The sequence below is a fragment of the Etheostoma spectabile genome, chromosome 21 (genome assembly GCF_008692095.1).
Source record: "Etheostoma spectabile isolate EspeVRDwgs_2016 chromosome 21, UIUC_Espe_1.0, whole genome shotgun sequence".
NCBI lineage: Eukaryota > Metazoa > Chordata > Actinopteri > Perciformes > Percidae > Etheostoma > Etheostoma spectabile.
This window is the reverse complement of record NC_045753.1, coordinates 6,025,001-6,857,376: the sequence shown is the minus strand read 5'-3', so window position 1 is coordinate 6,857,376 and position 832,376 is coordinate 6,025,001. Positions and strand designations below refer to the sequence as shown.

The following is an 832,376-nucleotide window of genomic DNA, read 5'->3' as shown; positions in this document are numbered from 1 at the left end:
TTGTCAGGGGTGGACTCTGATGAATCCTGAAAAGTTTCAAGCCAATTGGACAATGTACACTCAGTTACATTCACTTCCTGTCAGACGGCATATTTCCTGTTGCCAGATGGTGGCGCTATCTCCAAAAGTCCATATTGGCCTGTAGGTGTCCTCAGGCCTGGACTCTTGGTGTTTGTGGAAATTTCAAGCAGATACGACAAGTACACTGTAGTACAGCCAATTTCATCTTCATTGCTAACACCCAAATGGCCGCCATGCACGCCCACACCGTTGACGAAAAGTTTTTCTTTTAATAACTTTCATCGTCAACATCTTAGGATGATACACACCAAGTTTGAAGATGATCGGCTGAAATCTCTAGGAGGAGTTCGTTAAAGTATAGCACCTTGTCTTTAGGCCTACTTCCTGTTTGCCATAGGGGGGGCTATGACTTTGAGCCAATAGCGGCGTGTAGATGTCGTCAGGCGGACTCTGATGAACGTGGAAAGTTTCAAAACAATCGGACACGTACGCTCAAGTTACACCCACTTCCTGTTTTGGTGGCGAATCGCACAAAATGGCCCCCCGCCACGGCACGCCCTATGAACGAAAAGTTTTCTTTTAATAATTTCATCGTAACATGTTAAGATGACACACACAAGTTTGAAGATGATCGGACGAAAGCTCTAGGAGGAGTTCGTTAAAGTACGACATGTGGAAATGGCAAAATCGCACTAATTTCGCACATTCAAACCAAATGGCGGACTCTGTTGGGTTTAGGGGGGGCTACCATGGAGTTTATGTCCGCCTGCCATGATACATTTGTGTACCAAGTTTCGTGAGTCTACGATAAACGTAGTGCAGGGGCTGAATTTTCGTAATATTGTAGGTGGCGCTAGCGAGCCATTTTGTGCGCCTATGCCCGAAACCATTTAAATACGTAATTTTCACCAGACTTGATGCGAACGCAAAATTGGGAGTTTTTGAATATGAGAAGTCCTCCAAAAAGGCAATTCATTTGACGGAAAAGAAAAGAAATATAATATAATATAAGAATAATAATAATTCCTTCAGTTCCAATAGGGCCTTCGCCGCCTGTCGGCGCTCGTGCCCTAATTAAGCTGCAAGCAGCGATGGACTCCCTCGCTAACCCGAGCCAGTCGGGTACGGCGGAGGCCTCTCCTTGCGACGGCATTTTGCGCGTCACTCGTTACCCTGAAATCGTCGCCAATGAAAAGTGAACTCCTGCTGAGTTCACTGATACCTAACACAAGATATACGTCATACAGGTCATTATCCTGTGAAAGGGGGCGTGGCCGCATCATAAGGGGGCGGGTCAAACATCACCAATAAAAAAAGAAGTCCCTGCTGAGTTCATTGATACCACCACAAGCTATACGTCATACCACGTCATTATCCGTGAAAGGGGGGCGTGACCGCATCATAAAGGGGGGGTCAAACATCACCAATGAAAAGGAACTCTCTGCTGAGTTCATTGATACCTCACAAAAGCCTACACGTCATACAAGGTCACTATCGGTGAAGGGGGCGTGGCCGCATCAAAAAGGGCGGGTCAAACATCACCAATGAAAAAGGAAGTCTCTGCTGAGTTCATTGATACCTCACACAAGCCTATACGTCATACAGCTTATCTGGGAAAGGGGGCGTGGCCGCTCATAGGGGGGCGGGTCAAACATCACCAATAAAAAGGAAGTCTCTGCTGAGTTCATGACACCTCACTAAGTATCTACGTTAAACGGTTCAAATGTTATTAAAGGGGCGTGGCCGGAGTGACTGGGCGGGTCATATATAGGGGCCGCCTCACTATCACATGTAGACCACACGTTCTAAGTTTCATGTAAATCGATGATGTTTGTCATATGAGGCTTATTTACTGTTGCCAGGTGGTGGCGCTATCTCCCAAAGTCCATATTGGCCTGTAGGTGTCCTCAGGCCTGGACTCTTGGTGGTGTTGGAAATTTCAAGCAGATACGACAACGTACACTGTAGTACAGCCACTTAATTCTTCATTGCTAAACTCAAGATGGCCGCCATGCCACGCCCACACCGTATGCGAAACGTTTTTCTTTTATAACTTTTCATCTTAAATCTTATGATGACACAGACCAAGTTTGAAGTGATCGGATAAAATCTCTAGGAGGAGTTCGTTAAAGTATAGCACCTTGTCTTTTAGGCCTACTTCCTGTTGCCAATAGGGGGCGCTATGACTTTGAGCAAATTTGGCGCGTGTAGATGTCGCCAGGGGCGGACTCTGATGAATCTGAAAAGTTTCAACCAGATTGACAAAGTACACTGTAGTTACAGCCATTTTAAACAGTGATCGCTAAACACTCAAAATGGCCGCCATGCCACGCCCACACCGTTTAACGAAAAGTTTTTTTTAATAACTTTTCATCTTCAACATCTAAGATGACTCAGACTGAATTTGAAGTCGATCTGATGAAATCTCTAGGAGGAGTTCGTTAAAGTATAGCACCTTGTCTTTTAGAACTACTTCCTGTTGCCACTAGGGGGCGCTACGACTTTAAGCGAATTTCGCATGTAGATGTGTCAGGGGCGGACTCTGATGAATCGTGAAAAGTTTCAAGCCAATGGGACAATGTACACTCAAGTTACACTCACTTCCTGTCAGACGGCATATTTCCTGTTGCCAGATGGTGGCGCTATCTCCAAAAGTAAATTTGGCCTGTAGGTGTCCTCAGGCCTGGACTCTTGGTGTTTGTGGAAATTCAAGCAGATACGACAACGTACACTGTAGTTACAGCCAATTTCATCTTCATCGCTAAACACCCAAAATGGCCGCCATGCCACGCCCACACCGTATGACGAAAAGTTTTTTAATAACTTTTCATCGTAACATCTTAGGATGATACACACCAAGTTTGAAGATGATCGGATGAAATCTCTAGGAGGAGTTCGTAAAGTATAGCACCTTGTCTTTTAGGCCTACTTCCTGTTGCCACTAGGGGGCGCTATGACTTTGAGCCAATAGCGGCGTGTAGATGTCGCAGGGGCGGACTCTGATGAATCGTGAAAGGTTCGAGCTAATCGGACAACGTACGCTCAAGTTACACCACTTCCTGTTTCGGTGGCGAATCGCACAAAATGGGGTGCCGCCCGCCACGGCCCCGCCTATGACGAAAAGTTTTTCTTTTAATACTTTTCATCGTTAACATGTTAAGATGACACACACCAAGTTTGAAGCTGATCGGACGAAAGCTCTAGGAGGAGTTCGTTAAAGTACGACATGTGGAAATGGGCAAAATCGCACTAATTTCGCACATTCAAAACAAAATGGCGGACTTCCTGTGGGTTTAGGGGGGGGCTACCATGGAGTTTATGTGCCCTGCCATGATACATATGTGTACCAAAGTTTCGTGACTCTACGTAAACGTAGTGCAGGGGCTGAATTTTCGTAATATTGTAGGTGGCGCTAGCGAGCCATTTTTGTGCGCCTATTCCCGAAACCATTAAAATACGTAACTTTTCACCAGACTTTGATGCGACCGCCAAATTTGGTGAGTTTTTGAATCTGATAAGTCCTCCAAAAAGGCAATTCATTTGGCGGAAAAAGAAGAAAGAAAGAAAATAATAATAATAATTCCTTCAGTTTCCATAGGGCCTTCGCCGCCTGTCGGCGCTCGGGCACTAATATTCCTTCTCATTCAGTTCCAATAGGGCCTCGCCGCTGTCGGCGCTCGGGCCCTAATAATTAAAGCTGCAAGCAGCGATGGAGGGCCCTCGCTAACCCGCGCCAGTCGGGGTTACGGCGGACGCCTCTCCTGCGACCGCGCAATTGCGCGTCACGTACCTGAAAATCGTCACCAATGAAAAGTGAACTCCCTGCTGAGTTCACTGATACCTCACACAAGCCTATACGTCATACAGTCATATATGCCGTGAAGGGGGCGTGTTCGCATCTAGAGGGCGTGTCAAACATCACCAATGAAAAAGGAAGTCTCTGCTGAGTCATTGATCCTCACACAAGCTATAAGTCATAAAGGTCACTATCTGTGAAAGGGGCGTGGCAGGCATCATAAAGGGGGCGGGTTTCAACATACAAATGAAAAGGAAGTCTAGCTGAGTTCATGATACCTCACACAAGGCCTATACGTCATACAGCTCCTTATGGGAAGGGGGCGTGGCCGCATCATAGGGGGGCGGGTCAAACATCACCAATAAAAAAGGAAGTCTGTGCTGAGTTCATATGACACCTCAATAAGTATCTATGTTACAAGGTTCAAATGTTATGAAAGGGGGCGTGGCCTGAGTGACTGGGCTGGTCATAATATAGGGGCCGCCTCAGTATCACATGTACACCACCATTCTAAGTTCTGTAAATCGGATGATGTTTGTCACATAAGGCATATTTCTTGTTGCCAGATGGGGCGCTATCTCAAAACTCCTATTGGCCTGTAGGTGTCTCAGCCTGGACTCTGGTTGTTTGTGGGAAATTTCAAGCAGATACGACAACGTACACTGTAGTTACAGCCATTTCATCTTCATTGCGAAACATAAGATGGCCGCCATGCCACGCCCACACCGTATGACGAAAAGTTTTCTTTTAATAACTTTTCATCGGTAACATCTTAGGATGATACACACCAAGTTTGAAGATGATCGGATGAAATCTCTAGGAGGAGTTCGTTAAAGTATAGCACCTTGTCTTTTAGGACTACTTCCTGTTGCCACTAGGGGCGCTATGACTTTGAGCAATAGCGGCGTGTAGATGTCGTCAGGGGCGGACTCTGATGAATCGTGGAAAGTTTCAAACCAATCGGACAACGTACGCTCAAGTTACACCCACTTCCTGTTGGTGGCGAATCGCACAAAATGGCCGCCCCGCCACGGCACGCCCTATGACGAAAAGTTTTCTTTTAATAACTTTTCATCGTTAACATGTTAAGATGACACACACCAAGTTTGAAGCTGATCGGACGAAAGCTCTAGGAGGAGTTCGTTAAAGTACGACATGTGGAAATGGGCAAAATCGCACTAATTCGCACATTCAAAACAAAATGGCGGACTTCCTGTTGGGTTTAGGGGGGGGCTACCATGGAGTTTATGTCCGCCCTGCCATGATACATATGTGTACCAAGTTTCGTGACTCTACGTTAAACGTAGTGCAGGGGCTGAATTTTCGTAATATTGTAGGTGGCGCTAGCGAGCCATTTTTGTGCGCCTATTCCCGAAACCATTAAAATACGTAGATTTTCACCAGACTGATGCAACCGCAAATTTGGTGAGTTTTTGAATATGATAAGTCCTCCAAAAGGCAATTCATTTGGCGGGAAAAAGATAATAAAGAAAGAAAGAAGAATAATAATTCTTCAGTTCCAATAGGGCCTTCGCCGCCTGTCGGCGCTCGGGCCCTACCTAATAATAATTCCTTCAGTTCCAATAGGGCTTCGCCGCCTGTCGGCGCTCGGGCCCTAATAATTCCTTCAGTTCCAAGGGCCTTCGCCGCCTGTCGGCGCTCGGGCCCTAATAAAGAATAATAATAATTCCTTCAGTTCAATAGGGCCTTCGCGCCTGTCGGCGCTCGGGCCCTAATTAAAGCTGCAAGCAGCGATGGAGGGCCCTCGCTAAACCCGCGCCAGTCGGGGTTACTGGCGACGCCTCCCCTTGCGACCGCGCATTGCGCGTCACTCGTACCCTGAAATTGTCGCCAATGAAAAGTGAACTCCCTGCTGAGTTCACTGATACCTCACACAAGCCTATACATCATACACGTCATTATCCGTGAAAGGGGGCGTGGCCGCATCATAAGAGTGCGTGTTCAAACATCACCAATGAAAAAGGAAGTCTATGTGAGTTCATTGATACCTTACACAAGCCTATACGTTATACAGGTCACTATCTGTGAAAGGGGGCGGGCCACATCATAAAGGGGGGTCAAACATCACCAATGAAAAAGGAAGTCTATGCTGAGTTCATTGATTTATTATTATTATTATTATTAGGGCCTTCGCCGCCTGTCGGCGCTCGGGCCCTAATAATATAATTCCTTCAGTTCCAATAGGGCCTTCGCCGCCTGTCGGCGCTCGGCCCTAATAATAATAATTCCTTCAGTTCCAATAGGGCCTTCGCCGCCTGTCGGCGCTCGGGCCCTAATAATAATTCCTTCAGTTCCAATAGGCCTTCGCCGCCTGTCGGCGCTCGGGCCCTAATAATAATTCCTTCAGTCAGTTCCAATAGGGCCTTCGCCGCCTGTCGGCGCTCGGCCCTAATAATCCCTACAAAACAATAGGTTCCTTGCACTTCGTGCTAGGACACCGTTGGTGCCCTTGCACTTTAGTGCTCGGGCTATAATAATCCCTACAAAAACAATAGTTCCTTGCACTTCGTGCTAGGACCACCGTTGGTGCCCTTGCACTTTAGTGCTCGGGCCCTAATTAAGCTGCAAGCAGAGCGATGAACGGGCCCTCGCCTCCATGCAGGTTGGGTTACTGGCAGAGGCCAATCTTTGCGGCAGTGAATTTGCGCAGACTTTTTCCAATGAAGATGAAACTCCTTGCTATAAGAATCTACATCATAAAGTTCATTATTTGTGGAAGGGGCGTGAGCAAAGCTACAACAGCCTCCTACCAAAACATACAGGGGGCGAATATGTTGTTGGGGCAGGTTCTGTTCCAAGTTGTTACTAGCTCGCCATCAATTAGCCCCAAACTGCCGCACCTGGCCTGTATTCAATAAACAGGACCCATGATTAGTCACTACTCATAATTTATAGCTAGTTTTAGGTTCTATATTTTATATTCTATGTGTACACAATAATCAAAAATACTACACAAGTACTTGCCATAAAAATGTTAATGTGACAGATGACAATATACAAAATACTTGAATGCATGTAAATAAAAACACCCATAATTATTAGGAGTATTCAAACATTTAATTCCATACAATAGATGATTGTCATTCAGTAGTAAATAAATCATTCAAATACTTAACAAAGCCATAGCATTACAACAAAGTGCTAGGTTTGTATTACAATTCAATGATAATTGCTACCAGCCACCAGCCACAGCCCATGGACACACATTGAAACGGCTAAATGCGGTTAGCATTAAGCTAGCAGAGAACTCCATTAACATACCCAAAGATGCTAATGCTAATAGCAATATGCTAGTGGACACACAAACAAACAGACTCACCAATTCCCGCAGATATTCGACACCCACGACGCCAGTCGACTAAAAGCAACAGTGGTGGATGCTACAATTACAGAATTGCATGCTAAGGTCACACAAGCATTTAAGATTGAAAAATAAGTGAGAATGTGGTGTTGTTTGTATTGAGACATAACTAGTGGAACTGCTCCAGTGGCTTCCCCTCACACTACTGATTAGGGAAAACCCAACGCAGCTTTTAACCATGCTTGAGTGCTCTGATTGGGTAACTGAGCCTACCATGTGACTCATGGTAAAATTGTTATTTCAGGTGTGTTCAGGTAAGTGGGAAAAATTAGACCTGGGTTACATCAAGCAGATAAATGAACATAAACTGTAGTTACAGCCACTTTCTCCTTCATTAGGGTGGGTCTCTGTGTGTGTGTGTGTGTGTGTGTGTGTGTTGTGTGGTGTTGTGTGTGTGTGTGTGTGTGTGTGTGTTGGTGTGTGTGTGGCAGTACAGGCCAAAAGATTCAATGAGTTTCCTTTACTTTCATGACCATTTACATTGTAGATTATCACTGAAGGCATCAACACTATAATGAACACATGCAGAATTATTTACTTAACAAAAAATGGTGAAATAACTGAAAACATGTCAGCCTGAAAAGTTTAAAGCCAACTACAACTGCACTTGGGGACAATTTTCCAGAGTGACTGCCCTTCATTTCTTAAAGTAAGGATGGCCATGGGGGAGGCAACGGCTCTACCGCTGAGCCACCGCCGCCCCGATAAATGACCTATTCAGTCAGACAGGCATTTGTTGTAAAGAAATTGTTACAATTTATAGCATTTGATTCAAAATCCAACATTTCATGCAGATGGCATTAATGCTAGATGTATTGCAATGTGGGTAATGCATACAACAAAATGGTAACAGCCCCATGTAATGTCAGATTTACTCAAGATTTGGCATGGATGCTCATGTTGCTATGAGGGGGCGTGCCAGCTGAGTCACACATGGCTGACAGTCACAGATTGTCATGCAATCAAACCCAGTGTCATTAAAGGCTCTCCCACATGTTATCCCCATTTAAAAAACAAACTATTCAGTCAGATAGGTATTTGTTGTTAAAGAAATACAGTTCCAATTTATAGCATTTTATTCAAAATCCAACATTTCATGCAGATGGGATTAATGCTACATGTATTGCAATGTGGGTAATGAATAAAAATAAATTCTAACAGCCTCATGTAATGTCCGATTCACTCAAGATTTGGCATGGATACTCATGTTGCTATGCGGAATAACGGTCTTTTATTTGGTGGCAATCGGAATAAATCTTGGCCAGATACACAACTTCCTGTTTCAATAGCCGCCGCCTACAGGAAGAAAAAAGTATAGAAAAAAGAATTTAAAAAATTCTTACGGCGCCATCTAATGGCTTATTAACTTGAAATTTGGCATGGATGCTCCGACCACTATGCGGAACAACTTTGTCTTGTTTGGTGGCGATCGGAATAAATCTTGGCCAGATATGCAACTTCCTCTTTCAAGAACCCTGACAAAAAGTTGGTACTCTATAACGCGCAAATTTTTTGCACTATCAAAATTCTTTGGATAACTTTTCATCATGAGTGTCAGTAGATAAAACCTGCCAAGATTCAGGAAGATTGCAGTTAGGGCCTAGGAGGAGTTCGAAAGAAAGTAAAACACATGATAATTCATAAATTCAAAATGGCCGCCATCCGGTTGGGCGGAGCTAATGAAGGTAAATGGGAAATATGTTCGCAATGATTAGAGCAACGTGCATATCAATTTGGTGAAGATTGGAGTAACTATGTCCAAGTTAAGGCCTTTCCACACATTAGGGGGCGCTACAGAACCCGCTTACAGGTATGGACCAAATGAATAAACAGACTCACAAAGCTCCCTGGTGTTTATGTGGGTGCCAATTTTGTGAGTTTTCGTATATATTGAGGCTGTCAAAAATGTGCACAAGTGCTAAATCCACTTAAGGGGCGCTATAGAGCAACCATACCACTCTCAAGCCTAAATTTGTATTCAGATGAAAGAGTTTCATATTCTGCACATGGCTGCAAGATTTTGAGAGTTTTTGTGGATCCTAAGGTCCTCAAAACGTCTTCAAAAAATCTGATATTTCACACGAAATTCGCCATATCGTAAATTATAATTTTTTAGATTTTTCTAAAAATAGGTTGATACGTTCCAGATGATACGCATGATCCCTCAAAAAATGGTTACTAAAATTATGAAATTTTTTGTTTTCAGGGTGCACGTTAGGGGGCGCTATGGAGCACTCGGTCATCACCCGAGCCCAATCACTACAGAACTCTGTCATTTTTTATAGGTCTGAGATGTGTACAAGTTTTTGCAAATTTTACCATATGATAAAGTCCTCAAAAATGACAGTGAAGGTGCGGAATAATAATAATAATAATAATAATAATAATTAAAACTGCAAGCAGTGATGAAGGGCCCTCGCCTCTATGCAGTTTGGGGGTACTGGCATAGGCCAAACTTTGCGGCAGTGAATTTGTGTGGCAATCAGACGCTGAAAATTGTCACCAATGAAGATGGAACTCCCTGCTGTAAGAATCTACTTCATACAGTTCATTATCTGTGGAAGGGGGCGTGGCCAGCTCAACGGGGGGTGGGTCAAAGCATCACCAATGAAGAAGGAACTTTCTGCTGAGTTCAATGACACCTTACACAAGACTGTAGCTTAAACGGTTCAACTATTATGAAAGGGGCGTGGCCTATTTAAGCGGGCGTGGTTAAATTATGGGGGTCGGCTCAGTATCACATGTAAACCACACATTCTAAGTTTAATGTGAATCGGATGATGTTTGTCATATTAGGCATATTTCCTGTTGTCAGTTGGTGGCGCTGTCTCCAAAAGTCCATATTGGCCTCTAGATGTCCTCAGGCCTGGACTCTTGGTGATTGTGGGAAATTTCAAGCAGATAGGACAACGTACACTGTAGTTACAGCCACTTTCTCCTTCATCAGGGTGTGTGTTTGTGTGTGTGTGTGTGTGTGTGTGTGTGTGTGTGTGTGTGTGTGTGTGTGTTTGTTTTTGTGTGTGTGTGTGTGTGTGTATGCAGTACAGGCCAAAAGATTCAATGAGTTTCCTTTATTTTCATGACCATTTACATTGTAGATTATCACTGAAGGCATCAAAACTATGATGAACACGTGCAGAATTATGTACTTAACAAAAAATGTTGAAATAACTGAAAACATGTCATCTGAAAAGTTTAGAGCCAACTGCGACTGCACTTGGGCACACATTGAGAGTTTTTGTAATCTTCCGGACCGACTGCCCTGCATTTCTTAAAGTAATGATGGCCGCTCAATTCTCTTAATTAGCTGATTGGTTCTTGCCAAAATATGAATTCTACCAGTCGTCCAATAGGCTGTCGGCTGTGTATCAACCTGATTTCTGTACAACACAACTGATGGTCCCAACTCCATTAACAAGGGAGAAACTCCACTAATAAACCCTGACAAGGCCCACCTGTGGGGGGGGAACCATTTCAGTAGACCTCATGGAGCTCATTGACAGAACACCAAGGGTTTGCAGTGCTATCAGAAACGCAAAGGGGGGGGAATACTCTGAAGAAACTAGAATATCAGACATGTTTTCAGTTATTTCACAGATTTTGTTGTGTGTGTGTGTGTGTGTGTGTGTGTGTGTGTGTGTGTGTGTGTGTGTGTGTGTGTGTGTGTGTGTGTTCTACTTCTACTACCTACTGCCGCATGAAGCCCACTGAGAGAACAGCCTCCAGCTATGGTATGGTGCTGTAGTGTGTTGCTTTCATGGGGGGGGGGGCGTGCCAGCTGAGTCACACATGGCTGACAGTCACAGATTGTCATGCAATCAAACCCAGTGTCATTAAAGGCTCTTCCACATGTTATCCCCATTTAAAAAACAAACTATTCAGTCAGATAGATATTTGTTGTTAAAGAAATACAGTTCCAATTTAGAGCATTTTATTCAAACTCCAACATTTCATGCAGATGGGATTAATGTTAGATGTATTGCAATGTGTGTAATGAATAAAAAAGAAATTCTAACAGCCCCATGTAATGTCCGATTCACTCAAGATTTGGCATGGATACTCATGTTGCTATGCGGAATAACGGTCTTTTATTTGGTGGCAATCGGAATAAATCTTGGCCAGATACGCAACTTCCTGTTTCAATAGCCGCCGCCTACAGGAAGAAAAAAGTATAGAAAAAAGAATTAAAAAAATTCTTACGGCGCCATCTAATGGCTTATTGACTTGAAATTTGGCATGGATGCTCCGACCACTTAAAGAACAACTTTGTCTTGTTTGGTGGCGATCAGAATAAATCTTGGCCAGATATGCAACTTCCTCTTTCAAGAACCCTGACAGGAAGTTGGTACTCTATAACTTGCACATTTTTCGCACTATCAAAATCTTTGGATAACTTTCCTCATGAGTGTCAGTAGATAATACCTGCCAAGATTCAGGAAGATTGCAGTTAGGGCCTAGGAGGAGTTCGAAAGAATGTAAAACACATGATAATTCATAAATTCAAAAGGCCGCCATCCGGTGTGCGGAGCTAATGAAGGTAAATGGGAAATATGTTCGCAATGGTTAGAGCAATATGTGAATCAATTGGTGACGATTGGAGTAACTATGTCCAAGTTAAGGCCTTTCCACACATTAGGGGGCGCTATAGAGCCGCTTACAGGTATGGGCAAATCGCTGAACAGACTCACAAAGCTCCCCGGTGTTATGTGGGCCCCGATTTTTGTGAGTTTTCGTATATATTGAGGCCGTCAAAAATGTGCCCAAGTGCTAAATCCACTTAAGGGGGCGCTATAGAGCAACCATACCACTCTCAAGCCTAAATTGTATTCAGATGAAAGAGGTTCATATTCTGCACATGGCTGAAAGATTTTGAGAGTTTTTGTGGATCCTAAGGTCCTCAAAAACGTCTTCAAAAAATCTGATATTCCGCACAAAATTCGCCATATCGTAAATTAGAAAAAAAAAATTATTTTGAAAAAATAGCATGATAAAGGTCCAGATGATACGCATGATCCCTGAAAGTTTGAATGCTGAATTATGACTTTTTTTCTGTAAGGGTCCACGTTAGGGGGCGCTATGGAGCACTCGGTCATTGCCCGAGCCCAATCACTACAGAATTCTGTCATTTTTTATAGGTCTGACAATTGTGCAAGTTTTTTGCGAATTTTACCGCATGAGAAAGCCCTCAAAAATGACAGCAAAGGTGCGGAATAATAATAATAATAATCCCTACAAAAACAATAGGTTCCTTGCACTTCGTGCTAGGACACCGTTGGTGCCCTTGCACTTTAGTGCTCGGGCCCTAATAATAATAATCCCTACAAAAACAATAGGTTCCTTGCACTTCGTGCTAGGACACCGTTGGTGCCCTTGCACTTTAGTGCTCGGGCCCTAATAATTCCTTCAGTTCCAATAGGGCCTTCGCCGCCTGTCGGCGCTCGGGCCTAATAATTCCTTCAGTTCCAATAGGGCCTTCGCCGCCTGTCGGCGCTCGGGCCCTAATAATAATAATAATCCTTCAGTTCCAATAGGGCTTCGCCGCCTGTCGGCGCTCGGGCCCTAATAATAATAATTCCTTCAGTTCCAATAGGCCTTCGCCGCCTGCGCGCGCTCGGGCCCTATAATAATAATAATTCCTTCAGTTCCAATAGGGCCTTCGCCGCCTGTCGGCGCTCGGGCCCTAATAATTCCTTCAGTTCCAATAGGGCCTTCGCCGCCTGTCGGCGCTCGGGCCCTAATAATTCCTTCAGTTCCAATAGGGCCTTCGCCGCCTGTCGGCGCTCGGGCCCTAAATATCACAAACTGATCAGAAGAGGCTGAAAAGCACGTTTCCAGCATGGAGATGTGTGTTTTAAAGCTAATGTTAAGAAACTAACACTGTTGAAATGACAGCAACAAGCTTAAAACATCATAAACTCATCAGAAGAGTTTATGATGTGTGTTTTAAAGGTACTGGTAAGAAACTAATGTAACACTGTTGAAAGGACAGCAACAAGCTTAAAACATCATAAACTCATCAGAAGAGGCTGAAAAGCACGTTTCCAGCATGGAGATGTGTGTTTTAAACCTACTGTTAAGAAACTAATGTAACACTGTTGAAATGACAGCAACAAGCTTAAAACATCACAACAAGCTCAGAAGAGGCTGAAAAGCACGTTTCCAGCATGAAGATGTTTATCAGATGTATCTGATGAGCAGGTGGCACCTTGTACGGCAGCCCTGGCCACAGTGTATGAATGTGTGTGAATGGTGAATGTTTCCTGTAAATGTAAAAGCGCTTTGAGCAGTTGTTAAGACTGGAAAAGTGCTATATAAATACAGCATATTTACATTTTTAAGCTACTGTTAAGAAACTAATGTACACGTGTTGAAATGACAGCAACAAGCTTAAAATATCACAAAAAGCTAATGTTACGAGTTTCAAACACTGAGTAACTGGAGTAACAAATGAATGAATGTTGGCTAGGATTCACTACTCAGCTCTTGAAGATAGAACCCTGGAAAACAGAATTTCAAAGACAAAGAGTGAGTAAACGAACCGCCTTCTTTGTCGCCAAATCTCTGTCTTTATTACAAATTCTTATATAAAACAATATTCAACCGCATTTCCCTAGTGTAAACATGTTTCAGTTCAAATTAAGCGCCTTAATGTTACTTTCAGTGGGCGAAATCTTCCACACTCTTCCACAATCTTTACTCTTGCACATAACAAATAAATATAGAGGCTACTGTATAGTTCTAATAATATCAAAATAATAACTCATATTTACTCCATATAGCTTTATATATATACTTGCATATTCTACTAATATCATAGTGTAACTCATAAACCCTCTTTAACAGAAAACAAAGATCTTAATGACTTAGGAGTCAACACATTCACATCTAGAGACAATGGCTCAACTCTCAATACATAATATAAAACATTTCAATATAATATGTACTAACTTTTAGGAGAATCTACCTTTTAAGTGCTAAATGTCACAACCTTTAACATCAACCTTTTTGTCAGGATATCTTAAAAACCACAAAGTAAATCACCAGGGAGTGAGAGCAGGATCACACATACAACCCCAATACACACTGTTTAGCTAGCCACTAGCTCCATTGTTCATAAAACCCGTTTTCCCGCGGTTAAAAATGTGGCACTTTAGCTCGACTTTACACATCATAAATCACATAGCTAACCCACCACAGCTTCAGTACACCTTTATGATTTTCAGAAAGCAAACAGCCTTGTCATTTTTTTTCAGAGTACTAACCTGGAAAACAGAATTTCAAAGACAAAGAGTGAGTAAACGAACCGCCTTCTTCGTCGCCAAATCTCTGTCTGAGAGACGGGGAAGGTGTCCGTCACCTGAACGCCGCGGGTGTACTGATTCCCGCACTTGGTTCCGCCCTTTTGTTCCCTGCTGCATTACTATGTTCTTGAGTGATTACACCAAAATAGTGTATCACACACTCCCCAACAAATAAAGTGGCTCCTGACACAGATATCTTGAACAATTTCAATCTTTAACATTAACCTTTTTTTTTCTTCTTTTTTTTTTTTTTTACAAACACATTCAAACTCTCAATTAGTTTGTTACCCTATATGCCCTAAAAAAAAATGTATGTTTCAGATCTCCTCTGGTGAGCATGTAATGTGCAATGTCTCTGTTCCGACAGGTAAGCATAAACTGTATAGGGTATGTGTGCTTCAATAAGTATGAAATGTCTGATGTTTAGGTAACTCAACATGTGAGTATCAAATGTCTGTAATTGTCTTTCATGGTGTCTCATCCTCAGTGAGCTGGATATACCACAGGGAAGTAAGGGTATGGGCGATGGATGGGGGTTGGAAGTGGTGGAAGTATGGCGTACAATGCCACTGGTAAGTGCACTGTCCTGGCTGGATTCCAACTGCACTCACAGTGGGTCTTGGATGATAAGCTGGTTGACCAGGGATGGGTAAGTAAACACATAACCTGGCCGTCTCTCTCTGGTGGACTGTCTCAGTGGAATCTGATGTTCAGGTTGTGGCGTGGAGACATTGTTCTCTTGGTGGACAACATGTGGTTCCTCTTGAACGGTTGCAGGTTGAGACTGCTCCATGCCCTGTTCATCCCCACTGGATGTCACTTGTTCCTCACTTCTAATACTCCCTGTCCGGTTCAGGTTCTGCATGAATTGTTCCTCCTAGGTAAGTCTCATTCTGTTCAGATTGGCGTTGGAATGAAGGAGTAGCATGTGTCCCCGGTAAGCAACTTTCAGCTCTTGGTTTCTCCATCGGTATTCGTAACCAGTAACGAGGCACACTTTCCTCTCCCTCAGAGTCACTGGTATCGCGCTCTGTGTCTCACGTGTGGGTTCTCGGGGTGTCTGTCCTCTTCTTTCTCTTTTGTGACTCGGGTCGGTTGGTGATCGGGTTCTGAAGAGGCTCTATAGGTAGGTCGTTGACTTGCAATAGGAGGTTCCTGTGTAGAGTGCGAATTGGTCGGCCTCCTGCCTCTGGGCTCACTTTGTAGACAGGATTATCTCCAACCTGTTCTCTCACGATGTAGATAAGCTTCTCCCAGTACGGTCTGAGCTTCCCAGGCCCCCCTCGTTCACTGAGATTGCGTACCAGAACTCTGTCCCCAATCTGAAGAACCACACCTCTGCTCCTTTTATCATAGTACGTCTTTCCTTTGGAACTGGACTGTCGGCTGTTTGATTCTGCTATTCGGTAGGCCTCAACATCTTTCTGCCCATTTCTCAGCATATCCTTTTGGTCCATTGGTTTCAACTCCCTCACCCGTAATGAGGCCGAAGAGGATGTCCACAGGTAGGCGAGGATGTCGGCCATATAACAGAAAGTACGGGGAGAACCCTGTGGCCTCGTGTCTGGTACAATTGTATGCCTGGAGTACGTGAGGCAGGTGGTCCTTCCAACTCTCCTTCTCTTTCTCTCCCAAGGTGCGGAGCATCTGCAAGAGTGTGCGATTGAGCCTTTCTGCAGGGTTGCCCTGGGGGTGATAAGGAGAAGTTCTCGAGTGAGCAACACCAGCTAACTGTCGGAGTGTTTTGAAGAGTTCATTCTCAAACTCCCGACCCTGATCGTGATGGAGCTTGGCCGGGTATCCAAATCTGGGTATGAAATCATTGAAAAGTCTGTCAGCAGCCGTCCTGCCAGCCTTGTTCCTGGTGGGGTAGGCTTGTGCGAATCTGGTGAAGTGATCAACCACCACCAAGATATATTCGTATCCACCTCTGCAGGTCTCCAGATGAAGGAAATCGATGCAAACCAGCTCAAGGGGCGAATTTGATGTAATACTTCCCATTGGTGCTCTTTCATGTGTGGCTGGCTTTTTCTGTTTAATGCAAGGGCACTTCCTGGTCACGTACTCCTCTATCTCTCTTTTCATGAAAGGCCAGTAGAACCGCTCCCTTGCTAGGTTCAGAACTTTTTCAACGCCAATATGACACATGTTATTATGCAGCTGAGTGAGTACTGTTCGTTTGTAGGTGGCTGGCAGGAGCAGTTGTTGTCGACCTGCACTCTTCCTGTAGAGAAGACCATTCTCTATGTGTAGTCGGTTCCACTCTCTCAACAGCCTCCTTGTGTGTGTGTCCATTCTCTCTTTGTCATCCTCTGTTAGTGGAGTGCTATTTTCCTTCAACGCCAACACCTTCCCAATAGCTGGGTCGTTTCTTTGTTCCCTTACAAGCTCATCATGACTGACTTCCTGCAGAGGCTCAACTTGGGGTTGGCTATGGGATGTCAAGTTGAGGGCTGCCACCCAAGCCACATCTCCATGTTGTGCCCTCCGGCTTCCTTCCATACAGCACATACTGCCTCCTCCGATAACTCCTCCGAACACTCAGCCATGAAGGTGTCAATGTCCAGGGGCCAGCGTGACAAGGTGTCAGCGTTGATGTTGGTTTTGCCTGGCCTGTATTTGATGTCAAAGTGGAAATCGGCCAGCTGGCCCACCCACCGGTGTCCCACTGCGTTGAGTTTGGCAGTACTCAGAATGTATGTGAGGGGGTTATTATCCGTAAAGACTGTGAAATGTGGGGCGTAGAATAGGTAGTCACGAAACTTTTCACAAACCGCCCACTTCAATGCAAGAAATTCAAGTTTTCCGCTGTGTAAGTGGTAATTTTGTTCCGCTGGTGTCAGTGTGCGTGATCCATATCCGATCACTCTCATCTTCCCATCCTGGTTCTGACAAAGAACTGCACCCAGACCCTTTTGGGAGGCGTCTGTGTGGAGTGTAAAGGGCTGATTGAAATCGGGATATGCCAACACGGGAGGTTTGATCAGCCGGTCCACAAGCTGTCCAAGGATCTGATGGTGTTGTGTATTCCATTCTACAGGAGTACGGGAGGACTGCTGATTGCTTTTTGTCTTCCCTCGGGGTGGTTTGGGCGCAGTGGTGTTGGACTTGGACTGAAGCAGGTCGTACAGGGGCTTGGCTATACGTGAGAAGTCCTGCACGTATGTTCGATAATAGCTCAGGAACCCAAGCAGCTGCCTGACCTCCCCGACTGTCTGTGGCGTCTTGTCTTTCAGTGCCCCCACTGCTTCAAGGTCTTTGGGGTCCATTTTGACTCCTTCCGCTGACACCAACCTGCCAACATATCTGACCTCCTTGCGGAAGAGCTCACATTTCTCTGGCTTCAGCTTTACCCCGTGGTGTTGCAATGCTTTGAGGACTCTGCGTAGCACCTCCACATGCTCCTCAAAAGACCTGGAGAAGCACAACACGTCGTCGAGGTAGGGAATGCAACACTCATCTCTCAGCGTGTCAAGCATACCTTCCATGCTTCTTTGAAAGGCCGCTGGGGCGTTTGATAACCCAAAGGGTATTCGGACCCACTCATAGAGCCCCCATGGGGTTATGAATGCGGTCAGGTGCCTCGATCCTTCGGCTATAAAGCCTTGATGGGAGGCTTTCCCCTGGTCGAGGATCGAAAACCAGGCATATCCTCCCAGGGAGTCAGTGAGGTCCTGTATTCTGGGGAGGGGGTGACGGTCCGGCACGGTTTTGTTGTTGAGGAGCCGGTAGTCAACACACAGCCGTAAGGATCCATCTTTCTTTCTCACACATATGACGGGGCTGCATAAGGGGACTGAGACTTCACTATCCACCCTTTAACCAACAGCTCCTGGATGTATTCCTTAACTTCCCTGTAGAGCGGCTTTGGGATGGATGCGTAGGCCCTCTGAACTGGGATGTCATCCTTAGTCCTGATTTCCATCTGCAGGGAGGGGATACACCCTATATCGTCGCTGTTCCGGGCAAATGCGCCACGTTCCTCGTGGAGTACTTCCTTTACCGTCTTTTGTTGTTCAGGGCTGAGGTGGCTGATATCAACAGGAGGAAGCCAGGACTCAGATGGGGAAGTACTGGGAGAAGCAACACCATTGGTCTCAACTGATGTCCTCTTTCTTGGTGTGGTATCAGCCTGGTGTGACTCTGGTGCATCGGTCTCAAGGACTTTAAGAACATGTTGAATGGTTCCTAAAGAAGTTCTTCTAGGCAGGGTGACCTCATGTTTTGAGTGATTGGAGATGGGTACCTTGACATAAGGTCGTCGGCTGTTATTGATTTCCAAGAGGCCTTCTCCTACACTCAACTGCCCTAAGACAACACTTCCCTCAGCTGGTTCGTAAAGGACAACGGGGTCGGAGGCATCAAAGTTTGGGGTACCCTACACCATACATGCGCTGTCCTGCTGGGGGAATGATAGCATGGTCTTGGCCCACTCTTATTGTGACTGGATCAGAGTACGTCTTAGGAGGTACCTGGATGAAATTCACAATGGCTTCTACCTGTTCCTCCTCTATTCCAAATGCACTACGGAGAAGACTGACAACCGTTGCGACTGCGTCACCCGAGGACTCTTTCCTGCTGATGATCTCCTGCAGTACGTTGGCGCCTAGAAGGGGCTGGGGCAGTGGCAGCGGACTGACTAGGAAAGGGGCCTGAATGGTGAGATTGGGGTCTTCATTCCCTGCAAGATTTACAGTAAGCTCAACCACCCACTGTATGGAACGGCATGGCCAGTGACTGCATAGACGCCAAGTTCTTCCTCTAGAAGCTCAGAGAGAGGTCTCACTATGTGATTAGGAATGTGAGCGTCAGTCCATTGTTGGTCAATTATGCTCACTTGTGAGCCTGAATCGAACAGAACTGTAGCTGGGTACCCACCAATCAAGCATTTCAGAAGGCTTTTCTTTCCAATTAGGGGCGCCTTACAGGTAAGGTCACTCTGACTGGTAAGCACATGTGATCTTTGTTGCTTGCTTTGCTTGGGGTGTCTCATTGTTTGTTTGTTACTTGTACTGTTTGGGACTGAAGCTGCTCACCGGTCTCTGGGCGTCCCTCCACAAAGACCGAGCCCCGTTTCCCTGCACCTTGACTCGCTGCAGACATCCCACTGCTCTGTGTCCTGCCTCTCCACAAACGAAGCAATGGTTACACTCCTGTGCATTCTGTTCGGTACATTTCTGACAACGAGCTGTCCTTCCTCTCGCCGGGACTGTAGGTTGTCTCAGCTGGGATTGGACAGGTCTGCTGGGAATTGGCTGAAAGGGGGGGGGTGACTGAATGTGGGCTGGCGTAGTTAGAGGGTAGGGCACCTGGGTGTTTGTTGTCCGTTGCTCAATCAAAGAAGCCACCATGTGTGTCAGAGTCTCCACCTGAGAAGTGAGCTGTTGTATTGTCTGGCAATTTTTATTGTCTGATACTGTATCTTGTGACTTGTTATTGTTGTTACAATCTCCTGTCTCGACCTTGGCGCTGTGTGCTTGTGTTGCTTTTTGTCGAGGGATTTGGCCCAATCTGCGCTGGTGCTCATGCTCGTCACTTATTATTTTCATAACCTGACTAAGGATTTCCTCATCTGTGACTTGACTGTTTGAGATTAGAGGTCTCAGTCTCTGCCGGAGGTCAGCATGTTTTGTCCCCAGACCCTGATAAATAGTATGGAGAAACACCTCCTGGATGGTCTTGGGGTCATATGCAATGTCTGTACTGGTTTGTCGGGACTGGAAAAGGAGTTTCTGCTTGAGTCCAATCATGCGGTAGAGAAACTGCTGTGGTGATTCTTGTTCTGATTGCCTGGCGCACATCAACTCCTGGAACATCTCGGTTGTCGCTTTCTCCCCAAGGTGAGATCTGAGGAAACCTTTGAGTTCTGACACTGTAATTGAATCTTTGTTTACAAGCCTCTCCTTAAAGGCCCCTGGTTTGATGATCCTTAACACCCCTCTGACCACCTCTGCTTCTGTAAAGCCCTCTTTCATTCCCTCGTCGATTTGCTTGCTGATGTTGTTGTAGTTTAAATCAGAGTTCTGATCTCCAACTTGCCCACCATGGACTTTGAAGTCTCTGCGTTGCAGGTAGGAGAGGTCCTTCAGTACTACTGGTTGTGTTGGTATATTGGTAGGGGTGTTAGGGTGGGATTGTGTCGGCCTAACTGGGCTGTTAGTGTGAGGATGTGGTTGTGATGAAGAGTTTGGGATTGTCGTTGTTGGACTGTGACTAGGTGCAACATGTGTGTTACCATCACTCAATACACCCACTGGAAAGTTAACAGGAGCATCAGCATTAATTACTTTACATATTACATCATTTAAAACCAACAACTGACCCATACCTTCATCCTCAAGTCCTAGTAAGGTGTCAGATTGCATATAAGAGACAACATACTCCATGCAGCCCTCTTCATCATTCGGATTCAGCTCTTCCTCATGTTGACTGTCCATGGCAATGTCTTTTGCAACGTGGTAGATGTCATTGCTTGAGAGTCTGAATAGTTGTTTCTTGATGCTCCAAACTAATTCCTTACGAGTTGCTGACATGGTGTGTGATTTTAGTCTTGGTAGTCTATTAGTTCAGTAAATCAGTGGTGTAGTGACTTAGTAAGTGACGGGTGTGTATGAGTGTCAACCTCTCGATCACAGGTGAGGTCCCCTGATGTTGGTGGGTGATGACCACAGGTTCAGAATGTAACCCTCTGTTACGTAGCATACGCTGGCCTCAGGATCAACAGTGCGGCTCCTAAGCAGGATGAAGATCCCTCTTCTCTTTGGTCTCCCTCCTTGGACACCCACTGGTTGACTACTGGCCTGCTGCAGCTCCTTGTCACCTCGGTCGCGTGGTTCTGGTATCTCTGGATCTGCTCCCCCGATGGTTAAGATGAGGAGAGATCCCGGACGAGCCCCCACAGTTTGTTACGAGTTTCAAACACTGAGTAACTGGAGTAACAAATGAATGAATGTTGGCTAGGATTCACTACTCAGCTCTTGAAGATAGAACCCTGGAAAACAGAATTTCAAAGACAAAGAGTGAGTAAACGAACCGCCTTCTTCGTCGCCAAATCTCTGTCTTTATTACAAATTCTTATATAAAACAATATTCAACGCATTTCCCTAGTGTAAACATGTTTCAGTTCAAATTAAGCGCCTTAATGTTACTTTCAGTGGGCGAAATCTTCCACACTCTTCCACAATCTTTACTCTTGCACATAACAAAATAAATAGAGGCTACTGTATAGTTCTAATAATATCAAAATAATAACTCATATTTTACTCCATATAGCTTTATCATATATACTTGCATATTCTACTAATATCATAGTGTAAATCATAAACCTCTTTAACAGAAAACAAAGATCTTAATGACTTAGGAGTCAACACATTCACATCTAGAGACAATGGCTCAACTCTCAATACATTATAATATAAAACATTTCAATATAATATGTACTAACTTTTAGGAGAATCTACCTTTTAAGTGCTAAATGTCACAACCTTTTAACATCAACCTTTTTGTCAGGATATCTTAAAAACCACAAAGTAAATCACCAGGGAGTGAGAGCAGGATCACACATACAACCCCAATACACACTGTTTAGCTAGCCGCTAGCTCCATTGTTCATAAAACCCGTTTTCCCGCGGTTAAAAATGTGGCACTTTAGCTCGACTTTACACATCATAAATCACATAGCTAACCCACCACAGCTTCAGTACACCTTTACACATTTCAGAAAGCAAACAGCCTTGTCATTTTTTTTCAGAGTACTAACCTGGAAAACAGAATTTCAAAGACAAAGAGTGAGTAAACGAACCGCCTTCTTCGTCGCCAAATCTCTGTCTGAGAGACGGGGAAGGTGTCCGTCACCTGAACGCCGCGCGGTGTACTGATTCCCGCACTTTGGTTCCGCCCTTTTTGTTTCCCTGCTGCATTACTATGTTCTTGAGTGATTACACCCAAAATAGTGTATCACACACTCCCCAACAAATAAAAGTGGCTCCTGACACAAGATATCTTGAACAATTTCAATCTTTAACATTAACCTTTTTTTTTCTTCTTTTTTTTTTTTTTTTACAAAACACATTCAAACTCTCAATTAGTTTGTTTACCCTATATGCCCTAAAAAAAAATGTATGTTTCAGATCTCCTCTGGTGAGCATGTAATGTGCAATGTCTCTGTTCCGACAGGTAAGCATAAACTGTATAGGGTATGTGTGCTTCAATAAGTATGAAATGTCTGATGTTTAGGTAACTCAACATGTGAGTATCAAATGTCTGTAATTGTCTTTCATGGTGTCTCATCCTCAGTGAGCTGGATATACCACAGGGAAGTAAGGGTATGGGGCGATGGATGGGGGTTGGAAGTGGTGGAAGTATGGCGTACAATGCCACTGGTAAGTGCACTGTCCTGGCTGGATTCCAACTGCACTCACAGTGGGTCTTGGATGATAAGCTGGTTGACCCAGGGATGGGTAAGTAAACACATAACCTGGCCGTCTCTCTCTGGTGGACTGTCTCAGTGGAATCTGATGTTCAGGTTGTGGCGTGGAGACATTGTTCTCTTGGTGGACAACATGTGGTTCCTCTTGAACGGTTGCAGGTTGAGACTGCTCCATGCCCTGTTCATCCCCACTGGATCTCACTTGTTCCTCACTTCTAATACTCTCCCTGTCCGGTTCAGGTTCTGCATGAATTGTTCCTCCTAGGTAAGTCTCATTCTGTTCAGATTGGCGTTGGAATGAAGGAGTAGCATGTGTCCCCGGTAAGCAACTTTCAGCTCTTGGTTTCTCCATCGGTATTCGTAACCAGTAACGAGGCACACTTTCCTCTCCCTCAGAGTCACTGGTATCTGCGCTCTGTGTCTCACGTGTGGGTCTCGGGGTGTCTGTCCTCTTCTTTCTCTTTTGTGACTCGGGTCGGTTGGTGATCGGGTTCTGAAGAGGCTCTATAGGTAGGTCGTTGACTTGCAATAGGAGGTTCCTGTGTAGAGTGCGAATTGGTCGGCCTCCTGCCTCTGGGCTCACTTTGTAGACAGGATTATCTCCAACCTGTTCTCTCACGATGTAGATAAGCTTCTCCCAGTACGGTCTGAGCTTCCCAGGCCCCCCTCGTTCACTGAGATTGCGTACCAGAACTCTGTCCCCAATCTGAAGAACCACACCTCTGCTCCTTTTATCATAGTACGTCTTTCCTTTGGAACTGGACTGTCGGCTGTTTGATTCTGCTATTCGGTAGGCCTCAATCATCTTTCCTGCCCATTTCTCAGCATATCCTTTTGGTCCATTGGTTTCAACTCCCTCACCCGTAATGAGGCCGAAGAGGATGTCCACAGGTAGGCGAGGATGTCGGCCATATAACAGAAAGTACGGGGAGAACCCTGTGGCCTCGTGTCTGGTACAATTGTATGCCTGGAGTACGTGAGGCAGGTGGTCCTTCCAACTCTCCTTCTCTTTCTCTCCCAAGGTGCGGAGCATCTGCAAGAGTGTGCGATTGAGCCTTTCTGCAGGGTTGCCCTGGGGGTGATAAGGAGAAGTTCTCGAGTGAGCAACACCAGCTAACTGTCGGAGTGTTTTGAAGAGTTCATTCTCAAACTCCCGACCCTGATCGTGATGGAGCTTGGCCGGGTATCCAAATCTGGGTATGAAATCATTGAAAAGTCTGTCAGCAGCCGTCCTGCCAGCCTTGTTCCTGGTGGGGTAGGCTTGTGCGAATCTGGTGAAGTGATCAACCACCACCAAGATATATTCGTATCCACCTCTGCAGGTCTCCAGATGAAGGAAATCGATGCAAACCAGCTCAAGGGGCGAATTTGATGTAATACTTCCCATTGGTGCTCTTTCATGTGTGGCTGGCTTTTTCTGTTTAATGCAAGGGCACTTCCTGGTCACGTACTCCTCTATCTCTCTTTTCATGAAAGGCCAGTAGAACCGCTCCCTTGCTAGGTTCAGAACTTTTTCAACGCCAACATGACACATGTTATTATGCAGCTGAGTGAGTACTGTTCGTTTGTAGGTGGCTGGCAGGAGCAGTTGTTGTCGACCTGCACTCTTCCTGTAGAGAAGACCATTCTCTATATGTAGTCGGTTCCACTCTCTCAACAGCCTCCTTGTGTGTGTGTCCATTCTCTCTTTGTCATCCTCTGTTAGTGGAGTGCTATTTTCCTTCAACGCCAACACCTTCCCAATAGCTGGGTCGTTTCTTTGTTCCCTTACAAGCTCATCATGACTGACTTCCTGCAGAGGCTCAACTTGGGGTTGGCTATGGGATGTCAAGTTGAGGGCTGCCACCCAAGCCACATCTCCATGTTGTGCCCTCCGGCTTCCTTCCCATACAGCACATACTGCCTCCTCCGATAACTCCTCCGAACACTCAGCCATGAAGGTGTCAATGTCCAGGGGCCAGCGTGACAAGGTGTCAGCGTTGATGTTGGTTTTGCCTGGCCTGTATTTGATGTCAAAGTGGAAATCGGCCAGCTGGCCCACCCACCGGTGTCCCACTGCGTTGAGTTTGGCAGTACTCAGAATGTATGTGAGGGGGTTATTATCCGTAAAGACTGTGAAATGTGGGGCGTAGAATAGGTAGTCACGAAACTTTTCACAAACCGCCCACTTCAATGCAAGAAATTCAAGTTTTCCGCTGTGTAAGTGGTAATTTTGTTCCGCTGGTGTCAGTGTGCGTGATCCATATCCGATCACTCTCATCTTCCCGTCCTGGTTCTGACAAAGAACTGCACCCAGACCCTTTTGGGAGGCGTCTGTGTGGAGTGTAAAGGGCTGATTGAAATCGGGATATGCCAACACGGGAGGTTTGATCAGCCGGTCCACAAGCTGTCCAAGGATCTGATGGTGTTGTGTATTCCATTCTACAGGAGTACGGGAGGACTGCTGATTGCATTTTGTCTTTCCTCGGGGTGGTTTGGGCGCAGTGGTGTTGGACTTGGACTGAAGCAGGTCGTACAGGGGCTTGGCTATACGTGAGAAGTCCTGCACGTATGTTCGATAATAGCTCAGGAACCCAAGCAGCTGCCTGACCTCCCCGACTGTCTGTGGCGTCTTGTCTTTCAGTGCCCCCACTGCTTCAAGGTCTTTGGGGTCCATTTTGACTCCTTCCGCTGACACCAACCTGCCAACATATCTGACCTCCTTGCGGAAGAGCTCACATTTCTCTGGCTTCAGCTTTACCCCGTGGTGTTGCAATGCTTTGAGGACTCTGCGTAGCACCTCCACATGCTCCTCAAAAGACCTGGAGAAGCACAACACGTCGTCGAGGTAGGGAATGCAACACTCATCTCTCAGCGTGTCAAGCATACCTTCCATGCTTCTTTGAAAGGCCGCTGGGGCGTTTGATAACCCAAAGGGTATTCGGACCCACTCATAGAGCCCCCATGGGGTTATGAATGCGGTCAGGTGCCTCGATCCTTCGGCTATAAAGCCTTGATGGGAGGCTTTCCCCTGGTCGAGGATCGAAAACCAGGCATATCCTCCCAGGGAGTCAGTGAGGTCCTGAATTCTGGGGAGGGGGTGACGGTCCGGCACGGTTTTGTTGTTGAGGAGCCGGTAGTCAACACACAGCCGTAAGGATCCATCTTTCTTTCTCACACATATGACGGGGGCTGCATAAGGGGACTGAGACTTCACTATCCACCCTTTAACCAACAGCTCCTGGATGTATTCCTTAACTTCCCTGTAGAGCGGCTTTGGGATGGATGCGTAGGCCCTCTGAACTGGGATGTCATCCTTAGTCCTGATCTCCATCTGCAGGGAGGGGATACACCCTATATCGTCGCTGTTCCGGGCAAATGCGCCACGTTCCTCCTGGAGTACTTCCTTTACCGTCTTTTGTTGTTCAGGGCTGAGGTGGCTGATATCAACAGGAGGAAGCCAGGACTCAGATGGGGAAGTACTGGGAGAAGCAACACCATTGGTCTCAACTGATGTCCTCTTTCTTGGTGTGGTATCGGCCTGGTGTGACTCTGGTGCATCGGTCTCAAGGACTTTAAGAACATGTTGAATGGTTCCTAAAGAAGTTCTTCTAGGCAGGGTGACCTCATGCTTTGAGTGATTGGAGATGGGTACCTTGACATAAGGTCGTCGGCTGTAATTGATTTCCAAGAGGCCTTCTCCTACACTCAACTGCCCTATGACAACACTTCCCTCAGCTGGTTCGTAAAGGACAACGGGGTCGGAGGCATCAAAGTTTGGGGGTACCCTACACCATACATGCGCTGTCCTGCCTGGGGGAATGATAGCATGGTCTTGGCCCACTCTTATTGTGACTGGATCAGAGTACGTCTTAGGAGGTACCTGGATGAAATTCACAATGGCTTCTACCTGCTCCTCCTCTATTCCAAATGCACTACGGAGAAGACTGACAACCGTTGCGACTGCGTCACCCGAGGACTCTTTCCTGCTGATGATCTCCTGCAGTACGTTGGCGCCTAGAAGGGGCTGGGGCAGTGGCAGCGGACTGACTAGGAAAGGGGCCTGAATGGTGAGATTGGGGTCTTCATTCCCTGCAAGATTTACTGTAAGCTCAACCCACCCACTGTATGGAACGGCATGGCCAGTGACTGCATAGACGCCAAGTTCTTCCTCTAGAAGCTCAGAGAGAGGTCTCACTATGTGATTAGGAATGTGAGCGTCTGTCCATTGTTGGTCAATTATGCTCACTTGTGAGCCTGAATCGAACAGAACTGTAGCTGGGTACCCACCAATCAAGCATTTCAGAAGGCTTTTCTTTCCAATTAGGGGCGCCTTACAGGTAAGGTCACTCTGACTGGTCAGCACATGTGATCTTTGTTGCTTGCTTTGCTTGGGGTGTCTCATTGTTTGTTTGTTACTTGTACTGTTTGGGACTGAAGCTGCTCACCGGTCTCTGGGCGTCCCTCCACAAAGACCGAGCCCCGTTTCCCTGCACCTTGACTCGCTGCAGACATCCCACTGCTCTGTGTCCTGCCTCTCCACAAACGAAGCAATGGTTACACTCCTGTGCATTCTGTTCGGTACATTTCTGACAACGAGCTGTCCTTCCTCTCGCCGGGACTGTAGGTTGTCTCAGCTGGGATTGGACAGGTCTGCTGGGAATTGGCTGAAAGGGGGGGGGTGACTGAATGTGGGCTGGCGTAGTTAGAGGGTAGGGCACCTGGGTGTTTGCTGTCCGTTGCTCAATCAAAGAAGCCACCATGTGTGTCAGAGTCTCCACCTGAGAAGTGAGCTGTTGTATTGTCTGGCAATTTTTATTGTCTGATACTGTATCTTGTGACTTGTTATTGTTGTTACAATCTCCTGTCTCGACCTTGGCGCTGTGTGCTTGTGTTGCTTTTTGTCGAGGGATTTGGCCCAATCTGCGCTGGTGCTCATGCTCGTCACTTATTATTTTCATAACCTGACTAAGGATTTCCTCATCTGTGACTTGACTGTTTGAGATTAGAGGTCTCAGTCTCTGCCGGAGGTCAGCATGTTTTGTCCCCAGACCCTGATAAATAGTATGGAGAAACACCTCCTGGATGGTCTTGGGGTCATATGCAATGTCTGTACTGGTTTGTCGGGACTGGAAAAGGAGTTTCTGCTTGAGTCCAATCATGCGGTAGAGAAACTGCTGTGGTGATTCTTGTTCTGATTGCCTGGCGCACATCAACTCCTGGAACATCTCGGTTGTCGCTTTCTCCCCAAGGTGAGATCTGAGGAAACCTTTGAGTTCTGACACTGTAATTGAATCTTTGTTTACAAGCCTCTCCTTAAAGGCCCCTGGTTTGATGATCCTTAACACCCCTCTGACCACCTCTGCTTCTGTAAAGCCCTCTTTCATTCCCTCGTCGATTTGCTTGCTGATGTTGTTGTAGTTTAAATCAGAGTTCTGATCTCCAACTTGCCCACCATGGACTTTGAAGTCTCTGCGTTGCAGGTAGGAGAGGTCCTTCAGTACTACTGGTTGTGTTGGTATATTGGTAGGGGTGTTAGGGTGGGATTGTGTCGGCCTAACTGGGCTGTTAGTGTGAGGATGTGGTTGTGATGAAGAGTTTGGGATTGTCGTTGTTGGACTGTGACTAGGTGCAACATGTGTGTTACCATCACTCAATACACCCACTGGAAAGTTAACAGGAGCATCAGCATTAATTACTTTACATATTACATCATTTAAAACCAACAACTGACCCATACCTTCATCCTCAAGTCCTAGTAAGGTGTCAGATTGCATATAAGAGACAACATACTCCATGCAGCCCTCTTCATCATTCGGATTCAGCTCTTCCTCATGTTGACTGTCCATGGCAATGTCTTTTGCAACGTGGTAGATGTCATTGCTTGAGAGTCTGAATAGTTGTTTCTTGATGCTCCAAACTAATTCCTTACGAGTTGCTGACATGGTGTGTGATTTTAGTCTTGGTAGTCTATTAGTTCAGTAAATCAGTGGTGTAGTGACTTAGTAAGTGACGGGTGTGTATGAGTGTCAACCTCTCGATCACAGGTGAGGTCCCCTGATGTTGGTGGGTGATGACCACAGGTTCAGAATGTAACCCTCTGTTACGTAGCATACGCTGGCCTCAGGATCAACAGTGCGGCTCCTAAGCAGGATGAAGATCCCTCTTCTCTTTGGTCTCCCTCCTTGGACACCCACTGGTTGACTACTGGCCTGCTGCAGCTCCTTGTCACCTCGGTCGCGTGGTTCTGGTATCTCTGGATCTGCTCCCCCGATGGTTAAGATGAGGAGAGATCCCGGACGAGCCCCCACAGTTTGTTACGAGTTTCAAACACTGAGTAACTGGAGTAACAAATGAATGAATGTTGGCTAGGATTCACTACTCAGCTCTTGAAGATAGAACCCTGGAAAACAGAATTTTAAAGACAAAGAGTGAGTAAACGAACCGCCTTCTTCGTCGCCAAATCTCTGTCTTTATTACAAATTCTTATATAAAACAATATTCAACCGCATTTCCCTAGTGTAAACATGTTTCAGTTCAAATTAAGCGCCTTAATGTTACTTTCAGTGGGCGAAATCTTCCACACTCTTCCACAATCTTTACTCTTGCACATAACAAAATAAATATAGAGGCTACTGTATAGTTCTAATAATATCAAAATAATAACTCATATTTTACTCCATATAGCTTTATCTATATATACTTGCATATTCTACTAATATCATAGTGTAACTCATAAACCCTCTTTAACAGAAAACAAAGATCTTAATGACTTAGGAGTCAACACATTCACATCTAGGGACAATGGCTCAACTCTCAATACATTATAATATAAAACATTTCAATATAATATGTACTAACTTTTAGGAGAATCTACCTTTTAAGTGCTAAATGTCACAACCTTTTAACATCAACCTTTTTGTCAGGATATCTTAAAAACCACAAAGTAAATCACCAGGGAGTGAGAGCAGGATCACACATACAACCCCAATACACACTGTTTAGCTAGCCGCTAGCTCCATTGTTCATAAAACCCGTTTTCCCGCGGTTAAAAATGCGGCACTTTAGCTCGACTTTACACATCATAAATCACATAGCTAACCCACCACAGCTTCAGTACACCTTACACATTTCAGAAAGCAAACAGCCTTGTCATTTTTTTTCAGAGTACTAACCTGGAAAACAGAATTTCAAAGACAAAGAGTGAGTAAACGAACCGCCTTCTTCGTCGCCAAATCTCTGTCTGAGAGACGGGGAAGGTGTCCGTCACCTGAACGCCGCGCGGTGTACTGATTCCCGCACTTTGGTTCCGCCCTTTTTGTTTCCCTGCTGCATTACTATGTTCTTGAGTGATTACACCCGAAATCTGTACTAAACGCTACGCTGATTATTATAGTGTATCACACTAAGAAGAGGCTGAAAAGCAGGTTTCCAGCATGGAGATGTGTGTTTTAAAGCTAAAGTAAAGAAACTAATGTAAAACTTTTGAAATGACCGCAACAAGGTTAAAACATCACAAAATTATCAGAAGAGGCTGAAAACCACATTTCCAGCATGGAGATGTGTGTTTTAAAGCTACTGTTAAGAAACTAATGTAAACCTGTTGAAATGACAGTAACAAGGTTAAAACATCACAAAAAGATCAGAAGAGGCTGAAAAGCATGTTTCCAGCAAGGAGATGTCTGTTTTAAAGCTACTGTTAAGAAGCTACTGTATACGTGTTGAAATGACAGCAACAAGCTTAAAATATCACAAAAAGCTAAGAGGAGGCTGAAAAGCAGGTTTCCAGCATGGAACAGACATCTCCATTCTGGAAACGTGCTTTTCCGCCTCTTCTGATAATTTTGTGATGTTTTAACCTTGTTGCTGTCATTTCAGCAGTTTACATTAGTTTCTTAACAGTAGCTTTAAAACACACATCTCCATGCTGGAAACGTGCTTTTCAGCCTCCTCTGATCATTTTGTGATGTTTTAACCTTGTTGCTGTCATTTCAATAGTTTTACAATAGTTTATTAACAGTAGCTGTTAAACACACATCTATATGCAGGAAACATGCGTTTCGGCCTCTTCTGAGCTTTTTGTTATGTTTTAACGTTGTTTCTCTTATTTCAACAGGTTTACATTAGTTTCTTAACAGTAGCTGTAAACACAGATCTCCATGCAGGAAACATGCGTTTCAGGGGCGGCTGTGGCCCAGTGGTAGAGCGGTTGCCTGCCAATCTGAAGATTGGTGGTTCAATCCCTGCAGTCATTGTCGAAGTGTCCTTGGGCAAGACACTGAACCCCGAGTTGCCCCCGGTGCTGCACATCGGAGTGTGAATGTGTGTGAGTGTTTATCTGATGATCAGGTTGCACCTTGTACGGCAGCCCCGGCCACAGTGTATGAATGTGTGTGAATGGTGAATGTATCCTGTGGATGTAAAAGCGCTTTGAGCAGTTGTTAAGACTGGAAAAGCGCTATATAAATACAGCACATTTACATTTACCTTGTTGCTGTCATTTCAAAAGGTTTACATTAGTTCCTTCACAGTACATGTTAAACACAGATCTCCATGCAGAAAACATGCAATTCGGCCTCTTCTGAGCTTTTTGCGATGTTTTAACCTTGTTTCTCTCATTTCAACAGGTTTACACTAGTTTCCTAACAGTAGCGTTAAACACACATCTCCATGCAGGAAACGTTCGTTTTGGTCTCTTCTGAGTTCTGAGTTCCAGAATAAAAGAGGTCTCAAGCTCAATCTAAACCAGGGTTATTTTCTTAGACTTTGTCTGACCTGTGACCTGTGTGTTTTTACACGCTGAATACACATGACACATGATGAAAAGTATCCCCTTTTCAAAGATACCTAAAGATCTGAGGGTGTGGAGGCTTTTGAGTTGTTGGAAATCAGCTTTTGAGAAGTGGCCCTTAGTAAGAGCATGGAAAAATGTAATTACTTTCACTGTTGAGTATAAATTCATATTATTATTTTATTATTAATATCAATTAATAATTAATAAGTAATTGATCATCAATAACATGTTAAGTAACTTGAATGTATGAGGCTCTTTTTGTCTCATGTCGGTTCATTGTTCTGTGTATGCTCTGGTTTTTGCTTTATTACAATGCTTTGTTTAGTTGTGGACAGTCTTTTAAATTGGCTCCTTCTTTTTAGGATTACTGTAACAGCTTCTTAGTGTGGACCATTTTACACATGATTCCCATTGATAGTGACTATTAGCTGCCTAGGAAATCGTAAGATGTCAGGAGAAGTCAGTAGTAATTGTCAGTAATTAATTGCCTAAAGCTCAATAGAAAACACATTCAGCAGTTATGACATTCAATTATATCTAATTATGAATAAATTATAGAGCAAATGGAGCTAATTTGATTTGCAGAGGACTTTTATTTTCCACCTTCCTCTCTGTGTTGGATTGGTAAATCGTAAATGGATGATTTTGGATAGAGCTCCAGCAGTTTGAGGATAAACATTAATATGTCGCCCTCAGAGTAGTTTGAACAGAGGGATTTAAATCCATTGTTAACTTCATTTTACTTCTAAAGACGAAGAAGGAAGTTCATCGGTTAGAATTCAAAAACAATAGAAGAAGATGGTAGTGGTATTGTGTACAGAGGGTTGGGACTCGACTTCCGCAGTGTGTTGTGTGTGCGGCGTATTTCTTATAACAGACCACAGATTGGGACACATTCCTCGCCCTCAGAGACCTTTTAGGGGATTTATTTGGTAACTGACATTACTCAGAAAAAAATCCTTAATCCTTTTCCCTCAACAAAACAAGTGATCAAACCAGAAAAGAATTCAAATATTTCCCGCATCCGAGTAGTAGATACTGTTGTGCCAGTATCCCCTACCAATCACACATCTCATCTCTTAACATGGGTTATTGGGAATGAGATTCCAGTTTGTTTTGTAACTGCTGTTTCCCGTCGTAAAATGAAACAAGAAGCAACAATAACACGAGGACGGTGGTAATTAGCCTAAATACTTTCATGGGGGGACTTAGAAAGGTTTCAAAAGAAAATTTCTGTATTCCCATGTGGTATTAGCGCTTCAGGTTTTCTTTGGGAGGCCGCTCAAAAGTGCCAAACATTTTGACCACAAATAGGACATTCATGTTCTTACTTGTACTCTGCTCTAAAATCAATATATTTAAAAGATATATATCATATAGCTATGTATATATATATATATATTATATAATATATATATATATATATTAATATATATATAATATAAGTTATAAATTGTTGGGAATTGGTGAGGGAACATATTCAATTATTGGCATATTATCAAATATGTTTTATCAATATTATTGAAGTATCTTTGAAAGGAACAAACAAAATTGTTCGAAAAAGTGAAATTCGAGCACTGACTTGTTCAACCAGCTGTTGTTTCAAAGCTTACACAAATAATCACAAACAACTGCTCTTTTAAGTAAAACAGAACTTACATAACTTCCAAAGTGTGTGAGGAAGACGGGGGAGGTTTCAACCGCGTGGGTAGCTAAGCCACGCTGTCAAGATGGCAGATGAGACACTATAAGATGAGCTCATTGTAGGTCAGTACAAAGACTACAAAAATGGCAACTCCTGGACGCTGACAATGGTGGGGAACACTGTCATTTTTTCAACACGTTTTACAGACAGTCAAACACAAAACTTAGCTACTGAACCACAATAGGTTTAGCTGTTCAACACACGTGTTGGTGTGTATGTGACTTAAGATTGATTTATTTGATTTGGACAATGCACATTAATCAACATTTCTGTAAATCTGCCAGTGTTAGCCAATCGGCTAAATTTCAACTGTAGTCCTAGTTACATGTCTTTATGGTAGGAGTAAACTGGAGCCCCCGGAGGAAACCGGGGTACTTGGTATTGGAAAGGAAATCCTCATGGACACATTTCTCTATCCATGCTGGTATCTAGACAAGTGCAATGATAAAGATGGCGTCAAACGGCAAGTGAATGGCAAATTAAAATTTCGCATTTGCTTATTATCAATGCACGGGCGAGATGCTGAAACTTGGACCAAGTAGGCCCTCAGCATGTATCGATGGTTTGCCCTAGATATCCAAATGCCTGGAACATGAGTGTCACTGAAGGGAGTGAAAGTGTGTGTGGAGGCATTGGGAAAAGTGGTGGAGACCTGGAGATGGGAGACGCAACAGTGATCTGGGAGCGCGGTGCGGAACAGGCCAGGAGATTGGATCCACCGGCCTCCGTGGAGCAGGCCATCAGTTGATTAATGAACCTACATGTGTGTTCTACCACCCAAACCATGACTGACCTTGTCCTAGTCTCAGAAAGTAACAGAAATAACAGAAAGTGGGGTCATAAAATATGGGTTGAGTGACCATTCTATTATTTTCTATACTAGAAAGATCAAGCAAGCAGTGCTCAACTGTCACTTCTATAAAAACTCTGTCACTGAAAAAGTATAGTAAAGAAGCACTTAATGGCTGTTTAAAATTAAAAAAAAAAGAACTGGTCTACGGTTTTGCAATGTAGTGATGTGGACATAGCATCATGCGTCATGCAGCAAAGTGATCATTTAAAAGTATGTTTTTAGAAGCTGTAGATAAACTAGCCCCAAATAAAGAAAGTAGAACAAAGCAGAGAACAGAACCCTGGGTAAACGATGACCTCCTTGAGGCAATTAGGATAAGAAATAGGAAGTATGGTAAATTCCGAGAAAACAAGGATGAGCAAAGTTGTGCTGATTAGAAAAAGGCTGTTAACTTAATTAAGTTAAACAGATTTGTGGTCAATACTAAACAAGCATTTTTCAATGAAAAAAATTTAAACACAACTTCTCATTCAATGAGTTTCCTTTATTTTCATGACTACTTACATTGTAGATTATTACTGAAGGCATCAAAACTATGAATGAACATATTGTGTACTTACTAACTGAAAAAATGTCTTATATTATTATAAAAACTATCAAGCGCTACAACAAAACTGGCTCGCATGAGGACGGCCCCAGGAACGGAAGACCAAGTGTCACCTCTGCTGCTGAGTATAAGTTCATCTGAATAACCACCCTATAGAAATCGCAAGTTAACTGCCGCTCAGATTAGAGACCAGATGAATACCACACAGAGTTCTAGCACTGCTGCTCTCTAGAACAACTGTTGAGAGGAGTGGAGTGGAGTAGCAGAATTAGACCAGTGGAAATCTGTGCTTTGGTTCCAACAGCCGTGTCTTTGTGCAATGCAGAAACGGTGACCATGGCTGGTTCCCACCGTGAAGCATGGAGGAGGAGGTGTGATGGTGTGGGGGTGCTTTGCTAGTGACACTGTTGGGGATTTATTCAAAATTGAAGGCATACTGAACCAGTATGGCTACCACAGCATCCTGCAGCAACATGCCATCCCATCCAGATTGCGTTTGGTTGGACCATCAATTTTCTTTTAACAGGACAATGAGCCCAAACACTCCTCCAGGCTGTGTAAGGGCTATTTGACCAAGAAGGAGAGTGATGGAGTGTTCCAGTCACCGGACCTGAACCCAATCAAGATGGTTTGGGGTGAGCTGGACTGCACAGTGAAGGCAAAAGGGCCAACAAGTGCTAAGCATCTCTGGGAACTCCTTCAAGACTGTTGGGAAACCATTTCAGGTTTTGAAGCTCAGCAAGAGAATGCCAAGAGTGTGCAAGCAGTAACCAAAGCAAGGCTGAATCCCATTCCTTCGTCTTACCCCTACCCCTTACCCCTTCCCCTTGTTTTTGCGCGTTCACGCGGGACCTAGTGGTGTCCCAAATGTTAGGGGTAGGGGATAGACCGAGGGGTGTATACCCCTAGGAACCGAGTGTGGACGCGACCTCACTTGTAAACACACAAACAGTGTGTGGCTGCTGCATCGACCAGAGAAACACATAAATGTAAGTACTTTCGGCTTAAATAATTGATTTAAAAGTTAAGACAGTCTTGTTTTGTGGTCAATGCAATCCTGTGCATATATACTTGCAATCATGTTCCTAACTGAAACTTTTTAAAAATCGCTAGCTTGCAATGCTAACGCTAACGTTGATTTGCACCAAAGTCCCTCATTTCTCTGCCTTGAATGGACTGCATAGATTGTATATATATATATATATATATATATATATATATATATATATATATATATATATTATATTAATATTAACGGTCTATGATACATTGCTACGTGCCTTACATATACCGCCCTGTATATGTATACAGTGTGTCACACAGACACAGCAGCTCACAGCAGCTGAACCACTTTGGGGCTGAAAACGAGCAGACGTTTCCTAATTCATATGTTCATGTTGCATTGGTACTGTATTATTGTAATCATTTGTATTTAATTCCTGTTCATGCACTTGTATATTGTTGTTGGTTTTGATATGGGACACTGATGAAATGTAAGGCCAACAGGCTTCAGACTGGTCTGGAATAGCACAACAGCTGTACAGTGACGTGCGGTGATGTCAGTAAGAGGGTAGGCACTGAGTTATGAAAGCCAGATTACCTAATTTATTGTTTAGGCTAATAATCAAAACGTTATTGACAAGCGCGGCACACACGCGCGGTCGATAGCAAGACATTTCCAATTAATCTATCAATCAAAATCAATCTAATATAATTATATAACACTTTACAGCAACCAGCAGGCTACGGTGCTTAACAGAATGAGTATAATGACATCATCCAATAGAAAGAGTGAACATAACGAACAGTAAAATCAGAAAAGGTCTCAAAGAAACAAAAGAATGAAACTGTCCCTGTTACGGGGAAGGACGGACCCAAACGCACAGCTCAAAGTAAGGTTATTTATTAAGGGGAAAGAGAGGGAAAGGGGAGTGGGAGGACGGAGGAGCGAGACCCGGGGATGGGAGCCAGGGAACCAGTGAGGGCAGATGGATGGTGCAGGGAATGCCGGGGTTGAGTCCTGAGGGGGCCGGGAGCGAAGGCAGGGAAGGAGGATGGCGAAACGGGAGAGGCAGGAGGGCGAGTCCGGGGAGTAGGTGGCTGAGGAGAAGGCAGTGGGGGTCGGAGACTGACGCGTTGCAGCAGATAGGATGGGTGAAGGGGGGCGCCGAGGGAGGAGGACCAGGAGGGGAGCCAGGAGCCAGCTGACCGGAGTGGAACTGAGGATGGAAAAGACAGAGAGGTAAGTACAGGGAGTTAACATGCAAACAGACAAGTTTCTACGCCTTAAAGCAGTCGGTACTAGGAGTTCACCCAGGTAGTAGCGACAACGATCAGGTGAAGACTGGAGTGAAGAGCCGGAGTAGATATACTGGTGGTGATGATGATGGCAGACAGGTGTGGAAGGCGGGAGCGAGAGCAGGCTGGCAGGTGTGGAGAATGAGCCGGTTGATTGTACACAGGAAGCAGGTGTGGGCGGTCAGCTGGCATTGGAGATGAGGGAGAGGGAAAAAACAAAAACAACAAACAGCAGGCAGAGAAGCGGGAACAAAAGGCAGAAAGAAAAAACAAAAACACAAAATCAAATAAAAGGACAGACTCACGGTCAGCCGGGCCCCACCACAACAGTCCCACCACTGCTACGGATTAAAAGCCTGATTCAACAGATATATCTTGAGTTTGGACATAAAAAGAGCCACATCTGTAACAGTGCGAATATCGGGGGGTAACTTGTTCCAGAGTCTCGGGGGAGCAACCGCAAAAGTCTGACCCCCCCACCGTTTATACCTGGACCTTAGGACTTCTAAAACCAGCTGATTTGAAGACCGCAATGACAGTGTGCTCCCGCAAAGTTAAGATTTCAGACAAATACTCTGGGTGACATATTCTCTCTCCTCTCTCTCTCTCTCCATCTTTGTTCTAATTATTGCACAGCGGCCAATTATGTTTGTCAGTCACAGTCAGCAACAATGAAAACACACACTGCTCAACTGAATATGAAGGCAAATGGCTAGCAGCATTAGTTCAATCACACTAAACCCAAAATAGTTTCTGACTCACCAATCGGTAGATTTGTACACAAAATCCATCCGACGCTTCCTCGTGAAGGCGTCGATCACAGCGTTGTAAAACTTGTCTCTACGGCGCTTTGGTTTGCATCGTCTCTGACTCTCAATAGACAGAATGGCTAGGCTGAAAGACGTGCTGGCCCGGTCCGGTTCAGGGTGTTTTGATCCGTTTCAGGGTGGAAAATGTGCAAAGCTGTAGTTGCCGGTATTATATTAGCTGACGGCTTTTCCTGCTTGGTTAAAGCTGCGGGCAGGTTGTTCAGATCCAGGACCCCGTAGAGGTCCCGCCGCTGACTGTTAGCACGGCCACATAGCCACATCTCTTCTTCCATACCAGTCAGTTTGAAACGATGCGACGAGTATTTGTCCCTTTTGCTGCAGTAGTCCATCTAAGGCTGGCGTAGACCTCCATCTTGCTATTAGTTCTTTTTTTGAATTAAGTTCGAGTTTAGAGAAATTCCTCACCGCTGTGATGTCGGCAGACACCGCTGCTGTCATTTTGACTTTGAATTTCGCGGGGATTGCGCTTACAACGTAGCTGGTGTAATGACGTCAGCTACGCGAAGGGACAGTAATATCTCGATTTTAATTGGTTCATGTTTGATATTTAACGGAGACGATTACATAACACATTTACGTACAAAGGCACGGCAGAGTTGTGCCTTTTGACGTACATGTTAAAGAATACAGCATCGAAGTGCGCATGCGCAACATTGGCTAATCGCTTGAATGGGCAGTAAAGGCACTGCTTATTCTGCCATTTTTTCTATTTGATTATGCGTAACTGCTACATTTGTCATAGTACCGTCTAAATAATTGGAACAACACACATATAAATCCCAAGAATAAACAGTAAAAATACAAATACAAGTTTATAATACATTTATTTAATAAACATTTTTATGCTTGAATTTTGGCAAGGTAGGCACTGCCTACCCTGCCTACCCTGACTGCACGTCACTGCAGCTGTAGTTATTCGTTTGTTTGTGGTCTTGTGTGTATTTTTTTAGTTTTACATATATGAGTTCCTTTTTATGTGTGTGACATGTTAGTTATGGTTCTAATAGTTGATAATGGTTCTGTGACATCATTTTATGTAATGTTTTTGCCTGTTATGTTTAATTTATGGACAATAAAGACAGATTTTTGTTAACAAAATGTTTTTCTGAACATCAATGACATTCAAACGGTGATAGCTAAAACAGATATACATCACACCATGTAGACAGGGTGTATATGTATGTACACATGATAGATATGTATACATATTGCAAACAAACCTAAGTACTACCAGATAGAACTACACAGTTATTTTATGTTCACTTTGGTGGTGCAGAGGCAGATGGCCTCTGCACCACCAAAGTGAACATAAAATAACTATAAAATATATAAATATATAAATGCATATGACACTGTTGTCAAAACCCACACAATCAACAGACAGACACAACATCTTGGAAGTTTGTGATCAATACCGTATGGTGATGTAACCAAGTGGTGTCCCATTTCATAGGGGTATGTTTTCACCCCTACCCCTTACCCCTTGGTTTCAAGGGCCAAGGGGTAGGGGTAAGGGGCAAGGGGTAGGGGTAAGACAGAGAAATGGGATCCAGCCCAAAGGGTGGCTGCTTTGAAGAAACTGGAATATAGGACATGTTTTCAGTTATTTCACACTTTTTTGTTAAGTACATAATTCCATATGTGTTCATTCATAGTTTTGATGTCTTCAGTGATAATTTACAATGTAAATAGTCATGAAAATAAAGGAAACACATTGAATGAGAAGGTGTGTCCAAACTTTTGGCCTGTATATAAAAAATTACATTACATAGTTGCTTTTAGTTGCATAGTTACATGTTGCAACTTTATAATAACCATCCAGACACATACATATAGACATATAGATGGTTTACAACGTATTTATTAAGTATTTGACAAGGAATTATAGTCATCTATAATTATAATTTAATTGTTTGTTAACAGTCAAATGATTGTTTGCTAACAGTTGAATGACAATTAACTAGGGATGAGCCGAGTACCCGGCTGAAACGAGTATCCGGTACGGATAAAGCACTTTTGCCGAGTACAAGTATTATACGAGTAATACGAGTAAATATCCGTGCTCGGATTAAATGCAACTCCTCAACTGGCCGTGCAGCGTTCTCTGATAATAACAGCGCCCCCCCCCCCGCCTACAAACATGCTCGGCTCTATCACACACACACAGAACACGGAGAAATGCGCTCCCTCTGCCTCTGCCTCTGCACCTCTGCTGTCATGTAAATAGTTTTCTAATCAGCAATAAATATAACAATTTCTGATCAACCCATATCAATTGCATGCTTAAAATAACATACCGGTTAAAGCACCGCCCATTTCAAGACAACCCGACCTACTTCCGGGTTAAATCTGACCACTTCCGGGTTAGGCCCCGCCCAGTCCGAGTACGGATACGGATACAGATAATTCATGTGGTAAACAGATACAGATACAGATACAGATAATGCTGTACTCCCTCATCCCTACAAGTAACCAAAGATGAATGAGGGTGGATTGCCTGATGGGTGTCAGGTATGATAAATACTATAAGGAAGGAAGCATAGCGTGCACTTTTACCAAACTTGAATAAACAGACGCAGCGTAAATTGCCCTATTGTTAGTAAATCTAACTCAAAGTGTTTTTGAGGAGCAGAATGGAAACTAACAGTAAATGGTATCCTGAAAAGATTTTTACTATCGATGCTTGAGGTAGTTTGATTATTGTTTGAAAAAGTTTAGAATGGAAGTACATGCCAACAGAATAAGTTGAGGCATGCAGCTATCCCTATGGCTCAACTGGTTTGCGTCTTTATCCTCTTTGGGGGAAGCCTTCTTTCCCTTTCCAGGAGCAGGGGCAGCTCCTTTCCTGGGAGTGAGGACCACATGTTGGTCTGGCTGTGTGAATCAAGAACAGAACTGCAGTTTTTATGGCTGTGCAGTTGGGTGCTGAGAGACATTCAACCCACATGATGAGAGTGCACGTGACGATGAAGAAGTCCTGGTTAGAATAAAAAAGGAGTATTGGTTTACTGTTTGTAAACACATGGGGTACGCCTTAAATTGCATCCCCGTCTCCTCCACTTGCCTCTCTTCCTTGCGTCTCAGTCGAGGAAATCATCGGAGGAGAGTGAATGAAGAGAGGGAGCACCAAAGAAAGCAGTAGTCCAAAGAATTATAGTCTATTTTCTCATTGTCTTTTAGTGGTTATGTTCTGAAGCACAAATAAACACAAGGTAAACAAACTCCACGATAAGGTGCCACATTACCAGATTATGAGTGAATGCCTCCGCATTCACTCCACATACTTTATAATAATAATCCTTTTCTTCTGTGTGTGTCAGTTAAACCTTTGCGGTGGTATGAGATGTGAGAAGCGTGGTTAGCGATGGTTACACACCCATGTGTTAATTGAAGAAGCGTCCCAACGACAGTCCCAACTTTCCAAAATAAAATGAAAAGAGAAAATACAGACACCACCACACAGTTCTAGTGGGTCATAAGGGAGGATTGAGAGGAATTACTTTTTAGTAGTCTATACATTGTTTTTTTGAAGAAAGCATTGCATATTATATATCTTTAAAAGATAATTTTTGTGTCATGTGTGAAACCGCTTTAACTGCACCTTTCCTGCAAATTCCATGCTTTTTGGTAATCGGTGTACCCAAATAAAAAATGGTACAGCTCCCATAAACTTTGACACTCAGGTGTGTGATATCTTTGGAAAGGTAACAGTGTCAGGGTGATTCTCGGCCTAGAAGAAGGCTAGAATGGAGTTCAAGTCATACATCTGTAAACTGACTAAAATGCATTGCTGTAAACACATCTAAGTGAGCTACAGACAGCACAAGACCAGAGCCACATGTCTCAGCTTACTACAGAAAAAAATTGAAGTCAAAAGACTCAAAAATAGTATGTATATAAAATCAATTCAACAGGTATTTCATGCATTTTTCTTAGGTCCATGCAAGTAAAATGTAAAGTGCAAAGCTAAAGGACAAAAAAGTGCAAAATACAAAACTTCTCAAATACACAAACACATGTCAATCACACAAAAACTTAAAATAAGTATTTACATAAATATATAGAAATTAGTATAAATTGTTCAGGGTGTGCTTGTTTATGGTAAAACACAGACACACATCACGTGATGGCATCATTTCATATGTAGTTTAAACTGTCTCCCTTTTGGCTAAAAAGGTAACAGGGTCTCATAACATGGAATTGCAATTGGCTCGAGCAACTGTCGATAAAAGCGTAGGTGGTCATAATTGCATGCAGAAACATCATTGTCTGTTTATTACCGCCTCCTGGGAACTGATTTGCTCGTGAGAGGTTGGATTTCATTTGGAAGACTTGGGAGACCAACTTGTGTGAGGAGTCAGACGTGAGAAAAAGCCCGGAAGTGAAATATTGTTTGCCGTTTCCATTGTAATTCAGTCTAGAAACTTCAAAATTGTGATGCAAACAGCTAGTTTTGGATAAAATGGCTTGGATATTCCATTTCCTTGGACTCTTGGCGAGTTACGAAAAACACATTTTCCTTGACAATGTCAATGTGGATAAAGGGAAGTATGCACATTTGATTCTTGCGCAGTCTTTTTCAGTGTGATAGCAACTTTATTACAGTTACTCCTATAAATCATCTTATGTGTGTGGGCTTTATTGACTCATGAGAAGCCAAGCTTTCAATCGTTGTTGCATGACTGTATATTCTGAACACTGAATGCTTCAAAGTTATAATGAAGTTTATGAACCCTATTAATCGCATTAACAAGTAGTTACTGAGGAAAGAAATGTTTATTAATAGTAATGGTAGTAATCATGTGATAATAATGTACCAATATTGTAATAAATAGTATTGTTTGTTTGAAGCACATTGGAAGCATATAGAAATAAAAACAAGGAAATACAAAAACTAAATTAATCAAACCCAGTATATATATATATATATATATATATATATATATATATAATATATTTTTTTTTTTTTTTTTAAGTGAAGCCACAGCCACACATGAAAAGTTGTTTTGTTCTCCTAATGTACAGTAAAACAAAATTTAGCTATTGACAGAGAGAAAGGGAGGAACTGAGTTTGTACATACTGTAAGGAATACAAAAGCACATTGAAGCCTCAAACAGATGGGAAACAGACAAATACAAACAGAATGGAAGGAAATTCATTGTTTTTCTATTTTACTCACTGGTTACAATTGAAACCATTGTGCTTTGGGGATCTGCATAGGACATGGAGGCTGTTAGGGTTTGGGAAGTGAGATTGATGTATAAAGGCAACAGTATACTTATAACAAAGTTAAAATGTCTGAAATAGAAACACAAAAGGACACATTACACATAAAAACTGTGGTTAATTCACAACAGCTCTGTATTGTACAATCATTTACAATCCACAACAAGATTCAGGCGTGAACTGTGAGCTAAAAACTAGCAAGTAAGTAAGCAAGTAATCTCTTGCGATCCTGCAAATGTAGACCTCTTGGTAGATAGTAAGGTCGAAGTAGTGTATTTTTGTTATCCCGCTTTAGAGACAATGGGGAGAAGGTCAGGGTGAAAGTCCCGTTTTCATTAAACAGCCGGTGAATGTTTGTTCTGTTATTATATTTTCCTAACCATAACAACGTAGCTTCAGTTGCCTAAACGTAGCCGAACAAGAACAGAAAAACACTCATATGAAGACTATTTTGAATACTAATATACTGTATAGATGGTTTTGGAAGGCCCTGCAGAACAGTAAAAAAACACATGGCAGACCAAATACATTGTTGGATTTGTTGTTGAATTGAGTACTGTGGTGAGGAAGTGACACAAGATACTGAGGGGTTATGTAGACTAAGGGCCAGGTCACAGTAAAATTTACATTTGACAACAATATTTCACTTCCAGTTAAATTTATTTAAATAGAATACTCTGCTACTTCCCACAAGGTCTTATGTCAAGATAGGTAAACAGGTGTTGTGTGTTTCTTAACACTCGTTTCTACTTTCCTGACTAGTTGATTGTATGGGTTAAGTTATATACAGTTATATGGTTTAAGTCAGCTTTTATGCTCATTGTTTGTTGAGCCTGAATATAAATGAAATACATCTTTTCAGCCCGAGATGTACAATTGTGAAGATGTGGACTCAAAAGTCAAAAATAATTAACTAAAACAGTTAAATCATAATCCAATGTACCCTCGTTTTACAAAAAAATCAGAAATTTGAAGTACTATTTTACACAGCAGAACCTTCACTTCAAATAGGATTTTATCCGATTTTTGTGATGTAAAAGTTAATATTAGCCTGTAAGAACAAAATGTGAAGAGATGCTGCTATGATGCTTCATACCAACTGCAGATTAATGCCCAATTAGTGCTAGTGTGGAAATAATTTACATGTAGTTGGAGCAGACCTGTCAAAATGTGACACTGCAAGAAAGTATACTGTGGCCTTCATGGTAGAGGTCAGCGGGTTAAAAGGGGAGGTAGGTGTGGTTTTGGCTAATGGATTGTAGTTGTGCAGCTGGGCTACTACATTTCTGTGTACTGTAGAGCAGGATGAAAGGGTTTGGGGTTTGCTATAGTGTGGGTGCCTAAAGGCAAGGTTTTCTGGAGGGAACAGAGATAGAAGGACTAAGTACTTGAGGTAAAGGAGGACATGCTTGCTTGAACAGAAGGGTTTTCTTAGAATGACAGTAATCAGCCGTAGAGAATACCAGAGCTAGAATGAAAGCTGCTTCACACCTGTTCTTTTTTAATCTCTCCAACCAGTACTGGATGGACAGCATTTACAGTACATGTAAACAGGACAAAAGTCTTTACCAACATCCGAAAGAACAGAAAATGTCAGAATCAGAAGAACATGGCAAAGATCAGAAGATACCTGGATCTCTGCTTTGTTTGACATCGTTGTTGCTGTTTTTCATTAGGTCTTTTTGTTTGTTTTGCTTTAAAGTCCTTGTCTGTTTTCATCTGTCTTCATGTCTTTTGCAATCCTCAGTCACTGCACGTGTGTAATCCCAGTTAAACAGCATTGCAGTGGATTGCAAAGGGATGGTGGCGGACGGGCATTAAAAAGTCACACACCCACACACATCATTTAGTAGCTTTGAGACATCCACTTAGCGAACAGTCATGTAGGCCTACTGTTTGAGCCCATCATCCTGTCCACTGTGCCACATGCACTTCGAATGACCGAGAGAGAAATAACGCAGCAACATGGGAGGTCTCACTGGATCCTTTCACACAGAAGCAGTCTTTGCACATTTGGGTAGCTGAACAGACAAAAAAAGAGGAGGAAGATTGAACATTCTCCCAGTGAATTATCTTTTTTAAAGTCAAGCCTTCCAGAATGTTGGTCACCAACCCAGGAATTCACTTCACTTTCACACTGCTCTACAGGAGGTGGACAAAATAATGGAAACATGAAATAAAAAAAGATTCTTTAACATCAGAATAATGAAAGCGGCACAACTTAGTAAGTAATTTGTCAGCTTTAAAAGACATCCAAGCATTTTGTCAAAAAAGTATGAATTACATTTTTTTCATTGATATGTTATTTTAAATAACGCATAGTACACCAAAAAATGTTTGACTGATTAACAAAAGAGCTGTCTTAAAAGGCCGCTGTTTTCACAGCCATGTTCAGCAGCAGCTTGTGCTGCTTTCATTTAGCTACACTGAGCTACATTCATGTCTCTACATGAATGTAGCTATACATGAATGTAGTGTGTGTTTTTCAGCTGGATCACTTCTTTTCCTGACCAAAGAAACCCTGAGAGGAGTAAATTGTTTTCTCTTGAACATCTAACAAATCAATAATTGTATTAATTATTACGCTGATTGGGGTCAGAATAACTCATGTGATGTCTTTTATGGCTCTGCATCTGTTCATGGTTCATGTGAAGTACACACTAAGAATGATATTTTTGGGGCATTTTAGGCCTTTATAGGACAGCTGAAGACATGAAGGGAGAGAGCAAGGGGGAATGACATGCAGCAAAGGGCCACAGGTAAACCCGCAGTGCGCACGCACCAGGTGTGCTACCTGGGGCTCTAAAATGAATTATAACAAAAATTCCTATTATTTCATGTTAATTTTTAAAGTATTCTTAATAATATTATCAACAGTAGTTTGAATCCCCTTCCGAATCAACAAAAATGTGTAAACACGCTTCTAAAGTGTTACGACATGTTGGTTATTATGTCTGATCTTAACCCAGGAAGTTTGCCAACAGACAGATGAAGTTGAACAGGTTTTTTTCAGTATGTGATGTCAATATCATGATTTACTACAGGAAGTTTTTTTTAAATTTGTCCACCCCCTGTACATCAGAGGGGACTGTACCCACTCCCTTTCATACCCCCAATTTTCCTCCTCCTTTTCCTCCCCCCCCCCACTTAGCACTCATCCCCGCACCTTGATAATTTTGAGATTCATTTTGAAAATGACAAAGGAAGCGAAAACCGACTTTTCTTTTCTTTTTTTCTTTTCCTCCTCCCTTTGTCTTTCTCTCTCACACATGTCTCCTGTTCTTATGAAATTTGAAAAAACATGGCTGAGAAAAATTCTAACTGATCCTGTAAATTCTGTCTCTCCCAATGGCTGCAAGGTACTAGTGTTCCTTTTAAATGCTTCCCTTGTCATTTTTTCCCCTCACCCTTTTTTTTCTTTTTTTGGCCAGGGCATTATAGTCTATCTGGGTCAGCAGAAGAAGTCCAGCATATTATCAGAAACATTTTGTTATATAATTTACACGTGTATATAATTTACAGAGTACTGTAAGCTTTTTTAAGTATGTATATATACATACATATACATATATATATATATATATATATATATATATATATATATATATATATAAAACACTTCTACCTAAAACGTTTGAGAGTTTTTGAAGATACATTCAGTAGGTGAAGGGAAATAAAACTGAGGGGAAACAAAACCAAATGAATGTCAACTAAAAAAATATCACAGGTAAAAACCTTATCATACATCGACAATGCATTGAATCCTGCATGAAATTTGAAAATCAGAGACAAAGTTATGTCCAAGAGTTGCAGATAACAAATAGATATATCTATATTCATATATAAATGTTTTTTTTACCCCTTACTGGTAATACAATAAATACAACATTAGTAAATGGCTACAACTGACTCTCCGACCATGCCTGACAGCATGATATTAGTACAACGTTTAAATATAGAAGGATGTTATTAAAGTAGAGATCCATATAAATAGAAAGGTTTAAAGAGACTCTTAGTAAAACTTTGTTTGTTCATGACCCTTTTTTTGACTTCATATAGGGCTTCCCCCCCCCCCCCCCCCCCCCCCCCACCCCATCCCTCACGGAGGTGGAAGTCTGTGTTTAAGGATGAATGGGTGACTTTCCTATGAGGCTTTAATGTAGACAGCTCCCATATTTCTTATTTGTACCCTCCCTCAGACTGCCTGTTCAACCCACCCACCCCTATCCTTCCCTGACCTACCTAACACAATGTACAAAAGCAGTTTACTACACAGCACAGCCAACTCAAACCACAACACCACAACAAAAGGTTTGGTAGTGATGTAAGGGACAGTAAGGCCTCCAACAGACATGACCTACTACTGAGACATTTCAGCTCTCACTGTGGACTTCAGCTTGTGTCAAATGATCACATCATTTATATCCTTTCTTTTAACAATTTGCACAGATCATTGTTGGGATACTTATTCATCTTTCTTATTTTTTGTAGGGATACTTATTGATAATTCTTATTTTTTAGAATCTTCAAAATGCGGACTGCTTGACAAAACTAGACAAACAACTACACTACTGAAGTCCATTAGTGGAAGACAGGATCAAAAAGCATTTCATTATCTGAAGGCGACTCCATATTCCCTTAACAATTAAATAGTGACATGTCTGCTGGATCACCTACTCCACACCCCCCACAAAAACACACACACACATGTACGCACGCACGCATGCACGCACGCACGCACGCACGCACACACACCACACACACACACACACACACACACACACACACAAAGAGTGAGGGGGGTGGGGTGTGGTGGGTGATAATCAGAAGACAGGGAGAAAGCTAGCATCTCCTCAACTCCCTCTTCTAAATTGCAAAGACACAATTTTTTTTAAAACAAACTTATTATATTACAGACATATAATATATATTATGTATATACATACATTAGTGTTTGCTCTTTTTGGAAATCATAAACTTAAAAAAAGTTTACAAAAATAAAATGTTATATGGTGACTTCTCAAATTGGTCTATTCCACTTAGCAAGGCTTGTTTTTCAGGGGTCAGAGCCAGGAGGCTTCCCTTTGCCAGAACTACAGGCTAAATGATTCAGTCCCTGGCCTCAGAGCAGGCCCACATCGACCTCCTTTCAGATCCCTGTAATTCTTGATAGAAGGGCTCCTTTACAAATCGGCTCTTTTTTTGTTAATCTTTTTTAAGTGTCCTTCTGTGTCCATGTTGTTCTTCTCTTTTTCTGATGTCCATCTGCACTCATCCACCTAGGTTTTCTTTTGTTTACTAAAAAAGAGAGAACAAGCAAGTCAGTGTAAATAATACATGTATCTACATTGTAGGAGGTACATTTGGTTTTATAAAACCTTGTAAAGTAATATGAGAAATACTAAACAACATTAATACAACTCACTTACGCCAATGAGCAGTGTAGTAGTAATCTGCCGGTCACACACTGCACTTGCATATTGTGTTAGTGTTTTTAAGCTTGCTGGGCTGCACAGACATGACCCTGCATTGGCTTCATTACTGCTGCCAGGCACTTGTGAGAGTGTGTTTTAGTCTAATTATCAAGGTTCTAATTAACTGGAGACAAAACATTTGATTCTTTTCCACATAAATCATAAACCATTGAATACAAAAAAGGACTAATTGAAATTGGTGGACTAAATGGATTTTCCCATTCTTGAAATTATTACTATTACTTTACTCTAAGTTACTTTAGAAAAAAGCATATAGCATATGTCAAGACCAACTAGAATATTTGGCAAGTTCAATGGTTAAGTATAAGACAACAGAAAAACATCTTGAGTACTATAGCACAGATTTTTAGCTATTGAGGCAAAATAGTTTTTTAGCCAAGAATATCTATGTATGCGTTTACAGCTTTATCTACACATTTACAGATATATGCACACTGGTTTTTTTTAGATTTATCTATGCATGCACAGATCTATGTACACATTTACAGATTTGTCTACACATTAACAGATCTGATTCCAAACAGATTTTGAATACACATATGCAGATTTATGTACACATTCACAAATGTCAGTATGCATTAAGAGATTATTTTACATATTTACAAATGTCATTACTCACACAGTTGCACAATTCTCAACACACATTTGCAAATAGTTTTGCTACAATAATGGCCCCATTCAAAGGCAACCATATCCACCTGTTTTTGTTTGATTTACCCATATTTGCCATTCCCAAATGGAAAAAGATATAACAGAAGTAAAATAAATGTATGAGAGTTCATGTGAAACCTAAATTCTTCAAGTTTCTGCAAATGTGCTTTTTCAGCATGTGATTAAACAAAACATACACTACATCAGTTCATACGTAATTCAAAACAGTATTTTGGGTCCTTGTCTTACAATATTTGAATAACAATAACTAAGACATGTTTTCTGCCACACTATGTGAAACACCACATATAGTAGGCTCGTTCGAGATGAACTGCGCCTCGCCTGTAAAGTGGACAAGAGCAGGCGATGGCAGCAGGGGGCGGTGACAAAAAGCTGCGGTAAAGTCGGACAGTTTCCAGACGATTCCAGCCGCCTTCAGACTGAACAGGAAGTGACAAAAACACTGTGGTGCGATTCTGATTTAATAAAATATAATCAGACCCACATATCAGCTTGTACACAGTCTCCAGTTGTTTTAATGATGACAGAGTAGCTGGCAAAGTGCTCTACATGCGATCTGTTGCCGATTTAATTAACAACAGACTGTAGATGATCCGTGATCTGAACAGATTTAGTCTCTCTGACTTCTAAACGTCACTATCGGCCACACGTGTGTTCTGTACAGAAGTCTTTAAATCAGACAAATAGCAATTAAAATCCCTCCAATTCAAAAACAATAAAAAGTTTATATAAAACGTCATCATGTTGTAAACCAATCAGGTGTTAAATCAGCTGAGAACCCGGCGTTTTCCAGCATGCTCTGGGTCCGCCTGGGTGCGCCTGGCTCTTGCAGTCGGTGAAAAGCAACTGCGCCGCCTGCGTCTCAGAACTGTGGCCGCCTTGCTCTCGTGAGATTTCCATTGTCCACGTGTGCATGACGTCAGAGCAAGTCGGGATCAAGTCGGACACAAATCTAACCGGCATGCAACGGGCGCCGATCGCCGGTGATCGATTCTGCGCAGACCTGGCTCATCTCGAACGAGCCTAATGTCTACATCTTGTCAACAACACCAGTGGCGCTGCATGGCAAATTATAGCTAGAGGAAGCTAGTGACCTTAGTATGGATCATATTGCCTTAATTGCCATAATTGCCATAATGAGTGTTGTTTAACAAATTTCGGAAGTCAACTGTTATTTGACATACTAAAGCATTTAGATGAATATAAAACATTGTACATTAATTCAAACCTTGTTGATCATCTTTTTTGCGTGTGACTGCTGGCACTCGGAGGAGGGACTTAGCTCTGTTACACATTCATTTAGACTGGCTCCCATTGGAATTTCGTATCATGCTATACACCATTGGAAATGGAATTTGATTGGCTACAATTGTAACGATGACATTTTTGATAGCCAATGACAGCTCATTTCAACATGACACAGCTTCTTGATGTTTACACTAGAGAGATCGCTGTCCTGGGGTGGAACTACAAAAAGGTGGGAATAGTTTTATTGTGTAAGCAAAAACCTAACGTAAACAAAATACCCGCAACACAGTGCAGGAAGAGGAGAAAAGATTCTTTCAGATGGAACAAGTTCCTCAAACAATGTTAACAGCTAGCAGATATTTTAGCAATGGACTTTACAGGGGGATAACTTGGATTAATATTTATGAAAAACCCTTTTCATTCTTTTGATCGGTGGATACATACGGACTAAGCAGGGGTGCTCATTAGGTCGATCGCGATCTACCGGTCGATCGCCAAGGCGGTGGGGGTAGATCGCATGGCATTAAAAATAAATAAGATGTCAGCCTATCATCCATCTTCACAATGCCAATATTCTATTTGTCACTTGATTGACATACAGGACAACCATTTCTAAACGTCTGATATTTTCGTCAGCCAATCATCCATCCTTACTATGACATTTGTCACTTGATTGACATACAGGACAACCAGTCTAACGTTTGATTTTTTTCATGGTCAGCACTCAGCACGCATGTGCATGCAGCAGCGGCAAAATTCCAGTAAGAAAGCGAGTTTGCCGAGTTAGCCTAGCTAAGTTATATCTAATAATCTCAAAAAAACGGTATAAAATGAGTGGGGTAGCTGGACCAAGTAAAAAGCCAAAAACTTACCACTTCCATACAGAATGGGAGGAGGACTTTTTTTTCACAATGTCCTATTCAAAGTGCATTTGCCTTATCTGCAAATCTACCATTGCTATTCAGAAGAAGGGAAATGTGGAGCGGCATTTTCGGACTGTTCATAAAAGCTACGACACTGAGTTCCCTCCGAAAAGTGAACTGAGAAGGAGAAAGGTGAAAGAACTAAAATCCCAGCTGTCTGGACAGCAGGCCTTTTTCTCACAGCTTACCACGAAAGCAAAGACCGCCACCGAAGCATCGTTCCGGGTGAGTCACATCATCGTTAAACACAGAAATCCTTCCAAGACGGAGAGATGATTAAAGAGGCATTTATTGAAGCGGCTGATTCGTTGTTTCAAGACTTTAAAAACAAACCTGACATAGTATCTTCAATCAAATCTCTCCAGCTGTCAAGAAGTACAGTTACACGGCGCTGTGAAGCAAAGGCCGAGGATGTGACCGAGAAACTTGGAGGGATATCGCAGACTGCGAGTGTTTCTCACTGCAATTAGACGAGTCTACAGACGTGAGTGACACAGCCCAGTTGTGCATTTTTATTCGTATGGTGTTTACCGATATGACTGCAAAAGAGAGCTGTTAACAGTACTGCCTATGAAGAACACACGCGGGGAGAGGACATTTTTCAGTCTTTCAAAAACTTTATCGAGAAAACTGCTCCAGGTCAAATTGGTCCTTACCACGACGTGCGCCCGATGGTTGGCCGCTCGAATGATTTATTGCCAAATGCGGAGATAGCCTTCCCCGACTTCCTCAATTACCACTGCATAATACACCAACAAGCGTATGCACAAAAATGCTCAACATGAAAGAGATAATGGATGTGCAACGAAAATTGCCTGTTCTATTCGCGCCAGATCTCTTCAAAGACGCTGTTCCGTGTGCATCTGGAGAAGGCGGACTGTGACCACACTGAATTGTTGCTACACACTGACGTAAGATGGCTTAGTCGAGGGAATTCTTGCAAAGATTTCGAGAGCTCTGTCCAGAGATTAAAGAGTTTTTATTTGTATCTAAAATGCTGAATACAACCAGCTAAATGACAATCAGTGGCTACTAGACTTAGCCTTTTAACCGATCTGACCAACATGTTGAATGACCTTAATGTTGAACTGCAAGGAAAAGACAAAACAGTGGTCAATATGATCAGCTCAGTCAATGCGTTCAAAAGAAAAATGCAACATCTGCGCAAAGCTGCAGCGCCATGATTTGGCAAACTTTCAGAACCTCATGTCAGAACTGGAGACACAAGGGAAGCATGTGCGCAACTTGACAATGGACGCTACACAGAGCAGATTGAAAACTGTCTGTCAGACTTTAACAAAACGGTTTCAAGACTTGCATATTGGAGCCAAGTTGCTACATCATGTGCTACCCTTTTCGGGAAGATGCTGAGTGGATTTACTTGCATCAAAAATTGCAACACTTTTTCATCTGAACTCGTCTGGAGTGGAGGATGAGATCCTGACACTGCAAGTCTGACATTGAGCTCAAGTCTAGGGACTCATGGACAGTTTTGGAACTTGCTGACAGAGGAAAGTACCCAACATGAGAAAATGTGCTACCTCCTTGACCGCATGTTTGGCTCCACTTATTATGTGAGTCCGCCTTTTCCCACATGAAATTATTAGTCCAATACCGTTCGAACATGACTGATGATCATTGGAAATGTGCTTGAGGCTGGCTATCAGCAGCTACTGTCCGGACTATGCATCCCTGGCTGATTCCATTCAGGGCAAGTCGTCAGGTGAGGCGATGACAAAAAAATGTAGGTTGTATTGTGCATTAGGGTTAATGCAGTTATGCAAGGTACACCCACTTATATTGCACATATCATTTTCAATATATTTATGAATAATATATGTTTTTTGCATTTTTATAGTAGGTAGATAATTTGACTTGGTCATTTTAAAAGTAGCTCGCAAGCTGAAAAAGTGTGGTCAACCCCTGGACTAGAGGAACATATACACTCACCTAAAGGTATATTAGGACACCTGTTCAATTTGTCATTAATGCATTATCTAATCAACCAATCACATGGCAGTTGCATCAATGCATTTAGGGGTGTGGTCCTGTGTCAAGACAATCTCCTGACTATCAAACTGAATGTCAGAATGGAAAGAAAGGGATGTAAGCAATTTTGAGCGTGGCATGGTTGTTGGTTCCAGACGGGCCGGTCTGAGTATTTCAAAATCTGCTCAGTTACTGGGATTTTCATGCACAACCATTTCTAGGGTTTAGAAAGAATTGTGTGAAATGGAAAACCTCATATGCGGCGGTCCTGTGGGGCGAAAATGCCTTGTTGATGCTAGAGGTCAGAGGAGAATGGGCCGACTGATTTAAGCTGAAGAGCAACTTTGACTGAAATAACCACTCGTACAACCGAGGTATGCAGCAAGCATTGGTGAGCCATAACACGCACAATCTTGTGGCTGGATGGGCTACAACAGCAGAAGACCCCACCAGGTACCACTCATCTCCATACAAATTGGAAAAAGAGGCTACAATTTGCAGGAGCTCACCAAAATTGGACAATTGAAGACTGGAAAATGTGGCCGGTCTGATGAGTCTCAATTTCTGTTGAGCCATTCAGATGGTAGAGTCAAAATTTAGCGTAAAAGAATGAGAACAGGATCCATCATGCCTTGTTACCACTGCAGGCTGGTAGGTGTTGTAATGTGTGTTTGGGATGTTTCTGGCACACTTTAGGCCCCTTAGAATTGGGCATCGTTTAATGCCACGGCCTACCTGAGCATTGTTTCTGACCATGTCCATCCCTCTATGGCCACCATGTACCCATCCTCTGATGGCTACTTCCAGCAGGATAATGCACCATGTCACAAAGTTCGAATCATTTCAAATGGTTTCTTGAACATGAACAATGAGTTCACTGTACTGAAATGGCCCCCACAGTCCAAGATCTCAACCCAATAGAGCATCTTTGGGATGTAGTGGAAGGGGAGCTTCGTGCCCTGGATGTGCATCCCACAAATCTCCATCAACTGCAAGATACTATCCTATCAGTATGGGCCAACATTTCTAAAGAATGCTTTCAGTACACTGTTGAATCAATGCCACGTAGAATTAAGGCAGTACTGAAGGCGGAAGGGGGTCAAACACAGTATTAGTATGGTGTTCCTAATAATCCTCTAGGTGAGTGTATAAGCCAGGAATAGATACATAGCATAGCAATAACTAAAGCACTAAGATTTTGAACTATGCTTTAATGCTTCTGATTTCAATAAAATAAACGACTGAATTGCGAGAACATTGTGTCAATATTGACAGAACTTTGAAGTGACCCAGTGGATATTCTGGGTGTGTTTTGACCTGAGGCCATCTCAAAGGAGCTTTTACTCTTTTCCCCCCACAAAACCCAAAAACAAGCGTCAAATCTAGGGACTGAAAAAGACGGCATGCAACGGGCGCCGATCGCCGGTGATCGATTCTGCGCAGACCTGGCTCATCTCGAACGAGCCTAATGTCTACATCTTGTCAACACACCAGTGGCGCTGCATGGCAAATTATAGCTAGAGGAAGCTAGTGACCTTAGTATGGATCATATTGCCTTAATTGCCATAATTGCCATAATGAGTGTTGTTTAACAAATTTCGGAAGTCAACTGTTATTTGACATACTAAAGCATTTAGATGAATATAAAACATTGTACATTAATTCAAACCTTGTTGATCATCTTTTTTGCGTGTGACTGCTGGCACTCGGAGGAGGGACTTAGCTCTGTTACACATTCATTTAGACTGGCTCCCATTGGAATTTCGTATCATGCTATACACCATTGGAAATGGAATTTGATTGGCTACAATTGTAACGATTGACATTTTTGATAGCCAATGACAGCTCATTTCAACATGACACAGCTTCTTGATGTTTTACACTAGGAGAGATCGCTGTCCTGGGGTGGAAACTACAAAAAGGTGGGAATAGTTTTATTGTGTAAGCAGAAACCTAACGTAAACAAAAATACCCAGCAACACAGTGCAGGAAGAGGAGAAAAGATTCTTTCAGATGGAACAAGTTCCTCAAACAATGTTAACAGCTAGCAGATAGTTAGCAATGGACTTTACAGGGGGATAACTTGGATTAATATTTATGAAAAACCCTTTTCATTCTTTTGATCGGTGGATACATACGGACTAGAGCAGGGGTGCTCATTAGGTCGATCGCGATCTACCGGTCGATCGCCAAGGCGGTGGGGGTAGATCGCATGGCATTAAAAAATAAATAAAGATGTCAGCCTATCATCCATCTTCACAATGCCAATATTCTATTTGTCACTTGATTGACATACAGGACAACCAGTCTAACGTCTGATATTTTCGTCAGCCAATCATCCATCCTTACTATGACATTTGTCACTTGATTGACATACAGGACAACCAGTCTAACGTTTGATTTTTTTCATGGGTCAGCACTCAGCACGCATGTGCATGCAGCAGCGGCAAAATTCCAGTAAGCAAGCGAGTTTGCCGAGTTAGCCTAGCTAAGTTATATCTAATAATCTCAAAAAAACGGTATAAAAATGAGTGGGGTAGCTGGACCAAGTAAAAAGCCAAAAACTTACCACTTCCATACAGAATGGGAGGAGGACTTTTTTTTCACAATGTCCTATTCAAAGTGCATTTGCCTTATCTGCAAATCTACCATTGCTATTCAGAAGAAGGGAAATGTGGAGCGGCATTTTCGGACTGTTCATAAAAGCTACGACACTGAGTTCCCTCCGAAAAGTGAACTGAGAAGGAGAAAGGTGAAAGAACTAAAATCCCAGCTGTCTGGACAGCAGGCCTTTTTCTCACAGCTTACCACGAAAGCAAAGACCGCCACCGAAGCATCGTTCCGGGTGAGTCACATCATCGTTAAACACAAGAAATCCTTCCAAGACGGAGAGATGATTAAAGAGGCATTTATTGAAGCGGCTGATTCGTTGTTTCAAGACTTTAAAAACAAACCTGACATAGTATCTTCAATCAAATCTCTCCAGCTGTCAAGAAGTACAGTTACACGGCGCTGTGAAGCAATGGCCGAGGATGTGACCGAGAAACTTAGGAGGGATATCGCAGACTGCGAGTGTTTCTCACTGCAATTAGACGAGTCTACAGACGTGAGTGACACAGCCCAGTTGTGCATTTTTATTCGTATGGTGTTTACCGATATGACTGCAAAAGAGGAGCTGTTAACAGTACTGCCTATGAAAGAACACACGCGGGGAGAGGACATTTTTCAGTCTTTCAAAAACTTTATCGAGAAAACTCAGCTTCCAGTGTGCAAATTTCCTTACCACGACGTGCCCCTCCTCAATTACCAATCGGGTGCCATAACCCTACACCAACAAGCGTTATGCACAAAAATGCTCAACATGAAAGAGATAATGGATGTGGCAACGAAAATTGCCTGTTCTATTCGCGCCAGATCTCTTCAAAGACGGCTGTTCCGTGTGCATCTGGAGAAGGCGGACTGTGACCACACTGAATTGTTGCTACACACTGACGTAAGATGGCTTAGTCGAGGGAAATTCTTGCAAAGATTTCGAGAGCTCTGTCCAGAGATTAAAGAGTTTTTATTTGTATCTAAAAATGCTGAATACAACCAGCTAAATGACAATCAGTGGCTACTAGACTTAGCCTTTTTAACCGATCTGACCAACATGTTGAATGACCTTAATGTTGAACTGCAAGGAAAAGACAAAACAGTGGTCAATATGATCAGCTCAGTCAATGCGTTCAAACGAAAAATGCAACATCTCTGCGCAAAGCTGCAGCGCCATGATTTGGCAAACTTTCAGAACCTCATGTCAGAACTGGAGACACAAGGGAAGGCATGTGCGCAACTTGACAATGGACGCTACACAGAGCAGATTGAAAACTGTCTGTCAGACTTTAACAAACGGTTTCAAGACTTTGCATTATTGGAGCCAGTTGCTACATTCATGTGCTACCCTTTTCGGGAAGATGCTGAGGTGGATTTACTTGCATCAAAAATTGCAACACTTTTTCATCTGAACTCGTCTGGAGTGGAGGATGAGATCCTGACACTGCAAGCTGACATTGAGCTCAAGTCTAGGGCTCATGGACAGTTTTGGAACTTGCTGACAGAGGAAAAGTACCCCAACATGAGAAAATGTGCTACCTCCTTGACCGCATTGTTTGGCTCCACTTATTTATGTGAGTCAGCCTTTTCCCACATGAAGATTATTAAGTCCAAATACCGTTCGAACATGACTGATGATCATTGGAAATGTGCTTGAGGCTGGCTATCAGCAGCTACTGTCCGGACTATGCATCCCTGGCTGATTCCATTCAGGGCAAGTCGTCAGAGTGAGGCGATGACAAAAAAAATGTACGGTTGTATTGTGCATTAGGGTTAATGCAGTTATGCAAGGTACACCCACTTATATTGCACATATCATTTTCAATATATTTATGAATAAATATATGTTTTTTGCATTTTTATAGTAGGTAGATAATTTTGACTTGGTCATTTTAAAAGTAGCTCGCAAGCTGAAAAAGTGTGGTCACCCCTGGACTAGAGGAACATATACACTCACCTAAAGGTATATTAGGAACACCTGTTCAATTTGTCATTAATGCAATTATCTAATCAACCAATCACATGGCAGTTGCATCAATGCATTTAGGGGTGTGGTCCTGGTCAAGACAATCTCCTGAATATCAAACTGAATGTCAGAATGGGAAAGAAAGGTGATGTAAGCAATTTTGAGCGTGGCATGGTTGTTGGTTCCAGACGGGCCGGTCTGAGTATTTCAAAATCTGCTCAGTTACTGGGATTTTCATGCACAACCATTTCTAGGGTTTAGAAAGAATTGTGTGAAAATGGAAAAACATCCAGTATGCGGCGGTCCTGTGGGCGAAAATGCCTTGTTGATGCTAGAGGTCAGAGGAGAATGGGCCGACTGATTTAAGCTGAAGAGCAACTTTGACTGAAATAACCACTCGTACAACCGAGGTATGCAGCAAAGCATTGGTGAAGCCATAACACGCACAATCTTGTGGCGGATGGGCTACAACAGCAGAAGACCCCACCAGGTACCACTCATCTCCACTACAAATTGGAAAAAGAGGCTACAATTTGCAGGAGCTCACCAAAATTGGACAATTGAAGACTGGAAAAATGTGGCCTGGTCTGATGAGTCTCAATTTCTGTTGAGCCATTCAGATGGTAGAGTCAAAATTTAGCGTAAAAAGAATGAGAACATGGATCCATCATGCCTTGTTACCACTGTGCAGGCTGGTAGGTGTTGTAATGTGTGTTTGGGATGTTTTCTTGGCACACTTTAGGCCATGAACATGCAACTGTATTTGACAGATGACACGTGTAGGTTGCTGGTTACAAAATATCAGCTTTCAGTGTGATTCGACCGCTTTGTAAATTACGTTTAATTAAAAAGTGTTTCAACTGTCCCGGCTCTCCCCTACCTGTTGCAGGGCTGCCAACTTTTCCAAAAACCTTGGAGTGAGATTTGGGGGGGCCAACCCTGGTTTTCTGCACATGAGGGCCCTGCAGTGGTGGCTGTAATCCAAGGGGTTCTCTCCGAGGGGAAGCCCGTTCCGCCTGATACGGGTTACGCACAAATGTCTTTGTGCCCTATTGGTGTGGAAGAAGCCTTGGTTCCTGTCCCGAGGACCGGGACCCTGTCGCCGTGTATTGTTTCAACAGACGCTTCCCTCACCGGGTGGGGCGCGGTCATGGCCAACCGCTCTGCATGGGGTGTTTGGCAGGAGCATCACTTGTCATGGCACATCACTTGCCTCGAGTTGCTGGCCGTGTTCCGGGCTCTGAGGAGATTCCTGCCTGCACTCCTGGGTCACCACGTGCTGATCTGGTCCGACAATACGGCAGTGGTGGCCTATCTGACTCACCAGGGGGGTCTGCGCTCGCGCCCTTTCTGCAGACTGGCGCATCAGATCCTCCTGTGGTCCCAGCGGAGCCTCTCTCTCTTGGGGCGATGTTATCCCTGGTCTTCAGAATCAGGTTACAGACCTGCTGTCGAGACAGGGGCTGAGACCCGGGGAATGGCGGCTCCACCCCGAGGTGGTGGAGTCCTCGTGCGGAAGGTTCGGGAGACTTCACACGGTCCTCTGTGGTTCTCCCTGATGCCCTTGGCCCCGCTAGGGTTGGACGCCATGGTGCGGGAGTGGCCGAGGCTGCGTATTTGCGCTTTCCCCCGGTCGATCTGTTCCCGGGGTTCCTGGAGAGGGTCTCAGGGGAGCATCTGCCTGCTTCTTGTGGCGCCGTTCTGGCCGACCCGAGTGTGGTTCTCGGACCTGATGGCGCTCCTGGACGGCCCGCCGTGGGCCGGGTTCGTCACCCTTTCCCCGCCCTGTGGCGGCTGTGGGTCTGGCCCTTGAGGGGGCCCAGTACCTGGAGGCGGGCCTGACGGCAGGAGCGGTCGAGACTTTCCTTAGCTCCAGGGCCCCGTCTACACGGAGGATGTGTGGCCCGAAGTGGAACGTCTTCTCTGCCTGGTGCAGAGGACGCATGCTGGACCATGTTACCTGCCCGGTGGTTCAGGTGCTGGAGTTTCTGCTGGATCGCTTTTCTGCGGGCCTTTCCCCATCCACCCTCAAGGTTTACGTGGCAGCCGTTCGGCTTTCGATCGCCCCTTTGAGGGATGGGTCTATGGGGAGGCTTCCCCTGGTCGTGCTGTTCCTCCGTGGGACCAGGAGGATGAGACCTGCAACTCGCCCTGGGATTCCCACCTGGGATCTGGCGGTGGTTCTCGGAGCTTTGGCTGAGGCCCCCTTCGAACCCATTGAGTCGGCTGAGGCCTAGTACCTGACCCTGAAGGTGGCCTTCCTCCTTGCTATCACCTCTCTGAGTAGGGTGGGGGACCTCCAGGCTCTTTCGGTTGCTCCCCGATGCCTGGAGTTTGCCCCGGGTACCATGTGGGCCATCCTGCACCCCGTTCCGGGCTACTTTCCCAAGGTGCGGTCCACTGTCGTGGGGCCCGTGGTACTTAAGGCATTTCATCCTCCACCTCATGTGACGGCGGAGGACGGGAGGCTCCATTTGCTCTGCCCTATCAGAGCGCTGAGTGTCTTCGCTCTGAGGTCCTCCCGGTGGCGGAAGACAGACCAGTTGCTGGTGTGTTTTGGGTTCCCCCTAGGCTGGGCTCCCCGCTGGGACATACTGTCAGCAACTGGATCGTTCTGACTATCTCCCTGGCCTATCTGGTGTGCGGTTTGCCTTCACCTATGGCTGTTCGGGTTCACTCCACGAGGGGCATGGCGGCCTCCACGGCTCTCCTCTCTGGAGCGTCTCTCCAGGGGTCTGTGTATTTTACAAACAGCAAACCAACCTGATTTCCTGACTGACATGTATTTTTGCTGTAACAAAACAGTAAATTCCTGAAGTGTAGACAGATATTTATCTATTTACACTCTTCTGAATGTTGTACTGTATCTTACTTATCTTATTTTTATCAAGACATTTTTGGTGAGTAATGGAAAAGTACTACAACAAAGATAATGTACACGTGAGTTACACGTTACAGCAGGCACCCATTTTATAGACATTTAAGGGTCCAATGTGTAGGAATTTCTCCCATCTAGCATAGAGATCATATAACTCTTGCACCACGCAGTTCCAAATTTGTATTCCAGCTACTGTAGCCTTCACGCTTCAAAAAGCCTTTCCTTTGCTCTTTTCAACATCCTTATTGTTTTCTGGGCGAAGAAGAAGACTCCTGTTCCTGAAATTTGGATTTTAAATACATGTGGTTCTTCATGTTTCCATCTTCAAACTTGCAGGAGCCGGGAAGCGACAATACCCATTAGCAGATTAGCAGCACCTGTGAGTTTATCATGTGACCTTTACCGGCTAACGTATTTCAAGATGGCGCATCAAAATATGGAGCTAGACCCCAGTTCATGCAAATGGAAATGTAAAATGTTAAGCCGATAGGAATACTTGAAATTGATAGTTGTGGTAAATATTCATGAAAAAGAACAAAGTTTGTGAACGGGTAACACCGATTTTTATTTTGACTATATATATAACTAAACACGTTACACACTGGACCTTATTTCAAGTTATTTCATGCCAACTCAGTTTTGGATTAGACAGCTCTGGGGCCTGTTTTACTAAATTTAAAACAAGCAAGCTGTGCAACATGAGATAATTTCCATTTTTCCATTTAGCAGAATATGCTAAATATCTATTGAATTTTAATTGGTCCAGAGCTGAGCTTTTTTAGTGTAAAGCGCGTTATTTTTTATTTTTGTTTTCACATTATCTTCCAAAACTGGCCTTCTCATCCTTTTCAAGACTGTTATCTCATGTTTGAATTCCTAAAATCCCTGTCATTTGACATTTGTCCTTTGTGTTATGCGACTTTTAGTGGCACATTCCATTTCCAAGATTATATTGAAAAAAATTAAATACATCCATCCAATTAAAAAACATGTATCCTTCATCTGGCTTAGAAACTTTATAAGTATTTTGCTACCCATCCTGTGTATCAACTGACCCCAAAAGAGTTGTAACTACAACATCTGATATGAGCATCAATCCACTTGCTTCACTGCTCTTTTTGGTGGTTCTTTTTTTATTGGTCTTGAATTAGAGCTTTGGGTCTCATCCCACTGAAAATGAGTTAAACTGAGTTATCAACAAGAAGAGTTGGCAGCGAAGCAGAAATAAAAGTAAAAGGACTACAGAATAATTTTTTTTTAAATAAGTTCTATGACCGGGGAAAGGAGGAAGAGTCTTGTTGACATTGGTGAGGCGTTTCAATGCTGCAGAAACCACCGTGATTTGAATGGAATGAAAACTGATTATGGACAAGTGAGTAATAATGTTAGCTTCACGGTTTCACTGTTTTCGAAAAGGTCCGTTTGCTTTTGTTTGTGATAGCAGCTGGTTGGCTTTACAGCAGTAGCGACAGTTTGCTAATCCACAACCTAACGTGAGTTTATATCGACTCTGCCATATTTCGTTTAGTCAGCAGAGACACTAACAGAAGTGCTTGCTGTGGCAATGCGCATCCATGAATCTGGGTGGCGGAGATTCTGAAGGGGGGGTGTATTTGTTTGGCAGTTGATTTCAAATATCAACAATCTTCACGCAGCATTGCTTACTGCACTGTTAAATCTACAAGTATTTTAGTAATGTCAGCTTTTGTTTTCAGAGCCATTTAATAAGCTGGTACATAGGTGTGGAGACAATGTACATTGGTAAAACATTTTTTATCTCAATCAGAATTTCCTGAGTTGAATCTTTTGCTTTGGATATGTATGATGAGGGCAATTGTTTAACATTATTCTTTACTGATAGTGCTTCTTTACTGATAGTGCTCTCTCAGCTGATCATACCAGACAGTGGTAGAAGAAGAAGTACCCAGGTTCAAGTGAGGTTTATCCAGATTCACTAACATTGCAGAAATGAGGGTGAGGAAACAAGGCACAATAGACAGGAGGTGCACCTCTATTTTTAATTATAATACATTGACAGGTATGTATATTTTCCGACATGACTATACACAACTCTGTATGATAATGTATTGCTCTGTGTCAGCGGGTGTGAAAGTAGACTTGAATTGTTATAGATAATGTGTTTGCTTGTAAATGCAGATATAACCTAAACAAGGTATTAAGATGTTTTTGTAAGTTTTGCAACAGAATTCAGGAGGATTAAACCCTTCAGTTCAAAGTCAAACATATTTGTCAGTATTCAGTGTGGAAATAATGTACTTTTCTCCTTTAAAAGGATTCAGCAGTAATGGGATACCTCCTGCCTGTGGCACTTTGCCAACAATCAATGGGCTTTAACACACTGCTGCCTATTTTGCAATGGCTGACATAGCTCTTGCCTCACACTCTGCTATACATCACTTCCCCCTGCATTCAAATTCAGTAATACATCAAACTCTTCCTCTCACCTTCTGGGTTTTATAATTCATAATCACTTCCTGGTAGCAATTTTGTTGCAATTTTGTTTGTTTGTTGCAGGTTGTAGGAGTATTCCGGTCGATTCCAACATGTAGCTCTGTTGTTTGTAAATTTGGAGTGGTGTCAGTAGAGAGAAAAACAAAAACAATCGGTGCTACACCATGTTATTGCTGCCGTCTCAACACCGGAACTAAACATAGCTGAATTAGCAGAACTTTTATGCCTTTCTTTCACATCTACAGCATTTAGATTCTCTGTGTTCACTCGGAAGGAATCACTTCACATGGATAGGTAGTTTTAATGACATTTTGAACATGTTAAGAGGCTAAAAACTCTTTAAAACTTGCCCTGTTTAAGCCTGTTGGGTGCTATTGCTAGCAGGGGGATAACATGGTGTAGGCAGCACTGATTGTTTTCATTTTTCTCTCTACTGACAGCACTCCAAATTTACAAACAACGGAGCTACATGTTGGAATCGACTGGAATTCTCCTTTCACCTCCTTTAGGCAGCTCTGAGTCCAATTAAATCAGTCTGAAACTCAGCCCCAGTTATTGTCTCACTTAAAAGGGAGCCAGTTCTCTAAGGGGGTGAACTGGTTGTATCCTTCATCTAATAAATGCAATCTGAAATGTGTTGCTTAACTGGAATTGCTGAACATCAGTGCTTTTAATGTACTATATGTGGGAAATGACTAATTGAAATAATAAAGGTAGGGAAATCAGAAGGTATTAAAACTGGCGCCACCCCCAAGGATCTGAGTTGCAGACAAACAACTTAGAGAGAAAAAGAGGTAGACTAAAAAAATATCTTATTTCAACTCTTTTCCCACTTTGTCAATTTTGACTAAACTTGTATTTTTTTCCACTACAAACATATCAATGCAAATACATTTAAGTCAACACAGAGTAACAAAATGTTCTTTTCTAAAATAAATACATTACATTAATACATGACAATGTGTACACTCTGTAAATGGTAAAGCAACTTAAGAGTGATTCTTGCATTTCAGGGTCACTTTGCCACCTGGAAGCATTTTGTTTTTAGAGTTCCATGAAGAGGGTGAAGAAGGTTATTTAGTCATTTCATTTGTTGCTGATTTTTTTGGTCTGTTTTGCGGGGAAGGAAAGGGGGCGTGTCTCTCTCTTTTCTAGTAGGGAGTGAAGCGACTGCACCCTCCTCTGTAAAGGCTAGCCTGCAACATCAAAGATGAAAAAGCTCCAATCAGTATTCAATGTAGAACTTTTGTAATATAAAATGAACTTCTCTTTTTCCTCCAAAGAAACATTCCTCCCATTTTCCACTTGTCTCTTGTTTAATTGAGAGGGATTTTGTGCAGTAGGTAGTTTGGAAATTTGTGAAGGGAAAGAATAGGATTGTTGCATGTACTTAGCGTGAAATTATATCATATGAGATGGCCACGAGTAAGACACTGAATGACTAACATGTGTCATCTGTATAGCCAATAAATCTTTTGTGCAAAAAGGGGCATAAGGCAGCTCAGATGAGTGAGCATGAAGCAACCATCATAGCTATTCTGGCACCTGATGAGACACCAGAGTAAAAATATTCAAAACATACATGTCAGCAACAGACACATTTCAAGCTAAATTAGCTTTTTAGACCCTAGTTTCTTGCGAAAAAAAAAAAATACTGAAGAAAACCATACTCATGGACAAACAAGGCATTTCTGCAAAAGTTTCATAACTTAATGTTTGGAGGAAACCCTCACTACCCCAAAACTGCAACTTGGTATTAAGTACGCCACACATTTGGCATAAAACAAGCTCTCCAGTGAATCAAAAACCTATAAATAATCCATCCATCCATCCATCTTCATCCGCTTATCCGGTATCGGGTCGCGGGGGCAGCAGCTCCAGTAGGGGACCCCAAACTTCCCTTTCCCGAGCCACATCAACTAGCTCCGACTGGGGGATCCCGAGGCGTTCCCAGGCCAGGTTGGAGATATAATCTCTCCACCTAGTCCTGGGTCTTCCCCGAGGTCTCCTCCCAGTTGGACGTGCCTGGAATACCTCCCTAGGGAGGCGCCCAGGAGGCATCCTTACCAGATGCCCGAACCACCTCAACTGGCTCCTTTCAACGCGAAGGAGCAGCGGCTCTACTCCGAGCTCCTCTCGGATGACTGAGCTTCTCACCCTATCTCTAAGGGAGACGCCAGCCACCCTCCTGAGGAAACCCATTTCGGCCGCTTGTACCCTTGATCTCGTTCTTTCGGTCATGACCCAGCCTTCATGACCATAGGTGAGGGTAGGAACGAAAATTGCCCGGTAGATCGAGAGCTTTGCCTTCTGGCTCAGCTCTCTTTTCGTCACAACGGTGCGATAAACAGAATGTAATACCGCACCAGCTGCTCCGATTCTCCGACCAATCTCACGCTCCATGGTCCCCTCACTCGCGAACAAGACCCCAAGGTACTTAAACTCCTTCACTTGAAGTAAGGACTCCATCCCTACCCGAGAGAGGCACTCCATCGGTTTCCTGCTGAGAACCATGGCCTCAGATTTAGAGGTGCTGATCCTCATCCCAGCCGCTTCACACTCGGCTGCGAACCGATCCAGTGAGTGCTGAAGGTCACAGGCCGATGATGCCATCAGGACCACATCATCTGCAAAAAGCAGCGATGGGATCCCGAGCCCACCGAACTGCAACCCCTCCCCGCCCCGACTACGCCTCGATATCCTGTCCATATATATTACAAACAGGATTGGTGACAAAGCGCAGCCCTGGCGGAGGCCAACCCTCACCTGGAACGAGTCCGACTTACTGCCGAGAACCCGGACACAGCTCTCGCTTTGGTCATACAGAGATTGGATGGCCCTAAGAAGGGACCCCCTCACCCCATATTCCCGCAGCACCTCCCACAATTTCTCCCGGGGGACCCGGTCATACGCCTTCTCCAGATCCACAAAACACATGTAGACTGGTTGGGCATACTCCCAGGCCCCCTCCAGGATCCTTGCGAGAGTAAAGATCTGATCCGTTGTTCCACGGCCAGGACGGAATCCGTATATAATCCTATAAATAATAACATACACAATTACTTTTAATATAAAAAAATATTTAAACAAAGCTGTCTTAACTTATTGTGTATACAGTAGATCAATCAGATAATAAAATGAAAGCAAAGTAATTTTTAATTTTTTTCCTGACAAAATCAACATTGTTGCCTGATTCCAATTCCTTCTGCACAGTTAAATAGAAAACAATTGTATTTGTATCACTCTCCATGTTAAAGGTAGCAATGTTCTGTTTAGATCAGTATTATTGTCAGACAAAACGTCAATAGTATCTTCAAACATCAGTTTAATGTTCAATGACAAAAATAAATACACGCCCAACATCCACATCGTCGGTCTAAAGAGGGGCTCGAAGGTGCTAATGCTATTCAGTATCTCTCGTGTTCCCTGCCTAAGTGGCTCCCAAAACTGGTAGGTGTACAGATCAAGATTTTGAGAGCCCACCGGATCTACAGTGATAGCCCAAAAAAGAACACTGCTACTAATTGCACATTGATTTTCAACGTCCTCCGCTACACAACCCAGCATGCAAACCTACAGGCTGTGCTGTGTTGTCAGGCTAATCATTGCCCATGTTTGTTTTTCTCCGGACTACAGCAACTTCACGATAAGGCAGCGCCAGGCCTTCTATCAAACCATGGACTCAGCACAAGTCAAGGGTCTGGATTTTTTCCTGCTTTACCCAGCAACACTGAAGATCAGAGCTTTCACTTCCGCTAAGGATGCGGACTACTCCCCATCCTTTTGTGGCCACGGAGACGGCCGACACCTCGGACTGTGTCACGGAGAGCACCGTGGATAGAGATCAGGATCAAAATGGAGGATTAAAACAACTGCCTGATGAACACGGACTCTTGGTTTGTCTTAATCTCTTGATGCATCCTAGATTTATTGCATTTTTTCCTGATATGATTACAGAGACTGTGGTTTTGGATTACATTTCTGTCCTTTTTAATTTAGCCTACGCTCCATAGGTTAGAGTCTACTTTCCAATGTGCTTGCTATTTTGTGCTTTTTATTTCCTGTTTTGTTAGAAAAGAAATGCGTCAAAGAAAATTTAGTGGAATCAGTTGCAATTGCAACCAGATAACTTTGGGCTGCTGTTTGTTTTCGCTGCCGCGTGTCACATCTTGATCACAGACCTACTTTGAGTGTTAGCCTTCTTGCTATATGCTATATGACCCAAGGATATTGTGGGACGCAATAAAAGGGTTCATTAGGAGCAACACCATACTATTCTGCTCTAATACGCATAAAGCTACATCACTGAAACTGCAAAACCTTGAAGCTGAGTTCACCAGATTGGACTCACTGTTACAAACTAATTTTACTGACCAGATAGCTCTAGAACGATCATTAGTCAAGAAAATAATAAACATTCTGAAACATTAGTCTGAATTTCTAATCCACAGAGCAAGACAGTGCTATTACTTTCAAGGTTCTAGACCTAGTCCCCTTCTTGCTGTGAGACTAAGAGGCAGTGATTATTTTGCAGATATTCCCGCTATTAAATCTCCAGATGGTAATGTTAGAACTGACCCTGTTGATATAAATATATCCTTTCAGACATTTTCTTCCAAACTGTATGAATCTGTGGTTACTGTGGATAAATCTCACTATGACAGGTGATTGAATCAGCTTGACTTGCCTCAGTTATCAGCAGAGGAATCAGATAGCTTGGATAAATTGATTACTATTGAAGAATTAAGAAGGGAAGAGAGTTTGCAAAAAGGAAAATAACTGGGCATTGATGGGATTACTAGCAGCAGATAAAGTTAGACGCTTTCTCCACATTGTTGATGCGGCAGAGGACAGTGAGACCCAACTGTCACTTCTTTCTCTTGATGCAATTAAGCCTTTGACAGATGTGAATGGCCATTTTTGGTCAGTCTTAGGTAAAACTTGTCATAGCTCTAGAGCCTCTGGCTCAAGCCATTCGCCCATCAATTAGGGTGTCACCACTATGCATTCGTAATGCACAGCATCATCTCATTATTTACGAACAACGTTTTGGTCTTTTTAGAAAACCCAACTCAGAAGTTATTTTACTGTGCAGCCTAAAAACTGCGGGATGGTACCTAGACTTATCAGTTCTTTGTGATATCTGGGCGCTCTGTCCTTCCAATTGAAAGGATCTGGGCACGTGACTGCAATTGCAATTGATATCAAACCCGACTGGCATGATGTATGGCCTAGCAGAAGTATAGACCTATCAGACCAACCAGAAGTATCACACAATCCAGACCATCAGCCAATTCACTACAATTTCCTCCATAGGACATATCTCATCACCATGTAAATGCTTCACATGAAAATACTTAACAGCCCTTTATGCACTTTCTGCCCAATAAAAACACAAGGCATATATATTCACATGATCTGGGAGTGCTCTCCCGTTGGTCAGTTCTGCAACAATATTGCATCCAAAATTTACACCCTGTTTAATGTTACTGTGCCTGTTACTGTCAATGTTTTGATTCTGAATGATCTGTCAGCCTTTCAGCTCTCTAGAAAATGCTGTAAAAAAGTGCTGTATTTTCTAGATTTACAGCTGCGAAGAAAATAATTGCAACCCGTTGGAAACCACCTCATGACCTTCTTACCCGTGCATTGACCCTTTCCACCCTGGATGTAGTTTATATGGATCTCTCTACGACACATATTCATGGAATGCCAGGAAGGACTCTGTACACTTGGCTGAGCGTCGCTGAAACTTTGAGCTTTGTGCTATGGCCTTTGCATTACCTGTGTGGTGATTCATTTGCTGGATGAAGGAATAAAAATTCCTTCATTTTGAATAGAGCCTTCACCGCTCTCGGCGCTCGGGCCCTAATTAAAGCTGCTTCAACTTCACTCATCTGCTCATCATCTGCCTGACCTCCGTCTCCCACCTCCTCAGATTGCATCTCCCAATCACCAACCTGTTTACCATTCCCTTTTTGTTCCTACTGCACTTATACCATCCCCTTTTTTTGTTCTCTGTTAGTTTGTCATGTTTTAATGCCTATAATACCTGTCTGCTTGTTTCCTGCCTTCTACCTGTTACCTGCCTGCTGTGCCATTGTATGCTTTTCAAAATAATCTACTGAATTCATCCTGCTGCCTTTTCATGTTTCTGCATTCAGGTCCAATCCCTGTCCTGGCTAATGATCTGATTAGGTTTTGTTTGGGGCTACAGTTCAGAATGTGTGGCATGAGTTTAAGATTGATTGATTGTTGTAATTTTTTTATTCAGAATGAGGAATAAAGTTTAGTAGTTGGGGCTTTGGATGTGGCAGAATGGGGAAATAGGGAGTAGTAATTTGAAGACAAAAGAGAAGAAAATGTAGAATAATAAGGAGGAAAACCGAGACCACTGTTTTAATTAAAGGTGCTCTGCCATCCTTACTTTGTCGTAATGTCTGAAGTTCTACCATGGCCTTTTAACATTCTTTGTGGAAAAAAAAATTGGTACCTTGTTACAAGCCATTCTAGCATGATATAGAACGCCTGCAGGAAGAGTCAGCTCGATATGTGTGAGTTGTCATTAATATTCAATGAGCTAAGCTGCTTGACTCTGATTGGCTAACAGCTGGCCAATATGGCCAGTATCCTTTACCCAGCGCAACTGGGCGAGCTCATGAATAGTAATGAGCTCAGGCAACATGACATTACACTGACCAGCTTTTGTAATTGGCCTAATTTTTCCTCTTATTTCTTTTTAGTGGCTAGAGCTGACAGAGGAGGTAGCAGTTCATTTTCACACAAACAGATATGGACCTAACATGTAAAAAAAAAAATGCAAGTATGAATGGTTTTGTGTGGCAGAGCACCTTTAAGTAAATGAAGAGGAGGGAAAAAAATCATAATTAATGAAGGCTTTTAGCTAGCAGCTGCACTAGAAAAGGGGAGATGTTTGTGGGAAACAAGGGGGGAGTTGGAAGGTCTTTTGATTTTCATCATCACAAGCATGTCAGCACTCGGCATCAGCCCTCATCTCATCTTTACAAGATGCTACACCTGGCAGCAGCTCTGACTTCAGCCAGTTTATTACCAAGAACTTTTATTCTCCCTCTCCTTATTCTACTTTTTGTGGCCTATCTTTCTCTCTACCTTAATCTCCCACGGCACGTCAAAGCATTTACTAGATGGTCGTAAATCTTTGGAGGAAGTCCCTACCCACACCGACGAAAGAAAACAAATTGTGTTTCAGTTTCAGTTTCTCTCCCAACCCCATTAGGGTGCTCCATTTCTTTCTTTGGAAAGATTTTTTTCATCTTTGATGTTAGCTGCAAAGCTAGCTAAAAACAAACATTAACCATTCATATATCACCCCTTGCAAATTTAAACACACTTTATTGTGTTTTTTCTCTGTCTGGATTTCAAGCAAGTAGCATTTGGCCCAAAAAATGAATGGGGAGTTTAAGATGATGTCCGTTTTTCATTTACTGAAGTGGCAAGATTAAACAATGGGTCTCTTAGAGGGAAACACAACTCATAGGAACAAGTCAAAGAGTGAAAAAACATATTCCTAGATTATTAATAAAGCATGTCAGGAAAGTATTAGATTTGAGTTATGCATTTATTCTTAAACGTTCAGTTTAGTAGTTATTATAAATAGTTCAGAACAATCTTCTAGTGCAAAATGGGTCTCCTGTAAAGTTAAACATGTGTCCAGGTGTCATACAATGTATTATTATATACAACAGTGTGAGGATGCTGAACCAGTCCTAGTTCATCATGATGCCGCATGCGTCCTGGCACAATATTCAGAGAGTCAGAAACAGGGAACAGACTCACCATAGTGCCCACACTGTATGTGGCTGTAGGACCAATCGTATGGTGATATGGGTCTGCTGTTGCATAGACTCTGCCATAACTATAGAGGAGAAAACAGGTAGAAAAAGTGTTTACTATGACAATATTACTTACAAATAACTATTGTTATTATGAGTGTAGTACAAAAAGTTTAACTCCCACAATAGCTTCTTCAAGAGGTTCGACAGACAAATCCAAAACACAATCGACCACCATGAATATGTTGACACATTGTTGGTCTGCATTATCAAGCATGTTAGTATCTCTCCAGGGAAATGCACAGAATGTTTGACTAGGATTTAGATGAACTCATATTTGTACAAGTGTTAGAAACTCAAAAGGGGTCTAGCTGCAGACATTCACTGTGGAGTCACTTCCGGTACAGGCTCCACTGTCAGATCACCTCCACTTTCAAGCTGGTCAGGACAAGAAATTACATTTATTTTAACCTCGCCCTAAGGAAAGTGACTGATTTGCTTTATTCTAAAATGTTTAATTGCATGATTTTTACATTTGTGTGTCGTTAAAATTGCTACCGCTATCAATATATATACATATATACATATTTTTTTAAAATATCTATATAAATATTAAATGCAAAATAAAAATATATATAAATAACGCAAATTACTGAATGTTACACATATGGGCTTCTTTTTTGTGTTGTACTTTCGCTGCTGAAGGCTAGTTTCTGAAGTTGCAATATATGCTGCCTTCAGGGGCTATGGGAATTATGGTAAATACGAATTGCCGATTGGAAGTTGCACATAAACACCCCCTCAACTCATAATTTTAAGTGGGAAATTCTGAAACTAGCCCATATAAGCAGGTGAGAATACCCCTTGCATCCGCCGTTTTTCATTTTGCACCGACAAAAAAGCACTTGAAGATAACATACTGGTAATTCCAACTGCACAAGTGGGATTTAATTTTTGTTATTGCCACTCTTCATTCTAACCCCAACCGGCCCGTCAGACACCGCCTACCAAGAGCCTGGGTCTGACCGAGGTTTCTGCCTAAAAGGAAGTTTTTCCTCGCCACTGTCGCACTGTTGCTTGCTCTGGAGGAAACCACTAGAACTGTTGGGTCCTTGTAAATTCTGGAGTGTGGTCTATCTGTAAAGTGTCTTGAGATAACTCTTGTTATGAATTGATACTATAAATAAAATTGAATTGAATTGAATTGAAGTAGGATCTTCCGACTAGCACGTGAAAGTAGCATAGCTTTATTTCTGTGGATAACGTAAACTGTTTAATATATAACAATGTGGCTTTATTGTGGGCAGCCATGGATAAAAACAAGATGTATAAAGGGGCCGCAGGTGTATAAGCTATATATGGGCACCCGCTCTAGCAACTGGGTACCCACACCAGACCATCTTTTACAAAAGGAAAGGAGATAACGCTGTCCCACAAGTCCTTGCGGCACCAAAATTTAAGGCAAGGCATTAACATTTCATCGTTCATAATCACAATATTAAGGTGCACAGTAGCGCCGGCAGCCATAATTCTTTAGTTTCAATGGCAGACCCACATCAATAACATCAGCCATCACGTGAGTGTAAGAGCAGTCGGATTCTCCTCGCACCTCCTTTTGAATTCTCCTTCACATCTTTGCTTGACCACATGACGTTTACCATTGAGGTTAAGGAAAAGTGGTTAGGACTAAAGGAGGTAATTTTTTTGACTTTTTGACCACAGCCCCGATATGTGGAAGTTTCTGGAGGAAATTGCGGCTAGGCAACACCACTTAAAGGTGCTCTAACCGAGGTCACACGTGTTTTAGGCTACAACATTTGTTGTCACATGCAGCAAACATCTCCTCATTATCTACGAGCTGCCTGTCCCCTGAACACACTGTAAAAAAACGCAGTCTCAAAAATAAACTGTGCTTACCTGCACCATGAAGCATACACAAACAGTCTTCAGCGTACACCAACAAGAAGGATTTGGGGGTGGGGTTAGTTTGCAGAAGCACAGAAGGGAAGGGACAGGATGAGGAGGAGGGAGGGGCAAGCTAGTCTTGTTTTGTTTGAAAATACTTTGAACTTCAACTAGAAGTAACACCTCCCAACATTGCTTAGAACACCTTCAACCTACTGCGAATGCCAAGAAGACAACTGACTGAATGTGACTTAAATACCACAGCCTGCTTGCTCTCCTTCGCTCTCCTTTTTTCACTCTTCTCCCGCTGTGTTCTGTGTTCACGCTGATGTTTACAGTTTTTAGTTTAAATTGGCTTTTGGTCTACATGTTAAAAGTTAAAACATTCCTATAAATTTGGGTATGATATTGGCAATAAGCCTACTGACGTTCTTTCTTAAATATCTTGCCTGACTGTGCTACGGTCACACAGCAGTATGTTTTGCTGTGCTTTTATATCCTGATTAAGGACTTATATTTCCCTTTTTATGAGACATGTTTAGTTCACTTTGATTATAACATGAGGAAAAAAAAGCTAAGTTACTGTTTTTTTAAGTTTGTATTTTATTGTGTATAGTATTACCTCACCCATGAAGATGAAAAATACAAATAGAAAATAAAAAACACAAGCGAAGCTCATATTATATATGTATAGCCTATATAGGAGTGGGTAAATTTACAGTAACAACATAATAACAGATCTCTCTGACTACGGTAAGCGTACCGGACTCATTTCCGTTTCCGGTGCTTGTGTGTTGGTAGAGTGTTGGTAGCGTGTTGCTGCTCACTAAATATCAGTTCAGTTTGTTAGATTTGCTATTACATCGGCTAACAGTCCGCTAAACACTTATTCTTATAGTAGTTCTGCCTAAGCACTCACAGATCTTTTCATTTTTCAGCAACTTTCATTAAATAACCGTTGTTTTTAACGCTTGGTAGCTAATGCTACCGTACTTTAGCTTAGCTGCCAGCAACTTTAGCTTAGCAGTTAGCCATGTCGTCTCCCTCTCCTACTTTCTCTTGCTCGATGTGTGAGATGTTTAGTTACTCCTCTGCATCCTTTAGCGACAATGGTATGTGTAACAAGTAGGGATGATCCGAGTAATGATAAATGATACTACAAAGAACTACTACAAACTACTATTTTTTGTGACTGTTATTGCCACTCTTCATTCTAACCCCAACCGTCAGACCCCCTACCAAGAGCCTGGGTCTGTTCGAGGTTTCTGCCTAAAAGGAAGTTTTTCCTCGCCACTGTGGCACTGTTGCTTGCTCTGGAGGAAACTACTAGAACTGTCCTTGTAAATTCTGGAGTGTGGTCTAGACCTACTCTATCTGTAAAGTGTCTTGAGATAACTCTTGTTATGAATTGATACTATAAATAAAATTGAAATTGAAAATTGAAGTAATAGTTGAGGCTAATTGTTTGAAGACAAGCAAATTTTATATTTTACTGAGAATGTTGCTACACAGAGTTTCTTGTATTTTGACAAAAAAATATTGCGTTTGAATAAGCTGTTTAATGCTTCTTGTGTTCAAGAAGTGCGGAGCAGATGCCAAAATGATGCAAATGCGGCCTGGGCAACAGGTGCACAGAGGGTCTGATTGCAGATGCATAGACCTCTTTGCAATAATCAGCTACAGGAGAAAGGTCCCTTATTTGAGTCGCTCTGACCATGACAATGGGACAATGTATGCCATCCGCAGCGCCCCACGCTGAACGCAAGAAGCATTAGACAGCTTTATGACATTGGTAGATTTATTTTTTTGCACATTAATCAACATTTCTGTAAATGTGCCAGTGTTAGCCAGTTGGCTAATTTTCAACTGTAGTCCTAGTTACCTTGCAACATCTGTTAAAAACAGGTCTAGAATAGCCTTTACATTGCGTATAGTGTAGACAGGATCTGCAAAATAAATGTTGCATTAACGGGATTAGTAGAAGTTAGTCTATTTAAATTTAAATCAACGAGCAAACCACTTTTAAGAGTTTACACAACTTTATTTTATATGTTCTGCTTTCATTTCCTGTCCTGACAGGGGAGCCTGCACCGGAACAGGATCCACAGTTGTCAAAGTCTGCTTTGGCAACAATAGGTTGACTAATTGAAAAATAAATTTGACACTTTGTATGTGGATGTTCAAGCATGGTTGATTGTATATCTAGTCAATTAAAGTAATAAATTCCTCAGTGCGTGCTCTCAGACTTATCTACCAACCCTTTTAGAACTGGCTCAGGTGTGCCATGCACCAGCTCTTAATTATGCTCTTACAGTTTTAGACTGCCGGGGGACTTCCTTTGACACACTGAGCTCCTCTCTCCTTTCCCTTTCCAGCTGTGTGCATCCATGTCATAGAAATGCTTGTTACTAACCTAGGTCTGGGAAGCTTATTCCCCAGAGCCCTTATGTTTTCTGTCGACCGGCAGTTTTCCTTGGATTAGGGAGGCACCAAAATCATGGTTACAGCTGTTGCTATACCATGAAATACTACAACTGCTATTTCTAGTCTTAGTTCCATTATCTTTATTGTGATTATTATTACCACTGTTCATCACACCCATAACCGGCATTGTCAAATACCACTTACGGAGTGTCTGGGTTGGTTCAAGTTTTCTCCCTAAAAGGAAATTTTACTCACCACCCGAGGTTTCTCCCAAAACAGAAAAATTTTCCTCGCCACTGTCACACTAAATGCTTGCTCTTGGGGGAATTACCAGAATTGTTGGGTCCTTGTAAATTATAGAGTGTGGTCTACACCTACTCTATTTGTAAAGTGTCTTGAGATAACCCTTTTTATGATTTGCTACTATAAATAAAAAGGATTTGACTTGAATTGAATTACTGATCGAAAAAGGTCGGTCCACAGCTGCAAAATCAGTTCCTGCATGTACCTGCACAGTGACTTGAGTGAGTAAGTTGGAGGCAAGAACGAAATACAGTTTATTCAGTCTGGATTTTGCCTCTGGGTAGCCAGAAGGCATGATCTAGATGCCGCTCAAAAGCAGAACTTCCTTGTTCTCTTTGCTTGTATTGCTGTTGGGAGAAGTTAAACTTCTGCCTGAAAGCCCTTTCTGCCAGAAATCTTGTTAGGTTATAGCTATGTTTCCAACAGAAAAAATGACATCCCAAAATATGTGTGTAGAGAATGTTATTGTTGAAAATACAATTGACAGTGTTTTGGCGGGCTCAGATATTCAGCTGTATTTGGCCAAAGAAAATCAGCTAAGCAAGAGATAGAGAGGCCAAGGAAGCTGCTTCAGTGCGGAGGATATGGCCAGTGGGGACCCTCCAGAAACATAGCCCTCTGATGCCAACAGAAACGGAATCATTCTGCTGTTAGTTTTAGCTGGATGCTGTCCCCAATACTACACCAACCCAGAGAGAGCCCATGTGCACCGTACTATGCATGAGATAAACTGGGAAAGACAACTAAAACAAGCAGGGCCGAGAGGGCAGACAATGAGTACTTTTTGTCATCTAACAAAATTGCCGATTAGCAAAATGCTGAGAGCATTTAAGTTGGGCTTTTTATTGTGAAAGGAAAAAAAGAAGTAGTGAAGCTGTAATGTGCTACCATTGACAATTTGAAAAATAACAGAGTTGTTGCTGTCTTGGTTCACACTGGTATGGACTACGGAGCCTCTGTGTTTTTATTTTATTACCCGCATAAGTAGAGGCGCAACTCAGCTACACTAGGTTTTGGCTGGGTGTCAGTTGCTTGTGCGCAATGCATCCTGGTACATGTAGCCACTGCCGGCACAGTTCAGTGAGGGAAGAATTTATTGCTTCAATTGACTACATTTACCATCAATACTGATTAGAAAATGCACATAAAAAGGTAAACGGTGGCAAACCCCAGTCTCTTGGTCCATTTGGCTACAACATCCAGTTAGGGCCAGAACAAATTTCTATAGACCCTGAGGGCAGGTTTCAGTTGGGGGTTCCTACTGACTCCCCATTTTCCGCCACTATTTTTAGATGTGTGCGTATCTTGTTATCTTTAAGTACCCTTCCGGTGCACACAGCAGCAAACAGCAGACTACACATGGTAGCATTATTATAATTCGCCCAGAAATTATTCAGCATAATAAGTCACTCTTTTCAGGATTTTGCAGCCTTTTTTGAGTTTGTTGCTTCCCAAAATGCCTGATTTTGTCTTGCGATGCTGCAGAGAGCTGACAGGATTGAAACAGCAGCAGCTTTCACTGACTTTAAAGTAAAAAAATGTTACAGCGTTCATTGATTATAAAATGTATACAGGTTGGCAGGATGGCCTACAATGTTTTGCACGGTCTTTCACTGTATGTTTCGTTGGTGAATGTGAGATGTTTGAGTCACACACATCTGGTATTCAACCCGTTCTCACCCCTGCTTAGTCAGTGGCTCTCAGAGTCACATACTGATACCAAGTCTTGCACGTAGCCTTAGTGGGAATGGTTGAAGTCGCGGAAAACTCAGGTTATTGTTCAATATTGTTGCGGAAAGGTTGCAGTGATTGGTCAAAATTGCGAGTCGTACCAAATTCACGGTGATTGGGTGAATTCACGTGAATTGTTGCAATCATGAAATCCTGGACTGATAAGTAGCTATCTTTGCTGTGTGTCAATTAGTCAATAATTAGTAATTTTACATGGCTTATGCATTAAAGAAGGCGTCTAATAGAATAATAAAGGTTATAGGTCCAAACTTGTGTCAAGAATCATGCTTCCACAAACAATTAAATGTGGTAATACAGTTCAAGGTATGGTATGGGTGGAGTGATTCCATTCCAAGCTAAATTAGTTTTAATGCTTTTAACAAACTCATTGTTATTTTCTAAATAAATGCTATTTTCCTCTCTTCTCATGGTTATTCTGTATTTACCCACTCCTAGGAACACTAACAAGTTAGGACAGCTCAGTAGCTCTGCAGGAAGTTTTGTATATGAGGCACTAGATTCATGATCAGAATGACATTTTGACTTATTCCCCATACATAAAATTATATGGATTCTTGAAAGCATTTCAGATCAAAGGGGATATTTTATCAGTTTGGAAATACTCAATTAAATTGTTTCCCCCATTCCCCAACTCCAACCACCTGACATAAACCTTGTGCAATGTTGGCTTTGAATGAACAGGTTTGATAATGGATAGGGAGTGCCAACCAACTACAATGAGTATGCGTGAGACACATAAGGTATTGGGTTGTCCGAAGGAGAAATCTATAATCATTTCCTCTTCTCACTCACGCTAAGAACAGGCATATGGGATGGAAATGCAATCGATGTCGCCCTATAAATGTACGTTGTAAAGGTGAGTGTGTGATTGCAATGATTTGCTTTACCTGTTTTAATTTATGAGAAAAAGGGGAGATAAAGTGTTTTATCTTCTAGATGACGGGGAGAGATTGTGATAAAAGTAAAATCAGTCAGAGAGGGAAAAAGATAAGAAAAAGGCAGTGATAAGAGTAGTAGATTGTTGAAGGCAGGGACAAATAAGATTAAAAACAAAGAGTAAAATGATTTCCTCCTTTTAGGGTTAAAAGAAACAGAAATAAAAAGCAAATATAGTTTTCTAAAGAGTAAACATATTTAGAAGAGGTTGAAGCAGGAGACACAAATCAAGATGGTAAAAGAGAATCATTTGGAGAGAGCTAGTCATTTTCTTTTAAATTTTTAATCTGTTTATTGATCCCCTATGGGAAAATAACAATTTACACTCTGTGTCCACACTTTGTTAGTTAACACACAGTCCTGAACTACACACACACACACATGCTCAGGATCTATACATGCACTAATAGAGAGATGCCAGAGTGAGTGGGCTGCCAGCTGAACCAGCACCCTGAGCGGGTGTCTTGCTCAACAGCACCGGGCAGTGCCCAGGAGGTGAAGTAGTACATCTCTCTGATGATGTCCCATACCTTCCCATTTCAATGGCATTGTTTTCACTACCCTCTATCCTCCTCCTCGCTATGTTCCCCCTAACTGCCATCTTTCCTCAATCTCTCTGTCTGTGTATCTCTCTTCTGGGGCTTATTTCCAATCTTTTTACCAACACTGGCTTGGAAAAGCTGTTGCTTGCTCTGGAGGAAACTACTAGAACTGTTGGGTCCTTGTAAATTCTGGAGTGTGGTCTAGACCTACTCTATCTGTAAAGTGTCTTGAGATTACTCTTGTTATGAATTGATACTATAAATTGAAAAATAAATTGAAATGAATTGAATTAATCCCCTCCTTCAATGCCCCTTTTTGCCTTTTTTAATTCCACCCAAAATACCACAAAACTCTGGCCCATTCAGTGCGCTAGTAACTAATCGCTAGTGGCATGTATATATTGTTTAGTCCATTGTAGCCCCACAGATTTCATTCAAAAGGCTTGTGTAGAAAATAAAAATCAAGTTATTAGGGGGGGGAGCTTTGCGCCGTAGTGAAAACGCAGTGGGCACAAATAAGGTGCAGACTGCATCTGTCAGTCAGTCTCGGTTTGCTGTATGTGAGCATTACGGATTTAGTGTTGACAATCATATATATCATCTATCATCAATCATCAATCATATATCATATAATCAAGAATATAATAGAACTAAAGGGAGACTTGGCATACAGCCCAATCCGGTTGGGGAGAGTTCTGGCCCGGCCGGGCTGGAGCTCTCTTTACCTTGTCTCTCTTGGTTTTGCTGTAATAATTTTAGACAGCTGGGGACTTATTTTGATACACTGAGCTCCTCTCTCCTCTATCTTTCCATCTTTTCATTTATGTGCATCCATGTCCCAGAAATGCTTGTTACTAACCTAGCTCTGGGGAGTCATTCCCCGGAGTCCTTATGTTCTTTTTTTCCCCAGCATGTTCCCTTGGATCAGAGAGGCTCCGAAATCAGGGTAGCAGCTGTCGCCATGGTCCCGCTACACGTTCTGTGATGCCATGTTCAACTGCTACACTGCGGTGCCCTGCTATGTCCTGCTACGTCCTGCTACGTCCTGCTGTGCCTTGTAATGCCGCACAGCGTCCTGCTATGCCATGAACTACTACAAAGAACTGCTACAAACTACTAATTTTTTCTATTTTTGTTATTACCACTCTTCATTCTAACCCCAACCGGCCCGTCAGACACCGCCTACCAAGAGCCTGGGTCTGACCGAGGTTTCTGCCTAAAAGGAAGTTTTTCCTCGCCACTGTCGCACTGTTGCTTGCTCTGGAGGAAACTACTAGAACTGTTGGGTCCTTGTAAATTCTGGAGTGTGGTCTATCTGTAAAGTGTCTTGAGATAACTCTTGTTATGAATTGATACTATAAATAAAATTGAATTGAAAAATTGAATTAAATTGAATTGACAATGTGCTGACAATGACAGAAGAAACAGCTGTGTAGTCTTGCATTGCCAGACCTTTCTCTACAGTGCTGTGGGTCTGGCCTCTTGACGCATACACTCCTTGATAAGAGAAAAAAAGCGGTCTGGGTTGTTTGAATTTCTTCAAACCAATCACAATCGTAAAACTGGGTGGCGCAAAGCTCTGTTCGCAAAGATGGTGGATTCGCAAAATGGACTCGGGAGGCAACTTTTTTTAGTGGAACATTTGCATCCTTATAATAAAATGCCACTTACAATAATTAATGGGAATATTAATAAGGAATATTATGATACAGTATTTATATAATTAACATAATTAAGGTGTTGCAATGGTGAAAAGTAATAATAATAATAATAATAATAGTAGCAGTTGAGTATTGCACACATCACAAGCCAGCGTTATTGCACAAAACAGATAATAATGTCCAGTTTCAACCTCTCTAAGTGTCTGTGTGTCAGATACTCAGAGGGAGGAGTTATAAAGTTTGATGGCCACAGGCAAGAATGACTTCCTTTGGCGCTCTGTGGTGCATTTTGGGAGAATGAGTCTATCACTGAAAGTACTCCTGTGATTGAGCAGCAAGCCATGGAGTGGGTGCGAGACATTGTCCAAGATGGCATGTAGTTTGGAGATGGCATGTAGTTTGGTTTGTTTTCTGTCATGCTTTTCAAGAGTTGTGAAGCTAGCAGTTATGAAGAACGGAAACTGAAGATGGAACATCCGCATCATCGGGCTGAAAGAGGGCTAGAAAGTGCTAATGCTATCCAGTATCTCTCGCGTTCCCTGGCTAAGTGGCTCCCGAAACATGCAGATGTTTGGATCGAGATTATGCTGCGCCCCGTCCTGTTGTGACTGCGGAAATGGCCGGCACCTTAGATTCTGTCACAGAGAGCGCCGTGGAAGAAGATCAGGATTAAAACAACTGTCTGATGAACACGACTTTTGGTTTGTTTTAATCTTATTATGTGTCCTATAGGGATGAGCCGAGTAATCGGCTGAAACGAGTATCCGCTACGGATAAAGCACTTTTGCCGAGTACAAGTATTATACGAGTAATACGAGTCAATATTTGTACTCGGATTGAATAAACGTCTCCATTGACTGTGTCTCTGTTCTGTGATAGGCTAGTCACAGTGCTAGTCACAGCGCCTCTCCCGTACACTATTCTGTGATAGGCTAGTCCCAGCGCCCCTCACTACACACACAGATTCCTTCTGTTGTTGTGTCCGAGAAGTGAACAGCTTTCTCCCTCAGGTCCGCGGGGCTTTTCCGTTAACATTCCGTTTCTTCAAGCTTCAGGTTTGTTTTATACTTCGGTTTGAACTAGTACCTAGTAACCAGGAGACTTCTGGTAACTGTGGGGTTTGTTCAGACAGTGCTTGGTAGAATGCGACTCGGGTTGCATCTCTGCGGTCAGAGAACTGCCTGCTGGCTCTAACCAGTTTTTTTGAGTGTCTGAAACTTTCTTGCTGTTTTATAAAAAAAAATAAAAGGCAGTTGCGGTATAAATGAATAATATTACAAATTAAGATACACACACAAACACATTCCGAACCCCCGCCCCCCTGTCTCTCTTTGTTTGTCTCTCTCTCTCTCTCTCTCTCTCTCTCTCTCTCTCTCTCTCTTTTCTCTCTCTGTATCTCTTACTCACTCACAGACACACACTCACACATACCTGGTGTGAAAATAAAAAAGAACCAAAAAAAAAAGATCACAGAAAAATTTAAAGTTAAAAAAAGAAAGTTATATTATTGAGTATGAAAACTCTTGTTCATTACATTTTACTTAATAATTGCAACCGCATTGTTGTATTTATTGTTGCAAAACTGTATATATTTGGTTGTTACCATGACTACATCATTGATCTGAAGCTCAATGCCGATGCTGTCATGGAAATAGTTTTCTAATCAGCAATAAATATAACAATTTCTGATCAACTCATATCAATTGCAAGGTTAAAATTACATAACGGTTAAAGCCCCGACCATTTCAAAACAACCAGACCCACATCCGGGTTAAATTCTGTCCACTTCCGGGATAGGCCACGCCCAGTCCGAGTACAGATACGGATACAGATAATTCATGTGGTAAACAGATACAGATACAGATAATGCTGTACTTGCTTATCCCTAGTGTCCTAGTTTTATTGCATTGTTTTCTGATATGATTACAGAGACTGTGTTTTTGAATGACATATCTGTCCTGTTTAATATAGCCTGCGCTCCACAAGTTAGTTAGGACAGCTTAAAGTCTACTTTTTAATGTGCTTGCCATTTTATGCTTTTTATTTCCTATTTTTGTAGACAAGAAATGTGTTTATTTTAAAGTCAGTTTAGTGAAATCAGTTGCAGTTGCACCCAGGTAACTTTGGGCTGGTGTTCCTTTTTGCTGCCTAATCTTGATCACAGACCTATTTTGAGTGTTAGCCATCTGTCTATGTCAATACCGGCCACTTAGTCAACAGATTCTATCATACAGTTGCATCCTCCTCAGCGAACTCAAAAACAAAAGGAGTGGCCATTATTCTCACGTGTACTAACGGAATCTTCCGCTTAAAGTTTTTCCTCTTGGTCAGACAATACAGACAGAATTGAGATTTCTACAATAGTATAATACAATAATAGAGTATAGTTTTAGGAAAATTGCACATGTGTCAGTTTATGCATCTCATATTTTTGATGGCAGTTGCTATAGTATGCTCACAAATCAAATGCTGAAGTTAACGGATTGTTCTTTTGTTGTTGGGGTGGACTTCAGTGCTGTGTGGGACCAAAATATTGATCGTCGTACGCAAAGGTCACAGGAGTTCCAGCGCAAGCCACAAATGCTTTGAAGTCATGGGCCAGCAGTATGGGTCTCATTGATATTTTGTGTGCAGTTAATCCCACCTGTAAGGATTATTCATTTTTCTTAGGTAGAAATAAATATTTTTCCAGAATAGATTTTCTTTTTGCATCCCCTCAGTTATTTCATTCAATTGATAAAGTGGTGTTACTCCCAATGGCATTGTTTGACCATAAAGGCGTCCTTTGCACCACCACCCTAGACCGTCTTTCTCAACGTACTGCTAGATAGCGTTTTAATACTTTACTGAAAAATCAGTCATCACTCAGTTTATAGCAGAATTACAGATATTTGGAGATATTATTATTGGCTCTGTAGAACACCCCAGATTATTACGGGACGCGATAAAAGGGTTTATTAGGAGCAACACCATACTATTCTGCTTACTGTTACAAACTAATTTTGCTGACCGGGTAGCTTTAGAATGATCGTAACTTTTTGTGAACAGTTGTGTTATGGTTTCGTTTTTTGTTTCTTGTTCTTATTCTGCATTTGTTGTTTTCTGTTATTCTCCGTGTATCCCCGCTGGTCATCTAGTGTTACTTCCTGTCTTGTGTCTGTTCTGTTTCCTGTTTTACTTTGATAGTTGTTCCTCTGTCGAGTCTTGTCTACTCCCACCTTTGTGATTGTCATGCCTGCCCTGATAGGATTCACCTGTTAAATAATCTGTTCCTTGTTTGCTCCTTGCCTCTTGTATTTAACCTCTGTGTTCTTTTTGTCTCTTGTTCCTTTTGTGTGTTGTTCATTGTTGGCCTGCTCTTCCCTGAGATCAGTATTTCCCCCGTGAGATCTTCCCAGTGTCTGTTTTCCTATTTTGTTTTTTTCCCGCTCCCTTTTGAACTTTTGGGATTTTTGGATTTGGAACTCTCTTTTGCCTACCTGCCTCGTCTCTGCATTTGGGTCCTCCATTCCGTTATGTGTATAAAGTTGGGCACTTTCCTTCATGACATAATTAACTTCTCTATTGAAAAAGGTGAATTATCAAGATATGCTTAAATTTCCTTACTCCTGAAAAAAGATAAGGATCCTACAGAGTGTTCTATCTATCGACCTCTGAGTCTGCTTAACGCTGACATGAAAATCTTTGCAAAGCTCCTAGCCCGTCATTTGGAGTCTCATATGGCAAAATTAGTGAACCCTGACCAAACAGGATTCCTTAAAAACGAGACTAGGAGCAGATAATGTTAGACGCCTTCTCCACATTGTTGATGCGGCAGAGGACAGTATGACCCCAATGTCACTTCTCTTTCTTGATGCAACCCACCTGTCTATACTTGCATGGACCTTTACCTTTTTGGATGTCGTGTACATGGAACTTTTGACGGTGTACATTCCATGGCGCATCCATGAATCTTTGAGGTCTGGGCTGTAGGTTTGTGCTACAACCTGTACTTCAACCTGCGCAGGTGTTTGGTCTCTTGCCTTGTGTCTGTCTGTGTGGGTGTCTGTTTCTGCATGTGTTTTCTCTCCCCCCTTCCCAGCTTTCCTCTCTGTGTTTTTTTTCAACTCTGGGACGCGTTCCATTGTCTCAGTGTATTGTTTGTTTGAATATATACAAAAATAAATTAAAAAATTATCGTAAATTCTTTTCTTTTTTTTACAACCATTTCACAAAATAACCAAGCAGGCCGGCATTGTTTTTCTTCAAAACTCGCCATTTTCAGCATTTAGCTTGCTAGCTCGGAGGTTGTTGTTATTTTTAGGACATGCGCTGATTATCCAGTAAATGAATTGCAGATTCAGACAGGGAAATCCATTCCATAACTAAAGCATCGGGCGGGTTTATAGCAAAAGATATGGGATGTGGATTTCAGCATATGATAAGCCAAGCTATAATATCCCCTGTCGCCGACATTTCAGCAACAACACGGTAAATCCCAAACTGTATTTTTCTTGCAGAGAAACTTGAAGAAATAACTAGAAAAGGCATTTCCTGCAGAAAATGGATGTGAATGCTGAAAAGCTGGAGCTACACTGCATTGCTGGCTTAAATACCTAAGAAGAACGTATTTAAGCCAGAATATTTTTAAAAAGCTTGAAAAGTATAACAAGAACGCAAAATGTATAATAGATGTTGAACATTCAAGGTTTGAAAGGAATATTCAAAAACATTCAGCATTCACCGAGAGGTGAAACACTTGTCAATATCCAGCACAGACTTGAATAAAGATTACCTAGTGTCTATTTAAAGCAAGTAAGTTTGGTTCTTTTAACTTAATAGCTAATTTCATTTTAACCATGTCTAAGTAATTCAACAAAGCGTTAACACAGGATTTTCAATTTGTTTAGGTCCAAATATAAAGAAAATGCTTCACAAAAGCTTAATTTGGAATGCACTAAAGAAAACACCGGACTATACTATATTGATGCAGCATACATAGCCATAGGTTCCCAGCCCATCCACTCTGTATAAGGCCTCTCTTACCGAAAAAAACAAATAAAACTCCCCCACCAACCCCAGCCACTTCTCCATTGCAACCTCACCTACAACTCACTGCCTGGGCTTCCTTTTAAATCAGAAGTGCTTAAAAGTAGAATGAGAGAGGCACAGTATTAGAGATGAAATGGGGAGAGAGTGGATAGGAATATACTACTATCAGCCACAGGGAGAACAAATAATACAGTAAAAGTGAGAAAGAGGGAATGTGTGAAAGGAGAAAAAGAAAGAGAGCACATCGCTCGCTCCTTGCCTCTGATAAATCTTACATTATCGGCGGCCTACAGGCTCCTGCTGTGGTTGTTTCTTATCGGGCCTGAGATTAGCTCTACAAGTACCTTCATAAACACACAAACACACACCTAGACAGCAGTAGCAGCGGGTGTACACACACACACGTTTTTTTCTAAACACATATCCCTTTTGATCCAGAGGAATGCCTGGCAGACTGCAGGCTCCCTGAGGGCTGAGGATATTTGCACAGGGAGGAGCGGAGCAGTTCTGGGCAGGGGGAGGGTTAGAGGAGATACCGTACAAGGCTGCAGAGGTTCATGGCCTAGAGGTGAGGGGGGTGACAGGGAGGTGCAAGGGGAATGACAATTGAAAAAGATTTTTGAAGACCATTGTTGTTGCGGTAACTTTTAGCAGTATATTGCCTAACACATCCATGGTACATTGTCTAGAAAGCTAAAAGTTAGCTGCTGAAGGCAGCTCAGATAATCTGCCTGTTGTTATCATACTATGTTCCAAGGCCTCCTAATGGTTTGATCCTTGGTTCCAAAGGGATCCTATGGTTTAAACGGTTTTGTTTTAGTCAAAAGAGAAGACACATTAAACACACACAATTAGTTCTGTTACTATTTTTTTTTTTACATATATTTGAATATTTTTCTTAGCAAAATGTATTCTGACCAAACTTGGCTGGATGGGCTAGTGAGTAAAGTGGGCGGGCCAGAGCCACACTGGCCCATTACTGACTACACGCCTGCTGTTAAGTGTTCCTGTTGTTGCGTTGCCCAGAAATTGCGGATCGTGTCCCGGCGCGAGCTCTTGTTACTGCCCCACATCTGGTGTTTCATTTCCCCGTTGTTTGAACATATGTTTTGTTAAAAAAGCAACACAGCAAAAGAAAATTGGTGTGGGATAAAATTGCTGCTAGAATAAATGCATAAGTTCAAATATAGTGTATTATTTATTGTATTTAGTCATAAGTATAATACTATTGGTTAAATGGTATTGAACCTATAATCTATTTAATTTAGGTGCAATCATGTGGGCGAAAAAGTCATTGGCCTATTAATCCCATTCAATGGCTGCAGCACGATTATTATACAGAATTATAATTCATAATCTTTTATTTCAAAGGGTTTACATGATTCATATGCAATACTGTGGAACTCCTTTTTAATGTTTTTTACTGGTTTGTGTCCAGTGAACAATACAAAAATGTTTCAGAGCGAGTCACACTCTTCTGACGGCGCTTTGCTATACAGTAGCTTTACTTATATGCTCTGCCTCACAATGTAAAGAAAACTGCCATTTGCACAAAAAACATAATGTGACACAAAGAATCTACTGGGATTTAAGAGCATGTCCACAATGAGTGACGTTAGTGACATGAGTACAGATAAGGTTATGTAGGCTACATAACTGGTAGACTAGGAAGAAAAACGATACCGCTCAAACAAGTAGGCTAGTATTTGGAAATGAAAATGGTCGGGGCTCATCATTTCCCAACATATATTTAACTTTCTGCGAGGTAATACAGCTTCTTCATCAACAAGATTGTCAACAAAAGGAAATGCCATGTTTTGAGAAAACAAAAAGTTTTATAGAGTGCCTAACACAGTTAATAAACTGTGTTTTTATTCATGCAGATAAACAGCACTCAATTGCACTTGAAAAAGACTAAATGAATGAATGAATGAGGCAATGAAAGAGCGCTGTGTCAGAGGGAGAAGACAGAGAAACTCAAGGTTTAGAGAAGAGAACCTGCTCCCAGCCAGGTTAGGTTCACAGGATCAGTTACCATAGCAACTGACTCTGAGGTTAAGTTACCTCTCTTTCTGAAATGGGCTGGAGTTATCTCTCTCTCTCAGGTTTGATAAACCTCCTTTTCTGAAACAGAAAACCCAGAAGTTCCCTAATTTCAGGGTTAACAAACTCAGTTTTCACTAGACCTGCTATCTGAAACAAACCCCTTTTCTTTTCCTGTGTTTTTAAATTTTGGTATGTCCCTTTGTGTTTTTTTCATTAAATCATTATTTCTAACTGCTACTCCCTCCTTGTTTTCCTGCACTTGAGTCCAAGCAAAAAGCCCGACACATTTCCAGTCTGCACCAAAATGTGACTTTGGAAAAAAAATTCATTGATACACCTAGACTAGTGAAGATGTTAAAAATGCTGACAATACCTTATTATTGTTAAGGCCTTCACGCCAACAGCGGCGAAGGCCCTATTGAACCTGAAGGAATTAGGGGCTCAGGGGTAGAGCGGTTGCCTGCCAACCGGAAGGGGGGTGGTTGGATCTTTGGCACTGCAGTTCCATATCGAAGTGTCCTTGGGCAAGACACTAAACCTTGAGTTTCCCCCGATGCTGCACCCTCGCAGTGTAAATGTGTGTGAATGTTTATCTGATGAGCAGGTGGCCCCTTGTACGGCAGCCCCGGTGTATGAATGTGTGTGAATGGTTTCTGTAAAAGTGCTTTGAGTGGTCAATAAGACTGAAAAAGCAATATATAAGAACTTTACATTAGGCCAAGTGCCAACAAGCTGAAACTGAAGGAATTATTCTTTCTTCTGGCAAATTAATTGCCTTATTAAGGGTTTTGGGAATAGGCACACAAAAATTACTGGCTAGCACAATCGAAACAGGAAGTGAGTGTAACTTGAGTGTAGATTGTCCAATTGGTTAAAAACTTTTCAGGATTCATAAGAGTCTAACCCTGACAACATATAAAAGCTTTGGCTCTAAGTCATATTGCCCCTTAGTGGCAACAGGAAGTAGGCCTGAAAGTCAAGGTGCTATACTTTAACAAACTCCTCCTAGAGATTTCATCCGATGGACTTCAAATTTGGTCTGTACCATTTCAACACCTCAAAGATGAAAAGTTAATAAAAGAAAAACTTTATGTCAAATGGTGTGGGCGTGGCGTGGCGGCCATTTGGAATGTTTAGCAATGAACGGGAAAGTGGCTGTAACTACAGTGTTCATTGTCACATCTGCTTGAAATTTCCCACAATCAACAAGAGTCCTAGCCAGGGGACATATACAGGCAAATATTTACTTTTGGTCATAGCACCCCCCACTGGCAACAACATCCGATTTACATGAAACTTAGAATGCGTGGTCTACTTGTGATACTGAGTCAGCCCCTCTATATTAACCTCCGGCCAAATAACTGCATTTCTTTCACTGTTTCATATCATATATTGTTATGTGGTTCTGGTGATGTTTGTCATTTGTAATTGTGCCTCTTCTCCTGCTCATGCTCACTATAAAGCCAAGAGTAAACTGAGCCAGCTGATACTCAGCTTTATGATACCACTTATGCAGGATAACAAATGTTAAGCTCAGTGAGGTCAGTTAGCTCAAATAGAGCCAGTTTAAATTGAACTTGTTGCCCCTGCTGTGCTACTTGTTTTCATTTTAAACATTTTAAGTCAATGGGTGACCTGGAGATTGAAATATGTAGAGCATTCAGCAACTGCTAACTAAACGTGAATTATTTTTATTTTAATTCAATGTTCAAAGGTTTTCAAATGGAAATATGGGTTTTAGTCAATGGTAAACTAAATATTGTTTATGTGCATAAAATATTTTGCAATAACAGCTGAAGTAATATTTTTAAGCGTACCAATATATATTTTTGATGAAATTATATATCAAATTTGTATCACACAGCTGTGAATTGTAAGAGAACAAGAAGAAGAGTTGAACAACTTTGCTTTGGAGCAGACCAACATGACACATGGAGTTTTGCTTAATATAGCCTCTATTTTGTATTTCCTACCTTCTTTCATTAGATAAAATTCTATATTAGGGGCGGCTGTGGCTCAGTGGTAGAGCGGTTACCTGCCAATCGGAAGGTTGGTGGTTAAATCCCCGCCCCTGCAGTCATTGTCGAAGTGTCCTTGGGCAAGACACTGAACCCCGAGTTGCCCCCGGTGCTGCGCATCGGAGTGTGAATGTGTGTGAATGTTTATCTGATGAGCATTCACATTCACACACATGTATGAATGTATGTGAATGGTGAATGTTTCCTGTAGATGTAAAAGCGCTTTGAGCAGTTGTTAAGACTGGAAAAGCGCTATATAAATACAGCACATTTACATTTATATAAACAACAATGAAATAGCTGCTGCTGTTTTTTTCCTTAAAACTGTGAGAATGTTCACTATCTCCTGTTCCATGAGCAATCTACATTAAGTCATCACATTTAATGTTGGCTTTTACTTTTTTTTAGTGAATCTAGATGGAATTAAAATTTTTTTTTTTTTAACATTTCCGGTTTTAAGGTAGGTAAGGGATCAGGATCTTTTGGCCTTTTTTTTAGATTGTCGTGGCCCAAAATGCCTGATTTTGTGGGAGCTTTAGTAAAAAATTGCGATAAAACTTGCAATGTCTTGTTTTTTCGTTGCAATGAAGTTGCAAGAGACAGTAACATTTTTTGTTTCAAAATAAAAAGGAAACTATTTAGAATAAAACTACTCTGGGCTGAGTTTTTCAAGTAACCTTACCAAAAAGGCTCAGGATCCAGCAAATGTTGGTATAATATGAAAATGTCTGGTGGATTTAAGTAAAAAAACAATAATTAATTGAATGATTCAAATTTGAACATATGTGTAAGTGGCTTGTTGATCTTAACATTGTTAGTTAATTTCCAACAGTATGGAAACGGAAGCAGCTTTCACCGACTTTAGAGTGAAAAAACATTACAGTGTACATTGTTGTTAAAATCTATACATGTTTGCAGAATGGTCTTAAATGTTTTTCACGGTCTTTCCTGTACGTTTGGTTGGTAAATGTTATATGTTTGAGTCACACATGTCTTATCTTCGTATCATTAACAAGGAAATTAATTTGGCTACATACGTGTGTTACCTCAACCTGTTCTCACCCCTGTTTGGTCATTGGCTCTCAGAGTCACATACTGACACCAGATCTGTCACATGGGACTGCTGTGGTTAAAGTCTTGGGAAACTCTGGTTATTGGTCAGATTTGTGGTAAAGGTGCGGTGACTGGTCAAAATTGCAAGTTGCACCGAATTCATGGTGATTGGTTTGATTTTGTTTGAATTGTTGCAATCACGACATCACAAAATCCTGAGGCCTGTTGCACAAAACCAGGATAAGGGATTAAACTGGGATATTTAAGTTATCCTGGATGAATTTAGCTTTGACTCGGTTGCATGAAAACCAGGTTGAATTAAACCCAGCCAAGTAACCATGTTAGATTTTTTCTTTGCCGCCAGCCTGGTCCAGAGCAGGCTAACAGCCAGGCTAAAATTAATTCTGGCATCTCATGTGTTAAATCAGCTGCCGTTCTGATCCAAAATAAACACGTTTAAGTTATTTCGTTGTCTTCTGCATGTGTTCTGCTTTATTTGTATTAACATGCATTATTTGTCACTATTGTTATCATGAGTTTGATTTAAACCACTACTATTGCAGTTGTTTAGATGGTTAGAAATGGTTGTACTGGAACCCAGAACGCTACGGAGATTAAGTGGGACAATGCAGCGATATTCCCAGATGATATTAATGGCAGACTGGTCAGAGACCAAAACATTAATGATTTCATTTTCTTGTGGCTTGTCCTTCTCTAATAAAGGATAGCTTGTGTTACTCCTTAATATGTAGGCCTAATGTTTTTTATTATAGCTTACTTTGGTTTCATAATCTTCTCAATTAGTCTCACATCACTGGACCAATAACGTGGCCTATACACGTATATAGTGTAGTGCACGTTCATCACACAGGAAACACCACAATGCTTCTTAATCTTTCTATTTTGGTGCTGAAGAATTAAAAAAAACATGAATATTGTTTTACATATATGCTCAGAGCGTGTATTGAAGTCACTTACTTCTTTTTTTTAGTTTTTGTCACTTTCTGATTGTTCTTTTTGAACATTAATTGTACAAAGATGTTTAGAATTAGACAGCTTATAGAGATTTGTGCATATGGTTGTAAAACATGTTCTTGCGTTGTAAATAAGGGTTTGAAATTAAGCCTAGTCCTTAGGATACATTTCCCGAGGAACATTAATTCCCTCTGCTCACTTTTAAGGCAAAGTAGGCTAAATAATAATACATTTTATTTATATTTTGCTTTACATGGTAGGCTACTCAAAAGACACTTTACAGTAAAACCAGCCCATTTATCACATAAAGAGATACAGCAATAAAAACCAACATAAAACTATCATATTTAAAGCAATTAAAAGACTACAACTTTATTAGTAACTTTAGTAGTAGTCTACAACTTTGTAAAAATGTGTTGTGACTAGAAGGATAAGTAGATATTTTTACATCCTTACACATTCTGTCTGTCCGCTATAGTCTGTTGGGCTTTTTACTCTCCGTTTGATAACAGCAGTATTTCCCTTTTTGCATATTATATGCTTCACCTTCTGGTTACTTTCCATAAGAAGCTGCTGCTCATTGGGTGAAACATATGCCGCATGCGCCTTCTCCATTGGTGCATCAGAAAATCTGTGATCGATACCGTGGTCTATTTAAAAAAGCCGTGAACGGGCACTTATCCCAGCTATCTACACCTGGCTGGTCATGGCTTCACCTGTTCATCCTGGTTAGGCAAACGTGCAACCGATTAAGCCGCAATGAGCGGATCACACTAAGTCAAGCTGCGCTTTTACACTTGTCCTGGATATCTTTATTCTACTTTCATGCAACAGGCCCATGGAAGGACTGAGGGATACACAGAAAGTGTTTGGGAAATGTTGAATTTAAAAATAATCATAATTATTTACATGTAACTGATGCAAACAGAATACCTTGAAGTGATCCGCAGAAGGAAAAAGGCAGCCAACATACCTGTCACTGTATGCAGCTGCAGCAGTACCAGCTGGCTGGGCATATCTGTAAGCTGCATACCCTCCCTGAAGAGAGAAACATAAATTCAATACCACCTCAAGTTAGGAGCACAAGGTCCCCCAAAATGAAGGTGCAAATACAACAACTGACTTTAAGTAAACCATTGGATCAAATGCTCAAGACATTCTGTACCAAATTATTTTCTTCATTGATCATAGTAAATAAGTTCATGAATAAAAATAAAAATGAATATATGTTGACTTACATATATTTCTGCTCCATAAAAGCCATCCTGGTAGACCACACTGTTGACAGAAGATGTCAAACATAAGGCATTTCTTGTTTTAGGTTGAAGTAAAACTACATTGATATGGTGTTTTAGTTAATAAGTTATTAAAGATATAATATTTCTGCATTAAAATGTCTAAAAACAACTAACTGTGTTGTTGAGTTTGTGTACTCACATTATACCAATTGTTTCCAGCAATGTTCAAACCCAGAGAAATTTGTAATTTAATTCAATGACACGTTTATCAAAGGAGGTGTTGTATGGACGCCTGTCAATGGCATCATATAACCTTTGACCCCTCTAGGTACTCTAACCTCTGTCAAAACACAGGAAACACCAAATGATCCAATATTAATTGTAAATCCTACAATGTCAAAAATGTATACTCAATAGCAGTATACTGCATTTTTTATGCCACACAGCATCAGGTTTTCATTGCTTATATGCCACTTTGCAACAAAGTAACAGTAGCTCACTTCATGAGCCTCATTACTGATAAAATTATAGATTTTTGATTATTAACTATTAGAGATAAAATTCATCCCTTCTTGCCCTAAACCTGTTCTATGTTAATCTCCAAATGCATGAATCCTAGAAACAGCTGTAAGACCTGACATATATTTAGACTGCTTTTCTCAACCTTCACCAATTAAAGGTACCCTAAACATGTTGGGTGACGGCACTTCTTGTTGACGTTCAAAGTATTTTCAAATAAAAAAAGGCTAGCTAGCTTACCCCTCCCTCCTCCACATCCCCTCCCTTCCGTACTTCTGTACACTAACCACCAACCCCCACCCCCAAATCCTTCTTGTTGGTTATTGACTGGAGCGCTGAAACTCAAACTTTGGTGGTGCAGATTGGTCAGTTCATTTTTGGTGCCGTGTGTGGAGCCTGGGCTGTCTACAGAGACCGTTTTTTTTTTACAGTGTGTTCAGGGGGCAGGCAGCTAGCGGATAGTGAGAAGTTGTTTACTGTATGTGACAAAAAATGTTGTAGCCTAAAAAACACGCTTAGACCACCTTGAACGCTAAAGATTTCCTCAGCTAAGCCATCTACCTGTCTCTTAGATCCTATCCCAAATAGGCTACTCAAAGAAGCTTTACCCTTGTTTAACACTATTTTACCAGACAGGATCAATATGTCTTCAGTAACAGGTTATGTACCACAGTCATTTAAAGTAGCGATGATAAAACCTCTTCTTTAAAAACCCACTCCTGGGTCTTAGCCAACTATAGACCTACAGCATATCTAATCTTCCATTTTTGTCTAAGATCTAAAGAATTTTCAGTTAGGATTTAGCACAGAGACGGCCCTGTTGAAAATTACAAATTTTCTTCTAATTGCTTCAGACAAAGAACTTTTCTCTTCACTTGCCTGTTTAGATCTTACTGCTGCATTCAACACTATTGACCATAACATCCTATTAAAAAGACGTGAAAATGACACTGGCTTTAAAGGAACCACACCAAGTTGGCTTAAGTCCTATTTATCAGATTGGTCTCAGTTTGTTCATGTTAACGATGAATCTAACGCTAAAGTTAGCCATGGTGTCCCACAAGGCTTGGTGGTTGGACCAATTCTATTCACCTTATTATGCTTTCTCTAGCCAATATTATTAGGTAACACCATTAACTTTTATTGTTATGCGGATGATACCCAATATGTCAATTGGTCAAGCCAATGAAACAAATCAGTTAGTTAAACGCCGGTCAACAAACCAATAGGTGATGTCACTGATGCTACGTCTATTATTTTTACAATCTATGGTATAAACAAGTATCTACAGAAAAACTATCTCCGCTTCAGTCACTTTTCTTTCCACAATCAAGCATTCACTCAGCATTGAGGACTTGTATGATGCACACCGTCATGTTTTGTAACTTAACGTGATACTTTGTCTGCCCTGCTGCCTGGCATTTTGGAATATACTGTCACATACAACGTGTCAACCTTGAAAGTCCTTGTGCACTCTTGTAGCTTATGCACCCATGCTACCTTGAGTGAGCATAAAACAAACATTGAATTTGGGTGGTGTTGATTGTTCACACCAATGTTCAAGTGGAAGCTTGTGGACAGGAGCAGTTGATAAAATTTACATTATGAGGATTCTCACAGTTACAGGAATGCAGAAACCATGCATTTTCCTTAATGCTTATTGCAGAAACTCATGATTAGCTATTAACAGATAGTTATCCTCAAATAAGTGTGACTTCTTAAAGCTACATCCAAACCAAACAATACAATGCATTTTCTTTCATTTTTGATTCTGTTCATTTTCAAAACAATTTTGTTAATACATTTGTATTACTACAGTACCATACAGTAAATGATTAATTCAGTAGTTCCATGTGGTCAACTGCACCATTATTCTCTTCTCTAGGCCTTTTGCCTTTAATCTTTACTTTTCTCTGTCTCCATCTGGTTTTCTATTCTTCTCATTTTTTTTCTTTTAACCTCTCGGACATCTATTTTTTTTCTTTTTTCTCATTCCATGTATGTCCCTTTGACATTCACTAGGTCTCTCACTCTGACCCTATTGGAGTGTGCAGGGCAGGTCAAAGCAGTCCACTTACAGCCGTATACAGAATGACACATCCAAAAAAAGGAAGACAAATTTGGCCCTTCTCAATTCAAAGAGCAATTTTCTGCTCTATCAGCATTGTTGTTTTCACCTCAACGTTCTTCTTTTACTGCATGTGTGTATGTGTGAGTAAGTAGAGTATATATTTTGTGTGTGTGTGTTAGCTTATGTCTTTTAGTAATGCTGTGAATTCCATTTGTGCAATTGTGTGATTTCCGTCTTAGAGATGTGTAATACAGTGTTTCTTTGTGTGTTTGTTTCAGTTAGTTTTGTGTGTGTGTGTGTGTGTGTGTGTGTGTGTGTGTGTGTGTGTGTGTGTGTGTGTGTGTGTGTGTGTGTGTGTGTGTGAGACCAGGCACTCACGCTCCATAGGCAGGGATGGGTGGAGGAGGAGGTGCAGCACGGAACGTGTTGTAGACAGCGCGTCCCCTCCCTCTCAAATGGCCCCCTCTATAGGCCACAGCTGCTCCTGTACTGGGGTATGGAAATCCTGTCACTGAGAGTGAGACATCCAGAAAGAAAGAGAGAAGGTTGGAAGCAGCACAATGACACTAAGTTTCATATTTTACTATCCAAAAAAACACTCATAAACATTTAAGGGATATGGCTGCTGCTGTCACCATAGTTTTGTTATTGTCAACCCTGCATCATCATCCCTGCATTGCAATGCTGAGTCACATTACTGTAGATTGTTTTCCAATACTACATTAAATTTTTTTTTCTCTTTCTTCTTCATGGTAAATATTCTGAAATAAATGCTGTGCATTCTTGATTTTCGAAAGGGTGCTTTTTAAAACAATATAATCTGGGTTTATTTGATTCTACAGTCTATAACTGTTACTGGGATGTTCTTAACAAAGGGGTACTAACATCCCTGCAAAGAATATTTTATTGATTAAAAAATGTATTTTAGTGAGTGAAATGCAGAAATTAGAGATGCTGCCAATGGAATGTCCCATTGTCTACTGTATGTATTCAAAATAAAATGGCCTGATACTGCAATTATGCAAAATGTAACAGTTTACAGTGATGGTGTATAATCCATCACTGTGATGGATTACTAAATTAAAAGTCTTCTGAGTTTTTAGAGTTTAGAACTAAATTAAGTGAATGAGCCCAAACTGGTTTTGCAAAACAGATTTAAAGTTATTTTCATATGTTGTGCATTCAGGGGCAGAATTTGACTATCAAGGGTGGGGGGCCCAGTTACTACAGGCACAACTCCTCCAAATGTCCCCTTCATTAAATGTAGGGTCTACAAACATTTCATACACCAAAATGTAATTTTCAAAATCCCCAAATCCTTAGCAAAAAGTGCGAAAAAACCACAATGTATTTTTCATCTTTGTTTGGTTCTTTTTAAATTTTGAACTAATTCCCTTTATTTTTTCCTCCTCCCAACCATAGTAAAAAAATTATTACAGTGTATACAGTCCCTGAAAAAAAGTCTTGTCGTTTATCTTTTTGTGAAACACTGCTAAAACCTGACTTTTAATTAAAAAAATTGGGTGTAAAAAATACTAAATGAAAGCAAAACCCCCCCAAAATGAGTTCAATGCACTGAAAAAAATTTTCATAAAAACAAAATTAAAAAGGTGCTGTTAGATTATATTTTAATATTTTTAGACTTCCGAGTTGAAGACCCCCAGCATCGGGAGGGTTAAAAATGTATTGTGAAGCTCAGGAATATGGGAAGCATCTTGCATGCCTCCCAGGTTTACATATTTTTTGGTTTGGGGCCCCTTTCCTCTTTCACCTACCCCACTATCTCAATGATGTTCATGTCGGGGCTGGGGCCCCCCAACCTGGGGCATCTGTCTTCTTCGCCTTGAGGAAAATTTTTAAATGGAATGGGGTAGGTGGAGCACCATCCCTTTGGGGAAATTTGGGTCTTTTTTGGTTGGGAAAAAAGGGTAGCTAAAATTTTTTTGGTATTTTGGGCATTGGTTGCCTTCCCCCCCGCAACCTCGACACCCCCATATGGGTGTCCCCGACCCCGATTTTTTCCGCCCCAACTTCACTTTTTGGGGGGTCTGGATCCATGGGGCTCCGTGTTTTCCGCATTTTTTACAGCAACTGGGGTTTTAATTTAACGAAAGATTCTCTGAAAAATCCCTTTTTTTCACTTTTCCAGCGTCCATCCTTTTTGCAGGCTGTGGGCCTTGGCAAATGCCACACGGTTTTTCAATTGTCTTTTGTTTAGTGCTGGCTTCTGGGCACTGATTCGACCATGCAGGCCATTTCGAGACAGAATCCGACAAACCGTTCTGGTTGACACAGGGACTTCAGGGGACCAGGTCTGGTGGAGCTCTGCTACAGTGGAAAATGGGCTGGCCTTGGATTTTCGAGCCAACAAACGGTCCTCTCGAGCAGTTGTCTTGCGGGGTCTGCTTGACCTGAGCTTGTCAAAAACATCTCCAGTGTCTTCAAATGTTTTTTTAATCCTCTGTACTTGATGCTGAGACACATTGAAGGTGTCTGCCACATCAGCAGTGGATCTGGTCTTCAGCCTCTTGATAATCAAAACTTTAGTCTCAGGGTGAATCTTAGGCATGTTTGCAGAGGTCTAGTTGCAGTTGATGTGAAGGTCTAGTGTACTGGGGTTGTTTTTATACACACCTGAGACCTAATTGATCCATTATTAGTCACAGGTGAAGCTCATATGACAAGGCGACAACACTTATGTCTTTGCAAAAATTGACTCAATGGCTGTGAATATTAGAATACTTTCTGACAAGAAGTAGAATTTTCTTTTTGCACTGAAACATTATTACAAAAGGTGTTGGGATTAAAATGAGCCATTCCTTGTAAATAAATCTTGATTAGAATTATATTTCAGTGGGACTTCAGGTCAATTTGTAACACAAGCGACAAGACTTTTGTCAGGGACTGTATATATCTTGCCTAGAGACTTTTAAATACAAAGGTAATATATTTTTGTTGGCACAGTTCATGCCCTCACAATATTTGAACACTTTAAACACACTCCAAATTCCAAAGTTCCACTATTATGTAACATACAATTAAGACAAAATCACCTTTTCAACTGTTCGTTCTGAGTTCAAAATAAACACATTTCCTAAAAATAAAAATACTTTGATGTGTTGAGTAAAACACAGTGGTGAACTGACAAATGCTCCTTGTGACCATGCATTAATGAATATGTAAATGTAAATGGATTGTTCTTCTATAGCACTTTTCTAGACTTAACGACTACTCAAAGCACTTTTACATAGTACAGGAACTAACCACCACTATGATTAAAAGTCAATTTTGGCCTAGAGATATCTTTAGGTGTAGACTCTTGTCAATCGTTGGTAATTTTGGGCAGATATGACAATGTACACTGTAGTTACAGGCACTTTCTTGTTCAGCACTAAACACTCAAAATGGCTGCCACACCACACCCACACCGTTTGACAAAAAGCTTTTTGTTAATAACTTTTCAACTTTAAGGTGTTGAGATGGTACAGTCCATTGGAGGACATCTCCAGGAGGATTTTGTTTAAGTATAGCACCTTGACTTTTAGGTCTACTTCCTGTTGCAACACACGCTATGACTTCAAGCAAATATATACGATAAGCATATCGGCCTTTATATGTCATTAAGGTTAGAGTCTTATGAATCCTGAAAGGTTTTAAACCAATTAGAAGATATACACTCAAGTTACAACCACTTCCTGTTTTGATGGCAAAACGCCATCACAACCATGCCCTATGACGAAAAGGTTTTCTTTTAATAACTTTTCATCTCTAAGGTCTTAAGATGGTGCAGACGAAATTTGAAGTCGATTTTTAAAATGACTTCTCGTTGGGTTTAGGGTATTGCTCCAATGAGCTTTTTTGTACATCTTGACATGCTATATACATATACCAAGTTTTGTTAAATAACGTTATACATATTGCAGGGCTTAATTGTTCTAACTTTGTAGGGGGCGCTAGCAAGCCCTTTTTGCGCTTATTCCCGAAACCCTTAAAATACGTACATTTTCACCAGACATGATACAGCCGCCAATTGTGGTGAGTTTTTAAGTATGGTAAAGAAAGAAAGAAAGAAAGAAAGAAGGAAAGAAAGAAAGAAAGAAGGAATAATTCCTTAAGTTTTAATAAGGCCTTCGCCGCTGTCGGCGCTCGGGCCCTAGAAAAAGAACAAATACAAACAAATACAATCTAAAAATACAAATAAATAAAAGAATAGACAAATAAAAATTATAATATATACTGTACATTTCTCTATTTATTTTGCCTTTTTTGTGGCAGGAGAAGACATATTAAGCTGCTAGCCATGCTGTGCTTTTATCTTCCCTTAGTAAAAAAGGAAGCTTTTTGTCCTAAGTGTAGGCAGTGGAGCCTGGTATATGTCTTTCAAATTTTTGGAAACATTTGGTTGTTAAGTCTTCATATTTGGGGGAATGTAATTCTGTTTCAATATCTTTGTGGCAGTGTGTACAGCCTTGTTCCTTTCTTGGTCTCCACAAATGTCTACCTCTTTCAATTTTCAGCTCATGGTCACTGACTCTGTATTTTGTTAAAATTATTTATTTTGGATTTTTTTGTTTTGAGGTATTCGATCCATTGGATATCTCTGTTCAGGGACTGATCACAGAGGAGTTTGTGTAGTATTTTATTTTCATTTTGACATTGTTCTGTATACTCGTCTTTCAATTTATTTTCAAATCTTTTGATTGAAGACTGAGGATTATGTGTGCTCTGAGGCTTTGTGTACCTGTCTCTCTCTGCCTGTCTGTCTACTACTGACTGTGTATAGCTCTGTGTACCTCCGTGCCAGCTCTCTCTCTCTCTCTCTCTCTCTATCTGTGTAAAGTGATGGAGATCGTCTGCCCTCTGCTGTGTCTGCCTCGTCCTACTCTAACTAGCCAGACGGCATAATTATGCCATACAGCCAGCACACAATCTGTTGGTGATATTCTGAGCAAAAGATCAACTTACCCAAGTGGCCCCCCCACCTTTCCGTTTTTTCTACATATCAGACATCCACAGACACAATGTTTGCGTATATATGCATATGATTGTGCATGAGAACATGTGCATGTGCATGTTGGTTGGTGGTGTGATATAGATTAGTGCAATCTGATGATGAGCTTTGGCTTGTTCCTGCTAAAGCTAATAACACATAATTCCTTGCAGCTCTGCTTGACATCCATCAAGCCCAAAAAACAAACAAAAAACAACATCCACTGATACACACACACATGCAATACTACACAGAGTGCACCCCAAGGCTGCATATGTAAGATACATGCACATCTTCTCAAGTAAAAGTACAGATACTTGTTAAAAACTACTCTGGTAAAAGTAGAAATACTGCTTTAAGTTCTTTACCCAGAAAAAGTAACAAAGTACAGGCTTGGTAATTTTTCTAAAGTATGAAAGTAAAAATTGCCTTGCGAATGAAAACTGCGTATAAACAAGCGTAAAAACGCAAAGCTACCTGGACCACACAAATATTACTAGAGTGCATGCTAAGAAACTTCAGTGGACATGAAAAAAAGGCTCTTTATATGCCTTGCCTACATTTTAAATGGTATCATTATTGTGACAATAACTGGGACTCCATGACCGAGTAGTAAGATATGAATTCAACTCTGATTCTGTGAGAATTCACAGATCCAGTTTCTCTTCTTTTAATCTTCCCCTTAAGATGTAAAGGAATCTACATGTATGTGTCAGCTCAAATGTGACTTTTGTTACGCAGCACATTCTTCAGAAGTAATTCTCAAAGTCTACTATCTCAAACATTTCTCTCAGATAAGGCCGAGGATGTTGCTGCTTGTCTGCTGAATCTTTGGCATCTTCGTTTTCTTCATTTTCAATCATGATGCCGTACATACTACTTTGTGCTAACATTAGCTGCAATGATTCGCCTTAATGAATGCCGGCAAGTGGTGCGTCAAGTGCAACATACTGTATATTCCTTTCAATTAGATTGAACTTGGTATTGCTGACGTGAAAAATAATGGTAACTCCACTGAAATTATTTGAAACTAAAGTAATGAGCCAACTGTAAAATGTAAGGAGTAGAAAGTACCGATATTCATGGTAAAATGTAAGGAGTAAAAGTAAAACGTTGTAAATGGCAGTAAAAAAAAGAAAATATCTGAAAAATCTACTTGAGTACAGTAACAAGTATTTGTACTTTGTTACGTCCCATCTTTGATCTTAGGATGGGTCGGATATTTTGAAGTAGGAGGTACTTATCCATAGTCAGTACGGAAGGAATTCCGGAAGTTACAAATTTAGTTAACAAATTTAAACAGTAAAAAAATACACATTCAAATAGTAATTTTAGCATTGGATTAATGCTAAAATTACTATTTGAATGTGTATTTTTTTATAATTGTGTTGTCAAATGTTTGTGAAACTCCGACTTCTCACCTTGGCCACCCAATCAAAAGTTAAGAAAATGTGTCAAGCCAATGGAAGAAATAGCAGGAAATGTTTCTACCGTTTCTACCTAATAGATGCAGAGCCTGTTAAAATGAAGCCCTTACTTTAACCCTTGCGTTGTCTTGTTGTTGAAAATCCACACTTTTGTTGATGCGTTTTGATCAATGTTTTTAATTTGTTCTTACGTTTTTGTTTCTTTTTTAACACTTTTTCAATGTTTGTCACTTTTTTGACGTTTAACTCTACGTAACACTAACTTATTAACTTTAGTTTTAGTTATTTTTTAGAATTTATGGTTAATAAACCTCATTTATAGGAAATTATACCTAATGTTTAAGTTAGAAAAGCAGAAATTAGGAATTATTTAGACTAAAATTAAAGGAATTCAATTCAATTCAATTTTATTTATAGTATCAATTCATAACAAGAGTTATCTCAAGACACTATACGGATAGACCACACTCCAGAATTTACAAGGACCCAACAGTTCTAGTAGTTTCCTCCTGAGCAAGCAACAGTGCGACAGTGGCGAGGAATGGATGCTGATGGATAATCACAGAATGGAATATGTCAACTTTTACTCAATACTATTTCAAATATTTTTCATATACTATAAAATTGAATAAGACACCCCAAAATTAATGAAAGTAGAGAGTTGTACTTGCCAAAGAGCATTGTGTGGAATTAATCATGTTATTTTGGGTAACTACAATTGGGTAGTTAAAAAGAAAATTGATATTGGAAAATGGGTTATTTGACCAGAGGACAACATGAGGGTTGATTTAAGGCTACTTTACGTTGCATGTTATAGAAATGGTTTTCCGTAAGGATCACTCTTTCATCCAGAGTTGGAGGGATTGCAAAAATAATATCTAATTAAAGCTGCAAGCAGCGTAGGACAGGCACTCACACATCTTTGCACGTCAGGATTACTGGCGGACGCAGCTCCATGCGCCCGTGTATTTGTGCGACCGTTGGACATTGCAAACCATCACCAATGACAAAGGAACTCTCTGCTGAATTAAATGACACCTCACACAAGAGTCCATATCAAACCAGTCACCAGTTATGAAAAGAGGGCATGGCTTAAGCATAGGGGGTGGGCCAAACCATCACCAGTAAAAAAGGAACTCTCTGTTGAAATGCAACGACACCTGTTGTGACCATCAGTAAGGGTAAACTTGATTTTAAACAAAAATACCACAGCAGTAAGTTTAAATAAGTTAAATGGATCTTTGAGGAACAAAGTAACACATGGAGCCTCAGACAAAGAGATTAGGGCCTATTTTGTAAATTCCAGAGCTTGTCCTCCAAACTCCCACAGGTTACCACAAGAAAAAGTTATCATAATGGCAGAATGACCAGAAAGGAGTGGTCAAATTGGCCAAAAGCTAAAAAAAACTACAGGCTTGTAGTTGACACATTTGAGAAAGCTCTGGATTCCCATTGGTTCCTGGACCCTAAACATAGCATGGATCTGCATCCGGCTGAAAAACTATAGAACTTTCTGACAGACCTTTTCCTCCTTGCTTTTCCACCACACCTCCAATTGTCACAGGTCAGGAAGTAGACATCTGTGCTAACTAGGTCACTTTCCAGAAAAGTATTTTTGATGTTCTAGTGAGCACCATTGGATCCTCTGAAACACGCATCGGTGTTTAAGCTCTGCAGAGAGGGAAACTGGACAATTCAGATTGCTTTCTCCTTCCGAGTCTGTGTTGAAAAAGGCCAGGCTAAGACCTCTCTATATTACCCAGAGGTCTGTAAAAGTAATAAAGAATTCTTATAAGTAAGCATGCCCAATTTGTCGTACATAAGGAACAAACACAACCTGGTGTCAGAAGATGGATAGTTGTTGCAAGAAGAAGCGGAGTTCTGCACGCTGCAAGGATTAGCAAAAGAAGCTAATGATAGCAACAGGTGATCACTTGTCAAGCGGAGAGAAAACTAAAACATGGATAAGCTAAGTCCACCAAAACCTATGCAGCTAACTGGAAATCTGGCTGACAACTGGAAAAGGTTTAAGGAGAGATTCAACATATATATGGCTGCAAGTGAATGTGGTGAAGAAGACGACAAGGTAAAAGCCTCAATCTTTCTGCACGTCATAGGTGAGGATGTGCTGGATATATGTATAACAGTTTCCAACTTGATGAAGATGCAACCCTTGGTACAGTCATGGAAAAGTTTTTCTCATGTGATCAAAAACAAGGAGAGGGTTTTGATCACTACTTAGTTGAGCTGCACACGCTAAGTAAGACGTGTGAATTTGGAAATTTGAGAGACGCGCTAATCAGAGATAAAATTGTCTGTGGAATACCTGATAATGAACTCAGAGAAAGACTACTGAGGGCGCAAGACCTGTCATTAAACAGAACAGCACTTTAAACACCCAAATAAATACAAGTCACAAAGAGAGACTAAAACTTAATTGTGGAAAATGTGGAAGAAGCCACAAACCGAGATATGTGTCTGGCAAGCAGTGTCAAAATGCTGCTAAGCGGAGACATTTGATAAAAAGAAGGTGCATGCAGTTGAAGAAGAACGGGGGGAGTTCTTTGTTGATGCTGTGCATATAAACGAAGATAAAAAGAAGGAAGAATGGATAGTGCCATTGACTAGACTTTGGAATCCTCCGCTAACCTCATGTCTGTGGATGAGTAAAAGAAACGCACAATGAAGAGAATTATTTCTTGTTAAAACAAAAGTGAGTGGATACACAAGAGAAGAAGTGCCAGTCAAAGGAGGCTGCATTGCAACATTCCAACACAGCAGTAAGCAAACAAAAGAAATGCTGTTGATTGCTGATGTGAGTGTCAAGAGGGATTACAAGCATGTGAAAGGCTAAACCTTGTAAAAAGAGTTTTTGTAGTCTCACCACAACCTGCTAACGATCATGATTCACTCATAAAGGAATACAGTGACTGTTTTGAAGGACTAGGAGATCTAACAGAGGAATAAAAAATACAAGTTGACAAGAATGTGACTCCAGTAGTTCATCCATGCAGAAAAATACCATTTAAGCGGAGGGAAAAAACTCACAGGAGGAGTTTGATAGAAGGTACAGGTTTTTACGTCTACCATACGGGATCCTGTCAGCGCCACAAGAAAATACACATGATCTTTGAACACATACCAGGAGTCAAAACCCTGATGGATGGCATCATTGTATGGGGGTCCAGTAGAGAAGAACATGATAAGCGACTGAATTAGGTGCTCGATCTGACACGGCAAGTAAACTTAAAGTTAAACAAAGACAAATGCCTGTTTGGAGTAAAGTCATTGACATTTGTGGGGGAACATGTCCTGAGGCAGGGACTAGACCAGACCCAAGGAAAACGTCAGCCATCGAGAACATGGAACGTCCCAAAACTAAGGAGGATCTCAGAAGGTTTCTAGGTATGGTCACTTATAGGGCTGTAACAATACACCAAACCCAGGGTTCGGTTCGTATCACAATTTTTGACCCACGATAATTTACGGATGTGAAAAGATTCCCCCAGTATGTATATGCACAAGCTTTTGAGGTGGAAACAGACCATAAGCCTCTTGTGGCAATCAATCAAAGCCACTCAACAACTGTCCTATGTGGATACAACGTGAAGATTACCTACACACCAGGCAAAATGGTTGCAAACACGCTTTCTCGTGCAGTTGACAAATTCAGGTTTATGTAGACATGATAGTGTCATCCCTTTCTGTTTCTGAAAAGACAACAGAGCAGATCGGGAAAGAGACAAAGGGCGGCTGTGGCTCAGTGGTAGAGCGGTTGCCTGCCAATCAGAAGGTTGGTGGTTTGATCCCTGCCCCTGCAGTCATTGTCGAAGTGTCCTTGGGCAAGACACTGAACCCCGAGTTGCCCCCGGTGCTGCGCATCGGAGTGTGAATGTGTGTGAATGAATATCTGATGAGCAGATGGCACCTTGTACGGCAGCCCCGGCCACAGTGTATGAATGTGTGTGAATGGTGAATGTTACCTGTAGATGTAAAAGCGCTATATAAATACAGCACATTTACATTTACAAAGACTGATCAGACCATTAGAACACTAAAAGAGACAAAACAAAGAGGATGGCCTGAACAAAGACAAACATGTCCAGATGCAATACAGGACTACTGGATGTGAAGAACAGACCTTACTGCTGTTCATTTTCATATTCAAAGGGAAGAAGTTTGTCATTCCACAGGCAATGCAACAGAAAATGTTACAAAAGATACAGGAAGGACATTTGAGAGAATAAAAATGCAAACAGTAATGTATTGGCCAAGAATAAATACAGATATTATCTGTACTACAGCGTCTTGAGTAACATGTCTCACATACACACCCAAACAGCAGGCAGAGCCGCTGATGCCCCACCCGGTGCCCAAGTACCCATACTACAAGGTTGCAGTTGATTTGTTTGAATGCAATGGGAAAACTCACATAGTGATTATGGATTGGAGTAGTTCCAACTATCCAGAAGTTGCAACATTACAGATCTTCAAATGACTAATAAAAAAGTATACAACGGGAAAGAGAATTTTCACAAGATTTTGTTGATCTACAGGAGCACACCACTGCAAAATGGCCTGTCACCAGCCCAGATGTTGATGGGACGTCAAATTCGCACTAATCTGCCTATGCACGACAAGTTGCTGAAACCAAAGCGAACAGTCAAGGTGATACAAGCAAAAGAAAAGGTGAAAGTATGACAGAAAGAAAAGGATGACAAAAGTTCAAAACACCTATCGCACTTGAGGCCAGGGGACAGAGTCCGCCCACTCAACAGGAATGTGGACACAGCAGGGACTTCAAAATCGCTTGGACAGCTGTCTACAAACTAACAGCTCAGAGACAGACACACAGCCACCAGAGGTGACAAACACCAAGGACTCTCAAACCTCCCTGAATACCACTGACTCTGGTCAAACCGTACCCAAAAGGATGGTTAAACCACCTGAGAGAATGAGGAAAACCTGCTGAAGGAGTTATATGAAAAAAAGTATGTTACTGTGGTTATGCTGCCTTAACCACAGTAACATTTTTTTTTTTTAAATTAAGGTTTGGTTTGGAATATTTTATATTGAGAAAACAAAGTTTGAAACTAATGGTTAAGCTAAAGAAGAAATGAAACAAATGTAGTTTATTTATTTATTTTTGGTAATGCAGTAGCAGATCTTTACGGAAGAGGATTAGGGCCACTGGTTTTTTCACAAAATTATGAGATTAAAGTCAAAGTTCTGACTCTCTTTATTCTCAGAATTCTTAAAGTCAGACTTCTGACATTAATCTCAGAATTCTGAGAATAAAGTCAGAACTCAAACAATTTTTTCACCAGTGGCCCTAATCCTTTTCCGTAGATCTTATTTTTTAATGAATCTGTTAAGAAAGAAAATGCTTTACTTTTAAAAGGAAGGAAGATGTGTTGATAAAGGTTGTACTACTACGGAAGCACAGGAGGTGAAAGGTGTTAGACGCAACAAGCGCGTAGCCTACATGTGTTGAAAAGGCTGTAAAAGTAATAAAGAGTTCTCATAAGTAAGCATACTGCCACACCCAGTTTGTCGTACATAAGGAACAAACATTACAGAGTTGACTCTGAACTTCTCTTTGCCCGGGTGGAGTTGTTTCGGTAATTGCTGGCCAAGTTGTTAACCCGTTTTTGGTACCCTGCAGACTGCAAACAGTAAGAGGCTACATAGTGTTCTGGGCAGAGACATGTATGTGTGTTTATAAATGCTAATGCTGCAACTGCGTTATGACATTGATGTGATTTGATCAATAAGCACTACCGGTGCACCTTGATTTTTAATCCGTGATTGTCACCGCCAAAGTCAAATCTATTTCTGTGAAAGTCGTAGATCACAGGACATGATGACGTTGTGTTAAATACTGTTGCTCGTGAATTGAAAATGCTACATTGCTGCTCTGTCCACGGAGTATAGTTACTGTTCAACGAGATAATAAGCTTCGTCTGTTCACAGCCCACGAGGTAACGAGAAGAATCAGCTGCTTATCTGTATAATGAACGTCCCTTTATCCAGACAAAAATCTCAGAGTCTACCCTAACTTCACGTTAGTCCAGACCTGAGTGACTGAGAGGATGGGTCATTATCGATAACCTATTTATATAAGTAACATAAATAAACCTATTTGTAGTATCTCTATGTCTGTAGCACATAGCCTAGCTTTAACGAAATAATGGCTAATCTTGGGCGTAGCCTAGCAACCACCACCCCCCTCATCCACACACACACACACACACACACACACACACACACACACACACCACACACACACACACACACCCTGCTTTGCATATACTGTAGGACAAAGTCAATCAATCAGTATTACATTTTCCTCATTGTCCTTCATGCCCATGCATGTCTTTTTACTCATTCAAGCACACACGCGCACACGCACGCACGCACGCACACACACACAAACACACACACACACACCACACACACACACACACACACACACACACACACACACACACACACCACACACACCACACACACACACACACTTGTTTTAAAATTAGGCACACACTGTCTCAAAATGATGCTGAAAAACTAGTCCATGCATTTGTTAATTCAAGGCTGTACTATTGTAATTCTTTGGTATCATGTTGCTCAAATAAGTCCCTAAAGACTCTCCAGCTGATCCAGAATGCTGCAGCACGTGTTCTGACAAGAACTAAAAAACGAGATCATATTTCTCCTGTATTAGCTTCTCTGCATTGGCTTCCTGTAAAATCCAGAATTGAATTTAAAATCCTTCTCCTGACCTACAAAGCTCTTAATAGTCAGGCACCATCATATCTTAAAGAGGTACCTTATTGTCCCACTAGAGCACTGTGCTCCCTGAGTGTGGCTCCTAGAATCTCTAAAAGTAGAAGGCTCCTCTCTTATAGTTAGGGAGTAAGGAGTTTCAACGTTAGCTTAGACTGGCGGGGGAGGATTCAAACCTTAATTAATCCTAAACTTAAACTAAATTATAACTCGTTCAAAAGCCTTGTTCTTAATGTTCTACATCCAACATGGAAACGTTATAGCCAATTTGTTGTGACTGAGCTCCAGGTCCCTATTTTGAAGTTTTATCTGAATTTTCTGAGTTTTATCATGTTTGGTCCTTAAATCAGACAAAGTACTTATTGTAGATGATTTTAATATCAATGTGGACATTGACAAAGATAGCCTTAATATTGCTTTCAACTCACTACTAGATTCAATTGGATTCAGTCAGAGTGTGCATTAGGCGACACACTAAACCACACCCTCAACCTTGTGCTGACATATGGCATCAAAATTGAAGATTTAATAGTATTTCCACAGAATCCTGTTAATTATTATTTTATTAAGTTAATAACTTTTGCATTCCAACTACCCTATTATATGAAATCAGATAAACGCTTCTACACTCAATGCCTATCTGAGAGTGCAATAGCTAAATTTCAGGAAGATATTCCAACAGCATTTAACTCAATGTTGTGCCTTAATATAACAGATGACTCTTATGTTAACTTTAGTCCCTTCCAAAATGATAATTTTGTAGACGATGCTATAGCCTTGCTACGGACAACAAAAAGAAGATGATTAAGCAAAGGTAACTAGCACCTTGGTATAACTCCCAAACTTGCTAATTAAAAGAGAATAGCGTTCCACCAAACTAGAAGAATCTCGTTTAGGTTGACAAGACAGTCTGAAAGCATATAGGATGGCCTTCAGGAATGCCAGATCAGACTATTACTCATCACTAATAGAAGAAAATTAGAACAACCCAAGGTTTCTTTTCAGCACTGTAGCCAGACTGACAGAGAATCACAGCTCTATTTAGGCCATATATTTTTTGTAGTGAGTACTTCATGTGGTTCTTTAATGATAACATTATAACAATTAGAGATACCTCTTGCCTCAACTTCTAATGGTTCACCTTAAAACGCAGGACCGCTAGAAAGAACCACAAGGACCTGACATATACTTAGACTGCTGATATCCTATAGACCTTCAACAATTAATGTTAAAGGTCTCTTCAGCTAAGCCATCTACCTGTCTCTTAGACCCCATCCCAACAAGGTTACACCGATTAGCATTAAACTTTGTATCAGTACAAACCCCGTAGTATTTTCAAATGACCGTGCTTCCCTCCCTCATGTCCCACTGAGACTCAATTTCTCCGTATTTTGGGTCTGGAAAAAAAGCTCTGATGATGGAAACATCGTCATTTAGTGTCATTGGAGGCATTTTTGCCCAGAGGCTATGAACAGCCAGCTACTCTTATTCATCATTCCTGCTGTAAAATGTCCCTTTAATGATCCTGTGGTTAACACTTTATCGTAAGATATGATCAATATGTCTTTATTAACAGGTTATGTACCACAGTCACTTAAAGTAGCTGTGATAAAACCGCTTCTGAAAAAAAACACTCTCGATCCTGAGGCCAACTATAGACCTATATCTAATATCCCTTTTCTCTCCAAGTTCATTTAGAAGGTAGTTGGTAATCCGTTTTGTGATTTTCTACATAGGAATAGTTTATTTTTAACTTTCAGTCAGGATTTAGAATGCATCATAGCACAGAGACGGCACCGGTGAAAATTACTAACAACCTCATAACTGTTTCAGACAAAGGACTTGTCCCCATTTTTGCTTTACTAGATCTTAGTGCTGCATTCAATACTGAGTTAGTTTTGCGGGGAGGTCATATAGTCGTGATAAATGTTTTGCTCAGACAGAAAATCAAGTAAAATAAGTAGTAGTAAGTTGCAGTAACTCTCCAGTTTTTAGCTCTTTCTACTTAACGCTCTGGGCCCTGACGCCATTTTTACAGTTTAATTTCCGTCTGGATTTATTTTATAAAAAAGCTTGTAAAACATCAACCCTGTTGTCTACAGTCAAGATATGAACATCATTTTTTTTAGGACAAACTGGGTTATTAGAATATTTGGGTTGCAGTGAGGTCACTTGCATGTTAAAAATGGTTAAAGATGAATAAATAAATAAATGAATCTTCCAGATATGTATTGATATCACAGACATATAAGTAAAACCTAAGCCATTTTCCTTTCTAGAACACTTCTCATATGTCTTGGGAGTCACACTGTGAAGAAATAATCATTATAACTTATACAGTTGACAAAATACATGCATTTTTTCCAAAAAAGTCCAGACGTTTTGCTCTCATGACATTTACTTATGCCAATAATAACATAATAATGTCATAATTATTGATATTACATCCACAGCAATGTTATACAAGCAAATATGTGTCTAAATATTGCATTATTTTGCCTTCAATAGAGTCTATAGGCATTTGTGTCCCCTCTGGCCTTCCATACAAGAGGGGTGCTTTTATCTCCCATATATGGGCATGTACTTCCTGAAAAATACACAGGACAGACAGAGAGAGAGACGTAAGAGCGATAAGCGGCAGAAAATGAGCCAAAACGCGATGAATTATGGATAAAAAGTGGATCAATCTTGGATATAACACTATGGATTTAAAGCCCAAAGAGGCTGAAGTTCCAGGCTGGATAGAAAATCCCCTGTAGAGGCTAGAAAGACACGGAAAAGACCGCCGTAAAGCCGAAAACGTCAGGATTCAAACGAAACCGAAAGTGAGTAAATCGCTTGTATGGTTCAAAAGTTATTAAACTATGAATCGAGGTAGGCTACTTTTAAACTCGTGGGCGAGTGTCTCGGGCTCAGAGGGTTAAACCTCTTCTTTTTATATATTTTTTTTACTCTTCTTGCAAAAGATATTGTGTGTTCTATACATTCCATGGATATTTCGAATCTTAAAAGGCAACCAAGAGTCAGTTTTCTCACTGACTGAAGAGAGGAATTGCTGGCTCTGATACGGCACCCTATCCCAGCAGAGCTGAGACTCAGGGACTGCAAGGCCAGGGCTAAGCTAAAGGCTGAGCTAGCGGAGAAAAGGAGGCGCTACAAGCCATCGATTCCCTCCGTAATCATGGGGAACTTGCTGCCAAACAAGATCGACGAGCCATCCCCGCTGCACAACCAGCGGATCTACTGTGAGACCAGCTTGTTCATCTTTACAGAGACATGGCTAAACCACCTTGTACCAGATGTTAACGTGGATCTGCTGGGATTCAATGTTGTGAGAGCCGACAGAGACACAAAGGCAAGTGGAAAAAGCAAAGGTGGGGGACTCATCATGTATGTCAACAACCGCTGGTGTAACCCAGGACATGTCTCCGTAAAGACAACATGTCTCATGTTGCCGGGACCTCGAACTGCTAGCCGTTAGCCTGCGGCCATGTTATCTGCCGAGGGAGTTCAGCCATGTGATTACGCTCTGTGTTTACATCCCTCCAAGAGCGGACGGAGCCACTGCCTGTGAGAAGATCCACTCCGTCACATCAGCGCTGTTGACACAGCACCCTGAGGCTTTCATGATCGTTTTGGGGGACTTTAATCATGCAACTTTGGACTCTACTTTGGCGGTTTTTCATCATGTTGTAGACTGTCCAACCAGAAACAACAGGACAATTGATCTCCTGTATGCTAATGTGAGGGGGGCATTCAGAGTGACTCCCCTCCCCCCACTGGGGAAGTCTGATCCCAACCTGGTTCACCTACAGCCACTGTACACCCCCCTGGTCCAAAAACAGCCGGTGACAACTCGCACCAGCAGGAAGGGGTCCTCTGAGATGGAAAGTGCCCTGAGAGACTGCTACAACACCACAGTCTGGGATGTGCTGATCAACCCGCATAGTGAGGACATAGAGGGGATGACACATTGTCTGATGGACTTCCTGAACTTCTGAGCAGACGTGGTCTCCCCCATCAAGACTGTCCGCTGTTACCCCGATAACAAGTCATGGGTAACGCGGGAAGTCAAGACTGTCCTCAACAGGAAGAAGGCTGCCCAGGAAAGCAGCAGGCCGGGATAAAGTGTGTCCGACACTGCTGAAGACCTGCGCTGCAAAACTGGGGGAACAGCTACAACGGATCTTCAACGTTAGCCTGCAGCTAGGTAGAGTGCCCACCCTCTGGAAGACATCCTGCATCGTTCCAGTTCCCAAGAAGAACAGGCCCAGCGAGCGGAATGACTTCCGACCGGTGGCGCTCACTTAACATCTGTTGAAGATGTTGGAGCGGCTCTTCCTCAGCCTCCTCAGACCCCAGGTAGAGCACGCCCAGGACCGCCTGCAGTTTGTGGATCAGCCAGATGTTGGTGTGGAGGATGCCATCTTCTACATGCTACACCGGGTCCACTACCATCTTCCCTTCCCCCTGTACACCTCAGACTTCTGTTACAACTCAGAGCTGTGTCACATACAGAAGTACGCAGATGACACAGCCATCGTTGGGTGTATCAGGGGTGACAGGGAGGAGGAGTATTGGAGTCTAGTGGGGGACTTTGCTTTCTGGTGTCGCACTAACTGCCCACAGCTCAACACCTCTAAGACGAAGGAGCTGGCCGTTAATTTTGGGAGGTCCAGACCAAGACCGCAACCAACCTGCTGGAGGGAGTTGAGGTGGAGGCAGTCCAATCATACAAATACCTCGGGCTGTGGCTGGATAACAAATTGGACTGGTCAACACGCATCAGCCACCTGTACAGGAAGACACGGAGCAGGCTGTACTTCCTGAGGAGACTGCTTTTAACATCTGCAGCAAACTGCTGTGGATGTTTTAACAGTCTGTGGTCACCAGTGTCCTCTTCTACACTGTGGTGTGCTGGGGGGGCAGCATATCCAAGAAGGACACCTACAGGCTGGATAAACTGATTAGGCGGTCCGGCTCTGTGGTCGGCATGAAGCTAGACTCACTGGTGATGGTGGCAAAGTGCAGGACACTGGACAAACTGCCGGACATTATTGACAATGCCAACCACCCCCTGCCCCATCAGCAGCCAGAAGAGCCTGTTCAGTGGAAGGCTGCTCTTTCCCAAGTGTCGGACCAGCAGACTCAAGGACTCCTTTGTCCCTCATGCCATCAGACTATACAACTCCTCACTTGGAGTTGTACTTTTTTATTACTGTTATTATTGTTATCTTTACACTGTCTTCTATACTGTATTCTTGCTAAAACTGATGCTTCAATTTCCTTGCCGGAGTCATCCCAAAAAGATTAATAAAGTCTAAGAGAATAATTAATTAAAATAATCGTAGAGCCAAATAATTGGACATTTCATCATGCTGTATGTAACTTTTGCATATCTGCAAACTAGTCTCTCCTGATTGAAATGTAGCTCAGCGGTAATTCTTTCAGGAAGACCTAACTCTTAATCAAAGCTCTTTTCCTAAATCAAATCAGCTGTTGGAGGCATTCACCTTCCTGCTAAATCATAATCGTCCACAAATTTCAAGAGCCAATCACAGAGTCTCAACCCTGCTTAAAATCTGTTTCTCCCTTTGCTATCAGCTGTCGTTTCAGGCAAAGTGTGCAACCCTCCACTTCCCCTTCTAGCTCCAGCCATTGTCTACTCCAGCTAACCATTCCGGAGCCTCCTTCGGTCTCCTTTCTTGGACAATGGTTGGAGCTGGAAGGGGGAGGTGGAGGGTTGCAGTGACTAGACTCAAACGGGGGGTTATGATGGTTCTCTACCCCTATATAGGAACTATTAGATGGAGTCTAGTCTCTAAAGACTTTGTACATTTTATCAAGCTGTACAATGAACTTTTTGCATATCTACAAACATTTCTCCCCTGATTGAAAGGACACGTTAGCGCACGTTAATAAGCTGTTTAATTTAAAATGTTCAAATTGTGAACATTTCCTGATTGCTTTGTTTGTAAATGTAAATGTGCTGTATTTATATAGCGCTTTTCCAGTCTTAACAACTGCTCAAAGCGCTTTTACATCTACAGGATACATTCACCATTCACACACATTCATACACTGTGGCCGGGGCTGCCGTACAAGGTGCCACCTGCTCATCAGATATACATTCACACTCCGATGCGCAGCACCAGGGGCAACTCGGGGTTCAGTGTCTTGCCCAAGGAGACTTCGACAATGACTGCAGGGGGGGGATCGAACCACCAACCTTCCGATTGGCAGGAAACCGCTCTACCACTGAGCCACAGCCGCCCCTACGTGTTTCCAACCGTAGTGATCAGAAAGCCAGTGGAGACCCGATACCTCCAGGGCCCACGTTATGAAATGAATAACATCGGGATTAAAATCACGTTTCTGGTGAGCAAATGAATGAACTTGGCTTTCAAACTGAGGTTTATTTTGGACACTGCTCACACAGTCACATCTACATGTCTGCTTCCTCTTTCTCTCTTCTGCCCACTTTCCACACATACACAGTAGACCCACACACTAGGGATGATCCGAGTACCCAGCTGAAACGAGTATCCGGTACGGATAAAGCACTTTTGCCTAGTACAAGTATTACACGAGTAATACGAGTCAATATCCGTGCTCGGATTGAATACAACTCCTCAACTGGCCGCGCAGCGTTCTGTGATAGTCACAGCGCCCCCCCACGCCTACAAACACGCTCGGCTCTATCACACACACAAAGAACACGGAGAAATGCGCTCTCTCTCTCTCTCTCTCTCTCTCTCTCTCTCCTCTCTCTCAGTCAATCGGGTCTGCGGGTCTGTTACGTTAACGTTTAGGGTTTCTTCAGCTTCAGGTTTGTTTTTAACTTCGGTTTGTAGTGCTTACATACTTAGTTACCAGTAGATTTCTGGTGAACGTGGGTTTCAGACATGCTGCTTGGTTTAAATGCAACTCCCGTTACGTCTCTGCCATCGGAGATTTTTTTTTTTAACTGTCAGCTGCCCCGCGCCGCCCCCCGCCCCCTCTCTCTCTTTCTCTCTCTCTCTGTGTCTCTCTCTTGCTCACACACACACACACACACACACACACACACACATACCTGGTGTGGAAATAAAAAAAATTAAAAAGAACCAAAAACAAAAAAAATCACACTGATCATAAAAAAATTAAAAGTTAAAAAAAGAAAGTTATACTGAGTATGAAAACTCTTGTTCACTACATTTTACTTCATAATTGCAACCGCATGAGTTGTATTCATTGTTGCAAAACGTTCTGTATATAGTTTGTTTGTTACCATGACAACACCATTGATCTGAAGCTTGATGCTGTCATGGAAATAGTTTTCTAATCAGCAATAAATATAACAATTTCTGATCCACCCATATCAATTGCATGCTTAAAATAACATACCGGTTAAAGCCCCGCCCATTTCAAGACAACCCGACCCACTTCCGGGTTAAATCTGACCACTTCTGGGTTAGGCCCCGCCCAGTCCGAGTACGGGTGCGGATACAGATAATTCATGTGGTAAACAGATACAGATGATAAAGATAATGCTGTACTCGCTCATCCCTACCACCAGAGGTGGGTAGTAACGAGTTACATTTACTCCGTTACATTTACTTGAGTAAGTTTTTGAAAAAATTGTACTTCTAGGAGTAGTTTTAAATCACTATACTTTTACTTTTACTTGAGTAGATTAGTGAAAAATAAACTGTACTCTTACTCCGCTACATTAGGCTCCAATGAGCTCGTTACTCGTTACTACGCGTCATTGTTTTTACCCCCGCGTACGTCTCATTTTGTTTTAATTTGACAGAGAGAGAGAGTCTTCCGCTGAACGTGACTGTGCTTAACCAATCACACGTCGTTGTGCAGTCACGTGACCATACTCGTTTCAGCAGCGGGACCATAGACCGTTAATGGGCTCGTTTGAGATGAGCCAGGTCTGCGCAGAATCGATCACCGGCGATCGGCGCCCGTTGCATGCCGGTTAGATTTGTGTCCGACTTGATCCCGACTTGCTCTGACGTCATGCACACGTGGGCAACGGAAATCTCACGAGAGCAAGGCGGCCGCAGTTCTGAGACGCAGGCGGCGCAGTTGCTTTTCCCCGACTGCAAGAGCCAGGCGGACCCAGGCGGACCCAGAGCATGCTGGGAAACGCCGGCTTCTCAGCTGATTTAACACCTGATTGGTTTACAACATGATGACGTTTTACATAAACTTTTTATTGTTTTTGAATCGGAGGGATTTTAATAGCTATTTGTCTGATTTAAAGACTTATTCTGTCCAGAACACATGTTGTGTGACTGATAGTTAAGTTTAGAAGTCAAAGAGACTAAATCCGTTCAGATCACGGATCATCTACAGTGTGTTGTTTATTAAAATCAGCAACAGATCGCATGTAGAGCACTTTGACAGCTACTCTGTCATAACTAAAACAACTGGAGACTGTGTACCAGCTGGTATGTGGGTCTGATTATATTTGATTAAATCGGAATCGCACCACAGTGTTTTCATCACTTCCTGTCCAGCCTGAAGGAATCGGCTGGAAACTGTCCGACTTTACCGCAGCTTTCTGTCACCGCCCCCCGCTGCTGCCGCCTGCTCTCGTCCACTTTACAGGCGAGGCGCAGTTCATCTCGAACGAGCCTATAATGGGACAGGTTAGCTTTACACTCGTAGCAAAGCAAAGAAACAGCAGCTACGTTTTGCGGTGTGTTCAGGGTCGACCAAAACAAACGGACATGTCAGCGTTCAACAACTCAACATCTAACCTGAGGAAACGTAGCGGTGGTTGTAGTTTTTGCTGTGGAGAGGTGGATGTTTGTCTTTTAGGTTACATAAAGTATGTTTTACACATGCAGTATCCATCCAAATTTGATGTGACAAGTCTCTCAAGTAAACTATTTTGTAATTAATAATTTATTTTATTGATTGGATGAACTATAATTTGCCTAAAGATAATTATTTTTTATCTTGTCGGTCTGATTGATGCTTGTGTTAAGAATAAATCAGACGTTACTCAACAGTTACTCACTACTTGAGTAGTTTTTTCGTCAAGTACTTTTTACTTTTACTCAAGTAATTATTTGGATGACTACTTTTACTTTTACTTGAGTCATATTATTCTGAAGTAACAGTACTTTTACTTGAGTACAATTTTTGGCTACTCTACCCACCTCTGCCTACCACACACACTGAACTGAACCCAAACCCAAACATAATTTCTAAATATCTGTCTGAACCCGGGTCCCGTCGGGTCCATGTCCAGCTCGGTTTGAGCATCCATCTTCTAGTCAGAAAGTGCGCTCTGTAGCGCTGTCTACCTGCCGTTAATCATTTTGTGCCAACGTTATCCGACAGATAAAGTTCCAGCTGATTGGCAACAATATATCATCACGACAGCTTTAGCTGGCTAGCACACCAGGATAGGCCTTTTAAGTCTCTATGTTATGTTTGCTTTGTAATGTGACAATACATTGTTGCTAATCATAGCAACATTACAGCTTTTAACATTAATTATAAATCCACCTCCACTGTCACCTGTGTTGCTAAAAAAAGAAATGTGCCATTTCTAACAGGATGTTAGATAAAATAAGTCCAACTAAGCAACCCAACGTAACCACAAAAGCACAAGCTAGCGTTAGCAAGTTATCCAAAATGTTACAACTGAGCACTGAATCAATGCAGCTTAGCCACAACCATGAACACTGGACAGTAACGTTACAGTAGATACGTTCTTTGTTTTATACATAACAAATACACAACACATAAACCATACTTACAGTTTGTGATCAAAAGGAAGCTCCAGGTTGGCCAAAAAAAGGGGAATCTGACCCGTCAAAAAACGTTCTTGACCTGTGCCCAGTTCCCAAAGCTATCCTTGGTAAATTGCTGGGTCTCTTCCCACTTTTGTCTGATGCTTGGCTCTTTATGCAAGCCAAAAAAAATAACTTTCTCTGACTACCAAAGGAACATTTTTTCAAGACATTGTTCCACTGACGTACTAACACTAAAAAAAAGAGGACTGCAGTGACGCTTAAGAGGTTGGAGCAGCATGCCCATTTTTCACCGATGTATCCAAATACAGGAAATTTGAAGACCCCACTGAGACATAATAAGATCCGAGCATTCGGAGCTGGGCAGAACTAACCCAAGCTGTCTACAGGGTTGACATCTAAATGCATTTACCTCATTATTTGACATGTTGGTATAGTCTGATATTACTATATAAATATATAAAAACATTTATAGTTCAGAAAAGATGAAAAAGCATAATAGGTCTTCTTTAATGATAGTATAATACTAATTTCAGTTGACTTTAGGATTTACTGGTAATTAGTTTAGATACAAGGACATGCCACAACAAGTAATGACATGTTTGCCTTTTTGATTTCTGTCACAGTTATACTTTCCCTGTCTGAAGTTTTTCTCATGAACAATTGCATTAGAACCATGGTCACACATACATATGGGCAATACATTTGGTTTGTTAAGATCCACTAATTATGTGTGCTCTTTTTATTTACAATAATTTAGGCCTGAGTCAAATTCTATTATTTTTGCATTGCTAAAAGGCTGGGCCCTGAAGGACCCAAACCCCCCCAAACCTTTAATATTTTAAACAGACCATATCCCTGGCTATTATTTGAGAATTCTAAATTTTCGTGTGTGTTGAAGTGTATGTTTATGTGTAGATATGCGTAAATATGAGTGTCTGGTTGTTTTAGTGCATACCTGAGCATGATTGCACCAGACAGACTGTACATATATGCTTATAATTTTGCATGTGTACATGCAGGTATTCATGGGTACGTGAGTATGGGTGTGTATGCATGTGGAGGTCATCTGTCATTCTTCTGAACGGAATTTGCACACAATAAACCCGTAGCCGAGCCCGGCAATGGAGATTGAATGCACTGTCAGCTGGCCAGGATTTATGGAGGCCGATTCAGCTGATTGGTGCTCGGAAAACCGTCTGATAAAGGGTGATTAATCGCCCTTACATTCCCCTTTACATCCTGGTTTACTTCATCCCCAAACTAGATTAAATGTACTCATAACTATTCCAGAAGAAATCCCAATCCCATGCACTTTCACTTACAGGTGGGAATTTTTCATTTGGTGATAGTGAGAAAAGAGTGATGAGAACAGAGAGAGAGAATTAGAAACACCTGGAGAAATGCAGAAAGGCATGCAGGGTGGAGGCGTGGATACAAACTGCACTCTGTGTGTATGGGTGAATAAATGCCATTAGAACTGAGCCACAAGATATATTAATTTAATGAGAAAAAGGTATGAACAAACAGAAAAATGTAAAGGGCAGACATGACACAGGCATGACTGATTTTCACGATTTTGTGTCATGCAGTTTCCCTGTTTTTCCATCCATCCAGACAGCCATCCTCCTGGGTGAAACTGAGGAATATGGTGTTGTTTAGGCCCGGCGAATTTTAGTGGTGCTTTAAAGATTACTTGCATGCATTACCATCCTATAAAATAGCAAGCCAGTCTGAGTATGTGTGAGTGTGGGTTTTCTAATAATTATGCATATAATGACTAGATCTGGTTTACTGATTACAATATTGTTCTAGCCATGGAAAAATAAACCATCTCAGTTACTGGGAGTCAATGTACTCTAACTGCCTAAAATGTTAATTGATGAGATATTTTCACGGAACAAACAAAAAATGGAAGTTGCATCTACATGTATATGACCGAAGACCATGGTTAAGGTTAGGGTTTAGTGTTCAATAATCAAAATTATCTGAAAGAAAGAAAGAAAGCACACTAAGTGACAAGCCCTGTGCTGCTGCTCTGTGAGCTGAAGAGGTTCTTTGGCCAGAAAGACACTTCATTGGGTAAAATGCCTGGATTATTTCTATTTAAGTAATATTTACTGTTATATAGGGTGATTTCAGGTTTCAGAAAACAGAGGATTTATTTATTGAAAAAGTAGACTAGTGTTGGACTAGCACGTGTATATGAGCTGTTGAAAAGATGGAGCAGTTTTTGTTTTATATGCATATTTAAAACACACAAACACACACACACATTAACACGTCAATCTGTGTCAGGATTACAAGGTGGACTTATCTTCCACACAACATATGAAAGGACATCAAAGGAAAGACAAAGGAAAAGGGAATAAAGATAAAAAACAATCAAACAGTGTATATACGACTAAGCAGTATAAAAAAATGATTCTACAGTACAGCAGAGATGACAAAAGTCTTCACTTTCTGTACTAAAGTAAAAGTACAGATACTTGTGTTAAAAAATACTCTGGTAAAGGTTCTGATTTAACTTCTTTACTCAAGTAAAAAAAGTACTTACTTGGAAATGTATTTAAAGTATAAAAGTAAAAGTAGCCTTGCTAATGACAACCATTTTTATGCAAAGCTACCTGGACCACACAAATGTTACTAAAGTGCATGCTGAGAAACTTCACTGGACATGGAAAAAAGGCTCTTTATATGCCATTGCATTGTGACAGAGACTGACTGAGTAGTAAGATATGAATTCAACTGTGATTCTGTGAGAATTCAGATCCAGTTTCTCTTTTTAATCTCCCCCTTAACATTTAAAGGAATCTACATGTATGTGTGTGTGTGCGCTCAAATATGGCTTCTGGAAAGAAAATAAAGTATACAATATGAATTACTAAACAGACATTAATTTAAGAAGTTACCCATACTTTTAGGGTTACGCAGCACATTTGCCTATCTCAAACATCTCTGTCAGATAAGGCCAAGCATGATTGGGAATGTCATGCTGCTTGTCAGCCGAATCTCTGGGAACTCTGTTTTCTTCATTTTCAATCATGATCGCCATCCATACTACTATGTGCTAATGTTACCACCATCAAACTGCAATGATTTGCAGCAAATAATTTGCAGCAAATGTTTTGCAGCAAATGAATGAATGCCGCCGAATCTGTCGAGTCCTCTTATAGTGGTGCGTCAGTTGCAATGTGTATTCCCATCCAATTAGAATGAATTCTGTATTGATGACTCGAAAAATAACAACGGTCATTCCAATGAAATTATTCTAAACTAAAGTAACAAGTCAATTTTGTAGAAAGTACCGATATTTGTGTTAAAATGTAGGGAGTAAAAGTAAAAAGTCAGCACAAAAATAAATAGTAAAGTAAAAATATCTGAAAAATCGACTTGAGTACAGTATTGAAGTATTTGGACTTTGTTACTTCCAATCTCTGCAATAAGTATGCATTTTTCTTTTTTAGAACTGTTTGATTCTTTACCTGCATAAAATTCAGGGCCATATACTGCTCCAACCACTGGATTCAGCTTCCAGCCTGCACAGGGGACAAATGCACGCACGCACACAAACACACACACACACACACACACACACAAACACACACACACAAAGGGAATGTTAAACAAACCTTCTATATGCACAGTGGCATTCACTGTGCATATCAAACAATTGACATTGTGTCACCAACAATAAAAACTGAGCAAATGCAGCACGTTAAATGAAAATCTTGACTGTAACTGGTTAAACAGGATAATATTGCACAAACAGACCAAGCACAATTAAGAGAAAGAGATGAGTTGGGAGGACATAATTGTGTGTGTGTGTGTGTGTTTGTGTTTGTGCCTGGGGCCTGATGACAGTGACAAATGGAAAACCCTTCAGGGATCATTCTCTTTCTCTTCACCCTCGAACAGGATGAAGGTGTGCATATGTCTGTGTGTGTGTGTGTGTGTGTGTGTGGTGTGTGTGTGTGTGTGTGTGTGTGTGTGTGTGTGTGTGTGCGCGCATGTAGAAGAGGGGTGCAGACATGTCTCCTAGGAAGTGGCTGGACTTTGAAGCAACCCCCGTTGAAGCAACAATACCTTGTTTCATAATCAGAATTTGATCCATTCGGTCCAATAACATTTGCAAAGTCTGGAAAAGCTGCATGATTAAATTATTTTAACAAGCCTGAAGTCTTACCATTTGTATAAGGGTTTGCCACCTTTTTGTTTGTCATTACTCTGGCTGTGGCATTGTTGACCTGTCAGCAGACAGACAGAGGTTAGTCTCTTTCTCACTCACTCACTCTCTCTCTCACACACACACACACACACACACACAAAAACTGTGCAAATTGTGGCTAATCCACATCACAGCCACTCTATGCCATGCTGGTATTTTATCATTTCAGCAAATAAGGCTACATGCAGTGAGTCAAAGGTGTGATGTTGAAACACATTCAACAATATCAAAGGAAGAGAAAGAAAATATAATTGTATATTTAAAATTGAGAATGAATGCCAACAGACATTGTTTGTAAAACTCTGAAAGATTTCAGTGATTTAAATTTAAGATCTTAAAAAACAACTGAATTACAATTTTGGAGTTGTTATTGTTTGACAGTGTAATTTCTTTGTTTTAGACGTTCATGTGCAAAGCCAAAAAATACAGTGAAGACTGAAAAACAGATGTAAAGAGGATGGTGACATCAAAATGGAACACTAACAGTTAAGGTTTGAGGGCTTTAACAAAGTATAGGACACACTGGCATATAACTGATCGCCATTTGGAAGGTGCTAATTGTTAACAGATTACTTTCTAACTTAAATTAATACCACTTTAATCTCATGCACATGCCACAGACACAGTCACATATGACATAACACATCATTAGCAAAGACTTAGGCTGAATCTCATTTCTCTGTCTTACCCCTTCCCCTCACCCCTTCCCCTCACTCACTTGAAACCGAGGGGTACCCCGAATATACTGCACAACCGGCAACAATGGCGGCCAGATTAACCAGAGAGTCCAATAAATGTAAATGTTTTTGTCTTAAACAATTGATTTAAAAATTACAGTCTTGTTTTGTGCTCTTCACAGTCCTGTTTTTTTTTTTTTTTTTTTTATCGCTAGTTTGCTAGGCTAACATTACATTAGTTATTTGCACAACAGTCCCGCATTTCTCTGCCTTTAATGTACTCCATGCATGTCTACAGTTTTAACTAAACTCCATTAGCAGCAAATTTCGTTTGATAACAGTGCATAACACTACTTGCTTTGGAGACATTGATACGTGCTTTACATATACCGTCCTGTATCACACAGGGACGCCAGAGGAAACCCAGCAGCTGATCCACTTTTTGGCTGAAAACGAGCAGAAGTTTCTTAAATCAAAATATTCTGCAAAGCAACTACGGGAGTGAGTCATGCGTTCATGTTGTAACTATTCATTATTGTATTGGTACTGTATTATTGTAATCATTTGTGATTTATTCCTGTTCATGCACCTGTACATTGTTGTTGGTTATGATACAGGACACAAATCAAAGAAATGGGGTTTGAGGGAAAGGTTACTGGCCCACAGTGGTCTGGAATTTCAGAATAGCTGTAGTTTTTTGTTCTGTGGTCTTGTGTTTTTGTTGTTGTTTTTTTATACATTTGAGTGCCTTTATTACATGTGTGTGACATGTAAGTAATAGTTGATAATGGGTCTGTGATATGATATATTTTTATATAATGTTTTTGCCTGTTATGTTTACTTATTGGGCAATAAAGACATATTGTTATATTGAATATATTGTTAACAAATAAAGTGGTTCCGAACCTCAATGACATCAAAACAGTGATAACTGAAAGAGATATACAACACACCATGCAGTGTGTATAATTTTTTTTATTGCAAACAGACCTAAGTAGTACACAAATAACAACATCTGCATCATCACCACCACCATCACCAAAGTGAACATAAAAGAACTATGAAATATACATGCATATGGCACGGCTGTCAAAACCCATGCAATCAACATACACACACTTGCAGACGGCATCTTGGAAGTTTGTGATCAATACTTGTCGCCTCTGGTGATGTAGCAGCCAGCTAGTGGCGATGTATGATGACGCAACGGTAACCAAGTGGTGTCTCATTTCATAGGGATTTGTTTTCACCCCTAGCCCTTACCACTCTGTTTTGAGGGACAAGGGCTAAGGGTAAGACAAAGGGGTAGGGGAAGGGGTAAGACAGAGAAAGGGGATTCAGCCCCTGAATTCAGTAAAAAAAAAAAAAGCAACATAATCACACACCACTAAATAGGTCTATCTTTCTTTTGCCACACACACTTACGGATCAGTGTTCAGCATGCAGCGTTCAAGGTGCAGCAGGCAGGAGAGAGGATATGGATGAAGAGAGGGAAGGGAGGGAGTATTGCAGGAAACGTCAGGCAGGCAGAGAAAGGAAAGAGAGAATTGGGGGAGGAGAAGTGGAGTAAAAAAGGAAGAGGGAGGCAAGAAGTAAGGAGAGACAGGAAAAGGAAGGCACCTCTATTTTGCGTCCCTCTACGATTGTACCATTTAGTTTCTCCCGTGCACGGTCAGCATCTGCACTCGTTTCAAATGTTACAAACCCAAAGCCCTGCAGTGGCCAGCAGGTGGGGTTGAAAATCAAGCAACAAAGGAAGGAGGTCCAGAAATGAAATGATGAAACAAATGGGAAAAGAAAAGAGAAGAAAAAGACAAAGCACTGATGAGAGAGCGGCAGATAAGGAGGAGGACTAGAACTAGAAGCAGATGCCAGAGAGAGGTCAGGCTGGTTAGACAAACATGAATAACAGGGCTGGAGTTACAAGGAAAGTTGGGAACACAGGATATCAAACCACAGACAAAACCCCTTTAATAGTGGAATTACCTCCATCATTGTTTGTGTGTGTGTGTTACGTTCTCTGTTCCTTCTAGCATCCCAGACTCTGCTGTGCATGTATTTACAGTAAGAACTGGACCTAATTGAATTAGCAGATGGGATGAAAGTCTCCATATACACAGTGTGTGTTTGTGTGTGTATGTGTTTGCTGTAGGATGCAGTTGCTCCGCTGGTGCGCAGAGACCCTGTGGGAGAGCAGATAAGTGCCATACAATTACAATCTCAACGGCAGCAGTCAACTGTGACTCTCTGAGCCCCAGGACGCAGCTCGCTCATGAGACCCTGTCTGCGTCTCAGACTGGTCCTGGAGATGCAGCTCACTCAAGCAGCCCATATGCGGGTAAAACCTGCCTCCAAATTGCTAAGCCTCATCTATTTATGTCAATGAGCTTAAAACAGGCAGAGTGAGGGTTAAAGAATATCTCTGCTATAATTGATCTGGAAAGTGTGACATGAGTTAATGTTTCATTCTACCTGATGATTGTTGTTAAAATGTAACTGCGGTCTAAGAATTCACACTTCATGAACTTGCAAAGAGACATATAAGGGCCATGGGCACTTGTTTAATCACACTCATATGAACCTAGTCCAGTCATAGTCATAGTCCTATGAACCCATGAAACAAGATTTCTGTTGTCTTATTGTAAAGCCTGTTGGCATGTATCTTTTTGTATAGCATATGGATTATAATAGTTAGAAGGAATTGGTCATTGTTTGGGTAAAGCACAATACCTTGCTATTCATATAAACATGGGTTGTTTTTAATTGATATGCTGCATTTCTTCTTGGTGGACAGTATAGTTTGTGATTACAATAGTTACTTTAAATAGAGGCTATGTTGACATTTGGTTTCACACCGGACACAATCGCCAGTCTCACTGGTGAAAGTCCTGTGTTTGTTTGACCCATCTACCATCCCAACTTTCCTCCTTATGTGAGGTTTTGGTCTTTTAATACTACTCCCTACCTCTTCATACTAGGTCATCTTACGTTGCTGCAATCGAGCATTATGGTAATTCAGTTCACAATTGGATGAAAACGGCCTATTGAGCCAACTAGAAGGTAGAGCAGGAGCCCTACGGGCTCATATGTATGGTAGTGATAATCGGATGATATCATTCCAAGCAGGTGACAAGGCTCGGCTGGATGTCAATCCTGATATGGCTGTGTTATGATTATTCAACCTACTCGTCCCTTTATCCGGATAGACTCTGGACATGTCTCACAGACAACAGTCATTTTAATATCATTTTGACAAAAATATCTAACTAAAGTCAAAAACTATAAACTGATGGCAGTGAAATACCATAGGAGTTTAAAAGTATTGTAAAGAATGTAAAATATGTTACACTCACTGTAAAGTCACAAAAAAGTATTGGATATGTTCTCAGTCCCTATAGAGCTATTACAGGAATATTTAACAGGGCCTGAAATAATAAAGTAAGTAATTCAGTGCCCCAGATTTTTCACGACAATTCAGATATGACCATAACCAGGAGCGATGCATACCAATTACTTCATGTGCTGGATATGGGCAGGGGATTTATCCATAAAATTTAGTGAACAACTAACGTCACACACGCCAGTCTAGCTAAAAACCTGTGTTTTTGTAAACTGTTTGAATTCCTCATTGTAAAGTAGGCTGTATATTACTAATGTTAATGGTTTAGCCTGTAATATTATGATTATGCTTACTTTATTTCAAACAACATTTCAAGATTAAATACACAACAATTAGCAGACTGGTTCTCGAGGGTTTAACACAGCAGTAGCATGTATAAAAACCCAAACGTGCCAGTGTTGTCACATTCATGACATATTCAGTGACCATTTTAACCTTTTAATTATAGAGTAGAATGCAATATTTGTACTGCTGGACTGTGATGTAACATTTAGACAGCAGCATAAAATTTAATATGAAAAAAACTTTATGTAACAATTCTGTTCGGCAGGCAATGGCGTTTCGTCACTCGTCTCTCTGGCCGGAGCTATACCGGATTAGTGAAAGCAGTATGTCCGAATATATTGTTGCACAGACTGTAGTACAGTGTCTTAAATTAGTTTGCTAATTGTTTATATTTTAATCAATCCAAAATAAAAAGTATAACAGCTAGAGCATTTTTATGAGCCGAGTGAGGCCTTTTGATAGTTTCATCTGCAATAATCGTATGCCTGTTGTTTTCATGGTTGTTTTGCACCGGACGTCATGGCTAATGAATGCTCTAGCTGTTGTACTTTTTATCTTGGATCTCCCGCAGACCTCCCATGGCAACCAGCACCCCCTGACAGTTATTGTTGATGTCAACTGTCAATAAAGTCTATGCTGAAACTGCCTCAGACTCAATGGCCTCAGACTATCCATCCATCTTCATCCGCTTATCCGGTATCGGGTTGCGGGGGCAGCAGCTCCAGTAGGGGACCCCAAACTTCCCTTTCCCGAGCCACATCAACCAGCTCCGACAGGGGGATCCCGAGGCATTCCCAGGCCAGGTTGGAGATATAATCTCTCCACCTAGTCCTGGGTCTTCCCCAAGGCCTCCTCCCAGCTGGACGTGCCGGGAACACCTCCCTGGGGAGGCGCCCAAATGTCAGATACCAGATGCCCGAACCACCTCAACTGACTCCTTTCAACGCGAAGGAGCAGCGGCTCTACTCCGAGCTCCTCTCGGATGACTGAGCTTCTCACTCTATCTCTAAGGGAGACGCCAGCCACCCTCCTGAGGAAACCCATTTCGGCCTCAGACTAAACAGCCTTAAAATGCTTTACTCTGCTCATGAATGAGCATGTTTAAAAAAACTAAAAGATTTACCTAGTTAAAATAACTTACGTAGTGTTAAAGAATGTTTTGTGTGTTTATTTAGCAAAATGTGATGAAAATAAGTCAGATTGTGTTTTATTTCTAATACAAATTTAATAATTTTATTAAATATAATAATTTATTCACATACATAACCTTTAAGATTGGTTGTACTTATCTTAGGTATATGAAGCATTTTTTATTTATTTATTTAATTTTATTTGTTAGGGATTATGTAAAAAATTTTAACAAACATTTCCATCTATTCAGCACCATGTTAAAAAACAAGAAAGGAAATACACAGTTAAAAAAGCAGTATCTTAGTGGTTGCAAAGTTGATTAGTTGATAAGTTTTTAAGTCCTGTTTGAATCAATTTGAAGCTTCTGATGGAGCTACGGGTCTATGTTATCTGGAATAGCATTCCATTGAGTGATGACTTTAACTTAAAATGCTGACTGTCCAAAGGTTGTACAGTGGAAGGGTATTGTGCCGCTATGTATGGAGGCCCTTCTGGTTGATCTTACAGAGATAACAGAGCGGAGATACACAAAATCATGTAAACAGGTGGGAGCCAAGCCATGTAGAATTTTGTATACTGTGCACAGAGTTGAAAACCCCCCACAAAATTGTCAAAATTAAGGAAATTGTGTTTCTCCAGAATCTTATGGTGCCTAAATGGCCTTTTGTGGAATACGTTTAGCGCCTGCTTGTACACAGATTGTATAAATTTGATGGTTGTTTCATGTGCTTGCCTTCAACTAGTGATGCAGTAAGAAATGTGAAAGAAAATGAAGACATGCATAAATATCTTGGCAGCTTCTGTGGAGAGAGAGGGTCGGATCTGTTTAAAATTTGCCAGATTGTATTTAATTGTTTTAGTCCTCTTCTAGATGTCTTTTTAAAAATTAAGATTTGAGTCTAAAATAACACCAAGATATTTAAATTCATTCACTGTTTCAATGGGTTTATCTCTAATGAGAATGTCTGCATGTAGTGTTTTTGTTTTGGTGAAGAACATCCTTTTTGTCTAAGTAACATTCAAGGTAAGGCACCCTCCAATGATATAGTCAGTTTCTCAGCTGCTAGCTGAGCTGTCTTTTCATAAGTGTATAAAACTGTGTCATCCACACACATTTGTACCTCTACTCCATAACAGTGTTGTGGAATATCATTGATATAGATGCTAAACAGCAAGGGGCCTAACACAGATCCTTGAGTTACACTCATTTGCGCTTCACATTCACACACACTGAAGCACACTTCCTTGATTTTAACACACTGCATCCTATTTGATGAATATGATGACATTCATGACAGTGTTTTTGATAAGAAGTTGAAGTTAGATAGTTTAGAGATCAAAACCTCATGATTTACTGTATCAAAGCTTTACACAGTTCTAAGAAAACAGACCCAAAAAACTCCTCCCAAGCAAATTCAATGTTCTGCTCTGAGGCTGTTTGGTCTGAGTCTGTTTGGTCTGAGGTTGTTTGGTCTAAAGCTGTTTGGTCTAAGGCTAAATAAAAATGTTAATATAAAAATAAATGGCAAAATAAATAAATAATAAGTTTATCATCTACTCTCAGGGGTGCTGATCACATAGTTTATGTCCCCTACCTTCTTCAAAACTGTGTAGGGACTAGGGTTGGGTACCGAAACGCAGTGCCAATAGGGAACCGGTTTCGACGTAACTGGTAGCAACGAGACCGCATAAGAACAACCATTTCAGTGACTGACTTTTTTTTACTGCCCAATGGTGTTCCGGCGTCAACTTGCGTGACGTCAGTTACTCGGCACCCTTGTCGAACTGATAGCGAAGAGGATTAATGAAGATCCAGAAGGCAAAACGCTCCAAGGTTTGGCTGCATTTCACATGTAAGGATGCAGACTTTTAAGGTAACACTTTGAATTTAATGAAACATCAGGAGACGTGGAGCATATTTAAAAGCCAAACAATGCTCCGTGTTTGACAACCTACTTGATGCAGAGCCAAGCACAAAAGGCAGTAGCTAGTGTTGGCCTCGCCGCTGGACAAAGTGAAGAGAGTCCCAGCTTTCTTTGATTATAGCATCCCCTAATGGCTGATCTTTGCCATCACCTTCAAGTATTTTGCTGATATCAATTACTTTGGCCGAGACATGATAACGTTTGTGTTTGGCTAGCTAGGAAAATTTGTTTGGTTGTCAAATGCTCATACTTTATCGTAGCAAAATTGTTTGCATAACTTTGTCCATCCGGAGGTGCTACCTACCAGGTTTCATCCAGATGGGTCGCATGGCCTAGGACGAGTTAAAAAAAGTTGGCTTTGCACATTTTGTGATATTGCAAAAAACTTCTAGTAGTGGGAGTGGGTCAATTGTTGCGCCTGCTGTGCAAACCACGGACCTTTGCTACCACAGTTCCCAGCCACCTCAGGCTTGGACCCCTAATAAAAGAAAATCCTTAGGAAAACAATAGGGTTCCACAGCTCTGCTGTTCTTTCAGACTCAGGCTTGGACCCCTAATTAGTCTGTGGCACTGTAAGCCACAACTTCACTACAGTGTGCACTGGCAGCATACTGCCCAAGAAGCTGACACAGAAAACAAAACATAACTTCCTCCGGAGCAAACACAGAGTCACCCCTGGTTCAACCCTTGTTGAGCCTTTGGTGTAATTGCTCCTGGTGATTGAAATTACTATGAGATTTTTTGCACAGAGGCTCCTTGATCCAAACCCCCTGCGGCCCCTTGGAACACTTTGAAGAACTACTTACCAGTGTTCTGGTGTAATGCGTTGTCAATTTCATTATTTACATTACCTAGTCTAAATGTTCTCACCTACAGCGTATGTCAATTCAAGTACTTCTGTGAGAACACTTACATATACTACACTGTGAATACAATGTAGCCACTTGTGTAGTGCTTTCATTTCGACAGGGTATTGTTGTCTCAACTCATGCACGGCTGTTATGCACTGACCAGAAATTACTCTTCTTCTTCATTTTAATGGTATATTGCCACCAGGCGAAGCATTACTGCCACCTATTGTCGTCTGCCAAGAATATTTACCTGTTTGTTTTTCACACTATCCGACTACAGCATAGTGGGACTTATTGAAAAAAATAGAAGTACAACTCACATTGTTATAGTGAGATGTTCACCATTTCAATTGCAATGGCCGCAGCTTCCTCACCCGCACTGCATTTTGCAATACTTTTCAAACACACTATGCACTCAAAATATCAAGTGTAAGTACTATACATTGTTAGCAAATTGAGACACAGCACCAGTCTCACCCTAACTTCCCTTTGACTTATATAGACAGTGGGTCCCTGCTCTCATACTGCTGGCTTTATGGTTATGGTGACAAGCAGAGATGGGAAGTACAAATACTTCATTACTGTACTTAAGTAGATTTTTTTGACATTTTTACTTTACTATTTTTTCTGGAGACTTACATTTAAAAAAATTGGCTCGTTACTTTAGTTTTGTAACAGAGATCGTCATGTCGGAGAATAGCGTGGACACGCATCACACGCCGCGAGTAGGTGCGCGTGCCACACAGAGAAAAAAGTGAGAGAAAAGGTAAAGAGACTAGGTGTCCCGTCAGAGGATAGTCAGTTGAGATTGTGTGTGTGTGTTTTTAAGAACTGTAAGTCGTATTACTTATGTTGTCAGTTCATTTAAGCCTGTTGTGGTCTATAGTTCTTGCACATTTAAAGTAAGTTAGCTAATTATTTTGTTGTTTGTTGTTTTGTTGTTTGTGTTCTTCACCTGTTTATTTTTATTGTTTGCATAATCAATACCATATTCAGTCTAGAAAAAAACAGAGATCCTAGAGAGATTTGGCGGACAAGCAGCAAGACATTCCCAATCATCCTCGGCCTTATCTGACAGAGATGTTTGAGATAGTAGGCATCAAAAATGACTTGGGGAACTTCTTAATTAGTGTCTGTTTAGTAATTCATATTTTATCCTTTATTTATTTTCCAAAAGCCATATTTGAGCACACACACACATGTAGATTAATTTAAATGTTAAGAGAAAGATTAAAAAAGAGAAACTGGATCTGTGAATTCTCACAGAATCACAAATGAATTCATATCTTGCTACTCAGTTAGAATCATATTAACCTGAAGTCCCAGTCTCCGTCACAATAATCATGTATGGGATGTTTTAGGTCTATTGGCAGACATCCATAATGTAGCCAACATAAAGACCTTTTCATGTCCACGGAAGTTTCTCAGCTTGCACTCCAATTACATGTGTGTGGTCCAGGTAGCTTTTCACAAATAATGGTTGTCATTTGCAAGGTTACTTTTACTTTTATACTTTAAGTTTCCAAGCCTGTACTTTGTTACTTTTACTTGAGTAAAGGAGTTAAATCAGTACTTCTACTTTTACCAGAGTATTTTTTTACAGAAGGTTTGCCATCTCTGGTGAGAAGGCAGAGAATGAACTCCATGTGAAATGCCTGGCTTTATGAACAAGCAGCCAGCCCTTTTAGCTTATGTATCCTGGGCCAGTCGTTGCCCTGTGATTGCTTCGCCAGATAATATGTGCGAAAGCACCTGCCGACGTGATCTCTTATGCATATACAGGATTCCCTGGCATAAATAACACATAGGTCTGCCCTTGAGAGGGGGAGTGGATCAAAATATATTTAAAAGTGTGAAGTAGATGCAAAATTAATCCTTCTGACATTTAGTTACCGCATTTAGATATGTTCACTGCTCTACACTCATATTGCAAATTGTCTGCTTTCTTTTCTTTATCCTCTTCCAGGGAATGGGACGCAACTAATGCCCTAAATATAAACAAGAGCTGTTAAAGGTGAAAGAGTCTTACCTAAGGAAACAGTGGTTGGTCAAAACTATAAGTCATTCTCTGTGTTACCTTTCAATGATCATGCTGGGTATCCTAAGAACCTTAAAACCCCAAATACACATTTGCTAATACATTTTGCACTTTAATAACCAGTAATCACTACATAGAAATTACAATAATTTCTTGTTACTTTCTGTTATCCAGCATTAGTATGTCATCAAGTCAAAATAACGTCACCATAATTAGTCTAACATTGCAGGTATAACTTGTACTCTGTGGGGTATTTTTCCATTTTGACACTTTTCAGAAACGTGCTGATACAGGGTCTGCATCTTTCTTTTTATTATTGTTTTGTAGTTCTGACAAGAACCAACACTGTGTGTAAAAATGCCAAAGAAATGGTACGGTTGGTCAGTGTGGGTGTCTTTCTATATTCTCTCTTTAAGGTGCTCTAAGCAATGTTAGTTGACATTCAGTGTTGCCAGATCTCGCGAGACAAATAAGCAACTAGGCCTGTGAAAACAAGCAACTTTTTCTAAGGAGCCCCCCTAGGATCCGGGAAAAGAAAAATAAATAAACCGTGTGCACGGTTTTACTATCCGTGTGCATGGTTATACAATCTATGGGGATGGATTGTAAACTGTGTGTACACATTGTCAATTTATATTCATGTGGACAGATGCAGTTTTGCAAAACACACGGTGGAGTTTATTTATTTTTCTTCCCCTTGAGCTTTAGGACAATGACCACAAGAGGGAGTTAAACCACCTTTTAACATTATTTAACTTTAGAAAACTGATGGGATATCAAATATAGACACTAAATACAGTGCTTTTGAGTCATTCCCCACGACGGGTTTAATCCATTATTTTACTTGTTTCTATTTCTCCCGGTCTTTGTTATTTTTCTTCCTGTATTTTGCCCACTTTATCCCTGGCATTTATTCCTCCAAAAACTCTCCTACAGTCCAGTCACCACTCACGCATATTTTCATTTAAACGTGACACACTACCGTTTTCCTAACCAGAAAAAAACAGATTGCCCTGCTCTGCCTCTGACTGACTAGTACTTGTTGCCATCTGGGTGAGAGCCAATTAGAAGCAGGAAGTGGCCGGGAAAAAATCTGCCGTCTCTTTTAAGATAGGGGAGGGACAGAGGGAACAGGCAAGACAAACTCCTATGTTTAAATTTAAAACTGCTTGACAACTTATTATGGAGCTGGGAACAAGCCCAAATAACCAACTACATTTTAGAAACAAGACCAAAAAAACAGCGACCCACGACTTGGCAACACTGGTGATGTGACTTCTTGTTGACGTTTGAAGTATTTTCTAACAAAACAAGACAAGCTTGCAATTTACAATGTAAAGTTGTAGCCTAAAACACGCGTGGCTTTGCTTAGAGCACCTTTAAGGATGATTACTGCGAGAATATATTCTCTAAATTGTATTCTTTTTATAGGTTGGTGTGAATGTGCGCAATCCAACATAACCTCATGCCTAAACAACATTAGCTATAGGTTGATTTCTAAAGACTCCAAAAACGGAGCATACAACCATTCTATTTACGGTGACGCCTCCCAAACTTTAGCTTCCTGCTCTAACCAGACATTAGCAGCAGGAAGGTCATCAACAAAACAAAATATGTTGCCCCAACATCATGGCCACATATGGAGGAGGTGGTTTTCATTCAACTATTCAACCTAATCTATAAACCACTTACTAAAAAGGGAGAGATGGCATTGGCAAGTTTGGATTGATTGCTGCTGTCAAATTTACAGAAGCATAGAAGCAGCAGTAATATTGTGAGGGTAATGAGGCTCATCTTACACTTGTTACAAAAAGGTTTATGTTTTATGCTCATTGCATGTTTGGGAATGTTAACTGTAGGACAGAATTGACTTCTTCATTGTTGTTCTTACCAGATCTTCCTGGCTTGCGCTGGCTAGCTAGCAAGACATTTTTAGTCAACCAAAATGTCACAACTAACTTTGATGAAGTAAAACACTGTGGAATTGTCAACGTTTAAGTTGAAAACAGAAACCCAAAATCCAGTTCACTATCTCTATCTCAATGTTCACATTGCCATGTTTAGCATTGCCTATGCTCTAATTCTACTTGCTACCACAGCAGCCTGTAAATCACAAGGTAGCCCTGCACTAAACCTTACCCTGCTTTATAGTTTTCACTTTACTTTCTTTTACTTGCACTTGAAAGAATGCAGATTTAGGTACTTTTTGGTCCAGGAAGACATGTCCGCCAACATCTTTTATACAGTCTGTGATCATAACACAGATGTCCTTAATACAATTCTTTCTGGGCGACATGTTTTGACTCGGTGTCAATTTTTTTTTAAATGTAAAAACATTATTTCCCATCCTTTCCCCGCCTGTCCCTCCCTCTTAACAGCTGTCTCTAACTAATGTCTCCCTAAGATCCTATGAGATTGTTAATGTTAGCCAACACATAAAAAAAAAAATCACTATTGAATAGTAATTTCAGCATTCAATTAGTATTGATGTATTTACTATTGGAATTATATTTGAGTTTCAAAATTCATATCAACAGCAAAAGTGTGTACCGAGAGTATATCCGTGTATAATGTATTACTTCATCTTGGCCGCAATTCATTGAATGTCACAATGCTTTGCAGACTGCTAAGGTGTAAAAGCTGCCTGCAGGCAAGTGTCATTGATTCAGGTTCGTAATTACTTTTAGACAGAAGGAAAGAGAGCTGTGAAGACAGTGAGAGGAGTGGAGAACTGCAAGATGAGGGCAGGGGACAAACACAGTCAGCTGGAAAATAATGTATGTGAGAGAGTGTGCATGAATGTGTGGTTAGAGTGAACTTACCTTGGAGCCTCGCTCATTAAAAATAATCTCCACGTCTAAAATCTTGCCAAATTGCTGTGAAAGACAGGGAGGGACAAAGAGGGCAGGGGATGAAGAGAGAAAAAGGGGAAGGAAATAATTATAACATGATGACCTGCAACATTCTTTCATACTCTAAAATAAAAAACACTAAAAAGGTCAAGCAGTTAAGGCTCCCAATTAACAAACCCCTCTTCACCCGACAAGAAGATTATTAAAATATCCATTTGCTCTTAATGCTGTTCAATGCTGTGTTTGCTCTGTCGTGGTAATAAAATAATGTGTGTGTGTGTGTGTGTGTGTGTGTGTATATGTAGTGTATATGTAGGGGATCTATGCAGTGTTAATAAACATTACGTTGGTGAATTCCCACACAGCACGCACCGCTGATCTTAATGATTCTCATCATCTTGTAGTATGCTGTAACATTTGTGCCTCATTCCTGAGTGAACAATTCTATATTTTGAGCACAAAGACATATTTTGCAAGCACATACATTACATTTTGAAAATAAATTATAGACAAGCAAAAAAATTATTTTGTTTACGCAAACAAAAATCTTGTTAGTGCTTAATAAATGTATTTGCATGTTGGCTATTATCCTTATTAACATGCAATAATACTCATTTACCCTCTCAAAAACCTTTGCTCTGTGCGCAGGCTGAAGCTGCTGCGCTCTGGTTATGTATCCCTTCTCCTGAATTTTGCACTCTCCACGCTCAACTCTGACACAAATTCTGATTAGCTGTTTGTCTCCAATTATAATACTATTAGCGGGAAACATAAATCTACGTGACACATTACCTGTAGTGATTCCCCAAGGGTTGCCAGGGGGAAGGTTATAATACTTAACAAAAAACTAGGTGGGAAAAAAACATTGTCGTTAACTGTAATAAAAATAAAAAGGAGGCATTAGAAAAAAAACTACTAAAACTCTAAAGTATGCTTGCAAAACTAAAATGAAATAAAATACTCAAGTAAATCTTAGTTTTCATCTTGGTCACAGACCTGTGTCTTTCACAGAGCAAATAAATAACTTTCAGAGTTGACATTTCCGACCATAGACCTGTTTTTTTACAGTCTATACCATAGAAAAATATTTTCTGACAGGGAACCCAGAAATTTGACATTCCGTGTAAATTTGAACACAACATAGTCCACTCCGTGACCCCTCACCATGGCAGTTCCGAAAGTCGGAAGAAAGTGTCAGAGTCCTATTTGATTATGATGTGTCAGAAAAAAACAAGTGCCTTGCAGTGGAAGGTGGTAAAATATGTGGACAATTTATGAAAGGGAAAGATCCCACGAATTTGAAAGTACATTTGAGAAGCGCGCAGAAGGAGGCTAACCTATCTTACCTTAACAAGGTAAAGGAGAACGCCAAGACCCCCTCCCCCGAAACAGAAGCTAACCCCGGTACAGGGCATGGATGTCTGCGTACAGGGCCATGTATGTCTACTTTAGTCTGTTGGCTATTTAGTTTATATATGCAAACTAAACAAGCAAATCTGCTTTAAAAACTAAATTAACCTGAATTTGAAAACAAAAAGTCAAATTGAAAATCTGGAGTGTGGTCTAGACCTACTCTATCTGTAAAGTGTCTCGAGATAACTCTTGTTATGAATTGATACTATAAATAAAATTGAAATTGAAAATTAAATAAAAAAATAAAACTAATGAAAATGCAAAACTACAATAACCTTGGCCAGCTGTTACTTGGAAAAACTGCGGAGCAGCTCAACTAACCAAAATAATAATTGAAATTCTGTTTGAATTAAAACAATACCATATATCAGCTGAAGCTAATTGCATGAAAACGTAAGAATATCCACTTTAATATAATGAATAGTGTTAAACATTGGGAACTGATATAGGGGTTTGCAAGTTCATCTGACAAGGCAGTGGGGAAACATCAGACCAGAAAGGTTGGGAAGCACTGATCTACAGTATTTTCTATTATTGACCTACCGGTATATGACAGAAATGGTTGTGTGTATCATAATACCCATGTGTTTTTTGAATTACAATGACATATCTCCTTGTGTGACTAAAGTTAGTTTGACTCATTGTTCAAAGGCAATCTAACGTTAGCACAGCATGGATACAGTCTATGCAGCCAATAAGTCTCCCTAACACATCTAAAGTGTCACAATACAGCTTCATGTAAGTAGTTTGTAATACTGATAACGTAGTTATCATGTTTTTTTTACAATTTTTGTTTTATTTTACAATTTTCACAACTACAAAAATTCACTTCTTTCATTTCACTAAGTGGCTCTGTTTACAAACCAAATTGTCACACCCCTACGCCTTTAGGGGGAAAACATCTGCGCTGAGGTGACCGATTCAAGTGTTCGGTGATGAAGACAAAGCTAGGACGAGACCACGCTGCACAACTTTGCAATCTCACAAAAAAGTAAGTGAAATACTTTACAGTTTAATGATGTTGTGGTTGTACTGAAAGGGTTTGTGGTTTAACATTAAGCTCTTTCCTCAGAAAGAAAGTTTGGAGTAAGTCGGAAACTTGTGAAGGACTGGCGAAAAGGTTACTCTTACTGAAATAAAGAAAACAAAGGAAGCTAGCTAATCGCTGAAAGCAAGATGGCCCGAGCTGGAGCGCAGGTTCACAGAGATGGGTGTTTGAACAACGTGCTGCAGGGACTGAGAGGCTTTTCAACGGTATTTACTTTTCCACGCCCTGGTAGTTGTTCTGTGTGCTATTATATAGTTGAATAACTGTTAATGTGTTACTGTTAACATAGCTGGCACCTACCATATTCATATACGTTAGCAAACGTTAGTTTATGGTTCTCTAAAGGTTAGTTTTTGGTATGGTTCAAGCTAACGTTTAAGGAACATTCCCTCCGGGTTATAATGTTCCTTAAACGTTAGGAGAACCAACCAACTGTAATATACATCAGTTTTCATCAGACCCACCCTGGGTCGGGTTAATTAAGTTGCCAAAATACCCCTGCGAATAAAATCCCCTACTTTACCGTTAACCGTCAAGCCACTAAACCTGAACACCTCTGCTGAAATGTTAAATTCGTTAAACGATCCAACACAAGACAACTCTCTCTCTCTCTCTCTCTCTCCCTCTCTCTCTCTCTCTCTGCGAGCACACATGGTGGTGGTTGATAAACACAGATATGTGTTGATTAGCTTTCCTAATGGGCCAGGTGGGTAGCGCACTGCCATGATGTTGGATTACTCCACATTGTCATTGTGATATTTTGTGATTACATTCTTAATCTGACCCATTCTCTGTCAGGTACAGTGGGGCTCGAAAGTTTGGGCACGCCAGGTAAAAAGTTGTATTAACGTGCATAAAGAAGCCAAGAAAAGATGGAAAAATCTCCAAAAAGGCATCAAATGACATATTAGACATTGGTATAATATGTCACAAAAAGTTAGATTTTATTTCCATCATTTACACTTTCAAAATAACAGAAAACAAAAAAATGGCATCTGCAAAAGTTTGGGCACCCTGCAGAGTTAATACCTTGTACTGCCCCCTTTGGCCACTTTCACAGCTTGGAAACGCTTCTTGTAGCCAGCCAAGCGTCTTTCAATTCTTGGTTGAAGTATCTTCGCCCATTCTTCATTCCAAAAGTCTTCCAGTTCTTTGAGATTTCTGGGCTGTCTGTCATGCACTGCTCTTTTAAGGTCTATCCATAGATTTTACATTATGTTGAGGTCAGGAGATTGTGAAGGCCATGGCAAAACCTTCAGTTTATGCCTCTTGATGTAATCCACTGTGGATTTTGAAGTGTGTTTAAGATAATTATCCATTTGTAGAAGCCATCCTCTCTTTAACTTCAGCTTTTTCACAGACGGCATCAAGTTAGCATCCAAAATTTGCTAAAATTTTATTAAATCCATTTTTCCTTCTACATGTGAAATGTTCCCTGTGCCGCTGGCTGCAATACAACCCCAATGCATGATTGATCCACCCCCATGCTTAACAGTTGGACAGAGGTTCTTTTCATTAAATTCTGTGCCCTTTCTTCTCTAAACATACCTTTGGTCATTCCAGCCAAAATGTTCTATTTTAACCTCATCGTTCCACAGAACTTGTTTCCACAATGCATCTGGCTTGTCTATATGTTAATTTGCAAACTTCAAATGCTGATTTTTTTGTGGTGAGGACGTAGAAGAGGTTTTCTTCTGATGACTCTTTCACAAAGACCATATTTTTATACATTATATACAAGTATCTCATTATAGTGGACTACAACTCCAGTGTCTGCCAGGTCTTTCTGGATGGATTGTCCAGTCAAAAGGGGGTTTTGACTTGCTTTTCTCACAATCCAGCGAGCTGTTCTGTCTGATATTTTTCTTGGTCTTCCAAATCTTGCTTTAACTTCCAATGTTCTTGATTACTGCCATTTCTTGATTACATTTCGAACAGAGGATATTGACATCTGAAAATGCTTTGCTATCTTCTTATAGCCTTCTCATGCTTTGTGAGCGTCAACTATTTTCAGTTTCAGTTTTCTAGACAACTGCTTAGAAGAACCCATGGTGCTGATTGTTGGGGCAAGGTCAGATAAGTCTGGGCATTAAAACCTTAAGATTGACACCACCTGGTCTTTCCATACGATGACTGAGAACAATCTATGACGCTGTCAGGTCTCAGCTTTCCAAAGGGGGCGGTGGATGCTATAAATTCTGCAGGGTGCCCAAACTTTTGCAGACACTTTTTTTTTTGTTTTCTGTTATTTTGAAAGTGTAAATGATGGAAATAAAATCTAACTTTTTGTGACATATTATACAGATGCCTAATCTGTCATTTGATGCCATTTGGAGATTTTTCCATCTTTTCTTGGCTTCTTTATGCACATTAATACAACTTTTTACCTGGGTTGCCCAAACCTTCGAGGCCCCATTGTATTGGTCTGACTAGTCTGCCATTAGAAATCATCTGGGAATATCGCTGCATTGTCCCACTTAATCTCTGGAGCGTCCTTTATAAACCTGAAGCTGCACAGACCACGGACGTTGCGCTGCTCATCTCTACTTTTACAGAGAGAGTGGACACTGGTGCAATGCACAGGTCTGCGGGCAGGCAGCGGCCCCTAGGCAGCAGCCGCACACCAGGCAGCAGCCATGGGCAGCGGCCACACACCAGGCAGCCTCAAAACACCACCGTCCCACTGGGAAAAGTCCAGACTCTCCTGATTGCCACTCCGCATCTGGGTGCCAGTGCAAAAATGTCTTACTATCTAAACAACTGCTGTAGTAGGGTTTAAATCAAACTCGATATAACAATAGTGACAAGTAATGCGTGTTAATAAAAATTCACACAAATACATTCAGAAGGCAACAGAATAACTGTTAAACACGTTTATGCCGGATCCTGGTTTTGTGCAACAGGCCCCAGGTCTCAACTGCTACAAAGGATTTTTTTTGCATGAATGTCAAACTCCATCTATGCCTCTAGAACTCACACTAGGAAAGATTCAAGAGCGAATGTGATTTCTGGTACCTACCCAGCATGCTTTGTTGAATAGACTCAATGTTTTATTGTTATATTTCATGTGAACACTAGTTTAATAGAGGAGAACCTTAGTATTTGAAGTAATGCAGTGATGCAGGAAGTGTGCATTTAGTTTCCATGCTTATTGTGTTTCCGCAACAATGTTAGTGAGTAAATCTACTGAAACGGCCACCATGACAGTGGGTGTAGGATCAGAAGGCAGAGGTTAACTCATCTATGTCATGGTTTTAAAACAAAACAAAAAAAACAATGGTTATCTGTATGTCTTTGCCAAGTGCAAAGTACATAAGGCATCAGTAAATTGTTGGGCAGGGTTATGCCTATTTTCTAAATCATTTTAGAAGGTCTTAGAAAATATCCCCAAGCTCCTCTGGTGGCCCCATAAATAAATAATGAACATGGGATTTTTCATGAAAAAAAAAAACTAAAATTGAAAACTATGTTTTGTAAATTTTAAATTAAAAACTCTTGGGATACATTTTAATAAATGTACCCAAAATGTACTTCAGCTCCTGCCAGCCTACTAGCTAGCCTACAAGCTGAAATAGTTTTATGCAGACATGCACAACTTGCTAAAATCAGGGAAACTGCCGGATGGGACATCCGGAAGGACCAGGACCGGAAAAAGAAACTGAGCAGAGAAAAATGACATGAGGGGAAACGGAAAAGGACGATTGGAGAGCACAGGCAAATCGAGAGGACTTATACTCTTCATCCAGGCAAGTAGGGAAAAGAGGCAATGAGAGTGGGCATCAGACTGGAAGAAAAAGAAGGTAATATGATCAAACTTATTTGGGTCTGGGCTTAACTTGGACTGGCGACGCACATTGCCCAAAGCCACAGTGTGTGGTGTGCAGTGAGGTTCTGGCTAACAGCTGTATCTGTATCTCTTATCTACCGCACAAACTGAACAAAAAGCATGCCAATGTAAGTCAAAAGCCCCCTACTTTAATTTGGCCATAAAAAGAGAAGATCAAAAAAGATTGAGGGTGCATCAACCCGGTCAGGATGTAGAAGGGGGTGTGTTGCCTAAAAGGTTTGGGAACTGCTGTCCTAATGCTTCAAACTAATGGCTGAAGCAATCAGGCAAATGGATCTGTTAAATTGAACTGCCAAATCTGCCAAAATAAAAGAAGGAAAGTGTCTGGTCATTGAGTGAAATACAGTTCATAACTTTGCGGTGGATGCACCACTCCTTTTCAAGAGGGGAATCTGCACACAGAAAAGACATAGCAAATATAAAATGTTAAATGCATGAAAAAAACTTCTTTGCAACATTTGAACTCACTTTTGGCCAAAAGTGCTATATTATAAAATAATACAAAAGGGATATTAACCCTGGGGGCCCTGAGGCCATTTTTACAGTTTAATTTCCGTCTGGATTTATTTTATAACAAAGCTTGTAAAATATCAACCCTGTTGTCTACAGTCAAGATATGAACATCATTTTTTTTTTAGGACAAACTGGGTTATTGGAATATTTGGGTTGCAGTGAGGTCACTTGCATATTAAAAATGGTTGTAGGGCCTTAAAGATAAATAAATAAATAAATGAATCTTCCAGATATGTATTGATATCACAGACATATAAGTAAAACCTAAGCCCTTTTCCATTCTAAAACACTTCTCATATGTCTTGGGAGTCACACTGTGAAGAAATAATCATTATAACTTATACAGTTGACAAAATACATGCATTTATTCAAAAAAAGTCAAGGCGTTTTGCTCTCATGACATTTACTTATGCCAATAATAACATAATAATGTCATATTTATTGATATTACACACACAGCAATGTTATACAAGCAAATATGTGTCTAAATAGTGCACCATTTGGCCTTCCATAGAGTATATAGGCATTTTTGTCCCCTCTGGCCTTCCATACAAGAGGGGTGCCTTTATCTCCCATATATGGGCATGTACTTCCTGAAAAATAGACAGGACAGACAGGGCAGAGATGGAGGAGCGAGCCAGCGACAGAAATGAGCCAAAACGCGATGAATTATGGATATAAAGTGGATCAATCTTGGATATAACAGTATGGATTTAAAGCCCAAAGAGGCTGAAGTTCCAGGCTGGATAGAAAATCCCCTGTAGAGGCTAGAAAGACAGGGACCTGTAAACATTAAATCGTCAGGATGTAAAAGAAACCGAAAGTGAGTAAATGGCTTGTATGGTTCAAAAGTTATTAAACTATGAATCAGAGGTACTTTTTTACTCGTGGGCGAGTGTCTTGGGTTCAGAGGGTTAAAGTGCAACATAGCAGCAGATTTAAATCAGTGCTTCCTCGTCATCTCTAATTGGAAAGTCTGTTACACCTTTGACCACAGACAGCATCACTGATGGGTATGTCAGAATGTGCTGTGCTGTCCCCAAAACCACATCCAACAGTGCTGTCACGGTGTACTGACACACCCTGGAGTGTAAGTTTTAGTGGAGCTCCTTTACATTGTTGGTGTTTCTGTTTCGTAGCAAGTTAATTTCCTGCATGGAGGCATGACGTTGGATTTGGTGTACTGCAAATGTTGAAACATTTCCATTGTCAACAACTGGCTACAACCAACGGTTCATGAGTTAGGAAAGATGGCAAATAGTCAGCAATGAAGAAGGAACTACGTGTAGTCTACGTCTATGTGTAGTTTGTTTACCTAAATCAAAGTAGACGTTACAACTTCTTTTAACAATTGAGTTGTCCAAAATAATTTAAAGAGTGGGCCAGGAACAGCTGACAATATCTACGGATTTCAAATGTGGGCTTTTATGGTCAAAGTCATCTCTCTTCCTGTTAATTCTCTCTTTCTCCTTACTTTCATCTTCTGTTTCCAATGTTACCCCCGGAAACTAGTCTTTTAGTCAGACTGAGGAACTGTGTAACTAATTTTATTACGTATGGTTTTAGATTTTGTTTTGGTCCTTTTAGTTTATATTTCTATTATATCTAAATTGTAGTGCTTTACAGACACCGTTCTGTGGACGAGATATTTTCTCCACTGAAGCGACAACGTTTTCTCCACTATTACACGTTTTCATAAATTGCAAGCATTAAATCTTCATTTACACGCTCATGCAGTACACCATTTGAAAGTCTCATGATCGTCTCATGATTCGATTAAGCCCACACACAAAGCATAAGATGATTTATAGCGGTTACAATCCTGTTATGAATTTAAAGAAAATAAAAAATACAAAAAGATACTGCACCGCTAGTGACTAAAGTTGAGTGTGCATCCATACAGTTATCCTTGTGTCTTTATTCACAGCGGTGAAAGAGCGCCAAAAACTCTTTTTTTTCTACATTGCCAACAATCCAAGGAATTAGATTATCCAAGCCATTTTATCCAAAACGAGCTGGTCGCCTCACAATCTTGTAGTTTCTGGCCGAGTTTCAACGGAAAGGAAGCTACACAGTTTACCATTTCTGGGTTTTGATTGCTTCTCTCCCGAGGCTGCTACAGTGTTACTGAGCACACCATCAAATTCTCTGACGTCAGCAAATTCCAATGCTACTACGTCTACTGTAACCCAAGACAGTCCTGATCAAAGCCAATCATGTCGCAGAGTTCAGGGAGGACCAACGTGGGAAAGACTGACATCCACTTGTTTCAGTTAAAACTAGATGTTACGAGACTGGCCTACCTGTTTAGCCAATAAGAAGACAAATTGATTGATATCAAAACACAAAATTTTAACCCTGTGATGGCGGCAGCTGTGTCAAAGCAAAAATAGGGCCTTAGTTATTGAATTTGACCATTTCATCAATTTATAATTACCGATTCCTAAAAAGATTTATTTATGTAGTTATTTCAAGTATGTGTGTGTTTTTTTGTTCAAGAAGTTTTGTATTTTGTAATTTTTGGGCTTTTTTCTTTGCACTTTTCAAAAAGGAAATTAAAAAAACGCACAGACATATCTGTAGAAATAAATTCATATAAAATCAATTTTCTGAGTGTTTTTCTTCAGAATTTTGTATGTAGTAAGTTGAGACAAGTAGTTAGGGTACTAGTATTGTGTGTAGCCCATCTGATATGCTTACAGTAGTGTTTTCAAAATTCTTTTTACAGTTGCTTGACTTGTACAGAAATAAAAAAGCTCCATTCTAACCTCTGAAGCTCTGCGTAACTAAAATCACACTGACACTTGGAACAAAAAATGTTAGCTGTGTGTTAGCTTCCCAATGACCTCAGGCACATCCCAGAGGGCTAAAGTATATGGGAGCTGTATCACTTTTATTTTGGTAAAACGTTTATACAAGTGTTTCTTACGCTGCACACACTTGTTTGGGCTTGTGAGCTGGCCAAAGAGTTGTAACATTATGTTTTGAGTGGATGGCGAGCGCGAGACGCTGAAATGGATGCCAATAAGATTCTGAATGGAAAGTTTACTTTTTAAAAGTTGCCAAATGGTTCCATTGACAAGAAAAACGTGATATGTGTGTTTTGTTGAACTGAGCTATCATCGCAGCTTGTCCAGTGTGAAATACCACTTGAAGTCCAAGCAAACAACTGATGACAATTCCCACCCCCCTTGTCAAAGTATTTTTTTCACCCTTTCATTGATGGAAAGTGTTACATTGTGTGAGAGATTATTTGCTACAAGAGTGAATTACTGGTCCAAGTGAGAATGTTACATGTAAAATTCCACACTACAGTAGGCTATGTGCCAATGTTGTTTCAAATAAAAATAAAAATAAACATTTGCACAAAGCCAGCCGATCCACTTTTCCATGTTGATAAGAGCATTCAAATGACAAAAGAAGAGACAAAAAGAAATCAAGGGACATTTAGAATAGATACAAATGTGCAATTAATTGCAATAAAATATTGTTCAGTTGATAGCACTACTAAATTCTAATACAATTTTGTTCTTTGTTTTAAAAAGGAAAAAGAAAATTGTGGTTTGATTTTTTTAATTTCATTTATGAATAAAAATTCAAATTTGGTTTGTTTTTCCTTTCTGTTTCTTAAAGGAGAGATTTACTAACTTAGTTCACAGTTGTAACACTAGAAAAATGATGAAGTCATTTTAAGGTATATTGGATTTCAAATAAATTATTTTCAGTGTTAAGTAGCAACAGCTTCAGTATAAATAAATCTCACTATTAAAAATCCAGATCAGTAAAAGCTCAGTTTGAGCCTCTGCTTTTGGAGCAGCTGGGATGATCTCATAAGTGAAGCAACACTAACCTTCCAGGCAGTATGGTAATGCTCAGCCTTGTGGTTTCCTATAACTAGACCTTGAATCAAGTAGTTTATGTCAATAAATAAATAAACATGGAGCAGGCAGCAGAGCAAAGGCAAGGTCACAGCACCCACCCTGAAGATGAAGGAAGTCCACCAGCAAAACGCACATGTTGCATATACTATTGTTACCAGTGGTGTAAATGTAAATGCTTTGGAATGCTTTTTCAGGAGTAAAAGTCGGGAAGGAACGGTGTTTCATTTCACAAATTCAAAAATAGATTAAATGTATTTTTGTGCTTAAATTGTTAATAGGCATTTTACCATAGACATCTATGCATTTTTAATTTTTGCTAATTAAATATTTATTTCCTGAGCACACCTGAACACAGCACAAAAGCATGTCAGCTTTGCTGGATGTTTTCAAACACAACACCATCTGGCAACAATTAATATTCAGGTTGCATTCAAATTTCTTTAAACTTCAGTGGTGTCTTTATGATTTTTAGTCTGTTTTGGAAAGCTAATTTAGAAATTTTTGGCGGTTCATGTTTTTTTTTAAATTTAAATTTAAGTTTCAAGTTTTATTTTTTCCATTTGCTCATGTACAACGTACAGGCGCATTGGAATACTTGTGCGGATCACTCAGTCAGTTGAAATAACCCCCACACATAATTAAAAAAGACAGCCGATAAAAACAAAGTCCACAAACAAATAAATAACAGTAGTACAATAAATGCAGAACTGCAAAGTGTAAGCTTGTGCCCATAATTATGCATAAGGCTAAGTTTACATGTGACCGGCTATTTTAATAAATGGACATTTTAACTTCACCATTTTCAAAAATATCATCATGCACAGCTGTCAGTTTTCAGAAAGATGTTTGGTTACCCGTACCCGTGTATATATGCCGTCAATGCCGTCAAGAGTATGCCAAACTTGTAGGTGGCAGTGTAACGAGAAGCTCAAGCCCACGTTAGCCATTCAGAATCCCGAAAACAGAAAAAAATACTTCCTCGGCTGCCTAAACCTGCTTTGTCTCAGTTTACATGCAAACGTGCAAACAAAGATTTCCAAAATAACCACTCTCTCCACTTTTTAGAAAGGCATATTTTTAGATACATTTCCATGTACATGTAAACAGGGCCAAAGTACCTCACCCGTGGCTTTTGTTCTGTTGTTCTACAGTGTATTAGTTGAATTATTAACTTGTAATGTAATTTATATGTAATTTAATACATATAGCATTTTTTGCAACATGTAAATCTTAAGAAAAATTGTTTCGCCTGATTGGGTCAGTTATGGATCTCAGCTGTTCTCAGCTGCTTGTTTTAAAGCATTTGATACATGTGAAACATGTTAAATAAAAATGCTTATTTGGACATTGTATATATGATTATTTAGATATGCACAGGATTTATCCTTATTGCTATATTTGTTACCTTAACTGTTGATTGTGCCCTTTTAAGTTATGTTTGCAACTATATCAAATCAATAGCAATAGCAGTATTATGTAGAATGCTAATTACCCTAAAATTAATTACACCACTATAATTTTAATATTGTTACAAAGCAAAATTATGAGTTTCGGCAACTTGTAAGTTGAGTTCAAGTAAGAAAGATTTTAAAGTTGGTACACATTATTGTTATGAGTTACTGCAACTTTGAGAGAAGTTAAGATCAGTAGGGTTATCTTAACGTATTATTATGGGTTACTGCAACTTGTAGTTAAGAGAAATTAAAATTGGGAGTTGAACCAACTCAAAAGCAAAACGTTATAGTTATGTTGTTTTTGTAGGTGTGCAGCATGAATTACGATCTACCCCCGGTAAGAAGTAAAACCATCGTAAAACGGAACCGGGATTTAACCTGAAGTTACCTTGTTAACTCAAAATCCTGCTTTGTAGAACATGCCTCAGGGATGTTGTTTAACTTTAAAGATCGTTTGATGAAACTCCTGTGGTTATGACACCAAAAATACGATGTTTCTAAATGATGACAATCACGTGCTGTGCCTTGGTTTAATGGTGAACAGTCCAATAGCTTATAGCACTGTTCTGCTCTAAACAATTGTCTTAGTCAAAGAAACAAACTGGCACCATTAGAGGACACAACAATGGCAAAACTCAGGCTTTCTAACTACCCACTCATCTTAAAATGGCTCAATTGCTACACTGATATGTTAAAGTAAATTGGCAGATTTTAGATTATAATTACACCTTGCCTCCTCAGAGGCAGAGTGGGTTAGAGTGGAGCCTTATGGAACAATTGGCAAATAAGAGTGAAGCCATGGACTTGAGACATTAAAAAAGAATTCCCTTGCTGGTAACACTGGGCTACCTGTGCTGCTGGAAGCCTCAAGAACAGGTGATTAGGCAAGTAGGTGTCATTAAAACTTCATTAGCACAAAACCCAACCCCGGTGCTCATCACAAAAAACACACCCACACGCACAAGTATGTGTGGTGAGTATCTAATGACTCATTTAGGACCCCTACCTCTGGGAATGTGACAGTAAAGACCCTCTTGCGGCTGGCTCACTAAGTGCCTGCTTATTAATTAAACACAGCTGAGACTCAGGGGATGGCAGCAGTCCTGTGAATCAGCTTGTCAAGTTTCACTCTGTGTGGGGCATAGTGAACAGGGTCCTTCTGCAAGTACAGGCCAGCTGGAACCCCTGGCAGACATTTTGGGTTCCATGCATCAGAAATAATTACAAGAAATTCTTGAAAGAACAAAACAAACCCCACATACATTAACATGTGGTCAGACTTGGATTGCTTGTCTACTACTTGAGGTATCTACAAATAAAAAATAACCATAGGTGTGTAGGTATCCAAGGGAATTATTTGAGGTGCAGTCCTAGATTACCGATTTCAGCCACATCTGAGAGAATTGAATCAGTTACGTGGTGTTGTTAGTGCCAATTATCTTTCTACCGTTAAAAACTCTCTTCCCCTGCTTAGTAATTTCCCTCCAAATGTGTTGTTCTAATTATGAACTAAACTCAAATAAGTTTGGGTAATGAACCCAGTTGTATTCCTATCTGAGGCCGTACCCATTCGGCCTTGTGTGCCTCCGTTGTTGCAGTAGTATACAACAATATAAAAAGGCTTTGTTTTCTGTGTCGTGAGCTGGACTTCCATTGGTATTTAAGGGCATACCACTGTGTGTTATTGTGTAATTCACAGAGATAGACTTCTAGCTTGTGGCTGCATAAACTTTGATTGAACTTTATACGGCTTTGTTTAATGCCCTTGTATTGCTTTTCTATTACAGCTTTTGCTGAAATGAGACAGAATTCCATCTGCTGTAATGCCCTAGCTATTGCCTTTGTTTGCATTGTGGTGGTAGTCTTGCAGAACCGTAATGGGAGATTGAGCCAGTTGCTCACAAGTCCCATTTTAGGTGAATGGAGGACAGTGCCACTGGACCCCATTGTGGCGAAGACTGAGCCCAGATGGAATCCTGACGGCAATGCCATTGCCCTGCCCACAATCATTAATCCTGAAAGCTGGCCCATAAACAGAGAGAAAAGTGAAGAAGTTTTGTGTGAGAGTGTATACTGCATGTGCAGCCTTTTACATCTATATTTAGCAGAAAACCACCAAACACAATAGATCAAAACTGCTAAACAGCTCTGCTGAAGTGACAAAAACAAGCATTTTGAGAAGTCCCTGGTGAAGTCAGCATTAGATTTAAAATGTTTCTAATAAGCCTTGGTAGTTCCTATAGTTTTCCAAAAAGAAAAAAAAAACTGTTCAGTAACAAAAGAAAACCGAGAAAGAAATGTGCCCATAAGTTTCGCTTCACTACTGAAGTCTCTGCTGCCAGATGAATTCCATAACGTTTTAGAAACTATGAATAGGAAGTCACAGAAACACTTACATCATAAATACAGCACATTTACATCCTCTTCACAAGGTAGAATTCCGATTTATTAAATGTTATTAGACCCATATATCAGGTTGTACAGTCTCCAGTATTTGTAGTTTTTTATTATGACAGAGTAGTTGTCAAAATGCTCTTTATGCGATCTGTTGCTGATATGAAGAAACAACAGTCAGTAGATGATGCGTAATCTAAACGGATTTAGCCTCTCTGACTTCTAAATGTCAATATCAGCCACACAACCTGTGTTCTGTACAGAACAAGCCTTTAAATCAGACTAATAGCAATTAAAATCCCTCCAATTCAATAACAATAAAATGTTTGTTTAGCGCTACTCCACTGGGTGCATTCAATAAATGCAATAAGTAATCTTTACAGGACATAAAACAGAATAAAAACAGTAAAAAAGCAATGATCAGGTAAGAGCAAGTATCGAAGTGCAGCATGTGACTATGAATGTTTGTCTAACTACATTTGTTTAGAAAAACTTTTGCATTTGGGAAGAAGCTACTTTTTAATCTGTTGATGCTGGATTGTATAGACCTATAACACCTGCCAGAGGGTAACAATTGAAACATGTGCTGGCCAAGATGAGTATTGTCCTTGATGATGTTCTTGGCTCATGAGAGAGTGCGGCTGAGTGCAATATCTGACAGGAAGGGGAGGCGGCAATCAATGATTATTTCTGCAATCTTGATAATTTTCTGCAGAGCCTTTTTGTTTGAAGTGGAACCCGCAGCAAACCAACCAGAGATGCAGTATGAAAGGATTCTCTCAATGGTGGATCTGTACCAGGATACCAGCAGCTTCGCATTCATGTTGTTTTGCCTGTGTATCCTCAGAAAGTGAAGGCGCTGTTGTGCTTTTGTGACAACTGTTCAGGTGTTAGTTGACCATGAGTAACAGTCTGTGATATGGATGCCCGGGAATGTGATGAATGTTTTTGGGAATGTTTTTGTGGTGTTTAGGATGAGGTTATCGGCAGAGCAACACTCAGACAGATTATGCACTTCCTGTCTATAGCCAGATTGGTCCCCGCCCATTTAAAGTCCTACCACAGTGTCATCTGCAAACAACTAGAGTTGGTGGGAAATGTTGGTAAAAAGTCAAAGGTGTAAAGTGAAAAGTGGAATGCCAAGGGTTGGCAGATTGTTTATCAGGATTTCGAGAATGAAGGTATGGTGGTCAACTAACACCCGAACAGTTAATAAAAGTAAAAGTCATAAAAGCACAGCAGCACCTTCACTTCCGGAGGATACACAGGGTAAACAACATGAATGCGAAGCTGCTGGTGCTGGTGTCCTTACAGAACCACCATTGTGAGAATTCTTTCATACTGCATCTCTGTTTTGTTTGCTGCGTGTTCTGCTGCAGACAAAAAGGCTCTGCAGAGAATTATCAAGATTGCAGAAAAAAATCATTGGGGATAATGGGAGTTATAATGCACAAAGAGGATCCTGACATAGCTGTTTCTCTGTTCGAGATGGCTCAGGGCAGCATGGAGAGTAATGGATAAGGAGTCATCTGTAGATCTCTTAGGCCTGTATGCAAATTGGTGGTTGTAAAAAGTGTGAGGGAGACTGGCTTGTACATGTTTAAGTACCATTCTCTCAAAGCGCTTCATTATAAGAGGGGTAAGGGCCATGGGTCTGTAGTCTGCTAGGCTGTTTGACGCTGATTTCTTGGGGATAGGGATGGTAGTTGCTGATATTACAGTCTGGGTTTAAGTTTTGTTTATCATTTCTGACTGTAATAGTAAGGTGCTAAGGTGTGTAAGCACAATGATGTCGGTAAAACTAAGTCCTATGGGAAAAAATGTTTTTATAAACTGATCTGATGTGAAGAATCTCCTCAACTTCAAAATGGCTCATTCACAATGTTTTGTGATTTAGAATTAGAATAATTGTAAAAAGTACATTTGCACTTGCAAGGAATTTGCCATGGTGTCTTGGGTGTGTAACAGGGTTTATATAAAGTACTATTCTGTTCAACTTGCCACTATTGCTGCAATTTGATGTCAATGTGTATATATTTAATGCTCAATGTGAGTTGCTAAGCCAGCAAGGTGTACGCATATTTGTTTTAATCCCATCCAGTCCGTATATTCATTTTATGAACATTGTCAGGGTTTGTGCAAGCTGGGATTCAAAATGCAAAGGGTAGAGATGAGGAGGCTTTTGAAGGTTTGTTTAAAATTAAAAAGTAATCACTACACACAGGCCTGAAATACACACACATGCTCAGGTCCTATTCATGCACAAATGGAGAGACGTCAGACTGAGTGGGCTGCCAGTGCTGGACCAGCGCCCTGACTGGTTGGGGGGGGGGGGGGGGTATGGTGCCTTGCTCAAGAGCACCTGGCAGTGCCCAAGAGGTGAAGTAGCATCTCTCCAGCCACCATTCCACACACCGTACTTTGGTCTGTACAGACTCTCCGGTTCCCAAACAAACTCCCTACGGACTGAGCTACTGCCACCCATAACTAACTAAGGAATAATCCATAACTAACCACAAGGACGGAGAGATGCTGGAAGTGACAACAAATGGACAACGGACAAAGAAAGCACAGACTAAATACACATGGAACGAGGGACAGGTGACAATGAAAGTTGATGAACAGGTGGAACAAATCAGGGCAGGGCAGACAATCACAAAGTCGGGAAAACACACAAGGCCGGAAGTAAAACTAGACGTAATACAAGAGAAACAGAGACTACAAAATAAAACAGGAAACAATGAACAAACTGACAGGGAACAAGCAAACAGGAAATGAATTAGCAAAATAAAACAGAAAAAAAGAACTGTAAGTTATGGAAATGTTAATACGAGTTACAAGAAGGTAACTCTTATGTACATGATGCACTTTCTAGCTAGCCTCTGTGCTAAAATAATATGATGTTCTTTTGTAGTGTGCTGCATGTGAACTACTTTGAGCCAACTGTATGACTGACCAGTAAATAAATAATAGGTGTACATATTTTCATATTATTGTATGTTATAACTTCTGTGTGGCTTTTTGTAAATCATTGCCAATTATGAGAGACATGCCCAAGTGTCAACTACTTTATGACTGACCAGTACTATGTTCCTATTCAGACAATAAACGGGCCCATGGCGGCGTAATAAATAAAGTCTCCTACTTGTCATTCTACACACAACGCAGAGTCGAGTGGTTGCAAGAAAGCGGAAAGTAATGGACATCCGGTCGAGAACAGGGACATCTGGCGGAATTTTCCGGCGGCACCGGAGCAATCACGAAGTGACAGTTCATATACAGGATAATCGCTGGAACATGTATTGCCTCCACATTTTCTGCCGAATGCCCCTCTGCAAAAACTGTTGGTTTTGGGAAACATCATCAAACTTTGAGCTAGCCAGCTATTCGCAGAAAATGGTAAGTTTTGAAAATATTTGGTGTGTGCAACAAGGCAGGCCTGCTTGGTTCTTACGGAGAATGATTGCGAAGATTTACAAAAATATTTTTATGGCATTTACTCTTAAAGCACAAACATTTTTCTCTAAAATAAGGTCCCTGGAGTTGTGGATATGCGTTAAAACCTGAGATCAGATATGAAAAGGCACTTCCATCTTCTCAAATAATAAGCGATAAAAAGTTGGCCATGATGCAGACTTGTAAAAAGTCTGAATTTATACATTATTAGGTCTGTCTGCAAAATGACAAGCAAACAACTTTTAAAATGCTTGTTTTCTGGATGGCGTTTGGATCAATCAAGGCTCTGCTTACATTGGAGCTGCTCCATAAACACAACAGAGATATAATTTCAGAACTTATCAGGTAGTCAGCTTACACCTTTTCTTTCGGTCTCTGTCAGAATAATGAGGAGTTACAGAGCTTTGAGTGCCCCAGACATTGAAATTGTTCCTTAATTTCTGCTTAACCCGTTTGCGCCGGATGCTTCGCGACGACACATCAACCGACGGTAACTGCGTTGCGCAACTCTGAACCTCCTGCCGGCTGCTGCGTGGCGCAGCATTTTGTATTTGTCAGTCTTTTCATGACACGTGCAGCAGAGAACGCACTGTCATTGGTTCAAATACACATGAGGCGGGTCTTGTTGGCCATGTGACCACCAAAATGTACCGTAGTTTGTTGAAAATCAAGTCAATTAAGTTTTTTTCATCTGAGGAAGTTGGTAAAGGTGAAACCTTTCCTTTCCAGGCAGCAGTTAGAAACCGTAATCCATGCCTTCATTTCTTTACGGCTGGATTACTGTAATTCCCTGTATTTTGGACTCAGTAAATCCCTACTCGCACGTCTGCAGCTAGTCCAGAACGCTGCTGCACGGGTTTTGACTGGAACCCGGAAGAGAGAACACATCACTCCCGTCCTGGCTTCACTTCACTGGCTGCCTGTGCATTTTAGAGTCCATTTTAAAATCCTCTTGATTACTTTTAAAGCTTTAAACGGTCTTGCCCCGTCTTATTTAATTCAGCTACTCAACCGCTACACTCCCTCCCGGTCACTCCGGTCGGCTGACCAGTTGCTCCTGGTCGTCCCCGGATCCAAGCGGAAGCTTAGAGGGGACAGGGCCTTTTCTGTTTGTGCTCCTAAGTTATGGAATGCCTTACCTTTGACCATTCGTCAGGCTTCCTCAATACCGATTTTTAAAACTCTTCTTAAAACTCATTTCTACACTTTGGCTTTCAACCCAAACTGAGACTTGATCTTATCTGTTTTTATATAGTGTTATTGGGTAGATCTTCACCCCCAGTTTATTATTTTTATGATATTGTGATTGTTATTTTTATCTGTGTTTGCTGCCTTCATGTACAGCACTTTGTTCAGCTACTGCTGATGTGAAAGCGCTTTATAAATAAAGTGATGATGATGATGATGATGATGAATCAACCAGACATACATGTGCGTTTGTTTATGAATGTTTGAGAGACGAGCGAGAAAACGGCTACGAGGCAATCAGAGGAGGATTTTGACAGCGAGGGCAGTGACATTGAGGTGGAAGATAGTGAGGAGTTTGGGAGGGAGAATGTCTTCATCATAATCTACCACTTCCTCTGTCGGAACCGTTTTCTCGCTCGTCTCTCAAAACTTCATAAACAAACGCACATGTATGCCTGGTTGATTGATGTGATTTTCAGCAAACTACGGTACATTTTGGTGGTCACATGGCTTTGAATAGCCAACAAGACCCGCCTCATGTGTATTTTGAACCAATGACAGTGCGTTCTCTGCTGCACGCGTCATGAAAAGACCGACGAATACAAAATGCTGCGCCACGCAGCAGCCGGCAGGAGGTTCAGAGTTGCACAACGCAGTAACCGGCGGTAGATGTGTCGTCGCGAAGCATCCGGCACAAACGGGTTAAATAATGTCAGGACATCAGAGGGGAAAAAGTGCAACCATTTTACTTATAGTTAAATGTTAGTGCTAGATTTTTGTTAGTATCCCTATACTCAGTAATGTACCTGTGTGTGTTTGTGTATGTCTGCAATTAGGTAAACATCTTCATCAGTTAACATTTTACCCAGGCAGTCTCTGAATTAGGGATGGGGATTGTTACTTTTTTAATGATATTGATACTATTTTTGAGACTGCTTTAAATATATTATATGTTATTTATATTTTTTCAGGGTTCTGGGCTATGCGACAAGTGACAAGTAGCTCTCACCTTAGACCATTGTCAAAGCATATGCAGGACGCCAAAAACAAAAGTTACTGTTGCAATAGTCTGGACATCTTGCCATGCCAATGTTGCAATAAAGGTTTTCTAAATGCCATGTATATACATTTGCTGTGAGCTCACTAATTGATTGCGCATTTTGTGTAGATTTGGACTTCTAAAAAATATTAATCTTTTTTCTTCTTTATTTATGATGTGATTGCGCTTCGTTTCTGCGTTTGGAGAGGTATCTCAACAGACTGTAGGTCGAACACTAATTGTTCACTGTTAGGCTACAGAGAGACACCGTCCCAGTGACGGGACGTTTTCTCCACTGAAGGGGAGCTGTTTTCTCCACTCATACACGTTTTCATAAATTGCAAGCATTAAATCTTTAAATAGTGCAGCACACTATTTGAAAGCTTAAAGTCTCGTGATTCAATTAAGCCCACACATCAACACATATGATGATTTATAGAAATGTTAATAAGTTAAAGAAAATAATGATAAAAAGAAAGATTTTGCACTGCTAGTGTCTAAAGTGGAGGGTGCATCCATACTTTTTTTCGTGTGTCTTTGTTCACAGCGGTGCCAAAGGGTAGAGAAAGGGCCAACAAACTTTTTTTCCAACATTGCCTCACAATCTTGTAGTTTCTGGCCAAGTTTCAAAGGAAAGAAAGCTAAACAGTTTATCATTTGTGGGGTTTTGATCGCTTCTCTCTTCTCCCCCAGGGCTGCTACAGTGTTACTGAGCACACCGGCGGATTCTCTGACGTCTAAGCATTCAATTGACAGATGATATAAGCCCACTACTGTAACCCAAGATGGCCCTAATAGAAGCCAATCATTTTGCAGAGTTCAGGGAGGACCAATGAGAGAAAGATTGACATCTATTCCTTCCAGTTAAAACTAAATGCTACGAGACTGGCCTACCTGTCTAGCCAATAAGAAGACAAATTGATTGATACCAAACTTGACCAGAAAATGTTAACCCTTTGTCAAAGCAAAAATAGGGCCTTAGTTATTGAATTTCACCATTTCATCAATTTATAATTACTTATTTGTATACATTTTATTTTACAGTTATTCCAAGTATGTGTATGTTTTTGTATTTGAGAAGTTTTGTATTTTGCACTTTTTTGGCTTTTTTCTTTGCACTTTTCAAAAGGAAATAAGAAAAACGCACACATACGACATATCTGTAGACATAACTTCATAAAATATCAATTTTCTGTGTGTTTTTCTTCTGGATTTTTTATGTATTAAGTTGAGACATGTGGCTGTGGTACTAGTTTTGTGCGTTGCCCATCTGATATGCTTACAGTAGTGTTTTCAAATAATTTTACAGATGCTTTACTTGGACGGAAATAGAAATTCTCTATTCTAACCTCTGTAACAGTGTCAGTAAGCCCTAGAATCACAATGACACTCGTAACAAAAAATTTAGAGTGTTAACTTCCCAATGACCTCAGGCATATTCCAGAGGGCCAAAGTATAGGGGAGCTGTATCACTTTTTTTTGGGTAAAACATTTAGGCGAGAAAAGCATGTATTTTCAAGTGTCCCTAAAGAGGTTAAATGAATTTAAGTGTTGCAATTGGATTTTATAAGGGTGAATTGTAACGTAAATTGTTACAATGTAATTTAAAATCTGCTTTTGTTTGTATTGTCCACATGTGCTAGTGCTGTGTTCCTAAATGGCAGGACAGGTCTCAGCTGCTACAGTGACATTTTGTTCTTTTGCCCGCCCTGGCTCAAATGTCAATCTCTGCTTATGGCAAATATTAGTGTTTACCTGCTTATTATGGTAAGAAAATGATTAAGATGCTGTTTTTTTGTCCTATACAACAAACTCTGGCTCATAGGGTTAACAAGCTGATTAAGCGGCCCACAGAGGTAGCCAGTCTTTACGTTCAAAGTCTCGCACAAAGATACACAAACACAAAAATAATTTTTCTGGTTTATGCAAGTACCTATTTTTTAGACACAATGTTTTATGATCCAATAGTCTCAATAGCAGTAGCAATAAGCTTGGACCTCATTGATTTTCAGGTTTGGGGAGATCTGGATACTCTTAGCAAGCTTGGAAATGACTTTCCAACTGGATATATATGATTTCCCTATAGTGTATGGTATCTTAGTACATTGCATTTGTGTGTGTGCATTTGAGTGTGGTGCGGTTGTCATCTCACCCCAAACATTTGCCGGAGGTCAGGGTCTCGGAAACGGAAAGGGATGTTGGAGACATGTAACCTCTTGGGCTGCTGCTTTTCCAACGAGTCGCTGGACTGCAGGTGGAGCTGCTGGGAGCCCTCCGTCTGTGCAACCTCTTCTGCCTGCTGCAGGGAAACACAAAGAATGCCACAGATTAGCCCCTGTCATGGTAAAGAAAAGTCTTGAGAAGACCCAGGTGAAAAGCAAGGCTGTTTAGCTTGATGTCTCCCGTTACACACTAAAATGAGCTGGAGTGACATGAAAACACAGATCTTGTACAATAGAAGAGGATTGACAGAACAATGTGGTAAAATTTTCAGAAAGTACAGGTGTGTGAGGGTGAAAGACAAAGGGATGAAGGTATTTATTGCCAATGCAGGAATTAGTCTGCTCTTTATGCAGTGTCCAACATTAAAAAAAAATTCCCACTGGCCCGGGAGTAGATCATCCATGTATATTTTTACTGCAAAAAAGAGGGGACTTCTGTTTTTCTCCAAATAGTTAATTTATTAATTGGATATACATTGTAATGATTCATCCAAAGTCAAGTAAAGTCAGGTCAACGTTATTGTCAATTCTGCAATGTGTGCCAGACATACAGAGCAAATGAAAATATGTTTCTCTCTGAGCCACAGTGCAATACGGACACGTACAACAAGATAAGTAAAAGATAAGTAATATACAAACAAATATAAAAAGATAGGTTTTATATAAAAATAAAGATAGGTAATGTATACAATTAAAAAAGATAAGTAATATGTGCAATACAGTAATGAATTATGAATAGTGCAAATGTAAGGCAAAATCAAACAGTCAAACTAAATATACTGAAAAGGTGAAATATAAAAGGAACAGTTCCTGAGTGTCTTCCTTAATAAAGTGGCTGGTGCTGATCCTGACGGGGGGGGTTCAGAGTCCAGAGATATTGGGGGCAGAGGGGAGTGAGGGCAATAAGGGAGGGTATTGAGCTCCTTGATAGCTTGAGGAATGAAGTCGTTTGCCAGTCTGCTGAAACAGGCTTGGACGCTCTGGCACCTTCTCCCAGATGGCAAGAGGCTAAAGAGGCTGTGTGAGGGGTGGCTGAGGAGTCGGGTTTGGTAGATATCCAGGAGTGAGAGGAGTGGGACACCAGTGATTCGCCCAGAAGCCTTCATTATGAGCTGCAGGGTCTTTGGGGGGGCAGTAGCTCAGTCCGTAGGGAATTGGGTTGGGAACCGAAGGGTCTCTGGTTCAAGTCCCCGTATGGACCAAAAAGTACGGAGTGTGGATTGGTGGCTGGAGAGATGCCACTTCACCTCCTGGGCACTGCCAGATGCTCTTGAGCAAGGCACCGTAGCCCCCCACCCGCTCAGGGCGCTGGTTCGGCTGGCAGCCCATTCACTCTGACATCTCTCCATTAGGGCATGTATAGATCCTGAGCATGTGTGTGTGTAGTTCAGGACTGTGTGTGTAAAACTAACCAAGTGTGGACGCAGAGTGTAAATTGTAATTTCCCCATAGGGGATCAATAAACAGATTAAAAAATTAAAAAAAAAAATTAAAATTAAATTAAATTACAGTTGGAGGCAGTGCAGCTCTCGTACCACACAGTGATGCAGCTGGACAGAATGCTCTCAATGCTGCCCCAATAGAAGGAGCATATTTTGGATGGGGGGGGCTCTTGTTCTGTTCAGTTTGCAAAGGAAGTAGAGGCGCTGCTGGGACCTTATTGGCCTTATGGGTTCTGTGGGGGCATGCTGTTGTGTGATGCAAACCTGACAAAGAAGCTGTTGAGGTTATTCAGCAGAGAGTTGATGATTGACACAAGTCTGAGGCGAGGGTTTGTTGTCCATGATGGTCTGGATACCATGCCAAAGGCTCCACTCTGCTTCTGGTTAGCCTGGGTTGTGATGGTTATATCAGAATCAGCTTTATTGGCCAGGTTTGCGCAAACAAGGAATTTAACTCTGGTTAATCTTTGCTCTCAAAGTACAACACTTAACATAACTCTTAACATATAAGAATAAAAACAGAAAGGACAGTGAAAAATATAAAATACTAAGTATACAGTATAACAATACAATAGAAATTAGAAATTTACAAAATTATAAAAATAACAAATGACGAGAGGGAAAAAAATGATGGAATATCCGTACGGTCAGATATTTAAGATATAAATATAGTGCAAGGCAGTTCATTGTGATGATGGAATATGAATAACAATTATGTAATCGTAAGATTGAAAATACATATGAGGTAGATGAGCAGAACAGTGTTCATTGACTTTGTTCGGTGTTACGGAAGGGGGTGGGGGGCTATTTCTGAGCGTTCAACAGAGTAACTGCTTGGGGAAAAAAATGTCTTTGTGTTGGCTGGTTTTGGCAAACAGTGCCCCGTATCGCCTACCAGAAGGAAGGAGTGTGAACAGTTTGTGACCAGGATGTGAGGGGTCCGCAGAGATTTGCTGTCCTTTTCCTGACCCTGGACTGGTACAGGTCCTGGATTGAGGGAAGGTCTGCTCCAATGATCCTCTCTGCAGCCCTAATTGTCCGTTGAAGTGTGGTCCTGTCTCGTTTGGTGATGATGACCAAAGAGTGATGGAGGTGCAGATGACAGACTGAATGATGGCTGAATAGAGGGTGGTCAGCAGCTCCTTAGGCAGATTAAACCTCCTTCGCTGTCACAGGAAATATAACCTCTGCTTTGCCTTTTTTTGGACAGAGTCTATGTTGGGAGACCATTTTAGGTCCTGTGAGATGGCCAAACCCAGAAACCTAAAGGAATCTACAGTGGACACTGTTGTTCTTAATGTCAAGGGGGGTCTTCTCCTAAAGTCCACTGTCATCTCCACAGTCTTCTTGGGGTTTAACTACAGATGGTTCTGACAGCACCATTGGACTAGCTGTTCCACCTCCTGTCTGTGATCCTGGATCAAACCAACGACGGTGGTGTCATCTGCAAACTTCAGGAGTTTTACAGACGGGCTCTTTGAGGTGCAGTCAATAGTGTAGAGGGAGAAGAGCTGCTGGGAGAGGACACACCCCTGTGGGGCACTAGTGCTGATGGACCTGCCTGAGAAGCAGCAGCTCATCTATCTTGTTTGTCAGAGACCGAACTTTTGCCAAGTGAATGGCTGAAAACAAGGTGCATAGTCCCCGCTTCCTTAATTTCACCAGTAATTAATTTCTGTGGCAGATTGCATGTAGAACTGCGGTGCCTCCAACCAGGATTTTGGTAAAACTTGCTGGCTTTGTGAAAAACAGAGTTCCTGTAGAGGTTTTCCAGTGGTTGTAAAAGTTATTGGTGTAAGGGCACAGAAAGCATAATAAATGCACAAAAACAAAGAACTAGACAGCAAAGTACCGAGGCTACAATCCACGGAGCAATCTTGTATCAGCAATACATTTGCTGATGTAGGAAGAGACAGTGTCTGAAAACTCTTCAATGTCTGTATTGTTGTAGGTAGCTGCCTGTTTAGGGGGTATTAGGTCACTTAACCATTTATACGACAGGGCCATATTTATGTCCTTTAAAGACCTGTCTATCAAATTTCAGCTCCAAGTCCCCTCTCTGCCATTTTTGGTATCTCAATGGATGAGGGCCTTTTGGCTATGTCTCGCCATGCTATGGCCTTTAGTACCGTGTTAGCCAGATGCCTAATTCTCTTCACCTAGAAAAACATCCTGCCCCCATCTTATGGTTAATGAATGAAGAAGGTTCTGTACAATGTGAAGCTGGAGAAGCTGAGGTTTTCACTTAGAAGTTCTCCAAACAAATTTGAAAAATATGGAGACCTTTTATCTTTAACTGAAACCCTGGATGTCATACTGGATGAACCAAACTGAAAAACTGTAGTGATAGAAAAGTGAAGACTGGTCGTGAGGAGAGTGGTGATTCAGCTCAATCGCCTTATTCCAAGCTCAAGGCTGTAGGAACGCGGTAGCAAAGCTATGCGGTTCACACAACAGGGCTGTGGAACCCTATTGTTTTTGCAAAGATTTCTTACATTTTATTTTTACCAACAAATGTTTTAATTAAATTTAATTAAAAAAATACAGCATAATTCACATTACAATGTTACATGAGTCCATTACACATTATGTGAAATAATCCTGTTCGCCAATGCGTCACAAATCCCAACACAAAGTAAGTTTCTCTTGTTGATCCCTATTCCACACATTGAGTGTGTGTGTTAGTACATGAAGCAGGCTGGATTCTGTCATTAAGCTTAGCATGGTATGGAATGGAATGGCTTTAGGACTGTAAGCCTTCTTCTGCCATAGTCAAAGAGCTAAAATCCATCTGTGCGCTTCTTTCCCTCTCTTTGGCCACCATGCCTCTACCATCCATGGTGTGTGAGCAGCCAGGCAGGAAGAAGAAATAATTGCATAAACATTATCATACACAAGCAGCCGCACATCCTGCACTGTCACCACGGAAACAGTATGGAGCTTTACAGTGTGTATGTGTGTGTGTGTGCGTGCGTGCGTGCGTGCGTGTAGGGAGACTGTACAGAACTAATCTACCCAACCAAGCCTCCCTTATGCCAGTTACACAGACACACACACACAAATAAACCTAAACCACCCTAAACCACCTCATCCTTTTCCACCCAGTTAGATCTCCCAGATGTTGTGTTGTTAATACCTTTTTGAGTGAACATGGGTGCGCATCTATGCCTGTCTGTGTGTGTGAAATCATTTTTTACAATATGATATATTTAACAAGCCCATCATGTTTTACATGTAAAAAGTGAAATTTCTCTTGAAAATGTAAAAAATAAAAAGTATATTGTTGAATAAAAGAACTACACAACTAAACAAGTAAGGCACTAAGCAAGTAAGCAAAGGAAGTAAGCCATCTACAATATTTGAAACCCAACTTAAATTAAAGTGACAAAGTGACAGTATGCATTTGCTTGGCAACAGCATAGGGGACAGGTCAACCATCACCAATCAAAAATAAACTCTTTGCTGAGTTCAGTGATACCTCACACAAGACTCTACCTTGAAAAGGTCACCAGTTATGAAAGAGGATGTGGCTTAATAATAGGGGGCGGACCAAACCATCACCAATCAAAAAAGTACTCTCGGTTTCGGATTTCCGTGACAAATTGGCCGCAAATAGAAAACGCTCTCTCCGCCTCCACGGATGTAGACTACTGCTGGGTAATGAATTTGGTGAGGCTGTATTAGCGTAGCTACATTAAAGCAACGTCACCTGCATCAATGTTACCGTATAACAATAGATGTGCACTCCTTGCGTTTATTTCATTTCATTTCCCCATTTCCTGTCATAACCTTTCCCTGGAATCAGGAAATAGTCTTGATCAGATTTCCCGGGAATCCTGTTTCCTGGCATTAAACCCTACTACAGACCAATTTTGAAGTCAATCAGATGAAAATCTATAGGAGGAGTTGTTTAAAGTATAGCGCCTTGACTTTTAGGACTACTTCCTGTTGTCACTAGGGGGGGCTATGACTTTGAGCCAATATTGGCGTGTATATGTTGTCAGGGTTAGAGTCTTATGAATCTTAACAAAAATTTGGGCCAATTGGACAATGTACACACAAGTATTTTCATTTTTTAAATTTAAATATATATTTTTACAGTAAATTAGTAAAGTGTCTTTTAGGCCGCAGTGAACATGTGCATGGTGTCTTTTTTCCTTTATCCTGCACATGCAAGTCTCCCAGCAGAACTATAGAGTCCCCTACTGGAGCTCCATGCAGAACTCCATTCAGGGTCTCCAAAAAGGCCCAATACTCCAAGCTTTTTTGTTTGGTGAATATGCACAAACAGAGTCAGAAAAACAGAGTCAGAGTCCCCCCCTTATAACCCACAGGCGTAGGGAGGTGACCCTCTCGTCCACCAGGGTAAACTCCAAACTCCATCTAGGCCTGGCTCCAGACGGGGGCCCTGGGCTTCCTACGGGCAAGGTAACTCCACCTCTTCCTTGTTGCTTATATTTGTTACATTTTTAACTGTGATGGAGATTGTCTTTCATCATGATGTAATGAAAATGCATTTGACCATGCATTTGTAATCAGGTTTAAACTTCCTTTCTATTGATTATGCTGATTCTTTTATCATAGATCCTTTTACGGTTACCTTATGGTTACCTGCTTTTGCATTATCACTTTAATTAAATATTTTACTTAATTTTAGCGTCACTTACAACACTGCAATGTTGTTTTTCTTGTACTATGGCAACTGCACTTTACTTTACAATACCTCATGTGACGCCACTTCACTTTACCTTACCTTACTTTACTTTACTTTGCTTCAGTCTACCTTTCTCCACATTGTCTATTGTTTACCTGTTTTTCTTGTGTGTTTACTTGTTTGTTTGTTTTTGCTTTCATTGTAGATAATTGCTGCTGTAACAAAGGAATTTCCCCGCTGTGGGATGAATAAAGTATCATCTAATCTAATCTAATCTAAAACTTAACTGATTGCATATGCTAACAGACAACAACAAGGCGTCTCCCACCTGGATGTCATCAGACGGTATTTACCTCTGGCTGGTAATCCCTTTGTCTTGAGAACAAAGGCATGCAAAACAAATTGAAAGACACCATGCTGGCCAGATGGGGAGGACCTAGCCAAGGTATAGAGTAAGAGAACAGCGTCCCATCGTTGTGCATATTACAAACCAATCTTTGTCCTGTGTACCATGCTCTGAGCATTAAAAGTTTGGCAACACTATAAGAGATTTTTTTTCTCATTCTTATTGTAAGAGTGGAAATATAAAATTGCCACAAGTATCATAAATTGTTACACTGTTTTAATTTCTGAAGCTTTCTGTGTTGAACCAATCCTCATTTTCTATGGAGGCAATTTCTTATCTAGCTACTCTCTTGTCATCCAAGTGAATGGAGCTATTGTTAGAAAATGTAAATATCCTTATGTGTCTCATTAAACCTTTAGAACATTGTGAACGGAACCCTGCTTGGTGTCGCTTTGTTGTCCCAGATCTTGTAACTGCTTTCAGAATCAACACAGAGGTCAAGCCAGCAGCTGATCAGATACGGAACCCCAAGGCAATCATGATCGGATTATCCTAACATTTTAAGGTTTTAAGTTTCATGTTGTGTGAAGTGTAGTGTCACAGGAAGTTCAGACAGCAAGAGAGGTTTCACTTTAAGTTTCCCACAAGCTTCTCAGCATGTCCGCCACCACTACAGTCCCTGACAAAATTCTTGTCGCTTGTGTACAAATTGACCTGAAGTGCCGCTGAAATATATTTCTAATCAAGATTAAATTACAAGAAATGGCTCATTTTAATCCCAACATCTTTTGTAATAATGTTTCAGTGCAAAAAGAAATTGTCAAAAAGTATTCTAATATTCACAGCTTGGTAAAGCCCATTGAGTCAATTTTTGCAAAGACATAAGTGTTGTCGCCTTGTCATATGAGCTTCACCTGTGAATAATAATGGATCAATTAGGTCTCAGGTGTGTATAAAAACAACCCCAGTACACTAGACCTTCACATCAACTGCAACTAGACATCTGCAAACATGCCTAAGATTCACCCAGAGACTAAAGTTTTGATTATCAAGAGGCTGAAGACCAGATCCACTGCTGATGTGGCAGACACCTTCAATGAGTCTCAGCGTCAAGTACAGAGGATTAAAAAAACATTTGAAGACACTGGAGATGTTTTTGACAAGCCCTGGTCAGGCAGACCCCGCAAGACAACTGCTCGAGAGGACCGTTAGTTGGCTCGAAAATCCAAGGCCAGCCCATTTTCCACTGCAGCAGAGCTCCACCAGACCTGGTCCCCTGAAGCCCCTGTGTCAACCAGAACAGTTTCCGGATTCTGTCTCAAATTGGCCTCCATGGTCGAATCACTGCCCAGAAGCCAGCACTAAACAAAAGACAACTGACAAACTGTGTGGCATTTGCCAATGCCCACAGCCTGCTAAAAGGATGGACGCTGGAGAAGTGGAAGAAAGTGGATTTTTCAGATGAATCTTTCTGTTGAATTACACCACAGTTGCCGCAAATATTGCAGGAGACCTACTGGAGCCTGCATGGATCCAAGATTCACCCAGAAAACAGTGAAGTTTGGTGGCGGAAAAATCATGGTCAGGCGTAACATCCAGTATGGGGGTGTGCGAGAGATCTGCAGGGTGGAAGGCAACATCAATAGTCTCAAATACCAAGAAATCTTAGCTACCTCTTATATTCCCAACCATAAAAGAGGCCAAATTCTCCAGCAGGATGGTGCTCCATCGCATACTTCCATCTCCACTTCAAAGTTCCTCAAGGCGAAGAAGATCAAGATGCTCCAGGATTGGCCGGCCCAGTCACCAGACATGAACATCATTGAGCATATGTGGGGTAGGATGAAAGAAGAAGCATGGAAGACCAAACCAAAGAATATTGATGAACTCTGGGAGGCATGCAAGACTGCTTTCCTAGCTATTCCTGATGACTTCATCAATACATTGTATGAATCCTTGCCAAACCGCATGGATGCAGTCCTTCAAGCTCATGGAAGTCATACAAGATATTAAATTTGAATCTCACAGCACCACTATTTAATTTGCTGACATATTTTAGTATTTGTAGTAAATTTGTTCAATTTATGTATAGGCGACAAAACTTTTGTCTTGCCAAAATTTGACCTTTCTGTCTTGTTTAAATAATAAATCTTTTGTTAGTGAAACTAATTTATTTCAGTGCATTGAACATCATTTGGGAGGGTTTTAGCTTTTCATATGAGCTATTTCTTACACCAATTGATTAATTAAAAGTCAGGTTAATAGCAGGTGTTTCTACAAAATAGATAAGCGACAAGACTTTGGTCAGGGACTGTAGAATAGCATGTGGGCTGCAACTCTCTGTCTCAAATAACTATCTTTAAACCTTAAAATAAGAATAACACACCAGGGATTGGTGGTTAAATATACATAAGTTAAATTATAAGATGGTGAATTTGAATTTTAGATTTCCCTGTTCCCATTGCATTTTAAAGTCAGATTTAGCCCACCACTCTGTTTTTATCCCATAAATTTGTACCTAAATGGAAAAGCTTATAACAGTAGAACTGCAAGACAAGAATATATGTAATTAATTTAAAATCTAAATTCTTCTAGTTTTTGAAAATATGCTCGTTAACAATGTGGTTAAAACATAACATTGACAACATCAGTTAAAACACGGCTACAATTTGTTTTGGCCTTTGTCTATGATAAGTCATACTTTAATAACAATACCTAAGACATGCTTTATGCCGCACTATGCAAATCACCACACCTTCTACATCTTCTCAAACACACCTGTGTACACTTTCAGACCTGTGGGAATTGATTTTACCCACTTCTGTGACACTGGGAAACATACTAAAGCATTTTGAGGACTATAAAACATATTTCATTAATTCAAATGATCACCTTCTCACAAAACAAATTAATGTAATGGCTGGCTCTGGAAGGAAGAATTTAGCTTTGTTACGCATTCCTTTAGACTGGCTCCAATGCAACGTTCCTATCCATGCTATACGCCGTTGGGAAGGGAATTTTCCTCGCCAAACTATAACTAGGAAACTACTAGAACTGTTGGGTCCTTGTAAATTCGGGAGTGTGGTCTAGACCTACTCTATCTGTAAAGTGTCTCGAGATAACTCTTGTTATGAATTGATACTATAAATAAAATTGAATTGAATTGAATATAGCATGTCCATATTGACAAAGGTTTTAAACATTTATATATTAAAGCTTAATGTAAAACAGAACTGAACTGTCATAACGGTTTGCTTGTCAGAAACTAGACGGCAAAAACTAGTTGTATCATTAAACAGGTCACTGCAGTAATTCAAGAACATGTGACTGCAAACATTGGAATACATTTTAATTTAAAAAATAAATAAATAGGGTAGTCAATCCCAACAATCTATTTACCTTGTACACTAACCAGAGATGGCAAAAGTACTCACTGCCCATACTCAAGTAGAAGTACAGATAATTGTGTTAAAGAAATACTCTGGTAAAAAGTAGAAGTACTGATTTACCTTCTTTACTCAAATAAAAGTAACAAAGTACAGGCTTAGAAATTTACTTAAAGTATAAAAGTAAAAGTAGCCTTATGAATGACAAAGCTCCCTGGACCAGACACATGTTACTAGAGAGCACGCTGAGAAACTACAGTGGACATGGAAAAAAGGCTCTTTATATGCCATTGCCTACATTTTAAATGGCTGTTTGCCAATAGGCCTAAAACATATAGCCTAATTATATTGACAGAGACTGGGACTCCAGGTTAATAAGATTCTGACTGAAAAGCAAGATATGAATTCAAGTGTGATTTTGTGAGAAGTCTGTGTATGTTCCCATCCAATTAGATTAAATTTGGTATTGGTAACTCCAGTGTTACGACTGTGGTCGTATTTGTTTGTCTCGCTGTATGTGCACTTGTGTCCTGTTTTCTCCCTATGCAAATAGCGCTGTGCCATTGCTGGAGGATGATTGGTGGAGGCAGCTAAGTCCGATCCGGGATTGGCTGCAGCTGTGAACCAACAGCTATTTAAAGGAGCAACATGGCAACTGTCAAGAGGGACAGAGGGAAGCCAGCAGGCGTTCTTCATTCTCCAGTTTCCTTGCCTCCCAACCTGCCACACGTTGACTTTTGTTTAAGTATATTTTAGTTTCCAATTGTATGGGTGGACCTTTAGATGTGTTTAGTTTTCTCCTGTTTTTCTTAGTTAGGAAGGTTATGGTAAGGTAGGTAAGGTAAGGTTAAGTTATTGTTATTCTTTTGGCCTTCATGATTTGAAATTATTTTAAAGTTAGTGAGGGCTAGATTAGGACTGGATTTAGAGCTGATTCTGGTTTCCAACTTCGGCCCAGGTGTATCTGTTAAAACACAGCGAAGACAACTTCTCTCTGTTGATGCTTCATTACAATCAAGCATCAGTATAAACATGGGCGTCAGGAGCTCTGCTATGGCTGTGTGTGTGTGTATGTGGTAATAAAATAAATAATATTGTAAATAGGGCTGGGCAAGTTAGCGCGTTATTATTGCGTTAACTAATTAATTAATTAACGCAGACATTTTTTTTATCGCGCGTTAATGTAGTTTTTATTATTTCTTTATTATTGTAAAAGTTTGATGCTCACAGGCTTTGTAAATACTGCAAAGTTGAATTTATTTATCACCGGAGAAGGCTACTTCCAGTCTGAAATATCACCTTGACAGTTGATACCAGCAAATCATTCAACAACACCCATTAGGGTGGTGGAGGACATCGGTCTGAGAATCGCAACAACAACGGCAGGTATGAGATTCCCTCATGACGCACCATCACAAGAATACACAAGTTGTATAAAAAGGAGAGGACTGCAAAAGCAACCACGCTACAACATGCACCCTAGGGACTACTGGACTCCCTGGGAACTACTGGACTCACTGGGTTACCAGAATTATCTCGGCGTTACAGTGCATTATACTGATAAAAAGTGGGCGCTCTATTCAAGTGCTCTGAGTGAAATGAAAACAGAGGAGAGACATTATGCTGAGACATGCGCGGGACACTTAATTGAAGTTGCACAGCAGTTGAATATGTCAAATAAAGTCACCGCAGTTAGCCCAGAAAGTACGAATAGATACAAAATCTGATCGCTGCTGCGAGCCTTCTGCCTTCTGATCATGTCCCCTGCTTTGCGCACGGTCTCCAGCGTTCTGTCACGTTCTGTGTCTCTGCTTTACAGCGCGTTGGACAGTGTCCTTGCGAAGTGCAGAAAAGTTGTGGGGCTCTAAACCCAGTCCAACAGGTGCTGCAGAGTTAGAGCAACAACAGATGAACGTGTACATAAGAAGGAGTCGCTTATGTACGATGGTTACGTTCCAACCAGATGGAATTTATCTCTGGACATGATAAATACATTGTTTAAGTTGAGATGTACACTAAATATTTTATTTAACTGCTACTTTATAAACAAAATGCTGGTAAGTTTTTGCAGAACAAATGTTACGGCACTTTTGTTCATATGGCAGAACATAAAAAAAAAGGCACTATATACACTACTTTTGAATTTGTTATTTCATTTTCCGATTAATCCCGATTAATCAGGGAAATTATGCGATTAATCGCGATTAAAAATGTTTAATAATAATAATAATAACAGTAAACCCATTATTAATTGTATTATCTTAATGAGCAAGGAAGTTCAACAATCAACATTATATTGAATCAACAGCCAGGTGCAGCCTAGCTAACAGGTGCAACCTGACTGACAGGTGCAACCTAGCTAACAAGGGAAGAACACAAACAAGCTAACTTTAAATTTGCCAGAACTATAGACCAATACAACAACAGGCTGACAACATCAGTTATATGACTTACAGTTCTCAAAGATGCACACAATCTCAACTGATTATCCTCCGAACAGCTAGTCTCTTTTTCTTTTCTCTCACTTTTTTCTCCGTGTGCCGTGTGCGCCTGCTCGCAGTGTGAGGCGCGTGTCTGCGCTATTCTCTGACATGCACTCACAATCACACCTGATAGACAACATTTAGTACAAAACTAACGTACCGAGCCAATTTTGTAAAATGTAAGGAGTAGAAAGTACCGATATTCGTGTTAAAATGCAAGGAGTAAAAGTAAAAAGTCGCCAAAAAAATAAAGAGTAAAAGAAAATATCTGAAAAATCTACTTGAGTACAGTAACAAAGTATTTGTACTTTGTTACTTCCCATCTCTGACAGTAACTGGTGAGGAGGACTTTCAATCCCAACTTTCAATCCCAACAACAAAAGGACCATTTTGTATGTCACCAAAACTGAACCTAAAACAGTAGCTCAGTGGCAGCATAGTGTTCCACTTTCTTAAGACCACTAGAGTAATATAAATGTCATTTAAAAATATTTTTTTTTATAAAGAAATAGGTCTAATAAAAATAATAAATACTGTAAATGAGATACATTTTTGTTGTAAAGGACATGTTTTTTTCTCAAATCAGCAGAGGCACACATTAACAGTAACATACATTTACAAATGTTGATATTGCAGATTTTCTACCCCTTGTAGTCAGTCAAGTCCATGACCATCAGTCAAGTCCCCATAACTTTTTCAATCCTCATTGACATCAACTTTAAATGAAAATAGAGCAAAAAAATGTATTTCATGTGGTTCATAAAGATGTTAGTATAAACTATAGACTCACGGTTACTGTGTTGGCTGTGAGAGTGGGGGTATTGCTGTCATTTCCCGGCTGTTCGCTCTGTGTGTGTGTAGGCGTGTAGAGTGTCAGGGTGTGCTCGGCCACCGTGCTTGGTCCTGTGTATTCTGCCGGTGGATGGGTGTGGGGCGAGGCATACTCAGCTGGGATCCCATTCTGTGGGGGAGGGGGGTACTGGGCCTGTGGGAAGGGTTGGGCCATGGCTTCAGGGGGAGCTGGGGCCTCTTGGTTACCCTGCATGGATAGATAGGTAGGGACAGGACAGAGGGATGGAAAACAGAAAACCAACAGGTTAATAAGGATTTATATTTTAGGACATTTTCACACCAATAGTTGGTTTGCTCTGGTGTCGAATCAATTGATGAGTTTGTTGTTATCTTGGTTTGGTATATTTTCACACATAAAAAAAATCCAAACCAAAATGGATCGCTTCAAATGTATTTTTGTATGCATTTCATTACATACAACGTACATTTCCACAGTTTGTCCATAAAGACCTATATTTGGTTAATTCAAATCTTTATATGTAGCTAATAATACCAATCAAATTGTACACAAATATAACATTGCGTATACTCTACAATAAAACCAACTGCACATATGATATCTATTGGTTTACAGATTAATTTGGATAATAAGAAGGAATACCAAAGGCAAGTCCATAATGTATAGGCAAGGCTAGTACCAAGATTCATTCTGTTTTTGAAGAAGTTGAACAACATTACACAGTATATATATAGTAATAATTTAACCTGCAGCATAAACACTATCAGAATTAAGTTACTCGTAAGATTTGAAGAAAATCGGTCAAAAACATCTTGTCAAAAAAAAGAAAATCTGCACAGAGTCTTTGGCATTTTGCCTCAGATCTTGGCATAATTTCCACTTAAATTTGACAGAGATGTTTTATGTAGGTATATTAGACATACTGGACGACCTTTAAGGACAAGAATAACGGGAAGGAGGCAAGAGAAAGTAACTCAGTCTGTGACTTTTATCTCTATCATTGCAATTAAATAAGAGCCATGGTTTGGTCATAAAATCCTGAGTGACAAGGCTGAGAGATGACACAGTGTAACAACAAACTACCTGTCTGTCAATAAACACCAAAAGAGATAAAATAAAACATGCAACAGTGTTCTTCCGCATGACTGAGAGAGAGTGAGAGTGTATCCTTTGTAAATGGCAAGAGAAAAAATATATTGGCTTTATTAGTAGGATCTGTTTGATCAAGACTAAATTATGTCACCCACGAGGAAATTTCTCTGTGGAAAGACCAAACACATCCACACAAACACTCAAATAGCACAAGGAATGACAAACACATAGAGCAAAGAAAAGTGATGCAAATGACATCCCTTATAGAAATGACAAAGATCAATTAAATGATACACTTTTGATGACAACCTCCGTTTTGAAATCCATTTTTCTAAAAAAAAGTGACGTTTTTCCTTTCATCTTCACTTTTCTCTATTTATTCCTGACTTGCTTCAGTTGCTGCGATTCCTTTTTTCCTTCCATGTTAAGGTGAGGTTGCTCTTTCACCCCTGTCCAGGCTCTCCTTCTAATGTACATGCCTGTCAGATAATAATTTACTCCAACCAATGATGATGAATCCATCTGACATAGCACCCTGCCTTTCTACAGCACTACTCAAAATCTTCTAGGAAAATAGCTCAAAATGTTTTAAAATCAATAACAGCAACTTATGAGATGGTATGAGGGTCTGACAATTGCTGTTTCTAATAGTGGTATTGAAGTTGGCTATTCTTTTGCATGGAGATTGATGGTGTTGAGCATAATGAAGCAGTTTGCCGATGGCTCACTGACTGTAGCTACATCTTTCCTGGCAGAGAATCATAGTCGACTCCCCAGGCAGAGAAGCGTTATGCTCAATTTAGGGTTTACTTAAGGTCACTTCACATACAAATGAAGAAAAATACAAATCTCTAGCAGCAAACGAGTCAAGTCATCAATAATGCAACAGGGTTTTGTTGTGCATGATAGATTTGGATACAAGTAATGCTGTTTTTTAATGTGTTGTGATGTTTTAACAGCCAAAATGAACACTACACAGCCAGTACAAATACACACATAGATTTACACTAGACAGCTCTTTTCAAGCTTTAGTGGCAATTTTAACTTGAAGTTGTTTTGTAGTTAACGTCCTTTATCTTAGCTCAGGTTGTGAAAACTTGTAGGATTTTTGTAAATCAGCTCTTACAAATCACTTGTTTTGAGGTGGCAATCTTTGAAGTGTAAAAAGTGTTACTAGTACCGTAGAGTCTATTTAGTTCTTTCCTTCTTTGGTCTTCCACTTCATTACAACGTGGTCTTGTTTCCATAGTGTTAGGTCCGCTGCTGGTTGCACTCTGTCTCTGCTCTCCTCCCCTCTGTCTGTCCTTGGTTACAGGAGTGAAGCCTGGCCTCCAATCACCTCTGCTTCAAAGACCCGGTCAACCTACCACTCCTCGTCAGATCATAGTTTAGACAACGTTAGTCTCGCTGCTGACTCTACCCTTGTATTAGTTTTTGTGACACTTGTGACGCTTGTACTTATTGTTCTTTGTCAGCCACAGTTCTGTGCACATGACTCCTGCTGCCACTTCACTCCTGCCATTCACCACTCCTGCTCTCCGCCCTGGATCACTGGATTATTGGACATGGTATCACACACACTGTGCACCCTGGATTACTATTGGATTTGTTTTGGACTTGGCTTTTCACTGTTACATCCCGACAATGGACACTGGAATAAACCTGTTACACTATCATTCTGGTCTTCGTATTGTCTGCATATGTGTTCAACCTGTTTCCACACGTAACACATAGTTTTGTCCATATTTGTTCATGTATTTTTGTTTGTTCTGATAACACTGTAATCACCAAGGTCATTTCATCACTGAGGTCTGTGCTCACAATGGCATTGCTCAACACATTCTCACTCCCATCTCGTAAAACACAGACGCTTGGTCAGGTGCTTTTGTCGTTATTATTGACGCTAAAAGTCTGCGTTAGCATAACATAACACTCTTTACCTAAATGCGCTTGGTCAGGACTAGTGTCGTCCCTTTTGACGCTGTTAGGTTAAGGAAAAGCTTGTGGTGGGCTCACAGTTCCTTGACTCGCGGAAATGGGACGATTGGGTTTAAAAGGTTGTGGGTGGGCTTACGGTTCCGTGACTCATGGGAACAGGACGGTAGGGTTTAGGGAAAGGTCATGGGTGGGCTTACGATTCTGTGACACACAAGAATAACGGGCCGTCTAAAGAAGAAAGCAGCTTCCCAGACGCGGCAATAATGGGAGGACACACGCGGGACACGAACCCCGCCCTCTTGGGTGAAAGTCCTGTGTTTGACCCATCCACTATATATATATATATATATATAGATCTATATATATAGATCTATATCTATATCTATATATATATATCTATATATATATCTATATCTATATATATCTATATATATATATATCTATATATATATATATATCTATATATAGATATATATATAGATATATACACATACATACATATACACACACACACACACACACACACACACACACACACATATTCATATATATATATACACAGGTTAGGTTGATACACAGCCTACAGCCCTATTGGACAACTGTTCAAATTCATATTATTGCAAGAACCAATCAGCTAAGTAAAGAGAAACAAGTGGCCATCATTACTTTAAGAAATGACGGTCAGTCAGTACGGAAAATTAAGAAAACTTTGAATGTGTCCCCAAGTGCAGTCACAAAAACCATCAAGCGGGAAAAGGAAAGGAAGACCAAGAGTCACCTCTGCTGCTGAGGATAAGTTCATCTCAGTCACCAGCCTCAGAAATCACAAGTTAACAGCAGCTCAGATTAGAGACCAGATGAATACCATAAAGATTTCTAGCAGCAGACACATCTCTAGAACAACTGTTAATAGGAGACTGCAAAAATCAGGCATTCATGATCAAATAGCAGCTAGGAAACCACTGCTAAGGAGAGGTAACAAGCAGACGGAGAAAAGGTGACCGGATGGATTCTACATGCCTGGTTCCCACCATGAAGCATGGAGGAGGAGGTGTGGGGGTGCTTTGCTGGTGACACTGTTGGGGATTTATTCAAAAATGAAGGCATATTGAACCAGCATGGCTACTACAGCATCCTGCAGTGGCATGCCATCCCATCCAGTTTGCGTTTAGTTTAGTAGAGCAACATTTATTTTTTGATAGGACAATGAGCCCAAACACACCTCCAAGCTGTGTAAGGGCTATTTGACCAAGAAGGAGAGTGATGGAATGCTGCGCCTCCACAGTCACCGGACAACAAAAGGGAAATGAAAGGGCCAACAATTGCTGGGCATCTCTGGGAACTCCTTCAAGACTGTTGGGAAACCATTTCAGGTGACTACCTATTGAAGCTTATTAAGAGAATGCCAAGAGTGTGCAAAATCAGAATAAAGGGTGGCTACTTTGAAGAAACTAGAATAAAGACATGTTTTCAGTTATTTCATAATTTTTTGTTAAGTACATAATTCCATGTGTGTTCATTCATAGTTGTGATGCCTTCAGTGATAATCTGCAATGTAAATAGTCATGAAAATAAAGGAAATGCATCGAATGAGAAGGTGGTTCCAAACGGACAGTCTAAAGAAGAAAGCGGCAATAATGCGAGGACACACACGGGACACGAACCCCGCTCTCCTGGCTGAAAGTCCTGTGTTTGAACCATCCACCGTAAATATATACATATATGTATATACAGTCCCTGACAAAAGTCTTGTCGCTTATCTATTTTGTAGAAACACCTGCTATTAACCTGACTTTTAATTAATCAATTGGTGTAAGAAATAGCTCATATGAAAAGCTAAAACCCTCCCAAATTATGTTCAATGCACTGAAATAAATTAGTTTCACTAAAAAAAGATTTATTATTTAAACAAGACAGAAAGGTCAAATTTTGGCAAGATAAAAGTTTTGTCGCCTATACATAAATTGAACAAATTTACTACAAATACTAAAATATGTCAGCAAATTAAAAAGTGGGGCTGTGAGATTCAAATTTAATATCTTGTATGACTTCCATGAGCTTGAAGGACTGCATCCATGCGGTTTGGCAAGGATTCATACAATGTATTGATGAAGTCATCAGGAATAGCTAGGAAAGCAGTCTTGCATGCCTCCCAGAGTTCATCGATATTCTTTGGTTTGGTCTTCCATGCTTCCTCTTTCATCCTACCCCACATGTGCTCAATGATGTTCATGTCTGGTGACTGGGCCGGCCAATCCTGGAGCATCTTGATCTTCTTCGCCTTGAGGAACTTTAAAGTGGAGATGGAAGTATGCGATGGAGCACCATCCTGCTGGAGAATTTGGCCTCTTTTATTGTTGGGAATATAAGAGGTAGCTAAGATTTCTTGGTATTTGAGACTATTGATGTTGCCTTCCACCCTGCAGATCTCTCGCACACCCCCATACTGGATGTAACCCCAGACCATGATTTTTCCGCCACCAAACTTCACTGTTTTCTGGGTGAATCTTGGATCCATGCAGACTCCAGTAGGTCTCCTGCAATATTTGCGGCAACTGTGGTGTAATTCAACAGAAGATTCATCTGAAAAATCCACTTTCTTCCACTTCTCCAGCGTCCATCCTTTAAGCAGGCTGTGGGCATTGGCAAATGCCACACGGTTTTTCAATTGTCTTTTGTTTAGTGCTGGCTTCTGGGCACTGATTCGACCATGGAGGCCATTTCGAGACAGAATCCGACAAACCGTTCTGGTTGACACAGGGACTTTAGGGGACCAGGTCTGGTGGAGCTCTGCTGCAGTGGAAAATGGGCTGGCCTTGGATTTTTGAGCCAACAAACGGTCCTCTCGAGCAGTTGTCTTGCGGGGTCTGCTTGACCTGGGCTTGTCAAAAACATCTCCAGTGTCTTCAAATGTTTTTTTAATCCTCTGTACTTGACGCTGAGACACATTGAAGGTGTCTGCCCCATCAGCAGTGGATCTGGTCTTCAGCCTCTTGATAATCAAAACTTTAGTCTCAGGGTGAATCTTAGGCATGTTTGCAGAGGTCTAGTTGCAGTTGATTTGAAGGTCTAGTGTACTGGGGTTGTTTTTATACACACCTGAGACCTCATTGGTCAATTATTAGTTACAGGTGAAGCTCATATGACAAGGCAACAACACTTATGTCTTTGCAAAAATTGACTCAATGGGCTTTACCAAGCTGTGAATATTAGAATACTTTTTGACAGTTTCTTTTTGCACTGAAACATTATTACAAAAGATGTTTGGATTAAAATGAGCCATTTCTTGTAAATAAATCTTGATTAGAAATATATTTCAGCGGCACTTCAGGTCAATTTGTACACAAGCGACAAGACTTTTGTCAGGGACTGTATGTATGCATGTATATATGCATGCATGCATATATATATATATATATATATATATGCATGCATATATATATATATATATATATATATATATATATATATATATATATATATATGTGTTTGACGTGCGTGTGATGATCAATAAGTGGAAAAAATAGACTGGCTGACATCAGATTTGTATGGTAAGATTAATAGAGAGCAACTACTACTATAACTAGTTTCTGTAGCAATACAATATCCCATTGAGGGTATTATTCATCGGCTTTAATTGCAGAATGACAATTTTTACTTAGGGTTCACTACATAAATGGTTATCTAGTACAGACACTGATATGTTTGTTTTGCTTTGCGATTACACAGTTATAAAGTTCATTATTTAACCTTATGAACCCATTATCTTCGGCAGTTTTAGGGCTTCTGAAAAAGTTCTAAAAGTAGATGTTCAAACATTCCTGTACATATTTGGACATCTACAGTTCTATCACAACTAAGCAAACTCTATCTGCTAGAGGTTAATTGACCTTAAATAGAGAGTTGTAATATTTATTATTATTTATTATGTTAGGCCTAATATTTATATTTCTTAGCATTAAAAAACTGCAGCCTCAACAGCTTTGCTTGGTTTAATTATACAGTATCTTCATCTCTTCTATTCATGATATCCACCAAAGCGCTCTTCTAATGTCATCTTTTCAGCTTTTTATGTCTGAAAAATGTCTCCATTGTTCAGCTTGTTGCGTCCCCACTCATTGTGTTTTGTTTTATACCATCTGTATCTGGACAAATGAGTGAACCACATTTCATACTGTTAAGTAATGTTATATTGTAAAGGTTCTATTACCTCTGGAACAGAAGTCAGAAGTTCCATGTTTACAGCAGCTCTCTACTGTTATATATTGGTCTAGCGCTGCTTTCTGTTACTGTCTCAGAGTCTATGCAGGGTGGAGCTATGGCTGGGGGCGAGTCTTGATTCAATAAAACAAGGAGCCACATCGATAGGCCTCCCTGCCTTGCAGCATCGATAAAGACCTGAACTGATATATGGCCCCACCTGGTCAATCCACACACTAGAGTGAAGCACATACACTAACACATACCACCAAACAAAAACAGTCAAGTTAAATAATGGTACTGGAGTATGTGAATTTTTTTTTGTCTAATCATGTACTGATGTCTGATACATCTCCTTGTATGCATACACACACACACATATATACACACACATAAAGCTGGAGACTGCTTTGCTCTGCTGGAGTTAAAGGCAGAAAAGAGTGAGCAGAAAAAAAGGCTGAGGGAAAAGGAGAGTAAGAAAGTGCCATAGGCAGAGTGAGAGAGAGAGATAGTGTTAAAGTCAGTGAACTTCCATCATCCATCAAAGTGGCTGAGGCGCTGACACACTGAGACATCCCCAGATCCTTGTCGACAAATTGCGCTGGTAAATGATTTCTCCTATCAGCTAAATCATACTATCCATCCCTTTTCTTTGTCCATCCTTCCATCTATCCCTGTGCATCATCCACCCGCCTTTCTCTCTCTCTCTCTCTTTCTCTCTCTCCCGTCTTTCCCTCATTGAGTTTATTTCACTTTGGCATAGTGGAGCACCATGCTTGATCTCTGATGGACTCTATATGTACATGAGGCACATATATAATTCTCTCTCTCTCTAATAAATATAAAAGAGTAAATGCATACATCTGATATAATAATACACATAAATAGGATTTTTTATGATGTTATTGAATATGATAAGCAAATGACTGTACATGTCCATCAATAAATTATATGTGGAAACAGTAATTTAAAAGAACAAACTGCTAGCTAACAACTGTACCAAACAAGAAGAAAGTGTTCTTGTGGTGAAAAGAGATCTGCGTTTTGGCAAAGGCAGATGGTGAATGGACAATCCAGCCGATGGGAAAAACACTTCCAACATGATCATTTACTCCTGTATGATGAAAGGGAGGGGGCAGGAAGTTTTATGAGAAATAAGATCTTAATGTTGAATACAAACCAACTCTGTTCCCCACTGGTGAGAAAAGGAAAGAACGACAGAATAAATAAGCATATCCCATTATGTAAGAAGTGTTGGTGTGTGTCCATATTATAGCCTACGTAAGACTCAGATAGGATGAAATATTTAGTTTGGATGAATTGACCCCATACTTTAAACAGAGCAGAATAAGCCAACATTTGCAGGGATGTTGAGGAGGAACAAAAGGCTTGTTGGCTAATTTACAGATGGCAGTAAATGTGTGTGTCATTGGGATAGAAGATTACCAAAAAACAGGTTCATTCATTGCAGGGAAATTAAAAAGTTCACACACGCACGCAAGTACGCACACACACACACATATGTGCACAGCAGGTGTGTGTCTAATATTGATTCCCTTCTCTTCAGCTATTTTCCAAAGTAGCCTGGGGCTTCTCTACTAACCATTACCCAAGCTCTCTGCTGGGCCGAGACGCTTCAGAACCCCCTCCTACTTTACCCCTGGAGCTACACCGCCCTATGTATGTGTGTAGGGAGTAATTGTAATATTCTTAGAGTAAGAGTTGGCAGAGATGTGATACAGAATGCACTGAAGACAAAATGAAGCCCAAAACTCTTTTAAGCAACAGAAAAACATCGTTACATACACAAATAGACTGTGTGTGTGTGTGTGTGTGTGTGTGTGTGTTGGGTGTGTGCATGTGCATGTGTGCGTGTGCGTGCGTGCGTGCGTTTGTGCGTGCGTGCACAGTGTCTGGGTCCCTTACACTAATCACAGCTTTATTGTTCCATGTTGACAGAGACAACTAATGAAGATTGGGGCTTAGAGCCAATGAGGCTGATCAGCCAGGGACATGCATATAGACAGATAAAGGCATATCACTGCCAAAAGAAAAGTGTTGTCATACAACCTCATACATAGAAAAGAAAAAAATAAATGCCCATATAGTACGTTGTGTGTCCACACCTGTTGGTGGACACAACGTCCACACACAACATCAAAACCCTAAGCATCATGGGTCTCTTTTATCAAATGCATAAGAAAGTGTTTCCAACAATGTTTAAACCCTGAGAAATCCGTTATTTTATTTTATTGACAAGGGACGTTTTGTTTGGTTGCCTGTCAGTGGCGTAAAGACCTTAGACCCCCATGTCACTCTAACTACCATTGTTAGAGTGAAAAGTAATTAGTTACAGTTACTAGTTACTTTTTCCAATAAGTAACTAAATTAGATACTCAGTTACAAATTAAAAAAGTAACTAGTTACTTTAAAAAAATGTCAGTGCTCAAATGTGACCCCACCTCCACGTCTCTTTAACGGAACATAAAATACATGTGCATGTTCAATTATTTATGATAAATCTGAATATTATAATGAAATTACACTTAATACAATACATTATTAACAGAAACTGTACACAAATCTAAACTCTTTTAATGTTGCTGTGGGACAAAGTGAGACTAGCCTCCAATCAGATGCCATGTATGTAGATATTATGCCTAGTGGATCAGTACAAATAACAACATAGATGTTTTGGAACTTTTGATATTTATTGCCCCTCAACAGGCCACAACTGAGCAAAATTAAATAATGCTTGCTAAGCACTATAGCAAAACTAAATGTATATACACTCTTTGTAGTGCAAATAACTCTCTCTTACTCACACTCACACACACACACACACACACACTCACACATATACCTTGTGTGGAAATAAAAGAACTAAAAGAAATAAAAAAGAACCGAAAACAAAAAAAATCACACTGATCATAAAAAATAAAAAAGTTAAAAAAAGAAAGTTATACTGAGTATGAAAACTCTTGTTCATTACATTTTACTTCATAATTGCAACCGCATGTGTTGTATTCATTGTTGCAAAACGTTCTGTATATAGTTTGTTTGTTACCATGACAACACCATTGATCTGAAACTTGATGCTGTCATGTAAATAGTTTTCTAATCAGCAATAAATATAACAATTTTTGATCAACTCATATCAATTGCATGCTTAAATAACATACCGGTTAAAGCCCCACACATTTCAAGAGAATCTGACCCACTTCCTGGTTAAATCTGACCACTTCCGGTTTAGGCCCCGCCCAGTCCAAGTACAGATACGGATACAGATAATTCATGTGGTAAACAGATACAGATACAGATAATGCTGTACTGGCTCATCCCTAAAATCTTTAGCAGGAAAAGTTACCCTTCTCCTTGATTTCATAACGCCATACCTGTCTCTCATTGACTGACTTGCTTGTGTTATTTCTTGTGTCCAACTATGCACGCTTTTGAACACCCGCCCAACTTTACCTCTGATTGGCTTACCATGGAATTTTACTCAGCCTCAGCCAATCGTCAGCATTTATGTGCTTGTCTAGTGCACTGCCCACTAACCAAGGAAGAAAAAAAGTCTTTGCCTCTTGGCTCAGAGGTAAAGTTGGTCTGATGAAAAAATAGCTTTAATTATAGTCATTTTATCATTTTAAAACTCTTCTTAAAACCCACCTCTTTTCTTTGGCTTTTAACACCAGGTAGAGTGATGATTTTATGTGTATACCTTTACCACATGCCGCTAGTGCATTTTGTTGTTTTTATTTTATTATACCTTATTATATTTGTGCTTTTATTGTGTTATCTATTTATTCTGTATGATCATTTTGTGCAGCACTTTGGAAACCTTGTGTTTGTTAAAATTGTGCTATATAAATAAAGTGGATTGGATTGGATTGGATAGTAACACGCCACATTTTTTGGCAGTAACAGTGAGGTCTTTATTAAGATGGGAAGAGTAATCAATTGTAATATTTGTTAATGAAAAAAGTAACGCTGTTTTTCCCATCACTGCTAACTACCGTCAAAACACGGGCACCCAGATAATACGTTCAAGAGTAATTGGAAGTCATCCATTGTCACAGAAAGAATTCTTCTTAGTAACCTTAATGCAGCTTTTTTTCTGCCACACAGCATAATTTTGGCATTGATTACATGCCACTTACAACTCAGTTACACAGCATAGACCTTCCTTATTGATACATTTCAATATTGATTGATAGCTTAACGTTATGTGCTATGTTGACAAGAAGCTACAACATCGTTCAACACGCTCATAAAGTATGATTGTTCTGACCAAGGTAACGTTAAACAGCACTGGGCTAACTTGCAATTATTGTTAGCTGTATAGATAGATGACTAATGTAATCCTAATTTAACCACCCTCTTGAGTGTCCACAACACATATGATACCTTAAAGACAAATTCCACTAATAAAGAATAAGAAACAGGTTATTAGTTGCTTACAAACACTGGAAAAAGGAGTGGTAGATTGCAGCCTATATTACTGTCTGTATCTAGGAGATACCACACCTTATCTGTATGGTTTACCAAAAGTACATAAGAAAAACTATCCCCTCAGACACATCGTCAGCAGTATCAACTTAGTCACGTATTGCTAAATACCTGGCCACTATATTAGCACCACTGGTTGGCAACACTAATCATCACATGCAGAATTCCAAGGACTTTGTGGACAAGGTCCAAGTGACCACACTTTACAAGATAACACAACTCAGTCCAGATCAGGTGGGCTCATTGTTGGAGCAAACACCACCTATTTTAAATATAAGGATGCCTTTTATAGACAAAAGCATGGCTGTGCAATGGACTCCCCTGTATCCTGTGGCCAACCTCTACATGGAGGAAGTGGAGAGGAAGGCATTAGAGACCTACAAGGGAGTTCCTCCGAGCCACTGGTTCAGGTACAGTACGTGGAATGACACATGGGTGAAAATCAAGACCAAAGAAATTAGCCCCTTCACAGACCTTATACATTCAGTGGACAACTACATAATGTTCAAAAAAGAGGAGCTGAGGGAAAATAAACTCCCCTTCCTGGATTGTGGGATAAGTTTGCGGGAAAGGGGATAGCTCCAGGTGGAAATTTATCATAAGGCCAACCCACACTGACCAGTACCTACTGTTTAACTCTCACCACCCTCTAGAGCGAAAACTGGGAGTTATATATTGATAGTTGAAGATCTGTACATTGGGGAGCCAAAACAGCCACTCAGCCAACACATGTATCAACACAGGCAGAAAAACTACTCAGGAAAAGACTCAGTTGTCTATACTCATCTACAATAAGAACAACGCAGTTTTCAAGATCAAGATGTCTATATCCTGGACGGAGAGGACAGGCGGTTTGAAAGAGGGGTCAAGGATGCCATTTTTGTTAAAGTGGAGCGACCCTCTTTACATAGGGGAGGTGGGTTGAGACATAATTTTTCTTCAGTCTACAACATGGTTCTGAAAACCATTCTCAGGCACCTTACAGATACACCATCCTGCTCCACCTCATAAGCAGGGGGCATCATCAGAAGCTGCTGGGACCGCATCTTCTCTGGCGACACAAATAGACTACATTTTAGCAGTCATGTGACTTCATTTCATGAGATCATGTGACTGCCTTGTGTATTAAGACCAGAGTTACTTCCTGTGCACATTAAACAACTGATGGTGTTTGGATGAACACTGAAATGTCTTGTATTTAATATTTTTAATCCAGTAAATTTAACTTAAAGCTTTGTTGAAATTACAATTACCTGGATGCATAAATTAATTTCCACAGACATATGTGGGATAATGTCCATAAAACCTGAATGTGTAAACTCGTCCGTGAACAGATGTGGTGTTAACAATGAAAGCTAAAACTCCCATAATCCAACGCGACTTCCCGTTGTCATTAAAAGTTGGTGTTTACCATCCATTGTTTTGACTGAGAAACCCCTAGTGGCAGAAAATTACACATTATATGTTTAAACCCTGGACTGTATTTATAAACAAATACATAGAGAGAATAAATACCAAATAACTGTCTTTAATTATTTAGTTTGACAATTGACAGTCATAACTAAATAAGAACTTAAAAACAACTACTAATAAATAACAGTTGCTTAAAAAACGTTTTTTACTTTTATTGTAATTTAGTACAATTAAAGTAAAGTAACAGTATAAAAGTATTATTTGTAGTGCAACCAGCAACTAAATAAATGTGGGAATAAATAACAATTCCTTTAGTATATTGTTAAAGTGAAGACACAATTTAGTGAATTAAGACGTTTATATAGAACAGTGACAGTATAAAACTGTAGTGCAACAGCAACTTCAAAACCTAAGATTCAAAATAACCGAGAATTACAATTACTATGTAAAACAAAAGAGCAGCAGCCATACAAAAAAATAAGTTTGAAAGACTACACATTGCAGTATACTTATGGCTCACAAAATCAAGAGCAATGACAGGTGAGATGAGCATTTCTGCTTTCTCCTCCTAGCCTGTTCCTCCTTGCATTAACAATGTTGGAATCTGTGCTGAATAGTCTCTCACTCTTCACACTGTTACAAGGAGCCCAAAGACATTTTGCAGCAGTGGCAACCAGGGTGGGAAACCTTCCCAGTACTTGAATGGGCTGTGCAGGATAGTTTACTTTGCTAAATTTGTCCGTATTTGAAGCGGTTTGCTCGTGCTATTTCCCCATGTTCCTCATCACGCTCCTGCAGGATTTTCTCTAACAGGCCATTCAAGCTGCTATTTCTGCTGCTGCTTGGCTCAGTTGTGGTCCTCCTCAGTGACTCCATCTTCTCAACCTCTTGGGACAGTTCATCCTTTGAATGATTGAATCTGTCTTCACTTGTGGTAAATCTGAAATAACCATAAAACATAGATATGGATAGGATATGGAAAGATAGATATGGGTCAGTGCAATAGTACTGCACATGCATGTACGATGCACAATGCATGTGCAAATAAGAACAATGCAAAGTCTAAATATCTAGAACATGAACCATGTTCATTTGTACTCAATAAATAATAATAGTAACTTGATCACCATGTGATTGACCAGAACATTAGATAAGATGTCAAAACAAGTGTTATTTTAATATTGATATTTATAACTTACATAATACGTAAAGCATATTATTAGACATACCTGTTTTTTAAACGCGGGTCCAAAAGAGTGGCAACTGCATATATGGTTCTGAATGTTTTCTTGACAGCCTCCAGAAGAATAGTATTCATCTTTTTAACTCCTCTGTCTTCCTGGTTCTCCCTTGCAAACAGTCGTTTCAGCACTGTGACCGAGGGAGGAGGTGGTCCAGCAAAGCCCACAGCCCATTCACTGTCAGGGTTTCTTGCAGGTAGTGGTCAGCACCATTTGATAAAATTGATCAATTCTGCTCCAGTAGCCTCTTGACCATATAGAATTTGTTGTTTCACCTTATCGCCGAGTCTTGGTTCAGAAGTTTGGTGGGCATTTGTAGGTTATCTCTAACGCTTTTGGGCTGTCTTTGTGGACTTCATCATGTCGTTGGAATGTGGTTTCCAAAGTTTACTACTGGAGTTCGTCCATTTTATTCCTCTTTGCCTTTGTGAACTCAACATGGTCTTTCTGGTGACACGTCTTTACGTGCTTTATAATATTGCTGGTATTGACATTGGCAATACTAGTGCAACTTCAGCAAACAACTGTCTTACATATTGTACACGTCTCCATTTTACTGTTGGGACTTTCCGATGTATATTGCCAGCTCTGCATGTATATTGCTAGCTCTGAAGTTACACACTCAGCTGGCCTAGCATCTGCAACATTATTGCAAATGTGCAATTCTCAACAGAGATGAGAAAGAAGTGAGATGGCTCACTCATTAGCTACTTTTATGATTGATTTCGGACGCAGCCAACATACGAGTCATTTTGCTTCTTTCTCATATCTGTAAATGAGTGGCACATGTTGTTGTTCCTGGACACCGTATAGGCGCAAGACATGCATACTCTGCAATGCCAGCATTTTAGGCAGTATCGGAGGCATTTCCAAAACAAAATGCCTCCAATACTGCCTAAAATGCAGGCTCTAGAAACAGCAACACACATACATGCTAAGACAGACTACAGTCTTGTGGTTTATGCAGGTTTTTTGAGCAGACTGTATAAACATGCCAGAACTTGCTGCTTTTAGAGCAATTAATATTGATGTGCACTGTAGACATCAGGCAAAAAAAACATGACAGAGGGTAAGAAAAAGATGGAGAGAGAAAGATTAAAAGAAAGGAGAAGAAGCAACCTCCCAAAACACTGCGGAAATGTTGTCAGTAAACAAAAAGTATTAGGTTGGCCTTGCTGGATTCCACTTTAATTAGGCTTAAAATGTTTCACCTGTAGCACATAGGCAGAGGAATTACAGAATTAGGAGTTATAGTAAAGACTTGAAATTGAAATAAAAATAAAAACAGTGTGTTTCTTCTTTAATTTAGCATGAAACAGGCTTTTATCTAGAGTCTCTAATATCAAAAACTGCAATACCCCTTGTTAATCCACATATTATTCTATGAGCTGCATTCAGTGTGGTCCACCTCTGTCAAAATGGACGTAATGGAGTTTGATTGATCTTGTATTTAAAATGTGATCATGACAAGACCTGGGGCCTGTTGCACTAAAGTAGAATAAAGATATCCAGGATAAGTGAAAAAGCGCAGCTTGACTTAGTGTGATCTGCTCATAGCGGTTTAATTGGTTGCACGTTTGCAGAGCCAGGATGGACAGGTGTAGATAGCTGGGATAAGTGCAGGTTCACGGCTTTCTTAAATAGACCACGGTATCGATCACTTATTTACTGATGCAGAATTGAGAAGACGCATGCGCCATATGTTTCACCCAATGAGCAGCAGCTTCTAATGGAAAGTAACGAGGAGGTGAAGCATATAATATGATAATTAGCTCTGGGGAGTCATTCCCCGGAGTCCTTATGTTCTTTTTTCCCCAGCATGTTCCCTCGGATCAGGGATGCTCCAAAATCATGGTAGCAGCTGTCGCCATGGTCCCGATACATGTTCTGCGGTGCCAGGTTCATCTGCTACACTCTGCGGTGCCCAGCTACATCCTGCTGTGCCTTGTAATGCCGCACAGTGCCCTGCTATGCCATGAATTACTACAAAGAACTGCTACAAACTACTATTTTTTCTATTTTTGTTATTTCCACTAACCCCAACCGGCCCGTCAGACGCCGCCTAACAAGAGCCTGGGTCTGTCCGAGGTTTCTGCCTAAAAGGAAGTTTTTCCTCGCCACTGTCACACTGTTGCTTGCTCTGGAGGAAACCACTAGAACTGTTGGGTCCTTGTAAGTTCTGGAGTGTGGTCTAGACCTACTCTATCTGTAAAGTGTCTTGAGATAACTCTTGTTATGAATTGATACTATAAATAAAATTGAATTGAATTGAATATGCAGAAAGGGAAATGCGACTGTTATCAAACGGAGAGAAAAAGCCCAACAGACTACTGCGCACCGACTGAATATGTAAGGATCCAAAAATATCTACTTAACCTACTAGTCACTCCACATTTTAATTACAAAGTTGTAGGCTACACAGTTTTAATTGCTTTAAATATGCTATTTTCATGTTTCTGTTTTTATGTGATAAATGTGCTGGTTTTACTGTAAAGTGTATTTGAGTAGCCTACCATGTAAAGCACAATATAAATAAAATGAATTATTATTTAGCCTACTTTACCTTAAAAGTGAGCAGAGGGAATTAATGTTCCTCAGGAAATGTACTCTAAGGACTATAGGCTTAATTTCAAACAAGCTTCCTGTATAAACCTGAAGCTGCACAGACCACGGACGCTGCATTGCTCATCTCTACTTTTACAGAGAGAGTGGTCACTGGCGCGATGAACAGGTCTGCCAGTAGGCAGCGGCCACTGGGCAGCGGCCACTGGGCAGCGGCCACCGGGCAGCGGCCGCACACCAGGCAGCCTCGACACACTACCGTCCCACCGCAAAAAGTCCTGACTCTCACGATTGCCACTACACATCTGGGTGCCAGTGAAACCATTTCTAACCATCTAAACAACTGCAATTGTAGGGGTTTAAATCATCTCATTACAACAATAGTGTCAAATAATGCATGTTAATAAAAATAAAGCAGAACACATTCAGAAGACAACGTAATAACTGTTAAACACGTTTATGTCGGATCAGAGCGGCAGCTGATTTAACACATGAGACGCCAGTATTCATTTTAGCCTGGATGTTAGCCTGCTCCTGACCAGGCTAGCCGCAAAGAATAAATCTTCATGGTTACTTGGCTGGGTTTAATTCAATCTGGTTTTGTGCAACCGAGTCAAAGCTAAATTCATCCAGGATAACTTGAATATCCTGGCTTAATCCCTTATTGTGGTTTTGTGCAACAGGCCCCTGGTGTTTGTGGGGAACTTAAAATACAAATTGTTTCTAATAAGACTGTTACTCCAGTCAGTAATCACTATGCAAGTGATCATCCATCCACTCCAAGCATATTCATCTTATGCTAAAAATCAACATATGACCAGATGCCATGTCATTATTTTACTTCAGATTTTGTTCTGACAAAATCAATACAACCGTTTTGCCAAAGCATAAGAGCAAGCAAAAATACAAACAACAACAAGGAGTAAACACATCTGATATAATAGTACTCTCTCTCTCTGTCTCAAGCTTTGTCTCTCTACAGCTTTGTTTCATTCATTTTTGCTGTGACAATGGCTTTTTAATAATTTATATTAATCAGTGCTGTCTTTTTTTATGTCAGCCTGACTCAGTGTTTCCCCTATTATTGTACAGGCTTGGTGGGCCAGACAAATCTTTTTTTAAGAATGCCTTTTGGCGTTGTGTTTTTAGCTTAGCTGGGCCAGTGCATATTCGATTAAAGCAAATCGGTAATGCCGTTTTGCCCTCATTACTATCCCTGACGTTTGCTGGAACTGATGTAATGTATCATTTTATGTGAAGGAAGCACTGGGACGGACTCCGTTTTAAAAATTATTCTTTTAAAAATGCTAGATTGCTTATATGGAAATACCAGAAGTAACAGCAGAACCAGCTTTAAAATTGACATGTTTACTTTTTAAATAAGTGCTGTGCAGTGGATCCAATTCATGATGAACTGATACATATTTAAAGAAATTTTAAAGTGTAAGTGTTGGGCATCTATACACCATCCTCTTTTTACAAGCCCAGGTTGTTCCCAAGCAAGGGACGCTGTACCAACACAGAACACAGCCATCAATAAGTCTGATATACTATACTGTATATACTATACTATATATCGGCCTCAACAACAGCAGGAGGAATAGTTCACATAGTTATTATGTGCAATAGTAGTTACCTGCAAACACACACACACACACACACACACACACACACACACACACACACACACAAACACACACACATACGGCTAAGCACGCCGTACTGATCATATAATCATTAGATAACAAAACATCGGAAATCTTATACTGTTATAATATATTGTACAGCGTAAAATAGCCTCCATCTGTTTGCTGCATAATCCAGTCATGAAATTAAGCCCTCCCATGCTAAATAAACGCTAATCCTCTTGCTTTCATTATGGTGAAATGTGCAAGCTGCCTACGCAGAGGGTAAAAAGAAGTAAGAAGAAGATAGAAAATAAGTGTAAAGGGAGCAGTACAGGTCGCTAATGAGGAAACAAACACAACAATATATATTTTTCAAAATATTTGCCGACACACTAATTTAACTCTGCATCATAATCATCATCATCATCATTAGAGCGGCCACAGCTCAGCAAACTCACTGACTTTACCCTGAAAACAGTTTTCTTCTATGAATATCAGTGTGTGTGACAGTGACCCAGTCCCTTTGAGTGAGTCATGCACGAGTGTGTGAGACACGCTTACTCTCTCACTCACACACACACACACACGCGCGCGTGCACACACACAACACATACACATCCACACACACACATACATACCACACACACACACACACACACACACACACACACACACACACACACACTGACAGAGAGGCAACGGAATCTAATTTAACACTTGGCTGAGCAGAGATTGGCCGACACTCCCAGTCCCTCACCGGCCAAGCAGGGACACTCCACGACCAAACCCCTGTATGTGTGTGTGTGTTTTTCTGTGTTTGTGTGTGTGTGTGATGATAGCTGTAGAACAAGAAAGCCAGTAAGTGAGGGAGAGAAAGAAAGAGAGAGCAAGTGAGAGAGAAATCATGTTCATGACGGAGTAGAGCAGTGGGGCTGGTGGAGAGGAGGGACTGTTTAGGATTCAGAGTGTGTCGCAGGTCCGCTGGCTGCCAGCTCCCTCTAGGCCTGCTACATGATATTCACTAACCCCCGTAACAATGGCAAACATATGTAAATCGGCCTGTGAGCCTGATTCAATCAGACCCCAGCACAAAGCCACCAACACCGCCGGCACACCCAGCGGAAGCAGACATTTTCAGGGCAGACACACACTAAAAGGAGGAAAAGTGTTTGATATACACTTTATCCATACATGCCCACACTCTATAAAGGCCTTGTACCTGAACAGGGCTAGTGCAGAGTTTTACAATGTTTTTTTAAGTACTTTAAAACTCGAGTAATATGATTTAATGTTGTCATTCTTCCTCTATAATACCATTCGAATATTTGAATATTAAATGCTCAAATGCAGCTTGTTAAAAATATGTACTACAGTTCTAAGGCTTATGTATTGTCAATGCCACTATAAGCATGTGGTTGTTGTTACAGATTCTATCCACTAGAGGGACTTTCAACATCAGCCTGGCCTTAAAGGGGACCTACGTCATGGTGCATTGCATTACTGGCAAGGCGCTCTCTGTTTATATTATTTCCCACACTGCACGCAGCGACAAACACAAATCAGCAGAGAACTACTTAATGAAACATTATCTAACAAGTGTATTGAAGCGGCTCTGTTGTAAAGGCTAACGTTGCTCGGTTAGCACAACAACATCTTGTTATGCCGAAACAGCCGAAACAATTTTTCTTTTTAAACTAAGTAACAACAGTGTTAGCCGTGACGCTAATGGCTTTGATAGCTAAGTCAAACGGTGCTGCCACAACTATTTTAGTGATTTATAAGCAATCTGTTTCTTGCAGATTGTCAGGTTACTTAGAATATAGCTGTTAGAAGGTGATATATGAAGTTAAAGGTACTCTGACAGCTGTAGGGCAGCTAACATAAACTTTAGCTGTCTCCATCAAGCTCCCAGTTAAGTTCCTATAACTCGTGATGCAGTTAGGAAACCAGAACAAGCTAACTATTGATATCATAGGCATTTTTTGCTTGGTGGATGTCTGTTACTCCCCCTGTTCTAACATTTCTCGGCACATAACGTTAGCTCACAATGCCTTGTGTTTCTCACTCCCGTAACACATTGTTGATCAGACGTGAGAAAAGGGATATCAGCTAATGATAGCCAACCTATTTATTATATATATATATATATATATATATATATATATATATATATATATATATATATATATATATTATAAAAATCACATTTGAATAGTAATTTCAGCATTTGAATAGTACTGATTATTTTACTATTCAAATTATATTAGACTTAAGGAATTCGTTCCAACAGCCCTAAGATGATTAGGTAGTTTTACAACATCCAGAATGAAAATGTAACTTTCTAATCCTTTTTTACAGCAATTTTCTTTGTAAATGTTTTCCGTTAAACAGCAACTAAGTGATGTAAAGGTATCAAAGTAAGATTTCTGTTGACCCATTCTTATTACACATATTGCACAGAGGGCTGCTGCGCAATATGTGTTGGGAAATGCTATGCCTTTTACACTTTAAAATAAAGTATTGTTCAAGTGATTGCAAGTTTTAGCATACATACTACTAATTGTATATACAGTACTTAACACCACAGCGGACTATTTGGCAAACCTTGCTGCTGTTATTTAAAAACAAATATTTGTTTTTACTATTTCAGGCATCCATTGGATTTTTTTATTAAATTCCATACGATATGAAAATGCATTTTCAGAGTATTGAAACTTATTATATAACTCCCCACAGTACACAAACAAAGGTACGCAATGATTTTGTAACCTTGAAAAAACTGCAAAAATGAATGCAGACTTGATGTTCACTGTGATGGATTACACAAGTTTCAAGAGTTTGCTAATTCATTTTTAAACTGTAATCTTGAATGGAAACAAAATGTTGTCTGTTACACTAGGAACAATGCATTCAGAAATCTACAACTTTAGTAAATGCTATACAAATGAACCATGGGACTTTTGATACAATACTTATTAGGATCATGTGACAAGTAATTAAATTAACATAACACACACACACACACACACACACACACACACACACACACACACACACACACACACACACACCACACACACACACACACACACACACACACACACACACACACACAAAGTGTGTGTATTTAGGTAAAGCACACACACACAATTGTTTGCATTTATTTTCAGTTTACTACTTTTCCGTGGACTTCTCTAAAACTTTGAAAGAAACAATAGCCTTTAGAGGGCATTACAGTTAATTAAGTCAATTATGTAAAGTAAGGACCGGCCTAAATGTCCTCACTTTGTAAAATGGTCTTCACTCCAAGAGTTAAAATTTAGACACACACACACACACAAAGATTTGCAGAGCCTCCACTATATGTCTCTGATCTCATTATGAGAAGGCAGTGGGAATCAGCAGGCCTTAAGTGTATCATGATCAGAGATAGCGGCAGCTGGATAACTATTAGCAATCTACAGCTTCCCTTTGGGACTCGACCAGATATCATCAGCCCTTATGAGTCACCACTCTCATCTCCGTAATGACTGCCCTCATTCTGTTTGGATCTATGTGCATGTGCCCAGGTAAATTGAAATGCTACCGTATTTGTTGCATATGGATAAAACTCTCTCTTTCTCTGTCTGCGCTTTAATAAGCAAAAAGTCTCAGGGGTATTAGACCATAGGATTGCTCTCAGAATAGCATCAGCTGACGTGCCACCCACCCACCCACCCACCCACACACACACACACACACACCAACACACACACACACACACACACACACACACACACACACACACACACACACACACCACACACACACACACACACCCCCTGTATTGACTATCAGCCATGGTCACTGAAACCATTAGGCTAAATGATTATAACCTGGCTATAGAGATAGGCTGTGGCTAGCTCAAATGAGAATGAAATGAGAATGCCTTGGACAGGGGGCTGTATCGATAGTGAACAATTGAGGCAGTGCTTACACAGTTGAATAAGAGAGCAAGGGGATAAATCGAGCCCTCTTTATTGTAAACATTCAATTGAATGTGGATTAGGATGAGGAATAGCTAATTTGTGTTTTCATTTGGAAAGAATTAGCGAGATAAGCTGTGCTGCTGGGATTTGTGACAAAGATAGATTGTGAGTTGTTAAGTTTAGAGAAACTTCATAACATTTATAAAACACTGTCGAGTTATTCCTTTCTTTGTGTAAAAACATGTTTGTCCCAGTGTGCTGTCACTGCAGATAAAGGTGGCTGCAAAGATGAGTGCTGCACACACCGTTGCACATACAGTAATTTAGTTTTGGATACTATTTATTTTCTATCTGTATTGTTTACATATTTCATGCAGTTCTGTTGAATAACGCATCTCTTGCCGCTTTATAATCAATAAACTACAAGCATGTCTCTTTTAGCTGTCTTGCTTGCTCACTCTCTTAATATAAACAATCTTTATATTGTATATAATAATGCATGAATAAAACAATCTGTATCAGTGTTTTACAAAAAACATCAGCATATTTTTTATATTACTTGGGGTATGATGATAAAAAACTGCTTCATTGAAAGTATACTAGTGTGGGAGACAAATTTCCTCTTCCACATCATATGTGATCAGAACAGCTGATTTTAGGCACACTGGGCCACCGAAAATGTCCAGTTGCAATGGATATATTTCAAATAAAATAGTTACAGTACAACTTTAGCTTTCATAATCACTGCTCCTACTGGTGAACAGCATTGACACTGTTTCAACAGACATTACGAGGTGGCCACGTTTTCACTAAGTCATTGAGGGGGATTAGATTTCAGCCAAGGACCAAGTGGGGATCTGCCAAGGATATACATGAGCCCTTTCATGGACCAGCCCGCAATACTACATTGCTGAAAATTTGCTTGTTATAATTTTTGATAGGAATGATGGACAAAACTATATAAATAAGTTCTAGAAATTCTATGAACTCTAAATTATATAAATATGTTCTTTGATATTACTGAAATTGACATGGTATTTTGTCATAAGATGTGTAACTAGTCCAAGAGGATTTGAATAGAAAATTGTACAGTTGCCTATAGGCCTCATCAGCAGCCCTTTCCCTTAATGAAGAGACGCCCTGCTAAATGTTTGATGGTTTAAGACTATTTTATTGTAAAAAGGAACCAGAGCACAGTGATAACATTACATTATTCATAGGGGCCCTCTATCACTGAATGCTTTCTGTCTGAGGCAGAGAGTGACGGCTAGACAGAGGAAGAGACTTTAAGAAAGATAGAACAATGAGAGACTGATGGAGAGTGAGAGAGATTGAGGAAGACAGACAGAGTGAGACTAAGAGCTTGGGAGGGCAGGTAGACTGACATGAACATGATTCTTAACTTATAGATGAACAATCAATGCGCAAATAAAAAAGAATTACTATCACAGACCCTAAAGTAAAGTAAACACCTAAAGAACCAAAAAAAGAGACTGTTCAAAAGTGCACAGAAGATACACAAAGCACCTGGATCTGCTCTGGAGAACTGTTCTATCAGTTGGAGCAGAAAAATGGAAAAAGTAGAACATAAGAACCTTATCAGATGAGAAAAATCATTCCAAGTTTTAGTAAATCCCTCAGATGTTACCAGGGAAACTAAGTTATTGTTGAAAAAAATTTAAAATTTGGATAGTAACACATTCAAATATAAATTAATAGTTTTATTTTATTATTATTCAAATATAAATTAATAGTCTTATAGTCTTATTTGGTATGTGACCATAGTAAAAGGTGTCCTTTATCAGGTAATTAACAGTTCTGGTCTACCCATTGTTAATACATTCTTGTTATACCTTGGTTTGGGTGAATACTCAATTCTGATTGGCCACAAGGTGTCCAGGGTGTGTCATAAGACACCTACTAAAGGAGTTCCGGTGCGCTACATAAAAAAAATTGAATCTTGTATTTCCAACACTGTGTGGTGCTTCGGTGCCTTGTCCACTGAACAACACATGATGGCAATAACTCACAAGCTGCAAAAAGTAAGTTACTTGCCTCTCTGAACTCACTTTTTTCACAGCAAATAACGTTTTCTCTCATCCTGTTCACTGTTCAGGTCGCTACTTCAGACTATGACCGGCAGTTGTAGTCATTTGTTTGAGAAATCCTTTATATTGTTTTAGGGACAATGACATGGCTGGATAGCTAGCTTGTCTTGTTGTTAAGCATATGTGGTGTCTCATCCTTAGTCCTAGGTGGCACCGTGCATAATGAATCCAGTTTAGAAGAAGTAAATGTGTAGAAGAGAAGAAGAGTCTAGTTTGAGTTAGACTCGTGCATGCTGGCACACTACTGGTTCACGTTAGTTGGAATAAAGTAAAGTGAATAAGTCAAGACAGAGTTGTTATTGCTACAACACAACCGCATACTTTCAAATTATATTTACTGATCGCCAACTGTACACAATGTTTAAATCTTGCTAGCACAGCGTTAGCTTTTCCGGCTCGTAGCTGTCTGAGATGAGCGGACTTTAAGTATCTCCCGTTGCTAGCGTGGCAAGTTGTATCTAAGGTCCATCTTTTTTTGATTGTTCCTGGTATTAGTCAAATCCTCAGTTGTAATCAGGAAAACTGTGTTATTGTTTGGGGGAAAAAATTATTGTAAAATACACATATTAATTATAAATTAATGGTTCGGGAAAATGTTGGCAAGTGACCACAGTATAAGAGGGTCAATACCCTTCAAGGTGTCCATTGTCAGGTATTAATGGACACCTCATCCTAATAGACACCTCATTATAATGGACACCACATCGGACATTAACCCTTACTTAACCAAACAGCAGACACACAAAGTTAGAGACTGCCTGTGAACATAGTAGAGTATAGTAGAAACCGTGATATGAACCAAACTGGGAATTTTGTAAACCATTTCACTGCTAGTGTCTATGGAGTTTAAGTTGAGCTAAGCAAAGTACCTGAATGTGTTGGCAATCATAATTACATCCAACAGTGTAAGGCTATAAAACTGGGACTTTTTCAACCACTACAATCATAATGATTTATTCACAATGAAATTTCAAGAACCACATTGAGTCAATACCTAAATAGCCATCATGAGCCGAGCGATCTGATCAAAATGATACCTTGGCAGCTAGCAAGATACTTTGCCCTTTACAGCTGAATGGAACGGAGTAAAATGATGCCTTCTCTGAGACTTTTATAATTGGATGCACTGGCAAACATCTGTGTTCCACCCTGTGATTCCCACCAATCCATGTTCTTGATCAATGAGCCTGCCCCATGGGGAGCTGCCGGATATGCTAATCAATTCTCAATTTGGGCGCAGAGTTAGGGGGCAGGCATGCAAATGAGGGCATTCAAGTCGAACTGCTACATGAGACTTGATTAATTTATCAATGTCCAAATTTTTGTCTTATTCTTTACAGAAGGCCATGATGATTTGGCTGATTTGGGTTGGAAGTTAAGAGCAGGCTAAGAGAGTGAGAGATCACAGCTGGACAAAAACATAACAAGATTCTTAGATAGTCATGTGTACCAAAAACAATATGCCTCTTGCAATGCGTCAAAAGTGAAGACTTCAATTGTTTTGTTTTTAACTGAAGTATAAGAATAGAAAAAGCCAGAAAAGTTTTTTTTAAGTTAAGTTTTTTGAACATAGGAATCCTTATTTAAATCATGTACAATAATTTTGAAAGATGTAAATGTAACTAAGTACATTTACTCAAGTACTGTACTTAAGTACAAATCTGAGTTACTAGTAGTTTACTTGCACAAATACACTGGTAATCACATCATGGCTATGCCCTAAAACACCCCCTGCTTTATCGAGACCATGATTAAAAAAATTAAAACCATTCTGTGTTGCAGAAGTCTTAAAACTAGCAATTGAGACCATAAACCCATTATGAAAATGTTTACTGAGGTAATAAATCAAGTGAGAAGTGGGTCTTTCTCATTAACTTCTACAGAAACCAACCACCTGTTACAACCACACGAGTTGCCCTCTGCTGGAATTCAGATAGAATGCAGGTTTAAGGCACTTTGTCAAAACCAAATGCATTGTCCATTAATATACAGTCTATAGTTTGTATGTATGCACAGAATCACCAAGGCAAATTCAATGTATTTCCACCACTGTGACAATAAACTGCTTTCTGAGTGTCTGTGGCGACTTTTTTCTCCTAAATTCAAATGCGCGTGTTATTGATGCTTTTTACGTCATTCAGCTGGGGTTTTTTCTCTCCCCGTCTCCCCAGGTGGAAGTTGTCAGTGGCAGTTATGCTGCGTTCCATTGTACTCAGAAATTGTGAACTTCTGACAAGCCAATGACAGCCAAGCTGTAAACCAACCTTAAAGCCTCAGGCAGTGAAAAAAAGGAGACTCCTTGAACACCAGATCAACTTCCCCGCCAGAAAGCTTTTGACCAATGGGGAGTGCACGGGCCATCTAAAAAACACTTGCAGATGTGGAGGAGGACATCAACGAGACGGGCAGCCCAGTCTCATGGAAATCCGTGAAATGGTCACATTATTTAATCTATTGATTTGTGTACAGGTCACGTTAATGTCGTTATTTTTGTGTGTAGATTACGAATTTTAAAGTAATGTATTGGGAAGCCTATTTTATGATCACAGAATGATTACGGAGAGTGTAGTATTAGCTGAAAAAGTAAAAATAAGTAAAAGTAAAAGCCGAATATGCACCCAGGGAGGTTGGTCGGGAGGTGGATGGGTTACAAAAGAGTTCAGGGATCGTGTCCCACATATTGCAGTTCCTTTCCATGTTAGTCTCTTCCTAAACACCTCTGTCCCGTTGTTTCGGCGTGTCCTGCGTGTGACAGTTCTTTAACCGTTCCTTTTTTCCTAACCCCAACCGTCCCATTGTTGTGGCTGGCTTGTGGCGTTTCATTTCCGCGTTGTGCATCCCACAGAGACCGTGGATCGTGTCCCAGTGCAAATTGTTGTCACCCTCCCGCGGTGACAAGAATTTGATTTGTTGATTGATATGACTTTGAGTTTGACACATCCCAGACAACGGCAACAATTAGGTGGTGAAACCTTTAAGGCATTTATCAAATAATATTATATTATATATACAGTTTATTATTAATATAAGCTGCTCAAGCAGGAAAACAAAAGCACAAAAAATAATTAGTAATTTGGAATCTAAAAACCAAAATGCTTGAAAACAAAAGCTTGGACCATGGACAAAATGAAAATGTAATCTCCAAATAGTTATTACCTCCTAGAACTTAATATAATGAGATTACATCCACTATGGCTGCTGAAAACGTATTGAGGCGTGAGCAAACATGTTATGACCAGGGAGAAAAGCCAGGGTAGACTTCTTGCATGGCAGATTTAAACAACAGGCAAGGGCAATACATTTCACTGAGGATGCAAATGGAAATAATATACTAAATATATGGAAATTAATACAGCCTTTGAATTGTTTTCATTAAAATCTCTAAAAATCACAGTACATTACTAATGCAGATGTCCAGACTGAGATTTTAAACAAACTTAATATCCCCCAAATCTGTGAGGAAAGTAAAAAAAGCCTGGATAAACAATTAAGCTTGAGATATTAGAAGATATGCAATGAAAGCTGGGAAAGCAGCAGGTCCAGATGGCCAATTGACTTACAGTATATAAATGCTTAAAAGATATATTGGCAACTCTGCTTTAGGAGATGTATTTAAAATTCTACAACAAAGATTACATCTTGGCCCTAATAAGAGAGATGTTAACACTAAATGTAAGAATATGCGACCCATAAGTTTAATACACACTGATACAAAAATCCTGGTGAAAATGTATGGCAAAAAGGCTAAAGGGTGTGCTTCCAAGTTTTGCGGGGGATGACCAAAATGGATTTGTGAAGGGAAGGCAAGGATTTCATAATGTCAGGCGTGTTTTCAATATACTGTACTGCCAAAATGAATAAAAAGACATGCCTCTTCTCTTGACAAAATCAGAAAAAAAAAAATTTAATATCTTGTGAGAAACTTTATTTCTTCTATCAGTCAGGATTCCTGCCCTCTCATCCTTAGAAGAAATTACTATAAACAATTGCAATGAGAGGGGTTTGATTTCATCAATATATTACTGGCTTGCATCTGGCTCTAAAGAAACATTGCTATGTGTGTGAATGGTGAAAAGTTCCTGTACTACGCAAAAGCGCTTTGAGTTGTCGTTAGCGCTATATAACCATTCCATTTAAGACGACATTTCAGAAAACTGCAAACTCTCATTTAAAGCTCCTCAAATATAATTGGCTGATGCAGACAAACACAACTTGTTACATTGAATAAATACACCAGTAACAAACCTGACCTTTGTTTGAAATACAAAGAGGAAAAAGGAACATTCATGCTTTTGTTGAAAATTGTAATTACAATTAAAAATGAATCAAAATATTGTTAAAAAAGATTAAGTAAATGGCACATACATGTACATTGAGAACACACTTACACAAACAGAGACAAACAGAGCGATAGTATAAAAGGTATCATGCTGCGTGACGTTAAGTGATAACAGAGACCTGGCACAGTAAATAAAAATACAATTTCCCAAAGTGACACTTCCATTCTGTTCAGGCTCAACTGCCTGTAATTATTTTAAATATTCACAGAGATGTCCGTGTGTGTTCGACCCCACCCTGAAGCACTGCATGCATTTACACACACAGTACACAAATGCACATTGAGTCCTACAAAACCTTGCCCACCCCCCACACACACTCACCCACACACACACACTTTATTTCTCCAGAATGGCCCTATACGTTCCTGTAATAAAGGGGGAGTGAGATGCCTATTGTATCTCTATGCCATTCTCTAGTCCGCTCCCCAAAGCCACCCTGTCACACACCACACCACAACACACACACACACACACACACACACACACCACACACACAAACACACCACATACCACACAACACCACACAGTGTTTTATTACACACCCTAGAAAAAGGTTGGCGAGTGAAGGGAGGAAAACAGGAAAAGATGGAACAGAAACAACTTAAGTAGCTAATCAAGGTAGTTAAAAAAAAACATTCTCGGTTATTATTTTCTAATGAATTCAATTTGAAACATTTCTTCTCTTCCTTTTTATTAACCCTTAGGGGGTTCACTGAAAGCACCTTAAGCAGATCTGAATTCCAGGAACCCTATGTGGAGAACTGCTGTTACTCTGTAATATGCGATAATATCTCTGATGGAGAGTTTATGTCACATTGAGGGACTTAGGTCAAGTGTGCACGCCTAGACGCATTGTGTATGGAACCACAAAACAAACCTCTCAGCAATGTTTACCCACTTTAGCTTTCCATCATTGTGTATACTTTCTGTTATCCTTTAAAAATCCCCAAATATTTCATCAACACCTTAGCACCTGGGGACCTATTTTTCACCTTCTTCCGTCTCTTTTCCTGTCTGTCTGCTTGCTCCCCCTCCACTGTCTCCTTATTCTTGTGCTCCACTGCTGCCATGTCCCTGTCTGCCTGTCCTGACTAATGGGTACAGAGGCCCCAAAGTGCCTTTTTCATTCACCCATGGATATTTCTATCACACATGCACAAGCACACACCACCCCACAAAACACCACCCAACCCTATAACATGCCACACACAACACACACACACACAACACACCACATTATCAAATTGCACATGCACACACCCACACACACAACCCCACAACGATGCTTTTCTACTCAGGAATTCCTCTGGGCCAAGGTGGCTCCCCACTTGCTGAATATCTTGCATAATGTGTTTTGAATAATGCAAATTCTTGAGCTGGCAGATGTCGGGTACAGCATGTTTCTCTTTCCAAAACGAGGACAATTTCAGGGTCACACACTTAAGTGGCTATGCACTATTCATGTAGAAGAAGAATGTGCGGTGGAAGTCTCTGATGAGTGACATGCTGTACGTTCCAGCTCACTCTCAAATTGGCTTTATTGGCAAGAGTAAAAAGGACAACAAATGGTATGTGCATTTTGAAATATAATATGCTATATAGCAAAAGAAAAATCAATAAAAAACAAATCAATGGGGAATCGACAAAAATGTAAGGCACATTCCACCATGTTTGTATATGTCCTTTACCACAGTCAGTGAATCCTAATGATTTTGTGACCTGATCTTTGCCCTGGCCTCACCATCAGGCCAAAATCTCCACAGAGATAACAGTATGAATCAAATTCATAGATTGCATAGTTTAAACCAATTATATTTTGGACAAAATATAAGCTTTCCTTTAGCTTTATAAATAAATGTATTCATTAAATGAAATAGAAAAATTATATTTATTATTTATTCCCCCCAGATCACACACTGCACAAATTCTACTTTCTTGTTCCAAAAACAGCGTCCCACACATTTAAATCTGAAAAAGCAGCTCTTATTAGAGCAACTTTTGGTTTATTCAAGATCTCATTTGCCCAGTAAAACATCTTTTCCCTCCCTATTCTAGAATTGTTTCTTCAAATCCATATTTACAACACATAGGTATATTATACAGTGGCTAAAATAAGTGTACACTCCCATGCTAAAGTTGATTTAAAAGAGGAATGAAAAACATCTTTTGGATTCAAACATTTTGGAAAATCCAACTTTTTAAGGACACCAATTTTCTTTGTGAATGAATAATGTATCGTCAAAAATTAAATGTTCTTCCTTAAAATACAGGGGGCATAAGTATACACACCCCTATTTTAAATTCCCACAGAGGCAGGCACATTTTAGGCCAGATCCAGAATACGATGCATCCTGACATGTTCCCTTGGCCTTTGGAATTAAAATAACTCCATATCATCACATACCCTTCACCATACCTAGAGATTGGCATGGTTTTATTTCATCGCTTAATAGCTGGTTTGATTGCATTTAGAGATGATCTTATGGAAAGTTCCCCATGCCAATCTCTAGGTAGGGTGAAGGGTATGTGATGATGTGGGGTTATTTTAATTCCAAAGGCCAAGGGAACTTTGTCAGGATGCACAGTATCCTGGATCTGTGAAGTAACTGGCCTTATGCAACTTATGCAAGCCACTGTACATGTACATTATACAGGGTCCATTTTGTTGTTTACCCCCATTTAAATATTAGTTGGCTTGTCAATCAACATTCATATTCATAGGAAGGGTAACTCCCATGGCCCCAAACCTCAGCCGAATATTCATAACTCAACAAAAACAAGCCTGGAAAAAAAAGTGGATTAGATAAAATGCTGTTTTGCCATTTTTTTGTGTAGTTAACTAATGAAACTACAAACAATTTTGGGCCATTTTTTAAACCATCGCTTCCCTACTGTAATTGAACCCCCTTTTCTTTCATCTTAACTGCTGTGAAGGCATGCCATTTTTAATATATATAATATTGTCAGTTACACCCATAGTGTTCTGTATGTATATTCTTGCTCTACATTTAAACTAACTATGGATATTTTGCGTCCTGTGATAGTAAGTAGCCTAGACTACAAAGGAAGAAAACACGTAGCACTGGCAAGGTTTTTAATTTTCTGACAGTTAAGAGGCCATTGACTCTGTTACTGGACATAAACAGTAACAGCATGTGGCAGCAGTGCTAGCAGAATCAGCCTGACCTTTTTAGTGTAGTCAAATGTATTTTTTCACAACTGATTGTGTAAAGCGAGTGTTTGTGGCTCTTCCCGAGTCCAGTCGGCTTTATCTGCATGCTCACAGAGTGGATTAGTCTCCAAGCGCTACTTAAAATCTCTCCTCCATGTGCTTTGGCCTTTGTGATTTCTATAGACTGTTATGACACTGAGGGGTGAACAAGACCAGAGGCAGGGGCTGTTTCTATTTGAACTCCAGCAAACCCAGTCATTTCTTATCAGAAGAATGGAAGAGGGGGATGGTAACTTCTGCTTGTGTCTGCTCAGTCTGAGAAATGAAGGAGAAAAATAAAAGTAGAGGCAGCTAAAGCATTCAGTATAACCGCAGTTCCCGACATGTCGCAACTGAGGAAAGGCTACCTCTACGGACAAGAAGAAGAGGAAAAAGGTAAACAATGGCACTACTGGTAGCAGCATTGACATACATGTAGCTAGATAATATTAGAGTCAATAGATGAGGAAGAATAGATGCTTTAGAGCCTGCTTGCAAAGAAACAACAAAAAAAGAGGGTGGAATGTTCATCATTTGACTATCGCCAGACAAAAATATGGTGAGTTTATTATCCTCGAAAAACAAATGAGGAGGATAGAAAAAGAGAAGCACCTGACTTTGAATACTTCAGAATGTCTGCAGAACGATTTAATGACCTACTTTGTTGGATCAAGTTGATTGTCGGATCGATCACTTTGTCGTGTGCCTCTGAAAAAAATAGAGTGGTCACACACTTTAAATCCTGGTTCGCCAGCAAGCTCTACGTCATTCTGACATCACACAACAGGTCGGGACGGCAACTGTAAAGAGGCCTTAATTGGTAAGACATGGACCTCATTATGGGAATATGATGCCAAAGCAGGACACTGCCGTGACCTAACGCAACACACACACAGAACTTCGAAGGTGTGTTGCTTTTGATTCTCGGTATGTAAAAACGTTGTCTAAATTACTTAAACATGGCAAGTTTGTTCAGGACACCCCTGTCTGTCGCTAGTAATGATGACGCAGTGAATAGTGATGATTCTCTCCAACCAATCAGTTGTCTGGAGATTTTCACGTCAACTTTTGGTATTGCCTTAGCTTGCGTGGAACCTCGACGGAGGTGGAACTAAACAAAAGTACCTGTTAGAAGGTATTAGTGACTTTTTTTTTATAATGGAAAACCAAAAAAGACGAGTAATGTCGAGGTGAGTTAACCCTCTGAGCCCGAGACACTCGCCCACGAGTAAAAAAGTACCTCTGATTCATAGTTTAATAACCTTTGAACCATACAAGCGATTTACTCACTTTCGGTTTCGTTTAAATCCTGACGTTTTCGGGTTTACGGCGGTCTTTTCCCCGTCTTTCCAGCCTCTACAGGGGATTTTCTATCCAGCCTGGAACTTCAGCCTCTTTGGGCTTTAAATCCATACTGTTATATCCAAGATTGATCAACTTTATATCCATTTTCATCGCGTTTTGGCTCATTTTCTGTCGCTGGCTCACTCCTCCGCGTCTGCCCTGTCTGTCCCGTCTATTGTTTCAGGAAGTACATGCCCATATATGGGAGATAAAGGCACCCCTCTTGTATGGAAGGCCAGAGGGGACAAAAATGCCTATATACTCTATGGAAGGCAAAATAATGCACTATTTAGACACATATTTGCTTGTATAACATTGCTGTGGGTGTAATATCAATAAATATGAAATTATTATGTTATTATTGGCATAAGTAAATGTCATGAGAGCAAAACGTCTTGACTTTTTTGGAAAAAATGCATGTATTTTGTCAACTGTATAAGTTATAATGATTAATTCTTCACAGTGTGACTCCCAAGACATATGAGAAGTGTTTTAGAATGGAAAATGGCTTAGGTTTTACTTATATGTCTGTGATATCAATACATATCTGGAAGATTCATTTATTTATTTATTTATTTATTTATTTATTTATTTATCTTTAAGGCCCTACAACCATTTTTAACATGCAAGTGACCTCACTGCAACCCAAATATTCTAATAACCCAGTTTGTCCTGAAAAGAATGATGTTCATATCTTGACTGTAGACAACAGGGTTGATGTTTTACAAGCTTTTTTATAAAATAAATCCAGACGGAAATTAAACTGTAAAAATGGCCTCAGGGCCCAGAGTGTTAAGAAGGTACCATGTGGTGGAAAAACACCATTAGCTAGCATGTTTGAAATGGGGCTTATTTCTACGTCTAGCACTAACCATGGTGCAGAGGAACAGAGGAAAGAGAGATATACAGTCTGTATATTCAGTTTTACAATTGAGGACATTGTTATTAATTTTGTAATGTGTGGGTATGTCAATTTTTTTAAAGACATGTTTATGTTGAAATAAATATACCTATACAAGTAGTTATGTATCTCATATGTTTTTGCCCTCTTATGGACATCGTGTTCAAAACTAGATTTTCTAATAGTTTAACAGTTCAACAGTACAGGTTTTGACAGCTGTATGCGTATTGGAATGATCAGATAAGACAAAGATGAAAAATGAGAAAAAGAGCCTTCTGTGTGCGCCCTCTTGAAAGTTGTTTGCTTGCTTTCTTCACTACCGTTTTTCTTCTTGTGCACTAATTTGCTTAAGCTGAGTAGCCAATCAAATGGATTCCTCTCGCCGAAGTCTCTGATGCCAATTTAACAAAAAACAAAATGCAGCAAAGCAAAAATGTGTAGAGGTCATACATCTGACAAAACCAGTTTAACCAATATAGCCTAATTTAAAAAAAGCGCTGAAACAAGCTGATACACAAATATAATATGAGATACTGTCGCAGCTGCTATCATTACCGTCACGAGCACTATCACGGTGACCGCTACCCAGCTCCCAGTCACCTTTTCTCGGCTAAACTTAACTGTAGTGACAGCTAAACGTAACTGTAAGGTGACAGGTCCCCATCATGTGACGAGTCTGTGGTTACGGTAATTTCATAATATATCATATTTAAGATATCAGATAGATAGATAGTTAGATAGAAGATCACACAGATCTTTAACAGTTCCCTGGAGCTGTGTGAAGTGCCCTCCTAATTCAAATGCTTCACCATCATCCGAGTCCCCAAAAAACCCTCCATCATAGTATTAAATGACTACAGGCCTGTCACCCTGACGAATGTGATCATGAAATCCTTTAAAAGACTGGTTTTGAGCCACCTGAAGGACATCACAGGACCCTTTCTGGACTCCCTGCAGTTTGCCTACAGGGCAAACAGGTCAGCAGATAATGCTGTCAATATGGGACTGCAATACATCCTGCACCACCTAGACTCCCCAGGGACGTATGCCAAGATCCTGTTTGTGGACTTCATCTCAGCGTTCAACACAATCATCCCCTACATAAGAAGCTCACCCAATTCTCAGTGCCTGCCACCACCTGTCAGTGGATCATCAGCTTCCTGATTGACAGGCAGCAGCATGTCAGACTGGGGAGCATCTCATCCAAAACCAGGTTCTAACCAAAGGGGTGTGTCTTCTCCCCGCTGCTCTTCTCCCTCTACACCAATCAGTCGCACCAGGATATTGAAGCCTTTTTTTGAGATTGTTGTGGCCCATAATGCTTGATGTTGTGGGAGCTTTTGTAAAACGTTGCAATAAAAGTTGCAATGTTTTTTTTGTTTGTTAGTTCTTTAAAGATAAAAAAGACACCTGTTTTGAGGAGAATAAAACTACTCTGGGCTGAGTTTTCCTAGTAACCCTTTCAAAGTGGCTCAGGATGCTGCAAATAAAAATGGCTAGTGGATTTAAGGCAACAAAATAATACTTTATGAATGAATCAAATTTGAACATGTCTGTCAGTGTCACTTGTTAATCTTTAAATTGCTAGTTAGTTTCCTATCCTGGGCTGAGACACACATTCATACGGTTTGATAAGTACTTATACGACTTTAACTTATCATTGCACTTACAATAACAAGCGTAGCTGTCCTCAATTTAGGTCATCCTGTACATCTCATCTCCGGTTTTTCCTGCATTCACCGCGCGTGTGTGTGTGTGTGTTTCTGTGTGTGTCTGTGTGTGTGTGTTTGTGCGCGCGCGTCAGTCGCAGGGGGGAAACTGCGCAGTCCCACCTGCTGCAGAGAGCCAACAGGATGGACACAGCAGCCGCTTTCAGTGGCTTCAGAGTGAAAACACATTCCAGCGTACATTGATGTTAAAATGTATACAGGTTGGAAGGATGGTCTGAAATGTTTTGCATTGTCTTTCGCTGTACGTTTGGTTGGTAAATGTGAGATGTTTGAGTCACAGAAGTCTCGTCTTCATATTAGAAACAAGGAAATGAAAATTGGTTGAATTTGCGTACATTGGTGCATTCGCAACATCGCAAAATCCTGAAGGGACTATCTAATGACTGCACCTCAAAGAACCCGTCTGTAAAATTCCTGAAGCTTGCAGAAGACACCACCATAATTGGTTTGATCCAGGACGGGGATGAGTCTGCTTACAGACAGGACATGGAACAGCTGGTCCAATGGTGCAGTCTGAACTTCAAGAAGACTGTAGAGATGACAATGGACTTTAGAAAAAGTCCCCAACCCCCGTAAGATTTACCGGAGTCAAATTCCTTGTTTGTTTACGCAATCCTGGCCAATAAAGCTGATCCTGATTGATAGATACTTTATTGATCCCCAAGGGGATGTTCAAGGTCCCAGTAGATTAAAGACATCCCACATAACATATACATACATCATGAACAGGATGATTAAATAACGAATCCATCCATAACATGGACAATAAAAGAAAAGATACTAAATAATTCATAAGTTGTGCATACATTTTCGCACGATATCATACAAACCCGTTCACGAGAATGCATTGAACTATGTCTTGGCAGGTGTATTGCTCAGGACCTAAGGAAGTGACGACTTTGTTTGTTTTTGTTTGTATGAGCAGTTCTCGAGAATGCTGCAAGCAGCAACACCACAGACCAAGCAATTGGCCTGTTCTGAACAAGCATGTTTTAAGCGAGCACTGACCCACTTAAGTTAAAGATCAGCAAAACGTTACATGCACAGAGATATATATTAAATACAGGCTATCTTCTGCCTTCTTGGGAGCACTGTAATAAATGTATCTTTTAATTATTATTTCTTAAACACAAAGAAACAAAGTTGATTGAACATATTTAGTGAGTTCATTTTAAGTGATAAAATATTCCAACCATAAGGTTCACTTCATAGCTTTTTCTAATGCGTTTCATCATAGTGTATGGCCGTCCTTACAAAATGCATTCCCTGTCAACTTCTTTGATGAAATCAAAAATTTACTAGCAAAACACTTTACATTCAGCATGTACTGGATTTTAATTAATCAATATTGTTGTTTTATGCTTGTGTTGAAAAAATCAGGCAGTTGAATTTTAAATGAAAAAATATAAATAAATTATAAAATTTATGATACAATTAGGTAGTTGATTCACTGTGAGACCTGGGGCATGCGTCCCTCATATTAATGATGTATGTCTACATCGGTGATGAAGCATGCAAAAGAACTGAGAACACTATTCTTCCTACATCCTAATATATTCCAACCTTCCAACTCACCGCAGTTCTCCATCAGTGACCCTTATCATGGCTCTTTCCATTACGGTCCTGTCATGTCTACATGAAAACATGCTTGTGACAAACATTTATGTAACATATTATTATTTATGATTCCAACAAGAATGGATAAGTGTGGTGATAATCTCAATTTTGTCTTGTTTCTTTTGTCTTGTATCCAATGTGCAGACCCAAACCAACAATTTGATTATCCTACTAAATGTAAATTTAATGTAAAGTTGTTATATAGCGAAATATAAAGAATGTATATAGCGACCTCTCTACTCCTGAGCCACAGCCGCCCCTTGACTGCAAACATCATGCGAGCGTCACACTTGCTGCGACAGCATTCACACAACACTGAGGCAAGTGTCTATACAGGTTTTGACTGGTCTGCAAATTTCAAAGCGGCAGGGAGATGTTGGCAGTGGAGTTGTCTAGTGACAGTAAATGTACACTGTGTACAGTGTGTAGTTTACAGTTTCCTCATGAATGAACACTGAAGCTCCTCAAAACCCAAGAAATCCCTGTGTCTTGCTTCCCAACCGCTGGGTAAAAGTGAAGGGAGAGTCTTTGAGGTTACAAACCGGAGCAGAGTGGGCCGCTCTCTGGCTCTGTACAGAGACACAGCACCTCTGCACCACCTGGGTTGCAAAATGTAGATACATATGTTTATTCAGACCTTTGTATTGGGTATCAACTTCTTGTGTACCTGAGTGTTCTAAATAATAGACTTGAAGCGTAATCAAACGCAGGTTTCCGCCTGTGAGACGGGACATTCATCTTGGATCAACGGTGTAGGAATTGCTGACATTTATTTATAAAATTTGCTTATACTTGTTATCCTTTTTTAGTAACTGTTGTGTGATGAGGTTGATGCTTTCGAAATTTTTCAATGACCCTAATGCCGCTGTATTTTGGTCATTCTTAAAAAACTAAAAACAATGCACTGGTGATTTGAGGAATATGAAATGGCCTGGTAGACCCCGGAATACTACTGTGGTGGATGACAGAAGAATCCTTTCTTTTATGAAGGAAAAACACTTTTTCAACTGTCAGTCACATCAAGAAGACTCTCCAAGAGGTAGGTATATCTGTGTCAAAAAATCCCTATGGTAGAAGACTGGAGAGGGTTTACCACAATATGCAAAACAACTTATAAAACTGAAGAACCAAAAGGTCAGGTTACAATTCACCAAGGATTATCTCAAAAAAATGCATAGTTCTGGAAAACCATCTTGTGGACTGATGAGACAACCGTTAGAAAATGGGTAGCTCAAATCAAGCAATCTGATTTGTTCATAGCCATGACATCATAACCACAGCTGTGATTCAAATCAAGCAATCTGATTTGTTCATAGCCATGACATCATAACCACAGCTGTGATTCAAATTTATTTACACAGTAAGTATCACTTTGTGTCTTGATGGTAGCTGGTGCCATGGAGGGAGGCTGCTCATCTGCACACACAACCCCTGAAATAAAGCTGGTTTAAAATTGGCAAATTCTCAATTAAGTGAACGCTATAAAACTTAAAATATTTCACTTTGCATTGCCATTAGACAGACCTTTCCGTTTGCAAACTGAAGCCATTATCTATTTATCGTCAAAGTCACCAGACTCCATTGATTACTTGCAGTTCTACCGCTGCCTAGATAGGTTAGTTGCTTGTTTACTGCTGTCTGGATCGGTTAGGCAGTTTGTGTTCTTTCTTGTGCCTTTCTCTAGCATTAGGCAAAATAGACAGCCTGTGCTAGCTGCTAGTGTAGGCTAACGTTACTTGAGCTTTGTTCCATTGTGTCATTATTGTGAACATGATTTTTTTGTATGTTTTAATAATTACTTACATGTTAAACACTTTCTAAAACAAATAGCTCACTTCAGTCCATGATAGGTTGTGATTATATGACAGCTAAAGGACAGCTAATGTTTGGCCCAATGCAAAGCGGTCTGTCTTGTAATGAACCTCCACCAGAATGGTGGAAAAACAAGGTAAATGTAATGGTATGCTTGTCAGTGAAACTTGCTCCTTTGTATTAATTGATGACATGACTGCAGCAGTATGAAATATTTATTCAGTTCAACCAAGTCCCTCAAATCTAATTGCAGCAGGACAATAACCCCAAAAAATACTGCCAAAGCAATCACAGACCAAAATGTGAATGCTCATGAATGACCAAGTCAATCACCTGACCTAAATCCAATAGAGCATACATTACACTTTCTGAAGGTGAAACTGAAGGCAAAAAGCCCCTGGAACAAGCAGAAAGAGGCCTGGCAGACAATCACCATGGAAGAAACCCAGGACCAGATTTACTAAAGCTTTTGTACCCACTTCAGGCATATTTGTTTCACAACGTGCGCATAAAAGCATGGCGAGGTATGTACAAACAGGCAGCACTGATGTAAAAGCACAGACTGCCTGTCGCAGGAGCTGAAAATGGCAAATTGCGCTTTTCCGTGTCATGCATGCATTCATGGGAGGGTGAAGGGGATAGTGAGAGTTTCCCATAAAGAGATGGGAGGGGAAGCGTCAAGTGCGCCTTATGATGTGGTGTGTACAAAAAATCCTCTTTTTATGGAGAAAATTCTCCACCTCTTAAAAGCAAAGGGTTTCCTCGCGTTTACCTCCTGGTGAAATGGCAGGAAGACGAAGACAGGCCGAGGAGACAAGTTGAAAGTATTTTTGCCACAAGGATCACACCTTTTAAGTTCAATCATTAAGCGTTACACATTGGGCAGCCATGCAATATTACAGTTACTGGAAGAAATCAAAGATGACATTGAATCTCAGACTCAGAGTTCACATTCTATCCCAGCAGTTGTTAAACTCCTTGCTACATTACATAAAAACATACAATATTGGCCTCAGGATAATTTCAAACAGTCATAGCATCAGCAGTGGGAACATCACAGTCTGCACTCAGCGATATCATAGCACAAGTACTTAACGCTTTAGCTACACCCCTAATGCCGCAATAACACGCATCAAGTTGGATTTCTTTGACATTGGCCATTCAATTGCACTGTTAAATGTGCGCAATTTATGGAATAAAGGGCTGAGAAAGGCGCTGATTACCCAATGAATTTGATGGGGGATTGGTAAATACGACGTTTGCTGATGTGTCAGAGCGTGCGTTGGCCACGGCGCTGATAACGCTACATTCACAAATGTACGTACATTTGGCCCCCAGTGTCTTGTGATGTCTATGGGTTCCAGACTTTAGACAGTCATTGACTGCAAAGAAATTGCAACCAAGTTTTAAATATGATGACTTTATTTAATAGTATGTTTATTTGTCCAATTACCTTTAGTATCCCAAAATAATGGTTGTTATTCCTGCACTGTTCACCAAATATTGCTGTCAATACCTATAAATTACTATATATTTTACATTGAAAGCACATACTTAGTATTTTTTTTTTCAAATCTATTGGGTGGTGTACAGAGCCTTAATAACAAATTGTGTCACTGTCCAAATACTTATGGAGCTGACTGTACATGCTGAAAGAGACAAAGAGAAGCACAAAGAGACAGTAACATGCTTACAAAGATACAGTGGTGTAACACTCTATCAGTGCCGAAAGAGGGTAGAAAGTCAGACGTTAATTAAGTGTGTTGGTGCATGTTGCAGTGTGCAGCCTTTATAAGTGTGTGTGTGTGTGTGTGCTGACGTTTGAAGGATGAGGCTGAAGAGAAGTGTTTTTTTTATTTTCATTCACACTAATATCACACACTCTTCTCTCTGTTTATATTGTATGTACATGCGTGTGTGACATTCATTTGCTGGTGTAAGACTCAGAGAAGTGTCTATATCTTCCAAATCGCAGCTTTCTAATGAGAAATGAGACCTTCTCTCTTTTTTCCTCCATATCTCCTCTTTTTCTTCTTTAACAGGCGCAATATTCATCATGTCAGATGTTAATATCCCTAAAGGTCATAGGGAGTCATAAAAGAGGAAAATATGCTTAGTTGAACTTTCTCCTCTGCATTTTTCCATGTCGTCTTTTCCTCTTCCCTCTATTGTATTGGTGTGTGTGTGTGTGTGTGTGTATGTGTGTGTGTTTGTGTGTGTGTGTGTGTGTGTGTGTGTGGGGGGGGGGGGCAGTGACCCGGGCTACTATTACGGTGATTTTTGAAGGGTGATTGATAACAATAATAAAGAAAGTTAGAGATCACGCATGCACGCACGCACGGACGCAAGCACACCAAGCTAGTACAAATGAGGAGAGGATGGAGAAATTAAATTAAAATATGTAAAAATACTCTGTGTGAATAATATTTAGTTAGTAATATTTATGTTTTCCTGCATAAAAAGTAAATGAAAGAAAGAAAATTACAATGGACTGGAATCTACTCCCTCATTGAGAAATTCTGTATCTGGACTCACCCCACCCATCACAGCTGCGTGCGCTAGGTTGACTGGCAGGCAGGCCGCTTAGAGGTTTCCTTGCTTTCTTGCTTCCTTGCTAGCGATTGCTTTTTGGATTAGTGACGTACCTAATGAAATTTGCCCATTTGAATCTCCGATTTAAGGGAAGAGCATAGAAAACTCTCCCTTCAGCAGAAGAAAGTGAAAACACCTATTGAGTAAAACCTTGCAATGATACAAGGTCAGACAATTAAGGTGACATAAACATAAGTAAAACACATATTTGAGTGGAGTGGGACTTCAATCTTTTAAATTAGTGACTGTCATATCTGCACTGTAATTGCTATACAAAAGGGAAAACAAAATTAATTTTGCCTCACAGAACTTGATAAGTAAATTGCTTAGCTGAAAAGGAACAGAGGATGGTGTAAAAACATGGGGACAGGTGTGATTACCAGTTAATACAATGTCTTTCAAGTGGCGTGATACTGTGACAGAAATACTGAAAGCTCTTTTTCAACAGCAGTTTATAATAGCAACTGCACTTCTACTACTAGTTCAGAAGTATACTTCATTCATCTCATTTTGTAGTAGGAAATTCAAGGTAGTACGGCCAACCTGGGCAGACTTCTGACGTCTCCTCCCTCAAACCAAAGCATGTCATGCTCAAAACTGCTCAATATATTTGGCTGCGCTAGGGACTTGAAAGAGAATCTTCAGTACTTTTGTAACTTTTTTTTGTAACGGAACCTCTGTGGTTTGGAGTTTAGTGTACTAGTGAGATCAGTCTTATTACTGTTTTCTGATTCCTACAGCTGTATCAGAGCTGTGTTAATTTACAAGAAATGCAACATGTTTGTCACTGAGATTAGTAGTGCTTTGAAGTAGCAAAAACACAAATTGGTCTAAACAACAAGATTTGAACATTATAGTGTATTTGGTCTGCAGATTATTTTTAAATATTTTAATAACATGCCATCAACAACAGCCTGCTGTTCTGTCCTGTGGAAAACCCTTTGAGCTGTGCAAGTATGGCTTGACTGGTAGCGGTTGGTCACGGCTCAACTCAGAGCAAGTATCACCAGCTCTATCAAAATAATAGTAAAATATGTATAAAGTACTAATATAAAATAAACACAGATGCAGTTCACGGCTGCTGAAGTTGCATGGATGTCCTTTCACCCTTTTATTCCTTTCATTACCCATTTAATTTTATCATCTTCATGTCCTCCACTACTCAATGACAGGGACGGTCAGTGAGGGACAGTAGTAAGCTAAGGTAGTGAACAGTAGTGAACATGACCATCATGAATAAGAAATTAAATAAATGGCTGTGAAGCCACTGTAACACCTGTAGCAAATTAAAAGCAGTTTAATAAAAGCATATTAAGTTCTCGCACAGAGAAATCACAAGAAAAAATTATTAAAAGTCATTAAAATGAGAGGGGATTTGTTGAAGGTGTTTGGATACCTCTAGAGTTTTTGGAGAATATGTCTGCTACACACACACAGGCTAATTAGTGCTAATTTGACCACTTGTGTCTTAGGAGAAGTGCTGAATGAGGGTAACAGAAGAGAGTAAATGAATACAGACACAAATCATCTGTAGTAACAGTGACAACACTCTTTCTTGCCTTCCCCCTCTCTCTCTCTCTCACACACACAGACACACACACACACACACACACACAACACACACACACACACACACACACACACACACACACACACACAGGCTAATTAGTACTAATTTGACCACTTGTGTCTGAGGAGAAGTGCTGAATGAGGGGAAAGGAAGAGAGCAAATGAATACAGACACAAATCATCTGTAGAAACAGTGACAACAGTCTTTCTTGACCTCTCTCTCTCTTTCTCTCACACACACACACACACACACACATACACACACACACACACACACACAAACATACTTGTAATATAAGGATTAAACATGTTAAACAGAAAATTACAAATATTAACATGATCAAAACCACAACAAAAGGACACAACAGTCCCAGTTTCAAGACAGTGAAGAAGACATGCTCAGTATTTCTCCTCCACTACTTCTTCTCCATAAATCTTAATGAGCTTCACTGGGCCCCATCATCAGGATATACAGTAGGTGTGGGGGGCTTCTCTCCACTGCTAAGCAGGGATATATCACTGCATCAGCATGTACGAGTGCAAAAAAGGGAGTGAGTGCAGGGAGGATGGGGGCAGGGGGACAATCAATTATTTAGCAGCGAACACTTTACACTTAGTACTTATAAGTAAATTCTCAACATCCACACCACCTCTCGTCCAATTCATCATCCTCCATCCATCCCCAATAAAGGGCCTTTTCCTCAGGTTTTGTGTTCTCTCTTGCTCTCTCGCCACACTCTCTCAAACACACACACACACACACACACACACACACACACACACACACACTTAAAGCTACCTCCAATAATGTAAATAAACTGTAAGTATACTGTACTATGACACCCAATTTGTCATCATGAGGTAAACAACTATTAAAATGAAAAAAGCTCTATCATTGGGAGTAAATCCTATGTACATACTGTATGTCAGTGAAAGTTTCCTAAACTCTTAACGCACCAACACACCTACAACACACAATTGGCAAAACGGTTAATTCCATGCTCAAAATCACACATTCCAAACTAAACGCTAACAATAATTTTCAAAATACAATAATACACCAACACAATGTCTACCAAAACAATGCAAACATGTCTCGAAATCAAATAATTCTTCCAGATTACTAACACATGTTCTCTTCTAGGGATGCAGTGGTTCACTTATTTTACTATTAAATATGCTTTAAAACATTACTGTTAATTAAATGTAAAGGCTCTGCTGCACCGAGTGTTAACTGACTACATGAAATATGTAGCAATTCAACCCAAGATGGTAAGCTTGCTAGCAACTTTATTGTTTGGTAACGTTGTTGTAAAGTGTTTGTTTGCTTGTTAATATTACCAGTTAGCTAACATTGGCCTGCTTAATGTTAACAGTAACATTACAGTTAGAGTTAGGGTTAACGAGTCAGGAGCCAACATTTGTATTTACAGTATGCTCCTCCAACTTAAGAATCACCAGCTAGCCGTTTCAGGCTTTTTGAGAGCCAAAAGGACAGCACTGTTGTTGCCAACTTAGCCTTTGTTTGTGGTGGGGCTGATTCACCTCAGTCTCTATGATTTTCAAATGAATTTGAATAAAAAGATTGATGATTGATCATGTAATCATTTTCAAAACATTCAAAACAGTTACTGTTATTTCTGTTTCAAAAGGCAGCAATAAATAACACATTATTGTATAATTTCATACATTAGCAGTGAATTTAATTAATGCATCAACAATTGTGATAATCCTGAAACCGTGGTTATTATTACTATAAAAGTATAAACAAAATCTATAATCGTTGCATCCCTATTCTCTTCCAACAGGAACATTAAGTCAATCATAGCACAATGTCATAAAAAACACTAACATCAGATGAAATTATAGAAACTGCATTATTTTATGTGTCAGATCTGCCTTTAGTCAATAGTACATATATTGTATTGAATATAGATTGTGTTTTGCACTGCAGTTTTTCTTGAAGCCCCTCTACTTTTTTGTTAGATTTAGCAAATGCATGCATTTTGTTTCTTTTTCTGCAGAAATTCAATACAAAAATGAATGATCCATATCAGAGTAGCTTTATAAAATGTACGGTTTATGAAAAAAATAAGACAAGACTGACAAAATTGTCCTACTACTCGTCTTCCTCTCCCTCATGCTGACATTTTTCTTACTTGCTTTGTGTTCATCTATATTGTTCCTTTTTCACACAAGAATAGCCCAAATAGGTCCTCTTTTATGTACTATCATAAAGTCATGTGATGGAAAGAACCTTAACACCTGAGTGTGTTTCCTAGATGGGAATCAGCTGTGATTGATCTATTTGCAAAACTTTAATCAGCTTTTTCCTCAGTAGCAATGGAATAAAATGCAGGGGATATGTTTGTGTATTAATTTATATTATGAACAGCTGTTCACTTTGACTTTATAAGTTAGGTTTAGAACATGATGTTATCTGTTATGACATAAAGTGTGAAAGCATTTGTAAATTTGACAGTAAAAATCCACTGTTTTGGTCTTGGTTGAGATTGTGTGTTAATTAAGTTTAGGTATTTTAAATTTGTGTTAACGCTATGCATTTTGTGTCAAAGCAACAAGAATTATATGGCACACAGACAGATGTTGTGCTAACTGTGTAAAGAGTGTAGTTTAATTGTCTAAAGAATTGAAAAGATTGTCAAAGCAATTGTAAAAAAAAAAACTATAAAGCAGAATGGATTTCAGTCTGGTGCATTTCTAACACTGCACTTGTTTTTGAACACATCATGTGTATATCAGAATCCGAAATACTTTGAAGAATCCGAATCAGAAATACTATATATTATTTTAAATTATAAAAAATTATTTATATTATAGGCTTTATTTATATATTGATATATATATTATTACAGTGATGCGGAAAACGCGGACGGAATCATGGACTCTACACATGAAAACGGAACTTGCTTAACAGATTTTCTGGACTTTAAGTTGCTCCGGAGTATAAGTCGCATCAGTCAAAAAATGCGTCATGAACAGGAAAAAAACATATATAAGTCGCGCTGGACGCATTTATTTAGAAATTTCTGTATTTGTGTTTGATGCTAGTGTTTTAACTCTCAGTGTGTTCTGAGTGACGGTGTGTGTTATATCAGTGAGGATTGTTTAGTGTTTCGCTGCAATGAGCCTGTTTTGAGACGTGTTGTGTTGCTGTGAAAGAGTTTTGCAGGTGATGTGAACTGTTTAGCTCAGGTGACTGCTGGTAATGCAGACTGTAGTTAGAGTTTTGCACATGTGGTTTTAATTGGTTCAACTGTTGTTTATCAATCTAAAAAAACTGTAATGGAGAGGTGAATGTTTGCCAGATGTTTTAATGATCTTTAGAAACGAGTGACCACTTTAATTAAAAGTATTTTCCCACTCATCCATCATCTTCAAAATGCAATCCATCTGATTGAGAAGGCAATAAACAGTCAGAAAGTAATTAACTCACTGTTACGGTTTTCATTGCATGAGAAAGGTTTTTAGACACTGCATTTTGGTGCATGGTGTATTCTATATATAGGACATGCTTCAGGCCCAATCATCCAGCTTCACATCATTAAACCATGTGAGGTTGAGAGGGTTAGGAAGGCAAGTGTACAAGGGTAAACTTTGTGTCTGAAAGAGTTAACCCGCTATGATCAATTCAGCTTCCCGACCAAAGTCGAGAGATGGGTCGAATGCAGGTCGGACGTGAGTCAATTTCAATGTGAAACTAGGGTTTCCAACAACCCTGATCAATGGTTTAAAATGGAGGGACCAAGTCGTAATAGGACAGCACGCTTTAAATAATAGCATAGCAAAGCGGTTCAATTCATCCCCAAGAGAACAGCAGTATGAGGGAAGACTGTGGGTTAGGGTTTGACGTCCACTGCTATACCCAGCCTCATTTCTAAACCATTTGTTCTATCAAGGACATTTAAATAGTTCCTGAAAGATAACAGGAGCTTTGTACTCATATATGGGGCATTACGGTAGCTGCTTAGTACAGAGATGTGACCGTCCAATCCCAAACAAGATTTACTGGCTGTGTTACACAACTGCAGGTGGGGTTGAAATTACCGTAACTCCCTAGTATGTTTGTGCTATTGAAGACATTCCTGAAAACAGAGAACAAGTGCTTTCTGCCTATACATTATACATTACGGTAGGATCAATGTCACAGGCTGTGCATCCTGCATAATGTGTGTAACCATTTACCGACAAGAAGTAAATAATGAGAGAAGAGTATGGTAGCGAAAAGAAGTTGTAGGATGAGGAAGAATATAGACAGAAAATTATTTTTTGGAGAGTTTCACGGTTTTGAGTCAATTGACTTACTTTTGTGTTAAATGATGTGAATAAAGTCACCCAGAGTGAGAAAAGCACCCGACAGGCTTGTTGGGTTTGGGTGAGTCCAAATGGACCAGTGTCTGCAGCTCGAGAGAAGCTTCTGCAGGGAATACCACGAGGGCCCATAAACGCCCAGTTATTTTTGGATAAATCAGGCCACGAAATAATAACTGAAAGCCTAAGGCTCACAAACTATCTTGGAGACATGTAATATAGCTCAAGTCTCAAATTGTTCATGTGCCTTTAAACTGTTATTACACAGTTATACACAGTCAAAACACATCATAATATTAAATAACTGCCAGATATTGAAAGTTTAATTAATCCTGGATAAAGGGGCAAAAGCACTAAGTCATTGCACATTCTTTGACAATTTTACAGTCAAAACAGCAAAAATAAAACAGGCGGCCAAATATTAATAAATAAAGATTTTACAGCACCACACTGTTCACTATGCCCAGTTGACTGGCTGACGGGCTAAGGTTGTAGGGCAAGGCAAGGCATTTCTATTGCACATTTTAGCAACATGGCAATTCATAATGCTTTAAATAAAACAGCAGTTCATTAAACAGAATAAAAATGGAATAAGATGCAAATACAAGAATAAAAGATATACTGTATTTCAGTGTAAGAAATTCATAATTATTACATAAGTTGTAAGGACGAAGGGAGAAGGGGGTGGTTTGTGTTGTGTGGCGTGCAAAAAGTTCTTAATAATTAAAAATGTTCTAAATAAATACGATGAATAGGTTTGGAATTATTTTACAACTGAAATTATTGTTTTGTTATTACAGAGGGAAAGCACCAAAAAAAAGTACCGATGGTATTGGTACCATACTTGAAAAAAAGAGTACAAAACCCTGCCTGGATACGCTATTATAGATCCCACATGCTTACGTAGAGGCTACGTGACACAACATTTTTCATGCATGGGCTGCCGGTGAAAAGAATCTATGTCAAAAAGGAAAAATGGGGACAGTCGGTTCTTCCAAGAAGAACCGCACAGTTTTTATTTCTTTGCAGAGGTAGTTTGCTTCGCAGTTTGCTTTGTGTATTGACAGACCCGTTCAGTGCTCAAGGAATATTTGGCGGTACTACCATACTCATCATGGCAAAAATACAAGAACTTACAAGGACAACTGAGAACAGACTGATGTTTCCTTAAGGTGCCATTGATGCAGCTTTAAGAAACATCAGTCTGATTTTAGTTGTAGCCGAGAAATTAGTGATGCAGCTATGAAAGCTAGCTACCTTACTGCAAATGAAATAGCATCATTATCAAAGCCATACATTTGTGAAGACATGCTGAAGGCTGCAGAAATTGCGTGTCCCGACAAGCTTTTGACAACAATCAGCCTGACGAGAAACTCTGTGGCAGATAGGATTTCAGTTCTTACAAGAGTGAATTTAATGGTCCGGCCCACGTAAGATCAAATTGGGCTATATGTAACCCATGAACAAAAATGAGTTAGACACACCTGATCTAGCATGTCGGTATTGTTATGTTTCTGCCAGTAATGTCAGCTAAGGTTACCTGTTCATGGAACATTTTGGTCATCTTTAGGTCAAATCTTTTTGATCCAAGCAAAACATGGGTTCTTGATCAGTCATGGCATGTTCAGTTTAAAGTTTAATACATGTAAAAAGTTGAGGCTATGGGCTTTGTGCTTTCGTAAGTAAACAACATTAAAAACACACCGTGAGCATATGACATCTCACAAAGTTGTGGTGGAAGTGTATCTCCTCTCCTGGAACCATTACCTTATCGTGGTGGAGAGGTTTGTGTGTCCCTATGAACTTGAGGGCTGTGTTGTCTGGAATTTGGTGCTCCTGGTAGGGTCTCCCATGGCAAAGTAGTTTCAGGTAAGGGGCCAGACAAAGAATGTTTTATAAACCCCTATGAGTCATTGAGGAAGAGGTGCGGATGTTACCCTGCACGAAGTAAGTCCAGGGCCCCCATCTGGAGCCAGGCCCAGATGGAGGGCTCTGGGGACGTGGAATGTTATCTCTCTGTGGGGGTAGGAGCCGGAACTGCAGCGGGAGGTGGAGCGCTACCCATTAGATCTGGTGGGGCTCACCTCTATGCACAGTCTCGGTTCTGGAACTGGTGCTCTTTTCTTCTCCGGGGTTGCCCAGGGTGTGAGGCGCCAGGTGGGAGTTGGGATACTCACAAGCTCAAGGCTGAGCAGGTTATGGGGGGGAAAACTCTGCCCATTGTTTGTACATATGCACCAAACAAAAGCTTGGAGTATTCGGCTTTCTTGGAGACCTTGAATGGAGTCCTACATGGGGCTCCAGTGGGGGACTCCATAGTTATGCTAGGGGACTTCAATGAGCACGTGGGCAATGACGGAGACACATGGAAATGTGTGATTGGGAGGAACGGCCTCCCTGATCCAAACCAGAGTGGTTGTCTGTTGTTGGACTTCTTTGCTAGTCATGGATTGTCTATAACAAACACCATGTTCGAACATAGGGATGCTCAAAAGTGTACTTGTAAAATGTGTACAATGATAGATTTTTTAATCATTTTCATCTGGGCGAAGAGAGGGGCGGAGCTGTCAACCAATCATCAACTGATGGTGAGTTGGGTCAGAGGGTGGGGAAAGACTCTGGACAGACCTGGTAAGCCCAAACCGGTAGTGCAGGTAAATTGGAAATGTTTGGGGGTGGCCCCTGTCGGACAGACTTTCAACTCACATTCCTGTGGAGGCTGGGGGCATTGAACCCGAGTGGACAATGTTCAAAGTTTCCATTGCTAAAGCAGCAGCGGGGAGCTGTGGTCTTAGGGACTTAGGTGCCTCAAGGGACGGTGACCAATGAACATTGCGGTGGGCACCAGTGGTCAGGGAAGCCGTTTGACTTAAGACGCAGTCTTTCCGGGAAATGTTATCCGAAAGGACTCCAGAGGCAGTTGTAGGGTACCAAAGAACCCAAAGGGCTGCAGCCTCTATTGTGAATGAGGCAAAGCAGCGGGTGTGGGAGAAGTTAGGAGAAAACATGGAGAAGCATTTTTGGTTGGCACCAAGGTGCTTCTGGAAAACCGTTCGCCACCTCAGGAGGGGGAAGAGAGGAACCATCCAAGCTGTGTACAGTAAGGATAGGATGCTGTTGAACTCAACGGAGAAAGTAATAGGGCGTTGGAAGGACCACTTTGAGGAACTCTTAAATCCAACTAACACGCCCTCAATGTCTTTTGGCAGAGCTGGAGGATAATGGGGGATTGTCGTCAATTTCCTTGGTGGAAGTCGCTGAGGTAGTCGAACAACTCCACAGTGGCAACGCTCCAGGGATTGATGAGATCCATCCAGAAATATTGAAAGCTCTGGGTAATACTATGAAAGGTGCTGCAGGAGTATGAGGTGAGGGGGTCTCTTCTCAGGGCCATCCAATCTCTGTCAGGGTTCTCGACAGTAAGTCGGACTCGTTTCAGGTGAGGGTTGGCCTCCGCCAGGGCTGTGCTTTGTCACCAATCCTGTTTGTAATAGTTATGGACAGGATATCGTGGCATAGTTAATTTTCATTTGTACCTTCACCTATGGCAGGGGTCTCAAACTCAATTTACTAGGGGGCCGCTGGAAGTAGAGTCTGGGTTTGGCTGGGCCGCATCAAGTATTCCAAAAAAACCCAACTATTTCCTCCAAACAGGGCGCGGAACTGCCGGTGCTTTAAGCCCCTAGATCTGATATGGTTGGTGAATTTCACAACAACAGACATCACATTGTCAAACCTCAGGCATTTGCCGCAAAAAGTACTTAGCTAGCTTGACAACCATTACGCCGCTGTCAGGAGACTACTACGGTAGCCCATAAGTGACAAGCGCAATGACAAAAAGTTTCAGAACGTGCGGGCCGCACTAACACTTAACTTTGATGTCAAGTAGGGGGCCACAAAATATCATCCCGCGGGCCGCAATTGGCCCCCGGGCCGCGAGTTTGAGACCCATGACCTATGGTCATGAAGGCTGGGTCATGACTGAAAGAATGAGATCCAGGGGACAAGCGGCCGAAATGGCATCTCCCTTAGAGATAGGGTAAGAAGCTCAGCTGCTGCTCCTTTGCGTCAAAGGGAGCCAGTTGAGGTGGCTTTGGCATCTGGTAAGGATGCCTCCTGAGTGTCTCCCTAGGGAGCTGTTCCAGGCACGTCCAATTGGGAAGAGGCCTCGGGGAAGACTCAGGACTAGGTGGAGGGATTATATCTCCAACCTGGCCTGGGAACGGCAGGGATCCCTCCGTCGGAGCTGGTTAATGTGGCTCGGGACAGGTAAGTTTGGGGTCCCCTGCTGTAGCTGCTGTCCCCGCGACCCAACCCCGGATAAGCGGACCAAATGGATGTATGGAGAATGCTTCAAAAAATGCAGTGGTGTGGCCGTTATATAAACACACACTACACACACAATGTACAAATACACACACACGCACTCACGCACGCACACACACAAACACACACAGACCCAGACACACACTTATTTACACTCTTCTCCTCCCATTCAATCTGTGTGAAACCAGTAATGGGCACACTGACTGGATTCAATAGGCGATAGAGAGGAGGCCAGCAGGTCTACACTATGAAAACCATTGTGTTCAGAAATAATCAATCAATGCTTTCCAGTGTAATTCGATTCATTCACAAAGGGACGGGAAGCAATTTTAAAATGGAAATGCTACTTGACTTCAAGTGGGGGAGGGAGGATTGAACCTATTCATTTGAGGCTGCTGTGTGTTAAGGTATCTCTCTTTCAGCGTGGTGTGGTTGCATATTCTCCTCTTTGAACTGAGCCCTGAACCAGCAGTCATGTTGTGGATATGCATGTGTTTTTCCTTCACAAGATATCTTTTGAAAACCTGAGTTGTATAACTTTGGTGCAAGTGACATTTTTGCAAAATCACATTTCTTCACCAGGTTTATTTTTGTTTTGGCACTTCAGGGTTGAGCGAACTGTCCAAGGGAATATGCATATTTTTCCTACCCAGAGTTTAACAGGTTATCATAACAAAATCCTATGTTTTTCTAAGGACCTTGCTGTTAAAAAAATCCACTTTGGCCTTTTATGGTTAAAGTTTAGTTACATTTCAACAAAAAGATTGATATCAATTGCATCTATATTGCAGTTAAGCAAGCAAAGATTGGAACTAGTTGGACACAGCTCCATCATTTATCACATGTAGAAATATAATTGTGAAAGAAAGATCTTGTGATATTTTAAGTTATTTGGTGGCTGTCTCATCTTACACCAGACTGACAGGCTGTTGAAAAGATCTTAAACAAACCCAGTTTTAGTTTCCAACTGCAAATGGCCAAGATCAGAGATGATTTGATATGTAAGTAGAGACCCTGACGACTCCTTTTCTTAAACAGCTGATTACATATTCCTTAGTTTGAGTTTTTGGTTGGTTTTTCACTGTTTTTGTAATACTAAATAGAGCACGTAAGGCAATAAAATAATAACAGTAACAGTGCCAACTCAATAAAATCCTCATGAAACCTAACCGGTTGCCTCTGACCCAGTTACGTTCTGACATGTTTTACGCATTTAACCGCAAATGCTAAAACCTTTTGTCAATATGGACATGCTACACATCGTTACATCAACAATTCAATTGTTTAGTTCCTTTTACGTAAATTATATATACATGTGTGTTATATATATATATATATATATATATATATATATATATATATATATATATATATATACATGTATATTAGTTTTTTGATATTTGATTATTATCATAATAATGATTAGTGTTCATGCTAATCATGACAATTTCCTACCTTTGAGCTGGTCGTAAATGCTGAATCTGTGTCTATTCCTGTCTTATTTATATTCCTATAGTCCATAAGTGTCCACTAATCAAAAGAATTAAAAGTTGTTGTTTTTTCATAAAAATGAATCCAAGTTCTGAATATCGTACTGTAGAGTCCATTGCGGCCTACTGCAGCCAATTTTCAGTAATTCCGGTGGAAAGAGAGAGGGTGCAGGGACTCCTTACTATATTGTATGAAATGTCATATTAAATTGGGTCAACAATTACGTTTAGGGCAGCCTAAAGCCTTTTTATTTTTTCAAAATAGTCTTATAATTGTTGGCATGATTTTATAAATTATATTTTAATGTGAAACATACGGTACATGTAGCCCAGTGAATCCTTAGGGCATCTGTGGGTGGATACCTTGACTACCTTACCTATGGACCAGCTTCAGCTTAACACCAGCAAGACGAAGGAGATGATAGTCGACTTCAGAAGGAAAACATCCCCTTTCTCACCGGTGAGCATCCAGGGATTGGACATTGATGTAGTGGAGAGCTACAAATTCCTGGGTGTTCACCTAAACAATAAACTGAACTGGACTGATAACACCCAAGCACTCTACAAGAAGGGCCAGAGTCGCCTCCATCTGCTGAGGAGACTCAGGTCCTTTGGAGTGTGTAGGACTCTCCTCAGGACCTTCTATGACTCTGTGGTGGCCTCTGCCATCCTCTACGCTGTGGTCTGCTGGAGGGGGGGCTGCTCGGACCGGGACAGGAGCAGACTCAATAGACTGATCAGGAGAGCGAGCTCTGTCCTGGACTGTCCTCTGGACCCCATAGAGAAAGTAGGGGAGAGGAGGATGTTAGCCAAGCTGACATCCATCATGGACAACACCTCTCACCCCTACATGACACTGTGGGGTCCCTGAGCAGCTCCTTCAGCAGCAGACTAATACACCCACGGTGTAAGAAGGAGAGGTACCGCAGGTCCTTCATCCCGGCCGCTGTCAGACTCTACAACGCCTGCACTACTTGATAGTGTTGTAGTTTCTGTTCCTGTTTTTCTCCCTCTACATCACACACTTTCTGTTTATCTTTAATATTGGTATTATTATTTTATTACAAGTACTTACTTTTCAATATTTATGGTCTCAGGTTAATATAATTTAAATTATGCTACCGACTCTTGCTTCTTTGCTCTAATTACACATTCAACTTAATTTTTAACGTCACTTACACCGCAATATGTTTCTCTTATCATGGCAACCGCACTTTAAAATTCCTTTAGTTTGACGGCATTTTACTTACTCAGTCTACCATATTTTCATTGTCTATTTCTTGCCTTGTATTTCTTTCGTGCTTACTTGTTTGTGTGTTATTGTTTTGTTTTTGTTTTTTGTTTTTTGCTGTTGCTGCTATGCTGCTACTTGTAACGACAGAATTTCCCCGTTGTGGGATAAATAAAGTATAATCTAATCTAAGCCTATCCTAGATGGGGATTTATTTTTGCTAATAATATTTTTTCATTTTTCATTGAAAAAACTTAACTTTAAAACAACAATAATTTGAAGGCCCCCCTGCATTGACTCTGAGAACCCCCTAGGGGTTCCGGACCCCCTGTTGAAGATCCCTGATGTAGAATGACATGTGGACAAGTTCATTAGTAAAGGTCTATTATTTTGTCTACTTATTGGTCTACAACACACACATGAAAGCTCTTTGGTTCCAATAGCCACCACAGCCTTCTCATCCCACATATATTCATCTCAGTGCCAACACACATGCAAGCCAAGTCTCTCCTACGGCACACCCCTAAGCCCAGCGCGCGCACACACACACACACACACACACACACACACACACACACACACACACACACACACACCACACACACACACACACACACACAGTGGCGAGTGGGCCACTGTCCGGGATCAAGCCAAGGTCAGCTGTATGATTAGCGCTTTGCGCCGGAGGCTAGCACTGGCAGGCAGTTTTTCCTTAATGAAGCCATCACTGCATGGAGAGAGCAAGAGAAATACTGCCAGTCAGCCCAACAGGACCTGCCTGATTTAAAGCTGCAGCAGTCTACACATCAGACATGCTAAGGGAATATATGGAGACATGGCTAGAAGAATAGTTAAACTGAGCGTTATATGCCATCTTCTAAATCATTGGCCTTCAGGAAGTGAAACAAGCAAATTGTTTGATACTTTCTCCTTACACTCATACTGAATGAGTTTTGCTTTACTTGGTTAGGTCAAGGCAACAAAACTACTTGTTTAGGAAAAGATTGTTATTTGGGTTAAAATTACATACATTCGTAGCGGTAGTTAAGACCATTACATAAATGTTGACTTTTGGTTTCAAATACAACACTAACACTGGTCTCCCGGATCGTCGTGTGTTTGGTTGACCCATCCACTAACAAACTTACGTGGAGGTTCCCTCTTTAAACTACACCCTACCAGTGTTGCTCTTCATACTACTACAGCCCTGCTTGCAGATCTAGCTTACCAATAGATAATAAAGCATATTATCACATTGTTTTTTCTTTTTCGGAAACGTTTTAGTGTCTTTCAAAACTCTAACCACAGTCTGCACTACCAACAGGCACCTGAACTAAACAGTTCACATCTCCTACAAAACTCTTTCACAGCAACACAACTCAAAACTGGCTCAGTGCAGCAAAACACTATGCAAAATCAAAAAAACACAGACTAAAATCACTAGCATCAAACACCAGTACAGCAAATACAACTTTTTATCTTTACAATTTGAATAATTTGAGTAACTTCATACAAAGCAATATTTTCTTCAAAGAAAAGAGTGAAATTCTTTCACTTAATTTCAGAACATAATTCTTTGAGGTAAATGAAAATTAGCAGTTTGCTTCAATATCTACAGTATATATATATATATATATATATATATATTTATTTATTTTGTCTGTAGTAATTTACGGAATTACAGTAATGAAAACCATGGTTTATGACATGGTCTATAGGGTAGCCCTTATTTAATCTGAAATAACAGCTGTCGGAAAAAACTGTAAACAGCATTTTCACTAATCAGACAAAATTACTGACTTATAATGGAGGCTGATCAAAAACAAAACCTTTCAACTAATAATAATAAAACCAAAATACTAATATTACTACTACTAATTTTTCTCTATTTTGTGATAATAGTATATTTAATTGGTACTGATTTTAACGTAATGTTGTTCTTTATTTATGAGCCTAGAAGTCCTCTGTCTTGCACTTGATTTATTGACATGTAAATTACCACTTAAATCAGGACTACATAAAATGTACAACACTATAGTCACTATAGTGCCATTTTCCTCTGGCCTCACTACACATCTGGCCTTGTCTGCTGTTCTGAAAACCAGGATGCACACACACACACACACACACACACACACACACACACACACACACACACACACACACACACACAAATAACCATGCAAAACGTGGAGCTGATACTTCAGGTGGCGGAGAAAAAGAGTATGAAAAAATTGTTTCATAAGGAAGACCACAGGGGGTGAATTTATCTACTGAAATGAAACCAATGAGATAATGAATAAAAGTAGATCATGTTGGAGCAGGCATTACTGGTTCTGTCCTTTACTGTAATGCAGCTTATACAGCCAGCCAGTGGGGAGACAAAAAGACTGGACCAAAGATGGCTTAAATCACACACTCACACACACCCAAGAGTGTGAGAGCAAGAGAAAGGCCAGGGCCGAGTCGGAGGAATTAATTGAGGTAGTTTGTTTCACAGCGGGGAGTCTATTAAATGCCATGTCACCACTGGGCCATGGGGAGTAACACACTAACACTAGGTGGAAGTAGGATGGAGAAGGGGGGTATCTGATGCCAGTACGAGCTATTCCTCTAAAATCAGCACTCACATCTAACCTCATTCATCTCCTGTTCCATCTCTCTCTATCTCATCACTCCTTTTCCTCTCCCTTTCTCCTTCTCCTCAATCTCTTGCTGTCCAACATTATCTCCACCATTCTTTTTCATTTTCCTCCCTGCCATTACCTTTTACTTTGTCTACCCTTTCTCTCTTTTCTAATTTTCTTTTCGTTATTGTATATCTCCCTTTCCCACAGTGTGTGAACATGTTTAAAATATTTAATTGGAGTCTTTTCCTTTTTGTTATAGAATGTTTTCACTTGTTCCTCCATGCTGCGATATTTCTTTATTTTCTCCCAGTATTTTACTCCTTCCTGAGTATGCGTTTCATTCCATCCTGTCTCTCCTTCTTTCATTCTGCCTCTGCCTCTAATTTATTCATTTATTTACTAACTTCATCCTTCTCTCCCATCTTCTAGACTGTTAACACAAACGTATCCCAATTAAATGTAATATATTATAAATATAATTCAAAATTATAGTTACATGATCATCCCTGTGCACATAAAGGCACTTTGGACTGGTTTTTTTTTTCCTGATAGGCCCTGTAGTTCCACTGACAGAAAATCTTTTTTCCGATTGCTGAACGACAGCAGGCACAACTGGAGCAACATGTGCAAAACTCTAAATACGGTCTGCACAGCAGCTGTTCATGTGGACCAGACTCTAGTTTGTTTTTCATTGCTTGAACACAGTTTTCAAAACTCTACAGACTTATCACATGGATTTAACCACAACCTGCACAACACTGTGAATTTACAACACTTTGTTCAGATGCTAACACACTGCTGTCACAACTGTTAACCACGCATTCAGAACAGTACTGATTTCAGCCTGGTGCATTTCAAACACTGCTGATTACTGTAAAATACTTTCTTGTTTTAGACTTGTTACATAGTGAACACATACTATACAGTTTTTTTGAAAATAAAGAAACCGTACAGTTTGAGAAAGACAGTGAACAGGTAAAAGAAGAAAGATACCAATATGTTCAGGTAGAATGTCTGACGTTACAGTTGTGAAAATGTGAAAAACACTTGCTTTACTATAGTAAAACTGCGCAGTCACAGTTTTTCACAAAGTAATGTGGTGTACGCAATGGTAAAACCACAGTCATTAGTATTTAGAGTTAATGTAGGTTTTTGTACCTACAGTAGTTATAGTTTTCAGTAATTACGTAAATTACTACAGACCAAATAAAAAATATGTGTTTATATTTGCTGTAGGTTAAAAAATTATAATTATAATTATATAGTAAAATTTTAAAACAAACAAGAAAATAATTTAACACTTTTCTCATAGAAAATATTGTTTAGTGTAAAGTCACTTAAATTATCCAAACTGTAAAGATGAAAAGTTAATGAAAAGTTAATATTTTCTGTATTGGTGTTTGATGCTAGTGTTTTTACTCTCAGTGTGTTCTGAGTGTTTGTAATCGAGATGAGGATTGTTCATAGGGTTTTGCTGCACTGAGCCTGTTTTGAGACATGTGTGAAGAGTTTTGTTGCTTGGAATGAGTTTTGCAGGTGATGTTAACTGCACTTGTTGCTTGTGACCAGTGTCGTTTTGCAATCACAAAAAAACTTTAATTCTCTATAGCATACAATATTTTAGACAAAAACTATGCTTCCAACTTTGTATCATCATTTTGTGATTGTCCCCTCACTGTTTCAACACAAAGCCAGCTCCACAAGGAAAGGAATTTATTTGAGGTAGGACTTGACTGGCTTGTCAGACCCCTGACCTTAACCCTATCCAACAACAATGGGAGGGCCTTATCACCTAACATCAAAAGCCGACTAATGATCCTTTGGTGGAAAGCCTTGAACAAAAGAGTGGAGTTTGTTATAGCAGCTGATGAATGTTGAGGTGGTTTACGAATCCCACGTTAAATTATCACACAATAACGGAACGTTTAGCTTTCCACATCATTTGTTCAAGTGTCCACATCCTTTTGGCCATGTCATTTAAATATGCTTCACAAAATGTAACTCTCTCTAAGCTTTCTTCTGACAAAATCAAAATATTTTCACAATGTAATGACGTAAGTATTTTATATACTCAAATGATGAGATGAGACATCATTTCTTTTTCCCAGACTGAAGACTGAAGACTATTTAATTTCTCTCACACTTATAAATAACTTTGCTCCCTTCAACGTGCCAACCACAGTAGACAACTCTATCCTGTCCCCATCTCCTCCCCCCTCCCCCTGTTTACTGTGTGTTACGGTGCTTTTCACTATTCGGATCCCTTAAATTGACAAACAAGAGATGGGCCCATGTAAGATTAAATGTCTAAAGTCTTAAATGTCCGAATTTTATTAGATTCTACACTGTAGGTGCGCACACAGTTTGGGTCTAGAATCTTATCCAGAGCTATATGTTATTCTACAGACCTAAAATAGCATGGTTTGTGTTTACTCCTGGATGAGTGGGAGGGAATGGGGGAAATCTGGATGGATGCCCAGCACCTGTCTGGAGACTTACCCACAATCCCGCTCTCTCCCTCTCTGGCTGGAAATATTGACTGGCAAGCACTCTGCCCAATCAAATTAATTTTCTGCAAGACATGCCAAAGGTGACGCCTGAGAAAATGGAGGTTACATTGGGAGGAGATGGAGAAATGGAGAGGTTAGAAGTAATGGAGATTGGGAAAGGGGGTGTGAGAAGCCAGAGCAGCTGAATGTGACAGAGAATAGAGAAAAGAGAGATCTAGAGATAGAAAGACAGACGCATGGAGTGGACGCAGAGAGAGATGGATAGTTAATGACAGGGAAAAAAGAGTGACAGGCATACATTGAAGCATGCTTAAAGACAATGGCCAATAAAAACCAGTGTTGTAATCAAGACCACCTATACCAAGACAAAGTTATTACCAGAGTGGATCGAGAGCGACAAGACCAAGACTTTGAGGGGTTGAGACCGAATCAAGACCAAGATCAAGGCAGGGTAAGACCAAGTCAAAATCAGACCAGTGTGAGTCCGACCCTGTATGACACTATAAAATGTGGAAAATGCTAACCATTGGCACTCCTCAAATTGATCTGAAAGATCCACATTCCCATTAAAAACACCCACAGAAAACAAATTAAGATTCTTCCTCATTCACCTCTTTTATTGCCATAACATACAGAATATACACAACTAGCTAATATGTATAGCTAATATTTGTTTTTCTTTAGATGTTGTTTTGGAGATGAACTCTTTATGGTTTAGGTAGCCAAATTTTATTACAGAGGATTTTGCTGATATCTCCCAGCTTCTTCCCCTGTCTCCCGCTTTCACTTTCTTGAGAGAGTGCGTATTAAGGGGGGCTGGGAACAACGGTTAACATTTACAAATTTCAAACTAGAAATGAGTCAAGTTATTTGAAGCAGGAAGTTTTACGTCCAATTACAGGAATGATGTTAAAACATAAATCAGATAAATTTAGTGATATCCCTGCAGTCAGGGATGGCAAAAGTACTCACTTCCCGTACTTAAGTAGAAGTACAGATACTTAAAAAATACTCTGGTAAAAGTAGAAGTACTGATTTAACTTCTTTACTCAAGTAAAATTAACAAAGTACAGGCTAGGAAATTTACTTAAGGTACAGTATAAAAGTAAAAGTGGCCTTGCAAATGACAACCATTTTTTATGCAAGCTACCTGGATCAAATATGTTCCTAGAGCACGCTGAGAAACTTGAGTGGACATGGAAAAAGGCTCTTTATATGCCATTGATTACATTATGGATGTCGGCCAATGGGACTAAAACATCACATATATGATTATTATGACAGAGACTGGCACTCCAGGTTAACAAGATTCTGACTGAGCAGCAAGATCTGAATTCAGTTGTGATTCTGTGAGAAATGACAGATCCAGTTTCTCTTTTTTAATCATCCCCTTAACATTTAAATTAATCTACATGTATGTGTGTGCTCAAACATGGCTTTTGGAAAGAAAATAATACAATTTGAATGACTAAACAGACACTAAGAAGTTCCCCATACTTTAAGAGTTACGCAGCACATTGGCCAGGAGTAATTCTTGATTCATAGTTTACTATCTCAAACATCTCTCACATAAGGACAAGGACGATTGGGAATCTGTTGAGTCATCTTGTAGTGATGCATCATCTGCAACGTACAGTAGCCTACTGTATTGACAATTAGATTGAATTTGGAATTGATGACTCCAAACAATAATAATGGTAACTCAAGTGAACTAATTCATTCTTGATGCCTACTGTCTCAAACATCTCTCTCAGATAATGATGGATGATTGGGAATGTCTTGCTGCTTGTCTGCCGAATCTCTGGAATCTCCGTCCTTCATTTTCAATCACGTCACTGTCCGTACCCCTATGTGCTAATGTTAGCGCCATCAAGCCGCAACGATTTGCTGTGACTTAATGCTCAATGCTGTTGAGTCGTATTAGTGGTGCGTCAAACGCAACATACAGTATATTCCCATCCGTTCAGATGAATGTGGTATTGATGACGCAACCAATAATAACGATAACTCCAGTGAAATGATTTGAGTGTATCTGTTAAAATACGGACGGAGACAACTTCTAGCTAAGTTTCTATCTACTTGTCAGTCAAATTATCTGAAGTTCAGTAAAAAAAAACAAACACATGCAAACAAAACTGGTGAAACTGTTGATACTTCATTAAGATCAAGCAACGTGCAACATAGCTAACAGGTGAAGAACACAAACAACAACTAACTTACTTTAAATTTGCCAGAACTATAGACCAATACAACAACCGGCTTAAATGAACTGACAACAAAAGTTATATGACTTACAGTTCTCAAGGACGCACACACACAATCGCAACTGATTATCCTCCGACGGGAGAACTAGTTGCGTGTCCGTGCTATTCTCCGACATGACAACCTCTTGTACAAAACTAAAGTAACAAGCCAATTTTGTAATATGTAAGGAGTAGTAAAAAGTAGCCACAAAAAAATATAAAATTAAAGTAAAAATGTCAGAAAAATCTACTTGAGTGCTTTGTAAAACCTTTGATGAAACATGCTATTATTTTATAGTACTAGTGTTTTCATCTGCAGTCTACAATTAAAACATACACATATTATTAGAGCACCACAAAACAAACTGGACAACCAGGACACATTATACAAAGTTACAGACAGTAGTACATAACACACACCAAGTCAGCAACATGTGTAAAAATAATAACAGTGCAAAAATATTAAGTCAGTGTTATGATAGTGCATCCCTGTTGTCTAAAAAACACAGAGTAGTCAAAAAGCTGCTACTTTGCAGAGACATATTGTACATCCACTGCTTTAACCACCAGCTGTGCCTTGTGGTCTTTCATGCTCTGTTGGCTAAAGAAGCAAATGGTGACTTCTTTAATATGTGTGGCATTCTTAATTATTTCCTCAGAAAGCCCATCTTATCCATTCATTATAAAGATGATACTCTGAAGCAACTCTTGGACCAACACTGGACTGGCCACCCAGCCACAGTCTCCATAAACCTTAAAAATTTGAAGGATATCACTGCGGTAATGTCTGAGACAAGCAGCTCTTGGGCCTATGAATCAGAAGTGAGAGTGCAGGCAACTGGCCTTTTACACCAGATAAAGGCGCATAGCTTTGTGTTCAGAGGACATAGTGCGCACAAGATATTACTGCTTCTGGACTTGCCTTACAAACAGCTATAGGTGAAGGAAATTAACCCACTAAAGGCAGTGGAACTAGTGTACAGTGTGATAGACTGTATTCGCTATCTGTGATGTCAAGAAGCATTTATGAAACCCTGGAGTAAACTACAGCAAGCCCTCATAACCCATCAAAAGGAGACGTGTTATGAATAAGTTCTTGAGGAAAGTGTAGGACAAAACTACACAAATGGAAAGACGGAGCTGAAGAGACTTTGTTTCAGTGCAATTGATGCTGTCCTTGGAGAAATGGACGTGAGTTTATTTATAAAAGTTTATTGGATGTGAAACAATCCAAAGACATTTTGGATGTAGTAGGAGTAGAGATACTGGAGTCAGAGTTATGCCTCGCGCACCGTTTCTAATTGGCATTATGTGCTATCAAAGTTCATTATTTATGTTGTTTATTGTGAGTGTGTTTGTTCGGATCTTGACAACTTAATAAAAGGAGATAGCCTACTTGGATGGAAGGCCCCTGCTTTATCTACTCTCTAGGGTGTAGGCCTATATGTAGGCTTGTGTGACTAATGTATGTGTGTTGTCTGTAGCTGGTCTTAACTAATTGTCCCTTGTTGGATTGATAAAGTTGTTGAATTGAATTGAATCATTACAGTATTTTTCATGCAAAAATGTTAAAATATTCTATAAGTCTTAGCATCTCGTGTGAGCAAGTGTAGCTTTTCTTTGTCTTCCGTGACAAACTGAATATCTTGGGGTCTAGGGCTGTTGGTTGGACAAAACAAGTAACATGTCACCTTGGACTCAAGGGAACTATGACAATATCACTTGATTGGATATGTTTGGACTAAATGACTAATCTGTGTTTATAGACGTTATTGCAAAGTATTAAAGAATACAAGACATGATACTTCATCTGCCTGACACTATTGACCAACCGCTCTTTTGGAATTTTAAGGCATTTACGGGGGTATATGCAACTATGTGTAAATGCATGTGTGTGTATTTGGGTGTAAAGCTAGGACAGTAGCAATTAGTGCTGGGCAGCCTGGTAGCATCCAGATGCTCAATGAGGTAAATAAAAGCTAGCTGAATAATACATTCTCTGGGTGCTGCCGGCTTCCTCCCGCTGCTGTCTCACTGAAAAGTGCAGATGTGAGAGACACACACACACACACACACACACACACACACACACACACACACACACACACACACACACACAGAAACATGTTGCTACGGTCATAACTCATGTGCTTGTGCAAACTGGTTCACCCTCCACAACTACCTACTTTGGTAATTTTATTGAAAGAGGAAATTAATTCTAAAACTTTCTGTGCGTGTGTGTGTAAGTCTGTGTGTCTGTGTGTGTGTGCGTGTCCACATCGTGATATGCATCAGTCGTTGTACCAGGCCAGTCCATGTAATTGATTTGGACATGTTGAGAAGAGACCATTAAAGTAAATAGAGGTGTTAAAAAGCAGAATGCAGGGGAGGCATCTGTTCATCTATAAACTGCACAGAAATTGCACAATTACAGACTACCACACCCTCCATTTCATGACCAATTCAACCCATCTAACCAGACTGGAGTTTTAGCTCTAAATCTTCCTTAACTAGAGGCATAAATAATCCTAAAACTGCTAATCCTAAAGTCTTGAGACAACAGACAGACAGTTTGAGTTATGCTTATTTAAATTGCCTGCCTTATACGGCAGTCTGTAAACGTATACTCATTTTCCTCAACAATGCTGCAACTGCTCACTGAAAGTATCAGAGCATCGCCACTGCTGCTTTAACCAGTCCTAGCTCTCCATCCACAAGTTTCAGGCTTGCTCCAAGTATTTGCCACGTGTAAGACAAAGCGTACGGCAAACCACTTCATTTCTGTGTTTTAATGCATCAATAAAAGTTCTGTTGTACATAATTCGATAGTTGTTGACCCAAACAATCAGTTTTTCCTCCCTTTCACCTTTCCCATGTCATGTCGCTGGGTGCCTTCTGAGTGTTGGAATAGTGGTGACTGGAGTTAGCATGTCTTTTAAGATTCAGCTCTCAATGAATGGCATCCTGTCACCTCTGCGTTGTTTGAGTCTGTAATCTTGTTTCCATTCACCTATTTAGGGGTATTTTTAGGGGTGTCGCAGACTAAGAATTTACAGTCATGAAATGTTCAGCTTTCATAAGGTTGTGTGTAAAGCTCCTTTTGTATGAGAACATGCAAAAGATTAGGACACATATATGGAAAGAGGATCTTCTTATTGTATAAGTAGAAGATTAATTCTCTGACTTGAATTACCTTTGCGCTAACCTGTATAGTTTCAGACAATAACTTCCGGTCAACCGCACAGTTTTTTTTAAATATATACACATTTTATTGAAGTTACTATATATTATATATAAGCTAGTTTTTTATTTGACTGGGCTGTTGAATAATTACGCAACAGTGAATCTTGTTTCTTATGAAACAGGTTAGATGTCAGGATCCTATAGTGATAGTTAACAAATGTTGCCTTTCACAACACCAAGTCCTCGCCTTCCTCTCTCTCTAACTCCCTGACTCCATCAGGATGTAATCCCTGACCCCTTCATAGTGGGGATGATATACATCCCAGGTACTGGTCAGGGCATCTATTATGAATGAGGCACACACGCTCCTGCTCGCACTGGTAATGGATGGCCTGGACCCAGGGCTCGCTCGCACACACACACACACACACACACACCACACACACACACACACACACACACACACACACACACACACACACACACACACACACACACACACACACAAAAGCAAGGGATGATGGTCACATATAGGCCATAGAATAGCTGACAGCTAGGGCTTGTCCGATTTCTTTCCTGCTAAGGGAGGGAAAATGTGAGAGGATGTGAACATAAAGAAGATTTTGGAAAGGTTTTTACTTCCCTATTTTATACAATGTTTTATACAATCTTTGCATATGTACTGCTCTGTACTTGCAAATTAATTTACCTTGCATAGTAACAATAAAGTTACTACTACTGCCTCTTCCGGTATCACAACTACTAGCCAAATGGTACATACAATTGTAGTCGAAGTGCTGACTATTAGTGCTAATATATGGATAGTATTATTCTGTAAAAAATGACTCACTGTATCCATTTCTCATTGACTCTTTCCTCCATATAATCTATTTCCTATGAAAACAAAAGGCTTAATTTAATCCTTGAGTGCCTTGTTGAGCTCTCTGCCATTATGACTTTTGGCCCCGCCCCCACCACCGCCCACCCCTCTTTTGTCAAAGGGGTTTGTTGTAGTACAGTAGTGTACTGGTTAAAATGCATACAATGCCTTTAAAAAAACATGAGAGATTTCATATGGAGAAGTGCAGCACATGATATGAGAGAGAATCTAATATACATACATGACTAGAGAACGAGATCTACAGATATCTCTCCAGCAGTTGAAAGAGCATATCTCTATGCTGTAATTCACATATATAATTCATCTGGCACAACATGGAAAAGAAGAGTAAGCCAGAGCGCACTTCACAGAGAAAAGATAAGATATTCCTCACATCACTGGGAACAGCCACAAGGTGGAGAACAGAAAGAGGAGGCCACAGTGCTGGGAATAATGACACAGTATGAACCCTGACAAACGGCAGAGGGTTAAGAAGTAGCCAGGAGAATAGAGAGACAAAAAAAATCACTGTCTGGACACTTATGGGAGGAAAGGGCCACAAATTTGGAGAGCAACAGAGAAAAGTGATCTATTTGAAATGGGAAACACCTTAAATGCAGATCTCAGTCCATTTTCAAATGACCTGTGATGTAAATCATTGAGTTTAATCTAAACTAGCGAAAGGAAACAACATCAAAAGAAAAACTTCTATGACATGTTGACATTAGATAACCAGCAGTTAATTAAAAGCAACATAGTAAAACAGAATATCCCATAGATTTGCACATCTGCTCAAATTCAGCAGTTCATGTTCTGTAAGTCTTAAAGACCACAAAGCTAAATTACAGACAAGTTCATCGTGCTGGAAGGACTGGAAATGGTACAAACCAAAAATGTTGTTCCCAATTTGGTAATTTTATTGGCCTGACATATTGATGCCTAATAGCAATCCTTCACTTCTTCAAGCCCTTGATATTGATCACAGTCCGCCTTCCATCAGGAAGGTGAGAGAAGAAAGCTTTTAGATCCATAAAATAAAGGCAGCAGTTATCCAGCATAAAAATAGGAGGTGGACCCTTAACTTCCAATTATTTTCATTATCTTTTTGTAGCTCTTTATTGTGCTACTTCACTTCTCTTAATAATCTTTTTATCTTTATTCTCAGTCACTGACTGACTAAGTATTCCTAGCTTTTACTGTGCTTTTGCCACTGCAATATAAATTGTTAAGTCATGTCTTCATTTATTGTATTTGCAGGATTTAATACGCTATAGTTTTTCCGCACTGTTGAATTTTATTGCGATATACGGTTTCTTAGGGTGGCCAAGAGAGCTCAATGCACTGCAATTTAAACCTACACAAGCAAATTAGGAAAAACATTGGCAAAACATACACACCATTAAAGAATACACTGCAAATACAAATACCTGTAAACACAAGCAAATACAGAAACTACAGAACAATGAACCAAATTTGTCATACAACAGAAGTATCCGGGAACACTAAAATCTAATGAACGTCCTGGTATTAATATAAGGCTGACGGCAGGTATATTGCAAACACCCAATATTAGAAGCAATTCCCAAGGTTACATGTCACGGGGCGGAAGCTGATTTTATGTAGTTTTAAATACCACTGGTTTTAACTACTCTCTCCCGACATTAAGGACCTTTCAATCTTTTAAAATTTTATTTTAAATTTGAATCTTGGTAGTTTTAAGAGGTCCTAGGCCCCGGTCAAACCTAGGTGGCGTTGCCAGCCCATTTAAACTTTTCCACGCCTAGCACGTCTCACATGCACAATACAATTTAACAGCAGCACAAACTACAGCCACCATAATTAACACTATGTCTAAAAAAATAGTTTCATTTTACTTGGCATTAAAAAATACTCGTCAAAGTAGTTATTTTCATTTAATTTTCATTTCAGACTGTTTTCCACACAGAGACTGTGCTGCTTCTGTCTGTTAAATGTATTTTTCTGGACCCTTTGCTTCAGTTTTCAGTAATATTTATATCTAAAAACTTAATAAAATATTGCATATCTATTATTATACAGATTGTATATTCTTCTATCTATGACTTGATTCACAAAAATCTGAGGAACTCATCTCATATAAACTGATAAACAGTAATGTTATTTGACTATGTTGGCAGATTCTTTCACATTTGAAGCGATTACAACATAATAAGGGTCTGTATTTTTTTGCAATGCACACACACTGACATAACCACCTCTCTGTCTCTCTGTGGTGTATTGTAGTCGGATCTGATTGCTGTTTCAGCAATAGATCACCAGTAAAGCGGTGGCCTAATATCATCAGATTAATTAAATTATTAATGAAATTAATAATTTGATTTCCTCTTAAGTGCTACTCCACTAATTAAGTATGGGGAAACGCAGGGCACAGACCACCCACTGGTTAGCAAAGCATGACAGAGTGTGTGTGTGTGTATGTGTGTGTGTGTGTGTGTGTGTGTGTGTGTGTGTGTAAAAGCAAGTGCATGTTTGAGCCAGTGCATCTTTGTGTGTGTGTTTATTTCAAAACAAGCGTGCACAAGCGTTTGCAGTATGTGCCGCATGCACACACTCTCTGCCATACTCTCACACTCATTGATAGGACTGGTATAGATGAAGCAATATCTGGAGGCTGGTGTAATTAGGGCCAATTCAATTGGACTCTGATACTTCATTATACACCTGCCAACAACACCAGCGATTGATAGCCATATTTTCCCTCTCCATTTCGTTTTCCCGCTCATTAATGGAGTGGAATTAATGAAAATGGCTCTGAGTGGCGTCGCTCACTGCTGGAGGACAGCAGGTCTGCATGTCTGTATGTGTGTGTGTGTGGGTGTGCGTGCATTTGCGAACCTTTCACCAAGGGGTCTTAATCACACAATTAATGATACAAAAGGCTTTACCACGTATAATGGGTACACACCAACAAACACAATGATGACACACAGACGATGAGTTATCACACTTTTATGCACACCCACACAGAGACCGTTGTGCGCAACCCCACACTCTAAAGGTGGTTGGTGAAATATTTGATATGAAAGCACGGCATCATGTAATTTATTTTTGCAACACCGACTCCCACAGGTTGCTTTTGTAAAGAGATAAATCTCTTATTCCTTGTCCTCTTTTTAATGGGCAAACAAAATAACGCATCATACCTAAAACTAGTATGGGGCAGGAAAGACACAGCTTGGCCGACCAAATTATTATAACTTATTGTGTAATTTTCTTGTGGTTGTTTTGGGGTCTTTATCCACAAATTCTTTTAGTAGCAATTATATATGAATGCAGCACACTTTGGGATGGCTCAACTCACCCGCTTTTTGTGTGCTGATCAAATGTGGCTGGCAGAGATCCTGTAAGATGTTCACCGTGGCAACAACAATAACAATGATAGGGCGTCTGTGTGAAGGCAAAAGAAAAAAAAACTTGGGGAGGACTATCTCGTGTTTGAAACAGGCTACTGGCAGACCTGGCCAGTCTTCTACCCAATCCCAAGTTGGCTTGCGTTAGGACAAGGATCCTAACAGGACATGGGACACTATGGCAACCTCTATGTAACTGGGCCACCAGGTGTTAATTCAAACTGTCTGTTACCAAAAATGCACCAAGCCAGGATGCACTGATTAGACTAGGCCGAGCCTCGCTTTATTGGTTATCCTTAATTTATAAATTTTGCTTTTGTGAAATAGCCCCCAGGACCATTGTTATTGTCATTCGAGGATGGTAATTCTACCATTCAACAAATCAGATCAAGCTGCAATATTCCTTATAAAGGAATATAAATAAGGGATGGACTTAGGGCAGGGCAATATATCATTATATCAATATTGTAATGATACTAGATATCGTCTTAGATTTTGGATATCATCATTTTGTGATATGACACGTGTTGTCTTTTACTGGTTTTAAAGGCTGCATCACAATAAAGGGATGAACTTTTATGAACTTACCAGACTGTTACCTGTTCTATTATTTGCCTTTTCCCCACTTAGACATTACGTCCAGATTATTGATGATTATTATTGTAAAAGTGTGAAAATATTTTGTTAAAGCACCAATTGTCAACCTTAGAATATTTCCGCAATATTGATATTGAGGTATTTGGTAAAGAATATTGAGATACTGAATTTTCTTCCCCTCACCCAGACCTAGATGGACTGCCACTACTTTTTGTGTGATTTGCTGCTGTATTGTGGCAATTTGATCTTGTGGCAATTTTCAGTTGTGTTGTGTGAATTGCTCTCCTGCTTTGCACTTCAGGCCACCGTACTTTCATTTTGACATTCCACCTTTTCAGCCATGCTTGTTTATAATTGCTTGTTGTACTCAAAATCCCATCTATGGTAGTTACCGCTCAAGTAGGTGTCTCCAGGACCACATTTTGCCATGATCACACACACACAGACTCACAAGCTTAAAACAGCATTGGTGTCACTCTTGTGACTGGTAATTATACCGATTTTAACGTTAACAATATGATATGGCACACCCCTACACTGAGATGAACTAACTTTTCCATCCAGTCAAAATAACTTGACATCATGTCATTACTATGAAAGATCACAATGGTTTGTGACACACAAGTTTGAGGAGGTTGGAGGTTAGTTGCTGGTATGACTTAGTGTTCTGAAGGCTATGTGTACTGCATCTGTTTATGTTATACTCCTGAATAACATCATATTACTTTTATACAATGCAGAGCCCTGTGGGGACGCTCTCCCCGCCGCTATCCAACAGTCTGTCAGACCATCACCAGAGAATATTCACACTTTACGTTTGGAATTCAGCCAGCTCCACAATCACTTATCAGCCCTTTGGCACACTGACAATTTCAGGAATATTAGTGGCAGGCTCTGGTGAAATCTTTCCTTTTAACATGCCTGCAAACCTCTCTTAATTCCTTTTTTCAAGAACTTCAATTATTTTTAGCCATGCTCAAGGCATTGCTACAGGCATGACAATATTGTGCCATCATCAGGTAAAAATGTCAGTTTGTCCAATATCCAATGACGGTAATTTAATTACATAGAATCAAATATTTAACGCAAACATAAACAAATAAATGTCTGTTTTTCCAAGTTGTTACCAAGTAGTGTGTTTTCAGAAACTCCTTCTGTGTGTGATCTTCTAAATATGCCTGAGCATTCAAATCAATAGGTGAGCTTCATGAGGTTGCCAGATCAGAGAGCTGGCTTGTGCAAGGTTTTCAGTATCAGGGATTTGATGTCCTAAAGTGCTGAGTTGTACATTTTCCTCCCCAAAACTCTATGGCAATGGCCAATGGGCTTATTAGATTTCACACAAATGAACACATGGAAACACACCATTTTCCTTCACGCCCTCTCCCCTTGCTGTATGTGTTCTTGTGTGAGTGTTTGTGTGTGTTGTATGTAACACACTTTTAGTATTTTGGGTCTAAATCCAAGAGTGCAACCTGTCTCTATAACACTATTCTGACAGCTTGCCCAGCTAGCGATAAGGCTTGGTTAGTAATCATCTTAATTCTTAAATGTCACTAAATAATCAATGCAAATAAGGGTTGATGGGAACCTTTTGGTGCATGTGGGGTGACAACTGCTCCCAAAAAAGCTCTGTCAATTAGCATCAATATTTGTCTTCTTTTCATGATTTCATTTACACCTTGTTCCCATGTTAATGACTACAATTAATTAAGAGGCGTAAACGAGTAGGAACAGAGGCGTTTGATTAGGCTGGTACATGTGTGTAAATATCTATCATGCGTGTGAATGTGTACGTGTGCGGGAGTAGAGTAAGTGTCTTCAACACTCTAAACTAGCATTAAACTAACAAGAATCAAATGACTACAGTGTGACAAAAACTAATTAGAATTTTGATCAATAGACTTAATTAAAAATCAAGGGCCAAAATTAACACTGCTGTATACATAGATGTTTCTGATCCACACACACACACACACACACACACACTTGCCTGTCCTGTTAGTCATCTGACTGAATCCCGGTGTAAACACTAGGGGTAATTACTCATCACCTTTCTATCAGCACTGTTAAAAAAACAAACAAACTCGGGACTCCTACCAAAAGTGTGTAACCTTAAACAAATGACAGCAGGGTCTTCCCCAGGGTTGTGACCTGTGACCCTGAGAGCTCTCTCTCTACTGTACGCCGTCATATCACTGCAGCACTAACAAGCCGGCTTGTCAGAATAACCTTTTACTGTACTGTCGTCCAGTTTCTCAGAGACTTTTCGCTATTACACGATACCTAAAACCTTTGCCATTTCAAACTGTGCCCCTCTTCGTCATCCTCCTTACTGAGCCCCACATATCCTCTAGATTTCCTTAGTGTTTCCACTATATTCATTTTTTATTTATCTCTTATTTTTTTCCTCTCTGTCACAGCAGCTCTCTTTCTTTGCTCGTAGACAGTTATTCTAACCTTTACTTAAGGCCACAAAGGACTACACTATTTTCTAGTAACATTTCATGGCAGCTGCTCATCAATATAAATAAAGCAAATTTCAGGTCACAGAAGCGTACAGAACACAAGGACTCTTTCAGTTAGCACATTAAAAAAGCATACGAAGAAAAGATCATTATGAGAATGTGATCAACATGTAAAGAAAAAATTAGAAAAAGGAAAAATGTGAATATACACTTGACCTTTACTGTAAACATGTAAACTACAAATGTGCACAGTGTAAAGGCTAGATTATTTTTGAAAATAACTAATTTGTACAAAGTGTTGTCTGACCACATGGGAAGGCAAAAATGTTCAGAACAGCCACATTTGAAGATGGAGAGAAAATCCATCTATCATAAGTAAAGGTAAGAAAAGTAATTGTTTAAATATGGGGATAACGACACACATTTCCAGATACTCTCTGCATAGTGTTGCACTCTGTGGTAAGTAAAGATTTAAAGGGCTTAAGGAAAAACAGGTGATGAATAGACTGTATAAGTGAAGCCAAAACATCTTGATCACCCCCTAGTGGTTGGCTGCAGTATAGGTAATTGTTTGCCCCCTCCATGTAAGCGCTTTGGACATAGGCCAAACTACACAATCAGAGTACACGTCAAGTAATTCTTTCCCAAAGTTTCAGTTAGACTGGGTAAACCCCCATCCCCCAATCTGACGGCAAGTTGATTTCACCCTGCTGCTCGTTCTGGAAATCTGCAAGTTTAATTCTCATGCTTCAGTTCACAATTTTGCGGGAACCAATCACAAACCGGCTTATCTACATGGCACGCTATTAGCGGGTTTAACACAATGACGATAGAGAAGCAAGCAAGCAGTATCTAGTTTATATTCAACATAGCGACCACCAAACGCCACCGAAGCTCTCTTAATACATTCATGCACTGAAGGGCAAACTCGTTGATCCTGCTGTTGATCCTGCTGTTGCCTCTACGTCACCCAGATCGTTGGTCTGATTGGTTGAAGGACTATCCAATTGCGTATGTCTGGTGATAGCCAGACTAGGTTTCAGTCATTTTAGGTATCTCTTATCAAGCCGATAAGCTGATGAAGTGTTAATTATTCTGATAAGTTTGTTTTTAATTCATTATTTAATGTTATAAAGATGGGTTGAAACACAGCTGTGACTGACTAGTGATTGGTCAAGCGGGTGTATCCCAATCACTACAGAAAAGACTAAAATTTGGTGAAACATTGGTGAACGAGCATAAGAGGGAGGTCAGGCTGGATAGGTCCTTTTAAGCCGGGTAGCAAAGATTGTGTCCTGCAACAAGTTAAGGGGAAAACACAAGAAATGGGTGTAGGTATCCTGGGAGCTGATGTTTCAACCCAAACTAGGGTTAGAACTAGGGTTAGGGTTAAGAAAGTCTGGCAAAACGTAAAAAGTATTTCTTTAACCATTAATTTATTAGGGTCTTATGGGTATTTCCAACATTGTTTATAGCCGAGTGCCAACGTAAGGAAAAGATGTAAATTTACAGTTGGTTAGTGGTTATGGTGGGTTAGAAGGTGATGTGATAGCAATGTGATAGCAACCATACAAAAGATAACAGCTGAATGATGGGTAATTTATGAGAACCAAATATATTGGTAGCAACCCATCATTTTCCCATGGACTGTCATTGTCAAATTGACAACTCATAGCAGAGAGAGGGAGAGCTAGGGAGTGAGAGAAAAATATTGAGGGATAGAGTAAAATAGTGGTTTTCTATTCAATTATTTTTTTAATCTAATTTTCTTTTTCAAGAAGCAACGTTTTTTGTTTCATTGTTAATAAATGGTACCTGTGAGTTGTTTACAGCTTTGGGAGAGTTGTTTTTCTTTAAAAATTAATAACAAAAAGACCAATAAATTCAATGGAACCTAAAACGGAGTACAAGGAAACTTTCAGCACGGTCTGACTTGCAGCATATTAGAATTCATTGCAGACTGAACCCTGTAATCCTAACTGCAACATCATTAGTTGTCTGCTGTTTATAAGGGAGTGACATCAATGTCAAATGCATATTTTCTCATCCAACAGTGTGGGAATTAAGACAGAAGAGAAGAAGAAGAAGAAGAAGAAGAAGAAGTAGAAGGGAAAAGACAAAAGGCAAAATAAAATCAAGAATGAAAGTGAAGCACAAAAAGACAAGGAAAGGAGGGATGAAAAGAGAAGAAAAAAGGCCGCTGCACCATCCAATTACATTGTTCTTGTTTTATAAATTGGGACATGGGTGAGAAAAGCTAATGAGAGGCAGAACACACTGTCTGATGAAGACGTGTGTGTGTGTGTGTGTGCATGTGTGCGTGTCTCTGTCAGAAGCATATGTGAATGTGACTGTGTTTAAAACAGGTGAAAGAATGACATTAGCAATTCAGCTCTAACTTTGGGAGATGTAAAACATGTTCAGTGTGAACTTGGCCTCAGAGCAGATGGGCTTATCGAGGCTTAGGAAAGATAGAGCAAGGGAGACGATAGAAGAAGTGGAAAAAGACAGAAAAGACAAAAAACACTTCATTAGCATGACAAATCTGCAAACTGTTCACTAACAACACAGAATGTACTGACTAAAGTGCCTCTTCAAAATGTTCAGTGACTACCGTAATTCCTCAAATAAAAGCAAGGGCCTTTATTTACCTGAACTGCAGAAGGTACCAGGCTTTTATTTAAAGCAGGCTTTTATAAGAAGCAGGCCTTTATTTATTTGTATTGTTTTATACACATTCCATCTGTTTGATAAGTATAATTGCTTTAAAAAAGACATAGCATTCCAGTGGACAGAGATCATTCATTTTATTTAGAAACGTTTGTAAAACTATCCCCATACAACAATAGCCAGAAGGGCAACAGAGCAATTTGGATCAGAAATGATCAAACACCACCACTGTGTAAGTTTGAACCCTGTAAATGTACCGGGTATTTATTTAAAATACAGGTACTACGGTATTGTTGGTAGATTACAATAGGATCTTACAGTAGTTACACCAGTATCTGATTAACGTTACAGACGGTAGCTAGCTAGCTTCGTTTCTAGCTCCAGGCTACCTCTTTTCCTCCCACCTGACACAGGTAGGACAATCATACTTTACATGAGTACCATAACCCAGAAAAACAAAGTGTGGAAAAACGCATGAATTTGTTGTTGAATCTGTTAACTTAAATTGGTAGAAATGTACATAAACTTGAATGCACATTATATGAAAGGCACTTAGGAGATTATCCACACGATTTTTTCCCTGGCCTTTATTTGAGGCCGGCCTTTATTTGTCTCTGTTGACCACCACTATCACAGGCACGGCTTTTAATTGACTACCGGTCTTTATTTGAGGAATTACGGTATATTTGCTTTCCTATAATAGCCACTGTTTATTATCAGCGTTTTTTTGGGTTCCATTTAAGCTAATAAATCACTTGGTTAAGGTTTGAAGAAGATGGTTGACTTTCTTAAATACTGAAATAAATCAATGTTTACTTTTAACCAACCGTGTCTCAGTGGAATCCGGTAACGTAGACCTGTTTTTTTATCTACTTTTTTCCCATTTATGTTATAAAACGTATCTTCTGGCTTATTGTCAGGCAATGTTTTGTGTGAAGGAAGTGCTACATTTATTTACAAAGAGCAAGACTTTCACATGAGACTGTGGTTCACATCCCAAGCACCTTGGTTAAGGTAAGGGAAAAATTGTCGTTTCAAAATGAAAACAACAAACATGATCTTTTCCTAACCATAACCTGAACCATAAAAGTCAGGAATACAAGTCAAACACACATATACAGGACATTGTTAGTAAACATTTCACGGACATGTTCAGCATCTACATTTTGCGTCTTTTGTGAGTGTGAATTAATAACATTTACATGTTTATAAAACATCTATGCAACATTACATCTCCTTTAAAATGCATTTGCCGTTGTTGAACTTTGACTTTTTCAATATTTAACCAAAACCACTTTCTCTCACTTTAATCCTAGTTATAGACAGCAGTCTGCAGGGCTGTCAACTTTTGAATTTACTTTGGTGTGAAATTTGGTATCAGTGTAGTTGGTGCATTTTACGAGTAGGCCTTCTGTAACAGTACCACCGCAGGGGTCAGCATCATCCCTCCTCGACCCCCAAGAATGTTCAGTTCAGAAGCCAAATTCACAATCCCAAATCATTTATAGATGAAAAGCTAAGTCAATAGTCATGGTCAATAATAAGTAAGTGAGGTGTGAGAGCGTGTGAAAAGTGTCAATTGTGTGAGTCTCACGGTCAATGCAGAAGAGTTGGCAGCCCTTAGTCTGATAAGAGAAAAAACAATTCAGTTGAACTGCCTTTCAGGGGTTAGGGGTCTCCCTTGGAGGTTGCTTTGTGTTAAGAGATCACAAGCATAAAGCGTTGCGAAGCAATGCTGCAGGCGACCGAGTTGATACGCGACATGGCAGCAGGTTAGACATGCAGAAGTCAGCAGGTAGTGTGTGAGTGATGCCCTGCACTGACACTGAAAATCGGTTTAAAAATGCGGTTGTAACTAAAAACTGTAAATTCACTTTTACTTAAGTATTTTTATTTATTAATATATATTGCTATACTGTATTGCATTAATTACAGAGTAAACAAAAAAGTCAAATGGACAAGGAGCTACAGCAGAGAAGAAGCTGTTGCTGTGTTGGCGGGAGCAGAAGGGCAGAGCTCCATGTCCAGAGAGGTGAGAATGGACTTAGCTGACACTCTGGAAAAGATACATATTGAATGTGTACGTTAACTGGCTGACCGGGGTCCGGTGGTATGGGGGCCAGGGCTTGCAGTTTGTGAACAGTACATAAATGCACAAAACTGCAATAAAATTAAAGATGATGCAATTACTGGCTGGGTTAGCTCAGTTGGTAGAGCAGGCGCACATATATAGATGTTTACTCCTCGACACATTGGCCTTGGGTTCAAATCTAATCAGTGGCCCTTTGATGCATGTCATTCCCCCTCTCCCTCTCCCTTATCTGTCCTGAAAATGAAGGCATAAAATGCCCCCAAAAATAATCTTAAAAACAAGGATGTAATTATGTGTTATAGTTATGGTGGCTGCAGTCACTGTCTATAGTCTATTTTGTTGTACATATTTGTGTTGTCTTAGTGAAGAGTAACAGGTTATTAAATTATATATTTATCATCTGTTTAATCATGTGGCTTAATATTGCTTAAACCCTCCGTGGTGCCCTAAGTTCTTTTTATTTATTTATCTATTTATTTATTTATTGTCTGTCGTTCTGTCCTCTTTTCCGTTTAAGACAAAGACGAAGCTAATTGCATATTTATAAAAGATAATACATTTGATATGAAGGCTGTTGGTTTGGACGTAAAGGCTCCCCCTTTCTACATTTATATAAATAATAGTACTCACAATGAGTCATCAGTAACAGTTTAAAAGTGTGTTAGTGTACCATTTAGTAAAATTATAAATCCCTGTATGGACAATATTAACAATTAAAATAAAAAAAAGACAGTATATAATAAATACAGTAACACAAGCAAAACAATTAACAATTTACATGTAATTACAATTTACATTTGTTGCAAATAATTTGTGCTGTTTTGTTTGATATGTGCCATTTCTCTTAAGTACCAGCCTCATGTTGTTGTTTTTTTGCTCCCCCCAATCATTTCTTTCTTAATCTCTCACTTGCTGCATCTCTCATCCTCTGTTATATCCCTTGGCTGTTACTAAACTCATTAGCTACATTTCTGTCTTGAAGACGATCAGCAAAGACGGCATACAACAAACATACAGTAGTGCACTGTGTGTGTGTGTTTGTGTCTGTGTGTGTGTGTGGAGCTGGTGTACTGTACTGTGTACTCAGATGAAAGCTCAGAGCTTTCTTTCCAAAGAAATAGCTATAACAACTACATCACTGTTCCCATTAACAGGATCCACAACACAAGACCGGAGAACACACACTGAGAGTTTCCAATGCTGGAATAAAAAAATTATGCAAACATGCTCAAACAGTGGTTTGATTTTCTGCAATCCATAACTGAATATGTTTTGAATTATTTTTTGTTACCACCAAAATGTGCCAGTAGCACAGAGTAATTACAAACGCTTGTTCAAATGCATACACTATACTTATTTTTTATGACATGGTTTCTGATTTTTACTCCTTATTTTGCTAGTTTGATTTTTGAGATTTCTAAGTCATAACAGAGAAAATTAATCAATTTCTTTTATCTTTCACATCATCTCGTTTTATTTTCTCATTTTGCATTTGTTGCATTTGTTTTGAGAGTTTAATTTGATTACATGATAGGTAGTAGTTATAGTTTGTCTGAAATAAAAAAATATATATAATTACTGCTAACGTGAAAACATTGCTTTGCAATAACTGTGAGGTAACAACATACATAATAATATTAATAATAATAATAATTATTATTATTATTATACATTTTATTTAAAGTCGCCTTTCTTGGCACTCAAGGACGCCGTACAGGGTACAGGGTTACATAAGACATTTTAAAAAAAAAAGCAAAAAAAAAATACTATACAAAAATAACAACAGAAAAAGACAGAGCATTACACATTCAAGTGGAATAGGTCGTTTCAAACAAATGTTTTTTGAGTTGTGATTTGAAATGGGGGAATGAAACGATCGGGCAGAGGGGACAGAGAAGTGTATGGAGGAAGAGGATCTAAGGGAGCGGGAGGGAGTGAGACGCTGGAGGAGATCAAACAATTATGGGGGAGGGGGGGGGGGGGGGGGGAGTGATAAATATAAATCATTATGTTGTAAAAAGTGTTGTGGGATTAATTTTAGCTAAATGGTATCAGTTGTGTGTTCCAAAAAAGCTGTAACACACAAAACATACTCTATTATTCTATGAAATTAAATAATATCCGCATGAGACAGAGAAACAAATAGTTTGTTGCTACACAAAACAATACACGTTCTACAAAACAAGCAGAAAACAGAAAACACTGAGAATAAAGACAAGTGGGACACAAGAGAAAAAGAGCAAAGAATAAAGTGAGCAGTGGTGGGCTTATTTCTCCACATTCCTCGGTGTATTACAACCAGTAGGCAGGAAGTGTTTAACTATTAGGTGAGCCTTGGTAAAGATTCCTCCCTCCAACCCCTCCTTCCCTCCCTAGGGAGAGAAGAGAAGCTTGCACAAGCAGATTTAGCACATGGTATTGACTTGAGAAGACGTTTTTTTTTCAAGGCTATGCCTTGGAAAAAAAGATCGGAAAGACAGACAACGGGGAGGATGGAAGAAGAGAGAGAGAGTGGAAATCCAATACACAGGGTTGGAAGAGATGAATGTATTGGGTGAGGGGAGTGGGGGGGATAGCTGTGATCCATGTTGTCTGTTCAAATAGATGGATTGAGGAGGAGCAGGCAGATGTATAGTGGGATCCTACTGTAGGTTTAAACACAGTGTCAGAGTCAAAAGCAATACACACAGTACTTAGTCAAAAGTCAGACTCAACCAATACAAACTGTTTAAGGCGCGTACTGACTTTAAAATTCTTTAGTGACCCAAATATGTTTGGCCTTTTTCCCTTAGGTATTATCACGTTATTATCTTCAGTCTTGTTCATTTAGAAATTCTTATAATAGTTTCCATAAATCCCTCATCAAGACAACTCTACAAACGGGACGTTAAGTACATAACCGCAATGTCCAATTCATGCCGGCGGGGGCCACTGTTACATGCCATAGCTTTAAAAAACAAAAAAAACATATACACACATGCACACACCACACACACACCCACACACACACACACACACACACACAACACACACACACATTTTTCTAGATAAATATCAGATATAAAAAATGCTAATGTTAGAAGCTCAATGCTCATTTCAAGAATCTCCATCATGTTAAAGAAGGACCACAGTGAATGCTGGATGAATAATGACTCTCTATCAGCAAAAGCCTGCACATCACTCCCCACAAACATATCAGAAAACCCAGGCTTGGTGTAAAAAACAAGAAAAAGCATGCAACACTAAAAAGTTCACTGTTGGATGAAACAACATAATTTTGTCTTTTTTCTTTTCAAAGTGTGACAGTTGTGTAATGCTCACTGTCTATGTTCCTGGTTCTCGGTAGAATAGTGTAAAAAGCTTAGCTTGCATAACTGTAGCTGCATAGCTGTGGAGTCTTTAAGCTTTTTACTGTACATTAGGCTTACGATGCAACAAATAGCCTGACTGGCCCCAGGAAACGGAGAAAGAGAAAAACATGCTGATAACTAACTTGAAATTTAATCAAGTTGTAAGAAAAGACGTTCAGATGGAAACCTTTCACTGTTTAATTAAAAAGAAGAAGCATTTACACTAAACCATGCATGCGCAGTCTAAAGTCCACTGTTACTCCTTGGCTTCAGATGAAAATCCGCAGTGAAAAGAGAAGCTTTCAGTGATACAGGGATTTACATCTTAAAACCCATCCCTCCACTGCTATAACACAAATATTTTGACACGAGTAGACACACTGGCAAAGATTTGTCTTTTCTTTTCGTAAAACTTTTTTTATATTTCATAGATTAAAAAATTCAATCTAAATTAAGAAGCAAAACGTAGTACAACTTTGCCCGTAATGTGATAGGGAAATCCCATGTGTGCCATAAGAAATGAAAGTAAATGAACACACACACGAATACACGCACACACACACACACACACACACACACACACACACACACACACACACACACACACACCAACACTACAAGCGACTAACAGACTGCTTCCCTGAGGACTCGTGGTGTTTGTGTTGCCGCATAAAGAGTGTGTGTGTGTGTGTGTGTGTGGGAAACCAGCTGGTGCATGTTCTGTGTATATGAGTTTGTGTGTGTGTGTGTGTGTGTGTGTGTGTGTGTGTGTGTGTGTGTGTGTGTGGTGTGTGTGTGAGTGTTTGTGTTGCCAGCAGGCGGGTGGTCTGGGCCGCCCTGTAAAGGTGATGTGTGGCGGCTATTTGGAGTCTGGACGTGGCAGGTTAGCTCACTGCAGCCCGCTAATATTTTATATGGCAGCTCTCCCTAGTCTTATCATATTTTATACGGCCGCAATAACAAAATGTCTAGAGAAAAGGGGGCCGCCTGCCACTGCACATGCTGCCAGTAGTAAAACCAAGCACATCCACACACACACACACACACCCACACCCACACACACACACACACACACACACACACACAAAACACACACACACACACAGAGGCATAGTTAAATGAGCTGGCACGTAACATGGCAATTGACCGATGCAGTGTCAATTGAGTACTTTTACAGTAAACAAACAGAGTGAGGCACACAGAGTGATAACTGAAAAAAACGAGGCACAATTAATAGAAACACAGCCATCTGAATGACAGGCATGCAGCCACTCCAAGTAGTCATTTGGTTCTATTGTCTAATTCAGTTCTGAGCTGACATCTGTCCCTGTTCTGTTGCCCACTACACACACACACACGCGGGGTAGGGTGGGTTTCTCCATGTGTTCATCAATTCAACACTACTGAGAGTATGTGAGTGTGATGAGGAGAGGCACACGATAAAAAGAAGTTGAGTGTTTACCAGCAGCAAGTCACATAAAGAAGTGTGATGAAGAAGCAGACGCTGCAGATTAAAGTGGAAGTTTTCAAAAATATGAATGATCAGAGGGAAACGTTGGAGATCATTACGAAGAAGAAAAAAAAAGAGATATGTTTGGGAACACTTTGATGGAGGGATGGGAAATAAGAAAAAGAGAAATACAAAAAAGAAGCAGGCACCCCTGGAAAAAAGAAAGGAAAAAATGTGAATGGAAGGGAAAAAGGACACATTTTAGGAGGTGGGAGCTTAGAGGGAGGTGTGTGCTGATGGGTGGTGTGATGGGTGCTATCTTACCTGGGGCAGATAGAGGAAAGCAGGGGGGCATTGCAGAGAATGGGGTAACATCCCGGACCCGGACAGTAGCACACAGCCAGAGTTTGCCATAGAGCACAGCATGTGGAGACGGGACACCTTACTCATAGAGACTCAGTTACAGCTCCGCTCTGTCTATCTTCTTAACCTCACTTGACCACTCTGTCTGTCTTTACTTCTTGTCCCCTCCCTTATGTCTTCTTTACTTCTGTCAGCAGCAGCGATGAGCAGTCAGAGAGTTGCTACTTCAGTGGATGCAGTAGAGGGATGCCTGCACAGACACACACATACACATGCTACAAACTACCTCTGCTGCTGCCAACACACACTCTGAGCAGCTGAAGCGTTGGATGGTTGGACGGGTGAGTGAAAGAGTGTGTGTGGGAATCTAATGTGTGCAGACAGGCAAAGTGATGCTTCTGCTTCTGTCCTTCTCTCCTCTGTTTACTTTGAGAAAGAAGTGGGGAAGCCAAAGCATGCAAATGGTATGAAGGGAGGGTGAGAAGGAGGGACTGAGGAGGGAGGAGGGAGGAGAGAAAAAGAAAGGCGTGTAGAGGGGGAGGCAGAGGTAGGAGGCGGGACAAAAGAGGCTTGGGAGGTCCTTGAGGAAAGAGAGGGAGCGATTGGAGAAAAGAAGAGGGGTAAGGAGGGAGGGATTTGAGGGGAGAGGAGTGGCTGGGAGTAAGAGGAGGAGGAAGAGGAGGGAGGAGGAGGGATGTCTCTGGGGTATTCTAACATCAAATGGGCAAGCATGAGAGAGAGACAGAAACATAGAGAGGAAGAGTGTGTGTGAACGCTCACACACAACAATATGAGAGCAGCTGATCCATGCTGTTAACTCTTTCCAGAGAGGTTCAGGATAGACTAGTCGGAAATAGCCAACTCATAATAGTAACAGCCGTTGTACTGCTGCTTTTTTGCCAAGCTAAAACTAAAACTAAATAATATCACAAACCCGCTCTCCTCAAAGTTTCCCATATACACAAATCTTTATGCAAAAATGAAACACAATAAAAAAAAACTCCATTGATCTCCATCTCAATACATTAGTCCACGTGTAAATCAAGTTACCTGTGTGCTTTTCCAGGATTTGCACAATTCCAATGCTATGAGAAAGAATTACAACCCGCTGCCATATGGCTTTGTTCATTCCAATAAATATATCTCCTTATGCCCCGCATATATCTTACTCTCTAATGGTTTGGATGAAAATAAGGCATTATTGCAAGGTGAAATCAACCCCCCCCCAAATTATTTCATATTATTTAAGAAACAATTAAGGGTGGAAACAATTATAGCGTGTTTAACGCCTTTGCAAAAATCACAGAGCTGAATGGCTTAATTTAATTTATACCTCAGCTGTAGGGTGGATATTTTCTTTAAGCATAGCATTTCCCTAGAAAGAACAGAGCTAATGGCTGAATAATGAGATACAGTAAAATATACATCCCCCACTTCTTCCTCCCTTCCGTTTCTCCTTTTGTGGGGCCTCAGATGGGGGAAGGCAAGCAGCAGTTTATTTATATTTTGGCGTTATGTTTGTTCTTTGATGTACTACAACACTGACTAAATGATTTAGGTTAATCTGACATTGGTGGAGGGAAGTCAGTTTTATACACCTCCATTGAGAAGAAGGGAGGGAGGAGGAAACAGAGGGATGGAAAGAAAAAGAAGAGGAATATGTTTTACACACACAACAGTGCGTGATCATTCTTCCATTCCATTTTCTACTTGTTTTAGCCTTACTATCTCTCCCACGCTCTTTCTCACGCATGCTCACGCACACGCACACACACCACACACACACACACACACACACACACACACACAACACACACACACACACACACACACCACACACACACACACAGGCTGATGAATGGCAATCTAATCTCCAATCTAGCTGTAATGTGTCATTATCTAAAGATATTAGCCAATGTTTTGAATTTCCTGAGTGTGTGCTCATGTGTATATTATATATATAATGGTTTTTATATCAAAATCTGCTGAAAAAATATATTAAGTGCTACATTACATCTAAAACTGACTTCGAAATAAGTTTTAATAGGAAAAAGATAATCTGATGTACATCAATGAGCTTATTAAAAATGTCTCTCACTTAAAGGAGAATTCTGTTCAATTTCAACACATAGCTCTGTTGTTTTTAAATTTGGAGTGCCGTCATTAGAGAGAAAAACAAAACCAATCGGTGCTGTCTACACTGTGTTATCCTCCTGCTAGAGTTAGCACCCAACAGGCTTAAACAGGGCAAGTTTTAAACGTGTTTTTAGCCTCTAAACATGTTAGCAATGTCATTACAAATGCCAACCCATGTGCAGTGATTCCTTCCTTGAACACAGTGAATCTGAATGTTGTAGATGTGTAAGAAAGGCATAAAAGTTGTGTTAATCTATACCTCAGTTTATTTCCTGTTTTCCGGTGAAGTCCATACTAGTCGATTGTCAAACTCATACAATCCAATACTCCAAAATGTATTTTTTCAACACAAAAAAACTAGTAATGACTATGTAGAGACAGGCTGTAATCTGACACCATAGTGGAGCCAGGACAGCTGCAGTTGAAGAGCTATCATGCATGCCCATGGGTAACTAAGCAACAGTGGTTTCTTGAACTTTTGACCTGCTGCAGGCTGCAGCTACAGTATATTCTGCTGGCTCCACTGTGGTGTCAGGTTACAGCCTGTCTCTACTAAGGACATAACAATGGCAAATTATTTTTTTTGTGGTAAAAATACATTTTGGAATATTGGATTGTAGGAGTTTGACAATCGACTAGTGTGTCACCAGAAAACTTTTAATGACATTTTGAACATGTTTAGAGTATTTAGTTTAAAACGTGCCCTGTTTAAACCTGTTGGGTGCTAACTCTAGCAGGAGGATAACTTGGTGTAGGCAGCACCGAATGTTTTTGGTTTTCTCTCTACTGACAGCACTCCAAATTTACAAACAACAGAGCTACGTGTTGAAATTGACCGGTACACCCCTTTAAGGTCACAGTGAAATAAAAGATTCATGCAATTTTGTATTAAGAAAGGACAGACATTGCATTTTTTACCCACCCGAAGGAAATGTAAGTTTAGATATAGTATAGTAGCCGAATTGATGTATCAAATTGCGCACCAAATTCAAATCCATCCACCACATCCAGTGGAGTTAGTCATCCAGTGGAGTTTTGCCAGCAGATAAACGCTCCAGAGGGGCATTGCCGCCGTTCTTCTGCACACATGGCGGTACACAGAGGTAGTTGAAAATCAGCTAACTTTCCCATAAGTTATCAACTAATGATCATGCTAGTTGGCAAGGTGCTACTGAACGCTGAACAAAATATTTTAGGGGACCAAAATGTTCCAATTTACTTTGATGAAGGGAATAGACAGTGTTACTGTTTTAAGTTGAAAACACTTCAAAACAAGTTCACGGCTATTTTAAAGTACACAGTGCCATACTAAGCATCTATCATGATTAAAAGGTCAGCGTGTCGCTAAGCCCTGAAGCATCCACTGCTTTATTGTCCATTTTAAATTAAATGGAACCATAATTGACACAATGCACATTATGCTGTATGAAACTAGTGATTGAGACCATAAAGCCATTATGAAAATGTTTACTGAGGTAATAAATCAAGTGAGAAGTAGGGCCATTTTCTCATAGCCTTCTATACAATCTATTCGACTTCTTAAAGCAAACAACAGAGTTTCCCCTGCTGGCCATTAGAAAGAATGCAGGTTTAAAGCACTTGACTTCACATTTCAGACTTAGAAGCTTTGTCCAGTATTTCTTTTTACAGTTTTTGATTTCTACATTTTCATATTTTGTCCAACTACTTCCAGTCTCACTACTGAAACTTGTGATTTGTTTACTGCAAAATCATCCAAAAGAAACATATGTATTGTGTGAGATTGGGCATATCTTGATTCGGATGGCAATATATACAGTAAAGCACAACCTTAAACACATTACATTCCAGAAGCAAGAGTCACATTATGATTTCAGCTGAAGTGTATTTTTCCTTACAATCTTATCTGGGGAAGCTTTAATGCAATCTTGACTTTCTGTCCTCTCAGTCAATAAACTGTCACCAATTACTTGTAACCTCCAATGCATTTTATTGCTAGTGATGCATAATGTCATATCAGAGGCGAGGCAGTAGCATGTTGATCAGTTTCTCCTCTGAAATGTAAAGTAGAGCACAGAAAACATCCCTCCAGCCACTCCATTTCAATGTTAACCAATGCAAATTACACCTATTGTAGTTGTTTGTCTATTATCATCTGCTATTGATCTTTCTCACCAAAGTCACACCTCTCAAGGAAGTTTGGGAATATTATTTATTTATTTATGCAGTCTTTCTTTGAATGTTACCTGGGAATGATAAAACTTAAAAGGCCGGTGACATTGAGGCTTCAAAGCCCCGCCTCAGCATCACAGACAGTTTGAAAGTATTGAAATATCTATATTTTTATTCTCACAGCAACTGGATCTGTGAATGTTGGTTCAACTGAGTGTAGGTTTGCATGTTGTAACTATTTGAAGTGCTCATATTATGCTCATTTTCAGGTTCATAATTGTATTATACACCATACTGTACACCAAAATAGGTTTACATGGTTTATGTTCAAAAAACACCATATTTTTGTAGTGCTGCACATTGCTGTTAACCCTGTGTATTGAGCTCTACGTTTTGGATACCGAGTGAGACATCTCACTTCTGTTCTATCTTTGTTGGGAGTCGTACATGCGCAGTAGCTAGGTAAGCAGTGCTTGCTAGTCAAAAGCAAAGTATGAGGGCGTGCCACGCTAGCAGCTAGGCGAGCATTATAACGGTGTTACAAAATGATGCACATTCGTCACGGAAGTAAAGGCTTGACTAAAATAGAGCTGTTTGGAGCAAAACTGCTCCATAGTTACACTGAGCGCAAAGGACAGTGAGTGAGAGACAATGAAAATAAGTTACGATAAATGAGAGAATGAGAGATATCCTGCCTGTGTGTAGCAGGAGACACAGGAGCCCTAATGCAAAGCACAGGCAGGTTGTTCAGAAATACGTTTTTTTGACAGGGCAACGTCATTAGACATTCTCCTCCCTTCATCCTATAAGGTGCTTGTCTTATGCAAGGTGGAACCACACTTACAAAGCAAATAAAGAAACAAAAAAATCCCTGCCTCTTTCTCCTTTCCTTGTTTTCTTAACACACATAACACACGCATAAAAACACACACAGACATACACTCATGCACGCAGGCATGTACACACGCACACCCAATTTCTTTTTTACTGTGGTATCAGCACAGTATATATATACTGTAAGCTGTCTGCATAAAAAAAATGCAAAAAGTGCAATACTTTAATAAATTTATACTTTCGTAAATTATCGCTCACTTCTAGGCTACATCATTAATTCATAAAGGCAATTTATGATTTATGAAGAGCAGCCATTAACATCTACAATATCTACATTTGTGTTAGAGTGTATCCAGTAATCCTGTAATTCATCTAATATGATGTGACATATCAAAGATAAATGAGATAAATGAAAAGAAACACACATTGACAAGGTATTGGGAAACACAATACTGAATTATATCTCAATTGAATGGACTAAATTTCTCTAACCCAGTATGGCCTGGCTTGGAATGGCCTTGCTGTCAAAGGGGAGAGCTTACTCTTCCCACGTTGCTAAACCAAACTGAGTTTGACCCCACACTGGGCCTGATTGCATTGGAGCACAACTCCGACATATGATTACTCCGCTCGAGTTGGGTTATTAGGAAATAATAGTAAATCTAATTGGAAAGTAATTAGTGTAGAATTGCTTGCTGCAGTGCTATCCGTGTGTGGGAGGGTGTGCGTGTCCAGTGCTGATTAGAACAAGGTGAAAGGGATGTCCCCCTAAAAGCCATTTTGACAGTAAGATAGGTCTAATAGATGCTCAAACGAAGAGACATAAGATATTTGATATACTATTTTTGCATTACGAGACAGATTGCTGTATTGTGTAAAATCGTACTCACTTCCTCAACTTGGGCTGACTGCAATCACAGTGGCTTTCAGCATTTCCCCTGAGTTCTTCCTAGGACTTGGAATTATTTGAAAAATGTAGATACTTGAGCCAATTTGATACCTGAGTTTTAGGACAGATACCACAATAATAAATAATACTTTTTTGATGCTTTACTTTGAGAGATATGGACATTTCTACAAAACTCTTTTTTGTTCATTTATCTAAAAAAGCAGGAATGTGTGTGTGTGTGTGTGTGTGTGTGTGTGTGTGTGTGTGTGTGTGTGTGTGTGGTGTGTCTGTATTTCGTATATCTCAAAAACAGCCAATCCAATCTACTTCACAATTGGCAGGTGTATTGCTGTGTGCCCAATGAACTTGAACAGCTTAATAAACTGTAAATAAACTAATGCAGACGAGACCCCATGTAATTGCCTACCAATGCCATATGGTAAAACCACCCACACAGTCCTGCATTCAAAATTAACGTAAAAGAGAGGCATTATAATCTCAATGTACTTACATGTACTTAAAGTCTGTTCAAGGTGAAGCTTTAACTCTTTAAATTTCTGGGTATTGACAGAAACCTTATAATTTACACTTTTGTAATGTGTCCACTGCCAACTAATCAGTGTTGGGCAAGCTACTCAGAAAGTGAAATATGTTGCTCTTTACTTATGACTCAATAAAACAATATTACTTTACTTATTATTATTATTACTTATATTATAGTATCTGAAGTAATTAGATATGTTACTATAATAATTTATCTTCCCCCCAAACAAAAACCAAAACCTGCAAGCTCCTTTAGAACTCATTCCATTTATTGGAACAATAATTAACCTTACAGGAGGAGTTAACAATCAGCAAAACTGCAGAACTACATGTTATGGAAACTATCGCACATTTACTGGTTACTTTTTTTGTAACATGAAAAGTACTTGATAACGCAGATTGCCATAACCATAGTAACTCGCTGTGCCTGCGTGCACAAGGTGAGAGAGGAGAGGGAAGCCGCACTGCTAGTCGCTGAGTGTCATCAATAGTCCCGCTCGGATCAAAGCCTTCATATAATGACAATACTTCCAGCTGTTTAAGCTTTTTGGCTAGTAGCCAATGTGACGTTATCTGCCCTGGCCCTGACCTGCTGCACGCTAAATTATGACAAGCATGCACGTCACGTCATCTTTTAAGAAAGCTGACCTTGGACAAAATACAAATCACATTCGGGTAACACAGTAACACAGTGTTAATTGGATTAGTAACTGTAATATAATTACTGTTTTGGATATTGTAATCCCTTGCACTACTCGTTACTGTGAAAAGTAATACTATTACAGTAACATATTTCATATGCAGATATATACATATGTATTGTGTTTGCATCTCTATTTAAAAGCCAATTAGCTTCAGTATTGCGGGAGGACCTAAGTCACACTGCACAATGCCCATAACAAACCAAATAAAATAGCATACAGGTTCAAGCATAAGTCATTTGGAGACAAGCTCTGCAGGTAACGGTACGGGAACGAGTGTTACAAAATGTAGCACATATACTAAACTGGGAACAATACAGAGGAGATTAGTAACGGACCTTGTCTGTATGCAGTCTTTGACCCTCTTGAAATCCACATGGCCAATTATTAAGCAAGTCCATTCATTCTTCATTCTTTCTAAACTTCCCTCAGTATTTTGATCTCAGGAATATGATTTATTTTATTGACAATAGCTCAGGGAAAGGTTCACCCGCCGGGCACTGAGCTTGGTGAACAGCCCTTTTTTCATATTCAGCGTAAAGAGCAATTGAACCTCCCACCGCCAACTCTTGGTAACAAAAGACAACAACAGACATACACTTTTCAGATTGCAAATTAATTGTATAAAACAATGGAGCGGATGAAAGTGGTTGTGCTTGTTACGTACCTAAGACTTCAGAATCAACTCAAGTAAACAAAACGTTTACCATCACATTGTGAAGGTAATGTTTTTTCACGAATTCCAGCACACTTCTGAAACTACTTTTTTGCAGGTAGTAGCAAAATAACTCCTTTTTATCTCTCATTTAAGTATTTTAGCATTATTTTAGGAGACAGGGCCTGACCAGACATTCAGTGACAACTCCTTGCATTTTTCAATACTCACACAACTTGATCAGAACCAAAAAGGGTTTTTAGAATAAATACCCATTAATACCCAGCCATACTTTCTTCTCTTACTCCTCTCTTCTCCCCTCTTCAGAGGCGTAATAGAGGGCATGACATGGCAGTATTTCATCCAAACTTGGTTGACATCAGGGTTCGACGCAGGGGAGCAGCCTGGGACAGAGGCCCCGTCGGTGGGCCGTGAGGCAACGAGAGCTACCCAGAGGACAGTGAAGGGATGGAGACTTTAATGTTCAGCAAATCTGTTAAAGGAAAATCCATCATTGATGCCCCAGCTGCCCAGCCAAGAGGCCATGGCAGACGTCAGGTACTCATCACTCCTTATATTGTTCTTCATCACTTGTTTTACCTCACCTTTTTTAGAGAAATCCTCTTTTCCCTTCTTCTCTCCATAACACGCACGCACACACACACACACACACGCTCCCTCTGTTTTTTCAGCCAAACCGGATGAATTGCTGCGGAGAAGTAGAGAAAAGGGTGAAATAGACTAAATTTTCTTCTTTATCTTCATGCATTCAGAAACAAAATAAGTCCCCAATCGTCAGGACGCAGTCCAGTGGCTTTTTATATTCAGTCACGGAAATGCAATTCTCAATCTGCCCTGTTCTGCTTTAGCACTCCCAATGGTTGACAGCAATACATCTCTTAGCCTTACGCACACACTCAAACAAACAAACAAACAACAAACAAACACACACACACACACACACACACACACACACACACACACACACACAAACACACACACTGCAAGAGTCAGTAATATATCTCTGGGAGAATGTAAGTGCACCACCGCTAACATTTGCATTTCTGTGGATCAAGTGCATCTGATTTATAGACGCAGAGGAGGCCTGAAGCATCTTGGGAAATGAGGCGGGTGGATGCAAACTACGTTTCCCAGAGGCGGGATGTTTTGGCCATGTCAGCAGCAAGCATTACAGAGATGCTGTTTTGCAGTGCTGGTGAATTTCAGAAACAAGAGAGAGAAAGAAAAAGAGGGAAGAAGGAAAGAAGGAGGCATGAATAAGCAGCAAAACCACTTTGTGTGTGAGCATGAATTTTCAAGAAGATTTGAAAACTTGAGCAGGGAGAAGTTAGGGGTGGTTTCCTTAAGCAGAATTATTTCGTTCTTTAGAGCATCAAAGCCTGCTTTTTATTTAATCTAGACCAGGGGTCTTCAACGTTTTCCAGGCCAAGGACCCCCAAACTGATGGCAAGATGGAGCGGGGACCCCCTAATTATATATATTGTATAAAATTGTGTTATATCAAACTGGTCCTATAGTGCCATGTGTAAATGTACCTTGTTATTGTGCATTCAATACTAAGATACTCAAATAATACACAGGTTCATATATTCATGTTTTTATTTTAAACATGTGCGAGGCACAGTGAGTAGGGTGGACATTTCAATTAGTGGAAAAAATTGCGGGGGGGGGGGATATAAAAAAAAGTCTAATCAACCAAAACTTTCGCGACCCCCATGCAGTACCTCCGTGGACCCCGTAGGGGTCGCGGACCCCCGGTTGAAGACCCCTGATCTAGACGTAAGAGGGTAGGAGAGGAAAAAAGAGGAGAGGAAAAGAGGCATCAAGCTAAAGCATTATTGAAATGGAATAAAACTGGAAAGAGAGAGTTGAAAATAATGAGAAAAGAAGGCCCAGGAGGAACCCAGAGGGAGATAATACAGAGTGGTGAGCAGACGCAGAAACAACAAACCTTTTTTGTCATGCTATCATTACTGCTCCTCTATTCCTGCTCTCTGCTCAGTAAATAAGAGAAGGGGATGAGTGGGGGAACAAACTGACTCTGCAGAGAGGAAATTACAGAATGGACGGATTTAACAGAGTAGGAGGACTGAGTGGGAACAGGGGATGAGAGAGAAAAGTGAAAAAACTGAAGGCAGACAGCCAAATTAGTGGACATAAGCGGATAGAGGGATGAGAGGAAGAGGAGTTACAAGAGGGAGGGCGAGAATCCCCGTTGAGTTGCTCTCTGTTTTATCTATCAAGTGTGACTCATAAATTTCCTGTGTGCTGCGAGCTGATTTATCCGCAGTCAGATGGGTAATTCTGTCTCCCTGGGGACTGAAAACCCCACCGTCCCTCCCACCACAACTTTTGAGTGCACCTCACACAACCCAGGCTGCCTCATCTGGGGATCGTAAGTCACACACACCGATATCAAATCCTTTTGTGAGCCCTTTACTTTCCTTTGCAATGTCTAAGCTTTTTCTGTGATGTCCGCACAATTTCTGCAAGTCTGTTACATGTTATATGTAAGATCAATCTCATCACGGTAGAATAATTAAAGACGTATATACAGTGCAAATTAGTTAAAATTAATTTAATAAAAAATAGCAAAGACTGATTCTGTGACAATTGCTCTGACTGGACAGGCAGCAAGAACATGTTTTGAGACTTCTAAAATAAAGCCCTGGTGTAAACAAACAGCCCACTGTAATTAATGAAACCTGAACAGTAACAACCAGAGACTATAGCATGTTCATCCAATTAAAGCATTTCTTACAGTAATTTAATTTGTTCACAGACTCACATGTGCATACAGATAACCTACCAGTTACTACAGTGTAATTTGAAACAGTATCTGTAAAAGTTTTATCCAGTCTAGTTGGTCCTTTATCCACCTTAAGCACATGTCTTTGGGCAAGATCAATGTCCATCAAGACAAGGACGGGCGTGACGGGTGCATGTCGAGCAATCCCCAAAACCTCTTGCCATTTTAACATTTAATCAAGTTGATGTCAGAAAGGTCAGTCTGACTGTCTGCAGGACCACACAATCCAAACAGAGTCAAACTCAACAGCTACACCTCATGAAAGAGACATGGCAACCTGTCATGCCACACTGCGTCTGTGCTAGGTTGAGATCCTCATCTACGAATCAGCTTACATTCATAGCCAAAGACAAGCCTTCCCTCATTGACGTCAAGTCAACTGAGTAACTGGACTTTACCCCCATCAAATAAATGTGTCTATCTCTCTGCCCATCTCTGTCCTTCTGTTTCTCCATTTCTCTTTCTCTCTCTCCATAGCCTGTGGTAATGCTTCGTCAGTATGCTTAAGGAGCACTGTGAGGGTCCATAAGAAAAATCATATATTTTACATGACACCGTACAGCCTGGAATCTACACTCTCAAAAAAAAGCTTCCATCTAACACTTGAACACCTTTAATTTGCCCTGAACCAAAGTACATGATGTTATTTCATCGGATTCTGCTCGGGGCCCAGAAAAGTTTGGAATATTAACAATGTTAATGACGACAATTGGAAGAATGTGAGGTGGAAGCAGGGATGCTAAATTTCAATAAATTCTAAATGAAATGAAGTGATAATTATATGACTAGATTCATACATGATATGTCCATGTTTATAAGGGCCATATTTATGCTTTTTAAACAATGGCAAAAACAAATAAAACTAATGAAATAGCATTTTCTGAAAATAAAAAAATGAAAAGGCATCCTTCATTTGAATAAAGTTATATAATTACATTACTTTCACTCCTTGATGTATTGGGTCTCATCCAAGAAAATATGTAACTGATATCACAGATTTTTTTTGGTGTCATAACTGTCAACAATTTGACAAAATGAATGGTAGGGCATGTTATGAAACCAGCATTGAATCAGGAAAAGTCAAAAGGACTTTCTTGGTTACAGGTTGAGCACCTGATGATGATTATATGTGTATATGATCATACGACGAGTATAGAAATGGACATGAAATTTGGGGTTAGAGAGAGAGAGAGTGGGACAGAGAAAGACAGAGAAAAGGAAGACATGCAACTAAGGTGCCTGGCTAAGAATAATACAACACATTTTGTTGTCCAAATGTCCAACTTTGTCTTTGACTACATCTTCTCAGAATGCAACAGTAAGACATGAAAACAGAAGCATGAGATACATTATACGAGTGGTTTTGATGTGTAAAGCATGGGCTGCTCTTCACAAATACTATAAGGTTATATTATTGGTGGGCGTCACTCTAGGCCACAATGATGCCCTGTCATACTTTATGTTGCATTAACTCTGTGTGCAAGCACCTTTTTGTTGATATTGCCTTTTCACCGACACAGCATGTTCTAGTTTGTGGCCTTTACTGATAAAATACAAACTCTCATTAGTGAGGATATAAAAAAAAAAATTAGACTTTATTGAATTAAACAAAGCTGTTACGATATGTGCCGTACTGCTTACCTCCACCATATCGTAGTGTCCTTGTTCTGTATACTGAACATTGTGTTCAGTATACAGAACAACGACAGTACGATATGGTGAGCCAATAACACCTCAGAATTCAGCCGCTGTATGAAAACCTGAAGTGTTTGACGTGATATGGAAATGTTTAGTTTGCATTTTAATTGATGTTAACGAACCTTTCACAGCAAAATAAAGCATTGTGAAAGTGGATTCAGTTTTCTAAGTTTGTCCGTATTGTAAAGGTTTGGTTCACCCAAAAACTATGTTTCAAAAATTACATTCTCACTCACCACTACTTTAAGATTCAAGTAGAGATACATGATAAGAATGTATTTTTTTAAGATTCAAATAATCATGATTTATCCTGTTATTATTTATGTATTTGTATTTTGGCTGAAGTGACCCTTTTTATGCTGTGAGTCAATTTTTAAATTAAACCATGTTCCAATCCTGGGTTTTGTGTTTTGGTGATGGGATAATCACTTTGTTCACAATTACTTAATAGTTTTTACCTTTAATGTTGGATCATTTGACAAAATGGTTAACTTTATTAGGACACACAAATACTAGTAGAGCAGTCTGGAATGGACCACTGGTTACAGTAGATGCCAGTTGGACAGCTGGATTTACAGTGACACCTTGGTCTCATTTACCACACAATGTGTGCTAATCATACAGCTGACCTTGGCTTGATCCCGGACAGTGGACCACTCGCCAATGTGTGTGTGTGTGTGTGTGTGTGTGTGTGTGTGTGTGTGTGTGTTTCAGCCTTCCTCCTTAGCTGTGTTGTTATGTGGTTCTTTATGTGATCATATTAAACCAAGTGTACAGTACTCTGAGGCGACACAAACCACATTGTATATTTCATGTTGTCCACCTCAGCATAGGCAGGCTGGCACTATTTGACACCAGTTCACAGGCGCAGTATGTGGGCAGTTTGCCTGCCTTAGGGACAGGTGTGTATTTGTGTGTATGTGTGTATTGTTATGTGTGGAGGGACTGTGAAATTAGTTTGTGTATTTGTACATTATTGCAACAGTGCATGTGCTGTACCAAAGTTTGTGTGTGTGTGTGCGTGTGTCAGCCTTGCTTGCCATGTCTAAGTTGACTAAAAAGAGGAATAACAAAATCATCTTATGGAAATTGATTGAGGAAAAATCCAACCTTTAAGGACACCAATTTTCTTTGTGAATTAATTATGTATCATAAATAAATAAATGTTCTTCCTTAAACTACAGGGGGCATAAGTATACACACCCCTATGTTAAATTCCCATAGAGGCAGGCAGATGTTTAATATTAAAGCCCACTTATTTCATGGATCCAGGATAATATGGATCCTGATACATTTTCCTTGGCCTTTGGAGTTAAAATACCCCCCATCATCACATACCCTTCACCATACCTAGAGGCTGGCATGGTTTTATTTCAGTTACCATAATAGCTGGTTTGATTTGCATTGAGAGAGGATTTTATGGAAAGTTCTCCATGCCTATCTCTAGGTTCCTATAGAGGGGATTACTATTCTCATAAGAAGCACAGTAGGCCTACTGGAAAATTATAGCGGAAAACCACCTGCAGATCTACCTAAAACTAAATATGAGTTTAAGAAGGGAAAGTGTTTTAATATTGCAGCAATTTAGGAAAATTTCATTTCAAAAGCACTAGTGAAAATGTTTCATTCTAAATTAAAACTCTTGAAACTTTCCTCCGAGGCTCTGAAGACAAACAACAAAATGTGGTGTTTTAGCATTATTACATATTTTCATGTTCAAGTGAAAAGGCCTTCAAGTGACTGTAGTAATTATGACAGGCGCAAAGGATGAAGTCAGGTAACATTAAAGACTGTGTACCAATTTCAACCCAAATCACAATGTATCCCTAACTCTGAACTAAGAATGTAATTTAACTCAAACCATGATCTTTCAGTTAACGTAACCAAGTGGTTTTGAGTAAAACCTAACCAAACCTTAACCAGAGTTTTGTCTGATCACAAGACGGCTGTGGCTCAGCGGTAGGCCTATTTATTCAAATTAATTTCCAAGATTGTGGTTTTCTGTAAAACTAGACAATCTGAAGAATGCATAGAGAGGCTCCGAAATCAGGGTAGCAGCTATTGCCATGGTTCCGCTACACGTTCTGTGATGCCATGTTCAACTGCTACACTGTGGTGCCCTGCTACGCTGTAGTCCTGCTACGTCCTGCTGTGCCTTGTAATGCTGCACAGCGTCCTGCTATGCCATGAACTACCACAAAGAACTGCTACAAACTACTAATTTTTTTCTATTTTTTTTTTGCCACTTTCATTCTAACCCCAACCGGGCCCCTCAGACACCGCCTACCAAAGACCTGGGTCTGACGAGGTTTCTGCCTAAAAGGAAGTTTTCCCCCGCCACTGTCGCACTGTTGCTTGCTCTGGAGGAAACTAGACTGTTGGGTCCTTGTAAATTACGGAGTGTGGTCTATCTGTAAAGTGTCTTGAGATAATTTTTGTTATTGATTGATACTATAAATAAAATTGAATTGAATTGAAATTGAATTGAATTGAATTGGGACCAACCCTGCCATGCCAGCTTGCCAGATAGGGTGCAACAGTTTGGTAAGGGGAAAACAGCAATGGCCATTTCAAAGAAGTCCCTTGACCTCTGACCTCAGGATTTCTGAATAAAATGGGTACCCACAAGCCTGCCCTTTACAGACATGTTCACTTTATACTAATCACAAGCAGTTTTAAAAAGAAAACAAGCATCTTCATGCAGGTAGTACACATTTATTATTTCCGTTTTTTTTCCCTTCTAAAAGGGTGCATTTTAATATTTATGCATACTTGGGTCCCTAAACAATATTGCATGAATTGGGTATGAATGGAATACTGAGAATCTTGTCGATTTAATGAGCCCAATGGTATTTATGTGTGATGATAGTCCCCATAGTAGCCATTACAAATTGTAATAAGTTGTTATAAAATTCCATTGTAGAAAGCACATTTGTTAAACCTCGATCTACTTGAATAAAATTATCTATTGTGGCGTCTAGGGTGATCCTAGCTCAATGGAATGTAACCTATGGCATTCAGAGGATGCATGGCTTTCCTAATTTGTTTTTGTGTATTTTCAGTTGGCAAAAAAGTACAGTGTAAGATGCCCTTATAATGATTATGGATGGCAATTTAAGTAGCATGGTTAGGGGAAGATGAGGATGATGAGGAGGAATAGACTCTTAATGCAATGAACAATGCCTTTGATTAAAAAAAAAAGGGAAACATGTTTTGTGATAAATAAATTACCATAAATGCATGATGTATTAAATATGATATATAGGTATATACTACACATCACATATCATATTTAGTATATCATGCATTTATTATATATATACATACAAAAATATATCACAAATGCAAAATATGAATATTATATAAATTTGTAATTTTGTCAAAAGAAATACTTAAATTTAAAAAAATATATATAATGTACTGTAATGTAGAAACTGAATGTGTTTTTTTCTTTAATTTAAAGAACAGGCAGCAACTGATCTCTTCCTCCGTCCTCCTTTTCTATCCTCTTTGTATTTGTTCACTCATCACGGGTGGGTGAGGGAAGCAGAGAAGATAGCATCTAGTTATGTGCTGAGGAGTAAATGACTTACTGCCTGCTGAATATTAAAAACACACAGTGCTGTTTCCTGTATGGGCCTTATCTCTGCTTGGGACAACACACCGTTTTCATCGTCTGCAAAATGATCATGAGAATAAGACCAGATAGTAGCTGTTTGATCCCCTGGCATGCAACTCCTGCTAACGGCAAAATTACAGCTAGTATGTGTGTGAGTAGGCTATGTGTGTGTGTGTGTGTGTGCGTGTGTGTCGGTGTGTGTAATGAGCAAATACACTGATTGAGGGACAACGATAATTTGTTGATAACTGGCTCAACATTGCTCCTGTCTTTTATAAGTATTGTTTATTAGACCATGTCATCAGCATATTTACAAGATTATTGTTATATGTAAGATAATTGAGGTTATGGTATGTTATAGCTTGGCAGCGCCAGACTATTTTGCAGATGCCTTTAGTCTGGAACCTCTCAGTTCATGTTTTTGATTTCCAGGTGGCGTTATTAACAGAGTTGTCACCTCTGTCAAACTAACATGGTGCTATAATAAACAAGGTAAAAGACTAATAGAAATCTTAAATATCCACACAATGTGTGTGTGTGAGTGTGTGTGTGTGTGTGTGTGTGTGTGTGTGTGAGTGTGTGTGTGAGAGAGAGAGAGAGAGAGTTTCCATGTCTTAAGTGTTTAAGAAGGTGTCAGAGAGTGTTCGCTCCCCGGAGTTTAAGCCCTGTAATCTACAAATGGCGATTCACTATTAGGCGGCTAATTCCCCTGGATTAAAGGATTCCAGCAGACACAATCCCCTCACCCACTTTCCTCATTCTATCGCTTTCTCTCTTTGACGAGTGAGTTTGCACAAGGTGTTGCTTTAAATATTAATAATGGGATGAGCTGATGGAGGAGATAAACTCAGAGGCATAATTTCAATTTGGGAAAAGAAAAGAATGTAGAAGAGAGGCTGCAAAGGGCAGGGGGTAGGTTGGGGTGGCTGGCTGGCAAACACACAGACACACACACACAAACACACACACACACACACACACTGTACTGCAAACTGTTCTACCTCCAACAGCCCGGCATGTGAATAAGGCCTAAAAACCTTTTGATAAATGCAGGCATAAAAATGCATAAACAGTGTGTAAAACAGTTTGAAAATTATCTGTGACCTCATTTTCAGGAGTATTCATTCAAATGCTGAAGACAGATATCCTGATTGGTTCATTAGAGTTTTGAGTCCCTTGTAATTTCTTCCATCCTCTTAAAGATAAATTATCCATTTCCGGCAGTGAGCAGTTTTTTGCCCCCAGTTTTAATATCATATTTTCCCTTTAGCCTCTCCTCTTTGCTATTACTTACTTAACTTTAACATGAAACCCAATTACTGTGGCTGATATTAATTCTGCTGTTATTACATGTGAGGTGAAAAGTAACCAGCTGGTCTGTGAAATCAAATGAATGTGAAACTAAGTCTAATTGGGTCATAATTTTGACTAAAACCCCATTATTGAACAAATGTCACAAAATTATTTGCAGCACAGTGAAACAGCGGGGATCTACATTCCTAATTGCATTAGCCAGCTCTTTGGTAATAAAGCAGATTAACTAATAAGATCTTCGCAGATAATTTGAAAACAAAAACGGCAGGTGACATCACACCTTGAGGCTGCAAAAAAGATCCAGTCCAGTCAATTTACAGAAATAGTCAATATCCCTTGTTTTCATCTCTGAGGGGACAGTAATATATCACTATGAGCTCTTAGTCACAGTTTGCCTAAAATATTCTGGAGCCATGCAAAAAACAGAACATTCTACTTCAGTCTAAAATAAATTCATAGGCTTTTTAATTATTTAAACAAGTAAAGAAATTCTAAGACAAATGTATGATTTAATACTAAGTTCTTTGTAGTGAAAATAAAATGATGCAGTGACTACAAGCCGAGCATGTTGCATTTTGCTTGAGCCGATCGGTTAAACAGTGCCGGCACTTTGGCTGTCAAATTAAGCTGTCAGGTGCCTTACATCGTCTGGTCAAAAAGTGATAGCAGAGATCGGCATTTACATTGGCTGTACAGCAAAATCAATACTGTTCTGGCCATTTCTAAGGGAATATTAGATTATGGTATTACGTTTGGCGTCATCTGATTAATTCTGTATGGAAAGAGCTGACTGTGAGTCTGTACACTGTACAAAGTTTGAAGCTGCTACTAACAAACCCCCGCTGGCCATGAAACTTTTTATTTTCTCTCAAGTTGGATGTGGAGGTAAAAGCTTTGACTCAGTTTCAAACACCAGTAACACTCGCTAAAGCAAGCTTGAGCAAAGGTGCTGATCCCTAACTGCTCAAGGGAGTGTTGCACTATGAATGATATTAAAATGACCTCCCTTTCCAAAAAAGATAAAAACATTCTATGATTTGAAAGTTTCAAGTTATTATTACAATATCATTATTTGCGAGTGAAATTCCATTCTTGACCTTGGAAACATCTAATAATTACAACAACAAAAAAATCTTAACTCAAAATCTATTTATTTGCATTTTCAACAGGATCTTATGAGCTTCCTCTGGAGGTCTGTTGTCATGGAGGTGTTCATGTTTTGAAGACAACTGACCAAACTCCATCTGCTATATGGACTATGTTCACAAATGTTCTTGTGACTTTTATAGAGGAAACTTGTTTAACCAATACTTCTTAAAGGCTCTGGTTCTGGAAGTGGTTTTCCCCATTTGATTTTCCATTGACATTTTAAAACTTGCTTATAAAAGGGGTTTTGAGTCTGAAATAAAGCAAACCAGCTACGAGATGAATCATGACCATAAAACAACTGATTTACTGCAAGAAAATATTTTGAACTTGATTGGGACATCATCAAATTCCCACCGCGACATCATCATAATTTAAAGCGGGTGAAGACGCAGTGAGTATGTAGGATACCCCCCTGATGGAGTCTAGACACTGGTGGTGATGGTGATGAATGAAGAGGATGCTGTGATCTGGATGAATGAGAAGAAGAGCGAGATCTGCTGAGCTCAGACCTGGGCGCTGGAAAGGCAGAGGCCCATGGATGATTTTCTCTCTCTCTTTTTCTCTCTCTCTCTCTCTCTCTCTCTGAGAGCTGACAGCAACAAAGAGGAGAACATTTAAATATTGACAGCAAGATTATGATTGGCTGATAGAAACTTTGGCTAAATCAGGTTGGTTTAACTACTAAGAGAAACCCGGACAAAATGTTGGGGTTACTCGACGTAGCAACGTTTAAAAAAAAACTGAAACGGGGACGCGTTGAACACCCTGTTGTGTGCGCAAGCGCTCTGCCTTTTTAATAGCTTGTTTACAGACACATCTCTGCTGATTGGTTATCACCTGTGACACCAATAAACAAGAGACTCACACCCACCAAAAAAGAGAAAACATATCTCAAAGCTTGTCGTTCAACCAGGAAACCACAGCAAAACGGTGCATACGATTTTGAGATTGAACATGCCCCCTGACATGAGAAGCAGGAGGAGAGGGAGAAGGAGAAGAAGGTGAATGAGAATGAGTGAGTAACATGAGATAGTCTTCCTGGCTGAACTTTCGCTAAGCTTCATGTCAGAATGTGTCAGTCTCCTGACGGCATTAACGCAAACCCATTTTAACAGCTTCTGTTTTTTTATTGCAAGATTAACATTTTTGGCCTAGCAGACTTTGTAATTTTTAATTAATGCAATTCAATATTTCAATCGTTTGAAAGCACTAGTTTTTTTTTGTCTTTATAGTCAACAATTTGTTCAACATCCTGCAGTACATTTACTGATTTCACGGGTTGTCCTCCACAAAATATGTCTTGATTGTGCAATGCATGGTTAAGGTTGTACAAGCATTATTAATCAAGAAAATAAGGCAACCCAAATAATTTGAAAAAATGGCTTAGACCCCACAGGGTTTAAAAAAGCAAACATTGTTGACTTTTGGTATGAGATGGTGCTGCCTCTAAAGTCAAAAGCGAGAGGCTTTGTATACCATCCACCCAGACCTCCTCACTAAAAAGCAGTCACGTGTGCGCACATAGAAATCAAAAGGGGCTTGAGCACCTGCCCTTATTCTTCCTCGAGAGAAAGTGTCCTTTTTCTGCATGCATGTCATTTTGTTTTATTAATAAAGATACACAGCTTCCCTGTCTAACAGGTGTTTCTTGAATTAAAAAAATCTAAAAAAACATTGGGAGATTAGACTTTCTCGATCCCTCTCTCTCTCTCTCTCTCTCTCTCTCTCTCTCTCTCTCTCTCTCTCTGCGATGCATCTCCTCTGCAACAGTGAGTGCTGCACACACAGACACACACAGAGACGCAGGCAGACAGATATTCCTTTCCAGCTCTTACCTCAGAAAGTTTTTCTTGGCTTGTGTGGAAGTGATTTTTTTGTGATCAAATATTTTTTGTTATACAATTAACAAACAATACACTGAGACATAAGAACGTGTCCCAGGACCAAAAAACACGGGGAGGGGGGAAACCTAATAAAAACACAACAACTGCGCGAATCAGGCCTTCATGGTCAAATAGCAGCTAGGAAACCACTGCTAAGGAGAGGCAACAAGCAGAAGAGTTTTGTTTGGGCCAAGAAACACAAGGAATGGACATTAGAGCAGTGGAAATCTGGGCTTTGGTCTGATGAGTCCAAGTTTGAGATCTTTGGTTTCAACCGCCGTGTCTTTGTGCGACGGAAAAAAAGTCACTGGATGGATTCTACATGCCTGGTTCCCACCGTGAAGCATGGAGGAGGAGGTGTGATGGTGTGGGGGGGCTTTGCTGGTGACACTGTTGGGGATTTATTCAAAATTGAAGGCATCCTGAACCAGCATGGTTACCACAGCATCCTGCAGCGACATGCAACATCCCATCCGGTTTAGATGGACCGTCATTTATTTTTCAACAGGACAACGACCCCAAACATACCTCCAGGCTGTGTAAGGGCTATTTGACAAAGAAGGAGAGTGATGGTGTGCTGCGCCTCCACAGTCACCAAACCTGAACCCAATCGAGATGTTTTGGGGTGAGCTGGACCGCAGAGTGAAGGCAAAAGGGCCAACAAGTGCTGAGCATCTCTGGGAACTCCTTCAAGACTATTGGGAAACCACTTCAGGTGACTACCTCTTGACGCTCATCAAGAGAATGCCAAGAGTGTGCAAAGAAGCAATCAGACCAAAGGGTGGCTACTTTAAAGAAACTAGAATATAAGACATGTTTTCAGTTATTTCAAACTTTTTTGTACAGTACAATGTGTTCATTCATAGTTTTGATGCCTTCAGTGATAATCTACAATGTAAATAGTCATTAAAATAAACGAAATGTATTGAATGAGAAGGTGTGTTCAAACTTTTGGCCTGTACTATAGATGACAATAAAAAGATTGCACTATAAGTTTTTACTATTTTAATTCCATATAAAGAGCTGACCAGATTGCAAGCTTTCAGAAATGAACTGTAATGGAGTGCATTTTGGTCTTAAATATGTTGCATATCTTATACAGATCTTGTTCTCCACAGAAAACAGTTCTGAGCATCCTGTAAGTGTCAACCCTGTCTGTCTCCAGACAATCTAAGCCTGAGACAACAAAGCCAGTTCACTGCCAGAGGTCAACTCTTAATGAGATCAACTCTAACTCAACGACTATTAACCCACAGGAAACCCCTGTGACTGCCATTTCGTGACCTGCTGCACAGTAAGCCCACAGAAAATCCCCAGCAGAAAGCGAGCAGCGCCACGGTCTTCTGGTGAGTTGCCTTTGTTACAATAATGAGAAGAGTGTTTGCTACAAATAAAGGCCGAGAAATAGGCTGAAAATGATAATGCAGTCAGGATCACACACTTGTTTTTCTCCAGAGGAACAATCATCCAATCAATACAGACTCTGACCTAAAAAAACTTTGTGAGAGCTTATTGGTAGAGCTGAAGGCATTGGAATTCTCCAGTGTGCAGGAATGTTGTTAGTGGGATGTATGTTCTTATTAAATAGCAGCTACTATTAAACAAACAGCAGAAACACCCTGACACATTCTGTAGGTGCACGGAAATACTGACCCCATTGTGAAAGTGCATGCCACAAAAACGTGTTACAAACACACACATTGTAACACACACACGCACAGACATTTGGGAATTTCAATGTTAAACCAGCATACACCTCCACTCGCTGTGCTGCATGTCAATAGAGCATGTGTGTACAGAATAACCAAGTGTGATTAGCTAAATAGACAAAGTTTTTTTTTCTTGTTCCGTGTGTGGCATGTTTTTACCCTCTGCCCTTTATATTCATGTGAATTCCACAGAGATACATGGTTTTGTAAAGGATACTGTTTAGGCTGGTAGGCTACTGGTATGTCTCAACATACTGGAAAATAATTCAAAGAGGGCTGCAAATTCTGTTTCAGTGTGACGATAACTTCAAAATTGAAAAAGGTAGTCATTGTGTTTGTAGCAGAAAAAAACCTTTTGACAGGAATATTGTAGAAGAAGTTGAGATTGCGTGCAGCAGGACAGCAGACTTTTGCTCAGTGTGCTCTGCTTCTCGTCACAGAGGGCGCGTGCCAGCTGCTGACTCCGCTTAAGTGACACGCGAGTGCACGATCCAAACCCACTTTCAATTAATCTTCTCCGTCCCTGCTGTGCTATAAGAAGCTATACTCTTTTTATGTCTTAATCTTTATCAGTTGCATGTTTTCATACATAAGGAGTTTTACACAAAGCCTTATCACAGCTAATGAAATTTTCATCATTGGAGTATTAGAGACTACATTTTATGTTATTTTGGTGGTCATTAGAAAAAGGTTATAGTTCTAGTTCTTCAAGTAAATTGTAATATTATTATAAGAATTAAATTATTAATATATATATATATATAATAATTAATAATCTTTTTCTGAATGGGATCTTGAGTCAAAATAGACTCCCTTCGCCAGTAATACATTTTTGTATGACCCTCCAATACGATTGGGAAAAAAGACATGACCCTCCCCATAGTCCATTCCATACATACCAAACTGTCCCTAATAATAATAATAATAATAATAATAATAATGTAATTTCATACAAAATAGCGGCTAATGAAAATGCGGTGTCACTAACTTTGGAAAACCACTTGCCACAGTGGCGAGTGGTGAGCAAAAAACACTTAGAGTGCCCATATTATGAAAAAAAAATGTTTATATATAATATTGTTTATAAGGGGTGTTATTTTGTGTCTCTGGTTCTTCCACACGCATACAAACTTGGAAAAAAAACTATGCATTTTGTTTTGAGTGAGATACAGTTTCCTGAATGTTGTCTGTCTTCAGTCTCCGGGTGAGCTGTTCAAAATCTGTACGGCTTTCTATGTAACTGGTCGAGATGAGGTGGCTAACATTCTAGCACTAGCATGCTAGCTCATTCTCAATGGCAAAACACTTCTACAACACACACTGGTTGACCATAATCTCCAAAATTTACTACTTCCATGTCCCTGTTCTGCAGATATTCCACAAGTGGCCCTCGTTTAAAAGAAGCTTCCCAGCTAATCCTGCCTTGTACTGATCAAAATTGGAGAATGCGTAATCTAGCGGATGTGATTTTACCTAACTACTGAGCATGTGCCACTCCCAACAAAGATAGAAGTAAGATTTCTCACTCTGTAGCTAAAACAGAGAACCAATCCTCAAAATGCAATTATGAACCTGAAAATGAGCATAATATAGGCGTTAATGTGTGTAATGAAATGCATATAAAAACACATTTGAAGTGATAAATATTACCGAGATATGCGTATAAATACTGTATAAATATATTTAAGACACATGTGGTGATCATGTCATGCAACGGCTACAGTACCTGGACTTTTTTTACTCCAATTCAGAAAAAAAAGACAGAAGAGCGAGGGAGAGCCGGTATCAGGCAGAGGCAATGGTAGAGTATATTGAAATTAATAATACTTTTACATTTCTGAATGCCCAATTGTAAAGCACAATTCAATTACAATGTGACTGTGAACTAAAATCAGACAGAATATTGTCGTTTTTGTATCTATTACCAAGGCATTACGTTGCAGGTCAATTTAAGGTGTGAGCCCCTAATTTTTCTGCCTGTGCCCATAACATTTTTTAGTTAGGAGCTATAGTACTCCTTGTAAAAAAAAAAAAAAAGTTAGTCTGGAACCCTGTGCATTAGAAACACAGGAGGCTATGCTGATGGAGACGGGTTGTTTCAGGTGGAAGTGAAATGATGCAATACAATCCATAACTGCCAGTTGAGTATTTTATCCATCGACTTCAAGATCAATGCTTATCTGATACCAACACATTGCACAGCAAAATGAGACACGGTAATAATTTAAACAGTACAATTACCCCTATTCAAGCTACAAAGTGACCAATGCAGTGCCTTTCCAAATGACGTCACATTGTGTTGCAACAAAAGTTGAGCACAGTTTTACATTTTTTGCCTTCTCTGCATTTCTTTCTTTCTTTTAGTTTGCAGGAGAACTTTGTGTCGGGAGCCCTGCTGTGCTGACGCAGTGTTCTCAACATAAACACAGAGAAATGCTGTTGTCTGTCTGAACACTTTTTTATGGGTTTGTTTATCTTCTCTGGTGTCACAAAGAGCTGCAGGAGGAAATTGTTCAGTTACGATCATTATTAGTGAAAATTGCCAATGATAAATATGGTAAAAACTATGGTCGCCAACTCACTTGTTGATTGCTTAGGAGATCCCTTTCTTGAAAGTGCCCACGATCAGTACATGGGTTGAGTGAATTTTGCTTTTGAATTCATGCAACCATACAGCCATAGTTGGTCTGTTTTGGCATCAAAAACAAACTGCCTGTTAAAGCTGACAGAGAATCTTCTTTTCATTCAACATTGGCTGGTTTGACTGAAAGTATTCACGCCTCATGACCTCTGATCTGCTGCTTTTTTGCCTAACATGAACCAAACATGAAAATAAACCCAGGATTCCTTAACTGTAGTGATAATAAAAAATGGAGAAAAGAAGAAAGGCAGCCGAATAAAAAGAAATGACAGGTGAGAGAGGAAAGGTGCTGTTGGATAAAGCAGCAGTTAGATGTAAACAGAAAAGTGGGTCTTTCCTTCTCTCTTCTCATCCCACAGCTCCCTTCATTTCTTGCCATTTCCCAGAAAGCTGTTGTGCAACGGAAGCCAACTAAAAAGGCTTTTAGAGAATGTTACTTAAACCAAACCTTTTCACACACACACACACACACACAAACAATTTAATAGTTTGAGAGACTGAAAGTCAAATCCCGACCGCAGACGGCCCTTGTATTGTACACCAGAAAGCACATGTGCAACAGAATCTGTAAACCACTTCAATAGACAATATTCTCTGAAACACTACTGAATGTAAAAGTACATAACAATTTTACATTGGCGAAAATATTGATCATTTAGACTTTTACCCATTTTTATGATGATTTCCTTCTCTTGCTTCTGCCAGTGTTTGCTTTACAAACATATTTCCTAAAACAGCATTCCAGGTCAAGCAACTGGCAATTTCAACCAGATTTAAAAACTAAATTGTAAAATTGCATACATCTTGTATGTTCAGTTGTTAGCCCACGCTTCCTTAAAAAAATAAACCAGGTCACAACGTCTGGCAGATGACCTGTTAGGTTGAAACAGTCTACAAGGCAAAAATTCCTTCAATATTGTCAACAACTGAAATGCAAAATAAATAAAACCTACAAAGAGGTACACCTAGTAAGCAGATGCCCTCATTTGGTGATTCTTTAGGTGAATTTGTATATTAAACATTACAAAACATGGAAAAGAACATAAGCTATGGGTTTAAAACAATCCATTTAAATGAAAGAAAGGTAGCTAGCACTGACCTGAGTCTGAATTAGTTACTTTACAACATTTAATGCAAACATAAATAACTTTCTGAAAACACTGCTAAAGTTCCACCAGCAGGTATTTAAAATGAGAAAATCGTATAACAAAACCACCTTGTCATACAGACATAATAATCCAGTTTAATTCAATCCAATTGTATTTTTAGTATCAAATCATAACAAGAGTTATCTCATGACACAGTAGGTCTAGACCACACTCTATAATTTACAAAGACCCGACAATTCCGGTAACACTATAATAACAAGTTAATACAAATTCCTTTTAACAGCACTCATTCTTTTGACGTGCAATCAACGCACAAACATTCTGTGATTTTGACTTTTTACTGCTCTGTAGTTTGGGAAATCAGAAAGCACTGCAGCACCACCACACTCACCGTGGATTTCTCTCGGTAATCACAGTCAAGGTCACAGCAAACTATTTTGACCCACAGTGGGAACTTTGGTGCTTTAACTGTTTTGAAGTACTTTGCATTTGAGTATTGTGCCAGCGCGGGCGCCAAACACTTTCTGCAAGTAGCCAGACAGTGAGACATAAAGTCAGCACACCGGCCAGGAAACTCCCGATGGAGCATATGCCTTTGTTTTGATCCCACTTAGTAGAAGGGGATGTTTTTGTGAGCCTTTATTTCCCCCATGTGAGGTGAAACACAATTACATTGTTACATTACATTGTTACATTTAGCTGACCAATGTATGTGTACAATGTGTCTGTTGCTGTAAAGAAACACAAGGTCCAATGTTTTGTGTTAAACTCCTTAAACAATGGTACATTGTGTTAGTATAACTAAGTAATGCTACATTTAGGTCAATATGCCCATTGTCCATGTTGCTTCATGGGCTTGATTTTTCCATGCTTTCAGCATATTTTTTGAGCATGCAGTAAATGTAAATGGACTGTTCTTATATAGCGCTTTTCTAGTCTCCAGGACTACTCAAAACACTTTTACATAGTACAGGAACCATTCACCATTCATACATTGGCCAAGCCTGTTGCACAAGGTGCCATGTTCTCGTCAGCAGCATTGAGAGCTACTCAGGGTCCAGTGTCTTACCCAAGGACACTTCGACATGGGACTGCAGGGCCAGGGATCGAAACACCAGCCTTCCAATTGGCAGGCAACCGCTCTACCACAGCTGGAGATGTGTCATTGTTTTGGATTGTTGCAATAATAACATAACATTTGCTTTAAACATTTGCAAATGATATTTATACGCTCCCATGTGAATAACAGGATTAAAAACTTGAAAAACATCACAGATAACAAATGCGAGTCATACTTATCTGTGGTATAGACATAGTGTGTCTGTGCTACCCAAAGGGGCAGATGGCCAGATGCAAAATTCGATCCAATTTTATTTATATAGCGCAAAATCACAACAATATCTCACTGGGCTTTTCATTAAAAGAGCAGGTGTAGACCGTACTCTGTGATGTTATTTACAGAAACCCAACAATTCCCACCAAGAGCAAGCACTAGGCGACAGAGGCAAGGAAAAACTTCCTTTTAAGTTCAGGGTGTGTGGTCATCTGCCTCAACAGGTTGTGGGTGAGAGAGAGAGAGAGAGAGAGAGAGAGAGAGAGAGAGAGAGAGAGAGAGACAGAGAGAGAGAGAGAGAGAGAGAGAGAGTGACATGGAGAATCCATTTTTAGTTATAGCCGTAACATTTGCGCAAAACTTAGGCTATTATGGTGTATTATAATAACAGTTAATTTAAAATTAAATTTGAAAATATTTCTTCTAATAACATCCACTATCATTCAGAGCCAGCCTTACAATGCTTACATAGCAATATTCACAAGAATCCCACATAATCAGCAAGGGGGAGATTCATAGAAACAGCTGTTTATGCCAGTAACACCGGACTGCATTGCACACTTTTCCGCTCTGAGTTGAAGTTTTTTCTACTCAAGGCTCCCAGGACACTCCTGCAAGCTACATAGAGCAGAAAATTGCGAGGTCCTCAGCAACGTAAAAGCAGAGAGCAAAAAGCTGCAATCTCATTGAAAACAATAAGGCTACAAAAAGCAGACCCATGGCCACTAAAAAACCGTCTTTCTGCTATGACTATCAAAGCTCTGTTTCAGTTCTATGGACAGAACCGCTTCTACACATGGACCCCCATTTAGCCATACTCATTTCACGACTTTTTCCCTGCCAGACCTACAGTAATCTTATGCCAACATATTTATGGATGAAAAAAAATTAAACCACTTGCTAGCATCACTGTATCTACCGGTATATGTGGGTCAGTTAAGAGATAATGACATGTGGCAAACCCAGTTATTCTGATGTCCACCCACAGTTCTTTTTTTATGGCTCTGCTAGTGATACTTATACTGGCAATGTATTTGAAAATATGTCCCTTAAAAGTATAAATCCCTGCTTTCTGACAGAATTTGTTTATAAGGAAAAAATAGTAGCATATATAAAGAACATACAGTACACATACATGGATGCAGGCGCCACTACAAAGTGCTTATGCACACACACACAAACGTGCACACACGCACGCACGCGCGCACACACGCACACACACACACACACACAGTGTTGATGTCAAGCTGCTTGGGATTTGGGAACAAAGGGAAGAGATGACTTCAAACAACAGCTATTTCCCTGGCTGACCTGGTAGGGAGAGGAAGGAATGATGGAGCTAGGGAGTGAGGGGGAGAGAGAAAGAGAGGGAGAAGTAGTAAAAGAAAAAATCGAGACAGAGGGAAACAGGACATGTTGAGAGGTATAAAACTCTCTGGTAATTTATATGAGCAATGGTGCGGCTACTGTGTTCTGCACAGAGGTGTGTGTATGAGTGTGCGTTTCCACAAAGTCTTATTTCTACCTTGCGCTCTTTCTCTGCCACAGTCTCTTGCCCTGCCCTATAAATCCTTTAAAAAAATCGTTCAATAACCTATAACATTAATGTCACTGGGCTGGTACATTTACTGTACCTGCTCTTGTGTGTGTGTGTGTGTGTGTGTGTGTGTGTGTGTGTGTGTGTGTGTGTGTGTGTGTGTGCGTACGCATGTGTGTGTGTGTTGTGCAAAACAAGCTCTTAATAAGAAATACTGGTCATTTGGTGTGTTAGTCGGTGTGTGGAAATACGGAAATTTACCTGATCTTAGTCCACAATGAGTATCAAATTGGTCATTGCCATCTGTGGTGAGATGGTTCCTGTAGAAAGCTAGGGAAGTAAAAGTCTCAGAAGAGAATCAGATTTAATTATTTTACCAAGACCGAGATATTTATAGTTCACATGGAAATCTTTCACATTTCCATTACAAGATCACATGAATTTCTTTCTTTTTATGAAAAAAATCTATATATAACAGATAACATAGAAGGTACGATAATATGAGTTATTTTTTCTGACTTGGCGGTGCTCAGTGCCGTGCACACAAGATTAATATGGCTAGCATGTTGTGAGACAGCTAAACTGATCCTCTCAAATCACATCCAGACAACTTGGTTCCTTGAAAGCACTTGAATTATTGATCTGAATCTTGGATGGGGTTATCTTGAATAGCAGCGCACTCTCACTTTGAAGTTTACACAAGTAGTGAGCTGAAATCATAAGCCTTGTGTGTTTGCCTTGTGTGTCTCATACCACACTAAAAAATGACTCTGTCTGTAAAAGTCCTGCATTGAAAATGTTCCTTAAGTAAATGTGTGCAAGTATCATAAGAAAAAAATTACTTGAAGTATTAAAAGTAAAAGTACTCAATGCAGAAAAATCCTCACGTCTTACAAACTGTAAACAACCAAAACAATTCTGGTAATCAACTGAGGGATTAAGCGGCAGATCATTTCAGGTATACTTTTAGGCCTATTATTGTTGGGTAGTTTACTTGTTTAATAGTATTTTATAAACTACATGTGTTTTGTATGTAAAACTCTTACCTTGTAAAGTAACTAAAGCTGTCAGATGAATGTAGTGGTGTAAAAAGTACAATATTTCTAGAAGTAGAAGTAGAAAGTGGCATGAAAAGAAAAGATTAAAAATAAAGCACATGTACCTCAAGATGTGTACTTTAGTAAAGTATTGTAGTCAGTTACATTCCACCACTGGTTTATTGTCTTCTAACTTCTTCATTAAAATTACAAAAAATAGTTTGGAGTATTTCTAGGGGCAATTTAAGGGAAGGTGGGATGTCAGTATAGAATAAAATTGTAGACATGATACACAAATATTCGTTGGTTATGAAGCCTAGTGTAACTGTACCATGGTGTTGTTTACAAGTGTATGAACTACAATGTAGACTGAAGTCCATAAACAGGTCCAGCACGGGTTAAAATGGGCAGTTCAGCAGCTTTGTGTTATTTAGGCCTACATCTGATGTAGAAAATGTCTGTATCCTCACCCCCCCTCCCCCCAATGCCACCAATTTCAAATTATTTATTTATCAGTATCTGTGCAAGGCAGCTATGGCATGTTTAACTTTAGAAAAAGAACATGGTTAAAGTTGCAAAGATTAACTTTTGGTCCATCACAAGACGCACACTCTGGACTTCCAAATTAAAGTTTAATGCTCCACATCCACGACCCTGACCGCCAAAACCATTACATGCGCTTTGCTATATGACAAACCATAGGTAAACTTATAGGCACTGAATATTAGAATTGGACATAATCCTTGTGGTGCAGAATGTCCAACATATTCATACTTTCTAAAGACACTTGGCATTTGTACACAATTTGTTCTTTAATCTCACGAAAAGTATTTATTCACTTTCCTCACCCCACTTCCCTATTTAGTCCTGAATTACAACCAACAAATTATCAGTCCCCTAGTCTATCTGGCTCTCTGCCCACACTTTATGAAGTGAGTACCGGTCTGCAGTTAAACCCTGATCTTGGGTCAAAGATACGGAGCAGGTAACATTCAGTACTTTTGCTCTGGTGATAGCATGTCATTGAGGAGATAAGAGAATGATGGCACACTGACCTTTCCCTGGTGGCCCTCTGTAAACGGTGCTAATGATATCTCCAGCTCATAACACCTAGCTTTCTTTCTTTCTTTCTTTCTTTCACACAATCCCTCTAGCTCCATCTCTGTGCGACAATCCTGGTCCCTCTCTTCTTTATCCCTCTGCGGTGTTAAAGTCTCGGGTAATATTCATCCTTCCCACTGATATCCTTTTGTACTCACAGGAGAAATCCTAGAAATCCCTTCTTCCATCCACCTGTTTAATCTCCTTACCGGCGTGGAGATTACAACACACAGTGAATGGAAAACTGCTGTACTGTGATATGGCGGGACTCAAGGGATTACCATGATCTCATGCAAAAGAATGCTAGAGGGCTTCAGGTGTGAGTGAAGAGGATTCAATGAAGGAATCTTTGGTAGATAGTACAAGTTCTTCACTGCCAAAAGGAAGTAAGCAGGGGCTCCCTTTATATTAACAACTCTATTCAGTCTTTTTGTATGGAATACTTTTAATTGATTTAATTTTGTATTAAATACTGCAAATATTTCCATTATATAAATTTTAGTGTAAAGTCAATCAGGAAGACTATACAAGATAGTCTTCCTGATTAAACTCATGTTTACAGAGAATCTGGCCTTTAAAAATGGCAGGTTATAGTAACAGTTAAAGCATGATCCAAATTAGCTGGTAGGCCTATCTTACATAAAGTAGCAAGTTAGTTGTATATTTATAGTCTATCTATGTGTAACGGGGGGTCTACTCCTCTTGGTTGTACAGGGGAATCCTTCAAAACATGAGATAGAAGGGGGCATAATCTGTTGTTTCATGTCTGGTCTGAGAATTGTATGAGAATGTCAGGAGGCTACTTGTTCTTCTCACGAGGGGGCAAAGCTCGTAGCATACTGCCAAGAGTACTGTTTAAGCCCTCCAAGCTTTCATTTCCAGCAGAATATTTAAAATACAAGAGACTCAATGTCCATTAAATGCTGTGTGTGGGACTGGGAGAGGCTGGCGTCTGGAGCAGTCTTTGATGCGTGGTCTCTTGAAAAGCATGAGAAGCACAGGTGGTTTTGAACACAGTGTGTATTTGTGCGGTCTGTGACTTCTGCTATCACAGACACAATTATGTTATGGGGCCGTTGGTTCTGAAATGGAGGGTTAAAGGAGGGACTTGGTCTGTTGCACTAAGCCTGCTGATCATGGAGGAGCTTCGAGAGCATGTCTATTAAGCAAGACAGGGTGCTAGACAGAGGGACTGGTTGTAAGACAATTACAACCATTACCATTTGTGGATTAAACAAACTGGGGGCTAGACCAAGCCATCATAAAGAGCAGATCATTTACATGCACAAGCCCCTCCCTGTTAGGCATGATGTCACTGCATGTGGGAAAACCCTATCAACACTGACAGAGTGCTTCAAGCGGTTCATTTCCTTATCTCCCCTGTTTTAGAAAACCTAGCTATCCAAGGAACAAAAGAATCATGGAAGATACAATTCAATCCCACAGTTACCTTGCATCTAGACTTGCTTTACCAGACTTTTCTCCACAGCGCTGCGGAGGAGGGTCAGGCTAGTACACACAGTATTCCGGGATGGGAGAAAAATGTGCTGTAGTTTATTGGCATTTCTGTAAACCAATCACAATCGTCACCGGACAGAGCCTCGTTTCCTTGTCAAAATAGTCTCGGGAAGCCACTTGTTTTGGTGGAACGTCTGTGTTCAAAAATTGTTTTAGTCATGATACAGAAAACTCAGATTGGACAAATAGCCTAGCTAGCTTACCCTGCAAAGATCTGAAAAGCAGTTCACCATAGTCCTTCAACTGGAGATTAAAATTCCAACACAAAGAAAGCTGAAGGTTACAAACATCTGGCCGAAAAGAGTGAAATCCGACTGACGTTCTGTCAGCAACACAGCAATCCCGGAAGCTCCACCTTGTGGCTATAGACTACCCTGCATCAAACAGTACCAGTAAAAATGTATTCCCCCTAAAGCTAGTTAGTAGACAATGGAAAATGTTAGGGAGCTACGTAGCTTAGCTAGCTTATTTTTGTTTTGCATAGTAACCAAAATACTCAGCTGGGCAGTTGGAGATTATTCTCCGTTGAAGTAGGTCTTTTGGTGAACAGCTTTACTGAAAGTGTCTCGGGTTTAGGGCACCACATGTAACACCACCACCATGTTGTGATGGACTAACAGCTGAGAGAAAAAATAGAGAGCCACAATGTGAATTCAATTACTTATTGCTAACAAGCACTCAGGGATTTGAGGTATAAAAGCATGGTTTTAGTAAAACTATTAAGATTAAAATAAAATAATAATCCAAGGAAATTTACAACACTAGTGAATGATTATTGTAGCCAAGCTCAACAACAATTAACTGAAAAATAGGATCAACGGTCCAGGATCGAAGACTTTTAGCGTTACAAACTACAGTAAAATTCACACAGAGATACTAATTATAAAGATGGATATGGACATCAGTTTTCATCACAGTCACACATTCACCTGAGGGACACAGGTGAGTGTGTTACTGACCCCAGTGATGGGCTTTATAGCTGCAACGTTAAATACTGTAACCTAGTGCAGTAAGCTATTACTAGTAAACTAGTTACCTATTTACAATGAAATATAAAATAAAAGAATGCAAATATGAAAATAGCACAACTACCAAAAAAGGTAAAATAACTGAGAAAAAAGATTAAAGCCATATTGATGTAACATGCAAGAGGCATATATTACATTTTGAAAGATAATGTTGTCGCCATGTTGAAAACAGTCGAGCCAAAACCAAGTAACGTCACCCGCCAGACAAGCTTTCTCATTTCACAGATAAACAGTGCACTAAATTTTCTGAAAACATTAGATGCTAGAAATAGCCAAAGTTTAACAAAATCGTGATTCATATGTATATCAGTGCTGCCTAGTTTTACAGTTTGACCGTAGTTCATGAGCTGTCACTGAAATAGCGTTCAAGACTCCTCAGCTCTGATTGGTTGTTTTCCATTGTGCCATTAGGAGCACCAGGAGGAAGCAGAGGAACAAGATGATCTGATCCATATCGTACAGTCAGGATATAGTGACAGTTTCAAACAAACAACATTTTTTTTATTTTTTTTGAATGTTACAAAACTCTAGCTTTAACATCTTGATCAGACAGTAAGTTGCTTGATCAATTAAAAAATGTCGCTGCCCTTTCTGTGCTACTGGATTAGTTTGCTGAACGAGTCTTTCACTAAGCAGCATCTCTCACTCATTAGATAACATCTATTTGGACTTGCCTGAACATGGAGTTTACCAGCCTAAATTATTTGCCTAGAATGGGACCACTTAAAGCCTCTGATAAAAAAAATAACACCCTTTTCCTTTACTAATTTTAAAGTAGCAGCTGTTTACCAGAGCTTCAGTCATCACAGCTCACTGCTTTTGGCCATTTGTGAAAGGCCACAAACATGGATCAATTAAACATTAGAGTGGACACTGGCAGCACTTGTCCATTTAACAGTGTGACACAGTTCTTGCAGTGGAGAATTACATGGATTACGCAGCTGATTGCCAGCACCTCACCACCACACGGCCTCTGAAATGAATATGGAAAGGAGCAAAGGTTCACACAGACACTGCAGCTCTTCTAACAGCAGTAGTAGCGACAACCGCACTTCTTGTCTGCTAGCTTGTCACTGAGCTAAATGAAGTGTGTAGGCTGCTACAGAGTAATGTCAGGCACCTGAATGGGAAAGTTTATCAAAAAGCTTATGAAGGATGTGGCTGTGCAACCTCAGCTCCCAGCTGACAGCCTGCTGCCACAATCCTACCTCCTCTGTGCACACAATAAATAACCAATAAATAAGGCCTTCATGTGTATTTTATCATGGATCAGATCCTCTGAAATAATGGATATGATACATTTATATTACATTTTACATTTCACTGGAATTGTTCCTCGTACAATTGAATAAATTTGGCTGATATAGAATTGATCAATACAATCCTATCTAGAGTACCTGCTCCTCTCTAAAAAGGGAGTGTTTGGAGGGTTTATCCTGTCAGAGAAAATCTTAGCTTAAGCCCAGCACAAGTCAAGTATACAGCAGCAGGACCGAGCAGGGCTTCTTCCCAAACGGCCTCAGATCAGGACATTTGAGCTGGACATAGAATGACAGAGGAGGATCAAAACTGAGACAAGCAAAAGAAGAAGAGGAGTTAAAAGGATGCAATCTCTGTTCTGTAGCGGGTCCTCATTTCACTGTCTAGCGCTCCAGCAGGCCCCCCTCTCTCTCCTCCTCTAAACCATGCAGTCCCCTGCTCGGCACACTTAATTATTTATCAGCTTACAGACGCACTGAGGAGAGCAGAGGAGGGAGGAGGCAGCAGCAGCCGCAGACCTCCTCTCTGCTCTTCACTGTTGCTCCTTTCTTTCCCTCTCCTCCTCTTCAAAAACGACCATCCCTCCATCTCTATCCTTCCATGTAAAGCATGAATAATTAACAATGACCCTGCGGCGCAAAAAACAGGAAGGAAAACACACTGGTCATCACCTGTCCCCTCCTGCCCTGTCTTTGTCTCTGGTAAGCACCGGAATCCTGACCTGCACCTCTAGCAGTTTTTTTCCCCCACATCCTGTCCTCTTTCTCCTTCTTTTTCTTTCCTTCACCTCCATCTTTAGTGTACCTGTTCATTAGTTCAGGATAGTCGTTTGTTTCCTCTCTTCAAGCCCGTTATTGTTCTTCTCCTTCGTCACACCGGAGGTCTTTGTTCTCGCCGAGAGTCTCCAAAGAGACAGATGGAAGTACTTTAACTCTGTTACTGTTGTCAGAGCAGCATCAAGGAGATCACTGCAACCTCAGCACTGTGTGTGTGTGTGTGTGTGTGTGTGTGTGTGTGTGTGTGTGCAGAAGCACTGCAGTACAACTAGCTCATATTGTGTCAAACTGAATATATTACACAATGGATACATTTTCACTTTAGTAAAAAGTGTAATATATTCAGTATAAAAATTTTTTTACAATCTTGCTTATTAAATTTGTGTTCATGCAGGTGTGCATGTGTGTGCATAAGCATACAATAACCATGCATTAACAGCTTCATAATGTTTTTGTGCACGTATATTTGCACATAAATTCCACGTGTGTGTCTGTGAGTGTGTGTGTACAGTATGTTTTTGGTCTCAGAAAAAGAGAAGGCATAGAGACAATTGGTCAGCAGCAGCGATGAAGAGGAATAGCTAATGTCGACTGTACTGGCTGATGCCTCTGTATCAAAGCACCCTGCTTGCTTCATATCTGCAGACAGCCATCAGTAACAGACTCCCCATCATTAACTACTGTACATCACACCGGACTGAGAGAGGTGGAGAGGCACTGACACAACAGGAGGAAAAGATGATAAAGCGAGAAAGAACTCTTCAAAGAGCCAGAAAGGAGAATGAGGGCAACAAAGAAAAGCATGACCAAGACAAAGTTCAATTGAGTTCACCATGAGGTAGTTACTTAACCTCTGTTCTTTTGCTTCTCCTTTCTTTACTTATTTACTTTCCCTTACTATAAATAAACCCTCCTACTTCCTCACGTACGGAAATTCAAACCCCATTGTCTGCAGTATCGGTGTGACACCAAACTTAAGCAAATAAACAGCATTTGTAGTAAAGCAGATGTTCTTTTGCCAACAGGCAGTTAAAGGCAGTGTGGCATAGGTGGATCAGGACTTTACCCTTTGATGGTTGCTTGCTCACAATTAGAACTCTTATACTCCTTACTAACCCAAGAGTGTTGCACTAAATAGGGTAAACTACGCCTGAGGGGAAGAGAATTTCCATTCAGAGTTATTTACCATGCATCCTGTTGAGTATTAAGTTTTTTAAGTATTAAAAAGCTTGAAAGCATCCAAAAGCTATAGGTGATATTGAATCAAAATGCAACGCTTGTACTAAAGTGTTAAGGCAAAGCCTTGAGGTTTGCTGTTAAACAATACACACCGGCCCTCTTCAGCAGTCAATACAGAGCACCGATAGTTTGGAAACACACACTTGAGTTGATGGGCGTCCCTGCACTCCAGACAGCCAGGCAGAACATGCTAGAAACCTCCGGTAGGTCTGCAAAACAGTGGGCTTCATCAGGCGAAGGTCAGCGCATGCTGTATTGCGTTGTTTCTAACTCCACACTGCACGTCAATAAAAAGCCTCTTTTACACACCTTCGGTTGAATCTCCTGAATCACCTGTCTAGGCCCAACTCCCATGATAGGCACTGCAGAAACACAGAATTATCCTAAAAAATATACTCACAGTATGATGCAGCTGCTCATCCACTTGATGTTTAACCTTGATAATGGGACACACTGCAGCTCAAGCATGTCTGGATCCAGATAATGGTGGATGTATATTTGAAAATGATGTGTGTATCACTTTCTATGCTGACTTAAGGATTCAACAAATAATGAAAAGAAAAAAACTCTTGACAGCGTGTTTACCTCCAATTAAACAATCTACTGTGTCTAAGCATACTGTGAAGTGGATATGGGATGCGGCCCATTCCCATTTTGCTCTGGGTTTGAAAACATCTTGATTACTTTACTGGCTCCTACACTTGATTGTTCATTTAAGGATTATGTAAATTTTATTATTAAGTGTGTGGAATTCCTCTTTCACACAATATTCCAGTAATGCTTCCTAGCAAGAACAGCAAAAAAAAAAAAAAAAAACTAGTTGATCTTCTTTCTGTATAAGTCTCCTTTACATACAATTGATGCCAGCAATCTTACTAAATCAGACTGTATAACATGTCTATAGTACATCCTCAACATACACCTCCTACAAGTCTGAACTAAATCTTGTCAGATTAACATACAGGCAAGAGCAAAATGAGATTAAATACACATAAGGATATTAAATGTGCAGCTTGTTTGATTATCATCTACCTGTATCATCTGCACAAAGATAATAAAATCATGTTAATAAACAAGAAAACACTGTGAATGAAGTCCAGAGAATATTTTTTGCCTGTATGTGTGTGTGTGTGTGTGTGTGTGTGTATATATATATATACATACACACACACACACACACACACACACACACACACACACAGTTGCGGGCTATTAGGGCCATCAGAGCCTTCACTGCTGGCCCTGTCACAATCAAATATATTTTTCATAATTAAACGCCTCTGAATTCAATTACTTTTTCAGTTACAATTATGTTTCCAGAGAAAATAAGGTTAATTTTTTTCCGTTGGATTTTCCATGTCATCTAAAAGCATCACAGTTCCTTCGACCAGCAATAGTAGTATTGCTAGCCTTTTGTTGAAGCTATATATTATATAATTATATATATATATATATATATATATATATATATATATATTTATATATATATATATATATATATATATATATAACACTAAACCACAATGATAACAAAATCAGCACTCCATCCCTAACTTATTTTTCAGTACAATTCTGAATATCCAGGAACATGCTTTATGGGGAAAATCTTAATGTGTGATTCATTCTATTTAAAACCCATCAGTGATGTAGCCAGTCAGACAACTGAAAATACTCTTCATCCTTCATATTATTACTTAACAGTGCTCATTTTTGTGCAAATATTGCAGGACCACTGTGGCTCTTTCCAAATAAAAATCCAGAAAATGAAATGACACGACAATGAACGGCTCACCTAAAATGTAAACTTGCCCAATAATGCAAGCTTCACTTGCTGAAATGTTATTACCTGTTTGGGTTTACTCTGACAAACTGTCTTGTGATGTTGCTATGCTTTAAAAAAAGGCAATTAATCACTGTTGTTATCATCACCACATATCTCTCAGCAACATCTCATTAATTAGCTTGTTTTGATTTTGTGTTGTAGATTAAAAAAAATGTTGAGCTGATTTTATTTGCTGTGGGTGACAGCTATAATTATACCAGCCTTCTTCTAAATGAATATTTTGTTAAATAAATCAAACAGACTGGACCTATGTAGCCTTTGATTAAAGAACTTGAGAGACAGGATGAGCTAGTCTTGTTTTACGCTGGCAGTGGGGGCCTTTTTTCAGACTTAACTTTTTAGAAATTTAAACCCAACTTGGAGTCAGAGTATCTTTCTGTAACGGAATTTGAAGTACTGCAGCATCACACAACAAAATCTAAATGGTGTCCATCAGTGCAAATAACCAGCTGTGGGATTATTCTTACTCATTATGTTAGTGATGGAAGTGCTGGCCATAAATTGAAATGAAAGAGATGTTGTTTTATTTGGGAAAACTGAGAGACGTTTGCACTGTCAGATTTTCTGGACAACGCACGGACACTAAGTTTGTGTTTCAACGTGTTGTATAAGTAGCTTTTTTATTGTAAATCTCTTCTGGTTTTGTATGAACGTGCACAATATGTGGTATGCAGCAATGTCTTTCTTTGAAACAATAAAGTCAACTGCTGGAAGTCTCTATATACTGTATATGTGGCGTTATTGTACATAAATTCCATGTGTGATGAAAGACTACTTTACTGGTATGACGCAAAAATTCCTCAACAACCATTTTGACCGTTCCACATTCATAGCGAAAACAACAAACACTCACACACAAAAAGTTCCCAGGAGTGTGAATACTGCAAAGCCACAACAGCACCACATCACATGCAGTATACTGCCTTAAACCTGTAACAGCCTGCACTGACAGCCAATCTGTGAAATAACTTAACAATGCTGTCTGGATCTCTATTCTTGACTTCCTTGAAAGATAATACACTCCTCTACAGATGTAAAGACAAATCTCCCGACTTGGGTGGCTGTAATCATTTGAAAACAACTTGCAATCAGTGAAAATAAAGTGTGTCTGACACTTTGGAGATGCAAGGTTCCCTCCTGGAAAACCGTATCTGTGTATAAGTGCATTTTACAATTCTAAACGTCCCATTTCTTTTTTTACATATGACCTTTACTACTAAGAATATGTGCAGTTTTTGCTGTATCTTTTAAAGTCAAATCTCTAAGGTCAGACTCGTAAAACAAGACATCATGCTCTTGCTTACTACAGCAGCAGGGATGGAAAGTATCACTGTAACAGGGGTGTACTCTATCAATGCCAATAAAAACGCTGGATCATTAGTAAAGGCCGAGTAAGTGGGACATGATATAAACCTTTATGCCTTGTCACTTTACTCACTCTCTCTCACACATCAGGCATCAAAGAAATCCTTTGCTACGCATTTTCTGGTATGAGATGATAAAAAAAAAAGATAGGATCAATAATCACACATCTTTTTGATCACACACTGTAAGTCAGTGTACAGTATGCCTTTGCTTTGACCATGCCTGGTCCCTCAGTAGTGTTCAGGAGCCCCTGCAGGGCCTTAGTACTCACCCAAAAATACATCATCATCTCGGCTGAGAAGGGATGGGAGACCAGAGGGTGGAAGACGGGGATATGAAAAGACACCGGAGAGGCCAGCGCTCTTCCTCTTTTTCCTCTGTCTGTTTGTCTTTGTTGGTGTGTTTTCAGTATGTCTGTCCTGTTCTGCACTGATCTTCTTCAGTCACTTGGCTTTTTTTTTGCCAACGCTGCTCTTCTCAGTGTTATCTGACCAACAGCTAGTTGCCCCTTTGTTTGTGGTTTTGTAGCGTAGTCCCTTTTAAGTGTCCCTTTGCCACTGAAGACAGTTGGTCTTCCTCCCCCGCTGACTCTTCCGAAGCGCGACTTTGTCTCTTAGAGTCGCCACTTGGGCTCTCACGCTGCTTCTCCTCCCCTGAACCTTTCAAAAAACTCTTCTTCTGCTTCTTCACCAAAGGGGAAAGAAAAAAAAGAGTAAATAGAGAGGCAACAAGGAGAGAAAGTGCTGTGAGGCGTTGTTACTGTACCTCCCCTCGTTTATTGTTTTTGACTTCACTTCTCCTGCTTCTTCTTCCTCCTCTTCTCCAACTTGCCACCTTTTCCTGCCTGCTCAGCTCTCCCTGCCTCCTCTTTTTTATTTGCTTGCTGTAAACTATCCTGCTCTCTATTTCACTGCCATCCACTAAAGCTTGTCTCTTATTCTGAGCGCACTCTCTCTCTTTGCTTTCCTTCGTCTCTTGATCCGGGCAGCACCAGTCCAGCAGCTCTGTTTTGAGGGGAGGCAAGTCTGAGACAGACTTTCTTCTACAGCATTCCTGGGTGAAGAGTGCTGGAAAGGCTGGGAGGGTGGGAAAAGCTGGAGATCACCACAAGGTACAGTAGCACAGAAGCTTTCAACCGGGAAGAGACAAGTGGAGAGGGGGTGGGTGGGGGGGGGCAGAGAGGGAGAACGAGAGAGGAGAGAGATGGACGGAGTGAAATGAGCTGGTGGAGGGATGCCGGTGTTGCAGACACACGCTGAGTAGTGGATAATGACGACAGGCTGCGTAGAAGTTCTGGGAAAGCCGATGGAGGAGCCGGAACAAGGGAAATAAGGCAAGATGAGAGAGGGAGGAAAAGACATGCACGGGGCTGAGACAAAGAGGGAGCAGCTTGGCTTGTTGCTGCTTATGGTGAAGAGCCAATGATACCAGCCGGTTTCATTAAGTTGCACTGGAAGCATCGGGGAGTAGGAGGATTGGAGGTTTGGTGGTGGTGCGTGTGGGGGTAAGATGCAAGAGAGCCATCAAAACAAAATACCATTAGGGCAATTGCGTAAGAAGAGAGGGGGGAATCGGTGAAAGCGAAGTAAAAGAGAGCTAAACTGGAGCTGATCCCTCTCTTTTTGTTGATCTTTTGTTCCCTCCGTTTTTCTTTTCTGCAGAGAGGGAGGGGAGGTGTATGCTATTGTTAATGTGTGTGTGGATGTGTGTGTGTGTGTGTGTGTGTGTGTGTGTGTGTGTATGTATGGTGGTGTGTATTGGTTGGGTTGCTGAGCAGGTCTGGCCCACAGTAGTACAGAGGGAATAGTGTGGGCTGCCGTGCTCAAGCTGTGTGCACATATGTGTGTGTATACATGTTTTGCATGTTTAACTCTATCAAATTAGTTTGCAAATGACTTGTGTCTCACACACACACACACACACACACACACACACACACACACACACACACACACACACGCAAATATATGTATGATGAAGATGCAAAGTCAGAGTGGACAAAACATATTAGTGGTCAGTGTGTGTGTGTGTGTGGTGTGTGTGTGTGTGTGTGTGTGTGTGTGTGTGTGTATGTGTCTGCATACATTTGATGGGTGTGTTTGCAATATGGCTGGGTGACAGGCAGGCAGAGAGAGAGAGGTGGGTAAGGGTTGGATGTTGTAGCCTGCCTCAGCACATTCCCTCCCCCCCTCCCGCCCGCCCCAACCCCAGTCAATACACCACTGAGGGAAGTTGCCACATTAACCCCCTCATGCCTTAAATACTGCACTGCACACACTAGAAACACTGGAAATACTGGGCCACTCCCTTGTCACTCTGTTTCTGTTTGCCAGTATATCACTGCAATTTAAGTCAATTTCATTTTCTATTCAGAAAAGTACAAACAACTAACACTAACACTAAAATCCACATCAAAAATGAAAAAAGGCAATACAAGTTTGTACAATACACGTTTGTCTCTCAGTACAGGTTAAAAAAAAACATAAATTAGTCCAGCTAAAAACAGTATGCGTTAACCACATTTCTGTATTGAAATCTATTTATTTTGAGTCAATGCTAAATTGTTGCAACAAATCATTGTTGGTTCACAAACACTGGGTCAGGCTTGTACCAGGCCTCGGTACATTTGCTTCCAGGCCATCAGTATGATGCAGAAAAGAAACCTCTGCCATATAACTTTTCGGCTACTGGCCATTTTTGAAGTAATTCTCATAATCCTTACAAATAAGGAAAAGTGAGTACAAGTCATGCATACCATGATTAGCAATCACAATCCTTGTCTGATAACAGAATATTAAAGAGAGTGGCATGGCAAGTCATAATACATATTCTTTGCATGTACAAGGGTGGATTCTGAAATCTACAGGGCTGATTCAGAGAGATGGTTTATGCATGGGTTTAGCTCTTTATTTTAACTCTTCTACTTCAAATGTTTTATTTTAAGATCTGCATTGGGGTGATACATTCCATATTAAAGTTCCATCAAACACTTTCAGTGTGGTGCATTTTGTTTTCAGTTTAACCCAGTGTATGGAAGGTTGTATGTATCATTTCATCATTAATAAAACATTATCACATTAAACAGTGGTATAATTATTCTAAACAAACAAGACCTTTGCCTCAACCCTGCATACATTTTTATATTAACTAGGCTAGTTTTAAATGGAATGAAGGCACAAAAGCCTTACAACACAAACCATGTGGACAGAACCATGCCCACACCCTCCGTTGGCAAATGTCTCAAGTTTGACATTTACCAATGTAAAAAAATAATGAACTAATTCATAGTTAAAGTAGATTATGAATACCAATTTATCTGCAGCCATTTGTGCTGAAATTGGTTTTTAAGACTTGCATGAAATGAGGCCATTTACATACATGTATGCATGCCTGGTGTGCAACCTCAGCTCTCGGTCTCCTTCACTCCTCCCTCTGAGACAACCAAGAACTCAGAGACGGGTTGGCGTCTCTCTTTTTTCCCTAGCAACTACCATTCAAAAGAGAACATTTTCCTATCAAATATGGGCGTCATGCTATTTCAGGTCTGGGTCATGAATAAGTTAGTCCAAACTCTGCATGTGAGTGAGCTAATGCAAAAAAAGACGACAGACTGGTGGTGGGTGTTGTCGGGGTCTAGGAGGAGAGAAGCAACACCAGGTCAGTCAACACACATATGTATAGAGTATGAACTAATTACAGAGAGAATGCTGTCTTGGGGCCCTATTTTAACGATCCAAGCGCACGGTCTTGCGTCGGGCTTTGGGCTATGCTGCGCCGGGTGCAAGATAGGGCCCTTGACCTTTCAGGTGAAATGTCTCCATGATGTGTGCATCCTATCATATTTGGTTAAGTGACCCAGACTTTTATGGAAATATTCAGTAAGCCAACCCAAAAGTTCTTTTCTAAATTAAAGGCTTATAACTCACCTACAAAGCATCAGTAAATGATTTATTAACTATTACCTTGTAAATCTTTCATAAAGAGTGCCTTATTAGGAAGCTTTGCCTCTTTGCTAAAGAACAGTCTGATCCAGTCACTGAAGATGTCTTTCTGTGTATAACATGTTGAACTCTTAATGGTCAACATAATGTTTAACACTGTGTTGGACTGTCCAGTGCAGTACCCCCAAAACACACAGGGCCAGAGTCAGCGATGGGAATTAACAAAGTACAAATACTTTGTTATTGTACTCAAGTAGATTTTTCTGATATTTTTTACTTTACTGTTTATTTTTGTGCCAACTTTTTACTTTTACTCCTTTCATTTTACCATGAATATTGGTACTTTCTACTCCATACATTTTACAAAAATGGCTCATTACTTTAGTTTCAAATCATTTCAGTGGAGTTACCGTTGTTATATTTTGTGTCATCATACAAATTCAGTTTAATTGGGTGGGAATATGCGTTACACTTCTGCACCACTACGGCTGTGGCTCAGTGGTAGAGCGGTTGCCTGCCAATTGGAAGGTTGGTGGTTCTATCCCTGGCCCTACAGTCCCACGTTGAAGTGTCCTTGGGCAAGACACTGAACCCCGAATTGCCCCCGGTGCTGCGCATCGGAGTGTGAATGTGTGTGAGTGTTTATCTGATGAGCAGGTGGCACCTTGTAAGGCAGCCTCGGCCACAGTGTATGAATGTGTGTGAATGGTGAATGTTTCCTGTAGATGTAAAAGCGCTTTGAGTAGTCGTTAAGACTAGAAAAGCGCTATATAAATACAACACATTTACATTTTCCACTACAAGATTCTGCGGTATTCGTTTGCGGCAAATAATTGCAGCTTGATGGCGGTAACGTTAGCACATAATAGTATGGACGGAGTCACGATTGAAAATGAAGAAAAACGAGATCCCAGAGATTTGTCAGAGAAGCAGCAAGACATTCCCAATCATCATCGGCTTTAACTGAGAGAAATGTTTGAGATAGTAGGCATCAAAAATGACTCCTGGCAAACGTGCTGCAAATTGTACCAACAAACACCACAAACTGCTGGCTTTCAAGAATTCATCATCAAATTTGAAAAAACACATAGGGGTAAATGCATCTTGCAAGCTATTTGTTGTTTGTTTCATTCGCAAGACTGCTTTTACTTTTATACTTTAAGTAAATTGCCAACCCGGTACTTTGTTACTTTTACTTGCAGAAAGAAGTTAAATCAGTACTTCTACTTTTACCAGAGTATTTTACTTATAGTACTTCTACTTGAGTATGGGAAGTGAGTACTTTTGCCATCTCTGGCCAGTTAATGAGAAGATGTTGCACAAATGTGTGGTGGGGTTTTCAATCTGCATGTTGCTCATTGCTCAGTCAGCTCCTGGACTGCACCTGGGATGTCCTCCAGATACATTCCGCTACTAAAGGAAAGCTAATGGGCAAAGTTTAGCAGTGGGATTTTTATAAAGTCCCTAAGCTCTGAAAGAAATGACAAGTGATCTGGATTTCAAAATATTTGCTTTGGTCAAAACCACAAGAGAAAACAGCTGTTACTGATACACTGACTAATACGATTAACCCCGGAACTCGTAAGCCGAAGCAGGGAATGACTTCACACCCGAGTTGAATGTGTTCCATTTACAAATCAGATTTTTATTGTTTTCATTAGCTCTAGCCAGCTAACTATTGTTAGCAATGCCAGTTTATATAATATGTATGACTGTTATTTGTGCATACCAACAGCGTAGGAACATGTCCACAGATGGAAGATGGGCAGCACTGTGTACGACACAAATAGGACAGAAATGCTTATTTCTGTATGTTACTACAGCTTTTACAACTGTTGTATAATATTTAGCTCAGGGTTTTCAGTGGTTGTCCGAGTTCCGAGCTCAAAAATCCGAGGTTAGGGGGCAAGTTTCCAACTTTGATCCAGCTTCTGAGTAGAAATTGAACACAATATGAGCAAGTGGAGGTGGCGATGGGTTTCCTATGGATGTCAATACTGAGGTAAATGCAACCAAGCACACACTTAACAATAGAAGGAAAACTTTTATTGCAGCTTTTAGGGATTTAAGTTTGTTGGTAGTCAACTTTAAATTTCATGAACGCATAATTTGTTGTACGTTACAATAATCAATATTGTGTTCATGAATAAAAATCATGCTTTATTGCTTCATTCTTTTTTTAAATAATAGTTTTTTAGCTACATACAAATCTATATTTAATGCATTATCTTCCCCAACTGCAGCCCTCCTTGTGGCTTCTGTAAATCCCATCTGCTCAATGTTTATGCTTGCTTTTCAGAAACAGAAAATCTTTCCTGCAAATCTAACCATGGCAAATTTTGTGACTTTAGTACATCCAGCAGAATATAATCCATCTCTGTAAACATGTCTCCTATTATTTGCACAATCCTCCCTTAAGAGAGAAATCCTGCTGCAACTGTTTGATAAATCATTAACCCTGTGTTTGGGGCAGAAAACGTCAGATCCGCCCCTAAAAAATAAAAGCGCAAAAGCTGCACCTACTGCCTTCTGCCATCAAATCAATAAAAAACACTGGTCCAGCTCTTCAAGTCAGACAATGGGAGTGTAATCTTTCCACCAAGTTCTGCCATTTTGGTCTGGTTTAAATAAAGCAATATGTGCATACAATTCCCTCACTTCCTCACAGATTATTCAAGAAAATGTTAGTTTTATATATATTATTAAAAAAAACATTTTCAGAAAAGAGACTTTCTGAAGTTTAATTTTGTTGTGCCGTAAAATACAATTTAGGGGTAGACGGGGGCTGGAGTCTCCAAAGATAACCCCCCCTCACTCCACTCAACAGCCGGGTAAACAAGACAGGACACCTCATCGTTGTTATTGAGGAGCTGCAACATTTATTTGTGCTCAAACTGCAGACTCTAGTTACTGTACATTCACTTGCTATCTAAAGCGCTTAAACGTTAACACTCCTCTGTTCCGATTGCTCTCTCTCATCTGTTTACACCGCATCTCCCCTCGCATTCTCTCTCTCTCTTAAGCAGCATCCCCAGAAGGACCTCAAACTGTCCCACTGACAATGGTAGATGAGCTGGCGTGAATATTCAAAACTTTTATTGGAACCTGTTGCAAAGTTGCATTGCTGCCTGAATGAGTAGTTTTGATGCAAAATATACACAGACAATTATTTCCAATTATTGTGTTGTCAATTTGTATGCTTGCCTGTGTCTTGTTAGGGTTCAAACTGAGAAGCAGTAGAACCCTTCTATGTTGGTATGTTTTAGTTATTATTAATTTGTTGTCTAACGTGACAGCTCAAATTCCGGTGAGCTGAAATGGGTTAGAAACATGAAACTTAGGGAAATAACTGGAAATGGTGTGCATGTGCTGCTATAGAAATATGAACCCAATCGGCCACATGGTTTGAAAGACACTCCACCCACACTGTAAGTACAATTTACTTGAAATTCCGCACACAGGTGCAGCTTAATGTGCTCTAAAAAAAAGTCTCAAGGACCATTAAGGTCCGCCTACACCGTAGGTTTGATTGCCACCACATTTTCAGTGAATCATCTATGGATCAAGCCTATTAAAAGTTGTGTAAAGCATGTCCATATCTCAATTACTTTTCAAGTTATTGACCAATGAACTTTGAAAGGGCGTGGCTCTGGACATAAATGAACACAAATCACCAACCTTAAGGCCAGTCATCACAAAACTCACAGGGTATGGTCAGATAAGTTCAGATAAGTGCCCCAGATATACCCCGACACTAGCACTGAACGATATTGTGTTTTAGCATTGACATTGCGATGTGCGCATGCGCAATAGTCAAATTGCAAGACGTTGCGATGTTTACGCTAAAAGCTTTTTACTGCTTGATAGAAAATCAATTCACCGTTCTCCTTTTTCATGTTTATTACTGCCCAACACTTCCCCTTTAAGACAGGTAGCCATGTGGGCAGGGTGTGTATGTGACCTTAGTCCGACGTGGTTTGTCATGGGAAGTGAGGCTCTCCGTGTGTAGAAAAGTACTGTAGGCAGCAGTTGCTGTTGACACAGTGATGCGCATAGTTTGGAGGGGTAGTCAGTGAAGCTACAGCAGGCATAGCTATATAGTTTGCCTAAAGAAACAAGCAGAAAGTGCTACCCCCAGGCCAAATAATATAGTTAGCATAAGAAAAAAAAGGGGGTCTGTCGTCCCAACTAAGTTTCGTTTAGGAGCCCCAAAGCCAAACAAGAAATAATCTACTACAGAAGTTCGTGCTTTAGGTCATTTCCCCCGATTTATTGATCTGGGTACTAGGGTTTGTTGTAGTGCCGGAATGCAGGTTGACAAATTTATAAAAAAACGAGCTGGGCCCCCTATCGACCACAACCGAAATTTAGAGTAACAACATTCATCATTGCCTTCACTTACCTGGTTGGATTATTATATAAACTGGTCCCTCAACCCCCCCTATTTTACCAAAATTTCCTCCCCAAAACATTGTAAAGATTAAATTTAAAAAAGAATGGTTCACATTTAAAAAAATCCTTTTTTTTATTTTTTTTTCTGGATCACCCCCTAACAAAATAAATGCAGAGTCTAGAAAGATTTAAATGAGTATTTATTCATCTTTTTAAAAATTTCCCTTTTTCTTTTTTAATAAAAAAAAAAACAGGGGAAAAAATAAAACAATTAAAATTTCTCCAAAATTTTTCGGCTACCCCCGTTTTTTTTCACCACTAGGGGTGCTAAAAGTGGTAGGTGAGTGGCTTCACAATTTCTTCAAATCACTTTCTTTTCCAATCTCACCAAACCTAGGATAGTCCAATAATACTTCCATGCCTTTTAAAGTTATTCAATTGAAATTAAATGCAAACAAAGTGCAGGGGATATAGCGCAAATCAGGCTAGAAATTACTAAATGTTTGTCGAGTCAACACAAAACTTCGACCACTAGGGGGCGCTTTAAATGCACAATACCTGGACGTGGAATGACACAAATCAAGATTTGAGTTTGGAATCGCAGCTTGCTGCTTTAATGGCAATTGATTTTGTGTTGGTCGTCTTCTCAAATTGCCGTGAGCTGGACTGAGCTACATATTTCGCTGAATTGAAAATAAACGTTATTGACAAATCAGTTTCAGCATTTTAAACAGTGCACCGTTTGTCCAATCGTTACAAAGCTTGCAGGATATGTTTTATAACAACGTTGAACTACATGTGTGAAATTTCTTTGAAATTGAGAAAAAAGGTTTGAACCTGCGAATTGCCGCTTGAGGCTATATTGTCTTTAATGTTGTATTTTTTGATTGATATGAATATTCATGTTCTTATTCAGTGAATGTCCATTTAAGTTGAAATTGTAATAATCATTATGTCATTGTGTTTAAGCAGTTTTTATTTGTATTGTCACAGTGTAGTATATGGACCCCAGAAAGAATAGCTGCTGTAAAGGGGATCCAAACAAACAAAATTATTAGTTACTAAATTGAAAAAGAAATAGTGTGAATATTTCAAAGAAAATCTGAAGAATATCAGAAATTTCCTAAAAACAAACTAAACAGCATGGGCAACAAATCTGCATACTCACAAGGCATAACATCTTAATTCACTATTTCACACTGATTATTACAATCTGAAGCAACAATGGCAATTCAGTTGAATGCAGAAAGGTTATAATTACAACCTATGGGCTGGGAATTTTGCAGTGGGATTTTTGGAATGCAGCAACGTGTGCACACATACACATATTTAAACTCTCCTGGATGAGCCCCCTCAGTCTGGTGCTTACAGTCTGGCTTTCTGTGCTGTCAGCAGCCCTCTATCACATTTTCAGAGAGCAGTGTTGCCAGCTCCACCTGATCTCAATCCTACTACAGGAGTTCCTCGCATTGACTCGCTGTTTGCTGCCAGGCACACCAAGCAATCTTTTACCTGGAAGAACTCAGCAGGCTGCTTTGGCTCCATCACTGTTTGCTTTGCCCTCTTATTGTGCATTTGTACCAGTATGTATCTTAATAACCGGTGTGTTAGTGAGCATATTGGTATTCCCCCTTTCTTTCTTTTCCTCTAAAGTACCTTGGGCATATCTGGGAACAATACTGGCTTCTCTTTGGGACAGAGGCAAAGAAAAAGGAGGGAATGGGGTAAAGTGTTTGTTCAAGGCACATAATCAACAGAAGAAGACCATGCAAAAAATATGTGACAGGAAACACTGGTGCTAGATATCACTGTGAGGCTGATTCAGAGAGACTAAACACAGGATGTGTCAAAATTCTGACGGTTTCAGAAATTTAGGAGCCATGTTATGTAAAAACTAACCAATCAGAAGAATGAAATGATAAATAACACACTAGCTGACACTGACATTTTAAGCACTTAGAGACATAAAATACTACATTGGTGTGTGTGTCTATACAATCCATCTAAAGAGACTCTCCTCCCCTAAATAGCCACATAAGTTGTTTGTTCAAGCAGCAATTGTGGCTCATATATATCTTTATAGTGGCGGCCCCATCTAGTGTGCGTAGTAATTATGACGGACGCTAGCAGGAAGTAAGAAGACCTCAAAATTCAACATAAGGAGGAAGTGGATTGGGGTGGTGGATGGGTCAAACAAACACAGAATTTTAACCCAGGAGACCGGGGTTTATGTCCTGATGGAAAATAAAAATGAGCATTATTGTTTATACCTCTTTTTGTAACAAACTGAACAAATGGAACAATGTAATTTTCTGCGTCACATGCGTAACCCTAAGTGTAGTTACGTAGCAGCTACATTGATTTGAACTTAAACTACAGTCTTTTTCTAAACCTGACTAATTCCCTTCCGTGCCTAAACATAACCACATAGTTTTTATGCCAACACCTAACCAAACTGCATACGTTATCAACATGTTTAAACCATGAGTTGCATTCTCTGGTTCAGATCATGGTTTAGAACGCTGGAAAATGCTTTTCAGAAGTATATTTTATAATGAGTCAATATTCTTGTCCCAAAAACATGCAGAGAGACACACACACACACACACACACACACACACACACACACACACACCACACACACACACAATGAGGCTGCTGTAAGTCTTCTATACAGCACTCAACCCCTCGGTAAACCCTACACGTACAGCCCAGTCTCATGGCAGTTTGTGAAACGGTCACGTTATTTAATCTATTGATCTGTGTACAGGTCACGTTAATGTTGTTATTTTCATGTGTTGATTACAAATTTTGAAATCATGTATCGTAATGACAAGCCTATTTCGTGATCACAGAACGATTACGGTAGCGAGTAGAATTAAAAAGCCGAAAATCCACACAGGGAGGTTGGTTGCGATGGTGGAGAGCTCAAACAACACAGGGCTTTCACCCCAGAGACCGGGGATTGCGTCCCACGTGTAGTTCCTTCCCTATTCTTTTCCTGACCACAACCATCCCAATGTTGTCGGCATGACCTGCTTGTGACGGTTCCTTTCCTCGTCCTTTTTTTCATAACCACGTCCCGTAGTTGTGCCCGGCGTGTGGCGTTTCATTTCCCCGTTGTTGCGTGCCACAGAGACTGCAGATCGTGTCCCGGCGCAAGGTTTTGTCACCGTCCCACGCGTGGCGTTTCATTTCCCCATTGTTGCGTCCCCCAGTGTCATGGCAGTTCGTGAAATGTACACAAAATAAAAAAGAAAAATATAAATCAAAATAACGTGACTACTTCACAAACTAGCGTGAGACCGGGTTGACATGTACCTTCCGCCTGTTAAGTGAGGAAAAGGGGAGAAATATTGCCAGGCTCCTTATGGAGAGATTAGACTAATTGTCAAGGATAAGGTAAGTAAGAGCACTGCATGTATGTTTGATAATAGTCTCTAATAATAGTCTATATCCACGACGTTCCAGGATTGTTCCGGTGCTCCCAGAAAATCCGCCAGATGTCCCTCTTTTCAGCTAAATGTCCGCCACCTTCTACTTTTGTTGTGATGGCATTCTAAACTCAGACTATGTTTAACTGGTCCTCAGATCTGTGCAGGGTAAATCTAGACAGCTAGCTAGACTATGTGTCCAATCTGAGTTTTCTGTTGCACAACTAAAACAACTTTGGAATGTACAAATATTCTACCAAAACAAGTTCCATCCCGAGGCTATTTTGCAGCGGCACCACTGCCGCGGCTTTCTCCACATTTTAATTGTGATGTTTTGTAATTAATTTCCGAATCTGCCCCGTTCTAAATGTCGCAGCATGATGTTTTCCTCTGAAATAAAAGAACACTGTAAGTCAGTAGAAGGCTGGTTGCATATTAAGTGCTTTTGAGTCCTTTTGAAAGTAATTTTGAGGTTAAATTTTGTTCTGGAGAATGCTACAAGAAGCAATCGGCCTTTTCCCAAACACATTTTGAACAAGCACTGTACTAGTAAAAAAAAAAAAAAAATACAGAATATCACAAGATACATACAAACATAAGTGGAAAAATGTTTGACGAAAAAAGAAAAAGAAAAAAGAAGCGTATCAAAGAACCAATGTGTCTTTTCTTAGCCCACTAGGAACTGCCAGACATGGATCACGCTCAGATACACATGCACAGTGTACATACTGACCACACACAACACACACACACACACACACACACACACACACACACACACACACACACACACACACACACACACACACACATACACACACACACATTTACATATTTCCTAGTGTTAAGGCAGTTGCCTTCATCATCAGTTCTTGGTGCACAATAAACTCAGTGGAGCGAGTGCTGTGCAGCTGTCGCACTCTCTGTCCGTCTCCTAATCTGTCTTTATTCATTTTCAATTTGCTCAATTAACACATTAGTAACGCGTCCTTAGATAAAGGGATACGTCAGTGGCTTAAAAGAGAAAAAAAGCCTTCTGACTCCTACAATAGAATACAACTAGAAGAGTTTTATATTAACTTGGAGGCAAGGTGTGAATATTATAAGATATACTGTATATTGGGCTTTCACTTTTGAAAGGAACCCTCTAGTGATTAAGTACCTAACTCTTATAAAGTTTAAGGAGCTCATGAAACATAATTTATGAATAAAACAAATAAATACATATAAAAATAATAGTCAACATTGAAGTAGGTGAGGCTGAGACACAGGATCCTACATTTCCCTTAATGCAACTTGAGACTTATTTTTTAGTTATAGAATATTTTTTGGTTGTTTTAGGCCTTTATTTTTACAGGACAGCTGAAGACGCTGAAGCGTGCGTTCTACTAGGTTGAGCTACCTAGGTGCCCAGGCTATTTTTTTCTTACAACCTCCATGTATATCGATGTCCCCAGTGTGTGACACAGACTTTTGGTTGTAAATTTTGTCTCCAAGTCCCTGACCACATTTCTGAGTTATTTTCTATATATATTTGACAAAGCTTCCCCAGAGACTCAGAGGACTTCATGCATGTTTTTAGATTGTTTATATGAGTAAAGGTTGTAATTCTACAGTAGAAGTACTCTGTTACAAATAAATGTCATGCTGTCAAAATTTGACTTCAGTGTAAGGTGGTGAACTGAATTATCTTTCCCTAACCCTCCGGTTTACAACACCTGTGTGGTCATTGTTCAAATTACAACATGTTTTTTGCGGGAGTCAAATTTTTCGGGGGTGGGAGGTACTTTACACATGCACACGCATACATGAATGTGCCTGCCTACCAACAAAAATATACAATCAATACATTTCATTTGATACAGAGAATATTAAGCCAGGGTCATCAAAGAAAAACAAAAGTATTCACTGGTGCAATGTTTTTTTAACCACCCTCGACCTAGAAACAATAAAAAAACAACACACAGTAAACAAGAGGCTTTCTGGGTTGCTCACATCTTTCCCCTGTATTTCAAATACTGCCTGGAGTCAAGACACAATCCTAAAAGGCTCACGAGTGAGGACCAAAGGGGTTGCAAGTGCCAACTGGTAAGAAATTGAATCCTGAAGATGCACGTTATGAGAGACCAGGGCTTCCAGGGTGATGTGTTCGAAGCCAGGGAACAAAGAACAAAGCAACTGATCATGTAATACAAACGTAAATGTATGCTAGTTGATTTGGTATGTTTAGTTAACAATGTAGGAACAGTATGATGCTTTGATTCAACATGGTGGTTTTCATGCAGGAACAATATAAACAGAACAAATAGGAACAGCATCATCATCATTATCAATAACAGGCTAAATCAAACAAGTTTGTCATTAAAAAAGTTAATGCCAGCACAGTATAACCTTACTCTTTGGACACACCCGCTGTTAACTCCGGTATCTTTGTTATAGAGCTCCAACTCCATGACACTCCAATGCCCTGAATCATTTAAAATAGCTGTGTGTACGTGTGTGTACGTGTGTGTGTGTGTGTGTATATGTGTGTGTGTGTGTGTGTGTGTCATGAAGCATCACTGTAAATAAAACATGGCCAAGGTAGCTTATAATAATTTTTGATTATATCAGCTGTATAGGTATTTTCAGTTTAAATATTCACCATGTTGAAAATAAATATTGTACATTTCCCAGTACACCATCTGAAAGCTACTCTTCAATATTTGACAGTACATCTGGTTTCCAATTTCCAAACAGTGATAAATTGTTTGAATTTAAAATATTTACAAAAATATATACAAACAAAGCAAAGAACAATTATTTTCCCATGAACCAAAATCAGCTGACACATCTGGATGTGTTTATGTCTCACAAACTCACGGGCGAGTGATCAAACTGAGCCAGCAAATACCCTCAGCTGTATCCTGACGGGAAGACAACATCGATATCTATCAAATGTAACATTTATCAGCAGTTCAATAAAACAGAGCCATGCAATCAACAAGTGACATGGAAGAGATTACAGCCTAATTCAAAGTTAATTGAAATACAACAAATATTGCATTAGTTTGTGTTAATGCTAGAACCCAATCCATTATTCATAGGGCGGGTAAAAAACAAACAGAAACAAAGCTTTCAGCCTCCAGCCATAACCCAGAAGAGCGCCATACATCTGTTCAACACCCCCAGAAAGAGGCACATTTCAGAAATTTTAAGCCTACTACAACAAAATCTAGCCTATAGTACTTTAGCTGGTGCAAACCAATTACACCAATTTTGGTTTTAGGTGATGTCTTGCTAATGAATGAAACCTCTATCAACTTTACAATATTTTCTAAAACACTTCATTAATGTAATTTATGTATTCACATAACATGGACTACTTAGTACTATTGTAAACCAAACCACAAAGACAGACAGAAATATAAGTGTTTGTGTGTGTGTGTGTGTGTGTGTGTGTGTGTGTGTGTGTCCAGTATACTTGTGGGGTCCCGACAGCTTTGTGGGGCCAAAATGTTAAATGGGTGTTTGAGGGTTAAGACTTGGTTTAAGGATTAGGGTTAGAATTACACTGTGTGTGTGTGTGTGTGTGTGTGTGTGTGTGTGTGTGTGTGGTTGAGAGAACACCCATCAAGCCAACAGCTAAAGCAAAAAGATAGAGCATAGGGAATAATGACATCTAGTAAGACAAGCTAGGAAGACAAGTTAAATGAGGAAAAGCCAGGAGGAACTGACCAGTCTGGTGACGAGGGGAACCCCAAAATGCCAAAAGTGCTCGTTGAGCAGTCCGCTGTACACCACGTTACCAAACAGTGCAATGGTTCCTGGTTTGCACAGACCACTTCCTGGCTTGGTTTCTGAAAAACAACACAAGTCATATTTTACCACTGTACACCATCAATGGAAATTATAAAACATACAGTATATACTGTACGTATATTTCAAACAGTGAGAGACTGCTAATAAAACAGACGTGTAAACAACGGTGTTCACATTCACAACCAGTATATCTCCTTAATAAATTCCTTCCCTTCTTCTCATTTTCTTTTCTCTCTGCCTATTCTTTCTTTTCTGTTTATCTTTCTTTTGGTCTCTTGGTCCCTTTTTAACACTTTTGTCCCTTTTCAACACCCCCTCGCTATGGCTTACTGTTTCACTTCTTTTGCTTCTTTAGAATTCCCTTTGTTCCTCTGTATCCTACCTCACTTCTTCACTTATTGTTGGTATAGTGCTTGTAAGACACTGAAGATGTATTTGAATTGAAGCTATATAATTCTTATCAGCATTCAGGACTTTTACTACTGTCAATGTTCATGCCATTTTCATGTATTTAAATACTTACCAACATGTATTCTTTCTTACTGAATAATTTAAATATTACTGCTCAAAAGACTTACTGTGAATCAGTAAAGTTTGCTCTCATCTAATCTTATAACAGTTTGCTTTCACAATACTTTTCCTAAATTATCAGACAAACAAACAATTACTTTTCATAAAATTAAGTCTAGCATTTTCATTATATAGTCTGTGTTTATAGTGGCCTTTATCCTTTGCCTTATTAAATAAAAATGCAAAAAAATTGGACTTCCCACTGCTGTAGAATACAACAAATGAGGGAAACAGAAGCTTATCAGCAAGTCAGAGATGGCAAGATTAGATGTTTTATAACTTTGTAGGTCACAGGACTGTTTGTGTCCCATAGAGCCATGAGTACCTGTTTAGCCTGCAGTAAAGCCTGCAGTTGATGTCAGAGCTGCTGTTATAAGAGTATAAAAAGGAAAAGAATTTAAAAAATGATAACACAATGTCTGCAAAGCTGACTTTATGTCTTTGACTCTGCTATCTATTTAGACACCTAATATGACATTGATAACCCTACATAATTTTGGATTACATATTAACCTCTAACACACTAAACACAGTTAAGCTACTTTGGAATAAAATACACTGAAATACAATTAGAAGGTCCTCTCCTGACTGAACCAACAAAACAGTAATTTACCTGAAGGAATACATGTTTTAATGAGAAATAAACCATTTAGAGTTCAAATAAGCCACTTTGAACACCTTGGCGCAAGTGCAGCCTCTATTTAGCCAACCATGAGAGATGAGCAGCATCCACGAGCTACAGGCCACTGACTGAATGGATAGATGTCAGCCTGCAGATGTAAAATACAGTGTAACCCATAATACTAAATGTGATTGCAGTGTATGGCAGTAAATTATGAGATCTAAATAAGGAAAGCAAGTAAATTAAGATCTCCTCTGGGGTTTCTGAAATACACTTCAGCCAGATCCCACTTTTCCTCACTGCACCATCTCTTCCTCTGTGCCATGATCTGGATTTGGCTGGTTTCTCCTGGTTCCACTTATAATGGGCCTATCTTACATTCCAATACTCTAAGTAGTGTGGTGCACGCACACAGACACAGACACACACACACACACACACACACACACACACACACACACACACACACACACACACACACAACACACACACACACACACAACACACACACAACACACACCACGGTTATGGCCTGTTGGCTTGGTTCTGGCCTGTTTTTTTGGCAAGTGTGTGTCTGCTAGGCTTGCCTCCCAGTCAACACCCTATGGGTTGTTAGTGCGTGCGTGTGTGTGTGTGTGTGTGTGTGTGTGTGTTGGAGAGAAAGAGAGAGAGAAAGACAGAGAGATTACTGCTCAGTCTGCTACCCCACTTGGCTCACCTGATGCTGATGGAAAGAAGAGAAGGACAGGAGGAAAAGAAAATATGGGTTGGGTATATGGATGTGTTTGGAGACCTGAGGTCCTAAAGTAGGCCCTCTCTTTTACACACACTCACATACACACATCTACACCCTCTGTCATCTTTAGAGACTTGGATGTGCCCAGTACACTCCCACTCCAGACCAATTTATTGCCTCCTCTCCTTCTGTGTTCAGAACCACTCTCTCTCAAAGCAGTAGCTCACTTCCCAGTATTTATCACTTTCCATTCCCGGGAGGCTCTGAGCACCAAAACGTAATCCACCGGGAGTGTGTGTGTGTGTGTGTGTGTGTGTGTGTGTGTGTGTGTGTGTGTGTGTGTGGTGTGTTTTTAAGCAAAAGAGAGAAGGGGAAAGAAATCATGAGAGGAAAGGAAAGAAAGGAAGGAAAGGAAAAGGATAAAAACGTAGCAAGAGAGCACATAGAGGCCTCTAGTTTCATGGGAATGTGCTGCCAGAAAGATGCTATGTGCAAATAGTCCTTTTTCACAGAAGATATTTTGACTTGTCATACTAGGAAAAAAACATTAACAATGGCTCTGTCTAAGTGTCTCAGTAAGTCGTGACAGTGTAACAGTGAGCCAGCATGAACAATACAAGGACCCTGAACTGAAGCAGTTAATCAGAATCATTACTCACTTAATCATTTACACGTGTACTATTCATACTGTCAAATGTCAACCTGTCCGCTGGGAAAAGGCCTACCCATTGGTAATAAGACTGGAAAAGTGGAGCATTAAGAATAATAGGATGTTTGGGCTGCCTCTGTATGAACCCTTTCAGCTAATGATATCATGAACCTCATCAAAGTTTAACAGAACTTTAATGGGATCATCAGCCTCCACCCAAACAAAATGTGAAGTCAACTAAAGAGGAAAGATCATTCTGTCATCTTAAAACTATGTAAATGAGTCTCATACACAATTAAATATGCTTCCCGATGTAGCACATTTTTATAAAAAAAGACTATTGACAAGTACTGACCCACAAAAAATAAATACATTTTAGAAAAGAAACAAGTTTAATTAGTTTATTATAATTCCTAAAACATTGTATAGTATTATGTTAGGGGGTAGTGAGGATTGGACCCAAAAGCAGAAAGGAGGACGGCAGACAGGCAGATGGGGGCAAACAGGAGTTTAATGTCCAAAACACAAGAAAGCCTCAAAGGAACTAAAATGTCCAAAACAAGGCTAAAAGGCAAGCATCCAAAAAGGACAAAAAACATATAATCACCACAAGCAGGGAAACGGGAACAATAACAGGAATACTGCGACAACTTGACGTGCAGACAGGCGAACGAACCAGAATGATCTGACAAGAGACAAAGGAAACACTGGGGTTAAATACAAAAGGTAACGAGGTCATGAGGAACAGGTGAGACGTCAGGTGAATCACATTAGGGCGGGGCAGGACAATCAGACAAACAAAGTAAAGCTGGACTAGACAAGACAAGACAGGAAGCTGACTGACAAAAAATAAAACAGGAAGTAGAACAAACAGGTACAGAGAAACACAAGACAGGACCAGCAACATAAGACCAGAGAGAAAACAGACAAAAACACAAGGAGGCCGATGAAAAAGGGAAAACGAACCCAACCAAAAACCCCAAACCACAACAGTATTATATATATAACATATATTATATCTAAAATATATAGGTTAAGTGACTTTAATTTTTGCCATAGTTTACATAATTTTATGTAATTTTCAATGTTGCTGTTCGAAATAAATATTATAGTAACTTTATATATAAAATGTTAAATGTGTCTCATTCACCAATGTAGTATTTCAAAAAAACTCTCAAGGGTGTTATTGTATTTTTCAAAACTTAACTTAGTTTTGTCTGTAGTAATTTATTTAATTACTTTGGCGACAACACTAAAGAACTGTGGGGCTAATCCTGCTTCTCTCAGCATAAGGCCACAGCACAATGTCTTCTCTTGCCATGCACCTGCAATACAAATGAATGTGGGGTTTCCATAGCTTCCACCTCCATTACTTTCTGGAAAACAGTAAGTGCACAGTTTCACTGTAGTGTTTTTCACGTTTTTTTTTTTTTTTTTTTATAGCTGTGCATGTAACCTCAGACATCTTACCAGGACATATTTGTATCTTTGCCCTTTTACCTGTTCACAGTTTTCGCATGTTCACTGTTTTCTCTTGAAGTCATTTAGTGTTTGTTTATTTCCAAAAAAGGCTTCTAAGCTTTCACTGTATACAATATTTACACAGCCTAACAAGTCTGAAACAAGACACCTGCTAACGCTTTCAGCTGAAATTGCAATCAGCAGTGTTTGAAACGCACCTGAGTAAAATCCATTCTGTTTTGAATGTGTGGTTACCAGTTTCAACAGCAGAGTATAAGCATTTGAACATTTGAAAAACTGTAATGGAAAATGAACTAGAGTTTAGTCCACAAGAACAGCTGCTGTTCAGACTGTATTTCGAGTTTTGCACATGTGGCTCCAGTTGTGCCCATTCGTCGTTTAGCTATTAAAAAAAACTGTAACATGAATAATTGTTTTGGATAAATATTGTATTGTAACCCTGAACGTGCCAATGCCTGACACAGGGGCACAGCTGGGATCCAGTGCACAGACACTGCCGGAGCATATTGGTCAGCAAATCCCACGAGACCAGCAACAGCAAGGCATGACATGGATTTGGTGGGTGCAGCCAAGCCAATGGTTGCGTTTGGGGCAGAAAAACATTTTTGACAAGAGTATTGTAAAAACATGTTTTGCTCTGTGTATATATATATATTCATGGATATGAATGATATTCAAGGATCCGGGATACTTGGCATCCTGACAAAGTTCCCTTGGCCTTTGGAATTAAACTAACCCCATATCATCACATACCCTTCACCCTACCTAGAGATTGGCATGGGGAACTTTCCATAAAATCATCTCTCAATGCAAATCAAAAATCAGCTATTAAGCTAACTGAAATAACACCATGCAAATCTCTAGATATGGTGAAGGGTATGTGATGATGTGGGGGGGTTATTTTAATTCCAAAGGCCAAGGGAACTTTGTCAGGATGGATAGTATCTTGGATCCATTAAATAACTGGCCTTAAAAATAAAAAATGTGCCTGCCTCTATGGGAATTTAACATAGGGGTGTGTATACTTATGTTCCCTGTATTTTAAGGAAGAAAATGTATTTATGTACAGTACAAATTTGTGTCCTTAAATTCTTTCACCGTCTCGGTGCATTGGTGTGAACTGGCAGCTTTCAGAGCGTTGCAAGTAATTGGAGGATTCATCTTGTCTTGTTTCGTCTACTCTTTGGTCTGAACTTGCTATGCCCCCTCCCGCCCACACACGCCGATACACACGCTAATGGTGAAAGGAAGATTAATTACACAAAGTGATACAGAGTAAAATTGTAAGATGTTTTTAATTACCTGCTTACCCTTAGCTACAATTTCTTGAGGTAAAGGAAAGGGAATATTTTGGATTGCTATGGAAAACTATAGTCTAGCCAGAGTGAACGAGCAAAATACAAGAAATTGTTAACTTAGCAAGCTAATCACAACTCTTTATTCTTTGCCAATTATACAGCCTATCTCTAGTAGGCCTATTCTAAAACAATGTCAATCCCCATAGAATGTTGTGTCACTGAAAACTAAATGTCATAGGGTCCCTGTTAAGGCTATTGCACCGTTGTAGCCTTCAATTCATTGAGCAGATAATATGGATATTGGAAGATATTTCAGCAGAGAGAAAGAAAAGCAAGAGATTGGAAGGGCAGCTGATTCTAAGGGGGGCGGTGTGATTGAGGTCAGCAGTGGTCTAGGATTATTTTGTTTTCTTCTAACAATAAGCATTTGTTGGCAGGTCTAGGCACTATGCGTAGCCTAAACTAAATTATTTAATTATATTTATTATATATGGTAGCTATATTACAACCAATTTAACTTTCTGCATTCAATGGCTGTGATAAATTAAATAAATATGTAGATGTTACCTAAATGTAGGCTAAAGATGAGCACATGCCAACAGATACACGTGTGAAAATAAAATAAAAGCAATACTACATACAGTACATACTGTAAATACACTAATCATTACTCCAAAGCTTCTATTCCTTCCGCCATCAGGTTATTGTATTTACACAGTAACCACTTAAAATCGGATCCGTATCAAAAGCCTACATGATAAAGTATGCAGTGATGCCTATTTTTTTTCTTTTTCTTTCTTTAGATATAGTATGCTATTACTTTATCATACATTGACATGAGCAGACAGAATTTATTAAGTCATTGCTTACAAAAGAACTTATCTGGAGCAAAGTCTGGCCAAAGTAAATTCCCCCATGCAGCTTTGATGTGTCTAAAAGCTAACATAACAGTAACTTTTGTTGAACAGAGTAGAAATGGAAGAAGAGGATATATCAGCCACTTTTTACTTGTTAACATCTTGGTTTGTTGACTGGTTGTTATAAGTGTAGTGCTAATACAGTAACAAAAGATGTGAGTGCAAAGATTTTGCAAACGCAACTTACAAATACCCTGGGGATTAAGCACCCCCTGTCTTTCAATCCTAGTGACGTCCCGGCTGTCCACCCTTTCCACTGAGAACCTGTTGATATTAAGTGGGGTGTAGTTCCTTCCCTGCTTCTTCCCAAAGTCCACTATCATATCTTTAGTCTTGCTGACATTCATGAGTAGGTTGTTGTCCTGACCAAAGCTCATTCTACAGCCTCACTCACAGCAGCACCTTGGATACTGTTGTCAGCTAAATGCCTAAAATATTAAAAGTACAGCCGATCCAGAGCCATTTCTACTACAGTAGCACACTGAGCAGAAACCGAAATGTCTTCCGCTCTTCATCAAGCAATCCAAAGGAGCCAATAAAGACTTCACAGCTCATCAAGCCAAGCAGTGGATTGGTCAGCACTGTTATTAATAACTGCTGATGAAAATCTTAAAGGCCAATAAAAGCCCATGGATGAGCTGCTTTGGTTTTCTATTACCAGCCAGTCATCTGGAGACTAATGTGTCTAGGACAGCATCTTAGCTAACTACAGCAGAGATTTACACACTTTCTGCAGAATCCACAGCCTTGTAATATTGTTTAATATAATCATAAGCACTAGGAAACCTGGTGTTATTACATGTTCAGGAATGTTTAGGTAAGACAGGCAACACATACTGTAGAGACAAATCTGGTGCAAATCTATCTTGCATTATATGATACAATCTCACAAAAAGAGCTTAGATGAAGAGAGACTGAGCAGGTTTGGGTTAGTGCTTCTGCTGTATTTCTTTTGCATTTGTTTATTAGACAGCAGCTGTCACATTCAGTTCCCACGCTTAGTACATGGTTTGTTTGTTTCCCTGACTTCCTGTTTTATTTTGTCACTCACTTTCTGTTTCAGGTCACTTCCCATCTTTGTCTGCCTTCCCGCCTGTGTTATTACTAGGGATGAGCGAGTACAACATTATCTGTATCTGTATCTGTATCTGTTTACCACATGAATTATCTGTATCCGTATCCGTACTCGGACTGGGCGGGGCCCAACCCGGAAGTGGTCAGATTCAACCCGGAAGTGGGTCGGGTTGTCTTGAAATGGGCGGGACTTTAACCGGTATGTTATTTTAAGCATGCAATTGATATGGGTTGATCAGAAATTGTTATATTTATTGCTGATTAGAAAACTTTCCGTGACAGCATCAGCATTGAGCTTTAGACCAGTGGTGTTGTCATGGTAACAAACGAACTATATAGGCCTACAGTATATAACAAGTTTTGCAACAATAAATACAACAATGGGTTGCAATTATTAAGTAAATTGTAATGAAAAAGAGTTTCCATACTCAATAATATAACTTTTTTTTAACTCTTAATCATTTTTTTGGGGTGGGGTTCTTTTTTATTTTCACAGGTATGTGTAAGTGTGTGTGTCTATGAGTGAGTAAGAGATACAGAGAGAGAGACAGAGAGAGAGAGAGAGAGAGAGAGAGAGAGAGAGAGAGAGAGAGAGAGAGAGAGAGGAGAGAAACAGAGAGAGAGGGGGGGCGGGGGGTTGGAATGTGTTTGTGTGTGTAACTTAATTTGTAATATTATTTATTTATACCGCAACTGCCTTTTATTTTATTTTTATAAAACACAGCAAGAAAGTTTCAGACACTCAAAAAAACTGGTTAGAGCCAGCAGGCAGTTTAAAAAAACAAAAAAAACTCAGACGGCAGCTATGCAACCCGAGTCCCATTCTACCAAGCAATATGTCTGAACAAACCCCACGCTTACCAGAAGTCTCCTGGTTGCTAAGTACTAGTTTGAACCGAAGTATAAAACAAAACCTGAAGCTGAAGAAACCCTAAATGTTAACAGAAAAGCCCGCGGACCTGAGAAGAGAGCTGTTCACTTCTCCGTGTCCTGAGCGTGTGTGAGCAGGGCCGGTGGGACACAACAACAGGAGGAATCTTTGTGTGTAGGGAGGGGCGCTGGGACTAGCCTATCACAGAATAGTGTAGGGGAGAGGCGCTGTGACTAGCACTTTGACTAGCCTATCACAGAATGGAGACACAGTCAGTGGAGACTTATTCAATCCAAGCACGGATATTGACTCGTATTACTCGTATTATACTTGTACTCGGCAAAAGTGCTTTATCCGTACCGGATACTCGTTTCAGCAGAGTATTCGGCTCATCCCTAGTTATTACCTTCCCTTCCTGAATGTGTGTCACCTGTGTGTAATCGTCTGCCCCTGTCCCAGTGCATATACTGTACACTCACCTTGTTTCCTTTGTCATTTGCCAGATTGTTGTGGTACCTTGTGTATCTTACTCTCCAGCGTTATCCCTCGTGTTACCTTCATAGTGTTTTTGTACACCTTGTACACAGCCCGTATTTTGACCACATCTTTTGCCTGTCAATTTTACCTTTGTCTGTGATTGTACAATAGTACAATAAAGCTCCACTACCTTTTACCCTCTGCTCTGAGTCTTGCTTTTGGGTCCATTGTGCTTTGAGACAGCAGCTTTGCAGTGGTTGACAAAGAGTTGTTTAAGGTAACCCTCCTTTTTTAATACCAAATGTTTGTTTTGCGATATTAATGTTCAGAGAGCTTTTTGACATTCTGCATCCTGGCGTAACTTATCAATGCATGGCTAAATCAATGTTAAGCATCCTTACGGATTAACTCCAAGTCATAAAAAGGGCCTGACAAGCCATGTGTAGGAAGTAATATGATTCAATTATGCTCACTAACCTTCCCTCCAGTATTAACACACTCACGTGCACACCCACACACCGCTGTGAACGGCAACCTAATAAAGCTGCTCTTTCTTGGCACACATATCAGCAGTCCTGACTATATGTTTATTTAGCATAGTGCTGCACTGATAAAAAAGTGAAAGAAGTTATTATTGCTTATTGAAGCACAGTGGAAGCCTGTGTGCATACACGTTTATGTATGGTAGGTATATTATGCATGCAATGCATAATTAACATATGAAGCACTACAGCCCACTAAAACCTATGCAAACAATTCCTCTTGCTTCAAAGAGTAAAGGTCACTAACTTGGGCTTCTTAACATTAGAACCACAAACATTGTGATTACAATTTTTTTTAATTATTCTGTCATTGTTTTTGCTATGATTTTCCCCTGTAGAATAACATTTAGAAACCTGATAAATGGGGTTTTTCTTTTACTTTTCACAAAAACGCCCTCCTTAATTTGACAGGAATGTGTCTGATCAACGTTGTTGCTCTACTATATAGCAGTATTGACACATTTGCATAATGTCCGTAGAGCGCATTAAAGCAATAGATGGGACAAAAAAAAACAACTAATTTGCACGCCATATTTTTGCATGCATGCAATTCTTATCACAGGGTGGACAGCAGTGGGATGTCGCATGTAAAGACGGCATAAGAAAGCAGCATCCATGCACAATAATATTACATGCAGCATGCTATTGTACGTATGCATGTGCACGTGCAATACGTCAGATGGACTTTATGTATGGCTATAAACAGTCTCAAAGGAAGGAATTTTAAAGTAGCCAAGTTAGCCCTCTGAGCTAATGTGTGCAAACTTTTGGATAAAAACACAGAGGCTCCGCAACCTTAATTAGCTTGAATTAACACAGCTAACACACTATTATTAACTCCCTTCGTAAAAACCTATAAACATTATAACACCTCCATGGTGACAACATGCTTCACTTCTTCCATTTCTACCCTTCACAATAAAACCCCAACTTAGAGTACGGCAACTGAAGTCAGGGGCAATCCACTGCAAACCAAATTGTGTGGCAAGTTTGTCATTGACACTAATAATGATAATACCAGGTGTATAGTTGCTTCTGGTTTGAAAATGCTCCTGTCCCACCTCTACCTGTCAATAAGGAATCCTCCTTCACTGGCTCCAGGCCACATCTACCAGCTACCTGGGACTGCTGCTGATTCCCCTACAGACAATACCACATGAGATCCAGAGTGCAAGTATGTGAGTGTGTGAAGAATTTTTCTCGATATCATTTCACATCCTTGATACACTTTGCTATAGTTTACCTTCAGGTCTCCAGTTCACTTGACTCTTTGCTTTGTAGTTACTGCTGCTTTTTACTAACCCTCCTATTTTTCTCCTGCCACTTTTCTGCCTTTGCACTGTCCTGGCCTTTTCTCCCATTGCACTGTCCTGGCCTTTTCTCCCATTGCAATACTACCAACATAAGTTTCACCTCTACCTTCCTTTTATTTTCTTCCTCTTCTTCAAGTATATTCTTTCCGCTCAATCATCCCTCCTCTATTTTCTCTTTCCATTATTTCTGTCTTCTCCACAAAGCTACCTTCAATTTTTGTACACAACATCTTACTTCCCTCATGTTTTCTTTCTTCTCCTCTTCTGCAATTCGTTATGTCCTTTACTCTATATTTTTCAAACTTCCTAATCTAAAACCAAACCCCTCCTGTCTTTTTTTGTCTTATCCCCCTTTTCCTCTTCTCCCCATTTTGTTCAGCATTCCTTGAATTTGTACCCCTTGTTTTCTCCATCTTTCCTCTAACATGTTTTTTTTAATTAATCCCCTCCTTCTTACTTCTTATTAGCATTTTAGTTTATTGTGTTAGCTCTCACTTGCTTCCTGTCTTATTCCATTTGATCCCCTACCAACAACCTTGAGCCCCAACAGGGCCCAATTCAGACCAGAGGTCCCTGAGCACTCCCCCTCCTACCACCGCCTAGATTAGGCAAGACAAAGTGGCCAACATCCCCCATCCCCATTAAGTATGTACATGGCAGCATCTGCAAAAGTCCATTGAGGCAGAGGTAAAGGGGGAGGCAACCTGATGCCAGATTTGAGATATAAATAATTGCACACACTCTTCCAGGCGAGGGGGGGGCAGGGAAGAGCTCAAAGACACAGGCTGACATACACAGATACTTACTGGAGATGGACAAAGTCACAGGAACGTGTGAATGAGGAATGCAACTTACACAAGCTATTAGCAGTGAGTGGTCAAATAGTAACCATGTTTATATGTAAGATTTTAAATAACGATTCATGGCTCAGCGTAGGTGGATGCAAGCACAATAAGTGCCAAATTTATTCCAAATAGGTTATGTACATTTTTAATATGGGAAGCTCAAATCAAGCAACCTGATTGGTTCATAGCAGTGCTAAAAAGACTAACAAACTGACAGCTGGTGCTGCAAAGTTCAAGTAGTGGGAAGTATCCAATTAAGTATATGCTATATTTAGAATATTTTAACCACATTACCTTGCCGTCAGACCACCCTTATGGTCAGAAAACTGCAACACATTCTCATTCATTGTCACTTCATCCCAGGTGCCTTTGGCGTTTGTTATTGACGCAAAAAGTCTGCTTTAGCGTCATATTCAGACACGCTTTGGCAGGGACTCTTGGCATCACTTTTGATGCTTTGGGTCAGAACTATTGGTCTCTTGGTTGGAAGTCCTGTGTTGTTTGACCCGTCCACCACCCCACCCAACCTCCTTATTCAAACTTTTACTCGCTACCCTTGTCGCTCTTAATGATAAGTCTTCTCACAGTGTCACGGTCAAGCTTTCCATACAGGCGCTAAAAGGTATCTGACGCTGAGAGTCACTGACCACGCATCAGTATTTTACGAGTTGGGAGTGAGAACGGGTTAGAAACTGAAGCATTTATTTATGCTCCCCTTAAAGCCACCAGACTCCACTGACAAAACAGTAATTTTGCCTTGTAGAAAACAAAGTTCTGTTCTAACGCTACCTCGATTGCTAAGTTGCTGGTCAATTTCTGTCTGAATCAGTTTGTTTGTTTGTGTTATTGTGTGCCTTTCTTCTGTGTTAAGCAAAAGAAATAGCCTGTGCTAGTTGTTAGTGTAAGCTAAAGTCCAGTTCAGACCAAAGATTTAGAAAGAAAGGAACACTGCTGGTAAAAGTTGCAGCAGTCTTAACTGGCCTGTCTTAGCTCGACTCAAGCCAGCTGATGGCGTCGCCTGCTACTCAGCTTGTCAAGTTGCCATTGGCTGGTTTTAGAATGTAAGGGACGTCATCTGTTGCCAACAAGGGGGTACGCCTCTCCTCTCTAAGCAAAGCTTCCTATGGAGCCATTTTGATGTTACCAAGCTATCACCCGCCGTTACCATTCCATTTGACATTGAATAACTTTACATCTGATGCGTGTAAATACTCTATTTTTCCGTTGTTATATTTCTAAAGAAACACGACAATGTAAAAACAGATAACAGACGTTTTTGAAAAATTGGCAAACGATTGTGTCATAACCAAGCAACTTGTCGCACAGTAGAGGAATTACTGTATAGTACAGGTTAAGCTCACAAACAGTTTAGACTTACATTAGCTGTTTAGTTTCAATTACTAATGTTAACTGGAATTTTAGTTAGAAATAATTAACCTGTGCCTATGTTATCTCCTAACATATACCTATGCTCTCCGTCTCTGCAAGATTGGAAATGATTGAGATTTCTCTTGGCACAGCTACCTGAAGACAACTTTCAGACACGTTGCTCACGTAACATCTACCTCGTCAAGCTCAGTTGGAGGCAGCAAAGTAATGCTCAGCCATCACTGGAAAAGTGCTTCTAATATACTTCACTGGTCTCCAGAACTGGTTCAGAACAACGGGATCTGTTGGTCCATTGTCTATGGGTTCAACAGCCAATAGGAAAGTCATCTGGTAAAGTCAGCTACAAAATATAGAAATGATCCATAATGCATTTTATTTGCATGTCATAAAATGGCAGAGCTAGATGGAGGCTCAATGAGCACCCACGAGCCTGGTATGGGGTGGAGCGGGATAGAAAGACTGAAGCAGCGTTAAAACAAAGCAGTGAATCACAGAAATAAAATGGTTTTCTACTATCTCTATCCTCATTCATATTTTAAGACGCTACAAATATATCCAGCTCCAAAAAAGCCTGAAAAAGTCAAGATTTAGAACAGAAGTACAGAAAGGCATTGCTTTGGAGACTTGTCTTGTCGCATTGGTGTAAACTGGCAGGTTTAGGAACATTGCAGTACGGCACATTGCAAGTAGTTGTATGTTGTACTTGTCTCATCAAGAATCAACTGTCTGAAGTGGGCTCATTTTAACTTGCGCTGTGTTCCATAACAATTGCCTCAGTATGTGCAGAGAGATAACCCAGGCAACTCATTCTCACTACAAACTCGTAAAATACGGACGTTTAGACAGTGGCTGTCAGCATCTGAAGGGACGAAAAAGTTGCCCTTTAGTGTGTTTGTTTGGGTTTAGCGAGTAGTATGTAAGGCAGAAATTCTGCAGAGGGAGGTTGGTTGGGGTGGCGGATGGGTCAAACACAGGAATTTTACCCAGGAGACCGGGGTTCGTCTCCTGCGTGGCACCTTTTCTAAAGTTGCTTTCTTCTTTAACCATACCATTATTCCTTCGTGTCATGGAAGCATAGGCCAACCACAACCTTTTTCCAAACTAAACTGTCCCGTTATTCCCGCGTGTCATGGAAACGTAAACCCACCTTCATCCTTTTCCTAATCCTAACCGTCCTGTTCTTCTCGTGTGTCACAGAAATGTAAGCCCAACCACAACTTTTTCCGTAACATAACAGTGTCAACAGTTTCTCCCCACTCATTGATACACCCGCTGACAAGCCAATTTTGGCTATTGGGAGGTCTATACTGCGATATGTGAGGCTGGTGGCTTCAGTGGCTGAGGTCGTGTGTGTCCCTGGGGCCAGAGCGGGCGATGCAGAATCCCATCTAAAGCTACTGGCTAAAAATAACCGTAAATACAGTAATGATACCTGATTACGTAAATCGGAGATCCCTAAAAGTAATGTTAAGTCACTTTGTGCATATGCAAAAACAATGTCGGACTCAGTAGTTTTATCTGGAACCCTGCTAAACTTGACCAGTGATGAAACGTACAGCCACATATCACCCTTCAACCGATGGTGCCCAGTTAGTGACGTGGGCTGTGTGAATAACTGGAGTGCATTCTGGGAAAATAATGGTCTGACTAATTCAATTTAATTTTATTAATAGTATCAATTCATAACAAGAGTTATCTCGAGACACTTTACAGATAGAGTAGGTCTAGACCACACTAGACCACATAATTTATAAGTTCTAGTAGTTCCCTCCAGAGCAAGCAACAGTGCGACAGTGGCAAGGAAAAACTCCCTTTTAGGAAGAAACCTCGGACAGACCCAGGCTCTTGGTAGGCAGTGAATGACGGTCCGGTTGGGGTTGAAATGAATAGTGGCAATAACCGTCACAGTTAAAGATAATGGAACAGTGACTAAAAAAATAATAGTCTGTAGTAGTTCATGGCATAAGAGAGACGGCATTCACCCCACTTGGGACAGAACAACTCTCATATCAATAAATCTGACTGAGTCTATTATCAACCATAAACCATTACAACCCAGGTCTGATATTAGTAATCAGAGGTGCAGTGCAATGCGCTCCTCTGTGCTTCCACTGGGTCAGTCGCAGCCATCTATTATTCAAGCCTGTTAATTAATCCTAAACCTAAATTAAATTATAACTCGTTTGAAAGCCTTGTTCTTAATCTTCTACATCCAACATGAAAATATTACAGCCAATTACATTTGTTGTTATTTGCTGAGCTCGAGGACCATATTCTGAATTTTTAACTGAATTCTCAGTGTTTTTAAATCATGTGTAGCACTCAAAGTACTTATTGCAGGTGATTTTATAATTAGACTCAATTGATTTCAGTCAGTGTGCATAAGGCCACATACTGTTTTAACCACACCCCTGACCTTGTGCTGGCATATGGCATTGAAATTGAGGATTTAATAATATTTCTGCAGAATCCGGTATTATCAGACCATATTTTAATAACTTCCGAATTCCTTCTACCCAACTATAGTAAATTAGATAAAAGCTTCTACACTAGATGCCTAGATCTGACAATGCTGTAGCTAAATTTAAGAAAGATAGTCCAACAGCATTTAACTCAATGTCATGCTTTAATATAACAGAGGACCTTTATGTTAACTTTAATCCCTCCCAAATTGATACATTTGTAGACACTGCTACAAATGTAGTAAATGCTCCTCTCAAAAAGAAGAGGATGAAGCAAAGGAAACTATTACCTTGGTATAACTCACAAACTTGCAAATTAAAACAAATCTCTCAAAAACCCGAAAGTCAATAGTGTTCCACCAAACTGGAAGAATCTCGTTTAGATTGGCAAAACAGTCTGAAACATGTAGGAAGGCCCTCAGAAATGCCAAATGAGATTCATCACTAATAGAAGAAAATAAGAACAAACCAAGGTTTTTTTTCAGCACTGTAGCCAGGCTGACAGAGAATCACAGCTCTATTGAGCCATATATTCCTATAGATCTGAGTAGCAACGACTTCATGAGCTTCTTTAATGATAAAACTAAAACAGAGACAAAAATTCATCACCTTTTGCCCTCAACTTCTAACGGTTCACCTTTAAAGCCGGAATACAAGAAAGAACAACAAAATCTGACCTATGCTTGAAACTGCTTTTATCCTATAGATCCTCAACAATTAATTAATATTCTTGAGAAAGTCTAAGTTTCTACATAGCAATAGTTTATTTGAGAACTTCCAATCAGGATTTAGAAAGCATCATAGCTCAGAGACGGCACTGGTGAAAATGACTAACAACCTTATATCTGCTTCAGACAAAGGTCTCCATAATTATCTTACTAGATTTTAGTGCTGCATTCAACACTATCGACCATACCATCCTGTTACAGAGAATGGGACATTTAGTTGTTATTCAGAGAATCTGGTTTAAGTCATATTTCTCTGATTGATCTCTCTTTGTTAATGTTAATGGTAAATCCTCAAAGTACGCTAAAGTTGGCCATGGCGTTCCCCAAGGCCCAGTGCTTGGTCCAATTCTATTCTCCTTATTTATGCTTCCTCTTGGCACTGTAAATCGGAAATACTTACACTTTCACTGTTATGCGAATTACTTGTCAATCAAGCCCAACAAAACCAGTCAGTTAGCTAAACTTCAAGCTTAACTATTTTAAAATCCTGGATGACCTTTTGATGTTAAACTCAAACAAAACTAAAGTTATTGCTATATTGTTCCCAGAAATCAGAGCTACTTGTGGTTCCTAGAGACTCTGAAAGTACGTTGGTTGCCAGAACCTTCAGCTATCAGGCTCCGCTCTTGTGGACCCAGCTCCCAGTCTGGGTTTGGGGGGCAGAAACCGTCATTTAAGAATAACCTGAAAACCCTCCTCTTTGAAAAAGCTCATAGTTAGGGAGTGAGGTGTTGCAGCGTTCGCCTAGCCAGGCCCACCTTCTTCTCATCATAGTTGTCAGATTCATCTACCATATAAAGAGTAATATCAAGCCCGATCTGGCTGGGTAGAGTTCTAGCCTGACCATGCTCCTCTCCTTAACCTGTCTCTCCAAGTTATGCTGTTATATTTCTGGACTGCCGGGGGATTTCCTTCCTTCCTTTGACACACTGAGCTGCTCTTGCCTCTCAATACTTGTTACTAACCTACAGTGGCTCTAGGGAGTTTACTTCCCAGACTCCTTATGTTTTCTTTTCGCCTAGCACAATTCCTTGGATTAGGATGGCAACAAGATATTGGTTGCAGCTGTTGCTGTGGTCCTGTTGCACTCCCTGTTACACCCTGCTATGCTCTGTGATGCCCTGCAGTGTCCTGCTGATCCCTACAGCATCCCGCTACGTCCACCAATTCTCTGCTACACCCTGCAATGCCCTGCTATGACATGAACTACTATGACTACCATTTGTAGTCACTGTTCCATTATCCTTCATTGTGACTATTACTGCCACTGTGCATCACACCACTGGCATCGTCAGACACCACATACCAAGAGCCTGACTATTTATCAATACAAATTTAGATTGAGACTATAACTTTCATACTGCCATAGTTGACAACAGTTTTATAAAAGTTCAGTTTAGTCTGTGATATGTTCTGATTATATCACAGCTAAGGGCCATTATTTGTCCCAACGCAAAGATATGAGCTATTGCTTAAATAACCTACTGTGAGGCATTTGCTGAAGCTCAGAAAATTAGTATTTGTAGAACCTCGACGCAAGTGATCAAATGCTGCCAGTGTTTTAGAATGTGATGAATATCAGTTGATATATTTCATTTAACTTTTCTTGAATTCTTTTCTATTCTGTAATGTAATTGTATACAGCCACAAGCCTCACCCTACTAGCTATATGCCAATGCTATAACTATAAAACTAGAAGCCAAAATTATGAAAGTAAATATCGTACAAAATGTGAACGCATGTAGAACATAGAATTCCTAATGTTAAACTCAGATAAAACTGAAGTCATTGTTCTCTGGCCCAAGCACCTCCGTGACGCATTATCCAAAGAGATTGTTACTATGGATGGCATCACCCTGGCCTCCAGCACCACTGTGAGGAATCTTGGAGTTATCTTTGATCAGGACATATCATTTAATTGTCACATAAAGCAAATTTCAAGGACTGCATTTTTTCACCTACGTAATATTGCAAAAATCAGGAAGATCCATTCCAACTAGTCCATGCATGTGTTACTTCTAGGCTGGATTACTGCAATTCTTTATTATCAGGCTGCTCGAAAAAGTCAAAGGATCTTCAACTGATCCAGAATGCTGCAGCACGTATTCTGACAGGAACCAGGAAGAGAGATCACATCTCTCCTGTTTTAGCTTGGCTTCCTGTAAAATCCAGAATAGAATTTAAAGTCCTTCTTCTCACCTACAAAGCTCTTCATGTTCAAGCACCATCTTATCTTAAAGAGCTCATAGTACCTTACTACCCCACCAGAGCACTGCGCTCCCAGAATGCAGGTTTACTTTTGGTTTCTAGAGTCTCCAAAAGTAGAATGGGAGCCAGAACGTTTCGCTATCAGGCTCCTCTCTTGTGGAACCAGGTTCCAGTTTTTGTTCAGGAGGCAGACGCCATCTCCACATTTGAAAGTAGGCTTGAGACTTTCCTCTTTGATAAAGCTTATAGTTAGGGCTGGCTCATGATGCACTGAACACCTCTCTCTTCCTCTTTCTCTCCATCTGTATGCAACCTCATCCCATTAATGCATGTTACTAACTCAACTTCTTCACTTTCCCGGAGTTTTGTGCTCTCTCACCCTTCTCCTCTCTCCTCCTATTGCTTCCTGCAGGTGTTTCTGGCTCTGGAGCTGTGGAGTCTGGATCTGTGGTTGAGTAACCTGATGCCATGTTCCTGCTCGACACCCTCTGCTACAATTCTCCATGTCTCTCTTGTCTCTTCTCTGTCTGTCTGTCTGTCTGTCTGTCTCTCTCTCTCTCTCTCCCTCCCAACGGGTCGAGGCAGATGACCACCCACCCTGAGCCATGGTTCTGCTCGAGGTTTCTGCCTCTTAAAAGGAAGTTTTTCCTTGCCTCTGTCGCCTAGTGCTTGCTTGTGGTGGGAATTGTTGGATTTCTGTAAATAACATCACAGAGTGCGGTCTAGACCTGCTCTTTAATGAAAAGTGCTATGAGATAACTGTTGTTGTGATTTAGCGCTATATAAATAAAATTGAATTGAATTAAATATGATGCGAGAGCTTGCAGAACAAAAAATTGAACTTATATTTTAAAATTGGCATTTGTTGTGCACAGTTTGACAGTTAATAAGTGTTTAGATAATTTACCGGTATGCACATTTTGCACCATATTTACCTTTAAACAACATGGCAACTGACAATCTCCAAGTCTCTGCAGATATTCAGTGTATTCTGCTGAAAAGCTGTTCTTTTAGTAAGTCTTGTTCTTTTGAGCAATCATTCACAATCTGAAAAGTGCCTCAGTGCAATAGAATCAACTTGGCATTCAGCTGCCGGCATTAAGGCCTTAACTTGAATTGCTTCGCAACACAAATAGTATAATGTGAACGCAGTATGGTGCACGGTTTGCTTCAAAGCCTGTTCTTATGTGAGATTGGAAATGTGCCACTCTCCCCCGCCTGGAATCACCTTTCCTCGTTCGCCTCTGTCAACAGCTGCTTTGGGATGATTCCCGTGGGGCAGCTGGGGGGATGGGGAGGGGTCGCTAGGCTTTGTGCCGACTACTCCTCGTGTCGCCTGTTTATTACGGAGACTAAGCACTACAAAGCCAGCTAACTGTAAAACAATTAGATTAGCATAAATATGTTCTATTTATTATACATGTAGATTTAAGGCCTGGTGCTTTGCAACAGGGAGGAAACCCACTGAATTATTCAAAATGTACAAATATTGGTTAAATCAGAATGAAACAACAGGAAGCAAATGCAACACCATAACTCTATAGTAGACTAGGAGAGCACCATATGCCTCTGTCCACATTGTTTAACATGTTATACTCTGTTGACTCACTGTTTGCCTCATATAACTTGTGGGATACAGGAAATGTGCATATATAGAGAGAGATGAAAAAAGAACCTTGAAAGTAGAAGCAGCTTCATGAAGTTCTGACATTGAAACAAATATGTTCAGAATAAGTTAAGCTATTCAGTAATGCAATCAGTAAACATGTCAGTGGTACTGCTGTAAATGATCCCTCTTCCTATAGCAGCAACTAAACAACCCACACCTGTAACACTTGAATTAATAAATAATTCCATGCAAGAAAAAGCATAAATTCATTCATGTAGTACCTCCTGATCAATCAGTAATGTACAATGATTTATAATATCTAATGGATGACTTAAAACAGGAACAATTAACAGAAATGTTAATTAATGCCATTAAGTAATTTAATCATTATGATTTCTGATTTATTAATAGTATTATATTTATGCATTCTTCCAAAAGTACTGACCAGCAACAGCAGTATACATAGGAATTGTAGTGTTGGAGTCACGTGATGGGCTTGTATTAATGCCTCTGCACGGGTACGATTTTTCCCCAAAAGTCACCAAATGATTTACGGCAGGTAGACGGCACTGAGGAGTACACATTCTGACGGGTCACAGATTTCAGTGTACCACCGTAAATGTCTGTATTAGTGTATTCAACCAGGTAAAAGGTAGCAGGAGATGCTTATACAAGCCCAATTGTATTTTAATTGTATTTTAGAAGTTTTCTGTTGTAGTTATGGCTGATACTGGGGAAGGGCCATCACAGAAAAGAACAAAAATTAAATGAAGAACAATTAAAAGATAAAAGGTAAAGACAACGTACGAAACCCAAGTCACACTCGGTCTGGCTTTCAACAGTTGGAGACAATTACGGGATGTAAATGATTCAAAAACAACCAAGAATTGGCCTTTAGGTATGTAATATGCCTATTTCATTCATAAAATAACTTTACAATGCGCAATGTGATTTTACGCCAGAAGATGACTTTAAAATGATGTTCCCCTTCCATTTATTGCGGATGTGTTATTCCTTTTAGTTTGTGTGTTTTTGTTGTGCCTATTATTTTCTTTTCCCTTGCCCCCCTGTACCTGTGTAAAGCGTCCCTGGGTTTCATGAAGTGCGCTAAATAAGTTAATATTACGTTGGTTGCTACTATGGCTGGGACGGTTACCAGAGTCATGGTGACACCTATACGTGACACCTATACCATTGGCCTGCACGTGTGCATGGCCACGTTGTGTCTAATGACATGGGTTCATTGATTCTAATGAAATGGATTGTGTCTGATGACATTGTGTCTTACATAGGTTCAAGGCTTTCTAAACAAAACTTATGAAAAGACCTTTTGCGAGTTGGGGAGGGCAATTTTGGATGACACATTCAATTAATTCCGTACTCTGATGTTACTTAACAACATTTACGGTAGAAAAGGCAAAGACATTTCTGCGTTCTCAGCTGAGGTAGACAGATTAACATTACAGTTGCAGTGTTGCACATTAGCCTAGCAGCTAGCGGAGTGTCCTTCTGTTTATAGCTTTATCCTGAAAAAACAGCCCAGCTGAATTTCAGCCTGCATGCACGTTTCGTAGCCTAAAACAGAACGGCTTGTATTGGTAGAGAGAGCAACAAGTTAGCAAACTGCTGAGTCGCCTTCTCTGCTCTCTGCCTGCTCCGCTGCTAGACGGACTGCACTTGTGCTGCAACATATATACCGGCAGTATTGACAACAGATAAAGCAACCGTGTCTTGAAAAGCTCTAGCTTGTTGTTTTATTGTTCACTTTTAACTCACTTTACATCAACTTTGCTATCTCTTTTTCCTCTCTCTTTTCCACACAGCGGCACTCATATGCTACTGTCCGTTTCCGCTCGCTCTCCTTGCACGGCCACAAAGGCACTGAAAAAACTCACTTAAGGCACCCTGCCATTCTCACTCTGACTTGCGCTTCTCTCGTAAGGGGGTTGCGGTATGCCGCACTACCGCAGGAATATCTAGCTTTTCAACCGCGGTAGAAAAAATTTATCTCGTAATGCTTTGGCTCGTGACACTGTAACAGTGATAAGATTACCCGGTTTAGCTCACAATACATCCAAAGTAGGCTAAGTCACCGTATGCAACACTTTAAATGCAACAATGCATCTGTAACATATTCTCTCATTGCAAAAGAATGATTTTCTGCCTGAGCAAAACATGAATTCTCTGTAACACTAACTCAGTAATCTACAGTGGGCAATAAAGCGCTGTAAAGAAAAGAGCTTTTTGACAGCAGGTGTGGTAAAAACACCACAGCTTTTGCCAAAAGTGGTTGCTAGAATCAACACAAACTGAAAGTTACATATAGACACTTTAACATTAATGAATAAGACATGATTAATGGTGGCATCAAATTAAATTGGATTGGCAAAATTATACTGAGGTCACTACACTGACACAAAACACAGTGTACTGAAGATATATTTTTGCAGTTCCTTTATTCACAACAACATAAGGCACAGTAATGCCCGAGAACAATGCTCATTCAAGTAGGATATTAATTAATTTAACACTTTAGTAAATTCTACGTCTCTGCACACCAGAAATGTCGACATTTTTTTTATGTATTTCAGAGGTCACAAAGATAATAGCTGCATATGCCACCATTAATCATATCTTATTTATTAATGTTAAAGATGGAGGAGGTCAGCACTTCATTTGAAGGGCCATAAACATGATGAAGTAATGTTTAGTTAACAATGATTACAACGGTACAATTCAGTTTGTTTAGCCTGTCCCTTTATCTACAGATTTATCGATAAAGAAGACATGAGCATCATTAATAAATCAGAAATCCTTATGACTGAAATAAATTAATCATTGCATGAAGAAATGTATGTATGATTAACATGCATTCTTTCTTTCTATTCGTATAATAATGGTACATGAATTCATGATAAGTGTTACTGGCACACCTGAAGATGCCTCAGGCTATGCTCAGTCTGCACCCTTTTGTTTGTTGGAGTGTTTGATAGTAGACCGTAACTTCCTTTTTACAGAAGTACAGAAGTGTATTTGTTGCATCAGTTATTACTATTTATTTTTAATATTAGTCTTATCTTATTGATTTATATTGGTTTATTATTGCTAAATATCTTCACCAATCTTCTGGATTATTTTTAATACTGAAGAAATACTTAAATGTAACTTCAATTGAATTTGAAGCAAGATCTTGAATCAAGTTATACAAAGTTCAAGAAGTACAAGCAAATGTTTGGATGTTTAACCTGGATGTAGAGATTGCTATTACTTGAAAGAGCTCCTCTGAGTCTAGCAGTAGCCTATGTGTGCAGTGTCTGCCAAGAACAAAGGGTGTGATTCTTCCATGCAGGTTCAAATGGTGAAGAGCCCTTTTTCTATTGTACCTGTAGTTCAGCTGTGAGTGTGAAAGATCAAGCATGTTTTTATGAAACAGATCAATATTGGACACATCCGCTCCAATTGTGGATACTGTATGCACAGACGTAAAGAAAAGACACACACACACCACACACACACACACACACACACACACACACACACACACACACACACAAACTACTTCATGCTGGCGAGGAGAGCAATAATCTGCAAGGTCAAGGGAGCTGCAGTTGATGTAATCGGTGCTACATACATGTCGTCTGTCTAACGCTCGCTCCAGGGAAATCATTAAATCCATAACACTAGGATGTATGTACATCACTGGATTTTCCAGTGTGTGTGCAGCACAGAGGTACCTGGGGACCCAGACTAGTCATTTCATGCATGAAATGCTCATCCCATTGGTCTTAAAGGAAGATAAAATCAACCTTGGAAGGATACGTGGATGAGGGGATGCAAAGATGGAGGGATAAAGTGAGGAGGACAAAGGAGGAGAGAGGAATAGACAAGAGGAGAGTAATGTATTATACATTAGCTTACTTTTAGAGTCAGGGGTAAAGAAAGAACAGGTTGTAATTCTCTCTTCAGCTTTAAAAACACACCACACTGCAAATAAACACAGACTGCCCAAACACTTCTCTTTTCCCTCTTCTATTCTCATGCTCAACCTCTTTTTCTCTTTTTTTTCCTTCTCTCCCCAGCCACATTACTCCACTCACTCATTCATGTAAACACACACACACACACTTTCTCTCTAGCACTACTACATTACCAGCAGTTCCCAGTGATTGAGGATTCCTATGGTAATGGTGATGTGGGGCTGCCCTGGCTGCCAGCTGGCTTGCCCCATGACTGATACTCTTCGATCGTGTGTGTGTGTGTGTGTGTATGTGTATGTGTGGGTTTCTTGATGCCTAAGTGTTGGTTGGTTAGGTTTGTTGTATGTTTTAGCAACTAAAGATGAGCTCATGTTATGAAGTCATATGCAAAGAATGAGTCAAAGTGTGTGAATAGCAGTGGTTATCATTGAGTGTGTTTGTGTGTGTGTGTGTGTGTGTGTGTTTGTGTGTGTGGATGAAAGAAATAGGAGAGGGCAAACCTATTAGCACCCAGTGATTTGGCTATATACTGAAGTTAATTTTACGCCAGAGTCTCTCATTTTGGTTTGCTTGTGAGTTGTGCAGCCTCCTGCACATGTGCATTTCTGTATTTTTAAAAAAAGAACTAGAATCAGTGCCTTGCAATTGTATGCCGTTGCCATCCATTCAAGTTGCAGTTTACATGCATGTCTGTCCAGACTCATTTAATATATTTAGGGAGGACTGAAGGCATAAAAGGACTAAATGAATAAAATGTATTACGTTAATTTTCTGGAAAAATGGAAGTTATCACTTAATCACTATTAATTAACTAATTATTATTCTTCACCTTACTTTACTAACGACTTATTTTACTTTGTTTCCTCTATGTTGCAGCCTTCTACTCATATTTTTCCCCTTCATCCACCTCTTTACCTCAATGTCAGCATTTCATCACTCCTTGTCTTTCAACATTTCTTTTCCTTTTCCCCTTTCCTATCTTGAACCGTTTCTTTCAGTGGAACACACACACACACACACACACACACACACACACACACACACACACACATACTGCATAGGAACACAAATACACACACTAACAGCCTCTATGCCACTTCATTCTGTTTGTGTCACACAATACTGGTTTTATTTCCTTCTGCCTCTGTTCCTCTTCCATAAATACTCTTCTCTCTCTCTCTCTCTTCTCTCTCTCTCTCATTCTCCATGTCTCTCTCTCTTTCTCTCTCTCTCTGGCTCTCTCCCCTGGTATAATGTACCACCTGCCAGCCTGTTCCTGCCAGTCCACACCACCACCAACATACTGCGGAGGGCTAGAGGGAGGGACAGTGTGCGGTAGAAAAGGCAAACCATCCCCCATAATGCCAAGTTTGTATCTTTTACTCTCTCCATGCACAAATATTTATCTATGTTTCTATTTATTCCATCCTAACCAGGGCCTGAAATTAGCATCCGACCACCCACCAAATGTGAGTGAATTTTGCAATTGGCGGGTAACACTGTCAATGTACCTGCCGTGTTGGCTGGTAGCCAATGAGAATTGAGTGATTCAGATGCATAACTATCGGTAAGCAGGGTACGCAGTTGCTAACGGGCCCAAACCAATCAGGGATCCGCATCACTGGAAGACATTGATTGACAGTCGGGGCCCCGTATCGCATTTTCATTGCTCGTGACAATCCCAGCAGTCCCACGTGCAGCTACTGACCAAGCGGGAGTGAGAATGGGTCAAATGCTGATATGAAGACGAGACCGGTGTGACTCGAACAGCTCACGTTTACCAACAAAGTGTACAGCAAAAGACCGAGCAAAACATTTCAGACCGTCCTGCCAACATGAATAAATTTTAACATCAATGTACTCTAACATTTTTTCACTATAAAGCCACTGAAAGTTGTTGTGGCTTGCTACAGCGGGCGGAGCTGCTGCTCCGTTCCCTCCGCGATTGACGCACGCACACACACAAACACACACAATCACACAGTGGATTCAGGAAAAACTGTAGATGAGATGTACAGGATGACTTAAATTGAGAACAGCTACATTATCGTAGGTGCAATGATAAGTTAAAGTCCAATAAGTACTTCATTAAAACCCTTTGAATGTGTGTCCCAGCCCAGAATAGGGAATTTATCCCGGATTATCAAGGCGGGCCCCCCTACTACAGCACGTGATGATGGCGCAATGTCCAAGAGTAAGCTACCATGAATACGACAGGATAGGACCATAGAGACACAGCAATTCCTGTTTTTCACCTTTATGAGGCAAAAAAGTGGCTGGTAAAAAGTGAATTTAACTTAACCCAGTGCCCATTGGAATTGCATTCATATTGAAGAAATTGGCAACAATTTACACTGACTGAAATTCATTTAGGAAACTAGAGTTTGCCATGTGAACAAAAGGCAGAAGTCAGCATGATGTTGTTTTAAAGGAGAATTCCGGCCAATGTTTTTATGTTAATCTTGATTGCTATAAATATGCAAGTACTTTCAATTGAAAAAAAACAACCTGAATTGGTGCAGGCAACACTGAGTGCCTTTGTGCCTCTAACAGACACACAATGCAATTAATGCAATGTCCAGATAACAATAAACAGAAAAGTACACTATACATACTGAAGAAGGCACAGTGCACCTCCTCCACAATCCCTCCCTGTGACCAAATGCTTCCACTCCAAAACAAAGTTTTCTTCAGCATCTTTAGTAGAGGTGAAAGCTCTGTACTGGGAGCCTTCCTTAATCTTCAGGGTTGACAGGTAAAGCAGGAACAAAAGTGACTCATGCGGAATCCATGCTATGGTAAAAGGTTTGGCGCCGCATGACCGTGAAGTTGCTGTAGTCCGGGGAAATGTAAATCTTTCTGCCCAAGCATTAGAGCCTTCTAGCTCCTCTTTCAACCCGACGCATCTTTGGTTTCTGTCCTTCATATCTGAGAGCTTCACCTACAACTCTTGAAAAGCGTGTCAATGACTATCAAGAGTACGTGAGTTGCTTTCCACAGTGGTTTTTAGATTGTTTACATCAGATCTAATAGAGCCAACGCTTGCAGTTGGAGATGCTAGCTGAGCATGGATAGCAGTTAGCTTCTTGTCGTTCCTCAAGCTCCATCTGTTGAATCTGAGACTGAATCTGAGAAAAACATGCTTCGAGGTAGCTTTTCTGTTTCTCTAGTAAAGATTGTTCTCCTCTGCAATGGCATCTTTATCGCCGCGTTGGGTTTTGTTCTTGTTTGCCATTCTGTGTTAAATGACTCTATCGAGTACAAAGTGAAAGAATATCAGAGTTGGAACCACATAACACAACTATTTGGCAAAATTGGGCTATAATTGCCTATACATTAAGCCGCCATCTCTGTTGAGTTAATCACGTGAGTCCAGAGGGTGAAGTATTCTTATAAGTAAAAGGTCTACGTCTGGATGTATAAAATACAACAGTCAACATCTGTTCTCTTATAGTCATGATCTTCCTACAACCTTAACCAAGAAGCTTCAGGCTTAACCTCACCAAATCTTAAAAATAGGTGAAAATTTAAAAAACAGTTAAATTCTTTTTAACAGTGATTTGTAACAGTTTAGAAAGGCATCAACAAACACTGTCATGTGACACTAGATCGAAATACAATCAAACTGATAATTTTAGAAATCAATCACAGACAGTTTTGTCAATTACAGTAATTGCATCTTTTAGTTTTTCTTTGTGATTATATTCTTCACTTCCATCTACTACAAATTCTTATAATTCACACATTTGTTTATTCTTTTTTTTCTCTTTCCATCACAATAGGAGGGAGCAAAGACAGAAAAGGACAAAAGACAATGTCCAGAAGAAAATACTATTACTGTCTTCCCATCTTACTTCTTCCTCTCCTCCTATTACACCGTTTGCTATGCAGGTAAAGATTAAAGTGGTTTGTGTCCAGGGTCGTAGGGCTCGCTGCCCTACGATCACTCTTCCCCTTGAGTCTCGGTAAAAGCCTGGCAGGCAGTGCCCTCCCCATATGCCAGTCTACAGCCAGGCCTGGATGGGGTGGATTGGCCTGGCCTAGACAACACTGGTCCAGGTGGATGTGGGCCATTTCTCTCCTCTGTCCAATGGAAAAAGAGCCACTAGGGGATCCTTTATGCAATAATGATTCACTGGATGACATGATATATGTATAATTACTGGGAATGGCTTACAGAAAGAAGACACATCATATCGCGCATGGCAGCCGCTGGTAATTAGCAGTAATTAGATGTTGGCTGGCATGCACAGAAATGTACGGCATTGATTATTGTTATTATGCTGCTCCAAATGAAAAGAAAACTAATCTATACTTTATTTATGCTACTTTGTTACTTGCTTACAATATTTGGTGTCTGCCCCTGCTCAATGTTATACCTACCAGTTTCTATCACACTGTTGACAGTCTTTGTTTATGAAAGATAGGCCTCGATGAAAATTCAGTACTTTACTGGTACATGGTATTTAAGTACAAAAAAAATAATACAAATACAATTTGGAAGAACCATAAACACTGCCTGCAATCTTTTCCAGTATTTTCTAACTAAGTGACATTATTCTATTGCACAACGTTTGGAGAAAGCCCTTAGATCAGTGCTGGGTTGTGAAGTGATTTTGACATAGTGGCCGCCACTGATGGAGTACTGCAAGTCTTGGATTGGAGTCGCTCTTCTCTGGACTTGTGACTCAAATTGGACTTCCACACTGATCAATTGGACTTGGACTTGAGGATTTATGTAATTGGACTCGAGCATTCATGAAATAGGATTCTGAAGCTGGATTAAGTTTCTGACTACTTTTATGTGTAATAGGCAGTGATTGACTTGAGTCACTGACTCTTGTCGCTATATTCTGGACTCAAACTCAAGGTCAGATAATGGTGACTCGACTCAGACTATTCTTTGGTGACTCAGACTTGGACTCAGACTCGAACACTGGGGACTAGAGATGGGATTCAGACTCAACAGTTGGTGGCCTCCAAGTCAAACAACAAAGTCAGAGGAAACACAAATCGCAGCCCGCTAGCCTTCAGTCTGCAGTGGGAATATGTGTGTATAGGCATGTGTGTCTACATGTTGTGATAGAAACCAGAGGGTAAGGTGATAAAAGGTCACCCCCATCTGGGCTCTCCACTGTTGTATATGTGCTGATGTGTGCTTGAGAAAACAAAGGAGGCCAGGCAGTGATGTGGACAGATAATCAATATTGAACTTACTGCCTCATAACTGGCCTGGTTAGGAACTCTGTCTCCATCTCCTAGCACATGTCATCACCATTCCCTCATCAGAGAGAGAAATAGGCAGAGGATGGCTGGAGGGAGGGTGGGAGAGCAAGCCTGCTTGGTTATTTAGCAGGAAAAAGGCACACAAGGAGAAAATTCAATTGAAAAGGCCAAAGTCCTGTTATTATTATACCGTTATGCCCTTCTCTTAAGCCCATAGTTAATTGCCCAAACATGGATATTACACACTTCAACCACCTCAATGATACTCCATGACAGAATAGCAAAGGGAAACTTTCATCTTAAATTTCTGAGGGTCAACATTTTTTTCAGTGCCAAGCACAGACAATGCACTATTCAATGTAAGATTATCACAAAGATTATAACTTTTAATCTTGAAAGCACACACATGGCTAAAACCATTGAAATGATGTTGAAAAGTGATGGGATAAGAAATAGGAAGACCATGATCGAAAGGACATCAAATGAAAGCAACGAGTTTGGGTCATATGATTTGTTAGCTCTTTCAAATAAGTCTAACCTTGGGGTTCATTTAGCATGTCTGTTTGCAGAGGTGTAAACTCAAGTCGCATGCCTTGGACTCGAGTCAGACTCGAGTCACAAATTTGATGACTTTAGACTCTACTCAGGAAAATCAGAGTGACTTACAACTTGACTTGGAATTTAACACAGATGAATGGATACTTCACTTTGCCAGGCCCTCCTTCAAAGTGGACTGGAGGAGAATCTGGCTACTCCACATAGCATTCAGGGATGGGAGGAAAACGTGCTCTGGTTTATTGGCATTTCTTTCAATCAAAATTGCCCTGGGCGGTCCTAAGCACCGGTGAGAAGCTAAGGTGCTGCTGCAAAATAGCTAATGCTTGGTCAATAACATAAGCTAATTTGTGCTGGGTAACATAAGATTATGACATTGTTCAACATGCTCAGTTGTTTTTAGTATGATTGTTTTGACCACGGTTAACAACTCTGGCTACCACAAGTTCATCAGTAACAATAACTGTATGGGGACACATCCACAGTCAGCCCCTAGCCAGCTAGCAACTATACAATATAATTACAGCCCCGGCCCGGAGACAAATCCACAGTCAGCCCCCAGCCAGCTAGCAGCTGGCTGGGGGCTAGCCCGGTCAGTACCCGGTCCGTACTTAACTCCGGTGCTAAGAACGCTATCAATAAAGGATTTTTAAGGTTGATACGATATTATTTGGTTATTTTGAAATCCGATATTCCGATTTATATATTAAAAAGTAATTCATAAATGCGTAACAAAACTAAACAGATTTCCCTATCATAAGTTATTTGTAGTTATTTATGAGTTCTCACTAAAATAATGATAATTGTTGTTTTATTGTCACAACAGAACAGAGGAACATCAACATATATTAAAGTTCTGAATAAAATGTATAAAATATACAAACTTAAGTCCTTTCAATAAAAACACAATAACCCAAAAAAAATCAGAGTGTTGTTAACAGAGACGTTGTAGAGCGCCATCTGGTGGACAAACTATGCAACGGCAAGACTCATAACATGGTTGACTGTCTGTATTTTATTTTTAACATTAATTTATCAGAATCATTTATTTGTCATGATAAATGATTCTGAAGAATGGAATTTAAAAAAAGCTTTATTTTTATCGGTATCGGCATTTATCCCTAATATCGGGCTCTAATCTGGACGGGAAGGATAACTCTGGCTTCTCACTCACTGGTTTGTCACAATTTCGGTTTCATATTGCATATTGTTAAAGCCCTAGTTTATAATGGCCCTCTACCTACTATGATCCTGTCAGTGGTGAAATGTATCTACGTACATTTACTCAATTTACAGTAAGTATAAATTTGAGATACTTGTACTTTACATGAATATTTCCATTTCATGCAACTTCAAACTTTTACTCCACAGAAATTACTCACTATAGCTTCAAATAAACTATTAAAAATCCTTCTTGCATTAGCTGTAAAATGCATCACCACAAAAACTGAAATCAAGGCTGTGTTTTCTAAAAGGCTGACTTTTTACGTCCCGATACATTGTTCTCACAGGACAACGGCGGTAAAAGCATATGATGAGCTTATGGAATATAAAGCATTGCTGTAGATCAAATTACCCAACTGTGGTCTTTGTATACTGTACTAATTAGCACAACCATAACCACCTGCAGCAACAGCAGTAAAACACTGACATGGGCAATTTTTTCATCTCAGTAGGTACCTCATTATTTGCAAGTCAAAATAACATAATAAAGTAAATCGATAAGTGAGAAGAAAAGATAAAAATGGTAAATAAAATGAAATAAATACATTTATAGGGGGGAGCCTGCCAGCCCTTACCTGCCCTGTGGCAGGGATTTGTGGATGAGTCCTGCCCTCTTGCTGCCCCTACGGTCTTCCACATCCTATCTCATCCCGGCTCCAATCTATCACTACGGCAGCCCCAGCTGGAACACATGGGAACACTGGCTAAGCCCTCACAGATTCTTCTGACTCTAAAAGCATTTGCAAACCTGTAGTTTGCCTCAATATTCTGCTTTCGGTTTCACTGGGCTAAATACTGTAATTCATTAACCAAAGCCATATGGAAGCTGCCATTATTTACAATAATGTGCTCAAAGGTAGCATACTATAATCCTCATCCAAACAAAGCTAGGGTTGAATGGTATGTAGTAAGAAAAAATAATTTTCCAATCCAACCCAAATTTATCTGTAAGCACTTTAAAACAACAAAAGTTTACCAAAGTGCTATACAGAAAAACACAACATTATACCACAAGTAAGAATAATACCTGCGCAATAAACGCAATTAAACTAAATAATTAAATGCAGTAAATGAAGTCAACATCTTACTAGGTGTCAAAGGCCACAGAGAAGAGGTGGGTTTTAAGACTTGAATCAAAAACAGGCCTGTTTAACGTGCAGAGGCAGATCATTCCACAACTTTGGAGCCGACACCGCAAAGGCAAAGTCCCCTCTGTGCTTCTGCTTAGTTTTAGGCACACTCCGGAGCAGCTGATCATCTGACCTGAGAGAGCATGTCGGTATGTAAGGATAAGTATAAGTATAAGTTCAGCAAAGTAGGGTGGGGCAAGGCCATTCAAGTTCAATTTGAAAATGGATCCTAAATTGAATAGGTAGCCAGTGAAGTGAAGCTAAAATTGGGTAAATGTGCTCATGTTTACGTGTGTCAGTTAAAAGACGTGCAGCAGCATTTTGTACCAACTGGAGATGGGCGATGGAGGACCCACTTACCCCCACATAAAGTGCATTGCAGTAATCCAGTCTAGTGGTAACAAAGGCATGGATTACAGTCTTAAAGTGCTGTCTTGACAGTACTGGCTTTATTTTGGCCAGCTGACTAAAGTGGAAGAAACTTGATTTGAACAGACTTGATCTGACAAACTTAAGCTCCAGGTCCACTTTAACCCCTAGGTTTTTGATGCAAGGTTTAACATACTGTGCCAAGGAACCCAGATCTACAGGGGGGGTCCCAGTGGTGCCACCAAAAACCATCACCTCCATCTTTTCATCATTAAAATTTAAAAAGTTCAGAGCCATCCAGGCCTTTATGTCGTCAAGACACATAAGCAGCAATCGGAGTATGCATCTTTCTTTTTAAGAAGCACATAAATCTGACTGTCATCTGTGTAACAGTGGAATGAAATACCATGCTTCCTAAGTATTGAACCAAGTGGGAGCAAATAGAAAGATAAAACGAAAGGGCCAAGAACTGAGCCATGAGGGACGCCACACGAAAGAGGAGCAGTGGAGGATACACAGTAACCAAGGCTAACACATAAAGTTTGGTCAGTCAAGTACGATTTGAACCAGTCCAATGCTATGCCACTGATGCCCACCCATTGCTTCAAACGTGTCATCAATATTCCATAATCCACTGTGTCAAATGCAGCCAATAAATCCAAAAGCACAAAGATAGCACAGTCACTAGAATCAGTAGCTAAAAATATATCAAAAATTATTAAAAACTCTTAAAAGAGCTGATTCTGTCCTGTGCAACATTTTAAAACTGGATTGGAAAACCTCTAGAATATTATGTTCTTCCAGAAAGGCCAATAATTGACTGACTATCTTCTCCAGGATTTCTGAAAGGAAAGGTAGTTTTGAGTTTGCCTGAAAATTTCAAGGACTGCAGGATCTAGAGCAGTTTTTTTAATTAGGGGTTGTACTACTGCATGTTTAAAATGTAAAAGGGACCACACCTGAGGACAGACTGCTATTAATGACTGCAATAACAGATGTTCCTACAGTGGAGAAAACCTCCTTAAAAAGTCGAGGAGGGACCGCATCATTTGGAGAACCTAAGGGGTTTAAATTACCAATAATGTCCTGTAAAAAGGAAAGAGTCACATGCTGAAACTGGTCAAAAACAGCAGAGCAGGGGACAGAGATTGAGGGGTGATAAGATGAAGGTGAGATTTGAGCCCTAATTAAAGTGACCTTTTCAATAAAGAAGTGAAGGACGTTTTCACATATAGCAGTGGACGCCTCCATACAGGCAGTCTGCGGGGTATTTAGAAGTGAGTCAATAGTGTTAAACAAAACAGAAAGTTTGTTACAGTTTGACAGGATAATATCTGAGAAATGTTTTCTTTTAGAATCTTTCACATTTTCCTGATAACGACGCCAGCAGTCCCTTAACATACTAAAAGACATCTGCAGTTTCTCCTTCTTCCACTTGCGCTCAGCTCTACGGCACTTACGTCTGACAGCAAGAGTCAAGTCGTTTAGACAGGGGTCAGATTTAGTTTTAGGCCCGCTGGATTTTAATGGAGCCACAATGTCTAAAACAGTTTAGTAGGTGGAGTGAAATCATGAACTAAGCTCCTCTGTATTGCACACAGACTCAGGAATGATGGAGCTCGGACTGAAAGCAGCCGAGAACCGAACAGCAGTGGAAGGGTTAATAATGCGCCAGCGCTGAGTAGCAGCGCAAGGTTTAACTGCATTATAGGCAAGAGAAGCCTCAAATAATACAGGCATATGGTCAGAAAACACTGCGTTACATATATCTCTAGATTAAAAACAGGCAGACCATATGATAAAACAAGATTAAGTGTGTGTCCATGTTCTTGTGTGGGTCCAGACACAGATTGTAAAAGATTAAAAGAATCAATGAGGTTTAAAAATCCCTTTGCCGTTGGGTTATCAGGACAACACGCATGAACAATAAATCCCCAACAATACGAACACGGTCATATTTAGGCATGATTTCAACCAGGAAATCAGAAAAGTCATTTAAATAGTCCTTTTTGTACTTGGGAGGCTGATAGACCACAGCACAAAGCATTGTATGAGAGCAACCAAGCTCAAATAAGCTCAGTTCAAAGCTGGTTCAAGAGGATGATAGCAATAGCTGCTTACATTTATAACTACTCTTATATACAGTCGCTATTCCTTCTCCTCAGCCCAACGTTTGCGGGGAGTTTAAGAAGCAGCATCATTAGGTAAAAGTTCAGTGAAAGTACTGGATTCACCAACACTCAGACATGTCTCAGTCACACAGAGAAAATCCAATTCTCGGGATGTGAAGAAGTCCGTTAAGACAAAAGTATTGTTTGCTAATGATCTAGCATTTACCAGGCCAATCCTGGCAGGAACTGGCGGGACCCGGGCGTTGGCTGTCCGGGGGAACCGGACCCAGAGGCAGCAACCTGCGCCAGCGGGGATGAGGAGAGCAGCTAGCCAGCTACCAGCTAAGCGTCGACAGGGTCCAGCGAGCATCAAGAAACAGAACAGAGCACGAGATGGGCCTTCAACCTCACCAGCCGGCCGCTGTGTTTTCCCCGGCAGCAGGCGCGCTTATGCCGAGAAGGCGGGGCCAGGGTGCGGCAAAGCCTCGCCAGGAATGGGGGCAAAGTTTCACGTCCACCATTAAAAATCTAGCTGTGTTTGGCGATCATACACCAGTAGAGAGTTGACATCCAGAGAGAAGGCCAAGACAGGCCAAAAACGCTGGCGCCATCTTTCTTCATTCAACCAAGGTTCTAACATGCTGGTTTCTCATGCAATTTTACTAAGAAACAGTTTGTAAATAACTACTAAAAAGTAAACCAGAGAAGAAATGCTTTAAGACAACACATTAAAGAGGATAATAGAAAAAGGCATAATATATGTCCATTTAACACTGCAATAATTTGGTAAAAAAAATCTACTGTTAATTTTTTGATAATTGCCCACAGCACAATGCTGTAGCAGCTTTTAGGCTTTCTATTAACATGTATTTGTTTGTTGCCCGGGTGCAAGAACTGGCTTTTCATTCTCAGACAAAGTAACGGCTGAAGCCTGCCAAAGTCGCTCTGTCGCCTTTTTTGTAAATGTAATTTTTAGAATTTAAAGATAGTACCAAGGTCTGAAACGTTTCCAATGTCATAGCTCTGCAAATATTTCCCCCAGATTAAAGGCAAAATACGCAGTTTTTTTAAACATCACAAACATAACTTTGATAGACACACTTACCTTCACGCCAACACCATTTGTAAATGCATTCTATAATTCTCCATCACAAAAATAATCAAATGATTTTTCTAATGGTATATGGTTCTAAGTTAAGGTTTGGTTAGGTTTAGGCACACAAACTAGTTTAGTTAAGAGTTAAGAGAACATGGTTTGTTAACATTCTCCATAATTGTTAAAATAATTGATGCTTAGGGTATAATTGTTGGCACAGTTAGAGACACTTGAAAATATATGCTTTTCTCGCCTACATTTTTACCCCCAAAAAAGTGCTGCAGTTTCCACATACTTTGGCCCTCTGGGATGACCCTGAGGTCATTGGGAAGTTAACACTCTCAATTTGTTGTTTCTAGTGGCATTGTGACACTAGGCCTTACTGACACAGAGCTGCAGAGGTTAGAACAGAGAATTTATATTTCCGTCCAAGTAAATCATCTGAAAAATTAATAAAAAACACTACTGTAAGCATATAAGATGGGCTACATACAAAAATAGTACCCTAGCCACATGTTTCAACTTAGAAGAGAAAAAATCCAGAAAAAATAACTTAGAAAATGGATTTTATATGAATGTATTTCTACAGATATGTCTTTGCGTTTTTCTTATTTCTTATTTCTAAAAAGCCCAAAAAGTGCAAAATGCAGTCCTTCTGAAATACAAAAACACATCCACATCACTCACACATATACCTGAAAGAACTACATTTTAGAGATTTATAGAAATAAGTAATCATAATTTGATGAAATGGTGAAATGCCATAAGAAGGCCTTATTTTTGCTTTGACAAAGCTTGTTTGGTATCAATCAACTCGTCTTCTTATTGGCTACACAGGGAGGCTGGTTTCATAATGTTTGGTTGTAATTGGATAGAGTAGCTTTCAATATTTAAACAGGACCCTCCTTTGTAAACCCTGCGACTTTATTGGCTTTCATAAAGGAGAACCCAGCCTACAGTGGACGGATTGGCTTATTTCAGCTGTCAATCAAAAGCTTGGGCTTTAGCCTTTTCCTCTGTTTGCAAAGAAACAATGTGGCTGCTTCAGGACAGACAGCAGAAGCGATCAAAGTCCAAAAAGGATAGACTTTTCAGCTTTGTTTACGAGGAAAGTCGGCCAGAATTTACAAGATTGTGAGGGGACCAGCTCATTTTGGATTAAAAGGATTGGATGTACTTATTCTTTGAACTGTTGGCGATGTAGCAAAAAAACGTTTATGACGATCTTTCACCGCTGTGGATAAAGACACAAGGACAAAGGTAGGGATGCACGCTCGACTTTAGACAGAAACAGTGGAGAATCTTTCTGTGTTTCTTTACTTCATAGCGTGATTATAACCGCTAGAACTTTGTGTGTGGGCTCAATGGAATCATGAGACTTTAAGCTTTCTAATGATGTGCTGCATGACCGTGTTTGTGACGATTTAATGCTTGCAATTCATGAATGAAAACACGTTATATCCCAAATTGGAAAAACAGGTTCCGGCAGAGGAACCGTGCTCTCAGAGAGGTAGAAAACCAACCGACTTTTGGTAATAATGGGCTGTGGACAGTGGTTTCCCAGTTGCCTGGGAAAACCCTGATGAACAACCGGCAAATTTGAGTCCCATTTTTCCAAATTGAGGCACCATTCACAACCGTTGAGGCAGGCTTTACACAATGACAATAGCTCTGCAACATGCTCGCTTGTTGAGATGTTTTTCCATAGCTCTGCATACGTTATATCCTTTATCAGTTTGATTGGGTTTAGGTCTGTCCAATTGTGCACAGAAGCATTTGACATCCCCTTTGGAAATGGGCTGTGAAGGAACATTCCCCAGACCCACTCTCAGTTACAACTGAGAAGGGTCTGGTGTCAACCAGGTTAGTTTCCCACATCAAAGATTTATGCTTTGTTCACTCATCAATTCACCCCAACCCTCTTGTTAGGAGGTTGCAAGACTCATCCTATGAGGTTTTCAGGCAGCACTGGGCTGGTTCCACCTTTCCTCCTGACAGACAAGTCATTATTTACATGCCCCATTAGAGGTCCTTGACAGGGAAACTTAAACATGCACTGTATTTAGGCATTGGAACAAACAACTAATGCTGTCATTTTTCTTTGGAAGGCAATCTCCGTTCTTCTGGCTTTACAAGGCTTTACAAGCTGCCCTGTATTTTTACTGCTCAATGGTATACTATCTTATTTCATTGCAGTCTTTACTTTAAATTAATTGTTGGTCATTTTCCATTACCCTGCATACATGTTAGATGTTCAGTTCGTCAGTGGTACTAGGAGGGTTTTGGGCACCGAACCTAAGACAAAAGGTAAAATTTATGAGGGGAAATTTCCCCATAGGACTGCTGTTTTCCCATTATGCCCCAGCTGGGAGCCTCCCACCTTTCCACTGCGCTTTCAGATCCATGTCCGACTGAGCTCCTGCTTGTTATAGGATGTAATTGACTTATACAATTAAGAGAAAGACACTATGAATCTGCATTATGGAGATGTCTCTTAGAGTTTGTGTGTGTGCGCACGCAGTGGAGGAAGCTTTGGAGAGTTTCATATATTAAAAATGTGTAGAGATTTGGATTCTTTGGCCTAAAAACATCGGAAAATATTGTTAAAGGTGCAATATGTAATACTGACAGCTAGTGTTTAAAATAGTTACTGCAGTACAAATTCTAAATACTGGAGAGTTGTCTCCCCAGACTCAAAGTTTACGGAAGTTGCCAGGCTGAGACCGCAGCAACAATGTTGCTAGACGCTTGTCTCACATAGCCAGACATTACTTCACAGCAACATTAGCTAACGTTAGACACTGGCTATACTTCTGGCTATAGTCATAAAAGCCTGTGCTCACATGGAGCTCTGTACCCAACTGACATCATAGCCGTCCTCTCCACCTGACAGACAGACATCCTTCCTAGACTTAGAATTATGGTAGAAACCGCTATAAACACAAAAACCTCATCATCCTCTCCACCCGACGGACAGACACACGACTCACAATTACAGTAGGAACCGCTAAAATAACAGTACCTTGCCGTCCTCTCCATTCGACTGAACACACTTTATTGACTTGGCAACAATCGCTAAATACACTGCAAACTCACGGTCTTCTCTTCTCAATTTACAGCTCCCCTCTCGTGTCTTAAAATAAGTCACTGTTGTCTGTTACGGACGCAGAACAGGCTACACGTTACATGTAAACAGCTTTGGCCCGCTTGCCTGGTCCTCTGGTAACATTAGCAGTTAGCAGGGTTAGCATTGTGGCGTTAGCCAGGACCAGTTGGGATCACTTCACTGGCTGTATCTCAATTTGTTTTTGCGAGTAACCAACTTAGCAACTCTAGCTATAGAATTCTATGTGAGTACATAAATGTTGAAACAAAATAAATGCCTGTCCCTTGTAGCCATGATAAATTAGCCTGAAGCTAATGCTTACCTGCTCAGGAGGAAATTAGCCAACTCAGCATCCTTTGAGGCTCTAAGCTTTCTCCATCTTTCAAATACAGTACATCTCCAATATTTACCAGGGGTTTGTAACATCTCCTGTCACGAAATGTTAGAAACATGCTGTTTTTTCTAGGTTAGGTAGAATCTATTAACGTTGATCGTGTTTGTTTGTTTGCTCCTTTCATGGCTGTACTAGCGTACAGTACTGTAGCACGCTGGGTTAACGTTTTTACAGGTATATCTGGTACAGGCCAAAACACAAACAGAAATTCCGTCACGAATCGAAATTACAAAAGGAGAAAATTCTGGCATTAGCATTGTTGTCAGAAAAGATACAATTTCAACTTGGCATGTTTCCTTAAAAGCTGATGACGCAGTGGGGATTTTTTAAAATGTATTACAGTAAATATATTACATATTGGACCTTTAAACAAATATTGTAAGTAAGGGTGTATCGGACTGTGTAGGAACCAGTGAATGAGAACCACATCTCTCTGCCTTGTGGTAAAAACAAAATTGAATTGCCTTGATGATGAATTACTTCATAGTGTGAGAGTATTGTGCACAAATAGTTCAACATTTATCTCAAGCACAATATGTGGCACAATGCATTGTTAGTCAGTGCTAAATGTCTTGCGGCAAAAAACAGCCCTTTTATATCAGTAACAGCTGCTCTTACATGGCATAGCATTGACATCCAAGATGGCTGCGGTAACTTGGGGAAACAGGAAGTGGGAGGGTGGGGGCTTACAGGGCAGGAGACAACATCTGGCTGACAGTCACAAATGAGTAAACAAAGGCTGCGCGACTCAGCCATTTATTATGGCATAAGTAGGCATTGTTGTTATTGTTGTCGGCGGAGAAAAGAGGATAGAGGGGAGATGTGTGTTTGTGTGTGTGGGGTGATGGTGGAGGGGAAGCAACGAGAATCACCTCAGCTAGCAGTAGACTTTGAAATCAATTATCGAGCATTCCCTGCTGTGACAAGTGCCTCAAACACTGCAGTGTGTGCATACACCCTGACACACATGACACACACATGAAAGTCACACATACATACGCACGCACGCACGCACGCTCGCACGCATGCACACACACAGAGTGTCTACATCACATGACATTGAGCGAGAGTGGGAGAGGAAGAGGAAATACATCACAGGAGCTGAACCCTCTGCTGCTTTCTTTTCTTCTCTGTCTTGTTAAATATGATGGCTAGAAGAGCTTGTACTTTATCTAGAAGTACAAAGGCATTATGAGTTGAAAGCCGGGGCAACAATCTGAGTGCTTACAGAGCAAACACTGCACTCAGTTTATAGCAACAAAAGGGAGGAAAAAGTACAGCGGGATTGTGCATCTGAACACAGCTGTGGCCTAATACTGACAGATTAGATTCTTTTCTGTAGGGAAGTACATATGTGTGTTTATTGTGTTTCTGTGTTTCTGTGCATGTAAGAAGTTTGGGGGGTGGTACTTATGTGAACTTCTATGTAAAGCCTTTTTAATAACCTCGAGAGCTCCAAAAACAGACCACACAGCACATTGTAGCTCTATGTTTGTTTGCATGCATGCATTACATGTTGTAACATGGGAATTAGCATACTTTTTTGGGCTGGGTGTATAAATCTATACTTTGTGTGTGTATGGTGCAATTTGTGTTTCATATTCAATAGAATATCTGCAGGCCAGCAGATAGTTAGCCCAATATATTTAGCTTTTCAATTTTTTCTGTGGGTAGGGTGTGGAACAAAATCCAATTTCCTGCACTGCAATGTATGGTTAAAACTAAAAAAAAACTCCAATGATCTAGGCAGAAGGCCTTCTGTTTAGAAAGGGCCCTACAGCTCTACTTAAATTGCACTTAGATAATCATCATCATCATTATTAGTTTTTAATGAAAAATAATTTACAGAGACTCAACCATTCCCCTAAGAGCAATTCCCCTTTGTTGCAGTGGCAAGGACATCATTGTCTCACTACAAACAATATTCAAAATTTCAAAAATGATGATAAGTATTCCCCCTAATTTGATTTGATGTAGAAACATACTGACAAGAACAACATAAGAAGAGGACAATTTCTTAAAAAGGAAAATGGTCTGATCCTGCTCTGTAAGAAATGCAAGGACGCTAAAGGAATATAGTAATGGTAATGTTGGAGTATTGTAACAGATGACTTCACCAAGAGAGAATTGAGGAATATGTTATTAGCTTCGAGAGTTGACACAAGTATGTGTACACTAGTACACACCGCAATGCACTCCTTTCTTACAGAAACATACTGTAGATGTACACTAGGGCTGCAACTAACGATTATTTTCATAGTCGATTGATCTATTGAATATTTTCTCGATTAATTGATTAGTCTATAAAATGTCAGAAAATATTGAAAAATGTTGATCAGTGTTTCCCAAAAAGCACAAGATGACATCCTCCAAATGTCTTGTTTTGTCCACAACTCAAAGATATTCAGTTTACTGTCACAGAGGGGAGAAGAAACTAGAAAATATTCTCATTTAAAAAGTTGGAATCAACAAATTTTTCACTTTTGTCTTAAAAAATGTCTCAATATACCGTAGTTGCCGGTTAATTGAAAAGTTGACAACTAATCGATTAACTAATTGATTAATTTTTGTAGCTCTAATGTCCAAACTCTAGCCAGTAAAATGTCTTTATACCTCAAGTAAGTGTCAGGAAGTAGCAACAGGTCAGGCAGGAGAGAGAAAACAAGAGAAAAACTCCATTCCACTCCTCCTGTAGGGCCTCCCTTCTTATATTCATTGCCATCTTTCTGCCTTAACTCTTCCTTACCTCTCACTATCTCAGTCATGCCACATATCAATTCAAATTCAACTGCTCAATTCGAATGCTTTCCCCTAGCGCTGTCAGTATCTCTTCCTCTTTGGCCAACACTCCTGACATGCACCTCACTGCAGTATATTCTATTCTCTCTTTTCTTGTCTTAGTTCAGCTTTATTCTCTTTCTCTTCCTTGCGTCCAAACCACCCTCTTTCCTTCAATTTGAGTCATGTTCTGTGTTTTTTGTTGTGATTTCAGGCGCACTTCCATTCAATAGAACATTGTCCCTGTCAAATAAATTCATAAAATAAAAAACTATGGCTTTAATGCGATTAATCGTGATTAAATATTTTAATTGTTTGACAGCACTAAATGTAATGTAATGTAACGAAATGTATAGCGGTGCTCCAAAGGCACATCGCTGACAAATAGGTAGATTCTGCATGAATGTGCAGGAGTAAGATGGAATAAAAACACAAAAGCACAATATGAAATACTTTTCCAAAAGTTGAGTTGGAGAATTATTTTGGTCCACTGAGTGAGAGATGTCTGCACTGGAGGCGATGAGACTGCTGACGTGCTGCTGCCTAAGGCAAGAACCTGGGGAGGCCCCAATGTTGGTCAGGCCTCCAACTTCTTTCTCCTCAAAGCCATTCCACACGACATTGACTGCAGCAGCTCCTGCCAAAAGCCAGAATCAATTGTGCCAGATTCCAGCTGCAGAGGTGTACAGCTCTGCAATGTTTATTTGGTGGACCTTCAAACAAACTCGCAGTTTTGCCCCAGAGGAACCCAGTGATGGAGATGAGCACACCCCACCGCGCTGGGTTTGATTCAAACTTCCAGGTAAAGTGGTTTACTTTTACTACATGCTGAGCAATTTGTTGTTTGAAGTGATGTTTTGTCCCACTATAATAAAAGACAAAATGCTGGAATTCTGGCTGCTACAGTATAACTTACTCTATTGGCTACACTCAACTGTCATTCTGCTTCTGTCTTAAAGGTGCTCTAAGCAATGTTGGGTGACTTTACTTCTTGTTAATGTTCAAAGAATTTTTAAACAAAATGAGACAAGCATGCCCCTCCCTCCTCCTCATCCCGTCCTCTCCCTTTTGTGCTTCCACGCACTAACCCCCAATCCCCACCCCCAAATCCTTCTTGTAGGTTATTGCCTGGAATGCTGGAACACTGTTTGTGTATGCTTCGTACAGTTTGTTCTGGGGACACACTCCTGATAGTAAGGAGATATTTGCTGTATGTGACAAAAAATGTTGTAGCCTAAAACACGTGCAACATTGCTTAGAGCACCTTTAGTAAAGATCCTTTAAATATCTCACCATCTAACTGGTCTAATTTTAAACAGGCTGTCAGTACTACAGTTAAAAATAGAATAATTAATTTAAAAAAGCATTGGCTACAGGGTTTTGTGAGTTGCAACTTAATGTGTAACTCTTTGCAAAAATGCAACATAGCTTTTTGTGAATGTACCCTAGTCAAAACTTTCGTTTAAAAGCACAATTAGGACGTAAGCGTCACTTTTAAGATATACCGTATTTTTGTTTTCGGTCAAATGGCCTTTTGAATGGTACTGCTAAGGGCTCTACTTTGATAGCATCAAAATCACTATTTTTAAAACCCTAAGAAGGCTCAACACAACATGAGACCTTGCTCAAAGTATTACCAGGGGATCTACATATAAACTTAGTATTGAGAACACTGTTTGTATTCAGAGAGTTTACTAAAAAGAAAGATTTTGAACAACTCACTTTAGCAGTTGTTTTTTTCCGGTCGCCGCCAAAGAGTTGATCTCCTAATGCAATGTAACAGGGAGGAGAGTAAAGATGGAAAGTTCCCGAAGCTTATTTCCATATAAATGCATGGATAATTTGTTGTTTTGTCATTAGAGAAATACAATATTGACCTTGTAGTTGAAAAAGGAGCCTCATAAGAAATGACTTTTCCTCCTGGAGTCCGTTCATTCGCATTCAGAGATCGTTTTTTTTTTGGACTGGCAAGATTGCGGAGACTGGAAAAACCAACCAAACCAAGAAACCAAACAATGTTCTCAATGCTGGAGTTCATGTGTAGAGCTTCTGGTGATGCATTGAGCAAAGAGTCATGTTGTGTCGAGCCTTCTTGGTGTTTTGAAAATAGATCATAGTAGTGCCACTAACACTCCCATTCAAAAGGCCATTTGACTGAAAACAAAAAACGGTATATCTTTTAAAGACACGCTTACATCCTAGTTTTGCTTTTAAAACGAAAGTTTGACTGGGGTACATTCACAAAAAGACCCTAGGTTGCATTTTGGCAAGAGTTGCGCTTTAAAGTCTGCTGACGAGGAGCTTCCAACCAAACCTGCCCTAAAAGTGCTGGTTGGTGTTTTTGGAGACAGAGGTACGGGAAGAAGCTTATTCAAATTCAAAGACTTGCTGTTGCCAGGGTTCAACAAAGTATCACCCTCCAGCTAATTTTGGGCTCCGGAGCTATTTGTTCCATGCTTTTTCAGTTGGACTGTTTTAGCATTCTCCACATTAACGGGCCCATCATAAATCATGCAATATAACAAATGGACTTATCCTCAGCAGATAGTGCTGCTCCTTTCAACGCCCAGAACAAGAAAAGCAAAGGTCAAATGATTAGCCTTGGTATGCCTGTGCACCTTTAATGATTGTGCCGAACCTTTGTGTTAGGCACGTGCCTCCTCAGCACATGTAGCGCTTGTTAAATACAGAGCAGAGAGATAAATTAATGAAGGCTTCCTCCTGCTGCTTCTTTGGCCTCTGCATAACCTAGTAGTGATGACTGAGCAGAAATGTGGCCTTGCTGTAGATGTACTGTAACACTGTATTAAAGTATGTTCTGTAATTAATGCAGCACTATATTTTAACAATAAAACTATGCTGTAATCAAAATGCTAGTTGTAAATAATTGACAATAATAATTGGATTTGACTCACGTGAGTCATTAAAGCAGAATTTGTTACTGGAATTATTGAATCATTTTTTATACTCCATTTGATATATAATAAGTTATTATAACAACAACAATGGTAATACATTGGTTTAAGAAATGTATTGTATATTGACTAATAAAAATAGGAAGTATAGTTGTAGTATAAGTATAGCTTTTACAGTTTAATTTTTTTTGTATCTCACATTAAACAAATAAGGTATGTTTCTAATCCTATGAATTTATCATCTGCTTTTAAAGATTTTTTTATTTGTTTCCTTCCATTTAATCATTTGTTGTGTAGTGGGTTTCAGCCAATTTTATTGTCATCTGCTTATTTTTGGAATAAAGTCACCCACACACTATCAGTGTAAAAAGCACTGTGCCATTGTTTTCCTATAAGGTTTTTCTATGGGGATGGGAATTGCAAATTCAAATTATTTCAATTTTAACCTTGCTTGCCGCTGACCTTTCAACCAATGAGACAACGTTATGTAGCATAGCTAGAAGCAACACATGCAAGCAGGTGAGGTAGAGAGTGATGGAAGAAAAGCACTCTGTGTTTCAAAGTTTGCCGAACTGCATTTTTGCTAAATATTTCCCAACATCATAATTTGCCAATCAGGTGTGATGAGCCTGTAAGGGACTCCTTATGACAGAATATTTCTCATCATAATTTGCCATCACAAAGAGCAGCTTGTTTCAGAAGTGTCATCAGCTCAGTGGCCACTTATGTCACAAACCAATCAACACCCAACACGGGCACAATGAGCAACACCTGTTGACCCTCCCACTGCCACCGCACCAGTCCAAAAGAATAATGCAGGCTGAGGAGAAAAACACTGAACTAAACTGTTTTATGTGCCGCTTTAAACACTCACTGAGGACTTCATCGTCACCTACATCATTCTCTGCACGGTGTCCCCAGACCTCTATGCTCACCATCACAGCCATTTACTCTGTTTCGATTGCCAGCTTATGGCCAATTATTAGCACGGCATAGGCTGCAAAGTGCAGAGTCAGCGGAAAAATGCAGTGCAAACCCTCATTTAGCATGCCATCACAGGCATGGAGGGAGAGGAGGAGAGAAGAAAGGAACGAAGGTATGGAGCTTCCCCCAATAGGATGGAAATGATAGTGGTAGTGGTGTGTAAAGAGCTTCTGTAGTGCTCTATAGAGATGGAGGCTGGAGAGAGAGAAAGAGATCATACCGAAACTGTGCAGCTAGCAAAATGCAAATGGGGAATACTCTACTATGCAGGTAACCCATACCAGAAGAAATAGTTTTGGGATATTCTTTTTTTCTGTTCCTTGGGTGTGGACATGAAGTAAAAAGATTTTAAATTATGAATTGTAAGGTTGGGGGATGTGGGAAAAAAAAACATTTGAGAGCACAAGGGATTTCTTGAAAATGCTGAAGCAAACATGGAAATGAAAAAGAGACAGAAGATTAGATCTCTCACTGTTAATGAGTTCATGTATGAATAAGGAGGATCCATGTGCAATAAACTGTAGAAGATAAAGTCAATAAAACTGGTTAAAGAAGGTTCTTTAGTCAGCTTAAGCTACAAACGATTCTCTACTTATTAACAATGGGAATCATACTCAATTAATTAGCGGATAAAAGCTAGAAATGTTTACATTAAATGTAATATTGAAAGTTATGCACACATTACTCTTTTAAGTATGTCATGGTCACACTTCTCTTTGTCAAATCTGTATGGCTGAATGAAGACAGTTTCATAATGTTTACAAAAATAACAATCCATTATAATTGTTTCCAGTTGTTCCGGATGGGGAAATTGTCTTTTTAAAGTACAACATTAAGTCATTAAGGATGTCAGTAAAGTGGAGCAAAATAAAAAAAACAAAATTCACTTAGGGCCCACTAAACAAAATATATTTCAAGATCAGATAAGAGAGTTGACATAATATGCAGTAGATACTTACAGTATAGAAGCCTACAGGTAGAGTGAGGTGGAATCCTTCCTGCAAAGCTTTCAGGACTGTTTTCCTCAGCTGATATTGTAACATACAGCATTTCTAGGAAGATCACAACTAGGTCAACACCTATATGACTGGACTGTGTATGGTCAATGTGCTAAATTGTGGCCAAATTGTTGAATTCAGAAGTCTTTAGTCTTCAGACAGTAGTATCCAAGATCCGCAGAATAATCCATTCTAACCGGCCAGCTACACTGCACATGTGACATATAATCAGAGCGGATGCTCCAACACTACACTTCCATTATAATCAATGAAACTGGCTACACTGGGCATGAGAGAGGAGTGTAAGTGATGCATATGCACTGCAGAAATCCACTCTACAAGCCTAAAATAGGAAAGTTTTCTATTTATGCAAGGTGTGTGCTCTTTTGCACAAAGGTGGATCACAGAGTCTCTATATTTCTTTCAAATTAAACAACCGATATAGAGGAAATTACTTAATTACTGTCAGTGAGCATATTTTCAATTTAGTTCTGAGAGGTTTGATTTTTAATGTATTGTTTCCTGTCACCTTCGTCCTTTGATAGTAACTGACAATAGCGCTGTGCCGGGTCCAAAAACTGAAGAAACAACAACAACCCCAAATGTCTTGCATGAGACTCACATAATCCTATGCTGTATGTGTGATGCAGATGTAGCCATTTAAAAGATGCATTCCTGGCACATCCGCTCCGCAAATGGTCCACATACGTTACGGCTAATTTATGCTTCTGCATTAGAGCCGTGGGTACGTACTATATGTACAGACTGCAACAACTGTGATTAGTCTGCTTAGCTGTGGCCTGGTAGCGTTGCATTAACCCCAACTCATTTTGCAAGTTTACCTTCTCCATAAACAACATGAAATCAAGGAGAGGGTTAACTTTTCCTGCTACAGATTTCCCACCATGGTCAGAAAGCACAGGGGAGACACTTTGCTTCTCCCACTATAAGTCACGAGTTGGTACCCGCTTCGAAGCTACTTCAGGCCACCTACATATGCCAAGGCAAAAGCTCTGTGCGGAGCCTCCGCAGAAGCATTAATCCCCCTTTACACGTGCAATGTAGCCTAATCGTCAGTGCGTGGTAGATTTGGAATGAGCAGCAAACCATGAGTGGAACCACTTTAAAAGCCTCCTGAAGACACATTTCAGGACTATCCACTCTTTATAAATGTGAGCAGAGCTTGACACTAAATAGCAATGATGAGAGATTGGACTATAACAGCAGAGAATAGTTTTATTCAATGCTAGAAAGCAGTCACTGACTGATCGGTTGACATTGTATGACGCCACTGTGTATAGCATGCATATAATTATAGGTAAAATAGTCTTGCTGAATTACAACTGCAGCTATCTGCACCAAAAAAAAGAAGTGATTTGGCAACTGTAGGATGTAAGTATGAAGACACTGCCTACATTGGACATTTCCAAAACACACATTATAAAAACAGCAAGAAATGTAGACTCAATAGATCTGTGAAAATAAAAGGCATCCATGATCACACTGAATAAAAACTCGTTTGAAGGGTGTGTCTATTTAAAAAGTAAAGTAAATTGATGAGAGAAGACATGAAAAATATACAAGAGCAGATGTAAGGTGTGATTTAACTAGAGCCACAGCAGCTATTTATGGTCGGTCTTTACTTCTCCATGTAGGAGGCAGTGTGTTCTGCTGCGCTGCCCTCATATTAAAACCCCAGCCATTAAACCGCACTCGGCCAAAACATTAGCAGCCGCCCAGGAATTAATTGAACATAAGCTTGTTCAGCCCAGGCTGTGATGTGGCACAAACACATAAGCATGCATGTACACAACACACACACACACAACACACACACACACACACACACACACAGTAGATATATGAGTTTGCAGCCTACAGAGAGCCAATAGGGTAACTAGTCACGTATCTTCCTTTGTAGTATTTAAGCATAATTCAGTCTATTGCAACTTGGGTTCTATTTAGGTATTTTTGTACAATAGTCCAATCAGTTGTATCTATACTAAACTCACCAAAGTAATTGCCGACTCCTGAAAATACCACAAAAGTGTACAATGAAGTCCAATGGGGCAAGAAACCTGGCAGACTTTATTGTTGCTGCATTCTTAGAATTCAGCAAATAACTTATTGACTACAATGTTATTGACTTTTGATTGGAACGATGGCCCGAACACTAAAAATAAGATTCAAATTTAATGAAAACAAAATAATATTTGCTCAAGAAGTCCAGATGATTTTTTGGTTATCAGAGTTTTCAAATGCATCTCTTCATCAGTGACTAGAGCTGGCTCAGGTGTCAACACATAACCCAAGTGTGGAACTTCCATCATGTGCAGACAAAAACATTCAGATTCTAATGAACCTGAATCATCCTTAAAAGAGTACGCCTCCGTTTGTTTAAATAGGGTTATTCACATTCTCCTGTGGGAAAACATTTTTTTTTTGTCACAGTGCATGCATTGTCTTAGTCCGGCTGCACCACCGCTTGCTTAGCGTAGTAAATGGAATCCTATGTTGCCGGTTAGCATGTCTTGAGTAAAAGTGACCCAACAACAACAAAAACAAAACCTAATTACTTGTTGTGGCCAGCGTATTCACAACAAGTACAATAGAAATGCAGATATTGACTAGGATTTCCTAGGCAGATATTACTTTACTCTGTTACAATTAGATACATTCAACAAGCTACTTTTATTTGTTTTTATATTATTTATTTCTTCCTGCAGATTTCTTTATGAAGCTGGTGGTCTTCTGATCCCAGGTCTGCTGGCAATCCTAACGCAGACACACCTGTCATGACTCTGCTCATAGCAAAATAATAGCTGAAGGTACAGCAGGAGATTCAGATGAGACAAAACATGCTTGGCCTCTCTTTTTTCACTATTATATGGTATATTGTTTTCAAATATCACAAATGAGAGATGGAGTCAGAGTCCTAGTGTATTTGTATTTGGATTCAAGTCAGATTTAACCACTCACAGGAAAGTATTCTTAAGCAAGATTCTCCAACCTTCTAGATTTAGGGCTGCTCTGTAGCTAACTGTGACCTTTGACATTCTTGTGGAAGGGTCAAGAGAAAAGATGGCAATCACCACAATTAAAATAGTATCTTCCATAACTACAGTTTCTCCCAGATACCTCCAGTGTCTATACAGGTGGTCTGATTATTGTCATCTTGTTTGTTAGGTGCTGTAGTTGGAGTGAGCAGAGTTCCACCCTGATTAACAATCAAGGCAGAGCTGCTTATTTTCAAGCTCCTGTTTGATTCATGATCCACAGGCTGTGAGTCAGTGCAGGGTCACAAAGTCTTTTCATGAGTTATGAGAGTATTTAGTGGGTACTAGAGAGCCATTAGCGCGGGCTAATCAGCACAGGTGTGTGTATGATTCTGCCCTGTGGGTGAGGTTAATTGCAAGTAGGAAGGCCTTGGATTCCGGCAGGGGCCCCAATGTGTAAAGGAGACGTGAAAGGTAGAAGTAGACAGAGTGTTAAAGGTCAGAGACATGCTCAGGGCAACTTACTGTAACTCATTTTCAGAATCATGTTCGGGGTAAGAAAGCTCATGCGCGTGCACACACACACACACACCACACACACACACACACACACACACACACACACACACACACACACACACACACACCTTTTATAAATACCATTTATAATAGGATTAGATCAAACTTTATCTGTAATCATGATTATGTCCATGATATTGCACGCAATGTTCTATTATCACATTATGTCCCAGAGAGACAGTAATCCAGAGAGAATGACTAAATTAGCAGAAAACGGCACAGAACTAAAATGTAGACGAGAAACACCTCAGCACCCCATGCATCTGTTGCCCATATTCTGGCATTAGGTAGATGAGTTGTAAATTGGGATCAGAGGGACATTCCAGAAACATTATGTGTAAACGGTACTAATGATTGCTCTCTTGCAGGAGGAAAATATCCATCCATTGACATCGGTTTATCCGGGGTCGGGTTGCGGGGTCGTCAGAACCCAAACTTCCCTTTCCCGAGCCGTTACATGCCAGTTAGATTTGTATCCGACTTGATCCCAACTTGCTCTGCACACGTAGGCAACGATAATCTCACAAGGGCAAGGCGGCCGCAATGCTGAGACGCAGGCAGTGCAGTTGCTTTTCACCAACTGCAAGACCCAGGCGGACCCAGGGCATGCTGGGAAACGCCGGCCTTTCAGCTGATTTAACAGGTGAATGTTTTGAGAGCTACACTGTCATGATTAAAACAACTGGAACTGTGTACAAGCTGATATATGGGTCTGATAACATTTTATGAAATCAGAATAGGACCACAGGGGTTATGTCACTTTCTGTTCAGCCTGAAGTTGCTGGAAATGGCTGGACTTTACCGCAACTTTACCTGTCCGACTTTACCACAGCTTTTTGTCCCTGCCCTCGGTTGCTGCTGCCTGCTCTCATCCACTTTACAGGCAAGGCACAGTTCATCTCAAACAAACCATAAATGTCTCCACCTAGTCCCGGGTCTTCCCCCGAGCCCTTTTCCCAGCTGGATGTGCCTTGGAAACCTCCCTAGGGAGGCGCCCAATGAGCATCCTTACCAGATACCCAAACCACCTCAACTGGCTCCATTTGACACAAAAGGAGTAACGTCCTTGTAGATGACTGAGATTCTCACCCTATCTCTAAGGGAGACGCCAGCCAACCTCCTGAGGAAACCCATTTTGCCTGCTTGTACCCAGGGTTCTCGTTTGTTTGATTATGACCCAGCATTCATGATCATAGGTGAGGGTAGGAACAAGACTGGTAGATTGAGAGCTTTGCCTTCTGGCTCAGCTCTCGGTGCGATACTCCAGCCAATCTCCTGCTCCATTGTCCATCACTTCGGAATAAGATCCCAAGGTACTTGAACTTCGTCACTTGGGGTACTGACTTATTCCCTACCCGGAGAAGGCACTCCAATCAGTTTCCTGCAAGGTTTACTAAGAACCATAGGCTCAAATTATGATGTTCTGATCTTCATCCCAGCTGTTTTACACTAGGCTGCGAACCGATCCAGTGAGTGCTCAAGGTCACGGACTGATGATGCCATCAGTACCACATCATCTGCAAAAAGCAGCAATGATATTGCCAGCGCACTGAACTGCAACCCTTCCCCACCGAAACAATGCCTTGTTATCCTGTCCATGAATATCACAAACAGGATTGGTGACAACCTCACTTGACACAAGACTGATCAAGAACCCGGACACAGCTCTCGTTTTGGATGTACAGGGATTGGATAGACCTAAGAAAGGAATCCCCTCACACCATACTCCCACAGCATCTCCTACAGTATCTCCTGGGGGACCCGGTCAACACCTTTCCAGAGCCACAAAACACATGCAGACCAGAAGGGCATACCACCAGGCCCCTTCCAGGATCCTTGCAAGAGTGAAGACCTGGTCCATTAACGACCGCATTGTTCCTTCAATCTGAGGTTTGACTGTTGGCCTAACCCGCCTTTCCAGCAGCTTGGAGTAGACTTTACCATGGAGGCTGAGAAGTGTGATACCTCTGTAATTTATACAAATTCTTTGCTCCTTTTTAGAACAAGGGAATCATCACCCCGGTCTGTCACACCTTAGGCACCATCTCATTCTGTAATTTCAGGCAATGTTGTCCACCGGTGTCCATTACGGTACTCAAGGGTTACCCGCCCCTTGAGGCACCTAAGACCCTGAGACCACAGCTCCCCGCCGCAGCTTCAGCAATGGAAGCTTTGAACATTGCCCACTCTGCTTTTCAATGCCCTCAACCTCCACAGGGATGACCGAAAAGCTCTGTCGGAGGTGTGAGTTGAAACTCTGTTTGACAGGGGCCTCCTCCAGAAGTGTAGATGATACGATGATAGAAGTAACCTATGTGAAACTTAAAACAACTGTTTAAACCAATCTATGCCTTTTAAAACTGCTGTTGCCAGCCCAGGTCTTTACAGTAACTGAAGCTCTAGTATGTTTCAGTTGCTTTCCCAGGTTCACTCTGCCCCATCATAACAAAGCTACTTTCTCTCTATAACCATAACTGTACTATACTTCTACTACTATAACCATAACCATTAATCAGTGTTTCAGTTGTAACTGTGCGGTAAAACCACTGATTCGTGAACATGCTGCTTTGCTGGTGTTTCTCATTGAAATATCAATGCCTCTGCTATAACTCAAATTTCTGTGGGCATATAATGTAGGCCGATTAGGGAAAATGTACATTTTTTGTGCAACAAAAGCAGCTGAAAGCAGCTTCAGAGGGTTTGCAGATAAACTAGTGCTTGACATAAAAAGGTTCAGTCAGACAGGATTCAGAAAGCAACCCCTAAAATATTCACTTGACCTGCTTTGTTTGCTCTCTTTCTACCCCAGGCAAGCCATCCTTTAACTCTCTCTTTTGCTTTATCACCTCTTTCTTTACTCTTGACCTGCTTTTGAGCTTGTGGTAAACACAGAGGCCTCAGTCCAAATCACATCTACAGGTTTCTTACCTCCACATTTTCTGGCATCCTTCCCCGGTACACCACAATGTGTAGCTTGGATGAAAGTACATCCAGAGATGCAACAAATACTACAATATCATAATCATGTAAAAATGCTTTTACTTTGAAGACATTTACTTAATTAACAGTCAAAGTACTGTGTAAAAATGTACTTAGATAAAAAATAAAAAGTAGGTCAGTTAAAATGTACTTGTTACTGCATTAATTGTTTTTCATTTAGGGTTATACGATGATATACCTTTAAATTGCATTAAATGTTGACATAAACAATAATGAAAGAACATCACACCACTCTTAAGTGCAAACTAACAATGACTTCCATTTCTATAGATGAAACTATACTTGCAGCCTGTGTGGAGTATCAATTATAAATATGCTGTGCCTTCCTCTGAATAGCCTTAGAATTAATTTGAAAAGAGGACAACACTCAGTTAAACACAAATGTACAACAGTAAATAAAAAGATCTATGGACAAGGGGCAACAAGCACTATTAGGCTACATAAATGAAATAGCCTGCCAAAACTTATAGAATCAACAAAAGTATGTAACCAAATAAGATAAGTCGGACACACGCATATCTAAGCAAACAAAAACTAGCAGTTTCCAAACATCTTGAGCTGAATAAGGCTCTGCAGTCACATCAGGGATTATTGTCAAAAACAAGAAAAAGATCTTACACATCTCAGTGAAGGTTAGCTTTTCTAAGTAAACGCAGAACCCGGTGCACATGTTAGCGTTTAGCATCAAGGATACACCTGTTAGTGTTTTGTGAATTAAGACTTTCTTACACCAAAAAAAACAGCAACTACGCCATATGTCATTTGCACAAGCAGCAATTACGACCCATATTTACAATTATTACTAGTGGTTTCTAATGGTTGCAGTAATTGTAACAGGAGCAAAGCAGGATGTCATGTAACATTCTAGTAAGACTGAGTAAATCTGTTCGGGGGGGTGGACGAGTCAAACAAACACAGGACGTTCACTTAAGAGAGCCATGTTCGTGTCTTGTTTGAAAAGTAAACAGCAAATTATTATATTATATTATTATTATTATTATACGGAACTACGTCACATGCGCAATTACGTCATATGAACCAAAGTGAAGTAACGTAACAAATGTTTTTTAACCCAAACCACAATCTTTTTCTAAACTTTACCAAGTAGTTTTGTTGCCCAAACCTAACCAATTAGTTTTTTGTTGGAAAGCTAGCAAGAGTTAAAACTCTCATTTCTCTCTCTCTCTCTCTCTCTCTCTCTCTCTCTTTCTAACCCGTCTCATTTACTGGTAAGCAAACTCCTAAGATTATAAGAATGATACAATACAAACAGGACCACTGTAAACAAGCAGCGACGATGCACATTGATCTCAGGCTCATACATGGGAGGGGTAGAGTTCGCACAGCAGGACAAGTAAGCATTTTATTGGTTCTTTTCAAAAGATCTAATCCACTTTTTCCAAGGTATTGGTTCAGTATTAGTATGAGTTGCTTTAGTATGCTTTTTAATGTCTACTAATAGGTAATGTGTATTAAGTCTTTACTGACCTATCTATTTTGGATAAATGTATGTTTTATACCATTGCGCCTTCTCTCTGACTTCTCTCTCTGTTGGTGGGACTCCTGATTGTCGGACTTGGGGTCTCGCTGACCTATCGGAAAATTGGTAAGACAGCCGCCAGCAAATTCACCCACAAGCTGTCTGGGGAACTTAAAGAGTGCCTGCATGGAGTGATTGAGAGGATGAAGGTTTTACATCTAAGGGCTGACCAGTCCAGTGAACTGTCTCGCAACATCTCAGACCGGACCGTGGAAGCGCAGAAGGGGATTGATAACATCAGGGTCCAGTCGGTGGAGTTGCTTTGTGTGTCCACCGGTCTGGCAGAAAAGGTGGATGGACTGCAAAAATCACTACGTGATATGGATGCTCGCATGACGCTGAGGTCGGTAACAATTGAGTGATGGACATTGATTCGGATAAATTTTACCGAGTCACCCTAAACTGGACTGCAACTGATCAACTACCCATACCCCCCTCCCCGCAACCCTTCACCCGAGCAGGAAAACAACCAGCAGCTGGCCATTCGATCTCGTCCTGTGCTCTGGTTATCTCTTCAAGGTCACGCCGATGAACTGAGCTTTTGTCAACATAGTCAGTCTGACGCCTACACATTCGCACACACAACTCATTATCTCTCACACACACACACACACACACACACACACCATACACTCCCCCCCCCCCTCCCATCCCTCACCCTTATTCGTCTGTCTGCTCGATTTCGTGTTTCTCGCTCCCTCTCAATGCCACCTCAAAAATTCCTTCATATGTCCACATGAACTGTGTGTTGTCTTGTGCATTATGTTGTGATGTTGTATTGTACCATGTTGCTGTCTGCATTGTTTCTTTTCGAGATAAGCGTGTGGTGGCGCTGTTCCATAGCTGCCGCCCGGAGGTTGCTCCAACCTAAGTCAAATTCCTCGTATGTATACTTGTATGTCATACCTGGCGAATAAAGCTGATTCTGATAGTGATTCTGATTCTGATTCAGTTCTTGAAGATGAGTATGTACACCTCTGAGTATGCAGGAGATCAGTATTATCAGTTCTGTCTCTCCGTTTTTTTTCTTATCTTTCTTTTTCTCTCTACATTTCTTTTTTATGGTCAGTGGACCATGTATCTACCCACTGGGGGTAAAACCACTCAAGCCACTTTACCAGGACAGAAAAAAACTGGCACGTAGCCCCTGGGGGAGAGTCACAGAGACAAAACACCAACACTTGTCCTATTTAATCTTCCTTGAACTAAACACTATCTGACACTGCCGGGTTGTGAGGGAAGGCTGAGTATTTAATGATATATGCCCCTGAGGATCAAAAGCACATTTTGTAAGAGTCTACCAGAGTACCTGAGCATCTAATGAAGCACACAGAAATAGTACGAATGAATCTCATATAATACTGTTACTTCAAAAAGTCTTGGCCTGACATTTGGCTGTCTATGCACTTTGAAAGCAGTTTCTTGTGCAGCTTTGATATACTCTTGGAAGCGCAGCTCTGCAGTATCAGTTGTTGGTTTAGTGCATTACTCAGTGGCACTTAGCCTACTGTATAATTGGTAAAGACCACACAGTGTTAGTAACTCACTTTTAAACTCACCTGTTTTTAGTTCTACGGTTTACAAAAAATTGCACTGTCTACTGAGGGCTCTTAAAGCGCCCATAGTATGCTCATTTTCAGGTTCATAATTGTATTTTGAGGTTGTGCCAGAATAGGTTTGCATGGTTTCATTTTCAAAAAACACAATTTCTTTTGTTGTATTGCACATTGCTGAAGATCCTCTTTTCACCCTATGTGTGTTTGGGTCTCAGTTTTAACTACAGAATGAGACATCTCACTTGTTTTAGCTACAGAGTGAGACATTTCACTTCTATACTATCTTTGTTGGGAGTCAAACATGCTCAGTAGCTAGGTAAGATCACATCAGCTAGATAATTCTTTTTCCATCTTTGGTCAGTCCGAGGCAGGATTAGCTGGGAGACTTCTTCTAAACAAGGACATGCTTGTGGAATACCTGCAGAACAGGGACATGGAAGTTGTTCTTTTGTAGATTATGGTGAACTAGTGAGTGTTGTTGCAGTGTTTTGCCATTGAGAACGAGCTAGCATGCTAGTGCTAGCATGTGCTACGGTTAGCCCCCTCGTCTAGTGACGTAGAAAGCCTGGTTAGTGACACCTTGCTAGTGACGTAGAATGTTTTCATAATACGGGCACTTTAAGTCCTCTAACAATGATGTGGACTGGATATGATTTGTCATCAATATGTTTCTTTCCGTTAGTCATAGCCCTGTCCCGATCTAATAATCAGTAACATTATCCGTCGGCTGCTGGCCAAAATGGCCATCCATTAGCCTAAACTAAACACTAAGTGACATGCTGTAAACATATGTAACAACAAGCAGCATGTGTCACATGCCTTAAGCATGGATTGCATGGAGCTAGAAAAGTGTAAATGAAACCTGTCAGCATCACAATGTCATCTGTATGGGATTATTTTAAGCTCAACAAAGAAAAAAGAAAAACAGCCAGAGAAATTCATACAGTCCAATCCAATCCCCTTTATTTATATAGCACGATTTTAACAAACCCAAGGTTCCCAAAGTGCCGCACAAAAAGATAATACAGAATAAATAAATAGATAATAAATAACTAGATATTGCATATTTATTTATCAATAAATTAATAACTAGATAATGCATATCTATTTATTTATATTTATAAAAAATGCAAATGTTTCAAGGGGTGGCAGCAACATTGGAAACTTAAATAAACCACTAAAGAAGTATTACAAAAAATAGTATGCAGAATATATAGAGGCAACAAGTGGCAAGAATAAAAATGTGCCAACGCAACAACACTGCTAGAAACAACTGAGAAGCGTGAGAAATTCCCTCCAGACAGCAACAAAGTAAAGCTGATAATGGATAACATCGATGAATTCATTGGGCAACCAACCCCTTTCTGTGGTAGAAAATGTGGGTTTGTGATGCTTAATGGAACATTTGGAGCCGACATTTCATCTCTGAAATGGCTTATCTAAATAATTACTAGCAAGTAAGCAAAATTATTTTGAAATGCTTGGAAAACTTTTCTGTGGCTCACACACAGGAGTGTCCATATCTACAGCAACAGAAGAGATGTGAAATGCATGGAAAATTGAGAAGAGTAAAGTCCATGTCATTTTAATAGACAATTCCAGTATCATAATAAAAGCAATGGATTGTCTTGGAGTGGCCAGTTTGGGATGCTTCCTGCACACCCTCCAACTTATTGTGAACAAGGGACTGCTATCACAGCATAGTGTAAGTGATGTATTGGCCATCAGCAGAAAAATTATCTGTCACTTCATGCACTCGCCGCTTGCATATTCATGCTTGGAGAATATTCAAGGGGAGAGAGAGCGGATGACTGTTTGCTTGAGTTCAGTGGAGCAGACAGCTCAGCAGAGTTGTGTAATTACGACTTCATGACATTTCACAAAATGCTGAAGGAGCAACAGCAATATTGTATTAGCAGCGGACCACTGCTACTAAATGTATATAAACACTGAGGTTACATGCAAAAGATTTGTTAGTGTGTGCACAGTTTCTGCCCTTAGATATTATTTTTTCACTACAGCTAATGCCTAACATACAATAGAAGACTCTGAACAGACTTTAAAAAAAGATTAAAATCTGAAACCTTCTCACATCTAAACTTAAAGAATGTCATAATATGTAAAGACTGGGGATCTAGCAGAGTCACCAATTGGAAGACTTCAACTAGATTTGTCATGAAAAATGTAACCAAGCTACCTAGTTACAAACAGTGTTAGCTGGTAACTTTAGGGAAAGTTTGCCAATTTTCTGTATAATAATTTCAAACTGGTTTTGTTTGAAGTTACTTTTTAACTTGGCAAAGTTACCAATGAAGCTTTGTGTTGCGACTCTGTTACATTCCATTCCAAACTCTGAACAAAGCCTACCTCATTTGTTTTAATTTGATTAACAAATTGGCATCATAATTGTTACGCTGTTTTCTTTTCTGAAGATTTATCTGCGTTAACCTATCTTGAAACAATCCTTCTTTCCCCTGGTATCCCTTTATCTATTATACTCTCAAGTCATCAAAGTGAATGGAGCGATTGTTCAAAAACTCTACAAAATGGTGAACTGAACCCTGCTTCGTGTCACCTTGTTCTCTGAGCTCCCGTAACTGCTTTCAGAATCAACTCACAGAGGTCAGGCAGTAGATGATAGGATACAAACCACAAAGCAATCATGATCGGATTGTTTAATAACTCACCAAGTTGCTAATAAAACAGTAGACTACTTGGAGCACCTGACTATGACTGCCCCATTATCCCAACATCTGTGTGTGTGTGTGCTTGTGTGTGCACACAGCAGAGTGAAAAAAAAAGAGCAGAAACAAAATTTCCCCAAAAGGGATTAATAAAGTATACCTCCTTCTTCATCTTCTTCTTCTTCTTTAGAGCGCCAAGATATGACTTCAAATGGGATCAAAGGGGATTTTCTGTCAAACGTGTATGGAGTGAAATGTCAAACATGTCTAATGAGTTCTTATAGTTACGAGTGGCATCCTATTCAGTAGTGGAGATGTGCCACAGCCCCTTGTGCTATATTGTTAGAGTGGCACTACAAATCAAGAAGGATTCAAAGAGAAAAGAGGAATAGGAATAGTAATAAAGTAGAATTGTGCTTATCATGTCAACTTATATCATTTTTGTGTGTAAATTCCAGCAAAATGTGCTCAAATTACTTACTTTACCATTATAACTAATTAGAAAAGTATTGTATATTCACTGAAACAAGGCTAGAAGACTAACTTTATTCATCTAGCTAAATTATGTATATTACGTGATCTCATTCATTCATGTGGCTAGCATGAGTGACTAATATCAATAACATTACAATGCATACATGCATTGCTTACATGATTAGGATAATATCTGTTTATCTATTTTATTACCTGTGCAAAACAGGACCAATAACAAAGGACACATTCTTTTCTGGCCTGCTATTTATTGCTAGTATGTATGTATTGAAGTTGAAAGTCTCCAGCAAAGCGTTAACATTCACTACTTGTACTATGCTGTCGATTTTAATGTGAACAAGACGGGCACTCAGAAAGCACAGACCACCGCCAAGACTAGAGCAACCTTTCTCAAACGTTTTTATGCCAAGGCTCCAGTAAAGTTTGGACCTCATCCTCTGGGGCCCACTTATGTAATATGTTGGGGGAAAAAAAGACTATTTTTCATTATATGAAACATTTAATTAATGAGTTACAGTTAAAATTAAGGATCTGTCTTTGTGCCATCTCATGTATATTTGTCTGTCTATGTGCATGTCTGTGTATTGCCTCTGTCATCATCCTTATTTGTCAGTCCCTTTGTTGTCATGCTGAGTTGTTTGTCTCCGTTTTCATTTCCATTGTCTGGTCTGTCTTTCCTGCCATCATGGAATTCTTATTTCCCTGCAGTAAATGGCAGAAACTAATAAGCTTTAAAAATTAAATTAGACAAACAACTTCAATTCATGAATAATTCCCACAAATTATTTTGCCCTAGTGCGTGTGTGTGTGTGTGTGTGTGTGTGTTGTGTGTGTGTGTGTGTGTGTTTTTTGAGTGTGACAGAGATGGAAGGCATGAAGGGTGAGAGATATAATGACGAAAATTAAATGTACTGTAAGTAACTTTAAATACAATGTTGAACTTGCACTGATTCATTCGCGTAATGAGAGCAGCTGGGCCAATCTGAGCCCGGGTTCACTGCTGTCAGTACATTTGTGGAGGTCAGCCCTGATTGCAGTTGTTAATTTGGCCAGACTGATGTGCGCGTGAAAGGAACAAAAGTTAAGTGTGCAATCGGGCTTACTAATTCACATGCTCACCTAATGAGATGGCTGCTGCTGTTTTCTCACAACCATTCGGTAAAATCAAAGGAGTAAATCCTTTGCAGCAAGAGTTTAGAAGGCAACCGTGCACAGGGGGGGGAATGAATAAAGAGAATTGTTTTCACTGCCATTTCACTCAGAACTCTAAAGCATGCATCTTGTTAAAACAAGTTTGCAGCCCCCAATCACTTCACAACTGCTATTCTCAAGAGTCTGAGATAATGTGCTGTCAGTCACGGCACTGGTGAACAGATTACGCATCCAATTTTTTCAGGTGTGTGGGTCACATTGTGATTGAAAGCACTCTTTAACCTTGGGCAAAGTCTGGCTCAAGTGTACCCCATGAGAATGTCCATGAGACCCATATCCACCTTGCTCTTGTCAGCCAGAGAAGAAAATAATGGGAACATATCATAAACTCCGTTACCAACGCAATCTTTCCAGACGGTGAGTTTTTTCTTGAATCCAATGATTTTGTCACTGGCCTGGAAATTCTCCCATCTAAACCGCTAAATTGGTAGAGTTGGTAGTGTTTGCCTTAATGAAGTTGACTGTCTTCACCACTGTGATGAGTACCTCATTCAATTCAGGGGACGTACATTTTGATGCTAGCACCTCGCAATTAATGAAACAGTGATTTGCCTAAACAGAGGGAGACACCTGTTTGATTTGAGCCACGACATCTGCATGCCTCCCTGTATTGCTGCAGCCCGTCGGTGCACACTCCAATACAGCGGTCCCACAGCAGCCCATGCCCTGTTGTAGCAGCAGATGGGCCTAAAACCTCACGGCACGCATCCACAATTGAGGGCATAACTAGCTTCTCGCCGGTAGTGAAAGGAGCATGGGATTTGGAGATGTGATGGGAGAGAAGGTAAGACACTTGATTTTTTTCTGTCAGATTGCTTTGCAGCACTTTGCTCTGTTTCGTTCTTTTAAATAAATCCTCAGGTTTATCTTTAAAATGTGCATTCTTTGTCTCCAAATGTCTGCGCATTTTTTAAGGTTTCATAGCTTAATTGCTAAAAAACCATTTGGCAAATTACACAGACAGGCTTGGCTGGGCAACTATCCTTAAATATGAAACCAAACTTTATGTATGCAGGGTCATACTTGCTGTCAAATTGACAATCAATTTTTGCCTCTGGTTGTTCATTTGTCTCATGCAATTCAGAGGTTTCAAAATAAGGATTCAAGCGTTTTTGTTTAGAGCAGGCAATGGCTAAAAGCTTGATGGAATTTTAGTGGGCAAAATGCTGCGTTATTCTATTACAATCCACTACTAACTACAAGTAAAGTAAGCTGCATGCTAACACCAGAAACCTGTAATTTTGCCTGCTAATGTTGATTTCTCCCCAATTTCAGGTCACATTACCCGTAAAACATATCCGGATATGTAGTATTTGGTTGAGATGTTTTTATTGGTGATAAGTCCTACTTTACAATCCGCAGCAGTCAGCGTCAGGCTTCAACAGAGTGCAACAACAGCGGAGATGCCAGAGACTTGTGGACATGCGAAAACGCACTTAAAGAGAAAGGCGCTCCAGAGCATCTCAGACTGAGTGTGAATACAGGTGCAGCAGATTTTTTTAACATCAAAGCATGTAAACATGTTCTAGTAGAATCACTAAAGTATGAATCTGAAAACAGTATAGGTCTCCTTTAAAGCAGAAAGTGGTACTGCAGCACGGGAGACACAGAGAGGATAACAAATTCAGATGACATTTTGTGAGAAGTTGATGAGGGAAAAGCTGTTAAAAGTAGGAAGTGTTGCATCAAAGTCCTGTTTGTGACCACCAGACTGCACTTCCCTTTATTGTTTCCTTATTTTTGTGAACGGAGTTCTGCTGAGAGCTCAAACCGTGACTGTGCATTCAGCCAGCGATCTATGGCCAGATTTAAAGTCAGATTTTGAGACTCAGTACCGAGTTAAATCTGTTGGGTTCTTTTTTGTAGGTCTTCCGTTTCCAAATGATTAAAAACTGTGTACTGACTTTGCCTTCTAAGCCATTTTAGTCCTTGCCTCCCTTCCCTGGACCCTGCAGTCTCTTGCAGCGTGACTGATTGACTGGCTGACAGAAAAAGTGCTGATTACAGGTTATCATCTCCAGTGAGGGTCATTAGTGGAGGTGCAGAGCAGCCCAGGAGCTAGGCTTGTCAGGGACCCTCTGAGAAGGCTCAAGGGGGGGCTACAGAGCTCCACCACCAGCCCCACGATCCCCATTCACCCTCGGGCACAAGCGGATCAACCTCACATTACTCCTCCATCTCCTCAAAAAGTACCATGGAGAGAGGGGAGACAGGGGGCAGAGAGTGAAAAATGATTTTTTTTAGTTTGTATTGAATAAAACAATGGTTACTGGCATCTTTCAAGGCCAATGCAATAACAGAAATGTTAGAATTAAGCTGCTCATTTGCAAAAATGCTAATAAAAAATAATTTTAAAAAACTTGGGCGTGCTGTTTGTGCCATAGTGACCAACACAGCCAGGTTGGCTTACTTGTGACAAATGCTGGTTGAAGAATGGGATGCCATCCCACACCAGTGTGTGACCAGGATGGTAAACAGCATGAGGAGGAGGTGCCAGTACATTTTTCATGGGCGCAACCTACATACTCAGCACTGCTGCTCATCCCACAAATCCATGTTCCTTACAAATGGGGCACCATTTGAAAGGGAACTAAACAGGCTTTCCAACGGTATAAGATTTATTGCCAAAAAGTATTGTTACAACAGAGAAATAATCTACCAAACACAAATGTCCTTACTTTTTGTGCCCAGTTTATATACATTTAAATTACAATATTACCTTTTTCCGTACAAGCATCAGGAAACCAGTGATGATGATGACAGTTTTTATTCAATGAGGGAAGAGAAAGTGATGTGACAGATGATAAGAAACTGAAGATGGGAAACTGGGGAAGTAAGGACAGACAATTAAATCGAGGAGAGATTTTGTTATGCTGAGATTGACAGTGCCCTTTCAAACAACAGAGAGAGTCATAAAAGCAGCTTGACTGCCTCTAAAAGCATGAGTGTCGTTAAATCAATAATTCATTTACTTTAATGAGATAAGTACTCGCAAAACTAATTGCGCACCGTCCCATTTAGCCAAGCCAGTCAGGGCCTTAATGCAAAAGATCTCTTTGCTATTGAAGTTGCAGGACAGAAAAGGGAGACGGATGAATGGAGATGGAGGGAAAAAAGAAGTAACAAAAAAGTGGAGGGGGGGGGGGAGAAATCAAGGAGCAGAAAAACCCAAAGCATGGCATAGAAAGTGGAATGGGAAACTAGGCTAGCTGACGTCTAGCAAGTTTAAAATTCCCCTCCTCTGTTCATTCAGGACTCTGCTTCTTTATCATAATTTCTGTTGAGACACAGATAAAAGCTTCCTGCTCATCTCCTGTGAGTTATATCACTATCATGTGACAGGTTAAAAGGAAAAACTCATAGCCTGTTATTCACTAAAAAGTATTAGTAAGTAAGTTCATACAATGTGAGGATCTTAAAATATCTAAGGGTAAATAGATCATGCATTCAGTACTAGTTCACAGAGATTGATAAAATTCATATTAATGTGTTAAAAAGTTAAAATCCATGAAGTATACAAAGGGTAAAAAAAATGTTTTAGTAACATTTTGAGTAAGTTAGAGTTTGCAGAGTGTAATATGTGCGTGTGTGAGCAGAGTGCTGTTAATAATATTTTGCAGTGTTATTTGTATGTGTTTCAAGCACTTTGTTGACATTGTTGATACATGTAGTTAAGGTTTACTGAGTTAAAGCTACGGTGTGCTTGACAGTTACATTGAAAAATTAGTATAATGTTTCAGTGAATTACAGTGTATGCTGTTGTGACTCGACCTTTTTTACTTTTGTAAAATTGAACTAAAGTTCTCAGTGAGGAAACATAACCGTATCACTCTTGTGATTATTTCTCCCTTTTTTCAGGGGCATAACAATCACAGCTATGGGAATTATGAATTTAGAGACTATTTTAGGAGAGTCCTAGCCTGTCTGTGAGAGAGAACAAGAGAGAAAGAGAGAGAGAGAGACTACAGCATAAATACATCCACTGTTGGTGATGATGGTTGGAGATGTTGCTGTGCTGACCCTTAAATCAATGCAATTCAATTGTATGTATATTGTCAAACCATAACAGAAGTTATCTAAGGACACTTTCCAGATGGAGTGCAGTAGGTCTAGACCACGCTATATAGCGAGACCCAATTCCCGCAAGAACATGCATTTAGTGTGACATCAGCAAGGAAAAACTTCCTATTAACAAGCAGAAACCTCAAACAGAACCAGGCTCTAGGTGGACAGCTTCTGCCTTGACCAGTTGTAATGTGGTTGTGGATGTGGATTTACAGTCAATTTTATTAATGAGGATATAGAGGAAAAAAAATTCCCTGATTACTATTACAAATGTTAGGGGGACATCGGTTCAGGGAACTCACAAAATATAAAGTCCTAGAGTGGACATGAATCATAAGAAGTAGGTATTTTGGAATATAAACGGCGTTTTTTGCAGAAAGATGACAGATTGTACCCCTAAATTAATAGTTTGCCAACATTAAATGCTGGAAAAGTGTAAACTTCATGTAGCACATCTGACTTTCATGCCAAAGACCAGTTAGGGTCATGCCACAAACCTGCAATTAACGTTTGCCTCTTTTTAAACCTGTAGTCACAATTCTTTCCTAATTGTACCCATAATACATTAGTGGACATGAGGTTATATTGTAGAAAGTAATTTAATAAATATTGGCATTGGACGTTAATAAAACCTGTGGCACTAAATTTATTCCAGGGTCCAATAAAAAATTCTGTTTTCTGGGGAAATGGTTATAAATTCACACCTGAGTGCAATTTATATTCTCCAGTTTCCTGTATGTATTTGGACCGTGGGAGGAAAACTAGCTAGAACTTGAGAGAACATACAAACTCCACACAGAAAAGCCTAAACCTAGGACCTTCAGCTTCGAGTCAACAGCGCAACCACTGTACAACCACATCGTCCCACAGAGCAAACAGAATGTAAATAAATGTAATGGCTATTGCGGAAAGAATCTTGCAACACATATTGCATACAGATCAAACTTGGGGTTTGATAAATAAAGAAGAAAACACAAATCCAATACGTTCCTTAGTAATCTGTGGACTTATTCTCATCATTAACTTAGGTCATTTAAAGTGTTACACATGAACTTAACCTAAAGGTTGAGTGGTAGTGTAAGGGGAAAATGTCTGCAAGCTAAGCTAACAGCCAGTCACCTTCAAATCTCACTGTGCATACTACACATTATCAGCCCTCACCCTATCTAATTACACAAACATTGCTTTGTTTGATGAAATCACAATGAATTATACCCGTGGTGTTAGCAGGGTTTAAAAATCACCTTTCTATTTCTGATATTGAGCAGGGATTCTGGAGCGATCAGTCTTCACAAAGATCCACATCTCATAGCTCATCCCACGTGTCAATGGGCCTGTAATCGATCGCGAGGCTCTGCAGCACTGCGCTGACAGGGAGAAATTTAACTTTACAGAATGCACTTTCTAAGCCTTGTTTACACACCACAGATTATTTCCTGCATATCAAGACTGCCTCACCCATATGAGACAATGGCAATATTATATGATCCTGCAGGACTGACATTAATCACGCTGCATTAGACATCCATTGACATAATAAAACTGCTTTACGCAACAAAAATATAATCTGCTAAATATGCAAGAAATTGATATGATTATGCATTTTGGTTAACCATTTGTGTTAAAATATCTTATCTCTAGTTGTTACTATTTCTGTTGTACTGATCTTGTTATTGTTTTTCTTTGTCTTTACTTTGTAAAGTGCTTTTGAGTACCTTTTAAAGCACTATATAAAATACAAGTGTTATTATTATTATTATTATTATTATACAGACTTCAAAGTTTAAGGTCACTAACTCCTATAGGAATTAAAATAGGTGTTGATACTAAACTAGGGCAAAACATCTGTGACTCTGACAAGTGCCTGTTCCTGTAACTTCAAGGAGGGAAATGTAAAGTGATAAGCATAAGAATCTCATGACAATGACTTCAAACACTTGTTTTCTACACAAAACTATGAGAATTGGCACTGTTACTGGTGGGGTGGGGTTTCAAAGTGAGAGTGCAGAAGATGGATACATGTTCTGTGATCTTCAAGTGCTTTTAGTTAAGGTCCAGGGGCCCCTCCCTGTCTCGCATGTATGTCAATAGAAACTCATTTTTTCTTGAGGTTTCGACATCTAAACCACAGCACTGATCAATGGGACCAGGATCCTGGGCCTGCAACTGAGCAAATCAGAACCTCATGTGTCTGCTTAGGAATCCAGCTGTCCACCAAAGTGTCCTCCATCACAGCGGATGGAGGGATGGCTTGTCACCATGGAGGACGAGTGATACATGACGCCCACAGACAGGGCCAGAGATACTGAGGGAGCGATGATGGGGATGGATTGATAAAAGAGAGGGGTGTTGTCTTTATTGTGGCATGAGTGATGACTGTGTGTGTGACTGTGTGTCTACAGCTATTTTACTCTCTGTCCTCATGTGTCTAATATGAGGCGCGTGTGTGTGTGTGTGTGTGTTGTTTGCCTGTTTCCATGTTGTAGTTTCCAGATCTCCTCAACTGATTGATGAATTCGGCTCGATGACTGATGAAGAGCTTTAAAATGATGAAATCTGTGATAATGACTGTAGCATTTCACAGAGGTGTCAAGCAGCAGCTGCAACCGTGCCACATGTTCCCTAATGCTTTTAGCCAAAGCAAAGGCTATGCAGTTGATCCACTATTTTTCAAGGTGTGTGTGGATGTGGGTGTGTTTGTTGTGTGTTGAGGTGGTGGCAAGGCGGGCAGGTCATGGATGATTTAAAATGCAGAGATTGGAGAGTTCAATCCAGGGCCAGACTTACTGGCATGACTATCAATCAAGAGAGAGTAAGAGAGAAAGAGAGAGATTGAGCGAGAGAAAGAGAGAGAGAGAGTCTGTGAAATGGGACATAGATAGAGAAAGCTAGAATAAAAGACACTAACAGAGAGAAACAGCCATTGGAAATGAAAAGTGAATAATCATGCTGCTAAATTAAAGCGTGATAGAATAGTTATATAAGATATTTCAAAGTGTTCCTTAAAGGAGAACTCCGGTCGATTGCAACATGTAGCTCTGTTGTTTGGAAACTTGGAGTGCTGTCAGTAGCAAGAAAAATGAAAACAGTGCTGCCTAACATGTTATCCTCCTGCTAGAGTTAGCACCCAACAGGCTTAAACTGGGCAAGTTCTAAACGTGTTTTTATCCTCTAAATATGTTCAAAAGGTCATTAAAAGTGCCTACCCACGTGACGTGATTCCTTCTGAGAGAACACAGAGAACTGACTTCAGTAAATGTGAAAGAAATTCATTAAAGTTGTGCTAATTCACCTTTCTCGTTGCCAGTATTGCGTTGTACAGCCTGGAACACTGCACTTACGATCGTGATTCACTTTCAATATCCTTGAAAAACTTCCAAACTTTCTTCTTTTGAAAGTACATAGCGCAGCTTGCAGCTTAGCTCATGTGTGAGATCCTGATGGAGCTCCAGCCAGCTCACAGCGGGTCTGTGAAGCTGGACAGTCCATGTGGAGGAAAAGGTTTATTTTGCATTATGATCCTTGAAAACAGCTAAGTGGGTCACTTGTATAACTTATTGATTCACTGTTGTATAACTATTATTATTGTTTTGTGTTTCATTTATCAATTGTATGTGTTTCATTTATCAACTGTATAATTGTTTTGTGTTTCATTTATCAATTATGTAACCTGTTTTGGTCACGTATCGAGCTCATGTTTTGAAAAGTTTGGTCATGTTTTGAGGACGGCGCTCCTGTTTTGGAAACATGGTTTCGAGGCAGGTGCGCCGGACTCACCAAGGAATGGGCTGGTAGCGGGGACGGGCCCCCCCGCTCACACACCATCCTTGTTTGTTAAGAGAATAAAAAGACGGAGAGTCCCTCGGTCCGACAGAGCCTGCCTGTGAGTCGCGTACGAGACGTCCAGCAACATTGATGCGGGGCATTGCGGGCCCTGCCGGACTGAACGGCTCTTCAGTCCTGTGTCAAGGTAAGGGCTCGGAAAGTAGCGCATACTTTGCATCACGTATTGAGGGCATGTGCATGCCGTTTGCTTTGCTGTATTCTGTGGGGAATAAAGTGACACATTATTCTAGCAGGTACGGCCTCTGAGTGTTTGTTTGCAGAGTAGAGTTCACTTTGCATTCAGTGTCTGTAAAGCAGGGTTTGCTTTGCAGTGTGTGTGTTGACAGTGTGAGCCTGTCGAACACAGCTGTACTGTATTCTGTGGCAGGGTAGACGAGCACTCTATCCTAGCAGGAAACAGTCTTTGAGACTATCTGCTTGTAGTCGACCATTCTGCGATCCTGCCTAAAGATTTCATAAAACAGTCCAATCGGCAAGGCAGCAACCCTGGCAGGCACTGTCATACCAAATTTGCGATGAGCTATCAATTTACGTAAAACTGACCATATTTGAGCTCTACATAGTAGAGAAGTGAATTTAGAAATGAAATAGCAGACGAACAATGTATACGATTTCTGCGTGACCTAGATTCAGAAGAACAGCTGATCTCAGATCAGTGGCCTTTGTAAATTTGGGGGCATGACAAAAGTACCGACTAGAGCCAAATAAGGTACAGCCACCGAGTTGACGTCAACAGTGAGCTTTGTTAAGATTTGCCTGTTTTCAGCCGCAGATTCAAATTGGGATGTAAATGGGACTTTAAGGTACTATGAATGCCTATTTTACCCAACAAACTGTCGGAATTTTGCATTCTATCACCTTTTAAAAACACAACAGGATCGGGATGGGCGATACCAAACTTTTTCAATATGATACCGATACTTTCTATTACAATTTTATCAATATCAAGACCAGTAAAAATAATTTCTTAAAAGGGTATGTGATGGTCTAATAGAAGAAAGATTATTACACTTGATGGCAAATCACATGACGCATAATGGCAATTAAAAACAAAAGCAGGGACGACCTCTAGCTCACCCAGTAAGAGTGTATGCCCCATGTAGGTTGAGGCCTTTGCAGCCGCCAGTGTTCAAATCCAACCTGCGGCCCTTTGCTGCTTGTCATCCCCATCTCTCTCCCACCTTTCCTGCCTAATTACTGTCATGCTAAAATAAAGGGAAAAAGCCCCAAAAAACATGGGGGATCTTTTTTTTACTTCTCTGACTATAAATCAAGGAACCTCTGTATGTGTATTTGTATGTGTGCATTTGTGTGTGTGTCCGTTGTCTTTCAAATATCACACATGGCTTCATGGGAATCCAATGGACTTAGCATTTTGAATTTGGAGCAGTGTGGACAGCGTTAGATATTGGATGTTAATAAACTGTGAATTTACCTAAATGACCACAAAAAGACAGCACAATAAAGGTTGAGAAAAAATGAGAAAAAAAAAGCCAAGCATACATGTCTTCGCAGCGGGCTACCAGTGTGAAAAGTGATCCTCCATCAAAAACTGACTGCTGTCTACCCTAGATGCAAAAGGATGATTAATTGTACACAAACAAATACAAGAACACCCAGACTCTTGGGCTTTCCAGGATGTTGTTTTGTTGCTGGCGGTTGCACACATTTCTCCGGCCGTTCTCACTCCCAACTCGTAAAATACTGACGCTTAGTCAGTGCCTCTCAGCGTCAGATACCGACGCAATATTCCTCTTTTAGCGTCTGTATGGAACACACGGGGCATAGCAGCAGGTGAGATCTAGTATTAAGAGCTACAATGGTAGTGAGTAGAATTAAAGACGGAAAACTTGCGTAAGGAGGCTGGTTGGAGTAGTGGATGGGTCAAACAACACAGGAATTTCACCAAGGAGACAGAGGCTTGTCTCCCATTCTTGTCCCACGCGTCACTAAAACAACAACTGTCCTGTTGTTATCCCGCATGTAAGTTAAACGTACATCCCAACTCAGAGCGTCAAAAAGTGACGCCAAGAATCCTGACCAACGGCAAAGGGCTAGACATGTGTCCTGAGAGTCTCAAACAGTGATGCTAAGGGTCCAGACTCAGAGCGTCAAAAAGTGATGCCAAGATTCCTGACCAAGCGGGTCTAAATGTGATGCTAAAGAAGACTTTTTGTCAATAACAAATGCCAAAGGCATCCGTCCTAGCGTTGCTTTTTGACACAATGGGAGTGAGAATCTGTTGGTTCTGCGCATTGTAGTGGCTTCCCCTGCAGGCTGAGCCGAGGAGATTTCAATCATGATATAATGCATCTTATTTTAATTTTAATATTTTTAGGTAGAATCTGACCTTGCAATGGTCTCTGCCAGGTAAATGTAGTAGTAAAACGTTTTCTTATTGAGTAAAAGTACAAAGTAAGTCAGTAGTATATAGTTAAGTTGCTGCTGGTAAATAACTGCTTTAAGGGCCTTCTGTGAGTTATTTTGGGGAACATTGGCTTTGGAGAAAGCTGCAAGCAGCAATACAGAAGGCCAGGCAACTGTTTGTTCCAGGCGCGTTTTGAATGAGCACTGCACTAGTTAATTTAAAGCAATACAGACTGTGTCTCTGTGTCTTGGTAAAAATGAGTTTAGAAGGTTTTAAGAGAAAGCAAGGTTAGTGGGTTAATGAGGTATGTTGAGTCTAAAGCCCGGGCTTTCCATGTATGAAGAGTGACAATGGTATGGAGTAGTATAAAAGATTGGGGTGGTGGATGGGTAAAAAAAAGCAAGACTTTCACCCATATTTCTCCTCAACAATACCATGGACAACAATAAGGATTTTGTTGGAGGTGTAAAAACCAGATATAACGCTATACAACACCACAGATCCTTTTTTATAAGGACAACACCAGAAAAGATAAGGCATGGTGTTTAATTACAGCAAGCAGTACTTGGAGTTGAAGGTAGATACTAATAAACACGGTATTGTCCTTTCAAGTACTTGTAGAACTTGTGGACTTTCGGTATAACCCTAAGGGTTTTACCCTGCACATTGAAAAATGACGCCAAGGGGCCCCAACCAAGCGCATTGAAAAACCATGTTAAAGGGGCACCAAGGGCGTTAAAAAGTGACGCCAAGGGGTCCTGACAGAGTGTCAGTATTTGACAAGTTAGGAGTGAGAATGGGTTGGTTGAGCCATAGCGTTGCCTTAGTTACGCAGGAAAACGCAGCAGTGCAGTTACAGTAGCACTTTCTGTATGCATCACGTTACTGTTTTTTTTGCCATGGGAATCTATATCAGTTTTGGAGAAAATCTGAGCATGAACAGCATTTTATTTTGTTTGTAAGGTGTTGCGCTCACTGAACTACTGAATATGTTTTTAGTGTTCTCTAGCCATTTGCTGGCCTTCTTTTGTTTTGTTTTTAATAGGGCTGTCAAATGATTAAAATTTTAATCAAATTAATCAGAATTTTCAGTGGATTAATCAGGATTAATCACTATTTGCAATTACACCTGAATCCTAACCATTTTTTTTCTGAAATGCATACCAAAAGATAAATAACAGGACACAGATACATAATTTTCATATTATGTCTGTTTATTAACACAGCCAAATAATGGTGGTTAAAATCAAGCTGAAACATACACACCATAATATTTGTCTTTGTAATGTCCCATCGCTTCCTCTTTGGCATTCCTCTTAACCAGGATGTACAATTTACAGTATTCAATTGAACAGAAAGCAATAAATGTAGTCAAATCATAACAGTGGCCTACCACATTTTTGCACAATTTGAGTCATCTGTTGCGTTTTTATGTGGAAAAAAACATTTTCAATAAAACTTTTAAATCAAACCAAAGAACAATCTCTTACCTTTTCCTCCATTCTTTAATCCAGTTGCTCAAAAATCCAGTTGCTATCTACTATAACATGTTGCACTGAAACTGGTCTTTTTGTTTGAACTTCACCTTTCAAATCTACTGAGCTACATCATCTTTCAGCCAGTTGCTGAGGCAAACTAACTTGTTCACATTTTCTGAAAGTAAAGCTGACCTTTTCTTGTTCACAATGTGACCTGCAACTGAGAAAAGTCATTCACAGGGAACAGTGGTTCCAGGAGTGGCTAGATATTTGTGAGCTAGTGAGGCCAGCTTCTCATGGGCTCCTGAATGAGATGCCCACCACCTCAATGGGCAGTCCTCCAATTTAATGGTGGGCTCTGCTCTGTACCTCTGTATGGCAGGTTGGACCTCTTCATCTTCTGATTCTGAATCTGAGTCCATTTGCAGAAGGCTGATTTTCTTCCTGGGTGGCCCATCATCATGTGTCTGTGAAGACCTTCTGGATGATTCTTGTTGCAGCATCCCTTCAAGTGTGGTCCACACCTCTTCCCTGTCTGTCTTGGGCAGGCATTTCAAGTCTTTGAAACGAGGATCCAAAACTGTAGCAATCTGGAGCCATGCATTGTTGAGCTGTTCTTGACAGGATGCTAGGTCCTCCTTGAACTTGGTCTTGAATCTCACCACATATCCAGGGTCCTCATCACAGGCTTCCATCTTGAGACGCAAGTGGCAGAGAGAAGGTAGTACCACAGAACAGGAGACATAGGCCTCTCCACCCAGGAGCTCAGTTACATACCTACGCACAGAAACACACACACACGCACACAGAGACAGTGTATTATTAGAACAGTGGTTATCAACATATTATTATTATATTATCATCATCATCATCATCATCATCATCATCATCATCATCATCATCATCATCATCATCATTTTTTACATACATACATGTTATTGATATTTGACTGTAATTCATTCCAGAAAATAATCAAAGCAATGTTATTTGATAAGTTCCAGACTGATTTACCTGCATGGCTCTAGAAGTGTCTCCAGCCTCTGCAGTTTATCCCACTCTGCTGCGGTCGGCAAAACAAGTTTGTGCTCCTGACTGTCCAGGGCTGCGATGACAGCCTCTTTATTTCTGCTCACGCGCTTGACCATTTCCAGCGTCGAATTCCAACGTGTTGGAACATCCTGGATCAATGGCTCTTGCTTCTTTCCCAGGCTGACTTGTTGTGCTTGAAGTTCCGCAGCATTTGCTGTGCTGTGCTTAAAATGGCCGACAACTTTGCGAGCCTTGGCCAAAGCATTTACAAAGCCGCTGTCAGCAAGACTCACTGTGACACTTCTCTGCACCATGTGAGCGACACAGTTCATGTGTTCATAGCGTGTAAGTCGAATTGCGGCAACCATGTTGCGTGCACTGTCAGTCCCAATGGTTTTTGTCTTGCCCTCGATGTCCCACTTACGTGCAACAGAAAGGAACTGTTCTTTACAAGCCTCCGCAAAATGACGCTCCTCAGTTTTTAATATAGTCAGCGCAAAAGACTTCAGTTCCCACGTGTCACTGATGAAATGTGCCGTTACTCCGAGGTAATTGTTGTTACTCACTGATGTCCAATGGTCTCCTGTCAGGGCGATATGATTTACTTGAGCCAAGACCTCTTTCCTTTTTTCTTTTTCGTTTTCATAGAGCTCGTGGATTTTCGTCATAACTGTGGCTCTTGACGGTAGCTTATAGGATGAGTCTTGAGACGCCACTTGCAAAACATCAAGGAAACCTGAGTCTTCTACAATGCTAATGGGTCTACAATCCTTTGCAATCCATTTTGCTATTGTGTTGGTCAAACTATCTGAGGTTGATTTTGTTAATGGCCTGCGAACATTCAGCGTGGTCTGGCGCAAACCACTTGCTGAACCTGACGGCCCAGCAAACGCATGTTTGGCGTTGACATGGTACCTCAAGCTTGAACAGCTCCGGTGAAATTGAAACTCCTTGTAACAAATCTTGCAACTGTTGTTGTTGCAACTTGTTAACTGTACCATCATCATTCTTTTTATATTTGAATCCGTCAATAGGCCCACTTTGCTCACTTTGCTCCATCTCGCCTCTAGCTCCCAACCACTTTCCTGACCTGAATAATTTGTCACACTGCGCATGTGTGAAATGCGTTAAAAAAATTGACGTAATTAACAACAAACAACTAATTAACGTCGTTAACGCGCTATTTTTGACAGCCCTAGTTTTTAAGATTCTTTTTGGGCTTTTATACCTTAATGGACAGGACAGCTATGTGAGAAAGGGGAGAGAGAGGGGGGAAGACATGCAGGAAATCATCACAGGTTGGACTCCAACTCTGAATTACTGCATTGAGGCATTAGTCTTAAAGCATATGTGTGCCTGCTCTATCCACTGATCCACACTGGGCACACATTTGCTGGCCTTCTTGTTGTTGACTAGTAAGTAATATTAGCTGCCTTGCTATTTACTGTTTTGTTTTGTTGCTTGATGTTTGGCTGTGTTAGCAAAGTTGCTGCTCTAAAACAAGCCTTCTATAAATCATACAATAATAGTTTACTATATTATTAATTAGTATGACATTCACTTGCATATGAAATGTAGTTGTAATTCGTTTACACCATAATGTTACCCCTGTGGATTATGTTTTTATGCTTGGTTTAAAGTGTAAGAGCTGTAGAATAAGCTGCTGTCACACTTAAAATACATGGTCAGCGTTGAGAGTGCATCAAGTTGTGAAATTAATATATGCACTCGTAAATTTACACAATATATTTTTCTTGCCTAATTTACCAGAACAGTGTATAGATAGATAGATAGATAGATAGATAGATAGATAGATAGATAGATAGATAATAGATAGATACTTTATTTATCTTTAAAGAAATCTTAGAAGTGTGTTGCATTTTGCTTTAATATTCTCTTCATATTCTTCATTGGCGGAAGGAGGCGGCCCGCAATTGGTCTATTTAGTGTGTTAGAAGAGTCAAATGATGCTTTAAATGCCCCCTTTTATGGGAATGTGCACAGAACCTGAAGACAAAAGCCTGGGATAACAGAGCAAGTTGATAACCACAGTTGTGGTACCCTTTTTTTCTGATTAGGATATCTGGCTTTGTCAAGCCAGCTAAGGCAAAGAAACCCTAGCTCTGCCAAAATTACTTCATGGTACTGCCTTCATGTGACATCAACTTACCAGAAAACAATAACAGTCAATATTTAGCTGCACAATGCACACTAAATAATGTTGGCCCTTGGCAAAGCAAACCTAAACTTATAGATTTTCGAAGGGATGGGGACTTTTCCTTGTGAGTTCTACCGTCAAAAAATTACAAGCGATGCGGGAATGCATGACAAAAAACCTTTTTTCTTTAGACAGTAAAGCTTTTTGGGCCAACATATACTTCCAGCATCGGTTTTTAAAGGGGGAAAAAACGCTGCGGGCCCAACCCCCCTTCGACTTGTGATGGTAACTGAAACAGGCCCCCCAAATTCCCGACAGCCGAAAAGCTTTAGGTGCATATCTAAACGTTGAACCTTTCCAATGTTTGTAGTTGCTGCTGAAGGAGGGAAGAGTAACATTCCTTTCGCTGTCTTATTTTTTTCACTTTCTGACTCTGGTTCAGTGTGTGTCTGTATTTGTGCCGTTGGCATGAAACGGCCATGACTCACAGATGTGAGGTCCTGAGATACCCTCTGTGGTAACTGTCAAACTCGAATCTCTCTCTCACTCATACACACACACACACATTCACACCATCAGGGACTTGCTGTGTGGTAGTGAAGTGTAGACTTGTTGAAATATTCAACAGGTTCTGATACATTCACTCCTATGGGCTGAAATATGTGCCAGCAGAAACTGAATTTGAATCATTTATATTTTAAATTGTATTGTGTAATTTAAATCATTGCACTGAAAAACTCAATCTGAATAGTACAGTTTGAAATTGAATTTATTCTTTTGGAACTGAAATCCAATAAAATATGATCATCAATGAAAATTCAACTCTCTATATATCTTCACATTCAGGTCTCACAATTCAAATTCAGTTAAAAAAATTCAATTTTAAGTTACTGTGACAGACATCCGGGTCCTTGAAGGATGTAGGAAGAGCAAGATCGCAGATCAATGTGTATCTTTCACGCTCCCAAATCACCCAAAATCCTATGCACGTGGCTTTGCCGGTTTGTTAAAAAAACAAACATTGGTAGACGTAAACTTAGCGACGCAGAATTGGATCGGCATCGTTGACGGCGCAAAAATCCTTTAAATGCAGGTATGGTCAGTGTTTGCTGTACATTTGTTACCACCGTTAATGTGTTAAATTAATGTACACCTAAACGCTTTAATGCTGGTACCAATTGCTATTAATAATAATGTAGATACATCACAAGCTAACGTTACGCTAACTGAACATATCATTTAACATTAGGCTGTCAGCTGGTTTGCTCTTTTGTGCCATTTGTGTTTGCAAAGTTTAATGTTCGGTGGCATTTTCATCTCTTTTTATATGCCGTTACTGTATATGCTTAACGTTAGCAGAGATTTAGAAACTGGTGTGTTTATCAGTTGTAGCTGAGGATGGGAGGTTAATCTGCACCTTAACTTAAATTAATGTATTAATTTATTAGGGACAGTGCACATCAATTAACATTGCTGTTAATGCACCGAATTAGCCAAAGCCGTTGTCCCTGGACAGATTTTACAAATGTCCACCTAAAAAACATAAGAAGATTACAGTGAACAATAAAAATAAAAAAACCAAAACAAAATTAACTCTTAAAAATTCCTTGATAAATACAGTGTAAAAAGTTTGCTATTACAACTAAGTTAAAACAAAAAATCATCACATTTTAACACCCGAGCCAAAAGGGCAGTAGGTTTGGGGAAAGGGAAGAACATTTTCTTTTTAATGCTACAGTCTGTGTTTATAAACCATTTTTTACAGCACAAACCAACCAGGCCTGTAGCACACCAGGGGGAGAGTGAGGGGAGGGAGGGAAAGAAAAAGAAAAGGCGGAACAAGGCCAAAGAAATTTTGAACCGATTTTTTGCTATATTAAGGGGCTTAAAAAAAAGCTTTAAATTAAGGGTTTGTGTGGTCTTTAACCATTGTTTTTGGGGTTTTTGGGGCCGAAAGTACATTTTCTGCGCTGTTGCTTTCCCCAAATTTTTCAAGCCCCCATGTCTTCACAAAAACTTGAAATTAAATTTTTGTGAACAAATTTAAATTTGTGTAACGATAGGAATATAGATTTGAATTTTGATGATCATTTTTTATTTGGATTTCAGTTCCAAACAAATAAATTCAATTTCAAACTGTACTACTCAGATTCACTTTTTCAATGCAATTATTCAAATTAAACAATACGATTTCAAATTATGTGTTTCATATTTAGTTTTTCACCGCAAATTATTCAAGTTTAGCAATTCAAATAAAAATGATTCAAATTCAGTTTCTGTTGGCACATATTCAGCCCATACCCTCCCTTCCTTAGTCCCTGTGTCTAGAAAAAAACATCTCTCAGCCTATGAGAGAGATTTGATGGAGTCTTGCTCTGTCTTTACTGGGAAAGCACTATGTTGCATGTAGTGGGCCACACACACACACACACCCACACCCACACCCACACCACACCCACACACCTCTCTGTGGAATAACAGAGAGCCTGGTCAGACATGATGTACTGTTGTTGAAGCTTTTACCATTCAATATTATAGATGTGCATTTCACACTGTGCTTTGTTATCTCCATTTGCTTGGTTGAGGTGTTATCTGATGGTCCTGTTATCTATAGTGTGTGTGTGTACAGAGATATACAAATTAGCTTATTGCCTCTTCTTCAATACCCCCAAAAGGACTTTGTCATTGATATTACGTACATGAAAACATCACTGCTGATGAAAAGCCCTTTAGTGTGACAACAACGAATGAAAGAGAGAGAAACAGGAGAGAGAGAGAGAGAGAGAGAGAGGAGAGAGAGAGAGAGAGAGAGAGAGAGAGAGACCTTTGCTAGGTTTTCAAATGATCCCTTGGGGGGACATTTTAATGAGTCACCTGTCAACACCCGGCTCCTTATCTAATCCATCAGGCATACACCTTGTGTGGTCATACTATAAACATGGCCTGGCCCCCACACTGGACAGAAAACACTGGACAAACCTCACTAAACAACAGCATTAAGGTTAGGGAAAGATTGTGGTCATTGGTTAAGGATAGGTTCAGATTTTTTTCAAGTCTATCATATCCCCATATGGGAAAAAGTTATTGAGCACTATATTCATTCCTCCTTACCATACTGACCATATGCGTTACCTTTGAAGAGCAACTACACTGAAAGAGCTGGAACTTATTGGAACCCAAACCATAATTTTTCTTAAACCGAACCAAGTAGTTTAGTTGTCTAAACCTAACCAAGTAGGTTTTGTTGCACGTGTTTAAGACAGCGACCGTTTCACAACGTCCACATTTTTTTATCCATCGAAACTTAATTGAGAATGCAGTTTAGTTGTAGTTGTAGGAACGTAATATTTTGGAGGTTGATTATACTGTTGGCTAAGACACTGTGTGGTGGTAAAGGTGCCAAATGAACTTAAGTGACATTTCTGATTACTTTGTATGTATTGAGCTCTGTTTGATATCTTTATTATTATGATGACAAGTCTCATTTGTAATCATAATCAGCATTTACATCAAATCAAAATGAAGTTTGGTGCACAAAGGCTCTAAAATCTGGTTGCAACATTTAATACTAAAGGTCTATTTTAATCGCTGTCTGTAAAATGGAATGTAAAGATATGAGTGGTTTACCGTGAAAAGCATTTACCATTTTACCTGTTTTTGCTCTTGTTCTAAGAAAGAAAAAGATAAATGTCACTTTGACTAATTTAAACCCTCATACAAATGCATGTACTGTATGTATTGGTGTACATGTATTAGTAGAGTGGATGGCGTCCCTGGGCTCCCCTCCCTCCAACTCTCTGTGTGCAGGCAGGGCCAGCTGCAAAGAGAAAATCAATAATTGGCGTCTCAATGAATATGGCGAGTGCTGGATTGATCGCAACTCTAAATTGGGTCAACAGGATTGTCTATTTAAAGGGCAAGACCCCTTAATCATCGTTTTTGCTGAGATAGACTCTCAGGCACTCACTGTTCCTTTCACTAACACAACGTTATCTCCACCTCAACGCAACTAGACCCACAAAGCACACACTAACATGAAGAAATGCGTTTCTGCTTGTAAGATATATAGTTAGGTGTTCATACCCATGATCAAACTGAATGATAACAACAGTTATTCAGCACCTACACCTATTCTTGATATACCATGATCATAGGCAATAGAAAAATATGGACATGGTGTGACATAAATTGTGTTTCTGGAAGGGCATTTTTCTGGTTGGTTTTACCGCCCACATCCATCATGTCCAAAATTTGACAAATTTAAGTAATTAATATTGGCACAAAGCTTTGGCATGCACTACATTTTGTACATAAATATCAGTATATTGAAAAGCAAACACATTTATTAATTGATTTTTATGTGAACTATTCTGGTCATGTTTTGGTGAAAACATGGTAAAGCTCAAACTATTTTTTCTCCAGCAACTTCTTTCAGCTCCTTATGAGGAATACCTAAGTGCCAGAGTAATCTCTCCAGCATGAAATCCCATTCTCATAAAAACCTCTGTACATGTGTAGTAGTAATGTAATACAAAACTGTTATTAGATAAACCACACAAACAAATACCTTTCCCCCGTTGTACTTGTACTTGACCTGTGAACTTTACCCTACGAGACATTCAATGCCATTGACAGTAGACATATGGTAAGGCAGCAGAGGCCAGTAACAGACCTGTTTATTTAGTTTTTAAAATGGCTTTTGTGCAACAGGCCCCCCAGGGAGCAGAGAAACGTTGTTTCAGCAGCTTTTCCCCCGTTGCCCTCAGGCTCCATGTGTGTGTGTGTATACAATGTGTGTGTATACAATGTGTGTGTGTGTGTGTGTGTATATGTTGGGAGGCTGTTGTGACGTAAGCAGCACATGGTATGTAGAGAGTCAATGGTTTGCTTATTTACGCACAACTAATCCAGTGCTGAAAGGTTTTCTGCTATATCACAACTTTCCTTCCTTTTCTTCCATTTCCCCTGTATCCCTTTGTTAGCTGATGCGTTAAAAAAAGGGTTATTATTCATCCATGACTCTAATTCCAAGCCACAGCAGCCAAATCTGCATTCTGGCAAATCAATTAATTGCAACATTTATTTACTGATAAGTCGATTAATGGGCATGTTTTTCATGGCCAAGCTGACATATAATCAGAGGCTGGTTTTAGGAAACAGGAAACCGCTAGGGCTGCTGATTACTGCCTGATTCACTGCATTATCCACAAGAGGCCCGAGAGTGTGTATGTGTGTGTGTCTAAATATTTATATATATATATATATATATATATATAATATATAATATATAATATATATATGTGTGTGTGTGTGTAAATAGCATACAGTGCATACAGGACAGCTTATGACATTGAAATCACCATCTTCATCCGGTAAAAAAAAGGTGTTTAATACTATATATACGTGTACTAATACTAAGTACCTGCAAAACTACATTCCCATCATCTGTACTTTGTGCCTGATGTTAATTAACAAATGTTATCATGCTACCATGCTAATCTACGTTGTTAACATGTTAGCATTATAATGTCATGCTCAAAAAACCATCACAAAAAAATGAGATAAACGTATCAGTGTACACAAATCAATAGATTAATTTACGTGAACATTTCACAAACTGTCGTGAGACTGGGTTGGCTGATAGCATTGAATTCAAAGTACTGGGGTGCCTAAGTACAGTCTCACAGAGCCGCTAGAATGGCTGTGGACTCTTAAGCTGCATCCAAAATCACTCCCTCACTTACTAATTTTACTACTGCCCATATAATACACACTCTATAAACTGTTAGTGAGCAGTGAATCAAGATTTAAGACATACATGTCAAACACTTGTCTATACTTATTCATCATCATTAAGCTTCATTACTGATAGATAATCTAATGATGTGATTATTTCAGCCAAAGCCTTGACAAGTTGTCTTTGTTTTAGAACAGTGCTTCCCCAAAGTTTGAGCTTTGGCCCCCTGGCAATAAAGATTACAAGAACAATAGTTGTTCTTTTAACATTGGACGACAGCTACGATGGCCTCTTTGGTAACAAACTTTGCATAGATACATGGGGGCCATTTTAGTACAGTGAACTCATTGTCATGTTCAAGAAACCAATTTAAAATGATTCGAGCTTTGTGACATGGTGCATTATCCTGTTGGAAGTAGCCATCAGAGGATGGGTACATGGTGGCCATAAAGGGATGGACATAGTCAGAAACAATGCTCAGGTAGGCCGTGGCATTTAAACGATGCCCAATAGGCACTAAGGGGCCTAAAGTGTGCCAAGAAAACATCCCCCCCACCATTACACCACCACCACCAGCCTGCACAGTGGTAACAAGGCATGATGGATCCATGTTCTCATTCTGTTTACGCCAAATTCTGACTCTACCATCTGAATGTTTTAACAGAAATCGAGACTCATCAGACCAGGCAACATTTTTCCAGTATTCAACTTTCCAATTTTGGTGAGCTCCTGCAAATTGTAGCCCCTTTTCCTATTTGTAGTGGAGATGAGTGGTACCCGGTGGGGTCTTCTGCTATTGTGGCCCATCCGCCTCAAGGTTGTGCGTGTTGTGGCTTAACAAATGCTTTGCTGCATACCTCGGTTGTAATGAGTGGTTATTTCAGTCAAAGTTGCTCTTCTATCAGCTTGAATCAGTCAGCCCATTCTCCTCTGACCTGTAGCATCAACAAGGCATTTTCGCCCACAGGACTGCCGCATACTGGATGTTTTTTTTTTTAACACCATTCTTTGTAAACCTTAGAAATTGTTGTACGTGAAAATCCCAGTAACTGAGCAGATTGTGAAATACGCAGACCGGACCGTCTGGCACCAACAACCATGCCACGCTCAAAATTGCTTAAATCACCTTTCTTTCCCATTCTGACATTCTTTTTGGAGTTCAGGAGATCGTCTTGACCAGGACCACACCCCTAAATGCACTGAAGTTACTGCCATGTGATTGGTTGATTAGATAATTACATTAATGAAAAATTGAGCAGGTGTTCCTAATAATCATTTAGGTGAGTGTATTTTTAAGTGTAGGGGGTAGTGAAAAGGCTGCCTTGCTCCTTTTTCACAAATTTAACATTGTTTTGTGTCTGCTTAATCTTCTAGTGTAATGTTTTAGTTTATTTGAAAATTATTATTTGATCTGTGTAAAATGACATAAGCCTGTTTGGGGTCATAGTATTTTGCTATGGTTCTGCCTGTGATGTGGGGGTAGATCAGCTGCTCAATTAGGGAGAGTTTGCCTGATTAGGTCCTGTTTGTTAGCAAAAGAAAATTACATTTGAGGGGTGCTTTTTGCTGTGGGTTCACAGTGTTATGTTGTTCTTTGCTATTTGTTTAGTTTGGATCACCCTATGCTTACCTGTGCAGGTAGTATAGGCACCAATTAGTGAGGCTAGGATACTAGGCTTGTTTGGGATGAGCTGTGCCGGCGGCAGCAGCAGGGGGCTGTGACAAAAATCTGCAGTAAGTTGGAGAGTTTACAGCTGTTTCAAGCTACCTTCAATCTACACAGTAAGTCACAAAACACTCACACCTGTTAGGTCTGATTCTAACTAATTAAAAAGTTATCAGATCCATATAATATCGTGGTGGCTGTGGCTCAGTGGTAGAGGGGTTGCAATCAAAAGGTTTGTGGTTTGATCCCTGGCCCTGCAGTCGCCCTCCATGTCAGAGTGTCCTTGAGCAAGACACTGAACCCTGAGTGACCCCTGATTGGTGTGTAAATGTGTGTGAGTGTTTATCTGATAAGCAGGTGGCATCTCGTACGGTAGCCTTGGCCAGAGTGTGCGAGTGCGTGTGAATGGTGCCTGTACTATGTAAAAGCCCTTTGAGTAGCTGATCTATAGATGTTCTTATAGCGTTTCAGTAGACTAGAAAAACGCTATAAGAACAGTCTATTTAAGATCAGTCCATATAACAGCTTTTTCGCAGTCTCCTGTTTTGATTATGACAGGGTAGCTGTTTAAATACTCTACATGCGATCTGGTCATGATGTTATCATCCAACAGACCGAATATGATCTGTAATCTCAACATATATTCAGTCTCTCTGACTGCGAAAAGTCAGCCATGCAACACAGAATAAGCCTTCAAATCTAACCTCTTATCCTTTAAAAGATTAAGCTTTTTTTCCAATAATAAAGTTTTACAGGTGAATTAAAGTCAGGTGACTGGGACAGAATTTAATAGAGTAATTTGTTATTATTTGTAGGTTGATGCTAACTCTGACAGCTGTAGGTCAGCTAACAAACTTTAGCTGTCTCCATCAAGCTCCCAGCTAAGGTCCTATAACTTGCGACGCAGTTAGAAAACCAGAACAAGCTAACTATTAATAACATAAGAATTTTGGCTCGGTGGGTGTCAATTTTAAAGTCCTGTTAAAACTATTTGCCATTTGCCTACGATTTCCAGCCGCAGCCTGTTACTCCCCCCTGTACTAACATTACTCGGTACTGTTCCCAATGCCTTGTGTTTCTGACTCCCGTAACATTTTGTTCATCAGGCATGAGAAGAGGGATATTAAGTAACGTTAGTCAGTGTTGGGAGTAACGCGTTACTAAAGTAATGCAATTACAGTAATGTATTCCTATTTGCTGTAACACAGTAAAATAACGCATTACTAATTAAATTTCAGTAATATTATACCTGTTACAATCACAGTAAAACCGAGTTACAACACATTTTAACGTAACTTTTAGTGGTGTTTATTTTTTTAAGAATTCCCCAGTGTTATTTCCTGTTGCTATATTCAATGGTTGAGATGACTGCAGAGACAGATACATTTGCGAGATGGACATTATTTTCAGGGGTTATTACGCTGCATATCAAAACCAGAACCAGACAGGTACGGGCAACATGTTTCCAACAGGTGACGGTAAGTCATTGCAGAGAGCAGTGTGTCCGAGCTGCTGACAGCATGTCGGGAATTAATGTTTACACTTGCTACACGTAAATATCATTGCATTTCATCCGCCGTGGAGAGTAACTATGCTTGTAGTGGAATGGCTTTGAATGAGGACCAAAAACGCTTGTCTTTTAACTGTGACCATTCACTGTTCCATAAGTTTGCGTTTTACAAACAAAAAAGTGAGCAAGTTAAAGGAAAATTCTGGTGCAAAATGAACGTAGGGGTTAATAACACATGTGACTAACTCGACCGTTCTCTGGGACATGTTTTCATGCTAATCGAATGTGTCTGTAGCTTGAAACAAGCTAGCATGAATCGCCGATTACCTTATAACGCTAGTAGGTTGGGCATGGAAGAAAAAAACAAAAATCACTATTTCTATACCCCTAACAAGGCTCACAATAGGACCACACCTCCAAAGCAACACGATAATGCAGTAAAATTGTATAATAACCATCATTAATAGATGTTAAATTGATAGTTAATTAATCTTTAGTTAATTTTCATTTAATTGCATGCAGGCATGCACAAACACACTTTTCCCTAAAAACATTCACCATCGCAGGTATAAATGTCTGTGGTTATGAAATCCTTAAAAAGGCTGGTGTTGAGTCACCTAAAGCAGTGATTCCCAAAGTGGGGGTCGGGACCCCAGGGGGGTCGCGAGCCAGAGAGGGGGGGTCGCGAGCTGATTTCCAGAAATAAAATAAAATTTAAAAACGATTAGAAATAGCATAGAGTTAGCTATGATTTAACACAGATAAACTAGGGTAAATTTAAAATAAAACCAAGAAACTAAATAAAAGGGACAGCTGTTTTGATTTTCTTTCTTTCCGAGTAGTGTCTCCAACATTAACACTACAACTGCGGTTCCGGTCATTTTGACCGCAAGATTCTAACCTCTAAAATCTGTCATGATAAATACCTAATTGCAATTTTAATGCAGTTTGTGTTAGGATATCTTTTAGAAAAACTAAATAACACCAAAATGTAAAATTTAACGTTTTTAAATTTAACACTTGATTTGCCCAGGTGCTTCAATAACTCATATCATGGCATATTTAAAACGTAATTATTCCATTCACATCTGAAAAAATATGGTATGTAACATGCAAAAAACCTAAAGTTTTTCTTTAAACATTTAACCAACGTAACCTTCCCCTGCCTCCGGGTTGGTGTCTGCTGTGGTGCGCATGCCCCTCGGACCGCGCCCCCCCCCGCTGCTCGACCGCGCCCCGCTCCTTTCCTCCTCTAAATCGTGGTCGCTCCTCTGCCAGTTGCTGCCGAACTTCCTCCACGAAGGCCCCGCTGGTGCCCTCCTTGGAGAGGATGTGTGTGATTCCAGGCAGTTTGAGGATGAAATAAAGTTGATAAACCGTAGCACCACCGGCCATCTAGCTCCGTTTCCCGCTCCTTCCACAGAGCGAGCGCCGGTGCTGCCTTCTGGTAAAGAACGGAGTCCTCCAGGGCCGTACTCAGGGTTTGTTAGCAGCGTTACCTACTCTGGCTTTACCTTCGCCAATCGCTGATGCCACCCTTGTTACTCAAGACCGCTTATGACGTTCTCTGACCCGAGACGCTGATGGTAATAAGCACCCCAAATTTTCATCTTCAACCGTGCGAAAGATTTAAACCAACACCACGAAATACCGAATCTGATGCCGAAATAGGTAAAGGATTTTTTTTTTTTTTTGGCCTAGTGTGTAATGTATATAAAAACTATTTTAAATTAAAATATAGAGCTTTTTTAACTTGCTGTGCTCCAAACATATTACACATCCACTATTAGGGGAGATAAGTTCAAAATTTAAAATAATGATAAATTACTGTAGAATAATGTCATGGCTGTTGTGTTATTTGTGTCGTCAATATGCTCAGGGTTTTGGATACCCTGTAGTGCGTGCGCGATTGCGCGCAATGTTTATAGTGGGGGGGGGGGGGGGGGGGGGGCGCGAGTCCTTGCACCGTTACTTTGGGGGCCCCGGGCTGAAATTTTGGGAACCCCCCACCAAAAGGGCATCACAAGACCCCCCAAAAAAAATCAGTGGGTGAAGCAAACTACATCCGCAACACCTTTTTTACCCAGGTTTTGATTCAGATTTTCGTTTTAAAACCATCACCAGAAAACACAACTCACTGCTTCTTTACCTTACACTAAATGCCCCCGGAAACGTCTGTTAAAAATTTTAAAAAATATATCGCCCCCATCGGGACAGTACAATCGCATACAGACCAAAACCCTGGCCCCCTGTTTTTTGGAAAATTAGCTGAAAAACCCAAAACTGAAAATGTCGTGTATTTCTATTATATATTGTCCCATTTTGCTTTAAAAGTATCATGATTTCTATTGTTGATGTTTGTTGAATACGTAGTGTAAATGAATTTGGTTGATCCATATTTTGACACATTATTTCCATTTGTTATTTTAACCAAAAATTTTTTTGACATGGTTTTTTGGGAAACCTTTTAATCCATATTACGCTACTTTTTCTAAGGGGGGAAGTGTAGGTTGTATAACATACAAATCAAAAAGTAAATGAAAAAGTTATCTGAAATAATGGTTTGGAATTATTTTTTATTTTTTTTAAAGTATCCTGACAAAAACTCCTTCACCTGTTTTTAACCCAAAACTGTTAAAAAAACAGGGAAGGGAGGGAGTAATGGTGTCCACAGAGTGACCGGGCTCATTATAATGGGGCCACAGGTCGAACGGCGGCAGGGATTACCACCCGGTTTTGAAACGAGCATTTTTAAACTATATATTCTCCTGGGGGACTCTTCCCCACCCGGTCCGCGGCTCCGTCCATACCTATCTTACGAACTGAAAAATTTGTGCTTTCAAAAATTCTTCTGGTTTTTTTTCCGTGGGCGGCCCAAAGAGGTTACCGGGGGGGAACATAGTACAAAATACAGTTTTTTCCCCCTCAGCTTAAAATATACAGCTGTTAATAACATTAAAAAATGGGACAAAGCGAAGTTGGGGCCGCCCCGCTGTGGGCGGGGCTGCACGGAGAGTAAGAGGGAGAGGTAAGGAGGATCCCAAATACAGCACAGCTTTACAGAGAAAGGGGGCTGTAAAGCCCAAAAAAACCTTCCATATAACCATTGCACGGATGCGAGACATTAGGGGCCCCGGGGAGATAGAGGAAAAATATTACCCACGCCCTACAGCCCCGGGGTAACAAAGCCAAACTGACCGAAGCACGGGCACTGCGTTGTCTAAAGAAAAACACAGAGGGAAAAAATTGCTTTTCCCGGGTAAATGGAAAACCTTAGATGACGTATAACCGAATGCATCGTTGGGGAATTTTTTCCTCCCGTTCGTCCTTTGGAGTGACACTAGAAACTAAGCTGCCGGGGTGGAGGGAAAAATTCTGACTGGAAATTTATCAGACGGGGGTTTGGAGCAGTAGATTCTTTGAAAAAAAAAACCAGGGTGTTAAAAAATGACGCTTTTTAAAAAAAAAATTTAAAAAAAAAAAAACGTGGATCTGAAAAATTGATCGGGGAAGAAAAAAGGATGTGTTTAAAAATTAAATTAATTGTGCAGCCCTACTGTAATGCCTTTTGGGATCCTCCACAAAGTGGGTTACTTTTCCAAAAAAACAGACAGAAATTTAGCTTCCCAGAGAGGCTAAACATGAAACAGCTTTTTTCCCCAACCCGCGTAACTCACTTTGGGTCGAACCTGCGTGAACGACGGGGTGTTTTTTTTTAGAGCCATAAAAAAAAGACCCCCAAAGTGTCTTTTTTATCAAAAACAGTTTTCCCTTCCTCTTTTACCAAAACCAAACACACCCCACCACCAACCCCCCCGTGGAAACAGCTAGCTTGCCAGCTAAGACACCCAATACACCCACGCACACGCACACCCCCCCAACAGCTCCCCAGATGTTTTGCTTCAAAAAAATTTCTTTTATCTTTAATAGCAGTTTTTGGATTTTTTTTAAAATCCGCTGGGGAACATTTTCATGCTTAAATTCACCCTTTTTTTGTTCCTTTCAAAAAACCAGAAAATTTAAAAAATTAATTAAGATCTGTATTTTTTTTGCAAAACCATTAAGAGACTTTTTAAAAGCCGGGTTTTTGGGTCCGAGCCAGGAGGTGCCCCATTTTGTTTGTCAATTTTTAAATTTGAATACCAATTTCATAACTTATTAATAAAAAAAAACACTTGTTTATTTCCCATAATTGAAAATTGAAAAACGTACTTTTTCCCAATTCCCACTTTACCTACTTAACAATAAATATTTCTATTTGTTTGATGAGATAACAGTCAAAAACGAGAATGGGATTCTGAGGAATATTTTTCACAACCCCAAAACTCAGCCCGGACAGAGGGTGGGGTTTTTTCAAATTCTTTATACAATGAGTAGTCAAAATAATAAATTAAAAAGGCCCTTAATATACATAAAATTAGAGTCGGATTTACGTATCCTTTTTGTAAATGGAACTATATTGTTTAAAACCAAAAAATCATTTCTTGCTTGGCCCCCAATTAACAAAAATCGGGGTTTTGGTAGGGGGTTTGCTGCCCCCCCCAAAAAAACGGGCCTTGTTGTTCGGGAAAAGGGGAAACATTCATACAGAAACAGGTGGCCATTGATGTTTTTTTATGTTTTGGACAGTGGAGCCTAGGCACATGCAATAAGTTGTATTTTTTTGGTACCAGCACAGGTATTTTTTTAGCAGTGCTTTTTTCGATTTCTCCTGTAGGAAGTATTTTTGATACTTTTGGGTAAAACCCTTCCCTTTTTTCTAATCGCTCTGGTTTTGCTTGCTGTTGATAAAAACCCCGAAAAATAAACCCTACCCGTCCTTTCCTCGTATTTTCCTGTGTCAAAAAACAAAATAAGTCTACAAACCCACTGTCCCTTTGGTTTTCTTTATTTTTCGATACATGTTTTAATGTTTTCAGTACTTCCATTTGTTTATTTTTTTTCCTTTTAATCTACTTTAAATAAAAGTAAAACACTTCCTTAAAATTTAAAAAAAACGAAAAGCGGTAAAGCAATTAAAATTAATGATGAAGAAAAATTTTCTTTTTAAAAGGAAAAAAAAGGGCGAGAGGGTGAGTATGACATACTCAGTGCCCGGCCCTCCGGGGGGGCCCTAAAGAGGTTTAGCCAGGGGGACGGGTTTGCCGTCGCAGCCCCAAATTTTGAATGGGCTGAGCCTTTAGACAGGCCCCCTCCTGTTCTTTTTTAAAACCTTTTAAAACCCCACCCTTTTCTTTGGCTTTTCCCACCTTAGAGTGGTTTTTATGGTATATTTTCCCCACATGCCTTTTGGGCTTTTTGTTTTTTTATTTTAATATTTATTTATTGTGCTTTTATTGTTTTTATCTTTTTTCTGTATATCTTTTTGTGCAGCACTTGGAAACCTTTTTTTTTTTAAAAATTGTGCATATAAATAAGGGTTTGGAGGATTGGAGGACTTAAGAAAAAAGAAGGACTTTCACCTTGGAGGGGGGGTTTATAAAAAAAAAAAAAAAACGGAAAGCAATTTTACATTTGCTTGTGGGAAATGTTGTTTTAAAACCCAAACCCCCCCACTTTTTCAATAAACCTAAAAAGGAGTTTGGTGCTGAAATAAATTTGTTTTGTCCCAAAACCTGCCCAAAACTAAACCCGTTTTTAAAAAAACTTTTAACGAGGTTTTTTAAAACCGTGACCGTTATTTTCTCTGGTTAGAAAAGGACGGCACATTTTTACTGCCCTTAGGGTGCTAATTTATAAAAGCTCCTAGGGTTTTTTAGAGAGTATGAAAAATTCCCTTTTTATTGTTGGTTTTGGAGGCTTTTGTGACTTGGTTTGTGCTGAGGGATAAATGCGTGAAGGGGGACATTATATTGAACCTATGTTAAGGAACCGTTTTATTTTTCTGTGGGCCCCCGTCCAGTCCTTATTTGTATATTAACTTTTAATGATGGGGGTAATTTAAAAAAACAATTTTCAAAAATCCCTTTCTTTCTTTGGAGTTAAAATTATATGTTGTAAAAATTTGAAAATTTTGAGATAAAACAGACAATCTTGGAGCCCCCCCAAAAAAAAATTTCAAAAAACTGTTTATCTTCAGCTTGACAAACTGTGGGGGAATATCAATTTTTTAAAAAAAGCCGTAGTGGGAAACTTGTGGATCATCTAAACTACTTGCAGACAAATTAAAAAAAAACTTTTGTCAGGCTTCCTTCCAAACCAGAGATGAATAGCACAAAGTGGGGGAAAGCAAACAGATGGGGGGACAGAAAGAAGGGTTCTCAAACCATACACATTTTTATTTCCCCTTTACAGCTTGGGGTTTTGATAAAGAAAGTCCTAACGCACGGTGGGGCGGGGAATCAGAAAAAAGGACCTTCCCCCAGCCAGGGGAAAATATTGAAAGGATTCAATAAGAATGTCGGGTGGGGACGGGGGGGTTAATAAAGGATGAGGGGGCAGGGGGGTGCCAGTCGATCTCCAATGCACACGATGGGAGACAGGTGTCAATATTGGGCAGGGGGACTGGTGGAACCAAAAAGGTAAAAAAAAGGGGGGAGACGGAGGGGAGGGGGGAAAAAGGGTTCTATCAAACCCCAAAAAAATTTCTCACGAATCAAAAACCTGTTTTGACAAAGGCGCAGTAAGCAGGTTTTGGGGGCGAGAAAAAAAGCCCCCGAGATGTATGGATTTCACAACTGTGCTATAAAAACATAAGGGCTGTCTAAAAAATGTTGGGAAAGTTTTAAAATACAAAGTCAGTCACTTTCAAAAACATGGAAAAGTTCATTACATTGACATTTGGGAACCTACGAGGGTTTGTAGTGACAAACCAAAAAGTGAAAAAGTCCGCCCTTTAAAGAAGAGCAAAGGCCCTTAAACATTACTTTATGTGCAAATATGAGAAACTGTAAATATTAAAAAGTTGCTAGCTAAAAAACCGGAAATTTGGATCGCCCATATGATCTAATGTTTTAGCGATTAAAAAAGTATAATCTAAAACGGGATGCCGTAGCGTGTCCATGCCCAATTTTTTTTGTGTTAATAAGCAAATGATTGTATACCCAAATCCCGGGGCCCGTTGCACGAAAAGGATAAGGGTAAACGGGAAATTTAATTTCCTGGTATTTAGCTTTGATTTGCACAAACCAATGAAATTAAACCCCGCCAAATTTCATGGGATTTATTTTTTGCACTAGCCTGGTCCAGAGCAGGCTAAAGCCCGGCTAAGTTTAAACCGGAGTCTCATGGTTTTAATCAGCTGCAGCTCTGATCCCAAAAAACCTGTTTTTCGTTTTCCCTTGTCTTTGAATGTGTTTGCTTTATTTTTTTTAAAATGCATAGCCCACTTTTCAATTTTTGTCGCGAGTTGGATTTAACCCCACACAGTTTTTTTAAGGTTAGAATTTGACTGGCCCCTGATGCATGACACTTTTCCCCGGTGGGACGGTAGTGTGTTTAGGCTGCTGGCGTGCGGCCGGGGCCCAGGCGGGCGGCCCCTGCCCGGGGTGCTGCCCGGGGGGCAGCCGGGCTCCGTCGTGTCCACCACTCGTAAAAGTAAAAGGGAACGCAGCGTCCGTGGGCTCAGTTTGGTTACAGGGCGCGTCGGATTAAAGGTGCAATATTAATGTAGCAAAATTTCCAGATTTAAGGGAGTGGAGAGACCCAAAAATTATGATTTCATTTTCGTTTCTTCCCTTTTCTAAAAAGGACAGTTGTGTTTCCCTTAATAAGGGCCTAATTTTTTAATGTTACATTGGTTATAACCTTCTATTATTTTCCCTTCCCGGCCAATAAGTTATATAATAGTAGGGAGGGGAATTATCATTCATCACACCCCGGGGAACACCACAATACTTTTAAACTTTTATTTTGGTGCGGTAACTTGTCAGAAAAATAAAAAAACATGAATATTGTTTTACAAATGCTCACAGCGTGTACTGAAGTCACTTACTACTTTTTCTTGTTGTTGGCCCTTTCTGATTGTTCTGTATGAACATTAATTGTACAAAGAATTAGATATAGCTTATAGAGATTTGTGCATATCGTTGTAAAACATGTTCTCGCGTTGTGAATAAGGGTTTGAAATTAAGCCTAGAGTCCTTAGGGTCCATGTCCTGAGGAACATTATCCCTCTGCTCACTTTTAAGGCAAATGCTATATTTTTACACCCCACACATTCAGTCGGGTCCGCTATGTTGGGCTTTTTCTCTCCATTTGACAACAGCCGTATTTCCCTCTCTGCATATTATATTCTTCACCTCCTCGTTACTTTTCATCAGAAGCTGCTGCTCATTGGGTGAAACATGTGGCGCATGCGTCTTCTCCATCTCTGCATCAGTAAATCTGTGATAGGTATCGTGGTCTATTTAAGAAAGCCGTGAACATGCACTTATCTCAGCTATCTACACCTGGCTTGACATAGCTCCACCTGTTCACCCTGGCTCGGCAAACGTGCAACCGATTAAGCCGCGATGAGCAGATCACACTAAGTCAAGCTGCGCTTTTTCACTTATCCTGGATATCTTTATTCTACTTTCGTGCAACAGGCCCCAGTTGGAAGGTAGGTTTGAAAACAGATAACAGAGAACACATAAACATTATACTCAGTATAAACAAAACTACCATGTAAAAATTGCTTAGCGACCCCGATGCAAGTTGCTTACATGTAGCGTGGAAAAGCATGCTCAAGTTTTAAATATAAATTTTCAGGGGCAGCTTAATGGGCTGTGTTGTTTAAAGTGTTTACAATATAATAAGGAAGGATTTTTCAACTGTGAAAAGTTTTTACAGTGACAATTATTTTATCCTTTGTCTTGATGATTTTCTGATAAACAGTAGAAATATAGTGTTCACCTTACCAAGAATGTGTGCTTAAATATTACATGTGCCAACATGGTCCTTCCCAAATGAGTGGTCTCAAAAAAATTATTAAATGAACCATCATCAAGCACATTTTGTACTTAAAAAATAAAGATGTACTGTACCTAAGCAAACGATTGCCCTGCTAAACACTTTAACATACTCCATGAACAAAGACATTTCATGTTGATTACACCACGTCTAAACTGGAAGACTTCAGCTACTGCCAACATACTGCTAACAAAGTGAGGTGTACACGATAACACTGGCCGTTTTTGAAATTGCAGACAACTGCAGTATGTAGTATGCAGAACCTACTGCATACTACGTTCATCAGTAGTATGCAGTATGAAACAGTTATATCATTTCATTCTGGAGTATGCCAAGCCAACCTGAGCCTTTGAACAAGCTCTTAAAGCACTGGGCAAAAAAATAACTCACACGACTATTGCAAAGTAAAACATAACTAATTGAGCTTTGCATTTTTTTTTTTTACTTTATAAGATGCTGAAAATTTAGAAAACTGAAACTTAATTCCTTAAATCTTTATGTGAGATAAGCAAATACAACAAACACTAATTATGAACTGGAATATATCTAATGTATATGCTGTACATGTAAGAATTCATTTAAAAGACTGTCAAAGAGAGACGGGTATCTATCTGCCCTGTATCTATCTGCCCTGTATCTATGTGCCCTGTCAGTTGCTCCCCCAGTCTCCCCTGCCTGCTCCTTGGCAGTGTGTGTGATTGACAGCGACAGCGAGCTTGTTACGTTTCGCCCACAATCACTTGTGGAGCTTTTTAACACTGAAAAGACAGACAACCACAGGTTCCAGTTAATCTTATAATGTATATGTTCAAAGAAACAATCGGGGAAAAAAACGCCTCTTGTCCACGTGTCTCCTGAGAGAGTTCCAGCCAGCTCACAGCGGGGTTTGTGAAGGTGGACAGGCCGACCGGGCAAGCCAGCAACCCCGGCAGACTCCCGCTGGCTGTCACGTCAGACTGTGGAGCTTAATTTGCAATTGGTCATCAATATAGTGTATGGATTGATATAACATATTTGAGCTCTACATACAGTAATTGATTTCTTGCATAAAAATGTCTCAAAAGTGAATTTATTGATGAAATAGCATGTGGATATTTAAAAAAGTTACCAGTTGTTGATCACAACGGCGATCCATTGCATTGTGGGATACAGTAGGCAAGAAAGACTGGTCTGAGGCATACTGGAGATTTTCTCAGAATCAGTACAACATTCTGCAGATTTTGCTTTTTTTGCATACTGCATAGTGCTTGCTACATTTTTGCCATACACACTGCTAGAATCGTATGCGGTTTAATAAATGACCACTGTGTGTTTTGGTGTTTGGTCAGACCTATCAGAGACTCTTGACTCATCGCCCTCGTAAGGACATAACATGTTCTCCATAGTGACATATGGACGCATGCTGTATTTGTACATCTATGCCATACATTAGCATTTGCAAGTTTCATTCATTTCACAGTGTTTTTTTGTTTAGCCATTCTTTCATTGTTTCCAAGCGGAGTAGTCTAGATACATTATATAGAGCATTGTTTACAGCATAATGTGTGGAGAGAGGAGTGTGGATATGTTCAGGCCTCTTCAATTCTGACTCCTCTAGAGTGAAATCTAGTGTACCCCAGGGATTGGTCCTTGGCCCAATGCTGTTTTCCATCTATATGCTTCCCCTTGCTGACATTATTTGCAAATATAATGTCAAATGTCACTGCTATGCTGATGATACCCAGCTATATGTAACTGTACAGCCAAACTCGTAAATTTAGAGGCATGTGTAAAGGGCATAAAAAGATAGAGGGGTATGGACTTTCTGCTGTTGAACACTGATAAAACTGAGCTATTAGTAGTAAAACCAGCCAAATGTGGTCACTTGTTTAAAAATGTTTGTATTAATATTGATAGTTGTATTATATCTGAAAGCTTGAGCATCATAAACCTTGGTGTGATTTTTGATCCTCGCCCGACATTCCAGTGTTACATCAAGGCTATTACCAAGAAAGCATTTTTCCATCTTAGTAAGATTGCAAAAATCTACCCATCTTATAATTTTGTGATGCTGAAACTGTAATCCATTGATTTGTGTCTTCCAGACTTGATTACTGCAATGTCCTTTTTTCTGCCACTATAGTCTTGCAGCTTGCTCAGAACACTGCAACCAGAATCCTGACAAAAACTAGAAATATGATTACATAACTCCCGTTCTGGCCTCTCTTCACTGGCTCCCAGTGCAAGCAAGAGCTAATTTTAAGGTTCTATTTTTAACAGATAAGTCCCTGCATGGACTTAAACCATCTTATGTATCTGAGCTTATTGAACCATATACCGGATATACGCACTCTGACAACTTATATAACAACATTTCTCCCATTTCGAGTGCATTTTAACTCCAACGGTGGCCGTATTATTCAAAGAAGTTTGACTTTGTCCATGAGTGTTCCTTAAAGTGGAATAACAGTTTTGTTTTTGTTATTTTGGTACCATTTCATTCCTAACATCAGCTATCAGGTTCCCAAACGAATGCCAGTTAATGTTTAAAATTAACAATGCTATCATTATTCTGTATATTGTACAGATGTACAGAGTGTAAGATTAATAGTTTAAGCCAATGTTTACTGCATAGGCTACATATTTTTCTCCGTGAGTAGAGTCAGAGATCAGTTTATGCGAGGGATATCTAAAGGATAACCAAAAGACTGGATCGGTAAGGCAAAGAAAAACTAAAGAGACACTCTCCAAAGATGGCGAGGAGAGAGTGGAAGCTCTTCAAAGACAAAGGAGAGAAGCAACAGAGGTTTGTGTTTTTTATATATTTCTCTGAGTCGTATGAACAATGTCAACAAAACCAAATTAGCTCTTAGTATCTCCATCGTTTACGCAGCTGTTCTAGCTGTAGTCTAGTCTGTGTTACAACTGCATGACATGAGTTGCCTACCAGGGAAATCTCGACACATATGATTACATTTATGTTACAAGTTAGACAATCCCTTTTCAACATTGACACAAAGAAAAGTATCCTAGATGTTGTTCTAGTGCGCAACCATGCTATAGTTAGCCAAGCAACAATAGGCTAAACTACCTGTCGAGAAGAAAGCAGTCAACTTTGCCGTCCCATTTCAAATCCATGCGTCTCTTTCCATCTTGGAAAAGCCACTTAAAAATTAACTTTTGTCTTGTTGCTTTGCTTGTTGCGTTGTCGTTTTAATTCTCTTTTTAACTTCCTTGGGGACACCGTTACATGTCCTTGAGAATAGGTGTGATCTTTCATCTTCAACAGGCTTTCAAATCTGCTGGCAGTCGTGAGTAATCTCCCCCTTGCAAATGTTCACAGTACCATTGAGTGTAAAAGTGCAAAAGGCAGAAATATGTCCCTCTTTGGCTAATGAGTTTTAAAGATGGAGGCGCAACATGCCCGCCGCCATTCGAGCAACTCGCTCGTGTGCATTCTGAATGATTTTGAATGGCAGATTCTACGCTTACGAGAATACTTTGATTAGTTGGTGGAAGTAATTCCACATGAATGAACACATATTTCTGAAAGATCAAAGGGATTTTTGCTAACAATCAATTAAAAACATTACACAATGGAGCTTTAATTAAAATTTGATTGATTGATTGATCAATATTTGGACACGTTTGTACATCCTCTATAACAATGACCTTCAGATAGTGTCCATAAGAATTAGGCCACAGACACAAGCAACCAAAATGGGTTTTCTTCACAGAATGTCTGGGCTCACCCTCAGAGACAGGGATGTTCAGGCATCTGGAAAAAGTGTGGTGTTGAAATACTGCTCTTTGTATGAAAAGGAGCACCCCCCTGTATTGAGGTTTTCCAGGTGCATCTCACTTGGAGGAGACCTCAGGGCAGACCCAGAACACGCTGGAGGGACTAGATACCCCATTTGGGATGGGGATACTGTAGGATTCCATAGGCAGAGCAGGAGGATGCCGTTGCGAAAAGAGAAATCTGGGTTACAGCTGCTACCTTATAATTGTTCCCATTGATTACAGTACTTTTAACATTACACTGCCTAAATTAAAGGTGTACCCTATTTTATGCAAAAACATAACAAAAGAAAATGTACAATAATATTATATGAAGTAACATTTTAGAATTCCTTTAGAAGTGATACTTTGTAATTGATGAAAAAATACCTAACCTAATCTAAGAGGAATTACTGGACGGTTTCACTACAGCTCTGACACTGACACAGAACATGTATAGTACGTTATACTACTACTGTAGTTACAGGTGCTGATAGCTACTTGCAGCAGATGGTTTAACTTTTTCATAGAATAAACTGTCTTAAATTAGGAAGCACAGTTCACTCTCTTACCGTGACAATATGCTGCAGATCCCTGTGAATCCAGCCTGTATGTAGTGTCTGCCAGATTTTTCTTTCAGTGAAGGCAGGAATGTGAATAATTCAGGAAAATGGAAGGCCTAATCTCTGAGAATACACGGTCATGTGGAGCGCAACGTTCTGCTTCCTAAAACCCACATCCTGTGGGTTACACATGTTTCAGGGTAATCATACATGTTCATGGGAGCACTGAACCACATCTTCTCATGCTGGCTATGATTGAATAGAGCGAGTCCCAGTGCATGCACGCACACGCATGCACACCGACGAACAAACACACACACACACACAAATTCCGTCACAGAAAATAATGCAAATGAAGTCTGAAAACATAAATGCTGCAAAGCCTGAAAAAAGGACAGCAACAAAAGACAAAGGGATGTCTAATTATACACAGAGAGAAGGATCAGATTGAGAAGAGTGATTTGAATATATATAAAATATGAGAAGCACTGATTTCTTCACTCTGTGTCCAAACAAGCTGCTGTTCAAAATGAAATTCCTTCTAATTCGGGCTCCGTTTTCCTCCGCCTGGACTCAAACATGGAGCCTCGCCACTCCAATCCCCCACGGGACTCCAATAGGAATCTAATTAACCAAGATCAATATTAACACCATCTCTCGCTCTCTCTCTGCTCTCCCCATATATTTTTCCATACCGGCATTTAAACAGAAGGGGAAATTCATTTCTCCAGCCCAGTGATACTGCCACAAGGGAGGAGGAGAGCAGGGTGATAGGGATCACAAAACACAGGGAATGAACAAGGTGAGAGCAAAAGAAAAGAAAATGGAGGGAAAACAGAAAGTGAACAAAATCAAAGAAAAAGAGAAATTAAAAGAAAATATAAGAACAAGCAAAGGAGTGAGAAGTGAAAGAAAAAAGATGCAGACAGAAACAGTGATATGAATTGACAAGAATTAAGTTCCCAGTCTGTAAATGTCTCTTTTCTATTGTTTCCTCGCATGCAGACAGCTTCAATATTAAAAAGCAAATACCGGTAACTGAATCAACATATTGATGGTGTTTGAGGGCAAACAGGCAGTCGGCATGAAGCCAAACATGAAGTCGCGGGCTATTCTGCAGCAGCCTGCTTGTTCACATATTCACAACTGGAACTGCACCTGTCTTTTGACTGGAGGAGTTCATCTGAGTACATCTGAGTGCTTTATGGTGATGACATGGGTCTGAATATGGCTAGAGATCTCTTTTAAATGAATAAAAAAATTAAGTAAAAGTGTTTGTTTTCAAATATAGTGGGAAAAAGTTAAAATTTGATTGAAGTGAAATGTTGTAGCTAGCTGATATCCCATTATGGTCTAAATGTTCATTATAGAAGCTTATCACACTGCCATTAAGCCAAATCTGGGGGGAGAAGAAAATTGAATGACATTGAATGCCAGTTGGTCAGACCTCACTTTATTCCTGAGCAATAAGCTGCATCTCAACAACTACAGCCAGACATCTATTACATTTGGATATGGTTTAAATCAGTGGGTTCAGGCCTTGCATATATAACCCATACAATACCATGTTGTGTCCACTTGCAGGTTGCATGTCTGTGACTTGAGCTGTTCAAGACTGAATTTATGTTCTCACATTGTTTCATTTTTCCTATTGAAGCCAACATAGGTAAATTATACAATATTTCACAGGAGGGAAACAAGGAAAAAAAAGTCTGAACCATTATCAGGATTTTGTGTAACACAATTAAGTTTTACCCCAAATAGCATCTTGTAAATCATCACATGAATTTGGTAACTCTTGTGGATATTCTGACTTATTATTATTATTATTATTATTATATAAGTGTCTGACAACATTATGGAAGGATTTCTAAGGAGGTCGACCTTTCTGTTAAAGAATAAGATACTGTTTTTAAACATAAAAACATCCACAAAATTACGTTCGCCAAACCCACCAGACCCCATGTAAATATAGAGTAATTTTATCATTGTAAAATACACTTCATTCAAAGTCAACAGAAACAAACTAAAACCATGAAAAGGCGTTTTGGGTCGTCTTTCCACTTTTCCAACCATCACAACTCTAGTTTTGGTGGAAATAAACACATTGTTTACTGATATACATGTGGAAATATTTTGGCTTTCTACAGTCTCGAAAAAAGTACAATAAAGTAGTAATTTTCTGATATTAGATGTACTTAATTATTAGAAGTAAGAGTAAAAAAAAACATTGCTTATGAACTTTATGGCCAAAGGGGTGTAATGTTATATCAACACTTTCCGGGTGGTCATTCTCTCTTCCAGCAAGATGTTCCCATGACACATTAGGTATTATGCGTCCTCCTCTTCTAATTTAGTTTTGGCCAATGGTTTTTACCGCTTGATAACAGGCATTAGGTCACCAACTGAAATGGAGCATGCATTAACTTGCAATCTAGGAGCAGTAATTCACCAAACCCATTTTTTCCCATTGTAACAAATTTCTTGGTATTTTATTTTGTAGTAACAAGTAACTAAGATGCTTAGGGGAAATGTAGTAAAGTGAAAGTAAAAGTTTCCAGAAATGTAAATAACTTAGTAACAAAATCTGATTTAAGTACAGTAACGAAGTATTTGTACTTTTTTAAATTACAACACTGCTAAAAGTATTGTTTTTTTAAATGGAGTATGGTGGGTTTAGTGCTAGCGACTTCAGAGCTGTTTCTGGTTAAACAGAAAGGCCTCAAAGAGGTTTTAAAGGTCTGTCTCCTTTCCATAATGTTGTCAGACACTTAGCATATTAACCAGAGCCTGTCAGTCGCAAAACAAGCGCTTTTGTGAAGGTAAACACAAGATGGACAATTGCCCTATTAACGTATATTGCTAAATACTAGACCAATGTCAAAGTTTTTGTTCTTGTCAGTCACACACAAAAAATATAGGGAAATAGAGTCCAGGTTAAAAAAAAAACCTTTTACAGATTTTGTCTCTCTGAACTTTCCTGTAGCAGAACTATCAGGTCAAAATGTACCCTTAAACTTTAGTCTATAACGAGGCTTCTTAAAAAGTAATCTCTAGGCTCTCATGAAAAGTGCTGTGAATATTCACAGTCCACATAAAATGTTTTTGGTGACCTCCTATTACTTTGTCTAATGGTCAGTAAGAAATAGTCACATCATTTCCACACACAGGACAGAGGATTAAGAGAATGCCGTATTTGGACAATTCCTTACCTCTATGATCCCCATCAGGACAAAATGTAAACACTAACTCTGTCATTACTATAACAAGCAAATAAATATGGAATTTACGGAACATAGTTGTGGTTTCAAACTATCAGGGCAAAAACTAAATTTGAAAAGTCTGTTCTGTTTAACACTTGTTGTGCCTCAGTGTGTGTGTACAACCTTCCTCCTTGCCTTTTCCATGCTGACAGGAATACAATTTTTATTTTTAATGGACAAGGGCCATTTGTGAGACTAAAATGCTGGTGTAGAGGAAATGTGTACAATGTATTGAATGAAGTATTACATACATGTAAAACTGTACCATGCCAGAACTCAGGTGTGGTGCCTGAGAACTGTAAGCCCTGAGTGGAAGAAGAAGAAGAATGAGAATGCATGGAGAGAGAAGAGGGGCTGGAACGGGTGTTGGAGGAATGGCGGAGATGCAGTATGCAAGCCCTGGAGCTCCCCTGCTCCCCTGCTCCCCTCATTAGCCACAATGGTGAGCTTGGAGAGTGATCAAAGGCCGGGTGAAATCGGGTCGGCACGCAGCTGTCACACTGTCACCACCACAGGGAGGCCGAGAGACACTGACGCAGACAGAGTTGCAAAGGGAAAGAGAGAGAGAGATGAAGCTAATGGTTGTGTGGTACGGGGTCAAAATGAAAATAAGAAGGGATGAGGAGGAAAGAAAAGGAGAAAGCAGAGGGTAATAGAAGAGGAGAAGAAATGGAACGTCTGGAAAGAGACAGGAAGGAAGGGCTGGGGGAAATGGGGGGGTAGGAAATATAAGTGGAAGGCAAAAACAAGGGAAGAGGAGTGTGAAACACTGCGAAAAAGGAAATCAGAAGACATTGTCAGAGGAGAAAAAATATGAAAAAAGAGAAAAGATGGGGACAATGCAGAGGGACAAAAGACAAAAGGGAGAAAAGGAGATGTGGTGAAAAGATAACGAGGAGATGAGATGAAAGGAAAAGACAAGACGGGGAGGAGTGACAGGGAGGGAAAGAAGAGGAGAGATGGAGATAAATTAAAATAAGATAAACAAGGGGAAGTGCGGAGGTAAAATGATAGGCAGATAAAGACAATGGGGCAGTAGTATAGTGGCCCATCTCACTGCTTCTTCAGAATGCTCCTACTCGGCTGGCTCGGCTCCATCAGCACCAGAACCACTACACACAACAGCTTTTTTTAATTCAGGCCGTCTCTCTTCACAACAACCAACCGCCCCCCCCACCCCTCCACGCATATTATCACCACCTACAGGCAGGGAAAATATGAACAACATCAGCCAGGATTGTGCAAGACAAAGCAATTTGTAGCTTATTTATTATTATTATTCAAGATTCTGTATTTAACTCTCGTTTTAACTTGCGTTTTACCTTTACTATTTCCCTGCGTTGTATTACTGTATGACCAGGTCGAATTCCTGGTGAATAAAGTAGTTGTGATGAACAACTACTTCATCAAGAAAAGGGGAAAGGGGCAAAACCGGAGGAAAATATAAGTGAAACAGACAATAGTAAAAGAAAGGAGAGCGGAATGTAAGATAGGAGGAGAAGAAAGGGAGAGGTGAGAAACAAAAGACGTGAGAAGAGGTAAATTGCAGAACACATCCATCATGCAGATTCAATCCTGTGTGCAATCCCCCTTCTCTCCCATTGTATCCATCTGCTTTCCACTGCTACTCCATCCAAACCAACAGAGCTCATCTCTATCCTCCGCTCATCTCTCTCTCTAGCCCACCAATCTCCGTCCCAAACCACCTCCTCTGTCCCTGCCCTAATCACTCTATCTTCCACCTAAAGGAGAGTGAGATATGAGGAGATGGTGGTGTGGGCTACCATCGTGGCTGATTTAGGAAATGAGAGGGGGATGATGAAGCCCTGATGGAATAAAAGAAAGGGGCAGGAGGAGGGAAATGAATGTGTGGGATGAAGAGTAAAGGAGCAATAGGGACAGAGGCAATGGGAGAGAGAGAACGAGGAAGAAATAAGGAAGTGGAGGGAGAGATTGGGCCATGTTCATTCCCATTCACAGACTGACTGGGAGAAGTAGATCTCCACAGCAGCAAGGCAGGACTGTGTCAGTGGAACACAACAACACAGAAGTAATACAACAAAAAGGGATGACACGGGACAAAGTGCAAAAGCAAAATATCTTACACTATTGTATTCAAAATTTAATTTCACTCAAGAAACTCTGTTTAGCAATGGCCCATAGTGCAGCGCTAGCTGTGGCAATGACTGACTGCATTGTTCAGCTTAAAGTCTCCTCCCTGTTATTCTGAGGAAACAAAAACTACTGTAAGAGTCAAAATGTTGCCATACTACAAAAAAAAAATCCACACATTTCATCTAAAGTAGTTGCAACACACACTGCGTTACAGTGAAATATGATACTGTATGATGTGATACTTATAAATAGATATATTATTAATAGATAAATAGATAAGCTTGGATCAAGTCAAGAGATACAATAAATTGTAGCTGGGTTGGGTCAGTGGGTAGACCAGGTGCACATATACTTGGAGGTTTATGCCGTGATGCAGAGGTCTAGGGTTTGAATCCGACTTGTGACTATTTCCTGCATGTCTTGTCTTCTTGTCATGTCTCTCTCTCCCCTTTCTCACCTAGCTGCCCTATCTAATAAAGGTGTAAAAGCCCACCCCGGGATTGGCAGATGGATACTGTGATATTCAGAAGCTATCATTTAGTATCAATTTCTTTAGGTAAAAAACATGCACTATTTGTGACTAGAAAGTACCACACAGCAGCATGAGTAACCTCTTGAAACATTTGAAAACAACACATCCTGAAAGATAAGCCCAAGGGGATTAGCGAGCCTCCGCGAAGCGTACCTCCTAAGGAGCCATTTGGATGCTAACAAGCCATCAACTGCTGTTAGCATTCCATTGACTGCTATTCATTTTAGCATCACTTTGACCGCAAATAACTTTACATCTGAAGCGTTTAAAGACTTTATTTGTCCATTGTTTATTTCTAAAGAACAACAACAATGTATAAAAAGCTCCATTACCTTGTATCTCACGTTATGGCTTCGTAGCAGCCGTTTTTGTAAAAACAGATTGTGTCATAACCACACGACTTACTGTCGCACAGTAGAGGAATTACCGTAGAGTACAGGATAAGCTCACAGGCAGTTTCTACTTTCTTTAGCTGTTTAGGTTTAATTATTATTGTTAACTCGCATTTTAGTTAGCAATAATTAACCTGTTGCTATGTTATCTCCTAACATATACCTATGCTCTCCATCTCTGCTGATTAGAAATGATTGAGATTTCTCTTGGCACAGCTACCAGAAGACTTACAACTTTCAGAGAGGTTGCTCACGTCACATCTACGTCGTCAAACTCAGTTGGAGGCTGTGCAGTAACACTCAGCCATCACCGGAAAAGTGCTTCTAATAGACTTCACTGGTCTCCGTTGGAAGTCTACGGCTTCCTATGCATAAGCTGACCATAAAACTGATATTCTCCCAAACTGTAACTCATGTCTATAGCACTGTCCATAGAAGTTTTCTCCCCCAAGCACATCTTCTAGGGAAGGAAAGGTTCAAGTAAAACATTCAAACCATCTGTCAAAAAGGCTTGTGCAGATTTCTTTTTTAAATAGTTATTGGTTAGAAACCACATATGGCAGGGATGAGATGCAGAGTGCAGCTGTAAGCCAGTCCTTTTCTGCTATATGGGAGCAGGCAGCTTTTATCAACTTTAACTCCGCAACCGCTCTGCAAAAGTTGACTTGTTAACTTGACAATGATGGAAAAAAAATGGTGGATAAAGCGGCAACTGTGTGCAACCACTGTGCAACACATGTAACTCATGCTAGTGGTAATACTTCCAATATGAGGGCACATTTAAAAAGATATCATGCCAGTGTGTCCGTTGACAACACAAGGAGAGCCGGGTAGAAAAGAGCAACTCCTTTTCCCTGCAGCATTTAAACATCCTGTCCGTGAAGATTCAGACAGGGCAATCCAATCCATAACTTAAGCATTAGGCAGGTTTATAGTGAAAGATATGCAGTTGTGGCTTTTATACTTTAATTGCAAGTCAAAAAACTAATGTTTTCATAAAGATCTGGCATGCTATAGGCTACTCTTGTTGAAAAGTTCCATTTCTCTCTTCAGAACGGACAGAGCCAGCCATCATTTCTTTTTAACACGTATTGTATGGATACTTTGAATTTCATCTGCAAATCAACAGTTAATGTTTATGTTGTTGTGTATTGAAAGATGTATTTGCATATAAGCTTGTATGTTTTCTCATTATAAAGAGTTTTGATACTGTATATTGTCGACAAGTGTGAATTTGTTATAGACTAGTGCTGCTTAAGCATACTTTACTTGTGGATGTAGATGGCCTTAGTCTATAATGTGACAAATTGTTTATAAAAATAACATTTAAAAATTTTTTTAGTAAAGATTTCCCAATGAAGAAGGGTTTCTGTTCCTTGTGTTATTGTGTCAAAGGCAAACAGTTAACTCTTATTTTGCCGTTGAAAATTGGCAAAGCCAAGCATAAATCAAGCTTCATAAGCAGGCTGAACAAAATCAAGATGCACATACATCCAAGTGTCCTGCCCCACTCTCTCTCTGATATTAGACATTGCAGGAGAGTTTACAGAGAGGCAAAGGATATCCAGGTTCAGACAGCACTGTTATTAGTTATTACCTCTGCCAAGAAAGTTGCAAAGGTTATGTATTTACTGTGTCTGTCTGTCTACCCTAAATACCTAAACATAATCACAATATAATTTTAAATGTAGATTTACTTGCTCCGTTACACTTTTCTTGTCTTCTCCGTCTCCTCTTTGGTCTCTTCGCCTCTGCCATGATATACTGTCCCCGTTTCTCAATGTCAAGGATCCTTCCTTGGTAGGACTAGTCCTTCCAAGGAAGGATCCTTCAGGAGTAGGTCAGAGTCCTCCTTAGCATTTGGAGAACATGTACAATGGAACAGGCTATCAAGTGCACGTCATTGCGGGCTCTCGTCATTGAATTTATTTGCCGCATTTTAAAACACTAGATGAAATGGTTGTGGAAGTGTTAACTGTGCTGTTTAATTATGCTGTTGGGCTGTAGAAGATGAATTAGCAGGCGTTTCTTAATGTCAAGGAAGAATCCTCCAAAGCCAGGAGGAGGACGCTACGTCATCAACGTCCGCCGAAGGACCGTTCCAATTTCGAGGATCCTCCAAGGACTGAGTCCTTCATTCCGAAAATTTCCCATAGACAGAGAAGGATGCATTTGTGTACCCTTCGCGGTCCCAAATCACCCACAATCCTATGCGCGTGCCTTTAGCGGCATTGCTGAAGGTGAAATAATAATTTAAATGTAAGTATCTTTAGTGTGTGCCGTAAATTTGTTATCAACGTTAATGTTTTACATCAATGTAAAGCTTAACGCTTTAATGCTTGTACGAATTGCTATAATAATTAGGTAGATACACCCCGAGCTACTTACATTTAAATTATCATTTCACCTTCAGCGATGCCGCTCGAACTCCCGCTGAGGTCCGAGCCGCTAAAGGCCCGCGCATAGGATTGTGGGTGATTTGGGGCCGCAAAGAATACACATATGCATCCTTCTCTGTCTATGGGAAATTTTTATGAATGAAGGACTCAGTCCTTGGAGGAATTCAGAGGATGCTCGACATTGTAACGGTCCTTCGGCGGACGTTGATGGCGTTGATGACGTGGCATCCTCCAAATTCTGGCTTTGAAGGATCCTTCCTTGACATTGGGAAACACCCATAGAGTCCGCAAAACCCAGTTCAGTTGCTTACATGCCCAGCTCTGATTCTGGCACGACACCGGCACTCCCGGACCGGTAGGAAATGACAGAGGCACCACTCTCCCTTTTACATGTCAGTGTAGCAAATTTTTCTTGCCCATAGAACACTGTCCTGACAACAAACGACAATTGAGCACATTGACTATACACGGGCCAGGCATATCCTACGTTTTGACCTAGAGATGTATCATGAGTAGAGGATGGATACCCGACCCGAGCCCGACGGGACCCGACGGGCCGGGCCAGGTTCGAACAGATTTTTAGAAAGGATGCTCTGGTTCGGGTCGGGCTCGGTCACATCAGCGCGATAAGGCATTGAACATTTTGAATTTAAAACAGCTTATTATGTAGGTAACCAATGGGCCTGTTTCACCTGATGCAAATGTTCGTTTTTGGATTAAAATAAATGTCAAATATTACCCTAACATCCGTCTTCCTGTGTGCGGACATTTGTTAAACTAGCTGTGACAACGAAAGACATGCGTATTAAGCTACATGTGGCAGCGCAACGATGGAAGATGTTAAAAAGAAGTTGGCCGCAGGAAATTTTAAAACTATTGAAAACGAAGAAAAGTCAGCTGTGTGGAAGTATTTCTACATAGTTGTCAAGGCCGATAGTGATGAACCTGTTGGTTATGTTCAATGTAAGGTTTGTGGAGTTCTCATGACATATGATAGCAAGAGGACCGGGAATTCCGCCCTGCAGCGTCACATGGATAGAGTTTGTAAGTCACCTGGGCTACTGCAGCCGAGCATCACTGCCTTCACTAGTACCTCAAGAAAAATCCCTCAGCAAGCCAAACAAAAACTGACTGAAAAATGCGTTGAGTACTGCTGTAAAGACATAAGGCCATTTCGTTCCATCGAAGGAAGGGGTTTCATTGAGTTGGCCCAGCAGCTTATTAATGTCGGTGCTACATATGGTTCAGTGGCAGCGCAGGACGTACTGCCTGACCCCACCACTGTGTCAAAACGGTGCCGTGAGCTGGCAACAGAGAAATGCACAAAGCTGGTTGACCAGATAAATGGCATTCTGACTGAGGTGAATTACATCGGAATGACAACAGATATCTGGACGGAGGATTATCACAAATTAAGTTACATGACCATCACTTGCCATTTTGTGACACGAACATTTAAAATGATAAGCACCGTATCGACAACAGCTGCATTCCCACTGGAAGAGTCTAAGACGGGAGAATATTAGGAGAGAAATCATCAGACTTCTAACGGAGTATGGCCTGGATATGAGTCTGCTGAATAAAGTGGTGTGGGTGACAGACCAAGGCTCAAACATCATCAGTGCCCTCAAACCATATCGAAGACTAGACTGCCAGGATCACCTTTATAATACGGTGATGCGACACGCCCTGGACCCCACACAGCTGACCCAAGATGCCCCGACTGTTGCCAAGACTCTGCAAGCTACGAAGGCACTGGTCAAGTATGTCAAAAAGACGGGCATGGCAGCTTTGCTGTCAAAAACAGTCATCCAAATGGCAGACACGAGGTTTAGCACAGTATATCTGACCTTAAATTCTGTCCGCTCGGTTTATCAAGAACTACGCGAAAAACTAGATGAGCGTGCAGAGGGCTGGCGGATTGATGCCATATCTCCAGATGTCCTTGACTTTCTTGTCGAGTTCCTGCAACCATTTCATGATGCCCAGCGTGAACTTGAAGGGGACCAGTACCCAACCATAAACCTGGTGTTTCTGTGGTTTGAGCGACTGAAGCGTCACTGCAAGAGAAAGACATCTGACAGCCCCTATCAAGCCATCATCCGCGAGCGGCATCTCAGTTGGATTTTGCGTAAAGTGGAGATCCAAGAACTCCAAAAAATTGCAACTTTCCTTTGGCCTAAATATAGCCAGCTCCGAATGTTGTCCTCTTCAGAGAGAGACAACCTTCACCTGGAGGTGCGGAGACAGCTCAGTGACCTCCATACTGAGGAGGCCGCCACTGAAGGACCTGCGCCCAAGAAAGCTGCAGTTAACTTTGAGGAGTGGGAAAATGTACCTCTGGCAGATGCCACGGACGAAGTCGAGATGTACTCGACTCATAATCACGCAATGCAGGACGACAGAGATGTTTTGGGCAGGTGGAGAGATCAGCAACTCAACTACCTGAAGCTTAGTGTCCTTGCCCGCGGCATCCTTGCCATTCCAGCCAGCAGCAGTAGCAGTGAGCGCAACTTCAGCGCTGCTGGCAGGGCCATCGAGCAGAGGAAGACAGCCTTGAAGCCATCCACCGCATGCAATCCTTTTTCTGCATAAGAACATGGATTAGCCTAAACTTTGATGAATGGATTATGTAAATAGATCCCATGTTGCAGTTTAGTCTATACAGTTTTTGAGGAAAATGGTAAGAGTGATTTTCATGTCAATAAGCTCCATTTGTGATACGTTAATGTTATCGCTGGGGATATTCGTGTTGATTTGAATTAATTTAAAGATTCAGAACCTGTTGTGTTATTTTTTGGATTTTGTTCTGTTAGCTTTGCCCATTTTTGATAGGGCTATGTTAATTGAATTTCAATTGGCTATGATTGGGCCTCTTGTGCGCGCCTGTGTTAATGGAGCTTGTTGCCCTGTGTGCATTGATGCGCTCATCTGTTGACATTTCCGAATGCCTTCCTACAATTGCTTAATAAAAGCGGGCTTTCCACACAAACAAACGTACATGTGTCATTAGTATGAGAAACAAATGTGATTTTAACTGTGTCGGGCTAGGGTCGGGCTCGGACATAAATATCTTAATGCCTGTCGGGCTCGGGTCGGGTTCGGTTACTGCTCTGTCAGACGCGGGCCGGGCTCGGACAGAAAAATCCGGCCCGATCCGCACTCTAATCATAAGGGATAATTCTACATTCCAAAAATGGCATTATGTTTACAAATTAAGTTTTCTTTCTTTTTTACTTTATTAATTTTTACTATATTTTCTGACTTTATTTGATAGTAGTCAAAAGGCCAACAGGAAATAGGGGAAGAAATGCAACAAAGTTCAACCTGGGGATGTCAATGTTTAGGTGGTACGCATCATAGCCCATAGGCTATCATGACATGCTTTGTTATTATTTAGTTTTAATTATATTGTTGGTTTTTGGTTCAATAAGTCTCTTTGCAACAAAATACTAATTTGACATTGTGGGAGTCACATGAGATTATATTTAAAGATGGTGGAGTAAGTGTGTCTACTCAGATTTCAAATACAGCTTTGTTAAATTATGATGATGTTCATGACATCAGAAGCTATAGGGCTCAAAACTTTAATAGTGTTCATATGTGTAGAGGGTTTGGGAAAGATTCCAGTCTTCTTTCAGTATTAAAAACAAGTCCAATTTCTGCCAGTTTGATCACTCTGATTCTTGTGGAGAGAGAAAGAAAAGAGCAGAGGACAGACAACGTAATGAAAGAGGAGAAAGTGAGACAGAGAGAGACAGAGGAAAAGGAGAAAGATAGTGGCCCCTTTTCCCCTCCCAAATTTTAGACTGCTCCATTTGGAGGTCAAACCAAAAAATCAATTTAAATAATAAGCCCATCAAACCCTTGTTCGTTGGCCTCTTGCCCTTCAACAGCTCTCATTTTTTTATTTCCACTATTACATGGCAGAGGGCAGACGGGGGGAGATGTATTTTCGATTGGTAGTATTTTTTCGTTTCGCTCATCCTGGGTATTCCCATCACTCACCTTTAGGTTATTGGAACCCCCTTTCCCTAATCTGTTTTGCCCCCTTCGCCTTCAAAAATGTCTTTAATTCATAAACCTGGCACCTACTCAACCAAGAGAAAAAACTGAAGAAAAATAAACCAAAAAAACTATTAAACCCGAAAGGCAGGGAAAAATTTTGGGTCTATTTTATTTAGAATTACTCTTTTTTTTTCTTTTTTAGTATTTGTTATTTAGTAAATTTATTTAGTAAAGGGGCATGACTGGGACAAATTAAATTAAAAAGGGTGCAACTCCTACCCAAAAAAAACTATGGGTTTGATCGTGCAAGCAGTTATAACAAATGAAATAAGGAAAAAAAGTGTAAAAAAAGAGATGAGTCAAATCATAAAAAAAAACACGGACTGTGCCCATAAAAAACCATAAGTAAACTGTGTCACTTTAGAATTTAAAAATCTGTACATAAAGACCTCGTGAGGGTTTCGTTTTAAATAAATCATTTTAGTAAATTTTAAAGTGTGTTTTCCCTTTAAACCCCTTTCTAAGTATTTTTTTTGCCTGTTCTTTTAAAACGGTGGGGGTTTTTCCCCCACCTGCGGGTTTTAAAAGGGCCTGTTTTTGCTGTAAAAATAAGACCCCCGGGGGGGGAAAAACATTTTATTTCCCACTGCATTACAAGTAAGGTTACCAAGGGGGCACTAGTTTCATGAATATTTGCTTTACATGAAAAAACATCATTTTTAAAAAGAGATATGTTTTCAGATGTATTTTTGGGGGTTTTAAAAGGAAAACCCAAAAACCCCCAATTTTGCCCACTTTAATATATTTCAGTCCCCGACAAAAGTCTTGTCGTTTGGTACAATTTACCTAAAATGCCCCTAAAAAAATTTTTAAACAAGTTTTTTTACAAAAAATGGCCAATTTTTTAACCCACCGCTTCTGGAAAATTTTCAGTGGGAAAAAAAAATGGGCCAAAAGTTTCTAATTTCCCAGGGTTGGGAAAGCCCCAAGGGGGGTTTTTTAATTTTTTCCCAAAAACATAAGTGTTGGCGCCTTGTCATTGAGCTTCCCCGTGAAAATAAGGGGTCAATAGGGGCTCAGGGGTGTATAAAAACAACCCAACTAACTAAACCTCAAATCAAAAAGGGAACTGACCTCCCGCAAACGCCTAAAAAATTCACCCGGACTAAAGTTTTGATTATCAAAAGGCCACAAAACCAACCCCGCTGGGGTTTTGGGGAGACCTTCAAAGGTCTCAGCGTTAAGTACGAGGAATTAAAAAAAAATTTTAAGACCTTTGGGGATATTTTTGACAACGAAAACCAAGGCAGGAGACCCCCCCAAAAAAACCCGCTCGAGAGGGCCCGGGTTTTTTGGGTTGAAAAAAACCCCTTTTCCACTGCCGCAAGTCCAAAAAGAACCCGGGCCCCCCGAGTCCCGTGTAAACCCGAACGGTTTTTTCGGGGTTCCTTCCCGAAATGGGGCCCCCATGGTCGAATCATTTCCCAGAAGCCAGCACTAAACAAAAGACAATTGAAAAACCGTGTGGCATTTGCCAAGGCCCACAGCCTGCTAAAATGATGGACGCTGGAGAAGTGGAGAAAGTGGATTTTCAGATGAATCTTCTGTTGAATTACACCACAGTTGCCGCAAATATTGCAGGAGACCTACTGGAGCCCGCATGGATCCAAGATTCACCCAGAAACAGTGAAGTTTGGTGGCGGAAAAATCATGGTCTGGGGTTACATCCAGTATGGGGTGTGCGAGAGATCTGCAGGGTGGAAGGCAACATCAATAGTCTCAAATACCAAGAAATCTTAGCTACCTCTTATATTCCCAACCATAAAAGAAGCCAAATTCTCCAGCAGGATGGTGCTCCATCGCATACTTCCATCTCCACTTCAAAGTTCCTCAAGGCGAAGAAGATCAAGATGCTCCAGGATTGGCCGGCCCAGTCACCAGACATGAACATCATTGAGCATATGTGGGGTAGGATGAAAGAGGAAGCATAGAAGACCAAACCAAAGAATATTGATGAACTCTGGGAGGCATGCAAGACTGCTTTCCTAGCTATTCCTGATGACTTCATCAATACATTGTATGAATCCTTGCCAAACTGCATGGATGCAGTCCTTCAAGCTCATGGAAGTCATACAAGATATTCAATTTGAATCTCACAGCACCACTATTTAATTTGTTGACATATTTTAGTATTTGTAGTAAATTTGTTCAATTTATGTATAGGCGACAAAACTTTTGTCTTGCCAAAATTTGACCTTTCTGTCTTGTTTAAATAATAAATCTTTTTTTAGTGAAACTAATTTATTTCAGTGCATGGAACATCATTTGGGAGGGTTTTAGCTTTTCATATGAGCTATTTCTTACACCAATTGAGTAATTAAAAGTCAGGTTAATAGCAGGTGTTTCTACAAAATAGATAGGCGACAAGACTTTTGTCAGGGACTGTATTGTGAAATAAACCGGGGCTTAGTGGTAGAGGGGTCGCCTGCCAATCGAAATTGGAAGGTTGGTGGTTCGATCCCTGGCCTTGCAGTCCCATGTTAAAGTGTCCTTGGGCAAGACACTGAACGCGAGTTACCCCCGATGCTGCGCCATTGGAGTGTAAACGTGTTTGAGTGTTTATCTGATGAGCAGGGGGCAGCTTGTACGGCTGCCTTGGCCAGGGGTGTATGAATACGTGTGAATGGTGAATGGTTCCTGTGTGAAGTAGTTGTTCAGAATAGAAAAGCGCAATATAAGAAAAGTCCATTTACATTAAACCAGGTGTGACTGTCACTGTTTCAGGAGCCAAAGCATTAGCAAGTTAGTTGTAGCAACCAACATAATTATAAAGATAACTTAGCTTTAGACAGTATGGACATAATCATGAAATGACACTGTCATGAACGTGACATAAACTTTATAAACAAGTCAAAAGCATTTATGACTTATGTCATTAAGTGTCATTCGGTTTTTGTCAGGACATTTGACAAGTTGACATTGTTTGGGTTGTCTTAATTATAACAACTTGACATTAATCAAAGTGACATTACCAGAAGTTGTCTTGGTTGGTAATGTTAAAAAGTTGACATTGAATTTGTTTGGGATGTCTTTGTAATGACAACTTGACGTTAAACAGGATGACATTACCAGAAGATGTATTTGTCATGACAACTTGACATTAAATTTTGGTACCACTTTACTTGACTTAATCCTTCACAATCCTGTAAATTGATGGTTTTGAACGTCAGTCCCTTTTAGCTTCTAATGTCCTTTTTTTCTGTGACGGTCCTGCCCCAGGATCAGCCATAACTACAACATATAACTTCTAAAATAAACTAAAATTAGGCCTTTATAAAGAAACCTTTTACCTGATACCTTTTACCTGGCTGGATACTCACTAACACAGACTTTTTCACGCCCAGGTCACTTCCGCATTGACTACTGCAACACCCTCCTCACTGGCACTACAAAGAAAACATCTCCATCACCTCCAATCCATCCAGAACTCTGCAGCCCGGGTCATCACACGCACAAGATCAACAGGCCACATCACAACCCCCCTCACTTAGCTCCACTTTACAGATACCGTCTGCTAACCTTCAAAGCCCTCCAAAACCTTTGCCCGCCCATAACTCTCAGACCTGCTTTTCCGTACACTCCTCCCCCAACACTTTGTTCCTCCACAGTTGCATTTTTAACAGTCCCATCAATCAAACTCAGCATATTTGGTGCCAGAGCCTTCAGCTGCTCTGCCCCACGTCTTTGGAACGCTCTCCCACCATACACCCGTCAACTGGACTCTCTTCATCAATTCAAATCACAACTTAAAACATATCTGTTTAGATTGGCATACCCAACATAGCTTTACATGGTTAAATCCCCATTGATTTTCTGACTTAGTTGTTTTAACCAGTTGAATATCTTTATTTTACTTACTAGATAGATAGAGAGATATTGATTGATCCCCAAAAAATGGGAAATTATAGTGTTATAGCGAAAAATTCAGTCACACAGTATAGAATATAAATATAAATGAAATAATAGGATACAATATACCTGAAATAATAATAGGATAAAAAATGAGAACAAATATTTAAAATATATACAAGTTGGGAATACAAATGTGCAACTGCTTAACTGCACACTAGGTAACTAGGACTACAGTTGAAAATTAGCTGGCTAACACTGGCACATTTACAAAAATGTTGATTAATGTGCATTGTCCTAATCAACTAAATAAATCTACTACTTCTAATACTGCTACTAGTAATGATAAATATGTAGATACACCTATTGTGCAAGTTACACTTAGTGCAGTATTATGATGTCACAGTCTTATGTAAATGTAAATGTAAATGTATTTTATTTATATAGCACTATACAACAACCGATAAGTGAATCAAAGTGCTTCACAACATATAAAACCACAGATTTAAAACAACAATACATCACTAACAAAAATTACAATAATGAATGAGAAAAGTAAGAAAAGATAAAAATTAAAAACAATACAATCAATACAAATGTGCCATCACATTACTTACTTATTTAGCACCAAGTGATGAGGAGCTTTATACAACTAGATTTTATTATGGATTATTTTGTTGTGCTTCTATTATTGTTTTGATTAATGTGTGTACGGTGTCCTGGAGTTCTGAAAGGCGCCAACAAATAAAATGTATTATTATTATTATATTATTATTAAGTATTATTATTACAATCATTAGATGCAAAATTAAACAGTTTGAGAAACATTAAAAGGTTCCTCATAGTCACTTTAATTAGTTCCGTTTTACATTAGCTACATGATTACAATTGTGGCCATAATGCTAAATATGTTTAATAAAACAGTCACATAATGACACATAACATATAAAGAAAAAAGAGCAGATGTTACACATTATGGTGTGTATTAACAGTATGTTGTGTAGGATGTGTGTGTGTGTGTGTGTGTGTGTGTGTGTGTGTGTGTGTGTGTGTGCGCGCGTGCCATATGGGGGAAAGGCTTACAAGATAAAGAAAGACAGAGACGGGAAAGAGAAAATGGGAGAAATATTAAAATTTGTATATATATGTTTATATAAATATAAAAACTACAGTAGTACAAGTAAGAATAAGTTTGCTTATGCGGTTTGAATAAAAGATATGTAGTAATTTAGAAACAGAGCAAGAGCAAGAGGAGGATTTCTCAAGAGAAGAAGACTTCAATCCAATCATTGATCCAGACACTGATCCAGAGAGTTCTACAGATGAAGAAGAGGACCAGAGAGAGTGCTGTGCAGATACAACGGGCATTGAAAGCACAGTCAAATGCAGCATGAACTAAAGTGTTACCTTCTCAATTAACTAACTAGAAATCTCCACTGTTAAAACTTAACTGTACACAGCAGTGGCAGGATTTTATTTCATAGTGCACACAAGGTCTACCGCTCACAGCCAGCCAGAAGCAAGACACACACACACACACACACACACCATCATCGGATGGGTCAGGTAAAAATGAACATGATCTGAATAAAATCAGTGGGTGAAATAATCTCGACATAGCAGAGAGTCGAGGAGCTGTCCACTGCTGCTGTGTCTCTATTAGGAGACACGCTATGCACACTTACGCATTAAGGTCTGTGTTTAAAAGCTGCAACAGCACTGACACACTGGGATACAAGAAAATATATGTCACGTTTAAATGCCTTCCTAAAGTTTGGAGAAATGCCACGGGACCTTTCATTTCTTTTCCCCTCTACCATTGTTCTACCAACTGTGTTCTTAGGGCAAAAGGAACATTTATGCTTTATGACATGGATAATTGCAATTATGTACTGTATCTATAGAAAAAAATAGCTAAAAATACAAAATTATTGCCCTTCATGCAATTATTGCAATTATCACTGTTTCAGCACCATGGATAGCTCCACTGTATATATTAGGCATACTCAAACGGACACGGTATTACAACATTAAACAGCCTCTACTGTACTAAAACAATAAAAAAACAACACTAATTATATGATTATCACAATAGCAGCTCCCCTATGTCTTCTTCTTTTACAAATTGATCAACTGGCCTCCAGATTTTCTAATACACTCCCAATTTGCCTCTCAATATACAGTTTTTATATGTCAGTCTCTCTATGGACATACATTGCGCCATATTCTTGTGCCTCCATGTTCTTCCAAATGAGAGCTATAGTCCTTTTGGGTGTAGTATAGCAAAATGATATTTAAAATCATTTATATTCTTGGGGTTTTAGATTCCAATTTGCTAGATACAGGTGAAGTTAAATCATCTTAGGATCAAGTGGAATGTTCACAGAAAAGATGAATATAGTTTTATTTATCACATCCCTCCAGAATGTTTTAATTTTGTCACACTCCCAGACACATAATGCATAGTGCATAGTGCATAAATGTTCTTTTAGCCTAACTGCATTTAAAACAAAGGTCAGGTATATTACTGTTGTATTTTTTCAATTTAACAGGTGTTGTATATTTCTGCAACAACCAATTATATTTGAAAAGCTTAAGCTGGCTGTTTTTTTCTGAGCTGTGTCACAAGTTTTCTTCCATTTTTTTTCTGAAATGTCCTCTTGTAAATCCACCCTCCATGTCTCTGTCAATGTATTTCTTTAGAGCAATGCAAGATGTTATACATTGATGAACTCAAACCTATCTCATTGCAATTGTTTGTTATAATTTTTTCTAATAATGAGAGCAACATTGCCAATTTAATGGCTTCTGAATAGAAATGAAAGACGCTTTCAGTGCTCTTGATGTTTCTAAGCTTTACAGTAAAGGAGAATTTAATGGAACAAGTTTAAAATATGTAAGGAAAAGTCAGAGGCAGGACAACTTATTTTGCTTTTTTCTTATTTTCTTTCCTTTCTGTTCTTTCCGTTTTATACTTTTAGTATCTTCACTAAGTTAAACAGGACTGCACTGCTCAGTACTAAACCGAGCAGCTTATTTAGGTGAATTATTTTGCGGTGTGTATTACAATTTTATAAAACAGCAAGAGAAGCTGACTTGGCCACTCCGTGGGGACTGCAGCTAATCAGCCCTGATGCTAATGCGGGCTAATAAGTTAGCATAACAAGCGGGAAAAAGAATAGCACAGACTGAATTAGCATACGGAGAGCTAATTAGCAAGCTGCTGATTAAAGGAGAGACTAAAGCAGGACTGACAGCTATATGAGGAATTCTTGTTTAGCAGACTAGATCAACACTGGGACAATGCTAGGACATACATCAGACATCTGTCAAGTTAGTTCACCACTTCTGATGTTACACACAGAATAACTCCACAAAGTGTGTGTGTGTGTGTTGTGGGATAAAAAAAGAATGCATAAATGTGTACTGTATGTATACTCACCACAAAAGATAAATATAGCCGCAATATGCATTCTGTCCATTCCAGATGAGTTTTGCTAAAGCAGGGCTGCCAACTTTTCCCAAAACCTTGGAGTGAGATTTGGGGGGGCCAACCCATATTTTGCCGCGTACAAAGCAATTTCTTTGGGTCTTTATCCTTCAGGTTTAAATTGGGATTTGTTATATGTGGGGGGGATGGGGGTATGCCCCCCCAGAATTTTTTTTAAAAATAAACCATTAAATGGCACTTTCTGGAGAGTTTTTTGCAAGAAAATGCAGAAATCAAGTCTTACATGAGATGTGCAAAACTGTAGGTTAAGAACCTTTGTGTTGTTGTAGTATCAACAGACGGCATTTAGCATTTACATTATTACAATATTAACTTCTTATGATATAAGACCTGACCCAGACATGTGCCAAAACATATGAACCACATGAGAGGACAGTAGCATATGTCAGAACAGCTGAGAAGATTTGGGTCTGTGGGAACAGGTCCAGGGTTTCTGGTGTAGGGAACGGGACCCAAAGTTAAATTAATGTTGAGGGATCAACTAAGACCACTGAAATTCTAAAGAATAAGAACCATTGAGTTACATAGATTCTTATCCTTTAACCTTTGTGCCAAGCTCATTATGTTTGGCCCTTATGCTCTGTGCCCCACTTACTTTTTTACTTTTTGGGAAATAAGACTATTTGTTCATTTTATAAAACATAAAATTAATTATTTACAGTTACATTTAGAGATGCACGAGGTTAGAGAGCACATAGTTGCCCAACGTTGCAGTATATATAGTATATATAGTATAGTATATACTGTATAGTATAGTATAGCTCAGATGTGTTTACATCAGATTTTTGCTCATATTACAACTTTGTGCACATTCAAATATAACTCCTCCATCTCTGTTGTCCGACATTTGGAGAGTTGTAATCTAGTCTGCTGTGCATGTTATTGCTCCGCTGATATGGTAGATCTCATTCAGACCGTCGCACAGACCAGAGGCCCATTTGGGTCTCTGGTCTCTGACAAAGTTAGAGGAGGCTGTACGCTCTCTTCATCGGAGGTCTGCACGGATGCACGCCTCACTGCCCCCAGCAGAGCGAGTCCACCGCCGCGCTGCTCACCTCTATTTTACAGAGAGAGTGGTCACGAAGCGACGGTCGGGTCTGTGATACTGAGCTCATACCTGGAGCCGGGGAAATGCACCTGGGATGGATCGTAAAAAAAATGTTCTCAGTTTGCGACCATTCGAAACTTCCACAGACAGGGAGCGCTCTTGAACCCTCACAGTCTCTGAAAACAACAACTAGTCAATCACGAGTGGCCGTGGCACAACGGTAGATCTATAGATAAACTCATCTTTCAGAAATTGACCGCCGGTTGACACTTCAGCGTGAGAAATCGGGAGTGTGGCGTGTGCGCGTGTGAACCGGTCAAATGCGTGTGTCTCACGGCCATGGTGAGAGTTGGCAGCCCTGCTAAGCCCCATATTTACTAGCTATTCAAAACAATAATTGTGGCTTGTTTCCCCTATGATTTACAATGGATTAGGAAGGGATCTCAACAGCTTTTGTGAACGAAGGAATGATTACAGATATCAAAAACCCTTAGTATGTTAGAACCTATCATTTAACCTTACCTGCATGTCTTTGGACTGCAGAAAATACTGGCACATAAATGCATGTCTTACTTGTCTTACTGTTTCAGGATTCTGAAGTGTTTGCTATGAGGCAACACTGCTAACTGGACCACTTTAGCAAAAATAAAATAAAAGCTACAATAACTACATTTTTGCAGCAGAAAAGAGTTGTGCACATGACACTGAAAAAAATACCATGTCAAAATGATACTGAGAGATACTACCTAAATATAAGGTGAACCTTGTAGCAAACAATTTGGTGTATACACATTGAGCAGACACAGAGCAACATTACTATTAGTTTGGAGTGGAGTTTATGTCCACCGGATTCATATAAGTACAACATTCCCTCTCCTTTTACTTTTTTGTTTTTGTCTTCTTCAACTGAGAAAAATATCTGGCTCTTTAGCTGCTAAATGCTCCACTATGTTCAGTTAGCTGATTGGTGCTGAGCAGGTAATGTACAGTGGATTTATAGAGGTTTTTCATTAAAAACAGCTGCCTGCTGCTGAAAGCATTGCTGTGAGAATGGTGAGAGTGAACCAAAACGGGTACGTTGTTGGCTGGAAATCAGAATCATTAAGCGGATAGAGGCTAAAAAGCTCTAGAATAGATATGAACTAGATACTTGGTATAGTTCTCTGTCGATTTATCACTGCAAGTGAACTTTTCATGATACACATTTCATCCATTATCCAGCACGGGTTGAACGGCGGGTCAGCAGAGTTACACACGCACTGTGTATGAAATGTCTGTATTGTCACTGCACTGCATTTTTATGAACTATGATATTCTGGCCATGGGTCACATCTCTGGCCCAGGTCCAGCAGGCTCCGTCTCACACGCTGTTACTCTACAAACTGTAGTTAGTTGCATTCAATAACTTCTTCTGGGTTTTTCGCCGTGGCGGCCGCAATAGCAGAGTTACCCGCGGAAATACTGGTACAAATACAGGTTTGCCTCTCATGCTTAACAATATACAGCTGTGTTAATATCAATTAAACTGTGGACAAATGTCACAAGTGTGGACCGGCACTGCTGTGTGGCGGGGCTACGCCGAGAGAGAGTAGAGGAGAGATCCGAACACAGGCACAGCTTTACAGAAGAAATGGGACATGTAACGCAAAATTAAACCATATCCATATAAACAACATTGCAGCGGATGCAAGGACATTAGGTGCACCGATGCGACATAGAGGAAAAATATTACTCGCGCCGCGTGAGCTAACAGACACTAAATAGCACAGACTAGCACTGGTCACTGCTGTTGTCTGACAAACAACACAGGCGGGACAAAATGTTGCGTTTACTGGTCAAATTGTAAACCATGAGACCAACGTATAACCGACTGCACTTGTTGAATTTTCCTCCCGTTACCCTGTCCTCTTTGACTGTCTACATCTAGAAACTAAGCTACGCGGTGCAGGAAACAACTCTGACTGGCACATGATCAGACACTGGTTTACGGAGCGGTAGATTGCCTTTGCAAAAAAAAACAGAGCGTTCTATACAATGACGCATATATAAAAAAGAAAAAGAAAAAGAAAAATTGCTCGATCACATAAATTTGATCGTGAGAAGTCAAAATCGTGACCGTGATAAAATTTTGATTAATTGTGCAGCCCTAACTCAAACTATTACTTATGCAGCCTGCATTTCATTACGTTGATTAGTAGATTTTTGCAACCACATACTGTATATGATTGGAAATAGCTAAATGACATCTCTAACTTAAAACTACTCTACTAGTGAAGTAGACAGGGCATAGCTTGTGGCCCAATGTGTATGAACATGCCACAACCTGAGCACTGTGTGACAGTGACACACACACACACACACACACACACACACTGAATGAGATTATGCTTTTATATCCAAAAGTAAGCTGTTATAGAATGCAATGAGACTGATATAACTTCAAACAAAAGTATGTCTGTGAAAAACATGAGGTAAATCTGTAGCTGTCAAGGAGGGAAACACTACTATCTGAGATGCCCTTTTACTCTCAGTACCCATTTATCAACATCACTGACATGGTGGAACAAGAAAGATTTTCAAATGTAATCTACCTCCAAGCGTGTTTCATTTTTAGCAGTGCATACAAAGCACCCGCATACAGCAGCATATGAGCAGGGAAGCAAGCAAACACACACACACACACACACACACACACACACACACAGAATGAAGATCATATATTTTTCAGAACATATAGCACGTTCAGGCCAAGATGAGACTTTTTAATGAAAATTGCATTTAAAGGGACTGTGTACTTATGAATCAATGAGTCTTGAAGGACACACGGCACAAGACGTCCTCTACAAGGTGCATCTAGACTAACAATATGACCAGAGATCCTTTTATGTCAACAGCTTCAAATGATTTACTAAGTGAAGTCTGAGGTTCGACCTTGGACTTCAAGTTTTTTGACTTAAAAGCCTCTTGTTTTCATATGTCATATATTAATATCTTATTTGAGTGTTTATTTATGCATTTCCTATATTTTCACCCATGACCGTTTATAGTTGTTTTGATTGCTTAAGTACTATTTTGAAAAAACACTACACACAATTATCAGAACTCCTCAGACCCTTTGCAAAATTAAACACTCTTGCAAAAACTATACACTAATTAAAAAAACAACATTTTGTTACCATAAGAAATGTGTGTGTTTCATTTATTTTTTATATGAACAGTTTTTAATGAACTGTTTGAACCAATTGCATGCTGCTGTTGCTAACCTAAAACACTAAGCAATTCTACTTCTAAGTGATTAGAGTACTGTAAATGTAGTACACGGAGAAAGAGTAAATATACAATAATGTAAGTTCACCAAACACTACACAAGACCAATGCTGCAGACTGAGGAAAATATAATGTATTTCCTTTCATATAGCCAAATCAGTCAAGATGTCAACATGGGGAATCCCAACAATACATGGCCCAGTTTTCATGCTACTACAGTAGTGTGCATAACAGCGTAAGCCCAGCAAACAACAGACAAACATTAAATACTGTCACCAGTACAGTACAGGTTACAATTACAGTAAAACAAATAAATACAACAACAAACAAATAGAAAGATCAGAAAACAGTACAGAAAATACTAGACTTACCTGCTGCATTTTCATAGTACTTAAACCTGAATGGAGTGTCTACAATTAAGCAATCATGTGTTTGTGCACCTGATGGCTGTGTTTCACAGATTGGCTAAAGGTGTGGTAATTTGACAGTCAGTGCTTTGGAATTACAAGGCAGTGACACCATGGTATACTTCTGTGTCTACACGTGTTTAGAGGCCGACATTGTGCTTAACAATGGTGCACTGGGCCAAGGTTTTGCTTCTTAAGTGTAAGGTTTTGATAATTGTGTAATACTTTTGACTACAGTATTCAAGTACTGTATAAATCTGATAATTTCTTAGGTATACTAGCTTTTTATGTCCTTTTCATTTAAAACAGTGTGATTCCTTGCGAACCAGCCTGTACTTAAAAATAACTTGCCTGTATGTTTTACTGCATTTAAATGAAACAAGGACTGGAGAAGTTACCACAGACAGGATCTGTACTGATCTTTCCTTGTCAAATTGTCTAAGTTGCAATCTTGCTTTCTTGTCTTGTGTTATTGCTTTGAAAGGTGCTGTGCTCAAAATATAGAGAAAAAAGTGGCCTGGGATTGCTTTCACGTCTCTCACTGACCGCTCTCCAACTTGTGAAATACCGGCGCTTTCGTCACGGCCCTCATATGCACTAACATGCACACGCAGGCGTCTTTTTTTTTAAAGATTAATTTGTTGGGCAGTTTAGGCCTTTATTTTCATAGGAGAGATGAAGAAATGAAAGGAGAAAGAGGCATGACATGCAGGAAAGTGCCACAGGACGGAGTCAAACCTGCGGCCGCTGCTCCAAGGAGTAGACCACTACATATGGGTGCATGCCCTACCAGGTGAGCTACCCAGGCCCCAATGGTTTGTTGACTTGGTTTGTGTTGACACGCACATATTGTGGATCTATGCCTGAGCAGTTTATGCCTCTTGTGATGATCACAAACAAGAGACTCCAAGCTGGAATGATGGTATTGTGATTTTGTAGCCCTTTTTTGATATGTTCACAACTGTAAAAACACACATAAAGCAGAGCTTAGTGTTCCCTGCACTCTAGTCTGAGTTGTTCAAACACTGTTGACTGTATTGGGCAATAGACTTTCCATTAAATCCTTTTGCATAACCAAGAAGGTGTTGCATGGAAGACTAGACGGATGAACAAATTTTCAATATGACCTTTTCCGAAGGCCAGTATTCCAATAAATACTAATTTCCTGTTGATTTAATTTACGCCTGGAGGACTTTGTCTTCATTTATTATTGAGTAAAAACAGGAGAAACTCTATGGTCTGCCATTATAATGGATTTATTAAGGGTGGGGGAGGGGTTGGGTGGAAGGTGGGCTGGCTATTATTTATTAAGCAGTCGTTTAATTGTGCTGAAACCACCCGCTGACGTGTGCAACAGTAAAGGAGAGGGGTATAGTGGCAGATTCTACCTATAGACTTACACAGATAGAGACAGACTAGCTCAGTGGAGAGCATATAAAGGATGCTATGACAAACCTCTGTGTAAAGAGAAATGTAGTTGAAGCCAGTAAAAGGCTTTTAGAGAATACAAACCTGTTTAAGTGAATAAAAAGGATGGTTGCCTGTCGTATTGTTTACTACATACCCAGCAATTTAAAATATTAGTATTCAACTAAAATATAATTATTTTAAATGTTATATAATTCAGTGTAAATGTTGTATGATTCACAATGATTTTTAACCTCTCACTAAAAATCCATTGTAGCAGAGAAAATAGCAACCCTATAGCAAAACTAGACAAGGCGTAATAAGGCGAGTTATCGAATTGACTCCTGGATTACACTGAACTTCACCAATCATCAAATCATCTGACCGCTTTCCACTACAGAGTAACTGCTGATTCTTAAGTTAAACCATGGCTCTCCAAACCAACTTGGCTTCCATGTTTCATGTTGCATTTGCTTTTAAAACAGTCCTCCCTGTTTGTTAATTTGACCCTTGTATGGAAGCCAAAGCAATTTGCTGCTTTGGCTGCCCCATTACTCATTAGGAGTGTAAATGACTGGGGCCCTATAAGGAGGGGTCCCTGTGTTGCATTGCTTGCAATTTAATGTTAAAACAAGCCAACTGACCTGTAGCTCCCTTCAGGGAAAGACTAATACAAACATTTGCTTTGTTGGGGGAATCAAATGATGACCTTTCCACAAGCCCGACCCTCCCAATTCAGTCACCAGCTCTGCGGTTATGTTGCTGGTCTAAAGGCACTGATAAAGACAATTGATAAAACATTTGATACCATATTGTTGTTATTGTCATAAGTATTTCTGAATTTAAAAAAGTAAACAGAATTTATATTGGGTTGTATGCCTATATGTATGATGGATATTCTCCTTTAAATCCAGGGATTTCTAATTTTGTTGAAACATTATCTTTGCGTACTTGCACTTGTACTTGTACTTTAGCTAGGGGCGGCTGTGGCTCAGTGGTAGAGCGGTTGCCTGCCAATCGGAAGGTTGGTGGTTCAATCCCTGGCCCTGCAGTCACACGTCGAAGTGTCCTTAGGCAAGACACTGAACCCTGAGCTACCCCCGGTGCATCGGAGTGTGAATGTGTGTGAGTGTTTATCTGATGAGCAGGTGGCACCTTGTACGGCAGCCTCAGACATGGTGTATGAATGGTGAACGTATGATGTAAAAAGCGCTTTGAGTAGTCTTTAAGACTAGAAAAGCGCTATATAAATACAGCACATTTACATTTAGATACACAGAGATATAAAAAAAAAAAACTGACATGACACATTACTTATGTTGAACACCACAAAGTTGGTAGCTATATATATATATATATACTGTACGCATTAAGCTTTACACAATTTTCGTTTCTGTGTTGCTGTTTTTGAGTGAATCAGCTGAATGTTTGCAGGTTTCTAAACACATCATATCTATCCTTATGTTACAGATTTAAAAACAGAACATCTGTTAGTTTTTCATCCAAAACATTAAAATGCACATGCACGTTATCTGTTGAATGCTTGCAAGTTTCTGTGCATAACGGTTTGACATCATAATTAAACTAAATAACTGCCAGTGGAAATTTGTATTTACAGTGGTAAGAGAGCCGATCACGCTGGTACAGAGCACCTCTACACACAAGCACATGCATACACACTTGCTTTGTGCACACACACACACATACTGCAGCAGGGTAGTTGAGGCAACAGTTTAAGTGATGAAGCAGCTGAACTACGTCGGCGTCGATAAGGATCCGTCCTGACATTTATTAAAGCACTCTTCCTCTCATGCTGCAACATTGGGACTTCCTCATGGACCCAGTGGACGAGGTATAATTAAAAAGGTAATGGTGCTGGCAGTGGGCTGGCTGGCATGGCTTGAGGGCTGCCCACCGCTATCACGGCAGCCAGAAATAAGAGGAGATCCATTTCAGCCCATCCTCTCACAGTCGCTCGCTACGGGCTAAAAGCATACGATGCCTACAACCACTCACACCGTCCGAGTGGACCAGAGCTAAGCAGAAAAGGTGGAAGTCAGAGATAGGGTCTTATCTCACAGTTTAAAATTTAATTGTTGTCTTCCTTCCAGTAAGTTTTTCCTCTACCTTCACTTCAATCTTTAATGAAGATTAAGTGAATCCCAACAAAGGCTTATCCCCACGTCTGGGGAGGCGCGGAAAGGCCTAATCATGGTGGCCTTCTCTCTCTCTCACACACACACACACACACACACACACACACACACACACACACACACACACACACACACACACAGAGCACGGGCCTGCAGGTGAGGATGCTAATACACAAGACAACTTGCAACAAGAAATGAAAGCACACACACTCATACACACATGCAGGGGTGGCAGCGAGGCACAACTATGCTGCAGCACCTACAAGCTACATTCGTTTACTGCCTGCTACAATCCACCTAACTGCAATATCATTATGCAGCTAAACAGAACAGTTCGCAGCTTAAACCTTTTCCAATTCAGAAGTTTGGTTTTCTGTCACACTGATTATTTATTTTACTTGTGAAGAGCTCACAAGTAAAATAAATTATTATTGTGTTTCATTGAATTTTATAGTATTTCAAAACACAGTGATAAAACAACATTGAAGAAAGTGATTAAAAATATTGGAAAATGTGACAAAAACATTAACAATAAATAACAATAAAAAATGTGAAAAGCACAAAAAACAAAACACTAAAGCTTATACACTTGTTCACTGCTGGAAAAGAGGGGAACAACTCAGGGAAACTGCATTGTTGGCGTGTTGCTGCAAGTAGAAAGAAGTTCACCAATAATCCACTCAGATGGCAGCGGCAAATAGTAAACAGTTAAAGCGGCAGCTGCCCTCTCCTTCATTCTGCTGCCACTGATTATAGCCCTGCTGTTATGTTTACATTAAAAACAAAGAAGGCAGCAATGCAATCTGAAAGCACTTTCTGATTGCTACAGGGAGATGCAGCAGATGAAATGACATGTTAAGACCATTTAACCTACCTATGTTACTGTATAAAACTGACCCGCACACAAAAGACACAAATGCAGGTTGACATGCTGCCATAATTTGAAAAGAACCAGAAAAAAAGTACAGAACCAAACAAACACTGAGTGAAGCAGCTCATCCCAAATCAAGAGCTAATAGAGGATGTCCTGTTAATACAGCCCCTGTTAGATCTCAGCCAATCAGAGAAGACCCGAATGATATCCTGGATTCAATCTTAATGCCATGACACAACCAAGCCTCCAATAAATCTCCAAGGAACACTCCATTTATCAGATAGAAGATGTTATTTTCATTAAAGTCATATTATTGCATACATTCACTCTCCCTCACACACACACACACACACACACACACACACTCAATAGAGAGCAATGGTTTCCATATTAAAGTGGAAGCGAAGGTTGCATGTAGCTTATTGGTATGAGAGATGTAGCAAAAAGCAATATTGGCACTTAAATGACATGCAGGGCAAATTCGGTGTGTGTGTGTGTGTGTGTGTGTGTGTGTGTGTGTGTGTGTGTGTGTGTGTGTGTGTGTGTGTGTGTGTGTGTGTGAGACAAAGGGTTTATACCTTCTTCTCTTTTTCTGTGATATCAGTTGTGGAATAATACCATAGGCAAAATTGCTTCTATAGATGAAATTCAACAAATCTGAGTCAATTCACTAATAACTGGCAACTCTGCATCTGCAGCCAAATCCCATACAGGTCTTCATATGTAAAGTGCTTTCCACTGAGCAGAAATTATTCCCGTCTGCCCTCCTCACACATACACACCCACACACATCAGCACACACACGCACATAATATGCGCACAGCCACATACACATATCTAGATGGCCAAGAGGGATGAGGGAGTGTGAGAGAGACACAGGGAAAAGCTGACTTAAACATTTTTCTCCATTTCACAAAAGTAGCCGTACTGTTGTCAACATGATGAATGAGAGAATAAAAAGAGAGAGAGACATAAAAGAAGGAGAGAGAGGGAGGTTGGGGAGGAACAAGTTTTAGTAGAAGGGGGGAAAGTGGAAGTGTCCGACCTGAAGATGTGACAGCAGCTGTTGAACATTTTCATTATAATAGTCTTTTAAGTAATTGCAAATGTTAATATTTTTACTACTTTGATGGCATCTAAATTATAATGCACTGTGTGTGTATGTGTGTGTCATATAATGACAAAAAAAAAAAACATGCCCTTTCACTCATTTAATGATTAGATGGTCAGCACATTTGTAGGTGTGTGCATATTGTATGCATAAAAGGCACACACACACGCAGACACACACAGACACGCACACACATATATATATATATATATTTATATATATATATATATATTTATGACCCCATCCTGCTGCTGGTCATTAAACAGGTGTAAACTGACTCTTACAAGCAGCCTCAGCATGTTACTGGACTGAAAAGCTGCATGTTCAGCATACAGGTTAGAGTGAGTTTGAGTGCGTGTCAGTGCATAATGAACTAAAAACCACATGCTACCAAATTACTGATGACTTGATTTTATGTATTGAGGTGTTTATTTATTGAAGTCTCATATTTGGGGGGAAAACAGCTTAATTGTGTATTAAAATATCAAATCACACAAACACAAACACACACATCTACTGATGAATTCAAGCTGTGAGAAGTAGGGGGAAAAAAAGGAAAATTATGCAACTCTGAGAATTTAATGTGTGAAAAGACATGGCTTTCTTTCAGATCACCGATCAACGAAGAATGGCTGGATGCAAAAATCACTCACAGCCAAAACATCAAGCTGCAAATATCCGGACCGCAAGGCAGTCTGCAGTCATTTCACTCACCAATACCAGAAACAAAAACGGATAAACTGCCGTGACATGCTTCATTGTTTTTTAACAATTTAGCAACTTTGATACCCTTCAACATGTAAGAAAGCAGTGCAATGAAAGAGCGAAAAAGACAAAGTCAAGAAAGTTAAATATCTGGTACCACCTGCTGGTCAGAGTCAGAGGAGATGAAGCACCAACACATCTACACACTGCCATCTATTCTTTTTCCTTTAACGCCTGTAAAGTCAAGGGAGACGATTTAGAACTGAACAGAAGCAAACCAGTCACAAAGATATGATATGGATTGTTGAAAATCAGCACTGAGCTTTTCTGACTGTGCTGTTGAAGGTATAGAGGGTTCTCCAGCCTATTATAGCCAGCGAAACAACATGAATATTGAATGTGATATGCCCATCTTCTCTGGATGGCACAGAGGACTCGCTGGTTGATTGTGATCCATGGTAGCTGACAATCGGCCCATTGCAGAGGGCCATAACCTGGTGCTTGTGTGCTGATGACAGTGTGAGGCAGCAGCCTCAAACGGAGCAGTAATTGGACATTACTCCTGCAGAGAGAGGCTAAAAGCATCTCTGCCACTCTTTGTGCTGACATCCCTCTTTTACTCTCATCACACTCTTCTCCATTTCCCTTCACTCTGGCCAGCGCTCCTTTAATTGTAATGGCCTTATTGGGAGTGTTAAAAGGAGCTCAGAGACACTGGACATCACTTTAACAAATACAAAGAGAACCTTGTCATTTACACTCCTGAGCTCTCTGTGCCTCTCTGTGTGTTTGTGTCTTTGCAAAAAAGCCCTATTAATCCACACTGATCACAGTTTGTGTGCCTTTACACACTTTTGTGCCAGTGAGAATATGCACATACATCACATCTGGGACTCTGTGTGCATGTGCGTGTGTGTGTGTGAGAGACGGTTAAATCATCATCATAGAGATATTTCCTCTTTATCCCCAAATGCCAGTGTTTATCTATGTTAATAATGTAAGGGTGGCTTTAACAGCTTGCTTGTTGCTTTGTGCTAGCACCATTAAGGCCAAGCTTTAATTTTTAATGAGGAGGAAACAAACTCTTACAGCTTTACTAACATTAACAAATGACTACAGGGTTGAATTCCACTAATCAACACGGATCAATCAGCCCAGAGCAATCAGTGTCACAGGTACAGTGCAGTTTGGATAAGCTTCTGTGTCTAGAGATCAGCCAATGCTCATGGTGCTGAATGTCTCTATGGCGTAGAAGTGAGATTAAATTGCAGTAGAGGAACATTGAGAGCTTCCATTAACCACTGTGTAGAAGAAGATCCTCAACCTATTTGTATAATTTTGAGAGGACAAACTTCATGAAGCTTTATAGGGTGATAGAGAAATACACATATTTAGGAAACTTACCACAGAGCAGAAGGTTTTAGATAGTAATCATTTGAGTAGGATAAGGAAACAATTACCCTATTAGTCAGTGACCTTAATTACCTTAATTAACCTTTGGTCCCAGAACATTCATGCCAGCCTGGTCTCACAAAAATCCGTGAAATGATCACAAACTGTTAACAGCAAATTTTGTGGTGGTGACACAGAATGTTTGAAAAGTCTGTGTGGCCACCACGGAAAAAAATGCCAAAGTAAACTCAGTGAGGAGATGACGTAGCATTAGGAGCGACTATGATAGCGAGTAGTATGATAGCTCAAAAATCTGCGTAAGGAACCGTAAGCCCATCCACGACCTTTCCCTAATTTAAGGGGCCTTGTTTATTTCACGGAATTCTTCCCTGGGCCCGTCACAGAGTTTTTGGCGATCCGTGTTCATTTCACGGAAGTCTTCCGTAGGCCCGTCACAGAATTTGGTTGCTAGCAGGCTGGGGGCTGACTGTGGATGTGTCCCTGGGCCGGGCTGTAATGATAGATAGATGGCTGGCAGGGGACTGATTGTGGAATGCATGTGTCTGCGGACCGGTCTGTTGTCAGCTCTCATCCCGACTGAAACCTCGCAGCGCCGGGAGACTGAGGCAGACAGACAGGGTTTTGCTATCTAGCTAAATTACCATTAGATTAGTCGTCTATCTATACAGTTAACGTTACTGATGAATTTGTGGGTTAGCTAGCCCAGAGTTGTTAACTGTGGTCAAAACAATCATAGTATAAATAAATGAGCGTGTTGGACGGTGACGTAATCTTCTTTTACCCATCAAGAATTACATTAGCATTAGCTACTTGTCAACCAGCCTCTACACTGTAGGCACCAAAGCACTTTTCCTCTTTGTTCCCCCTACAGCTTGGAAGGGGAATTGTTAGCAATATTTTTATGTCTCATTCCAACGAGTTAATGAACCACTAAAACAATTTTGGAAACATTATTTTAAGGTGCAATAGATTTTTTGTGTTGGATCAATCAACATTGAAATCAATCAATATCACTAAATAAGGTATCTTTTGTATTACTGTGTTGCAAAGTGGGATGTAATCAATGACAAAATTATGCCATGTGGCAGAAAAATTATGAATTTGTGGTTAACACACCTGCCTCATTACATCCCCTGCATCTGGTTGTTGGGTAAAGCTGCTCACTAATGGGGAAACGGCGAATATCGACCCCATATACAGTATATATCAGTATACATCAAACACAATCTTTGCCAGCTCTTGTACCATATCACCAGCACACATCTCATCATGGGGCTTCAAAGGAGCCTCAACTCTCTTCAACAAATGATCCTTGCACAACTTTCCAATTAGCTGCCATGTCAGTGTGATTGGGCTGCAGAGCCTTGATTGGGCCTGGAGGACTGTTGACGAACACTGATAGAGGCTAAACCAGGCCAAGCTTTAATTGATATTTTGAAGAGGGTGGAGGAACTGAGCGTGTGCACTCCATCTTTTAATATGAATTATAAATTCCTGTCACCCCTGTCACTCACTTCCTGTCGCATACGTTGATTAAACTGATTTCTACTATACAATATTACACAAGTGTGCTGTGCGGTATTTGCTCTAAGATGTTCCAATCATACTTTGTTCTAATAAACATGTAATGAATTAATTAATAAAATGAATCCACAATACAACTTCCTTAACCTCATCTATTTTGTCTGAGCAAAATGTTCTGGTAGGCAAAAACTGTGTACTACAAAACTAACTGAACCCAAGCTTAAGCACTCAGCATACAGTACATACGATGGAGTCGTTGATTTCATACAATGGAGTGCTGCAGAGGCTGCACAGGAACTACATGGACTGTGTATGTTTCCACATATCTAAGCAGGTTGTGATTGATCTTTCCTCCTGCTATTAGATTGGTATTGATGTGCCAGTAGGACAGATGGTCACACCTACAGCCAGGGTCACGCTTCAGAACCTCAAATTTAATCGAAATAATAATACATTTTTTATGATCAAGCTGCATGGAGGTTTCGAAGTGAGCGCTGAGTTGCAGGGAGTGTGCAGGGTAACATTAGGACTGAGCGTTTACTGCCAGCATTTACGAGTCCACACTAAAGCACACCATGCACGCAGTGGAAACTGGGAAACATAACGGCAAAAACACTTTGCGTTTAAGATCCAAAAGCTACTGCAAAAGTTCATCCAACACAAGGCTTTGCCTCAGCCAAACAATTAAGATTTTAACGGTAGACACTTGAGTATTTGGTTATCTCTGTCTTTGTATAAACTGCATATCCATTTACAAAATCATTTTCTCATCCTTCCTCCCCTTCAATAAAATAGCCTTTCTTAATCCATCTTTCCTCTAATCTGTAATATAAACAGTGATAAGGAACATGTACAAGCCTGCGTTATGGGAAAAAAGGCCTAGCTGTAAATAATATTTCATAAATGCTAGTGCTGAAAAATAGACCCGAGGGTCTGAACTGTGGATGTTTTCACCACAACAGACATGGCAGGTCTGGCAGGGACTTTTCTTCTTTTTATTTTATCATAATAGAGGAAGGGAGAGAGAGGAAGAGAAGAGGAAACAAGAGGAAGAAGATAGACAGATAGATTGATAGATAGATAGATAGATAGACAGATAGATACATAGATAGATAGATAGATAGATAGATAGATAGATAGATAGATAGATAGATAGATAGATAGAGATAGATAGACAGACAGATAGACTACAGCAGCGTGGCAGAGGCAGGCAGAATTAAAGAGGCTTTTTTGTGGCGTTTAATATCCATTCATTGGCTGGACTGCTGACACAGTGAGAGCACTGCGCTCAGGATTTATAGCCACTTCTAATGGGCATGCCCAGAACCAAAGCACTGCAGTCAGCACATTCTCCCTCTGTGCGCACACAGTCACGAATACAGCCCACTGAACACACGCACTCACCCAACGCACGCACACACACACGCACACACACACACACAACTGTTAAAACACACCATAACATGTAACATTTGCTCTTTTTTCTTTGTTTGTATGTTAAGTGTAATTGTGTGACTGTTTTATTGCACAGTACGGCCGAGTTAGGGAGGAGGGCATACAGACGCGCACGCACGCACGCACGCACGCGCACACACACACACACACACACACACACACACACACACACACACACACACTGTTTCATCAGACAGCGGTCTACCAACAGCCACTTTAACCTGCTTCATTCTTGGGGAACTGTGTTGTAGATGTTTGAGCACATGTACCAGTGAACCTACTTGATGTGGGAATGTACAGATGTGGTCCTGTTGTGTGACTGTATGCAGCAAAGAGAGAGGCGAAAAAACATGAACGCACACACACACACAGACACACTTACCTGCCCAGCTTGGGGTCTCCATGAACAGCCGACTGGTCGGAGATAAGGGACTTTTGTGCTGCCCTGTTAGATGAGCAGAGAACAAAGACAAAAAGGTTAGCAATCAAAGACACACTTTAACATCTAACACAGGTTGTTAAAACAGAGAGAGAGAGAGAGAGAGAGAGAGGAGAGAGAGAGAGAGAGAGACAAGTATGAGATGTGATTGATGTAAAAAAGAAAGTCTGGAATTTTAACCCATTACTGATGTGATTGCCATCACATAGAGAACACAGTTTAATGTGTGAGTGAGTGTAGCTGCATTTTAGGCCTTTATTTGACAGGACAGCTGAATAAATTAAAGGGGAGAGTGAGTGGTAATGACATGCAGCAAAGGGCCACAGGTCAGAGTCAAACCCGGGCCCACTGCATCGAGGAGTAAACTTCAACATATGACAGCCTGCTCTACCAACTGAGCTGTCCTGAGGCGCCTTGCATCAGGACTTTATGCTGTAGTTTTCAATGTCAGCACATACAAATTAAATAGTGTACCTGTATAAAAACAACTGATAGGGAATTAAGTAGATTATAATTGTTTGTGTTGTCACGTATATCACATGACAACACCTGAGAAAGCTATATTCACTGAGAAAGACTCCTTATGCTACTAATTTTTTAATTTAGCATTTGAGTTTTTCTCCGTAAAGTGTGTTTTTTTTTTTAAATTGCATTTGACGGCAATAGATGGTTTACACTGTATGACCAGATGTATTGCACATTCATCACCTTATATCATAGGAGATTTATAAATCCAATTGATTTTCACCACAAGAAGAGACTCGTAAAAGAGCAATCGATTGTGGCTAACAGGCCTCTGTCAGAGAAGAAGCTTAGAGTTTGGAACATTACAGCATTTCAAAGTATATTCAAAACATGTGGAAAGATATCCAGATAAATTGAACCTTGCTTTGCGTAGAGAGAGCCTCTGATTACTTTTGATCATGCATCTACATCGACAATGGCATGAGTTAATAATTCAAAGATAAAACAGTGTTATTAAAGGGAAATAATATTTCATCCAGCCCATCAGTGACCACAGCGACCCAGTCCGCTGACAGAGATTGACACTCGTGTGATACAATATAACATCTGGTGGTGCTGCTGCACTGTCATCAGATATATCCACATGCACGCACGCACGCACGCATGCACACACACACACAAATAGAGTTGTATTCCCAATACACAGCTGAAGAAAAAGAAAGATGGAAAATGAAAAATGGAAAGGCTCATGTGGCCAAACAGCAGCTGTGACAGCAGGGCCTGCTGGTGTTAGTTGAACAACGTACTAGGGGTGGTGGGTAAGGGTGGAGTGAGGCCTTTTTTTTTTTTTTTAAATACATGTGCATGCACAGGATGCTCACATACTGTGTGTATGTGAGCATCTCTAAAAGAGTTGATGCGTATGCATGTATAGTACTGTGTGTGTGTGTGTGTGTGTGTGTGTGTGTGTGTGTGTGTGTGTCTGGCCATGTTCCAGACTTGGCTGCGGCGGCTGAAACCAAATCGAGAGAAGAGAAAACAGAGAAACAGAGAAAAAAGAAGACAGGAAACTAAAGCAAGATAAAACAGTTGAGTAGTTGAGAATAGAGTAGAAAAATAAGATGGGGAACACACAAGAGAGACAAGCAATGAATCTATTCACAATAATAATGAGTTCATTCAGCAAACAAAAAGCAAACAGATAATTAGCAGAATGTTTAATATATGTTTCATCTTCCCCCGAGTCAAAGCAATAGCAGACATATATCATATTTAACAAATAGACAAACAACAATGTCTACAGCAGATGCATTTACTCTCTCACACCCGCAAACACACATGTGAGAATACACAAATACAGACATAACACTGCTGTTCTGGAGTAAAGACATTTAAACTGGACTACATTTATTCTACAACAAATACAAGTATTATAATACTTGTAATACAATATTAAAAGCTTTTTTTAACTTTAACATTTATATAATTTTCCAGCAAAACATGCAAACATACTCAATTTTCTGAACACTCATCTCAACTAATACTCGTTTAGTATATACCAGTAAAAGTGGATTTAAGGTGCCAAGCAACACTCTTTTTAAATCTAATCAAGTGTGTTGCTTATTTGTTCCATTTGAGATGACCTAAATATTTTTTCTCTTTGGATTTGATTGTTATTTAGGCTGGGGGAAAAAAGAAAGCATGGACATAGACTACAGGACACTGTCTACCAGAGGAGTAACATAATTTTAAGTTGAATTAAGCCTATTAATTGACTGTGCTAATAAATCACTGACTTATTTTAGTTTAAAATAATCGCTTACAGGTGCCTGGGTAGCTGACCTGTGTTGGGCCCACCAGCGCAGGTAAACCTGATTTTTAACAAAAAAGACCACAGCAGTAAGTTTATATAGGTTTATACGGATCAAAGGAGGGACAAAGGAACTCATGGAGCCACAGACAAAGAGATTTCGGCCTACACTTTAAATTCCAAGCCTGATCCACCTCTGAAACAAAGGTGAAGCACATGTCTCCTCAGACAAGAGGAGAAAAAGACAATTTTGCAGCAGCACCCAGCAAGTCACATGAAGGTGATACTGCACAAATGACCGTAACGCCATGGGGTCCTGGATTCCCATTGGACCGGGGGACCCCAAAAACAGCATGGGGCCGGGGCCCAAAAAACATGCTGACACACAGAAACCTCTGCTCTCCCCTTCGACTTCGGTTGAAACAGGTCAGCGCTCAAAGGTGAAGCACATGTCTCCTCAGACAAGAGGAGAAAAAGACAATTTTGCAGCAGCACCCAGCAAGTCACATGAAGGTGATACTGCACAAATGACCGTAACGCCATGGGGTCCTGGATTCCCATTGGACCGGGGGACCCCAAAAACAGCATGGGGCCGGGGCCCAAAAAACATGCTGACACACAGAAACCTCTGCTCTCCCCTTCGACTTCGGTTGAAACAGGTCAGCGCTCAAGCTTGTTCCTTTTTTGGAACGAAGTGGATTTAATTTTGGTCTTATGATATGAAAACACCAGTGCTTCTAAGCACTGGTGTTTTCATATAATAGGATATCTGCAGGAGAAGGAAACAACACTGCAAAAAGGGGATGTCTAAAAAGAAGATAAAAAGAATTGAAGGAAAAGGTACTCAAAACTAGTGAAATTATCTGTTCATGCAGAAAGATAATTTCTCTTGACAAGCTTGCTTAAATTAAGATTATAGTGTAAAGTTAAACACTTAATATAAGAAATTCACTCTTAAAACAAGATATATTATATAACACTTCTAAATTTATGTTGTTGTTTTTCCTCGGTAGGAACCAAATATTTTGCAGTGAATGCTTTTCTTCTCAAAAGTCGACTGAAATTGCTCCCTGCTGTGCTTCTGGGGAAGACAATTTTCTCGTGTTCTGCTGACGAGCAGACCCGGACCGCTTTGTTACTGTGGACGATCTATAGACAGACATAAACGGACTGAACACATGAAAGTAAGAAGCCTTCATAGTGTCTTTCTGGGCAGAGAAATAGGTGTGTTTTATTAATGTGATAACTTTTAATACTGCAAATTGTGTTATGACACTAATGAGATCTTGATTAATATTTGTGCTATTGCTGCATGTGTGAGTTATTAATCTGATTGGGCCGCAGAGTCCAATCTGTTTCGCTGTAAATAGACCATTTGATCACGACACTGCTGAAATGTTGGGTTTGAAACTATAGGTTGGTTAAAAATGTAATCATTTTCCAAATACTTTTCTAACTATGGAGGACGCTCCGTTGGTAAGTCTGAGGACTGCCACTCCGTGACCAGAACGCCGTCCTGTGTAACCCAACGGAGCTGTGTTTATCTCCACAAAGGATCAGCTGTTTAGCTTGTACAAATGAACGTCCCCTGGTTCAGACAACATCTCAGTCTGTCCTAACTTCTCGTTAGTCCAGACCTGGGTGAACGAGAGGACTGGTCATTATTGATAATCAATATCCAAAGTGTTTTTCCATTCTCTAAATGTGCTTCTCTCATCTTACATGCTAACCGAACACACACAAACACATGTGCGTTGCACAGCTAAAACCGCTAGCTAGTGTGTTTTTTCTGTCTGTAAGACGTTAGCCTGAAAGCTAACCGGCTAGCCTAGGCACATGGTTGCACCCAGCACCACTACCACCCTCTTGAGGCTAAATGGCTTTTGTGCAGCTAACGATTTTTTGTGTATTTGTAGTAACAATTGCTGATTGAACACTTAAGTGCTCAAATTCACCCTTCTTCTGTTCCTTTAAGAGATAAAAGATGAATGAATCCCATAAATAAGATCTATGTTTTAAAGGGAATGCCACTTATGAGACTGTTTTCACAGTTCATTATTGGTCCCTGGTTTCGGGCCCATTTATAGAGGTTCATTCCTAAATGCAGCGGCCCAAGGTTCGACTACGACCTGCGGCTGTTTGCTGCATGTCAATTCCACTCTCTCTCTCCCCATTCATGTCAGCTTTCCTCTACAAATAAAGGCCTAAATGGCCAAAAATATATAAAAATACTTGCTCACAATCTAATTACAAAATTTTTGTCTCTTTAGACCTTCATGTAGCCACATGAATGACCCTGGTAATGATCATAAATGAATTGGGATTCCATAAATAAGTCTTATGTTTCTGGGAACATTACTTTAAAATTAAACCCAAACGATCTCTATCACATCTATCACTCGTCACCTTGTAATTAAAATAAAATGTGAAGCACCAGGCGACCCTTTGGCTGGACTCGTTTAAAAAAAAAAAAAAAAAGATGGTTCCCCCAGTTATCCACTGTTTTGGTTGTTCCAAGTGATCCGCAAATTTTGTGCAACCTCACTCTCACTATCAGAGATAGTGACAGAGACCGTTTTTTCCATAGGATCTTTTTTTCATTGATTTTGGAATATTTTAAGTGAATAAATATGCTATTTTATGAGCCATTTATTTTCTATGTTCGGTTATGTTTAGTGGCCCCTCTAAACTATTGGCTGAGGTGAAGAAAGGCAGTCTTGCAAGGATACTTAAAATCAGGAATTCATATACAGTATAAATGTTTATCTTTATCTTGACCACATTTTTCATACTTTACATACAACCACATTAAAATAATACACGCAAGATCTTTTAAACAGAAAACGTTAAAATTACTATATTTTAATTGAGATTTTTTTTTTTTTAACCTTTTTTAATAATCTCAATTAAATTATAGTAATTTCCACTTGGCTGCAACACCTACAGCCATTCATTGTAGTTTTTGTTTTTGTTTTGTTAAACGTATTTTTCGTTTGAACGTGAGGGCCCAATTGTGGGGTCAAGGAACAGCAACAGTCAGTTCCAAAATCGCTTGGAACCTGCATTATTCAGATTTTTTTTAAATATAAAATAAAATAACAATAATAAAGTGTAAGGCCGAAATCTGATTTGTGAAATAGCTAGATGTAGTGGTCTAACACTAGCACTCTAATCTGTCATCGGTGTGATTAAAAGCACCTCCTCGCTTGTTGCTGCTGCTGCCTCTAATTAATTGCAGGAGGATAAATAACAGGTTTAGGATGGTAGATTGGGAGAAATTAAATGCAGTAACTCTTACTGACCATCATGGCCACAGGGTATTATTACATTTAAAGCATTGCAACTTTGTCTGTTACTTTTGAAATAGCATGTGATCGGCTTGGGAAAGGGATTTCTTTAAAAGGTGTGTGGTGTGGGTGTGTGTGTGTGTGGGTGTGTGTGTGGGGTGTGTGTGTGTTGTGTGTGGGTGGTGTGTGGTCTCAGGGCTGAACACCTCGACTAGGGGCCCCTGGCAGGTGACTGGGCCGGATTCCATTAAGCAGCCAGTAATTTGGCCACGCTTAATCAAATCAACTTTAATACCTCCCAAACAAATTACAGCAGCTCCTGTGTCCCCTCACACTGAGCCAAACGAAGAGGGAGGGGAAAGGGGGGAGAAAGAAAATGAAGACAGTATAGTCAGAGTACAACAAAAGAAAACCTGTGATGTTGTGAAGAAGAGCGGTGAATCGCTGCACATGTATGGACACATGTATAGACATATATGGAATTAATAAAAGAAGGGTTGGGGAAGATTGGGGTAAGCCAGGGAGGAGAATAGAGAGGAAGTAATACAACAAGGTGTAGAAAGGCGGGGTAAGAAGTGAGGAGATTGGAAGGAGAAGTTGCAAAGTGAAGAAGTAGGAGGAAAGGATAAAGAAATAAGTAAGGAAGCAGGTAAGAAAGAATTAAGCAGTTTAAAGGGGTGTTGGTAGCCACTGTCTATGGAACAGTGTGTGTTGTGGTGTGTGTGGGTGTGTGTGTGTGGGGAGAGAGAGGGGGGGGGAGAGAGAAGGGGGAGGGAGAGGAGGGGAGAGAGAGGGAGAGAGAGAGGAGAGAGGAGGGGAGAGAGACGGGGAAGGAGCGAGAAGGAGAGACGAGAGAAGAGGAAAGGGGGGAGACGAGAGAGAGGAGGAGGGAGAGGGGAGGAGAGAGAGAGAGAGAGGACCCTACAGCCAGAGAGGAAATGATTTGCTTTTCAAGGAAAAATGGACCAAGGAGTAAAATAATCACTCCTCTTCTCACTGCCATTTGTACTGAGTGTTTGTGTATGAGACTGAGATTACTAGATATTAAACTGGCCACTTTTTAACGTGTTGCAACATTTCTGATAATACATAACATGCAGTGTGACAGAATATCATAGTACACTGACTAATTACAGATTAAATGTTCATAAACTTTGTTGATGGAACATGCAAAGCATTCATTATCCCATAAAAAGGAGAGAATTCAATCGTCTTGAAAAAGATAAATAGATAAAGTGGCCTTGTTTCAGGAAACCCATTTAATGAGCGGGGGCACTAACAGCTAAAACAGGTCATGTATCTCTAGTAGCAAATGTTCAAGGTGTGGCTGTTATGGTTCACCTGTTACTGCTTCTAACAACGGTTGAGGTTGTCAAAGATAATCGGAAAGGTATATTATGATTGAAGAGATGCTGTATGGGGAAATGTTTCCCTTTTAATCATCTGTGCTCCACCTGGTAGCACAACCTAATATTTCACTCGCATACCCTCTGAGGTTGCGATTTTGTATAAAGCTACATACATCAGATTCCATAGCATAATCATTCTTGGAAAATATTATTCACACCTAAATAGCCCAGCATCCTAATAACAGCCCTGCATCCTAATAACAAACCATCCAAACCACTGTGAGATTGCCTACATCACTCTCCTGATTTATAAGCAATATAGTGCTCTTTGATCATGTTTGGGTGTTTCTTCAGTTAATAAATAAAGCCAAACAGCAACAGTAATTATCTTGTAAGAAATTAAATAAAATTAGATCTGTTTTTTATGTCTTCTCTATCTGCCTCTAGGATACAGTTGAGGTCTACAGTTGTGGCATTGTGATCTCAAATGTTGGATATGAGATTAAAGACAACAGAGTTCCTAAAGGAATTTGGCAGGGCAACAGAATGAGTTGTAAAAATAGCAAAATGCACACCAGTCTGATCCTATGCAGATGAGAGTTACTAGTTAATGCTCTCTTCAGAAGCATTCTCCATGAGTAATGCAGAACAACTGCTTATGTATGCTGAACAACCCCATTATGAGTCCCTGTAAATACATAGCTAATTAGGAACAGCAAAAAAGAACCAATCAACTCAAGTGACACATTTTAGACATATTAGTATTGTGTTCTTAGTGCTTGGTAGGATGTTGCAAAATGGTTATCAGGATGATTGTGGTAGTTTATATGGTATTTCAGGGTGGTTGCTATGGTAGCAGAGATACTACAATTAGTACTCGCAGAAGTAGTACCAACAGTGATAGGAAAAGCAGCACTACGAGTCATGTTATAAAATTGCTGAACAAAAAGTAAACTAAACATAAATTGCACTGAAGCAAAGCTGAGTATGACTGATGTGGCAAAAATCTAACCCTAACTAAAAAATGTAATGCTGGGAAGTCATCATTCCTTGATGACAAGAGAAGGCAATTGAGATGGTTGAGGAATGGATCCAAATTCCCCACAGACAATTTTACATGGTCTAAAATGTGACTTGAGCTACCTGCCCTTAAGAACATCACAATGAGAGAAGGCAACAAACCTACCTATCGGCCAGTTGAAGTTATAAATTCACCACTAATACATTCAAATACAGATTTGTGTTGATGAGATTACCAGCTGTCATAATACACATTGTAAAACACAGTGTGACATTGTGTGACATAAAAGTATGTAAAACGCTCTGGGGTTGACAATGTTGTATACGCCAAACTAGGGCTGGGCGATATGGAGAAAATCAGATATTGCGATATTCTTGTCCTAATACCTCACTGTCAATATTGTGATGATTTTATAGGGTTGACCATTGGTGCTTTAACAAAATAACTTCAGACTGAGATTCAAGATTTCAAATTTGCGTGATTGAGCGATTTTTTTAAATGCGTCATTTCATAGAACGCTCTGGTTTTTTTTGCAAAGCCAATCTACCGCTCCATAAACCAGTGTCTGATCATGAGCCAGTTAGAGTTGTTCCCTGCACTGCGCAGCTTAGTTTCTAGATGTAGACAGTCACAGAGGACAGAGTAACATGAGGAAAATTCAACAGATAGCAGTCAGTTACACCTCGGTCTCAAGGTTTACCAGTTTACCAGTAAACGCAACATTTTGTCCTGTCTGTGTTTTTCAGACAACAGCAGTGACCAGAGCTAGTTAGTGTCTGTTAGCTCACAGGGCTCTAGGGCGTGAGTAATATTTTTCCTCTAGGTTGCACCAGTGCACTTAATGCCCTTGCATCCTGCAATGTTGTTTTGATATGGTTTAATTTTGAGTTACATGACCCTTTCTTCTGTAAAGCCGTGCCTGTGGTGGATCTCTCCTCTACTCTCTCTCCTAACTCACCGCGCAGCCCCGCCACACAGTGGCACTGGTCCACACTTTTGACATTTGTCCACAGTTTTAATTATTATTAAGACATCTGTATATTGTTCAGCATGAGAGGCAAACCTGTATTTGTACCAGTGTTTCTGCTGGTAACTTTGCTGTTGCGGCGGCCATGCCGAAAAACACAGAATAAGTTATTGAATGCAACTAACTTCAGTTTGTTAAGTAATAGCGTGTAAGACTGAGCCTGCTGGACCTGGACCAGAGATGTGACCCATGACCAGAATATCATAGTTCATAAAAATGCAGCGCATTGACGATACAGACATTTCATACACAGGACGTGTGTAGCTCCACTGACCCACCATTCAACCTGGGCCCATTCATAATGAGTCAGCTGTCTCTCTGTGAGTACGTCCATCCCACTCTCTCTCTCTCTCTCTTTCTCTCTCTCCCTCCCTAGCTCTTTATTTCAGTTATTGTTGAAAACAAGTGAAGGAGTTACATGAGATACATAAAAAAAATATTTCCTACGCTATTCATTTCAGATAACTAATTTTAATTTACATGTGTTGCAGCTGTATTTCTATACAACATACAACTTCAACATAAGAAGAATGTAGCATAATATGGATGTGAAAGAAGTTATAAATAGCCTTTGTGACAATAAAATGTTTTGGTTAAAATCAACAAAAAATCGTGATAATTAATCTTGATCACAATATTGATCAAAATAATCGTGATTATCATTTTGGCCATAATCGTGCAGCCCTAATAGATATAATGACTAAGTGGATAAAAGTTAAAATAATAGAAGAGCTAGAACAGTCTGGTAACACAGAACATGACTCACTTTACTGTAATGCAGCCTTTAAAACCAGGAAAAGACAACATTTAAGCCATTTACGATATTATTATTACCATTTCCAAAATCTAAGACGATATCTAGTGCCATATAATATCAATATAATATCAATATTTTGCGGAGCCCTACATGTCAAACAACGCATTTTATGTCAAATTAATTATGTCAAGATCATTACAGTGTAGAGACTTAACTTCTTATTTGGATTTGCTGCCGTGGTTTTCATTTCATGGCCACCGTAACAATCCCATATTTTCCCCCTCCTCTTCTCACCACCATCCCAAACAAGTCTTTGCAACAGTTCTCCCAGCAGGTGTTTGTGAACCACAGCCTTGCAAATTCTCTTGGTGGGGTGAGATGAATGGTTGCAGCGCCTCAATGTATCTCAGCACCACCTTTGCTAAACCACATGTAACAAATGTTAATGAGAGCTCCCAAATGCCAGCGCACAGAGGAGATAGGCCTGTTAAACACAGTCACTGATGAATAACAGCAAGTGCGGCTATAGAACTATCACAGGCACTAACAGAAAGACAAAGACGTGAGGAAAGGACAAAAAGAAAGAAAAGAAATAAAAACAATCAAAGAAAACTTGAAAATCGGTAGAGGGAGGGCATCCAGTGAAGACCGTGTGGATCATCTAGCCTATTGGAGATAGAAAGCCTAATAAAAAAAAAAAACAGAAAAAAGTGGAGGGATATTGCTGATGGGAAGGACGTAAAAATGAAAAACGACAACTGTAAAGTCTCTAAAATAAGGGACAACACAGAAAAAACAAACACCGCCACAAACAACAAAAGCATGCATAAATAATCACAGAGCACATTGCTTTACATCCAATTTGTGTTGAGTTAAGAAAATGTAAGAAGCCGTAAAAAGGTGACAAGGATGTAAAGCCGCATGATAAAAATCAATCATGTCATACGCAAAATCAATCCTGCGATAGAATGAATGGAGACAGTAATTTTCTTGTTCAGGGATGAATAGTTGTTATGTTGTAGCAGGGGCGTCACTGGTTTGTGATTTGGAGGGAAGGCATACTGTGAAAGGTTTTTTTGCGGTAATAAGGAGAGCTGATCTGAGAGGATGTCAGCTGTTAATGGTGGAAACCCAGCTTCCTCGCCAGCAGTAATCTCGTAGATTTTATCTTATTTAATTGGGAGCTTCTTCACTCAGAGTAATGGACCTTTTTATTTTCAGATGTGTACATGCTGCTGGATAATGCCAATCCCTATCTGACTCCTTTTTCCTCTCCTCTGAATATTTTAACGACCCAGTGATGCTTTTGCATACTTTTTGGATCATTCTGCATAACCACAATCATTCCTTGATTACCTTTAATTTCTAGATGTCAAGTACAAATACAACAACAGAACCTGACTGGAATCCACCAATTTTCAGGCACAACTCCTCCCACCATGGTGTAAATGAATCCTCTTGCTGATCAAGGTATATCCATGTGGTTTACCAGATGGCAAATGAGGCTCAATTGCAAGTCCACAATGAGGGATCAGGGGTTTGTCTCTTACTTAAGTGACATTTGATGGGATGGGGTGTGGTTAGAACCTTGGGATGTCATTGTACTTCTCCATATGAGGGCAAACAAGGGGAGGGAACTAATGATGCCACTGATCTGGCAGTGTGCAATGACAAGTTTTGTACTCTAATCCAGTTAACCAAACTAAGTACTGCAAGAAAAAGTAAATTTTTATCCAAAGAAAGAGGTATGAGAGCCTTTACGTACTGGTTTCAATGTATATTTTCAAACTATTTACTGATAAACAATGCTGAAAAGAATATAAAAAATATATACAACACACTAGGAATACACACATTTTACTTATCTGGTTTAATAGCATTCAAACTTAAAATGCACGACTGCATTTGAGAAATTCACACCATGACATCACCTGTCAGGGTATGTACAGCAATCCTTTAGTTAAATTTACTACTTTTTAATACCTTTTTTACTACCTTCAGAATTTTTTTTTAAAAACCATCACGACACTGAATTGCAAGTGTTAATCAGCGACCTTTCTATTATTTACACAGATTTTGACATTTATAACATACAGAAATGAATAGATTTAGAGACAACATATCATTAACAACATATTGCACATATTTATTTCACTTAGTAAATAAAAGTAAAACAAACTACATAAATGTGCAATGGAGAGAATGGATGGTTCCAGCACAATGGCGTTTTTTGAAGAACGATGCTAATCCAAATCCGATGATGTACCCGGTTTTTTTTTTACCCCAAGTGAATGACTTTGCGATGTCAGAGTCGAGAAACATTTCTTTACACAGCTCTGAAATTCCTTCATTTGAGTTAAATGAGTGGTGTTTAACTGCAGTGTTCAGACACCACAGAGCCTCCGCGCGCAGTGTTGGTGTGGCGCCCATGGCCATCCGGAGGTCAGACGTTGCTGGAGCCGTAGCGTTGGCCAGTAGGCCTAAAGTGGCACTAATTTGCGGCGGTGGTGGAGGTGGTGCAGCCGCACAGACAGCTGATAATTAACTGCTCTCTCCAAGCACGCATTCCATTTTTATGTTTAGTGGATTGCATATGCGACCGAAATGCGTTAGCTCCCATCCAGTTGACATTGACGTTTTTTTTCACACACCGAACAATAAGCCTGCCTGTTATTCCCTACTACAGGCCTGAGCCAGTCCTTAAACTCTGGGTTGTTCACACAGCTATCAGAAAACTTTCATTTGCCCATTAAAAGTAAGGGGACCAGATTTCTCAGACAAAATCCAGGGACATTTTCAGCTCCGAAGTGTATTTACCTCCAAAACAAGTAATGTTTTTACTTTTGTAAAACTTAAAACAGGGACACTAGACCTAGAGCTGTTCTCATTAGGGGCTGAGCCCCCCCCCCCCCCCCAAGGTCTGATCCTAAACCCACCCCTGCTGCTACTTCCTACTCTACTACACCTCAGAGGGGAATGTTTCAAGATAGAAAGTCCTAATATTTCAAGATAAAAAATCCTAATACTTCAAGATAGAAAGTCCTAATATTTCAAGATAAAAAGTCCTAATATTTCAAGATAGACAGTCTTAATATTTCAAAATAGAAAGTCCTAATAGTCCTAATATTTCAAGCTAGAAAGTCCTAATATTTCAAGATAGAAAGTCCTTATAGTCCTAATATTTCAAGATACAAAGTCCTTATAGTCCTAATATTTCAAGATATAAAGTCTTAATTTTTCAAGATAGAAAGTCTCAATATTTCATCATGTTGTAGTTTACTGAACTACATTTATCTGACAGCTTTTGCTTTATTGCTCAAGGCTTGTTTCTGCAACAGCTCATTGAGAATCAGATACAACAAAAACTATTGAGGACATATTTTCCTTTGACATTGATGCAGTATTAAACGAGATCGCTCCAGTCGGCAGAAACAAGCTACAATGTAAGTTAATAGGATAATTATCCAGCTTGTATTTAGGTTCATAAAAGTGCTTGTTTTGCTGCTGACAGACTCAGATTAATATTCTCAGTGTCTGACAACATTATGGGAAGGATTTCTAAGGAGGTCAACCTTTCTGTTAAAGATTAAGATCCTTTTTAAAACATAAAAGTCCGAAATTGCGTTCGCTAAACCCACCAGACTCCATGTAAATAATCAGTGATTTTAGCATGGTAAAATACGGCTTCTAAAACATCTCTGAGCAACGCTGGCTCTGGCTGTCTTGAGTCTGCGTGTGTAGGGTGTGCGACTATCGGCTACGTTTTGTCAGTATTTTCTTTCTTTCATTCCAATTTCGGGTCTGTCAGTCACAGTGAAAACCGGGGACATTTCCGGAGACAGATCCAGCCTGGGACAGGTCGCTAAAATTGGGGACAGGTCGCTAAAACCGGGGACGTCTGGTCACCTTAATTAAAAGACGACGATGGTTGTCCAGTCGTTGAAGATATGGCTTGAAGCAAGTCTAAAATAAAACGTAAGCCAGCCACTTCTGTTGAGCGCGCAGTGTTCTGAGATGTCGAACAACCACTAAATATGACGTCAGCATCAAACATAGACGGAGACCAAAGATCTTTGATTATGTGGCCAGACATGCCAAAGCCCAAATTTAAACGGACTAACACGAACGCAGGATAGAATTTCAATCAGAATAGGACACCTGATAGTCTGAAAAAAATAATACCTGATTTAAAAAAATAATACCTCTGAGACTAAATTTAAAACTTTTAATGGCCTTAAATTTGACATTTTTGATTTATCACTTTTTAATACTTTTTAAAACCCCGCGGACACCCTGCCTGTAATATCACCAGTTTGATTTGGTCAAATTAGATTTTTTCACTCGATTGGCACATTCTAGCCCGATGTTGACAAGATGTAAATGCATCTATCTCTCCATTACGTAATGTTTACTCTTACCAAGTAACATGAACGGCCTGTACTATGTGACAATGCCAGCTGAAGGGGCACTGAAATTACATTGTATTTAGCCACCTTTCTCCCTGTCACATATTAAAAGAAAGGAATACTTAACACCTAGTAAGTATAGTCCATCAGTGCGGTTAATCCGTGTGTATGTTAGTTAAATGGGCGCAATGAGTTTTAACCATTTCTTTGCTTTAGCTCGCAGGTTTCTCTATAGAGCTCCCCCTACAGCTTAAAAATAGATATTTGGTGGAGAAAGCAAGATGACTACCATTCAACTCAAAAAAATTCATATAACCATTCCAATAACTCTGAACTCTACAAAAACTGCATAGTTCCCCTTTAATTGATAGTTGTTAGCTTTGTAGCTTCCCTGTGGTAAGTAAACTACTTATGGGTGCAAGTTATTCCTTATTCACTTTTGAATTGTGGATTGGAAGAAGGCTGTATCTTGGGAAAACCAAGACAGATTGCAGTCAGATTTGGGATATGGCTAATGGAGGAACCCACATGTTGCTAAGTTTCTACAGAACTTTATTTAATTGCATGTTGACTTATATCTTAATCTGATACTTTTGACATCCCTTGAAATGACAAGTATAACTGGCTTCTAAGAGATTCAAGTCCGGAAATCACCTGCTGAGAAATGTAAGAGAAACTTAAGCAAGGATTTAGACCAAAAACAGTCCTCTGTTAAGACAAAGCGGGAGGCCGTGTTGTTTAAGGTACCAGTAAGACAATTAAATATGATCCAGAAAGTCCTGTTGGAGTAACAGATTAATGCATGTAAAAGGCATTTTAGACGCCAAAACACTGCATGGTGGTTTGTAATACTCACAGAAGAATGAGTTTATGTTAGAAAAAGGAGTGTGCGCTTGCATTCATTTGATTAGCCAATGCAGTGCCTGGCCAGATGATGTTGCATTGTGTTCCAGCAAACCTTGAGCCAGGCTCAACTTTTTAGCTGGAAGACCCTGTGCTGGCATCCCACTGCGCTAATGAATTGGCTTCAAATGGATGAGAGGGTTGCATTTTTTTTATCCAAGGCCTATGAACTCTTCTGGTATGCTATGTATTTCAACTATGAAAGCCATGTCACGGCTCAAACTTATTGCACAGAATTACGATCTGAAGGGTATTTTTAGCTTTTGCTCATTGTTTTCCACTTACAGACTTAAGTACATGATTGTGTTTTGAGCCCACAGCAGTACTGCGGCTGAACGGATCCAGTGGAGACACTGATGGAGGACTGCAGCAGCTGCTGCTGTGATGCTGACGTGCTGCTCAGTCATTGCATGGTGGGTGAGACAAGATGTCAGCCTTTCAAATTTATTACTGTTTTACTGTTTTAGAAAAAACGGTTCTAAAACAAACAAGATACATGAACCAAAAATGTATGCATAGTGCGTACAGTATCGCGGCTGCCTGCGCAATTAAATCTTCTTTCCTAAGGCCTATCTAACCATAAATGGAGGAATCACTGCTGTAAGTGTTTGTGTCTGTGTGTGTGTGTGTGTGTTTCTCTCATATGTGCAGTACAGCAGCGGGGGCGAGGAGTTGCTACATCAACACAGAGCCCAAGTATGTATTGGCAGTGGGCAACAGGTGTTGTGCCAAAAAGTGATCATCCACCAAAAACTGATTGCTGTCTACCCTAAATGCAAATTATGGAATTAATCGTACACAGACACGTTAGATGAACAACCAGGCTCTTGGGCTCTCCAGCAAGTTGTTGTGTTGCCGGTGGTTGCGCACATTTCTCTGGCCGCTCTGCGCGCTGTAGTGTCTTCCTCAGCAGGTTGAGCCGGGCTTCCTGCTTCACACGCCAAGGCCACCGCTATGATCGCTGCCTGGATGTGTGACGGCTAGAACCATGTGTTACGAGAGTAGCGTAGAGCGAGAATGTCAGGTGCATTAAGTTAGTGACGTCAGTGAGAGTGTGGTCAAGCAAGGAGAGCAAGCAGTACTGGTGTCAAAGTGAGAGTGAATTCCTGTGTAAAGGAAAAGAGATAGCAAAGACAATGCCAAAGTGTGTTAACAATGACAGTAAAACAAGCTTCTCAAGACACAGTGGCTTCATCTGTTGTCAATACTGCCAGTAACGTGAAGGGTGTTACCCCAGAAAGAACATTGGCCCGTCTCCCCCTGTACTTCCCGACCACAGTCTGGGAGCCCAAAACAGGATATGTGTAACGCAGGCTTATAGTTTGATAAAGTTGTGGAAAAAAACATTGTTTAGATCAGACATGTGCTCCAAATGGGCACTGCTCTAGTACTTAAAATGACATGTGCCCCAAGAAAATGTTGCTTTGCGTGTAGCTTTCTTGCCAGAAAGCTACAATTACGGTTTTGCTTCCATCCAAAAAAAATTGTTTTAAAATAACAGTGATGGTAGAACTATCCGGGGATGACAAAATATCTGGACCATGTAGATTAGATCATTTGTGTAATTTATGTAAAGTGGACTGTTTTTATATAGCGCTTTTCAAGTCTTAACGACTACTCAAATCACCTTTACATAGTACAGGATCAATTCACACACATTCATACACTGTGGCTGCTGTACAAGGTGGAACCTGCTCTTCAGATAAACACACACACATATTCACATTCCAAAATTTGAGGATCAGTGGCTTGCCCAAGGACATTTTGACATAGGACTGCAGGGCCAGGGATCAATACCAACCTTCCGATTGGTTGGCAACCACTCTACCACCACAGCCAAAGTTTCCCAATGCAAGCATGATAATAGAGATAGCACCAAATACCACTAAAGTACCCTTGTTGGTTGTTTCTGAGGAAGAGAGAAAACGGTTTTAGGTCAGGAAAATATTCTGTATCTCTCTTTTAAGATCATTTCCCTTTTTCACAGTCCCACATATCTCTATATCTTTATGGCTGACTGTCCTTACTTTTTGAAGACCCACAGTATGCAGAATGGCCATTTCAGTTCTCAACCTCGTTTATTGTACCAGGTCATAAAAGCTTGATTGTAGCCATATACTGCAGTATGCTTGGCTGTGTGTTATGGCCACTGATCTTTATGTCTCTCAGCACAGTAGAAGACCCCAACCTCAGCAAAACATCAGCTACATAGGCATTCATGCTTGCGGTGTGTGTGCGTGTGTGTGTGTGTGTGTGTGTGTGTGTGTGTGTGTGCGTGTGAATGTGTGCGTGTAAATGTGTGTGCGCGTGTGATGGAATTCTCCACTGCAGCCACCACCACAACCAGTCCATCGGCATACATCCTCCCAAGGGATACATACAAAAGGAACACTTAAATGAGGCATGCATAAATGGATGAAGCCCATCTTGCTGCCCTGTGTGTGTGTGTTTTCCTGGTTGCATGTGTTTTATTCTCCCTTCTACATGCCTGGTGGTGGCAGTTGAGAGTAATTGAAAGTAAAAATTGAGAAGAAGAAACAAAGAAAGAGAGGGTGGGTATATGATGATGGAGCAAGATGCGGAGGATGAGAATGAAGTTGTGGGCAACAGACACAATGAACCCCTGAAATAATTCAGTGATTAGATGTGCTGTTAATATTTAAAATTGAAAAAAAGGAGGAAAGGAATGGGTGAACTGTGAAAGAGGTGAGAATTGTGTAACATGATAGAGTGTAACATGACAATGTAATGAGTCCCACTGTGGGCATCTAGAACAAAGGGTGCTGCACTTGGTGTGTGTGTGTGTGTGTGTGTGTGTGTGTGTGTGTGTGTTGTGTGTGTGTGTGTGTGTGTGTTTGTGTGTGTGGATATCTATTGAATTTGATTACACCACGCTCTCTCTTTGTAAACATCTGAATGGCTCCATGTCCGATAGACAAGCCGTAAGCTGCCATCTCTGGGAGGGTGAACTCTATTTCACGGGTTAGTGCTACAGCGAACGACAACAGCATCTAGCCTTTTGGCTCCATAAAGCAAAGTACTGCTAGCTTTCCATCTCACAAATACTGTTTGCCCATTTTCAGTTCCATGTCAGTGGCGCTATCTCCGGCAAAGCCACCGCTCTAGGCCGTGAGGGGAGCTTCTCCAAACAACCAGCCAGATGAAGCTTTTCTGGGATTACAACCAGAGCACCACTGCTCCCCCCTGAAGGCCACAACCTACTATATCTCCCTGGACCTTCCTATACCCTGAAGACTTGCGTGGCACACAGAGGAAGGAGGACGCAGGAAAAGAACATGCATGGCAGGTTGCAGAAGCAAAACAATCTAAGATAGCCACGGGTGCACTAGTGAGAATGCAAAACTACCTGACCAGCAATAACTTAACTAAACTACTTAAGAAATAATAAAACATTATTTATTCATACTGTAATTACTTAGATATTATAACAAAAGGTTGTTATTGTAATATTCAATGCAAAAATGTTGCATTTCTGTGAAGGTCATAGGTGCTTCTGTAATTCACTTTTATGCACTAAATATTTTCACAATCTGCATAGTCCAACGGTTTTAGAGAGCTTTTCATGTGTCATGCTTCAAAACGACCAGTCTCTAATGCAGGCTATTCTCAGTTAAGCATGTAACATTTATAATATGTGTAACAGGTGTGAGTAAAATCTAGAGCATAACTCTTTAGTCAAAACTAAGTAAGCAAGGTTTCAGTAAAAGTTAAAAGTATGTGTCGTTATTAGAGCACTCCGTCTCGTTCTACTGGTTTCCTGTAGAAAAGCACTGGAGAAAAATATTCAGTTCATAGAGGCGCGTGCACACAAGCACGCACACACGCACGCACGCACCTTTATTGCTCTCAACACAACTTCTAGGAGTGCTAAAACTGCTGAGCTGAGAATAATCTAAGCTAGCATTTTTAGTTTGTGTCAGTGGCAGAGGGAAACAATGCAAGACTAATGGGAGGATGGTAGAATAGGTGGGTGTGTGTGTATATTTGCATGTGAGTGTGCTTGTGAGAGTGCATGCTTCTTGGTGTGCTTGTGTATATGCGTGCACAGTCTCCCAACCATGTTACCTTAATGCTAACTCAGGCTAATGTATTCAGCATACATAGATTAATGTACCTTCGGAGGGGCTCGAAGAACTTCTGCTAATTCAGGCTAAGGTGCTAGTGTTCTAGCATATGGCAGGCCATAAAGGGAGATCACTGTTTGGTCGATGTAGAGTACACAGACACAAATCCCCAAAAGAAAAGCAACTTTACAACTCCTCTTAGGTCCAAGCACTCAAGCCACTGTATCAATTTAATTATCCAGATTAATGATCCTCATCATCATGATGGGCCCCTGTGTCCAGTAGTGAGACAGACCCAGGAAGAAAGGATAAAGTCTGAGACTGGCTTTGTTGTGTACTGTAAGTTTTCATAAATGGATATTTGCTGTCATGATGAATTGCTTTCAGTGACACAGCTCATGCACTAGTGTAAGATGTTAAAGATGATCTTAAAAGTGCAACTGAAAGGATTTTCATTTTTTGCTACAACATACAGATTTGGTCAGCAAATTGAATGTGTATTCAATTAATGTAAATTGTTTTTATATATTTACACTGTATATATACAAAATATTGTTGATTTCATGATGGTGCTACTATCAGAATGCTATTGTTTGTCTCTGTACATCGACAGATACATTATTTTCATAGAGCAAAGTAAAATATGACCACAAATGGGATTGCATTTTGATTGGTTTACTTTACTTTTCGAGTCAGTAACTAACACCTAAGGCCCCAGACTAAGTGTCCGTTTTTGACCCACCGGGAGTGAGACTGTGTTGTGTACTTACCTCACTGGTGACTAAAAGTGTCATTGTCAGCTCAACCAAAATGTGCATTACTCCCTGGTTGGAAGCCTACTAAAACACTGTAAAAAGCCATAGAAACAACCACAATGTGATAACTCTGCTGCAGAAAGGTGGTTACTAAAGAGAGAAGATTGTGGTTTAAAATAGAGGAAACGGTATCATCAACATTGTTTTTTTACCCAGAATGGATGATCAGACTTCGAAATATTGTGTCTCTTCATTGATCTATCTGTTCTGTGAGATGAATCATTCAGTGAATGCAAATACAGTAAATCAGCCTGTGTATGTTTTCTTTGGTAGCAATGGTCACATACACTGCAAGTTGCAAAATCATGAACTCTGACTGCAGTGGCAACGAGCTGTGCACATTCACAACAGCACCAGCTGGCCTCCCTCTCCTTGCTGCCGTATTTACATTGAACAGTAATGTGATGTAACTGATGTACATACTGAAGTGCACTTGAACCAACTGTATGGACAGACAAGAACGTCCATGTTCAACTTTCTTTCTTTTTTTTCACCAATGGCAATGTTTTTACCATTCTGGAGTAAAGAGACCAGCTTGTGTCTTTAAACATACAATATGTATATTTCTGCCACTTTTGCATCGCCAAAGTTGTCTTTAAAACAGACTTTTTGATGACGCCGTAAAAAGTTGCCTGGGATCATGGGAGTTGTTCAAAATTGCTTTAATGTTACGTTTAGTAACGTTTGTTCATATCATGGTAATTTGTTTAATTAGCTGCAATGTTTCCCTCATAATTAGTTAGATTCTATTTGGGGTGGTAGCTGAAAGGTTAGCGAGCAAGCAAGCTAACATTGGCCAACTAAAACCACAGTGTCACAATATATTTCACGTCAGTGCCTTCTCACAGGAGGCAGGCGGGCGGCAGTTCAAGGACGGACCGGAGACCTTTGGTTGGCTTGATTTATTCCCAATGGTTCAGCAAACTTGGTGTTATTGCCGTTTGTGTTGGTACCACCCGGCACTGGGGTTTCAGGTTGCTGTAATCGCTGGCTGGGGGCTAACTGTGTCTGTGTGGATGTTGTCCACTCTCATCGCAAGAAAGTCTTTTAGCGGCGGGGAATAAGGCAGATAGACCAGGGTGTGCTAGCTGGCATAGTAATAAATAAATTAGTTAAACCCAAATGGCATGCCCAGTATGATTGATTAAAATTACAGATTGCTCTTGGTTTGAGCATTATTGGAAACATTTGGGATTATGTAAGTACACAAAAAGGTAGTAATTAGGTCTAGGTATAGTCATTTTTAGGCATAACGCAGAAATGTTACACGTTCTATCTTTAAGTTAGGGTTGGATGGTATTATAATGCCATCTTGTACTTCATCATTTTTTATGATGAAGTACAGTTTTATTTTGATCTTTTGGGGTCTGTGGGCCAGCATTATTGATCTCATTGTGATAAAGGGAATTAACTGCAAAGAACTGCTATTGGAACAAACACCATAGACTGAGACCACAATCAATGGATAAAAGTAGTACACAGTAATACAGTAAAGGTACATATAATTTACTAATTCAAAAAAGTTAATTTAATTTTTTAGAGACAAAAGCCTTCCTTTGGCAAATTCCTTAATCACTGACTTGTTTAATGGGATGTTTCCTAATTCCTCATTACGGTGCTCATTTCAAATAATATTAGTGATTATTCATGATGTTCTATATGCAATCTACAACAAATAATAGCCTGCATTTCTAGGTAATGTAATTTCTTTTGAATTTCATTTTATGCTATTTAATTTATAAGTAGCTCAAATCCCAAATATCTCCATCTTTGAAACACAAACACGTATGTGCGTATACAGTTATACATATGTAATTGCAGTTAGTGAAGGTGAATTTATGATTATGGAGAAAGGGCTGATAACTTTAAAGTTCATTGTTGTAAACACGGAGCCTTCCTATTTTAAGCATTATCACACACACACACACACACACACACACACACACCAGTATTCCCCTTTACGTGTAAATACATTTTAAGTTGTTATGGTGTACATTTGGTGTGCGCATATGCTGCATGTGAGAATTCTCTGGTATGCATGAAGGCATGTGTTGTGTTTGATAGCAAGCAAGAGAGAGGCAGAATAAGAGTAGTTGCTTGTGTCAGTCTCTTTGTTTGTTTACGTGTGTGTGGGTCGGGGTGTGTGAAGTGAGACGGACACAAAGAAACAGCGAACAAATAACACATTAGGTGGTCATGCTAGACTCTCAGGGGCAGCACTGTGTGTGTTTTCTTTTAGTGTGTGATTGCGTGTGTGTGTGTGTGTGTGTGTGTGTGTGTGTGTGTGTGTGTGTGCGCATGCGTCCGTGTATGTGTGTGTCAAAGATGGAGAGAGGGCTCTCTCTGCGTGACATGATTGGTACGCATAAAAAGCACCATTCTGCTGACAGTTGCAGAAAGACACAGAATGGCGACACACACACACACACTTTCCCACCCCTCCTCCTCTGCTCGCTTGTCCCGCTGCTGTTACTTTATTGATTCTTAATGACACCAGAGTCACTGTCATGGATCTGCTGTGACCACTCTGCTGGCCCTGTTTCATTATAACTGGAGAGAAAGAGGCAAAGAGGCACAGAGAAAAACAGGCGCTTGGAGGCTGTGCATGTGTCTTTTTGGCCGCAGAAACCCAGAAACCCCTATAAACTCCCTAATTGTTAAATCGCACCATACTAATTAATAACACTAAAATAAAAAGTGATTTAGGATGGCATAACCTCCTAAAACTATGAACCATTTTCCAGCATTTTGTGGGTGAAAAATCTGTTTACTGCTCAGTGATGACTGAATTCATCTCTCATTCCCTAACAGAGAGCTCTAGCTGCTAAATTGTTCACACATCAGCAGACTTTTAGCTAAATGATTAATGTAATTTGGTTTATCATAATTACTTTCTCCACCCTGGCCAAATGAGCAACAGGGTAAGTCTGTTAGCTCACCCAGCACCCAGACTCATTACAGAGAGAGTTTTGACTGCTACTGGACAATAAATCCACTCCACAGACATGTTGGTTGCTGTAAATACTGAAGGGATAGAATAATGTAGGGGGCAAGTTAGTTTTTTTTTATAAAAGTGATTTGGTTCAGTCAGCAGTAAGGTATCAGTCAAGCGTTAAATGTTTTTCCAAAATCAAAGAAAAACTATTGAAATTGATATGCGATTTTATTATCAACTGAAAATAGAAAGTTGAAATTGAAGTTGCGTGTTACATGATTCACACAGTGCCAGTGACTCTTCTCTAAGATGGTGCTTTCCAACTAATATGGCAGTCATATTAAATCAATGGTAAGAACTAATTTGTGTGTACTGCACTGACATCCAACATCCAGAACTCATGTTAATGAGTTTTTCCTTGTCCTCTTTTTGTTTGTTTTTTGGTAGTTCAACACGCCATTGTGTGTTTTACTTTGTGTGGAACTCTGAATGTGGATGAAAAAAACATCAAATTCAAACAGTGAGTCAGCATTTTAACATAGTAAAAAAAAATTTTGAGAAGTAAACCTCTTTATATGGCCGCCTGCGCTACAAACTGAGCTATCTGGGTGCCCACTATGCAGATCATTTTATTTAAAAAATGCTTCCATAGACTGTTTGTTCAAGCGGCAATTACAACTCATATTAACGTTTATAGTGGCGGAACACTCTACTGGCCATAGTAATTATGACCGGAGCAAAGCAGAAAGATATGTGACAAAAGCGCCAAGTTCCACATGCTGATACAGGATGGGGTGGTAGATGGCTCAAACAGGCACAGAGCTATCCCCTAGGGGAACAGGGGTTTGAGTCCTGTTTGAAAATGAAAGTAAATGGTGACTTTTTACATCGCATTTAGTGCTACCTGTGTAACCGGAAGTGAAGTAAATTCTAATTTTAACCTAAACCATTATATTTGTCTAAACTTAACTAAATCCTTTTTGGGGCCTTAACATAACCAAATGTGTCCATTTCACAACATTAACATAGTGTTTAAAACGTTAAAATGTTCAAAACCGCCACCACTGTTCATTGGTTTAGGTACAAGGACGGAAAACGCTCCCATGGGTCGTATAAGAGGGTAGGAATAACACAGACTATATCAGTGTATGGTTTGGAGGACTTGTTGGGCTGAAGCAGTCACTGGAACAAATCAATAGACAGTAATTTGCCTAACAACAGGGCGGCTTTGAAGGCCACAGATAAGGAGCTGTTCAGATAGGAAAGTACAAATAACACAACAAGATGACATAAACTTGTGCACCATTCAAGTGTTCCAAACCAAGAGGCCCTGTTTTAACAGTGAAACTGAGGGATCACTATGTTGAATATTATCGGCAAGTAGATAAACAAAGGAAGGTAAACTTGACCAAGCTGGAAGCAGGAAAAAAGGAAGGGGCTCAAATTAGGCAGTAGGTCACGCAGGCAGGTAACAGAAGCTTAAAAATCAATGATAGAAAACCACACTGCAACATTGGTAGTCTGACGGAATGAATGGAATAGGGCCATTGTAGAGCTCACTGTACTGACAGGCTGATGAGGGAATGAGTTGCAGGTGAGTAGGTGGGCAGGGAAGGTTAGGTAACTGCAGGGCTGACGAGGTAAAGGTGTGTAGATGGATGGTGCAGTCAGGTGATGGGGAAAGGAGGGCAAGTCCAAGAGGACTGATGGGGGCAATATAGGCTTCAGAGCGTTCCAGTCGATACATTCAGAAGAAGGAGGTCACAAACAAGTGGCCAAAGTCACACCCTTCTACTTCCTATCATATCTTCATATCTTTCGGAAAAAGATGAACGGGAGTCAACAGTACCCGACCTAAAAAACCGCATGGTAACTGCCATCTCACGGCCCTCTCTTTCCGATTTACAGCCCCCCTCTCTTGGCTTCAGATAACTCACCATTGCCGCTAAGACACTTTGTAAAGAGCCATGGCCGCTTGCATGGTCCTCCGGTAACATTAGCCGTTAGCAGGGTTAGCATGGCAGCGTTAGCCACGGTTAGCCAGGACCAGTTGGGATCACTTTACTGGCATTGTCTCAATTGTTTTTGCAAGTAATCAACGTTACTCCAGCTATATAATTCAATGTGAGTACTGCTGTTGAAATGACATAAAGGCCAGTCCCTTGTAGCTTTGATAAATTAGCCTGAAGCTAACACTTAACTACCTGTTCAAGAGGAAGAGGCTCTAAGCTTTTTTCATCTCTCAAATACATCTCCAAAACTTACCCAGGGGGTTTGTAAGGGTCCTGGTCACGCAACTGTTAGAAACACTGTTGTTGTTTTTGCACAATAGCTTTTGAAAAGATGCCTGGAAGTGTGGAATGTGTCTGGGGACACTAGTAATTGCACTATAACCATTAAATGCACTTGATTATGTTGTTTTATGCTCTATTGCACGTTTTGTATGTCTAGTTATGACATTTTGACATTATTTTACTGGTAGTGGCACTGACTACTGAATTTTTGGTATTGTGACACTCATCGGCTACATGCAGAATGACAGCATTTTTAGAACAGGCATTACGCAAATCCAACATAACATTGTGAATAAACTAGGCAATCTATGGTGCAGAGCCACATGCGCACAATTATTCAAATTGTAAGCTAAACATTAAGGCATATAGGCATTAAATAGATAAATCATGTCATATGGTTTCCAATCACTCCACAGAGAGGAGCAATGTTTTCAAAACTGACTTTTTTTCCCGTACATTCTTTAACTTTGAAAAAGACCTGCCCTGACACCCACATTTTGCTTGCCAGCCTTTTTTAACTATCAGGTTGCTCCTGCTTGCGTATGCCATTTCACGTCTGTAGCTAATCCAGAATGCTGCTTCCCAGTTGGTATTCAACCTTACCAAGCTTTCCAACACCACTGCTCTTCTCTGGTCCCTACATTGAACACGCTTTAAGTCATTTGTTTAAAAGGGATACACAGATATCTAGCTCTTTGTTCTACGCAGTTTTAAGGCATTTATTGTAAATTGCTCTCCCACTTCCTCCCATTGGCTGTATGAAAAATAAATAAGTAGCTTGCATCCTGACTACACACAAAGTTCACTTAACAAGGTCTAACCACTTTAATTTATAATTATAAAATTTGCCAATGCATATGATGGCATTCCTTATGCAATGAGAAGTGCTATTTCTGTTCTCTCTTAAATGGGATCCTAGTCAGTTTTAAGATAACAGCCAGCAGCCATCTCGACACCAACCTGCTCCTTTAACCTCTCAACCTCCACTAAATCAATACTAAAACAACTATCTCAATACACAAGTTTTAGTCTGTATTTGTGGAAATAACACACTGTAATGCATTAACACACAAGCACACATACATGCATACATACATTTTGAAAAATCTTTCAAGGTATCCTTAACCGGTCATTTCAATACCTGCAGTGTGCACATTCTGCCTACCTGGATAATTTCCATCCAAATTATAAAGTTACCCGTTCTAACTATTTTCAATCTGGTTTTCCAATTGATACAGCTAAGTACATTATGTTAGAATAAACCCAGATAGATGTTTGAATGAAACTCTAAACATACTTGCCTCCTGCCTCTTCTCTCCATTCATCAGTAGAAAAGCAGCCAGTCAGATCAAAAATTGCAGTGAGACGGCTGTGTGATTGCTTTTTTAAGGATAATAGTGTTTGTATTTAAAACACTTTAGGATACACTTCAATCTGTAATGGCAATATTGAGGCGGCATTGAAAATCTGCCACAATTACCCAAACACAGTTGCTGCCTTGTTCTGTGTTCTGTTGTACTACTTAAAAACAGATAAAAAAATATGCAGAGTGCCTAAAGGCTGCATATGTTACTGGTGTTTTACGATTCCATACCAGCTACCATAAAACATTTTTGTTCAGAAGATAGCTTTGGATTTTGACCATTTCAATATAGTATTTACATGCTATATAGGCCTCGAAAGAGTTAAAGGTCTCTCTTATCAATTCTCAAAGAAGAGATTTCTGCCTGGCATGATTACACTGTACAAGGTTCAAACTCTACAGTCCTTGTTCCGAGGTATCTTCATCTTAGCTGTTATGTGTAGGTTTATTGAGAATGTTTAGTAATAAAATGACACCATGATTATTCTTACTTATATTCTGAAGCCTCATATCAGCTTAAACAAGGTTTGCAAAGAAAAAGTACTGTGGGTTTTCTCCCTCTCTTAGTTTGGACGGGATTGCTTCACGGTTAGTGTGGACAAGCAGACAGTTTTTTTATTGTATATACAGTATGGACGTATTGTATTGATATAGACTGGAAAAAATGGAAGCTTTATATATTTATATACTGTATATATAAAAGATGGGATGTACAGAAAAAGAATTGGATAACATCCCAAGTTTATGTAACACACACACACACACACACACACACACACACACACACACACACACACACACACACACACACACACACACACACACACACACACAAGAAGACAAACACATACACACCAAGGCTGGAAAGTATTGCTTGCTCATTGTAAATAAAACATAAAGTCCCTGTTTCCCATGAGAAACCTACATTACTGTTTTTGCACAGGGCAGCAAAGTTAGCTACTATTTTAAAGATCTCTCTCTCTCTATCTCTCTGATTCAATTCAATATGATGTGCAGGCATAAATGTAAAGAAAAATATTGCCACTGTATCAAGATCTTCAAAAAAAAGTTCAACATGTTTACATGAAATCCCATTACAGTGTGTGTGTGTGTGTGTGTGTGGTGTGTGTGTGTGTGTGTGTGTGTGTGTGTGTGTGACTGGTGGATGAGGTTTTCAACAATCCACAGTGAAATCAATAGTGCAATAATACTACTCATTCATAATGGCACAGAGGAACATTTACTACAATGATTTTGAACATTAACATTGACAATAAAGGTCAGCTGTTTTACTGCCAAGACATCTAAATTAAATATCTACAGGTTAATTTATGTCACTTATGCAGGTTCAAGGCAAATGTATGCTATCTAATCCATGAAGATGAACATCGTCTTTCCCCGGGTGTGGTCAGATGTAAACATACCTAAAGTCATGTCTTAGTGTACTGACACTACCGGCAGTACACTGATGCAAAAGCTGTGAAGTCACTGAAAACAAAATTTTCAGGAGATGTTCAGCTACAATTTAACCAACAACAACAAAGGCAAGGCAAATGTCAGGAAATTTCACTAAGTGCGAACTGTAAAGTCTGTTGTTATTTGCAATACTGATATTCCCATTTTGAGTAAAAGCCTAAAATGCTTCTACCTCAACTATAGCGCCCCCTAAAGGCCGATCATCACCACATCTGGTATAGAGCCTCAGGTTGGCATGTCGAACAATAAAACCAAGTTTCGTTTGGACACCTATTAATTTGGCTAAGATATGCTAAAGTTTGTGTTTTCTGACTAGCTACAAAAATTAGTTTGGTCGTGAAATGTGCAGTTTAATGTAACACAATTCTTTTGATAACTTTTGGTCAGGTCCATCTGTAGATGCTACGTCTTAAGTTTTGTGCAGATCTGTCGTACGGCCTAGGAGGAGATAGAAAAGTAGGTCTTGCGCATTGCGCGATATTACAAGAAAATGGGCGTGGCCTATATCATTCAATTCAGCTAGATTCAAAGACCAAGTAAATGTAAGGTTTTTTTAATGTTGGATATGAAATGTGGGCGTTATAGGCATAACACTTTTTACATCAATATAGCGCCTCCTAGTTGTGTAACGTGTAATTTTTGTTATGTACGGTCCATGAATCATATCTACCCTAAAAATTTGAAGTTGCTCACATTAGTCACATTAGTGGTGAATCCAAACCTGGGTCCCATAAGCCAGGCCGACTTTGACAAATCAGGACCCCAATGTAGGCATTGCATCAAGAGCGGCCCTAGTTGGTACCCTCAAAACTTTAGGATGAGCCGTTCATGAAATATAAACATTTTGTATTTTTAGCGTCCCCCAGTGGCCAACTTTTGTAAAATTGCCATAGAAGATTCAACAGTTTTGCGTTGAAAGCTTTCATTTTGGCCAAGATGTGACAAAGTTTGTGTTTTGTAGCTAGCTATGCAAATTTGTGCAATTTTTATCCCCAAAAAGTTCTTTTGATAACTTTATGTCAGGTCGGTCTGGAGATGCTAAGTACCAAGTTTCATACAGATCGGTCGCACTGTCAGGCACCCCCCGCTCTGATTCTGTTTGCTTTCTGTATGTCTGTTTTCTCTGTCTGTTATGTCACGGTTCCTGTTGCCAAGCAACCTGGGGAGGCGTGGTCTCCTTCATTCATCCACACTATCACCTGTTCCGGCTCAGCCTAATTACCAGCACCCACCTGTGTCTCATCATCATCACCACCAGCTCTTATACCGTGACCTGACATCCAGTCCCTGTCGGATCGTTAGTCTTCATAGTATGTGTTTGGCGCCTCATCTGACTTTTGCTAGTTTGTCTTTTGCTTCGTGTCTGTATTCGTGTTTGGTAACGTCTCTCTCTCTGTCTATGCATCATAGAAATTCTCCTACAGACCATCATCACTCTACACCTCCGGATTCACCTTCACTCCCCTGCCGCCACAGCATTTCCCCCCGCTACACCTTGTTTGGTCATCTGGTTCACAAACTATCATCAATAAACTCTAGTTGGTTTTTCACTCCTTGTCTGCGTTTGGGTTGTTTCTGCCAGCCGGGTTTGACACGCACGGACAAGTTCAAAAAAGCAGGTTTATGATAAATCGAGATTTTTCACACATAAAAGTCAAGGCAGAAATGGGCGTAGCCTACATCAGGATATTCAGCTGAATTCAGGGAATGCATGAATATATGTATTTTTAATGTGCAATGTACAGAAGTTATAAGGCCAAACGTGTTTTTTTCTGCTATGGCGCCACCTACATTGTTTTTGTCCGAGGTTCCTGCTGGGATCTGGACCAGTCCTGAAAACGGCAACCCCTCCACCATGTACGGTTTAGGCTGTAGTATCAGTTTTAGGCAAAGAAGAATATGAAACCTTAGGAAACCATAAGGGTTCCACAGCTTTGCTGGATCTGTGAGCCACGTTGCTTTGCAAACACAGTTCCGAGCACCCTCGGGCATTTGCATTTGGTTTTAAGATTTAAAGAAATAAATAGAGCTGGCCTGCCTGATCGCCTCTAGCAGGTGGTTTAAGGGGCCAACCCAATACGTGCCTTAAAAGTAATCAATAAAATGAATTAGAAATTTAAAATCTACTCAAAAATGTACAGGTCACGAGGTATGCTACGTTTGGGGTTATGTGCATTCTTTGTTGGGTCTTGTGAAAAGTCTTGCATGCAGCATTCTGGGCTAGTTGAAGCTTGGATAGGTTATATTGCCCCACAGAGGAATATAAGAGTTTGTCAAAAATAATACAACAATATTTTAATACATATTGTTCTTACATTTGACTTCTGTACTGCCTATTATGCTGATTAAATGTCTGCTAGTGTCTGTATCAGTGCTTATGGTACCTGGCCAGCAGGTGATCTGTTTTCACTTATTTTCTATACTTTTCTCTCTCTCTCTCTCTCTCTCTCTCTCTCTCTCTCTCTCTCTCTCTCTCTCTCTCTCTCTCTGGAATAGACTGAATAAACCTCTAAAGCAGAAGCACTATCAATACATTCTTTATTGTGGCTTCTGACAAAGCCCTTTTGAGTGCTTTATGTCGGCACTAGGCGAGCCTGCCATAAGTAGCTGTAATCATTCATAAAGAGTTATGGCTAGTGGCTGCAACACTGCAGCGGGATGCAGGAAAAGACTGGAGAGGAATAGAAAGAGAAGAGGTGGAGGGTAATAGGAGCAGTAGAAAACTCAGCAAGGATGGAGGGATATATGATGAGAATGGCACAAAGGAAAATAGAAACTAAAAGGCACTCCACTGTGTTTTCTTATGTTTATCTGTTTTGCTGTCTAGATTATTAGATAAACCACTGTCTCAGCAGGAAGTGCCACCTGAATGTCCGAGTTGTGTAGTGAAGCCAGGAGAAATGGGCTTTTAGATGGCACATGAATTTTACTTTAGCTGCCTCACTTACTACACTCACACTCACATTGCCTTTACTGATGTTCCTGCACATAAAGATAAGAACTAATCACAATATTGGTATCACTCCAAAATACTCGCTATTTTGCAAATGACAGGAACAACCAGACAACCTTTTGGAAAAACAAAAAGGCCAGGTAAAAACACTGGCCCTTAAATTGGCTAGAGCCACCATATTACTGTTTATTTGGGTTAATTTGAACGAGGGCTATAGTCAAGTCCACCTTTGTCGAGTCCAAGACAAGTCCAAGACCAGGACTAGTCGAGACAGAGTCAAGACCGAGTCCAAAGAGGTTTGAGTCCAAGTCAAGACCGAGTCCAAATAAAAGGCAGTCAATACTGAGACAGAAAAAAAAATCCTCTTCAAGACCATTTACTTATGTTCATAATTTATGTAATGTGAGAGACAGTATATATTTTACTAAGATGATACTTTTACTTCATTATTTGATTTAATCTGAAAGCAAGTGCAATAAAACACTATAGCATCAAATGAAGCCATATTATTTACTTAAAATTTAAAATGGAAATGTTCCGATTCTGGAACTTAATACATGTCTGAAGAATTCATAGTACAAAGTGCTCGCTGAGATTGTGTATGTGGCCAAAATGAAAATGAGTGATACCTGATGATTGAGGAATATGATGCAGCCAGGTGTATACCAGGTGACCAATCTCAATGCTTGTTTTAGAAGGATTTTGAATTAAACTAATACCCGTTTTCTGAACAAGCACAATTCACCTATGGTTTTGTTTTGAAGGAGGAAGTTAATTTAGAACAAAAGCATATTGTGCTACTAGAATATTTGGCAAGTCCAATGGTAGAGTCCAAGACAAATCCAGGTCCAAATACCAACGAGTCCAAGACAACAGAAAAGCGTCTCAATTCAATTAAATTGTATTTATAGTATCAATTCATAACAAGACCTATCAGTAGACACTTTACAGATAGAGTAGGTCTAGACCACACTCTATAATTTACAAGGACCCAACAGTTCTAGTAGTTACCTCCAGAGCAAGCAACAGTGCGACAGTGGCGAGGAAAAAACTCCCTTTTTGGAAGAAACCTCGGACAGACCCAGGCTCTTGTTAGGTGGTTGAAATGAGTACTTCAGTCTCGAGTCCACCAACAGCCAGTGTACCTGTAGAATGTACCTACCAATGTAACTGTACAGACTAACTCTGAGCTAGAAATGGACTCACTGACTGTTTTTAGAACTCAGCAGGAACTCCAGTTCTTGGCCGCAAAGAGGGGTGGGTTTGGGCTCCGTTCACAATTTCCATTGTTTTCTATAGGGACATATTTAGCATAGAATAGAATAGATATTTTGATGCTGAATAGATGATAATGGCCTTCTGAACCTTCTAGTAGGTGTATCAGCCCACTTCTACCCCATTTCTATGAGGCTGATAACCACTAATAACACCCATTTAATTAAGTGCTATCATTTGTAACGGGTGAGCCAAATCAACCAGGACTAATATCTTAATAATTATAACTTCAACAACTAAAGCTCTGTTCACAATTTCCATTGTTTTCTATAGGGACATATTTTGCAGGTTTTTATTTTTTTCTTGCCAACAGTTGAGGGGAGACAAAGCACACCATTCCCAATTACTTATCAAGTTTTTATGTAGTTTTTACACACCTGGTTGGCAATGGTGCAATGTGTTTCTCAGAATAATCTGATATTATTTGGAAAATGAATAGACTAAAAACCAAACACTTCACCAACTTTTTGATTTGTCTTGGGATCGTGTAAGTCTTACATTTTAAAGGATGTGATCCCGTATGTTAGAACAGAGTGAACAAGAGAAAAAGCAAAACAAAGCAAAGAAAGTTAAAAATGATTAGGAGTGAGGGATAAGAGAAGAAGATTGAGAATGAAGGATACATTGTTGATAAAGAGATGTGTAAATGATCAAAGGGTATAGGAAAGAAATAGAAAGAGAGAGAGGGAGGGAGAACATAGAGAGGCAGGGCTTCTTAAACTAATGAGATATTGATTAGGGAGAGACACACCTCCTCAGGGTTTCTGGCTGACACACAGATAAATTGCCACCCATTCATTACCCAGAGAGAGATATATACCGGTAACACTTATGCATAGAGAGAGAAAGAGCAGTCATGGATGGAGAAGAAGAATCTATAGGACTGAAGCAGTTAAAAACACAGAGGTAGAAGGCTAGAGGTAGAGGGGTAAAATGAGGTAAACAAAGTTAGAAACAAACTGGCCAGAGTATAAAAAACTGAAAAACAATACATAAAAATAACTGTTGGAAAAAGATCTATAACAAAAAAGCATTGGGAAGGACTTTTGTGTGCAGTTTAAAGGAGGAGATATTTTTGGATCAGGCAGCGTCAGGTCGGAGGGCTGGATTCAAAGGAATGGTTACGACTCAAGCAGAGTCTGAAGTAGAGATCAATACCATCCTAAGATCAGAGATAAACACTGACACATACTGGGCCCTTACTAACAGGGAATACATCACTGTATATTGTGTGTATATTCTATGGTGCGTGTGTTTTTTTTTTCTGTCTGATGTGGTATGACGGTTATGTGCTGGTGGAGCCTTGTTAAAAGAAAGATTAAATAATGGGTAGTCCCCCTATCAGCCAGATTTACCTCATTTCAGTTTAACAGACCTTTATTGAGATCCACCAGGCTCCACACAAACAATTCCCAAACCTGTAATCATCTACGAAGATATGTGTGTCATCTTTTCTTTCTTTGGACTTAACTATTGGATGGCTTGCTGTAACCTTTTGCTGGACGACCCTGTGTTTTTGTGTTGGAGCCCTCTGCAATGGTATCCCCATGTGTCAACACTGTAGCCTTATTCACTCAAATGTCAGTGACGGTAGAAGCTAGAGGGTCTGTGATTCAAATCCACACACTGACTAAGAAATTGGAGTTTGGCAAAGAAGACGACGTTGGCAGTAAGAATAAAAAACTAGAACTGCACGCAGTTTCAACGGGGTCCAAGCCTCCCCGCGCCAGTCGTCCCCAGCGACCCGGGGAAATGTTCTATGTTGATCAGAGCGCCCCCTAAGGGCCTGTCTACCAAATATGGCAGAGAGCCTCCGGGCGGTGGGCGAAACAATCATTACTGGTGTGGTTTTTATAGCATTTACTGTGGCAGAGATATTGCAATTGCAAATTCCCCATTTAAATGCATTGACTTTGTCCACAAAACCAACAAACGTCGATTATAGCGCCCCCTAATGGCCCATCGTTACCAAAATTGGTATGAAGCTTCCGTGCGGCATGCCAAACGATCACCACAAGTTTGGTGTTGATACCATGTATTTTGGCCGAGATATGGCAAAGTACGTTCGTGAAAAACACACTTTTTTTTATTTGTAGCGCCCCCTAGGGGCCAATGTTCATGAAATTTGGTACAGAGCCTCGGGGGGTCGTAGCAAGTAATACCGTAAAGTTTTGATTTTATAGCTTTATTTTGGCCGAGATATGGCAACGGCAATGTTTTCATAGCTACCAACTAAACTTTGTTTGCGCGTAACACGCGCAATTTTTATCCTATAAAAAATCTTTATGCAAACTTTTGTCAGGTGGGTCTGGAGATGCTATGTGCCAAGTTTCGTGCAGATCCATTGCACGGTCTAGGAGGAGATAGAAAAAGTAGGTTTTTGATAAATCGCCATTTTTCACGCATAAAAGTCTAGGCGGAAATGGGCGTGGCCTATATCACGAGATTCATTAGGATCCAGGGAACGCGTGGATGTAAGGTGTTTTAATATCCGATGTACGGTTTTGGAGTTATAGGGCCAAACGCGTTTTGTCCTGGTATAGCGCCACCTAGTGGTAGAAGTGTATGAATTTTTTTGGCTGAGGTCTTTGCGGACTTTCGGACCATTCCCGAAAGTGGCGCGTGGCCACCATGTACGGTTTAGGCTGCAGCACCACTTTTATGCGGAGAAGAAAAACTAAAATGAAAATGAAAATGAAAATGATGATGAAAAACAATGAAAAATCCTTACGAAAACAATAGGGTTCCACAGCCCTGCTGTGTGAACCGCGTATCGCCTTGCGATTACTGCGGTGCACGCATCCTCGGGCTTGGACCCCTAATAAATTGCTAAGCCAAAGAGGAGTAACCTGACATTCACACCGCCTCCGACTTGAGCATCTAAAGTTACCAGAAATCATTCATCTTCAATGGAAGCCGGCTTCTCTCAGCTGCAAGGAGCGGCACATCTGTCTGCGTTGCGTTTTGGGCGTTTTGAGCGTTTTGATCAGAAAGTTGGTACTTTATGCTAATGAGCTATGACGCGGTTCAGCGGCAAGCGGCGGCTAACGCCAGCCGTCAATCGGAATATGGACGTCCTTCACACTGGATGATCCCGGAGAAACATACAATATAAACTTTCGTTCTTACCAAAACATTAATTCTGAGGCCAAGCTCATAATTGCCATTACTGGGTTCCCTATCGTTTATAATATAACGTTGTTTGTACATGGGGACCAGTTAACGTTACCTGCCGGATACATTGTCTCTAAACGGTCCACTCACAGTTAATCCTGCACGGGTCACTAGATTAATCCGGCAGATTCTCGCTCGGCCTGCACGCCGCTCTGGCTCAGCGGCTAACGAGCAGGCTAACTGCTAACAGGCCCCGCTGCGACCAATTAACAAGACAACTTCTGTCATTATATATGTAATTTATCAAAGGTTTCTAGAGTCCGTGTATTGGCCGTGGCTGTCTGAGCTTCTCAAACAGAGAAAGCCGCCACGTCAGAGGCCAAAGCTTCCCCGTACCTTTTGACAAGCGTCCTTGGCAGGGCGGCCAGAGCCTTTTTGCAGCTCAAGTTGGTGGCGGTGTGTACATATCAGAAGATTCCTTAAGAGTCTATTTTTGTTGAATGATGATGGATGGCATCACAATAGGTGCACTGTCTATATAAATGAATCATAGTTACACAAGTTAAAATTCTCAATATATTTATTATATTAATCCAAATATTGATTGGATTTATGGTCAGCATCGGTTCTGCAATAGATATGTAATGTATTTTCATTCTGTAATTTCCTTTAAAAGTTTACAGTGGCTTCACATGAAGTGAGGCTGCATGTACTATACAGTCCCTGACAAAAGTCTTGTCGCTAGTGTACAAATTGACCTGAAGTGCTGCTGAAATATATTTCTAATCAAGATTTATTCACAAGAAATGGCTCATTTTAATCCAAACAGCTTCTGTAATAATGTTTCAATGCAAAAAGAAACTGTCAATAGTATTCTAATATTCACAGCTTGGTAAAGCCCAGTCAATTTTTGCAAAGACATAAGTGTTGTCGCCTTGTCATATGAGCTTCACCTCTGACCAGAGATGGGAAGTAACGAAGTACAAATACTTTGTTACTGTACTCAAGTAGATTTTTCTGATATTTTTACTTTAGTATTTATTTTTGTGGCGACTTTTTACTTCTACTCCTTACATTTTAACACAAATATTGGTACTTTCTACTCCTTACATTTTACAAAATTGGCTCGTTACTTTAGTTTTTACAAGAGGTGGTCATGTCGGACAATAGCGCGGACACGCGCCACACACCGCGAGCGGGTGCGCGCGCCACACAGAGAAAAAAGTGAGAGAAATGAAAAGGGGACTAGCTGTCCGGAGGATAACCAGCTGAGATTGTGTGTGAGAGTCTTTGAGAACTGTAAGACGTATAACTCATGTTGTCAGTTCACTTAAGCCTGTTTTTGGTCTATAGTTCTTCACATTTAAAGTAAGTTAGCTAGTAGTTTTGGTGTGTTCTTCACCTGTTAGCTAGGTTGCACGTGGGTCTTAATGAAGCATCAACCGTTTCACCAGCTTTATTCGCATGAGTTTTTTTTTTTTTTTACCAAACTTCAGACACTGTAATTCAATTGACAAGTGGATGGAAACTTAGCTAAAGAGAAGTTGTCTCCCTCTATTTTAATAGACACACCTGGGGCCAAGTTGGACACCAGAATCAGCTTTAATCCAGTCCTAATCTAGTTCTCAACTTTCACATTATTTCACTGGAGTTATCCTTATTATTGTTTACATCATCAATACCATATTCAATCTAAATGGATGGGAATACATGTACTGTACGTTGCATTTGACGCACGACTAAGAAAACTCAACAGATTCAGCATTCTGCATTAATTTACAGCAAATCATTGAGGCTTGATGGCGCTAACGTTAGCACATAATAGTATGGATGGTGTTAACGTTAGCACATAGTAGTATGGATGGCAACATGATTGAAAATGAAGAAAACAGCAAGACATTCCCATCATCCTCAACCTTATCTGAAAGAAATGTTTGAGACAGTAGGTATCAAGAAGGACTCCTGGCCAATGTGCTGGGGAACTTCTTCATTAATGTCTGTTTAATCATTCATATTTTATTTCCAGAAGCCATATTTGAGCACACACATAAATGTATATTTATTTTTATGTTAGGGGGAAAGATTAAAAATAAAAACTGGATCTATGAATTCTCACAGAATCACAACTGAATTCATATCTTGCTAATAAGTCAGAATCTTATTAACCTGGAGTCCCAGTCTCTGTCATAATAATATGTTATGTTTTAGGCCTATTGATAGACATCCATTTAAAATGTAGCCTTTGCCATATAAAGACATGTCCTCCATGTCCACTGAAGTTCCTCAGCATCTCTGTAGTAACATTTGTGTGCTTCAGGTAGCTTTCGCAAGGCTACTTTTACTTTTATACTTTAAGTAAATTTCCAAGCCTGTACTTTGTTACTTTTACTTGAGTAAAGAAGTTTAATCAGTACTTCCACTTTTACCAGAGTATTTTTTAACACAAGTATCTGTACTTCTACTTAAGTACGGAAAGTGAGTACTTTTGCCATCTTTGCCTGTGACTAATAATGTATCAATTTAGGTCTCAGGTGTGTATAAAAACAACCCCAGTACACTAGACCTTCACATCAACTGCAACTAGACATCTGCAAACATGCTTAAGATTCACCCTGAGACTGAAGTTTTGATTATCAAGAGGCTGAAGACCAGATCCACTGCTGATGTGGCAGACACCTTCAATGTGTCTCAGCGTCAAGTACAGAGGATTAAAAAAACATTTGAAGACCCTGGAGATGTTTTTGACAAGCCCAGGTCAGGCAGACCCCGCAAGACAACTGCTCGAGAGGACCGTTTGTTGGCTCGAAAAGCCAAGGCCAGCCCATTTTCCACTGCAGCAGAGCTTCACCAGACCTGGTCCCCTGAAGTCCCTGTGTCAACCAGAACGGTTTGTCGGATTCTGTCTCGAAATGGCCTCCATGGTCGAATCAGTGCCCAGAAGCCAGCACTAAACAAAAGACAATTGAAAAACCGTGTGGCATTTGCCAAGGCCCACAGCCTGCTAAAAGGATGGACGCTGGAGAAGTGGAAGAAAGTGGATTTTTCAGATGAATCTTCTGTTGAATTACACCACAGTTGCCGCAAATATTGCAGGAGACCTACTGGAGTCCGCATGGATCCAAGATTCACCCAAAAAACAGTGAAGTTTGGTGGCGGAAAAATCATGGTCTGTGGTTACATCCAGTATGGGGGTGTGCGAGAGATCTGCAGGGTGGAAGGCAACATCAATAGTAAAATACCAAGAAATCTTGGCTACCTCTTATATTCCCAACCATAAAAGAGGCCCAATTCTCCAGCAGGATGGTGCTCCATCACATACTTCCATCTCCACTTCAAAGTTCCTCAAGGCGAAGAAGATCAAGATGCTCCAGGATTGGCCGGCCCAGTCACCAGACATGAACATCATTGAGCATATGTGGGGTAGGATGAAAGAGGAAGCATGGAAGACCAAACCAAAGAATATTGATGAACTCTGGGAGGCATGCAAGACTGCTTTCCTAGCTATTCCTGATGACTTCATCAATACATGTATGAATCCTTGCAAACCGCATGGATGCAGTCATTCAAGCTCATGGAAGTCATACAAGATACTAAATTTGAATCTCACAGCACAACTATTTAATTTGCTGACATATTTTAGTATTTGTAGTAAATTTGTTCAATTTATGTATAGGTGACAAAACTTTTGTTTTGCCAAAATTTGACCTTTCTGTTTTGTTTAACCTCTCCACGAGCACTGAGCCCACACACAAAGCATAAGGTGACTTACAGCGGTTATAATCACGCTATGAAGTAAAGAAACACAGACAGATTCTGCACCGTTTGTGTCTAAAGTCAAGCGTGCATCCCTACCTTTGTCCTCGTCTCTTTCTTCACAGCGGTGAAAGATTGTCATAAACTTTTTTTTCCTACATTACCAACAGTTCAAAGAATAAGTATATCCACTCCTTTTAATCCAAAACAAGCTGGTCCCCTCACAATCTTGTAGATTCTGGCAGAGTTTACTCGTAAACAAAGCTGAACAGTCCATAATATTTGGACTTTGATCGCTCCTGCCGTCTGTCCTGAAGCAGCCACATTGTATCTTTAGACAGTCTTTAGACAGCTGCATAGCCTGAAGCATAAGGAATTGATTGACAGCTGAAATAAGCCAATTTGTCTTCTGTAAGGTTAGCTATCCTTTATGAAAGCCAATGAAGTCGCAGTGTTTACAGAGGAGGGTCCTGGTTAAATATTGACAGCTATTCTATCCAATTACAACCAAACATTATGAAACCAGCCCCCCTGTGTAGCCAATAAGAAGACGAGTTGATTGATACCAAACTTTACCAGAAAAATGTAACCCTGTGATGGCTCCAGCTGTGTCAAAGCAAAAATAAGGCCTTCTCATGGCATTTCACCATATCATCAAATTATAATTACTTATTTCTATAAATCTATGCATGGTAGTTCTTACAGGTGTGTGTGTGAGTGATGTGGATGTGTTTTTGTATTTCAGAAGTATTGTATTTTGCACTTTTTGGGCTTTTTTAGAAATAAGAAAAAGAAAAACGCAAAGACATATCTGTAGAAATACATTCATATAAAATCCATTTTATAAGTCATTTTTTCACAAGTTGAGACATGTGGCTAGGGTACTATTTTTGTATGTAGCCCATTTGATATGCTTACAGTAGTGTTTTTTATTAATTTTACAGATGATTTACTTGGACGGAAATAGAAATTCTGTGTTCTAACCTCTTTAACTCTGTGTCAGTAAGGCCTAGTGTCACACTTCCACTAGAAACAACAAATTGAGAGTGTTAACTTTCCAATGACCTCAAGGTCATCCCAGAGGGCAAAAGTATGTGGAAACTGCAGCACTTTTTTGGGGGTAAAAATGTAGGCGAGAAAAGCATATATTTTCAAGTGTTTCTGAAGAGGTTAAATAATAAATCTTTTTTTAGTGAAACTAATTTATTTCAGTGCATTGAACATCATTTTGGAGGGTTTTAGCTTTTCATATGAGCTATTTCTTATACAAATTAATTAAAAGTCAGGTTAATAGCAGGTGTTTCTACAAAATAGATAAGCGACAAGACTTTTGTCAGGGACTTTAGGGCTGTTGGAATGAATTCCTAAAGTCAAATATAATTGGAACAGTAAAAAAATCAATACTATTCAAATGTGAAAGAAGGGTTAGTCAAGGATTTGAATTTGGCTTGATGGTGAACTTTATAATTAGGCCTAAGAGTTTGAACTAAGAAAAACACACACACACACCACACACACACACATATATATATATATGTATTCATATTTTTATGAGTTTTTGTGTTATTTTTCTTCTGTTTTTTTCTCAATTTTAATATATATATAAAAATTCAGAATTGAATGTAGTCTTCAGAAGGTCTACTGTTTCTATCTTCATCCATGGATCTGAAATTAGCTCAGTACTAGGAGACTACAGTAGGTCTTTAAATTGAGCCGCAGCGCTGAGCTAAAGCCTGCCTCTCTCATTCATCATTAGGCATATAGATGCATGCATCCATCACCACACACACACCAACACGCACACACACACACACACACAACACACACGGTCACGTCAGCATGTGCGGCCATAAAAAGGATACTTAGTGTACAGAAATGCAACAGAAGCAAACAGTGCTGCACCAACCAAGCATTTTCTCCTTGCTTTATGATCTAATTTCACTATCCAGTGAAACAGATGACCACATTAGCAATCTCTATCGTATTCTCACACTGCTTCAATGTGTTATGTGTGTTTTTAGTGCAATTAGCCGTGTTTAGATATTGTTCCTGTGAGTGTGCTTGCATTTGCCTATACAACTTCTTAAGTGGACTCGCGGTGGAAATACATTTAGGCACACCGACATATAATAATTATAATGAACTGACAAACAAAGCAAAAAGTTTTGATGAGAAAAACTAAATTAGGGAAGGTTTCTAGGTGGAAACAGCAGAGTTTGCTTACATCTGGATCTCTTGTTGATCGGGGGAAAAAGAACTATGAATAATGTATGTGTATGAAATTACACTATTACAGCTTTAAGATAATTTGTGTTTCAAGAGCTGAACATAATTGTTTTGAGACTATAATTTCCCCTTTGCCTTGAAGAAACCTAATCGAACTAAGTGGAAAGGAGCTGCTGGTAAAGCAAGAATCTGTTCCTTTTAAACAGTGGGCATCTAAAAGGTACAAGGATCAATAGAGGGATTTTTTAGGCAACCATACTGACATTACAATATCTGTATACATCTAGGCATCCTGGTGTTTGATGGCTCTCTGCTAATTTAACACAGAGATCATGAACATCACAGAATGCATTGCAGGGAGACGAGAGCTAACACGATATAGGTTTAAAGGAGAGAGTGGAAGAGTAGGTGAGCTGCTGATTTTTTAAGTGCTGTCAGAATAAAATTTAAATTAAAAGCATACTGTAACAGGAAGCACTGGAGACAGAGCGGTACAGCCTGGGTTCAGTAATGATGGCCTGGTGCCAACACTTTGGTTGGGAAACTAACTATTTCATCAATTACACTTTGTTCATAGACATGGCTTCCGAAGTGGCAAGCTCTCGTGCCTCCCATGACTCCACCTTTTGTGTGTGTGTTTAGTATTGAACATGCTATCCACATGCTCAGCTCAAGGCCTGTTACTTTCTGAAGTCTGCACTATACTGGCACACAACTCCTTATCGATGTACAGGTTTTAAAGGACAGCAAACACTACCACTAGTGAATGAAGACCAGCATTATTGGTTGCTGCTCTTGCAAACCAATGCAACAAGTTTCTCTTTCTTTTGACAGAGTCATCTAGCTAAACTAAGCTGGGTTGTGAGGCTGTCATACTATTGTGTGTTTACGAGGCTTAAGTTTTAAACCAATTGTTTTAAATTGTTTTAAAAATAAAGAGAAATGTCAACAGAGGGCAGAGCATACTGTGGGAGCTTCATAATGAGTCTGATTTTGGTCAAACATACTGTCAAACATACTGTTCACCTACTGTATGACTACATACATATTAAAAACCCAAGGGGTGTTTGTTGTGTGTCACCCACCTCTCTCTCCACATCTCTGTCTTTGTCCTGTTCCTTTATGAAACAATGCCTGCCCCCCCCCCCATCTTCCTCTGTGACTCTCCATTCATCTCTTTCCACTAACAACAACTATAAGGCACTCTAGTCTACACATGATGGGCAAAATGAGAAGTGCTCACTGCAAGGTGGGGTACAAAGCACAGAGGAGAGTATGTCACCAATGAGGATCAGTTAGCACTTAGCTCCAGGGAGCTTACTCATCGGAGTCCTTATGCTTCTTGACTCACAGTTTTCCTTAGATCCGGGTGGCACTTAAATTATGGTTGCAACGGCCGCCGTGGTCTTTCTCAGCGCCCTGCCGCGCCCTGATATGCCCCCCTACGCCCTACCATAGCTACCACTATTATTTTTAGTCATAGTTACCATGGATTCTTTAACATTTTATGTGGAAAAAATGCCTTGGTTACCTCTAGGGTGGTATAGAAAGCCTGCAAGAAGATTCCGCTCGATTTGTGCCAGTTCTCATTAATATGCAATGGGCTAAGCTGCTTGACTCTGTTTGGTAACAGTTAGCCAATGAGAGCCTGGCTCTCGGTATACTTTATCCAGCGCAACTAGGCGAGCTCATGAATAGTAATGAGCTCAGGCAACATGACATCAGACTGACCAGCTGTTGTGACTGGCCTGATTTCTCTTATTTCTTTTCAGTGGCTAGAGCTGACAGAGGAGGTAGCGGTTCATTTTCACATTCACCACATAACACAAACACATATGGACCTAACAGATTTTTTAAAAACTGCAAGTAAAAACGGTTTTGTGTGGCAGGGCACCTTTAATTGCCACTGTTCATCGTACCCCCAACTGCACTGGCAGATGCCCGCCCACCAAGAGCCTTGGTCTCTCTGAGGTATCAATTCACTTTGGTTCAACAACTGTTGAATTGAATTGCCTAAAAGGAAGGTTTTCCTCACCACTGTTGAGTGGAATTACTGGAAATGTTGGGTCTTTGTAAATTATAGTGAGTGGTCTATACCAGGGTATGTACAGCAATCCTTTAGTTAAATTTACTACTTTTTAATACCTTTTTTACTACCTTCAGAATTTTTTTTAAAACCATCACGACAATGAATTGCAAGTGTTAATCAGCGACCTTTCTATTATTTACACAGATTTTGACATTTATAACATACAGAAATGAATAGATTTAGAGACAACATAACATTAACAACATCTTGCACATATTTATTTCACTTAGTAAATAAAAGTAAACAAACTACATAAATGTGCAATGAAGAGATGGATAGTTGAGAACTGAGATCCAAAGTGGGGAGGGTCTAGTGGTATGCCCCCCAGTTTTTTATTTTTATTTTTTATTAACCATTAAATGGCACTTTCTGGAGAGTTTTGTGCAAAACATTGAGAAATTAAGTCTTGCATAATTGTGCAAAACTGTAGGGTTAAGAGCCTTTGCATTGTTGTAGTATCAACAGGTATTAGGGCATTCAGCATTTACATTATTAACTTTTCATGATATAAGAACTGACCCAGACAATGTGCCAAACATAATGAACCACATGAAGAGACAGTATATTGTCAGCAACAGCTGAGAAGATTTGGGTCTGTGGTGAACAGGTCCAGGGGTCCCTGGTGTAGGGACCAGGGACCCAAAGTTAAATTAATGTTGAGGGATCAACTAAGACCACTGAAATTCTAAAGAATGAGAACCACTGATTTACATAATTTCTAATCCTTTAGCGTTTGTGCCAAGGCTCAGTAATGTTTGGCCCTCATCCTCTGTGCAGCACTTACTGTATTTACTTTTTTTGGGAAAATAAATACTTTTTGTTCATTTATGAAACATTGAATGAATTATTTACAGTTACATTTAGATATTTAGAGATCATCAGATTTTTGCTCATGTTTACAACTTTGTGCACATTCAAATATAACTCCTCCCATCTCTGTTGTCCGAGATTTGGAGAGTTGTAATATAGTCTGCTGTGCTGTCATTGCTCCGTTCATATGGTGGATCTCACTCAGACCGTCTGACAGACACAGAGGCCCATTTAACAAACAAGTTACGAGGAGGCTGTACGCTGCTCATTATTGGAGGTCTACGCACGGATGCAACGCGGCACTGCCCACCAGTCGCGCTGCTCACCTCTATTTTTACAGAGAGAGTGGACACGAAGCGACGGACGGGTCTGTGATACTCAGAGCTCATACATATTTATTTCAGGTAAAAAAAAATTCTCAGTTTGCGACAATTTGAAAATTCCGCAGACAGGGAGCGCTCCTGACCCCCCCCCCCCCACAGTCTCTGAAAGCACATCTAGTCGATCATAAGTGGCTCAACAAGTAGATCTATAGATAAACTCATCTTTAAGAAATTTGACCGACAGCGTGAGAAATCGGGGTGTGGCGTGTGAGCGTGTGAAACCAGTCAAATGCGTGTGTCTCACGGCCAATGCGTGAGAGTTGTAGCCCTGGAGTCGGGAAGCATTTCTTTAAACAGCTCTGAAATTCCTTTATTTGAGTTAAATGAGTGGTGTTTAACTGCAGTGTTCAGACACCACAGAGCCTCCGCGCGCAGTGTTGGTGTGGCGCCCATGGCCACCCTACTACAGGCCTGAGCCAGTCCTAAACTCTGGGTTGTTCACCCAGCTATCAGAAAACTTGCATTTGCCCATTAAAAGACGACGATGGTTGTAAGATATGGCTTGAAGCAAGTCTAAAATAAAACGTAAGCCAGCCACTTCTTCAGTGTTCTGAGATGATGTCGAACGACCACTGAATATGACGTCAGCATCAAACATAGACGGAGACGAAAGATCGATTATGTGCCCAGACACGCCAAAGCCCATATTTAAACGGACTAACGCAAACGCAGGATAGAATTTCAATCAGAATAGGACACCTGATAGTCTGAAAAAAATAATACCTAATTTAAAAAAAATAATACCTCTGAGACTAAATTTAACACTTTTAATGGCCTTAAATTTGACAATTTTGATTTATCACTTTTTAATACTTTTTAAAACCCCGCGGACACCCTGTATACCTACTCTATCTGTAAAGTGTCTTGAGATTATGTGTTTGTTTGTTATGATGTGAAACTGAAAATAAAATTGAACCACACACCTTCCAGTTCCCAACCTAACTCCCTAAGGACTGAGCTACTGCCATCCCAAGAATGGTTTCAGCGTATGAACACTTCTCAATAGGTTTGGTGATGTCTCTGACACATTATGTCACAGATAGCTGTCATCTTATTGGTTAAACATTAAAAGTCACCAACAAACAAGTCAGGTCATAGTTAAAACTGATGGAAGCAACAAGGCACAAAATGTGACCGGTGCACAATGCCCAAGATGGCATTGTCAAACAATTTTTTTCTGATCCTGTGTTGAGAGCCAAGTCTTCTGCCCCTTGCTTTTATAACTTTTTGCTCCAATCTATCTTTCCCCCCACCCTTGCTTTTCCAATTGCTTCCACCGTCCCTGGTGATGCAAAGAGATTCTCATGAGCGAACCACCTTAATGATTCTTTCTCACGACTCCTCCAGAAGCCCCAAAAGACCATTGATTTCATCAGGTTTTTGCTCTCTTCTCTCTTTCAGTCTCCTCCTCCTTAAACAGAGAGGAGTATCTTCAACTGGCCTGTTATTGCCATTCCACATCTTAATGGCTCCGCTATTGAGTGTGCGCTGATTGTTTTAGCTGGTACAGGAGGGCCATTGACCCAGGAGGGCTTACAATTGGGTCTGTGGGATAACAAACCAGGTCCATGGACAACAGCCACAGAGATAAGTGCCCTCTTCAGAGACCAGAAGGGAATACAAGAGGCTAAACAGGTGTGTGTGTGTGTGTGTGTGTGTGTGTGTGTGTGTGTGTGTGTGTGTGTGTGTGTGTGTGTGTGTGCGCGTGTGTGTGAGTGTGTGTGAGTGAGTGTTTGTGTGTTAGAGAGAGAGAGAGAAAGAGAGAGATAAAGGTCAGTGACAAGCAATAGGCAGAAATGACCACAGCTGATAGCCAGCACTGTGAGGATTCTATAATAGGGATGGATACTGAAACCTGGTATTAAACGAGCCCCGGGGCTAAATCATTAAAGTATTGATACTGTAAGCTCCGATGTTACCGGTTTGTTTATCGGTGTGATTTATTATGATGCTTCAGCATCTTCTCTGCGTCAGGGCTGAGCTCCTTCTACTACGCTCGTTACTGTAAGCGCAATAAATACCTTTGTGAGTAAAAAAGCCCATACTTTATCAACGCAACTCTTCGACAAGCAGTATCGTGTTAACAAATAGAAAGGCAATATTTTATTCTGGTCTGTGTCTCATCCACTGCTATGTTTCACACAAGCACAGGATGAAGCCTGGCCAAGTTAAAGCTAAAACAAAAGCTCAGTATGTAGTTCTAACCCTGTTTTGAATGTATTCTTTTTTTTAAAGAATATATATGAATAAAATTAAACACATTTGACTACAGGAGACATTAGCTCAGACTGCTAAGCTGCCTGACTACAGGAGACATTAGCTCAGACTTGGATAGTATATATAGTTGGTGCGATTTGCATATGGATCACATTCGCACCACAAACAAACTGCACCAGAGACCACCGAGACCACCTCTTCAAGCAAGTCTCAGTACATTTGTTTGATCCACTTTTAGTGCGCACCCGAGTGCGTTCTCACCTGCCAAAACGAACCGCACAGGCAGGGTCAAACAAACTCTAGTTCAATTCAACCAAACTAAAGGCTGTCGGTGTGAAAACGTCCTAAGCCTACCTGCCTTTTATACGGTTTTAAAGATCTCTAGCCATCTCTTTGACCTACAAAGTTGAAGGTTCACAGGGGCAGTACTGGCCTAAGGGTTAAGGAAGCAAGCTTGGGACCGGGAGGTCGTCCAAGTAGAACCTACAGTATGTATGGGAAAAACTGATCTTTGTTAGTTTATAACTTGGCACTGGCACTGTCCCCACTAGCTTTAGGTCTTATTTATCTGAAAGAACACAGTCACCTATTTCTGATGTGAGTATCTCAGGGCTCTGTTCTTGGGCCTCTGATTCTGTTTATTGAAAAATTGTGGTTGCCTAAAAATGTCCAGCATTTTGGAGCACGATTTTTGCCGATTTTCTTTGTACTGCCATTCATGAATGTATTACAGTGTCCTTAAGGCTGTGGCATTCAGATACATATTTAGTAGCTAGAGAAGCTGCAGTGTCTTGTCCTAGGAGAACTTCCAGCTTCTTTTCTGGGGTTATCTCTCTCTCTCCCAAGTGTGCATGTTGTCCGTGTCACTCTCTCCCTGTTTGTTATTTTCTCCTACGTGTATCTGTTTGAATGGTATGCTTGAGCTTTGTCTTTTGCGTGTTTGTGTAGTCTGTCCTCTTTCCAGGTTTCCATATTCTTCATACAGTATATGTTTCCAATCTATAAATAATACTGTGATTTTATGTTGGTTAATGATGTACACACATCTATTATACATGTTTTTTTTTCATTCCTGGGAGAAGGATTCATCCTATGTTTCTCTTTCCAGCCTAGGTTTTTCCACATCTAAAGCAACAGCAGAGGCGGTCATATAGTATACAGTTTGTAAAACCCCTAGATGCAAATTTGTGATTTGTAATATATATACATATATAGATAAAATTGACATGACTTAGACTAAGGTAAAAACTAAACAGATACAAAGCTTAGTAGATATACACGTACAGGCAGACACACACTATGTTGCACACAAAGACATAAACTCATTACACACGCACACAAGCACATATATACCAATCCTGACTTTCTTAAGGAGCCCTGCACCAACAGAACAATGGTTTTGCCCTACAGAATGCTTGTATGAAATATAACCCCATTCCCCCAGCCAGGACCCTGTGGTTTTGTGATAAATCGCTCTCAATGCTGCTATACAAGAGGAAAACATGCATAACCAAGACGTAGGCACAGGACAGCTCTGCTGCTTATAACTCTCACTGGATCAAAAAAAGTCAGTGCTCAAGTGCAGTATTTGTATCAGTGTTTCCCATCTAGCTTCATTTGAGGGATAACCCTTTTCTGAAAAAGGTTTCAAGAACTCAGTAAAAGGAAACTGGTCAGCAGTTTGACTTTTAGTAAATATGTTGGCATGTCATATCAGAGCAAGCACAGTCGCAATTAATAATATTTAAAATGACATTTACGTAAGCTAGTTTCAAGGTACTGATATTGCTTTCGGGCTCACTGGCATGGCTTACTGGGACACTTGATAACTGATCCATCTCTAACTAAATTGTTTCACCTGTGCTTTTTCTGCTGTGACAAGTCAAAATGTCTGCCAAGAAAAATCATTGCTGAAGACTTTGCAACTTTATTAAGGTTTTTTATTACATTTCATCAAATATCTTTTTGCGTTTTTTATCAGTCAGAATTCATATGTTTAGGTCTCACAAAGTCTATAAAGTCATCCTTTTGACTTTCTGAAACCTCCAGATACCCTGAATGGCCTCCTCTCTCTCTGTACATGTGGGCTATTTGATAGATGTTAGTCTTTGAACCTTTTCCGGCCCCTCTGTACACTGGGTTTCACACACACTATAGTCAAACAAAAAACAGCTTCTCCTCTACAGCCACTTTGAAGTCTTCCTATTCCCTTTCCCTCAGCTTACAGCAGACTGAAATACTGTGGTTTTTGTGGGATAGGAACAGGATATTTCAACATATAGCCTATACTGTTAATTCCAATATACACAGATTAATGCCTGTTTGAGTGCACACACACACACACACACACACACACACACACACACACACACACACACACACACACGGACACACTGTACATGTTCTCAGTGCTAGAGTAACACACAGAAAGTACACAGCCATCCATTCCTGGCAGGCACAAAAGCAATGTAATAGACTCTGTCCGTCTGCTTCCTGCTCTTTAATGAAAACACACAGCCCCTTCCCAGTCACAGTCTCTACTGGCTTCCATCTCCACCATGCTGCCATGCAAAAAAGTCCCTTTAATTAACCAGCATGCAATCGGATATTGCTAGGACAGGACAGGGATGATGCCCATCTCATATCATCACACATGGCAGGGCCAGGAGTGAGGTTGTTTGGGTTATGTACACAGGTAATAGAGGTAACTGAAACATTTCCCTGGATAGAATAATACTAGAATGATGGCAGTGTGTCCCTTTTTTCAACACTTTTGATGCTTTATGCCACTTTTTTGACGTTTAACACTATGTAACACTGACTTATTAACTCTAGTTTTGTTGTTTTTTTTTGGAATTTATGGTCAATAAACCTAATTCTTTTGGAAATTATACCTAATGGTTGAGTTAGAAAAGCAGAAATTATGAATTATTTAGACTAAAATTACAGGAAAGGTATGTTGATGGATAATCACAGACTGGAATATGTCAACTTTTACTTAATACTATTTCAAAACCACTTCAATTTGTTTTTCAAATGCTATAAAATTGAATACGACACCCCAAAATTAATGAAAGAAGAGATTTGTACTTGCCAAAGAGTGTTGTGTGGAATAAATCATGTTATTTTGGGTAATTAAAAAGAAAATTGATATAGGAAAACGGGTCAATTTGACCCAAGGACAACACGAGGGTTAAGGTGAGGCAAAGATTGCGGTCAAGGTTAAAATAAACCAATGTTCACAGTTAGCAGGAGACAGGATGTAAATAGCGGCCTTCAATCTCAAAGTCACTCTTTGTGTTCACACAACCATCAACCCTGACTACCTCTCAAAGAGGTTTTGATTGACTTATTCTTCCTCGGCTCTTGATAGACAACAGGCATTGTTTGTACAGCCACACGTGGCTTGTTAGGAAAACATAAACAAAGGTAGTTTTCAGTTTTCAGGACATTCTCCATCTGGGCAACCGTTCATTTGCTAGCATTCAAAAATGTAGAGCTCCGATCGTCCCAGTGTGGCAGTGTGGATTTCAAACATTATACATCATAATTCATTGATTCATAATTTTCCCTTCTCCACCCACACTCTCTCCTGATGCCATTTTCCAATGTTTTAGCTGTGTTCACAGCTGTCTAAAACATCTACTCCATTCTGCCCTCCCTGCCCATTCTCAGAGACGTACTTGTTATAGATATACTTTTATTTGGCCATTCTTATTTGGACAAAGAAATGAACTGCACTACATACTGTCAAGCACGGTCATATTGTATGGTTGGGATTTTAGTCATTTACATTATTTTGAATAGGGCTGGGATGGTATGGTACTACCACGGTTGAAAAGCAAGAAATACCGTGGTAGCGCGGTATACCGCAACCCCCCTTACGAGAGTAGTGTAAGTTAGAGTAAGAATGGCAGGGTGCCTTAAGTGAGTGGCGTCAGTGCCCGTGTGGTTGCCCAAGGAGAGCAAACGGTAACGGAGAGTAGCGTTGGAGTGCCGCTGTGAGGAAAAGAGAGGAAAAAGAGATCGCAAAGTTGATGTAAAGAGAGTTAAAAGTGAACAATAAAACAACAAGCTAGAGCTTTTCAAGACACGGTGGCTTTATCTGTTGTCAATACTGCCGGTAAAATGAATGGCGTTACCCCCCAAAAAACTTAAACCTTAGCCTACAACATATTTTGCAGCCCAAGTCCAGCCCGTCTAGCAGCTGAGCAGACAGAAAGCAGAGAGGGCAACTCAGCAGTTTGCTAACTTGTTGCTCTCTCTACCAATACATGCCGCTCTGTTTTAGGCTACAAAACGTGCATGCAGACTGAAATTCAACCATGCAGTTTTATCTGGATAAAACTATAAACAGAAGGACACTACGCTAGCTAGGCTAATGTGCAACACTGCAGCTGTAACGTTAATGTGTCTACTTCAGCTTAGAATGAGACATGTCTTTGCCTTTCCTACTGTAATACACAGTATTTTGTTTAGAAAACCTTGAATCCATGTAAGACACAATGTCCATCAGACACCATCCAGGGCCCGTTGAAAATATGCCTGTTTGGAACGGGCTCTTACTTGGCCTGTGGTATTGCTGCAAGTAGAATTCATCAAAACCAAATTATAACCCAAAATGACTTATAGAAGGACCCCAAACCACATAATAGACAACTCCACTGTATAGCCTACTACTGACTTATAGTGTAGGTTGACATCAGATGAAGACATTGTACTACTGTATTTACCTGACAGAGAATGGGGTAGATTCAGAATGTAATCACAAAATATCACAATGACAATATGGAGTTATCAGACATCATGGCAGTGCACTACCCACCTGGATGAGAGCTAATCAGCATATATCTGCATTCATCAACCACCAGAAGCGGACCGTATGTTTGTGTTTGTGTGTGTGTGTGTATTGTGTGTGTGTGTGTGTGTGTGTGTGTGTGTGTGTGTGTGTGTGTGTGTGCACACAGAGAAAGAGAGATAGAAAGAGAGAGAGAGAGGCGTTGTCTTGAGTCGTATGATCGTTAACTAATTTAACATTTCAGCAGAGGTGTTAATTTCCATACAGGTGTAGTGGCTTGACGGTTAACGGTGAAGTATGGATTTGATTTGCGGGGGTATTTTGGCGACGGTAATGTTATTAGTGTGTGCAGTAGACTTAATTAACCCGACCCAGGTTGAGTCTGATGAAAACTGATGTGTTTGCCCGGCTCAGTTCTGAGATTTTCTCGCATTGCACAGCGCTCTGAAGAAATAATCTCCGAGATTACGTTATGTTCTGCCAGCTCACAGCAACTTAATACTCCCCCCGGCTGTTGTAAAGCGTTCTGCATATGGCATCGGCGTGTGACGTGCAAGTTACCTTCCCCCCAAACACGGACAAATATGCATACATACATTCATTCATTCATTCATTCATTCATTCATTCATACATACATACATACATACATACATACATACATACACACACACACATACATACAAATATATCTCGCTTTATTTGATAGATGAATATGATTTCCTTACTTCTGGAACATAATTTAGAGATTCCGGTTTCCCTTCAGCTCTTTATATTCTAAAATCTCAATTTCTTGTGACATGCTCATGAGAAGCATTTTTTCTGTTTAAAGTTGGTTGAAGTCTCTAGCAATACAATTGCAAGAGATAAAATACAGTGGGAACTTTTCCTTCATCACTCTTTAGCGCTTTTGAGAGACACTGTTTCAGCGAGTGACCCTTTAGATGAAAATAATTAGCCACAAATTTGTCTCGGAGGTAGCTGAACAATTAAACAATGCTGTCTTCCTCAATTTGTGAAGTTTTCATCTCCACAGGCCCTTCTCTTTTTATGGAGCCATCCTTTAAATCTCCACCTCTGTTATCCTCAATGGTCAAACTAACGTAACAAACAAAGAGGAGCTGTGGGGGAAAGTTACAGTGCAACAGCAGCTTGATAGAGACACATTATAAATTGAATTCCTATCCTTGAGAGGCCGACATTTTCATTAATTTGTCCTCAATGCAAACACTCCCTCCTTAAATCCCCCTTTGTGTCCTTTTTTATTGTTTGAAAACTTTAATACCCAGCCATATTAATTAATGGATGCTCTCTCTGCAGTGTGTATACAGGAGGAAGCACAGTTGCTGCTGGAAATGCAGGACGTCAGGGATCTCTTTGGCGTGAACAATTTAACTCTACGGGAGGCTTTAAGATCGTCCTGGCTTTCGTTTTCCCTTTTTTTTTCTCACCTCTCCCTCAAGTTTTCTTCTTGTATTCCCTAAATTTTTTCACTTCTTTTCTCCCATTTTTTTTGCCTTTTTTAACATTCACTGACTATGGGATGTTTATGTAGTCTGCAAAGGAACCAAACTTCTCGTATTTTAGTATTAAACCCCTACAGTCTACGTAACAACCACTTTTTTAGAAAAAGTTGCTTTTGGAAAAGCTATTCCCTTTCAAACAAAGCGGGTACTTCATCAACCTACCCAAAAATTCTAAAAAAAAATTAAATTCATTTTTTCATTTTCATTTTTTTAAATTAATTAGGCTAAAAAAAAACTTATAGGCTAGATGGGCACCGACCCTGCTACTTTCACACAAAACAATATATTTCTTTTATTTTTTTTTCTTTTCTGCAGCACGCCCTAAAAAACTTGTATCCAAATATGTACTAAATTAGGCCTACCTGCTTGGTCTTCATTTTTCATTTGCTTTACCCTTTTTTTTTTCACATATTTTAATGAGACACCCATTTTTAAGGGGCTTTCAAAGAAACTGCCACCACTGCCGTTACAGTTTCAATTGTGTTCTTCAGCCTGTTCTCATGAACCCCTTATTCCTACATTGGGGCCGCTGTATAAAACCGGGGCGGGGCCCTAGGGGGAGTTTGGATGGTTTGGATGGTTGGCGTGAAATCCAGGACTTCCCACCAGAGAGGGGAGTTTGGTTTTCCGGGGAAAAACTAACTCCTAGGGATCACTCATTTAAAAAAACAGGTCTTCTTTTGGGGCCATTTATGCGCACTATCCGCTGCTCTATCGTGGACAAGACAGCCCAAGATGCATTAAAAAGCACCATTGGTGACTTTTAAAAGGCAAGGGCCATTCATGCAAACACCAGTACTACTCCTGTTGCCTGTGGCAAAATTTGTGATCATTTGTATTTTTTCCCCAAAAACTTTATTTTAGAAAGGGTTTTTATAATTTAATTGCTACATTTATGACATTCATTTCTCCCTGAAAAGACAGAAATTAGCAAAGTAAAATCAGGGGTGCTATAAAAAAGTCTACAAATTTCTTTTTAAAAAATTCTGATTCAGAATCCCCATTTTTTTGAATTAAAAATTTAAGTTTTTTACACACGTGTGGGCTAAAAACAAATTTTCCCCTTTATTTCACCACTTAAAATCAGGGGGGAAAACCCAATTTCAGGGGTTAGGGGAAATTGCGTAATTTGGCTTTTAAAAATTGTGAGCCCCAAATTTGGGTTTTTTATGGAAAAACATTTAAAACCCTTGACAGCACTGGCCTTCTTAACCCTTGGTTTCTTCACGTCCAGTTGAAAACCAAAATTTCTAACTTATTAACTTTTGTTTTACTGTTATTTTTGGTCAATAAACCTCATTTATAGGAAATTATACCTTATGTTTGAGTTAGAAAAGCAGAAATTAGGAATTATTTAGACTAAAATTAAAGGAATGGATGTTGATGGATAATCAGACTGGAATACGTCAACTTTTACTCAATACTATTTAGAAACCACTTCAATTTGTTTTTCAAATGCTACAAAATTGATAAGACACCCCAAAATTACCCATCAAAATCACCCCGAATTGGGTTTTTTAACATTGATATAGGAAAATGGGTCAATTTGACCCGAGGACAACATGAGGGTTAATTTATCAACCTTTTACCTTAAGCAGATTATGCATAATATGTACAAAATGTTTAGCTTAACTTAAAAATATACAGTTGGTTTAAAACTAACATTTGGACGTTTGACTTTTTTAAGAAATGCTTGCTGCACATGAAACGTTAGGTTAGTGTCTGGATTCCTCCATCTTCCCATTCTTCTTGCTATATCTGCTTTTGTCTTCAACAAAGCTCAGTTTTCCGGTTCAGCAGCTTATACATACTTAGTTGTGGGTTCTTTACCATGTTGGTAGAGCATCCTACCACACAGCAGCTTTTAGGCATGTTTCTGTTTGCTAGATATTGTTGTCCATTGTGATGGAGAGCCACCATCATGATGCCACACCCCCCCACCCAGTCAGACACACACTGATCCCAGTCATGGGCGCTGGACGGGAAATTGACAAATGGGTTGGGCTTTGCGCAGTGCTGCGCAGGGTGCAAGATAGGGCCCCTTAAGTGGAAGCTACCCCCCCCCCCCCTTAGTTTCTCTCTCTCTCTCTCCCTGTCAGTAGTGGCTCACTCTACCTGGACTAGGAACGTACATAGACTGTAACGTATCAGCATGTGGTTTGGACACGGCGGTTTGGACACGGCGGTCTCGAGCTAGAGATCTGTCGGTGTTCGCCTGGGTCTGATACAACACATCAAAGAAGTCAGTGTTTTTGGGAAGTTTGGACTGCTTAAAGGAGAACCCATAAAAATAGTCTGAAAAGAAAACGCTAAGCCAAACAGTGTTGCAGCCCCTCGCCACATTCGCCCATTCCACTGCTACCTAAAGAAGAAGAGGAGCTGATGCGGATGGAGAAAAATGGCATAATAGAGCGCGTGACGGAGTCCACAGAATGGGTAACGCCAATGGTGCCAATGATTAAACCAACTGGAAAAGTAAGAATCTTGGTAGGTCTTACTAAACTGAATGAGATTGTGAAAAGGGAAAAGTTTATCTTGCCAACCTAAGACAGCATCTTGGCTTGAAGTAAGATGTACACAACTCTCAATGCTGCCAGTGGATTTAGGCAGATGGCCCTAGATGAAGAAAGTTGAAAGTTGACTACCGTCAGAACCCCAAATGGTAGCTATGGCTCCCATTTGGAATAACATCCGCACCAGAGATATTTCAGAGGAAGATGCAAGAACTGTTGCAGTATCACGAGGGCACGGTAGTTTACATGGACGACATACTTGTGTTCGGAGCCACTCTGAAGAGCACGACCGCCACTTGAAAAGGGTGACGGAGACAATCCACGCATCTGGCCTAAAACTCAACCGCCAGAAGTTCAGGCAAGCTTCCCTTCACTTCCTGGGCCAGGTTATCAGTCAGGAGGGCGTAACTCCAAGTCCAGAAAGAGTGTCTGCCATTACCGCCCTGGAAACCCCTACAAATGTGAATGAGTTAAAAAGGTACTTGGTATGGTGAATTATGTTGGCAGGTACATACCCAACTTGTCACAAATCCTTCATCCCCTTAACAAGCTGTTGAAGAATACAGTGGCATGGGTGTGGGACACACAGCAAGAAGCAGCCTTCAAGAAGGTAAAAACACTTATATCCTCTGCACCAGTTCTTCAATATTTTAATCCAAAACTGCCCACTGTAATACGTGCTGACGCATCCAGGTATGGATAAGGAGGAGTACTGCTGCAAAATCATGGAGTAACCATGATTCAAACCAGTAACCTACTGCTCTCGTACACTAGTGTCTTGCTTGTGTATGGGCTTCAGAAAAGTTCTATTTATATCTGTGTGGTCTGGAAAGCTACAAATTACTTACCGACCGTAAACCACTGGTGACGCTCATCGACCACAGAGACCTTGACAAAACTCCACTGAGGTGTCAGTGACTTTTGGTCCGCCTAATAAAGTTTAACCCTGTCGCTGAGTACATCCAAGGTAAGAACCTGATAGTACCTGACGTGCTGTCAAAGCACCCGGAGTCAAAAGTGGACACCACAAAACTGAGGGAGGAGCAGATGGTCAGACAATACATTAATTCTGGCTGGCTGCGATAAAAGGGATGTCGTAAGACCAGCTTTAGACTGTTTTATGGAGAGAAGTAGTCTTAGTGAGTATAATGTACTGGTAAAGAAGGGAAACAAAGTAGTGATCCCACCAACAATGAGAACTGAGATGCTGGAGAGGATCCACCATGAGCATCAAGGCTTAAACAAATCCAGAGAGAGATACAATGATGCCATCTGGTGGCCAAAGACTATCCATGCGGTAAAGGAGAAAGTCTCCTCATGCCCACACCGAAATTAGCACAAACCAAGCCAAACCCGGAAACCACTCATCGCAACGCCTTTGCCGGAGCTCCCTTGGCAAAAACTAGCTGCAGATCTTTGTGCGTTTAAAGGAAAGCACTTAATGGTTGTTACAGACGGCAGTGGCGATCAAAATCCAGAAATGATGGACTGTTCAGATTTGTTTACGAGGAAACTTGGCCAGAAACTATAAGATTGTGAGGGGACCAGCTCGTTTTTTGATTAGAAGGATTGGATGTACTTATTCTTTGAACTGTTGGCGATGTAGGAAAAAAAAGTTTATGGCAATCTTTCACCGCTGTGAAGAAAGACACAAGGAAACAGTTAGGGATCCTCGCTCGACTTTAGACACTAGCGGCGCAGACTCTTTCTGTGTTTCTTTAATTTCTAACAGGATTATAACCGCTGTAAGTCATCTTATACTTTGTGTGTGGGCTTAATGGAATCATGAGATAATGATGTACTGCATGAGCGTGTTTATGAATATGTAATGCTTGCAATTTATGACTGAAGAAAACGTTTTCTCTTAAAATGGAGAAAACGGGACGTCAGCGGGACCGTACCGGCAGAGAGGTTTAATGGGCCATTATAAATGCTGATACCGATAGTTTGGTAAATAATATTGACCGATAATATTGGCCCGCCGATATATTGGTATCGGGCTCTAACGTAAACCTGTTATGATCTGTGCTTGAGCATACATCAAGCATGCATTTGTACGACAATAGAGGAAATCAAAGAAGCAGATTCACGTGTGGTAAGTTACAACATGTTGGAATAAAGTCGAGCTGAAGACAATCTACTGTCCCCTTATAAATATATATTATACAAAAATAGCAACACTTTACACTCACCACCCGAGGTTTCTCCCCAAAAGGGGGTGTTTCCTCGCCACTGTTGCGCTAAATGCTTGCACTTGGGGGGGAAACTACTGGACTTGTTGGGTCTTTTTTAAATTATACAGTGGACCTACTTTATCTATAAAGTGTCTTGAGATAATTCTTGTTATGATTTAATACTGTAAATAAAATTTAAAAAAATGAAAAAACATAATTCACACACATACAGTATGACAAGGTGCAGTGTAATTTCAACCACACACACACACACACGCACACACAAAAGGCAGCACTTTCTTTCCCTTTGGTGTTTTATTAAGGGGAAATTCCTGCAGCTTCATCCCTACATCCACTTGTTCAAAAAACCCTATTTTTTGTTAGTCCAAGTCCCAGTCTACTTGCGCCAAAAATACAATACAAACAATTTTAGTTTAGTTACTATTTCCCTGCTCAAAAAATTAAGAGTAGTATTGAGAGAAAATTATGTTATTAGTATTTATGACCATTGCTTACACACAAGACCGGGCTTGAAACAGGCGTATGCCCTTTCCGACGGAAAAATGACATGTGTTTTTTGCTTGTAGTAAGCCATAATTATTACAAAAGAACATTTACATTTAAAAAGATACAGGCCAACCCATAAACAATAGCATCTGTGATTTTTTTTAACTATTTGGTGCCACATTTCCAAACCCTCAGAGTGCAGAGTGGAGGGTCCGGCTCTATGATGCCCACCAGTGGAGCGCCCCACAGCACTGCTGAAATGCCAATTATGATTTATAGGATTCTTGGAAGTCTGGCTTGCCTTTCCCGATTATTAACCCTGAATTTACTAATACCTGTCAACTACAGTAACTGATGACAGTGTCATCATCACTTACTGCATAGGAACACAAAATTCTAGATATTGAGTGTGTATTGTCCTCCGTTCCTGTATACACATATAAATGCTAAACAAATACCAGGAGGTGAGCTTCAGTGTCCCGGTGCCTCAACCTGTCCATCCTCTCAGAACTACAGTACTTGAGTCCGGACTCGGACTTGAGTTTGGACACGAGACGCTTTTCTGTTCTTCGACTTGTTGGTATTTGGACTTTGACTTGTCTAATTGTGCAGAGATAATTATTTCCACTGGTCATACTGGCCAGAGACAATTTGAATTTTTGGTCCTCATCAACAGAAACTCAGAGGCCTGTGTGAGCAGCCCAGTCTCATGGCAGTTCGTGAAATGGTCAAGTTATTTAATCTATTGATTTGAGTACAGATCCCAATTATGTCGTTATTATATATCGTTGTTGCGCCACCCACAGCAGCCCAGTGCCATGCCAGTTCGTGGAATGGTCACGTTTGAAAATTGCGACATGTACACATATAAAACATGAAAATTGTGACATGTACACGTAATAAACGTGAAAATTGTGACATGTACACAAAATAATAAATTAAAATTACGCGACCATTGCACAACTGGCGTGAGACCGGGTTGGTGAGAACACCATTTTATAAATCTACAGATCTCATTTTTTTGTCATCTGTCAACTTAAAAATTCAATACCTCAAGACAATGCAATCTAACAAAATTAAATGTAGAATATAAAAACATGTGGCTCATGTTCAGCTTTCTGTTTTATCTTAGTTCTGACGGATTAAATAATTCAACCAAATTCTCTAAATTAAACAAGAATATACCCTGATGTAACCATCCCTTTACAAGGACACACACACACACTCCTATTGGCAGGACAACACCATTATCTTCCAAAACTGTTAGAAATCACTATTGAAAAAGAAATCTCATTATGATGTAATAGTTAGGTTTAGGTGCAAAAACAACAACTTGATGATAGGTAAACATTATGGTTTAAGGTCCTAGACAGATTAGGGGAACTTTGTCGTCCATGTTTCACATGGTTAAGGATCACAGAAACTATATTCCAGGTACAGAGAAACACAGTGCTAATAATAACCTGGGCTTACATTGAATATTTTGTAGTATGTGTTTAAATATTGTTTTGTATGGGTATATATATATGTATCTGCATAGAAATTTTTAATATATATTTTCATTGATTACAGATTTTTTCTCTCTGTAGAGCTATTTTGTAGTTAATTCATTTAATATGAGAGAAAGGGTATAAAGACGTAGGAGTATATACATTTTACTTCTTCCTACTCCTGTTTGGTAAGTGTAAATAGAGGTTTTTAAGATCTGGAAATGATGGAGTTTTATTTTGTTTCTGATATGTTATTTTATTTACATTTTCAAAATAAAAGATACCAATCAATCAATCAAAACTTGCAGTAGGAAATGGGAAACAAACAGTCCCAATCATCCATCTATCCCAACCTTCTCCCTCCTCAGACTTTGTCACTCTGTAATAATCAGCTGCCGGAAGGGAAAGTTGTCAAAATTTAAGCTATGTATAATTATGGATAATTTAAATCAATGAGCTCTGGGATGAAGAACAGTGCACCGACATTTTAACATTGCATTTGACCACCTTAAAAACCATGGAGTATTCCTATAAAAAATGTTTTTTGAATTCTGTTTCCATCTTTAGCACAGCCACAACTTTCTGTACAATTATCTGTCTAGGCGTTTCTCAACCTCAACCCTCCTCCACTTTGTCTCTTTCTTCTTTCATTTGTCTATCAACTGTCAGACCATCTTCCCGTCTCAAGCAGCCCAGATTCTTCTCCTTCCTCCCCTCATCTCCACCTCAAGTCAACGCTCCTCTGCCCCTCCCCACTCCTCTTCCTGAGCAAGTTCTATTTAATTGCATGTCATAATGAAATCTCATTTGATCCAGTGCTGCCTAATCAAATTAACAAAGTCCTCCTTTGATTTTCAATTATCTCTCCTCCAGGCTCTAGCTAGCCTTATTTCATACCCTCCATCGGCCACCAGCCACAGGCAAGAAATGGATGGGTAGATCACACACACTTCAGAAGCTGATGCACAATTTAAAAGTATATACACAGAGGAATGAAGCCAATGAGCATTTGGAAATAATTGTTTGGGTTGATTTTATCCTACATGGATTACTAGACGAGTAAAGGTTTAGCAAGTAGAGAAAATTAAAATGGTGTCAGGTTAAGACAAGATGCGTTTATTTTAATGATCCCTGTGGAGAAACTGAGTTGATGTAGCGGCAAATAACACCAGCAGAAAAATTACAAAGAAGAAGTGTAATATAACTACCATAACAAATAGAGCAAATGAAGGGTGCAATACCATGCACAACATGCCAGATGTTAAAGTGATGGTTTGGAGTAATTTCACCCTAGGGTCCTTTGCATCATGACCTCGAGCCAAACCCACCCTCAGAAGCTTTTTTTTCCTTTGTCTAAGCGCTATCAGCTGAACGGCTTAGTGCAGGTGCTAATGGAACCAAAGCTGTATGTCTTATATTACCCCTCTAATAATGCCCAGAATGGTACCAAACTTCTACAGTAATACAAAAAGGTTCTGTACTCATAAAATGAGGCACTGTAGTAAGTACACCAGGAGTATATTTAAATAACACTTGCCTCCTATTTAACATCAGTTGTATGGGAGGCTAAAGGGGCATTTGAAGCTATTATTTTTTCATGTGAAAGAAGGATGTACTAAAGTTTGTTTCATACATTTGTATTATTAAAGTTGTGCTCATCCAAAGATTGTGTAATGAAGGAATGATTGAAAACCATTATGTTATTGTTTTTAAAATAAAGATTTCTTTGTCTGTCACAACAAAGGGAAACAACAACACATTTTATTTTAAATCGGTATTGGTCAAAAATCTCCCAATCAGTGCCTTAATCCCTATTAATGAAGCCCAAGGACCTGTGACCTGGACATGAAGCTGGAATGGGCTAAGAACACAGAGGGGGTGTACAAGAAGGGCCAAAGCCAATTCTACTTTCTGCGGAGGCTCTAGTCTTTTAAAGGTCCCATGGCATGGTGCTCTTTGGATGCTTTTATATAGACCGTAGCGGTCCCCTAATACTGTATCTGAAGTCTCTTTTATATAGATCTTAATGGTCCCCTAATACTGTATCTGAAGTCTCTTTTATATAGACATTAGTGGTCCCCTAAAACCATATCTGAAGTATCTTTTATATAGACCTTAGTGGTCCCCTAATACTGTATCTGAAGTCTCTTTTATATAGACCTTCTCTTTTATATAGGCCTTAGCGGTCCCCTAATACTGTATCTGAAGTCTCTTACATAGACCTTCTCTTTTATATAGACCTTAGTGGTCCCCTGATACTGTATCTGAAGTCTCTTTTCCAAAATTCAGCCTTGGTGCAGAACTACAACCACTAGAGCCAGTCACACAATGAGCTTTCCTAAGTATGAGCCATTTCTGAGCCTGTAGCTTTTGAGGAGTGGGGGGGGGCAAGGAGGAGGCTGGGGGTGTAGGCTTAAACAACTGTCAATTTGCTTGTTTAAAGCCATGATGTCTCTCTCTCTCATTGGTGGGGCAAATTCTCTGGGAGGGCAAAGCAGAGAAAGGGGAGGTAACCTTGCCCCTTATGACTTCATAAGGAGCAAGATTCCAGATCGGTCCATCTGAGCTTTCATTTTTCTCAAAGGCAGAACAGGATACTCAGGGCTCGATTTACACCTATCACCATTTCTAGCCACTGGGGGACCATAGGCAGGCTGGGGGAACACATATTAATATTAAAAAACTTCAAAGTGAAATGTTCATGCAATGGGACCTTCAATGTCTGCAGTACAATGCTGAGGATGTTCTACCAGTCAGTAGTAGCCAGTGTTATTTTCTTTGCTGTTGTGTGCTGGTGAAGCAGGGTAAGGGCAGTGAATGCCAATATAATTAACAAGCTCATCAGGAAGGCTGGCTCTGGCCTGGGGGTGGAGCTTGATTTGTTGATGGTGTCAGAGAGGAGGAGGATACACAAATTGTGGAGCATAATGCACAATGACTCTCCTTTTACTCATTCCTCAGGCAATCTAACTTTACAACTTATCTAACTCATGTCGAGAGATGGACAACAAAGCGTGGGTTGCTGAGGTGGCTTTAGCTTCCATTCCATGGCTTTGTTCTGCTTAGCTTGGTTACTCTCTCTTTCTCCCTCGATTACTGTCTCTTGTGGATTACAATAATTAAAACTTTCTGATTTACGGAACATAATGTGCAGTAGCAGGACATTTCAAGCAATATCAGTGAGATTATCATTGAATATTCTGAATTAACCATATACAGTGGGGCTTGAGAGTTTGGTCACCCCAGGGAAAATTTTGTATTAATGTGCATAAAGAAGCCAAGAAAAGATGTAAAAATCTTCAAAAGGCATCAAATGACAGATTTTATTTCCATCATTTACGCTTTCAAAATAACAGAAAACAAAAAAATTTTGAAAAAAGCCAGTCCAAACCCACGTTTGACTGCACAATCTATCCAGAAAGACCTGGCAGACACTGGAGTTGTGGTACACCATTCCACCATAAAAAGATACTTGTACAAATACAGTCTTCATGGAAGAGTCATTAGAAGAAATCCCCTTCTACGTCCTCACCACAAAAATCAGCGTTTGAAGTTTGCAAATGAACATATAGATAAGCCGGATGCATTGTTGAAACAAGTTCTGTGGACCGATGAGGTTAAAATAGAACTTCTTGGCCTTTTTGGAATGAGCAAAGGTACAGTATGTTTGAAGAAGGGCACAGAATTTAATGAAAAGAACCTCTGTCAAACTGTTAAGCATGGGGGGATCAATCATGCTTTGGGGTTGTATTGCAGCCAGTGGCACAGGGAACATTTCACGAGTAGAAAGAAAAATGGATTCAATAAAATGTCAGCAAATTTTGGACGCTAACTTGATGCCATCTGTGAAAAAGCTGAAGTTAAAGAGAGGATGGCTTCAAAAATGGATAATGATCCTAAACAAATCTCAAAATCCACGGTGGATTACATTAAGAGGCGTAAACTGAAGGTTTTGCCATGGCCTTCACAATCTTATGACCACTATATAATTGAAAATCTATGGATAGACCTTAAAAGAGCAGTGCATGACAGACAGCCCAGAAATCTCAAAGAACTGGAAGACTTTTGTAAGGAAGAATGGGCAAACAAGAATTGTGGATATTATTGGAATATGGATATCCGGCCCGTGAGATGGATGATGGGCTTTATCACAGTAATGGACATCTGATGAGCAAGACTATACTGTAACTGCTTCAGAACAATTTCCCTTGGGATAATAAAGTTCTGTCTTACATTTTCTTAGACATTTTTAGAATAATGTATAGAATACATTGTCTTAGCTAATAACACCGACTTTTCTGTTGTCCCCTTTGAGTATCACTTCCTAAGACCGAGGCCCGTTTGTTATGAGTGCCACGGGTATTGTTGTGCCTTTGGAGGTCAAGCCATGGACATGCAATAATATACCCCAATGCCAATATTCCCCTTGAAATGACCACAAAGCCAACAAGTGGACACATAGTGAAGTATTCACAATATGGTAGGTGAGACCAGGCCCAGGGAAAACCCGTGTTAAGAACATATTGAAAGCCACTCTGCATGTGCGTTGCACATAACAGCCTGAGGAGATGCATGCCTTTTATTGGCCCCTGACAATAACTGTCAGCCAGCATTTCATATTCAAAGTAATGTGTATAATTACAGTTTTACGAGCAGCCTCTGAATACATTTAGACAGCAATTTTATTTCTGAATGTGATGCTGTTCCACAGATTATCAATAGTTAATGTGCTCTCTGTCTTCCTCTGGATAGCCAGAGAGAGCAAGCAAGTGAGTGAGAGTAAAGATAGAGACAAGGAGAGAGAGGCACTAACCCAAAAGGAGAAAGTTTATTCTGTGCATTAAATATAGATGGCCACCCTCAGCAACTCAACATCTGTAGAATGTGTATTAACTCAGTTCATGGTATAATCCTTATGGTTTAATAGGAATTACGGCCAGTGTTTCACAGCAATAGACATTCAGTGTAGGGCTGGGCGATTTGGAGAAAATCAAATATCACAATATTTTTTACAAAATACCCCAATATCGATACCGCAACGATATTGTAGTGTTGACTATTGGTGCTTTCACAAAATAGTTACACAATGAGCTTTTTGACAAATAACCGTCAGTAATGTGATTATAATGACTACTTAGACATTATTAGGGTAAAGGTAAATAATTGAACAATTACAACAGTCGGGTAAATTCTGAAAATGTCATCACTTTACTGTAATTCAGCCTTTAAAACCAGGAAAAGACAACACTTATGCCATATTACGATATTATCATATCAAAAATCTAAGATAATATCTAGTCTCATATCTCAATATCGATATAATATTGATATATTGCCCAGCTGTAATTTTGTGTATTTACATCAATATCGTGCTATATAGCCGTTTTCATCATTAAAAGTCATCTCTGCCTTTCCATTCCATTTTTGAGTGAAATATACATTGTTCAAATAACTCATGGTGTTAGGAAATATTTTGTTGTTGTTTGTTATCATGTTTCTACAATTAGAAATCTTTTGGATCAATATGTTTTGTTTGTTTATCTAACTATATATCTGTGTAGATGTTTTCAATCAGTAAAATGTGTGTGTTTGTGTGTATGTGTTTGCACAGTTACGTTTGCTGTGAGTTTGCTACTACAGTTTCCAGCATTTTCAGGAAATTGAAGTGTTCAGTATCTAACTAATAGGAATAGTGCTGAGACTGAGAGGCAGATTAACACATTGTTACTTGTTGGTGACTTGTTGCCAATAAGAAAAAAACGATCAAACTAATACCATGAAAAACATTACTGAACATGATCAGTTTCTGAAATTAAAGAGTACAAATCCCTATCTGTTGATGTCAGTCACCGTGTGTATGGTGGTGGTAGCGGAGTTTAAAGCATTAGGTTGGAAAATGTAAGATCAGTCATCATCTGTTGCAGCTGTCTGTATGCACCCCCGCGCGTGCACATACAGTCATAATGTACACACAGCCTGGTTTCATGGGCTCCATCATAGTCCTGTTTGCATCTGCTCCTGTTTGTTTCCATCCCTTATTTACATGCTTAGGGAAGCAAAATGTCATTTCTAGAAAGGGCCGGTGCAGCAAACACTGTTTAAGATATTCACTCTCCTCCTTGCTTACATTTAACTCATTACTTTTTTCTTAATGCATGCATATTTGCTTTCTGCCTGACTGAGGGAACAAATTCAATACTAAACAAATGGATCCCCCCCACTGTCTTTCTGTGCTTCTGTGTTTTATACCATTTATCCTAAATTTGAATAATGTTGATATAACAACTGCAGGATGTGGGCCATCTTCTCATCCTTGTTTGTGTGCACGTGTGCGTGTGCGTATGTGTCTGTCTGTCTACAAGGGAAACCTAATTTCCCATTCATCATGTCATGACAGCTCTTTGTAGTGGAGGTCCTACCTCCTCATATCCAGCAGTTGGAGAGGGTAATCATAGGTATCATTCAATCATTCTGACTGATTCTACTCAAACATACACATACACATGTACACACATACACATGTACACACACACACACACACACACACACACACACACACAGCCCTATGATCTAAACCTGACCTTTAGTTGAGATAATTGCTAGAATAACCGCTCATGCGCTAACACACATACACACACACACACACACACACACACACACACACACACACACACACATCTCTGTTAATTGTACATAGACAAGCATTCACACAAACATGTTTTTATCTTTCTCTACACACTGTCTGTGCTCAACAGATCTTCCATGCTTTTCTCTGAAAGAGTTACCTTTTGTCTCACTTTCAGGCACACGGTCGAGACACACTATGATATTGTCTCAGGGGTCGGCAACCTTATGCACAATGGTAGCACGCAGTAGCTCAACCAATGGAACACTAGCAATAAGTGTGAAAGATTGTTTTTTTCGGAAATCTGCATTTCAAATGACCTCTTTCACAGCCATTGGCAGGAGCAATGCCTGTTAAGACTCTCTGTACTCTGCCTCTGATTGGCTAGTACTGGTTGCCTTCTTCACAGAATGTTACTCAAAGGAAAAAAATTAACACTTCCTGAGCGGGCTTGGTAGGGAAGGCAGGCTTAATGTTGGTATGCTGGCACACTGATTAACTGGAACACTGATTAACAAGAACATTTTAAAATGGCACTTCATACTAAAAAGGTTGCCAACACCTGGTGTAATTTAAAGTATGTTTCACAGGCAACAAGATGCAAGAATACAGAGTGTAGCCAATGCATTTAATTAGTCTGGTAAGCTAACAAAGGCTGGTTTACCAACGGGGGCGAAGCAGGCAACTGGCTAGCAGGCTCAATAAAGGCTTGTAAATAGTTTGAAATTTCAGATACTAAGGGGTAGGGTTGGGCATCTAGAACTGATTCCTACTTGGAATTATTTGGAATTCCAGTAGAATTGTTTCTTTATTGGAATCACATAGAGGATTTGGTTTCAAATCCGATCATGGCTTCCCAATTTAATGTGCACAAGTTTTGGTTTCCAAAGCGGCCAGGTGCTTTTTATGTTGCAGCCTTGAAACACCGTAAACAGCGCTCTTGTGTTGGCTTTATTTTACATTGAAAAAGCCCTGTAAAACGGCAAACCACCTTTCAATCAAAATAAAAACCTCTCTTTTAATTGTGAAAATTGGCATGTGAGCTGTTTCAACTCCACCCCTCAAAGACTCGGAATAGAGAATCGATAAGAACTGGAATCAAAAGGAAGAATCGGAAACGATGCCCAACCCTACTAAGGGGTCCAACAACTATTTTTGCCCCAAGACAGCCTAAAAGGTTAATCTGCCAATAAAAGTTAATTTTCAGTAATAGTTAAACAAAAAATATACCCCTAGGTCAGGTCTCATTTTAGCATAGCAGTTTCCTTCCAGTCGGCTCTAAAAGATGCAGGTATGTGCTGGGTTCGGGTCTCTAAATGTTACGATTCCTTTGAGCCACCATTGTTATTGAGAAGATGCCAGCTAGCGCTTTAATTGCAGATGTTTCATAAGGTAGGTGTCTGTATTTGTACCAAAGAGTGAGAGAGTACCTAGACACCCTGCAGTACAGGTCTCGACACTGTTGCAAGGTGAGTTTTAAGTGGGTGTGAAGTTATTCTTCTTGTTTAGTGATTGTGTGTTCCTTACTGCAATGCTATTTGGAAGTTGTAGTTCTCTATGTCCACAGGCTTGAACCTTCGACTTTTGTACAGTATATAGAAGCAGATGAACACAGTTGTTCATCGCTTTTATGTGGATGATGATTTAACCAGGAGAGTCATCTAGCCATGCAATCCTTAACGTCCCTTCAACTGAAGTGTAGTAATTACGTTTTACTTAAAAATACTTTTCAAGTATCTGTACTTTGCTTTGTTATTTATATTTCTGGAAACTTAATTTAACTTTTAATAATTAAGTACATTTAATATCAGAAAATTACAAAAGTACAACAATTATCAGATACTTTTAAGACTTTTACTCAAGTAATATTGTAAATGGGGACTACAAAAGTAATTTCTTGCAAGATATTTGTACTTTTCCTCAAGTATTGCTTTCAAGTACTTTATCCAAGACTGTCCAACTGTCAGTCACCTAACATTGACTGTGCAGAAAAAAAGGAACAGGACTTTTAGTTCAGAAACTGTGGACACCTGATAAAAAATCCATCCCACTCACAACTTTAGGAGAAAAAGGATATGTCACATAGAGAAAGGTAGGTCCAGAACAAAAACTGAGAATTCTGATGACCACTGGTGAATAACCAATGGTGGAATCAAAAAACAGATTAAAAAAAAAATATATATATATATATATATATAGAGAGAGAGAGGATAGAGAGAGAGAGAGAGAGAGAGAGAGAGAGGAGAGAGAGAGGAGAGAGAGAGCAGAAAATGAGACCCAGGGATGTTGGGAGCTGACAGAAAGATGGGCTGAACGATTGGAAAATAATGGAGAGAGGAAATAAAAAGGTAAGAAAGAGTGTGAGCTTGGAGGAAGATGATGCTAATGAGAAGCTCCAGAACCAGCATAATAAAGCATGCTAAGTGCAAGCCACCAGATTTACAGGACCTTTACACCACAGACGAATGTGCCATCATTTTCCTACCCAAAACGTTAATGTCACACAGGACTGCCATAAATACATCACCATGCTAATTTAAGCGTCTGCAATGAAGAAACCCCTCCATTGTTCCTCTCCCGGGGCTCGAAAATGCTCTGGAATAATGTGAATTTTTATGAACATGTGGGAAGAGGATGTTCATGATGGTGTTCTTCTGGCCCTGCTCCCACATTGACAGTCAGATGTAAAACACAACAAACAAATGAGTGTGAGAAAATGGGCTTTTCCTTAGATCTGTCATTCCAGTGGCTCTGCATAACAAGCAGTGATTGCCAGCCTTTGTCAAATAATGGCTTGGAAATGCATCTTGTGATGCATAACTATGCACACTTTTGGAGAAATATGTTTTTGTTCGCAAGGGTTATTGGTATTAGAGCCTGACAGATACAGGATTTTTAAGGCCGATATTGATACAAATATATGGTCATTTAAAAATCCGATATTCCGATATATCGGCCAATATATTTTTAAAATAAAGAAAAGAAATGCATAACAAAACATAAACCGATTTCCCTAACATTAGTTATTTGTTGTTATTTATAAGTCCTCACTAAAATATTATGATAATGCAGTTTAAAAAATAACCTTACTTCTTTTATTGTCACAACAAAACAGAAGAACATTAACATATATTCATATTCTGATGAATAAAAATGTATAAAAATACAAACTTTTCCAGATATGTATTTGCTACATCACTGTCAACTGTAATGGGTCTGAGCGTTTCCTTAGGTCAGTGTGTTATTGTTTGTGTAGGTATATGTAAATATACTTAGATCCAATGTCTCCCCAGTCATACTTTCATAGTTTATTAAGATAGAGAGACTATTTTCTCTGGGTGTATTGTGCTGTGTATATCACATAACAGGTAGTTGGAGATTTGTTCTTTTGGTGGCCATGTTGTTTGTTTGTTTTCTGTGTTTAGATAGAAAACTTTAAGTCTTTTCAATAAAAACACAATTACAAAAAAAAAAATCAAAGAGTAGAGCTGTAGACTGCCCTCTGGTGGACAAACACCAACACTCATCATATGGTTGAAGGGTGTTTAGTCCGTTTTATTTTATTTTTTAAATATTCATTTAATAGCCATTATAAATGCTAATACCAACAAAAATTGCCTAATATCGGCTGATAATATATCAGCCCTCAAATAAAATAAACAAAACTTTAATTGTTAAAGCCACTAGGAAGGCCAAACGAGGGACGGAGAAAGTCTTATTTGTGTATTTATTTTCAGCAGTGTCATTTTATCTCCCATTATTAAAAAGTACAAACCTTAAGCACAGAGTGAGCCAACGATGCTGACAAGCGAACGGTGTGAGAAATGAAACTGACAGCTTTTTTAATTTCTGCCGGCATGCATGCAGAGGCCTTTCACACAGGTAATACATGGCAACAATTACACAGCATCACATAATGAGAGGTGTAAGGGAAGACAATGGCTAATAAGCGAGAGAGGACCATTCGGCACTTCCCAGGGAGCTAATGAAAGCTTTAATTAAGTGTCAAACAGTAGCGAGGCTGAGGGGAGTGCTGCTGAAGCCCCATACTGGGTGTTTCTTCAGATCCATCTAGAGACCGGAGCCTCACATGACGGCTAGACTTTTTCCTATCCAAAAACACACACGTTTTGTTGCCTTTTTTGCTTGAACGCCTGAGTCGGGAACAGGCCACTTACTGTCACAAATTTTTTTCAGTATTGTCAGCACTGCACTAGTACGGTGGAGAAAAAGTACAAAAGATGCAGCTAGGAGTTTGCACACACAATGGAATGGAAAAGTAGAAAAAGACTAAGCCAAACTTGCACTGCACATTGCAATCTACAGGAGATGCTATGTGCTGCACTGAGTCTATTTATTTATTTATTTTAATTTAAATTAGATTTATCTAGAGATGTAAAGAACGTTAAATCTAGTCAGTTCCAATGAAAAGGTCCTCCCTTCATGAAGGTTCTTATGTTTTCATGTGTTGTTCCTGCCCATATTATGAATAAAAAACTTTTTCTGATTTGGGGTGTTATTTTTTTTGTCTCTGGTTCTTCCACACGCATACAAACTTGAAAAAAAACTATCCATGCTGTTTTGAGTGAGATACAGTTTTCTGAATGTCCTCTGCCTTAAGTCACTGAGCTGTTAAAAATCTGTACGGCTTTCTATGTAACTAGCCGAGATGAGGTGGCTAACAGTAGCATGCTAGCTCGTTCTTAATGGCAAAATACTGCTACAACACACTAGTTCACCATAATCTCCAAAAGAACTACTTCCATGTCCCTGTTCTGCAGCGATTCCACAAGTGGCCCTCGTTTAGAAGAAGTCTCCCAGCTAATCCAGCTATTTATCTAGCTGATGTGATCTTACCTAACGACTGAGCATGTATGACTCCCAAAAAAGATAGTATAGAAGTGAGATGTCCCACTCTGTAGCTAAAACACGTGAGATGCCTCACTCTGTAGCTAAAACAGAGACCTAAACACACATGGTGAAAACAGGATCTGCAGCAATGTGCAGTACAAAAACAATATGGTGTTTTTTGAAAATGAAACCATTTAAACCTCAAAGTACAATTTTGAAATTGAAAATGAGCAAAATAGGGCCGCTTTAAGGTGCTGACACCCCAAGCTGATGGCAAAGAACTAGTAGCAACAAAGGCAGATTGTGGCATCACCTCGTGTCTCTTAACTTCAACTATGTCACAGCCAAAAGTTTCACTTGAGCATACCACAAAGAAAACAGTCGACGTCCAACTAGCACGTCCCTTTTACACCTCCGTGAGAGAAAATAACTCTCTATGCCAGCAGGTGATGGTAATTTATTTGTAGATTAAAAAAGGGAAACCAGATATACAAACCATTGTTATGTGTCAAGCCAGGCAGCTAATCACACATACAGGAGGACCACAGAGCAGCCGGATATTTTCAAAATAAAACACCTAGGTTCATGGTAATTTTAGCTGTCTTGACTACTCACGTCAGGCACACAGAGGGAGAGACCAACGGACGGACAGAAATTGTGACACACACACACACACACACACACACACACACACACACACACACACACACACACACACATTACCACAGTTTTCCCCACTCATCCTGTCTCTTTTTATCAGAAAGAGAGAGAGAGCAGAGAGGGGAAGGCTCACTTTGTGAATGGCCAGGTGCGGGATCAGGCACAAATTTATGCTGCGCGACCTATACGCGCCCGGTGTGTTTTGGCTGTTACAGTACAGATCACACGTCTTGTGAGGCTACTGTTTCTTTTAGATGAAATACATTTCCATGTGAAGCAGTTCAGATGTTTGTACCTTTCTCTGGGAAGCTATGATCCGTCGTGCGGAGGCGTTCAGATCTGAGGAAGCTCTGTGTTTTATGTCTGCTCTGAGAGGATAATACAAAGGAAATAGCACATGACAACTCAATGCAGTAACTAAAGTAAAGTAGATTTTCAAAATGCAGGCTACATACTTCTCACCACCCTTCACAGCTGTGTTGGATGATTGAGTCCACTGACATGCTTCAACCATGTTATTACCCATACCCATATTCAACCATGTTATTACCCATACCCATACGTCTGGTTTTCATAAAACTGTAGTTTAATTCTAACTCTTGTTTTAATGGATACATTTTTAGTGTGGTGCACTAGGTCATAACTTAGAATTCCTCATGGGGGTGACAGAAACTACGCACTAGCTTTAACAGTTGTGTGTCTGAATATTTTAACATTTTTTAAGTGTGCTCCGCCAACTTTTGCCGGCCACGAGGTTGGATTTAGGGGATTAAAGTCCCCCACTTCTTTGACACATTTTCTGTGCTGCTTTTTTTCCCCTGCCGTTTGCCACTTTTAGTGACATATCTGAAGTCCCCCCCCCCAATGTTCTGTATTTGAACCGTAGGTAACCTACACACTAGGCCTGCACAATATTGGAAAAATCAGACATTGCAATATTTTTTCCGCTGCAATATATATTGCAATATGGAAAAAGAAAAAGTAATTTTTAAAAGACGACATAAATAGCTCTATTTGAAAATAATAAATCATTCTCAACAACTGCGGTGATTTTGTAGGGGAGTGCATCTACATAGAAGATAAAAAATGAAAAAGGATCTTTTCTAATGTGAACCATTCTTTGTTGAACTTTAATGCTTTTCAAATACCAAAGCAAGTATGCACCGTGACTAACGTGACTCTTCTGTGGTTTTGGAGAGGGAAATTAGGTAGAAATACGCTGATTGACTAGCATGACACACATATAATAATCAATCCAGGCTTAAGTGCATGGCAATCACTTTGTGTTGCTTCCTCCAAATTTCAGGTTGGGGTCGACTAGCGGGGCCAGCTTGTTTGTTTGATAAATTGATCAGACCTGCATGTCACACGCACTAGCAACAAACTCTGTGTATCCAAGAACAATTAAATCAGTGGATATTACGTTAGATCAGACACAGGCTTCTGTAGTTGATTAGTGTTACGTTTCCAGTGTTGCGGCTCCGAACCGTAACGTTAGTTGGGACGGACGGACCCCTTGGTTCTTTAGGCTAACTATATTAGCTTTAGCCTGGCTGGTAGCAGCTTTCTGCGGGGGAAAATGGCCGGCAGACGTTGAGATTATGTTGCATTAATCAGGTGATTTAGTATTTGCAGCGAACATAAAACACTGACTACTGTAGCTTCACTGACTACCCATCAAAACTATGCGCATCACTGTGTCAGCGGCAGCTTCTGCCTACGCTACTTTTCTACACAATTTTCTACTCACTTCCCATAACAAACCCCGTCGGACTAACGTCACATACACAAGTTGCCCACAGTCTCAAATGCCCCTTGAGCATTAAAATATAGAAATCCCTTTTCAAAGTACATTTAGAACAGATTAAAAAATGTGTGTTTAATCACAAGTTAACTATGGACAATCTTGCGATGAATCACCATTAAATCTTTTAATCGATTGACAGCCCTAATTAATAGTATTTTAAAATGTCTGTACATAGACTTAGTTATGTTTGAATGTCTCTGTTCTGCGGTTGATGGCACTCTTCCATCTGTTAATCTGTGATCTCTCTAACCACTTTGCCGTGTGGGATGTTTTCCCAGGAAAGACCTGTCACACGGCAGGTGCCTAAAACAGCAAGTATAAATATAAAAACGGTGCCAAGCTAAACTTTCAAACCAACTCGCTCAATCATCCTCTCATCTTTTCTCACCATCTTTCCTTTTCTGTAATCCCTCTCCCCAATCCTTCTCTTTCTGTGCCCCTTCACATCACACCTGTTTTTCTCCTCATTCTTTTTTTTTTCTTCTCTTTCTTACTTATTTCTTCTCTCTTGCTCCCCCACCCACCCCACGCCATAGCCTCAGCGGGAGGAGACAGCAGTAATGACTATAATTAATAATGGAAATAAATGCAGCTTTTTAAAACACACCGGGATTTCACTCTTATTGAGTCTTATTTCTCCTGTACAGCTGTGCCTCTGTGCATGGACTGATTGGAGAGTACACACACACACACACACACACACACCACACACACCTGGCTGAAATACACTACATCTTTCCTTTGTTTCACTTTTCTGTGGCTTATGCTATCACTCTTTGGTTGTGTAATATGCTTTTAAAGATAACATTTAATTTAATTTGTTTTTGTTTTTAAGCATTTTCTAATTCTAATATGGCAATACTAAAATAAATAAGTTTTTAAACCTTTTAATCTGTGAATATATTCAATTGCACTGTGATAGAATTAAAGGATTATTACTACTCTTCACCTGTGAGTGAACCTGAGTCATCCTTAATCTGTATCTCATTTATACAACCAGCATGTTAGGCCTGAATGAACAAACTCACATCCATAAACAGTGTGTCTATACCATTAAAAAGACCATTGGTCAGTGGAACAGTATTTATGTGCGAGTGGATTTTGTTGCTCTCCAGGCTTTTATGCCGACACTACTGCAGTTTTACACTGCCATCTGTTGGCTGCTTAGACACTCTTCTGCAAGATACACACAGACAATCTCGAGTGAAGTATTGCACATTTTTTTAAGAAAATAGTATTTCTTTTTTCTTAAATAGCCTTTGATAAATTCAGACCACTTTCATTCTCTCTGCTGGCTTATGATGTCTAAACCCCAGGAATTGTGTGTGGGAGCTGCAAAAACAGGAATGAAGAACAGATTACTACTAACTAAAAATGATGAAGGGGAAAGAAACTAAAACAGAAACCATAAAACAACAGTTAATAGTATCACAATAGTATCAATTAACAAGAAATATACTGTGTGAATGAATTTGAATTTAAGAACAATGAATTTGTGAAAGTACAGTACGGTGGAGTAAGTGTGTCAACTAGAAACAGAGAAAAAGTAATGAAGGAAAATAGAGTGTATATTGATATTTCCCCATAAGGGATCAATAAAGAGTATAAATATTAAAAGTTAAATTATTATTTGTAGTAAAGCTGTCAGACCACTAGGTGGTGGGATCAGTACAGAAATTACAAGGCACTTGTTCCTCTAGTATTTCTACAAAGAAAATCTCTCTCTCTTTCAAGTCAAACATCTTTTTTCTTTTTCATCCCATTCTAAAATTGTATTTTTGTCAAATGTTTATTATGACAAAAATTTGCATTTTTCAGGCAGGTAGAAGTTTGAATTATTGCCCCTTTACACAAGTGAAGGGTGCTCCTTTCATATCACCATCTAATTCATTCTATTTTTATTTCACTCTGGCTTGCAAATTAAGTAGTTCAGATAATCTGGACCAACTTGGATTGCTCTTGCTCCATCAGACTTTGTTTAAATAACATCATCATGTTTCAAGACATGAACAAGAACAATGTTATTATTAACTGATAGTCATGAACCAAAAAACAGGACCCCAGTTGCAATAATCCACACTTTTTCTCTAGGATTTTATCAGCTGTGACACACAAACAAATGAAGCTCATGTTAATTACTCATAATTGGGATGACTCAACCGTGAGATAGAGAGAGCAAGAGAAAGTGAGAGAGAGGATATTTCCTCCCTTTTTGGACATCAGAGTGGCATGCAGGTTGGTTGGGGAGAGCAATGATTAAGATGAAGAAACTTTGAAGTTTAAAGGAAAAGACTTAGACTTAGACTTAGACTTAGACTTCTCTTTATTGATCCTTTGGGATGACTCCCGCAGGAAATTGAAAGTTGGTGAGAAAGGTGAGAAGGAGAGAATGAGTAACTAAGAGAAAACAAGAGAGGGAAGGGCAGACAGTGAAGGATGTGAGAACTCTTCCATGCTAAGCAGTGCGGATCAGGGGAGAGCCTCCCATCCTCCAAGGAAAACAGACTTCAACAATTAACAATCAACTGGGGCCTGTTGCACGAAACTAGGATAGGGGATTAAGCCGGGATATTCAAGTTATCCTGGATGAATTTAGCTTGGACTCGGTTGCACGAAACCAGATTGAATTAAGCCCAGCCAAGTAACCATGGAGATTTATTCTTTGCGGCTAGCCTGGTCCAGAGCAGGCTAACAGCCAGGCTAAGATTAATCCTGGAGTCTCATGTGTCAAATCAGCTGCCGTCTGATCCGAAATAAACGTGTTTAACAGTTATTGCGTCTCTTCTGCATGTGTTCTGCTTTATTTTTATTAACATGCATTAGCCTACTTGTCACTTTTGTTTTCGCGAGTTTGATTTAAACCCTACTACAGCTGTTTAGATGGTCAGAAATGGTTGCACTGGCACCCTGATGCGGAGTGGGACTTTTCCCGGTGGGACGGTAGTGTGTCGAGGCTGCCTGGCGTGCGGCCGCTGCCCGGTGCCTGCTGCCCGGTGCCTGGTGCCCGGTGCCTGTATTGCCTGCCAGCAGACTTGCGAGTCGCGTCAGTGTCCTCTCTCTCTGTAAAGTAGAGATGAGCAGCGCAACGTCCGTGGTCTCAGCTTCAGGTTTATACAGGACGCACTCCGGAGACTGTGTGACGATATTAATGTAGCGATATTCCAGATGATATTAATGGCAGACTGGTCAAGACCAATACATTCATGATTTCATTTTCTTGTTGCTTGTCCTTCTCTAATGAAGGGTAGTTTGTGTTACTCCTTAATAAGTGGGCCTATTGTTTTTTGTTATAGCTTACATTGGTTTCATAACCTTCTCAATAGTCTCACATCACCGGACTAATACGTGGTCTATATATAGTACGTATATATAGTGTAGTTTACATTCATCACACTGGGAACACCACAATGCTTCTTAATCTTTTTATTTGGTGCGGTCACTTGTCAGAAGAATAAAAAAACATGAATATTGTTTTACATATATGTTCACAGCGTGTATTGAAGTCATTTACTTTTTTTTCTAGTTGTTGTCCCTTTCTGATTGTTCTGTATGAACATTAATTGTACAAAGAATTAGATATAGCTTATAGAGATTTGTGCATGGTTGTAAAACATGTTCTCGCGTTGTGACTAAGGGTTTGAAATTAAGCCTAAAGTCCGTAGGGTCCATTTCCCGAGGAACATTGGTTCCCTCCGCTCACTTTTGAGGCAAAGTAGATATTTTTAAACCACCACACATTCAGTAGGGTCCGCTATGTTGGCTTTTTTTCTTTCCCTTTGATAAGAGCCGTATTTCCCTTTTTCCATATTCTCCCCTCCTCGTTATTTTCCATTAGAAGATGCTGCTCATTGGGTGAAACATTTGGCGCATGCGTCTTCTCATCTCTGCATCAGTAAATCTGTGATCGATAACGTGGTCTATTTGAGAAAGCCGTGAACGTGCACTTATCCTGGCTATCTACCCCTGGCTTGACATAGCTCCACCTGTTTATCTTGGCTCGGCAAACGTGCAACCGATTAAGCCGCGATGAGCAGGTCACACTAAGTCAAGCTGCGCTTTTTCACTTATCCTGGATATCTTTATTCTACTTTCGTGCAACAGGCCCCTGATCTTGTGTTGAGCAAGCACTATGGACAGGCTGGAGGGGGGGCAGAGAGAAAAGGGAGGGATAGATACCTGTACATCCACTCTTTGCTCTGGTCTCAGGCTAAAGCTGTAGGGAGTTTTTCCTCACCCCTGTCACACTAATGCTTGCTCTTGGGTCTTTGTATATCTGTAAAGGGTCTTGAGATAACTGGTGTTATGATTTGATAATATTCATTAAATTGAATTGAATTGTAGCAGAAGTTAACCTCTCGTCATCATCAAGCATGTGCATTCAACCTGATCACCTTCCACAGGTAAACAATAGTTGCTCTTCCTCTGCGGGGAAACTCAGTTCTTCTGCCAATCTTGTTCTCCCCCACTTAACTCCATGCTTCATTCCACTTTTCTAAACGCTCCTCGGTAATTTACCACGAGGGCACTTTGTGAAGCATAATCAGATTTGGTCAACATAACGTGAGGAAGATGAAATTGTCTCCGACGCAGCAGGATTAACTCACTCATATAGAACTAGATTATAGAGAAGGCTCAAAGTTCAAGCTCCATCTCCGTCTGGAGACTTTCTGTCTTCAGACTGTTCCTTCATCTTCAGAGCAGCCAATCAGATAGACTTATTTGTTGTCTGCATTCCTGCATAGGAACCACTGCCAAGTATCCAGACATTAGGGCTACGGTCAAAAATCAGGAACATGTTATCTTATCATTGAGGATTTTCATTGCAAATGTACAAAACCTGCTTACAATTAGAGTTTGACAGATCACTGGCATGACAAATATTGTTTGATTTTAGCTTATGAGCCTGATGTAATGCTTTTAACATATTAGGATCATTGTCTATGACAGCATATATAAAAAATGTAAAGAAATCAACAATATGTTTGAGGTCATTTAGAAACAGTGTGACCATTACATAGTTAATCCAACAGAAAGTACTGAAGTTTAGGAGAAGAGAGGGAGAAAACAAGACGCTGTGCTATTCTGCTCACAGTGACAATTTGGATGTCATCAATGTTCCCACCCTGATGAAAGGCTTTATTAGAAGGACCACTGAGAGAAGGTCCACTTTTGGTATTGGCTGACAAGTGAGATACCTTATATGCAAAGGTCGGTAGACTATTGAAAATTGTAAGGCTACTGACTAAAAAGTAGCCTACAAATATACTCATAACAAATTACTCAAGCAGTGTCCAACATAATAAAAATGTCTACGGGCCAGTAGATCAGCGTTTTACTGGTCCCTTGTATATTTTGATTGGCCCGGCAAAGGAAAAGAAAACACTTTAAATTAATGAATTGGAGATACATTGTAATGATTCATCCAAACTAAAACAACAAACAAAAAACACAAAACATATTCTGCATCTACAAATATAAATCCAATTAGTTAGATTTGCACTTTAATAATTCATAGTTATTATACAATAATGCTTCACATGAATGGCCAGAGTGAGGCTATAGTTACACTGTGTCAAGGCCATGTCACTGTTGCCTTCACTCACTCTTTGTAAACTTCCAAGTCATTGACTGTCATAAATCAATATTGTGTTAAAAGAGAATAATTAGTGATAACCTTTTTAATGTGGTTTTGGTATGTATGTTGTATTTCTTAAATCATGCAACATAGCTAATTTGCCACAATGTTATAAAGAGGAGAAGACACGCTGATCAGGCAAAAATCAGATGTTTAAAGCAAAAGTTATTTTATTTAAACAGCCATCTGGTGATAATTGTGTTTTCTCTTCGTGCTCATATTGTAGTAGGGCTAGGCTGCACAATTAATCAAATTTTAATCGCGATCACGATTTGGACTTCCCCGATCAAATTTGCGTGATCAAGCGATTATTTTTTATAAAGCGTCATTTCATAGAACGCTCCGGTTTTTTGCAAAGCCAATCTCCCGCTCCATAAAGCCGTCTGCTCATGAGCCAGTCAGAGTAGTTCACTGCACCCCGTGCAGCTAAGTTTCTAGATGTAGACAGTCACAGAGGACAGAGTAGCGTGAGGAAAACTCAACAGATAGCAGTCGGTAATACGTCAGTCTCAAGGTTTACCAGTTACCATAAACGCAACACTTTGTCCCATTTGTTGTTTTTCAGACAACAGCACTGACCAGTGCTAGTTAGCGTCTGTTAGCTGTTAGCTAGTAGCGTCTGTTTAGCTGTTAGCTCTTCTAGGACGCACCGGTGCTAATGTCCTCGCATCCGCTGCAATGCTGTTTATACGGATATGGTTTAATTTTGCGTTACATGACCATTTCGTCTGTAAAGCCGTGCCTGTGTTGGATCTTTCTACGCTCTCTCGTCCTACTCTCTCTCCTCTACTCTCCGCGCCCCGCCACACAGCGGCCGCCGGTCCACACTTCTGATATATGTCTACAGTTTTAATTTTTCATTAACACAGCTGTATATTGTTAAGTATGAGGGGCAAACCTGTATTTGTACCAGTGTTTCCGCGGTAACTGTTATCGCGGCCCTACGGCGAAGAACACAGAAGAAGTTTTTGAATGCAGCTAACTTCAGTTGGTAGAGTCACAGCGTGGGAGACGGAGCTGCTGTACCAAGCCTGGACCAGGACCAGAGATGTGACCCATGGCCAGAATATCATAGTTCATAAAAATGCAGCGCAGTGAAGATACAGACTTTAATACACACGACGTGTGTATCCGCCGTTCGACCCGTGCTGGACCTGTTCTAATGATCAGCCGTCTCTCTGTGAGTACGTCCATCACACTCCCCTCGCACGTTATAAATAGCCTATGTGACAATAAAATTAGTTTTGTTAAAATCAACAAATAATCGTGAGAATAATCGCGATAAAAATTTTGATCAAATAATCGCGATTATCATTTTGCCATAATCGTGCAGCCTAAGTAGGGCCATAGCTTATGTAAAACCCTACTCAAGTAAAGGTCATTAGCTTTTACAACAAAATCAAGTAAAAGCAGAGAGGATTCGGATTGATTAAATATAGGCTAACAAAACTTATGTTGCTATAGGATAATCAAATGTGTTCTTCGTGGACTTATCGTTAGCAATGTATTGAGATTGGTAGTGCATCGGCCTCAGATCAAAGATGCACATTCCTACGTCTTATTGACTTCAACTGCAATCGCACCACCTCTAAAGCTATATGCATGAACACATGTCACACAGAGTGCCTGGTCACACCAGCATTTAAAAAAGCAAAATTACAGACCGAAAATCTCTTTTTTTCCATAGAACCACTGTGAGCGCTAGATTTGTTCACAGAGGCAAGTATTAAGCTCAACTTTGACTCAGGCTTTTGCATGGTTGACCAATTTTAAATGCAAACACTGCTGACCTGTGAGCAAATGATGACCCGCAGAGTCCCAGATTGAGGAAGCTATTGTATTAGCTGTGTAGCTCCCCATCCAATATTCCTGTATATAACCCTGCTGGAGTAGTAATGGCTGCACAAGAGACGCTTCATAAAAGGTCAGTGAGATCAGATTGAATGGTACGAATTCATGCTCTTTAATTAACTGTATCAACTAACTGCCCGGTCAGCAACAGAGGGGAAACAGGTTCTTACTTAATATTTTTTTTTTCACACACACATCAAGTAACCCATGTGTCAGTGAACAGCCTTTCTCATAGAGTTGGGCAATATATCAATAATATATCAATATGATGATATGAGATTATATATTGTCTTTGATTTTGGATATTGTAATATTGTAATATTGCATAAATGTTGTCTTTTCCTGGTTTTAAAGGCTGCATTACAGTAAAGTGATGTCATTGTCTGAACTTACCAGACTGTTATTTTTTTATTTTTCTATTATTTTATCTTGCCCCACTTTGTCATTAAATCCACATTTCTGAAGATTATTTATCAAAAATCTCGTTGTGTAAATATCTTGTGAAAGCACCAATAGTCAACACTACAATATTGTTGCAGTTTCGATATTAGGGCATTTGGTCAAAAATATCATGATATTTGATTTTCTCCATATTGCCCAGTCCTACTTTTTCATTAGACAAATATTAGGACTAGTGAGTCATGTTGTGCTGTAAATATTCTACAAGGATCAGGTCCCTTTCCCTCCGGTCTCATAAACTCAGGTAGTTTAAATGTACTAGGGCAGTGCCCATTCATAACGTACCTGTTTGGGATAGGCCGATTGTTTGGCATCCAATATTGCTGATACAGCGTTTTCGAGAACCACTCATCCAAACAACTTCACACTGTGCTGCCTAATGTCCTGAGCACAAAAGTCCTTCAAACCATACAACGATATAGGTATTTAGCGTTGCTGGAAATACACCGCAGAAGAGCGCTTTCCGTCCTCATATCTAAACTTAACAATTAAATTGTTACTGTTGTGATACGGTCACAGTTTGGTTAAGTGTAGGCAACCAAACCACTAGGTTAGGTTTTGGCAACAAAAGTACTTACTCAAAGATACTATATGTAACTTTTAAAGTAGCTCAGTCTGTAGGGAGTTGGGTCAGAAACTGTAGGGTCGCTGGTTCAAGTCCCCATATGGAAAAAAACCAAGGCACTGTACCTCTCCAACTGCTCAGGGCGCTGGTCCAGCACTGGCAGCCCACTCAGTCTGACAGTCTCTACTTTTTGTGCAAGATTAGGTCCAAGGTATGTGTGTGTATTTCAGGCCTGTGTGTAATGATTACTAACAGAGTGTAAATTTTAATTTGCCCACTGGGGTTTAATAAACAGTATAAATAAAATAAAAATGATTTACGGCAGGTAGATGGTGCTAAGGAGCACACATTCTGGTGGGTCACAGATTTCGATGTAACACCGTACAAGTCTGTGTTAGCTTATTCAGCCCGATATAAGGTAGCAGGAGATGTCTTTATATAGGACTAAGTGTATTTAAATTTTATTTTAGAAGTTATCTGTTGTAGTTATAGCTGATACTGGGGCAGGGTCATCACAGAAAAGAAGGAAATTAAACCAAGAACAACTAAAAGACAAAAGGGAGAGTAGACGAGGGGTGAAACCCGAGTCACAATCGGTCTGTTAAACAGTTTGAGACAATTACGGGATTGTAAATGATTCACAAAAGTCCCAAATTAGCCTTCAGTTATGTAATAGGTCTATTTCATTCATAAAATAACTTTAGATTGCCCGATGTGGTTGCACATCAGTAGCCGACATTTTATCATGTCCCCCTTTCCATTGTGTGTGGTCGTTTTATTCCATTTAGTCAGTGTCTGTGTTGACCAACTATTTTCGACACATCTAAAGTAGGCTTTGTTACCGTATGCAACACTTGAAATGCAATGATGCATCTGTAACATATTCTCTTATTGTATATGAATAATCATCTGTCTGAGCAAACCAAATGTTGTCCAAATGGGCCATTGAAATCAACAAACTAAAAGTTACATATAGTCACTTTAAATTTCAAAAAAAGGTTGTGGTTTGGGATAAAATCTTGAGCAAAACAAAAAAAATTGTTAACATCACTTCACTTCCCGTTACGCACTTGGCGCAGAACATGAAGTTCTTTCATTTGTTCCATAATTATATGACCACTAGAGGGTGGTGCTATCTAGTAATAAAAATGGAAATATGGGTAATATTTGCTGACTGCACAAACAACTTATTAAGTTGTTTTTCAGGGGACAGTCTCTTTCAGCAATACACCTGCCATGACACTGTAGTGTTCCCCTAGCAATGCTAGAGTAAAGGCATCATTTGCTAAGAACTAGCTATTTGGGACCAGGCTATTTTCAAGAGAAAAAAAAACAAACATTCATTACGAAAGTTACAGCACTGATGCTTGAAATGTATGTTACGTTGAGGTGACGTTGTTAATACAGGACTAACATTTGGGCTCTGGGTAATCAGGTATTTCATCTGCTGAACTATAACATTTATTTAACAAACAACAAACAAATTTAACCAACCAGATTTGATGAACACAATACGCTTCATCTGTATCCTCTTCTAGCCTGGTTTGTTTAATATTTAGCCTAAATACTTATTTCTTTCTGAATGATCTGTTCATGTTATGTAGTCATTGTTTTCAATAAATGATTCATGAACCTTTGTTTGACTAGTTTATTACTGAACCCTGCCATCACAAGCCGTACTGTCACACACAAGTAAATTCTCAACCTGTGGGAAACATTGGGCTCCTGTACAGTCAGCTGGAGCCTCAGGTCTGGAACATATAGGGCTCAACAGTGTGGTTCCGGAAGTAAAGATCTCATTGATTTTCTCTACAAGGATTTTGATTATCAGTCATAATGTCTAAACCATCTGAGGCAGACTGACCATGAGCTACGTGTTTGTGAAACGAAAATGTCTGCTGCTGTAGATGCTAGAAGTCTGTATGAAATCAACATAACAATTATGACCTTAAGTTGTAATTAGTAGAACACACTCTGCCCTGTCACTGAATCTCACACACACACACGCACGCGCGCGCGCAGTGTCCGGCTCAGACATGTCTGAGACTTGTTGGCAACATTGTTTGTGGTAAGTAACGTTAACTATTGTCACATTGCCCATTGCAGTAATCCAGTAGTCAAGACACATTTGTATCATTATCAATGTATGATAACAAACAAACAGATAGTTTTACTGCATTTGTTTCCAGTGATTAATGTTATTCTTATAACACCCAGACCTACCGTGACTAGAGCTGCACAATTAATTGAATTTTAATCACAATCAAGATTTTGACCTCCCACGATCAAATTTGCGTGATCGAGCCATTTTTTAAATGCGTCATTTCATAGAACGCTCCGTTTTTTTTTGCAAAGCAAATCTATCGCTCCGTAAACCACTGTCTGATCATGTGCCAGTCAGAGTTGTTCCCTGCATTACGCAGCTTAGTTTCTAGATGTAGACAGTCACAGAGGACAAAGTAACGTGAGAAAAATTCAACAGATAGCAGTCGGTTATCCATCGGTCTCAAGGTTTACAAATTTACTAGTAAACACAACACTTTGTCCCGTATGTGTTGTTTTTCAGACAACAGCAGTGACCAGTGCTAGTCGGTGCTAGTTAGTGTCTGTTAGCTCACAGGGCTCTAGGGTGCTAGTTAGTGTATGTTAGCTCTCAGGGCTCCAGGGTGCTAGTTTATGTCTGTTAGCTCACAGGGCTCTAGGGTGCTAGTTAGCGCACAGGGCTCTAGGGTGCTAGTTTGTGTCTGTTAGCTCACAGGGCTCTAGGGTGCTAGTTTATGTCTGTTAGCTCACAGGGCTCCAGAATGCTAGTTAGTGTCTAGGGCGCGAGCAATATTTTTCCTCTCGGTCACACTAATGTCCTCGCATCCGCTGCAATGTTGTTTATATGGACATGGTTTAATTTTGCGTTATATGACCCATTTCTTCTGTAAAGCCGTGCCTGTGTTGGATCCCTCCACTCTCCGCATGGCCCCGCCACACAGTGGCACCAGTCCACACTTTTGACATTTGTCTACAGTTTTAATTGTTATTAAAACAGCTGTATATTGTTAAGCATGAGAGGCAAACCTGTATTTCTACAAGTGTTTCCGCTGGTAACTCTGCTATTGCAGCAGAAGAAGTTGCAACTAACTTCAGTTTGCAGAGTAATAGCGTGTGAGACAGAGCCTGCTGGACCTGCAAGAGATGTGACCCATGGCCAGAATATCAAAGTTCATAAAATTGCAGCGCAGTGACAATACAGACACAGGACGCGTGTAACTCCACTGACCCACCATTCGACCTGTGCTGGACCCATTCATAATAAATCAGCCGTCTCTCTGTGAGTAGCGTCCATCGCTCTCCCTTCTCTCCCTAGCTCTTTTAATCAGTTATTGTTGAAAAAAGTGAAGGAGCTTTTCCAGAGATGCATCCTTTGCTATTTATTTCAGATAGATAATTTTCATTTACATGTGTTGCAGCTGTATGTCTATACAACATACAACTTCAACATAAGAAGAATGTAGCATAATATGGATGTGAAAGAAGTTATATGAAGCCTATGTGACAATAAATATGTTTTAGTTAAAATCAACAAAGAATCGTGATAATTGCTCTAACCGTGACCATCCAGCCTCACTGTTGGGACAAGACTACCCTGGACCACTGACAGGGTGGGATCATACCAGGTAAACATAGCAGCCCAATGTGTGTTTCCTGAAAAGACAGAGGAAGCAGCTAGTCTGCAATGTCCATCTGCTCTAGAAAATATGCATGCCTTCCGGCTGCTGGCCACCACCGAGCCAGGAATTGGTAACTGTGATTGGGCCAAACTGTCAAAAATACCCAATCACAAGCTCTTGCAGAGATACACCACTGTTCAACTTCGACTAATTGTTCTCACTCTTTTTTTACATGCAACAAATTTTCAACAAATCCCTGTACGTAAACAACAAAAGAACAACTTTGATGACCAAAAAGTATTACTATGAGCATTTCATACCCAACCCAAGAGTAACGCTAAAGTCACGCAAGGTTTTGAAGGTGCCAGGGCTCAAAACCTGATCACTGGGTAAAAGCAACACATCCATCTAAATCCAGTGAATTGTTTCTTGTCTTCTTATACAGTTATTGAGGAGTAAGTAACCCTGTCTGCATATCAAACTTAAAACTATCCACACATTTGTGTTTGAATTCATGAAATTTAAATGCACCATAGAAAGTCATGCAGCTTTGATGTTTAGAAACTCTTGTTCGCACAAACAACAATCACCTGGATTGGTTTTATGTAATACTGAAAATATAATTAAGATTGAGATTTCTCCTCAGTTGGGTATTCAAACCTCCCCGAGCTCTTTGAATCTAAATCCCAGTGTTAAGCTAAGGGGCATCTCTCCTGGCCGTGGAGTCAACATTGTATCGTCCTCTTAAGCGCAAACATACACACACATTCACTGATAAAGAGGCTGTCCGCAGAAATATTAGATTTTTTTTTTAGCCATGCTTTAATCCCTCCCCTGGGCCATGAGATGTGCAGGGAAAGCCGCTGCGGCCAGACAAATAAGAGCTGAATTACTAAAACACCTCTGCTGGCTTTATTCTTGAAGAGAGAGAGATTGGGGGGAAAGGGGTCTTTGGGATTTTCGAAGGTCGCCACATGAAACAAAGAAAGTCATTTAAATCCCTAGAGGGTTTCTCTCAATGAATATCAATAGAGAGCATTACGCTATTTTCGTTCAATGCTTTCACAAAATGAGGAAGAGATGGAGAGAGAGACAACAGCAAAAAAAAAAAAATATAGAAAAAAGGTTGATCAGCATGTAGTCCCCCATCCTATGTGGTCCTATTGATGTGATCCTCATCCTAAATGTGGCGGTAGCGGCAGGCTTAGCTTGTTTTTTATGGTTGGTGTTATTTTTATCCATGTGTCAGCTTAGCACGTAGCGTGTAACCTGGGACCGCCACATACTAGAAGCATGTCAAAGCTAACATTTACAGTAGATAACATTCCCCTCTGACACCTGAGCAGAGGATTAGCCAAGACATTAGCTCCATTTTCCACTCTGTCCCTCTATCTTCTCCTCCCATCGGGCATTGGGAAATCCCTGGCAGGTAAACACGTTTTCTATTTCAAGAGTCACATGCTGTAATTCCCTTTCTTTTAGAATGTTAAAGGGTAACTTCAGGTTCGTTGAACCTGGACCCTATTTCCCTATGTTTTTCAGTCTAAGTGACTGACGGGAACAACAACCTTTGACATTTTTCCAGTTTTTAAGCTGCAGTCGGCAGTGGCAAGACAAGCTACCATGTAACGTCAACGGGCAATTGTGCCCCTTCACTTTACATCCACAAAAAGGGCTTGTTTTGCCCAAGGGGGTAAGCCTCTTCTCTCTAAGTGTAGCTCCTATGGTCCTATTTTGATGCTACAAAGCACTCACCCGCGGGTTAGCATTCCCTTGACCAGCTATTCATTTTTACGTCACTTTGACAGCAAATAACTTTACATCTAAAGCGTTTAAAGACGCTATTTGTCCATTGTTTATTTTTAAAGAAACACAATAATGTATAAAAGGCTCCATGACCTTGTATCTCACGTTATGGCTAGCAGACACGTTATGGCTATTTGAAAAAATAGGCTAACAATTGTGTCATAACCAAGCAACTTGCTGTTGCATAGTTGACAAATCAATGTATTGTCAGGAAAAACTTGCAGACAGTTTTGATTTACATTAGTTGTTTAGGTTTAATTACTAATGTTAACTAGCATTTTAGTTAGCAATAATAAGCCTGTGCCTATGTTATCTCCTAACACATACCTACCTACGCTCTCCGTCTTCGCTGATTGGGAATGATTGAGATTTCTTTTGGCACAGCTACCAGAAGACTTACAACTTTCAGACAGGTTGCTCACGTCACATCTACGTCTTCAAGCTCAGTTGCAGGCTGCGCAGTAACGCTCAGCTATCACCGGAAAAGAGCTTCTAATATCCTTCACTGGTCTCCGTCCAGAACAACAGGATCTGCTGACCATGTCTTTAGCTGTCTATGGTTTTGCTACTGGCATGCCCAGATTATTATTGTAAGTGCCTGACAATATAATGGAAAGGATCCCCACAGAGGGTTAGGATTTTTGTAAAGATACATTTAACATGTTGTTTACCATGAAACACAATTAACATTAATTTTATCCAGCATAAAACACACTTTATTCAAAGTCGACAGAAACAAAATAAAACAATCAAAAGCTGTCTTGGCACAGCAACAACAATCACCACTCTGCCAACATGACAACATGAACTCTGTGTGTATGTGTGTGTATGTGTGTGTGTGTGTGTGTGTGTGTGTGTGTGTGTGTGTGTGTGTGTGGTGTGTGTGTGTGTGTGTGTAGAATAGGCACACAAGCACAGGAAAGTTGAAGGGGTGTGTGTATGGAGATGCCTTCCATCACATGAATGAAATTATACTCTTTCCCATCAATTTTCTATGGCGGTTATTTTTTCACCATAAACAAAAAGAGTGTGACCAAGTTAAATAAATCACTCAAAATTCAAAAAACGTAGTCACAATGAATTTTATTTGTTCATCATATCATAAGGTATTGAAACAAAATGAGGAAAAATGCCATATTTATGGTACAGAGAATGTGTATATCTGTCATTTTTGACCGGAACAATGTTAGAAGGTTAAATGGAGTCTGGTCGGTGTGGCAATGGCAACTTCAGAACCTTTTCTGGTTAAACAAAAAGGATTTTACTCTGTAACAAAAAAGGTCTCTGTCTGTAGCAATCCTTTTCTATAAATTTGTCTGACACTTGTAATAGCACTCTGAGCCTGTCAGTAACAAAAACAGCACATTTAGTCAAACTGTAGGAAATTGATGGTGCACATTAAAGACAGATGAGCTTTTATTTGGGAGCCATCACATTTATTGATTTTACACTGAGGTAAAATTACTACAGAATTATATCATGTTGGCCGAATTAGTGTCTGTTTATGAGTCGTTACAAATGGCAAATTACCTTTTAGGAGTAGATGTTCACTGGTAAACTCTGCTCCATTAAGTTTAACAACATGGTAATGTAGGTTTTCCTACAAAAAAATGTGAATTCACTTATCAAACAGACTTTATATAATACACTCAGTTCCTCTAATACATTTCTCATGATTCACATAGCCAAAATCTAAATAAATTAGACATTTTTTGGAGTGGTTTCTTCTATTTTCAGTTTAGTTGACCTTGCATACACCTATTTGAGTTCTATTACTATTAGATTTGGGAGATTAGCGAGACAAATTACCAATCAGGAGCTAGGCAGGAAAAAGGGTTAAAAGTAGAGAGACTCCCACGGAAATCGTGACTGTTGGTATGCCATTCACCCTATTCACACACACACATTCATACACTGGTGGCCAAGGCTGCCATGCAAGGTGCCACCTGCTCATCAAATAAACATTCATGCACAATCACACCCAAACGGCACAGCATTGGGAGCAAGTTGGGGTGAACCACTCTACCTCCTGAGCCAGAGCCGCCCACCAGTGTATGAGCGAGCTTCTGCCACCAGTGTATGAATGTGTTTGTGAATGGGGTAAATGCCGCCTGTAATGCTATGAGTGTGCTATATGCAGCCCAATTTACCATTTTTTAATGGTAAAATATGATGTATGCAACAGACTTGATCTGTAGAGCATCAGCAAGTACTGATGGAAAATAACCTATAATTAATTATTGTGTGCAACAATCGCTGAATTCAATTTTATAATCCCACACAACACAAGAAAAGAAGTTCCCCTTACAGTCGTTACAACTAATCTGTGTGTGTGTGTGTGTGTGTGTGTGTCCTGCTGCTGTAGTTTTGATTAAATTGAAAGGCGTGCTGGGATAAATGAAGTGAGGAGTTGGTGTGTACAGAGCTGGCATGTATTAATGACCCTGGATAGCATGGAGAGACACTGGTAATAACCCATTCAACACTGCCTAACAGTGGGGGGGAGAAGAGGGGCAATGGAGGAGAAAAGGGGAGAGCAGAGCAACTGGAGGGCTTCTGATGTTTGCCTCTGATGATTACAACATGGGCAGAGGGAGAGAAGGATGGCTTGATGGGCTCCAGTGACTGACTTCTCTCTGAAAAATATAAAGCATCTGTCCAGGGGGAAACGTTACCCACTGAACTCTGATCTGACAATGCATTCATGTTTGTGCATGTGTATGCAAACCCACTAGCCAATAGGGGTGGGAATAACCTCCCGATACGATATCACGATGCTTATGCCACAATACAATATTTTTGCACTTTTAAACACATTGCAATATTCTGCGATATTGCAATTTTTAATCTTTTTTCCAACTTCTAATTTTTCCCAGTTTCAAATGATGTCCCCAAAAGGAAACTTGGTTCATCTGTTTCATCTAAAAAGAAACCTTTTTCTTTTTGTTCATATCACTTCAGTTTTATTGCTGCCAAATAGGATTGTCAAGCAGACAAACTGACCAACACATATATAATAAAAGATCGATACTTGGCGCCTGTGTATTGATACAGTATTGCCACTGAAAATATCGTGATACTATGCTGTATCAATTTTTCCACCACCCATACTAGCCAAACAGGATGTTAATATTTAAAACACAATTTACTCAGCTATGAGTGATGGGGTGTGAGAGCAGTGAGACTGAAAACATGTAGTTGTTTGCCTTGAAAACAATTAACTGAAAGACACCAAACTGCTGATTAGAGCTAAAGAGAACTGCAGAATTGGAAATAATTCTCCATGGATCCATTACTATAAGTGACACTTTATCTAATCTATTGTTTAATGAAAACACTGATTTAAATACATTTAGGTTGCAGCCATGCTGCGTACCTCAAGTTCATTAAATGTTGTTTAGCAGGGAAAGTCTATGTGAAGCTTGCTCAGATTTGTCCCAGAGCATAACATGAGCAGAGCCACACCCACACACTGTTTGGTTTGAACAGAAATCCTTACCTCTGATTAGTAAGTCACCCCTTAGCATTCAGTTGTCCGTTGCAGTCTAGTTAATGCTCTAATAAAATCTCCACTTGATTAGATCTGACAGGGATCTGAGGTGGCGGATGGGGACTGAAACATATCAAGTATGGAGACATCTAAGGAAAGACTCAGCCAGTCATTGGCTGGCCTATGCCATTGTTATTTCCTTAAAAACAGCAATGTTCGAACTACCATAAAGTGGGTGTATGAATACAATTGATTAAGACGTGTATGTGGGTGTGGAGGTGAGCGAGCCAGGTGGAGGCAAAGATAGGGATTCACGCTAAACTGAGCAGGCCACTATAACATACATGCTTACATTACATACACACAAAGACACAAACACTCTCTTGTGGCTCTAATCCATCCAGGCCTTTTCGCCTTTGGGTGTTTAATGTAAACACTGTGATAACACAATCAGTCCTAGTGCTTTCCATCCTTCTCTCTATCTCTTGCCTCATGCGCCATCCTCTCTTCTGCTCCTGGGCCAGATAATGAAATACATAAATGCAACATGGGTTTTTTAAGACACTGGGCTGTTTTCCTCCCCTCTCCCATTTTGCCTTTGATGTCAATGCGTGTTTTGCTCCAAAACAAAATGTGTAACAGCCAATGAATAATGGAGCCAAGCGCAGCATTGCCACCTTCTAATCTCAGCAGGCCTGCAGCCCAGCGCTTCAAAGCTTCAGGAGGCCCCGAAGCCACGCCAACACCACAATTATCATACACTATCACCACAGCAACAACAGCTTCATAATGTTGGAGCAACACAACTGCAACGACAGCATTATGGTGCTACATTACAACGGAATTAGAATTCCAGAACAGCACTATGATTCTACAACAATATCAAAGCAACATTATAATGATATAAGAGCACAACTGCAAGACTATTTTGGCTATTGGTCTGCAAAGAGCACTGTGTTGGTGTGCTGCAGTGTTGAGTCTAAAAACTTCCCACAGCCTGCAATCCACAGAATGCAAATTTTCCACGTCCCCCAGAAGTAGTTGTTGCCAGCGCCAAAGAAGCTTTCTCCAGACCCATTGTACCCCAAAATGACTAACAGAAGGCCCCCAAAGCACTTAATATGCAACCCCACTGACTTACTGTGTACTCCTACCTCAGAGGAAAACATTGTACTACATTTACATTACAGAGAAATCTTACCGGTTACATTGCAGATTTTACTCATAAAATATTTACAGTTAAAATGTGGAGTAATCACAGACTTTTGGCTAATGGACTCATGGCGGTGTGCCCATCCGGCCCAATATGAGAGCCAATGGGCAAATATATCTGTTAATCCACCAGAACCGGTCCGCGTACAGAGATGGACTCAGCCAGTGATACTGATATTGCGTTTTGCATGTCCTGCTGAACCATGCTACATCCAGCTATGCCACGCTACATACTGTAACACCCTGCAGCACCCTGCTATGACATGAACTGTTAGTACTGCCATTTTTTTGTCACTGTTCCATTATCTTTATTGTTACTGTTATTGCCACTGTTCATCACACCCCCAACCGTCACCTTCAGACACCGCCTACCAAGAGCCTGGGTCTGTCCCAGGTTTCTCCTAAAAGGGAGTTTTTCCTCACAACTGTCGCACTATGCTTGCTCTTGGGGGAAATACTAGAATTGTTGGGACTTTATAAATTATAGAGTGTAGTCTAGACCTACTATATCTATAAAGTGTCTCGAGATAACACTTGTTATGAATTGATACTATAAATTAAATTAAATTGAATTGATATGGCCACAGTCAGCGTTTAATGACTGCAGTGCTATCTTGTCATTAATATCGTTACCAAATTTACACTACACTACAGCAGAGGTATTCATTTCCAAACAAGTTTAGTGGCTTGATGGGTATAAAGTAACGTTAAAGTATGAATTTAAATACTGGTAAAATAGGTTTTATAAGTTAGTACACGTAGTGTACACAACCAGCCCCCGGACGTCTAGCTTCAAGAAAGCAACTTAGACTTCTCTTTGTTAATTCTTTTGGGATGTTGAAAATTTAAATTTCCAGCATCCGGTTTTAGAAAGAAGAATACAGTATAGAAGGGGAAAAAAGAGGAAGACGGTAGAAATATAACAGTGATACTAATAACACATAAAATAATAAGAACCGGACAGCGTTCAGAGATGAACTCTGTCAGTGATATTGATATTGCATTTTGCAATATTGTACAGCTTTTTACACTGCCCCCGTGTGGGCCAAGTTCAAAAAGGCAAGTTTCAATAAGCTGCAGGTCGCTTATAATGACTGTTTGCGCATTCTACTCAGGAAACCTAGGTGGTGTAGTGCAAGTGAATTGTTCTGTCAAGCAGGAGTTACTACCTTCTCTGCTTTACTGAGGAATCTGATGTACAAATGTATTGGTGGCCTGAATTCTTCTTGTAACTCTGTCAAATCACATCTGATTGACCCGAGGTTCAGTGCTTTGCAATACCAGCCACCCTTATGGGATTACTGGTATAGCTGTCTTATTTAATTGGTGTCTTGTGTATCTGTATCTTTTTTGTTGTTGTTGTTTTCATGGACCATGAGTCTAATAATAAAGGCTATCCATCTATCTAATAATAAAAACAAAATAATAAAAAAACCTTTGGCAATAAAAAAAAAAGACGTTTACCATAAATTATCATAAAGTGTCAGTGTCGATTCAAGTGTAAAAGTATTAAAGTCTCCAGGTATTTATGTGAGTCCAGTTGTATTTGTACTGTCCTGTTTGTCCTATGTCCTCCTCGCCCCGAGAGAGGAGATGTAGAGTGTAATGGCATGAGGAACAAAGTAGTACTTGAGTCTGTTGGTCCTACACTTGGGAAGGAGCCATTGAACAGTGTCTAAATGTCTATAGTGTCTAAATTTTGTTTAAAAGGTCCCATGGCATGAAATTTATTTGAGGTTTTTAACATTATGAGTCCCCCGCCTGCCTATGGTTGCCCCAGTAGCTAGAATGTGATAGTGTAAACGGCCTGGGTGTTGCTCTGCCATTGAGAAAATGAAAGCTCAGATGGGCTAATCTGAATCTTGCTTCTTATGAGGTTATAGGGGCCATGAAGTTGGTCAAAGCCACCCCCCCTCTCCACCTTGCCCCCCCTCCTTTAGTATTTAAAGTAAAGCCAAGAAATGGCACAACTCAAGATTCTTATTGGGACTGGGTCTACTGGCTGTATGTCAGCAACCCGGATGAACGTTTACCCGGTATAAGTTGGTAAACTCAGAAAAATGTTGACGCTAACAAATATCTTTTCATGCAAAATATCATTCTCACAGTGGATTGACACGGTGTGGAAATCCTGTGTTTAATCCTTTCCAGCTTCATCTGAGGCACCTGAAGTTGCCGCACAGGCGCAGGCAGGAGAAGAGGACAGAATGTATCAGCAGACCTTTTTCTTTATCCTATTTCTTTTCTTTCCCGTTTTGTTGAAGTTATGTGGGTAGCCCAGAATGTAAGTTAAAACTATTCTGTAGCTTGCCAAACTGTCATGGGTTTCACTGCCTCGTTTTTTTCAATAGGTGTTCAGCTACAATGTGGAAGTTAAGCCTGTGTCACGTCTTGACATTTCTTTGGATATATATATATATATATAATATATATAATATACATACATACATACATACACACACACACATATATAGATAGATTTATTTATCTATAGATATATATTATCGCCATGATGATATTGCTGTTGCTGTGTTTAGCCTTAGCCGCTGACCGATTTTCTTGAGCCAATACTGCTTTTGCTCCCTCAATTTACATCATAAAATAAGAACCCCTGCCACACTGGATTTGTTTTTGAAATCTGCTCTGCTATCTCTTTAAAATAATGAACAGAAACACAGATCAGTGTCACTTCTGCAATCATCTTCCATTCATATCACCCAAATGATGTGTGCAATGTGCATCATATGGATGGGAGCACTGCATATCGTTAACTGTGCAAGGGTAAAAGGCTTTCATCAACATCTACAACACAGCCTTGATGATGCATTGCTTGCTGACATAATAAGACAGTTATCAGGTCACCACTAAATGTCCTTTGTCAACACATTCAAATATTTTAAGAAAATAATAAACCTGAAAGGTAGCCATTGACATAAAGTGCTTGATTTATAATTGAAGACTGCCATGGTGCTATTGGAGGGGGGGGGGGAAGCAAACACTGTTTGCTCCATTATGGATACGTGTGCTGTAATAGATGTGGCTTTTTTCTGTTTGTGTTAATGAGCAATATGTTACATTTATGTTAATTATTACAGAGAAATTAATGCAATTCTTAGTACTGTTTCTTGTTATTATGCTTTTGCTAAAACATTTTATTTTGGTAAATAATGTTCATAGTAAGTCAAATGCTTATTAATGTGCATTATTATTTGCTTATATTTCAGAACCACATTCAACTTCACATGTAACAATAAATACATCTTCATAGTTAACTTCATGTTGGAGTTGTAAATAAATCTTCCTAAATCTCAAAGTCAGACATCTCTGGTTCAAGTTCTTACCAGAAACCAGACACAGACAGCCAGTGTTTCAGTAGCCAGTTTTCAATCAAAGTTTTTCAAACTATTTCAGCTTGTGTAAGCCTATCAGTGCTTTCTGAACATATTGAACACCCTTTTGAAAATACTGTGATAATGCCGAAAACAAATTTTGGTCACTATAACCGTGAGGTTAAATTTGAATACCGTTGTTATGGTTTTGGTGTCATGTCTTTTCTTTTGTGTTCTGTTCCCTGTTAATAGCTGTTTACTGTTTCATGTCATAGTCAATGTTTGCTCCCTTGTCTTGTCTAGTTGTAGTTCCTGTCTTGTGTTGTCCCGTGAGTCTCTGTTCTGTTTCCTGTTTTATTCTGACAATCTGGGTTTTCTGTTTTGTTGTGTTTTACTTCCGGTGTTTGCACACTCTTGTGATTATCTAATGTTTTCCACCTGTTTCCCAATCTTTGTGTCACCTGCCTCTTGTTTCCTCGTTACCCAGTGTAGTAAGTCTTTGTGATCCGCTTGTCCTTTGTCAGATCATCGTAGTGTTTGTGCGTGCCTGTCGTGTTTCCTCATGTCAGTTTTTGTCTGGTTCCTTGCTTCCGGGATTTCCTTTGGTCTCAGTTTCTGGTTTGTTCTGCTGTTGTTTTTGGATTCCCTGTTCTTGTTTTTTTACACTCTGGGTTAGTTTTTGCTTGCCCCTCTCAGGACTTCCTTTATTTATTTGTACTTTGCTTTTTGTTTAATAAACCCTCAAGCTCTACTTTTGTCCGCCTGCTCTCTGCACTTGGGTCCACCATTCCATGCAACACCTGACAACCGTTAAATTGCTATCTGCACCAATGCTGAATTTCGGGAAAGAGACTTCAGATAAACTATTAGGGGACCACTAAGCCCTATATAAACGCATCCAAAAAGCAGAATGTCATAGGACTCTTGATATTTAGTGTCAGCAAAATATGTCTTTTTAGAGAGTTTCCCTTTTCACAAAATGCTCTGAGTGAATCTAAGCTGGACTTTGACGCTGGTATAACGTTTTATTGTGACTCTTCAGTCACAATAAAACGTTATACCAGCGTTTGTTTATTCCTGAACCTTTATTGGGCGTTCAGTTTTACAGTATTCACAGCTCATAAAAATCTAACATCCAACAAACTAGGGCTGGACGAAAAAAATCAAATATTATGATATTCTTGACCAAATACCTCGATGTCAATATTGCAATAATATTGTATGGTGGACTATTGGTGCTTTTCACAAAATTGTACACAATGAGATTTTTGATAAATATTCTCCAGAATTGATTTAATGACCTAGTGGTTAAAGGTAACTAATAGAACAGCTAGAACAGTCTGGTAAGTTCAGAAAATGACATCACTTTACTGCAATGCAGCCTGTAAAACCAGGTAAAGACAACACTTATTACAAAATTACGATATATCCAAAATCTAAGACAATATCTAGTCTCGTATCACATTATTGATACAACATTGATATATTTCCCAGCCCTAGTCCAAACTCCAAACCCCAAGATCATTGGGTACCCAGGAAGTGTGAAGTAGATCGGATGAACGGTTCTCAAGATATCTGAAAGACCACGGACACACATGCATACACAGAAGGTCCTCAGTTTATTCATCATTACTTATGTATGTATCCAAGAAGATGGTGAAAAAAATTTGTTAAGGACTGGGAACCACTCAATTTCCTGGAGGACTCAATTAGGGGGCTTTCACACCTGCCTCATTTAGTCCGTTTTAATTGCACTAGAGGTCGTTTTCCCCCTTGGTGCGGTCTGCTTGGGAATGTGTGTGAATGTGGCAATCGCACTCGGGGCACACCAAAAGCGGACCAAACAAGTGTTCCGAGACCAAGACCATGAGGTGGTCTCGGTACACTTTCATTCCAAATAGGGCTGTCCCAAATGATTATTTTTTAAAATAATTAATCTAGCAGTTATTTTTTTTAATTAATCCAATGATTACTTTTTTCAATGAACGATTATTTTCCCATTGCTCAATTATTAACAATTTACACAAAACAACTTTTGATAAAGTTTAAATCTCTAAAAAATTGTTTAACACTGCACTGTTCAAGTAAAATGAATTTGTTGTGCAACTTGAAGCCAGATGTAGGCTATCAATCCAACAATAAAATCACTTTCAGGAGGAATACAACAATAAAAACTTAAAGTCGACCAACCGGTCGTCAGACACCGCCTCCCAAGAGCCTGGGTCTGACCGAGGTTTCTGCCTAAAAGGAAGTTTTTCCTCGCCACTGTCGCACTGTTGCTTGCTCTGGAGGAAACTACTGGAACTGTTGGGTCCTTGTGGATTCTGGAGTGTGGTCTAGACCTGCTCTATCTGTAAAGTGTCTTGAGATAACTCTTGTTGTGATTTGATACTATAAATAAAATTGAATTGAATGAATTAAAGTAAACAGCCTTTATTAGCCTGTAATAACAGTAAAACAATGAATAAGCTCTTGTTCAACATCCAAGTTCTCCTCACCTTAAATCTTACAGTAAAAAAGTGCAATTTTAGCAACATATGAAGTCAGATGTATCACATAAATCCAACAACTAAACAAATTAACATTGCAAATCACTTTTAGGAGTAGTACACAAATAAAAACCCTAAAAATAAAAACCTGTAAAAAAAAAATAAAATAAAAAAGAGTACCATGTTTTAATACGTGGGTCCTTATAACTGACGTTATAAAGGACTTGTGAGATATCTGAAACTATTTGGCCTTGTTGCTCAGTTATTGAAGACTACAGTGCTACAGATGGGGGTGACGCAGCACAGTTTACCTCAACCCAAGTCGCTGCAGGACATACTGTATATGCATGAGCCACGGGAGAAGCTGGAGAGGCATAGGTGAGTAGAACTTCCGGTGTTTTGCTGCTGTTATCCACACTCAGGGATCTACCACATTGTTGCTAGTATTAAGAGTAAAATGCTCAACGTTTTTCTCAATGTGTTGTTGTGAGAAGTATTATAAGTATCTATTTTGGATTTGAGTCCCACCCAAGACTTCATTCTCTAGACTGACTTGACTTGGACTCGCGGACTGATGACTTGTACTAGGACTTGGATTTGAGAATATATAAAATCGTACTTGAGTATTCATAAAAAGGGACTCAGCCGTTGGATGAAGTTTCTGACTAAGTAGTTATACAAATTTGATATAAGATGTTACAACTTTCCTGTTTTGGGCTCCATGACCCCCCGGTAAACAGCTGTGGAGACGTTCCATCCAGGGCTGATGTTCTTTTGGGGTAAAACCCTTTACTTCACTGACAGTATTTACCAAATATAAAGCCACCTTGTCTTGAGAAGCTTCTTGTTTATTGTTAACTGTTAACTCAATTTACATCATCTTTGGGGTCTCTGTTTTCTCTTGCTTTTTCCTCACAGCCACACATAAGCTTCTCAGTCAGACACCGCTACCGCTCGCTCTCCTTGCTTGACAACACACTCACTGACATCACTCACTTAACACCGCATTCTCAGTCTTACTTTTACTACTCTCATAACAAAGGAATTGATATTGATATATGCAACTGTAGTGCGTAATTTGTTCATATTTGGAAAATGCAGAGAGATGCACCCTGGATCATGTAGTTCACCTACATGGATTTTAACTCTAAGTTGGAGAGATTGATATTGAAATATATCAATATATTAGGTCGCGTGGTGGTATTACTGTATTCCAAAGTGTATATGTAATCAATGAAAAAAGGATGCTGTGTGGCAGAAAAAAAGTCAGTAAATAACAAAAATAATAATATTAATATATCAGCTCTTTAAAAGATGTGAGTGGATATATGTAGGCAGTCATGGAATTCAACACAGACTCTGTTGATGTATGTCTACTTTAGTCTATTGGCTGTTTAGGTTTTTTACGTTGATGACTCGAACACTGGGGACTCGAGACTCGACTGACTCCTCAGTTGGTTAGTTGACTACAACATTGGTTCATGCACACAAAAACATGTTTGTCAATGAAGCAGATAGCTGTAGAGTATGCAGGTGGCATGCTGTGGATTACAACGATAGCACGGACGGGCGCTGTTGATTCAAAGCAACCACCATGCTTATCATGGAATAGTGATAATCCCCTCATATTGATACAAGCAAATGAGCAAGACGGCTGTGAGTAGGATCTTCCATTAGGCTAATCATGACAGTGCCACTCTTCCAGACGTTATTTCATTACACCACGCCGTGCGCGGTGCCTTTGTTTGCATAAAAACCGCAGAGGGATATCTGATTGACAGAGTTGAAACGATAAGAGGCAGCTTCGTTTTAGCTTGGCTGTTTGTTCAAAGAAACGCAGCTTACTGGCTCTGTTGTATCTCTTTTTTTTCTATTTGAGCCTGTTTATCATGTGCCTCACTTCCCTCCAGCCTCTTCCCCACCTCCTGTCTTGCTGCTACTATTTGAGATGGACAGAATAATGGACAGAATAAAAAACAAACATAATTAAGTAGTATTGCTATGGGTGAACGTTGGATCTTTGGTAAGGGTGTAACGGATCACAAACTCACAGTTTGGATCATGGTTTTGAGTCACAGATTGGTTAAATTTTTGGATCAGCTCAAGAAAGTGGGGAATTTAAATGATTTATTAAAAATGTAATAACTTTCAACAGTAATAACTCCTATCTCCAGTAAATTGCTGTTAAGCGACAAAACCAGATGAGAAAAGGGTTTTTTAAACAATAACCTTAATGCCCAAGAGGTTTACCAGTTTTAAAGGTCCAGGACTTTGGGCTCTTTGGATATTTTTATATGACCTTAGTCGTCCCTAATACTGTATCGAAGTCTTTTTATATAGACCTTAGTTGTCCCCTAATAGTATCTGAAGTCTCTTTTATCTAGGCCTTAGTGGTCCCTATACTTTTATCTGAAGTCTCTTTATATAGCCTAGTTGTACCCTAATACTGTATCTGAAGTCTCTTTTATCTAGGCCTTAGTGGTCCCCTAATATGTATCTGAAGTCTCTTTATATAGACCTTAGTTTACCCTAATACTGTATCTGAAGTCTCTTTATCTAGACCTTAGTGGTCCCCTAAAATGTATCTGAAGTCTCTTTTAAATAGACCTTAGTTGTCCCCTTTAATACTGATCTGAAGTCTCTTTTTCTAGACCTTAGTGGTCCCTAATATCATATTTGAAGTATCTTTCCCAAAAATTCTCCCTTGGTGCTTTAATTACAGCCACAGAGCCAGTTCAACAATGAGCTTTCCTTAGTTTGTGCCTTTTCTGGCCATTGCAAAGCAGAGAAAGGGAAGATAATCTTGAGAAAATGAAACCTCAGATGGACTGATCTGGAATCTTGCCCCTTATGATCTGATCAGTCCATCTGAGCTTTTATTTTCTCAAAGGCAGAGCAGGATACCAAGGGCTCGGTTTACATTTCAAGCTACTGGGGGACCGTAGGCAGGCTGGGGGTAGGGCTGCACGATTATGGCCAAAATGAGAATCACGATTATTTTCATCAAACTTTTGATTGCGATTATTCTCACGATTATTTGTTGATTTTAACCAAAACAAATTTTATCGTCACATAGGCTATTTATAACTGCAAGAGGGAGTGTGATGGACGCTACTCACAGAGAGACGGCTGACTCATTATGAACGGGGAGGGGGTGATGGACGCTACTCACAGAGAGACGGCTGACTCATTATGAACGGGTCCAGCACGGGTCGAAGGGCAGATACACACGTTGTGTGTATGAAATGTCTGTATCGTCACTGCGCTGCATTTTTATGAACTATGATATTCTGGTCATGGGTCACATCTCTGATTCAGGTCCAGGTCCAGGACCAGATCCAGGTCCAACTGAAGTTAGTTGCATTCAATAACTTCTTCTGTGTTCTTTGCCGTGGCCGCCGCAATAGCAGAGTTACCATGGAAAAACTGGTAAAAATACAGGTTTGCCCCCCATACTTAACAATATACAGCTGTGTTAATAAAAAATTAAAACTGTGGACAAATGTCAGAAGTGTGGACCAGGCCGCTGTGTGGCGGGGCGCGGAGAGTCAGAGGAGAGAGAGTAGAGGAGAGATCCAAACACAGGCACGGCTTTACAGACGAAATGGGTAGTGTAACGCAAAATTAAACCATATCCATATAAACAACACTGCAGCGGATGCGAGGAGCTAACAGCTAACAGACGCAACTAGCACCGACTAGCACTGGTCACTGCTGAATAACAGACGGGACAAAATGTTGCGTTTACTGGTAAACTGGTAAACCTTGAGACTGACGTATAACCGACTGCTATCTGTTGAGTTTTCCTCCCGTCCCTCTGTCCTCTGTGACTATCTACATCTAGAAACTAAGCTGCACGGGGTGCAGGGAACTACTCTGACTGGCTCATGAGCAGACGGCTTTACGGAGTGGTAGATGGGCTTTGCAAAAAACCCGGAGCGTTCTATGAAATGACGCTTTAAAAAAAAAAGAAAAATCGCTCGATCACGCAAATTTGATTGCGATTAAAATTCGATTAATTGTGCAGCCCTAGCTGGGGAGACGCTTTTTAATGTTAAAAGACCTCATTAAGTGAAATTTTCATACAATGGTACCTTTCTGGTCTCTATAAAAGCATCCAAAGAGTACCATGTCATGGGACCTTTAACATGCGGCGTAAATATAGTTACACTTTTCAATTGATCTGCGATTAACATGCATTCTGTACCGTGAGTGTTGATCAACAATGGTCCCTTACACCACTACTCTCTGTAAAATATAGTGTGGTCCTGAATTAACGTCTGTCATGATTTGCCACAATAAATAAAACTGATTACGTACCAAGCTTCACATCAGCTAATGCCATGAAATGGCTGAATGTATTTTATACACTGCTGATTTTGCCAGTTTTACTACTTACAAAGCATGTAGAAGTCTGTAATTTTTTATCATAGGTACACTTCAACTGTGAGAGACAGAATCTAAAACAAAAATTCAGAAAATCACATTGTATTTGGGACTTTCAGTCTATTTGCATCTTTAATTTGACTCGAATGTAATCGTGCCAAGCTATTTAAATGAACTGCGACAGTGTGAACACAACATCTGACTTTTTGTCTTGTTCCTTATCTTAACCTACCACAAAAATGCAGTTGTAGGTGTACAAGAGATAACCTTCTGGTAGGAATGACATCCCGAAAGACTTGCATCAATGCTATACTAGCACTCTTTAACAAAAACAAGTGCAGGATGAACAAAATTCATGACAGACTGCATGAGAGTGAGAAAATGTAGTATGTTGTGTTCTTTTTTTTTTCCCACTTTGCTTTTGTGAAATTGCTCGGGCACAGCAGACAGAATAATTTATGACTTTCATAAGAAGGCTTCACAAGCCCATGCAAATAAGTGTGAAATTAAAAATATAATCATGTATGTAAATGACATTGTGCTGAAGAGATTCATCATTTCCAACAAAGTCAGTAAAAGGCTGCAAACACAAGACCTCAAGAAAAAGAGAGAGAGATGGAGGGTTACAAAAGTTATCCATGGCAGCAGGGGTGAAAAAAAGCAAATGGTGTAAAAGTGAGAAGAACAAAAAAAGCTTGATATTCTGTTGAGTAGAAATGCAAAGGTACCCTGCCCTCTGTGTGAAAAGGTTTTGGTGGGACGTTGGAATACAGGCATGGATGACAAGCAGGGGCGGGTGAGATGTGTAAAGAGTAGACTACAAAGGTGAGCTCTCCGTCACTGCCTTCATTTCTAAAAAACATCATATGCTTAGAGGAAAAAAGCATTAACCATTTTGTACAACCAGAGAAAACAGGGGGAAGGACACAAGAAGACACTGAGGCCTAGTCCACAGGTACACAGGTGTTTTTAAAAAACAGAGGTTTTCCTTTGTTTGTTCTACAACCTAATCCCATTCTCTATACATGTGATGTTTAGAAAAATCTTCATCCACATGAAAACGCAAAAACACGCTGTCAAGAGCATGCCAAGCCAACAGGCATCGACATAACCCCAGTCACGCAAAGAGGAAGATGTTGGCCAATCAGAAGTCTGAAAAGAAGCTGTCACCAAAAGACTGTCAATCAACTAATTAATCAATCAATTTCATTTAACACATTAGAGCCCGACCGATATATCGTTGGGCCAATATTTTCGGCCAATATTAGGCATTTCCTATCGGCAGATATAATAAATATATTTTTTAAAATATTCATTCATCATAATCATTTATAATGACAAATAAATGATTCTGATAAATGAATATTTAAAAAATAAAAACAGACTGTCAACCATGTTGAGCGTTATGAGCGTTGGCATTGCATAGTTTGTCCACCAGAGGACACTCTACAACGTCCCTGTTGGCAACACTGATTATTTTTTTGTTAATGTGTTTTTGTTCAAAGGACTTTAAGTTTCATATCTTAAGTTTGTATTTTTATAAATATTATTTATCAGAAATTTAATATACTTTGATGTTCCTCTGTTCTGTTGTGATAATAAAAAAAATTATATTATTTAAGTGAAAACTCATAAATAACAACAAATAACTAATGTTAGGGAAATCTGTTTATGTTTTGTAACACGTTTCTGGATTTTAAAAATCGGCCAATATATCGGCACATCGGATTTTTAAATAACCAAATATTCAAATCGGTATTGGCCTTACAAATCCTTTATCGGTCGGGCTCTACATCACATTAAATTGTACAAGGCACAATTCCAGTGAAATGTTAATATATGACCCACTGGTATCGGATTAGTACTTGGTATCGGCCAATACACAAGTTCAGGTATCAGAATAGGTAATGGGAAGCCAAAAATGGTATCAGACCATCTCTATCTCGCTCTACCAAAGAGACTGGACTCCGGTACATTGGTAACCCCTCTTGTTTCCTTAGCTTCATGAGGAGTGGACAATTGTGTCGGTGACTTGTCAGCCGCAAGGTTTCTGTGAGGGGGAGGCGGGACTCATGGCGTAGCCTACCACAGAGTGCAGTAAAAGAGCCGCATGAGGAGTATAGCCATAGAAAACGCTTGTTGAGAATGGTGGAATAAAAAATAAATGAATGTAAACTATACTAACTATACTTACGGTTCTGTGACTCGCGGGAACGGGACGGTTGGGTTAGGGAAAGGTTATGGGGGAGCTTACGGTTCTGTGACTCGTGGGAATAACAGGCCGGTTAAAGAAGAAAGCGGCTTCCCTGACATGCGGCAATAATTGGACGGTTAAGAATAGACGTGGGACACAAACCCTGCCCTCCTGGGTGAAAGTCCTGTGTTTGACCCATGCACACCCCCCGACCAACCTCCCTATGCGGAAGTTCCCCCTTACATACTACTCGCTAAACCCTGTCTAGATGTTGCTGAGGATGAACAGAGCCATGCACATTTGTGAAATAAATAACTATATGAAACAAATGCTCTGCTTATACTTCCACGTCAAGTTAAGCCTGCGCAAGTTAGCCAACTTAACAGGTTATAGGCCCAGGATGGAATATAAGTGAGCGTGAAGTTTGACACAACGTATTATGCAACAGCTAGATAGCAGAAGAAAAAGCTAAGCTAGGAAATTGGCGGGATGACAAAATGGACCACCAAGAAACAGGAGTTCCAGCACTGCAGCTTTTATTCGACGGGTCTGACGAGAAATATGACCTTTGGGAAACTTGGTTGCTGGGCTGCCAACACATTCTGAAGTTAAAGTACACTATCTTAAAAAATCGCACTGATGCAAATGAAAAGCTGATGATGGAAGGAAAGCCTTGGGTATACTTTAAGAACATTATTCAGGAAAAAGCAAGTCGGATTATAAATATGTACACTTCCATAACAAAGACAGACAGCGAGACGGTTACAGACTACTTAATAAGAGCAGAGAAAATCATCACGGCATTATGCAGGAGAGACCATGAGTGACGGGCTAATAGTAGCCATGATGCTAGGCGGACTACCCGACTCGTTAGCGGTCCATGTAACGTAAAAAGAAGATAACGTTATGTTTGCAGACTTCAAAAGAAGACTGCGCGTCTTTGAAGAATCTGAGAAAATGAAAATGACAGAACCGACAGATAATGTGATAAAGACACATACAAGACAGGGCCGAGGCCACAGCAAACCACACAGGAACAGAAAAGAAGAAGCCAACATTACTTGCTACAAGTGTGGAATAAAGGGACACAAGGTGAGAAACTGTTACAGAAAAGCGCAGTGTAATTACTGCAAGAACAAAAAGCATGCAGAATCATTATCTAAGAAAAAGGGGGAACAAGATGGCGTCAGAAAAGTTGCAGAGGAAAAACATGGCAACCAAGATCACCTCTTCAAGGCCAAGTACGTCAAAAGTACAAGACCACCAGATAACGTGAAAATTAAATCATGGTGGACACAGGTGCAACTTCCCACATTGTGAATGACATCAACAAGTTTGAGAACTTTGACAGCTCGTTCCAGCCAGAGAACTCTGTAGAATTAGCTGATAGAAGCGAGTGCAGTGGGATGGCGCAACAGAGAGGAACGACGGTGATACATCTCCTAGCTGGACAACACACAGCGCAGCTACAACATTTACCTTCAAAAGTGGGGATAGTCGCATGGTCACCCAGGATGGTAGCAGGTTTGACATTCATGAGAATGAAAATTTGTATTATTTGCCAATTGTTGAAAAGAATGTTGGTCAATGTAAAGCATGTTGTGATATGCAGACGTGGCATGAAATATTGGGTCATTGCAATTATGAAGATGTGAAAAAGTTGCCAGGTGTTGTGAAAGGCATGGAGATTAAGGGAGGTGTAGTTGGTTGTAGGACTAACAATATTGTGTTTTAGCATCAACATCACGATGTGTGCATGCGCAATAGTCACATCGCAGGACGTTACGATGTTGACGCTAATCCTTTTTTGCTGCTTGATAGAAAAGTAAAATTCCACCGTTCTCCTTTTACATGATTATTACCGGCCGACCCTTCCCCTTTAAGACAGGTAGCCATGTGGGCAACTTGTGTATGTGACGTTAGTCCAACGGGGTTTATTGTTATGGGAAGTGAGGATCTGTGTGTATAGAAAAGTACCGTAGGCAGCAGCTGCTGACACAGTGATGCGCATAGTTTTGATTGGTAGTCAGTGAAACTACAGCAGTCGTGTTTATGTTCGCTGCGAATACATACTAAATAACCTGATTAACGCAACGTAATCACAATGTCTCCCGTCCATTTTCCCCCGCAGAAAGCTGCTACCAGCCAGGCTAAAGCTAACATAGTTAGCCTAAAGAACCAAGGGGTCCGTACATCCCAACTAACGTTACGGTTCGGAGCCACGACACTGGAAACGTAACACTAATCTACTACAGAAGCCTGTGTCTGATCGAATTGTCATTTACACTGATTTAATTGTTCTTGGATACACAGCGTCTGTTGCTAGTGCACGTGACATCCACGTCTGATCAATTTTTCAAACTAACAAGCTGGCTCAGCTAGTCTACCACAACCTGAAATTTAGAGGAAGCAACATGCAGTCACTGTCATTCATGTTAGCCTGGATTGATTATTATATGAATACAATGTTGTCATGCTAGTCAACCAGCATATTTCTACCTAATTTCTCTCTCCAAAACCACAGAAGAGTAACGTTAGTCACAACGCCTACTTACTTTGGTGTGTGTAAAGCATTAAAGTTAAACAAAGAATGGTTCACATTAGAAAAGATCCTTTATCTTATTTTTCTTCTATGTAGATGCACTCCCCTACATAATCACCGCAGTAGTCGAGAATGATTTATTATTTACAAATAGAGCTATTTATGTAATCTTTTAAAAATTACTTTTTCTTTTTTCATATTGCAATATACAGTATATCGCAGGGGGAAAAAATATCGCAATGTAAGATTTTTCCAATATCGTGCAGCCCTAGTTGGTTTGGATCAGTTATGTGAGGTGTGTACACAGGGAAAGTTCACTCAGACAAGAAATAGGGAGCCAGATAGGAAGGCAAAAAAGCCTTTAGAACTAGTCCACACTGACTTAGCCGGCCCCATGCCAGTACCAAGCATCGAAGGACACAGATATACACAGTCATTTACAGATTACTACTCTGGCACTATGCTCGACACGATGCTCGTATAAAGTCCAAGAGTGATACAGTGCAGGTGACAGGAAGATTCTTAGCAGACATAGCACCTTATGGGAAAATCAAGTGTATTCTTTCAGATAACGGCACTGAGTTTACAAGTCGAGACTTCCAGACACTGTTAACAAAAAAATAGGATCAGACATGAGACGTCTGCGCCTTATTCACCCCACCAAAATGGCACAGCGGAGAAAGGTTGGAGAACACTCTATGACATGAGCAGATGCCTACTGATTGAGAGCGGGTTACCAGAGAAGCTATGGAACTACACTATGCAGACCTCAGCTTATATGAGGAACAGGTGCTACAGCAGACGCACAAAGAAATCGCCATACAAGCTTTTCACAGGCAAGGTACCAAATATATCCAAATTACAAAAATTTGGATCAGTGTGTTTTGCTTACAAGCAAGAGAAAGGCAAATCAGATTCTAAATGTGAGCAAGGTGTTTTCATTGGCTATGACAAGAACAGCCCAGCCAATCTAGTTTACTATTCAGACACGGAGACGGTCCAAAAACACAGGTTGGTGAAATTTACCACTAAAACAACCAAAGAAAGAGAAACACCTGAGTCACACATAGAATATGGGGATGTACATCCTAGGGTTGACAACAGTGAAGTGAATGTTGATGAAAATGTACCAGGTCAGGGTGTTCAAAGTGCTACTGATACTTTACCTGAAAAGAATGAGCACACACAGCCAAGTGAAGCCACAGAGACTGTAATCAGAAGGAACCCACCGAGAACTAAAAAGAAACCAGTTCATCTACCGGACTTTGAGACAGAGGATACAGAGGAAAAATTGCACACATGCATGGACTCTTGTTACAGAGCAGTGTGTGATATTCCTCAAACTCACCCGGACGCCATTGCATCAACCCAAGCAACACAGTAGAGGAATGCCATGAAAGAGGAGATCTGATCTCTGGAGGAAAATGAGACCTTCACCCTTACTCAGTTACCACCAGGCAAACAGACAGTGGGGGGAGATGGGTTTAGTCACAAACAAAGGTGTACGAAGACAACCAAAGTGCCATTGCACTAGCCAAAAAACCCAGTTCACAGCAATGCAAGCACATGGATATTAAGTATCACTTTATTAGGGAAAATGTGAATAATGGAAAGTTTATTTTAGAATATTGTCCTACTGAGCAAATGATTGCTGATGTTTTGACAAAGCCAGCTACTGAGCTAAAGTTGAAAAGATTTGCACAAAACATGTTTGGCACTTAGGGGTGCAAAGAGTGTTTATTGCTTTAAGATAATGAGGCAGCCTCATTCTGTTGTTTTGTTTTTATATAACCCAGTGAGATAAGAGCGAGTGGGGGTGTTAAATATCATCTTTAGAAAACTCTCTTATCATTATGGTAATAGTGTTGGTTGCTATATTCGAGGTATTACGGTGTTACATTTAAGTAAGGTAATACATTTTTATTTATACCTGCGTGTATGCCATGTATGCCAGTTGAGTTCCCTTGTATGTAATGATAGTGACAGATGAACAGAGCCGTGCACATGTGTGTAATAAATAACTATATGAAACAAATGCTCCGCTTATACTTCCACTTCAAGTTAAGCCTGTGCACAGCGAATTTAACAGGGGTGATGAAGAAACCGTAATTCCTGGAGTTGTGTGATACTCCTGTTGACTGAGTGACAGCTCAATGCTGACACCTGACAGGGAGGAAGGAGGGGAGTAAGGAGCTGGCACAGATAAAAGTCTGCCCAGATGTCAGCGCCTCTTTTCAACTGCCTCTAAAGCCTTTCAGGGGATCCTCCTCTCAAATCTCTTCTGCTCCTGTCACTGTGCTGATGAGAGCATGATGGATTGAATTCATGTTCTCTTGTCTGTGGCATACTTTAAATTGCTCTGTTCTTTTTCAGACAAATTGCCATTTAACCAGCTTACTAGCAGTTCCCAAGTTTTTAGTTTTAACATGTAAATAACATGTAAAAAGTCCTACTAGCAAGCCTGTTACTGTATGCATGTAAATGTTGCCTCATTTGTGACGACTGAGGGAGGTAAAGCCGCACATGCTTACCCCCAATTTCCACCAGGTGCGGAACGGCTGCGGATTTGCTCCAGAACAGCGGTGGAGTAATTAGGTTTCCATTAAAGTCAATGTTTGTATTTCATTGACTGCAAAACGGCTGCGTCCAGACTCCGTCCCAGCTCCGCCTTGCAGAGCAGATACGCAGAGCTCCTAATTTTGCCAGGCGCTGGAGAGCTCCGCAGCAATTCAGCACACGGCAGATGCGGGACACGGTGCGGGACAGGAAGTCGAGCACAGAAACAAAATAAAACCTGGTTAATTTTCAAAATAAAATAGGCCGTGGTCACGGCGGATCATGTCTCTCTTCACTACACCTTGAAAACACAGCACAGAGTTGTTTCCTCTCTACTCCTCTGGATGAACTGTCGTTGGTTTTGTGGTTCTATTGCACATAAATTTGCGAGATCTTGTGGGTTCTTGTGACTTCAGCTGTCAATCATGGCCGCAGCTGTTCCGCAACAAATCCGGACCTGGTGGATATTGACGGACGGCGGAGCACAGAGCCGATCCGCAGCCGTTCTGCAACCGGTGGAAATTGGGGGCTACATTACAAGCCAAAAGCTCTGTCAACACGACAACACACAACTGACGTTTCTAAAAGTCTTCACCCTGGCTGGAGTTTTCCAAAAGCTCAGTTTACAGTGACCTAACACTTGTCTGTGTGTGAATGAAAGGCCAAAATGCAAATGCATAAAATGCAACTTACCCTTTGTTAATTGGTTCTACTCATAAAGGAGCTAGCAGACATTTACCAAATGTGATTTATTTTTTTTAAATAAATATGCTTCTATTTAGACATTACACAACGATATGTGTTACTGATTGGTGTTTCTTATGTTTTCTGCTGCATACTTGACTTACAGGTGGAACGCCTCCAAGGCTTGGATTCATATGAATAAGAAGAAACTGAAAAAGCAAAGCAGACTGGATTGGTTGTAGTGATACAGTCTCTCTCTCTCCCTGTCGGTAGTAGCTCTCTTCACCTGGACTAGTAGTGTATCAGCACGCTTTAAGGTCATGCTCTTCGCCTCGGCTTGGACACAGCGGACACGAGAGAGAGAGAGAAAAGGCGTTTACGTGGAACGCTATCACATTTCCCTTTCTCCCCTCATTGGACTAAGTTTGTGCACACTATTGTGTGCGTGCATAAATAAGTAAGTCTAATGTACTGTGGGTACGGGACGCTGTTATGTAGGATTCATGAATGTACGTTAGCAACAGTAGGCTTATTCACGAGGGTGCTCTTTTATGTGAGAGCTAATATTGCCCATCTGTTCATGTGTGAAAAATAATGAATGCATATATTTGAAAATGTAATGACAGAATTGAAGCTTGGCTTTGAGGCAGAGTGGTTTTCCTATAACCACGAGGTTGACAGTTCAATCCCAGACTCCTCTGGCCAAATGTCAAAGTGGCCCTGAGCAAGACACTAAACCCTAAATTGCTCCCCGAATGCTCTATTTATAGCTGTTAAAATGCAGTAATAGTTTTACTACATTCTACTGTATGTACTTTACAATTAAGGAATAAAGTTTCTGTTTTAACAATGGGGTATTGCGGTCAAGATGCAGCAACATGAAAAAAATTGTGTTGCAAAAAACCAACCACCAATGCCTACATGATGATTTAAAAGCATATCATGAAGCATAAACTAGTAACACTTTACATTCCACCACGGTAAATAAGGTGGGATAATAGTGGTGGGAAGAATAGTGGGATAACAATCTGATAATAAAGAGGTAATATATAGGTAATAACTTATAATTTCTAAAGTAATAACTGGGTAATACATCACAGTAATAACATGTAATACTGGGGTAATAAGGTGATAAGAAAGTAACAGATGTAATAACATGCAATTACCAATGTAATAACTAGGAATGGGTTCGATGATAAACCCATATGTATATCTGGGTACTGGTAATATAGTAACATTAAAATTGTAATTACATAATAATAATGGCGTTGATATATGTTGATGTTTTCACAGTATTATAGGCCACTATCAGTGTAATACTTTCCAAATTAGCTAAAACTTCCTGGAATTTAAAATTGGTAATTACCATATTATAATGCTGAAATGTATCCACCCTTTATGTTCCAAATATTTCCCTTTTGTTTAAAGGTAATACTTTACAAATTATATGTTTAATCTTGACTTCTTACCTGGTATTTTCTGTATACGAATCAGTGGTGCAAATACTTTATATCCTATAACTATATTACCATTACCCAGACATGCGTGTGTGTTCCTTTAAGAACTGTAGGAGCTTTGCACCCTGGGATTTAATCGGGAAGTTGAATGTGAGCACGAAGCCTCATAGTTTGTGTTATCTCTCCATACTATCCGCTTCAATCTTCGACGTTACATGCCTATGCATTCTCAGTATGTGAAATAGATGCTGAGATACTGTTCTGATGTCTCTGTTAATTATTTTCAAAGTTTGATGTGCAATATTTATATTTTTGCTGATGATTGATAGCTCATATTAGACTGACGGTATGCTTCAGTAAGCTAGTTTGCCACTTTTATCTTGGGTTATGCCACATATTTTAGTTTTTTTAGATAAACAATATAGGTTATACTACGTACAGTATACTGTATAACATTACTTATTTCCTTTATTTCATCTTACATGTTAGCTAGCCTACTGTATATACTACCGCATTACAATGTTGTTTAGTTAGATTGTTTTTACAATTATTGTAAAATGCGACTCATTAATATCTAAATAACTGGTCACTGTGTTTCATACCAGTTTCACCCTTTGTAAGTCAAATTAACTGAGTTAGAATGATCCCAGTCTCCAGTGCTTGATGGTGGAAGGTGTTTAGCTGCTGGTCAGATTGCACAGGGTTACGTGCGTGCAGGACAAGACACATTTAATGGTAAATTTAGAATAACAGAGGTGAAGAGATTACCTGGAAACTACGAGAAGCATTTCCAGGTAATCACTGCACCTCTCTTATTGTAATATTACTATGTAGTTAAATAGAAACAGGTAGTTTTGAATTTTGCACCACTGATTCATGGTTAATGCACAGAAACTACCAGAAGTGTCCTGGAAGTTTCCAGGTCAGAAGTCACAAGATTAAACATATCATTTGTAAAGTATGACCTTGAAACAAAAGGGAATTATTTGGCACATAAAGGGTGGATCAATTCCAGCAAAATACTATGGTAATTACCAATTACCAAGTTTTATCTAATTTGGAAGGTATTACGCTGATTGTAGCCTATACTACTGTGAAAACATAAACATATATTACCCCATTATTACCATGTTATTACAATATTAATATAACTATATTACCACTACCCAACTATGCATGTTATCATAAAACCCATTCCTAGTTATTACCTTTGTAATTGCATGTTATTACATCTGTTACCTTCTTATAACCTTGTTACCCAAGTATTACATCTTATTACTTTGATGTATTACCCAGTTATTGCTTTGGTAATTACAATTATTACCTCTTTATTATCATACTGTTGCCCCACTATTACCATCTTATTACCATGGTGGAATGTAAAGTGCTACCCATAAACTTGTAGAGGTGTGAAGTTCACTGTGTCCTCAAGTCAGCACAACACACAGCAGGAGTCAGCTGCCAGGAGTGCTCCTCATGCTCATATTCTCAGCCAGTTTACTATATTCTGCTAACAACACCCCCTCCTCCCCTGGCATCTCTTCACATCCTCTAAATATAAGCCCTAATTAGCTGCTGTATTGATTCTTGCACAGACATTGAAAAAAACAAAAAACAGAAGAAACAACATTTTGAGTTTTGGAAAATGACCGTGTTAATTATGGCTGCCAACTTCTTAAAATGCATTTGGTTCACAGGGAAATATGTAGATCATCTGTTAGAGGCAGACACGTCCTATTAAATATGGAAAGCAGGAAAAACAGACATTGGCAGGCTTTATCAAACACACACACACACTCTGACTTAGACAGACAGACAGACACACACCACATTGAGTTTGCTTAATTGCCATGTTCACACTTCCCATGATTCTGAGCACTAGTTTCAAAACTCCTTTCCAAAGGAAAACAATGAACTGTCAAGAACATGTCCTAGAGGTGCCCAGAATGAAAAAACTGTTAATGCTAATGACGCCCATGTGATGCAGTGCAAAAGGTACCAAAAAACTGGACTCTTTCCTTAGTTGTCTGATCTATCTGACAAGTATTTCTTTTGGTCTTTGTGTATCTGCAATGTTATTACACCTGGACTTCAGTGTAACTGGGGAACAATGTTTTTTTTAAAGATTTGTCAGGAAAAAAAAGTCAATCCTATTCTGCTTATAAAAGTAGAAGGTTACACTGAGTGGTTACAATTTCCAATAGGACCTTGGTAATGACCTTCCATCAATATTGTCATTCTTACTTATTAACAAGACATTGTTGTGCAGTGAATTAAAAAGTGACTTTCCTGACTGTGCTAAACAACGCAGCCAGCAGACCTGCAGAGGTAAGATCCGAAGAGGAATGTTTAGGAGCTCCCCTCCTCCATCTTTCTACAGCTCTCTCTGGAGGATGGGATAAGGCTTAAGGCCTCATCTCCTCATCACTAATGCCCAGTTGTAATGGAGATGTGTGTGTGTGTGTGTGTGTGTGTATCTATCTTTGCACATCTTTATCTTTTCTCACTCTTTTGCTCTCCATCCCACCTCCACTCCCCCACTCCCATTCCCATGTCTTCTAATTAGAAATGCTAAATAAGCACATATAAAGCATATTAGGAAGGAGAGCCGGTTCCCTGGTTAGCATGCTGAGATTTGAACAGGGTGAGGATGACTTAGGTGTGTTTGCCTTGTGCAAAGGAAAGTAAGAATCTTAACAAATGTACAAGTTCTAAATTGGATACACTCAGAAACAAAACCTAAAAAATTAAGTAAAAGTCCGGTGGTAAAGCAAAAAAACAATGTGTTCTGAGTCTGTCACACCACAAGGAAATGTGTTATTAACCACACAGCCAAATATAAACAATTAAAAAATCAGCGTGTATAAAATATTTTAAAATTGTTAAAAAAAAATTAGGCAATATTCTTTGCTTTGAGACAATAAGTCCAATAAAAAAGTTATTGGGGATGTACCATTTGAATATACCACTAAATATGCAATAGAGCTTCATGCGTATTTGTGTACATGTAAAGGATAAGCAGTTACAGAAAATGGATATGTCAAGCCAAAACTTCACTGATAAAAAGGTTTTGTACTGATCTGGCCCTCTCCTGTTGGTTGGTGTGGAAACAAATGAAGTTGCTCCCATCAATCTGTACAGAGTAGGATACTGTACATGTTGACATTATCTGGTGGCAACCATTTGGGTTTGAGGATTTTCTATTTTTTAAAGAAAACTTTTCAAATGCAAAGTTTTGACCTCCAGCCTCTTGTTTCTCACTCTATATGCCACAACATATTGTATATAACGTGGAAAGGGCATCATACATTTGTATTCCATCAGAGTGTATACCAATACTGCCGGGACAAATATCCTTTACAGCCTATCTGGGATGTTTGTGAAAAGTTCATCTGCAGTTGAATACGACCAAGAGGTTAATTTAACTCCTCCATCACAGCACTACGAGCAATTTCACAATAATATTGTTATGTAGTGTGTTCTTTAGTCTTGGTTCATTTTGTCCAATCAATGAAAAGTTTTGATTATGGCAAATCAAAAGGAGAAACTTGTTTTTATTTACTCGTCATTTATCATAGCTCAGATTGTAAAGTCTTTATTGCAACAAATGACAGAGAGAAAACATTTGTGTTGGTAGAGTCATGAGAGGTTTACGGAGAGAAAGGCAGAGAGGCATAAAGAGAATGAGAAGAAGAGGCGGACAGGAAGCGCAGGAAGGAGGAGGAAGATGACAGGATGGGAATTTCCTGCCAGTTGTACATAAAATCTGTCTATCGGAAATCAAATTGAGGACGTGCTGAGATTAAACGAGTGTCTCGCCTCATAAATAGCACTTTTACACACCTTAGAAGCCAAAGGTCAGCAGCAACTGAGAGCTTTGGTTACATTTCCCCCCAAAAAAGTTCATCATCACACCAGTCTGTTCTGTAACAGATCCAACGCATGTTGCAGGAGAACACTTAGTTGTACATTAAACATTTACCTTAACACATATTTCAGTTTGCTCAATCAAGTACAGTATGTTCCTTTGTGCTTCTTCTTGTGTGATGAGATTGAACACAACAGTTTAAAAGTTTAGATCTCAATGAAGAATTGAACTGAAATGGTGTTCTCACTCACTCAGTCATTAACGCGCGCACACACACACGTGCATACACCCAAATGTGCGCACACACAGCGTGTTCACAAACATACACACACACACACACACACACACACACACACACTCTTCTGAGTGCGGACAGTGTAGTAGATAGTCTGGAGTTGTATGACGTGGTAAACTGGGAGTGTGGCCTTTGTTACAATTACAGTGTGCGTGTGTCTGTGTGTGTGTGTGTGTGTGTTTGTGTGTATGTTTGTGAACACGCTGTGTTTATATCTTTGTATGAAGGGTATTCTGCATCATCCAGCCTGCCCAGAGCTACATGGTGGGGGAAGAGAAAGATAAACATTTTGTCAATGCTGTTAGGTCGTTGGATTGAGAAACAGGACTGGAAAGTAGTGATGAAGATGGTGTGTGCTGAGCTGTCTCAGAGGCATGGACTGCTACTCCAGCTGGTTTACAGTACTTCAGCTGTAGGTCTATCAGAATCCCTGGTATGAATCACACTGAAAGGTTGATTTGAACTGGAACTACACACTCCATCAGCAAGGAGTTCTCCTTGAGAGTGAATGTTCTTTGTTTTTATGACACAAAGATGAAATGAATGTTGTCTTTTTTTCTTGTTAAGATGGTCATATGATTTTAGATTTGTAAGAAATATTAGCTTTTTTTGACTGTACCCTGTGCTATACATTGTTTTAGTTTCATTTATTTGATATGAAGTCTATAATGTGTTTTGGTGTCTCCGCAGTTTTTGCCTATTAGTGAGTGTTTGTTTATTATTTTCTACATTTTCCCTCAATACAACAATGGGAATATATTGTACAGAAGACAAAAATATTTTGACATCCATGCACTCTGCACGAGCAATGTTTTTCAAAAATCTTCAACTTCCTCCGGAGATAGCCAGGACGCCAGGGTCAAGCATACCAGCCCTCCCGGGAAGGAGGGCTCAGAGGCACGTCAAGAACGTAAACAGAAAGTGTGGTGGCCTACGAGCTAGCTAAGGCTAACCCCGCATTGGCTACCACTACCAAGCTTATTCCAAGCCAATGTGCGGTCACTGGCAAATAAACTGGATGAATTTACGTACTGTTATCATGGCCGTTTATGTACTCCCTGATGCAAACGCTAAGCAAGCAATGAAAGAACTACATTCTACCTCTAGCAAACACCCAGAAGGGGCATTTGTTGCTGCAGATTTCAATCATTCAAACCTCAACTTCTACCATCATGTGTCTGCCCGACCAGAGGGGTCAGAATTTTCCACAAGGTGTGCACAAACATCCCCGAGGCCTACAAGGCTACACCACTCTCAATCTGACCATCTCTCCCTGCTGCCCAGATACACAACACTCATCCGCCAGGTGAAACCCACAGTGAGGATTGTAAAGACCTGGCCCGAGGGTGCAGAGGCTGCACTACAGCTTGGTTTCAGCGCATGGATTGGAGTCTGTGCGCCACCAATGCCACCTCTGACTCCCAGCTCGACATAGAGACATACACCTCCTTTATTCTGGGAGTACATCAACACAAGCGTCAATGATGTCACGACTCACAAGCAGATCAGGATATACCCCAATCAGAAGCCTTGGATGAATAAGGACGTTCTCTACTTCTAAAGGCCCGTAATATTGCTTTCTGATCAATGCAGTGCAGCAATGCAGAAGCCAGGCCTCCAGGGCTAACCAGAAAAAAGGAATACGGAACACCCAACAAAGCCACAAACTTCAATAACTCTGAGCCCTGACAAATGGCAAAGGGATAAAAAAATGCAAAATGGCGCTGTGTCGTGCGGCAGCCTGTTGCAGCAGCTCCTGAGTGTATTTTGTGTGTTTTTAGTCACTTTATTTGCATTTATTTTTAGTCTTTAAGTGTTGTACATCTGTGTTGAGGATGGGGCCTGTAAATTTCAGAACTTTTCTTTTAGTTTTATTCTTACTTTGGTCGTATTTTGTAACTGCATTTTACGCACAAGGCAGCTGTATACAGTGTCACTGCCCTCCCCCCCCTTGGCAAATGAGGACACAACCTTGTCTTGCTGTCTCCTATGTATGTCTTGCGGCAGCCTGTCCACAAAAGGACTGTGAGGAGGTGGACTCAGGAGGCTGAGGAGGCAGTGCAGGACTGCCTGGAGTCTACAGATTGGGGCGTGCTCTGGGAGCCACATGGGGAGGACATCAATAACATGGTTGACTGTATCACAGAATACATCAAGTTCTATGAAAACACCACCATGCCCTCCCGGACTGTATGCTGTTTTCCCAACCATAGGCCGTGGATCACCAGTGACCCTAAAGTCCTTCTTAATGAGAAGAAGAAAGCTTTCAGGTTGTGGGACAGACAAGAGCTTAGGGAAGTACAGCACAGACTGCGGGATAAACTGAGGGAGTGTAAAAACACCTACAGGAGGAAGCTGGAGGCCAGTCTCCAGCAGAACAACATGAGGGAGCTGTGGACAGGGATGAAAGAGATCACCGGGTGTGGGGGTAGAAGAGGACAGACACCAGGCAGCAGGGAGAGAGCAAGCGAGCTAAACTGCTACTTCAATAGGTTTAGCTCACAGCCATTCCTTGCCTCTTCTATCACTCCACCAACCTCCTAAACCCCCTCATTGCCTCCTCCCCCGCCTCTTTTGTTCCCACACCTCCCTCCTCACTGCCAGCCCACTCCCCCCACCACCACTACAGCACACCCACCCCCCCTCTTCACATTCACACCTGTCCAGGTGAAGGGACAGCTGGAGAAGCTCCACCAGCGTAATGCTGCTGGCCCGGACAGCATCAGCCCCAAGGACTTGAAGACCTGCGCCAGTCAGCTGTCTGGTGTTCTCCAGTACCTCTTCAACCTGAGCCTGAGCCTGCAGAGGGTGCCGAGGCTTTGGAAGATGTCCTGCCTTGTCCCGGTCTCCAAGAAGTCGCCTCCATCTGGCCTTAAGGACTACCCCCCAGTGGCTCTCACATCCCATGTGATGAAGGTGCTGGAGAAGTTGGTCTTGGCCTACTTGAGGCCGCAGGTGAGTTCTTCTCTGGACCCTCTACAGTTTGCCTACCAGCCTTGGATGGTAGTGGATGACGCTCTTCTGCAGCAAGCTCATTTGCACCTGAGAATCACATTTTATGTTTTCTCCAGTGCATTCAACACCCTCCAGCCACTGCTACTTGGTGAGAAGCTGCGGGTGAAGGTGCATCCATAGTCTCCTGGATCACTGACTACCTGACAGACAGACCACAGTTTGTCCGCCTGGACCGTGTTCTGTCTGATGTGGTGGTGAGTGGTACTGACTACTTGACAGACAGACCACAGTTTTTCCGCCTGGACCGTGTTCTGTCTAATGTGGTGGTGAGTGGTACGGGGGCCCCACAGGGGACTGTGCTGTCTCCTTTTCTGTTCACCTTATACACCACAGACTTCCAGTACAACTCAGAGTCATTTCACCTACAGAAGTTTTCTGATGACTCTCCAGTTGTTGGGTGTATAAGGGATGGACAGGAAGGAGAGTACAGGGCACTGGTGGATGACTTTGTGGAGTGGTCTGGTAAGAATCACCTGCTGCTGAACGTGGATACGACCAGAGAGATGGTGATTGACTTCAGGAGGAAGGGAACGGCTCCGCAGACCCTTTGCATACTGGGAAGTGACGTGGACATGGTGGAGGAGTACTGATACCTGGGTGTCAACATCAACAGCAGGCTGAACTGGAAGGTCAACAGCACTGCTGTTTACAAGAAGGGGATGAGCAGACTCTATTTCCTGAGGAAGCTGAGATCCTTCAATGTGTGCCGCAGAATGTTGGAGATGTTCCACCAGTCTGTTGTGGCCAGCGCTCTGTTCTCCGCAGCATCGGAGCCAGCAACACAAACAGACTGAACAACTGATCCGGAAGGCTGGCTCCGTGAACGGCTGCAAACTAGACACCTTTGAAGCTGTGGTGGAGAGGAGGTCACTGAACAAACTGTTATCTATCATGGATAACCCAGACCACCCTCTCCACCCCCCATTGGTCCAACAGAGGAGCAGCTTCTCTAAGAGGCTCCGACAGCTTCGATGCCGCACAGGCCACTACAGGAAATCATTCTTTCCACAGGCAATAAAACTCTTTAACATGTCATCACTGGGTGCTAGATGAGACTTTTAGATACCATAATACTGCACTAAGGGCAACCTGCACAATTGGTTTATTTACATTTTAGCATACATTTAGCATATTATTTAAGCAGTTGCACATTTAGTTTTCCCATCCGGTTTATATTTAAATATTTGTTCTTATATTTCATTCCTATTATTATTTCATGTATACTGTATGTATGTATTTTTTTCCTAGTATCTCATTTTTATTCTGTGTTGTGTGACTAATGTACATGTGCTGTTCTAACACCGTAATTTCCCATTTTTTTGGGATCAATATCTATCTATCTATCTATCTATCTATCTATCTATCTATCTATCTATCTATCTATCTAGGCCATCACAGACTACAGAAGAGCAAACTAAATCCCCCCTACGACCACTACCTCCTTTGCAAATTCTATGCTCGCTTCGACCGGGAAAGCAACACTACGTCTGTCAAAACTACCTCTCCACCTGACAACCAACCCATCAGACTTACTTTCTCTGCCGTGCAGTCAGTGCTAAGCAGGGTGAATGTATGGAAAGCAGCTGGCCCGGGTTGGCATCCCCGAGCATGTGTGGAAAACAGAGTCTGGAATCTTTACGAACATATTCAACCTGTCACTGGCCCAGGTTGTTGTTCCGGTGTGCCTCAAGACCACCACCATCATCCCCGTGCCCAGGCGATCAAACCCAGAGTGGCTGAACAACTATTGTCCGGTAGCACTGACCCCCATCCTCACCAAGTGCCTTGAAACGTTAATCTTAGCTCACCTCAAGCCCAATTTTCCTCCGGCACTTGACTCCCAACAGTAGTCATTCCATGCCAACAGATCGACTGAGAATGCCATATCCACAGCCCTCCACTCTGCCCTCACCCATCTAGATAATTGCAATTCTTATGCTAGGATACTATTTATTGACTTCAGCTCAGCTTTTAATACAGTCACACCATCTGATCTGATCATGAAATTACACAGGCTTGGTATCAACATATCCATCTGCAACTGGATATTGGACATTTTGATCCCAGACAATGGAGGGTGAAAAACCTCTCCTCCACTACACTTCCGCTAAACACTAGGTGTACCACAAGGGTGTGTGCTCAGCCTATTACTGTACACCCTCTTCACCCATGATTGCTCCCCCAGTTGCAACACTATCTCCATCAAATTTGCAGACGACACAACGGTGCTCGGTTTGATCAAGAACAATGATAAATCAGCCCACAGGGAGAAAGTGCAGCACTTGGCTGCATGGTGCGCAAATAACATCCTTGTGCTCAACACCACCAAAACCAAAGAACTCATTGTCCACTTCCGAAAAGCAAAGGCAGGCACTCCACACACCCATTCACATCAATGGGGCTGATGTAGAGCAGGTCACCAGCTTCAAGCTCCTGGGTGTCCACATTTCACAAGATCTCTCCTGGTCACTCAATACCTCCACTCTGATCAAGACAGCTCAACAATGCCTCTTCCTGAGAAAACTGAAAAAAAGCTGGACTCCTTCGTAACTTCTATCACTGCACAGTTGAGAACATCTTCACTAACTGCTTCATGGTGTGGTATGGGAACTCAACAATGGCTAACAATAAAGCCCTGCAGCGAGTGGTGAAAACTGCTCAGAAAACCACTGGCACATCACTTCCGGCCATCACTGACCTTCATCACTCATGGTGTCTGCAACGTGCACAAAATATCATCAAGGACCACACACACCCCAGTCATGGACTATTCTCCATCCTCCCGTCTGGGAGACATTACAGGAGCCTTAGGAGTCAACAGTTTTTTTAACAACACCATCACGTTGCTCAACACCAAGACCCAACACTAGACCCTGCCCCACCCTCTCTCTTTTTGCACATGGATTATGGGCTGTCTGACTACCTCTGATCACTATACACTTTATTAATGCACCTCAACTTATATGGACCATGGACTGTGGTCTGATTTCTCAGAAATCTATGCACTGTATTTGATAATGCACTTTAATAATAGACAAAACAAAATCATATTGCATTCTGTGTATTTACGTGTTTGTCTTTTTAAGCACTGCTATGAAGGAAAAAAAGCACTTTAATGATTGCACTACTGGTTAGATGTAAAACTGCATTCCATTGTACTGGTTGTCCTTACTTCTGCAATGACAATAAAGTTGAATCTAATCTAATCTAATAATCTTTAGATTTTTGGAGTTTGTCACTTCTGTTGTTACACTCTCATGGTCTGGGTACGTGCTACCAGACAATTTGCAGCTTGCTTAGGTTAAAGGTAAGATTGCCCGAGATGGTAAGTGTGATTAATAACACAATATATTTTCACGTATTTTATTAATGGGATTAACATAAAAACACATTCCTGTCTGTTTATTTACAGAGAGATACATATAATTTAGTACATCACATCCTAATATGAAAATACATATAGGAGGATTTCATCCATATTGTCCAATCCAGTTTGATTCAATTTTATATTCATTACTGCTAAAGATGTGCTTCAATCAATATTTTCTATTCAAAGTGGGATGGATGCATCAATGCAATGATTGAAACATTATACCTCTAGTTTCTATATATCTAGTTTTGTATATTGGACAATGTAATATTTATTGTACACTTGTTTTGTTTTATTTATCTCCTCATACTTCTCCTTCAGCTCTGTGTTAAACCTGCTCTCCATGCCTCAATCTCTCTCTCTCTCACGCTTTACTTCTCCTCCTCTCTTTTGCTCGCTCTCTCCCTGCCATCAGATTCTCTGCGGCTACATTTCTTTATGCTAATGAGGCTAAGCCAGTGGTGCTAGTGTTTACGCTGCAGGATACATTCACAAACACTTAACCCTCCCAGGAGAAGCAAGGCGTTGTGCATGCACCTTCCCTTTCCCCCAGACCCACCCGTCATCAAAAATACACATTTTAAATGTCAATTGGCATCAAGACAGGCATGAGGCTACAAATTGCTTTGAAAATATTCCTCTGCAGTGTTCTGATGGTTTATAGACAGGGCTTTAATCCAAGGTTGCAAACATCCTCCTACATATGTAGGGATTCAGTGTGCACTCACATCTACTTGGAAAGATTACTTACATTTCTATATTTCATTAATTTACCGTAGGTTCAATTTTTAGATTGATGGTGCTTGAAAATTAAACTGCATGAAAACTAGTCCAGAAGTATTTGGATAAAGGGCTGGACAACATATCAATATTATCAGTGGTGGAAGAAGTATTCAGATCATTTGCTTAAGTAAAAGTACTAATACCACACAGTAAAAATACAAGGCCCTGCTTTGAAAAAATTACGTGGGTTAAAGTTTGTAATTATCATCAAGAAATTGTACTTCCTGTATTAAAAGTAGTCAATGCAGAAAAATCCTCACATTTCAGAAAAGATCCAAACAGTTTTTTGTTTTGTAAGCTAAAATCTTAATGTGTAAAGTAACTAGTAACTAAAGCTTTTAGATGAATTTAGTGGAGTAGAAGTAGAGAGTGGCATGAAAAGAAAAGACTCAAGTAAAGTACAAGTACCTCAACATTTGTACTTAAGTATAGTACTGGCGTAAATGTACTTAGTTACATTCCACCACTGGATATTATATCAATATATGAGGCTAGATATTGTATAGATTTTGGATATCGTAATATGACACAAGTGTTGTCTTTTCCTGTTATTACAGGCCATATTACAGTAAAGTAATGTCATTTTCTGAACTTACCAGATTGTACCAGACTTACGGATGATTGTTTATAAAAAAAAATCAAGAGCACCAACTGTCAACCCTACAGTATTGCCGTATTGTCAAAAATATTGTGGACGATTGATTTCCTCCATATCACCCAGCTCTATTTGGACACCCAAACAAAGTATGTGAACACCTAAACTTTATATGTGTGATTGTTGAACATGTTTTCAGGCTTTTCACTAGAGTTTGGAACCTGCCTGTCCAAAGTGATTTGCTCCATTTGACAAAAGAGCATGTCTTTCTTGTTGAAAGGAAAGAAAAAGGTAACACATAAGCTTCACTTCATAGTCATACCATGCTTAATAAAAGCTACATTAATAAAAAAAGGGGGAAAAAAAAGATTATGGTCCTTTCCCATCATTTCTCTTCTATTTTCAAGGTCCAGAGGACCCTAGGGTAAAATTACTCTGAACCATGCCTTTAACCAACTTTTCAGTCGTTAGGATAGGCTTACTGTTGTTTTTTGGAAAATCGGAAAAGCAATTCTGGTTGCAGGCTTCTCATTGCTTTCACTGGCAAATATTGCCTCAAGCAGATTATGAGAGTTTGTACCTTAAGTACCTTATTGTTATTTTAAGTTACAAATGGTTGAACTCATAAATTGGAAAAGGCATCTGAAAGCATTTAGATCTAAATAAACATTATTGAACTTCAACCTTATATTAGTAGCACTCTCTTCTTGGTCTTTGTCTGTTCAGCCATGCATATGTTAACTATGTAGTTCATAATCTATTGCAAAGTAAATTGGAATCAAATTAAACAACAAATGGTTATTTTGAAAGATTCCCCCCATTGACCAGACATTTCCAGAAAATAAGCAAACTTTCATAAACTGACTGTCAGTAACAAGGTTTAGTTACAGCGATTAGAGATACACACAGACCACAGATTTATTATAAAAGTCAAATTAAATACATTTTTCAAGGATCGTTACTAACCTATCAGAAAGAGTTTGGATTGATAAACTGTTTTTTTTGCTGCCTGCGGTCAGAGAGACTGATCGTTTCCATCAGGAGTGGCGGGCTGACCTTGTCTGAGTGTCGACTGTGACCTAGAGAGACATACAGCCTGGATCATATCACTGAATAGGCGCGCACACGCACACGCACACACACACACACACACACACACACACACACACACACACACACACACACACACACACACAGCTGGTTTTTTAAACAAAAGCAGGAGACAGCAGTGAGAAGGGGAGCATAAAGAGAGGGGGGAAGAAAGTTGTGGAGCAAGACAGAGAGAAAGGTAAACTACATTATTTTATCATGTCTTATTTAATGTCACATTAGGCAAAGTATATTGTACTCACTGGAAAACTATGTGTCACATATTCTGCTGCTGTATATATACAGTATATGTATGTGTGCGTGTGTGTGTGCATGTGTGTTAAAATTCCTGCTGCCACTGTCGGTGGGCTGATAGGGCCTTTAATCACCTCTGATAATGTGGGACAGTCTGTGACTTTGCCTTGGGCAGAGATTCTGGAGTGTGTGTGTGTGTGTGTGTGTGTGTGTGTGTGTGTGTTGTGTGTGTGTGTGTGTGTGTGTGTGTGTTTGTGTGCGTCTTGGATATTAAGACACACAGAACATATTTGTATGTCCTATGTCTTAGTAAGCCATGGGAAGACAATTCTGAAATACTGTTTCTGTGTTTTGCTTTGTGTTTTACAGGGAGAAAGAAAGATATGTGGGTTTACACACTAACAGAGGACAATTGCGTGTGTTTGATTGTGAGTGTGTGTCATTCCAGTGGCCTTATTACACTGTGACACATACACCTTGGAGAGCAGATTTCTCCCCTTGTGACTCTAGATTTACACATTTGCAGACAGTTGGCAACACTTTTTTAGTGTACTTGCTAGAGGTTTCTAACAGAGACAGTTAAACGGATGGACCAACAGATCCCATTGTTCTGGACGGAGACCAGTGAAGTCTATTAGAAGCTCTTTTCCGGTGATCCGGTGAGTGTTACTGCGCAGCCTCCAACCCGTCTGAAAGTTGTAAACAGGGCCTCAAATTAACACCCGACCACCCACCAAATGCAGGTGAATTTTGCAATTGGCAGGTAACACTGTCAATCTACCCGCCACATTGGCTGGTAGCCAATGACAATTGAGTGATTCAGACGCGTAACTATCGGTAAGCAGGGTACGCAGTTGGTTAGGGGCCCGGACCAATCAGGGGCTTGCATCACAAGAAGACACTGATTGACAGCCGGGGCCCCCTATCGCATTTTCATTATTCAAGACAATCCCAGCAGTCCCACATACAGCCACTGACCAATCAGGAGTGAGAACAGGTCAAATTAATTTCAGTGTTTCTGATATGAAGAAGAGATGTGTGTGACTCGAATATCTCACCAACAAAACGTACAGCAAAAGACGGTGCAAAACATTTCAGACCGTCCTGCCAACAAGAACAGGATACATTTTAACATCAAGGTACGTTGTAATGTCTTTTCACTATAAAGCCACTGAAAGTTGTTACTGTTTCAATCCTGTTGGCTCACTTCAGTGGACGGGACTATTGCTCTGTTCCCCCCGCGACTGACGGGCACACACACATAAAACACACACAATCACACAGGGTGGATGCAGGAAAAACCACAGATGAGATGTACAGGATGACCTAAATTGAGGACAGCTACATGATTGTAGGCGCAATGATAAGTTAAAGTCCAATAAGTACTTCATCAAACCGTTTGAATGTCTGTCCCAGCCCAGGATAGTAAATTATGCCTTTGTGCTGGATTATCAAGGCGGGCCCCCTTACTACAGCACGTGATGACGCTACAATGTCCACGAGTAGGCTATCATGAATAGGACAGGATATAGTTCTCATAGAGACACAGCAATTCCTGTTTTTCTACTTTTATGAGGCAAAAAAATGGCTGGTAAAGAGTGGCTGTGGCAGGTGGTCAAAAAAGTTAACTTCAGGCTAGGGCTGCACAATTAATCGAATTTTAATCACAATCACGATTTTGACTTCCCACGATCAAATTTGCGTGATCGAGCGTTTTTTTTTTTTAAAGCATCATTTCATAGAACGCTCCGGGTTTTTTTGCATTGCGCATCTACCTCTCCGTAAACCACTGTCTGATCATGAGCCAGTCAGAGTAGTTCCCTGCACCCCGTGCAGCTTAGTTTCTAGATGTAGACAGTCACAGAGGACAGAGTAACGGGAGGAAAATTCAACAGATAGCAGTCAGTTATACGTCGGTCTCAAGGTTTACCAGTTTACCAGTAAACGCAACATTTTGTCCCGTCTGTGTTGTTTTTCAGACAACAGCAGTGACAGTACTAGTCAGTACTAGTTAGCGTCTGTTAGCTGTTAGCTCCTCTAGGATGCACCGGTGCTAATGTCTTTGCATCCGCTGCAATGTTGTTATATGGATATGGTTTATGGTTAGGTTTATGGTTTTGCGTTACATGACCCATTTCTTCTGTAAAGCCGTGCCTGTGTTTGGATCTCTCCTCTACTCTCTCTCCTCTTACTCTCCACGCAACCCCGCCACACAGCAGCGCCAGTCCACACTTCCAGCATTTGTCTACAGTTTAAATTTTTTATTAACAAAGCTGTATATTGTTAAGTTTGAGGGGCAAACCTGTATTTATACCAGTGTTTCCGCGGGTAACTGCTATTGCGGCCGCCACGGCAAAGAACAAAGAAGAAGTTATTGAATGCAACTAACTTCATTTGGTAGAGTAATAGCGTGTGAGACAAAGCCTGCAGGACCTGGGCCAGAGATGTGACCCGTGGCCAGAATATCATAGTTCATTAAAATGCAGCGCTGTGACGATAGAGACATTTCATACACACAACGTGTGTATCCGCCATTCGACCCGTGCTGAACCCATTCATAATGATCAGCCGTTGCTCTGTGAGTACGTCCATCGCACTCCCTTTCTCTCCCTAGCTCTTTTAATCAGTTATTGTTAAAAACAAGTGAAGGAGCTTTCTCAGAGATACATAAAAAATAAAAATAAAAAATCAGAGCATTTAAACAAGCTAGCTAAGATTAGTAATTAAACCTAAACAGTTAATGGAAGTCAAAACTGTCTGCGAGCTTCTCCTGACAATAAGGTGCTTTGTTGACTATGCAACAGCAAGTCGCTTGGTTATGACACAATTGTTAGCCTATTTTTATAAAAACGTCTTCTACGGAGCTATAACATGAGATACAAGGTAATGGAGCCTTTTATACATTGTCGTGTTTCTTTGAAATGAACAATGGACAACTTAAGTTTTTAAACGCTTCAGATGTAAAGTTATTCGCTGTCAAAGTGGCGCCAAAATGGAATGCTAACGGCGGGTGAGTGCTTTGTAGCACTGAAATGGCGCCATAGGAGCTAAGCGTTGTGGAAGCCCGCTTACCCCCTTGGATTCTAAATACTTAGTAAGATTAAAGTCAAACAGTTGATCTCTTTCATGAATTCATCTGCCCACATATGGCAGGGAAATCTCAAGTCGAGCACAAGAAAGTCCTCCTCGCTGTGAGAGGCACTCTGACAGCTGCACCATACCCCAGCTATGATGGCAACATGCTCAAAGTTTTATTCTCCAGTTTATTTCCATGTCCCTGGGGAGGTTTTTGCTGAACACAACAAAGTCCTCGTCCCAGTAGCTTGAGATCTCCCCATGCTCAATCTGTCTGCCTCTTTGATTTCTAACATTTCACAAGTTTGCTGCTGTGTGTGTGCTGTCTGCTGTGCTGTTCAGGTAGAATTAATAGATGTATGGAACTGACAGACAGGTCTGAGCGAGGACCCCTGGAGACTCTGAGCGGAGACAAGAAAAAAAAACAGCTACATATTTGCAGTAGTGTTGCTCATCAAATAATAAGAAGAGTTATTTAATGTAAAGTCTGAGCAGCTGGTACAGGGAGCAGGAGATTCAGATCATGGGCAGCTACACCCTCACAGTGCTGCTCAAAGTGTCATCAAGCTGATCTGCTCTGTGTGGGTATACTATAATAATAACTAATAATAATACAGGACTCACTGTTCCTGTTACAAACTGCCAGTTCAGTACAGAATATTAAGAAACCTGGGACGAGACAGTGTAAAATCAAATCAGATATGTCATCAAGCAACAAACACATAAAGTGTTTAGACATTCAAATGTTATAAGATTCAATTATTTATTCGTGATTTAAATAAACGATTCCCAAATCATTTTAATTGATCACCTCAACATTTATTTATATGACGCTAGTTAAATAATTGAAATAACTGCAATCATACCAACATTATTTCACTTATATAAATATAGTTGATCTTTGCCCTTAAAGTACAACCACCCCTCCGGTCACCTCTCAGTCTATTCCGTGTGCGCGTCTGTGTGTGTGTATGTGTGTTCTTCACACTTTTTACTAAGAGTGTCTATTATTGCTCCTGCATTTAACCAGACCAGCTAAGGAGTGTTGCATTTTGGAATTTTGCACTGTGTTGCATCAGGCCTCTTACACGCGCGCACACACACACACACACACACACACACACACACACACACACACACACACACACACAACACGCAACACGCAACACGCAACACGAAACACGCAGCACGCAACTCTAATGAGTTCTTGTCTCTGTGTTTTATTGCTTTTTGTCTTAACCTGTTCCCTATCGTTTGTCTCCGTCTCTCAGGTTATCTGTCTGTCATCTGTCTTTAAGTTATTCTTTTTTTTTGCCTCATGCTGCAAACATTGCACACAATGTTTTTGAGTTACATTTTAACCGTCGGCAAATCAGAAACACAAGTACAAATAATCAAAGACTTATTCTTACTTCTTTTTTAAGTCTTTTTCATCACAAAACAGAACTGAATGTCTTTTCTAGCTGACTGCCTGTAGCACTCTGACAGAGTCCCCAACACCCTGCCCTGCCTAAAACTCATGGCATCTGAACCCCAAAAGAGCAGCACTACCTAATGTATGCAGTATATATTCACTGCCACACTCCAATGGGCACTTCTCAAGAGGAGTTTAACCATACGATTGCTGCTGCAAAATAACACAGCCTCATTCCCCATTCACAGACATAATACACACACACACACACACACACACACACACACACAGGAGTGCATTCCATCAGTGTGATTTACAGTTGATCTTTAGCACTACAGAGCTGGGAGAAGCCTTTTACTTTCTCATTTGAAGGAGCAAGAGGGCCTCTCTGTCTGTAGATAGATAGGAAGATGGATAGTGTGGTAGGCAAGGAACACCAAAGAACAACCTCTAAATACACAAACCGTGAGGGACAATCAGTGTAAGCACACACATACACACACAAATAAAAATAAAGAGATAAGCAGAGAGACAACAGAGGGAGAGTTCTCTGTGGACTGATCTGTGCAGTAGCTGCCTTCAGGCTGCCTGGAAGTTTGTGGGGCCCTTTTTAAATATCCAACCTACTGTAAATAGCGACTGCAGTTTTTTTAATTCACTTGACCGAGATTTTGAAAAATGGCAGCCTGCAAAACCGTGCCCAATTGATGGCATTCCTCTGGTTGCTAATAAGAGGAAAAAGCAAGAGATGTGCCGCGTAGAAGATGATGTCCGGGCAGTTTCACATGTTGCTATGATATTCAGCTAAGAGTCCCATCTACATTGACCGGGTACTATCTGCAGTGAAAAAGGGAAATCTAAACATTTACCTGGTACCGAAAGATTGTTAAGTACAGTCAATGAAAGCTATGTGGAAATGAGTCATTATATATAATGCAGGAATATTGGTAGGCTTTAGGGATGTAGCTACCAGTGAAGTGCGGTGATGTCAGTAAGAGGCTAAGCACTGAGTTATGAAAGCCAGATTACCTAATTTATTGTTTAGGCTAATACTCAATCAAAACGGTAGGCTACACGTTACACACAAGCGCGGCACACACGCACAGTCGATAGCAAGACATTTCCAATCAATCTAAATCAATCTAAATGTATTTATGTAACACTTGACAGCAACCAGCAGGGTCCAAAGTGCTTAACAGAATAAGTCAAATCAGAAAAGGTCTCAAAGAAACAAAAGAATTAAACTGTCCCACCACTGCTACGTATTAAAAACCAGACTAAACAGATAGGTTTTGAGTTTGGACCTAAAAAGAGCGACATCTGTAACAGTGCGAACATCGGGGGGTAACTTGTTCCTGAGTCTCGGGGCAGCAAATGCAAAAGCCTGATCACCACACCGTTTATACCTGGACCTTGGGACTTCTAAAACCAACTGATTTGAAGACCGCAATGACAGTTGTGCTCCCGCAAAGTTACGATTTCAGACAAATTTTTTCTCTCTCTCTCTCTCTCTCTCTCTCTCTCTCTCTCTCACACACACAAGTTAATGTACAGCATCAGAATGCAAGTTATGAAACCATCTTTGTTCGAATTATTGCACAGCGGACAATTTATGTTTGTCAGTCACAGTCAGCAACAATGAAAACACACACTGCTCAACTGAATATGAAGGCAAATGGCTAGCAGCATTAGTTAAATCACACTAAGCCCAAAACAGTTTCTGACTCACCAATCGGTAGATTTGTACATAGAACCCATCCGACGCTCTTTCCTCTGATGTGAGTACCAATACACCAAGATTCTAATTATAAAAACCAGGGACCCCACTTTTACACAATTTTAAAATAATTTCTCATGATTAACCCAATCAAATGCTTCAGAATCATCAAAGAAGCATAAGAACATTGTGGAATGTTGCCTATTATATTTAGCTAAAGTTTCTTTTAATGCAAAAATACAGAAATCAGTACCATGCTTCCGTTTAAAACCAAATTGGTTATTAATAGACAGAACATACCTCTCTAGTCTACACAATAAAACTGTCTCCAGAACTTTGGACATAACACTGGCCAGAGCTATTGGCCTGTAATTATCTGAGCAGTTCAGCTTCCCTATTTTATCTTTAATAACTGGTACCAGCACAACAGAGAGCACAGGGAGAAGGATGGAAATGGAACACTTGCAGCAGATTTTGGAAGTGGTGGCGAGAAATGAGTAAGCTAAAAAAGTAGTTGGACTAAATTGACTTTAAAAATTTAGATTAATCCAACCATGCTGTTTGTAAACCTCTAAACAAGAAAAAGTACTTATTTATGAAATAGAAGGTGTATGAAAGTACATATCTGGGTGGGATTCTTGGTCATAAAATTTGCAGGAAACTCATATTAAAAATGTTAAAGCAAATATAGCACTTGAAGTGGTGGGGAAAGCAAGGCATGTTTTGAATGGAAAAGCACTTTATATTTTATATAGTCTACTGTACAGTCCCTGACAAAAGTCTTGTCGCTTATTTATTTTGTAGAAACACCTGCTATTAACCTGACTTTTAATTAATCAATTGGTGTAAGAAATAGCTCATATGAAAAGCTAAAACCCTCCCAAATGATGTTCAATGCACTGAAATAAATTAGTTTCACTAAAAAAAGATTTATTATTTAAACAAGACAAAAGTTTTGTCGCCTATACATAAATTGAACAAATTTACTACAAATACTAAAATATGTCAGCAAATTAAATAGTGGTGCTGTGAGATCCAAATTTAATATCTTGTATGACTTCCATGAGCTTGAAGGACTGCATCCCTGCGGTTTGGCAAGGATTCATACAATGTATTGATGAAGTCATCAGGAATAGCCAGGAAAGCAGTCTTGCATGCCTCCCAGAGTTCATCAATATTCTTTGGTTTGGTCTTGCATGCTTCCTCTTTCATCCTACCCCACATATGCTCAATGATGTTCATGTCTGGTGACTGGGCCGGCCAATCCTGGAGCATCTTGATCTTCTTCGCCTTGAGGAACTTTGAAGTGGAGATGGAAGTATGCGCTGGAGCACCATCCTGCTGGAGAATTTGGCCTCTTTTATGGTTGGGAATATAAGAGGTAGCTAAGATTTCTTGGTATTTGAGACTATTGATGTTGCCTTCCACCCTGTAGATCTCTCGCATACCCCCATACTGGATGTAACCCCAGACCATGATTTTTCCGCCACCAAACTTCACTGTTTTCTGGGTAAAACTTGGATCCATGCGATCTCCAGTAGGTCTCCTGCAATATTTGCAGAAACTGTGGTGTAATTCAACAGAAGATTTATCTGAAAAATCCACTTTCTTCCACTTCTCCAGCGTCCATCCTTTTAGCAGGCTGTGGGCCTTGGCAAATGCCACACAGTTTTTCCAATTGTCTTTTGTTTAGGGCTGGCTTCTGGGCACTGATTCGACCATGGAGAGCATTTCGAGACAGAATCCGACAAACCGTTCTGGTTGACACAGGGACTTCAGGGGACCAGGTCTGGTGGAGCTCTGCTGCAGTGGAAAATGGGCTGGCCTTGGATTTTCGAGCCAACAAACGGTCCTCTCGAGCAGTTGTCTTGCGGGGTCTGCCTGACCTGGGCTTGTCAAAAATATCTCCAGTGTCTTCAAATGTTTTTTTAATCCTCTGTACTTGACGCTGAGACACATTGAAGGTGTCTGCCACATCAGCAGTGGATCTGGTCTTCAGCCTCTTGATAATCAAAACTTTAGTCTCAGGGTGAATCTTTTCATGTTTGCAGATGTCTAGTTGCAGTTGATGTGAAGGTCTAGTGTACTGGGGTTGTTTTTATACACACCTGAGACCTAATGGATCCATTATTAGTCCCAGGTGAAGCTCATATGACAAGGCGACAACACTTTTGTCTTTGCAAAAATTGACTCAATGGGCTTTACCAAGCTGTGAATATTAGAATACTTTTTGACAGTTTCTTTTTGCACTGAAACATTATTACAGAAACTGTTGGGATTAAAATGAGCCATTTCTTGTAAATAAATTTTGATAAGAAATATATTTCAGCGGCACTTCAGGTCAATTTGTACACTAGCGACAAGACTTTTGTCAGGGACTGTATATCCAAAACATTCCACTTCTGGGATTGCTCTCCTTCTGCCGGACATTCCGCACTCTTTTCGGTGTCCGTTTTTGGATGTCCTGTTACATTCCATTTGTTTCTGTTGCAATTTTAAACTCTGTTTGGTTAATTAGGGAATATGGTTAACTGCTCCTCATGTCTCTGCAGGGTAAATCCAGACAGCCAGCTAGACTATCTGCCCAATCTGAGCTTTCTGTTGATGACTAAAACTATTTTTTAACGTACACATGTTCCCCCCAAACATGTTTCTTACCGAGGCTATTTTTCAGGGGCTTAGCTTAGCACCGCCTAAGATGATTGTGATTGGTTTAAAGAAATGCAAATAAACCAGAGCAGGTTTTTCTTCAGTCCCACATTGCTGTATGGACTAGCCAGCCCCTTTACCACATTACTGATGATTATTTATCAAAAATCTCATTGTGTAAATATTCTGTAAAAGCACCAATAGTCAACACTACAATATCGTTGCGGTATCGATATCAAGGTATTTGGTCAAAAATATTGTGATATTTGATTTTCTCCATATCGCCTGGAGTGAGGACAACCAACACACCCGGAAAGCTACTAGTGAAATAAGGATGGAGAGGATCTGATCTTGATATACTGTAGGCGTGTGTCTGACCATGCAGGGTTCTAAAAGTGATCACAAGAGTCTTGAGATACATTTTGAATTTGATGGTGAGCCAGTGTAGAGACATGAAGAATTTGGATGCATGAAATATCAAAATAAGAAATTGTCAACACCCTACTTATTTTTCAGTGAGTGCCATTTTTTTTCTTTTTCAATGCATAATTTTACTGACACTGTTCTCGCTCCATGGAAGACCGGCGTCACATGAGACTTTTTAGAGGAGACTTTTTAATAACAGCAGCATTTTGGACCACTTAAAAGCAGCCTTGGGGACAGGGCTGGCTGGGGTAGAAAGAACTTGTGTTAGCATAAAGAAATTATCTGCCATGCTATTTTATATAGTTAAGGCAGTTATGTAAAACTGTCAATTGTGCTACATTTTGAGGCTAAACAACATTGACAATACATTTAAATTGACTTATTATCTGGCCAAGGGAGGCAAAAAAAAATAGGACCCAAAAAAGAAAACGAAAGAAAACGCAGAAAAATCCACGTCTGACTCAGGGATATTGACACACTGCCTGAGCCCCACAGTGCCAAAATCTGCATTGAGATCTGACAGTTCCAAGTGCATTCCTCTCAATCCCCATGCATCAAGCGCTTAGTTGATAAGGGTCAAAGGTAGGGATAGGTCTAGAGACCCGGTTCCTTTAAGGACCCGATTTCAAATTTCTTAAAACCTGAAAATCAATAAGGTCAGAACTTATCGATACGGCTATCAAGACTAGTGGATCACACAATGTTATGTTGGTGTGCATAAACTGGAAAAATTATTTACGAGCACAGTGTGTGCGTAAAGACAATAGGTAGAGACTCCCAAACGCACATCATTCAAAACAGTGGGACGGGCTATCTCTGTGGGCTGCTTAATCAGCTTTTTAATCTTATGAGCCCGAGCTTGTCATATATGACAAAAAACAGCATCTTTGATTCATTCATGACTTAATAATTTCATAACAAGTAGAAACATAAAATTTTTTGCAGGTAAAAGCTAACACTCGCTCTGTTCCGTTGATGTCTTTGGGCCCTGACACACAAACACGACGACTGATCCTTGGCAGAAAAGGCAGTTGGACTGACTGCCTACCCGAGTTGGCCAGAAAAAGTGCCTCGGAACACACCGAAGTGATGCAGACTACCGACAGCAGCTAATTGCACAAACATGTCACATGGGTCTATGAAATGCCTATTAGTCCATGCAGCTGTCTTTATTTCAGATCAACAAAAGGTCAGTTTAAAATTTCAGATTTTGGGAGACTCTATTCGCGCATTCCCGCTAGTCACTTCTGGGTTAGCACTCCACCTATCAGATTGGTCATTTGAGTCTGACTGCTGGCAGGGCTGCCTTCCAACCGCGCATGTCAGGTCAGCCAAAATGAAAGTCGACGGCACCTCTGACGGATGACGGCGAGTCACCGACCTCGCCAGACGGTTGGTGTGTCAGGGCTTGTAGGTGTCTTCATAGCCCTTACAGAAGGTATCCAGCCTGGACAACCACCGTTTCTCGGGGTCTATGTGCAATAAATTCAAGATTACGTCCAAGATTGACGTAGATTGTCGCCACTAGCTTTGATGCTAACCGCCATTTAGCTTTTCACATGATGCCAATCAATAGCTTGTTTACGTCTTGTCAACCAATGGACCGTCATTGCAGAAGAAAGCGATAATACTTCTGTTAATGTTAAGAATTTGTTGTCTCGTTTTTCCACCAAATAATTGAAAAGTATCACTAAAGACACACATTTTTTTTTTTAAAGATCATTTTTAGGCCTTTATTGATAGGACAGCTGAAGACATGACAAGAGAGAGAGATGGGTAATGACATTCAGCAAAGGACTGCAGGTCAGAGTCAAACCTGGGCCAACTGCGTTGAGGAAAGCACCTCAATATATGGGCACCCACTCTACCAACTGAGCTATGTGGGTGCCCAAGACTTGGATTGTTAAGCAGTCTCGAGAATGGTATCAATAAAAAATTAACAATCCCCATCCCTGGTCAGCGTTAAATAGAACTGATATACAGACGCTTAACGAGTTAACTCTAATTAAGTTCTCTAATTTGGTAAATCATGAACAATGGTTAACCTGAAGAAGACCCAAACATATACTACTAACACTACTGATGTTAACTTGGACCGTGCTTGGTAACGCTGCACAATTATGGCCAAAATGATAATCATTTTTATTTTGATCAATATTGTGATCATGATTATTATTACAATTATTTGTTGATTTTAACCAAAACAAATTCTATAGTCACATAGGCTTTTTATAACTGCTTTCACATCCATATTATGCTACATTCTTATTGGTGAAGTCTTATGTTGTACATACATACAGCTCAAACACATGTAAATGAAAATTATCTGAAATAAATAACCTAGGATATATTAAAAAAAAAAAGTATCTCTGTGAAAACTCCTTCACTTGTTTTCAACAATAACTGATTAAAAGAGCTAGGGAGAGAGGGGGAGTGCGATGGACGCACTCACAGAGAGACGGCTGACTCATTATGAATGGGTCCAGCAGATTCCGTCTCACACGCTATACTCTACGAACTGAAGTTAGTTGCATTCAATAACTTCTGTGTTTTTCGCCACGGTCGCCGCGATAGCAGAGTTACCAGCGGAAACACTGGTACAAATACAGGTTTGTCTCTCATGATTAACAATATACAGCTGTGTTAATAACAATTAAAACTGTAGACAAATGTCAGTGTGGACCAGCGCTGTTGCCGCTCTGTCTCTGTTGCTGGGGAGAGAGTAAGAGGAGAGAGAGTAAGAGGAGAGAGCCAAACCCAGGCACGTTTTACAGAAAAAATGGGTCATGTAACGTAAAATTAAACCATATCAATATAAACAACATTGCTCCGTTTGTGGAGAGGCAGCGGATGCGACCTAGACGAAAAATATTACTCGCGCCCTCGAGCCCTGTGAGCTAACACACACTTACTACCACCAACTAGCAATGGTCACTGCTGCTGTCTGAAAAACAACACAGATGGGACAAAATGTTGCTTTTACTAGTAAACTGGTAAACCTTGAAACCAACGTATAACCGATTGCTATCTGTTGAGTTTTCCTCACGTTACTCTATCCTCTATGACTGTCTATCTCTAGAAACTAAACTAAGCGGTGAAGGGAACAACTCTGACTGGCTCATAATCAGACAGTTGTGTATGGAGCGGTAGATTGGCTTTGTAAAAAAAAAAAAAAAAAACTGAGCATTCTATGAAATGACGCTCCTAAAAAAAAAAAAAAAAAAACAATCGCTCAATTACGCAAATTTGATTGTGGGAAGCCAAAATTGTGATCGTGATTTAACTTTGATTAATTTTGCAGCCCTAGTACCTTATTTTAAGGTCCTATGTAGAACTGTCAGGGTGCTGTTGTCTTTATCTGTATAACACCAAAAGAGTTAGTGTGCAATGGTACACACTTGGCACTGTCCCTGTATGTAAGCCATGCTTTTAACAGTGCAGAAGTAGGAAAGCCACAGTGATGCAGCCAACCTGCTCTGTGCTTATCACAGATGGGTTTCTGACAAGGAAAAGTGTCGCAGGAAGATAGCAGACACAATCCCATTGCTCCATGACTATGACAGCTGGACAGGCTTATCATATCTTCAACACACACTGCAGCGCTGTGCTCTTATAGGTCATTATAAACTCTGTGCTTTGAGCAAAATAGGTTGTATATTTTGTTTTATGGACACTAGAGAATCTACTATCCCTTTCAAGAACCAAGAAAAAGTGAAATATCGTTTCCTTTAAGTTCAAATCCAGTTTGTGTTCACATTCACATGTTGACATATGGACAGACACGTACCTCATTCATCAGAAAGTTGTATCGATGTCACCCTGCATCATCAGTGCCACATGGACCCACGGAGAACAAATCAAGTCATGAGTCATTAAGTCACGCTGAAATTTATTGTATGGTATTATTTATCCTCTATGGTGTCACAGAGTAGTTAATGCTTGTCATATGCACATCTGCTCATCACAATCTAAAAGTAACTATCACCAGGAGCCAAATGCAGGTAAATTTTTTGGTTTTGTGAGTAAATCTCAGAGGACGATCCGCCACATATGAATACATGTTTGTACCAAAATAGTTCAGTTTTTCAGTCTTTATTTTGGTGAAGCTGCAGCTACTTTCCTCTGTTCCTCTGCACGTCAGAGCTTCGCAGTGGCGAGCTGACACACACAAACATTCACAGACAGAACAACGCACACACCAAAACGAGAGCCACCACTTTACTTCTGTTTACTGATTGCTAGCGTTGACCTTAGCATAATTAATTATCCAGTATTGGCATGAGCCAGCCAGCCTTCCGAAAGAAAGCACAATGAAATGTTAAGCGATCCTTAACCGTTAAGCAGGCAAAGGTGTCTCAGTTTATCTGCAGGCTTTTACCAACTGATGTTCCTTGTGTTGTCATGGAACCATGCAACCACTTTCATAAAACCGCTTGCGGGACTGACACAAGTCCACAGCGGCCTCTGCGTTTATGTCTGTGCCTGTCTCCACTGCATCCAGCTATGAGGTTGGCAGTGGTGTGTCTGCTGGCATATTCTGTGTGCAAGACGGCCAATTAACCCCGCCAGTCATCAAGTAGAAAAAAAAGACCTTAAAGCACAACTTCCACTAGCCCTTGTGTTGTCTTCCCGTCAAAGGCAGTCTGTCAGTCCTACTGCATTTTCTGCCAATGGTCAGCTGTCAGGTTTGTGTGTCAGGGCCCAAAGACATCAGCGGAACAAAGCGAGTGTTAGCTTTTACCTGCAAAAAACGGTATGTTTTTACTTATTATAAAATAATTAAGTCATCAAAGATGCCGTTTTTTGTCATATATGACAAGCTCGGGCTCATAGGATTAAAAAGCTGATTAACAACTTGAGAAATAGATTGTATAGCCTATTTACCTTTATTTATGCAAAAATGTTTTTAAATACCTTTTTATTTTAATAATTATTAATAATATTGTTAAACATTGACATTCCTTCCAGCTGGACTTGCAACCCCAAACAGAAAGTTTTGTTATATAGGCTAAGTTACAACAAAAACAAACAACACAATTTGATATTTGGCCAGTGTAACATATGCTTAGCAGGTAGACTTTTTCATCTCCCCAGTTAGTCAAAAAGAAGATTTTGGACACTGGACCTTATGTTATCAAAAAAAGATTATAAAAAATAAAATAAATAAAAATAAAAATGACACAGCAACCCTGTACCGTACTTCAGAGTGGGTTGGGTTGGGAAAGATAGTTGGAGTGTGTTATCGCGGACAAAAATGCTTTTTAAGCAGTCTCAGTCTGGTTGTTTGGTCTGCATGGAGTTCACCAAAAACAGACCAGAAACAACCAATAAAGTAATCATATTACATTATATCCTTTCATGCCCAATATTCCAGATGTAGTCCACAAAATATGTTGAACATTAGGGCTGTAACGATATGCAAATTAAAACCAAAATTGCAAAACTCCACTCCACGAACCTGTGTGAGAAGGCAGAATTGCGACACACCCCTTCAACTCCCAGAGTTATCCTTCTTGTCCAGGTCCAATACTAGCATATCTTTAAAATACTATTAGTCCTGTTGAGGCCTTATCCGTTTTGTCTGGTAAATAGCTAACTGGAAAGACGAATAAAAGCTAAGGGGGGGGGGGGCTAACGCTAACGGAGATGTAACGTTACGAATGCCCGCTGTTCTGACTCGGGTGCCTGGGTCTGTTTCCTGACAGTTCAGTAAACTGTCGTTAGCATCCTTAGCACCAGAGTTAAGTGCTGACCGGGCTGGCTGCTAGCTGGCTGGGGGCTGACTGGATGTGTCCCTGGGGCTGTTTTCAGCTCTCATCCCAACTGAAGCCTTGCAGCGCCGGGAGACTGAGGCAGGCAGACAAACAGGGGTTTGCTAGCTAGCTAAATTACCATTAGATTAATCGTCTAGCTATACAATAATAATAATAATAATAATAATACATTTTATTTAAAGGCGCCTTTCTTGGCCCCTTAAGGACACCGCACAGGGAATTCATATATAAAAAAACAGCAAAACAAATACTATACTTAATAAAACAGCAAAACAAATACTATACAACAGCAAAACAAATACTATACAGCAAAACAAAACAAATACTATACAACAGCAAAACAAATACTATACAGCAAAACAAAACCAATACTATACAACAGCAAGACAAATACTATACAGCAAAACAAAACAAATACAGCTACACTATTGGGTTTAGGGGGCGGTAGACAGCAGCAATGATGGTTGGAGTGGGACCAGACAACTTGCAGACAGCAGATTCAGAGGAGTTGGAGACAGGGACAGACACCGGCGAGACCTTCAATTTAGCAATAATCTACCGCGAGACCTCTTCCCCGGCCAGAGCCACGGGGTTGACCGATGTAAACAAATCCACTAGGAGTGGATTCGTTGAGTTCAGAAAAGTTGGGCTGTTGCCATGTCTCGGTTAAACAGAGAAAGTCAAGCCCACGATCGGGGATGAAGTCCTGGATGAGTTGTCCCTTGCGTGTCAGTGAGCGGATGTTGAGCAGAGCGAAGTTGAGATAGAAGATGTCACAGCTGGTGGCAGTGCTAGCCGACCGGGCTAGGCGGCCTAACACGCTGTGGTCAACAGCCCGGTTGGTAGAGCGTGGTGGGCGACGAGAGCTGGACCAGATGGTCTTCACTCCTGTTGAGCTGCCGCAGCGGAAACTCCGGCGGGACCCTCGGCGGAGGCATCTCCGGCGGGGCCGGAAGGCGATGTCCGGAGCAGGTCAACAGCCGAGCACGGCGAGCAGCAAGCTGCGCCAGCGTCCACCCAACGGTCTCCGTCATGTCAGTCTCCAACACCAAACAAAAACAAAACACGGTGGAGAGAAGACAAAAAATGCGTCGCCACATGCAACCCCAACCAAGGACAAACATCAACCAAAACCATCGACGTCCTCGTGAGGAAAACGCAAAAAAAAGCAAAATCACCGAAAACAATCAAGCCAGACGGCGCGGCGTCAATTTCACCAGCGTTCCCGTTGCCAGCGTTCCCGTTGCTAGCGTTGCCAGCATTTCCGTTGCTAGGCAGGTTATACAGTTAACATTACTGATGAATTTGTGGGTTAGCTAGCCCAGAGTTGTTAACCGTGGTCAAAACAATCATACTTAATATAACTGAGCGTTTTGGACAATATTGTAATCTTATATTACCCACCAAGAATTAGCTAACGTTAAAGACCTAGCATTAGCTACTTCCATGTCAACCAGAACCTTTACAATAGGCACCAAAGCAATTTTCCTCTTCAACCCCCCCTACAGGTTGGGAGCGGAACTGTCCAATACTGTTACCATTACCATTATTCTCGTGTCTCATTCCAACGAGTTAATGAACCACTGAAACAAATATGGAAACATTATTTTAAGGTACAAAATAATCTTTGGTGTTGGATCAATCAATATTGAAATCAATCAATTTATAAGGTATCTGTTGTATAATTACGTTGCAAAGTGGGATATAATCAATGACAAAACAATGCCATGTTTTCCCCCCCGGGGAAAAGTAATAAATTGAATCAAAATTAAAAATCATGATACAAACCGAACCCTGGGTTTGGTGTATTGTTCCAGCCCTAATTAACCTGATGCTAATGTCCTCGCATCCGCTGCGATGTTGTTTATATCGATATGGTTTAATTTTGCGTTACATGACCCATTTCTTCTGTAAAGCCGTGCCTGTGTTTGGATCTCCCTACTCTCCTCTTACTCTCCGCGCAGCCCCGCCACACAGCGCTGGTCCACAATTATGACATTTGTCTACTGTTTTAATTTTTTATTAACACAGCTGTACATATTATAAGTATGAGAGGCAAACCTGTATTTGTACCAGTGTTTCCGCGGGTAACCCTGCTATTGCTCCCGCCACGGCAAAAAACACGGAAGAAGTTCTTGAATGCAACTAACTTCAGTTTGTAGAGTAACAGCGTGTGAGACGGCGGCTGCTGGACCTGGGCCAGAGATGTGACCCATGGCCAGAATATCATAGTTCATAAAAATGCAGCGCAGCGACAATACAGACATTTCATACACACGTGTGTATCCGCCATTCGACCCGTGCTGGACCCATTCATAATGATCAGCTGTCTCTCTGTGAGTATGTCCATCGCACTCCCTCTCTCTCCCTAGCTCTTTTAATCAGTTATTGTTGAAAACAAGTGAAGGAGATTTCTCAGAAATGCATTTGGGAAACAAATATATCCTATGCTGTTTATTTCAGATCGCTCCTTTTCATTTACATGTGTTGCAGCTCTATGTCTATACAATTTCAACAAAAGAAGAATGTAACATAACATGGATGTGAAAGCAGTTATAAACAGCCTATGTGACAATAAAATTAGTTTTAGTTGAATTCAACAAATAATCGTGATCCAATATTGATCAAAATAATCGTGATTATCATTTTGGCCATAATCATGCAGCCCTACCCACAGTACATATGAGTCCGTACCGTATTTCTCTATTTCCTTTTGACCGCCACACAACACCACACACACACACACACAACACACACACACACACACACACACACACCACCACACACACACACACACCACACACACACACACACACACACACACACACAACACCACACACACACACCACACTCAAATTATAGAGTTTGGAGTATTGTGACCTTAGGCTATATTCAGTAAAACCATACATGTTTTATTCTCACTAATGAAGGAAAGGCTATTCATTTCAAGGTGAGTCAAATAAAAAAAAAAGTTATCAAAAAACATGCTTGGTGTTGAAAAATAAATTAGTCGGAGAGCTGTTAAATTGTCAAGGCCAGCGGCATTCTTACAGGATTTCTTTTAGTGCTGTTCCTGCACCACAAAAAAAACACCTCAGAGGGAAAAATGCATTATTTTATCCAAATGATATTGCTTGACCCAAAGTAAAACATTCTATTAAAAAGCAGAGTTAAAAGCAAACACCTAAATTGTTCTTTGTTAAAGTAAACTTATGTGAACCGTGCTGCTATGGGGTAGCCTATAGCCAAGGAAGCTGGACTTTTCTGAGCAGAAACATTTCAACTGACTATCATCTTAATCCCAAGTGCAATGGCCTCACACAGTTGTATGTAATTATCATTCACTTATTATTAAAACCAAAGAGTGGAGGGGAATGTTATCTAAAGTTCCATTAGCTGAGTCATTTGGGTCATGCTTTGAGTTTCCTTAACTAAATAGACAATGTAATACAGAAGTATGTTTTTTGCCACGGTACATTGATGACAATGAGGAAACCGTTTCCTCAATATGTGGATAAAACAAACTGCAAATTAGCAGTATTTAAAAACCAGACAGAATTGTGAAAAACATCATTGTCCTAACACTTAGCAAATGCAAGGGTCTCATAGAGGAAGACAGCTCCATAGCTCTTTTTGACTGGGAACCCCCCCTGAAGGCCACAGTCACACTGCACAGAACCACCACTTTAAAGTTGGCAGGAATCCAAAGATTTAAGAGAATCTGACAACAGCATATGGTTCCAACATATTTATAAAATGTAAAGCCGCCTTCTGAGTAAAACCTACAAAAGCCTTCTGTCGCTACGACGTAATTTAACACTACTGGGAAACAGAGGTAACACATATAGTTCATTTTCTGCAGTTATACCCCAGTTATAGCATACTTCATTAGATTACAAGTGTGTTTTAAAGAATAGAAACATAAATGTATCAAAATTAAAGTAGGGCTACAGTGAGCAGCATGGTTCATTTTTCACTCCATCCATTACCCTGTGATTCAAATGCAGGCTGAGAGAGGTTGTAGAAGTGGAAGGAAATAGAGAAAGAACAGATAAATAATGACGGTAAACTGGAAAAAGTTGCCTACTTACGTAAGGATGTCAGTAAAGTGTATGAGATGTCAAGATGTTTCTTCTGGTATATGTCAGCCTGTGGACAAATACAAAAGACACACATTTAAACAGATGGTTTGATACCAGGAAAAAAACAATTAGAGTATGCTAGCGCTGGTGGACGTGGTTTGGACTGTACTGTTTGTGCAACATGTTATGCTGGTGTATACTAACTAATAATAATAATAGATACTTTATTAATCCCGTAAGGGAAATTACAATGTTTCCACTCTGTTGGAATACACATTAAACACAGGCCTGAAATACACACACATGCTCTGTACCTATACATGCACAAAAGAGAGAGATGTAAGAGTGAGGGGGCTGCAGCTGACAATGGACAGGCACTACAAGCAGTTTGGGTTTAGTGCCTTGCTCAAGAGCACCTTGGAAGTGCCCAGGAGGCAAACTGGCATCTCTTCAGCTAACAGTCTACCACCATACGTTGGTTCCTACACTGTTAGACGTTTTATTGTATATTTGTATACCTACCCCATTACAGTACTATAACTGTACATGTTTTGCAGTATAATACCCTTACTGTACCTTAGTTTTACAGTAGCATAATACCCTTACTGTGAATCAGTTTTACAGTAGTATAATACCTTTACCCTTAATCATACTCTAATTACAATCTGCTAAATGATGCTGTAATTGTTTTGCTGTATTATACTTTTACTGTAATTGTGATTCACAGTATATTACACAATTTGGCATTAGCCGTACAAACTAAGATATTTTCCATAAATGCTATTGTATTTAATAAATTACAAATAATTGACTTTAGTCCATGTACAAAAGTATTACATTTTTATTTTCGTATTATACACGTACAAATTTCAGGACCAAGATATTTTTAAGTCTGAAAGAAACAGAATTTTTTTTACATACAAGCGATGCTACAACCATGTTTAAATATGCGCCAAACATTGGGCAGCATTCAGAGATGAATACATGTCTGAGCAATGCAGTTACCATTTGAATTGACTAAGAAAACTTGCTATGGATATCAGTGAGGCTGGGAGGGGTGAGAAGGAGAAGGAAAAAGAGAAAGACAAAGTGATAAAGAGGAGGAACCGGCCTCTGTTCCTGCGTTACCTGGAGAGGAGAAAGACGCACACTATTGTGGCTGAGGACTTAGTCAAAGGTGACATCAGCATGGGGACACTGGTGAGGAGGAGTCAGTCTGACAAGTACACGGAGTACAGCGCCAAACTAAGAAAAATGTACATTTTCTAACTCCCCAGATGCAACTGCAGAACACTGAATAATCTAGCCAAAACATCAGTTAATTCTTTATCTTAGAAGTTTTTTTCTTTGTCTTTTTTGAAATTCCGAGTATGTATGAAAAATCAATGTGGTTGTTTACCACAGAGCTGAAGTTGTTGGGCGTTTGGTTGGGAAGGGGACAAAGGAACAGCCTGTTAAGAAGCATTTGTGATGGACAATGATGAGGCCATCCCATGGTACTCCGGCTTGATGATCCACAGCTGCTGGAAGGTGGACAGAGAGGCCCGGATGGAGCCTCCAACCAGACAAGTGTATTGGTGCTCTGGTGGGGTGGACCGTACTGGACTGTAAGAGAAGCAGAGAAATGGTCATGAGTTTATCTTCTCTAAACTGTTAACGGACTTAAGACTTGTGCAAAAGCAGAATACAACAGCATAAGAAATAACACACAGTCACAAGTATTAGTAGTTTTACAGGGTTTTTCCTCCCCAGATAATTCAAAAGGTCTTTCTACTTTCTTATGCGGTCTGTTGGCCCTAGTACGGCTAAAAAATGTTAAAAAAATAAAAATAAAAAAATAAAATGAATTAAAGGTTAACTATTTTTTTTAATCTGGACCCTACTTTCCTGTTCTTGTGTCTAAGTGACCACAATCTTTGAAAATCTCTGATAACTTTATGGAAAGGATTCCTACAGAGGTCCACATTTATTCTGTGGAATAAGTTGAGTAAGATCCTTTTTCAAAATATAAAAACATTCCTAAAATTGCTATTGCTTCACCCACCGGACTCTGATGGGTTTGGTGATGATGATTTCGGGGCTGACTCTTTAACAAAAAGGTCTATCTTCGTACGGATCCTTTCCAAATGTTGTCAGTACGCAGTGGATATCTGTTGTCCATGGACTCTGAAATATTAGCTGCACTTATCGAAGGGGCAGCACATTTTCCTTCCATCTCTGATGTGAATTTTCAAGTGAGCGCACAAAGCTGAGAAATTATCAACCACAAAGGAATATCCTTTAACTTTACAACCAAGGGTACTACTGAACTTTACTTTACTACTGAGTTTGTTTTTTAATCTGTTACTGTTTATGGTTCCTGTGCATATGGGATTTAAACTTAGTGAAATTTGTGAAAGAAGCTGGACATTGGTCATTTCCACATAGCAAACCACATGCTGATATCTGTTCACATGTCTACAGAACGTTCCTTATTCTGAAGTACACAGGTTGCAAAACGTACCCCTCTACATACCTGCAAAAGTCAGTTTGTAGATAGGTTGCAATGTTGAAATTTGTGTCCTTGTGGCTCAGCAAGCGATGAGGGACCATGTGCTCCTGTGTGTGTGTGTGGGGGGGGGGGGGGGGAGAAGTACTACACTATTATAAAGAATCCTTAAATCACTTGTCTAATGATCTTTAGGGTTAAGCGGCTAGGAAAATAAATACATTTTACTTTTCTTTTCCCCCATAAACCATGGTAGCAGTACACTCAACTACTAACACCATATTCTTTCAGTTATACAATCTTTAGCTTAGGTCATGAACTAAAAAAGGATTAATTCAATGAAATATCACATTACAGAAAGCGATAATACTACCGTAAGGTTGGGCCCTGAGGCTAATCTTTGCTGGACAACATGATGGTTTTAAGTGGCCAACTTAACATTTACCAGCTAACGTTATTCAATTTAGCACGTCTATTGCAGCTAAAAGAAAATACCCAGATTAGTTTTCCTTACCATCCTCCCATTAACGTTACTTAAAGAAGCTTTCCCTGTCACTCGACATAACTTATAGAATGTGTGTTTTCTGATGACATTAGATGCTATTTAAACTTGATGGGCGACTGCAGAGGTAACGGTTTGATGTTACCTTTACCCCCACTAATGTTAGGTTAATATAAACGCGGTAATACATGTTGCTTACTCGTGCTAAAACCAACCGACAGACTCAACATTTGCTAGCATTAAGCGGAGGTAATGTTAGCCAAAATGCAGCAAAAGCAAGCTAAAAAGCTAGCAGTTACTGGCCTTAAACTTCCAGAACATGGCTTGCATTTGAATTAATCTTAAAATATAATGGTGGTCTGACAAGTGAAAAGACGTAGGCTACCGAAAAGCGTGTGTAAAAAAAGAGTTGTGTTAACTTTACCGAAAGTATATAGCTAATCCTCAAAATGGCATGTTAGCTTGTTTTCCTTCTGTGGGAAACAAAACTAGTTAATAACAGATTTCTCTTGCCAAGCTAGCTATGACAAGGCCGTTAACCTAACGTCGCAGCGTGCAAAGGCTTGTCAGCAGAGATTTTAATGTAACAGAATTAGCAAATATTGGTCTTACCTTAACACTGCTCCAGCTCTCGTTGAGGAGTGTGTGTGACTGGATTCTGGCGCGCGCACACCAAGCCGCTACTCCTTTGAAATATCTACCAGCTACTCCTTTGAAGTCGTGAGGTCAGAGTTCAAATCTAGCGGTCAAGCATTTATATCGTAATCCATGTATTGTTTCTCTCTACATTTCTCTATAAATTATTTACACTACTGAAAAAAATTCCTCTTGCCAAAGTTCATTATTAAATTAATGAACTTGAAGGTAATTTAATAATTATTAAACTATTAAATTACCTTCACTGCTAAAGGTATAACAAATAAAATATCTTCCATTTTATAGAGATATACAATTTTTTACATTTAATTTCTATGCTTCTTTAACATTAACTACCAATTTTATTTCTATAAGTCTCTTATTCAACTACAGTGCACTACTGCTTTTGTTTTACAGCAGACCACCGCAAATTCAAAATAAACAGTAAATCACTGCAAATTAAACGTTAATACCCATAATGCAATGTTTATTACAATAATGAACCAGAAAAGAAAATTATGGTATTTTACTGGGCATTTTGTGGTAACTGTAGAAATTACAGCAACGTCTACCAGTGAGAGATTACAGATGAAAATGTGCTCACAGCTAAGAGCGATCCCAGAAGGTAGTAGACATAGACTACACCAACTATGACATTGTTGGAATTCAAACAATACTTAGCCCTACTAAGCATCTCCCGGGGCCTGTTGCACGAAAGTAGAATAAAGATATCCAGGATAAGTGAAAAAGCGCAGCTTGATTTGATCTGCTCATCCCGGCTTAATCGGTTGCACGTTTGCCGAGCCAGGATAAACAGGTGGAGCTATGTCAAGCCAGGTGTAGATAGCTGAGATAAGTGCACGTTCACGGCTTTCTTAAATAGACCACGATACCTATCACAGATTTACTGATGCAGAGATGAGAAGACGCATGCGCCAAATGTTTCACCCAATGGACAGCAGCTTCGAATGGAAAGTAACGAGGAGGGGAAGAATATGGAAAAAGGGAAATACGGCTCTTATCAAACGGAGAGAAAAAGCCCGACATAGCGGACCCGACTGAATGTGTGGGGGTTTAAAAATATCTACTTTGCCTCAAAAGTGAGCAGAGGGAACTAATATTCCTCGGGAAATGGACCCTACGGACTTTAGGCTTAATTTCAAACCCTTTTTTACAACTTGAGAACATGTTTTACAACCACGCACAAATCTCTATAAGCTATATCTAATTCTTTGTACAATTAATGTTCATACAGAACAATCAGAAAGGGACAACAACTAGAAAAAAAAGTAAATGACTTCAATACACGCTGTGAACATATATGTAAAACAATATTCATGTTTTTTTATTCTTCTGACAAGTGACCGCACCAAAATAAAAAGATTAAGAAGCAAGTGGTGTTCCCGGTGTGATGAATGTAAACCACACTACATACGTGCTGTACATAGGCCACGTTATTGGTCCAGGGATGGGAGACTTATTGAGAAGGTTATGAAACCAATGTAAGCTATAACAAAAAACAATAGGCCCACTTATTAAGGAGTAACACAAACTAGCCTACCCTTCATTAGAGAAGGACAAGCAACAAGAAAATGAAATCATGAATGTAGTGGTCTCTGACCAGTCTGCCATTATTATCATCTGGAATATCTCTACATTAATATCATCACACTTAATCTCCGGAGCGCGTCCTGTAGAAACCTGAAGCTGAGACCACGGACGCTGCGCTGATCATCTCTACTTTTACAGAGAGAGTGGACACTGACACAAATCGCAAGTCTGCTGGCAGGCAATAGCCACCGGCCACCGGGCACCGGGCAGCGGCCGCACGCCAGGCAGCCTCGACACTACCGTCCCACCGGGAAAAGTCCCACTCCGCATCAGGGTGCCAGTGCAACCATGTCTAACATCTAAACAGCTGTAGTAGGGTTTAAATCAAACTCGCGAAAACAAAAGTGACAAGTAGGCTAATGCATGTTAATAAAAATAAAGCAGAACACATGCAGAAGACAACGCAATAACTGTTAAACACATTTATTTCGGATCAGACGGCAGCTGATTTGACACATGAGACTCCAGGATTAATCTTAGCCCGGCTGTTAGCCTGCTCTGGACCAGGCTAGCCGCAAAGAATACATCTCCATGGTTACTTGGCTGGGCTTAATTCAATCTGGTTTCGTGCAACCGAGTCCAAGCTAAATTCATCCAAGATAACTTGAATATCCCGGCTTAATCCCTTATCCTGGTTTCGTGCAACAGGCCCCCGGACTGAGGGGTTAGTGTCCAAACCTTTGGACCCAATTTTGAAATGGACCTGTGAAAACCTACACATAGCTGACATGCATGTATGCATTTTCAAAAAAGAGACCTGGCATTTTAAAGGGACCCAGTTCATATAAACCAGAGGTTAATTAGACCCAATGCAAAATGCAGTTAACTTAAAAAGACCCAAACAGTGAGAACAGAAGCAATGGCTGCAGCATGATGCTCCACCAATTAACAAGCAGCCACAGAGCAAAAGCATATATAATTTTTCCCTACACATTTTCCTCCTGTGATAATGATGACAGGTTCTGCTCAGGTATTAGATACATATACCTTTAACCCGCTGCTAAAAAAATGGAACCTTACCTAATCTAATTAGACTCTCCTGGGTCATGTCTTGGTTATTAGGAAGTGAGTTCTGCCTGAGGCTGACGATTTTCATCGTCAACAACTACTGCTGTTATTGTTACAAACCATACAAACCTTGAGTGGAACTGTAAAGACTTCTAATTTTCTGTCAGGACTTTGTCAAACTGCACTAAACACTATGGGTGGGGGGGAATATTGATACAGCATATTATTGCGATATTTTCAGTGGCAATACTGTATCAATACACAGGCACCAAGTATGGATCTTTTATTATATATTTGTTGGTCAGTTTGTTTGCTTCACAATCCCATTTTGCAGCAATGAAATTGAAGTTAGATGAACAAACAGAGAAATTTATCTTTTTAGATAAAACTGATGTTGACAAAATTTCCTTTTGGGGACATTTGAAATAGGAAAAAATTAGAAGTTGGAAAAAGGTTATAAGTTGCAATATTTCGAAGAATACTGCAACATGTTTAAAATCGCAATAATGTTGTATCGTGGCATAAGTATTGTGATGATATCGTATCTGGAGGTGATTCCCACCCTTAGTAAACACATTGGATGATAAACCAAGTTATGAGTATTGTTATGGATAGGTATCACCCTGTGTTTTGATAAATGTTTTAGGATCAATGACACATTAATCAATACATAAATAAGTAAATGAACACTCCTTAAACACTATATCTAGAGCTGGGTGATAGTTAATAAAATATCACAATATTTTGGACAAAACATCTCGATATCAATACTGTAGGGCTGACTATTGGTGTTTTCACAAAATATTTTCACAATGAGATTTTTGACAAATACTCATCAGTAATGTGGATTATGACTAAGTGGGTAAAGGCAAATAATAAAACAGCTAGAATAGTCTGGTATATTCAGAAAAGTACATCACTTTGCTGTAATGCACCCTTTAAAAACAGGAGAAGACAACACTTATACCATATTACAATATTCAAAATCTAAGACAATATCTAATCTTCTAATTCATGACATCAATGTAATATCAATATATTTCCCAGCCCTAACTATACCTAAAACAAATAAACACGTATCAGCTTGTCAGTCAGTTCTTACAAGTTTACATTTGTGTTTAGCTCTAATGGCTGCTACAATTAAAACTAAAGTTGAGTCTATAGATAGACAGATCAACGTGGAGCCAGCCAGCAGGCCAGACAGATGGTGTTTCATGGCAAAACAATTTCTAGTAAACAGATACAGCTACACCAACGGCTGGCAGCTACTTGCTCTCTTCCCTGCTCTCCCTTAAACCTGGGCAATTAAAATATTTCTCCCACAATAACAAGAGAGGAGAGAAACATACTGGAGATGCAAATCTCTCAGGTTGAAAATATCATGGCAAACTGTGTTTCTATGGCAACTGTGGACCACAGAGGCAGTAAAGAGAAAAAAATCAGCTTGGGAAAAATACAGAAGATGCTGCAGTGACAGACCTTTGGGACTGTCCTTATTTCAACTCTGACCACTGCTGCCTTCCAAAGTGGGCCCGCCTGCCTGCCTGCCTGCCTGCTTATGTGTGTGTGAATGTGTGTGTGTGTGTGTGTGTGTGTGTGTGTGTGTGTGTGTGTGTGTGAGAGAGTGTGTGTGTGTGTGTACATTGGTGTGATGTGTTTGTGCGTGTGACCCTAGGACATTACATTTAAAGAGGTCATTGACCTGAGGAGCAATGCAACAGCAACAATCAGAATCAGAAACAAGCAAACAGCAAGCTAATCAAGCAGACCATAGCACCAACCCCCAGATCCCATCACACTGAACAAACTCCAACTCCCATGGGCCTTTGTGTATCTGTATACTATTTTGTGTATATGTGTGCATGTGTGTGTGTATGTGTATTTATGGAATGTTTAACAACAACCACATGCTTATAGTGGCATTGGCAATGCATTAGCCTGAGTAGTGTAGTACATATTTAAAACAGGCTACATATGAGCATTACATATTTGCATACTATTCGAATATTTAAAAAAATGGAATTCAAATGGTATTATAGAGGAAGACGGACAACTAGTATATACGTCTTGAGATATTAAATCTCTTTTAAATGTATGTTGCTCGCTATGTAAATCAAAACAATTCAGAATTAGGCTAAATATTTCTTTCAAAAGTTTGAGTTACCTTATATTTGTGATTTAATTTTTAAGAATCTTTTTCATGTTAAAATTTCATCTGAAGAAGTTAAAAGAACTCTTAACTTTCATGCTGGTAAGGTTTGTGGTCCCAATGGTTTTTCAGTTGAAGAAAGATGTTAAGAGACAATGTGTGCACCTACATTAACAAAAAGGGTTCCAGTACTCATTTCAGGAAAGAAACCAAAAATGCAGTTGCAGTTCAATGGCTGTACCTTCTATCTGGACAGGGCTGGATGCACAAATGCTCAACATAACTTTTTACAATTAATGATTCACAGAACTTGCTGGCTACAGAGTAGTTACTAAATGTTTCAATATGTAACCAATCAGTTTTCTTTTGACTGCAAAAGTGAGAGAAAGCAGACACATAGGGAAGCCTTAAAGGTCCCATGGCATGACAATTTCCCTTTATGAGCATTTTTAACATTAACATGCGTTCCCCCAGCCTGCCTATGGTCCCCCAGTGGCTAGAAATGGTGATAGGTGTAAACCGAGCCTTGGGTATCCTGCTCTGCCTTTGAGAAAATGAAAGCTCAGATGGGCTGATCTGGAATATTGACCCACATGAGGTCATAAGGGGGAAGGTTACCTTCCCTTTCTCTGCTTTACCCGCCTAGAGAAATTGGCCTACCCATGAGGAAGAGACATCATGGCTTTCAAAAGGACAAAGTGGCACATGAAGCAGGCAATTAGTGTATAATAAGTAAAAGTAAACCATTGGCTACACTGTTTCATGCAGTTCAAAATCCAGATCATGTTTATAGTTTCAAAATCAACTATATCAACATTTTATGTTGATGCCCTACTATATATTCTTCTTACTTTATTTTAACAAATGGGCCTTACAACTGGCCTCTTCCCCCCTGTCATCTTCATCTGCTTCCTCCTGATCACTCCCTGCCTCTGTCCCTTGTTCTGAATGTGCAACCTTCTCTTCCTCACAGTCATCTTTTACCGCATCCTTCTGATTAGTGCCCGACCAATAAAGGATTTTTAAGGCCGATACCGATACAAAAAAAAATCCGATATGCCGGCCAATATATATATGTATATAGTATATCTTAAATCCAGATAAGCGTATCAAAACATAACAGATTTCCCTAACATTAGTTATTTGTAGTTATTTATGAGTTCTCAGTAAAATAATATTATAATTTGTTTTATTGTCACAACAGAAGAAAGGAACATCAAATATAATAACATTCTGAATAATAAAATGTATAAACTTAAGAAACTTAAGATTTGAAACTTACTTAAAAACAAAAAAAGCGTTGCCAACAGGGACGTGATACAGTGCCCTCTGGTGGACAAGCTACGCAATGCCAACATTCACTACATGGTTGGTCGTCATGATTTTTTTAAATATTCATTCATCAGAATCATTTATTTGCCATAATAAATGATTTTTGTTTAATTGGCCATTATAAATGCCAGAAATTGAATACAAATGATCAGTCTCTTTTTTTCTTATAATTTTTTTAAATTCAAATAATCGGTTTCAGCATGTACTTTGTAGTGTGTTGTAATGTAACGCCACCAAAACAGCAACCCTCTAAACGTTATGAATTCAAACATGCCAGTTTGTAATATTTTGTATTATGTTGTTCTTCTCTTTACTAAAATAAAAACTAATCAAAGGGCAGAATGCTCTTACAGCTTTGCTGTCACATGTACAGCAGTCACATTCTCTATGTTTACTCAGAAGGAATCACTGCACGTGGGTAGGGACTTGTAATGACATTTCAAGCATGTTTAGAGGCTAAAAACAAGTTTAGAACTTGCCCTGTTTCAGCCTGTTGGGTGCTAACTCTAGTAAGAGGATAACATGGGTTAGACAGCACCGATTGGTTTCGTTTATCTAACACCACTCCAAATTTAAAAACAACAAAACTACGTGTTGAAATTGACCGGAATTCTCCTTTCAAGGTTAATCCGGCCCAGTATCTGGGTGATGCATGATAGTCTTTTCAGCAGTTTCTGGAAGAGTTTCATATTACTCTGACACAAAAGATATTTGTATAGAATGAATTGCCACAGGGTAAAAAGCTGAAACTAAGTAATAACAAAACTGTGGGTTTTGTTTTCATTACATATACTTGTTTGATGAAACAAGCCTCACGTGATCGTGCACTCACCCCCCACCCCTCCTCCACACAGTTGCTAATAGCCAAGGTGGACACGGGGAATTAAAATACAGAAATCAGAAGAGGTTATCTTAACTTAAGTTTCTGCACAGGGAAGTCACCGGACACTACAAACTTCTGAACATAGCCATACTGAGAAAAACAGAGAGTAGTGTGGAGCTGATACAATAGTCTTAATTAGCTTTGTAGCATCTCATTTGGCAACAGCTTGAATGTGACGTTCATTAATATCAAAAAGTTACACATTAAAGCTTTAAACTCAACTTCTTCTTATAAATTTGTCAGAAAGTCTAATATGTTTAATAATCTTATTACGAGAGCACAAACGCTAAATAAGAAAATGATGACCTAAATCCAGCTGCTTAAGAACAATAAGACCACAATGGATTTTAAACAGCTGGAAACAGACACATTCTCACTCCCAACAACTGGAAAGAATATGGACGCTTTGTCAGGTGCCTTTGGCGTTGTTATTGATGCTAAAGATCTCCTTTAGCATCATATCTAAACGAAATTATGGAAATTTTTTGTGTTCCTCCAGTTAGTGTCCACCAAACAAAAGAAAAGGATTTTTCATAAAAAGTAATCCCAGTTCTGAATGTCTTGCCGTAGAGTCCATTGCTACCTGTCTGCTAACTTTGCTTGCCGAACTTGTTCCGTCTGAAAGAATATTTTAACTTCTTCCTTGGAGCATGTTATCCCGTGAACAAGATATTTGGGCTTATAAAAAGAAGAATGGAACAGTTGGGTTTAGGAAAAGAAGAATGGACCGTAGGGTGTAGGAAAAGTGACACACGGGACATAAACCCTTGTCTCCGGAGTGAAAGTCCTGTGCTGTTTGACCCATCCAGCACCCCAATTAACCTCCTTACATGGAATTTTGGGCTTTCATACTACACGCTACCGTTGTCGCTCTTAATACTACAATCGCTTCAAGCTCTGCGGAGCTGCTGCTCATACACATGCTAAAGGGTGTTTTTTGCGTTGGTATCTGACGCTAACAGCCACTGACAAAGCATCCATATTTTACGAGTTGGAAATGAGAACAGGTTGCTGGGAAAAGGACTTTAGTGATTACCTAGGCCATATCACCAGCAATATAGCAAATGTGTGTATATAAGTTGACCATATCATGCTGCAAAACATACTGTACATTTTTAGTTTGACATTCTGCAGTCCAGGCAGACATTGGTTGTCATATAGCCTGCAGAGTAAACAATAAACTTGAAGACTGATAGTTGCTGCAGTTGGTAATCCATCAACAAGATAGTTGTTGGAAGCAATCCTTTTTGAAAGCTTACTCTCAAATCATGGATGGGAAACTGTCCAAGCCTGCAACCAGCAGGGACTGTTCACTGTGATGGACCACTTTTCTCCAACAAGCTTAAAGTTTCTGCATGTTGATTTTCAATTGAAACCAATGGCTGTCTGGAATTATAGAAATCAATCTTAAAACTCATGGTAAGCTTTGACAAATGGTCAGCAGTAATGCACTAACTTTATACATAAATTGTATTGGCTAAAAGATATCAACCTGACTTTTAAATTGATAAACTCATTCTTCTTATTACACCAAACTAATGACAAAAATAACAAGTTAAGTAATATCAGAAATCATAACTAAACATTATAAATCATAATTTTATTGTTTGTTCATATTCAAGAGGTTGCTGGATACCCAGTTATAGTTAACGTTACAGTTCAGACATTACTGTAAGTACACTCTGCCGCCGACTTCAGCTGCATAGCTGCATAGCTGCATAGAAGCACTGGCTGCCCTGTGAAGGACGCTTGTCAAAAAGTACGGGGAAGTTTTAGACGCTTTGGTTGCTCTGAGGTGGCGGAGTTCTATTTCGACCAAGGGAGCACAAGCAGCCACTGCACGGCTAATACATTGACACTAATGTAAATGTGCTGTATTTATATAGCGCTTTTCCAGTCTTAACAATAGCTCAAAGCACTTTTACATCTACAGGATTCATTCACACACATTCATACACTGTGGCCGGGGCTGCCGTACAAGGTGCCATCAGATATACATACACACTCACACTCCGATGCGCAGCACCGGGGGCAATTCGGGGTTCAGTGTCTTGCCCAAAGACACTTCGACAATGACTGCAGGGGCGGGGATTGAAGCACCAACCTTCCGATTGGCAGGCAACCGCTCTACCACTGAGCCACAGCCGCCCCACACTAGAAACCTTTCATAAATTTCATATATAATGATAGCATTTTTATTGTTTGTTGGTTGCAGCGGTTGTTAGCAGTTAGGTCACGTTAACTGGTCCCTATACGCAAACAACATCACATCATAAATGATAGGGAACCCAGCAACGGCGATTATGAACTTTTCCTCCATTTTCTCGGAACTAATGTTTTGGTAGGAACGAAAGTTAACATCTCATGTTTCTCCAGAATCAGCCAGCGAGGACGTCTATATTTTGGTTGCTGGCATTTGCCGCCGAACCGCATCATAGCTCATTACCATCAAGTTGAGTTACTTTCAACTTTCTGATTGACGCTCAACACGCTCAAAATGCCCGAAATGCGACGTTGACAGATTTGCAGCTGCAGCTGAGAGAAGCTTTCATTGAAAAGGAATGACTTCCGGTAACTTTAGAAGCTCACGTCGTCGGCGGTGTGTACGTACGTACAGTTAAGCATTTACCCACAAAAGATAAAACTTGTGTCAATATGGACATCCTTTACAGTAGCTACATCATTAGATTGGTTAGATTGTTCTGTTCATTTTACTGAAATCCTAAGTACCAAATGATGAACATAACTTATGTGCTCATGCTAATGAACAAAAGAGATGAGAAATCATCAATCCCTACCTAATGGTCCTAAAAGCTGGGTTAATTTCTGCCCTTTTTTCACATTCTTCTAGTTAGCATCCACCAAACAAAAGAAAAGGCTTTTTCATAAAAAGTAATCCCAGTTCTGAATATCTTCCCATAGAGTCCATTGCTACTTGTCTGATAACTTTGCTTGCCAAACTTGTTCTGAAAGAATATTTTAACTTCTTCATTGGAGCATGTTGTTAGATATGCTTGTTAGGTTGTTGCCTACATAATACAAGAATTAAACTATCCCCAATGTTTAGTTATAACCCCACCGTCACCGACAACCAGCACTAACGTTAAGTTACCAGTGTGGAACTGAGCAGCCACGTGAGAACAAGCTGTCATTGGCTAGTCAATCATGGCCAATAAAATTTCCATCTGCTACTGCCGGTTCGAAACACAGAGACACTCATACAGATCTACATGATAAGATTCATAGCATTTATAGCAATTGGCACGATGCGCCTTGGCACTAGTAACAATAAAGATAATAGAACTATGACTGGAAATAATAGTCAAGCAGGTATCAATTTTAATTTCATTAAAGAGTGCACATTGACATTATATTCCATCATTATATGAATAGTAACTTGTAAATAATACAGATTAAAAAATAATTATAGTAAAGTAAAAATAACAAGTAAATGAATAGTATAGTAATGAGTTTGGCCTTGTAAGGAGGGAAATGGAGTACACCCTTTTTCCTTCTTCTTTTGTCCCCTTTTTAACTTTACCTGCCCCCAGACCTTTAGGGAGCTGGCCCACTACAGGTCTTCCCTTCTCATATTGGGCTGTCCCTAGAGCCTCTGGGAGGACGCCAGTCTGTTATGAGTGAGTAAATATGTTGTTTTTCTTTTTCTATTGTTTGAAGGGAGCCAGCCCTCCTCCATCTCACCCCCATGCCAGTCTGATCCAATAAAGCCCCCCAAAGTACTGAATATAACAGAAGTAAATGAAACGACACAAATACAAATTGGCACCGTCTTCTTCCCTCAGCACCCACTGCTCACCAGTTAAAAATGTCTTACGAGGAGGAGAAATCCACACAGCAGAGCACACAGTTGGAGGCAGGCTGACCTGGGCTTCACGCAAAACACTGCTTCTCTGTGGAGCAGCCAGGAGCAGCATGAAGACACTATTCACACTTGCCTTTGCTAGTTTGCAAAATGAAAACGCTTTTTAGTAATATACACCCTCTTCTTCTGTGCCGTAGTGGCAGAACAGCAACTTTTCCCTCTTGACCAATTAAAATGGATTCAGAGCAGTTTTTTTTAACTGTTGTAGGACGTATTATTCTAAAAATATTTTGGTTTTGGTTTGTTTACATGATGTTGGGTGCACCTGTTTAGGTTGCACAAACATCCGGCGCATCTACTTGGAGCAAGATGCTTAGAAATGTCCAATGCAGCATCTTAAATGGTGTTTGGACATTCCCTATATAGTTGATAAACACTGTGTAGGGAATTGTGAGGGAGGGAATGAGGGACCAGTTTTAAACGCAGCGTTTGAATGCAGTCATCCCTACCACTCAGGTGTAATGTCAGCCTTTTTTAAAACCATGACACCACAAACCCTAACCACCAAGTACCAACATTCACCATATACTGTGTATTGGTAGAACACCTTCATTAACTTAGAATTAAACTGAAATTGTATGTAATGTCACTATGGAGCTGATACTACCGACTTTATGGCGTCATAAGGTTAGAAGTTGAATTGTCATATCACAGTTAAAAGAAATAGCTAGGAAATGTGCTTATTATCTTTCTTCCTGAGAGTGAGATGAGAAGTTGGATACCAATTTTATACCTGTAAATTAATTACAAAGCCATGGGGTAACAAAAGAGAAAAAATACTCCTACCTCCACTTTTCTCACCAGTGAACATGTTGTACCTTGTTTTTTTAAAGCCACACACAGACAGGAATGTTCAAATGACAATGTGTGGTTTTAGGGGGAGTTACATGCTGACAATTTATTCTTTATTTAATAGTAGTAGGAGGAGGAGGAGGAGGAAGAGGAGGAGGAGTAATTTTCCAAAAGAAAATGTAGCTACAAATAAATGAATACATAAATAGAAAGGCACTGAATTTAAAGAAAAAACAAACAGAAAACATATTATACCTACCCTTTTTACATATACTGTAAAAGGCAACCCTTTCCCTACTAGATTTAGGCTATACAAAAAACAAACAAACACAAAGTTCCAATCATTTCATTCACAGTATAAACCATTCCTTAGTTTCCTTTATGTTAACCACATTATTTTTAAACATATTTTTACAATGGCAAAGTGAAGTACAGATTGTTTCATTACTTGTCACAAATTCGAGTATCAAGTTCTTTCTAGTGGAGTAGAAGCCTGTATTGCTGAGTGGCAGCATCACATTAATGCTTTGCCTTCAATAAAATAAGAAGCAACAAGGAAAAACATTATCATGCCATGTTTTTTTTGTGGTGTAGCTTTTTTTCTTACCTGCAGCTTATTGTGGAACTCAACCCTACCATTTAAAAAAAATCATAAATACGTCTGTGACCATCTAAATTTGAGCACATGCAGTGGAAGTACAAATACTTCAAATATCTTCCGACAGTCAAGACGGTGCAGCTTGTATAAAAAAGCCATGCTGTGGTATACAGTGTGTTTCGTGGGAGCAGCCTCACATATCCACCTTAACTTTTTTGCCTACCAGCCACAGTGGCTGGTAGATGCCCAATTTTACCAGCCACTTATATTTCTTACCAGCCACTTTTTTGGGAATTCAAATTTAAAAAAAAAGTTCACTATCATGTTTTGAATTGCTTCAATACATTCTTTTTTATTATTAAGACATATTTTATCTCCAAGGTTTTAAGGCCAACAATGGATACATTGTGCTTAGAGGCAAAGATGATGATCTACATCATGGTTAACAAACATCTTCACCCTTGAACAGATTTCTCAAGCCCAAAACAGCATTATTATGGCATAGCCTTTATAATAAAAGATACACAGGTGTGGATAAAAAATACATTCTTCATTGTAGATGGATACAAAGATAATCATCCTGGTATCCTCAAATTATCTGAAATGTCAACCTGATGGTGGCGCTAGAGGGAACATCAGATTATCACTAAGGTCAGTAAGATTTATTTGCCGGGTTTGTACACACCCTGCTCCTGGGGGGTCCCGTCTTCCCCAGCCGTATGGCAGTGCACTTGCACCAATACGAATTGTTTGCATTTTGTGATGATGCGTAGGTTCAACAGTAAGTCCAGTGCATGGACTGTTTGTCGGGAAGGTAAGCTTACTATTCCCTTGTTTTCCCTTTGTCAAAAATGTGCCACTTGTCAGAAAAGTACCGTCTCTTTTTCTTTACTTTGCTCTCAACAGCTACCGCGGGCCTCTTAACACCGGGGATATGTCGCCACATTTATTTTTACCAATAATTTTCCTTTTGTCTGTGTCTCAGCTCAACTACATGTTGTCACGGACAAGTACTGAAAACCATTCGTCAAAAGTCTGGAATTGAGGGAAATGTGCGTGGTGATATCCCCGGCCGTAAACGTTTTCTTTTTCCAAAAGTTTTTCACAATAAAAGCCTTCCGTTATTTTGGTATTTGAATGTTTTTATCATGCAAAATCCGGAAATGTTGGGGACTCATTAGCAGTAACGTAACACAACTCCACTCTGCATTATTCTTACCTTGCAACAGCACTCTTTGACAAAAGCTGTCCAATCTGTTACAAGGAATGTTTTACAATCTGCCCGCCACTGCGGCTGGCATTCAAGGCAAAGTCACCCGCCACTTTGAAATAGTACCCGCCATTGGCTGGTGGCAGGTGCTAATTTCCTACTCTGCTGTCATAGTGTATGATTTATTGAAATATTACCCAGAACAAATTAACAAACGGAGCTGGACCCGTTCCCAGTCTGCAGCAAACAAACACACACGGGAGTTCCTCCCTTGCTCCCTCATCACATCGCTACGCACTGTAGCGGCTTCCCTAGCAGGTTGAACCAGGCTTCCTCCCTCCCTCGCCCGCCACATCGCTACCTGGATGTGTGATGGCTATATGAAAAAAGGGGACACGCCAAATCTCTAGATGAGCCGCAGCCGAGCCGTGCCTGATTGAACCGTGGCACTCCACACGGGCACTGCACTAGTTCTATCTCATGATGAAAAAGTAGAGACGACTGTAGACAAAAATGAAGAGAGATCTTAGTTTTCATTTTTGTCAACAATAATGCATGTTAATTTAGTCTTAGTCAGCGTTTTTGGACATTGGTGCAGCCTCGTCATCGTCTCGTCTTTGTCATGGAAAAAAGGTCTTCTAAAATATTTAATCTCGTCTCGTCTGACGAAATTAACCCTCATGTTGTCCTCGGGTTTTCCTAAATACATGTTTTGTCAATCTTTTTAACTAACCAATCGTAATCACCCAAAAATAACATGATTGATTCCAACGCTCTTTGGCAAGTATACATCTCTATTTTCATTAATTTTAGGATGTCTTATTCAATTTTATAGCATTTGAAAAAGTGGTTTCCAAATAGGATGAGTAAAAGTTGACATATTCCAGTCTGTGATTATCCATCAACATCCATTCCTTTAAATTTAGCCTAAATAATTCCTAATTTCTGCTTTTCTAACTCAAACATTTGGTATAATTTTTTTATAAATGAGGTTCATTGACCATAAATTCCAAAAATAACTGTACTACTAAAATTAATAAGTTAGTGTTACGTAGTGTTAAACGTCAAAAACAGTGACAAAAAAAAGCATCTAAAAAGTTGATAAAAGGAACAAAAATGTAAGAAAAAGCTAAAAACATCGATAAAAAGTGTCAACAAAAGGGCTGATTTTGATGGGAAGACAACACAAGGGTTAAGACTAGCATGAATGCGTGCGTGAATGCGTGCGTGCATGCATGCGTGTGTGTCAGTAGCAGGGGAGTCTTTTGAGAAGGTAATGAGGGCATTGAGAAAAAGTCATAAGGGGCTCTAAAAGGCCCGCTGAGGTGTTTGTGGAATGCTGCACTATGAAAAACTCATAAGCCATTGCAACCAGGAAGTGGAAGAAGTCGCTACTCTATCTCATACATCATCAAGTTGATTTTCATCTCTTCTGCTGCTTGTCTTTTTCTCTGTTAGAATATATTTTTTGAATTATTATCATTATTAAACTGTTTGCATAGAATAACATTATACTGAGTACTCTAAACAAGATACCATGGAGCAATTGTCTGTCCTTGTGAAAGGCTTCTAAGGGTAGAGCAGGCAGAGATTTCCAGCCTGACCAGACATGAACCAATCAACCATCACTCTTTATCATGACTGTAGACTTTTATCCATATTGTATTATAAAAGCCGTTGTAAGAGAGCGTTTCTATAGACATTTTCTGCACTATGAGTAGTGCTGAGAATGGCTCCTTGTCGTGTTTGCAAGTAAAAATGAACATTGAGAGATCTTCAGTGGTTTCTGTTTATTCTTGATAATGTAATATTTATAACACTCTCCTTACTCGTTATTAAATCCCAACATTGCTCTCTCTGTGTTATAGTAAAACTTGCAGTATTATTGTAATGAAGGAGTTTTCAGGAAGGGCAGAATCCCCAAAAGGAAAATACATTAACCTTTTGAACAAACCTGATTTGCTCACTATTTCTCCTTTTATTAACTGATTTATGGCATAGTTACTACATTGATATTAATAGGTTGGACTACTCAGAAGTGTCATCATTTGGCATGTCAATGGGTACACATTCTAGAACTTAAGTAGTTTTCTTCATGAATTTCCACCAGTTTTAAACACACACCAAATGTCTGTATCTGTATAGAAAAGTATTAACAGTGTAAAAAGGAAAACAAACACAATATATTTATACATTTGTCACATTTCAGCATTTGGAATATCTTTGTTTTAAAATATGTCAGCAGGGTTCCAATCATGCTTTGGGAGATGTAAACAAGAAGGGGAATGTTGCGCCACATTTTTAGTTGAATATTTGAATGATACAAATATAGTTTATTATGTAAATACAATTACCATATAATCTGCATCATTGAAAGTCATGCCACATTACCTATAAACAGTTTCTGTTTGCACTGTATATGTATAGTGCATTACAGTTTGCATTGAACTTAATGGTTATAATGCAAGAGCTTTAAAAATCATTTTCAAAATGTCTTTTGTATGTATTTTAGGGACATTTATGGATGTGTATCTTTAATTAACATCTGATTATGATTTCTGTGCGTTCTGGTTTGACTGAAAAAGGGATGCCAGGTGGCAGGGAGAGCTCAAAACACAACCTAAGAAAACACATGCAAATAAACAAACACAAAGCTTTAAATACATTAAACGCAAACTAATTCAGAAACACAAACATGCAAAAGCAGAAACACTGCAAGTCAATAATGGAAAAATTTTATGTTATGTGTTAACACAATATGCATTTACATGGTCACTGAAAACTGAATACCATTGTAATTGGGCTAATTTTAGTAATGTATGTGCAGCCAACAGCTTTAATTGTATCACAATCACATAATCAGAATGGTACAACTAAAACATTGTTTGCTCACATTCCTACATAATTTTGTGTTCAACATATTTATCAGTATTATCATCTTGTGAGGTTGCAGTGTTCTGAGCTCTCTCAACCATTGTGTATAGAGTTTCAGCAGTATTCCATGAATCATAAAATTATATGTAGGATGTACATGTAGGATGAAGTATATTCTCTTGTTCTAACCTACGTGGATTTGGCCTTGTGTGGATAACTTACTTTAAAACTGAGTTTATTTACTTGTAAAAGAGTAGTGCATCTGCTTGGTTAAAGGGACAGTTCACAACAAAGTTATAAATGCATTTATTTTCTTCTTAACCGTTGTTATGGATCAATCTAGATTGTTTTGGTGTAAGTAGCCCATTGTTAGATATGTCAGCCATAGAGATGTCTGCCTTTTGTTGAATATAGTGCAACTGGTGCTCGGCTTGTGGTGCTCAAAGTGCCCAAAAAATACATTTGAAAAACTCAATTTCTCTTTCTGGAAATCATAAACCGTTATCTAAGATAATCCACAGACCTGGTTGTGAGCAGTTTCATGTAGGAACTATTTTCTTTAATACCAAACAATGCCCGCCTACCACTTTGTTGCGCAACAGAAAGCATACTCATGGACAAGAGGGTCGTGCTCCTCAGCTGAGCTGTAACTGTAGCGAATCAATAATGCTAGCTCATAGTTAGCTTACGTTGCAGCACAGTGAGGGACGTCATCTCGGGGTGTCATGAGCAACAACGTCAATTTTTTTAATGTGAGAAAAATGTACTATTTGGCCACTTAGCGCTCCCTCTAGAGGCCTGGAGAACTTCCGTTCTGTAATCAGGATGCAGCGTTTTTTGCTGCAGTTGCTTTTCTTTTTGCATTTCTTAAGTTGCCGGACGCTTGCCCCTGTCGGCCACCGTATTAATGCAATTAATCGCAATGAAATGTTTTGATTGTTTGACAGCAATAATAACTACATAATATGTGTTCTTTCACATAACTTAGACTTCATGTCAAATTAATCCAAGGGACATAGGCTACACATGAGGGATTCCCAGTTATATTCTCTATCTTGTAAGGGGCCTTGGCAGAAAAAAGACTTAGAACCTCTGCTTTACACACTTTAGCTGTATGCTGTTGTGTGTTGCGTGTATGTGCGTGCATGCATACATTTCTGTGTGTGTGTATGTGTGTGAATGTATGTGACAGTTGAACTTCAACTGGAAAACTTCCAGAAAGGGAAAGAGGGTGAGCAAAGGAGAGTGAAACAGAGACCGACAGAAAAAGACTTTTAATGGGGTCCTTCAAATTGAAAAGAATTCGCCCCTGGATGTGGGAATCCAATTCCTTCCAATCCAATGGGATTGGCATTGAACAGGGTAAATAAGGATGGATTGTTTGTCCGTTAGCTCGCTGGGGAATGAATCTGCCGCTTAAATGTAAAGTGACAGATCCCCACCCCCTCCAAACACACACATACTCTCTTCTCTTTGAGTCGGCTTCTCTCTTTTACCTCCTTCTCTCACTTTCGAGTTTCTGTCTCTATCACAAAAAACCAAGAGAACTACTCCTAATGAGGAAGCTAAAGTCACCAACACACGCTCACGACTACCCACCCACATCCCTCTCTACACATACATATACATTCATACACTAAGCAACACATACACCTAGACTAAATCTTCTGCGCTTAAATGCGCTGCGTATCGGAAAGACTGACTTCATTTTTTCAATACCAGAAAGAAAATATTGTGTGAGAAAAGTTGTCACTTTGCTGGCATGATGCAACTGATGGTAACCTCCCAGCCATTTCTCAGAGTGCAGAGAAACTAAAGGGCTATTTCAAAAAGGATGATGAAGACAAGGAGGGGGCAACATAAAAAGAGACGGATCACTAGATAGGGAAGAGGACTGAGACACGAGGACAAGAAAAAGTTACCACAGGGGCGCATGGCAGGGAATGGAAAGTAACTATTAATAAAATATAAATTGTCTGTGATTGGATGTAAATATCTGCAGGTGCCAGCTGGCTGCCCTGTAGGCACAAGGCACTGATCTGCTGCATGCTTTTCAAACTAAACTCAAGGCAAAGGAACATGTCAATACATTGAACCTGCCCAGCTTTCCATCCATACAAATGTGCATTCAAAACGCAAACACCTGTTGTGGACTTCTTACACACAGACAAGACTGTCCTTTAAGAAAAACAACAGCATCAATCATATCAACAAATCCTAGAAAAGGACATTGATTCACTTAAGTGACAAAGCCCTCTGGTAGCCATAGCAATTTTGTGTGTGTGTGTCCTGATTTCTACCGTTTACAATCACTCACCTCTTGTCTACACTGATCTCTTTCACCAATCTTTCTTCCACAGATAAAGTGTGCACTTCACACATAACATATTTAGTTGTACAGCAAAGGTACAAGATTGACCAACCAGCTAACAGGATGATGGCCGTGGGTGATGGCTGCCTGATGATCCATGGTGGCACAGAGTGTGTGAAGAGAGGGAAAGTGGGAGAGCAAATCTGACAAAGAGAACACCAAGTCTCAGCAGCCACCATCGATTGGCCTTTCCCATAGGACACAAAGATGTCAAGACGAGTTGCATACTCTCTCTCTCTCTCTCTCTCTCTCTCTCTCTCTAGTATGTCTTTGTACTATAATAATAACGACAAAAATGCAGCTACACATCTCTCCCTTTCAATTATGGCAGATTTAGGTAAGTGAAACTTAGGATATTTAATGTCAAAAAGAAAAAGATTAGTACAGAAGAATTCATGTTGGAAGGGTTTAGGACAGGGAAGGGGCCAAAGGGATCTTTGACACTATTAAGTAGAGACGACACCAGACTCGCATACTTTTTCTTCTCTTTTACTTCACCCTGAGTGTGGTTGTTTGTGTCCCTCTGAACCGTAATGCAATACCCTCTGCCACACCTTATTCTCCAGACATTCATTTTCCTCTCATCCTAACGCATGCAGCCCATGTGCTTTTGTGTGCTCAAAGGGGATGCCTGAGTTGGAATAAAGGGCTGAAGAAGCTGACAAAGACTTTGAGAAACTGTTCCAGTTCAATTGAGAACATCCTTCTTTTCAAAGAGGCAGAGCTGAAGAAACAGTGCCGGTCGACTTGTCATCTTGTGTTCCGACTCACCAAGAAGGCGGAGCTGTAGAGACATTGCCAACACCTCTCCGGTCACAATTTGGTTGTAACCTGAAACCTCACCTACTGCTGCAGAGAGAGAGAGACAGAATGGCCCAGCGGAGCCACACCGAGGGAACCAGCTGAGGAAAGTGAGTTTCTCAGGCCCTGCAGAATTGCCACTGTGGCCTCCCACTGTCACCGTCCCGCAGGCAGTGTCTTGTCCATCCATCCATTTATCCATCTGAGTAGGTCAAATTGTGTGTACCTGTTTACTGGGTTGGTGTTCTTTGAGTTTTGTAGAAAAGATTTCGGGGAATAGGGCCCATTTTGTAAAGTATCCCTTCTAAAATCTCTGCTAGTTTAGTTAGTATTGTATGTAGCCCCTTAAGGGATATTTCTTGAGTTTCTCATGCGCAACAGAAAGTTTCTCATTTGAACAAGAAAAAGTCATGACATGTCCCCTTACAGCAGCGGTTCTGCCTTTTTTGGGCCAGCACCCGCTATGCATTATCCAGGTCCCTTATTCCCCCCCCCATCAAATGAGATGTAGGCTAATTGCCCTGAATATTATGATTGATTGATGGCCCTAACTGTTGTTGAATGTTTAATGAAGACTTTACATTTCATGACCAGACCAATTTGTAATGCTGCCGTACGGAGTTCATTTAAGATGATGCTCCAACGTCCCGTTCCCTGTGAAGGCATCACTGAGCTGACAGAAACACTGAAGAGAAGAAGATACACCGTCTTGTCCAGTCGCAGGGGCACAAACTGGCAGGTTTAATGTTGCAAACACCTGTTTTTTGCAATTACTTAAAAGTGTAAACTCTTATTTTTGTGAATCTTTGGTGTAAACTAACCTTAAAACCAAGCGCCCCCATGGGCACCTCAACGCCCCCCTTTTCAAAATATTGCTTTGAGCGCCCCCATCATCCTCTAAACGCCCTCTGGGGGGACTCTACTAGCCCTGTTGAGTAACACTGCCTTACAGGCTCCTTTAGTATTGTGTATTCTTGGTAATTAAATAAAACTCTTCATTTTGAAAGAATCTGATTAATTGTTGTTGTGTGAGTAAATTATAATACACCTCTGTAGTTATGGACAGACTGAATCAAGTTTTGGTCTATCAGTTTTTCTCTTGAATCTCTGAATCTATCCTCTGAAGCAGAAGTCTTCAACAGGGGGTCTGGGACCCCTAGGGGGTCCTCAGAGCTGCCAAATTATTGTTTGATGGTCTAAAAAAAATACATGAATATTAGGGCTGGGCAAGTTAACGCAATATTATCGCGTTAACTAATTAATTAATTAACGCCGACATTTTTTTTATCGCTCGTTAACACAGTTTTTATTATTTCTTTATTATTGTAAAAGTTTGTTGCTCACAGGCTTTGTAAATACTGCAAAGTTGAATTTTATTATCACCGGAGTACTTCCAGTCTGAAATATCACCTTGACAGTTGATACCAGCAAATCATTCAGCGAAACACACAGTGGCGCAAGGCTTCGGCAGACTACGTTAGATGCAGCATGTGGGTAAGTAGAGATAAACAAAGGCAAGACAAGCTAACAGATGCCATAGCGATGTGGATAGTTACAGACTGCAGACCCATTAGGGCATTGGTCTGAGAATCGCAACGACGACGGCAGTGCATTATACTGATGAAAAGTGGGCGCTGCATTCACGTGCTTTGACTGGACTGAAAACAGAGGAGAGACATTATGCTGAAACATGCGTGGGACACTTATTGAAGTTGCACAGCAGTTGAATGTGTCAAATAAAGTCACCGCAGTTATCACAGATAGTACAAATAGATACAAAATATGATCGCTGCTGCGAGCCTTCTGCCTTCTGATCATGTCCCCTGCTTTGCGCACAGTCTCCAGCGTTCTGTCACAGTGTCTCTGCTTCACATTAAACAGTTACTTTAACAGCGCGTTGGACAGTGTCCCTCATAGTCTCTGCTTAACAGCGCGTTGGACAGTGTCCTTGCGAAGTGCAGAAAAGTTGTGGGGCTCTAAACCCAGTCCAACAGGTGCTGCAGAGTTAGAGCAACAACAGAACAACGTGTACATAAGAAGGAGTCGCTTATGCAACACATTCCAACTAGATGGAATTCATCTCTGCACATGATAAATACATTGTTTAAGTTGAGATGTACACTAAATATTTTATTTAACTGCTACTTTACAAACAAAATGCTGGTAAGTTTTTGCAGAACAATTATTAAGGCACTTTGGTTCATATGGCAGAACATTTAAAAAATAAATTGTACCATATACACTACTTTTGAATTAATTATTTCATTTTGCAATTAATCGCGATTAATCAGGGAAATTATGCGATTAATCGTGATTAAAAATTGTAATGGCTGCCCAGCTCTAATAAATATATATATATATATATATATATATATATATATATGTCTGAATATATAAAGTACATTAACCTGAATGCAACATGTTATTAGTAAAGATAAGTATGTTTTTAATGTACACAACATTGATAGTCTTACTGGCTTACAGCTATAGCCATAAGGTAGGCATCCACGGATACAGTTAAGCTTTAGGATTCACTGTGCCACATTCTAACATTAAAACATGATGTAAGAATATATGAATATGCCAAAAAATTCAAATAAGTTAAAAGCTTAATATTGTATGCACCGTAAAAAAGACTGTTTAAAGCCTCTCGGCCACCCTACACGTTATTGTAGGCCCAGTTTAATATGCAAATTAATTTATACAATGTATATAGTAAGGGGTCCCTGCTTTGTCTCTTTTTCAGCTGAAGGGTCCAATGTCCAAAAAACGTTGAAGACCCCTGCTCTAAAGCAATTTAATACAACGTATGTTTGGCATACACCTGTCCCCTAGAATTGGTAAACCCCGCCCACTATGACGGCGAGTTGATTTCACCCTGCTGCTCGTTCTGGAAACCTGCACGTTTAATTCTCCTGCTTCAGTTAACAATTTTGCGGGAACCAATCAAAAACTGGCTTATCTTCCTGGCACGCTATTTGCGGGTTGAACACGATGACGATAGAGATGCAACCAAGCAGCTTCTTGTTTACATTCAACATGGCGGCCACCAAAGGCCACCGAAGTGCAGCAAATCCGTTGACGCCGCTGTTGCTTCTGCGTCACCGATCGTTGGTCTGATTGGTTGAAGGAGTATCCAATTGCGTACAGAGTCATTTGAGCAATGCCCATTGGTTACGCCTCTTGTGCAGAGAAAATACAGAGCAGACTCCCCAGACCAGTTTAATCTCAATTCTGTTGAGCATGGCTTGGTCTGGTGATAGCCACTCTAGCTGCCCCTCTCTTTGCAGGCAGAATGTACTCAAACTGTGTCTGTGTTGTCTCAAGCTTGTGGAAGGAAACAAGTCAATCTGACAAAAGGGAATGCCACTATAAAACCTAGCTAGCTTGCCTCAAGGCAACCCAATTTCCCTATTGTCTGCTTTCTGCTGCAGAGTTTCAGGTATAGGTTTCATATAAAAGAGAATTTGCCACAATGTGATGGCAGCTCTTTTCATTCTACTGTTTCACAGCGCTGAAGTTCTTTGGCGCTACATTCATGTTTTAGTGTGTTTCTGGTTGTGCTTATCCAAACACTTCCCAAAGAATAAAGTAGGGACTGAGGCGAAAGATGTAACTAAAAGACTCTCAATTAAGATTTCAGCCCTGGTTGATTTGGAGACACATGGTTGCAGGTGGTAATGCCAAGTATTCTAATACAGATCACATCCAGTACATCCATGCAAATGAATCCCTGATGCGTAGGTATGGTAATTGAAATCAGGGAAAGGCGGACCGCTTGCTTGGGAACCAGACAAATCTGTGAGCTCATCTTGACATGTGAATGGCCAATCCCAACTTTTTATTTAATATGGGTCATGTTGGAGATGATGACAGTCAAAAGTAGCGACGATGAGGCCTTTTTTAGAAAACAAGCAAGATGGCTGCAGTTTATGTGGACAGTTTTCTTGTAGCCTCTATCGCTTAGCCTGCCATTGCCGGACCAATTCACAAATGAATTAGTCTATATCCTTGAATATCCACTTCTGGGATTGTTCCGTTGCCGCCGGAAAATCTGCTGAATTTCACACATTTAGTCCGGATATTAGTTGCCTTGGGCTTCCTATGTGTTGGCGTTTTAAACTCCGGTGGATTTCTGAGGACTATGGTTAACTGCTCCTCAGATCTCTGCAGGGTAAATCTAGACAGCTAGCTAGACTATCTGTCCTATCTGAGTTTTCCGTTGCACGACTAAAAACATGTACCTAATGGCACCTTTTCAAAACACACTCATGAAATATGAGGTTCCAGACTAATTCCCATTTGCAATTTGGTCCGGCTTTGTCAGGCCAGAGGACTGTACACGAAAAAATGGAAACTATCATGCAATGTTAATATTTAAAATTGCTGTTGAAGAAAATGCAGATGACCACAAACAGGGTTCATCGTTAAAACTGCCATTGTTTTATAACAGCTTAGGTTTTATTCCATACGCCCAGATTGAGTTTTATGAAACATTGTACTCACTAAAGTAATTGCTGATATCAATCTAAGGATCAGAAAACACTAGATTTGGCTGTAAACAAGTTGGCATTATAACCAGATAAGCTGCCACTTTACTTTACAGGTAAAATAAAAAACTGTTCACAGTGTAAGTGTGGTAGGTGAAAAAGGTTTAGTTGGCAGAAAGTGAGTCTGCAAACTGGCATTGATGTGTTATTGGCTCTATTTTAATCACCAGGGCTCAACATACTTTTTCTATGTACATGCACTGGTAAATATAACTTTTAAAAACTACTTGCACTGAACATTTTTACCTGTTTTGTTGACTGCACCATTTCGTGTATTTGACTTTCCCTCATGGCACTTAAGACCCGACCAAAACATATCCAACTTTGACAGCTGCAACATTTTATTTTCATGACAGTTCCAATATGAGGAATGTGTTTTGATGAAATTTGAGCGGACTTTCCTTTTACGGTCCTCAAGAAAGTGTTCATTTAAACAATTTCAAATGTACAATGGACATGGTTTTTTGCAGGCTCATGCTGAACAGTATTACATTGACAATTTCAGCAAACCTCTGAAGAAACATTTAATATTTTAATTAATGAGTTTTAAAATGAGGATATTTTTAATGTGTTACAATACCATTAGCCAACTTTCCTTGTACGGTGATATAGTAAAACAACTTCCAATTTAATATGGTCATAGAAACATTTTAAGAAACCCATTGCACTTTTTAGCAAACCTGTTATGGTGCTGTTTTTATCATATCTTGACTATGGTGACATGACATCACATAGTCAACCAGATTTATTTATACATGATGTGTAATAAATTATTACTGTAATGTGAGTCTTCTTTTGGACCTTTTGGCCACTCAGTTAACCGCAACAGCACAAATATGCGCATATGAAAATCCAGGCATGATAAAAATAGCTCAACAAATTCAAAAGAATTGTCTTCCTCAGCAAATCATATTGTTGTGTGGCTGATGCAGAGAACCCCAATGGGAACACAGCAACACAAATCTGCAGATGGTGTGGGTTTATTTAATTTAAACAATGATAGAAATAAATTTAACTAAAATGTAACTCTGTTGATATAACCATATCAATCTAATGCTATTTCAGTTGTAATTCTGCTGTATCTCACTTCATAAAGGCTTACATTACAGCAGCGTTTGTATTGTTAGGCATTTCAAGAACAAAAAATGAAACGCCACTTCTGCTAAAAAGAAAGATAGTAGGGAGTCACTGGCACACTTGAGTCACTGCAATCAAACCTCTCCCTCGTACACAGGCAGAATACCTAGTTAAAAGCGACAAATCTGTGTGTAGAGATGTGTGTGGTTATTTTGGAGCTGCCTGGTTTAATTTGCATGTAATGTAATCAATGTAAACACAGCGGATTGTTAAGCATAATAGCACTGTATAAAGCAACATGGACAGGTACACTACTGTAAGAATCACTCATATTCATCAATAGATAAATGCAGACGGAATAATGATGTTCCTCTACTGGTTAGAGAGATATTCATTCAAATTGGTTATTAAAATGTAAGCATTATTTCCAGAGATGGGAAGTAACGGAGTACAAATACTTCGTTACTGTACTCAAGTAGATTTTTCTGATATTTTTACTTTACTTTACTACTTATTTTTGTGGCGACTTTTTACTTCTACTCCTTACATTTTAACACAAATATCGGTACTTTCTACTCCTTACATTTTACAAAATTGGCTCGTTACTTTAGTTTTGTACAAGTGGTCGTCTTATCGGAGAATAGCGTGGACACGCGCCACACACCGCGAGCGGGTGCGCGCGCCACACGGAGAAAAAAGTGAGAGAAAAGAAAAAGAGACAAGCTGTCCGGAGGATAACCAGCTGAGATTGTGTGTGTGAGTCTTTGAGAACTGTAAGTTGTATAACTCATGTTGTCAGTTCACTTAAGCCTGTTACTGGACTATAGTTCTGGCACATTTAAAGTAAGTTAGCTAGTGGTTCTGGTGTGCTCTTCACCTGTTAGCTCGTGGTTTTGGTGTGGTCTTCACATGTTAGCTGGGTTACACGTTACCAGCTCTATTCGCATGAGTTTTTTTTTTATTTTATTTTTTTTACCAAACTTCAGATTCTGTAATTCAATTGACAAGTGGATGGAACCTTAGCTAGAGAGAAGTTGTCTCCGTCTGTTTTAACAGATACACCTAGGGCCAAGTTGGACACCAGAATCAGCTTTCCAGTCCTAATCTAGTCCTCAACTTTCACATCATTTCACTGGAGTTTTTGTTATTATTGTTTATGTCATCAATACCATATTCAATCTAAATGGATGGGAATATATCTACTGTACGTTGCATTTGACGCACGACTAAGACAACTCAACAGATTCTGCATTCATTCACAGCAAATCATTGAGGCTTGATGGCGCTAACGTTAGCACATAGTAGTATGGATGGCGCTAACGTTAGCACATAGTAGTATGGATGGCGCTAACGTTAGCACATAGTAGTATGGATGGCGCTAACGTTAGCACATGGTAGTATGGATGGCGCTAACGTTAGCACATGGTAGTATGGATGGCGCTAACGTTAGCACATGGTAGTATGGATGGCGCTAACGTTAGCACATGGTAGTATGGATGGCGCTAACGTTAGCACATGGTAGTATGGATGGCAACATGATTGAAAATGAAGAAAAAAGGGCAGACAAGCAGCAATACATTCCCATCATCCTCGACCTTATCTGAAAGAGATGTAAACAGTAGGCATCAAGAAAGACTCCTGGCCAATGTGCTGGGGAACTTCCTCATTAATGTCAGTTTGTTTATTCATATTTAATCCTTTATTTTCTTTCCAGAAGCCATATTTGAGCACACGCACATACATGTAGATTCATTTACATGTTAGGGGGAAGATTAATTAAAAATAGAAACTGGATCTGTGAATTCTTACAGATAACAACTGAATTCATATCTTGTTAATGAGTCAGAATGTTATTAACCTGGAGTCCCAGTGTCTGTCATAATAATAATCATATATGTTATGTTTTAGGCCTATTGGCAGACATCCATTTAAAATGTAGCCTTTGCCATATAAAGACGTACCCTCCATGTCCACTGAAGTTCCTCAGCGTCTCTCTAGTAACATTTGTGTGCTCCAGGTAGCTTTGCAAAAAATATTGTTGTCATTCTAAGGCTACTTTTACTTTTATACTTTAAGTAAATTCCAAGCCTGTACTTTGTTACTTTTACTTGAGTAAAGAAGTTTAATCAGTACTTTGACTTTTACCAGAGTATTTTTTAACACAAGTATCTGTACTTCTACTTAAGTACGGAAAGTGAGTACTTTTCCCATCTCTGATTATTTCTTCATTGCTTCACATGTGTTATGTAATATTTTATTTGCCGACATGGTTCAGAGACATCTAAGAGCTAAGAGTTTCTTCAAAACAAAACAAAAATCGCTTTGCAGTGCTTCATTTGAATGGCCTGTTTGTGCCACACCTGCCACTAAAAAAAAGGCAAAGCCAATTTTAAGATCAAGAAAATGTCATTAGGTCATAGCACTGCTTGCGCTGTTCACCACAAAAATAGGGCTCATAACACTTTCTGGCCTCCCTGCTCTATTTGTTGGGGTTCTCAGCCCCAAGTCCATTGGTTCCAATAACATCCTGAAACAGCTGGCCACTGTAGTTTTTAGCAAACATTATTCAAACAGGAGGAAATTGTGCATTTATCTGGGACTATTTTCAGCACCAGGGCTCAAGTGAGTATTGCCCTTGGGGCAGCAAGATGGTTTACATGGGATTCTGTCAAAATAAACCACAGTGTGTGTTTTCATAGTGATGAAGGAGCAGGTCACCCAATGCAAAGGGTGCTCCTTTTTCCTATAACAGGTTGTGCTCTTCTCTCTGCTGACTTCTCCTATATCAACCTAATCCAAACAATACAACATTAACACATTAATCTCAGCAAGTGGCCAGTGTCATAGATAAAAAAAAATGTGATTGAATCCTCTCTGTTTATGTGGAGTGCAAGTCCGAGCATCAGTGTAGCTGAAAAACAGGCCAGCTATGCTGCTGTAGATTCTGCTGGAAAAGCCACGCTAAGGCATTACCCACAGAGGTTAATCTTATACGGGCCCGGCTGGAGTGCCAAGATTAGCCTGCAATTAGCATCAGCCATGTGGGGGGTGGGGGGGTTAAACAGCAGAGAGTCATCAATTCTATCAAAATGGCATGTGAATGTGGAGCAGAGCTGCAAACATGTTCGCAAAAATATAAACTCAATAATTGGATTAGTTCTGTCTCCCATCATAATTCGTGCTTTTTAAAGAAAGGCTGCAAGGTTGCAAGGTGCTGGAGCCACACTCACTCACTCACTCACACACACACACACACACACACAACACACCACACACACACACACACACACACACACACACACACACACACACACACAACACACACACACACACACACACACACACACACACACACACACACACACACACAGACACACACACACACACAGGCATCCAGTCACTTTATTTTGCAGCAAGTAATCACAGGATGACAAGGTAAGGGCTGCTCTGATTTACAGTAACCCCATGCCTTGGGCTTAAGAAAGGAAAAGTGATAAACAAGAGAGATGGAACACACAGGTTGTGGACTCTGTATAAGTGTGTGAACAAGAACATGTTTGTCATAAATCTTGGAAAGAGACAGAGGAGGAGATGAGGTTTTTCTTTTTTCTTTTCACCTTTTGTCGGTTGTAAAGAGTATGACATAGTAATGAGGGCACACACAGAACACAGGTAAGGATTAACTCAGTACATAAAATCCACAGTCCAGTACCTTGGTTACAGTGTCACAATTTGAAAATCTGTGGAAATTAAAAAAGGAATCAACAATGTTCTTTCATTTCTATCAGTTACACATAATTCACTTAAATTAACCCTCAGAGCCTGCAGAAAATCTTTAGCTTTTTGGCATATAAGTTAACACAACTGCTATACTTTTGATGCCATCAAAATGGTTAAACACGTTTGACTGTTTGTGTGCCAATATTGTTCAACAAGACTTGGGGGACATTTAGGGCCTGTTCTTGCACCCGGTGCAGCCCAAAGCCCAACGCAAGTCTTTTTGCTTGTTTAAGACCGACACAGTTGTTAATGTCCCGTCCAGTGCCCTTGTTGTTTAAATAGCAAATCCACATGTGCCAATCTGTGCTCCCTGCTATGCCCTGCTACATCCTGCTATGCCCTGCTTCACCTTGCGATGCCCTGCTTCACCCTGCGATGCCGTGCTTCATCCTGCCATGCCCTGCAATGCCCTGCAATGCCCTGCTAGGCCCTGCTACGCCCTGCTACATCCTGCTATGCTCTGCCACATCCCGCTATGCCCTGCAACGTTCTGCTACATCCTGCAGTGCCCTGCTGCGTCCTGCAATACCCTGCTACATCCTGCTATGCCCAGCAGTACCCTGCGATGCCATGCTACATCCTGCTACATCCTGCAGTGTCCTGCTACGCCCTGCTGCGTCCTGCTATGCCTTGCTACACCCTGCAATGCCCTGCTACATCCTGCTATGCCGTGCTATGCCCTGCTACATCTTGCTATGCCCTGCTTCACCCTGCGATGCCCTGCTACATCCTGCTACATCCTGCAGTGCCCTGCTACGCCCTGCTGCGTCCTGCTATGCCCTGCTACATCCTGCTATGCCCTGCTACACCTTGCGATGCCCTGCTACAACCTGCTATGCCCTGCAGTGCCCCGCTATGCCTTGCTACGCCCTGCTACATCCTGCTACCTGAGTGTGGTCTAAACTGCTCTATCTGTAAAGTGTCTTGAGATAACTCTTAATATGTCATACTGTAAATAAAATTCAATTAAGTCAATAGATAAAACTGACATGGGAGGCTCCTCCAACTCTGCTTTATCATTTATTTCGCCGTATGCTCTTTACATCCAGGATAACCTGACTAGCATGTTCAAAACAATTGTCCCATTGCATAAGCTTTCAGGGTGAAACTCATATTGTAGAATTACTATTCTGCACATGCTAAAAAAGGACACTAATTAGAACTTGAAGCTTGAAGTGATTGGACTGACTGGATAGCAGTTTTCACATAGAACATGGACAACCAGTGACAACATTTGGAATGCAGTCTGCATTAACGTGTAATCATTATACTTTTTCTGCAGACTGACAGATGGGCGGGATTCAAAAGAAAGAAAAAAATAATATCACAATTACAAATCTGTGTTCCACTACAGACAGGATTTATTAATACACAGCCCAGGTAAAGTATATGTAGAGACATATTTCAATGGTGATGCCCATCCTGTTGAGCAGTGATAGACTCCATTATGGTCAAGTACATAATTGTCTGAACCAGAAGTTTAAGCACTGGTTGTCACTGTTTATTTTTTCTTCCCTCAATCACTTTTCTCTGCATTTCAGAATGGCCTGCAGTGAAACTCCATTCTTTTAGTGCAACACACACTGTCAACATCACAAAGCATTGTCATCTGTCACTTGACATACAAAGCATAAACCGGATAGCCTTGATAAAGTTGCTGCTATTTTGCAAAGCTGACACAATGCATATGCCTCTGGTGTGCTGGATTCCACTGAACAAACAAAAGATGTAGATGTTTTAAGACACATACGTGAACGGAGAACCAGTGAATTGCTTGCATCTTGTGGTTTATCACATTCTAATGCTGTTGTCACTGGGCCAAACAAATGTACGGATTTAAAGGGTAGTTTTGTGGACCCTACATTCCCCTGCATTAGTGTCTTAGTGACTAATGTGAAAAAAAGTCTTTGAAATTGGTCCAGTAGTGCAATAAAGTTGTAACGTGCACTGGCGAACCAGGCGGCAATGAAATCATATCTGCACCGACACCCTCCTTCCACTAAATTCCCTCCATGAGAAGTGCAGTTTGTCAATTTCCGTCCACTAAAAGTGCTGTTTTTGCCACTTACTATTCTAAGTGTCTGACAACATTATGGAAATGATCCCTACAGTGATAGACTTTTTCACTAACCCTAACCAGAAACAACTCAAAAATTGCCAGAAACTCACCAGACTATTAAAAAAAAAACAGTAACCGGTCACTTAGACACAAACATAAAATAGGGAAAATAGAGTTGAAAATTACTCTTAAACAAAAGGTGAAAAAAGATTTGCCAGTCAAAAGGATATGTAGATTTTCTTTGACATGCACAAGACGCTCACCTGTAGTTGATGGAGTTCAATGATATTATTAGTAAATCCTTATCAAATGATAATCTTCAATAGTTAAATATTATGTGGCCATGGTAATCATCTGTGAATGAGCTAATAAATCCTACCCTTGTAAAGCGTGATTATGGTTCTGTGTTAAATCTACACTGTTACTAAGTATGTAGGTACGTGGAGATACCGACCCTACGCCAGAGCCTACGCCATAGACTGACGTGCACCTCTCTATAAGTGTAATTCCCAGTCACGGCGACGCACGTCGCGGCAACGCACGTCGCTCGGCCGTGGCTTGGTAGCGTTGGATTTTCCCCTACTCATTTCCTGGTTCTCCATCTCCATATACAACATGAAATCAAGGAGAGGGTGTACTTTTCCTGCTACAGATTTCCCACCATGGTCAACAACTTTGTTTCCCTCACTATGCCTCTAGAGTCGGTACTCGCTCCAAAGCTAATCCCCGTCACTCTCTCACTTGCTCCACCAAACACTCCCAACGCACACACACACAAGCTGTCCCTGCTATTTTCTTAAAGAGATCACCGTACACACATATGCACAAGTATAAACTTCAGGCCGCTTACGCAGGCTATGGCAAAAGCTCTGCGTGGCAGAACCATAAATCATGCTAAACACAGACGTTTCATTAAAAGAATTACTGATCATTAACAGACACTGTGATTAAATAGATTCTAAATGAATGACGACGAAAACATATATCTACACCTACGCACGCACGCAAACACACACACACCCAAGAACAAAAGGGCTGCCTGTGTACTGTAGGTTCATTCTATTCATGGTGCTATCTACACATGGCTGCAGAACTGGAAGCAACCGCTCATACAATGCAGTCCCTCCTACCACTGTACTTATTGTCCTGTACTTCAGACCACCCACTGGTGCCGGCCTCCTCTATTCCCAGCTCCTACTGTATGGCTACAACTATAGAAACAACACACAAGGATGTGGGTGTTTTGTTTACAATGCTAATCCCCAGACAAACTAGGCTTGGAAACAAATATGAAGGTTTGGGTTGAAAATAGCCTGGAAGTGGGTGTGCAGGCAATAATATTAAATGCTGGTATCAATAGGAGAGGGGATCACTCAGGAGGTGGACTCCACAACATTAGAAAGTAGAGCTGGGCAATATGTTGATATTATATCGATGATGTGATATGAGACTAGATATCGTCTTAGATATTGAATATCGTACCATCCTAATATTGCATAAGCGTTGTCTTTTCCTGGTTTTAAAGGTTGCATTACAGTAAAGTTGTGTCATTTTATGAACATATCTGACTGTTCTAACTGTTCTATTCTTTGCCTTTACCCACTTAGTCATTATATCCATATTACTGATGACTATATATCAAAAATCTCATTGTGTAAATATTTTGTGAAAGCACCAACAGTCAACACTACAATATCGTCACAATATGGTGATACTTGACTTTCTCCATTTCACCCAGCCCCAATGGAAAGGTTTTCTCTGACAGAAGGTTGGAAACATAGAGTGAGGAAGGTAATGCTGGATGGAGATGGGGACAGAAGAGAGAGATGCTAAGAACTGTATGTGTTGAAAAAAAAGATGGAGGGAATAGTTGGACAAGTAAGTAAGTGGGGATGTAGACGTAGAAAAAGAGGGACAGGAAGGGAAGGATGAAGTTGATAAAATAGGGAGGAAATGATTTAGAAAGAAAGAGAGTAACACTCTCCTGGGATTATTACATGTTTAGAAGGAGAGGAAACAAGGGAATAGACAGGGTGAGGGAGTGAGGGAGTAATGGATGGAATAAGTCATTTATACATTCTTGTCATGGTAATTTGACAGCCAAGAGTATATTGCTCAACCCACCTCCCATCCTCCAGAGATGCGCTATGGTAGTGCTGGAGTTCCTGCTATTTACTGTAGACTAAGTCTCACTTCTTCAATTACCTGGAAGTAAAGTCTAATAAGGAGTCTTCATTGCCCACATCAACGCTAGAAGTTTGTTGTTTTGCTTGAGGAAACTAAACAGAGAAGTTTTAGTCTCTCTCTTTTAGCTGCTGCTTCCTTCTGTTTTATTGCAGTGTTGACTAATGTGGGCGTTCTTCATTGTTTGCCACGGAATGATTTATTGAGACAGAGGATCAGCTAACAAGACTGTCAATGCAGGCTTGTCATCTCTTAATTTCATCTATTCATCTTATTGCAGTGGAAAGCGAAAATGCACTCAAATCCAAGCTCGACACATTCAGCCCACACTGGAAAATAATAACTTTGAACAAGAAGAAATTACAAAAGATGCTTTTCAGTTTCCCCACAACAAAGTGAAAGAAGTGAAGAAGTTAAAAGGAAATTCATTCTTCACACAAGGTGAAAGATTACAGCTTAAAGATACTTATGGAGTTAATAGGTGTCTTTGTCAGTGTCAAAGGAAGTGCAGGAAGAGTGCTCCTTAGCAACGTTTAATGCTGCTGTTTTGTCATGTACACATGGTATTGGTGTATACACCAATTAGGGTACTGGCACTCTTTTTGGTCCAATTCAGGCACTGAGTTAGTGGACCTTGAGTTACAATTTACTAACTCAAACTACGGTTTCTTAGGTTTAGAATGAAGACTGTCTAATGTTAGTAATCTTCTTAATAATAACTAGAAGAGGAACTACTTTGTTAAGTTGAGGGAATAATCACAGTCAAGGTAAAAAAACTAAAAAAACAATGGTGACTGGCAGGAAACTTGTCTGGCTTTGTCAGACCTTCCTCCACTGCATTGTAGAAGAGGGTCTGGCTAGTGCACACAGCGTTCTGGGATGGGAGAAAAAAGTTTCTTTGAACCAATAAGAATAGTCTTGGGTGGGTGGCACTAAGTGCCAATAGTCTAGCTAGTTGTCTGGATTTACCCTGCAGAGACCTGAGGAGCAGTTCACCATAGTCCTCAGAAATCCTGATGGCAGATGGCAGATGTGCAAGTGTGTGAATATAATTTTTTAAAGCAGCAACAATTCATACATTTGAATGATATGTCAACTATTTCAATAATCAATTAAAGCTGCAAGCAGCGATGATTGGTCACTCTCACCTTCCTGCGCATCAGGGGATGCCGATAGAAGCAGCTGTCTGCACGACATTCAGACACTGTGTACACAAGTTAGACTTCATTTCATGTCAACTCAAATTATATGAGGATTGGGATTTAAAGCCAGAGTTTCAAATTTTATTTTTGTTCTTCTGAAAAGAACAAAAAACATATTGAAAACTATGCTCAAATAAGCACTTATTTTCATTAGCTGTCGTTCAGTCAATATTTTAAATAATTCTATTATTATTGATACATAGTCTTTAACACATCAGGAAAAAGTACACCAATATACCAGAGTACATCTCAAAAGTCTCAACAGTCTAAAACCTACAGATATTCAATTTACAATTCTATGTATTTTTTTTTACATTTGGCATACAGCATGAAAGTATTTGGCATTTTCCTTTTTCTTACATTTGATCATGATGGAATTATCATAATGTAACCATTTCCACATGCTATGAAAAGCAGAAAGTCTGCACTTTAACCTTTGATATCCAGTGTGCCAATGCAGAGCCAAATCTCTGCTAAAGTATTTCCGGGAAGGATATTGAAAAATGATAGTGGCGACAGATAACAAGTCCGATGACTTCAGGTTACCTGGAGCATTGAATCGAACAGTGAACAAACAAATGTCTGCACAAGACTGACTCCTCAATGTCAGAATAACTGCTTTTTTACATTCTTCTTGTCCTCACACATTTCAGTCTATCTATTTCTGTGAGACAGTGTTACCTTCAAACTCCTCCTTATATTCTAATAGATTCATACATTCCAATCTATTCTAAACTATAGGGATAGGGTTACCTCAAAGCTAACCCATGTGAAACTTAGAAATACATTTAAAAACCTGCATGCTTAAATATCCCACCTATCATTAATTAAAAACTAAAATATTTACAGACTGTATGGTTATTTATGTGTGTGTGTGTGGTTACATGGTGCAGATTGTGGTTAGATTGTGGTTGCAGAAGCAAATATCTCTGATAAAACCACATGTGGAGAAGCTAACAAACCCCAAGTGTGACAATGCCAATGCTAATCAAGGCAGTAGCACGGGCTAGACTACACATTGGAAAAAAAAGAACTGTGAAGAAGGAAAATAAAAGAAGCCATTGAGTGGAAGAAAGAAAAACACAGAAGAAATGAAAGCCAATGTAAAGACCTTGGGCAGAATTATAGCGGCGTGTATGAGAGAGAGAGAGAAAGGTTTTATCTCTAGGCCAAATGGGTCTAACTGGGTCACTGGTCGGCTGTGATTACACTAGTCAGGAGCTGGAGGCGTTCCCCCTTCTCTCACTTTTAGTCTATCTCTCTGTGATGATGAGGTGTATCTAAGGAATCCTCTTAGTCACAATGCTTCAAAGCTCTCCACACACTCCTGCATTCTTCCTCATTCATTCACATTGCCTCATGTGTACAGCCCTGTTGCTATGCCACATTTAAGTGTTACTGGATCCCTTATGACTACTGTGTACCACATAAATGAATACTATGTACAAAAAACATGTTTTAAACTAAGTTTAAAGTCCAAACAATATCACAAAAGCTGTTGTTTTTTGCAGTCAAAACTATGTCAAGAGCAATTTTAAGTAAAAAAATTAAATAAATAAATAAAATGGAGACAAAGCTTAAATGTGGATTTGGCCTCTAAGCCTCTGAGTGGGCTCACCAGTGCAGATATTTTCTCCCTCTGGATGCTCTTTGTCCAGACCTGTATGCTGTAGCAGAAAAATAACATGCACTTTGACTTCAGCATGGTCTTTCCTCAAGTCAACATGCAGCTGAAGTCAGAGAATGGTCAATGCAGCAACATTTTTTGTTTGTTCTCGAGACAGCGGTTAAACCACCTTTAACAGGTAGCACTGGGCAGAAAGCAGCCGCAAGAACAAACAAGCTAATGAGAAAACACTGCAGTTGAAGCAGGATTTTTTGGCAGTCGGAGGTTGGAAGTTCAGTCCTGGCTACTGAATGATTGGAGCGATTATTGAAGTGGGCGAGTTGGGCTGGCTGCATTTTGAAGAATGACCATCCAGCTCCCCTATTGAAGTGTCAGAGTGATTGATTGGTTGTGAGACTGAACCCTAATGGCTTCATCAGCCCCAGGCCGTAGTTCTGAAAAGCGCTCTCACATACAAAAACACCAAAATCTGCACAAACACAAACATACGTACATGCACACACACACAAACACACGCACAACAGTACGGAAGCGTATTACATTCACCATTAAAAAAAAATGTAGACAATATCTCATAATACTGAGGAAATAACTAAATTTTGAGGAAAGATTTCGTAATTACGAGATCTTTTCTCAAAATTCTAAGTTATTTGGTAATTACGAGATCTTTTCTCAAAATTCTGAGTAATTTTGAGAAAAGATCTCAATTTTGGAGCTACTCTGTACATACAACTCCTACCCAGAGCTACGTGTAGAGATGGAGAATGTACTGACCAGTAACTACTATACTATGGATATTACGTAGTAAAAGAATACTTATACTGTACACACCAGGCAGGGTCCATGTGACCAATCTGAATGTAATAAACTCTTTAGTGTTTTAATCTTCAGGCAGACGTAGAAATGGTCTATGTCAGAAATGAAGACACTGCTGAAATTTGCTAAGTGTAAGTAAACAGCAACCTCCAGAAAAAAAACTCTTTGTAGTCTACTGTGAAGAATTATTTGTTCAAATTGTTCAGATGTGTTTTGCAGTAACTGTTGCAGTAAGTCATGTGCCTGACACATGCAAATACAGAGGTAAGTTAGTCGTGGAAGCAATTTCATTCAGTATAACAGAAAACAAAACACTGTGTTAGGGTACTGGAGTTAGTTCAGGTGCTTGCGCAAAGTCAACAATCCCATCTATTGTACTTAAAGACATTAGCATCTCCCAATGTCTCAAACCCAAACCCAAAAAAAAACGCATTAAACCAATCAGGTAAGACATAGGCCTATTGTGTATATATATATAGCTGTTTTGTGAAAATGCATTCATCTCAAAATTACAAGATCTTTTCTCAATATTACAAGATAGGAACTCATAATCAAGAGATCTCTTCTCAAAATTATGTGATTGGATCTCGTAATCTCGTGATCTTTTCGCAAAATTATGAGAGTTTTCTCAATATTACGAGATAAGGTGTCTACATTTTTTTCCTATGTTGAATGTAACATGCTTTCGTGCAACAGTGATCTGTGTACCTTAATCTCATTCTGCTGGGCCAGCCCTAAAGCATTCACCTCAACACTGACATCAAGCACTCCCAATCAGCCTCTCCAAAACAATAACACTAATTAAATGAAGTTGTCTCAACTGAACTCCATCTTTCTTTCCCCCCTTTAACCTTAACTGATCTCGCTCTCTCTCCCCCATTAACACTCCTTCATGTGGATTTCATTCTCTTTCCTTTCATTCTACCTCTAACTACTAACTCAAGGCAACTCCTCTCCCAGCTCACGCTTCCAAGTCTTAACAAGCCAATTAAGAGCTTTGATTTCCTCCTGCCCCCATTCCTCCCCAACCATACACACACACACACACACACACACACACACACACACACACACACACACACACACACACACACACACACACACACACACACACACACACACACTTTCTTTTTTGGAAGCTTGACCTATTTTCCCAATCGTCTCTGAAAATAACCTCCAATCCTCAACACTAATTCCTTCAATCTTTTTTCCTTATTTTTTCGCACCTTCACTCAGTCTTCTCCCATTCAGTGTCTATAGTTGCTGTAGAGCTTCATTTAATTTTTTTTTAAAACATCATTAAATTCAGTTGTTATAGTAAAATTATTTTAGGAGTTATACATGACTGATATTTCTTAAATTGGCATTTTAAAAATAAACTTGTTTGAGAAACACTGTTGTAAAGCAAACAAGGGCATTCTTGCTTCTTTTTTTTTAATGACTGGCCTGAAGGACGTATAATTGTGCATTTTCTGCTTGAAAATGGTTCTGCATATAATGCCAGTGCTGAACTAACACATCTTAACAAGCACAAGCAGCCTGTCAGGTGACACCGGCAAGTGGAATAGCAATTAGGAAAGGAACACAGTGTCTCTTTCAAACATAGGAGAAGCCAACCAGTTTAAAAGGGCAAACTGGAAGTCGTACCAAAAAGTTAAAAGAAAAGGGATCCATATACATATTTTTTTGATCATTTTGTGGAAAGTGATTGTCAGTGCTGTCCTAAAACCATTAAAAAAATGAGTCAAACTATTTCTTGATTTGGCACCACTATGGCTAAGGTTGTGGTAGGGTTGATGCACATTTATGGTCATGGCTAAAGGAAACGGGTAACCTATCCATCCTAATCTCATAGTCCTCCCTACAGCGTTTTCTGGCTGTATGTCAACGCCACAACAGCCGACATGGCTAAAGGTTCTAGTCAGGGAAAGGTGAGTCTATATCCACGACGATGCAATTCAGGGATTGCACCGGTGCATGTCTTTTCGCCAATGTCCGTTACCTTCCTCTTTCTTTGTGTTGAAATTTTAAACTCCGGTGGATTTGTGAGGACTATGGTTAACTTCTCCTCAGATCTCTGCAGGGTTAATCCAGACAGCTAGCTAGACTATCTGTCCAATCTGAGTTTTCTCTCGCACAACTAAAACAACTTTTGAACGTAAACATTCCACCAAAACATGAGTTCCCAAGGCTGTTTTGTAGTGCTTCCATGCAGAGCTAAGCGCCGCCCATGACGATTGTGAAGAAAAGAAATGCCAATAAACCAGAGCACGTTTTTCTCTCATCCTGGATAGCTGTGTGGACTAGACAAACCCTCCTTCTCAGTGCCTTGGAGGATGGTCTGGCAAAGCGAGACTAGGGAAAGGTAATCATACGTTGTTTCCAGACATTTGAATAAACAACATATTCCCCGTGTAGTGTTACAAAGTCTACATACAGAATTTAGAAATTGACCCTCACACCTAAATATGATGGTCGAGGCTTTAGACACGTGGTTAATGTTATGAAACAGCCACAATTTGGTGAGGTTTAGGCAACAAAACTACTGGGTTAGGTTTAGGAAAAGGCTGTGGTTTGGCTTTAAAATTTGTGCAATTGTCACATGACTTATTACAAAATTTCTATGCATAAGTAAATGAATTGGACACAGAACTCACGTGACGCAGAAGGTGAAATAGTTTGGTTTGTTAACTTAATTTTTCAAATGGGACACTTCTGGGTCAACGTCCTGCGTTTGTTATTTTTCCGGGGAGGACGGTGTCTGCATGTGGGTGGGGGGGGACACACTGACTTTAAAACTTGTGTGGAGTCCAAATTCAATTATATACAGCATTCATTTCTACAAGCTGCGTTTTCTTTTACCTTCCACCACCAAACAAACAACCTGGGCTCATGCATCTCTGTCTGTCTGTCCGTCTCTCTGTCTCTCTCTCTCTCTGTCTCTCAGTTCAATTCAATTCAAATTGCTTTATTGCCAATAGCAATATTGCCAAAGCATCAAAGATAATAATGTGAAAAAAAATACAAAAGTACAGTTCACTGACTAAACTAAAATGTATACATTTAAGATTAAAAGGAAAGCAACACCATGGTTTACCTTCCTCTTTTCAAGCAGGCATTCAGCTGTACTGGAGAAGTTATGGATCTGAATTCTTTTTTTGTTTTTGTTTTGTTTTACTTCCTTGTCCTCCAACCCATCTGTTTTCTAATTTAGACACTTCATCTGGTGCCACTCAGGCTGGTGTAGCAATCACAGCCATACATATGGTTTGAATAATTTATATCAATATTTATTACCAATCTGTCGGTATAATTATTAAGGGGTATAATTAACTAAATAATGACCTAGAAATCAAATAAAAGCCCACGAGACGAGGTTGGATGGATGGTTGTGTGAGATGACAAGCTCTGGTGTAAAAAAAGAAGAAAAAAGGAACAGGCTTTTTAATGAGGAGAATTAAGAGGCTTGATCTTCAAATCAGCAAGAGATTGAAAGAGAAAGAGAAGCAAAAGGACAGGACATTAACAGAGATAATGAGAAAACAAAGGCGGAATAAAGGAGATACAAAAACATGTGAGGTAAAAAAAGAGACGAGAGGGCAAAAACGGTACCAGAGTTCATAACTTCAGCACAGTTCAATTATGTCTCCCTCTCATCAACGCAACTTGGCCTCTGTAAGGTGACCTCAAAGTGTAGCGAGGGGTTCAAAAATACCCTTCTTGGAGAAATGGGTTGGCAAGAGGCAGGAGATAATTGGCTCAACTCTAAACTCGTTATCTGGGAACACACAATTAGAGCAATGAAGCCGTCCGTTAATTAATCTATCTTTAAAGTGCAAGCCTTGGAGGGTCTGGTGCCTCGCCTCTGTCTGTGTGACAGATTTCTTCCCAATTATATGACATTATTGGCACACCGAGAATCCCAGGCTCCTCATACTGTGATCCCCAATTAGAACAAGCTCAGCGTTGCCCCACGCTGTCGGACAGAAGGCTTAGCTAACCTCTTCATAACATCCCATTAATTAAAGACAATTTTACTCCTCATGTTAAACTTGAATCACAGCGCACCTGGTGTTTTCCAGTTAACATCACTGTGGTTTGATTGACTGCATCTTTCCCTTCTCCGTTTTTTTTGACGGCTTCTCTCTTATTTTGTCTGCAGAGTTACTCTTTTCTGGGCCTACCTGATGGTTACATCAACACAATTTTTTTGTTTGTTCTTCTCTATGCCTCAACAGGCTTAGGCTTCAAAAATATATGCTATGAGCAGTTGCAGACTTGCTTTGAATCAAGGATTCATGTGCTAATAATGACCAGGAATCTTGTGGGTTTCTTCAGGCTGTTTGTTGTTTGTTAATGATCTCAAAAATGTATCTCAAACGCTAAAGCCCCATTCACACGGCTAGTGTTACCTAGGAAAGTAATTTTTTAATAATTATACCAACAACCTCAATAATTTGAGTCTGTAACCCTACCATATTTCCTGTGCGAATCGGTATCTCTGTGATTTGGGGACAATGTCAGTAAATTCAAGTTTTGTGTGGAGCATTCCCACGAGATAAGCAAACCTGCTTTTACGATGGCCGCGGAGGACGGCCAAGGCGAGGCCGCTGCACCGCACTTAAGTCAGGGTTCCTTATCTTTTTGGGCCAGGCCCGACAAAGATGCAGGGAGCGCATTGACTCAGGGACAGGGGTCTCTGTTTGGACAGTAACCAGGACTAAGTTGGCCATGACAGGCAGAGTCAGCAGCCCCCCTTGTGTTCGGCAAAATATGGTAGCCAATTCGCACATGATTACGATCACAGATGACCTCCGTAATTATTGCAAATGTAAGTTGCAGGTAATACTAATAGGGCTATAGTGGTGGAGTTATTTCCAAATCACATGATGTCTCCCTGGTTATGCCAGTCCTGTTTTAATAGGGCTATGGTGGTGGAGTTATTTCTAAATCACATGTCTCCTTGGTTATACCAGTCCCATGTGAATAGGGCTATAGTGGTGGAGTTATTTTTAAATCACATGTCTCCTTGGTAATACCAGTCCTGTGTGAATAGGGCTATAGTGGTGGAATTATTTCTAAATCACATGTCTCCCTGGTAATACCAGTCCTGTGTGAATAGGGCTATAGTGGTGGAGTTATTTCTAAATCACACGTCTCCCTGGTAATACCAGTCCCGTGTGAATAGGGCTATAGTGGTGGAGTTATTTCTAAATCACATGTCTCCCTGGTAATACCATTCCCGTGTGAATAGGACTTTAGTGGTGGAGTTATTTCTAAATCACATGTCTCCCTGGTAATACCAGTCCCGTGTGAAGTTATTTCTAAATCTTTTCTAAATCTTCAATCTTTTTTAATCTTTTAAAGACCAAAACGGACACAGGTGAGTGATTCCAAGTCACACTGACACTTTCAGCCTGGTCTCACAGAATTCTGTGAAATGATCACAAACTGTTAACTTTACGTGAAGGTGTCAAGGAATGTGTGAAAATTCAGTGTGGCCATTACAGAAAACAATGCCAATGTAAAGTCAGTGAGAAGATGACACAGCATTAGGAGCGACTATGGTAGTGAGTAGTATGAAAGCCCGAAAATCCGCGTAAGGAGGTTGGTTGAGGGGGGTGGATGGGTCAAACACAAGATTTTCACCCATAAGACCGGGGATTGTGTCCCGCGTGTAATGTTTCCTAAAGTGGTTTTCATAATTTCCTAAACTGCTCTTTACCGTTCTTCCCATGTGTCACAAAACCATAAGCCCATCCTCAACATTTTCTTTTCCTTAAAGCTGCAGTAGGGAGTTCTGAGTAAACGTGGACTTAGCCTAAAAATTTGAACAAGCACACCTTACAGGTCCCTCCCCTTGCTCTCTGCTGCGCCACAGCCCCCCCTCCACAGCTCCTCCCCCACAGCAGAGCCTGCCGTGAACGCGCAGGCTAGTAAGCAGGGCCACCGATGCTTTCCACATCCTCATGGACAATACAGGGCATTTACTCAGAGGGTAGAGCTGTTGTGTGCTGTACTTTTAAAACTTTGAATACTTTATGTAAAAAAAATGAAAATGAAAGGGTTTGAAATTATTTTTTATGTAATCGCTCATTTGTGAGATCTAAAGCAGCACATTACTGAATTACCTTTTGGATCAATTTAAAACACTAAACTTTCAGTAGGAATGATGAATCACTGACGAAGCCAAGGAATAACAACATCTTAGAAATATGTCTTAAGTTTTATTTTGCATATGGGTAAAATAAATCAGCTTTTTTTGCAAAGTACTCCTGCACAAGGAAATACTGAACATTTTGATTTGGACTGAAAGACGATTCCTTCACGTGCCTCTGTGTCTGGGGCCATGTCTGACCTGTTGAAGGAGCACAAAGAATGTGTGTCAGACATTTGATTTACAAATTACATCCTGAGGGGGAAGAAAACGTGTATGTTTAAAAATAATCAAAAATTATTAAATTAAATAGAATTCTGCCTTGCCAAACGTCGACAGGGACAGCGCAAAATTAAAGTAGTTTCATCATAGCTACATTTAATTTTGACCGACAAAAAAACATTTTCGCTTACTAAATATAGGTATCGAAACAATATTGCTTATACTGAGGGTGAAGGAGTTAGCAACATTCCTGCCGTGCTACAAGCTAACAAGCTAACTGTTAGACTTAGCAACAAGCTACAGAGTTAAATGAGATTTGCGCTATCACCAGTGATACTGTAACCAGCGCTATCGTTGTTGTGTAGTTCTTAAAACATGAAACAAACCCAGCAGGGATACTTACATGTCAAGCAGAAATGTGGCTAACGCTAGCTCTGAATCCGTGTTGACTCCTTTCAGGAGGCGTAGCTCCCTCCACCTCTGAAAAGCCGCTCCGATGTTGACCCTCGTTTTATCTCGGGCTCGGTTTAATTCTTTCTTTTTAGCTCGCTTTTTGTCATCGGTCTTCTTCGTTTTCCCGTCTTTGTTTTCTGAGCAGGTGTCACTCGAGAAATTGGCAGTTTTCCTGAAAAGTTGTTTCTCCGCGATTAGCACAGCAGCAGTGCACTAGCAATCTTGAGCTTGAACACGGCACGCGCTGTGCGGGGGAGGGGTATGAGCAGCGCATACACGAGTGTTATTGACACTGCTAAGACAGTCCTCCTGGCTCTGATTGGCTGTTTCTGACCAGGAGCGGTGTATTTCTGCAAGTGGCAGCAGGAGCACAGAGAGGAGACACAGGAGCTTGATTTTTTCACAGATTATCTGTCTCATATTCCACTGTCAGGACATAGTGTTAGTTTCAACAAATATGTAAAAAATACATTTTTACAAAAGTTACCTACTGAAGCTTTAAGGGGCTGTGTTTATTTCACAGAATTCTTTCGTGTGCCCATCATGGCATTTTCGGCGATCCTTGTTCATTTCACTGAAGTCTTCCGTGGGCCCATTGCAGAAGTTTTACGATTTTGTGAAACTGCCACAGATTTTGAGTTAAGGGGCCATGCTCATTTCACGGATCAGGTTGGACACTTTATAAAACCTTGATAAAAATGAAATACTAATAGCGAAACTACAGATGTAACCTTACTGCACTTATTCTTTAGAGCCAGACATTGACTCCCAGTAGAGATGTTCCAATACCGATACCAGTATCGGTATTGCTTCCAATGCTGCCTAAAACGCTGGTATCGGGTGTACTGGAGGTTATGCACCCATCTGATACCACATAATAAAGCCCTAAAGAAAATCTACATTAAAGTAGTTTATTCATGTTCTTTTTCCATTACAACTGACATTCTAAAAGAAAGAGAAAGAGTTTAACCTGAGGCAGACCAACAAAGATAGAAATCATATCACAGCCATACAGGGATAGTAGTATACAGTTGTTAAAACATAATAAAATATATAACACACAGTTACTGGATCACTACTTGGTATCGGCCGATGCGCAAGTTCAGGTATCGGAATCGGGAAGCAAAAAAAATGGTATCGGACCATCTCTAACGCCCAGTGCAGCATCTTCACAATGTTGGCCCCCTGGAGGAAGAAATGCTTGCTTGTTTATTACAAAAAGACAATAGTTTCTCTCCTCTTAGTGGTGGCAGAACAAACTAAAAAGAAATCTCCCACACAGCCCATTTACACACACCCACACACACCTACATTTAGACAAAGTAGAGACAGCATCAGCATTTCCACATACTAATTAGATGCTGGTTAACGCCAGCACAGCAGTGGGCTGAAAATGAGACAAATCACCACCATAACGCTACTATCACCGTCTCTGTGTGTCATCCATTACATCTCACCACAATGTGTAGTGCGCACAAAAGCACAGTGTAAGTTAATGATGCCTGTGGTGATGACACTGTGGTGAGCTGGCCTAAAACCAAGCACTCTATTGGCCCAGGTGTGCCCACTGTGGGACACTGAGGATTAATCCATCTCACAGTGAGACCACAGAGTCCACACACTGACATCCAGTTAGCAGCAATCATTCAATTCCTAAATATTTCTTTCACTACTCCTTCCACTGTTACTGTACTAGTAAAGTCTATATCCACGACGTTCTACTTCGCACGCACACACACACACACACACACACACACACACACACACACACACACACACACACACAACACACACCCACACACACACACACACTATACCTATGCAGGGTAAATCCAGACAGCTAGCTAGAATTTCTGTCCAAAAGCTGTTCTATTGTGTAATCTGGATGCATTTCTGTTTTTGCAGAATGTTTTCTAAATGTTGCGTATGAGTTGTCAATTAATGAAAATTGTACTTAATTAGATTTTTTAACATTAACATGAGTTCCCCCACCCTGCCTATGGTCTCCTAGTGGCTAGAAATGGTGATAGGTGTAAACCGAGCCCTGGGTATCCTGCTCTGCCTTTGAAAAAATTAAAGCTCAGATCGACAGATCTGGAATCTTGCTCCTTATGAGGTCATAAGGGGCAAGGTTACCTCGCCTTTCTTTGCTTAGCCAGCCCAGAGAATTTGGCCCACCAATGAGAGAGAGAAAGAGAAAGAGATCATGGCTTTCTCTCCTCAAAAGCTACAGACACCGAACTGGCTTGTCAAGGAAAGCTCAATGTGGGACTGGCTCTAGTGAGACTTCAGATACAGTATTAGTGGACCGCTAAGGTCTATATAAAAGCATCCAAAGAGCACCATGTCATGGGACCTTTAATTTCTTTCATTAAGTTGCAGTGGATTTGCCCACATCAGCCACTGTTGTCCCTTAACTTCTTACCTAAAAGTGTCAGAATTAAATATGTTCTATGGGTATCCACAAGTCACCCCTTTACAGACATGCCTACCTAAGTATAACACACCAACAAATATATAAACAATTGCTGGAAGGGGCAACAATTATGCAGTTTCTCTAATAAATGTGCTATTTCTGCCCATTCCAAAATTGTGTATTTGAATATTTCTGTAAACTTGGGTCAATTAAAGTCTGGAATTGCAAAAATTGGGTATGACTGAAAAGCTGAAACTTTTGTGGATTAAGTCTAATTTTATACATGTGGGATGATGCTAGTTTCCATAATAGCCATGTCAGTGTAAGGACACCTTTTTTGTTGTTAAACTTGACCTCACTGTATAAAATTATATGTTGTAACCTCTGGAATAATCACAGCCTCGTCAAACTTTACAACCCCAAACTAGAGACTTGGGGACCGGTCCATTCAGACCATGTACTGCATGTTTTTACTAGGTAAACAATAAGTTTTTTTTTGTTGTTGTTTTTTTTAGCAGTTTCCAGAATTTAAATGTTCATCATCCATTTGGCAAAAATTCAATTTTTACAGAAATCTCCTAACTTAAAATTTTTTGGGATACAAACTCACAATATTGATCTTTCTACTGTGGCCTTTAAGATCTTGGTGTCTTTATGAGGTACTTTGGAGGAACTTTTGACCATTTTTTTAATCAATTATCAAGTGGTATGAAATGGTTATATTTTGCACTAAATGTGTACAACAAAAGTTATCAACCCAAAAATTACTGCAACAAATTATGAGACATAGTTGTGAGAATGGCCATCTTATACATCCATCACAATAGTGTAACAGGAAAACAGAAAAGTACTTGAAAGAATAAGTTGCACAAGACAATCATTGTTACCTTAACCTCACTCTCACACCAATGGACTGGGCTCCTGTGTCCAGAAGTTAATCCAGCATCTCCATTAGCTAGATCACAGATCTGATTGCATCTGTCTAAATGCAAATACTATTGCTTCTTACCGCTTTAACAGCCCTGCAGAACAGGGACATGGAAGTAGTTATTTTGGAGATTATGGTCAACTAGTGTGTTTTGCAGCAGTGGGTTAGCCACACGGTTAGTACAGATTTATAACAGCTCACCCGGAGACTGAATACAGAGGATATTCAAAAACCTGTATCTCACTCAAAACAGCATGGATAGTTTTTATCCAAGTTTTTATGTGTGTGGAAGCACCAGAGACACAAAATAATGTTTTTTGATAATATGGGCACTTTAAGTCCACTCTAGAAACAAACTGATAGCTATTAAAATAGATCTATACATAAAAAAATACAGATTGTCATTCAAATAAAAGATATGAAAAATGGTAGGGGCAATCCATCACAAGTAAAACCACATTTAAAAAAACAGGCCATGCCAGGTGTGGACAGGTTTGCACACACAAACATTTCCTCCTGTTTTATTTGATATGCCTTCCTCTGTTTGTGTGTGTGTGTGTGTGTGTGTGTGTGTGTGTATTAAAAAAATATACAGTATATATCTGAAAAAAGCTCTGTGCTTCTTTAATTCAACCTGTGTCAGACAAGGTTTGGTAAATAAGGTCTACAGAGCTGTTCCGCACTCTGCTACTTTATGAGCTCTCTCAAGTTGGAGACATAATTCCGTTCAAGGTACTTTAAAAGTCAGGGAGACGCCAGAGGGGAAACGAGGAGAGAGACAATAAACACACACATGCATGAGCGCACACACAGGAGAAGGATGGGGAGAAAGAAACTGCACAGAAGGGATGTGTGTGTCAGAGGAGTAAAGTCCAGCCACAATTTCCAGGCCTTGCCTCTATCTTCTTTGTTCTAAGCATGAACTTTGCTGTGGTAATCTTCACATTTTATGAACTTTCTGCATATGAAAAGTACCTCTCTAACCATCTAATTCCAGTCCTCCCACAAACATCCCACACATCCTACTCCTCTCAAGTCTCTTTTTGCTCAGACCCAAGAAGGAGCTATGATTGACGAAATCAAGACACAGAGCAGACCCGCGTGTGAACATGCAGAAAAACTGATGGGGTAGCGCAACAAATTGAAGCCTTACATGTCTTTTTCATCAAAGATGTTCTTTATGGATGTATGAAAACAGTTCTGTCAAACTTTTTATCCTCTGCTGATCTAAAACTTGATGTGCTGCTCCATGCTGGGGGACTGCGTTCACACCCCCAACCGAATGTCGCTTCATGTCTTGTGGGCAACTGTGTTTGATCTCTGGATGTGAGAACCTACAGAAGTAATAAGTGGAGAAGTTGCCATGCCCTGCATGTATCTTATATTAGCAGAACTTTTTGGATTTTTACTAACGACACTTCAGAGTTTAATGAGCAGAACTAAAGCAGCAGAAGATGGAAATATTTTGTGACTTTGTCACGTTTGTTCATGAGGATAACAAGTGTCGATAAATTGAGGTTTTCGGTCGCCCTACTGGTTTCACGTGTTTAAAACGATGTATGGAGATTAAACACCATTTCTTTTGTAAAAAAACATGTATGAACCTTTTATAGGCTTTTGCAAAACAACATTAATGCATTGCCACTTTATTTCAGAATGATGTATTTACTCCATTAGAAGCCCACACATGACACATTATTGATTGTAAGATTGCAAGGTTCAACTGACATTTGCATGTGTCATTTCAGGTGGGCTTAACAGGCAGGCTCCAAAATTTCGCCGTGGTCCTGCTACACGTCCTGCAAGGCCCTGTTACATCCTACTACGCTCTGCGGTGCCGTGCTACGCTCTGCTGTGCCTTGTAATGCCGTGCAGTGCCCTGCTATGCCATGAACTACTACAAACTACTATTTCTAGTCACTCATTCATTACACCCCCAACTGGCCCTGTCAGAAACTGCCTACCAAGAGCCTGGGTCTGTCCCAAGTTTCTTCCTAAAAGGGAGTTTTTCCTCTCCACTGTCACACTGAATACTTGCTCTTGGGGGAATTACTAGAATTGTTGGGTCCTTGTAAATTATAGTGTGGTCTAGAGCTACTCAATCTGTAAATTGTCTTGAGATAACTATTGTTAGGAATTGATACTATAAATAAAATAAAATTGAACAGATGATCGATACGTATTGTCCTTCACCAACACATCACCATGAACCATTCTTCTACAATCCCTCGAAATCCATTCCTGCATATGTCTTGGGCATTGTCACCATAAATAGGTTGGGAAGATTGAAATCGAAATGTTGAATATTGAAATTATCAGTTGCGTTCAAATCTCAGTTTGTGAGTCGAAGCAGTGGACTTTGTAGACGAGATAGCACGGTCACCAGAGCAGAACTCCACCCGTGTTCTCCCCACAGTCATGCTGTGAAGGCTGGAGTGTAACTACAAGTATAGGAGATGGAAATGTCTGCTCCTAAATCACTGCCCAGCAATCATCCTAACTGGTCATAAATCAGACCACTGGGCCCCATTTCACACTAATTAGAGCCCGATTATGTCCTATCATAAAACATAACTGCACCCGCCATTAATTACGCCTTGATAGCACTCTGTAGAGCTCTAGAGGGCTTTCTGGGGCCATATGCTGTGTGTGTGTGTGTGTGTGTGTGTGTGTGTGTGTGTGTGTGTGGTGTGTGTGTGTGTGTGTGTGTGTGTGTGTGTGTGAAAAGAAAGAGCAACATAGCAAAGGGTGCGATCCTACGAGATGCCACACAAGCCTTCTTATCCTCACCTTCGAATGTGTTCCCCGCAGACAGTTGTGGTATTGCTCAAGGGAATAAAAGACAGGCATCCTACCACTAGGCGGCACTGTTGTGAAGCAGGTATGGTAAGCAGGTGAGTTGAGACCCTGAGTACAGAGAGTGAAAGGAGCAGAAGGCGACTACAGAATGTACCGTGCGCCGCTCCCCGATGTAAGTCGAGTGCAGATTTGAGTCACGCATGCGCCATTTTGCATACAAGATGCTCACAAGAGACTTCTGTAATGTCAATACAGTAAAAATGGACCTACTTAACAAAGTTTGTTCACTGCTGGCAACAAGTTAGCATCAAACACAACAAAGGCTGTCACTTGAATGGCGTTTTGAGCTAACGTTGGCGATCAAACAATCATAGATAGCTTTACGACATGTTATGCTGTAAACCGTTTTAATCTGAGAATGCAACATGAAAATAACGTAATGCTTCCTGATGACGTAAAGGCACATTCCGGGGTTCTTCTATTCACCAGCCTACAAAAAACAGGAATACAGTATACTTGTGGGATTCTGACAGCTTTGTTGGGCCAAAATGCTGGCACCCACAACTTTAAGGGGCTTTTTGAGGGTTAAGACTTGGTTTTGGGATTAGGGATAAAATTAGGTTATGGTTAGGGTGAGGGTAAGGGTTAAGATTAGGCATTTAGTTGTGATGATTAAGGTTAGGGTAAGGGGCTAGGGAATGCGTTGTGTCAATGACAGGTCCCCACAATATAGTGCCAAATACTATGTGTGGTGTGTGTGTGTGTTGTGTGGTGTGTGTGTGGTGTGTGTGTGTGTGTGTGTGTGTGTGTGTGTGTGTTGTGTGTTTTAAGAAGGTGGGCCTTCTACCTCTGAGAGCAGGTTAAGAGCTTTAGCCTGTCTGCCACACCTTATACCTGAGCCATGTTTTCTCCCACACTGCTGGGAGATAAGATGAAGCCCTGCAGCCCTGAAGCCCAGCATCAGCCTCTCTTTATCTAGACTAGGTTTGTATTTTAACCCAGTGTTCTTTAAAACCTAAACAATCTCCATCCTCACAAGCATTTCAGCACAGTTACGGAACTAATCTCCATCCAAAACAAAAACAGTTACTGCAGATCTTTTATGTTCAGTACATGTGCCAGTTTTGCATCTCTGCCGAGAATTGCACCCACCAGCAAGGAAATGCTACTACAACTGAGACTAATAAAACATTGACTATGTTTACATGCACATAATATTCCGTTTGTTTTTTCCTTTATTTTTTTATTAATATTCCACTAAAATTACCGTTTCCACGCAAAATAGGATTTTTTCAAAGTTTTCCACCGGTGGCGGATTTGTTCAAACATGCAAACACAACATCACTCTTTAATTCCTTCAACACCCTTCTTGAAAAGCTTGGCGTTGTGATGTTTGGCAAAACAAAAAACTGTTGATGTCCAAGTCCAAGTTGTTCATAATCTTTAAAAGTGGGTGTGTTTCTCCTTTTTCTCCTTTAGGCCATGTGCTTGGTCCCTGAACCAACTCTACCCCAGCCATGCAAACTGTTGGCTAGTTGGTATCTGTACAACAACCACAGAAAGCCACAGAGCTGACTGAATGATGGAAGCAGACAAGAGGCTGTAAACTGGCCATAAACTGTGGTTAAAAACTCAGATTGAGACACATATTCTGAATGCGCTGTATACCTGTCCACAGAATACCTGTAAAACCCCAAAAATACCAACATATCCCAAATGTCGGAAAATGTTAAATTCGGAAAAAATACATTATTCAGGATATCCAAACGGAATTAGCTGTTTACATGACCTGTATCATATTCGGAATATTGTCATATATGGAATAATAGTGGAATATTAGTGTGCAGGTAAATAGACTAGAGATCGTCTGTTTGTACTGTAATTTGTATGTTGCAATATTGTTTCATGGTGTTATCTTAACCTGGTTTTCATGACATACATTACAGTAAAGTGATGTGAAGTAAAGTGATTTTCTGAACTTTTAGCTGTTTTAATAGTTTGCCTTTAACCACTTAGTCATTATATAAACATTATTGATGATTATTTATCTAAAAATTTAAAATATTTAGGCAAAGCACCGTCATTGAGGTATTGGTCAATACCATCTTGACATCTGATTTTCTCCATATCACCCAGCCCTGTGTTATACTGTAGTTGTCTTGAAACAAGACAGAAATGGCAATCCATAGTGTCAACAAAAGGACACCTGGTTTTAGACAAACCCTTAAAGCAACTGTACTGGAATGATGGAAAACATTAACATGTTGGCAATTTGTTACTTATAAGATGATAAGCTTAGTACGCATCATATTACTTTTCAGACTGAGAATTTTGTGTGCTCTCAACACGTTGATATCTGCATTTAAACATGCATAGGATAGGGATATCCTACAAGCATGTAGCTTTCCCTCACACTCCCTTCTCTGTAGCAGAGCTCACTATATCTCCCCCATGTGTCTCCCCTGCAGCTACCTTCTTAATTAATCTTCTCATTAAACTCATTATCAGCAGAGAAGGATCCCAATCCCATCCCCTGCTCGTCCCTCTGAGGATCACAAAGAACACCTTTAGAGAAATGAAGATAAGGGGGGGGGGGGGGGGGGTGTGGCACACACACACACACACACACACACACACAAACAACATTGCGAAAGATACAAGTATAGTTAGCATACAAGCTCTATGCTTGTATTGAATGGATGTGAAGTTGAGGTTATATTTTAGTGAGGCTTTCAGGAACTACAATGATTTATTTTTTAAATATGAGTATATTTTTAAGTGAGGAATGCTGTTAAAAGATCTTCAGTCAATGATCCAAGTTAGACAGTTTCGCTACCGGCATTGTATTTCTGTTACATTTGGCTGCAGCTGCCCCTGTGCATATAGTCAGGGACACTCAATAACCGTGTTAAGGTTTATACATGCAAATGTCTTCTGTAATTTTTTGGAGCACTTCTAGCATATTCAGTTTTCTTATAGATAGGATAAGGGCTTATCCTGGTTTCTGAAAACAAGAAATGGTGTTTACGTGCTCAAACACATCAACACAATCATAAATTCATGTCCTGGGCTATTTATGAGATATTCATGTCCTTCTAAGCAGGCTTTAGGCATCAGGTTAGTTATGGTTATGTCCTGTTCAGTTTAGATTCACAATAATCTGAAATGTTTTATGTGTGTACATTAAAGTTGGGCAGTATCCAAATATATACTGTTATACATATATAACAGAATACTGTATACGGTATACTGTTTTACCGTGACTAATTCAAAATCAGACGGCTCAGACGGGGTCACCCAACCGTCACTGAAGCTGAATACCAAACACTAATACTGAAACACCTCTCTCTTCTTCTTAGAACCCCAAATGCTGCCAAACGGCAGAAGTCATGTTGTTCTTCCAGGTCTCTCTCTCTCTCTCACTCTCTGTCTGTCTGTCTGTCTGTGTTTCTCTGTGTCTGTCTGTCTCTGTGGTTCTCTGTGTCGGTCTGTTTCTCTCTGTCTCTGTCTGTCTCGGTGGCTCTCTGTGTCGGTCTGTGTCTCTCTGTGTCTGTCTGTCTCTGTCTGTGTCTGTTGCTTTCTGTGTTGGTCTGTGTCTCTCTGTCTTTGTCTGCCTCCGTGGCTCTCTGTGTCGGTCTGTGTCTCTCTGTGTAGGTCACTCTGTGTCTGTCTGTATGTGTCGCTCTGTGTCTGTCTGTCGGTCTGTGTCTTTCTGTGTCTTTCTCTCTCTCGCTCTCTCCCTCTCTCGCTCTCTTGATGACAATCACACATAAGCATTTTTAGACATTAAATAAGTGATATTTAATATTTGATCAATGTCTCCTATTTAAGTGCACCAAATTTCTTTTTTTTAAAGATTATTTTGGGGCTTTTCTGCCTTTAATTTTTGACAGGACAGTTATATGAGAAAGGGGAGTAAGAGATGCAGGAAACTGCAACAGGTCAGATTCAAACCCTGGACCTCTGCATTGAGGCATAAACCTGGAAGTACATGTGCGCCTGCTCTCCCACTGTTCCAACCTGGCCACACATTGTATCTCTTTTAATGACGTATTGAAACTGATACCGTTGCTATTTTATTTTTAAGACCCCGTATTATCACCCAACCCTAGTGTACATTAATTAACAAAATACAAATTACGCTTCTTTTTCAGCACATTACAATGTTATTTGCGCCCTTTGTCAGAGTTTAGATGGCTATAATTGAAATGTGCACACGTGTCTAGGAAGTTCCCATGTGCTAAATAGTCCTCTTACATGTCATAAAGATGTACCGGTGTTAAAAAAAGCAATTACAGTTTAAATAATACTTCACTTCAATGTCCCTCTGTTTGTTATTGTGATGACTATGATATGATAAGCAAATATTAATGATCTGATAAGCAAATATAAAGTGTGAATATTAGCTATACATTTCCTGTGTTTATTTTTAAAATTCAGAACGGGATTAAATATGAATATTTTGTTTACACCAGCAAATCCACTTTATGAGGTCATGCATCCTGTCCTCTTTTGAGGTCAACTTCATTATCCAAATATATAGTTACTCTGGATGGCATTGCCCTGGCCTCCTGCACCACTGTCAGAAATCTAGGAGTTATCTTGGATCAGGATAAATCCTTTAATGCCCACTTAAAACACACCTCAAGAACATCCTTTTTTTCATCTTCAACTAGTATATAGTATCAACTATAATAAAGCCTGATAATAATAAGCCCTGATAATAAGGCATTACAGTAGGACTACTGTAATGCCTCATTATCAGGATGCTCAAATAAGTCTGACTTACTGTATCTTGAAGAGCTCTTAGTGCCTTATAGTCCCACTAGAGTACTGTTCTCCCAGAATGCAGAGCTACTTGTGATTACTAGAGTCTCTAAAAGTAGAATGGGAGCCAAAGCCTTCAGCTATCAGACTCCTCTACTGTGGAACCGGCTTCCGGTCTAGGTTCGGGAGGCAGACAGAATCACCACATTTAAGAGCAAACTTAAAACTCTCCTCCTTGATAAAGCTATAGTTAGGGAGTGAGGAGTTGCAGCGCCGAGGGTGTAAAGCTGCAGACACGGCACCCCTTCTCTTCTTTACTTTTCTTCATAGTTGTCCAAAATCATGGTTGCAGCTGTTGCCGTGGTCCTGCTACACATCCTGCGATGGCCTGTTACATCCTACTATGGTCTGTGGTGCCAAGTAACACCCTGCAGTGCCCTGCTATGCCATGAACTACTACAAACTACTATACATAGTCACTGTTCCATTATCTTTTATTGTGACTGTTATTGCCACTGTTCATCACACCCCCAACTGGCGCCGTCAGAGACCGCCTACCAAGAGCCTGGGTCTGTCCCAGGTTTCTTCCTAAAAGAAAGCCCGTGCTCTGGTCAAACATAACAGTGTATAAGCGACTGTGACAGAGCAGATTAACATATTTCTTTCTACATGTTATTGCATTCCTTACATTAAACGTATACAACCATCAAAGCAGGGGAGAGGCTGCAGCGTGATAATGAATACTATAGTTTTTAGCCCCGGGGCTCAGGGTTCGTTTAAAACCAGATTTCAGTAACCATTCTGAAATAAAATGATGTTCCTTGTTAGTCACGTTTTGGGCAGTCTTTTGTGATGTGTTCAAGCATTTCCATATTGCGATGACGATGAAAATACGATTCATCGTTAGCAATAATTTAGAGTACATCCCTATGTCTTCTGTAGAGTGAAATAGCAGCATTACGTCGAGATCCTCTCTGCCTCTAGGCCTGAAAGACTGCCTGCAAAGAAACACATTTCTGTGGAGCACTGCTCACATCTTGACACCATGATATTATGACTGTTGACAGCAGGGATGCATAAAATAATGAAAAAGCCAACATGAATAGGAACTTTAAACAGAATGTTTTCTTTGTCATTTGTTTTTTATTGTATTATATAAACATAATATGTTATTTTACTCTCCATAGATGTTTTGTATCTTTCCACGTCTATTTGTTCACCCAAAAAGAAGAGCGGAGAAGGCCTGAGAGGGCTAGTACACAGACGGGTAGAGTAGTGGTGGATGGGATGCAGGTTTCACAACAGACATTTGGGCTAATACACAAAAATTAATGTACTCTTTCATCTGAACCCAAAAATCATGTTTACAATTTTGACAAAGACGTCAGGACTTTAATTCTCTATTAAACACTTGTACTGTAAATTAGAGATGTTCTGATACTGATATCAGTATTTCCTCCAATACTGCCTAAAACACTGGTATCGGTATTGGGAAGTACAGGAGTTTATGCACCAATCCAATACCATGTAATAAAGCCCTAAAGAAAATCTAGATTAAAGTAGTTTATTTATGTTCTTTTTCAGTTATAACTGACTGCCAAACTGGACGATAAAAGAAAGTTCAGGTATCAGAATCGGTATAGGGAAGAAATAAATACTGAGTGTGGTGAGAAATGGTCTGCAGGCAATCCAACAGCAGATTAAGTCTTTTTCTGCCCCGCTCAATGAGGTCAGACACAAAACACAACAGCACAAAAAACAGCACATGAAATTTCACTGGGCGGCACCTCCCAGGCATGTATCAATTCATTCATATTTCGACAGAGGCATTTTGATCATATTCTCCCACCACACCTCTCTGCCAGACAACGCCCTAATGTACCTTACATCTGACAGCCTGCTCAAAGCACAAGAAACACAAAACAGCCAAGGGAACCCCCCAGATATTACCATCACTCTCTTCCTCTTGAATCCAGGTTTATGGATTAAAAAATCCCCAAAGCTTTACTAAAACGACCCACATTAACAGTACTCCTATGGTGTCGTTTTTGCAGAATGAGGGCGCGCTCCAAGGCTTTAGTGTTCAACTGTGTTGACAGATGACCCATAGTCGGTGTAAATGGAAATATCAATGTGGTGACGGGAGCCAACGGGAGCCATATTGATCTGACATGACAAGGGCAATGTGGCAGAGCAGAGATACACACATAATCAGCCATCCAATCCACCACAATATGCCCAATCCAAACTGAAGACCTCAATGCATGGTGATGGAGTGTGCATGTGTGTGTGCCTGGCTTGATGAACACTGTTAAGCGGAAATTAATGCGTTTTGCGTGATGTAAATGTTGCCATCTGCCCATGTCGGCAAGGGTGTCTGCGGACAGTCCATGTGCAGTCTAAGAAAAAAGTGGCTGTGCTGACTGTACGCGTAGCAATCACGCCTACTTCACATGCTCCAATTGTTCAACACTGCGGTCCAGTTGGTGGCATATGTAGTGGAATGCAGCGGTTTTGCCAAGAAGAAGAAGAATTAGAAGAAAATCTATTTTACTATAGATTTACCTATATTACCTGTTCCCACCACTCCAATCATAAATATGGACACTTGGTCAGTATTTGAGGCTGAGAGACACTGACCAAGCGTCAGTGTCTCTCAGCATCAGATACGACGCAATAAGCACCCTCAACATGTATATGGATGCATTAAGAGAACGCACTAGGTAGAGAAGCAGCTCCGCAGCGCAAGAAGATGATACTGTATTAAAATAAAAATAAAAAATTGGAAGCGAGTAGTATTAAACTCCGACATTACGCGTAGGGAGGTTGGTTGGGGTGGTGGATGGGTCAAACAACACACTGAATTTCACCCAGCTTGTCACTAAACATTCATTTTTGAACCCCACCCAACTTTTCCTAAACCCACCTGTTCCGTTCTTGTCTCGCATAACAACCCATTCATCCCGGCAGTTCTTGAAATGTTCACGTAATTGAATCTATTGATTTGTGTACACTGACATGTTTATTTTGTTTTTTTTCGTGATGGTCAGCATGTTTTTTAAACTAATGTACTGTCTTTCAATGGGAAGCATCTTTCGTGATCACATCACGATTTTTTCTACCAGTCGGGCTGCAGCAGAGAAGCTGTACAGCTTTGCTATTATTGGTATTTTTAGCCCAATAACCGCTGTTTTAATCAACTTATTCTAATTATTAATTTATTCACAAGATCTTATCATGGTTTATATATATTTCTTTTAATGTTATTATTTCAATCTTATTGCCAGGGAAGCTAGTTTGCTTTGTTGTTAATTGATATTTTTAAAACTCTCTTTTAGATGTTATCGTGGTATTCATTTCTTTATTTTAAGAATATTATTTCAGTCTTTTTACCGGTGAAATATCCCACTATGCTGTAATATTTATATGCTGACAGAACACTACGACATGGGTGGAGCTGGGCGCAATCAAAGACGATATCCCATAATGCAGGAATTCATATCAGAGAATCTGACAGCCATCAGCGAGTCTGTTGAGGGTCTACTGCCTTCTGGGTGTCTTTCTCCCTTTCTCCCTGTGTGTCTGTCTGTGTGTTTTGTCTTCCCCGGATGGGGGCGTTCCCACTGGGAATCTAGGTCAAAAGGCGTGGCCCCTGCTCCGTCTATGCTGCACAGCTGAGTCCTATCATCATCATCACCTCCTCCGTATTTAAACCTGGGCTGACCACCTCTTCAGCGCCAGTTCGTTACCTACACTTCCGTAGTAACTGGTCCTGTTCCAAGCTCATCGGTTTTTCCTTAAACTTTGCTATGTACTTACCTTGTGTTTCTGCCACAGCTATCGTGTCCCGTCTCGACTCCTGTGCTGCTTCACCAGATGCTCTTGGATTACCATCATCTCCCACATCACCTCCCGTGCCAAGACTGTTGTTTTTGTGTGCTGAACTTTCAGTATTAAAACCTTTTTGTTACATCTTACATTCTCTTGTGGTCGTTCGGTGTCCAGGTCCAACAACTAATCACAACAGAGTCTTTAGCGACGTTATCGCTTCAATGTACATATTTAATCAGTGGTTTTGTCACCAGCAACAACACGTTGCTCAGTTTTGTTCCAGTAATGCAGTAATGCACCGCAATAATGTAAAAATCTGTGGAATACTCCGGAAATGACGTAGTAAACACCATGAATAAATGTTGATTAAAACAGCGGTTATTTGGCTGAAAATATCAATAATAGCAAAGCTGTCCAGCTTTTCTGCTGCAGCCCGACTGGTAGAAAGAATCGTGATGTGATCACAAAAGATGCTTCCCATTGAAGTACATTAGTTTAAAAAACGTGCTGACATCACAAAAAAACGACATGAACATGTCGTGTACAAGAATTTAAATATTAAATTATGTGAACATTTCTCAAACTGCCATGAGACTGGGTTGTAGGGCTGGGCAATTGGAAGAAAATCAGATATTACAATATTCTTGACTAAATACCTCAATGTTAATATTGGGGCGATATTCTAGGGTTGGGAATTGGTTCTTTAACGAAACATCTTCACACTTAGATACTTTAGATAAATAATCATCAGTAATGTGGACAAAATGTCTAAGTGGGGAAAAGGCAAATAATAGAACAGCTTGAACAGTCTGGTGAGTTCAGAAAAGTACAATTATGTCATCACGATTTTACGATATCCAAAATCTATTGATATTATATTGATATATTGCCCAGTCCTACTAGGTTGCACGTAAACATTCCTTTTACAAGCCCACCTACGATCTTTTCCTAAAACTAACTGCGTCAAAAGTGACAACAACAGTCCCAACCCAGCACGTTTGGATAAAGCGTGCTTAGATATGATGCTAAAGGAAACAAAGCTGAGCTGTCTTCTCTGTTAATTTATTCCTAAGATGTTTTGGATAAATCTCTGAGAAATTTCCCCAGAAACATGTCCTTGTTTGACACCAACTGTTATTACAATAAAAAAACTTCTCCTTACAGTTGTGTTGCTGTCCGGAGCCTTAAAGGTCCCATGACATGGTTGCTTTTCAGTGGCTTTTATATAGACCCTAGTGGTCCCCTAATACCATATCTAAAGTGTCTTTTATGTAGACCTTATCAGTCCCCTAATACCATATATGGAGTCTCTTTCCCAAAATTCAACCTTGGTGCAGAATTGCAGCCACTAGAGCCAGTCCCAAAATGAGCTTTCCTGAGTATGTGCCATTTGTGGCAACTCAAATTGTTCCCACACAGCTGGTGAGTCTTCCAGCTTCTGTGTTTCATTTACGCTTGCCATCCTTGGTCCCGCATTACGTGCATAATATTACAGTAAGTTCTGTAAACTTGTGTGCATGATTGATGATTGTTAGATTTTATTTCCATCATTTGCACTTTCAAAATAACAGAAAACAAAAAAATTGTGTCTGCAAACGTTTGGGCACCCCTCAGAGTTTAAAGCATGCACCGCCCCCTTTGGAAAGCTGAGACCTGACAGTGTCATGGATTTTTCTCAATCATCGTCTGGAAAGACCAGGTGATGTCAATCTTAAGGTTTAAAATGACCAGACTCATCTGACCTTGCCCCAACAATCAGCACCAAGCAGTTGTCTAGAAAACAAACTGAAAATAGTTGACGCTAACAAAGCAGGAAAAGGCTCTAAGAAGATAGCAAAGCGTTTTCAGATGCCAATATCCTCTGTTAGGAATGTAATTAAGAAATGGCAGTCATCAGGAACAGTGGAAGTTAAAGCAAGATCTGGAAGACAAAGAAAAATATCAGACAGAACAGCTCGTACGAGTGTGAGAAAAGCAAGTCAAAACCCACATTTGACTGCACGATCCATCCAGAAAGACCTGGCAGACACTGGAGTTGTGGTACACCATTCCACTATAAAGAGATACAAACATGGTCTTCATGGAAGAGTCATCAGAAGAAAACCTCTTCTACATCCTCACCACAAAAATCAGTGTCTGGAGTTTGCAAATTAACATATAGACAAGCCTGATGCATTTGGGAAACAAGTTCTGTGGACCAATGAGGTTAAAGTAGAACTTTTTGGCCTGAATGAGCAAAAGTACATTTGGAGAAGAAAGGGCACAGAATTTAATGAAAAGAACCTCTGTCCAACTGTTAAGCATGGGGGCGGATCAATCATGGTTTGGGGTTGTATTGCAGCCAGTGGCACTGGACACATTTAAGGAGTAGAATGAATAATGGATTTAATAAAATTTCAGCAAATTTTGGTCGCTAACTTGATGCCATCTGTGAAAAAGCTGAAGTTAAAGAGAGGATGGCTTCGACAAATGGATAATGATCCTAAACACACCTCATAATCCATGGGGGATTACATCAAGATGCGTAAACTGGTTTTGCCATGGCCTTCACAATCTTCTGACCTCAACATAATTGAAAATCTATGGATAGACCTTAAAAGAGCAGTGCGTGACAGACAGCCCAGAAATCTCAAAGAACTGGAAGACTTTTGGAAGGAAGAATGGGCAAAGATACCTCAAACAAGAATTGAAAGATGTTTCCAAGCTGTGGGCATTGCTCCCATGGCTGATTTATCTATCTACAGTAGATAACGATGTACTGTATTTGTCTGTTTACATTCATCTTCTCTATGGTATGTAAAAACACCTATAGATTCAGCCATCTTAAAAGAAAAGTTGTTTATATGTCATCAAATTATTTTAGGCGTATTTAGGCCCAACACTAATGAAACTGAAATTGAGATTTGCATATTGTGCTTTCTAAAAAATGAGTTAGACATGGAAACTGTTTTTTTCTATTGCACTTGACAGCAATTTCTCTCCATTCAGCTGTGTTAGTTGCAAAAGATATCAATAATGCCTTGACAACCTGACATTATGTGACGCCAAAAGAAATGACTGCCAACCTGATGCGCTGTGATATCCGCTGAGAGCTGCTGTGACACCAGCTATCACAAGCACCAACACATGATTTATGTCTGGGACTTAAAGTTCACTTAGGAAGACATAAACGGCATGCAAATAAATGCCACATGGCAATGGCATTGTCAAAACAATGCCACAAACTAAACGCCCATGCCAATCACCAATTAGGATCAATGTCCTCTTAGTGAGATCGGGACTGAACAGGTCAGAAGTGTTTACAGGCATGTCTGCAGGAGGGAAGTGACATTTGCACGCCGTGAGAAAAAACTGAAGACCAACCATGGAAAAATCAATGGATACAATTTGTTTTGTTTTTTAGAAATGGGGTGATGATGTATGGTAAACACTGTTTAACATGTCAGAGCAGCATCAATCAGCAATTAGCTCAGTGCTATCTGAATAATCACAGGTCTGTGTGTTGCAGGAGCCACTTTCATTGTGATGTGTGACGTGTGACATGTGAGCGGAGATTTGCAATTGTACATGTTCTTGTTATTTTTTTGACATGTGTCTGTTTCATGTGCCTTGTAGTCTACTCCATGTCCCTGAAGTGCAAGGCAACGTAGGTTTTTCCTAACATGAAAAAACAGAATGTGACACAACTGAGTCTGCTGTGTGGTTGAAGAGCAAATTTGTAAAGTCTGTAAAGTTGTGCGCATCTGTACCATAACTCAGGTGTGCAATTGCAATTATGGTTTGCATTTAGATGACAATAATTATTCTTTTAAGATGGCATCAGATTTTAAGATTATTAAAACCTAGAAAGACTAGACAGCCCACACCATGACTTTCTCCACCATATTTTTGTGCAGAAGAATTCCCAATGACCATTACATAAAAGCAACACTTGTATAATAAATAAAACACCTTGATATCACCTTGTAATTTTAGATCGAGCTGGAAGGTACAGTAAGGCTTGATCTGATCATCAAATCAGATGGCAATTATGTCCCTTAAGTTGTAATTAGTAGAACACGCTCTGCCCTGTTGCTGAACACCCCCCCCCCCACACACACACAGTAATTAGTAGGATGCGTCCTGTCGTTTAATCAGAGATAAGACCCTGTCTGACACACAAGTTGTACTATATACACGCACCAACACACCACACACACACACACACACACACACACACACACACACACACACAATGTATGTATGTATGTATGTATGTATGTATGTATGCATGTATGTATGTATGTATCTACCTCCCACCTTGTCTGTTCAATTCAATCTCCTTTATTAGCACCAATATTAGAGGAACAGTGTTGGTAAAACACTTCAACATAACTCAATAAAATAGTGTGTGTGTGTGTGTGTGTGTGTGTGTGTGTGTTAAAAGAGAGAAAGAGGGAGAGTGTGTATGCCTGTGTGTATCTATGTGTCCCTAGCCCTCAGCTGGTTGTGTGTGTGTGTGTGTATGTGTTGTGTGTGTGTGTGTGTGTGTGTGTGTGTGTGTGTGTGTGTGTGAGTGTGTTAGAAGAGAAAAAGCGGGAGAGTGTGTATGTCCCTGTGTATGTATGTGCCCTAGCCCTCAGCTGGTTGTGTGTGTGTGTGTGCGTGTGTGTATGTGTGTGTGTCTCATTATGTGTTATCGGTAACAGCATGATGGCTAAACACCTGCTAAGGCCTTACCTTCATGTACCTGTCACTGCAAAACAAGCTGTTCTCTCCCTCTCCTCCATCCTCCAGTCTCCCTACATGTTACCTCACTTGCTCTCTTTTTCCTGCTCCAGCCTCCTCCCTTTCTTTTCCTCCTCTCATAACCGGCCCGCCAGTCGTCCCCCTCTCCTCCTTTTGATCCCTTGTTCCCTCCCTGGTGTCTGTCCTTCTCCGCTCCATCTGTTCTCTGCTGTTCTCTAATGAGACATCCTCTGCCTCCTTTCTACCCCTCCATCTTTTGGTCTCCCACTGCACTTTCCTTCTATTCTTCCCAATTGGGTCAAGAATTTATTGGCAAGAGTGGATTATTTGATCTGGAGTTTTTTATTAGTTTCACTGAAAAAGGCTTTTGAACCCTGACAATGTTTAGTTGGAATTTAAGTAGCTCATAGGCTGTACATTCTCAGATAAAAATGGGATAGAAATTATAATAATCACTCATATAGTAAATTCAGCATAATGTACTTTTTTAAGCAATAATTCAACAAAAATACGGTCATGGTATACTCAAAATGTAATGTAGTTGCTTTACATTTTCCTATTTGAGAGAGAGTGGAAATTATGGACCCTCCACTCCACAAACATGCATTTAGCAGGCACATCATTCAGTTCAGCAAGCATATGTTCGTTATTGAAACACAGATAAATAGGCTACTGAACACTGTTTGTTGACAGTAAAGCTTTTGAGAACAAAACAAAACCAGCAGTGATAAGGTGTAAGTGGCGTGACTGCTCCAACACGGTAACTGCAAGAGCCCGAATACAAAGTATCTAAAATTGGCTCCACATTAGTGAACCACATTAAAATGCTCTTAAATGTATTTGTTAGTGATAAATATCATGTACCATTCTGAAACAATACTCACACACAGTCACATAATGACTAGGTATACTTGGAATACTTTGTGCTGATAATACTCTTGTACTTAGAATTTTGGAGTCAGGACTTTCACTTTCAATGGAGTATTCTTAGAGTATGGTTTTTCAGCTTGTTGGCTACTTAAAAAAATGATCGGATTACTTTTTCCACCACAGCATAGTGTACAGAAAACCTGAGCACCTTGTTTAAACTCTAACCAGTACTGACAACATCAAAGACCAGTGGTGAGGACTCCCCTTCAGAGAGCACATATAGGATCAGGACAGACAGCTAACTTAGTCTATATTGACTATGTTTCGGTGCCTCCGGATCTCCCTAATTTTTTCAATCAATTTGTGAACCATCCTCCGACTTAGAACCGACAAATTATATTTATCTTTTTTTGAGTTAAAGCCTCCATACGTGCACATGTTCCACCAAAACAAGTTCCTTCCCCGGGCTATTTTGCAGAGGCACAGTTGCTACGTCTGGCGCTTAGCAAGGCCTAAGACAATTGTGATTAAAGCTCGACCAATAAAGGATTTTTAAGGCCAGTACCAAATATTTGGTCTTTTAAAAATCCAATATTTCGATATGTCGGAAGATATATCTTTAAAGAAAAAAAATCCAGAAACGGGTAATGGAACAAAAACAGATTTCCCTAACATTAGTTATTTGTAGTTATTTCTGAGTTCTCACTTAAATCATATAATGATAATTTGCTTTGTTGTCACAACAGAACAGAGGAACATCAAAATATAAAATATTAATATTAAAGTGGTGATAAATAAAATGTATAAAAACACAAACTTAAGAAAAACACAATTACAACAAAAAAATTCAGTGTTGCCAACAGGGACGTTGTAGAGTGTCATCTGCCGTCTGTTTTTATTTTATTTTTAAAATACTCATTTATCCGAATCCTCGATTGAATGATTCCGATTTTTTAAATTTTTTATTGGCCATTATAAATGTCGATACCGATAGTTCAGGAAATGCCCGATATTGGGCCGCCGATGTATTGGTTTAAAGAAATGCCAATAGACTAAAGCACGATTTTCTCCCATCCCGGAATGCTCTGTGGACTAGCCAAGCTTTCCTCAGCAGCACTGTGGTGAAAGGTTTGGCAATGCAAGACTACTGTTTTCTCAACAGAGGAAGACTGGAGTGGTGACGAACGCTACGTCAGTGAAACATCAACAACACAGATAACAGACCAAAACACCTCGGAAGGGTATGGATAAATCCCTCTAAAAGCGGTCAGCCACCATTTTTATTTTAATACTTTTACAAAAGGTGGATATATATATATATTAATATATATATATATATATATATATATATATATAGACACACACATATGTATATACACTTACATACATATACATACATACATACATGTATATAGTTCAAGTTCAAGACATTTATTTGTCCCAGAGGGGATTGATTTTGCTGCAGTTGCAAAGAAGTTGACACACAATACATGACAACAAATATATACAGTATATACATATATATGCACATATACTGTATATATTATATATATATATATATATATATATATATGTATATGTATATGTATATATACATATATACATATATATACATACCACACATAATATACACATATATACACACACACACACACACACGTACATATATATACATATATATACACACACACACACATATATATACACATATATACACACACACACACATGTACATATATATATATATATATATATATATATATAACACATAGCTTCTGCTACTGACATCCCATGACTGTATGTTTGCAAAAGATGAATTACTATAGCTACATCTTATTTCAAAGTTTATGTGAAATAATATAAAATAGAGCAAGATGTGAATCAAGATGTGTATTACACTCCTGTTTGGCTGGAGGAATGGAATAAGGGAATAATGAAAATAAAAACGTAAAACACTCCCTCTGTTTCCTTCAGTACAGAATGGGCTGCTGTATGGTGTGTATATTTTCCCTCTCTCTATCCCTTCGACGCTCATCTGATATGTATTTTCCTCACAGTGCCTCAGCATATTCTGACGTCTGATAGTTGCATAACCATAAAAAAGGCAAACGAGGTGTCCTCGCTTTTCTTGCTCTCTCTCTCGCTGGCCCTGTACACACAATTCCATGCACACAAACACATACACAGCTCTTGAGCATGAGTGCATGACAGAGGGCGGGGGAGAGTGTAGCACCCACAGAAGTCCATTTCCATCTCCGGGCTTTCCCAAACACACACAAAGGAGAGAGCATGGCACAAAAACTGAAGGAACAAATTTGGGAGAGAAAAACAGGGAGATTCAAGACAGTACAAAACTTGCAACAAAAAAAGGAGTTGCCATATTTACTGCCGGGTTTAGTGGAACTTTGGTTTCTGGAACAGGAATCTCATTTTTTGTGAAGACCTCAGGAATGTTAATGAAGCTATTGCCATCCAGGCTACATACTTCCGGTCCTCTCATAGCATGGGTATTCACAGTCTTTTCATGACCCATTGTTCGGAGTAGGATCTCTGTTTTCTTTCCCTTGACAGACAATTGTTCCATCATTTACTCCACGACAAAAGTAGCATTGCTTCCAGGGTCTAGAAACGCATACGTTTCTATCAAACAGCTGCCTTTCTGTTCCTTCATCCTTACGCGTACCACTGCTAACTTATAGTCTGTGGTTTCCTATTTGTGTCGCTGATGACACCATTGCAATTTGTGAAACTTTAGTGATGTTATTGCTCCGGTTGTCTGAATCTTGCTTAACTGCTGGCATGGGATTTCCTGGAGTAAAGTTCTCTATATGCAAGACAGTGGTGTGTTTCTTCTCACAGGAACAACCCGAGACGTTTCTTGCATTCTTTACTCATATGACCTTTGATCAAGGAGTCAAAGCAGAGTCGATTTTTTTCTTTAGCAGCTCAAATTTCTCCTTGTGAGGAATCTTTGTTATTATCTCACATTTTTACATCACATGATCTCCTTTACAGAAAGTGCAAGGCTTGACGAAAGCGTTGAAGGCTGTACAGATGCCCTCTCGCTTGTCTCCCCTTTTCTGTGCATTAGTGTTTATGTTGGTTTCTTTATTGGGAACAACAGTTGTAGCAAAACCTTTCTTGCTGCTAGATCTCATGAATTATGTCTCTTTTGGATTTTCTTTGCGCTTCCAGCAGGGTCCTGGAAATCCCAGAAGACAGGATCTTGAATGATTCTGGCCTGTTTCTTCATAAACAGAACAAGGTCATAGAATTTAGGTCTCTCCTTTGTTCTTTGGGTGATGTCACATACAGCAGACCGCCATTTCTTTCGAAGCATAAATGGGAGTTTGGAAACAAGTCTCGTCGTGTTAGATGGTGACTCAAGCTCAGACATGTATGGATGCATTACCACAGCCTCTTAGTGGGCGTAGCTGAGAAGTGCCTTTCCATCATCTGTACATATTTGGTTCCAGTTTAAGGCCTTTTCAACGTATGCAGATGTGGCTTTGAAATCGTTGCCAAAATTACAATGTAAGTAGGCGCTTTGCTTCCTTGTAACCAGTTGTTGCGTTCATGTGAAAGCAGCTTTGAACTATTTCTTTTGGCTGACCTACAGTATACTGTTCCAGGAAGTACAGCCGATCCTTGTTACTGTAGGTTTTGCACTTAATGTTGTGCGGAAAAGCTTTCATAAATGGCCTGAAAGTGAGAGGATCACCTTTGAACACCAGCCCCTCCTTTCTCGGTAGTTTAGATTCTTTCTGCTGTTTCACCAGCAGATCCGCCAAGTCTGTTTATCTTCGTATAAGGTTTCTGAGGCCAATGCTCTGAGCCGTTTCACCTCGGAGTGGATTTGCCTCGTTTGCAGGGTCCATCAGATACAATAACCCTAAATGGGGGAGGTTTGTTGTTGTCCTTAGTGCTTGCTCAGACCCTTTTGTGATTCCAGTTAGTGGTGGGTACTGAGAATGTATCATTTTTTGTAAGGGTGTTTTAAGTATGGTTCCTATCCGTGCAAACTACAGTTGTGCCAGACTTCCTTCTATTTTATCAGATGCATTAACTTGGTCTTCCATTTATTTTCCAGATTCTGAGGCTTCGTCACTTTCAAATTCCTCCAGAGCCTTTAGCCTCGCATCAGCTGCAGCAATATCTGCTTCCAAGTCCAAGGATTCCATTTTAAAACCCTGCTGATGCTTCTCCATTTCCAATTCATGTTTCCTTTTGAGAGCTTCAGCTCTGGCCCGCAGAGCAGCTTTGTCTGCAGCAGCCTTCATGCATGCTGAAACAACGAATGATGATTTGGAGCCTTTGTAACCTTTAGCGCTCTTTGAGCCAGTTTGTGAGACACTGTCCCCAACATCCACAGGAGCTTGTGGGTCGGACTGAATTTTTATCCATTGCTCCACCTCAGTTACATGCCAGTCCAAAGTTTCATTCATTCTTACATCCTTAGGCAGCAATTTCTGAATAGATTCAATGCACATCATGAATTAATTTTGCAGTCTTAGAAATTCAGTGTTAGAAAAAAAGTGTTTTTATTTCATTCATTTTCCGTGTGCAGTATTGTTACAGTTTTTGTTCTCAGCCTTTAGGATTTGTTTGTACAGTTTTTTTCTAAGTATATCCGACAGCTTTTGTTTGGATATTCATTAGTATCAAGGTATTTTTTGTTTATTTGAATTCCTTCATGCGCACAGCCATGCTTTATTTCCGTTTCAGTCAGTTTAGATAATTTAAATTACTTTATTTCCATGAGAGTATCCTTTTATCTTTGGGCACCTTTTCCTCGTGTAGACCTTTTACTTTTAATTCCTTCTGCTCGTGATATTTTCATTCATATCTGAGCATTAGGTTTTCCTCTTTCCGTGTAGAGATGTAGCTCTGCGGTGTGCAGCCTATGGTTTAAGTGAGTATGTAGTTTATAGGCAGTTTTTATTTGTCTGCTTGTCAAACACTTCTTTCATTCATTTATCACTTTTGAATATTTGATTGTAACCAGGTTCAGAAAACTGCGCTTTTGCTTGTGTACTCAACTCACGGTACAGGTGAAATCAGATTCTGGCAGAAGTCCAGGTCAATCCAAAAAGACACTAACTCCGGTCTCATCCATTCATTTCCACGTCGACTGGTGTCCGTTCTCGCGTTCAGATGGACTATTTTTCAACTTAATTGTAGGAGCGGTCAGTAAATCAGCATGCATTCGTTCGTAGTGTCACAATGATCGGTTTCTTTATTTCATAACTGCAACAGCAATATAAACAAACTTGTTTTAAACATAAAGAAAGAAACGTTTGTCTCACAAAATGCGGATCATAGTAGTTTTCACTTCCGCTCTCTAGACATACACACACCTCCACCTGTCCCAGATGAGGTCTACATGTAGACTTAACATCCCCTGATGTCATCATCAATGTCACATCAACATGAACAGCTTACGATCAGCATCATTTGAATATAGGTGTCAAGCATGATTATGAATTACATGCATGTAAAGAGGTATAAAACAAAAAAAAACAATGTAATGGTTTCAACATGTAATATGTATTGTAAGTGGGGTGGCCTCTAGCTCACCCAGTAAGATTGTTCGCCCCATGAGTCCTGCAGTGGTGTGGGTTTGAATCTTGTGTACTGTTATGTATGTGTGTGTTGTCATTAGCTGCTCTCAACAAACTGTCCCTTGTGTGATTAATAAAGTTGTTGAATTAAATATGAAATCTTATCTATGTGTAAGAGTTAATCTTGCATATCCACATCTGTGGACCCACCTCAACAGTTCCAGGAACCATATTATTCAACAAAAAGTAAGTACTGACTAAATATATTAGTAAATGTGTGTGAGAGTGAGAGAGACAGACAGAAACAGAGTGTCAGTGTGGCTAATGGTGATGAATAGTGTCTCTGCACTGATGTCCCAGCGGATGTTGATGCTTCTCCTCGCCCCCACCTCCTCCCCTCTGGTCTCACACACTCATTAATTAACAGGAATTAATGGCTTCATCTGCAGCCAGTAAATACAAGATTGTCAGCACGGCCGCCATCTACTCCGCCTCTTATCAAATAGTGTGAAAATGTCAAGCCGGTTGAAGCCAAATTAGCCGCGACAAACAAATCACACTCCATCCCTGCCAAAAAAATAATGTGCACGCCGCCAGATTAACACACATACAGCTAGATAACCCCCGTACACATAACCACACACATGTTAACACGGTTGGACTTTGGCTAACACGCACACAAAATGACATGAAAGTACACACATATATGCAAATAATCACAAGTGTACAAATGAGAACACAATCGTCGACATGCTGTACACACAGATGTACAAACAATGAATCACACATAGACAAGGCACATACTGTATGAACACACACACTAGCAATGCGAGGCCCATCAGGGCTGCTCTGTTAAGTCCTCCTGGTTCTTTCCTGGCATTATTTAGAGATTAGCAAGGTTGGTTGTTTGTAACCTGGATCTGTGAGGAGATTCCCTCTAGTTAGTCTCCAGTGGACACACACACACACACACACACACACACACACACACACACACAAACACACAGAGAAAAGGCAGAGGGACAATCCAAATAGCCCGGCAGCTGTAAAGAGCGAGAGCGACACATGAAGCCCCGCTCGAGTGTGCTCTTTAAATGAAGCTGCTGGCGTTAGCAGCTGCTTGCCGCTGTAACAGAAAGCCTGCGCACAGTGAACAAGGTCTCACTGCTGGGACGCAAAACAACAGACGAGGAGCTAATCGTGTCCTCATTTCTCTACCGAGACACTGAGCAGGCACCTCCAAGCTTTATCGCCCTCTCAAAGTCAATAAACTCTGACAGACTCAGAGGAATGGGGGTGCGGGAAGGGTCGGGGTGGGGGGAGCGGGGAAAAGTCACAAGGAAAAAAATAAAGCACAAGGTACAGTCAAAACACGTTAATTGTCTCTCCCTCCTTCGCCAAAACCTGTGATAAATAATGAAGGCAACAGGGTTGGTTGTGAAATTTTTTGGGCTCTACTAAAAGGTACAGTCAGACAGCGAGTGGTTACAGCCGGTGACATTCCATCTTTTTCAAACTTCACCAGGCTCCATTATGTGATGAACATGTTGAGATAACACTAGGTAGCTTCTACCTGTAAATGTAGCCTATACTGTACAGGTTGTCAGTAGGATCAAAGATTGCCAGAAGACAGGGTGGGGGAGTAACGCACAGCAGCAAACTACATGGTCATGCTCTAAAGCAACGTTTCCCAAACTTAGGGTCGGGACCCAAAATGGGTTGCAGACCCGTTTTATTGGGTTGCCAATTGGCGAATTACCGTATAGTACAGGGTAAGCCATCACCGGAAAAGTGCTTCTAATATCCTTCACTGGTGACAAAATGCCACGTTTCAAGATCAATTAACACAACTTGTTGGTTTACAACGAGTCTCAGTTGCTCTGTCAATGCACTGATACATAATTCATCAAAAAAGTTAATATTGAAATCATAATTCTGGCTATTACATACACAAACATTAGCAACCATAGGCTACGGGTCAAACCAGAGGGTTGTTGCAGCCCTCATGTTAAGGAATTGACCAATGTAGAGTTTTCTTGCATAACTTTTGATTTGTGAGAGGACGATTGTGTAATTTCGTCTTTCAATATTTAAAAGTGTGGATTTAATATCCAGAACTGCCATTGTTGGGTGTATAGCCTAAACTTTGAATATTCAAATGCCTATATCACCCTTACCCTAATAGTTATCAGCATCAATAAAGAGCAGGGGTGCTGGTGGATGTGGGGATCCTCAAACTGTTTGCAGAGTCAATATTCAACGCGGCAGGGAGCAAGTTGAAATATGCAAATGAGGCTGGATGAGAATTAGCGAGAAGGAGAGAGATATCTTTGAAGTTTTGAGTCCTATACTTTGGATTAGGTTTGCTGAGTAAACGGACGAGGCAAACAAAAGCCTCTGGGTAAATGACAAACAGGAATATCAGCAGTAGAGGGAACCCAGCGACTCAGCGATTTACACTTGTGTACACTGCAGTAGCCATGCCGTGTCTTACATTGAAATCTCCTTCAAAAGACAGCAGAGCTCAGCATTAAATCATTCAGCAAGGGAGTGCAGGAAGGCATCATGTGATGTCATCTGATAAAGGCCAAGAGATAAAAATGTGAAAAAGTGTTAATGTTCTTAAGTACATATTCAGACAATTTCCTTAAAAGCTAAAACTAAGCTAAAACTTGTGTTTGTGCAAAACAAGAGAGTGTTCTCATTCAGAAACCAAGATGAAAGTCGTGAGGAATTTTTGTGGCACTGCTAAGAAGGTTTATCACCACTGCATGCCTGTGTCCAACCGGCACGTTCTTTAAACCATGACCTCACTCTTTCCCTTGCCTTAACTAAGAAGTTTTTGTTGTCTATACTTCACCAAAGCTTAACTGTAGAAGTGGCAGAAAAAGAAGAAAATCATTTAAATCATAAGTCACATGTGTCAATTTGGAAAGCAATGACAAATTAACTATTTTGTGGTTGAGAGGACGTTGCATTTTTCCTATGCACTGAATAGAAAATATTTTCTTGTAAAGAGCCCCTATTATGCCTTTTCCTGTCTTTAAGTGTGTTAGTTTTTTTGTGTATAGATGTATAAAAGTTCACAAAATATTTCACTCCAAATGGAGCTTTCTCCCAGAGACCACAATTTTTCTCAACTGCCTGAAACGCCTCGCCCACAATCCTGTTTGAACATTCTCAGTTAGTGATGTTTTTTCACATGTGCTGCCCATAGGTGCTGCCTGAGCAAGCACAGCCCGCCCAGTGGCTTGTTTTAATTTGGTTGACCAATCACAACAGAGTGGGTCAGCTGACCAATCAGATCAGACTGGGCTTTTGTCTTGCATTTGCACTATTTAGAATGTATTACAGTATTGTAAATATTAATTATACTTTTAATTATATATATTACTTACCTTTCTTTGTTATTTATACGTATTACATTTAATACATACCTTTAATTGTTATTTGTATATATTTCTCATCTTTTATATAACACTTGGACGTCTCCTTGTTGCACCATGAGTTGGAGAGTAACATATTTCCATTTCTCTGCATGTCTGGCACCTATTGCAGTATCAATTGACAATAAAATTGACTTGACTTTACTTGAGTACAAATATGATGCTGAAAAGGAGTATAATAGGGGCTCTTTAAAGGTTTGTCAATGAAGAAGTTAAGTATGTCTCCTTATTAAAACACATGGATTGAACAAGAGAGAAATTGTCCGTCCTTCCTCCTTGAATTATTGGTCAAATAACCAATCTCCTATTAAGTTTTTTCTTCATTCTGTGCAGTATGTACAGCAGTACATATTCCTCCACAGACACCATGTTGTTTAATACTGTTTTCAAATAAAGGCTGATTAGCTTTGAATCGCCCCCTAGAGGATTAAACTCCTCTGGTCCTCTGGTATGTTCACGTTTTGTGCTAGCAGTTGTGTTTGCGTACTTGTGCTGACCATTTTTCTGCCCATATAGTTTTTGTCACACTTTTCAGCAATCGCATAAACTTCATCCATTTTTCATATATGGATAGAGCATGGGAGTATAGTGGAGAAAGCAGCAAAGGTCTCCTTTATTCAACATTAAGTTGTGTATTTGCACAGTAGTTGAAACCAAAGACAGTGAAGAACAGAAAAACGTTTCTTAAAATGCTCATATTATTAAAAGAAATTGGGATTGGGGTGTAATTTTGTGTCTCTGGTGCTTCCACACACATACAAAGTTGGGAAAAAACTATCCATGCTGTTTTGAGTGAGATACGGTTTCTTAATGTCCTCTGTCTTCAGTCTCCGGTTGAGCTGTTCAAAATCTGCGTGGCTTTCTACGTAACTGGCTGAGACGAGGTGGCTAACCGTAACACATGCTAGCGCTAGCATGCCAGCTCGTTCTCAAATGTAACACTGCTACAACACCCACTAGTTCACCATAATCTCCAAAAGAACTACTTCCATGTCCCTGTTCTGCAGGTATTCCTCAAGTACCCCTCATTTAAAAAATATGGTGTTTTTTCAAAATGAAACCATGTAAACCCATTCTGGTACAACCTCAAAAGACAACTATGAACCTGAAAATGATCATAATATGGGCGCTTAAATGCTTCTTGAAGTGAAGAATATTATACAATATGTTACACACTAAAACACATTATCAAACACTGTTCACAGCCTAGGAGACCATGCCTACTGAACACAGAGATTACATTAATATTAATATCAACTCTGCAATCCTACATCCTCCCTAGTCTTGTAAAGGAATAGCCATGGACCATCTAACCTAATCCTTGTGTGTGTATATTACAGTTTATCATAACAGCCATCATCCAAGTTTCCACCCAGCCATCTTTCATGATGGTATGTCCTTTGGAAAACCGTTCTCATTACAAACTCGTAAAAATACGGACGCTTGGACAGTAGCTGTCAGCGTCTGAAGCAACGAAAAAGACGCCCTTCAGCGTACTGGGGAGAACAGCATCTAGATGGGGTTTAGCAAGTAGTATGTAAGGGGGAAATTCCACATAAGGAGGTTGGTCGAGGTGGTGGATGGGTCAAACACAGGACTTTCACCCAGGAGAGCGGGGTTAATCTCCCGCGTGGCACCTTTGCTAAAGTTGCTTTCTTCTTTACTGTATTCCCGCGTGTCACAGAACCGTAAGCCCACCCACAACCTTTCCCTAAACCGTCCTGTTCCCCTTGCCCACCCAAGACTATTTCCTTAACATAACAGCATCAAAAGGGACGCCAAGCACGTCTTATATAATGCTTAAGGAGACAACCAAGCGTGTGTTTTATGACGCTAAAGGAGACTTTTAGCGTCAATAACAACGACAAAAGGCACCTGACCAAGCGTCCATATTTTAGATGGGAGTGAGATTCTGTTGCCTTTGGGTGGGGAGAAGAAGCTTGACCTATCTTGAAGATGACACTGAGCTAGGCTCTGAATGGAGGGGGGCAGAACAGAAAGACTAGACAGACTTATCTACTCTGGGCCGAGGAGGAAGATTAGATTATTGATTCTGCAGGGTGAAATTCTCAATTAGGAGGTCAGGATTGGCAACTAGTGAGGACGTGTTTGGCAGAAAGATGGCTGGAGATAAGAGAGAAGCAGGAAGAGGAAGTTGCAGCAAGTGAGCACTTCCAGGAAAGGATGATTTTTAGACTAGAGCCCAACCGATATATTGGAGGGCTGATATTAGGCATTTCCCGAACTATCGGTATCGGCATTTATAATGGCCGATTTTTGTTGTTGTTGACATTCGTTCATCAGAATCATTTATAATGACAAATAAATCATTCTGATAAATGATTTAAAAAAAAAGTAAAAACAGACGGTGTTGAGTTTTGGCATTGCATTGCATTGTTTGTCCACCAGAGGGCGCTCTACAACTTTCCAAATGGCAACACTGTTTATTTTTGTTGTATTTGGGTTTTTGTTCATAGGACTTTAAGTTTCATATCTTAAGTTTGTATTTTGATACATTTTATTTATCGGAACTTTAATATATTTTGATGTTCCTGGTGACAATAAAACAAATTATTATCATATTATTTTAATGCGAACTCATAAATAACTACAAACAACTAATGTTAGGGAAATCTGTTTGTTTTGTTGCACATTTCTGGACTTTGTGTGGGAAGTGCTGGGAATTGCAAATCTCTAAAGTCCATGAATGATGAATGGTAAAGTAAGAGATGCAACAAACTAAAAGGAGAGTGAGGAAAATAATGAACCTTGCTGTGTGGCATAGCTCTTATCCAACGGCCTCTAAACCATGAGGGAGGATTGAACTAGATTTTTGCTTGTTTGCATCAGTATAAATATGGCCATGTAGAGCCTGACCTGCATCGGCAGGCTCGTTTCTGACCATCGATCCCAGTCAACCTGCACAAATAGAACTCTATCAAATTATGTGCAGAAAAATACAACTTCACACCCTACAGCAGTGGCCTTCCACAATCTCACTTTGATAACGTGCACCGTACCATGGACGGCACACTTCATCGCTGTGGCGTCGCCGTTACCTCAAAAGTTTTTGAAACTTTAAAGCATTAAATCTTCTGAACATACGCTCATGCAGCAGACCAATTGAAAGCTTAGCCTCTCATAATTCAATCACGCCCACACACAAAGCATAAGAGGATTTATACCATTTATACAACTGTCATAAAGTTAAAGAAAATGAAGAAAGACAGAAAGATACTGTGCAGCTAGTGTCAACTTTTTCCTTATCCACAGCGGTGATAAATCAACAAAAACATTTTTTTTATACCTCGCCAACAGTCCTAGGAAATGGAATATCCAAGCCATTTTATCCATAACAAGCTGTTCGCCTCACAATCTTAAAGTTTCTGGCCGAATTTTAATGGAAAAAAGCTAAACTACTTTTAATTTCCGGAATTTGAGCCGTGTTTGCCTTCTCCTCTGAGGGTTCTACATGCTCAATGTGGGTGTCACAATATTCTCTGAGGTCTATGGATTCCAATGAGATCTCACATGATCCAATCCGTTGAACCGCCTGGGATAGCCCTGGTGAAAACCAATCATATCTGTGAAGCGATGTGGATGTGTTTGTGTATTTGAGACGTTTTGCACTTTTTTGGCTTTTTTCTTTGCAGTTTTGAAATGGAAATAAGAAAAACACACAGACATATCTGTTGAAAGAAATTCATATAAAATCCATTTTTGAGTCTATTGGCTTCTGGATCTTTTCTTTACTAAGCTGAGACATGTGGCTATGGTATTGAGTTGTCTGTATCTCACCAGATCTGTTTACAGCAGTGTATTTTAATAATTTTACAGATGCATGACTTAGACGGGAATAAAAAAACTCTGTTCTAGCCTCTGTAACTCTGTCAGTAAGGCCTATAATCACCCTGTCAAAAACTCAAGCTTGAGAGTGTTACCTTTCCAATTATATCAGGCACACCCCAGAGGACCAAATTATATGGGAGCTGTACCACTTTTAATTTGGGAATGACGTTTAGACCAAAAAGCATGGATTTTCAAGTGTTTCTTAAGAGGATTAAAAAATGTAGTACTCCACACACACAAACACACTAATGAGCAAAGGAAAGCATTGCAACAATATGAATTTTGTCTGTTCCTGTTGTCGTCATTATTCATCACACAGGTTTTTCCTCCAGAAAATGGAGAGGCCATAATTTAGGTTTTTATAATGAGGGAAAAACTCTGTTTGCCTTCTCTATTCACACACACACACACACACACACACACACACACACACACACACACCAACACACACACCCACACACACACACACACCAGCCCTGCCTATGCATGCACAGAGGTGCTGTCTTGATTGATGGCAATTAGCATGCTGTAATGGTAACAGCTGTTAGGTGTGTCAGGAGGCTGCTACTGTACCTGATGCCCACTATACCATCTGCTGCCTGCGAGAGTGTGATGATGTGTGTGTCTGTGTGTTTGGCAGAGTGTGTTTTAATGTAAGACATCTAAATCCCACGTGGAGTTGTCTCAGCTAAAGTGAGTGGGAAAGTGTAGTGAGTCAGTGAATGCGTGCAGGCAAGGCTGGAAGCTTGTTAATAGTGAACCCAAGCCCTGGGAGCAGGCTGTTGGCTGTTTTATTAATGATGTCATGTCTCCTAATGGCCACTACAAGTCCATCTGTAAAGGACCTATACACACGAACACACTATTACCCTAATCAACCCACTTGGTGAGTATGTGTAAGCATGTCTATGCTTGGGGCTTCTGTGTGTGTGTGGTGTGTGTGTGTGTGTGTGTGTGTGTGTGTGTGTGCATGTGTGCATGCGTATGATCATGGCTGTGAATGGGGATAAGTTTGTCCTTGGATAATGTTGGTCATTGAAGGCTTGTCCATGTGTCCATCTGTGCATTGCTGGGTGAGTGAGTTCAAGTGTGTGTGTGTGTGTGTGTGTTTCCTGCACATGTCTCAGTCTGCCAGCCAAGGCCCAGTGTGAGACACCCTGTTACCCAGAGAGAGTGGGCCGACTAAGCTGTGTGCAATACTGGGCACAGTGTGTGTGTGTGTTTTGTGTGTGTGTGTGTGTGTGTGTGTGTGTGTGTGGTGTGTGTTATTTGTTGTGAGAGAATTAGATGGCAAGAGAGGAACAGGGTGAGTCAGAGATAGATAGAACATGACCGAGGGGCACAGAGAGTGAGAGAGAGACCTGAGTTCACTGTATCATATGACACATATACCACATCACTTCAGCACTTGTCACACTTACTGTAGCCTCACATGTTAGTTTCTATCATGTCTTCCAAAAGGTATGAACTGTTAAATGTTAAAGGTACACTAGACTGTTTCACATTTTGATTACCATAAGTAGGAGCTAGCACCAGAAGCCCATGTTCAGACCAGAGCTAACTTCGATAAGGTAACTGTGATGGCACAGCAGGATCCCAATATAGAGGCTCTAGCAAAAAAAACAAATGCAAAGAAACACGTAGGTTGTTGTTATTATTATTAGGATTCAAACTGCAACCCTAATGAATTAGTGCTGGTTCATTATTTTTATTTGTTGTCATTTTTATTCTTGTCCGTTAGAAACATGACACTAGAAATTATGTGTAAATGGTTTTCAACAAATGTTAGTCCAATCTACCACATGGCAGCGCTGTTATCACCACCCAAAAACGGGATTTTGGAAAGGCAACGCCTGTCTGATAGACTTTAAGTTTCTCACATATATCCAGCTCAATGCGATTTACAAAAAAGCCTTTTTGGCACATCAATTAAAGAATTTAGCAAAAGCCGGTGCTTAGCAGGGAATTGACCATAACTCAAGTTGCCCCAATCCTGCGTAAACTCAATGGAGACATCGGGCACAAATATCTGAATGTATGTATTGCTTCGTAAAGAAGATTTGTCACAATATGATAAAGGGCGGCAAATGGCGGAAGTTTAAAATGCTGCTTCTATTGTAGAAATTGTTTGGTATGGCGTCAGGTTTATGTCACATCTCCAGAGCATGATAAAACATGTTCACAAGTTAATTATATTTCACATGTGCAGATATTAGTCTTTGTGCGCACCAATTCAACAACCCAGAGATCAAAAGGCAGCTGTGAGCGTGAAACAAAAGAAAGAATGGCACCTGCATGCAGAAAACTATTCAGTAAGCACACAGAGGAAAATACACACACACTCACAGGTCACTCTGCTCTCGAAGCTGATTTCTGCTTGCGTGACTGAAGCGTGAAGTTTTGAGACTTAGGGTGGAAATCAAAGGAAGGAACTGGCCCTTTTAAGATTGGTCACTTTCAAGGCGATCTTATCCATGGACCTCCTCACTGTACCTTGATTGACAGCTATCTTTACACAAAGAGCTGCACCAAAACCTGTTTTGTTGACCTCTCTAAGGCCTTTGATACTGTAAACAGAGATCTGCTTTGGGGTGTACTTAGAGCTGGGCAATATATCGATATTGTGATATGAGACAAGATATTGTCTTATTATATTACATTGTATCGTAATATTGCATAGGTATTGTCTTTTCCTGATTTTAAAGGCTGAATTACAGTAAAGTTATGTTATTTTCTGATATTACCAAACTGTTGTAGCTGTTCTATTATTTGCCTTTACCCAATTAGTCATTATATCCACATTACTGATGATTATTTATCAAAAATCTCATAGTGTAAATATTTTGTCAAAGCACCAATTTTCAACACTACAATATCATTGCGTTATCGACATTGAGGTATTTGGTCAAAAATACTGTGATATTATATTTTCTCCATATCGCCCAGCCCTAGGTGTACTGCAAACAATTGTTTGTCCACACAAATTTCTTACCATCCTTAAACAGTTTAATTCTGGAATGATGGCCTGGGTGGCTGTGGGAAGCAAGAGCTTTGAATCATTCACCGTTCAGGCTGGAGTCAGGCAAGGCTGCGTGCTGGCCACAGCTCTTTTCATCATCTTCCTCATTGGTATTACTACACTATTAAGCAGGGGAATAGAGAAGAAAACAGGAGTCCCGATTGATTTCCGCCTGGACAGCAACATATTCAACATCAGAAGGCTACAGGCTACCACAAAGCTTACTTCAGAGGAGGTTGTGGAACTTCAATATGCCCTGTGGCCTGATCGCCCTGGTTGCCCACACTCCAAAGGCCCTACAGAACACACCATCCTAGCAATTTCTAGCACCTGTAACACCATTTAGAAGAATGGAATTGACCATCAACACCCAGAAGACTGAAAGACTTTCCCAGTGGAGTACCGTCAACCGACCTCACCCAACATCCTTTACAATAGAGGGACAACAACTGGCCATTTGTCCACGGCAGCATCATCTCAGAAAATTACACCTTGGATGATGAAATTCAAAATCGACCCAGGCCAGCATCAACATCATTTGGTTGAGAAAGACATAAGACATACCAAAGTCCTTGTATGCAGTCTGTAGTTCCACTTTACGACTGTGAGACCTGGACCACATACAGCCACCACATCAAATCCCTGGAGACCTTACACATACAGCGTCTCCAAAAGATCATGGGAATAGCTTAGGTTGACAGAGTGCCACACAAATCCTCAAACAAGCAGCATGGAGTCTCTTCCCAACCACCAGCAGCTTTGATGGCTTTGACATGTCATCCGAATGCAGACAGACTCCCATGTTAAGTCCTTTATGTTCAATTACAGCAAGGCCAACGTACGGCTGGCAGAGAGAAAAAATGGTTTAACAATACGGTACTGTATTACCACTACATCCCAGCTACAGTGTGAAAAATGTTGTTGATAGCACCACGTGCTATCAGTTGTATGAAACTGGGGGCATTACTCCTTGAGACATGTTAGGATTAGACATCTAAAAAACTTTAAAGTTAAAGAGACTATATGACACTTGTACACTTTTCTGAAACTGTAATGCTCCATCTGAGGGTCATAAATAACCTGTAACATCAAATGAGACTAATAGCAAAAAGAAAGCTAGTTTTACATAGTTTTTCTTAATGCCTCTGTCCGGTAAGATTTTTTCCCCGCAAAGTCACAAAATTATCTACGGCAGGTAGATGGTGCTAATGAGCACACATTCTGACGGGTCACAAAAATTTTATTTCATAAATTATCTGTTGTAGCTATGGCTGTTAGTGGGGCAGGGCCATTACAGAAAAGAAGGAAATTAAACCAAGAACAACTAAAAGACAAAAGGGAGAGTATACGAGGGGCCCAAATCACACTCTGTCTGGCTTTCAACAGTTGGAGACAATTGCAGGGCTGTAAATGATTCGAAAATGTCCCAGAATTGGCCCTCATGTGTGTTATATGTCTATTTAATTCATAAAATTGCTATACAATGTGTGATGTGGTTGTACGCCAGGAGCTAATATTAATTAACATCCCCTTTCCATTTAGCCTGGACGTGTTATTCCTTTTAGCCCGTTTTTGTGTTGGCCTACTACTTTCTTTTCTCCGCCGTATCTGTGTAAAGCCTCCCAGGGTTTCATGAAATGCGCTATATTAATCTAAATTATTATTACGTTGGTTGCCACAACAAACTCTTAATGCTTTGGCTCGAGGCTAAGTGACAGTGATAGCAGGTTTAGCTTACAATACATCCAAAGTAGGCTAAGTTAGACCATCTGCAACAACAAATAAATGCAACAACGCATCTGTAACGTATTCTTATTGTAAATGAATGATTTGAGTATTATTTGCACATGACTGTCACGATTGAAGACTGGAAAGGAGGCTTTAAAAGTGCACAATTTGGTGACCCAAATTGAAGAACCATACTCATTGACTACTAATTGACCATACCTTTGACATTCCTAGTTATAAATATGTCATATGACTACAGAGCAGATATGAGCACAGAAATCCTTAAGTCTTAGGTCTACATGTAGGTGTACCTATATTTAAATAAACACACTAGCAGAGTTTATGCAGTGTCTTTTATTTTACTTTATGTTTTTTTCATGAGTTAGAGCCAGGCAATCGTAAGCTGTGAGGGATAGCGTGTGTCCTCAGCCCCCCCCCCCCCCCCCGGTGCTGGACCACCACGCCGACCCTGTCTCCTGACAGCAGAGGGGCTGGTAAAACAAGCCATAATATGACAGTCAATGATAGAAAGAAATCGTTCACTTGTGGCCATTAACAACACATTAAAGACAAACAAAAACCTGAAGTATGAATAAAAATGTTGTGCATTGTCATGTTTCCTGTATTGAATAGCATTGCCAAACATAACACTGTACCCTTTAAAGCAAGGAGTTATATCCTGTCTCCTTGGTATAGCCCCCAGTTGGGGCTGTGCTGGATACTGCTCTCTGGGCATCAGGTCAGCTGGCTCCGTCATTACATTTATGGCAGCCTGTTTTCCTGCGCGATGTGCAGAACCCCACTGGCTAACACAATGTTTCAGACTTTTTCTGGCAAGTATAGTAGTGTCCCCCCACTCCACCGTGGCTCGTGTGTGTGGGCTACGTGTGCACTCTTGCTCAGCTCATAGAGGTCTTCTAAAAGAGCCAGATCTGCTATTGTCGATAAGGGATCAACTGAGAACTTCTCCTTCTCCTGTTACATGCTGCACCGCAAGTCCACTTTAAATCGAAAACCTGCGTACACAAGGTCAGACCAGACGTGAGATTTTTTCACAGCCTCCGCTCACTTAATTGATAAATGCTGTGCTTTGCGTAGCAAACGGCGTATGCCCGTCCTAAGCCTGTTTTAGGTCATACGCACAATTCATCAATGAGAGCCAATGATCCCCTATGTCAAATAATTAAGTTACAATTAACCCAAACACTAACATACAACTTTACACTGAAATTAAGGATTAAGCACACAAAACAGTATTCATTTTGGGAACAGAGTCTAGTGGAAAGGGAGAAAGGAAGCCTTTTTACAATGACCTCCCGGAAATGCTAACTCAGTAAAACACAGTGGGCAATAAAGCATGTGATCCACTATTGTGATACAGAAAACCCTGGGTTGAATCTGACGTTACCTCAATAATGCTTCGTAATGTAGGCCTCTGGTAGAGTTTGTAGAGTGAGGGCCCATGTATGGAGGTTTATTCCTCGACGCAGCGGCCACCAGTTTGACTCTGACCTGCGGCCCTTTGCTGCATGTCATTCCCCCCCTCTCTCTCCCCTTTCAAGTCTAAGCTGTCCTATAGAAATAAAGGCCTAAAATGCCAAACAAATTAAAAAAAAAACTAGTTATACATTTATAAATATTAACGGTCTATGATACATCGCTATGTGCTTACATATACCGCCCTGTATCACACAGGAGGACACAGCAGCTGATCCACTTTGGGGCTGAAAACGCAGAAGTACCTGTTGGTACTGTATTATTGTAATCATTGTAATTAATTCCTGTTCATTTTTCATGCAGTTGTATATTGTTGTTGGTTTGTTATGGGGACACTGATGATATGTGGGGGGGGGGTTACTGGCCACAGGCATCAGACTGGTCTGGAATATCAGAACAGCTGTGGTTAATTTGTTTTTGTGTGGGCTTGTGTGATTTTTTTAGTTTTACACATATGAGTGCCTTTTACGTGTGTGACATGTTAGTTATGGTTCTAATAGTGATAATGGTTCTGTAACATCATTTTTAGGAATGTTTTTGCGTTATGTTTCATTTATCAGCAATAAAGACAGATTTTGTCAACAAAATGTTTTTTGAACATCAATGACATTCAAAACGGTGATAACTGAAACAGATAAAACAACACAACCGTGTATAACAAGGTGATATGTATGATACATGATACATGTGTATACACACTTAGTTTGCAACAGACGACTATACACACAAAAGAACATATGCCTCTACAAACACAAAAAGTGAACATAAAATAACATCAAATATATAAATACATATGACATGTTGTCCAAACCCACACAATCAGACAGAGACGCCATCTTGGAAGTTGTGAAAATTTTGTATGGTGATTTTCACCAAAGTGGTGTCCAATTTTCATAGGGGTATGTTTTCAACCCTACCAATTACCCCTTGGCTTCAAGGGGCCAAGGGGTAGGGGTAAGGGCCAAGGGGTAGGGGTAAGACGAAGGATTTGGATTCAGCCTAAGCCCTAGGGCAGATTAAGTATTAAGAATATTTGATGGTAGGATCAATTAATTGTTGGTTTGAGTGTATGAGATCTGTTGACTGAAGAAAGTTATAGAATAAGATGATGTTATTTATTAACCATTATCAGGACAGTGGGCATCTTGATAGCCTGGATATTTTTTTGTTTGTTTTCGTAAAGACAGACAACACAATACAGTCCCTGACAAAAGTCTTGTCGCTTGCTGCTATTAACCTGACTTTTAATTAATCAATTGGTGTAAGAAATAACTCATATGAAAAGCTAAAACCTTCCCAAATGATGTTCAATGCAATGAAATAAATTAGTTTCACTAAAAAAAGATTTATTATTTAAACAAGACAGAGAGGTCAAATTTTGGCAAGACAAAAGTTTTGTCGCCTATACATAAACTGAACAAATTTACTACAAATACTAAAATATGTCAGCAAATTAAATAGTGGTGCTGTGAGATTTGAATTTAATATCTTGGATGACTTCCATGATCTTGAAGGACTGCACCCATGTGGTTTGGCAAGGATTCATACAATGTATTGATGAAGTCATCAGGAATAGCTAGGAGAGCAGTCTTGCATGCCTCCCAGAGCTCATCAATATTCTTTGGTTTGGTCTTCCATGCTTCCTCTTTCATCCTACCCCACATATACTCAATGATGTTCATGTCTGGTGACTGGGCCGGCCAATCCTGGAGCATCTTGATCTTCTACGCCTTGAGGAACTTTGAAGTGGAGATGGAAGTATGCAATGGAGCACCATCATGCTGGAGAATTTGGCCTCTTTTATGGTTGGGAATATAAGAGGTAGCTAAGATTTCTTGGTATTTGAGACTATTGATGTTGCCTTCCACCCTGCAGATGTCTCGCACACCCCCATACTGGATGTAACCCCAGACCATGATTTTTCCGCCACCAAACTTCACTGTTTTCTGGGTGAATCTTGGATCCATGCGGGCTCCAGTAGGTCTCCTGCAATATTTGCGGCAACTATGGTGTAATTCAACAGAAGATTCATCTAAAAAATCCACTTTCTTCCACTTCTCCAGCGTCCATCCTTTTAGCAGGCTGTGGGCCTTGGCAAATGCCACACGGTTTTTCAATTGTCTTTTGTTTAGGGCTGGCTTCTGGGCACTGATTCGACCATGGAGGCCATTTCGAGACAGAATCCGACAAACCGTTCTGGTTAACACAGGGACTTCAGGGGACCAGGTCTGGTGGAGCTCTGCTGCAGTAGAAAATGGGCTGGCCTTGGATTTTCGAACCAACAAACGGTCCTCTCGAGCAGTTGTCTTGAGGGGTCTGCCTGACCTGGGCTTGTCAAAAACATCTCCAGGGTCTTCAAATGTTTTTTTAATCCTCTGTACTTGACGCTGAGACACATTGAAGGTGTCTGCCACATCAGCAGTGGATCTGGTCTTCAGCTTCTTGATAATCAAAACTTTAGTCTCAGGGTGAATCTTAGGCATGTTTGCAGAGGTCTAGTCGCAGTTGATGTGAAGGTCTAGTGTACTGGGGTTGTTTTTATACACACCTGAGACGTAATTGATCCATTATTAGTCACAGGTGAAGCTCATATGACAAGGCGACAACACTTATGTCTTTGCAAAAATTGACTCAATGGGCTTTACCAAGCTGTGAATATTAGAATACTTTTGACAGTTTCTTTTTGCACTGAAACATTATACAAAAGCTGTTGGGATTAAAATGAGCCATTTCTGTAAATAAATCTTGATTAGAAATATATTTCAGCGGCACTTCAGGTCAATTTGTACACAAGCGACAAGACTTTTGTCAGGGACTGTACAAGTTAGCTGTTCTCCATAGGACTGTTATTTATCTATGTTTAAGCCATGCTTTAAAAAAAGAAAAAGCCACAAATGCTCATGCAGCTCCAAAGCCTTGTAGGTGCATTACATATTTAATGTGTTTACAAGATATTGCACAAGCACCAAATGTTGTAGATCCAGTTTCTGTTAATGAGGTCTGGACTGAGGCTGTTTAGAGAAGTCTCTGAGGCTTGAGATACAATAACATGCACATGTGACATCTATTTTCCACCACACACGCGTCTTCACTGCATTCCAGAGGTGGTGCATCCCAGAGATGTGGGTGAAGCAGCTCTCCGCTCCGGTAATGATAAGCGGCAGGTCTATTTTCACGTAAGCCGCGGGCCGTTCAGACAGCCGGGTAGGAAGGGACACCCCCAACTATCACATAAGTCTCTTCGGCAACACCACAGACAATGAAAGATTCATCTCAAGAGGGCAAGGCGGCTGCAGTTGCTTTTCATCGACAGCAAGACCCAAGGGGACCCAGAGCCTGCTGGGAAATGGTTCCCAATCAACTTAACATGATGGCGTTTTGTATAAATTTAATTGATTTTGAATCAGAGTGATTTTAATTGCTATTTGTCTGATTTGAAGGCTTATTCCGTGCAGAACACTTGTTGTGTGGCTGATAGTTACGTTTTGAAGTCAGAGACTAAATCTGTTTAGATCATGGACCATCTACAGTGTGTTGTTAATTAATGTCAGCAACAGATTGTATGTAGAGCATTTTGACAGCTACTCTGTCATAATTAAAACTAGAGACTGTGTACAAGCTGATAAGTGGGTCTGATAAATTTGTATTGAAGAATCAGAATCACACCACAGTATTTTTGTCACTTCCTGTTTAGTCTGAAGGCTGCTAAAATTGGCTGGAAACTTTTCCAATTTGACAGCGGATTTTTGTCACTGCTGCCTCCTGCTCTCGTCCACTTTACAGGCGAGGCGCCTCGCAGATCATCTCGAACAAGCCTAATATCGCATCATAGGGCCTTTTCATAAGGACATCACCAGAAAAGAGAAGCCATGGAGTTTAATTACAGGAGTGCCTGGAGTGGAAGGTAGATACCAGCTAAATAAACATGATTGTTCTGTAACATACTTGTAGAGACAATAAAATGTTATTTGGGAAGGCAAGACGCTACGCTTCTGAGACACTTCCGGTGTGGCCTGGTTTTAGTGTGAAGCCACTTTTGTCACTAAAAAGATACCGAAAATAAGGTTGTAGTATTGCAGAAGGATTGACAGTGTTCCTACTGAATCTATGGAGATTCCACAACTAAAGCATAAAAGGATGATTATATTCATACATACATATATACATACATACATACATTCATACATACATACAGACAATAATAGCCAAATCTCTTACTTGCATTGATTACTCAATGCTCAGTTCAGGTGTCATGGACTATCTTATAAAACAACTGAATTGCTGTATTTCTCATTCGATCATGCACACCATGGCATTGACATGACATGATCACACTGGCATTGAATAGGCTACTGTTACAAGTTGAAATTCATCAGAGGCTGCTGCAAAGTTCATGGAAACTCAGCATAGATTTATCAGTCATTTCACATATCACTGAAGAAAAGGTAAGCAGCTGTTTACCAATATCAGAATCAGTCCTATTACTTAACATGTGAATGAACAATAAAAGCAGGCATAGATTGTGTTTGGACACAGCCTTGCTATTGAAACGCTTAGAGATATTAAATTGCTTTAAAAGAACCTAAAATTGTCTAAAATTGTAATCATTAATTTAATAAGAACTTGTCTTCAGTCATATGATGCCAAAAAAAATGAGGCTCAGTTGGAAAACATTGGAAATAGTTCACTGAAGTGTGTTTAATTTTAAAACATTTTATGAGAGAAATAGGCTATGACTTACTGAATCTGTCTTCATTTCAGTCAGACAACAGTCAGTTTAAAAGATTTTCGCAATGCCCCCCCCCTCCCTTCTCGAATGTCTCTGCGTTGCTACCAGAATGAATTGCATCGCTGCTCACATAGACAATAAATTGGGGGAAGCGGGAAATAATGCTGGACAGTGGACGTGTACCATGACCCTTGTGTCTGTGTAGGTGAAAAAAGTTGGTGCTAAATAGTGCGTCAGTGCAGAGACAGGTTTGGAAAGCTGGAATTGTAAAAGTGGAATACTGTGCGTGCGTGTGTGTGTGAGAAAAAATGAGTGACAGCATTCTCACATTCTTCCACCTAGCTGATGCAGAGCTGTCACCTCCACCTGTATCAAAACTTTAAAGAATACATATAGACTTTCGAAAAATGTTGAATGTATTTACATCTGCATAGACTTGCATGTGCACACACACTGTCAAAACACATGAGCCTGTGAGTGGGGTGCTCAACCCCCTGTTGTGCTCTCTCACACACCTATCTTCCCTTTTCTCTTTGTTTTAATTCCTCCTCGTCTGCCACACCTTTCACCCGGCACTCATTGCCTCTCCACACCCCCCGCTGCCTCCTGTTCCCTCTACGTTTCATCTTTTCCCTGTCAAGTGAGCCTTTTGAAGGTGTGTGTGGGGCAAGGAGGGGTGAAGAATCAGCTCAACCTGAAACAATCCATCCCAGAATCATTAACATAAGGCAACGCCACTGCTCCCCGTTTTGTATACTTTGTCAACAGAGTACAAAGAGGCTCTAAAGTGAACGGCAGATAGCGTATGGGGTCATGTATCGCTGCAGGTTGTTTCTTTAACTCTACAGAAGACTTTTAGGGTTGTTTCAAGACCTTCAGATGTAGTTTGGAGCGGGTCAAACGAAGTGCAAGCTTGACAGACTTTGCCTGGGTAATCTGTTTGATAGAGTAGGTACTCAACTCCTTAGGTCTAAGGAAGAACAAGGCAAAAGCACCTTAATGACAACCTTCCAGATTTATTCCCACCATCCGCCTATTCAGGAATAATGACAAGCGAGACTGAGGGAGAGAAAGAGGTGGCGGTCTGGAGGAAAGACGCGAGAAAATACAATAACGCTACAAACAATCTGAAAGAGTGATAGTGTTCCTGTCCGTTTAAAAAACAAGCATCCATTTCTAAAATGAAGTGCATCACTGAATAAATCAGTCTCAGGTTAATAAAGTTGTCATCCGTTTGATTTTCCTGAGGAAGAAGTACGGCGAGGAAAAGAAAAAACTGTAGAAATATGACCCCGTCAGCATTATCTCTTTATTTTATTGTTTGCAAAGAGGTCACCGTGAACGCAGCTCCTTTAGCTGCAGTTTTTCCTCCAACATTTCCTATAGAATTAGAGTTTCTTCTGTATTTATCAAAAATACAGTCAAATACCATGAAGCTTTGGCACTTGTGTACATGAAGGAACTCATAAGAAGACCGTGCATATAGAGCTAAAAGCAGCGAGAGGAAGGTTTTCCGGTTTTACACAGAAACACACATTTTACATCCCACCAAGCACCATACACCAATAACAGATGCAAGTCACTGCTGTTAAGAGTCCATTGCCATTTGTTATTCTCTTTTCTTTTCCTCATTTATTTATTTATTTTTTAGTCAATTAAAGTCACTCAGCCGTTCCGATTGGACCTGAGACTGCTAAACGGAGTTAATGTGATACGCAGCACAGACAAAGTCTCGGCCACCAGTGACAGCATTACTATTCATGGAGCTGATTTCAACTGTCTCTCACAACAATGAAAAAAAGAGAGAAGAGTAGGAGCGCAAGCGTGCCCAAAACACCAGAGAGTTCAGCAGTCTACCAGTATGCCAACTCAAAGACTTTACCACAAACATTATTAGTGTACAAAATGATCAGCCAAGTTTGATAAATGACCTGTTATTGCAATAACTCTTGCTTAAATATGTGACATATTATTTACACTGCTTTAGTATGGTTTAACTGCTCATCAGTAGCTGATTTGCTAAATCAAAACAGTCACTGCCATAAATGTTTCATGCATTTCGGTTAGATAGGCCTATCAGACATTTGTTTCCCTCCAATTCTTCAAGATTACACTGTGACAAATTTAGAGTTACATTTACAGTAACTTACTGGCAACAATTGGCCATGAAGTTACTGTGAATTATTTTTTACAGTAAAGGTACTGTACTTCCATTTACAGTATTTTATGTATTCATTGTAAAATATAAAACAATTAAACACAACATAAGATAAAAAGTAAAAATTCAGTAGTTTGCTTTATTATTTACATTACTATAGTGGCTATGTTGTGTTTTTTTACAGTAATGCTTTGACTACTGTGATTTCAACTGTAATACTTAGACTACTGTGATTTTGTCATGTCGACAAGGTTGTAATGAATCCTTTACAGCATTCTACTGTAAAAATCATACAGTCGTGTTACTGTGAAATCTAAAGGAAATAACTAGATTTCACAGTCATTATTTACAGTGTAGTCATTTTCCGCTGTTGTGTAAGCAGCAGAAACAGCCCTTACTTTAACTGTTTAAAAGTGTGTGTCATAGTCATAATAGTTTGGTAATCCCGAGACAAAATGGTATAAATGTTAAATCTTTTTTTTCCCAAACGCTACTGCAGAACACAGTATTTGTTTTGATCCTTATTTGATTCTAGGTGTGTGATTGTATACTACGTTGTGCCTCAGGCATGTGTGTTGTCACCTGTCCTATTCTCCATCTATACAAATGAGATCATCTGCAGCAGCGGGCTCAAGCTGTTTAAGTATGCGGATGACATGGCCTTGGTGGCCAACCTCGCTGAAGACCACTCCCTGTCCACTTAAAAGCATTATGTCAACAGAATGGCACTTTGGTTCAAGAGAAGCACACTGGAGCTTAACATCACCAAGACCAAGGAACTGGCTATCGGGGCCAACTGCTTGATACTCTTCATCCACCATCTACACCATTGTGGCTGGAAGGACAAGTAGTGGAACAGGTTGGAAGTTTTTTACTTTGATTGACCACCCTCATAACTTCCCCCTGCATGTTGACACAATAAAAAAAAGGCCTAACAGTGCATGGGTCTCCTCAGAAGGCTTAAAGGATTTGAAGTGAGACAGGTCAGTCTGTCCAGAGTATACCAGTCACTGATAGTCTGTGCTCGCTTTCAACATCCCATTGTGGTAAAGCTTCCTACCAAACAAATGCAAGAGAAAGCTGGCTAGGATAACCAGGCATTCCACAAAAACGGCCATTTAATCTTTATCTTTTTTATCTTTAAAGAATCAGCTTTCCTCAACTATCCTGGTGAACTTCTATCGCTGTGCAATAGAAAGCATCCTGACAAACTGTGCAACAGTGTGGTATGGGAGCTGTTCTGTTGCAGAGCGCAAGGCACTGCAGCGGGTGGTGAAAACCGCCCAGCGCATCACCGGGACTCCACTGCCCGCCATCGAGCACATCCAGAGAACGCTGTCTGCATCGAGCTCGCAGCATCCTGAAGGACTCCTCTCACCCAGCCCACAGACTGTTTTCTCTCCTGCCCTCCGGCAGGCGTTTCAGGGTCCTCCGGACCAGGACCAGCAGACTAAAGAACAGTTTTTTCCCCAGAGCTGTCTCTTTATTGAACTCTAATCCTCATTGATCCCACTCCCCTCATATACTGACAGACTCTCCTCTCCCTCCTCACACCTGCCTCCATTTTGTTATCTGCAATATTATAATGTTCATCTGCACTGCTGACTGTTACTATAGTAACGACTGTTTACATCTGCATCTTTTGCACTACTTACCTTTTTGCACTACTTACATTTCATTTGCACTGCTGACTGTTTATTTATTTATTTACAGTACCAATTGTTTACATTTACATCCGCACTACCGTACTTTAACTGTAATATGCAATTACTTTCCACCACACTTTAATTCGGATAGTTTCTGCCCAAACTTTACCTTATTTCATTAGTATATTATGCTGTTTGCACATATCTGTAAAAAATTTGCAATTATAGTAATATCCACCAAATTCCTAGCTGTAAATCTTGCACACAATTCCTGTTATCTATATTTTGTATTCATAGGACAAACACATCTGTAAAACTCTGTTTATAATAGTATTCTTTTCTATATTTATTCATTACATATCCATGTCTTGCACTTACGGAACCATTGTATATCCTGCACTTACTGCTATTGCACTTCTGGTTAGACCCAAACTGCATTTCGTTGCCTTGTACCTGTACATGTGTAATGACAATAAAGTTGAATCTAATCTAATCTTTATATACAAGCAGTGGAAAGAAAATCCAACTTCACCATCCAGGATGCCTCCCACCTTCTCCACCAAAGTTAGAAGGAAGAAGGATCAGAGTGCCTCTGGCTAAAAAGTCATTTTACAACAAATCCTTCATTCCCAATGCATATACACACATATATACAAAACTCATGTTACTGACACATCACACACACTCTGCCTTTAATAAAAAGAAAATCTTCTAAAATGGCAACATATTAAACAACAAAGCTTTTTGAATCTTTAAAAACAACGTTTCAGTGACACATGGAACACGGATGCCGGTCTCCATGGTGAAAGTCCTGTGTTTGACCCATCCACTTGAGATTAGGGGTCTTACAATGACACTTCATGCTAGAACACACGCACACTGCTGTTACTCTGAACACGAGGGACTGCGCACTCCGTGACACATTTACACCTAGAAATACTGTGCTGTGTATGTGTGTGTTTTGGTGTATAGGTGTATTTGTCTGTGTGTGTGTATTTGCAGACAGGCTCGTAATGAGAAAGAGGAAAATATACTGTAGGCTTCAAAAACTATGATAAAGTGTAAACCACACATGGAAAGAAAAAAAAGTACTGTAGATTATGATTGAATTTTCTTAACATGAATTCAGCTTATCAAGAGAAGACACATGGGCTGTTTCACCCCTTTTTCTTCCTAAAGTGACACAAGCACACCAGGCAATGCTCTTATCTCCACTGATCTGCAGTATGCACGAACTTTCTTGCAGAGCTGCCCTTTGTTTCCTATGCTTGTTATCTTGATTCATTGAAAGTTGTGGCTGGAAAATAACGTGTGTGCGTGTGTTCAAAGATGTGTTTGGATGTATGTCTGCCAAATGACTCTGACTGAGAAGATGAACACAAGTCTAATGCCCAGAGAGCGTGAGACTCATCATTTTCAGAAGGGTGGCTACAAGTAGAGTTGGAAGTTTGGGTGGTTGGGTGAAGTATCTCCCTCTGGGTACAGGATAGCCACTCTGTTGGAATTTTAGCCCGGTAGCCCCAAGACAAGATGGCTGTGTCAGGAACCTGCTGGGAAACCCACTCATCCGTGCTGCAGACAAACATCCCAGAATATGAATGATGCTAAGCTAAAAAAAATGATTGTCGAGATGGTGCAATGAACAAAAAGTGGGCAAGAAAGACCTAAAGCCACAGAGAGAAAGAGGGATGTTGTGTTCTGGTGTGGATACTGTTTCAGATTTTTAAAAATCTTTTAGTTAATGTATTCTAAATATTTTTTTAAGGGCACCTTAATTGACATCAGTGTAAAATGCAAGACGTGAACATATTGGAATTAGCAAGAATGGTAATTTACATCTATAGTGGTCCCTAGGCAGGTAACAAGAAAAGAACATGTAAAGATAAAAGTGAACACAGTACTGGTTTGCCGTAAGCCATTGTCTGAGAAGAGTCTTAAAGTATAATAATCAGTGCACTCCCTTATTGCACATGCTAGACTATTCAAATATTTACTTTCTGACAGAAACTCTGCTGCACCGTCTTTCACATGACTTTTTAAAAAGTAACCGTGGACTCCGATCTGACCCCAAGATAAAGGACATCATTTACTATGTCAACTTCCTCCCCTCTCAGTTTTTTGATATTCGATAAAAGACATGAGAGGTGTCATTGCAGATGTATGAATTAAGAAGTGCTTCTTGAATGTATTTTGCATCATCTGCATTATTTGAAAATTCATTTTTGCATGAGATTAAATTTTTCATTCATGCATCATATAGTAAGTCGTTAATATAAAGTGTAAATTGGTCCCAGAATAGAGCCTTGTGGGACCCCTAAACACAGTTCAGGCTGGGAGATTTGGTGTTGTTGACCCCAACTCACGGAGGAGCTGAACTTGTCTTTTGAGGACTGTAGATATAGTGATAGTTACAGAATGGATGAATGCTATAAATGTACGCATATAAAAATAATAAAATGCAGGTCAAGTCTGATTTCCATTGCAAAGTTCATACTGGAGGTAATTTGGAGTAAAGGTAAAATGTTGGCAGATCGCTACTAAATCCACAATACAGTATATACACGCTTATCGTATCAGCTCATGTCTGTGCCTGTGGCCTGTAGCTGAGGGCCACTCTGCTGCCTTGACTCCCCACACAAAAGAGCACCTTGCCAGGCACATAATCCTCTCAGACCCCCTATAGAGCCTGGAGCTCTGGATCTCCCCCTGGATGCCACAGCTAACCACTAACCATTTTTAGCATCTGTGAAGTTGTCAATAAATACAATGAGTGCAGAGATTTTAATTGTATAGTTGTCCAGGGGTCTAGAGAAGGGGCTTTTTTTTTTAAATAGCATGTTAATATATTATTCAGACATTTTCAGTGATGTTCAGGGATTTTTCTGGGGAGATGAGGCAGAGTGCAGAAGGTTAAAAAGGGAAGAAGTGGTGGGGGTGTTCACATCCTTCTAAGAATCTCTCCCAAAGCTACAATATCTGTGCTGCTTTTTAAATACCCAAATCAGTTACACTGGCGAGCGCAGTTTTTTTTGTCTTTTGTGCCGGCAACAATGGAAACAAGCCTCCGGACACACCCACACACGCACTCACGCACACACACTTTTGATAACAACAATAGGCTAATCAATAAACCTTAACACCATACAGTACAACCCTCATAACATCCTCTTTATGTTATTATTCCAGTTCCTAATAATTAATAAATTAATTGTAGGTGAAACAGCTTTAGATGCTTATATGGCCCACAATCTTAAGAACGTAGTAATGTAAGTAAGTAAGTAAGTAAGTAAACTTTATTTATATAGCACCTTTCACAGACAAGAAGGGTCACAAAGTGCTTTACAGTAAAAAACAAAATAAACAGCAGCACATAGTATACTAAGGCATATTGCTAGTTAAAAGCTTGTCTAAAAAGATGTGTCTTGAGGTGTTTTTTAAAAGATTCCACAGAATCCAAGGCTCTCAAGGCTAAGGGAAGAGAGTTCCAGAGCCTTGGAGCCACCACAGAAAAGGCTCGGTCGCCCCTGGTTTTAAAACGTGTTCTGGGGACAGTTAAAAGGTCTTGGTCTGAAGACCTTAGAGAACGACCAGAAGTGTAAGCGTGCAGTAGATCCTGGATGTAAGCAGGGGCTTGTCCATGCAAGGCTCTATAAGTAGTGATTAAAATTTTAAATGCACTCTAAAACCAATTGGTAGCCAATGAAGAGCCTTAAGCACCGGAGTAATATGTGATCTCCTGCTGGTCTTAGACAGAAGTCTTGCTGCTGCATTCTGAACAACTTGCAATTTATCCATTGAAGATTTGTTTAAGCAAGTGTACAGTACATTACAATAATCCAAACGGGAAGAAATAAAAGCATGAACAAGCATCTCCAGCTCTTTTTGAGAGACCACAGAACGGATCTTAGAAATGTTCCTGAGATGGAAAAAACAGGAACGAACCACGGATTTCACATGACTGTTAAAACACCATAGATTTGTCAAAAATGACACCCAGATTTCGCACAACATTACAATCAGAGAGTGATAATGCCCAATGGCCTGCCTAATCTTAGGGTAATGCTGTCTGGAGCAAAGATCATCACCTCAGTTTTTCTGAGTTTAATTGCAGGAATTGTCCGCCATCCATTTGTTAATGGAGGCTAAACAAGTGTGCAACATTGTCAGTTTGTCTAGCCTATCAGGGCTGAAAGATAAATACAGTTGGATGTCATCAGCATAACAATGGTAAGATATTTCGTCAAAACCACCAATAATCTTTCCAAGAGGAAGCAAGTACAGACTAAACAACAGGGGGCCAAGCACAGAACCTTGGGGCACACCACAAGACAGAGGAGCAGAGTCCGACTTGTATGTTCCTATGGACACAGCAAAGGTCCTGTCTGAAAGATAGGAAGAAAACCAATCCAGGGCTGATCCAGTGATGCCTACAGCACTTTTCAGTCTATCAATCAGAGTGTAGTGGTCAACAGTATCAAATGCTGCACTGAGATCTAGTAGGACCAGGACAGAACATTTACCCCCATCAGCTGCCATCAAAATGTCATTGGAGACTTTAAGAAGGGTAGTCTCAGTAGAATGATTTTTACGAAAGCCAGACTGATACTTATCAAAAATATTATGAGCAACCAAAACATTATTTAGTTGGTTTGCAACCACCTTTTCTAAAAGTTTTGAAATAAAAGGCAATTTCGAGATAGGCCTGTAGTTTTTGAACAAAGTTGCATCTAAGTTGCTCTTTTTTAAAATAGGCTGCACAAGAGCATGCTTAAAACAGCCAGGGACCTGACCCAGCTGAAGAGATAAATTTAAAATTGAAACCAAACATGGGCCAAGAAGATGTAAGGTTTTTAAAAGCAAAGATGTGGATGTAGATGTATGTCTCTTTCACATCTGTAATTAAGGTCACTTGGTGCAGACTAAAGAATTAGCTCTGTTCTTGCCTTTCAATTCTGAACCGTTCATGTTAATACAGACCTATTATTAATCAAGAGGTGAAAATATGTAAACGTATGGATTGGCAGTTTTATTAGTTTCATCCTGCATCATCAGCACTAAGGGGAACATTTAATCATGTGTGTTTACATGGACAAGAGTGTTCCAGTTATGATCATATTCAGGGTCTGATATTTAAGTGGTACACAGATAAATCAGGTTATTCATATGTCCGTACAGGCTTGCAAACAGCTGTCTGCTCTGAGCACATCCCCCCCCCCCCTTTCTCTCTCTCTCATGTTTTTGCATTGTGTACTGTTATTTATTGTTATTTTGCGTTATTTTAACCTCTTTTTTAAAATAAAAAACATAGAATAGAGTGCTCCAGGGATTACATATTCTTGGATTTTGCATTTCTTTAAAAGAAAAAAGGATTAAGCACAAAATATGTGTCACTCTCTCCTTTTCAACTAATGTCATTGTTTTGTTACATTTATGAAAAATACACAATTTTACTGATGGTAAACATGTCAAATTTAACAAACAATAACCACAACATTTATCCGTTAGAGGTCGGGGAAAGACTCCCTTAGAAATCAACTCTTTTTGCAAGTTAAGCATCTCATAAACTTTGTCAAACACTGTCAACGAAAAATTAGTAAATATACACAACAATTATTTGTGCCTTGCTGTAATTTCGGCAAACTTATTTCTGTCTTAGTGTAAAAATCATTTTGAAAGTTTGTCCTGGCCTGTACTGCTGCTGACAGTCAGCTGCTGAGATGCCACACTCGCTGCTATTACTGAAAGGTTGGGAAACACTGCTCTCTCTTTTATTTTCATCCTGTTCTGTTGAATAACAGCTTTTATGGACAGAATAGCTAGGTGAAATTAGAAACTACAGACGGATCTCCATCCCCGTCTCACTACATCCTTCTCCGAAAACAACAATCAGCGTTTTACAAAACGCTTCAGCCTGATATTTTCATGACTTGATCAACCTCATGTGATAAAAGTATGGTAGGAAAACACATACTCATACACATCAAGTGATACAAAAAGCTGATTTCAGGCCCGTAAATGCTTTGCGTCCATAATCACTGATCCCCCTGATGGATAAATTCATTTCAACTTATTTTCCACACACAGCTTAGTGCATTTTGAGTCGGCCCCGTGTTCGCTATGTCAACTCGCAGGATTTCATGTCAGCAAAGTCCAGAAAACGATCCCATCAGGGATCAGTCACAGACCTGCCTGGGCTCCAGCAGGGAGGCAACAGGGCAAATCACAAGACTTCTTTTGTAATTTTACTCTGCGATAGTTACTACTCTGATCGCAACTTTTTTTTGAGAAACTGCCAAAACACATTGTACAGTGCACAAGACCTGACATGCTGTATGAATTTATTTTCACTTTCTTTTGTGTCAAGGAGAATCCCTCCACTTAGTGATGCATATATGTGCTGCCATGGTTACCAAATGATCTTCCATAATTACATTATACACAGTATGCCAACACTGATTAATTGCCAGTTGATGATGGATTATTTTTATAATTTGGATTCATGCTCAAATGAATCCTTCTAATGAGTGATTATCTTTGTTTTAACTTGTCAAGTAAACATTTTTGTTAAACTTTCTATTGTTTTAGGAGTTTGAGTCCTTTGCATTTGAGTCGGCCGTTGTTGTGTCTAAGTTAATTACATTGCTCTGTTAGTGTTGGAGGGGGAAAAAGTACGATAAAGCTAAGAGAGCAAAGGTTCTTTGCCACCACATCATTTTAAAATAGCCAGTCAGGGAAAGCTTAGGAGCTACTTTGATACTTGAATTGGCATACAGAGACTTTAAAATGACAACACAATCAGTTTAGGAGCGCTTACCAATGTTGGATTCTACACCCGGCAGGGATGCAGGACGTCTGGTGGCTTAAAGGGGTGGCAATTGGAGCAGGAGCAGCTTTATAGGGAGGTAGCCTAATTGTACACTATCACTGCTTGTTATCTCCTTAGATATTTTGGGGTTTAGATATTATATTGAGTATTTTTGTTGAGTTAAGGTTAAGTAGAAGTACATTTCTTTTGGAATACGTTTGTAGGTAGGTTTTGCTGTTATTTGTGGTTAATGTAGCAGTGTTTTTGTTAGTCTCCCCCTGTGTGTCAAAATCGGTCTGATCAGTCAATACATAAGTCCCCTTTGTTTCTTTTGCAGTAGGTCAGTTGTATTTTTGAGTCTGTTATCTTCAGAGCTTAGTCACTGTCTATTTATTTGACCTCTTTTATGGGCCCAAAACTTTATCTTCATTGATGTAATGATTTTTTGGGAAATAAAAACCCTTACTTTTGAACTTCCCTAGTGACTCCTTATGCTCCTTGATTTTTTTTTTCAACCGTGGGGTTAGGTTAGTCAATTATGGTTATCATGTAACATAACAGCATGGTATGGCAACTTGAGTTCAAAGAGTAAAACAAGCTCTTACCATAGTTAACAATGCAAGGGAGGTGATTGGCAAGTCACAGAAACAACTTTGCAATATACTTCACAATGCTGTACACAGAAAGGCTACACATGTAACAGCAGATACCTCACACCCACTGCACTCAGAGTTTGAACTCCCATCTGGCCATTGATTTAGTGTACCAATTTCACACAGACATTGAACAAAGAATGACTCAATCAGAGAAAACTTATATTGTATTTCCCAAGATATGCTTTCTTGTATTTATATAACATATTTGCTGCTACTTGCCCATTTGCACTATTATATTCTGTATATTCTGTACGTTTTTAATGTTATGTGCACCTTTCTTGTACTTGGTAGATGCCAAGACAATGTCCAGTGAGGTGGACAATAGAGTACATCCAATCTATTTTATTACAATCATGTTATGAAGAACTTGTAAGTTTTTATCTCCTATGACAATTCCAGGAGGTTAAAGTAGGAGTGCGTGAAACATACTTAAAACAGATCATAACTTTAGACAATCCAATTGCTAGCTGGAGAGATGCCACTTCACCATCTGAGCACTGCCAAGGCACGGTACCCCTCCAACTGCTCAGGGCGCTGGTCCAGCACTGGCAGTCCACTCACCCTGAAATCTCTCCATTTGTATGTGAATAGGTTCTGTGTGTGTGTGTGTGTGTGTGTGTATGTGTGTGTGTGTGTGTGTATATGTGTGTGTGTGTGTGTGTGTGGTGTTGTGTGTGTGTTGTGTGTGTGTGTGTGTGTGTATGTCCTCTTTCTAAATGAGTGGGGTTCAAAAACCGGGAATACACTATACTTGTGGGATCTGGACAGTTTTGTGGGGCCAAAATGCTGGACCCTGCAAATCTTAAGGTCTATTTGAGGGTTAAGACTTGGTTTTAGGATTAGGGTTAGAATTAGGTTATGGTTATTGTGAGGGTAAGGGTTTCTGTCAGTCATTTAGTTGTGATGGTTAAGGTTAAGGTAAGGGGTAGGGAATGCATTGAAGGGTCCCCACAAAGATAGTGAGAAGTACTATTTGTGTGTGTGGGTGTGTGTGTGTGTGTGTGTGGTCATGTTATTGAACTGATAAAGTCAAGTAGTAGTCCATTTTTTTGATTCATGTCTGTTGTGTCAAAAACAAAACACACACTGCAGGCGAGTGTTAAGACTCAGAATAGAATTGTCTTTAGATACAAAATAAAATTACTGAGGATGGCCTACCTTTAAGAATAGCTGTGGTCTTCTGTGGCTGGGATGTAGACGAAATGTGAGGAGCTTCTGTTAGACTGTCAGCATCTCTCTGTCTATCCAACTGTCTGAATGAAGAAAGATAAACACAAAGAGAGACTCTTTTATGGATTCACTTTAACCTTTCATGTAATAAAGTCAACAAACACCTATCATCCTTGACGTAAAACTCACACAGGTCCATGCATAAACACTGGGAACTGCGGCATATGAACAGCTGCCAGTGACCAAGCAGAGATAACGGAGAAACTGGGGATTCAGTGCCTTGCTCGTGGGCAGCCTGACAGCCACATATTTCCCATGAGCCTTAGCTTGGGTCAATGCTCTAACCTTTGTAGAGGCGGCTGTCAATATTCAACGGTGATTACTTTTCATCAATATAAGGTTAAATCTTAAGAAAACGTATAGCAGGAAGGTATAGAGGACACACACATTTAAAAGCAGAGACAAGAAACAAATGTGACTTTCCTCCCACCTCCATCAATTCATCCAGCAAATCAATACTACAGTTTCTCACTCTCTCTCTGTAGTGGACATCTACCAAGACTAAAGCTTGTTTCAATTCCATTTCTTTATCGTTCCAGCTTTCATTGTCCAGGTAAGTTATTTCTTAGCATTGAATGCTATTTATGACACAAAGTATGTGATACAAAAGTCAATACATACATACATACATACATACATACGTACATACATGAATGTACACAAACAAGTCAGGGATCAGCCACTGATGCAGTGCTAAATGGCGCTGGGCACTACAATTGAATTATTTTATGGATTCTATCTTTAATTTTGGTGTAAAATGTCTACATTTCATTCTAAAAAGCAACATCATTGGGGTGCCCTGGTAGCACACCTGGCAAAGCGTGTGCCCCATGCCACCACAGTCCTTACCGCAGCGGCCTATGTTTCGATTCCGAGGCCCTTTGCTGCATGTCCCCTCTCTCCCATTTCCTGTCTACAACTGTCCTATCAGTTAAAGGCCAAAGTGCCCAAAAACATATCAAACAAATTAATTAAAAATTATTGCAAAAATAAATATAATTGATAGCTGTCTATATTACCCATAAACTGTGGCATGAATAGTTAGATCATATGCATTCTCCCAGTGTATTCAAGATTCCTTTTATTGTCATCCAGCAAGACACAGAAATGTCAAGCATTACGAGCATGGCTTCTTTTAAAAACGCAAACACAAAACAGGGTAATAAAAAGCACTCTATGAATATATATACTGTATAAAAAATTGAATAAATAATTTCCAGCCAAATATATGTTTGTACAACTATGTGATGTATTGCACTTGTAAATGAATAAATAGTATTGCACATTTGCAGATTTAAGCACAGTTAAGTGGCGATTAGTTGACTTTAGTAGTCTGATAGCAGCTGGGTAACTTGTCATGCTGCAACGCATGCTGAAGGGAGGGGGAGACCAGGCTGTGACATGGGTGGGTGGAGTCTTTTAAGATGCTCGTGGCTTTAGTCAATAGCCACTTTTGGGCCAGATCCTCAATTGCTCTCGGTATGGCCCCAATATTCCAATCTGTTGACCTCACCACTCTCTAGAACACTCTCTGTGGTGCCCCGGCAGAAAGTGGTGAGGATAGATGAACTGAGGTAAGCCTTCTTCAACCGCCGCAGGAAGTGTAGACGCTGGTGAGCCTTTTTCACCAGACTAGTAAAGGACTGTTGTGACTCATGTTGCTGCATCGCATTGAAAATCTCTGGTTGTGAGAAGTGAAGCTATAGGAGTCAACAAAACAGCTCAGATGCTACTTGTGTAGTTAAAGCCCAAAGGTAACTTAATTTTATTACACTGTATACCATAGATAGACTATATAAGACTATTGTCACGATAACAAAATTATGACTTTGATGTGATACTGAATCAAATACTTAAAACAAGCAAAAACCTAAAAATATCAGGAAAAAGTAATGGACATGAAAATTAAGATTCTCTTTTAAAATTTATTTAAAATGTAAACCTAATTGAAATATTTACAGGGTATGCAGTAATCTGATGCCCCCTATTCTTGAGATTTCATATTTGTAACCAGATATCACTTACAGCATTTAATGGGACTTTTTTTTTGGTAAAACAGCGCCCACGCTTTGGTACCGCCTAGGACTCGACCAAAGTTGAGCCAGGGTTGACTTTGTGTTTGAAAGCGTTTACCTGCATTGACTCGGCTTCTTCGAGTGGTAGGTCTGACATGGGTTGGTTTATTTTATAAAATAAATTACTAATTTTAGATCAGTCTAAGAGCTCCCATATATTTAGTTTTGATTGACTTTTAGATAAGACACTTAAACAGCAATCTCAACAGAGGGATAGAAAAGCCTGTTCTTTATGCTGCAAACTTCACTGGCTGACAACCAAATGGATGTGATACTGCTGATACTTGTTGACGGAGTGTGTTGGCAGTGGTGTATCTTGCATTAAACATTTAGCTGAGTGCTGGTGATGCTATGTACATCACCAGCCGGATGGTAGCTCCAGGCAGCAGAACCGCAGACAAATGTATAATTAAACTGCAGCAATCGTCTCCCCCCCCTCCCCCAAAGAGGATTTGTGTGTGTGTGTCTGTGTGTGTGTGTGTGGGGGGGGGGGTTGTTGCGAGTGTTGACCTTGGCTTTGGTGTTGACTCTGAGGTATACAAGGTGGGGTTGGTTGGAGAGTTTGTGGCCATCCCATGAAACGTTCAGTTCTGTTTTTTCAGCTCTAATTTTAAGATGGAAGCTCCATAGTTGGGTTTTTAATGGGTTTGATGGGTAGATGAAGCGGCGGCATTGTGGGGGAAGCGGTTGGTCATTTATGTAGATGTTGAAGAGGAGGCGGGCCAGTACGCTGCCTTGTGGTAGGCCGTTCTTTTGTGCTTTCCATTTGGGCAGCGATGAGGTCTCTGAAAGCTGCTCTGGTGATGAGTTTGTTTTCAAAACTCTCCTCAATGTGTTGGGTGAGGTTCAGTAGCTGCCCAGCACAGGAGCGGCCATGGCGGAAACCAGCTTGATCTTTAGTAAGCTTATGGTCTATAATGGCGTAAGTAATAGCCTTTCGCAGAGCTTGTAGGTGGAGCAGAGGAGGGAAATGGGTCTGTAGCTCTTTGGGGATGATGGATCCTTTCCAGGTTTGGGAATTGCAACAGTCTTGGCCTTTCTCCGTACCGGTGGGATTGTTTTTTGTGCCATGCGTGAGTTCAACATTGCTCGCAACCAGGTCTTTGCTTTGGGTCCCAGATGCTGTACCATTTCCGCCAGTACGTTGTTGATTCCTGCTGCTTTCCCAAGTTTCAGCTTGCTCACTGCATCTTTGAGTTCATGTTGGTCAAAGGGCTTGGTAAGGGCTCTGGCTGGTTGTCTTCTCTTATCTATATGTAAAACTAGAAAGTAACATGTTCTGAATATCCTACTACTAAAATTGAGAGCAGCGTGTTTGTTTATGTGAACATGCATATCATGAGAACCGTTCAAACCGATCAACTTCACACTTTTGGGGTTAATTGCTGGAGACCCTAGGAAGAGTCTAAAAACATATTGTTTTATTTTTTAATGTCAAAAAAGAGTTACCAGTTTTACTTTTTTAAACTTTTATTCTTATATCAAATCTTTTTTTTTGACTGTGTCCACCATACCAGAAATGTGATAGAAGAAGTTGACAGTGAAGGATAATACTAGAGAAGGGTTTTACATTAAGATTTTCATCATGCCAAAGCACAAATCACCACTGTTGGCAAGTCGTACCAAACGGAGGAGGTTGTCCGTCATCTATTTCCCAATTGATCACAAATTGTCTGCAATTACACTGCCCCTTAAAAAACTGGTGCCAACCCAGCTGACCTAAACCACTACAGGCCCAACATCGACCCTATACCCTTTGTCTGTACACCCTCAAGTGGGTGGCTGCAGCAGTCCCACCTTCACTCAAACAACCTCCATGAACCCCTCCATTTTGTTTTTTGCCCTAAACACTCTTGGTCTTGAGGTCTCAAGTGCTTTTTTAAGGCACCGTTGGAATCAACCACCGCCTTAACACACACTCCCAAAGTGAATGTTAGTGACAGCAGAAGAAACTCTGATTGATTGGAAGATGTCAGCCAAATTGTCAGTAATAACATTTTATTAATTTCATTGTATTTATTATATATTATAAAAGAGTTTATTTGCAAAACAATATATAAAAGAAAATACACAGCAATGTGAAAATTCTGCAATGTAATGCTGGGACCACCTACAATTTGTTTTTCAATCAGCACTAAGAAAGGTAGGATAAATAAGCCGGCTAGCTAAAGTTATCAATCTGTCTTGGTACCAAAACTTCAGAAATCTCTCCATCTCTCACCGAAAGTGATTTAGCAAATATTAGCAATGCTTATTAGCTAGCTGTGTATTTACTGTATGTTTCTGTTCTTGGTCTTGTGACTGTCTCAATCCCTCTTGGTCTTGTCCCGGTCTTGATACACTGATCTTGTTAATGACTTGGTCTGTGTTTAAGTGGTCTTGACTACAAAACTGATAAACACAGAACTGAAACACCCTTTGGGGAAATCACCTCCTCCATGCAGCCAACACTGGATTGCTCACTATCCTTATCCTCCTTGACCTGACTGCTGCATTCAACACCATCTCCATCCCACTACTCCTGGAGCGCCTGGCTGACATTGGGATTAGTGCATTTTTAATGTACTTGTCATATGTCACTGACAGACAACAGTATGTCCAACTGAGGAACCGCAGATCACAGTGTTCTCTCCCATTTACAGCACATGAGGTAATTGATATTGTTGTTTGTTACATGTGTTTTGTTATGTATGTGAAAAAGTGTACATGTTGGGATGTAATGTAATTTTCAGTGAAACATCAATACCTTACTTAACACTTATATGCTTACAAGGAGAAACCAACCCACAATGCTGGTTTGCATGCATCACCTATTTGTATAGTGTGCTGCATTTGTGGCTCCACAAATCACTCCACCCCCACCTTGGAAAATTCAAAACAAGTACTACCCTGCACCATTGAATGCATAGATAAATAGAGTTCAGAGTAGGCAGATTGAGACTGTCTGTACAAGTGGGGATAAGAAAAAGGATGGGAGATGGGAGATGGAGAGCAACAGGAGAAGTCTCATTGCTTTTTATACCTCAAGGCCTTTCCAAATGTATTCTCACTGCATGGAGACATGTGACTGTAACAGAAAGATAACAAAAACAGACAGACAAACTTGTCCAGCACTCTGCAGGGTCAGTCCCACTCACCGAGGTAGGCCATGGAAAATACAGAACCAGGTTTGACCCACATTGTCGTCAGAAACTAGCCTTTTGTTTAAAATAACAGTCAACCAAGGAGCAGAAATTTTAGAATGAATTATTATTAGAGATCTCACAGCTGCACTTAAAGGTCCCATTACATGGAAATTTCACATTATGAGTTTTTTTTAATATTAATTTGAGTTCCTCCAGCCTGCCTCTGGTCCCCCAGTGGCTTGAAATGGCAATAGGGGTAAACCAAGCCCTGGGTATCCTGCTCTGCCTTTGAGAAAATGAAACCTTGGATGGGTTGATCTGTAATCTTGCTCATTATGAGGTCATAAGGGGCAAGGTTACCTCCCCTTTCTCTGCTTTACCCGCCCAGAGAATTTGGCCCACCCATGAGAAAGAGTGAGATCAGAGAGTGGCAGTTAGTCAAGGCCACACCCACAGTCCCCAGTCTATGTAAAAGAGACTTCAGATACAGTATTAGGGGACCACTAAGGTCTGTATAAAAACATCCAAAGAGCACCATGTCATGGGACTTTTAAGTATATAATTTTAACTATCCTCTCCATACAAAGCTTTACTGGACCATTGTCTGCCTTGGATGTAAAATTACGAAAAGTAATGGAGACAGAACTTTAAAATGTTGAAATTACCAATGCAACTTTGCCCAACAGCCTCTGCAGGCCTACAGCTCTTTAAAAATGCCATTTGTTGGATCCTGTTTCTCATATTAAAGGGCCTTTGTTTACTCTGACTGCTAATTTGTTATTTCCGAATGTGAGTACTGTTTGGAATGCTGCATTTTTAAATCAGCACTAAAACAATATAACAATTAGCCGGGGGGGATGCATGGGATTTCCCCCTTTCTTGTCTATGTATCGCTGCCTCTGCTGAAGAATTTTATTACCCCCCTACTTCCTTCTAAGTGAACAATGCTTCCTCAACAATTGACCTTATGATATACACCTATACCATAGCATGAAACGTGATCACATCGTTTGCTACTGCTTTCCATTACTTCTGCTCTACACTTCTACAACTTCTTGCTTTCTCACAGATTATGTAGTTTTTACGCCTCCTGGTGTTTTGGAGAATACTGCAACAAACAAAGCAGTGAGCATGAACGTTACCTGGCATGCTCCCGCACAGCAGTGACCTGTTGGCTGGATGTCACTATGCTGCAGGTGTATGTTTTTTAGTATTAGCATTAGTGTAGAGGCAAATGGCTGTGAGTGTTCGTTCATTTTGTCAGTTCAGAAAATGTGTACAAAAACTTCCTGTTATCAGAAACCATGTTGGTGTTAAGAGTTTGACAAGCTACACCTGTTCAACAAACTGTATGGCTGGACAACATACAATAAAGACAATACTTAGTATAAAGTATCTTCTTTGATTACCCTAGGCACCGCGTCCAATCACACCCACTGTACACAGTGATCGGCCAGGTGTGTGGAGGTGTGAACATAGACAGGGTTTGATCTTCTTTCCCAAGCATAGTTTGTTGCCCCTTTTCCACACAACTACTTCTGTTTTTTTGTTTTTTTTACATTGACAACCAAATGCACCTTCTGCACCAAGTAGGGCTAGGTACCGAATACCGAATACCGCAAATTTCAAGTATCGAGTATCGAAAACTGCCTCTTCATTCAATACCCAATTTCAATACCCAAGGAGTAAATCTCATCAACATCAGTGAGCCAATAAGCATGCAGCATTCTTCCACCAAAATCTAAACATGTTTGGGATTGGCCATCTAACAAGATCTCACATAGAAGAGTTGAGAAATGAATAAAAACATTGTGCCGTTATTTGTAATGTTGTAATATCTTTTTGTTTTATGAAATTGGTATTAAAAATAGTATTTGTGGACATTCAGACATGGTCAGACCTGGGGCCTGTTGCACGAAAGTAGAATAAAGACATCCAGGCTAAGTGAAAAAGCGCAGCTTGACTTAGTGTGATCTTCTCATCGCGGCTTAATCGGTTGCACATTTGCCGAGCCAGGATGAACAGGTGGAGCTATGTCAAGCCAGGTGTAGATAGCTGGGATAAGTGCACGTACACGGCTTTCTTAAATAGACCACGATATCGATCACAGATTTACTGATGTAGAGATGGAGAAGACCCATGCGCCACATGTTTCACCCAATGAGCAGCAGCTTCTGATGGAAAGTAACGAGGAGGGGAATAATATAATATGCAGAGAGGGAAATACGGCTGTTGTCAAATGGAGAGAAAAAGCCGAACATAGCGGACCCGACTGAATGTGTGGGGTGTAAAAATATAGCATTTGCCTTAAAAGTGAGCAGAGGGACAATGTTCCTCAGGAAATGGACCCTAAGGACTCTAGGCTTAATTTCAAACCCTTATTCACAACGCGAGAACATGTTTTACAACGATATGCACAAATCTCTATAAGCTATATCTAATTCTTTGTACAATTAATGTTCATACAGAACAATCAGAAAGGGCCAACAACTAGAAAAAGTAGTAGCCTAAGTGACTTCCATACACGCTGTGAGCATTTGTAAAACAATATTCATGTTTTTTTATTCTTCTGACAAGTGACCGCACCAAAATGAAAGATTAAGAAGCATTGTGGTTTTCCCGGTGTGATGAATGATAATTACACTACATACACTACCGTTCAAAAGTTTGGGGTCACCCAAACAATTTTGTGTTTTCCTGAAAAGTCACACTTATTCACCACCATACGTTGTGAAATGAATAGAAAATAGAGTCAAGACTTTGACAAGGTTAGAAATAATGATTTGTATTTGAAATAAGATTTTTTTTACATCAAACTTTGCTTTCGTCAAAGAATCCTCCATTTGCAGCAATTACAGCATTGCAGACCTTTGGCATTCTAGCTGTTAATTTGTTGAGGAAATTGCACCCCACGCTTCCAGAAGCAGCTCCCACAAGTTGGATTGGTTTGATGGGCACTTCTTGCGTATCATACGGTCAAGCTGCTCCCACAACAGCTCAATGGGGTTCAGATCTGGTGACTGCGCTGGCCACTCCATTACCGATAGAATACCAGCTGCCTGCTTCTGCTCTAAATAGTTCTTGCACAATTTGGAGGTGTGTTTAGGGTCATTGTCCTGTTGTAGGATGAAATTGGCTCCAATCAAGCGCTGTCCACTGGGTATGGCATGGCGTTGCAAAATGGAGTGATAGCCTTCCTTATTCAGAATCCCTTTTACCCTGTACAAATCTCCCACCTTACCAGCACCAAAGCAACCCCAGACCATCATATTACCTCCACCATGCTTAACAGATGGTGTCAGGCATTCTTCCAGCATCTTTCCATTTGTTCTGCGTCTCACAAATGTTCTTCTTTGTGATCCAAACACTTCAAACTTGGATTCTTCCGTCCACAACACTTTTTTCCAGTCTTCCTCTGTCCAATGTCTGTGTTCTTTTGCCCATCTTAATCTTTTCTTTTATTGGCCAGTCTCAGATATGGCTTTTTCTTTGCCCTCTGCCCTGAAGCCAGAATCCCGCAGCCGCCTCTTCACTGTAGATGTTGACACTGGTGTTTTGCGGGTACTATTTAATGAAGATGCCAGTTGGGGACCTGTGAGGCGTCTGTTTCTCAAACTAGAGACTCTAAGTACTTATCTTCTTGCTCAGTTGTGCAACGCGGCCTCCCACTTCTTTTTCTACTCTGGTTAGAGCTGTTTGTGCTGTCCTCTGAAGGGAGTAGCACACACCGTTGTAGGAAATCTTCAATTTCTTAGCAATGTCTCGCATGGAATAGCCTTAATTTCTAAGGACAAGAACAGACTGTCGAGTTTCAGATGAATGTTCTCTTTTTTTCAGATGTGTGAACATGATTGCACAAGGCTTTTCTAATCATCAATTAGCCTTCTGAGCCAATGAGCAAACACATTGTACCATTAGAACACTGGAGTGATAGTTGTTGGAAATGGGCCTCTATACACCTATGTAGCTATTGCACCAAAAACCAGACATTTGCAGCTAAAATAGTCATTTACCACATTAGCAATGTATAGAGTGTATTTCTTCAAAGTTAAGACTAGTTTAAAGTTATCTTCATTGAAAAGTAAATGTAAATGTAAATGTGCTGTATTTATATAGCGCTTTTCCAGTCTTAACAACTGCTCAAAGCGCTTTTACATCTACAGGACAAAAGTACAGTGCTTTTCCTTCAAAAATAAGGACATTTCAATGTACGTAGGTACTGTATATAGGCACGTTATTGGTCCAAGGAAGGGAGACTAATTGAGAAGGTTATGAAACCAATGTAAGCTATTATAAAAAACATTAGGCCTACTTATTAAGGAGTAACACAAACTACCCTTTACTAGGAAGGGCAAGCAACAAGAAAATGAAATCATGAATGTATTGGTCTCTGACCAGTCTGCAATTAATATCATCTGAGAAAATCACTACATTAATATTGTCACACTTAATCTTCGGAGCGCGTCCTGTAACCTGAAGCTGAGACCACGGACGCTGCGCTGCTCATCTCTACTTTTACAGAGAGAGTGGACACTGACGCGATGCACAGGTCTGCCGGCAGGCAGCGGCCACCGGGCCGCAGCTACCGGGCAGCGGCTGCACGCCAGGCAGCCTCGACACACTACCGTCCCACCGGGAAAAGTCCCACTCCGCATCTGGGTTCCAGTGCAACAATTTCTAACCATCTAAACAGCTGTAGTAGGGTTTAAATCCAACTCGCGACAACAATAGTGAGAAGTAGGCTAATGCAGAAGACAACGGAATAACTGTTAAACACGTTTATTTCGGATCAGAGCGGCAGCTGATTGAACACATGAGACTCCATGTTTAATTTTAGCCTGGCTGTTAGCCTGCTCTGGACCAGGCTAGCCGCAAAGAATAAATCTCCATGGTTACTTGGCTGGGTTTAATTTAATCTGGTTTCGTGCAACTGAGTCAGAGCTAAATTCATCCAGGATAACTTGAATATCCCGGCTTAATCCCTTATCCTAGTTTCGTGCAACAGGCCCCAGTTGTCCAATGAGCAGACTCAAACTGATATGGTGTTGCACCTTGCTCTGTTCCTGCTATATGTGACCATACAGAGAAAAACAGACCAAGACACACAAAAATAAATACATCTAGATGTAAACATACATCTCTGACTAGATGTAAACATACATCTCTTTTATCAACATGGAGGAGCTTTCTTTGTGCAAATGTTTTTTTATTGAAAACAACATTGACATATAGCCTACTGTAGTGTTCAATTTCACACTAACATTCTTACTTGGAGCAAATAATTTCTCACACAATGTAACACTGTCCATCAATAAAAGGGTGAAAAAAATACTTTGACAAGGCTGGGGGGGCGGAGAATTGTTATCAGCTGTGTGCTTGGCCATCAAGTGGTATTTCAGACTGGACGTGCTGCGATGATAGCTCAGTTCACACCGACCAGACACACAGATCACTTTGGTCTTGTCAGTGGAACCGTTTGGCAACTTTTAAAAAGTAAAATTTCCTTCCAGAATCTTATTGACATCCAATTTGGCGTCTCACGCTTGCCATCCACTCAAAACGTAACGTTACTACTCTTTGGCCAACTCGCAAGCCCAAACGGTGTGTGTGCGCCTGTTGTTTTGTTTCCAGTCTAGCTAGATCCGCTGTGGTGGTGTAGTTCTTCTAACATTACTAGTTGTTGCAACAGCATGTGAAAAAAAAGTCTGCTAGGCAAAAACTAACGTTAAACCTTGTGATAAAAAAATTGGCACCAGTAAAATTGGTTTCCGTAATCACCTTTTATAACGCGTTTAACTGACCACACTAGTTTCTGTCAAATATGAAAGTGTATTTTATGATGCTAACATTACTGTTTATTTACAAGGAGTCTGGTGAGTAAAGCAAAATCAATTTCGCAGATGTTTTTCTATTTAAAAAAAAAGAATCTTACTCTTTAAGAGAAAGGTTGACTTCCATAGAAATCTTTCCATAATGTTGTCAGACGCTTACAATATCAATCTGAGTCTGTCAGTGGCAAAACGAGCACTTTTGTGAAGGTATATACAAGATAGACAATTCCCCTATTAACTTACATTGTAGCTTGTTTTGTTGTTGCAGACTGCAGTGACCTAGCTTAATACTGGACCAATGTCAAAGATTGTTGTTCCTATCAGTCACTTATACAGAAAAACATGGGGAAAATAGTGGCCAGGTGTGAAAAAAACGTAGTTACCCTTTAATGTCCATCTTCTTGTTAATCTCTAATCCAGACAACATAAACCAGAGTGAATTTAAACACCTGCCAAGAACTCTATTGAACAAACTGTCTGTCAATCAGGCGGCAGCCTGAGTCAGCACATGTATACACAATCCAACATGCAGCGTTCATTGGCTTCTTGTCTACTATGCTTTGTCGAACACCAATCAGAGAGAATTAGCATCATTTTTTCTGAACTAACTAATGTATGTAATGAAGGGGTGACTTTAAGCAGTCACATACATGGATTACTGGTTTATATTAAGATACCTGTGAGTTCTATTTAGCCCCCCCATTGTCTTGTTTTGATAGACCCATCCAAAGCGCTGTTCTGGCTATATCATAGATGCATTCAGGGATAGAAGAAAAAAAAGCTCTGGCTTGTTTGCTGGGTTGTTGTTTTTTCCAATTATCCTCGATTATAATCCAATTAGCCACACAAATAACCTGTAAATACACTTAATTTGATCCAGACCAAGCCACCCATAAATAGAGCTAGACTTAGATATGTTATAATGGAACTTGAAGTTGATGCCATATGGTTTCAATATTAAAACAGACCCAATTAAAGCATTTATTAGATGCTGAGCAAAGAAGCTGGTCATATAGCACAGAGATTGTTGTATTAAGTGTGTACAGAGAGTGAGATTGAACAGGGTAAACTGTCAGACTCAACAAGCTTAACAATTACCTTGCCAGAGCCTCCACCAGTTGAATTAGCATATTTAAAGAAGACAAAGATAATGATGGTGGGCTCAAAATAGCTGTGTTAAACATTCATGCTTGTGAACATGCACATGCACACAGTTATACACGCCTATACACATCAGCAACAGGCACACAGATATAACATAACCCAACAATATGTTACCTTCACTAAAAACACATACATGTATAAACTGGGGGTTTTCATACAGCCAGAGAAATGTCTGACATGGGTTTAGAGCCAGTGACAACATGATGTGATGAGGTGACATGGACAATTCTTTTTTTAAGCATGTGGACGCTTTATAACTCTTTACTAAACAGTTACTTTCTATAACTACTTTATTAAAGCGCAGATGCATTTAACTAAAGCGCACGCTTTAATTAAGTTGCAGAAATACCAGCCAGGTCTTAAAACTAACTTTTTTTCCCAAGGAGAACATGTTAAGAAGAAAGAAGATGAAACTCCTGTGCTCCTGAAGCCAAATGTTCAGGAATGTATTAGGAACTTGCGCAATGAAAATGTATCAAGTAATGTTTTTCCTTAATAAAAGGAATATAACTGCATTTACAAGCAACATGATAACATTTTTATACAAATAGTACAGAAGGTTATTAATTACTTGTACTTTAAACTGAATTCATTTAGTAATTTTGTAATAAGATATACTTCAAACTTTTTAAACTGTATAAGGTCAATTTATTGTCATTAAATGTAAACGTGCTGTATTTATATAGTGCTTTTCTAGTCTTAGATGACTACTCAAAGCGTTTTTACATAGTACAGGATACATTCACCATTCACACACAGAGGCTGCTGTACAAGGTGCCACCTGCTCATCAGATGAACACTCACACACATTCACACTCCGATGCACTGGGGGCAGCTCAGGGTTCAGTGTCTTGAGCAAGGACACTTCGAGGTGGGACTGCAGGGCCAGGGATTGAACCACCAAGCTTCCGGTTGGCAGGCAACCACTCTACCACCGAGCCACAGCCGCCCCTGTGTGGCATTAAACAACATAGGGCTGCACAACGAAATGCAGTTGTAGTGTCGTTATGCTAAGCAAGAAAAACAAAAAACTGAAGAGCATTCCTGTAGAGCAGAGCAAGAGAGAGAGAGAGAGAGAGAAGTGTGTGTGTATCAGAGGGGAACCCTCTGGGCTTTCAACGTATTCAGTGAAGGCCTAAGAAAATATTAACATCATTTTGGAACTCTTAAATTCTTTATGTATTTGTTTTTCTGTTTTTATTCACTGAAATAATACTCATAATGTTAAGATTATTGTTAACTTGGACTCACTTATTTTTGGTGTTTAGGTTTTTAGGTTTTTCACCTATTCACCTATTTACCTGTTCACCTGTACCAACCTTTTAACTGGTAAAATTATACTTTCTGAGTGAAATCTGAAGTCTGGTCCTTCAAGTGTGGACACCTCACAACACGAAAAACACTTGACAGTTACAGTATTTCAAAATAATGCTCGGGGAAATGGACCAATCACAATTTTCTTTTGTTGGTATCTGGGTGAATTGACTCCCCCTGGCAAAGCAGGCCCTTCAGTAGCTGAACCGAATGTGAATGGGAGCATGCATTTGATATTGTGGGTGAATTCCCCACATCTTTCAGGGATTTGCGAATGCATTCCACTAGGTCCTAGTTGGAGTTGCCCACGAAAGTTGTCAGTGGGTGAGGAAGGAGACTTGAGTTTCTTCCAACACTAGGAACAACAACAAACGAGCATTGATTAACAGTTAGAGCAGTGAATGGAGGCAGTCAGCAAAGAAGACTGTGTGGCTGGTTTAACTTCATTTTCAAGATGGTCTTTTCAGGGCAACTTGAAATTATCCAGAAAGGCCAACAATCACCCACTTTGCCAAGATTAGTGCAAATTAGTAAGAGCAACGAGTCTTCACACATCCCTCGCCCACGTCGAGGCGTCAACTTACTCCTTCTTCCTTTCCTTACAATTCTCGTACTCATTGAACTTAAGTTACATCCAGTAACTACTATTTTTCTTTTGTGTTTTTGTTTGACTTTTTGAACGGGAGGAAAATATTTTGCCGAAAATATTTTGCAACAGAACTTTACCAGAGAAATCACTGTCCCTGCCATTGGCCATATGTGCTGTAGCAATGAAGGCAAGAAGACAGCCTTTTAAATCAAAAAATGTTGTAAAGTTCTCCTGTTAGCTAATGGCTGCCGCATCTGCAAAATATGGCAAATGTGATCACACCCTAATGTGCCTAACGGGACTAGTATTAAGGGAGAATATCTAGTTAGTTGTAATGATTGCACATACTAGTCCTGTGCGAATATGATATTTCTATGTGACCATATATTTAATCTCATCATTTTCTTCATACCAAGCTGACTAGCTTCATCTGTAATATTTGCCTAGCACCACCCCTGATTAAAAGTCACTGTTGCATAAAATATTGTTTTCATTTTTTCATGATCTGTCTCTACTACGGTTAAGGTTTGTTAACCATAAAGGTTAAGTTGCCTTTGAAGGCTTTATTATCCCCGCCCCTCCGCTATCTGTGTATTGCCGTTCTAAAATTCCCTTCGCTACAGGGAACCTTCCAGCTAAAACCTACACGCTAAAAAATGTCAAGTTAAAAAAAAAAAAATGAGATCATGCAATCAGGCAGGCCGCTTGGTTCTTTTGGTTGGAATTTGGTAAAGATTTACAAAGACTATGTTTACGGCATTTACTATGGGAAAAAAAATATTTTCAGAGCATGGCCTATCATCTGCAATGAGCTAGCAAAAGTAATGTTAAACACAGAGACATGTAATATGCAGGCAATTAAAATTGTTTTTATATCATTGATGTTACCTCAAAATACCTTTTATTACACAGACAATTCCTACTTCAAGGTGTATTGTGCTTTTTGTCAGGTTGTGCATGTTTTGAACTGACAATTGAGATAATTCTAGTGGTACATGAAAGCAGCACAACACTCTTGTCAGTCTCGCCTTCCTCCTTCCGCATAGATTCAATTCAATTTCAATTCAATTTTATTTATAGTATAAAATCACAACAAGAGTTATCTCAAGACGCTTTACAGATAGAGCAGGTCTAGACCACACTTCAGAATCCACAAGGACCCAACAGTTCCAGTAGTTTCCTCCAGAGCAAGCAACAGTGCGACAGTGGCGAGGAAAAACTTCCTTTTAGGCAGAAACCTCGGTCAGACCCAGGCTCTTTGGAGGCGGTGTCTGACGACCGGTTGGGATTAGAATGAAGAGTTTGTGGTTTAGAAAACATCTGTAACTTCAGAGTATAATGTAATTACTGCAAATAAGTCACTCTGGTAGTGCTGTGTATTGTGAGAAAGGCCTGACAAATGTGTAGTAAGAACAGTATGCAGAAACACAGAGAAAAGACATCAGCAGCACAGTATATCTTCCTGTTCCACATATCTCCCTCCATGACATGTTGGTCAGAGAACGACAAGCACCACTGGGTGCTGGGCTGGAGAAAGAGAGAAAAAACTGAACCCTGGAATTGGAAAGTGTGTGTATGTGTGTGGTGATGTCTCCAAGCCCGGATGGTAATTGTCAGGGTTTGGCAGGGCAATCAGTTCCATGCCACTGCGCGCCACGTCTCGACATGTTCTACAGCAACTCTCAGTGTAGACACACACACACACACACACTCTCTCTCACACACACACACACACACACACACACACAACACACACACACACACACACACACACACACACACACACACTCCAGACGCCTGACCCCCCACACCTGTTCACTGGTGTGAGACAGAAATAAGAACCCTGTTCTCCACTGCCTTAGCTCAGAGGAACAAAGGAACAACCTCACACACACACACACACACAACACACACACACACACACACACACACACACACACACACACACATCAAGGCTGAACATGCTTTATTAGTTGAACACAACAATGTAGAATCACAGCTGCACTGATGAAAAGACATGATACAGGTATGCAAACTGTTCAGTCATTTGCATACATAAACTGCCATCATGGCAAACACACACTTATAAAACACACAGAGACACTTGTCTCATTTACACCAGGCAATTACTTGTTTAGAGTCAACTTAAAAACTCTCCTCTTGATAAAGCTCATAGTTAGGGAGAGAGGAGTTGCAGTGTTTGCCTAGACCAGCGGGGGAGGGTGTATAGCTGCAGACATGGCACCCCATCTGTTCTCTACTTCTCTTTATAGTCACCTGATTCATCTACCAACCCTTAGAGAACTGACACGGCCTTGCACCATCTCATGCTGTTATGCCGGAATCCTTGTTTTTCTCCCAACAATTTTCCTTGGATTAGTATGTCACCTAAATCGTGGTTGCAGCTGTCGCTGTGGTCATGCTCTCCGCCCTGCTGTGCCCTGCTGTGCCCTGCTGCACCCTGCTACGTCCTGCTATGCCCTGCAGTGCCCTGCTGCGTCTTGCCATTCCCTGCAGCACCCTGCTACACCCTGTAGCGTCCTGCAGTGCCCTGCTACGCCATGAACTACTACAACAACTAGTTCTAGTCATAGTTCCATTATCTTTATTGTGGCTTTTATTGCCACTATTATTGCCATTGCACCATCAGACACCGCCTACCAAGAGCCTGGGTCTGTCAGAGGTTTCTCCCTAAAAGGAAGTTTTCCTCACCACCAGAGGTTTCTCCCTGGAAGGGAGGTTTTCCTCGCCACTGTAGCACTAAATGCTTGTTCTTGGGCTGGGACGTGCACAGGTATGGGCCACTGCTAACTCATGTAAATGTAAATGTGCTGTATTTATATAGCACTTTTCCAGTCTTAACAACTGCTCAAAGCGCTTTTACATCTACAGGAAACATTCACCATTCACACACATTCATACACTGTGGCCGGGGCTGCTGTACAAGGTGCCACCTGCTCATCAGATATACACTCACACACATTCACACTCCGATGCGCAGCACCGGGGGCAACTCGGGGTTCAGTGTCTTGCCCAAGGACACTTCGACAATGACTGCAGGGGCGGGGATCAAACCACCAACCTTCCGATTGGCAGGCAACCGCTCTACCACTGAGCCACAGCCACTCATATGTTGTTTACAGTTAATATGTGATGTTAGTGAAAGTGAAAGGCGCCTAATTTTGTATTTAAATGGTACATTAATGTCCCAATTGGTTAATGTAATAAAATTTGCATTTAAAAAAATGTTTAGCCTATTGTTAGTTTTGTGTGCTCCTTCACAACAAAGACGACTGAAGAAGAGAGAGAAAGAGCTCAATGAAGCAGCTAAAAGATCTGCAACTTTGGAGAGCTCAATTAAAACTGTCAGCACGCCAGCTGTGAGAGAAGCATTTGATAATGTCAGCTACATTATTCATTTAATGTGACGCAGGCCTATTATATCAGAAGCATTTTCTTTAAGTTGGAGTAGGCTAATAACTCATTAAAACAAAAGTTTAATTTAATAATAAATACACAGTAAATTGTGTCTGTTCCATGTATAGCATTGTGCATTACTCATTATTTCATGTCTATCAAACGTTCCAGTTGAGTTAAATACTTTTACTAGCTGTAGTCGAGTCAATTGTTCTTTGTAAATATAAACACATAAATCTTATTTATGGTGCCAAATCATAACATTAATTATCTCATGCAGCCCCAGTCTTAAGGTCAACTGACAGCGCTAGTGTTAGTGTTCAGTTTTTAGCAGTGCCTTTTTTCCAGATTAGAGCAATGGTCCCTCCAAATGTGTGTGCACGTCCCTGCTCTTTGGGAGAATTACTGTAATTGTTGGGTCTTTGTAAATTATAGAGTGTGGTCTTTCTGTAAAGTCTCTTGAGATAACTCTTGTTATGATTTGATGCTCTGAATACAGTTAGCATTTGAATTATCGTATGCAACAATTAAAATGCATCAATGTATCTGTAACATATTCTCTTACTGTAAATGAATGATTTTCAGTCAACTCTATGACCTCCTGGTAACGCTAACTCAGTAATACATAAAGCACCTTAAAGAAAAGAGCTTTACAACTGCACGGCCGGTAGAATTAACACAAACTGAAAATTACAAATAGCCATTTAACTAAAAATTGCAATCAGAAAAGCGTCTTTAATGCACTTTAACATGGCTATGTAACATCATGCTTAGTCCTGTCACAATTACGTCATAACATACATATGGTCGCAATTATTTGAGCTTACAGAGATTATTTTGCATCAAAAATCATTAGATTCCACATTCAAGGGATTTTTAGCTACTGTTAGAAATCTGGCGACAAATAAAAAAGTGAATAATGGGCATTTCCATCAGCTGGTTTGACAAATAAATTGTCTACATGAGCACAATATTCCAGTGTCAGGAGAAAAAAAGACTTTGGCTGTCTAGACCTTACTGCTGTTGGGCAGGTTCTTTTGTTTCAGCTCATATGAGACAATTTTTCTTGCTTTGCAAAAAAAGATGATGACAGAGAGGTGCCAATAACGGGTCTCTTATTTATAGCGAAGAGTCTCATCTAAGGGTGCAGCGGTGCGTTTGACAGTTCTGGGGTTAGTTATGCATGGGATCTTTTACAGAAAGAGACATTTGATGCTTATTTTCAGTATGTTTCAGAACTGCAGTTTAAAACTGCTGTGCAATATAATTGGATCCAACCATTGATCTGTCGTTTAATATTTGATACATAATTATTCTTTAAAAAAATTGAAAAAAAACACCGGAATAGAGCGTAAGATCATTGCACTATTGTTAAAAATGTTTGGCCAATAAACCGGTGGATTCCTAATTTATACTGTGTTGAATAAACATAGCCTACAGATGCATTTTCATTACAGTTTCTAAGTGTCAGTCGGCAATATGTTCAGCGGCAGCCCCCTCCACTTCATACATGTTTTCTAGCGCATCACTCTCATAATTTGCACATCCATTAATCAATTCATTTGAAAGGCCAGCAAACACATAGTAATGAAAGCTGCACTGGAGGTGGCACGTTATTTATCTTCCTCTTTAATACCCTCCAAACCTCAACCTATTTCCACACCCCAATTTCCCTCTCTAAGTGTGGTGTTCCTCTCCACCGTGTTGTGTTAAGCCTTTAGTTTGAAATAGGACATCCATCCATAGAAGAACATTAATTAAGGGACAGGAACTGGCAACTGCCTGCTAAAAGAAAAAAAAGGCAACAAAGAAGGGAAATGGGAAGATGGCTGAAAAAGGGAAGAAAAAGGAGCTGGGAAAGGGAAGAAAGAAAAGAGACATACATAATAAAACACAATCCACCGTGTCTGGTAAAAAAAGAGAGGCACTATCCCCTCTTTATTTCTTCTTTCTATTAATATACCACTCTATTTTCTGCCTTGGCTGGACGCGTAGTTTAGACAGCAAAGGAAAGGCAAGAATGGAAATTGTTCCAAGTGAAAGGATGCCAGCCTGTGCATGTCAGCATTTCCAGGCTGGCAAGAAAGCAGTGCCCAACCCTCCTCCTCTGGGTGAGCTGATGAGGCAGGGAGCAGAGTGGGTGAGAGGGGGAGGAGTGGAAGGTTCGAGGGGTGGGAACAACAGAGGTCTAGTTACACAGAGTCTGCTAGGCTCCGACCGTAGGGAGCATCTCAGGCCGATTCAGAACGCTGCCCTGACACCTTGGAGACAACCGCCTTGTCACACACAAACACACACACACACACACACACAAACACACAAACACACACAACCTGTCCATCCCAATTCCTGCCTGGTGAACCCGGCCTGTCAGGTGCGGTGTGCCGGAATATTTATCAGCAGGGAAAACAGCTTGTCCTCGTTGCTGCTGTCATGTTTGCCAGAGGGGAGGGAGAGAGCGAGGGCGAGAGAGCAGCGGACAGACAGACTGCATTATGTATCGGTGTGTATGCTACTTGTTGACTGGTTGTTGTAACAGGCGGATGTTTCTTTTTAAAGATTATTTTTTGGGCATTTTAGGCCTTTATTTTGACAGGACAGCTGAAGACATGACAGGGGAGGGGGGGGGGGGGATAATATGCTGCAAAGGGCCGCAGGTCAGAGCCGAACCTGGGCCCGCTACATCGAGGAGTAAACCTCTATATGTGGGCACCCGCTCTACCAACTGAGCTAACTATCATCACTTTGATATGATGGATATGAAACACTGATTGCGGATTACATGTTCAGTGATTGAGGTCCATGGGAACTTAACCTGAAGTCACCTCAGCTAACACTGATTTCACAGACATTGAACTGGGTATCAAGATTTGCTACCTGGTGGTAGCCTCGTGGTGGTGAACAGTATGCTTTGGTACTCACAAGCATTCAAAAATTGACCATTGTTCAATACTGCATACCTCCTTTGGGCTTTAATCTTGAGATATTTTGCATCTTGATACAGTTTGTAATGTTTTCAATTGGACCAGACTGGGACAAAAAAATGGGCTTTTGAGCATCAACACTTCATTTCCTGCATTTTGGTGAATGTTTTTTTCTGCGTCAGTCTATGGTGGAAATGGCATTTTTGCTTAAAAGTAAATAGTTGCTTCAAATACTTTCCTTTTTTATGGCAGATCACCACCGTTGCTTTTGAGATTGCATACTGACACCACGTCAGAGGCATTGTTGCGTCTATGAGTCACTTTCTAGCAGTTTGTCAAAATAAAAAAGTTGTCTGCCACTTTTCTGTTTTCATTGATATTCATTAAACTAAAAAGGCTTTTACCACACTAATTACTACATAGGCTAACTTCTTACCCCTTCTTCTCTTTTGGAAAAATCCAGTCCAGTTTTTTAACAACCTGTTATGACCACCATACACATTATGTTTTTTGTCAAGCTGCACATTGGCTTACATTACGACAGTCTTACGGCAAAATGACCTAATTCCAGCCTGCAAGCGCATGGCGAGAGAGGAGAGAAAGGACAAGACAATGTGCTGCCACCACAAGAGCCACTTACTAAGATTAATCTGATCAGCAAGTCGCTTAACGGGTCTGTGAAGTCCAGGGCTATTTTTAAAGTATTAAGGGCTGCTTATTGCCTCCACAATTTCTCAGCGCCTCTCTTGTGTTTTGGCACCCTTTTTTTTGCTGAAGCATTGTTGAATGAAGGCACTGAGCCAAAATGGAGGTGGGTGTTAAAGCTGTGAATGGGTCAGCCCAGTGTCAAAAAAGAGAAAAATGGGCCGGTCAGACCTGTTTTATGAGCCAACCAGACAAATAAAAAAAGACAGTTGTAGTGACCGAAAGGGTACATGGGCCCAACAGGAAAGTGTCAGATCTGCCACATGGCCAGTACAGCCCTGCTTTCAATCCACAACAGAGATCATCTTTACACCTTACCACACCAACCAACCCTAAATAGTTATTAAAAAGACACAGGGCAAGTGTTGAAATGCTTTGTGTCACCACTTGTCTGTTAAGAGATCCAAGTAAACATGCAGATCGACACAGTTCAACACATGTCAAAGTCAAAACACATGTACACTCTGCACCTGTACGTCTGAGAGGTGGTCAGGGGTTTCACAACCTGATGATCTGTCTTATGTAGAGTGGGGAGGACCATTAACTGCGTACATTAAACAGGTTTCCAATATCTGAGTTCATACTGTAGCTCCACAAAACAGCAGCTATCCTATGATCCTATAGATTCCTACCAAAGGATGGCCTAGCCGAAGTTGTAAGTCAAGTTGGTTTTCAAATGTTAAAAATGTCTGTTTAACTATGGTGCTTTGTTTATTTATTTTTGTTTGATTATTACCATTACAATAAAAGATGGCGCTGTAGCGGAAATGGTTGCCATTCCTCATGCTAGAATAGTTCCCCGGGAATTTGTGCTCTTATTTTTCTAATCTGTAAATAACAACTTGTTGGCTAACAATAGCTAAGGTCCTAAAGGTTATGACTGTTGAAGAATTGTTAATTTTGTTTAGATATGCCAAGTTGTAGTTATAGAAGTGATTATTGGTCGGAGTTTTTATGATTACGGTTTTGTCTTTTATTGATGCTATATAGTTGTTCTATAGTCAATTTTATGTTAATTTAAGCAATAAATAAAATGTTTTATTATAATACAGAGGCATAACTTCTTTCAAAGGCTGTGTAATTGATGTTTAACCTTTTACGTTATCTGGGTCACATAACAGTCTAACAGCCTAAACAAAAAATGGATTTTGGGATTTATTCAAAACTTTAATTTGTTTGAAAAAGTACACATATTTTTAAATTTGTACGAAAGTTTTGATTATATTGTTTATTGAAATTATTTCTGAGACATTGTAAAGCAAAAATGTGGAATAGGTACAGCTCTACATAACAACATACTTTGTTTTATGTTAATTCAATAAATTTCCAGTTTTTTTTTGGAGCATTCACCTGGTTCACGGTCCTTATCAATGAATAAGGTTTACTCAGTTTTCACCATGTGACCTGTATAGAAACTCACTTTTCATTGAGGAGGAGGAGGATAGGAGAGGAAGGTGTTGCATGTATGGGGGACTCTCTGGGCCAATGGGTACAAGGAGGTGATGATAAGAATCCCACCTGACCTTAAGGCTGGAGTGTGGAACTTTACTTCATTGTGCGAACTCGCTTGGAATGGGCTTGAACGTAATTTCTAAACCAGTAACTTCTGCCCTCTAGCTTCAAGACCAGGACACTGGTAGCTCAGCAGGGACCAGCAGAAGTATCCTAGTGGGATGCTGAAAGTCATGTGATGTATGAATGAATCAGACCAACATACATAGATCAGGGGTCTCCAACAAATAGAAGGTGCTGGTAGCTCGCGAGCAGGTTTCCAGTTGCTCGCCATTAGGTTGACACACTGAGACACAAAATTATCACAATATGAAGTAGAGTCCGGATCGGGCCAAATTTTTCAGTGTGAGTCCGGCTCGCGTCCGACAGGCATTAATTTATCCATGTCCGAGAACGAAACAGTTAAAATCTCATTTTTTTTCCAATACTAATGCCACATGTTGGCTACATTTTTGTGTAAAAAGCCTGCTTTTATTCAGAAACTGTAGGAATGCATTTAGAAATGTCAACAGATGAGCGCATCAGCGCACACGGGGCAACAAGCGCACGTTAATAAGCTATTTAATTTAAAATGTTCAATTTGTTAACCTTTCCTGATTGCTTTGTTTCCAACCGTGATCAGAAAACCAGGAGAGACTCATCACCTCCAGGACCGGGTTAATCCCGTTTCTGGTGAGCAAATGAATGACCTTGGCTTTCAGTCTGGGGTTTATTTCGGACACCGCACACACTGTGTACAAAATACACCTCTGCCCCGGTCGCATCTAAAACACGTCTGCTTCCTCTTTCTCTATTGCTCTTCTGCCCAGATATCTGTCCAAACCTGGAGCGGGTTCACTATATAAAGTGAGGTAGCTAACTTTAGTATCCTAAGACGTGTGAAGCAGTGAAATTTGCTTGGACCCCATGGGAATATTTTCAGAGATGAAGCTAACTATGTGGGCTAAAAGAAGTGTAAAATAGTCATGAACCTTGACGTGAAGTTAAGATTTTTTCACAAGCTTTGGGTATTGCAATTTCAGCAAACAGTTGCTTCATTCGGCTTATGCGTGTGATGTAAATAAATGTAAGCAATGTGATGCAAGTAGCTCTTGGCCATTTTCATTATTTTAAAGTAGACGTAAGGTGAAGAAAGGTTGGAGACCCTTGGCATAGATACAGTTTTTAGAAAGGCTGTGTCACAATTGGAGTGCTGATGCAGAAAAGACATAGTTCTGGGCCCAAATGCTATCAGTAGCTAATGCAGGTGTCGTATTTGTTCCAGACTTACGTGTAGTAATTATAGGAAGACGATTAATAAAACTGGATCTGTGTTTTATTACTCTTCTTCCTACAAGAGTAATAAAACACAAATCCATTGGAGACGTGTAGAAATTGTCTGAAACATCCAACACAATAACAGGTTTGCAAGGAACAATTATATGACATGAGAGCTGTTCAAAACCTTTCCCTATCATGGAAATAGTGCACTACATAGTGTGTTTGCCATTTTGTAGCAAATGTAAACGGACTGTTCTTATATATATACAGTATATATTATACAGTACATATACTTATACATTTTCTAGTCTTCTACTCAAAGCGCTTTATAGTACAGGGACCATTCACCATTCACACACTGTGGCATAGGCTGCCATACAAGGTGCCACCTGCTCATCAGATAAACACTCACACACATTTACACTCTGATGGCGCAGCATCGGGGAAAACTCTGGGTTCAGTGTCTTGCCCAAGGACACTTCGACATGGGACTGAAGGGATCGAACCCCCAACCTTCTGATTGGTTGGCAACTGCTCTGCCACTAATGGTACAATTCCCCATGGTAAATTTCATTCACTATGTAGTCCACTATAAAATACCCACATGCACTGCTAATTTGGGTGTACATACGATGTACCCTAAATTTTACTCTCGTATACCACAGTGGAACACGGCTGCGTCTTCCAAGGAGAGAAGAAGAAGCAGAATTCCCCGTGGAAACTGAAAAGGAAAACTTTTGTTTTTATACAGTGTAAATGTAACATGAAACATATATACAGTGAAGAGTGAGTGTCAGAATGCTTTTGGTCATTCCCTATATAGTTCACTGTTTAATACCACATATAGGGAATAGTGAGCGAGTGAATGAGGGCGCGATTTCGAACACAGCAGAGACAAGGACAGATCAGAGCATATTAAATACAGGGGCAAACAAGCAAGGAGGGAGCGAACAGGTGAAACACATTAGGGACTAAGTACACTTACAGTTGTTTAATAGTTTTTTTAATAAATGACTTCATAAAAAATATGATTAATGTGTGATTATTATTAATGTTGTATACCTTTATGGGGCTAAGTAAGCAATCAAACCTGCAAATGAACCTTAGTTGTTCTGAATTCTGCTCCTAGCTAAGCCCAATGTTGAAATGTTACATTTGTCTAAAAACGTACGTGAACATTTTTTTAAACTCTTTAATTTCTGCATTGAAGGCCTCCTACAACAAGCTCTGAAAGGTAAAATATTAATATTTTTAGGTTTTTCTATGTTTGGGTCTTGCAGGGTTAACGGGAAACAAAGCTTGTGAATGAAACTGAACACTACCAAATAATACAATATGTAAAGCATGCAAACACACACAAGGATGGATCTAGGGATACAAAACAGAGAAGAAATGCCAGGGATTCAGGAAGAAAGCAAACAGGGAATGAGACCCAGATAAAACACAAACTAACAAAACTGAAAACCACAACCATGACAGGCTGGGCAATCTGCGGGGGCTTGAGAAAGTTTACACACCCATGCTAAAGTTGATTCAAAAGAGGAATATAAAACATCTTTTGGAAATTGATCTTAATGCCTTAATTTAAAAAATGTAGGAAAATCAAACCAATTTTCTTTGTGAATGAATAATGTATTGTAAATAAATAAATGTTCTTCCTTAGGGTTAGGGTTAGGGTTATGGGGTTAGGGTTAGGGTCAGGGGGTTGGGGGGGTTAGGGTTAGGGTTAGGGTTAGGGGGTTGGGGGGGTTAGGGTTAGGGTTAGGGTTAGGTATACACACCCCTATGTTCCCATAGAGGCAGGCACATTTTTATTTTTAAAGGCCAGTTATTTCATGGATCAGGATGCATAGCATCCTGATAAAGTTCCCTCCGCCTTTGGAATTAAACTAACCCCCCATCATCACATGATTCACCCTTCACCATACCTAGAGATTGGCATGGTTTTAATTCAGTTGGCTTAATAGCTGGTTTGAATTGCATTGAGAGATGATCTTGTGGAAAGGTCCCCATGCCTATCTATCATTTATTTATTTTCATACATAATAATAATACATAATATAATACATTATTCATTCACAGAAAGAAAATTGGTGTCCTTGGATTTTTCTAAATTTTTATATTATATCAGGTATATATTATATTAAGGCATTAAGATCAATTTCCAAAAGATGTTTTTTATTCCTCTTTTTTATCAACTTCAGCACAGGTGTGTAAACTTTCTCAAGCCACTGTACTGTATGTAAATGTGCTGTATTTATATAGCACTTTTCCAGTCTTAACAACTGCTCAAAGCGCTTTTACATCTACAGGAAACATTCACCATTCACACACATTCATACACTGTGGCTGGGGCTGCCGTACAAGGTGCCACCTGCTCATCAGATAAACATTCATACACATTCACACTCCGATGCGCAGCACCGGGGGCAACTCGGGGTTCAGTGTCTTGCCCAAGGACACTTCGTCAATGACTGCAGAGGCGGGGATTGAACCAACCTTCCGATTGGCAGGCAACCGCTCTACCACTGAGCCACAGCTGCCCTACACACCCTGTATGTTAGAAAACTTTTTGAGAAAGTTTTGGCTAAAATGTAAGAGACAGCGGTTTTTTTTTTACAGTGTAATGTTTTTCTTTCTTTTTTTCTTTTTTCACATGCATAATTCACCATATGCTCTGTCAGAGGCTTAGTTTGGGAATCTGAAGTGTAACGAGATACTCTGTTCTTTTGTAATTGAACAAGAACACAAAGTTCTTTTTGAACCAAAGAACACAATAACAGCCACAGGACTCTCAATGTCTTTTTCTAAATGGCTTGTGCATTACATTGGGAATCACACTTGACAGGTTACATCAACAGCAGGAGGGGGGACAAAATGATTCCCTCTAGTTTAAATTTCTCAGCTCCCAAACTGAGCAACACACACACGTCTACAGTTGTAACAATATTTGGCTATTTTGGTTGATTGCCTTTCATGTGAGCTTCCAGTCCCGGCATGGTGCCTTGTCTTGCCGGCTTCAAAAGCTGAGCTGACCTCATTTCCCTATCCTCTTGCTGAGCCCAGCCCGCTGCAGATGGTCAGGCACAGGGAGCTGATCGTCACACTCACAGTAACACATCTTTGTTCCATTCACCTCCGCTCTTTGACGGACAGTTAGACAGCCCATGTTGGTGAGAGTGGGCAGGTGAATGCAACTGCAACAGACAGGTATGTTATCACTTGAATTTTTTTTTTGCCATAACAAACAGTGCTGCTATAAAAGGACACAAATAAAGGGAGGTTTATGGTACATTGTGTCTGGCAGATAAACGCACTCTTGCTCTTGTGAATCCGTTAACTGGAGACAAAGATGCAAAAGGGAACACATTTAATCTGAATTTTTGTTTTGATTGTCTTTGTGATGACACCATAAGATCCAGCCTGTCACCTTGTAAATCTGTATTTCTGGCTTGTGTACCTCAAGTCGGTCACAGACCAAAGATTGACTGGTTAATTAGACGCACATGTACGGGCATATAAGTACACACAGTGAGGCTTGCACCAGTCGTTCTTGTCACTGGGTGATTGAGGTTTTAATTAAAGTAAGAGACTGTGGGGATACACATATCATTGGTCATATTTTCTCACATAAATACCTTGAGAATATAGTGTCAGAGCAGTCGGCTGTGTTGACACTGGGAGGTTTAGGCCAACACTGCTTCTGTCGTCACACACGCTACAAGTGGAATTCACATATTTAGACAGTGCATACAGTTTTTCTGTATCAACTGCAATTTAAAGATTTGATCAATCATGTTAAAAATTAGCAAGATTTATATATTACCTCATTGTGTGTCAAAAATAGTGCATATATAGTATATATAAAAAAATTCCAGATAAGGAAATACTCCAACTGAAGGCCAACATGCAGGAAGCACAGCACATGCTTGCCGACCTGATACAGTGTGTGGAGCGGACAAATACAGACTTATTGTTTTTGTCCTCTCTACAAAGGTACCCTCAGTCATGAAGTATCGAAAGACAAAGAGTTTATTAAATCTAATTAAATTACTGTCACACTACAGTCAGCGGTGCCTATTACGGCATCGCTGCACTGGGGTACTGAGACGACGTCATTGTCCACCTAATTCCTAAACCTGTTCTTAGGACATCTGAGAAGTGAAGCTATAGAGGATATTTCGGTTTGGACTGTACAAACTGGGATGTTTTCAGTACTAATACCAACAATCTTGATGAGTACACAGAGAATGTGAAGTCATGCATCAGCTTCTTTGGGGACTGCTGTGTACCATTACGCACCAGGGTGAGTTTTCCCCTTTCTCTGGTTTTCGAATAGTCCGCCCCACAGGAATTTGACCCATTCGGGACCGGGGGGGCATTCAAAACAACTTTGGGGCTCAACGCTCGAAAACATGGAGTGGTTGTGGATTTCCGGAAGAATGCAGCCCCCCCCCCCCCCCCTCAGCCGTTTGACTCCCCCGTCAAAAAACCGTTTGGGCCCAAAAAAATTTCCCCCCATGCCTTTTGGGAATTTTTAAAACCCCGGACTTTTTATATTTTTAAAATTTCCCCCAGCCAAAAAAAAGCAATTTAAAAACCGGGAGTCACCACTATTTAAAATCTATTGGGGGCTACTGGCCCCCTATTGGGGTTTGGGGGCATATCACTAAGTAAACCCGTAAACTTAGAAACTTTTTTGGCCCTATTGCCCCCCAAGCAAAATCAATTAAAACCCGCATAGGGATTATTTTTTGGGTCCCGGGGGCCCAAAAAGGGACTACCCCCATTTAAAGGGAATTTCAGTATAAAAAATTTAAACCCCAAATTATTTAGAAAAAATCATCAAATTAAAACCCTTTATTATAATTTTTTTTTTTGGAAATTTAAGTAAAAAGTAATTTTGTTTTTTTATTGAAAAGTTGGGAAAAATTTAGCTAGCATGCCTGTTTTTAAACCCCCAGAGCTTTTAAAAGGGGAGGGGGAGGATCAAGCATTAGCATGTCTTAATTTTTTAATTTAATAATTTTTTTTTATTTGATTTTTTTCTTCTTCCCGAGTGCTGTACCAATTTTGCCCCCGGCACTAAACTTTATTTTTTAAAACATAGGGAAATTTTCAATATTTTTATTATTTTTTAAATAAGGGGTTTTCTTTTTAGAAACAAAAAACCCCCCAAGGGTTTTTAGGCACCAGTTGCTTTTTGGGGATTCAGAAGCAGGGACCAAAGTTCCTTTTTGAACCCAAAAAAGTGGGAAACCCGGGTTTTCCCCAAGCCTTAGTCTAAAGGGGGTTTATGCACCCAAAAGGGGCTTTTGGCCCTGCAGGGCCAACATAACCTTTAGCAGGTCTCAACTCTGATCAAACCAATTAACAACAACCATGGTATTTTCACATGCAGGCTGCAGAGATGCAAAGTCACACCTCAGGCTTTAAAGCACAGATGGTCTCTGATGGATCATTGTGATTGGCCGTGGGCACTTTTGGACCAATGAGAATAGAGTGTTGACCTAGAACAACCTCCATGGAAGTGTTGGCCCTGGCTCCAAGTGACAGAGGGTAAACGGCCCTGTTACTGAGCCATCCCCCATCTGGGTCTGTGTGACAGTTTCACAAACCTCCTTTCAAGGGTATGTTTCACTTCACACAATGGAAAAGGCATATTACCCTCAGCCCGATAAAGGGGTGTGCTTTTCTGGGCCTAAAAATCCAAACTACAAAGCAGAATAAAAGTGTTTTTAAACCCCTTCCCCAACCCCCAAAATTTTGTATTTACATTAAACAAAATCAATGAATTTAAAACAATTTCTGCTCAGTGATTTGGGCAAACCCTTTGAGGTGTTTCCAACCGGGGGCCAAAAACCCAAAATTTAGCAAATGGGAAAAAAATGTCTCATTTTTGTCAGTCAGTGGGTGAGCAAAACAAAAGAAGGACAAGGGCCCTTTAAAGGGGGAAATGGTGGTGCAAAGGGGAGGTGGGGCCCACGGTCAGACGGGCCTTTTGGGAAAAAGGTCAATCCGTGTAACAGTCCCAAAAAGGGAAAATTCTCCACACACACAAAGCAGGAATTCTCTACACTGCCCTTTTAATATTTAAAAGCTTTTTTTGGGGGCCAGCCGGGGGGTGGCCCAAAAAAACGGTACATACGATTTATGCCCGCAAGCGTTTTCCCTTCAAAGGCCCTTCCCCCTCCCAAAAGCGTCCTTATAAGGCCCTTTTAAAAACTCCATGATGGATTTGCTTTCGTTTACACGAAAAGCAAATCCATCGTTGGTTCTGGTGCTTAAAACTATTGAGCTCATGATGGAGGTGTGATGACAGTGTGATGGAGGATCTGTGTGCTTAGTAACACTTTATAATAACCATTGTTAATAGATGGTAAATTGATAGTTAATTCATCTTTAGTTAATTGTCATTTAACTGTTAGCAAACCATAATTTTACTGATAATAAACAATTAAATTATAATTAAAAAAACATTAGTAGTGTTGTAAATTAACAGTTTATTGTTACACACATTATACCCCTCATATATTATATTAGGTACCGAGTTGTGATGGTTTGGGGTTCTTTATGGGGGTAATTTCTTGCTTCCTTGTTTGTTTCTTGGTTTTCTCCCCGGTCCTGTGTGGTTCTCTGTCTTGTGATTCCCGGTAAGTGTCTGTTTGTTCTACTTCCTGTTATGTTGATAGTCAGCTTCCTGTCTTGTCGTGTCTAGTCTTGTCTAACTTCACTTTGTTTGTCTGATTGTCCAGCCCCGCCCTAATGTGATTCACCTGATGTCGCACCTGTTCCCCGTTACCTCATTACCTCCTGTATTTAACCCCAGTGTTTCCTTTGTCTCTTGTTGGATCATTCCAGTTTTGTTTGCCTGTTGGCCGTCGTCCTGTGAGCTGTCAACCTTGCCGTCGTCCTGTGTGCTTACCTGTTTTGTGTTCCTAGTCGTGCCTTCTTATTCATCTGCCCGCCTGCCTACCTGTGTTCCTCGTCATCCTGCCTGCAGTCCTGTCATTCCCTGTGAGTTTTTCCCCGCACATTTTTCCCTGTGTTCTGCTCAACTTCTCCAGTGCCTGCGTTTGGCTGTGGAGTGTTTTTTGGACTCCACCCTTTGCTCCTTGTGTTTTAGGACTTTGTCAATAAAGCCTTTGTTGAAGTTCCCTTCCACTCTGCATTTGGGTCCTCCTTCCTGCACCATAACACCGAGTAATGGTTAAAAATATTTTAAGAAAACATTTTTCAAAAGACTATAAACAGATAGATGGACCAGATATTCCTAACACGTTAAGGGTTACTAGCAAACCGTCTATAAACAATGTCTGGATGGTTATTATAAAGTGGCAACAGATGACTATAATACCTTGTTAATTATATACCTAAGACCTTGTTAAATAGTTTGCAAACCATCTAAACATTATTAAAATAGTTAATACTTGTCAGTGGTTACTAGTTGGTTTGTAAACTTGGTTTGTTATCTATAAACAGTGTCTTGATGGTTACTATAAATTTGCTACATACAAAAAAATTATATTTAAATATACATACGTACACAAATATACACATATATAGTTTGTATGTAAGCAATTGAGACACAGACTTAAAAAGAGTAACTTCTTATTGCATAAGTGGTGCAGGGGTGTGGAAGATTAATTGAAAGTGGTTTGAAGCCAGCCCTCGCGCGTCACTCAAGTGGCACGCCCTCGATGACGGGATGCGACATAGCAAACGTTTTGTGTGCTCTTTCTATTTTTAAAACCTCTTGTCAAAATGTTTTTACGTGTACAGATACATGTGTTAGCTAGCCTAAAACCTGCAATGTAGCATGCATGGGCTGAAGGGAGCTCTGGGGGATGTTGTACTATTTTTTGGTTAGTATGCAGGTCTTGGTCACCACCAAGGCGGATGGGCCTCCGTACTGGTCGTGGGCTGCACTAACAGCTGTGTTCCTGTGCCGGGCGGTGGCACAGTACTCAAGAGACCAGTGTTACTATACATAAAGTATATACTGTATATGGCCTATATGCCACTTGCCAAAATGGCTGTTACACGCCACTGCCGAATGATACCTACATTTGGCGAGTGGCCGGATGCTAACGCCAAGCCCTGGGGCCTCATGTATAAAAGATTGCACAGATTGCGTACGGCCAAAACTTGAGAAGTACCTACACACAGAAATATTCACATGTATATAAAACTGGGCGTACACCAGGTCATGCACACCTGTCCTTTATACATCACAATCAACGTGACCCTGCCTTGCCTCCTCCCATAAACTAATATGGAAATGACTATATATGGGCCCCCAACGTCATTCTTTGTCCAATCACAACAGGTTATTACACTGCAGCCGGAAAAAAATGTATTGCGACATTGGAGGCGAGGAAAAAACGTTCTGTTTGGAGGTTTGTCATCTCGGATAATCAATAAAATAAAATGTGCGGAGTGGCAAATGGTGACAAGGCAGTGAATGCACAAAACCATGCAGGAAATAATAAAAAAATGTTGAAGTGGAAATCAAGAGAATAGCGGCAGCGCCACACCAGATACTGAACAACCTGCATCTCAGTGTCAGTCCAAATTACGCACAAGAAGCAGTTTGATCTCACTGATGTAATGCCATTCGTTTCCATCCGTTTATATTATAATTATTTTTTTAGTGTTAGTAGGCTCAGTGAAACCAAGTCCAGCGCAAGGGCGATCTGACTTAGAGGAGAAGAGGTTAGTGAGGCCAGTGTCTAGATGGCAGGTGACGGATCGCACGGATCCGTTGCGCCACGCATGGATGAAATAATGAAACAGTAAATAGGAAAGTAACTCGGTAAGGGGTGGCAGTAGCTCAGTCCATAGGGAGTTGGGTTGGGAACCGGAGGGTCACTGGTTCAAATCCCCGTATGGACCCAAAAAGTTGGGAGTGTGGATTGGTGGCTGGAGAGATGCCACTTCACCTCCTGGGCACTGCCAGGTGCCCTTGAGCAAGGCACCGTACCCCCCCGACCGCTCAGGGCGCTGGTTCAGCTGGCAGCCCACTCACTCTGACATCTCTCCATGTATAGTGCATGTATAGGTCCTGAGCATGTGTGTGTATTTCAGGCCTGTGTGTGAGTACTAACAAAAAGTGTGTACACAGAGTGCAGTACAGTAATTTCCCCATTGGGGACTAATAAACAAATTATCTTATCTTATCTTATCTAACTACAGACTAACGGACGCCATTGCATTTTCCCATCTTTTTGTTGCACAGTGAGTAAGATATTTCATCCATGGTAAATACAGAGGATGACTGAAAATATTTCTTAAATGGATTTTTCATTCATTTCCCATCCCCACAGAGGTTAAGTAGCAAATTAAATTATTTTAGATGTTTAACATTATCCACATAAATGATCAAACTGTTATGGAAAATCAGCGGATATAATTAGGTTTTTCCATAGACAACTTCACAGACATAAGCCACTATGGGAAGAGGAAACGTTACTTTGCAATGTTTGGAGATTTTTGGCACTTTTCAGTTAGAATTCGCCATGTTACAGAGCCAGAAAAGACTTTGCTGACAACAAAGTCTCACGACTGTGTCCTCACCACTCTGGGTCAACCTGTTGTTTCCAGAGGGAAATGGCAGACAGTGTTTTTGATACATATTACATATATTCTTCAACTTTATCACTGAGGCTTCTTTGAATATAATAAATAGTTCTGTAAAATCTTATCATATATGTTTGGTATTTTGGAGCTGTCCCTGAGTACCATAATGCTCTGCCATTTCGGACGGTATTATTGATATAGGTACTATGGATCAGGTTTCCCTACACTATACGAGAACAGGCCGATTCTAATTTAATTTGCAGCAATTCCAGAGTGTCTGAGAAGATTTTTGCTTTTTTCCCCGCCAGTCATGATTCGGCGGAGGAGAAGAAGTGAAGTAGGTCTGCCAGAGCTGCAGAAACAATTAATGTTGGAGGCAGGACCAAGCCCGGGGTTCATTAACCCCCCCCAGGCAAGGCGCTGTCTCTTGGGTTGGTGCTGGCCCCAAAGACCCTTGAATGCCAAGTAGCTCCATCAGCCTGGTGCTAATGGAGCACAGTGCCTGGGGCTTAGCAAGAAGACCAACAATGTTGGGTGAGACACACACACACACACACACACACACACACACACACACACACACACATTCCTTATTTTAATGAAAAGCATGATGAATAAGTAACACAGACAAAAGAGGACAGTTTAAGTGGTGCAATCCAGAGTTTTTTAAAATAATAATAATAATAACAATAGATTTAATGTCATCTAATTTTAGATATGAGATTCCCTTTGGTATAGTGTGTATTTTGCTGGGATAAACAAATGTTTGGGATGAAAACGGATGTTGATTATCGGTATCTTCAACCCAAAACAATATTTACTACCTGAAAGTAAGTAAGTCTATATTATTTTAGAGGAGTGTGCTTGTTTCAGAAAGAAAGGGTGACAATAGACGTTTATAAACACATTTCAGTTAACTCTTATTGTAAATGCACACATTGGGTCTTTAGCATCTGGGACTACATTACACCATGTCTAATTATTACATTTTATTCAGTTAGGCACTTGTATTTCTCAAACAATTTTTTTTTCTGTTTTGATCAGACAAACACTCACACAAATTAACACACCGATGTCGCTGTATTGGGAGCCATTTGGGGATCAGTGTCTTGCCCAAGGACACTTTAACATGGGACTGTGTGTATGTGTGTGTATACATGGAATTAAATTAGCTTGCCTTTTTAAAAATGTAAAAATCTGCAAAAAAAATTGCAGATTGGGGTAATATAGAAAGGGGGAGACAAGGGAGAACCAGCGAAGAGTCAATATGAAGGAATGAGAGAGGAAAAAGAAGAGTGGAAAAGAAGAGACAACTGAAAAAAGAGAAAAGTGACAGAAAGAAGACCCTTGTTAAGAAAAGGAGATATTTAAGAAAGGAAAGCCTAGGAGTAAGTGTGCGTGTGCGTGCGTGCGTGCGTGCGTGCGTGGATATCTCTTGCTGGCCTGTGGTAGACTCAGGTGCAGTGTGTGGTGAATGTTAAGCAGAGCAGGGTGGGGCAGTGGTGTCCAGGTCGAGTGATTAATGTTGACACAGTAAGAAGAGGCCAGCATGTTGACATCCATTACTGCTCTCCGCTTAACGAGGACAGGGCTGTAGAGACACCCACCACACCAGGCCAACCACACACACACACACACACACACACACACACACACACACACACACACACACACACACACACACCAAGGCAAAAGCTCACACTGGCACTAATTCAGCTGCAAAGGATTTACATCCAGAGCCAAAATTAAGTACCACAGTGGGATATAGTGTGTCCTTTGCATAGTGAGACGGAAAGCATGGGTGTGGAGGTTAAGGTGGTGTCGGGCTATGAGCTCTCACTCCAGACACCAAAGTGTCTAACACTTGTCAGACTTTCAAATAGTGTAACCATGACCACAATCTATTATTAATCTGAACTTAATCTGAGTTTAAGCCACCATATTCCATTTTATTTCAACATGGGTTTTATTGTTGTCATTTCTTAAGAACGAGATCCAGGGTACAAGCGGCCGAAATGGGTTTCCTCAGGAGGGGGGCTGGCGTCTCCCTTAGAGATAGGGTGAGAAGCTCAGTCATCCGAGAGGAGCTCGGAGTAGAGCCGCTGCTCCTTCGCGTCGAAAGGAGCCAGTTGAGGTGGTTCGGGCATCTGGTAAGGATGCCTCCTGGGCGCCTCCCTAAGGAGGTGTTCCAGGCACGTCCAGCTGGGAGGAGGCCTCGGGGAAGACCCAGGACTAGGTGGAGAGATTATATCTCCAACCTGGCCTGGGAACGCCTCGGGATCCCCCAGTCGGAGCTGGTTGATGTGGCTCGGGAAAGGGAAGTTTGGGGTCCCCTACTGGAGCTGCTGCCCCCGCGACCCGATACCGGATAAGCGGATGAAGATGGATGGATGGATGGATTTCTTATGGCAATGTACTGACTAGGTTAATGACTGAGCTCTCAGGTGACAACAGCGGCATTACATTAGAAATAAATCCCTTTTTGACCTCATCGTTTTAGAGTTGAACACATTTTTTCTTTCATCTTTACCTATATGAGAGTGTTAGAATGGGTGGTTTCATTAACCAGAATAACCAACCATTCAGGAGACCATTATTGGACACCCACCCTACTTAAAGACACAAATCTCTTCTTACAAAATAAAAACATAACAGTATACTTCTATGATTATCGGAAAGCTAACACACAATGTTATCCACAATTTCATTTATTTTTTTTGTCCTTAATTTGCAAAGTTTTCAGAAGTTTTCACATGGTACCAGGTATCGGTTGTGACACACCTTAATGTTGGCTATCATTTTCTTCACCTCAATTATTACTTCACATTTCCATTTGTTCATCATCACATGATTGGAAAACAGAAAATGATAAAAGGAAGCCCAAGTCAGCAAAATTGTGTAGTGCAAAGCTATGCAAAGGTGTGAAGATCTTGGTTAAAGGCAGATGATGTTCTGCCTGTTGCTGTGTATGACTCGCCTGAACGTCACCTAAATCACCCACGAGTTGATCTGGATTTCTTGGGAAAGTAAATTATGTGGAAGGTCCCTTTGGTTTAATGAAGTCAATTTCTAACTGCAGCTTCTCCAATCAACAGACATCAGTCTCTGGCATCCTGAACTGTGACATAGACAGGACATTTTCCTCAACTGTAATTGGTTACTCTATGGAAAAACTGCCATGCTATGAACTTTGTCCTGAAAATGGGTTAAAATGAAGATTCCTAGTGCCTAGTAAAAAAGGCCTTCCCTGACTGACACGCTGCTTCACAAATTCTTTTTTAGCAAGCCAATTGGGATATTGTGAAGTATTCCACTTCAACAGCATGGATATTGTCCTTACAGATGAGGTGGCGTCTGTATTTGTAAGTAAGATAAGTGTGGGAAAGTACACATTCAAGCAATAGCACCCAGTTGAGTATGAGGAGATCAATAAATCATGCTCTACCTATTCTTTTTTTTCCAGATCTGGGCAATTAAGTTGGTGGGCAGAGAGAAATTATTACTGAAAAAAGGATAGTAAAACTAAACAAAAATAAGAATAAAACAAGGATTGTATGAAACCGGAATTTTACTTTAAGGAATTAATACTTAACATACAATATCTGTCATGCAAGGATATTGAATAATAAAAAAATACTAGAAGAAATGCTTGCATTGATCATTGAAAAAATCATCATTGAAAGTAAACCAGGGCACAGTTGTTTTAGATAAATACTTTGTAATTAAGATTTCTCACATATATGTAAGATTGAAGGTATACATGAACACACACACATACACACACATTCCTCATGCATTTATTCCCTGCTACCGACAAAGAGCTGAGAACATTCAAAGAATGCTGATTATATGCACCATTTTATTACACACACCTTTCCTACAATTCATCCGCACCACCATCCACTTCACCTGCCACCATGTACCAAGCATGGGGTCCAATAGTTCTTTGATTGCTCTAAGTATATCTGGCTCTCTTTTTTTCTCTCTCTCTGCTTTCAGCCCCTTTGTGTTGCCTTAGACAGAGAGAAACTGCTTGAAAGTTACTATCTGCTGGATGGCATCACTGACAACTGCCGAGTGCCTGAACCTCGGGAGCTCCACGCTACCCTCTCATTATCACAAAACCCTATCTGCTCTTTGAAGGAGGCCAAGTGATAAAGGCAGCGGCAGCTTCCAATGCAACTCCCGCTTCCACCTCCCATTCCGACAGAATCTTAGTCTCAATCAGTCGGAGAGATGTAAAGCGATTTTAAACCCAAACCAGCAGGGGTCCCAGACCCTCCTTCTTTAGAAAGGAGCTAAAGTAGCATTAACACTGAAGCAAATGTGACTAGAAGTCAATTACCTGCTGGAGAGGGGTAATGGAGATGGTTGTGGAAACGTAAGCGGGTTGAGTCCTGTGGTGGGTTGCACTATTATAAAACTCGGGTGCTTTGTCCTTGTCTGTTCCGATTGCAGGCCTAAATGAGGATTGAGAGTGTTTGACAAAGCAGGAAACAGAACAATCAGCAGCGATAATCCACAAGATGATTTTCCCTTCTTTGATTCAAGAAAGAAAATGGAGAGTGGGCTAGTGATGTTCTTCAGATTTTGCCACCCATCCAGACAGATGGGTCCGGTTTCTTTTGCATTTGCAATTACTGTATATGTGCACACTAGCAGTCTGTTGGCAGCTTCATCCACAGCACTTTCATCAGTCTTTTATCTGTCTTTTCTTTCTTATTACAAGAAAATTAATCTGGATTTATCAATGATAAGGTCAACAGGCAACAGGCTCTACTTCCATAAACCACATCCAAATCACAACCCCACATACAGTCCAAATCCTCAAGGACATATCAAGAGCAGAGTTGACATTCTCGTCATGATCTTCAGCTTTTTAACATCAAGATGTAAGAAAACAAAACGCAAAAAAAAAAGATGAAAGGCAAAGAGGAGAAAGAGGAAGAAGAAGAGTTAGACAAAAGGAGCTACCCAGAGGCCCAGTTGGCCTTTCAAAGATTTCTGATCTCACTTTGTCCTCTAAGACTTCTTAGAGTGTGCTATGCAATTCTCAAGTTCACTCAAAAGACAAATGGGAAGCCAAACTTTTTGGGGAGCACTCATTAAAGCCAGTTGGTTAGGAAACATAGATTGTGTGAGCAAATTAGTGTTTGAGTGCATGGATGACTGTGTCGATGGATGCATTGCCTAGGATGTGGGTGTGATTACACAGACCTGTGATCGCAGGTCTCTGCTGCTGCTCTGTCCACTCCACACAAACACAGTCCCGTCAATGGGATGCCTCAATATAATTTATCTCTTTCTCGCTTTCCCCCCTCCCTTTCTCTGTCTGTAGTCAACCGGCATACCTGGGGGTGTAGCAAAAAATTCTGGGCCCTATAGAAATGCATTCTCTATGGGCATCCCCCCAGCATCCACAACTATTCATTCAAGCATCTTTTTGGGCCCTCCTCACACAAGGGCCCTTGGTATCCAGTCCCATATCCATCCCCCAGTCTGACACCCCTCCCCATACCAACCCTTACTCAACTCACTACCATTTGCAATTTACCACCCAGGTCCAGTTAGATTGATGGCAAAATTGTGGGATGGGACCACTCTCTTCTCTTGAATATTTGCCTCCCAGTGTCATATTGACCTCCACATGACGATAATTTCCTCCTGACCCTGTGGGGTTGACATGAAGCCCGATTTTAGACCCATGAAGGTCTCTCATGTTAAGGCATGAGGGTAACATTTGTTTTATAATGTACCAATGAACTTATTTGACTCTATTCCAATTCTGGTGAAGCAAAACATTGTAAAAAGGGACTATTGTCTAAGGAATGACACTTTTGTTTTAGGTCTGCTGTTTCAGATGAAGTTTCCTGGGACCTTAACACATCAAACCTACTTGGAAAATGAAAGAACCATGAAAACATTTCATTCAAACAACTAAATAAAAGTAACTCCAAATTGAGAGTTGCAAGTGTTTCACATGACAGCAGCAGTGCAGTATGTTTCTCCTGGGTGCTTTGTAGGTGTTAGGTAAAGTTAATCAAAGTGAATGATTCCACATCTCTTCCCCCAAAACTATTCCAACCAAAGCAGACATTTTATTCTGTGCCTTTGATAAGATTTAGTCCCTAAGCCCCTGCTATCTGCGGTCCGGAGCCACCGGCTCTCATAAATCCAAAGTCCGGTCGGGGACCCACATCTCTGCCTCCTCCTCCTCCTCCTCCCCCTTAGCTGTGGTCTGATAGTATTGATTGGCCATTTGGAGGCAGGGAATTCCATAGAGACAGGCATAATTACAAGGGGATAAGGCAATCTACTGCAATTAACCACTCCTCCCCTGGCAGCCTTGGCCGTGGACCATCTCTCATCCTACGCAGGAAATAAATTACCTCAGCTCAGCCACCCCACTGAAATATAGGAACAATTAAACAGGAATTAATTCTAATTCATGCAGCCCCTATCACTAAAGGGACATATTTCAACCACAGTATTAAATAACTATTACACGAAATTAATTGTAAACCACAGTTTCTTTGATCCGTGTTAATAAATCACTGGTTCTTTCACAAAGAGCTCGAAAGAGATAAGTTTAACTCCATTGTCAGACATTATGTAAGGTTGGAGGGTCGTCCTGAAAGGCGCCTTGTGGTGAAGGTTTTTAATTAGGATAAATAAATCTTGTCATGGAATTTATTGTCTGGCCTACACAGAGAAGGACATGGTTTTTTTTTTAAATGTCATTTGCAGTTTTATGTCGCAATTTTAGCCACCATACAAAACTTAAAATGGACACAGATAATGAGTCTGAAAGAGCGGTTTTGTGAAACTTTAAATAGCAGAAATGTTACTTGCCTTAAGTCTGGAGACCAGGTCAGAATTATAACTTTTAGGAATGAGGACAGGGAGCATCTCCCGCTGATCCATTTAACAGAAACAGACTGTGGAATTATTCATTACTGCCGACTGCAGCATCATCATTTCTCACACTTGCCTTGTTTATTTCGAAATTCAAAATTTCACCCAATTTCACACCAAATTACAGGCCTTCACTTTTCTTTCTATTTTTTTCTTTTCAATTCTTCTCTCTCCGAAATGTTAAAGAAGGGAACTATCAAGGTAGTTTGTTTCTCTGCTTTGAGATCCTTTGTTCCTTGTAATGGTTAAAAACAACTTTTAAAACACGTTTTTTTGGGGGAGGGTGGGGGGGGGGGGGGGGGATTTTAATAAGCATACGGTCCCCCTGCAGGTAATTAGCTGGGGAATGAAGAGGAGCTGCCGGCTTGGATTTAGTTCCCATTTGAACTGCTGTTGTTTTGTACGGCATGAGAGGGCTGTGTTGAAAGCGAGAGCCCCTAGCCAGCCTTTGGGTAGTCTCCGCAAAAAAACCTTATAGCATCAAATAGCATTTCAAATCCATTTGTTTCACTCCTCTTCAGAGGGGACTGCCCTCCTTTTTCTCAACATCCTTCCCTCACTCTCCTTTCTTTTTGGTTCCACGCATTAATCAGGGCTATTCCCAAATTGTTCCACTCCTTTTTTTCTCAGTTTTGTATACGGAGTTAGAGCTCGACACAATATGTTTGTAAAATCGTGATTGGGAAAAACGCTCCAACAACAACAACACACATATTCCTAAGAGTTGAATCTGACATTTCACCAGCATCACAAGTGGATTGGACAAACAAGTCTATTTTCTGTGTCCTTTGCTGTCTTTTGGAGAGGGACACGTTAATGTGGGCTGTTTCTGACCAGCAGTCAGACATAAAATCAGTATTCAGTTTTAGCCTCAATACGTTTTCTTGTCAGCGTTGGGAAGCTTTTGTAACAGCAATAATCACACTAGAGCTCCCATTTAACCCAGGGTGTTGCTTAAATGACAGAACAACCACAGATATGAAATAGATCACCAATATAAAGCATGATCCATGTCACACCTCTAGGTTTTTGGAACCCATTTGACTCTGCATATACAAGCTGTTTTTCAAGTGTCTGGCTAAAAAGGTGGGTTTGGTTCGAATTAAACGGCTGCCAGGATTGTCCATGTACCTATGAACTATAAACTATGTCGGCCATATAGTAGGTATTAATAATGTTACAATGGCCTTAAAAATATTTAACTTTAGCTTTCTTATAGTAACATTCTGTCACACCTCAACAATGGGTTTTTGGTATATTTGTATTATTTACCAATTATACAGAAAATCTCCCATTGAACATTTCAAAGGCGTACATAATGTATGGTATTCAATGAGTCAGTATCACCTTCTCTCAAGGCACCCAGACAATAGATCAGTCTCTGCCTTTTTTTAGTATTAGCCCACCATGACAGGTGTACATGTCTAAATCAGATGCCATCCCTCTGTGATCTCTAGATCATTTACTGCTGACAGGGCCAACCTGACACCCTCGTCTGGCCTGGGGAGCACCTCCGGCGCCGACCACCTTCGATACCTCCCATACCTGCACCTCTGGCCTGAGAGAAGCCTGGGAGGGGCTTTTTCAGCCTGGTGGTATTTACTGTATTCCTCCTTCCTCCTGTGCCATATAATAAGTGGCATTGGTTCATTCCTGCAGCGAACGTCATTTGCCACCAAGTCTTTCATGTTGGAACATTACAGGAACATTACAGAATATCCTGCTAAGAGCATCAGAGATGGGCACTTTAGTTGCCAACTTGAGTCTCAAATAACCCTTGTGTTGTCTTCGGGTCAAATTTGACCCCTTTTTAAAAAAACATGGGTTTCTTTACCTAATTTCTTTACCCAGTTTACTACCTCATTTTAATTTCTCAAAAATGACATGGAGGATTGCATACATTGCGCCTTGGAAGTACAACAAAAGATAGGATCTCCACTTTCATTGAGTGTTTTATAAAAATAAATTGCATTTGAAAAAAAAATATGATAATTATATGAGTCTAAATAATTCATAATTGTCATATTAGGTATAATTTCCTGTAAACAAGGTTTATTGACCACGTATTCCAAATATGAGTGTAACGGTGGTAATTAGTCGGTGTTAGTGGTATTTGTGCATGGTAGTGAAAAGAAGTGATGAACTTCAAAAAAAGAGCCAAAAGCATTGAAAAAAAGAGACAAATGTGTCGATAAAAGACACAAACGCCAGAAAGAGGGAAATTTTCAGGACACAAGTACATAGGCAAATGGGAGACAACACAAGGGATTAATACATTTATATAAAAGAAAGAAGTTGGTATATTTTTATTGTCTTGCCCTATTTATTAAAGGCCTTTTATCACTTTTTGTAACCAACCTTAAGTGCCTGGACTTACTTTTTTATGACTGTTTTGGTCAAAATATCTTTCTTTTTGTAAATAAATTTTATACTTGACTTTTTTTTAATACTTAATAGTATTCTCTCCTTTTGTGTGGTTTTACAATGTGCAGATGCCAGCCACAGGTGTGTGACACTGTAGCTAAAAAAGGTGTGTTGTTTCACATCCACACAGTTCAAGTGTTTTAGCTGTGGGCTGCTGCCACAACCAGTGTGAGTTCTGTTGCTTCAACTTTGTTCAAATATGTTTGATTTTATCATTTAGTGGTCTGTATGATGGAGTTATTTTTACTGTCAACAAATATCATAGACAGACCCAAACCAACAATAAATGGATCCCACATAACCATCAATGTTCTATTAGTTGTGGCACACACGCTCCACTATGATATGGTTGAATTGAGATATACAATTGTTTTGTTTTATTCAAATTAAACTATATAATTGTGCTCCACAGTTGAAGATTTACATCTTATTATGCAGTAACACTTTGTTGGTTTTAGTTTTTTTTGTGGGATTTGTTAACAACAAGAAAACAATTAACAACACTCTACAGGGCTGTGTATTGGCAATAATCTGGCATTACATTACTTATTATGATACAAGCGTTACAGTTGAATATATTGTGATACTGTAAGCAATGCCATATATTATGATTTTTAAAATCTAATTTTAGGGAAACTGTCATAGTCTGTGAAACATGGTAAGATTTTTATCCACTGGCCCCATTTACGTACGAACAATACAGAAAAAGGCAATTGAATGCAACACACCCTTCCTTAGTTGTGACAACTCAATACATGAAAATACACTAACAAAATGAAAGTATTTAATCATTAATTTAAATTGAAAAACTCTCTCGAATAATACATTTCTTACATACTTGTTTCACAGTATCTTCTATCCCAGCACTGTAAATCCGGTAAACCAGATTAGAAACTGTGTATTCAAACTCAAAATCAAAACGTGCCGTGTACTTTGCCGAGCACAGCAGCCTGTCTGATATGTTATTCTTCATAGAAGTGGAGGTGCATTATCTGGTCTCCACTCTCTATTTTTTGTGACCAAAGGTTTTTAATTTCTAAATTACAAACAATTACAAACAATATGCTGAGACATAAAAACGGTCTGAGGACCGGGTCTCCACTCTCCATTGTCATCTATATCTCTCTCACCCAAGTAAAAGACAGTTTTGCTGCGTGTGGCATTTTTGTTGAATATTACATTAGCTTACATTGATGTAAAAATGCAAATAAATCAACAACAAAAAATGGATGAACCTAGGCTAAGGATTATGGACTGCAACATCATGATTTTCTTTCAACAGCGGCGTTCCTGATAGCGCCTTTGCAGTAAAGGTCTTACAGTCTCAACAACCAATGATACGTTGGAGTGAAAGAGTCAAATGGCTGTAGAAAGTCTGTTCTGTTGGCCAGGAATCTTTGTAGGTATCATTTAAAAATCAATAGTGTTTTTCAGAATCAATACAATATCACAAAACATAATATTGTGATATTCACACACATCCTCCTACTCCAGACACACTTTAAAGCTTCCTTTATAACATTACAGTTTTTTTCCTGACATTATGGTACAATGTGTCTAAAAACACCATAAAAACACTAAATCTGAGGGAAAAGGTACTCAAAACAAGTAAAATTATCTGTCCACCCAGCAAGATAATTTCACTTGACAAGGTTGCTTGATTTAAGATTATAGTGTAAAGTTGAATACTTAAAACAAGATAAATTATCTAACACTTCTACATCTAAGTTTTTTTTGTCTTGCTAAAAACCAAATAATTTGCAGTGCACAAGTATGTGATAATATTTCCCTACCTTAAGTAAAAATAAGATAAGATAAGATAAGACGATAAGAAAAACCTTTATTTGTCCCACAGTGGGGAAATCGCGATTTGCAACAGTAAAGATAAGAGCAAAGATTGACAAGACATAGCAAACTGTATAACACAGTAAATTACACACGAATTAGTAAATTGCACTATGAAAATTTCCCAAATGAAAAATTATGTACAGATGTAATAATTATGGCACAAACCAACAGATCATCATGAAGTATGTTGTAAGTAGTATGATATGTTTAGGTGACTTAATAAATGTACTCTATTAAGTCAATGTTGTATTTATTTCACCAAACATAGTGGTTGAAACACCTGTAAATACTCTCTCATATATGAGCAACAGTCAAAGTTGAAGTTCCAAGTGCAAAAATCCCTAGTTATTTATTTTAAAAAAACACACACATCTGGCCGAATTGACACGCCGAGGTGCAAGGTGTGTGTTAACTTGGTGACACTGTGTACAACTCCTTCCTCAAGATTGCTTTCTGCCAAAGTGCTAGACAACTGTGTATGCTTGCGTGCGTGCGTGCGTGCATGCGTGCGTGCGTGCGTGGATGTGTGCGTGTGTGTGGAAGTGCAGAGGGGAGATGGCAAGACCGAGCAGCTAAGGATGAAGGGATGCAGAGGAAGAGAGGGAGCTGTCAACTGGTTCTGCATGGCTGCTCTTAAGTCACATTGAGAGAAGGCCAGGCTGAGAGAGGCCCTACAAAGATCTCCAACAATGCACACATTTCAGTGTGACTCAGGCGTCAGACAGAAATATTTCTAGCCACGGTGGGCATGTCGCTTATTAATCTCCAGTGGTGAGGGCTGAGTGACAGGATCACTGACCAAATACAAAATGCGAAAGTACATGCAAAAAACACATACCTCTGGCCCACTTGACATGTGCAGTTGAAAGTTAAGTGTTAAGTTGACTGTGTCATTGTGTACAACTCCAAATCACTTTCTGCCAAAGTGCTAGTCGACTGTGTGTGTGTGTGCGCGTGTGTGCGTGCATGGAAGGTAGAGGTTTAATACAAGCAGAGAGAGTATGATGTGAGAGAGAAAGTGGAGAGACTAGCAAGGGAGGAGGGAAGGGATGAGGAAGGGATTGCACTGCTTGTAAGATGAGCACAAAAAGTCAAGGGGGGATTGTGGAATGGAGGGAGATAAAAGAGACCCTGCAGAGTGTCATCCCTCCATCTTACAGCACAAAGTGATGGAGGAGGAGGACAGGGGATAGGAGAAACACAGTTGGAGAAATGAGAGTGATGGATGACCCAGAGGTCACAAAGGGTCTGGACTCATTTTTCTGACCCAGTGTGAGGGCTCACACAGGGTGACTGATCAATCCCTGGACCTGCTGGGGGGCAGCTAAAGGGGTAGTACGCAGACAGAGAGAGAGAGAGAGAGAGAGAGAGAGAGAGAGAGAGAGAGAGAGCGAGAGAGATAGAGAGAGAAACTATCAAAGGATTGCAGAGAATGTAGCTGAAAGCATTTCATCAGCTTTATTGATAACTTTGGAGGTCAATATGCTGGTGAGGTGGGGGAGGTGTTGGTACCCTATCCATGCTGCCCGCACAATCCGTCATGCGCATTCGCAACATTTTATCATGTTTTACATAGATTTGTGACAATGCACAAATCACAGTCTGTTCCACGCTTCTGTCGTTAGCCTCCACCGGGAATCTAACGTTAGTTTAGTTAACAGCTAATTCAGCTAACCGCTAGCTGGTTGATTCAGTTTAAAGTAACATTTACTCAAACTAAACACTGGGAAAGTAGGCTACAGCTTACAAAACAGCTGTTATATATTTGAACAGTTATTTTAAGGTTTTGTTTTGAGGGTCTTTTAAAGTTATTACATGCTGTCTCAGCTAGCGATTAGCTGAATTAGCTGTTAGCTAAACAAACATAAGCTTCCTTTATTCAGTGGAGGTGGATTATAGGGATGAATAGTTCCTTATCTCGATATTAAAAATATGTACCTTTGACTTTTTTGGATTTTCTGTTTGTTTTTTCACTGAAAATGATATGTTGTATGTTTAAGAGTCGTTAAACATACAACTTAAACATACTTAGGTTAGCCTAAGGCATGCTCTAAAACTCTTTATATACCGATTTTTCCATGCGTCAATGGGAGATATAAATGGGGAATTTACTTCTGGAACCCAAGGTCTCTCGGAGGAAGGGCGGGACTGTTGAGGCTAACATCAGTGTTGTGGTTGTGTATTATACATGGATTAAAGCAACAAGATATCGGTTAGTAAAGTAAATGCAACTAAGATACCAAGTCAATCCGTATTATTGTGTTATCATTTTCAAAGACATACAAGGTAAACGTTAATATTTTACGGTGCAGAATGTGATGCAATTTTTATGTGACGTTAATGTATTTGTACTCTCACTAGAGCAGGGGTGTCAAACTCATTTTAGTTCAGGGGCCAAATACAGCCTAATTTTATGCCAAGTGGGCCAGACCAATATCATAGCACAGCTCATCATAGCTATAAAAAACAATAAATCCATGTGTTTCCCTTTGTTTTAGTGGAAAGAAGTAAATGCTAATGCTATTTCGTTAGCAATTATGTAGCTGGCTTTTACCGTAAGGTGACCAGATTTCTCAGACAAAATCCGGGGACATTTTCAGCTCAGAAGCGTGTATAGCTCCAAAACACGTAATGTTTTTAATTTTTGTAAAACTTAAAACGGGGACACTAGACCTAGAGCTGAGTATCGGATACAAGATAAACTATTGAGGAAATATTTTCCTTTGACATTGACGCAGTATTGACTGCAGTCGGCAGAAACAAGCTACAATGGAAGGTAATAGGATTGTCCAGCTTGTATTTACGTTAATAAAAGTGCTCGTTTTGCTTCTGACAGATTCAGATTAATATTCTAAGTGTCTGATAACATTATGGGAAGGATTTCTAAGGAGGTCGACCTTTCTGTTGAAGATTAAGATAATTTTTTTAAACATAAAAGTCCGCGAAATTGCGTTTGCTGAACCCACCAGACTCCATGTAAATAATCAGTGATCTTAGCATCGTAAAACACGGCTTTCTGAAACATCTCTGAGCAGCGCTGCTCGATCGGCTCCGTTTGGTCAGTTTTCTTTCTTTCATTCCAATTTTGGGTCTGTCAGTCACAGTGAAAACCGGGGACATTTCCAGGGACAGATCCAACCGGGGACGTCTGGTCACCGTATTTTACTGCTGCTTCACTGACCTTTCGGCTCCGAGTGAAAACGGACTGCTGTTTCTTCAGCCCCACCAGCAACTCATCTATCTACTCTCGTCTCAGTTGTCCTTGCAGGCTGTCGTATTTTTCACCATGCTGAGTCTCATAGTGGCGCCAAATATTATATTCCTTAAACACCGACAGGTGAATGGTTATTGTTAACACAGGTTTCCCATTCACCTCTGGGAATAAATAGGAATCTGTCCATTTTTCTTGGAAAACTCTACACTCAATATCCACTTTCCTCCTTTTTGACAAAGACATTTTGGCTAATGAGGGTGTAAAGGTGAGTACAAAAGTTAGTAGATGTGTCGTAGTAATCACTGAACATTAGCTGTGTCTGTCTCAGCATTGTTTTTTCTTCTTCTTCTTTCATCTGCTCCATGTCTAAAACAGTGCGCCCCTAGCGGACAATTTAGGAATAGCAGTTTATTAAAAAAATTCTAGCTCATGTCTCATTGCAATTTTTAACTTTCAGATTTATTCTGCGGGCCAGATAAAACCCCTTGGCGGGCCGGTTCAGGCCCGCGGGCCGTACGTTTGACACCCCTGCACTAGAGAGTAGGCATTGCAAATATTACCAGGGCCATATGTAACATACAATCCTTCCTAATTTTGGATTGAGGAAAAGTGTAATGCTACTGTCCTAATAATTGTTATCAGGTGTTTAATTAGTCTTATAATGTACAAGGATTTATGCTGATAATGATTAATTATTATATTGAAACTAGAAGTTTTTAAACAGGAGTGTAATGCAAGGCCTGAACATGTTATTGTTGAATGTCATAGCTTAGGTGACGCAATGTGTGACGGAATTGTTATGCTTCAATATAATTGTTGTACAGCAAATAGACAAAACAAGTTTTTTGATTCCTGTTTACATAAAACAGGACAGGTCTCATGGACAGAGTGAGAACCAGTTTTGCAGATCCATTTTATGATTTAGTTTTTATTTTTGAAAATGCTTAGTTTTAGTTTAGTTTTTATTAGTTTTAGTGTTTAAGTCTTTTTTGTAATATGTGTTATTTCTCAGGGGCAAGATTCCAAAAGATTAGAAAAAGGATTGTGTAATAATAACTCAACAAAAACATTGTACCATTTTATACATCTGTATTCACAATGTATTCAACAATAACACCGGTACATAAAATGGATATATAATGAGCACACAGCATATGTAAATAGTCTACACATGTCTCCGTCATGCTGCCTGGCCCTGTACCCATACGTCCATGCCCTGTACTGGGGTAAGCTTCTGTTTTGGGGGAGGGGGGGCTTATCGTTCTTATTTACCTTGTGAAGGTAAGCTAGGTTAGCCTCCTTGTGTGCGCTTCACAAATGTACTTACAAATCTGGGAGATTTTTCCCTTTGATAAATTGTCCACAGAGGGACATATAACTCACCAGAATAAACATTAAAAATATTTAATACTTATTAAATAAAGTTTCAAAAGTTTAAGTAAAATTATTTAATTAACATTTTACTGTTTGAATATTGGCAGGGGAGGCAGTGCCTATGCCCATGCGCTAGGTAAGCAGCTATCACTGGACAACCCGTTCTCACTCTGAACGTGTTAAATACGGGTGTTTGGACAGTGGCTGTCCGCGTCTGATGCGAGTGTGTGTAGAACAGAGCAGCATCTAGACGGGGCTTAGCGAGTAGTATGTCAGGGGGAAATTCCACATAGGAAGGTTGGTTGGGTCAAACACAGGACTTTCACCCAGGAGAGCGGGGTTTGTGTCCCGCGTGTGTCCTTAACCGTCCCCACTGTAGACAGTACATGTAAGTGCAGGCTGTGACTCACCCAGCCTTTGATCAGAGCAGAGTGACCAATCTACCACTCTGTTCACTGAGAGAGTACAAATGGAATTAAGGCAGTCAGTGACAGCTTCAGAGACGTTCCTCATCAGTTACCTGTCCCTGCAGTCACATTCACTGGGCTGCTAATTTGAAGCCCCACTTATCCCTTAGCCATCTACACTCCATATCACTCCCTCACTGATGATCCTTTTCTCCATCTTCACTTTATATCCATTCGCATTGTCAACATTATCCCTTTTAGTAAATCTAGTGCTTTCTCAGTGAAGAAAGTGCTTTATTACACATAAAAGCTGCCAATTGATTTCTCATGCTGCCTTTCCCCTACATGCAGTACCTGTTAGCCGACTAAAAGAGGAAGTCAGGCTGGGGAAGTTTACCTGTCGGGAAAAAACATTTGATCACCAACTCTAATTGGTAGTAAGCCTGAAGTCGTCCCGGAGATGAAAACATCAACAGCAACAGAAAAAAAACACGTACTTCACTGCTGCCTGGAACCCCTTATACTGATTATACTTACAGCACTCAACAGCAAAGCAGCTGAGAGGTGAAGCCCCACATGTTGGCACACGTACGGTATACACACTAACTGTGTAAGCCAAAAAAAATGCACAATACATCTATAGTTTTAGGGAAGATTTTCTGTCACACAAAGAGGCTCCTAACCAGGCCGTGGCATATAAAAAAACACCCTTTAAACCAGGCTGCCCTTATGAACTGTTCGTACATATAGCTATGAAAAGTTATGCACTATATTTCTAAACTATGTGAATACGTATTGGACATCTTTATTACTGTAAGTCACACATTGAAGTTTGCTGTAAGGCAGCGCTCTCCACTGTCCATTGTAATTATGACTGGAGCAGTATTAGTAGGAGGCTTACCCAGTTGGTTGTAACCCAAACCAAAAAGTTTTTTTGTAATCTCAAAGGGTAACAACCGTTTTTTTCAACCTGAACCCTATTTTCCCATGTTTTTTGTGTCTAAGTAATTGATAGGAACAACAACCTCTGACAGTGGTCCGGTATTAAGCAAATTGTCCAGCTTCTATTTACATTCATAAAAGTGCTTGTTTTGCCACTGACAGGCTCAGATTAATATTCTAATTAATATTAATATTAAGTGTCTGACATTATGGAAAGGATCCGTTCAGAGATAGACCTTTAAAACCTCTTTGAGATCTTTCTGAAGTTGCTAGCGCTAAACCCACCAGACTCATCTTAAAAAAACAATACTTCTAGCGTATGTAGAGCCAACTTCTTCAGCGTAAAGAAGAACAAGAAGTCCTGGAAGTGACGGCATGGTCCCCCCCCCCACAGAGCCCTGATCTTAACATCATGGAGTGTGCCTGAGATTACATGAAGAGAAGGAAGCCTACACACAGAAAATCTCTGGTTAGTTCTCCAAAGTGTTTGGAACAACCTACCAGCCAGAGTTCCTGGGTGCAAGTTTACCGAGAAGAATTGATGCTGTGTTGAAGGCAAAGGGTGGTCAAACCCAAAATTGATCCCCTATTACAGGGGCGGCTGTGGCTCAGTGGTAGATTGGTTGCCTGCCAATCGGAAGGTTGGTGGTTCGATCTCTGGCCCTGCAGTCCCACGCCGAATTGTCCTTGGGCAAGACGACACTGAACCCCGAATTGCCCCCGGTGCTGCGCATCGGAGTGTGAATGTGTGTGAGTGTTTATCTGATGAGTAGGTGGTACCTTGCATGGCAGCCTCGGCCACAGTGTAGGAATGTGTGTGAATGGTGAATGTGTCTTTGAGTAGTCGTTAAGACTAGAAAAGTGTTATATAAATACAGCACATTCATTAAAAATCTTGGTGTCATTTTTGACTCCTCATTTGCTTTAAGTAAACAAATCAGTGCAGTTGTCAAGACAAGTTTCTTCCAGTCAAGACTTCTAGCTAAAATAAAGGCCTATCTTCCTTCCAAAGACCTTGAAAAAGTCATCCATGCTTTTATCACTGCTCGGCTGGATTATTGTAATTGTATTGGATTATTGTTCTTTATGTATGTGTATACATAAGAGATCTTTAAATCGCCTCCAGTTAGTCCAAAACGCAGCGGCTCGCCTTTTGAAAAAAACAAAAAAACGTGAACACATAACGTCAGTCTTGGCCTCCCTCCACTGGCTACCTGTCCGTTACAGGAGAGATTTTAAGATTTTATTGCTTGTTTTTAAGGCCTTAAATGGTCTGGCGCCACCTTATCTGGCTGATCTTTTATGCCACCATTCTCCAGACAGAACGCTGAGGTCAACAAATCAGCTGCTCTTGGATGTCCCAAGATCAAAGCTAAAAAATAAGGGCGATAGAGCCTTTGCAGTGGGTGCCCCCACCCTGTGGAACAACCTCCCCATGCGTATTAAAGCTGCACAGACCCTACAAACGTTTAAATGGCTGCTTAAGACGCACCTTTTTGCTGTAGCTTTTAACCCTCGTTAACCTGGATTCTGATGTTTTAAAGTTTTGTTGTTTGTGTCCCTGTGATTCACTTTGGTTCTAGTCATTTTTTGCACTTGTTATTTATGTATTTGACATTGACCCTGTTCAGCACTTTGGTCAACTGTTGTTGTTTTTAAATGTGCTATAGAAATAAAATTGACATTGACATTGAAATTGACACCAAATATGGATTTGATTTAGATTCCTCCTCTGTTCATTAAGCGCATTTTGTTATTTGATGAAAATAAACTATAAACACACCATTTTTTAAAGCATTCCTACTTTACAGCAGTTTTACAGTTTTTCATACATGCCTAAAACTTTTGCACAGTACTTTATAGATACTGTATATACACTTATATACACATGCATACTATATTTGTGCATATTTATGTGTGTATGTTTATTTAAATATTTATTTTTTATATGTTGCAACTTCATAATAACCATCCATCCATTCTAAATTAATTGTTTTAACAGTTAAATGGCAATTAACTAAAGATGAATTAACTATCAATTTACCAGCTACTAATAATGGTTATTATTAAATGTTACCGGATCTTACTTAGACAAAAACACAAAGGAAAATATATTCCAGGTTGAAAAAAACTTTGATTTTGGTTCATAAACTTAATTCGTAAGAAATGATTAGCTGCCACCTAGATGTAGAGATCCGAAATGATCTGATATTTAATAAACTGCTAACGAGTAATTCACAAATAACTCTTAATTGTAAGACTATAAATGTATATATATATATATATGTATATTGGTGTCTAGAGAATTTAAACTATATATTCTATTAGTAACTGGTTCATAGATATCTGTCAATCGATCACATTGACCATTGTTTTTTTTTTCACTAATTACTTAAACGTGAGTTTAAGTTAGTTTTTATGAACTGTATTGTAAAGTGACACATAGTACTGAATATGTACTCAGTAACAAACGTAATTAATGAGACTTTGTGTGAGCAGGTCAAGTGAGACAATTTTTGTCTTTGCATGTTTTTGCAGTACTCTTAATTTTACTATTTTTGTTTGTGCAGTTATTCTTCATTTTGCATGGGTTGTTTTATTGTGGGGGCTTTTGCATGCTTTTACTTTGTGTGGGTTTTATACAGAGACGTTCCACCCATGGTGCCAATTAGCACTAATGTGACTCAACTGGAAAGGAAAACAGACAATTTAAAAAGGAGCGTGCGACTGAGAGACAGGGGAACTGACTCAGCACAACAGAGGACAGTGGAGTGAAAGGGGACAGATGGTGGCATGAAGGGACGATGGGACTGGGGAGCAAAGCCGCCTGCGGTTTAGATTAGTGTGACGGAATACTTTGTCTAATGTGTGAGCCTACCTCCCAGGGCGTACCTCTGGGCACACCATGATGGATTCCACGGGGAAAGGGCAGAGTGATGCTTGGTATGGATACACCCTAGAGACCGCCGGCTGTGCAACACGCCCAGAACCGTCCCCTCTCAGGCCAGCGGCAGTCATCTAGTGCTCGTGTGACCGAGAGAACAGAGAAAAACGAGGAGCCGCTTATCCAAATAAATGCCTGTTAAGTTTTTATAAACCTTTGTAAGTGTGTGTTTGGCTCTGGTCACAGCTGATATTAAATACCTGGCTTATAACCTGTTTACCCTATTTTTTATCTTGGGTTGATTTTAAAGACGTCCTAGGCCTCCACAAAAACTTTGAAGGCGTTGTCGGCTGTACATTTTTGAAAGTATTTTTGTTTTAAGCTACAAAATACCCCTTTACCCCGCCTGTTACATATGTAACCTCTAACTGCACATCAAAAAGCAATTCATCTTGCTGAAATTCTGCTCAATTCTTAAACAAGTAGGGGGAGACCAATTCAGGGCTAAAATGTGACTTAATCTTGACAGCGTTTGCCCAGCTTTAACTTCCTACAAAGTTCACACTAGTAACTATGTAAGGACAAACTTTTTATGGGGGAAAATAGAGACAAATGAGATTTGAGTTACCTTTAGTTTTGTTAAATTTCTGAGCAGTTGTTCATGTACTTCTTTGTGATGTAAGGTTAATATGAATTCCCTATTTATTTTTTCGTTATTCTTTATTCTCCAAATTATTATTAATATTAATTTTTGCATGATCAGCCTGCCGTGCACTAATGGTTACTTGGTGAGGAGTTAATATATATATATATGAATCAATTGCAATCAAACACTGTCTATTTTTCAACCTCAACAACACACGAATAATCCATACACAACAGTGGTGATGTAAGGTCAGGGTTCCTGCTTTTTAAAATGATAATCTATCCCCCAAACCCATCCGTATACCCACACCATCCCCCTCCCTCCTGTCCTGTCAGCAACAGCCCCTCTCCAGAATGGATAGGCTTCATTTTTGGTGGCCAAGCATGAATATCACTAGTGGCTACCATGCTGTTTCAACAGTGTTGAGGATGCTTTTTAAAGGGGGTTTTAATTTCACAGTACATTAAGACTTTTACAATACAGGGCTTTTGGCAAACAGTTTGTGAAATGCCCCCCTCTGTATACTATCATGAGATGACAATAAGAAAGCTCACATGAAATAAAATAACAGAAACTTGTACTGTCTGTGTATGCAAATGTATCTGGTTACATATTTGTGTCTTTCTCATTTGATACATCATTGGTTCAAGTTCCGACAAGGGGGCAAGTTTGCTTTTGTTGTATTAACAATGTTCAGTGTTTGCAAGCAGATTCTCAGTACACTCATATACACACTTCTAATACCCTCATCCATCCATCCATCCCTATTCTGCTCTCCCTCTCCTCTCTTGTGAATAGTGAGTGAAGGTTGCAGTGAGAATTTTGGAAGACATTCTCAGTGTGTTCTTGAAGAAACCCTCTTTACCTGTTTTACTCTTGACCTTCCCCTGAGGCTCTCATGCAGTCCAACCTCCTATTGACTGAAGCACTGCCATCAAGGACTCCCATCCATTTTAAAATGTCCTCCTTTTCATTTATAGCATCCTCTGCTTCTTTTTGATGGAACAAAGCTTTTTTTTTAAATGTTTTTTTGCACTCAGATGTAAAAAAACGTTTTTTGTGTGTGTGTGTGCTATTGTTGGTGCAGTGTGGGAGCGCGGTGGGGGTTAATCAGAAGGCTAAAGGGCCAAAGATGACATTGACACATCCCTTCACAGCTAAACTACTTTAAAGTCACATTGATCATGCACACAAACGCACACACAGTCCCCAATGTTCCTAACAGGCAAACCAATATAAAAATGCACATACTTGTAAATAGAAGAAACACACATACACATTTAGTACATGCAAATACACACCGAGGACCAGGTCCTCACTGTGGCTCTGGTCTCAGACGTGGGTCAATACAGGTGTCCACAACAGCACTGCTGACTCAGCAGTGCCTCTGGGCTCATTCGCACTACTCTATCACCTTCACACAAACTCGCGCACACAGACATGCACCTGCACCTGACCACTGCCTATTCAGCGTGTGTGTGTGGGTGTGTATGTGTGTGTGTGTAATTCAGTAGTAAACTGGAGACCCCCCAGGGGCTCAACATCGCTGAGGCCTCTGCATGACCCAACATGGAGAATGAGACAGGCTTTGACCGATATGGCTATGATAAGCTGAGAGTGATATTTTTTCACACATGCTGCAGTACATCATTGTTTTATTGCACTTTTATGTCAAAATACATATAACTGTAAATCATTTAATGTAAAAGTTATTAAAAACATTTGAAACTGAATTTAAACAACACAACTGTAAAATAGAAATGAGTCAAAAACAATGACAAATAAAGAAAAAAAAAGAAATGGTCAGCGGTCCTGTATACAGGTACACTGAAGTAAACACACTTTATTTGGCTGCAGTCGGCAATCCAATGAAAGGAATTAAGAAAAAAAAGAAAAAGGTTCTTCCATTTCATAAGAACATGAAGGGGACATGAAAATAAAAGTGTGTGTTTGTGTGTGTATATATATGTAGTATAGGCCAAAAGTTTGAACACACCTTCTCATTCAATGCGTTTCCTTTCTTTTCATGACTTTTTGCATTGTACATTGTCACTGAAGGCATCAAAACTATAGAATATAAGACATGTTTTCAGTTATTTCACACTTTTTTGTTAAGTAAATAATTCTACATGTGTTCATTCATAGTTTTGATGCATTCAGTGATAATCTACAATGTAAATAGTCATGAAAATAAAGGAAACGCATTGAAAGAGAAGGTGTGTTCAAACTTTTTGCCTGTACTGTATAAACTGTAAATACAGCTGCGGCAGGGTAAATGAGTTTACAGCAGTAACAAGTTAGCCTGTAAATCCAGACCCAAATCCGAAAGATTAAGGTTCTGGCTATGAGTAATGAAGTTGCCCATCTCGAGGGGCGGCACCATGTATTGGATTTGAAAATATCACCAACGTTTACTGGCGGATTTTGGACTTCAACGATACACTGATGTGATTGTTGCAGCTCAGCTCCATTGTCAGAGCGTCTCGCTGAGCAAATTTAAATTGTGCTCTTGCAAGAACTCTGGATTTCCAGGGTAAGAGTCACACACTCACCAACACCATGGCTACCTACAAACATAGTATCAAAGGAGAAAGAAGTAATGCACCTCACACATGCATACATTCATTCATACGTGCTCATGTATGACACTGTAGCTCCATCCAGGAGCAAACATAGTATCAAAGGAGAAAGAAGTAATGCACCTCACACATGCATACATTCATTCATACGTGCTCATGTATGACACTGTAGCTCCATCCAGGAGCACTGCCACCTTGTCCTCACTGTGTTCCATGCACACAAACACTGAATCATACGTTTGGCTTCACTGTTACAGTATCAACATGTGTGAAGATGGTAACCCCTGATTTCCATCAAGGGCTGCGATCCGCTCCGGAAGGCGGTGCAGTCAATAGGTTTTTAAAGTCAATGTGTGTATTTTCACAGACTGCGGAACGGCTGCGTCCCGACTCCATCCCAGCTCAGGGGATCCCCGGCACTTCTGGAAATTTACTTCCGAATGCGTCTGTCCCCGGCACACGTCAAACCCAACATTGAACTTATGGCGGTTCATATTTCACTGCACTATGCTTTAAAAATGTCATTATGGGCGGAGACAGGTCAGATGTTTTGTGGTTCTGTTTATAGAAAATACATCATGTTATATTGCGCAATCATACGTGAATTTGCGAGATTTCGTGGGTCATTGTCACTTCACCTCAGTGTGTAGCCCCTGTGTCACAGTGAAACAGACACAGATGTCTTGGCCCTGGAAACATGAAAATAGGAATTATTTATTTAATTTCTGTAAGAAGTCAAATTATGGCAAGAGACTGAAAACAATTAGTTCATTGATCAATCAGTCTATCCACAGAAACTAATCAGCTACTTTTTAAATGTAAATTTTTGACTCTTGTCAAGCTCAAAAACAAACATTTACTAGTTTCAATGTCTCCAATATGAGGAATTTCTGAATATCAGAATAGGAATCAGAATCACAATCAGAATCAGCTTTAATCGCCAGGTATGAGGACACATACGAGGAATTTTTCTTTTGTAGCTCACACTGTGCTTACACACAAAACAACCAAAACAAAAAATATACACATTAATATATACACAAAATACAGACATACTCTAAACAGAACACAGACATCTGAATATCTTTGGGTTTTGGACCGTCACTTCAGGCTCTGGGAAATCACTATTTGTATATAATCCAAACAATTTATTAAGAAATCCTAAAAAAATTACAGATCATTACAATAAGCATTACTTGTAATTCTACATTTCATTTGATCTTTTGGTTTGAAAGACATATCTTATGCTACAAAATATTCCAAAGCACTGTCCTCCATCACTACGTCAGTTGATTGAGTTAGTAGGGGATTTGGAGGTGTTTGGACTTCATTGTTGAATGGTTCCTTTGCTTTGAGTGGTCTAGAAAAGCGCCAAATAAGAACAGTCCATTTACATTTGAAAGCTAGCCTTGTAATTATTGACTCATTTTAAGCAATAGATAAACATGTGCATACAGAAAACTCTCATTAGTTTAAATATAAATGTTAATATTCCTTATCTGGGTCATCCTGGTATTTAGGGTTTCAGCATCAATCTTAGAGGACTGAGAGGGAGTCTTTGTAAATACAGAACATTGAGAAGCCACCCACCTCAGTTTAAAATAAAGATATTTCTATGGCAAAGCATCAAATCTTGTTTGAAGCAGAACACGAAGAATTTGATGGTAGTGACTGTCTGCCTCTCTGCCGCTGCAGAGCCCTTAGAGGGCCTTCTGCTTCAGAAAAATCCAGAGCAGCTTTTCAATGGCGGCCCAGTTTAAACCCCATGTCAATAGGAGAATGTGTTGCCTTTTCTATGATGATGTACTTGTGAATAATTAAGATAAACCTGCCAGCAAAAGCAGGGGCAAGCACTGTTTATGCACACATTGGTTTGCGGCTTTATTAATTATATATCTACCATGCCATAACACAGACAAAGGAGATAAAGATCCTTCGCTTGAAATGCCTACCGTATTGGGACAGGAGCATTTAGTGTGTCATTCAAGCAGAAGACAAGGCTAAAAAACGCTAAGATTCTCCTCAAACAGCAAATCCGGCCAGTTACTCCAAGCTCCTTTTCCGACTGGCCCAGCTGCAGGATTTATTTTCTGGTTTATTGATCAGAGTAAAAAAACAGCAGCCATGTGTTTTGTGAATCATGTAAGTCTTGTGTGGTCTCTGTTAGCATATGGGGAGGCTTGGTGCCTAAGGCTACATTTGAGCCCAAATCAAGCTGCTCCTTCAGTTCCATTAGCTGGGCAGAAGAGTCACAGAAACACAGTGCCACGAACAATTAGCCTGACACATCCTGGGCCAGTCTAGTCCATCACATTGGCTTTGTGTTAATGCTGACTCAATCTGAAGCTTGGCACTTATTGACACTAATTCATGCTTTTGGGAAAGCTCTGACCTGACCCAAGAAATACCACCTGAATCTTTAGGGCCAAAGGCAGGAGGTTAATTCTTCATGATGTGTTGGATGTCTATCTTTCTCTTTGGCATGGCATCGTCAATTATTTTATGTAGAATACATTTCTCAACAGTTCACACCATCTGGTTTTATCATGTTAATAACAGTGAATTATTTATTCATGAATATAAAATAATTACAAGCACTTGGGGATTGTACCTTTCAGTGCCAAAATGAAGACAGTCAGTGTGCACTAATAGTAACAAGCATGTTGTTAAGAAATACTACATACACAGTTAGAATCAGTTCAAGTGCCATTCTGACCATAGCAGTGGGTCATGACACAGTTTCCTAAAATCTGTCTCTTTACATAACTCCCCCTGAGTGTTACACAGCCAAAACTGGTCTTAAAGCACTTATCTCATCACATCTCAATATTCTTGGACATTGCTGTACAATAACGACTTGTGGTGCAATCATTTTTCAGCTACACGTGCAAAGGTGTTATTTATTCACTGCTGATACTAACTGTATATTCAAAATGTACTTCTTTATGTTTGTCCAGTATGAAAGTGCCCATATTATGAAAAAATCGCTTTTTCTGGGACTTGGGGTGTTATTTTGTGTTTCTGGTGCTTCCACACACATAAAAACTTGGAAAAAAAAACATCCATGCTGGATTGAGTGAGATCCGGTTTCTGAATGTCCTCTGCGAATCAGTCTCCGGGAGAGCTGTTCAAAATCTGCACGGCTTTCTACGTCACTAGCCGAGACGAGGTGGCTAATCGTAGCACATGCTAGCGCTAGCATGCTAGGTCGTTCGCAATGGCAAAACACTGCTACAACACACACTAGTTGACCATAATCTTCAAAAGAACTACTTCCTGTCCCTGTTCTGCATGTATTCCACAAGTGGCCCTCGTAGAAGAAGTCTCTCAGGTAATCCTGCGTTGGATTGACCAAAGTTGGAGAAAGAGTTATCTAGCTGATTTGCCATTCCCAACAAAGGTAGTGTAAAAGTGAGATCTCTCACTCTGTAGCTAAAACAGAGACATAAACACGTAGGGTGAAAACAGGATCTGCAGCAATGTACAGTACAACAAAAATATGGTGTTTTTTGAAAACGAAACCATGTACACCTATTCTGGTACAACTTCAAAATACAATTTTGAACCTGAAAATTTGCATAATATGGGCGCTTTAATGTTGACACTCTACCACAATAGAATGTGAAACAATCTTTTCAATCTAATCTTACTTATAACTTAATCTTACTTATTTCTACTTAACATTTTTATTTATTTCTTAATGCAGCTATGCTACTTTATACACTTATTGACTCTTATTTTAACTTTGAATTTGACTGTGTGCAGCTAAATCATTTCAGATCAGTAATGTATTCTGATGATTCTGACATGTAATTTACTTGAAATTGTTGATGGTGACTTGGTGTTACAGGCATTTTGCATGGGGACTGACACTATGCACTATGTTCACCGCAGTGACGGCCTGTGCGAAGAAACTGTTCTTGTGTCTCGTTGTTTTGGCGGACAGTGTTCTGTGGCACCTATCAGAGGGGAGAAGCTGAAACAGGTGGTCTCCAGGGTGAGATGGATCTGTACTGATTTTACTGGATGGATGGGCAGGTTGGCAACAATGATTTTTTTTGTCTGTGACATCCCTATTCTCTCATCTGATGGCTCTTTTCCACTTCACCACATTACACTGATTCTTAAAAACTGTTAAAATACTCATTACACAGCTGTTTTCTTCTTTGCATGTATTTTGGGCATTACTCATCCGGAATTTCCCCAAGAGGATGAATAAAGTATCTATCTTTCTATCAAACCTTTATATATTTGAGCTTAGGGCTGAGGAGGAAAGCCTGAGTTGCTAGAAACATCAAAAGAAAACACATACCCCAAAAGCATAGGCCAGTCTGAGGTTACACTTGTGAAAAGACATACAAGATTAAGTATTTACAGGACAGTTCGTGTACTTGGCGGCCAACAAAGAACAAAACAAAAAATCTGCCAGTTTCCCAATTACCATTTGTAAATAGGGAAACAAAAAAGGGAGAACAACCCGTTTTTAGTTTTTTATTTTGAACAATTTCGTTATCCGATTGTATTTGATGCGTTTATAGATGGAAACCGGAAAATAAAATACGGGTGTATACGTCTGATTTCTCAATTTTACAATGTTTTTATTTGTGACCCCGAAGTCACTCCTGCGAGCTTGGCGGTCAGCAGAGGGCGCCCATGCCGTTTGCAGTGTTGCCAAGTCCGTTTATTAGCTTGTTTTTATGTAAACTCGCTTACACATATTGGTACTCGCGTGTCGCGTTTTTTTAGGGCTTGTTGCTAGAGTGTAGTTGCTTATTTGGGCTCGTTCCCAACTCCATAATAAGTTATTTAAACGTATGAGTTTGTCTTGCTTGTTCCCTCGGTCCCTCCCCTTTCCCCATACACACTGGAGAAAGCAAAAAAAATTTTTTCCTGCTTCTTATTGGCTCTGACCCATTTGGCAACAAGTACTAGCTAATCAGAGGCAGAGCAGGGCAATCTGTTGTTTTCTGGTTAGGAAAATGCGCGAGTAGCGACTGATGGTGAGTGGACTGTGGGAGAGTTTTTGGAGGAATAAATGTGGGCAAAAATACGGGAAGACACATTACAAAGACTGGGAGAAAGAGAAAGGAGTGAAATAATGGATTCAATCCGTTGTGGGGAACAACTCAAAATCACTGTGAAAAAGTGTATATTTGATATCCCATCAGCTTTCTACTGTTAAAATGTGGTTTAACTCCCTCTTGTTGTCATTGTCCTGAAGCTCCGGGGGAGAAAATAAATAAACTCTACCGTGTGCACAGTTTACCAATTTTTCCACATTGATGTAAATTGACAATCCGTCCCCACAGATTGTAGAAAAAGTTGCTTGTTTTGGGCTCGTTTTCACAGGTCTGGTTGCGTATTTGTTTTGCAAGATCTGGCAACACTGGTTGGCCGTCAGGACAGAAGTCCCTGACAAGTCCCTGCTCAGCACCACCACACTCCTCTCAGAAAACCCCCATATAGGTCCAAACTGGGAACTCAACGCAGCTGCTATATCCCCACAAGACATCCCAATCTTTCGGTATATAAAACTAGCACATTTGTCTAAAAACATTTTTACGCTCGTCTCATTGATGTCTTCCGGGTATGCAGCATACAACGGCTTAACACTTACATAGACAGTTAAGACTACTTAAGATTGCTTCCGGGTCACAAAAAAACATTGTAAAATTGAGAAATGAGACGTATACAGTCCCTGACAAAAGTCTTGTCGCTTGTGTACAAATTGACCTGAAGTGCCGCTGAAATATATTTCTAATCGAGATTTATTTACAAGAAATGGCTCATTTTAATCCCAACAGCTTTTGTAATAATGTTTCAGTGCAAAAAGAAACTGTCAAAAAGCATTCTAATATTCACAGCTTGGTAAAGCCCATTGAGTCAATTTTTGCAAAGACATAAGTGTTGTCGCCTTGTCATATGAACTTAATCTGTGACTATTAATGGATCAATTATGTCTCAGGTGTGTATAAAAACAACCCCAGTACACTAGACCTTCAAATCAACTGCGACTAGACATCTGCAAACATGCCTAAGATTCACCCTGAGACTAAAGTTTTGATTATCAAGAGGCTGAAGACCAGATCCACTGCTGATGTGGCAGACACCTTCAATGTGTCTCAGCGTCAAGTACAGAGGATTAAAAAAACATTTGAAGACACTGGATATGTTTTTGACAAGCCCAGGTCAGGCAGACCCCGCAAGACAACTGCTCGAGAGGACTGTTTGTTGGCTCGAAAATCCAAGGCCAGCCCATTTTCCACTGTAGCAGAGCTCCACCAGACCTGGTCCCCTGAAGTCCCTGTGTCAACCAGAACGGTTTGTCGGATTCTGTCTCAAAATGGCCTCCATGGTCGAATCAGTGCCCAGAAGCCAGCACTAAACAAAAGACAATTGAAAAACCGTGTGGCATTTGCCAAGGCCCACAGCCTGCTAAAAGGATGGACGCTGGAGAAGTGGAAGAAAGTGGATTTTTCAGATGAATCTTCTGTTGAATTACACCACAGTTGCCGCAAATATTGCAGGAGACCTACTGGAGCCCGCATGGATCCAACATTCACCCAGAAAACAGTAAAGTTTGGTGGCGGAAAAATCATGGTCTGGGGTAACATCCAGTACGGGGTGTGCGAGAGATCTGCAGGGTGGAAGGCAACATCAATAGTCTCAAATAACAAGAAATCTCAATAACAAGTCTCAAAAAACAAGAAGCTACCTCTTATATTCCCAACCATAAAAGAGGCCAAATTCTCCAGCAGGATGGTGCTCCATCGCATACTTCCATCTCCACTTCAAAGTTCCTCAAGGCGAAGAAGATCAAGATGCTCCAGGATTGGCCGGCCCAGTCACCAGACATGAACATCATTGAGCATATGTGGGGTAGGATGAAAGAGGAAGCATGGAAGACCAAACCAAAGAATATTGATGAACTCTGGAGGCATGCAAGACTGCTTTCCTGGCTATTCCTGATGACTTCATCAATACATGTATGAATCCTTGCCAAACCGCATGGATGCAGTCCTTCAAGCTCATGGAAGTCATACAAGATATTAAATTTGAATCTCACAGCACCACTATTTAGTTTGCTGACATATTTTAGTATTTGAAGTAAATTTGTTCAATTTCTGTATAGGCGACAAAACTTTTGTCTTGCCAAAATTTGACCTTTCTGTCTTGTTTAAATAATAAATCTTTTCTTAGTAAAACTAATTTATTTCAGTGCATTGAACATCATTTGGGAGGGTTTTAGCTTTTCATATGATCTATTTCTTACACCAATTGATTAATTAAAAGTCAGGTTAATAGCAGGTGTTTCTACAAAATAAATAACAAGATTGTTTTTGGTTTTCTGTTTTTAAATATCAAAACAAAAAACGGGTTATTTTCCATTTTTTGTTTCCCTATTTACTAATAGTAAATGGGAAACTGGCTGTTTTTCGTTTTTGTTTCTTTCATTTCAAAACAAAAAATCCGTTTGCCGCCAAGTACACGGACCCAGGACTTTTTCTTCCTGTCTTCAAACACTTAAACATTTGCTGTTGGCCATTGAAAAAACTCAAAACACCGTTTTAGGTTTATTGAATTTCCCTTATTGTTGTTGCAAGACACAATGTTCGACATAATTAACTAGAGACTGGAAAAGAATTTACTTACTAAGACTGAGGTTACATTTTTACAATTTATGCAAATTTTCAATTAGTTTTTTTAATGATAAGTAACTAACAAAAAAGGAAATAACGCTTTAAAGATCTTTAAAGAAAACTAATTTACACATGCCGCAGTTCTTCATGTATTGAATCATTTTTCATTTAATTGAAGGCCAATATTAGCCTTAAAAACAAATCTTAGCTTAGTCAGAACATCCTCCGTACGTAAGTGTCGCATATAGCCCGCGTAGTGTAGATGCATTTGATCCCGCACGCAAATTTACAAACCCTACTATGGTTTATGGGGGGAAATTGTGGTAATTGTAGTATGTTTCTCACTCTCTCTCTGTCCGTCCGTCAGTCTCTCCCTCCTTCCGTGTTCCTGATTGCGTGTATTGCTGTGAGAAGTCAAGACAGCTAAAATATCCAGCTGCTCTGTGGTCTTCCTGTATGTGATTAACCAGTCTGGCTTGACACATACGCACGCATTGTGCGCAAGAAATTGAGAAGACATGTGAATAGCTGCATGCCCGGTGTGTTTTCGCTGTTACGTTCCAGAAGATCCAGGTCTAATAGGACCCCTCTAATTATGATCAATATTTAAATAGGCTCTGATTAATGGGGGGGTATATTCACACAAACCTTTGTCTCTGTCAGTATGTCTCCACAGACAGGCAAACAGCAGACAACCTCCATAATCACCAAACATTCCTCTCGCTTCGCTCCCAGAGGGTTCTGACTCTTTCTCTATGTATCCGCCTTTCTTTGTCTTACCTCAGTCTCTCCCTCCCACACACGTATTTCATCTTACTTACATTATCAGGGCTGAAAATAAAGCAGTGAAAGAAAGAAGTAGTAAACTTTTCTTCCCCTCCTTCCCCTTTTCTTTATTGCCTGTTGTCCTCTCTGACTCCCCGACAATGAATTAAACATCAGGACGGAAACTACACTTTTGCTGCTGCTGCTGATGGGACATTGGACCTACTTTGTGCGTGCAGAGAGAGATTTCATGCAAGAAAAAAAGGAGAATTTAAGTTGATGATGGGAAGAGGAGGAGGTAATTTCTACTACTATGGATTGCCATGAATTTACGTTCAGTTGTCATGTATTCTGTGAAACATCTGGGTATAGCTTACAGTTGGTGTATCTCTTTCTAGCTAGCTTGCAGCTAACATCTATACAGTCTGTTTGAGGAAAGTTTTCTCAACTTAAGTCATAAATGAAAGTATTTGGACTTTTCATCTGGGACTATTATCAAGCATAAGTCCTTGGGAATGCTCATTTTGGGAAAAAATGTATGTCTACATCTAATTGTATGATAATCCATCCAATAGTTACTCTGGACCAAAGTGGACCAACTGATCCCGTCATACAGACTCCCTACTGTGGCTAAAATCAACTGAAAAATATTAAAATCTAAACAGCACAAGTTAGTACTGCCCACTGGCATGGTACAATTCTAACGGCATCAGTACAAAAGTGATTAGAGAGTCCATTGGCCCTCTAATAAAGCTGTTACAGAGAATAAATGACATTTAACCCTGACCATTAACCCTGTACCAGCAGTTCCAGTGATCTCTCCCACTGATCCCACATTACAATTTACTGTCGTCCTAAAGGGCACAATGATACTTAAATGGCAAGCTAAAATATGGTGATGAAGAGATGGGTTTGGCTTGTAGGGGAGAGAACAGCAAAAGTGTCCCAGTCTTTGGGGTTTATGTAGTTAACTTCAGAATGTTATTGTGAAATGTGTAATACAAATGGAAGATCATTGTTGTGGTAAACTGTGATGGGAGGGTTTGTGAGCATCTCAACAAACCTTAATACCACACTCTGGTAACTTGAATCTCTAGTCTTTGGAATCAAGTCTGATTTGAGGCTCTATTCTCTGGACTTGTGACTTGACTTGGAGTCGCGGACTGAAGACTCGAGGATATATAAAATCAGATTTGAGCATTCATGAAAAAGGACTCAGATGTTGGATGAAGTGACTGACTCAATAGGTAATCCAAATTTGATATGAGATGTTACACCTTTTCCTGTTTCGGGCTCCAAGACTGCGGAGATGTTCCAACCAGGGCTGATGTTCTTTTGGGAGTAACACCCTTTACTTCACTGACAGTATTAACCATGGTCAGCAGTGGCAGCACTTACTTGAGTTGAGCACAGGAGAGTGTCACCAGTCTGAGTGGTTGATATCTGGGGAGCTGGAAGAATACTCACAGGTATGAGGCCTATATTACTTTCAATGAAGCCCAACACTGGTTTTGGTGGTATAAATATGTTGTGCTGTGTGGGATTCACAACAGCTTGCACCTCAACAAGGACAGGAAACAGCTCCAACCTGTCTTGTAAGTTGCTCTCCACAGTTGGCTCAAATAATATGGTCCCCCCTTTTGGCAACGTTCTAAGGCGAAATTTTATCACACAGATTTGGCCTCTCTGCACAGTGATTCCCTGCTTGCCAACTTTCACCACAGGGCTAGCTAGTTCTCCCTGAAATGACATCTCGGAAAAACTGAAACAAAAGTTTCAACAGCGTACGTCTGGACCCTCATTGTCTTCAATAGTAAGTACCGTAGACTGCTGCAATGTGACTGTTCATCATTTCCCATGATGATCTCCTCAATCACATTAAAACCTAGCTATGGGCAAGTCACAGAGCTCCTTCTCTACCATTGGCACATGTATTTCTACACTATTGCTACTACGCTTTTGACTATTTATCTCCAACATAACTAAAATGATACACTTGTCCCATTAGCAGCTGTGATTTTGAGCAGAATGTCCAGCTGTAGGGTTTCAAGGCGTAGGATTTTGGCATTTGGTAAGGTTTGTTCCGCCCAAGACTTCCCCACCATGCTAACCTGTGCCCCACCTGTGTAACACGTGAACTTTCACCCCATTTAGGTGACAGCTGAGCATACAAGTACCAGCAATCAACTTGGCTACATGTTTCCTCTTTACTGTATGTTGTTGTTTGTGTGACGGGTAGCTGGCTTTGTTTTAGCCTTAGGGTAGTAGAAAACAGTAGGGGTCGCTGTCATTACCTTGTGTGACAAACTGCTGGCACCTCCCGTAAATTTCTGACTTGGCTGACTGTTTTGTGTGTGATGGAGTGACACGGGTATTTTCTAGTGTTACACTCACTGTTGGTATAAGAGCTTTATCTAGACTCCTGGCTGAAGATGAGACTTGTTCTGTTGTTACGTTTAGCAGTGGGATTAGCTTGTACTTCTGCCTGCATCTGACAAGAATCTTGTCTGTCACTAACCTGCTGTGCTGCATCGACACTGACTGCTTTTTGTTTGTGTGTCTGTCCTAAACGGTTTTGTCTCTCTGTGTCCTTCCTAACTGACCGTGTTATCTCTAGAATGAAGTCATGAATGAAGTCAACACTCCCTGCACTAGTTTACTGTCATACTGGAACCCCAAACTGTCTTGAGAAGCAAACAGTACCCGCTGTTTCAACCCCATTAACCAGTACATAAACTGTTGTGGGCTTTCTTTGTCATATTGTTTTGCATCGCTCAGCTCTTAAAACAATTCCGTACTGCTTTTATCTCTAAGGCTTACCCTGGATCAATCACCAACATTGGTCCCCCCCAAAATTGTTGCCTCCCCAATCTGGTGATCAAGGCGGCAGCAAGTGGTTGGACCTGCCTATGTTGTGCTCTAATGAAGAATAGGAGAGACACACACTGCAGGAGGATTTATTCTTCCTCTATGCATGCCAGCAGTACTATTCTCTACCGCCCAAGTGTACTGCGCCACCTAGTGGTCAGAATATGAACAAGTAATATTGAACTTGTGTTATAAGTCAATTAAAAATGAATAAAGAATAATAAAAAAGAAGGGGTGTTTGTTGTTCTCTTGTTTTAATTCTGTGACCCTTTTCAAGAGCAAGCAATCAGCAATAACTCTGACAACTGAGAACTCAGCGGGTCCGTTGCTAGCTAACAGTAAAGTTACGTAGTTCACTGACTTTTTGCAGTTTAACTTGACCTATATGCAAAAAACAAAAATGTCTCATGTACTCTATGCTGACCTAGGGAAAGTGATGCCTACTTGGTCTCTTTGGTCTTTTTGGTAAAGCAGTATGTGTTGCACAGCTAACAATATGATTGCTGTCCAAAGGGAGTGTTTGTAACCAGTACCCAGGTGACATGGCAAGACTGTTATCCCATTAGTTATGACATAAGGGCGCATCTATTGCATCTACTTCATTAGTCATATTTCTGTCTGAAGCTCTCATATGTCCAGCAATAATCACAACAATATATATTTACATAAGCACCTATTCTAATAAGATTGCAAATTAGACTAATTAATGCATTAATTAGTTAAAACGTCTATGTCAACACCCTGCAATTGTCTTTACATATCACATGGCAGGATTAATATGAATGGGAATTAAAAGAGATAATAAAATACCATCCATCCAGTTCATCTGACAGAACCTACGTCTGGTGGCCTTGCTCTGCACTCTGGTTCTATATTTCTGTTTTATTTCCTGATGAAACCAAAGGGAGGTAAGACTTTGTGAGGAAAATACAGTTTTGGCACTAAGCCGTCTTTATCTGTTTAAAACCACTGAGCTGTTTCTTGTGAAATCTGTACATGTTAAGCCGATAAGTGCAGCAAAACAATAAACAACATCATCTTGGTGTTAGCTGGGGATCCTTCCTTTCATCTGACTGGAGATTAGGTTCATTTGCTCAACTCGTGGCGCCTCAGTTACCAAGATTAAAACCACGACAAGGCTTTGTCATCCCCAGACGAACACAACACCAGGCATTACCTTGGAAAAGATTAAGCCACGATTAAGCAGATCGGATACAATAACACTGCCATCTTGTCAGCTCGAGACAACCGACTGGCTGGCACAGGTTTAAAAATAATAGCTGTATAACAATGGCTGTGATGTACTGCCAAGGAAATGTTAACCTCTTGGGTGTCAGATACTTTGTTATAAGTCCATTCTGGAAGAATTCCCACAAACCGCAGTGAAAAGTTTCAACATCACAGAGATCCTTGGAGCCAAAAGAGGAGTTTGACTGTCGAAATAAAATATCTTCAAACATGGTAAGGTATCTTTAACAAGGCGTGGAGAGAAATCATAGGGGGTTTCATAGAATTATTACATACTACATTTGCACATCAACCACTGTGTTGGAATTTGGCTTTTTCTTCCTAAAGTTGTTGAGGAGGTTTGTTCTTCATTTCAAGGTGGAACTAACAGGAATCAAAGGCACTTTGTCATGTGGAGTACCAAAATACAAAATCTCTGCTGTGCATAGATTATTAATGCTGTTGTGTGTTCCCTGAAGCTTTAGGCAGATTGGCGCGGACCTGTAGCTCCCCTATACGCTCTAAATGGATTTCACAGTTCCCCATGGAGATATGAGGGAAACCTAGGCAGAAGCCATGGGGGGGGGGCACATCCAGAAAATCACAGCTTTGATTGCTGAGAATCCAAATAGCAAATACAGGTACACTCTGAGCGCTGGAGACAAGACTTGAATACAAGTTGGTGAATGTTCAGCTTGTCGACTAGCTTGGAGCGAATATGTTCTCCAGCATGTAAAGATGAAAATGTAAACTCTCCAAGGCACCAAAGAAACAGCCTCAAGAGCTTTTTCAAAGTTTTTTTTTTTCCAATCAAAACTTTCCACTCCACAAAAATATATTTACTCTTGAACAGCATTCATTTTTGATTACGCTATCACTTGAGAAATGTGTGAATGACTGTGCTGACTAATGAAATAAAAGGGTGTCTTAAAGCCATCAAATATAATCATAAGGATATCACAGTTCAGTGTCAGCTCTTCACTTTAACACTGCGAGAGTTAAGGGGCAATTCAAGTATTTTAATATCCTCAATAAGAGGAAGGAGAAAATCACTAAAACATGAAAACCTCAATTCAGTGTTAATTCCATCCGCCTGCCTGGCATTGATTGGCTCCTCTCTCCGTCCCCGTCACCCACGGTGACCCTCGTTGAGCTTTAATTTCATGTCTCGCTCTCTCCCCAGCCAGGAAATTAAAGCCCACGCTTGTGCTGCGGTCACATGTAATGGAGGACATTAGAACAGCTGCAATTACCATGAACGGTCACTGTATAATAAGAACTGAATTAGATTACTCACTCACTAGAGAGACAGAGAGAGACACTGTGATACATATATGAATTTTGTGTAAACTCCTTTGGCAAGAACGTGTTTTTTTGTTAATGCCAATAAAGCAAAATTGAATTGAATTGAATTGAGAGAGACAGAGACACAGGCAGAGAAAGACAGAGTGACACAGGGAGACAGAGACACAGACAGAGAGAGACACAGAGAGACACAGAAAGAAAGGAAGAAAGAGAGATATGTACATAGGGAGACAGACACAGAGAGACAGAGACACAGACACAGAGAGACATAGGAAAACTCAACACAGAGAGACACAGAAAAACAGAGACACAGATGGAGAGACATGGGGAGACACGGACACAGAGAGACACAGAGAGACAGAGACACAGACACAGAGTGACACAGAAGGAGAGAGACACAGACACGGAAGACACAGAGAGACAGAGACACAGACACAGAGAGACACAGAAAGACAGAGACACAGACACAGAGAGACACAGAGAGAAAAGAGATGACCACTTTCCTCTGAGCAGCACGTTTGGCTCCCTGCTTCATTATTGTAAGCCAGCAAACTGGAACAGGGAGAAAATCGAGGCAGTGTAATGGACTCGGTCAAACTACACCAAATCCATTTACTGTCCACAATTTCATTTCTAAAAGTCCAACAAGCCCATTAAAATTGAGAAAAAGAAGACCTACTCACACTAACACACACAGCTGTGGAAATGCATACACAGTTGAATTAGCAATCAAAGACCACACCCTAATTAAAACCACCCAATGTGTGTGTGTGTGTGTGTGTGTGTGTGTGTGTGTGTGTGTGTGTGTGTGTGTGTGTACTTTTGTAATCTGCTACTTACTGTACCTATCAAGTAGCAGCAGTGTTGCTGCGCAGATGAGGCATCGGCCAAGGCTGCCTGCCTGCCTGGAATGAGTGGAGACGGGTCTGGTCGGTGAGTGAGGGAGGGAGGGTGAAGAGGGGTGAGGAGGGTGGGGAGGGCGGCTGAGCTGAGTGTAAGGTTAAAGAGCCATCCAAGGGCGGATGGAGGAGAGCCAGGGGAGCGAGCGAAGGTCAAGGGCTCCAGCATGAGAACTTCTGCATTATGCATTCTCTTGCATATTTTATGGATATTTGTTGGATTGCAGAATAATATTGTGATGGTATTCGCCTATCCATATCTCATTCATCATGTATGTTTTCAAGATTGTCAGCAAAAGGAATACAGACATTTCTGTAGTGATTGGGTTTTCACCGTCAGTCAGCCAGTATTAGGAGGCATGCCAGATCAGCAACTGTTACCAATCCCCCGATCTATAGTTAGGATAATTCAGATTATTAGAATTTTGTTCATAATTTCATAGTTTTTTTGCTATAATTTCTAACAGTAACAATAGCTAGTAGATATGAGTCATTTTGTCATCGCTTAAAGTCAGGCATAACTTACTTTTTCACTTGTATGTACCTTTGTATGCATCAAACAGTTTTCTATTTGAAAGTGAAGTTGGAACCACTGGGAGGTAAAGTATGTGTGTGTGTGTGTGTGTGTGTGTTTTGTGTGTGTGTAGCATTCAGATACTCAAAGTACCCTGCATTTGCTCATACTTCCTTAGTGTGTTAACACACAATGTACCTTAAAGAGCAAGTGTAAGTACAGAAATATGCAATTCAACACATCAAGAGAGAGTAGAAATCCATCTCTATGTGACTTTGGTCCAGTGCTCTATCTGATCCTACACAATTATCTATATAAAACGGACTTTATAGCACTGAACTTAAATAATGAATCTAACACTCCATGAAACATAACTACACTTCCATGAGTTTGCCTCCCACCCCAGCAGCAGCAGATAATGGGCTCTTTAAGTGGAAATAAAGCCTCTGTGTGATAGCACTCCTCTCTTCTCTCCAAGCCTCATGACTCATTTGCCCAAAGTGAACATCTCTCAGGCACATTAGGATAACTGATGCACCCAACAAAGTTGTCAACCAATATTAATTGCTTAATTAAAAGGAATGTATTGTCACTTTGAGTTTACAAGCAGCTCAGTCTCTCCTCAGAGCATTTTAAATACATGAGAGACCAAGGTGTGTGAACGTGTGTGAGATGAAGGGGTGACGCGAGAGGAAATGAAAAGGTAGGAGGGATGAGAGGAACTGGAGAGATGCCTCTATGCTCACATGTGTAAACTTATAAAGTGTGTGAGTAGAAGTCTGCTGCAGTAATTTCTATATGGTACAATCATGTCTGCATAGTACATAACAATAACACACAGTAGTTACTTCCTTTGAAGTGATAATTAATGGCTTTATGTGGTTTATTTTGGCTTCATCTTTGCTTCAAAGTTAGTTCCCATGAGATCACTTATCATTCAAAAGGAATGTCTGATTTTTAAAGCAGCTTAATCTTATTTTTAAATTTTTCACCATAAATTCCTATCAGCATTAGATGAGCATAAGATGATTGATGATTATCAATCAGCTTCTCAACTTGGCTAGAAATGGCAATGGGTGTAAACTGAACCCTAGGTATCCTGCTCTGCCTTTGAGAAAATGAAAGCTCAGATGGGCCGATCTGGATCTGGAATCTTGCCCCTTATGAGGTCATAAGGGGCAAGATTCCAGATCACACTTACCTCCCCTTTCTCTGCTTTGCCCGCCCAGAACATTTGGCCCACCTATGAGAGACATCATGGCTTTCAAACGAGCAAAGTGGCAGTTGGTCAAGGCCACACCCCCAGCCTCCTCCTTGCCCCTCCCTTCTCTCTCTCCTCCATAATAGCTACAGACTTAGAAATGGCACATACTAAGGAAAGTTCATTGTGGGACTGGCTCTAGTGGCTGTAATCTGCACCAAGGCTGAATTTTGGGAAAGAGGATTCAGATACAGTATCAGGGGACCACTAAGGTCTATATAATGGCGTTTTTCATTATTCATTCATTCTCGGCTCGCCTCGGCTCGGCTTGCCTCAGCTCGGCCCATTCTTTGTCCGTTTTCCATTGCAGATTGAGTAAAGCCTCAGCGTGGCTGGTCACCATAACAACGCGTGATGACGTAATTTTCAGCGTGACTCACAACAGCACGTCGCATACTCGCCGCGGCCAGAAGAAATGTTTTGTTTCAAAAGAAGCTGAAGGAAGCAACAAAAATCACCGCTAAAAAAACGGGAGTTTGGGAATTCTGACGGAGTTCAGACGTCGACATGATGGTTGTTCGCCGACACAAAAGGGTAAGTTAAGTTTCCTGGTAACGTTAGCTAACATTTGCATGTGTTCAGCATCGCAGTCAGTATTTACTATACGTTATATAAAGTACATGAACTTTAGCAACCATGATTACACACCAACATGTGTGCTGTGTACTGTTTGTGTTTCAGAGCATTCACGCTTTGTAAAATCGCCGCCGCAGACCGTCTGGTGGGCGAGGTCCGACCGGTGAGACCTCTGGTTCTGACCTACTGGGCTTCGTATAATCTTTATGAGAGTCACGGAGAGTCTTATGACAACGACTGGGATGTATCTGGGCCAGCAGAGCCGGCGGGGACACTGTCACAGGGTGCAGAGGAAGAAGACCGGGAAGTTTGGGAGGGTTTGATGTGCTACTTGAAAAGCTAAATAAAAACTTTTGTTATATATATTGTCTTGTTTTTTTAAAGTAACAATGTGCAATATTGGAAACGACATGAAGCCGCTAGTAGCCCGAACAGTTGAAAAGTGAGAATAGTGCAGAGAGTGGATAATCTGTCGGTGTCCGGCTAGATTTGTTTTAAATGTCCCGTTTGTTCTGGACACACACTCCGCACTCTTGTTTGCTAACAACGCAGTCATGAGTGACGATTCTCTCCGACCAACCAGCAGTCTGCAGGTAACCACGTCACCTTTTGGTATCGCCTCGGCTCGCTTGGAACCTCGACTGAGGTAGTACTAAAAAAAGTACCTGGTAGCAGGTCCCAGGGACTTTTTTTCGTAATGGAAAACCAAAAAAGGCGAGTAGAGTCGAGGCGAGTCAAGTAGATACCACACAGTGGAAAACCGCCATAAAAGAGACTTCAGATACAGTATTAGGGGACCACTAAGGTCTATATAAAAGAGACTTCAGATACAGTATTAGGGGACCACTAAGATCTATATAAAAGAGACTTCAGATATGGTATTAGGGGACCACTAAGGTCTATATAAAAGAGACTTCAGATACAGTATTAGGGGACCACTAAGATCTATATAAAAGAGACTTCAGATATGGTATTAGGGCACCAGTGAGGTGTATTTAAAAGCATTCAAAGAGCACATTTTCTCCTGATGTGTTCGTCGGGAAAATGCCATTTTAGTCTGAATGTTCTGGATATATGTGGCTTGTGAAAATGGCTCCAATATTTACTTTGGGGTGAAAGAAAAATCTGTGTTCATGTTTACTTCTCTCATTGGAATCAATACACTCAAGACTCGCCGCCAGTCTCCTAGAGAAGCGTGGCAAGGGCGGAGCCCATGTAACACAGATACAGGAAACTACTCTGAGTTGGGGCGTCTCGGTTAAAACAATGTTGCTATATGCATGTATATTCTGTAAGTGCAGTCTTGTGTGTTGGTTAATGTAATTTAAGCAGCTCATAATGGTGCCAAGGTACCATACCACTCACCTGCCAACACACTCACACATACAACATATTCTTTAGTGGAACTAGAGCATAGGTGTGATGATAGTGATAGTAAACTGCAGCTTGATTTTTGTCCAAACCTGACCCGAGCACAACGCAGTCATTTTAAAGTAAAGAAATTAGGTTGTGTTTCGTCTAAAGTGCAGCTTGGGACACAAAAACTATTTCCTGTCCATATGTCTGTCTGGGGACACTGTCAGAAATCTACACTTTGTTTTTTTCACTATGAGATTATGGATAGCCTAATTGGTATTAGAAAAAAGGTCTACAAATAGACTCCAGTTTATTTTAATTTGGGGTGGTATTTACTGTAAATACCAGAAACTGTTCATTCACAAATGATTACATTTTATTTAATGTGAATTTAATTTAAACGATATTGAAACATATTTATCAGTATTATTTTCCAAAAATCCACCAACTCCATTGCAAGCATACATGCAACTTAAAATGTATATAGAATGCTTGTTTCAGTCTAATACAGCAGCCCTGCAACAACAATTGCCTTTATGAAGCTTATCATGTTCACTTCAGCTGAGACTGTGTTACGGTAAGGTTCTGATTCCACTACGTGGTGGCGTTATGTTCGGAGGTGGTTGTAATATTTTGTCCATTGGCCAATACTCACGACTTAACACCTGCTCTTTTCTGGCGTTGTCCTTATTAGAAAATGATCTGTGATGTCTACTATGTTTTCCCACCTCCAAGATGAATCTCATTGAGGTGTTGTAGAGGATACGATATTGGTGAGTGTCTTTTGGTACTGGATACTAGGGGTGATCCGAGTATCCGGCTGAAACAGGTATCCGGTAGGGATAAAGCACTTTTGCCGAGTACAAGTATTATACGAGTAATATGAGTCAATATCCGTGCTCGGATTGAATGCACCTCCTCAACTGGCCGTGCAGCGTTCTGTGATAATCACAGCGCCCCCCCCCCCCCCTACAAACCCGCTCGGCTCAATCACACACACACACAGAACATGGAGAAATTCTCTCGCTCTCTCTCGCTCCCGCTCCGTCAGGCAGTCAATCGGGTCTGCGGATCTGTTCCGTTAACTTTTAGGGTTTCTTCAGCTTCAGTTTTGTTTTTAACTTCGGTTTGTAGTGTAATACTTAGTAACCAGTAGATCTCTGGTGAACGTGGGGTTTGTAGTCCTTACATAGTAACCAGTAGATTTTTGGTGAACGTGGGTTTCAGATGTGCTGCTTGGTTTAAATGCAACTCCCGTTGCGTCTCTGCCATCAGAGATTTTTTTTTTTTTACTGTCAGCTGCCCCCCGCCTCTGCCCCCTCTCTCTCTGTGTCTCTCTCTTACTCACACACACACACACACACACACACACACACACACAACACACACACACACACACACACACATATATACCTGGTGTGGAAATAAAAAAAATAAAAAAGAACCAAAAAAATCACACTGATCATGAAAAAATAAAAAGTTAAAAAAAGAAAGTTATATTGAGTATGAAAACTCTTGTTCATTACATTTTACTGCATAATTGCAACCGCATGTGTTGTATTCATTGTTGCACCATGGCAACACCATTAATCTGAAGCTCGATGCTGTCATGTAAATAGTTTTCAAATCAGCAATAAATATAAAAATTTTTGATCAACTCATATCAATTGCATGCTTAAATAACACACCGGTTAAAGCCCCGCACATTTCAAGAGAACCCGATCCACTTCCGGGTTAAATCTGACCACTTCCGGTTTAGGCCCCGCCCAGTCTGAGTACGGCTCCGGATACAGATAATTCATGTGGTAAACAGATACAGATACAGATACAGATAATGTTGTACTCGCTCATCCCTACTGGATACTCTCGCTGTCATTTCCTGCCCGGCTGCCCAAACACCCCGCGGCTCGCATGAAAATAAACCTGGCGCAAATCTTTAGCGGAGCGCCGCTTCACGCATGCTTTTGGAACCCGTTGCGGAGCTGTTGGTGGACTCTCAAACATTGACTTGAATCCCTGCATTTGCTCGAGCATCCGTTGGAAAATAGCAGTAAGTCGTCAATAATGTCCTGGTGAATTACTTGCTCAAATACTGAACATTGTGTTCAGCAAGACTTCAATTCAATTCGATTTTATTTTTATAGCGCCAAATCACAACAATCGTTATCTCACAGCGCTTTTCATAAAAGAGCAGGTCTAGATCTAGATTTAGCAAAAAAAAAAAAAAGATTTTAATTTTAGTTGAACAGGTGCCTGGATTTCTTTTCCATAGCAAATGATAGATTTGGAGAATTAACAAAGCTGCCATGATGGATCTGCTGTGCTTCAGCTGCTGATGGTGCAGCAGATAGGGCTGTGAATCTAAGATAGCACTGCATGGATCACTGTGGAGAGGATAATAATTCAGAACCTCATCAAAACAGAGAATGATGGTGATTTATCACTAAAAAGCTTGTCTTGAATGAAGCAATGTATTGTGGTAATGGCTTACCAGCCGGGCTGGAGGAGAACCAAATGAAGTAGTAGTAATCTGTAGGTGGCACCACTGGCTAGCTACTATGTAAGATGAAATAAAGGAAACACATAATGTATTATTAAACACGTATGTATGTTATACAGTGTACGTAGTATAACCGATATTGTTTATCTAAATAAACTAAAATATACTGTACATGTGGCATAACCCAAGATAAAAGTGGAAAACTAGCTTACTGAAGAATACCCTCAGTCTAATATGAGCGATCAATCATCATCAAAAATGTACATATTGCACATCAAACTTTCTGACAATAATTAACAGAGATATCAGAACAGTATGTCATCTGTTTCACATACTGAGAATGCAAAGGCATGTAACGTTGAAGATTGAAGTGGATAGTATGGAGAGATGATAACACAATGAGGCTTCCTGCTCACATTCAACTTCCTGGCTAATCAACACATGAAACACATGAAAAACACATGAAAAACATAAAAAAATAGAATGACAACAATCAGATGTCAGCAACACAACTCAGAATTTAACCCTTAAATGACTGCTGTCTATTTCAGTTTACACAACTCAGCACAGTCTCCAGAAGACCAACAAAGCCTTAGTCCAGCATAGAGCGGCTGAGTGAATGTGGTCTGGACTCTGTGGAGGAGTGTCATGGTTTCAGAGACCCTGTAAAAAGACAGAATACTTGCACTGTGATCCAGGTACACTCCTACTCTGGAGGACAGAGGACCTGAGACGGGAGTTTGGATATTGTTGTAACAAAATGTATAACTGTTGTTACATTCTAACGCCCAAGATTTGTCATTTACTCCAAAGAAACATTCATCCGACCCCCTCGCTCTGCTGATATTCTTGAATGCGACTGCTACATAAACTCTCCCTCTCCTCTCCACCTCCCAGTAACAACGTCCAGTCAGACTCTCTCTACTCAAGACCTGATACCCGTCAGTGAATCTGTCATGGTGACTAGAATAAGACTGTTGTTGAATCATTATTGTTGCTTTCCTATTCCCCTCAGATAATAACAGCCATGTATATGCTGTGTTTGGATCCAGTGTGATTTTACGTGAATATTTTAAGAATCCAGCTCTGGTATTGGGCTCTGGTTCTGGCAGTAAAATGTCCACTTTAGTCCCCATCAGTGAGACGTTTGTCCTCTTCTCTCTCAAGACATCCTGTCGTTTATCTCTGACTTCTGACACGGCCGCTGTTACGTCCTCAAAGCAGCTCAGAGGACGTATATGGATGCTGGATGCTGATTGGCTGAGTGTTGCCAGTGAGGGGTAGTTATGTAGAATATGGTTGTGATCTTCTGTGTGTGAGAGCTTCTTCAGCCCAGCATCTTTCCTCTTCAGCTCAGTGATCGCCTGCTCCAGCTTCTCCTGAAGCTCTCGGACTCGACTCACTTCAGTTCTCTGCCTGGCTCTGACCTGCAGCTTCACATCAGAGCTTCTTTTCTCCAGGAGACAGATCAGCTCAGTGAAGATCTTCTCGCTGTCTTCCACTGCTTTATCAGCAGAGAGATTAATGGCCTCTGCCTGCTGTTGAAGCAGCTCCACGTCTTTGTCTCTGTCCTGGATTCTCTGCTGGATGTTGAGTCGACTCCCCTCAAGCTCTCTCTGCCTCTCAGCTCTCTCTGCTGCAGCTGAGACTGTGTCGTGGCCTTTATGTTCCTCCACAGAGCAGAGATAACAGAGAAGCTGCTGATCAGTACGGCAGAACATCTTCATCACCTCATCATGACAAGAGCAGACGTTCTCTTGGAGCTTCTTGGACGGATCCACCAGCCTGTGTTTCTTTAGTTGAGGAACATCATAATGAGGCTGCAGGTGTTGATCACAGTAAGAGACCAGACACACGAGACAGGACTTGTGTGATTTGAGTTTTCTCCTAGTGCAGACATCACAGGCCACATCTTCAGCTCCAGCATAGCAGTGATCAGCAGGAGCAGCTTGGAGTCCAGTCTTCTTCAGCTCCTCCACTAAATCTGCTATCATGGTGCTTTTCAGCAGGACAGGCCTCGGTGTGAACGTCTTTCTGCACTGAATACAGCTGTAGCTATACTTACAATCCTCTCCATCCCAGTGGCTTTTAAGACAGTTCATGCAGTAGCTGTGTCCACAGGGAGTAGTCACCGGATCCTTCAGTAGATCCAGACAGATAGAACAAGAGAAAGTTTCCCGGTTCAGCTTAACTCCTCTCTGCGCCATCTCACTTCTCAGTGATGACTGACTCTGACTGTGACTTACAGTATGTGTGACAATACACATACTGTAAGTCACAGTGAGTCACAATACAATACAATACAATACAGGGAGGGGTTATCAAACATTGACTCATTCCAGGATGAGGTGTGGCACTTTGACTTTGGACTTTCCTCATTTTAAATGACACCTCAGTTAAAACGTCCTCCACATCAGGAAACGTGAAATTTCTAGTCTCCTCAGGTTTTTTTTTATGTCTCCCTATGTCTCTGACTCAAACGTAAATGCTTCTTTTACTGGTTCAAAATAAACTGAAAGTTATTAACCTAAATTGTCATGAAACCCTTAAATTGCTGTAATCTGGACATAATCTCACAATTTTAGAATGTGTGTACAGTTTCAGCCTTTGTAAATCAAATAAACTGGGTTAGGATGATCCCAGTCTCCAGTGCTTGATGGTGGAAGGTGTTTAGCTGCTGGTCAGATTGCACAGGGTTACGTGCGTGCAGGACAAGACACATTTAATGGTAAATTTAGAATAACAGAGGTGAAGAGATTACCTGGAAACTACGAGAAGCATTTCCAGGTAATCACTGCACTTCTCTTATTGTAATATTATCATGTGGTTTAATAGAAACAGGCAGTTTGGCATTTTTCATGGTTATTACACAGAAAATACCAGACGTGTTTCAAGGTAAGAAGTCACAAGATTAAACATATAACTTAAGTATTACCTTTAAACAGAAGGGACATATTTGGAACATAAAGGGTGGATAAATTTCAGCATTATAATGTGGTAATTACCAAATACGTTTTATCTAATTTGGAATCTGATAGTAGCCAATAATACTGTGAAAACATCAACACATAATACTCCATTATTTTCATCATATTACAATATTAATATAACTATATTAACCCAAAACCCAGATACATATGGTTATCATCAAACCATTCCTAGTTATTACAGTGGTAATTGCATGTTATTACATCTGTTACCTTCTTATCACCTTATTACCCCAGTATTACATCTTATTACTGGGATATATTACCCAGTTATTACTTTGGTAAGTTACTACCTATGTATAACCGCTTATTTATCACACTGTTACCCCACTATTACCATGTTATTACCGTGGCGGAATGTAAAGTGCTACCGAAAAGAAACGGAGGAACTGTCCTTTATTGTCATCTGTTACACAAACTCCTGGCCAGTTAAGGGATTGGGTTATGTTTTATATCCCATAGAAATTTAAAGAAATGGACCAACAGAACCTGTTGCTCTGAACGGAGACCAGTGAAGTCTATTAGAAGCTCCTTTCCGGTGATAGGTGAGTGTTACTGAGCAGCCTCCAACTGAGCTTGAAGACGTAGACGTGATGTGAGCAACCTTTCTGAAAGTTGTAAGTCTTCTGGTAGCTGTGCCAAGAGAAATCTCAATAATTTCCAATCAGCAGAGACGGAGAGTGTAGGTATTACTGCTAACTAACATGCTAGTTAACATTAGTAATTAAACAGCTAATGTAAGTCCAAACTGTCTACAAGCTTTTTCTGTACTGTTCGGTCAGTCCTCTACTATGCGACAGTAAATCGCTTGGTTATGACGCAATTGTCAAGCTATTTTTACAAAAACGTCTGCTACGGAGCCATAACATGAGGTACAAGGTATGGAGCATTTTATACATTGTTGTTTTTCTCTAGAAATAAATAATGGACAAGTAGAGCCTTTAAATGCATCAGATGTAAAGTTATTCGCTGTCAAAGTGGCGCCAAAATGAATGGAAGTAAATGGAATGCTAACGGCTGGTGATGGCTTAATAGATTCAAAATGGCTCCATAGGAGGTACGCTTAGAGAGGAGAGGCTTACACCCTTGTAATATCCCCATAGTGTTTAACACCTCTTTGTTGCAGCAAGAGAGACAGGGATATTTACTGTACCGGATTCTTGCGGTACTCTTACACCACCTTAAAACGGACTGCCTAGTCTGATTGCCCATTACATGAGGTCATCGCAGGGTGCCGTCAGGATGCATTTCTTCAAAAGTTGAATCTGTCTCAACTTTTCACACTACCCCTATTCAAAATAAATGGGAAAATGTTCTCGCCCGACTGCCTGGCAATGGCCTGATGACCGCTTGGCGACCCCCTGGCGACTGCCTGACAGCCCTCCGATGACCACCTGATGACCACAAATTTTTCATGTAGACCTGTACTCGTGTTTTCACTCATAGTCTATGAAGATAAAAAGTCATAGAACAGAGCAGAAAATAACAGGTCAAAACTGGACAGAGCAGTTAGCGAGTGTCACAAAAAAATACTGTGTAACCATCACATTAATTTGTATGTGTTAAAATACGTGTAATCATAATGTGAAAATCTTCAGAACAATCCTATACCGACCCCTTGTTTGAGTATGCTGCTTTATCCAGTGCAGCTTTTGTAAATGACATACAAATTACATATAAATACAAATTACATTTATATTGCAAAATATGTACTACATGCCTTTGCCTAAGTATATTGCTCATATTAAAAGGCAATGGTAAATAGTAAACAGAGCTGTAAACATGGCCACAACTCTTCGTGGGGAAGCAAGCCAGTTTTAACCAATTTTATGCCACATGCATCTATGTTACTGAACTTTAGTTAATACGTGTTTCCTAAAAAAATTGTTGTTAATCTTAAAATCAGTGCTTATGTCGGAGTAGAGCCACTGCTCCTTTGCATGAAAAGGAGCCAGCTGAGTATGGGGTGCCGCTTGTAAAGCGGCTCATTCTGAAAATGACAGCAACATTTTATCACATTTACCTTCAAACGATGTTTAAAAAACTGGAATGAATTTTTGATGGTTACTGTTTTGCACATTTTCAATAATAAATGTGGATTTAGAGATATTTTAAATAGTTAAATCCAAATATTAAATGTTACATTTAAATTTTAAATGTTAAATCAAAATTGAAATCTAAATGTTGAATCTAAATCAAAATGTAAATGTTAAATCTAAACGTTAAATCTAAATCTAAATGTTGAAACTAAATGTTTCAGGTGAAACTAAATGTTTCAGGTGAAACTAAATATTTAACTAATATGCAAATTCAAAATGCCAAAGTACCAAAACAAAAGCTTGAGGAGGTCAGTGTGTGTTTATAGTGTCAAATAAGAAATATACACCATCTCATCTGGGGAAATGGACTCTTGGACATGGATTATGGTGATAATAACTACCGCAAATAATAAACACGTTTGGAGAAACTGCTTGCATTAAGGCCAGCAAGAGCTTATCCCCGCCCGCTGTTGCTGTTGAAAATGTTTGTATAGACACCAGGACGGCTCTGCCGATGTTTTTGGCTAATACCGAATTGTTGGTCATTTCGCAGAGTGACCATGGCCGACAGTACCGTACCTGGTCGGAGGTGGGCAGAGACAGACTCTTAATGGCCTTTATGCAAGCGACCATGACAGATCAGTCAAAGTGAACCCCCCCTCGTGGTGGCTATAGTGGCTATGGGTCATAACCCTTCATAAGTGACACTAAAAACTCAAAGTACTCTTCAAATACAGTTTGTCCAAACATGTTTATTTTAGGTAGTTATTATCACAATAATCCAGAGTCCAGTTTTTGATGCGTTATTTGACATTATAAACACACACTGACCTCCTCAAGCTTTTATGTTGGTACTTCCGGTTACCGGCATTGTGAGTTTGCATATTAGTTAAATATTTAATTTCACCCGAAACATTTAGATTTAACATTTAGATTTAACATTTGGATTCAACATTTAGATTTAGATTTAGCATTTAGATTTAGATTCAACATTCAGATTTAACATTTAGATTCAGTATTTAAATTTGACATTTAACATTTAGGTGTGACATTTGATATTTGGATTAACTATATATAATATCTCTAAGTTGACTAAATATAGTTGTGAATGTGCAAAAAAGTGACCCTCAAATATTCATACCACTTTTTTAAACATTGATTGAAGCTAAATGTGACAAAATGTTGCTGTTAGTTTCAGTGTGAGCCGCTTTACAAACGGCACCTCATAGCTGAGGAGGTTCAGGTATGGGCGTCTTCCTAAGGAGGTGTTCCGTCAAGGCGTTATGTACCATAACACAACCTGAATCCCGGAGTATCACTACCTATCTTATTGAGGTAAGGTTTGACAATGATTTTTTTTCCCTTCACATCAGCCAACCATAGCGCCAATCCAGCCAACACCCTCTGGTGGTCAACGCTGAGGGCCAAAGAAAAGACAAGACACACATTCTAATTTCTGATTATTCAGAAAAACATAACTAAAGGCTCTTCCTTTCTTTCCTCTCTTATAGTTAAGTATCAAAATATTAACCAGAACTCACAACAATATAGTTTTTGGCCAAACTTCACAAATTGTTGCTAAAGCATATGAGAAGTTTCTCAGCTTAAAAAAACAAGACAAAATTTGTTACTTACATTTTTGCTGACTCCAGACGTGTGTGTGTGTGTGATTGCCACTCCATCTAATATGCATAGTTGTCATGAAGCTGTAGCTCTCTCCCATAAGGGCTCCTTCACACTTCTACCCAAATCTGCCTGTAAAACACTTTGATTGATAAAAAAGAGCATGTAGAGGGTGTAGCTACATAGAGTGGGTAATTTAGCTGTCACTTATTTGAATGAACTGGAACGCCATTCTGTTTAAATGTGCTCTCTGTTTACTCAAATACCTGTCACAGCTAATGTGGTTTTGTGAGTCATTCATGGCGTCTCCACCACATACAACGAGAAATGATTGAATGTTGCAGTGTTCTCAAAAGGTTAAAATTGCAGTTAGTAGACATTTCTGGTGGAAGTCAGAGCGTATTCTAAATCCCTGTCTAATTTTAACCTTTTTCAATTCGGGCATAGCTAAGAACCTGCCACGCATTGCCTCTGACCTTCAAATGAACCTAGAGATTGCTTCAATAATCTTGTACATTTGTTGTGTGTTTGCACAAGTGTGTATGTAGTAGGGGGAAAAAAAATCATATGCATATTTCTCACTTTTACTGCTTTTTTCTCCTCTCACTGCTGGCTGACAGAGCCAGTATTGCCTCTGCTCCATTTCTCTGTGTAGAGAGTTGGTAATAACAACCTTGCATCTGACAGCGTGGCACGCACTCACACTCACACCAACGCTCACAGGCACACGCAGCACATTAACACACGCACACACAGGGTCACTACTGCTGCCAAGTGCTATTTTACGCATCATAAACATTTGATTATTTCATTTATCGTCAGGGCCGGAGAATACACACATGAAGTCATGCAGAACACACAAGAGTAGCGAAATCCACAAAATGAAAATACACACATGCACAGCAGACATGCACATCTGTGTTAATATATACTCTGACACAATCTTACACACATAATCACACATTTCTCTCTTACACACTCACACACACTCACACACACTCAAGCATTCCGCAAGTGTATGAGTACTTCTTAGTCAGCTGTCATCCCAGGGTGCTCTAGATGAGAAATATCAAAAACCCAAAGCTGACAGCCAAATCAACCTACATGTTGCCATAATATCCCTTTTACAAAGTATTTAGAGCTCACACAATGTGGCTGCACACACAAGAAAGCAGACACAAATACATATTTGCTCAAGCATTCATCTGTTCAACATAAACTTTGACAGGTTCAGTAGGGATTTAAATCATAATAATTTTGCATTAATTATTATAAAAGTAATGATATTTATTTTATTAAAACAAATCTTGGTCCAAACAAGAGTTTTAGGTTCAGAAGCAGAATTCATCTGCTTTAATTTTAACACGTCATACACCAGGCATGCACGTGCCCTAAACAGGCAGCAGATTGTCTGATGTTACTCGGCCGTGTGAAAATACTTCAGAGAAAGAACAACAATAGTGAAAAGTAAGGTCAGGGATTAATTTGCTTAAACAGACGCCGAGGTGGAAACGTTACTGAAAGGTATGTCATTCTACCTAACCGATAAGACCTCTAAAGGTCTCCGTCTGTGCCCGTCCAGACTGCATAGCAACCCCAGAGTTTTCAAACCAAATAGGAGGCAGCCATGTTTCCAAATGTCTCAGTTTTAGGAGCTCTGTAGTCTATATCCATGACGTTCAACTTCTGGATTGCTCTGTTGCCTGATGTAAATTCCGCCAGATTTCACTTATTTAGGCAGGATATCCGTTGCCGTGGGCTTTCATTGTGTTGACATTCTAAACTCTGGTGGATTTATGAGGACTATGGTTACTTCTTGCCAGACCCTCCTTCGCGGCGCTGTGGAGGAAGGTCTGGCAATGCGAGAACTCTGAAAGGCCAGAGAAGTGCGGACACGAGTCCTGAAGGTAGAAAAAGATATACATTTTTAAACCAAAACGTAGTAGTGTAAATGTAGCCTAAAGATAAGAAAAATCTCAAGAATCAGGCAGAGTAGAGACAAAGCCCCAGATAAATCAATGTATGTGGAAGAGAAAACAAGGGGGTTACATTCATACTCAAATTGTCTGTCATCACTGCAGTTTAGAGACCCACTGTACTGATCGTATTGTGCACACAGTCTTCTTGTGCAATGAGCGATTATTGCAACATTTCAGGTGCACTTTCAGTTTGTTTTCAGTTTCGGTTTGTTGACTTTTTGGGTTTCTTTACCCTTCAGACTTTATAATTTATTTAATAATTTACATATATATATAAAAAAAAATACAATTTACACACACATGCTCAGGACCTATTCATGCACAAATGGAGAGATGTCATAGTGAGTGGGCTGTCAGTGCTGGACCAGCAACCTGTGGTATGGTGCCTTGCTCAAGAGAACCTGGCAGTGCCCAGGAAGTGAAATTACATTGCTCCAACTATCAATCCACACTCTGTACTTTGATCTGCACCGGGACTTGAACCAGTGACCCACCGTTTCTCAACGCAACTCCCTACGGACTGCTACTGCTAGTTTGTGTAGTGAATTGTTGCCAGACATTTCATCTACTAACTTAGAAATAGAAAACAGAAAGCCTTCATTGTCATTGTACACAAGTACACAGTACCTGTGCAATGAGATTGAAGCAATCCCTTTACAGTGTTGACACAAAAATATAAGATAAGAATGGAAAATATCAAAAATATCGAAAGTCAAAAAAAAAAAAAAAAAACTTGGTTAGTACAATGTTATCATAATAAAAATGATGGTCTAACCTACACATGACACACACCTAAAACTGTAGAAACTCTTAAACCAACACACCAATGCTCTAAGATAAGAGTGGGTCCCTTGCATGCCACCCAAAACAGGAAGTATCCCACTGACTGCCATATGGGGACTGTGATCGCACGCGCACACACACACGCGCGCGCACACACACACACACACTCACACACACACACACACACATGCGCGCACGCGAACACATGCGCGCGCACACACACACACACACACACACACACACACACACACACACACTTCCTCTTCGTCTTTGCCTGTGATTTGCTTATTCAATTCTTACACACTCTCACTTGGATCTCACTCCACACTCCGTTCCCATCATCAAATGATCACATTTCATCTAAATTAATGCTCCTTTTGACACTCTCTATCATCGAGTGGAATAACTCTGCAGTCAGGCTTCCTCTGGCCAGGCCATCAACACGTTAACATCTGCTGCCAGGGAAGATTTGTACAAACCTTCTCTAATCAACACGTTAAATGGAAAGCTGAAACGTTTACTTGATTATTCAATCAACAGAAATAATTAACAACAATTTTCATAATAACTTAAGCTATTCATCAAACAAAAATGCGTAGATTAGACAAACTGATTCCAGCCTCTCAGATCTAAGGATTTAATGCTGTTTTAATTGATTGTGAATTGAATATAGTTGTGTTTTGTTTTTAATCATAAAGAACAAATAGAAAAAGTTAGGATAAAAAAAAGAGGAAAATTATCAAATTAAAAGATGAATACTTGTTAGTATAAGTCGAAAATATTCACAGCCCATGAGCCTACAACAGCTCTGTCCTTGTCCCGACACGCTACTGAGAGCATACGAAGCAGAGGGTTGTGGGTGAGCTTTTTCTGTGTTCATTAATGGCATGATCACTGATTAGCATTTAGATACAGTATGGGACATTTCCCCTGGGCTCCCTTAGGTGCAGCTCTGGCAGATTGAGGGGCCGCAAACTAATGTGTCCTGATTGGACAACAGGGGGCTGCAGCTCCCACCGACAACAACAATTCAGTGGAGTGACACCACAAACCTTCAGCCAGACTGATGGCAGCAGGAGCCAAGTAACTGAATGTTGAAGGCTGTGAGAATGTGCAAGAGGTGGACAAAATAATAATAATAATAATAATAATAATAACAAGAGCTTCTAACTTTACTTAGATGAGGATATCTCCCCCATGAGGACTTCTAAGTAATGACAACAAACAGTCAGCGCGTCCACATGATACAATCTTTCTGTGATCGCGCACCACCCCCGACCCTAAATACATGATGGACTCTTCAGAAGAGATAATTATTTTCACTTGATTTTCTGCGTGCAAAAGTCGACACAAATTTTCCAAATATTAGCCATACTGAGAAATCCAGAGAGAGTTGTGTGGAGCTGATAGTCTTCATTAGCTTTGTAGCAACTCATATGGCAATGGCTTGAATGTAATGGACGTTCATTAATATCAAAAAGTTACGCACTAAAGCTTTAAGGTCTTTTCAGGCGGTAAGCAACGCATGCATACTCACTTGGATCTGTGGGGTCTCACTGCGATCCCTTATGTGAATAGACCGGCGGTTGCTCCACGACTAAACGCCAGGCGCTCAATGCCTGGTAACTATGGAGCTTCTGTGTCCCAGCCGATACTATGGTATCATTTATCCCTAGTCGCAGGTCGATTTATAACTAATAATGGCAATCCTAGTCTTTGCTTACCCCAGGCTGTTATTGAATAGATTACCACAGCCTGATGGCATGAAGATTTATTTTCTTCCCACACAGGTGCAGAACGTGTGTGCTAGTTGGTATGTCCCAGTTGGCCGTCGACTATAGTCTTTGTGGTGTGTCCAGGTGCAATTTTTTGGGCATGACACAGGCGATGTGAGGCAAAGCTACAGTCTGCCTTCATTGCAAGCAGTTCTTTCTCATCTGCCTAGTGTGTCAGCACCTTTAGGCTGTGGCATGCATTTACAAATCTTGCTGCTTCTATAGTGCCAACACTATTTTCTCCAAGTAGATGTTGCATTTTAGTGTGGCCAGAAAGTGTATCAAAAATGTGCGGTTTCCATTAAATTGTTGTAAAGAACTTAATTCTAATATCTATAGATGTGCTTATTGTAGGAGGAAATGTAGCTTTGTTTCCACCTTTCTCTGTGGACACACACACACACACACATTTGACACATGTACTGTACATTTTTAATTTAGACTCCACGTTTTTATTTTTTGTTTTTGTGAAGGGAGTTCTACAGATACAGACACAAGCTTAGCGTGGGACTGTGCATGTGCCAACACATGACCGGCTTTAATCTTCGTTTCAATTTCATTTGTTGACTCCACCCTTACAGTAATTGCGGGACTCACAGTATATTTATTGACCCAATAGCAAAGTTATGCCTTAAAGCAGCCCACTCTAGTGAGATCTCAATCCAAATCCTTGGCAGTCCTAACCCTTACCTTTTTCTACCCTCGCTCAGGCGTGCCCAATTACAGTTGGAGGTGACTAATAGTTAATAGAGTTGTAGACACGTCAATAGACAAAGCAAAAAAATTCAAACATTACCTGGCAAGCCACAGCAACAGTAAGGCAGTTAATCTTGATAATAGTTGGCTGGGGTTAGGGTCAAACTGGCAATTACAAAAAATATATAAACCAAGAAGGCTTAGAAGCCCTTTATGTCCTCCTTTTATTTCTCAGAAAACGAACTGCAACACATACAGTACTCATGGATGGATATAGCAAAAAAAACTTTGTAAATAAATTCATTTTTTGGAACTTATCATTTCTTTCAATTTATTTTCTGCATATACCTATACATGTATACACACACACCCATCACTATACCGTTTTTAACACTGGTCTTTATATCAGCCACTTGAAACCTACTTTCAGTCATAATATTCTTCTGTTACAGATACTATATATACTATACTAATAATATAATATTTGTCTGGATTGTTCATAGTAAACACAAACTTGTACTTAACCACCAACTTGAACTTTGAACTCATCTATAATAATTGTGATTTTGCAAATATTTTTGTTTTCTTCATTCTGTCCTCTCTTTCAACCCATATCCTTGTTTAGCATTAACTGTTGCGTTGAGTTGTTGTCATCCACTATTCAGTAACTCATTCAGTGACTCATTCAGTAACATTCATTAGATCAACTGCCCATTGTTTGCAATGTCCATTTTAATTCACATTCTGATCTGCAGGTGTCATTTTTACTGTACGTTTGTCATTGATTTCACCCTTGTTAACAGTTGGCCATGTAATAATAAAAGTAAAACATACACATGTAAAAATGAAAATACACTACACAATATAGCAAGGACGTGTGACATTACCACACTGACACAGAACAAAGCTAACTAATAAAGTCTCACCTCTAAGCTGCCGTGAGGCTGCACTCAGAAACACACACAAGCAGACAAAGAGAAGATTGAGCTTGAAATGGTTAAATTGGATGGACTTTTTATAGCACTGATATTACTCCATTCCATCTCATGCTCTACCCTCTCCTCCCCTCCTTCTACCACCTTCTCTACTCTCTTTTTCTATATAAGAGGGGTCAGCTGTCCTTTCCCATAGATGTCAACTCTTAAGCCCTTTAAAGTAATCTGACGACCCCCTGTACTCCTACCTCTTTGTGCTACACTTTCTGTCTTACTCTCTCTCCTTCTCTGTCTGACCCGTTACCAGATAATAATCAACCTCACTGGTTCTGAGTATTTTCAAGTCTTGAAACACTCTTAATGTTGACATGCATCGTCACCCTGCCATTCATTTTTAAGCAACTTGGCATGTAACTATATTTTTTGTGTTTTTACTAGGGCTGTCAGCATTAACGCAATAATTGCGATGCGATGAAGGGACGATCATAACGCGTTCATTTATTTTAACTGCATTAATCGCATGCCGTCATTTATTAATTTATTATACACTTCACTCGGCTGTCCATTGACCGTACGAGAAAACAGATTTTCCATTTCCCATTAAACATGATCATCATCAATCAACATCAACATCATTAATCTTTTTGTTCTTATGAAACTCTAACAAAGCTATAAACCCATCCTCAAAATTGTAGCTGAAAACAAAACTGCATATCATGCCAAAAGTTTTAGAAGAGTTGACATTTTGGAGATACAAGCTTTTCACACTGTCTTTGCTCCAACTCATCCTCACTCTCTCTGAGGTAGTAGTGTCAATGTGCCTGGCTCGCCCTAAGCCCCAATGCCTGGCTCTCTCTCTCTCTCTCTCTCCCCAAGATCCCAACCACCCCCTCTCCTCCTCTCCTTGTCAAAGCCTGGTGCCAACCCTTTTTCACCAGCTAATACAACTTTGCCCTCCTCCTCCTCCCATCCCAGGGACTCGCATTCAATCGTGCTATCTCCCAGCAGCAGGCCTGTCATATACCCCACCATCGAGCGAGGAAAATCGGCCGGAAGAGGGTGTGTGTGTGTGTGTGTGTGTGTGGGTGGGGGGGTTCGGTGGTGGTGGTGGTGGTGGGGGGTTTGAGGGTGACCATGGTGCATGGTGAGGAAGAAAAAGACAGCGATGGATAGGAAAAATGGGGAGTAGAGTGTATGTAATGGTGGTGAAGGAAGAGGGCAGAGTGCAAAAATAGGAATAGGTATCTGAAGTCTCTTTTGAATAGACCTTAGTGGTCCCCTAATACTGTATCTGAAGTCTCTTTTATATAGACCTTAGTGGTCCCCTAATACCATATATGGAGTCTCTTTTATATAGACCTTAGTGGTCCCCTAATACCGTGTATAGAGTCTCTTTTATATAGACCTTAGTGGTCCCCTAAAACTGTATCTGAAGTCTCTTTTATATAGACCTTAGTGGTCCCCTAATACTGTATCTGAAGTCTCTTTTATCTAGACCTTAGTGGTCCCCCAACACTGTATCTGAAATCTCTTTCCCAAAATTACAGAATTTCAGCCACTAGATCCAGTCCCACAATGAGCTTTCCTTAGTATGTGTCATTTCTGAGTCTGTAGTTTTTGAGGAGGAAAGGGGGGGCAAGGTAGAGGCTGGGGTTGTGGCCTTGACCAACTGCCACTTTGCACATTTGAAAGCCATGATGTCTTTCTGACGGGTGGGCCAAATTCTATGGGCGCGGAAAGCAGAGAAAGGGGAGGTAACCTTCCCCCTTATGACCTCATAAGGGGCATGATTCCAGATCAGCCCATCTGAGCTTTCATTTTTTCAAGGGCCGAGCAGAATACCCAGTGCTTGGTTTACACCTATCAACATTTCTAGCCACTAGGGGACCATATGCAGGCTGGGAGAACGCATATTAATGTTTAAAGCAACTCATAAAGTGAAACTTTTATGCCATGGGATCTTTAAGTATCTTTAAGTATTTTTTTTTCTTTTCTGAGGTGGGAACTACAACACGCTTACAACATAGCATACTCACAACAGATTAGTATCTGAATGCAATTGGGGCAGAGCTTTACACACTTTTCAAGAATGCCACAGTTTATGCGTCTTTGCTAAACTATTCAATTGGAAAGTATCCATTACTCACTGGAAATTCTCTGGGTACCAATGATGCAATTTATGCGGGCACCACTGATAGAGAGACAACTGTACATTTGACTGTATATTTACCTGCTATCCATTGCCCCTCCCCACTATAACATTTTGTGCAATGCATATATTGTATTCTATCACCCCCAAAAAAAGTTAGTGCTGTAGAATCATTAATTTCCATAACAATTGAAAGCTGAATAAAAGCATTCTCACGCACTTCCTTCACTCTTTCGTCTAGTGTCAGACAGCACTATAACCAGACGACAACAGTTAAGTGAATCCTAGCCAAGAATGTGTGTGCCACTGCTTTGAATGTGTGTGTTTCTGACTTTTCTCCATTTTGCAACAGTACAGTGAGCGTGAGCCGGGTTGACAGGATTTACAACAGCATCCATTGACAGGTTTTTTTAACTTTAGGTAGCCTGACTCACGGACTGCTGCACAGCCACAGATGGAAAGAGATGGAGATAGTTTTGGATAGGGAGAGAGTCAAATATCTATACCCCAGCTGGCACTTCTTAAAGGATCTTAGAGTTGCTTGAGGCAAGATGTTTGTGTAAAATTCAAACATCTGTTTTATCAGCCTAAATCACAGATTGTGTCTTCAACATAGAGGAGTGTAATTAAAACAGCAGACTGTTCCTACATGCACAAAGAACTTTTTTGAGTGGTTTGAGTTGGAACTCTATTCCACTAAAAAACACTGTGTTGCAGCTGGTAGGCACCATGTTGTAAGTCATGTGCAAGTCAGGGACATGATCTTACAAGATCTGAGTGTGGAATTTTCAAATTTGAGATGGCCTCTCTTTGCTGCTTGGCATGTGCTAAAAATTAGCAATGAAACTTGATTCAAATTTGTTCATTGTAGCACAACAGATAGTTAACAGTTAGTTCAAGGATTTTTTGAAGTTTCAGAATTTAATTATTAAACTGGTAAAGAATAGTCTTGCATTGCGCACTGCGGCGGAAGGTCTGGCTAGTCCACACAACATTTGTTAAGGTAAAAAAAGCTGTTTGGCATTTCTTTAACCCTCTCTGCCGGTGTTGTGTGCCTTCTGGTTTTTCCACCTACTGGTTTCCGAGCCTGTCCGGATGCCGTGTAAACATATCAACGGCTACCCACGTCGTCAGATTCTCTACAAATTCACAAACATTTTACTTACCTTTGCATGTCGCACCTCAATATAAACTGTACTGAACTGAACTGAATATATGAGTCCGACACTACAATAACATTGTACAGCGGGAAAATTGTGTTTTAAAATAAATTACGATGATCCGTGTCGTGCTGGGTTCAAACCTTCTTGAGCAAAAATAATAGCATAAGAGTCACTGCACCGTCCACTACTCCATCACACCATACATGTTTCTGGTAAAAACTTTATTTTGTAACCAGTTGTTTTAGACCGATTGTTTTACAAACCGTGTGCTGCCTGTTGTGACAAGTCCTTGTCCACGGATAGCGCAGAAGTGTCGCAGGAGGTTATAGTGCACAATTTAATTATGATTTTAAGCCTAAATCAAGGTAACCAGTTGTTTCAAGTTGCTCGGTTAAATTGTAATTCTTTTTCTACTGAGAGAAAATAACCAGAAACGTGTATGGTGTGATGGTGTAGTGGACGGTACAGTGGACTCTTATGCTATCATTTTTGCTGAAGAAGTTTCGAACCCAGCGCGACACGGATCATCGTAATTTCTTTTAAAACACAATTTTCCCCCTGTGCAATGTTATTGTATTGTCGGGCTCAGATATTCAGCTCAGTTCAGTACAGTTTATATTAAACTTATATAATGTGTGCGACATGCAAAGACAAGTAAAATGTTTGTGAATTTGTAGCGAATCTGTCGACGTGGGTAGCCGTTGATAGGTTTACAGGCTCGGAAACCAGTAAGTGGAAAAACCAGAAGGCACACAACACCGGTACGGCCCCGCTGATGGGCCGTTTTCTCCATTTTAAGAGACAACATTGTCTTCACCTATAAATTGCAAGCATTAAATCTTCATAAACATGCTCATGCAGCACATCATTTGAAAGCTTAAAGTCTCATGATTCCATTAAGCCCACACACAAAACATAAGATGATTTATAGCGGTTATAATCATGTTATGAAGTAAAGAAACAGAAAGATTCTGCACTGCTAGTGTCTAAAGTCGAGCGAGTATCCCTACCTGTTTCCTCGTGTCTTTATTCACTGTGTTGAAAGATCGCCATAAACTTTTTTTTCCTACATTGCCAACAGTTCAAAGAATAAGTACATCCAATCCTTTTAATCCAAAATGAGCTGGTCCCCTCACAGTCTTGTAGATTCTGGCCAAGTTTCCTCGTAAACAAATCTGAACAGTCCATCATTTCTGGATTTTGATTGCTACTGCCGTCTGCCTGGAGGCTGCCACATTGCATCTTTGCAAACAGTTGGATTCTCGGAAGTCTAAGGATTTGATTGACAGGTCATGTAAGCCAATCCGTGTACTATAACCTGAGTTGTCCCTTATGGATGCCAATCAAGTCGCAAGATTGACAGCTATTCCTTCCCGTTAAAACTAGATGTTATGAAACCGGCCTCCCTGTTTAGCCAATAAGAAGACGAGTTGATTGATACCAAACTTGACCAGAAAATGTTAACCCTGTGATGGCTCCAGCTGTGTCAAAGCAAAAATAAGGCCTTGGTCATTGCATTTCACCATTTCATCAATTTATAATAACTTCTTTCTACAGATGTGTGCATGTCGTTATTTCAAGTATGTGTGTGAGTAATGTGGATGTGTTTTTTTATTTGAGAAGTTTTGTATTTTGCACTTTTTGGGCTTTTTTTCTGAAAGGAAATAAGAAAAACGCACAGACATATCTGTAGAAATAAATTCATATATAATCCATTTTCTGAGTCATTTTCTTCTGGATTTTTTTCAGTTTTAAGTTGAGACATGTGGCTAGGGTACTAGTTTTGTATGTAGACCATGAAATATGCGTAAAGTAGTGTTTTTCAATAATTTTACAGATGATTTACTTAAACGGAAATAGAAATTCTCTGTTCTAACCTCTGTAGCTCTGTGTCAGTAAGGCCTAGTGTCACACTGACACTATGAACCGAAAATTGAGAATGTTAACTTCCCAATGAACTCAGGAACATCCCAGAGGACCAAAGGATGTGGGAACTGCATCACTTTGTTTGGGGTAAAAATGTAAGCGAGAAAAGCATATATTTTCAAGTGTTTACCAATCACAATCATCTTGGGCAGAGCTGAGAGACGGACATAGGTACGGTGTCTCTGCAAATTAGCCTCAGGAAGGAACTTGGTGGAAGATGTGTATGTAGGAAGGCAAGCTCTGCAATTAAAATAGCTGTAGAGTGTGTGATGAGAATTTACAAAAAATAAATAAAAGATGATGCATTCATTTGTTTGTCGGTTCTAACTCGGAGGATGTTTCCTGAATCAATGGGAGTTTAGAATGCCAACACAAAGAAAGCGGAAGATGAAGGACATCTGGCTGAAAATGAGTGAGTCTCCCGCAAAGGAAACGTCGCAGAAATGGACTAAAGATATAATTACTTTTTCTTGTTGTACACTGTCTATAACTGCACTGTTACAGTCAGCTTATCTCTATACAACCTGCCATCCCTTACAGCAGGGTTTTTTTTCCTCCAAAATGTCTCTTTTCACTCGCTCAACCTTTTCTCTTATTTTCAGATCACATGATTGATTTTCAATTTCTCAACCCCCCCCCCCCCCTCCATCCTTCTCCTCAGGAGCCTCTGTTTGAGAAGAAACTTACATAGGTGAAGCGTTAGAGGGTGCGGGTGATGAAACCCTGCAGTTCTGGCCTCAGGCTACAGCTACAAAAAGAGAAGAGGAATCTGCTGGCTAAGCGTATAGGGGGAATATGCATGTGTGACTGCAACCTTAGTTTTGCGTTCATCTCACAACTAGATTTGATTGGTTTCAGTCAGACTGTAAATAAACCCACTCCCTGTTTCCACCCCACCCTCGAATTTCAAAGTCACTGGGTGCATATAAATGCTGGAAGGCTAAAACCCCTGATGCAGATGAGCGTTTGCAAATGTTTGAGAAAAATACAGTGATAACTTTAAAAGAGGGTGAGAGGAATGACAGCAAATATGGGGGTCAGAGATGTGAGTGTGTGTGTGTGTGTGTGTGTGTGTGTGTGTGTGTGTGTGGTCTGCGGCAGGAACAGATTTATAGGTGTGTGTCGAGGCTGCAGTGTGCAGACATAAATAAGGCTGAGGGGAGAAAGCTCTCCATTGAACATAATCAAGTGGATCCTTCAGAGTACCATTCATCTCTCTCTCTCTCTCTCACACACACACACACGCAAACACACAAGCACAAGAGGAGGTCAGCACTTGTAATGTCCATTGCTTTTACTTTGGCTGTGATGTATGCAGTAACAGTATACACAGACAAACATTTAAATATGGAGCAAAATGTGAGGCAAGCCTAATGAGGATGTCTGTGGCCATGAGCCAAACATCTCTTACCAGGGCGTAAGCCTCTCTGAAATGCTCTCTCTCCCTCTCTCTCTCTCTACAGACACACACACACACACGCAGGATTCAATCAGTGGATTTTCCTTTTATCTTAAGTTATAAATTCATAGGCACTGCAAACCCAGAAGAAATAACTGGTTAAGAAAACAGATAAATTAAACAGCTATTGTAAAACCGTGGTTGATATATCTTCTTTCCATGTCTCATTGTGCGAAAGGCAGAGCAACCATGATTGTTGATCCCGCCCCAGAGGTTCATTGACAAGCGTCAGGCTGAAATAGATATATTTAGCCATGATATGAATAAAAGTGGCCTCCACAGGAGAAAAACAATCTAGAGTGTATTCAAAAACAAGCTTTCAAATAATATCCTTGGAATTCATTAAAACAGCAAATGTATTAAATGGATTTTGATTGACAGTCCAAACACATGTAGGTTACGTTAATTAGGTTAATTGGTGATTAGTACTATATGAATGGCCCTCTCACCCAATGTCAGCGGGGAACGGCACCAGTACCCCCCCCCCCCCCCCCCCCCGCAATCAGGTTAAGGATAAGGGAGTGTAGCTGATGAGAAATTAATTTACATTTGATTTCCTTTTGTTTTATATCATTGCCTATTAATTATATATATATATATTTATTATGTATTTTTATTTCCTTATTATTTTTCCTTATTTCTTAATATATGTTTTTGTCAATGTATTTATTTATAAATTTGTTTTATTATCTATTACACTAATATAATTATGACCCATCTGGTCTTCAATAGTTACCCACTGGTCAAATAAATTATTATTTCACAATCACCCAAAAGATGTTGAACATTATTACTGAGATGCTGATGTAAAGTTGAGACTAAACATGTGACCCCAAATACACTTGTAGTTTTATTTGTGTAAACGATTTCACATTAATCCATCCATCCATCTTCATCCGCTTATCCGGTATCGGGTCACAGGGACAGCAGCTCCAGCAGGGAACCCCAAACTTTCCTTTCCCGAGCCACATCAACCAGCTCCGACTGGGGGATCCTGAGGCGTTCCCAGGCCAGGTTGGAGATATAATCTCTCCACCTAGTCCTGGGTCTTCCCCGAGGCCTCCTCCCAGCTGGACGTGACTTGAACATCTCCCTAGGGAGGCCCCCAGGAGGCATCCTTACAAGATGCCCAAACCACCTCAACTGGCTCCTTTCTACGTGAAGGAGCAGCGGCTCCACTCCGAGCTCCTCTCGGATGACTGTGCTTCTCACCCTATCTCTAAGGGAGACGCCAGGCACCCTCCAGAGGAAATCCATTTTGGCAGCTTGTACCCTGGATCTTGTTCTTTCGGTCATGATTTCACACTAATGATTATTTTAATTAATTATTTAATTTAAGATAATTTGTTGGGCATTTTAGCAGGGTAGCTGTAGACAGGAAAGGGGGGAGGGGGGGGGAGCATGCAACAAATGGCTGCAGGTTGGACTCCAACCATTAGCCACTGCTTTGAGGACTGAGCCTCTGCATATGTGAATGATGTAATGTACAGTCTAAATGACATAGTTAGGGCGCCTGGGTGGCTCAGCTGGTAGACCAGACGCCCTAATTATGTCATTTAGACTGTACATTACATCATTCACACTCTAAGTTTGCATATCATGCTAGATTGCTAATACTTTTAGTGAAGAGTTGTAGACATGTAGACAGACAAATCTACAGTAATAATATTTATTTACAATACTGTACTTTAAGGAATATGTAAATACTGTAAGAAATACTCCAAATACTTCCTTAAATACAATTTAAAATGAGCAAAATTATGATTAACCCTTCTGTTGTCATCAGGTCAAATTTGACCCCTTTAAAAAATGTCTGTATCTAAAATATGTGTTTCTTTTTAATCAAATTATTGCAAAAAAATTGACTGGATTCTATACAACGTTCTTTTGCAAATAGAATTGATCACTTTCATTCCTGACTAAACTTATCTGTACGTTCCTCTGATCTTAACTATTAGTCAAAATAATTCACAATTCCAGCTTTTTTTAATCTCAAATATTAGGTATAAATCTATATAAATGAGGGTCTTTGAGCATTAATTCCAAAAAAGTGCTGTAAAACTAGTGGTAGTGAGGTGGGGTTAGTGGAACTTACTTTAAAAAAGTCTGAAAAAGAGACGAAAATGTCAAATGTTAGTCCATTTTTGCCCCGGGAGGACAACACAAGGGTTAAAGAATGTCACAAGATTCTGAAACTATTTGAGATAATGAGATTTGATGCACACTTTCAGTAGGACTACTTGACAGTTTACGCAATACTGTGTGCTGCAGACACATTTTGGTTGGTTCAAAACTCCAATGTCTAAAATGAACCACTCTGAGGGCATTTCATCTGAAAATTATCTTTAAAAACTATGAGCCACAGCGAGCAGCATCCCAGCCTTACACAATTCTTTGATTCGTATAAATAAATGTCAATTAAACAATGTTAGACATGAATTAAAAATCATGAATGCTATAAATGTGAGTAACATGGCTAAAGGCCATGCAGATAGACTTAATCAAAAGCCACCAATTTTGCTCAAGGTTTATTAATCTGCATGGCTTTAAGCAACTATTATTATGTAAAAATAACTTCCTCAAAAGAAAAAAAATCATATGCATTTATATTACAACCAAAGTGGAATCATTATATAATTTTTATTAAATAAACATTACTGTAAAAGACCTAAGGCAGTGGTGTAGTCTAATGTATTGTAGTGGGTATACTGTACCGTATACCCGGAATCTGCCTTTGGAGGAAGGGGGTGGCCATACCATAGTGGGGGGTCTGGGTGTCCTTCCCCAGGGAAGTTTTGAGCTTCAACGACTTCATTTCCTGTATTCGGATACACTTTAATGCACCAATTTACCATGAAAATACCTTCATTTGCAGAATGAGAAGCATGTGAAGAAGAAAAACACAGATGACAATTCAAAATATATCAAAAATATAATGGAAAGTATGTTATAGGGCTTTTTAAGAGGGAACATGTGAATCCTAAATCTTTCTTAAAGGGTTAAAGGGTATACTGCGTATATCTGCGCATCACGTAGACTACACCACTGATCTAAGGCCTCACTTGATGTCAATTTTGTCAGTGACCTGTATGAACTGCAACAACTTGGAGTTACATTCTGAAAAATCTAAGTGAAAGTATTTTGAAACTGACCAACAATGACCTAATGTGCAATGTAAATGAGAATGAACAAAGTTCTACAAATGCTCTCCCTAAAATCATCGCACGGAAGGCTGGAACTTTGCAGACTTCTTTTCCTAAAAGAAAGGATTAGAATACTGCACCTAATGTGAATTTTTACTTGATGTCAATGTAGAGGATGTCCTGGACACACACTGGTGACCTGTAATTACGGTATTGCGAGAACAAATTATTACCAAACAAGCTAAGACAGAGTGAATCAAATGTAGAGCTTTAAAATAAAGGGTACTATGAGATTTTCTGCTGACCCTCTGCATATCAGAGTGCACTCCTGCACAAAAAGTGACTTTCAGTAAATCTTTATAATATACCGGGGGAACATGACTTGTCAAAATGAGCTGAACTCGTATGTTCAGCTGGCAATTTACAGCCATATTTTCCAAGCTCCCTCTATCACTGGAACAGCTCATTCATCCATCCATTCACTGTTCTGCACTCTTCCACTGCAGCCGCTTAGTTTCAATATTTGAGGTAATGGCACCGCCAATCTCTAAAAATACAGACAAAGATGATGTCCCATTTAGAAGATTATCACAAATGGAATGGAAGCGTGTTCTTTGTGATATGCTGTGGTATGTGTTTTAACCCCATCACATCTCTAATATGAAAATAGAATAAGATTTGTGTTAACCAGGGGCAATTCTAGGATCAGGCCTGTAGGGGGGCTCAGCCCCTAATTAGAATGTGATGCGGGTACAGTGCTTTGCAAAAGTGTTGAGTTAATTGTTTGTCTTCTGTCACTAACAGACAAGTTCGCAAACTCTAACTTGAAGCAGTTAAATTGATGAAAAAAAATGGTGTTATATTATTATAAATTTTAAGAGGACTTGAGCCCCCCTAAAGAGGGTCTAAAACCACAAATGGTGTTTACTGTTCAAATAAAGTGCTGGATGCCGTGTGCCAGAGTCCATTATGTCCCCACGGCTTTAAAAGGACAAAACAAGATGAATGCAGTCTTTTTTTTGACATTTTCCAAATACTTTTTTCCCTGAACAAGAGCCCAAGCCCTACTGAAAGCGCTGGCGAAGCGAACGGTGCCAGAGAATTCAGAGAATGAAACTGCTGAGGAAAATATTTTGGAAGAGAGTGTGTTTGCTGTGATTTGCAGAACACCTGTTTCTGAACAACTCCGGCCATGCACTACAAAACCTCTCTGAATGCGCATTAACGGTTCACGGCTCCGTTAAAGCCCTTGTTCACATGCAAATCCCGCTCTCGCTCCCTTCTGAAAGCCTCCTCCGCTGCGTTGTCTTCACAAACACACGACAACACACACATTTTCTCACAGACTCGTGACTGTGCTCAACACCAATGTCGCTCTCTCTCACTGTCTCCCATCTTTTTCTCTATCCATCTCTCATTCTCGTGTAGAGGAGGGATTAGGCCTCGGGACAAAAAGACTTATCTTTGCTGTCAGTACAACACTGCAGACAATACCAACACACACTCTCACTCTACAGAAGTAAATTCACTTTTAAACCTCCAACGATGCTCTCTAAGAACATCTTGTAGGTGCAACAAGCTACAGTAGTAATACAATTCATCACGGGTTGTGATAACAACACTGCTTAAAGAGATTAGGCGGGGTGTGAAATACTGTATTAATTCTACCCAAAAGACGCAGTGGAATTGTTTAAGAAACCTCAAAGTGGTGTTTTGTATGCATGAGGGGAGCTGGTTTCAGATGGGGAAACTTTCTGAATGGCGTCTGACAATCAGGAAAGTGAATGTGTGAGTGTGTGTGATAAATTACAGAAGCAGTTATAGGGTAAAGTGTAATGAATGAATTCTCTAATGAAAATGGATGTTAATGAAATATGTCATTCTGAATGAATTGTTATTGTAGAAATTATTGGGTGATGATGATGAAAATGTCAGCAAAGGAGAGATTTATATATGTGGAGGTTTATTCTCCATATGTTTTCATTCTAAGCGGACAGCCACATTTTTCCAACTGAATTTTTTCTTTTTTGTTCTTCTCTTCTTGACAAAATCTGTAAATTGTGGCAAGGTTGAAAAATGTTGGAAAATGAAGCCACACATGTTTGCTTATACAAGTCCTTAAAGCCTGTGTATCTCCCTGTATAAAACAAGAATCCATGGGGGATCTGTAGGCAAATTCTTCCACCCTACACGCTAAGATCACTACAGAACCTTACAACTGCACATACATAGCATGAACACACACTTGCATGGACCTGACAGTGTTCAGATATGCCCACACTCATTACACACACTGCCTGGACATTGTCTTTTGTAAAAAGAATAAAAAACAAAAAAGCCAACTTTCTCCCAGCTCTGCCTCCACACTGCAGCAGCAGCAGCAGCAGCAACAGCAGCAGTGTTTCCTGATGTGTTAATGCTTGCTCCATGCTGAGAAGCCCCTTTGATGTAGACACACCCTGCCCAAGTGTCACCCACTAAATCCTTATTGTGAGAGTAAATCCCGAAAAAAAGCCACAGATATCCTACCCTTGACACTTCCCTTCAGAGCCTGGCGGCCTCCAACATACATTCCTTGATCCTCCAGGAAGACATATTCACACACACACACACACACACACACACACACACACACACACACACACACACACACACACACACACCACACACACACACACACACATCCGTGCAGATCCTCATAAAAGTCACTTGTGCATTTGCCTCATACTTGCTCAACAAACGTTCACACTACTGGCAGCTGGAAATACATTTTTGAAAGGAATATGCTTTGATTTTATGTGAAGAAACATATTCTTACACAGGAGAAAGTGGCTTACACGCTGAAAATGTATACATTACAATGACAGAACAGTTCAAACAAATAAACTGATATTAAACAAATCTGGGCAACTGCAATTGTTATGAACAGATAACAATCACTCATTGTATATGTGAAAAGAGATCCCATGTTGGCACATAGCGTTCTAAAACAATTTTCACAATTCTGCGTGCATTTTAGTATACTTGATTTTGAATTTGAGGCGTCTGACAAAGGAAACAGAGCTGACAAAGCCACAGAGAAGCCAAAGAAAGAAAGTGGCTTTCCAGAAATAATTACTTTGAGTGAGAAAGGGGAAAAGAAGAACGCATGGCAGCATTTATCATAATCCCTCTTTTTAAGAGGTTATCATAATCCCTCCTCGCTAACCCCCCTTACCTCTTTTCTCTGCTGTCCTCAGCATCAACACTGCACTTTACAATGTGCCTCTGATATATCCTCCAGTCCTAACAGTATTTGAGACAAGCGGAAACACTAAAATGAACAAAACTTATCTTACTGTGGAGAGAGTAGCTGATTTCAGCTTTTCTTCAGCTTTTTGTGGTTGTGAATGGGGGGGGGGGGGGGGATTTCTAGACAACAGTGCTGGGAAATACCACTCAAAAAGCGTGGCACTGTTTTTAGTTCAGAAAATACATCAGACCTGCATGTGAAAAAAGGAATTACAAATAAAATATGACTAATATACTTATGTGTGCAACGGCAAAATAAAGAGCAGATGGCTAAAGGACAAAAAAGTAAATCACAACACACTGTGGAATTCTCTCGACAGCGGTTTGTCTGTTCATCCGCTGCTCATGTAGTGTGAAAAGTCTACATATATCTAATGAAAAAACCTTGTGCATTCCAGCAGTCCATCTAGTATGATGTATGTAATGTAGTTCCAATGAAATTGCAACACTTTTCCCACATAAAATTAAGAATTACCTTTAGGACAGTGTAACCACAACCAGAAACGCTAAAGTTGCAACAACAACAAACAAAATCACACACACAAACACACACGCAAAATACATTAAAAAGAAATTTGCATTTGCATTAAAAGCATATTACAATTTGTGTTTAGGCACAGGTTTTGTAAGCGCTCATGAACTCCTTTCTCTATGTATGAGTCAGTTCCATACCCACCTTTACTACACTTTTACACATCTATAAATGTGTGTACACAAATACACACAGCACACTCTGCAGCTTCCCACTGAAGATTACAATATGAATCCAGCCAACAATTTGAAAGTGATCCCATGCATCTTCCCATGCATTTCTACCTTATTCCTGCTGTTTACTGTACTGGATACTGTACAGTGTACAACTGTCTACTGTGTATCACACAACCCAGTTCAGTTAGTTAGGAAACAGCTCCCTCAATAGTGAGTGAATGGAGAAAAGCATGTATAGTGCATAACACTACAGTACTCACGGTGGAGGGGAGTGTTGCTTTCTTTCAGTCTGCTCAGTTCTGCCTCTGGATGTCTCTCTCTCTCTCCCTTTCTATCTGGTTATCTGTCTATCTCGCTCTTCGTTTTTACTGCTATCGCTGCTCTGGACGCACACACACTCTACTCTGTTATACTGCTCTGCCGAACGAACTGCTCTGAGCAAGAGATTGAGATGGAGGGAGAGAGAGAGAGAGAGAGAGAGAGAGAGACTGAGAAAGAGAGATAGAGGAGGAGCACGGAGCATTAGAGAGAAGAGAAGGAAACCAAGCTATATGCGTGTGTGTGTCAGTGTTTTACAGTATCCTCCAGTCCTCCCTTCTAACACTGTGGAGCTGGTTCATGGTGCAAGCCAGCGAGTGAGCAAAAACACACATAAACACTGCACTGTACATGTCATAGTAGAAATTGGTCTGGATGCATCCATTAATGCCTTTACAAACACTAAGCGGAGTGTGTGTGGTAAAGAGGGAAGAAGAGAGTCACACACTAATGTCGCTGAACACATCACAAAGCAAGCTGGGGCTTATTATCGAAAGAATGAGAAAGATGAGGAACAGGGCAGAGAGATAAGGCAAAGAAGTGTGTGTGTGTGTGTGTGTGTGTGTGTGTGTGTGTGTGTGTGTGTGTGTGTGTGGTGTGTGTGTGTGTGTGTGTTTCTTTTAGTTAGACTTAACTCCATGACAGGTACTGAAACTCTGAGAAAACAAGCCTTCCTGCCTCACTCTGATCTCCATCACCGCATCCTGCCACAATCTATCCTTCCACATTTTTTGCATACCAAAATATATACCTCAAAATCATTTTGAACATGTAATAATAAAAATAATACCATAGAATCTAAAAGACCAAAAAATGGAAAATAAATAAAAGTATTTGTCCAAAAACGAATAGGAAAAAGCACAGTACTTATTTAATCCTAACCCTTTTACACAACTCAGTAATAATCATAATGGCTAATATTTCTATCATATCTTATCTTAACTCATTCTTTACAATTTGCGACATATACAGTATATATATATACTATATATATATAATTAGATATAGATATAGATATAGATATATACAGTATATATATATAGATAGATAGATACATATTCTATATATATATATATATATATATAATATATATATATATATATATATATAATATATATATATACCCACACACCAAAAAAAGAAAACATATTTACATTTGACCACTGAACAAATAATAATAAAAAAATAATAATGAATCACCTGGTAAAAGCCCTTCCTCTTCCCTGTAACTTGTGAAAAACATATTTATGTACTGCATTTATGTACTGCTTTTTGAACTGAGTCATGCTTAGACGTTGCTTTAACGATGCACTCCGTCCGTTCCACAGCTTCACTCAGCATGTAGAAATACAAAAACTTGTTTATGTTGTATTGGCACAAATATGTTTTAGGTATCCCCGTTCAAGTTTTACCCCATCTCTATTAAAAAAAAAATATTTTTGAATATTGCCAGGGAGTAGGTTGTTTATTTCTTCATGCAATATTTGAGCTGTTTGAAAATGAACCAGATCAGTGAATTTCAATGTTTTTGAATAAAATAGTGAATTTCAGTGCTCTCTATAAATTATTATTATGGCTCTTTTTCGCAATATGGATAGTGATGATAGTGTGCATTTGTAAGTATTGCCCTTAACCTCCGCACAGTAATTTAAATATGGTAATGCCAGTGACATTAAAGAATGAGTCATTTTTGTTCCTGAATATGTTTTGCCTTTTGATTCAGTACTGAAATGCATCTGGAAAGCTTATTGTGTATATGTCAGTGTTGTAGTCGAGACCACCTTTGTCGAGTCCAAGACTAGGACTAGTCAAGACCAAGTCAGGACCGAGTCCAAAGAGATTTAAGTCAGAGTCAAGACCGAGTCCAGGACAACAAAAAAAGGCTTGACAGTATCAAGACAATCATTTTGGGTTATTTGTTGATATAAAAGCAAAAATAGTGTCACAACACCCAGGATTTGTAAGTTTATCCATTCCCCTTGATGTCACATTATCTAATCTAAAGAAAACATAATGACATATGGTGATATCTCATGATAGCGGTGTAAGAACTGGTACAAACACCAATCTACTACTACTACTATTAACGCTGCTACAGTAGGTACTAGTACTGAGCATTTGACAATATGACTAAAATGACTAAATGACTAAATGACAATTTAGCTTATTACAGTGTGTGCCCCAGTGGTTGGTTTACGCCTTCCCTAAAGAAATATGGTATTATATTGTTATTTGGATGTGGGTAAATAGGAAAGACATGTATTTTCAGAAAACATTTGGTTAAACAACAATGTTCTTTTTATTTGAGACAATTTTAAAATAAATCCATCAGGAAGTTGTTTAGAGAAGGACCAGGTAGGGTCACACACACACACACACACACACACGCATACACACGCACACACACACACACACACACACACACACACACACCACACACACACACACACACACACACAGATTGTACTCAAGGAGCTGGAGCAAAATCAATTTTTTACAGTTATGATTGGCTGAGAAATTCATGAGAACCATTTTTCACAGTATACTCAACAGTACAAGTATTTGTACACTGTTGTAGCCTCCAAAAGTTCAAGTTCAAGACCTTTATTTGTCCCAGAGGGGCAATTGGTTTTGCTGCAGTAGCAAAGAAGTTGACACACAGTACATGACAACAAAGAGGATAATGATAGACAGTCGATTAAAAATACAGGGTCAGACCAAATGAGTAATTGAATACAACAGCATTAAAAGTTGAAGTTAAAATGTGCCTTATGTGCAGACGTTACCTATTCTTTACAGAGTTATAGCAGAGGGTACGAAAGAGAATTTATTTCTATTTGTTTTGGCTGGTGGCTGACTGAAGCGGGAACCAGAGGGCAGCAACTTAAACTCTGCATGCAGGGGGTGAGAAATATCCGACGTGATGGATTCTGCCTTTTTAAGCACATGTCTATTGTACAGTTCAGTTGGTTTCATCTGCTGAATCCCAATGATTTTGCTACTAACTTCATTTACCATTGCTAATGTGTTTTTTCCGTTTTAAACTAAGTGAAGCATTCCCGCAAATACATGAAAAAGTAAAGACAGACTCAATAAAAGATTTGTAAAACAATGTCATCAGGGATCTGCCCTCTTGAAACTTAGCTAGCTAAGGCATGATATGTGTGTCTCCATTTCCAACATCACGACAGGTTCTCGTAGGATCTCGTAGGAGCGAAGCTTGATATTTCATTCAATAAAATGATGGTACAAAAGTACTAACACCACAGGTCATATGTTGACAACGTGGATGCAGATATAGGAAACTTCAAAGGCAGTTTTAATATTTACCTAGCAGGCTAGGCTAATGCTGTTGTGCTAACATTAGCAAACGTCGGCGTAGCGTTAGCTAAACTTGTGAAAGGCCAAACATCATCCCCGTCCAAGCTGTGCTTCACTTACCCTCCAATATTATTATAAACATAATAAAGACACCTGGACTCGGTCGAGACCAAAAGCCATATTTGGCAAGACCAGTGGCCGAGACCTAGACAGGTCTGAGTCCAAATACCAGACAGTCCGAGACAAGTCTGAGACCATAGAAAAACTACAGCCCTGGTATATTTTAATGTAGAGTTTTCACCAGGTTTTTTTTTACACTCCTCTATCTTTGGGTCAGGTCATACGCAGCTTCTGCTGTTTCCCAGCACATTAACTGAAGGTAAATTAGCAATTACACTAGATACACTAGTGCTGTTACACTGGTCCAATTTCCCTGCTTTATATGGGAAATTAGGCAATGATAAGGTGGCAATTGAATTAGTTGAAAGATGGTGTGTTTGTGTGTGTTTGCATGTGTGTGTGTGTGTGTGTGTGTGTGTGTGTGTGTGTTTGATTTATCAGTGTTTTAAGCCCCCAACTTCAACTTCCAAGCAGCGCTGCCTAGAAGACACTAGGATTAGGCCATGCTTATGGTTATGGTTAGGGTTAAGGTTAGAGTTCGGTGCCTTGAAGTTGATTAGGCAATGGTTATGGTTATGGTTATGGTTATGGTTATGGTTATGGTTATAGTTAGGGTTAAGTTATGGATTAGGTGCCTTGAAGTCAATGGCAGCCCTGCCTGGAAGGAAATGTTGGGGGTTTAAAACACCATCAAGCCAGTGTGTGTGTGTGTGTGTGTGTGTGTGTGTGTGTGTGTGTGTGTGTGTGTGTGTGTGTGTGTGTGTGTGTGTGTGTGTGTGTGTGTTCACCACCTGTGACATTCACACTGCTGCCTCAAAATAAAAGTGTTTTCAAATATCAGCTGGAAATCAAGTACTGTAAATAATGTAAATAGTGAGTTTCAATCACACACATCTTTATTTTTATTTAACCTTTATTTATTCACTGGAAAGCAGAAACCTGATCACATTCACACAGTCCACATTCATACCTGGAAGCTGCCCAGTACACCCACAGTCTGATCTGCCTTCACTGAGCAGCTCCACTGGAGCGGTTGGGGTTAAGGGCCATGCTCAAGGGCACCTCAGTGCTGGAAATGGACAAGCACTGCTCTTTCACTTTCCCTCCCAGATTTTATCCTGTTGGTCTGGGGATTGAACTGAGCTCTCTTCTCTAACCTCTAGGCCACCACTGCCCGTTTAATTGACCATTTCCTGTTGACTGTGGAACATGAATTTCTTATTCAAGTGCTTTAAACAAACATTTTACAACAATGCTGCATTTCAATACAACTGTAAGGTACTTTATTTTATAAATATATATAATTATAATTTCTTCTTATCATTATCATTTTGTCCTACTTGCCAATTGTATGTTTTACCTATCTATTTTCATAGCTTTAGTTACTTTGCATATTCATATTAATTATACAAAACATTATGAATAAAGAGGAGGATAAAGAGGGGACTTTTTTGATCCGGTGGTGAAATTCACAAACTAGCTGCAAAGTCAAACTTCTGCTGTTATTTTGGTGAAAGTAACTCAAAAGTAGTGTAACGCATTGCAATGCAATATTGTAATATAACTAAATATTCTCAAAAGACAGTAACTTGTAATCTATAATGTATTACATTTTGGAAGGAACTTGCCCAACACTGAAGATAATACATAACATTGCTCAACTCTCCCCTCACTTTGTGAACAGCCTGATCCAGCCTCTCAATTGCCCACTTACTGCCCAGATGTGTCCAGTGATTCACACATCTGGAGCTACCATCATCAACAGTGTGTTGCTAGTTGAAGAAAAAACTGAGCCAATGAGCACCTTCATAGGAGGGACAATGACTGGTGTCTCAGGGTGTGTCACACACAGAATAACTCATGAAAAATAACACAGATGACCATTATCTTATATTACATCATATTCATGTGATTTTTCTGTAAGGGTTGGTTGGCAAGATGCTACTGAACGATATACAAGACTTTTTGAGGTAACCAAAATCACACTTTCAACGTTTGAGACAAAGACAAGAACACGGTCACCAAAATAAAAAAAACAGATATCTACAATATGTTTGTGGATACCTGCAATTGCATTGTTTCTAATCGTCATTCTAGTTGAAGATATCTGAAATTGCATTTTTACTAGTCATTATGCAAATTATGGATGTCCATAATTAGATCTTCCTAATAGGAATTCTATCGCAGATATCTAGAATGTAATTCTGTATAGCAAAAATGACATTGTGGACATCTTAAATTCAAAGCCCAATACTCATGAATGGCAATCCTTCATCCTAGGAGGAATCACATTGTGGACATCTAAAATAACAACTGTGGATGGTAAGAATTTCATTGTGGATATCTGCAACGTTCATTTTGACTGGGAAAATTAAACTACGGATATCTGCAATAAGTATCCAATCAAATTATTCAATGTTAAAATGGCTTGCCATAATCGCCCTATGCCTTCCAGAAGGCCACAAAGTGTGGGTGTGGCTGCTATGGGAGAAGACAGAATTCTTTCCAATGTCATGGCATTTCATCCCTGAATACGTAAATCGGAGATCACTAAAATTAATGTTGAGTCACTTTGTACATATGCAAAGACAATGTCGGACTCAGTCGTTTTCTCTGGAACCCTGCCAAACCTGACCAGCGATGACATGTACAGCTGCATGTCACCGCTGGTTGTCAGGGTTGTGCCCAAAACTAGAGTGCGTTCTGGGGAAAGCCTGGTCTAATTAGGAGAGACGGCATTCATTCTGCTTTGACCGAGTCTATTATCCGCCATAAACCTTGACAACCCAAGTCTGATAGTAGTAATCAGAGGTGCAGTGCAATGCGCTCCTCTGTGCTTCCACTGGGTCAGTCGCCCACTCATAGTCTAATAACCACGGTGTCGGTCCCCCGAATCAGATCAGTTAAATCAAAGGTAAACAAAATAGGGACTATATTTAAGAACCTAATTGGAATTAAAACTATCACTGCAACAATAAACCAGAATAAGAAAATTAGATGTGGACTATTAAATATGAGATCTCTGTCCTCCAAAGCAGTACTAGTAAACAATGTGATAGGTATACAAATTGATTTATTCTGTCTTACTGATACTGGGTCATGAAGAATATGTTAGTCTAATCGAAGCCACTCCTCCCAGTCATAATATTACTCAGATTCCTAGAGGCTCAGGCCAAGGGGGGGGGGGGTTGCAGCCATCTTTGATTCAAGCTTGTCAATTAATCCTAAACTTAACCTAAATTATAACTTGTTTGAAAGCCTTGTTCCATCATCAACACCCATCATGGAAAAACATTTCAGCCAGTTATTTTTGTTGTTACTTACCAAGCTCCAGGACCATATTCTGAGTTATTATTAGGTGTAGTCCTTAAATCAGTGTTTATTGTAGGTGATTTTAATATCCATGTGGACATTTACAACAATATCCTTAGTATTGCTTTCAACTCACTACTATTTTCAATTGGTTTAAGTCAGAGTGTGCATAAGGCCACGCACTGTTTTAACCATACCCTTGACCTTGTGCTGACATATGGCATAGAAATTGAAGATTTAATAGTATTTTCGCAGAATCCTTTATTATCAGACCATTCTCAAGTAACTTACCCGACTATACTAAAATAAATAAAAGTGTTTACACTAGAGGCCTATCTGACAATGCTATAGCTAAATTTAAGGAAGTGATTAGAACAGCATTTAATTCAATGCCATTCCTTAATATAACAGAGGACCTTTATGTTAACTTCAGTCCCAATCACATGGATACATTTGTAGAGGGTGCTACGACCTGCCTATAGACGACTTTAGACTTGTTTCTCTCAAAAAGAAGATTCTGAAGACTCAATTACTAGATGTGATCAATATGTCTCTATTAACAGGTTATGTACCGCAGCCATTTAAAGTAGCTGTGACAAAACCTCTCCTGAAAAAACCCTCCTTCAACCTTGAGGTCTAAGCAAACTATACAGTAGACCTATATCTACCCATCCCTTTCTCTCCAAGATCCTTGAGAAGGTAATCGCCAATCAGTTATGTGATTTTCTACATAGCAATAGTTTACTTAAGGATTTTCAATCAGGATTTAGAAAGCATTATAGCACAGAGACGGCACTGGTGAAAATTACTAATGACCTTCTTACTGCTGCAGACAAAGGACTGTACTTGTTTTACTAGATCTTAGTGCTGCATTCAACCCTATTGAGCATACCGTCTTGTTACAGGGACTGGAACATTTAGTTGGCATTAAAGGAATCACACTAAGTTGGTTTAAGTCATGTTCATCCGATCAATCTCAATTTGTTAATATTAACGATAAATTCTCCAAGAACGCTAAAGTTAGCCATAAGGTTCCACAAGGCTCAGTGCTTGGACAAATTCTATTCTCCTTATATTTGCCTCCTCTAGGCAATATTATAAGGGAACACTCAATTAACTTTCACTGTTACGCAGATGACACCCAATTATATCAATCAATAAAGCCAGATGAAACCAGTCAGTTAGCTAAACTTCAAGCATGCATTAAAGATATGAAATCCTGGATGACCTACAATTTTCTGATGTTGAACTCAGATAAAACTGAGGTTATTGTGCTGGGCCCTAAACACCTCTGAACTTCATTATCTAAAGACATAGCTACTCTGGATGGTATTGTCCTGCCCAGCAGCACTACTATCAGAAACCTTGGATTTATTTTTGATCAGGAAATATATTTTAATGCCCATCTAAAACAAACCTCAAGAACAGCCTTTTTTCATCTTCGTAACATTGCGAAAATTAGGAACATCTTGTCTAAAAATGATGCTGAAAAACTAGTAAATGCATTTGTTACTTCCAGGCTGTACTATTGTAATTCTTTACTATCAGGATGCTCAAATAAGTCCCTTAAGACTCTCCAGCTGATCCAGAATGCTGCAGCGCGTATTCTGACAAGAACTAAGAAAAGAGATCATATTTCTCCTGTTTTAGCTTCTCTGCATTAGCTTCCTATAAATTCTTGGATTGAATTAAAAATCCTTCTCCTGACCTACAAAGCTCTAAATGGTCAAGCACCATCTTAATTTAAAGAGCTCTTATTGTCCCACTAGAGTATTACACTCCCAGAATTCAGAGTTACTTGTGGTTCCTAGAGTCTCCAAAAGTAGAATTGGAGCCAGAGCCTTAAGCTATCAGGCTCCTCCAGCTTCCGGTTTGGGTTTGGGTTTGAGAGGCAGACACCGTCACCACATTAAACCACATCATTTGTTTTCTATGTACCACTGGTGGTTCGAAATTGGAACGCACCATGAAAGGACGTTATTACTTGCATTAAACCGTCATAAACACAATCAAGTCATACATCGTTAGAAAGCTTAAAGTCTCATGATTCCATCGAGCCCACACACAAGCAATAAGGTGACTTACAGCGGTTATAATCATGTTCTGAAGTAAAGAAAGACAGACAGATTCGAGTCTAATCGAGTGTGTGTTCCTACCTGTCTCCTCGTGTCTTTAATCACAGCGGTGAAAGTTCGCCAAAGACTTGGTTTTCCTACATGCCCAACAGTCCAGGCTATTAGAATATCTAAGCCTTGTAATCCATAATTATCTGGTCCCCTCACAATCTTGTAGTTTCTGGCCAAGTTTCGACGTTCAGAAATCTAGATCATGCATCATTTCTCGGTTTTGATCGCGTGTATCTTTTTCCGTGTGCGCTACATTCTCACTCGGCACACCGTCGGAATCTGTGGGTTGTGCAGTTTCTAATGAACTTTCTTCTCAGCCAATAGCATCAGTATTTCTCAAGATACTCCCAAGGTAAGCCAATCAAATCACACAGTCCCCATTGGGCCCACGTGGGAAAAACTGACAGCATATCCCACCAGTCAGAGAAAGACGTAATAAAACTGGAATTCCTGTGTAGCCAATAGGAAGACGAGTTGAATGATATCAAACATGGCCAAAAAAAACTATCCCTGGGATGGTCTCCTGCCCTTTCATTGCAAAAATTAGGCTGTCTTATGGCATTTCACCATTTCATCAAATTATGATTACTTATTCCTATAAATCTATGTATGTACGTCTTTTAGGTATATGTGTGAGTGATGTGTATGTGTTTTTGTATTTCAGAAGTTATGTATTTAGCACTTTTGGGCTTTTTTAGAAATAAGAAATGAGACAAACGCACAGACATATCTGTAGAAATACATTCATAAAATCCATTTTATAAGTAATTTTCTTCTGGATTTTTTCTGTTTCAAGTTGAGACATGTGGCTAGGGTACTATTTTAGTATATAGCACCTGTAATATGCTTACAGTAGTGCTTTTATTATTTTTCAGATGATTTACTTGGACGGAAATAGAATTCTGTGTTCTAACCTGTGTAGCTCTGTGTCAGTAAGGCCTAGTGTCACAATGCCACTAGAAACAACAATTGAGAGTGTTAGCTTCACAATGACCTCAGGGTCATCACAGATGGCCAAAGCATGTGGAAACTGCAGCACTTTTTAGGGGGTAAAAATTTAGGCGAGAAAATCATATATTTTCCAGTGTTTTATAAGAGGTTTTAAGAGTAAACTTAAAACTATCCTCTTTGATGAAGCTTATAGTTAGGGAGTGAGGAGTCGGGTGGAGGGTGTGTAGCTGCAGACATGGCAACCTTTTTCTTCATAGTTATCAGATTAATTTACCATATAATCTTTAATATTACAAAACTAGAGTGAGGCAGGGCAGTACCGCAGTACCGCCTCACCAGCCTCCTCTCTTTACCATCCATGTCCCAGAAATGATGTTGCTAACCTAGGTCTGGGGAGTCATTTCCGGCAGGCCTTATTTTCTTTTTCCCCAGGCATGTTTCCTTGTATCAGGGAGGCTCCAAGATCATAATAATAATTTAAATTTAAATCTGTTTATTGATCCCCAATGGGGAAATTACACTCTGTGTCCACACTTTTGTTATTTATCACACACAGTCCTGAACTACACACACACGCACAGGATCAGTACATGCACTAGTGGAGAGATGTCAGAGTGAGTGGGCTGCCAGCCAAACCAGCGCCCTGAGCTGTTGGAGGGGTACGGAGCCTTGCTCCAGAGCACCTTTTACTTTTTTTTTGGTCCATACTTGGGGACTTGAACCAGTGACCCTCCGGTTCCCAACCCAACTCCCTACGGACTGAGCTACTGCCACCCCAAAAATCATGGTTGCAGCTGTTGCCATGGTTCGCTACACATCCTGTGATGCCCTGCTACACTCTGCTGTGCCTTGAACTACTACAAACTACTAATTTTTTTAGTCACTGTTCCACTATCTTTTATTTTGACTGTTATTGCCACTATTCATTTCAACCCCAAGGCAAGGCAAGGCAAGGCAGCTTTATTTGTATAGCACATTTCAGCAACCGGGCAATTCAAGTGCTTTACACGAAATCAGTTAAACAGATAAAACACAAGTACAAACAGTTAAAATCATAAACATTAAAATTAATAAAACACATGAATATACAGTTAAAAACAAAATAGAACATTAGGACACATAAAACACAAAAATAGAAGTTACAGTGCAGCATAAGAATTTAAAGAAATGAGCATTCATTTAAAGAAAGGCAGCATCAAAAGAAAGGTCTTCAGCCTTGATTTAAAAGAACTGAGAGTAGCAGCGGATCTGCAGGTTTCTGGGAGTTTGTTCCAGATATGAGGAGCATAGAAACTGAAAGCTGCTTCACCCTGTTTAGTTCTGACTCTGGGGACAGAAAGTAGACCTGTCCCAGATGACCTGAGAGGTCTGGGGGGTCATAGTGTAGTAGCAATCAGAAATGTATTTTGGACCTAAACCGTTAAGGGATTTATAAACTAGCAAGAGTACTTTGAAATCAATTCTTTGAGACACAGGAAGCCAGTGTAAAGACTTCAGAACTGGAGTGATGTGATCCAGTCTCTTGGTCTTAGTGAGGACTCGAGCAGCAGCGTTCTGAATCAGCTGTAGCTGTCTGATTGATTTTTTAGGGAGACCTGTAAAGACCCCGTTACAGTAGTCAAGTCTACTGAAGATGAAAGCATGGACCAGTTTTTCCAAGTCCTGTTTACACATAAGTCCTTTAACCCTTGATATATTCTTAAGGTGATAGTAGGCTGACTTTGTTATTGTCTTAATGTGGCTGTTAAAATTCAGGTCTGAGTCCATGACTACACCCAGATTTCTGGCTTTGTCTGTTGTTTTTAAAATTGTTGTTTGAAGCTGAGCGCCGACTTTTAATCGTTCCTCTTTTTTTCCAAAAACAACCACCTCAGTTTTTCCTTCATTTAATTTCAGAAAGTTCTGGCACATCCAGTCGTTAATTTGTTCGATGCACTTAGTCAGTTTTTGTATTGGACTATAGTCCCCTGGCGATAAGGTTATGTAAATTTGTGTGTCGTCCGCATAACTATGGTAACTTATTTTGTTTTTCTCCATAATCTGAGCCAGTGGAAGCATGTAGATGTTAAACAGAAGAGGCCCCAGAATGGAGCCTTGCGGAACTCCGCACGTCATATTTGTACGCTCAGATGCATAATTACCTATAGACACAAAGTAATCCCTATTCTTTAGGTAGGATTCAAACCAGTTTAGTACTAAGCCAGAAAGGCCAACGCAGTTTTCCAATCGGTCTAGTAGTATGTCGTGGTCGACCGTGTCAATGCAGCACTGAGATCAAGTAATACTAAGATTGAAATTTTGCCATTATCTGTGTTAAGGTGGATGTCATTAAAGACTTTGACAAGAGCCGTTTCAGTGCTGTGGTGTGGTCGGAAACCCGACTGAAAGGTATCAAAACTGTTGCTTAGTGACAAGAAATGGTTGAGTTGTTGAAAGACTACTTTTTCAATGATTTTACTTAAAAACGGAAGGTTTATCATTGGCCTATAGTTGCTCATTAGTGACTTGTCTAGGTTGTTCTTTTTTAAGAGTGGCTTGATTACTGCAGTTTTCAGGGCCTGTGGAAAGATTCCTGAAAGAAGAGATGTGTTCACAATCTGTAGAAAATCAGAAGTCAAACAATTGGAAACATTTTTGAAAAGTCCCGTTGGTAGAATATCAAGGCAACAGGTCGAGGTTTTCAGATGTTGAATAATGTCCTCCAGGTTTGTATGGTTGATCGTGTGAAATTCTGTCATATTGGAACTATTTTTGCTTGAACACTGTGACAACACATATCCTGAACTTGATATGGAGGCACTGACTGTTTGTCTAATCTTTTGAATTTTGTCTCTGAAGAAGGAGGCAAAGTCATTGCAGGCCTTGGTAGATAAAAGTTCAGATGCTACTGGTACTGGAGGTTTTGTTAACCTATCACAGTAGCAAACAAGCACGTGATTATTATTGTTTCTAGAGATAATATCAGAGAAGAAGGACCTTCTTGCATTCCTCAGTTCCAAATTATAAATGCGAAGTCTCTCTTTATAGGTGTTATAATGGACCAGGAGATTTGTTTTTCGCCACCTTCGTTCAGCTTTCCTACACTCTCTACCAACCGTTCATCAGACACCGCCTACCAAGAGCCTGGGTCTGTCCCAGGTTTCTTCCTTTAAGGGAGTTTTTCCTTGCCATTGTAGTCCTGTTGCTTGCTCTGGAGGGAACTACTAGAACTGTTGGGTCCTTGCTAATTTTGTGGTCTAGTGTGGTCTAGACCTACTCTATCTGTAAATGTCTCCATATAACTCTTGTTATGAATTGATACTATAAATAAAATTGAATTGAATACCTGGTTATAACATTTATAATGCTTATTTAGGCCAACTATACTCACAACTATTGCTTTTTTGGTATTTTGCACATCTTTTTGTTACAACTTATGTAGTTCATGCCATATTCTGCATTGTGAAGGTGGATTTTTATCATTATTTGTATTCCAAATATGGAGAAAGACATCCAATGGATTTCGGATTTTTGTATTTTAATGGAGATTGAGGCAATATGTTGTTGCCAATGATTGCGTGTGCACATATTTGATTGTGTATCTTTAAAGAAGTTCATGAAGTCATCACTACTCAGAGCTATAGGAATTCATGGCTTAATAGAGCTGTGACTCTCTGTCAGCCTGACTACAATGCTGAAAAGAAACCTTGGGTTGTTCTTATTTTCCTCTATTGATGATGAGTAATAGGCTGCTCTGGCATTTAAGAAGGTCTTTGTATACGCTTTCAGACTGTCTTGCCAGTCTGAAAGCATATACATTCTTCCAGATTGGCGGAACAGCATTTTCTTTCAGGTTTTCACAAGGTTTGTTTTAATTTGCAGGTGTGGGAGTTATACCATGGAGCTAACTTTCTTTGTTACATCATCTTCTTTTTTAGAGGAACAACAAAGTTGAATGCTGTTGGCAGTCAGCCTGTCTACAAAATCATCAATTTGGGAGGGAATATGTTTCACACATTAAAATACTGAGGCATGGCATTGATTTAAATGCCAACGGAATTACTTCCTCAAATTTAGCTACAGTACTTTTAGATAGACATCTTGTGTAGAAACTTTCCCCTAATGGTCGGGTACAGTATGTACCAAGCACAGACACTTTCCTCTGCTCAGTTGTTTAAAGAAACTAATATGCAATAAAATGTATGTTGTCTGTTGTTTTGTGACCAAGTGTTGACAGTGGGAAGGGGTAACGGCTCTTGACAACGAATATGAAACCAGGTAAATGCTACTGCACAAAGGTAACAGCAGGGCTATTTAACTATCCTTTTCAAGGGGACACATTTTGGGAAGGCTTAGTGGCCGAGGCCTGGAAATTTTCGCTGATTAATAAAATAAATCATATGCCTGACATCAAAACACTAAGTGAAGTTTGAAGTGAATTGAGAATGCAGACATCATCACGGTCCAATGAAGATGATGGACATGCTTAATCATTGGCCATTTGGATGTACCGCTGGTAGAGAAAGAAAAGCTGGTTTGTCTTCGCCAGCAGCTCAAGTTTTCAAGAATTTGCCAAATTTTAAGATTTGTGGCAAACTAAGATAAAAAGATAGACAGGCATAAAGACAGGCATCTTCAGGCATCTTACAGCAAAAACACACTTTGCCTTCACGCTGCAGCAATCGTATTGGCGTCGCCTCTATTTCTTCCGCAAGCCGCAAGCAAATGGGTCAAGCCAGGTAGGTAATTACATACAGGAAGGTCACAGGGATACATTACAAAACAAAACAATTTTTTAAAATAAAACACACATTTATGGTGATGTTGACTGTCTTGACTGAGAGAGAGAGAAATATGTTCTATAGAGTGGAAAAGAGCAGGATCGCTTTGTGACCACCGCACGTCTGGTATGAATAGCCAGGCTGACTCTTCAGGAACACACCCTCTCGCAGTAATTTAGCCTGCAGAGTAGGTCACTAGAGGTTGCCCATCACAGATAGTTAGCACCTTAACTCAACATAGGCTGAGGTAAGACACTTTGCAGCCCATCTAAACGCTCCCTCTACCTCATACCCCCCCCCCCACTCCCTGCAGGTTAGCCGCTGGGGTTAACACCTCCGAGCAGGTACGATACCTGCTAATGGGGCCAGCACTGGCCTTTGAGTAGAGCCATTCACCCTAGCTTCAAGAGAGAAACTCACAACCTAGAGTATTACCTTTTTCCCCCTCAGCACTTGTCGAAGGTTGCCTAGCAAGGTGATATGATGAAGCTGAGGTCTTGTTATTCTCAGGGGCTTCAACGATGGCACTGTGTGAGGAACAATAATAATGTTGAAATCTCTGTCTCTCAATTTCTTTCTCTCAGTTTTTCTCTGTCTCTTTACCTCTCTCTTCCAGCCCCCACAATAAAGGGTCATGGGATTGTGTGGGTGGCATATCGGTAAATAGATAATCACCTCCCTTGGCAAAATAAACATACAAACACACATGCATCCTCACATACACCGGGCAGGATTGTGTATGCCCCCACAGTTACACACTCTTCAAACAGGTCTTGTCTCTTTTCTAGATTAGTAAATAGGAGAATGACGGAGTGATAAGTAGGCTGGGGTGTTGCAATGCAACTGGCAGCAGCAGCACTACAGACATACACAACTAAATAATGAAGCCCCATTTATTATTACTGCACATGGAACAAGCTGAGAGCTGTTTGAAGTGCTTTGGCTTTCCCTTCATCTCATCTCAGTCTGTCTCCCTCTCCCTTTTATTCTCTCTATTTTATTCCTTCCATCTCTATCTCTAAGTCATAATCTGTCTTCTTCCTTGTTCTCTCTCCCTCCTTTTTGTTTCCCTGTCTCTTGGATGAGCTTATAATTGTGAAAAAGAACAGCCTATTTTTTTTCAGCAGTGTATGTTTATAAAAAAATTGTGTCCTAAGGTAAGATAACTTCATCCAGCCATGTAGGGAAATGATGTAAGTGCAGGAGCAAAAGCAAAATTTATCAGAAGAGGGACTGAATCCATATTATCCATATCAGCATTATGATTCCGGATCAAAATGTATTTAATTAGTAGTACATGGTTATTCAGACATGCTGGTGACGATTTCTTTACTAGCTACATAACAGAAAAGAAAATTCTAGAGTATTGTATAAATGTGGCATGATATGAAACTAAAATCTGGTAGAGGTGGGCTGGGGTTATTTTCCTTCTGAATGAAGTTTTTATGATTTTAACACTCAAATAAGGCTTTTTGGAGCCTTTGGAACAAGAAAACATCTTGGTTTGATAAACAAATATGTTTACTTTCTTGATAATATATATTATGTATCGTTGGAATATAAATATTATTGCATTTATTTAGTCCTCATTTTAATGTTGCAGCTGGTGAATGTGGAGATAATTCAATGTTTTTAGTCTATATATATACACAATATATAATTGTTTTACATACTGCTGGGTAGTTTGTGAATTTCCCCTTGGGGACTAATAAATTCTTATTGATATAATAATGTCATAATTTATTTATTAAAGTTCCCCAATTAGGGAAAAAAAAATATATTTTTCTGGGTTTTGGGGTGTAATTTTGTCTCTGCTGCTTACACACGCATACAAACTTGAAAAAATAAAATAAAAATCTAGGCTGTTTGGAGTGAGATACAGTTTTATGAATGTGAATGTGTCCTGCCTTCAGTCTCCGGGGGAGCTGGTCAAGATTGGCAGGGCCGTCAGTAGCTAAGTTTCCATCCACTTTTTTCAAGTTTGGTAAAAAAAACAAAAAAAACTCATGAGAATAAAGCTGGTGAAAGTGTGTTTCCATCCAACGACTTTAAAGGAAATAACCTGCGTAATGAGTCACAAGGTTTGGGATCAAATTGGTGTCTAAAATTTGATTTGGACTTTTTACATTCATTTTATGGGGGCCCTTTTTAAAAAGGCTCTGCTGAAAATAACGCAACATTTGTCACAACTTTAAATAAGTTTAAATAATCATTAAAATTTTGAGGGGGCACTTTTTTGCACTTTACAAAAAAATTTGTCAACTTGGAAAATTTTAAATAGTTTAAAACCAAAATTAAATTTAACTAAAGTTAATGTTAATCTATATGCTAAATCTAAATAAAGTTAAAATTAAAACTAAAAGTTAAACCTAAATCAAATAAAAAGTTTAAAATTTAAAATTAAACTAAATTTAAAGTTAAAACTAAACTAAATCTATAGTTAAATTAAATATTAAAACAAATCTAAAAGTTAATCTAAAAAAATTAAAAGTTAAAACAAAATTAAATCTAATCTAAATGTTAAACTAAAACAAATGTTAAAACTAAATAAATTAAAAGTTAAAATTTAAATATAAATCTAAATCTAAAAAATTAAAACTAATCTAATGTTTAAAACTAAATCTAAAACTAAATGTTAAAACTAAAGTTTTCGGGTGAACTAATTTTTAGTAATATGAAAATTTAATGTCGGTAACCGGAAGTCCCAAAATAAAAGCTCGGGAGGTCGTGTTGTTTATAGTGTCAAAAACGAATAAAAATCTCTCATGGGGAGATATGGACTCTTAACTGGATAACGTGAAAATAACTACCTAAAAATAAACCATTTGGGGGAAAATGTATTGAAGAGTAATTTGGAGTTTTTAGTGTATTTTTATGAATGGTGTGGGAATTATAGCCACTATAGCCAGCCACGGGGGGGCTCATTTTGATGGTCTGTCCGTTCGCTTGCATTAACGTCAGCAAGAGCCTATCCCCCCCCCCCGACAAGGCACTGGTATGTTGGCCATGGTCACTCTGCTAATGCTAAGAATCACGTTAGCCGAAAACCCATCGGCAGAGCCGTCCTGGTGGCTGAACAAACTTATCAACAGCGACGCACACCCCTCAGGCCACCGCAGGCCACCCGGTAAGCCTGTTTTCAAATCACGGAGCTAGCAACCTGTTGTCAAGGCTAACTTAACAAATAGCTAACGTAGTAGCCAGTAGAGATTTGCTAATACCTTGACAACAAGACAAAGCTAGCTCCGTGATTTGGAAAAACATGTTACCGAGGTGGCCTGCGGTTTGGGCCCCCAGCTGTCGCTGTCGCGGTTGATAAGTTTGTACACCCCCAGGACGCCTTGCCGAGTTCTCGGCTAACCGATTGTTTGGAATTCGCAGTGTCTTGTCAGTGCCTTGTCGGGGGCGGGCGGGGATGGCTCTTGCTGACGTTAATGCAAGCGAACGGACAGACCAGTCAAAGTGAGCCCCCCGTGTGGGTATAGTGGCTATAATTCCCACACCATTCATAAAGTGACACTAAAAACTCAAAGTACTCTTCAAACAGTTTTCCCCAACTGGTTTTATTTTAGGTAGTTATTTCCCGGTATCCAAGTTCAAGAGTCCTATCTCCCATGAGAGGATTTATTGTTATTGACACTATAAACATACACTGACCTCCTCGACTTTATTTTGGTACTTCCGGTTACCGACATTAATTTGCATATTAGCTAAATATTAGTTTCACCCGAACATTTAGATTTTAAAATTTAGATTTAGATTTAGATTTTAAAATTTTGATTTTGATTTAACTTTTAGATTTAGATTTAATATTTAGATTTAACATTTTGATTATTTTGATTTAACATTTAGATTTAGATTTAACATTTAGATTTGATTTTAAATTTAGATTAATATTTAGATTTAGATTTAGATTTAACATTTAGATTTAGTTTTAATTTTAGATTTAACATTAGATTTAGATTTAGATTTAACATTTAGATTTAGATTTTAATATTTTGATTTTAAAATTTAGATTTAGATTTAGATTTAACATTTAGATTTAGATTTACTTTAGATTTTGATTTAACATTTAGATTTAGATTTTGGGATATAGATTAACATAACATTTAGGTGTAACATTTAAAATTTGGATTTAACTATTTAAAATATTTCCAAGTTGACAATATTGTTGTAAAGTGAAGAAAGTGACCCTCAAAATTTCATATCAGTTTTTTAACATTATTTAAAGCTAAAAGTGACAAAAGTTTTTCTGTTATTTTCAGCACGAGCCGCTTTAAACGGGCCCATACATTTCGCACTGTATCGCATTCAAGCAAACTTTGGGAACAAAGTTATTCTAGAAAATCTGGATCGCCCGTCTACCCCAACCCAAACTGATCAATATTGGGCAAACGGTCAAAGTGCTTATGTTCCAGCAGATAGCGACATATCAAGCTATAACAAGAAAACAACAACACTATCAACACATCGTCATGATGCAGATGCAACTTGGCTTTTATTTTCCCTCCGGCATCGGTGCAGACAACTTTTTGAGACATGTCTCGCTGTTTGAGCGCCTCCCATTTACTCCGGAGGACGTCTCATGGCTTGTTGTTGTTTAGTGTGGAACTAGGTTGAACCCAAACGCAGACAAAACGGGAACAAAAATTATAGCTTAACGGGTTTATTCCAATTTCCAAGTTAGGGAATGCAACAGGTAAAAGCCAAGTCCAAAATCCAAAGCAAATCCAGGGTACAGGGCGTGTGTGTGGTACCGTGTTTCTGAGAGTCCGTGTCCATGTCTTCTTGACTATGCTCTGACAAAGACTGGTAGGTTGACCGGGTATTTGAAGCAGAGGTGATTAGAGCAGATGAGCTGCAGCTGGAACCCTGACTCCCGCACATGAGGCTTCACTCCTGCAATTAAGGACAGACAGAGGGGAGGAGGAAAGCAGAGACAGAGTGCTACCAGCAGCAGACCTAACATTCCTAACCTTTGTCGGCCCTTTCCTTCGCGAGATCTGATAAATTATGGCATTTCTTAGATTTTTGCTGTCTAAAACAGCCGTTATATTTTGCTCGTAAATGAAATTCAAATAGTCTCTCGTCTCCTCATCCGTCCACTTCCATCTGTCTTTGTTGACACCCGCCATGTGTTCAAACAGAGCGGAAATACTGGGCGGAAATGAACTAAAACTTCTTCTTCTTTGTTTTGTGGCGGGTTGCAACCATAAAAATACCTAAAACTTAACTGTAATTCATTATTTATTCGCTAAATAACTTTTCCATCAGCTTTTATCGCATGAACCGTATATCAAGAAGATAAAGTTCAATGAGACTGAATGTATTTCCTTTCGATCTTTAGGAAATTCCATCAAATTTTACTGTTTCCATAAGGCAATTTACATTGAATATCACTTAATTTGGGTAAAAACGTGTAGATGTAAATATAGCTTATGTCATCGGCCGAAACATTTGGTGTGTGCTAACGACTTCAACTAATACCACATCAGCTCGCTGTTTCTCCAACGTCACTCAGTACAAGGCAGGATTAGCAGGGAGACTTCTTCTAAACGAGGGCGCACTTCCATCTTTGCGTGGAAGACCTGCAGACGAGGGACATGTAAGTAGTTCTATACAATTTCTTTTGTAAATTAGTGAAGAATATGAAGTGAAGATAGAAGTGTTATGCCTCACTCTGTATAGAGACCTAAACACATAGGGTGAAAAGAGGAGCTGCAGCAATGTGAAATACAAGAAAAATATGTTTTTTTTTTTATTAAACGATGTAAACCCATTTTGAAACGTCCTCAAACAGAATTATGAACTTAAAAATAAGCAGAATATGTGATGTGGACAGGGTGTGAAAGGGAACCACTTCAATCAACGTTTTTCCTGGAATTTATTTTTCTGCAGAAGACAACATCACATCAGTGGCCTGTTTCAAGTGTTAACAATACCATCTGCACCTCAGCAATGCAAGACGTTATTGTCCTGGGGAAACCCAACCCGAGCTATAACAGTATACATTATATAACCCGAGCTATAACAGTATACATTATATACATCATAAGAAACATTGCTCCACACTCTCTAACAGCTTCAATGAACAAAGTGAAACAGTAATAACAAATTATACATCCAACAAAGAGACACACACACACACACACACCTGCAGAAGACACCATCACATCAGTGGTCTGTTTCCAGTGTTAACAACACCATCTGCACCTAAACCTCACACAACCGAATTTACACCCTCATAATGTACCTCCATTATTTACATTATACAGCAAGCACGCAAAAACGGCGCGAAAAGAAAGAGTTAGACAATGCGTCATTACAAAAGCAGTAAGTTAACATTGTATTAACTCAAATAAAAAATAAATGTTGAAGGGTCACGACACAATCTTCAAAGAAAACAATAAAATAGCGCAGCAGCACTTTACACACGGCCTACCTCTGCAATACAAGACGTTACTGTGAGGGGAAAACGGAAACTACGGCAACATGAGAGGTACAAAAGAGAGGCAAGGCTGCAACAACATCTCTGCAGGAAACAATAGCGATGTGATACATGAATTGTACTCAACAAGATGAAATTCACAAATACCCAACAAAAAATTAACTGATATTTAAAATTAAATAGAATATGAATTGGAAATTAGAATTGATAAAATACATTTTTAAAGCTGAATATGCAAATTAACTTGTAACTAAGACTGTCAAATGTGGTGGAGTAATAAGTATACTATTTCCCACAGATGTAGAAGTATAAAGTAGCAGAAAATAGAAATACTCAAGTACAGTGTCAAATTTGTACTTAATTTGAACTTACTGCTACTTACTATAAATGTAGGCTAGCTACTTTCCACTACTGGTAGCAGTTGTTAATAGATTGGTGACAATTTTTTGGGACTCCCGCAGGTGTCCAGCGGTACATAAGTCAATTTCACTTTGACATGTCTTTTTGACAGTCACAAACGGAGGAGACAATGGACAGAGAATACAGTGACAGAGGAGACAATGGACAGAAGGTAAGATACTAATCAGTCTCTCTCCCAACTCATATACGTTGTAATCGCTGCACTCTGCATGTGTTAGGCCTACTACGTAGTCTACCTATTAGCCTAGGCTAACCTACCCTAAATCGATAAATGTGTGTTCTGAGTGTGAGAAGATCTCAGTTAGGAATTACGTAATGAAATTGCCTTGGCCTGCTGGTAATGCATTTATAGTGTAGCCTAAATTTCCAACCACAGTGGTTGGAAATTAGTAGTAAACCAAACATGATACAGGGGGGCTACAGAGTCTAATAACTTTAGACAACATAGGGAACTAAAGTATTTTTGTGTGCTCAGACTGAGATGGAAGCAACAATTGATTTACAGGACAATTCCGGCACAAAATGAACCTATGGGTTAATAACATATGGGTACAGAGTCAACCGTTCTCTGGGATTTGTTTCCACGCTAATCGAAAGTGACCAGTTTTAGCACAAACCGTTAATTAGCTTGTAACGGTAGTCGTCGGGACACTGGTAAAGTCAAAAGAAATCGTTATTTCTACACTTCATCACTAACAAGGCGCAAAATAGCGCCATACTTCCACGGTATTATGATGAGGGTCACTACATGTAAGCATTGAGAAGTATGTAAGTGTACAGACAGTTTATTAAAATGATAGCTTATAAAGACTGTACCGTTCGTGCAAACAGGCAGGCACCATCTTGGGAAAACATCCATGATGACCAGTCGGACAATATGCGCCTGAACGGCCTTTCAAAGCAGCAGCAACTGTGCCGTTACCAGCACTTTAATTCAAACATGACTCACATGTACATCAATTAATCTCACGTAATTCACTTTAGCCTGAGCAAATAAAATGCCAAACTATTCTCCACACACAGGGTCCTTGAGGTATTTTTTTAAGTCAAATTGAATTCTTTTTAAGATCTGTTTAAGACCACCACAAATAAAGTTTAAAAATGTTGAGGAAATAGAATTTATTGAGTCATTAATAGGATTAACTAAATTGATAGCTTAATAATATCCTTATAGTCATTGTGCATCCTCAAAAACAACAATTGTACAGGTAAATTCAAAAAAGCAGTCTGATTTGTCAATTAGACAGGTAGAACTTGCTCAAATTAGCATGACAGCCGTTACATTTGAGCACAACAGGCTCATCACTTAAAATATGACGCCACCATTTCCATGTCAACATCCCAGAATTGAACAAAAACTATTTTGTCAACATTTGTATTCATAAAAATAAATCAGGAACCACAGTGGAACAGACAGAAACTCTTCAACATATTTGGGAACACTGTTGTCATTGCAACAAATGGAAATGCAGCTATACTTGGCGATGAAGGCTTTTTTCTGATGATGCTCCCTGGATCAGCCAAGCTGCATGCTAAGATGACACAGGGAGCATGCTGTTACTGTAAATGTGCTGTATTTATATAGCGCTTTTCCAGTCTTAACAACTGCTCACTTTTACATCTACAGGAAACATTCACCATTCACACACATTCATACACTGTGGCCGGGGCTGCCGTACAAGGTGCCATCTGCTCATTAGATAAACACTCACACACATTCACACTCCGATGCGCAGCACCGGGGGAAACTCGGGGTTCAGTGTCTTGCCCAAGGACACTTCGACAATGACTGCAGGGGCAGGGATAGAACCACCAACCTTCCGATTGGCAGGCAACCGCCCTACCACTGAGCCACAGCCGCCCCTTGAGCCATGATACTGGAAATGTTTGGATCACATCAGCTGTGCCGCTGACAGGGCGCTGTGTTAAAAGTAGCTTTACATGTAAATTTTTCTGATGTACAGAAGCTAACTCCAGAAAATATTTCTGCAGATATCTTAGTTACACCACAATGGGGTAGGAAAGCAATTTTGTGCAAATATTTTCACTATATTCTACAGAGCTAACGTTTATTTAGTTGGTAATGTTAAACGCTGTTAAGAATCCATAATACCTATGCCCTTTGACTTTCCGGCGGCAATACAAAACCACTCACAGCCGCCAGTTGAGAATTGAAACAACGCAGGCATGATCCGCCGCTGTGTACTGCTTGTTTTAGCAAGCTAATTTAGGATTCATGGCGTAAATTACATTTCTTGCAGACTCCAACCACCCCCAAAACCTATTATTGTCCACCGTCACTCACTTACTATCGTAACATAATTTTTTTTTAATTCTCCCAAAGAATCATTTTCAACAATCCAGGCACGGCGCCAGGATTCCAGTGTTGGATGGGCCAGACCAATTATGTGTAGACCTTAAATTAAAAACATTATCAAATCACTGTTTAACCTAATACAAATGACTGACTAATTGATTAGTTATATTATCTGTGCTTACGTAATATAGCTTTCAATAGCTTGATGCTCTTTAAATGTGTTTGCATGTCTGTTTGCATGTATGTATTCTAAAAAGGTTTTGGTGCAAAGAACGGACCTATCTGCGATCGCTCTCCTTGGTCTGACCAAAGAAGAGCGCTTTGGAATCTCCATTATGCGCCATACCTGGCCGTGCTATAGCGCATCTCTCTACAGACCTAAGGCCTACAGACTGTAAAAGTAGTCAGGCATCTAATATTTCCCCAAAACATAGTTTAGTTCTGCTCACATGAGGCCAAATATTTCACAATTCTGTTTAATTGTTTTACGTTTTCAACAATACAGATCCACAACACTGCCGGACAGTTTGAATCAATACTCAGGCACAGAACTTGTTCATCAACAACATGATCTGTCACGTAAAGCCATTGACATAACCAGCTTTTTAAAATTGTTTTGAAAAATAAACTTTTATTTTAGCAAAAAATATGAGATTTTTTTTTTGAAGAAAAGTTTTGGGTGGGCCTGTTGAGTGGTCCTAGGCCCGTCAGGGACACTCATAGCGCCGGGCCTGTCACAATGCCTTGTGGTTTAGTGTCTGCCCTCACAAAATTGTTTTTTGTTCCTGCTAACCTGATCAGGAGTTCTGTCAGGGAAGCCATCTTGCTGAGTGCAAAGGATTTAAACAGTGACTAGGATTGGGCATCAAGAACCAGTTCCGAATTGGAACAGTTTAAAAATTGGTGATTCCAATGGAAAATTTACTTTTGAATCTGATCATTGGTTCCAAATTTAACACGGCAGGTTTTGGTTTCTGTAGCGACCACCATACTTTCAGGCGCTTGTTATAACCATGGAGCACAGTAAGCGGAGCTCAAAAGTGGGACTTTTTTTTTACATTGAAAAAGCCCTGTGAGACACTTATTTCTTGCGTGGGATGACGCATTAATGAGTAAATACCTACGCCTGCCTCATCCTAAACTGAGTACCTTATCTCAATTAGGTATACAAAAAACAACATTTCTGTAATATATTTTGTTCTCATAGCTAAATTATGCAAATTGCTAACGCTAGTAGCAGACCTACTGCTGCTAACCTCTTGACCACAAAGTAGCTGAGTGTTTAAAACCATAACAAATAAGTTTACCAATTAAGAGATCATGATCAATCACATCAAAGACAGCACTGAAATGCAGATAACTCTGCCCACAAGCATTGACCTTTTAATTGATGCAAGCCAGCTATCAGAAGCTATATTTGCAACATGGCGATACAAGTAGAGTTACCAGCTCTGTATGCATGTTGGAACATAGAGGTTAGTCCATTTAAACAAAAAGATCTTGAATTAACTTAGACACAATTCTTTCTAAAAAGTTTACCAAGTACACGCAAGATGCAGATAGGCCTTCTGTTAGGATCACTAAAAGTTGACTTTTTGTCTTTCGGAAGAGGAGACGTCTTTCCTTCTTTCCATAATTTTGGACAAACACCACTTATCAATCATCGATAAATAATATGACAGACAGATTTGGAAAAGTTAAAGCAAATACTTTCAACATTTTACTGTCTAGGTGGCCAATACCTTTAGGCTCTTTACCTTATCAACATAAATCTCATAAAATTCAAAAGCACAGTTTTTACCCCTCATAATGCCCTTTTTTAAGCTCCTCCGAGTTGTATTCACCAGTATTGTCCATGTTTTCTCTGAGCTTGGAGATCTTGGCAACAAAATAATCATTGAAATAATTTACTATATGAAGAGGTTTCGTTAAAAACACACTCTTATTCCACAAAAGAAGTCTTAGCTGTCTTTTTACCCATGATTTTATTCAAAACTTTACTTTTTTTACAGTCTTCACAACTTTTAGAAATTCTCTGCTGATAATAAGTTCTCTTTTTTTCTCTATTTGTTTTGGTAACCTGTGTAAGGTTAAGTTCCCCCAGAAAAGCCTTTTGATCAAATTTCTTCTAGGATCTTGTAAATATGAATTTTGCATTCGTTTTGGGAAGTTGTGTTCTTCTAGAGACAGCACCAACATTATGGTCACTGAATCCCACTAGAATAGACACAGGTCTGGAGCATATGTCTGGAGTGTTAGTATAAAAATGACCAATGCCTGTTTACAATTTGACCCCAGTATAAATTACAGATTCTTGTTGATTAAACTATTAATTGAGATAGCCCAGAGGTATTAGCCATAGATATGAGACGATTTTCCTAGGTCTCCCAGGAGATACACTTCTCTAGTTTCCTCTACATTCAACCTCCAACATCCTCCAAAAGCAGTCCAAGGACTGTATATTAGAGCTTGGGGCCATGTAACAACAGCCAACCAAAATAGGTTTCAAGTTCGTAAACGGTGCACAAAATCTTTCAACACCGGTAAAGCTCCTTGATCCCTCCAAATAGTTTTAACATTTTGTTCTAACTCGATCCCTGAGAACTGCAGTTCATCTGCAGACTTTTGTCTCAGTTTCGGCCCAGCTCTCATCACCCGACTCATGCATTCCATCAATCATCAATCAGATCATAGTTCTGAGCGCTCTGTGGTAGATTGTCTCTTTGTGTATAATGAAGGCTCTTGTGTCCAATCTCTTAGTGTTTGCTTTAATCATCTTTAAAAAGCTTTGATAGTTACGCTACCATTGGTCCACCAGATCTTTATAACCCAATTTCTGTTGTTCCATTAGCTCACGGACTTGACATAGTGAAACATGGTCCTCCTCCTTTCTACCTTTTGGTGACACCAAACACATCTGCGTCGAGCGTTCACAAGTGAAGTTGTTTCAAAATAAAAATAAAAAGTTAGTGCTTGACTTGACTCAGCAAACAATTCTCACTTCCCCTACTCAAGTAGAAGAAAAACTCTGGTAAAAGTAGACGCACTGATTTAACTTCTTTACTCAAGAACATGTTCCGGTGTGCTCAAATTAAGCCCTGCCTGGTAATTCTGTTATTTTTGCTATTTTCCCATGGATATAATTGCAATTAAAGTATAAATGTTTCCTTTGCTCCAAGAACATAGTCAGTAGAACAATGGAAGAAAGAAAAGGAAAAATTAAAGCTACAGGTCCTGACTGACAAGGTTCAATTCAATTTTATTTATAGTATCAATTCATAACAAGAGTCTCAAGACACTTTACCGATAGAGTAGGTCTGGAACACACTATAATTTACAAGGACCCAACAATTCTAGTAATTCCCCCCAGAGCAAGCATTTAGTGTGACAGTGGAGAGGAAAAACTCCCTTTTAGGAAGAAACCTGGGACAGACCCAGGTTCTTGGTAGGTGGTGTCTGACGGGGCCGGTTGGGGGTGTGATGAATAGTGGCAATAACAGTTACAATAAAAGATCACGTAACAGTTACTAGAAATAGTAGTTTGTAGAAGTTCATGGCAGAGCAGGGCACTTCACGGTGTTACAGGGCACAGCCGGACTAGAAGGACTTTGCAGGGCACTGCAGAGTGTAGCAGGATGTAACAGGGCATTGCTGACAGCCGCAACCATGATTTTGGTGCCTCCCTAATCCAAGGAAACATGCTGGGCGAAAAATGACATAAGGACTCTGGGGAATAACTTCCCAGAGCTGGGTTAGTAACAAGCATTTCTGGGACATGGATTCACACAAATGGAGGAGCCTGATAGCTGAAGAGACTCTAGGAACCACAAGTAACTCTGAACTCTGGGAGTGTAGTGCTCTAGTGGGACAATAAGAAACTAAGAGCTCTTCAAGATATGATGGTGCTAGACCATTTAGAGCTTTGTTGGTCAGGAGAAGGATTTTAAATTCAATCCTGTATTTGACAGGAAGCCAATGTAGGAGAAATATTTATTTTCTTAGTTCTTGTCAGAACATGCGCTTAAAGGATATGTCCTGATCCAAGATAGCTTCTAGATTTCTGACAGTAGTGCTGCAGGACAGGGCAATAGCATCCAGAGAAGCTACAGTATATCTTTGGATAATGAGGTTCAATCAATCAATCAATTAAAATGTATTTAGATACCACTTTACATCAACCAGCAGGTGTCTAAAGTGCTTAACATCAGAAACCATGAGTAAAAACATATATCATGCAATAGAGTGAAATACAGTAGAAAACAATCAAATCAGAAAAGGTCACAAAGAAACAGAAGAATGAAATTTTCACACCACTGCTACGTATCAAAAGCCAGACTAAACAGATACGTTTTTAATTTTGACCAAAAAAGAGCTACATCTCTAATATCAAATATCAGGGGGTAACTTGTTCTAGTTCTGGGAGAGCAACTGCAAAAGCCTGATCACCCCACCGTTTATTCCTGGACCTTGAGACTTCTAAAACTTGCTGATTTGAAGAATGCAATGACCGGTTGTGCTCCTGCAAAGTTAAAATTCCACACAAATACTCTGGGGTGAGACCATTTAAAGCCTGAAAAACAAACCATAAAATCTTAGAATCCATTCTAAAACGCACCGGGAGCCAATGCAGGGTGTAGAGAACGGGAGTGATGTGTGTACGTCTAGATTTATTTGTTAAAAAGCGAGCAGCAGCATTTTGCACAAGTTGAAGACGTGAGATGGAGCTCTGAGTCAGACCCACATAGAGAGCATTACAGTAGTCCCACCTTGAACTAATAAAAGCATGAATGACCTTTTCTAGATCATGCCTGTTAAGGAAAGGCTTAACTTCAGCCAGGAGACAAAGCTGGAGAAATCTCATTCAAACAACATCGCTGATCGGCTTGTCAAATGTCGAGCTGCAATCAAAAGTAACCCCCAAGTTTCTGGCAGCTGACCTAGTGGAAGATGCCAGAGCTCCCAAACCCAAAGAAAACCTCAAGCAGAACCATGGCTCAGGGTGGGCGGTCATCTGCCTTGACCGGTTATAGTTGGCTAAGACCCCAGGATCGAGGGTGGGTTTTGTCAGAAGAGGTTTTATCACAGCTACTATGACTGCGGTACGTAACCTGTTAATAGAGACAAATTGATCATATCTAGTGAAGGTAATGCTTCTTTAAGTAGCCTCGTTGGAATGTCTACCTGGTCTAAGAGACAGGTAGATGGCTTAGCTGAAGAGACCTTTAACATTAACTGTTGAAGATCTGTAGGATAGAAGCAGTCTTACTATACTGCATGTCAAGTCTTGTCGTTCTTTCTAGCTGTCCTGCGTTTAAGGGGGAACCATTAGAAGTTGAGGGCAAAAGATGATGAATTTGATCTCTAATTGTTATAATTTTATCATTAAAGAAGTTCATAAAGTGTTCACTACTCAGAGCTATAAGAACAGATGGCTCAATATAGCTGTGACTCTCTGTCAGCCTGGCTACAGTGCTGAAAAGAAACCTTGGGTTGTTCTTATTTACTTCTCTAAGTGATGAGTAATAGTTTGATCTGTTATTCCTGAGGGCCTTCCTATACATTTTCAGACTGTCTTGCTGATCTAAACAAGATTCTTCCAGTTTGGTGGAACGCCATTTGCTTTCAAGTTTTCGCAAGGTTTGTTTTAATTTGCGAGTTAGCGAGTTAAACCAGGGTGCTAGTTTCCTTTGCTTCATCATCTTCTTTTTGAGAGGAGCAACAGATTCTAAAGTCGTCCTCAGCGAGGTTGTAGCAACGTCCTCAAAGTTATCAGTTTGGGAGGGACTAAAGTTAACATAGGAGTCTTCTGTTTAATTAAGGAACGGCATTGAATGAAATGCTGTTGGAATATCTTCCTTGAATTTAGCTTTAGCACTGTCAGATAGACATTTAGATTAGAAGCTTTTACTTAATTTTGTATAGTCGGGTAGTAAGAATTCAAGGTAACACTTTATAATAACCATGATTAATAGATGGTAAATGGCTAGTAAATTAATCTTTAGTTAATTGCCATTTAACTGTTGGCAAACATCATTTTACTGTTAACAAGCAATTAAATTATAAGTAATACAATTTTATTTAGTGCTGTAAATTAACAGTTTATTGTTACACATATTAGATCCCTCATATACTAGATTAGGTATCAGGTAATGATTAAAGAATGTTTGTAGTCCTTTAAGAAACCATTTATAAAACATCTTTAAACATTACATAAATAGATAGACCAGATATTGCTAACATTTTGTTAAGGGTTACTAGTTGTAAAACATCTATAAACAGATGACTATAATACCTTGCTAAATAGTTATTAAAATACGTTGGAAACCTTTTTTGTTTTCTGTTATTTTGAAAATGTAAATGATGGAAATAAAATCTAACTTTTTGTGACATATTATGAATGTCTAATCTGTCATTTGATGGCTTTTGGAGATTTTCCATCTTTTCTTGGCTTCATAGAAGTTAATGAAGGGGAAAAGCAATAATAATTTTTTTCCCCTTCATTAACTGCTATAAAGTATCTATATAAATACACATACTGTATGTATATACAGTACTGTGCAAAAGTCTTAGGCAGGTGTGAAAAAATGCCGTAAACTAAGACTGTTTTCAAAAATATAAATAATGAGTTTACTTTTCATAAATTTACAAAATGCAAAGTGAGCAAACTAAATCATTACATCAATATTTGGTGTTACTACGCTTTGCCTTCAAACCAGCATCAGCTCTTATTCAGTGGAATTTCTTCAAAAGTTTGGGCACCCCAGGTAAAAATTTGTATTAATGTGCATAAAGAAGCCAACAAAACATGGAAAAATCTTCAAAAGCCATCAAATGACAGATGTCCATTCATATAATATGTCACAAAATTTAGATTGTATTTCCATCATTTACACTTTCAAAATAACAGAAAACAAAAACATGGTTTCCCTAGTATTTTAATAACTATTTAGTAAGGTATTATAGTCATCTGTTGCAACTTTATAATAACTATCCAGACACTGTTTATAGATGTTTTACAACTAGTAACCCTTAACAAAATGTTAGGAATATCTGGTCTATCTAGTTATGTAATGTTTAAAGATGTTTTAAAAATAGTTTCTTAAAGGCTTACAAACATTTTTTTAATCATTACCTGATACCTAATATAGTATATGGATGTAATGTGTGTAACAAACTGTTTATTTACAGCACCACTAGTATTTTATTAATTATCATTTAATTGCTTGTTAACAGTAAAATGATGATTTGCTAATGGTTGAATGGCAATTAGCTGAAGATTAATTTACTATCCACTTACCATCTATTAATGATGGGTGTTAAAAAGTGTTAACCAATTCAAAAGTCATTACTGAATGGTCTGATAATAAAGGATTCTGCAGAAATACTATTTAATCTGCCATATGTCAGCACAAGGTTGAGGGTGTGGTTAAAACAGTGCGTGGCCTTATGCACACTCTGACTTAAACCAATTGAATCTAGTAGTGAGTTGAAAGCAATACTAAGGCTATCGTCAATGTCCACATAAATATTAAAATACAATAAAAAAAGTACTTTGTCTGATTTAAGACTACACATGATAAAATGTGTAGTCCTTAAATCTGACAAAAATTCTGTATATGGACCTGTACAAATATAATTGGCTGTAATGTTTTCCATGTTGGATGTTGAAGATTAAGAGCAAGGCATTCTAATGAGTTGTAATTTAATTTAGGTTTAGGCTTGAATCAAAGATGGCTGCAACTCTGTGATTTAACTGATCTGAGTCGGGGGACAGACACCGTGGTTATTAGACTATGAGTGGGCGACTGACCCAGTGGAAGCACAGAGGAGCACATTGCACTGCACCTCTGATTACTAATATCAACCAGCGGTTGAAGGATGACATGTGGCTGTACATTTCATCAATTTTCAGGTTTGGCAGGGGTCCAGAGAAAATTGCCTAGTTTGACAGTGTCTTTGCAAATGTGCAAAGTGACTCAACATTAGGCTGCAGTATGTTGGCCCGCACTAGCTACAGGGCACTGGCTAGCTACGGAAGCATTTGATTTTTTTTTTGGGGCGGCTGTGGCTCAGTGGTAGAGCGTTTGCCTGCCAATCGGAAGGTTGGTGGTTCAATCCCCGCCCCTGCAGTCATTGTCGAAGTGTCCTTGGGCAAGACACTGAACCCCGAGTTGCCCCCGGTGCTGCGCATCGGAGTGTGAATGTGTGTGAATGTTTATCTGATGTGCAGGTGGCACCTTGTACGGCAGCCCCGGCCACAGTGTATGAATGTGTGTGAATGGTGAATGTTTCCTGTAGATGTAAAAGCTATGAATGTGTGTGAATGGTGAATGTTTCCTGTAGATGTAAAAGCGCTTTGAGCAGTTGTTAAGACTGGAAAAGCGCTATATAAATACAGCACATTTACATTTTTATTCCATGGTGTGGAGCCGTGCCTCAAACTTGCTAAGCCTCACTTCCAGAGCCGCGAATATACTACATGCATTACATGTATTTTTCTCACTAAAGGATGCTCATCCTAATCCTATTCTAAATTAGGCAACTACTCTGTTACGTAGGAGATAACATTAGGTATTGTCCAACTTTTTTTACCTTTCCTTTTAAGGTGAAGGTTTCCTTTCTATTGAGGAAAAAGTGTGTGTGTGTGTGTGTGTGTGTGTGTGTGTGTGTGTGTGTGTGTGTGTGTGTGTGTGTGTGTGTGTGTGTTGTGTGTGTGTGTGTTGTGGTGTGTGGTCTGTGTTGTCGTGTGTGTGTGTACATGCACTCCTGTGCTGAGTTTGAACTTTGGAATTCATCTTTTATTTGCATAATGCCTTAAGGTCTCCCATAGACATTAATTACTGTGATCTGTTGCGTCTCTTTCTGTCATTTTCTCTCCTCCCTCCCTCTCTATCTGTCTTCTTCTCAGCACAAGCACTTTTCCTTCTTAGCTAAAGGTCAGTGTTAATCACTGGCTGCAATAAAAGGGATATTTTTCTTATGAGAGTCCTGGTGTACTCTGTTTCCAATTAGCTCCAGCTTAAAAATACAGCTTCTGGGCACGGCCAGGGGACGAGTGCATCCCCTATCTCTCTCTCTCTCTTTCACACACACACACACACACACACACACACACACACACACACACACACACACACACACACTGCTTTATATGTGTGTGTCACTTTGAAATTTCTTACCTCTTCCTCTCTCACCAAACTTCCATTTACTCCCAGCAGAGGCAGTGGATAAAAATACCTCATTTTGAAGTAGCAGCCCCTGTGTTGGTGGCTACTCACACTGAAACTCATTTGTTCTACTGGAAACAAGACAGTCGAGGCTGCTATTCAATCACAGCCACTAAAAACAAGTCAAAAGGCCATCTGTCATCTTCTACAAGTATGGATTAACTGCACCCAGAAGAAAATATCTCCACCACGAGGTCCTTTATAGCATATTGTCTTACACTGAGTTTAAGTTACTGCTCTATTCTCTATCTTGCACAGAGCACACATATCACAACTGAAACAAAGTCTGAGGTCAGGCTCATGAATACAACAGAAGGTGATGATACCTAGAGGTTTTATGAAAACATTGGCTATGTAATTCCTCACTTGTCAACTTGATGTTTCAATTCAATTTGCTTTTAATGGCTTTGCAAACTCTTCATGAAGTTACCAAAGTTTACAGTTCAACAGAATTCCCTGTGTTCCCCCAGGGAGGCCCCATATTCCTAAAACGCTTGAGGTGTTAGAGTTAGAGAAAAAAAAAAGTCCCAAACCCCTCAACTAGTCATTTTAATTAACAACCCCATTTTAATTAAACATTGATTATCTGCTAATTAGCCCCAGATAGCTCCCAGATGTGAGGGGGAACGGGTACTAGATGTGACAGGCAAGAGGGCACAATGAAAAACTGTGGCACCACCAAATTGTGTTGCGGATCCCCCTAGGGCTGAATGTTTAGTGATTATTTTTTCGACTATAAATGATACCTTCGCATCGCATTCTTCCTAATTCACGTCACTTTGATAGCTCCTGGATGAGGGATGCACGGAAAATTGAGTGCAAGTGTGCGTTTTCATCAAATTACGCAATTTTCTGCCACAGCACAGGAATAAATATATTTTTTTAAAGTAGGAAACTGGGTATTTGGGGGGAAATCTGCGCTTAGGGAAGTTTCTCTCTGAGACCTCTCCATTAGATCCTCCTAAAGTCAACATCAACTCACAGTCTGATTCTCACATTGGCAGAGTTATTGTCTCAGCACTTGAGTGAATATATGAGCACTCTCTCTAAACCCATCAAAAAATCATTACTTGTTCCCAGTCTGCCCTAAAGTCAGCTACTTTTAATAAGAAACAGGATACACAAAGCACATGCTAACTTGATTAAAGACTGAATTTCCATAGCATGGAGTGCACTCTGTGGCACTAAATAGCAACTGAAAAAAGGAATATTCATCACTATGTTGTTTTCATTCATTATACCATTAAAATACACAATACATGTATTCAACAGCTGACAACATGCTAAAAGCCATGGTGATTACCAACCAAGTGTTACATGAATTATATACCACCCATGCAAATGGCAGCACATCAAATAAAGTCAGTAAATACATGCACAACCATCACAAAGGCCCAAGCAATGAATAATAAATACTGTTGCCTTTCAATTAGTTCTTTGTGCCTTGAATAAACCCTGTGCCTGTGTTTGTTTGTGTGTGTCTGTGTGTGTATCCCTTGGGCCTGCAGCGTCAACTGCCAAGATCAATAAATACACTGTACATATATTATCAAGACAACCACCCATGGATCAGCACTCTCTCTTGTCTTCACTTCCCCTCTCTTTGCAATTTGGATCGTGCAACAAGGTAGGCCTGCTTGGTTCTTTTGGTAAATTATCCCATATATTTAAGATTTATTGAAAGTTTCTTTGACCTAAATAGCTTCACAACCACATAAAATATTTCTATATTTAGTATCTATATCTATATTAATACAAAAAGGTAATTTTGGAAAAGCAGTACTAAAACTGGTTATGTGAAAATAAATGACAAATGTATCCGTTTCATCCTAGATTTATTTGCCTGAACACTACAATACATTTATTCAAACGTAGCAGAGATTTGAGACAAATAATTGAACAAAGGTCAACCTAAAATCAGAGTGACAGATCAATAGGCTACTTGTCAATAAGGGTGCCCTAAAACTGAAAGTCAGATCCCCACATAGAAGTTAACACAATTGTACAACCCACTTATATCTGTTAAAATGCTATAATTTACTTTTCAGCTGACGCTTTTTACAAAACTGCTTACAATAACTACATTCAACCATGAATATGCCACCCAAAAATTGCAAGAATTATGCCCAATTCATCAAATAATTGAAATGTGACAAAAATACAATATAACAAAGAAATATGAACAATGCAAAAGCAGCACAGCAAAAAAGTAACAAGCCGAAATACAAGCAATATTGTTTAGCTTTTCAGAACTCTCCTGTGCTGTGTTCCTCACCTCATTTCCCTCTGCATCCCCTAACACATCTGCAGTGGCACTATACAGGTCAATCGGGATTTTGCTAGGTGAACAGAGCCAGTGAAAAACCTTAGATGTTGCCTGGTGGCATCTCAGCTCACTATTATACTCAGCCAAGCAGTCCAACAAACCCAAATAATTGACATGACATCTTTAAGGTGTGGTTGCTGCCCGTTAGCCACCAATAGAGACTGTATGTTAGCTTCTAGCTGGAAAATGCCTCTTGTATCTCCTGCTAGTTTGCTCTTATCCTGGCAAAGTTTGTGATTGTTGG

At 40.1% G+C, this 832,376-nt stretch overlaps 2 protein-coding genes and 7 long non-coding RNA genes across 16 annotated transcripts; 5 read left to right on the top strand and 4 right to left on the bottom strand.

The window, feature by feature from the left end:
• Window positions 1–45,542: 45,542 nt before the first annotated feature.
• Window positions 45,543–796,921, bottom strand: LOC116671533 (RNA binding protein fox-1 homolog 3-like). Of its 8 annotated transcripts, none has more exons than XM_032502899.1 (16): window positions 796,747–796,921; window positions 692,120–692,214; window positions 588,273–588,330; window positions 443,721–443,783; window positions 309,974–310,095; window positions 171,592–171,840; window positions 158,421–158,567; window positions 136,006–136,059; window positions 125,174–125,266; window positions 122,835–122,895; window positions 122,134–122,187; window positions 96,063–96,195; window positions 93,095–93,134; window positions 92,830–92,894; window positions 71,215–71,293; window positions 45,543–48,459 (listed from the first exon to the last, which is right to left on the bottom strand). In XM_032502899.1, exons 4-16 carry the CDS (start codon window positions 443,740–443,742, stop codon window positions 48,457–48,459), a joined length of 1,122 nt encoding a protein of 373 aa, XP_032358790.1. In that variant the 5' UTR covers window positions 443,743–443,783; window positions 588,273–588,330; window positions 692,120–692,214; window positions 796,747–796,921; the 3' UTR covers window positions 45,543–48,456. The 8 variants fall into 8 exon arrangements, with proteins under 8 accessions (XP_032358790.1, XP_032358792.1, XP_032358787.1 ...); XM_032502896.1 differs by lacking the exon at window positions 45,543–48,459 and adding an exon at window positions 63,512–64,592 and having other exon boundaries at window positions 158,421–158,564; XM_032502894.1 differs by lacking the exon at window positions 45,543–48,459 and adding an exon at window positions 63,515–64,592.
• LOC116671572 (uncharacterized) lies at window positions 86,976–108,777 on the top strand. Its single transcript, XR_004327305.1, has 3 exons — window positions 86,976–87,054; window positions 108,031–108,040; window positions 108,765–108,777. It is a non-coding gene; the product is annotated as an uncharacterized LOC116671572 (long non-coding RNA).
• LOC116671561 (uncharacterized) lies at window positions 120,096–134,416 on the top strand. Its single transcript, XR_004327294.1, has 3 exons — window positions 120,096–120,108; window positions 124,199–124,204; window positions 134,298–134,416. It is a non-coding gene; the product is annotated as an uncharacterized LOC116671561 (long non-coding RNA).
• On the bottom strand, window positions 261,802–274,452 carry LOC116671567 (uncharacterized). The gene is made up of 3 exons (XR_004327300.1): window positions 274,442–274,452; window positions 269,110–269,112; window positions 261,802–261,920 (listed from the first exon to the last, which is right to left on the bottom strand). It is a non-coding gene; the product is annotated as an uncharacterized LOC116671567 (long non-coding RNA).
• On the top strand, window positions 354,009–367,580 carry LOC116671564 (uncharacterized). Its single transcript, XR_004327297.1, has 3 exons — window positions 354,009–354,100; window positions 363,356–363,360; window positions 367,570–367,580. It is a non-coding gene; the product is annotated as an uncharacterized LOC116671564 (long non-coding RNA).
• LOC116671563 (uncharacterized) lies at window positions 515,102–531,324 on the top strand. The gene is made up of 3 exons (XR_004327296.1): window positions 515,102–515,114; window positions 523,623–523,636; window positions 531,215–531,324. It is a non-coding gene; the product is annotated as an uncharacterized LOC116671563 (long non-coding RNA).
• Window positions 770,341–772,046, bottom strand: LOC116671534 (tripartite motif-containing protein 16-like). The gene has a single exon (XM_032502903.1). It carries the CDS (start codon window positions 772,035–772,037, stop codon window positions 770,373–770,375), a length of 1,665 nt encoding a protein of 554 aa, XP_032358794.1. The 5' UTR covers window positions 772,038–772,046; the 3' UTR covers window positions 770,341–770,372.
• LOC116671574 (uncharacterized) lies at window positions 785,836–795,048 on the top strand. The gene is made up of 3 exons (XR_004327307.1): window positions 785,836–785,898; window positions 791,420–791,424; window positions 795,038–795,048. It is a non-coding gene; the product is annotated as an uncharacterized LOC116671574 (long non-coding RNA).
• A 6,522-nt stretch (window positions 796,922–803,443) lies between the features above and the next one.
• Window positions 803,444–819,004, bottom strand: LOC116671560 (uncharacterized). Its single transcript, XR_004327293.1, has 4 exons — window positions 818,766–819,004; window positions 814,915–814,920; window positions 812,920–812,922; window positions 803,444–803,455 (listed from the first exon to the last, which is right to left on the bottom strand). It is a non-coding gene; the product is annotated as an uncharacterized LOC116671560 (long non-coding RNA).
• Window positions 819,005–832,376: the final 13,372 nt, after the last annotated feature.

Bases quoted from the DNA above. Each gene is read 5' to 3' on its own strand.
- LOC116671534 (XM_032502903.1), bottom strand. From the start codon at position 772,037: ATGGCGCAGAGAGGAGTTAAGCTGAACCGGGAAACTTTCTCTTGTTCT.
- LOC116671533 (XM_032502894.1), bottom strand. From the start codon at position 443,742: ATGGAGACCCCAAGCTGGGCAG. The intron at 171,841-309,973 runs GTCAGTTCCTCC...CTATCCATGCAG, and splicing joins TTCCCCTCGTCACCAGACTG to GGTAACCAAGAGGCCCCAGC. The intron at 93,135-96,062 runs GTGAGTGCCTGG...TTCTGTCAACAG, and splicing joins CCCATCCCTGCCTATGGAGC to TGTGGTCTACCAGGATGGCT.